Source organism: Apis florea, unplaced genomic scaffold (assembly GCF_048593485.1).
Source record: "Apis florea isolate Af1SG1 unplaced genomic scaffold, ASM4859348v1 contig_2897_pilon, whole genome shotgun sequence".
NCBI lineage: Eukaryota > Metazoa > Arthropoda > Insecta > Hymenoptera > Apidae > Apis > Apis florea.
Window position 1 is genome coordinate 3,386,498 of NW_028256665.1, and position 1,058,612 is coordinate 4,445,109.

Below are 1,058,612 nucleotides of genomic sequence, written 5' to 3' on the forward strand. Positions count from 1 at the left end.
GAAATCATTTAAATTTTTTCTTAGATGGCAATAAGTTTTAATAAAAAAAATTCGTTTTTAAGTTGGAGCTTTAAGCTTTTTTTATGTTTTTAAACAAGTTTCTTTCTTTTAAAAATAAATGCTTGGTACTTTGGTGATTAAAATTTATATTAATATGTCATGCCTACCGGTAGCAAATTTAAAAAGCAGTGTGTGATATTATGTGTTTCATGGAATCGATTTCCATATTGGAATTTTCGATTTATAAGCATCCATACTTGGACACGAATGAATATAATAGATAGTTATATGTTGTTCTGATATTTTTCTCCATTACAATGATTTAGCAGTAAACGCACCACATTTGTGCTAATTATAACAAGCTGGATGTCTTGGCACTCGTCAATGTCCTCCTATGTCTTCAATTTCACCAAAAACGAAACAAATTTTTTATACAAAATCTAGTTTTGCATTTTATATTTATTATTAAGTTAAAATTTAATGATTCATATGTTTCTTACATCAAAATTATAAATAACATGTCTTAATTAGGAAACAAAGATCATTAAATTAAGAGGATATTGGAATGTATCCAAACAATTCATCTAATTGTTTAATTAAAAGTGTACACGATAAAATCGAGTAAATTTAAATACATTAAACAAAGTTATAACGCATCCCTTCATCCGTGCCTACATCCATTTTTTTCTTTTTTACAAATAATTTTTCAAACAAAATAATAACAACAATGTAACGCATACAAAAGATTATCTTTCATACAGAAATTATAATTACACTTTATCAATCGAACATTTGATGTTGTTTAGAAACAGTAACTTGGTTCGTTGATGGTGAAACCAAATGAGGATGATATAATCGAGCATGCATCGACGTAAGAATGTGACTAAATATACGTCTATAATATCTTATGTCACAGTACAAATGAACGAACAAAATGCCAAATGGCAACGACACAAAGGCACGACGAATTTACAACTCCTCTAGCCGGCGTTAAAAAATTTTTTTTTTTTTTCTAATCAATCATTTCGAGTCTACGTTTCCCTTCTTTATTAACAAAAGTAAAATTTAAATAGTAATTTGAGAAGAAAGATTGATATTACGCAGACTCGAAAGGATTCGATGCTAACTAGATGTTTAACCCTTTCTGATTTCATACTACACATATGGTATTGTATCGTATAATTTATTACATGAAATTGTGAAAAAGTCTACTTGAAGAAGTAGCTAGATATTTAAAAAAAAATTTTATTTCTGAAAAGGTTAAACGATCTTGTACACGAAGAAATTGTTTATTATTTCTAAATATTGTAAAAATGATGAAAAAGGAAGAAATTTAGCGTGCGTTAAAATCGTTTGGCAATGTTATAAAATACACATTCGTATAATTAATAATCTATCGCTTTGATTTACTACCTACGATTAACTTTAAAACTTCTTTTTTTCTTTTTCCTTTTTATTTTTTCTTCTTCTTCTTTTTAACAGAAAAAAAAAAGAAAGAAAGAAAGAAAAAAGAAAAAAAGAAAAAAATGATCAAGATTTATTTCCTCGAAAATGGAATACACGATAAAACCTTGCTAATTAAAAAAATTATGAAAATTTCAAGGTCAATGAATAAAAAAGCACATTAAACACAATTATTTTCATTAAAAATCTAAACATAAATAAATAATAATTTTTTTAAATACTTTTTTTTTTCTCGACCATCGAGAATAAGAAAAAAAATTTAAGAAAGAGAACACATTTAACAAAATATCAATAAATTACAAGGTTTTATAATAAATATCGATTAATTTTAATCGATAAATTTCAATTAGTTCAAGTTGCCGGCTCACGGAGTTCACGCGTCGTTGATCTCAAATCGCACTATACGCGATGATTACCGTGAAAAATAACAGACTGAGACACAAAATATGTACAGTCATCTTCCAACTTATTTCACTTCTATTAGCAATATAGTAATTGTTTATTTTAGCAAAAAATGTTAATATATGTGTAATATATATACACAATGCGCATACTTAAATATATATATAGCTGTCTCGCTTTTGTATCTCCTCGACTATTTTTTTAGTCTATTATTTAATCACTAATCTCTTTTTAGTCTGTTTCTTCAGAATCAATTAATAGATAAATCTGGAAGATAACTGCATCAGGATTTTTAATAATCTGTTCGAATACTTCTAGTGTCATGTCATTACAAATCGATATGCGAAAAATCGATGTTCAAGAACAAAGTGCTCTTTTGAGGCAACATCGAAAAACACGATTATAATGACAATGAAATATATCCACAATAAACGTATGGTCGTAAATGTCTGAACTTTCTTTTCTGCATTTCTGTTGCTTGAATAAAACAACGTATCCAAAAGGATTATACCTTTTTCGTTAATTTTCAAGTAATATAACAAAATGACTTTTACACGTGGTAACTTTGGAAGCTTCGAATGCACGTTTTCCTTTCTTTTCTTTTCTTTTTTTTTTTGTCTTTTTTTTTTCTTTTTTTTTTCTTTTTATTTCATTATTTATGTCCTTTTTGAACTTGCTTCATAACTGACACTCTCCGCGAAATTTAATATCTCTAGCGAACGCTAATTTAGTTATGAACAAATAGAAACATCGAAAAGGCCAACCGATGGGATGATGAGCAATGAAATTGAAGGATAACCTGCACCATTAAATTATGCTTCTTTACGATTAGTTGTTTCTTATAACGCTTTTCGCGATTTTCAATCGGCATTCTGAGCCGTCAAACAATCATACGACACATGCGTAATATGGCAGACAATAGTGTAAAACATGCGCTTTGGGCCATAGGTATGCGCAACAACAAAAAACGCAGCACCACTAATATCATCCCGAATTCTACAACTTTTTGAATCCAATATAATCTGAAATATAATTAAATAAATTAATATTATATAATATAAAATGATCATTTTTTTAGGTGTATTTTATATAATTCTAAAATTAAAAATTCTAATTTCACTGTTCGTTATCTCTCAATATTTTTCAATATAATTATATAACTCGTTTTACGAAAAGGAAAAGTAAAAAAAAAAAAAAATTTATAAAAATTACCACCGCGTTCCATTTTTTACTTACTTTTTAATATGTGAACGAGCAGCTGGCAGTGTCTCCGGACTGTCCTTAATAATGAACTGCCGAATTCCCAATATGTATTGTTCCAAATACGATGGCCAATCAATTTGTTTGACATCGAACATAAAAATTTGTCGATCTTCTGGACTAAGTTCTCCGCTCAATTGTCGAACATTGTCATCTCTGAAGTTCCATTGTTGCATAGTAAAGTACTCTAAGCATTTAACAGCCTTATCGATTTTCTCATGTAGACCGACCATAATGGCTGGTTTGCCTCTCAGTCGAAAAATGAAGTCCAAAATATGCGCCGGTAAAATATGCTGGAAGAGCTTACATACATTGTTCACTATAGCGAATGTATGACACTTGCCATCCGGCCACCAAATTGTGTCATTCGGTGGGTGCATTCGATTATATTTTAATATCAGTTCAACGAACTGCTGCCAGGTGATTGGGTTCTGTTGGCCTGTACAACAATGATATATGGGAATTGTTTTCGTGCGATTTGTCGCAGTCCTCCATGCCGTGCAAATCATCAAGTTTATCACTATGTCGACTGGCACTAAATCTGCCACCATATTTTTCTGACACAACATAGATCTGCGATGAAAGAATATTTATTCATTAATAATTAATTCAATCATTTGGAAAGTTTAGAAAGAAAAAAATATCAATCTTTTAAATAGTTTAATTCTAAGTATTCCATGAACATTAATTTATATAATTCATATAACTTTATTATTATTATTATTTGTTTCTCTTAAATTATTAATAATCCAAGAAATTATCCTATATTACACTGATTCTTCGTTTGACTCAATCCTTAAATTATAATGTATTTTTTTCAATATCAAGATTTACAATGATTTTAACATTAGATCAAATTCTTCTCCCCTAAAAGAATATCTAACTAAACTACAAGACGAACAAATAGTTCAAAGTTACCTGAAGAAACCTTTGCCAGCAGCGGCAACAATTCCAGTTGGTCCATTTAAATTGTCCACCCATCCAGATACTGGTTCTCTAAACGAAGAAAGGACGATAGAGGGTCTTACAATTGCAATCGGCAAATGACCACATTCGGATTGCAACATTCTTTCAGTCAGAGCTTTGGTAAACGTATAGGTATTCGGCCGATTACCGATCAAAGTCGGTGTAATATTATCGATCATTTGGCTATCCATTAATTTCGTTAAAGCCATTATTTCTTCTGGTTCCGCCGATACAGGGTAAATCTCCTCAGCGACATCGTAGCGGTCACAATTACAATATGCCGTGGAAACATGGATCAGAGCCTATAAATAGGAATAAATGATAAATTTACTAAAATTTGGTGGATATTTATCTTTTTTTCTATTTTAATACGAAAAGAAAAACACATATTATGGAAAATTATACATTTCTATTACTCATATTATAATATTAATTGAATCTATGAGAAGTTTCAAACAATATTTGAGATTCAATATTGGTTTTTTGATCAAAGTGGAATTATTACATCAATATCTTCTTCAAATCCGCCTTTATTTTAAAATGATTATTTTATATACAAATCAATTATTGTACATTATTGCATATTCTGTTCTATCTGCATCATACATAAGAATTTTTATATATTATAATATATATATATATATATGTATATATTTACCTCTAAATTGTGCATGCGATGACATAAGTTTAACAATTGTTTAGTGCCGATCATATTGATGTGAACCGAACGCTTCAACGGTTCGTCGAATTTCACAGTGGCAGCAGAATGAAAAACGATCGACACGTCTCTTATTATAACATTTTGATCAGCTTCCGAGATGCCCAGCTCATGCTCTGTCACGTCTCCAGCTATGGGGATTATCTTCAAAAGTTCATCAGGAGCGTTTCGACGCAATTTATCGAACAGCTGTGAACATTTTGACGTGTTAATGGTAAAAAATTATATAAATCGCGACGATTATTAAAATCATATCATATTTTTACAGTTACCACAAAAACACAAAGATAATTTTTGACAAAATTAACAAATCGGATCAAAAATCTAACGTTTCTTTTATTATACAAAATTTAATTAATTATAATTAAACATTTCATATTTCAAAAATTCTTTTTTCCGATCCAATTAATCTATGAGAAGAAAAAGATTGATTTGATTTGATTAATATTTAAAATTTAAATTTGTATCCTCAATTTTGAATTGAAATTCCTATTAACTTCTTTTTGGAGCATTAGAAATTTTTAACCGAGTTTTATGTACCGATTACTTAACAGGCCTTTAAATTTGGAGAAATTTTACATTCGTAATGCGTGACTTTCGAATCGATGGTTTCTTAAACTTAAAACTTGTCCAAGTCTGAAAGACAGCACACGAACTTGAAACTTCTTTTCTTCGGATCTTTTTTTTAAAGGCAACAAAGTAAAATAAGAAATAATCATACCGGCACATCTAACAATTTCTGCAACCTCTGTTGAATATCCTGACTCTTCTTAGGTCTCATCAGAATATAAATGTTCTTTATTCCAGGACAAGATCTGAGTAACTTCTCAACAAGAACTTTTCCCATAAATCCGGTACCACCGGTGATGAAGATAGATCTGTCCTTGTAGAAATCTCTTACAGACGTACACTGGTTGTCACTTATTGTGCTCATTTTGACGCCTGCCTTTTCACACTATATGTCAGTTTGAATGAACAAAAATTAATTATTCCCTCTTTTTCCAGATAATCCCCAGTGGTTGGCGCTTTTTTAAAAAAATCTTTCTCTTATTTGCAAGCTTCTTAGAACTTTTTCTTTATCTTCGGTTTTATCTTTGGTCTTGCTTGAATCTTCTCTATCCTTTTTTTAGGATATAGATCTATATATGCGTATAAATATATAAATATATATATATATATATGTATACATATATATATATATATATACACATATATATTTCTTTCTTTTCGTTTCTTTTTTCCGTTCGTTCGTTCACGGCTGTACAAATTACGGAACAATGAACATCGATCCCTCAAAGATGGAGAAAGAGAATTTGAGAAAGGTACAACAAAAATGATACACGTTCACGTGGTTCCAAAGTTTTCCAAGTTTTTCAAGTCGATTACGGATAGATTTAATTTCTATTGGATTCATTTCGTGCCTTCTAGCGACCACAATGTTCGTTCACCTAAAAAACAAGAGGAAAGGATAAACATTAGAATTATTCAAAATTATCTATTCGAAAAAGAAATTTTTTTTTTTTACGAGATTTATTTTATAATATGTCTTTTTTCTATCCCCCTTTTTTTTTTTTTTTAATAGTCAATATCAGTCAATATCGCAATCATTTTGAATCTCAGAGATCACTTTTTACTTAAGAATAACTGATAAATTATTAATAATATTATGGAAATTTCTTTCTGAATAATTTATTAAAAAAAAAAAAAATTTCAAAAAAAAAAAAAAAAAAGAATTCAAGATTAAAGCGAGAGTTTAGGATCACTTTTAAACGAGTTCTGATATTCTCGAGATATTTTTGGAAACTAGATTTGAATTAATTTGAATCAATCCATGTTAATAGATGGACGAGTTTCAACAATGGAAATAATCAGAATCTCATTTCTTTCAAATATCTCCTTTATCCCAATATTTACATATATGTATATTACGAGATAAAAATATTTATAATCATATGTCGCTCATTCATTTTTAATCGATCATATTATCGTCATTTATATGTAAAATTTTGAGATATTATGCATACATTACTATTATTACGAGATGAACAACATTTAGTATAAATACGAAAATATTAAATCGATAAAAAAAAAAAAAGTAGAGAAATAAATATTTCATATGCCATAAATATTTATTTCAACTAATATTTAATTTATCGCTTATTATTTATTTATCACTTTTTAATAAAGTTTCCGATATTTCTTTTTGCTTCTCTGCTTATCTTTTGAAGCTGATGATCCATCGATATTCAGAAATTTTCAGAAAAATTAATCTGGCTGAAATGGAAAAAGGAAAATTTAAATCGGTATCGACTTCTACCGATCATTTTTCGATCATTAGATCTATACGCGCAATTTAAAATTAATAACAACAACAGCGTTCCTAATACGATTTCCAAAACTACAATCGATACCCATAGCCTATTGTGGATTTTCGAATCTTATTTAATTTACAATAACAAATTACAAAATGCTAGAAACGTATCGTTAAAGAAAAACGGTTCCGATGGAATTCTAGGTCAACGTCCCAGCTTTAAACCGGTCACGAGAATCCACCCGTTCCATGATCTCCGCCAAGACTGTAGGAAGAAAAGAGGGGAAGAACGTCGCTCGACCCCGTTACATGAGAACCCGTTATGCGACGAACAATGACCGCGACCGACTGACTGACAAATACATCCTTATTTCCTTTCCGTTTCTTTCCGTTTAATCGCGTCACTTTTTTTTCTTTCTTTCTTTTTTTTTTTCTCTCCCTCCTCTTTAAAGTTCCTCCTCTAAAAGTTTTTCATCTTTCTTCGTCTCATTTCAGCACATCATATTTTAGCGAATGTTTTATAAAAAAAAAAAAAAAAAAATTATGCGATCGAGAGAAATTATACGGTTCTTTTCTTCTTTTTTCTTTTGAGAAAAAAAAAAAAAAAAGAAGATATGAAATGAAATATTTCTTTTATATCGTAATATTTTTTCATAATATTTTTAATATGTTTTACTAAAGATGTATGGATTTTAATTGCTAATTTCGTGATAATACGATCTCATGAATATTTACTCATGTGAATATTCATGTAAATTTGATTGCCAGCTATTGCATTGTTTTTATATATATATATATTAATAAGTACTCGATACAATTATCTTCTTTTTTCAGAATTTATTTATTTTTGAAAATTTAAAAAAAAAAGAAAAATTGCTCGTCGATGACGAATCTCAAACATCTGAAAAGTCTGAAAGTGTGAAAGTGTTAAGTATGCAGTAAAAACATACAAAAAGAAAAAAGAAGATATAGTCATAAAAGTAGCTTTGTCTTGAATCCAAGAAAAAGAGTGTGCACATTTTACCTTTTTTGCAAATGTGCAGAGAATTAGTCAACGAATTGTACTTGTTTTGAAACACTATCTTTTTTTTTTTTTTTTTTTTTTTTTTTAACATAAATTTAGTTTTAAATAAATGGATCGAAATAGATTTAACGAAATAAAATTTTTGTTCCAATAAATGTATTTCCACTGTAATGAACGCTCGTTTTAATCCTTTCAATGTATGTATATGACAGCTATAAAATTGGAACTTGGTGTACGTAACAACGAAAGTTAACAACACATAATTATAGACACATCGATCATTACACGCATAACATAGCTAGAAAATTATAACTTTGGAAACAATTATTGGCTCAGGTTCGTGTATCACGCGGTACAAGGGTGGAAAGAAGCATGCAATTTTAATAGTGATGAACACAAAGCAGCTACAATAGTTGCTACATTAGGTAATCGTAAATTATTATGAAACAATATAGGAAAATATATCTGGAAAAAGTGAAAGTTTATTTAAATATCTTCTACAAACGAAAGTATAATTTAGCAATAGAAAAAAAAATTTAATATAACATTTAAACAAATAAATTGATATTAATGAAATTTAAAGGTAAATTTCAATATTTTCAATAAAATAATTATTTATTGTACATATTATATTATATATTATATATTATTATAATAGTTTATTATAATTTTCAATTATAAATTTCAATATTTTCAAATGATTTTTGAAACAAATGTCTATGATCGATACATACGGCACTACGACCATCGGTTTTCAAGTATAACGTTTGGCGGATTGCCAGAACAATTATGGAACTCTTAAACTCGTTTTCTTCCACTAGTATATTTATATATTTATAGTTTACTAACGAGAATGAAATAGGAAAATTTTCGATTTTTGCTTCTTCGAACGAATAAGGAAAATTCTGGCCATACGAATATAACAAGAAATCAAACGCATAAGTAATAAACGATACATAAAGAAAAATATAAAGAAATTTTAACAGTTCTCTAAACTTCTACTTTCGAATCATCAAAGAAATTTCTCCAAAGAAACTGATTAGTGATTTCTCGGTATTCGTGCAATTCAAGTTTTTAGATAAGATAAAGTACTAAAATATACTAAGTTAAAAATAATCGAACATTATGATTATTTAATTGCAAAACTAGTTTACAAACTAGTTAATATAATCAACAGTTCAATAATTATTCTCATTAGAATTATATTTAGCATATTGAATAGCTCTCTGGCAGAATGATAAATAATACTGAAACTGTTTTGAATGCGGTACACCTGTGATCATTTTATAAGAACAGTTACATAATGCTAAAAAGGTCTTTCCAATTACCTTGGACGATACTGTGCCTAATCCTGTTAATATAATAGTCAATATTCGAAACCTACTTATTCTGACTTTCACCCACTATTCTATTGGATTTTAAAGAATTATAAATTGTCAAGTTATGTATTTTTTTTTTTTCTTTTATGTCAAATCGTACTTTTCCTCCTTTTCTATTTTTAATCTTTAATTCCACCTATTAATTTTTTTTATTGTTACGTCTCTTCTTTCCTCTCAACATTCTTCCTTCCTTCCTTCTTACTATTTATCGATCCTTTTATTTTTTTCGCATTGTCTATGCCTGCGATGTCTCGTTTCTTTATATTACATATTCAACTAACATCTATCCTTTGCCACATTTAATTCTCAATGTTTCTCCATCGCTTTCATCTTATCACTCTCTTTTCTTCTTATTTTCCTATCATTTCCTCTTCGCTACAAATCCTCGCTTATGACATTAATCATCATCATGCACGAAAGCATAAGAGAAAAGTGAAATTTTGTCACTTTCTTCATTTCCTTCTTTATTAAATAATTCTTTTTTATAAAATGTGACAATTGGTACAACGATCTTATATAGTATAATTTTATTATTGCTTTATTATTATATATAGGTCATAAAGGAATCATCGGAAATGATTCAATGTAACAGTACAATACAACGATCATTAAAATTTCAAAACGCGTTCCTCTTAAATTACAAAGACGCGTTCTTCCTACCGATCATTTTCACATTACAAATCGTAAATCGATAACCTCGTGACACAGTTTTCAAATTCGGACTAGATATGCATTGCTTAGTGTATACATTTCAATTTTTTTATGAACATGTCTTTAAATTTACGATATCGATAAAATTCTTCTAAATAATTCTTCTTTTTTAATAGTAAATTAATAAAAAAAAAAAAAAATTATTATAATTTGTGTTCATTAAAACATAGTTTCAATAAATTTAAAATGAAATAAAAATCGATGAATTAATCAATAACCGCGGGTATACACATCAAATATCGATTAATTTAATTTAATTATAAATTTTATTTTCAAGATAATCGATTCAAGTGTCGATTCGATAATATTAAATAATTTATGCATACGAACGTGTGACAAAGGCAAAAAAGGAGAGAAATTTCATAGTTCATTTATGGGAATCAAATTGTGCTTATAAAATTGCGAAATACCTCGCCAAAATTATAAATTTCTTACATCACAATATCACTGCGCACATCAATTGTGTAATTAGATGACGATTACGTACATGTGTGAACTTTGTTCAAAGCAAATGAAGAAAAATTCAATTAATTCCGAAAAAAATTCCGCTAATACAATAAATCTATTTTTCAAACCAAGACGTAAATGATATTCATTTAATACTAATTTTATTTTAATTCTATTTAATTTCTCATTGAATTTAAAATGATCAAAAAAAAAAAAATAAAAAAAAAATTAAATTAATTTAATCGAATAGTGTAAATAATTAATTAAACTACAAAGAACAAAAAATAAAAATTATGAGCGATTAATTGCATTTTTTTTTTATGCAAAGAAAACCTGTAGAATGTAATTGCATTTTTTTTTATGTAAGAAAAAACTGTAATTATCGAAGAATCGAAAATAAAGAAATATATTCTACATATCCCTAATAATTCAATTTTTTTTGTCGATATTAAAATTTCGTTTTAACATCGAAGGAAAAAAACCAGAAAAATTTTTTCAAAAAGACGAATGGAAGAAGATTAAAATCAACGATGATTAATCCATGTATTAAAAAATTACTCGATTATTTCTGCGTAAGAATTTTTCTAAGAAATATATAACATTCAGCAAACACGTCATGTTTACATTATAGCAAAGCGTTATGTCGAGAAGAAAACAATTAGCGTTAAATTTTTCTTTTTTATGCCGTTGACTTTTTTTTTTTTTTCACACATATCTGTCCGTCCATTAATTTTCCCGAGTTCATTAACATTCTATTTCTATATACATTTTCCTTCCATGACATTCGTTTCCTATTCTTATTAATTGACACTTTGTACCAATAGATTTTACATAAATTAAACTCAATTAGAATTATATATTTAAATTTGAAAATGTTAAATTTAAAATCGAAATATTATAAATTATAATGTTCACAGGTGAATCGTAGATAGAAAACGAATATACGAATATAGAAATCATTTTTCACGATTCATTAATATATTCTATTCTATTCTACATTTTTGAATCTCATATCGTACACGCACAATAATTTCATTCATTCGTAAAGATTGTTCTCGATATCGAATAATTAATTTCTGATTAATTGATCGAGCACATAATCACATAATTGATTTGACCGTGATTCATTTTGAGTTTATTCGCAAACGTCTACAGTTTCGATTGTAACGTGATAGTATCAATGTTGTGGCCAATGACCCTCGCCAAAGTGGAAAGGAAAGAGGAAAATAAACGTGCGAGAGATAAAGAGAGAGAAGAGAGAGGCCGACGGCCAGACGACGTAGCACGTCGTACCACGTCGATGAAATTTCCTTTTTAACTACCGATTAAACGATTCAAACTTCCGGTTACGGGTTTAATTCCCAAGAGTCTTCTTATTTGGTTTAAGTATACCGTATTTCAACTTTAAAAACAGATCTTCCGTATCACGTTTCACGTAAGAAAGAGAAGCATCGAGAAAAGGATCGCATCGAACATTTAAAAATATAGAATTTCTACATGAGAATACGCTATGAAACGTGAGATTCTACTATTCTTGCGTTCGATCCCTACGATGACATAACCGTTATAAGTCCGGTCCCTGCTATTACCGACCGTTTCCGACCAAATTTAACAATTCACGGTCATTATCACGGCCAAATGATAAATGTCAATTGAACCACGAACATTTTGATATCCTAGAGTCAACTTCAAATCTAACGTCACGTAATATATAAACAATCGGTTTAAAGGAAAATGGCAATATTTTCAACATACGTCTCGTATTTGGAGGTTATATTGGAATATAATAGTTATATTGAAACTTTGAAAAGTGATTTAACGAACAATCGCTCTAACAATAAATATTTTTAAATGTTTGTGAACAAACGATATGTTCTAATTTCTTTTTTTTTTTTTTTTTTTTTAAATAATGATAAGAAATAAATAGAATTTGTTTGAATTCGCTTACCCATTTTATGCCATTGACCATTGACTATGTTAGACCTGTCCATGAAAAAGAGAAAAACAAAAAGAAAACTTAAATAAAAATCTTGCAATGTTTGAAATGTTTATCGTTTTTTATAAACAATAGAAATGATATATCAAATGATAAAAAATAATTAAAATGACTTTTTTAATGATAAAATAAAATAAAAAAAAAAAAAAGCCGAATCATGAATTATTAATCGATCGTAAATTCATAGAATAATGCAGTAATTTTAATTCTACGAAAACCTGATTTTTTTAGTCCAAAGTATGATATCAAAGTATTTAATTGCCTGGAAGTGTTTACTTAATCTCGTAATAAATTTCTCACCTAATATCTTTGAAAACTAATCAATTTCTAGATCTTGAAATGATTCAATTTGTCATGAATATTCATATTCTTGTAAATGTACAGAAAGAATGATTAAACGCGTAATCATTGCAATGGTTTCAATTAAATAACAATTAAATAACAATTTCAATTAAATATACAAATGATATTATAATAATTTTTAATTTTTTAATTTTGTATCAATCACTGTAAAATCATGTCGAACTTTTAAAAAAAATATCACTCACACAACATAAATTTTTATTGTGTGTATGCATTTTCACATGGCGTCCATTTATATCTGAATTGCTAGTTCACTATCGATAGTTCACGCCAATCAATTACCAATATCACTTTGCGCGAATCTATCGCGCGAATTTACATAAATATCCATTCAAAAAATTATTAACAAATATAGATTTAAAATATTTTACAAATATTATAAATATAAAAGAGATATATAATTATATATAATATATTTATTCGATCAAAAAATTTTTAAAAATGAACGTATTAATATTCTTGCTATATGGAAGATCCATATAGCATTATCGTGGTAAAGTTTTCTATCATTTAATTCCGTTCGTACTTTAATTCATTGACTTTTATCACTTGTATAGGCAAAATTTATCTTGACACATGAAACATTATTTACCATTGAAATTTCAATCTTTCTACTATCTGGGCGTCTAACGAAATAGAATTCAGGGAAATAATTGAAATAATGTTAAACAATATTATCTATATTTCCGATAACTTTTCAAATGACTTTATTCCTTCTTATATTAGATATATTAGATAGATCTATAGATTAAAAGTTTGTTAGAAAATTATTGATATTTAAAAATTTGATTTAATAATAAAATTGATGAGAATGATGAAATATATTTTCAATGATTATTCATTAATTATTTTCATCGATCAACATCGATATTTAACACCGATATATTCTTATTAAAAATAGAAATCTTTTCATTTACACGATGAGAATCGAATGAAGTAGAATGTCAAGTTTAATTACAACGAGTAATTGGTATTACGACTATTGATAAAATATCGATACCAATCGTAATTAAATTCGTAATTTAAATAAGATAAAATAAATATACCTACGCCCTAAAAATAATGTTTACTTAATTCAAAATTATCAAAATCACAAAATATAAAAAAAAAAAAAAAAATAGGAGGGAAATTAGAAGTTCAAAATCTTTATCACACGCCACGCGCGCGCGCGCGCACGCGCATAAACAAATATCAGTTTGTTTACGATACAAGAAAAAATATGAACGACTTACAAGAATTCGATCAGCACAATCCAATTGGTTAAATTTCGAGAGGGAAAAAAAAAAAAAAAATAATAGACGATACGTCTTGGAACACGTATCATTCACTATTGGTACGATTTAAAGTACTTCGATGCAACACTTACCGCGTATCGAGGATTACTAACAGAATATGTGGGCCAGACGCCTTAAAAACGAACTCACTAACGAAAGGTGAACTAAGCCTACTTGGGACCAATCGGGATACCTTATAGCTGACTCTGCGTGAGAGGTTGGGGTAACTTCCCCCACTACCTACTTCCTATTACCACTTGCTACTGATGCATCTTTAAGCGTATACGCACAGGATAAGCGAGTTTGTGGGGATTTTTGATGCGTTTCATCTTTCGTCAATCCTTTCACTTTTAAACGAGTGTATACTATAAATTGAAAGACCATTGATAGGTTTTTTTGTGATATTTTATTATGTGATATGCATATAAATTAAAAATGTTGACTTTGCAAGTGTAAGATATATTAAAAATTATTGTTTCTTACTTTTTCTTATTTTCAATATATCTTGTATTGATAAGATATCTTATGCTTGCAATAAACCTATCGTTGACTCGATTAAATATTAATTCAATTCTAAGTTACGTATCCTATGTTACATTTAGAATTTAAAAATTAATTATACGTTGTTTTATACGATGTTTATTATATATTAATCAATGTTAATAATTGAATTAATATGCAATTATCGATAAGATATTGTTAAAGCGAAACGATTGAGAAAAAGATACAAATTAATTGTAATTGCAACAAAAAATTAAAAATTTAAAAATTATTTAATTTTATCAGAATATCATGAAACTTAAAAATACGTTATTTCTACTTGGATCATTTTCAACTTGTTATACTTTTACTACATATGAATTATTACATTTGTTTTGTTTTTATTTCAAGATATAAACTATGAAATTCGTTTATCTTTTTAAAGTCCATGATATTTTCAAAATCTCTATATGATCTCATTGCACAAAGATAAGATTGGAAAAACGCCAAAATACATTTTAATATCTCATTTTTAATTACAGATATTTTATTAAGTCAAAAATAAAAGATTCTTGATTTTGAAGTGTACCAAGTAATTTATATTATATACGTATTGCTAAAAAGTAGGCTAACGGAACAACATGGAATTAAGCGACGTACAGTTGAAAGAATCGGTACAATGAAATCGCCTTAAAACATTGACATTAATAATACCGATTGAATAATTGAAAAGTAACAAATAGAAAAGACACGATAAAATCAGATTTTCTTCGTAACATTATAATCATCCCCTGAATGCATTTTTCAGGAATATTAAAAAAAATTATCTATAAAATTTTTTTATTCATTTTGATGATTACACGTTTCTTATATCTAAATATCATGCATTCCTATATATCCAAATAATATTTTTTGCAAGGATATAAATAGAAAAAAATATTTATTAACATCGACTCCTCTATAAAAGAAACGTGTCGAGATACGCATCGTGTTGATTCATTTCCAAGACTATCGTATTGCCAATAAGTGAAATCATAAATGTGTTATAAAAGTGTTTAGATTCGAGTAGCGGTTTTTACTCTTAAGAACAACAGCGATTCTAAGAGTGTAACTATGTTATAGTTTAGAGCCAACAATAAGTTCTCTGATGTTCTTTGTTCATGCTCACCATCGAAGCAATCACTAAAATAAGGAAAATATTGGAATAAACGGATGTCCAAGACTAGAATAAAATTATAAAAATTACTTGAATGAAAAATAATAAGAAAAATAACAATGAAAGAGAAAGATAACCAAGATTGAAAAATCATATCGATGAGCTTCATTCTGATGAAATGCACTAAATAATATTGCTCGATGAAAAAATTTTACAAATTTTATTATCATCATATCTTATATCAATAATGCCAATGATATCTATTGATGATTTTCCTTTTTTCTTTTGATATCTTAAAGATTTATCTTTGATATCGAAATTCGAAATAGAATTGTTAAATATATGAGATACGATAATCATATTGTCACTATTTATATATATATATATATATATATATATATATATATATATATACATAGTTATATAAAATACGAAAAAAGAAAAAATCAAAAGAAATTACTTTATATTCAAGGCAAGCCTATGTTCTTACAAAGTTATGCGATGGATATTTATAGAGTACATTGCATGTTCAAATTGTTTTGAAATGTTTGCCGTTATGTTCGATACCTTGATCCCTTTTACCCTAACCATAACACGCAGAAAGTTGGTCGTGAGTGAAAATATCATTGATTGAAGCAGTTCCTATGTTTATTATTAACCCTTTGCGAACGAGCACTCCCACTGATTTTTCTGATTCTGATTCTTCCCGGATATTTTCTATCGTCGTAAAAATTAGAAGCTGTAATCTAAATATCGGAATAAATAATTCCTGATTCTACATTTGCAAGAAGAAAATTATTGAATTTAATCGAAGCAAACTGAAAAAAAAAAAAAAGGTATAAGTAAGTGGAAAAGATGAGAAATAATATTTTAAATGACGTGTGTATTTACGTCAAAAATTGTGAATATATTAAATTTGACTAAGATTACGAATATTTCTTATTCAGAATAAAATACAAATTTTCTTAAATCTTTATATTAAATTTTATATATAAATTATCTTATTTATTTAAAAATATCTTTTTAAATGAAAATATTTCTCTTCTGTTTCGGATTTTTAAATAATCAATCAATTTGATTTAATACGCAATAATTATATATTGACTCATTTAATTAACTCATGTTAGAACTTTTTTCCTTACACATGTATAATTAATGTTATTGTAAGACATCTATAATTTGACTTTAATTATTATAATCGATATGAATATAATTATTTTTTTATATTTGCGATTAAAAATTATTTTTATCTTTTTCCGATATATTTGCAAAAGTTTGTATAAATAATAAATTTCGCGGAACAAAGTCTACAACAAATGAACAGAAATATTTTAAAATAAAATAGTATATTATTCCGTTTTGCAGGAAAATTTTTATGCAATCACGCAGATTGACATGTGCTTTTGTTTGCAATGATCAAGGGCGAAGTGCAACAGCATTCCATCTACATAATCGCTTCAATGTATGAAAAAGTTGAAATGATCACGTCCATTAATATACTCGTAACTAAGACTGTATTATCATCCTCGTGTCAAAGATGTACAATTCGATAATTTATGGAAATTTATATCGTACTGTAACTTTTATATTTAAACTTAAACTTTAGAATCATCTCTGAAATAATAGAACAAGAAAACAATTGATATATAGTAAAAATAAATCGGAAAAAAAAAAAAAAAAAAAAAGAAAAAGAATAACAGTTCTTTCTTTTTCATATTTAAGATATTTTTTTCCAAGTACATCAAATTTTCAAAAAAAAAAAAAAAAAAAAAAAGTTTTCAAATATCAGTCGTTTGTACCATATGATTTCCAAGACACCCTGTATACTTCGTCTAATGGATCAAGAATTTTATTTTTTTTATCTTTTATCTTTGTTGTTTAATATTAATTAAGCCCTTTTCTTTTTCTTCGACAAAGTTCGTTAATTTAAATAGGCTAATACGTTGAATATTGAATTACTGGGAACACGGTATAGCTGAGAAATGAGAAGGAAAAATGTCCGACATTGTACAACCGACGGTCGTATTCGAAATGTATGTCGATAGGCAATACAATATGTTAAATGTGCGTATATATATTGTGTGTATATATTACCTACGAACTTGTGCCAAAATATATACACAACATGTATATCGAAAAATATTATTCAATTAAAGATTGAAATTAGATGTTACGAGAAAAAGCTGCTAATAAACCTTTTATGTACAAACATATATATGATATTTTGTTTCGATATAAACATTTCAAATGAGATATATATACCTGTAATTTCTGACGAAATTTGATAAAATAAACATGATAAAAACTATGATTCATTGTTCAATCTTACAAAATTTTCTTGAAAAAAATTTCTAAAAAAAGATTGCATAACTTATATATTCTGAGATATTTTAAAATAGATAACTTGAGGAAAAATTGGAAAATTAAATTTTTTAAAAATACAAAAAGATCATTAAGATCATTAAATGGAAAATATGTTCCGATTTAAGAAAAAAACTGGAAAATAATAGCTGACTGTTGAATTAGTCAATAAAAAAAAAAAAATGTGTTATTCGGATTATTTAAGCAATATATTAATTTACAATAATTTAATTTACAATAATTTAATTTACAATAAATTAATTAATCAATAAATTAAAAAAACTCAATTTAGATCCTATTAATTTCAAGTAGAAATTTTCAATGTAATAAATATTATATAATTACTATTATATATAACAATATTATACAATAACTATTATTATATAATAACAATATTATATAATAACAATGTTTACCTCATTAAATTTCTAACAATTTTACACATTTATGTAAAGGATTGATAAAAAAAATTTTTCTTTTTCTTTCTCTTTCCTTCTTTATTTTTTTTTTTTTTTTGTATTTAACAATAAAAAATTTCTATTATCGCGATTATATGAATATGCACGACTGATTGATAGAATCGATACTGAAGAAGGCATGAAAATGTTATCGGTTATCTGAGCAATGAATGTGTGAATGTGTGAATAGTAGAATTAATACTACAACTATTATACCTATATGGGTTGTTTGATTTACGCTATTACTTGCAAACACACGAAGATAACGTAGCGATTACGAATTTCTTGCTCTAGAAATTCGAAATTTCCAACTTTCAATCGAAATAAAAAACACGTTTATTTCTTAATTGTTATCAAAAATCTTTTGGATATAAATAACGATAAATTTTAATTGCATGAAATTTCTAATTTTTAATCAATTTATTAATATATCTGTATCCTTTATTTTCTTAATATTATTGTACAATATATCAAAGTGTAAATATCAATGTATACATAGAATGTATCCTGTGGTAAAATCGAGCAAAAATTGATTTTATTGAAAAAAAAAAAAAATAATAATAAATCGGAAGCAAAGAATAAAATTTTGTCAAGTTTGCAAGTTTCAAAAATGTTTAAATACAATTAGAACTTAACTATTTTTCAATTAGATACAAATGGACAGGTGATTATACGATTACATAGTAAAAATAAATAATAAACACAGAATAAAGTTTTATCGCTTAAAAGTTCTTGTTTTTTTAGGAAATTAAAAGATTAAATATATATATATATAATTAACGAGTAATGAATTTTCAAATTTTTCGAAAATTTTTAAATGAAAAAAAAAAAAAAAAACAGAAAAAATGTAATCCACGTATCTTTTGGTTATTTAAACACATTTAAAGTAATCAACTATCGATAGTTCATTCGTATCTAATCGAAGAAATAGCCACTTAATTGTACTTGATAATTTTTCAAACTTGTTTTACTAGTTGTACTTGACATTTCTCGAACTTGTTTATTCAAAAAATTTACTGACAAAATTTTATTTCATATTTTTATTTCATTTTTAAATAAAAATTCTTATTCAATTGTATCAACATCCCATATATATATATATATATATATATATCAATGATTGTCTTAAGTTTTTTAATCTTCAAATAAATGTAATATCTAAGTATTAGCATATCAAAATATTTTGAACAAGATTAAATTAATTTAAAAGAATTTTAATTTTTTCTGTGGTCATTTATAAATAATAAAAAACAATTTATGAATGATATAATAAAAAAATTTTGCGATAATAAAAAGTAAGCATGAACTTTGAAGATTATGAGGATTCCTGGGATTGTTCTGACGTCAAATGAATTCTTTGACATTTCCATAATTTTATTTTGGTTTGAAATAATATATTATTTATTATTATTATATAATATATATAATTAATAAAATATTATTAATATATATATTTATTATACATAATATAATAATTTATCATAAGAAAAAAGAAACAAAAGAAATCTAAAAAAAATAGAAGTTAAAACAAAATATTTCGAGAAAAATTCTAGCTAGAATAAGTACAATCTAAATTCTATTCTAACTAAAATATATCTATATCTAAAATAGAGAATTATTTCAATAAATTTATTTAATATTAGAGAGATATAATTTATTCCTCGTTAAAATATGTATAAGTTTATTGGTTATTGAGATTTTAGGAATAATAAAAAAGAAAACACGAGGAACAAAAGTCATAAAATTTATTATATATTCAATATTATAATTATTTCTATAATAAAGTTTGAGATACATTTAACATTATAATTATATATTAACATAATGTTGTTCATTTATTATTCTTCACATCTTTTTTTCAATCTTTGTATTTCTTTAATTTTATTTTGTTCTCATCTTATGTTTCTTCTTCATTGTAATCAACGAAATAATAAAATCATTGTGTTAATTGTGAATTTAGATCGTCAATAACTTTGAAGAAAATGCGCACAAGCAAATATTATGACAAGTCAGTTTTTGCATCATGACCCATATTTGTCTATGTGGACATCGATCATACTTCTACCAGAGTGGCACTTTTCCTTACTAATAAGCGGTGCCGCGTATTTGAGAATGAGCTTGCTCAATTTCGAAACAAGGTTATTGAAAGTGTCCCAGGTAGCTCCTATTAACTTGTTTTATGATCATCTTGGTTTGTACAAGGACGATCGATTACGATCTAGAAGGATAATAAAGAAGCCTTGTCTTACCACTTGTTTGTGAGCACATATTTATTTATTTTTTGTTTTTACATAATTATTAAACTAATTAATATGAATACCTTAGCGCCCCAAAATTTCAAAAATTTAATCAGAATCAGATCTCCTATGATATATTCTGAAATTTAGCATTCCACATATATTTAAAAAATATTCAAAATCACGACAAGATTAATATATAAAACGGAAAAATAAATGGGGGGGAAAAAAATCTCATTACGATATATGTATGTATGTAAATATAGAAGAATGAAATTATCGTTTTTAGAGGTCTTAAGAATTAAGAAGAATGAAAATAAAGAATTCTTGGAAACAATTTTTGGTTGTTTTCTCAAATAATAAATATCAAATATTCTTAAAGAATAATAATTATCGAATATTCTTATTTTAAAAAAATAATATGATTTTTATTCCGATATATTGTGATTTTAATATTTTATTTTCTCTGATGATAGATCAGATTCGAAGATTTTTTCCCGCTTAGTGAGAAAAATAATAATTCTTTCTCGGTATATATAATCGATTTCAGTGTTTTCTCTAATAATAATAAAAATCGAAAATTTTTTATTTCGCGCGAAATACAGATTTGCATATATGTTCGTTAATGTCAATTTACTTAAGTTGAAACGCTAATTATGCACCAACAGCAAATAATCTTGAACGCTGCATACGTTTATGAATGTTTGAAGCGATGATGGAAAAAAAAGAAAAAAAGAAAAAAAATAAAAAAAATAGAAATGAAAAGAGAAAAGAAGAAAAGAAAAGAAAAAGAAATTCAATTCAATGTTTTTTTGTGTCCGATAAAATTTATTTAAATATTTGATTAATAAATAAATAAATTGGCGACTTAAATAATTTGATTAATTACTTTATTTACTTTTTTTTACTTCTTTTTTTTCAATTTTATTGATCACTTTTTTCATCTAATTGACCGAACAACTAGCAATAATATTTCATTGAAATCTGTATTAACGAAATATGATATTAACATGATGACATAATATTAAAAACAAAAATAAGTATTCTGTTGTTTCAATTTTATGTTCTTTTAATTTATGGTGTATATTTTAGAAAAATATTTTATTCAAATCATAAGCGTATAAAATAGTCGATAAAATGAAGTTAATAAAAATTTTTATTTCATTATGAAGATATGATGACTGATAAGAAAGATTTATGTTATCGGATAACAATATGTATAAAACAGAAATTAAGATTGCATAAAAAGTTACGAATTCATAAGTTGAAGATATTTATATAAAATTATTTTTTTCATAAATAAAAGAAATAAAATTTTAATTAAAATTCATCATCATACTAATGATGAATTTATTGAATTTTATTATATTATATCATATCACGAATTTTATTTCAAATATTTTACATATTTACGATTCAAATCTTTTATTTTTTTCTCAGAAATGTATAAAAATTTGCAATATCAATCATATAGATATAAAAATATTTCTCAAATATTTATGTAAAATTTCGAGAGTTTGAAAATATGACAAACATAGATATAAACATATTTTTAAAAAATGTTTTTACTTTCATAAAAAAAATTTAACATCACTTATAAAAAACTTTCGTATTAAATACGTATATAAATGCTTTTGATAAGTTATACATATATATATATGTACGTTTTTATATTTTTTTTTTTTGGAGAAAGAAAAAAAAATTTATTAAAAATATATAATCAATTTATATTATATTATATATGCTTTATTATTTATTTATAAACTTCATTAATATATTATTATATCTGATTTTATTTTTAGTTACCATTTAACTTTATTTTTAAATTTATAATGAAAAAAAAAATTCGATAAAAAAAATTGATTTTGTACAAAATATGTGCTATAAATCATCGTTATATTCATTAGCAAAAAAAAATTAATGAAAATTGAATATTAAGAGTATAACAAAAATGTAAAATGGGTTGTAAGTAAGGTGTATGCCATTTTTCTAGAACCCGCCCTTGTGTTCAATCACGCTCTAATAAACCAATACATACACGAACTGCTTCGAAGCACTTTTCAGTGATCAATGAACCGATTATGAAAACGTCCCTCGGTCTATATAATACATATCGAAATATATAAAGCAATATGTTAATAAAATTTATCCAAAAATGTAAATAACTATAAAAAAATATATTAATAGACAAGATTGAAATGATATCTGATTTAATTTGTTTGTTTGTTTATATATGATAATATATCATAGATTTCAAAATTATTAAATACTTAAAAAATCTTATCTACACATAAAATCAAGTATATTGCAAATATATTTGAATTTTATATTTTGAATATAAAAAAATATTTCGAATATTTTATGAATAAAAAATAAATTTTTCAAGCATCCATTTCTAACAAATATTTATAAGTATTTGTGAAAATGTGATTTTTATGAGAATATGAAAAAACAAATAGTTTGTAAATATATATATTTATTGTAATTCTTTATTTTTGTTCAATACTTTTTATTATTCCTCTAACATTTAATATTTATTTCTAGATTATGCATTATTCATTGTAGCACGATCGTTAAACGAAATAGAGAATCCAAAGGTTTCTCGTTGGCTGAACATATACAAACTGAAAGAGTAGCCATCGCGAATAACAACCCTTTTACGCGGAACGGACAAACGCGGAAGTAACATGCCATGTATTGATCATGTTCCGCGGATTTACCGACATCGGATAATGCTTCCAAACAAAAAATCAAAATCATTGTCGTATTGACTTCTCGTTCTTTTCTCATTTATACAAAATAATAATAGTCTAAATGAGTTGTTTATACAATTTGTGTTACATATATGTATACTGGAGAAATTAATTTAAAAAAAAAAATTAAAATTAATTTTTACAGTTTAAATTTATAAATAGCAAATGTATGATTTGTATTAAATGCATAATTTGTTTTTAAGTTTATAGTTAGATTTTTTTATATTATTAATTTATATGTAAATTATAATTAAATTATAAAAAATTTTAATTGTCGTATAAGAAAAAATAGTACAAAAATATATTTAATTTACTAACAATAATTACATACATCATAGAAAAAATTGCAATTATATAATGATTAAATAATATGTTATGTATTGGATATTTTTTAAAAAACATTAATAACCAATATAATTTATATATCTATAATTTTTTAATCAATTATCAAGATTGTACTCATGAGGTATATACATATATATATATTACAAGATATATATAATTATAATTAATGTTTTATTTATAGTATCCTTTCTATATATTATAATTATAATATATATTATAATTATGGTATTTATTAAAAAAATAAAAACCATCAAAAAATATTAAATTGTTAAGCCAATAAATTATTGCAAAATCCGTAATAGAGAGATTTTATCAATCATTAGTTATCGAATACAATTTCCACTCGCATACGATTGTAATTATTAAATTTGTTCACAGATACCAAATGGATTATGACCTATACATCAATTAAATTATTTGATATTGTTTTAAATAGTAAGAAAATAATAATTAAAAAATATAGATCAATTAATATTTTACTTCAATAATAAATAATTTACTATATTACTTATAGTATCTAAGTACACATATATAACAATAAAGAATAGAAAAAATTAAGAATATGAATCGTAAGTATTTTACACGATGAACCGGCATGCGGGTTCGTGTTGCGCACGCCAAGAAACGCGCGCACACAACTATATTCAGTTACGCATCATATATATACACATGATTATATCGAGACAATACGTCGAAGAAAAAGCAGAAATCGGCTGATATTAAAACTAGAGAAATACGTATATTCCTAACAACATGTATAGCAAAAGTCAAAATAAGTCTCTTTTTTCAGTCTTTGAGAGTTTGAATAGGTAGAGAATGGATCCGTCGACGGTATGATGAAATCATGTTACAAGCCGTAAAATTCTCGTCATATCTTTCACAGACACGGCGGGAAAATCGCTTAACTAATATCTAGTAATATCGTAAAATTACACTAGCTACTGATCAACTATAGTTTCTGTTATCAAACGGAAAACTAACAGAAATTTATGGTAAAGAATCAGAACGAAGTAAGTATCCGGCTGTGCCACTCGACTGTTCGATTTTCGCATACCAACTTCAATATCCCTACTATGAATTTTCCAGATACTATAACGGATCTTATTATGGATCATATTTTTAATGATTTTATTGTCGACATGGAAACACAATTATATATTTGTAAAACTATTAGAAAACAGATTACATGCACACCCACGATATTAAGATGTATGATAGCGGGCGCGGCTTTTCATTCCGTACCGAAAAAAAACGATTTCGTGTCACTGATTTTTCATGTACTTACGTTATCCGAGAGCGTTTTCTTCGTTAACGGTCTGTAAGTTGTCCACAAATGAAACTCGCACTACCGATTTAACACAGAATCACGAACTTCTTATATTCTCGGCACTTTTCAGCTCGTGCTTGTCGCACGCCAACCGAGTCCGCCATCTTGGGGCAACCGCCAAATCTCCCCAGGCAAGACAATTGTTTCTCATAAAAATCACTAGGACTATGTCTTTTCTTTCTCTTTCTTGCTTTTTCTCACCCTTCTAACAATTAGTCGACTATATTTTAATTCTTTCTACTTCTTTTAAATTTATGAACTGAAACTATACCTGATTATTCTGATTATATTTTCATCTCTAATATATAATTAAATGTAAATATTTGTGAATATAATTCTTTTTTAAATTTTAATTTAAATTTAATCATATTACATCAATCAATATATTTTAATACATTCATCTTTAATGCCATAAAGTACATTAGTCAACTTTCGAATATTAATTTTATTAATAGTGAAATGGTTTAATTAATTTTTTATTTTATTTTTTTGTAAAATATAATAAACAATTTTTGCATTAATATAGTAATAATTTCATTTCCTATTCAATTATATTATGATAAATTTTTAAAGAATAATATATAATATTTTATGTGTATTAATTATAAAATTTGTTATTTAATAATCACAATTAGAAAACGATATTTCATGATAAAGAATTTATTTAAATAAAATATATTTAAATTTAAGTATATTTTATTAAAATTAAAGATTAAAATTTTTAGAAAATATTAATATGTATTAATTACAGATAATTTCAATTAAAAATTATAATTAACAAAACTTTGCATGTTTCATTACTTTATATGTAAATAAAATGATTTATTAAGAAATATATAATATTCTTATATTCTAAGAATTAATTAATTAATATTCCTAAGAATTAATTAATTTTTACAATATACTTTTACGATGCTGTATTTGCATTTATATCTATGATCACTAAGTAGAATCATTCCACTATATAAAATTCCACTATATAAAATTTAACTAATAAATTATGTATAATAATGTGTAATAAATAATATTAAAGTAAGATTTAATCTTAAAATGGTTTTTAAAAAAATATTTAGACTTATATTTATAATATATATATTTGTATAATATTTGTTTATACATGTCATTGTGTAATAAAAAACATTGAATATCTTATAAATAATCGTAAATGTACAACTACAACTAAAATATATAAATATTATTTTAATAAATATTAAAATTATAAAAATATAATTTTAAAAATATCACTTTAAAAATTAAAATCATACATGCACAAGCATTTTTAAAGAAAGATCAACTTCTAAGCAATGCAGAATATCAATCATAAGGAGTCTTACAAAAAATTAAATTAATATTATATAATATTATAATTACTATTTCAGTTTTTTATAACAATTATCATGGTAAAATTTTAGAAAATTAGTAATAAATTAGTAATGTAATATTATATTTCATTTCTTTGTAATTTTAGCTAAAATATGCTTCATCTGACATCTATTGATCAAAACTTGAATGACAATGCTTATAGATGTTCGGTACAAGTTTGAAAAAAAAAATGTAAATTTTAATTTTTTTTAAATGTAAAATAATGACTCATAATAATATTATAATTAGCATATTGAAATAATTTATATCGAATAATAATGTGAAATTATAACATAATTTTAAGTTTTGTTAATGTCTTATATCAAAATCAGTACTCAATGATGTTTTGATCCTTTGTCATTTTCTGTTATCTTTCTTGCATATATTTAATCAATTATCAATATTAATTTCTTTAAATACAAGTTTCATATCATACCTTTCAATATTTAGTGGATATTTCTCTCTTCTTTTTTCCTCGGTTGTAACGTTTACTGCGTAATTCATTGCAATTAGTGACTAAGAGGAACAAGAACCTCAAATTACGTTTTCGTTTCCGAATTGACTATAGAATATCTAGGATATGTCATTATCGATTGAACATTGTACCATTATACCATATAATTTTCCATATGTATATACATAAAAAGGTAAATAATTGCACTTATTGAATATTAATGAATTATATAATAAATATATATATATATTAATTTATATGTATTATATAATTATAAGAATTAAGTTATAACAATTAAACTCTCATCTGATCTCAAATAATTATATCAATAAATTAAAAATTATTTATTTCCAAGGATATAAATTAGAAAATTTGCTTATAAACTATATATGATATAATATCTAATCATGCATATATTAAATGTTAATATAATACGAATGTTGTGCATTATTCAAACAATTTGATTTTCGAAATCATGTCGATTTGAATTGGAACTATTTATTAAATTTTTTAAATATAAAAAAATAATAAATATTTATAAAATGAACAAATAAACATAAAAATATATAATAAAATATAATATATTTTAAATTATACTATTAATTATACTATAAAAATTAAAGAAAATAAATGTTAATAATGATAAGTTATTAATGACATTAAACTAATAATGTCAAAATAAAATTGTTTTATGTTACAAATGAAAAAAATATTTAATATTTTTCGGGATATTTCTTTCATTGAAAGATTGTTTAATTATATTATATTTTTTATTGCATATTTAATTATAATTGAAATAACAATTGAAAATCATAATTGAAATAATTAATACATATCAAACACTATAATATATTAGTATCAAAAGAATAAGATTCATTAGTTATCATTGTTCTTTTATTATTATTAATGAAAAAGTTTTTCTAATAAGAAAAAAAATATATTTTGAGTTATCTGTTTGAATATATTTAATTACTTTCTTTTATAATTTCAATATTATCCAACAAAAACGCGAATTCGTTGTCACTAAATGAGTTACACAGACATAATACACATACGACATAAATCCGACATCACTATTGGTCGAATAATTTACATTTACATGAAACAAGTGATGGTGAATTCGTGTCACATTATAAGTATTTACTATACGTGTAGTGGCTCATTCAACGTTCATTTCTTACAGTTAGAACATAAGTTTCTGTACTTGTGAAATTTTTAAAATAAAAATATTGCAAAAGCAAATTATAATGGTATCAAACGTGATTGATTTTTACAGTGATAAAACTATTTTTATTACTGGTGGAACAGGTTTTCTCGGAATTTGTTTAATCGAAAAATTATTGAGATCCATTCCTGATATAAAAAATATTTATTTGTTATTACGACCAAAAAAAGGAAAACAAATAGATGAAAGATTGGAAGAGTTTAAAAAAAATTCGGTAAGAAATATATATTCTAAATATATATTATATATTATATTGTTAAATAATTTTTTCTTTGAATCATAATTTTTATCTATCTCATCTTATCTTATCTAAAAAATATCAAAATATTTATATTTTATTATTATTTTCAATAATTAATTAATATTAATTGATATTTTAATAAACATGAAAATATTTTTCAGTCATTATTATTTTAAAGTATAATTGTATATTAAAATTATATATGCAATACATATATAAATTAGACATTTTTTTATATGACTTTAACTTTGAAAGTTATATAGTTATTCCATAAATATTGAAATATTTAATAAATGATTAATTAATTTTAAATTATAATTATATTATAATTATATTATTATTTACATATATTGTTATTTTAGGTATTTGATAGATTAAAAGAAGAAAATAAAATAGAAGTTTTGAAAAAATTAATTCCTGTAGCTGGTGATATAGGAGAAGAAAATCTAGGATTATCATCTTCAGATAGGTTAACTCTTGTTGAAGAGGTTCAAATTGTTTTTCATTCTGCAGCAACATTAGATTTTGAAGCAGATTTAAAAACTAATATAAATATTAATTTATTGGGTACAAGAAGAGTTGTACAGCTTTGTCAAGAAATAAGAGATCTCAAAGTAAAATATTTAATTAAATGATTATAATTTATTTTTTATTAATATGAAGCATAATTTCTTTTTACTTTTCATTGTTCCAGGCTCTGGTACATATTTCTAGTGCATATGTGAACTCAACATTATGTGAAGTACAAGAATATCTATATCCTGCGCCATTTGATGTAAATGAATTATTTGAACTTGAAGAAAAATTAGATAATATAACTTTAGAAACTAAAAAACAACATATAATAAAAGACCATCCAAACTCTTATACATTTACAAAACATTTAGCTGAACATGAAGTTAAAAATGGTGCTATTTCTGCTGCTATTGTACGTCCATCAATGAGTATGTATATTAAATATGAAAATGCTCTTAAATATTTTTTTAGTAATTTATTTTTATTTTTTTAGTAATTTTATTAAAAATAAAATTTAAAGAAAGAGAATTATTATAATTATATATAATTTTAAATGTTATATATTTTAAATGTTTTATATTTATAGTTATAGGATCATGGAAAGAACCAGTACCTGGATGGACAATATCAAAAAATGGACCTCAAGGATTTTTAATGGGTGCTAGCAAAGGTGTTGTAAGAAGATTACCAGTTGCAAAGGAATTAATTTATGATTATATTCCAGTAGATATTGTTGTAAACAATATTATAATTGCTGCTTATGCTGTTAATCAAGATAGGTGTGTTCAAATTTTTAATGAAAAATAAATTTAAAATAATATATTTTTATATATTATTCTGAAATTATTTCAGAAATTTTTATTATTATTATTTCAATAATATTTCTTTGTTATAGAAAGAAAGAATTGAAAGTATATCATTGTACATCTAGTACATGTAATCCATTTAAATGGAATTTTATAGAATCAAAAATCAATAATTATTTACATACATATCCATTGCAAAGTGCAGTTTGGTATCCACATCTTAAGTTTTTGTCTTCAATCTTTTTATTTAAAATCTCTGCAATATTTGTGCATTTAATTCCAGCATATATTTTGGATACAATTACGAAGTTAGCTGGTGGACGACCAATGTAAGTTATAAATTATAACAATTTCATGTAAAATTATATATAAATAAAATTAATAAGAATATTTATGTTTTTATAGTTTGGTACGATTACATACAAATATTAACAACTCATTGAATCGGCTAGAAAAATTTATCTTTACTGAATGGAAGTTTTATAACACTCGTACAATTGAATTACATAATTCTTTATCTGATCTTGATAAAAATCTCTTCAATTTAGATATTAAACCATTAATATGGGAAGACTATTTTGTTAATTTGACACAAGGAGTTAGGACATATTTAAATAAAGAATCACCAAAAACATTGGCAAGAGCCCGTTTTAAAAATAAAATGTGAGTCTCTATCTTGTTTTATTTAAAAAAAAAAAAAAATAACATATTAATATAAAATTCTTTTTTTTTTTTTTAGATTATTAGTTGCTCATGTGGGTTTACAATTTGCATTGCTAGGACTTATTTGGTGGCTGATCAAAACTATCTTTGCTAGTACATGGACTAAAACTGGTTTCATCATTCCATTTACTTATTTTCTTTTTGATCAATTTTAAATTATACCTAAAATTTAAATCAAACTATACTTCTATATAAAGTATATTTGATGATTTATGATATCTTAACATAATTCAAATATATGATATGATATTAATATATATTACGTTGCTTAACGTTGCTTTCTTTAGTACGAAATAAGAAGCAAAAAGTTATTATTATTATTAGTATTGAGAACATATTTAGAATTTTTATATACTTTTCTTTAAAAATGGTGTTGGAAAGTAATGTTATTTAATATATATAATATATTTTTGAAATAATTTAATTTTGTATTAAAAGAATTATAATATATAATTTATAATAAAAATTATATTATAAATTTTTTCAAAATTAAAAATTAATAAAGAAATACCTTTTTCATTTTTCTGAATTTTTTGTTTGAAAAATATATAATAAAACAATAAAATTCGAACTATTGATATGATATAATTTGTAAATAATTAAAAATGAAGCTTATAAATGTTAAAGATGTTATAGATGTTAATTCAAACCTCATTTATTTTGTCAAGGCTGCGCTAACTAAACCAGTAAATCAACTCGCGCGCGCAGTCTAATCTTCGCGCTATTTCATTTGAATTAATTCGAATGAGATTTATCAATCGATTTCTACAATATCTAATTCATCTTATTTCAATCAATATCCAATCACAAATACCAATGACAAATAAAATAATATGTATCGAATAAAATAAAATGAAAAAACGATCAATCGATACTTTTATTAAGTCGAAGAATTACCAATCTCTTGATACCTGCTATCCTATAAATTCCCACCACACAGATATTTATAGCGAACGTACTAGCCATTTTGCCAGAACCTCTCGTTACTTTCTTATGATCGAGGATCTTTTTCTTCGTTTCTGCTATTCATCGATCGTTGCTTGAATTGAGAAAACGGTTAATTTTATTTTCTTCCTTCTTTTTGTTTTATCTATTATTAATAATTTGATGCAATTTTTTAGAATTGTGAAAAGTGATAAAATTGTGCATATTGAGAATTTTTCGTGATTAATTTTTATTTATTCATTTATTTATCAGCTTTTGTAAGGTACGTATTGCAGTATGATTTTATGAAGTTAAGATCAAATGTTATAGAGTTTATTATGGAAAATAATATACATTATTAATGGATTAATTGGGAGACTATAGAATATCATTTGCATTTAATTTATAATAATGAGTTAATAGATAATGAAAATTTCATTTTTTTAGCTTTGTTAATTTCCTGATTGGATAATACGATTGATGATTGATCGTTTTTAAAAAAATTTTTATAATTGAATTGTTTAACTTCAAAATATGCAGTATAATTAATTTGTATTATATTTTAATTTAAAATAAATTTAATTCGATAATCTATATTATATATGATTAATCGAGTATAAATTTAAAAAATATATAAGTTAAAAAAAAATACAGTGCAATTTCATCGAAATTTCATTAAAACTAAATAAAAATATTAATATAGAAAAATAAAAAAAAAATTTGGATCTTTCAAATATACCTTTATATATTTAAAAATAATCAATACTATAACAAAGCGATTTTTAACATAATTGGCAATCAATGTTATCGTACAAGAAATTCCTTCCTGTTTTTTTGTCACAAAATGATAAAAAAAAAGAACAATAAGAAACGATTATATATAATCAAAATGAAAAAAAAAATTTCAACATTTTATTTTGATTATATAAAATTATATAAAAATTAATTATATAATATATAAAAAATTAGTATTTCAGAAAAAGAAATATATTATATAGAAAAAATCTTGCAGAAGAAAGAAATATATGTTCGTAAGAAGCACAAGAAGAGATATTTTACTCGCTTGTTTTTCAATATTTTATTATTATAATATGATATCATTAAAAAATATTTATTTAAAATATAATTAAAAATAAATTTAATTGTGAAATGATATTTTGTTATTATGTTTATTTGTATTAATAATATTTATTTCTATAAATGTATTGGATTTGTGAAAATCAATTAATCAAATTCGCATTTTTTGTAGATTAAATTACTTTTCTTATATACAATTTTGATAAAATATATTAAAAAATCATGTATAAGAAATTAATCAAAATATCATCGATTTATTATAAATAATTTTTAAGATTTGAAAAATAAATATTATGTATATTATGCAATATATTCTATAAAATTATTTAAAACAATATTCATGCAATTTTTTATCTTTAATGATATTTCAAGCACGATAGCAAAATTTCTAAAGATCAAAAGAAACATCCGTAACAAATTACAAAATACTTTGAATTATTAATAATATAAACAGATGCTTATTTTAATATTAATATTAATAGGATATTTTATATTTTCTCTGATTAAATTATATTTTGTCTCTCTTCTATTAATTATCATGACATAAAATGATTCATTGTATTCCTATATAAATATATTGAAAATTTTCATTATGAAAAATTTTTTATTTTTCATGTTTATTATATTTCTTATGTTTAGTATAAAATATAATAAACATAATATATTATAAAATTATATATTATTTTTTTTTATACTTAGATTTTTTTTGTTTCACTTTGCTCTATAAATTTTCAATTATAAATGTATCTTTCCATGTTATTCGATATCCAAAAGGAAAAAAAAACTACAATATTATATAATATTCAGAAATGTATATATTATATTACATAATTATATTTTCGTATCTTCAATATGAGAATGAAAAAATAATTATTGTAAAATAATTTATAATTATTAAAATAAAAGAAAGAAAAGAATAAGGAAAATTTACATTTATAAATTTATATAATATCTAATTAAAAATATGTGTTTAAATACGCAGTTATCTTTTATAAACAGGTTTAACCACTTTTCGAGATTTTTTTCAAGGTCATTCTCTTTCTCTTACAGCTTTTCTAAAAATGGCATCAGACGTACCATCTATTTCCGAATGGCTTCAAGGTCGAAACGTTTTCATCACTGGCGGTTCTGGTTTTATGGGAAAGGTTTTAATCTATAAACTGTTGGTCAGCTGCGATTATCTTGAAAATATTTTTGTATTAATTAGAAAAAAGAGAGATGTCGATCCGCAATCCAGAATGCAATATATGATAAAAGTATGAGTATATATATTTTATAATATATTGAAATTAAATTAAAAAATTATTACAACTCATAGTGCTTTAAAATAAATTTTAGGAACAGATTATATCAAAAGAAAACAACATTCCTTTTAAAAGCTTTCTAGTGTTTCCAGAAATTTGTGAAAATTTCACAAAGGCAACAAACATTAAATGATTTTGAATGGTACGTCATATATATGAAGGTAGTGAAATTTCAGAGATTTCAAGTTTAATTCTATCCTTCTTTTTTTTTTTTTTTTTAGAAACAAGCTAAAATATCTTATTTACTATTATTTGTTATTTTCTTTGTAAAATGACATTATTAAAAAAAGATTAACTTTTCGTTCAACTTGTCAATGTTTTAAATATTTAACTTTTTACTTATCATTTTCTTATTATTTAATATTGCACGAATTAAAAATTGATCTAACTAAAATTTAACCTTGTTATTAAATTTTGTACAAAAACGAGTTTTTGATTAAGAAATAACTCACTTAACAAATTAAGATTGTTTGGATCCTTAACTTTAATTTTGTAAAATATTATCCAGATTCATGCGTTTATGTATTTTTATTTTTTTTTTAAATTAATATAAATGTTAATTTTTAGAATGTGGAAATACTTATCTATCTATACATATATATATATATATATATATATAGATGTACAGTTTTATAAATAAAAGATAAAATTGGAAGTTTTCAGTTAAAGTTTTTATTTTGAAAAGAATTGAATTTTTCAATTCCAATGAAAAATTTTTTAAAATTGATTTATTTCTAGTCCTTCTTAATTACTTTAACTATTACTTAATAATATAATTGGTATGTGTCACAATATATATAAGGTATATACCATATACAAATTTGTGTCATGAGTAAGGCTCAAAAAAAAATTAAAAGAGAAAGCATCAATGCCAGTGCTGAGTACATTTCATGTAAAAAGTATTGAAAATTATTGAGGTAGCTTTGTTGAATTGAAGTAATATCTAAAGACTTCACATATTTCACTTATTTTATGACAATAAATATATCAAGGGAAAATATTTATTTAAAATATATTAAATAAATTTATTAATTAAAATTTATTAGTAAAGTATTTAAAAGTATTTTTATTAATATAGCAGTAAATTGTTATAGCAAATTAATTATCAATTGAAATAGTTTCAGATAAATATTTTTATTTCTTATTTCAAATATTATTATCCGGAACTGAATAATGCAAAACATACAACTATTATGATTTGATCATTTATCGATTATGAATTATATTTTAAAATATACTTATAAATAATGCAAAAAATGCCAATCAATTTATATTCAAGAAAATTATTTAGCGATTCTATCTTACGATATTTTTTATGAAAAATTATTAATTATTATAAACTATTATTATAAATTTTGCGTTAAATATGTCGTTTATATTATTTGCTATTACTTGAATTGATATTATGCTATAATTGATACCTAAATAGCTTAAAAATATTTATTAATATTAATAATTTAATAAGATATATTTGTAATAATACATGAACGAAAGTGAAAGGGCCATACTTAAACTTATGGTATGCAGTAATTTCACTATATATGATTTTAAGATGTCCTAGAAAATCACGAAGAATATATATTCTATTCAATGTAACAGAAATATATGCACACAAATAATTAAAATGCATTTTTATATAAAGAAATCGCTTCCGTTCTCAATCCAAATATTTTTTTCCTGTTACTGCTTTGAATGAGAATTACGCATTGGAATGATTATATAAAAATTTTAATTTCATAATAATATATAAAAAATTTTTATTATATAAATATATGATAAATTGATTAATTTTTCAGGAAAATCCACTTAAAATAATTAAAGAAAAATATCCTGAAAAAATAGAAAAAATTAAATTAATACAAGGTGATACTACTGACGAACATCTTGCTTTATCGACTGCCGATAAACAGAGATTATTAAAAGAAGTTTCCGTTGTTTTTCATATGGCGGCAAATGTTAAATTCGATTTGACATTAAAACAGGCAATAACAATAAATACTCTGGGTACCAAGAATGTTATAAATCTTGCAAAAAAGGTACATATTTATTAATTTTATGAAATTAAGAATATAAAATTAAGAATAATTTATTTTAATCATTTCTGATTTTATAAGTAATATAATTTTCATTTTTTATTAAAACATTTTTTTCTATGTTTTGATCTTTAACATAGATGGAGCATTTAAAATCCTTCATTCATGTTTCTACTTCATACTGTCACTGTAATGAATCTGTACTTGAAGAAAGAAATTATCCTGCTCCTGTAGAACTTGAAAAAATTATAAAAATGGTAAATGATACGACAGATGATTTCCAGAAAATTATGACACCAAAAATATTACAAGGATTACCAAACACTTATGCCTTAAGTAAAGCACTTGCTGAAGATTTGGTGCAGAAAAGTGGTCTACCTGCAGGTGTTGCAAGACCTTCTATAGGTAAATTTTAGATTTTTTTTTATTACATACTTTTCTAAATAAACTTTCTATTATATATTAAATTTTCTTTCTATATTAATATTCATATATATCGCATAACATATATATCTTTATTTTAAAAGATTCAAAATTATTAACTTTTTAAAAGATGATTTGTACTATTTTTAATTTTTTTGAACTATACATTTTTTTTGTAATAAAAGTGCAATATAATTTTAAAATTTATGAATATTTAATATAATTTTAGTGGTCGCATCATGGAAAGAACCAATGCCTGGTTGGATTGACAATATGAATGGACCAACAGGTTTAATGGTAGGTGCTGGAAAAGGAGTAATACGAACTGTTCTCTGTAATTACAATTACTTATTGAATTTAATTCCCTGTGATATGGCGATTAATGCGATGATTGGATTGGCATGGAAAGTAGGAAGAGAAAAACCTGAAAAACCAATATTTATGAACGTTACTTCTGGACTTGAAAACCCTATTTCTTGGGGTTATGCTGTAGAAATTGGAAGGAAATATACTATAATGTATCCATTCACAGGTTGATAAAAGAATTATAATATATATTTCTATAATACAATTAATGAAACGAATTAATTTAAATTTTCTATATCAATGATATCAATGAAATAAATAAAATAATAATATTTATAAAGCAATTTATAATAATAATAAACTCTACATACATAAAAAGAAACAATTAATGTTTTAATCTACGTATTTAACTAAAATTAATCTATAAATTTTATTTTAAGGTCTATTATGGTATCCAGGTGGAAGTATTACCAGATTAAAAATTTATCATTGGATACGTGTGATTTTATTCCATTATATACCTGCAATTTTCATAGATATTATTATTTTTCTAACTGGAAACAAACCATTTTTAATAAGAGTGCACCAAAAAGTTAACAATGGTATAGGATTGATACAGTATTATACTACTAAAGAATGGGAATTTCGGTAATTATGAAAAAATATCTTTTTAAAATTTTCAATAAGTTACCTAAATTATAAATCTTCGGATCTTTCAATGTTTATGATGAATTAAGAATTCTTAATTTCTTTCTAATCATATGATAAGCTATGATATATTATATTAAAATTAAAATTTTATTCTAATTTAATTTCGATTTTCAGAAATGACCGCATGAGAAAATTGCAACTTGAACTAAATTCATCTGATAGAGAAAAATTCTTTATGGATACAAAAGCCATATCTTGGGATAGTTTCATGTTGAAATATATATTAGGCGTTAGACAATATTGTTTAAAAGATGATCTTTCTACCATACCTCGTGCACGAAAAGTTATTAGATATTTGTATTTTGCTGATTGGTTTGCTAAGATCGGATTTACAATCTTTCTTGTATGGTTTCTATTCTTGGATAAATTCATTTAAACAGATTGTGTTTGAACTTAACAAATTGTATAATAATATTGTATAATAATTGATTTTATCTGAAAATGGCAATATATTTCTTTATTTTTATTTTATTTTATTCTCAAATGCTATAAAAACTATATATTTTACATCACATTCACAATTATTTTCAGGCTAACTATTTTATTTTATTATATACTATAAAATAATGATTCTTTAATAAGATATAATTCAATATAATATTGTTTATTGCTATCATAGAATATGTATTTGCAATTATAATATTTTTAAGATATTTATTATATTATATATAACAATAAATATATTTATTTTTTAATGTGTAAAAAGATTGTTTTAATAATTAAGTTTTAATAATATATAACAGAATATTTATAAGAATTTGACTTAGGTGCTTAAATGAAATAATTAAAGATTTTATTTAATTTGTAAAGAATGTGCCAGTAAATAAAATATAATAAAGAAATGATATCAACCATTATATTATATTTGATATCATTATCAATAACATAATGCAAAATTACTTTCAAATATTAATAAATTTCTTCCTTTTAATTTTAATTATAATCTCATAGTATTTCCTATTAGAGAAAAATTTTGAATTAATACAATTTAAATAAGTATAAAAAAGTTTCTAATAGTGTGATTATTTAGATTTCCAAATTCTTGACCGCAATTACAGATCAAGTCATGACATTTTGAAATTTCGAAATTCTTGCTCTCACGCGACATATTTGTTCGCACAATCTCTCAGGTTAATACGAGAAATTCTTTTCTCGTCACTTCTTAGTCATGCAAATATTTGAAGTAATATTTGAAATAGAAAAGTTTTCGCTATTCGTCATGAGATATCTACTATACATGACTAATAATAGTTCATAGTATATTACAATATTATGTTAATCTCAAAAATAATCGTTTTTATAAATATTGAGTAAAATTATATTTGGATTTTATTTTCACACTATTCTTACATCGTGAAAGTTTCTACTCTGAAAGATAAGAAAGTTTCTTCAAAAATTTATTTTTCAAAGAACGATATTTTTTTTAAATAAAATGTTTCATGAGTTAGATTATAAAAATGATTTTAAGTTATACAAATATTTGGAAATATTAATATTAAATCAAAGTTATTGTTTCATCAATTTATAGTTTAGATCAACATTATTAACATTCTAAATATTAATAAATAAAATAAATTAATCTGTCTGTTTTTTCATATATTTTTTATATTATTTTTTTGCGCGTTATATAAAGAACGTAAAGAATAAAATTACCCAACGAGTATACAGGATTGTATAAGAATGATTTATACAGTATATAAATTACAAAAGAATTGTCAACACATGTTTTTAATCAAATGCCGAAGAAAAAATATAAAAAAAAATATTGATTAATTGAACACTTTTACCATATATTTTCAATCAATGAACGATTTATATGAAGAAAATAAGAAGATATAACGAAAAATCATGAAAGCACACGAATCCGGTAATACCCAAAGAATGTCGAAATCTTATACTCGTCTTGCTCATCTGTTTTCGTTCTCACTCGTGCACATATTCTCTTTTTTTCCCCAGCACTCACATTTTCACTCTCACTTTTTCATTTCAACTCTCACTCTTTAACTACGGTTTCAGGTATATACATTACATATATACATATATATATTTTTTTCGAACAAGAATATCTTTAGTTTTGTTTCATATTTTTTTGTTTTATATTAATTTATTTTTTGACATTTAATGTTTTTTAATTAAAGAAAAATGACTAGTAAAAAAAAAAAAAAAAAAGTTATGCGAATTGCATATCAAAGTATTATCTATTTCAAGATCAATATTTTATTGATTAATTAATTAATTGTATTATCGATTAATCAAGATTATAATATTTTTATGTTATTTTAAATCCTTAAATTTTCAAATTCGTAAAATTATCTTTAATTATGTTTTGTTAAAGTAATGTTCTAAGTTAAAGTAAAGTAAATATATGTACATTCATTAACTTTTGAATAGCATTAAATATTAATAGATTGCATTAAATTTGAATTACATTAATCGCATTTTAAATTATCTAGTTTTATGTCTTTATCAACAGAAAAAAAAAATCAAAATTGAAATTAAAATTAATTATTCTAATGCGAATATTGATACATATTTATAAAAATTTATCTATACTTATTTTAATATATTGAAAATTTAAAATATGAATCATATCCGTTTATAAATATGTCTCTATAATTCACATATTCTTCAAAAAATTTTCATAATAATGAAATATAATTTTAATAAAATTATAAAAATTAAAACCTCGATTATGAAATATGACCGAATATATATATAGTTTAAATATTAAGTTATTCTCTTGAATAAGGGTGGGAGAGCAGTAACCAAACGGACCATACGAAAGTAAATAGGGAGTACATTGAGATCATCTAAGAAAATATTGGGCCAACATTATGCTTTCTCAGTCTGTATCGTGCTCACCGTCCAAGTAACACCGATTGACTAAAGCCGGTCACTTATAAAGTAACAGTCGTGTTTCATTTCGTTCACCAATTATTCACTTGTGAACTTTGAGGAATAAGCTTGAGAAATTTTTTTTTATTTTTAAAAGTAAGTGTTTGACATTGAAAGTATGTAATTCCTTTCTTTTTTCATCTTATTTTTAAAAGATATACAATTTAATTAAATTTTGATATTCTTCTTTAGATAATAAAGTAAAATTTAATTTTATTTCTATATTTGTTTATTGTTTTAGATTTATTTTTTTTTAAATCTTTTACATGAATTAAAAATGTATAAATATATATGCTAAATATATAATAATTAATTTATCAGTCTGTAACATTAAATTTTCTTAAATCATATGATTAAAAATAATTATTGAAAGAAAAAAAACATTCTAAGTGAAGCAACATTCAAAAATAATAGTGATAGAAATTTTCCAATGAATAAGAGAATGATTCAACTTATTTCAAAGTTATTTAAATTTATTTTAAATTTATTATTTAAAGTTATGTATGCTTTATTTTAAAAAGTTTGTAATTTATTAAATTCAAAACTATGTCATTATATATTCATAATAGAGTATAAATTATCAGATATCAAATACTCAATATTATCAATCATATTATTGAGTATTTAACTATTTGAATATTATGCATTTAACTATTCAATGTTCTAAATTAAACAATTTAAAAATATTTAATATGCCAAATTTATATAATATTTTAATATGCGATTCTTTATTCTTTATTCTTTATTCTTTATTTCAAAGAAATTAAATTTCAACATGTGATTCAATAACAAAAAATTAAAATAATAGCAATTTCCTATTAAGTTTTTATAAAATCACAAAAACTATATGATCTTGGCTGCATCACTTATATAATAAATATATTTATAAAATTATTAATTCAGACTTTTATTATGTAACATTTTTATTCAAAAATCAATGAAATAGAAATAAAAAAAAATTTTTTTCAATAAAAAAGCGACAAATTTATGAAATCTTTTAGTATAAAGATTTTTTCCAAAGTATCCAAGTTTCTTTGTCAATACGATGATGTTTTTACATCACTGTAAAAGCCATTACGCCATCCGAGATGTTTGCATAATCATAATGTTCGTTCTTTTATGCAAATTTTATTTCATAAAACAATTTGTATATTCGTTTTTTGATACTTAATTTTAATACTTTATAATTTCATAATTTTCGTACTCTATTTTCTTTCTTCATCTTATTTTTGAAAGATCAATATCTTAATCAATATCTTAATCAATATCTTTAGCTTTTAAATTTTAATTTATATTTTTTTAAATTTTTAAAAATATTCAAAATACTTTTACGCCATATGTCAAAGTAATTTGAAATATTCAAGATTTTATAGAATTCAGAAAAAGTATAAGTAACTTATACTTGAAAAAGAAAAATTCATTGACTCAGGTCTATGGGTACGCTACCATTCAAAGGACTCAACGAGTTCAAGACAAAATGAAACAAATTTCGAAACTCGTCGGTCCCCCTTACGGGTTATAATTCTAACATATCAGTGATGTTATTTCCACTACCATAATTCATATAAACGCATAATTTCCACTACCATAATTTACAATCATTATCTTAATAATTGCAACCATTAATGATATTTAAATTGTTCAATTTTTGCTACATTTGCTTCATTCATCTGACGGACAATTAGTCATTATTGCGAAATTATAGGCAAATTAGATATAATTATTAACATGGTTTGTTTAAAATGATCGGCCAAAGTAATAAAATAATAGATTACTATTATTGAAAAAAATATTTCTCAAGATGTATGTTTATTTTACGTATTGGTTTATAAATGTTTGATTGAAAAAAATTCATTTGCATATGTAATACTGCTTGCAAAACTGAAACTTTTATTCATATATGCATATGAATAAAAATTGAATACGAAATAAAGGAAATATTAAATATTATACTGTTTTGACATATATCAAATTATATATATCATTATCTTAATCATATCATTAACATTATTTAACATGTCACAATTCTTGAAATTTACACTGCAATTTTCATTAAATTAGTGTAACGCCAACAATATCTTTTTTCCGATATACATTGGAATTACAGTTAATTCTTAGAATTTAACATAAATATAATATGAAAAATTTTTTCATCATATAATAAAATAAATATATAATATTTACTTTTTTTAAATATATTTATCTACATAAAAATTATTTTTTGATTAGATATAATGGCAGAATCAAAAATGGAGGAGGTATCTGATAGAATAGCAGAATCTTTAAAAAATCAGAACATTTTAATCACTGGTGGCACTGGATTTCTAGGAAAAGTTATTGTTGAAAAATTTCTCAGATGCTTACCGGACATAGAACAAATTTATATGTTGATCAGAACGAAAAAAGAAAAAAATCCAAAACATCGTTTAGAGGAAATCTTCAATTCACCGGTAAATATATAATCTCATTGGAATTTTATGTGATTATTCAATTTTTGAGTAAAATAAATATTAGCATAAAAATATAGATATACTGATGTAGATTTTAAACTATTGTCATAAAAATATTCCATTAATCTAATATGTATTGATGATATTATATAAGAAAGCAATTCAACCATTTATGAACACGCAAATAAGTTTCTTGTATAAGTTTTTGTATAAGTTTTCTTCTAACCTAATTTCTGAGAAAAATACTTGAGATAAAATTTGCATTGTTTAAACGAATGAATTGAAAAAATAAATAAATATATATATTGTTAAAAAATATTTTATGAAAATTAATTTCTATTAAATTTATATTAGAAACTATTATAATAATGTTATAATAGGAGTAGATTTTTTTAATGCGTAAGGTATTGCAACACGTATCTTGTAAATCACATGGAGAAAGTTTAATTATGTAAAGATAAAATTGTGCAAGAAAAGCACCTTGATACGAATTCATTTTTATTGAAAAATTTATTTTCACTGTCAAAAAAAAGGAAATTTTTCAAAACTAATTATATTGTAAAAATAACTTTGGTGGAATAACGACATTTCATGTTTTTTTGAATCTAATGTTAAAAATGTTAAAAAAAGTATTATTTAAACTTTTTAATAGTTATTATAAATTTTATCTAACAAAAAGAAAACATATTACATTTAATTAAAATCAAATACAATTGAAAAAAATAAAGAACCAAATTTGATCTAAGTAAAAAATAAAAGTAACTTAGCATAATGCAAATATCGTAAATTTTAATCAACTTAAGTTTGACGTTTCTATTAAAATATTTTATGATAAAAATATATATATATATATGGCAAATTATAATTCATTATAATTGATTTAACTATAATTCTCAAATTATTATTAACTTATATATTTTATTTAAACCTAAAAAAAATGTCTTTCATTTATCAAAATTAACAAGAATCAATTAAATAGAATATTACATCACATTTCTATATAATTAAGAAAAAGACATATATTATAGGTAGTAGTTTAATATAATGAGGAATATTCTAACATATAACATATAATGTCGTGAATCAAATAAAAAAGAGTTATTTAATAGTCAAAGTGTCATCTTCATCTTTGATAGAATGCAATACATTTTGAAATACTTCTGGTGATTAACGCAATTCTTGCTTATTTCTTCGAATTCAGTAAAATTTACGATTTACACGATAAAAAATATGTATTGCAACAAAAAGAAACGAAGTCAAGGCCGTATCATAGAAAAGGATGACAAAGGTTATTATCTCTATTATTTTAAAATTTCATACTCAGTGAAAGTTCTTATTTTTCATAAACTGTCTGTTATGTCACATCTTCTGTGCTGCTGACCTCTGGACCTCATTCTCTCACGTAATATATATACGTATATAAATCACATCTCATATAGTATATAATGAATGAAGGTTGAAGAATTTGGTCATATTATAATAATTATAAGTAAAAATGTTCTTATATTAGTATCAGTTGATTACTTTTCTGTAAAAGAAAATAATTATATATGTAATTATATACATATTATTTAATGAAGAAATTATTAATCACATCATTTGTAATAGCAATTCTAAGAATCATTTCATATAAACGCATAATAGTATTTCAGATTTTATATTTAATTATTTGCGATAATTATCTATCTAAACTTAAAAAATTTTTAATGATTTTACAATATCAATTAGTTAAATAAATAAACAACAATAAAAATAAAAATAAAACAAATAAAATCATGTTTAAAAAAGAATTTCTTTTAAAACGAACGATTTTTAATTCGAGTTCAATACATCAATTTATATTTAAGTATATTAAGTATATTAAGTATATAAAATTAATGAATAATTATTAAAAAATAATTGAGAAATTATTTCAGCTATTTGAAAAAGTTAAAAAACAAAGAGGTGCAGAAACACTTAAAAAATCTGTAACTGTTATAAACGGAGATGTATCGCTACCTGGACTTGGTCTTTCTTCAGAAGATAGAAAAATGCTTTGTGAAAAGATTAATATTGTATATCATGCAGCTGCTACAGTACGGTAATATAAAATGAATGTATTAGAAACATATATTTATAATATCAATATAAATAATATTGAATTTGATCATCAAATTATTATAGGTTTGATGAAATGTTGAAAAAAGCAGTACTATTAAACACGCGTGGTACAAAGCAAATGTTGGAATTAGCCAAAGAGATGAAACATTTAAAATTATTTGCTCATATCAGTACAGCATATTGTCATCTTGAAGAAAAAGTATTATATCTCTAATCATATTTAAAATTAAATACGAATACTTACATTTTTTTCATAAAATGATTTTCTCAGGTTTTAGGAGAAAAACCTTATCCACCACCTGGAAATCCTCATAAAATAATTAAATGTGTAGAATGGATGGATGATGAAGTAGTTGAAGCTATGACAGGTAAAATTTTAGCACACTTTCCTAATACATATGCCTTTACCAAAGCATTGTCAGAAAGTCTTGTTGAAGAAGCAATGCCGCATATTCCAGCAATTATATTAAGGTATAAATAAAAATAAATACTTATAGAAATAATAAATATTTTTAACCGGAAATTATTTTAAATCTTAGACCAAGCATAGTTATACCAATATGGAAAGAACCTCTTCCAGGATGGACAGATAATATTAATGGTCCAACAGGACTCTTGATTGGTGCTGGAAAAGGTGTTATTCGAACGATGTATTGTAATGATAGTGGTTATGCTGATTATCTTCCTGTTGATATTGCAGTAAATGCAATTCTTGTTGCTTCTTGGAATTTTATCTATTGTAAAGATCATGAAAAGAGAGTTTACAATCTTACAAGCAGTAGTGAATTTAAGGTAAATAATTTTTAATATAATTAGTAATAGTAATTTATATATACATTCAATGTGTCCTAACATGAAAATTTTAGGTATCATGGGCAGAAATCATTGCCAGGGGTCGAAAAATAACAGAAAAAGTTCCTTTGAATGGAGTTGTTTGGTATCCAGGTGGAAGTATGAAAAGATCAAGGCTCATGCATAATATATGTGTTTTATTCTTTCATATGATACCTGCTTATTTCATAGATGCACTTTTTTTCCTTGCAGGTTATAAGCCAATGTAAGTACATTTGAAAATTATAATTTTTCATTTAATTAGATTATAGATCATCAATTATTTCCAAATCAAAATATTTTGACGACATTAAAGGATAAAAAACTCTTACTATGAATAGTATGTGCCGTATACAACGTCGGATTCAAAAAGGTTTCGAAGTTTTTGAATATTATGCCAACAATCAATGGGACTTCGAAAATTCAAATCTTTTGGAAATACGAGATAAACTTAATCCTGTGGAATATGGAAAATATCAATTACATGGGGAAGATATGGATATAGATGCATATTTTGAAACATGTATAAGAGCAGCAAGAATTTATATACTGAACGAACCGCCAGAAACTTTACCAGCTGCTCGAAGACATTTAAGAATGTAAGATCTATTTAAATATAAAATTAAATTTTGGAAGTTATAAAATGTTATTAATTATTAACATATATAATTTTTATTGCAGTATGTATTGGATTGATATAATAACAAAAATATTTTTTTTGATATTATTGATTTATGTATTTGCATCCTGGAATGAGAGTTTCAAAGCACTATTAATAGGAAGTTGGTTGTTCGTCACTCGAACTTTACTACATTAACTATTCATATTACAAAGTTTTTAATATTTTAATTTTAAATCTTAATAACGACGAAATAAACTATGGATCTTTTTTTATTGATTTATAGTTTTTTTTAATTAATAGAATAATTAATATAATAAATTTACTTTTTCAATAATAAATATTTACAAATAAAATCAAATTTTTTTGAATTTTACCTTATATTCCTTTTTTGGGAAGCAATAAATAGGTAAGTAAAAAAAATAAAATAGAGAATGATATTCACACTGGAACGTGGTTTTTATTTATATCAAATTTTGAAAGAAAATTCTCTTAAACGGATTCCTGTACAGGTGGCTCATAGCCTTCTGGTCTATCGACTTTTGAACCACTTTCGCCTACTTCTTCACTCTTACTACCCGCACCATCACCATGGAGCTCCAATAATTTGCTCAATTCGAAACGTGGCTTTTTTAATACTTTAACCTATGATATAATGTATTTCTATTTATCGAATATTTTTTAAAAGATATTAAAATTATAGAAATAATTATTTTTTCTTATATACCTTGCGAATATAAACATCATGCAATGGATAAATTCCTTGTGAAGCTTTTTCAATATCTTTTGCAGTAGCATCTGGTAAAAGTTTACTGACTACACCCTTTAAATCACTTTTTGTAACATCATTTGTAATTGTATCTACCATTTTCTGTCTGATTTTTTTGACCTAAATATAACAATTTTATATAAATAACCTTATGAATAATAAATTAAAAGTGTTAGTATATTTATTGGATATTGAATGAAGAATCAATTCTACCAAACCAAAATAAACACAAAACTTAATATATAAAAATATTTACTTAAGTTATAAACAATTGAAATTTGTATGAAGTGGCAACGAGGATCATTCTATTTTTGTTATTTCATTATCACATTGTTTTGTTACTTTATTTAACACAATTCTAAATTGCTTATAATTTAAAATAAATTACAAATATGTTTTAACTGATATTTTTTTAGAATTAATCTTCAAAATATATCCCATAAATATATTTTAATAAAAAAATGTTGCAACATCAAATATCACTATTTTCTAGTCCAAAAATAGTGTGGTAAGCGAGTGCTTATTAATCTATGCAACTTCATAAAACACAAAAATGTTATTTAACCTTTATGCATTTTAAGTTGCAAATGTTAAAAATAAAAAATAATATATTTATAAATTTGTATAAATTATTTATATAAATATCAACCTGTGCATGTTGAGCATAACATGTTTTTCTTGTGCTTAATTGATCTTTATTAGTAAAACCAATGCAAAAAACTCTGAGTAAATATCCATCAGTAGTTTTTACATCAACATTAGCTTCTATCAGAGTTTGCCATTTCTTAACCATGGATCTTAATTTATCTGTAGTTAAATCCATACCATGGAAATTTGTCAATACATTACGATGTTGTACATCTTCAGCAATCAACCTAAATTTACGAAAAGATCTTTCTGCATCTCCATCATTTTGCAAATCTGCTAAGGATACTTCAAATACTCTGTATTTTAATCCCTCAGAAGCAATTTCTGCAATATAATGAATGCATAAAATTAATATGAAAAATAATTTAAAATATTATAATGAAACTATAAGTAATTATTATTAAATATGTATTAAACTATATTTTTTACATAAATTTGTAGCAGTAATTAGTTTTAATATTATCACAAAAAATAATATTATGGTAACTGTCTGCTATTCTCTATGCAACATAAAACGCCATAAAGTAACAATAAAACTTTGATGGAGCTGGAGTTGCAAATATTTTTTAACATAAAGTTAAAAAATAATTATCTTACTTGTTCCTTGAGTTCTATTTACTAATGTTTTGCCAACATGACGGTTGGTAAACATAGATGGTGCCTTAACATCATACCAATCCTTACGAGTAAAGGGATCAACACTGTATCAAATGAAAAATTAGGTTAGAATTTCAATGATTAAGAAATATTCATATTTTAACAAGCATACATAATTTTATCATAATTAATAATTTCAACTCAAAATTTAACTATTGTAAGCATCAAATTCAATATATTTCAATTTATATTAATATTATTTAAAAGAAATCAATAAAGAATAAATAAGTCTGTAATTAAAAATAAAAATTTTTGAATTAATTTTTTTTATATCTAAAAAAACATGATTCTAAAATTATATGAATTAATAGATATTGATAAAAACAATATATTAAACATGAAATTTGAATGTCAGATGTACAGAATCTATTATAATATGAAGCATCTTTAATGATTTCAAAGAGAAAATTAAATATTTTTTACAAGAAATATTTAAAGTACATTAAGAAAATATTATGATTTACTTACATCTTCTTTTTAACACCTTTTTTACCTCCTTTCGAAAGTCCCTTATTTTTACCCACCGCCATAATTGAAGCCACGCACGAAAAGAAACACGTTTACTCTGAAACGGAAACTGGTAGAGCAATCTATAGGTTAGTTATTAACAAATATGTAAGCGCGGATTGGTTGAAATATTTGATTATTTCTATTTTGTTTTTCATTTTTAAATAATCTTTTTAAAAATTAATATTTTATTTACAATTAGCACATTATTTGAAAATTAAATTCTTAAATATATATTATGTGAATCTCTATTATTAATAAATTAATTATTTATTATTAGGAATTAAAATTGTTATGTTGTACAATTTAAAAAGTTATATTATAAATAAAAAATTGAAGTAAATAACATTATTTAAAAAAATATATATTCATAATTATAATGACTGTGTATTTAATTATAAGTTTATTTTAAATATGTTAAATAGTATTAATAATATTAAAAATATTAATATATTAAAAAAGAATTATTATTTTCAATTCAAAATTTAAAATAATTTTAAATGTATTAAAAAAATTTTATTATATATATATATAAATGAATATCTTAAATATTTACAATTTATAAATTGCATATAATTTGCATAAGTACGAAGTTTTCTACTAACATTTAAGTTATTTGATATATCGAATGTCGACAGCTGTTGGTCTTTGACTAATTTCAGTACAATTCGGATTTTTGCATGTAAGACGGTGGGATTTATTTTTTTCATCAAATGCAAATGCAGAACTCACCGTTTATATTCTTCCGCGATAAATTTTGCGATAAATGAAACAATTTTTAGTAGAATATATGTTTACGCGGTGGTCATCACAAAGATATACATCAAGTAGTTGGCCTATAAAATTGTTCTGATAATCATGAATCTTCAAACACTATTCCAAGATTTCAATCCAAGGTAAAAATTTTCGCACATGAATTTAAAAATTTTTTTTTATTGATTTTCATAACAAAATTTTATGTTGTAATGAAATTTTATTATTAGTAAAATATATTAATATCGATATTGTATAAATTTTATTATAAGATGTCCTTGTGTTTAATTTTTAATATAATCTTTCTTAAAATTAATATTTAATTTATATTTGATAATTGAATCAAATATTTATTAATATTTTTAATTTTAATTTGATATTGATTCACAAGAAAAAGAATCAGAAAATTATAAATAATCATTATTTATCATGTTTTATTATTACGAGATTGTTGTTACTTTTATCGTAAATTTTCAAAAATAATCAGTTTATAAATTTTTCCATATATAATTGTTTTGTAATCATTTAAAGGATGAATAATAATAAATTCAATTGATAATAATTTATTATGAAATTTGTAATATATTTTTAATAATCTATTTAAAAAATTTAATCAATTAAGTATATGTGTAAGTATAACTGTGAATCTTGTTAAAATAAATTATAAATATAATTTATATAATTATATATAATAATAATAAAATATATGTCTATATAATATAATATAATATAATTTTTATATAGACATATATAATTTATATCTATATAAAAATAAATTTAAATAATAAATAATAAAAAATATATGCAATCAAAACAATAAATACTAATTATTCTTAATTTATATTTTAGTAAATTTTTAGTACACACCTGTTTGATGATATTTACAACATTATTTGCACTTCGTTTGGATGGTTTCATAGAATGGAGTTATTGGACTGTATTTACCCCAATATGGTTTTGGAAAAGCATGGTAATTTTAGGTGCTACTATTGGAAGTTATATTTGGTGGAGACATCCACATGCAAGATTGGAAGGAGATGCTTATGTACATTATAAAGCAATGTTGATTACATTGGCATTACATTTAATTCTGTTAATGTTTGAATTGTTAGTATGTGATAAATTAGAATCTGAAAGACATCTTTGGATGCTTGTATTTATACCTCTTATTTTCATTTCTGCAGTATCAATAGTTGTAAGTAATTTTTAATTATATAACAGAGATATAAATTAATTATATAATTATATTAAATACAGAAAATATAAATATTTTTATTTCTATAGGTGTGTATATGGGCTGCCAAACATGATCGATCATTTGAACTTGAATTATTTTGTGCAGTAAATATTTTACAATTTATTTTCTTGGCATTAAGACTAGATGGTTTTATAACATGGAGTTGGGAAGTAGTGTTTGCTCCTCTTTGGGCACTTTTATCTTTATCTTTAGTTGCAGTTCTATATGCTATAGTATTTGCTGCTGTTTTATTAAGAACACCACAAATTAATGCCAGGCAGAGGCGGACATCTTTGAATTCAGCATTAGCATATACATTTCTTGTAGTTCCAATTTTAGTGTTTCAAGTAAGAATTGCAATAATTTTAAAATTAATCTTTTCTCATGAATTTTTTTTAATAAAGATTTTATTCATTAGGTACTTTTAGCAAATAAATTGGATGGAGATATTTCATTGAATTATACAACAGTAGCAATGCCACTTTTAATATCTCATATAACACTTATTTTTATGTCATTTGATGCAAAGGGAGGAAATAGATGTAAAAAAATTATATTTAAGTATTAAATATAATTAGACATTTTGTAATAACAAAATTATTAAAAATATAAAATTTTTATTAATTTTAGGGTGGTTTGGTATTAGAAAAGATTTTTGTCATTTTTTATTGAGTTTATGCCCATTGCTTCAAGAATATGGTAATATTTCTTATCAACCAAGAAGTGAACAGGACCAACCACCATTAGAACCAATGGTATCAGAAAAAAATGAAAAACATGTTAAAAAAATTGATCTAACAAAACCTGTTGTACCTATAATATCTATTGATATGCCGGATTGATTGTGTAATTTTGGTATTATACAAATATATATAATATATATAAATAATTATAAATAAAATTCATATCAATTTAAAAAATACTTTATGTTGCAGGCCCTACTCGGGTATATAAAATATTTTTATCGATATGATTGGTTAATACCAGATACCATATCTTAACGAGTAATGGACAGGTGCGTAAATAATAGCGAAATCTATTATAAAGAAGAAAATAAAATTATTATTTTCAATACGATTTACCGTAATGAAAATCTTGTTATTGTTAAATATATTATGCGCCAAGGCAATCATAATAATTATATTACCCATTTTGTTCATGGGGCTTAAGCTTTTCACAAGGATTGTGAAAATTTTAGTAGAAAAAGCGGTAAAAATTTTTTTTAAATAAATAATTACAAAAAAGTTAAATATTGAATATCTATATAAAAATATAAAAAAGTCCCACGAGCAAATTTAGCAGTTGCAGTGCTCAAAAATATTATATTATCATTTAAAGCTGCATTAATTTTTTCTGTATCCAAACACTTAAATTATGTGTAGAATAAGCAACCAACCCGTCCACTTATTTGATTGCTCCTTTGTAATGATATAGAATAATTGCCGACCTATTTTATTAAGCCTGTTATTCGATTACACTTGTTACGTAACAATAGCATTATTATTACTTTGCCAAAAGTAGTGAATAGTAAAATGATAAACATGCCTAAGTTGGTGCTAAAAAAATTAATATCTTAGACATGTTTTGTATGCAGCTATAAACTATGTTGTTTAAAATTTAAACTAAACTTCGGTATCATGATCTGTACAAAGTTAAGTTTAATTTGTAATGTATACTTATTTTTTAAATGGATTTTCCTGCAGAATGTAATAAATGTAAATTTGAAACTTGTTGTAAAGGAAAATCTGTAATGTAAATAGACTCCAAGTTTTAGAATTTGCTAGTACTGTACAGGTCATGCCCGAAAAATTTATGTATATAGTTAGATTCCAGTGTGATTGTCTGATTTTTAGTTAATACGAAATTTATCAACATTGAATCATTTGTAAAAAAAATATTTATATGAATATAATACATATTATATATTATATATATATAGATAAAAAACAAAAAGTATAAGTAAAGCTGTGAACAGTTAAAGTAATTGCCATTTGACATTATATTTTACATTTTTTTTTTTTAAATTTTCGTTTACATTATTGAACAATCTAAATTTTTCTACTTTAATAACACTTGATTTTATCCTTAAATTAGTAAATTTGAAAAGATTAATTAATGAACAAAAACCTAGCAAAATCTGAATAATAAAATTTCTTATTTATTATATTTTATTTTTCTAAAAATGTGCTATGTATACATAAATCTTTTTTAATTATATATTATAAATTTAATTTCTTTTTAATAATAAATTTTAAAGATATATTTATAATAAGTATAATAATATATAATAAAAAACAAAAGTTACACTAGAGTAATAAACAAAAGTATTTACACTAGAATAATTTTTGTTCTAAATGTTCCTAGGAATATTTTGCAATATTTTGTCATTAAAAATTCTTATATGTATATTAACGAAGATATAAGCATTTTAATAAACGTGTTCAAAGGGCTTCGTTACTTTAAGTGTTTAAGTTAGTTTTATATACATTTAACTACTCATTAGTTGCTTAATGAATGCTACATAAATAATACATTTTGTAAATGATAATGTAAAAAACATATAGTATGCTTTTATAAAATATTGAATGATTTAAATTTTATTATATTTTTTAAAACATTAATATTCCTTTCAATGGAAAATAAATATATTATGATGTTCATAAAAGTATAAAGATATTTGTTTGGCATGATCTATATGTTATATATAATAACATTAAACATTTTTATGATAAAAAATGATATAGATTTTTGTTTACAATTAACATATATAGTTTATTGTAAACGTAGCTAATATTCGAGTATAGGTTTTCTATCGGCCTTAATAAAATAAGAGATTGGATATATCGGCTGGGATATAAGACTGAGCGCCTCGCATCCTTAGAATAGCATCATTAAGATGTACAAGAAAAAAAATAATTGCGTGAATTAAAAAACAAATAAATATTAAGGACACCGTAATTGTTAACGTTATTAGATAATTATAATTATTAAGTATACCCAATCATTTATTGTGTTATGTAGAAATAATGTACATACTCTGTTGTATTACAATTATAGACTATATCAATTATTGTATATTATACATATCTATCATGAGCGAAGGTAAATACATAGTGGTATTATTTTATTTTATATATATCACAAGATATATCATTATAATCTAATAAAGTTTATATTTTTGGTATTAATAGACACGAGCAATTTTTACAAGGCTTTTTGCGTTCTTTTTTTTCATACATATAGTTCGTATCCGATTCATCAAGTAACGTTGAATCGATACAACAAAATAAACTATAATTATAATTTTCTTGCGCTCTTGTTATAATCATTATATTGTTTCAATAATACGATCTATCAAAAAATATAGACATTTCTTATCTAAATTATATATGCAATTTCTAATTGAAAAAAATTTTTTTTTGAAAGATCTATCTTAAAATTATTAAAAATCTACAATTAAATAATATTAATCAATACTATAAGTTATAGTTTCTTACATTCTTCTGTATGTAAAAATTGGCAGAAGATAAATACGTATATTCATAAAGTTTAATTTATCAAATATTTATGCAAATATTTTTAATACGCGCAAATTACCATCAATTATTATTTTAATTGCTTACATCATTTTTAAAGTTTCAACATAGTGGAATGTATTCAGGTACCCAAGTACGACCAAGAAGTAATGATACATTCTTCGATAGTGTTGTGATGTCTAGTTCAGAATCTTCTATTAATGACGTTTCCCAAATATATAGTATTTGCAAACGTTTTGCACAGAGTGTAACAAATTCCAATAATCCTGAGCAACTGAGTGTATTAAAAAAAAACAAAGTAAATTATTATCATTTTAATTTAAAAAAGAAAAAGTACAAAGAAAAAAAAATTAAAATTTGAATTTTTATTAGCAAAAGTTAATTTAAATTTAAATCATATTACATACGTGATTTCGCAATCACCCAAAGCCACAGCACTTAAATGTGGACAATGTTCAGCGACAAAGAGTAATGCACGATCAAGTAAACCGGAACCATAAGCTGCAATCACTAGTTCAACCAAACGGGGGCATTGATATCCGATATGTAATATCGTTGTTTCCGATGGAGTTTCTCCAAAATATAAGTGCGTTATAGGAATATACGGTGCGAATAACGGACTTTGATCGTCTTCATTCGTCATATAAGATAATCTATTTTTATTATAAGATGAAATGTTATATTACATGCATGAATTAATATTGTATAATACATTTAAAAAAGATATCAAAGAATTATACTTTTTAATACATTTTAAATAATATAATATATTGAAATATATCGATCAAATTAATTAAATGTATTTCTTGTATATGGATATTTGGACAACAATAAGAATTCTAATTGATGATATAGTTTATATTTTAGTTTGTTCAAATAGTTATAATCTTTTTAGAAAATAAGAATAGTGAAGTAGTAATGAATTTACAATTAATATAATTAAGTTAATATAATGTGCACTCACAGCACAAGATTTATATTCGGTAAATGATTGGAAAATGAAAACCAAGCTTTATCGCTCACTCGTGGAAGTGGTTTTGTTTCTGGATGTACTTCCAATCGTAGAGTTTCCAATTGCACTTGTTTTTCGGAACTCAAAGCTAATAGCAATTCGTCACTAAGCAATGAATAAGACAATGATAATTCTTGCAGATAACAGCAGTAATTAACCAATGCTTCAATTCCTGGAAAAATAATTTATAAATATAATATTATTCGTAATTATTATTAATGTTAAATTAATTAAATTTATTTAAGAAGAAATGAAACATTGAATTATCTCTTAAAAAATCAAACCTTCAGGTAATAATCGGGGAAATCCTTTAATACGTAAAAGTTGCAAAGTTTTCGAAGAATCCTCATCACTTCCAGGACGATTCTTCTTTTGTTCGATCAAGTCATTGTTTGATATTTTCATAATTTTAAATTTATCATTGGCGATATCCAAAAAGTCAAGTTTTACAGTATTCATTAGTGCCAACATCTATCAATAAATATTATTTATACTAATTATTTATAGTAATTTTATAAGAGTTTCTATCTTTTAAATTACAATGAAAAACTAGTTTTATTCAATTTTATTTTCAAGTTTTTTATTTTGAAAAAGCATAACTTCATTTGATTTTTATTGACATACTGATTTATAAACAAATAAATAATAAATTATTCAAAATATAATGATAAAATGTCTTTATATACTTTAATGATTTTAATCAAAATAATATATAATCTAATCAATAATTTCTGGTATCCCTTTGCATCAAGTGAATTCCTTAATGATTCCATGCCGGTTTAATGTGTTAAATTTTTATATTCACATACAATTTAAAAATTTTCACAGAAAAATTCACTACTTAAATACCTTATCTATTCCAACAATTTACATAATTGAGTCTAAAAACAGCCGTAGAAATTACAAACTATAAACGATTTCTCAAAATATAATCAGCGTTAGCGTGCAGAGTAGTCTCGACAATAAATAACTTTTAATAACTTCTCAAAACTTGCGGATCGAAAGGAGTGTAACGTCGAGGAACGCAACACTAAGACTCGAACTCAAAGCAAGATCGTGGTTATCGCGTTCCTCTAAGGAAGCAGTGAGAAAAAGCGAAAGGACGATTGGAAAGGCTGTTGTAAAATTATTGTGCAAGAGACAACATTGATCGAATTGGGCCGAGACGGAGAGTCTAGTGACTAGGACATACACGTGCTAGGCATGCATCGATAGTTGCACCGATCTGCTGCATACTTTAAAAGTATATGTGCAGTACGCTTTCATCGTATATCCAGTAAAAGGATCGTTACCCACAGAAAGCGGTCATGGACTTCAGTAAAATGTTCCTTAGCTAACTAACTATTCACGTGTTTGCATTTGTAGATCACGTGTAATTTCTTAAAGTGATCATAGCTTAAATTTTCACTCTTTGCATAGAAATCTATTTCTCCCGAATTTGGTTATTCTTATTCTTTCTCAATATGTTCCAATTTATGTCAAATGTCAATTTTATATTATTTTTATAGTTTAATTAATAACTCATTAGAGAAAAGAAAAATCATTTTGAAATTTTCAAATAAGAGAATTATTATAATCACTTTAATTCTCTGCATTAGAAAGATCTAAAATTTGAAAAATAATATTATAAGTTCAGCTTCTAATATAAGTCTATCTTATAATCTAAATTATAAATTTAAATGATTTGATATAAAACATATAAAAAAAAATATAAATGTATTAAAAAAATCTGATAAAATCTGTATTAACGAAATATGAATAATTTAATATTTTAATATTATATTTAACAAAATATGATATGAATAAAAGGAGATCATGAAGCTTATTGCCAATTTCATTCACGTATTTCCTCTGCCATTCATGCATCGTAGAGAAATGAAATTAATATAAATCATTATTAAATATATTATTCGATATAAATATATTAAATAAAATATATTAAATATTTAATTTTTCGTATATTTATAAAAAAAACAAAGCTGAAAAAAATTTAATTATATTTTACAAATCTATTTGACTTAAAAATATAATAGCCGAAATCGTAAGTAAAAAGAATAATCATAAAAATTAAAACTTCATATAAATATGTATGACATTTTATCATATACAATATTTATATGTTTATACACATATATAGAGTATTCCAAAAAATGAGAATTTTTGGAAAAATTTTTACAAATGTTTGAAATTATCTCAAAAATCTCCAACTGGTGTTTCTATATTTTTGAGACTACACTCTATATATACGATACGGTAAATCATAAAGATATTAATGACGCTAATAACTTATCTATTAATAAGTACTTATTAACTTTTTAGAATCTATTAACATTAATCTAATTTTATGTAACATAACTATAATGTTGTTTTATTTATTTTAATTTAATCAATATATTTAAGTAATGTTATAAAATTTTCATTTAAGAAATTCATAAAAGAGAAACTTATATAATACAATCCTATTAACAAAGTTCTATTTAACACAGAAACTTCGAATGGCATATGTTGAAACATGAGAAAATTCATATGTAAAAAAATATTACCTATTATCCTGGTTGCGATTAAATTTTATGTTCCTCAAAAACGGTAAAACCTTTTTGAGGATAAGATAATTTGTATTCTTTAAAAATGAAACCCATTTATTTTCACAATAGTCCGCTGTCAGCATTCAATTCGATTGTCCGTCATTATCTAAAATAATGATACATTGTTATCAAACAATAAAATTATTGTTTTAATGAATTATTTGATATAACCATTAATATCGCTTCATTTCCAAAAAATTAACTTTTTTTTTTAGTTTTCTTGTTAGAAAATATTTTATGCAACACAAATTTTACGATTTATCAAACTTTAATATCATATTACGTATTTCTTTCTGAATCACTGCTCAATGATTAATCACAACTATTAAACGCAGATTCATTTTATTGCAGATCGAAACGAAACAACACTTTATATTTTTTTAATTTACTGTCCTTATTGTTTCATATGTCACTTTCGAAATCAAACACGGAAGGAATTTTCTGTTTTAATGAATATTTTTCGTTACAAGTTCATGCAAACTTGATTCAGTCTCAATACTGTACTTGCTATAATGTTTCTGACGCACACAACACTCCTGTTTGTATAGTACACTGAACACGTGTTGAGAAGCTCACGTGTACTATGCCTATTGACACCTGTATGAGCTTTACAAGCATTTGTTCATAAATATTATATGTATAATGTATTGTTATATGTATACGTGTGTGTGTGTGTGTGTATATATATAATTAATGTGAATAATTATGTATATATGTATATGTATATATTTATATATACATGATTGTTCAAATAATATGCGTCATCATAGCTGCGTTTTAATTGCATTTCTGTTAGAAAAATATTGAATATTTAATGAATACTTTTAAAAATTAAAAATTAATAATTAACGAATTAAAAAAAAAATTAAAAACAAATTTTGTTTTAATAAAAAAAAAATATACTTATCTTTTAAGGGTTTATTATTATAATATTATATATTTCTTTGAAATGATGAAATAATTTGATCATTTTAAATTTTATCTTTTATATTTGAATATATTCAATAAAAAAAAAAGTCAAAAAAAAAAAGAATAAATTACATGTAAAAAGATAGAATAATTTTTTAAATATTTCAAGTTTAGTATTTAATAATACAATTTTACAATTTAATAGTATCTTTTTATGATTAAAAATTATTATCTTTAATTAGTTAATATATTTTTTTAATTGTAAAAAAAATTGTTTATTTATAAACAAATATATAAACATTTTTATTGTTCATTGAAAATTATTAAATTTCTCACTATTAAAAGTTTTTTGAATTTTATAAAGACATGAAGATTATTATTTTTCAGTAGAATGCTATAAAATTTTTTTCTACTTTTTTTGTTATCATATTAGGGCTTTCGTTTTTTTTAATTTCCACTTATTCTTTGTGTAATATACCAGAATATATTTTATAATATATATATTTACAATAAAGATTAAAACACTGTAATCTTGCAAGACAAATAATAAAAATGCATATTTATAATTTATAATTCATGATCACACGTCACCAGTAACAATAAATAAAGAAAATAAATAATGAAAGAAAGATAGAAATAGACTAAAAATTAGAGAAATCAGCGCCATCTTCAGAGTGCCGCAAATGAAACATATAAAAGGAAAAAAATAAAAGATAAAATGAATATAAAATAAGAATTGACTTTTAATGCCATCTTTTGATTAATAAAAACAATTCATCAAATATTTTAAAATATTTAAGAGATGACGTTAAAAGCTAATTCTTACTTTATTTCACTTTTAAAAAAATATCTTTGTTACATAAGAGATGGCGATAAAGGTTAATTCTTATTCTATCTATCCTTTTCTTATTATTTTCTGTCCTTTCTTTATGTGTTTCATTTGCGGCACTCTGAAGATGGCGCTAATTTCCTAATTTTTAGTGTATCTCTATCTTTCTCTTATTATTTACTTTCCTTGTCTTTTTGTTTTGCAAAATTTATAGATAGAACTTAGATATTTAACTTTATTATCCTTTTTAGGAATTTAATCTTTTTTTGTTTGTATTACATAAATATTAATATTTATATTTTTTATAAAAAATCTCACAAATTGATATTTTTTTTACATAATACAAAATATGAATATAATTTTTACTTTATGAACTTATTGAACAGAATTCAATTCATATATGAATCTGTTTATTATCAGTAGCAATAAAAAAATCTAAAAAGATACAAAAAAATCTATAAATATAATTCAATATATGTAATATAATAAATAATATATTAATTATAATAATATATAATATTAATAAATAATTTATAAAAGAATATATTAAAGAAATTATTTTTAAAATCTATTGATTTTATTAACTTTTGTGATTGAACTCTATATAATTGTTATATTCATTATATACATTAAACATAGAGAATATTTTTGAATGTAAAATATAGTCTATTCTATATCTGCAATCTTTTTGCTGAATCGATAATATTGAAAATGACATAAAATGATAAAGGTATTCTGAAATCTTCCAAGCATGAAACAAAAATACATTGGATGTTAGATCTATTCTATCTCTTGTTTGAGGTTTAACCTTTACAAAGAGAATCCACGGTACTTATCGAAATAAAACAAACTCTTGACAGGTGTCTCACGAAAGAAAAAATGGCAAAATATTTAAATTATGGATTCTTTTTAATATTTTTTATCCTAAATTTAGGTAAGACAAAAAGAGCGTGAAATTTTGTTTTAAAAATATAATAAATAAAATTATCATATTAAAGAATTAAGTAATTTTTAATGAGCAAGTAATTTAATAAAATTATAAAATTTACAAAGTTATAAAATTATAAAATTTTTATTTATTTTAAAATAAATTTAGGAAAAATTTATTTTATTTGAAAAATTTTTATTAGTTAGAAAAACCAATAATTTTGTTCATTATATATATAAAACAAAATTATTAAATTTGTGTAATAAAATTAAAAAATGTAATATTCTTATTTATAGCGGCCGCAGAACGAATAAAAGATATGATTTACATGAATTTTGAAGGAGTTGCTGCCTGTTTTCGTAGACATAATGGAACACATCAATTTGGATGTTCTTGTAAGTTTATAATGTTATATTACATTATTCTTTTTTTCATTATTTAGTTTTATAGAAAAAATTTAATTTTCAATTTCTTCTATATAATAATTTTGACTTAAATATATTTATTATTTATAATAAAGTTAATAAAATATTATACTATTTGTTATAGCAAATAGGTCAGGAAGTGTTGGCATTATTCATTTAGTTGAAGGTGAAAGTGATATTAGGTGGCTTGAATATAATGCAACTGCTGGAGAATATACTGTAGTTCTTACATTTTCTATGTTTACCAGAAATACATTACTTAGATTAAGAAATACACATAAGATAAATGGAGTTTTATTAGCTAGAAATATTAGTCAACCACGTCCTGATTTTTATTCTCCTGAAGATACTTGTCCTAATAGATATTCAGGATATAAAAAGTGCAATGATGCTTCTCCATGGAATCCTAGTGGATCTTCATTACTTATGGAAGATTGGCCTTTCCCAATGTTTTATACAGAGGTTGGCTTTAAATCTCTTATATCATTTATTCTTAAAATTTATATATTTTTCTCTTTTATTTTTACTTATTATAGTATCTCTAAATTATCTATTTTAATTTTAATTCTAGAATCAAACATTGATAGAAGCTATAAGATCTTGTTTCTTGACACATAATGCATATGATCTAAAAAATCAAAAATATAGACCACTATGTGCATTAGAAATGAAATCATTCATGTTTGCTGCAATTAATTCTGAATCTTGCATTAAACGTAGTGATTTTAAGTTAAATTTCAATCCAACACAATTTTGTGATCCATTGGGAGATAGAAATATATATTGGCCTTTAGCTCCCATAAATAAAGATAACAATTCCATAATATTAGTAATAGCCAGATTAGATGCTTCTTCTTTATTTGATGGAATATCACCTGGAGCAGAAAATGTAGTTACAGGATTAGTAACTCTACTTGCAACTGCTTATTATTTGAATATCTTAGCTAAAGATATTGTACTAAATAGTAAGTATGAAATTGTATAATGTACAATATAAACTATGCATATATAAATAATTTTTAATTGTCTTTTTTTTTTTTTCAGACACTAATGTTGTCTTTGCTTTATTAAATGGTGAAGCTTTTGACTATATAGGATCTAGTAGACTAATTTATGATTTGAAAGAAGGTAATTTTAATGCATTAGGTGGAGTAAATTTAAAATTTGATGATATTAAGAGTGTAATTGAATTTGGTCAGCTGACTAAAGGAAAATTATATGTACATTCTAATAATGCACAAAACGACGAAATAATAAATAAAATCAGTACAGTCTTACATGCAGATGTTATGGAAAATAGTGTTCCACCTACATCTATACAAAGTTTCTTAGAAGAAAAACCAAATTTAACTGCCATTGTTATAAGCAATCACGGTAAACAATTTGAAAATAAATATTATAATGGAATTTTGGATAATGCAGAAAGTCTTAATTTTAATAGGTATTAATATTAAGATTTTTTAATATTAAATTTTATATATATTTTTATCTTAATTTCTTATTATATAAAATATTTTTTATTAGGAGCGGCATAAATGAGCTTGCAACTGTTTTAGCAAAAATAGCAGTTGATGTCGCTAAAATTCTTTATAAAAAAGTATCTGGTAATGAGCCTCCATCCATAGATAATTCTTCTGTTGAATATCAAATTTCGGAAATGTTGATTTGTTACCTAGAAAGTGCTAACTGTCCTTTATTTCATGCTGTTTCACCTCCAAATGCTAAATTAATTAATCAAGTTTTATCATTATATGTTGGTGTACATAGAGTACCGAATACTGCCACTACATTAACTGGTCAACTTCTTGCATATTTGACTAGAGAAGAAGTTCCACATATGACAGAAGCGACATGTTACGAAAATCATCTTATTTGGATGGATGATTATAATTCTACAGGTTTATGTATAAATTCTACTGTAAATTATAGTACAGCTATGAGTCCTGCATTTATCATTGATGGTAAGTTTATTAAGTTATTATAAATTTGTTTTTTTTTTAACAAAGCATTAAATTTTTATATTTTGAATAGGATACGATATGAAATCAGGAGTTTATTCAACATGGACAGAATCCATATGGCAAACTTTAAGTGTAAGAATGTTTCTGAAACCTTCAGTAGCTACAGAACAACTTACTATGATTTTAGGAACTTCAGTAGCTAGTATATCATTCGTCCTTGTATGGTTTATTAATTCCCGGGCTGATATATTGTTTAATTCAAGGTAATTTAATAATTTTAATATGAAAAATAAATAATACTGAGTTAATTGATTACTATGTTAAATATTAAAGAAATTTGTTTTAGAAGAACTCTAAACTGTTAGGGATACGCTGCGGACCACATATCAATGGCCAGATTGGATCATCGAGAAAACGAAGATGTTCCAGTAACTAGTCTTTGAATGTATGGTACGCTCTCGGACAATTTTTATACCTCAATATATTTCGATGCCACCGACTTCTAATTACTATGTTATCATTATATTATGATAACAATTTAATCAAATTTTTGCACCTGTTAGTATAATGGAAGTATTCACGCGTTCGCTTAATTTATCATGTCCCTTTATATTTTCATGTATATGCATAAATGTATAATATGTGTACTCAATGAATTCATGAAATTTTTTTAAATTCCATAAAAAATTAATACGAGAGTATTACATCTGCATCTCAAGATAATGAGCGTATATTAACATTAAAAAAATCTATTAAATTCATAGTTCATTAGAATTCTTTTGTACACAATTAAATTATACATTTATAGATAGTACGATATAGTATTTTCGAGGATTATTTAATTCCACATTGATTTTTTCTTATTCATGAACATTTATTATTATAAATGTCATGCATGTATTTGATTCGTATTATAGTAAATTGTTGACAATTTGTGGTATATCTATCGAAATGTAATAGTGGTAATAATTTTAATTAATTTTATATTTCTCTGTTTATTTATTATAGTTATCTTGTTTGGAAACGAAATGATGTTATGCAGGATATTTAATTTGTTTAAAACAAAGTTTTTGCTCATGATAGCTAAAAAAATAGATAATTAATTATATGAATACTTAAATGCAATAGTAATGTAATATATATATAATATACTTTTCTAATCACTATCATAAAAATATAAAAAATTTAAATTTAAATTGCAATAAGAATTTTTTCGATTAAAAAGCAATTTGAAATTATATTCTTTCAGCTTTTCATATTTAGCATATTTACAATATTTATTAATTATTAATTTTTTTAATATAAAAAATAGATAAAAAAACAAGATTATTTGATCTAGAAATTCATACTAAAATTATGTGAAAAAAATTAAAATTTTTTTGTCAAAAATTAAAATAAATTGTAAAAAAAACTTTAGAAAAATATTTGTAAATATGTAATCTAATTTGAGCGCATTTTATAAAAACAATGTAAATATGTTATAAAAAGAATTAATTACTAAATTTTTTTCTTTCTTCATTATATAGAATCATTTATAAATACTTATATACTTATATAACTTCTTGCAATTTCATACTTTTTTAAAAATATATAAGTACGATAAATAATGTAATTGACTGGTATTTTGTTAAATATGAGTACATAGTCTTATTAATAATAATAAAATATTTTATATGATAAATGTAAACCAATTTAAATTTTACTCAAATTTTCCTAATTTTTCTAAATTATAATTTATTTTATTTCATGAAGGTATATTTCTTCTATTAAATATTTTTATTAGTATCTTATAATTAAATCTAGGATATAATTATTTGTTGGAAACTATTAATATCTGAAGGTTAAAAATCTTTAAAAATTAGAAACACATTTTGCAAGCGTGATGGCGTTTATTATTAATAAACAATTTATTTAACAGGACCTTGATGTACACGAGAAAGAAGTATTCACGTTGTTTATTTATGCTTTTTTTTTTAAATATGTATGTAAATATGTAATATGTTTAATTTATGATTTAAAATTTCAAGTTAGGAATGAACCTTTCTATGTTCTATAATTTTTTGTTATATATTTGCATATAGATTTTGTAATATTATACAAGTATTTATTAATTTATTTCTTTTAGATTTTTCAAATATTTGTAAAATATTCTATAAATAAACTATAACATATTTCTTATAAACATTTCATTGATATCAATTAAATAACAAAATATAGTGAAAAAGAGAAATATTGATAAACAAAAAAAAATTGATAGTTTATAATACAGATAAAGTTAACGAAAAGAAAATCTAAAATTTGTTTGAAAAATTTGTAAAATAAGAAGAAAGAATATAATTATTTTATTCTTTGCACATATATAGTAAAATAAAATTTTTTTAATATTTTGCGCATTGCATCTTAATACATATACAATATATGTATATAATAAATTTTAAAAATTTCCTTTTAAAATAGAAATTCTTTTAAGCTATAATATTGCAAAATAAAAATGAAATATTAATGGTATAACGAATCATAAAACAATATGCGAAATATAATGTATAAAATATACATTATATATATTTTTAGTATATTAATTATAAAAATTTATAGAAGATAAGCAAATAATTTAAGATAATCAGATACTAAAGTTAATTTTATATCAAAAGATTTTTATTATTGTTATTTTTGGTCCATTCCTACTTTTTTAATTATTTTAGAGCTTGCATTTCAATCAATTGATGCAATAATAAATTTGGAGATTTGTTCTTATACATTGGAAAAGTGAAAATATTAAGATGTTTTGAATTTCTATATTTTTATTTATATTATAAGTATATAATTCGTCCAATATTTCTGAAATTGTTAATTATAGTAAATTTACATCTTTTACTACTCTCTGACTATTTAAAGAAATATATGGAATATTAATTTTTCTTTTTTTCAAAATATTAAAGTTTCTAAAATATAAAAATCATATGTATATTCAATAAGAAGTATAGATATAGAAACGCAAAAACCCATAAAAGATAAAAAAAAATAATATTTTAAACAAGTTTACAGATCGAGCATTAAGTTTTTTCAATGCAAGCTCTAATTTTTTCATTATTTTTAATTATTTCTGGCAAATGTATTTATCTATCTGTATTTGTTTACGAGTTTTTTTGTATTGTGTGTTCGTGTTTATTTTGAATTAATTCATAATTTTCGGTATACAAGTATGAAGTAGGAGGCTGGGCACCGCCCACCGAATTATCACAGTCGTCTGGTGCCGCAGCACATACGTATACGTGGTTCAGCCTTATAACCTACCTCTTAATCTATCATTATTTTATAATTATACTTAGTTGAGAGTGTACAGTATAGTCCCGTACTAGGTGATTGACGCGATACGAACTGATCCTTAGTTCTATTCTTTTACGTAGAGTGCGAATTTATTGCTGGTATTTGTAAATACAAACGACCTAATATTGGTACGAGCGATTGTAGATTTTTTTTTTATTAATTACTGCTCCTATTAAAGATGAAAGCAAAGTAGCATTAAATAATATTCTTTCAAATTTTTTCGTTAATTTGTTTTTTTTTTTTTTTTTTTTTTTTTTCATAATTTTATCCACAATCGTTCGACCCCCCTTTTTTTTTACTTACATCACTACACCGTATATGGAGCTATACTGTATAATGAAAGCTGTCTTCAATTGATGATATCGTTTTACTAAGCCTCGATCAACTTGTTTCTTTCTTCTAAAACTTTTTTAACAGTTTCAAGCAGTTTCAACTATTAGAGTAGAAATCGGTTATCGTACAATGCTCAGAAAAAGCTCGTAAGCTACTAATGGAAGCACTTTGTGCCTGTTCGGCTATGTACATCAATTACATTTCGGAATAAATATAAAATTCCAATTAATAGCAAAATAAATCTGATTTAAATGACAAAACTTATAACTTTTTTTTCTTCTTAACAAAAATCACTTAAAATTTTTATATAGTTGTAATTAAATATATATTTGCTATTTTTTCATCATTGCATCTGTAAAATTTAATTTTATTATTTTGTTATATTCTTTTAATAACAAATCAATGATCAAAAATCGACTATGTATGTAGAAAATTCTCTAATTGTTTCAATCAATGGATTAGCGTTCATTTATTAGCCATATGACTATAGATTATAAATTTCTTTATAGATACATGTAATGGCCACGTTAGAAATCAAGAGAGTGCTGTATACTAACACTTGACATCGATATAGTTTATTAAAAAATTCTGAATTCATTGCAAATGAATAATATTTCCCTTTTTTTTTTTTTTTTAAATTCTTGAATTTAAATAACACTTATTGATCTCATCTTAACATATTTTATAAATCTATAGAATATAATTAAATACACAAAAATAGTTTCTATTACAGCTATAAAAAAAAAAAAATAAAAGTACAATAGCGATCATTTTTAAATAGATTAAAAGAATAGTAAAAGAAATGTGAAAATTATTGCTAATCGTTTTCTTAGGCAATTACATTTCTATATGTTTAAATGATTATTTAAAAAATGCTTGCTTTTTTTAGAATAGCACTTCGAAGGCAGTCAAAGATCTGAGAAGCATATTTGAACAATGTTGAGAATGTGATGGACGGAACGCTTGGAAATAATTAAAGAACAATCGAAGACAAGTTATAGGAAGAGCATATATATATATACATGATTAATTATCATGAAATTTAAAACAATTTCCATTGATTTTTTAATTAAAAATTACATCTTGCTAAGTATTCAGCACTCGCGATCTGGAGGACACTGTCAGTAAAACGCAACCAATCATATGCAGACAGCGAATGTATGAACACTTACATCCCTAAGATGGCATGTGTCGAGGAGCTTTAGACTTTTTTTTCTCTGTTGTTACGAGAGTGTTATTATTAATCATATTCTTCTTCATTTTTTCCTCTTGTTTTCTTCTTGGACAATCGCACTAATGTTATTTTCCTTTATTTCTAATAGTCCTTGTATATTGTATATGTACAGCAGTACCACATTTGTTCAACTGCGATACACGCATTTTTTTAAAGACGACACTTAGAGTTTAAAAATATAATCATCATATATTTAAAGTAGCATTATATTATCATTGTTGTTGTTATCGTTATTAGTCGTAATAGTATTATTATTATTAATAATATTATTGTTATTATTATTATTATTATTATTATTATTATTATTATTATTATTATTATTATTATCTTGGAGGGATAGCACTTCGCTATGTCACGACACTGCAGAGCTGAACAAAGACTAAACGCGGAAGTTACCACGCTCTTTAATGGCACGAAGAGTACAAGACTGAGATTGTTACCATCTTATTGACCGATCATCATAATCATCTATTAATTTATCATGATTTTTTGAGAGTTAGATTTTTCTTTCCTTTTTTGATAGTTGGCGATCGATCACAAAAACATATCTCGTCTATTTTAATGTAGTAGCACAATATCATCATAGTTTATTTTAATTAGGAAGGGTTGAGAACGACCGTTCATTGTCGTTATTAAGATTTCTATATTATACATAGTCTCATATGGACGATTTCGATAACGCTATAGAAAGTACTAAGTATATACAGAAATATTTTTATTTCTGTCAGAACTATTCAAAAGTTAAGTTAACTGTATGAGGCTCGTTGAACCAATAAATAGATGATCTTTATTTTTTACTTAAAATACTATTAGTCTTCCGTTCATAAATCCGTCCAGAATTTATAAAATAAATGTAATTAATAAAAATTGTTATTTTCTTTTTTTTTTTGTAGAAATTATGGTTTGTAATCATGTACTGCTCTTGTTCAGTTTTTTTTTTATTATTGTTAAACATTGAAAGACGTTTGCTGTAAAGTCAAGAAAACGCATTTCGAAAGAAATAAAGTCTTGATATAAAAATATATAAACATTAACGTTGAGTTTTTTGTTGTCACCTTAGATTTAACTTTTTTTTTTTTTTTTTTTTATCATTAAATGAGTGAAACATTTGTTCATACTCTACACCATAGAAAAGAATGTACATATTACAGGCAAATATATTTGTTACGACCTCTAACGATCTCTCATAGCGTAAATATTTATGTTCTTTTCGAAAAATAATTTGTTGTTCCTACAAATTATTGATATAAGAACCACGCTTTAATTAATTAAACGATGTTCAACAAATATTGTAGATCTATAGTTTAATAAATGATACAAATGATAACTTATACTACACATGTAGTATTTTCATTCGTTATCCTAAACTATATTATGCAAATTAACAATCGTTAAGAAGAAACAATCGCGAGAAACAAAAAACTATTTTAGGGGAAAAACTGCTACAATGTAGCTTATTTATCAACGACTCAATAAAACTGATTAAATAACAATCCTAAGTTTCGTTATATTCAAAATTTGCCTTCTAAATCGATTAATGAATCTCTTTCATATCATGATCATATTGTTCTTACGGACAATATATGTGGGAGAAAAAGAAAAGGAAAAAAGAAGAGAACATATTTCATAATCGAATTATACAATATTTCTTTTCAATCTTTCTCGGACCGTAGTTAATAATATGAATAATGACGCTTAAAAACGCTAAGATGCTCCATGGATAGAAAAGGAGATCAAAACTATCGGATCCGATAAGAGAGCGTGATAACCTCGACCAATAATACCCTTGATTTTCGCGAGAATAATTACGTATTTGACAGTTAAAGCGAAATCTATTCTCGAATACCTTAATACTGTAATGAGCAACTGGATTTGAAGGTACCGTAAAGAGGTTGATGTTTCGATGATCGACAGAGGTCAGTGAAGATCATCTTCATCGCTATCATTACCATCTTTCGATCTATCGGCACCTCCCTCACCGTCGCTGGAGCCTGAATCGCTCCCAGAGTCTTCAGATTGCCAGCCGCCTCCTTGCTGTTGTTGTACGTGTTGATGTTGTACCACGTGCTTTGACACTTTGTGACGTTTTCCAGCACGTTGCACCGAATCTGCCCCGGCACCATCGAGCATTGGCTGAAGAATTCGTCGACGAGCATTGATGAACCAGTTGTTAACTTGTAATAACGTTAAGTTCGTTTGACTTGCAATTTGACGTTTCTCATCCTCCGTGGGATATGGGTGCTATATGGAATAATGAATGTAAATATTTTTTTTTTTTATTTTATTCTACAATGTAACAGAAGTAACTAGTATAGCACAATTTGGTTATTATTAGTTGGGGGAGATATAATACAATCATAAATTGAATTAATGATTAAATAAAAATTATACTTACAACTAAATGTTCAAAAAGCCAAGTTCGCATAATGCTCGTAGCTTGTTTAGGTAAGACACCTCGTTTTTGTCTTCCTTTTTTAACGCTACTATGATTACCTCCATGACTACTACTGTGATTGGAAGTAGCAGTACCAGTGCCACATACTTCGTCTTCGTCTTCGCTTGGTGCAGGTGAAGGAGAACCCGCCACAGTGATATCTAAGCATAATAAACACGATATATTTATTATGGTAAAAGAACGTATTTCACACAAAAATGATATTTCTCTCATTAATTTCATATTATTAGTTTAATTCACATTTTTAATTAGTAATTAATATTCAAGTGAAAACATTAGTCATTGGTAAGGAAGAACCAAGTTCATCTAACCAAAATACTTTTCATCATTCGCATCTCCGACATCGACGTATTCATTTTCACGCTCTTGTAAAGCAAGAAGGCCCCAATAGCCAGCCTCTTCTAAATATATTCTGTCGCCAATATTCACATAGTCCATATCATCTATAATCGTAAGTTGATAATTCTTACGTTTAAATCAACATCTTTAATTTTCTTTTTTAAACTCAACAATTTTTGGCGTTACAATCAAAAATATTATTCAAAAATGTTACAATTAATTATCAAATAATCTGTACTGAAACCTTTTTCTGAAGCGTTCCTAATTGTAAAATCTTATTTCAACAAATTATGCAAAATAATTAAAGGAATTTCCAATCATCCAACATCTAATGTAAGATCAAGAATAATTCCAAACACTGAAGAAAGAATAAAGAAAAAATTAATAAAAAGAAGCAACAGTTTAAAAAAAAATTACTCATTAATTGTAAAAAATCAAAAGTATTAACAAACCTACCTTGACCAAGATACATATCGTTGACTGGCGCACAGGAATGAGCACCGATCTGCGAAAGGGGTGTACTTCCATGCACCGTGGAAGGTGATAGAGGATCGTCATGGTCTTGACTGGAGGATCTGTTCGAGCGTTGAGCAGTGGAAGATGATCGCACCGACGACGGCCTGTCGTTACCGGTTTCCTCTTGCGCAGCCAACTGACTCGCACCACCGTTCTCCGACAGGATATCACCTCTGCTCACTCTGAATCCGTTAGCTCCCGACTCAACATCATTGCCTGTAGAAGACAGCACCTGGGAAATATATGTCGCAACTAGCCGTCAGAGAGCAGGGGTGGGGTTCTATAATATTTTGAGCGATGCGCAAGTATCACTCACATTTTTTCTTCTTTTAAAATAATTATTTTAAAAGTAAATATTTTAAAATTAATTGTTTGATCCAAGTACATGTTAGAATTGTTTTGATTAATGATTTATATATATAAATATAAATCACTTAGAAACATACAATTCAACTGTTCTTATCTAAAGAATTAACATGCTGTTAATTTTGAAATAATTTAATGAAATTTTAAAGAGAGACAGAAAAGAGTTGGGAAACATTTAATCTTTTACATAGATATTGAACAATTTCAGAATTTCATTCATAAAGGATCTATTATATATGGCGTATAACAGTTATGTATTTACACAAATACTAATATATATAAACTAAATATTTTTTTTTATTATTTGTTATCATTAAAGTCATTAAAATTTCCCCCTCAATCAATACTTTATTAACTACCATTAAACACAAAACTTAGATCAGAGTAAATTACAAGAGTTAATCATTCAAGCAATATTTTTATTTTTATTTTATAACTTGATACTCCATCTTGTTATTTTAAAAATATAACTTCTATACAAGGTAGTAATGTTAATAAAAAGAAAACTTAGATTTAGTTACAGTTTCAACTTAAAGAATTAAAACAAGAGGCAAAGATAGCGTTCCGAGATTATATTCGCGATTCTTGCGCATTACTAAAAAAAAGGATAACTACTTAGGTAAAGGGGGAAACAGGCTAGGCCGTTTTACATGTTCAAAATAATATCTAACCTGCAAAGGACTGCTCCCGTTGCTGCCACTCGATGGACCCATGTCGTGTCCATGGTGACTGTAATCGCTGCGTAGCAGATTCTCGCTTTGCATCTTGCCCTTCAGGCATGTGATGTATCTGTTGCAAAAGTCCTTGCACAGTTCCTGCACCTTTTCCAGTTCGAGTAGATGAATTCGTAGCACCTGTATCGCCTTGATCATCTACGTTGGCAGGGGCACAAAACAATATAGACGAGTGAACGATTTTCTTTTCATATCGAACTGCGTAGCATCGCTTATTATCTTTTCTTTGTTTTGCAAAAAAAATTCGATTCTTTTTTTTAAATTTAAACAATTTTCTTAACGTCTAGAGATTTAACTTTAAAAAATTTTAAATTTTTGCACATAATTCTGAATTCTGGATGTATATATAATAAATTTTTTTTTCCAGAAATATAAATACAAATAAATAAATATATATATATACATATATATAAACATATGTAATAAATTGAGTTTTTTAACGATAAACAATTTGTTATTAATATTTTAATATCTAATGATCCTTTTACTCTATTTTCTATCTTTCTTTTAAAAAACTTTACTATCATTATTGCTTTATATTCAATTTTCAAAAAAATTTCATTGAATTATACAAGTTACAATACAAATACAAATTATAATTAAATATTTTAAAATTAAATTATTTAAGAGACTCACTAAACCGTCAATTTCGGGGTCATTGATCAGAAATGGCTTTCGGTCTCTTTCTTGGTGTTGGACGAAGGCCTGTATGTCCATGTTGAAACTTTCGGACGTTGAATTGTCCGAGCTCTGAGTAGCTTGTTCGCATCTTTCGAAAAGTAACGCGAGCAATGGAAAGAGGGGATGTTTGTACACTGCCCTCTTGTCTGCTTCAAATTGAGCTTGATCTTGATGAGTTGTGTAATCGGCAACCCCACTTGCAGGGTCCTGATCGTAGCCAGGAGTCACCATTGCTAGCGCCACGGCGGTGCTACCCTCTTGCATTCTGCATTAATATGATCAAATTATTATCTTTTTCTTTCCGTTGTCAAAATTAAATTTTTCTACATAGAAAACTTCATAGAACTTGTATACCTATCATTCCTGTCTAGCAGCTTCCATCGTTGCTCAGCTCCTCCGAAATCTCTTATATTTGAATTCTTGAGCTCTTCGATTTATTTTCGATCTTCCGGTAATTTACAAAATTATACTAAAACAAGAAAGAAATGAAAAATATTAAATCCATTATCGTGTGTATATAAGATTAAATTTGGAAATAAAATATATTATAAAAATAATAGGATAAAAATATCGTATATTTTATAAAATATTCTTGCGTATTTCGAGTAGAGATGAGCCAGAGAGCAAAGGGAAAAAAAGAAAGACGGGGAAGGAGGGAATCGCCGTGGCACGAAGAACCAAACGATGCGCGGCACTGCATTTAAATGTCATCGTTAGACGGTCTCAACACCATCAGCACTGTTGCTGGCACTAGTTCTGCTTCCCATTCCGAACGTTCCTTTTGAATTTCCCCCAATCCCCATACACGTTCCCTCGGTATGAATAAATAAAATACTGCAACATACCACAGGCTGACAAGACGATAGTCGAAAAATCGTAGTTACGAGCAATGCGAGAGAAAAAAGAAATGCTAATAATTGAATTAGGGCAATATAATTGTCCGGATCAATTTTTACTGTAAAAAGTCATGGTAATGTTATATCGTTTTTATATATATATTGTCTTATTCAAAGAAATTTTCGAAAGATAATCTTTTTTTTTTTTCCTTTCTAAGAAAAATATTTTGAGAAAGTCATATCTATGGATTTTATAGCAGAAACAGTAATTATTTTAAGATAAGATTAATTATATGTTATATAAAATGATACTGAAATTATACTTTATATAATAAAACTAATATATATTATATTTGTAATAATTTTTGTTTGTAGTTTAAGAAGTATGTAAAAAAAAATTGTTTTAATTTTTTTTAACAAAGGAAAAATAAATTTTCTATTTATAGACAACAATTATAGACAATAATAGAAAATATATAATAAAAACAAAAAATTAAGTATTTTTTTATATGCACTTTAGTGTTACACAAAGATATATAACATTTATTTTATAAAAATTTACTCAATATACAATTTTTAAATCAAAAACTAATAAAAAAAAATACGCAAAGAATATACACAACAGAAGAATTGCATTCTTCTTCAAATAAGAAAAAAAATCGTACTCGTGACATTTTATCAAAACTTCTTGTGATGGAATAGTGTAGCAGAAGATGAGTGAGCGAAAGTATCGATATACAAGAAGAGTTAGATATATTAAAGGGAATACCACGAGGTGGCGTCTGAAGCGATAGAAAAAGGAGCTGGACAGAGGTACCATTACTTGCAAGTGGTGCTTTGAACACACTCGCGTCTTTCCGTTAAACCCGATATTTATTGTGCCAGTCGCCTCTCTCATCGCTTTCATTTAAAAATATTATCGCTGACGGTGAATGGTCAGTATGGTTCATTTCCACGACAGTATCTACACATCGAAACAGCCTTAACGCATTTAAACTTGTTTTTTCCTTTCCTTCTTTATATGTTTTTTCTATTTCATTCATATAACGAATTTGAACTTTTATTTAAATGTTTATAATAATTATAATTTTTTTATAGATATATATTTATACTATTATTGCTATTACTAGAAAATAAAATATTATTATTCTTTTAAATATTTTCCATGGTAATAATATTGTGTTCTGCCAACCGTATTTATCGTTCATCAAGAATTTTAACTATCGTTTTGTTACTTCTTTAATTAATTTTTTAATTATTTTAATTTTATACTTGAATATTAAAGGAATATATACATTAATAATTAGTAAAATTATTTCTTATATTGCAAGAAATAAACAGCTATCAACATTTTATTAAAAAATTGAATTAATCAAATGTCATTAAAAAAAAAATTTTAACAAACAAAACTAAACATCAGCTAAAAAAAATATTTCAAGTAATCTTCTATCAAATATCTGAAATATTGTGAATAAAAGTGATTCGATTGTTGATTGTTATATTATTTTTTCATATTACATATATATGTATATTTTATATTCTATACATTATAACTGAATAATAAGATTTAATGTTTTTATTTATGCTACCAAATCTTAGTTATCTTTTATATTAATACAAAATTTGTAGAAATTAAAAATATATATTATAAATTTATTTAATATAATTTTCAATATAAGAAGAATTTACTTTAAATATAAATAAATATTTTTTTTATACTTTTTGCAAAAATTTAAAAAATTCAGAAAATTTCTAAAAATAATTTATTATTTATAATTATTAATTAATATCGATAAAATTAAAAGCTAATAAATATTAAATATGAAATACAATATGATGTATATAAATAATATATATAAAAAAATATTAATGAATAACGCAAAATAAAAAGAAAAAAGTACAATAAGAAATGAAAGTATATTTTTTGATTGAAATATCAATAAAAAAAAATCGAGTAAGAATTTAAAACCATTTTGAAGTCACGTGTTATGAATCAAAATGAGACCGTTATTAATTCAAATGAAATGGATTGGCGGAAACTACGTAATGGCGTACATGTATTTTGCTCACGCGATTTGCTGTATAACTCGTTCAACGTGTTGATTTTTTGTACCGACCTAATAATTACTGTGACACTAAAGCTATAAGTAACATATAATTAGAAGTAATCAAAGAATGAAAGATTATAATTTAACCTGGTAAAGAAGCATGAAATTGACGTGTTAATTTGTTAAAAGAATTTACTCTTATTTAAATATAATGACAAAAAAATAATAATAATTATTTAAAAATTGTTCTTCTTTCTTTTATTTATTTATTTTTTAATATTTTTGAAAAGTTAAATGTAAAATTTTAAGTAATGAAATAATATTGTTAAAATTATAAATGAATAAAAAAATAATTAAATAAAAAAATTTGGAAATTATGTATCTTAAAGTAACATTTCATCCCTATAGAACAAAGTAATGATATAGCAGCAATGAAACGTGCCTTTACGAGCGTAAATAAGAGGAGAAACAAATCTTTAACCCTTAAGTGCCAGAGCTATAGTAGTTGGTTAGAACATAGTGATCATTTTCGAACATAAGAGAATACTTAAATTCTATTAAGTATATACATCCGTGGCCAAATATTTGTATAAACTTATTTTACTGTTTCTCACTTTTGACATCTTAATTTGTAATATTATTATAATTTTTTATTACCATCATTAACCTATGAATTAAAATTAAAAAAAAAAATAAATAAATAAAAAATATATTTTCCACGAAAAAATTACTTTGAATCAAACAAAACCATGTTTATTCGTAAATATTTATACAACGCTAAATATTTATACTAATAGAGTACAAAACATTATTTTTAATTGGATTAAAAAAATATTTTTAATTAGAAAATTTATTTTAAAACTCATTTATATATACGTATATTAAGAACTTGTTTTTAAATACTAAATTTATATAATCTTATTTTTCTCCTTGTTTATTATATGTAGACATCAGAAAACATCGGCAAAAAACATTTCGTTATAAGAAACGTTTAACGTGCACACATACCGGTCTGGCACCGAAAGAGTTAATTATGACAAAGATGGTATCCCGTGGGCAAGCGGACTTGTTTACTACCTGTCAGTCATCGGCGTATTAAAACCGGCGTCGTGACGGGCAACAACACCGTGGTAGAAAGAGATGTGAGTTAAAGAACGGCACGGAATCGGTAGTGGGCGTTAATACGGAGCCAGAAGTCGTTTTTCTTTCTCCCTTTCATCGCGAGCCTAACACGAGATAGTCGAACTGTCAGTCAAACGTTCGATAACCAATGGTCGACGATCCCTACTACAGCACGCCGAGGAAGAATCATTTTCATGCGAAGAGGGCGTAGCAAAAACTACAAGAGGCCACCGCTGCCGACGGCGCCGATGCCTCACTGCTGCGCAACGCTCTACCTATAGGGTGCTCGATAAAATTTCTGCGGGAAATTCGAGTTCGTTTTACTATTTCTTTCGTGGCATGTATTTTACAGAATTCTATAATTTATTATGGGAATATTGTTTAAACAAAATTCCTTATTGATGTATTTAATTTAATACGACATATAAAATGAAGTTGAAAATATTTTTATCATTTATTTTTTGTTATATGAAAATTCATTTTGACATTTGACATTTTGATATTTGAAAATGTAAAAAAATTTTACATCTATAAGAATATGTATATAAAATAAATAATATCGACAATATAATATAAAAGAAAAATTAATCAAATATTACATTTGTAATAAACTTTAATACATAAAATATTAAAATATAATTTGTTTATTTTAAAAAATGTATAAACGAACTAAAGATAATACAATTAGATAATGATATAAAATATTTTTTGATATTCAATAAATTCTTTAAAATACCAGTTTAACTTATTTTCTTATGTAAATATTAGTTTACATAAGAAAAATCTGCACAATAATTTTTAAGTAATTTTCTTTCTTTTTTTACAATTATATATTTAAGATAAAAATTTGAAACAAGTAAGTCTTGCACACAACACAAGTTGTTCTTGTGATGAAAGAGAAATTTACATTTATTTATTTTATTTTTAAAGTTTATAATAACTTTTATAAAGTAATCATAAATCAATCAACTTTATTCCTATAATCTTCACAATTGCTATGCAAAAAAAATTATTCCTTCGGAATTTTTATTTCTTTTATATTAAATGATAATTAAATTTTTTTTAATGTAAAAAAATTCACTACACATTTTTTTTCTTTTTTTTAAAAATATATTATTATATATATTTAAAATTTATAATTATTATTTCATTCATTTGATTAAAAATTTATCAAATTAATATTGTTAATTCTTTAAAAGATATAATTAATCTATTGTATGTTTTTCGCTTAAGTAAAAATTGAATCACAATATTATAGTATAATTTGATTCAACGAATATATAGCACACGCTATAAGATAATGATGATACCTCATTGCAGCATCTTTGTCACTCTTTTTTTTCATAACAAATTCTTTGAACGATTTCAACCGGTTTTCTTAATACGATGTAAACACCGATTTTCTCGTTTCACCAGGAATACGCTTACGTTGCAAAGCTCGGAGTTTATCGTTTGACGTAATTCGCTTAGGACGAATTATTCCGTTCTAAATGGAAACGCAAACAGCTTGACTATGCAACATATCGCTATTACCAATATAAAGGTTAAATAGTTCAATAATAGTAACTGAATCAAATATCATTTATATTTATTTTTCTAAATATATTTTGATCTTCATTCTAGTTCTGTTATGATAATTATTATATATTTAAATAACGAAAATGTATGATAGTTAAGTTGATTTTCTTAAACAAATGTTTAATTTGTTGATGACTAATAATTGATTCGATTAAAAATATTTATAAGAAATATCATATAATAATAATAAAAATAATAATACATCTTCATGTTAAAATTCCCGCCTCTTATTTTACAATTGACAATATCAATAAACGATTTTAAACGATAATTGGCTAAATTTTTTTTAAAACGTGATGTTACGTATTAATTATATGAGTTATATAAATATATTCGTTGAATTCATTGTTAAATAATGAATTCTTTCAAAATAAATTCAATTACAATTTATTTAAATTATTGGTTATATAAATATGTTTTTGAAAACATAAATTTATGCAGCAATTGTTCATTGTATATTTCAAAACAATAAGAGAAAAGAAAGAAAGTATTTATAATATGCACTATTGCAACAGATAACGAATATCAACTGAGAACCAGTTGATAGTAGGCTTCAGTCGCATGGTGCGCATGATGTCATTTGAAAAAGTCGCTCTTTGAAAGACTCTTAACAATATCGATCGTATCAATCCGCAATTCTGTCAAGGCAGACCGCGAGGAATGGGCGTTCACTGGAGGGCATTGCGCACAAAACAAGTTTTTCGCTTGTATCGGCGCACCAGGAACGAATAAACGAACCTAACCTCACAATTCACAGGTGCACGGTCCAGCGGGAATTAGGTTGATCGAACGATGTATCGAAACAGCTGTTTGCATGACAGTATTCAAGAAAAGATTTATTTCTTAGCCACTTACCACGTACAAAAAAATCTCGTTCAGATAAAACTTACAGGAACAAAACAACACCGTCCACCACTTTTATTTTTCGAAGATATTTCGGTCGGCGTGTCTGACTAGTCGAAAACTAATTTCCTTTTCGTCCACGTGATACTTCCTGGCTCGATGATAATCGTATATCGATGCCGATCTAACGATCACACGCGCGTCAACACAAATCCTTCTGTTTACTACTATTCACGCCGTACAATAAATTAAAGTAATCGGACATTTTTCAACATGCTCCTCTACAATCCTGTCTACTCCTTCCACTGACACGTCTTTTATGACGTCATCGATTCAATACTTTTCGCGAAGGTTTCTCCTCTTCATTGATACACTAACTCCGCAGCAGATGGCGACACTAATGCGATTATCGGTTCATTCAAGTATCGCTCAAATTAAAGCGCGATATTTAAATTTATCGTGAAAAAAATTATATACACTAATTTATCGAATATACATACATCTCATATATTAATTTATAATTTCATTAATGACATTATTAAAATAAGAAAAGACAAAGAAATAATTATTAATAGTAATTATTCGTAATTACATTTACGAATATCGTTACAATTATTTTATGATAAAATGAAATAGTTCGTCTTTTACTTCAATTTTTCTTTTTACATATTGACAAAATAAAAATATTTTCTTTAACATTCAAAGAAAAAGTAATCAAAATACTCGATTATCTTTGTTAAATTAAAATTATAACGTGTATATAATAAAAATGAATTAGAAAAGCGAATTGAAAAAGGATTGAAGTGAAGATGAGTAACGATCAACGCTATCTTATCATTGGTTTTCTTATCAGAATACTTGGTTCGATATAGGAAAGGCTTCATATTCACAGTGTAAGATTCTACCGGTACGAATCTTGTGAGAAATCATGGATTACCGATTTTTAATTATTTTCATTTTTATCTTTGCGACAAATGTTAAGTGCCAAAAATCAACCAACGTTGAAGATATCAAAACCGCTGCTAATAATAACACAAAAGGAGAAATTGAAAATGTACAAGTAGAGGAGAAAGTACCTACGGTTAAACTTCCAAATTTGTGCACCATATGCAAATGTACAGGTAATTTATAACCAAATAATGCTCCAAATCGTATTGTTGATTATTAATCATCATATTTACATTAAAAAAAAAAGAAAATAAATAAATTCGTTCGAAAAGGAAAAAAAAAAAAAGAAAGAACGATCCTACGAATGTAAGCAATAATAATGTGCAGAAAAAAAAAATCAATGTTTTCCTACCAGATGACATCATAGATTGCGATAAAAGAAATTTAACGTACCACTTCGAAGATTCTCAATGGCCAAACAAAACTCTAAAAGTGGTATCGTTCGAGGAGAATTCGTTGGTACACGTGAAACCGTTCCCGGCACTGGAGATCAGGAAATTAATATTGAAGAAGAACAAAATCACCAGGATCGATAATTGCGCCTTTAAGAAGATAATTAATCTGACCGAATTGGATCTAAGCCATAATCAACTTACCGCAGAAAATTTGCAACCTCAAGCATTTGAGGTAATACGTTCGCTTTTTTTTTTTTCTACAGTAATCAATAAATAATCTATGTTTGATCGTCTAATCGAAATTTTGATGACGATTATGGTACAATCTTTCATTACTCATTCGACCATTCGTCGACCAACGTTAATTCTTGAAAAATACAGCAACAAGATAAGTCAATTATCAATATTGATGTTGATCTGATATGTAATCTAATATTTTTTTATACGTATATCATAGTATTAACTTTAATTTGTCCAATTAAATTAAAAATATTTTAAAAATGATCTTGAATCACGTTTCACCGATTATAGCGAAAACTATATTGATACTTGGCTCAAAGAGGGGGGAGGGATAATTTTTCTTAAAAATCATTACGTTATTTTTATTATTATCATTATCGAAACTTCAATATACAATTTATTTCAATAACGTGATACTTTTTAGGGTAAATTTTCATCGGATATTTACGAACCGTTGAAGAAGCTGGTAATTTTAAATTTGGCTCATAACATGCTTCATTCGTTGCATCACGATCTCTTCGAGCACATGACGAACCTGAAAGTATTGGATATTTCTGGAAATTTATTCTCAAATCTCGACAGCCGCACCATCATAGCGATCAGCTCTCTTCCGTTTTTGGAAGAGTTAAACTTGAGTTATTGCAGGCTAAAAACACTTCCGGACACATCGTTCTACACATGCAGGTGAAATATTATATTTCATATAATATACATTTACAATTTCACGACGGAACAACACGATACGTCAATAGAAATTGATTTTTGATTTCGAGTGATAAAGAGTTTTACGCGTGATAAGAAATACGCGTGATAAACTTTTACAAACAGTCTCTCTTGATATTTATTTTTATCTCGTGAAATAAAATACCTACTCACATATCACCGGTTATTCATCGAATCTAATTAAATTAACCGTCGATCAGGAATCTTAAAAAGCTGAACTTGAGCGGGAATCAGCTCGCAACTGCACCGAACGCTCTCAAAGAGGCGACGTCCCTCGAGAACCTCTACATGGACGAGAATCCGATTCAAATTATCGACAAGGAGCACTCGTTCCCAAATATGACTAAATTGAAAGAGTTAAGCCTGTGCTGCATGCCACATTTGACAATGGTTGGATCGGGTGCCTTCTCAGACTTGACATCGCTCGAGCATCTTCGAATACAAAATTGTCCAAAGTTGGAATCGATCCACGATTACGCCCTTGCATCATGGGTAATAATGTGTCAAACGATTGTCCATACCTTAACATAATATTATCCTTTTTTTCGTGGCCCAAGTAAAAAAGCTAGATGGATCGATAATGACTAAAAAAAAGATTGACCACTAATGATTTCATTCGAAATCTTTCTAACGTAGTAATAATTCAACCGTTTCTTGTTAACTTTATTATATGTTAGAAAATACTGTTCTTCAGAATTAAGAATTTCATTTGGATTATTATTAGAGAAAAAAAGAGAAAGATAGATAGATAGATAAGAATATATCTTAGAATTCATACAACATTATCGATTTTTTTTTTTTTTAGAGTTAAGATGAAGAAGAATTAAATAATAATAAAAAGAAAATGTTACAATATATTTACTATACGAAATTATCGTAGAATAATAACTCGGAAGGACCTGTGTGGCCGCCACTAAAGAGACTCGATTTATCGAATAACGCCCTGCGATATTTGCCCCAGCTATTGATATCAAGGTGGGATTGGCTCGAAAAATTGGATCTGACGAACAACAAATGGAGCTGCGATTGCAATAATGAATATCTGGTAAGTTCTGGCAAATCTACAATACGTATCGCCCCTACTATCACTGTTCAACCAGCGACACCAATTTCCGGATCGATCCAGTCGATTCTTTTTACACTCGATCCACCAGTCTCTTTCGAGTTTTAATTATAATATTTTAATTAAAAATACGAGATTGGAATTTCATTTTCAATCCTTGACAAACCAAACAATTCTTTATTGAATCGAAAATTATTTTTGTAATATCCTATTTCAAATCGAATTGAAAACAAAAGAATATTTTTTTCCTTTTTTTTAATATCGTCACGAAAGCTGCGATAGCTCGCTTCGCACATTTGATCTTTTTTTGTTTCGAAAACAAAAAAAACCTGAGAAAACTTTCAGCACATTCAGACTGAAAGTATTCAAAAATTACATTGACAATTTGATAATTCATTCCTAAATAGACATCACTCCTCCAACCGTCATATCTATTCGTCGAATCCAATCTTCCAAACGTATTTGTATCAAGGCCTCTTCCAACCAAAATTGTTCCCCCTCGTGAAATTGCATGAAATTACCGAACCAATTTATTACTCGGACTCATTTCCGACGTAATCCAAATTTCAAAAAACGACCAACTTAACTCGACTATCTTAACTCGAGTTGGAAAAATTGCGCGAATTAAAAAGAAGTATTAAGATTAAAAGTAATCTTGCAATCTCTGTTCCAGATCAACGTGTTACTGCCAACGTACGGGAAAAAGTTGATGGATGAAAAGGAAATGACGTCTCTGGTGTGCGCGGCACCGCCCGAACACGAGGGCAAAAATCTGACCTCGTTGAGCAATCGAAGCCTACGTTGTCTGGATCTGTATAACGCGAGGCCGGAAAAAGACGCGATGATCCTCGTAGGGATATTGATCGGTATATTGCTCGCAATCCCTGTCTGCCTCACAATCTTCATCTTCTGGCGTCGTGGCTTCTTCTTCTGGGGCGGTTCGGGCCCGGCCAGTTTCTCGCGGGCCTTTTACAAAAGGACCAAGAACGACGAAGAGTTTTGAAGTTTTCCTCTTCCCCCCCCCCCCTTCCTTCCCTCCCCCCCTCTCTCTCACTTCGACGAATCGAGGACGATGAATTTCGAACGATGTACGTATACATCGTAAGGGGTATTTAATTGAAAAGGGAAAAGGCGAGAGTATGGTGAATATGATCGTTTAGATCGGCGAAGAAAATTGTATCAACGGGAAAATTTAGAACGGATATGAATCGATCGAGACTTGGATAGAACCCCGGAAGAAAAGTTTGTATATTGTGGATTTTAATTTATATTTATATTATGTTACATTGATCGTGAGTTATAAGATAAGTTAGCGTATCGAATCGCGTGTATGAGTTTAATAGCATATATTTTTATAATAATATAATACCAATAAATCGGATCTAGAAACCGTGTTAAAAATCACTGTGCGCGTGTACGCACAATTCGATCGATCTTCGAACTCCGTTCTCTTCCAATTAATCAACAAACCTGTCCATCCTCTCTCTCTCTCTCTCTCTCTCGAGAAGAAGAAGAAGAAGAAGAAGAAGAAGAAGAAAAAACGAATCTAATCTACACGATAAATTGAGCCACAACTTGTCAATTAACACACTTTCTTTCTCGATCGCGTGTATAAAGAATTCTTCATACTTAACTATACAAAAATATCGTTTCCGTATTTTTTAAAAGAGATGTATCCACCTCTACTCCCCCTCCCTCCCTCCCCCAAAAAAATCTCTCAACAAACGACGATCGAACGACGAGGAAACGATGGCCAGATCCGATCATCGGCCGAACGATCCCCCGAGCCACGCTCATTTTTCGCTCTAACAAGTCCCCGGAGGAGTCGCGGTTTAGAGAACGCGGCTACTCGTGCAGTTTCCTATGGTGCACGCCTGATCGAGGTTTCGACAACGTTAAGCTTGGATTTCGGGCTTTAACGTCGACATCCGAGGGAGAGGGAGAGGGAGGGGGGGTTGTCGAGGTACGGCGTGTTGCGAGGGGGACGGTTGAATGGACACTCGCCGGTAACACAATTACCGGGGATGTTAATTTACCCAATAATCGCGGAAGCAACCCCCGTCTAAATGCCGGCACGCGCCACTTCCCCCTCTGCCGCCGCCTAAAATAGAGAGGATATATCCGGGGAGGGGGGAGGGAAGGCGCGGGGTTTTACGGGCGGCCGATTGTCGCGTCGTTACGCGAACGTTTTGCCAAACAGGTCGCGGGGAAGGAAAGGAAGCGTTTGGAAAATGTTCGAGGATGGATAAGATGTTAATAAAATGTTGGAATGATAGAACCGATTGGATAATTCATTGTCCAGAGCGAAGGGAAACGGGAGTTTGTTTTGAAATTATAGCTGATGTTGTAACGTTTCGACGAATTGGGAAAGTATGGTCGAAAGGATGGTTTAGATTTATTTGGAAAGAAAGAAGAGGAGGAGGTATAAGGAATTCGTTGAACTATTTTTCAGGATTGGACAGTCGATCGAATCGAGCGAGCGAAGGAAAATGGTTATATAGTTTGTTTCGAAATTATAACTAATACGTTATAAGCAGTAATCTTTCGATAATCGGGAGGGGAGAAAGTATCGAAAGGATCGTTTCGATTTATTTTAAAAAGGAGGAGGAGAAGGAGGAGGAAATATTAGAAATTCGTTAAACTATCTTTGAGTTCAGCGGCAATTAGCGGTTACGTCTGGATGGAAAAATCGCATTAGCGACTACGACGTAATGCTATAATAACTCGATCGATCGAGAGGTAGTGCTAGACTGCGAGATACGAAGGATGATACACAGGAGATATACGGAGATCGCCCATTTATTTTGGACGCGGATTTCAAGTATATACACGGTGGTTCGCGTACACATCGTCCAACGAGTAAATCTAATTTGATACTCCCTCCTCCCGATACGCATCCTTTCAAGACTCAATACGGACGTACTGACTCGTGAAAAAAGCCTTTATATACGTCGATGCAGATGGGGGATCAATACTTATGATATAGTGAAAAGAAAAAAAAAAAAAAAAAAAAAAAGAAGAAGGGAAAGGAGGAAAGAAAGAGAAGAGAGATGAAACGCGGCAAACAGATGAACAAATGAAAAATTCCTTCTCTCTCTCTCTCTCTCTCCCCGCCCCTTTACATTTGGAGAAATTTTTTAATAGAAAAAATTATTAACTTTTCGCAAAAAAGAAAACTCATCCTACGGAGAAAAATAAACATTAAACACGGTTCACGAATTTGAGAGAAAGAGAGAGAGAGAGAGAGAGAGAGAGAGAGAGAGAGAAAAAACGTTGGAAATCGTTCGATATCGCATCTCTTCGTTCGCCCGATTCATAAAATACCAAATCAACCATATATCGTATATTTCCATTTCCCCGTATTTCATTCGAAATGCAATTATTAAATTTCCCAAAATGGAAATTCTCTCGAATAAAGAGAAGTGTTGTTGATATCTTGCATCAATTTCAATCTTCTCGGAACCCCCCTCCCCCACCTCCCTCCCTCCCTCACCCGTAAATCGAGACGATCAAACATTAAAAAGAAAAAGGAAGTGGCCGAGGAACAAGGAAAACGAAGAAAGAAGAAGAAGAAGAAGAAAAGAGAAAAAGTCAAAGATAAAGGCGAAAGAAATACAATTTAAGCGGTAGGCAAAGCTACCTCAAAGGTGCACGCGTGAACATCGTCATCGCGCAGTCGATGTGAATGCACAACGACATGGGGGGAACCACGAATACAGAGAGAGAGAGAGAGAGCGCGCCTCACCTTCCTCCTCCTCCTCCTCCTCCACCTCCTCTTTCTCCTCGACCCTCCACCCTTTCCCTTTCAGATCCGGGGTTGCTCCGGGGTTGCAAGGGTGAGAGATAGAGCGGCGCTCGCCTAGGAGAGGAAGCGACGTGTCCATGGAAACGGCGCGGTTGGCACCGCCCCGCCGTGGACGCGGGGCCAACCGCGGCGACGGCCGGCGCCGCGACGCCGACCAATGCCTGGATCTCGCCTTCCCCCCCTCCCCCCCTCGCGATATCCGCTTCCGAGCTTTACTTATCTTGGCCAGTTAGAGCGGCTGAGGGTGGAGATGATCGCGGAGGGAAGGGTGGGTGGGGGTGAGGGAAGTTGAATCGCCTTGAATCGCGCACCGATACTCCCTAAACGTCCACGTCGTGACGAGGCGACGCTCCGTGCCTCCTATCCTGCCTACCCATCGTATCTATCCTCCGCGAGCCACTTTTCTTTTCCCGCAGATTGCCGGATACCCCTTTTCTCGATTCGATTACAATTTCCTCTCTCCTTCTCTTCTTCTTCCTCCTTCCCTTCCTTTTTTCCACCCCCCTCGCCAACCACCTCCTCGGCCCAGGAGGAGCCGCCAAAATACGGAGTAAGGGGGACGAGGCGGAGGGAGACCTTTCTTCCTCGTGCGACGACCGGTGTTCTTCGAATATTTGTGATTTTCGAAATTTCGGTGAAGGTGAAAAGAGGTGGGGAGAAAGGGGGTCGAAAGATCGATCTCCGAGATCTCCGCGCGGGCTCGTCGGAAGGAAGTGAGGCGAGGTGAAGAAGAGTTGTTGTGTCGCGCGGATGTTGTGGACGAGGAGCAGGCTTCTTTTTTGTCAAGGTGTGTGTGTGTGTGTTTGTGCGCGCTTTTTTTTTCTTCCCCCCCGCCTCACTTTCCATCGCGGTGTTGCAATTCGTGAAGATATTTCGTGAAGATTGGATGGCGAGAGCGCTCTCTCTCTCATCTTTCTCGCGGATCGGATGGAACTGGATGGAGAGAGAGAGAGAGAGAAGAGAATTGATCGGTGGTTGTTTCGACGTGGTGATTCATATAGAAGATATATTGTGTAGAGTGTGATCGAAGGAAACTCGTGGAATTTTTCGAGAACGCGCGTTTACCAAATGCTTCTCGACTCGACGAAGATGAGCTAAGCTATAATTGGAAGAGGTAATTTGATTGACGGTGTTGCCGTGTGAGAGATTTTGAAGAAAGAGAGTCGAGAATCGAACGAAGGAGAGAGAGAGAGAGAGAGAGAGAGAGAGTCGAGGGTTCGAAAGAAAATCGGTCGTGTCTACGTGAGCTATGTAAGGGAGCAATCAGAAAGGATCGAAGATAATATATTTTTGATAAGAGAAAAAGATGCAGTCGACTTGCCAGCAACAACAGGCCCAGCCAGGTCAGAACGGGACATCGGCGAGCAGAACCTCGTTTCTGATCGAGGACATTTTGAGCCGTGGCACGGCACCCCCGCATTCCCATCACCAGCTTCACCACCAACACCTCACGTCCGCCCACGGGGTGCAGCATCAACAGTACCAGCAATTCGCCAGTTTGCTGCCCGGTTACCCTTCCGCACCACCCACGGCCACTTTCTTCCTGGGGCCGCTTTTCGGTAACACCGCGATGGGGGTTGGAGTGGTGCCGGGAGTTACCGAACTCGCGGCCTTGAAGCACTGCCGCCGACGAAAGGCAAGAACAGTGAGTGAAATTTTTTGAAAGTCATTGTAAAATGTTACGGGATTAACTGTAATTTTAATCGTACGTATATTTTGTTAATTTTGTCGCGTAAAAGAATTTTCCATTTTATCGTTTCTGACTAATTTTTTGTTGATAAAAAATTTGTAAACTGTTGTTCGTTCGAATGTTAATCGGCGATAAGGAAGGGATGGATATTATTGTTTGCATCGTATTTAGGTGTTCAGCGACCAACAATTAGCGGGTTTGGAAGCTAGATTCGAGGTGCAGAGGTACCTGAGCACGCCGGAAAGGGTCGAGCTTGCGGCGGCTCTTCACCTCTCCGAGACCCAAGTGAAAACGTGGTTTCAGAACAGGCGGATGAAGCATAAGAAACAATTGAGGAAATTGAACACCGGCGCGGGAAGCAATGGAAATCAGAATTCCAATCAGCAATGCACCGGCCAATCGGTTTCTGTTACATCACCCGCCGGTAAGCCATTGTATATTTACATATATACATATATATATATACACGCACATGTACACTCCTTTAAAAAGTAGAAAGATTATTCTTTCGATTTCTAATAAAATCGAAAGAATAGAGAAAAATTAAGAAAAATTATTCTTCATTTTTTTTTTTTTTCCCTAAAACTCGAAGGACGAATAGACACCCTTTCCCTTTTTCAATGGAAACCAAGGATAAATGATAAACGTGAGAGAAATATGTATTTCCATCTAATTCTGAAGGAAGATTTCGAAATATTCGCGATTTTTGGAGGTGGACGAATGGGCATGGCGGCGTTGGGGAAAGTTATATCCGATAAAATGGAAAGTTAGCTACTTATTATAAACTGGATGAACGCTTAAAATTTTCATCGCATCACGTAGCTAATGCAAGGGTTTAATTGCAATTGGAGGAGAACCTATGCAATTTCGTATCCGCCTAACAATGCGTAATTACCGCTAAACACATGCATCGACTTTTCGATAAACACGCGCCGCCTGCTGCTCGCGTTTGCTTCGCATCAATTAGCTCGGATTAACAACACGATGTGTCCTACATAATCAGTTGCTCATTAATCATATTTAACGTAATTCTGCAACGAAAAAAAAAAGAAAAAAAAAATCCTCTTGAGAAAAAGATCTAAAGTTATCGAATATATATATATATATATATATATATATATATATATATATATATTACGAAATTAAAAATTTCGAATCTTCGAAAAATTGTACGAAACGAAATATAATTTTTCAAAATTTCGTTCCATCCTTTAAACATTCTCAAGATGGTTGAAAATAAATTTCGACCATCGATAATAAAATTTTCGCACAAAGAAGAAGAAGAAATTATTTCTCTCTCGCGATGGAATTATGATGAAGTGAGATAGATGAAATAGAGTAAATCCTTGTTACTAATACAAAATTAGATAAATATCGATATGGTTTAAATATTTTTTTAATATTCGCAAAATATTGTTGCCGCATTGAATTCCGTCGACGCATTCGTGATAACATTCGTTATTCGTGAGATTTGTTCCACGCGAGTTTAAAAAAAAAACGATTTCGTGTAATCGGCCCCGATCGGCTCGCAACCGGGGCAGCAAGGAAAAATAATAATCGCGGCTGTAGAAAGTAGATCGTGGCTTGTGTATCGCAATTAAATCGTTATTAGTATAAACTTCGTAATTGTGATTATCAATTTGCATTCGAGCGCGGGCCAGCGCGTCGGAATTTCCGTGTACGTCAAATAGTTCCCTGTTATCCATGCTAATGGACCATATAATGCAACCAAAATTCGGCTGGCAATAAATTACGCAACTTTAGTTAACTAACCATACCGTGACCGAGGTCGCAGTAACTATAATGATTAACTAACGTCGGATGGATAATGATCGCTTTTTACTGCACGATCCTCCGCGGTAATTCGTATCCTATTCCCCCCCCTCGTTTAAACATTTCCCTTCGTTACAACTTTCTTTCGCGATTATATCATTTTCGCGTGGAAAAAGGAAGATATAAAGAAGAAATATATCGTCGTCGATTCGACTCTAATTTTAAAAAATACTCGAAACGAGAGAGAGAGAGAGAAAGAAAAAAAAAGAAAAAAAGATTAAAACTTTATCGAGTCGAATCGAATCACAACTTATTATTAGAGAGAGAAAAATCTATCCGCAAAATTCGAGACGCGAAGATTGAAGAAAGACGAGAGAAAAAACCGGATATATATTTATCCGGAATATTGATTTCGAATTTATTAAAAGAAATGAAAAAAAAAAAAAAAAGAATTAATTTGCATGCAAAAAGGAAGGAAAAAAAAAAAAACTGTTTGCATTCGTACAACTATGCATAATTTATTCCCTCGCGGAGAATTACGATGCAGTAAACAACGCGCAAGACGGAACAACAAGCATCGTTCAAATAGTAGATCGAGTAATAATTCCCGATAACTGTACCGCTTTGTGCACACACAATGGCGCACGATCGGCGCTGTTATAATGTAGTAAATGCCGCGATCTGGGAATAATTAAATCGGTACGCTCGCACGAATCGATTTAAACCTGTAACGTTCACATCCCTGGACGAAAATACGTATATATACTCTCCTCTCTAATACCATCCCTCTCTCTCTCTCTCTCTCTCCAAAAAATACTTTATAATACTGTATATAAAAATAGACGATCGATTGAAACTATGATCTAGCACAAATATACCATACCGCTCGACAAATGATAATAACAAAAAGTTGGAATAAAACGATGAACAGTTTAAACGAGCTTTCGTATTATTTCGTATTAATTCGATGCAAATAATTATAATAATAATATTTTCCAGAAACGAGAGACACTCGAACGATCTACGATATACGAAATATTAGAATTAAGAAAGAGATATATATTTTCGTCAACGATCCCTTCTTTTTTTTTTTTTTTTTTTCTTCTTCTTCTTCCACCAAATAATGATCGGAATCAAACTCTCTCTCCCCCCTCCTCCTATACGCAAGTTGGACCGCATCTGCTCATAACCTTCGCCAAGTTGCTGGTCTCAGTAGCCAAGATGGCTTCGTTCGATAGGAAGGGCTAACGAAGTTAGTAGACGTCTCCTTGGCAGCAAGGAGGAAGAGGGGGAGGTCGCGAGGGGGTGGAAAGCACGTAGAAGATGAGACCGCCTCGCCATCGTCGTCTAGAGACACGAAGGTCTAAGGAAGCTGGGGCAGAGTTACGACATCCCTCTTCGCGTCTCTCCTCTCTCTCTCCTCCACCCCTTTATTCGTGCGCCATGTGTTTCTCCGTCTACCGTCTCAACCGTCTCCTCACGACCCCCGTTTCTTACCTCTTGTCTTCTCGATTCCCGGTCTTCGAGAAAATTAGTCAATTATCGGCTAAGTGCTTGGCCAGACCTACATTCGCGGAGGACTTTACTTGTGTACACCCACATATCTGACCCAATTTGACGGACTTGTGACCACGAGGAAGAAGTGAGAAGTAGAGAAGAAAATTTTTCTTTCTTCCCTCGTCGACTCCATAAGCGGTCGAGTTGTTGCTTTTTCGATTAGAAATCGAACGAGATTGCTTCCGACGTTAGAATTAGAAACGAGTCACGAAGTATTTTAACCGATGACTCTGTTGCGTGGAATTCCTAGCAATTCGTCATTTTATAGACGAATTTTATGCTGTAATTTTACTATGGGAAATTTAATTTAAAGTTTAGAACTAGCGAAAGGGGGAAGGGAGAATTTACAATTTCGACCAAGTAGAAACATTCTGGTGTGATAAAATTTTCCAACTGTGTTTCACACAACACGCGTTGCTTAAAATCCTAATTTTAATCCCGCTTCGTTTGCACAATTGCTAAACAATTCGATATAAATTCAAAAACGCGACCATGGTTCTCCGCGAAGAGAAGAAGAAAGTACGCGTCCCTCCTCTCGTCGTAAGAAAAGGAAAGCAAAGTGTGAATGGAAAGCGAGAATGATTATCGAATGATCTCCAACGAATAAAATTATTGTTGCAGAACGGCCGGTGGACTTTTCTCTGAGCGGCGGCGGCCGGGAATCACGGGCGAGCAGTGACGCGGCAGTGGATTCGGACGACGACGAAATCGATGTCCTTGGTGACGAGACGCCATCGCCCACGCGAACAGCCAACATCCACGTTTCGAGACGCACCACCGGTTCACCGACCGGCTTTCATCAGATCACTTATCGCCACTCGGTCGCTTTGTCTCATCAACCCCAACAACCCGTTCAACGTGCTCAACATCGCTGAAACGAAATGGCGGAAAGATGATGTTGATGATGATGGCGATGTCTGTCGCGCAAGGAAGATGGAAGATCCGTCGCGTTCGAGAAGAGACGATTGCTCGAGAAAAATCACGATACGAGTGTGTCGATTATCGCGAATCTTAACCTGTGTGGGTTCGATTCATTGTTCTTCTTGTTGTGCAATCGCTGTTTTTCCAAAGTTGAGTTTTCAAACGAATCCGTTTATTACGAGAAATAGTGGAATTTCGAAGAAACAGGTTCGATTCTTTTTGCAAATTTTGCTTTCGTAAGATTTTATTATTTTGTTTCTTTCTTTCGAGAAATTGTAATCGAATCGAATTAAAGGACGTAATAAAACTGTGGAGAATTATCTCGTTCCGTAAAACTAAATGACACTCGATCGAGTGGCGAGTTGTATGTTTAATAAGATAGAATTATAACAGGAGAAACGTTTCTTCTTTCGAGAATCTTCGATCGACGAGGGATGAGCAAGAACGATGGTGCGAGGCAAACGGCAACGTTTTGTGATGTCGGGGACGCAAATGTAATGTACATGATGTGAAGTTGTGTAAGATAAAAAGATGGTAGAGAGACGATGTAGAAAGTGTAAACGACTCTTGTAAATGACTCTCTAGCGATTTAGAGTCTAGTCGATCTCCTGCGACACTTTTTATAGCGAGATGCCGTAATAAAACTAGTCCGTTTTCGAGTTACTTTTTATAGCGAAGTAGAAAGTTAGCTTCAAGTTGGGATTAAAATGTCATAATGCACGTGATTGTACGACTTCTTCCCTTTCCTCAACTTCTAAACGAGTATTGTTTATGCTTAAAATAGCCGAGTAAAATTTCACGGGAATTTAACGCGTGAATTACACAGCGTGTTGTTACATTTCGTTAATGGACGCGGTGTTGAGAGTATTAAAATTTCTAATAAATAATCTTATACAGACGCCCGTATCTTCTATAAAAAGATAACTTTTTTCTAGAACGACACTCAACGCATTTCACTCTCAAATATATATATCTCTAATTTTCAGTCGATGATCATTATAACATGTAACACATTTTCGGATCGAATCGAAATATCGAGTTACATCTGTCGTTAAGAGTTATCTCGACGATTAAACGTTTTACGATTAGAACGCGATCGTTTCACGAGAGAGTATCGCGGGTGACATTTACAAGTTGTCGCGGGTCAAGAACGACGAGGCCGCCTTTCCTGCAACATTATCAATTCCGCTAATTGACAGCCTGACATTTCCCGCCCGTCGTTTCGAACATTTTCGAGGCTTAACGCGCCAAAGAACCAATTAATCCCCGCTTAATTCCACGTGTTCAAACCGTGAATCATCCCCTTCCTCAACCAACTTCCTTCCAAAATTTCCACGCACATTTTCCACATACTGCGTAAACCCATAAATGTTTCGTCGCAATCCTTTCTTTTCAAATTATCCCAAAATCAATCAATCCGTCCGTTCTTCTCGAGAATCCCTCGAGAAAGATTGAAACCGAAAAAGAAAAACGAGATCAGGGGGAGAGGGGGGAACCAAAAGGAGACCATCGTCCACAGAACGATTACTAACCAAGAGAGAGAGAAAAAGAAGAAAATTTGCAAAACACACGCAGAGGATCGATCTTTTGCCTAACGTCTTTGGCTACCTGTTGCCGAAACGTTAGATCCGCGTCTGGAAGAAAGGAAGGAGGGGAGGAGATGTCGCGAGCTGACAGAGGCCCGAGAGCGTTTCCGGCCGAGCATAGGCGGAGTCTGTGGAACACGTCGTGCTCCCAGTTGGGGTGAATCCTAATACCCGGATAATGGGAAGTAATTGCGAGGGATCAGAGCCCGGCGTAGCTGCTCCATGCTTCCTCTCTCTCTCTCTCTCTCTCTCTCTCTCTCTCTCTCTCTCTCTTGGTTCGCGTATAGAGAGAGGGTGGAGGTGTCGGCGTTCTCATCCCCCTTGTGGCGCCGTGGAGATTCGTGGGGGTGGATGAAAAGGACGGTCCAACGGACGCGCGCACGCACACACATCCGAGGGGTGAGAAGGGAAAGGAGAGAGAGGGAGAAGCGCGGAGGAGGCAGAGAGAGAGAGAGAGAGGAGCCTATAATCGCGTTACCGTGGCAAAATCACGGTGCACATTCTCAAATACGGATCACCGCCCGTGTTTTCGCTCTCAAGGAGATCGTTCTATCGCGGCGATATTCCTTCGATATCGGAGTGAGAAAGATCGACTTCTTCAAATTCATCTACCGTTACCATCTATCTCCAAAATTCTGCAAAACTTTTTCCATCATCGTCTCGACAACGAAAGCGAAATAAGCAAGCAAATCGGTGAGAATACTTTCTTTCCAATCCCAAAAAAGTATAGGTAAAAACAACGAGGATCACACCATTCACGACGTTTAAATTCCGTCGTAAGACGTACGCGTTGTCGTTTACGTGGGGCCGTAAATAAATGGAGGGGGATGGGGATCCCCACCCCTCCTCCCCTCCTCGTGCAAAGAGGGAGAGACTGGAATGCGGCAAAAATAATGAAATAAAGGACAATGAAATGGCAGGTACAATAGACAATGGAGAGGAGAGCTAGGATGGATGAGAATGAACAAGGCGGCAAGTACAGAGGGGAACCCCGTTGGGGCCGTGGACGCGATGAGGGGTTAAAGAGGAGGGGGAGGGTTGGTAGCCGCGCTGCTACTAAATGCAGTGGGCGGGTTCCCCATTACTTTCATTATTTTCCTTCATAGGGGTTCGGCACCGATATGCGCGGCACAGGATGCTGCACAGTCCGCGAGGGTGGAATAGCCTGCTGCTACCTGTATCCCCATTGTTCAGCCGCTCTCTTATCATTCCTCTGTCTTTTCGCCCCGACCGTGTGATGTTGGTATACGCGGATTGAAATATCGCCTCGTCTTCTACGTGTTGTTACCCCGTCGATATTAATTTCTAATTGTGTTAAGGTTGGTTAAGGTTGATCGCAGGTGCAAGATCGAGTGTATAATGGAAGCGTGATTTGACACGACTCGACGAAAGGTTGAGGGTTGTTCATCGAGTTTGAACGAATGGTATGAATAATTTCTAATTTCGTTTTTTTTTTTTTTTAAGATATAAGATTAGGTAAAATAAAATAAAATATTAGGCGGTACCTAGTGACTCGGCTACGGTGTTTCTTCGTTGATGGAATGATTTCTAAACTTTAAATTTATATTTCAACGTTACAAACTGATATATCGTAACGCGAACGATGTAACGAAGTTCGTTTAACGTTAATCCGATTCCACGCGGTCGAGATGCTGATGAGAAAATCGCGCAATTTTGCCGAACTGAATTTCAAAAGCGCGTTACTCGCACGCCGTTCAAAGGTCAACTGAACCGCTACACTCGATAACTGGATTTATAACAGAGCTCTGTAATTTTGCCCGACATCTTAGGAAGCGAGGTATCTCACTTTCATCTACGGTTATTCTATTATTGTATAAACTATTATTATTGCGTAACGAAAAATATTTTTAGGAATTTATTATATATATAATTAGATTCTGTCTGCATAAGGTGCAGACAGAATGCTGCTTAGTGGAGGGTTAAGATCAAAGGCCGCTTAAGCGTGTCCTTCTAGAGGTAAAATGAAATTGATAAATACTTGTTTGTTATCATCCATCGAAAAGAGATATAGAAAAAGAATTGTTATTTCGATAAAAGTGGATGTACTTGTTCGATTTCCTATAGTAATTTCGTATTGATCGATATTGCGAATCAATTAGCAAAATATTATTACAGAAACAGAAATTATTACAGAAGTATTTAATAATTTTTTAGAGAGAATATTTGTGCGAAAATCGCACGAGAAAATTTATATTAATATTACGCGTGAGTAACAAACTTAGATCGTACACTGTAAATTGAGTGCATTACGGATTACAAAGTGTTTAATCTGGAACAGCACGTCATAGGTAGATCAAAGAGGAGAAGATTATCGTACGTGCAACGTACGGGGCCCCCGTACGCACACCATAATTCGAGGAAATCAAATTACTTTGGCACAAGCGGATAAGATCTATGAAAGATTCCACGCAGGATTAATAAAAGGATTTATAACCGATCGTATCGTAGAAGAATCAACAAAGGATGTTAAAAATTCGATCGTATATAATTCGATTATAATTATTTTCAAAGATAAATCTCTCTCTTTCTCTCTCTCAGTTTTTAAATATTTTCAATATAAAAATTAAAATAATTCGTTTTAATAATTTTATATTATAAACAATATATCTCTGGAATTTAAGGAATTATTGATCCGAAATACAAGAGCAAATACAAGAGAAGCGCAATCAGAGAAGTTAAAGCATTCACAGGACTAAAAGTTTGCAAGCAGTGGTTTAGAGGTGGTTCTGGTCCAGAGGGTGCGGGGATAGAGAAAGGGGATGGAAACAGACTCCCAGTAGATTTATTCCAAGGGTTCGTACAGGCTATTGGATTGACACGCGGCGACGTCTTGACAGCTTGTTAGGCTAACGGTTGCGTGCTGTTCATCGAACACGATGCGCTTGAGCCTCTTTACTGCTCTTTACCTTGACATTTCGTCTCTGATCTAAAGCGTTATACCATTGTCTGCTCCTTGTTTCCCTTGCATCACGATTCTCGAGAAAGAGAGAGAGAGAGAAAAAGAGAGAGATCGATATTTTTGTCGAGATATTGTTGTATCTTGATATTCGCTTTCAATAATTATAATACATTGTCCTCTTATGTTGGAAGCGTGAATATTTTTTTCGATGATTTTATTTTTAAATTCGAACTATAAAACCAGTTGTTTTATTAACGAAATTAATAAGCTTTTTCACAAACATCACGAAATATAATTAATGAATTTTCAATCTTCGAATGAATTTCTGATAGGTTATGTAAGATATTGAGGTTATGAATTTTAAAATCTTTTAACTTTGAATTAATTTATGTTTAGATTTTACGATCTTTGAATCATGATGGTTTTTGATTTGGATAATCACTTAATAATAACTTTTATTCGCGAATTCACGAATCTCACGATTCCTTAAGTCGCGGTAATGCCAATTCGTGTAACGAATATCACAATATTATAAGGTTATTTTTTTATTCAACAAAAAATTTTTAATTCCCATTTCAATAAAAAAAATTGTTTGATATAGGTATTTATAAAAATGTTTATTCTTAATAACGAAGCTTCACGGAGAAAGGAAAAGAATTAAATATACTCAATGCTATATACCCGTTGAAATCTCGAGAACGGGAGAAAGGATCTACGAGAGAAGGATATTCGTGGTGGAGGGAACAGCATTACTGTCCACGTGCCGTTTAACTTGATCACCCTGGGCAATCTGGCCTCATTTCAACCTCCAGTTACTACGGCACTTCCGCTAACAAATAATATTGTTGACGACCCTGCGGGGGCGTTCTGATTCGATTTGCTATACTATAAAAGCGTACTGCTGGGGAGCCGGCAACAGGATAGGGAAAGCTTGATGATCGGAAGATCGACAGAGAAGGATGAATGAAGAAAAGATTTGAAGCGAGTAAAAGAAACAGGCACCGATGGGAACAATTGTATATTATTGATATTCCACTGAATTTCACGTTTTCTGAATTATAAAATATTAATTCTGCTGAAGTATCGAAATAAAAATATAATTTATATTTTAATGAAACACGAATATGCATGAGATTTTTTTTCAAATTTTTTCAATTAATCTTTAGATAGATTTTTAAGCAAAAAAAAAAAAAAAGTTTTGTATTTATCAAAATTATAAAACGTAGAGAAAAATGATTTAATTTTCAATATTTATCGATAAGTCAAAAAAGTATATATTAAGTAACTTAACCTTAAATTCAATAGTTTAGAGGTTAAACGTCTTTTGAAGATATCTCTTTGGAAAATAAAATTACTATTTCATTTATCATAATTAAATATAGCAAATTTTAACGATACACGGGCGGAGAACGCGAGTCGAATGAGTGACAACGAGTTCTTGTCCGAAAGAAAAAATAATTATCAACGTGATACAACACAACGTGCTGGAAAACACGGCTACGGTCTAATTAGTCCGGTTATTTAGTTAGGCTATGCGAGATGCGAGAAGTTTACTCGGCCGTTCGGTGCTAGAACCACTAAAGATTCGTATCTCCAGGACGTGTTTAAAAATAATTACCGTGGAAGATTCAGCGATAGTCACGGAGTCGCCCTCACCTTTGTGCTTCCTGCCCTCTGGAGTGGGCCCTCGTTGTTACGGCATAAAGGCAGCCCAGCCAACCCCTTCTGTACGTCCTCGCGTCTCTTCCGGCACCGTTCAAGTGGTCCTCACCTTTCAACCACTCTATCACCGCGTTTAAAGAAGTAAAGACCAAAGGTCCTTTACCGTTTTAAGAGGTTAGACCGGCTTGAAAGAAGTTTATTCGAGATGACAATGTGACGCGGTGCTCCGGATGCCTTATTAAATTGACGATACACTAGCCCAGCTCGTATCACGAGACGAATATCGAGTAGTCACTGAATAGACCGGCAAGGATACGATAAAGAACTAAAGACCAAAGGTCTCTTTCGGGTTTAAAGTGATTCACACCGGATTGATGTAATATGACGCGATCACGAGTCCGTCAAATTGGCGGGATTTTCGTTACGACTATATGCGCGTAGATACGACGAAAGAACAATCGGTGCGCAACGAGTGACAGACGCTCGCTCCGCCCCCTAGCAAAATTCTCGATAATTAATTCAATTTGCAATCGAAATACATGCGATCAAAGATGGAATAATGAATATTTCGATATATTGTTTTAGAGAAACAACAATATCGAAACAATTATCGTCGTATCGAATATTATAAATCGAATATTTCAATGATAAAATACTTCGTATTTTTTTTTTACTACTAGAATTAAAAGATGAAACGATTTCATTTAAAGACAGTTAAAATTTGATATCGAGCAGCGTTTAAAATAGGTTAAAAGGAAATATAAGAATGATATATGATTTCTCCAATATTTATAGTATTTATATTTGTTTACATATAATTTTCCATATATTATAATTATAATCGTAGTAGGCAAAAAACAGTAGTATCGTTTAATAACAGAACGGTCATACGACGAGAAATACAACTAAGAAATAAGAAAGAAGAAGAAATCGAAAGAGTGAGAAACAGAATAATAGTGTCCAAGTTGACAAACGGTGGGTATTTGACGCTCAAAAACAAGATTACTATTAGCCTTTTTTTCTGCGACTATGAATTATCTTTGCGTCATTTCATTTATAAGAAATATTAATTTCTAATAGGCGTACCTTTTCTCTCTTTCATTCTCCTACGACTATAATATCTATTATATATCCGGTATAACCGCAAGAATCTCAAATTATTAAAAATATACATCCTACGGATGTATCGTTATTGCGCATTACATTGTGCAGAAGTATACTCGTAAATAGATGTATCCTCGAGTTTTCTTCCTTTTTTTTTTTTTTTTTTTTTTATTTTTTTTTCTTTATTGTTTTAGGCATTATTTTAAATATCGCTAACTAGGCCTTTCCTATTACACTTGGTACCCAGGGAAGCAGCTATTAAAATCCACTTTAAATACTTCTTTTTTTTAATTTCTAAATAAATTTCTCCTTATTTTCTCATTGGGACAAGCTACTTGTGCATGCATATTTTTTATGAAATTTACGCGCTCACGACTTTTTCCTTTTCTTCTTGTTTTCGATAAAAATTAATCAAACATAATAACAATGATTATAATGAAAATAAAAAATCGAGCACCGAATATTCGATAATTCTTTGATAATTATATCGATTTTATTCTTAGTTTTAATTCATTTCTTCACCTGATATTTAACTTCACACAAACAAATCAATCAAACACGAACAGTAACGTTAAATTTTCAATAATTAAATATTAAAAAGAAATTCAATATTAGAAACAACAGAATATTTCAATCGAAATATTCAAGAAATAATTTTTAACAATTTCGAATGATCAATGCTCGTTTAAAAATTTATCACGATTCAAAAATGGAAACAAAATGGAAAAAATATAACGATACTACTGGAACAATTTGCAATGTTTAAATGCAAATTGTTACAGTCTTTCTCAACACACGCTATAGAAATGTTTATACTTCGTATAGGTTTTTTAATAGTTCGTGAACGCTTTAACAAGTTTATCACGCGAGTCACGTGTACATCAAACAGGAAAAATTGTAGCAAAAAAGATTGGATTTGACGAGGAATAATCAACTGTTCCAATTATTATCACCGCTACTCGATCGCTAACTTTTATTAATTCGAAAATCCCGTCGCGTTACCTAAACGCGTCCTATTGACGCAATATTTTCTCGTTACGTGCTCTTGCTCTCACTCGTCATAGCCATAATTATCGTAATATCTAAAAAAACAAAAAAATAATATCTAATAAAAAATAACAATTAAAAAAAAAAAAAATAAACAAGAAAAAAATATCCTTTGTCCTTTCACAAGTACTCTTTAAATTTTCCCCTTATAAAGTATTAATCTTTCTTTTTTCTTCTTTTTTTTTTCTCTTTTTCTTTTTTCATAAACATTCAAATACAAATCGTTAACTAATGGATTTAAGTGTGTAGTACTCGATTATTTCGAGTATGTGTGCTTGGTCGTCGCTTGGTTTACAAAAAAATCGTGTTACATCATTTTATACTACTTTACATGTAGCATAAAAAAATACGCAAAATATTCGGATCGCATGGGGTCGATTTATCTTGGAACACAACGCGTATTATTACGCGTGCAACGTTTAATTATATTAAAAAAGGTTCTGTTGATATCCATATTTGAACGTTCTTTTGCTAATGAATATTCTCTTTTCTCTTTTTTTGAGCATTTTCAGGATCACAAATTGATGAGATTCCCCGAGACTGTTTTGATTCGGGCAGAGATCGAAATATTAAAAAGATGACTTGTGACTTCTATAGATCTGTTACTAAGTTCATTGATGACTCATGGATGAATTATTATAAATTATTATCATAATGTCTAAGAGAGACAATTTATTCCGGCGTTTGGATTATCGTTATTTGTTGGAAAAAGAGGGAACCATGATCGTGTGACTTCAGAAAAAAGATTTAACCATCTTCCAACGTTTCTACATCCGGTCTACGATATGACTGGATACTTTCCAGCTTGTAAATGGATCTTAATAAGTGGTAAATTCTTAAATAGTAAAGTATAGTAACGATACAAGTTGTTCGAGAGAAGAAAAATATGATAAAACTATCAATAATCAAATAAATGCCAACACTGAGAGTAAAAAGTAATAATCCATAATAGAACATCGTTTGCAAGAACGGCAATTCCTAAAAAAATGGTAAAAATTATGATGAAAAAATGAAAGAAAAAAAAGAAGTAAATGCAAAAGGAAATAGAAACTAAAGGATATTGTACGTGATGCAATTTATAAAAATCTCTATCAGTTTAATAAATTATACTTTCCTATGGTGATTAAAGAGATAAAATTTTTCAATGTTATCCTTAAAAAAAATATTCGGTCCTCTAGTAATCTTGATTTCAAGTTAGGCTCTTCTTTACATCGAATGCACAAACTAAAAAGTATAAATTAATATATTACATGTATTGATTAAATAATAGTAATTAAGAATATACAAAAGAGATGTTACAAAACCATGGACCAGTCCATGGTAAAAAGAAAAAAAAAAAAAAAAAAAAAGAAAATATATCAACGTGTGCATGGAATACTTAATTTAATATGGTAATTTCAATTATTTTTTTTTTTCTGTATATTTATATATAGAAAGAAAAAGTTTTTTTTGTTAACTTTCGATAAAGTATAAACAAAAATCCATCAAATGTACCAGAGCTCTTAAAACATAAAAATTGAACACGAATATCAACGAATATTCTAATTTCATATTCTCGATATAACACTAATAGGGTATAACATATTTTATAAAATCTGTAACTACGTGCTACTTCTTTTACACGTGATAAGCGATTGGCGTGAAAACGAACACGTAAAACGTAAAAATGAAAAAATGATAATATAAAATAAAAAAATTAACAATATTAATTTTAAAAGGGGGAAAAAATTCGGAACAAGGAAAAAAAAAGGAAAAAAAGAAAAAAAGGAAGTGATAAAATGCTAGAACACTTAACACACACTTCCGATTATCATAACGAACAAACTTTCCTTTCGTTAAAATGCAATTACGCTTCATACCGTATAAAAAGATCAATGAGCAACAACGAAATTCATAAAAAAAAAAAAAGGGAAGCGTTTCGATTATATCTTATAATTCGATTACATTAATCGATACGAAGACACATACGCTTTCACTTAAAAAATATTAATCCCTTTGCACCCGTACTTCAAATCTAAACAGAACGAATATTTCAAATATATTTCATATATATATATATATATTAATAGAATTCATTAATTTGGTCATTTTTCTTGTTTTTTCTTTCTCTTTTCTTTTTTTTTTTTTTTGATCCTTTTTTTATTTTTTTCTTTTTTGTCATCTTTTTTCGTTATTCTCGAACAAACAGGACGACAATAAAATATGAGAAAACATGTATTTATAAAGCACTACGCGTCACGGACATATAATTATTATTCGAAGATTTCTAATTCAACCATCACAAGAGGAGTATTTATATATAAATTCGTACGTGAAAACACTTAACTTTGCGTAAAATTTATCAAACAAGCTTACATACTTACTTCAACTCACGTTAAAAAATGCAGTTTCGTGTGCAAAGGGTCGACAACAAATCAGTCCACGAACCCAATACACTCTGGTACATATCGATTAAATTAATGGTCGATTAACAGAACAGCGCGAAAGGCATTAATAAAATGGGACATCTTTGGGAACGATAACAATAATGACAAAAATTGATTTCTTACACGACTCGTAACAATAACAGAAATAATCTAATAATATTTATGTATAATATCGTTTATATAATAAATTAAAAGATACAGTTTATATCATCGAACTGTTCTGTTAACAACAGCGATAAAAAACCGAACGTTCTCCATCGATTTTCTTTCTAAAAGCATCAATCATCAGACCATCTTTTTCTTTTTTCGTTATACCACTCATCTTTAATTTAACTTTATTGAATTTCACGCTTTAATCCTTTGTACTCGATTAATCTAATACGCAGAAAAAGATAAATATTAAACGAAATTTTAATTAAATACTTAAAAAAAAAAAGGAAATCATAGCAAAAGGTTTTTAATCACTAAAAAAAATCAATCGTACGTTTTTTGAAATTGGACGTTAGAATCAATATGTCTTCCATTTAAAATTACGATAGTCGATACAAATAGTCGATTTAATCGATACAAGTCGATTAACTATCATCTTCGATAAATATCGAAAAATACTGACATCCATTTTTTTCTAATATCATATGAAATTATTCGAACGAAAAAAAAATACACATTTTTATATTTTAATATTCGAATGTAATGGAAAAATAATAATAATAAAAAAAACAAAAACAAAAAGAAATAAACGTACCTCAACAAAATTCGAACGTCGTTGAGAACAAAGGCTTAAATGCGATGATCGGTACAACGAACAAATCACTGGAATAGTATATATCATAGTTCATCATGCGACGCGATTGCAGAGCCATTTATTCAACGCAGGACAGAAAACTTGACAGAACATTTCCATAAATATTACTTTAATATCAATGAAGGGAGGGTCTAGAAGCTCTCTGCTTTAACCTAGCCAAAAGCGCTTGTTCCCCATCATCTTCCGTCTTCGATAACATTCCTCGAAAGCTTTCCGATCTGTATTTATCCCTTAAGAATGTCCTCCTTTCTTCTTTGTACTTTTCTATCCTTTCTCTACACTGAGGATCGCCAAGATCTAACCCAAGATTCTTTAAATGCGTTTTATCAGAACCAGTCGATGCAACGTTCGAACCTGTTCCAACGTTAGGCGTAGAACTGTGCTGCGCGTCCTCTGTAACCTGTTTTACGGGTAAAGATGCTTCCTCCGTCATTTTATTGAATTTTGCTTCGTCCAAAGATCGACTGAGCGATGCTCGTGTCGCCCTCGCGTGACGAGCTCTCAAACATGGTGGCAAGTGTTGAGTATTATTTACCGGTGGTTCTTCCGACTTTCCACGAGCAGAATCCAATTCTTGCTTCATTTTTCGTTCACGTACAATTTCCCTACCGATTTCAGAATCAAAGCTTCTTCGATCCTTGTTACTTTCCGCTTCGTATCTTTTCCTTGGTGGGACGGATAAATCTCCCACGATACCTCCGGATAATCTTTGCAATGCTAATTCTTGAAGTATAGCAGCTGTGTCTCGAAGAACGATGGAATCATCCACTGGAGAAGATGCGTTTGAAAAAGTACACGATGAGTTTAAGGATGTTGTCTCGGATGCACCTTCTGGAGGATGAGCTATCTCACTAGGCTCTGCCGCATTCTCTGATGGTATTACTACTTCAATGTGCTCTTGTAATTGGCTGTTCTTCACGTTATTGCATTTCAACGATTCTTCAGCACGCGAGGAAAATTGTTTGTGCTGTTGACTGTTCTGAGTTGATTCCTTTGGCGAAACATATTCAAAACTTTGGCACTTTTCTGATTTTTGATTTTGACAACGTTGCTTATTGTTGTCGGTATTGGTTAAAGATAGATCAAGATTTTGACTCTTCTTTGATTGATTGGGATACGAACAGCGATCACTTGCCTGAAATTGCGGTTTCTGATGTAACTGCAAGGAACGTCGAATTTCTTGTTGTTGAAAATCAAGATTTTTTGAGGGCCGTTGAGAATTTCCGAAAGTTTCTTCTTCTACGAGAATTTGTTCCTTCAGTGGATTCTCATTTCTGTTGAACGCTTTAGTGTTATCTAGCTGCGTGTAGCAAGCATTGTTTTCATGTTCCATTTCATTAGGTTTTTGATTTAAATGAATATCTGCCATACTAACGGTACGTATCTTCTGATTTCCATTATCTTGATCTTGTACAGACGAATGTACAATATTTGAAAAATTATTCCCAGAATCAACCGTTCCAAAGTTTGTTTGATCATCGAAAACTCCGGAAGTTCTTTGTACCGTGTTAACATCGTGCTCCTCGAGTTCTCTATTATCAGCAACATCGAATGTCATTTCAGCCGATTCCTGAGGAAGAACGGGACTTTCGGTCAAGTCACTTACACCAATGCAAGACGTATCAGTATCTACGGTTGAACCCATAGTGAGATCCAAAGAAGTTCTGGAAACATTTTCCGATATTGATCTTAGCTGCGGTGCATCCGTTGCAATCGCATTATTCACAGTGCCTTCCAAAGGATCCTTGGAGCTACTTGATTCGCTCGTCGGTGTCGTAATCGAACCGGTTGTCTCTACTATCACCCACTCACCAGAATCGTTAGTATTGGATATCATCTGTGATGTTTCTGTGTTTGTAAATATCTTGTCGGAGTTATCACAAATCACAAAACCGGAATCAGGCAAATCCTCGATCGTTTGTTCGCATGACATCGGAGAATCAAGATCTGTTGCGCTGGATAATGGCAGTCCTGGTAATTCGTTCCTATGTGCGTTTGAATTTCCAGCCATGGCGTCGTCGTTTTGCGAAACGATCGATTTGTTCATCGGTACATCGTGTTTTCGCACGTCCAACGTATCTCTGGTGTCTCCGGTACGAGATTTATTATCTTCAACGGGACACGAGCTCGATCTATTTTCTATATCTTTACAAATAGACGTTGTTACTTTACTAGAGTCTATCTCGCTAGGATGAGACATTAGCCTCTCGCAAGGCATCATTTCTTGGTCGACTACATCCGATACAACTAAGTTTGTTTCCTTCGAAGTCTTTTGCGTCTTGGAAGGCTCTTTATCATCGTACAAATCTATGCGCTTGTCGTACGTCATTATTCTCTCACAGGATTTAGCATTACTCTGCCCTTCTAAGTTTACAGATAACCTATGACTAGGGTCGGATGATTTATCGGAAGACACGCTAGTTCTGTTCAATTTGTTCGCGTTACTTTGCTCGTCATCGATTTCTAAAGGTAAAGTGAAACTTCGGAAACTTATCCTAGGACTGTTAGCTGGTACAGGTGATGTAGAATGCGGTGTTCCATGTAATGTGGCGGGTGTGAGTGGGGTTGAAGCTTCGGATAATAATGGTAGGTACCCTGGTGTTGGCAAAGGAGATGGAGTATCCATGCTGTGAATATCTGCAGATACCATCACCTATGAGAAAAAAAATATATATATATTAAATTTGTTAATAACGATTTCAACTTATTTTTTAAAGTTAAACGACAAAATCCAAGAAAATTATAGCATAAAACATACGATGTTACGTACCTGATCAGGACTTTGGCTATCAATGAAGCGCAACTCAACGTCGCATTGCAGTCTTTCCTCTAATCGCGACCTCTTCCTCTTTGACCCACCGGTAGCGGCTGTATTCTGCGTTCCTTCTGTTCTCTGTCGTCTAGGAGAGGCCTCCACCGATGCAACTCCCCCACTCTCCTCCTCTGAGAACATTCGCATTTCTCGTTCCTCCAAGTCGAAGTTAAGCTGTATTTCCGATAAATCCAACGGCGACGCGGTATTCGGTGCGTCTGCTAAATGATCGAAATAGGAATCATGCGAAACTGATCGACTATGTCCGCAAGGTCTAGCTGGTGGCGGTCCCAGCAGAGGACCTAAACTGTCCTCACCATCCAAACTGTCTGCGCTTTTCACTGGTCTTAATCGTCGTAAGGAGTTTAAGGAACTTGGCACCGTTTCTGTTTGAGGTGGCGTGCCAACTTGTCTTGTTTTTCCTCTGGCACCCAAACCACCTCGACCGAACAAAGCTCTCCAGTTCAACGAGGGTGAACGTTTCGAGCCATTTCTCTTTCGCGGTAATTCTATGACCGTATGGTAATGCAATGGTAACCCGGCTGGACCAGCGCCCACTTCCACGTAATCAGGCTCACCTCTCAGGCTACGATTTCGAGCCTCTTCCAAACTAAGCAATCTCGCCGGTGTTGTAATGGCCAATGATTTCGGCCTTCCAACTGGACCATCTCCGAAAATTAATTCGGCGTAACAGACCAAAAATTCTGTGACCACAGCCTGCACGCCGACGCCTTGCAACGCGGCTACGCCCCCAACCTCCAATTCCTTGCATCTTAAGAGATTCGGAGCCCAAACAATCGCAACGTTACGCGGCGTCATACCAGTCTCCGCTCCTCGAGCTGCGACTCTCACTAAATGTCGCATAAGATATTCTAACGTTCTGAAAATATATATATATATATTTATTTATTTTCATATTATCTTCGTTACGTAAAGATTCTATAGAAAAAGAATAAATAAACAAATTTTCCTTTCTCCCAAATTACCTGTAATGCGGTGGTGGTAATTTTCTAACGGTATCCCTCATCCGCCTTAATCTTTCCGCATCGGTACTAGCTTGAACAGCGCTAACGAAAGTGGAATAAAGCTGGTACGTACAGAGCGGATTCGGTAGCTCTCTGAAGTACATTTTCAACAACGAAGCCACAGAATGAATATCTTGTAGAATACTTTCATCGGAATGCAATGCAGGAACACGATCCTCGTCGAACGCGTTTCGTAATCTCTGAATGTTCGATGTCACGCCGCTTAGACGGTATATGCCATCCACCAGGCCATGATTCTCGATAAATTCAGCGCAGCACGTTAAAACGGTAGGCACTGTAAGCATCGTTAGATTGTTAGAAAATCAATACGAATCGATACATATCGATTAAAATATCAATAATATTAATATATAAATATTTATATATATATACCATCTTGACCAGAATTTAAAAGATGTTCCCCTAAATCACAACCAAATACACGTTCCTTCAGAATTCCTGACTGCTTCAATCGTCTTCTAGACGGTCTATTCAATATAAACGACCTGAAAAAGGCGATTAACTTCCCGTGCTTTCTGAGCACCGGTTTCACGGGTAACTTTGATCTGACTGTCGTCGACACGGTTAGATGCCGTGGCACTTTATCCCCGATCACAGCCACACATTCGGCTGGGAAAAAACCGACTGCGAATCCGTGCTTCCCACGCCACCACGTACTCTCCCCTGGAGGGGGCATATCTATTACCGAAATCATATCTCCAACCTGAAATAGATTAATTTTTCTTTCGTAAAATCCATCCATCCAATTAACTTCCCCCTCTCCCTCCCTCCCTGCTTTTTCTTAATCCCTTTGATCAGATTTTTTAAAGATGCAAGAAAAGCATACCTGAAACGAGATTTCATCCGGTGCCTGAGCTACGTAGGGTCTAACTGCATAAGCCGCGGCTACTGCAGGAGTGTTAATGGGGCATGAATCTGACTCTGGGACAAGGATTCTTCTTCCCCTGTTGTCCAGCTGCAACCAATTCAACACGGGGCCGCAATTTAGGCCTTCGTGATTTAACTGGGAGAACCTGTTCAAGTAGTCTCTCAGTATATCACAGGTGTTTTTCGGCCGTGTATCCGGAAGCTTGGTCAAGGAAGAGAACTTCCTGTCGAATATGCACCGATGCAACTGCTTGTCGAACATAACAAAATTATCGTACGATCGTTGCAACGTCCAGCACGCGTCCCCGGATGTTACTCTGACCGCGTAGCTCTCTGAATCATTGGTACCCTCGCTAAGCGAAACCTGGAAAACACGGCACGATTTTTACGATTCTTATTTTTTTTTTTTTTTTAATAGAATTATTTTCTCTTTCGTATTACGATGCCAGGTTAACCCTTAAGATCTCGAGCGTAATTCGATTTCATTCACGAATGAATTGAGAAATATTTTTAGAGAAGGTGGTTCCTAATGAACATTAGGAAAATTTTTGGATCCTTGCGATCGTAAGGGTTAAACGGAAGATTGTAGAATAAGAAGAAGAAGAAAGCGAGATAATTTAAGATATTGGAGAAAAGAGAAAGGAATATTAGAATTAAGAAAAGTGTCTTAGATTTATCCTTTTTTTTTAAATTGTTAATAATAATTATTAAGGCGAGGTTAAAAATAATAGGTTTAAAATCGTTTGAATGTAACTGACCTCCAAAGAACTGAGTTCAACATGTTCGTAATGAAAGTGGGCACACTCGTCCAATTTTGGAAACCTTGCTATACTGCTCATGTTGCTGCCAGAGCTGATTGGTGTACTGAAATCGTCCGTTCGATTACATCCTAATCCCTGCGTTCAATAAAAATTTTTACGATTTTTCCATCAATTTTATCAAACCGTGCGTCTTTGACAACACGTCGAAGATTAACAATTACGATCAAGCGGAATTTGTGTAATATTAATAATACAAAAAAAAATTTTTTTCTCACTCGAAAAAAAATAACATTATCGCATCATCAACTCTATTCAATGTACAGATCCCATCTATTTACGAAAGTAGCGTAAATCCATTTTTAAAATATGAATGAATATTTCCAAGCAATATTTTAAATTATAAATTATTTTATATAAATTTTTTAAATACAAAAATGTATTTACACCGCTTTCATAATGATATAGTGTAAGAAATATTTCTCGTATTTTTCATCGACGATGATATAAATAATTATATTTTTAACGCGAGAAAGAGAGAGAGAGAGAGAGAGAGAGAACAATTCTAAATTTAAAAGAAGGCGAGATTCGTTGCCAAAGCGGTGGTGGCAAAATATTATCTTAGGATAATGTCAAAAATAATATGCTGTTGCTAGAGAGAAAACGAGAACCGATGTGAAACAGTGTTACGTTCGAATAAACTTATTATGTAAGTATGTACGAACGGTTTAAACGAGTTTCGCTGCATTGCGTTTTAACTTAAGAATATGGAGGCGGTCTGTGAAGGCAATTGAAGGAAGACGGTTGAAGATGAATCATCGTAACGTCGAGAATTTAACTAACGAGGGGGATAGGGTCGGGTGATCTCGTTCAAATTTTTCGTCCAAGGAATGGGACGCTCTCGATGATAAATCGAGGTTTAAATCATCGTTTTGATGAAATCATCATAGTTCTTCAGGGTGTGTCCTAAGTGGACGCCAAATTTGGCCCAAATCGATAAACCGAGTATGGCACACTGCCCTTCTAAGTGACAAACACTTGCGCGTATATATGACATCTGCCCGACGAATTTATTCCCTATGTTCGAGTTTCTTGGTAAGAATTTTGAATTTTTTTTTTTTTTCTTTAATTTTAAAATTGTCCAAATCCTTTACGATTCTTTCGAAAGATTTTCCGATTTTATCGTCGAAATTTATTTTCGTTTTAAAATTTTCAAACTCGTCGACGATACGATGATTTCTTTTCTTTCTTTCTTTTTTTTTTTTTTAACCGCAATTAACGCGATCATTGTATAGAATTTGAACCTCGAAATACAGGTCAGAAGGTCGGTTTCCACGTTCTTAAACGTTTAATTACAAAGAAAGTTTCGAGTTTAATTTCAACGTCGAAAAGATATCGTTCCTCCCAAGAATTATTTAACTTCCGCCGTATCGTATTAGATTTCCACAAATTCCAACTTCTTAAGCAATATCGCTTCGACGAGATCAATCTTAAAATAGTACATATAAAATTGATCAAATTTTAACAAGTTTGAAGCGCGTCATTTATACTTGATCAAGTCGGATCAGTACGAGTTTCGAAAGATAGAGAGAAAAGAAGGAGAAAAAAAAATCGGAAGTCAGTCCAGCCTTTCAGCTCGATACAAGGGACTTCCTCTTTAACCGTTGAGAGAAGCAATAGAGCAGGCTTTCAATTATAAGAGCACCGATCAATTATTTCGTTTGTCCAACGAGCTTACATCTCGTTGCTCACTAACATCCTGACCTACGAATACGTGCTACATTAAACTGTTTATCGCTTCAACCATATTTTTCTGTCTCGTTACTCGACGAAGAAAAAAAAAATTATTCGATCGAAACGTTTCTAAAAATAATATCGTCGAAAGATTTCTCAAAAAAAAAGAAAAAAATCGGACAAAAAAATTACTACTCTTTACACAAGAATATCCATCATTCTTTTGCAAATCGATCGAAAATGCTCCACACATTTTTTTTTTTATCTCCCCTCCCCCCCTTACGACGTCGAAATAAAGAGATGAAAGAGGTTGAAAATCCTTGGCAATAAGAGATAAAAAACTGTACACTTTTATCCACCAACCAATCCTTTCCTTTCCTCCTCCTCCTCCCCCCCCCTCCACTCGTCCCTCTTCCCACAAATGGAATACAAGTATCCGTGTCGTGAAGCACGCGGCCCGTGCACTTGAACAGTTTCAGAAGGAGGGAAAGAGATCGCGGAGAGTATATATCGACGAGTGCAACTTGTCTTATTTGGGTCATTGTATTTTTTGGCAAACGTCGAGGCAAACATCAAACCTCCTCTCTATATACGTGTACAAGCGAGCACTGTTCTCTCTTCCTCTGCCCCTTCCTTCCTTCCCTGGGATAGCTGGCAATCGCTCGGAAACGATCGTTCCGCGCTCTGCCTCCTACTTTACGCTTCTTTAAACCCGATCTCGTTGCCAATCCGACTTCGTGCCTCGCTCCTAAATCTATGAAAATTGGGGACGGTTACGCTCATCATCATCGATACGTCTCGCATTTCCTCTCGCTCATTCCTTCGAAATAATTTTATTTATTAATTGAATACCGTCGAAATAACTTCTCGGATTTATAATAAGGAGAAGGAAAAGAAAAGGAGGAATATTTAATATGGAATTTTCGATAATTGGGTGGGAAGGAATTTATTAAAATATCGTCACAGCTGCAGCTTCTCTTCTCCTGTTAGTAGGTCGACGAACTTTTTGGCAACACGAAGCAAACCATTACGAATGCTGAGTATATTTCTCCTAGCCCTTTCCACTGGCCGATCTTCTTCCGATAAATCGCGAGAGAAATTAATTAACGAAATTCCTTTTAGAACTTGTTAAAACATTTTATTTCAGCGGTGAAAGGATATTTTCGTCGATATGTATATTTTTTTTTTTTTTTGACACGAAATTAATGTACAAGATCACGTTTCATTCGAGCATTCAAGTAACCGGATATAAGATCAGGTTTATCTAACGATATATATTTATGTGTTCAAACGTTTTTCGCATAAATAAATAAATAAACGATTTATCTCTTCCGCTCGACGGTGCGAAACAATCGCGATCCTTTGTCAAATAATAATTTGATAAACGGTTCAAGGAAACGACGATTAAATTATTCGTCATACCGTGTCGATATATTCTTTGCAATCGATACTTAAGAAAAATTAAGGCGAGCGTTATCGTAAAAACGTTGTAAAAACGATTTATTTATCGAGTTAATAATAAGGAGAAGATGAAGATGGAGCAAGTTTAAAATGCTATATAATTTAATAAAAATAAGCGTTTCAATATTTTTTACTCAATATTTTATTTTTAACGCGCGAATTCTTAATTTAAAATCGATTCAAGGATGTTTCCACTAATGTGGACTCAACATCTTTCGCAAGTAGAGTATAACGTAGAGCGATGATTTTAAAATCTTACAAATATATATATATATATATACAAACATTCACGCAGAGAAATTTCCAAAGAATTCTCCGATATATTCTTCCATTTTCCAATTCTAATTCCGAATTTTCTACTTTCTACTCTCGGATGACGAGCGATAACCGAGAGACAGCGGTGAAGAATCGGTGAATGCGAAATTTGAAAACGGTTTGGCGGGGGTGGAGCGAGGAAAGGAGGCGGTGGGGATGGGATCGATGCGCGGTTAAATCGTCGACGAGGTCACCGATTCCAGCCGAGCGCAGGATCGCGGGAAAATTTATTTGGGAAAACTTTGTATCGTGGAAACAATCGCTCGTGGAAGCGATGCGAATCGAAGCATAAATTTTATCTTTTTATCGATCACTTAGAATTAGACAGTTTTTCTTTTTTTTTTTTTTTTTTCTTCAAAAGGGTTGGTGGATGGACGCTTCTTTTTTTTTTTAAAAAGATCGTGTATCAAAAGGAGAGATAATTGTACAGAAGTATCATATGTACAGGCAGATTTGAAACTTTATTAAAAAGTTACAAAGTTGGATCGTCTAAACATCTAAACATACGAAATATGTGAATGGAACGTGTTTAAAGGAACGTACAAAGGGTATTCCAGGTATGAAATATTAAAAAAATGCATATGTTATAAAGTGTCTTTACAAGCATCAAATTTGACCAATGTAAAACTTAGAATACCCGTGTAAAAGATGCACAATCTACTTTTTGGATCAAGTAACGCAGTAATTAAGATGATCGAATTCGTTCTTAGAAAACAAGGGATAACATTCTCAACAGGCTGCAACGTAATTGAATAAAAATACTTGGATCAAATATACGTGGGGTCGACATTGGATTGCTATATAAAAAAAAAAAAAAAATAAAAAAAAAAATAAAAAACAACGAGGTGGGTTCGACGTTGTTCGACGAAAGCGAAACGCTATCAAGAGAAAATTATTAGGCCATGCGGGGAAGAAAGTTGAAGCGAGCGCCGTGATTCGATTATCTACGAATCAGGACAATCCAAATGGGGCAGAAACGTGACAAGGACGGTCGCGCAGGACGAGTCCATTTAAACGCGTCCGCACAAGTAAGCCAAACCAATACCGAGAATCGTATATCGACGGGATAATCCAATCGAAAAGAACGAACGAAATTGATAAAAGAGAAAAAAAAATTCGTCCTTGGAACCACCAACTTTGTCGAAAGAGGGAGGGGGAGAGGAGGAGGAGGAGACAGGGTCGTGCTGGAGAAAAGGTCTACTTGATCAAGATACAAAGAGTCTGAAAAACCGTAGTAACGACCAATAAAACGAAAAATAAAGAATAAAATAAAAACGTAAGAGTAAGAAACGAGAAAGGAGAAAACGACAAAGAAAGCGAATAAGAGAAACGAAGAATTGTGAAAAACACTACCTGAACGCTGCCCAAGAAAATTTCGATAAACCGATACGAGATCCTCAAACACATCGGAAATCCTGCAGGGATCTACCGGTCCATATTATCCATAGAGATCGGGCCACGATGCGTCTCGAACGATCCCTTTCCTCCACTATCGGCCGCTCTCCTCCATCCGGAAATTCAATTCGAGCGAATGAACCTCGTAAAAGTGTGCGTGCGTGTATGTGTATATAAATATATATATACAAATATATATATATATATATACATATACTTGTATAACTTGTTACTTTGGGAGAAAACAGGCTTGACAGACGTAAGGAAAGACGTGGACGAGCGTGGAGAAGCGATTCGGTCGGCGAGACGAGACAACTACCTCGAGTCGGGTGGAACAGCTGGCACAGCTGGCGAGAAGGACGCGACGCATAGCGTCGCGAGGCAGGGCAAGCGGACGACCACGTCGAGACGCGGCTGATACCACCACCGTCGCTCGACTCGAGTCGACGCGGCGGTGATTCCGGCGGCTGCCACGGCGGCAATGCCGCTCTCCTCGGGGATACTGGCGGAGATACTGAGGGGGTGGCGGCGAAAATAACCGATACTGGAGGCAAAAATGACGACAGTGGCGACATTGGCGGTGAAGGATACGAAGGATATCGATAATACCGATCGAGGTGGAAGTCGAATAATATCGAGGAATATCGGGTTAATACGAGGACAAACGATGTGCATAACCGCGTATGCGAGAATCGAAAGCGGTGGACGGAGCTGGAGAGGACGGGGGAAACTGGGTCACGGAGTTGCCAGCCTCCGCATCGGGATGCCAAGGATCCGAGGCGATCGCGCACCACCTTCTTCTCCTTCTCTTTATTCGATTTACGAATAGATTTTTCACTCTGTTTTTCGACCGATCTGGCCCGCGCAATGCGGTAAAGCGAAGAATCCTCGGGTATATAATTTTTGGAGCTTATTGGAAAAGATTGGATCGATGATGATGAAGCGAGCTAATTCGAGAGCCGAGGTTTTAAAGCCCCTGTTCGAGATTCTTCTGGGTGTTAAATATTTGTAAAACAGAGAGAAGAACGTATTTTTTCGTTACTTTCGTAAGGAACGATGGGTTATATACGCGGATGATTGTGTTTCGTCCGATCGTAAAGAGTTTGGGAATTAGGCGATAATATAACAAATTATTCGTCGAATAGTGCACGATTCCACTAAATCATCTTCCAAGAAAACTTTCTATTTTCTTCACGCAACGTTAAGCCCGCAGAATAGCCGATTACTTCCATCATTGTGTGACTATTGCCATAAGTGTTCATTTGCAACTAAGTAAGGATAATTTCTATGAACGACGTTTTTATTTTTCTATCCGGACGATACGCGATACGCAACTTTGTCCGAAATAAAAACTTGATCGAACATAAATTGGCTCTGAAGTAGGTTGCTCAACTTGGTAATTCCAACTTAATGGAACTCGATTATTCATCGGTACAGCGCTTCCTAATATCTCTGGAATATCTCACTTTTACAACCATATCTAATATTTAACCTAACCTCACTCGGTATCTAAATAATCCACTTTTTGGTTGGAGTAGATTTATATAACTTCGATCTTTCGATAATTCGTTTTATAAATCGATCAAAACACTTATAAAATCGATTGAAGCTTTCGATATCGTCGAAAAATCGAAAAGTTACGAACAAAATTGCTATTCGGATCATTCGTGCTCCTTTATATGGTCACGTGACTATACGAAGCAATATGATTGGCACTCGAAGACTCGATCATCAAGAAAGAAGACCGTTAGAAGTTTTGAGGTTAGAACTTGAGAAGAGAATCGAATATACTTATAACTTTCGAAATTAACACGGAAGATTAAATTAACTCAAACTCTTCGATATCGATCGTCTTGTTGTACGCGAACAAACGATAATCTCTAATCGACCCCAATTTCGAAACCATTTCGAGAACAGATATCGCGTATCGTACGTCAATCGTACCGCGCCGTAAAAAGTACTCGCCGATGCTAAAAGGAAAGAGGTGTACATTGTGTGTATCATCGTTGATGTTAAAAGGCAACTGCCTTCCGCCTTTTTCACGAGGGCTTCTCACAATAACGCCCGATGGAAATAATAGTTTCGAGGGAAAAAGTGGGTCGTTCGAGTAACACATCCAATCAAACAATAATAATGCCAACCTTGGGGAATTAAACTAGGGCGGTGCCAGCGGCGCGAACGAATTCGGGATACGAAAATTAGGACTCGGATACGATATCTGAGAGGTGAAAAAAAAGGACACGATCCAATCTTTTTCTCCATTCCCTCGTCGCATATTTTTACACTTTGTTATCCATTCGATTTGCTCCTACTTATCTCGAGTAAACGCATTAATATCGATAATCGGTGGAACGGTTCTCCGTGGATCAGGCACGAGTGGAGGAGAAAATTCTCAGTGATCGAAATGAACGAGCAAACAAAATTTTTAAAGTTTTAATCTCAATAATGGGATCAACGAGAATTTTCTTTCGCTTTTTCTTTTTTTCCTCTTTTGAATACACGATTCTTTTTCATTAAATATCTTTCCCATTCAAAAGAGAGATGGAAACAAGAATGGAAGCAGAGTGTTCGTTCCACGTGTAATTTCGTCGCGTCAGAAGGATGCTTTCGGGATTCCGCGAGAAACCCTATCCAAGCCGACGACCAAGTGATGAGTCACATGGCCTAAGTGCTAGGATTCAATCTGCGAAAGCTGCGTCGAAATGCGCCTCGAACCGCGCCCATCTTCGTTAGAACGACGTCTCGGAGAAAAACTATATGATCACGCCTCCTCCCCCTCTTCTCTCTCTTCCTTTCTTTTTTCTTTTTTTTTTTTCTTCCTTTCTCCCTCGTCCCTGCGCTTTCGAATCAATAATCCTGAACAAGGACTAGCCTTTCTTTGATCGTAGGAATTCAAAGGCCACCCTTTTGTCTGCATTCCATGCCCCGGCAAAGAGTCGTATCCACGGTACTTCTTCCAACCTCTTCCGTTTTATTTAACGCGATGACACGAATAAATGCATGAAACAAATAACATTCACGCATCGAAATTTTATGTTTAAATAGATACCATTAACTGACGAGACTGGCTGATCTCTTACTCCTCACAAACTGTTATTTTCAAGATGAAATACATTCGAAAATTTTGATTGATTTTTTTTTTCAAAATTCATCCCCTTTGAGGTTTTATTGCACATCACGCTGTGATAAGGGTGAAAGTCACCCCGAAGCTCTTTCCTATAATTGTGCAGAGTGTATTCTTTCTCTCCTCGTTTCTCGAAAAAAAAAAAAATCGGGAAAAGGATGGATCAAGGACTCGTCTCAATCGTCGTTCTTGAAACGATCCAGGAGATGAACCGACGTAAGTTTCCGTGCGTTCAACAACTGGCCTCGCCTCGAATTTCGCACCCTTTTCGCACAAAGTTTCTGTTTGCTTATACTTCGAATAATACGCCCTCCCTCCCCCTTGCTCTTGGTAAACTTCATCTCGCTTCAACTCCGCTTCGGGGAACCTTGAAGTTCTTCTCCCTCCCACGTTTTTAATCTCCACGCGGAGGGAAGCCGTGATTTACGATCTATGATCCACGAAAAATCTAAAAATACGTAGAAGAAAAATACTGAATCCTACAATCTGTCTGGACAATCGGATCGATCGATTTTTCAGCGAATTCAATATTAAAAAAGTGACGATGAAACCAGTCGATTTCGTTTTTATTATTATTATTAAAAAGCAGATATTTTCGAAATGATCGAATTGATTTTCGAATAGATTAATGTTTAATTACTGAGTGTAATTATATAAATAAAAAAGAGCACATAGTGTTAGTTCATCACTCGGGAAACAATTTTCGATTCTAAATTTGCATTGGACGAGGGGAGAAAATAGAGCAACTATCTCTGGTCTAACTCATTTCTAATACAAACTTAATATCCTTGTAACTCAATAAATAAATCTCAACTGGCGTCTACTAACGCTTGTTTAACCTTGTACAACATCAAACCGTGCGCGTTTAGATTATATTTTTCCAAAAGGAATATTTTATGTTCATCCTCGATAAATTTATTCAAAAGAAAAAAAAGGGGAGGGGGGGATCGCGATAAAATTTCGATTCCGTTATTTTTTTCACCTTCATCCCGGTAAAATCCCCATGCAAAATCGATTTTATTCCGATCTTCCCCTTCTTCTTCTTCCTCTCCTCTAAACAATATCCTTTTTTTATCTTGTTCCAGCTTTTAGACCAACCAGAATGCTGGTTCACCAGATCCGTTCGCAAGAAATGTTCTATTTCTGGTTCGAACATAAAATTTCGCACGCCATTATTTACGTCCACTCTTTTTCTCATCCGATCACCACGAACGATTGGAATACCCTGTCAAGCGTGAAAACCCATCCCAGCCAATATATTTCAGTAACTCGTTGTTACTAACAACGACAACCAAAACACGAACGTACGTGTACGCGTGCCACTCTGACAATGGAGGATCCCCGTTTGTAAAATAATTCTATTGCAGTGGATCCATTTCGAACGAAAAGGATCGTCAATCGTTGCATTAATCGATCGGGTTAGATTAGTTGGAGAAAATCGGCCGACGATTCCTCTTGATAATTTCGCACGATCGATCGAATCGCGATTAATTGATAACGCGTATCACAAATTTGGAAGGATTGAAACGGATTGGAAAATAAAATTAATCCGTCGAACCTTCTCCTCTGTGAATTTTCATTAATTCGTTTGATCCGATATATTTGGAAAAATTCGTAAGGAAGTTGCGATAAATTTTTAATCTTTCCTTATTAATTTCGAAAAGTTTCGAATGATTTAAGTTTCGAAGAAAAGTTTTCAACTTTTATTTTCCTCCACTCGATCACGTGGCCTTTTCTTTCACGCAATGAATAATAAATTGAAGATAATTGCATTCACGGATCGACTCTTTTTTTTCGATTTGTAAATCGGGTGAAGTTGCAGTTGAAATTAGAGTTTCTGCGCTTCTTTTGCATATTCAATTCCCCCCCTCCTCCTCCTCTCGTTATTTCCTTTTCATCATTTCTTGCCAACGAGAAGAAACGACACGCGGCGACAGAAGACAGGTGGCGAACAAAAAAGGAAACGTTTAGAAGAGTAGAGAGACTTTGCCCCTACTACGTCATTGACGAAGATACGTAACACGATTAACTGTAAGGAAAAACTAGTCCAACGAATACCGTATTCCTTATTGGACAACGTCCCTGCAACTTTTCCTTTCTTCAACTTCGTTGTTGGCATATGAGTCGAGTGATCGACACGTTATCTTGTTGATTGATTAAAAAATTTCAAGTGTCTTTCCATGGTTATTCCAATTTTATTATTGGAAAACCATTGGAATTAGAAATTGTTGAACGATTGCGAAAAAAATTTCGAATAAAGAAACACGCGTATATATAAAAATACGCGTAAAATTTTTCCTCGAAAACGAAAAGATATAAAATAAATAACATCCTCGTTTTATTTAAGTTTCAATCGAAAATGAAAAATCTCATATTCCTATCTACTCGAAATCTAATCGAAAATTTACACTCGTTTTCCATTTATTTATCTATTTTTATAATTTTAATTAAATTAGATTAAATTAGATTAGATTATCGATCCATAAACGTAACGAGACAAGATTTTTAACGGGTACAATAATGGGCAGAGGCTTAATTAATACAACCGCGTGTCGCGCACATTCGATGCAAACGCGTGAACTTGGTTGAAACGTAGCCAGCCTCTGGCTCCCGTTAAAATAACAAGTATGCAGAGGAGTTTGCATCGAGGCAGCAAGAAACCAGCCGACATATGTATGTATTCGTCGGGATAGAGAAGCGGTTCGTTGATGAAGAGGAAAAAGAGAAAAAAAAGAAAAAAGAGAGAGAGAGAGAGAGAGAGAGAGAGAGAGAGAGAGAAAAAGAACATCTGCAAAAGAAAACACCGAGTGTACAGAGCAGATGAACGCGTTCCACAGCTTAACTCTCTGGTAAATTAATTTTATCAAGGCGTACCATGTGGAACGGTCGTTGGTTGGTAAATAATTGGCGGTCAATTAAATAAAATAAATTTGCGCTAAATTCTACTAATATTTAGTTTAAACAGTGTGGTATATAAGAATATAGATATCGTCAATTAAATTCATTCGCTTATATTCTATAATATAATTTTAATTTTTGTATATAATTTGAAGATAAATGGTGAAATATGGCATTATTATTGTTCCTTTTTCTTTTTTTACGCACGTTCAATATGCACGTTCGAGCGATAAAAAAAAAAAAAAAATTTAACGAGCGAAAAAGTGCGATTTAACGTCAAGTCGAATTAAATTCCAATTTAACAGTCGTTTTAATCATTAAACTTTTCTACGCATTTACGTTCTTTCGCCACGGTTGACAACTGGCAAATTACTACTACACGTAGACGAGTTTTGATTAATGCCCGATCGCTTTCACCGTGACTCATCATCTTTCTCCGATCTTTCTCCGATCTTCACTTTATCTTTCATTCAGGGACGAATTCAATGAATCACGCATGCGTCTCCAATAATTCCTCCGCGAAGAAATTTTTGATAATAATAAAATCCGATCTTATCGAATAGAATACGATACGATGAAAAAACTTTTCCATTTTCACGTTTTCTCGAATTTCACCTGAATTTTTATTCGATTATCGTATCTAAATACTCGAAAGTACATATTATACGTTAAATTCATATCAATGATTTGATTTAACGTTCACGAATCGAAGATTAAAATTCTACTCGATGTAAAGTGGACACATCGTATCTTTCAATCTTCGAATGATAAAACACATAAAAAAAAAAATATATATATATATATATACATTTGCATGATTAAATCCAATCGTACGATAAATCTATCATCGATACCTTCCAATTATTTCCACGACAAGACTGTTGGAAAGTCACAGGGGAACCTAGGTGTAAATAACAGTTGACAAGTCTGTGAAGGGATCTTCGATGGATTTCTCTTCTTTTTTCCCTCTTTTTTCTCTCTCCCTCGCGAGGCAACTTAATTTGCGTCGCCGGTCGAAGGGTTAACGCTTCGGCCCAGGGAAATAGAAGGCTTCCGCCGATAGGTGTTCCAGAAGAGGATGTTGGTTACGCACGTCCCCGCGTTATAACGTGTACACTTACGTGTACACGCCGGCAAAGCTTATCGATTTGCTCTCACGCCACCGAGATGGACGAGCGAGAGAGACCGAAAGCGAAATAGAAGCAACTTCCGCATTCTCCTCCCGCGGAACCGACTTTACACACGGTGTTGATATATTCACCGGCCATTTTTCACGTCTTTTTTGACTCTATATAACTATAATCGCTCTGCACAAGATGCCACTGAGACATTACGGGCGACTAGTCTGAGATACTATGGCCGATTATACTCGCTTTGCACAAGATGCCACTGAAGTATCTCAAGCGACTATAGTCGCTCTGCACGAGATGCCATTGAGATATTACGAGCGACTATAGTCGCTCTGCACAAGATGCCACTGAAGTACCTCAGGCGACTATAGTCGTTCTGCACAAGATGCTATTGAAGTACTTTAGGCGACTGTAGTCGCTCTGTACAAGATGCCATTGAAATACTACGGACGACTATAGTCGCTTTGCACAAGATGCCACTGAAGTACCTCAAGCGACTATAGTCGCTCTGCACAAGATGCCATTGAAGTACCACAGGCGACTATAGTCGCTCTGCACAAGATGCTATTGAAGTACTTTAGGCGACTGTAGTCGCTCTGCACAAGATGCCATTGAAATACTACGGGTGACTATAGTCGCTCTGCACAAGATGCCATTAAAATATTACGGGCGACTATAGTCGCTTTGCATAAGATATTATGAGCGACTATAGTCGCTCTGCACAAGATGCTACTGAAGTACCTTAGCCGACTGTAGTCGCTCTGTACAAGATGCCATTGAAATACTACGGGTGACTATAGTCGCCCTGCACAAGATGCCATTGAAATATTACGGACGACTATAGTCGCTTTGCATAAGATATTATGGGCGATTATAGTCACTTTGCACAAGATGCCACTGAAGTACCTCAGGCGACTATAATCGCTCTGCACAAGATGCCATTGAAGTATCTCAGGCGACTATAGTCGCTCTGCACAAGATGCCATTGAAATATTACTGACGACTATAGTCGCTTTGCATAAGATATTATGGGCGGTTATAATCGCTTTGCACAAGATGCCACTGAAGTACCTCAGGCGACTGTATAAGATGCCATTGAAATACTACGGGCGACTATAGTCGCTCTGCATACAATATGACGAGCGATCGCATATCTTTTCAATTTTTTTTCAATAAACACCGTCAAAGCAATTAACTCGGGTTGCAGCGAGGCATAAACACGACGAGCACATTTTTGGCGCAGCGAAGAAGTCGCCCGTAGCGAAAGGGTTAAGATATCGAAAGGAAAGTAGGAGAAGTAAAAATTAAGGAGCGAGCTCGGATGGAAATTGGACGAAGTGAGATAAGTTAGTAAGAACGTCGTCATTCCCTTGGGAATATGTAAACTTTAATTGCTTGCAACTTATAATAAATAAGCTTTAAGCGACTGATATTTTTATGTGGCAATTTTTATCTTCTTGTTGTCCAATGAATATGCACAAGAATCGGCATCTCTGTGCACGAGGGCCGAAAAGTTTGAGGGAGACCATCTTTATCGAGAAGGAAAAAGAGATGGAAGAGGAGAGGGAGGGTAAAAAAAAAAAAAAAGGTAAAAAATGGTAGAGAAAGCTGAAAATCCGTTGTCTACGTTGAATAACCCCTTTTATTTGCTTGGTTGGCACATTGGTAGCTATCGAGGAGCTTTATGAAACATTTCTACTATTTCCTGCCTGGCCGTCGAGTATGGTAAAGCATCGTGGTATCATCGTACGAATGAAGAACGAGCGGAAATAACGAGGAACGTAATAGACAGGATTGAACCTCGAACCACCTCGCGTGGGGTGAAAAGTGACCTGTATTAGAAGTAGATCGAAATACGCGTGTGTGTAATTTAATAACAGATAAATGAATAGAACAGAGAATGACGAATCGAGGGTATTTATTGTTATTTCGTTTCGCGAATGGCGAGTACTCGAAAGGGGGAAAAAAATGTTTGAAAAGAGTATGTTGAAACGAGTCACTGTGCGTATCGTGACTGGAAGAAATTGTATCCTCCGTAAAAAGAGAAAGTAAATGGAATCGGGGAGAAAGCTGAATGAAGAAATAATTTAGAGAGAGAGAGAGAGAGAGAGAAAAGAAGAAAAAAGAAAGAAAGAGGGAGAAGATTTAATATTAAAGTCGTAAGAGTCGGAAGACGCGTCGATATGCGGTTTCCGACCTATACCAAGCGAGGGTCGCGTGTGTAATTAACAGAAAGCCGAGTCTGATATCATCGAGATGTAAAACGAGAATGAAAGGAAGATCAAGGTAAATGTTTCTCACCTTTCTGCGTGAGCGGTAATAAGTATACGATTGTAGAGAAAAAAACTGAAAATGTCTTACGTTCAGATTGTTATCGGCGCTATAACCACGCTAATAAACAAGTGTTGAGTCTTACGATCATACGTGCAAACATAATCGTAAACTGTGAGTAAATATAGATGTGACTAGGTAAATTTTTTATCGCGTAAGAATAACAAGGAATTAATAAGAAAAATCAATTTCGAAATCGAGAAGGGAAAATCATCGTGGTTTGCCAATTTGGAAGAATTGTTCGATTGATCCAGTTATAATAATCGCAAACAAAATTATATACTTCTTTTTAATCAATATTTAACAATATACATCGTTCTATCTATCGCGATTCGTCGAAACAATAATTATTATCTAACCCTGACTCATTTTTCCAGGAAATCATTTCGTTATACTTTTACGAAGTTTCACTACCTAGTGCATGCTCCCATAATTTTACTTTTACGACATAATATCCTTTATTATACTTCGCTTAACTCAAGTGTCTCTCTCTCTCTCTCTCTCTCTCTCTCTCTCGCTCGCTCGCTCGCTCTTTTTCTTTCGTTCAACGGCGCAAACAAAATAATCGAAACACACAAGAAACAAGGAAAGAAATGAATTTACTCACTTTTGCAGTTTGAGGCTCGATATCGGTGAGTCGTTGCGCACGAGGCCTCTCTTGTGCCGGTCCTGGCATCCTTTGCAACCTCTCCGTGGACGAGGACGAGGAGGATGAGGATCCAGGCCTTTGGCCTGGTTTGCCACGCGCCAGGATGACGGCAGGATTTTACTTTCCTCTCGATTGAACCATTATTCCTCTTTCACGTTCTTCTGCGCAAACAATTTCCGTTGGATACTCAGACGTCTTTATAGCCATGCGTTTATTATAGCGGACGAAATATAAACTCGCGTATATATACGTGTATATATGGATATATCATAGCGGCTAACAACCATGGATACTCGTAAATTTCACTCGAATCAACTTATACTCGGCTCGTATCGACGCCTTCTTCGAACATTAACTCGTGTTTCTCCTCGCGCGAGACATCCGAAATAAAAATTAAATTATTATCGGTGGACAAAGAAAAAAATGATCCGCGAGATATTTCTTTCAACAATAAAAAGACAATGAAAATGAAAAATTTAGATTCGTTCGCCATTTTGTAATTACACGAGCCTCCCAAATTTTATCGAATTTTAGATATTTTGTGGAATTTGTGCAATGATTTTGTCCCATCGATACATATCTCAAGGAGATCGAAGCCTCCATTAATTATCTTTACTTTTTTTTTTTTTTTTTTATATATATTTAAATTTGGCTCAATTTTCAATGTATCGATTGTGGTTATGATACGTGGCGATAAGTGATAATTTGAAATGGTCTATGAAAATTACGAGCTTCTACTCGTAGAATTATTATAAATATTTTAATAAAGAACGATTATAAATTTGCAATTAAATCTTAATAATTCAAAGTTCTCTCGTTAGAAGAAGTAACGAATTAAATAATTCATTTATATATGAAATCGTGAAATATTGAGCGTCGTGTCGAGCAGCATTCGAGACTATTTGAATAAACGAGCAATTAAACTGTTTCTATATTTATAGTTCATAAAATATAATATAGTTTAATAACATATTTTTACGTCACACTCGTAATCTTTTTCGTAATCCAAAGAAAAGAAATCGAATCGCATAAAGAACGATAAAATAAATAAATAAATAAATAAATAAAGAGTTGAATACGAAGATCGGGAGATTCGAAGGAACGAACGAACAAAGAAAAGTGAAAATAGAGTCGGTAATTAATTTTTACGGTTGGATCCCGTGGCGATCTTATCCACGAATCGAGAACACGAGACGGATGAAAGTTTCGAACACGAGTAAAACGCGATGTTTACCGTGTCCGAAAGCGGTCAGGTGAATTTGCTGTTTTAAATCTAGCGGCCTTGCCGCGGCCTACGATCTATAGATATAACGTAGATATATCTAACAATCGCCTTTAACTTTAATCAAGCGAAAGTATTAAGTGATCGACGGCCAATCTAATCGATTGTTCCTTGGGTCGGGCAAAAATTCTTCTTTTTTCGTTTTTTTATGCTTTTGTGAGATTTTGTGTATATAATAAAAATTTGGTAATCTACTGATACTAAATTATATTATATTTGTTTCTTTTTTTTATTATTAAGACTTTATTCTTTTTCAAGAAGATTAAAAAGTATGGTTACGGATAGGTTAACTACTAAGAAGCTGTAATTGTAAAATGAGTAAAGTTTAACTTGAGTTTGAAATTAGAATATTTTATAATTTTGACAATTAATCGTCGTCTTTTTACACAAAAATTTGTAAAATATATAATTATGACTATGAAAGTATTTAAAATATTGTAGTAAATATTGCGAAATTTGAATGTAATTGAATTATAAATTATGATATACTGAATGGATTAGAAAAAATAATAATAATTATGACTATGATATATTAATATGTTAGATTAATATGTTATTAATAGGAAGAAAATATTTAATGATTCGGAAGAATCTCTATTTGATGATAAAAATAACAGGAATACGATACGTTATATGCGGCAATATGTAATTAAGCTATCTACAGGAAGTGTTATGCCGAATAACATTAATTTCCATAGTTACTAACTTTCGAAACTAATTAAAAAAACGACTCGAAAGTAAAATGAAAAATCGTGAAAAATTCGATTTACATTTTGTTCGATTCATTCTGAATTTTTCATGTCTGTTGAATTTTTAATTAAGATAACTTTTAAAACTTTGTGCAAATTAAAAAATAAATAATTTATAAAATAAATATAAATCGTAATTATAATCAGTGTATATATTTAATATTCATCCATTTATCTTGTTCAATAGCTAATTAACAGATACTCTTTCATGGAATAATGTTTTTCGTGCTAAAGAGAACATCCGGTTGTGTATTCGCAAAACTGATACTTTTTTTCCTTTTTTATTTTTACTTTTTTCTTTTTTTTCCCCTCGTTTCTTTGGCGAAGAATGTATAACAGAAACGACAAAGATAAAAGTGTAACAAAGCCACAAATAAAAAGTCTATGCCACATCCGTTACCATATATCGAGATCTTAAATATTCACGGGCATAGAATTTATAGTTAAATTTCGTTAAACGCTCTAAAAAAAAATTCTCCGCAAAGACGATCTCGATCGTAATATTTCTCGTTCGATCAATTTTCAAAATACAATTTTTGTATAGTATAAGCCATAAGAAAGTTTTCGCGTTTCTTTAATAGTAAATTCGATCGATAAATTCGAATCCGTAGAAGTTAATTCGATCCACATGTGTTTGGGCTTCGGTGTCGTGCAAGTCAAAACTGGTAAGTGTCCCCTATTATCTTTATTAAAAAAATAATAATAATAATAAAAACATATCAAATATAGCGCAATAATATTTTTAATAATTCAATAATTAAAAAGAAATTATATATTTTTATTTTCATATTAAATATATTGTAGTCATATCAAGTTAGAAAACTTATGGTATAAAGAGATATTCATCTCTAAAATAACGTTGCAATTTTAACATGTACGTTTACATGACTGCGATGGTTAAGACGATATTGCTGGTAATATGGATAATCAGACTGCGCTCGAGAACTATACGATCGAACTAAATTTTACGAAGTCGTTGACATGTCGCTTGATAAAGCTTAACGAGCTTGATAGAGACAAGTCAAGGTGGAGTTTTTCAATAGGGAGAAGATTACGCCATTCCGATAACTTTACTATGCCAAGGTTACTATCTTCAATGCGAGCATTGCAACTGGAATGTGAATGTAATGTATTCGAATCTTTTTCTTTCACGAATTCTCCCGCCTTCTTCGTATTGTTATTCTCATTGTGATGTTCCAACACGCGCAACCACATCCATTGCTTAATTACAAGCCGCACGGATTGTTTTTCTCTTATTCCGGTTGTGCAACATACATACAATGAGAACTTAATTAAGCATCGTACACACGAGAAGCCCTTATCGCGTTACACGCACTTCAATTCCTATATAGTAACTAAATTCTCATTTTTACGTTCGTGCGCGCCGACTCGCTATCATTTACACTTTGTCAACACGTTTCTTTCCTTACATGTACCGGCTCTTGGAATTTACAAAGAATTATCATGATTTGTATACACTTATACAATTTGGAAGATATTTTCATTGATATTTCACGATTGGGCATAAATGATTACAAAAATATAAAATTGTGATTATATAATCTTAAAATGTAATTCTTGATAAATGTACATGTATGATAAATGTATGGATAAAGATAGAGATAAATGTTATTTTAATGGTATAGTACTTAAACTCTTTTTGAATTTAATAATAGCATAATGAAGCTTTCTTACATCCTGAATTTTTCTTGTTGATATTTGGAATAAATATCTACAAGAATGATTATTAAATTTTGAGGTTATAAAATATGCCGAATGATTCGAAAAGTTTTTCGGAAATTCATGCGATACTATGCAATACAGGGTTAAGTGCAATGAACCTCGCATACGAAATTGCATCGTAATGGATCACATAAATAAAATATAAAATATATTTACATCATATAATTCGATGATATAGAACAAGGAATATTAAATATGTAGCACATAAAAAGTTTAGAGATAGCTGGATTATCGACTCTCACCTGAAACTACGAACGAGGGGAAGTAACGGCGGTTATGTCAGGGAAACGACAATACCGATAATTCTCTGCTGGCACATCGTAGACTAGGAAAGCCCTTTTACATCCTCCGCCATTTACTGCACCGTTACACGCACACACACACATTCACGATGAATAAGAGTAAGAGAAATACACAAGGACACATAATATTTTACTGCGAATGATTGAAAATTAAAATGTACTTACATGGGTTAGGCATATATTCCAAAAAAAATCATGCGAAAAGGAGAACGGTCATTTTGATTCGTTTCGCGCGCCGATTGTACACGAGTGCAAATAAGGCCACGTAAGGGGCATCGAAACGGCACTTGCATACTAACAAGAGGGAAGCTCCTCTTCCCTTACCGTGTGTATATTAATATACGTTAAGCCGTATGATACGCATATTACAATGGATGTATGCATTACGTACTTGCGTGAATATTACCACTCCCGAAGTTGAGAATCCCTGCCTGGCGAAACAGAGGCAGGGACAAGGAACGAGAGAGAAAGAGGTAGGTTCACCACGAAGAAAAACACACGTCTGCCGGAACGCGAGCCATGTTTGTCCCTGGTTAATTCACCGCGAGACTTGTAAACCAATACGGAGATCTTGTTGACAGTTTTGCTGTGGCATTGCCTTCGATCTTATCCACAGACTTCACTAAGTTCGCGACAAAGTTAACCTTCATTTACAAGCTCCAACAAAATGCTGTTTCCGCTCTCTACTGTCAATCCGACCTGCCTAACCTGATCCTCGCGTCTTGACTGGAAGAAGAATGAATACTACGCTTGTTATGCGCAACTGCACTTGCGCAGGATTCTATCGGTTATACTAATCTTTGGCGGGAATAATTAAATCTGAGTAAAATAAATTTTATTTTTATTATTAATATATACAATGTAATATTAAGATTTACTTAATATTTTGCGAAATACATGTTATGGAATTATAATTTTTTCATTATATGATGAATAAATTTATTGCACTAATAATTGTTATTATTTTTTAGAAAGAATATTGTAAAATAAACTAAAAAAATAATTTTTTTTTAATTTAATATTATACAATTATTAAGTATTTAATTATCTTTGGAAAATATATAATTTTCATGAATTAATTTAATCATAAGTGCATTTTCCATCTCGTGTGAATTTTCCACATTTAACATAGAAAAACAATTTTCTTTGAATTTAACATTTAAACTGTGTTTAATTATATTTGTTAAAGCGATAACAAGTACTTGACACGATTTGTGATCGTTATCAAATGCAATGTAATTATTATATAACATATTTTGATTAATATAAACCATAATTTTATATGAGAACCTGATTATTGTAACAAAATTATTTCATTTAATATAATATTGGTAAATTTATCTTGGTTAGAAAAAATGAGTTTATTCTGTAAAATATAAAGATAAAAATTCATATATATATCCAACAAAATTAATAATGTTAGCGAAAATAAATATTTTATATATTGTTACGTACTTTTTATAAATCTACAATTTTTTGATAGTCGTTCTGAATAAATACCGTAGCAATTAATAAATTTTTAAAAAGAATGTTTATAAAAACGAGATCCTAAAATATTTTATGTGAAAACAATAAAAATATTGTTTGTAAATTGTCTATTAATTGTGATCTATATCATATAATACTTTATATCATATTTTAATAATGTAGCGTCTAATTATACTTCACTTTTCTTCACTTTTCTAATGAAATTTGAAGAAACATCGTAATGAAACACACAAAAAAAAAGAAAAAATCAATAAAAATTTTGTTCAATAATGAAGAAAAATTCTATAATTTTCAAATAATTCGAATAAAAAATTTAATTAAGAAATAAATAATAATATAATAACCATTCACTTTATAAATATTATTTTTATATTTATTATAATATAAATCGTACTTTTTTAATCATATGTATAAAGAAATTCGTATCACAAACAATTACTTTCCTAGTCACAGAGTAAATCAATTTGAAACTATTGTACTGTGAGATCCTGACCTCTAGATATAAAATATAATACTAAAAGGTTTTTCTCTATCGGTAAATAGATCACCGTGGAAATCAACAGTGGAACCACCAAAAGTGTCGGTATATGAATTCTTTATGTTGCTTCACGGTGTACGTGCCTTAGCGGAAGTAAAAAAATCCATGTTTAGAAGGTGACAATAATTTCCTATACTGTGATCGACATTGTTCGGTCGTTTACAACTTATAACCAGGCATAAACAGTGCCGTGTAACATTCTTTCGTGACAAATTGTGAACAAAATCATATCGAATGACAGAGAACGGAGATGAACTTAACCTCAATGAGGAACGTGCTACTCCGCCGCGAAAGATTCGTCACCGGTAAGTTTATTCTCATTTTCATATCAGCTTTGATTTTTCTCATTGAAGATTACCCAAAGATTATGCAAATGAAATTTCCATGTACAGTAGCATTAAAGTTCTATTTAGTATACATCATAACGCGTGTTACTTGGTTACGCTTTATAGCCAATCAAAATACAGCATACGTCGCCTGACTCAATCAACCAATCGGAATAGTCTGTCAATTTTTTGATTGCCTTGTGTAAAAATCTATAGAATTTGTTACCGTTGAATATATGTAATTTTTTAATAAATTATAATAACATTAATTTATTAAATAAGAAAACATATATTACTTCCATACCTATATAATGCTTTACAAAATTAAAATACACTAATAGCTATAACACGAATTCACTGATGACAAATTTATAAAGTAATATTTTTAGAATTATATTTAATTACTGTTTAAAATTTTTTTACTATTTATAGATATGTTATCAAATATCATTGATATTATTCTGAAACAGAATTTATCTGTTTTTTACAATTTGTAAAAAGTTATATCTATTAATATTGTTTCCCGCGATAAAGGAACAATTCTTAAAAATTGTTTTTTAGCTTGACAATATCTTTTCTTTGCATTTTTTCATTTATATCTATTACTCTATAGTTTTGATTACATATTATCAATAGAAAAATTCAATTTATATATAATTATATATATTTAATTAGACAAATTTTAAAAATAAACATTAAAATAGATTTGTATTTTGTCATTGCGAGATATTTCACTCATATGATGTTTTATGCTTTACACAAAATATGAAATATCGAATATAACGAAACATTAAAGATTATTTGATAAAGCTTCGTATATGTATAAATATATGTATATTACGTATATGTACATACGTATATTATACGTACATATGTATACGTATAATCTTGTAACAGTTGTATAATCTTCTTAATTTTTAAAAGTAGGCTAATCAGAACAAATTGCAAAATATGAGATATTTTTAGAATTTATATGTAACTATGTGGAACAAATCATTAAAATATTCTGCTTAATTCAAATAGATTAAATTGCTTTAATATATATTATATTACAGAAAAGTAAGTATATATATTTGCTACATACATAATATGCAAACGTGCTGTCAGAAACACGATAAAACGATGTCGTCAATTATGCAATAAGTGATATTGTACTTATCAATGAACGATATTATACAAATCGTACCATTTTTATGAAATTTCATATTCACGTGATCGATGACCCTGATAATCATTCTTTTTATTACATCATTAAATTCGATATCAAATTTTTACTAATTATATTTCTAAATTCTTTAATAATATACAGGTTAAACAATAAATTATACATAAATTTAAATTTTGCTTTTAAAAACTTGAAAATTATTAATATCAGAGAACAATATATATTTTAAATCAAAAATATTTAAATGAAATTAATTATTTTAAAGAAAATAGATTGATTTATAAATTCAAAATATACATACACATATTAAATATCTCAATGTACATAAATATTTGCGGACGTTTCTGAAGAAAGATTATATCGAATAAGTACATTATTATTAATCATCATGTTAATAATCTTATCGAAGTTAGAAAACAATTAAATGGATTGTATATTTTTATAAGTTTCGAAATGGTAAAAAATTTTCTTTCCTTCTATTCATACGAAATAAAAGAAAAATTATTAAAAAGTTATTAAAAGAATTCCCTTATTTATATTATTGATAAAAAGTTTCTCTAAACAGTATTCTCAATATAAATATATACATACATATATTATTTATTATATATACATATATAATGATATTATATATTTAATATATATTGAAAATACTATTTATTTATCGTTAATAACCAACATCTTATTACTAACTCATCTTACAATTTCGAACGTATAAATAATATTATTGATTAAACTTAATTATTTTTCGTATTTGACGATTGTGTTTTATTATTTTTTTTTTTTTTTTTGCATGATTTTGTGTTATTTAAAAGAGAATGAAATTAATAATATTTTTAATTTTAAATGTTCTTAATATTTTGTTCGATATTTTAATTCACTATTTTTGATATTGATATAACTGAATATTACAAGAGACAATATGACAATGAATAAAAAAAATTCAACAAAAATATAAAGATAAAAAAAATCAAAATAAAAAATAAACTAACAGAGGAAAAAATACTCGTTTAAAAATTATTGTAATTAATAACAATAATAAAAACTACAAAAGGAAGATCTATTTAACTATTATCACAATAGATTTCGTTAAATATATTTGTATATTACTGATAACCAGTAACCTATGTTCTCAGTTAGTTTAGTTTCGTGGTTCAATGTCATACGGTTCTTCGTAAAAGTCACGAATCAAACACGCGGCAAAATCTTCATCATTAAATCGAAATCTTCTCAAATACGATAAATCGTGAAAACATTTCTCATTTCAACTCATAAATAATCTCTTTCTTTTCGATTGTTAGCAAATCGCATTATATTTATCTTCAAATAGTATGAACTTAGTATGAACTAGATTTATCTTCAATAGTATGAATAATTTCAAACAAAGCATTTATTTTAATGTACAAAATAAATAATATAAATAATAAATTAGAAATAAAGTTGACCTTTAAACTCAAAAGATATTAAAGTATTGAAAACAGAACGGAGATTTCATTATTTTCAATTAAAAATTCGGATATTTTCCGAATTTGTTGGAAAATCAGAAAATGATTGAATATATAAGACATAAAAGATATAAAAATCTAATATGACAAATTCATAAAATAAAAAATCGCTAGTAAATAAAGAATATTCTTTTCCTTGTGTAAAAAGTGAAAAAATTAATTTTATGTATCATTTCAAAAAAATATGTTACTATAAATATTTTTAATGATATCTGAAGATTAATCTTTTAAATAATCATTATTTAAATTTGATATTGTATAATAATTAATTAACAACAATTTCTTGTAGATATAGTGATTATAAATATTTTTTTTTCTTATATTGTGTAATGTAAAATAATACTATATTTGATATACAATTACATAACATTATTCATGCAGAATATCCATAGGCCGACAAGTATATATATATACACACATGTGTAATGCGTACATCGCGTGTTTACACTTATATGTATGCATACACTCATAGACGTCACCAGAATGTGTGAATAAAGATACACTTACCTCTATCCTTCTTTTAATAATGTCCACTTCGGTTCTTGTACACTGTATTACGAAGCTATCAACATGTTTATGATGATTGGAATTCATTAAGGTGATATAGAGAATATGATTCGAAGACAACAGCATTTAGAAGATATTATCATTGAATTGAATTGAAAAGCATTTAATTTATTGTAAAAAATATTTAAGATTTTTATAATAGTTGATGTAGTAATCAAACAAAATTGAGATAGAAATTGATAATGTTGAAAGAGATGTAAAAATAAAATTATTCGAAAAAGACATAAGAAGTGAATAAGACATAAAATTATTCATTTCTTTATTTTTCAAGAATAATAAATTTAATATTATATTATATAATGTTTTATAGTTATTATTTATTTATTTTATAGTTATTATATATTTATGTATATACGAAAGAAACATTTGTATAAAATAATACCAAATCGAAAAGAAAAGAGAGAAACGTGTTAAAATTCTCTATAATATAATAAATAATAATAAAACAAAATAAAAGAATAAAAACATAATAATATATATAATAATAATAATAATATAAAATAATAATAATAATAATAATAATAATAATAATAATAATAATAATAATAATGATACCTTACATAACAAAGATTCTCAAAACTTATTGATAGATGGAAATCCGACACCAGTCGATCAAGCATACCCGAAGAATACGAAAATAGGACCGATTAAAAAAAATACGAACGATTTCCGATAAAGAAATAAAATTATGATTAAATGACGAATGTATTTAACAAAAGACTGTTTAATTTAATTAAAGATATCTTAACAAACATGGAAAAATGTCACAAAATAAATTTAACACGTATTGTGGCTCTGTGTCACAAAACAAAAGTTCCACCGTTCGCATCATAATGCGATATCGGCCATGAATTGGTAGCGCTACGCTATGAAAAGTGGAACAGACACAATGTCATCGGTGCCCTCTGAACTCTATCGTCCGGTTTTTTTTTTTTTTTTTTCCTTTTTTCGTTTACTTTTTTTTCTATCGTTCGGTCATTCGTTCACGCGCGTCTCCTCCAATTCGTTTCATTTTGACGCCAACCGATTTCTTTTTCTCCGTGTAAAGTCGCGCGTGTTCACAAAAGAGCGCGGTATCGGCAAGAACAGCGTGCATGTCAGTGCGTTGTCGTATCTTCTTTCGTGCTCGTCGTCGTGAAACGTGAAGTGTAGTAATAGAAGAGCGATAATGACGAGGATTTGTCGTACGGATGTTTGATCGCGCATTGAAGATAAAAAAGATAAAAGGACAAAGATATAATAAATTCGTATATGTTCGTATTAAAAGGGAATTTCATATTACAAACAAAAGGCAAAACTGATAGTTGATTATTATTTTCGCAACGATTACTGTTTTTCCCTCCATATTCAGTTTTTTCTTTTTTTTGTTTTTTCTGTTTTATTTCTTTAAATTATATATTTCTCCGTTTAGTTTTTTTTCTTTTTTTTTATGTGTGAGTGTGTGTGAAAATACCAAAAATAAGGAAGAGAAACATAATATTTGAATAGAAAGAAAAACAGTGAAGAGAACGATTGTCAACAGAAGAACGCAGATATCCAGGCATCAATTTGTATCTTCTGGTATGCTTCGAGGTCTTCTGGATACTTTTTTCGGTACATTGATGAATTTTCTAAGTCGTTGGACGTGTTAATTCGTGGCAAATTCTATTGCGTTCTCCCTGAAGTGTTCTAACAAGTTTTTTCATTTTTTGGAAAATTCCCTCACCATTCATCTCGAGTGTTACTCAACCTTGATAACTTGTTTTTTCTAAAATTCTATATCTAACCTACTTCGATATTATCATTCAAAATTATCAACAAACATCCTAATTTGAAATTTATAAATTTTGATTTATCGATATAAAAAAAAAAAAATCTTTGTTCTTACAAATAGAATTTTATATTTACGTAAGACTCTTAAAATTCCAATTTGAAATTTTCTTCATGCGCACTTATATGAATTAGAATTTCTTTTCTTCTTGTTGTTGTTGCCTAATATTAATTAGATGTTTTTGAAAACAAAATTAATAAACAAATAAATGAAGCAAAACAATTTGTTCAATTTTTTTATTATTTGTCCAATGTTAAATTATTCTATTGTAATTAACTATTCAGGAATATTAAAAGTCATCGAGGTTCGAGTAATATTTTATTTTCTATTCTTTTTGCGTTTGCAACAAAACATTACAAGCAGTTTTGTTATCATTGTGTAACAATATAATACAGAGGGCATGTTTTATTCGTGTTTCATGTCGAAACAGTGTAGTAAGAAAAAGGCGAATTCGGGAAAAGGATCCTGCTTGATCATTCGGAATTCTTTCAAGGTCTCATTCAACATCTACTAAGTGAATCACGAAGTGTTTCTTCCGTCGTTCTTCTTTTTACCCCTGTTCTCGCTGGGTTCACATTCGCTGCAATAGCACACCGATACTTTCACGTTGGATACATTTTCACGGATCGGCTGCAACAAGAGTGGTGGGTGGTTCACGTTTATCGAGCAATTCATTCGCTATTCGGTAGAGGAATCGAGGGTGAGTAGTAACCAGGCTTTTCGAATTTCGATTTTTCTCATGCTCGCTTATTTTCTTCTACAATTCATCATCATCGTCATCATCATCATCATCATCATTGGTGGAATTTGTGATTGATTTATCCCTTTTCAATGTGCTAATAGATATGAGAATAAAATTCTCTATCCCATTGCTCTTGATAATATTTTTCGCAAAATGGATACTGCATTGATTATCCAACAATGACTTTCATTTTCAATGGAGTTTTCATTGGTGACGAACAATTGTCGAAAGTAATTTCTCAAATAGATATACATTCTCAAAAATATATATTACGTTTTCATTCTACTTTCATAATTGTTCGTCTTTTATTCATCGTTTCGTAGTAGAACATTTACGAAACACAGATTTTTCTGGAAAGATTTTACGTCACTAATTTCCATTCGAGAACTAACAAGTTGTTATATTTACCTGAGGAGGATTTAAAACTTTAATCAAATACACGAAAAAAGAAATCAACAATAGATCCTTTACAGAGTTGACAAGCGTGGCTATTTTTTGAAAAATGATGTGTTTTCTGGTGTTGGTTCTGGTTACTAACTTGCGTGGATCATTTTTTATTATGTAATTACATGATGTTAAAAAAAAATAAAAAAGTTACTTTCATCAAGATACACGATTGAGTTTGTCATATGAAATTTTTCCTTTCAAGAGAACAAAACTTCGTTGGTTAATAAAATAAGTTATAAACATTTCTTTCAACATTTAAAATTGAATGATTCGGTGAAAAAATGGTGTAAACTGCATTCTTTTCAAATAAGTATAGGAAACGATGAATCTCTTTTGAAACATAAGATATTTAAAAGTTTATCTATTATTATTCCGAACGTCCAATTTGACTGAATTATTAATTAAGCTGATTGAAGTAATGTTTCAGATCGTTTTACAATCTGAAATATTTTTTACAGTTATTAAAAAAAAATCATATTGATGACGTCTTTTTGACGTTATTAATTGATGATAATTTTAAATAATTATTTCCTAAAATTCATTATTAGATACTAATAATTCTTTTTAAATATTTGTAAATTTTTTTAAAATATACGATATACATGTAAATGCAGAAAATTATTTAAATTATTTAAATTATTTATTTTGTTATTATTATCTTATCTTATAGATTACATATATATATATATATATGCATTATTTAACATAAATAAAACTATTTATAAAATGATAACTTTGTGAATAATTTTATATGTGTTAAAATTATATAATAACTTGTAATATTTATAAATTAATCATATCCATGATTGCTTCTCACGAAATAATCATATCCTCACATTATTGTTCGTTTGCATGTATTGCATTTCATTTTTTGGGCTTATTCAATTTCGATCTTGATCGATATTTTTATACGTGTATAAATAACAACAATATTATATCGGAGGACTCATAACACGAAGGATTGTTTGGTAACGAAATATTTTTTTTTTTTTTTTTTTTTCTGGAAGAAACTGCATGCAGCTTATTTGGCATGAAAATCATCATTTCGACTACGTCACTTGGAATTTTTGCCTACGAAATTTACACAACGCTAGAATTGAGGGCCACTCTAAGAGAATTTTGCTCAAAAAGTTTCGACAGTTTGAAAGATTCTCACGAAACTTCTCGAGGATCAAATGTCACTTACCGCAACAGTCTCCTCAGCATCCACTGAAGAAAGGCATAAGAACCCTTCGATGTGTTATAAATTAATATATTAATACGAGTTAAAACTAACTTAAAAATAATTAACGAGTGGCCCTTGGTGCTAAACCAGGAACGAGACCCGCGAGAACTGCTTTGGGGAGAACGCGATAATGAAATTAAAATATCATACATAGAGAACTCTAACCTGCTGGAATTAACACAGGAGAAGGATGTTGGATTACATTAAAAAAAAAAAAAAAAAAAAGAAAAAAAAAAAAAGAAAAAAAAAAGAAATATGGCCAATCTTCACACGATCGAATTTTGAAGGTAACGATAACAGAAGAGAGGAAGGCGAGGAGAGGAGGTCGACAGAGAACGAGAACAAATCCCTCAACATCGGTGACACTATGGCGGAAAATCCGGTGAGCTTCGTCGTTGGTGGGCCAGACAACGATCCCGCCGAAGAGTCGGAAGTGGAGGATACCTTTCCATCCGAAACAAACGATTTCGAGGCGCAGAATGCCATGGCAGGCTTGATCGAGCGCCGCAAGCGGCTCAGGTGATTTATTTTCTTCCTTTTTTTTTTTTTTTTTTTTTTTTCTTTCTTCTATTTATTTTTGTTTCCCTTTTAAAATTGGAAAAAAAAAATGCAAGGAAGTAAGAATAAAGGGATTAAAAAGGCATTGTAACAGAGAAACAGGATGATCGAGAATTGGATTGTTCTTGTCGACTTGTTCTTGAAAAAGATCCACGGAGGATTTCTTTTGGTATATATCTAATGTACTTACATACGTGTGTGTGATAAATGTGTTGATCTTCGATCGGTAAATTTTTACGATTCGTCCGAAAGTTCGGGGGGAGGGGGGAGGGGGGGAGGGAGGGAGGGAGAAAAAGTGGGAAGAAAAGTGAATGGAAAGAAAAAATTGTTACGAGGATTTTTAACTAGGGAAGATAATATCGTGGGAGAGGATAAGTTAAATTTCTTTTTTAGAGGTTATGTCATAATTTTAAACGGAGGTGCTAAGAATTGTGACGATGTGTTGAATAATGAGAAGAATAATAACTATTAAATTGCTATTGATTATAGCATTACGTTTACTCATTTTTAAAATATAGTTATTTACCGTGATCTTTGAAATCATATTTCATGATAACATGCTTCTCATTCATTATGAATGAATGAAGTAACTTTTTGATACCATTGATAATTATGATTAATCCATCTTTAAACACATCTTTGATAGAAATACGAGTTAAAATATAGAGATATAGTAAATTTGCAATAAATTAATAAATTTTCATTTATTCGAATGATAAACTGCAATCGCCATATATTAAATATTTATAATTATTTAACACGAAGCTTTTTTTTTCAGTATTTCATTATATTTCGTTATTTCGTCTTTTTTTTTTTGTTTTAATTATATTTTACATAAAAATTCTGCTTCGTTTTTATAATTATAAAAATGCACAAATGTAAAAATTTTTCAAGCAATTATGGTTATCTGAGTTTTAATAATATTCAAAATTGCAAAAGTATAAAAAAAAAATATTCAAATTGAAAAAAAAGATTATATTTACAGATTATATAAAGATTATATATACAGACTTTTTTTTTGTATTATTATTTTCATGCTTGTTAATTTGAAATTCTATAGAATTGAAAGAAATTTCGAATAATTGTTAATCTAATCATTCTCTTCTCGAAACAAATCACAAAAATTGTAATCTTTATGTTTTATAAATTATTTATTTTATAATTACGTTGGATTCACAATTACAAAATGTTTTAATGATTTAACATCTTAAAAATAATCATATCTTCTATTTGTTTTTTACTTCGATATACATTTTGATGATCAGCTTTTTTTCTATTTATAAATTATATATTTTTATGACGTAATAATTTAAACGTCATCTTCTTTATATAACATATAGTTTTAACATAATTAAATGTGTGAATATAAATATTTTTGCGAAAATATATTTGTTCAATTATTATATAAAATAAAAAAAAATGCTTCGAGAATGATAGATCTATTTCAACATATTCTAAGAAATCGAAATGAATTACAATTACAATTATTGCATAAAACGATATTTACAATTATCACATCCTGATAGTTTAAATTTTAAATAAGAAAATCTTTCATCGATTTCAACGTTAATCTAAACTTTTATAAAAAAATTACATAACATGTAACGATCTTTCAGAAAAAAGTAGAATAATAATTTATTCGTTTTTGTTTTTATTGTTGATTGAAAATATCGACATTTGATATAAATAGAATGCAAATTAAATTTGATATTAGAAAACAATCGTTTTCTAAGTTAATGAATAAAGAAGTATTCTCTTTTTTTTCTCTTTTTTTTTTTTGCAATCGATTATAAAAATAATTGATGCTCTTACATCAATGGAATAAAAAAAATTCATTCGTTGCTTTTTTTGCGTTACTCGACAAGTCATAATAGTTCTTTTATAAAAAAAACATCGATCACCTGACTTAAATATATTCATATTTGCACAGACAATGTTTTTAAATAAGATTGATACTACTTTGTCGATGAATAAATTCTTCTTCAAAATTTCGATTAAAATTTTAATTCTTATCGATTCTCTAATAGAAAAAAAAAAAAATAATTGGAATTTAATCGCGAAGTCGCATTTTTATATGATGATATATATATATATAAATTTATTTTTCGAGTCAATAAAAGAAAAGAAAAAAGATTTATTACTTTGTATTAAAATTAATCTCGATTATATATGAATTATTGAGCGTATTTGAATTATCATTTTATTTTTTATTTATGAATACTTTTTCTATAGATAGACTTTTCTCATTTACATATTTACCCGCGTGAAGGAAACCGCATGAAACAAATAATCCACGTAACCTGAGTCCATAATGAGCTGGAGTTACGTATAATACACACGAAAGAAATATTTCAAAATATACTGATTTACAAATTACCAGTTTTCTATTGAGATATGATTAAAAACAATATCATTTTATCGCTATAGAATTTCGATTCAATGTTATTTACAAGGAAATGTATTTCCTTCTTTCCGTGCTAATCGATAAATTTAACTTTGTCTTTCTTTAAAAACCGTCTTACGGTTCACAAATGACAAATATTTTCGTGCGTGCATATCTCGTCAAAAATTGAACGAAACGGGGGAGGGCGGAGGAAAAAAAAAAAAAAAAGAAAAGAAAAAACAACTTTAAAAATGAATCGTTTCCAATTGGTCAGTAACTCCGTTTCGAGTTACTTCCTCGAGTATACCTAACGTAGGTAGGGGAAACACTGGATTGGATGAGAAAGGTATATACCGTACGATGATGGTTGTCAGTGACCATGAGACTTCTTAGAATGTTGGACAAGTATTCAAGTTGCTTCAAAATTATCATACCATTCTTCTATTTCGTTGATGATGGCTCGTTAAATCTGTGTCAAATTCTATATTTAATTATATTTAATTTTCGACATTAAAAAATATATTTAAAAGGCAAACAGAGGAAAAGTGGTACAAGTGACGAGACTTTTCATTTCAGGATCCGGTACGTTAATAAGTTGAATAGAAAACTTATGTATTTGCTTTAAATTTTCAAACGCCTTAACTTTTGGAATATTTTTGGATCATGGAACATGTGGTGATCGAAGCATAGAGATGAACAGGACTGGATTGTAAACTTATCTTTTGTTTAATCGAGTAATGGTATACATATCGAAGAAAATGCAATTCAATCACTTTTTCCATGGATGCTTTCATCATATTGAAGATAATAATAATCTGTGTAATTTACGAAAGATCGATGATTGATCAGAAGAATAAATAAATAATAGTCGATATAATTCGAATTAATTTTAATTCGATCGTACCGAATATTCGAAAGTACCCGAGCTAAGTGAGAATTATGATAATTGACGATCAACGACGTGGATAAATATTATAATTGAGAATTGAAAGTTAATGGATGTATGTGCGTCATAAATATATATTTACGAAAAGAAAAGGAAGAAAGAAAGAAAGAAAGAAAGAAAAAAAAACAAACAAACTTTTCTGTAAAGTGATATTGTGATTAAGTTGTGAGTAATTGAATGATCAATGATCAATTAATGTGATCGAAAAACTGAAATCGTCGATCGTGCGTCAAAAGATTGTGTCTAGCGTGAGAGCACGTGTATCTCGTGTATCAGTGATTTTTCCTATCGTGAAAACAAAAGTTTACAATTTCTGATATGAAATCGCACTAATCTCTTGGAAAATAATCGCCTATTTTTCTTCGACCGTATCAGTCGAAGAAATTCCATAGGATGTGTTTGTATTGGATGAAAAGAGATCAATAATCAATGTATTTAAAAGAAGAAATCAACTTTTACTGTCCTTTTGAACCGGTATTCAGACCGGAAACAAAGTTTTCTGCAACTTTCCTCGTGGAATAATTAAATCACGGCGTGAAATACTTTTGGAGAAGAGAAAACTAGCTTGTTCGTAAGTTAAAAACAGAGGGAAACGAATAGAAAAATTAAGGAATAACAAGAGAATGAAACTTCGAGGATAATATAGGATAAAAAAATTTGGAATTCCAATCTTAATTGAAGGTAATGAAGAATGTATAATGGGTGTTTTGTATAAATCGTTCAGATACCATCAATATGTCGTAATAAGTAAAATATGTTAATGTTCTTGGCGGGAAAAAGATCGATTAGTAGAGTTACGAAATGAGACGATTAAAAAGATTCATTTTGGCTGAAAATACAGAGAAAGACCCGATATGGAAAAGTTCGGACAACTTAATGGCTGGTACATTGAAAATGCATGAGGAAGTATCGAAGGAATCGGCCGCTATATCAGAAACGTCGAAGGAACCAGCCTCTATACCGGAAATGGCCACTACAATCAAGAAAAAGCAACTACAATCGTCGTGTAATTTGACGTAATAGACTTTCTTTGTATTTAATCCATTAATATTAATAATAATTATTAAGGTAAAATCTTTCAAAAGTAATACGATCTTGAATTTAGATTTTAAATATGATTCTTAACATCGTAATAGTTTATATAGATAGATTTAATAGTTGTATCAAAAATCTATGATATACGATTTACGAATACTTTAAGGAATTTATTCAGTTTCATTATCAACGTAAAAAAATCTTTATTAACTCCAATTATTTTAAATTTTATCATATAAATATATATATTTTATTTAGTAAAAAGTTAATCAGAAAAATGCAATGTACATATTAATAATGCTCGTATTGGAATTATCTATTTTTTACAATCTACTTTTCATCGACGTAATATATAATATTATCTATCTATAATATATAATATTTAAATACGAATAATTATAAATAAATTACTAATAATTAAAAAATTAACTTTATAAGAATATGATTAAAAATTGACGAAATTGCAAAACTCAATAGATAGAATTTTCAACGTAACAAATAATATGATCAAATTTTTCATAGAATTTTTACTTTTAAAGCAGATTTTCAAGGATGTAAATTAATAAGCGAATCAAAATTCACAGAGAAAAAATATCATATGTCAGCAAGATTCTGATGGAATGTTTCCAATTTTTAAAATGAAATTCGAATGTTGTTGAACGAAGTATTGCGTTTCGCAATGATTCAGTGTTTAAAATTAATGAATATAATAAAAAAAAATTTCTTATTTCATTCATATTTTTTATTAATTTCAATTTATTTATATTATCTAAAGATACAAATATATAAAAACTATTTTATATATATAAAATATCTTTAAATTTATGCACGTTTATTTATACATTCATGATAAAACGAATATAAAACAAATATATTTTTATCAATATAAAAATATTCAGACATAAATTATTATAGAATTGAAAAATAATCATGTGAATTCATATAAGTCTTTCGAGTTTTGAATTCTTTTCACTCGTAGCCGATGAGTTTACTTTTAAGTACACGCGTTGCAGATGAAGAGAAATGAACAAGAAGAGAAATACTGCGTTCACACTGGTGTTCGCGATCGATTCGTTTATCTTTTACCAGCAAGTTTGTCAACGAACATCAATGATAGATTTTCAATGAAAAAAGTATATATCGTTTTTCCTCAGAAAATTTATCAAACAAATTTAGAATTTGTTCAAACACATTCTAACATTTTCTTATTTTACGATTATTTTATAATCGATAAATTATTCGCAAATTGTTCACGAATCGTTTCAATATAGATACCGAAAAAACGATATCGTTTTTCGTTCATAATCTGTATATAAACGAATTGTCAGATCACAAAGAATTTTGGTCAATGTGGACGTGGCATAAATATAAGAAAAACGTATCTAGGCGAGATACATAGAAGGTTCCGAAAGCGTTACGAAGGAATGGCATTGCGTGAGCCGCTTAAATTAACGGTTCGGTACTTTCTCCGATGTCATTCACATATTGCCCCGCTAATAGATGATAAAATTACTTTGAAAATTCCAAGGAAAAATTTGACTCGATTTTTCGTAATCAGTATTTAATCGTCAAATCGTTTAACCGATAATTAATTATAAAACAACTATTATAAAAGAAACCACATGCCTAATGATTATTTTAATGGAAGATAGGCAAATAATAGTAAAACGATAATGGTTAAACGATATTGTGAATTATTATTAGAAGATAATTTTGTTAATTGAATAATTTGATTAATTGAATTATTTGGAGAAGAGAAATTTAACTTGTTAATACTAGGAATGTATTTAGTGAAATAATGTGTGTGTAATTTTGTTTGATTTTATAGGCCCAGCATGTCGCAGGGTACGGTGATGATCCAAACGCAAAGCCGATTACATGAAAAGGACTTTACTATTGCCACTCCTGAGGAATTTGTGCATCGTTTTGGCGGTACAAGAGTTATTAACAAAGTAATATCGATTTCTAATAATATTCTTTTTTTTTTTTTTTTTATTTTATTTTATATTTGTTACTGAATTTTAAAATAATTGTCTGATCTTTTTTTTCGCGTATTATTTATGTATTATTTTATTACTTGCAAATAATTTTTATATTATCATTAAATAATATAATACTCACTGTATTTATGTATTGCATTATATTTAGAAATTTAAAAACATTTGCGAAGAAGAAAACAAAGAAAACAGAAAAAGAGGTCGTCCAGTGTGTAGTTTGTATTGTTCCGCATGAGTATATTACTCTTGACGCACTGTTACAACAATCGCTAAACGACCTTCGTAGTTGACCTCGAACGACCTTGAATGATCTTGAGTTACACAGGTTACTATGCCTATTCCGCGAAACTCTGGAATGGAATACCATTATTCCATCTTTGATATGTCCTTGAGAATTCTTTCTTTCAAATAAGACAGTCTTATCGTAATATTCGTCTCAGTTAAATAATTTTAATTTAAAATATTTCTCGTCATCGTAAATTAGATTCGTTATAATTTATTTTATTATTCTATTTATTTGCTTTAATTAAATTTTCTGTTAATTATTATTTTATTTTTTTATCAAAAATTTTTATAGATAGAACAATTATTATTTCTATCTGCATATAATAAAATTGAGGATTATATACATATATTTGAATATAATAAAAAAAATATATATTTTCTATAAATTCAATATAAATTTTAAATCATAAATTGATTATATTTTGTATATAATATAACAATTTCTAATTATTTTTTCACGCATATTCAAATTCCTCGCCTCCGAGGTAAACCGATAAATCGAAATTATATTCCATTGTTCAATTTGAATTAAACAAAGAAAGAAAAATAGATAATTATTAAAAAAAAAAAAAAAAGAAGACTCATCAACTACTAACTACTTGTTCAATAATATCTTATATTTTAGATTCCAATATATTCAATATTAAATTATATACAAAGAATAATATCAATATAGAAATTAAATTTAGTAATTAATATAATGATTACATATCATTTATAGGTTCTGATTGCCAACAATGGAATAGCAGCAGTGAAATGTATGCGTTCGATTCGTCGATGGTCCTATGAAATGTTCAAGAACGAACGTGCTGTGCGCTTTGTTGTGATGGTAACTCCGGAAGATTTGAAAGCGAACGCAGAATACATCAAAATGGCAGACCAATATGTACCTGTACCAGGTGGAACCAACAACAACAATTATGCAAACGTCGAGCTGATCGTAGACATCGCTATACGTACACAAGTCCAGGCTGTATGGGCAGGATGGGGTCATGCATCAGAAAATCCAAAGTTGCCAGAATTACTTCACAAAAATAACATGTGTTTCATTGGTAAGTTATAGTTGAGAAAATATTTTTGATCAATAAATTTTAAATAAAAAAGAGTACAAGAGAAAAAGATGAATAATTATATTTTTAGGACCATCTGAAAGAGCAATGTGGGCTCTTGGAGATAAAATTGCATCTAGCATTGTAGCACAAACTGCAGATGTACCAACACTTCCGTGGTCAGGTTCAGAATTGACGGCGCAATATAGTGGAAAGAAGATAAAAATATCTTCAGAACTTTTCAAAAAAGGATGCGTTTCAACGGTAGAGGAATGCTTGGCAGCAGCCAATAAAATAGGCTTTCCTATAATGGTAAAAGCTAGCGAAGGAGGTGGTGGCAAAGGTATCAGAAAGGTTGAAAACGCTGAAGAATTACCTACGTTATTTAGGTAAGAATGAAATTGTTAAATTTAGAAAAATGTTTTATAAAATGAATGTTTTATAAAATGTTTTATAAAAATAAATCATGTAACAAAATATTGGACATTATATTGGACATTATATTAATAACCTTTTAACGATTTTCTCAGGCAGGTACAAACTGAGATACCTGGATCTCCGATATTCATTATGAAGTTAGCAAAATGTGCACGTCACTTAGAGGTTCAATTACTAGCTGATAATTATGGAAATGCGATATCGTTGTTCGGTCGTGACTGTTCTATTCAGAGAAGACATCAAAAAATTATCGAAGAAGCGCCAGCCGTAATTGCTAAACCTGAAATTTTTGAAGAAATGGAAAAAGTAATTATAAGTTATATTTGTGAATTATAAAAATATTTTTTGATTTTTCAAATATAAATTAATCAATAAATGATAAAAAATTTTCTGAAAAATTTTCTTTTCTATATGTTGTCTTATAATAGGCTGCTGTAAGATTAGCCAAAATGGTTGGATATGTCAGCGCAGGTACTGTCGAATATCTTTACGACACTTCTGGACGATATTACTTTTTGGAATTGAATCCACGTCTTCAAGTAGAACATCCATGTACTGAAATGGTATCTGATGTTAATTTACCTGCGGCTCAACTTCAGATTGCTATGGGATTGCCCTTACATCATATTAAAGATATTCGTCTTCTTTATGGTGAAAGTCCATGGGGAGATAGCGTCATTGATTTCGATCAACCACGACATAAACCTCAACCATGGGGTCATGTGATAGCAGCAAGAATCACTAGTGAAAATCCTGATGAAGGTAATAAATTGAATTAAAAAATTATTTTATTTTTAATCAAGTTAAGGGATTCTATTATAATAATTATATATTTAGGTTTTAAACCAAGTTCGGGTACTGTTCAAGAATTGAATTTCCGGTCTTCGAAAAATGTTTGGGGTTATTTCTCAGTAGGAGCTTCTGGAGGTCTTCACGAATTCGCAGATTCTCAGTTTGGTCATTGTTTTTCTTGGGGAGAGGATCGTAACCAGGCTCGAGAAAATTTAGTCATAGCTTTAAAAGAATTGAGTATTAGGGGTGATTTCAGAACCACCGTTGAATATTTGATCACATTATTAGAAACTGAATCTTTTCAACAAAACAATATAGACACTGCTTGGCTTGATTTATTGATTGCCGAACGCGTTAGAAGTGATAAACCGAATGTATTATTAGCCGTAACATGTGGCGCGCTTCATATCGCTGATAGGACAATCACTGCCGCTTTCACTGGATTCCAAACAGCATTGGAAAAAGGACAAATACAAGCTAGTAATGATTTAGATAATATTATCGATGTAAGTTTTTATAGTTAATATTGTTAGTTTAATAATTTAATTTAATTTAATTTTTTCATAAATATTATGAAATCTAACAAAATATTTCAGGTTGAACTTATTAACGATGGGTATAAATATAAAGTACAGACTGCTAAGTCAGGTCCTAATAGTTATTTTCTCGTTATGAACGGTTCCTACAAAGAAGTAGAAGTACATCGACTATCAGATGGAGGATTGCTGCTTTCTTTAGATGGTGCAAGTTTTACTACTTATATGAGGGAAGAAGTTGATCGTTATAGAATTATCATTGGAAATCAAACTTGCATCTTTGAAAAGGATAACGATCCTTCTTTATTAAGATCACCATCAGCCGGAAAGTTGATCAGTTATTTGGTGGAAGATGGTGGGCATGTGAACGCTGGACAAGCCTATGCAGAAATTGAAGTTATGAAAATGGTAATGACAATAACAGCGAGCGAAGCTGGTCGTGTCTTCTACGTTAAAAGACCGGGTGCTATTCTTGAGGCTGGTACTTTGATTGCTCAATTAGAATTGGACGATCCGTCTTTGGTAACAAAAGCCCAAGATTATACTGGTCAATTCCCAGAAACTGCAGCCCCAGCAATACCGGAAAAATTAAATCATTTACATGCTAAATATAGAATCGCTTTAGAAAACACTTTAGCAGGATATTGTTTGCCAGACCCATATCACTTACCTCGAGTACGAGAACTTCTTGAGAAATTTATGAATTCACTTCGTGATCCTAGTTTACCTTTGCTTGAACTACAAGAAGTAATCGCAACAATATCAGGAAGAATTCCGATTTCTGTCGAGAAGAAAATCAGAAAATTAATGTCGTTGTATGAAAGAAATATAACTTCTGTTTTAGCTCAATTTCCTAGTCAACAGATTGCTGCTGTAATTGATGGACATGCAGCAACTCTTTCAAAGCGATCTGAACGTGATGTATTCTTTTTAACTACTCAAGCTATAGTACAATTAGTACAAAGATATAGAAATGGAATACGTGGAAGAATGAAAACTGCTGTTCACGAACTTCTTCGACAATATTATACAGTTGAAAGCCAGTTCCAACAAGGGCATTATGATAAATGTGTTTCAGCTTTAATAGAACAGTACAAAGATGATGTAGCAACAGTAACAGCTATGATTTTTAGTCACAATCAAGTCACAAAAAAGAATGTTTTAGTAACTATGCTCATTGATCATCTTTGGGCAAATGAACCTGGTCTCACAGACGAATTGTCGAGTACATTGACAGAACTAACTAGTTTAAATCGTACAGAACATAGTCGTGTGGCATTACGTGCAAGGCAAATTCTAATTGCTGCTCATCAACCTGCATATGAGTTAAGACATAACCAAATGGAATCTATATTTTTGTCTGCAGTAGATATGTACGGCCATGATTTCCATCCAGAAAATTTACAAAAATTGATTCTTTCTGAAACATCTATTTTCGATATTTTACACGATTTCTTTTACCATTCCAATCGTGCAGTTTGTAACGCTGCTTTAGAAGTTTATGTCCGCAGAGCTTATATCAGTTATGAGTTAACGTGTTTACAACACTTAGAACTATCAGGTGAAGTACCACTTGTACATTTCCAATTCTTATTACCTAACAATCATCCCAATATACAGAATCAATCTTCGGTTAATCATAGAATTGGAGCTATGGCAGCTTTCCAAGATATGGATCAGTTCGTTCGATATTCTGATGAAGTTTTCGATCTTTTAGAAGACTTATCTTCGGTTACCACAGTTTCAGCCAAAGTTTTAGAAGCAGTAGATGCAGCTGGAAGCGAATCGAGACATAGCACATCTATAAATGTATCTCTAAGTACTGCAGAAACTGCTGGTCCAGTGGAAGTTGGTGAACGACCAACAGAACCGGTACATATTTTAAGTATTGCCGTCCAAGAAAAGGAAAATCACGATGATGCTATAATGGCAAAAATCTTTGGAGATTGGTGTGCTGCAAATAAAGAAGAATTAATCTTACGAGGTATAAAGAGAATCACGTTCGCTGCTTTAAAGAAAAGACAGTTTCCTAAATTCTTTACATTTCGTCAAAGAGATGGTTTTGTTGAAGATAAAATTTATCGACATCTTGAACCTGGTTGTGCTTTTCAATTAGAATTAAATAGAATGAGAACTTATGATCTTGAAGCTTTACCAACTTCAAATCAAAAAATGCATCTTTATCTTGGTCAAGCGAAAGTTGCTAAAGGACAACAAGTCACAGATTATCGTTTCTTTATTCGTTCTATTATAAGACACTCTGATCTTATCACAAAAGAAGCTAGTTTTGATTATCTTCATAATGAAGGTGAACGTGTCTTATTAGAAGCTATGGATGAATTGGAAGTTGCGTTTTCACATCCTCTTGCAAAACGTACGGAATGCAATCATATTTTCCTGAATTTTGTACCTACAGTTATTATGGATCCAGCAAGAATAGAAGAAAGTGTGACCAGTATGGTATTAAGATATGGTCCAAGATTATGGAAATTACGAGTCCGTCATGCTGAGATCAAAATGACGATTCGCCCAGCACCAGGAAAACCAACATCTATAATACGTTTGTGTATTGCTAATGATAGTGGATATAGCATAGATTTACATCTTTATACAGAAATAACTGATCCAAAGACTGGTATCATTCGTTTTGAATCTTATCCTTCTGCAAAGGCAAATGGTACTTGGAGACCCGGACCTATGCATGGTTTACCGATTTCTACGCCATATCTAACCAAAGATTATCTTCAAGCAAAACGATTTCAAGCACAAAGTGCTGGTACAACATATGTATATGATTTACCAGATATGTTTAGACAACAAACCGAGAAACTATGGCATAAATACATAGAAGAAAGGGGACAATCTGATATAACGATTCCGAATACTGTAATGGATTGCGTGGAATTAGTATTAGAGGGTGAAAATTTAGTGGAACAGAAACGTCTTCCTGGTGAAAATAATATCGGTATGGTCGCTTGGAGATTAAGACTTTATACACCAGAATATCCTATAACTGGCAGAGACATTATATTAATTGCGAATGATTTAACACATTTAATTGGTTCTTTTGGCCCCAAGGAAGATTTAGTATTTTTCAAAGCATCTGAAAGAGCTAGACAACTTGGAATTCCTCGAATATATTTTTCCGCAAATTCTGGAGCTCGTATTGGTTTAGCAGAAGAAGTGAAAGGATTATTCAGGATCGCTTGGGAGGATGATGATGAACCAGAAAAAGGATTCAAATATATATATCTAACTCCAGATGATTACGCACGCTTAGCACCATTTAATTCAGTAAAAACTTCGTTGATTGAAGATAAGGGAGAATCTCGTTACAAAATTACTGATATTATCGGTAAAGAGGACGGTCTTGGTGTAGAAAATTTGAAATATGCTGGTATGATTGCTGGAGAAACGTCAAAAGCTTATGATGAAATAGTTACAATTTCCATTGTTTCTTGTCGTGCTATTGGTATCGGTTCTTATTTATTACGTCTTGGACAAAGAGTGATTCAAATAGAAAATTCTCATATCATTTTAACTGGATATAAAGCATTGAATGTTGTGTTAGGTCGTGAAGTATATGCTAGTAACAATCAATTAGGTGGTATACAAATTATGCATAATAATGGAATATCACATGCAACTGATGTAAGAGATATAGAGGGTATTGCCACTGCTTTAAGATGGCTAAGTTATTGTCCGAAATATAAAGGAGCGCCTCTTCCTATATTGTCATCACCTCTTCCTGATCCAATTGATAGAGAGATCACTTATGTTCCTACAAAAACAGCTTATGATCCAAGATTAATGCTTGAAGGTAGAATACAAAATGGTACAAATTATTGGGAGAGTGGATTCTTTGATCGTGGCTCTTGGCAGGTATATTTTATCTTATATTAATTATTTGATAAAATAGTCATAATATTTTCTATTAATAAAGTGTTAATAATATTTATAGGAAATAATGAGACCTTGGGCTCAAACTGTAGTAACTGGACGAGCTAGATTAGGAGGAATTCCTTGTGGTGTTATTGCAGTAGAAACAAGAACTGTTGAATTACATTTACCCGCTGATCCTGCTAATCTCGATTCAGAAGCTAAAACAATCTCTCAAGCAGGACAAGTATGGTTTCCTGATAGTGCATATAAAACTGCTCAAGCTATTCAAGATTTTGGAAAAGAAGAACTTCCACTTTTTATCTTCGCTAATTGGAGAGGATTTTCTGGTGGAATGAAAGGTTTTCATTAATTCTTAATAATTATTTTTATTATTTTTTAATGAAATTACTAAGGACATATTTTTTATAGATATGTATGAACAAATTATCAAATTTGGTGCTTATATTGTGGATGGATTAAGAAAATATACTAAACCAATATTTATATATATTCCACCAAATGGTGAATTAAGAGGTGGTGCTTGGGCAGTTGTTGATCCAACAATAAATCCTCGTTACATGGAAATGTTTGCTGACAATACAAGTCGAGCTGGAGTTTTAGAACCTAGTGGAATAGTAGAAATAAAATTTAGAAATAAAGATTTAATTAAAACTATGCATAGAATTGATACAGTAATACAGAAACTTAAAGTAACTATAAATATGATTATAAATATCTATAAATATTATAGAAGTTATTTTTACTTATTATTTATAAATGATACATATGATATACAATACTAAAATCATATTTTATTAATCATATTTATTATAAAATTATTATTTTATTTATTATTTCATTTTAGGAAAACTTATCCAATGTAAATTCATCTGAAGAACGAAAAGAAATTGAAAGTCAAATACGTAAGAGAGAACAAACTTTAGAACCTATGTATCATCAAGTTGCAATTCATTTCGCGGATCTTCACGACACACCAGAAAGAATGTATGAGAAAAATGTCATTCACGATATTATTCCATGGCAGAAAGCGCGAAAATTACTTTACTGGCGACTTAGAAGAAGACTTTTAGAAGATGAAATAAAAAAGGAAGTTCTTTCAACGCAACGAAATTTAGATGTTGATTTTAGACAAGTAGGTGCGATGTTGCGTAGATGGTTCATAGAAGATAAAGGTGCCACAGAATCATATTTATGGGATCAAGATGAAGTAGCGACTAATTGGTTGGAAAGTCAACGACAAGATGAAAATAGTGTTGTTTCGCGTAATATCACTTGTGTAAAACAAGATGCAATTGTTTCTCGAATCAAAGAAGCGCTAGAAGCTTGTCCAGAAGTGAGATTAAATGCAATTTTAGAAATTGCGCACAGACTACATCCAGCAGAACGCACGGAATTGCAAAGAACTTTGTCACAAATAGAAATGACTGCACAGGAGCATCATAATGATTCAAGTGGTTCATCCTAATGTTTCTTTAAATTAAAAAGAAACCTCTTGTCTATTTGCGTACCTGCTGTATGTAGTATGTATTAGAATTAATTGTACAGACACTCGTTATTCTTGTTAATAGCAAATTGTACGGGAGTAGTATAATTTTTGGAAAGTTAATAATTGTTTCTATCGATAGCGTTACATGATGATAGAAAGTAAAAGAACTCGTGTCTTATTAAAGTTCAATAGTGATGCTATCGTGTGTCGGACAGTATCACTGCCATCTCCTAAACCATGGCAAAATGTGCCCTTTGTTTATAATAAGTATATTCATGAATGTAGAAATTATACTTCATATATACATATATATATTTTATGCATATATATATGTATATATATATATTTTTATATGTTATATAAAAATATATATAATTATTATACATATGTATATGTATATATAAATATATATGTATATATTTATATATACATATATATATATATATTTCTTTTTAGGAAAAAGTTTGTTCATTACGTTTATTTTTATCGAACGACTAATGTGTACATCGATATTTTTCATGTTTGTCGATAAAAAAAGAAACAACTCGATAAGTAATTTTAAAGTATTAAGTACTATTTTTTCAATCGTGATAAAAAATATCAAAAATTCTTTACTCTCTAGGAATAATTTAATATAAATAAAGGGATAGATAATAAAAAATTTTATGAACTTGAATATTTAACGAAAATAAGGCATTTAATATAAAATAGTTGCTAAATGACCTTTATACACATATATTTTATACTATTTTTAATTCATTGATATCAAGTTCAAATGTATATTACATGCAGTCATATCGTTAGAGACATAAAAAAAATTCTCAATACTCTCTTCGTTTATGTCATTGTCTTTAAAAGACTGGTATCTGACTTCGATGTACATCAATTAAATCATCATCTAGAGTAAGCAGTACCATAAATGAAAAAAACATTGCTAAAGAAGATAGAAAATGCCAAATATCATGACTATCAAAAAAGTGTAAGAACTCGCAGGGTTTATTATAATGACGTGATTGAGCTGGAGTAAGTTCCCATGAAATGGTTTTGTTTATAAAAAAATATAAAGCAGCGGCCCAAAATATAATTGATAAAACAATATAAATACATGGTTGAAGTAGAATTCGTTCTTTATGACAAATCTGAAATGTTAAAAATATATTAATTTATAATATAAGAATAATAAATATAGATATAATTATTCGTGTGTATATATATATATATATACACACACACACACACACACATACCTTCATAATAATATAAAAAGTAGTATATAAAATTAAATTAGACATTAATATGGCTAATAGAAACGTGGCAAAATTTTTTTCTTGATGTATATTTCCAATTACTGCGAGAGCAATGTTCCATAAATTTGCTATAACAAGCATAAAAAAGCGTCCTATATACAAAGGTCGAAATAAATATCCAATTCCAGAACGGGCGTCATGTTTACAGTTCTAGAAAATTATAAAATTAGTGATAAATTGTGCCTAACAAATAATCAGATCAAAACGAAAAATATTAGATTCATTAAATATATGAAATTACCTGTAGTAGTCTTGTTAACAAAGCTCTAAATTTCCATCGTCCCATATAATAAATTTGAATGGTCATAAAAAGACAAGTTAATAGATGTGTGATTGTAAATAAAATCCAAAAATATATCGAGCCATTCAAAACTCCCATCAAGTTTATGAAAATAATGAATGCCAACATTGCAAATGTAACTGATGCCCGAGCATTTATATCAGGGTGTCGAGTTTGATAAATTTTAATCATGCATAATACTGTTATGATGTACATAAAACTTGAATCTAAATGATTAATCTGTCATTAATAATACAAAAAAAGTTGCAATATTTTAATATAAAATAATTATTGTCTTACCAAATTGAAAATTACTTCGATTTGGACATACATGATAACTTCCTGAGAGTATTCCTTCCATAATAAGTGCAGTACCCATTGCATAAAATAATCCATAATGTTGTGGTATGCCATAACATTTATTTTTTTCTTTATCAAATTCATTATGTTCTCGGAAAGATGTTAAAAATATAAATAGAAAACCTAACATAATATATCCAATATTTGAAAATACATGATTAAAATCTGATAATGCTTGAAATGGATGAGCACATAAAAAATTATAATAACACATATCTTGATTGCCAGTAACATGAAGTACATGCTGATATGTAATTAACAGCTGTACTGCAGGTAAAGTATAAAAAATAGCGACCGTTATCAAATAATATAGATATAATCTAGATTTATGCCTAAGAATTTTTGGATCTTTACGAGCCAAATCACAAACAGAAAGTACAAGTTTTGTTCGTATTATTTCCTTATCAGAAAGAGCATCTTCCATCATATCAATATCATCTTCATCCAATGAAGAATCATCATCTATAGATACTGGTCCTGACTGTAATATAATTAATACAATTGATTAAAAAATAGTATTTAAAAAAAAAAATAAATTTTTGTTTTACCTCTTCTATTGTTGAAGGACTTGGTATAGGTTCATTAATATGTTCTGATTCTTGATTTAATATCTCTTCTTTCATTTGTCTATCTCTTTTAATTTTTAATATCACAGTACTCACAACATAAGTAATACAAAAACTAAAAATAACACATACAACTATTCCTGAAGCAATAATATAATCTCTTTTGGTAATACTAGCATTTATTGTTAATATCACTTGTTTATTTCGTGAAGGAATCATAGTAGGAGTTCCATAACAATCAGTGTCATCACTTTTTACTACAAGTACCACAAAGAAGCCTAATGGAAATTCTTCTTTCTAAAAGATAATAATTAAACTTCACTTAAATTTAATTAAAACAATTAGCTTTATATATTATATAAAATATATTAAAAGATACATTTTAACATAAAAAATATTTACTGGTACAGTTATACCACCCTGTCGAATTACAGTTTGCCAATATCCAGAAAATTCAATATTCCTCTCTAAATCAAACACAGGACACTAAAAAAAGATCATATGACATTATATATAATATACAATATATATATATATAACATGTATGAATATGACAATTAGATATAAAGTTTAAACTTACTGATATATTTTGTATTGAAACAGTCATACAAATGTCACTATCAGACTTGACATGAACAATTACAGAAGAATTTTCTACTTGTCCTGAGAAAGTATAACCATAATAAATAGGTTGAGATGGTGAAATTTCTACAGTTTTGTTTTCTCCAGTACTGAAAAAAATGAAAATAATTATTATTAATTTCCTTTATTTTATTATAATTAAATATTAAGATATAACGATAAATTTCTATTGTTATCTATATTTATTAAAATATGTACCTTAAATAAAAATTATGTTCTTTTGTCACATTAAGTATAAATGAAATATTTTGGTGATTAGTAGTGGACACACTAATAATCATAAATTCTTTTTCCTGCTTTTCATTGAGATTATAATTGGTTGAACATAGAGTTCTACTTGTTTTATTATATTCTGAATTATTAAAATACATACTCTTTACTATAAGAGGGATTTGCCACGATAAGAATTCTTTTTTTTGGCGAACAACTACTATAAGAGGTAGATTACTAGTAGCATTGCTTTCAACTTCTATTCTTACAGTTTCCATTGAAGTTACCTAAAAGTAAAACATATAATAATATTATTTAAGGTTATATAAAAACTATAATATTAATTTATATAAAAATGTTTATACTTACATTATTAATAGGATATAAAAATACATATTCAACATTAATATTTATGGCAAATTGATATGCTGTATAATTTGCCATAATAACAATAGAAGAAAATGATTGAGATTGCAAAAGAATAACTTTGTGAAAATTAAATAATAATAAAGTAATCACCATTAAAATTTTCTGCATAATTAACATATTAAATAATGATATATAATTATATTAACCAAAATTTTTATAAAATACATAAATGTATACATAAATATATTCAATTCTAATTAATATTTGTACTAAAAAAGTATCAATTTAGAAAATTAATTTTCTCATTTACGAAAATCAAATATAAAATTTGATATTTTAGTATGCAAGGACATATTTTTTAGATATAATAAAAATAATATTGATATTGACAGTCACAAAATGATTACTTGCTTAAACGGTATAACTGCTAGAGCTTAAAAGAAAACATTCGAAAAGAATGCAAACTTGATTGGTTATTTCTGATAGATTTATAATTATAAAAATAAAAATGTCTATATATCAAAAAAATTATGACGTGAACACTTTCAATAATCTTTTAAAGAAAATTAGTTATGCAAATATAATTACATAAATATATATTGCATATTTATATTCAACTATGTATATAGTTACTTAATTATGTTAACATTATGTTATTTTTCATATTAATTCATGTTTTACTATGAATAAAATCTTCAAATTCTACATCGAATATTACTTAACGATTAAAAAATCAAAATCTATATATATCATATTATCATATTATATCATAAAATAAATATATATTATATTATGATTTAATAAATAAAATAAAATTATTATTAATATCTATATTTTTCATATTGTATTTTATTAATTTTTCAATCTTTCTTTTATTTTCAATATTTTATTTGATTATGATTATGATTAAAAGATTATGAATTTAAAAGTTTTATTATATTATTATATTATTTTTGGAATATAACTTAATTTTATTATTTTAAAATAATATTAAATCAACAAATAAATCATTTATTCGTAAATTATTATTATACCATCAAAAATTATATTTAATTATTTAATAAGAATTTAAAAATATAATTAAAATAGAAATTGTATATATTTTCCCTGTAAAACTACTTACATAATTTAAATTTTTAATAAATATTTCGTTTTCAACATTTTGTATATTTTTTAAAAGTAATAAATTTATTATTATCTATATTCATTCAGAATTCTTCAATTCTCTATATATTATAATTAGTTAAAAATATCTTTTTTTTAAATATATATTTTTAAACATCATAAAAATAAATTTAATATAATTAATATTTAATATTTATAATAATAATCATAATAATAATAAAATATTTATTTTTTCTAGAGTAAACCTTGAAAAATTATATTACAAGCTGATTCAACTTTAATCATTGTTATTAAAGATGGCGGTATCCGTGGCACCGAAGGATGTTAATACATATTTAAGTCAAAATCAAAATGTTGCAGACAAGGAATTGGCTGCAGAATGGGCGCAACTTGAAGAATTATATAATAAAAGGTATTTTTTAAAAATATTTTATATTATATATATATTTCAATAGAAAAAATTTTCAAAATTCAAGTTTCATTGTCCGGTGACTTGCAGGCTTTGGCATCAATTGACACTCAAATTGGAAACATTCGTAAAAAATCCAGTACTTCAAAAAGGTGATAAATTAGTAGAGTTATATCTAAACTTTTTATCAACTTTTGAAAACAAGTAAGCATATATCTATTTCTTTGAAATGTTAATTTATAACCTCACTTATTTGATTCATATAGTGATTAAGAGTATTATTTTACTATTATGATTATTCAAAATACATATTTTTTATATTTAGGATAAATCCTTTATCATTGGTAGAAATATTAGCATATGTAATACAACAATTTCAAGATAAACAAGAAGCAATTAAATTCTTGGAAAAAACAGAATCTAAAGTTAAAAGCAATAATGAAGCTGTTGCTTTATGTAAAGTCCTTACTGGACAGATTTTGCTTGAAAAGTTAAATAATCAAGAACAAGCAAAACAAATTATAGAAGAAGTAGAAGCTATGTTAGATAATGCTGATGGTGTTACAACAGTTCATGGTAGATTTTATTTATTAGCCAGTCGTCTTTATCGTCTTCAAGGAAAACATGCTGAATATTATCGTACTGCTTTAAGGTAATATTATACTTACAAGTTTTATAATAATGAAAAATTTCAATTAGATTTTGTATTTTAGATATTTGGGTTGCATTGATTTAAACAGTTTAAATAGACAAGAACAAGAACAGCATGCATTTTTCCTTGGATTAGCTGCACTTTTAGGTGAAGGAGTCTATAATCTTGGAGAATTATTAGCTCATCCAGTTTTACAATCCTTGAAAGGTACCCCAAACTCTTGGTTAGTTGATTTATTACAAGCTTTCAATGCTGGTGATATTGTTGCTCTTGAAAAATTAAAGCCACAATGGAGCAAAGTTGCTGATTTAGCTGCACAAGAATTAAAATTAAGGCAAAAAATATCTCTCCTATGTCTCATGGAAATGACTTTCAAACGACAAGCTAATAATAGGTTTTTATATTGTTTTATTATAAAAATATTAAAATATTATATAAAGTAAACTAATTTATATTAAATAGATTATTTTTTATTATAGACAATTGACATTTGCGGAAATTTCTCAAGAAACTCGTTTACCATTGGGTGAAGTAGAATTATTAGTAATGAAAGCTTTAGCTCAAGGTTTAGTTCGTGGTGCTATTGATCAAGTAGCAGGGACAGTAAATATGACATGGGTACAACCTCGCGTATTAGATCGTACGCAAATAGCTGGAATGGTTCAACGACTCGATGGATGGTGTAAGGATGTTAGTTCAATGGAACGTTTATTAGAGTCTAGAGCATCTGAGATTCTTACACTTTAATATTAGGTTTGGAAATTTTGCATTGATCCGTTATAAGTTTTATTCTTATAGCTTTATTAACTCATTGGCTTACCATTTTTAAACAGAGAAAATATAATTTACTATATTGAATATAAATAAGTAATTATAAACAAAAAAAATAATTAATTTCATCATGATAAATCAATGAGTTAATATAAAAAAAGATATAAAATACATTTTTTTTAAATTAAACAAAATTATAATATTATGTACAAGTGAATGAAAAAAAAATATAAATTTATTTTTAATTTAATATTCTAAAACAATTTAACAATTTAATCTAAGACAATTATGTTCAAAAACTTTGTACTATTAAAATATTAATAATAACAATATATATTATCATTTATTGTGTTTTTTTTTTATTTTATATATATTTTAGATATATACTATTATTAATCTATCAACTTTGATTGAAGATAAATGTATCGGAATTTTTGATTGCATAAATTTTGTAAAATATAAAAAGATGGATAACGAAAAAAAGAATAGGAAAAAGATAAAATACAAATTTTAAAATCATATTCAGAATAATATAAATGAAACATATATAAATAATGAAAGCAAATAAAGATAAAATAAGAATTGATTTTCAACGATATTTCGTGAATATTAAAATCTTCAAACATCTTTTTAGAAGCATTCAAAAGATAATACTGATAACAATTTTTACTATTTTTAAAAAGATCTCAAAAGATGGCGTTAATAGTTAATTCTATTTCTATCTATTTTTTTATTTAAAGCATATAATAAATATAAAATTATTTCAAAATATTATATATATTTATAAAATATTCTATAATATTCAATAATTCATTATATATTAATATTATATTTATAATTTTATTTTAATTTTAATTAAATTAACATTATTAATATTGGAATCTTATTTTGAGTCGAATCGATTCAAAAATATTGAATATTAAATATTAAATGTATTTATTTTGTACTTTATTTTTATTAAAAAAACTAAATACATAATATTAAATCGATAATATTGGAAATGATGAATATCATAAGAAAATTGTAATTATTGTCATATTATATCATATAAAAATGCATCGAATATTAAATCTATTTATATTTAGTTTATGATAAATTTGTATAAAAGTAAAGTATAAAGAAATTTGTAAATTTTGCAAAAATTTCAAATTTTATGTTTATTAAGTGTTTACCTTCAATATTACATTTATGTTCAACATTACATTTTTAATGTTATATTTCATACTATATATATATATATATACATAAGATCATATAATAAAAAATAATTAATTTATTATGATTAACGATTACAAATCTATCATTCAATGGCATCCAGAAATGATATTAATTTCTGAAAAACCAGTAACATGGAAAGGATTTTTAAAAGTTTCTTGTAATTCAGGACGAAATATGCGAATTAAATTAAAATTAATTGTACATAATTATCCATCATTATGTGATGCTGAAATTAATTTTGGTAAAGAAATTGCATTTATACGCAATAAAGAATTTAGTGAAAAAGTGAAGAATTTAATGCATAATGTGAATAAAATATCAATTTTTTTAAAACAATTACAATTACTAATTGTGAGTAATAAATTTTTATATACTTGTCTTTTTTTTTATTCAATAATAATGTATTAATTGATAATATTTGATAATATATATATATATATATAATAACAACATTATTTTTTTGTAGAGTAATTTCATTAACAACAGATATATTATTGAAGATAATAGATATGAAGCCATAGATAATCAAGCAATGGAAATATTAAAAGAAATAAAAGATGTACTTGATACATCATCTGTATGTGAAAAATATATATAATTTTAATTCTTAATATAAAAAGCAAAAAAAGATTCATATTATTTAATTCATTCATTGTTTAAAAAAAAAAATTATTAATTATTAATACTTTAGTACTATTAGACCATTTTTGAATTGTGATAATTATAAATGTTATTATTATAGGGAATTCAGATATTATCTAATAATAATTTGAATATAATTAAATTATCTTTAAATAATATTGCTATAAAATTGCAAAGAATAAATCATAGGACATATTCATGGACAGTTGTTGATTCAGATTTACCTGAAATACCTGCTTTAGGACCTTTTAAAAAAAATATATCAACATTAATTATAGCAAGAAACATACTTAAACTTCAAGTAGAAATACTTGAAAAAACATGGTCAAATTTAAAACAAATTGATGAGTAAATATATAGATAATTATGAATATTTATTTTTTATTTTTTTCCAATACTTAATATATATGTTACTTTTAAATGAATAGGAATTGTTGGATAGTAGATCCATTACAACCAAAACCATATCATCTTTATCGACGAATTTATTTAACACCATCTTTATCAATGTACATTAAAATAAATCCTTTGAACCCTATGGATTTACCAGAAATTACATTTATGGGTAGTGATACAGAAGTTAAATCAAAAAAAGAATTGATTTCTAAGAAGTTACATGTGTGGAATATATAATTATTATTATTTTTATTTATATTTTAAAATACATTAATATATACATTAATATATACATTAATATATAATAAAAACAATATTAAGCACTATAATATTTTTTCAGAATTGGAATCCAAATCATGATATTCTAAATAATTTAAAAATGTTATTAGATATAGACACATTTCTCAAAAAGGAAATAAATAAAGAATCTACAGAAGATAATAATGCAATTGTTGCCGATGAAGAATGTTGTATTTGTTTTTCTCTACAATTAGATAATGAAACTTTACCTGATAAAATTTGTAGTAATGAAAAATGTAAAAGACATTTCCATACATCTTGTCTATTAAGAGTATGAATATTACATAACTTTTAAATTAAAATATAAATCTTTATTTAATATTTATTAAACTATTTATATTTACAATATTATATTTATATTTATTTTGTTTTTAGTGGTTACAAACAATTGTTGGAAATCATGTTATATTTGATCATATTCATGGTTCATGTCCTAATTGTAAAGAAAGCATATCATGCTATATTAAATGGTATAATATAATTATAAATTATATAAATATTATTATTTATTATTTAAACACATGTACATGTGTATAATTCATGTGTTTTATCCACTGCTCAACATAATTATTAAATTGATTAGTGCCACATATTAAAATTAATGTAGTATTAACTATTTTATTTTTAAGTACTTCATAGATTGATTTTTTATCCAATCTTCCAGATTTTATATTTATACCATGGATATTACAAACATCTAAAATATAAAATGCAAAAAGGTATTTTGAAAAAAAAATTTTTTAAAAACTTATTAAAAATATATAGAAATATCTGAGTTACTTTGTATTTGTGATATGTGCAAAGTACATTTGAAATTCCAATAATCTGATAAGATTTGTAATTCTCTTTTTAGAGGAATCTGCAATATATTTTTAAATCCTCCAATAAGATGAATCTTTGTTTCTTCTAATTCATTTTCTACAATTGATTTTGCTATATGATAAACTGCAGTTATTCCAGATCCCATAGAAAACATAATAATTGTTTGAAAACTGAAAAGTATTTAATATCTTTAAAATAATTTTATATTCTTTACTATTAAATTTATATTTTATTAAATTATAAATAATAAATTTATAATTTCTTCTTCTGAATATATATTATATTATTATTAATTTATATACCTATTACTTTCATATTTAAAATTTCCATATGGTCCTCTAATATGAATTATATCACCTATTTTTATGTTCTTTAAATATTGACTAAATTTTCCATTTGGATAAAGTCTAATTAGAAATTCAATACAGTCATCTGTGAAAAGAATTGGTGTGAATGGTTTGGTAATGTCATGTAAATGTAACATAACGTATTGTCCAAGATCAATTAATATTCTTTTATTTTTGTAGTTATTTTCTAAAAAAATTAATAATAACTATTAACAATATTACAAATTAAAATTAAAATTAATATATAATTTTCATAAAATTCATTTAAATATTCATTTGTTTTATATACCATAATATTTCAAAACAATTAAAATATAACATTCAGATCTCTCTTCTATATTGAAAACTACAAAATTTTTATATTTATACAAATGAAGTATGTTTTCTTTATTTTGTATTTTTATATTTTGTTTTTTTTTTCTTTCATATTCTTCGAGTAATTTTTTATGTACATCAAAAATGCAAGGATCACATGCACTATGGCAACAATCTTCCTCTGATGGTGTTATTGGTCTACTATTTTCATTATTATCAGCACACATATTATGTAAAAAAATATTTCGAAATTTTATGTAATATGTAATAAATTTTTTTTATAAATATTTTTTAAAAATTTCACAAAAAAGTAATAAAAATTTTTCTTATAATATTATAACATTAAAATAATAATTTTTTATTTTCAAAAATATAATAAATAATATTTTTTACTAATTCGTTGTTTCTTTATATATTTTATAAAATTTTTATTATTTATAGATAATTATCGTTTTGTGTTAATATATATTTGCTTTTACCATTTGTTTATATATCTATATTAGAATAATTAGATATGTATATTCAACATCATCTAATAACAATCTACTAACTGTTGATGATCAGCTGATCAACTGTCAAAAATATTAGATTTATATAAACTATAGTCTGTCTGAAAATGTAATGTCGTCATAAATTATTATGTGAATACTGTATATATAATACGATGAGATTATATTGATATTATTTATATTTTAATCAAAATGTTTATGGTTTTTTGTAAAATAATTTTTACAATCTTCTCTATATCGTAAACAGAAAATACATATAAATATCTATCATTAATCTATTATATATATATATCATACTTATTTTTTGACTATGAAAATATATATAAAATATTTAAAATATAATATTTATTGAAATAAATATAGATATATCGAAATAATAATGAAACAAATTTATTTATTAATTACAATGGATGACGTAGCGTATCAAAATGATTCGCACAGAGTTAAAGAATAATGTTGAGATATCGTTAATCGTGATCTAGTGAATTTTATTATATTTTAATAATTTAATATTATACTATCAAATATAATTAATATTTTTACGTAATTTAAACTTATATGATTTATACGTAATTAAATTTTTATATTATATTATAGATAAAATATTTTATATAGTTCAATTTACAACTAAAACGTACATATATAAAATGGAAAGAACAATTACAGAATGGAAACGTTATGCATTGGTACAACCGCCTATGATGATGCTAATAATTGCTCAAGCAATATCAAGTAATTATATATTTGTATAAATATCATAATATATTTAATATATATATAATTTAATTTAATGTATATAATTGTTATATAATACTTATTACAATTTGAATTTTAGACTATAAAATAATAATAAGATAATAATAAAACAAAATAACAACAATATTAGATTATACTATGATATATGAAAGATATTTGAACAATATGTAACAAATTCTCTTTTTTTTAGTAAAAAGTATCAAATCATTATTCTCATATATATCAATATATGTAATTTTTTATTTTATTGATAAAATAAATTTTTTATGATATAATTTATTGATTTATTAACATATTTAAATGAGTCAAATTATTATAAAGTGAGTATTATATGTTTTTAATTTTAGGTAATATTTTAACAGATTTAATAATATATCGTACTTGTAGTATAATATTAAATATAAATAAAACAGAATGTTTGCTGTTACATGAAAATAGTACTTCTGCAGAAGCATTAAAAATAGATGCACATGTTCAACCTAAAGCAAGCTTAATTTTAATGACAAAGTCAATTGTTGAAAGTATTATTCCTGCTTTATTATCTTTGTTTTTGGGACCATGGAGTGATATATATGGAAGAAAATCTATTATATTGTCTGGCTATATTGGTTGGTATTGTATGTTTTAAAAAATTAAATTAAATTTATTTAATCTGTGATTTTTTTGTCACAGGTATATCTTTAACATATTTTGTTCTTTCTTTTATGACTATTTGGGATATCAATCCATGGTTTTTGTTAATTGCATATATTCCATATGCTTGTTGTGGAGGATTTTGTATAATTTTATTAGGTACTGTTTGTTATCTTTCTGATATATCAAATGAACATGAAAGAGGATGGCAATTAGCTTGGATGGAAGCTTTAATATCTATTGGTATTTTAATTGGTATATTAGCTGGACCCATTATTTTTAAAATATATGGATATACACTTGTATTTGTTATTGCTACTATATGTTGCATTTTAGCAGGATTACATATTTGCTTCTTAGTTCCTGAAACAACACACATCACAAATTCAGTATGTATTTTGCAATAAATATACTATTATTGTAATATAATATTTTTAATATTTGTAGATAACTATAAAGAGTTTGTTTAATATTCATTTGGTTAGAAAACTTATAAGCACATGTACTAAAAAACGAGATGGTTTCAATCGCTATATAGTTTGGTGTTGTATAATTTCTATTATTTTAATAGTCATTGCTATGCAAGGAGAAATGACTATTGGTTTCTTATTTGTAAGTGCTAGATTTGGTTGGGATGTAAATAAATATTCCATTTATTTGGCTACAAATATAATACTTATGATTCTTGGAATAACATTTGGAGTAAAAATGTTAATAACATATGGAGGTAGTTAAATTTTATATTATATTCTATTAAGAGCTTTTAAAAATTTGATAAAAAAAGAATTTAATCAGAAAAATAATATTTTTATAGGATTTTCTGAAGAAACTATAGCTATATTTTCATTATTGTCTTCTTTGAGTAGTAGTCTAGTACAAAGCTTTACATTGAAACCTTGGCATATGTATATATCTGCAGTAGTAGGAATGTTTAGTGGTATTGCTAATCCTATGATTCGTACTATATTATCTAAATCAGTACCATCAGAAGATACTGGTAAATATTGTTAGATAGAGAAAATAAAACATTTTTTTTAATGAAATTAAACAATATTTTTAAAAATATTTAGGTAAAATATTTTCTATGACAATATCTATTGAAACATTAACTCCATTTGTGGCAGCTTCTTTATACAATATGATTTATTTACATTTTATGCCACCTATGTATCCATTACCAGTTTGGTTAGTGTCTGGGGGAATTTATATTATTGTAATACTTATTTTAATAAATATACGAATTCAAAATGCAAAAATTAATTCTGCAAGATATACAGCATTGATACAAAATGATGAATCATCATAAACTTTGTTAAATATTTATTCTAAAAGAAAATTAAAATGAATATATATGTATTATATTGTATTATATTATTATATATTATATATTGTATTATAATGAAAGAATTTGATGTAAATATTTAAGAATATTATACTTTATATTGTTTTGTTTTTATAATATAACAATAATAATCAACAAAATATAATCAATTTTAATTAATTCTACTTAAATTTTATTAGTAATTCATTTCTTTATGATTATGAAATTCATGAAAGACAATGAAATGTAAATAATTTCTATTAATAAATCTATATAATTTATAATTCATCATAATAATCAACATGATCACCAGATTTATATTTTTGTTCTTCAAGAATCATTAAAAGACGATTAACTGTTTTTTCACAAGTTACAATCATTTTTTTTGTTATTAAATCATTATATTGTCTTTTAACATTTTCATCAGCTACTTTGGTGCAAAGTTCATAGTACATATCAGTTTCAACTGGTCCTGGTGAATAATTTAATACATTCACTTGTGGATTTTCTAGTGCAAATACCTGTATAATATAAATAATAAATGATAAATATAATAAAAATTGAAATATTTAAATTATTTACATTAATATAAAATTATTACTTTAAAAAACATTTCTCGAGCTGCTTTTCCACTACAATAATAAGCCATTGATTTTTCTGGTTTTATACCAAGCAATGATGTAATATTTATAACCAGCTTTTTAGTATTTGTATTTTCATTAAATATTTTCATAATAACTCCATTTAATATAGCAGGAACAAACACATTTAAATTATAGTAATCATGCCAAACATTTAATTCTGTTAAATCATTTGTATATTGATTAATATTTCCTATTGAACCAACATTGTGTATTACAATTACACGATCAAACTGATCTAAAATCTCATTTTTCAAAGATTGTGTAATAATATCTAAAATCATACATTTGTATATATATATATAATTATTTATACTTATGTATAAAATATATGTATAAAATATATCTACCATGCAATTTATCTTTTGTTGCTTTAGCTAAATCAATACTAACAGTATCAACAAATATATTTGATGGAATATTTTTTGCTGTTTCTTTTAAAGCATTCAGATTTGTTGCTAATAGAAGAATATGTGAACCTTTTTCTAAAGCTGAACCAAATGAAATTGCAAGTTGTTTTCCAATTCCACGACTTGCACCAGTTATTACTAAAAATATTTTTCCAGATAATATTTTGATCGACATATTTTTTTTTTAAATTTTAATTACTACTTTATTCTTTAAATAGATAATTTACAATTTATTTATTTATTAGTCAATTTCTTTTTGTTGCTCAGATTCATTAATAATTTGAAGACTATCTGCTTTCAAAAGATGAACTAATTCACTAGCAGTTAATGCCTAAAAAATAAAATATATATATTTTAAATATATGTAAATATAACAATATAATAATTATAAATTAATTTATTTAATAATAAATATGAATTATTTATATTTGCATAATTACCTGTAAATGAGGTGCTATATGTCTTATTAAAGGATTTGAAACAAGTTCAGTATCTTCTTCTGTTTCAAGCTTACATCCAGAAGTTATTAAACGTGCAATAGAATCTTCTTTTGTCACATATAAAGATGTTATAAGATCTTTTTTTGATGTACCTTTTTGAAGAATTCTAAGTCTGGAATCTAATATAATTTAATAATTTCTAAAAATTTGCATAGAAATATTTTACTCTATATCTATTTCTACTCTATATCTCTATATCTATTTTATTATTTTCCTATAAAATAATATATTTAAAATAAAATAAAATAAATATAAAAATAAAAAAAAACATTTTTGTGAAATTGTTAATTACAATATGTTACATACTGCATATAATGTAAAAAGAGAAATAATGAAATGTAGTAAAATTTTTATTAAAACTTACAAAGTTTTTCCAAATATTCTTCTGAATCTGCCAATCTGATTTGTTGTGATTGATTAACTACAAAAGAATCTTCGAAAAAGTTTTCACACTTATTATTACCGATTTGTGGAACATCCGTTCCGCTCCATGGATCAGTAATATCTGACTTCATGTTTTACGTAATTGCAAAATTTCATAAATTTTACAAAACTTGTTTTGAATAAAGATCTAGTAACTTGTTTTATTCTTTACATGTATTGTATATTTAGGTTATCAAAGTAAGATTGATTATCAAGGCAAGTGTCATTTATTTTTACTGATTAGTTATTAATCAATGAAGTGACTTTTTGTATTGTTTACGTAATTTTTTCTTGTATAATTTTATTAATTTTTAAAATTTTATCTTTATAAATATTTTTGATAGTAATATTAAAATTTTAAAGTTTCATTTATGAGTTTAAAAAACAATTAAAAGAAAAATGGATGTTTCGAATAAAATACATTTTATTTAATGTAATTAATATATATAATTAAGTTTATGAATTATAATAAAATTATATTTATGTATAATTAAATATATAAAATATGAATATAATAAAATCTATTTGATAAAAAATTTTCAAGTTTAAAATTAATTTTAAAAAATATAAAATAATAATATATAACTTATTATAGAACTAATATCTAAAATCAGATCTTGATACTATTTTCTTGTCAAGATTAAGATATGTATATATATTTTTTCTTATGTATATCTAGATAAAATTTATTAATATAAAAAGATATTATTTATCAATTTTAAAAAAAGCAAAAAAAGTATATAAATATATAAAAATATATAAATATTTATATTTTCAAAGTTAAATAATTTTAAAATCGTTTTATTGTAAACTTCGAAATATCTAAATATCATAATATAATAAACACATGATTTTCATGAATAATTTATTATTGGTATACAAATATACAATAAACATACATTTGATAAGTAAAAAGCATAAATTCATATAGAAAAATGTTTACAAAAATATTGATTTTTTTATATAGAACAAGCAAGTATTAATACTATTTATTACAACATTGAGACTTCAGTCTAAAATAGTTTATCTATTTGTTTTTTTTTTCTTATATACACTTATCTATGTATATAATATTTTTTTTAAATACCATGTTTTTGTAATAGAATAAAATGATACCATTTTATATACATTTAGTAATATTAGAATAATTTTAAGTACTTTTCTATTTTTTCATTTATAATAAATGAAAAAATATAGTACAAAAAATGTTTGTTAAGTTATATGGTAACCAATTAAAAAAATATATTGTGAATATAATACATTTTAATATAGATATAGAAACAAAATGAATAATAAAAATATTAATTTTAAAAATTATAATGACATATATTTGTCAATATACTTTAAAATTAATACTTGATTATATAATTTTTATACTTTGCTCATAATATAGCAAAATGGATATTGTATATACTTTTTAATAGTAAAAAGTTATATAAAGATAATATACATATTATATTTAGATGTAGATATTAATTATAAGCATACATTATCTTTTTTTCATTTAAAGCATATATATTAAATTTATAATATTAATATCAAAATCCAGGAACATTAGTTCTACTAGAAGTAGCATAAAAATTGAATTACTGCATATAATTCCATATATCTTAAACATATTTTATACGGAATTTGCCAAACTATAATTATATATGTTTCATGAACATACAATATAATTTCATACAATTTTTAATATAAACATAAATTATTTTCATTAAAAAACAAAAAAATCAGTTCTTATTTATCTAGATTAAAATTTAAAATTTGAGCAAAGATATATTCAATTTTTTAACATATTACAAATATTAAAATTAAAAAAAAGTTCAAATTGCAGTAAAGAAAAATATATAATATATTATTACAATATTTGATTAAATTTTATAATTATATTATAATATAAAAAAATAATGTTATTTCTCTAACAATAATTAATTTAAGAAAATTATGTTTTAATATTTTCTAATTTTCTGTAAAGTAATAAAATATATAAAATTAAATCAAATATGTTAAAATGTAAAACTTCAAGAAAGTCTTTTTAATAATTTAATTTAAATATAAATATTATGCTTTTACCTTCAAATTATTAGTCTTTATTTTTTCTCTTTTTATTGTTATTGTTATTATATTTCATAATTTTTTAAAAAATATTAAAAATACTATTTTATTTTTAAACTTTGCAAAATAGATAATATTGTGTTTGCTAAATATAAATTAAAATTTGACTCAATTAATTTATGATGTAATTTAGAATAATTTAGAAGCAGATTTAAGACATTTGAACAGTCTTATATCTTTTTATATTTTATATACAAAAATTATATAATTTGATAAAATTTAAATTTTATAATCACAGCGCTTACACATTTAACATTTTTAATATATTTCTTAATAATTTATGAAAAAGTTTCAAATAATAATTATATTGAGTCATATAAAAAAAAATATGCTTGTAAAAGATAAATTGCTTATGTAAGTATACATAAAGATGTATTATTAAATAATTAATTTCTAATAATTCATTTATATGCATATAATAACAATGCAATATTATATACTTCAATGTGATGTATGTATTTTTATGCATTAATGATGTTGATGAAATTTTTAACTCTTTATGTCCTATCTTTTTTTAATGAAATATACTAATTTTTTAATATTATATGATAATTTTCTAAATTTTCTGTGTTATATTTTTCAAATGATAAATAATATTTTGATTGTAATACTTTATGTATTAGAAATAAGGACATAAAGAATTAGCATTTGAAAAAAAGTATATTATAATTCATACTTTACGAAATATTGCAGTATGAAAAACTGCACAATTATAAATATAGTTTACATTATATAATAATATTAGTGATAATAACGCGATAATATGTAATATATTTTTAAATTCTAAAATTAATAATTCTATTAATAAAGAAAAAATCACAATAGGCAAGTAGCCAATTACATACTAGTAATAAAAATATGATTATATTATAATAAATTATACCAGACCTGGCTTCAGGAATTTTACAAATAGTGTACGACTTAGTTATCAGAATTTATATTTATGTAAGAAAATTAAAAAAAATTATTTTTCAAAATATAAAAGATTTAATTATTGAATAATAATAATAATATAAAATATATAAAATTATTATTCAATTTAAAAAACTATTCAACTATACTTAATTATAGTAATTTAAAAATATTATGAAAAGTACATAAATATTTTTTTAATGAATAATAATGAAATAAAATATTTGAATTATTAAAATTCAGAAATTCTGATAACAAAATAGTCATACTTGATCACAGAGAGTATTCTAGAGAGTCTAATTATTATTTATGTACTACTAGAAGGTCTTTCACAACAACATAACCATCTGCGCCATAATGGTAAAGGTTTTCTACGTCTACATAACAAACTAGCACCACCTCTCCTTGTGTTAAGAGCACTAACTATTGCTTGATCAAATGCTTCTTTAAGATCATGTTGAGTTAATGCAGATGTTTCCACATAACTTACAGCTTCAACTTTTTGAGCCAATTGATGCCCTTGAGTACTTGTAATTGGTGTTTGACCATATCTTGCTAATTGTAACATAAGATGTACATCTGATCTTAAATCACTCTTTGTGCCTACCTAAAGTTATCATTATTCTTGTTTAAAATAAGGTTGAAATATAATTTTGTTGATTTATAATTATAAAACAAAATATATCTTTACCAAAATAATTGGTGCATTAGGACAATATTTTCGTACTTCATTTATCCATCGAGAAGTTACATTATGATAAGAAGAAGGACATACAACACTAAAACAAACTAGAAACACATCTGTTTCTGGATAACATAATGATCTTAAAGGATCAAAATCATCTTGACCTGCTGTATCACATAGCTGAACATTTACTGGTTGACCATCAACATTGACAACCACTAGAAGAAATTAAAATATTTAAAAAGATTATTATATATATTTCTTAATTTCAAAAAGTACTTGATTTCTATAAATTTAAATTTATTCATTTATAGTTTAATTTTCATAAATTTAATTTATTTTATATAAACTTGTTATTATTATATAGATTAATGATAATATTTGTTTGTATATTAATTATATTAATCCATTTAGAAAAATTTTAATTTTGATATATTACAGGTCAAAATGAAATAATTATTAGATATTAAAATTATTGAAAAATTGATTTTATAACATCATTAATTTGATAAATATAATTTTAATAAAAAGATATGCAAAAATAATAATAAAATGAATTTCAATTATTTATTATGTGTAATATATATTTTACATATTTAATTATATAAAATATTTATACTAAATTTTTTTTCATTTATAAAATATGTATTAGAAAAACTCACCATTTTTATTTCTACCTATTTCAATTAAACTTGTCACTATTTGAAATATCACTTACCACTATTACTAGATTTTCAACTAACCATTATAATTATCAAAAGCAGTAGGTATATATTCTCCCGGAAAACCATTTGTAGAATAAGAAACAACTAGACTGGTTTTTCCAACGGCTCCATCACCTACCAGAACGACTTTGATTCTTCTGTCAAGAGGAATACCACTGTGTTCTGTGCCACTACCATTTGAATTCTGATTTTGTGTTGAACAAGTTGTTCGTTTCGATTGTAGTTGCATCGTTTGACCATTCTTAATAAGAGGTTTAGTCCAATTCGTATGTGACGACGGTGGCATTATTTCGCTCTTTATTTTACTACAACCACGAGCTTTCATGCGTATATTTCTGAAAATATTTTACATATAACCTCTACTTGGACAAATTAAAGCAATACAATTGTTGTATCTATCACAATAGATTTCTTTTTCGAATCGTCATTTCTTTTTCTTTCCGTTAACACTCGTGTTTGCAAGATTACAGATTAAATTTCCGATAAGGAATTTTCTATACACTTCAGGTACTGTGTATATCACTCGAAAACAATGGGAGAACGTATACCATCCAGAAAAGACAAAAAAAAAGGAACTGATCCACCTGCCACGATGCGGAGCCACCTGTTATTACACTTTTCTTGCGGTGATTACAACCGGTGGCATTGGTACACTACACAACTATAGAAAATTGTTTTTATTTTGATCTACCATTGTCTTAAATAAACAGTTAAATTTGTTCGAGTATTTTAATTAAATAGAATAACTTAAATAATCATATTCACATATGTAAAGTTATCTCATAAAAAATATATTTTTGCAGACAATTTTTTTGTAAAGAAGCATATTTACATATTTTTATAATTATTTCAAAACAATAATAATTTAATAATAATTTCAAAACAAATTATATAATAAAAAAATTTATTGCTTATTTTTTAAAAAAAATATTTTAATGATATTTTAGATTTTAAAACTCATAAAAATATCATATATATAAAAATTAAAATAAAATAAAATAATATAAAATGTTAAATATGCATATTTAAATTCTGTAAAATATATCTATTAAAAGAATGATTAAATATATTATAAAATATACATTAAAAATATATTTAGTTTATTCAAAAATAAAAATAGTGGAAAATAGATATTAAAAGAATATAATTCATAACTTATATTATTAAATTACATTATACAAGTTGTTAATAAAATAACTAAATAAAAATTACTGTTAAAAAGATATAAAAGAAAAGATATAATTATTTGTGAAAGATAAAATATAAAATTTAATAAAAAAATGCAATATTTATAAATAAATAGAGATTTATATATATATAATATTTATATAAATAATTTTTTATCATTGTTTTATTATTAAATAATTTTAAATAATTTTAAATAAAATGATTTTTATGTAGAAAAAATATGTTTAATATTAAAATTTTAAATGATGTTTCAAAATTGTGAAAACTGATTAATTGCAGATTCCTAATTTCAAGCAATATTTTTTTTTTTATAAAAATATTTGTTACGGCTTTATTGATCAAAAATATTAATCAATCACGGAACGCGTAGATTAGTCAAAATGCAACGGTATATGCTGTCGGCTGAGTAATATCTATTAAAAAAGAATCTGTTGAATATAAATATGACAAAAGAAGGGGACGCAAAGTAACAAAATAGGAGGGAGAATAAACGATAAAAACGAAAGGAAGATGCCAAAAGAAGATAATAATAAAAAATAGAAAAAAAATGACAAAGAAGATGAAGCATAAGAAGAATAATAGAGGAGAAAAAAGATGACAAAAAAAACAGGAAGATGACAAAGAAGAATGAAAGTGACAAAGAAAATACTTAGAAAAAGAATAAGGGAAGGAAGGAATCCTATGTGAATATTCTATACGAATAATAATTAATTAGTTTATCATGTTCTTGAAGATATGTAAGATGTAATTTTTTTCGATAAAAAAATATTTCTTATGTTCAACAAATTTTCTTCATACATTGTTTATATTTGTTTTTATGCTTGACTGATGGCACATACTCAACGCTAATATTGCAACTTTACTAATCTATGCATTTCGTGATTGGCTAGAATTTTTTTGTTAATAACTTATTAATAAAGCTATAATGAATGTTTTTATAAAGAAAAATATTGTTTGAAATTGTCTTTAGGAATCCAGTTTCTATATTTTTGAAACACTCTCTCTCTCTCTCTCTCTCTCTCTCTCTATATATATATATATATATATATATTGTAGAAATATTATTGAATGAACAAGTTTGTGGTTAAAGAGTTTATAGTTATTTTATTGTAATTTCTTTTTCTTCGAATTTTTAAAATAATTAGTAACAGGTTAAAAATTATATATAACAATTTCTAGTTGTATAATTTAATGTACGTATAAAAAAATAATAAAAATTAAAATTAATATAATATTTTGTATGTTATTAAATTTATAAATATATTGAATTATTTACATGTATAAAATTATTATTATTATGTATAAAATTAATTAAAATAAAAATATATTAGAAAATTTAAACGTATATGTTTGTATTTTGTTATTTATAAGTATATGTTATTTTTATAGAAAAATATATATAAAATTCAATATAACCTAAAAATAAGGAGATTATAAAAACGTTTCTAACAACGTTTATCTAATAAAATTTATTTTCTAGATGAGTCTCTTCAGAATTTGTCGTTTAATTCAAGATGTGAGGTTTGTACTTTAATATTAATTTAATTAAATAATTTAATATTTAAAATTATTAATATGTTTTAGAAAAAACTATTGTAAATATTATATAAATGTGTATACAAAAAGAAATTTTAGAAATATAATAAACGAGAAATTTTCAAGAGTATATAGTTCAAATATATATACAAATCAATATAAATATTACTCATTTATGAAGCAACGAAAATGGACTGTTTCTATTGCATTTGGAATATCATTATTAGCAGCATTACAATATAGACATTTGAAAAACTATATAACTCAAGACAGCAATGTATATGAGCCATTCAATTTCTTTGCGGTATAGTTTTTTATTATAATATTAGCAATTTAAATTAAAATTTTCAAATAGTATAACTAAGATGATTTCATAAAAAATTAAATTTAAATATTTATAAAAAATTTTACAGATAAAATGTTATAATTTTTTGCCACTTCGAATAATAAGTAGAATATGGGGTTGGATAGCCAGTTTGGAATTACCAGTTAGTTTAAGACCAACTTTATATGAATTTTATGCAAAAACTTTTGATGTTAATTTAAATGAAATTGACATAAATTTATCAGATTTTCCAAGTCTTGTTGATTTTTTTGTTAGACCACTCAAATATGATGCAAGACCCATTGATCAAAATACAAGTATAGTATGTATATAATTTTTATTATAATGATTATATAAATTATTAATTTAAATAATATATTAATGATGAACATTTAAATTTGTTATAGGTTTCACCTGCTGATGGAAAAGTATTATATTGCGGACCAGTCACTTCATGTTCTGTACAACAAGTGAAGGGTGTAACTTACAATCTCAGGCATTTTTTAGGCGATATAAGTATGCTTGATTCTGAACATTATAAATTTACAAAAGAAGATGATGATGCTTATATAAAATCCCTTTTAACAAATCCAATGAATCAACTTTATCAATTAACAGTTTATCTTGCTCCAGGAGATTATCATAGATTTCACAGTGCAACTCATTGGGAAATAAAATTTCGTAGACACTTTCAAGGTTTATTATTTTTATTAATTTTAAAAATTAAGTTTAATTGATATAATGACTTCAATTAAAATTAATAAAATATTTTAGGAAAGCTTTTGAGTGTTAATCCTAAAGTAGCAAAATATTTACCAGATTTATTTTCATTAAACGAACGTGTAATATATATTGGTAAATGGGCTGATGGTTTTATGGCTTATAGTGCAGTTGGTGCAACAAATGTAGGTTCTATAAAAGTTTACTGCGATAAAGATTTATATACAAATGCTATTAAATGGCCTGAAATCGAACACTGGAAAGATGCTAATTTAAATTGTATATATTTAAAAAAAGGAGAATTGTTTGGTGAATTTAGAATGGGATCTACTATTATATTATTATTTGAAGCTTCAAGAGATTTTAAATTTTGTGTAAATGTTGGACAAACAATAAAAATGGGTCAAGCTTTAAGTGAATACATTCCTGAAATTGAAATAAAACAATATGAACATTCATTATGACAATTAATAATGCGCGTAGCGCTTGACTGGAAATATGTTTGGAGAATAGATACCTAAAATTTATTCATTGATATATATATGATATCCATTATTGTTGTACAAATCTTTATTTTTTACGATATTGTTATTTTAAATAAATTGCAGAGCAAATATAGATGGAATAATAATGGATATTTTAAATATTATAAATTTTATTAAAAATTAAAATTTTACAAAATTCAATAAATTTATAAATAAAATGCGTCTATATATAAATTCATGAATTAGATGCAAGTATAATAGAAATTATTAATAATTCATATTATTTAATATTTGAAAAAATTGAATTATTTTTATTATCAAATACTTAATAAAATTTAATATTTACATATTAATAAAATATCTTGTATTTTTAAAATATTAATATATTTATCTTGTCACATCAAATTGATTGTATTTACTCATAGTAGACTCATAGTAGACTCATATTAGTTATTTACATATTTGTGTTCAATTTTGTAATTTTTGCAAGTATTTTCGTTTTGAGTAAAAATATGTTATAAACGTAATAAAATATCATTACATCATATTATTATATTATAAAAATATTAGCCATCCTAAATGTTTTTTTTAAATATCTTTATAAAAAATATATTTTATAAAAAATAATTTCAAATTTGTAAATTTAAAGAATAAATGTGATTAAAAATATTCATCGTATAATTCTTTAATAATTATATTCGCATGTCAATAAAATATCTTAGATTTATAAAAGTTATTTATTTATATTTATAATTATCTTGTTTATGAAAAAAAATTTATGTATTATAGCATTCGATTTAAATTTCTTATTAAATTGAACTTTATGTTATGAAATTTTTTCATTGTGAAATCAAAAATTGAAGGTTTTCATTCTTGAATTATTGAAATCGAAATAATTTATGATATCAAAATATTTTTAAGAATTATTTTAAAATATAATGGAATGAATATTTTTGATTTTGAGAATGTTAAAATAAAAATAAGAATAAAAAAATAAGAATTCGTAAATTTAAAATAATATTTAAAGTGATTATAATTTGAAACTTATCTTAACAAGATGGATCTTATTATATATCTTATGATCATTCTTCAGTTAGTTTGACTGTGCTTTTGATATATGATCCGTTTTATATCTTATTTTTTTATTATCTTATTATTTTATTAGTATTATCTTATTATTTTATAATTTATGTTATCATTCATTTGTTTGAGATAAGTATTTATTTATGGTTATTTTCAATAATTAATTGACAGTTGAGCATATAATTATTTGCATATAATTATCTTCTTCATTATTAAAAGGAAAAGTTGATTGGGAATGAAAAGCAAAACAGAAAAAGCTGCCGTCGCGTGTCCGGAATCACGTTACCTCTACGACGCTGCGGTTCAGTAAGCGTCGCGACGCCTACCGCGCACGTTGCAACGTTCGTTTGCTTGTCGCGGTGTTCCCTCAGATTGTGCTAATTTTGAGTTGTTCTTTAAATTAAAAAAAAAAAATTCTAAATTTCTTTTTGTTATATCACGTACACAAACATAATATATGATTTAAACAAATTTACATCGAGAAAATTGCAAAAGAGACATTGTGCTATTTTCTTTTTTATATTTCCTTTAAAATTAAATTATGGAGCTAGATGGGTGCTGATGGACATTTTCGTGTGACCTTGTCCCTGAGAAGGGAACCAACTGCTGGTCCAGTTTATTGCAAAATGGAAACTTCAGCGAGATTTCGACAGTTAAAGACCGTCAAATTAAGCTGTGAGGCCACATATCGGTTAGACATCAGCTTCAAACCGCCGCAAATATTAGAGTGGGTACAACAAATATCACGATTAAATGATACATTAATTTTTCTTTTTTTAAGAACAATTATTTCTTTACCCATTATTTTCATTCGTCTTTATGTCACTGTTTCTTCTTTATCTGATTTTGTAACTTGTTTTATAGTATGAACTTTTTATTCAATGATAATTTTTTTCATTGTAATAATTGTAATTGTAATATCGAGAGACACGAATATCCATGAGAAAATTCATTCTTTCTTTAAAGATAATTGGTTGTTACATTTTGTATTTGATAATTTTGAATTGTCCATTTGAATTTCATTTTTATTTGATCTAGATATTTATTTTGCAATCTATATAAATTTGCAATCAGATAAATTATATAAATGAGATCTAGTGCTAGATATATGACCATTATTCTTATTTATTTCTTTCATTTTTCAACAAATATTTATGCTTTTCATTTATGCTTAATATTTTTCAACATAATTTGTTAGATTGTTAATTAATTATATTTAATTGTTAAAATTTTTATTTTCTTAGAAATATCAATGTTAAATTTTCATATTTTCATAGAATTTAATATTTTTATACATTTCGATTATTTTATATATTTCTATTTTAATAATAAATCATTAATTTTTAAGTATAAATTATTGAATTATTAATTTATACTTAAATATAAATTGCAAATTTCATAACTCATTTAATGTATTATTCAAGAAATGATTATTTTGTTGTATCATTACTCATAAAAAAAGAAGTGCAACGTTAAACATTTATCCAATAAAAAATCTAGAGAAATAATTTGTTCTTTTTTTAAAAAAAGAGATTATATTTGTTCTCCAAATATAAATATCTATAAATATATATACATCGAAGTAATTATTATACAAAAAACAAATATCTTTAAAAAAAAATTAATGAAAATAATTCTATTTCTTCTTTTTTAATAAATAAAACAATTATATACTTTTGACTTTTCTTTCTATAGTAAATTTTTTTTAATTCTATTATAAGATTTGAATTGTTGCAATGGTAATTGCCTTACGATAGAATCATGAAATATAATACTTTCTTCATAAAAGGATTTATATGAAGAATAGATTTATATGAAGAATACATTGTACAATATTAATATAGAAAAAAGATTAATATAGGAAAATTGCAAAATTTAAGCTTTAAAAGGAATATAAAAAAAATCAATAATCAAACATAAATAAAATAAATTTTTTAAATTATCATATATTTTCCATTCAAGTTTTCGAGATCGATCGTTCGTCTTCGATGATACCTTAACACCCAAGACATTTTGGAGAAAAATAAGAATTGTAAAATACGATCCTTCCGATCTTATAAAACTTTATGTGTTTTATGATCTCGACGAGCGATTTTAAAAGAGAAAAACGACATTAGGAAAAATCGATCTTCATCTAGTGCTTCTTGAAATACTTTATCGAAGAAAGGATAAAAAAAAAGAAAAGAAAGAATCATCTCCTTGGACACCATTTTGAATAATTATAATGAAGAGTTTCTAAACGGCGATCTTCGCGGCTTAACTGGATAAAGGAAATCGATAAGCCTTAATTCATAGATGATATTCTTCGAGGAGCAAGGATTACGAAAGTAATCAATGTATAATATACCACATATATTGTATTATATATTGAATAATCTTTCATTGTTCGTAATACAAAACATAATTGACAAATGTGATAGAATTTATTAATGTTTCGTTTTCTTCTGCTCATTTAATCGCTTCCTGTAATCATCAAAAATTCAACATTTCAATTTTCGATCATAATAATCGAATCATGTATGAAGTATGATTCTAAAATATTTATTCTTAAAACTATATATTTTTGATTAAATTAGAGAGAGATATTTTATGCGATTAACGATCATCGATAACATTTTTCAATAAAATATATTATAGGATATAGAATACATGATAAAATAAAATATATTAGATTCAAATCTATTGATAAAGGTATAGATCAGTCCGAGGGTTACGAAGGATGATTATAAAAAATTCATGTACCCAAAGGGGTTGGAAACATGTCTAGAAACTATTAAGTTTTTCCATTAGAATAATAATTGACTTGGTGCGTTTATTCGTAACTGAAGAACGTTTAAAAAAATAAATATCAATTTATCGATAATTTTGAACATTTTTGTTTATAAAGAGTCGTAGAATAAAGTTATCGAGTCATAGAATAAAGGCATCGAATTACAATCTAAGATCAAATTGAGGTTACTGTGCCGGAAGAAAAAGGATACAAAATGTTACATATATATATCTATGCGACACACAAGTCGAAGAAGAAGTGAGAGCAGACCAGGTGTTACATATCTATATAAAACCAGCTTAAATTGTAAAAATTGCAAATCGATTATGATCATCATTCAGTTCAGTGCTCGGAACAATACTTGATTTTTGACTTTTGATTATCATTGACGAAAGCTGTAAAACATATAAAAACTTTGAAAATGAACAATGAAAAATGAAAATGATATACATTTTAAAATATATTGGAAAAATCGTTTATTTATGGCATAAATAAATGATTGCGTTTTTGAAGTTCGAAAGAAACAAATACACAATTTCAAAATTTTTTTTAAAACTAGCATTTGTCACAGTTTCATAATTGAATCTAGAATATTCTATAGTCAAGGATAGTATCGAATAAAAATTTCATCGAAGAAATAAAGTTTGAAAGAAGCCTGACGATAAATAATTGCAATCGAACTTCGTCATGTTTCCGTACCGAAAATATGTCTTTATGCGATGAAATAGATACGTAAAAAGACGGAGGTAATCATACACGAGGATTGAAATATCGACTAGTGTTATACTGCAGCGCTGTTTTTCAATGCGTGGTGAGTAACAAAATCGTGTTCGTAACACGAATAGCGGCTAAAATTACTTGGCAATTACGATATGCAGAGTGTTGCTGGCGCATAGGTCAGTGATTTTGCGTAGATAATATTTAAACAACGAATGAAAATAAATATATGCAATGAAATCGACTTTTCAAAGAGATTCAACAGCCTTTTTTTTACACGAAGTTATTTCATTTGTTATTTAATGTTAAATTATTATTAATCTTTTAAAATTTCGAAAATTTATCTTCAAGTTTTCTAGAGATTTTTTTTTAAATTTCGAAGCCTTAAAGATTAAAAAGACATATTTCATTACCAAGAATTATAAATTAAAGAAATAAAATTGTTATCAAATAGATAATATATAAAAGAATAGTAATTTTAGTAATAAAAAGATTTGAAACGTTCACAAACAAAATTCTATTTATTGTGATAAACAGAAACGTGATTTTTTAGTAGTAATAATCAAATATTTATGCATTTTTATCGATATCGATTTTTATTTTATCGATAATTTAATAAATAGCAGTGAATTTTTGATGTTTCTTTTTATTACTGATGATATTGCTTTGAAAGTATACGTAATATCGTTCTCGAATGTAACATTCACGGGGAAAATATTAATATTGAAATATATTGTTGAATATAAAGTTTTAAATGGATACATTCGATCTCACAAATTATTCTGCAAATTGCTTGACGATCAATGTGAAATTGGTTTCCTTCTCTTGTGTCTCATTGCACGCTAGTATTTGTAAAAATATCCTGTCCTTTGTTTCGAAATATATTGCCCGTTTTGTCATTCACTAGAAAGCATTTCAGATTAAGATGTATATGTAGTCATGACCATATTTTTTTTATCGATTTAATTTTTCGGATGTAACAGGAAAATGTTCCTAAAAATTAAAAATTATTCCATGTTATTCGTGAATTAATTATAATTTGAAGAATAAGAATATTATATATAAATAAATAAATCTCGTTAAAAATTTTATTTAAATTTCAATTTTACCAACGCTAAAAATCGTGTAGAATTTTCAGAATTTTAAGGTCGTATATAATTAACTTAAATCACGCGACACTTGAACTTATATTTCTCAAAGAAATATATTAATTAATGCGTTTTTTAATTATTATAACATGCTTACATGTTTTACTATTTTCGAAATATAAAAAGATATTAAAAAAAAATATTTAAATACTTAAAAATTTTTTCTTTACAATTTACATTTATTTTATTATAATTTATTATCGATTTAACATCGAGAATTAATGTTAAAGTGTCTACGAACTCTTTATTAAATCGTTAATAATAGAAATTATAAGTTACAATTATATATATTTTAAACATGTAATATATTTTTTCTCTATAATATTACAATATTTAAAATTAATTATCTGCGTTTTTCGCGAACAACAAATTTTTTTTAATTTTTATATTTTCAAATTAGTCGTCAAATTTTTCTTCATTTCTGGCAAAAATCGATTAAATCTTTGATAGCGTTGAATGCTCGTGACTTGCGTCAATAAATATCGAACAGTAGCTATTGTGAAAGCACTAGTTGCGCGAGTGATACAAAAAGAATATATATGCTGAAAAAGCTTATTTACAAAATCTTCTACTAGAAAGAGTGTCTGTTCAAACATCTATTCGAATTATTTTTCACAATCTGTGTAATGTAAAGTTACTTTGAAATTATGGGTAAATTTAAATTTACCGTTCGAAAGTGCTGCTTTGAAAATAATTTTACGTTATTTTATTGTCCTAATTAATTTTCACTTGAAAACATATTTCATTTCATTTCTTCTTCTTTTTTTAATTCGATATTATCACATTTGATTTATTTATTGCATTTATTAAATAATATTTCTTATCGTGAATCCTTTGATTGATGCATGTATTATTTATAAAATATTGAATCGTAATAAAAATTACTTATTTATTATTTTGATTTTCATAAAAAAATTGATACATTAAAAATTATTATTAATAATAGCAATTATAAGAAAAACATAAATATTATATAAATATAAAATTATATATTATTATATATTAAATTATATCTTATATTGTTTAAATTATTCGAAAATTAAATGAAGATTAAAACAGATAATAATTAATTATTGGATTTGTACAAATTAAACTATTACGACATCGATAAATTAATATTCTAATCAGTTATTTAGTATTGTATTATAAATGCAAATGTTTCTCTAATTATTTTTAATAGCATATAGGTAAGAATCTGTGTATTGTAAGGTTAATAATTCATTTCACGAATGACTAGCTAATGTATTTTAACGATCGAAAGTTTCGAGTTAACTCTGAGAAAGTCGAATGAGTCACGTACACGCATTGTTCCGTAAAAATAAAACGACATATGTCGTGATATTCTCGTATTTCTTTCTAGAGCAATTAAACTATGAAGAAAAATCAGTAATAACAAGACTGATAAATCAAACGACCACAAAGGCTATTTCAGCCAATACGAGACAAAAATTCACTTTTTTACAATTTTAATTATTAACCCTATAATTGGATTGTTTCTCAACAAACTTTTTATTGATATTAAATCAATTCGAATGCAAATCGGAAAAATCTATCGAAATGGCATATCTTATAATAATAATATAAATGTATAAAAAAAAATCTTCCAGCACAGTGGTGTAAAGACACATTGGCCCGACAGCGTCATATAACAGGCAAGAAACCGGGTCACAGAATAAAAAATATTCCACTTTCAAAAGTATTATAGACTGGTAGAACTAGAACAACTAGCATATTTCCATGTGGCTTAATATCGGATAAAAAAAATATAATTAATAAAAAAAAAAAGAATATCAAAAAAAAAAAAAATAAAAATCTTATCCGTATTTCATTCGAATTTTATCTGAATTTAATTCTTTAAAAGGATTATTGAATATTCAATTATTGCAATATTTATCGCAGAATTACGAATTTTTATGCATAAAAATAGATTATGAATAATAAAATTTTTAAAATCTTGATTAAACGACACATCTTGATTAATACCACGATAAATTGCATGCAAATATACATTTATAGCTAAAGTAATCTTCAAGTTACATGAAAATTAATTATTCGAGATATTAATAAAATTATTCGAATTTCACTTTATTCGATAAAGTTAAAATATTTTATTTAAAATACTAAATAAGATATACATGAAATAACCTTGTACGTTTCCAGAATGTTTGCAAAATCTCCGATTTATTCAACATGGTAAAGTATAGAATGCAAGTGTTTGCGCAGAGAAGATCTATTTATCGCGACACGAGTCAGCAATTTTCACGTCTTTGTTAGAAAACCTTCGTAAAACGCGGTTGTCGACATCTCTTAAAATAATATCTCTTAATCTTTTTTTTCTTTTCAAGATTTAGCAATAGAAAAATTAGAGTTGTCTTTCTATTTCGCCTAAATATTTTACACACATTTGAACGAACGAATTTTTCAAAAATTTCTATTTGATCTTAATGGTTCAATGTTAAATGCTTTTTCCTTTTTTATTTCTGAGAATAGCAAATGCAAGGAAAAAAGAAGAAGGAAACGAAAACAGAGAAAAAAAGGAAAAAGGAGGAAAAAAAAAAAAGAAAAATTAAAAAGAGTAAAAATACAAGATAGTGAATAGCTTTTTGTTTCAAGAGAGATTGCCTTTTAAAAGGGGATGCTTCATGTTACATTGCCCTCTTCATCTTCTCTTTATTTCCCGCGTGGCCGTTAAATTTGCTAATTGGAAATCTCTTTTGTCGGAGATTCGTTTGTATCGTTTGGTTGATTTAAATAAATACATGCAGCCAATTATTCCGCGAATTATTTGAAATGAATATAATTTGTTAGATTCAAAAGAAATGTGTACACTCTTTGCTATATTTATTTTGTTGGAAAGAATAAAAAAGAATGAAGCAAAATTAACATTGAATATTTTACAATAAATCTTTCGAAAAATAATACTACAAAATGATTGAATTCTCTCTAAAAAATTTGTACATGTAAAACAGAATTTCGATGCAATTTTAATCGTTTGAAAAATAATTTTGTAAAAAATAACTTTTCGAATCAGATTTTCTGTAAACATACAATAACATGTATATATACAATATACAATATAATATACAATATAATATACAATATCGTGCCTGTCTATAAAAACGAATCGAGAAAATGTATCTTTGCAAACGATAATAAGATAGAGAAAGATGTTATAGATTTGGAAAATTTCTCTAATTTTTTTTCTAACTCTTTGAATCGCATAAATTCAAAGAAAAAAATATAATATGCATTGGAATTAATTTTATCTCAGAAAGTTGCTTAATTTTCAACATGTACTATCGAAATAAATTGATATAATAAAGATACTTAATCCTTGTATTGATATCCGAGTATCGAGATATATTCAAATTTAAAATTTTATTACAAAAAAAAAAAAATCAAATTCATTTAATTAAATAATGTCAAAAATATTGAACATTAGGATAATGATTAAAATTATCTTATTATTTTATTATCTCTATTTAATTGTTTCCTACAATAAATAAGAAATAATTAGTAGAACTGTAATAACTAGAGTAATAGATAATGGAACTGCATGATAAAATAGCATAAACCAGAGTCAATTGTTCGAGATCCAATATCGTTGAATAATAGCTTGCCAACGATTTAGGTCGCAACTAAATCTCATAACTGCGAAACAGTTCGACGAATTAATTAAAGTCTCATCTTAAAACTGTGTTCAAAATGTTTAGAATGTGTATTCGAAAGATACATATATATGCACAAGCAAGATATTTTTCGCCTACCAACACGAAAATATATTTCCTTCCAAGATTGCGCGTGATCTATCAAAGTCATCGCTTCTGGACTCGTTTTCTCTTCCTCTCTCTCTCTCTCTTCTATTCCCCTTTCCTTTCTCCAAAAAGTGTGCCTGCACTTTATTCGATTGAAGTCAATTCCTGTCCTTCTCTTTCAAGACTATGGATGAGATATCTCGACATTACGATATCGTTTATGCAATACTATTAGACAAGACATTTTGTCATCATGATTTTGCTTACGCAACACTAAACGTAAATGAAATATTTCACGTTACAACATTGATTGCTATAGTTTGAAATAAGATTTTTAAGTCATTATAATATGCTACTAAGAGTTACACATCATATCAACTATACTAATAGATGATGAGGTATTCACTGACACAATGAGAATCAATTATATTGATTCTCTTTATCATTGACTTTATCAGCCTACGAGGAAATCGATTATGTAAAGCTCTAGTTTGCATAAAAATTTTTTTCCTATATCTATCAAGTGTGATCATCTTACCTGTTTGGAAGAAGAAGTCTTGATACTTCAGATACGTATGTGCTAATAGCCAAAGGTAGAAAGATGAAAGACAATATAAGATCACTCGATTTTCCCTGGAAGAAATATATAATATTGCTTATGTGATGCTATAAATAAGATATTTCGCTATTATCACTTATGCAATATCATGATAAAGAAAAGAAGAATTGTTGAGAAAAGAATACTAAGCACAAGGATGATAAAGTTTTCTACTTTAAATCGGAGATTTATAAAAATGATGAATCTTATCTAATACTAAGTGTATATTCTATAATCTTCTAAATCTGCTAGTTACAAAAATACAATATAAACTCAAATAAATGAATACTTTGTTTTATGAACTATAGAAAATTGATCCATATTAGAAAAAAAAAAGATAAACATAGACTAGAGTTTCGTGAAAAATAGAAGGATTATGCTGTTGAGTTATTAAAAGAATTATTTATTAAAAGAATACGACTTTTCTTTTCATCATTTTTCTTCAATTGAAAGAAAAGAAAAGAAACATGTCCGTTAAAACATCAGCGAATAAAGTATCATTGAGTATCTAAAATGACCACACATGCTGAAAAATATTATGTATGTTATCAATTCCTAGATTTTATGATGTAATGTATCAAATGCAACTTACTACAAACTTGAAACTTGAAGAAATAGTTCTATAAGATCTGGAATGATGGTTATTAATCATTAATTTCATCAAAGAATTTTTTGCTTGACTCGTAAAACTTTGAATTACATACTCAGCCTGTAATAAGAGTTGATTTCAAATTGTCGAATTGATTACGAACAAATTTCTATATTGAAAATTAATCAGAAATGTTTTGCACTTTTAGTTTGTAATGCATTATGATTCTCCACATTTATATTCCGAACGAAATCAAGAATTTTTTTATATTCCATTGCTTGTTATCAATCGGACATATCTCCATCACATCGATCTTTGCATCGCACTCCTTTTCCTACTTTTACCGCAATTTCTTAATCGTTCACTTTAAATCTTATCAGCTTCTTATCGTTTGTATCCTGTGGAATTTTTTTTGATATCAAAATACGATACTATGGATTTTTATGATTAATAAAAATTTTTACCATAAAGATCTGATTCCTTTTGATATTAAGAAACATTTGACTGTTTTCATAGCAAAAAAGTCTCAAAAGGAATCTTCTTTGAATATCCTCATTGAAAAAAACAATAAAAAAAACAAGAATTAAGCTTACGATTCATTCCAATTTGTTATATTTTTTACAAATAGCAACAAAATTGTATTAATCGATTGTGTATGCTTTTAAGTAGATTATTCGTAATTCACTATCGAGAAGCTTTTTTTCAATATTTTCATTTATAAGAAATGATGTGAGAATACTTGATTTGGTATAAAATGATATAATTTTAATATTCTTATTATTAGGATGTTGTAATCATTTTTGTAAAATAGAAAATAGAAAATAACTTGCATTATAACATTCTTAGCTTTTCTTACAAAAATTATTTATGTAATTATAAAATAATGTAATTATAAAAAAATTAAAATAATGAATAATTATATATTTGCTATCTCTAATTTAGTTTTCACTTAAATCTTCACTTACAGTCATAAAAAATTTGCTGAATATGAATTCTTCGATTTATAGCATTATTAATGACACTAAAAATAACAAAAAATACAATAAAAATCATGTGATAAAATAATTTTAATTTAGTTATACATACCTAATTGTTGATAATTTTATCATACATATTGAATATAATATAATTTCCTTAAAATTCAAAAGAGATTATAATTATTAAAGGTTTTTATAATTTTCAATTTTTACAAATATCCTAAGATTTATGAGTAAATGTACATCGGAAATTTGAATTGATATATTCGTCGACTTTCAATAAAACGATTCTACGATTGCGATCGATCGATATTAGAATATTGATCCAAATGTATTTAAAAATTCTCGTTTTCTGCTTATCTTTTATTCCTTTTTTACTTTTACTATAATTGGCCGTATACTTTCATTTTTAGAAGTTACATAGTATGAATTGAGAAATGATGTGCCGTGAATGCGAATTTCAACTTCATAATTTTATTTCGAATTTACATATTATTATATATTATCATTTAAATGTTCAACAACGTCTTTGAGTATCTCATCGATAAGTATATCGATTTAAGCAATCGTTGAATTCTTCACATCAATACAAATAGCAGGTTTATTAGAACTTCAAAGATATAAACTTTATTGTGAATATTATACGATTGCGATTGAAGATAGAACATAGAGAGAATATCTAAAAATTTCTAAAAATTTAGTTTTTTCCTTAAATTTTATGATAAATTTTTAAATGATAATTCTTTTTTACAAATTGATAGTTGTATATTTTATTTTCGATTTGAAATTTTTTTTAAAATATGCATATTATATAATTACAATGAGAGTTGAAATACAATATTAATAAAATTGATTTCTCATTCTATTGATTGCTCGAAACTTTATATATGTTTTTAATTTTTAATTTAAAATGTGCATAAACTTTATTATATGAATATTATATAATCAAATTAAAAATATAGAAAATGATGATAAGTCTTGTATATAGTCTTGTAAATAGATATAATTAGAAAATTATTTATCAAATAAGCAAAAATATGAAACAGAAACAGTCTTAAAAATATTTAAATAGAAAAGACTTTTAATCATTTTTATTATTTATGATATTTATTTATGATATGATGATAGAAGATAAACCAATATATTTTAATTAAATAGAAAAGTACCTTTATGATAATTTCATTGCTTAATTATTTTCTTTCTTATTACAATACATGCATTTCATAAAATCAATTTATTTATGTACATACATATAAGTATTTATATATTTAAAATACTAACCTATAATTTTTTGTTTCGCTATAACATATTTTCTATACAATATGAAAATAAAAATAAAGAAAGATACGAAATTAAAATTTATAACATGTTAAAATTCGCGACTATTTTGTGAATGACTACAGTATATACGTGCTAGATGATGCATAATAGAAACGAGATTCAGAATCTCAAATACCTGGTCGAGGATGCAAATGTATTTGAAGCACGATTCTGTCGACGCGGACGTGACTATCGATTTGCGATCAATAAATCGCTTCGATGCTTGCTTACAACTTGAAATTAAAAAGCATTCGATTCGATTAACCTTTTGGTTTGCTTTTAAATTATTAAAACGAATTCGTTATTTTTCTTTTTTCTCGTATTATTTTTAGAAAAATAAAAACAATAATTAAACAATACGAAATTAAAATTTAAAACATAGATTTAAAATAAATAAATTAATATTAGAAACTTAATAAAGTTCTTAAATTAAAAAAATTTTAATAAAGTCTTTAAAATTGATAATATTGATACTTAAATATCTTTTATATTATTTTTATTCTATTATAGTAATATAATACTATGAAACTTACCTAAATAATAATCTTTGAACTTATAGATCCCTCAGCATAGGAGGTAAACAAGTGGAAACGATTGAGCGTGCACGGGATGGAACAGCCTGCGCTTACAGTGCTTATCATAGCACGAAAGGTATACCGGCAAGTGCTCGTGGACATCGTGAAGAATTGCCAATAGCTATGCGTGTCTTGGGTTCCGGTTACCTTACTACTTGTCTGCAAATCAAATATTACCGTCAAGATGATCAGAGTCATTGTGAATGGGGTGCCAGATTACACTGTATCGAATTGGATTGTTCAAGCGTAGAAGGTAGATTGGTTACAGTAGATCGGGAAACTTATAGAAAACTTGGTATAGAATCCTAGCAATCGATGGGTGTTAACGTTATGAAAGCCATCACATAATGAAAATGGCTAATATTTGTTTTTTCATGAAAATACATGATTTTTGTCAATTGTAATTGGAATCAAAATTGTTCGTTAATTAATGAAAAGATCAGAACACAAATAGCAATTTCATTTGGAATTTGAGTAATATATCATATGATAAAAAATATAATATGATGATACTTTAAATACGTTCAATTTTTAGACATGAAAATATAAAAAAATACATGAATATTTTTGAAAACTATCGTAAAATTGAAAATAATAGTTTTTTTATCAATCGACTTTTCTAATAAAGAAATAATATAACAAAATATTTACTATCAAAAAAAAGAAATAACTAAATATCTATTAATCAAATAATATTAACAAAATCATTTCATTAACATATTTAAAATATAATTTCATTTTCCTATTTTTCTATAATAAAAAATATATTTGTATATACATATATTAGAGTATACATGTATATAAAATATAATTATTATAAATTGATATAGAAAATAGAATTAATATCATAATAAAATTATAAGAATATCTTGTTTAATCAAAATGCAAAATACTATTCTAGAATTATGTGTAATATGTTTTTAATTTATATAATACATTTTTTAATGATTCATAATCATTAAGAAATCAATAAAAAAATATTTATTTAATATTTAAAAGATATAAATATATCGATCTACTAATAATTTAAAAATATTATCAAAACGAAATTTACTTGTAATATATTTCCAAAATATACAATATTTCGGCAATTAAACATTTATGCATCGACCAAATATATATATATTTTTTTTGGCTTAATAAATAAAAAGTTGTAAATTAAAATAAATAAATATGGAGATTCCTACTATTCACATATTTTACATATAGTACAGATATTATAATACAAATTATACTAATACCTAAAAAAGAAATTATTATTTATATATCGTAATAATAAATTATTTAAACATAAATTCATTATATTATTTGAAACGTATAAAAAATGCATAGACTAAGAAATGTCTGTTGTATTATTATATGATTGTTAAATGAAAATTGAACGTAATTTACGAATTATATCATAGATTAATATAAAATAGTTTTAAAGAAACTGCATTTAGTTTTTAAATTAAATTTTTCATTAATTAACTATATTTTATTGTAAAAATTATTATATAATTTAATATGAAACTTAATAATATAAAAAAGCACATAGTTATTATTGTGCCATTCAAGACATGTTAAACTATTAATATTATTGCATAAATACTGTCACAATATTCTTACACCTATAGTGTTCTACAATTTTTTATTTTATTTAATAAAGTTAATATAAATTTCTTTCAAAAAAAAATTATTTAAATTATTTAATGGAATTAAATTATTATATTATTTAATGGAATTTTTTATACATGAAAACATTTTATTCAAGTAATTTATATATATGATTTCTTATTATATGTATAGTTTTTTTATTGTCGTGTAATTATTGAATGTTTAATAATATAAATTTTTATATTTTTATTTATATTTATATGATTAAAATAATTTTATTATTATTTATTGATAATTATAAGTGTTTATAATTTTGCACAATATTAAATGCAAATATTCATTTTATGATATATGTGAATACTATACATATATTATAAATTCAAATATTTATAATAAAGAAATAAACAAATGAAATTTTTAAATAAAATAAAATTCATAACTTATAAAAATTTATTATTGATAAATAATAATATACAAATAATATACATGTATATATACATTTTCTTATATAATTATATATGTATGAGCAAATGCATACACAAATGTATATCACATATTATAAATTCTTAACAAATCAATTTTTATTACAATGCTTTCTTAATTTATTAAAAATCTCAGCAATCAGCGAAATGACCAAGCAGTGCCTCTATGCTTTACAAATACAGATTGTTCCTATTCTCCATTGACATAATTATTTATCTAATAATACTGTATCTATATATTTTACAATCTGAAATAAATTATTTAATCCTTCAATAATATATGAAATATTTTAATCTTAAAATATATTGAACATATAAAAAAATTTATTGGTATAATTTATTAGTTTAATTATAAATAAATAAACTCTAGTAAAGTTTACAATTACAGATAAATTTTAAAATATAGGTAATTGATAATTTAATAAGAGAACAGCTAGAACTTTATTAGATATCTTTTCTAACTGAGTTCTCATTCGTACTGCTAATTTATTTGATTTTTTTAAATACATAGCAGAATGATGTAATGCAATTGTATATGGAATAGGACACCAATTTTGATTCACAATTCCCCTAACAAGTGCTGTTATGTAACTTTCTATTAAAGATGTATCTTCCTCAAAAGGATATAAATATTCTTTTAATGGAATACTTAATTGTTCTAATGGTAATCTAATGTATCGAAGTAAACCTACGTGTTCCGACCATAACAATTTTCTATAATGAACATCATGTCTTTGTGTAATTGGTATCAATAATGTCATTGAAAAACCATAATCACCATAGGAAGTTGAACAAAAATGTTCACACATAGCAGTGAACAAATCAGTAAAAGAATTAAGTCCTGGCAGATCTATTGTAAAATTAAATTTTTTGTAGTTATCTTTTACTAAAGTTGTAACGACTTTAGTAAGTAAAATAGAAACATCATTATTCAAATACAATGTATCGCACAAATATATCAATATTAATCTACTAAATCTCAAAGTTTGCGATAATTTTTCAATTAAATCCGGTAGTATTAATTCTAAACTCAATACGGTTAAGACAACAGTTTTGTCATTATCATTACATATATTATTATTTCTACATTTTGTATAGATATGTACAATAGGTAAATAAAACCAATCTTTAGGCATTGCTGCTTGATCCCATTTACCATTTAATGTTATATACTGTTCGTATAAACTAGAAACATCGTGATTTAAATTTAATTTGATATCTTCTATATTTGAATTTAAATTTAAATTTTTTAATTCATTCATTATTATTTTTATATTTAATTTTTCTTTTGCTAATAAAATCCTAAGCATACTTTGTACATCAGATGAATAATCAGCAGGTAAAGATGATACAAGTTTAATAGCAATTTTCCAAATAATATGCATCATCTTATCATTCACTTTATCTTTAATAAAGAGAGTTGCATTTACTATAGCAACTAAAAAAGAAAATTCTGATCTTGTATACCATGATCTTTCTAAACACCAGTCTGTTGTTTCCAATTTTTTTAAATACTTATAAAGTTGTGGAAGATTAAGTATTGCTTGAATTTCTTCCACGAAAGAATGATCAATAAATATATTTAAAACTGTAGCAAGAAAGGGCATACAAGATTGTTGAGATACAATAGGTTGTAATTGGCCATCATATGTTAACACATTTAAATGAGGTAAAGCAGAAGGATTTCGTTCAATAGCTAAAGAACAATTACTTAACAAATTTGAAGTAGAACTAAAAAATAAAAATATAAAAATTAGAATATTCAATATTATTGTAGTAAAAAATTTTAATACAATAATCTTAAGTTCTTAATTTCTACTTACCTGAGATTAGAAAATACTTTTGATCTAGATATGTTTAATTTTTTAATTGCAGTACTATCTTTTGTTGCCAATAATGTTTCTGCGATCAATTTTGTATTACCCCACTATAATATAATAATATTTTATAATGCTTATATACTCATATTTTATATCATACTTTAATTAAACGTACCGTGATATTATCTAAAGATAAAAGTTGTGTACTCCATTTAAATAATAAAACTGATATATTTGCTTTTAGAGATACTAAACAATTTGCAACAGCAATTAAAGCTGCTGCATATTCACAAGATAATTCAGAAATATTTTGAATATCATGATTACTTAATAAAAGTTGTAATTGGGATATAAGAATTAACTGTGCCCCACTTAAACTGTCTGTTGCCTCTTCATACAATAATAAAGTCCTCCACAATCGTAAACTTTCAATGCTGAGATTAAAACTTATTTTTCTATTAAAAAATTTATTTTATATAATATATATATTATATATAAAAATATATGTAGAAAAACTTTCTATTGATATTAAATTAAAATAAATAATATATAATATTACCCTGCATCACAAGTGATGTATGAAATAATACGTTGTACAATTTTAAGATTATTTAATTTTTGTGCAACAGATTTCTCTCCATAACAAAGTAAAACACGACAAAATCTGACTGCAGCAACTACTGGTACTCCATAAATGTTATTTATAGTATCTGTTATTGCTATAAATATGAAAATATATAAATTTTGATTAGTATTATCTCTAAATACGAAATATTTATATGAGATATAAAACATATATAAAAACCTAATGCATCTGTAGATAATGGCATAAAATGTTCAATTATAATCTCCAATAAATGTGAAGTATTTGCAATTTTTATAGTAGTAATAGGCGAATGTCGTACAAATCTAATCAAAATTTCCAATGCACAAGTTACAGCAACTGGTGGTGGCCGCACTTCATTCAAAATATAGCTACAAATAATTTCAATTAGTTTTTTAAATAAATTTTTCATAGCATTTATTCAAAAATAAAATAATTGAAAATACCGAATTCTTAAAAGTATATCAGTTCTTAATAAAGCAGCAATTGCATCCAATTGCACTAGTTCATGATCTTTTAAATTATTTATATCATCAACATCAGTCTTTGGTGTTGTTAAAATAGGTTCTTTATAATTTTTAAAACCATATAATCTATCTAAACAAATTTCATCCTCTTCGCTATATAAAAAAGCTCTAAGTGCTTGTAAAGTTGCTGTAATCACAGCTACTGATGTATCATCCAAAGAAAATCTTAATAATAGTAAAAGATTTCTTTGACTTAATGCAATCAAGGGTGGAGGTTGTAATGCTTTATCATACCAACCCTTACGACTTTTTTCTATAATATTTGCTAATGTTATAAGAGCTGTACACCGTTGTTGTTGTGTTGACGATCGAGTAAGTTGCAATAATTCTTGTAAAGAATAACCAGGACGTTCAGGTTCTTCTCCATGATGATGTAGACCTTTGTGCATAGATATATTGTCATCTTTATAAGCTAATAATACACCTATTAAAAAATATTACAAAAATATTTTAAAAATATTGAAATCCATGCATTTTTTATTTTTTTTTTTAAATAGATTGATATTTGAAAATTTACCATTAAAATCAAAACGAGCATTGTATGGTTCATCTGAAGCAAGTTCATTTGTTTTTTCTGCAGATATATCTTCCATCCATTTTAATTTTTCATGTTCAAGAGAATCCATATGTATCCAACCTTTTTTTTTAGCTTGTTCCATTAATTTTTTAGGAGATTTTGGTATATTCTGTTCAAGATCATCTATTTGCATTGGTATAGTATTATCATTATCTTTTATTAAATCGTCATGTTTATTAGAAATTTTTTCTGCAAATGTTTTTTTTACAAATGTAGATTTCATATTTTGGTCTTGAGTTTCATTATTTAATATTTCATCATTTTCTCGAATTTTATTTACTTTTTTAATTCTTCTATCTCTTAAAAATTGTACTAATTCTGGCTTCAGAGTTATTTCAAGTTTACTTTTTTCTTTTAATATGTCTTCTTGATTCATCTGGTTTAATCGTTCTAAATTTTCTTTATGTATTTCATTTGCCCATGGTCCTTCTATAATAACACTTTTATCATTAATGCATAAAAATTCAGAACTTTGAAATTCTTTTATTCTATTTAAAGCATTACTTTTAGGAGAAATTTGTTGCCAAAATAAGCTTTGACTTTTACCATTCTTCTAAAAAAAATAAATAAATAAATAGATAAATTGAAATCAATATATTGATATAATTTCATTATATTTATTTTTATTAAAAATTTTTTTTATTAAATTATTATTAAAAAGTAAAATAAATAATTATATATACCATATCTGTAGAAAGAAAAACTTCAGGAAAACCTGTGTTATAACAAAAGAATTTTTTTTTATCAAATTCATCAAATGTATCATATTTTTTTTCCACAATATTTCCTATTACTATTTTTGAAGATGTTATATTTTGAACAGAATCCTGTAATTTTCTTTTTTCAGTCTCTTTAATCATAGGATTTATAATATCACCATTTCCTTGCGAAGTACATATTTTATCTTCTGTTTTTAATCTTTTTAATTCAGAAAATTTTGATTTGATTTTATTAAAACTTTTGTGATTGTAAGGAATTGCAGTAAAAGTATTTAAAGATTTTGTGGATTTCTTTAAATTAATTACTTTAACTGATGGTTGTTGTTTATTTTTTAAAAATTCTTCTTGCATACGAAATAATTCTTCTTCACTATCAGTTGGTTTAGGTCGTTTTAGAACTGAATTTCCATCCATTATATTTATATTATAAAGCTTATTTTTAAATTCCAATTTTCAACTTATTTTTAAATTCCAAAATTTTAATTCTTATTGAATCTTATTAATTTAATAAGAGTTTAAAAAGAATAATTTAATAATCTTATTAAATCTTATTAAATTCTCATTATTTTTATTTTTATTTCTTATCTTATGATATACTTAAACAACATTGATATTTTTATTAATTTCAATATTTATTATTTTCTATAACTTTATATATTGTCAATTTATTTTATTTTTTCAAATATTATATTATAATAGAATATATAATATTATATTATATTAGATATTATAATATCTAAAATTAATATATTTTAAGTAAAAATTCTTACTTGTTATTTGAGTAACTTATGATTATGAATATATTTCAATATACAATGAAATTGCATTGTTATTGCATCGTTACTATGTCTGGTTTCGTGTTAAAAGCAATCATAGACAAAAAGAACAAATAATGGAAGAAAGATAGATTGTGCACACACATTAACAGATTAACTTTATTTTTGAAATGTTTTTAACACTCAAGAGATGGCATTAATGGTTTTATCTATCCATTTTCCAATATTTTGTATCTTTTCTTTTGTTCATTAATTTATGATATTTTAATAGTATTGATTCTCTAATATTTAACTTATTTTTGTTTTTTTCTATCATTTATTCTTTTGTCAATATTTATTTTATATTTTGATTAACTTTTAACTTATTATCTTCTTTTTGAATCATGGATATCTTATCTATATTGTATGATATGCAATTTTTTTATATTTATTACGATATTTATAGTTACATTTATTAATAATGTGTAAATAAATATAATTTATGTATATAATAAATTAATATATTTTTATATTAATTAATTTATTATTAATATTTTAATAAATATATATATATATAAATCAGTTTTTATAAAAAATCATACAAACTGATATTATTTTTATCGTATAATAAAAAATATAAGCATAAGTTTTAATTCATAAATAATTCAATTTATATGTCTATCTACTATTCATAATAATAGAGAAATCTATGAATGACATATAATGCATAGTAATATTTATGAAACGATGTATTAAAGAAATTATATTTAAAATTTATTTAAAATTATAATTGCAAAATAACAATACAATTTATAAAATAATAAAATAATAAAAAGTTGTAAAAATTACGTATTAGAATTTGAATAACCTTGAACATTCTGCTATATATACAGTAAAGATATAAATGCGTGTATGCGTGTGTGTATGTGTACGTTATATATTTTAAGTTTACCATATGTACACGTTACGTAGTTATCTTTTGTCGTTATTGATAGTAAACATTCCATTTAGTTTAAAATAAAGCTATGTTTTTCGTAGTGTTGTTTAAAATCAGTAAGAATGTAATAATAGTGAATTATAATATACACAAATTATAATTTTTTTCAAACGTTTATATAATGTTATTGCATCTGGTATATTTTCTTTGTTAAAGGTTATGAGTCATAGCCAGTTTCTTTATAGAATTTATCATTAACTTGTGCTTTCTATGAAATAATTATTTTGTCATTGAAAGAAATTTTGAATATGATAAAAATATTAATGAAAAGAGAAAAAACAAGAAAAAATATAACATTAAAAATATTGAAAAGAAAAATAAAATATAAATATTGATGTATATATAGTGAATTATATTAATAATTATTATAATATAATACAAAAAAAATCATAAATTTGAAGAATTTATGAGAGAAGTTATGGAGATTATGTTACTATTTATTGAAATAAATATACATCATTCTTATTATAAAAATATATAATACATAAAATAAAATTTTGTAAGTGATTAATATTAAAAACTCTGCAGAGAAGAAAACGTGCACAGTATTATCTTTCATTATAGCAAGTATTAATATACAGCTAAATGTGCATAGTATTGTCTTTTTAGTAGTATTAACATCTAGTTTACAGATATCTTTTGTAAGATTTTAAACAATATAAATAAAAACTAAACTAAAAAATTTGATGATTTTATAAGATTTTTTAAAAATTAAAGTTAAAAATTACAAAGTACAAAATAATTATATAATAAATCTCAAGATATTTTTAATATCTATAATAACTTAATTAATAATTAAAGAAAGTATACTTTAAAAAATATGACAGTAAGGGATCAACCATGGGGCTTACAACTTATAGAATATATGATTTCCAAATGTTGTTCTCATCATCGAATAAATCGAATGACATGGCATCAAGGTGGTATTTTGATACTCACATATTTAGCATACACATGCTACCATATGACACGAAAACCTATGTCTGTTGTAAAAAATGTGTTGAGTTTTAATTGCAGTACTTTATCACCTCCTCCAAACTTTTTAATCAATAGTAGTAATCGAGATACATGGTGTGATTGGGCTCCATTTGGTAAGAATAATATTATTTTAATAATTTTAATAATTTTTCAAAATTTAAATGAGATTTCTTATATTTTATTAATTTTAATTAGATACTGCTGATGCTCCGGCATTGCTTGGCATATTAGATTCAGCATTTTTGTTTGCATATGCTGCAGCCATGTTCCTCAGGTGACATATTGAAGTGAGCTTATTTATGAAATCAGAGATTATAAAAATTATATTGATAATAATTTTGTATTTATATGTACAGTGGTTTTATAGCAGAAAGAGTAAATCTACGATATTTTCTTACATTTGGCATGCTTGCATCTGGTATTTCTTGTTATCTCTTTGGTATTGCTAGGCCATATAATATTCATAATTTATGGTATTTTGTTCTTATTCAAGTAAGTATATATATATATATATATATATATATATATATATATATATATATATATGTAAACTTTTTGCTCATTACTTTTTTCTGAATGAAATAAACATATATTATTATATAATTAGGCAATAGGTGGTGTTTTTCAAACATCAGGTTGGCCAGGTGTAGTTACAGTTGTAGGAAATTGGTTTGGAAAAGGAAAAAGAGGATTAATTTTTGGAATATGGAATTCTCATACATCATTAGGAAATATTTTAGGCAGTTTAATAGCTGCTGAATTTGTGGAATCTGATTGGGGTCTAAGTTTTATGGTACCTGGAATAACAATGGGTTTTGCAGGATTTATAATATTTTTATTTCTTGCACCAAATCCTATAGATATAGGATGTATACCACCTGTCCCAACTAAATATAGAAAATTTGAAATTGTTCACAGTTCGGATGAAGATAGTGGTGCAGAAGATCAATGTGATCAATCATATAGTGTAAGTTAAAAATATATTCTTAGTGATGTTTTTATTTAATTTTCAGCATGTTGTGCACTATTAGTTGTTTTTATTATTATTTATAGCACTAGAATGTAGACATAACATCTTTATCAAATATTTCATATTAATATAATATATTATGATATTATATTAATATGATATGCAAAGAAAAATTTAGCAATGTATATTTCTTTATTTATATTAATTTTATTTTATCTTAATAATTTTGGATGTTTAATACTAATTTCTTTCTATTTTTAAATAATAATTCTTTAATTTTGTAATATTAAATGATATTCTAATTAGTTGCAAAAATATTTTTATTAAATTTTTATATTTATTTTTCTTTTTTGCGCATATTGTACGCTCACTAAAGCTATTTACTTTATACTTAGCGTCTCACTTATCGCTGTGCCTACCGCGAACAGGTTGATATTGATGTAAGTGCATGCTTTGTTCTTTTTATGTAATTAATTACTTTATATATTATTATATTAACATAAAATTATATTCTGTTTCAATGTTTACTAACATTTTAATATTCAAATTATTTTTTTTTTTTTTGGTATTTTTTATTAATTATTGCATTTGTATATGTATATCTATATTTCTTCAATACTTTTATAAATATTTATGAAAAGTTTATTTTGTAAGGATGTGGAAAGTGCACGATCTGAAACTAGTCCAATATTACAAAGGCATAGACATATACAAGAAATTCATAAAGGAAATGCAATTGGATTTGCAAAAGCAATGATGATACCTGGAGTAATAGAATATTCTCTTTCTTTATTTTTCGCAAAGCTTGTTAGCTATACATTCCTGTATTGGTTACCATTGTATATTGCAGCCTCAAGTAAGTATTCTTTAAATTTTAATTATAAATTGTATATTGAAATTTTTCATTTTTCATACAATTATTTTTATTCATTTTTAGCTACATATGGCACAACATTAAGTGCAGATCTATCTACTTTTTTTGATGTTGGTGGTATTGTGGGTGCAATAGCAGCTGGTATTTTATCTGATTATAGTGGTACAAGTGCTCTAACATGTGCAGTCATGTTTGGATTTGCAGTTCCTATTGTATGTTTAATTTATATTAAAAATTTATATATAATAGTAATTTAAATAATTTAAAATATTTATAATTTTTAGTAACTTAAGCTTTAAATATCATTAAATTAATATTTATTTATTTCTATAAAATTTTTTTATAACTTGTATAGTTATTCATATATGACTACATTGGAAGCACTGGTTGGACATTCAACATTATATTATTACTAATAGCAGGTCTATTAGTAAATGGACCATATGCCTTAATAACAACTGCAGTATCTGCTGAATTAGGAACTCATCCTAGTTTAGGAAACAATTCTAAAGCTTTAGCTACAGTTACTGCAATTATTGATGGCACAGGAAGTATTGGAGCTGCTGTAGGTCCATTATTAGCAGGAGTAGTAGCACGTTGGACTGGTTGGCATAATGTGTTTTATATGCTTATGATTGCAGACATGTTGGCATTATTGGTAAGTTTATTTAAAAAATACTTAAGAAATAATTAATATTTTCAATTTTAATATTTTACTTAATTTTTAGCTTCTGTCAAGATTAGTTTATCGAGATGTACAAGTATATAGACGACGGCGAAGAGCTATTTAATTTTATTCTTATATATTAAATAAAAAACAATATATATGTACAAATAAATAAGTTCTTAAATATTTATTTGTAATTTAAATCGTTTTATAAATGATGTAAATTGTATAAAATGTTACATTTTGCATTCAATTATATTTAATTAAAATTTGAATGTTTTATCAAATTTTAATCTTATTTAATATCAATATATCTAAATAAATAATATATTTTTTACATCTTAAAGATAATTATTATTTAATTGAATACAAAGACAAAAGAACAGTCTTATTTCATTTTAATTCATACAATAAAAATTTATAATAATCACTTATTAATATACAAAGATAGATATATTTTAACATCAAGGAATGCCAGTTGGAATTATGTAACTAATAGAGTCTGCAAATTCACCCCATGCTGCTCTTTGTGTTTGAAATGTAATAATCCATGCTAAAAGAGCAGCTGACCATATAGCTGCTCCAATTGCAGAAAATATTACATCTGAAAGTTATGAAAGTTAATAAAAATATCAATATGTCAATATATATATAAAATATATATATATATATATTTACTTATATAAAAATTTTTAATATAATAAAAGAAACTTAAATATAAACTTAAATATAATAAAGAAAATTAAAATATAGGATTTGATAAAAATAGAATCAATAACATTAATTAATCAATATAATTATTTTATAACTTTTAACATAATAAGAAGTTTTCATTACATAAAAAGAATTGTAAAATTCTAATATATTAAAATAACCTATATTAAGTTATTTATAACTTACATCTTTTAATTTGTTTTTGTTCTTCATAATGTGGTTCAACGAAAGCTTCTTTTGCAAACCAAATAGCATTTACAGCCCAAAGAAATGGTAGAAAAACAAATCCAGCTTCAAAAATAAAGAAACATTTACATATATTTTTAAATGAAAAATAAAGCAATTAAATATGCATAATTTACCTCTAAAATACCATTTGCAGAGATATAATTTTTTATCATTTGGAATTTTTGATAAATCCATTATATTAATAATCTCAAAATTATAACCTATATCTTTGTTACATCAGATATATATGTACACTTGATATTACTTTAAATATCATAAGATTATATATTTACAGAGTTTTAAAAAACTATTAAAGATATTAATAAAAACAAGAAGATATATGAAAGAATAATGCAAAAACCATACTTATTACATGTCTAACCAAAATTTAAGATTTTCTTTTAAATAAAAGTATTATTTCATTTTCTCAATAGATGGAGCAATCATATAATAAAAAAAAAGAGAAAAAGCATATTTAGTTGTTCTCATAAGAAATTTATCAAATATAAGAAATCGTTTCAAAAATATACATTATATTATGAAACATTATAATGAATATAGTGTGCACTTAATTGTACATGAACTTTATATTTTATAAGAAATTAAAATAATAATTTTAAATAAAGATCTGATTTAAACAAGTGGATGAAATTTTTGAATGAGCACCATATTACTAATCATGATGGTGGGAGCACATCACGTGATCAGTTAACTTGCTGCTCCGCTTGTCGCGCGAGTAACCGTGGCCAGCCATTTTGATTAGTAACATGGCGTCAGCGGAGATTAATATGGCGTCCTCGGACATAATAACCGAAGTGGAGATTCAACCAGATATCCAAGAGGTTGAAATAGAAACAATACCAGTAGAAATACCCTGTGAGACTGTGGAAACTACAATCGAAGGAGAAGATGGGCAGCCGATGATAGCTCTTCAAACTCTTCCAGAGCCAGGACGCGAAGAAATCATACTACAGACGCAAGAGGAAATCGTCGGTAGTGATCCACTAAGCGTATATGATCAAATCCCAGTTCCAGAGAACGATATTTATGTCGAGTCAAGCCCTGGTCCATCGAGGAAGGGTCCTAAGAAGGCCAGAAAAGGTGGTTCGTCGAAATTTAAATCGTCTGATCATACGATTTTTGGGGAAATGGGCTCAGAAACGAAGGCTAGAAAGTGGGAGCAGAAGCAAGTGCAAATCAAGACGCTCGAAGGTGAATTTTCGGTGACGATGTGGGCATCGGGTACTGACGACGGTAAGTTTTACATTTATTTCTAACCTTTTGATAGTTTAAATAAAACACAATGAAGTAATTAGGTAGAAAACTTTTTGTAATGAGTTCTTCATGCACACTGTTCATACGTACTTCCGGTGATGTCGAATCAATACTGTAGTTTCCAAACGCGTTTCTCAAAGAAATTAATAAAGTCTTCTAATTTTTTATTATTGATGAATTCGTTGACAGTTTGCGTTGTTTGTTTTGATCGAGGGAACGCCATTATGCTACCAGGGGGCAGCCATATTTTGAAAATGGCTTCTTTTACGTGGATCTGTCTTGTTGAATGATAATGGCGGAGATATACTTACAACAGAATAGACAAAGATCTATGCTTGTATTATCTTTATTTTTTTAAGTACGCATTATTATTTGATATTTAATTTTTTTCATTATATTAGTTTCTGTATATTTAGATAAAAAATATAATTTATTGTTTTTTGTATTAAAATTATTTAAAAAAAGATAGATTCTTTCAAATATGAAACACTTTAACTTCTTACATCATTCGATGTAATAGCTGTTTCTCTTTAAATATTTGCAATTAAATTAATTTAGAATTAAAATTTTAATTTTCATTTTAAAAATTTTTATTAACAAATTATAAAATAAAAAAAATAAAAAAATATTAAAAAATAAAATAAATTGACAAATAATACGTAATCATACATTTGTATTATTTAAATCAATAATCAAATTAATTCACTAAAAATATTTTAAAATGAATGTGATATAAAAAGAAATAAGTTTGAGATTTCTTTTTAAATACAAGTTTATAAGTTTATATCTGTTTTTATTATCTGATTATAATACAAATTATATTCATGTTATATCTATATATTTTATATCTATATATAAGAAAAAAATATATATATCTATTATATTTATATTTTATATATTATTGAAATAAAATATTAATGGAATACATATTTTTCATATTAATTTTTTTTGTTATCAAACTCGTATAGATTTTTTTATATATTAAATATATTTTATTTTTTTATTTATAATTAATTATTCTATGTAAATTCTTTACAAGTTATTTGAATATATAATAATTTTTTAAAAAATGTATATATATATATGAATTTTTAAAGAAAAACATTTTTTTTATATAAAAGTATAATTAAAAAAAAGTTTTTGTCATTCAATTTATGTATATAAATATTTATTTTTTTTAGTTAAATAGTTGTAAAAAGTTTATTCATTGTACAATTTTATTCTGATATTATATGTAGATAAAAATACGTGATTTTAATAATAAAAAATAAATACAGTAGCTTTTGTTTGGGACTGCTTGTTTGTTGTTGTTAAAGGGAGTGTCCTATTAGCTCCTCACCTGGTGGATGTTCCAGATGAAGGCTCAAATCCAGAGCCTGATCCAGACTACACAGAATACATGACTGGTAAATCCAATGCCAAATTCAATCATTCTGGAAGCTCCATTTCTGATGGAATGCCAGGTCTTGACCTTTCGGATCCGAAACAACTGGCAGAATTTGCTAGGCCGGGCCATAAATTGAAAGTACGCAAACCACCTGTTCTAGATGGTGTTGAACGTACTATAGCCTGTCCACATAAAGGATGCACAAAAATGTTCAGAGATAATAGTGCAATGCGTAAACATTTACATACTCATGGGCCAAGAGTGCATGTATGCGCAGAATGTGGGAAAGCTTTTGTTGAAAGTTCTAAATTGAAAAGGCATCAATTAGTTCATACAGGAGAAAAACCTTTCCAGTGTACATTTGAAGGATGTGGTAAAAGGTTTAGTCTGGATTTTAATCTTCGTACACATGTTAGAATTCATACAGGAGACAGACCTTATGTTTGCCCATTTGATGGATGTAGCAAAAAATTTGCACAATCAACAAATTTAAAATCACATATATTAACACATGCAAAGGCTAAGTAAGTATTTAACTTCTGTTCTTTTTTTTTTGTGATGTATTTTTTAAATGTAAAATAATTAACAAATAATTATTATTTAGTAATATGAATTATTTGATTTTTATAGGTCACGTAATGCTATTGGAAGACAAGTACAACAAATTCAACTTCAACAACCTCAATTTGTACAAGTTGAAGTTGCAGATGTGGATAATCAACAGTTCATTGTTTATGCTGATTAGCCCCCCTAAACAATGATCTCATATCCTATAAACTTATTATGAAATATCGTAATCATTAATTAGTACCCTAAACAGTGTAAATATTTTCATGATATAAGTGATGCGGACAGGACATTATTAAGCTGTTAGTTATCTTAAGAGAAGAAATTAATTAATCAATTTATACCTCTGTGCTTAGACGCAAAGTAAATGGATATCACAAGCACTATACTACTATAAAAAATAAAATAAAATTACACTAAAGAAGGTAGTGTATCTTCTGAGACATATAAAGTAGAATATGGCGCACTGCTCAATCTCATGTTTGAGACACACTAAATGATACTTAGTGCGCACTCGTAATACAACTGTATATATTTATACGTAAAGTAAAATATTGTATACAGTATATTTTGGAGAAATTCTGATGAGAATAAACTACAAAATACGTCTTTTCCGTCGGACTCAATTGTACTACTTTAATATACTTTTTACATCATATAATGATAACTGTTAATAGCCATTGGAAAAAGGAAACATAAATGCGTCTACTGTGTATTATACCTTGATGTCCACAAAATATGATACATTTATTCCTGTAAAATTATTGAGATGTTTTTAAGTATTGTCTATTTCAATAGACACTGAAATGTTGTAAGATCAAATGGATGCGTGTTTAATTGCGGCATTTAGAAAAAACACCAGTCATTTTGAAAGACGTACGTTGACATAATATATTTTATCCGTGATATTCACGAATACATTGTGATGTATACATGTACATCGATGCAATGACGTTAACAAAGTTGTTAAGAAGTTCGTGTCATTTCGAAGTAGGAAGCAATAGTTTATAGATAGATTTATAATATTTACTGTATTAAATGGCGATTGCGAGCATCCCATTACATCGTTATTCATTAATATTCGCATATCACAATTTTATACATGCAGCTACAACGTTAAAATAATTCAATCTATATATTATTTCTAGAATTATTTATAAAAAAAAATTTGGATAATTTATTTAAGTCGTATAAAGTATATTCTTTCATCAAATTTTGTTTGCAGCTATTCACCTTATTTTTCATAGTTATATCCACTTTTAAAAGAAAGAAAATTTCTCTATAAGTATTTCTTAAAAATTAATTTTCTTATATATTTTAACAAATAATCAACTATAATAATCTTAGCTTTTATTTCATCTGTATATTTCAGTGTATATATACTTATACTCTTTTCATAAAATATAAAAAAATTATTATAAATTTTAATAATAGGGTATAAAATATGTATTTTGGCCTATTATATTTTCATATGAATGTATATGAAAAGAAATTTAAGAAATATTTGTAGAATTTTTTATATGTTGGACAAAAATAGAAAATTTTTTTAAATTTAATCCATTATATTTTATCAATAAGTATTTTTTATTCATTTTTATATTATGAACATTCAACATAATTTTTTGCATACTGTAATAATTATTGCTTCCTGCTGGAAGTAATGCTAAATATAGTTTGAGGTACATAAAAGCAAGCTTTTTGTATTTGAGTATTACCAAACTAGTATTACAAATTAACTTTTTTAAGTTAAAATTTATACCAGTGTATTTAAAAATAAGGATATATAGTTTTCTAATTTTTATTTTTATTATTACACATGCAAAATTTTTTATACTGCGATAATTTTATAAAGTTACAATGTTTACATATATATAAAGAGAGGAAAAAAGAGAAGATTCAATGATTTCTTAGAAATTTTATATATATATGTGTATATATATATATATATATATATATATATATATATACTTTAAATTCAGATATATCTATTTTACAAATTCAAATTATTAAAAAGAATATTTTAAATATTATATCTAATATTTTAAAAACAGTTCTCATTATAGTACATCTCATAATCATTTTGAGTATTTTTATTTCTAATTTTTTAATCATATTTTAAAAGTACTTATGTGAAGTCAAACTTTGTTTTAATAGAAATATATTTTTCATTTTTTTTAATTATTATTTAAAGAAATTCAACATATTTAAAAATGAAATATAATTGTTAAAAATGTTCAAAAATGAAAATTTAAAAATATTTTGGCAGATTATTTTTGACCAAACAGTCACAGAAGTAATAAGTAAATTTAAATCATTTTATTATGAAGAATTATTACAATTGGAAATTAATATAATTAATACCTTCCAGATCGTCCATCTCTACCTTTATCATCTCTACCTTTTCGACGATCTTTGGATCTGGATCTCCTGTCACGAGATCGTGATCTTCGTTTACGATCGCGACCACGGGATCGCGAACGTGATCTAGATCGACCTTTACCACCTTTTTTTCGACTATATAAATAACGTCGTAATTCCCGTGAAATAGGTTTCAAATGCATGAAATTACAAAATCCTGAACGTGTACATTCTCTGCAAAAATATTTTAAAGATGTTAATTTATATTTTATAAAAATTATTTTTTATTATAAATTATTTTGAATGTTATTTTATTATGTATACATATTATACACATATTATAGTAGATAATATATACCCCATTTCATATTGACGACAACATGCTTCTCTAAAATCAGTAACTGGAGAAAGTTCAGCATAAACTGGTCTTCCGCCAAACCATCTATTATTCAAATCATTAACAGCTCTTTCTGCATCTTCTTCTCTTCGAAATTTAATATAAACATTTCCAACTAAATGATCCCCAAGATTATCACACACATTCATTTCTTCTATTTCACCATATTTATCTTCACATTCAACAAAGACATCCTCGAAAAAGTTGTCATAATGTTCTTGCATTTCTTCATCAGATACATTTGCAACCACTATAGAAATATATTTAATAATTATATGATTTCATAATCTAATAATAAAATATTATTAAATATTAATAAAAATATAATTTATAATATATTTACAATGAGATCCATCTGCACTTTTTGCTGAATTCTGAGGGTTTACATAAAGATTCTGCAATAAGCATGTCTGAAAGAGTTTAATTCTTAACTAATATTGATATGAAAAATATATTGTATAAGAAAGTTTAAAATGACATAGATATAAATACATTTATATAATTTAATTTTATTTATGTAACTTTTACTTCTCTTATATAATTTATTTATTATAAAAAAATTAAAATTAACAATAAAAATTTTTATGTATAAAAGTTTGTAAAATAACAAAATATTATTTAGTAATGTAAGAATTTAAAAAATTTTGAAGGTTAAGAAAAACATTTTTACCTGACTGAAAGTTGGCTTGTTATGAATTCGTGAACACCGATCTCCATGTCGACAAGCACCGATTTTAAAATAAAACGAACAATTTACTCTGAAAATAAAAAAAAAAATAATATTATTGATGTTAATTTGGAGAATATTTTTAAATAGAATATTAATTTAAAAATTCAACTTACTTATCTTTTTCTGTGCCAAAAATTGATGCTAAATACTCTGCCATCTCTTTGTCGTGTTTTAATAACTCAAAATTATATAGACACAATATTTTTAGAACATGCACAATCGCTTTGCCACAACATACACAACTTTTAGCGTGTAATTCTGATCCAAAATGGCGAACGTAATATTAAAAAAAATTTACTTAATAAGTTTGCTTGATTTTAAATTTTATCTCTAGAGGGCATTACTAATTTTACCACAGATAAAGTACAAAATAGATTTTCCATTTTATGGAATTTTATAACATATGTTCTGAATTACTGATTGCATATTTGGTGTGCTTTCTATGATTTAGGGAATTTAGTATAAAAATTATATTCAATCTAAAATTGATAAAGAAAGAGAAATATTTATTACTCATGTATTATTCATATTAGTTATATATTCATATTTATTTTGAGAAATTTCAAAAATTAGTGATTTCTTATTATGAACAGATTATATTAATTATGACATCCTCAATCTGTAGAGATAAAATTGAATATATTTATCAATTGCCATTTTTTACGCGATCGGAACTTTGTAAAATACTCAATCAAAATGACAAGTGGGAAGAACTTGGTGGTAAGTTATAAAAAGAATCTAATATTTTGTTTGAATCTAATGTTTATATTATTTAATAATACTTTTCATTATTACAATACGAAAAGTAATAACATTAATAGCATTCATTTGTCATGAATACATTTTGAAAACGAAATAATGTTTTTTTATGAGAAAATCAAAATCTTATCATTTGCCAAAAAGAGATTACTTTTTATAATGCACATTGATATAAAGATTAATATTAAGTAAAAAATTTATTTAGGAATATATATGAAATATGATGTATTGACGATACAAACTTTAAGAAAAGAAAAAAATCCAACAGATGAATTATTAACATTATGGGGACATCACAATCATACTATATTGGAATTATTTGTTTTACTATCAAGAATGCAGCATTATCAATCTATGTTACCATTAATACCTTTTGTTGAAGAAAAGTTTCACAAATTACTTTACAATGGTGAAGGAAATTTTCATAGATTACTTGGAAAACAGTTAAATAAAAATACAAAAGATTTAAAAATAGGAAAGCAAAATTTTAATCACATTGCATCACCAGAACCAAATGTACCAAAAATTACTGTAGAAAAAAATACTAAGGAAGAATCTTATAAAATTTTAAATAAACCAATGCAAGCTATACATATTGGAATTAGTCCAAGTAATTCTAACAATTTACTTGTTGCTTCTTTAGCAGCAGCAAATCCTTTACCAGTTTCTTTATCACGTATTCCAACAAATAGAAAAAAAGATGATAATATTTTGAAACCAGAAGCAACTATACCTTGTGTTATTTATAATGAATTGAATATAGCTACCAATGAATGGAATAAAAATAATATATTAGGAAGAGGTGGTTTTGGAACTGTATATAGAGGTGATTAGAAAGATTAGAAAGTTTTTAAATTAATTAAAAACTTCTTAATTGTATTTGAATTTGAAATTATTTTTTATATTATATATTATTATATATTTATTATATAGGTATTTGGAAAAATACAAATGTAGCTATCAAAAAAATAGAAAAAAGAGGAGCAGATTCTGATGAAAGTTTTGTACTTCAACTTCAACAATCTCTTAGAGAAATTAAAATTTTAAATTTTTGTCGGCATGAAAATATTTTACCATTATATGCATATAGTATAGACAAAGTACCTTGTCTTATTTATCAACTTATGAAAAATGGATCTTTAGAAGACAGATTACGAATGAGACAGAAAAGTCAACCATTATCCTGGATTCAGCGTCATGAAATAGCTAAAGGTACTGCTTGTGGATTACAGTATTTACATACAATTGGAGAAAAACCTTTGATACATGGTGATATCAAGAGTGCTAATATTTTACTTGACAAAAATTTTGAACCTAGAATTGGTGACTTTGGTTTAGCAAGAGAAGGTCCTGAAAATGATTCTATGAAAGTAAGTAATTCAAAAAATCATATTTGGAAAAATTAATGAAATATTAATTTATTTTATAATATATTTTTTTTATTATTATTTCAGGTAAGCAAAATTCATGGTACTAGACCATATCTTCCAGAAGAATTTTTACATGAACGAAAATTGTCTACAAAAGTAGATACATATAGTTATGGTATAGTTTTATTTGAACTAGCTACTGGTTTACCAGCTTATGATGAATCTAGATTAGAAAATAAATTCTTAAAAGATTTAATTGATACATTGGAAGATGAAGATGAACTTATTTTATTAACAGATAAAAAAGCAGGTGAGAAAGATAAGCAGGTTTTTAAAAATTTTATAGTCTTAGGAAAGTGGTGTAGTAATCATATGGCTCAAAATAGGCCTGAAATGTATGATGTATTTAAGAAATTAAATGATTTATAATTTAATAAAATTTATTTTTTATATAAATGTTCAATTTTATATTTTGTAAATTGTTTTATATATGTTATGCAGATCTTAATAGCAAATGCATTGTAATGTAAACTATATATAGTTTATATTGTATAGTCTAAAAATATGTTAAAAATGTAATACAATGTTAAAAATATTAAATTAAGAATATATAATTTTCTTATAGGATTATAATTTTTATATAATTATATAATTGTATTATCGACGTATCGACGTACGATGTTAACATGTATATGCATAAAAAATTGTTACTAATTCCTAAGGAATCTTTGTAATTTTATTGTATTATATGATATGTATGCTAATATTTTAGAAAATATTTTAGAAATAATTATATTAATATTTTTATTCCAAAAGAATATTTATATTTTCATATAGAATTTATATGCAATAAAAATATTTTTAGAAGTAAATTGTTTATTATTTTAATTATTTGTATAACAGAATAGATGATATATCATATAGATATTATCTTAAGTATTTTTATAATAAAAAATTGATTATAAAAGTATTAAAATTTATTATAATAGATAAAACAATTTTTGTATATAAGACATAAGTAAATATAAATATATAATAAGTAATGATTGTTGTTTCTGTTTTATATATTGAATAATTCTAAATGAGATTTAAGTGTGATTTTATAAAATTTATATAATATAATTTAATTTCTACAAAAATATTCAAACAAAATCAGGTATAATCATAAATATTTATAGTAACTGATAAATTTTCATTAATTTGTTATATTAATTAGAAACTGTAATTAATTTAATTACATTCATAATTATATTATAATATTTTTTTATTAAAAGAAACTCTATACTGAAACGTATATAAGATTTGTTTCGAGTAGTAAAGATATTTCCGGTGATGCGAATCGGAATAGAATGAAGTGTTATAGTGATTATTGTTTCAATGAAAATATTGAATATAGATATACATAAAAATACAAAAATTTAATATTAAAAAACACGTAAGTCATTTATTATTTTTGAATTTTCGCATTTACTTTCAAGTATTAATAATAATTAATATAATTAAAATCTTTCTATAAATTAATTTCATCAATTGTATTCTGTACATAAAAATATAAAAGAATTTATATATTTGTTTTCATTATTTGAAAATATTCACTTTTTTTAATTTTCAATTTGTTCATATTATTGGTTATGTTACGTATTAATAATATATATATATATATATATATATATAAGATATAATTATATTAAAATATATGTATAATATATATATATAAATTATTATAATAAATAATATCATAATAACATTTATATACATATAAAAATTAATATAAAATATTATTAATATAAGATGATATTATTATCTGATATATATATGATATATCATTATAATATTATTTATCATTATATAATATACATTCAATTATATGTATATGAAATTTCAAATTATTTTATAATATATTAAAAAAGAACAAAAAAAAAATTAAATAATAATATTCCGATAGAATAATATCGATCCATATATTTTTAGCACAAAACCCTGAATGTGTATCGTAACATAGAATACCTTTTTGTGTATTCTGAGTCAATTAAAATAGTAGATAGCACGTTGATACATTTTTTTTCACAAAGAAAAAAATTGATTACTATTCTATAATAGATAAAAATATTTTTTTCTTTTTTCCCTTTATTATTAATTACGTATACGAACTTCTAAAATTTTTCTATAGCAACTGGTTAACTAAATAAATTTGACTTGGATCTTATCTTTTTAATATTCGGCAAAATACGTATTGTTGTATATTGACTATAATTCAATGGTATTCGTAAATCGCAACTTTCTCTTCTTTCGGATGGAAGTGGTTCCTGTTGCTGATTGATAGTCCACAATATAGCTAATAACGATAATACGAACATCGTCATTCCTGCGATAGCTAGTAACCAAATTATCACTGTTTGTACCATTGGGCATATTTGAAGTATTAATTTTAAAATGAATGTTAGATCATTTGGTAACGAATCCATTACCTGAAAATAAATTTATGAAAATATGGATTTGATTTGATTATAGTTTTTAGTATACATATATTTTTAGAAAGGGGATAGAGCTAATGACTTATTATTTCTTAAAATTTAATATCTTAAGATAATGAAAATTACATAAATTTAGATCTATTAGAATAAATAAATTTTAATCTACAAATTGTATTATATTTCGAAAATTGGAGATATGGTACAACGATTAAAGATATATTAAAGATATATTAAGAAGAAATTTAAATTATAAAAGAAATTTTATACATTGAGTGATTTTAGTAGTATGTTTATACCTCTAATAATTGAATAGAATTATATTTCATTTTATATATTATATTTATATATTGAAAAACAAGAAAATATTTACCAAGTCAGTCCAAAATAATGGTATCGTCATATCATTAAAAGCCCTGATTTTGGAATTATAAATTGTACGTTGCATAACGAGATTAATCTGTATTTTCGAGTTAATTTTCATTGGGATACCGATCGTCTGTGGAAAAAAAAAGAGAAAAATATGATTTTCTTCATTATTGATCTTTGATAATCAAATTCAATTATTTTCAACTTTGACATTAAAAATTTAAGTTAACTATCTCGTTAATTTTTAATAGGTATTAGATAATCATTGGATAACTTTCGAATATATTATTGTTTTACATATCATGTTTTTATTTATGAAATACCAAGTAACTCTTCGTTATAGAAAATATGCTCCAGATAAAAATTATTTAAGAGTAACTAGTTTTGTTTTATATATATAAATCACTAAGTAAATAATAAGATTAAAAAAAGAAATTGTGAAAAAAACGATAATGAATGTTGAATAGATAATTACATAAATAATTTCTCAATAATAAGATAAAATAAAATCTTATTCATTTAAATTCATCAAAATAATATAAGTAGATAATAAAATTTTATCAATTTTTTTCCTATTGTATATAATTTCTCGTTTAAATAATGTAGTCTATCAGATAAATAGATTCAATCGATGGAAATTCATTTAATTGATTAAAATTTTGTTAAAATAATTGGAATTCTAATATAGCTTTATTTATTATTAATATCCTATTTACCGGCTGTATTATAATTTGCGAAGTATGTTTTTTAGAATCCGGATTAAGACCTTCCACATTATCGTATATACTGGAATCAGCGTGAAGAAAATGCGGCAATGACATCGCTGCAGGTATAGCTAAAATAATATTTACATATTTTATATTATTTGAAAGTAATATATTTAATACATTTTTTCTTTTTCTCTCTCTATTATTGAAATAAAACTATATCATTCTTTAATTGGAACTGATAAAAATTATCTAATCTAAGAAAAAAGAAAAATAATAAGAAGAAAATGTTGATTATCAATTTCAATTAAAAAAATGATATAGTTTTAATTACATTCAAGAGATAATTAATTTAAAATCATTTTATGAAATGTCAGATTAAATACAACAGCTAACATTTTACATTATATTCTTCATGTAAAGTTCAAACTTTGATATTTAATATTACAATGATGTTATTCTTGCAGAATAAAAATTTTGCCATCATAATATTCATAACTCAACTCGTGTAGGAGTTCACATCATCGAATAAATCAAGATAAAGTAAGTCAATATTTTTTTTAAATTTTTAGTAATAAAGCTACATTTCAAGCTAAATTTCAATAGAAAATAGATTAGACACTATATCTTTCAATTAACAGAAGATTCTTACTATAATAACATGGTGTTATATCAGAAAGTCCTTTCTTCAAACATTGTTTTTTTTTCCGACAATAACAGGCATTATTCGGATTTTGTTCAGCAGTATCCAAAAAATCATCCGACATGCTGTAAAGATAACCATCCAAACCGTTATCCATTATCACTTCCTTTTTGAAAACAATTGGTATAGCTTTACAGAATGCTTTTCGAAATATTCTGAATACAGCATGTTTGTCTAGATAAGATGGAAATAATTCTCCTTCAGTAGTTCCTTTAATGCGATTGCAAATAGTGTTCCTGTAACATGAATAATTTGTAACTATTTGTATTTTATTTAATTTTTATTACATTTCTATTTTATTTAGATCTCATACTCCGGATATGTTTCATTTCCATCTTCTTCTCGATAACCCCATTGTGACATTCCTGGACTACCATTATATAATTGTATACTTAAATAACGTCCTTCCTCCTCAGTCATATTTTTATTTTTTGCAATATTCATCAATACTATATTTTCCCCTTCGTCGTACATCTAAAGATTATCAATAAATTTTTTTTTCATTACGCTATTCATAACATTATTAAACACTTTTTCATAAAAAATAATATTTATTGAGTCTTGATAACAAGTACTATAAAGCGATAATAAATATTCAAATATAATAAAATTAACGTTAAATAAGCGGAAATGCATTTATCATTTCAAATAAATTATATTCGATTATAATTTATTTATAGCTTTCTGATATTTGTTATATGTTTTATAACAATAAGAAAAATAAAATCATAATTTATTGAATATTTTCACAAAAAACATTCCGAAGTTAATAAAAGATATTTTAAATTAATTGCATATTAATGATTGCAAGTGCATTGAACTTGTTGTAATATGTCATTATGCTTTTAATGAGATATCGCTCTAATGTATAAATTATTTTTCCGCTTCTCAAATACATATATAGAAGTCTTTAGGAATAAATCTTGCATAATACAATACAAACTCAAAATATTAATTACTTATTGATTAGATACACATATTATGACGACATTTTTATAATCAAAAATCTAAAAAACAAAACTTTTGCTATATAAATTAAATAATCGTAAAAGTTGATGAAATTTCCGGTAAAGAATAATTAGTTCAAATTAATTCATAACTGCAACTCTTTATTCAAGTCTAGGAACAACTATTACCGTCTTTTTTTTACGATAAAAAGTTGTTGACTTTAACCTCATGAACTCTGAAATGCATGTATGCGTGAATAGTGAAAGGATCAATAAGTAGAACCAATTGCGAAAATGATTACTAATTTGAAATAGTAAAAATATTTAAACATAATATCGCGTTTTGCTCGTATATTAATGCATATGTAATATTATGTTTTTCTTATAATATATGTTATATATATGAATGCATTATTCGAAAGCGTTTACACGTGGTATAAATATGCTAGTTTAGTATTATAAAAACTTGAAATAATTCATTTTATTTATGCGCAAACAAAGTCGATTGTTTTAATTTAACCAATATAATTTATATTTGAAGTTTATAACCAATAATTACACTTATGCGCAATATAGTTACTATGCAATTAGTGTATTTACGTCAATTTAATGATACAAGTTTCTTGAAAATAAGAATTAATCGTTAAATATGTCGAAACATGATTAACACATTAGCTGCTATGCGACATATATCAATTTTTTGTATATAACAAATATATTATTAATTCACTTACTTAATGCCAATTCATTATTAAAATACTTTACATTTTTTTTGACTTCTTTATGATACGTTAGAAAAGTTAAAAGTGTATAAAAAGTACCATAAGTTTTTGAAATTTTAGATAATAACATGATATAGTGGTATTTGGAAAAAAGCATGTTAAATTAAGCACGAGAATTATGTTAATTATCGATATTTTTTTTTTTTTTGAATATTAAATCATGAATATTAATTTTGTACTATTAATTCAGATTTATTATAATAGTAGAAATTTTAATGTAATAAATTAAAAACTTTGATTTCTTAATTCTGAAGATTTGAAACAATGATTTCTTTTATATTAAATTATTTTTTCAAATTTTGTAAAATATTTGTTCAATATTTATATCAATCAAATGTAATTTCAAATATTTTGGATACACTTAAGATAAATAAATTCTATTAAAACAATAAATTAATTATTTATTAAACTGATTTACTATTATTTACTATTAATTAATTAAATTACTCACTCTGTCGAGTAATCCAAATTTAATGAAGTCTATAAAATTTGGCACAATTCCACTAGCAAAACGAATCAGTTTGTCTTCGTAGCCCCAAAGATAATCATGAACGCTCAGTTTTAATATCGGTTTGCTATCCAATATATTTATCAAGCTCGTCCAAGGATAGTTAACAAAAAATCCAGCGTCGTGCAACGATGAAGAAAGTCCCTGAGTGTTATTAAATATAAGGGCATAATTACGAAAGACAAAAAAATGTATAAACATATATTTTTTTTTATTAATAATTAATTTGTTATGCTCTTTGAGGAATGATCTTCTACAGATTTGATCAGTATATTAAACAATATTTAAAATCACGATTAATAGTAATCAAAAAAAAAAATATAAAAAAAAACAATTATTTTCATGTATGTATTAATGAATTTCGAAAATTCCATACATATATCATTGATATTATATATTTTTTAAATAGTCTTGTAACAAATAGAGTCGATATCGTAGTCAAAATAATGTATTATATCAGAATATATTACGTATTCATTGTACCATTGTTTTTATAAACATGAATGAAGATTGGGAATAAGTTATTATACATAGAAAATTTTAAAAACAATATGAAATTATTAATTATCAATATACATATATTTTGTTACATGTTATTATGTCAACAGATCATATTGTAAAAAATTGTTAAATAAAATATTTTCTAGAAAAAAAAATAATGATTATTATGATTTATATTAAATTTATTTCTATATTATAATTAAACTATTTTTATTGAATATTAATTAACTTTTAACTGTTTAATTGTGTTTAATTAACTTTTAACTGTTTAATTATATTTGTAATTAATTTTGCATTTAATAAGATATGTAATATATATTTTTATAATTTTTTTTAGTGATATGTATGAGATAAGATATGTAATATATATTTTTATAATTTTTTTTAGAGATTGTTAATAAATCAATTGAATAAAATGATTGAAATTTTTGCTTATAATGGATACATTAATTCTATTAATTAGTAAATAACAGATCATTATTAATTGATGTATAAATTAGATATTCACTTACCAACATAGGTATATTTGGAACATGAACTATATCTTTTTTTGGATCATTAATTGACATTTCTGGAACGTATATTATTGTTCTTTTTGGAATGTATGAAATCATATTTTCATACCAAGTAATATTATGGTTTTCCACTATTTCTCTAAGAAAAAAATACAATTAATATCATAAATAAAATTTATTTAATTATGAAATTATTAATTATATATTGATTACTGATAAACATAAGGTCCAATTTCTTCAACTTTTAATTTTACTCCGCCTTTGAGGAATTCTTCCATGTTCGTTATATTAAATATGTATACTTTTATGTAAATCTGAATTGGAGGTTTCTTCCATAATTCAAAAGCCATTGAATTTGGTCTCATTTCCAGATTCTAAAAGTATATTTTCGCAATTAATGTTAAAGTTTAATAATCATGTATTAAAATATGTATACTTTTATACTTTTATATTTGCATTTAACATTTTTATAATGTAATTATAAAACACTCACATATTCCAATATTAATTTTGATGGATTTATTATATATATTAAATAAGATAAAATGCTGCAACTTATACCCAATGAAAATAATATTATGCATTCTGTAATAGAAAAGAAAAAGTAATTAATAATATTTTTTAATTTTTTTATATTTTATTACTATTTTTTTTGTATTGATCATCGTATTGATCATTCGTTTGTTTTTTTTTTTTAATATTTTATTTCGAAAATATATTTTGATAAAGATTAAATGAGAAACATTGAATTAATAAAGAACATAAGACTATTGATTTATTTAAAATATGATTCAGATGTGCATAAAGATAAATAAAGGTCTATAAATATTAAATGTATAAATTATTTGTAGTAGATAAATGATGGAAAATTTTAAATAAATATTATTGATATTTATTTGATTATTTAACTATTTACTTTATATTAATAAACCGAAAATTTTTTAAAATATATGAATATTTCGACTGCAATTTATATGTTGAATAATTGAAATCCGCTTGTCGATAAAAAATAATTTATGTATGTTGATTGACTCATCATATCATTTCGATTTAAATAAATTAGATTTTGAAAGAAAAAAATATATTATATATGTTTACTAAAAGATGAACCGATAAATAATCATAATATAGATAAAAATAACTAAAATATCTGCGATGTCTAGACTCATTAAAGACTATAAAAAGAGAATTAAAAAATGTTTTTTTTTTATTTTTGCAAATCTGAGCGACACGAATTTGCATAAATAATATATGATTACAAGTTAAAAGAAATTAAGATAAAGTGACAAACAGATTTAAAATTATGCATATGGAACCGAATATTTACTTGAAAAATTACTAGTAAAGATATTCTTTTATGCATACAGCTTATTTTCTTATGCATATCGTAAAAATTATATTTTACTCTAACTTGCATAAAATAATTCTGTTATTCAGAGAAATTCAAAAAAGTTATATGATCATTATTTTCATATTACATTTTATCATTTTCAATTTTTTATATTATATATATTGCATTATATTATATGCACTTATTTTGATTTTTGAGATTTAAAAAATTCTTAATTTATTATTTCGTGACATTATAATCTTATCTAATAAAAACAAGTTCTTAACTACGCAATATTTGTTTCATAACAATATAAAAAATATATCTTATATAAAATTTTAATCAATATATGTGCATATTTTGCAATGATTATAAATTTTCTCTAAAATAGACGATTTTCTAAATGAAATCATATAATTTTAGTAAAAAATTAATATAAGAAAATATTATCTTATAAATTTTTCTACGATATTTTATTCTACATATATAAATAAAAGTTATATTGATTAGTGATTGATGCATTAAAAATTTTATAATTTTATTTAAATATTATTTTGAGATAAAGATTATTTATTTATTTCAAAGTATTTCAATAATAAAGATTATTTCATTTTTGAAATCTCTTACCGGAAAAATATTTACTTAAAGAAAAATTAATGATCATCATACGATATCTACCTTGAAAATAACTTCTTTTTTTCGTGAAATATACATAAGTTATTAGTTAATTGCGGTCAAAGATTCAAATAGGATACTTTGTATATTCAATTTGATCATAAGTGCATGATTTTCAAGAAACTCTTCATTATAGAAGGACATTTGTGGAATATGTATTTGGGCCAAAGACATTACGAATCATTCTTGGAACATATATATATATATATATATATATATATTTGAAACATCAATACAAAAATGTTATTAATGAACGTCAATCATGCCCTATGCTACACCATATATGATTCATACTATCTTGCTTACCTTGACTTAAATTTAATTTAAATAGTAGTAAGAAAGAGAATTTATGTAAGAACGAAATGTTCGATATAAAAGAAAAATTTTCATGATTTCTTTTACAATTGTTCATTATAATTTGAATTCTCGAATTTTTCGAAATATTAAAAAGAAAATATATTATTCAATCGAACAAATATTCAATTATGAACATGTGTTTAATTTCATGTGTTTAATAAATGATTATATAATAAATTAATAACATTATATATATATATAAAATATTGTTTCAAAATGATAATTTTAAATGACAATTTTCCGAATATTATATGTGTTAATTATGAAAAGATATTTTATCATTTGATTATACAAGTTTATTGGATATTCAATAAATGTAATTTCTCTAATATTTTTTTTTATTATTTATAATATTTGTCTATTATAATAACGTGAAGAAATATGGATATCGAATATTTGAACAAATTATTCTTATTCATATATTTTATTGCTTTTTCGATTAATATGAAATACATATATATACCCAGTTTATTGTATAAATATATATAGGATTAAAGTTATAAATGTTATAATTAATGATTATTTAAAAACATGTTATAAAGTTACATTTGAAAATAAATGAATTAATATAATAATGCAATTGATATTATAATGTCTTTTTTATTTATTATTATAGATAAATATAATAGATATTAGATATTAGATAATAAATATAAATAGATATTCATTTATCTTTTTAAACATGTTAAATTAATCATTATAAAATTCAATTGAAAGAATTAAATAGAAATAAATGAAGAATTATCATTATCAAATTATGAATTATTACATGTATCGCCTATCACTTTCATATATTATGAAAATAACAGAAAATATATTAACTAATAAATTAATTCGATATATTTTAAATCTGCTAATTTTTTCAATTTAACTTTTTATATTATTACTTTTTATATATTATTATTATTATTATTATTTTACATATTATTACATTTTAACTTTTTTTTATCATTATTTAGAATATATTTGGATATTCATAGTATAATAATTATTTAATATCGTTTTGTTTGGGAAAGTCCCCAGAATCATTTCGCGTTGAAAGCAATTAAATGACTGCTATATAAACACAAAACACTTCTAAAAACTTTGAAAAATTATAATTTTTTTTAAAAGTTGATTCTTGCAAAAACAGTGGAAAAACCGGTTTGTAGATTTACATTCATTAAAACGCGTATAAGAAATATATAAGAAACGCGTATCGAATATTATAAAATCAAATATATGTCGACCAAATATAAGATATTTTTAAAAAATTTTTTCACTTTTTTACTGAATGAAAAAGTCGAACAATTTCAAATTCTAATTTGATTAATTTTAACTTAACTCTATATGATACAATATTTTGTATAATGAGTTATATACTTCCATTCAGAAATTTTAAGACAATTATTATATTTACTTTAAAATTAGAAAAAAATTAAATAATTAAGTTATATTTTACATAATAAAGAAAAATATAAGAGAAATTAATTATTTCATTTAAGAAAAGTATACAATTTAATATATCGAAGTTTTATTAAAAGTATAGCTGTTTTAAATTTTTTTAACATGTAATATACGGTGTTATTTAAAAAATTAAAATATTTATATTTATTTTTTTTTAATCGTTCGTTCAAAAAAATTTTTTTTTTTATCTATTTTATTATTTTAATTAATTGACATATCCTTTAAAAGAATCATGATATGTTTTCATACATATCAAAAATCTGATTTAAAATGATTAATGATTTATTCCACCTTGATACTTCATATGTATATTACTCATTATAATAAGTGTCTTATTGATATATTTCTTCAAACATAAATATAAATTAAATATTTTCGATTATCGTTACATTACAGATAATTTATTATTGATTTATACTTATTATTGAATTTGTTTCGCAGTAATATAACAGTTCTTATGTTCTGTAAGAAATTAGCATATCATCTTAATATATTACTGGTAGCTTTTCAGTATAACGAAACATACAACGTAAATATGTGTAAATAAGGCAATATAAAAGGCTTATTGATGTTTTATTGCCAAAACAAGAATAATATATTCAAATTGTTATTATCATTGTTAGTGGATTAATAATCACATTAGTATACACATATCATTTATTATTATTTTTTTTTAGCTCAGCAACAGAATGAAAAATAATTGAAACAATAAATTAAATTCGTGACAACGCGCGTTTCGTAAATTAAAATTTTTTTTTTTTTTAATAATTCATTATCAGTCTTTATTATAATAATAATCATAATAATTATCATTTTAATCACACATAATTTCCAATAAAAAAAGATGTAATAATAACTTCTCACTTAATAAAATTATTTTGTATTTATTTTATATTTATTCAATAAAATATTCATCCAAACATCAAAGATAAAATAGTCGTAAATTTTGCATAAATTATTTATCGAATCACGAATAGATTTACTGTTCGATTTCAAAGTTTTTTAAACGATTGCCGCATCGGTTAATTTATGTCAAAAATATGTTAATGCGACATTCTACCGAGATGCGTGTCATTTTACACGAGTCTCGCAATATATCTAACAGGGAATTCCTTGGACCTATTTATTTGATAGAAACACTTTGATTTTACTAGTGTATACTTAAGATTAAACATAATTACGGGTAAAAGAAAGTTATAACGGGACAATCATTTTCTTTCGACCTTGTTCGTATTAATTTTCATCGTCTCGTTAATCGGATTTCTTTCAAGATTTTGATTACACGTTTGATATTCACGTAATAGAGTTTCTTTATAATGACTTTCGTAAAAGTCAATCTTCCATCTCTTACATCATTGTATTTAAGTATAAGTGTATGTATAAGCTTATTATATTTCTGATAATTGTATTTAAATTATTGTATTTAAATTGTATTAAATTATATTTAAATTATCATAATTAATCTTAAAAAAAAATATTAAATCATTTTTTTTTTTTAAATAATTAATGTAAATAATGTTACGAGAATAATCGTTTATGATAAATTAATACGTCATTAATAAAAAAAAATGAGGAAAATATCACATAAGAAATGTAATTATAGCTAATTAAAATTACGTTGATTTATTATACGAGTATATTATACTTTTCTTTTAAATGCGTACTTATATTCAATGTATTGAGTTATTGTATTCAATATTTACTTACTTTTGAATCGTTGCAATGGATTTGCGAATTTCATGATTGTAACCCAGTTTTCATGCACTTATTTCTTTACTTTTCTTTTTTTCCTCACCTTGATTGTACCTTTATTCTGAAACAGTATATATTCTGAAATGTTTTTATATAATTTGAAGAACAAACTCTTCATAGGGTAACGTTTTTTTTTCTATACCAAGAAGATAATTACTTTCGTCATCTTAATACTGATACAATATGAAAAATATATAAAATTTTAATATAAAATTTATATTTATTGAAGAAAGTTAAATTAAAAATAGTTTTTATCTTTTCTTATTTGAAGTATTTACATTACATTACTTTTTGAGAACATGCTTATTTTTTTTTGAACTAGTATTATATTAGAAAAGATTTTCAAGATAGATCTAAAATAGATTGAAGAACATTCACGGTAAAAATTTATATATACATTTCAAATAAGTTTGCATTTCCAAAAATACAGGATGTTTGAAAAAAGATGTTCAAATATATAAATAATTTATTAGCTATTAGATTAACATAATACTCGAAAGACGACAGTTTTCATTTCATTTTTAAGAAAAATATACATACTTTAAATTTGAAACGGTACTTCATAAAGTTTACTTAAATTATTTGCATTCTTATTGTGTGTCTATATAGCTATGACTAAATATATAACTTTTCAGTTAAAATTTTTGACATCTTTCTGAAATTGTATTATTAATAATTTTATTATATACTTAACAACATCTTTTATTAATATTGTTATGATTCAAAGATTACATTTGCATAGCGCTAATGTATCTTTGTCATCGATGTGTATCGAGAATTTGCAATGTTAATTGAATGGTATTGCAGCAATAATGCTAATTGAAAAAAATAACGAGTGTTTTCCAATGAACCTGCGTGACATATCATAAAATTATTATCAATAATTAGAAATTAATTGGTATTTAATATAGTTTTTTCTATTATATCTGAATAAAATGTTTGATTTAAATATCTTTGATTAGAAAAAACCGGTTTATTCATCATTATTTATTTTTTTATGGTTTTTTTTTTCTTTTAAAAATCTGATAAATTTTATATCATTATATCATAACAAAGTTTCGTATCTTTCCTTTAAATACGATAGAATTAATTAAAAGGTCACTGAATATAATTTAAATTTTAATCTTTTTTTTTTCTTTCATCATTTTTTTTTCATTTTATTCAGATAATTATTAATTTTATATTTTTAATCCTATATATACATGTGTTTGTGTGTATACGTTTTTAATATACAATAAATATTAAGATTAGATTCTGAATCATAAATTTCTTTTCTTAGCAAATTTTTTTTAAACAATAATATTTCAATGATTTAACATATATGTGTTTGTTAATAAATAAATTATTAAAAAAAGATATAAATTATTTAAAGTTATTTAAAATTAATTATATAAAACGAAGATATATTATATAATCTATTTTAAAAACTTATTTTTTTTTTAATATATATTTCATTTTTTTGTTATTCGTAATAAAAATTTGTTTGATTTTTCAAGATCAAAATAAAATAAATTCTTTAAAAAAAGATATATATATATATATATATATATATATATATATATAGTCAATTATGTATTAAAATATACTATTTTAAATATTTATTTAATAATATTATTATTCAATGCTTGCTAACTTATTAATTATTTATATAATTAAATTAATTGGATTTATATTTTGCTTTTAAAATTCTTGATCCAATTCATTTAGTGACTTTAACGCTTGGTTAAGCGACAGTTATGTTAGAAATCAACTTAGAACGATACAATTTAAAATTTTTTATACGATTTTTATAGTAGTATAGTATTTTATATTTTTATAATTCAATTATATAATTTTCATTGAGATTATACATTATGATAATATGAAATTTTAAGAATCTTATACAACATTTTTATTTAACTTTCTCGGAAAAAAATTTCTAATTAACCTAATCTATATATAATATATATATATATTTATATATTTGAAAATATTATTTTAATCTTCTTTAGATAGAATGAAATTTAAAAGATTATTTTGAATCTATATAAATAAAGTAACTCAATAAATAACTAAGCTGAATAACTAAATATATTTGTTTTTCTTTTATTTAATTATATAGATTAGATAGATATTAGATATTAGATAGATATTAATAATTATAATATGTAATACATTATTAATGAAAAATTTGTTGTAATCTTAAGTGTTATAAATATAATTGTATAGATTTGTACATTTCTTAAAATTTTTACAATAATAAATAATTAGAATACACTAGTTTTATTCCTTTTTTTAATAATAAAATTTCAAATAAAAAAGAAATAACAAGTTTTGAAAGTAATAAATTAAATAATCTGAATAAAACAAGTTTATCTTTCGAAATAAGTCTTGCATCAATAATCGATGCACACAAAAAGAAACAAAGAGCATAGTAGTAAAGCATAGTATGCAAAATCGTACGTGACTCGTATATCCATCTCTTAATAAAATTAGTTATTAATTAGCCGATAAAATATATATAGTGAACTGAGAAATCATAATAAATTTAATTAATAGAAGATGATTGGAATGATGCTATTTTAAATTATTATGATTTTTAATTATTTAATAATGTTAATAATAGATTTTAATTTTAATAAATTCTATTAAAATAATATTTAACAAAATAATTATATCAAATTTAAATGCAATTTTAATCCTTATTTACAAAATATATGTTGGATCTCTATAAAATTAAAAAAAAAAAAAAAGAATTATTTATTAGATATACTTAATTAGTATTTAATTTAATATATATAATAGTATTATATAATAATTAGTATTTAATATTAATATTATCTGTTTATTATTTTTATTATTTCGAATATTTATTTAAGCATTTAGATATCACGATAATGTATTTAAAATAACATGAAATATATTTAATTATATATTAATGTCACTATTATGAGATTTATATTATTTTGCGAACACAAAGAAAAAATAAGTTTAAAACTACATTATTAAAAAAAAAAAATCTTACCTGAAAAAATTCTTGAGATATTTACAAGAGTAAAAAAATTCCAACGAGTAAAATTATTTCAAAAATTTATAATTAAATGTATATCACAATACTATGTGATACTTTTTACACTTTGATATAATTAAAATTTCGATAAATAGATAATATATGTTTAATTCACGTTTTAAAAATTCACAATTTTTACTCCGTGAAGACACTTTGTATTACTTGTCACTATATATGTTCTCTCTATGTTGTTATTAGTGAACACGAATCTTGTGGTTCACTCTGTTTTATACTGTCTCCTGATCACTAACCCCCATTCGACTCCAAAGACGTCCATGATTTCTTTCATGTACAGTAGATATCAAAATACTATTATTAATAATATTTGATTCGTTTTATAAGAATATAAAAAATATCTTTTTTTTCCTTAAGTGATTAAGTAAAAAATACTTATTTGTAAATGACATGAATTAAATTGTTTTTATTGAAATATTCATTTTTAAAAATTAGAAAATTAGTATATATATTATATATAGTATATTTTAAATATTTTAAAATTTTTGGTATTTTAAATATTTGGTACTTTTTTGTATATTTTTTTCGATTAGAAATATATAAATATGTAATATATAATATATAATCAAAAATCCTTAATATTTCAATTTTATAAGAAATGATTTATAGATTTCTAAAAAAATTTGTTTAAAATGCATAGCAATGTTATTTATAATAGTGAATAATATTTCGAATATGGAATGTAGACATTTCCATATTTCATATTTCTAAGAAATATATTTTAAATAAAGAAACATTTAAAAACATTTCTAAGAAAAATATTTTTTATAAATATTAATTAAATAATTTAATATTATAATATAATATTAAGGATATTTTAGAGTTATAATATAGTAAAGTATTAAAATATTTAAATAAAATTGCATACAAAATTTTTTATTTATTAAAAAGATTGTACAAATTTAAATAATATATTCATGTAAATATTTACAATAGTGTTAGTGAAAGTTTCGGAATTATGATTTTTGTAAAAAATTTATTGATATGGAGATATTTGTATATATAAATCATATATTGATACATAAATATATTGATTAAGATTTACAATATCTATTATATGATAATATGTTATGCATAATTTTAATTTTTTCTATTTCTAACTACAATTCCTTAACTTATATATACTATATATGATACATATATAATTAATGATAGTAGTATATATTTTCACTTATGATTATAATAATAAAAGATTTTAGAAAATTTTTTGCTTTCAAAAAATTATATAAAAGTCAATTTTCAAAAATTACTGAAATCTATCTATTGAAATTTATTTATGCCTATTTTTATGATAATAATAATAATAATTAATATTAATCATAAAATTGATTTTACTTTTGATTCTATAAACTTTTAGAAAAATATATTTCATCGATAAGTTAGATAACGATAAAAAATTTCAATCAGCGCCATCTCGTGTTTAGAAATCTGAAGCTCTGACTTGTTATTAGCATAGCAGAATATGCAAAGAGGTATTCGAAGTCATAGACAAGGAAAGCAATATTGTGCGAGAAGAACAAAGAATATCTCCCACTACTTCAAAGATACTATATGGAAAATTCTCTAATAATTTAATTTTTATTCAAAATTTCGGCATTTTTAAGCTCACATTTTGAAGCTAGAACTTTAAACAAGTTTCTCATATCAATTTTAATGCAATATTCTTCTTCATTAATTATGTATTAACGATAACGCATCGTGTTATATAATACATCGAGGATGTCATATTGAAAATTCATTAATTACTCGTTTTTTAATCAAAATTTATAAACTTTTAAGCTTGTATTTTGAAGCTGGAACTTCAAAGAAATTTCTTATATCAATTTTAATGCGATATTCTTCTCCATTAATTATTTATTAACAATAACACATCGAATTACGTAACAGATTGAGAATAAATCGCCATATTGAAAATTCATTAATTATTCGTTTTCTAATCAAAATTTGTAAACTTTTAGGCTTGTATTTTGAAGATAAAACTTCAGATAAATTTCTTGTATCAATTTTGGTGCGATATTCTTTTCCATTAATTATTTATTAACAATAACACATCGTATTACGTAATAGATCGAGAATAGATCGCCATATTGAAAATTAATTAATTACTCCTTTCCTGTTAAAAATTTATAAACTTTTAAGCTTGTATCTTGAAGATAGAACTTCAAAGAAGTTTCTTGTATCAATTTTAACATGAAATTATTTTAATTAATTATTTTGTTAATGATTGCAATGTTATATCAGATTGACTTCATTGACGAGCAATAAATTTTTCATGAGAATTTAAATATTATCATAATAATTTATTTCTAAATATGATTATTTGATACATTTGAAACTATCTTCACTATTTTCATGTATAAATTTTATTTATAATATTGTTGTTGTTTAAATAATTAAACTAATTGCTTATTATTTATTATAGAGTAATACCTCTTTATACATTCTACTATGCTAATAACAAGTCAGAACTTTGAGTATTCAAATACGAGATGGCGTTGATCTTAGAAATTTTTCTGATCACTGTTTAATTTATCAACAAAACTTATTTTATGGTTTTATGGAAAATTAAGTTTTATATATATTTTTATATTTTTATATCTTATATATGTGTATATTTTATATAAATTTCTGTTTTTTAATTTCTTATTTTCAGAAATTTCGATTTTGTATTAAGAAAATATAAGCCAAGATGATGTGGCATACGAAATTTTTTTATTTCAAAAAATAAAATTTTTTTACAAGACATTTATATATAATTTATTATTTTATAAATTTAAAAATTATATATATTATTATTATTATTTAGGAGTTTAGATTTATATAATAGACATTTTAAGATATCAGTATTATGAAATAATTCAATATTTTTTATTGTAGCAAAAAAAACAAAAAAATTTTAATTAGTATTAATTCACATTAAATTAATTTATTTAAGTAATTAAATTATACAATCCCAATTCGAATATAAATAATTGTATAAATACAGTGTCATTAAAATGAGTAGGTAATCTTAATAATTCATTGTCAATGTTTCTGAACCAGATGATTACCGATCTACCTTAACCTAAATCAAGTTAAGATTTGTCAATTACGTGGATAAATTGTTCCGTATTGTGGTAGTTTATAGTATTAATACATATTAAATATCAAAATACATGTCACTTATAAAATGATTTCCTGTTTTATCTTATTTTTTAATCTAAAATATAAATAAATACCAATATTAATTCAAGACGTTACTAATTCAAGTGATTAGAACATATATAAAATAAATAAAAAATTATGATACTTTTTGTTTATTAATAAAATATAGACTTTCTGGTATATATTTATGTTTTCATTAAATTTTATTATTTTTTTTATAATTTAATAAATAATTCTTTCTTTATTAAATACATAATAAAAAAATATTTTATAAAATTAATTTCTTATGATTTTTTAATATATATATATATAATTTTATAATTACGAATAGCATTAAATTATTAATAAATTATTAATAATATATAATTAAATATTTATAGAAAAAAGTAAGAAATATTAAAATTTATTCTATTGAAATGATGATGGAGTTGAGTCATAGTTTGACTCTCAATGAAGATGCCCTTAATCAAATCCCAGAGGCCAAAAGACCAATTTTTATATTTGAATGGTTACGTTTCTTGGATAAAGTTTTAATAGCTGCACAGAAGGTACAATTATTTGAATAATTGTTATAATATATTTGTTCTATGTTATAATCTAAAATAAATACATAATATATTTTCATTATAAAATTTTTTTTCTGTAATGATATATTCTTTTTAGAGTGATATTAAAGGATGTCAACAAAAATTAGTGGAACAATTAACTAAACATATGCAAGGATCTCCTGGACCTCCTACACGAAGACTTATTGCAAGATGTCTTGCAACTTTATTTAGTGTTGGTGATACATTTTTGCTTTTTGATACTGTTAATAAATGTAATGATATTCTCAGAAATAAAGATGATTCACCAAGTTTTCTTCCAACAAAGTTGTAAGTAAATTTTAATTTTAAAATGCATTTATTATTTTAAAATCTTTAGATATTATATAACTTTTTAAATTTATCATTATTAGAGCTGCTATATGTTGTGTGGGATGTATGTATGAAAAATTAGGAAGAATGATGGGTAGATCATATGAAGAAACTGTACAGATTTTAATAAAATCTTTACGTTCTGCAGAATCACAAACACGAATAGAAATTATGTATACTTTAGAGAAGGTAATATATAATGTTATATAGATGTCAAAATTATTTGGAATTTTATATTACATTAAAAAAAAACTTGAATTATTAGGTTTGTGCTGGCATGGGATCTGCAATTACAAATGTACATAAAGAAATATATAAAGTTTCTAAACATTATCTTACAGATAGAGTAATGGCTGTAAGATGTGCTGCTGCAAAGGTAATTTAATATTATTTATTTTCTATTATTTGTAAATATTGTAAATATTGTTTAAAATATATTTGATATAATATTTGCAGTGTTTATTAGAAATGTTGAATCATGCATCATTTTTATATACAACTGAAATAGAAAGTGTTGCTACACTTTGTTTTCGAGCATTTGAAGGTTCAAATTATGAAGTAAGATGTGCTATTGCAAAATTACTTGGCACATTAGTAGCAATGACACAATTACCAACTCCAAAAGGAAAGAATCCTTCAGGTATTTTGAATAAGGATATTTAATTGTTTATACATTGTCAAGAATTATATTAATTGTTATCAATGTTTAGTTACCCAAAATAAGAATAGTAAACAAATCTCACTTGATGAAGTGCTGAATATTTTAATGTCTGGATTTTTAAGAGGTGGAGTAGGCTTTTTAAAAGGAACTGGAGAGATAATAAAAGGAAACTCTAGTGTAAATAGAGAAGTTCGAGTTGGAGTCACACATGTAAGAAAAAATATAAAAAATAACATTATGTTTTTTTATAAAATAATTTAATTCATTTTGTTATTTTACTAGGCATATGTTGTATTTGTTCAAATGTTAGGAGGATCATGGCTTGAACGTAATGTTGGTACATTAATTGCACATGTACTTGATCTTGTAACAAATCCAAAAGCAGCAAGTTCACATGTTGATGCTGTTTATTCTAGAAAATGTGTTAACTTTATATTACATGGTACTGTAGGAAAATTATTGGGTGAAGGAGCTCAAGCTGCTGCATGTAAAGAAATAGCACATATTATTTTGAAACAAATGAATTCTATTGGTAAATTTCATTGTTTAAAATTCTTAAATAATTTTTTGAGTAATTATTTAATAAAATACATATATTTATTTTTTATTTTTTTATATTTGAATTCTTAGATTTTAGTCCAGAAAATGCAAAAGATTGTAATCAAGAGACATTATTTAGTCAACATTTATTAGTATGTGCATTACAAGAAATGGGAAACTTGATCTTGGGTTTAGGTACAACAGCTTGTAATTTATTGTCTGATCAATCTTTGAGTATGTACTTTATTTACATATATTTTATCTATATTTATCTAATTTTAATTTCAATAGTTTTCAATAATTGATTGCATTAATTTGAATGTTTTCTTAGATTTAATTGATACAATTATGGCCGTTTTGGTTCATCCATGTCAAGCAGCTAGACTTGCAGCTTCTTGGTGTTTACGTTGCATTTGTGTAGCAGTTCCAAGTCAAATAACACCTCTAATTGATCGTTGTGTTGATGGAATTGAAAATATGCGTAGTTCACCAGAAGCAATAGCTGGATATAGCAGTGCATTAGCTGCTGTTCTCGGTAGCGTTCGTTTATCACCACTTGGCGTTCCGCATACAAAAGGAAAAGTAATTATTTTTAAATGATATCTATATTTCTTTATGTAATTATATAAAATAAGCGAAAAATTTTATCAAATAAAAATTATCTATTTTATTTTAGATTATTTTTAATACTGCAGAAGAACTTTTGAGAAGTGCAAGTCAAAACAGTCGTTTATCGTTGAATAGAACACATGCTGGATGGCTTTTAATTGGAGCTATAATGACTCTTGGTATGATAAATTTAAATCAATTTATTTGAAATATATTTGAAATATATTTAATATTTAAAATTTTATATTTAATATAAAATTATATATGTTTTTTATATGTTTTGTATATTTAGGAACAGCAGTAGTAAAAGGATTATTACCTAGAATGTTATTGTTATGGAGAAATTCTTTTCCTCGTTCAAATAAGGAACTGGAAAGTGAAAAAGCTAGAGGTGATGCTTTCACATGGCAAGTAACTTTAGAAGGTCGAGCTGGTGCATTATCTGCAATGCATAGTTTCTTATTACATTGCCCAGAACTTTTAAATGATGATATTACAAGACGACTTTTAACACCAATTGAATCTGCATTGGCAATGTTAACAAAGTATGTTATTTTTTTATATTTTTAAAGTATTTTAATGTAATGTTAAATCACTCTTATATACTCTAAAATAATATTTTAGTTTATCACCTGTACTAAAAAATTATGGTCAACAATTAAAAGCTCCAGCTGCCATGGTTCGCTTACGTTTATATGAAACACTGTTATTATTACCACCTCAAACCTTTGAAAGTAATTCGAAAATATTAATTTTTTAAAAAATTATTATTTGGAAATGATATTTACAAAAATGTATATTATATATATTGCAAATTAAACAGGTTCTTATACACATCTTTTAAGAATGTTAGTATCAGAGTTTACATTAACTGAAAATCCCGGAAATACTACTACTTCATTATTGCGTGCTGTTTGTCATGCTAATGATTCTGTGATTCTTGGTACATGGTTACAAGAAACTGATCATCGTACAATAGAAGATCAGGTATATATTTTAAAATATTATTTTATGATAATGTTCTCTGTGTATTTTTATGTAATTCGATATGTTACAAATGTAATATAATATATGTTTATATATGTTTATAAATATTTATAAATATTTAAGATATTTCTCATTTATCATTATTAACATTTATTAATATAAAAACATATTAACAAAAGCAGAAAAATTGTAAAGATATTAAATACATATTTGTTAATTCAAATTAACATTTAAATTTCCACTCATGTCCAGATGGAACCAAACAGAAGGGCAGATTTGGAACATGTGAGTAATGTCCTATGAAGCCTTTCGTTATTTGTTGTTCATCTGCACAATTTTCTTTTTCTATTTTTTATTTTTAATCATGATCATTGATTCATGTTTTAGTTTTATTTATTTTTTTAAGCATTAAAAAGTTAATCAAAATATTAATTTTAATTTGTTATAAAATATAATAATTATTTTCACATAATTTTTCAATATAAATATGTTACATTTGTTTATTTTGTATTTTATATTATAATCATATTGTTTATAGTAAAAAAATAAAAATGGAATTTAATCAATCTGTATTTATTTATATATATACTTATGTTCTAGTTACAACCAAATAGTGCTGCAGGATCTGGAGCTTTGGAACATAATCCATGTTGTCTTTATAGACCTGTACCACAAGTAAACATTTTATTTTTTTATTAAAAATATATAATGAAAATAGATCTTAATGATTATAAATTATTTCTTTCTTTTTAGGATGATATAATACCTGGACCTTTGCCTTTGGGAGTTGCAGTCATTGATCTATCTGTATCCTTATTTGGTCAAATCTTTCCACGTGTAGCAAATAAACATAGATTACAAATGTTAGATCATTTCAGTGAATGTATAAAACATACAAAATCTGGTAGACAAGAAGCTATACAAATGAATGTTTTTACGGCTGTATTAAGTGGATTAAAAGGTCTTAATGAAGCAAAAACTGGTTTTGGTCAAGAAGATGTTAAGAAATCTGCTACTAATCTCATTATTGTAATATAATAATTATTATTATTAATATCGTAATTTTATTTTCTTAAATTTATTATAAAATATAATTAAAATATAATATTTAATTTTACTATATTATAGAGTGCTTTGGTAAGCAGCAATTCTATATTGAGATGGGCAGCGGGAGAAGCTGTTGGAAGAATGGCTCAAGTTATTTCTGATCCTAAATTTACAGCAGAATTAGCACAAACAAGTTTTGATCGTTTAAAATCAGCTCGTGATGTTGCTAGTAGAACTGGTCATTCTCTAGCATTAGGATGTCTTCATAAATATGTAGGTGGAATGGGATCTAGTCAACATCTGAATACAAGTGTCAGTATTTTACTTGCACTTGCTCAAGATAATTCATCTCCTGTAGTACAAGTAAGTATTGAAATATATATATCTATATGTAGTTCTTTAATGTCATGCATTAATTAATATGATTTATATTCATTCAGGTATGGGCATTACATGCTCTTGCACTTATAGCTGATTCTGGTGGACCAATGTTTCGAGGCTATGTTGAACCTACATTATCTTTAGCTTTAACTCTTCTTCTTAATGTTCCTCATTCTTATATTGATGTACATCAATGTATAGGAAAAGTATTGTCAGCTCTTATCACAACAATAGGTCCAGAATTACAAGGTTTTTATTTTATTGTTAATTTGATCATATTTGCGAAAATTTCGCAATCTATGCATATATTTATTTATTATATATATATATATATATTTTTAGGAAATACAACAACAATTTGTATGGCACGTTCATCATTTCTATGTGCTTGTGCAATTATGCAAGATCATCAAGATCCTCTTGTACAAGCAGAAGCTACAGGATGTCTTCAACAATTACATTTATTTGCACCAAGACATGTTAATTTATCTTCTCTCGTTCCTACGTTATGTGTAAGATTTATATTATGTTTCTCTTTCATTTATATTATATAAATAATGCAAATACTTTCTTATTTTCTATTACAAATTGTTTTATTTGTTTTACAGCGAACTTTATCAAGTAATCATCTTCTTTTACGTAAAGCTGCAATATCTTGTCTTCGACAATTAGCTCAGCGAGAAGCAAAAGAAGTATGTGAACATGCGATGACATTAGCTAATGAAAGTCGAGATACCAATATAGTAGAAGGTCTTGTTATAACAGAAACTGGTCTTCCGGGCGTTTTATTTAGTATGTTAGATACGGAAACTGATAGCAAATTAATTAAAGATATCCATGACACACTAACTAGTATGCTGCAAATTCTAGCAGCAGATCATTTATCTCAATGGTTATCTTTATGTAAGGATGTTCTTACAGTAGCAACAGGTATCATGTAATATATATAATAATAATAATAATAATAATACTTATATTAATAAAGTTTATCGTTGCAAAATTAAATAATATTAATAAAATATATTAATAGATACGTGTAATAACGAAGAAGGAAATACTATTGACGTCGAAGATAGTATTACAGATATTGATAATGCTGATGTAGAAGGAGACGATGATCAAGCTGAATTCCATGCTGATGAATCTACAAAACAACGGCTGACTATTACGCCACGATGGCCAACTAGAGTTTTTGCAGCACAATGTGTCAGGAAAATTGTTGCTGCTTGTGTAAATAATAAACACGCACACTTTGATCTTGCCTTAGCTAAAGAAATGCAAATATCTAAAGGCAGAAGTATGATTCTTTAAGTTATTTTTAATATTTTCAAATATTATATACTAAAATTTTGCTAATTACAGGTGATTTTCTAGTATTACATCTTTCTGATTTAGTAAGAATGGCATTTATGGCAGCAACAAGTGATTGTGATCCTCTTCGGCTTGAAGGATTAAAAACATTACAAGAAATCATAGACAAATTTGCTAAAGTTCCTGAACCAGAATTTCCTGGACATTTATTACTTGAACAGTTCCAAGCACAAGTAATTAACATAGAAATATTAAATGTATTTTATAAATATATATTATTATTTACTAATTAATTATTATAGGTTGGAGCTGCATTGAGACCGGCATTTTCAGCAGAAACAGCATCACATGTTACAGCTGCAGCATGTGAAGCATGTAGCGCTTGGATTGGAAGCGGTGTTGCTAGAGATCTCAATGATCTTCGTAGAGTACATCAATTACTTGTATCTTCTTTAGAAAAATTAAGAGAGGGACATACGCGACCACAACTTTATAATGAAAGTTTATTAACACTTGAAAGATTAGCAATTTTAAAAGCATGGGCAGAGGTAAAAGATAAAATTTTTCTTTTAATAATTTTTATTTATTTCTTTCTTTTTTTTCTTTATTAGGTATATGTAGTTGCTATGATAAAAGATGGTTCTGCATTGAATAGTAAAAATACATTTAATCAAAATCTAAATCAAATTGATGATGATAATTCTGAAGATTTTGGAAAATTTGAATTTCAGACTGAGAGTTTATTAAGTTTAGTGCAACCAGAATTATTAAGTTTAAGCCAATATTGGCTAGCTGCTCTAAAAGATCATGCATTACTTTCATTACCTTCAGGTATAATCAGTTTTTATATTATACATAATATTTTAAATTATATGTTTTTATGTAATAATAATAAATCAATTTATTATTTATAATAATAAATCAATATTTTATTAGAATTTTCTAGTCAATTACCACATGATGGTGGAGCTTTTTATACAACAGATACAATGGAATCTGCTCGACCTCATTATGCTGAATCATGGGCCCCAATCTTACATGCTGCAACACTTTGGCTCAATGCAAAAGGATTTGAATTGGAAGAAACTAAAAATGAAGTGAAAATATCAAATGCAACTAATAACAATAACAATAACAATAACAATAACAATAATAATAATGATGTTTCTACTAATACTCATACAAATGTTGAACGTTTTCATTTATTATTTGGTAATTATTTTTTAAGAATCTTTATTTTTTCACATTATTATTTTTTATTATATTAAATAATAATAATACATTATAAAAATATATAATATATAATAGAAATATATAAAATAATATTATATATTATTTTTATTTATTCCATATTTATTAATATTTATTAAAAATTTTAGGTATATGTATGGAAGCTTTGTGCAGTCCTCGTATTTCAGAGTCTACTCAAAATATAGAAACATGTTTAAATGCATTATATACTCTATTAGATTCTACATGGGCTCGTAAAGTTTTAATTACAGATCGTTCATTACCGATTGAATTATGTAATGTTCTTCACAGGTATCTTTTTTAAATTATATAAATATAAATATATAAATGTATATATTATAATTAATAACTTATAGTATTTTATTGTAGAATGCTTCTAACAAGAGAAAGTTTTATGATTCAAATGATAGTAATGGAAGTTTTAAAACAAATAATGAAAGCCGCACACGAAGATTTAATAGAAAAAAAGAAATCTAAATTGAAAGGTAAAAATAAATAATATTCTTTTTTATTTAAATTGGCATATTATGAATTATTATTAAATATATATATATATTACTTTGTAATAGAAATTGCACCAGTACATGAAGAAAGCAATGAAACTGAAGATGTAGATTTATTAGGGGAAGGAGAAGAAAATGGTGAACTTATTCCTGGAAAATCATTAGTATTTGCTATTTTAGAAGTGTGTTTATGTCTTTTGGTTCGACAAATACCAGCATTAAATCCTAATCCTGGTGGAACTACAGCAATTTTATCTCAAAAGGGATATATGCCATCTGAAGAAAGTGGGAAACTTATAGCTGCTGCACTTAATATAATGGAATCTCTTCCTACTCTTTGTTCTCCCCAAGGTAAATATTTAATTTTAAATAAAATATTTAATTTTAAATATTTATTTTTAATATATATTTTTAAACATTAGGAGCAATAGCAATTTTACCAACATTATTATATTTATCAACTGGAGTAATTAGAGAAACTGCAGTGCGTACTGATAATGAATGCAATAAAACAACATCAGATGCACCAGTTCATGCAGCTTTGCATTGCATAAAAAATCTTATTACAAATAAATATGCAAAAGATCATAAAAGTAAAGAACAATGGACAAGTCTTTTACAAAGCGCTCTTGCTAAAATTATCGACCTCGCTAAAACTGGTATTTGAAATTAAAATTACATAAGATTTATTTTTATAATAAGACGCTTTTTTTAATTAATAATTTTTAAAAATACATTCATAGGAAATGATGAAACAAAAATGGATGAAGTGGCAATGATGTTAGGAATTGCAGTATTTGTTCTTCATGCATCGCCTGAAGTTGTGAGTGCACCGAACTTACAGTTTCCGTGTATAAATCATTTTAGACACGCTTTTCAATCAGAAAATATAATGGTTATTATTTTAAAAATATTTTATGTATCATTAATAATTTAATATACAATTTCTTACTTCTTGAAATATTATAGGTTAAATTAAAATGCGTTCAAACATTGAGAACAATATTTTTACATCCAGAACGTATAATAAGTACTCCTTATATCCATGCATTAGCTCCAAGATTAGTAGAATATTTATATAGTGATAAGAGTAAACAAGTTACAACTGATGTGGGATTGTCTTTCACTTTAGAATGTGTTAATACAGTTGAAGCTCTTATAGGACTTGCTGATCTTTCACATCGTATGTATATTTATTTATATTATTTTCTTCATTTATTATAGATTCAATATACAATAGTATATTAATATCAAATTAGTATAATATTAAAAAGCTGATAAAAAATATGTTACATGCTATTCAGGAGATCTTTTGCAAGGTGTGTAGAAAAACATTATAATTATGCAATGTAACATATTTCCATTATATTTTATATCATAAAATATATTTTATTTGTCTAAATGTATTAGATATAAATATATTATTATTTTTTGTAAACTTGTTATTTCTAATATTTTATTTTTATAAATATCTAGGCATACAGATGTTGACTTTACTTGTGCCAATCCTAATTAATTATTTATTGGAAGGAGATCAATTACAACATGCTTCCAAATATCAATTAAGTCTTCATCAACAAAGTTTTCAATGGCTTAATAAAATAGGACCAAAATATCCTCAGGTATCTAAATTATATTATAATATATATTATAATATATCTTAAAATGTTAAAAAAAAAAAAGAAAATATAGATATAAATTATAACTATTTAAATAAAATTTTTTATTTCAGGAATTTAAAATGTTAATGTCACAATCTACAGAATTAAAAACTAAATTAGAAAATGCAGTTAGATCTACTCATCAACAAGCACAAAAACATCCTAGACCAGTAGATCTTGTAAAACCACAAATAAAAATCTCTACACCATCTATTAAGCTCAAAACAGATTTTTCAAATTTTAATTAATCTTTCTTAGTATCATTAAACATGTTGTATATTTATTTAAAATATATAATTTTAATATAAGTTATAATTTAAGTTATAATATAATTTTATTATAAATTAAATTCTCATAACAATATTCTAAAATATAAATATACAACATGTTAAAAAATAGTCTTTGTAAATCTATTATTAATAATATTATTAATAAGAAATTAATAATAGCATTATATTAATTCATCAAGTAAATTACATAATTAGTAAATAATTCAATATTATGTAAAACATAAAATTCCTATATCTCATTTTCCAGTATTTATTTATATATATATATTATCTAGTATATGCAAGTATTGGTAATTTTTCAAAAAAATTGGATTATTCTGTTCATTCTAATTTTACAGATACTCGTTCGAGTTTGTCTGATTTTTTTAAATCCAAACTCGAACCCAAATATGGGATGATTTCAGGTACTTGCATATTTCTAATGTTTCTTTGTCTTTTAGATAAATAAGACATTGAATTTAAATATAAAAGTATTTAAAAAGATCATATTAGCAAAATTATGCAAAATATTAAAAAACTTTTTTATTTAGTTATATTTTTTAAGTTAAATTATTATTTTTGCTTTTTTATATAAAAGTTTTAAACATATAAAAAATATTAATGATGTACATTTAGAACATGTGTATTATAAGTGTATAATTATATTTTAAATATTTATTTTAAATTGTAAATCTTATACATATAGTATTTTGTAGAAAACATTAATAAGTTTATTTATATCTATATTATACTAAAATAAATATAAAAATTATGAGATTTATTATATCAAAACATAATAAAAAATTATGCAAATTAATGAAAGAATAAGTAGTATTTTATGTTATATAATTAAATATATTTTTTTAAATTATAAATATATATATTTTGCATAGTTAATATTACAATATAAAAATATATAATATTCTGTTATTAATAAATTAATTTATAATTATACTAATTATAGTGTAATTTAAGAATCTTTTTTTATATAATTAATCATTTTAAGTACAATTTTTAAATATTTTAAAACAAACAAAATAAACATTATTTATGTAGTGTTGTATTTCACGTAAATTTTAACTTAATAGATTTATAATAATTTATTTATAATAAATATAATAAATAGATTAGATTTTTGTTAATGAATAAAAAATTCTTATTCTCTAAAAATATAATTTATTAGTTAATTTAAAATAATATATTATATTATATTAATAATATAATATATTATAATATAAAATAAGTAGATTATAAGAAGTAGATATTATAAAAATATATTGTAAAATAAAATAAACGTAATGTAATATTATATATTATGAAATTAATGAAATTTTTTTTTGCAATATATATATAAATAAAGTAAGACATAATTATTAAATCTAATATAAAGTATTTCTTTTTAATATAACATTAGTTAAAATATAGATATATTATATTGTAATATAATGATAATAATTATGTATAATAATAATTATTATATTAATTTTGTTATAAAATAATCAAGTTAAAATATAATAGAAAAAGAAAAAAATAGATTTTTCCATTCAAAATATTAAAAAAAAATCATATATATTATTATACGCATTATAATCTATTATAAATGTTTTTAATAAATCATAATAATTTAATAAAAAATTTTAAATATATTTATTTAATAAAAAATATATGTTAAAATTAAAATAATACTTATATTCATTTAAATATAATAATATCACATATAAATTTAAAATTAATATTAAATATAGTAAAATTATAAAAGTATAAATGTTATAAATATTATATTTACTTTTATTCTAAAATAACTTATATATATTATTAAATATGTTATTAAATATTAAGTACATATTAAACATTATATGATATATATGTATTATCTATGTAAAGCAATATATTATGTATTAAATAAAATATTAATTATATAATTATATATTCTCGTATTATTTTTTACTAATCTCACAATTAGCACATATATATATATATATATATATAAAGTATTATATATAAATATTATATATAACTATATAATTTTATTATAATGTTTATATTATGTAATACATTATGTAATGTACCTTGTATATTTGTTATAATTTGTATTATTGAGAAAGATATGATATTGTAATTGTATATTTTTTAAATTTTATATTTCTACAATATAAAATTTAAAAAAAAATTAAAATTGAAAAATTTAATATTTCATTGATATGATTCGAATTAGAATCGTCACTTCCTCATAATTTCCAGTAGCAATTATCATCTATTAGAGTAGGATAACAACTGATATATTTGCATATATAAAATATTTTACTGACTATGCATTTATCTTTTCATAGTAATGAATGATCATATTTATCTTCAAGTTTATCATATTATTTTCAAGATATTCTTTTAAATCGTATTGTGGATTGCATGAAATTGTAAAAAATAAATTTACGAAATAATTGTATTTTCTATTATTTATTACAAATATTAAAATAAAATGATAAAAGCAAGGAAATTTATCGTGTTAAAACATTTTAACGGAAAACCGCAGAAATCAGATTTACAATTAATTGAAGAAGAATTACCTAGTCTTCAGAATGGAGGTAAAAATTTATTATATAATATATATCATTGTTTCATATTATATATTTATAATATATTTAACATATATATTTATGGAGATATTTATGAGATAAATTTAAATGTCTCGTAAAATAACGTATTTTTAGAAAAAATGTTAAATGTAAAATTTTTAAAGTCATTTGAAGATCAATTGTTAATATTATGTTAATTCTTATTTATTATACTTCGATTAGTCCTATATACTAAAAGTGCATATTTCACGCATTATTTTATGTGTATCTAAATAAACATGTAACAAATTTTTAATTTTTAATATATAGATATTTATACATTTTTATTACAAGTATTTTTTACAAGTATATGTATATTTACATATAATACATATACATATATACAATAATATAATATATATAATATGTTTATATTTTATTTCTATTATTATTTATTATTTATTAATTTTTAATTTTAGAAAGTAATAAAGTTAACTATTTGAAAATATTTTTTGAATGCATAAATTTTTGAGCAAATATTAACAGAGAGAGCAAATAATGAAAGAAGGACAGAAATAGGTTAAAAATTATGAAATCAGCGCCATCTCCAGAGTGCCGCAAATGAAACATATAAAAAAAGGATAGAAAACTGTGAGAAAAGGATAGAGATAAAACAAGAATTGACCATCATCGCCATCTCTCGAGTATTAAGAATATTTTTTTAAATTTTATTTCTCTGTATACTCAAAAGATGGCGATGATTCTCAATTCTTATTCTACCTTACCCTATCTTTAAAGAAATATTCTTGATACTCGAGAGATGACGCTAATGGTCAATTCTTACTATATCTCTATCCTTTTCGCACAATTTTCTGTCCTTTCTTTATAAGTTTCATTTGCGGCACTCTGAAGATGGCGTTGATATCAATATTTTTACTCTATCTCTATCTTTCTCCTACTATTTGCTCTCTTTGTTTATATTGTTATTGTTTATATATGTTAATTCTTGGCGCGTAATGATTACAGTCGAAATATAAAATGTCAATTAAACCCACTTTTATCATTTCTCTTTTAAAATTATAATGTATTTTAATCTTTAATGTAAAAAAATATAGATATTATTGGTTCTCTTCCAAGATATGAGAAAAAAAATATATTTTTAATTTTAAATTTATTCCGTACTTTATCTGTGCTTTATCTGTTTCCATTTTTTTTAGAAAATAATATATCATTTTTACTTATACATTAAAAAATATATAATTTTATTTAAATAAGTTAATTTTTATACTTTCTGTGTTATTTGAGGAGAAAAATAATTACACAATGTTATTTCCTTTTTAAAACTATTTGTGTTTTATTTCAAATATTTTTTAATATTTGCAAAATCAAACGAAATATTCCAAATAATAAAAATAGAATACAAATGCTCAATTTCTTGAATTCTTTAAAAATTAAAAAAACGATTAAAAACGCATTAAAAATAGCAATTTTCATGATAGAAGATAAGTATGCAAGACGTAAATATCTAGATTTATGTATATTGTGAGAAGAATGTTTTAAAATTCTAAAAAAAATGACAACATTAAGAAAAATGATAAAAAATTAAATATGAGAATGGTAAATATATGATAAATATATAAAAATCCTTTTTATATTACATTACATTTTTCTGATATAAAGAGAAATTGGATAAAAATTTCGTTCATTCAATCTATAATTCATGGAAAATTCCAAGAATTTGACGTCATTTCGAAGAATTTTAAAGTTTCCGAGAATGCGACGTCATTTCCAAGAATTATCGAAAATTCTTGGAAAAATTTCTCGAACAACCTCCTATCATATCATGTTTTCCTAATACAAATTCTTATATCTGCTAAATTTCATATTTGAACATATTTCAAAAAATTTGAATAAATTAAAAAAAAAATGAAAAATTTTAGTGACTTCGCTTAAATTTTTACGCGTAAATTTTCAGGATTTTCAGTACATAATAAAATTTACATGACGATTATTAAAAAAAAAAAAAAAAAAAAATGAAATAAAATAAAATAAAAATAAAAAATTGAAATTATTATAATTATTCTTTAATAAACATTTCTTTATTTAATTATATTCTTATATTATATTATATATAATATTCTTTATTTAATTGACAATATAATATGTATTAAAAACTATATAACATGTATAATTTCGTTTACTTTTAGAATTCCTCATTCAAGCAGAATATCTTTCCGTGGATCCTTATATGCGAGTTTATATGCTAAGGTATCCAGTGGGTTCAATAATGCTTGGCTCGCAAATAGGCAAAATCATTGAGTCAAAGAATTCAAACTTTCCAGTGGGGAAAAAGGTTATCGCTGATGTCGGCTGGAGATCACACACAATTGTAAATCCGTTTCGTTGTAATGCAGAATATGAATTCAGAAAACCAAGGCTACTTCGTGATATAGAAGACTTGCCAATGTCCTTATATTTAGGAATGTTAGGAATGCCAGGGTATAAATTATTTGAATATTGGGTTTTTTTTTTTTTTTTTTTTTTTTAATATCTTTTCATAAATTGGATTGATATAAATAACATAATATAATATATTTGTTATTCCAGAAATACAGCCTATTTTGGTCTTTTGGAAATTTGTAAGCCAAAGAAAGGTGAAACTCTTGTTATAAGTGGAGCTGGAGGAGCTGTTGGTTCTCATGTTGGTCAAATAGGGAAAATTCTTGGACTTACTGTCGTTGGTATTGCTGGTTCAGATGAAAAATGTAAATGGCTTGTGAAAGAGCTTGGTTTTGATCATGCTATTAATTATAAAGAAGGAAATCTTGATGTTGCTTTAAGAAAAGCTATACCAAAGGGAATCGATTGCTATTTTGACAATGTAGGTACAATTTGTCTCTTTAATATAATGAAATAACATTTAAATTTTATTATTATTACGTATGTTGTATAACAATAGGTGGGAGGAGATATTTCTAGCATTGTTATGTATCAAATGAAACTCAATGGTCGCGTAGCTGTTTGTGGATCTATTTCTTCCTATCACGCTGATGCTTTATCGTTACCAAAAGCGACGATTCTTCAACCGACGATGGTATTTAATGAATTAAAGGTAGAAGGTTTTTTGGTCTCTCGTTGGGACAATCGTTGGAACGAAGGTATAGAGAAAAATCTTCAGTGGATACGTGAAAAAAAAATTCGTTATCACGAAACCATTGTAAAAGGTTTCGATAATATGTTTGATGCATTTGTTGAAATGTTAGAAGGAAAGAATATTGGTAAAGCTATTGTTCAAGTTTGAAGAAAAAAAAAAATATCGTAATTTGTTTAAAAATTATTTTTATATCTACAAAATAAATATATTTTTCTTTCATGATAATGTATTAAATTTTTAAATTATATAATTATATAAATAATATTTTCGATTAATTTGTACATTCTTATTATTATATGTAAATATAAAATTTTCGTATAATTACGTATGAATTTTATTCATGAACCACAAAAGATATGAAGTAATTAGCATAGACAGTTTTATTGCAATATATTACATAGATCATAATGCATCACAATGAATAATTACATTTGGTTTTTCGATGCCCGAGAGCATGATGCTTAAACTTTAGGTACATATCTTAATAATAATCGTAACGTTACGTCTAGTACAACCTTATACGATACCTTACAGAAAATTTACGCAAACTTACACCCATTTCTACTTACAATATAATACATTTCTCAGTTTAATGGAAATTCCGTGGTTTCGAAAAAACATTAGAAAGAAAAATTTCACTAAACACAAATATATTTCAATTCAATTTCTACGTTGTTGTTGGCAAATATTTTTTGTTGTATAAATTAATTTCAAACTAATTATTAACACCATTGAAACACTATCAATGTTATGCCCATCGAAAAAAGAAGATAAAATTCCTTTTTCATATAGAAAGATCAATTTCACCGTTTAAAAAAAAAAGACCGTATCACGGTCTTGAAATATTGAAAATCATTCGATCACGGAAAAATATTTGGAGAAAAATACATCAATTTTAAAATTGTACGAATATACGAATCGTTTTATCAACAATGTAAAACAATCGGACATCGTAAATTTTATGATCTCGATTATAAATCATTTGGAATTTTCCGTGTATCCCAAATCTGTAATGAGAATCGTTATTATTTTTCATCAAAAAGACATATTTCGATTACGATTTAGCCGGATATGAAACTCGAGTTCGAATTTCACCGGATCTTCCCTTATTTATTTTTCCGCTCCCGTTCAACGCGTTCAATTCAAATTGTCCTCCTTATACAACAATCCTGAATTGCTCGGATCATGTCTCATCAAACGAACACATTCGCATCAGGATATTCGTTGGAATTTCATCACGTGACATTGATCTCCTCGTCCTCCTCATTCTCTGTTTGTTCTTCCGGCCGCTGTGGACTCGTCAAAGGACTCACGTCGCTTAAATCCAATCGAGGCCTATCTCCATCGGCGTCGCTCAAGTCGGGATTAGGATTGTTCTTGTTCGGTAATGTCTGCTCTCGTGAACCCCCGGTTGCCAGCAACTCCCTCTCTTTGCTGTTCCTCCACTTCATTCGCCGATTTTGGAACCAGATCTTTACCTGGACACACATGATTCGAAACCTGTTTATTTCACGTGATAACACATATTAAATAATTTACACTATGATTCCTTTCATCGATATTACAAATTTTTTTTAGCAACATTTTTGACGATATTTAAAGAAATAATTAGTAGGACAAACAACTCCAATGAATTAAAATGAAATGACTCTATTTAAATTTAATTGGCGTTTTTTTAATGATTTGTTTAGTAAGTGTAAGTTTTACTTTTCTTTTCTTTTCTTTTTTCTTTTTTCCTTTCTTTTTTTTTGTAATTCCACAAACGATCACGCGCTAATTCCTGAAATTAGGAAATTGAGAAAGGACGCGGCATTCTCACAGTTCTCTCACAGTCATTTTCATCCACCATTAAAGACCATAATACATATTACCGAACGGTCGAACGAGCCAACGTCAAACGCACATGAACTTTGAAAATTTTACCGTACCCCTACCCTTTGTATCCCTTTTCCAGCCAGTTTCGCCTCTCCTTCGTGCCACCCTTCACTTCCCCGATACCTGTGTTTCCCGTTCGCCACTTTATTACAGCCTTCAGCCATAACGTTGACTCCGCGTTGCCCGCCAATTGATTTACCTAAACTACTTTTCCAATTTCATTCCTCTCCACTTTGTTCCATGGATATGATCTGTTCGTTAATAATCTGTTCGTCGCGCCGATGCATTTCACACCCCGAACATTTCACTTCGATATTTTAAGAAGTAGGAAAAATGATTAAGACGTAACGAAATGTACAAAATTTTGTTTTCCTCTAAGAAAGATGAAAGAATAACGATTCCGATTTTTCCGTAATTTAGAGGATTAAAAATTGGAATTTTCGATCCAAGAGTTTTAAAGAATGTAATAATTTAATTTTATGGTGGAGATTAAATTAAAAATCGTTTAAAATCGATGTAGAGAGAGAGAGAGAGAGAGAGAGAGAGAGAGAGAGAGAGAGAGAGATGTTGTTAGAGAGTCAGAGAGAGAGAGAGAGAGTGAAAATGATTTAAAGTCGGGACAGTGCTCGTTCAGGGGAACAAAAGGAAACTCATTGCCATTAATATTCATACGATTCATATTCGTTATTCGACGCGATATTGTGTTTTAAAAAGGATTTTAAACAGAACTATTAACAACTTTTGAAATCTTTTCAACAACATTATCTGCGCTTGACATCAGCTGCCTCGTTATTAATACTGCTTGACCCTGTTGGTAGGAAGGGCGAGAAATTGATAAAAAAGGTTTATTATTCTTTAATATCTCGTCGAACATTTTATGGAACTTGGCGAACGTGTTGCGTGCAACTGACATGTTGAAATGTGAACGAACTTGATGCGTCAATGCATCTTTCTTCTTGTTACATACTTTTTATTGTTTTCATTTATTTCCTTCAATTTTTTATTCTTTTTTTTTTTTTTTTTACTTTTATTCATCAATTTTTTCCTTTCTTTCTTTCTTTTTTTTTTTTTTAAACTAAAAACTTTGACTAAATTTATAACATATATCAGATTTAACAGAATTTACACGAAAAATCTTACCCATGTTTTCAATTTACAATTTTTTAGATTGAATCTCATCAAATTTATTGAAACATATTGAAATTCAATATATATATATATATATATAGAGAGAGAGAGAGAGAGAAAGAGAATAGTAATCAAGTAGAACACTTTTTCTAATCATTTCTGAATTCGAAAACAAATTTTAAATATGTAGGTGAGAAAATTGTATGGATCTGCCAAGGGTTAATTTTACCCAAATTGTTTTCGTATTTTCATTTGGCGGGGTGTGTGCACTTGACACGATGCACGAACCCTAACGATTCGACGTGTTAATACGCGTTTTAGCAGGGGTGGGGTAAATTCCGCGTTGTATCCTATATAGAATAGATACCGGTCCAAAATTTCGAATCAATTTTTCTCTCTCATTTCGCCATCCCATCCAATTTTTTTCATCAAATTGAAATCAGACGTTACAGATATTATTAACGATACTTTCATTCTATTCTTCGATATAGATTTTTTAAACGATTATCAAATTATCATCTTTGACACGAAAATGTTATTGCATTGTGATCATTATGTGACTCGACACAGTGTGAAATAAAAAAGGAAATAAAAACTATGTATATATATATGTATGTATGATTTGGAGCGAACGAATCTTTATCATCAAACGATTCCACGATGAACGATTTCGTGGAAATAAATATAAATAATTTGTATATAGTTCAAACTAATCGAAAGATTGATTTTTTTTTTTCATTTATTCGATATTTAAATAATTACGTGGGTAAATTTGGAATTTTTTTAATATTTAAAATAGAGGGGTCTTATATATTTTTATATCTCAATAATTGATATAAATTATTCTTTATTGATTCGGTCATTTATTGGTCGATGATCAATTGAAAGGAGTACAATCTACAATTTTTGCGCGAAATTTCACAAACGTCGATCTGGCTTGACGTTTTGCATAAAAATTCTGTTTAAAAATTCCACTTTTAACGCCCGATTAATTAAAATGATTTATAATTGAGAACATTTGATGTTTGAATCACCTTGGGATGATAGATTTCCGAAAAATATATCGACGAAATTTTCTTTCCTTTTTTTTCCCCTTCTTTTTTGAAAATGTCGAACTATCGGATGGAATAAAAACGATGGTGGCCGTTTAAAAGGCAAAAATCCCTTGCTTGAAATCCGATGCTTTCGACGAACGAAAAAAAATTATAAGAGGGTGGATTAATATCGAGCTCAAGACGTTGCTCGCTTAGGGTTGAACACTCCATCCAGGAGAATGCTTGAAAATGAAAACCCCCAGGAGGGGGATCGCACGCGAGTACATATTAAAAAAGAAAAAGAAAAATGGGATAATACTGCATCGATATTTATATCACCGCTATTTAACGTTTCTTTTTTTCTTTTTAGGAAAAAAAAAACATCCTCGACAGAAATTTCACAAGGACGATGTCAAAAGCAAGAGAAATTCATCGATAATTCTACGATTATCGTACGATAAGTTTTCAACGAGCGGAAATTTTGTCCAATGTATTCCAACGGAATCAAAAGATTCGTACTTGCGTACTTCCGAATCGGTTCCGGCCGATTCTTCTTCTTCTTCTTCTTTCCGTTTTACGTTTTGCAAGTGGCGACGGTGATTGATTGTCCCGTCAACGGCAGACAAGTTCGGGAACTGTGTAACAAAAGTAACAAAGCTGTTCTCCGTTCCTGGGTGTGAAAGACGCGCCAGGCTTTTCGTAGAACTCGAATCATTCCATTGTTCACGCTTTTCATTGCTTCTGTCCCGTGTTATATATATATATACACATACACATCTGTACTTTCCGCAACTTTCGATCATTTTTATAAATCCAAGTTCCAATCTCTTTCTCTCTTCAGTTTTCTCTTCCAAATAATAATATCTCCCACTTCCCTCTCGTTAGCGGGATAGAAAAAAAAAAAAAAATTATATCCAAAATTTTAACCCAAGAATCTCGTCAATCTCGCCTTGTATCGTACCGTGATACAATTGAAATTACCCGTAATTGCTATTTCAATAACAAAGCTACGGATAATTCGAATATCATAATCAATGATCACTCGAACAGCCACGCTCGATGCAATAATTACTCGAATCGCTTCACCGCCCCTCGATTCAATTTCTCTCCCTCTCCATCACCTCCTCCCCCGAATCACGTTTAATCGTTAACTTATTGGCTGGAGAGGCCACGCGTTCGCGCGCCCCCTCTCCCCCTCCCCCTCTCCCCCAGTTCAAAATCCTTAAACACCCTCTCGATTAAACACGAACCGATATCCCACCTTGGAAGAGCTTAAGAAAGAAAAACTTCCTCGATCGTCGTAAAATTTCTCTCTCTTCGCCCCCTTTCGAAAGAAAGAAAAACTTCCCACCTCCGCTTCTAAATCATCCCGACGATCCGATATAATATAAGGCGAATGTAACTTCGATTCCTTCACGATTCCCATTAAAATAAAAAAGGAAAAGATAGTGAGAGAGAGAGAGAGAGAGAAGGGAAAGAAAAGGAGAAGCGGAAACGTTTCACGCGATACGCGATAAGGATCGGTCCGGATACGAAAGGATCAGGAATAACGAACGACATCCGAAACGCGTTCTATAGAGTGGGTAATCGTTAAACGATTGGCTGCAGTCAGCCTCTCCGATCTCTCCTTTCCTCGGCCCTCTCTAACCCGCTCCTTCCCACCTCCGAGTCTTCTCCTCCATTCCCTTCCTCGCGGCCACACGCGACCGCCCTTACTTCCGCCCCACCTCCGCGAGAACCACGAGGGCCACCCTCTTTATCTCCCTACGACTCACCCTCCTTCGTCCTCTCTCCCGTGCATACACACACACACACACAAAGTACGATAGGTAGTTCGGTGCGCGGCGGTGACGCCATCTGGCGCAGTTTAATAAAAGACGATCGATTATGACGTCGGCCTCAGAACTACCCCTCAGTCACGCTCGCTCTACGATCCTCCGGCTCGCCATCCCTCCATTCCACTCCTTTCCTCCCCTATTCCCCTCCTTCCTCCCGTATAATCTCCTCTCCTTTGTCTCTCCACCCCTCTCGATAACCTCTCTCACCCCCTGTACACCTCGTTCTTTCCTCCTCCTCCTCCTCCTCCTCCTCCTTCTTCGCCCGACTTTTCTCTTTCTCTCGTTTCACCCCCCAAGTGCTTCTCACCCCACGTGTGGTGCACCGGAGAGAGAGAGAGAGAGAGAGAGGAAGGGTGCACCACCACCACCATTACCACCACCACTACCATCACCCATCAGCACCACCGCCACCGCCTCCAACCTGGCCGTGGCATCGTTCGGTGGCGGTGGGGCGAGGAGATCGAAGGGCACGGAGGCGGAGAAAAGGGGCGAGAAGCGGGCACGACTAGGGTGCCAGAGAGGGATTATATATATTTTTTTTTCGAGGGAGAGAGGGGTGCGGTCAACGGAGGGATGGGCGAGTGGGCGAGGGGTGGAGAAAAAAGGAGGAAAAGGAGGAGGAGGAGGAGGAGGAGGAGGAAGAGAGGTACGGCGCAAAGCTGCGATTCTGCGGCCGAAGGGTTGGCTGATGTATGGAAAGGAAGTCGACTCTTAATGGTGGGGAGGGATTTATCGGAGGAGCCCACGTTCCATCGGTGATGCTTTAATTGAGCCCGCCGCTTATGAACGATAGTGTTAATCCGTTTATCCTTGGATCTATCAGCTTTCGATTAATCCCTTCCTCGCGAAAGTGACGACATTGGCACAATTTTTCTCGAAACGATCTCACCTTCTTATTGATATATTTATAATAATCCATTTTATTAAAATGTGCTTTTTTGTGATATTTTGTAATAAGTCTGTACGTGGCAGGAAATATCCATCTTGAAATAATTATATACTATCCGTATATAAATATACAGAAATTATATAACGAGTATTGTGTTAATATTTCCATTCCACCACCAATTATTTTTTAATTCGATCAAATTATTTCTTGATTTTGCTTTCTCATTTTCTTAAACAATTTGTGTAATAAAGAGTCAAAGGAAATTTAATTTCCTTTTCGCGTGAGAATTTCATCGATCGGGAATTGCACGATTTTTTATTAGACACGATTCGGCAATTTTTACGAAAGGAGGGTGCGAAAAGGAACGAACCGTCGATCTCGCGGCGACTTTTACTTGGAAGCACGACCCGCGAATCCGAAATTCGCCCGCGTGCCAATGCTACGAGCATACAGCTACAACTGTGAGTGGCTACGACTTGGCACGAATGGGAACCGATATTTCCGGGCGAAATGTCGTGGCAGCGATCCTAAACGCATTCGATCGCGACACGTGAAGATGTTTGAACGTCGATTTAAAGGATATGTGACAGGGGGAGTCAAACGATCTTCCTGCTAACTTTTTTAACATAATTTTAACAAAATGGAAGGAAGGATCGTGAAAATTCGTATAAAAATTGCTGGTGAACTCGAATCGGCAAATATAAAAAGTGTTATTGTATATAATAATCGATTATAAACTTTTCAAAGAGAACGAGATTTTTTTTTTCATTAACAATTCTTATCGACAATTCTTCATTCTGATAAGAGCAGTGGAGATTATTATACAAATATTTTTCTCTCGATTTCCTGCCGAACACGAAAGAGACGAAATTTCGAATAATCGAGTGGTGTAAATCACGAGTCCACGAAGATTCCATTCGATCTTCTTTCTCATCGTTCTCGAGGCATCGTTAGTTTCGTGGAAAGTGATTAAAGTTGATTCACAAAAGGATGAATCTATATGCATACCGCGATATTGTATATTCATGGTTTCTTAGTTCGTCTGACGTCTCTGGCGGGAGGGAGGGGGAGGTTGGTGGAGGTTTCTCAAAGTAAAATCCATAATGCATGAAGGTCCACGGGCTAAGCCGAACAGCTTAAAGCTGTAAGATATTGCGCGACGTTATATTCATGTTATTCCCTGTAAGAGGCGGCCTTTGTTTTTAATATCCATCCCAGACTGTACCGGTGCAAGTTTAGGGTAGCGACGTTATGACCAACTTCACCGATGACTCGTTCCAACTTTGAGAGTTCTCTTGTCTTGTGTTGTGAGAAAAGGAAACGTGATCAAAAACGATCTTCTTAGAGACTCGTTGATCATTTGATCTTATTATAGATAAAAATTATACAAATTATCCTATTTTCATATCTATTTAGATTAGATTTTGATTTCGTGATCATTAAGGAATTCAGAAGAAAATCTACATTTTTTTCTTTTTTTTATTTATAATTTATCTGTGATAAAATAGAAGAAAGAAAGATTCGAGTGGACAAGTGGGTGAAACGAACAAGATCGATGTTTGTGTTTTCGAATCGGGATAGAAGATCGGCTATCGAGTAAATAGTAAAATGATGAAATCCTTCGTCACCAGGGAAGAGTGGCCGATTGTTCTAGGGAAAGGTTGGTCAAAGTAAACCCGATCCAAAAGAAGCTCGCTCCTTAATGGCTACAAATTGATTTGACCGACGGAATTCAGGAAACTCGATATTCGGGTGAAATGCAACCCTAATGGCCGATCTATCTAACAGTGTCAGTGTCGGTTTCATGGGAAAGAGCAAGCTGTTCCTCTTTTGCCCGCGGATCCATCCGAGTATTAAGATGTAAATATAACGTGCGTAATCTTATATTTTTATAAAATAAAAATCCAATTCAAAGCGGTCGGTGCGTCCCTTTTAATCAGATTTAAAATTAAAGCCTCCTCCTTTTCGCTGGAAGACTAAATAGGGCTGTCAGTAACACCGAATGCGAGCCATTCTTCGCGCGACCTTTATAATTCGCTAAATCTTCAAGACATTTCGATCATCGAAGGCCCCTTATTTTCGAGATAAAGAAATGAAAAAGATCGAAGGATGCGGAGGGTGCGTTTTAATTTAGCATTCTCCACTCGATCTCACGAAGAGGCATCACCGTTCTGATATCTTTATAATTAACACGATATCGTCCCCTATTCTCCTTGTCCCTTATCACAATTATTTGATATCTATGAAAAAAGAAAGCAACAACGCGAAAAAAAAGTTCAAATACATTTTATAGTTAGATAATTTATATTCAATTAAACGATATAAACTTTGAATAAAAAGATCTACGTGATTCCGAAAATGGATGGTCAAAGATCACGATTTCGAATAATTTGTTATAAAAAAAAAAAAAGGAACAAAAATATATTTATAGAAAATATAAAATATAGATGTAAAACGAGGCGAGTGTTTTTTTTTTTAATTATATTACGAGTTGGAATTAAAAATCAGGCAGGTGACTGTGGCAGGTTTGAAGGTTTGCGAAGAGGAAGAAGAGCGTCGTGGTGCCGTCGGTTTTGATTATTAAAAAGATAACAAGCCCTGCGGTCCCTCTCTTTACCTTTTCCTCCGCTTCCGCCTGGCCGACGGAAACGTCTTAAGCACAAAAGTGGCTCGATCCTCTTAATTCCGGTTAATTTAAGGTCGACGCGTTGATGATGAATCCTGCCCAAGGGCGATACGAACGGTTTTGACACGGGCTACGCCTCCGATCTTCCTCTTCGTGATAGAATTTGAAACTTTTTTTTATTCACCGTGCTACCATGAATCCGACAAACTTTTCCCGATTTTATATTTCCCGAACGATGAAAAGTACACGGTGATATTTACCTTCAACGTTAAACATTTTTCGTTTCGAAAAATCGAAGAATCTCGGAATTTTCAAAGAATACAAATTTCGAAATGTTCCAAGGAATCGAGGAAGAGAAGGATGATATATCGATAAGAATCTTTATTTAAGGGTTAACTTTTTTTTTTCGTCTCTTTGCGAAAAATATATATATATATATATATTCACCACGAAAAAGGATAAAATTAAATTAAGATTGACGGGATATATATGAAAACGTGAGAAGGGGGATGGGTAACTTCTTAAGTATTTAATTTTTCTTTTTATTATTATTATTTATATATATATATATAAAAAGATTCGCGATGGACGTTTTCTTCTCGTTAAAGAAATCAAGAGGAACAAAGACGGAGGAGGGTGTACGAAGAAGGGTGAGCTCGCTCACCATCACTAATTACTTTAGTCATCCCCCTTTAACCCTCGACGTCCCTCTTAGACCCACCCTCGTCATAAACTGTAGTGAAGACTCGAACCTGAGTGAAACGACGGCACCTTGCCTTCTCTTCTCTCCTGTCCCGAACCCTTCTTCACCCCCTCGCCTTTTCTCAAAGTACGGGCCACCCCTTGGAAAAGCTTTATTATTATCATCCACCCGTACACCGCAAGTCTTTAATTAAATCTCACGAAAGATTCATAAAACCGGTATGATTACAAATACGATAAAAGACGAAACTTAATAGGAAAAGATTCCTCCGGTTGAACGGGATTTTTATATGATTTCTTTTTTTAAAAAGAATCATTTTCTTATTTTTTTCGGTTATATTTATTTAAGCAGAAATTTGATAGACACTTTGATATCTTTGAAATTTTCTTTTATTTATTTATTTCCTTTTTTTCGTCATTCTACTATTGCGTTTAATTTAACTTTGTTATTACATCGCAACACGATTTATTAGTAATAATTGTCACTTCTTCTAATTATTAGAAGAAAAATATTTATAGAAAGTTAGTAGATTTAATTAATAAATTAGATCGAAAAATCAGCTCGGAAGTTATTGGAGGAGATAGGGAAAATTCGGCATCTGGTGCTCGCAGCTGAACATTATTAAGAGAAACAGAAAAGAGGAACTCCGGAGGGAAGAGAAAGCCATCATCGGACAATAATCGCTTTTATGGGTGTTCGTGTGGTGAACCGTGATATTAGATAGCAGCCAAGTGCGCAGGCCATGCTCCTCAAATCGCACAACACTCAACATACCCTCCAACAACTTCGAAATTGTTCTTTCCTTTCCTTTTTGTCCCGTTTCCTACGTGACGATACAAACATTAACGGTTCATCACAATTTTATTTCAAAAAATAAAATTGTTACGTTCAATATCGCGAGAGAGAGAGAGAGAGAGAGAGAGATCTAACTCTCGACAATTTTTAACCCATAACTCCCTTTTTAATTTAATCGAAGAATCAAGATTTGATCGAAAGTAAAAATGATTGAATTGAAAGAAAAGAAATGAAAATCAATTCAAGATATCTTTTAAAATCGTATTACAATTTCACGCTAAAAAAAAAAAGACCGTGACATTTTAAGATTAGAGATTGATTAAAAATAATATATATAATTTGGAATAAAACAATATTAAGCAATTTCTTCATCGTACAATATTATTATCAAATATTCTGCTGATCAATGAACTTCCAACCCCTATCACCATTCTATTATGACAGCTCGTGAAATCTCGTTCGAAAACGCGGCAGCCTTTAATCGTAAAAGAAGAAGAAGAAGAAGAGTTTCTTATATATACCTCAACGTTGATATTATCAATTGTTCCACCACCGATTCGACCAGAGGGAGAAGAAGAAGAGAAAGAAGAAGAAGATGAAGGGAAGGGAGACAAACTCTTTGCATTATTCGGATTCGCAAGAACCGCCAATTTACTTCAACTCCAAAGTGCCGGTTGGTTCTTACACATATATGTATAAGTATTTCTCTATATATATATATATATATATATATATCCATGTACATGTATGCGTGATCCTTAGATTTTCTCGTAAAACCACAGCCAGAGTGGGCTTCAACCAATGGCGGTGAAGGCATGGCGCTCGAGGTGTGAATTATACATGAGAATATATCCTTCCGTGCCCTTTCCTCTCCTTCTGTATATCCTCTTTCTCCTCTATTCCTAACCTCATCTCCCTCTACTCGACCCTTCCCTAACCAATGGTTATCTCTTACCCTTATTTGCGCCTCATCTACATACGATCCTGTGCTCGTACTTATGCAAAATGTATCGTTCCAGTTACGAACGCGATGAGAACAGATCTCTTTTTTTTCGAATGAGAAAAAAAGAACCGATCATCGCAAACCTTCGATGGATCATAATTTTTTTTTTTTATTCAACCGATCGAGCGAAACCAGTTCGAATAGAGGAGTTTAATTAGAAGCGATCGATCAGAGAATTCTCTTCTGATTCGTCTTCTCCTATCCTCTTAAACGCTCTCATCACCGCGATTACGATTAAATTCGTACGTTCGATAAAAGACAGTTTCTCGAATCCAACACGAATCATTTTATCCGTTTAAATTTATATATGTATATATATATATATATATATATCATTGGACGATATTTTCGCAGGGAATTTTAATCTTGACTTTAAAACAATTATAATCAAAAATAAATGAAACTTTCGAATATTGAGATGAATATTATCGTATAATAATGCGTTCTTATCGCACTGTCTACGACAACAACTTTCGAGAATTTTACTTTTATTTTTACATGTTTTAGTGAACATCGTTCGAACGATGAAACAACAAATAATTTCACGGGGGAGAGGGAATGGCTATGGCGGAACGTTGGCCAGGAAACGAAACTAAACGAGACCGACACGCATCCCGGTGTATCAGAGCGGAAACTACGCTCATGAAATCAAATGAAACTAACTTACAGTGCCGTTTTCTGGGCATCGTTTAGTTTCATTAACGTCGCCGCAGCAGAGCCGGCCTGCTAGAGACGGCGAGACGACGAGAGTCGATGTGCGCGCCACACGAGTGCACCACCCACGAGTGTACGTGTGCAGCTAATGAACTGGCATCGCCCGATTAACCCCAAACCGGGGCTATTATATGCTTCTAACACCATGTGCACCTACGCCACGGCTCTTTCTCTCCTCTATATACACGGGTGATGATATCTCGCGTGATCACCTCCATGATCGCGATTTCAAACTTTGCCATTTTTTAAAAATATCTAAAATACGTTTAGAAAATGATCGATTTGGTTATACTTTCTTTTCGATTGCGTGCATTTGAGTTTGAACTTGATGATACTTTGGCTGATAATCGTTTGAGAAGATTAAAAATTTTCCACTTGAATCTTGTCGATTATTTTTATATACAACCATGATCGATTCGAAGATTTTAACTTTGCAATTTTGATTATTTGAATGAGAATGTTATTTGGAAAGTTAGCAGATTAGTTGAAAAATGCTATGAACGTTTGTTGGAATTCTTCTTTCTTATTTAAAAAAAAATCATATTGCACAGAACTAATTTCTTTTAAAAAGAATTCCTTCGACTCACTATTATTAAATCTCTATTTTCGTTGATTTGATATCCTGCCTCCGTTTCTAAAGGTATCAGAATTTATGGAAGCCTATTTGGCCAAGTTTTCATGAATTGATGTATTCAGCGTATGAGAGTTTGTTCGGCGAAATCTGAGCATTAGTCTCTATCAATTCGGTGAATGGAGTTGTTGAAGGGAGAGAGCAATTCCGTCGGTGAATTAAATTCTCCGTTGGAAACAGAGGGTTTCGTACTTCGTTAAAGCGACGATTAGTGCTCTAATAAGGTCATTAAGCGCCATATATTCCGGGCTAACCTTCCTTCCTCGTGCCGATTAATTTCTTAATTATGCGTTTCTCTATTAATCGGGAATCGTCGTCACGTTTACCATAAATAACCATTGTCGAATCTCCCAATAAAGCGTGATAAATTCGTCTCGTTCGAAAATATCGGGATTTAAATCGGTTATAATCGATCAATCACGAATTATCTTAAAAAATTCGTCCAATTCAAAAAATATAATATTGAACGAGAGTTTCCATTTCCATTAATTTCTATATAATCTATACGAATAAATTAACCTTCTAATAACGTGTAATTGTTCATCGTGGAAACGATCGATAAATAAGTGTTCGCCTCGATAGTTGGATCGGTAAATTAGTACGCTATTAAGATCATTAAACGCGGTATTAAGCATCACGTTGCCCATTCATGCGGCTGCGAAGGCAACCGCTTGATCATGACAAGCCTGTGCACATTATAATACACGCAAGTTTACCTGAATATATGATAATGGCTGATATTTCATGCCATTATCTCGTAATCGTTATCATTTATCATTACAAAATAATCTCTCCGACGAATCCGCTTTTTCTCTTCCTTTTCTTTTTTTTCTTTTTCTTTTTTTTTTTTTCTTTTCTTTTTTCTCTCTAATTACTCGATCACCAATCGCTAAATATTAATGTTATTTTACATTATTCTCCTTACCTGGGAATCCTTAAGACCGAGTTTCTCAGCCAACTTCTTACGATCCGGCTTGCTGATGTATTTCTGTATTTGAAACCTCTTCTCAAGGCCGCGCCTTTGAAGATCCGAGAAAACCGCCCTTCTCATCATTCCTCGACGTGGTTTTCCACGGGCGTTCGTCGCCCATGGAAATACCAGGCCAGTGCTGGCAAAGTCGCCCAGACCACCTTGAATCGCACCTGGGAACGCTGTCCCACCACCTGGGGCACCCGGATGATGACCTCCAGTTCCGGAACCGGCAACTACCGAATTACACACAATTCATAATTCGAGAGATGACACTTTAAAGCGGTGTTAAATTTATATCTAATGTTGGAAAATTGACGATATAACTTGAAGCACTCTTATATCGTAATACGATATTTTTATTATATGTTTGGGAAAAAGTATTCGATCGATGAAATAAAAGTAACTTTTTTGAAAGAATTGAGTGTGTTTGGAAAAATTAAGAAATACTTTCTTCTTCTTCTTCTTCTCCTTCCTCTGGTTAAACGTTGGAAAATCGTTGTTCGTTAAGGAATTCGGAAAAATATCGAAAATAGGAAAAATTTGATCGGTGGTACATCAAAGGTTGTGGCCTCGATAATAATTGAATCAAAGTCATCTAATAACGAACGGGCAATTGAATCTCCAGATCGTATCTGTACAATATTGCCAAGCTGAGCATGACAGTATTATCTGCGCCGATGATATTTGCACGCACTTGTTGCATGCGTGCATTTTGCTTGTGGCGGTGCATGTACATAATATGGTAGTGCTTTCACTGCACTTCATATGCACTCCATGTCCCATACGAGCCTACCTATAACAAGATATTCGATAAACCCGTGCCCGTGCACGTGCCCGCGTTTATACGCTTTGGCGCCATGTGCGGAAGTTTCGGTTTTAAATGTTCATCGAGATTGTGTTTCCGCTTCGCGTCCAGCTTGTTTATTAACTTTTCCTCCAGAATCAACCAGGATATATGTGTGTGTGTATATATATATATATATGTGTATATATATAATAATAAATTTTCTATTTTTATTATTTTTACGAACAAATTTACAACAAACGTTCTCCCTCGTTTATTTCATCTTTTGTTTTCTTTTTTTTTTTTTCGCAGCGGATTAATTATGGATGCAATTACGGAGAATAATAAATTATTCGCACTTTTTTCTTTAGCTTTGGGACATTTAATGTTAACTCGAAAATCGGAGGAAATTATTAGATGTTAATTTGATACATAGTATTGAAAAATAATGGTTTTTAAATAAAGATAGGAGAGAAAAGAAGAAGATAAGAGGAATCACTTTATAAGAGTAAATTTATGAGAGAAATATTTACCCGTCAAGTATGGCCCTCTGTAGAACAATTGTTGCAACGTGTGATGAGCATTGGGCGGTAGATGACGTTGAGGAGGTTGATGACTCGGCCTGTGATAAGGATGATAAGCCGCGGGTCTGGCGATCGGTTTCGCGATATTGTAACTCGCGGAATTTTGCAAATTCTGCAGGAACGCTGGTATCGCTTCCGGTGAGAGTCCTTGAAAATTCTCTGCACAGACAAACGAAAACGTGTTTTCACAAACAAAATTGTCAATTTGCAACTAATAAAAATTAGATGATCAGTGTTGAAATTGTTTAATTGGAAGCAAAATTACACGTAGAAGCAAATGCGTATTTTTCACGGCCGAATACCCCGTGAAACGTCCAAGGTTCAGCAGGATCTTCGCACGACGGAATGCTCAAGTCGTTGTATTCCTTGCGATGCATAATTCGAGCTGACACCCCCGACTAAAACCCTCCTCAACAGCTCCAGGCGGAGCCCAACCTCTTGTTGACGCACGCTTCAACACCTTCGCTATAAATACTCGAATATCTGGTACGCGAGAATACATCCCTTGGATGTATTTAATCCTCCCCCGACAGATCCTTACGACACAACGAATTTTTTCAGAAAAATATTAAGAAAAATTCATTTCAAATCATCTATCTGATGGAAATCAAAGAAGAAAAAGAAGAAGAAGAAGAAGAATGGTTCATTATAAATAAACAAGTAGTGTTTTAAACCACAAAGTATCAAAAAAAAAAAAGGAGAAGATATACATCAATCATTCAATTCTGGTTATTCTAAGAGGGTTCTTGAAAGTTCGACGTATTTGTAACATATTTTTTCTTTTTCAGTCGCCACGCCCAATTTAACCAAGAGAAGAAAGAAAACAAGAGAGGAGAGAAGAGGAGAAGGCGATGTGTTTGAAAATAATAAAATGATGGAGGTGCACACGGTACGTTTTTCACGAGGACCAAGAAGCCAGGAATCGAACGGAGAAAGAGAGGTTTGCCTTGCGTTCCGGCCAGACAATGGTTTAACAATGGCCCATACACCACGTCCTATTGTGCCGGTGTACCCCATAAAATACTCATCGCCTTTTATCGTTGTTTTCCTATCCGGCCAATAAGAGGAGCCCGCCTGCCAGGATCGCAAGCCCTGGCCAACTAATAACGGCTTAACCTCCAACGGAAACATTGAATGGGAATCGTTTTTTAAGCTGCTCCACCTCCTTCGAATTACACCCTTCGCGAATCCTATCTCTCTCTCTCTGTCCCTTTCGATTCACCCTCTCCTTCTTCGCTTCACGAGACCGTTCAAATCGAGAAGATTAAACCTCGAAACCCTGTGGTCGAGGATAGATCCGAGAACAGTTCGCGTTCTGTTGTTACAGTTGTGCTATTTTTTTTTTCCTCCCCCCTTCTTTTCCTCTCCTCTCTCTCTCTCTCTCTCTTCCATTTAATGCCCGGGCTTAAAGATCCTCCCTTGGTTTCTACCACCCCAAACTCGATCCATCCCGAGCTACAACATATCGGTGGTTATTCTTTGGGATTAGGGCGTTTGATGCATTATTAAGTAGACACCGATGCAGGTTTCCCGAATGGGAGGGAAACGAACGATTTACGAGGAGGAGAAAACGATGTTTTCGTTGGCGCATGGTTAGCGGCCTCTGACGTTCCATGCCGGCTTATTACGTCTGATGTGCTAACTCGATCCAAGAGTTTTCGAACGTGACAGGTCGTCTCTTTCTCTCTCTCTCTCTCTCTCTCTCTCGTCGCGTTCCTCGGGGCCAATTTAAAACGAAGTTCCCTTCTACGTGGACACGTAAAATTCACGCAAAATTCGTGTCTCTCTGTCACAGTGAGAAAAGTATGAAAGAAAATCGATACGATTTAAAAATTTACTCAACCTGTTTTTAAATTTGTCCACGATATTATATCGTATCCACGCGGCGCAGCATCATTTCGAAAGTGGGATCGAAAAAGAGGAAATGGATAAGAACGGAAAATAATAAAAACGTAGGTACACGCATTTCGCCATCCATCTACACGAGTCTCCGGTCATGTCACGCTCGATATCGAAAAATATCAATAATAGCGACAAACAACAACGAGAGCCAGGCGGCAACTGAGGAGTGAGGAGGAGGAGGAGGAGGAGGAGGAGGAGGAATGAAAGCGTGGCACCCCATGGAAGAGAGACGGAGATCCGTCGGGCGAACGAGCACCGGGACAGAGAAAGACAGGGAGCGTGGAGCGTGAAAGAGTGCGAGGACCTGGTAAATCGCACAACGATTGGCGAAAATGCTATTCGAAATTTAACGTCGCTCTCCCGTCAAACGCCCATCCACTCCAGACCGTGCGAGAGTCCCTCCCTCCCCTCGCCCTCACCCCTTTCCAACCCTATAAACTGCACGTTGCCACGGCATTCGTTCGCGTCCCGTCGATGAATTTCGAGTTTGTTGCCAATCACTTTTTCGCGCAATTATTTCACAACATTTCGACATGACGTACAAACCGAGCGGACCGAACGATAGTACCCTACCACCGCTCGTGGAAGGAGGAAGGGGAGGGGGAGGAGGTGGAGGAGGAGGAGGAGGAGGAGGAGGAAGAGGTGGAGATGAGTGGTTGAGAGTGGGTGGTTGTTTGGGATGAGTTGCATCAAGGGGAGGGCGGGGAGGGGGAGAGGGACAGCTCATGGACGCTGGAGGGTCTATCGGAGGCGATGGATCCACGCGGGAGGGAGGGGAAGGGATGTAACACATGCACGTGGCACGGTCAATGCATCCGCTATCCGACAAATGCACGAAACTCTCTCCCCCCCCCTCCCCCTCCCCTCCGCTATTTCGAGCGCACCAAATTTCCCCGACTATTCTTCTCTATCTCGCCAACGTTACCTCCTCCTCCACCTCCTCTTCCTCCTCTCCAGGCGCATGCATGCAATCCGCCAATGTTAAATGCAACATTTGCCTCTCCATCTATCTACATTCGTCCAACCTCCCCACCCCACCCCTCCCCCTCCTCTCCTGATGAACCATCGCCCGGCTCCTCTCTTTCCGTCTCGTTCCCACTTCTTGCCTTCCTACCTGGTTCGTATCCCGCTCCGCGCCCCCTCCCCCTCCCCCTCCCCCCTCGTTTATGTATTTATCGTATGTGCATGAACTTTATCGACTCGTGTCAATCACTCGTTAGTGGTAGGAAAGGATGCAGGAAGGGAGGGAGGGAAAAAAGAACGACGGGGGGAGAGAGATCGTACGGTTGATGTACACCGAAGTGGTTCGAAATACCGGCGTGTCGTGTTTTCTCGTTTTTTTCGTTCCGTTTCTTTCTTTCTTTCGTTCTTCCCTTTCTTTTTTTTTTCCTTTCTTTCTTTTTTTCGTGAAAAGAAACGAATTTCGAATTGTTTCCATCCGATGATCGAAAGAGAGAATATATCATGAAAAAAAAGTATACCCTCGAACGTAATTTTTCAGAGTTTCGCTCCGAAGAAAGAAACGTATCGACGCACGTATAGTGACGTTTTCACGGTACGATTCGGTGTCACCGTTCGGTAATAAATCGGCCAATTTCGAGACGACGTCGCCCGAATTACTGTGAATAAGGAAACGCGATAAGAGGCACGGTAATACATCATTTGATCCTGCCGCTTGTCTAATATTATAGGCACCAATCGTAAGGGCTTAATATTGGGGTGAAGGTAAGTGGCGGACCAGCTGACGTCCTGCTCCACCCTGCACGCACGCTGCGTCTCGTCTTGAGGGTGTGCGGATGAGATTTAGGGACCGACGACAGAAATCTGCCGGCGACACTGATTTGTGGTGAGCTTTGTTTCAACACTCTAAACGCTTAGGGATGACGCTAAGATTTCTTTCGACATTTTCTCGTCATCAATCCGAAATCTATCCTCCTAACATAATCTCTCTTAACTAAAAGGATAAAATTTAATCGAAGATCCTCGATGAACGCGAACAAAATTAGGCTTCGAACGAACTTTCCAATAAGAATCGTCGACGATATTCCAAAAAACGAATCGCATCAAAAATCTCAAGTATTCCTTCCAAACATTTACCCACGAAAAATTTATCCCCTCTTACTTTCGAATGGAATGGAAATTATAATCGCGATGATCAGAAGACGATTGAAAACTATCCTTAAACCCAGAACCAAGAGTTCTACCATTCTAGCCTCGAGTTAGAACAATTACCCGAATGCGGTCGCCTGTCATGATTGCCGCCGAGTATAGCGTTGACGCTGAACTTGAGCTGCGGCTTCTCCTTCTCCTGGATGGTCCTGCATGCGGGTCCTAAGCACTGCTCGTCCCCGCAGGAACAGGCGGTGGTCGTTCTCTCGCCTATCCTGTCCACCACACGCTCCACCGCCACCTCTCTCTCCCCTTGAATCGTCATCTCGTCGGACGTGTGCATGACGTTTCTGCATCCAAGGTCGTACCGCCTGTCCGCCTGCAACACCGTCACGCGTTCGCCACCTAGGATCCCACCATCGTCCTTTTCCCTCTCGGCTTGGAGCCCGTCCATCTCGATACCGATCTGATCCTCGTCCACGTTCGAGTTGCACGAGTCAACGGCGGAGCTCGATCGGTTCTCGATCCTCTCGTTGCAGAGCCTCTCCATCGCGCAGAGCCGATCCACGATTACGTGGCCGTCGATCCTCTCGTTGTCCACGTCCACGTACGCGATCTGACCCCTCTCCATCCCCTCCTTCTCCCGGAGGATGTGCATCCGATCGTTTTGCCGATCGACCATCCTCCCCGACGATCCTCTCTGCTGATGCTGCTCCCTCGCTCCGCACTCCATCATCGCGTTCCCTCTGTCCGTGCCACGTGCGCCCGAGCTGGATCGTTGATCCAGCTGATCCTGGCTCGCGCCCGAGGGAGACAATTTCTCCCTGGAGAGCCTCGAGTTCGCCTCGCATTCGCGCTCCCGTTGCCTCGCTACCAGGCTGGCCGCCCAGTTCAAGGTCAAGCTGGTCAGATCGGCGCCGGGCGCCGCCTTGCTCTGGAGCAAGTTCTCCATTAAAAAGGGCGAGGTCATTGCACTTTGTTGCAGATTCTTCAGCATCGCCGCTGACGAAGGAAACATATCACGGCCTCCCTTGGCTTTTCCACCCTCCCTCTCCTCCCTCCCTCCCTCCCCCCTCCCCGAATCCGTTCACCCTCGAGTTTGTGCGCGCCTTCCTCCTTCTTCCTCGTTTCTTTCCTCTTCCTCACTCAGAACTCACTCGGAATTATTCTTATTATATACAATCCTTTTAACAATCCTGTTTTCGAAACTGTCTCTCGAATATGTGGTATCGATCCTGGTATCGTATGTATCGTACATGAAAAACGATCGTGTATATTTCTACCTTCTTCACGAGATATTTATCGTACAATTTCATCGCACAGAGTGTCTACGAACAAAATGTCCCCCCCCCCCCTTCACCGATATTCTTCTTCGAAAACGATATCTTCGATTACAAACCAATCACGATAGTTGAGTCACGCGAATTTTTAGAATCGGCATTGCACATTTCACGCGAACAACGAGAAGAACGGAGGAGGAAAAGTACGGAAACGGACGAACTTCACCCCCGATCCATCCACGGCACGATCTTTCCACGATCCTCGCCTCCAGGGATCGATCCCCGCCTCGATCGATGCACGAGAATCACCTCATCTGGATCTTCTCACTTCGGAAAAATCACAAAGCGAACTCGAAACGGAGCGTGACACCACCACCGGCCATCTCGGCCGTATCGCGTACAAGGAGGCGTACAACGTATAAGCGCGCGGAGCGACTGTCACGGAGGTGATTATATCCCGTGGTGGTGGCGGAACGTGCGATTTCGGCAGCGGAATGTCAACTGGCGTGCATGCGAGCGCAGGGACCCGACACCCCGAAAGAGGGATAGAGAGAGAGAGAGAGAAGGGTGGTAGAGTACTCGGGGAGAGAGTGTGGCAGCGCAACGTGAGAGCGTGCAACCCTCGAATGAAAGCCGACAAAGGCATATAGCTACCTCTCTTTCTCCCCCCCCCTCCCCTCCTTCCCGCCTCCCTCCCCGTGCGCCGCCGTGATTCTCGAAACAGCCCCCTTTAACGTATACGCGGCTTATGTGTACACACAGAGGGAGAAGAGGGTGGTGGGAGGAAGGAGTGTGTTACTCTGTACCCTTGGTCGCCCATTCCCTCCCCCCTCCCCGACACCGCGTTCCACCCCTTGGAAGGAAAAGCCGGCGTGCACACACGCGCGCGCGCGCGCGCTCACACACACGCCCCTCCTCGTTCCCTCTTAGGTGAGATAATACAGACTATAAGCCGAGCAATTCGGGGTTTGGCTCGCTCGGTAATGCCGTAATAAAATCATACTCCCATCAAACGGCGCTGCGCGCACCCCCCCGCCCTCTCCCCCCTCCCTCGTTTAAAGGTAACAGGAAGGAAGGGGGAGGGGGAGGGAGGAGAAAGGACGGAGGCCGAGACGAAGGAATGGAGCGTGGAGCGCAAGGAAGGAAGGAAGGAAGGAAGGAAGGAAGGAAGGAAGGAAGGAAGGAAGGGTAGCGCCGAGTAGAGCCACGTAGGTAGAGTAGGTAGGAGCAAGGGGGTGGCTCGCCAAGTGGCAAGGGTGGAAAAAAGCAAGGGAGACTCGCATTCCTTTGCTCCTAACGATTGGATTTTATTTGACGAAGCAGACCAACGGTCCGTCCAATCGGGTGCTTCGAGGGTAGTCCATAGCCACGCCTATTCACCCCTCTGACTACGCGTCTTCTATTCCTCTCTCTCCCTCTGCCTGCCTTTCTCCCTCCCTCTTTCTTTCGCCCTCCGTTCTTACTCCCTCTCGCTCGCTCTCACCCTCTCTCCGCCCGTCCTTCTTCTTCTCGCCTCTCCCCCTCTCCTCCTCCCGCGATACACACGCACACGTACACACACTTTTGCTACGTCCTTTTCGCTCTTATATAATCGTTCGGTTTAGTCGGTGGGGAGCGGTTCTCTCTACACCCTTATCAACATTATTATCTCTCACCACTATCAACGCTCTCGGCTGTATCTCGGTGTGTGCGTGTCGTTTCATCGGTGTGGTTAGGTAGCTTGCCGCCCGTCTATTGCCGGGTAACACACTGCCGCACACGTGCACACCCGTATGCGCGCCCCGTATTCGTACGTGTCGGACGAGATCGTTTCGCGCAATGTGATTTTCTTGTAAGTATATAATTATATAGCGGCGATCGTTCGTGACCGGCGGCCACCATTCTCCTCCCCTCCATCTCGGGTTTTAAACCATTATCCGACGATTATCATCGGCCGTGCGATAATAACGATTATAATAATCGCGATAATAATAACAATAATAATAACAATAATGGTATTAATAATAATCAGAGTCCCGAGTTGGCAATCGTCCACGATCGATCCGCCGCTCTGACCGACCGCTTAACACGTTCGCCTCCTTGCGAATCGAATAATTAAAAGGAATCAAAAGGAGGAAAAATACACGTTCATATATATATATATATATATACGAAATTCTTTCTATCTTTTTGGCATTTCTAATCAAACGTTTCCAATAATTACTTCTCGATCCGCGCGTATCTGAACGAGCGACACGCGTTAGAAACTAACTACCATCTCCTTCGTCCGGCGGATATGTCGGCGGATATGGTCAATCAAATTAACGAGCATAACCGACATTGTCCGTGTGTTCGTTGTCCGGTTGTTCGACCGAACGAAAGAGAGAGAGAGAGAGAGAGAATGGATCTAAATCTTGAACGATCGTGTCGAAGACGGAGCATCACCTTGCACGTACACCTCTCCCTTCCCTTCCCCTTAACGGGTCATCGAAACACACCCGAAAATAACAATAATCGGGATGGAAAAGAAGCGGAAAAGAAGAGAGAAGCAAGCGAGGAGGAGAAAGAGCCGAGGGTGGGCGATTTGGAATACGCGTACGCGTCGAGGAGGGGAGGTTTAAGTAGAATCGTCTAGCGGAGAAGAGGCCTGAAAACAGGAGGGGTGGTTCCATCGACGATGGGGTTTCTCTCCGCCGTTTTTCTTACACCGATTTTCCAACCTCTATACCGGCGTCCACCAGCGACGTTGCTCGCGCCACGTGGTGGTGGAGGGTGGTGCAGCCAACGGGAGCGTACCGCGAGCCACCCTTTCCTCTCCATTCGACCCCTCGCACCCCCTTGCAGAGGGTGGGATGCCACGGCCACGCCTACCCTTCGGAATCACCTCTACCTCGTCGACGTCACGACTTATCACCCTCTCAGCTCGTTCGATGGTGGTGGCTTCCCTCGTGTGCGAAACGGGGGTGGTGGACAGGGTGGTGGTTTGGTAGTGACGAGAGAACCGAGAGACGTGGGGTGTACGACGGGCTCGCGAAGGAAGAGGAACCGAAAGGGATGGGGGGAGGAGGAGAAAAAAAAAAAAGGATGGAAAAAAAAAATAATGAAATGAACATCGCGCGCCCGGGTTTCCAAGCGTGGAAAGGGAAGAAGGGAGGAGGGGGAGGAATCGTGGAATTATTATAAGAGTTCCGGAGGGGGGTTGAGGTTGCCACGGCTTATATAAATTGGAGGTGGATTCCGCGGAGATGGTTCGTTCCCCCCCGCAAAGTGTCTCCCGGGGTTGCAGCGAGAGGCTGGGAAAAAGATTCGTTTTGTACGAGAAGCGGCAGATAATTATTCATTCATCCAACCACCTCGGAATGGGATATCAAAGTTTCAAAATGGGCGAATAATACGGTTTTTGGGTGCGAAGTGCTCGCTTCTCCATCTCTCTCTCTCTCTCTCTTTCATCTCCTTCTTTTTTTCCTTTTTTTTTTCCTTTCTAGGATCCTAAGAGATAATAATTTCTTTCTCTCCCCTTCTTTTTACATCTTGATCGTTCAACTGTTAGATCTGTAACGAAATTCTATAATAAGTTTCTTGATCGGTTTCTTTCGTTAATCTTGATTAATTAATGAAATTTATCGAGCAGCGTGAAAAGATCGTTGATTGTTTATTATAATTATACGGTTAACGACTTAATGAATTTTGCGATAAATTGTATCGAGCGAGGACAAAGAGAAGGGAGGGAGGGAAGGCGGGTGACAACGAGACTAGGGAAACTACGAATTCCCTACACTTGCCGGCACCCGCGATATTACCCCGATTTGCATCCTTGAACTTTCCTGGTGTCGAAACTTCTTTGCTCTCCTCTAGCTAATGCTAATCAGGCAACTGCCTCTTACAAATTGATATTTAAGCGGTAAGTTCTACAACCGATGAATTGTACAACCGGGAATCAAAATTCTTCCAAGTCAACATGTAAAGTGCCGAGGATTTTCGGGCGATGCGAAAACTTTTCTTCTTCTTCTTCTTCTTCTTCTTCCTCGGCCGAAACGAATTTATACAAAATCTCGTTCGTAATTTTCCAAAATTTTCAAATGAACGAAAGCTTCGAAACATTCTCACGAAAAATATCGCGATATAAAACTTTAATGTTTTCCCCTTTGATGTGAAATTTCGAAGAGAAAAAAAAAGGGAGGGGAGCGAAAAACGGCCGAACAATTTTCCAAAACGTCGAGCATTCTTTCGTCGGCCTCGGCATTGAATTTGAATTTCGATAAAAAAGAAAAGGGGATGCGAAGACGAAGGAAAGGTTCGAATATAGTAGATTCACGCGAACGTAACAATTTTCCGGAATATCGCTGAAGGAAAGTGGAGAGGAGTAAACGATCTCGCGTCACGAGGATAATCGTGGGGTGGGCCCGAGTAATAATATTATTCCGATAGGGGGCAGTTATAAGCATATGACGCCACCGACTTATGTCTCTTATCCCGTAACAACCCCGTGCGTGTACGTGCGTATTTACGCCACTTTCCATCGTGGCGCGCCGCCTCTCTCGATACAATTCGAGACGAACAATCGTATATGTGCCGCTCGGTTATTGTTACGCGGATCGGATACGAAGAATCGCGCGTGAAATCGGCTTTATTGGATACGTTCACTCCCTCCTCAATAACGTGGCATTAAGTGCATACACGAACGTATCGACTTCCATACGTCGTTTCTAATCACTTGTTATTACGGCATAATTTCATATACGATCGAACGAATCTTTCAAAGGGGGGAAATTCGACTTCTTTCACTGGGTTTCAATGGGATAAATAAAATGTAAATGGAAAGATTTATGTATCCTTGAATTATAACGTTAACCATTGATTTCATCGATGTCGATAATGTATCATTACGAAGGAATCGATATGTAAAAATGAATAATAACCGTCAAACATTTATACGTTTACGTCGAAATAAACGCAATAATTTTTCGACTCGTAACTATCTCGACTACCTAATTTTGATCATTTTCGAATAAAAATAAGGAAAAGATAAATTTTATTACTTCGTTTGAAAAAAAAATATTATTTCCAACACGTGATCGTGTAACGCAATCGTCTCCAACGCGGTATCTTCGTATCGACAAATTAATCTATTCGAAGCATCGATCGGTGTTTATCATAGTCGATAAAAATCGATACTTCTCGACAAGAAATTAATCCATTTATTACGGTATCGTTTCGAGATATATACATATTTTTTTTTTCTTGATAAGAGACGGAAAAGCGCGGAACTGTGAAAGCGTTTCGCGCGCGAGAAAGACGTATCGAGTGAGTGAGTTGTTATATAGGTGGGCGGGTATATAAATTGTCACCTAGCAGTCGCACGTAGGGGCTGCCGCTACGGGTTCGAGATTGCTTTGTTTGGGATAAAGAACGGTAGGAGAGAGGAAGTCGGTATAGAAGGATAATAAAGAAGAAAGCGGTGGAGGGAAAGTAGGGTGGCCGGGGAAAAATCCGATATCTCGGTGAAATGAGAACTCTCGCTATATATCGATGTACATCGTATCGTACACATCCTTGCGAAAGAAAATCCGCGAGTTTTTCTCGTTTTGCAATTTTGCAAAAGAAAAAAAAAAGAGAGGGAGAGAAAGAAAGAAAGAAGAACAAACTGAATTTACGTATTATTAAAGCGCACTCCTTGTACTCCTTTCAATTTTTCAATCGCTCGTACGGTTATGTATGGAATATTTTTTTGCCAAACAAAAGTCAAAAAGTTTTGGTAAACTTAGGATTGATTCCAAGCGTACGTTCGAAGAAGATTTATTCTTATTAAAATCTTTTCGAAAAAAAAAAAGACTCGAAAATGTGTACTTTTATCATTGAATAAAGAGAGAGAGAGAAAAAAAGGGAGCATAATCGTAGAATTTAACAACGTTATAAAACTATCGTTGAACCATTATTCGTTCGCAAAGCGCGAAAAATAAATCCTAATTATATATGCCATCAACTCGTAATACCCTAAAACTCGCACCACCGACACGGAAATTTAATTTTCAAACTTATATTCCGCTGTATGCCGCGTTATTACATAAAATTCGGCGAAAAGAAGAAAGGAGAGAGGGAGAAAGAGAGAGAGAAAAAAAATAATCAACGGTAAACGGTGGTACGATTTATTTGCGAGAATTTGTTTCCAACAAATGCAACGCGTCCACACACGAATATATAAGCGTAACCCCGCGTTAAGCTGGAGGGACTAATTTGTCAAAATTTTAATTAAATTCAAAAGCCTGGCCGCGTTACTTCACCGAAGCAACAGCTCGAAAATTAATTCGTTCTCGTTAACAGAAACCGAAAAAATAAAAAAAGAAAGAAGGAAAACAGAGAGAGAGAGAGAGAGAGAGAAAATAGGAGACAGAAAATGGGAAGGAAGAATAGAACTTTACAGATCTCCGATTCTCGTACCTATGTTAAAGAAGCGTCGTGTACACGGCGGTCACGTATGTCGTTCGAAGGAAAATGTGATGGAAAGAAAGAGGGAGGAGAGGGGAGAGAGAGAGAGAAACGTTTTTACCCTCCCCCTCCCTCCCCCCGGGGCCGTACTGAAAAGATCGACGAGGAAAGGGTGAGAAAACAATTTTCCAGTCCGGTCGTGCTCAGCCTTCGAAACGGCGATCTCTATAGCGCGTCATAGACACGTTCGCGCCGTTTTTGCTTGGCGTCCACCGGCTCTCGAGCCGGCCGACCTTTTTAAAAAAGCTTCGCGCGTCCGCGGCCATGATTCACGTTACGGAATCGGTATTGCGGAATCTCCCTCCCCACGCTATTCACGCTAACTCGTGAAACCGTGAATCTTAAGCCGTGAAACGAGATAAGGAAAATAATTGGGGAATTATTTTCTTGAATTTTATATCACGGACAAATTAAAAACTCGGAACGTAGTAAAGAGAAGAATCGAAGCGACCCAAATAAATTCTCCGTCTGCCACGAATAACCGAGAACGATTATCCGTATTCAGAGACCGATTATCCCGAATCCGGGATGTTTCCCCAATCCCTTCTAATTAATCTACCCTCTAGAAATCACGGGTGCTCCAAAACGAACGAAATGAAATTACGCACAGGTTGTCCACCACGTCCAAGGGCAAGGTGTAAAGTCGCGTTGCAAATTGTTTCGGGTGCCAGAGGAACCTTTGCGGGATACGTGCGACTTGCATGACACTTGAACTAACTCTCTCTCTCTTTCTCTCTCTCTTGCCTTCCTCTTCGTCGCCTCGAAGGGTGAGCGTAGCAGGAACGGAAAGGGAGAAAAGTGACAGAGGTCATGAAACAGAGAGAGAGAGAGAGAGAGGACAGAGAGAGGACTCGAAGGGTTCGTGTTAATTAATATCACGTCACACGCGTTGCCCGGTTAAAATCTGTCTCCGCCTCTGCTTTGTCGGAATACTTCTCTCTCCTGCGCGCCTCCCCTCCCTCTCGTATCGCGCTCCTTCCCAGCTCCTCCAGGGCCCGCCGACAGTTTGCACGCGAACACATACACAAGGATACATACGGATACAAGGGGAATGTATAAGCGATAATCGCGGGTTCGCTTCCTCCACCGCGGGTATTGTTCTTGCCGTTTCGGCATCGTTTGACACACGCGGGAAGGATTATACGCGTACCCCACTTTGCGCGTTTTCATTATGCAACTTTCCGCACGTGAAATTAATTACGCTGTCACCGGTCCGCGCCCCGTTACTCCACTACTTACGACGTTACAAAGGGGAAACACGCTGTAAACGTTCGGGGAGTTTAATCGATGATGTGGCCCTCCTCCTCCTTCTCCCTCCCTTTTTGCGGCGCGCCTTACGCGTTCCTAATAATTAATACCGGATTTATAAAAGTTATCGGCGCGGGGGGAGGAAGCGCGAAGCGTGAGAAATCGAAGGTATAATACGCAAGTATTTGCTCATGAAGGTGAGACTATCTTATATAACTTTCCCCTCTCCAGCTGCTTCTAATTTTTATATCAAGGACGGATTAATAAATTCACGCGGTCCTTTCCCCAAGGGATTGATAAATTAATAATAAAACTATAACCGAAGAACGATATCGTATCGTATTATGCCGCGGTTTAATTAACCCCGATACCTCATTCGTTTCGTTCAAACATTTTATGTTTGAAAATCCGGGTTGGAGGGGCGGAGGGGAGGGGGCGGGAGGAGAATTAATTAAACACGGCGAGAGAACGAGCAACACGCACGAGGCCGGGCGGTACCCGCCTCGGTAACGGGCCACGGCACCTCTCTCTCCAATGGGAGAGAATTTAAAATGTGGTTTTTATGCCAATTACACGCGAATCGAATCGGAGAAGCGACCGCTGGATGGATAAACTGGGAGGGGGGGGTGGGGGACCAAGTGCTAGGATGGACGCGGTGTCCAGGCCTTTAAATCGGGGCGGGATATTCTGTGGTCCATTCACAGCATCCGCGTTGACGCTTTGATCATTTGTTTCGTGGCGGGCGATGAAGGGCGTCGGATGAAGGCGATGACAGCTAATGCGCCGTGAGGGCCCACCACCGCCGCTGTTTTCGCGGCGGTCAAATACGAATCCTCCCTCATCGCTCCTCTCCTCTTCTCCCCTTCCTCTCTCGCTCCTTCTTCCTTCCTTCCTTCCTTCTCCCCTATTTTGGCTCCTCTACAATTTGTCCCGTTCCGCGAGGGGGGACGCTTTCAGAAAAATTTTAAACGAAAACCCCGTGCGATCCCGGTCGAGGGAAGAACGATGTTCGAAATTTCTTAAAAGTCTGCGCGATGTTGAATTTTGTCTAAAAAATTCGGTTCTTTCGACAATTTTATCAAGGGAAAGCGAAGAATACAATAAGAGGGAGAAGCAATACCACGGATCCATTCGCGAATCGAATAAATTGATCGCGGATCGGAGAGGGGAGGAGAGAAGAGAAATCGGTTGCAGATTCGTGGCAAATCGGGGAAGCGTGGCGGGCCACGAGAAAATCGTAGAATCAAATATCCGGCGTGCTTTCACGGTACGCTTCCCTAATTTGTATTGCGTATGGCAGCGGTGCCGAGATATTAGGGGCAGTTATCGCAACGTATTGCTCCTAATCGTTCCTCCACCCTGGCGGTGGTTGGATATACGAGAGGGGAGGGGTGGCGTGTGTACACAGAGCGAAAGAGAAAGAGGGAGAGAGTGGGCCGTGGTGAAGAAGGAAGGAAGAGGGCCGTGTGCGCGTCGGGGGGGAGGAGGGTGTTTGGCGTGGAGGCCAGGGAAAAGAGGAAAAGAGCGAAAGGGAGCGCGCAAGGGGGTGGGCCAAGAGGGAGAGAGGGAGAAAGAAAGGAAGAGGCGAAAGAGGCGTAGGTGGAACGAAGAAAGGGAGAAACGATCGGGGAACACAGCGTGCACTGGTGCTTTTGACAGGCCGATGAATTGAATAATCGCAAGTCGAGTCGAGGGGGTCCGCCAAATCTCAGTGCCCAATACGTCGACAGATTATAGATATAGGGTACCCACATACGTACGTGGCCCCTTGTATCTGTATGGCCAGGGGAAACCGGGCTCTCTCTCTCTCTCTCTCTCTCTCTCTCTCGTGCGCCTCGCCTCTGTGTGCGGTTGAATAGGCGTAGAGGTTGGAGAGGTATACGTCGAACCTGATCACGGATTATCAGGTTTGCGGAAACAAGTCTAACCGGGGAGTCGAGGGTTAACGATATTATCGCGTACCGACGTTGCGTGCGCGGACACTTTGACGTTTCTCGTCGATCGGTTTCAACTTGTCGATGCCTGCTATTTTCTCTCGGTATAAGCAGCTTTCAGGGTGCCACGATATCGCAATAATAAGAACGATAGAGAGGGAAGAGGAGGGGGGAGAGGAGGAGGAGGAGGAGGAAGAGGGGGAAAAAAAAAAATAAAAAAGATGGGTCGAACGGAACGATACGGGCAGCTTTGAAACGCGATTTTTGGCCTAAAAGGCCGAGTGACGTTTCGACGACGTTCCATCGGATACCACATTGTCTCGATCGGTCGGTGATACACGTCGGTATTAATAAAAATTCGAGAAACGATGACCGATTACGTACGATTAATGATGAAAACTATTTTGAAACGGTTCCGCGGAATCGGGTTCAAACGAAAAGAAACGTTAATGAATATCGTTGGAAAAACTTTAAAATCGATAAAATTTTAAGCAATTAACGCAAAATTATTATTTCGAGTTAACACAAATTAGCAGAAAATCCGTTATATTTATGTGTGTGCAATTGGGAAAATGATTGCAAATATTGACCAGTAGTGTACAATGATTGGATAATTTATGCATTGGAGCGGATAGTAAATTGGATCCGCGTTAATTCGCTCGACACGAGGATTCACGAATTACGCGGTTCGACAGTTTGGAAGCCACGGCCGGCGTCTGACTAGCACGTGGCCTCTTCACTTTTACCGCTTCTGTTTCGAACGTGTACTCAACACGGGGGAGGGATATCTCGATCCCATAATACGTGGGGTTCGATTTCTTATTGCGCGTGGGGGACCGCGGAAACGAATCCATTCGCTTTGAACTCCATCCACTCCATGTATATGCAAACTACAATTGGAAGACGAGAAAAGAGAATAAGCTTCGAGGCAATATCTTTTACGCCTGCCCCCCCCCCTCCCCTAAATCGTCCCTAACACGTGTTTATTTAACGAATCTGTTTCTACCAATCCCAATTGTCGAAAAATTCATTAAACGAATCATACAGGATTATAAATATCTCGCGAACTTTGAAAAGAAATATCATCAGAAATTTCAATGCTATGCATCTTCGTCGCAAAGATACAAATTATCGGGGCGGAGACGAGAAAGAAAGCTGGCAAACATTTTCACCGCTTTTCCACGAGTTAAATCGAAAACTGCACGCGTACGCGATGAAAGGCGATACGTTACAGGGTTTAGGTTTAGGGTATACTGACTCCTGGCTCGGCCTGGATACGTACGGAGAATGAGAATGGGTGGAAACCAGTCAGAGAGCGAGGCGAGGCGAGTCGAGTCGAGTCGAGTCGAGTCGAGTCGAGTCGAGTCGAGCGTCTGGTGCGTTTGACGTTGATACCACGATAAGATGAAAGAGCCTCGAAGCTTATATCCGACCTATATGACTGTATTGTTGCGCACGTCTAAGCATAACGTAATGCGGTGCCGATACACGGCCCGATATATATTTCAGACGTGGATATTTGCTCTTTATCGAGAGGGAGATATACGAATCCCTCCGAGGGATAGCCCCCCCTCCCCTCGAATATCTTTGGAAACCGATCTCTGATCGAGTCCCATTTCGGGGACTGAATCCACCAATTAAGATATTCCCCTATTGAAACATCCGAAAACGTCGTCGAGACATCGTCCTCGATATCAAATAACGATATTTGTACGAATGTTTAAAAGCGGTTCCAGGACAATGAAATAATCCCTACGATACTAAACTAAGTTCCACCAACTTGTAGAAATTATTACCCACTTCGTCGCTGAATTGTAATTCATCCTCCCTCGAGAAAGTACTTTCTTAAGGTTAAAGTTATACCAGCTTAACGTCACCGCTTCGTCTACTTCGACGAAATAATTTTGGAAATGGAATGATCTTCTTGGAAAATTATTACCACTGTCCAACATTCTTCCCCTTGAATAATAATTTTCCAAACCTTTAAGCAAAAAAACTGTTAGCCAAGGGAGAGGGGGGAAAAGAGCATCGCGAAAAAGGGGGAAGATCGGTTCGTAGGAATCTTGCGCGCGTGTATGTAAATGGCGATACGGAAAAGAAAAGAAGAAAAAAAAAAAGTGAAAAGAAAAATGGCAGAGGATACGAACATGCGCGTCATATACCTGGGGAACGGTTGTTGGCAGAATTACGCGTATACCTAACATCCGGCGATTCACCTGTTTTTCACCGATTGGCTGCCGTGTCGTTTCGTTCCTTCGTTTTTTCATTCGATCGGTCCAAGTGGAAGCGAGAAAGAGCGTGGGCGGTCCGTTTATTTAAACTGCAGGTGCCGGTGGAAAAATGCGGCCTCCGCGCGGACACACATCCACGCACACGCATATAAAATCGAGTCGTGTACCTGTACGGAAACCTGTAGAAAAGAGAGGCGTACACATCGATGCAGCCTGCGGCTGACGAGCGACCGAACAACAAACGCCAACCAGGAAAACGTGGAACCGCGGCTGATTGCGGCTTGAAAATCAAGCCAAACCCATTGTCGGGACGTCCTATTAGTTTTCCATTTACCCGTAACTCTCCCCTACTCTTTCTCTTTCCCACCTTTCATCCACTCCTTTCCGTCTTTTTCCGGGCCCGTCTTAACTCGTGTAACGAAATCCCAGATCCAAATATGAAAATAAAATTGTTTAAAAGTTGAGAAATTCGTGAATTGTGGCTCGTTAAAAAACGTATTCAATTAAGATAACAGAGAACATGTCATAACGCGTGTTAAAACGTATGCTTGAAAAAAAAAAAACAAAATGTATAAATGAAACCTCTTCATTTATAAAAAAACGCGAGAAAAAGTTTTGAAATCCAGTGAGAATGTAGAGGAAACCATACCGTTGAAGTCGCTTTTTGTTTTATCCCGATATCTCGATTGGTTGCCGAGATATAGACACTCGAAGTGTCCATGCTTCTTAAGACGGCGCAGAGATTATGAATGGGCGTGCCACAATGACCTATATTTTTTCCTGGAAATGAGTACTATGTTTTTCTAAGAATCGCGTTTATCGCTTGTTTGAAGCGTGGAATGGGTGAGTAAGAGATAGAACGACAATGAACGACTAATAATTATCCTTTCCTTTACACGACGATATCTCGGGAACCGAAACTCGTATCGGGATAAATCAAAATGCATCGCGAAGGGCATGGTTCAACGCTTCTAACTACCTCTCATTCGTTGACCGGAAGTCGTTATCTTGGAAGTTACAGCGGTTCAAAGTTTTCTTAATTTTAATCGAGCTTTAAGATTAATTGCACGATGAACGATGTTTGTTCCTGAAAGAATAATCGTTTTCAACTTATCTTCTTAGCGATACGTGGAGGCAATGAATTGATTTAAAAGTGTCTGATGATTGAAATACACGACTTCACCGAATAATAATTCGCAAGATGTTACACCCGAGTAACACCCGACAATAATCGATCTGTAAGTGGTCCTTGGAGTGTTATACCTCCTTAAAAGGGCCTACACACGAGATGTTCCATGGGAAGGTCAAACGTACGGTATTATAGTTGCTATCTGTCTTCGCGTATGTATGTCGCTCGCCAGTCAGGAACACTCGTCCAGAAATGTCACCCGCACGCCGCCTCTATAAAGGATTTCTATGGATCGGTCGCGTGCCACCAAGTATATGGTACGACGAACTGTACATGCAAGTAGAAATCGTTGTCTGCATTTAATCTGTCGACGATTACATCCTCACCCGTTGTAAGTAGTCCTCCCCCCCCCCCTTTACGATCTCTTCCGCAAGATCGTTTCGATACCGATCGACCCGGGGATAGTGGATAAACATATGGTCGAAACGTGTCAACACGAGTGGCTCTAATTTATCGAACGAGAGATCGATCAAATATGAAAAGACATGTCTTGTAGATACACATATATCCTCGTTCTCTATCTTTTTCCTATACTCGACAAGAATATACTGAAATAGTTGAAGGAAAGAGAAGTACGGGAGCTGTCACTTATCCAGGCATACGTTAATATTACGAATATTATTACTATAAATCTAAACGTAATAGATCTCAGTCATCAAGATCCTACGCTATATTAATTTTATACTGGATTCAATCGTTTTTTACAAGGCTAATTAAAATTATGAAAAATCCGCAGAAACTTATTGGTGAACGACTTATTATTAAAAAAAGTTGGAGCAAGCTAAATTATAACAATCGTATAGATACGTTGACGTTAGTGGGTACGAAATACGGCAATTCGTATTTTTTCCAACTGGATACCAGAATTATCCAGCCTTTTTTCGACCCGGCAATAAAAAGTTTCCGCGACATTAGCTTACCTTGTCTCTATTTCGTTCAACTACCTGGCGGAGCAGGTTATGCAAATTTGCCCGAAAATACGACCGCTCCAGATTCGTCCTCTGCTTCCTGGTTTTAATTACCGAATTATGCCGAAAGGGAGAGAAACGAACAGGCACGGACTGTTTATTGCGCCTACCCTGAAGAATGCCGGGACCTTAATCGTTCAATCGAGCGGATCATCGTGGACAAAGAGGTATCATTCTTCGCGACGAATCACTACCCTTTTATTAAGGATAATTAATGTAACCTGGGAACAGTGTAATTGCTTGTTAATAGGAGTTTGCGCATCTGCGTTATATATAATATTTTAATCTCGTGTTGTTAATAACGTTAACGTTGTCTGCGTGTTGTTAATACACGGATGAAATATATTTCGGGTACTCATAGAAGTTTTTCAAAGTTGGAGATACGAGCGAGTGTCTAAATCTTTTTAAATCAAATTCTAAACGATTTTTTTCTAACAAATTTTAAAAATATGTGATTAAAGCAATCTAATTTACTCGTTTAAAAGAGATTGTTAATTTGGAAAAGCATGTATACATATGTATACATATTTCAATAATATTAATTGTGAGAATACAAAATTCGTGCATAAATTTCGTTCGTTGGCGCAAAGATGACCGACTTGAGAGTTTGTTCAATTGCATCGTCTGTTGCACCCTCTCTGTATATATCGTGCACGTATACACGAATGGTGACGGTACAAGCGAGAAAGGTACGGACATAGAAGCAGCCTTAGACCTTATACAGCAAAGCTATGCCCTGCAACGCGAGTTGGTTGGTTCCATTTGAGTCAGGGTATCGAGGTGTCAATAGCAGCTGCTATGCTACACACAAGACCCCTGACTACGGCACCCCCTTGTTGTATTCACTTCACTTCTTCACCCTTATCTACAGTTTGGACCTGGATACTAGAGGCATATTCATGTCCAGACGGTAAACGAGCTTCGACAATGTCCACAATTTTTCTGACCGACTCCTTCTTTCTTCTTTCTCCCTCCCTTGCCACTTTCCTCTTTACATTTTCAATCATCCACCTATATATATATATATTTACGATGAATCAATCGTCGAAAAATATTACAACTTCGTTTCGCCTCTTAATCATTCTTTAGAAAACTTTTAATGCATATTATGTATAAAAAAAAAAAAAAAAACTTGAAAATTTATTTACTATAAAAAATGCAGAGACGAGATTCAGATACAATTATTGGAATCGATGTAATCGAGGTATATTTACTTTAGAATTGCATTAAAAAAAAATGAAACAAGCTAAAATAAAAGCTCGAATAAGATCCAATTAGGCGATATCCCTGGATCCTCATACGACAGTTGATTAGCTACACCGATAAAGAGACAAAAGGGAAGCGGCAGAGGGATGGATACGCAAGTGGTAAGTCAGTCCGTTCGGTCGCGATAAAATGCGCTTCCTCGTGGATGCAGTCTCGCACGCTTGCAAGGTAGGTGGAGCGCCCCCGCTGTTTTTAAGCGTCGGTGACTAATTGGTGATGTCGCGGCCAGGCGTTGAGACACACCCCTCTCTCACTCTCGTCCTCTTTTGGTACTCACCCTCTCTCGACCGTGCACCGACGACCCTCTTCTCGTCGCCTCTTCTCCGAACAGACGCCACCACCTTCCCCTCCTCCTACCTTTCCGGTGCTCCTCTCACAACACAGTGGTGTATTAATGGCCGCGTTCCATCGGGCACACCTACGACACAAAATTCCAAGGTTTGTTTGCTCTTCGAACAGGGAGTAGATTTGAACGGTGTAAGGATATATAGGAGAAATATTTCAGGAATAGTAGTACGAAGGATTGATTCGAAGGGTATGGTGTTAAAAGTAAGAGATTAAGAAAAGGAGGATATTGTATAAGAGATTTTAAAGCTGTAATAGGAATGTTATCCGAGAGGATGTCTGTAAGAAAAGTCTGATTTTCTTGAAAATGTGGATGTATATACGTTTTATGATTTCTTTTTTTTTTTTTTTTGATCATACGATTTAAAATTACGATATCTTTTTAATTTTAATTATGTGTAATTCAATAATTGATTGCATTCAATAAGAAAATTATTAAGTCTGGAGTTTAAGAACACCTTTATAATATACGCTACTGCTGCCTCTTCCTCGCTTCCTCCGACTGATCCTCCTCAATAGGGGAGGTACAAAAGAGGGAGCTTCAGTTGGCTCGTTATTATTACTATACACGCCCACATGAAATAATTATACCTCCACATTAGTACACATACGTGGACTACAAAGAATGGATAATTTCTCGATTATCAGAGTGAAAAAAAAAAAAAGAAAAAAAGGAAGGAAAGATACGAATAAAAGCATCGTCTAAATAAAGCATCGATGTTGAAACGAAATTAATTATTAGCCAATTGTGTTTTATTCGCGTGTCATTTAACTTTCATAATTTCCATACGTTTCGTATACTTGCCGAGCTGTTCATACACAATAAAATTCACAAAAATCGATCTATATCCGAAGAAATCTAAAATAAATAAATCTATTGAGATTGCGCAATAATATAATACACTCTAGACGTTATTTCATCGACTTACTTTCAATGATCGCATTTGTAACAGAAGTCAGTTAATCCGCTACATTTGCGGGATGCTGGACGTTCATGTATAGGCTGGCTAATAATGGCGATGAGGTCAGGTCGACAATGAAGTCGATTGGGTGTGAGCAACGTTTACCCTATTTTTTTCCTGAAAACGAGGAGAGAAAAAAGAAGTATAAAAAATTCGGCGAAAAAATCCCTATCGCTTGTAACCCCTGCGTTCTTTCTTTTCTTTTTTCTTTTCTTTTTTTTTTTTTCACATTTTCGGAAAACGATTCGAATTATGCCGCCTACTTCTGTTTTTTTCCCCTCTTTCCTTTCACACCGGTCCTTTTTTCATTTTCTCCTCCCTCTGTCTCTGTCATCCTTTCGATGATGAACCGCGCGTAAAGATCGACACACGGTTTTCCAACGTCCATTACGTACGAAAGCTCGCTGTCATCAGTCATTTTCTTCGGGGTGACCGACAATAATATGGCATATAATAGAATCGGCATAATGCCAGTCGCCTTACGCCCTGACACGAAGTCGAGAATTTTATTATGACACATCGCTCGTAGTTACGTCTGTCGCGCGTTTTCCATCGTTTTCATGATGTATAAATTGACGTTTGCGCCTAATCTCCTCCGAATTTTCTCTTTTTCAGCCAGAGAAAAAAAAAGGGGGGGAGGGGGAAATACATTATACATAGACTTTTTCTATAGATGCATCGCAAATGTTACGATTATTTTTCCTCTATGGGAATAATGGTTACTGGTACGGCATACAGATAAAAATCGACGACATTAGAATTTTATCTTGAGAAAGTTACGCATGGTAAGGTGTGAAAGTTACAATTTGAATGCAAAAGTTAACAAGGACGAGTAATAAGGTGAATTGGTCGAGAAATTGTTGTTGTGGAAGTTTTTGCGAAAAAATTGATGAAGAAAAGAAAAATTCTTGGGTCACAATAGGTTCCATCGAATGCACATTTAATATAATCCCCATAACGCAGTGCCCTTCTTTTTGCCAGAGGCGTCGGGGTTACTAAAAGGCACACTCCAATGTTTGACCAAGCTGTGCAAATATAAACGAACATCGGTGTAGATCGGTGTAAGAGGAGAAACGATTCGAATGTTCTCCCAAGCCTCCCTGTTGGCAAACATTTTAACAGGATTAGAACACACTTAGCGGGGCTAATCTGGCCAAATAGTCCTATGGGAAACCGCAAACTTTAAGTAGCTGTCATAGAGTTGTCGGCTCCGCGTGATTTAACGTTCTTCAACGATATATTTCGAATAAGGAAAATTAATTTCCCTTTATTAAAAATTATCCTTAGAGAGAAATATTTGAATTATCGTGATCGTTTATGTATGTTAGAAAATTAAATTAAATAATCTCAGACTTCGAATGAAATTTCTTTTTTCTATTATATAGAGAAAAATTGTTATTTACAGAAATTTCTCTATTTTCTTTTTTTTTTTTTTTTTACGCCAAAATATTTAAAATAAAAATCGAAAAAAAAAAAATAACGCGATTCCAGAATAAAGATTATAACTGTCAGAAAATAAATGTCTTCAATAAATCTACACTGCGTTAGAATGATTGTAAAGCGTACTGCGAATTACCTATTATTATCTCTAATTTATTTCATAATATCTTTCGCTCCCTGCTGATTTTATGCTTCATTTTCACCAATTAATTGCTATTCTACCACGAAGATACGGACGAGAGCACGCGTAAACAACAATTTTACAACATCGCTTACAACCATCTACACAAACTTTATCCGTGGACAGATCTGTTCACTATCGAAACTTATTCCTAAGCAAAACAAATTAAATTGTTTACTTGTTATCGATAATCCGACTCTACATTATTTTTTTTTCTTTTTTTTTTTTCTAATTTTTAAACGAAATTCCAAATTCCTTTATCTTACAATAATACAATTTACCTAAACGATTTTACATTCGTTCCGCGTAAAACAAAGCTTTCCTTTCATTGCTAAAGTTAATTTATTCCTCATCAGAAAGAAAAATTTTAGCGAAGAGAAAAATCAGAAACAGAGGAATATACTATTACTCTATATTCGTGGCGCACGGATGGATCTTGGCGCAAATATCGTTCTTGCTCGATTTTTTGCCGTACCGGCTCGCGATGCGCCGTTCATTATACATTCAAAATATTATCCTTACATGCGTGTCTGCTGTGTAAATTCACGAGAGCTGAACGAAAGAAATAAGAAAGAAAAATAAAGAAAAAAGAGAAAAGAAAGGGGGGAAAAAAGGGAAAAGACAGTTTGCGTGTTTGCTTAGAATGGCAATAGTGTCAGAGCTCGTGACGCGCTCTTTTGTGATCGTGGCATCCAGAATGGGCGGCTGGTTAGTTTGCTCATCTCCTGCATATGCATGCAGACGCGTATTTGCCTTTCCACCGATTCCCACTTGTCTCCTGAACTTATACAACAAATTGCAAAAAAGAAGGCAGGACGAATGTGTGTAGCTTGTTATCGAAACGTTTTTTTTCACGCACCCATATGGCTGCGTGATTTTTATAAAATTCGTAAAACGTTCGATGAAAAGAAATTTAAAATAATACTATTCTTTTATTAATTAAAATTTCCTATTCTAACATTTCAAAACGGAACAAGAGACAGACAATTCGCGTCATTTTCATTGTTAGAAAATATAAACATCTTTCCATTATCTCCATTCTAAAAGTAAAAAGAGTTAAAAATATTTCAATGTACATTTTGAATATATATAAAAAAAAAAAAATGATATATAGAATACTCTTCAATTAAGAAGAATAGAAATATAGTGAAAATAGAAGAACGAGGCAAAGAAACGAATCAGAAAAATATTAAAAAAAAAAAAAAAGGTGTTTATAGGTTTGCGCAAGAAGCTCACGCATGAATATAATAGGACCTAATGGAATATTATCATCACTGGCAACTAACTCTATCGCCCCTTTCTCCATCTCGGTTCACCCTTCTCTTCTCTTCGTCTCTTCTTCATCGTCCGGCTATTGGAACACGCCTGCTGCACTCGTAGATGTCCATTAATCACGGACATAAGCAGGCGACTAATTGTTGGGTTTCAGGGAGAGAGGTATAGACAGAGTGGAATGGATAGAGAGGCATAAAATAACGTCCCTTTATCGAAGGCACGCACCCCTTACACACGATGGGTCCTTCGATTCATCCGGAGATCGGGAGGATCACGCTGTGAAAGTGATCGTGGATCGTGCGACGGGACGTGACTTGTCGATTTTCACAATCGTTTATTATTTCTTCCCGATCGTTCATCCCTGTCTCGTCGCGATGCTCTTATATATATCTCAGAAAGTAGATATTCCGCGGGGAAACTGGAAATAACGTACTCTTGTTAATTAAAGAGATTAGAAAAATTGAACGTACAAAATGAAATTATAAATTAATAGAAGATGTTGAGTTTCGCGTAAAATTTAATAAATAAAAAGAAACGTCGGAAGAGTAGAAAATTTGAATTTAGTGAATTTAGTGAACAAAAAAAAAAAGAAAAGAAAATAAAAGAACGAAGATGCGAGATGAAAAGCACAGTTACACCCGTCGATCAGTGGCGCAAATGGAGGAAAAAAACTTGCCATAAAATTGGGCGATGATTTGCGAAGCATTTAAAGGCAGAGGCATGGAAAAACCGACCACCCCATTCGAGAACAATTGCAGGAATGTCAGTGGAGAGAACGGACGCAAAGGTGCGATGTGTCTATAGGTAGGAATCAACGGCGTAGGTCGCTTCTCCATAATCCATCATCGCATGCCTATTCGCGGAACGACGAGAGACGATCTGTCATCCACTTTCGTTTCGTTGCGTCAGTCCATTCTATTCGAAACATTTCGATCCTTGCCTTCGCCATTTAGTCGAATTTTGTCGTAGTTTTTATTTTTTCTTTTTTCTTCTTATATATCTCTGAATTTGTTAATCCACGTATCTTTTCTATCGTTGTTCTTCGCGTTTCTTCTTAACAAACTTTTAAGTCGGTAAACTTTTCCTTCTTCAATTCCATTCAATTGTAATTTTATTATCTATAAAATATACGATTCGTGAGAATATAATAAAAAGAATTTTGAATTGCAAATTTAATTTCTAGATATAGGTGTAAGATTCATTTTACCTTCGATGGTTATACTATTTTAATATATATATATATACCTTTCCACGTATGCAAAACAAGTCTGCAGAAGGTAGGATCTATTAGATGCGGGATAAATGTGCAACTGGCCTGATGCGCATCCATCACGATAGAAATCGGCCGCCGCTAATGATGCCGATTCGTTCTACTTCACCGCTGTAAGCAATTCTTTGACTTGCTCCGCACCGTTCGATCAACAGTTTCGCAAACGACTCGGCACCCCGTACCTTGGCACCTGGTTCACCGAAATTCCGCCGCAATCTTCTACCATCGATCTTCGAATCAATTCAATTCTCAAAATACTTTTTCCTCCTGACAAATAAATAAACATTCATATCATAATCATTGAAATGTATGCGCGATAATTTCGACAAGAAATTAAGAAAAATCGATAAAAATAATCTTCCGATATATTCTAAGAATCATAGGAAGAAACACATTTTCGTAAAACACGTTAAACACGCTTTGAGACGCTTTTAATTGAAACGCTAAACACAGGAATGAACATGGAGCGTGGCCAATATTAACTTCCACCTCTCGATAAAAGAGGATCGCGGATAAAGCGAGGGAGGAGAGGAGGGAGAATGAGAAATTAAAAGGGCCGAAAGGCGGATGAACGTGGGAGTGGAGCAACGAGGTGAAGATACTGGATCCTTTCTGGGCCAGAATATTAAAACAAAAACGAAAGAACAGAAGTTCCGGTATATCTGGCGATGAGAATCGAAGCGGCAGGTTGGGTGACGGGTGAAAAAGGGAGAGGGATACGATACGGCAGATGGAGGCAGAGGCGAAGCGCGGATCGAGCCCCTCCCCACCCCGTGACAGAATGATAATAATCCCTTGAGCGTTTTCTTTCATTTCCCTTTATTATCATATTATTAAAAAAATCTCCGTGAAATGTTATTAAAATCGTTTAAACGTCGCGTGCCACGGCCCACCGCCATTGTCCTTCAATTTAATAATATTAAGCGCGAACTTTCTGCGAGGGGTTGGAAAACGTGGGACGGGGCGGACACCCTCCGCCCGTGATTCCAGTCCGCACGGTGATCGTCGTAACGAACCGAGACCCGCCAACCCTCTTATTCCTTTTATTTTTTTGTTATCGACCATTACGCCATTTATCTTTCACCAGTCAGATCATCGCGCGATTTAAGGAACAACAAATGTTGTTCGATGAATTTCAATCGTTCCTCGGAGAATTTAAGTCGTTGACTTTTCTTATCCCATCGTTGTACAGACTTTATATTTATTAAGACTGCAACCGTTCCCTCTGAACGTGAGCGTTCTCCGAGAGCGGCATAATATCTTTTTCTTTTTCTCTTCGAATTAATGGTGGAGGCCCACCTTTCATGGTCTCGTACTTTGTATGGGATAAAGGAGTGATTCACGGAGAACGCGGCAAGCATTACGGGTTAAAGAATGGGGATATTTTACGCTCGGTAAAACACAGTTCATTGGGCAAATCCACCCCTGTCCGTGCACAATAGACAGGGTGGTTACGTGCCCCCGAGTGTCAACCCGACGACCTCGTTTTCGTACGTGTGGTCTCCTTTCGATTCCTCTTCGCTAGTTTTGTCGAGTAGACCTCGAGTAGAACTCGGAAAAAAAGGGTTACCACCTTTCGTGAGTAACGCGTTTAATGCGTTTTTCTACTAACGTAACGTGTCGCGCATTATTTCAGTCAATTTATCACTACTTCTCTGTATCGAAGCAAACTTGGATTATTGATTTATTATATCCTTTACATACGATATTTATTAACGATAAAAATTTGCGATTTCCAATTGTCCATTTCAATTTAACCTCCGTTTAATATTAAAATATTAAAATTCAACGTTTTGCTCGAAGAATTAGGGAGGTTTGCAATTATCGCCTGGTTCGATCCAAGAAGTTGGCACGTATTGCCACGACGGTCAAATTGTTTTCACCTAGGTCGGAAATTTCGGGCAATGGAGGCGGGAAAAATGGTTGGATGGATGATCATTATCATTAACGCGGTCGACACGGGCGCGTAGAACTCGGCCCAGCGGAGCATAGATAAAGCTACAAAATATTAATCTCTTGTCGGGGCGAATGTATTTTTCAAAATTTCAACGTGGCCAGGTTCTATAATGCTCCAATAGTTAATGCGGGACCATTAGTCAAACGTCGGGTCTCGTGCACACGAAAAGAGAAATTTCGATTTTAAATCGCTACATTTATCATGCAAGCAGGCGCATATGACACCGTTCTGATTTTATTTTGTTTCTCTTTCTTCCCTCTTCCCCTCCGTTCCATCTCTACGCTCCAACCCCTTTTTTTTTCCTTTCTCCTCCCTGTCTCTCTTTCCCTCTCCTTCTCTCTTCTCCCTCCTCTCGTCGGGAACCGATACAACGTATGGGCTACTGGTTGCGAGTTGTTCCCTGTTTTTCGAAAAAACCGATCCGATCTAATAACTTGTAACCATATTTTTTCCTTGGCCCGCGCGCGAGCTCGAAAAATGGATAGGCGAAAAAGAATTGTAACGGACGATTAATCGATGTGTCGAGTTTTAAACGCGGCAATGAATATTTTTAATAATTGGAACTAATTATATAATTCGATCATTCCCTTTTTTTCATCTTGCTAAAAGTAATTTTCCACTTTTTTCCCTGACAGATGTCGGAAACTTGACAGACGTTTCAATTTAATTATGTACATATCCCATATTGCTGAAAGAGTTACAGATATGAAAGAAGATGAAATTAATATAAATTAAGAATTTAAAAACCAAATTAATAATGTTAATTAGTAAAAAAAAAAAAAAAAAAAAAAAAGAAAGAAAAGAAAAGAAAAAAAGAACTTTTATAAAGTAACAAATGAAAAGGAGATTGTTTTAATTTTTCCATGTGCTAAAATCGTGTTTTCACAGTTTATAATTCCACAAGGAAGGAAACATGATCGATCCCCGCAAAATAATAAAGGATTAATATATACGAATGATCTTTGGGCCCATAAACAGTGATATATATAAATTTTGTAAAGCATCATTATACCTAATCTAAAACTCATACATGTCTCATAAAGTACGCTTCCATTCATCCTTCCTCGTAAACATGCTATCAGAAAATAATAAAAACGCCAAGGGAAATCGGTCTGATTCCACACCGGGAGCCATAACAGACCGGGGTCCGCTCGTAAATTTTGGACGGCGTTTTACTCTCCTATTTATTTCTCCTTTCCGAGAAATCGATCAGAATATAACACAGGTATCAAAATCGAATCGGTCTTCGAGGCGGACCAAGTTGTGTAAAACCAAAGATTTTTATACCATCGAGAAACGAAATGATACATTAGAAAATGATAGAAACCGTTAAAAGGATTCATTTTCATCGAATCTCTTCATCTTAACTGAAATAAAATTATTGCCAATTAAACAAAACGAGAAAGAATTATTCGTGAATTATAAAAATTTGCTATCAATTTAATCACATTGAATATCAATATATTATTTATTCATTATCGAATATCCAGTAATCATGATAATACGATAAATTGATTATTTTATACCTGAACAATATTAATTATCGAAGATAATTTGTTAAGTATACGTCTCCTTGGAAATTAAGCTTTGAATACATCGTCGATTAAATTTTCCTTAAATGAAGATTAAACGTTCCTATGTATGAGCAACTCACAATGTGCACGCCTTTGATCGCTTCTCAGCCACAATTACCTGTCAGCATAGGCAAACGCACGATATTCTGGTTGATCAATTAATTATGTACCTCTAGAATTTTAATAAAATTTCCAATTATCAAAGTTATCCTTCTCATTGTTTTGAATCTATCGAGAGGGACGTTTTTCATATAACGTATTGATGACTGTAAAATGAATGTATTTTGTTACTATTTGCATATATCACGGTGTACCGATGCATAGAGCGACAAACAAATGTATAATGGTATGAATATTCATGATCGGTGAGAGATGGACAATCATGAAACATAAGAGCAATCTCGTTTAGAGAATAATTTCATTAATATATTTTTAAAAATTGTAAAGAATTTTGAGTATTGTTTCTAACTAAATTTTCTAAAATTTACCTTAATCTATTTCCATCACTGATAATGATTTACCAATAAATAATTTATTACACAATATTTCATGATCGATATTTGGAATATTATATTTATGAGACGTAACGTTATAACGAATTCTCTATATTATTTGTCCAAAAAAGGTCTCTATAAAAAATAACAATCAGGTCATTAAATTATAAGTTTCAATTATAAATAAAATACAATTCTTGCTCGATAGAATCAACTGTTTCTGAAATAAATCCACGTGAGCATCCTTTCCAAAAAATCTTCACAGGTACAACACCGATCGTGTCGAAAAAAGAAAAAGTTGGGTTGATTTCACCCCAGGAAGATGGTAAACTGGGCGTAACCCCCAAAATCATCTTACAAGTGTGCGCAGAAATCGGGGGTTGAAAGAGAGAATAAGAGGAAACGAGAAAGAGAGAATGAGAACGGATAAAACGTGGCTGATTTATTTATCGAATCATAAATTACCGGGGTTACAATACGTGGCAGCATGCAAAAGCGCGCGCGTCTCTACGGCGTTCCTTTTCTCTCTGTTCCTCCCAAATGGTGGATCGAAAACGCAATGAGGGACCGAGGGTGTAAACGTAACGCGTGTTTGCATTGCGTGCTCGACCGGAAACACGATTTATACGATGCAAATTAAATGTGTACGGTACACACACGCGCCTGGCTAGCTAACGTTCGTCCATACCAAAAACCCCTTACCAGAATCTATTGTTGTTATTCTTAATGTTTTCATTACCTGATCCTTACGACTCGCTTCTTAAATCGTATCCTTTCTGATTTGATTCCAATTTGCACACGAAATGAGAATTTTATTTACGCTAGTGATATCGGTCGAAGATGAAATTCCTCGCTATCTCAATCTCGTTATTTTCTCATCGAATTGAACATAATACAAAAATTGATTAAAAATTATGGTGCTCGTTTGAATTAAGAAGGATCGTGATTCGATGTTTTTGCATTGATCTAGTATTTATGAACGATTATCGTTAAGAACTGAAACACTTTACGTGGTCGGGTGTATAATTTCGAACCCTTTCTAAATCAGAATACTGAATAAACTGCGATCCATTTGAAACGCATGGATTCTTCACGGTCGCGTCCACATGTCCAGCAATTCGATACGCTGGATAAAATCACTATTATCCTCCATAGTCTGCAAACAATTATTCATTTTTCGCGTCAACAAAACGCTTTATTCTATAATCTTTATTCGTTGTGATTCGTTATAAAGAACGAATTGTTTTATTAAAGTATTATTATATAAAATTATTGTAAAATTTGAAGTTTAAAATATTATTATTTATGAAATCGGTAATTAATGTTTGTTGCCGGTTAAGAAGAAAAGAAAGAAAAGATTATTTTTATCTGATTTGTTTTCGTGTTAAATAATCAATTTATAACATGTTGCAAGAATAATATCTTATAATGTGACTTCTATGGATACCCTTCCCGGTTACCTAGCTATGTTGTGACAATGTTTAGGGAACATTTTGGGGTCTAACATTTGTGTATGCTCCCCTTTTTAGCCAGTTTTCATTGTACAACGAAAACGTATCGGCCATTGACAAATGGGAGATATTAATTTTAACGTACCAGAATTTCACATGACATCCACGTCATGGGATACTACCCTCGATTGTCGCGTTCATTCTCCCATGTTCCACTCAAAATTTGCTAGATATATCCAAATATCAATAAGTAACTAAATGTTAAATAAGTTCAGAAAAATATCACCATTCAATCATTCTGCAATTAACAAGTTAAATATCTTAATTAAATAATCTCATCTTAAATAATTATCTATTTATAAAAATTCAATATAATAAATAAAATAAATAATCATTAAAACATCAAATATTCAATTTTTTTCCATACCTGAGAGTTAATTTATTTAATCATTATAGGCGATGTATTAAGAAATAATTTAAAAAATCGAATTTTTTAATACATTTATGCGAATTTCAAGTGACAATCCCATTGTAATTGTTTTACTTGATCGCACGGTATTTCTTCCTAGAATATAAAACATACTTAAAACCAAGCAACGAGATAAGGCCGCAAAATGGCGAGGACGTATCAGACGGAAATACGTTCGAAAAGGTAGGGCGACATTGGGAATTGAAAAATAGTGCCTTGGGCCGCTGTCGTTCACAGTGATGGTTTCGTGACAGCCAATGTAACGCACGAATTAACGAAATAATTGATTTTCATACCGTTCGGAGTAAGCGGCGCGCGCAAAAGACTGAGCGAGCCGATCGTCGAACCGAGGAGATATTTTCTCGATTTCCTGACCGCAGGTGCATCCACGTTACTGTGTTGTGTATCAAAAAATTCCAGCCTTAGGCGAATTTTCTTTTACATCGAGAAAATACTTGACTCGTTATTCGTATGATTCTATACACTTTTGCACTGTTATGTAAAAATTCTATTATACAATTATAAACAATTCTTCTAAAAAATCAGAGAAATATTTGATTTGTATTTAAATATTTATTCTAATTTAATAAGCAATTTCTTTCTTATTATTCTTTAAATCGTTTTGACATTTTCAATTTGTACAATTATTATTTTTCACTTTTTACTTTCAATTTATCATCATCAGTATGAATGAAATTACTTATTTATTAAAATAGTATTAAATTAATTAAATTAAATGTCCAAATAAATGTATATCTGATTATTGGGAAAAGACGAAGAATGTTCTACTATTTGGCTAATAATTCGTCGAAGTCGAGTAAATCGGCGTGTCTTATAACGTTGATAGGTAGAGCGAAAGAGATTCGTAGGGAGCTGGATAATATAAGCGGGCAGGCACGCTGCTATATGGATGAGGAATCGGTCGAAGAAAGAAAACGAAGGCGGAAAGAGAAAGAGAAGGAAAACGAGGAGAGAACAGATTTATATTTGAAATTAGATTAAGCTCCTGCGCTTGAAAGCTATATAAACGCCCCTCTAGCCAGCAGTGCCGCGTACATTCCGCGTTTCACAATCCACTAAGAGGAGAGACTCAATAAACCAACCACTCACTCTTTCTTCCTTCATCTTTTTCTCTTTCCTATTCTCTTCTTTCTTTTTTCTTTCTTTTTCTCTCATATCTTTGCTTTCGTTTCATACCCTGTACTTTCACAGAATCCAACTCCGTTCTTCCATTCTTTCTATCTTTATTTTTACCAATAAAACTACTCGACAAATACTCTTATTTCTTTTTCTTCCCCGTTTTGCAAAGTGTACGATCTTTCTCGTGTGTTCTTATTTTCCACGGAAAAATAACCATTTTGTTGTTCTGCTTTATCCGTTCACGAATTTGTAGATATACCTGTATTATTTTTGATATGGATGGAATCTTGAAACAGTGGACGGTGATTTTGTTTTCTAATATTCTTATGATTTCTTTTTCTTTTTTCCCTTTTCATTTACTATTTTTATGCTTTCTATTTTACATTAAATTTAAATCCTTTTATCGTTTTTATAAAATGATTGATGGTAAGATAAGATTTTTGATGTATTAAAAGTTCTCATATTATAATTATAAAATAATTAATAGTAATTTTTTCTTATAAAAATTATATCAAGAAGAAATATTTTGTAAATTATGTTTTAATGAATGAATTATAAAAAAGAAGTACAAACTATGAAGTAAAAATTGTCATGTATAAGTTATTTATAACTAATTTTGAGGTAATAAAGTTAATTAATTTTGTACAATAACTTCACATAGGAGTTTGTAATGTACCTGGTCCCACGCCGTATCCATATCCTTGAGGTCCGAAATTTCGAACATAACATTCTAAATAGCGAAGATGAAGTTAAAATATAAAATCTACAGTAAGTTCTATTGACTATAAGAAAGAACGAGTAAATTTGCAAAATTCGAAATTTACACTAACGTTTGCAATAAATTTCCCCACAATTTTCTTGATATGTTAACGGTTCCAACGGTTTTCTACAGCAATAGCAGCTGAAGCATGTATTATGAAACGGCATACCGGATACAATCTTGAATGGTATTCAACGTTCACGTGTTTCAACGTGAATTAAGAAAAAAATTATTAATTTTTAAAATTAAAATCAAAATTACCTGCATTTCAGCTTGATATACTTTTCGCCCACAGCGTTGACAATCAACTCCTCCACCCAAACATTCGCAACCAGATTTCGGTCGGCAACATCCTGAGTCAATGACTATTGGTTCAGCCCTTTCGGTACTACAACATCTTCTGCTTCGATTTCGACATACTGGACTTTTTGATCTGTACATATATAGAAAAAAAAATTAACAATTAAAGTATCGATATAAAGAGTCAATATTAAAAATTCTTACCGACAGCAACACGCACGATTCCCACTTCCACAACAATTTCCACATTTTTGACCGCAATAGCAAATTATTTGTGGAGTGCATGGCTTTGGTGAACAAGGTGAACATGGTCGGCAAGATGTCGTGCAAAGTCTTGATGGATTCGGTAAACACGTTTGTCCAGGTTTTCCACAACCACCACGACATCCACCTCCGCAACATCCACCTCCTCCACAAATTGAAGATTCTCCGATGCACGATTGACGACATTTAATAATTGATTTTTTGCAAACTGGCCGATCACTTGACGATGAGCAACAACTACGTCTATCGACGCATGGTGTTGTTGCACAAGTCGCACAAGATGTCACAACGCGACATGGTTCTGGCTCTCCTGAAATATAAAAATTAAAATTTCACTTAATATTTCTTCTTTATAGATGAATAATTTTAAACAGATATTTTCCAGAAATTTTTACTTTTACAAAGACAAGCAGTTTCAACTTTCACCGTTCCACATGGAAGTCTAACACGAGGTCCGCACGGTCCACCGCATCCTCCCCGCATTCGTTCATTATCATCAAGTTCATTCGATGAATTCGGGCCACTTTGATGACCGTACGTCATAGCGTCTTCTTTCGACGATGCATCATCTTTCTCGTTCATTATTCTGTACGCGCGCGATTCTGAATTACCTTCGATGCAATGATCTTGTCCACGACTCTTCTCGATGTCATTGCATTTACTTAACGTGTCTTCTTCACCACAGTCCGACGCGCTTTTTTCAAAATGCATTCTGCCACTATCTTTGGTATAATTTACATTAATATTTTCGTATCCGCCGTCGTTTTTACCAACCGATTCGTCCGCTTGCCAAATGTCGAAAGAATTATTGTATTCCTTTTTATTATCATTATTACAACAGGGCCTATGATGATCATCTTGCATTTTCGAGATACAATTCTGGTCGTTTCCGCGCATATCCCCGAAGACGACGTCGTAGAACGAGACTCGTCGTCGGGAAGGCAACGGATTGCGAGGCGGTGGTACCGGCGGATACGCAAATTTTCGTCTTGACGGAATAGTGACGCTATTGGCACTAAATTCGTATACGGGATCGTATTTGTTAATTTTATTATTCCAGTTGATAGATGTCACTTGAGTTTTATCTGTGCTGGAAATATCTACGCTTAGAAAGCCTTATTTTGTCGAATTGCCATTGCACTGGAGTTTTAAAATAAAAATATAAAATATATATAGAAATAAATATAAATTTAAAATTAATGACACAACATGAAAATTAAACTATTAACTATAACGGTAAAAAGATTTTAAACTACCGATATCTTACCGACGGATTCTGTTTCCGATGAAAAGTGGTAAATACAACGTAAATGCTAGTCTAATATATCCAATTATTTTTGCGCTTACGGCTAAACATTTCTTCAGAAATAGTTTACAAAAATCTGGAAGAATAGGGATACAGAAAATTCAGAAAATTTTATATACCTTAACTGAGCCTCTGTAATGTTGACTTCATTATTACTAAACGAAGTCTTTGGCTCAAATTGATCTGTATCTTGTTTCTGCACTTCAAATCGACAAGCTTTCGCGTTAGTGTTATTCTTCTGCCACTCCGGAGACAATGTACTATTAATAAGATACAATTAACAACACGTTTTAAAATGAATGTTTTAATGTTTTGACATTTATATATAGACGGTGTAACAAAAGAAAAAAAAACGAAAATATATGTCGGGAATAATTTTAAACCTGCGAAACCTAGAATGTTGCCGATTGTACCACGTAGTTATTGCGGTAGGACTGGGTGGCGGATCACAAATTGTTGTCATCGAATTGACAATACCTAGATTTGCACACTCGTTTTCTATGAAATGTTTTTTTTCTTCGTCAAGACAAATATTTGTTTCCTCAACTTCACTTCCTCCACCACGAAGTCTATACTTGTCGGATTGATAATGTTGATTTCTGTTTAATGACGCGTTACCGATTGAGTTTTCTGCGTCGCAACAGTAACAATTTAATAATTCCTTGGAAAGTGCTAAAGTTGCAGACGAGTTTGGTATTGCTTTAATTGCATGATTCGCAGTGGATAAAAACAGACGAATATAACAATTCTTGCAAAATAATTCACTAAGATGTGTCACGACGTTACAGCTATTGAGTAATTTTCTACAGCTACCTATAAATTATAAATTCAAACAACTTTCATTTATAATTAAATAATGAAAAAAACATTACAGGGAAAAAAATAATTATCTTAGATTAATCTTATAATAATAATTTACAATACTAACGACAAGAGAAACAAAACGTATGCCAAACTTTTCCAAGAGCTAATTTTTCCTCTGCGAAGTAAACCTCGCGATTACAACGTGGACAAACTCCAGGCATTTATTAAGAAAATTTGTATCTTGTTACATAAATAAATAGTATATCATAAAAATTTTTATATGAATTAGTTAAAAATTTATATATTAATTAATATTTTTTTTTTACCGAAATTTTTCTGGTTACCTGTATGATATGTTTTAACATTTGTGAACGCTCGCAAAATAATCATGTAAAACAGTACATATTTCACACATACTTAGAACCAAAATTTGTAATAATAAATTTTTAATATAAAAACAATTTGTACAAATTCTCCAAAAAGTGTTTAAAAATGTCGAACATCAATGACTAATCAATGAAAAACAAAACATAATCACTTAAACATATAATATATATAATATATAATTATTAATGAATTATAATCTTTTTTATTATTATATTATTATATATATATTTATATATATATAATATTAATATATATTAATATATTAAAAATATTTGATTTATTATATAATAAAGAATAAAGAAATATATAATTATTATTATTAATAGTATTTAAAATATATACCTTTTTGTTAATATATTTGTTAAATAGAGAAATTGTAATTCATATTATTTACATTGATAGATATATGAAAGTAGAAGTCAATGTGGCTGATCTATATGTAACGAACGTCAAGTCATAGTACAAGTGGCTCTCTGATTCAAAGAGGTTAAGAGAGCTGCTTAATAGAAATGGCAGCAATAAAGGGCCTGGGTAGAAATATTCCCTATCTGAGGCAACAATTTGCTGCCCTTTTGGGAAACACTAGCACCAGTGTGAAATTTATATGCGTAGTAGTTTTGTTTTCTTATTGCCTTTCTTTTTCTACGGAGACGGTACGTCTGTTAAGTGTGACACCAGGTTATCTACTACCTCCAGTTTTCTGGATCTGGACAGCATTTACTTTCTGTTTTCTTGAGATACATTTTTGGGAAGTATGTGTGGATATCGTTACAGTAGGGCTTTGTGGTAAATTGATCGAACCTTTATGGGGTGCAATGGAAATGATGACTTTTTTTGCTATCGTTAATTTTGGCGTCGCTGTCTTGTCAGCTTTATTTTATTTATTTCTTTATATGTGCACTAATGATCCAGATCTATTATTTGATATACACATCCATGGATTAACTGGATATATTGCAGGTACATTCTTTGTATAAAATAAATTTTTATTATCAATTATTTATCATCATTATATGCGTATCACATAATAATATATTTTATTATATATTTTTATATTATTATATATTTTATTGTAAATATAATAAAATAAAATATTATAATATCATTAATCATATAAAAAATATATAAATTAATTAGAGAAAAATTATAGGTGTTACAGTAGCTGTAAAACAAATAATGCCAGATCATATTTTAGTTAAAACACCAATTGGTAAAATTACAAATAGAAATATACCATTAATGGTTTGGATTATGGGAGTGATATTATGGCTTTTTGGGCTATTAGAAGGCACTCATCCAACTATGTTTCTTAGTGGTTTATTAATATCATGGACTTATCTTAGATTTTATCAAAAACATAATAATGGTACACGTGGTGATATGGCTGACAATTTTACATTTGCAAGGTAAATTATATTATAAATATATATATATATATATACATATATATATATATATATATATATATATATATATACATACAATATATATGTACGTGTTGAGATATAATATACAAAATATTTTTAATATTATAATGATTATGAACTTGATTATAGTTTTTTTCCAAATGTCTTACAACCACCAATAGCAGTTGTAAGTAATACAATACATGGTTTTTTTGTACGAGTTGGAATTTGTAGAAAAGTAGTTAGAAGATTTGATATGTCCAATGCTCCACCTGGTCTCATTATAAATCTTCCTGGTATTGATCCACATGATAGCGAAAGAAGAAGGTTCGATTTTTTTTTCTAATTATTTACTTAAAAAATACAATATAAAAAACAAATTTTAATTACAATTTAAAGATTATTTTTTAAATAGTAATATTTTAAATTATATTTAATAATAATTTGCAGGCAAATAGCATTAAAAGCCTTAAGTGAAAGATTGAGTAAGGATCATGCAAAACCATGGCAACAAGAAAGAACTAAAAAACATTCTCCAGTACCTCCTGCAGTTTCAATCCCAATTCCTGATACCACTACACCTAAGCCACTTGCATCTCCTCTTATTCCTCAAGTTAGTGTTAACATACATAATCATGCTTCTACTAATACGTGATCATATCAGATAGACTGATTTCAAATTCATGTATAAATATATTAAAAAACTTTTAAAAAAATGTTAACAATTTGCAACAACATTGATAATGTGGCAATATTTAATAAAATAATAGTTTTTTTAATATATAAGCCAAATATTATTATGAAACTATTTTAAAATTTAATAGAAAAGAAAATATAAAAAAATATTTCTAAATTTTTATTATCAAATCAAATTTTTAATTATTAAATCACAAAAAAACATTTATTTATTAATACTTTTTGATAAATTCAAAAAATAAAAAGTAATATACAAAATGTGCCTTGGCATTTATAACTTTTAATTAACTTTCAATTTCAAATATATTTTTTAAATTTATAAATGAAATTAATCTTTTTTTTTTTGTACTATTAAATTAGCATATAATATAATAAATTAATTTATCTATATTAATTATAATGCCATATTATCGATTGTGCATGTAATCTTTAAAAGATTCTTAAACAAAAAAAATATAGGATTTTACTAGTTTGTGATGATATTTTCCAAGAAAATCGTGTTCTTTGTTACTAAGAATTATAAACTCTATTTATATAATTCAATACTGTCAGTGAATGATAAATAATTTAAATTTTTTTAACAAACATGTTAAAAATCCTGAAATATTGTATAACTGCAGCATTGTTCCGTCTTTAATATTCAGCGATAACTAAATGATAAAAATTATTAATAACAATGAATAAAAGTAGATACTGGCTTATATACTGGCTTCCAGTATAATATTGTAAAATAATTTTATTAGAAACAGATTTAAATTTGGAAAAGATTATTATTTCATTAACATGTTTTAAAAAATATTTTATACAATCCAAGAATTACAATTAAATATTATGTATAGTGTAAAATGTTAATGTATAATACACATACATGTTGAAATCAGATAACACTTGTGAAAACAAACATTTTCAGCTTATTTTAAAATCATATTTTAGCAAGAATCTTAATATGAAGTATATTTTACTTTTTGTATCAAAAAAGATTTCTTTTTAAAAAAATATGTACCATTGCATTATATCTATAGTTTTTAGAACAATTATTTCACATGAAATAATTTCTTTTCATATATTCTTTTCATATTATTTTAAAAAATAATGATATATTTATATCTGTACCTAAATATATAATATAAATTTATTAAAGATTTGATCTATTATTTAAATTATAAAATTTTTAATATTCATACATGTATAATTACTTTTACATATAAATTTATATCATTTGTTATGTTATTTCATCATGTTATATTAATTTATTTTATTAATATTATCAAATATAATTAAAAATAATTAATATAGTTTCAACATTTTAGGTACAGATATTCATTTAATTAAAGTACATGATCTTCATTATATATTTAATTTATATTTTGTTCATAAATAGCATTTTTTTTTATATTAAAACAATCAATTGCTGTGCCACAAATATATATTGCGATTTTCATTTATTAATATTTTTAAACAATTGTTAAATATTGATTATTGTAATTTAAACATAATTATTTAAAAATATATACATGAAAACATAAATGGAAAGTAGTTCGTATAAATATATATGAATATATATATATATATATTATATATATATATATATATATTTATATATATTTATATATATATAGCAATGTGGATAATATTTGATATAATAATAGGTTGTAAATATAAAAATTGATGTAAAACGTGAAGGGAACAAGACACCATAATGATGCGGTAATTATATATAGATAAATACATTAATATATGCGTGATGGACTAAGATTAAAAACTATTTTCATGTATGATTCAAAACTGTCTTTTTAGAATGTATGTTATTCATATTTTGGCCTTCCACTTAAAAAATTCTTATAACAAATTTTTAAGTACTCTTAATATATGAATTTTAATCTGTTTCAATTAATATTTATTATTACAAATATGACTAGATTTAAAAAGCGAAAGGCCAGAATTGAATGTATGAATAAATGAATCTTTGTTAATTTCATTAAATACATTATAAAAATATAATGTATTAATTACACATTATATATGTACATGTTATATATAATCAGTTTTGTACATATGTTAAAATCGTTATAGTCTGTACAATATTAAATTTTACTAAAAAAATATATATTTCGTATTTTCCTATTCCGTATATAGGATAAAATTATAAAAATTAATATTGAATATGCAATATGTAATAGAAATACTTATTTAAAATTTTAATATTCTATAATTTAATTTATATTAATTTGTTATATGTATATAAATAATAAGTATATATCATTTTCATATTATTAAGATTGTTTCATTCTTTGTTACAAATTCTCCCAAAATTTAAAATTAATTTTATTTCTTTTTTTTTTTCAGCTTATTGTAAAATTAAAAAATGGGAAATAAATAAATTTATCCACATGATTGAAATAATTTTATTTCTATAATGATTATGTAATTTTCGCTATTGAATGTTACGATTATATATCTTTGAAAAGTATAAAATATTTTGAATATTTCCTAATAGTACAATACATTTAAAAAATTGATATTTACAATCATATTTAATTATCATCGCTTTTATAATAATTTTATCACAATTTATATTATACAATCCTCCACGATACATTTTTTCTTTATCTATAAAATTGTTGTTGATGCTGTGACCATTGAGTTTGTGGTGGTGGAGCTTGTTGTTGTGGAGGTGGAGGACCATATGATGGATCTTGTATATATCCTGTTGGAGATGGCCTTATCGAAGTTGGTGTTGAAGATACATATTGCTGTTGCTGTGGTGGTGGTGGTGGCACATAAGATACTTGGGCAGGATGTTGAGGTTGTGGATAATATTGTTGTGTTTGAGAAACAGGAGGTGGTACATTATATCCTCCATAATTAACTTGTGGAGGTGGAGGAGGATAATAATGATGACTTTGTTGTGTATGTATATCGTGTGTTGTTATAGCTGTATCTTGAATGGGTACAGTTATAAGATTCGTTCTTAACGGAGCATTATTTGGCGGTGGAGGTGCAGAATTTTGATTATAATTTTGCATTGATATTAATGCTTGTGGTCTATGTTGTTGTCTATGTTCCACTGGTGCTTGATTGACCATTGAATTCACTCTAGGATCATTTCCCATTATTGGTTGAACCATATGAGATTGTACTGATTTTATGCGAGTATTTTGCATAGCAACTGATGAAACTTTTGTTAATTGAGATTCTATTTCTGATTTAGAATGCACATATTGTGGAGGATCCACTTGCATTCCTTGAACTTGTGGTGGAGCTGATATATGTCTATGATTTATGTGAGCCTATAAACAATATATTTCAATATTTTTCAATTATCAAAATACTTAAAAATAAAAAGAAATTACCTGTAAATCCCTTTGACTAAGATATGTTCTTCTACAACCTGCATTTCCATATCTTGTTCCACCATGTGTGCACATAAAGACAGTACCTAAACCTGTTTGTTCTACCCTAGAAACTTTTTCCATACAACGAGGACAAACTTTATCTTCTCTTTTAGCACAAGATAAACAAAAGACATGTTTGCAAGGTATCTAAAACATATAAAAATATTTATAAATATTAAATTAAAAAATAATAATCATAGCAACAAATCTTATTTATTTTATAATATTTTATTCTATTTTAAAGGTATATTAATTATATGTTATAACTCTCATATTTTTTACATTTTAAACAATAAAAATTTACTAAATTGGATTTTATGACAAATATATAATTTATGATGAATACATAATTTGTTTTAATATCATATACACAAAAAAAAACTCTTACCATGCGTCCATAAATAAGAATTGGTTTTAAACACTTATCACAACAATGTATCATAGGATTTAACACTTTCTCTCCAATAAGATTTACTCTATGATCCCATCTTAAACGTAGCATTGGTTCTGGAGGACCTCTATTAATGGTTGTAAAAGTTGGAGCTTCTAATTGTGATATATCAGCTTCCAAATCAAACTGTTGTTCCAAAGGAATCTGTTGAGCTGATGGAGCTTCATGTTCTTCTAGTTCTGTACCAGTTGTTTCTACTGGAGGTTCTTCTACTTGTTGAGGATTATCTTCTTCATCGCTTTCAATGACCTGTATAAATATATATATATATACATTTGAAATATGTAAGTTATATATAAGTTATAATCAAATATAAATATTAAGAAAATAAATTATATAATAAAAAATTTCAAATTTTAAAATTATTTAAATTTACCTTTACTTGTTTTTTAGATCTACCTCTAGTTCGTCCTCGTGTTCTGCCACGAGCTCTACCACGAGTTCTACCTCTCATTCTCTTACCACCATCTTCTTCCATCATTAAAATTATATTTTATTATCTGTAAAATGAAAGTTTAATAGTTTTCATTTGCATTAAATTGAGAATAAAAGTACCGTTAGAATATAAAATATAAAAAAAAATTAAAATATACATAATATTTAAACAAAAGTTATTTATTAATTTAAAAATTAAACAAATAAGCTATTTTAGTTTTAAATTTTAGTTTTTATATTTCATATTGAGCATTTATCTAATGATATAGGTTATATTTCTAAATAATATAATTTATAATATATAATCATATTTATAACAAAAATGTTTGTTAAAATAAACAACTAGAAAATAAAATATTCACATTCAATAATTAAAATATTAAATTTTTTTATTAAATGATTTAATGTCTTACGCTAAACTAATCATTTCACACTTAAAATGAAGAAATAAGTTATTATAATCTTCATTATAGTAAATCTATGTGATATTAGATAAAATAGATATTGTTGTTACCTTGGAGACGAATTTACTTTATGCAAAATGCAAGATCGTATATCGAAACTAAATCTCGTGTATTTTTAATTTTCTCTATATCTATCTTTTTTTATAATATTAATCAATATTGACTATTTAATCCTAATTTTTCATTTTCTTTAAATTATTATAAATAATATAAAAATATATAAAAAATATATTAGTAAAAAGAAATTATTATACTATGTATAACGTATTAATAATTGAAGATAACTTCAAGGTGATTCAATGAAGGGAGTAGTTCTGAAACCGAACACTATATCTAACTCAAGTGTTTTTAACATTGTATTTCGTAATATTTAAAATTTTGAAAAATGTCTTGCTGTTCAGATGATGATGATGATCAACGACATAATCCAACACATGTACGAGGATGTACAGATATTTTTTGGCTTTGTTGTTTTATTATATTTTGGTTTCTTATGGTAATTAAATTTCTTACTAAAAAAAAATGTATTTTAAAATTATATATATATAATATAAAAAACAGTATTAAATGTTTATTAAGGAGTTATATATTATATAATAAAATATAAATTTCATTAATATAGATATTATTATTTATAGATCTTAATAGCAGCTTTTGCTCTTGTTTATGGTAATCCTTTACGACTTATAAATGGATATGACAGTTTTGGAAATACTTGTGGTATGAAAAATAATCCAAAATTTGGTAGCATGGAATTATCTGGACAAGATACTAGTGATAAACCGTAAGTATTAACATTAAAATTATCATTTCATATAAATAATATATTTCTATAAACATATTATAAATTTTCATCAACATAATTTTAGATATCTATTTTTTCTGGATGTACACAATGTCACACAATCTTTAAAAATTTGTGTCAAAAAATGTCCAGATCGAACTATGACAACAATGAATGATATATGCAAATTTTATAAAGAAACAGGATCTCAACTTTGTCATGATAAGCCAGGGAATAATTTAAGTGCTTGTAATGGAAATATAAAAAATATAACAGGTTCTTGCCCTGAATTAGTTTACAATAGTATACCGGTTCTTAATCGTTGTATTCCTAAAGCTATTAAAGATGTAGGGGAAACTGTAATTGTTAATTTATATGGATTTATCAATTCATGGGATATTATTGAACAAATCTTAGGGGATTTATATAAAACATGGAAAGAAATATTATCATTGTCCTTTTTAGCTTTTGGTATGATTTATCATATTATATATATTATATTATTGTTAGTTTAATATTTTTTAATTTTATTTAAGCATTTAAATGAAATATTTAATTTCAGTTTTATCCCTTTTTATGATTGCTATATTTCATTTATTAGCACATATTGTAACATGGATTGTGATGATTCTTGTCACTGTAACAACTATAGGTAAATTATTATAAATTATAATATATATATTATAATATAAATTAAAATATAAAATAGTAAAAACATAATTCAATAAAATGATTCATATATAATTTTACAGGTGGAAGTATATTATTATGGTGGACATATATAGAAATTAAGAAAACTTTAGATAAAACTGATCCAAACCAACTTTTAGAGGAATCTGTTAGAAATGAAAGAGCATTTCTAGCTTTTTCTATTATTGCAACAATAATAACTGTAAATTATTATAATTAACTATTATTTTTATAAATCTTTTTCTTTAAAAATTTTGTTTCAGAACTTTTTATGTATTTCAGATTATTTTATTATTGCTTCTAAGTATAATACGTAAACGTATTGAATTTATGACAGCATTATTTAAAGAAAGTGCTAAATGTTTAGCAGAATTACCAGGTTTATTGTTTCAACCTCTATTAACATTTATTGCTTTGATATTATTTTTTACATTTTGGATAACTGTAGTTCTTTGTCTTGCAACAGCTAGTACGTATTCTAATTTTTTATGCAATTTTAAATTATTTAACAATTAATATTTACAGAGATAACTAAAAAATTGTAGATTATCCTGGCACAAGATCTGTACAAATGTATAAAAATCATATATTTGATCCTTTAAATTTGAGTTTAATTGGAGAAAAAAATACAATTATTGAAGAGAAGAGACTTGATTTTTCCCTTGATTCATTTAAAAGTAAGTTTACATTAATATATATAATACATTCTTTTTTTAATTTAGTATTTTTTACTACTTTGAAGTGTTTTAGCTTTTACACTTGTGGAATATGTGGATTCAACTTGGATAAAATATATGTGGTGGGTATATATTATAGGTTTAATATGGACGTCTGAATTCATTATTTCTTGCCAAGATATGGTGATATCAGGAGCTGTCGCTCATTGGTATTTTAGGTAATATTATAAGAATAACTATTTTATACATATCTGTAATATTATAAGAATAACTATTTTATACATATCATATAACACATAGAGTTTTATTAGAATTATATTTATTATTTCAGAGGAAAAGATGCTAGTGCATCTCCTGTATGTGCTGCTATGGGAAATTTAGTTAGTTATCACTTAGGTTCTGTAGCTTGTGGCTCATTTTTGATAACACTTTTTAAATTACCTCGTTTAATTTTGACATATCTTCATGCTAAGTATGTTTAATTAATTTTAATATTATAAATATATATTATTTATAAAATTATATTTTTTCTAATATAATTCGTATAAATATTTTACAGATTTGAGAAAAATAAAGAGACATCTCCTTGTGCACAGTGTGGTTTAAAATGTTGCATATGTTGTTTTTATTGTTTAGAAAAATTTATTCGATATATGAATCATAATGCATATACTGTTGTTGCTATTGAAGGAACACATTTTTGTAATGCAGCTAGAATTGTATGTTATAATTTCAATCTTATTTTATCTATTATATATTTATAAAATAATGATATATTTGAAAATAATAAATTATATTTTTAAATTTTTAGGCATTTACAGCTCTTATTAATAATGCTTTACAAATAGCAGTAATTAATGGAGTAGGTGATTTTATTCTATTTCTTGGCAAATGTTTTGTTATGGCTGCAACTGGTAGTATTGGATTACTATTTATGAAACAAGATCCTAGATTACATTTTTATGCAGCTCCAATATTTATTGTCTGTGTGTTTGCATTTTTTATTGCTCATTGTATCATTTCTCTTTATGAGGTATATTATATTTTATATAATATAATATAAAATAATATAAAATATAATATATAATATATATATATATTATATATATTTATAATATTCTATGTAAATAGATTATATATAAATTGTTTTTTTATTTTATGCCTAATTATTTTTATGGTTTATTCTAGACTGTGATAGATACGCTGTTTCTTTGTATTTGTGAAGATAAGAATTTAAATGGTGAAAATGGAAAATGGCGTCAATCAGCTTTAGCACAAATTGGATCTAATACTACTGCAAATGGTCAACAAGCACATGAATTAGTACCAATGAATACATAAGTAATATTACAAAAATTAAAACACAATATTTGTTTATACACATTTTTATTATAATGGTATTTATTATGCATACCATATAATTTGAAAACTAAATTTTTCTTTTTTAAGTAATTTTTATATAACTTTAAATCATTTATAAAATTATGATTTTCATATACATGTGTATATGATTATGAATGAATTACTAAATAATTATTTTTAGATTGGGTAATCAAATTAAATAACAAGTTTTTTTATATATCTAGCAACTACTGCCATTTGTACAAAATATTCTTTTTTTTTGTAATATAGGCTTTTTAATAATTTTTTATCAATTTAATATAATTTTAAAAAATGTATAAACATAATTTTATTTTTAATATTTCTATAACATATTACTTATAAATTATGAAGAATATTTTATAATATAAAATATTTTTATTAATGGATACTTAATAGTACTTAATAATGTAAGAAAGACAAATTTTAATCATGCATTTTTTTAGATCTTTAGAATAGCATATATTTTTATAAAAAAATATACTATTATATTATATTAACATATATCAATAACGACGAATATTTACATTCATCTTTTTCAAAAAAGATATATAGATTTTTATTTTCAGAATTAATATTATATTATTATATTATTATTATATATAAATATAAAATATACAATTTTCTATATAATGAAATCAATGAATAATAAAACTAAAGATCTAAAAATTGATAGAAAATTTATAAATATTATTGTTTGATAAAGTCAATTAAAAAAATTAAAACATTATAAGATTGTGATATTAATTAAACTTGCAAAATATAAATTAAATTATTTGAATGTTATATTTGAATATAAAATAAACATTGTTCATGTAATTCTTAATTGAAATATAAATCTGAGTTTGAAATTTAATATTATGTAATAAATACTAAATTTTTTAAAATATTTTATGAAATATGTTTTAATATAACTAAATCAAGTACAAATATCGGCATAATTTATAATATTGTAAAGACTTATAATTTTAAATATATTTTTTATATTATAGTTTTGAAATGATGAAAGTGTTTTCAATTGATATCCAATATCTCTTTTATAATCATTTATTAAGAAAAAGGAAAGTAAATAATGAGGCGGAAATAGATTAAAAATTAAGAATTTAATGTCATTTTCAGCAAATAAAGAAAGGAAAAATATGGAAAAAAAATAGAGATAAGATAAATAAATTTAATAATTATATTTAAATCTAATATTTTGATTTATACATTATAATTAAATTAAAAAAAAAATTTTACAAATTGATATTATTTTCATTATATTGTAAAAATATAAGTAAATTTTTTAATAATTCATAAATAATTCAGTTATATGAATCTAAATTGTTTTTATTATTAAAAAATAAATGATTGCATTTCTTTATTTATAATCTTTTTTAATATGATATATATAAAGTAGTCATATAATTATCAAAATATTCAATTTTATAAAAATATTATAAAAAATATATGTGAAAAATATAAAAATTATATAAAAAGTTGAACAAAAAAAATATTACATAAATTTCACAAATACAATTCACATAATTTTAATATTTTTGACTATAGAAATTAAATTTTTAAATTTTATTTTTATAAAATATGTTTATATTATGTGAAATAAAAATATAAATATTTTGTAAAAAATTTATTAATATTTCAATATAATATAAATTTTTGAATATTACATTGATTTTTTTTTATTCTTTTTTTGTGTAGTTCTTTTTATCTTCCTTCCTAAATACTTTTTATTTCTATTCTCTACTTTTTTCTGCTTACTGTCATTATTCTGTATATCTATTGTTTCTTTTTGTTGCAATTCTATTGCTTTTTCTAATGGATCACCTTTAAATATCTCATCCATAGGATTCAATGAATAAGATTCTTTTGGTTTATTAACTTTTTGTATTATTTTCTGATCCATCTTATTCATATATTTACTAGTATTATTTTTGTTTAAAGAGTGTCGAAACTATAATTTAAAAAGTTATTGAATTTAGAATTTTCATTTTTATAATATTAAAATTACTATGATATATTTATACCTTAGCAGGAGAAACATAAGTTGGATTATCCCAAAGTACTTCTCCACCAAAACTATCAGTAAATATTTTTATTGGATTTAATACAAAGCGAGGACCTATTTCAGCTAAACCACCATCTTCTGTTAAAATTTGGAAATTTCTAAACCATATTCTGTTATCTAATATAGTAAATGTATATATATGATCAAAAAATGGTTGTGTTTTAGGATGATGATTAGGAACATCGAAAATTTGAATAAGCAATTCTTTTAAAAGACTATAATGTAATTTTGTGTTAAAATTTTCATCAAATGATAATAATGGTCTAGAACCTTTTAAACAATTTCCAGTCATTTTTAATTCTGCCATAGTATAAACTGTAACATAATTTTTTTTGTAAACTATAATAAAGTCATTATTTTTTTTTACATTATTAAAATTACTTCTAATAAAACTTTAATTTATAAAGCTTAATCTATAAATTAAATAAAATGATTAATTTACTTACTATTTTCAACAAGAAATTTTACACTTGGTCCTACAGAAATGTTAGAAAACCATAAATACAAGTCTCTTTTTTTTCTACCTTCAAATAATATTGTTTTATTGCAATTTTTCATTTCACACATTTCATTAACAACTTGTAAGTTTTTAGTACGTTCCATTTTAGATTCAGAACGATGATGAGGCATAAGAGTTTTTAAGTCACTCATAAGATGACGATGTCTATAACTAATACCTCTAGTAGCAAATACTAAAACTCGTTGCTTATTAATCCATTTCACCTTCATTATAAAATGAAAATTTATAATTGTAATTGATAATAAAAAAAATTATCAATTGTAATATGTCTATATTTTTATCTATAAATTTTTACAATAAATTTAAAAGACTAATTCTCATCTCTTAGTTTTTTTTTTCATTTAAAAATTTACTTTATATATTATTTTTAAATTTATTATCTAAATTTATTACATTATAAAAATTTCAAACCTTTTTTGATAATGGTTCATCTGACATTCTTTTTAATGGTAAAATTTCCATATCTGGTACATTCTCTTTATTAATATCTTCGATTCTTTTACGTTTTAACTGTTTTTTTTTCATTATTAATTTTAAAGAAATCGTATAAAAAGATATATAAAGTTCTTTAAGATAAGGTTAATAAAAAGAAAATGTAACACATGTGTTTTTCACTATGGAAAGAATAATCCTATATATTATATAAATAAAACCATAGATAAATCTAGGGGAAAGAGAATAGCATTTAAAATTATTATAATAAAAAAAAAAGATTAAATCAATTCAAATAGGTTTTGAAATAAAAATTCGTATTAAACTATGTAATATAAATTATATTCTATCTTTATGAAAATAAATAGTTAATATATCATATATCAATTATTATTGCAATAATTCTTACATATTATATATATTTTTTATTATATGATATTATATATTGTATAATATTATATCAATAAATTTCGAAGTAATTCTGATGAATAAAACTTTTTTTTTTTTTGAAATACAAAAAATTGTTAATTTTTATATTTTCTAACTTTTTAATGGCTATAATTTAAAAATATTAATTTTAAGAATTCGCTAATTTAAAAATTATTCGTAAAGTTAGTGTTTTTTAAACATATTTGATAAATGATTACGATGTTATATTGGTTTATATAGATGTAATTCAATGAATGAAGTTACTATTTGCATATATGTGATAATCATTAAAAATTATTATTATTAAATAGAATAATTATTCTATTAATATCTTCAAACTAATTATCTTAGAGTTGATTTTTTTTTCAGAAAGATATAGCTACATTTATGTACTACGTGCTACAATATTCTTTACAGCAAATATGTATAATATAATTGTTATAATATATATAATATAACTTGTATAAAGTGAAATTATGGATTGGTATATAATTTTGTTATGTATAATGATTTTTAAGAAAGGAATTTGTTTTAAAAATTGTAAACCAAATATAGGTAAGCAAAGATTTATTAATTAAAATTAGATTCTTTTGAATGTATATTAATAATATAAAATAAAATTTTATATTTAACCATAAAAAAAATTATCATAAAATAAATATATTACCAACAATAAAGATATTATTTTTAATATGTTTAATATATGTTATAAATATATATATATGTTTAATACATGTTTAATATTTTTAATAAATGGAAAATCTAATAAAGCGTCTATTAGTGATATATGTTGAATTTGTCCTTTTTTTAATTTATAAATTTTTTTTAATTTAAAAATGTGATTTTAGCAATTATTGGAGGTGGCATTGGTGGTGCAGCAAGTTCTCATTTTCTTGCAGAATTATTTGAAAATAATCTTAATATCGATTTATATGAAGCAAAAACTATCGGTGGGCGTTTGGCTACAATAAAAATTAATAATAATGAATTTGAAGCTGGAGGTTCACTTATACATTCTCAAAATAAATACATGCAAGAATTTGTTAAATTACTTGGTATTTTATTTTATGTCTTTTTATTCTATATGATTGAAAAAAATTATTTAAAATGTGATTTTTATTTTTAAAATTTATAATCTATTCTATATATTTATATCTAATATATTTATAATCTGATCTATATTTATTATCTAATGGTTTAGGCTTAGAACATAGATCATTTAATGATCAAAGAACAAGTATTTGGAATGGTAATGAAATTGTATTTGAAGAAAATAAATGGGAATTATTGTCACTAATTAACTTAATTTATAGATATGGTATTCAACCATTTAGTCTGAATAGGTATTTCATATATTTTTAAAAAATTTTATCAGATACTTATATCAAAAATCTATTCATTGTATCTAATATTATAATAATAATTTATTATTTTAAACAGATATACAACTTCTATAATAAATAATTTTGAAAAAATATATCATCTGCAAGACAGTGGAAAAACTTTTACAAATATTAGTAGTTTTTTGTTATCTATAAATACTGAATTTCCAAAATTAGTACAAAAATCTATTAAAAATGAACTTTTAGATCTTGGTTATTCAGAAAAAATTATTAATGAAATTGTTAAAACAACATTAGTAGTAAACTATGGACAAGATATAAATATTCATAGCTTTGTTGGTTTTGTATCTTTAGCTGGAGCAGGTTTTAATTTGTGGTCTGTTAAAGGGGGAAATAAAAAGGTTACTCTCTTATTAACTAATGTTAATTTTCTAGTTATTAATTTATAATTAATAATATATTGATATTTAAGGTACCTGAGCACTTAATATATAGAAATAAGCATTTAAATGTTGTGCCTTCACATGTAATTAAAATTGTTAACATACCACAGAATGATAATCAAAATTTATATGAAGTACATTATTGCAATCAAGGTATAATATATTAATATTATTCATATATTGTATACAGTTATGTAAGTAAAAGTAATTATTTTAGGTAGTACAATAATAATGAAAGCAATATATGATATTGTCATTTTGGCAATTCCACTTACACATGATCAGGAATTTCCTATCACTTTTGAAGGATTTCCAAAAAATGATTTTTATAGTTTTGAAAAATATCATGAAACTGTAGCTACATTTGTTAAAGCAGATTTAAAACCACATTATTTTGGTTTACAAGAAGAATTAGATAATATTTTAAGTTGTGATCCTAACAAAACTATAATTAATTCTGTAGGAAGATTAAATTCTGTAGATGGTATAATAAAAAATAGTAAAATTTGGAAGATATTTAGCAACAAACCATTAAAATCAAAAATTATAAATGAAATGTTTTCAAATGTAAGATAAGATAATTCTTATATAAATTATGATATATGACATAATAAATAAAATTAGTTTAATTAATACATATTTTTCAGGTTCAGGAAACAAAACAGATTTTTTGGAAAGCATATCCTGAATATTCAACCAGAATTCATGAAGCAAAATTTAAATTACATGATGCTCTTTATTATGTTAATGCTATTGAATGGATTGCTAGTGCAATGGAAATGAGTGCAATAGGTGGAAGAAATGTTGCATTATTAGCATATCAAGATTTTTTTACAAAATATTGTTTTGAAAAAATTATAAAAACAAGTTCATCTGAAAAAACATCATACATTGAGTTATGATATAAAATATTGTTATTATTGTAAAATAGTTGGTTTTTATAAAAAAAATTATAAAACAATTTATAATTTTCATAAAAAATTATATGGAAAAATGTAAAAAATTGTACATTATTTTACACGAAATATAATAATAATAATTATTATTATTAAATATATATTAGTTTGTATTGTTTATGTAATTATATATGAAATACGTACATTAGAGAAATAAATTTACCAACAAATTCTGTTTTATTCATTTATTTTGTTTTGCATAATGTTATAGGTTATGTTGAAATAATCATATATAGTAAACATATGAATTTAAGTACAATTAAAACTATATTATTTTATAATAGTTCATAAATTATGAAATAACTTTAATTAATATTTAAATACAAAATTTTATACTAATTTTAGTATAATATAAAGTCTGAAAAGCTTTTTATATTACATCACATAATTAAAATTAAAATTTTAATTATAAATTTAAAAATATCTGACAACATAACCTATCATAATTCTTGAAGGAAACATACAAATGTAAACATCATATAAATGTGACGTGTAAAAATGTGATCATTGACAAAAAATGTAATTGTATGTAATATTGTAAACATTTTAAGAAAAACTGTATATAATGGAAAATCATTCAATTCGTATAAATTATACATTAACACCTCGTGACACAGAACAACCATTAATACATGATAATGAAACTAAAATATATGAAGAAAATATTAAAAAACACGAAGATACAACTTTAACAAATGAAGTAATGGATAGTTCTTTTTATCCCAAAATTATGTTATTTCTATTATTATGGTACCTCATCAGTGGATGTACTTTATTCTTAAATAAATATATATTATCTTATATGGAGGGTAATCCTACAATTTTAGGTAAATTAATATTTATATAAAATTTTTTATTTCATCAAAGAAATATTTTATTATCAAAGATTTCTTTAATAATAAATATCTTTTAATAATTTAAAATTGTATTCTTAAAATATTATAACTAATATCTTTGTATTTTATAATAAAAATTGTAAGTTTAAAATATTTTCCAAATATTTATTTTATATATATAATATATATATATATATTTATTTATTTTTTGATAGGTGCTTGTCAAATGTTAATAACCACAGTTTGTGGATTTATACAAATGTATTTTCCATGTGGAATGTATAAAGCACGTCCTAAATTAATGAGACCAGCAGGTTTTTATAAGCATATGATATTGGTTGGATGTACAAGATTTACAACTGTAGTATTAGGATTAATATCACTTAATTATGTAGCAGTAAGTTTCACAGAAACCATAAAAAGTAGTGCACCACTTTTTACCGTCCTTATTAGCAGATATTTATTAGGTAAGAATTGTAATGATAATATAATTTATAACTATATTTTATTTTATATTATTACTACAATTTTTATTTTTAAAATCTTATTTTTCATAATTAAAATTGATTTATAAGATAATTAATATATAGAAATTATACTTGATAGTTATATTTAACAATTTTGATATATCATTTATAGGAGAACATACAGGATTATATGTAAATTTATCTTTAATTCCTTTAATGGGTGGTTTAGCTCTATGTTCAATAAATGAAATAAGTTTTGATCTCAGAGGATTTATTGCTGCTATGGCTACAAATGTAACAGAATGCTTACAAAATGTTTATTCCAAAATGTTAATCAGTGGTGATAATTTTAGATATACGTAAGTATATATATGTATGTATAAAATATTTTGTATAAAGTAGTTATTTATTCATCAATTTATATTATATTCAACAATATTTTTTATTCCAATTACCAATATTATAAAATTACAGGCCTGCAGAACTGCAATTCTATACTAGTTTAGCATCAATTGTGGTACAAATACCAGTTTTGATATTATTTGTAGATTTACCAACACTTGAACATTCTTTAAGTTCTAAATTATTCATAGCATTTCTACTTAATGGAGTATTCTTTCATTTTCAAAGTATTACTGCATATGTACTTATGAATTATATTAGTCCTGTGACACATAGGTGTGTTTTTTATACTATTTTATATTATTGTAATATTTTATATAGATATACATATACATTTATTAACAAAATATTTTGAAAATTTGATTATAATAATATTTTTTTTGTTACAGTGTTGTTAATACTGCAAAGAGAGCTTCTTTAATTTGGCTTTCTGTTTTATTATTTAATAATCCAGTAACTAGTTTATCAGCTATGGGAACATCTTTAGTAATAATAGGAGTATTGTTATATAATCGGGCACAAGAATATGATAAATTAAACAAAGCAAAATTGCGATATAATTCTAAAGTTAATTTACAATAATATTATTTATTAAAATCATTAAGATTTGAAATTTAATAAAAAATATCTGCATAATGCAAAAATTAAATAACTTTAATTAAAATGAAAATAAACTAAATTAAATTTAGTATCAATTTTATAATATAATATTTTATTTATTACAATAATTAAATATTTGAAATATTAAATAAAAAATGACAAAAATATATTTTGCATTTTAAATATTTTATAATTAATATTTATAAATAATCAGTTTTAATTGGATATAATAAAAATATATATGATTACAAAAATCAATCATAATATAAGAAAAGAACAATTAATTTTTTTTAATAGAGTAATATATGTATAAAATTTTTTTAATTCAATACAATCTATTTATTAAATATATTTCAGAATATTTTTTTATATTATTTATTAATATAAAATCATAAGTAAATAAAAATATTTTATTTTATTTTATTTAGTAAATTATATTTGATTCAAATATTTATTTTTTTTTAATTATTAATTTTTAATTAATTATTAACTATTATTTTTATGCAATTATATATTATAGTTATATTATTTATGATATAAGAATGTGATATTTAAAATTTCTTTTAGTGATCATTGTACAGCATTTTACACCTTTTTCGTATAAAAAATATAAAAATATGTAAAATGTGACATTAGGAATAAGTTATGTATTTTTAATACTACAGTATTTTTAATATTCAAACATTAATAATATAGCAAGGAATGTAAAAACACGATTGGTAATATTCTTTTTCTTAAAAAAAAAATTATATAATTTATATATAATATTATCTGTTTAATGATAATATAATTAATAGATAATATATTATAATATATCATGTTAACATATATATTATATATAGTAGCAATTCAACACTATGAATATGCATATAAAATTATTTGTAGATTATAAAATTTATTTGTAGATATAAATATTTATTGACTAGCTTTAAGAGCTTGATCAAGATCAGCCAAAATATCCCTTTCAGTTTCAAGACCAACAGACAACCGAATTAATTTATCATTAATACCTAATATTTTTTTAGTTTCTTCAGGAATTGAAGCATGAGTCATAACAGATCTATGAAAAAAGTTAAAATAATAATAATTATAAAAATAAATAATAGTTATATGTGTCTGAATATTTCATAATAAAGAATTATTTTAGTTTTAGTTTACTTACGGCAATTCAGCAAGAGATTCATAACCACCAAGTGATTCTGCTAATGTAAATATCTTTAATGCCTTTAGAAATTTACTAGAATCACCCTTTAGATAAAATGAAACCATTCCACTATGACCAGATGTTTGTCTAATAGCAAGTTCATGCTGTGGATGTGATGGTAAATCTATGATTAAATAAATTATTTTTATAAAATAAGTTATTTTATATAAAATTTATACTTCATAAATACATACATGGATGAAATACTTTTTCTACACATGGATGTGATTGTAAAAATTTTGCAACTGCAAGCCCATGTTTCATATGTTGTTGCATTCTAAGTTCTAGAGTTTTTAAACTGCGATTAACTAAAAAACAATCTAGAGGTGATGAAACAACGCCCATAGCTAAAAATAATTAAAAAGTTACTTACAAATAAAACAAATATTAAAGAAAAATAAATTATTATATTACCATTTTGTAAAAATCGAAGTCTATTTGCAATATCTTCTCTATTTGTAATTGCTGCACCCATAATAACATCTGAATGCCCATTCATGTACTTTGTTAAGGAATATATTACAATATCTGCACCCAATTTTAATGGTTTCTAAAAGAAAATATATGTGTAATTATATAAATTATTTAATTAAATCATAACAATAAATGAAAAATATTTACTTGATAATAACATGTTAGGAAAGTATTGTCTACTATTACAAGAATTTCAGGATTTACTTGCTTCACTGCTTGAGTAACTGCTTCAATATCAATTACTTTAAGTAAAGGATTAGTTGGTGTCTCTAACCAAATCATCTAAATAAAAATGTAAATATAAACATTATATTTTTTTTAAATACCTATATCTATTGATATAGTATGAGATTAAATTTCAAAATTTCTACCTTTGTATTTGGTTGTATATTGGTTATAATATTATTTATGTCTATCATATCCACAAATGTTACTAAAATATTTTTTAAACAATTTTTGAAAAAACGATTAGTTCCACCATAAATATCATCTCCAGATATAATATGATCTCCTGCATTTAATAGTGAAGTTAAAACAGTTGTAGCACCTAAACCCGATGAAAAAACAAATCCATGTTTTCCATCTTCTAGAGCAGCTAAACATGTTTGTAAAACATTTCTTGTAGGATTACCACTTCTTCCATAAATAAAAGTCTAAAATAAAATAATTAATTAAATATTAAATATATAAAATATTATTTAATTTTTTGCAATGATAAATATATATATATATATATATATATATAATTAAAAAAATATTTAATTTCTTTTTATTTTTATTTTATTAATTTTTTAATAATTTCTGAAATATGTTAAAATTATTCAATTTTTAAAATAAACTTACTCTAGGTTGTCCAGGTCCATCTTGTTGAAAAGTAGTAGATAATGTAATAGGAGGTATTACCGAACAGTCATTCCATTGTAATGGATCTTGTCCAGCATGAATAGCTTTTGTAGAAAAGCCTTGCTCCATTATTATTCTATTAAGTACATTTCTTTAAATATCTAATACACATTAATTAACAATAATTTTTGATTTTTTTGAAATAAAAATAACAAATCAAATATCACTAATATTATTAATATATAATTTGATATAAATTATATTATAATTTATATATTTTTTTTAATTAATATATATAAAACAAAGTATTTTTTTTTAATTAATATATAAAACAAAATATTTTTTACAAATTATAAAAAAAATAAAATTTTATTATTATTATTGAACAAAACAATTATTAATAATTATATTTAAACTAAAATAAAATAATTCTTTTTATAAGCTTCAATTATAAATTTTCAAGAATAATAAAAAAATAATAAATCGATAATAAAAATATAATCAAAAATTTAAAACTTTTAAACTTATTAAAACGGATAAATTTCAGCAGCATGCGCTTTATAAATATAGTCTTTTTAATATAGTCTCAAACAACGTAAATTACTTACTTTTTTTAATTTTACTTTCTTTTAATTATTTTATTAATAGTATAAAATATTCAAATATATATTTATTTGTTCTTAAATATTGCACGTGGCACAGGAGATGGTATAAGAATAAAGGATATTTCACATACTCATCACATGTTATCTGTAAGTATATATACAACACTTAATATACAAATATATTTTATTGAAATCAACTAATTATATAATTATAATAGATTCACATTCTTTTCCATTCCAATTGATTTCTTTCAATCACACAAAATATATATTTATACTATAGAGTTGGAAGAACTTTCTTGGAAAGAATACCGATCTGATAGCTTATTTCTGCTAGAGTCAATATAATTATACAAATAAGAATATTAGTTGAAAATGAATATTAAAAAATTTATAAATCTTTTAGTATTGTATGAATATAAATATAGAAAAAAATCTCTTTATTCTATATCATGATTAGATTTTTAAACACATATACACACGCACGCGGCATACACATACACACATATAGCACAACCTCTTGTTGTATACATATAGTATACATATCGGTAACCGGTAAATTGTCGGTAATCAATAAACTTATTTATTTTTTAAAATTTTTATATACAAATTTTACATATTTCATTATTTTATGATATTAGATTATTAAGATATTGCATATCATTAAAATAATAATCAAATTTAAATATTAAATAATATATATATATAATTTTGAATTTTTTATCGAAGATTTTTTATATTAATGTTTTTTATTAATTTTTTTACTTGGATAATTAATTTGTTTTTATTTATCTTAATTAACGATATTGACAATACTTTCACAAAGATTATAATTGTTTTAATTTTCTATTTATAGATCATTATCATCATTTTATTAAAATTTTTTTTTAAATTTAAACATTAAAAGATATAATGTTTATAAATAATTTTTATTTATAAGAATTATATTTTTTTTTCATAAAAGAATGTGTAATAATTTTCGTTTTTTTCTATTAAAAATTATTAAAATTAAAATAGTATTTATTTTTAATAATTATTTGTAATTTAATTAAAATGTTAAAGTAAATGACATATATTATAATATATATTTATAATTTTAAAAACTAACATTGCTAAATTTTTATAAAGAGTGAACATATCGACCAATGCGATGCATTCTCACTATAATTAAATCGATATTTACTCGATTATTCGACGAGCTATCATCTTCTTTGTGAGTGAAGTCTTTTCGTCTAACAAATTATTTTGATTCATACACTAAATACTATCATTGGAAAAAGTAATTTTTCTGAAATGAGAAGAGAGAAAGAAATTATTTCATTATTGTTGTTATTTCTTATAAATCTTGTACGTAGTGATATGTTTTGTAATCTCGTAAATCGAGAAGATCCTTGTATTAATTTGTGCGAAAAAACACCGTTATCTTTTACAAATGTATGTATTATCTTAGCATGTTTTTAATTTGTACATTACAAACATTTATATTAATAATAACGATGATATTTATTAATTGCAGAGTAAATATGTTAAATCATGTTGTCAACGAGGTTGTAGATTCTTTAATTTAGTGGATTTACATTATGGATTAGAACCAAACAATTTAAATGGTACAAGAGATGCTTGTGAAGCTTGTATGTAATGATTATAATAGCATTTAAGTAAAAATTAAATTTAAAATGTTCTAATTATTGAACAAATTTATATTATTAAGTTGATCATATAATAATTTATTTAATTTTTTATCATTAATAAAATTATTTCATATTTTAGATATAACATATAATTTAAAAATACTTTTTATAATATAAATAGTTTTTTAAAGAATTTAGAATTGTTAATAAATTTTTAAACAAAATATTTCTTTATTTTGTTATAGCATGTACAGAAGCATATACTGCTCCACAAGATCGATATGCATGTAGTACTGGTTGTGATTTTATGGCTAAGCAACGTGTTTCAAATTTATTGTCACTTTTTTCTGTTGCTGTCTATATAGAAGAAGGTGTAGATTCTAACTTAGTTATAATGTCACCTGATATACCTGAAAATGATATTTTAAGTGATCCAGGTTTGCGAAAGGAACTTCTTCCAGGATGGTGGGATTTTAATGGATTTAAATTACCACAAACATACATTAAAACTGTTCCATTAGATGCTGGGGTAAGTTTTTGATTATATATGATGGAATATAAATTTAAAATTGCCAAAGTTTGATTATTGATTTTATTATTGATTAAAAAATAATTTTAGATATATAAAAATTTTTATTTAATTTTTTTAAATTTTTAAATGAATTTTATTTTAATTGTGAGGTATTAATAAAATTTCATGTAAAATAATAATATATTTATTATTTAAATTATATTATATAATTATATTATATAACTCTGATTGATTGTAATATTATGGAAATATAGACAGTGGATTATGGAGTACCATCAGACTACTCTGGAGAAAGTGACCAATCAGCTTCAATACCTGGATCTGATTGGCTTCAATGTGCTTCAAAACATATTGGATTACCACATTGGCTTTTAGCCTCTGCTATTGCAGCAGCAGCATTGTCTGCATTTTGGTTATGTTTGTATCCAGAAAAACTTACTGATCCTTATAAAGAAATATTAATTGAAAAGTCTGATATTTCTCCAACAGTTGCATTATATGTACCAGAAGCATCATTCCATAAACAGCCTCCTCCAAAATATTTTGATAGTGTTAATTCAGCAGAAAGTAATATGAAAGTCTAGCTAAATATTTATTAACTCTATCTAATTTTTTTAACAATTTTGAGAAATATTTAAATTTCTGTATATTAAAACAGTTTTTAATAAATTCTTTATATTATGTATAATAAGTCTTTATGAATATTGAATAATGATTAAGTAGCAACTGCACATTCAATTTTCAACAAAATTATTCATAAATGAAAGATAAACTTCTAAGAATATATATTTAAAAATAAAATTTTAAAAATTAATTGAAATTTTAAAACAAAAACAAAAATCAAAATAAATGACAAAATAAATAACAAAATATTTTCTGGAAAAAGTTTATGGTGATATTATGAAGAAATTATTTTGTACAGAATAACATTGTTTTTTATAATAGAAAATAACAGCCTTTATTTTTTTTTCAATAGATAGAATAATTGAAATCAATACTAAAATAAAATTTGCAAAATAAAAAAATGATGCACATGTATAAGACTGCAAATTATATGTACTTTATTAGTAATTTAGTAAAGATTAAAAGCTTTTGCATTTATTATATATTAATATATTTTTGTACATCATGTATGTACAAATGTAAAACAAAATTTATTTAGAATTATAATTTAATTATATTTAGTTTTGTTTTATTATTCTTACATTGGTTAAACATTATAAGTTTTATTTTTAATTCAAAAAATATATTTTTGTTTAAAAATATTTATATATTTAATATATATATATATATAATTTTCTACATAATTTATGTTTAATATTAAAATGAAATTTTTTAATATAAAGATAATAAAAATTGAAGAAAAAAAAATATATTTGTAAAAATTATAGTTAGAAATTTATTTTGACATTTCTTAATCTTTATTTTATATAAAGAAAACAAAATATTGCAATTATAGAAATAAATATAATATATATATAGTTGAAAAATTTTTGAAATATTGATATATATTGTTTTAATATTATATCATATTCTAAATATATAATTAATATTTATATAATTTCAAATTTTTTAAGACATAATATATTTTAATTGCATTATATAGAAATAAATTTTGCATTTTCTTACAATAAACAAATTACTTTATGATTATGATTATATAACCAATGTAAGACAAATTATAAATGATTTAAAATGAAATATAATAGAATATTATAAAATATTAAACATACCTCACAATTTAATTTTAACATAAAAAGCAAATGAAATGGTTATATTAATATTTATGTTGTATAAAATGATATTAATTTCATATTGTTATAATGTTAAAATTATAAAATATATCATATAGTTTAATCAAAATAGATATCAACATATTAATGTAAATATCATATTCATAATGTACCTATGTTATTGTTATAAATTTTTGATAATAACAAATTTCATCTATTCTGTGTATCATAAGAAGAATTCATTTGCATTAAATTTTTGTTTCACAAATTTTCAGCTATATTTCTTTAATATTTAATTGTAGATTTTCATTATTTTATACATATTAAAGGAATTGTTGTTACAAATATTATAACAGAAAATAAAGATAAATGTTTCTTTTAACTATATAAAATATAGTATGCTGTAAATATTAATATTAATGTATAAGAAAGTATATTTCAAACCAAAGTATTCTGTATGTTCCTTATATAGGATAGTACTAATTTATTGTATTATTAATATTTGTTATCTCACTATATATTGTAAAAATAAAAAAAATAATATGAAGATAAATAGTATTTATTATTGTATTCTATATTCAAATTATTTTATTTAATAAAAACGATTTTTAGAATTTTTATTATGAATTTATCTTCAACATGTAACAAGTGAAAAGATTAGCACCTTTTAAAAATATTATATAAATATTTATATAACTTTAATCAATATCATATTAAGAAGGAAAGGTTTATATTAATGGTAAATTATTTAAACTATTTAATTCAAAAATATTTGTACAAAAAACAAATAACAGTTCTCAGCTTTTTATTATTTTTTGCGTTATTTTTTAAATTTTCTTTACAATAAAGAATTATTTTTTTAATTCAAGATAACTACAATATATACAGTATGAAAAACTATCTCGAATCAAAAAAATACTCAATTTTTAAATATAAAAAAATTAATCTGTACAGTATAATTAATAATTCTAATCTTAAATCTCTAAAGCATTTACAGCCAATAAAGTTTTGGATCATCTCGTCGCACTTGTAATTTTAATACATGCCTGTATATTTTTAATGCTGGACCTAGAAGTAAATCAAGTCCACTTAATACATCAGACCTTTTCATTAATAATAAAGAATGACCATCAATGTCCTGAAATATATATGTAGAATATTTAATAGATATCAGAAAATAGGATTTTCAGAAATAAAAAAAAATACCTGCTGTCTGAACACTTCTGCTTCTTTTGGAAAAAGTCTTGCAAAATATTGATATACTTGCTCAGATGTCCAATCCGAAGCATCAGGTATATTTGGATCAATTCCATCTCTTGGACCATCATCTTCCATTTGATCAGAAGATCCTCTAGTAGGAGAAACTTGAGGACTTAATACTGGAGGTAAAACAGGAGGATTTGATGGTGTATCAGGTCTGTTAGTGACCAAATGAATATTCTGATTTATATTCGTTTTATATTGCTTTTGAATACAATCATTACATTGCCATTTTGAATTTGATTTAGGAATTATTATACGTGGTGTATGGCAATAATAATGATAAGCTTCATCACAAGTAAAACATGTTGCAAGTGGTCCCTGTAAAATTAATTTAAATTACAATATGAAAAAGAAACTAATATATTTTTGATATATTTTTCACTTACAGCATCTGAAGTTTCACAACATATTGTACAACTTTTACAACGTTCACATTGCCAATTACTACCTGCTTTTTGAATCATTTCTTCTGGACTATAAATACAACTTGGATGTGCTGTAAATAAATGATTATATAATATTAATATGTTAAAATAAAAAAATAAAATAAAATAAAATTTATAATTATATAATATTAATATATTGAAATTAAAATTTTACTATATTTTTAAATATAAAAGTACCTCGTACAGTACAATCACGACAAGCAACTAAGTTTTCTTGTTTTTCTTTGGCACAAAGACTACATTGCCTGCAAGGTCCATCTTTAATAGTTGTTTTAGAAGAATCTTGTGATTCTTGAGATATAGTAGATTTATTTTGTGAACCTGGTTGTCTTCCACGTTTTCTTTTCACAAGATTATTATCAGAAGGATCAAATACTTTTTTTGCTCTCTGAAATGTAGTTCTTTTTTATTTTTTTAGATATGTACAAATTAAATTAAAAATTATAAGTAAACCACAAAAGCACACACCTTCCTACGAGCACTACGAAAACCACCAACATTAGTATTGGATGGTGTAGGTGAAGGATTAGTAGAACTTCTTCCCGCATCCTCGTCTTCTCGTTCTTCACTAAGATGTCCAGTCTCTTCTCTTTTTTCTTTTTGCGAATTTATTTCTTCTTTATTATCTTTTCGATAATCTTCAAATTTGATCTCTATGTCCATAGGATCGTCTGTTCGAACAAGTAGGCGCTGTTTACGCTCAGCTTTTGACGACCTTTTAAGGTTATGAGTCTGATTATCTGTATTTTTGAATTCTTCTTTCACATCTTCGATAGAAGTTTGTGATGGTTCCTGTGATTCTTGTTCTTTTATAGAATCGTGTTCTACCGATGATTCGGTATTTTCGTTTCTTCCTACGATTATCTCGTAACATTCTTCTTTTCTGATCTGAGGATCAGATTTGGGGCTTGCTTGATGTGAAGATCTGGGTGTATTTGACCTAGAGTCCGTAATTGTCAAGTTTTCTGTTTCGTCAAAATCATAAAGACCACCCGTGGTTGAGGAAACAGTTTGTAATTCTTTACGTCGCGCGTTTCCATTCTCGAGGGTAAAAGATTCTCGATGTGTTGGTTCAGCGGTGGTTGTCATGTCAGACGTCGCCACCAGCGAGTAATTGCCATTAGACAAACGCGTTAAATTACCACTGGCTACTTCTTTTCCGAGAAAATCTTCTACCATACGTCTAGAAGTAGGATTTGAAACACCATCGAGTAGCTGTTCAATTAGCCTATAAGCTGGTACACCTTGATCAAGATAATCTGGTTCTTCAACAACAAGTTCAGCTACTGCACCTGCTACCATCCCAGAATTTAATTTCTCCTTCACAAAACCCTCCGGTCGATTTTTATAAAGTTGTAATCGTGACCATTTTGAAGCATTTCGGTAACTAGTGTTACCCTTATAGTCAACTTGTATGACTTTTTCCGCTTCAATCAACCGATGAAGATCAGCAATGGTATCTCGTGCATCCACGGAAAATTTCCGTAGTAAATAATTGCAGATACGATCAGCATCAGGTCGAGCTTTACGTCGACGTAACTGATCTATTGCCTCCAGGATTTGCTCCTCGTGGAGAATTTGTGTTTCCACCCGGTGTTGCTGCATTATTATGCGACAATAAAACCTTCTATGACACAATAAAATATCTGACAACTTACTTTTATATGATAATTAGAAACAAACTGATATAAATTATTTTCACAATGTTTCCTGCACGTTTTTACGGTGCTGAATACATTCACGCTTGATGTCATAACGGCCGGCAAAAATTTTATATGTTGCGCGTGTACATTCGCTTCTATTTTATCACTTAGTTGATTTTCATGTAATTTTTTTTTCTTTTTTCCTTTCTTATTTTCGTAACGTAAACGTAAAAATCTTATGATATTTATTTCAACTTATCATTGCATAAATATTAAAAGTTCTTGATTACTATTAAAAAAAAATAAGTAGATAAAATGTCGATAATTCTTATAGTAGAAACAGCCCATACCGCTTCGTATCAAGCGCAGAACTGTTCTTACGCATATAAACAAGTTCGAATATGTTATAATAAAAGCACATATCTCAATGTTTCAATGTTATATGTTTGTCTAGCTTTTTAATTCTACGAACTTAGCTTGGATGAAAAAAATAACACAACTGAAGAAACTCATTAACGTGATGCAATATTATCGATTGCACGGATCGACAAAGTCAATAATGTACAAAATCTATGGCGCATTCGGAACGCGCGAAATGTCTACTAAATGTTTAGCATTAATCACTGAATAAAGCGATTAAACGCAGCTCAGAAAGCACGCGAATGATCACTTTTTATCGTTTTATCCGCTACCGGAAAAGAATTTCGAATTGTATACTGTAGCTGCGCTGATCCATTGTTGGATTAAAGCCGAGAGATGTACACGTCGAGAAGCAATCTAACAAAGTCAGGTCGTCCGTCGCTACTGGATCGAACATCGAACTGCAGCGCGACGCATTTCACACCCTTTGTACGCACTTTTTACGATGTCAAGATATTCTGGTATCCACGTAGGTAACTTCCTTCCGGTAATCGTCGTGAATCACGATTTAAAATTCGAACAAATCGTTAGCGAGGTATCGCAATACCGAACAAAGAGAACGGTTTTCGTATTGGTTGGAAACTGCTTGTTCTTCCTCTTTTGTTTCGCTCGTGAAAATGCACCGATCCATGTACCCATAAATAATATTTTTCTTCACAAAGACAAAATGGGATAACTGGGAAATAATTACACTATATACGTGCCAAGTGACCATCGAATGTCTTCACCACGCGCCAATCGTCGAACAACGAATACCTCTCCTCTTTCTGATCTCTCTCTCTCTCTCTCTCTCGTTAAGTTTTCCACAGTGTTGGATCTCTCTGTAAACGCGCTTCGCGACAGGCCACTTCGATACACGCGACCAACGACAACGATTTCACGAGTCCATAGTCCTTATAAATGTGCATACCACACATACGTATCGTACTTAGATGTATGTTACGTGCGTATACGTACCACGCGGGATATATCGCTGCCGGTTACGATTCCCGTATACCTTCATATGCGTTGACACTGTGCACAGACTGTTCGCAGAATATTTCGTAGTTCTATCATCTTTATTATATATGATGACACGTATGATAATTTTAAGAATGGCGATAAGCCTGGATAATTGTGTCACACAATAGCTATCGCAACACACCACGAACCTGTAAGACGCGGTCTTTTCCCGAGGTAGACTCGGTGCGCGCCAGCCTCTTTTCTTACTCCCGGTTCGACCGGCCTAAAATCTTCACAAATTTACACTTTCAAAAGCAGTAATGCACAATTATAAATCGCTTTTAGTTAATATCTGCACTTTTATCATTTCCAACGTTTTTCTGATATTTTCGCGAACATCGCATACTCCAATGTAGCGCAACGCGTGAGACGCGCTCTTTTTCTAGAGGCGGCCTCTCGTGCGCGCCGCGCTGGCTCTGCTTGTACAGAACGCCCAAAAAGATCGAACTCACAGAAACTGTGACGCACTTCACCTCATTGATACTGTCACTTCTGACAATTCTTAAAGAATTGTTTGCATCGCCGATTAATTTTCTTCGCAACTGCTTCTAAAAGTTATTTCTACAAAACCGAAGAGCGTCAAGCCGGGTGCGGCTACACGCGAGTGTGGACGAACCGCCGCTGGAGTACGGAACACGCGGAGCGCACTTTTTGCGGGGACGGGTCCGTGCAGGTGCGGCAATATCTTTGTTAGTACCCTATGGAAACCGGCTTCTGCGCATCGCTTTTGCCGACATCGTTTCTTGTTATATCTTTTTTTCTTTTTCAATTAGTTATCACCGTTCATCTGCATTATTTTAACAACTTTTTATTTAAATAAATTAGTAGAATATATTATTTTGTAAATTATAAATAATTTTTGCACAAAAAATTAAAAAATTTTATTTTTAATTGTTAATTTTTTTAACACATTTTATTATGTATTTATTATAGCAAGATACGTTTATCAAATTTAACAATAATTTTATATAAATATGCATTTAAAATAAGATATAATTTTTATAAATTGAAATTAAAATAGAAGTTATTTTCTAACAATATTTTTTTCATGATTTATATATGATACGTTACTGCATCTTTGATTTTAGAAACGACCGTGACGTATCGGCCATTCCCGAGCGCTGCTGTCCTCGTTCCCGGCCGAGTAGCTCTCTTTTGAGCCTGTTTTCAGATCGACGGATCTGACGCAACAGATCATGAGCAAATCTTAAGATGCATTGCACGTGGCACATTTAAATATTCTTATTTCTATAATATGATATTAGTAATTCACAGCTTTGAGATATGTAAAATTATGGTTTAAAAGTATTAAGCAAAGGAATTGAGAAACAAAAAATTCTACAATTTTTGATCATAAAAATATGAATGTTTAATAATGATTAAAATATTTTATTCTCAATATTTTTAAGAAAATATTGATTATAATTTTTTAAATTAAAATAAGAACTATCTTGTAAAATAAAGAAAAAAGAAAATGATTTGAACTACATATTATTTATTTTCCAAATATTTTATTGCAAAACATAAATGTAAAAAGTTCACACATTGCAATGTTACGAACGTTTAATAACACGAGTAGTATTAATTATAACAGAACTTTTTATAAATTAAACGTAACTGTTTTCTTTGTCCATTATATTTGAATTACTATAGCGTCGAAGTTTCGAAATCTGTTAAAAAATAAATTATGATTAAATTATTATTTTCAAATAATTTATTATTAAAATATAATTTTATATATACCAAATTTATCGGTTTTACTTTCTGAACAATTTTATTATTATCTCTTAATGGACTTCGTTGTATATTATTTCCGTTATTTTTAAAAGAAATTGGCGAATTTTTTTGTGAATTTGATTGTTTATATGTTGAACGTTTCGGAGATTCATATAAACGTTCATATTGATTAACTTCAAACGAAGAATTTAAACTTTTGTTTATAGGTGGAGTCTGTATTTTTGGAATACCAGATTCTGTTGCTCGGCGTTTAGGTGTTGTTTTCTTTGGAGATGGTAATTTAGTATTTCTAGAAAATAAATTATTTTTTATTGTTATATATTATTATTATATTGTTATAATATTTTTAGATATTATAAAATTAAATTTACCTTTGTAAATTATTACTCATTCCATTGTAATTACTAATATTTATGCGTGTAGTTACAGGTGAAATATCACAAGAAAAATTACGTTTTTTAGGACTGTTAATTATTTGTGATTGTGTTTTTTGTATTTTAGAATTTTGAGCATCTGGAGTTGACGAAGCAACTGGTTTCGCAGATCGTGATTTTTTGGTTAAAAGTTCATTGTTTGTGGAATTAGGAGTACTACTAATTATTTTATGAGATTGAGGTGGTGTTGTAGTTCCAATAGATGAAGTTAATTTTTTATTAATAGTTTCTGAAAAAAAAAATACATATTAAAGAGAAAATATAAATGTTATATTTCTTTTTTAATTTATTTAACTATACCTCTTTTTTGCATATTTCCTATAGGAAGAATAGCTTTCATTGGACCCTTTTTGTTTATGATATTAGTATTAACTTTTTTCTTAAATTTATTTCTAACTGTACTTATTGTAGAAGATTTTTCTCTCTGTAAATCTAATTAATAATTATGATTACCATCATATTAATTATTTATACATAATTAGTATATCATTATTAATAGTTTTAACATTATTTTAACATAAAAACAAATAATTACCTTTTTGTAGTATGTTTTTATCATTATTTATAATAATCTCTTTATTTGATTCTGGTTTAGTAAAACTAGGATCACTAGAAAATCGTTTTGTTATTTCTTTCAATTGAGATGTACTTTTGCTATTAAACATTGATAAATTAGATTCATTTTTAAATGGCGGTGTTTGAGATACAGATACACTTCTCCTAATAAAATTTTTATTATTTGATATCTTCTGTAACAAATATTATTAATTATTTTATAAGAGATTTTTTTTTTAGAATTTTACAAATTTTTTTAAAATTTTCAATTTTATATGTACCTTTGATTCTAAACTTAAACTTAATCTGTTAGTAGAATTTGATAAATATAACGATCGAGATTCATTTTCAAATTTTAACTTTGATTTCTTTGGAGTTTGTTGAATTTCTATATAAGCATTGTCACTTTTTGTATTCTTATCAATATTACAATTATTAGAAGTAAAATTTAATACTTTTCCTAAATTTTTAAGTACATTCAAAGTTGGATGTTTATCAGTCTGTTCACATAATAATTTTCCTATATTTGCAAGAAGTTCAATTACCATCTTTTCATTTATTAAATTATTTTTTTGTTTGTAACAATCATTATTATGAGAAATAATTTCATTTTCATCTTTTTCTTTCTTTATTTTTTCAATATATATTTCTGTTTCTGGAGTTTCACATTTTGATTTACAATTTACATTATTTAAGTATTTTTGATTATCAATACATTTATTTGCATTAAAGCTTTTTTCAAAAAACTCTGATTCTTTAATATTTTCCATCGAATTACCAGTCAAATTATTTTCTTGACTGTGTTCTATACTATGTTCTGCTACATTTTTTATCATATCCAAATTGTTACTTGATTTTTCTGGACTTTTTGCTAAATTATTAGTTGCATTAAGATAAGTAGTCAATAATTCAGTATTGTTCTCACAATTAATACCTAAAGCTTTCTCCAAATTTTTTACTAATTTACTTGCTTCTACATTATTTTCTGTTTCGATTAATTTTTTAAGTTCTAATAAAAGCGTTACTGCAGTAAAACGTTTTTCTACTAATATTGGTTCAACAAGTTCCATTTCTAAATCTTTTATTTTCACATTATCAATAAATTCATTTTTTTTACTTTTATTTGAATCATTACATTTATTCTCTGCGATTTCTACATTTTTTGATTTTGTATCTGTTCCCTCAGGAGACGTCGGCAAATCAATCAAATTTTCAACTGAAGTTTCATCATCAAAGGCTGGTAATAACTCTAATGTCCATAAAGAATTGTTTGTAATGAAATCATCCATACTTGCTAGATAGTAAAATATAAATTATCATTTAAAATTATTATTTCAAATATGTTTGAATTGTGTATAAATTAAATATTAATGTTACTTATTAAAAAATTTTAATATATTTAATTATTGTTTTTCTATTTTATATTTTATATCATTTAATCTCACACTAATTATTAATAATTATTACACTAATTTCTTTATATTCTAGTTTTTTAATTTTTATAATTAAACTTTTATATTTAAATCAATAATTTATTACATTATAAATTAATAAGATTTAGATTTTTGATAAAACAATCTTAATATTGTATTTATTATATTAATTGAAATAAAATGTAAACTTACAGCCTGAACTGGTTTTTAAAGCTAATTCTTCAAAAGTTCTTGCAAGAAGTTTTGCTTCTTGACGTATTGATTTGTTAATTTTATTTTCTTCCTGTAAAGTAAAAATTGGTAAGGAAATATTATATAATATAATTATTAATACATAGAATAAAAAACTTACAAGAAAAACAGAATCTGAAGATGTATCTGAAATGGAATTTTTACAATATTCTTTATTATTGTCTGGTGTAAATACATCAATATCTATTAATTTATTATTTATATCATATTTTTCATTTTTTTCTATGACACATTCTTTCATTACATTGGAAGAATTATGTGTAAATTCATCTTTATTATTCATACAACTTTCAATATGAGTTTCTGATACTTTTGCTTTCAATTTATTAAATCGATCTGTTAAATCAGATATTGAAGTTTTTATTGATATATTTGCTACTGATGTCATTAAATCCTTTTCTGTTGGAAACATAGATTTTACTTCTTTATTCAAATCCATGTTTTCATTTAATTTTGTATTTTGTGATTTTTCTGATGAACAGCTTTCTAAAAATGTACGATTCATAGTTCCATTTGATAACATTATTGATGAATTGATTGTTGAAGAAACAGAATTTAATTTAGGGATAGAAGAAATATTTGATAAATTTGAAATAGAACTTTCATTAGAATAACTTTTCAAAAATCCTTCATTCAATAAATCAAGTGAATTTGAAGAATATATATTAATATTATTATCTGAATCAATTCCTAAAGATTCAAATAATGATACTTGATGTAAATATTGTGATTCTTTTGGAGATATTGCTTCTCCTTGTGAATAAGAACGCCTAAATTTTGGAACTTTTAAAGTTAAATTAGAAAATGGAATTTGTTCAATATTTATTTTATCTTTCTGCATATGTAATGACATTTTATTTTGTAAAATAGATTTTATTTGATTTTTATTTGAGTTATTATCTGTTTCAAATAATATATCATTCATTTCAGATTGATTTAAAATGGATAAATCATTATCTTGAATTTCAATAATAGGTACATCTGATTTTGAATTATTACTAATATTAGCATTACTTACATTAACAATTATATTTTCATTAGATACTTTATTAGTAATTACATTGTTCGTATTTGATTTGATTGATAGTTCATCTGCTGTTTGATTCATTTTTAATTTTTGTGTATGTACTTTTTGTTTAACAGTTGAATTATCTGGTAAATCTAAAGAAAATGATCTTAATGAAGTCTTCTGTTTGCATTTTAATTTCATTGCTTTCTCTAAAGTCATTTCAAAAGGGTCATCTTTTTTTTGAATATATTCTGTAGTTTTATGTAATACCATATCAAAAGGATTATTTTCTAAACTATCACGTTTTCCTATTATTGGAGAATTTGGTTCATTTTTTCGAGTATTAAAATTCTTGCATATATCTGTAGGAACTGGTATTAGAGGTGATGCAAGTCTTGAACTTAATGAACCCTTTATGTCAGGGCTATTTAAATCTATAAGATCACACATTTTCATGTATTTTTATTTATAATATTTAGGATTTTCGTTTTTAATAATGTTATCTTTACGGTAATTAAATATTATTAAAAACATAGCAATACTTCATATTATTTTTATCATTTATAAACACCGTTATCATAACTTGTCAATGTATAATTTGTTTCTTAATAGATACATAATCTTTAAGATTTAAGATTTATTATTATTTTTAAGATTTATAAAATCTTATTAATATTTAAAAATCATTTGTATTATACGAATGCCACTTTGAAAATATAATTGTAAAAGAGTTTATTCTTTTATAACATTCACGAAATATTATCAGATACTAATTTCTATCTACAGTTATTACAGACATTTTAAAAATTTTTACTTTACTGCCCTCTAGTAAATATTTGAAAACTAAATGTTAAACGGAATTTATTTTATTTACAACGTATCTCAAAATAGTTTTAAAAAATAATAATAAATAAGTGCACAATTATTTTTAATTATTTTAGAAAATTGTTATTATTAAAATTTAATTTTTAACTTACAGAAATCATACAAAAAATAAATATTTTTTGTTTGTTTAAATATTATATTGGTTTAATTATATTCTTATGTCATTGTTATTCCAAATATTTTAGTCGTCATTTACTTCATAATAGATATCTACTATCCGAAGATAAAGAATTTTAATCGTTCAATATATTATATTGAATGATATATTTTTTATATATGAAAAAAAGAAATTATTACCACTACATTAAAGTAAGTAAAAATATTTTAACAAATATTACATCTCTTTTTTTTTAATTGAATTCTAATTTTAAACTGATATTTAGATAATAATAAATAAATAACTATTTTTAAAACTATTTTAATTATATTATTTCTATAATTAATTATATTATTTCTATAAAAACAATTTAAAAATTATTAAATAACAAAAAACTTATTATGATTTTTAATCGAAGATATAAGAATCTCGAAAGACTTTTAGATTCTTAATTTTTTAAGTATAAAAAAAGAAATTGATTTATATTTAATAATACTTTTATTTTCAAAATATTCGATCTCATTGTTATGTCAAATGTAAATACATTTCATAAGTTATATAAAAATTTATACTTAGAAAGAGATATAACATAATTGAAAAAAATTAATTTAATTAAAATAATTTTATTTAAAATTCATAAATAAAATTAAAGTTTTTTTTTTGTTTATATAGATTTTCTAGTAAAAATTGTTTTCAAGTTTATCGCATTTCACTAGTAGATAAATCTTTTCTTATTGGTGCGCACTTAGAAGGAAATGATATATGATTGGCTTACAAATATTGTATATACTTGGACATAACCAATCACATTACTTCATTGCGTTTACTAACGCAATATAAAGATGCACATAAGAAGATTGCTTCGTTAATGTTGGCGTCATCATTAAACAGTTCTTCCGTTGACTAAGGCAAGAGCATTTGGACTTCGGTAGTTTTTTTATTCGTTAAAAGCATCTTTTACAAGCACGGTGTTACTGTGCACTAAATTGATGATTCGATAGTGCAAGATTAAGTGATAGTGCAATAAGAGAACCAATTATTGTGAAAAATGTCAACGAAAGCAAGTAAGAAGACCACGGCGACGTCGAGTAGCAACGTGCAGTCGCCACAATTTACGTCAACACCAATTGGACAACGACCAGGAAGTCCTTTGAGTCCAACTCGTTATTCACGTCTCCAAGAAAAACAAGATTTACAGAATCTTAATGACCGATTGGCTTGCTATATTGACAAAGTACGGCATTTGGAATCCGAGAATTCTAGACTTACGCGGGAGGTACAGACAACCCAGGAGACTATCACCCGCGAAGTATCCAACATCAAGTCTATGTACGAACATGAATTATCCGACGCAAGAAAATTATTGGATGACACTGCAAAAGAACGAGCAAAACTTGAGATAGATACTAAACGATTATGGGATAACAATGAAGAACTTAAATCCAAGTGAGTCTTTTTTAATTTTTTTTTTAAATATGATAAAATAATAAGTAGCTTTGTGCAGCAATTTTTAAAATTCAGAATTTTGGATTGATAAAACTTGAGTGATATTTCAAAAGTATATTTTCAAATTTATTTGCAATATTTGTAACAAATGCTCATAGAATCGATAATATTAAATTCATAAAGACTCGTTTTCGTCATACCACCCACTAACAGCAAATATTTACAAAATATATATTGTTTATCTTCAAATGCATAGACAGAAAAAGAAACATAAACACTAATAAATAAAGGACATGAAAGTGTTATAATAACGTTTATATTACAAAATTTACTTTACTTTTTATTGCTTTTTATATATTAATTTGAAGTAGATAAAAAATATATTTATTATTTATTATTTGAAAAATATATTTATCTTTATTCTATAGTTTTTATTATCAAACATTCATTAAATATTATTTTCTTGTGAAAACTTCATCAATATTATTATAATTTAAAAAGAAAAAATAATTATATTATTTTCAATTTATATCTTGTACTTCATATGTATAAAATAAATATATAAGTAAAATAAAGTTTAACTACAATACACATTTTACTTGACGAATCTTGCAAACTTACATCATTGATAATAATGCGTCTTCCGTGCAATTCTGATTTCGAAGAAACGACATTAAAATTATTGCGAAATTTAAAAGTTAATAATAAAAAATTAATAAATTATAATCAATATATTTGATATATTTTTTTTAATTAATTAATATTATTAACATGTTTATAATATTTTTTTATAATTATTATTTTCGGAATTTATAAAAATTATTTTCAGATAATTGTTTATACATAATTTGTCGTGCATTTCTTTTTATGTATGTACTAGTATTTTTTTACTTCTTTAATTATGATTCATTGCATTTACATTTTAAAATTGCTGTTGTGCATATATTGAATGGATACAAACTATATAATGAAATGCAAATATTTTATATATGTATAATCAATTGCAAAAATTCATTGATACAAATTGTTTAATTAATCTTTCTTCATATGATGAAATATATTTAAGTACACTTATAAAACAAATTAATTATAATACATTTCTTAAAGAAATACAATATTATAAATATATGTAATTTTTGCATAATATCAATATCAATTTTCTTAAAAAAATATGAATATATAATGATAAACATTATATTTTTTATAATTTAAATATTTGAGTATTAAATATGAAAGAAATTTTTATATTAGTATACATTTAAAAATATATTAATTTAATGTAGAAATGGACTAGTAATTTATTCATAATTAGAAATATTTTATAGTTATAGTAATAATTTAATATTAATTAGGCAAATATAACAATAAATTTGAATAGCTATATCCTAAGAAAGCCGGTACTTCTGATTTGAAAATACAATGATTCAAATAAATCTATTCAAATATAATTTTAAGAACAAAAAATGAATTTTATAAAAGGCGGTCTCGTACAAAATATCAATCAGCAAGCACGATACCACCTTCACAAAAACGTAAATAAATAAACACAACAAAATTGATAGAACATATGAAAAACAAAGTTCAATAAGAACTTAATTATATATATAAAACTCAATTATAATGACAAATAATTCAATTGATATATCATAATATATAAATATTATATATATATATATATAGATAATAAAATTTCATCTATGATTCTTGTTTATTATTAAATTATGAATTTTATTCTATACTTATATATATAGTTATATTTGTTTAAATTCAATGGAGTTCTATAAAAAAGTTCAAATATTAAATCTACAAAATACAATGAAATTTATTTAAAAATAACATTAATTCTTTAAATGCATTACTTTTGTATCATTATCTTTAAATATTTTTTCAAAAATATATTATTACTATATAATACAAAACAAATTTATAAGAGTATTTATTTCATTGATAAGATTCATTACAAAGTTTTCGAATATTTGGGTGTGCCTAACTCGAAACGTGACGTTACTACGAGTGATTGTGTCACGTTTACTATGCGGCGGTGATGTCATTTTCAACCGCATGTATAACCTCGACTGAAAACATTGACCTCCTTTCGAGCAAGCATTGAGCAATCGATAAAAATACAGATAAAATCAGAAAAAAGCGGGAAATGTTATTTCGTTTAATAAATAAAATAAGAAATGAAAGATAATATTAATATATATATATATATATATATATATATATATATATATATATATATATATATTTCGTTTTCGTGTTTTTTTATATTTACATGTATGTGTGTTAAGGAAGATGGGTATATTCGTGTATCATATCCATGTTGTTTGCCGTTGATTATATATAATTTTGGTCTCCAGGTTTATTTAATTTTTTATTTTATGATTTGATATTTCATCAAATGTTGTAGTCAGTTTAAAATATAAAATTTGAAATAAAATATATTCTAAACTTTTATTTTTTCTTTTTTGCTTTATCACACTTTTCTCATAATAATTTAAAAGTGAAAAAGATTTTGTAAAATCTATTGTAATTATCAGTTTAATAAGATTTATATAAAATATAATTATATATGTTGCTAATATTGATTATTAAATAATTATAGAGAAAATATGCATTTGTAAAAAAAAATAAAATCGTAGAACGCGCATGCTTATATGAAAATATAAATTCAATATTTCTTTCGAAATAATTTTATTTATATATATTATAAATCCATTTTATTTTATTCACTTTTAATATTTATTGTAGTTATATTTAGTTATTTGTATTTGTTACAGTTATTTATAATATGTATCAATTAAAAAAAGATAAATAAAAATTAATTCAAATATTCATTTAAAAATTAATAAACATTGAAAGTGATCGTATAGAAGGATAAAATATATAAGTTGCATGTTGATATATTATATATTTTAAGGTAACGAAATATTAAGATGTTTCAAGACACCGCGGTAGAAAATAAAATTCTCGATGTGGGTCGTTGCCTGAAATAGAAACATGAAACTTCACCTCTTGCTCTCAACTGCCGGAATGTTTCAAACGATTAAAATTTTTTAATGGAAATATGTTGAGGATATGCATATGAAATATGATCATATTTTTTTTAATATGAAAATATATCAAATTCGATAAATAAATAAAGAATAACGTATGAGGAAATAACATATATACAGTGTTAATTTATTAATAAAGTTTTAAATTTTAAATTTCTAGATATAATTAAAATTAATTAACACATTATATAAATTATATTATATTAATACATTATAAAATTATAATGTATTTTATATATTTTTTAGCTAATATATTTTGTAAATATTTTTGTCTTTTTTCAGGTTAGATAAAAAATTAGTGGATTTACAAGTAGCTGAGAGAAACTTGTTATTATATGAAACACGTTACAATGATTTACAATCACAATTTAATCAATCTCAAGCAGAGCGTAAGAAACTAGCTGAAAGAGAACGAGAATTAGAACAAGAAGTAGAAAAATTAAAAGCATTATTAGAAGATGCTCGTAAACATCTAGGAGAAGAAACATTACAACGTATTGTTCTTGAAAATAATATTCAAAGTTTAAAGGAAGATATTAGTTTTAAAGATCAAATATACCAACAAGAATTAACAGAATCACGAACAAAAAGACAGGTTTGTATTTGATATTATATTTTAATATTTAATATCAATTTTAAAAAATAAAATTGTATATAGTTATAATCAATATATTAGTATATTGGTATAAAATATACATTAAAATTATTTTTATTATGTTCTTTAATAAATAATCATTAATAATAATAAATATTTTTTAATAAATCTAAGAATATTATATTATGATTGTTTTAAAATTATTTTTTACGATTTATTTATTCATGTTTTATTCTAGATTGAAATTTCTGAGATAGATGGTCGTCTTGCTGAAAAATATGAAGCTAAATTGCAACAATCTTTGCAAGAATTGCGAGATCAATATGAAGCACAAATGCGAGCTAACAGAGAAGAAATTGAATTATTATATGAAAATAAAATTAAAAATTTGACAGCTCATGCTCAACGTAATAGTGGAGCAGCAAGTTTAGCTGTTGAAGAATTAAGACAAACAAGAACAAGAATTGACACACTTAATCAAAAAATTAATGAATTGGAAGCAGCAAATAATGCTCTCACTGCACGAATAAGGTAATATAAATTAGTTGGATTTATATTTTGATTGGATATATTTAAAAAGAATTGCATTAAAATCACAAATTTTAATTTAGGGATTTAGAAAATTTACGTGAAAATGAGAAAGCTCGTCACGCAGAAAGTGTAGCATCTCTAGAAGAAGAATTAGCACGTATTCGTGATGAAATGGCTCAACAATTAAAAGAATATCAAGATCTTATGGATATTAAAATTGGTCTTGATTTGGAAATTGCAGCATATCGAAAACTTTTAGAATCTGAAGAATCCAGGTAATACAATTAATATTATTTATTATTACTTTATATTATTTTAATATCTACAAAAATTTATTTAATTACAGATTAAATATTAATCCAGTGCAATCAAGTTCAACAGCATCTAGTGGTAGAACTACACCTTCAAGACATACTCCATTAAGAGGTGGAAAACGAAAACGTACTTTATTAGAGGAAAGTGAAGAACGTACTAGTACTGATTATAGTGTATCTGGAACATCTAGAGGAGATATAGAAATTACAGAAGCTGATCCTCAAGGACGATTTGTAAAACTAACAAACAAAGGCAACAAGGTAAAATATTGAATAAATAATAAAATATTCAGTATTGTAAAAAATGTATAAATATGCATAATAATTTATTTATATTACATGTAACACTTTCAATTATGTTTTTATATTATTTTTACTTTTTATAGGAAATGGGACTTAGTGGTTGGCAAATTATTCGTAAGGCTGGTTCTCTTGAAACAGTATTTAAATTTCATCGAACTGCAAAGTTAGAAGCAGGAGCCACTGTAATGGTATGGTCAGCTGATATTGGTGCTTCACATGAACCACCATCAAATATTGTCATGAAAGGTCAAAAATGGTTTACAGCAGATATTATGACGACTATACTTCTTAATAACGAAGGCGAAGTAAGTATTTGTTAAATTTTGTCGATATTAATTTATATATTAAATATGAGCAATATTTTTAATGTTTTAATATTAAAATAGGAAATGGCTAGTTCAGAATGTAAAAGGCAACAATTGTCTACTTCTCTATCTCGACATAGGGAAAATTTGGGGTTTCGACCTTCTGAAGAACTACATCACCAACAGGTATGTTATAATATTTATACTTAAATATAATATAAAACTAGAAATCAAGATTGATACGTATTAATAAAATTTAAATATTATAATACTTGATTTTAATTACAAGTTTATTTTTTTTATCCACAGCTAAAACAAATATCAAAAAAATTATTTTTGTTTTTGGGAATAAGTATTAGTATTACTTATTTTTTAAAATATTTGTGTTTTATCAGTAACAGTTGTAATAAAAACAATGGACATATAAGTGAAAATTATCATAAAAATGATTTATAAAAAATTATTTATTAATTCTTGCTTTATAAATGTCCATACTTGGCATGAAAACATAGAAGTTAATTCTAAAATGATTGATAATTTTTTTATTTCGACAAGTTATTTGTTTTTTTTTAGTAGATTGATTAATGAAGACAATGTGGCTATAAAATATTTTGATTTGTTTTACATTTATTGCTTTACATGTACATTTTTTTTTAAATATTCGATTTAGATATAATATTAGATATAATATTGTAAATATAAAACAAAATCGGGATATATATCATCAACGTATCTTCTTATTCCATAGAGAAGATATCTCTACCCATATTAAGTGGGCGAGCGAACGCTTCTGGGTCGATTTATGTAAGTTGCTTTCAACTTATGGAACGTTAAAATAGTCGTCAATGATTAATGTCATTCGCGCTTTAAATTAAAGGAATTATTTGCTTTGTTTTTTCTTCTTCACAGCACATTATTTTCATGCTCACGCTTAACTAAAATTTCATAAGTGTTAAAAATAATATAATATACTTTGTTAAAATATAAACATCTCATTAGTTAACCACATTGTCTTTAAGATACATATTTAAATGATATATCTTTTTATTACTTATATAAATTTACATTATTATTATTTGATATTCTTTATTATTGGTATTGTTATTAACACAATATTATTGATATTTTTATTTAGTTATATTTATATCGATTAAAACGTTTAAATATTAAAACTTATTAACATATAATTCTTATTATTTTGTTGCTATTATATTAATTTACTAAATTGATTAAGATACATGAATGTCAATATTGTTTTATACAAAAAAATAAAAAAAAAAAACTTTTTAAGGAACTTATTTATAAAATATTTTTGGTACATGCATATTATATATTATTAAAATTTAATTAGAAAAATTTTAAAATCAATTAAATCAAATCAATTGATAAAAATATATCTAATAAATTTTATTATATATTATTTATATAATTTTTGTACAATACATATGTACTTTTATCAAATGATTTTATCATGAAATGTCAATAGAATATACATCACTCATTATATTCTATTTTTAAAACGAAAAATTAATTTATTTTTAGAACAAAAATATATCTATCATGTAGTATCTATTATCAATACGTGAATAAATATCATATACGTGCGGGTACATTTTCAAAACATGCATGTGTGTATATTTTTACACGTATGCAGAAATGAACGCACAACATTCATTGCTTTCATAAATCTTTTAATAAAAGATTAACATTCATTAATACTAGCTTAAGATTCTAATAAGAATAATTGTCGAATAATATTTGTAATGTCGTGTAATCATATCATATGCTAGTTGGGTTCATGTGAAGTGTCATCTTGATTTTTTCTCTATATAAGTAAAATTCTTTTCTTTGTTTCAGGGTGATCCTCAAGGAGAGGAATTTTGTCGCCTTATGTGAAAATAAGTTTATAAAATAATCTTAAGAATTCTAACAGCACGTTTTAAAAAAAAAATACTTGAAAAGATACAGAAAAATACTTGATCTTATTTAGAAGACAAGTCTCTAAGATTTCATTAATATAAAGAATTCATATAATGTCTTGAATGATATATTTTGCTTAAAAAAATAATAAAGAAGAAATTAAAAACAGAATACACAACACCATATTAGTACTTTATATTTATAGAAATATGTACAACATATGAGAAAATATTCTGTAATATAATGTTTAAATCAAATTTAACGAAACGTTTCATGACTATTGAAACAATTATTGCATTTATATATTTGCACTTCATATAAAACTTATTTGTCCATTATATCAGAGTTACTAGTTCATTGAATAAGAAGCACGAATAATTTTGTCAACGAGATCGAACTATTTTTGGCATACCATTTATTTTTACCTAGTCGTTATCGTGCCTTTTTAAATATAAAAGAAAGAGATCTTTTTTCTTAGTAGATAATATTTATTTTTAAGTACAAACCGGATGCAATAAGAGCGTGGTGCCCACAATATGTAACGTTCAAAAACATTTATTTGACAGGAAAATATTTTCTGATATGTACTATATATATATATATATTATAAGTTTTTTTTTTTATTAATGAATGAGATATCGGAATAAATGAAATTCTATGTTTAATACAAAAAGTATCACCTCTGTCATCCGGAACGTAATTTTGTTAATTGTATTCGACTTTATATCATTTATACTAATAATAAAAGTCTATAATTAACCATATTTATTATCTTTTTATGTTTTCTTGAGATTTTTACATATTTTTAATATAAGTGTATAGGTATTTTTTTTTGCATATTTTGTTGCTGTGTGTATGCATCTTCAAACAATATTTTATAAACATATATCATAATTTAATAAAAATATTTTTAAATATATAAATAATGTATAAGTAATATAAAGTAAAAAACGTACATATTGATAGTTAAATACAAACCATTATCTTTCAATAGACAATAACTGCTACATCAAGATAGGAAATTGTATCCCTAAAATACAGATTTTTTTTATGTTCTTACAAATATTTTAGTTATTAGTTGAATAATTTAATCATCATTATTTTATTACTTATGTGCTATGTTTTCTTCATATTTTATTGATTTTCTTATTTTCATTTTGTACTTTAAGTTGATTATTATTTTGCTACTGATCAATTAAAATTAAAAATTTATAAAATGTATTTTGTATAATTATATTATTGACAGAATCATTTACAAAAATCTTAAATGAATGTAATTATGTATATAGAAGAATATGTTAATAAATTCATGTATTAAAATTTTATAAAATTTTATATAAAATTAAATAAAATTAAATTTTATATAAAATAAAATGTTTAAAATTAAATATTTTTTATTTTGTTTAAATTAATATTTAATTTAATAAATATCTAATGAATTTTTTTAGATTTTATCAGATTTTTTTTTTATTTAGATTTGCGTATAAGACGCGTATTAGTTTATTATATTTTATCTCGATAAAATATCGTTGTAATTAATACGATATCTCGTATTGATAATAATTAATAAAGATAATTAATTTTATATTATTATAATATAATATTGATATTAAATAATATAAATAATAAATATATACATATACGTGAACATATATGAAAACATTATATATACACATATAACATATAAAAAATATTTATTTTTAACACATAACTAGTAGTACCATCTCTTTGAAATATTTTCAAACTTACCGTACATTTTTATCGATAGCAAAGTATATTCATAGTCTATTATATTCTAATAAATTTATCATTTATTTTTAATTAGAGATAAAACATTGCAAAACTTCTTCCATATAATTATTATTATACGAATAAGATGAATTTTATTTTAAATTTATATTTTTTAGATTTCTATATAGATATATATTTATTTCTATTGAATATATAGTTTATATAAAATATTTTGTTCTTCGTATTTAGATTAATAGATTAATATAATTTAAAAACAAAATTCATCAATTTTATTTTATTGATAAATATTCTACCTAACCTTTTTAAAATAATATTTTTGGCATTCAAAAGATGGCGCTGAAGATTAATTTTTATTCTATCTTTTCTTTACGTTTTATTTGCAACACTCAGGAGATGGCGCTAATTTCAATATTTTTAATCTATTTTTGTCCTTTTTCCATTATTTATTCTCTCTTTGAAAATAATTGTCGCATGATTTCAGACGAGATATGGGATGTCGACGAAATTAATACAAAATTTAAATTCATTAGAAAAACCTGAAATATAATCAGAAAAATATCTGAAAAGAACAATTAATATAAAAATTATTTACAATAAATTATACAATATTTACAATTGATCTTTACAATTATCGCAATTCAACTTAATATGGTAAAATATAATAAAAAATTACAATCTAAAAGGTCTCATCGCTGTCCATCGACGAAATCTTAAATTAACTTAAACTAAATCTTAATAACTAAATTTAAAATCTTATAAATTTGCAATATTCGTATCAAATATACCCTCGTTTAACTTAAGCAAAAGAACAAAATTTTAAAATGCTGATCATTTACATTTACAATTTAATTTAAAAAATAATCGTAATGTTCAAAAAAAAAAAAAAGGAAGTTGAAAAAATGAATGCTCAAAAGAAAAAGAAAACTGAACCAACAAAAAAATGAATAAAAGATGATTAAATACACATGGTCGATAAAAAAGAAGAAGAAACTTAAAAAATCAACTCCTCTGTCGCTCTCATATCACGACTTACATCAGTGGACTTACGAAAGTCGATGAACAGATGCTACTTGTCAGTCGTGACCAATCGAAGGTTACGACAGCGGCCTAATAGTTGAACATCTTATGTCCCAACGACACAGGAAGGAGCAAGGTATAAATGCTTGACCACCGAAGCCGAATTACGAAGACGACGTTCCACTACAAGATCTAACTTTGATCGAGTATCGAAGACACCAATCGATCAGAGCGTGGACTCTCAAACACCGGAAGTAGAGCACCGATCCAACGATTCCTATCACCTATTGCATGACACGAGATTGACTTGAAATAAGCGACGAAGAAAATATAAAAAAACCAAAAGGATAAATTGAGGAAGAAAGTAAAAAATTATATTCGAATAACCATAAGAATAGAAATTCGAGATGGAAAATAACGAAAACGAGAAAAGAGAATATAAAAGGGGAGTAAAAAAAAAAAAAATGAAAATTTTAAATTAGGGAGTATATCTTGATACGGATCTAATTTATATAATTTATTAATTTATTTTACTAATATCTGCAGTCCAGTTTAATTAATTAAAAATTAAAATCAAAATAATTAAATTATGCAAAGTTTAAACTGGACTGCAGATGTGCGTAGTTCTTGGCTTGCCATCGCTTTCCAAACACTATCATTGATAAAATATATTTGATATTTTTAAATTTAAAACTATTTCGAAAACTTTTTAATGAAATTTATTAAAATATTTTAATATAGAATTTTGAAAAAAAAGAATTTTGGAAAGCGATGCCAATTACCAGGTCTCACCAACGAGGAGGTGACTACGCATCGAGACCCACCTGAAACAAATAAGAAAAAACATTAAAAGTAATAATTAATTTGAATAAGTTAAATATAAAACATAACAAATAAAATGTAAAAGATTAATTGATGACAAGAGATAAATAAATAAAACGAAAAAATATATAAAAAGAAATATAAAACAAAATATAAAACAAAAAAACAAGATCGCTGAACAAATGATACTCATGACCAACTAAGGCTTATAAATCCCTGACCATCGAAGCAGAATTATGAAGACGACGTTCCACTACAAGATCTAACTCAGATCGAGTATTTAAAAAATAGCAATTGATCAGAGCGCGCACTTCGTGACTTCGATTAGCCACCGGAAGTGAAGCAACCGATTCAACAATTTTTGCCATCGTTGCATGATATGCGATTGACAGCGATGTGAAGAAGGCGAAATACCAATAACGAACTATGAAGAATATGAAAATAAAAAAAGAAATTAGAAAATGATTCAAATACCCATAAAAATGAGAAATTCGAGATGAAAGTACTAAGATAATGAGAGATTAAAAAAATTTATTTTCCGCTTTAAATGCACCTTAAAAACGGAATGCAGTTACAATAAACCTTTTTAATATAATTTATTGTACTAATACCTGCAGTCCAGTCTATCTAATTGATCAAAATAATTGAAGAGAATTATGCAAAAGTTTTTACACTGGACATGCATAATTCTTGATTTGTCATTGCTTTTCGAAGATTGGTATTGAAAAAATCTGATTTTTTTTGAATTTAGAATATTTCGAAAACTTTTTAATGAAACAAAATTTGTAACATAGAATTTTGAAAAAAGAATTTTGGAATGCCAATTATTAAGTCTCACCCAGAAGAAAGGATTACGTCTCGAGATCCACCTAAATCTGAAAAATAAATAACAAAACAAAACGAAATATAAAAAATTAATGATTAAATCAAACAAAATAATTGGATAAAATAAAAAACATGCAAACGAAATATCATATAAAAATTAAAAAATCTGAAACATAAAATAAAAATTAAAAAATCTGAAATATAAAATAAAAATTAAAAAATCTGAAACATAGAATAAAAATTAATTACATAACTTAATTGACACGCAATAAATTTTTACAAAAATCTTTCACATTTTTCGGCATGTAATATATCTATATCGCATATAAAATTCGCATTAATTATAAAAAATAAAATTGAAGACTAAGTCCCACGTCGTCCATCGTTGTCCATCGTCGTCCATCGTTGTCCATCGTTGTCCATCGTTGTCCAACGTCGTCCCACGTCGTCCAACGATGATACTTAATACTAACTTAAATCTATAGCTTAATACTAACTTAAATCTATATCTTAATACTAAATTTACAATCTACGTAACATTTCTATTAGTAACATCAAGAATATTCTCCTATAATTTAAAGCGAAAAAAGGAAAAATTAAAAATGCTAATTATTCATGTTAAACAAAACTACAATAAAAAAAAAAGGAGAGAACTTAAAATCTGAATGTACAAAAAGCAATCAAATGTAAGAATCAAAGAAATAATAAGCATTAGAAGAAGAACCTGGGACACATGATCAATGAAAAAAAAGAAGAAATTAAAAAAATCAACCCTCTCTGTCATCCTCATATCATGACTTACATCAGTGGACTTACAAGAGTCGTTGGACAATGATGACTACTTGCCAGTCGTGGTCAGCCAAGGGTTACGACAGCGATCTGGCAGAAGGATCGACTTACGTTCTGACGACACAGGAAGGAGCAAGGGATAAATCCCCGACCACCGGAGTCGATTTACGAGAACGACGGTTCAACCACGAGATCTAACTCTGATCGAGTACTCGAAAGTACCAATCGATCAGAGCGCGGACCCTCAACTGGCCACCGGAAGTAGAGCATCAGCCCAACGACTCCTACCACCGTTGCACGACACGAGAATCACTTGAAATAAGCGATGAAGAAAATATAAAAAAAATATATAAAAAGAAGAAGAAAATATAAAAAAACCAAAAGGATAAATCGAGGAAGAAAGTAAAAAAGTATATTCGAATAAGAATAGAAACTGAAGATGAAAAATAACAAGAATGAAAGGAGAGAATATAAAAAGGGGGGAAAAAAATGAGAATTTTTATTTTTCGCTTTAAATTAGGGAGTATATCTTGATACGGATCGCGGTTATTAACTTAATCTAAACTTAATCTAATTTATATTATAATACATTAACCTATTTTACTAATATCTGCAGTCCAGTTTAATTAATTAATTAAAAATTAAAATCAAAATAATTAAACTATGCAAAGTTTAAACTGGACTGCAGATGCGTAGTTCTTGGCTTGCCATCGCTTTCCATACACTATTATTGATAAAATATGTTTGATATTTTTAAATTTAAAACTATTTCGAAAACTTTTTAATAAAATAAATTTTAATATAGGATTTTGAAAAAAAAAAGAATTTTGGAAAGCGATGCCAATTACCGGGTCTCACCTACGAGGAGGTGACTACGCATCGAGACCCACCTAAAGCTAGCAAACAAACAAACAAAAAAACATTAAAATTAATGATTAATTCAAATAAATTACATATGAAACATAACAAATAAAATATAAAAGATTAGTTAACGACAAAAGATAAATAAAGAAATATAAAATAAATACAATTACAAATTATAAATACATTATGAAATAACATAATTATATAAATTAATGTACAATGGATCTTAACAATGATTTTTACAAGAGTCTTTTACATTCGTCGCTTATAATTAATCCCACGTTGTCCAACGATGATAGCTTAATACTAACTTAATCTATATCTTAATACTAAATTATTAATACTAATTATATGTTATTACAATTTATAATACATAACATTTTTATTAATAACATCCGTATCAAGAATACACTCGTCTAACTTAAAGCGAAAAAAAGAAAAATTGAAATGGTAATTATTTATATTAAACAAAATTATAAAATATAAAAAGGAAAGAAATGTTCAAAAAGCAATCAAATGCAAGTCAGAAAATAATTAGAAGAAAAATCGATGTAAAAGAAGAAGAAATTAAAAAAATCAACCCTCTCTATCGCCCTCATATCACGACTTATGTCAGTGGACTTACGAAAGTCAATGGACAGATGATATTTGCCAGTCGTGACCAATTGAGGGTTACGACGACGGCCTAATAGTTGAACGCCTTATGTCCCAACGACACAGGAAGGAGCAAGGTATAAATCCCTGACCACCGGAGCCGAATTACAAAGACGACGTTCTACTACAAGACCTAACTCTGATCGAGTACCCGAAGACACCAATCGATCAGAGCGCGGACCCTTAACTGATCACCGGAAATAGAGCACCGGCCCAATGACTTCTACCACTGTTGCATGATACGAGATTGAAATAAGCGATAAAGAAAATATAAAAAAATCAAAAGGATAAATTAAGGAAGAAAGTAAAAAAGTATATTCGAATAAGAATAGAAATTGAGGATGAAAAATAACGAAAACGAAAAGAGAGAATATAAAAGGAGACTAAAAAGAATTGAAAATTTTTATCTTTAAATTAGGGAGTATATCTTGATCGCGGTTATTACAATAAACTTAATCTAATTTATATTAAATTACATTAACTTATTTTACTAATATCTGCAGTCCAGTTTAATTAATTAATTAAAAATTAAAATTAAAATTAAAATTAAAATTATGTAAAGTTTAAACTGGACTGCAGATGCGCGTAGTTCTTGGCTTGCCATCGCTTTCCATACACTATTATTGATAAAATATATTTGATATTTTTAAATTTAAAACTATTTCGAAAACTTTTTAATAAAATAAATTTTAATATAGGATTTTGAAAAAAAAAAAATTTTGGAAAGCGATGCCAATTACCGGGTCTCACCGACGAGGAGGTGACTACGCATCGAGACCCACCTAAACCTAACAAATAAAAAAAAAAAATATTAAAATTAATGATTAATTCAAATAAATTAAATGGATTTTTACAATGATTTTTACAATAGTTTTTTACATTCGTCGCTCGTAATTAACAATGATAGCTTAATACTAACTTAATCTATATCTTAATACTAAATTTAAATACTAATTATATATTATTACAATTTATAATACATAACATTTTTATTAATGGCATTCGTATCAAAAATATTCTCCGTTTAACTTAAAGCGAAAAAAGGAAAAATTTAAAATAGTAATTATTTATATTAAACAATACAAAAAACAATGAATGAATGTTCAGAAAAACAACCAAATGCGAGCCAAAAAAATGATGAGTATTTTGAGAAGAAGAACCTGAGATACGCGATCGATGAGAAAGAAGAAGAACTTGAAAAATCAACCTCCTCCATCGCCCTCATATCACGACTTACATCAATGGACTTACAAAAATCGATTACAAAAACAGATGATACTCGCCAATCATGACCAATCGAGAGTTACGACAACGACCTAATAGTTGAACGCCTTATGTCCCAAACGACACAGGAAGGAGCAAGGTATAAATGCTTGACCACCGAAGCCGAATTACGAAGACGACGTTTCACTACAAGATCTAACTCTGATCGAGTATCGAAGACACCAATCGATCAGAGCGTGGACAACTGGCCATCGGATTTAGAAAAAGCGATGAAAAACCAACACCTTAAAACAACGAATAAAAAGGAATAAATTCAAGAAGAAAGAAACGAATACTTCGAAGAGAAATGGAAATTTACGATGGAATTAATGAAAACAAAAAAAAGAAATCATCCATTGGAGGAATAAAATAATTTAGTTTTTTGTTTTCGCTTTAAGTTAGGGAGAATATTTTGATACGAAATACGTACAGTAAATACAGATTACTCTAATTATTATTTATTTAATTGTATCGAGGATATTCTCGTTGAAAAAGGAAGAAAAGAAATAAAGTTACTAAAATTTTAGTTGCTTCAAAAAATTTATATGTTCTTAGTTTAAAGAATTGAAAAATAAAATAAGAAATTAAAAAGTATCAACGAGAATATCCTGATACAGATTTTATTGATATTTGCAATCCATTCTATCAATAATTGATCAAGATAATTAAATGAAATATTTAGATTGGACTGCGAATATTACATATATTAAAAATATATGAAATGTAAAAAACAATTTAATGTAAGTTAAATCTGAAAAAAAAAATTGAAATGAATTAAATATAAAAACAATTAATTATAAAGTAAAAATAAATTAAAAATCTAAAATACAAAAAACAAATAAATGTAAAAATATATAAATTTGATTTTGATATTTTGCAAAATAAATTCGAATATTTATAGAATTATTCTATGATTAAAAAATCAAGAATACTGATTTTTTAAAAAATTTTAATTGTAATTTTGATAACAAACAATTTCTATCATTCATTCTCAAAAAAATGAATTGAATATTTATCAATACATTATAGTAAGAATCTTAAATAAATTAATATTCTTACTATAATAATAATGACTTTAACTAATGTTACGAAAATTAAAAAGTATTTACAAAAGTAAATTTTTTAGCAGTATTTTCATTAATAAATACTCCAATATTTAGGGGCGCTGAAAAAAAAAAAGATAACCAGTAAAGGCTATAAGGACCACCTTTGTGCAGCTTTTAACTGCATTTGGTGATCCAAAAACAGGACCACATTTTTACAGCTTTTATAGCTGCATTAGGTGATCCAAACAGGACCACAATTTCCACAATATTAGTGGAAGATTCATGGGCATTTTATAAACGCAACACTACTTTTAAAAAAACGCGATTATTTTTTAACGCAACACTTCTTTTAAAACAACGCGATCAGTTTTTGACGCAACACTACTTTTAAAAAAACGCGATCAGATTTTAACGCAACGCTAATTCTTAAAATGAATTGAATAAAAATACAAATAAATCGAAAACTAATATCTCTAAATAATTATTAATTATCAAAAATTATTAAAAAAATCGCGATGATAAAAACGTAACACTAAAACAAACGCGATTATTATTTGTTCGCAACACTAATTATTGTAATAAAAAACCGCGATTGCCCGTTTGCCCATGATAATTGTAACGTTGGGCCGGAATGTACATCGGCCAATATCTACTACTACTACTACTACTACTACTACTACTACTACTACTACTACAATTACACACTCTAAAACGAGCATAGTGACAAAGTAGTAACAATGACTTCCCATTCTTTGCATCTATAAAAGATCCAAAAAATGAGAAGCCATTCGTTGCAGCCCCTCTTCGTGACAGTTTGTCGGGGCCTCTTCGGTCTTCCTCCTTCGGGCGCGATGCCCGCTGAAACTTATAACTAGGCTCGAGATTTCCTATTCGCATATATAAAAAAAAAAAAAAATAAAAAAAAAAGACTAAATCACGCGAAAGCTGAGTGCACATGTACGGCCAATGGATCGCAGTGACCATTGTCCGTGCATGCGCGGAATCTCGAGCTCAACGTTCGTTTCGAGGCCAATCGCGACCGCGACCGCGAATTCGAAAAATCGAAAGCAAGGCCAGGAAACGAGTGACCACATTTGACCACTCGTCTCAGCCTCGCTCTCCATCTTTCAAATTTGATTTCCTGAAACAGGTTGCCACGCGAGAACGCGCCTACCCGACCAGAGACTGTGACAACCTGCCCGGCCCTACCTACTTATAATTAACAGTCACACCAGAAAGTATACTACCTATCCTCCCTAGCTATATTTAAAAAATGGCAAAACAGGCACACCAACACATTCACTCCACGGTTCTCATTCATTACGCCCGGGTGCAAAAAGCCTACACTAGGGAGAGCGTCCCGGGACGCCTCCGTCACCCGAGCTTGACACCACTTTCATACTTTAACTTTACGTACCTTTTGCCTGAAATCGACTGACGATGGTTAGTGATCATTGCGTGAATCGCGATAAAAATATATTTTAAACGTAACTGTATATTTATGATTGCAAAAAATATTGTATGCAATTTTTAACGAAATGATATTTAATGAAATTTATAATTAGCAATATTTCATAGAAGATGTAATATTGCGGTGATAAATTGTGATAGAATTGATAATAGTCGAATAAATAATCGTAAACGACGCAATTCCACAGCCTAATACACACACACACACGCACAATGTGGAAAATACGTCGTGCACGATCACTAACTCATCGTCAGTCGCTGTTAACTTATAAACTATGGTCATCGTGCCCATTGCCTCTCTCTCACCCAAGTAGCACCTGGGCACGTGAGCGAGATCGAGGCAATGGACACGGAAGGGGTTAAACCTGAAAATCCTGAGCTAAAAAGATATTAAGATTATTATAATTTTATTTCAAACTCTATTTACGACTATTTAATGACTCTACTTTAATTAAATATTGAAATATTTATTAAATAAAAAAAAAAACTAAAAAAAAAAAAAGATTAAATGCAAAATAAAATAATTGACTCTAAGTTAAAAATTGATAGAAATAACCTCAGGCGATTCCTTCATCAAAGCATATTTTCGAAAATAAGGAAACAATGTTCAAATTTTGCTTTGATTCCGAAATCTACCTGTCGCGAATTGTCTTCTTGCACATATAATTTAATTACATTTTCGGAGAAAAGCTAAAGACTTTAAAAATCATTTCTTTAAAAAAACATTACATGAAACAAAAAATAAAAGAAGATTTTTATTATTAATATTTATTTAAATTAAAAAACGCGATGTGCAAGAAGACCTAGCCTGAGCTAATAAATAAAATACAGAAAATGTTACTACTCACGGGTATACCCGTAAGTATACCCGTGGTCACTATGCTCGTTGCAAAAATCTACGTATACAACCAATCACCCGTGTCGATTCGGACCTTTCGTCCTACGACATGATTGAGTGATCGGAGGAATTAAAATGCATGCGACTCACCATTAGATGCGAAGATTCTCACCATTGATGCCGCACCATTGGTCCATAAAGGAAGGTCATCGCGAAGGCCATCATCAAGCGTAGGAGGAAGGATGTGGAAATGTCCTTGTCCTCTCCGGAGTAGCACTGACTCTAATTTCGCGTTATCTATTGAAATACTTTAAAAAAACTTTCACGAAGCAAACACTGACTCTAATTTCGCGTTATCCATTGAAGGATTTAAAAAAACTTTTACGAAACAAAGCACTGACTCTACTGACCGCATTGCGCGCGGTCACAAAAATTTGCTGAAAATAAAATTGTATTAGTAGGAAGGGATGGGATAGAAAAAGAAATAAAATATTCAAAATATATTCGAATATTTTCTATCTTTTTCTTTTTCAAGTATTTATTTATGAAAATACTGCTATCAATAAAATATTTCTTAAAAAATAATTATGAATTTTAAAAATTTAAATTATTATTATATTATTTTAGAAAAATTATAAATATAATTGTTTGTTATCAAAATCTGGATTATAATTTATATATATTTTTAATAAGATATGTCGCGAATTACAAATATTCGAAATTTCTTGCAAAATAATCAAAATTTTAGAAAAATAAGAAAAATAACAAATAATATACATAAATTAGAAAAATCTGAAACATACAAAAAAAAAATTAGTGTAGTTCTTAGCTTGGCATCAGTTTTCAAAAACTAATTTTTCTAATATAATAATTTTGATAAAATCTTTTTAATAATAATAAAATCTTTTAATTTTTAATCAATTAACAATTACAATTACAATGTGAAAACTGATGCCAATTACCAGGTCTCACCAACGAGGAGGTGACTACTTCGAGACCCATATAACAAAGGATAAATAAATAAATATATGAATAAATCAAATTAAAAATTAATTAAAAATTAATAAAAAAAAATAAATAAAACAAATAAAATTAAAAGTTAAAAGTTAAAACAAATTAAAAATTATAAATAAAATGTAAGTTATAAAGTGAAAATATAGAAATAAAATTAAATTAAAAAAAAAAAGTTAAAGCAAATTAAAAATTAAAAGTTAAAGTAAAACTTTTAACTAAAATAAAATTAAATTAAAAAATTTAAAAAATTAAATTGTAAACTGTAAGTTGTTAAATAAAAAAATAAAAAGTTAAAGTAAATTAAAAATTAAAAGTTAAAGTAAAATTTTAAAGCAAAATTAAATTAAAAAATTTAAAAAATTAAATTATAAACTGTAAGTTGTTAAATAAAAAAATAAAAAGTTAAAGTAAATTAAAAATTAAAAGTTAAAGTAAAATTTTAAAGTAAAATTAAATTAAAAAATTTAAAAAATTAAATTGTAAAATGTAAGTTGTTAAATAAAAAAATAAAAATTAAATTAAATTAAAAATAAAAAGTTAAAGTATATTAAAAATTAAAAGTTAAAGTAAAATTTTAAAGTAAAAGCAAATTAAAAAAATTAAAAAAATAAATAAAATATAAATTTATAAATAATTCAATAAATAAATGTATAAATAAGCAAATATTAATTAAAAAGTAAAATAAATAATTAATATATAATGTATTAATAATATTATAATTTAATAAAAATAAAAAATTAAAAAATTTTTCGCGATCTTATGTAAATTTAGTACGAGCGTAATAGCTCCGATCTATCTCTTAGGAAGGTTCGTTGAGTAATGACCTCCTTAGCGCGACTTATTTCCGTAGTGGTGGAAGGGCGCGTCGATTGTTACGAAGCCCGTCGAAAATATACGAATTTTATCGATCGTATCAAAATCACTTTTTTGATTATAATGGTCAATAATTTATTAATTTTTAGTTTTTTATTGTTAATTTATGGACTTTACAATTAATTACGATAATGTACATAATAATTAACATATTTTTAAAATGTACATAACATATTTTTTCGAATTAAAACTTATCTTATTGTTTTATAATATTATTTTTTGATTTATATCTGTATGAAAATATTTTAAATGATATTTTTATGTGAAAATTTTTAGATTTTTATTTTAATTTTATGCATGTAACAATTTTTCTTTACAATAATAAAAATTTAACATAGGATTAAATCTAAAATACATACACAATTTTCGCGAATGGCATGAAAAATGATTTTTATATTATATTTATATTACATTTTGAAATTTTATTTAAATAAAATAATAATTTTAATAATTTTTATTAGATATAATTAATATTATATGTAATGAATAAAATCTCTTTTATATATTTTTATAAGTTAAATCAAATTTTATAATTTCGATTTATTTAATATATACATTTAAAAACTAATCAAAAAAATTTTATTTTAAAAATATATAACTTACTGTTCGTAGATAACAAACTAGAACTATAATAACTTTCCATCTGTCCATAATCATATCGATTCTTTAAGTAAAACGCGCAAAAAACAATTATGCAAAATAAATATATTTTAAACATTTATGAATAAAACATGTATATTTTAAATATGAAATTTAATTTAATTTAATCGAAGCAGAATACGGTCTTTTTTCACCTGATAACCGTAACTCGGCAAGCAAGATCGAGTGTCGATAAAAATGTCTGTAAAATACAAATAAATATAATTAATTTTAAATATAATTTATAATATTTAAAATCATTTTAAATATTTCTTATTATATTGTAGTATATACTTTTTTATTAATTTATTAATTTTATATAAAATTTTTACTAACATCTTATTATTTATTAAATTTATTACTAAAAGTTAATAAATTTATTAATTTATTAAATTTAATTTATTAAAATGTATTATATAGGAATATCTTGCGATCACATTAAAAATTAATTTTTGGAATATAATAATCAATAATTTAGCAATTTTTAGATTTTTATATTTAATTTTTGCACCTTTTATAATTTATTACTATAATACATATAATAAAATTTTATGTATTTTTGCAAATTCACTAAATCCTATGATATTAGTGTCATGATATTTATAACAATAGTTATACTTGTATTCAATTCTAAATGCCATTTTACGAGAAAAATAGTAATAAACATAAGTTAAATTAATTGATGATAGTAATCAGTCGAATGTTATATGACATTAAATTATAATAATTTAAAAATATTTAAAAAAATTCTTAAATGAAAAGAATTATGTTAGTAAAAATCTTGCTAACAAGAGGTTCCGTGGTGTAGCGGTTATCACGTCTGCTTTACACGCAGAAGGTCGCCGGTTCGATCCCGGCCGGAACCACGATCCCCTCTTTTTTTATATTTTTATTCTATAGTTAAAAAAACACTCTATTTAAAATAATTAAATATGAAAAAAGTAAACGGAAAAAAAAGAAGATTGATTAATAATAGCGTATTATTAATTAAAAAATATAGCCACGTAAAAGTATACTTTACATTAACTTAATTTTAATAATTCTAAAATGTAAAAACATTTTATATATGCATAAATTTCCTATAAAAGTAAATCTCAATTCCATTATGACTATTATTTTAAATCGTTTTTTTTCTGTATAATTGTGTGAAATTTTACAACGTGTTGAACAAAATGAGAATAAATGCCCAGAATCGCGCGACAGGAACTCGAAATTGGTATTCGGTTCGCGCGGTCGCGTTTGTCTTGTCGCGTATTCGTGATGAACGGTGTTCCTTTCGTTTCTTTTCGTTCCTTCATTCACTGTTTCCGTTCTGGCCATCTGGCAACCCACCTGCACCGTGCTGCAACCAACTGCTTCGTTTCTTTGGCTTCGTGTAACGAGAACAAGTCCGGTTTTTAGTCAGGTATCGGCCATTCAGCGCTCCTTTTTTAGCCGGTATTTTATATCGTGACGACAAGATGGAGAGCATGGGGAATATCGATGTGTCTTTGAATGACCGCGTTCGTTCTTCCCTTTTTCATCATTTTCTTTTTTCATGTTTTCTCTTTGTCGTGGATACAATCGAACCTATTTTTTATCGGACAATTTTTAATATGAAATTGCGAAATTGCATTAAAGATTCAATTATGAGTCAGATTCTCATAAGACATGAATTAAACATATTTTTAATTCCATAACTTAAACTTAATATCATACTTTACCAAAATTTAATTATAATATAATTTAATATATTCTTAATTAATATTAAGAATTTTTCTGAATTATAATATAATTTAATACATTCTTAATTAATATTAAGAATTTTTCTGAAAGATAAAATATATAAAGTATAGATGGCAGATATACGTATTTCTTAGATAGATAAACTTACCTAAAATATGGCTTTCCGAATGCATATATTTTCGAGTCCATAGAAATTGAGACGTGGAATTCACCGTTTGTCTCTAAAACGGACGAATGCACGCTTTATAACTCGCTTAGTAATTACACGGCGGAGAAATTGGGTCGAGTATCACGAGAACACTTTGAGCTACCTTTAAACTCCGCTGTCCTTGAACAACCCTTATCTTTCTACATACATTGATTCATGTGACTTTCCCCTTCTGCGCTTCTTATCTTTTCATACGAAAATCCATGCACGATGAAACGTCGCATTGTCCATTATCTGCTCGAAGAAAGAAGGATTCTGGACTAATCTATCTAAAAGAGATTATATTTTCGAATGAAAATTTTATTTCTTAGTTTGATCAAATCTGTTGCATTTTTTACTCCCATTTTTACCTTCGTCATCCACAAAACGAATCCGTGATCGAGAAGGTCAGATACGATCGATGTGGTTCGATCGGTGCCTAATAAAAAGGATTAGGTAACAACCTGGTCAAACGGTTCGAGTTTATCATGCATCCCTTCTTTCCGTAACTGCAGGTGGCCCATTCAGAATGCGGGATGATTGGCCAGAAGTAGTCGGTCATGAATAAGACGCAAGGATCCGTACCTCCCGCGTGGAATGATCAGTTTCAATGACAGGTCCGTTTGAAGCGATACATTAGGTTTCCATTTGGTTTTTTTCCATGTTCGTCCCGAGGGCATTACCTGTCAGGAACCAGCGTGAAATCTCGAGAAACCAGTCGCACGGTTGTTTAAAATTACTCTGACCCATCTCCACCTGCACCTTCTTTTCATTCTTACCGCTGAACTTCACCCTTGACCTTAATCTATCTTTTACACTTAAGTGAACAAAGTTAGATTATGTTTAAATAATAGATTTAAATGATAATTTTAACAATGATCAAGTGAAAATTACATACGTTATTTCCTTTTCTTTCTAATAATTTTCTTCTTTGATGAGATTTTTCGATTGTTCATTGATACAATAGCGTTTATTCATGTTTTAGTCACATCATAAATTTATAAATTTAAAAGTTTGTGTCCATCATTAGTATAGGGTGATGAAACGGTGCAGAAGTTTCTCGTAAATAAGAGAAAAAGTAAATGAGCTTAAAAAGTTCTTCATAAAGGGGCAATAAATCCTCGTGGAAATTGATCAACACTAATGATTATACAGCTTTCTTAGTCTCTGGAAAAAAAGAAACTTTCTCGTTGGTAATTAAAAGCAATATTTTTAATGAAGCCGCAAAGCAAACCGACCTTACAACTTTTCAATCAATAAAAAACATTTCAGATTCGCGTAGAACTACATTAATACCTAATTTTACAACGATTACAAGAAAATCCAATCAATCCATTCTCTTCTTATTTTTTATCCTATACATTCCCTACGTTTCATCCATCACGCTTTATTTTAAATCTCTTTAAGAAACGAAAAAAAAATGAAAAGGGAATAAGGCGAATATAAAGAGGAAAGGCTTGGAAAGGAAAGTTGGCAAGTGTCAACGCGGTCACGGTGCAAAGGCAATGCACCGTGGCTGCAGCAGCAGCAGCAGCGAATGAAGGAAAAATCGATGCATCGTCTACGATTGTGGCCGAGCAATGCCGAAGTCGGCTCAGCTGTGCCGAATCGGAGGAACCAGCGCGAAACTGCGCGATTGCTGCACCGGATCCCGTCACGGGAGAAGGTTTCCGGCGGGCTGAGATGTCGGAAGTAGCGTTCGACGATTCGGTTGCGCCTCGAGCCGACTTCTCGACGAATGAAAAGTTCGAAACGCCGGGCCGAATATGCGCGTTGGATCGCCTCCTAACTTTCTTCGTGATATCTGGGACATGATTCGAATTTCTTATTCACGAGGATGGAGATGCTCGTGAAATGAATTTTTTTTCTTTTCGATTGTAAACTGCAATTCTCGATATCTTGGAACATTTCTATGATAATACGAGAAATTGCTTTATTCATTGTTTTCTTGATTTTTTTCTTTGTCTTGAGAGAATGATGGTTTTATTTGTCTGCAATTTAAAGCAGTACTATTTTTTAAAACGTACGAAGATTTAATTAATCTTTAGTATTGTGTTGCACTTCGAGAATGCTTAGGACTTTGTATCTCGTTTCGTTAAAGAAAGGAAAGAAAGAGGAGAAATAAGTGGCGTTCTCTGTTATCTGCATTGAAACGCAAAGCTGGAAGAAGATTTGAAAGAATGAAATAACTCTTTTGCCTTTTGGTTATTGTATCATGTACTTGAATAGATAACGTTTAATTGTGACGTAAAGATTTTCGTTTAAATAAGCTTGCTAAGCATTAAATGGAAATATTTGGAATGAATTTATCTTATAATCTTATAAAATTCTCATAAAATAATAGCATATTCTTTTATCTACATATTGTATATTGTCGATAATTTATATAATTTTTTAACTAATAACTATTTCTGTTTAATAAGCTTACCTCATAGTTCTTTTTGTTAATAATTATGATTGAATTATCTCTGTAGCTTCATGGTACATTGGTCTAGAAATAGAAAGGAATCAGGGTAACCAGGTTTAGCTGCGAGCAGTGCAAGAGAAATAAAATATTCTCGGGGGATGATTAAATGTTAAGGGTTGTCTCATAACATTTCTGTTCGAGTTTATATTAAAGGATTCGTTTAGTACTATTAATAATGTAAAGTAATGTGTATAAATATATTTTTTACTTATCTTTTTATATTAATACTTTGACAGCGATTTTCAGTTTTTAATAAAATTTACTTCCCATTTGAAATGAAATAAAAGAAATTAATGCATAGAAAATTATTTTTCAAAGATGAATTTTAGAATTGTTACGAATTAACTGTATCTTGTAATAAAATTAATGAATATGAAGATTACGTAATGTTAGTTGAATTCATCCTCTCTCTTGTTTCAAACTTTTTGTGTTCGTGTTACAGGATGCAATCCTATAGCTTTGCAAGAGAGTAGTAGATGTAAATTTATAATGAACACGTGTTTTACCGTCTTTTTCTATTTGCCTTTAAATCACCAAGATATATGCACATATCGAACAAGCTTTATGTCAACTATATCTAGAATCAAAAAATTTTAACGTTACGATACTGTAAAATATCTTATTATTGCATTTTTTTTGTGAAAAAATCTTTATCTTTGCAATACATGCTTAAATAAGATTGTATTATTGAATTGAAATATGCATTTCATTTTACATAATTTAAATTGAAATCTAGATTGGCAGATCGTTTGAAAATTCTCTCTAAAGGAAATTTTTACGTGGTCAAGCTATGAAAAATTTATCACGTCAAATATTTGGCTAAACTTCACCTATAATGAACTTTCTTTCATATTTTCGAATAAATTTTTACTTTATATTTTAAAAGTTTATAAATCTTTTGCTTATCGAATCATTTTGTTCTAAAATAATCAACTTACATATTATTATTTCATTTTATTTAAATTTTCTAATATTATTAATTTTTAATATATTCACCACTTAATATACGTATAACCTCAAAATACAATACCAAATATCAAATTTTCAATTTTAAGAAAAAGAAAGTTTTTCGATAAATCGCTATATATAATAAAAAATAGTTTTAATAGAATTAAAATACCTTTTATTGTGACATCATTTCAAGACTGGAAAAAAAAGGCAATCGTAAATTAAACTAATTCGATTGATTATTAGCATCGTAACCCGTGGCGCTTCGTATCGGCTGTACCTTGAGCCGTGACTGAGAGGAAGGGGACGTGTGGAGAGTTGGTGGGGGAAGCGAGGTGCCCGGCGAGCTGCCGGGAAGGAGTACCACCGCGTGTCTGCCATCTCTGTCTTTAGTTCAGTTCGAGTTCGGCGTGCAGCCGGTTCGTGTCTGTGTTCTGCGTGCAACTTCCGCCTGATCGACGTTCGTTATATATTCGCGGTTTACGTCGATACGTCGTCGACCTCTCATAGTCAGTGTTTTTGCGTCTTCCTGCATCCAGAACGCGGTTACGGGGTCAGATTTTGAAAACGTTAGTAATCAGCATCAATTCGTAGCGTCACATATCTTTCTTGCAAGTTTCTGAGTGTCAGTGTAGTCGAAAACGATTATTCGATTAGAATGAAATTTCATGGCATAGATAGATCGATTATACCGTATTACGTAGTTATATATAATCGATATTAGATTGCGATTTCCTTAAAGTGAGGATGATTCATTGTGACGCATAGGAATAAAATAAAAAGTTTGTTTTGCTAGCAACGTTTCCACGCGAACGATTCGTTTTACATTAACCGATGCTTTTTCATATTTATTAAGGTGAATATGAATATCGTTCTATACGTAATTTTCATATCGATATTATCGAAATTTCGATAATCACATCGATTGATAGAATCGCAAAGCAATAATCGATTTGTGTGTTCAAGCTACGCCATTCGGACCAGTTTTTTTGTAGCTTGTCAAGCTGTTAGATTTCTGCGTCGCGTTGATAGTTTTGAGGATAAATAAACTCGTGTTTACTTTCGTAATATAGCTATGTACAATTTTAAATGAGTCATTGTGTTTGTTTATTAATAGTGTGTGGAAATTAATACGCAAATGAGTGGAACGGTCGAATTTTACGCTTTATACGGGGATAGTGTTGTACGTGCATGGATTTCACGACATTTTTATAACATTACATAAATTATACTCAAAACTGTCATGATATTGATAAAGTTTTCGATTGATTACGTAATTATGGAAAAAGTGTTGAAGACAAGATTCCAAGAGCGGGTACAGGTTTTTTCGAAAAATTGGAGCTAATTGCTGTCTTCATTATCACAATCTGCAATTTATTATTTAGGACGAACGATTAATCAGGGTACCTAGGTAACGCTGACATCATTGGCAGCTAATTAATCAGTGGCATACGTTTATCTCGTGTAAGTACAAGTTACATTGGATGTTTGTGGAGATGTCTACCGTCATAGGAATTCTCGTTATTTGACAGGGTCGTTAATAAGATTTCTTTGCGAAACGATAGAAATTATTCGATAATAATAATCAATCAATTTTATATATAAAAATATTTATATATTCATCCGCGTTAATCGCTAAAGATTACACATGATATAAATAACTGCTTTATTGGCAAAATAGCTTGAATTTATATTTTCCGGTTTATTAAAAATTTTTTTATACAAATAAATAAAAAATATACTCGAATGCGATGAATCGATAATCGCTTTAATCGATAAGATAGATAATGAATGTCGCTGATGATTTATTTTATTCGTATATTTTATTACATTTTCATTAAAAATTAATACGTTATTAATCCGTTTACTCAGTTCAATATATGATCACAGGCCATTCACCCGTATTGACGTGCGAAACCTATACATATTATGCACTAATACTCAGAAACTATAAAGGTTCTTTAGTGGTTGAAAAGTTTCCTTATCATTATGTACTCGAGGAAAAAGTTTCATGTATATCGATACGGAAATTTAAAAAAATATTATTTGAGTTTTTTTATTCGAATAAATGATAATTTACAATATATTCTATCATTTCAATGACTTGAAATTATTGGTTAGATAGTTAGTTAAAAATTTTGGTGGTGGCGCTACGATTGGTGCTTTCGTTCGACTATCGATTTTCCCACGAATAACAACGCTTCCCGCGCGAACCAATTGACCAATTAAACGGTTCGATTGATTGTTCCACAGAATCCGGGAATATCGATTGATCGAGTGACGAGTCGGTCGCGATATACCGATATCGAAATAAGAAAATACATAGTGGACGATCATGGTGTGACTCGAGTGACTAAATTGATCTTTCGGAAAGATCTTTGAGGTTGACCGGTGGTTGTGTGGTGATTGGTTTTGGTGGTGGTGCTTGATACGCTCCTGGGAGTCGGAAGCCCGTTGGCACCTGGGCCTCGTTTACATCGGTTTACTCATGCTGGGAGTTTTGAAGCGGCGCTGGAAGCCATCAAAAAGGTGAGTAGTACTTCCATATTTTCGTTCTTTTTCCTTTATTCACATTTTAAATTTATTCGCAATATTAAAATTACAAGTAATTTTCCCGAGGAGAAAAGATTAATGTATAATTCGATAGTTGTAAAATATTTGTTCGGTGCGTTCAATATTCCATGTAAGGTTAGGATGACGCGGTAATTATGAAATGCAACAGCGTTATTGTATGATAATTGCGTTTTAAAATTCTTCCGAAAACGTTAATCCGTTACCGTTATTCTTAAGACTTGCTACGTTATTGGCATTATTTTATATAGTTATCGATACGTTAATTCTTACACCTTATTTCATCCAAACTACATAAATATCATATTAACGGTAATACAAATATTAATAACAATACCAAACGCGGTATACATATACGTGTGCCACAAAACCGCGATAAATTCATGATACCGTCGATATTTCCCGCACAAAGAAATTTGTTAGGTTGTTATTTATAACTGTACTATAACTAGCCACAATAGAACAATGGAACAATAGAATAATGCGGTCGGTAACGAGGAGCAACGTTGTAAGAGGTAAAGTCGCTCGTTCAATTTTACCTCCATTCGGTTTACCGAAAAGGCAGAAAAATAATCGAAACACGAATCAAGATCAAAAAGTAATTCCAATGTTTCGTTATTTGTCGTATGCTCTTTTCTCTTCTCCGAGGATTTTCCTGTGTTCGTGGAACGTCTTAAGACTAACCAGAGACTGTCTTTGTGACTCGAGAGGATCGGTCGTAGGATATATATATATATATATCTGTTTTTTGATTTCATATTTGTCGGAAGATCGTGTAAATGTATATCGTGTATAGGTGTTAGTCTTATAAAAATGTGCGAAAAGCTTTGAAAAAGACGATCGTTTATTCGAGCAACGACTTCTACATACGTCGACAGATATTATTTCTGAGTGAAAAATTCGTTTGAATGGAATCGAAATGATGAAGGGATTTTATCCTTCCCCTCCTCGTATTTTTTCATTATAACGAAGATATCCTTTTTTTACTCGTTTCGCCAGGAAAATAACGAGACTTGCACAGCCAGTTTCTATGATTCCTCTGTTCTATTTGCTTCTCGTTTCTTCGTTGCTATTAATTTACTTCGTTTAACATCACTACGTAATAACATGACTCGTAACACTCGAATATAATCCTAGTCGAAAATGAATTGTATAATAAGTTAGGATAATTTCGCTCTTTGTTTTAAAATTGAAGAATTCTTCTCTTGTTCTATTTATTTAGAATAACTCAACTTTTGAGTTTCTATGTTTCGAATATAGGTTAATTAGTAGATTAATTTTAAAAGAGAAATTTCTTTTAAGGCAAAAATAATTAAACGAATAATCACACACGCGAACGTTAGACTAATTGGCGAAAGGAATTAATAAAGTTTTCAATAAAATAATCGGTATTCGCCGGGATTTATTGTTCGTTGCAATTAAACTTCTCAAGCTTCGATCAAAGTTCGTAAATTGAAGATGTAGCGCGTTCAGTCTATAAATTTTCACCATGTAATAAAGTAGGCACGATATGTATCTATACATAAATTGGAAACGTTATGTAGGCCGATTCTCCTTTGTTTCCAGAATAGAGCCAATTTATCGTTATCCAGGAAAGCAATAATTTACTCACCGACAAATACAGAAAACATTCAAATCTAATTTCAAATCTTAGAATTTAATTCGACGCGTTTAAATCGTTTCGATTCGTCAAATTATTTTCCTTCAAACAAACCTTGACTCTATTTCATCAAAAGACGATCGAACGAATTTCTAAACCTACGATCCCCAACGAAATATCAAATCACACATCCTTATTTGTACGTCTTTTTTAGAAAGAATGTGAATCGGTACACGATTTCGCCGATGCAAATTCGTATCCACGCGATTTCATCGCGTCTTCTCTCGATTTTCGTCGATTATTAAAACACACCTCGTTAGAAACAGCATTGGATTCGCTGCGATTTCGTAAGCGCGGCACAAACGGCGCGACGATGCCTATTATTATCGAGTACCGAACTGTAATCCAGATAAACACCGGTGTGCGTTGTTGCGCGGCTAAATTAGAATAATACAGGCAACAACTCGAGCGGGCGGGACGTGTAACATAATTGCATCCGCGTAAATAATGGCCACGACTCATGGCCGGTGTACGTCGATGCTCGCGTACCAAGGTGATCCCATTTAACTCGGCTGCATAACTTTGCATACGGATATTTACCCGGGCTAATTTAAACGAATTATCATAACACCTGCCCGCGTCTTGCTCTCTCGATTAATTTTCATTAGACCGACCGACTGGAATGGTGGAACAGGTGATAGGCGCTTAATGATCTTTTACGCATTTTTTATTTATTTTATTATTGGGGAGGGGGGAGGGGGGAATCGAGGAAGTCTGAAAAACGAACTTAAATAACTCTTTTCGCTTTGTAATTAACCTTGTTTTTTTTTTTTTTTTTTTTTTTTTTTTTAATTTTTAACAAGCGGAACTTTTTTCTTTTTTGAACTTGTGACTTCTTCTCGATATAATATTGTAACAATTATCCCTAGTTGTTCCCTGTTTTAGTTCAGTGATAGTTAAATTATAACAAGCGCGTAAAGTTTATTATCGAGATTTTTAGCGTCAATAAATTATTCTTTCTAATCCCATGGTTTCTTATAATATAATCAGTTTCTCGGGATAACGAAGCAATTTAGAATTATTTTCTCCTAATTACACGAATCTTGTAATAGTTTTGCATATTTTATAATTATTAACACGACGATCTTCTCCGCGTATATCCTGATGAAACGAAACTGATTACATTCAAATAGCCTGTTTACCCTCTCGACATTCGTATTTATTTGCTTTCGTATATGTTGCTGGAAAACTCTATTAAAAATAGATCTCAAGAGTTTTAAGCGCGATTCGCGATAAAACGTTGCAGTTTCTTCTTCTTGGCCGTGCTCGAATTAATGCGATTCTCTCGAGAATAATAAAAAATTCACAATATTTAAATTTTCACGTTCGATATTTCGTTCGAAAGAGTTGAAAAAGGCTCGATCCTTCTGGATCACGATTTGATCGTTCTGTCCCGATAAAATTCCAGATCGAAGAATCTTTGCTCGAGCGAAGCGTTATAATTTCGAAATAATCCCTTCCAATCTGAGAATGATCGAAAAGGACGAGGAGGTATCTCGCCCGTTCTATCGATTCGATATAAATTTAACGGGCGGGTAATTTGCTAACGGTATCCCTGATCAAGCTTCTGTTCGGTCAAAATGCCAACTGGTGCGCGGAATTCCACGCGTTTCGAGCGAGAAAACTGAGCGGCGCGATGCAGCTGAAACGCTGCTCGCTCGAAACTAGTTTATTAAAGAATTCACCCGGAGGAAGTGCGTATCACGCGATACAGTTACGCGTTTTCAGAAGGGGAGAAAATTGGAGAGAGAGAAAAAAAGAAAAAACGGTTTAAAATAAGAGAGAAATCGTCGTGGTTATTCCATTCGCGTGTGAAGAATCTTTTTCTTAATTCCATCTATTGAATTTTCTCTACGTGTTGTGTCAATCGTATCGCGCGTATTTTCGAGTATGTAGCAATTGTTTTTTTCTAGATTGATTTAGAAAATTTGAGATTTTTTTTTTTTTTTTCCAAGAGCTCGAAGATCTTTGGATTCGGGGTAATGGTTAAAATTTTATTCGAAAGGATGGAATTTCATATGCGCGTTATTTCGTGCAGAACGAGATTATAATATTTTATTCGAACAAATATTTTCGAATAAATTTTCTCCATATTTTCCACTCGATATTCCATTCTTTGTTCGATTGATTTTTCCTTACGATGTTTCATAATTTATGGATTTTTTTCCTTTTTCTTTCTTTCTTTCTTTTTTTTTTTTTTTTTTTTTTTTGCGTTTCGTAACGAGATTCAATAGATGTTAATCCGATCCGTGGAAGTTGGAATTAATCCGAGATTTTTCAGTTCCCTTAATTAACTTTGAATTTTAGCTTTCGATAATATCGTGTTGTACGCGTTTAATCTGCTGCATCTATTTTGCACAGAGATCATCTTGCATGCACAGTCGTTATTTTCCTTGTTAAACACGCGTTACTGGATACTGTTATTTCGTCGGGCGAAAATAAATTTCCACCATTATTTTTCCCTTTTATCAATTCGCCATCTTTTCTATTCCTTTTATAATTTATGAGGAAATACAATATTATTTTCTAGAAACCCAAGTTTTATTTTTCCTTTTCCATATATACTCGTCGAAAAATAACAACAAATAGAAGCGAATCCAATCCTAATTTAATCCACGTCTATCAAAATCTATCAAATTTCCCAAATTTCAATCGTAATACGTCCACTTAGAAAAAGTAAATTCGCAACTCTCCACAGACTTTTCACTCAAATGCATTCACCATTCTTACATTTGAAAGCAAGAAGTAAAAAGGATCGCTCGCTCATCGTCGAATAGGGTGTAGTTACACAATCTTTTGCTTTACAATTATAATGGACGAACGCGTCGTTATCCGATAAAATTCAACTCCTCTCTCTCTCTCTCTCGCTCTTCTATCATACCGGTATGTATTTCCATTTCTGGCAAAAGTGCACGAAACGAGGATGCACAACGTTGAGAGCGTTGAATAGGATTCGCACGAGGGTGTAATCTCATTCGCAATTATATCTGTCGCGCGAGAGGAGAGGCAACCCGATCAAGCGAAATCCTCTCTCGTTTCCGGATACGAGGGAAATGAAGGAAAGGGAGGATGAAAGGAGAGGATAGGGTCTCGGGAAGAGGTCTGTAAAGAGATTTGAAAAAAAAAAAAAAAAGGAAAAAGAAAATACGATAGGTGAAAGTGAGAAAGTGAAATCGGATAATTTTCAAATTCACCAGATTTTCTCGAACGGGGGATAAGATAAGCCGAAAAATGGATGGATTATTCGGAGAAGAAATTTCTCTTTTCGTCGAACGGAACGAATCTTTCTTTCTCGACGAAGATTTTAATCTAATTTAGACCTGTCCAATTTCAGGATAAGATTCGTAAATTAGCTTGTAACGAGTTTTCTTAACCTATTTTGAATATTGAAAGGTATTCAACCAAATTGTTCGTTTTATTAATTTCAACTACAGTTTATCCGAATAATCTGAAATAATATTAAATCCTTAAGAGAAGAGAGGAAATATATTAATTCCAGCTTTGGAATAGTAATATTACACCTACTACAATATTAATCTGTCATAACATTACACGCGCCACTGGATAGATACTCGTTCTCGCGATATAACGTTTTTTAACCGTCGATCGATCGATCGAGACGGAACGAAATCGGTCAGAGAGTAAATAAAACCAAAAAAAAAAAAAAAGAAAAGAAAAGAAAAAAAATCTGTTTATCGTGAAAGAATGGTTTCGGCCGGAATTTCATTGTGCGTGTCGCGTAAACACGATGGCCAGAAATGAAATTCCGCGAGTAAATCCGAGTTGCTTTTACGGCGCCAATTAGGATTCGTCGAAACGGGCAAGAAATCTTAGGCGGCACGGACTCGGCTAAATTCCGCCCGAGTTTCTCTCTCCCCCTCCCCCTTCCCCGTGTTTTTTGCTCGTGGAAATACGACGCGATTGCCGCACGATTACTCGAATATTTCACGTATTATCAAGGAGCGAGGGGGGGGGAGAGGGCAGCTCGAAAACTTTTTCGAAAGCGGAGAAGACCGAATCTTGTGGTTCCTCTCGATAATTTTCTCGTGAACAACGCCTCGTTGTATTTGTGGGTGTATTTGGGTCGACGAAAATTCCTTTTTCCCCTCTCTCTTACAACGTGGAGATATTGGTTTTCGAATATATTTGAAATTTTAATCATTCGTACGAGCCTTCGATCTCTCTAGTCTTGGAAGAATTTTTTAGATCATTAGTTATTTTTATTTTTGTTTTTTTTTTTTTGTTAGAGGTCGAGTTAGAAAGAACGAATTGTAACACTTTTGTTAACTCGCCAAAGGCAAGGAATTATATCGTCTGTTTTCGCGATGAAAATTTTTATTCGAGCAACGATCGCTTTTTATTATAAAAAGGCGGGAAGAAAGGTTGGGCAAATGATATATCTCGGGCAAAAGAGAGGGAAATAAGGCTTTTAAATATATGTCTTTTAAAATATGCGCGAGGAACGCGAAATATTCGCTCGTGGTCGAGCGAGAGTGGAAGCTTGTTGTCTATTCAGCGGTATTTCTTCGGTTAGCAACACCGAAACTGTACACGCGTCGAAGAGAAATTATGCAGAGCCGATCTAACTTTAGATCGATCCTTCTTTTCCAAAGAAACTTCTTAACTCGCGTGATAAACTTTCCCTCCCGTTTTGCCGTGAGATTAAAATTAACACGAGGAACGATAATTTTATATACGTTTCAATAACTTTGCGATACGATCGCAAACAATATCGTCGAAAATTGATTTTTCGTATATTTTCGATGTTGGTAGTAGAAACCGATCGTAAACACGACGGGAACGAGGAACGATTCCAACGTGTTTTACATTCGTATCCCCCTTGAAAAGTTTAGATCTTCTCCACTTCTCTGACTTCTTCCTCCGACGATTTAAGTCGATCGTTCGATGGTCGGCCACATTTACAGTGGATATTCCATCGAGCTCGTGTTTTCCGGCTATATTTATATTTACGAGCATTATAGCTAGTACGAGAAACGCATCCCTTTGCGGATAATTGGCAATTTATTCAGTTCGTGTATTAAAAAAAAAAAGAAAAATAAGAAAAACGAGGACAAGATAAAAATTATTTTTCGACGCGAGAGAACCTCGACTCTGATTATATTTTCAATTCCACAAAGATGCAAGACCTTTGTGATTCTCTCCTATTCCGTCCCTTCTCGAACAGCCTGTATAAAAACGGTAATCCTTTTTCCACTTTTTCTTATTTCTCAAAGGTTTTCGAGGCTCGCGAACCTGTGTCGCGGGAACGGGAGGCGGTTGTGCACCGACTAAAAGGAGTAAAAATAGCAAAAGCTGAGCGGCAGTTGCAGGCGATTTCGTGTTCCGCCGAGAGGAACACGAAATTCCGACGCAGCTATGTAGGTGCTCGTCGCGCAATAAACTCGGAACATTCGCCACGAGAATACTTTTTTGACGTTCGAGAAAAGAAGGAGCGTGATATTATTTCACTCGCGAATCTTTTTTCTCGCCCAAAGAATCTTTCCAATTTTTCCCAAAATCCCGCTTGACAGGCGCGGAATAGAATTCTGAAATATTTTCCAACGCGATCTTCACTCCCGATTTTTCTTCATTTTTGCAATTGCGCTGTTATACGACTTAAATTTTATCCCCTAGATAAAAAAAGAAGCGCGGAAAAATAAAAGAATGGAGAAACCTCCTCCAACTTTCAACCCGTTTTCTCCGGCAAAAACGATTCGACAAAAACGAAGGAGAGCGTTTTATCCTTCGAGCATTCACACCTCGCGTATACACATACGTACATACATAATATATATATATATACACGAGTGGAGAGAAAAAGGGAGGGTGATGTAGTTTTCGTGCGAGATCGCGGTTCCATTATCGTTCTGGCATCCACGATGACGCAGGCATAACAAACAAAATTCCTTGCGGTGGAAATGGTTTTCCGTCTGGCAAGGAATCGGCCTCTCCCTCTCTCTCTCTCTCTCTCTCCCCTCGCTGGATAAATTTAATTGCCAGAGGCTGCGGCCGCCCGTTCGAAGAATGACCCTACGACCGGCTCACCTTGACGGTAATCACGCCTTGAATTATTCAAGTTCTTCCGCTGATAAGCGGCCGTGGATAATATATTGCTTCTAATTAACGTTTGTCCGCAAAGAAAAAGAAAACTTTCCCGGGTGGGAAAGAGAGATACACTCCGCGGCAAAAATTACAGGGAGAGAGCCTATATATATATTTTCAGTTATTCTCCAAAACGCGTGTTTCTCGACGACATCAAGTTTAAACGCGATTCACCGTTTATTTCTTTTTTATTTCGAGAGAAAATAAATCGGATGCAAGTCTATCCTTCCCTAGGATCGATCCATGATTTATTGTCGTAGGACTTTCTTTTTTTTCTCTCCTTTCCAAGAGGAAAAGTTCTTTCGAAAACATCGAAAATCAGGGGCCTCGCGTTAACAGTAGTTTTGACGGGGAGTGTAGATAGAGAGAAGAGATTCGTATCGTTAGATTAATTGCCTCCTGGTGGAGAGATCGTTAGACGCTGGGGACACGTCGATTTTTCCTCTTTTTTTTTTTCTCTCCTTCTTCTTCTTTCTTCTCCTGTATTTAATGTGCACGTCATACGCGTGTAATTAACGGGCCTCGATCCTTTCGAGAGGAGACTGCGATCGTTTCGATCGATATCGTTCCAAAGTGGAACGATATCGCGACCAGTTTGCTTTCGATGCGGTTTATTCCACTCCCGACGCTTGGAATAATAGCACGATGGCTGTTCAATTTTCTTAATAACATTGCGATACAAAATTGGGGGGATAGAAAAATGGCGGCACGCAATAGTCGAAATTTCGCCCGTAAAGAGTTCGCCTCTCGCAGTTTTGTAAGGCGATTTTTCCAGCCACTTGCTCGGAACAGGTAATTTTCTTTCGTTCGAGGGGGAATTTAATCTAGCGAGAGAGTGAACGGTAAATGGCCCGTCGAAAGAGACTACCCTTTCGGTTAATTAATCGTCGATCGAATTAATCGATCGCTCAAGAAGCCGTCTGTTTTCTAAAAATTTTCAACTTCGATGCAAATCGACCCGAACTCGTCGTCGTTTCATTAATTTATCCTTCAATGCCGTTTACTTTGAAATTAAACTTCCGTTGAAATCGCGCCGACTCGTGCATTTTAACGAAGATTCGAGAAGACGTGTAACAAGCGCGTTTCAGGGTTGGCGCGAGCACCCTCGCGCGGAATCTCTCACGCGACCCTGTTCGTGATGGCGAGGGGGGGGGGGGGGCGGTATCGACTAAACACGGAACCACACTGACCTTGGAGATTCGACCCGCGATGGAGGGAGGATGGCTGGGTTTCGAAAGGAGAAAAGGTGAAAAGAGCCAAGGGGATAAGTTCATCCGCGAACAGTAGAGCGTTTCTCAATTTTCCACGGTTGATACTTCGAAAGGTTAAGAAATCTATTATCCGTTCCATCTTCTCTTCCTCGTTCTTTCATTATTTCCCTCCTTCGAATTTTTATGAATGAAACTCGCGACAGAGATCGCGGCATTCGAGCGTAAGAATGAGTTGGCAACTTATCCCTTTCCCGTTTCGTTTCTCGACCGAGAGAAAGAGAGAGAGAGAGAGAGAGACGTGGTTCCTTTTGTCGAACGCGACACGTGAAATATGACGTGAAAACGGCCAATTTCCGTTTAATCGTCCACCGTTGCTCGACACGCGGTGCCTTTCTTCCCGCAGATTGATCGTCGTGCAACAACGGCCATTGTTGGTGGGTGGTTTGGAGGACGATTCGGACGATGTAACTCGTGAATAGGCGTTTAGAAAATACGTAACGGTACCTGTCCTCCGTACATCCCGTTTTCTAGAATCGGAATTTCCATGTGCGTGACCCGTTACAATCGAGGCTACGAAGAATATCTTCGTAATTAAGGAGAGGAGATTAGATTCTTTTTTTTTTTTTATTATAATACATAATAATTCTGAATATAATTTTTACTTAATGTAACCTAGTTAGAAGATTCGATTCGACAACTGGGTGAATAATTTTTGTTATCGGTAGAATGGATTTTAATAATCGAACTTTTCTTACACGCGGATTCTATCCCTTCGATATCTTTGTTAATATAGGTTTTAGGAATTGCATCTTTCGCAATAATCCCACGTTGCAACGTTTCCATTTCCGTTTAGATCCGTTTCATACGTTTCGTACAGTCTTTAGCCAGTTCCATATTCATGGAATTGATATTTCTCTGGCGCAGTTTCACCCTCGCGAACTTGGAAGTTGCAGAATGTTCTCGGCTACCCTTGTTATTCGAAGCTTTGCGATTAGGATACACGCTCCGTCGCGTGTACACCGACAACTTCTCCTAATTCTGGAGTAGATATCCGCGACTGATCTTATTCCAGCCTGAATTAATCGATAATCTTGGAACCAGTTTTTCCAAAGTTTCTACCGTTCGTTTGGTTTATATATCCGGATAAAGTGTTTTATCGCGCGAATTTCAAATCGTAAGAGTAAATTTCGAATACTCTCTTCTGTACTTTATTTACAAAGGGTCTCGCTGGAAACGTTTTGGCAACGTTTCGCCCCCCATTCGTTTTTCCATTCCCCTCCCCGCAGGCATTCCTCCGCGACTTTTCTCCATTTCCAACCGGAGAAACTTTGCTCGAAACGTTCCAACTTCCTCCACCACCCTCTCGGCTCGTTGCACGAGCGCACCGGGAAATTGAATTGTTGCCGCGATGTATCCCGCTCGAATCTCGACGATCTTCCATCGATTTGACGGCTGCTCTCTTAAATTATCGAAGAATCGACACGAAAACAAATGTTATTCCCCCGAAAATATTCCGAAAACCTATTCCAAGATTTATTCTCCGAATTATTCATCCATTTCGATTCGAAAGAAGAAACAAAATTGAAATCTTCACGAATCTTCAAATTCGACGGTAGCGAGATCCGATCGACGTGGACGACAAACAACGAAACGGAAGTACTTTCCCCCGCGATTTATCATTTATGCATTTCCCCACCACTTTCGTGTCCGTTCTCGAGTCGCGGTGCTCGATACGTTGAATTATTGCCCCGGCACATGTGCACCTGTAACCGTTCTCCGCATATGGCTCTCGGACTTTGCATATAGTAAAGTGGCCGGCTGCGTTGCCGCACGAGCTTCGATTTCGGTCGAGGAGGAAAACTATTGCAATTATTATCCCTCCTTGGAAACGAATTCCTTGCTTCTTATCTACCGGATCGTTTTCTAATCTCACAGATACGCTCGAATTAGAGATTATTTGGGCGTTAGATTATCCGATTATCCTGGTTTAATTTATCGAATTCGTCGAAATCGGTTTCGTAATCGCAGGAAATATCGCAGGACATAGATTTCGAATATTTACGCTCCGTTTGAAACTTGGGAATTTTCGGTCGATCCCCTTTGAACGAAACGAAACGTATATTAACTTTCCCTTTCGTGTTTCTCTCTGTTTCCGCCAAGTAATTATGACGAGTGAAAACACAAAAGGGTTACCGGTCGAAAGAGAAAAAAGAAGAAGAAGAAGAAAAGAGAAAATATTGGTCTGTTTCGTTGGAGAAAGTCCTCCCTTCGATCGAACGGTTTTCGCCCCTGCCACGATACGTAACCCCTCCCTCTAATGGATGCTCTTGTCACACAGTGGGTAGCGCGAAGGTACCGACTGCATTTAGAAAGGTCGTTAAGGACTTATTATAGGAAACGTGGCGTGCGTATCTCGAGGGTGAGAAGTAGCAGGCTTCTCTCCTCTTCACCCTCGAAACGCCTTTGAAAACGCGCGGTTAAGGTTGGTTCACGGGAAGGGGGAAAAAGAGGCAGGCATCTTTGACATCGCTCGAGATCGATACTCACTCGCCACGTTTCAGTTTCAGAACAGAATTCCCTTGTTTTCAAGATCTTTGAAACATGGAAATTTAGATTTTATCATCGAAGCAACACAAATTTCTAAATATTGTAGCTCTTCGACGTTGTTTCCACGTGTTGAGATCGAAGATTACTCGTTGGATCGTGTAACAAAGCAGGGTTTTCGAGAGTGTGGGGAAAGCTTTAAACACGCGTGCGGACAATATGCATCCCGCGCGTTTCGCTTGTGGTGCCGCGTATTTATAGGCGTCACGCTGTTTGCTCCTGTATTAGCCCAATTTGCCGCGCAACCCCCCCCCCCCCAACGGCGTCGTGGCCACCCTCCAATTAGTGGATTAGTCGGAGCAGAACGCCTCCACCTTGTTTGCGCGATTCGCGAATTCCAGCCTCGGCGATGCTCGATTTAACGCGCCAATTCGAGGACGTGTTTTTTCTTCGCGGAAAAAAATTGGGATCCTTCCCTCCACGCTAATTGCTCGCTATCCTAACGATGCCAACCTCGATACTTGTCTCTCCTTTTCCTTCATTTTTCATCCGATCCTTGGATATTTTCTTGCCTTGAAAAAAGGATTGATATCTATACATAATCGAGAATTGTACAGTCAAGTGTTAATCATTAGTTCATTCAAACATGATTCGTGCTCGTGGAAAAGTTTTTGTTTCGATATCTTTCTTAAAGGAAACAAAGCAAAATCTTTTCTTCGAATTCGTTCGCGAAACTTCCGATTAATTACGATTAATTTCTTCGCGATTCTTTCCTGAAACCGGTTGCCAGGATTCTTCTTTTTCTCTTCTATTCGCGGAGGGAAAGAACGCGCTTGCGAAAACGCGTTAAAAGCGCGCGCGGGGATACGCGTCGAGACGAATGCTTTCAGGGAAACGGGGTGTTTTGATTTTTCTCGCGACGTTAATGTGTCATGCGGCCGTTCCGCGAAATCCTGGGGAATGGAAAGAAAAAAAAAGAAAAAAAAAAAAAAAGAAAGGGGGCGGCGAGGGTTGGAAAGTTGGGTGACAGCGCGGCGAGAAAATTTTCTACGCGGAAATTTATTTCGGATAACGACGCACGGTTGACAAATTCGAAATGCGGCGCGCTCTCGCGAGAAACACGGTGACAAACGCTTACCCGGAAACGAAGTAATAATATGCACCCTCCCGCATTGTCGGGATTATCGCGACGAAATGCTAAATTCCAAACCGTTTCACGCTCCAAAGTGTGCCGGTGTCGAGTTTTACGTGTCGACCAAACTTTCGACGGTGTACATTTTTTAAATTTTAACCCCTTGCACTCGTATTTATAATTTTAAGATTGCCAATCGAGTAATCAAGAGTTCCAAGTACTAATGTAAATATAATGTATAATAATAAAATGTAGAATGACTATACATTTTAACGAAGCCCAAGAAGACGAAACTTTCGACGGTGTACATTTTTTAAATTTTAACCCCTTGCACTCGTATTTATAATTTTAAGATTGCCAATCGAGTAATCAAGAGTTCCAAGTACTAATGTAAATATAATGTATAATAATAAAGTGTAGAATGACTATACATTTTAACGAAGCCCAAGAAGACGAAACTTTCGACGGTGTACATTTTTTAAATTTTAACCCCTTGCACTCGTATTTATATTTAAGAAGGTTGCCAATCAAGCAACAAGAGTTCCAAGTACTAATAAAAGGTAATAATATAAGATGACGATTATATGGCGACATAGAAGTGCAAATTTAAAAATTTTTTAACGAACGAAGATATCGGTCCGAATAAAAGTTTGACAAATGACAGATAATTGGAAAATTTACGAAAATTATTAATAAAATCGTGCGGTTTGAGAATTAATGGAAATATCTTCAACGGTGTTTTTACGTTTCTCCATACACTTGCCCCGAACACTTACATAAATAATATTACGTGACGAAAGTTGGAGGTTGGAGGCAATTGCGGGCGTAATTTCTTGTGTTCGAGCGAATCCAACGAAGGGACTAGTTTTCAAGGGAGAAGGCGCGGGAGAGGGTGACAAAGACACGCTCCGCTGCTTTCACGCGCTGCTTTCGCCTTCCTTCCCTGTCTCCTTCGTGTTTCTCCGCTTCCCAGCCGGAACTAATAACTCTTAAATGACCCGTTACTCTTTCTCCACGAGTTACACGTATGACGTGCCGTCTCGTCCCACGAAAACCGTGGAGGCCATTGGATACGTTCCGCTATGTGTTCTCGTTAACGATAAAGGAACGATTTTCCACGGTCGAAGATCAAACAGGGCGACTTCTCCCGTAACTTATTCAACGAGGGTTGGAAAACTTCCCAAATTTTTAATTTACTCCTCTACAAGATCCATTCGATAATTTTCTATAATTTTATACGGTCGGTCTTTCAAGATGAAATTTCTTCTAAGATCTTCTTTCAGATATATACACACACATATATATATTAATTTCAATAAGAAGGAATTGTGTCTCGTTAATAACGCGTAATGATCCATAAAGCGATGGAGGGAGTTCGATTCCTGGCCTATTTTTAATTACTCTCCACCCTGGAGAGGCCTTCTTCCCGATCCACAAACAGAAGCCGCGCGAGCCAGACCCCGTTGCACCAGCTGCTGGCTCTCGAGCAGCTCGCAGGAAACGTATTTCTACGGTTTTGAACGATTCTATTTTTAAAGGGCGGACAATAATGCCGTCTGCGCGTCGAAAGACACTCGGTCGCGTCTCTCGCCTTCGCTTTTGTCCAACGGACCTCACCGCGCTTAATGAAACCTCGTAAAAATTGCGCGCGCCACCGAAAATTTATAGTATCCGAGAGGAGAGCGCGCATCGTGGCCAGGCCTTCTTGGATTCACCTCGTAAAATTCGAATTTCCTTCTTTTTTATCCCCTCCTTCGAAAGAACTCGAGAAAGTTCTTTTTTGCCACACCACGGTGAAAGAATATCGGCAAACCCCCTCGATGCTCGAGCAATCGCATCTATCTCGGAGAGTGGTCGCTATCTTTTATCGATTATTTGCATTTTCGATAACTGCACTCCTCCACCTTTGGTGATTCACCTTTTCAAATATAGGCGCGCGTTTAAGAAATTAAGGTAGAAGGATTCTAATTTTTTTCAAATGGAAATTCTCAATTTTCAAAATAGATTTTTCTTTAAATAATATTGGAATGTGTGCGAGGATGTAGGATTAAAGGGAAAAATTTTAATTATCCATCGATCGTTGTAAAAAACTTTACTTGGCACCAGTTTTGCTAAACTTTACTCCTGTTTTTATCGTACATTTGCGTTCTCGTACACAACGCAATGTGGTATTGTAAATCCACGTGTGGGTGGAATCTGGCGACCAGCCTTCGCGAGCGAAACTCTCTGTTTAACAAACCGAGACACCCTTTTTCGCTCCAAAGTTCCCAACGAGTCCGGATCTTGTCCCAGAATTTGTAAGACGACAGTCTCGACGCGAGTTTCTCGACCGTGAAACATCGATCGAGATAAGATCGATTCGATGGGTCAACGATATCGCCACGCGTAAATTTTAGTCCCCCCACGTTCCTCTAAAATTGCGATTTTAAACTTTGTATGCAGATAATAGCAGATCGATCTTTCAACGATCGTGAAATCAATCCTCGAAGTTTCAGCATTTTTATTTATTTGAAAAAGAAAAGAAAAATTTACACAAAATTGCATCAATGCCCCGCACGCAGCTAAGAAAGATCTTTTAATTGAAAGATCGTTCGTTTAACTCGAAAATTTATATGCAGATTTATATGAAGATCGATCTTTCAAGAGATCGTGAAATCAATCCTCGAAGTTTCAGCATTTTTATTTATTTGAAAAAGAAAAGAAAAGATTACACGAAATTGTACCGTGCCCCGCACGCAACTAAGAAAGATCTTTCGTTAAAGGATAAAAAAAGTTATGGATGGGAAAAATTGCAACGTCGTCTGCTATCATGATCACGCGAGATTATTACAGATACAAGAGAAGGTGGAAGGTTCGGACAGGTGAGGGAGAGACGAGATATCATCTTTTCCGATCGGCTCGGTGGAAAGTTTAAAAAGTTCGCCACGGCGGAAGCGGTTAGACACCACTTCCGGGCAGAGGAGAGACAATCGGCTTTCAGGATGGTTCCCTTGTATTTTAAGAGCAGTCTACCGATGAAAAACGAACCGGGAACCTAAGCGGAAAGGAAGTTGCACACAGTTGCCGCACTCTGATATTGATTTCTTTCCATTCAACGCGCACAATGGCCTATCTTTGTCTGGATTAAAAAAGTTTCAGCCTGATCACTCTCCTCGTTTCTTACTTTTCTTTCTTTTCTTTCGAAAAAGAAGTATACAATTATTCGAGGAAATTAAGTAATTCAAAAATATTGAATAATTTCGGAAAGAGATTTGATTATATTTAAGAATTTCAAAAAAAAAAAAAAAAGAAAGAGAGAAAGAAAAATATCGAAAAAGTAATTGTTTTTCTCTCTCTCTTTTCAATTTTTTTTTTTTTTTTTGAACATTTCTTATTTTCTCGTTTCTTCTCTCTTTTTTTTTATCATAGTCGCGAAAAGAGAACGGCAAGAAAATATTCTTTCGGATGAGAATTCGCGACAGATCGACACGTTTAACCTTGAAATGTCGCCTCTTAAAATCCGCAGTGGACTTTTAAGACCCACTTGAGCGCGCGAATCTCTTTAAAATTTGAATTCGACCGACGACTCTTTACGATCTCGAGGCGCCGTCGACCCGCGTTTATTTTTTTCTTTTTTCCCTTCTCTCCTTTCCTTCTCCTCCTTCTCCTCCTCCTCCTTCTCCTCTTCTTTTTTTTTTCAATATTCACACGAGCAAAAAAAAAAAAAGAAACACCCAGGCACAAGATGCTTTCAAGATATTAAAGAGACGCTTCCAATCTCGTCGAGCTTCCGTCACCACACTTCCACTGTCTGTCGTATTTAATTTAACACGCCGCCGATATATCTCTGCCCTCTGTGACTGCTTATCATAACCATTTAACGTGTTTTCATGGCGAATAAATTAAAGCTTAAAAGCTTTCGTGGCTTTCTACGAAATTCCACGGGATTAAACCACCGTTGCCTTCGTCCAAGAACAAATTGAAAATCTTCCAAGAAAATTGGACGAGGATGGCTCTCGTTACCGTATCTCTTATTCTTTCCCTGTTCTCGATTAATCCAACCATCATCGCAATGAAATTTCAATTTCAATCGAATGGAAAAAGATCGAGATCGAGTCGAACTTGAACTCGATTATTTTTGATTATTTTAACTTACCATCACACCAATTCCCTTCACGCTTCGTTTCTCCTAAACACTTTCTCCTTTCGAACCACTTTCCTCCATCTTTAACCCCCGTCGCGTTATCTCTATCTTTTTTTTTTTTTTTTTTTTTTTTGGGATTATTAACGCGATACTTTACGATACGCGCAGCCGATACTTATTAATTTTCACGCGGCATTCGAGAGTGGATCGTTATTCAAGCCCCTCAACATCCTAGAGAGAAAGATTATATAGGCGAGCAGTTTATGAATAGCTCGATAAATCTTGCCCCCTTGATACCGTTGCGACCGGTTTATACGCGTTGCTTTTAAATACTCGGCTCAACTCTCGTTACGATTTATCACGAGATTATCGTGCGTGTGAGAATTCCGTGCGTGTTACACGAGATGGAAAAAGAGCGTGCGACTTCCACCAATTGTTGTCCTTTTACCGTTTTCGAACAGTTTTCTTCTTGTACTCGCGAAGAGAGAGGATCGTGGGATTATCCTCGTTCGGGTGGAAAATTTTATTTTCGTATCTTTTTGCCTCGAGGGACAAACTTCCAAATATTGTTTTTCTCGAATCGGTGAAAAGAATCGTATTAGTTTTCGAAAGATATCTCTCGAGAGATTTTCAAGCTGTTGGATCGATCAAGATATTCGAGGTAAGAAAGAAAGTATATTTCGTTCGAACATTTCATCGATTTCACGTTAGAAAACGTGTACGTTGTCTAATAGGTTGTCGAGTCGAAACGATTTCACGAGCTGGATTAATTGAGACGTTGGATCGGAAAGAACAATCGGATCGACCTTTCGCTTTGCCGCCGCTTTGGATTCGCTTGCGGCGCTCACGAATCGCGGGTGTTAAATGTTTTTCGTATCCACGCTCCGTGAGTGAAAAACGCGATGTATTTGCGCGCAATCGTGATGGGAGAACACGTGTTAAAGGAAGACGTGGGTGCGGCGATCCAACGATTGATTATCTCCTCGAATACGAGTAAATTCGCTATTTTCAGCCAAGCAAGGCTTACAGGTTCAACTGGATCTGGAAAAGAAAAAAAAAAAAAAAAAGGCCAGCGAATAGCCTTTCTTTGGATTGGAGTTTAACATTACCAAGACGAGTGGTTTCAGATTCTTTCCTCCACGATTATTAAAATAAATATTAATATTAACCCAAAAAGTTCTCTCTCGCCTCTTCAACAACAATCATCTTAAATATCTTAAATATAATTAATCGTAACGATGAAACAACTAGGGTTAAAGAATTTTTTTATCCTTTCATTAGCAAAAAAAAAAGGGTCGTAAGTCTTGAAACCATTACGCGCGCCACTCATTACACGCCTCTGGCTTGCATTGTACATCCCGTGGTTGCAATTCGCCGCCAATTCCCTCGAGGAAGAGAGGGAACGAGAGAGGTTTTGGAGGTCAGTTCTATTCTTACCTGCCTCTACACTCCCTCTTCCGAAATACGATCTTCTTAGCCGGCCTCATAACGGAGAGACATAATTCGCACGGTTGTCTCGTTCTCGTAGAGATAGAGATTTTCCAAGCGGGGAAAATTATAATCGTTGAAGCGTTGAAGCCGTTGGTTTATCAGATAATTTGCAACGATATATGGGGGAGGATTTAAACGGCGTCTTAAGTGGTTTTCCAAGAGTAGAGTAATGGAGAAGATTGGAGTTTTGGATACGTTTTTTTGGTTTTCTGCGATGGACGATGTTGAGATTATTCTCGTTTCCATATTCGTAGGATGGTTCACGTTTGTTCTGGTTTCCGCCGAGGATCAAAGATGGAAGGCGAAATCGCTTGAGATTTTATTGGATACGAGTATAATAACGAGATTTTTGACGATTTTGACGAATTTCTTGACTTGTTATATCAATGAATATACAACAGTTGAAGAATATTCAAGGATACTCTTGAAGTTTGAAACTTTAAGCTTGGAAAATTGTTAAAATTCATGGAATAATAAAGATTGTGGGGGGAAAATTGTGGATATTTCGATCGTTGAATTCGCCTGTTACCGTGACACAGTCGAGCTCCTGACCGAATCCGAATGTCGCTGGGTGGAGGAGGTTTATTGATTGGGGAAGCTCGGCGTGCCCCACCCTGTCGTCCGCGAATATAGTTCACCGGCTCGCCCTCGGCATTACTGACCTACTACCACACCGGCAATATTCGCGAGGCGAGGGCTGCTCTTCGAGCAGGATTTCAAAAGTAGTTCTTCCACCACAAAATTAACGAAATGTAATATTTAATATCTTCGAAATGTTTGAACGTTAATTTTTTTTTTTAAACTAATTTTTACTTCTCTGAATGAAATATTTCATCATCAATAGTTTTTTTCCCCTTTCTATCTTTCTTATTCGAAATATCGAAATATATATATCTTCGACATCTCGGTTAAGTAGAATTTCACATTGGAATTTCCACGAAAATCCTATTCTTTGATAAACATCCCCGATGAATATGCACGTCATGCGTCGGAGGAATTAAAGGAATTTTAATTGCGCCCGGGAGAAGCTCTTGTAACTACAAAGGAGTTGCGGAGGTCAAGAAGAGTTAGAAACGAGATTTTTCTTCTTTCTCTTTCTTTCTTTTTTTTTTTCTTTAATCGTTTCACGCACAAAGCAAATCCAAAAGCGGTTGATCCCTTTTGAGGGATTTTAATGCCATGCCCGTACGTACGGCTATGAAACGGCTGGAAAACATTCTGGAAAATTATACTTGGAAAAATCGATTCAAAGCCATTGTTGTTAATTGCTTGGCCAACGTCAAAGTGGAAATCGCGATGTGTGATCAAGATGGAAAATAATAATTATCGTTAACAAAGGTTACGAAGGAAACATTTAATTTGTTACGCGAATATTATTTTCGCGTTGGACGAAACTAATTGAAATTGAACGTTCCTCCAAGTTAAATAATCGATCAATGACCAGGGAGACAGAGATAAAAATAACGAAGGAATGAAAACGAAGAAGGATAAATTGCAAATAAATTGTGTGAGGAAAATAAAAAGTGATTTATCCATCGAGTGTAAACATTGAAAATTGATTAAAAAAATATTACAAAGTTGATAATTAAAATTAATGAAAAACGCACAGGTATCTCTCTTTTATCTATCGCTTTTGATTCTTATTGTAATTATTACGATAGAATCGATATGTTCAAACTTTAGAAAGATATCTTATCGTACGAATATCTCGTTACACAATAATATTATAACACAAACATTTCGCAATAATTCTATTTACCGTTTACTCGTTTCGTCGAAGTTTTCATCGCGATCAAATCCTTTGGAATCGTGTTAAAATATTATTGAACAGGGAGAAACACAATCGTTTGCCAGTGAATGCTAATTGTGCAATGAACACGAATTGCGTAAGCAATGGGTGGGGTAACAGCCGTGATCTACGATCTTCCGCTTGCCTCGCGTATTTCTTCTTTTTCTTTATCTCCCTTCTCCCTCCTCCCCCCTTTTTATCACCCTTCTCTTCACCTTTCTTCCTTTATCATCCTCTTCTTTCTTCTCTTCTCTTTCCATCTCCCTCTTTCTCTATTAACCTCGTTATCAATTTTTCTTTACCGAGTCAAGAATAAATTTGTCACAAATCGCACGATATATTATTCCAATTATTATTAATTGATCCTTTATAAATAATAACTTCACTTTAAGTATATAACTCGACGATTTCCCACGATTTCTCTATTCGAAATTGTCTACCTTCACTCGTAAGAGTGCTTTCGTCTCAAGCGTTTCGTTTTAAAGCGAAGGATTCAAGCTTTGGAATTTTCGCGCATTTAAAACGATTCTCTCGTTGATCCGATTAATCTCTCCCTGGTTCGATTTTTCACCGACACGCGTAACGCGTCGAGACAACCGGCTTTACGCCACATGCCTTGTTAATTGGATGTAATCATTTTTCCCCCAACGTTATCCTGAAACTTGCTTTAAACTGCTTGCACGCGCGAACTTCCACCACGATCTTATCTACCGTATTAGTTGATCGAGCAAAACTTCTTTGCTTCTCTTGTGAAAACCCTTCTAAACGAACCATTAGAAATATAAACTCGGTTCTCTCTAACTGTGCAACGTCGAATTATTCACAGACGAAAATTTTCTCCAAACGTTTTACTTTGTAAAATTCGATTGATCCTTTTCGAGCTTTCCTTCGTCTCTGCTTCACGATCCGAGTTTCTAGACATAAATGTTCCAATTTTGACCGCCAATTGTCCAGATTTCTGTTTATGAATTCGATTCTCTAACTAAATCGAATTATTCAGAGACGAAACTTTTCTCCAACGTTTTCTACTTCGAATTTTGATAAAATTTGATAATCGACCGCTCGTTCGAGCTTTCCTCTGTTTCACGATCCGAGTTTCTAGAGACAAGTGTTCGAACTTGGACCGCAATCAGATTTCTGTCTTTAACTTGAACTTGGCCGAATGATAGAAAAACGAAGGATCTATTTTAAAATTTTCAAAAACTCTTCGATCAGGATGTTCTCGATTCGCAGCAGGAATCGGTATTCTGACGTGCGCGCTTCGTACACGCCTTTGTGTAGATATTTTTAGTCGACACCTGTTCACCTTCGAGCGTGTCTCTCGTTTCTTTCTCTTCTCGCTGAAATTTTTAGCGGTTTCGAAAAACGATAAGTGAGTAACGATCCGGCTTATCGCCTCGTTCCACGTTTTTCGCTTTGGATTCTCAAAAGGAGGGAAGAAAAAAGGGAAAAAGAAACGAAACTGGAGTCGCAGCGTGGACCACGAGAAGCTCGATACGCTCGAAACGCATAAGGATATCGAGGGTTGTTCTCTCGATTTTTATTTACTTTTGTTTTATAGCTATATCTCTCTCTTTCTCTCTCTCTCTCTCTCTCTTTTAAAATTCAATATTCTCTGGATAAAATTAGCGTTTCGATATCGTTCCGTGAAAATTTTGGCAACGAAATTGGAATTCCGTAATTTGAAAATTATTTATTTCAATTTTATCTCTTCGTTATTCAATTTCCTCGTTCGATCGATACAATTTCAAAATAATGAAAATAAAAGACCAATATCTCGCGTGTATATTTAACAATCGCGATATATAAAATCACTTTTTTTCTTTTAATAATTGAACGTAGGCAGCAAAGAATTAACCGTTATTGTTGTATATCTTCGATATACACAGGTCTACGATTAAGTAATCGTCACATCAGAGCCACGAATCGTTATTCAACGGGGGAAAATTGTTGGAGTATTTTTCTCTGTGATAATCCGCGAGAGAGGTTTCTTCACGGCCCGATCCAATATTATATTAAATGCAAATATTAAATGCCGATCGAAGTGTAGGTTAACCGTCGATTTTACTCTGGCAAGGTGTGTGGGAACGATTGCGTAATAAGCGTAATCTCGTCAGTGGTGAAAATGCGACGTCGTCGACACCTCGAGATTAAAACGAGTCGGTATTTTTGTGGTCCAGCTCGTTCGCTGATCGAAACGAAAAAGAGAGAAAAGAAGAGAAATGGAAAACTAACGAAGTGCACGATAAAACAGCGGTTTATATTATATTATTCTGTAAGGATATTTCCATAGGTTCTTTTCCCCCTCCTCGATTCGCAAAAACTTGTGGTTAGACGATATTCGATGTTGGATAAAAACATTTCTCGAATACGCGCCTGTGCTCGAACAATTTTTACAATTCCTTCTTTAATGAGAGAAGGATTATGTTGGAATGTTTATCGAGTTTGTTTGGAAAAAGTATTCAACTTTCTTTATTTCTTACGCTCTCTATCCATCGTTACATGGAGATTTAAAACTAATAATTCAGAAATCAGGATAAAAAGAAAAAACACGTATTTTTCCCCATCGTGCTACAAATCAACCCTTTGCGCTATGATTTTTTCCCCCTTCAGACTTGCAAGGAAGAATATAGCGCAAAGGGTTGATTAAACAAGAGTGTAACAATTCGTGCAACGAAAAATTTGAACGTTTGACCTATTTATCTGGGAAAGGGTCGAACCCTGGGTTATTTTTCCTGGGTATCTACGTTTTCCTGGCAGATCAATGAGGTTGGAATTTGTTTAAGCGAGGCTGGGCGCATGCACCGTTGAAATTTAATTAAACACGCGTAGCGGCTCGGTGCCTTTATTTGCGCGACACGCCACGTATTTTCTTTACCACGTTGCCCGGCTAATTACGTTATCATGCGAAATGCACGCCGAATTTCCAATCGAATTACGCATCGATACACCTCGTGTATCGTCTATCTTTTTAGCATTTTCGCGAAAACGACGATTTCTCTTCAAAGTTTGTAAATAATTTTTACAAATACAAGATACAAGATCTCTCTCTCTCTCTCTCTCTCTCTCTCTGTGTGGAACAGAAGGAAATATTTTCCTTCGAGTATGGTCGTCACGTTTTGGGAAAAGATTCTCCCGGAGAGAATATTCATTTTTCCCCGATCGAATCGTCGAGATACGGGATTTCTGTGCCCTTTCAATATCCTCTGACCAATCGGGATACGGGTGTTTTTCAACGATAATATCACGGTAGGTAAACGAGAACCCTTATGAGAAGGGAAGGGAATGGCTGGAGGCGATTTTAAAAATTTCACCGTGTTCGAGCAGCGAAGAATCTCTCGAGGGGAGAGATTGAAGGGGTGAAGTGTAAAAGGAAAAACGAGGGAGAGAAGGGGGGGTATCAGGTATTGGGTATACCATAGCTTTTGTTGATGCACGGCATTTTTTAGCAGCGTCTGTATTTGACGAATAACCCGGAGCAAGGATCTCTCTCGAGGTCTGTGTATGTGGGTGGCGTGGCGGTGGGCGGTGTATCACGCTGCGATATCGAGCCAGAGAATTTTTAAATCGATCGTATTTCACGTCGTGACGAAGTTTGAATTAATTGCCACCGTGAAACAACTCGGCTGTTATGTATACTACACACACACACACACACACACATATTGAATTATCAGCGAATGGAATTCACTATCGTATTTCGAGAAAAATTTACTCGAAACGAAATTTCGTTTGTTTCCATATCTTTGCCTCGTTAAAATGATCTATCTCGGATCTTGCTCGACGAGGCTGAGGATGCACATTTGCGAATCATAAATTTAGACAACGAGTGGCGTGGTATCGACGAGGCGATGTTAGTACCTACCTCTCTCCCTCAGCCCATCAGGGGGTGAATAATGCCGCAATTAACGATAAAGTTACGTTGGCTCGTCGAATATCTGCGCCCCGTTGTCGCAATAACGCGTCAATATAGCGGAGGGAAATTTAGTGGGAAATTTAGAGGCGGGGGAAAAAAAAAAAGAAAGAAACGAGTCTCTCTGTAAAAATTTCCATCCTCCTCCTCTTCTGTACACGAAATATTCTCCGCTTCGTCCGCCGCTCTCGTCGTAAATCGGCTTTACAGCTGAAAAACCGGCTGGAAACTTTCCTATTATGGTTTATTGCCTTAAATGAACGACGATAAAATTGGTGTACTTTTTCTATATTGCTGTTACATTCGATCTATTCAATATCTCGCAATGATCTCCAATCTTAAATTGTCGTCAACGAGCCTCCTCGATAAAGTTTAACACCGAATAGTTTCCAATTGTTTAATCATAATTCAGAGATAGTTCAACTGGATAGATCACGTCTCATTCCGTGGAATATCGGGCCCCCTGTCGATGATGGAACGGATAGGATATCGTTCAATTTTTCACGTACATATACATATATTCCCGTTTCACACGGGAAGCGAGTATTATTTCTCGAGAGGATCGTTCGTCTTTCGATTTTCGTGGGGAGATAATAGAATACCGTTCGAATAAAGAGATTTGTTTGAAGAAAGGAAGATTTTTCAACTTCGTCCAATGATTAATATTCTTTCTTCTACCTTCGTATATGGTTCGGTATATCTTCTTTTTTCCCCCCCTTTTTCTTCGCGTGAGATCGAAAGGAGATACGAGAATCCTATTTATCTCGTTAGATTCGTTCGAAGCGCGTTATAAATAAAACGATATCATAGATCTCTGCCCCGCGATTTCGATTTACGAAGAAGCTCGAACTGTGGCGGAGGGGGGAGTGGGGTGTAACGAGGTCGACGAGCAAATTAGCGGTGTGCGAAAATCAAATTTGGTATCCTGCCAATCTCGCATTTAGAATTCAAGTGCACCACGTGCTCGATCGCTAGCTTCGATCGAATAACTATCGTAACAGTTCGAGTGTTGCGCAATCGGCGCCACAATGCCGATGCAGGGGTGCATTATTATTTATACAACCCTGGCAAGGCGTGTTCGATTCCAAGAATAAACGTCGCTGCGATGAATTGAAAAAAGGAGAAAAATAAGAAAGGAATAAAAAAAAAGAAAGAATGGAAGGTGGAACGAAATTCGTGGAAGACGTCGTGGACGAGAATCGGGATCATATATATATATATATCGAGATGAAACGTGTCGTTCGATCGATGGGAAAACAAGTTGATTGGGTATTTTTTCTTTCTTTTATTCGAGCCTTGAAATTGGACTCGTATCAAAAGGATTTTTTCTCCCCTCTCCATTTTTATTTTTATTTTTATTTTAATTCGGTCTCTCTGTCGCATCGATAGGGACCGAAATTTTTTCTTTCTTTCTCTCTTTCTTTCTTTCGTTCCTTCTTTTTCACGGCCGACGATTCTTCCACGCGAAAAATATGGAAGGCAATCGATTCGAGATATGGAAGATACTGGCCTCGTCGAGGGTTGGTGGCTTTCGCAACGTGATGCAATTGCGAGGAGTGAAATCTCTTACTCTAGCGAAACGATCGAGAGTTAGCGCAAGAATAATTGACCCTTCGCCCGTCGAGGCTTTCGCAACGTTCACAGCGTTTCAACGATTCGTGCTGAACACACAAGATGAGAAAAAGATGGATCAGCAATGGATTGCTTTTGGATAAAAAAAAAAAAAACATTAACATCTTTCTCTCATATTTTGAAATAAATATCCTCGATATAAATATCAATTTTTTATCCTCTATTTTTCCACGCGTTCTTCTTTTGAAACGAGCAACATGCCAGAGGAAAACGTGGCCGACCATTAAGCAAAAATAAATCTCGATCGTGCTCCATCCCAACTGGGAGCAACTGCACCGCGGTCGAACGTAACGAGATCGAGGAGCAAATTGGCGGGATACGTCGATCAGAATCTGCAATTTCGTCGATTGCTCTCGCCGAGAATCGAAGAGCGTCGCCCTTCGAGGCATCCACTTTCGAAAACAAAATCGAACTACTACCGCGGATGGATTTATCGGTGGATCGAGGCGATGGATGGAGCGCGCTTCGTTCGTGTATCTTTGCATAATGTATGACCGAACGTGTGACCGAAAGAAGCCATCAAAGGATCCTGCCTTAGGAAGGATCATTTCTTAGGAAGACCGAGTTGTTCAGAGGGCGTCTCCCTCAATTATGGTGATGAGAGACGAACACCTCTTCGTGTTGGATGGAACGCGCGTTTCGATGCTGTGTGATGAAACGGCTGATGGAGAATTTTAACGGAATAGTCGCCACGTTTCGAATGCTTTGACGCGAAGAATTCTATTCTATTCTATGAAACGAGGAAACCCGAGAGAGAATACAGCGAAAAGTACTGTTTTCGAGTAACTCGACACGGTGTAACATCTAATTGGCAAGGAATTCTATTCGATAGAACGAATAGAAATTGGGGAGGACGAATATAGAACGTGTTGTGACGCTTCGATCCATCCTCAACGATTTTTCCGAACGTTTTTATCCTCGCTCGTCGAAATTCTTGAATGATAGTCAAGCGGCTCGGAATAATTACAAGCCGTGTAATCAATTATATGGAAACGAAAATTTCGTACACTTTTTCGGTTTCTTCGTCGCGTGGCAACTCGTCGATTCATTCAAAATAGACCCGAAACTTTCCGCAACTTGGCCCGGATATAATAGAAAATTGCGCGAGCCAATACTGTAATACTTGGCCGGGATCGAGATATCTCGGGTTTCGCAACAGCCGGGGGAATCTTGGAACACGATATTGCGGACGAAGAAAAAAGTTTTCCATCGTTTTCCCGATCCTCGAGAACGAAAGCCCTCCCGACTTTCCAACATTGACGCGATTAACCAACTGGACGATCTCTCCAGTCCTTTCTGCGCGAGGAACGAAGAATAGATTTGATTGCATTTTCCCGACCGAGCTTCTCGTCTCGTGCAACCTCGTGTATTTTCGTCACACAATTTTGGAAATAAACGAAGGAACGAGATCCGCGATTCTCTCTTCTTCTCTATCGAAGATAGATTAGAGCCATGGCTTTTCACATGGATTTCTACAATTTCTTTTCTAAGAAACAAATTGAATCTGTGAACGACGAATTGATCGAACGACGACGATGTTTGCGGGAGGGGGGAGAAAGGGGGAAGGTTTTCACGGGGGAAAAAATGAGTTTTTCGCAGCAACGGTGAAAAATGAATATCCGCCGACAGAGAGGAGGAAGCGATGGATCAACGACACCACCGGGCACCGGTGGTCGGTCCTCTTTCCAACCGTGGTGGGACAGCTTGCCAATTTATGGCCGATTGATTAAGGCTTCGATAAACTGGTAATCCGAAGGTAGCGAACAACCGACTTCTTGCTCTTGCTCGTCGCTGAGGGTCCGTCATTTCATTCTTCTTCTTCTTTTTTTCTTTTTTACCGATCGTTCGCCATTCATCGTTTCATTCGGTTGGCAACCGCGGTTGGATCCTGATTCAGTTTTAGATACGTACGATTCATTGATCCGTTCCCTTCTCTCTCTCTCTCTCTCTCTCTCTCTCTCTCTCTCTCAGAGTCGCGAAAAACAGTTCGACGATGGTTGATTTATGACGAATACTTATCGGCCGATCTTCCTTTCGTCCAACCGAATTCTTGATCAAGCCACGAGTAAGGACGAGATTGGCGGTATAACGATCGTTTGAATAATCTTGTTGTTCGCTTCGTTGCATATTGGATTATGGTTCATGTGAAATTCATGCGATTGCCGGTTTTAATCGAAATTTCGATACAATTTGGTCGAATTTTATTCGATTCGATTTTTCTTTTTTTTCGTAAATAGGGACAACATCACGCGTTGATGAAGAGAAATTCGCTCGGTATTCGAGGTTCATTCTCTCGAGGTCGTGGAAATTGTAACGAAAAGACACGTCGAGATGGTTGAATCGAAGGATCGGGAGACCGTGACACCTGGCAGAGACCCAGAGAGAACTTTGAGCATCGCGACCCGGAGGTCGTGGGACCGGTTTTAACCGGGATCTTTTCCCCTGAAAATTTAGAAACTTGAATTTATCGATGCCGTGGAATCTCGTCGGACCCCGTCGGATCGATTATCTACCATCTCGAGATCTCTCCACCTATTCCTCGACTTTGTCGCGCGACCCTTGACTCGTGAACCTTTGAGAAAAAAAAAAAAAAAAAAGAAAGAAAAAAGACTTTAGAGAAGTTTCCTTCTTCGAATTCATGAATGTTTCTTAACTCCCCTGACGAGATTCGGGTCGAATTTTTGAGGTCATGGATGAAGTCGAGAACCCTTAACTAGGTTCCTTAATTTGGGACGCGTCTCACTTTAGACCACAAATGTCACGAATGCCCTCCACTTTGGGAGGGCAAACAGAGTTCTAGAATTCGTAATCCTTTAATTTTGGAATGACAGTTCCAAGATGTAACCGATCCATCGCGGTTCACGAAATCCTCGTAGATCTTGATCCGTTTTCCAACTTGGACGCACTCCCTGGCTCAAGTTGCTTAACGTCCTCCTCGAATATTTTATTATATTATTATTTTATATCGCGTATTTTATATCATTATGCTACGCCTCGCAAGATCGATTTTATTAATAGATCATTCGAATATACCCTCGGAGATAAGAAGTAGGATCCAATAATTAAGCATAAGAGGAAAAATTTAACATCACACGAGGATATAATTGTCATTCGTAATTTATTCACGACGACATTTTCCCTTATAATCAAAATTAACCTAATCCTTATCTTTAATTTAACAAATATCGGATATATATTTCGTTAAGTAACAACGTTTCGTCGATAATTTATTGGACGGTTCCTCGAGTCATGGTGGTCGCGTATGGGCGTTCCATTGTCGTTCAATACCGGAATGTCGGTTATCCCGATTGACAGCCGCGAATAACCGAACAATGGGACCAACAAGCGGCAAGGTCCTTCCTGATACGCGCGTCTTCGTCGAATTCGTGTTTTCTACTCTCCGCGAATCGATAGACTTTCCACGCGCTGCTTTCCTCCTCCTCGTTGCGCGCAGCCAGATGTTGATTACCGACCAACCAAGTCAAAGGTGTCTCCTCGAAGGAAGCGAGATCAGCGAGGTTCGTCAAGGCATCAAAGAAACGAACCTCGAAGGAAACTCAAAAACGAAGGAATCGTGTAGCTGATTCTTGAAATATTCGTGTTTAAAAAAGAAGAAAAGAGAAGGGAAAAGAGAGAGACTTGTAGCAGAGGAGATTAGTAAGGAGAGGGTGCGATATCGAGGAAAAGTGGAGGAAAGAAGGAAGCGAGGAGAGAGTCGACGAGTTTGGCTGTGCGCAGACTGGTCGGCGTCCTCGTCCCCTTCGCGAGCTGCATTTCAATCGAAGCTTATATTAACTATCCCAGTTGCATTCTTTGACCTTCGCCAGTGCGGTGGTCGGGAGGAGGTGCATGCGCAGTGGCGTAGGGGCCAAAGGGGCCGAAAGGGGGGACGGCCGGCGCTCCTCTTCTCCGCCCGGTTACGTAACACTCGTACATCACGATATCTCGTAATCCTGATCGATATCTTCTCGGCTCCACTGCTGTTTTTAACTCTTTCGATACTACAGTTCTGCACAAGATGCCACTGAGATACTTTACAAGCGACTATAATCGCTCTGCACCGAGATGCCACTGAAAAAATATTACAGTTGATTATAGTTGTCCTGTACAAGATGCCACTGAGATATCACGGGCAATTATAGTCACTCTGCAAGCACAAGATGCTATTGAGGTACTCTACAGGCGACTATAAGCGCTCTGTACAAGATGCCACTGAGATATTACTGAGGTAATTATAGTTATTCTGCACAGTGAGATACTTTACAAGCGATTATAGTCGCTCTGCACAAGATGCCACTGAGATATTACAGGTAATTATAGTTACTCTGCACAGTGAGGTACTTTACAAGCGACTACAGTCGCTCTGCACAAGATGTTATTGAGGTACTTTATGGGCGACTATAATTGCTCTGCATAAGATGCCACTGAGAAGATATTACTGTTGACTATAGTCGCTCTGCACAAGATGACCACTGAGATATTACGGGCAATTATAGTCACTCTGCAAGCACAAGATGCTATTGAGGTACTCTACAGGTGACTATAATCGCTCTGTACAAGATGCCACTGAGATATTACAGGTAATTATATTTACTCTGTGAGATACTTTACAAGCGACTATAATCGCTCTGCACAAGATGTTATTGAGGGTTACTTTATGGGCGACTATAATTACTCTGCACAAGATGCCACTGAGGTACTTTTTTACAATTCTTCAATTCTTTTTTTCAATATACACCGTCGAAGCAACTTACGCCTCGGGTTGCAGCGAGGCGTAAACGCGGCCGCTGACGATTCTCGAGCACATTTTTGGTAACCGCGGCGAAGAAACTTTGAAAATCTTATCTTCGAATATATTTTTCGCGATACTGGCGACTCGCGAAAACAGCGAACGTTTTCTCCACGCGACTAGGAAATATGGAGGCAGGGGAGGCTTTGAAATAAAAAAGAAAAAAAAAATCTTCTGAAAGGGTGCGCGACCCTTTGTTCCGAGAAGGGGTTCCTGCATCTTCGAACCTATTGCCTGGTAAACAAAGGCCACCTCCCACCTTCCAAGCGAGCGCGCGAATGTGTAGGCGCGGAGAGAAAGAGGGAGAGGAGAGGAAGTGGCGTAAACGTTGAATCGAAGCGACTCCCATTGAAAAGAGAAGCCGGCACACGTCCGTGGAAGAAAACGTGGCGTGTTGTTTTATATACGTCATAGCTCGAGCCGATGCGCTGGTTTTTCGCCTCGCGCGACCACGAACCCGACACTCGCCGAGGAGAGGAGGACGAGTTTCGAATTTCTGATCGATCCCGCCTGACCGGATACGACGCGGCGTGGAAAGTCGGTGATGGTGGATGCACCGATCGTGGCTCGCAGTCACGTGCCGTGCACAGCTTCCTTCTTGTCGCCAAACTGGTTACGAATTATTCAGGGCCCCGTTTATCGCTCGTTTATTTGCCCGCTTTTAATTATCGGTCGATCGTCTCTGCAAGTTTCACTTGGATCGGTCGATCACTTTTTATATTTATTTATTTTCTTTCGAAGAAGTGACGAGAGCTTCTCATCTTAGGGATAGGGATAGCTAGATCATGGAACTTTATCGCTGAATTATTCGATGCTGCGCAAAATTATCGATTAAAGTAATTCGCTCGATTATACACGACGATACACGGTTATTGTTAACGATAACATTTAATTATTGGTGGAGTTTAAAATAGAGAATTCGTATTGAAATTAGAATCGACCAAGTTTTTTAATTAATCGTCTCGCGCATGGAATATTGACTCACTCGACACGAGTTTACCTTCTTTACCTTTTTATTTCGAAAAATCTTTCGAAATATCATCGATGAATCGTAAAAATCCGCTTTGATCGTTTCGGTCATGGCCGCGGCCATGGAACGATGAAAAAAGGAAAAAAAAAAAAAAGAAACAATTCGACTCGATTTCTTCGTGACTGGCTTGCGTTCCCTTTAATCGTATGCGCCATTGTGAAAATTAATTAGGAAAAACTCTCGAACGGTCGATTTATTCAGGACTGCGCGTTAATCGATATGCTGGGGATCGTCACCTGTTTTGCATAATGCGCTCTCTCGACGAACGTGGTAGAAGAGAAAAAAAAAGGAAAAGAAAAAGTAGGCGATCGAATTGGTAATTCGCATGACAAAATATCGTGCAATTATCGTAACGCTCCTCTTTTATTACAGACCTGTCTGTCTCTGTGAAACAACGCGATCGACGGCCAAGAATATATAATCTCCATTACGACGAAATATATATATATATATATGTATACGTGACTTATGGAAATTAACGCGGTCAACTTTGAGATTTAAATTAGGATCATTTTGGAGAATCGATGGAAAATTTTTCAAACCAGCATCTATTTCTAATATATGCACACGAGGCTGAAACTTTTGAAAATTGAGGCTGTTCCAATCCTTGGCGAAAAAAAATTTTTTTAAAACGTTGCTTGAATAATAATCGAATTTTCGCGAATGGCCGCACCGTTTCGAAGTAACGCGATCGATGATCCATTCCTAAAATACAACGACTTGGAATAGAACATTGGAAACGAATACACGGGGCAATGCCGTGAAAAAAATGTTATAATAACTCTGCGCGAAAGGAGGTTTTTCGATTCGTATCGGCAAACAGATCCCCCGCTATCGACGCGTGTACATCTCGGCTGGACACGTTTCATTTCACGGTGAATTACGCGGATCGAATTCGATCAATATTCCCTCTGTTCCGCGCGAATTCATCCACCGTAAGTGATTTCTGATCGCTGACAGACAGTTTCGAGGCCGAAAAGTTTCGACGAAATAACGACGGTTCGAGATGGACGATAAGACTTTCGCGAGATAAGAATATCGAGGAAGCGGTCGAAGGTATCGATGAAACCAGGCCCCTCCCCCTCTCTCCTGCGGCATTCTCAACGTGGAAGAAGATTAATTGGGTCAGCCGAGCAGATTCTACACCGAGATAATTAACGGATGTTACGTTAGAAAGAAAATGATGGCACGATTTATGGGGGATGAAGAGGGCGTGTGCAAGCGGGATATGCTAAAATATAACAAAGGAATATCGTAACGTATGGCCGTGAGAAAAGGATAGGATTCGAGTACAACGAAAAATTGAAGAATAGAAATTTAGCAATATTTAAAACGACCGAAACAACAATCCTGTTTCTCTTTCATAGAAACGATACAAATTCATCGAGGTACACGGAGGCAAAGAATTGCAAAGAATATTCGAAATTCTCCGATCCGATTAATACTCGCGGATTAACCGAGTTATTATCTCGCCTCCACGAAATCGAACAAGTAACGTCGCCGTATCATCGCGTCCCTTTTGTCCCGACGCGTTTCTTTGTGAAATATCGGCCGATAAATCTATCCGATCGAGAACTCGTTCTCACTCACTGGAATATGTATATTTTGTAACGGAGTTCGGATACGAATATTTATTACGCGGCAGGGTATATAACGGTCCCCTCCTGTTACGCCTTTATCCACGGGTAAAAGCGAACGGTTCTTAACAGTCGCGGAATACGCAAATATCCGTGTAAATATTTGCCATGATTATCAGGATTGGAATGTTTAAACGATCGGCCGATATTATCTTTCGGAATTTTTAAACCAAGTTCTTCCAACGATCATTTATTTTGTTAAATAAACGATTTATTTTGTTAAATAAACAGGGACTAGTTAGCGCCATTCTTTTTTTTTATCAAAATAATAGCGTAAGTTTAGCAAACAGAAATTACGTAAACAACAATCTTTATTGAATAATTGTAACGAGCAAGGTTGTTGTTCGAAGAAGGATCGAATTTTCGTCGTCCAATCAAATTGATCCTGAGTTTGTTAAAACACCCAAAGTAATGGAGAAACGATGAAAGAAGAAACGGTCCCTCGATCGTTTCGAGAGGTGGAATCGACTGGACTGGAATTTCGAAAAAGCAATTACGATTCGAAACGAAATCAATTTCAATCCCATAATCAAACTCACACGTAGCATCCTATCCTCGTCACTTCTCTCTGCGAACGGTAAAAGGATGAATCAAGGATCGGTTACAAGGAAGAAAACCGTTAATCGATTCACATCGACAATAGCCGCGAGATTCGCTTCGTTCGAGCCTTATTAAATTCCACGGCACGCAGCCAGAGAGAGAGAGAGAGAGAGATTGAACAACGTCGCGCGTCTGAATTCTCGCACGTGCCACGAGACCCTCCTCCGTTCCCTCTTCTCCCTGAATCACTGGACACTACCGTAAGGAATATCGCGCGCCACCGTGTCTCGGAAGCTGGAGAACAGAAGTTGAACGGCCGAGGGATCAAGCAATGGATCCACATTTACATAAGACACGCGTGCTCCCTCTTCTTGATGCTGCACGTTCTCGAGAGCCACGTGGGCGAGAGGAGAACAACAAAAGAGATCCGGATCTCTTCTAGAGGACACTTATTCTCACCCCTGATCCCCAGCCAAGGTTAATTTCCTTTGAAAACCGTCGAAATCGATATATTTTTCCCTCTCACGATCGTCCTTTCATTTTTCAATCTCGCCTAAGCGGAGAATAGAGAATGATTCCTCTCTCGAGAGAGAGAGAGAAAAAAAGGGATATAGGAATCCGAGCGAAACCCGTCGAAATCGGGTAATATCATCGTTTCTCAGGTGCGGGTTGGTTGGTCAGGTGGAGGCAAAGGGTGAAGCCGTGGTTGCAGCCCGTTCGACGCGTGTCCCCCCCCGGTTCCGCTCCGGATAACTATCGTGTTCCCATCAAGATGTTGCTCGAGGGCATGTGTTGATGCAAATGGGCAAGCTGCGCCAGCTGCCGCGGAACTCGCCTTCCCTCGCGCGCACGAGGACCTCTCTTTTCCTTTTCGAGCCACGCGTGAAAACTCTCTCTTCCATTCTCGAACGTATTCGCTGCTTCTCGAGGATTCAAGGCAATTTCGACGACATGTTTATCGAAGAAAAAAATTGATAAGAACGAAATATCGACCAGAGAAGGATGCTCATAACTCTTATGCAGAGCGAGAGAAAGAAGGAGCGTTATCTCGGAAGGATCCCCTTCAGAGAGAGGATTCTGGTCAGCAGAATCTCATTCTAGCTCTGGAGGGCCTACGTTGGCGTTTCGATCGCTCGCGTTGCCAACAAGGATGTGGCAATCCTCCAACCTCCGCGGTGCTACACAACTGTCATCCTCTTCGCTTAGAGGTTGCTCAATAATTCGGAGCGCAGAGTTAAAAGCAAGGAGAGGAGGAGGAGGAGGAGGCTGTTTCGAGGTAGATACATCTTGGCTGGGTGAAATGGTTTAACCGGGATGATGCATCGCGGCTAATTCGTTGTGAATCCCCTTCCTCCCCCTTTTCGTAATAATTATATTGCACGAAGGGAGGATAAGTGTAACGTTAGAAAGTGTTTTATAAACAGAAAGGGCACCCGGTATAATGCGTGACGCCACGTTATAACCCATTGTTCTCGCGCGGTTACAAAGGGATCCTTTTTACGATCTATTCGAATAGGTTTTGAACGATTTTTGAAAGAAGATATTCTTTCTTATGTATGTATTCTCGAGTTGCGAAAATCTTGGATACCATCGAAAGAAGAAGAAGAAGAAGAAGAAAAAGGTACGCAGCAGAAATATTAATATCCCGACAAGAAGTGTTTTCCAAAGCTATTTATAAACGTAATTACACGTTAATTAAGGTTCACGGTTGTAACGTGACCTCGGTTGGTCGATGATGAATCAGCCGGAGATGGGACGCGGTCTGGTAAAAGGCCAGTAACGAGATTATCGAGGGGGTCTAATTAGTCTAATCCGCGTTAATTGAATGACCGTTTCGAGCGCATCCTCTTTTTCAAACATCCTCCCCGACCTTCACCTTTCCACCGTACTTCTTCTTCTTCTTCTTCGAGGGGGACAGCAAGGTCCCGATGCGTCGTTTTATCGCCTCCAAGATTCCTCTTCGTACATTTCTCTCGGCTAACGGGATATTCGTTTCGTCGATTTTTTCCCCCCTCTATAATAACTAGTTGCGCACAATACGCGACACATTTATCGTTGCGAAGCGAAGAAGAAAAACTGTCGGCTCTTCTTTTTTTTCGTTCGTAACACGAATATCACTTTTTGTACTCGCCCCTAATGAAATTTACGTAATTTCTTTTGTTTCGAGTAAAAGAACACTTTCATTTTCATTTTTATTATATTCGAAAATACGTAGATGTATGAGTATATTTCCAATTTGATCGTTAAATTTATTATCGAAGAGTTAATCAGAGGCGAAAAATTGTTGAAAAGGAATTGCAGGGAATTTATACGTCTGATCGAATCGAAATTTGGCGAGCAAAGGGAGAGAGAGAGAGAGAGAGAGACTCGATTCTTAGCGCGTCAGAATTTTGGAATTCTTAACCGATGGCGAGTGGAAACAGAGAATGAGAAGTTAGTGAAAAAGAAAGAAAGGAAGAAAGAGAAGGTTGTGCTCAAGTATTTATATCAAGTGTTTGCATCATACTCGGCCGCTTTTCCTAGTAAACCCGGAATAGATAGCGGCCGAGAGAGGGTTGGAAAGTCTAGCATTGTTAAATCACGATTTGTTTAACTCGCGAGAAGCGTGCGTGCATCTGTCTTCCATTGCTTCTTGGAAGGACGATGGGGAGATGAATTTGGAGCGATGGAAATTGGGGTTGTAAACGGTCCTCCGTTCGTTGGTGAACCAACAGATTTCGGTTTTCGAATCGAGAAATACTTGGAATCGAATTCGAAATTTTATTTTATTCTCGATCGTTCGATCACTTTAGCCTAAAAGCAGAGTAGCAGCTGTCTCTCCACTCTATCCGAGGGAACAACTTTCCTTTGCTGGTCGAACGAAACTTCCGCCCCCTTACAATGTTCGCTCGACTATTAATCGTAATTTGTTTTCGTTGTAAGGATCGAGCGTGCGAGCACCTGTGCGTTTCGAATTCTCGGAATGAAAGTGATGGGCGGCGAAGTGTCGACAACCGAACCGCGGCAATAATCCTCGACCACGGAGTCTTTCTCGAGTTTTCTTTTCTCCTTCTTTTATTTTACGAACGAAGCGGTGGCTTCACAGGGCAGGATACATCCATGTTTGTTTTCTCGAATCTTCAACATCTTTTGTTGCTCACAATTTTCATCCACGTTTCACGCTTCTATTTTCAAACGTTCTTTCCTTCGCGCTATAAATAGCGCCGTGCCCTCGAAATTACGACTTTTCGTCGCGGGGAATCTTATTGTTATTTGTGATTAATTCTCTTTGAACCGTCCGCTATGCTAATTAATCAAGAGTCGATTCTCTGTCCAGAAACGATTTACTCGTTTGTTAAATTGGAATATTCGCTGTTATCTTTCTTTCTTTTTTTTTTTTTTTGTTTATTACCTTAGCTGTGACAGTAAACGCGTTTTATCGGACGAGCGATATTTCGAAATAAGATGGATGGTGGGCGAATATTGAAAAATCAAAGTGTAGAGGATGAAGAAAAAAGAAAAGAGTTGTTGCGATAATAACGAATGATTTATCACTGTTTGCGCCGCGTAACTCACTCACTTGATTTTCGTAGGGGCGGCAATAATTCTTCCGTTATTCGGGAAAGCAACCGAGTTTATCACGTCTCGTTTATCTTTTTTTTTTTCGTTTATTTTTCAACCACCCGGTATACTGGAACAAAAGAAAAAACTCTTGAGAAGCGTCTTTTTCCGCACAAGAGTTTTTTAATCTCTCATCTTGTCGGAGAAAGATTCGATCGGTGAAACGAGGATCGTCGATTAAAATTCTTTCAACGATTACATTATGGAGTGGAACTTGCGAAAGCTTGAACTTTTACAAGTCTGTTTTGGAACGATAGAAAATCTTTCCCTTTCAAATTATAAATATCTCGAATCCACGTCGCATACACGCGCTTTTCTTCTTTCAAAAAATCCATTTCCACGAAGCTTCGTATACCATTATCTTATCTCAAAATCACAAAGATGACTGACTAATCTTCCACGTTAAATCAAAAATTCACTTTCATTTTACTTTCAACAAAAATCTACATCTTCTTAAAAAGAAGAAGAAGAAGAAGAAGAAGAAAGAATAAACTTGTTCAACGCTTGATCCTCCTAACTTAACCGGAACGAAACGCGTGAATATAATAACGTGGAGACGATTCTTCGGTTTCGTTAAAGTATCGAGGTCCTAAAGCAGCAGCTGTCGCTACCAGAGGTGAATAAACCGAGGCACAACGTTAAAAGGTATTCGCACGTTGCACCAGGCGTGCATGCACGCCTCCTATGCAAATATGCGGACGTCCAAAGAGCGATATAATTCGAAACGATTCGATGGTTGAATCATCTCTCTGGCCACCCATTCCCTCCCCTATAATCGTTAATAATTACGGAATAATTTGCGCGTGGCTGGGCGAAACGAGCTTCTTGCTCGAGCGTCCTGTGTTTGTGACGTGTGGATTACGAATTTCTCTGTGTGGAACGCAACTTTTTGTTATCCTCCGATTATAATTCGAATTATTGTCGGGGATATGATCGCGTTCGTTGAGAAATCGAATCGATTAATCGAACGGGATCTATCTTGGAAAAGTTGAGAATTAATTTTGGCGGAAAGAGAGTCGATTGAAAATTCTTCCTCGATATTTAATGTTATTACCTTCATCATGGAAATGGAAGATGATTCACGCGTTATTTATCCCAGTAGCTACACCCTACTCCTTTTTCGTGTTACTCCAACAGTGGTTTCCCGGTTAAAAATCACGGCTCGTTTACGAGGCCTTCCATTGGGTCAGGCTGGATATCCGGCTTGTTAAACTGTTTAAAGGCGAAGCCATTAAATCGTCCCTTCGTTCGTTGTTGGAGCGAAACATCTTGGCGGAGACGTGTCTTGGAAACCGAGAGGACGGGTTGCAGGTGCAAGGCAATTAACAACCCCCCTGTTGTTGCGTAATGGCGGACTGTGTCGTGTTGGAAAACGGCCGTAAATTATATTATTCCGTTGCAGACGATTGAATCGGTTTGTCCCGGATTCGAAACGTTTCATCTCGTCTGCGATTAACTTTTTTCTTTTTTTCCCGAATATCTTCCGCAAGATAATATCAAAATTACATTGTTTTACGATTCAACGAGAAACAACTTATTTAATTTGCGTTAAATGAACGTCATCTCGATACGAATTGAAAATATTCCTCGCGGCGAATTGCAACGAAGATAATTGATCGAGTGTCGGTTACGTCGAAGAAAGAGCAGAAACAGAATCGAATCCAAGGAAAAAAATCGTTCTGTTCTGTTGCGTAATCGCGTTATTAATTGTTGTGTGTATCATTGGCGAGATCTCACTCGATAATTTTCAATAAACAACTCGAGCTTATCTACATAATTATACTAATGATTCACGGTTAAACCCGCTCAACGTTTCTTCTTCTCGTGCATTTTAAATGGATGCAAACCAGCCGACCGATATTCTTCTCTTCCTCTCTTTTCCCCGTCCGTGGCAAGAATTTTCCTCTCCAGGATCCATTAAATGGCGGATTCGAAAAACTGAAGCGAGGATCTGTTCCACGTCGGGCAAATTTCTTCCGCGTTGCGCTCAGACAGGGAAAAATTTATTTCGAGAGGGGGAAGCATGTTTTCGGGAAGAAAGGCTCCTCCTCCTCGAGAAACCTTCTTTCGACCTCGATTCTCCTCCTTTTTTTTCCCACCATTATTCGTAATCTAATGTAAACAGACCGGGAAGAAGCTCTATTAGACGAGAACCTGTTTTTCCCTTCCTCGAGACGAGACGGTGGTATTACGTGGAATTCGAGGGGATTTGGAATTGTGCGTTTTTCACTCGTGCTAGCTTTCCTTTTTTTCTTTTTAGGTGTAATCGTTCTTAACCGTTTTGTCGAGGTACTTGGAAGCGTGACGAAAGAATAATCCAGGGATAATTGTCGTTCGAATCAAGTAATTAACGAGATTTCTTTTGCTCTCCTCGATACGGGTAAAACAATTATCGAAGTTATAACTAATCGTGTATCTCTTCATGGCGATCACGAGTCGAACAATTAAGAAAATGGTTGAATTAACGCAACGATTTCGATGTAATTCAATCGTCCGGTTAAGTTCGATACATTTAACGGGATTTCCAGGTTAATTTAATAGTTTGCGTTTCGAAATTTATGGAACATATTTCCCGCCTTGGTTTTATCGGAATTAACAGTTCGGTTTCGAGTTGATTATGTAAGCGGACTTTAGTACCTGCTGCTGTTGCTCTCGTTATCGTATCAGTAGCGAGATATATTGTCAATACACCGGTGTCGAAACCCCCCTCCTTGTTTGAACAACGTGTTCAAGTTTGCTTATTACGAAACTTATTAGGCCTCCCCTCCTCCCTTCGAGCAGGGTTACGAGACACGCGACACAGTTTTCCTCGCTCTGTAACTTTGTGTTGGTGCGCGCCAGGTATCGAAGGGATAAAAGCGGACCACGAGTTTAGAAACCAATTACCATATCCAACTCGATTTGCCTGCTCGCAAGAAGAATTCCAACTTGGTTTACTCGATGTTTTCTCACTAATGTTTTCTTGCTTCCAACAATATCCAACTGAGTGGATAAAGAGTGGGTAAATAATTATTATTCGATGGAACGTTGAAAAGAAAGAATATCGTTCAATCTTGGATGACAAATTTTTTTACACGTTCAATACGAGGTTCAAAGAGTCAAAATTTCTTATTAAGAATTTGTTGAACGGTAATAAAGTTAATCCAGTTGCGAGACGATTCTGGGCGTGATTAATTTTTTTTAAAATAAATATCCACGGAGAAAAATAATTATCGAAGGTTATTTAAGCAAAATAATTAAAATTTATCGAATCAATAATTTTTCAGATTCGAGATTCGATCAGGAGATAAAGATAACGAACGTTGTTGTTCAGATAAAAATCAACTGTTGGAATAGATTCGATAAGAAAGATAATTTGCTCGATTCGTTTATTCTTATTTCTTCACGAATGAAGCTTGAACGAGATATTTCAAATGGAAGAATATCCTTCCACGAAAGAATCCCTCTATCTCGAGAACCAACATTTTCACAGCCAGAGAGAAAAGTTAAATTGTCACTTCATTCATACTGAAACTCCATCAACACTATTTGGCTCCGTATAATAAAATTAAACATTACGTATCAACATTTATTACGTTATCATTTTGATAATTATTATTCTCAATTAATATGTCAAAAATTGTTGGCAAAATCCCCCCCAAAAAACACTTTATTTCACAAGTGGGAACAAATTCTCTTCCATCCAGAACGAATGGAAATGAACAACCGAATGCCATTTGCGATTCGTCCATCGTCCTATTTCGCTTTCCGCGAAATTACCGGCTATTTGTATAGGTGGAGGAGGCTATAATAGTAGCGTGAAGGGTGGCGGCAGCTGTTGCCCGTTCAATTCGCCCATCTCGGCCGGCCAATTCCATATGTTCTCGAAACCTCTGCTCTCCTTTATGCGCTATATAGACCGTTGAAAATTCTCGTACGTTAGCACGCGACAACAACCGACCAAGCAATAAGATAATACGCCAGCCCCCCTTCCCGTGTTGGACAACGAGGAAAACAGGAGCGAGGCTCGAACCGTTGTTCAACATCTCGATGACGACAGTTATACGTTGAGTTTCTATGTATGTGTACGTCTTTGCTCGCGAGAATTGGTTGGGTGTCGTGTTAATTCGAGCTCGAGCACGCAAGTTTGGATCTGATGAATGCATGGAAATAACGATGAGGATCGGTGGATCTGAATGAATTGGATGTCGATCTTCGTTGTCGTTGATTGAGAATCCGTGTAATTTAGGATGAAAGTATAGTAGACACTCTCGAGACACACAGTGAAATATCTCACTCGAGGTGTGTTGTATGAATTCGTTTTAAACGATGGTTAAAATTCCACGAATCCGCACGTCGATTCGATCGAATTTCGAATTATCCAATTTATAGACAGGGGATAACACGTATTCGGTCGAAAGCGTGGTTAAATTTCGACTGTACGCATTACAAGCACGGTTTGCGGTTTGACAATTTCACGGGTGACACGTTTAACGCATACGCCTGGATTTCTCTGGTTTAGAATACGATTTCACGTTCGATTGTTCGACTATCGTCATTCGTTGTTATATATTCGTTCGTTCGATTATTTTTGTCGCAGAATAACATTTCCTTCTCAAACAGGTAAAGATATCATCTGATCTATGAATCGATATTAAAAGTAGAAATTAAAAATTTAATTTCGTTCCCTTCCTTCGAGAGCGAAAAACTTTACTTTTTCGATATATAAATTCCTTCGATGAATATGTACTAGGAGGGATGGATTAATCGAATGAGACGAGGTTCTAATAACACCGAAGTTATTAAAATTCCCTTTGAGAGAGAGGATTATTATATACCGTTGTAGAGATCAATTTGTTAAAAGTTTCGTCGCTAACACAGTTTTCCACTCGGGGAGGGGAGGAGGGGATAACCTGTTATTCCCTGTTATTCATGGTGCGTCGTTTGCGAGAGCGGGCCTACGGGAGGGGGGGATAATCTGATTAGGCGGCTGAGATACTCTTCTGTGTAAATCGAATCATCGAAATAACCAACGCCGGGATTATCTTTCGTCGTTTTCGTCGCGCCACGGAACGCCTTTTGTCCGTTGAAAATTCAATTTCGTTTACAGAAATGACTGAAAACGTAGCTTCGATGCTTGTCACGGGGAAATTCCCTGTTGGCCAAAGTGGTTGTTAATTCTGTTTACGCTCACCGGATAATTTGTATCTTTTGTGAACGAGGGTGAAATGTTGTCTGGTGATCAATGAATGATTGGATTGGATAACGCGTGCGCGATTATTAGGAATCGAAAATTTGTACACCTATATATATATAATAATGCAGAATAATTTGGATCACCACGAATGAAATCTTTCAATCTTTCTCTTTCTATAAAAAAAAAAAAAAAAACGAGAGGAAATTTTGCAATCAAAACCCACTCAGAATGCAGAGGAAATCATTCCATTGAGATCGCTTTTTGATTCATCTCGATATCTCGATCGGTTGCCGAGATACGAGGATTCAAAGTTTTCGCAGTGCATTATGAATGAACTTTATTCTTTTCCGGGAATTCGGTACTACGTTTTTCCAGGAATCGCGTCTGTCACTCGTCTCGAGTTTGGGATAGGTCGGTTTAACGAGGTGCGAGCGAGAGGCCCGAGTAAGCGACAAGGACGAAGATGGTAAACGATTAAAAATTATCCTTGCCTTCGCGCGACGATATCTCGGGAACCGGAAGTCGTATCGGGATGAATCAAAATGGGTTTCGAAGAGGAAGATTCCACGCTTCTAACGGCCTTTCTTTCGTCGACCGGAAGTTACTATCTTCGAAGTTGTAGCGGTTTGAATTTTTTCTAATTTTAATAAAGTTTGTAGTTTGTTGGCTTTAAGATAAAGGATTAAAAATTATCCTTGTCTTCGCGCGACGATATCTCGGGAACCGGAAGTCGTATCGGGATGAATCAAAATGGGTTTCGAAGAGGAAGATTCCACGATTCTAACGGCCTTTCGTTCGTCGACCGGAAGTTACTATCCTCGGAGTTATAGCGGTTCAAATTTTTCCTAATTTTAATAAACTTTATAGTTTGTCGGCTTCGAGATAAACGATTAAAAATTACCCTTGTCTTTACGCGACGATATCTCGGGAACCGGAAGCCGTATCGGGATAAATCAAAATGGGTTTCGAAGAGGAAGGTTCCACGATTCTAACGCCTTTCGTTCGTCGACCGGAAGTTGGTATCTTCGAAATTACAGCGGTTCAAAGTTTTCCAAATTTTAATAGCGTTTTCGGGCAAAGTACGTGAAAAATATATAACTTGTATAATTTATTCGTGCAAAATGTAGGAAATACGCGTAGTGTGAAAAGTGCATATTCGCATTTTCCAATTTGTACACGTGTGTATATAAGCAGACTGTGCGTAAGATGTTTTCTAATTAACCGGGAAAACACGTAAACTCGTCCACAAATTACCAATCTCCTCGTGTTCGGTTTCAAAGCGTTTATAGCTAGAGATGGAGCGTGTGTCCCTCGCACAGTTTCTCTCGAAGTTCTAATGGAATGTAAACGGGTAGGAAAACCGAGTAAGCGAAAAGAAGGAGCGATTCGTTTCCCAACTGTGATTAGTTAATTACAAAGCGGCCGATGTGTTTCTATTTTGCAACGGTACGTTCTCTAATTATGCGGCACGACTTTGGAACAAAGAAAACTCCTTTGAGCCGAGGAAACACGTTAGCGTATCCCATTAGCGTGATTTGGCGTTCGTTTACTCTTCGACCATATTATGCGAATTGGGAGAACACGGAACGACGTTACGCGATTAAGACGCTCGTTCCTTCGACGAACAATTCTTTCTCTACGAGCTCTCCACAGCTTTTTAATACGCGTTTTAAAACGAAAATGATGGAAATTTCACGGAGGCGCGTGAAATCGTTACGCGTAAATCGACGAACGGAACGAAGCAAATTCGAAAGCCATTAAGTCGTCAAGTCGGTGGATTTCGACGTGGTGCGGATGACAGCCTCGAAAAATCGTTCTATCGTGGCTAGGCGCGGCTTATAATATCGCAACGACGTTGCCTCCATCGATTCCATTCAGGAAAGACCTGTTGTCGTCTGGTCTAGACTTGCCGGCTGGTCGAGCAGCCTTTTTCAACCGACCATGAAGCGCCGCAAATTCAACCGACCGATCACCGCGTCGTTGTCTGGCCTTCCTTCGCCAACCGGGATTCGTCCAACCTGATAGATATAATACGTGTATTACATCAAAGGATAAGGAGTTTAACTACAATACCGAGACGACGAACAATGAAACGTGACGTGAAATTCTATTTTAAGATAACCATGAAAGCTTTCTTTATTCTACTTTTCTCTCTCTTCCTTCGAAATATATCTACACGAAACATCTTCAACTTCCAACATCGATTGCCACGAAATACTTGCTCAATGAAATTATTCCTCAGAAAATTAGAAAGCGAAGCTACCTGGCTCGCCTCCTCCAGCCGTTCGAGAGTGAAGCACCGGTATGTCTCCCGACCAGACATACCGGTTGATCGAGCAACCTTTTTGAACCATGAAGCGCAACAAGTTCAACGAAGCGGACGGTGCGTGTCGAGCGGGGCCGGTGCTTGGAAAAGCGGACGTCGCACGAAATTATCGTCGTGACGCGGTCTTTAAAAAACGGAGAGGAGAAAAGACGAGGGGAGGGACGTCGGCTCTGAGACAATTCTTTCTAATGGACGGTGTCAGAGTCACGGTTTGTCGACGCTTTACACGAGGTGACGTTGCCGGAATCGTTTAGCCCGATCCGCGAAAATAATTCGTTCGAGCAGCGTGAAATGTAATAAGCCCGGCGCGAATGTACAAAAAGGGGGGATGGAGGGGAGGGAAATTGTAATATAAAATTCGTCGGAGGTCGATTTATTCGATGTTGTACGATTCCGTTCAAATATTTAATCATTCGTGGAGGGGGAGAGAAGAATGTCGAAGAATATCGAGGAATCAACGAGAGAGGAGGAGGATTGATTGCTCGAAAAAATTTCTTTTTTTTCGCAACCGAAAAAGAGAGATATTCCTCCAAGCGTGAGAAATGAAAGACCGATTATCCGAGGAGAGAGAGAGAGAGAGAAAAAAAATTACAAAGATACGAAGGATCGATTGTTCTGGTGGCGTTCGTTTGAATCCAGCGTGTAACGTAACAAATTCGAGAGAATTAACCGAGAGAGGCAAGATGTTGGACCAGTTTAGTAAGGGCCTCTCTTGTCAGTTGGCACGAAGTAATTTTAAACGTCACTCAAAATATCGTCGGCAGACTCGAGTGTAACGAGTGCGGTGATCGGTGCATCACGATTCCTCCTCGTCTGGAGATAGACGTTGCTCGTTGCCCTCACGAAATATTCGTATCGCGAAACTTTGTTTTATTCTCTTCTTAATCCCGCTCGATGATATCCAAGTCTTCCAAACAACGCATCCTCGCGACGACTTTTATACACCACGCTGTTGAAAATTCGAGAACTGTTGGTTGGTTATGCAGTGATGAACAATAAATAAGAAGTATACTGATTTAACCGAATGGATATATCTTGATTATACGTGGGTCGCGTATCGAAGACAAAGAAAAGGATGCCAACTACAGAATAGTGACACTGCTGGCAACGTTTAATAATAAAATTATAGATAAAGTTTCAGTGAACTTTTATACCCTTTAACAAGAACGAATCGTAATCCTCGAAAAGAAGGAAGAAACGGCGAATAATCATCGAAGGAAGAAATGGGATGGATCGTCGAGGTGAAAAACACGCTTCCAAGTCGCTTTACTCAGCCATCCCTCCTTCTTCTTGCTCGAAACGCAACGAGCGTGCCTAGACGAGAGCAACAACATCGTAGAAGCTGGAAAAGCGATATCGTTGGATCGAGCGAGGTCGATGATGCCAATGGAACAGAACGATTGAAGAAAGGGGAGAGAGAGAGAGAGAGAGAGAGGAGAGCTGAGGATGAGTCACTCCGAGCAGAGCTCTCGCTGCCGATAGTGGCGCGGTGATAGGTCACCGCACCTTGCCTTTCGATCTTCTCCTTGCGCGTAGACGAGTATGCGATTTCGTTTTATGACGACTCGATTGTTATTGGATTCGACGCGTGTTTAACCCTTTCAGGCATGGTAGAGTGGGATATTTTAAATTAATTAAACTAGTTTCGCTAAAAGAAAAGGATGTGCGAGCATAGTGGGGCTGTTTAAGTCTTAGAAACTTTAATGGCTATTAACGACTATTTTTATGTTTCATTTGTTATTTCTTCATTAGTTAGAATAAACCAATTTTGTTAGAAATTTAATAAACGAAAAGAAATTTCTAAAATTCCGTGCCTCAAAGAGTTAAAGAGAATTCGAATTCGTGCGTAATAATCCCTTTGTTATTAATAGGAATGTATCTTGTCATTTTCCACTTTCTTTCGATACTCGTCAACGAAACCTTTCCACATCGTATTTTCTAGTCACCAAGTATATTCGGCATAAGAAAGAGGATTTCTTTATTTATATAGTAGCAACTCTCTCTCTCTCTCTCTCTATTTCTCTGTATTTATAGTCTTGTAACGATAAATCTTGGAATTATCATTTTCACGGGATATCGCTGAAATTCATAGGATCGGGTCCAGAGGCATCGTTCACCTCGATTTTTACGATTTACACAGGTGTCGCGTCGTAAAATATTCTCTTACGAACCGCCTCGTTCCATCCAAAACGATCATCAAATCCTTAATCTGATTATTAACGATCGACACACGATCCAACGTTTCCCATAGAAATCCAAATCTAACCTCCATCGAAATAGCGAGTGAGCGGCAGAAAAGTAGCGAGGAGATTCAGGTGGAGAGCGGCGTATTTTGCTCGTCGAGAGTGAAACGCAGTCGTAAATAATCAGACACGAGAGCGGTCGGTTTTCATTACGATTCGACGCTTCTCGACCCGTGAAATTGTAAAAAAAAAAAAAAAAAAAGAAAAAATTGGAACCACCAGCTTCCATTGTCGGCCTCCCTTTTCTCCGAATCGTAATAGACACTATCGATATTTTATTGGCCACGCGCCTACTTGTTCGACCCTTCTTGTGCGTTTCACGCTCGGCTCGTCGTGTCGATGACCCTCTCCTCCTCCCCACGAAACACTATTGCTATTTTCATCTTGACATTGGTGCTCGCTCTCCAAGCGCGAAGTGTCGAGGTCAACGTCTCGGAGGGGAGGGCTCGCCTCTTCTTCTCGAACATGATCGAACATGATGGGAATCCCTTCTCGCGTTCCCTTCGTCTTTGGTGGAAGTTTCGAGCTTCGGACCTCTTCCCGATGAGAAGCAAGAGTATCTTCCGATGTATCATAATAAACGAAAGGAAGCCGAGGCTGGTAAATGTTTTCGTACGCAGTTTTGGCAAACTCGAGGCTGGAAAATTGTTATTCGCGCTTTCGACGCGGGCGACGTCGAACATGCGTCAACTTGGCGAGCAAGTGTATATACCTAAACTTCGTCGATGACGGAGTCGAGATGGATGTTGTTGCTCTTGTTGCGATAAACATACTTCGCACTTTATAAAATCGTTAAAGTCGAGAGAGTTTATGGATCCATCGTCATCTTCCTCGAGAAGGGGAAACAATTTTATAAGAAATGCTCGTTCGTCCCTCTCTGTTCTCGATCGTCCTCGATTCGAATTTCCAAATACCTTCGCTCCGATTCGCGTTCCAATTCTTTTATCTTTCATCGAGAGCAAATTTTTCCACGCAATTTCACCGAATTTATCTCGTTCAAGTTTCCATTTTCGTTTTAATCTCTTCCATTAACGCGCGTGTCACTCGCGATAATAATAATAATAATAATATTCAACGCGTTCTCCGAGATGCAAATGTCAGAGCACCCAGTTTCTCTCTCTCTCTCTCTCTCTCTCTCTCTCCCTCCTTCCAGCTTGACCCAGTCCAGAATGCGCTCGCTATATTTGTCCCCGTTGGCATTTTCAATCGCGCCGAATTCCCCCTCGAGGGAACACAGGTAGCCAACTCTCTAAACTTTCGTGATAGGTGAGAAGTTCACGCATCTGAATCGGCGGATTCATTCGAGGCCGCCGACTCCATATATATGTCAGAGGTCGAAACACATCCTCCGAATTTTCCTTCCGATCGATCGACGATCAACGATGAAGGGAGAATCGCGTGATAAGGAAGAGTGTTTAATCGCGAAATTTTAATTCGTTACGCGTGTTTTTTTTTTTTTTTTTTTTTTTTGAAGATTTTATATCATCGATCGCGTGCGGTTAAAGCGTTCAACGTGTTTCTGCGCGATGCTTTTTGTCGAATCGAATGTGTTGCGACAACACATCATCGTGTTGTAATAAATAGAATCGATTCGGGTTGGGAAATTTTTATTTCAATTTTGTTAGATGGATATTTTCCATTAAGAAATTAACCACTCTTAGTTGACAAGAGAGTCGAACAATAAAAAAGATGGAAAAAAAAAATAAGCGCGCGAAGCCTAAAATAATAAATTCGTCCGAGTATTTTTGACTGTACACGCCACAGAACGGCTACGTCAAGACGTTATCAAAACGTGTAAAATATCAATGGAAAGTTAGCAGATTTCGAGGATGTAAAACGGCGCGAACGAAAGAGAGAGATGGTGGGATGAACGAGCACAAGTACACGTGGTAATAGGCACGCGTCTCTTAATCCGGTTCGTAAATTATTGCCAGCTAGATGGTAGATATCACGATATCATCCCGTCCATTCGCGATGATTTGTCCGACAAGCGCGAGCAAAAACGTGCACCATTCGTTATACCGAGTTGTTGGTCGAACGAACCGCCGTTTAACGAGCCGGCTTGTATCGGTTCATTAGCAGATTAGAAAGAATATTATACCCTCCCCAATTATATCCGATAATCCGATTTGTTCTCCCAGACAAAAAACTGGTGTCGCTGATCGCGCGATACAATTTGTGCAATAATTTATCTTGCGTATCCTCCTTTTCTTGTATCGCTCGCGTTCAAAAATTACTTTTTATCGTGTCGTGTTGAACGTACATCATGATCTTATGATAAAAACGAAGGATAAACTCGTAAAAATTAAATTAATCGGTAAGAAAATTTTCTATCTACATTCGAGAATATTTTATTGTAGAGGGAGTATCGCATTAATTTAATCGCTAAACTTTCCAACAACGTTATTATTCCGCTCTCTTTGAGCACAATCGACATATACAATTCGAATGTACATTTTTATCCTTTGCTCGTAAAAATTAATTTCGCCTCGATCGAATTTTCGAAAACAAGTCGAAGGGCCGGTTGAAAGATGCCGTTTTCCTCGAGGAGGCGAAGAAACTTGGCCGATCCACCTCGCTCGTTACCCGCTCGTCCACGCTTTATATTATCGCGTTTATCGCCTCTCCACCCCGCGAAATCTCTTACCCCTCCGTTTTACGACGTGGCACGTCGGGGGACGCTTCCGTGTACATAATGCGGCGAACAGCGGAGCCAATGTAAATTAACCCGTGCATGCATATTAAACGCTCACGTGTTTGTTTCGCGGTGTAACGGATGCGCCGCGGATACGATCTCGAGCGTTGAATTATTCTCGAAACGGTGGTGGCCACCCTCGTGAAACGAGTGCAGGGAGGAAAATACTATTTCAGGGTTGGAAACGCGCGAGTGATTCGAATCGTTTATTTTGGAATTATTGCAATTTTTCTGAAATATTTCCTCGAGAATTAGTGTTTTCAATCGGTCTTGTCGGCAATTGGATTATTTTGCAATCGAGATGTGAATACAACGGTTGGGGAGATTGGTTGGATTCGCTCGGAGGAAGGAAAGCGCGATAGCGATCCCCCGTTTTAATTGGGATTAAAAAGGCAGAATTTAAGGAACGAAAGCGGCTTCCGCTCGATGAAACCGTACCCCGTGGCGAGGTGTGGAAAACATTTCCTGGCAAACGGTAAATGAATCATCAACGCGGAATTAAATTATGTATCAACGGTCCGCCGTTTCTCGCGTTTCTCCATCGCCAAGTTTCTCCGAGTCCTTCGTTTCCTCTTGTGCACAATTCTAGCATAGGCCTTCGAGTGTCTCACGATTATGAAATCACACTGTCACGTTACAGTTAGAATTTTCTTATCTACGAGAAATGTTACGTTAAAATTTCGCGAATCAAACCAAAAAAAACTTTATCACGCGTGCTGCAAAGTTGAATCGAAGAAAGGGCTCCTGTCTGGAACAATTGGCATCCACGGATGAACCGAAATTTAAATTGGCAGCGACCTGCCACTTGGCCAACTGCCTCGCCCTCTAATTTGGAGCCAAGATAATTCTGCCCACCGTTTTTCACGATTATACTTAGAGAGAGAGAGAGAGAGAGAGAGAGAGAGAGAGAGAGAGAGAGAGAAGAAAAAGAAAAAAACTAATTTTTCACGTGGAGAATGCAATTAGCTGCGCAGCGCACCTTCTCGAAGTGGGACGCCTTTTCTTCTCGAATCTTCTCGGGTCGCTAACCGCATTGTCTCGTCGTATACATTACACGGTAGCCCCGCTTTCTGCAAAGAAACGAAGCGACCATGTTTAACGCGCGCCTTCGCTTATGTGTACCCCGCGATTTGAAGAAGAAAAAAAGAATTGTGTATATTTATATTTTATTCGTGTTAAAATAAGAACATTGTTGTTGAACGATTCTGATTTGAAGCTTCGAATGATTTCGATGATCAATTTTCCGAAAGAAATTGTGTTTTCTCAAAATGATAAACCGTGAGAAGTAGAGTTTTGGAAAGGGGTCCAATGCGTATCTCCTCTCGTTCAGAAGAATTTATTACAAAAATTCATCGGACGATCCATCATACGTTAATTTTTCCAGTAATCGAATCGAACGTTTGCTTTGCCTGTGAACGAGGGGAACGGTAGTTGGGAGGGGGGGGGGGATCGAAGAGGTTCGCTGTTTGTTTTCTGTTGGAGGCACTAGAGGGGAGGGCGATAGAGACGATTGAGCGATTAGGCGGAATCGAACGGTTCACAGATTCGTATCGTGTCTACGACCCGTGACGAGACAAGTTTCGAACGCTCGATATCGAAGCAATTCTAAATTTCACCAGCCGTGAAATTTAACCATAACTTCGATCCAAGCGAAAAGGATTTCCCTTCTTGTCGATTCCCTTCCCTCCTATTTTTCTTTCTTCTTTTCTTCGACGAAATCGAGAAGAAAGCTAGATTTTACTATCCGTGCACGATATAATGGAAAATACTTAGGTTGGAGAACGAGAGGCGAGTTTAAACACGCTTGTTTATTCACCCTCACGACTCGCAACGTGATTAAGAAAAGAAAAACCACCCCTTCTTTGCGCGTAGATGAATTATTCCATGCTCGTCCGTTTCTCGAAATCCACGAATCGCTGTTCCACGATCGTTCCTCTCCTCCCCTCTTCCCGCAGGAACCCAAGGGTCAGGATTTGTCGGGTATTGTCACGTCGTTACACCGAAAATCCAATAATTTCTTAGGCGAAATCGCCGCGACCGTGTACCAACACGTCGGGCATTTATCAAACAGGCCGTGCGTATCGCATCTCTGATATTCCTCGAACGATAAAACACGTGGTTGTATTAACCAACCACCGTGCGGATGGTTTATGCCCTCTCTATGACAATGAGACACGTCTTAACGACCCGAGTGCGGTCGGAATAAGAACGAGTGGGATAAGACAAAGGGACGAGAGAGATGGAACGTGAATGGGAGGGGAAAAAAATATCGCCCACGTTTTCGGTTCTACCACGGGAAGAGTGAAGAGAAAAAGAGAGAAAAGACATGAATGAAAATTAAGTTGGAATATTTTTCCACGATCTCTTTTCACTTTTATCATTCATAAAGTATATAGAAAATAAAGTATAGAAAAATCATTTAATTGGTATTATTCGAGGAATAAATTCATTGGTAAGGAGAGTAATTTATTAATTACTAATAATTGATTTGAAAGGCCAAATTTCCTTGAAATTTCAGGCGAATTTTTTAAAAATTAATTTTAGAAAAATTAAATTTAATCGTTTTCTAATTAACCTGGAACTGCATCGACTTTAATCCCTAATGATAGAACTGATATTATTCATGAACGAATAATTAAACGCAGAGGAACTTTTGTTGGAACAACTGTTCGTTTATCAGTTTCCAATAATCCATAAAATTGATCCAAACTTGTATCATTGGTGGCGTAATTGATTTGATAGAATATTTTTCTAGAATATTCTCGCGAGAAATCGATTCTTCTCTCCGTTTTTATCATTTTCTTTTTTTTTTCTAGAATATTTTCCCGATACGAAAAATATCAGAGAAGCGATGTATTTATTCACGAGAGAAAGGGAATCGATTTTTCGACTCGTACCACTTCATTTCGTGATAAAACGAGATGAAAAATTCGAGAAGAGAAATAAAGAAAGAAACGATCGAGGCACGGTTATTCGCGGGAAAGGATGAGAAAGGAGGAGGATCGGATGGCGGCGCGCGTGTGGTCCATCTCTGACCCCCGTGTTTTTTCGGGGTCGGGGCCGAAAAAAAGGCCCCGCGTATTGTGATGTACGATCGGCTGGTATCGTTACTCTCCCGCGCTTGCCCTTTGTGTTGCCATTTGCCTCGCGCTCCAATCTCCTTCTTCATCGTGGGCCCCCCGATTCCTCTAAATATTTACAGGAGAGAATGCCAATTTATACCAACCGGTTAAATTTATAAAGACAGATCTTTTCTTTTCTTCTTTTCGTTATTTATTCACATAGCCGTGGAATGTGAAATATGCTCTCTCTCTTTCTCTCTGAGATATAAGGAGAAGATGTAAGATGCGATTTAAGAGGGTTGGATTAATCCGTCACTGATAAAACTTGAGAAATTTTCTTCGTATCGATCGAGAGGTTTTCATGGAATATGCAATTTAAATGAGAGCGAGAGGAGGAACGAAAAGTGTTGAACACGCGACAACGAGATCACGATTTGAAACGGGGTCGAACGGTTTACGTTGCTACGAGTTACGCGCAGAGATCGCCTCTACAGACGGTTAACACCTCTTGCAAACTCATTCGCGCCGCGTGTACCACACCGCACGATCGGTCACGCAACATCCATACCACGAATAACGATCGAGCAACGATCGATCGATCCATTTGAAAGTTGAACCACCGCTAATGTAAATCGAGCATCTTTATTCCAACTTATTCTCTGGAATTATTTTCAAAGTTGCTTAGAATCGTCATTCCACGTATTGCGTTATAACTGATATCTCATCCACCGTGAGAACTGCTTTCGATTTCAGGGCTGCGAGTCGTAGATCGATATCGAGGATCGTGAAAACTCTTGAATATCCTTCCGTTGTGAAAATTTCACGTGAAAGGGCTTGGACACGTTTCTTTATCAGACGTGTTTTCGTCGTAAACGCGTGACCTATTTCGCTCGAACCTTCCGACTGTCTTCTACGAAGCGAAAACGTTTCCAGAATAAAGGCTTTTCGAGCTGTGATAATAATGCTATCCGCGTGCACGGTCGAAGCTTCGAGTTTTGTTTCGTTTGGAAGATGCGTGGAATTTCTTTCTTTCTTTTTTTTCGAATCGATGAAAGCGAAATGATAATGGAGGAGGAATTTTGGAAGAATCGATGAAATTTCGTTAACCAATTACTGATCGATTCTTTTTCTTCTTCTTTCTGTTGCAGGTAAGGAGGTATCAAGGTATTCTTAACGTCCAATTAGATTATCGAGAGAGAAGAGATTTGAAATCGTCGAGAGGGTAATTTTTAATGCGTTATTTTTTCTTCTTCTTTACAAATTAAAATAATTAAATATTCGAATCGCGAAAGTTTAAACGAGAGAAAGAGAGAGAGAGAGAGAGAGAGATAATATTCGAAATTGATTGAAAGTTTCGAAGAGTCACGGTTTACAAACAAAGTGGATGGAAACATGAAATTTGTATTTAATCGAGAATCGAGACGGTGGAACGATGAATATTTAAAGGACAAGTCGGTATAAATAATTCAGTCTGGATCGATCGTTGAAACGGATCGGTCGAATAGTTTATATCGGCGTAACTTGAAGTAACTCTCCTCCTCCTCCTCCAGCCCGTATTGATTTTTCTATCAGAAATCTCGGTTATATATGCGTAAGGTAAACATCGATCGCCGTGTAAACTTTCAACTTCCGTCCAATTAACTTCCGCGAGATTGAATTCGAAGAAACGTTGTTTGCTTGGAAGAAAATTTTAGAAATTGCCGCTTATCCCTCTTGAGCGATCTATCTTTTTTTTTTTTCTTTTACATCAATAATCGATCGAATGATCGAGTTTGCTTTAAAGAAGACAGAGGGAAAAATAATTTTTCTACGTATTTGAAGTTTCTTCGAGATTAATTAAAAAAGATTCTCCAAGATTTAAATATCCTCTTCGAAATTCGATCAAAAGTTTTCCAATTTAACCGATCGAACCGAGATAAATCGGTTATTTCGAACAACTCTAAAATTATTATACACAACCCTTGCATTCACGAACCATTCGCTGGACGAACACGAGTGGCAAACGCTTGGAGATACGTGGATATCAGCGTAAATTCAATTTCTGTTTCTCCGCTATCGACAGTCTGTTCATCGATTTCTCGTTTTTGCCTTCCGCGTTCCCCTTCGAGAAACTTTTTTCTCTGCAAAATTATAAATAACTCCCTCGAATATGTTATATATATATATATATGTAGTCGGTCGAGAAAGTTTCTCGACTATGAGTAACTGTAGAGGCTGGTGGTGGTGGTGGAAGCAGCGAAACAACAACGTTGCAACAACGGGGTGCTCGAATTTCCAATTAGCGCCAAGTTTCCTCCATTCGAATGCGAATTAAAGTCGATGTTCAGTAGAAGAGAGAGAGAGAGAGATGTAAATTTCGCGTGGTTTAAAGTTGAAGCCTATCTAATAAATTAAATTTTTCTCGTCACTCCTTTTTTGCGACAGCATCTCGTTGAACGTGTGCAATACGTGTTGAATTACGTTGGAAATGGAAGGATCGAGGATGGAATAACACAGGATGGATAGATGGAAATGATAATATCGATAATGATTCCAGGAAAGAAAAGTACAAAGCATCTTCGATCTTTTCTTCTCGGACAACTTCTCCAACTTTACATCTCCGTGCTTTGCGATTTTTTTAAATTCGACGCGAAGAGGGGAACGGGAAGGAATCAAACGTTATGAAACATAATAATCCTCGTATTGTTTTTAATAGAGTTTATAGAGTTTCACACGATGCAACGAGATTCTTGCATCGAATATAAGATAAAACGATATTTACGAGGGAGAACAATTTTTATCAAAGTGTACATTGAATCGACAACTTACACTCGTACGAAAACGACTCATTCCTTACCCTTCGAAAGGAATAATCATCCAGGTACCGATTCCCTCTACTTTTTCGTAAAAAAAAAAAAAAGTAATCGATCTTCCATCGAACGAAGCTCCAATTCCATTTCTCCGACTCTTCTTTCCACAAACATCCCCCAAATCGATCACGAACGCTCGTGTCTTCCTTAAAGCATCGCCAAACAAACCAGCGTCCCTTCGTAATCGTCGGATTCAGAGGCATTTGGAGGATCGTGGTGGTATGGAGATAAGCGATGACGCGTCTGTCAGAGCGCACGAAAGGGAGAGGAAGCTTTCATCGAGCCACGAATTTATCGCGAAAGAAGGGCCGTTCGTGGCCGACATTGGACGAGATAAACCGCGCACGGTTCGACCATCAGTTTGTTGGAGAAGGATCTCGTTTCGAAGAGAGGATTCGGAGCGAGAATTAGTCTGTGAAAGGAGAGAGAGAGAGATTGGTTTGGGGCGGCGTTGAAAGGGTTGATGCGTGGTGGTTTGTTACAATGGGATATAGAGAGATAGGGAATTTGTTGTAGCGGAAATACGTTTTGCTTCTCGTCCAGGAACAGGCGGTTTGGTCGCGAGATTGGCCTCGCTTCTTTGTTGTTGGGAATTGGATTGTTTTCGACTTCGTTTGAAGTGGTTCGTTTGCAAACTATCGTTGTTACAGATGTTTTAATCGTTGAAGAGATTCCGTGACGATGTACATACCGTTTCGATAATTCTTTTCAACAGGTTCGATACAATTTTAACGGTAAAGAAGAGAGGAGATATGGAAAAAAAAAAAAAAAAGAAGGAAAAGAAAAAAAGCAACTTGGACAATTTATCGACCTCTCGTCTCAGATTTCGCAATTTAGCGAGTAAAGTTTTCTCGGTTCATAAAATCGATATAGATCGGTAAATCCATTAGGATTCTCGAAGCGCGTAGATAATTCGGACGGTTTTATCTTCACACTCGGTGGCAGGATTGCCTTTTACCGATTCCATCCTCGCCGAGTTTATCCTCTGAACGAGTTTGCTCTCGGTGTCTAAGACGATAAGGCTTAGGTGACACTCGGAGATACTGGAATTACGACTACCGGTTTTCCTCCGTAGCGGACTATCGTCCAGGGTTCAAGGCACTCGTACGAGAACCTCTTCCAAGAAGCTCGTTATGAAATGTTCGCAGAAAATCGCTGCCCTTTACCGGCCAACAACTGTTACCGCCTCTTCTCAGCCTCAGAAAACGGTCGAATGAAAATAACCAGATGTATCGTCCTTCTTCGCGAGCTATTATTTTTTTTCCCCAATTTTTTCCTCTCGCTCTATAATTTTCCCTATAATATAATTCGAGCGAAATTTAAACTCGTTTGTTTACGAAAATCGGAAGCGACGAATTAGTTTGAAGAAAGAGGTGATGATGATTTTTAAGATGGAAACGTTTCTCTTCGAGTCAAAAGGGATTCGAGAATTCGTGAAACCAGGGGACCCGCTCTCCCCCCTTTTATTCGCCTTGTTTCCTTGTGATTTAGCCACAAGGACGAGCCGCTGTATGTCCACCACGTTTCGAGCCGTCCCTTCTTTCGGTAAACTGGTTTTCAGACTTTGTTTCCTAATGGGATTAGCGGGATTAGCAATTCGATCTCACCTCGTGAAGCCAGGCCACGAAACACGTGGGCCCGTTTCTCCTTACTTCGATACGTGTATATCCACGCATGGCAATCAATCTACGCGCGATTCGAATTCGAAGAAAGTAAACTTTTAAATGCAATTATTATTATTATTATTGCTTCGATATTTATTCTCATTCTCGTATCGACGAGTTGCGTTGTAGATGTTGGATCGGTATATCATTGGCAGAATTTTATAATAGAAATTCTTTCCTCTAATTGCGTGTAATAATTCTTAATTAAAAAATTCGAATTGGTGCAAACGATTCAATCTCCCCATTTCTGTTTGTTCTATTTCCATCGCGGGAAGGATTTCCTTTTGGTTGAAAATTTTAACGAGCCCGAGTTAAATGCGAAGAAGAAAACGAAGGTCGTAATGCGAGGAAAGCATCGCGAGGAATCCGAAACGGATTTAATTTAAATTTGCGATTCGAATGGGCGCAAGTACGAGGGAAGCACGAATCAGCAGAACCAGTAGTAGTTTTCTTTCAAATTAACGGGTAAAAGCCAGGCGAAATTTCCAATTCGCGACGCATTTTCCTAATCGAACCACCCATCCGAAGAATCACGTTAATTTTTCGATCGACTAATCATCCGAACGATGTTCCAACTTGAACAGATCAAAATTAAAATTTCAAACGGAGCTTTTCAGGGGAGAAGATTTTCGTCGCGCGACTTTTCAAACTTTTACGTGGAATAGGAAGCGAAAAGAAGAAGAAGAAGAAAGAGGACGAATGGAGAGATCGTATCTGACAAATTTTATTCAGATTTCCATCGAACGATCTCGTTTCGTCTCACGTTTCATTCATCGATCGAACGAAAAAGCTCCAGCTTCTTCTTTTTCCCCTACTCGATCCTCTGACACACACAGTTTATTGTGACTGCTTGCTATCCCCTCTCAACTATCCTCAGCTATACATTTTTTCGTAGAATCGAGAACAAATTTTTTCCATATAAGAATTGTAATAAATCGTTCAATTTTTATTTCCTTTCGCTCGAGATCGAAATTTAACGCGCATCGACGCGACTATTTTTTCAGTGCTGTTGGAGCAAGATCAAGATGCACAGGGTTGATGTACGAAGATACGAATCTAAGGAATTCTCCTCCTTAGGAGGTTGAAGCGGATTCCATGTATCGAGCGTGATCTCGATTTCGGAGAGCGAACGAGATCGGGAATAAAGAGATCGACCAGCCGCGAGATGGAATCTCTCGACTGATTTTCTTCCAGATCTGATTTCATCGTCCTCCTTTGCTCTCTCTCTCTTCCGTTAATAAGAGGCCGCAACCTGACCACTTCTTCTTCTTCTTCTTCTTCTTCTTCTTCCACTCGCTGTCTATTTATCTTCGTGTCGTCTGTCCTCCAAGCCTCCTTCTTCTTGCTTCTTTGTTAATTCTTTTTCTTTCCCTCCGAACAGTTACTTTGTTCGATCGCGCTTTAAATTTCTGATATTTTTTGAGAATAGAAATCATTTACTTATTTTTCGTAGGTAAAAACTCTCTTCTTCTTAACAAATTTTGGTCTCCAACCACTCGTTTCGTTATAATTTTCAAAGCTGAGGCTGCGAGAGGATCGAAGATCGATGCGAATACGATTTATGGAAGATGAGGTACAGACGTAGTCTTTTTCTTTTTAATAAAGTTCCCTTCTTATCGTATCCTGTTCCAGAGGAAGCCCTTCGTTTTCTCATTTCGATTTCTGCGCTCTCCTGTGACGGAAATATTGGGAATAGAAGGATATTGGGAAGGTGAACGATCGAAATGGATATCCTTTCTTTCTTTACGCGTGCAGGGGAGGAGGAAAGGGTTATAGATCCCAACATATATAATGCGGATTCAGGTTTATTGGAAGTGAAAATCCTGTTGGAAATGTCGGACAATACGCAATTTTCGTAATTAAACGGATAAGTCTAGGCTTTGTGTAATTGTTATAATTTAAAGCCACGTCCCGTGAGAAACGTGCGAGTGTTGGGATATTTTTAATTAACGCATCTACTCCATTATCGCAATTACACTCGTTGTGTAACCACATTTTTCGCAAATTCGATGGAAATATTTATACAATATCGTGCAGATGACGTAAGAAAAGAAAAATTAGAACGTTTCAATGTGGGCCGAAAGTGTTTGATCTTTTTCTTCCAGTTCTTCGATAATCCACCTCCCTTCTTCTCAACGTATCTCTAAAACAGACTACAATAGACAAAAAGAGAGAATCGCCCCCAAAATACGAAAAAAAAAAAAAAAAAAAAATACGAAAATATTGCAAGAAAAATGAAACAAACTCCATTTTGCGAGGATTCGTCGAAGAGGGAAAGAAATTTGCCGAGCAGTTTCTCAATCTCTCTCAATCCGTGTGGTGATTGGAAGGGAAATTTTCACGCGTGATAGATAATATCACCAGAATCGCGAAAGGGAAGAAGAGAAATGTTGGAGAAGGGAGAGGGGGAATTTTGGAGGGGAAAATAAGAGCGAAGAATAAGAGGAGGAGGCGTAATAACCGAGTGGTGGAGGCGAATTGGCTCGGATGCGATACTCGACGTCGAACCGGAGGAGGATCCGGTATCACGTCACGTTCGTGTACGTCGTGGTTGCGCCAGACCTCAGAGGATCGCGTGTTTCCTCCTCGAGATCCTTGATGGATCGGAGTCTGGAAAAATCTACCGCGTCTCTTCCACCGCCTCGCTCGCTCTTTTCAACCCTGTGATCGCTTTTCTTTCTTTACCTCCCCGATTCAAGCTTCTCAATTTTATTAACAACAACCCGTGCATCGAGTAAATTAATGAGCTTTTATCGATCGTTAATATCAAATTTCTTTTTTTTCTTCTTCAAATTTTCCAGAATTATCAATGTCGAGTGCGACGAAAATTTTACCAACTCTGCGATCATTCGTCTCTTCTCCAAAAAGAGAGAGAGAGAGAGAGAAAGTAAGCAACTCTTCGTGATGTACATCCGAAGAGCTTGCTGACCAACTCGATTTCTATATCGATCGAACGATCGAAAATGGGAGAGGCGTAGAGCAATTGACGTCGTTCGTTTTCAATTTTCGTTTCGTCGAACGCGCCCAAAATTTTACCGACTTTGCGATCATTCGTCTCTTTTCCAAAAGAAAAAAAAAAAAAAAAAAGAAAGAAAAACTTGCTACTTTTATAACTCTTCGTTGATGTACATCTCAAAAGTTGTAAACCAACTCGATTTCTATATCGGTCGAAAATTAGGGGAGGCTTAGAGCAATTGACGCCGAGGCAATGCGCACGGTGTGTCTCCCCTCCATCCGAAAATAAGCTGCGACGAAGGAAGGTTTCTTCCGAGAGTCAGGTGCGTATCACGCGATCGGTATGCAGATTCGCGGAAGAGAGATTCGCGCCCACTTAGGGCCAATTAAAATTGCTCTTAATTACGCGACGTGGGCCCCCCTCCTCTCTCCTTTAATCTCGAAATTTATGAACCCTCTTTGGGGGACAGGCGGAACGACGACGGTGTCCGTTGAAAGGAGGATTTGATTAATCGTCGTTTCGTTTCGTTTCGTGGATACGAGACGAGATCGCTTCCTTCTCGAGGGATGGAAGAAAGAAAGAAAGAAAGAAAGGAAGGGATTATATAAAACGTTTCGGTTTACCTGGTCGGATGATGTACGATCGTCGAGACGAGAGTTTCGAGTGGGAGGAGGGAGGGAGAGAGAGAGAGAGAGAGAGAGAGGAGGATGGAATCGTGGTTTTTTACGGTTGGAATTTTTATCCCTTTGGAGGTAAATAGGTCGATGCGTTAGGTTTTATGGAGATCGATGGATTTAATTCCTTTTTTTTTTTTTTTCGGACGGATTATCGATAAGTTCATCGGATCGTGAGAAAATTCCTCCGAGGTAAGTTGCACTTCGAGAATCCGTTTGGCATCGTATCGCGTTTTTCCTTTTCTTCGAAGGGGAACGTGCTTATTACGTGGGATTTTACGTGCCCTGGGGTTGACCCGACTCCGATTAAACGCATCCACCTAATTAAATTTTCTCGTAATTGCGCCCGCCTCCTTTGAGATTGCAAACCGAGCAAGAGTGACAAAATGTCGGGCGTCGTTGAAACGTTGAAGAGGTATTTCAGCCCGTTCGTTATCGTTAATCGCGTTGAGGAAAGAATTATTACGAGGGGATGAAACGATATCAAAGGGATGATAATCTTTCCTAGAAAAAAAAAAAAAAAAAAAGAAAATACCAAAGATTATTCCTTCTTCCAAAGGAAGGGAAGAAATTTTTTTTCATCAATCTATATCTTTTTAGCGTTTAAAAAATGCGCAAAGTTCCACGGTCTGTCAATTTGTTTGTCGTTCGAAACGAGCGATATTCCAAACGAGAAAAAATGCGAGTCGAAGCGGATCTCTTCCGATTTCTATCCAGTCACGGTTGAAAACGGTTGATAACGATTGACGGGATCAATGGCAAGATCGATGATCGTTGGCGGGCGTTGAATGAAAATGTAAAGGAACGTTTCGCCTCGCCACGTGTTCGATTCGAATCGATATCTTCTCTCTCTCTCTCTCTCTCTCTCTCTCTCTCTCTCTCTCTCTCTCTTTCGATCGAGATATCGAGCGGATCAACGACGAGGAGACGATGTGTCTCCACGGAACGGATCGATGATTAATGATCTGATATTTCTCGTATATATCGCGACGACAGATGTAATAAACGATAATACCTTCGAGTTATTATTCGTTATTTGATATTCTATCTATTTTAATTAATGACGATGGTCGAAGAGAAATTTAATCACCGATTAAAACATTTTGGATCGAATCGATGTCGATAATAATCGCAATGTTGCGAATAATAAAAATGGATCGATCGTGATCCAACAGGTTGGATAAAAATTTAATCCTTGGAGTATGATACTTGATCGCACATGCGATGTAGAATATTGATCGTTTATGGGTTTCTAGCGTTGGATAATTCGTAACGATTTCTCCGTAACGATTGATTTCTGTTCGTTCTGTTAAAATGTTCTGTTATAATTCTAGGGATGAAAAGAAAAAGTTTCTAGATTATAATTTCTCGGGACGCCTCGATTTGCAAGGGTGGCACGATTTCGATCACACGGTGACAGAGTCGATACATAAGAGACGAGAAAGAGGGAGATGGTTTAATTGAATTTATTGTTAGAGGCGATCGGTTCCTCGAAGCGATTCGATGGATGTCGACGCGGATGACGAGTTTTCTAACGGTTCGTCGCAAAAATAACGGTGAACGACGAAAGCTCCATGATCGACCGGATGCGCAATTACACGTTTCATTGAAATGTGAGCCGCGATGAAACGCGCGTTACACGGAATCGTATTGTAAATTCGAAAGGAATTTTTATGCAACCGTTGGAATGCACGGCGTTCACGCTCCAACGTTCAATTATCCTTTGACCGATAAATCGACGGAACAGATTTATCGATGATACATGTACAAATTACTCTGTCGACAGGCCCAATCCTTTTCCAAACTCTTGAAACATCCCAACAAGCGTCTAAACTCCCTTCATCGGTTATCATCACACGATGACAATTAATTTTGTCCTAGAGTATAAACATCACTGAAATTTTATCTATAATTTTATTATTGAACTAGCAGTGTTACTACTCTGTAGTTGATATCCTTTTCTGTATCTTCGATCTTCAGTTGTTGTTCCGACACGTGCGCTCAACCAAAATATATCCATTCACCGAAATCCGTATATTTCTTAGCTTTATTGTTCACTGCATAACCAACCAACAAATTTTTTTCGCCTTTTGGATCGATCGTTGTCCACGAACAATATAAGGATTGAAAAGGCAGACGGGTGAAGATTCACCTTGTTGAAAATCGGATGGAATTTGAACAGGATTGTCCGATCCCTTGGTTGGTATGATAGCGTGTGACGAGAAAGGATCCAAGGATGATCTCAAGGGGGATAGATGGGAACAATGGGGGCGAGGGTTCGCCGTTATTACGACGTATCGTCTCGAAGACTGGTTTACGTACGGTTGGTGACTCAGCCGCGGAATGCCGCACACGCGCCCTGCCTTGATTGCCTATCAGACTCCGTGGCTCGGTTCTCCATAAATAATACCATATACACGCTCGTACGTGCGTACGTACGAGGCTGTACAGGCTGATTCATAAACGCGTAACGCGCTTCGAATGGATGAATTTGCACACGCAAATTCGAAAATAGGGAAGAATAATGTTCGTGGATATAAGTTTATCGGAGATGCTCGTTAGAAAATTCGCCAAGTTTCCCAATCTGTTCGATTCGATTGAAAATAGAGATAGCTCGATCAAAAGGTATAAATTTTGTTATCGATGATTTATCGTTGAATACGGGAGCTCGAAAGGCGTATATTTCTCGTGACGCGAAGAGAAAGAGAGAGAAGGGAGAAAATACAGGATTGGTGTTAATTAATAGATAGATAGGTAGATGGATAGCGTCGATGAAAAAAGGGGAAACGGCGTCTCTCGGCGGTTTGTTAAACGATCGGATTATTGGACGGATGTCCGCCTGTACAATTTCAAGAAGAAGAGTTTATCCTCGCGTCACGAACCGGGATATTGCGTGCATGTACGTGGTAGCCAACGTGACTCGTGGGCGGTAGCTATTTTCTGAACGATAGGTAGCGCGGTTGATTAGCGCGTTCCCTTTGCTCGTTCAATTTGCGCCGACGTAGCGAGAAATTCGTCGAGGGGAATTTTTCCGATCGCGTACAACAATATCGACCCGTTATTGGAAGAGAACCTGTTTCGAAACGAAGGAAGAATCGTGAAACTTTTCAAAGTTTCTTTCGAGGAAATTTTATTTAACGGTAAGAATTACGTATTTTTAAACGAGGATTGAAATCGTGTCGGTAATATTAGTTTAATCTTAGAACGGAGAAGCGTTCGAAACGAATTGATTCGATTTTGAAAAACGAAAGAAGAATCATGAAAGAATTTAATAAGAGTTATGTTTTTTCAATCGAAGATTAAAATTGTGTAGGTAATATTAGTTTAATCTTAGAAAAGAGAAGTGTTCGAAACGAGTTGATTCGATTTTGAAAAACGAAAGAAGAAAATCGTGAAAGAATTTAATAAGAGTTATGTTTTTTCAATCGAATCGAATTGAAATTGCGTCGATAATATTAATCTACTCTTAGAAAAGGATCTTGGAAAGAATGAAATTTTTACACGCTCGTAAAAGGATCCCTCGAAAAGGATTTCGAGGCACGCATTCCTTCGAACCCGGAAACGGCTCGATATTACGACAAACTCTGTTTTCGAGTATTTCCTCCCGTGTTGTTAGCAACCCTTACCCCATCCTTGTATAAAAGATTCAAATCCCTGGAGGGACGAGCCGATACGCGTTACATCATCGGGAAATCGAGGTCCATTAACCTTTGCCATCCCGACGTCTCTCCTCGAATGGAACAGAGAGACGGAGAGAGAGAGAGTGGAAGAAAGATATTTGCGTCGAGATGAAAATAAAGAAAAAGGCGGAAAAGATAGGGTTCGATACGGCGTGAATGCAATTAGAAACATTCACACCTTTTCCATCTCTCACGCGCGTCCAGATAAGACGCGCAACAGACGTTTAATGGTTCTCAGTGGAACGCGTGTGGGTTGTCGAGGAGTATTTTAATGACGCGGCCATTGCGCGCACGTAATTTACGCCTCATTGTGCCAGTTCGACCTGTGTAAATTTATCCGCTAATGGCACCATACTTTATTTCCACGGGAAACAACCAACGATCCGATGAGAAATCTTTCCTTTCTTCCCCCTCTCCTCTTTTCGAAAATCATCAAGATTCAACTTTCTCGTCGCACAAGATATTGCGATATTTACGGATGGATTTTAAATTTTCGAAAGATAACACGACGATACGAACGATAGATAACCATTGCACGAATCGTTGGAGGACGCCCCCTCCTTCTTCGACACGATTAATCTCGGGACACGAATCTCTGGTCGCGTTCGAACGATTATTTTACCCTTTCGCGGAGATACTTTACACGGACAGCAATCGGTATCCAGCAATAATCTCGCAACGACAATAAAGTGGTCGGCACGCGGCCGGGCCGGGAATGAACGGCCCGTGTAACTCGGTATTTCTTCGTCCCGATAAACGCCTCGTCCGCGATTTCAATGCGCACCCACATTTCCCCTGCGGGGGGAGAGAGAGATACGCGTTTAAGGTGGTCGTGTGCAATAAGACGCAACAAGGTGTAGCCGTAATAAAGCGATACGAATGCGAATCTCGACCGTATCTGTCGCGAGAACGGTGAACGATGAGATTGAGTTGCTTCGAGGGAAGGATAATCCGTTGCATCGTTAAAAAAAACAGAGAGTGGATTTCTTTCCGTCCGAGGATTTCAGCGAATTCGAAGAATTTTGCGATGCGAAATTAATTTAAAATGATTTTTATTGTTTTTTTTTTCTGTTGCAGGTAAGAGAAGCGGATCGATAGTTTTGTCTCTTTTTCGAAGGTGTTATGAGAGCGGGATGTGAGTATCGGATACACGGATTAACGTTCCTTTTCCAATGTTTTTCGCGATGATATTCGTGAAATCGGGATGAACTGGATATGCGTTAAACTCCACCGGTGTAATTAAACGCCCGTCGGGGAATCGAGCGAGTAAATCAGCAAAATTAATTTACAATCACGGGTACGATATAGATATTGAACATTTCGACTCGAACGCGTCGTTATTATCTTCGTAATACAATAAATTATTGTTGCCAGAGTGGATTGATACGACACGCGTTGGAAAATAATGCTTATGCGACAAGGATCGATCTTTGCCACGTTAACCGTTTTAACCTGAACTCGACTGAAATCGACTGTTCGGTCGTGGATGGCGGATATCCGCTCGATCTTGAGAAAAACGTGGATCACTACGTGCACTACTACGGGATACTACTATCGTTCGATCTGAAATTCCCCACTTTGTTTCTTCCCTTTTCCCTCGCTTTGCACGGCTAACCCACGAGGAATCCCTTTCCTTTTAGACCCGAACGTCTCCACTTTTAGTTCTCGCGAGAGAATTCAGCGAGATTGGAAGCTCGATTCCCCCCCTCGCTCTCCCCCCCCCCCCTTCAGCTTTTAGTGCCCTCGTCCGATGGCCGTCCGGACGATCGTTATTCCAGGTCCGGCACGCGAGGTTCCCTTCGCTTCGTGAACGCGAATTCGATCGGGGATTCGAGGAGGGGATCTCTTTTTTTGAGGGGAACGAGCGGAGAAGAGGCTTTATCCTTCGAGGGAAAGGAAATATGCTTTGGAAAGGAGAACTTTATCGCGTTCTGGTTAAAATTAAAATTAGGAAAACTTTGAACCGCTATAACTCCGAGGATAGTAACTTTCGGTCGACGAACGAAAGGCCGTTAGAAGCGTGGAACCTTCCTCTTCGAAACCCATTTTGATTTATCCCGATACGACTTCCGGTTCCCGAGGTATCGTCGCGTAAAGACAAAGGTAATTTTTAATCGTTTACCTCGAATCCGACTAAACTTTATTAAAATTAGGAAAAATTTGAATCGCTATAACTCCGAGGATAGTAACTTCCGGTCGACGAACGAAAGGCCGTTAGAAGCGTGGAACCTTCCTCTTCGAAACCCATTTTGATTTATCCCGATACGACTTCCGGTTCCCGAGATATCGTCGCGTAAAGACAAAGGTAATTTTTAATCGTTTACCTCGAATCCGACTAAACTTTATTAAAATTAGGAAAAATTTGAATCGCTATAACTCCGAGGATAGTAACTTCCGGTCGACGAACGAAAGGCCGTTAGAAACGTGGAACCTTCCTCTTCGAAACCCATTTTGATTTATCCCGATACGACTTCCGGTTCCCGAGATATCGTCGCGTAAAGACAAAGGTAATTTTTAATCGTTTACCTCGAATCCGACTAAACTTTATTAAAATTAGGAAAAATTTGAACCGCTATAACTCCGAGGATAGTAACTTCCGGTCGACGAACGAAAGGCCGTTAGAATCGTGCAACCTTCCTCTTCGAAACCCATTTTGATTTATCCCGATACGACTTCCGGTTCCCGAGATATCGTCGCGTAAAGACAAAGGTAATTTTTAATCGTCATCTTCGTCCATCCTTGTCTCTTACTCGGGCCTCTCGCTCGTACCTCGTAAAACTGACCTATCCCAAACTCGAGACGCGATTCCTAGAAGAACGCGTCGCAAAAAAACTCCGAACTACGAAAACTTTGAGTGCTTGTATCTCGACGACCGATCGAGATATCGAGATGGGGCAAAAACTGACTCAAATGGCACGATTTCCTCTACGCTTCGAAATAGTTTCGATCACAAAATTGTTACCCTTTTCTCTCTTCTTTCTTCTCGCGAAATGTATTAAAGTTTAATTCATCGTATAATTATTCCAATTATTGCGAGGTATTTCGAATTCGTGGAATATTGCGAAACACGAGAGAGTATCTGTTGGTTGGATTGGATGGGTGCGTGAATGCAAGGTGGCGGAAATAGGTAGGATAAATCCCCGCGACACGTTTCGAATTCGATCTTAACGAGGAGGAACGAGGAGTTGGCGCAGGTTCTCCCCGTAAATCATTCGCGGTTCACGCTTATCTCCCTTGTTATATCTCAAATCCCCCGTGATCCGGGTGACCTTTTACTCGTGTGCCGGGGATTGTCACGCTGGACGCGCGATAGAATTTCAACTCAACGTGGATGAGGAACGAGCCGGTGAAACGTTTCTGTTTCTGTTCCCCGATCGGGTTAAACACGTTTAAACACGCTCCAACGCGTGGAGGAATACGCTTTGATCTCGCCTGACTCATCCCTGCGCTGAAGCTTCTCGAGATTACTTTCCATTAGAGGAATTGTTTGAAGCGTTTTCTTCAAGATCAAGTTGGAGCAAGAGTCGGCTCGAGATTCGAGTTATCGAGATTCGATGAGATTCGTATCGCCAGGGAATCGTTGTTGTTGCATTGGATTTTTTTAAATACTCGCGTTTCACTTGGCGGGTCGAATCGAGGGAAATTTTAAAATACGATTTATTTAAATAGGATCTTATGATATGGGAATTTATGTCCCATATATTAGAAGTACAAACAAGTTTAGCTCGTAAACGATAAGAAAAAAAAAAGGAAAGAGGGAAAAATACGTTCTCGGCGCATAAATCATCATTCTTTCAATGCAAAATGCCACACAACGATAATCAGACAGACGTATAACCATTCGCAGCAACACTCTCCAATGACTCACGACCGACGATAAACCATTCATCCAACTTGACAATATCCTTTCACAAAATTCCAACTATATCACGAGCGAATACAAATATAACCAGATACCTTCTCCATGCTCTCTCCGCGCGCAACTGGAATATTATTTCTCCGTAAAATTTACGCAATCGCCGGGATATCGGCTCGCTTCGAACCTCGATTTCAGATCCACGGCTTCGTCGAAATGGCCACGATACCTTTGCAACCGATCTCGTCCTCCGTCCTTCGATTCTCGATCGATCCCTATCCTGCTTATTTCCCTTCAAATACGCATGAAAATACCCTTTATCCTTTTCTCCTCGCATATCAAATATCACCGCTGTTGTTCTGTCTTGTGTCCGCAGATGTACAAGAAGTTTCGTGATGGAAATCAAAGTTAAAGTTATAAATTTCGAAGCTCTTTGAACAAAGAATGGAATTATCTTTGAAAGAAATACGCGAGACGGGTGTTTCGTAAGAGATCGATGTTGTCGATAGATTGAACGAGGTGGTTAATTAATAATTGGAAATCCGTCACGCGATGGTTGGCGTCGAAGACGGTGGGACCACGGGAGGCACAAGCGTGTTGAAAAGGGAACAAGCGCGTCCCACGTGGTCGTGAAACGCTAATTAACGAACATCGACTATTTCTCGTTAAACATAGGGGAACAGGCTATTCGAAACCGCCATTTTATTTCACGACAATGCCCGACCGCACGCTGTTAATTGGACAACCGAAACACGATTCCTTACGCCTCGTGATTTTCACCTTTCGATCGTTTACCCACGTTGCCGGAAACCACGACTTAATAAAAATCCCAATCGTGTCAACTCGTTAATTAACGTTAATACGTTATCAGCATAACGAGTTTCACCTATCGTTTCGATAGCAATAAAAATTATTAACCCAATCTTCTTTCGTTTTCACAGGAATACTTACAACAATTGCGAAAAGTGTTCTTTCAAGAACTATTACGCTAATTTATAATTCACGATCGCGAATACACGGTTTAACAACGACTTTTTCTAGAAACCTGGGAGTGCAATCGTTTAGAAGATGGATATTTTAGAAATTCATACGTACACTCGAGAGACCGAGTGACCTTTCTATGCAACGTTCCGCAACGTGGGGGATGATGCTTCGCAAAGAGACTCTCTCGAAAAAAAAAAAAAAACTCGCCAAGAAGGAATAAATCTTGATTATTAATAGAAAAATTTTTCTCGAATCGTTGTAAGAAATTTGCGCAAGGATCGAAACCGATCTCTCGACGAAAGGAAAAAAAATGGCGAATAAATAAAGATCGATTGTTCTCGGGATTCCCCGAAGCCGAAAGAGATCCGAAAGAGAAACCGGGGAACACGGTTATTCGCTCCCCGCACCCGGTTGGCCTTTTCAGCTCGTTCAATAAATAGCGATAAGTACGGGAGTAAATCTTGCGTTTCTTTGGGCCGCCCCGAGGGCTTGTAGAATCGCGTAGAACGTGCTTACGTACACACGTTTGATGCATATCGGGCGAAGATGCACCGACAGATAGGTCGGATGCGTGAATGCGCTTCGCACCGCATCGAGATCGCCATCTCGAGGACGACGCCCACGCCTTCCGTTTTTCGCCCCCATTTCGCACGAGCGAGATGGAGCTTATTCGATGCACGACGAGAAGAAATTTTCCTCAAGTTTCTCTTTAAGAAAGAAACTTGAAAGGCTAAGGAATTTTGGCCAATTTTATCGTACCCCTCGTTTGGATATAGAAATAATCCAAAATTATCCGGATCTCGAAATTGGTGGAATAAAAATATATAACTTTTCTATACGCGTTGCGTCGATAGGAGGTTTCAAGAGGTTTGTTGCGTACATCGCACTTGCCGAGTGGAAGGAATTATTTTTAAACAACGTTAAAATACGGTGGAAAGAGAAGTGTATCATCATCGAGTTGGAAATGTGTGATCCGAGTTTCCAAAGAATCCTTTCCCCTTATCCTAGCGCAAGATGAACCCTTCGTTACCCCGCGCACAAGGGAAATTGGCGAATCGATGTCCGCCAGTGGCCAGCTTTCTATTTTAGAGGCCAATCACGAAGCCTTTTGCCGCCAATCCGCGTAACGAAATAACTGGGCCCCCCTTCGATTACCCTTCCACGATTGACCCTCGCGCGAATTCTCCTCAAAGGGTTCTCCTCGTCTCGATTCCTCCAGGCGATTCTCTCGATTCGCTGATTCGATGACTCGCGCGATTCCATTCTCATCCGCCTGTTGCGATTCGAAAAATTGAATAAGGAGATTAACGCAGGGGGGTCGAATCGAAGATAAGATTCGGACAGGATTTTTTTTTAAATTCGCGTTTTATCGATTAATTTCATTTATTGATCATTCGTACGTGTCGATATCTTTGTTACAACAACTGTATATATTTATATATATATATATATATATACTCGTTATATACTCGCGTAAATTAGAATATTCTCTTTCTCTTTTGGGCAAAGCGAACTCATCCCCGCATAAGTAACGATTTTCCATCGATCTTTAGTTACAAAGACCCCCCTCAAATATTGACTCGTCCCAGTTGTTGTCCAACGCGCTTTTATTTCTCCCCCTCCCCCCGCCATTCATCAACGACCATACCAAGCGTATTTGCCGAAGGCAATCGAAACCCTGTTTCATAAACTTTTCTTCCACCCCCGTGATATCGATTCTTCCTGTTCTCTTTTCTAATCGATCGACAGGAAATGATACGTCGAAACGGAATAACAAATTCAAGGAACGAAATGGAGGGATTTGGGTTTTGAGCAAGAATAAATAAAATGTCTCACCTTCGACCGGGAACGAATCGAATTTCCATCATGATTCGTCGTGGACCGGTTTCGTTGGATTCGTTCCTCCTTCTTTCTTTTTCCTTTTTTTTTTTTTTTTCTTTTCCAACGATGGAACCGTTACTTTTTCTGCCTTCCGGCTGTAAAAGAATTTATCGACTTCCACGCTCGTTCCACTTCCTCTCTCCGCTCCTCTCTTTCTCTCTTCCTTTTCGCTCGATAAAATGGAAAGAAGCGGCGATCGTCTTACGCCACGGGACGTTTTCGAGAACCCTGTCTCTCTCTCTCTCTCTCTCTCTCTCTCTCTCTCTCTCTCTCTCTCTCCTCGTGTTGTATATCCTTATCGTTGGATATTATCGAGGCTGTCGAGGTGTGGGCTCCGATGTGTGAGTTCTACGCGCACACTTTTGGGGGGCTATAGGATGTTCCATAAAATCCAAGTATCGAGAAGATTAAGAATTCGCGAGGAGGAGAAAGATGCGAATTTATTCGAATTTTGGTTGTTTGGAGATTTCTTCTAAAATGCAAGATAAATTTGGAATTGATAATGGGTGGGAGAGGAACGAAACTTTTCGAGGATAACGCGTGCAGGATGGTTGGGTGAAGATAATCTGGTCACGAAGGTCGCAGATGGAAAGATGGACTTGGTATAGAAAGATGAAATGCTTCGTTTAAAATATCGTATCAGGGTAGTATTCGATTACTTTCCATCTTTAAAGAATAACAAGCATTATTCCAAAATATCATCGAATTTCTCCCCGAGATTAATAATCGATTAATCTCCCCTTCCCTTCTCTCGCCCTTCCGCGTGAAACGACATCTTGGAACGGCATTCTCCTCCTTCCCATTAGCATATAAATTAATCCTCTCCCGATTTTTAACGCTTGCCGGATAAAAGGGTTGGTTCGTTCGAGGCGCTTTTTGCTTCCGTTGGCTGGATCGTAAAATGGGCCGCGATCGGGCGAAATAACGGATAAGCCGAGGAGTAAATTATCCCGCCTCTCTCGGCCAATTATTCCGGACGAAGCCACCTTTAAACCGAGAACGAGTTTCGGCCTCCTTTTGCTTTTCGGCCCGGATAAAAACGACGACGTCGCCCTTTTTCCACCCCTCTCCCCTCCTTTCCTACTTAAGGAGGGGAATGCACGTTGATGCAGGTGTCTTCGATCGCGACATCTCTTGATATTTCGGATGGTGGACAGATAAAAAGTTGAGAGATTGTTGGATTAACGAGGAAGAGTGTAGATATTATACGGGAGAAATGGAAAAGCGATAGATGTATTTTATACGATTAATTGAACGATGGTCGACAATGATCTTGGAGGACGTTTCATTTGTGGAAATCAAAATTATCCAGAATTTTTATGTAACACTTTGTTGATACACCGTGTTCATCGTTTGTCATCGGTGCCGCGAAGAAAAAAGATACGAGGGGAAAAATGAAATTGCCAATATCGAACCGGAAACAGCCACTGGACTGTGAAGCTTTATTACTCCTCGCAGAATTTAATTGCGCGCTCGCAATCCTTTTTCGCGAAATTCAAAGGATCCTCCCTCTCTGTTCTCCTCGCCAATTTGAAAAAAAAGCCGAGCGATTTTTCCCATTTTTCCATCCGTATATACTTGGAATCACGTATTTCCAGGTGTATATCGGAAAGGCCACTTGCTTGTTACGTAATGGCTTTATCGCGGCAGACTGCACGCACGTTTCCAGGTCATCGAACGTCAATTAATTATCGTTCGTTCCACGAGCGGCTGAAAATTACGCGTGTTTACCAGATACAGGCCACATCTAGCGGAAAAATGGAAATCGCGAATCATGGAAAACGGATTGGATCTGCAGACAGGTCAGCGGAAATCAGTCTTCGAAAATGATCGATCGAGTCGATTTTTCCTTTTTTTTCTTTTTCCCTTTCGCGAATCCACTCGTTGGATTTTCTAATCTGTTTTAACTCGAATCGAGTATATACACCTTGCTCGAACGCGACTCAACAATTCGAAACTTTTATTTTAAAGAAGGAGATATATCGGTATGGTTCAAATAATTTTGAAATAAATCGTGGCTTTTGGACGATTGAGCGAGCGAGCGAGCTCGTCGAAACAAATCGAAACAATTTCACTGTCGTTCGATTTTATCACCATCTCTTTTCATCTTCTTATTTAAGAATTATCGGGACGAAACGCGCTGCAAAAAAAAAAAGAGATTAAGTATTTCTCCCTTAAATCCTTTTAAACCCGTTCTCGAAGAAAATTGAAAAAGAAAGACGCGACGTGTTCGTTATTCATACGGACAAATTGGCATTCGCGTGAAGTTAACGACCGGCCACACGAACATACCACCATCAGTTTATTATTTCAAAGAGGGGGGGGAGGGATGAAATGCACTCCCTTCGTTGTAGTGGTCGAGGTCTTGGCGTGTCGATCGATACCTCGATGCCTGCTCATCGATGCCTCTTCCACTCCAAATACGATAATGAAAGTCGATGAAATGATGGCCATCGAGCTGGATACCACGCATAATGCGCACGAGAATTACTCTCCCGTCCACGAGAACCACCCTGTCAAAATTGACGACTCTTCCATCCTGATTGGCCTGTTTATTGCACGGTTCGAGGATCGACAATTTACCAACAGCGTTTTTTTTTTTTTTTGAAAAAGAAGTTGTCCGCTTCCTCGGTGTTGAAAGAGATGTAAGATCGTGAATTTTGAAATTTCGTCGATCAAGAAATCCAAAGTTTTGCGCCACTCTTCCAAGTAGTAGTAAATAAATTAGACTGCAATTTGGAAGATCGTTTTTCTGCTCTTCTGTAATATTTCTTCCATTTATGTGATACTTTTCGATATTCACTTTTAGAATTTAAATTTTTGAATCTTCTTCGATATATTCTCGGTACCCTATCATCGAAATTAATCAATCTTATCCCTGTTTTCGACCGATACGATCACTCTTTCTCTCACCCGTCGAGATGTTATCTTATCGAACGAAGGGAACAGCAACGCTGTTTCGCAACGATTTCAAAGAATCCAACGAAACTTCATCAAACACCTCCCCAATTTTCAAACTCAAATTGTCAAATCGTTCCACCAATCGGGACGACAAAATCGCAATTATCATCCGCGTTGCAAACGAAAATCCATCGAAGTTTGACCCCCTCCATCCTTGGATTCCGGAAGCCTTAGATCGCGATATCGACGACAAGCCGATCAAAATCCATCGAATCTAGGCCTCCTCTCCACCCTTAGATTCCGAACGAGGCATTGTTCTTTCGCGCCGCGTTCTTTCGCCTTGGCTGTGTCAACGCCAAGGACTCGACAACAATGTTGCCCCCTCCCCCCACCCGCCACTTTCCATCGATCTTATCGTATCTGTAGCCGCGAACATGCAGGCCAGTTATCGTTAACGCGGCCAACGACTAATACGAGGGGATTGGACAATGAGCCGTGCCCTTGCCGCGCACTTTCCTCACGGATCTGTGCGTTAAAATCGGCGGCCGGTTAACCTTAAGAAACGTGGAAATTGCGAGGTGAGCGGAACACGCGTGACACGAAGTCGAAACGAATTATCGTGGCGACGAAACGACGGGGGTTTTCGCAGGTTTAAATATCGCCGGTGACATATCGGTATGGAGTCAAAGTTTAATTTTAGATTAAATACGAGGATGATGAGGAGGGATGATTGAAACACATCTCGGCAAATCTCGAAGAGCAGATTCGCTCGTTGTTGGTATAGAAAAGGTTTAAAAGTCTATTGGAGGAAGTTGTGAAGCTGTTTGGATGATCGATGATACAGGGCGATTGGTTTGTGGGAAGGATTACGGAGATTGTCGAGAATTGAGAAACGAAATTCCTTTCTAACTCGGTTGAATTTCACTTCGACGAATATTTACATTCGGAAAATCAAACATCGGTGGAAAAAATGAAAAGCTCGACACGTATGCTCCGTGTACACTTTCTGTTGCGACAGTTCGCTCGATTGACCGATCTCGATCTCGAAACTTGCGAGGCACTGCGAGAAGGGGATGAAAAAGGTGGCCGATGAAAGCATCGATTTAAACAGGGGTGGGAAAAAATCCGCGCCGATATCGGTGAGTGCTTTCCATCGAAAGGTCATCCGGGTGGAATCTTAAAAAAGATCCCTCGTTTCGTGTTTTTTCCCTTCTTTCCGCTTTTTCCTTCTTCTTTCCTTCTTGTGATTTCCAGCTTTTCAAAGCAGCTCCCGCAATTACGGCAGTGGCACGTAAACTTGGTCGGTTAACTGCCGATTTTTAGCCAGTGTCCGCGACGTCCTCGAGTGCAGCGTGAAAAGAAATCCTTGAACGGTTGAGGGTGTATCGCTCGTATCGACCGCCAAATAAATCGTGTCCCGTTGTTTAATATCGCGGTATATAGAGTCGAAGCTTAGATCGATTCGTGGATAGAACAGTGGAAGAAGAGGGAGAAACAAGAATTCATTTTTACTTTTCGTACGAATTGGTTCAAATTGTAATTCCAAGCGCCAACAACGGACAATTATCGATTATTAAAAACGAGAAAAGGGTAATCGAGGGTTGATTAAACGTAATTCAAACGTAATTCCAATTGGCCATTCCAACGAATTTTCGAGACTCTTCAATATCCGTCGGCAATACCCCTCTCGAAATTTCAATTCGCGAAATGAGCGCATTGTGTTCACCCATGTGCACGATTTTTATTCGAGATTATTTGTATTTCTATGGAAAATACTTCGTACTTCGAATCACCACCTCCATGAGAATTAAACGATTTATCCCAGAGAATTTATATATTATTTTCCCTCGATTTCTCGAAATTTTGAAATCTCGAACGAAAAATTTGGAACAACGTTCGGCCAAAAATTCCGTAAGAATTCACGGTGAATTGATCTGCCTTTGCCGTGCCATCGATCACCGGGGTTTCACGGTCGAAGAGCGAAAAATGCTTTCCACGCGATCGCGCGTATTTTATTCGCGATCTTCATTCGCGCTATTTCCTCGAGATAATGAAAATGGGCGCGTTATATATATTCTCTATACGGATGCAGAGAAGGGTGGAGGGAGAAAAACGAGAAGTCTTTGCTTTTAACCAACCTCTTCTGATATTAAAATCTCTTTGAAACGTCTCGGCATTCGACTTTTCCCTTCCTTCCCTGCTCCACCGTATTTTTAATATCGTTTTCGCAATAGAATTCTCGCGGAATTCGAGAATTCCCTCTCGACGTGTCATCTTCCGAGATACGATTTTCTTCTTTTTCCTGCGACGTCTTATTTAAGATTTATTCAAGTTTCGAGATCAATTATACGCTTTCAAACGAAATTGATAATCCAACGATCCATTATCTCCTTCGAAGAGAATTTAAATTTTCAAAGAATCGAAAAATCGTCCAACTCTTTAATCAATATGATCCAATAATGAAGAAATAGAATAGAATAGAATTTCCATAGAAACAAATTTAAATCTTAATCAAATTCTCGTCGTGCGTTAAATCATCCTTCGAAATGAATATTCTCGATTAATTTTCGAAACTGAACGAGACGAAGTCTCTTCAAGGAATTGATTCTCGAACGAAAGAAGTTGGCGAACGATCGCGGTCTTCGATTCTGTGGTCGCTCGTAAAAACGGTTCAAACGCGATTTTGTGGTCGACGTTTCGATTTGCCACGCGTAGCAAGTTAATGGCCGTCGTTGAATCGTAACGTAATACGGATCCTCGATTAATGTAGCGCACGCTTACATCGTGTAATTTATACGGGACTTGGACACCGCTTCGATTCGGTGCACTTCTCTCGAAGTTATTCACCACCGCTCTTCGTACATCACGCGTTTCGTCCAGGCGGAGAAGTTGAGAATTAATTTGCATTATCCGTGTTTGGCTCGGCTCCTTGGAGGCACATCGAGACACATCGTGAATGTTTGTACTTTGTCGATTCCTCGAAGAGAAGTTAATTGATTAATTTCCACGATTTGAACAATCGAATCAAATTGTCAAGTTTTCTGAAAAGATTAATACGATATTTTGGTGAAATTGAAAAATTTGAAGTCTTTTCTTTCTTTCTTTTTTTTTTTTTTTTTTTATATTACTGTTTCAATGGCGCACTCGACGCAAAAGCCTTTGACACAGTTTTTTCGAAAACCAGATATTCGTCATTTCGAAACAAAAAACCCTTTGTCGATACTCTCAAAAACCAGAGATTCGATTCCCTTTCCGTTTTATCGATAACCACAGCAGAGGGGCAAATGTTTGTAAAAATGATGATAAAAATTTCGAGTTTTCACGCGTAAGAAATATTTTTCCATCCCTCGATTCGAAGATGAAAGAAAACTCGTCTTTAATTAAGACGAATGTTCTCGTTCGATCGATCTCACTTAACACACATGGCATTACGTTTACATTAATTTATAATCCCTCCAGTTGTCTTCATCCAGATAGAATCTCGTGGCTGTTTCCATTCGTGAAAAAAGATATTTTCTGCGAAAGGTCGTGGCGTGCTTTCTCACGCCGCGGGATAAAATATCGTCGAAGATTTACGTTAAACCACGCTTATTCATTTTGTATGTTTGCTTTGAGAGATCTACTCAGGTTAATAAAATTATTCGGTTTTAATCTTGTTCTTGTCATTGTCACTGCATCGAGATACCGATTTCCAAACGAATCGATCTCCGCGTTTCCATTCTCTGGCGTTTCGATTCGCTCGTAAACAATTACAAATAATTCTTCTTCGATGTATCGACTTCCAACCGCATAGTTTCTTCGTGGACTCACGTCGTTTTAATAATAAAAGCGTTTAAATCAAAATCCTTTCGAATCGGAATGATAAAGCGAAACCCACACTCGAAATCCGTGAGTTATAAAAGTGGATGGATATATGCGAATCGCGTGGGAGGAGAGCCCGTACGTTTTCAACCTATGATTATCAACCGGATCCGCGTAACAAACGCACCGATTCCACCTTCGAACGGTTCCAACGCGACGAAATTTATCGGGCGGAATGTGTTGGCCGCGTAAAACACGTGGCGTGCGATCGGTTATTACGGATGCGTGAGAGAGGCGTGGGTGAGCACCCACGCGTCCCACGTTCGAATATTTATCCATCTATGGAGCCACGTTTCGTATCGACTCCGTGGAAATTCTCGAAATTTCGAGAAATATCATTTTTTGGGGGAAAGTTGGCATCTTCGATTTCTTCTATGTTGTTCGGATCGAGTAATTTTTGGAATATCGAGAGGAGAAATCACGTATTTGAATTAGAAGAAGGAAATTATATTCGTTCGTTGTTTTATCGAGTCTCTGAATAAATACGCACAGTCTGATAATACGTAGCGATCGAAAATTCGAGGATAAGAAGATGGAAATATCGAGTGACGAATAAATCTTGTCACTCCTGTGACAGATAATCGTGAAAGCGAACGTCTCGGTTGGAGATGGAGGCGCTTTCACGAGAAAATCTTCATTTACCCGAGCGTGACAACTCGTGCGAAATGTTGTCCACCACCGCCCAAAGTTATACTTTCGACCAACCTGAAAGATCCTGTCCACGATCCGGATCTTTATTTCTTAATTTTAATTTTCCATCGTTCGAACGTCGTAAATAAAGTGTCGATGTTTATTAGCCGTGTCTCGATTTTTTTCTCGAGCGAAAAGAAAAAAAGAAAAAAAAAAAAAGAGAAACTGGCTCGACGAAAAATTGCGGATTATCGAATCGAGAGAGGGTTTTCGACCAATCAAGGATACGTCTCGTGCAAATGATGCAATTGTAAGTACGGGGATCTAGATTTTCGATTCGATGATCGTTTTAAATTAAAGGCGCACGAGTTTCGGGAATAAAAGAAGGAATATAAATGTATAGTTTGTGAATGAGAATCCCTCTTCGATATTTCGATAACTCGAACGTGTAAAAATATCGTAATCTTAGTAGCCGCTTTCTCGAGGCGCGGGATACGAGAAATACTCGTAAAGAAACGCGGTAATTAACCGTATCCTTGTGTAAATCGTGGGCAAGAAGCAAAATGTCCACAGATTTCTCTTTCGTTGCTTGGTAACCCGAGGTTTAATTTTAAATCTTCGCTTCCGCCAAGCGATAAAGGAGCGAAGGAAGATGGAAGAAAACGCGCAGGTAAAAAGTTTTAATCCACTCTTTCAAGTAAAAATTGGAAGAAATCGTATCGAATCGAATGTATACTTTTTTTTTTTTACAGATGTAGCAAAAATTTAACATACGAAATTTAATTAATTAACTGCTTGAACCTTGAGATTTCCTAGAATTTGATAGAATTAATTCTTTCATTGATCTACCTATCTCGATCAATTTAGAAAAAATTCTCCTCTTCGACGTGAATACGAATTTCCATCTTCAAATTCCATGGAGCACGTACATCGAGGCGTTATTTCACAGGGATATTATTTCCGAAAATTATAATTTTAATAAGAGAATTTTGCAACGATCGCAACGGATTAAGAGATTCGATCGATTAATCGATAATTTTTGTATCGATCTCGCAACGAAACTCTTCTCTCTTTCCTTTCGTTCTCGAGAGCGGGAAACGATTTGCAACGATTCGATCGTAACTCGAACGTTCCTGACCGATAACAAAGCATCGAGGGAGCAACTCTCGCGTGCTCTCCACGGAGAATAGCAGGTTGCCGGTCTCTCTGTAATTTTGTAACGTCGTCCATTCGACCGTGTAACTCCGTAATGACGCGTAATGATGCCGCCGCGAGACAGGCCGGACGCACATGCGCCACAGGCCCTGTTTCTCCTATCTCGACCATCTTCGTTGCCGATTCCAACCTCTTCGCCGCGTCTTTCCTTCGCATCGTAACATTTGGGAAAAATGAAGAAATTTTATAGTGAAATTTTCGTTTGGATTTTTACGGATAGATTCTCGTGTGCCGAATCCTCTCGAGAGAATCTCGAGTCGAGGGTTGGAATCAACACCGTCGACACCGTTTATAGAGCGATTTTCTCACACCCGAAATCGAGAGAAAGCGACGTTGGAAAGCGAGTTATTAACGAAGCGTGGTGATCAGCAGGATTAAAGCTCGGGGAGAAGGGCATGAATAATCCTTCGGGGTCGGGGACGGAATTCAAGCGGCCTCGATACGAAACGCCTTCTACCTGTTTAACGGCTCCCATAAACGCGATTATAGCGTGCCACGGTGAAAATAAATCGATCCGTGATACGAGTTTCCCCCTGGAAACTCGCTTCTTTCGCTTCGCTCGGCTCGAGCGGGCCGATAAAAATTCGTCTCGTAACGAAGTTTAAAGTTTCGTATCGTCGAATGCTCTCGTCGATATCGATTTTAGTTTGGATAATATTTGGGGATAAAGTTTTGCTCGAGTTTAATATCGAGTTATTTCGATTCTGTGGCGTTTAAAAGTGTTCCAAAGTTTGGATTCCCGTAGTTATCGAACTGTGTAGTACTTTTTGATTCTTCTCTCCACAGAAAATCGAAGATAATTTTCTAAAAAAAGTATGACAACAACGTTCGCTCGGGTTTAATGAAGATATCGAGTTAATACTCTTTTTCGATTCTATGAGTTAGTTTCTAAAAGTGAAAGTATTCCAAACTTTGAACTCCCCTAATTATCGAACGTGTACTTTTTGATTCTTCTCTCGAGAGAAGAAAGATTGAAAAAGTATCGCGACAACGTTTGCTTTGAGTTTAATAAAAATAATATTCGAGTTAATATTCTTTCGGCTCGATTCCGTGGCGTTTAAAAGTATTCCAAACTTTGATCTCCCCTAATTATCGAACGTGTACTTTTTGATTCTTCTCTCGAGAGAAGATTGAAAATTTTCTGAAAAAGTATCGCGACAACTTGTTCCTTTAAGATGAAGTTACTCGCATACCCGCACAAGCGAAATTCCACGGCCGGTAAGAGAGAGGAAGAGCAGCATTTTCACGGGGTGACGCGAAATGGGGCGGCCTATAATTAGCGAGCGGTGGTGAAAAGTCGAGCCGTGGATTCTTCCGTGTTCCCGAAAATCTATTTCGAACACGGTGGCCACCACCGTGGAATGTAATTACCGGCTGAATCACGTGGCCCTCGAGCGTGTAATCTCGAACGAATCCCGGGAGGAGAGGAGGGGATGTTGGAGAGGCGATGTGACTTCACTGACGTGACTCATTGCATCGTTGACAGGGGCTGTGGTGTGCCAGTATCTCGGCAAAACGGCCTCCAAGAGAAACTGGTCTAATCTTCCATTTTCCTTTATTAATAGACCCCCTCGGCCTAGCTTTATTAATATCATCGTCCACCTTGATTGATCTCGAACGGTTACTTTTACTCCACGGCCGTTGTAGCGTGCGCGAGGACGATAAAGGAGAGGAGAGAGATGATAATGAAACGGTTTCATTCTTTCCGTCTACCTACGTTCGAGAGTGATTCCGAATTTTCGATTTTGAAAAGTTGGAACGATCGGTCGCCGAATCGAGAAAAGAATGGAACTTTCGTGATATTCAGGCGAAATAATGTACGGGGAGGGAAATTACACTTGGTTAGGATTAATTATCGTCGTTTGAATAAATAGAATAGTTTGATCAGTTTGATCACCGTGGCGATGCGTTCTCTATTCAATTTACCATTTTATTTATTTATAGAGAGTTTACGCGCGAATTCCTGTAATAAATTTGATCGGGTCGAAAACCGTACGATTCACCGTAAAATAGAAATCTGTGCGCGGTTTCGTTTTCACGGTGGTTGCCGTGATTAAATATCATCGCGATGAAACGAAATGGCAGTCGCGTTGATTAATCGTTGCCGCGGCGAATTCCTTGTAGACAAGGAACAAGTGTTTCCAGCAACGTTGCTTCCCCTTTGATCTCGCGGGACAGATCTATGGGACAGATACCCGATTTCGAACGAGACATCACGATGTCACGGGATAGGGGAGCGTGATTTAATAAAGTTGACCGAAGGTGGAAACTTTATTTCACGTGGATTAACTCGAGAGATGGCTATCATTTTTTTTGTTTCGTATCGCGGATTCGGGTAGAATGACGAACGAATGGCTAGTTTTGTTTAACCCTTTGCGCTCTCACAATTCGAACAATATTTATTTATGTTTGCTAAGCTCTTTACGTGTGATCTTATAAAGCGGGGAATAACATATTATTGAATGGTTAAACTTTTTTAACGTTGAAATTAGTGTTAATTCGAGTTCGATTATTCGTGGCGATAGAAATATTATTTTCAAAGTTTTTGAGTTCAAGAGTGAAGATCATTCGTAATCGTAAGGTTGTCGATAAAATAAGAAAGATGAAAGACATCGAACGATATTTTATCGCGATATTTATTTGCTCTGACGAAAAAAACACGTAGACTTTGATATTCGACAAATCTTCTTTCTTCTGTATGTGTAAACGTATATTAAAATATAAAACGTTTTATGTACGTTAATTTATGCGTGAAATCATTTTAAGTTGAGAAATTAGCCGAAATCGTTTGCAGTTGTTGATTGTTCGGTGGAAAAAAGGCGTGGAATGCGAAGGGTTGAATATATCTCTAATGAAATCTATTTTTTATGAAATACATATTAATCATTCCGTTAATATATCCGGTGTATATTTATTTCGCGATCTTGTTACCCGAAGCCAAGAGAAAGATTAAATAATGAAAAATAAAAGGGTGAAACTCTTGATTGCGCATGATGTATTAAGAAGAGGAGGGAAGGAAGGAAATGGCTCCGAGGAAGAAACTTTCGAGAATTAATGGCTGGAAAGTTTACACGTTACGAAGTTTCGCGTTATCCCCCCTCCTCCTTTTCGTTCGTTTAATTTCCACATGAATAAAAAGTGGTTCGAAGGATGGAAGCTGAGGTTGGTATCGTTCGGACACGGAACGTTGATGAAGAGGATGGAATAGTTGATTCTAGTGAGAAGGGGGATTTTTCTCTCTGGTGGATAGAATTTAATGAAACTAACGAACGAATAGAACGATCCGCCTTTGATTAATTTTAATTTCTTCTGGATTGGAGAATTTTAATTCGGTGTAATTCGATGAAGAAACGTATATTTTTTAGAAAACGACGCGAAGAAAAAAAAAAGGTTACGGATTATTAAAATGAAGGAATACGTGTGCGATGGTTATCCCTTTAATTCCATTTTCCGTGGACGATTATTTACATAATATCGAGCGAGATGCGTTCACCTCTCTCTCGACTATTGTAATTTTAAGTTACCAAGGTTGCGGGATGTCTGGTATGATAATTATCCTCTGATGTATGCGAGAGTTTCCAGCGATGCTCCGCAAATTGGACTCTGCTCCAGGCTATGTGAACATCGAATTTTTGTATATTTCTTTTCCTTTTTCTTCTTCTTCTTCTTTTTTTTTTTTGTAAATAGCTCGAATAATTTCGTGTAATCGTGGTAAATATGGTATATACGATCCGTCCCTGCGGTGGATATTATTTTAACATTTTTTTCAAATAAATTTTTAGCCTTTCGAAAAGAATGTAAAAAGAATCGAATCACCACCGATCAAACGCTCGCGAAATATTTGCCTGAAAATGAATTTTACTTAGCTTTCGAAACCAATTCCATAGAAATCCGAATCGCGAGAAAAATCAATTTCCAAATTCGAAATTCACGGATCGAAACTCTCAATATTCTCTCTCTACATTTCGAATTTCAATTTCACGCGTCAAAAACAAAACAAAAAAGAAAAAAAAACAACGTGAAATTTTCGAGAAAACGGGAGAATCGTGTCGATCCCATCCGACGGGCGGCGGATGGATTTTACGAAACGGTCGGTCGGCGACGTTAACAACTCGTAGATCATTCACAGCGACGTCGTTTGCGCAATCCGTGACACAGAAAGCTGGATGGATCGCTCGCGCGGAACCAGTTTCCTGCCCATTTTTCCGCGTGTCGATCTTTACGCGCCGGTTGCGCCACTGTGTCGTTGCACCGACGGATCCAACTTGCCACAGGTTTTCGTGCGGGCCCCGCGCGCGTCCAATCGCGTAGATGGCATAATGATCGGCGGACCCCCTCCGCTGCCCCTTTCTGCCAACTTTCGTAATTCGTAACCAGCACGCGAGACGATTAAAACCGGCTTGTTTCGCCCATTGTTGGTTGATGGTGGAATGGAAGGCAGGATATCCCGGTGGATGCTTCCTGGATGAGTCATTGCTCGAGCGTTTTGGAAATGGAAAGGATCGTTCCTCTTTCCAAGGGGAAAAGGGAGAGGGATAGATTCGTGAATTTACGATTGAACTCGCGAGGATCTTAATAATTATATTACTCGAGTTGGGGAGTATGAAAGGAATTTTTCGTCACGATGAATGGAGGATGGAATTAGGGTAGGGATTTAGATTTTCTCTCTTCTTGAGAGAAACGTTATTGGAAAATCTTGTCATGCCATATTTGACACAAAAGCGAGAAAAGCTACTGTAATTGATTTTAGCGGGGAAAAGTGCGGATTAGAAAGTTGTAATGTCGCGCGAATATACGCGCGTTCAAAAGGAATTAGTCTCGTGCGAGAGAACAAGCGTTTAATGCCAAATGGAAAATAATCGTAAAATCATCGATACGTCCGGTAAATAAATTTGCCTTACCATTTATAGCCTAAACACTTTCCCATCTTTTCACAAAGTTTCGCTAAAGCTTGCTTCCTGCAATAACGATCCGTCATCCTCGTCTCCGATCCAACGATTTTCAATCTTCCTCTTTTTCGTCCCGGTACAAATTAATTTTCACCGAGTCATTTCCATTCCAAAATAGAAATGAAATATCGCCCATTATTTCTTACTTAAAAATATCGCCGATTGAAAATCATCCTTCCTACTTCCTCACCTCTCCTCCATCAATTTTAATTCTCGTCGCCTCTCACGAGCCGTGGTTCGAAACCAACCTCTGACCGAGTCGATTCGGGGCAGAAGAGGGCAGAGTTCAGGTTGGTCGCGAGAAATGATTGGATCCGATGAATTTCCTTTCAACGATCCATTCCTCGATCCTAAAAGTAGGGGGAGAAGAGGGGAAAGGAAGGAGGGCGAGACACAATCCTCCCCGTTTCCCACGGCATCGCCACCGAGCCAGCTATTTCTGCTCCGCCATTCGTGGACGTTTCACGCGCCGTTGAAAACGGCGTTATATTTACCGCTTCCTCGTACTCGAGACGTTCCACTCCCGCGGCTACTCCCCGTTCTGGGTCAAAAGTCTTCGCGGTCGACGGGGAAGAAAGGGCGAAACAAGTGGCTCGTACTCGCGTTTCCTCGCCTCTTTCGTTTCTCGCCGCATTCTATGTACGACGACCCGCTTTCAAACTCGAGGAACCTTGACTCGATGCGTATCCCCTTCGCGCGGCGACCAAGGTTTCGTTTCGGTTTTGCGCGATTAGTCGGAGATTCAATTTTAACTCTTCGTCGAAACCTCGATGGTTTGTCGTCGAAGCTTGAGAGAAACGAAAGAGAGGATCTCGAGATGAATGGATTTTGAATTTGGGTTTTTAATTTTTGAAAGAGGTGAAAAATTTTTGTACGAGGTGGAATGTATCGTTTGTGCGATATTCGTATTCTTTCTATGGAATGGCGCGATATTTATGAACGCACGTAAAATTCTGGAAACCTGTAATTCTCCGGACGTTGTTTCTTCGACGTTGGGGAGAGGAAAGAAGTGTGGAAACGTAAAAGTTGATGGCTCGTGCGAAAGAAATTCTTCCCGCTGCATTATTTTCCGTCTCGGGCAATTCTTCCAAGTACGAGGGGGGAGGGAGGGGGGAATTTTTTTTCCTCTTACGTTGCCTTTGAAATTTATATTTATATTTTCAAGTTATTATTTACGTATAACGTAATAGAGATATTGCATCGTTGTATTTTTCATACAAATTTGCGTAATATAAATACAGAATGTTGGGAAAAAATTACAAGCAACCCGTAAAACTCGTTTAATTAATCAATATCATCGTTAAACCTGAATTAATCGAATCGATTAAATTAAGATCCAATTTACTTCAACGTAAATGGTTTCTTAAATCAATTAAGAGACTTCGATAAATCATTGTGTGTAAAGATCGTTCGTGAGCAATATACTTTTAGAAATATTTATCGGCAAATTTATCTCACTCAACTCGATTAAGATTAGAAGAAATTTGAACCGCTATAACTCCAAGGATAATAACTTCCGGTCGACGAACGAGAGACCGTTAAAAACGCGGAACCTTGCTCTTTAAAACGCGTTTTCATTTATCCCGACAGGACTTCCGGTTCGACCGAGATATCGATCGCGCGAAGAAAAAGTAATTTTCCAATTTTCGTTTACCGTTTAAATTTTATTAAAATTAGGAAAAATTTTGAATCGCTGTAACTCCGAAGATAACAACTTCCGGTCAACCAACGAAAGGCCGTTAGAAGCGTGGAACCTTCCTCTTCGAAACCCATTTTCATTTATCCCGATACGACTTCCGGTTCCCGAGATATCGTCGCGCGAAGACAAGGATAATTTTTAATCCTTTATCTTAAAGCCAACAAACTACAAACTTTATTAAAATTAGAAAAAATTCAAACCGCTACAACTTCGAAGATAGCAACTTCCGGTCAACGAAAGAAAGGCCGTTAGAAGCGTGGAACCTTCCTCTTCGAAACCCATTTTCATTTATCCCGATACGACTTCCGGTTCCCGAGATATCGTCGCGCGAAGACAAGGATAATTTTTAATCCTTTATCTTAAAGCCAACAAACTACAAAGTTTATTAAAATTAGAAAAAATTCAAACCGCTACAACTTCGAAGATAGCAACTTCCGGTCAACGAAAGAAAGGCCGTTAGAAGCGTGGAACCTTCCTCTTCGAAATCCATTTTCATTTATCCCGGTACGACTTCCGGTTCCCGAGATATCGTCGCGCGAACACAAGAGTAATTTTTCCTATCGTTTACCATCTTCGTCCTTGTCGCTTACTAGGACCTCTCGCTCGCACCTCGTTAAACCGACCTACCCCAAACTCGAGACGAGCGTCAGACGCGATTCCTAGAAAAACGCGTGGCACGCGTTTCCAGGAAAAAAACGCTGATCAATGAGTGGCGGCCTCGTTCATAATCCCTGCTTCAAACTACGAAAACTTTGAACTCTTGTATCTCGGCGACCGATCGAGATATCGAGATGAGTCAAAAACTGACTCAAACGGCATGGATTTCCTTCTAATTCTGAAAGAGTTTCGATTACAAAATTTTCGATTTCTTCTCACGTTTCTTTTTCTTTTTTCTTCCTTTTCCACGTAAGAACTTTTTTTCGACGTTTGCACGAATGGTGATATTTTATTATACATTTCGTGTGCGTTTTTGTAAAGATAAAATGCGATAAGGATTAATAATGGAGCAGTGGCAATTCAAAGGAATTGTGGACGAAACCCGGAAAGGGAAGAGGGTAGAGAACGAAAAAGCAGCGAGACGAGAAAGAAGCGGTATAATATCTGAAAGAGGAGCGAAACGGTCGGAAAAACACTCGCCGCGAACGATAACTACTTCCGCCGGATACGCCACTCACGGATCCTCCTTTCTCAGCCACGGCTCTCTTCCTCTTTCGTGACTTTCCATTTTATCCCCTTTGCCGATCGCCTCCCGATTCGATTCCGCGAACTATTCCGAAATGAAATTTCCAAAATGACGAACGACACGGCTGGAAACTTCCCAAGAGCCTCGTCTTCTTATTATTTATACGATAGAGACCTTTACGACCACGCGTCCTATCGAGGAAGGATCGAAAGATCCTTTTGTCTCTACCTCCTCGTGAAAAATTGATCGTTTCGTTTTACGAATAAATTCATTCTCGTGGATATCGAGATATTTTTCCAAAACGAACGAGTTCTATTTAAACTGTTTCTATTTCTCGAAAAGCGAAACGGGACGAAGAAAAATAAAAGATATTCTCGAAAAACACCTATGACAATTATGATCGGATGAATGGTCGTGAAATTGAACGAATTCCTTCGAATCCCCTTGCGTTTACCTCGTAATTTCGAGGAAAAATCAACAACAACTCGAAGGAGCGCGCATCACAAGACAAAGCGTTGTTGCAAGCACAGTCGTCGGCCTGTTTACGCGCGATGGCGACTGCCTTCCCCTTCCTCCGGCTCGTGGCCGCTCACTTCCGCTCGCAAATCCTCGCGACGGACGCATTTGGACCTCTTGGCAGCTGCTCAGACGTCCGCGATGAAATATCTAGCACGGCTGACTTTGATCTTCCGCCCGCGTGACCGAAACGACCTGGAAGCGCTCGATGCACGCGCGCGCCAAAGCGCGAATACTCGCGACACCACTTCCGGAACCAGGAAGTCTGCCTCGATCGTCCGCTTACTTTTCGCTCGCGTTTCGAGTGTTTCGTTTGTGGTCTTGCGAGAGAAGAAACGATCGATTATGGCGGTGTCGTTTTTCTGGAAATTTATTTTTTTTCTTTGCTCGATATTGTTGCGTAATTGACGAAAGACAGCGCGTGGAGGGAGTAGAAGAGAGTAAGAAGTTTAAATTATCATGGCTTATTATCGAGGCTTGAAGAGATTTATGAAGGGAAAGCGCGTGGAGATTGCAAAGGAAAAGAAAAAAGATTAATTAATTTAGGAGAATAGAACTATACGGTTTGTAATTCATTATATATATATATATATGGCGTTAGAAAGAAGAATTGTATTTGAACGAAAAAACTTTTCTAGAAACTGTCTACGATTTACGTTGGTTAATTATCCTTTCACATCCCCTTTTTCAATCTTGTTATAAAATCTTCACGTTGTTATTCGATTAAATTACGATTTGGATTAAATCTTGTGAATGTTATCTCACACGAGTGCGTTTTTATCTTCAAATTAATCGAGAGTTATCTGGAAATTTGACCAAATTAATCGCGAATATTCGTCAGATAAGATGATGCACGTAATCTATCCCGTGGTTGGCATCGAATGAATGAATCGATGGCATGGTATTTGTTTCGAATGTCGCGCGTTTCGAGCTTGCATTCCAAACAAATACCGTGTCATGCATTGGTGTTGTTCCTTCAACCAACGAATTTCAAACAACGTTCGTTTTAAATTAAACCTCGATTCACCCCTTTTTTCTTCTTCCTCACACGTTCATTCAAGATAAATTCGACTTATTCCCTTCGATAGAATCGGAAGAACTCCAAATTCTTTACCTTCTTCTTTTCCTTCTTCCTTCCTATATATAATCTAACCTTCGGAGAATTTTTCTCAACAACACGTCGCGTCCACCCACACTATTCCAAGAAACTTTCATCAAACCCATGAATTTCAGATAAGGAGCGTAGTACCTATCCTCAGAAGTAGCTCCATCTCGAGTAACCTTAACGAGAACCATCTCTCCGTCGCGGAAAACGGTCTTATTAAAAGTAGAAAACCCGCTGGTCGTCCCGTAAAATGCCTCTCCGTCGTAAATCAGAAACGGTCCTCTCTCTTCGTGCAAAAAAAAAAAAAAAAAAGAAAAGAAAAACTGTCAAACAACGATTTCGACTCGCATCGCTAACGACGCCAAATCGCTCTCGTGTGCTTCCCTCGAGTTCAGTGGCCACTAGCGGGCCTCCTCTACGCTACGGATTCCACGCCGTATGATTCTAAGCGGTTCGTAATAGACTTTCGGGAAACCGTTGCGTATTTAGAATTTCACGGGAGCAGCTGCGTGATTCATCCCTCGCGTACGCGGCGTGAATGCGACGAGGGAGAAGAGGCAGGCGTCGTTCAACAGAGATGGTCGTCGATAAACATCGATAAGATTGTTACGATAATATTTTTTAACGGGTGAATGATAACATATGCGACAGCGATAAAAGTTGGCCGGGATTATTGGCTTATTTTTCAAACGCGATAACAATAATTGTGAATAAATATTGTTATACGCGTTGTGAAAACTTATGAATAAAGCGATAATGGAGATAACGAATAAATATCGTGGACGCTGTTGAAAAGTATGAATAATAATGAATATCGGTAATTGACGGATGTCTCGATTACGAATAATAAATGATTATCGTGTTAATAAAAAGCTTTTCAAGCTGGGAACGAAGAAGAAAAGGATGATGACGAAAGATGGACAGGGTTTGTAAACGCTTGGTTGTCGACAATTTCGGCAATTGGTTTGGTGACGCGTGACGCCTGGAACGGGCTTGGACGCCGAAAATCAGCGTATTAAAACGCGTGGATGGGTTAATTTGCGGAACGGGACTGTTATTGTAATTTTAGGCGGCGGAATGGACCGTTTCGGGATGATATAAACTAGTTCAAATGGGAGACGGTGTTTACAAACGGTTCCGTTTAATTTGCGACCGTTTTCGAGTATCCTCGCCTCGAGTGGTTGGAACGGGAATTTGAACGATTCGATGTGATGATTCATCGTTTCGTTTTAGCTCTAGCAATTAATAGTGTCTCGAGGAGAAGAATGTAGAGTTAAACAGTGGTAATGTTTGCCAATTCGATGATTCCTTTTCATTTCAATTAAAACATCTCCGAAGGGATGAAAATTCCCCAAAGTCGAAGCGAAACATTTAATGGAATCGAACGTTGGTGAATAATTTTAACGACGATCGCGTTTGAAGTAACGCGAGGAAGAAAATTTATTTCGACGATGACGAAAGCGGGACTCGAGGATTAATCATCGAATACGATAAATCCACACGAAGAATCTCACGGAAATAAATGAATAAAATTATTAAGATTAAACGAAAGATTCGTCCTGCATAATGCATAAACGACAATATACAATCTCGTTTCACGGCCGAATTAACGGGCGTTCGCCTCCCTTAAAAGGCAGACGAGGTCGTAAAGCAACAGCTACCGGATAGCAATAAACGTGTGATACACGTTTTCTTCTACTCGGAATCGGTAGTATTATCATCAAGACTGGCTTTGACGATTTGTTTCGGTAACAGGGGAATAGTTATTGATCCGACAGGCGGCGTTTTATGCGAATCAAACGGGCCTGTTTTAACTGCGGCCATCGTGTTAACAGTGTTCTTGGTTGATCGACCGTAAAGCACTCTATTCGGTGTAAACCGATGTGATGGTAGCGAGAGATTGCGAGAATATATATATATATATGTGTGTGTGTATGGATGCAGATTTTGAAACGATTTGGAGATGGGCTCAATTAATTAATCCGTCAATTAACGATAAAACGGACTTGGAGAATGGACGAAAATTTTCTTCGAGCGAAGGAAAACCGCTTACTCAGATTCATACGGTGGAGAATAGTAATCCTCGTTCCTTCGGATCTCGAAAGAAGGAGGCGAGATTGTTTAATAAAGAAAGGGAGAAACGAGAGGAGAGTCGCGTGATACGTGACTCGAAAGAAGGAAGGAAGGAAGTACAAAAATTTCATTTTGGCCCTCCGTTGGAACTTAATTTGCGGGGTGTTGGTCTCGTGGTAAAAAATGCAACGTTCTGGTTGGCCGAAAAATCGTGGAGAGACGGAAATGGAGAGCGAGGAAGGCGAGTTATTTCCCGGCCAACGTGATTCCTTGGCTGTAACTTAAACCGGTAGTGGAGTCTCTTTGATGAGGAATCGTGGAAAAATAAAAGGAACGAAGCGGGAAGGAAAAATGTGTGCCAGATGACGGCCGCACGGTGCCGGAGAAAAAAAGTTGCCGCGTCGTGTAGTAAAAGTTACAGGTTTAAAATAATCGTTGATAAAATTAATTGGTTTCGAAAATATGTGTGAACGATAAATTTACGCAACGAATGAACACGAATTTAGTTTCGCTCGAGAAACTATCGATCGATTATTCAATCTTGTACATTCAATTCTGAATTTTCAAATATATATATATATATGTTTCTTGTAACGATAAATATGATTCTTGCCTAATGGAACGTGCACGATTCATCGATTCATTAATATTTATCTTATCAATTTAAACGAACAAATGATTCCCCTCTCTTTTTTCCCCAAAAATTACGCAACGAGTAGAATTAATCGTAAAAAAATTGTCGAGTCGTGTTCAAACGGAAAATTCCAAGGAAAATTGTTCGAAGACAATTTACTCGGTCGTCGAATATCTCTCCGTTGATCAACGACGATTTTTAATCAAGAATGAGGGAATAAGGGGATAGAGGAGCGTCCTTTCATTCATTTTGCGTTGCATAATCGGAGAGGCGGTAACGGTACACCCTCGGCGCATATTTCTCGAACGAAGTCGGTGTCAGATGGTGGTGCATTAGCAGCTTCGGAGAGCTCTCGTCTCGTGGTAACACAATATCTCGAGCTAAAACAACCACAACTTCACAAGTTGCGTCGCTGTCGAGCTTCTGCCAGCGGGCGGAGAGAAACGGTGTGGAATTATCATTGTTGACAGTCGGCCGACAAAAGTTTAACTCGGTGAAATCGTCGCGTCATAAATAATAAAGGTGGACGGAAATCTGGGTTACTCGATTACGTGTTCCTGAATATAGCTCGAGGATTTATTTTTTTTTGTTCGAATTTTTGTTGGCGAAGAAAAAAAAAAAAAAAAACTTATCGAGCTACGAATCGATGAAAAATTGATCTTTCGATGAAAATTGTGGAAATTATTCTCGATAAGAGTGGAACGTTAGTTCGAGTGTTTTTTGGAAATGTTGAAAATGAAGGTAATGCAAATTTCGAGATGGTAGATGGTGTAATTCGGGAAATAGGAAGGGAAGTCCCTGCGAGGGAATTTCACAGTAATGAAATTCGAATTTTAGTAGCGTGTAGTAACCATGGGAACAGCTGTGGGTTACGACGAGTCGTAAAATCTTGACCTCCGTGGACACCAGGTCGATAGAGAGCATAGTTGAGACAGACTATTCGAAACTTACTTGCTGACTCTAAGAAACTGTGTGCTACGACTTCGAATGATTTAAGATGCAAACGTGAAACGACGACGATGGCCATTATTATTCCTGGAATTACAAACTTGTGAAATTTATTTTTCTCTTATTGTTCTTGAAAAAAAAAAAAGAAAGCCTTTTTTGAAGCCTTTTTAAAACTTTGACCCGATCGAAAATGGAAGAAATCCATCGGGTCTTGTAAAGATTCGAAGTTCAATTTTCAATCGCAGTTAGTTATTCGCAGCAGAGATCGAAAACAGACTAGAATCGTATATTGTCTTGCGTAATTACGTGGCTCGATCGTTTGCGTCGAATTACGGGGGGGAGGAAATCACGGAAACGATGTAATTTATCCAGTACTTGGCTCGCTTTCCGTTTACTTCTCTTGTCAACTCGCGTGCAAGCTTGTTGCCTCAGATGTTGCAATTCTCTTCTATTAACGTCTTCCCTTAACAAAGCCTGTTTTCGTAACGAACGCTCGACTCGGTAACCGTGTGCAAACCGACAGGAAACTTGTGTCGCCAAATAACAATATCGATCGATTTCTTCGAATAAATCATCATATCGTTCCAAAGAAGTTCTCCAATCCACGTGGATCGTGATTCCTCGAAATTTTACGAGAAAATAAATAACTCGAATCGATGTTTGTACGTTATCTTCTTTCGACGCGTTTAAACGCTTTTGCCAACTTCTTCAACCATCCTCGAGTCTGCCAAGTGACTCGATGTAAATTCTTCGAACATCTCTCGAGATTCGTAAGATTCGGGCTTCGTTCGAACGCGTCGAGTCGACAAACTTTGAAGGATACTCTCGACAGCCGGCTTATTAAATCGACCACATTTTCGCGAACGTTGGATTCTCTCTGCTGTTAATGCACGATGTTTTGTGCGAATTCAACGTCTCGGGGCTTCGTCTCGATGGAAAATTCTCGGGATAAAAACGTTGCCATATCGAAAACTCTCGACAAATTCGTACACAAAGGGATCTCTCCTTCCTCTTCTTTTCAAGTTTGCTTGGTCGCAAAAAATATTTCGTATCGTAGTATATTCTTAAGTAAAAAAAAAAAAAAAAAAAAAGAAAAGAGCATGCTTCTTATTATTGTCAAATTGTAATTTCTAAAACAAGATTCTTACCAAGCGTAAGGATAATAATAATTTTAATTTTAATTTCGACGAAATAAAATCAGAGAAGAAGGTGAGATGAAGTTAAGATAAAGGAGCAACAAAGTTCGATTGCCTTCCTCGTTTTTTCTTTCTTTTTCTGGATGGGTAAAGGTACGATTGTATCTTAGAATCACGATTGTGAAAGTTTCGCGGATTGCGAGAAATTGATTCACGGATGAAGTTGGGGAGGAAAAAAAGAAGAAGAAACTGTGAAAAAAAGGGCGAGAACTCGTTCATTCTTTTACTGACGGACCGCCTCAAGCATTTTCATCAGGCTTACCTTTCCATGTCCTCTTTCAACGTACCATCGCGATCAGATGTGAATCACGGTGAAATCGTTTTTAATTAAAATCGACAGGAAACTTGGAAACGTTATCGCCACATTGTTCCATATTTGCCGTTAAGAGAAGATCGATCGTCAAACGTCGAATCAGAGAGATTGAAATCGATCTGATAATTTGATTCTTAAAAAAGAAAAAGAGGAAAAAGGGATCAAAACAGACTTGGATTATTATTTATTCAAGATTAAATTTACATTGTCTACAGAATATTGCATTCACATTTGCACACCGTACATGCTGCCGATTTTTCAAGGATCGTGAAAATGATAATGGAGGAATTGGAAAAAATAGATGCGTACGTAATACGCGATCAAAGTTATTGACTGGTTGGATTCGCTGTTATATTTATTTTGCGAGCGGATGCCAGAGAGTATCTCGTGCGAAGCTAACATCTGCCCTCGCGCAATGCAAATACCTCGAGGCGATATATTCGCGACGCACGAATGCGATCGATCGATGACTAAGAGGCGTATATTTAAAAAACGTTCGAACGATATATCTATCGAATCGATTCGTCGTAGATCGTATTTCAGCTTGTTACAGATCGCTCTTCGACGATTAACATTGAACGAGCAGCCTTGTACTTCTCATCTCTCTCGTCCATTCCTATTTCTTCGCGCTTATAAATAACGATACCGTTTCGTCAGATCTGATTATTCTGATAATTATTTACAAAATGTATGCAATATTTCCAGCCCTGTACTTTTTTCGTTCGAAAGCGGTCGAAAAATCACGAAGGCGGGAATAAAGATAGTAATCCTTTCTGTTTGCACGGCGATAAAAACAGCTGTACTTTACTCTGTCCGAGATAAAACTCTTGAAATTCACTCGTATTTCCAGCAACAATTACACCATGTTTCACCACGTGTTTGCCCCGTCATATCGTAGCGACGGAACCCGTGTATTCCACGATGAAAACTCGGCTCGAGATAAATTGTTAAATTAATTAGAAGTCTGTTGACGTTGAAACGGGTATTTCGCGAAAATTCACGTCCAATCTACGGAGGCAACTGTGAATCGAGCTCGTTCTTTCTTTCCCTCTCCCCCTTTCTTTTCAACTGTACATCTCCCGAATGAAAATAAAAATCCTCGACGGAGGAATCTCTCGATGTTGCACGAGTGGCGACCGAGAACGATTCGATGAAACTTTCGAAACGCGATTTTTTAACCAATTACGAACGAACGAAAGTTCGTTCCGATCTTCTTCTTTCGCGGAGATATATTATATTTCGCGTAAGAAGATTGCTTTTCTTTTCTTTTCTTTTTTTTTTCTACGTTCTTCTCGATATTCTCGCTTATTGCTATTATTGTTTCCCCTTCAATTTCAAGTGTTTTGTCATTATCGATCGATCCAATATTCGAATCAAAAGCACGACTTCGTTACTTTTTTTATCGTCGTACGAAAAATGAATTCTCAAATTTTTGAAATTGAAGAGAGTTATAGATGAAATATTCTCGGATGATACACAGGATATTTTCAATTTTAAACAATTTTTCAACCCATCGCGTTAAAATTCGCAATGATTAATTAATCTTTGTCGTTCTATTTTTTGTTTCTCGTGCGAAATGATACGCGCAGGGGGGAGTGGAAAGAGAGAAGACGAGAGTTATCGCGGGAGTAATAATTACGAGACAAACGATACGATCGTTCAAAGGGAAAAGTTCCCTTTTGTATCACCCGCGAAAAATCAATGGAACGAAAACTGGAGGATCTAATTACGGGCATCCTGGTGTGCAACCCTCGTTTCTTAATTGATTAATGATGGATGTAACTGTGTACAAGCAATCGTAGACGTTTTTAGAACGAGCCGGTATTTTAATTGAGATAAATACGTGTTAACCGTGCGCCTGGATCGCCACTTCCAAACGCAGATACGTAATTACAAACGACTGGTTCGGTTGAGAAGCCGGCGATAATATACAGGCTTTATCACCGAGAGAGATCCACGGATGATTATTATTAATTAGCCGGTGGCTCGTAATTGCACGTCTCTACCGGCTAGAAATCCACTCGGAATAGTCCTCTTTCTCTTTTATTATGCTCAAATATATTTACTCTCGTCGGATGCATTAATCATGGAAACAAGTATCCAAGCGGCTCGAAAACGGAGAAATGAATTCGTTCTTGCGATAGGATTCATCCGATGGGTCTTGTTAAGGCGAATTACAAAGAGGGAAGTCGCAATCGTCGGATATGCCAAGTGTAATCCATTTGAAATTGGAATTAATAAGATGATATCTTAACGATATCGCCGATCAGCTGTTTGTTCCTTGTCAATTCGAAAATTGCTCGACGATTCGTGTCTTTTTCGATTTGTGCACAGAGGTGGAATGGATGCATCGTGATGCAAAGTGTCGATCGAAAATAGGAAAGGGCTTGGCGCGGTTTTTAGATTGGTCTTCGTGACAATGCAATTTTGATAAAAGGTCCCAAAATCGGGAGAGGAGAAATATTCTATTTCCAAGCGAGTGGATACAATGCGGTGCATTCGATCTCGTAGATAGGATGGAAATACCGGGCATGATTTTCAAGCGTTAGATTGCAGAGAAAAGTGAGAGTTTGGCCAATGTTGAAACGGTGATTAATCACTGCTTTTAGAGTTTAAAGGTAATTTGGTCTCTCGCAACGGAGGGAAGTAATTATCGATATCTATGGTTTCAGGGGAATTTAAGGATGAGATAGCGAAATTATGGCTGTGACTATTAGTCAATCGGGTTAAACTTCTCGGTTTAAAACCGAACATTAATCATAGCGTTAGAAAGTTCTTGTGCGGAGCCAAGCGTGATGGCCCGAATGGGCATCTTTTCTTTCTTTCTTTTTTTTTTTTCCATTCGAGGAATGGACGTCGATTACGACATCGAACGATGCGACACGCGACGCGAACTTACTTACGAATGGAAACGTCTTAGACTTGTTCATGCGTGTGAACAAATCAGTTCCATGGTTGGACAACGGTTGGTGGAATAAGCGATATCGTTGCGCAACATCCTAACGTTAAGTTTAAAACACATCGTGAAATTTCTACAATATATTTATCGATACGATCACGCGATTACTTTTGCGCATCCGGGGTGTAGTCGGCTTGAAACGAAAGACATTCATTCTACGATTGCGCGTAAAATACCCGAGGTTGTCGCGTTTATTCGTCGAACTTATTAATTTATGTCACGCAGCCGGGCGCCAGAAGTTGAGTTACGATATGTTCTCACGAAAAGGCTCGTGATATCGGGCCCTCATCATATTGGAGAACGAAAATATAAATACCGTAATACGAAGGAGAAACGTGTATTGAATCGCTTATTGCATAATCGCCATTCAATTCGAACTTTGTTTTTTTTTTTTTTTTTCCTCTCTCTTTATATCTCCGACGAAGAGACAAGAGCAACGAAAATAGATCTGTCAGGGTGCGGTCCGCGAAAAAATGAATTTTACATTTTAACTTCGATACGCGAGTAGTTTGATTATTTAAAAAGATATACAATTCGTAAAAGCGTGGAAGATGCTTTTCGAATGTTGTTGCACAACTGCGCGAAGAAATTATGTGCGCGTGTTGTAAGAAGAAAAAATTCACGAATGATTCTCAGGAAATGCTTCGTTGCATTTGAATAACCGCTATACTGTATGCGAGTACGTGTACGTTGATACGTAACACGGCACAGAAGGGTGAATATCCTGCGAAGCTTATTCTGAGAATAATCGTTTGACCCGTCTACCGGAGATACCCATTTTCCAATAATTTAAACCGTATACCGTGTAATTTACGATCGATCCAGGAGAATTTATTTTCATAGCGTAATTATAGCAGTACGGGCAACGATTTAATAAGTTGCGAGCTTATGAAAATTTTAAATATCATAAAATTACACAAATGTTACGTTTCAAATTATATATAGTTTGTTCCATGCTATTTATAATTATGAGAATCAAAATTTCTTTTACAATCATCTGTAATGAATAAAAATTTTGTTCAATTATTAATGCTGAATATTTTTTACGACATCGATTAAATAAATCTTTCGAAATACGCGCGTAAATACGCGCATAGAATTTTTATGCGCTTGCGCGAATGTAGAATTTTGGCGCCTAATTTCGGAGTTATACGCATGCGTCAATCTAATGCGTATAAAGTAGTTTCAATATGGCGGAAATAATAGCCAAATTAGAGTAGGTCGTAGGTATTGTGCTTCTTTCATATACATAATTATATGTATTATATATATATATATATATATATATATATATATATATATATATATATCATTAATATACATAGATATATTAATAATATTGTATATAATTTTATTAGATCCCGTGAAATTAGGTAACGGTATAGTTATTGCATAATATATAGAAGTAACGTGAAAATTTCGTACAAGATATAGATATATTGTAGGATAATACTATATTTTTCATATTCCCAAATCGATTTATATTTTGTGATATTCAATTGTGTGAAAATGACGATAAAATTATCATAACATTATTCTTAACTCCTGTCTGCATTCTTAGACATTGTAGGTTAGAATAATGTTTTCTAATCTTACATTGATTAATACTTTGCAAAATTGTATACATAATTGTTTGATCGTTTAATATTCGATAATGAAAAACAATTACAATTATTTTGAAATTTCGTATAGTATTTTTTACATATTGCAGTTTTAAATTTCAGATATATTGTATCTTTATATATAGATAAATTAATGCTTTCTTACGTATATTATACAGAATTTTTCTATAATATTCATAACTATAAAAATCAAAATCTTTTTCTATAGATGTTGATTCTTATAATTATGAATATTATTAATATTTTCTAACAAATAATTTTTTCAATTATAAATTCTCAGTATACATTAATCTAATGTGTATAAAATAGTTTCAAAGTGATGGAAGTGACAGTGAAATGACAATCGTAGAAAAATTGTACTTCGGGTACGTAAGTTAATCAATATATTGATACATTAATAATATATCGTGTATGGATAATTTGATGTCGTAGAATTCGATAATGATACAGTTATTGCGTAATACGTGAAAATAACAAAATTTCGTATGTACCGCGAATAGACATTGTAGATTAGTATTGCATTTTCCATATTCATAAATCGATTTATACTTTGTGAAGCATCGATGTATTAATTATTCGTTTCTATTAAAATCGGTAATGAAAAATTTGTCGTAAGATTAACGGAAATTTCGATGTTCATACATATTGTATATTAGATAGATGTTCTTCTTTCGTAACTTGATTAATATTTCTTTGCAACATATATCATATCGTATAAATCGTTATTTTGTTGTGTAATTACTTGTAACGTTAAAAATTATGTTAATTTTAAAATTATATTATTTCGCATTTTGGCATTTCTTTGGAATGTAGATTCGAATGACATTTTTCGTATTTATCGTATAAATCGATTAATCGTTTTTTATATAGGATTATTCTTTGGTATTGATTTCAGGAATCGAAATTACTTTTTATAATATTTTTTAAGAAATAATTTTTCAATTATAAGTAGTCATTAATTACGATATCGATTTATAAATCTTCCGAAATACACGTTTGCGTAGGTGAACATAGCATTTTAGCACGCTTGCGCAAATGTAAAAATTATAGTGCGCTTGCGTAATGCGTAAATTTGGCGCCCAATTTCGCGGTTATACGCATGCGTCCATCTATTTCGTATAAAGTAGTTTCAATATGGCGGAAGTGAGAGTGAAGTGGTTGTCGTGAAAAAACTATAGATCTTTTGTGTACGTAGAATAATTAATATATTAATTAGACATCGTGTATGGATCCCGTGAAATCCGATAACGGTATAATTATTGCGTAATACGTGAAAATAATAAAATTTCGCACGTCGTGGGAATAGACATTGAAGGTTAGTGTTGCATTTTCCATATTCATAAATCGACTTATATTTTGTTAGGCGTTGCATATTAATTATTCGGTCGTTAGAAAATCGGTAATGAGAAAATTATCGTAAAATTCACAAAGATCTCCTATAGCGTTCGAAGACATTGTACATTAGGCAGGCATTTCATTCGTAAGTTGATTGATATTTCATTGCACGATATATTATTATGTATCAATCGTTATTTTATCGTGTAATTATCATTAACGTTAAAAATTGTATTAATTATATAATTTCGTCTAGTATTTTTTCGGAATGTAGATTCGAATGACACTTCGTATTCGTATAAATCGATTGTATTAATCGATTTTTTTTTATGCAGGATTATTCTATGGTATTGATTTCAGGAATCGAAATTTCTTTTTATAATATTTTTTAAGAAATAATTTTTCAATTATAAATAGTCATTAATTACGATATCGATCTATAAATCTTTCGAAATATACGTATGGTAGGTGACCATAGAATTTTAGCACGCTTGCGCAAATGTAAAAATTATAATGCGCTTGCGTAATGCGTAATTTTGGCGCCTAATTTCGCGGTTATACGCATGCGTTCATCTAATTCGTATAAAGTAGTTTCAATATGGCGGAAGTGAGAGTGAAGTGTTTGTCGTGAAGAAATTATTGTTCTTTCGTGTACGTAGATTAATTAATATATTAATTAGACATCGTGTATGGATCCCGTGAAATCCGATAACGGTATAATTATTGCGTAATACGTGAAAATAATAAAATTTCGCACGTCGTGGGAATAGACATTGAAGGTTAGTGTTGCATTTTCCATATTCATAAATCGACTTATATTTTGTTAGGCGTTGCATATTAATTATTCCGTCGTTAGAAAATCGGTAATGAGAAAATTATCGTAAAATTGACAAAGATCTCCTATAGCGTTCGAAGACATTGTACATTAGGCAGGCATTTCATTCGTAAGTTGATTGATATTTCTTTGCACGATATATTATGAAGTATCAATCGTTATTTTATCATGTAATTATCATTAACGTTAAAAATTGTATTAATTATATAATTTCGTCTAGTATTTTTTCGGAATGTAGATTCGAATGACACTTCGTATTCGTATAAATCGATTGTATTAATCGATTTTTTTTTATGTAGGATTATTCTATAGTATTGATTTTAGGAATCGAAATTTCTTTTTATAATATTTTTTAAGAAATAATTTTTCAATTATAAATAGTCATTAATTACGATATCGATCTATAAATCTTTCGAAATATACGTATGGTAGGTGAACATAGAATTCTAGCACGCTTGCGCAAATGTAAAAATTATAGTGCGCTTGCGTAGTGCGTAAATTTGGCGCCCAATTTCGCGGTTATACGCATGCGTTCATCTAATTCGTATAAAGTAGTTTCAATATGGCGGAAGTGAGAGTGAAGTGTTTGTCGTGAAGAAATTATTGTTCTTTCGTGTACGTAGATTAATTAATATATTAATTAGACATCGTGTATGGATCCCGTGAAATCCGATAACGGTATAATTATTGCGTAATACGTGAAAATAATAAAATTTCGCACGTCGTGGGAATAGACATTGAAGGTTAGTGTTGCATTTTCCATATTCATAAATCGACTTATATTTTGTTAGGCGTTGCATATTAATTATTCCGTCGTTAGAAAATCGGTAATGAGAAAATTATCGTAAAATTGACAAAGATCTCCTATAGCGTTCGAAGACATTGTACATTAGGCAGGCATTTCATTCGTAAGTTGATTGATATTTCTTTGCACGATATATTATTATGTATCAATCGTTATTTTATCGTGTAATTATCATTAACGTTAAAAATTGTATTAATTGTATAATTTCGTCTAGTATTTTTTCGGAATGTAGATTCGAATGATACTTCGTATTCGTATAAATCGATTGTATTAATCGATTTTTTTTTATGCAGGATTATTCTATGGTATTGATTTTAGGAATCGAAATTTCTTTTTATAATATTTTTTAAGAAATAATTTTTCAATTATAAATAGTCATTAATTACGATATCGATCTATAAATCTTTCGAAATATACGTATGGTAGGTGACCATAGAATTTTAGCACGCTTGCGCAAATGTAAAAATTATAATGCGCTTGCGTAATGCGTAATTTTGGCGCCCAATTTCACGGTTATACGCATGCGTTCATCTAATTCGTATAAAGTAGTTTCAATATGGCGGAAGTGAGAGTGAAGTGTTTGTCGTGAAGAAATTATTGTTCTTTCGTGTACGTAGATTAATTAATATATTAATTAGACATCGTGTATGGATCCCGTGAAATCCGATAACGGTATAATTATTGCGTAATACGTGAAAATAATAAAATTTCGCACGTCGTGGGAATAGACATTGAAGGTTAGTGTTGCATTTTCCATATTCATAAATCGACTTATATTTTGTTAGGCGTTGCATATTAATTATTCCGTCGTTAGAAAATCGGTAATGAGAAAATTATCGTAAAATTCACAAAGATCTCCTATAGCGTTCGAAGACATTGTACATTAGGCAGGCATTTCATTCGTAAGTTGATTGATATTTCTTTGCACGATATATTATTATGTATCAATCGTTATTTTATCGTGTAATTATCATTAACGTTAAAAATTGTATTAATTGTATAATTTCGTCTAGTATTTTTTCGGAATGTAGATTCGAATGATACTTCGTATTCGTATAAATCGATTGTATTAATCGATTTTTTTTTATGCAGGATTATTCTATGGTATTGATTTTAGGAATCGAAATTTCTTTTTATAATATTTTTTAACATATAATTTTTCAATTATAAGTAATCATTAATTACGATATCGATCTATAAATCTTTCGAAATATACGTATGGTAGGTGAACATAGAATTCTAGCACGCTTGCGCAAATGTAAAAATTATAGTGCGCTTGCGTAGTGCGTAAATTTGGCGCCCAATTTCGCGGTTATACGCATGCGTCCATCTATTTCGTATAAAGTAGTTTCAATATGGCGGAAGTGAGAGTGAAGTGTTTGTCGTGAAGAAATTATTGTTCTTTCGTGTACGTAGATTAATTAATATATTAATTAGACATCGTGTATGGATCCCGTGAAATCCGATAACGGTATAATTATTGCGTAATACGTGAAAATAATAAAATTTCGCACGTCGTGGGAATAGACATTGAAGGTTAGTGTTGCATTTTCCATATTCATAAATCGACTTATATTTTGTTAGGCGTTGCATATTAATTATTCGGTCGTTAGAAAATCGGTAATGAGAAAATTATCGTAAAATTGACAAAGATCTCCTATAGCGTTCGAAGACATTGTACATTAGGCAGGCATTTCATTCGTAAGTTGATTGATATTTCTTTGCACGATATATTATTATGTATCAATCGTTATTTTATCATGTATCACTAACGTTAAAAATTGTATTAATTATATAATTTCATCTAGTATTTTTTCGGAATGTAGATTCGAATGACACTTCGTATTCGTATAAATCGATTGTATTAATCGATTTTTTTTTATACAGGATTATTCTATGGTATTGATTTTAAGAATCGAAATTTCTTTTTATAATATTTTTTAACATATAATTTTTCAATTATAAGTAATCATTAATTACGATATCGATCTATAAATCTTTCGAAATATACGTATGGTAAGTGTACAGTTTTAGGGCGCTTGCGCACATGCAAAAATTTTAGTGCGCTTGCGTAATGCGTAATTTTGGCGCCCATTTTCGTGGTTGTAGGCATGCGTCGATCTAATGCGTATAAAATAGTTTCAATATGGTGGAAGTTACAGTAATATGTCAGTTGTGAAAAATTTTTGCTTTTTTTGCGTAAATAAGTTACTTAGTGTATTAGGAATGCATTGTGTAATAAATTTTTGACTTCGTCGTATTCGTAATGAAGTAATTGTTGCGAAATACATAAAAACAATATGACGATATGATATATAGTATATGCAGTTAAATGAAGGTTAGAATTCACATTTTTCACATTTATAATTCTATTAATAGTTTATTAGGCATGTTATATATTGATCATCTGATTAAATAAATAATAAGAAAATTGTCATAAGATTATTCAGAAAATTTGTGTATTGTTCAAAGGTATAGTAACATTAGTAACATAGTAGGTTAGAATTATGTCTTTTACAATAAGGAACGCTATTTTTTATAAATCAGTACATTGTAAATATGTAATTGTCTGATTGTGTAGATTTTTCTTATTTATCAAGTTATTTTAAAATTTATTTTAAAATTTTTTGTATATGCTTTATACATGTATGTTAATACAGATATAGTAGTTGGTTTTGAATATCCTGTGGAACGTAGCATACATAATATTCATTGATTATTGAGGATTATAAATACAAACTTGAAATATATCGCTTTTTATATATTATTCCAAATGACAATCCAACTAACAATAATTATTTTTGTCCAGGGCTTCCAGCGTCCGCGGTCCTGATTCGCCTTTGAGCTCGGATCTGGCACTTGATAAGCCTCGCCCCATACCATCACCCAGGTAAGCTACTTTGTGGTTATAACCTTTTCTCGCCCTTTGGGAGCGAATGAAAAACCTCGACTCCGATTTCTCGAGTAATAAACACGAGTTAATTGGAAAACTCGGTCGGGTATAGTCGAAAGAGACTTTGTTTCTCACGGTCGAGACTGTTCATCTTCTTGAAAGGCTTCGTCCTATATTATAAGGATGCTGTAATGCGTATAAATCGAGATGATATTCCAGGATACGCAAGATGGATCATAAGTAATATGATCAATTAAATTATTCTCTTTTAAATGAATCGATTAAAATATTTTTTATCATAAATTTTACTATTTATAAAGCATTTTTAGCGTTAAGATATTTGATTTTCTTTTTTTCTTTCTATTACAATTTTTAATATTATTATTAAATAATGTTATGTGGTCTGTCTTACATGTATTATGTAATTAAATATTTTATGCCTAATTGTGCATGATAATTTTCAAAGAGCATGATTTAGATTGCGATATTAATCATAGAATTTTTCACATTAATTCATTATGTATTCAACTTATGTATCATCATATGTTAATATTATACATCATAATTCCACCGAATGTATAAAATTCAATCGAATACTTTCATTATATCGAACATAGAAATTTTATAATCGTATTAATTTAATTAATCAAAAACCGGGTTCTTTTTGGTTATATAATTTTATCGTATCCATATATTCGAATTGTTAGTAAAGCGTAGTTTCTGGGATATGCTCGGGAAATTCTATTTTTAATGTGCACCGCTCGTTTCATCCCCGTATCCATCGGGAGATTCACCCCTTGACAAAGGCTTGACGTGTTCAATAAGCCTGGCAACACAATAAACCATTCGTTGTACACATTGAAACTATGCTATTTTATTTTCTCATCGACACGTGATATTTCAAGCCCTTGGCTCTACGACAGAATCGAACCCCCAGAGTGAACACTTGTTCGCCACCTGATGAAAGTGAGAGAGAGAAAGAAAGAGATTCAACCCCATCTAAACCACTTACCATCGAGTATCCGTATAGCTTTCCTTTGTTTTCTCGCCCTTTTCGTTTTTTTCTTTTTTTTTTTTTCTCACTGGTGTGTGTTTCACTTTGTCAATGAGCATGAGAGGGGGAGGCGGGGGAAAAAGGAGAGTAAAAAAAGAAAGAAAAGGAAAATTCCACGATGAAAAATGTGAAAAAGACAAGATTGTAAAGAGGATACTCTTATAATTAGTGAGCAACTCGTTCCATCGTCCAATTAAAATATTTTTCTGATTTTTTCAATATCTTATTTCTAAAAAAAAAAAAAGGAAAGAATAAATAAGAATTTGTTTTGAGGATATAATTAGGATTATTAACAAATTTAGGAATTTATTTGAGAAATTGAATTATTTAGAAAAATTCATAAATTTTTTTTTTTAGATGAACACTTTCTTTTATAAAAAATTAAATATTAGATGATAGATATTTAGAAATATGATAGATATTTTGCATTATATTTTGATCGATAATACAACCATATTTTATATACGAATTTATACGGAAATTATACGTGCACAAGTAGAACTTTCGAAATTCTCTTCGAAATTTTTATGAGATCGTTTCACGTGGTTACATTGTTCGCATATCTTATCGTGCTATTTGCGTTCGTTAATTCTTATGGAAGTAGGTCAATTGTAAAATAATTTCGTCAAATGTCATATAGTTTAGTTGAAGAGTTTAGACAATTTTCGCTATCTTTTGGATTATTTCATTCATTTATTTTTTTTTTTTTATCGAAATAATTTGGACTTGCATAGTGAATTGATTTTCTCTCTCTAAAATATGAATCACAATTGTCGAAGAATAAGTCGAATTTCGTGCTCTTTCCTCCACAAAATTACAATTTAATCGTATTACGTTGAACCACAGTCTGATCTGTTTTTTTTTTTTAGAATTGCATAATTATTAATCTCACAATTCCATTAAAAAATTATTTAAAAAACGTGAAATTCGATCAATTGAATTTATTCTTCTTGAAAAATATAACGGGTAAATATCGATCGGCGTTATATTTTAACTAATATCAAAGCTATGACGTTAGGATAGCAACTTGTCAATTATTATTATTATCGAGATTGATAGAACGCCTCGATCAGACATAAATTTCTATACAAAAGCAATCGATAAGCACGTGAAAATCGATGCTCCATTAATGGAGGAACACTTTGTAATTCCATCAAAGCTGAACTCTCGCGAGATTACTGTCGTTGATACGTAAATGCACTCTTCGCATAATCGGTCGTATCTAGCTTGAACGAATAATCAACGAAATGGCTTTGTCAGCGTTTAAGTTGTTCGGTTAAGTTGGCCACTTTTCCGATTGCCTAACAACCTCTTTTTACATTGAAATCCGCTCCGTATAAAAGGCTCTTAATGCGTTAAGTGATATCAGAATATTTCGTAGTTGAATAGTTGAATTCTAATTCTCAAGAAGGTTATTCGATATTTTAGGAAAAGTACGAATTTATTATAATTATTTTTATATACGTTGTAAAGTAATCTGGATAATTAGTATTCACATAATAGATAGTTGTTTATATTGAAGAAAAAAAGAGAAAAGTGTGCAGAATGGACTCGACTCTGAACAAGAAAACAATAAAAATACACACTTTATTTGATGACTCGTTAAATATTCACAACTTCAAACTTTTGTCCAACCGTGTCAATACCGTGAAGTATCAGTTACGTAACTCTTAGGGCAGGGCCTCGCTTGACCTCGATACGAGAAGTGCACGAAGTGGCACACTTAACCTGATTAAAAATATGACTTAACTTCGATAATCCTAATTAACCCGTTACGAAACAATACAATCTGATAAATTTAATTTTCGTAGTTTCCCAGTCTTTTTGATCAAACTTTTTTAAATATGTTCCACTCATCGTAAATAAGAAAAATCTTTTATACCATTTGAAATTAAATAATACCGCCACTCTCTCAATTTTATTATTTCCATTAAATTCATTCTGATTTTTATATCAATCATTATTCTTCTCGACAAAGATCGTACGTAATCTCCGTAGAAAAATTTTTCAAATCGAACGAGTATCATTTCTCCAACCAATCATCTCTATGATTCGCAATAATGTTAACACTCTTACGCCATTCCACGAGACAAACGACGGGAATAAACGAGTTCATTGACACGCGAGCACAAAAACCGGTTAAAAAATATTACGAAACGCGTTGTTAATGGAACACATTGGCTCGCAAGAAAAAGGTATTACGCGTTAATTCAGCAGCGTATATCGTGCGAGGTGACGTCGCGAAACATTTTTGCACGCGTTGGTCTCGCGTTACAAAAGGGTTGGAAAAAGTTGGAATCGCGTACGCATCGCCCCCCTTTTTTTCTTTTTTTTTTTTGTCTTGATGATGGCGTGCCGGGAGCGTCTGCCGTGAAAATTCAACTAGCGGTATAACGTAATTTTCCTCCCTTTCGTTTTTACCTCATCGGCCAGCCAACACGGTGGTTTTAATCCGTCGCGACCGCATCAAGAAACCCTTCCAGCGATGTGCAATGGAAGTTCTATGGCCACCATATTTTTTAACGTCGTTTTTATTAATTAATTTAAACACGTGTCTGTACGCAAAGTTTCGGATATCGTTGGATTTTTCTTCTTTTTTTTTTTTTTTTTTGTAATAGGTAAATGTAATAGGGTAGTTGAAATAGGAGATACGTAGGATATAACGATTTAGATAGACTGGTTTAAATTAGATTCAATAATTTTATTCATGCATAATTTGTAAAGTACTTATTTAATTTAATTAATATTTAATGTCAATATTTAATACTATTTTTATTATTTTCTATATTCTTCACGTTTTAACTTGGCGAACAAAACGTGTATTGAATCGTTTGGATAAATATTCTCCAATTTCTATTAGAGATTCCAAAACGAACGATTCGTTTCATTTTCATTTCGCGAATGAATTTCAATAAGTTTCAAACTTGGGCATAAATTTATTTTATTAAATTTTCTGACTTAAATATCAAATGTTCAAATATTCTTTTCACGACTCGTTTGTAGTCTTCCACGAGAATAGGCCAGGGGAGATATTAAATGGTGAAAATTTGATCGGGAAATATAATGGAAAAGAATTCATCGTTGACGAACCGATTAAACCCGAGTCACTTTTTAATTTCATTGCTTCGCGTTTCATCGATAAACGTCCCGATTGAACCGTTGCTTTTCACCTCGTTGAAGCGGCGCGTAATGAATTCGAGATCGCCACGAAATTATTACACATCCCCCCCCCCTCCTCCTCCCTGCAAAATTTACAATATCTCGTTCGAATTGCTTGCTCGGTCACTCGACGATTCATCGCGTTAAAACGATTCATCAATCCTTTCAATTTTTTAAAAGCCTTCTGCTCGAAATTATTAGAAAGTATCATCGATAAATATGAATCCTTTACATTTTCAATTGTGTATATAAAACTAAATAAAAAACTTCTGTAAACCCTTCAGAAGAAAAAAAATTCCCCTCGATTCGAGACACGAGACTCCATCTGTAATTCCAACCCTCGTGACGATAATGCATCCTTACCGACTGTTGCAGACAAATCCACCCCCTTTACGGGGAGAAAGCCGGGCTCCTGGGCTACTGCGACCCGCTCGGTAACGCAGAGAATTTTCCACCCGCCCCTAACATCGTGGTCGAGGGTGGCAGAATCGAGTTCGTCCGCCCCTCGCAGGATGGCACCACGACACCCCGTAGGAACACCATGTCCCGTGGCTCGCAGACGTTCAACGACGAGCCCGAGAAGTCTGACCCAGCGAAGGTAAGTCGATTCGATTCCTCTCTTCGTTTCTTTTTTTTCCCCCTCCCCGTCGGTCGTTCAACTTGCACGCTCACCTGTTTGCTTAGAACCGAGTATTTACACGACTCGGCTTGTGCTCGAGTGAATTACAGGGAGAGCGGGCTCGTAGTTGGTAAAGCCACCACTGTATTTAACCCTTTTTTTCTCTCTCTCTCTTTTTTTTTTTTTTGGGCAAACGAAAGAAAGACGGGAGAACCTCGGTTGGATAAATAGAAACCGGTCGAGCTACGGTTCGGGTTCGGTTCCGCGCGTGTAACGTGTTAAATCCCCAGCTCGAAATAAATGGAGGATTGTTTGAGGGACTTTTGTCGCTTCGCTTATTCGAGGACGAATATTTCAAGAGTTTTGAGAAACGTGAAGAACGTTTCTTCGGAGATACTTTTTTTTTATCGTTCTTCGATTTTTCACTACGTTTTTTTTCTTTTTTTTTTTTTTTTTTTTTGGTATAATTGGGGAGTTGGGGAAATAGAAATAGAATTTTATTCGTGATTCAAACGTGATTAATTAGATTGTTAAGCTCGTTTTTTTTTTTCGTGTAGTCACAGAAATTTTAAGATCGATAGTTTTTGGATAAAATTTCAGTATATTTAGAATATTATTAGATACAAGAAGAATTATTTATTGAATCTGAATTATGCAAATCTAGGAGAGGAGGTTATATATTTAGATATCGTGAAAGTAATTAGGTTAGGTTAAAATATGCAGATACGCGATAACAATATTACCTTTGTTGTAATTCCAATAATTCGTTTTAAACTTTTAAAGTCTATTACGCGCGATGAAAGGGTTGAACCGTGTAGTTGCAATCTTTAATTGACGCGTCGTGTCGACGTTTCTTTAATGGGGACGCCGTTTGACAAATCGTATTTCTTCGACCCACTCGACCGTGAATTCGGTTAACCGCGTTTTCCACAGGGTTGAAATGTACGCTGATTTTTGTCCCGACTCAAACCCTTAAACCCTTCATGTTGTATTCATTAGACGTAACTATAATGAAATAACTCGTAGCTCGTTAACCGTTCAATTGAAATATTTCCCGTCCTTATTTATTTTCCCGAGTGACAACGCGCGATAATTATAAATATTACGTTGCGTTATGCACGTTGGCATGTTCATTAAATTTCCAATTTTTCTTTTCTACCCTTTGATTCCTACACTTTTGATGAAAAATTTTCACGTAGAAATATAAACTGTCTTTTCATATATATTTTTTTCTCTCTCTCGTTTACGATTTTCATTCGCGTCAAAAGTCGAAAAGAGTTTCGCGTGTTGGATATTGACTTTTGACTACAAAAAAAAAAAAAAAAAACAATCGTGGAAACGTAACGTAATCCAAAACGGTTGCGCATGCTAATGGCAACATTCGTATCGAGCGCAAAAATATCGAGAAGCTTTTTCGCGTTTTTATTTTTGGAAGAATATCCATAGACAATACTCGCGTCACAAGCGTTCACAAGTAACTTTAGGATTCAATCGATGGTTTCTTGAAGAAGTAAGGGAATTCGTAGAGGAATTTTCAATTCGAAATGGAGGGTTTTCCGCGCGATTTAAAGGCTAAAAATCGCATCGAAATTCCATTTAATCAGCCATTACTTGAAGTGTCCAAGTTCCAAAAGTGTGCTCATTGGCAAAGTAGTCACGTTTAATCGAATGATGTCGGAATCGCGGATTCGAAATTTCCACCCCTTATTTTCTCGAGCGTCTCTCGGAAAAGTTGGCGCAGATTCCTGTCGAACCCTTTAACCCTTCATGTTGTATTCATTAGACGTAATTGATTTTCTCGATAGAGGGTGTAGAGGGATTTCCATATTAAATTGGAGCGAGCGACAGGCCGGTGCTCGCGTCGATACGCGACGATTATTCCCAAATTAACGACGTTTCGCGGCGTGTCGCGTTTTCGTCGTCGGTAATTCTAACCACTCAACCCTTTGTCCGCGCCCGCTCGTTCGTTTCACGCCGTTTAGGGCCAATTCTGGCCCGAAAATAAAACCGTATTCGCGAATTCGTTCCGTCCTACCACCAGTCTTCTCTCGCGTTTCAATCGGCCGAGCTGATCGGTTCAACACCGTTGCATTAACATTCGAACCGGTGTAAGGATTGCAATTTATGGCGAAGGGATGAAACGTGTAAAATTTCGCGAAGGATTGGAATTTGATTGTTTGAAATAGCCCTCTTCATTCTAAGAAGTTTGATTTTTAAAGGAACGAAACAGGGGGAAAGAAAATTTTATAATTCTACGATAGACGATTGAAACTGGTAGTCTAATGCAATAATTTAGAATCCAAACAGTATTCGCCTTCCTCGTAATATAACGCTTGATAGATGCTGCGATCCAGCCGCCTAGAAACGATTCACAACAAGTGTAGTCGTCACTTCTTTACGCCATTGATATTCGCGTTAGGTAATGCGGAAAAACAGCTTTAGATACGGTTGAAAGTGTGATTAAATACCCTTTCGATGCTCGTTTTTTCGACCTTTGAGGTAGTCTGCGTTACACGTATTGAACTTGTTCCTCTGTGACCGTGGCTCATTTGCATACGATTAATCAACCATCCCGCGTAAACTTAAAGGAGGAGAGGCGAAGGAGAATCGCGTTAACTTGGAAATTTTATTATTTCATTTATTGGCGCAAGGATGAAGAAATTAGGAGGGGGAACGCATTAGGCCGAGATATCATCCTCCCTTTCTCTCACTGACAAAGAACGCGCAATTTCGTTTGATGCCAATAACGAGGGTGGCTCTTAATTAAGAGGGTGGTGGGACGAAAAATTTAATTTCGGCATGTTTAGAGGCGTCCAACAGCGTTTATATCAAGTTCCACCTATGGATCCTGTTTTAAAAGGACCCTCATTTTTTCGCGATGATTATTCGCGATTATTACTTCACGTCCACGATTGCTATTTAATTTGAGTTAAATTTACGCACGAATGCGAAATTAATTTGGTTCTTCTTGGGATAATTTTTTTGTGGTAAAATGATTCATAAATACATGCCCACACTTGGAAAAAACGAATATCATCGTCGTATTATTATTTTTTGAAATTCACGGTTTGTCACGTATATCATTATATCGATCAAAATAATCAGTCATCCATACTCGACGAGATGAAATCACTCGTAGAGATTCAGAAACTCTTAAAATATAGATTCGCCTGTTCAAGTCTATAGACACAAATTTATGAATCATCCTGTTCGATTCGTTAGAAAAAAAAATCGCTATCGCGATAATAATCGAATAACAGAAAAAGAAAATTCCATGCAATATTCCGTTCGTTTACGATGGAAAAACGAGTACATCGCGAGGATGAGATTAAGAGATTTTATTTTTTTTTTTTTTTTTTCTTTTACGCGGTTCCCCCCGACATCCGGAATTATATTCGAAGGTTTTTTTCCACGGGCCGGGCGAATTAATTTTAATTACGGGCGGCCCAGTGTCGGGATAAAAGAGTAATAAAATATAGGAATAAAATAGCGAAGCGAAATTCGTGTACCCGGAATACTTTCGGTTTACTTTCATATTATGTTTCGCAATTACCGCCCTTAATCCGAGTTCCGACGAACTCTCGCCAAGATGAGCGAGATTATACCGAGTAATCCCCGTTGCATCGCAGCGCCTCTATCTCGAGCCAATTTGTTTTAAACATTTATTTTTCTCTCGCGATTAATCGCGTGTAAGATAAATTCGTTTCGATCGTTTTCGGAAATTGTGGCATCCAGTTACAATTTTTCGTAAAACGAAATTCGTGGCAAATGAAACGAGCAGTAAATAAATAATTACACGCAAATTCGTTGTAAAAGGAAAAGGAAAGGAAACGTGAAAAAGTTTAAAGTTGGAAATAAGGTTTAAAACAAGGTCGCACGAGGAATGAATAATTGGTTGGAGCGTTATATACCTTGAAATGCTTATCGAGCAGTGTTCGTGGTCGACTAGATTTGCGCGCGTCTGTTACGAATAATAATTAATCGCGGCAGGAGAGTTGATTAAGGCCCTATTCATCGAGTGGGAACGTTATAAATCACGGGGACAGTGGTTAGATTGTTCGTACGCCACGACACGTTCCTTAGTTGCGCAAGTGAAATTTCGCCGCGTTTATAGCCCATTGTCGAACGAACAGCTGTTACCATTTTTCTGTGCGAATTCGAGAAAGCGAAGATGGCCCTCTATCGATAATTCACACATAAAAAATTATTTAGAATTGTTATAATGCACACTTATCGTATCTGGAAAATATTGCATCATATCAATTAAGAATTTGTTATCGTTATTTTAACAAATTTTCAAACGTATTGCATTAGAATTTTATTAAGCGAAAATTACCAAGAAATTAAAAAGACTTTGTCGTCTGAATTAGTGCTACAAAGTCGCACGACTAAATTTTAAAAATCTCTCGTTAAAAAATCTATTCACTCGTCTTCTCATTCGTCTGATTCGTATAAATATGAGACGAAAATTTAACAGGATTCATTTAAAAGGAACAATATTTCATATGCACAAACATAAAACAATTCTCCCTTGCACGATAAATATTCGATGTATATATATCCGATCGAGAGATACGCAGAGAACGGAAGAGAAGGGAAGAGAGAAATTATTACATTAATAGAAGAGTTTAATTTCCTAAATGCAGCTTTCCATCTCCGCGGAGCAGAGATTATCATTTTTCGCGAAAACATTTTCTCGAAATTAAATAAACTGAAACGGGTCGTAAAGTAAATATTGGAAGGAAAAAACAGGAGAGAGGTTCAATAACAATAAAATCTTTTCTCCCGTGGAGACGATAAAAAATTTGACGATTCGCGTTTCACATTCTAAATTCCGAATCGGTCGATCGAGCTTTTTTTAAGGATGATGAGAAAGATTTAACAGCCCTTCTTCTAATTTATGCTAATTTCCGTCTCGAAACTTTTTGCGCCGCGTACGATTCAATTAGTCCCGCTCTTTGATCGCGTTTAATTAACATATTCTTTCAAAGTGGATGCGTAAAAGTGAAATTTTCTCGATCCTTTCGTTTATCCGTTATCTAAATTTTCTCCATTGGAGGAACGTAATTTTCGATTATCATATTCAACGAATACGGTTTTATACATCACCAATTTCTTTTTTTTTTTTTTTTTTTTATTGAACAATTTAATTAGTTTGTTAATCGAAGAAGGATCTAGCTCGATGTGTGGATCGCGTGTGAAAATTTTTGAGCTCGCTTTACCATCGATTTAAATCTTATCGTAAAACTCGAGTGGGATTAAGAGCGTCATAAAGTCGTTTTATTTTTCGGGGGGAAAAATAAGAATAGTATCTCGAGATTGGAAACACTCTCGTCGATGTGAACCAATGGTTCAAAAATACGGATACTCACGTAATTTCGACGTTTAATCCTTCACGTATTCTCGCATTTAAAACAACGAATCGGAACCAGTGATTTTTCTTTCTCGAACGAGGGAGGAGGAGCTCGTTCCATCCAGTTTGCCGTTACTCGAAAAGTTGGACAAAGTTGCAAACATGGACGTGAAACGAAATTAACGGGATATCCGGGATAATTAGATGGGATCGATTCGAGAGAGAATCCGGGATAAAATTGGCGCGATCGAGGTACAAAAGTTTTTTCCCAACCACTCGAGATGTTTCTTTCTCTCTTTTTCCTTTCTCTTTCCCTCTCGATGGAACGAAAAGAGAGGAAACGACGCGACTGATTGCCGTTGCAACTTTTCTCGCCCCTTTGTTTCCTCGATGGCCTTAACGAGAAAAATGCGCCAAGGTAAAATACACCTAACGCCGTTCTCTGAAACCGTGTGATGAAGGTGTGACGTGACTTTTATCCGGTTCCTCGAGTAAAAGGTGTCGAAGAAACGAGAAAGGTAGCGAGGAATCAAAGAGAATCTTTAGCAGAGTCGAACTCGTTGGAAAGAGGAACGCCTCGTCTCTTTTCTTTCGAAGAATTATTTTCGTTCGTTTGTGACGATCCATTGCGCGAAATAATTGTCTCGTTTCTAGGGAAAAATTCATATTTCGAAGTATCCTCGATAAGAGAGATTGCTTTAAGATATATCGGTTGTTCGAGTTCTACGGAAAATCATAGTTTTTCTTTACTTTGACTGGATCTTTCTTTTTATCATTCAATAAATTTCAGGAAAAAAAAAAAAAAGGAAAGAATATTAAATGTCGGCGATGCAAAATGTTTCGAGTAACACTTTTTAGGGACAAATTTTCACCCTCATAGAGATATTCGAATGACCAGGATCCTCGATAAGACGATAACTGGCGTGACGTTGACCTTAACGGTGGGTTATCTCCGGGATCATTAATCGAAGGGATTTTCTACCGACTCATCCGTCGTTATCGCGAAAGATATAAGATTTTAAAAGGCCCGGAGGAGGCACGAAAAGAGAGAGCACAAGGACTTAAGTGCCTACATAAAGATGTAGCACGAATCGTTATTTGTTTCGTATATTTCCGATTTCTTTTGGCTTGTTTCTTTTCTTCTTTTTCTCACTCGCTTCTTCTTTCCACTTTCACACGAAATTGAAATTATTCCAATTATTCGTAATCTTGGCAAGACTTTCCAATTCCGAATAATATTCTCGCCAAAAGAAATATAAAAGAGTATTATTTCTTTTATTGATTTCGATGCACTTCCTTGCTGTATTCAATAGAGGGATTAACAATACGGTGGAAATTGGACTCGTGGAAAGGAAGGGCGCGCGGCGTAACCCTCGGAAATTTTGACGAATTTTCTTCGCATGATGGACACGCTCTATTGTATCTTTTATTGGAGAAAGCGTAGCTTGAACGACGGGAACGATAATCGCTGTCGATGCGATTGCATCCCCGTGTCAAAGGTGGTCCCTTGACTAACTGTAATTGTCTACTTCGACGTCAAAGCTACTCGACACACACACACAACAGGAGGATATCGTATCGTTGGAAGAATAATCGTTTTCGTTATAAATCGAATAAAATAACTCGATCGACGAGTATTAAACTTTTCATGAGTAATCCTTTTTTCCCGCTCTTAGAATACAGATTTTTTCCGAACAATTGACAGAGAACAAAGAGAAGGGGAATAAAATTCGAAGCATATTCGATCGTCAAGGAACATTTCGATACATCTTCGATCGTTTAGACTTTTTAGGCTCTTATTTTAAACTTAAGGAATATACGATCAAGTTGAGCGATTCGAAATTCGAGTCACGACACTCGTTCATCGAAGAGATCGGTCGAACGTGTTTGGGAGTCTCCATATGAATGGCAAGCGAATTTATGAATGGGGCAGGTACGCGTGTACTCGGTAATTAGAAGCCCCTCGAGGTTCAGAACACGGTCAGCCGGGAGGAGAGAAAGTTCTTCAAAGTCTAGAGTCCCATTGTTATTGCAATTAGCCGGTTTCTCGTCGGCCGGTTTCCTTTAATATCGTCTAACGATGTTTTTCGCGACGATATTGTGCCGCGAGGACCGTCGCCTTTGTCCCGTTAAGCACCGCAAGGTTAATTAACAGACCAGGGACGAAAAAACAATCGCGAATTGTTTCTTCGTGGGCAGTTTGAAGGATTCACCGGTTGAAGAATAATTTCTTAAATGCCTTGGAATAAAATCTCATTGTGTAATACGGTACGGTAGTAGTAGTAGTTTGTTACAGAAACTCGTTTGTCGAGGAAATGTAAAAGGAAATTAAGGTAGAATGGAACGCCGATTATTTGAATTTGTGGAGAGAGAATATGAATTTGAAAGGATTTTTGTTTCGATCTTGCGACTCTAATAATAGCTTCGATCCGTTTATCAATTTCTCAATTCGTCGTATTTTACTACTTTCAACAAACTTCTTGAACAAAATTCAACGTTTGGAAGATTTTGAAGGCCAAAATATCGTACGATCGAAGCAGCGACTATAGTTTCGGAAGATAATCGTTCCACTGTGTATATATCTTCTCGAACTCTGCGTGGAGACATCGTAGAGGGTGAAAAATTGGCGAAACGTGGCGGTATTCGTGGAATTCCCAGTGGGAGGAAAAGAAGAAGAAAAAAAAAAAAAAAAATCGTGGAAATCTCACGGCTCAGGGGTTCGCAACGAAAGCACACCCTTCTAAGGCACACTTTCGAATAACCTCTTTGATGTTCCCTTGCTCTTTGATCTTCTCGAGAAAAATAGTTTGGCGGATTAAACTGCGAATTATCGACCGACTCCATAATGGACTCTTAATTAAGGATTTGTGATAACTCGTGATTAAACCCTCGTGATTATACGCGCATACGTTAGGCGTTAATTAATGAATATAATACGATTGCTTCGTGGGAAAAACTTGGCAAATGCGTTCCCTTGGACCGGTGGATTTTAATTGATCGAAGGACCCAACCGTGTTATTTGGATATATCGTCGTTAATTGGATATAATTACATCCTCGGGGATGAAAGTGTATTTAGTTTTTTTTCGAATCGATAAAAATTGTTAAATTATCGTTGGATCGTTTCGAGAAATAGCAGTGTAAAATGAACGAGGATCAATATTCATCGTAATGTAAATTATATTATCGTATTCAGAGTTGCAATAGTGAAAATTAAAACTTAAGAATTAAAATGTTTTTTTAACAATTTTCCTTCTGTTTGATATTCATTTAGGCCAGAGTTAGTAGTGCTGAATTTTAAACAGGCGATTAAAAAAAGCGCTTTTTTAAAAAACAAGGGAAAATCTCGTTTCCTCGACGCTATCTCATTTCCGTTCTCCTTGAACCTATACAGGAAGTCGGACCGCAATTTCCACGCAATACACGTAACATCCGTTTGCATATATCACTTCCAGACTATGCTCTATTTAACGATATAAAAATATCGTTAATAAATCATTCTTTCGAAACCGCCAGTGAGATTATACATATATATATGCTCAAAGTTAGCGATATCGATTAAATTCCACGGGCAAACTTATCTTATTTAAATTAATTCTTTCTTCTTCAAACTTTCTCGATTAACTTTCCAGAAGGAATTTTTTTTTTTTACGAGAAATACAACATAGCAACGGCGCATTTCATCGACGCAGTTAACACGAAACTCGCGAGCGCTACTTGAAACCCGTGAAACGTTATCTCGTGACTGCGACACTCGGTATTCTCGGTTATCTCTCGTCCCATTATCTCGTCCTAAGAGTGGCTATTTTGCAAACGAAAAGGCGCACCTGATAGAATCGGCCAACGTGTTCCAACGAACCGCGTTGCTGCATTTTTTTTTTTCGAAGCCGAAGAAATTAAACCACTTTTGCATTTTTTATCGCTTCAGATCGTATCGCTGGCTGGTATTTAATTAGGTTTTAATGCTGCCAACTCGTGGGCATTTCTTTATTTCTCTATCGATTGTGTCGTATACGTGGGGAAGGAGAGGAGGTATGTAAAGGTATAATTATGCGGAGAATTATTTGCGTGGTGGGTGTTGTAGAATCGGAGCACGTTTCGTGAATTCTAAATAGAAGCTTAAATATATCGTGTATTGAATTTTACGAGGTTGGTGGAATTATCTCCTTGGTTATGGTACTGGGAACCTCTTGGAACGAAGTCTCGAAATTTTCTCCGATTTTCGAGAAGCGTATTTTATATTATTCACGCCTTCTGAATGAACTTTTCTCAGAAATATCTATTCGAGTTTCAATTTCATCTTCTTGTTAATCCGTCATTGAATATTTTCCAATATTTCCCGATTTATAAACGAAATTTTTCCCCCAAAAGCAGAGAAGCAGAGAGTCGATCCATTCCGAAAAGATGTATTCCAGAGCACAAAGTTTCGCCTCTCGCGTTTCGAATGCACGTCACGATGGTTAACACCGTGATTTAGCCATTTATTAGCGAAATTACGTTTGCCGCGTATTCCACCCTCGTGCCTATCGTTTTCGACAAACAACCGATTTGCTCGGATGCCGAGTCCTTTGAAGTCCGCCACTCACGGCCATCTCCGCCATATTTCACGTGGAAAACGATACGAGCCTCGATTTCCCCGCGTGCCCTGCATACGTACGCCATCGCTCCAATTATTGGACTCGATATAATTAAATTTAGGAGGAGGCCCTGCTCCTCTGCGTGCTAATTATTCCTTGCATTCCAGTTTTTCCGATCGTTTGGCGTGGAGAATATTTTCCTCCCGCCAAAGGGAGGACTTTTTCCCCTTTTTCCCTTGACCACTAGTTGCCTTTTTTGTTTTATTTCTTCTCATCTTCTACTTCTCGCTTCTTCGAAAGATTAAAGAGTATCGAGATTGAAAACGAGACGAATCAAGATCAGAGAATTATCATATTTGGAAGGAGGATGTTTCCGAGATTCGTATATTTAATCATCGTGAAAATTACACGGGTTTCGTTAAAATGTAATTGAAAAAAATCGATCGTCTTAAACGAGCTGTTTAAACGAGTTCAAGTGTTCGTTTCATGCGATTCGATGCAAATTCGAAACGTGAAACTCGGCAGGAGGGTGAGCCAATGTATTCTCGTTCCCCGCGGCGTTGCTAGCGACAGGAATAGTGATAGAACGACGAGTAATTAGGCTAATCAATCGAATCGCATGGGCAGGGTACACGTGTACGATACGTCCCTATCATGACTGGGATTCATGACCATCCCCACTTCAAAGGATCCGACTTTCTATTTACACGTATATATATATATATATATATATATATATGTACAAGAAAATAGCCTCGAAATCGATCGTCTTAAATTTTATTCTCGCATTTTATTTTGCTTATTTTACTTCGCTAAATTAATGTACATACATTTCAAAATTTACTTTCTGTCATGATCCTTCTTCATCGGAAGGATTTACGATTATTCCGCCAATCCTATTCTTTTTATACTGTCTACCTGATGAGATAGGTCGATAATTTTTTTGAAAATTGGATCGACAATTCTACGAATTAATTCTCACCGTGGCAAATCTCTTTGCAGATTCGATCCGATCCGACCTGGTTGTTCGAAGCTTTTTAATCGCGGCATCAGAGACCGGATTCGTTCTCGAATTAATCGAGAAAATTTATGGACACCGGTCCACGGAACAGGTTGCATTAACTCGGAACGAGACTGCACGCGGATAAATTTTCCTTTCGAGAGACATTCACGACTGTTCCGTCGCGGTAACTTCATTACGAATCTCTCTCTCTCTCTTTCTCGTGTCATCGAGCTCGAACCGATATAAATAAACCGGCGCGAATCGATAAAGTATCGTTTCGATCTTTATAAACTTTGCTCCATCGACTTCTGTTGTCTGCCAAGAATTATATAATAATTCTTGGATTAACGACGATCTAAAAAAAAGAAATTCTCACGAATCAATTTAATCCCTTTTACTGTTCCAAAGCATATAAAACAAAGCAAAGATATTCCTAGGAAAATTGTCGAAATGTACGATTCTTTCATTTTCAAGAATTTCAATCTCTTACATCGATCATAATCTCAAAGAAAGAAGTATAATTTCAAAGAATCTGGTCTAGAATCTTCGTTCCAAGAGGTTATATTCACGTTGGAAAGAGGATTTTTTTTTTAATATATACAGCGACAGATAATTAGCTTGGCGAATACTTCCTGCTGCGACTTGATACAGGCTCTCGAGGGTCTGGTTGGTGCATATGCAAGCCGATTGTACGAGAGCAATTGCCTCGGGTCGCACAGGTGGTTGGCTAATAATAGCTCGTGTGTACACGCGTGCGGGCACAATCTAGTGGTGCGCATACATATATATATATTTTTAATCGTTTAAACTGATGTATATTCAAATTAAATCGTCTTTTAATACCGCTTCGTGTGAAACGATTATCGTCGATACATATATTTATACGTTTAAAATAAATTTTAATCGTTTTGTTTCAATCAACGATCAAATTTATTACGAGATTAAATAATTTTTATTCGTTCGAAAGTACAAGATTCTTATCTTTGTCGATTGATCACGAGTTGGGACACTCGTTTAGTTCGGGATGGAATCACGCGCGAGGATAAATATAATTAAAAATAATTAAAGCTTGCTTTTCATTCGGAGAATAGCGGTATTTAGAAAACTTAGAATGGGACGATTTCCATTCGTGTTCTCGAGATGGGCGATTAAGATTATACAGGCGTGAAACGACGAGCAATTTCCTTGGGTTATACTTTTACCTGGAAGCGAGTAATTCGCGTTGAAAACGGCGACGTATAAATTATTCTCGTTTACGGTCTCGCGGATCGTATTTTCCTGTTATTTCCGTCGTTTCGATAACTAGGAGAAAGATGAGAAAAATATAGAAATAAAATGTACGAAATTGATCGACCAAATTTTTCCCAATTTTGAAATTTGTCGAAGTAAAATTTTGAAACTTTGAAAAGGAAGAAATTAATCGAGCTTTGTTTCGAAATTTCGTTTCGTATAGATCGTTGGAAAAAACAATAATAATAAAAGATCACGACAAGTTGCAACAACACAGTCGGTTTCATAAGTCGAGTGCGGATGTTAAGTCGCATATTGAGTCACGATCGAAAAGTTCTAGTTTCGAAGACCGATCTATTTCTAAACACGAGTCCTGATTTCTCTCAATTCAAGGCGTTCGCAGAAGACTATGTTTAGGCTCACCGGAATAGAGAGCATTATTTTATCAATGGCACAATCAACAACGTTACGCAATTTTCATCCGTGTTGAAAGAATTAAAATTAATTCCTCAAAAGGAAGGAACACGCGTTCGAAATATATTTAATACCCGGATAACAATAATAGAAACTCGTCATTGAAATTCGTAATAATCGAATCGTGAAATTTAGATTAACGCGAATGGAGAACTTGACTGTAATAACTTCGAATCGAATATTTACACGGAACCACGTCACATCACAGGGAAACGAGGAATTCCGAATTCGCCGAGTGAATTCCAGCCGAGTTGCATTTCGAATGTATCGATAACAGTTTCTCTTAGAAGCAGGCAAGTTTCTCGAAACGCACGGGCGTTTGTTCCCCGAACTTTGTGCAAAGAAGAGGCGGGCACGATTCTCGCGCGCTGTACTCACCCGATGCTCGAAACTGGGGGGGGGGTCTGAAACCTCAAAGGGTCGACTAATTATAGGGCCGAGATTCTGGATATTAGTTGCAGCAAATTTCGAAATGCTCCCCCGAAAATATTCCTTTCCCGAATGATGACGACTGGTAATTACTAATGGCCACGGTTCGCCAATTTCGTAAACAGTCGGGAAACACCGTATTTCGACATAATACGGTGGTCGAGAGTAGTAGAGGGAGGGAAGTGTTACACACACGAATTTCGAATTTGAACAATTTAGAACAATTTCTCCTCCTGTTTTCTCCTCACGGAAATTGAAATTTTATATTTATTGGAGGAGAAATTTTATCTCGGGAAGAATTCCGCATTGATTGAAACTCTCCGTCTCTCGCTTCGTTTCCAAAACCATTGTATGTGAAGAATGGAGATATCTATCAAAATTCATAAAAGCTACACGTGTAACGCTACCTACTTACATTACTCTCGAGCCCTGATAAGATAAAAGTCGGATTATAACGGATATTACAAAGTACGACCGTGTTCAACAACGATGGCAAGATCGATATGCGTATGAGTAAAAAAAATGCAAAAATACACGTGGAAAAGGTTGGAAAGGGTTAACAATATCGATCGATACGCGTTGTTATTACGTCTTGGAGAAATTATACGTCAATATCGGCGAAATCAGTCTCGATTATACCGAGATATGGTTATTTTCCCCGAGAACGAAGATGAAGACCGTTTTCCAACTCTCGATAACGCGGCAGAAACCTGTTACATGCGGTATTTAACACCTATTTTCCCCGTCTCGTTCTCGGTTTACCCGGCTGATCGTAATCGAGCGGCTCGTTTCGCGAAACACGACTCCTTTCCTCGACGAGAGAGCGCTCTCGTTTTATTCATTTTCGTGGAAGAAGGTTATTGTGCGAGATTAGTCACCGAGTTTTCTGCATAGTATGGACGATTGCACGTGCCGTGCAACGCGTTCCTAATTGATTTCGTAACACCACTTTCGCCGATTTCAGATTATCCCGGTGTTTATATCGTTACTCGGATATCGAAGTTTTGCTAGTAACGCTAATGGTTATTCGATCGGTATCTCCCTCGTATCGATTTCTATCTAGACTCGTTGCATAAGGTATATGTGTATATATATACACGTTTGTATTGCGGAATACAGCTTCTCGGTCGATTTAACGCGTTTCGTGTCCCGAGGAAAGTAAAAGGGATTCGATCTTCTCTGGAGGATGGAAGTGAATTCGGAATGTTGAATTTTTGTAGTTTTTTTTACACGATGATTCGCAGAAAAATTCCAATTAATTACGAATTAAATTGTTCATGACACGAAGAAGTCTGCTGATGTCTGTCTAACGAAGATTGGCATCTTTGATTCAAGTTTGAATCGCATTTTCAATCGAAAAGCGAAACACGAGGGCGTGAAAAAAGGAGGGGAATGATAAATGAAATTGGCACGGTCCGTATTTCGGTGTTATTTTTCATTGTTACACACGTTTGTCGCGGTGAGGCTAGCATCGGGCACATAGCCGGGCCAATATCATCTAGAGACCGTGCTGGTATCCGGCAACGTTAAACAGGAGGGGTGAACCGTAATCATTGTTAATTAACATTTATGGAGACACGTACAAGCTCTCCAGACAATTTCGGCAGACGCGAGTCATCGTGATGTATCGCGAAAGAGAACGAAAGGGGAAGAATCGTTATATTCTAATTGATGTGTTCTGGCCGACGAAATTTGTGGAATAATGAGAAAATTGTCTGTCGTCCTTCGTGAAATTCTATTCGCATCCGATTATCCAATTAATCTTTTTTCTAATTATACGATATTTCAGATGATCTCAAGAACTTCTTTATTGAACTTTGTTTTCTTTTCATCGAATTAACGAGAAGATTATTAAGGAGAAAGAATTCTCCAGAAAAAAAAAATTTGGACGAAATCGAGTCGATCGCATCTTTTGAAAAACTTAGATTAATACTCGGTTCATTCGGAAACGGAATTGATTTCTTCTCCAAAGTTCGTTATTTTACGCACGAAATGATATGTTCACTTTTCGAACGAGTATTCGAGGAAAGTTGCACAATCTTGGAACATGCATAGCTGGACATCGGTTATCCTCGAACAGTTTCCATCCCAACAAATTCAATTACTTAGATTAAACTCGGGTATCGAATAAGCGGGAGCGACACGTAGCGAGCCCCGTTGAAGATCGTCTTTGATGGTTCGCATATTAACGCGACGGGTAATGGGATCCACTCGGCCTAACAAATTCTTGAAAACAACGCGATACCTTTGATCTCGGGGCGTTTAGAATGCAGATAATCTCTCGATGAGAGTGTATCAATAAGCTACCCCTGTAGAACAATAGCAAAGGCGAGGGCGGTTCGCGCCTCGTCCCGCGCTTCGAAATCGGAGATCAAAGATCTGCTCTCGGATCGGCCCTCGTTTCGTCCGTGTTTTTCCCAACCCCCGCCCCTCCTTTGCTCGAAACAAGCCGCGGTGTGTGCTTTCAGCCGGCCCACCGAATTTCCATAAATCAACCTCCTCCTCCTGCCCCCTCCTCAACCACGCTCTCCCTCCATCCTTCTTCTTCTTCTCGTCCACCGGATCACCCTCTTCGTCGTGTCGACGACAATTCCCTCGTTTTCTCATTCTCGTTGGCTCGCCTTTCTCGTTTCGAATTCAATGTTCTCGATCCAGAATTCAGAAGGGTAATTATACAGTTATCGATTAATCGTATTCGGATTTCAAAGAGTTTCTTATTTCTTCGATCGAGAAGAATATAACATCGTGGACGTTGGAAAGATCGATGGGCCAAGCCGAAAAAAATATTCTTTCCTTTTTAGCATCGTTTCACGGCGATTCTTCCCTTTCCCTTACGAGAGAGCGCAGGTGCACAGCCCTTGGAACACGGTCGACCTTAAAACGCAAGTGCGAAAATTTCCAGTTCATTGCTTTGACAAACGCGTAGCCAGTCAATGACTCGTTGCTTAAAGGTTCTCGAGCAGACAGGAAGCATCGATCCTGTCTGCCTGGTGTACCGTACACCAGGAATCCCTGTACCATTACCCTCTCTCTCGCTCACTTTTCTTCTCCTCCTCGCCTCTCACCTTCTCTTTCTCCATTCGATACGCGTTTACGTTGGAAACCGGCTTTACGTCCCGACACCCTCTGCCAGAATTCATTAGCCTGTGCCCCTCCTTCGTGCCGGCGAGCCGCTCTAAAAAAGACTCCAAAGAGATTTTAATTGGCTACTTGGACGTCCAGGAACGTGCAGGCGTCGCGGCGTCCGGGCGGCGTTCGCGCAAAACCAATTCTTTCGACCCCAATTAACGCTTCGAATGCGCCAAACTTAGAATCGTGGCACGATAATTTTCGATCGATTTAAGTTGAAACTCGTACAAATTAGGCTCGTGACAGAACATTTCCAAGTTTTCAAATTTAATTTAAGTGTTTAAATTTCCAATCCGAACGAAGTATCCAAATTTTTTATCTTCCAGACTCGTAAACTTTCAAATCCTTCTCAATTTTCGATCTTCGATTTTCCCAATTTTCAAATTCTCGATCTTCTCGTCAACGTTGCCATTCGTTGCAATTCGAGCCTTTTCTCGTGCATACGTGTGAAACGACGAAAATCGGAATTGGCATTGAGAAAACAGGAAGCGAGGGATCGGCTCGAAGGTGGAAATTGCACTCGATGCATCGGCGCGAGGGTGTTTTATACGGCGTGCGACCGGCGCCGGTTGTCGGCGAGACGAGAACGGTTATCGGACGACGTTTCCACCACCTTTTCTGTGTCCTTTCTCCCTTTCGCGTTCTCTCGCTTTCCTCTCGCGCCTTCTTCTTATCTCCTCTGATCCGACGTTGTATCTCGAGCTTCCTTTTCTTTTCTTTTTTTTTTATTTTCTCGTTTCCTTCTTTTCGTTCCGGTTCGTCGATTTTCATGTTCGTTTGGAAAGGTAGGTTTGCAGTTTTTGAAGACGAGGCTTTTCGAGAATTATAAAATATTAAGTTGATTGGTTTATTTTTAGCGAAATCTTATATTTATCAAAAGGAATTTAATCTTGTATCGTAGAAAAGACGATTTTCTTTCTCGTTCTAACTTTTCCAAGACGAATTTTTCCTTTGAATGCGCACGACATCACATTAGCGAAATGAAGAATCTTCTAATAGAATTATTCTCTCCCGATGAGTCTCTTCTTCTCTCAAAAATTCAGACTTGATCAATCTTTCATTAGCCCCGAAAACTTAAAAAAAAAAAAAAAAAATAGTTGCAATATCATCTCGAATCTCAGGGGTTTCTTTCTTTCTTCCCTGACCTTCGTCTCTTCCTCCTCTCGCTATCTCCATTCGATCTCGCGCGCGAGGATTCCTCCTCCTCATCCCCCACCCCTCGTTATCTGCCACGTTTTCGGCGTGAACGCTCTGTGTCAGGGGTTCACGAGCAAGCTGCGAAAGCAACCCCCATGCCTTCTGTCGGGGACCAGTCACGCGTCCACCGAGATAAGGCCTCGCCATCATCGCCGACAAGGTCGAACAATACCATCGACGACACCACCCTAACAGGGGCACCCAGCGAAGAACCGAGATCTTTAGGAAGATAAGACAAGCCTCGTGATGCGTCGCCCTAATAGTTCTTCGCCACCTCTGTCTTCTTTAGGCTATTAGAAGGAATCCTATATTTTTTCCCTCTCCCTTTTCTTCTTCTTCTTCTTCCTCTTCCTCTCGGAGGAATTCCTTCGATTCTGCTGAAAAATCTCTTCTGGAGATTTCGCGCGTTGGTTTGGTAAATGGTTCTTCCAAGCTTTTGGGATCTTTTTTTCTCTTCTCTTCTCTTCGATTCTTTTTTAGAGAAAATCTTCGATTCTTTTTTGGAGAAAAATTGTTGAAGTATGTTATTCGTTTATCGATGAAAAGTCGAATTAGATTTGTAGGAAGAAAATTTGTCGTATTGCTCATTACAATATACGACAATATATAGATTTATAAGACAATCGATAAAATTGGAATTTCGAATTGTATTCAACATTGTTTAATCGCTTAAACGGTTTTACAATATGCAACTTAATAGAGAGGAAATAATAAACAACTTTGACAAGTTAAATTTACTCAAGACGATATTCGTTCCAAAATTCCAAAAGTTAAAACCGCTTCCAACTTGCAATTCAAGACATTCGTCTCGAATCCTTTCAACAAACTTCGTCATTGTTGTTAAACGCAGCAAATATAATCCCCTTATCGTTCGAATAAACTAAAAAGAAAAGAAAAGAAAAACCAACCGACAAAAAAGTGTAAAAAGAAGAAGAAAGGCATAGATCCTTGCCAAATTGAGATTATACTCGATAAAAAAGTAACGCAGCAGGGCGCGTAAGAGAAATCGTTCCACTCCGGTGTAATCCGTCGGATTCCATTAAGGGCGCCGCTCATATTCCAACGCCATCCTCCTCCTCCTCCTCCTCCTCCTTTTTCCTTCCACGGGTATCGAAAAATACTGTAATTTATCAAGCTGTGGTTACGCCACTGGCCTAGAGTTGTCGAGGACTTTAACCCTGTCTGCTGCCCTCTCTTCCCTCGTCCTTTCAGAATCCCTCCCGTGGTAGTTGTTAATGCATACGTCCACCGTAGACGGCCTCGAAAGTCGACGCCCACCGTTAAGGCTCTTAACAATTCCGAGAAGAGCTGGGGTACGCGATGAAAAGGCGACTCGCGATTCTCGTGAAAAATGGGAACAATGAACGGGCTAGAATTTATTTCGATGACTGGACGGAAGTATTCCCCTGCGCGCCGCCCGTTTGTAATTGTTTAACAAGATTCTATGAGAGAGAAAAGTTTGAAAAGTTTGTCAAGGTTGAGCGAAAATATTTTATTCAAAAATAGCGGGGAGGGGGAGGGTTTAATATATTTAAAAGATACGTCAAAGCTTGTATTTAAATAGAGTTTCGTGAGAAAGGTTTCGATAAATATAACACTCCAGGTATTTCGCTATCGCGGATTATTCTTCGATCAGAGATCCTGTCTCGATTAGCCGAATTTTTTCTAATTGCTCATTTGCATAGTAAATGCACCGCTCGCGTGTTTCGTGAGAATTATTTGTAAAAATCACAAGGGTAAAGGTCGACCGTACGGGGGGGGTGTATGGGTGACAACGAGATCGAGAATCGTGAAGATGGATATAATTGATATCGTGGAAGAGTTATTAAAATAGGAATTGAATTAAATTAGGAAGTTAGATATTGATTTTCGATCTATGTGGTTTATAGGAAGTGTATCTTTGTTGTAATTCGAATAATTTTAGTTATTATTAAAAATTTGGTACGATTCAATATTCTTGCTAGAAAAATAAATAAAGAATCATTCAATTTGATCGGAATTGTGAAACAACAAGGATTGGAAGCCTGATTACACGTAACGCGAAATGAGTACGTGAAATTATAAAGTATAAAAAGAGGTGCGATTGGTTTTTTGCCCATTCGATCTGGATAAAAATTGTTATACACGAAACAGCCATTAGACAGAAAACAGTTTTTAGATGAAGTATTGGCCAATGCCGAGGGTTAATTTACTTTTCATGCTGCGAACTTACGAATGCTTCCAGACCATTAATTCTTTAATGGTAACGCCGGTGGTAATAATCGCGTATGGAAATTTGTCGTGTCAGCGTTTCCACCGACGCGAATATCGTATTACGCTAATTTTCATTTTATTAAAAGCCCTCCCTTAATTTCTTCTCAATTAATATAAAATACGTGGCTCGTTTGAATATTTTAATCTGTGCGCGACCACAATTATTCGTAACTTAAAAATTAATAAAAATTCGTAGTAAAATTTATTAAATGTTTAAAACATTGTTTGATTGTGATATTCATGTAATTGAAAGATAGAGATTTTTGAATCGAGATATTTCAATAAATATTTATCGAAAAATTAATTTTATCTCGTACATGTAAGGGTTTTGGAATCTCTTCAAGATACAACAAGAATAATACATGAAATAATATCGTATTGTTGTAAAATTTTCAAAATTATAAAGTAAATTTTTAAAAAAATACAGGAATACGAAAAAAATACATTGATTAATCCGATTTGGAGACTGGAATTCGACTTAATGAGTACACGAGGATGCGGGTGTAATAAAAAATTGCAAAAATTAATAAATTTTAAGGTATAACAAGGAAAATATCGAATTTTACGCGAGAAATTGTGGTGGGGGATTTGTATAATGTAAAGGACGCGGCGACGGCGCGAGTCATTTGTCGTTCGAAACTCGTACTGGAAACATCGAAACTCGTATCGAGTGAAATTTTTACATCAACAAAGATTATTTTATCCATATTTTACAACCGTTACGCATATAAAGTAAAATAAAATTTTTTACAACTGTTTATCAAATTTTTACAATATCTTTTGGAATAAATTTTTTTTTTTTTTTTTTCAAATTTTTTGGTCAAATTTTAAACACGAAATTATCCTTAGTAAATATTAAATATTCTTCAACTTCCAAAATATATATTTTAACGATTAATTTCAACAATTATACATATTTTATTACTATCCATAAAATCGAATTTTATAGTTATTCCATTTTAATACAAAATTTATTTATTTATTTATTTATTTTTTTTTACACAATTTTTATTTTAATCCACGACTTGAAAAAATAATTAAGGATACAAATTTTTTCCAATGTTGAAAAAACAGATATAAAACTTATCACAATTCCAAAAGAATAATTAACAAAAAAATTGATTCTCTCTCTCTCTTCCCCCCCTTTATGTTCTTCAATTTCACTTAGTCGTGTCTATTTATATTTCAGATATATTAAAAAATTTTGACACGCGCATCACGCATTGATAAAAATTGTCCGTGCTAAGCTTTCAAATACCATCGTGAAACGTGGACGTGAAAGAGTTACTTCGAAACGATACATCGCCAATGGCGACGCGGACATATCTGATCGTTGGCAAGCGAATTCATTAACGGAAAACAGCGTCGAAAGAAGAAAGTGGGCAAGAAGCAGAGTCGAAATTGATTACCTGCATAAAACCCATCGTAATATCGCTAAATCATTTTCGACTATTTATAACCATCGGATGGTATGCGTTTAGAGAAAGGTGAGGCGAGGGAGGGGTGAAGAAAAGGGGTAGCGTTTCGCGTACGTGGACATTTTCGAGCGTCAGCCTGAAACACACCGCTCGTTATTTATTATCGTAATTAAACGATCCAATTACACGCGTAAAATATGAATTTTATCGCTCGCCGCAGTTATACAATCGATACTACGCCGTATACACGCGTTTAGTACACATTTTAATCACGTCGCGTGGAAGGATTAATAAATAAATTCAGTGGCTGGCGTTCTCCAAATAATTTGTTAATAGAATTGTCGGGAATCGAGTTTGATACGGATCGTTTCTTCTGCCGTTGGAAATTATTTCTATCGATTGTTATATGGAAAGTCGTTTAAATATATTAACAATCAAATCTATTTTTCTGTAATTGCACAGATCGATTCGCAAATTGTATCGTTAGATATTCCTTTTTCCTCTTTCCATTCAAAATTTAGCTTCGATCATTTTCATTTTTTCCAACTGTTTCAAATATTCCGAAACTCTCACTTTTTCACTCATAGAATTTTTCTATCGAAACAAGTTAAAATATTAACAATTCTCTTCCCTTTCTTACTCTATATCTTTTTTTTTTTTTTTGCTTCATTTATATATAATACTCCTCGCAATTCTATAGATCGATTCACAAACTTTTCCTTCCCTTTCCACGCCAACTTCCATCAATCACCAACTCTCCAATCGCCGTCTCCTCATCACATACAGAATATCTCGCCTTCGACATGTTCGATTAGCATAATTCTCGCGCACGAATCGGAGCGAATCAAAGCACACCCATGCAACGATTTTTCCGCGCAACTTGACTCCGTGTCTACGAGCGTACGAGCGAAAGAGAGGGAGAGAATTCATTAACAAGACACCAGGGAGGCTATTGATGCGTGGACGGTGACGTTGGTTGCACCGAAACACGCGGGGGTGGCAACAAAACCGAGAGCAACTCTGCCTCGAAGAGGGTGGCGGACAATCGAAACCGAAATCGATAACTCATCGTGTGTGCGCGTCTGCCGATCGTTCTGCCGTCGCTCGCGCCCCCTCTCGCCCCTCTTCCTTTTCCGCTCCACGTGTGCTCGACCCCCGCGCGTGTGTCAATCACGAAACGCTCGTGTTCCACGATACCGAACGAATGGAACGTCGTCGAATCGCGTTTAATGACGCGCGTTTTATGCTTCCGTTTAGAGAAAACCGTTCCTGTTACGGACTCGTGGCGAGAGAAGGGTTGAGCGAGCCCTCGGCTTCGTTAGGGTTTGTTTATCGCTTCTTCTTTTCGCATTGTTTCGATTCGATATTTTTCGAATCGAGTTTTGATCCTTCTGAATTTGTTAACGAACGATTTTCTCTTTCTTTAGTGGAATATTGGTGATATCCTAGTTTATTGGAGGATGTTGTAATTTTTCGAAATTGTAAAGTGAAAAATGGTATCGATAAGAATTAAATGGATAATTTTCTTTCGAAATCCTTGGAGGTTAAAAACTTTTAAAAACTCGTTTAGGGGATGGAAAGAAAGAATCGAGTCACTTGGGAGTCTCTCGCGTTTCTTAAAATTGTATTTCGATTGAAAAATTTAGCCTTTTTAAATGGAAGGTTCTTCTTGGAAGGTTACAATTTCACACGATACCTTGCCCAAACACCAATTTATCCTTTTGATTAACGGGCATTCTTACGCATTCAACAATTCCGATTCAATTTTTTTCGCATGGCATACGAGGCCAACGTGTTACACGTTTAAGGTAAAAATTCAGGAAGCCTAAGGTGTCTAAATCCCTCGACAATCAAAGTAAACAGGGCGGTAATGGAATAATTCGATTTGGTGGCCGCGCACGCTCACCCTCGCGCGCGAAATCCACGAAGAGTAAAGCGTCAGTCAGCTCTTCGCCCCGTTTACACAACTCCACGGTTCCACCCTTGAGTGGGTCGGCTCACGCGACCGAAACAAGACGTCACACCCAGCGAGTTTCTGTCTGTCAAGAAGATAGAACGAGCCGAAAGCCCCCAACGTGCCGTAAACGAGCGGATCCCGTGATCCTGCGATCGTCTCGTAAACACCGCGCTTTCTTCCCTCCCCGTAAAATTGCTATTTTTCGTGGGAAATGTCGTCGATATTTTATGGCAAGGAATCGAAGTGAAAAATATTGGTTTGTTTGTATTACGTTTAGAACGATAGTTGGGATAATACCACTCTTTTCTTTGGGGGAAGGGGTGATAGTTTAATAGATTTAATTGTTATTTCTGTGAAATAATATTTTTGTTTTACACGAGAATTGAAAATTTGGGTTTAAAAGATATCCTTGGATTCTTCCTTGGAGGGGATGATAGCTTAGTGGATTCAGCTGGTTTCTGCTTTGTCAAATAGAATTTTTGATTCGTACGTAATTCACCGTGTTATTATACGTTTCGTATTCTTCTTTTTTTTTTTTTTTTTTTTTTTTAATGTATTCTTCTTCACACATGGAACCAAAGTGATTAAATCGCGAAGAAATGGCATTAAATAAAACATGACATTCCACCTATATTTATCTCGTCTCTGTTTCTCTGTCTCTCGATGCCTGCCGCGATCTTTCACCGGAGATCTTTAACGTCGATTCTCTGCAAGACAATCGTTAAAGAATTTTACGAGGTCGTAAAATGTCCCCGATATTCGTCGACTGACCTTTCTCCGAATGGGATACGTTCGTCCGTTCGATAAGATGCGCTAGACGCTCAATCCGGCTCGTTTATAACGTTCATCTAGTCGATTTTAGAAATAACGATTCGAAAGCTCGGCTGACTCGACGATTTTCCAGACTCAATGTTCCCGAGAAATGTAACGTGAGAATAATTTAAAGGAGTAATAAAAATTCTGCCTTCTAAATGCCGGTTTTATAATACGCATCAACTTGTACAATGAAATTTTTGCTTACGATATTTAAGTCGTTAAATTTTTTTTCAATTAAAATTGTTAGTTTCTCTTCAATTCGAAGATCAAGTGGGTGGAAAAAAGTATCTATCCCCACCTAATAACGATTTGACTTTTATCATGTACCACTCCGTACAAATAATTCCTCTTCGAAATCCATCACGTCCCTGTTATTATTTTTCATTCAGAAATTCCTCTCTCGCTCACCGCGATATTATCGATTCGAATCTCGACCAAAAAAAAAAAAAAAAAAGGGAAAAAACCTCGAGGACATAAAAATTTATTTCACACCGAATATCTCGATTCCGCATCTCGCTCGAACAAACAAAACCTGGTTGCCTGGAATCCAGTTATTAAATTATCCCACGCGACGCGTGGATCAGAGGAATTATCCATTAAATCTGACAAAAAGCAACCAAGTTTTTCCACAGCGAAATCGATCGATCTCTCCCTTCCACGCATCTCCACACACATACGCACACCTCCTCCTCCCCTCTCCCTCCGTGAGTAGAGATCGGTAGAGATTTCTCTATTAATTCGGCCGTGTTCCAAACTCGAAATTTTTTCACGTGCCAGCACATCGGGCGCGTCGTCACCGACGCCCTCTTTTATTTTTACCGTCTGACGTTAATGAGAATTGGCAGGGTGATAGGAGAAACGAACGTTAGGTAACTAACGAGACTACTGGTCACAATGCACAAAGGGTATTATTTCCCCGATAGGTTTGAACGGATCCGCCGAACACTCTCTATTCATCCCTCTACCTGCGCTTTTCCCCTTCGTCGCGTGCCCATTCCTCCCCCCCTTTTTCTCGTCCACACACAGTTTCCACCTATCTCTCTATTCGCTTCTCGCTCAAACTATTGTTTCCTCTTTGTTTCCGCCCTCCGTTTATCCGTTTAGCTATCCGTTTCCAGAGATATTAGGTTTTTCTCTTTTTCTTCTCTCTTCGTCGTCGATTGTTTTGAATTTGCCGTTTCGAATTATCTCGCGTTGGAATGTTTTTTTTTCTTTTAATCGAAGTTAAACGTACATAATCGTCCAACGCGTTTCGTTCGATCGATTATCAAATTGGCGTTAAAAAAAAAAAAAAAAAAAAAAAAATATCGTCGAAATTCCCTCAATCGACGATATATCTACTTTTCAAATGCTCGTTTCCACAACGCTAAACAACACCCTTTCCCCCCCCCCCCCTTTTTTTTTCGACCACTCCATCCGATTCACCAACAACACCCCCTACACAATACTTTAATTATCAGAAGCACTTCTACGCGTCCCGATTCGATCGAAGAGAGAGAGGAGGAGGTTTGCACAAAAGGAGTAAACAAAAAACTACAAAGGAAAAAAGGAGAAGGGAAAAGAGTGGAATTCGTCCACTCAGACTCGTCTAGCCCCTACACCCTTTTTTCCATTTTCTCTACTTTTTCTCTCCCTCTTTGCACATGGACCCTCTCTTCCCATCGGTTTGTCCATCCCAAACCACCCTCGGTTTCCTCGATAGACAAATAAATAGGCAGGTAGACGTTGCCTCCGATCGACACCTTTCTCTCCTTTCTTTCTCTCTCTCTCTCTGTCTCCCTTTTTTCCATTCTCGTTTCCATCGTCATTTGCCGGAAGGGGATACGCTGCAACACCGTGTTGTAAAGCTGTATTTCATACGAGCAATTCGAACGGGTTGCGCTCGCCGGACACCTGGTGTCGCGATTTCGCCGCGCCAAAAGCCAGCTGCGTCGCACGGATTATTGGCCGCCGCGTTTTTCGCGTCGAAATTCTTAATGATATCCGCGGGATGGGGGGGAGGGGTGATGATACAGTGGCGATCGTTAAACGCAGGCCGCGCCTATCGCCGGACGAAACGCGATCTTTTATTTGGCGCGTCGGCCATCATCGCGTAAACCGGATTTCTGTGGAAATTGAAACGGCCAATCTGGAGGAGAGCGGAGCTTTTGGGGATCGAATCGAGCCCGATTAATCGTGAATCACTTTTGATTTCTCGGCATATTTTTGCCCGTTTCCGGCTAACAAATGGGGAAGAGGGGAGGATATATATCGAGGGAAAAGAGAGAGAGATTGTAATTTTATAATTTCGTATATTGGATCGAGTAATGATTGGATCTTGACCGTGTATTGTAATCTGGTTAAGTAAAATTTGCGCGATATTATCGAAATGAAGGACGGGGACGGGAGGAGAATAAAATGGAAAATACGCGTTTCCGCGTTGTAATTATTTTGAAGCGAAATTGGAAGCAAAATCGTTTATAAAAAAAAAAAAAGAAGGGAAATATTATCGCGCGAATTAGTTTTGATTAGTTGTGCGAACAAGTAAAAGAGACGCCGAATAAGAAGAGATTTCTTCTTCGTTCGTCAAGTTGGCACTCGTTTTTATTTTCTCGAGCGAAAAGGGGGCTTAAAATAACCGATGGTAGCGTGAAGCGGAAGTAACGAAAATAAGGAAAAGGGAGAGAGAGGGGGGAGGAGGGGGTGAGTGAAAGAAAAGGGCGACAGGATGCGAAGGATGTTTCTCTTCGAGCCAGCCCAACGAATCATCCCTCTGTATACCGAGTGCTCTTTCAACCTGGTGGTGGTCGGATTTTAACGAAGCCTTCGCTCTTTGCCGCGATACAGGGAGAAAACGAGAGAGAGAGAGAGAGAGAGAGAGAGAGAGAGAAACATTAACTTTTCTTACGATGGTGGTCTTGTTATCCGCGCGGTTTACGTAATTACGGGTCTGTTGCACGGTCGCTTTGTTTGATCCCCGCGGGAAGGATGACTGTTTATCTATTCCGAAAAGAGAAGAAGCTTTACGAGGATCCTGGAACGGTTTGACGAAGTTGGTGGCCGCAAAGGTGTGTGAAAAATTTCCCTCCCTTTCGGATGAGTTAGTCGGAAAGGACGCGTTGCGTTGGCGTTTCTTCGCTTCGAAGGATGAAATTTTATTTCGGATGAATTATTCCGAAAGTTGAGAAAATGATGGTGGACGAATGTGGGGGGAAGAATGGAAATACAATATTGAGCATATATTGGTTATTGGCGAAAGTTAAGAGTAAAAGTGGAACAATTTCGAATTCGAAATTTTTATACTTCGAATAATAAATAAATTATAGACAGGGGACGAAATGAGATGTGTAATTTTTATTTCGATGCAATTATTCGAAAATAAAATTTGGATAGGCTTGAAGATTTCGAGTGATTTATATATATATATATATATATCAATTTTACCGATATATATCAATTTATATATATATATAAATCAATTTTACCGAGTATTTTGGAACGATATTTTAGGTTCACAGTTTTTCGAGATCGAAAGTTAGTTCGTTCTAAGAAATCGTTCTCACAGTTAGAAAGGAACGGTTGAAGACAGATCGATCGGTGCATCGTCGAAGTTGCATCACGTTGTTATTGCACGTATAATTGCACGTAGAACCGGGAATCGATTGAGTAGGTTAGTCCAGGGACGTTCGAATTAATAACGTTTTATTAGAGCGAAATTGCTATTGATGAAAGAGCCATTAAGCGCAATTTATCTTGCTCGATCTGTTTTTAGTTCATCGCGTAGATCGTGATATACGTGCCTCCAAGTGCTTCCTTCTTGAAACCTACGATTAATTCAACTCTCCATCATTTTATTCGACTAAAAATGTAAAATTCGAAACCGAATTCGAAGAAACAACTCGAAAGAAAATCCATCTCGCTTCGAAAGAACAAAAACGAAAGATTCTCGAGTCGATAAAAATAAAATCCTTGGACACGCTTGGAAAAAAAAAACACAAACTCGTCGAATTTGAAGCAGGACGAGAAGCGGCGGGGTAATCCCTGTGGCGCGAAATGGGTCTGAAAAGAGATTTCCTTAGGATCGGCGGAGAGGATGGAACGCGGGGGTCCGACCCTCGTTCTGTTGGTAGCAGGATGCGTAAATAATGACGGTCATACGGGCCTTCTAGCATTCTTGCATCGGATCGTGATTTATCGGCGGGAAGGGAAGATTTCGCGAGATTCGGTCGAAATAAGAGGAAAAATATCGCGGATGCATTAATAAATCGTTACAAGAGATTCTAAAGGGGTTCTAACGATATATTATTTCTCGTGCGGTTAGCAATATATCTTCTAATGGAGAAAACGGGTATTTTTTTCCGGACAAGTGAGCCGGAAGATTTGTGATTTTTAATATCGCATCGATGCAGGAGGATAATTTAGTAGGATCTTTTCCTTCCTATTAACAAGATTTAATTTCGAGAAAAAGTATCTATTATTGAATTATATGATCGTTGACAATTTTACGCCATATTAAAATTCGTGCAATCCAATATCTCGCCAATATCTCGAAACTTAATTTCCCCCCCTTTATTACCCGATCTGGATGAACGATCTTTCGGCTGTAACACGTCCCCACTCGATTCCACCCGTTAAAAATAATCTTTGACGAAGTGGCGATGATGCTTTTCTCGGAAGAATGTCCGCAATTAATGCTGTTTTACTGGGAAAAACTGGGGACAGGAGATTGGGATAGGAATAGGGGAGGATCGGGTCGAGAAGATGGCCACGCGCGGATGAGAGGATTTCGTTAAGCACTTCCCACGAGATGGGACGTTTATCCTTTTTACTTTACGGATTTCTGGTAGGAAGCATGCGAACTCTGTTCTTTCGCCGGACCACGCCCCTAGTCACGAAACGTTGCGCCGTTCCTATTCTTCTTTCTCGTCGCCGCCTTTCAGGCCGCCGAGAATGGTTAATCTGTTTTTTCGACGACGGTGGTAAAGCAGATCAGATTTGGATTGTGCACACAAGCCGATAGACGAACCACGTTGTTGAGACTCGCGCGTCTCTTTCATCTCGGATGATGTGATTTTATTGGATTCGCCGTTCCGATCTTCGATTCGATTCTCTCTTTTCTTTTTTTCTCTTTAAAGCAGTGCTTTATTATTAAACTTGACATTACTGTTTCTGTTTCAAAATAGTATAAAATATTTCTAGTATGAATCTTTTTGAAAAACTCGTATTGAATCGTAGGATGTCGACTCGAAGAATATGAGGAAATATTCGTAATTTTCAATTTCGATGTATATCTTTGGTTTGTTATTGCAATTATAAAGAACAAGTGGGATCGTTGTAAAAAATGATCGAACGAAATGATCTCGGGGAAATGGAAAATTCGTAAATTGGACGAAGTGGTGGATGGTTGTTAATTTAGAGCGAGGATGAAAATGTTATTTGTCCAGAGATTAGGATACAGCAACCTCGGCCCATTCCTCCGACCTAATGACGTAATAATTCTCATCAGGCTGTCACCGCAGGCCAATTCCACTCCCGCGAAATAAGGCAATTAATTGCTCACCACGATGCGCATCCCGCCAATTAATTAGCCATTTAATTTAGATCCTATCGGCGGAAGAGGTCATCGCATTGCTCGTCCAAACCCCTTCCCTCCTTCTTTATCCTTCCTTCAACCAGAAAGGAATTCCTCCAAAGAGAGAGAGAGAGAGAGAGAGAGAAAGGCAGAGATTAAAGAAGCATTTCCCTTTTTACTACTCCATCTCCCCTTTTGTATTCTCCGAATTTTTTCTTTTTATTATATTACAATTAACTAAAAATTTATTTCGAGCGAACCTCGTTCACTCGAAATATTTCAAATTCCCAAGAACGAAGAACAATCGATAAATCGATTATCATCCTCGACGATGATCCTCCTTTTCCATTCCTCGAATACCTCGATTTCTCGCGCACGAACATCGATCGAATAAATCAAACGTGTTCCTACTCGGCTCGAAAATCGACAAGAATCCCATGCCTTTTCAAATTTCAAGCGCACATCCCTCTTTCGACGCCACTAAATTACGCCTCTCGAACTCTCCTCCGGATTCTCGCCTCGCGTCTTTCTTTCCCCCGCCTGGAAGCCTTCCACGGGCCCGGTTCCACGAGCCACTCGAGGATAAAACAAACGAGATGAGGAGGAGGAGAAGGAATTTCCTCTCTCGTTCCTCGTTCCTCCCGCCGAGGCGGGACGTTAATTACCACCCCGCCTTCTCCCCACCTCTGTTGCACTCCACGAAACTCTGTTTACGGCGCCTTCTTCGCGGCTACTCATTTTTAAGCGGCAAGTTTAATTATGCCTGCAGGCCAACACCGTTTATTCCATTCCGGCTTGTTCCGCGTGGAAACGTCGTCGCCGCGTGTTTCTTTTCACGAGCCACTCTTCCCCCTCCTCCTCCTCCTCCTCCTCCTCCTCCTCGCCGTCGAGGATCGTCACGCGATATCGCTGGCTCACGCGTGTCGAAACGATCCTTTATGATGCTGCTTTTCCTCCGTCGCGATGCTTATTACACGTTGCTCGTTGATCGTTAGCTGGAACACCGAGCGTAAGGGTGTCTTTTTCCGACGCTTTTTCCTCTCTCTCTCTCTCTCTCTCTCTCTCTCTCTCTCTTTCTCTTTCTCTTTCTCTGTCTATCTCTGTCTCTTTCTTTTTTATATCGGAGGACACTCGGTTCGCTCGATTATCGGGAGTGCAAGGATGAGGGCAGACGTTTTATGGCGGTTGTTGGTCTCGAGGTTGTTGGTCTTCTGATTGGTGATGGAGGAGGAGGAGGAGGAGGACGAGGTGGTGGTTGATGGACGTGTAATTGCGGGGTAGGCGAGGATGACATTTTAGTTGCAAGGTGTTTAGGGATTCGCGTGGAATGGAATTTTTTTCCATGGAGATTGTTCTTTTTTTTCTCGCGCGCGCGCGCGCGCATCTTACGATTCGCCAAATTGCGAATCATTATCATTACACGATCTTCGTTCGTATCTTCGGTGAGATATTGCGATTTGATATTTTAAAATAGATGTAATTCCTCGTGGATGTTCGCGCATTTATTATGGGGAATTTTGAATGCGTAAAATTCGTATATATTGTTTGATGTTACGCGCGTACGAAAATAATATAATATAATAGGATGAGAGTGAAAAAATATAATTTCGTTATGCGCGTTGAAAAGCATTTATTTTCCATTTATAAAAGAAAAAGGAATTTTTAATAAATTATTTTTATCAATAATGCGTACGTTATTCCTCTCAGGAGACCTCAGTTCAGTCTCGCCGCGCGATATTTGTCATCTGTCCCGGGTGCTCCATCAGTGAAATCGTTCATAAAAGCAACGAGAACGGCTTCCTCTCTCGAGAACTGTCCGCCTTTAGACGATCATTAAGCCATGACGGATTTCAGTCTTTCTTTCGCGCATGGCCAACTTTGACCCCGGTTATCTATCGATTTGCCCGCATACTTCGAAATCCCAAGCGATCTCTCGTCGAAACCTAAACGACAGGATTAAACTCGACCTATTAAGATCCGCCTAATGATACATTCTGACCCCTTAGCCCACCACCCCTCGTTGTTACTTGGCTTCGTGCGATTTCGATAGGGGGACGAAAGTTAAAGATGGAAAGTTAAAGATGTATGGAGAATTTGTGAGAAGAATTTCGATTTTCGAATTTTCATCGTGGTGCAAGAATAAAAGTTCCCAAAGAATTTAACGATAGACGAAGTAGAAGAGAACAAAGGGGGAGTTCGATCAGAAAAACAGGCTGGCAAAGTACAAAATTACCTCGAAGTCTCGTGAGATATTTCTTTCATGCTGGACACTTTCACGGCTCGTTGGGTGCAGCATGGATTGCGAGCGTATCGATACAAGGCGCGACTAATTTCGAGAAAGAAAGGGGAAAAAATCCGAAATCCATTAATGTTGTAGCCAATGATGCGGTTTGATCGATGTCGCGCGCGCGACGAAACGATCGGATCGCGGCGTTATAATCGCCCCTTTCTTATCCGATATAATTAACTCGACGAGAATTATTTTCAGAAACTATACGTTACACCGTAATTCACGGCAATCATTGGCGGCGTAAAGATGATTAGACAAATATGTTGGAACATTTTTATTCGAATAAACCGTACATAATTCATAATGGATCCTTTTAACTCGATCGTTTTTACGATCCATTCATTCGATGCTTCTGCAAACAATTTACAATTTACAAAGATTATCGTATAAAAATTAATCGTCGTCCTGTTGTCGCCGTTGCAAACTCGACTCTTCGATCCCCTCACGATTCACGAGAGCAACACCTCTCGTCGATAAAAGAAAGATGAACGGCGTCGCCTGTGTTTATTATAGAAAATCGACGATCGAAAAAGCGTCCTCGGATCGATGAACGGAATCAAAAATCGGGTAACACAGACGATCGACCAAGCGGAGGCTCACTCGATTTTCCGGGCTGCTGGGCCAGGATGGGAGTCTGAGAGCCCCGTAAGAAGTCTCGTTCGATGGCCGTAAATCGAGAGGGCATCGCCTGGGGCCACTGGCCGAGTCTAGCTACCAGAACGGGTTAATATCTGGGAGTAAGCGAGTCGTTACTCGAGAACAAGCGGATTCCGCGGCTCGAGAGGCCGGCTGTTAGTTAAATGAGAGGCAATTATCGTAAATAAGACGTGTTTGCCTATCGGGCACGTGGGTGGTGGTGTTCCGTTCGGGTTCTTGTGGATCTTTGCGGACTAGTTCCTTTCGAGAAGCGAGATAATGGGTCGATGAATGAAATGTTACGTCACCAATTAAATGCCATCTCGTTTCGAGTTTTTTATATTTCGTCGTTGTGATATTGGCCGGAAGGATCTATTCGAAGCTGTTTTATTACTTTCGTGTCGATGAATACGTATTTTTCATTGGTAAAATTATATTATAGATTTTTCTAATCGAAGGACCCTCAAAAATTGTGCATTTAATTTTCTAAATTTTCTTGTCTATTCAATGTATTTTATTATCTCTTCTCTTTTTGTTGGAAATTCAATTGGAATTATTTCTCGTTTAATTATTGCGGCGGAAGAATAAATTAGCGAGGGTTGATTAAAAAATTGGAACGTTAAAGAGGTTCGTGCGGTGTTTTAACAAGACACCGTTATCGCAAACGAGGCGTGCATTCGGCGTTTGTTCTCGTGATTCATTGTGTTCCTTCGTCCCTTGGAGCGAGAGGGAAAAAGGAACAGAAAGGGGGAGGATGCACCGGAAGGCAACCCCATTTCGTTTATCTTGCCGCGGTAACAAATCTGCATCGATCAGCTACTTTTAAACCAAATCTCCTATCCCTTTATTTAATACCGCTCCTTTATTTAAAAATCCTCCAATGATATCGAATAATTCTTAAAAATTCTCATCCAGAGTAAAATAAACAATGGACAATTGTTCTCTACATATTCTCTCCCCATAAATATCCGAAATATCATTATTTATCGGATTTTTAAATTTATCCATCTTCAATACGCGAAAACAATTTCATATTCTCGAACGAATCGAAACCTCGATCAAATTGGAATCGTCGTGAAAAATTATAATAGTGGACGAAAACGTTGAGCTTTTCTCTCCGCGTGAACAGAGTGAACGGGCACGCAAACGTCGTGGTTGATGGTCGCGGAGGAAAGGGATGCGTGACAAGGAAGCCAGGGGTCAATCTTTTGTTAAGTCGCGACCTTTTGTCTCGCTGTCTCGCAATTACTCACGTATCCACCGCAAATTGGAAGGCTTTTCTGCACGGAGAGCTTACTCTTTTTCTTCTTCTCGCGTTTCCATTCCCCACCCTAGGATGCTGATGAACACCAATGTAATTGACGAACAGAAGGTGTCCTGCATCCTTTTTCTTTTTTTTTTTTTTCGTGATTGCGTCGAGCCAAGGATAATGATTCAGGAGGTAAAAGCTTCGTTTCCTCGAAGGTTAGTTTGTTTTGCGGCACGTAATTAATTAATGGCGCGAGAAGAAACGAAATGAATTCTCGTTATCGCAGCTTTAAACTTCGTTTCTTCTCGAGTGATGTGATTAATTTACGAGATGTTCCACTTTCATACGACAAATCGACTGTTTCAATTATTCAATCAACGATTTCACGAAACGTACACCCTACACTTTTCCGATCAATTTTAAGAATTTTACGTCCCAGTGAACGTAGGAAATGAAACACAAAATCCTAACAGATTGGATTTCACAAATTTAAAGATTGACGATATTTCATCACACGTATCTCGTCGCTCTCGTAGTCAAGTCGGACACTCTTAATAGAGAAGAATCCTCTCTGGGAACCCACGTACCCGGAGACACGATCAATAACTCGCGCAAACATAATTTGAATTCCCATCAACCCGACCACCTGTCTCTTTCGAACCACGCAACGTTCTTCCCCGTCGCAACCGTCCATCCAGTAAGAATAAAACTCCTCCTTCCAAAAGTTCTCTCGGTCCATTTATCCCATATTTAAAAGCTGGATCTTCGCGATGAAAGATTAACCACGATACCCGACCGAGGGCTCGTGAAAATTTCAAGAAAGAAAATTCTTTTGGAGAAAAAGCCAAGATTGCGCGAAAAGTCTCCTCCACCGTTGATGGGCTCGCGACGCGTCCACTCTTCGAACGGGTCTCCAAGTGGCCGTTGCCAGGGGATGCAAGTGGAACTCCAACCATTTTCGTCGATCCCTGTCGCAAGTGGAACGAACACCATCGCGGCCTGGTCGTTTTCGAAAACGGTAGGACGAGGAAGAATGGAGGTTGATCGCCTCTCTTCGGAAAAAAGGAAAAGGGAGAGGATGCCGACGAAGGGATCGGTAAGAGCGTAATTTGTCGATCAGCGACTCGGACCATTTTTCTCCTGCCCCCTCCTCCTCTTCTCTTTTTCTTGTTTTTGTCGGCTTCGATTGTCCGCGCGATTTCATCGATCGCGACATTTTCCTCTTCTATTTCACGCAGTATTGAAATACATGCTTCTTGGCATATTCAATTATATGGATTAAGTTGGAAATTCTGGAGAAAGAGAAGTAATTGTATCGAGGAAAACGGAGATCTGACTATATCCAAGTGATAGTCCCAAAATTTTGGGATCTCGTTCGCATTCCAGATCGGCCGATTAACCGATTTACTTTCGTCGATGCAAGTGATTAAACAAAAGGAAAGAAAAAGGGAAAAAGGAATGGCTTCAATTTGCCTTCGCTAATTACGCGAGACGAGAAAAACGGAGAGAGCTTAGGGAAGGAAAAGTTTGCAGCGTGGCGGGAACTTTCTATTTACCAGCTCGATGTCCGGTAATTGAGGAACAGAATTAAGGAAGAGAGAGAGAGAGAGAATAGAAGGCGCAACGAGCAGTTCATTTAGCCACTCGTCGAGAGTGGCAAATTCGTAAGGGGGGAGAGGAGAAAAAAGAAGCAAATAGAGAGGGGGGGTGACTGATTTTCATTCCCTTGCACTCGAAGGTTTGTGAAGAGTTTCGAAACATGCTTTCGAAGAGGCCATCGAGAATCCTTAAGAAAGGAGAGGAGGTTTCCTGGCTTGGTAATTAATTAAAATTTTTTCCCCTCCCTCGATTCTTCCCATCCTCGCCGAATCCGATTGAGAATTCCTTCGAAACGAGACACGGAGACGCGATAATCGTGTCGCGAGAAATCAGAAAGCGAAAAAAAAAAAAAAATGGAGGAAAGAGAATTACCTCGGTGCGTGTCCACGCTCGAATAATTTTAACCTCGAGGGTCGGCCCTGGTGACAGTGATTATCTCAATCAACGAGACTAATTCCTCGTTGCCATTCGTCGTTGACCTCGCGTTTACCAAGCTGCTTTGTTCGACCTCTTTGTGCGCGTTATTAAATCTCGTTCGAGATTGCTGCTTTGAATGGGTGTTGTGTCGAGTTGTTGCGATTTGCCTCTTGATTAGTTTCGAAAAGCAGCACAACTACGTTTCTTCTTTTTATTTGATAAAGAAGGAACGAAATCGGTAAACGATTTGTTCGGAATTTTTAAATTTCGTAAATTCTTTTCGTTTTTCTTTTCAATTTTCATTCGAACTTACAAAAAAGAAAGACGAGGGGATCTTCAATTTCGATGGAAAAATGCACTCGCGATCAAAAATTAATTGGCTTCTTTTTTCAAAAGTATAGTAAGCATATTTACCTCATTTTACTTTTTACTCCCCCCCTCCCCTAAAAGAAGTTGGTTCCATTAAGTCAAAGGGAGGAGGAGGAGGAGGAGGAGGCAGAGGAGGCAAAACGTTTAATTAATTACGATCCAGGCGAGCGAATCCTTAAAACTTGTTTCTCTCGGGAGAAACGCATTATCCGTGGCATAGTTGGCCGATTACAAATGCGGCGACACAGGCCACAACGAGTAATGCACCGTGAACAAGATTCGCGTACACGGATACAAGGTGCGTTAACAAGTTCGATGTCTCGCGAGCCTCCGAGTGACCCGATACAAGTATATAAAACCCCTTGAGTGAGCTATTCTGAAACCGGAATCCTCCATAATCTTCCATTTGATCAAGATCGTTAAACCGGACGAATCAATTTCAATTAAATTTACTTTAATACACACACAAAAAAAAAAGAACGCAAAACAATTTATTTTGAAATCAAAATTTTCAACGAATCGGTATTCGAGTAATAATCGAAAGAGGAAAGATCGGAGGAAGGAAGATAACTTTCTTTTTTCATTTCTCTATATTATGTATAAATAAATATATATTCTCTTCTAAATGAGTTGTAATCGACGCAAACAGCCTTGTTCGTCCAATTCTTTCTATTCGTTTCGTTTATATACGCGCGAATTTCTATTAGGAGATATCCGTAGATTCGAATGAAAGTGGAGAATTCTAAATTAACAATTTGACGTGAGATATCATCGAGGCTCGCGCGATTGAATCATCAGCGTGTTCGTTCACGCAAGATGCGGCGGATAGACGTTGCCGTTCTAAATTGGCTGATTACACTTTGGAAGTTTATTCGAGAACAAGCTCTCGATGATTTCCTCGTCGTCGAATTATGTAAACGAGCGGTTCCGGAGCTGGCCAACCCGGATCCTCGGTAATTGAGAGTGGAGATGCGTGCTTTGCGGAAAAACGGAAAAAATTGTAAGTGGCCGCGTTATACAGGCCGAGATCGTTTTTAATCGAAAGAATGTACCGGGAATATTTCATTATCGTCATTATTTATACGATCTTTGATACGCGAGCGAGAATTATCTTTCTCGAAATTAATTCGGGAGGAAATTAATTTCGCATCGTTTGCATCGTTTAAGGGAACGAAGAATAGCCTTGGTAAGCTTTCGCGTTAAATCCACTCTTTGAAATTTCTTTTTTAAACGCGTTAAGACGTAATTTGATAAGATAAGACGAGTTGTGTAAGTTGGAAATTAATCGTCGAATACAAGAACACGGAAAAGTGATGCGATTTAAATGTAACGAATTATCGTTGGAACAACTTTGGTAGAATTTTCAATTTGATATAATATTTCCGTCACTCGGTCCATGGTGTACGCGAATGGATATGAATCACGTGACCGAGATTGTTAAATTAAATAATAAAGCGTGACCAACGATAGCAAAGATAGCAAAGCATTTGTGGAGAATGTATGGCCCTTAACGATAATTACGACGGGTTCGGGTGCATCATCGTGGCAAATATCGTGGAAAAGAAAAATAATAACGCTCGTTGTACGTGCAAGTTGGTACCGTTATCCCCGAAAGAAAGCCCGAAGATTACCACGGCCAAGATAACGAGCGGTGCACCTCCGTGATTTTTCGATGATAAAACGCGGAGGATCTCATTTTGGGAAAAGGTATTAAAAGCTCGTTACGCGTAGTAATTTATGGACTCGAGAAGGATACAGAAATAAAGAAGTTTCGTTTCAATTTTTTTTTTTTTTTTTTTTTTTTTTTAGGGGAATGAACTTATCGAGGTCAGAAACGAATAATGATTATAAAATAATTGTAGTTTCGTTATTGCTTCGCCGTGTCTTAGATTTGACTCGGTTTAATTTACAATTTTTCTCTCTCTGTAAACATTTCAAAAAGTATTAGATAATTTTTTGTAAACACAACGAAAGTATTCGATCGAAAAGATATGGCCAATCATATTTCTTTCTCAAAAAATGTATTTATATTTACAGCTTTGTAAGAAGTAGGTAATTTTTTTCATGGATATCCGCCTTTCTCGTGTCACTCGCCTATTACCACGGCACACAATCTCTTCTCAGCCACGATTTTTCCATTAATAACCCACTTTTTCGGTTACTTACTTCGATCGTTTCTCCATGCCGGCACAACTGGCAGAACAAATAAAACCGTTAACGAACCGAATCCGAAGCCATGGTTCGGATATTATTTTAACAACTCGCTCGTAAATTAACGCTAATTCCCGTGAAAGTAGCGTCCACTTATAATTTTCATCCGTGTTCTGCCTCCTCTTTCTTATCGCGGGACAAGTTGGAACAGTGAGCGCGAGAGAGGAACGTTGGAGGATTTTTTTTTTTCTTTTTTTCTTTTTCCAACCTGGGGAATGCACACGTGGGCGTGTGTAAATTTCTCAATTCGCTTATTCTCGAGGGCCTCGAGTGAGGCCAGGGAGTCATTAATCTGGTTATGGATATGCACCGGCAAAGCCAAGGTCTCTGCCACCAGACGGCTCGAGATTCAATCTCTCCTCTCCGCTTCTTTTCCCTCTCCATCGCCTCCTCTCGTGCTCGAGCACGACTCGGCTCTCCCCCTTCTTTTCCTCCACTCTGGTCAATGGTAACAAGAATTAAAGCCAAGACGTGACACCTTTCGCGCTCCTATTACACTCCCCTTTCTCTTTGTTTCTATTTCTTTCTTTCTTTCTTTCTTTCCTTTCTTGAGAGTCGTATTTCTTCGAGTAATTTCTCGAAGAAATTTTCAGCAAACTACGCGCGGAGAGTAAACGTGGCTAAAACGTGGTTTTATTTTACACGTATTTTAGGATTCTTCAAATTTCCAAAAATTTTTTTCCTTTCGTTATAAATCTAACAAAACGCTCGTTTCAAATATTTACTGATAAATTTCCAACGTTTCTCTATTTTCCCGTAAAAACAAATATCGAATCTCACGTTGCTCTACAATTGTTACAACTGCATCTTCTTTCAAATCTCCAAAGTTTCGCGATTACTTTTTACTTACTTTTAACATCATTTCTTCCTCTATATTTCCATATCTTCGTGATTCGAACATTTCTGATTATCTGACCACAACATTCATCAAAAACACGTTATTGTCACTTTGCACACATTCGACTCGAATTTTACAACCTCACCACCGTCACATTGTGGCTCTTACTGCCCACAGCTCGAACACTAAAAATTTATCGCGAGAATTCCCAAAGGTTTCTCGAGGTTTGCCGAATCACCGGTGCAACTATTAACCGTTCTTTTTTTTTCCCTTTTTTTTTTTTTTTTTTTTTTTCACGTGGCAAAACCTCCGACGACGAGGTTTTCGGCTTGTTCCCTACGCTTCTACGCGAGTAGCGAACGACCGTTCGTATATTTCTTTTCGCGGAATGGCCGGTAAATTGCTTATATTTAAACGGTTAAGCACCCTCGACGGCGAGCGAACGCGACCATAAATACCGGATTATTGCGGACGAGCGCCACGTAGGGGCAATGCCGAGGTAATTGCGTGATTACCGTTAACATTTGCATGTATGTTAGTAGCTCATTGTCGATTAAACGTGGCCCACTGGTCACTTGGTAACCGGTTATATCGAGATTTTTCTTCCCGGCTAATCCGTCTGATTGTTCTTTTATTTGTTCTTTTTTTCTTTTCTCTCGAAGCATAGTTTATTTATATAAATCGTGCGGTGATGCGATTCGTGGAAAAAGGAAGAATAATTTGGAATAATTGTAAATGAGCTCTTAAGAAAATTGGATGGTATTCTTATAGGGATTGATGATAGTATCTAAGAATGTATATCATTGTATCTGTGATCAATGAAACGAACGTAATTGGAGAAAAGAACGGTCCTTAATTAATATAAATTTATATTTTGATAAAAATTGTCCATGATATTTTTGAATCACATACGAATTACACAGAATTAGTTGGAATTTCGAGAATTAATTTTGAGATATCATATGTGATGCAAGAGATAGATAGAAGTGAAACGATTGAAAGTAATTTTGGTATCGAGTAGCAGTGCCGGTGATGAATCCCTTGCACGACCTATTAAATATTTGATGCAAAGGATGGATGGGGTAATACCGTATGGGTATTCATGCGCGTTTAATTACTTAGTCATGCCATCAGATCCCCCGGTAGGCGATTCGAAACTGGTCGTTGTCTGTAGCGAACAACGTCTTGCTAAATTCGCGGATGGCTTCAATCTGCGAATTTACATATATTCATGGTCGCGTTTATGCCGCGGCGATGCCGTTGAGATTCAATTCTCAAGGTGAATTGGAATATCATATGGAGAGATGAAACGTGTGTTATTTGATTATATAATATAGATGGATCCTTTTTGGAACAGAAATTTTTTCAAAATCATATCAATTGCAATTTGTTGAGCAAAACACGCGTCTCTTTTAAATTTTCGTCGACCTCGTTAAAGATCTTTTTAGGAAAATCGTGATGCATGGACTGGTTGGTCATGCGCGTCACGAGGATTCGATTTCGGATCGAGGCAAATTTCGAGGAGTCGTGTAACGCGACTCTGTTAACGGGAAACAGGTTCGTCCAGATGTTGTCGAACGTGGATTCGTTGGATACGTGTGAGTTAGGTGAATCAGCTCGAATATTCCTCTGCCCACGAGTTTTAGCTTTCTCTTTGCCTTTCCCTAGTTAACGTTCTGTAATCTCATTTGCATATTCGTGCACACGCGTATCATCCCTGGATCATACTGTCCCATTAAGGATCCCTCCATGATCGATGGCCCAAACCAAGTGGAAAAATTATTCGTTCACGTCTTATCGTTTAACAAATTTTCGAATATTTTAAATACCTCTCGATTATCCCATTCGAAATTTCTATCACGAATTTCAACATGTGAATTCTCTAAGACCACCACTCTTCTTTTAATCTTCCTCTGCATTCTCAGCATTGATCGAGATCAATCGGAGTCGCTCGATCCAATCCCGTATTAGCTACAGATTCCCATACCTCAAGGAAGATATATATATATATTACACTTGTAAGCATAATCACAAGAAATCTCCATCTCCTCTCCTCCAATTTATCCACTCCAACGATCCCTTTCTTCTCTCTCTCGATGCAAGAAATCCCTCGAAGTATACGAAATCACGCGTTCCTCGATCGAGAGGAGGAGGCCGTCCTCTTTACCTCGCCGATTTTCATCTCTCCGCTGACCTCCAAACCGGGTCTCCTCTTCCTCGTCTCTCCTCTCTGACCGGCCAAACGCACAAAGACGGGCGGAGGAAAGAGATGGAGGGCCGCGATAAGGTTACGAGCGAGAAAGACGAAAGATGATGATGATGGTGGTGGGTTAGAAGCGCGGAGACTGAAGGAATGCCTAATGAGGCAGACATCTCGCGTGGGAGCGATCATTTCCATGGGGATATACTCTCTACCCATGGCCGTGGTCGTGGAGGAGATGGCCGTCGTGGATGGAGCCGCGCGAAATCGTAATTCAACGGGGCGGAACTCGGGTAGAGGCGAAATTTGAATTTAAAGCGGGGCGATCGGTGGGGACCAAGCGTCGCCGAATTAACCTACGTGTCCCGGGCTAAATCCTGCCTACGTGATTATATTTGCCGGTGCACCGCTGGACCCGCCACGATAAAGTCCGCGGGAACGGAAGGGATTTGCTTTTTAAGCTCGAGCGGCCCGGATTAAACCGTTCGTTCGCTCATTTATTCGGCTTCGTTTTCGGGGGCTTGGACGACCGTCGTTATTTCTCTCGCCCGTTATCTTCTCGCGGTGCGGTCGTACAAGCGTTCGATGCTGTTATCATTCCGCTCGGATGATGGCCATCAGGTGTGGAGATTGTGCCGCCTCTCCTCGTCGTTTCGACGTTTTCGTCGAAATCGGTTTGCTTTTTGGGAGGAGGAGGATCGATAGATTGCGGCTTTGCGAGTTAAAAGTTTAAATTTTTCTTTTTCTTTTTTTTTTTGTGTGTGGAAAAATATTCGCTCGAAAATCGCCTCGAATTTTGAACGGTTTCGACTTTTTTTTTTTTTTATCGTAATATTGCGATGTACTAATGGAAATTAATGGAATTTAAAGAAATTAAATCGTGCTTCGATTAATGTATACGTGTCGCGATTTTAGTTTCGTTTCCAAACATTCGTCTTTCCAAGGATCTCGCGACGTAACAGCGGTAAATTGAAACTGTCCATTCCAACCGTTCCACCGAACGAATCTCGCCAGCGAATTCTACGGAATCCACTTAACCAGCCAGCAACAAGAAATCGTGAGCCAAAACAATCCCGATTCGACGATCCACTTCTCTTCTCTCGCCTTAACGATGCCCTCAAAAATCTCCACCGTCGAGGAAAGATCGTTTCGCGACGAGGCACAGTCACAGCGCAAAGCTTTTTCCCTCCTTTCCAAGAGGAGGAGGAGGAGGAGGAGGCAGCAATCACGAGCAGTTGCTGCGGCCCGATAACAGAGGCAGAAGACGAGCGAATCCTCTCTCGATCGATCCTCTCTCTCAACGCTACACAACGTTGTTACAGAGGATGGTGGAGGATGCGTTGGAAGAGAAGAAAGGTTGGTACGGGCGATTATCTTAATGTCTGCATCATGGTGGCAGATCCGAAGCTTGTAACGAGAGCCGAGGGACGAAAAAGTTTACTGGCGGCAATAAAATTTGTTCCCGTTCGGCTTTCGACCGAGAAAACCTTTCCTTTTTCTTTCTTTCTTTCTTTTTTTTTATTATTTTTCTTTTCTTTCTCCGGAGAGAGGAGCAGGTTTCTTCTTCTTCTTCTTCTTCTTCTTCTTTGCCTCGTGGGCGGGGTGAAATTTGAAGACGTTTATTGGATTGGATTACCGAGAGGGAGGAGGAGGAGAAGGAGAAGGTCGATGGTATCCCTGGCAGCAAGAGGTATAATTTGTTTGGAGCACGATGTTTTAAATAATCGAGGGGTTATTTAGTTGGGAAGAGGAAGCGGAAAGGAGAAGAAACGTAGTTACTGTGCAGAGGATGATCTGATTTTGGAGATGGTTTCTTCCTTTCCATTTGGTGTCTCTGGTTGAATGGTGATCGCGATGGATGGGGAGGATAGGCAGGTAGGATAATCGATAGGGATTCAATTTATTCCGAGATATTGATACCCATGATAGGGGAAGATGAGGGAAAAATTGAAATCGAACGTGGCCGAGGAATAGTCGGGATTATCCCGACTCGCGTGTGCGGACGAGAAGGAGAAAAATTAAAATAAAAGTCGTCTGATCCGAGGAAAATGGGTTTGTGGCATAATTCTTCTTCAAGGAAATATCACTCTTTCAAAAATTTATTCACCGATAATCTCTTCCACCCAAATTAATTAACTCCCTGTCCTCCTTAATTGTCGAAAATTCTCCAACAAAATATTCGCGTCCCAAAGTATAAAAATACGTAGCGAAACATGATACGCGTTCGGTTGGGTAAATTCGGTCGAAGGCAAGAGTATCACGACTACGAATCGCTACCACCCTCTGGCCACCGAAATTTCTCTTCGAGATCCGTAATGGACGTGGAAACAACGGACCACTGTTGTTGCCGCCCCTTTGGATCCTCTCCTCGCCTCGATTGGCCGTAATTTACGCGTTGCGTGGAACGAATAGTCGTTGGAAGGATGCAAGGACCCGATGCAGACACGTCCACGGTAACGCTCATGACCGAACATTATCGCCCCCCGCTATCTTCTTAAATCTTTGCATTCTCTTTGCTTCTTGCATTCCTTTCCTTTTTCATCTTTTCTTTAATCCAAGCACTTTTATTTCATATTTTTTCTTACACAGCAATTGAGACTCATCTCGTGCGTTTTCGCGTCGTTCTTTTTGTTCAACTTAAAATGGTACGAGGCTCGATCTACTTCTTCTCATTTCATTCTTGAGCTTCTCTTAAATTAGATTGAAATAAAATGCAAACAAGGTTTTTTTTTTTAAAATACTAAGGCCGAGGGAAGATGATTTTTCGCAACGATTTGTAAGATAATTCGTTCGACAAATAAACGAAGATTTACGGAGTATATTTAACTTCCTGTTGTTTTCGCGTGATGTTCTCGCATCTTCCCTCGCCAACTTCGTCACGTTTTATTATAGTCGAGGTACGGGAAAAAGGCGCGGGACTCGAGAAGATATTGTCCAGATCCACACCACCACCCTCGTCCTCCTTCTCTCCTCGATATATTTGTCCGAGCTAAGTTTGAAACAAAGACGTCGGCGCTTGAATTTAATTAATATCCGTTTCGAGGAAGCGGGAGAAAGTAGACATATATTTTCAATTTTCGTAAAAATTCGACTCGACAGGGCTTTCTCCCTCCCCTCCTTCGTCCAGTTTCTTTCCATCCTTCCGCGTTTTTCGTTGTTGCTACGTGGCACCAGTTTCAAGAACGTGCCGTAATTTTCTGTTCGATCGATCCCCAAGGACAAAAAGCGAGCAATCTAGCCGTTCCCCACGGATTACGTGGTGGAAGACACGGCCAGATAGTTCTCCCCGGTGAATGAGAGGACGACTCGTTTTATCTTGAGAATACTCGGAGAAGAAGAGTTTCGAAAAGGTTCGAGGTTTTAATCTCGTATCGTATTTGGATATTTGAGGAAAGGAAATACACGTTTCATTTATTTATTTAATTATTTTTGTTCGAGAAATTTTCACTAATTCTTGATTGTTGACTTTTGTTGCAGGTGAGTGAACCGAGTCGTTGCCACGCCGTTGTGTCGATCAGCAACGAGGTATTTATGAATCATGGCGAATAAACGTTCTCTTCAATTGTTTGAAAATAAGAGAATTATTCGAGGAAACGTATTTATTCCGAATATATTTTCACGTAATTCGAAGTTTTAGCGTTAGTTGGAGGATCTAAAATTGAGGATTTAACTCCTCTCCTCATTCGTTCGCCTTCTTAATTCGGATGCGTTTCAACCATTCAACGGAATCAAATCCGAGACACGATTACGCGTATTCTGGTTGTAGGTAGTCGCTGTCACCGAATAATCCTATCTCCTCGATGATTCATCGCTTCGGATGGCAGCAAGGTGCAGCAGAGCGTTGATTCGTGAGATTCCCTGATTCAGAACCTTGCCAGCCGGCCGATACCGTTCTATCGATCTATCTCGTGAACGGTAGACTTGTAACCTTGTCAGACTTGTAACCGTTTCACGAATTTCCGCCAACGTTTCGTCGATCTTTCGTCTCGATTCGATTGAAAATTCGTCGTCGTCGATCGTTATCTTATTCCAAACGGAGTAAAATTCAAGGCGAGCGAAATTATTTATAAACCAAATTATTTCTTCGTCGAGTGACTTTTGTTTCGTGAATTGCTAACTTTCGATTATCCAAGCTATCTTTTTTTTTTTTTGAAGGGGGTGCGATTAAGGGACTAATCGAACGTTCGAAACACTGCCTTTGTTCATACCTTTGCTTCGACTTACGATCACGATGTAAGGGGTAATCCTTGAGAAGCTTAACTTTCATTTGCCGTGTCTCCTTCCATTACGGTTCCATCGTTGATTCGGGGTGGTTGGAGAAAAATCGATTGGCGCACGAATTTCGTCGCGTGATTTTTTTTTTTTTATTTTCCTACGTAATTGGTTCGCGGTTTGTTATTATGTGGAGCAGATTTGTGTAGGGTAATTGCCTGATAAATGTTGCGTAGAATAACGGTGAAAGAAACGAGGCGACTATCGATGATAAAACTATTAATGCCTTTTTGATGTCCAACATTGTTTTCTGCAAAGTTTATGGTTCGTAAAATTAGACAAATATATTATCATTATTATGAATAAAATAGACTGTGTTCAATGAAGTAATAAAAAGTGGCAAGGTTATATTGCTATTGTCTGTTCCATCTGGGAACGTAAAAATCTCTTTTTACTGCAGAGAAAATTCGCGATGAATCGAATTTATCGTTATTTCATTTCTCCAAGAATTCTATTAGTTTTACAACGTAAAATCGTAAAATCGATCGGAAACTTTTTACCTTTCGATGTTTCGTCGTTTAACTACGAAAAGATAAAAATTCTCTATATACTTGGACAACAATTTATTATAATCTCTTTCAAACAAACAAACAAACAAACAAGCAAGCAAACAAACAAACAAACAAACAAGGAGAAAGAAGGAAGGAACCCCTCCATAAAATTTTCCAAACAGAAATTTCTATCGATTTCCATGCATATCCCGTGGAAAATGAACCGACAACATCGTTAAATAACAAATCGTTTGCAAATTAATTTCCAATAATAATACACAGGGATATTATTCAATAATGGATCTCGCGTGTGCCGTGTTTACTCTCTCACGAATCGGCAACCTTCCATTGTTTTCGACCCGATCCCCGTCCAATAATGAACAAAAATTCGCTTGCACACGGGGGGAGGGGGGAGGAGGAGGAGGGATTCGATTAATTCGAACGAGGCAAACTGCCTCGTTCTCGATTGCAACCGGCAAATTTAATTCCGCTCTTCCTCCATATTTGGTCCACTGTTGATCGAGAGACACATTATTGCACGCCGTCAGAGAGTGCAATTATATGTAATTGCCAACCGACTAATCTGATTAGCCGGATCGCGTTACCCTTCTCCCCGCGACGGGGTGATAGATCTGCCCGATGAACGCCATTACTAGGCGGCGTTACACACAGGATCGAACTCTCGAGGGTTATTGATAGGTAACTAACTTTCGCCGTGTATGTAAAGCTTACAGTTATGCCTTTAAGCGTTAAGGCTTAAAATAAAACATGTTATTCCGCTTCGAAGCGTTTCGTCGCTATAAATAGACACGACGCGCGCCCGAGCATCTTTCAAAGATACGGGAAATTCGAGTTGGAGCGAAGTTGGGTCGCGAATCGAACTGTGGCCGCCGCTTGATTTTTCGAATGTCGTCGGAGAGGCGAATAATTTAATAATCGCATCATCAGAACAATATATCTTGGAAAAAAAAAAAAAAAGAGTAGACTCCGCAACATCAACACGAAATATTATCAATCTCGCCAATTTCTCTTCAACGTTCGAGCCTAATTCAAAAGTCGAGCCTCGAAAGCTAAATTATATATCTTTGTGTCCCGTGAAATATGTCAGGAACAGAAATTTATCCTCGAAGATATCTCTTTTCGTCGACAACTTGTCCTCGACAAATAGAACCAAGTTGAAACTTTAAATTTATTATCGTCGGTTCGTAATAAAATATCGCCGTAGGAAGCAAAAATAAGAATAAATAAATTTCGAAAGAGCTATCCTCCTGATGGACTATTTCCACTTGGTGGTGCAAAGGGGCGGGGGTCCCCCCCTCCCTCCCCGGTTCCATATATCGAGCGGGGCTCAACTCCACGGAAAGTCGTGTTACCTGTCAATGCAATTACCAGCCGATTGTTGGGGATCGAGTCGAGCGGGCAAGGATTTATCGAGCGTGATAAATATCGAAGCGGTGCGGGATCGGTTGTTGTCCTGGAGGCCTCCTACGAGGACACGCGTATTGTACTCGCGGTTATCCGCCGCGCACTCTCAATTAATCGACCGGCTGATTGCAACCGCGATACCATCTGCTTGTTGCCGTCGCATTGTGGAACGTGGAAAGAGCGGTGAATACCGCGTGATTAACGGGACACCGCCTACGTCGCGACGCTTCGAAGGGTCGCCCCTTGGACTAATCGAAAACTGCGTTTCCTCTCCGTCCAAATCGCGCCAATTCTTCGTGCTCGATGCTCTTCCGCTCGATTCGAAATTCGTTGGGATTTTTATTATTAATTGGAAAGAAAGAATTTGGAGGAATTTTGGTAGGGGAAGTGGAAGGAAAGTAAGTATAGTCTTCGATGGATTCTAAAATCTAAGGAGAATAAGAGAAGTTACTTGGATGGATTTTCTTTCTTTTCGGATTCATAATAAGAAGATGGATATAAGAATGGATGAATCCTATGTTTCGTTCAATTTCGAAAGCAGGAAGATCGGACGTGTCCTCCTTAATCGCGTTATCTTCTTATCCGCGTCTCGACGTTAACCCATTTTGCATTAGAAGTCGACGCGCAGGACTAGTCCTATTATCGAGTCACGCGTGTTTAATAGAACGTCGGTGGTAAAGTGATTTAACGTCCCGGTGAATACGCATCAATCTATTTTCGTCTATTAAACGCGCGCGTGTGGGTACAAGTTGCGTTATCCTTAATATTCATCGACGAGAAATTGAAGTTGGGAATATCTTTTCTCGAAACGAACGCTTTTTATTCTTCACGCTTAAAGAGTTGCAACATCGAAGAACGCTCCTCGAGGAATCGAGGAAACTATGAGAAGTCTTTTTATTCTACGGTTTCCTTTTTACGGGGTTGCATAAAACGCGAAACGACGGCTATTGTGCTCCTTCGATGAAAAAAAATTTATGCGCAAATTTACGTTTCGGTGTTGTCCAGTATCAATGAGCGGAATCCTCGTGAAGAGCCAACGCTTTGTGCAACTCGTAAAAAAAAATGAATATACATTTAATGCGTAGACAGAAATACAATTTTCACTATTTATTCGTGTTCGTAGCACGTGTACATCTCGAAATAATTGTCAGAGGTTTTACCAATTAAATTTCTTCTTTGTGGCAGGCATTCACTTTCGCTGTGTTACTACTCTCGTCAGTTGTATATATACATACATATATATATTTTTTTAATTTAATTCAATATGCAACCACGCTTTTTATTTATTCCCCATAAAGACATTATCGTGGGGATAATTGCGTACATAATGCAACTTATTGCAGAATTGGAAAAAAGTTTTTTTTTTTTTTACATTTATTGGCCGAACACCTCGACTGCCAATTTCTTCTCTCTCCATCGAGTTTCCCGATGGTTGCGTAAAGAGAGAAACGTTCACGGTAAATACAATTTTGTTTCCCGCAAGCTCCCGGTATCTTTATAGCGAGCACTGTAATTGCGGTCGTAAAAGAATTTTGCGAAACACCTCGGAAACAGTCGTCATTCGCTTTCTAATTCTTTTCGCCTCTGTTAACTCGTTCCCCAGCATCGTAAATAATAAGAGGAATATATCTTTTTTGCAATTTCATCGTCGCGCTTTATTGTCTCGAGATTCTTTCGACTTCCTTCTACCGTTCCCGCGAATTACGAATTAGTATCGGTATTTCTTTCTTTTCCACCAGGAATTATCGAGGTGATTTTTCTTTATCCCTTTCTTTAAATTCTTTCAATCGAGATAGAAGACGCGTCACGATTAATCTTCGATCGGTTCTGTGAAATGAATGAAATTTTCTATAATTCGTTTCGTAATTCCAATCTTTCGAGCGAAATCGAGCCTCGTGGAAAGATCGATGGAAACTGGTTTTCGAGGCGCGTGTTCTTCGAGATTAACTCGTGCGCGAAAAAAAAAAAAGAAAGGAGAGACGGAAATTATCTTGCGGGATGGAAATTCGTATTTACGAGGCCAAGCACGATCCTCGCCAATGGTGAAACATGGTTGCTCGGTTTGCCGTTTGTCGCCAGGGTTACGGAAACAAAATAATTAAGGGGATAGAAGAGGGTGGAATTAGAGAGAGTGAGAGAGAGAGAAGTGTACCCTGTAGCTGACAGGATGCGAAACGGCGAAAAGGAAAAGGGGAACCGACGATTCTCTGGGAGTTTGTTGCGTAATCGGGTAAACTCTCGTTCAACCGGCATAACTTGGTTTAAACGTTACGTACGTTTATCGCCAATTAAATTTCCAGTGGTCGATTTATAAACCGGCCGCTTCTTCTCTCAGCTTCGATTATAAAAATTGGTATAATGAACTCGAGCTTTCGTTGATGACGATTTTAAATTTTTTTTTTTTTTTTTTTGTCATTGATGAGAAAATAATTTACTGTATTGTGTTTTGTCGGTTTAAAGAGAGACAAGTTGTCGAAAAGTTACATGTGAAACTAAATTTCTACGAAAAACATTACTATTAAAAACATGAAATTTAATATACTCGAGCAAAAAAGAATTCTTAATAATTCTTAATAACGTTTCGATACACGCATAGAGACGGAATTTATTTGTACTTCGAGTGGAGAAATTGTATTTTTGCTTTTGAAACGATTTCTCAACAGATGATCGGGCTCTTCGATTTCTCGATACGCGGCCCAACTTTTCACGCGTATTGTTGTATCCCGTGTTGTGTCCGCGCGCTTCGATCGTTCTTTCCTCGCTCCGTTTCACGCATCGTTCCCGCCTGATAAATCGTCTGTCTCGATCAGGGTTACCTTAAAAGGTCGATATCGATCGCTTGTTCTCGATAGAGTCGTTCGAAAGGAAAAGAGAGAACGAACGCGGCCGGATGATGGATGAGATTTCCCGCTTATTTCTCCCGCTTTTTGTCTTGCGGTGAATTATTATACCACCTCCCTTTCGACGATCATTAATATCCGTGGATAATAAAAATTCACTTCTCGCAAAATTCCTTTCCATTCGACGCTCTGTTGCAATTAGCAACAGAGAGATATTTCGATGATGATTTTTAAAAGGATTATTAATCCGTGATTCGTGAAATTAATTATATATATCAAAGAGGGAGAAGAGGGGAAAGATATTAATTTCACAATAGAACGAAATGAACTGTGTGCAAAATTTTGTTAGAAAGAAGATTATTCTTTGTGCCGCATGTTTTACAAAATGCATGATAAAAAATTTCTTGGGAAGGGACGCAAAGAGGAAACAGAGATAAGATAACAAAATATTTGAAGAAATGACTCGTGTACTTTCACTCGATAAAACCACGCAATAATACCAAATGCGATAGAGCCCCGATCTTAGGATAAAAAGAATCGATCGATGTATCGATATAAAAGGGAGGGGAGCAAGAGCGTGGTTCCGTGTCGATACGACGGAAGAATAGGTGTAGGTAGGGAAGGGGGAAACAAGAGGAATGACAGGCGAAGGCGAAGAATAAATCGGCGGGAGGATTTTTCTCGCGACAGGAAATATTTGTTCGGCGGTCATGCGAGAGCAGCACCGGGGGCACTTTATAATTGCAACTTGTTGCAACGGTTGCACGCTAGCAACGTGTTCTATACCAGTTCACGGTGCATGTAATTTATGGTGGTCGGATAGGTGGGCCGAGGGGTGGTGGTGGTGGGGAGAAATGGCAATTTTAACGACCGTGCACGACGGTATAAATATCGAAGGACGTGGAACAAATAATTGATCAAGAACGTGGTCACGTTCCCTGCGAAACGATGTATCCACGAATGAAACGCGTAGTCGCTCGCCTTGCGTTTGCGGTGCGCTCTGAAAATGTTGATTTTTTTCCTTTCCTTCTTTTTTTTTTTTTTCTTTTCTTTTCTTTTATTTACGTTCGACATTCATTTTAATTATATTACGAAAGTAATTATACATTTTTTTTTTAATCGTGTTTGGAATAATTCAAGAAAAATTCAATGGGCAAATTGAAATTGATTTCATTAGTTTGTAAATTTAACAATATTCTTCCATACATCTGATGGAGTTATTTGGAATGATTTTTTGAAAACTGATGTTCGAAACTGATCGATTCTTGTGTTAAAACAATCTTTTAATCAAATCCAAGCAAACGTAAATTTTCTAGAATCGTTTCGTATTTCTTTTTTTTTTTTTTTTAATTTTGCACGTATAAATTCTTCAATTTTGAGATTATATCTTACTTCGATCGTGTTCCGGAAACCGTGTTCGAATAAAAGCTAGAAATAATTTTGGAAATGAAAACCTTGAATGGAGTCGTAACAATTCGAAGGCTGAATTTTTTTTCTAATTTTCCACGGAATTTCGTGAAAAAGAAAAACACGCCACGGTGGAAACATTTCTCTGGACGAAAGGGAGAAGCAAGAAGACGAAGAGGGTGAATCGAAGGAAGGATGCTGATGAAGAGAGCAAAAGTTCGGAGGACGGATGAAGAGCGGTAGTGGGTCGAGGGGTTCGAATGAATGAAACCACTGAGGAGGAAGCTCTCTCGTCTTGTGCCACGGGACAAAGAACCTCGACGACGATACCGACGTGGAGGATACCCGAAGGGAAGTTTACTTTGATTAAAACTGTTCCAGTAATGTCGGGGGCCTTTTCATGCGTGGCTCGAGCACGGAATTCGTTTGGCTTGCATTAAAGACTCGTAGCGCGCACACATTTATCGATTCGTGTGCCTCGATGCGTGTTACGAAGCCGATTTCCATGGATGAAACGCATTCTTTACGCTTGTATTCAAAACGATCGGTGTATTAAAATTAACTTCAGAATTTTTCCAATTTTAGAAATATTCTAAATTCCTACTTCTCTCTTTTCAAACGAAGTCCTAATTTTCCAAATAAAAGAATCGTGATGTATCCAATTTTTTAAGGATTCGCCTCTTTGTTGAACGTTTTTTCGCAAAAATCGCGAACGCATCCCATTATATTTTATTATTGAAAATCCTTTTGTCATGCAAAGAAGACTTCGATCCCTAGTAACCCATCCAAAACTGGAACGATGATGGACCAATCATCGTTTCCTTCAAATTTCACGTAGAGGAATGGCACGATGAAGGGCGAGAAGGCGGGGTGCCCTATGAGAGAGAGAATTAAGCGCATCGTGGAAACAGTATTAATAGAAAGAGAACCCTCGAGACAATTTCGCCAAGACGTGAAAGACGAGAGGCTCCGACTCCTTCACGACGGTTCATTCACGACAACCCTCGACCCAGTAGCAGTCTTGGTCCGTTCTCAAAGCCTCGTCCTCTTCATCGACTCTTTCTCTCTCTCTCTCTTCGTATCTCCTTCCATTTCTCACTCCTTGCTCCTCGCTGTCCTTTCTTCACGACCTTCGATCCAACCCCTTAATTTCACTCCCTACAGAGTCGGTACTTGTAGTCGATGCTGTGCTCTCTGCCTACCGTTGCTAGCCTTTTCGCCAAGGTTTTAACCGCTCATTGAATTACCTTTGATAATTGCTTAAGATGCTCGAATGCTCTTTGTTAACGGGATTCGAGTAGATCGTACTTTTTAATATTTTTATTAGACGACGAGAGGGGATTTTTTTTTAACAATACTTGGTTTTATTGATTCTTGGACAGAATGGGTGTTGTAAGTGTTTAGATTTTTATTTTATGGATAAAAATATGAAAGGGAGAATTCACCTTGATCCATTTGAGCAATTTTTGTTGGGATGTGGAAGTGTATCGATTGAAAATTTGCTGTATTTTATTAGTATTATAGATAACTAATAGATTTCATCGGCTATGCATGTAAACAGCCAGATACCAGGCTGGGGAAAGAAACTTGAAACCAGGGAAATAGATATCCGATAAATTGAATAAAATAGTATTCGAATTACCATTCGGATAAGATCTTGAATATTGAAAATTAGAAGCCTCGGGACCCTCGATAAGTTGTAATTTATTTAAATTATCGATCCTTTGAATCAGCGAAACTACTCGTGTCCTGGCGTGGTAAAACACGGGTTCGAGTAACGGTACGAGCCGAGTTCTCTTAAAAGGATCGTTTCACGCATTAATCCGAGAGATAGAGAAGTTGTCATTATTTTCTTCCTCTATCTCTTCAGCTTAATCGCTTCTTTTTTTTTTTTTTTTTTTTTTTAATACTTTAGAGAGAATAAAATTCAAAAATCTTTTCCGCTTCCCCCTTTCCTTCCGTTCTTTTCTTTTTTTTATTTTTATTTTTCTCGTCAACCGTCGTCAAATTTCGTTGTGCGATAAATACTAATAACGTAACAAGATTTTCCAGTTACTTTCGATCAATCTGTTGTTAATCAAAAACAGTTACGGATATCGACGAGGACGTGTAAATATATAATGGTGAAATTTTATTAAAATTCGGATAATTGGAATTTAAACGAAATAACGCGTAAAGTGAAATTCGGTCGCGGTTGGCGAGCGTTAAGCCGTGGCTGGCCGGTTTACCGATAGCCAAGCCGCGCCAGTAATCTCAGCGATAGGACAATGCGTCGTGGACAATCGAGGGTTCTCGAACCTGTGCGAATTGAATTCTCAAATTGCGTGTCGCGTAAATTGGCGGCGTATCTTTAATCCCCTTCGTTGCCATCTCCGCGCACGGTCCAATAATCGTAAAGGGTAATTCGTGGACGGCACACGTCGAGGGCAGGCATTCCATCTGGAAATCTGTTACGCCACATTTACCGCCGTAGCTAATGCCGCGTCCACGTAATCTCTCTCTACCCGCGCGTTCGAATGCAAAAAGTGGACAAGAGAGCCCATCACCAGCATTATTTCCCCGCATTTCTTTACGAACGTGTTCGAATAATTTCCAAACATTCGAAAAACATGCAAATTTATCCATACCTCTCCCAACTTCGAACAAAGATACGTATATAAATTCTGAAACTCAAACACCATTGGTTTGCACCTTGTACTCCTCCTATGGAATAGAAAGACGAAGGGGAAAATGTGAGCGAGGAGGCCGCGTAGTAGAGAGCAGCTCGATCGTGTGCGGTTTGGTTTTTGAATGAAAAGTGACGGGTAATCGGAGCGCGTATCTCTGGTAATCGATCTCGAAGCGCGTCGAACCGTCGGGATTCTCACACGTAGTTACATTAGCAGTGGAGAAGGCACGGTCTCTCGTTCTCGCCACGGATCGTATTCCAGATAGGCCAATGGCATTGATCGGAATATCGCGTATCCGCTTTGGATATTGGCTCTCCCGCGTGGGACGAACAAGCAAAGCGTGACGCTCGGCCACGCTCGTGTATACCACCCCGCCTTCGCTCGCTCTTTCCTCGCCGCATTTTCTTCCTGCCTCGGCCCGTATGGAGGGAGAGAATATTGCGGAGGCCTTTAAATAGAGGAGAAACGTGAATCAGAGGAGGTTGGTCTACGCTTTCGAAATGTCTACGTGCAATTATCTTGGCCGCAATTAAGGATCGTAACGCGATCGAGCGTGTGGGCGTTGCAGAGTTTCTCTCTCTCTCTCTCTCTCTCTCTTGTTTCGATAACGAGTAATCTGGCGTGATAGGTTTTATCCGCGCGTACACGTGACATCGCCAATACTTGACGAGCCTTGGAGAGAGGAAAAACCGGATTATCTATCTGAGGATTTTTAGGGTGAAACGTTACTTATTTGGCATGTTTGGAGCTCGTTTGGAACCTTTGGATTCGGGATAGGAATATTATATTTTTCTTCCAAGTCGAGTTAATGGTTTCGTTTCATCCCGTAGGTAATAATACATACTGTTCTCGAATAGCTCTTCGAATCTTGTTGAAACGGGACACGGCAATCCCACGTGGCTATTTCTAGAGATATGTATATATACGTAGAGTCCATTCCTCCAAAACGACAAGAATTTAACGCTTAATCCTCGTAGCGAGAACACGCTAGTAGGCCGACTTATCTCGCCGCGCACCCGTCGCGTGTATTCGCATTAAAGAGGATCGAGAATCCTCCTCCTCCTCCCACCCAGAGGTACACGAGCTTTTCGAAACGTGTGTAAACTATAACCCAGCCAGGAGTCACGAATCGAGCGTGCGACCTCTCGACGATATTGCTGGAAATTTCTCCAGCAATTTATCGTTCTCTTCTTCGAACGAAGGGACTCGCGATAATTATAAATCGTTGTAACGAGCTGCTCGATATCGCGAGCTTTGAACTTGGAACTTAACCAACAGCTTATGTCGTTTCTCGCGATAAACCAGCGTCCGAATAGCCGAACGAACGAACGAACGGGTAGGTTGGTTTTTAAACGAGGAGCAGGTATACGCCAGAGCGTGATGCTGTATCGTTGCTATTCGAGATAATTAAAGGGCCGCTCGAGAGCGATGGTGCGATTTAGATAGAGGGAAAAATGGGATGGTATATATTTGGTGTTAAAGTTAATATTGTTTCGGGTATTAAGGTTAATCGCGATTTTTAAAGATCGAGATTGATATTTCAAGATCGGTGCGCTCTCCGGGTTTAAGGTTAATTGCGATTAAAGCGTGCATCTCGAGGCGTATATAATGGAGTTTTGGTTTGATATTTTCTCCAGGATGGAAAATTGCATCGATTAGCGGTGAGAAAAATCTGGCTTTCATTAAGAGAAAGCGCAGTTTATGTAACTGCGGAATAATGACGAGCGGCTGAATTTGTTCATCCCCGGTTTATGATCTTCGCTCGACTTAATGACATTGCTTTTCTTTTCGAGAAAAGAAATAGAACTCATTTCATAGTTCGCATTAATCACTTTCACGATTAAAACGATCTATTGATTATTTCTTACTGTTTGACGTACGCATTTTTCGTTACGGATTCTTCAATTTTCTCCAATTTAGATGTGAAGTCTTCTAAATCAAAATCTTATTAAAATTAGGAAAACTTTGAGCCGCTATAGTTCCGAAGACCCGAACTTTTAACGAATGGATGAAGAGTCGTTAAAAGCAGAGAGTCTCGCTCTTTAAAAAACGCTTTTTCATTTATTTCGATACGACTTCCCGTTCCCGAGATATCACCGTATAAAGAAAATATAATTTTTTGGTCAATCGTTTACCTGTTAAAATCCTATTAAACCGTATTAAAATTAGGAAAACTTTGAACCGCTATATCTTCGAAGATAGTAACTTCCGGTCGACGAGCGAAAGGCCGTTAGAAGCGCGAAACCTTCCTCTTCGAAACCCATTTTGATTCATCCCGATACGACTTCCGGTTCCCGAGATATCGTCGCGCAAAGGCAAGGATAATTTTTAATCCTTTATCTTAAAGCCAACAAACTACAAACTTTATTAAAATTAGAAAAAATTCAAACCGCTACAACTCCGAAGATAGTAACTTCCGGTCGATGAACGAAAGGCCGTTAGAAGCGCGAAACCTTCCTCTTCGAAACCCATTTTGATTCATCCCGATACGACTTCCGGTTCCCGAGATATCGTCGTATAAAGAGAAGGGTAATTTTTAATCGTTTACCATCTTCGTCCTTGTCGCTTACTCGGGCCTCTCGCTCGCACCTCGTTAAACCGACCTATCCCAAAAACTCGAGACGAGTGCCAGACGCGAAGTCTTAGAAAAACGCGTAGTACGCGTTTCCAGGAAAAAATGCAGGTCAATGACTCATTCATAATCTCTATTAGCCGCTACGAAAAATTCGACTCTTCCTATCTCGGCAACGGATCGAGATATCGAAATGAATGAAAAAGTGACTTCGATGGCGATGTTTCCTCTATGTTCTCAATGATTTTACTAGTAAAATTTTTAGTTTCTTCTAATGTTTTTTTTACATGAAAGAACCCAAATTTCTTTTTTTTTTATTTTGAATGAATTAATATATGATATATATATATATAGTTGAAATTATATAAAAATTCATAGTCTAACGATACTATTAGATCCAACTACCAATTCCAATGAAACAGATTATACGCCCGAATGATCGATGAAATCCTAGCAGAATAAGAAATAATCCAACGAATCCGTAACAAATAATATCGTGTGTTTAATACATCGACCGTTCGGATGATGGATAAGTCTTGCCTATTAAAGTCAAAGGAAGAAGGAGGAAAGCTTAGCTCGGATCTCTGGAGTGGATTAATCCGCGTATGGGTCAGGCTTGCGGAGATATTGGAGCTAAACGTCACACACGCGCCCCTCGTGCACGATGCACGGCGGCTCACCCTCTGCGATCTGCCTCGATCTCCGGATTGTTTTGATTGACAGGAACAAATAAGAGTGACGTGGAATCGTGGGGACACTGTGTTATCGCGTCTGATCCTTCGGTATCGCCTCCCATGGGTGGATTAAGTGAAACCTTTTACACGAATACTTTGTGACGTGTATCTTTTACGGCGTTCGATCGGGAAATTCATAGTCTCGAAATGTGACCATTGTATTAAATTTTTGTGCATTTTTCTTTTAAACATTATACATTTTATTGTAAATTTATAAGTATTCGTAGATTGTGTATTGAATTAATATTCTTGCAATTTCTTCGCTTGAAAATGAATTGTTTTTACGCAGGATAAAGTTTTGGTTAAAATATCGTAGTAAACAAGTCCGTTAAAATCGCAGTGTCAGGTGTTGCATCTCGATATGTTCCCATCAGGTAAAGATAATCCGCAGGAAACCAGAAACCACAGTTTCTGTTTACATTTTACTTGGAATAATCTGTTTTCGCGGTCAGGAAGCGGAAACGCCGTAGACCACTTTTTTTGCTTCACTTTTCACCGTTTCTCCGGAGGAAGCGATATTAAAAGCGTCATTCGAGCTTCGATTCGATCAAATTTCAAATTTTATTCGTTCGTTCATTCGTTCAAGGAACACGCGTAATTATTTTTCCTTCGAATCAAAATGTTTTTATAAATTTTCAAAAGCTCTGTTTGTTCTTACCACGACATTTCGACAATCATTTTTATCGAGCAGATCGATAGGATCGAACCAGAGCCATCGATCCCCTCCTCCTCTCTTTGTTCGTCGATGCACAGCCTCTTCATAACGCGTACTCCATCGTTATTACGATTATTTTCAAATTCGTGCCCGTGGGAGGACGAACAAAAGGGAAACGAGGAGCGCGTAATTCCCTCTGGAATTGCTGAACGATGCTGGCTTGTCCAGCCATCTGTTGCCTTTCAAGGATAAAATCGAAAGCGGAGCTAGAAAATCCGACATCCTCTTCTTCCCTTCTTCTTATTCGAAAATTAATCTCCCTCGAATTTTTGCGGAATATGATTCATTTAATAAGTTCGGTTGATCAAAAAATTCTAACAATTAAAATATGATTCGTGCGTTACGTTTCTCCATTTTATATTATCCTTACACATTGAACGAACCAGGCAAAGATTTGATTCCTCGCAAGATCGATACATAAATTATTCATCCATTCGTGCAATGGATCCTGTCACCAAAACTGCCGCCATAAAACACTCGGGTCCACTCCGCAAAATCACCCTTTATTATCGTACCATTACCATTACGATACACCCTTGTACACGCATTCGACTCGAGATCTCGAGAATTCTTCCATTTTAATCAATACCCAATCCCATCACCCGGCGAATAAATTCACCTTCACGATGTTCAACCCTTAACGATCTCTCAACGAATACGATCCCTTGGCCAGAGAACAGTCGAAGGTCTCGTCGAATTCGTCGCGTCGAGTGTGCGCGTGGACCATAGAAAATTCCGGTTTGGAAACAACGGCGAAGGGATGAAATATCTTTCTGCTCGGGATCTGTGTTTTATTGAGCGCTAAAATTTAACGGCGGACACCGGCCCCGTAACTTCCGGCGTTTCCTAGCTCTCCCCTCCGCCACGATGAAAGCCACCCCGTGGACAACAATGGTTGAGCAGCCACCGTGGAGAAATACCTTGATCCCCCACAAAAGGTAGCCAAACACGACGACGAGCCCTGCTCAATTATTACGTCGCGAGCGAATCCGATTGAACATTTCTATGGAAGGTCTCGAACGTTCGTTTCCTTTCGTCTGTATCTTGATGATCGATGAATTTTTTAATTTTCTAAAGCTTTTGTCGTGGTGGCGCTTGCAAGTCGTTTCGAGTGGTGGAATGACGAGTGATCCTGGCGCGTATCTTGGAATTGTCAGATTCGATAAGTTCTCGCGGAAAGAATATTAGTCCGTATCGGAGAGGAAGACAGGTTGGACAGTTTTCATTTCCATTAGAGCAACATCTGCCTTCTTTCTTATCTCTCTCATTGACGAGAACTAGCTAGCTAGCTGGGTCAAACGGCAGCCTCGCAGCTACGCTCACCCCGGTCGCAATTATCTTTCCTCCCTATGCGTTTTTTCCCTTTGTTGTTCATCTGCCAGCTCGGTTGACGGGCGCACAAAGGCTTGCCTTGGCATTCGCCGACGAATTCTGACGTTTCCTCGCCCGCTTTGTGCCTCCTCCTCGTCACAATTTTCTAAAGTGCTGGTCACGATAACAAAAGAAAAGAAGAAAAACTTATTCGATGAATAAATATCTTCGAATCTGCCTCCAAACAAATTTTTCTGAATTACATTCTCTTCCATCACGAAATTCCTCTCTCGAATAATTACTTCGCACGAATCGACCAGCAAAGTCGAGAAAACTAAAATTCCATATTATTTTAATCGAATATTTCTCGAATCCCTGTCGCGATTCGCAATAATAATCCATCGTTCCATACGGAGAGGAGGAACGGGAGAAGGAATCGGGGAAGACGCGTGTCTGAAAGGGTGGAAGGAAAAAGGAAAACAGGAAGGAGGAGGAGGAGGAGGAGGAGAGTATCGATATTCATGGAGCGGAAGGCGAGTGGAGGCGACGAAGCGCGACGATGCGCGCTAGATTGGCCGCCGCTTTCACAGATATGAAATTATTGTCCGGGCCAGCAGCCCCTGTCAAAGGATCGACTGACAAGTGATCTCGAACGAGGCACGACAGCTTGACTAATGCGGTTACACCGGGGCCCCCTCGTCGTCTAACCAAATGAAATACACCCACGTGAAATACACCCTCGCGTGGAACAAGCTGATGTCACGAAATCAATGTTCCCTTCCTTCCTTCCTTCCTTCCTTCATTTCTTTCCCAACGAAGAAATCATCTTTCCCATCAGCGAAGGAATTCTTCTTCCTCTCCCCTCCCTCGATGTATGCAAAAACGGGGGTGGCGACATTGATGATTTATTCGTGACTCGAGCAGCGTGTCGAGATTACATATGTTGGATTGGAAAAATTTAATACGCGAGAAAACAGGTAAAGCTTTCGATAGAAAATAAATGCGCTGTTTGGAGGTTCATCTACAATCTCGATCCTCCTGATAAAAAAAATATTATTCTCCCAATTCAATCGTCGTGGATTATTATTCGATTATTGGCCGAGAAAAGGAAGCAGCCACCACACGGTTCACGATATTCTCGAGCCGAGAAGCTGTACACCTGACAGTCGAATATTTTATTACCTTACGGAAGTTGCAACTCGCCTTCTCTCCATCCTGGACCATGACCCTCAAGGTGCGGTCAAACTCGCTCGACAGCCGCGCGATACGTAACATGAACTTCTGATGTGTTTCTCCCCGCGAGGAATTTCAAGAGGTACGGTTGCACGTGTTCGTTCCACTCGTGCTACGAATTCCGAGTCGTTCTACCGACGTGCGTTTCGCGATACAATTCGGTCGGAGAGAATGGAAGGGAAACGAAGAAAAGGAGTGGTCGTTTCGAACTAATACAAATCTTGGAGATATTTCTGGAAAGAAAAATTATTGTCCAGACTTTGAATTACGTACAATGAGGATGGATGTTTACTTGTATAAATGTGAAAACACTCGAAGAATTCTTTCTTTGTCCGCTGGAGGGGGAGGGTGGTAGAATAGCGCTTGGTATATATATATATATATACACACGCGTCATTCGTTTGCCAAGGGTAGAATCGAAGTATTCTCGTTGGTAAAAAAAACCTTCCACGAGGAGGAATATATATTTTCTCGTTGATTTGCAAAAGATTGCGTTTCTATTTACATAAAGTAAGAAGCGAAAGGGGGTTGAATACATTTTTCGGCCTTCTTCTTTGTACGGGAATAATGGACCTCTCGGTATTCTTCGATTCCCTTGCGAGCGATTGTAAAGTGTCGTCCCGTTTTCTTCGGAAATAAGATTCGAGATCGCGAAATTTAAAAAGTGAGATGAAAATTTGAAAATCGGAGAATATCAACAGATTGCTCCAATTTCACTTTTCTCCTAATAATAATAATCTCCAATTCTATATAAACTTATCTTAATGACCTTTTGCAAATTCTTCCAAGCGAAAATCTCCCACGCATCCCCCAAAAAACACACGATTCGATGAATCCACCACCGACGGACAGAATACAACCGTTCCCTTCGTTCGCAACCCTACGATTCGATACTCATTCGATACGCACAAAGAGCACGGAGTCATTGCTGGAGTGAAACGAAGCGTGGAACGAGCACGCTTTCTTCATCAGGAACGTTCAATTTGAATACACACACATACACTTACGCCCTGATACTACAAAACTACCTGAAGGAAGGAGCGGCGTTGCGCGCGAGTAACCTCCTGAATCTTCTTCTCTTCGGTCAAGTAACAAGACACCGCGAAGTAGTAGAGTACATATTGATCTTCCATTTCCTTTGGATATATTCGGCGTACCGTGTCCTCCCACGTTGCTTGGCGAACGATGACGACGGCCCTCCTCGTTCTTCCCGTGGAACCTCGACGATTCTTCGAGGACCGGTCCCACGGGGCAACGATTACACGAATCGGTGATTCATAATCTTGGTGTTCGTGCGATTCGTTCTTGAATCACGTAAGAAAGGGAAGAAGAGAAAAGTAAGTCGAAGAGTTACTCTATTATTTCTTAAGAAGAGATTAATTTTTATTTGGATTTCGATCGATTTCGACAGATTGGTTTCTCATCTATGGATGAAAATTGGAAGAAAGGATTAATTTTTATGCAAATTTTTCATCGATTTATTATCGATGCTTTGATAAAAGTATTATGTGGAAAGAATTGGATTCAGGTTTTCGACAAATTTGCTGTTCCATTTCAATCGGTGATGTGTGCATAGAAAATGTATGTGTTTTTCACAGCTTTATATTTCATTCTCCTTTCTTCATTTGCTTTTAATATTCACATGTTTGGGAAAGATAGGCTGTATATTTCGCTTCGGAATATAGCCAGAATTAACATCTGGGACGTGCAAACAATAACGCGACCTCGGGCCATTCGGACAATAAGAAGGGGGGCCACCACCCTGCATTTAAATATCAATAACCAATGTTCGCTGTGCGGTAGAGCGAAATCAATAATCGATCATTATTCCCCGCTTAATCAACGCAATTTGTATTCTAATTGATTCTTAAAAATTTTCCACGATCGAAAAATCGACGAATACGTTATGATAGATGAGATTTTTCAATCCTAGCCGAGATGAACCAAGATAAAGAACATTGCCTTTTACGTAAAGTCTCGTCTCTGCGAGCGAGTTTTCAAGGCTTTCTCATTCGACACGGTACGTATATGGAATGTGGTGCTGCGCGACTTAACGAAACTTTAAAGCGTCCCCCAGCGTTATAAACTACCCACGATGATAAAACTCCTCTCGGGCCAGTTGGAGGATTTATGGGTGGAGCCTGTATAATTGATCCCCGTTCCGTGTTTTGCGAGATGCACCCGTGATTTCTCGCTTTTGCGAACGTGGTTTGTGTAATGGATCGTTCGCGCGCCTCTTTTTGCTCCAACGTCGCTTCAAGAAATCGTGCTTCTCATCGTGAGAAAACTCGAGGAACAACTCTTCTTCGAAGTTTTATCGTTTCTTACAAAAACATTAGCGGATAGTGCGAAATATTTTTTCGTTTGATCGAATTTTTCCTCGAACTTCTTGAAACTTTATATGTTATAACGTTATATCGTTATACGAAGAACAAAAGCGTGTGATTATTTTGATTCACATGATAAGAAAAGAAGAAGAAAAAAAGAATAGATTCTACTAAAACAAATCACCATGTTGGAATAGATGGATGGGCGCGTGATCCTTCTGTCCAAACTTGGCGCCCTCCTAGGGTTGGAAGGAACGACCGATAGATCGGCAACGAAACCCTCGTTAAACCGGCGATTCATCATTCGTGGAGGAGTCTTTAAGGACGATTAGGCAGAGACGTCGACGAGTAAAAGGGTCAAAACGTGGCTCCGTCCTCCGTCAAAACCGACGAGGGAACCTGTTTTCCTCCCCTCGTAGCCAAACTTGGTTAACCCTTTTTGGTAACTGGAGCAGGGCCTGCTTTTCTGTTTTTTTTTTTTTTCCCTTTTCTCCTTCGAAGGGAGGGGGAGCGACCACGTGCCTTCCAGCTTCGTTTCTCCACGAGAGGAGAGTTATTATGCTCGTTAAATGCGCAACTACCCGAGTTGTCGATGCAACAATGGGGGTGAAGATTCTGTTAGACATCGCTGGGGGCTATCTTGGATCCATATTGAGTCATACTTCCGTCACACGTGTCCTCCTTTGATTAAGGGACAATATAGCGGTCGTGGATGAGGGCGGATCTGATGATGTTGTTCGATTCGAGCAGGTGACTTCGAGTTGAACGAATGAGAGAGAAAACAGGGAAGAAATTATCGAAAACAACTCTGTGCTTTTTCTTCTACAATTTCGCGAAAATTTAGAATTTTCGAGGGCTCGTTCTATGATCCAAATAATCTAATGAATAATCTAATAATGATGATGATCCAAATATTATCCTTTATCTTACAAAGATTGGTTCTGTTTTCAGGTACGTAGATGGCACAACGGCACCGCTAGTTCCTTCCTCCCCAGTGTCTAGAATCTGCATTAACGTGAGTAGATCAAAGCGCGAAAGATATTCGTGCAAAATTGCTTCAAAAGACAAAGTTTTCTCCTCTCTTTCTTTTTTTTTTTTTTTTTCGATAACGAAACGAAAGAAGGGAACGCGCGATTGTCTCGTGCGTAATCTCGAGGGAAGCGTAACCTCGCGAAATTTCAATTTTCGGCGCGAAATCTGCATAACTGGAGGACGAGAACCAGAGTGACGAGAGAGGGAAGAAAGCGAAGGAAGCGGTAAATCTTTTAAGTCTCGGCCATTTTTGCGCGAGAACCGCGAATAAAAAGGGATCGAGGGACAAGACTGTTTCTCCGCGAAACTTTTCTCGCGAGATTCTCGAGAGACGACGAATTTCACGAGGAGGAAGAATTTCAAGGACGAGGAAGTTTGGAAAAAGTTCTTTGGATTCGAGAGAATCGGGGATGAAAAACGACGAAGAGTTTCGAATAATTTTGGAAGAAGAATGGTCCATTCGTATTTTTCGTCGTTTCTTTCTCACTTTGAAAAAAAAATTCATAGTGTAACGATTTCCTCCTTTTTTATTTGAAGTAAACAAATTTTTGGGTGAGAGCAAACAAATACCGAGAAGTCTTGAAAGGAACGTTGCTTTCCGTTTTGGGGTGTACTACTACCCTCTTTTTCCTCCCCAATTCTCTCTAAACTCGAGAATGTTACTCCGAATACGTTCCTTCGAAAATATTTCCATCGTTTATCCATCGATTTGATCGCTTTAGCTCTTGTTTTTTGTAAAATTTCGAATCGATAACAAAGTTAACTGTTAACCCTTGTATAATCAGAGGGTTATTGAATTAAACTTTTATCAGACGTGTTTCATCTTTAATCCTATGACGTAAATATCAAAGTGTGGGGAAGAAAAATAGTATCGATGTTGTTGAAGTATGTAGAGAACGATGCTACCTGTTTACGGTTTTATGCCTTGACGACAGGCGGCCTCTTCATTTCTATTAGCTTCCCTTCCAGCCGTTTCACCCTTCTACATCTCGCCTTCAACCAAGAAGCCCGAGAGAACCCATGACACAAGCTCGAAATCCTCCCTTCGCCCTAAACCGCTCTCTCTCTCCCTCTCTTTCTCTCTCTCTCTCTATCCCCTCGTGCTACGTTCATCCTTCAACCAACCCTCATTGTTCTTCATCCTCCGCCAGACTTCGATCTTAAAGATGCACGAATCCTTTCCAATGTTTAATTCTTGCCATGTCATCGAAGCCAATTATTCAGAATAATTATTGATATAATTATTATTACTGTTATTAATATCGAGAAAGATTTCCAAATTCAATTCAAATTTTCACATTTTTAATTTTTAAATAATTCCAGTTTTTTTAAAGAACAAATATGTGCATCAATTATAAAATTATATTTGCATTATTGTATTCAGTACAATTTCAAGCCAACGCGATATCAAAATCGAGAAAAATAGAACAAAAATTTAGAAAGAACAAAAATTTATCTTCTGAAATATCGCTTTATAAATGTATAATAAGTAGTGTAACTCGCGTACAACTCTCTAGAAATAAACACGTACACGCGAATAAAATGCACAGACTCTTCTCGGTAAGGCGATAACGTATCACCATCTGTATAAACATCGAGGTACCGAGAAAGAGGGGAAAGAAAAAAAAGAAAAGAGAAATGAAAATCAAAGCAAAAAGATAAATTATCTACAGTTATACGTACGGTTAAACGAGCGTGCACACTATATTTCACCGTTGTCAGTTTATCCGCGACACCTGGTACACCGAATCCCTCTTATTTCGACGGGTATCAGCGGCGCAGAACAATCGTGGAGGGAATCTCCGGGATCGGCGAGATCGATAGCGCCAATAAAACGCCACTTTCGCCGCTATAAATCGAACGGCAGATCTTTTTATTGCTTCGGATATCGATTTGCGTGGTAATCACTGATGGATACACGAGCGCGTCGGATGGATGGCTGGTAGATCGTGATCGACCTGTTCACGATTTATCGCGAAAAAAAAAGGAAACGAAATTTTTTTGAATAAAAATTGTCGAAGGTGGAGAATTTTTGAAAGAGAAGGATTTTTTAGAAGGATATAAATATATTTAAAGGAATTTTTTAAGAGGGAGAGAAAGGATTTGAGAAAATTGTAAGAAGAAAATTTGAAAAAAGTGTCGGAACCGCGAAATGTTGGAGTGAAATTTCAAGGTAGAAAAAAAAGGGGAAAGAGAAAGTGAGATTTTTAAAATGATCTTAGAAGGGGTGTTAAACTCGCGTTGTCGTGAATAAGAAAGGACACGAAGCACTTAAGAAACGCGTAACTCGTTTAGCTGAATTGATTAAAGCGTTCGTTAAGATTGCGTCGAGGCAAGAAGCTTTTAAACGATTAATCGTTAATGGACCTGTCGTGGGTCCTGTTATCTCGTGATAAGATTGTTAGTCGTTCGAGATTGTTTCTGAAATATTCTTAAATATATAAAATTGTTAAAATTAGTTTTTTTCTTAATCTTCTTTTCGAGATAGGGGACAAAGCACTTTGACAGTTTCAGTCGAATAAATCGTATCAGTTCCCTGTATAGGAAAACGTGCTCGACGATCGTTAAGAACATGGTCTCCATTTTCCGATATAAAAATAAGACGAGTAAAATAAGAGTAAATGTTGATTTAGTTAATGGCCCGTCCGTTTCGTCCGACTTTCGACTCCATCGTCTTGTGTACAGGGTGTATATTTTTGGAACAATTTCGAGGAAGGGTAATGAAATAACATATCGATATAGATATGTACCTTATTTCTTTACAAAACAGAAAAATTCTTTTTTAATTCACATATATCATTACAATTAAAACACGGCGCGACTGCTTAAAAAAAAACGTCGAAGAGCTTCGTCGAAAACAAAGCAATTCGATCAACTTTTCAAGCGAAGAAAAAAAAAAACACGATCCAATTTTCCAACGACTAAACGATGATTCTCCCTTCCTAAAGTACTAAACAATTAGCCAGGAATGGAACAAAAGACGGTCTCGATCAAGCGTCGTCTCGATAATAATTTAAAACTTGGAATTCTCTCGATCAATTGTTCCTTCGTCTTAAAATATGACAACTCGGATCCGAAGAAAATTACCTCGTGGAAAATGGAATTCGATATCGCGTGGAAACGGGGGACGCGAGTTAAAACATTGAGGAGGAAGGGTAACGAGGAGGATTTTTGCTTTGCCACGCTTACTACCATCGTTCTTCTAATCTCCACTTCCGCGCCTCCTTCCGTTTCAGACGTTTCTCGTCCTTTCTCGAGGATCGATTCCCTCTGGAATTGGTATGGAACACCGCGGAACTCCTTTAAGAGAAGAAAGTGTCTGTTGAGAAGGGACTCTCTCGATGCCAGCTCGCGTTCAATCCACAGGGTTTTGTGGGAAGAACGACGATGAAGAGCCTATTATACGCGTATTTTCCCTTGAGATATTACAAACTTGACGACTCCTTTTTGTGGATTTTTCTTTTTTTTTTTCTTTTTCTCGAACAGAGAATAATAATCGATAAGAAAGAAAACGATAGTTTGGAAAATATTTAAGTAAAACTTGGCGCTTTCTTTTTTTTTGAGGGACGATAGCGAAGAAAGAAAATTGATAATTTGAAAAATATTTGGAGAGAGAGTTATATTGTTAACCTTCGAGTGGATTATTGGAGACGTTGCTCCCTTATTAAGTTTGAATGATGAAATTCGAGGGAGGGAGAAACGAAGCGGTGAAGGAAGAAAAATAAAAAAGAAAGAGGAGTGGAGAGACAAAGAGACGAAACAGGAAAATAAAGATCGGCGAAAGTGGCTCTCTTGAATTTGGCATCTGCGTTTTATTGTACTCCGTTCAACCCTTACAAAAGTCTCGAATACACGCCGGAGAAGGACAAAAACGTCGACATTTTATTCATCTTTGCGAGCAAATCAACTTTCACGATAATAATAAGTCCGATATCGTATTCCTGCAAAAACTCTATTTTATAATGACAGTACGATTTCTGGAGGACTGTGTTTTGTTTCCACGAATAAAAGCAGTTCTTTTTTCGTTCGTAGAATTCGCTTTGAAGGAAGCGGAAATAATACCCTGCGTCTTTTAAAAAAATAACGCATTCTCTTACGTTGAAGAAAAATTCTTCGCAATTAATATTCTTTTTAATCGAGTCTAGTAAAAATAAAAAAAAAAAAAAGAAAGAAAAATTATTTCTTCGTAATTGTATATAATTATTATTATAATTAAACGTCACTTTCTCGATATCTCAAATTTCAACTGAACGTAAAAACTTCTCAAACACGTATCAAACTTGGAACTACAAAAACTACAATTCTCCGACTAAATTATTCCCCTTGCGATTCTTTCGCTCCTACGAAATCCCATAAATCATATTCCTCGAGGAATAAATTTTTCAACCTCTTCTTCCCGCAATAATTCTTCATTTCCGTTCTGTACTCCGCATTCCGCCCGCTAAGCGTGCTTTACGTCATCGTCCGCTACCGTATGCCGCGCTTCTTCTCCATTTTCTCTCCCCTCTTTCGTCTCTTTCCAATCACCCTCTCTCCTCCACCTCCCTTTTCTTTCTTTCTCGCGCCTCTTTCTTCTTCTTCTTCTTCTTCTTCTTCTCCCCTTCCCTTCTTTCACTCCTCAATTTCGGCACCCTCGAGCCAAGGATCGGATCTCTCGTGGGACGGTTCCAAGGTTTCCCGCGACTTTCTTATAAAGCGAAAACACGGTTGGAAAGGGTTGATATACATTCCACGCGAGCAAGGCCAACGTTTACGACGCAGACATGGATTTCCATGGTTTCGCCAAACAAATACGACGACGAGGTTTCGCGATGTTGTTGACCGCGTCGAATTGCTTTCTCCCTCGAACACGGGGGAAAATTGTTGCCGGGATTCGAGATTATGGCCTCGCTTTATGAAATCGGGCGAAATGCTTACGTTTTATCGCGTTTGGGTGGGTGGCGCCGTTAAAACGTTAACGATTCTTGAGGTATTAACAGGTTTTCTTTCTGTGCAGGCTTGCAATAAAGTTAATCGGGAATTTAATCAAGTTTCTTTTTTTGATTCTTTTATTCCGAATTATTCCAGATTCTTAAATTCGTTGAAACGAAAGGAAGTAAACACTAACCGATTTGTCATGACACGTGATTTAAATCTACCAAGAAGAAACCTTAAGAAAAATAAATTGCGAAGAGCATAATAAATTTATAACCAATCGTTCCAAGTTGCTTGTATCGAGAATTAAATAGAATGGAAATCCGAATAAAAGAAAAGGAGATAAAAGGTATGTATGTTGGCGTACGTTCGCGTGATAATAATAATCGAGCGGGTATAGTATGTTGTAACGGAATAACGGGGAGAGAAGTCGAGTTTCATAAATAACCGAAATGAAATCCGGCCAGGATATAGTAGTAAGTGAAGATAACAACGTGTCGATATAGGTTAGAGGATGGAAAGGAACGTTATAAGGACCGTGCCTATAAATTTCGCACTATTACTTCTGCCAAGTATACGGTGGGGTAATAAAATGCAATATAACACAGGTTGAACGTGTCTATGTAAGAATCCGTACGCGCCGCGAACATGGGTGAAGACCACCTATGGAGCGAGTCCGGAATTCGAGCAAAAAGGAGATAGTTTTCTTTCACGGGGTATGGCGACGTTGAAATTGCGCGCGCCTCACAAAACTTTGTGAACAAAAAAAAGAAAAAATTAGACGAGAGAATGTATCGAGAGAAATTGTTATAATCGTTGAAAAGATATATCTCTTTAATGACGACAAAGATCTTCGAAACAGAACAGCCTTTATTTTTAAAATAAAAAATTGCTTTGACACTCGAAAATTGTTCAAACAGAACACTTATGTCGGAAATCATAATTTATAAAATTCCAAATTTCCTTCATCTTTTTCAATCTTCCATATTATAAATTACTTTGGGAAAAAACGTGCATTCGACGCGAGATATTTATTGATCTGATCGCAAAAGACGATGACGAACAGTGACGCGTATTTCTCGATCGACGTGCCTTTTCCTATTCCGCGGTTGATTTACATGGCAATAAACTAACGCCTTGGCGTAGCACGAGAAAAAGAAAAATAAAATAAAAAAAAAAAAGAAGAACCGCTTTTGATTTATCCACGTACTTTCGCCAAGTACTGGACTTCTGCCAGGCCGGAAGGTCCATCTCGCCGGAAATCACGGTCATAATTCAGCCAGCGGCCGAGAACGGAACGAGAACCCGTAGAACCGTGAAAACACCCTCCACCCGTGGAGAGGTGTCTCGTGTCGCTGGAATTTGCATAAAACGGGCCGCGGTTTTGCAAAATCAATTTGAACTTTTGCGGTTCCGACTTAGTCCACGATTTCTGCTTTGCCTCGTCCGTTCTGAACGGGGTACCCTCTTAACTTTATTACGCCCCCAGAAGGAACGTCTGTTTGCAGAGTACGGTAATAAAGTCCTCCCGTTGGTGAAAGGAAGACGACGTTGAATCACGTGAAGCGGATTTTGTACTCCCAATCTTTTTTCCCTCTCTTTTTTTTTTTTTTTTTTTTAGTACTATTTTTGTCGCTTTTTTCTTTATTTACGGTAGGATTCTGCGTAATTAATTTCTCACACGGTACAATTTTTGCATTTCGTCGTACAACTCTGGCGTGTATTTTTTTTACGCCTCGTTTAATTTGTATTCCAATCTTTTTTTCTTACTTCTACTTTTTTTCGCGTTAAAAATTCGATCGTTAAAAGAGATAATGTTTATCACCGTTCTGTATTTTTTCTTTTCGGAGATCGTCTATTCCCTGCTAGCTCGTGAATTGAAATAAATACGCGAAATAATATAAAATCAACGAGGATAACGAAAGTATAAGTTATAATTTAAGATCTCGAGGATAAAATTCTTGTCAAGATTTAGCGTCTCGTTTCACGGAGAAAGAAATGCATTTAACGCCCGATAAAGGAACAATGGGCAAAAGAAAAAAAGAAATGAGAAGAATTATTGGTGGAATCTATGACGGCCAATGATCCACCGATTCCCCGACAAATCCGCCGCGACTTCCGCCCGCTCTTTGTGCTGCGTACCCCGATGCTTTTAAGCAGATGGAGATTTATGCGGTCGGTAGACGAATTCCGAGCCGTTCACCGGATAATGGAGAGCACTCGTGGAAAAATCATGCATGGACGATTCGTTCGTTGACCCCCTTTGCATTCTGCTGACTCTCCTAGCCCGTATAACGGCCCTCCAAGACGATTTCGCCCCCGTACCTTTAACAGAAAATCGAACGAGCTTGTCGCGAATGCCACTCCAGCCTTCCCCTCTCAGCCCCTCTCCTCCTCGCGGAGCGACAGCCTCGAACGCGACACGGTTGTGCTTTTATTAATTTTTATTCCGATCGAACAGAATATAATTTCGAAATTATATTTTGTATCGCTAAGAGAAAGATTTAATTGGTTCTCAAAGCTTCGATTTTAATCGTATGCATTGATTTTCTTCCTCAAATATTTCTTCGCATAATAGGAATGAAAAAGAAAAAAGAAAAAAACAAAGGAATTATTTATCCACGTTTGCATTCAAGAAGCGTAACGCAATCTTCCAAAGAAACGCGTTGGCGCGTTTGCATTAACGCATCAACAGTTTCGAAGTCTGCAGACGACGACCATGCCGTCTACGACAACAGGGATGATTCCGGGCGCAGCGACAGACTCAGTATTTGCAAGAAAAGCGGGTTTTCTGGCTCGACGGTCAATATGCAAGGGCGTGTTGTACATATTTCTCGCATAATTTTCCTTCAACCCACCCCCGCCCTCAGTATGCGAAACTCGCGGAAGCCCTCGAGACATTCCGTGGAACTTAATACGATGCCCGAGCTCAAACTCGTCGCCACTTTTCACTTCTGACATCCTCGTGAATCTCGACTTTGTATATATATATATATATATATATATATATATATATATCGAAATTAATCGAGTTATTAAGAGATCATTTTGAGAATATTCCATTCGTTGAAATATTATTTTAAAGATGAAAAAGTTTCTACTCGGACGAGGATTTTTATATTAATTTGTAACGTTTAATTTTTAATTTTAATTTTAGATGGAATATTTCCTTATCCTAAAAAATTCATACGAATATTCTAAACGTAATTCTATTAATTTCGTCGCGAAAGGTTTAACGAAAACAAGAAATTTTTACGAATTGCGAGGAACAAGAAAGAGAAAAAAAGTCTATTATCCATGATTTGTACATGGTTAACAATCCTCGAATTTCCATGGATATTACTTTTATTATCCATGCATAACAACCAAAGAAATCGATCGAACGGGAGTGTAAGGAGCAGCTGTATTTGAAGTACATTGTTTTCCACCTGATTTGTCTCGTCTTCCTTTTTTTTTTTTTTTTTTTCGCCACCTAATTATCGGTCCCTAAAAGCTCGGCTGAAACATACGAGGCACGGTTTCTTCTCGTGGAAAACGATGTAGCAACGATGGAACCCCGGTCGAAGATTCACGATAACCCTGAAAGCACTCTCGTTACGAAAAGAGGGGACAAGCTAATCAGGATCAAAGTTACGAGGCCGCGTGGAAAACGGCAAAGAGGATTTGGATGGTCGACTCGAAACGATCGACCTGTCCAACGAATACGCACGCCCTCTCCTCGCCCGTGATCTTCGTTAAATTGGCTAATCAGCTAATCCCTGCCTTTGATTCTACCGGTATCGTTTCGATTCGTAATGGCGGAGGGTGAATCGAGAGAGCTATTTTTTTTTTTTTTTTTTTTTTTTTAAGAAATAAAGGCATCGAGTATTTGCATTCAAAAGTATTCGTACTTTTTGAAGAATTGTATCTTGTGAACGTATCGAGGACAAACATCTTACAATGCAACATTTTTTTTCTTTATTAATTCAAACATAAATTAATCATAAATTCATCTATTTTTATTAGATTTAAATGACGATATGAATTTAGAGAGACGATTAACTGTAACAAGATGGTATTCACATTTGGCAAATTCCATCTAAGTAACGCGCGCACAGTTTAAGCGGCAATTTAGCTACTTTGTGAAGCGATTCGAATGTTCTTGGGACGGGACGACAAAACGACGAGCACATGTTGCATTTCGGTTGACGTGCACGCCGGCCGTTACTCGCTCTTGCAAATAGTTTACATGCAAACGAGGTAGGCGGTGTTCGTGCATGTGGAGCACGTGTACATTTTAGGAACGCGTCGACTAACTTGGCTGCATTTCGAGTAAATTTGGAACATACGCGCGTTCCTCCTCCACCGAACGAGAACGTTTCTCTCGTTTCGATAATTCTTGGACAAATATATCCCCTCTTCTTTGAATCTTTTTGCCCACCGCCAAACGATGATTTTCAACGACTTGAGGATAAAGATAAAATGAAAAAGTTTTCGTTGATAATGGAACAAAGGAATAAAAAAAAAAAAAAAAAAGAAACAAATTCCTTCTCTCGTTCTTTTAATAGAGTCATTTCACATGGAGAACAAGAAAGATAATAACGAAGATGCGCGCGAGGTGGTGATTAATATTAATGCGACGACTCTTCCGGTTTGCTTCAAATAATAATACCCGTGATATCGCATTGTTCCGTAGAGAGCGATCGCTGGCACCACTGCGCTGTCGATATGGTTATGAGGCAATTGGCAGCGATCAGCATTCCATTTGCGCGATGCAACGATAACGTGATCGTAATAATCGTGTTCGATCCGCGTTACAGATAATTAACGTTAACGTATCCGTTTAGGATGATCGTTATTGGATCGTTATTGGATGTATGTATATATATATATATACACACATGTATATCCTAACCCTTTGACCATCAGCCTCGCATCAAAGCGCTAAATTAGAGGCTCTCGAGGTTCGCAATTTTCTCTTTTCTTTTTTTTTTTTTTTTTTTTTGTTTACATCGTGTAGCAGATGAGTAAATTAAATCGATTTACGTTTCAAAATTAGAATTCTACTCTCAGGAGAAAGTTACTCGAACCAATGATTTAAACTCGTTGCGAGTGATGAAAACTCGTCTCCTATAAAAAATTTGACCCGATAGATTCTTTTCTCTCCGCAAATTGCGAAGCAGCGAACTATTCCAATGAGTAAAAGGAGGGAGGGGGGGGGGGGGAGAGGCGAGAAACGAACGATAATTGCCACGATTACGGTATCAAAGGAATCCGGAAAATATACCGATAGCGCTCGATTCGAGATTCTACAGTTAACTTTTAATGCTCGTCGCTTGGCGTTTTAACGTGTACACGGCGATTTATTATCGCCAGGTTGGCACGTTGCTATAATTTACCGGCATAGTCGCGGAATATTTCTTGGATCTCGGATACCGGGAGGAAAGAAAATGGCGTTTGCCCGGTTCCAGGACCAAGGTTTATCCTACGCGATATTTATAACGACGATTCGTTACCGTTTCCCTCGCGGTTTTATTCGCTTGCTTACGAACAACTTGTAACTGAATTACGATTAATGAAAGAGGCTTTCTTCTTCTTTGCGGAGGAAGGTAATTCTCGTTGGACGAGGCTTGGAAACTTTTCTTTCCCAGTTGTGCGGATGAAGGGAAAAAACGAATTCGTGGTTATAATTGATGGTTTAAAAAAGGTTAGGGTTAAAATGGACGCATTGCATTTTAAAGGTAAATTTATTAACAATAATATTTTGGAGAGAATGATTGAAATGGTCCAAAAAATTATTTGTCGTTGGATTAATAATGAATTAAACGAATCGTTATTTTCTTTCGTAGAAAATGATTCGTTCGATGTAATGTCCACGATAAAAAATATAAAAAAGTAATAAAAATACCTCGACAAAAAGAGCAAGCTGTATTTTCAATTTCGCCCAAAGAAATAGCACTTGGAAACTTGCTTTCGTAAGTTTTCAAATCGCGATGTTTCGATTAGCCGTGTATTGAAAACTTTTGATCGACGCGAACTTGAAAATGCATCGAAAAGGGGCGGAGGGAAATATACTTTATCCGGCATTGACGTGCGTTAAACGCGTTTCACGGTAATTTTTTTCGATTTCTGACGCTTTGCGCGCGAGTCAAAGGGGGGCCCTCCGTCTTTTTTTCTTCCCCCGCTCTCGATCGTTCGATTTTCATTAGCAGGCACGAATGGAACGAGCTTTCCATACTTTCCCGTAGTGGGTAGTAGATAGGTAGGGGTGGGTGGCCTTTCCTCGCCGCCGCTTTGGTGGGCTCCGCCTTTGGAGCGTTTCCACGCGGAAATTAAAAACACGTGTCGCCGACGTGCACGACGTCGCTTTGATTTCACGGCATCGCATCTGCCGGCATTCGGCTTGTAATTCATTCGGGAGGAGTGAAAGGTTAGGATCGATGGCGCAAACGATGGGACGATTTGTAAATCGAATGTTGGATGTAACGGTGTTGATGCTCATTTTAATTAGGTGGGTTTGTGGATTGGATGGTCGTGTGGATTTTTTGGAGCACGATTCCTACACTTACTTTCATTTTCCAATCGTTCTTTTTTACCGATCGATGGTTTCTCAAATCCGATTTAATATTTCACGATGAGCAATTGGCAAATTTATTTATTTATTGGGGAAAAAACGTGCGTGAAAATCGTGATGGATCTCGCGATAAATCAGCAAGCAGCTGGAGAAATCCTTCCAATTAAACAAACTCGATATTTCCCACGCCACAAATCTGCCGCGTCTCGTATCTCCACGTTTCATTTCGCGAGTTAATCTTCCCAACGTTTCCAGCAACGTGTATAAATGATCCGTAAATCCTCTCAAGTTCATTCAGATTTATGGGTAACCCGTTTTGAAGGAAGAGGCGCGAGTCGAGCATCGCCTCCGCATCGGGACGCGGAGGTGAGGAGGGGGTTGAAGCGTTAACCTGAGCCGTCCGCGTTTAGAGAACACGAATGTTTCACCAAAGTATTCCGACACCAAAGAGGAGCTCTCCGTTGTCGTCTTTCGGGTAATTCTCTTTGGAAATAAGTGGCTCCCGTTTCTCCAAAGGATCTCCATCCTTGTTCCGTGCGCTATCATATTTCGCGCGTTGAAAGTCTATTAAATCTCTCTCTCTCTCTCTCTCTCTCTCTCTCTCTCTCTCTCTCTCTCTCTCTCTCTCTCTCTCTCTCTCTTTGCGATGAACACATGATTCGCGATTTATCAGAAAGAAGAATTTTAATGGAATTTAATGGAATATCGAGGGGCGAAAGTCCCCTTTTTTGGACTTGCGATTCATATATATTGTTTTATTATACAGCATTGGAAGTAATTTGTTGCTTGTTATTTTCTTTTGATATTCATCTCGTTATTGAAATTAATCATCCGAGTAACGTGATGTGGAACGAGTGCTTTCTCGAAAATGAACGGAGAAGAAAAAGAAGTAAAGCGAGATAATTCAAAATATTCTTTCCGTCCCGTCCTAATAAACGTTCGCCTTTAACCAGTAATCGTGAGGGTGCCTCACGATTTTCAGGGCTTGTTGTAACATAAGGCGAATTTGATACGCGTGGAAGAGTCGTCTATTTCTAGAACGAGGACGAACTATTGAAACGGTCGTGTTTAGGCAAGATCTTGATTTAAGGGTGTTTCGTGTCTCGTTGAGGCGTCGGGGCGAGCAGCTGTTAGTCGAAATTACGATCGTTTCGCGAGAGGAAAGGAGGGGGGCAGGGGATGTGCGCGCGTGTGTGCGTGCAGGCAGCAGTAGCCTCGTCCAAAGCGACGGGCGTCGAGGAAATTTGCGTCGACGTCGCGACGCTCCTTTGTCTGATGTTGACGCGACCGTTCAATTTCGACCAAAGGTGTGAAACTCGTCTTCGAACGCGCCCATTCCCTTCCTTCTTCCTCAACCCTCTCGCTTTATTCCATTTTCTACGATTCTTTTCTCTATTTTCATTCCTGAATGAGATCAATAATTACTTTCGTCGAGAATTTATTTCCTTTCATCGAGAGGAATTAAATACAATTTCTACAATTTTATTTTCGAGATTGATGAACAGAGATGAGCAGACAAGAGTTCTATCATCGATCTATTTCGACAACATGATGGTTTATATTAATCCTCTTCGAATTTTTCTCGAACGAATCGAATAAATTGATTCGAATTGATTAATTCGTCCCTGGAAAAGGATGTTGGATCTCTCCAGGGTATAAGAAAATCGGGACAAGCTGTCGTCTCTCGTAAACGATTCCCAGGATCGAGTTAACCGTGCGATTACTCGAGAGGATCTTACCCTTGCTTCCCTTTCGTCACTCTCCCTCCCTTCCCCCTTGGAAAATGGCCGTTTGCAATTTAACGGAATCTCTGCATATAGAGTGGCCTCATCGCCGCGGTTCTGTAGTTTAAATGACGCCCCGGAAGTCCCTGTACTAATTCTATGGGTCTTCCAATGTGGTGTGTGACGCCCTTTCGTCCATCGTGAAGGGTGAAGGGACAAGGGCCAGTCGGGGCTTGTTATAATTGCAACATCTTTGCAACGTCGTGAATGGGGAAAGATGATCTTTCTTTCCTCTAAAAAAGATATATCGTTGGCGGTATAAGGGGGTGATAAGGGTGGCTGCTCGAAGTCGAGAGGATTTTTACATCGACGAAACGAATGTTGCTTTTGTAAATTCTCTTGCGTAATTTATATATTTCTTCGTATATAGTGGAAGGATGATCAATTTTTAAGTAATTCATTGTTCGTGAAATCTTACGTAAAAATTGGATTTTAGATGATTAACATCGTGATTTAATTTAATAAAGAAATACCGTTATCGACTTAGATACAGTTAGAAATAGTGTATTATAAAACTAGGTGTGAAATAGGCAATTAACGTTGGGCTATTTTATTTAATGCATTAATAGGGGGCAGAGTAAAGTATCGAGCATTACGAAGGGGAAATTGGGGAACGAATTGGGGGGGAAATACACAAGCAGAACGAAACCAGACAAAAATTACAGCGAGGGTTGGCCGAGCCTTAAATCTTTTCTTGTTTGTTCTGCCCTTTCCGACTCATAATTATTCACGGCATAGTACGCGCCATAAATCCAATGGAAACCAATACTTTCCCGATAATGTCAACCGTGGTCATTCTGGAAAAACCCTTTAATACAGATTTACAAGTATACGCCGAATCCGTGTGAAGAAAATCCACCCCTTGCCCGTTTATATAGGGTGTATTACGAAGTAATCCCGAGCGAAATTTTTTTTTTTCAATTTAATCCCACTTTTATCCAATCTTTAATAACAATTTTCTCTACTCATTTATCGATAAACGCAATTAGTATTGTTGCTATCGCTCCACTTCTACATTCTTACGTTTTCGTTTAAGAATATTAATTCTTCTGTGGAAACAAAACACAAAATTCCAAGAAAAGTACGATAAAATTTATCTCCGATATTCTTGACGAATAATACAAAGAAGTAAAAACGGAGAGAATAACGGAAGAGAAGTTTCAACGTTCAACCATCGCCACCCCTATTTTTATATTCTTCGTATAAAAATGTTTTCAAATCTCGTCGCAAACGCAATATACCAATAATAACGAAGCACAACAAGTGCTCGCCTCTCCTTCTTTTCCCGCATTCTCCCTCGCGTTCGAGAAAAAAAAAAAAAGGAAGAAAGAAATACCGAAACTCTTTTACGCACGGGCAGAAAGACGTTGGCACACCCGGTATAATTTGGTTGGCTCGCGACAAACAATAGCAGGACGGGGGGTGAGGAAGGGGGAAGCTGGTGAAACGTGGACGTGGAAGAAGGGGCTGGAAAGGGTGAATTGCAGCTACGTGCACCCGCATACGAATCATCCCTCGCGCCGCGTGGGCGCGAGAAACGTCGTCGTTGGCCGGGCTCTCGAGGAACCCCCTGAAACGGCGGCGTCGCCTCCAATCTAATGGATCGCACCGATACTTATGGTCAAATCGCGACCAACACCACTCGGAGCCCGCTCATTAGCATTCCGCGCTGGCTCAACGAGAGCGCTTTTGATAATCGGAAATACCCGGTCGGGCTGCTAAATTAAGCAGGGAGGGAGTGTTATTATCGCGCTTTAAGTCGAGGGGTTACCGGGACGAAAAGTGAAAAGGGGGAAGGTTGGAGAGGTTGCTCGTTCGAGGTTGGTGCGTTCCTTTAACGAATCGAATTTCTTTCTCGTGTTTATTCCAACTTATTTGATCGAAATGGATGTGAAATCTTACCGGTTTAATAAATCGCGAATTGATCAGAATTTATTGTGGGTAAAAATTGTGTAAACGCGATCGGATCGAATTGAAACAATTAAATTGGGGGAATCGAATAAATTCGAATATTGGATGGTAGTCGAAATTAATTTTGGGGGAAAGCCGTGGGGGCGATTTTAGCCAGCGATTGGATCGGGAATCGCACATAGATCGCGGGAGAAGCTTACGGTCGACCGTTTCTCAATTAACTTTCGCGGCCGCAAACGCAACGGAAGTGGAAACTTTCAACGGGATATCCTTCCTCCTCCTCCTCTCCTCGTAATTCCTGTTGCTCGAGTTTTAAGCTGCCTTAACAGGGGCTTTAAACTTGCTCGAGAGATCGTGCACTCTACGTGTACTTGGAGATTACGAGCACGCGGACAGCCAATTCGACATCCTGAATTGAAGGTGTATACATAGTATTCGATTCAGGAATTTTTTTTTTTTTTTTTTTTTTGCAAGAAATGTTGCCAATTTTATCAAGATCGACGTGACGGATGTTGATAGTAATTTTGAGGCGTAGTAAAAGATTATGAATGTATATTTGTAGTAGAATACACGAGTGTATCTGGGAATGTAAAATTAATTATTGTAAGTACATTTACAATGTTACAGATATTAGAGCAGTTACTTACCAGAGGGATCGTTTTGTGTTTCAGGAGAGTCTGGAAGAGCGGGTTCAGGAATTGGAACAGGCATTGCAAGCAGAACGTATTGCTGCGCAACGAGATCGGGCGACGATCACGAAGCTCCAACGACAGATCAACAAGGTGAGTGGAATAATAAAACGTGACTTGTATTTCAATTGGTCGGGTTATTATTGTCGAACATCATCGCATAGTATCAAACGTGACCAATATTCAACTTGGAATATATTATAATCGAATATATTAACTTCGATTTCACAATCGACTTAAAATTAAGATAAAGTGCAATTGTTCGAGATAACGCTAAAATTATTCGAGGAATTATAATTATAGATAACAAAGAAAAATAAGTGAATAATGTTAAACCGGTTGAAAGAAATTTCCAATAAACGAGTCGTATAAAAATCGAAGAAAAGGAGATCGACTTTTTCAAGCGTACACTGCACTTGACGCCGTCTCGCCAGTTTATATCAGATAACGAGAAGTTTCTCGTAATCTCAGCATTGCAATATGCGTTGTATCATTCCGATGTCGCCTTCCAACGCCTGTAATCACTTCCGTCTGGGAATTATCCACTGAATTATCTCGCGCCATTCCGCGGATTATCCGAGAGACCAGTTATTTCGCGATACGCGAGGATCTAGCTGCGATACTGCGAATGTGCCCGATAATTTACGATGTATACACACAATACGCCTAGATTCCTACGTCTGAATTTTTCTAACTATCATCCAAGTCGGATGATAATTCATTAATGGAATTAAATCTTGATTTCTCTGGTTAAAATTCGAACGTAATATCAACGAACTGGACTCAAAGTCATAATCGTGTTCATCCTCTCTCTCGAAACTTTCGAAAGAAACTCTGTTAAACTTGAAAAGGAGAAGGCACACGAAGAAGAAAATTGCGAACGAGCGAGCACAACTCGCCAAGATCCTGGCGAAATCCTTTACGATTTCCGGGGCGAACGGTATGGGAGAAGCACCGTCTTACGAAGACGCATAAATTCTCCACCAGATCCCAGATAATCCCTTACACTCCCTTTTAATCCGTTCGCGGTCCTCCGAGTTGCTCACATTCGAAATTGCGGTCGAAATTGCGCCGTCTGAAGCGGAATGATACACGACGGGATCTTGTTCGCCCTGTTTCTGACGTCCTTCCCCTCCCTTTCGTCGGCCCTATAAACCATCGTGACAAAAACAAACGGGGGTAACGAGTGGAAAAATTCGAGCCGAGCGAGGGCAATCTCGCGTGATTTACGCGCTTCTCATACAGACTGATCCGGACGCGTTAAAATTATTCATTTCCCATCGATGCTTTTCGCCCAGTCGAGATTATTCGATCGAAGAAAGTTCAAGTTTTCCCAAGTTTGAATATTTTCTATCTCTCGATCGAAGAAACGAGAGCGAATATTTCGCAGAGAACAAAAAAAAAACGGCCGTCGCCGTTCGAGTGTATAAATTCGATGAAGTTTGAAGGAAGGATTGTTTTTCGAGATGGAGCAAGAGAGAGATCTCGTAGATGTAACGGGGAATAAAAATCTTATTCGAAGAGAGAAAAAGTTGGAGCGAAGTCATTTCCGAGTTTCCAGTCAAGAATTTTGTTTTATTTTATTTTTTTTTCTTTTCTTTCCGATTATCCTATTCGTCTCCGAGCTTTTATCCTGTTCCTGTAAATATAAGGGAGAAAAAGGAAGAAGTTTAAGAAAGGTGTTCTATGGTGTAACTGTTGGCGAGAGAGTTGGCCGCAACTTGCGGGGGAATTTCATCGGAGTTATTTGAATTTTTGTTCCAGCCTTCCTCGTCGCGTTGAAAAATTTCTCCGGGACAATTTTCACCCAATGTCCAAATCCTTTCAAACTTTCTTCGCGTCGCCTTTCGAGACAATTTTACATTTCAAACTTTCTCAACTTCTCTTTTTCTCTGTTCCTTATTAATTTTCCATTGTCCAACGGACAAAGGGTTGAATACCGCTCCCCTTCTACTTTTCTCCATTCTTTCCACTCTCGTCAAATTTCAGATTCGGTGTTGTCCTACAATTTTCAAATGTTATTTCGCGCCACATGGCGCGTTCGACAAATTCGGAGGAAAGGGTTGCCGTAACGATTGCAACTCGTTTCAACGCCACTCGAGCAACACGCGTAGTACCACGTTCCAAGTGGTTGTCGAGGAAATAGCCTATTATTTGTAACGAATACAGGAGATAAAATTGTTCAGGGGTGGAGATTGCGATGTCGTTCGATCGTAATTCTACGTTAAACTTACACCACCACCCCCTTTGCGTGCAAAATATTGCAAAATTTATTATATACATCGAAAGAATAATGATAGTGAATGGAAATAGCAATTATGATCGATGATTAGTTCGTTGTTGCATATCGTTGCATACTTAATCGGTAATTGTTAATTGAATTCGATTTGATATGAATGGAATAATTGGTGAATGTAAATTTCACGATTAAATGTTAGCTGTTTAATTTTATATACAATGAACGGTAAGGTAAATTATTAATTAGAAAAATTTTTCTAATGTCATTCTAACATTTCGTGGTTACGTATTATAATTAATAATGAAGAAATAATTATCGAATTTCAAATAACTTGTTCATTGTTACAAAATGATACAAAAAGTTGTTTCACGTATGTTGGGTTTTATAAAAAGGAAAACGTAAGAGAGACCAGAGCGAACGTTTTTCGCGAACCAAATTACCCGTGAAAGTGAATTGAAAGGGAGAACAGGTGAGAGCTTCTTAGGGCTCTTGAGAGAACAATCCCGGTTGACATTGCCCCGCTCTGAATTTTTAGCGAAATGCTAATGCAACGATATTGCCAATTATGTGCACAATTTCCCGTGGAAAATTTCGTTTTTCTTGTTAACTTTCTCTTTTGTTAGAATTGCATTCCGGAAATGGGGCGGAAATCGCGCGAGATTTAATTAATTCTCGGCCGTTACTTTTCCGAGTATTTTAATTTTCGATAAAGTTAAAATTAATATATCAATTTGTACTTTATTGCGAAATCGTATAATCGATCGTGGAAAAGTATTTCACGACGAATGTAATTGCGTTTTCTATAAATTTTTCTGTAAGAAAAAAAAAAAAAAACATATCTCGTTTCGAAAAATGAGAAATTCACACGAAATGCATTTTGTTGTGCGCGCTGGAAACGCGTTCCTCGTTCATGGCGCGCGAAACAACGGAATAAACAAGCAATAACGAGAAGGGTTTCATTCCAAGGCGACAGAAAGGCTTCGTCTCTGCTTTTCGCCTAGAGAGAGAGAGAGAGAGAGAGAGCTTCCTCTGGCTCGATATTTTATTCGAAGATAAATACCGCGTTGCACCTCCTCCTTTGAATTCTCTTCCGTTTCCTGTTGGAAGAACTCTCGGAATGTCACTTCTAAACTCGAATATTTCTCCTCTCTAAGGGACGAGGGAAATATTTTCCCTTTGAGAAGGAAAACGCGGAACGATTAATTGAAAACGAAACGGATATCGAAGATTGGCTTAGTTTTCGTCGAATTGTTTCGAGCGAAAGGTGAAACGAAAGTGTAAAAATCGGAATATATTTTAAAACGAACTAGACAATTTTACTTGTCACAGTAGAAAACGAATCCATTACAATATTTATTTCTCAATTATATCTTCAAATTTCTATCTCAACACGCGATAAATATTATTCACCCACACGTTGATATAATATAATATAATAATAATAATAAAAAGAAATAAGGAATTAAGAGACCCTAAATAGACATCAAATACGAGCAAATACCTGAAAGATCCAATTCCAAACGACACGAGGAAGAAGAAGGGTAACCGAATTCCAGATTTCGTTTCCCTCTCGATTTCTCCAATTTCCACCTACACATCTCTTGGCAACAGGTTGAATCTTCGACAACTCTCCCTCCACCTCCACTATCCCTTTCTTTCACCAAGAACAACCAACTTTCACCTCGAACATTCCGTTAAACCATTTCCATATTATTTCCACACTGATCGGGACGAAATATCGGTATTCGTCACGAAACAATCACGAATAATCGAATAAACGATTGAAATGATCCCTTTCGAGTGGAACATCTTTTCTCTCTGCGCGTACCTGCGCGATCGTCATCCCCTCGAATTGGACGAATCGTCGTCACCGGTGCGATTTGCCTTCGGTCCATTTGCAATCGGAAACGGCCTTAACTTTCCCGTCGTTTGTGGCAATGCGTTCCATTAACCTAACGGCGAGGGTCGGTCGAACGAAAGAAGGGAAGGGAAAGCGAGGGTGGTAAGGGAGGAGGAGGAGGGTGAGTTTTCAAGAAGAGGACGGAATCGCGTTCACGGTAGACTGGTCGCAAGGCCCCAAGAAGACTTTGGTCGAAGAACGATTCTTCAGTTTTCTTTCCTCCGCTCGAGTTGTGAAACCAATCATATTCTTTTTCTTTCTTTTCTTGTTGATTTGTGTAGAAGTTAGATGAAAGATTTTTGAACTTTCGAGAACGTAGGAGGAATTGATATTTCTTTTGGTTGGGAGGAAAGTTGGAAAAGTTGTTGAAGCTAAACTTTTTTAATTGGGGATTGATTGGGGTGAAGTTTTGGTTGAAATTGGTTTGTTTTTTTTTTTTTTTTTTAAATATTATAAAGTTATGGAACGAGTTGTAATATAGAATGTTGTGCATACATTAATTATAAAATTATATAAATATTTCGCAGTGAAATAATAATAATATTTCGAAAGAAATAAAACGAATAACATTACTAAATATATTTTCCTAAAGCGACTCAAATGCGTTAAAAAAATGTAACCAATAAACCTCGAAAGGAGTTGGGCGAATCGAGATAAAAGTTACATTTGCACGATTGCCTATTCTCGATCGTTATCGTTGAATGAAAAGGAAAAGAAAGAAATAAAATAAAATAAAATGAAGAAAGGAAGAAAATTTCCTTTGAGATGGTAGATATCCGTGAAAACTGGGTCACACCGGGTTGAGAAACAAATTTCCCTTATCCGAAAAGGCTGGCTTTCTTGTTTTCGTGCTTTAAACCGAGTTTATGGACAAGCTCGAAATTCGAGTGGATCCGAATGGCCGTTTCACGCACGAGTTCTGGCCGATATCACGGAAAAATGAACTTACGAACGGTGAAATGGACCGGCGAAATGGAAAGGAAGGAACTGGAAGGTATAGGGGATAGATAAGATACGCAACCATTTGCACCGAAACACGCTACCAGGATTGTAAATGCGAGAGGGAAAGTGATCGAATGTGGTTTTTTAAGAAAAGATTCCTCGGTTTTTTTTTTTTTTTTATTTCATTTCACCAATTCGTCTCGTTAGACGAAATATATGTTAAAGATAATTATAATGCATAAAATGTTTTAATAATTCGAGAGGAAATTTAAGAAAGCAAATCTATGATTAAGTATAGTAAAATATTTATTACTTTGAAGAAGAACTGTAAGAGGATTAAATGATAATTTTAAAAAATATTGAAAGATATATATATAATATATTTCGTAATGATTATAATGTAAATAAAATGGCATACAGGTTACGAATTCCAATTACATAAACTCCTGTTGTAAAATTGTAAATGTAACTTCAATTAATGTCTCGAGAACTCGTTTCATTAGCAAAAATTTGTCATTCTTCGGGATATATTTGCCGTTCAGAATCCGAATTTAAAAGTTACAATATTTAGAAGAAGTTAAACGACATATTTATTTCAAACTTATTCAAAAAATTACAAATACGTAGAATAGAAACAAATTAATACCATTGTATGAACCATCTATTTAGACATGATTTCTTTCTAGACGACTTAAAAAAAAAAAACGTATACAATAATAGGAAACTCGTTAATTAACATTTCTACGTATTGGTGCCACTCTCCATCCCAAGATTCTTTAAAAGCGTCCCTCGTCCACCACGATCTATTGTAAACCAGCCGAGATTAGATTTTTCCGTGCAGCTGCGTACACGTCCTCGACGGTGCGGAGAACGTAGTACGTTTGAAGGGGTGTCTACGTGGGCAGGTTGCAAGATTCGAGGCAGGGGCCTGATATATGTGGACGCGGCGGCGGTTTCGAAAAGGGGCAGAGATAAACTTAATTGAATGGCTAGGAGCCGGCGTGAACTGCCGTTTTGTCGTCCGGTTTTCCTCGTTTCTGGTCGGAATCGCAGCGACACGGTTCCCTATCGGGGTGATTTACGCCGTCCCCCGGCCTTGGATCCGCGTGTAACTCTAACCGCTTACGATCTTTATGAGGCGGGTGGTAAGAGTGCACGTGTCGACTCGGCTCTTCTTCGAACAGAAATCCTCTGCTAATGGAATACGTCGAAGATCGTCGAACAGATCGCGTACCTTCTTCCCGTTTAACTGATTGCCATAGATCTACATCTACGGGAGAGGGATGGATGTTGAACGAGAAGAATGAAAGATCGAGAATAGTAGGGAGTAGTAGGACTTTTTTATATTCTCTCTTGTAATATTTACCGTTCTTGTTTCAGATACTCGAATAATCGAATACTGTTTAAATATTCACACAACTTGGCACACGATCAGGAGACAAATTTACTACCCCCTATCGTTTCATTCCCTTTGGTATCTGAAACGAAATTTCGTCGTGAAAGGAGGCCGGCTCCCTGCGCTGCTAATCTTTATTGAACGTAATATCAGTCGGGTAGAGGTTGTGGCGCTCGTTCTACACGTGATCGATAACTTTCGTTCGAGCTCGCAATTTGCCTCCAATAAAGGTTCCTCTGCTTAAAGGTTAAAGAACTTGTCGCTCCATTGTCCTCGTTGCTCGGTACGTGCCACAGCTTCTGGGCTTTTCCAAGTGGAAAACCGTCCGTCGCGACGGCGCCACACACACACACACACACACGCATACGCGCGCGCACGATTACACGAGCAGGTCTCTTCGTGCAATTGGGAACCTGACGGCGCAGCCCTTGCCACTGAGCTATCGTTTATCGTCCACCGTCCAAATTGTCTCCCTAAATGAGAGTTGGGCTAGGTCAATTACCGTTCCAGATTGTTCATTGCTACGTTTATGGAGTACACGATCATAGGTGCAGACTTTCGAGACTTGGACGTCGTGCTGTTTTTCCTTCGTCCCTGTTTGCTTTCGAAGAATCGGTGAATTTGTTTACTCGACAGCTCTGAGTTTCCTGTTCCGGCGTATTAAAAGCAAATAGGAGAGGGAGAGAGAGAGAGAGAGACGGGAATGATTGGTAAAACTTTCAAGAGGTTAGTATTTTTTTGAGGAGGGGGAATTTTAACGAAGCCTTGGCCATATATACCCGTAGATAAATAGTCGAAGTTTTCCTTCGAGCGAAAAATTGTTAGGATAATGGAGTAATGGAGAATCGAGGGATCGGAATTTATATTGGATACTGGTAAAAATGCAATTATTCTTAAATAAACGTGAAATATTTATCTTTTTAAATTTAAACTCTTGCCGCGGATGGGATTAAATTCGAAATTTTTATTACCTTCGAAAATAGATTTCCAGAAGAAGAAGAAGATATTCGAATTATCCAAAATATCACAAGATTCCGATTCCATTATTCGTAGGAAACGACTTCGAATCGTAAATTCGACGCAAATAATCAAACTTCCAACTCTTAATTTCGCATACATTCCACGATGATTTCACATTTAAAGGGGACGCATGTTGTTAATAATATCATTATTATCGAAACGAAACGACCATAAGTAGCAATAAAAATCTCATGCGCATACATCGAGCGATAAAATTCAGCCAGGGAGAGGAGAATTGGTGGCGAAGTCGGCGGCGTCCGGAACCGTTGGAGCACGCACCGAGGAGCACAACATCCGGTTTACGCCCCCGCAGCCGCGCTGTAATAATGATTATCCTGTCGTCCTGCGCATTAAAGTTACGACTTCCCTTCTCCGCCAGTCGCGCGCGTATCCTCCTTAACTCCGCCGGGACCTGGTCCCTCGTTAAACGAAGATGAATTCATTTCTTCGATGATGTATGGCGACGTCCCTTCGCCTATTTCGATCCCGTGAATTTAACGTCTCGTGTTTGACCGATGAGCCCAGCCGCCCCCGTTTCGAATCAACTCCACTTTTCACACCCTTGTTAATTTCTCCTCTCGTGATTCGATTCTTCTTCTTTCGGATTTGGATGCTCCTCCAACCAATATTCTCTTCCCTCTCGAATCTTGGAATAACATCTCGACGATACCTTTTCATTCCCTGTTTCGTCGCAACGTCAGCAGCGTCATTTTCATCCCTTCTAATCGGGTGGTCCAATCCCAATTCTAAAAGAGGAGGAGGAGGACACCAGAGAGCCTCTTTCAACTTTTCCCCGCCACGCTCGACTTCCGCCACTCTCTCGTCGTTAGTCGACAATGGAAACGTGGCGGCAACCGTCGTTTCCTCCGCGCGTGTCGAACGAGTCGGCCTTCGTTGACGTATCGCTCCGTGACGTATTTGCATGCGGTCGCAATTTATCTCTCGCCTCCCTCCCTCCCTCCCGCGCAAAGTGAATCTTGGAATTGTAAGAGGCGCGGAGGGAGGCGCTCATCAGTCATTCATCCCCACGGGGGAAACCCGCAAACGCGTGCCCTCTCCTCTCGGATCCTTCTTCAACGATTATCGATTAACGATGACCAAAAATCGGTGGGGGAGAGAGAGGAGGTGGTTCGAAAGTTTCCACGGTGACGAGGATCTCCCGGTGATCTTCGTCCCCCGAACCTCGCTCCCCTTGGGGGTTAATCGGTGACAGTGATTTCGATGGAGATACACTGGGGAGGGACGTGGAAAGTTCGTGGGGATTATTCGTTATTCGAACGATGCGTTTTTTTTTTTTTTCTCAAAAGATGAAATTTATTTCGTTGAGGCGAGATTTAATTTTCTTCGCGCGAATTTAGAAGAAAATCTTCATCAGTTCGGTTACTTATGGTAAATTACGAGAGGGATTACGATTCGGTGTTGTTGAAGTTGCGTACTAATTAAATAACAGTTTGTATACACTTCACAGAGAAAATGGATATATCTGATTTATGATATAAGGAGAAACGAATGAGGTTGGTGGATGTTCGCGACGATTGTAATAAATCGGGACAGACTCGTTTCAAGACGTCTCTCGCTGACGTTTCGCAATATTTTAACATAAAACGTTTATTTCTCTTAAATGGAAAATAGTTTCTTCGCCTTGTTATTGGCCTTCGTTCAAAGGGACACCAAAATCTATTTATAATTCCAACTCACTCTCTCTCTCTCTCTCTCTCCCCCTTCGAAAACACAAAGCATCCTCGAGTCTCTCCGTTATTTATCTTGGAGAGTCCAAGTCCAAGAGGAATCGAAGAAGAAATCGTCAAAGGATGATTTAAAAGCTCGTGACGAGACACGTCGCAATTTTCTACGTGAGAGAGAAGTCGGTTACGTCAGGTGTGCGGGATTCATCGTAGGAAACTGGCCTCGTAGCAGACGCAATTTATCATTGTTGAGGCGAGGAGGGGAGGGAGGGGAGAGGGAGGAGCAACGTGTACCCTTTTCCCGTCCGCCAATTAAGACGATTCCGGAGTCAATTTTCGCGCGTAAAATATTAGGGCTGATTGATGGGGGAGGGCCGACGACAAGGAATGCGTTATTAAATATTATTCCGCGAGAGAAGAGGGGGAGGGGGGAAGGAGAGGAAGAAGAAGAAGAAGAAGAAGACGAGGTTTCGTTAACGTCGTTAATCATCGTTCATCAAGAGGGATCGATCAATTTACCGTAAGTGGCAGTAAATCGTCGAAGAAAACGTTGCAGCCGTTTAATCGATTAATCACTATCCTCCAATGGGTTAAGTCCAGCCTCGTCTTCCTTTCCTGTTATGCACGTGATTCGATCGAAAGTCCTCTTCCGGTCGAGAGCAAGGGAGGAGGAGAGATTAATAAATCGTCCTTGATTAATCGATTCTGCAACAAATGGCGAGAATTCGTAGTAAAAAGAAGAAGAAGAAGAAGAAGAGGTATTTGGACGTTGTTTCGTTAATCTCGATTTGAATCGTTGGCCATTGTGTTCTCTTTTCTCATTTGATGGATGATGAATTTTTTTTTTTTTTTTAGAAACCTTTGAGGATGTGACGAAATAATTTTTGTTGATATTTCATTCGATGCAATAAAAATGAGTATGAACGTTACGATTAAGTGGAAATGAACTTACGATTTGTCATGGAAGATTGATTAAAGAAAAAAGGGAAAAAAAAGTATCTATTAAATCTCATTGAGAAATGCATCTCTATGATTAAGAAAATTATGGCTCGCATATTATTTGTCTACCATAAGGAGAAAAGGGAGGACTAAATCGAAAGATTCTCTTCTCGAAGAATCTCCTCGAGGCTGAGAAAAAAAAAAAAAACGAAATAACGATGTCGAGAAAACCACGGTGCTCTCGATAATCGCGCTAATATTCTTTGTTTGCCGTTTTGCAACTTGGCTGGCTGCGAAGCGAGGGTCGATGGCTTAAGTTCACCAGAGGCCGGATTAAAATTTTACCGTCGCTTTGCTTTCGAAAAAAAAAAAAAAAGAAACTTTCACCCTCGTCGCCTCGCTTTGTACTTTCCCCTGTTACAATTAGAAAGAAGAAAGCGAGTGTGAATCCCTCGTGGAAAATCCACCGCGAAACAAACGCGAACATTTGTATAATCGTCGTAAAATCTATCTACCCCGTTGACGAAATAATGGATAGATAATAAATCATAAAAAAAAAAGGAAAAAAAAAATACGATTCAGTATCGTATCCTCGATTTCGAGGATAAGGGATAAAGAGAATCTCGATTTCAATGGCGGGCAGCAGTAATTCAAACGGAAAACGCGAACGTGGTTTCAATGCGTGACTATAAATCACCGATATCGAGAATACGTGGTCACTGAATAGTAGACTATCTCTCCAACGCGAGAACAAACCTTGTATACGCTATAAAAAAAAAAAAAAAAAAAAGAACGACGAGATTCATCCACGTTCCTGGAAAAAACGTTTCCTCGATGATATGCGGGACCACGTGGACTCCGCATTAACTAGCTGCTGCTCGAGAGTATCTCGTGTTGGCTTGGTATTAATTAACCAATTTTTTAAGCGTAATAACGTCGGTCGTTGTACCTACTTTTTCCGGTTTTTTTTTTATTGTTACTTTTTTTTTATCTTTGGACGTGATCGTTAGGCGAACGTGATTCTCGACGAGGTTTCACTTTGGAGTTTATTTTTCTCCCTCTCTCTTTTGTTGTTGATTTTTATTAGAAATGTGAAAAAGAAAAAAGAAGGTGCGATTTAAGTATTCGAATCGGTGGAGTATCGTTTTATGACTCGGGTCGGTTTTTAACGAACAACAACGATTTCAGAAAATTGAGAGTGGGCGTGATGCGGATTGAAGGGAGGGGTTTTATTTGAATACCGGCGGTGGGGAGGCGTATGAAGTTCTGTGGGAAAATAAACAAATGTCTGGCTTAATTAGAACGAAGCTTCGGCTTAAAACTCGGGAATGTTTTATGAGGTGATGCGGTAAACTCTCGTTGCTGAGCTGGTGTTAGCTCGTGAAACCTTCGATTTGTCGTTTGTCTTCTCTGGGATTAAAACTTTGGTATTAATCTGGAAAATAATTATTATTTTGATATCCCTTTAAACGTTCGAATTAATCTTAGCTATATAGAGAGAAATTACATTTGACGAATCATCATTTAATAAATCCTAATTTACATGATATCGTAATAAATTCTAAAGATCCAAACTTTTTCCAAACTTTATAATTGAAAAGAAGAAGCGTAGCGAAAGAATTTCGATCAATCTTCATTTCTTCATTACTTTAAACAAAGAGAAACGGGGGGGAAATCTCGGAGAAATCTCGAAGAAAGAGGGCCAGTTAGCGAGAACATTCGTTCAAACCCTTTCGAATATGAGGTTTAAAATAAAAAATAAACGGAGCTCATCCCGAAACGAGATCCGAGCCGGTGGCTGCTGAGCGCTGTTAAAATCTTGGCGAACTTATAATGAAGAGATTTTTCGCCGAGTGCACCGGCCCGGCTTAATTCCCAGGCGGCGGTTAATTAACATTTTGTTTGCAGCGGGGAAAGTTATTGAGATGGTCTTCGACGTTCCGGAAAATTATTAATATCGCCGATTAATTAACTCCCTTTGCCGGCTAACCGCCTGTGGCGCGCGATGGTAAAAGGAATTTTCATTGTGTTACACCTGTACGAAACCAGCTTGTTCAAACTTATTGAAAGAAAAATTAGGTTTCCTCGACGAATTATTTAAAGTTTCCCGAGAAACTCGACAAATCTTTTCAACGTATACGAGATGGATATCGTATCGATTCTTAAAATTTTAAAAAAAAGAAACGATCGTCGACTATTGTAAATTTAAAAAATATATTCTCTTATCTATCCGAAGGATTGCACGAACGTAGAGACAATTTCCTCTCGATCGAATTTATTTCACGTTAAATCGAACAAACTCGTGGAAAGGTAAACGGAAACGAGGGAAAATAAGAGAGAGAGCCTTGGGGAAACGGAAGTCGATGTCCGACTACTTTGACCGATAGAGAGACGGGGAGAGGATTTTGTGGAGAAGAAGAATTGGAATTTACGAAGAGGAGGAGGAGGAGAGGAACTCTGGACAGGAAATAAGTCAAAGAAGAAGAGCACGGTAGAAATGTAAGCGAGAAGACTTGTTAAAGAAGAACGGTGACAACTTTTGGATTCTGGAATTTTTTTATTTTTAGTTCCGTTAGATCTTTCAAAACACGTCTCGAAACATAATAATCATGGTCTATTGTGCAACTTGTGAAAGTATTGATAATTCTAAATATTTGTCTCTTCTCTTCATCGTTAAATTAAATTTTAAGGCAAGAAGGTAATTCATTGACAAGAATGTTCGCGTGTATGTATTATTAAATAAAATTTTACGTCATACGACTATATAAAAATAGCAATTATAAATGAAAGAAGCGGTGACAATAACAATAATCGAAGTAATAGCGACAATAATGGAATAATAACGACAGAAATTATAGAAGCAGTAAAAAGTGGTAACAATAATCGCAATTGCGGTTGCAATAAGAAAAAATAATTGCGGTAGCATTATTAAATTAATAATGAACGATAAAAACGAGTATTATTGTGCCGGCTTGCGATTATACCGATTAACGATCAAAAAAATTAATCTCCACCGTATCCTACAATTTCGAAACAAGAAAAAAGCACCTACTTTCTAACAATGATTACAACGTACTTACTACACACGCGTAAGGAAAGGGAAGGGAAAAATAAGGAAAAGGAAAAGGAGGCACTCTCGTAGGCAACAAAGTTGAGGTGAGAGGGTTGCTGCGAGTGATGATGACTAATGTACGTGCGAGCAATTTACATCCCACTTTGCAAGAAGATATCCTCCTGGCCTCCTCCTCCTCCTCCTCCTCCTCGCAGACCCTACCTTTCTGTCTCTTCCCGTCTATCCACCCCTTTTCCACCCTTCTTAAGTTCTTGCCGAGTTTCCCGTCTGTCGAGGCCGCCTCTCGAGCCTCCCGCGCGTCGTTACCCTCGTGTCTGCAACGCGAACACCCATCAACCCGACGTTTTGGCAAATTGCCTCTGTTTTTATCGCGCTCGAATATTTCTGCGGCCTCGAAGAGGCGCGCGTCACCACGCCTTCCCGGTCAAACGTCTTCCTCTCGATTTTCTTTCGACTCGCCGAACAGGGACTCGCGAAGGATCCTCTTCAGAGATCCTCGAGGTCTAGATCTTCTTCGGATATTTTTTTTTTTTTTTTTTTTTTGGAAAAGTGGAAGAGAAGGGAGTTTTCCAAGGTCGAGGATGAAGGGAAGATCGAAGGTTGGACACGCGATGGAAAAGTGAAAGTTGAAAAAGAGGGCAGAAAGATTCTTTTGGGGGTGCTTACGGGTTAATTAGAATGGCTCGACGGTTTGGAGGCGACACGTGATTACTTCTCTGGCGGTGGGATTAACATTTTGCTCGATTCTACGAGAGTCTCTCTTGCGCCCTTGGGATATGGTAGATATGATGACGCTTGTAAGGACAATTATTTGGAAAATAATTTGATTTGTCCCTTGATCGTTGTTGGAACGAAACGTTTGGATGTGAAAGAGAGGCGAGAGTGATACGAGTTAATATGATGTGATTTGAATGTTTCTTTAAATTAGAATTTTTTATTTCCATGTTAATTCATTCTCGACTCGCTTACTTCCATAGATACTTAGAACGAAGATAATTTTTTGATAGAAAGTATCTCTCGCTCCCTTTCGGAAACATCAATTCCGCCGAACGAAAGGAGAACGAAAAAGATTTCCACGAGCGGGCAAGGACTATTCTGCAGGATTTTGAATTTTAAACTGGTCTTGAACAGGTCGATATATGTTAATCCCTCAGATATTTATGTGAGACATAGGAGAGCCTTATTGATTACCTTACCATTACACGCATATAGAGCCAGCCTCTGGCTCGGTCCGTGAAAAATGAGAGAACAACGAAAAAATAAAGCGAGACTCGGAGATATATATATAGATTTTCGCGAGTTCACGGATTTTCTAGGAGGAAGATTAATACACTCGACGACATCTGACGTGGTTCTGACGCGATATTCTGACAAATCGTGTCTGTAACCGTTCGAATTATGCGAGTTGGACGAAAGCAAATGGATAATAAATCGAATCGATGGAAAGTAAATCTGTTTTACATAGGGAAAAGTGGAAGTTGTGAATGATGGATCAAAAAAGTTCACAGAAGAATGGAAATCTTACTGGAGCTCTTCTTATCCGAGATGGAAACGTTTGTTTGAAATCTATAATAGAAAAATTCCGTGAAATTTTGAAGATCTCTTCAGAAGAACTCGATGAAAATTACATAAATTTAATCTTTGCTCGTAATATTCTTGATTCGAATCAATCTCTCTCTATATTACGAACAACGATGCAAGATTTTTAGTCGAAATTCGTTTCATTCTTGACTGTTAAAAATATATCATAAAATTTACGAAATATTCGAGCATACTTTTCAAAAACGGCATTGACAATTAGCAAACAGCATTCACAACAGCTTTCCCCCCAAAAAATAAAACCAAACATTTTTCAGAGAGCTCGTGTAATTCTCCCAGGCGAAATAATTCATCCCTGTAAATATTTCAAAATCCAACGCAACGTGAATCATCATTCGTGTCGTAAACTTTACAGAGCCACGCGCTCTGTTTGCATTCATTTTCCTTTTTTTTTTCTTTTTTTTTTTTTTTCGGTTATTATTCGCCCCTCGATTCCGTATTCACGCGCGGCCAAAGATCGACGGGGGGTTGGCGGCAGAAGGAAGAAAGGGTGAACGAGACTAGGAGGGATGGAAGGTAACAAATTACCTTGACGGTTGATAAAGCCACGATAGAAAGCGAGACGAAGGAAAATGACGGCTAGAAGAGACAGAGAGAGAGAGAATACAAAAGGGAGAATGGAGGGTAAATAACATAAGACGTGTTAAGGAATAGAATTTTCATTTTTGGTATCCAAGATTATTCCGGCTTAATTGCGTAATGAATTGTGTACATTTGCAATACAATAAGTATATACGGAACGGATTCAAAGGGATGGACGCCGAATTGTTAAAATATGCATGGAATAATTATCCAAAATGTAAGGAGAATGTCTCGTGGTATAATTACTTCTATCTCCAGACAGATAAATAATAATTAGCGGAATTTCGAGGACGACTTGCGGATTTCTGAGTTGAATACGTTTTCATCTCGAAAGATTTAATTTGGAATTCTTTGGAAAAACACTGTATTTGAACAATTTGAGAAGCGAGCGATCTAAATCTAAAATTCGAAAAGAAAATTTTAATTTTCCGTTGAATCAAAAATCCAAAATACCATTGAAACATCATCCGAAAACGAATTCAATTCCTTTCCTTTATTAAAACATTGACGGACGACATCGTATCATATTTCTAGAAAAAAATAGATCAAAACTTCTTGACGACTTGTCTAGCACAAATAGAGTAGCAGGGCAAACGGTGTTGAAATTCAAATTTCGGGTACGCCGAGCCACGTATAATTTCCATCAGCAACACGCGGATCTGTTTTGAAAGGATTACAGGGTGTACGCCGCAAAGGGTGTAGTCCGGTTCTTTGTTATCTCAGCGTCCAGGATCGTACGGGGTGGGATCTTCGATGAATCGATGTTAACGGGGCGCATGATGCAAATCTGCATAAATAATCATCGATAGATGTTTGCTGCAGAATATCTCTTTCTTTTTTAATTTCTTCCTCTTTCGCTCCTCCTTCCATTTCATTTTACTCCTTTCGTTTCGTAATGCAACTGGATTAGCATGCGCCACGAAAAAGGGGGAAGAGGAGGAGGAGAAGAGTAGAGGACATGTGTGCAGTTTCGAGAGGCAGCACGAGGTAATTTCCTTTGCAAATTTTTTTTTCCTCTCTCCGTGGCATGCGTGTACACGTATGTCCGGAATTATGAATTACCGTGTCTGGCTCCTCGATACTTTCTCGTTTCCGTGTTTTACTCTATTAATATATACCCGGCTCCAGTGGTACTTTTTCGAGAGCTCGTTGAATTTCTTATCCGTTTCGTATCGATTTTCTTTTACCTTATTTGTTTTTTTCAGATTTATTTCCGATATATTTATTTATTCAATTCATACAATTTCTAAAACTGTATCTATTTCATCCCCGATATAGACAGAATAGATTAGAGAGAGGAAGAGGGGAAGGAATAAGAAAAGGGATTAAATAAAAATGATCGTTATTGGAAGAGTTATTTATTCACGAAGTAAATTATCCATGTATCGTACAAATGATAAAAAATTTATCGAAGTAGAAATAACGATTCGACCAACGATCCACCTACTTAGCAACGTCGATCGAAAGAACGATATATCAATAGAGAGGAGGCAGTCCTTGGGGCGACAGAAGTAAATTCAAAGGCGTCGAGGATGAAGGATGGCGAGGTGCGTGGAAGAAAGGGTCTGGAAGAAAGAGAGAGAGAGAGAAAGGGAGGAATCGAAAGGAGAAAACAGAGAAGGGACACGCTACCCTCCGGATTTCATGGCGCCTCGACGTCGCAGTCTAAAGGTACGATATCGTCGGGACGACGACGTCGAATCGTGTCTCGTTCCTATATCGATCATTAATACGATGAAAAACAATCGGGAGAGAGAAGGAGAAAGAGAGAAAGCTTCGAGGAACGTCTGGTCCTATCTGGTTAAAAAAGATTGTATTTCTTCCTTAGCAATTTTTTCTTATCAATCATTCACTCGAGCATTGTAGCTTTAAGGGATTGAAACGAAGATGATGTGTTTATTTGTGAAATTTTGCGCGTTACAATTTAAATTTTATTATATATACAGGGATAAAATTGATATTTATCTGCTATATCGTGTTTCTTTTTTCGTAATTTTTTTTTTTTTTTTTTTTTTTCTTATCCATTATTGCCCAGCTGCGAAGTATCGATTAGCGTCGTGGCTTAGAAGGGAGTTACTTAAGGGGTTGAAATGGGGATGGTGTATGTCTATTTATGAAATTTTGCGCTTGTTGGAAAAGATAAAATGATCCACATTATTAATGTGATATTTTATGTAATAATAAAAATATCGAAGTACATATTTTTGTTCAAAATATAAATTTAATCATATGATGGGATTTATTATTAAATAGATTTTCGATTTTCGATATTAACTGCAACAATACTCGACACTTACAGTACTTCATTTTTCCGATATTTATTACAAATAACTCTTGATGAAAACTTTTTCTTTACATCCAATACTTACATGTTATAAAATATTTCCACATCATTTGTACATAAATAAATATCGTTCCGCTTAATCAAAGCGACATTTCTACCGAATGTAAAATCAAGTTTTTTTCATTTCTTAAGGATAGGATCCTTTGATATCTGTTTGCCGTGTCTCATCCCCGTACGATGCTCTTAAACGCAGCAACGTCATAAACGTTAAGGTTTTTAATCGTTCGCAGGAAATACTTGGCGGAGGATGAGGATCCTCTTGGCCGTGGTTGATAATTTTAAAATGTACTCTTGCCGTGTTCACCCCGCAGGTATCATCTCACCCTCCAACGGTGACGAGGGTTCCCGAGGACAGTAAAAACGTCGTAAAAACCGCTTCCAAGGATTGCCACGGGAGAAGGGAGAAAGAAAGAAGGAAAGAGAATCGTGGAAATTCACGCGTATTTAAGTAGAGGACGATCGTTATCGTTGCACAAACCTTACTTTCGTTTGTCGCGCCTCGTCACTTTACACCGAGACGGTGTAAAAATTCCACGGCGAGCTTTTTCGTATGGAGAGATTGCTTTTTCCTTTGGAAAGAGAAAGTGAAAATGAAGTATTTTTTTTTTTTTTTTTTTTTTAGCTCTGCGAGCACGATGATAAAGATTTACACAGCTGTTCGCCTCGACAGCTTCGAAAATTTTTTAATTTTTCGGTTAGTACGCGCGATGAAACGAATGGAAATATTCAAATTCACTCGTCACCCCTCTCCATCTCGTAATCTTTAATTTCCAGTCGAGGAGATGAAACATTGCCCCGCTTCCTGTTCTTGAAATTTGTTATTCTCGAAAAAGGGAAAACACGCCGATTCCGGCAAGGGTTGAAAAGCGGAAACGGTGGGTTTCCGCGGAAGGGTCATCGAAGGGGGTTGAGCCCGAGGAAGGGCGCGAAACCCTTTAATGGATTTCGAGTACACCGAGTTCGAATGGAATGTGTTATGCGTCGTTCTCTTCGATAATCGAGTGAAACTCATGCTCGCGCTGTTGCACAATCCGCCGCGACAATTGTCGTCATCGGTCATTAATTGCTGCCCTATCTCCCGTTGTTTGAGCATCGAGAGCCATCCGTTGATGAACCACCCTTATTGGAAGGGTGATGCTTTCCTTTCGTGCATCGTCGCAGTGCTTCTCAACCTTATACCTTTCGTATTAAAAACACAATCCTTTCCCTTTCAAAAATAACAACTCGATCACACTTTTCATAATCGTCAAAATGCACTCGAGCACTTTTCGATCTTTATAAAATTCCATTGCAATTGCAACAAAATACTACAAAGAATTTTAATCGTTCTTTTTTTTTTTTTTTTTTTATAATTCAAAATAAAATAATCGAATATTTTTAACTATCACACTATTCGATCGGTTTCATTGTTCATCAATGATTATCCATCAAATATGGATTTATACAAGTATAAATTGGTTAATCTCGATTAACAACGCAATCTTGCGCATCGAGTCACCGCGTGATTGCGTCTCAATTAATCGTGACTGGCGTAACCGCGTGCACCAATCGAAAATTGTCACCATAGGGAAACGGCGCGATACACGATGACCATTATCAGCGTGGGTTGATCAAAGGACCGACGAGGTTGTGTTCAAGATCGACGCGCGTTTCGATCGTTTCTCGAACGAGCGATTTAGATGATCGTCCCTCCCTCCCTCGCGAAAATTCAGTAAATCATAGGAGCCAATTAATTCGATGGTCAAAGGGGTCTGTGCCGAGAATTCGATCGATCCCTCTACGGCCAATATCGCGAGCTGATTTACGAGTAGAGGAGCGTCGATTATACCTGACGCTACAGGGTACAATTTTGACCGCTTTGTTCCTTAAAATATGGGGTGTCGTTACTCTCGAAAGGGAGAGTTAGAGTTCTCTTTCTCTCCCGGCTATTTTTTCTACTTTCATCACGAATTCTTATTCGTTATTTCGAATTCTTATATAGAATTGGAGTTGTGATTTATTCTATGAAATAAGTTTGAAATTTTATCAAGAAAGAATCCAATACTAAAACTACTAAAATCATAAGCAATAAAGGTCTGAGAAGGATTACTTTTCCGAAAGAAAGAGAGAAAATCCAAGCCTTCGAATCGAAACCGAGTATCGTGTGCCAATTTTTCCACGACAACGAGCATTCCATAACAACGCGTGTTCGAAGACGCCACACCCTTTGGTAGTAGCCGGAGGCAAGAGGCCGAAAATTCCCGCGGGACGGTAAATCGTATCCCACTAACCCATTCTAATCACTCGAACACCACGGGGCCTAAGTAATGACTAATGACCGGGCCACATTAGGGGATGGAAACGGTGCGCATTGTGGTTTACGATGGCGCAGCTGATCGCTACATAACTTTGCACTTTGACCCCCTTTGTCTCGCTCCTCTGTGTTGCATCGTGTGCGCTTGGAACGATGAGCGCACCTTGTATAACTTAAACGGCGATTTATGCTTGGACGAGTTGGATATATCTTGGGGAGAAGGATATTTTGAACTATGTGGAAATTTTGGAATGGATTTTGTATCGTGGAATTGGTGAATTTTGTAAATGAGGATTGCCTGAATTCTTCTGTAGAATTTTTGTAAATGTTTGGAGGTTTGTTTTATCCATGTTAAATTTTCTGAAAAACTCGGACGAAGTAGATTTATAAATTAATTTGTCGAACAATTTGGTGAAACGGAGGTTTAAAATCGTTCATTTGGTTATCTTGGTAGAATTACGAACACTGTTTCCCCCATTAAGAATCGCATTTAATGCGCGTTCGAATCGTGGGCAACAACAATATCGTTCGATCTAGTTAATGTGAAAGTCGATGTTACGTTCTATCTACGCGTTATTGCTGTTTTTCCACTCTAAATTAACCAGATAACGGGAATACCAGCTATTACTATTGATTACGCGTTTGATACCAATATTACGATGTCACTCGATTATTTGTGTCGAGGATACGTGCCATTATGCAAATAAATTAAACGGTATTACTCGCTCGAATAGGCCGATAATTGACTATTGAAAATTTTCCGTATCGAAAATTAACGAAGCTATTGAAATAATACATTTATTATACGGTAACTAAGAATGATCTACCATCAAAATTACCTTCTTTTGTATGAAAAAACATATTTTTAAAACGATATAATTTATATTCAGGTATAAAAAAGAAAACTACATCAAACGTGTAAATCTCAAAAATTCTCAACTTACCAAATTTCCTTTTTATCCAACATCGGCCTTCAAAAATCCCATCCCTCTTCCAAGATCAATTTTCTAATAAGTACAACAGGTGAATCGAAACGTCGCCACAAACATATCATTTATACAAAAAGCTCGACGATCTGTTTGCCGAGAGATAGACTCGGTTTGCAATTCGTAAATTGATAAGGGCGACATGTCAACAATACGGGAACGTCAACGGATGTTATTTATGAACGAGGACGGAACCGAGAATAGTCGGATGAACCAACTATCGCGGCAAGTGGTGTATATCGGTACACGATAACACGGATCACCCTTTTTACACGTCGGCGTTTTTTAATGGAGTCAGCGGGGATGGGATTGAAAGTTGGGAAAAATGGAAATTCCGCGAGGTAGAAATTCGATCCGTGTCTCTGGGGGCGAGGGTGAGGGAGGAAAAAATCCAGTCGAAGTGTTTTCTAGTATTTCAATTCGCGCGGATATTCTTCGACACACACGGCACGCTGAAAACAAGCCAGACGACGATAAATCGCCTCCACCCGGCCAGACAACGAACGTAAATTGTTCGCTGGTTCGTCGATACGAAAATCTGCCCCTTCCACCTCCCCCCTCAGATCGGACAGAACTTCTCGATAAATCGCACAGCCTCTGCTTTTCCTCCTTTTTTCTCACTCCCTTTTCGCGAGGAAATTACGCTCTCCCAGAGAGTTGACAAGAATCGAGAGTATTAAGAAGTGAATGTACACGAGCGAATGTGTTCACATTCTTGTTCGAATAAATGCAAATTTTCGATCGTTCTTTCGCAATTCGACACGAACCGCTTCTCGAGAGGAAGGGGAACGAAATCTTCGTTAATCGATAAATGTGTGGAATCGATACGATTTCCGTTCATTACGATAAATGACACGGGTTAATGATAACACGAGTTAGGTAGGTGGAAATTCAAACTAAAACCCGGAGATGGCCGTTGTTGGACCGTATACGACCCCACGCTATTTCGGCTATCTCGAGGCCGCACCCCCGCATCGTCGGCCCCACGCCTCTATATACGCCCGGAGCTTTTTATCGTGAAGGGTGCAGAACTAGCGGGGCCCCTTTAATTAATGGCGAGGCGAGGCACACGCGGTCACGAACCACGCGAGGAGGAGGGAGGGACTCTCGCGTACGGACAGACATCGTTTCTCGCTGACGAATTATTTGGAGAAGCGTCTCTCGCCGTTTCCTAGGGGGGGGGAGGGTTGACACACCGGGGATAAAAGGGGTGTCGTTACTGACCTACCGAGGGGATGTTGTACCCTCGTGCCGGAAATTTGGCGGTGTTTCCGGGAAATGCGACAGGTGTCTTGATCCTTGTGTCAATCTTCCACTCGACTTCTCGTCCGATCGATGTGATACAATTTTTTAAATTGGCTCGACTCGATTTGAAAATGCTTAGACGAAGAATGAAATAAGACGAACGACAGATTAATTACAAAAGTGAGTGAAAATGTTTTTGAGATAATAAAGAGAAAAAGGTAATAGGAAGAAGGAGAAATTTCGTGTTTGTTTTTTTGCTCGTTGGAAGAAGAATACATGGTTTGGATTAAACGAACGAAAAGAGATTTACCTTATTCGAGGGGGCTGGATCTTTACGATTCCCCCGCAATATCGCGTCGCACGCATGGCCGGAAACGAGTAACCGCGCAGAAAACCTAAATGATTGTCATTACTGCCCTACCAATTATTCGAGAAGCATCATCCAACCCCTGTTTAGGGTTGGAAACAAAGAGCGGGAGCATCAACGTCGGTGTACCAACCAACGACGACACACCCCTATTTACGAAATACACGACTGTTCGTCGAAAAGTGTTTTCGTACCAGCTGCTTTCGCCAAGTGATTCGCGTTTATCGTGATCAGATGTTTTCAAAAAAAAAGAAAAGAAAAAGCGGAAGTTGTAACAATTGATATTTTTACACTTTAACGTATAATAACCGTACGTCACTTTCTCTTCGTTTAAATCCAAACAATTCCCTATACAAAACATAGAGAAACACGCATATTTTTTCGTGAAACTAGCATTAAAAACAATGGAAACAACTGTTGTACCGTACAATTATCATCCACCGTACCGGTGCCATATTTCAACTTCGAAACGCGTGCAATATCAAACTGAAACGAAAGAACAACACGGGAAACAAATTACACAACCGGCCGTGATCCGAATACTAAATACCCGACTACCAGAGATGCGCTTGCAAATTGAATAGCACACAGGACGCGGCGCGTGTATCATCCGCATATCCGCGTGTTCGACGATAACCAGAACTACGAACTCTCTCTCTCTCTCTCTCTCTCTCTCCGGACGGACAACCCGCGAAAGTTGCTCGGCAAGCAACAATGTAAACTCGCGGGAATGGCGAAAAGTTATTTTATTGCGCCCTGTTAATCGCTGTTCCGCGAGTCGTCCATACTTCCACGACCGGTAAATACGATACGACGGTACACCGGAAACCTCTTCACCGTTATCATCTCTGTGCCCCGTTCCTTGTTCATATTCAACTCGTGGACCGTGTTCTTACCCCCTCTCCTTCCCCTCTGCTACGTAAAATCCTCGTAGCGAGGATATATCAAATCTCGAATTTTCGTAAAAGTCACGTCTCCGTTCAGGACGTGTAATTCTTGCGTTAAGAAGCGTTATGCAAAGATTCGGGGAAGGTTGATGTACGGGCTCTTTTGATCCTTACGTTCCACGGTGTTTGCCGTGGTTTCTTATCTCGTTGTCGGCAATCTATTTTGGAATAGGTGGTGTGTAGAGGTAGAAGAGGAGGAGGAAAATGAAATCGTTTGGTGACGAGACAAAGCGTTGAAAAATTAAATCGTGAACACGATCGATCAAATTTCGTTCTCGAACTCGCATTCACCATTTCTACTTGGCGCGGTGGTTCGATCGGTCGTAAGGGAACGTGATCCTTTAACGAGAACGTTTCCTCTTCTGTTTCAGGTATGTGTCGTACAACTACTCTCCGCTTCCTATACAAGACCGTGAGTAGAATAATGAATTAGAAATTAGAATTTAACTTAACAAATGTCGGTAATTTAAATTTTTAACCTCTTGAAACATTCCTCTTCTTCTTTGACCCAAACGCAAAGACACTGTGTTTTCCATTTCGATTTTTCATTTTATCCCAAATCCCTTTTTTAAATTACCGTTGTTCCGTTCCACGAGGCGACGAGACACGCCCGACGAATCCACCTCCTCGAATAACACAGTTAATCAATTTCCAACGGAGGGGCCAATATATCTATCATTGGCCACGAATTCCATTTACCCAAAATCTTGGCATCTAATCCTCCTCCGGCTAGATCGATTATTAAACGCGGATGGTCGATCGATTTTCAACAGGAAACAAATAAAGCCAGGCTTGTGCTTTCTCCCCCTTGTAGGAGTAAAAAGGGAAATTATTCAAAGGGGTCCGCCGCCGCTCTTTGTTCCTGCGGGCGGGCGTAATACGCGGGGCTACTTGCTGCGGGGGTGGAGGAGGTTCGTGGCATAAGCGCAGCAACGCATATGGGTATCGGAAACGTGCGTAGATCACGCGGGATTATTCGGATACCCCCCTCGCAGGGCTAAGCTCCGCTCGATGCATGCTAATTGCCATGAAGACGTACACAGGCCGCCGGCATTATGACGCGCATACGTCATTGTTCCCGCGGCTTTCTCCCTTGCCTGCATTGTTATGCGTGGAAACGAACGAGCCGCCGTGTCGCGTTACGGGTCGCGCTTCCTTTTTTTTTTCTCTCTTTTTCGCGGCTTGTATCTCGCGTGTCGTCAAACACTTTCCGTCTTGTTAGATAGCGTTTGCTTTTGAATTTTTCAGCAGGGGAATGTGATAGGTCGAAAGGAATTAAGGTGTCCGGTTTGGAAAGTTTGGAAAGCTTTTTTGGGAAAGGAAAGGAAAGTTTTAAGCGTCAAAGGATTTGAATCGAAGCTATTTTCATACATCATTCCATATAATTTTGACATATCTCAACATCAAACGTAAGGAAAAGTTGAAACGAGATTGATTGGGAATTTCGCCGTGAGTATTCCTTCTTTTATACCTCGCTCGGATGTGCTGAAAGAAAAAAGAAAGAACAAGGGAGGCGCAAAATCCACCCCTTCGAGCGGCTCTTCGAGGGTGGCATGCTCGGTGCAGTCAATCAAAAAAGAAAAAAAGACGCGACACTATAGAGGAATGAACGTGCCACGGATCGAAGATCGCGGATTAAGAAATTCAAAGCTAGATTTTCACCCTCCCCATTTGCGAGACCTAAAAATTCCATAGCTTCCTTTTTTTCGTGTATCAATATTCATCCTCTCAAAAAAAAAAAAAAAAAGGAAAAATCATTCGTTTCAAATTTTTAAATACGCGATACTCTTATCAATTCCTCCAGAGACTCTTCGATTAAACTTCAACTTCGAAATCTTCCTTTTTATTCTTTTCAACTCTTCCGTAATCATATCGAACGTATACAATCGTCATATTTCATCTTCAAAAAAAGAAAAGAAGAAGAAGAAGAAATTGGAAACAAACTCTCTTCCCTTCGTCTTAAAACTCTTAAATACACAATCATTCTCCCTTTATATCCCCAATTCCTCCGGACTATCCTCTTCGATTCAACCGTTCGAAACTTGTCCACCGTGACTCGAAATCTCCCCTTTTATCCCCTTTTTATCCCCCGACTCTCCCATAACTTGCAAGGATCGCAGCAGAGCAAACAGACCTGGATCCCAACTCGACGCCGGATAAAATTCCTCCCGATGTCTTATCTCGTCTAATTGTTTCGCTCGAGGAGATCCCTCAAAACGGGAAATGCCAGGCAAATTCCGCTTTTCCGCCCGAATCCTGGCGTGCCGTGAACAGTCGTCAGATAAGAGGCAAAGGCTTCTCTCTGTATCGATGATACGGGGAGGGAGAGAGAGGGAAGAGAAGCGCCCTTTCATCCCTGGACGGGGATCGCGCGACGGCACAGCTTTCCAATAAACGTGGAGATCTCGGCTTTGTGACTGGTGGAAGACAGATAAGGTATGTCGAGGAAGGGTCCTTAGCGAGGACTTTCGAGAGTCGGCGCATATTAAATTGTTTGCCTCGCAACGTCGCCCTCCCCGGCTCGCCATCGCGATATTGGCAACCTGTTAATACACTTTGCGGAATTCTAAGGAGGAGGAGGGGAAGAGATCGATCGTGGCCAAGATTTCGTTTTCCACGAGAAATTGGCGTGTATTTGTAACGGACCCCGGGTATCGTGAACGATCGAACGTTGATGCATAAAAATTGCGATAATTTTTAACTGTAACCTCGAAGAGGTGGTGCTTCGTTCGCTTCAAGTAAAAAATTTGATAATTCGAAGATCGATATGAATGAAAGTCGAAGGATTATCGGCGAGATAATTATTTAAAGTTAGGGGATTTAATAATAACACGTGGTAAAGACACTTTTGACGTGTAAGAAGATGTACGTTAATCGGGATGAACATTGACAGTGATCCAAAGGATCATCCTCCCGTGAAACGTCGATAATTACGTAAACGTGGGGGGAGGGGGAGCGAAAGGCGACATCCACGCGGAATCACTCGGATTAATGCCTCCTAATCTCGTTTTCCTCCCTTCTAATAAATTCATAACATCGATCGATCCTCGATATCCTTCCTGATCAAATCCGGTTTGTGACATTTTAAAACTGATTAGGAATCGCTTTAACTGTCTGACCTGGAAACCTCCATTGGTCTCTCCGATATCGAACAATCGACCGAGCACGTATCACTTTCGAACGATCGATCTTATCGGTGATTTATTATCGCGCGATGGATCCAGAATTTTATTTCACGGATGGTATTATTCCGTGGTGAGTTGGTAGAATATTTCGTCGGAGGGTTGGTTTCAAAGTTTGATATTTATAACGGGAATTTTTCGCCGTCCAACGCGTTTAATATAAGCCGGTGGGGTCAGAGATATTGAGGTTTGACGACGTTTACAAATCGCTGACGGTGAACGACGCGGTGGTCGCTGTTCCGACCGAGGGATTCCCTGTTTCGCGGGATTACTAGCGGGTTAACGGAGCACGCCACCACTTCGAGAATTAAATTAGATTCAGCCGGTGGTATTTGTCGCGTTTCAGATGCTCGACGTTGAAGAACAGCGTGTGATAGTTGGTGAAATAGATGTCAAGGATTTTGCGCGATGAAAGGCTTAAAAGTTTTTCATCGAAACGTGTTATAATTAATCGTCATTAAGGATTGTGTATACACGTATAATTTTGTTGAAATTTGTTCGTGAAAAAAGGAATAATCACGCGATACCTTTTATATTCGCTTGAGAAAGAATTAATTTACAAATATTTTTCTAATAAAGAAAATAATTAAATACTTCGCTCGAAAAAATATGATACTAAATAAAATTAAAGAAACAATTAGAAACGAAATTTCAATTCTTGCGCACGCAGGAGCGTACAAAAGATTGAATTAAAAAAAAAGAAAAAAAAAGCAACTGTATAAAATTCCGAAACGGAAACTTCTACGTCCGTCAGAGAACGCGAGAACTGGCATCCGCGAGAGATGAAAAAGTTCGAAGGAAAATACAAAAGAGAGAAAAGGAGGAAATCGAAAGAGAAGAACGCGACGTTTTTTTCGAGCGGAGGAGGATCGTGTCGGCGCCGTGCGTATGCACGCACGGCCCACGCAAGCGCGCAGTCGAAAATCCTTCTCGAGGGTTGGAGTGAGTCAGACGCAACGAAGGGAGGCCGTTAATCGGCGATAGGCAGTCAGTCGGTCGGCAACCAGCGTGCCACACGGTCGTGTGTGCTCGTGTTTTCCTTCCTTCGTTTCCTCGCCGTCGCGTGCCTCGTATAAACATTTCCACCGAAGAAAATATTTACCTCGATTCTTTTCTCTCTGATACGATTTCGAGAGGAATTTCGTTAATAACTTTTGGTAATTTTTGATACGTGAAATCATTGTGAAAGAAATATTCGAAAAGTTCGAATTTCGATCAAACTTTTGAACATTAGAAATTTTTAAAGACATCGAAGGAAATATTATTCTAAATAACTGTGATCCTTCGCGTTTTCGAAGAAATTTTATCGTATGGACTTTCGTTAAGAAAATATTCCAAGTTTCTGACTTTTGTATGGACAACCCCGAAGAGAATATTCCAAGTTCAGATTTTTCGTCGTGCTTGGAAATAGTAGAATAAATTTTTTATCCCCATGGACTTTCGACAGTCCTTTTCGAAAGAAAATATTTCGAATTTCGTCGCGAAATAACAAAAATTTCACTTCATGGACCTTTGACGGACTCCGGAGTGAACGTCTACATTCGAGGGATCGAACGAAATCCTCCCTTCGTTTCGGCGTTCTCTAACGTTTCTCGACGTGGACGCGTCTCGTCGAACTTGGAGTATTCGCAGCTCGAAGTAAGAAGACATCGGTGAATCGAAGGAGGGATCGATTCGAGTTTGGAGGAAAGGGGCGGCTCTCGTAGTCGACCGCGGCGACGAGGGAGTATCGATGTCCGAGTTCGAATGACGAGCACCGTCCACCGGGACATGACAGCGGACGAAGCATGTAACAAAAGTTGACAGGCGAACAGCCTGCGAAGACATGACCGAGAACAACTTCAGCTGATGACACACACACACACGCGCGCGCACACACACACCAATTCTAATTTGGAAAGATCGTTGCCTTAGTCCCTGCCAGGACGCGTAGTAAAACCTGCAAGTTTCCTCTCTACCTCTCGAGATCGTGATATATTTTTTTGTATGTATTTTTTAAGCGCAAACAAACCCACGAGATCCTCCAACCGCCTCTCGAAGCAACTCTCGTCTTCCATTAACTCGATCCACCACCACCACCACTATCACCCTCCTCCCGCCCTAACAACAACCAGAAACGAATCCGTTGAAGGTGACGCGTGGAGAAAATCTCTGGTCTTTCGAGAAACGATCGAGAGCTGGCGCGGTGGAGAGAAAAATAACGCGAGCGATAGTTGTTGGCCGAGGAGCGACACGAGGTTGGTCGATCGACCGGTTGCGTTGCAGCTGCAACGATTTCGAGACAGCTGCGAGGCGGCACCCCTAAGGGTGGCGGCGGGGATCGTGGATCGGTTGGGCGACGATCGTCCGCGAAGGTGACACGAGAAAGGGTTGCGGAAGTGGCGGAGGAGGCGAAGGAGGAGGCTGTTGGGAGGGTGGAAACGGCGGAGGTGGAGGGTGGATTTTGTTGCGAGGAGAGTGAAAGTGGTGGTGTTGTCATCCGTGGCGGCGTAAGGGCTGTTAGAAAGGACGATCGGCAAGGTAATAACGAGGACAGAAGGACCGGTGTTACGAATTGCGTGAGTGGTGGTGGTGGTAGTGGAGGTGGTGGTGGAGGTGGTGGTAGTGGTGGTGGTGGTGGTGGGGTATCGTGCAAGGGTGGCACGTTACGACTTCTAAGGGGACTGGTGGAGGGCCCGATAGGCAGGGTGGCCGCACGAGTGCACCGTTGGGGAACAGCAGGAGGGGTCAATCCCTCTGCACCCTCTGGACGGGAATGTCCCGGCGGAGAGGGCACCCCCCGTCGGAACGTCCTCGACGCCACGAAGAATCGCCGGCTGATGGGCGCCAACCTCACTAAGCAGAGCAGGGTGAGTTGTCGGGAGGGGATGCCGCGTTGCTGGCCTTCTGCCTTTCCGTCATCTGCCTTCTTCTGGATCCGGTTTTCTTGTATTCTTTTCTTCTCTTTTTCTTTCGTTTTGGGATGGAATAATGTAGGGAGGAGTAGAGTGAATTGAATTATGGATGGAATGAAGGAGAAGGAGAAAGAATACTATTCGATTGTTCCTGTCCAAAATTTAATTGTCGTGCCATTCCCTCGTAACAATCCAAGTTCCTCCAAGTAATAATATATATATTCATCCCTTGCTCCAAGAAGATTGAATACACCTGTACCATTTTATATTATACATAGAGATTTAAATCGTACAAATTTTCCTCTCCGTTGAATAAAATTCACTCCCGAATTATTTCCGAAGAAAAAAAAAAAAAAAAGATGCGCGTTTCCGCCAGATTATCTTACGACTTCCTCCGCGATGACGTGAATTGCGTTTCGAGGGACGAGAATCGAGGGGTTTGAAAAAAGTTGCGGAAGTAAGAAAGTTGGGTAGGTTGAGAGGAGGATGGATTTGCAACGGGAGAAACGGTTATACCCTGAACCCGGCTGTATGGAACTTTCCACCCGATTGTCGTTTATAGCGCGAGACAAATATCCAAACAAGAGTTTCACCAGAAACTCTTGCCGGTGCACAGAACGAATGGTCCAGCTAGTTTTCGTGCTATGGAATGGAACGTTTCATTTCCTCGGGAAACTTTGAATGATAATTCGTTTGCCTCGTAAAAAGGATAATAAATAGAACGAGTTATTCCTATTCAGTTTTCGGTTTGTCTTGGAACGTCGTTGTTTACTCGAATGCGAAACTTTGATGGAATAAATTTTAAGTTAACGGGGCTTGATTAATTTCTGCACCTTGTAGTTTGTGTGTACGAAAAGACGGTATAGGGAGGTTGAAAAATTCTGTTCCTCTTTTTCGTGCGAGTTTTTATCACTCGTGAATATGCCCTGTAATTATAAACGCGGAGTTGAAAATTTTATATAAGGAAAATATTTTAATTTCTCGTGAAAGGGGAGAAGAGCTTTGAAACAGCAAACGTCACGATTACAAGCTAGAAATTTTTATATATTTTTCTTCAAGAATAAAAGTTCTCTTCTCTGCCCTTCATGTACAGAACAACTTTGAATTAACTCTCTTACACTCGCGAGATTAAAAGGTTGTTCAAGTTAAACTTTCAGCGAGAAAAAGTAAATTATTTCTCCGCGAAAGAAAAACTCTTTCTCGTCGAATTTCTTTAATCTTCTCTCCTCCCTTTTTCGAAGACTCGCGAAGACTATCAACGTTCGATCTATGGGTGTGTAAAGAATCGAGAGATGTTGTTCCAACTGTCGTCGAACCTCTTGAATCCTTGGAAAGAGATACAACGATAATACTCGATAAAAAAAAAATTTATCTCGCCAGTTTTTAAAGAAAACTATTATTCTACAATTTCATCGTTGTCGAGTCGTGGCTCGGATGATAAAAATACGTTGTGGAGAGAAAAGGAGGAGAGGAAGAAGAAAAAGGTAACGAGGAAATTCATGGGCCATTTAAGCTGTGCCGCAGGTATCGCGCGCAGATATCTGCGCCCATGAGAGACACCCATTCACCAACCGTTTTCCGTGCCGATGAATGAAGCATTCATACCGCTCGTGCACGTTCGTAAAAGTCGGAGTTTACTTTGACGATTCGTATCGAGCCGCCTCCGCGTACACGCATGGATCGTTCCTCCTTTTATGCGTTCCTCTTGTTTCTCGATCGAGATCGAGAAAGAGGTTGATGATTCATTCATTCAATAATTCTTTTCGATCAAGTTAAATTTTGTGCGAAATCGTCGTGCAATTATCAAGATTGTGGATAAGTTCAAAAAATTATATATTGCATAGAAAAGATTGAAAAATTAAATATCGTTCCGTTAAATCGCCAAACTTGTTGTAAACGATATAAACACTTTGGCAACAAAATTTAAAATTTTGCATAATTGATCGATTCGATTGTCAAATGGTTCAATTATTATCAAAATTCAAAGAAATATTATTTTCTTCGCAAATTTCTCCACAATCGCAAGGATATAATATCAACAGTACAATATCTCTGCATTGTTTCATCGACGAAATATAAAATCTTTAAAATTTCTCTTCATCAAAATAAATGGATGATTCATTCGATGCGTATCGAAATGAATTACACATTCCATCACCGCCGACCGATTCCAGGATTTTACACGAAGCCCGCAGCGTTATCACGGTTAACAACGCGGGTTCCGATGCAACGACGCGTATCAACTCGGCGATAAATCTTGGCGAAAGTGGCCCTAAATAATACGATACGCGCAGGCACACGAAACTCGACGAATTCGTGGAAAAATGTCGCTCATTTCGTAAATGAAAGGGAACTCGTAGAGCTGCTTCGTTCCCACGATAAGTCGCGATTTCTTTATCGCGGTTCGGTTAATTATCGGTTGATCGTGGAAAAATGGAGAATCCAGCGAAAAAAATTTAATTATCGATAGAGACGAGGAACAAATTTTGCATTTGGTCGTGGTGAATTGTAGTGGAAACACGGTCCACCATTACCACAGTTCCTTTGATAACCAGAGGAAATTATTATACTGGTGGATGGTTATTGTACGGTGGAAGCTTTTGTGCGATTTCGCGTTGGATTTTGAAGCTTGAAATTGCATATTAAGGTAAAGAGATGACGAGGAATTCGAGGAATCGTTAGTTTCAGAAATTTTCTTCCATCCTATAATACCGATGAAAACTGGATTCGTTAATTCCGTGCAGCAGTTATTGCGCGATGATGGAACAGAGCAAAATATAGAATATGCGTTCGAGATTCGTATGCAAATTTCTCGTTATCCTTGTAATGATAATACGTATCGTTATTATTCTTTGATTCATTTAATTTTGTAGCTCCCTTTTTATTTAATTTTATTCTACGTTATTCATCGTTGGCAACAGAAGTATTATTTTCTTTCAAGAATATTTCATTTTTACTCGATAAAAAGTAAGAATCATTCGCGAAAAAGACCAGTCTCTGAAACGTTCGATAACCGTTTCGATACGAAATCGAGAAAAAATGCGTCGTCACGCACGATTTCCACTTGAAAACGTGGTGGAAAGATCCAGTGACGTGGATACGAATTACAAAAGATCGGTGCGAAATCAGCCGAGCATGTATCAAAGCCGTGGCAAACAGTCTCGCCACGGGGGTAACTGTGCAAACAGGATAATTAACACCTTTCGACCTCTGCATTACGGGTGCAACGAGCGATTCTTGTGTACTTTTGCGCGGATTTCGCGCCGTTGTTTGCGCAAACTTGCGATCGATCGATGCACTCTCGCGCGAAAATTCGCATTCAAGGTAACGATCAACGTTCGTCGTGATTTTTCACTGCCACACGCACGATTAAACCGCGATTATCGTTGCACGAGTTTCGTATTTGTAATTGTTAAAAACCATCTTTATTATTTTTTTTATTTTATTTTGTTTTTAACTCAGTTGTCTTAAAGTGTTGTTTTAATTAAGGTGGAAGATAATTAATATTTAGGATCAACGACGATAACTTTTTGAAGTTATAGAACGCGTCACACATCGAATTCTATTTATTCGTATTGTTATGTTCCGTATTTTTAATAATATCACGCGTGTTCCCTCTTTTTATTACGCTTTCAGTATGTCAATTCTATGGGAAAGGGAAGAAGAGTCCTCCATCTGTTGTGAACTAGATACCAGATGGACGAATATCAAACTCGTGTGAAAACAACACTCGATCACCGAACAACAAAACCTGGTTCGCTCTTTACTTGTTATAGATAATATTATACTGTCACCGTACTCTTCATATTTATTTCAAATCGCACGCAACGCTGTGAATAAAAAATACAAAAAAATTCGTAACCACTGGCACGAATGGCTTAAATCCCCACGGGCCATCATTTCGTCTCCATCGGAAGGCGCGAAGAAGGCTGCAAGATTTATCTCCTCTTCCAATGACGAGAGGATCACTGGCACGTGACCCAGCTATCAATCCCTCTCCTTCTTCACCTGCCTTTCCAACTTCCACTTTTCCTCTCGAAACGGAGAGAAAAGTAGAGTGGTCCCCTCTAGTAGAGGGGAAGAGAGATCAGGCCGGAAAATCCGATCGTGGCCGAGAATCCGCTCATGCCCTGAATTATTCAGCCGAGAGCGAGCCGCGTACGCGCGATCATTGACGGCCTCATTAATAATTTGTCGCTCGATCAACGAGCCCTCTCGAAACGGGACCCCTTTCTAAACTCAGGTTTCGGAGGTCCACTCGCAGCCTCTCTCCTCGCACGTGCCTCGAATGAAACGCACGCGTGCACGCGCTGAGTCATCGGGGACTTTGAACCGCCGAAAAACTGAGAATACTAATAAGGACGAGGTGAATGGATGCGCCGCTGTACACGGGATTCGATCGTGAGCGGAGTGTGTCCTTTCGGATTAACGCTTTTTCCAACGCTGTTCGGGTTATTCTTTTGTATTCAGACGCTACCAGAGAGAGCGTGTGTGTGTGTGTGGTTTTTAAACATTTCGGCGAGTTACAGAATTATGGAATTGGATGAGTGAAGGATTACGTATGCGTGGCTATTGAAATAAAGGAACTCGATTTGGAATACGTCCAATGTTGTAGAATTTCCAAAGTTTAATAGAGATAAAACGATAACTATTTATCGAATCGTCTACAGCGACGATGCCTTCGTATCGAAAGGCAGAATTGCACGCCACTCTTATCTCAGATCGCGCGAAAACCTTCGATTTCACTTCTGGAGGAGGATTCAATCTCGTATAAGAAGGAATTCGACTCTCTCTTTCGATCGAGTACAGAATTAAACGGTTCTTCGGTTAAAGTCATCGCGATGGGCGAATGGGCGGTTGGTCCATTAAGCGGAGTCAGGTGAAAGGCGGTTTAGTCGGAGGGTCGAAACGAGAGATATCGCGGAATACAATCTGGTAAAAGCCGAGTGACCACCGCGTGTGCGAGGCTTAAGGGATGCTCCTCAACCGGATTTATGGAGCCTTAAATCCCGGTTCTTTTCCCTCCCCCGCCATTCTTCTTTTTCGGGGGTTGCTAGACTCGCGATGACGCGATCTTCTCCTTTTTCGTCACTAACTCAACCGCGCCGCCACGCGGCCGACAAAGTTCATCGGAGGCAACTTTTTCTCCACGTTGCACGCGCCTCGAAGAAGTTGCCGAATATTTCTGTAGATGCTTCTTCGTGTTTCTGTTCGCGTGCAGTAAACCGTGTTATCCGTTTCCATTCGAAGCGAAGATGAAAGAAGAAATACACGACGACTCGTTGATTTCGTTATCGTCGATATTAACGCAATCTTAATAATAAATGTACACGAAAGAGGTGTATTAATGAATAATGAGAATCTGTTGTAGATAGAAAATGTGTATAGCTTTGAAAATTAACATGTAGTTGCGAAAGATTCTATAAAGTTCTTCGACGTTGGCTTTGTGTCGACGTGGCTTAAAATTTATCACAAGATTACTTTGTAATTATTTTTCTCGAACGAGGATGTAAAAGTTCCAAAAGATTTCGTATATCGGTTTTACCTCGCTCGGCTGGACCATTGTCGACTTTTCCATTCTTCTTTCGATGCTTTGTTATTCCATTGAATAACGCGCGGTTATTATTTGTTACGATAAAAAGGATGTTTGAACGAATAACGAAGATTTTTCTCGATATGGCGGGAGTTGTTACGAAGTCACGTTGACGTAAGGACGAGGTAGAAATTAAGGAATACGGTAGCTGAATCCGTGAGGGGAGGAAAGAATACTTCAACGTATTCTAAAAGGAATTGCTTACACAACGGATAAGGTGGGCACGTCGATCGATAACCGCACGTGAGTTTCATTCGGGACACGTGTGTCGCGTGAAAAATTTACGTTCCTAACGAGATTCACCGGTGACGCATCTCAATGCCGTATTCGAAAGGATTCGCCGAACGATTGATAAATTTTTCGACCGCTTTGACGATATTTATACGTCTATTATATATATATATATTTTTTTTTTATAACTTTCTCGCAATCATATCACCATTCACAATTTGGAGGATAAATATAAATACATCGTTTGCCCGAGGATGGTTCACATCGATCTAATTCTTCTTTCAGACCTGTGTGTATGTGCAATCGATCATTTATCACGAAAAGTTCATTTATATCTTCCCTTCGCGTTCCTTAAACGCGATTACTGTATCATCAATCATAAAAGAATTATTCCTCGCGTTCATCCATTCTTCTGTACCATCCTTAATATATACGATATTGTTACAAGCTTATTAGAACATTGAACTCATTCTCTCGATATCTTCTCTGTTTCTCAATTTAACAACATTTACCATAAACCAATTTCTCTTCAACCCTACGACAAAACACGATCTTAAACAGTCTACGTGTGGATAGCAAGAAAAAAACGAATCCTCTGAAGAAATCTATCAAGAAGAAGCTAGCAAACGAAGTAACGAGAAGAAGTTCAGAAGAAATTGAAACGTCGAGAAGGAATCGGTGCTCGGAAAACTCGTCTCGGTCAACTCGGAGCCAATACGAGAATTCACTTTCCAACTGAGATTTATCATGGACGTCGTTAAACGGGGCCCCGACATATATCGAGTTAAATCGCGCGAAATACCGCTTTCGGCGCATTGGCCGTGGCGCAATTATTGATAGAGCAGCAACGGCCGTGGCGTAGGCTGCTTTTAGCCGCTTTCAGAATCGAAAGGGTGCAATCAATGTGCCGTGCAACGATTTAAATTCATGAATAATTCCAGCCATCGGACCGAAGATCGACGAGGTTTCCTCCTCTTCCGCTTATTTTTCTCCTTTATTCGCCCCTCCTCTTCCATCGTTCGAGTTCTCCTCGATCAGCTCGCGTCCCTTTCTCGGTTTAATCGAGAAAATCCCTGCCTCCTTTCGATCTTGGATCCGAAGCTCGCCTGATGAAATTTGAAGAAATTCGCGTGAGTTTCAATTTTCGAGTTTCGCGATACGATCGGGGAGAACGAGATTGATCTGTCTGTGAAAAAGAAAGGAATCAAGGGAATTGTTACGATAAAGTGATCGTCGGTTTATGAGGATTTTTTTTTTTTTTTTAATGAGATTACCATCGAATGCTTTATTTTCTTAGATTCATCGAGATTTGCGTACACGTTTTATTTTATACTTTATACCGGTTCGAGCAAAAATCCGTATTAAAAATACTATTTGAAAAGGTACAATTAATCCGAAAGACCAATTTACTTTCACTCTTCCATATGATTCGACCGAAATTAATTCTAGCACGAAATCCTCTGTAACGAACGAATCCTTCGCCGAATGAATCGCGGGTCCGCGTAAACGATTCTTGTTCGATTTGCATTTCCCCTCTGCTTCTGTCGCTTTCCCACACTCGAAATAGCGGAAAACTTGGCAAGAAATCGATGACGAGCCCCCGAACAAACGCGCAAAACGTGTTAAAATCCTTTTTTTTTTTTTTTTTTTTTTTTTACAGATCGAAGGTCCTCCTGGCAGGAAGATGGTCGTAAATAGGAAAGTAGACGAGCTTTTCCACGTTTTATTCTCTCGTTTATTCCCTGTTTTTCTTTTATTCGACTCGTTTCGAGCCGGAAATCCGGACGATAAATCCGCTCGATTATGCTCGTTCGAAAAGCGCATTAAAAAAAATAAAATTCTCTCTCTCTTTCTATCTCTGCGAGTTCAAGGGGTGGAAGAAGAAGCGGCATTGAAAATTATCACGGGCGAGGGGAGCGTTCGTTTTGACGAACATCTGTAGAGAAGATATTATGCGCGTTTCGGTGGGAAGATCAATCGGACGTTGAGGAGAAATAAATTTGCACATGAATAAGACGCTCTCTCGATGGCCGCTATGGAGGGCAGTGGAACGGCTTCTGAATGATGCAGAAGAAGAATTGATTAAATGTTAAATGGCGGGGATGATGATGAGAGGAAACGTTGTGTATTTTTGTGCAACAAAAAGCAGATGTATAGATAATAGATTTTTTTACGCGTTGAAATTAAAAAGATATATTGTGATCAGGACAAGAACGAAGATTGTGTTGGATTTTTTTACGAATTTGAAGATACGTTTCTAAATTTGTTTCTAAGGAAATGTTAATGTTGCTTGTTACAGAGAGAGGCTACGCAACGAGATGTGGAACGCGAACGACGACAACGAATGGAGGCCGAAGCTCGGGTGCGCGAGGCTACGGCTGAAGCTGAAAGAGCACGCTCAAGGGTTCATCATCTTCAGAGAGAATTGGCCAGGTAAGAAGCGACATATTCGATCTATATTCCATTTATTATTCCATTTATTACATAGATTCAGGATTATAATTTAAATATTTGACATATTAGATTTAAATTTAAAAGCAAACATATATATATATATATATATATATATATTTCCTCTTTGGAAATCTAGTTGGAATAAAAAAATTCGCTGGAGTATCGACTTCTTTTTTCGTTGTTGTTGTTGTTGTTTTTCTCATGCGCATCGCGTTTCCATTTAATTAAAATACATCGAAACAGTGGAACAAAAAAAAAAACGCTGTTCGACCATTGGAATGGAAAAAAATATGTATGTACATGAAATATATATCGGGCTAGCTGAGCTCGAAAGGAATACGCGTTTTTAATTATTTTTTTTATCGATTTCAAGCGAATCGATTTTCGAAATTAATTACCTCGAAAATTCCGTCTAAACAAGTTTAACAAAAATTTTCATCGTCGTAAAATATTCCTTTTTACACTTGAGATACACTTCGCGTCTCCTAACATTTCGTGTGTATCTTTTATTTGCAGATTTTGTATCGCACACATAATTTCACATATAACAACCTCCTTCATCGATCGGTTTCCTCCATCGACCCTCCAATCCTCCAATATAAGCATATAACCCACCACCGTTTGCATCCTGGTAAATCAAGGTTTGCCGTGGTGACCCAAGAAAACTTGCACACCACTTTGCACACAAGAGGTCCACCATTTCCATCGATAGACAGGAAAAGAGAAACCAGGCCTGTAAATCGATGCGGTTGGCAAACATCCGGTAATAATTCGAGGCGGCGCTCTTGTCCGACATCGATTTCTCCTTCCTTTACCTTCCTCCATATCTCCCTTCGCGTCCAACACCCTTTCTCTCTCTCTCTCTCTCTCTCACACACACACACACACCGACCGTGAAAATCGCCTATTTCATCGCAGACACACCGCGCTTTATTTTTCCCGTCCACCCCGGCAAAAGTATCACAAGCTCTCGATATAACGTTATAAATAATGAAACCGCGTTTCCCACGCAATAACTAGCGGATTTCATGGTAAATCATCGGCATTGGCGTATCTCCAATAACCTATCTCGACCATCCACCCGCCTCGATGTATTATCGCGGGGTTGTATCGAGATTACGAGTTTTCAGCCTGAATCGGTATAGTACAGTAGTGTGGAATCGATGTACGGTGAACATTTTACATACCCCCTTGGTTTAACGTTTGAACACCGGATGCAACCGATAGGTGTTCACCGTGTTGCGTGGGATTAGCGGGAGGCGGCTGCGTTTGATGGCAGGTTTGCTGCGGAGATTCGAGTGTTTGCGCGATTCATCATCCGTGGATCGTGGAACGTTTTACGTTTTTGGGACGCGTTTTGAACGATTTCGAGCGAGGAACGAAATATTATTTGTTCGTTTTAATTAATCGGTGGCGAATTGTTGGAAAAACGGGACGATCTCCCGAATATTTTAGATGGTATATAACTCGTTGTATATCCAAAGATAAGGGGATCTCCTCTCGTATTGGACATTTATCTATATCGGAATATATATCTTTGGGGGGATGATATGGACAGGAAGTATCGTATCTCGCGTCGAAGTATCGGAAATTGAAACTTCAACGTTAAATCATAAGAAGAGGAGACTTTTCGTTTCCTCGAAGGATCGTATTACACGTATAAATCTTTGATCCTACAAGAGGAAGTGGTGCAAGAGGAGAAAAGGATTCCATTATCGAACGATTTTATACGATTCTTCGCTATTAATCGAATGGCTGAATAGTATAACGGTTCATATCTTCTTGTCCTTCCTTTTATCCATATATAAACTCGCCGCTAAGGAACGGATTAAAACGGTCCATTAACAAATCTTATCGACTCCTTATTTCATCCTGGCAGAGCGCACGAGTCGATGTAACGACCAACCAGTAATTTATAGCTTCCCTCTCTCTCCCGATACACGGCGTACAAGATCCGGAAATCGATTTCTTCTTCGCCTCCCTTTCTTCGAGTGGAAGAGTTAATTACTCGCGTTTTTTTTTTAAACTAAAAGCGAGAAAAATAGGAAAATTGGAAAGAGCCTCGAAGTCGTGTTAATCGGAATTCGTAATCCATTGATGACGGCGCAGTCGACTGCACTGATTCGCGCGAGAATCGTATAAATTGCTTAATTATACGCGACTCATTAGTCATGTCCAATTACACAGAGCAAGCGTTAAATAGGGTATTAAGTGCGGTGTGTAAAATGCAACGTCGAGGCAGCAACGTTAAAGCCCGCCTCTTTCGTATTCGATAATGGATAAAATTTCATTCCTGCGCCCCGATCGTATCGGGGCAATCGGGCTGTGTTGCGGAAAGGGGGGGGGGGTATTGAATTCGAAAATTTTCATCGATACGGTTGTCTGCGTGCCATGGAAACCGGAGATATTTCGTTAATCAGAAAACGATACGCGCATAGATTTCTTTTCGTCATTTATCTATCCTACCCTCTACGCGTTAATTTTTTTTTTTTAATTATATTCTTTTCCAAAAGAATAGAAAGATATTTCGTTCTTCGATTTTATTCGATTTATATTTCGTTCGGCATCGATGATAAATCGATTAATAATTTTTTCGCGACTCAAAAAAAAAAAAAAAAATAGCAAATATTTTTTTCCAGAAGAGATAGATCGAAGAAGCATCTCGTCATATAATTTTATTACGTTCCCCTTTTTTCGTCGAAAGAGAAAAAAAAAAAAAAACAGGAAGTATCACCGAGCAAATTCTCACCCCCTTATTTGCCAGCCACGTCGCATTTACGGCAACAATACCTACTAAAAGTAGCAAACAGCGATTCTTGGCTGGCTTCTACGCGTTATGCGAGACGATAAAAACTGTGTGTGGAGGCTGTGCGTATATCGAAGCCAGCCAAGCGGATGCGCGAGAGAGAGAGAGCACGTTAAAGCGGAGCCACCCCTAGCGTGGAACGCATCTCCGGAGCAGCAGGGTCGAGGAAGGAGGGGTTGCTCGTGGCATTTTGCCACGAGAAAACGAGAACGAGCGAGCCATTGTACGTGCTCGAAAGCGGCGATGCGCTTCTCGCGCGATGCAGAATGCAACCGTGTAGCGTTCAGGATATACCTTTGCAGCGAGTGTCGTGGATTACGATGGATCGTTGGATGGTAATAATGCGGGGTGCATGGGGGTTGTCGAGGAAAATGGCAGGTGATGAAAGAGATTGGTTCGATTCATCTCTCTTTACGCAGGATTAAAAGTTAATTCGAGATGATTTTTATTTGTCATTTTAGAACATCACGATAGTATTCTTTGACGAATTTCTTGTAAATATTTGTATGTGACAGCATTTTGAAATATTCAGAATCGTGGAAAAAGGTTCGATCGTTTCAATGGACGAGACATGCATACATGTGTCGCGTGTATCGTTTCATTTGTGTAACGTCTTTGATACACTTGGCGTTTGATCCTGACAATGAAAACGAAACATGAATCTACCAGGCATCTACTAATTCTTTGTTATTCCGTGGAAAATTAAAGAGATTTTAGACGGGACTAGATTTAAAAAAAAAAAAAAAAAAAACAAACGCCGTTGATTCCTCTGCTGAGGAATAATTCTCGTAATATAACGCAAAAAAAGGATCTTGGATACAGAATGAATTTGAAGACGTTCTAGATGAAATTTCGTTGATAAGAAATGTATCCCGCGTTTCCTCTGGAATATAAGCTTGTCTCCTTTACGATTTCTGTGAGATGCCATCCCCCAAAACCGGTGAAACGAATTTTTATCGCGAATCCCATTTGGCACCGGTATCTCGTATTCCCCCGCAGCCAATAGCCCCGAAAAATCTGGATGTCTACGCATTAGGCGTATTGCAAGTTTGAATTTTATCAAGAAACTTCTTGGCTCTTTGCCGGACGGTGGTTGAATCGTATCGATTGGATCATTTGCAAACTCTTGCCATTGTTACTTACTTTCTCCAAAAGCATTGTTTCGATTATATTCTTTTTATCGAGTAATTCATTATTCGATAAAATAAAAATAAAATAATCAACTCTAAACACGGAATCGGTAATAGAAAGAAAAGAAGAAGAAGCTCGTCTACTCGGGAATATTCATGAAATCCATTTCCATCTGACGGCATGCCGAATGAATCTGATCCAAGTCCGAGGAGTACGCCTCGGGGGTGACAGGCGTGCAACTACTGCTAGCTGAAACTTTGCCTGAGAACGATATTCGGTGGGGGCCGTGGAATTAGCGAAACACTTAACAAACATGAAAGCATTTAGCAACGAGCCTCGAAAGCAACGATACCTACCAGCAAGGAGATGCCTAATAGAGGCGCGTCTCGTTAAAATGCAGTTCTCAACTTGGAGAACAGTCTGGCCGAACTTGAAATTACTTGGGAATCGCGCAGACCGAATCCTCGCTCCCCGAGGATATTGCTCTCTCTCGTATGGAATCATACTTGTATTTACCATTAAAATTTTTCTTACCTTTTACAAAATTTAAATATATCGATCGTACAATTTGGATGAAAAAGTTTTTCCGAAACTCTCGTGGATCTCGAACTGTGTTGAAAGATATTTTAGCAAATTTTGTTCAATAGAGTTCCATAGAGATCCTTGAAATATTATAAGCATGCCTTGGATCCTTCTGCACTACCTCTTGGATTTCTAAGCTTGCCATTTACGTCGAGATGCCAAAATTATCTCGTATAAGAAATTTGTTGTTTCGAATGGAAAATTTTGTCATTCTGTTGTTCGATGTTATATGGTTAATGTGATAACCGTAGCAACGAAAAATAAATTCTTCAAAGTAAATTCACTTAGGGAGATATCGCGGTGGGGAATCGCAGAGTGGAGGGATCTATCATGATCAATCGCGTCTGGTATCCGCTGGAAAGTCGATAACAGCCGTGCACACCACGGTTATATCTGCCGCGCTAGCGACGGAAATGACAGTCTACAGACAGCAATAACGACGCCACCCTTTCGAGTCCTCCTCCCCCCATCCCTTTCGCGTCTCAATTCATTCCGATAGGACGTCGTGTCCGATAAATCCGTGCTGTTTTATTGCGTCTTTAAACCAAATTACACCCCCTGCCGTGTACATTCCGTTTTGCGGCTCCGAAACGCTCCATCTACGTCTGCCTGCACGGTAATTTCACACGCGTCCCTCATCAACATCATCCCTTAAGAGAGAGATTCCATCTTAAATTATCCTTCAAACGTTAAGTAACATTTCTTTGGTTAAATACGCAATCGAGCGAATAAAATGAAATTTATAAAAACGAATAAAATAAAAATTTTTCCTTTAAATGTAATTTTAAAAGGCGAAAATTTACTGCTAAATTTAATTTTTTAGTATTTTAGAAAAAGGGGGTTGAGAAAAATTTGTGGAAATTGATAAAAGATGTTCGAAATGAAAAAGTAGTAATTCTTCGCGCTGCACGTTCCAGGAAGAAAGGGAACAACGAGCGTCGGCTCACGCGTCGCGTAACACGCGAACAGAATGCGTGTACATACAGCGGGTGGACATTTTTTGTTTTCGAGAATGTAAAAGCAACATGATGCATTACAACCGGCCGGATATACCGACTGACGGTTTTCTGTCCTGAATGAATAATCACGTTTTGTTAACGCGACACGTTCGCCCATTTCCCTGTACGCGTTTCCTTCGTGTTCGAATCGCGACATTTCGTCGACCGAAAGATACACTTTCCTCTCCTCTTCTTCTTTCTCTAGTTAATTATATATAGATTTTTATTAATAACGAACGAAGCAAAGCGGGTTTCGTGATTTTTAGACCGAGATGATCGGTAGATATCAAATGTTATACAGAAAAATTATCGAGTTTCTTTCTGGAACATCGTGTACACGCGTAAATGGAAATTTCGTTCTTCGTTATTTTAATTTCTGCTCTCGAACAGGGGTTTGGTTGTCGTATTGTTTCCACGATTTCTGATCACCGCTCTGCTCTCGGTAATTATTCTCTTAATTAATCACGAATTAAATAATTAGATTAACCAGACCTGTGTTCGCGAAATTAACTAACCATCGCGGCAAACGAACGCGCTGACAAGCGAATTTAATTAATACGTTTCGAATCGTGTTAATTATTAATATCGCTCGAATAAGTTTAAGATAATTCGATACGTTCGAAAATTTCGATCGATACGTACGATTGGAGATGAACAAACGACGAATAGACATATCCGATTTCGTGTGGAATTTTTGGAAAACGTGAGATTATTGATTAATTGGATGAACAAATGTCCACGCGATAGTTGTTTCACTTCTGATCTCGGAATATCATCTCGGTCTATGTGTGATAATTTCTCTCAAGTTTCGCGTACAAATTATTTCAAACCCTGGAATTAATCTCGAAAGGTTATTTCGTATAAACGTGACTCTCAAGACGTGCTCTTTGGTTCCTCTTATTAAAAAACGCGAATTGGACGTAATAAATGGCGTGCAAAGTGTTACCACAAAGGGAGGGAGGAGAGAATAACCGCGAGCCGTGAATCAACGTGATAATTAATTCCAGCAATTTCTCTCGTAAGTACGCAAACCGTGTGCACGGTAGCAATTTATGAACGGCATGCACGAAATGTCATCGCGCGCTGTGCCACACAAGAGGGATGAAAGAGTCGTGTGTGTGTGTGTGTTCGTGCGTGTGTTCACCTTTCGATGTTCATTTCATAACGCATTAACGCGTTACATCCATTCTGTGCGACGATCGATCGAACGAAAAGAATTAATTGATTCGATGAACGATGAGAGAATTTTCCTTGCGGTCGAGTCAGGATGGGAAAGAAAGCGAGAAGATTTATTTACGTATCGCATTTATGTCATCATGGTGGAACAATTATGATGGAAAAAAGGAATATTAATTGCGCGAAGTTAAAGGAGTTAAGTTAAAAGTTAGGTTCTATAACTGTAAACATTTATCAAGAAACCAACAAAAATGTATAACGTAATTTTAATTTATTTTTTCACACATATATTCTTATCTTACAAATGTTTAACAAAATTTAGGAGATAAACTTCGCTCCTTCGATTAATTCTTGTTCGCTCGAGCCAAATCCGCGAGATAACTCAGCCCTGCAACAGCTGTGGGTCTTCGGTTTTAAATGCACCCACCACGAACGATTTTTCTTCTCGCTCGTTCTTCTTCGAGTCTCGCCTCTCTCTCTCTCTCTCTCTCTCTCTCTCGCTTTCATCCCCGACAGGATGCTTCCGCTCCTTTTTCCCTCATGCTCGTTTTTCATCTCGTCTCTACGCGCCTCTTTAGTCGCCTCTCTTTGCCTCCACGCTCTGTCTGTCCTCTGAATCGTTCGTCGCTTTAACCGTTCTTCCTCCACCTTTGTTTTTCTCCCTTCTCTTCTCGCCTCTTCTCGCTTTCTTTTCCATGCTTTTTAACTTCCCCCTTTCGCCCCTGTTTGCGCTCCGTCTTTTTTTCTTTCACGCTGTATTACTCCTTTCGAGCACTTCATTACAGAGGTGTTGCCTCTTTCTCCTCCCGTTAATTCGTTTCCCGTCTTTGAATAATTCTTTCTTATCTCTCTCTTTTTCTCGAAATCCAATGTATACGTTTGTTTTTCTGTTCCGAGAGATTCGATCGAGGCTAATTTTTAATTCTTAATTCGGGAGAGAAGAAAACTTTTCTTTCGCCTTTCATCTTCTTCCTCCTCGTCGATTCTCGTTCTACTTCTTTCTCCCTCCTCTTTTCCACGTATCACTCTTCACATTCTTCCAGCACACTCCACCATTCTTCGTCCCTTTCCTCCTCGAGAGCCAGCACCCTCTCAGCGCGCCTATTTAACAGCTATTGTTCCTCTGCGCTGTTAATGGATCCTCTCGGACGCGGAGAACGCGGCCGTGGTGAACGGGCGTCCACCACCGTCAGAGGGTGAATGGAAAATTGAATTTCGTCTGGTCGCGGAAAAATAACGCGCGATTCTCTCGTAAAAAGAGAAAAAAAGAGGAGAAAAACAGGTGGGAGAGAAGCGAATTTTTTATTTCTTCTCGTGAATCGAAACTCGGGGACACAGATTGAACCGACGATGAGAAACGTGGTGTAACATTCGATAATCCAGAGGCAAAGGCAAACTCCTCTCAATAGACTGTTAGGTAATTTCCGCTGGCCTGGCAGGGTGCAATGTTTGCCTGTGATTTTAAAGCGACGTCGTTTCGAGAGAGTTCATTCACTTCTCGCCTCCGTTGAACAGGCTTATAGAGGACAATGAACAAGCTTCGTCACGATCGTTTTCATCTTCGATTCTTTTTTATGTTTTTCAAGATTCTTTCTCTCTTTCCGTGATGAGTCTCCTACAAAAGATTGAAAGTACAATTATAGAGAGTAGTTTGCTTCGCTACTTTTTTTTTCTTTTCGTAAAAAAAAAAAAAAAAAAAAAAATGCATTATCCTATGGATCCAATTATCCCGAAGAATTAGAAAGTTTTAATAGTTTTAATGCTTGTTTAAAAATATATTCTTAAGGTAAAAAGAGAATAAAAGTTTTAATTTTATTGTACTTCCTATTTCATCACAACGCTCGTATAATACGCTCTTTCTCTTACGAGCAATACGAATTGCGTAAAATCCAATCTTTTTTCTTTTTCCAACCTTCAACGCGAATTCCTTCCCCAAAGCTTTTGTGTCGAATCTAAAGAGACTCGACCGATACGGTCTCCAACCAACAATCCAACTCGTTAACTATTTCGATACTACTAGTAGTCACTCTGCACAAGATGTCTCTGAGATACTACAGGTGACTGCTCAAGATGCCACTGAGATATTCTACGGGCGACTATAATCGCTCTGCACAAGATGTCATTGAGACAACACTACAGGCGACTGTAATTGCTCTGTTCAAGATGTTACTGAAATACTACGGGCGACCATAGTCGATTTGTTCAAGATGCCGCGTATCGTATGATACGACGAGCGGAGTTTGGAGTTATCGAGTACGTTTCTTTGGAAATCTATATTTTCATCAATTTTTTTTTTTTTTTTTCAATAAACACCGTCGAAGCAACCGTCGGACTGCAACGAGGCGTAAACGTTGCCGCTGACGATCTTTCTCGAGCACATTTTTGGTAACCGCGGCGAAGAAGTCGGCGAAAGAGTTGATCGAATCTTATTATACAGTTTCCTACGATGCTCTCGCGCGCCGAAACGAAACTCTTAAGCTTGCGTCCCCGAGCAACTCGGGCAATTCCGCCGTCTCATTTGCCATGCAAACGATCAGCGATGGAGAGAAGGTTAGGTGTCGTAAAAGCTTGGTCTATCGGTCGGCCGTAAAGCGAAACGGAACGATCCCCGGCGAAAATCGAAAGTTGGTCGAATTACAAACCGGAATTTCCATCGAAGAAGGCGAGTAGGGGGGCGATTTCCTGGGCCACATCGCTCGGCAAGGCGGTGGCAGCGTTGAAATTCTGCGCGGCAATCTGCGGAAATGATCGGTGAGAAAATTATTCAATTTCGAAGTCCGCGTGGAAATGGGAATCTCGAACGAGGTAACGATCGAAAATTGCCGCCGAAATTATGGCCCGGCTGTGTGCCGGTGGCCGGCCATTAACCTCGAATTAGCCGCCATTTCCTCCCCGGCATTTTTCATTTTTCCGGCTAATTGCCAGGCCCTCCTTGTAATTATACCGTAAAGTATTACGAGGCCCCGTCGAGCGAAATTTTCGAATGTCTGCGAAACTTTATTGGTAAAATTGTCCTCGTAAACACTCGTCACAATTATCAACACGATTATCTTTCCTTATTACCCCGGTTCATCGTATAAACGAGGAAGAAAAAAAGAGCGAAAGGGGTAAAAACATCGAAAATCTGCTTGATGAAAATCCGACATTTCTTCAAAATCTTCCTTTTTATAGATAATCACGGATCGAGAGAAGGATTCTTGGCCCTTTCGCTACGACAGCGATCAGAGTTATCGAGTATCTTTCTCTGAAAATGTAGCATCGATATTTTCTCTTCAATCATCAATGAACACTGTCAAAGCAACTCAGCGTTGCGACGAGGGGTAAATGCTCACCGCTGACTATCTTTCTCGAGTGTCGTGCACATTTTTGGCGCTGCAGAGAAGTCGTCCATAGCAAAAGGACGATATTAATATTTCGGATAAAAATCCATGCTCGTCGAAACTCTGCCAAATTAAAGATCGTACTTTCCTCGCTGTTACACGTTCCATGTTCCACGATCGAATCGAGCGGAACAATTTTCACAGCGCTGATCAACACCATGGATGAATCGAAGGATCGATACGATGATTCGAAGATTTTAATCGCGGTATTGTCCCACGGTGTTGTTCCACGTTATTTGCGCGGATCGGGACGTTTGACGGTGGCGTTCAATTTATTTCGGCGAATACAGTTTTACGAGTGCCTGTTAAGCACACGGTTACCGTCCCATTGTATTAGCCAACAGATACACACGGGCCACCGTTTATTACCCGCGTTTTATTACCCGCCATCGCACCGCCGCCACTACTTTCGCCGTTCGAAACGCATCCAAGTTGATGCGCGGTTCTCGTTGTTAATTAAGCCAGCTCTCGCGAGGACTAGCGGGGAAGGAATATTGCGCGTGGTGATGTATATTATTTCAGCCTCTGCGGGAGGTTTCGAGGGGGGCTTTTGATCGATTCGTTCGGGGAGAGGGGGGTGAATTGGATTTGTTTCGATGGAGATGATTTTGATGAGATCGGTGGAATTATTATTATAGTAAAATTTATATATGCGAGTAGCGTGTTAAAAAGTTAGTATTACGATGTATAGGGTGTTAGAAGGGTGGATTTCCATGGAAATTTTTTTTTTGGGGGGGGGACATAGTTTTATCGATTCGAAACGAAAGAATGGATTCGTCGGAGGCATTGTTGAGGGTAATTGTGATGGAACACGGCCAATTTTCGTGGCTATCGGTTCTATTTGATCAAAGCTGTCATAAATCGGGGGGATAATAATCGAAACGGTGTTCGATAGATTGAAAATTGGGGTAGATTTCGTTCCTCGTAATAGGATTCCCAGGAATGGTGGCACGCGAACCGATTCGTTTCGATATCGAAAGGAGAGGGGAGGATAGTGGCGCTTCGCTCGATTATTATCACCCTTCGACGAACAGCTGTCCATCCGATAATAGCGAGACAAACGATCGATTCTCGCTTGCGTATCTCGATGCATGTTTTAACTCGATTTCCGGTCTTCAAGATAATTTTAAATCGTTTGCTATCCTCCTTGTCGCTCACTCGCACGTATCTCATCGACCCGTTTCAAAAATTCCAGACAAGTGACAAGATGAAATTCTTGGAGGAACGTGGTACATATTTTCTGGATCAAAAATCGAGATCATCGAGTTTATAACAGACTCGTTCATGATCTCTCTCTCTCCTAGATTTATTTAAATGCGTCTTGATGCAAATTCGTATCGCTCTTACATTCGTGTAATGAGCAATAACGATAATAATTTCATTTTAATTTTCTTCTAGAGAGAGTTTACAAATAGATTTGCCTGCCCTCCCCCCTTTCACATTCTCGATTCCTCGCAACGAACGAGCATATGGATTCTCTCTCTCTCTCTCCCCCTCGAAAAATCGTCGCTTGCTTGCTTGCTTGCTCACTTACTTCGAAACCTGGTGCATGTCGGGCGAAATCTCGTGTAATAAAGCGGCCGTTATCGTGTCACCGTTCGCCATCCAATTTTCTTTATTATCAAACTTTACCGTCGCCCTCGGGGAAAAAGCAATCACCCTCGGCCCAGAAACCGCGTTTGTCTTCCCTCGTCAACGGCCTTGTCGCCTTTATGCAATCCGTATGAATGCACAACGAGGAGACTAGCTCTATCCTATATTTCAATTTATTTCTGCGAGTCATAAATAAATTATGCACTTCTACGGCTATGAACAAACGAATGGCTTCCTCTCGTCAAGAGTAAGTCTCTCTCTCTCTCTCTCCGTAAAAACTCGAATCGATTGTTGTCTTTCAACTGTAAAATCATCGTATTGCGGTGATTTTAAAGAGAAAGAAAGAAAGAAAGAAACACATCCCTGTAACGTGCCTTAAATGTAGCAAGAGGGTTATTTATAGTGGTAACGATAGCCAACACGGGGGACACGAAGAAAATGCCGATTGGTTGCATGAACATTATGAGAATGATGCAAAAGGGCCATTTGGCAAGAAACAGACTCTCCAGTTAATCCGACAAATGGGAATCTTGTTCCAGATCTCTGATATACCACGTCAATTACGTCAAGCTTTTTTATGATCTGGAATAACATTTGCTTCTCTGTTTTGTAAACACTATTTCTTTCTTAACGTGTGTGGGTAGAGGAAAATTCAGAAACAAAATTAAAATCGTCTGTTCACGGGCATTATTTTCTTCGCTAAATTTCCAATTCGTGAAATTCATAATTTCCAGAAAAAGTTCTTTAGTTTCATGGAAATCAACCCTTTTCACAATCCACCCCCTTTTTCCATCATTTTCATTTTCTTCGTTCCAAGTCGAATTTGCAGAAAAGATCGAATCGCAATTTCAATTTTTCAAAAAAAAAAAAAAAAACCAAAATCTTTCGAATCATTGTCAACCCCTTTTTTTACTTGATACTCTCCAACAGTGTTATTTCTTCGTATTCCGAATTGGCGAAATCGCGCGACAAATTCGTCTTCGTGTTTCTTCTTCTGTCGTCAATCAGACTACGTTTCTTTTATTTTTGAAGAAAAAACGAAATCCTGGTGGTCGAGCTGTGGATAATTATTGTTTACACGTTAGATCACACGTGAGCGATAGCCGGAGGGGCATGCACGTTCACGCACACGTGAGCTGTGCAAACGTAGACGGCGGCTAAGATAAACAGGTATCCACGGATGTATTATTGAATTGCGTGGGGCGGGTGTCAGAACCACTTTTGTGTACCCGCGCCATTATCATCCGTGTGAAAGCGATATTATAACGATTGGAATGATACTGTTTGCCATCTGGCTTCGTTACTTCGTTACAAATAAAGATTAGAAAAAAGTAAATGATAAATTTATGACTATTATTATTGATTAACTGTTACTGTTATTTTTTTTTTTTTATAGATAAAGATTGAAAAGATGGTTGCATACTCTACATAAAAAGTACTAAAGCAATTGTGAAGAGATGAATTATTGGTTTAAGAGATATTTAAATATCTTGTGAGTTAATTATTTATCGACTTGCGTGGTTTTGTACATTTTTGGACAAAGAGAAATGATTAAGAGAATGCATTAAAATTAATGTGTTGAAAAACGTAGGATTCACATTTAAATTTGGAAATGTTTTCCTTCAAGTTTTGTCTGAAACATTTTTTAATATTATCAAGAATAAAGAAAATAAAAATGAGCATTCGTAGAAAAATGTTCAATGCTATAGAAAATAGCTGAGATATAAGTATAAAAATAAGAATGTCTACAATTAAAAAAATTATTTAAAAAAAGAAAAAACATTAAAGGACACAAAAAAATGTAATAGAATTAAGTAAACTGTATAAAAATTGCAAAAAAAAGAAATTGAAAAAGGTAAGTATAATGGTAAGTATCTTTAGAATTAAGTAAACTGTATAAAAATTGAAAAAAAAAGAAATTCAAAAAGGTAAGTATAATGGTAAGTATCTTTAGAATTAAGTAAACTGTATAAAAAATTGCAAAAAAAGAAATTGAAAAAGGTAAGTATAATGGTAAGTATCTTTAGAATTAAGTAAACTGTATAAAAAATTGCAAAAAAAGAAGTTGAGTAAGGTAAGTAGGTAGAATGGTAAGTATTTCTAAAAATTAAGGAAATTGCTAAAAAAAAAAAAATTTGAATTTCGGAAATACCAAGAATTTGAATAGTCATTTCCAAGAAATTCGAAAATTCCGAGAATTTGACGTCATTTCCAAGAATTTTAGAGATTCCGAGAATTTGACGTCATTTCCAAGAATTGCCCAAAATTCCTGGAAAAGTTTCTCGAACGACCTCCTATCATATTATGTTCTCCTGATACAAAATCGAATTTTCGGCCAAAAATTTCAGTCAATCGAGGATTTCGAAATTTCCAAGAATTTTAAAAATTCCAAGAATTTGACGTCATTTCCAAGAATTTTAGAGATTCCGAGAATTTGACGTCATTTCCAAGAAATTCGTAAATTCCGAGAATTTGACGTCATTTCCAAGAATTTTAGAGATTCCGAGAATTTGACGTCATTTCCAAGAATTGCCCAAAATTCCTGGAAAAGTTTCTCGAACGACCTCCTATCATATTATGTTCTCCTGATACAAAATCGAATTTTCGGCCAAAAATTTCAGTCAATCGAGGATTTCGAAATTTCCAAGAATTTGACGTCATTTCCAAGAATTTTAGAGATTCCGAGAATTTGACGTCATTTCCAAGAAATTCGAAAATTCCGAGAATTTGACGTCATTTCCAAGAATTGCCCAAAATTCCTGGAAAAGTTTCTCGAACGACCTCCTATCATATTATGTTCTCCTGATACAAAATCGAATTTTCGACCAAAAATTTCAGTCAATCGAGAATTTCGAAATTTCCAAGAATTTTAAAAATTCCAAGAATTTGACGTCATTTCCAAGAATTTTAGAGATTCCGAGAATTTGACGTCATTTCCAAAAAATTCGAAAATTCCAAGAATTTGACGTCATTTCTAAGAATTTTAGAGATTCCAAGAATTTGACGTCATTTCCAAGAATTTTAGAGATTCCGAGAATTTGACGTCATTTCCAAGAATTGCCCAAAATTCCTGGAAAAGTTTCTCGAACGACCTCCTATCGTATTATGTTCTCCTGATACAAAATCGAATTTTTGACCAAAAATTTCATTCATTCATGAATTTCAATATTAATCTTTCTTTTTAAATATCTCGCTTGTTTTTCATAATATTAAAAAATGTTTCAGATAAAAGTTGTATAGTTTCGAAAGGGCTATATTTTGTTGCTTTCAATTTTTTTCTAAGTGATCTCATAAAAAAGTTGTGAAACTCAACTTTATTTTTTTAAATGGAATCATATAATTTTTAATGCATTAATCGATGTATCTTAGCATTCTCTATAAAAAATATTTGATCATATATGTCGAAAAAATTATTATTAGTTCGAGATAATTAAATATAATTGAATATCTTTTATATTAATAAATTTTGCCTATACAAAGTTTAATAGTTTTTTACAGAGAATAATATGCTGTCTTTAATTATGCGTTAAAAAATATATGATTCTATTTAAAAACAATAAATTAATTTTCATATAATCTTTGTGTGTTATTTAAAGAGAAAAGTAATTACATAACATTATATCCTTTTTAAAACTGCTTAACTTTTATTTGAAACATTTTTTAATATTTCCAAAAATAAACATGATATATTAGATAATAAGATTGAGAACACCCTATATGTTACATTATAAAATAGTTTAATCTCATTAGCTTTTTATAATATTAAAAAATGTTTTAAACAAAAGTTCTATGATTTCAAGAAAGAAATATTCTGATATTATTAATTTTTTTATAAGTGAATGTATTGAAAACTTGTGAAAGTTAATTTTATATTTTTAAATAGTTTTATATGTTTTTTAGTACACTAATTAAAAACTTAATACTAATTATGATATTCAATATACTTATTTATTTTATTTTATATTTTTTAAAAATTCAGTTCTTTAAAATGATTATTTTCAGAAAGTAAAAAAAAAAAATCAAAATATATATATGATATATAAAAGAAGCTAATTTATATGTAAAACATATATAAAAATATATAACAAACAAACATTAATTAGAAATATTAATTTGTAACATGTAAAAAACATATATGAAGTTAAATATTGACTCTTTTATTTATTTTGTTCATGCGATATCATCAATTTTATATGTAACTCATTTCTAAATAATAATTATTATAATATATCCTCCCTTTGATTCTACAAACTTTTAAAGGAGTAAATTTTGCCGATAAGTTAGGTTGCGATCGAAAAGTTTGATCAGCGCCATCTCGCGTTTGGATCACCGAAGCTCCGACTTGTTACTAGCATAGCAGAATATGCAAGGAGGTATGCGAATTCATGTGACGTCACAGACAAGGAACGCAACATTGTGCGAGAAGGATAGAGAGCATTTCACATTACATTATATCGAAAATTCATTAATTATTCATTTTCTACGCAAAAATTCGGCACTTTTAGGATTGTATCTTGAAGTTGGAACTTCAGACAAGTTTCTTATATCAATTTTAATATGAAATTCTTTTTCATTAATTATTTATTAACAATAATATATCATTGTTACGGAATACATCGGGAACGCCATATTGAAAATTTATTAATAACTCATTTTCTAATAAAAAATTATAAACTTTTAGACTTGGATCTTGAAGCTGGAACTTCAGGCAAGTTTCTCATATCAATTTTAATGCGATATTCCTTTCCATTAATTATTTATTAACAATTATTATAAAGAGTGATTCAATCTCAAAGTTCCTAGTTCGTAATCCAGTAATAAACAATTATTTTTTTTATTTCTATTACAGTAAGATTATCAATAAAATTTATATGAGAAAATAGAAGAGAAAATAACGATTCAAACGCATATAATAACGTTTAGAAATAAATCTTACAGTAATGAAAAATTAATGAAAACCTATTCAATATTAGTGACGTATCGTTCAGTATCGTTTCGATATTATTAATTAATAATTAATAAATAATTAATGGAAAGGAATATCGCATTAAAATTGATATGAGAAGCTTGCCTGAAGTTCCATCTTCAAGATACAAGCCTAAAAGTTTATAAATTTTTATTAGGAAACGAGTTATTAGTGAATTTTCAATATGGCGTTCTCGATTTATTACGTAACACAATGCGTTATTGTTAATAAATAATTAATGGAAAGGAATATCGCATTAAAATTGATATGAGAAGCTTACCTGAAGTTCCAGCTTCAAGATACATGCCTAAAAGTTTATAAATTTTTATTAGGAAACGAGTTATTAGTAAATTTTCAATATGGCGTTCTCGATTTATTACATAACACAATGCGTTATTGTTAATAAATAATTAATGGAAAGAAATATCACATTAAAATTGATATGAGAAGCTTGCCTACAGTTCCAGCTTCAAGATGCAAGCTTAAAAGTTTATAAATTTTTATTAGGAAACGAGTTATTAGTGAATTTTCAATATGGCGTTCTCGATTTATTACATAACACAATGCGTTATTGTTAATAAATAATTAACGGAAAGAAATATCGCATTAAAATTGATATGAGAAGCTTGCCTACAGTTCCAGCTTCAAGATGCAAGCCTAAAAGTTTATAATTTTTTATTAGAAAATGAGTTATTAATAAATTTTCAATATGGCGTTCTCGATGTATTCCGTAACAATGATATATTATTGTTAATAAATAATTAATGAAAAAAAATTTCATATTAAAATTGATATAAGAAACTTGTCTGAAGTTCCAACTTCAAGATACAATCCTAAAAGTGCCGAATTTTTGCGTAGAAAATGAATAATTAATGAATTTTCGATATAATGTAATGTAAAATGCTTTCTATCCTTCTCGCACAATGTTGCGTTCCTTGTCTGTGACGTCACATGAATTCGCATACCTCCTTGCATATTCTGCTATGCTAGTAACAAGTCGGAGCTTCGGTGATCCAAACGCGAGATGGCGCTGATCAAACTTTTCAATCGCAACCTAACTTATCGGCAATGTATATTGCGTTAACAATTTAAAATAGTTAAAAATTGAAATAAGAAATGCAGTAGATTAATTATAATTCTATCTAATTCAGTATCGTTGTATATATGCATATAGTAATAATTTCTAAAATTTCATAGCATGAATATAAATGCAATTAATCAAATTAACGATGTTATAATTTTTTTTTTATAAACGTTCAGTGGTCTGTATATAGTACAATGCTGAAATACAGATATTCGGCGAGAATTACCTATAACAACTGATGGTAATTCAGTATAATATTGGTTGATTTGTAAGATATTCTGAGAAGAATATGCAAACGTAATTATTTTAATGCGTTAAGAATTATTTCATTTTATTTCGAGTATTTATGTAATGTTTATGTATGAGTATGCAAATTGTGATACATAACTCTTTGATATTTTATGTAATTTATTTAATATAATACTCTTATAATTATATTTTTTCTGTCTATTATATTCAAAAAAATTTTATAAACTTCACATCTGCAAATAATCCGCAACACCTACACAATTTCTAATGAATATAAAGAAAGGATTTAACAAATCAATCATGTTAAATGAAAAACTACTTTTCATCATAAACTACGTTCATCGATAAAAAATTACTTCTACCCCCGTGTATATAGGTACGAAGCCACAATAAATCTGATTTTGCAACAAAGATATATCCTTCCACGCAAGTTTCTCTCTTTCCAAACAAAAGTACGGGCAAAAGTAATCGTACGTACCATCCTCCAATTTATCGGCGAAGGATAGGCAATGGTTTGGCAATCGTGTTCCTCGTAACAATACGTCTTCCACGAATGCTTGTTCCGGTTTGAAAAATATCCACGAGCCGGAGCCAATTCACGAAACGAGATTAATGGTTTCGCGAGAATGTATCCTGTCTCCTCGAGAAAGAATCTCGGCCGATCGGCGAGCCGGGCCGAGCCGAACACCATAGAATGGAATGGAATGGAGGGAAGGGTACACGGCGAGGTCCTCTTGATCAATTCCTCGACAAAGCACGGATCGCTGGCAATTACCAGACCCCGTGCACACAGTTACAATAATGCCACGAGGCGGATTACATTCTCCTGGACAACCCTTTTTCCGGCTTGCTGCATTTTACGCGCTTTTTTGCGTGCAAAGTGCAGCAATAGGATCGTTCCGCGTCGCTCTTTTTTCCGCGGCGATAGATTTTAATGAAATAGAAGGAGAGTTTATGGAGCGCTCGTTGAAAGCGCTGATGAAGGATTAAATTGGAATCGAAGGATAGAAACGTAAGGATAGAAGATAAAGAGGAAGTTCGATGAATAGGATTGATTGAAAATATAGTTTCGGTATTTGATTTGGAATTTAATTGAAACACGAGTTTACGGTTTAACGCTTCTCTCGTTGAGAGCATCGAGGGCATTGAAATTATCAAATGGGAGGGAAAGTTTTGTTAAACTTTTGTTGAATCGGAGAATAACGGAAAGTGACGATCGATGAGATTATTAAAAATGGAAGGAAAGTTCGATAGAATGAAATTGATTTAAAATCGTTTCGGTATTTGGCTTGTGATGTTGTATGATGAACTTGGGAGACAGTTAAGCGTATCGTTTAAACTTCCTGACTCCGAACTCTTCTCTATTTGTCATCCTTGAAACTTTCAACCTCCCCACCCCCACATTCATCGCCCTTAGAAACTTTCTCACCCCATACGTACTTCCACACACTGTCACGATTTTCAATGTATTATTCACATTCCCATTGATCCGTTCGATACATGTAACATTTTTCTACTAAAAATTCATTCGAAACTTCTTTCGCCAATATATTTATTTCTAACTTGTAATTTGTTAAATTTCAGATGCAAGGAAATAGATACACACTCCTGTTTTTCCCGCGAAATCGTTAGAGATATATTGATTCGACGCAATTTCAAATTTTCTTCCCTAATTACACGTCACAACGTTTCTATCGACGAGAGCGGAACACGTGGCAGCGGCCAGCCGTTTCATCCTCGTGATTTACAACTATTGGCCGGCTAACTCGATTATAATGATGCAGGAACACCACAAGCCCGAATTGTTGTACCTGGACTTTCATTAAACGATAATCATCTTCCGCTCGCTGGTCGGAAACCGGTGGAGGAGACAATGCGCTCTCACTTCTCCTCCCTGCATTGTCTCCGCCGCCGCCTTTTTATCGCGATCCAAACACTTAAATTTTCCGACCGAAGAAAACGCGATCGCGAAAAAGTGTTGGCGATTCGACGTTGGAGGAGAGCGTAAAATTTGCTCTGGGATTTTAATTAAAAGAATAGAACAAACGTTTCTCGCTGGCGTATTTTAATTAACAGAACGGAACGAAGCTGTTATAAGTTTGGTTTGCAGTTGCGTTCGCTCGAGAATTGTGTTCGTCTGGTTTTTAAACGATATTGAATCGAAAATAGAAGAATTTGTCCCGACTTAATTCGTAATATCGTTCAATCGAGAGTGATTGAATTTTTCAATGGAGATAAAATATATTTTGGATCGATCTTGGAGCTTAGAGTCGAGATGTCGATTTCGAAACAAAGCCAATTAATCCTTCGATAGTCGGGGTCTCTATTTGAAGTTCCTCGTGATCAAACAATCGGGAACGAACAAATCCGCGGAATCTTGGAGGAAGAGTATAAAGGGACGTTGTGCAAAGTAAAGGTAGGGGTTCTCCAATCTTGATTATTCATCGTATGACTGCCCCTCTGACAATCGCTCTTCTGTTTGCACTTATAATTACTGTTTGCGAACCATTGTTCTTAAGCCTGGCGCCTGAAATGGCACCCCAGTTGATAAGTTATACGGAATTACCGCGGAAAGTCTCCCCCGTAATTCCGTTAGTCCTAAATCGATCTTCGAGCAAAACTCTAATGAAGAAGGTTATAGGCTTATTTTCACCTCTCGTGAATTATTAATAAAACTCCCACACTCGTTAATAGTTAATTCATTTCCGAGTTTTCTCAAAATTCACTTCCTACGTTTATGGAAGATTTAAATCTCTATTAGAATGCATTGGATTGCGGCGCGAAAACGGGTAAAACAACTTTTTATTTCAGTTTCATTTCTGTAAAAATTTGCGACAAACGTTTTCATGATGATTCAATTACTTTTAGATATCTATCCGAAAGATTGGAAATATTATAAAATTGGAAGCTACGAAGAAATAACTTATTCGATTACTCTGTCAAACAGAACTATACTCGAGCAAACTTGCGATCGTTTGAATTTTAATTCGGCCAAAACTTTTCCCAATATAACTTAGTGCCCTGTATCTTGACCCATTGTAACCCATCTTCTATCGCGGAAAAGTCTACAAAGTATCGGAGACAGAGAGAGAAAGATAGAGAGTATAAACGAAATGGAAACGAGGCGGTTGAAGAAAGTGGGAGAGGGACGAACTGGATAAAATGGCAAGACGTTGTCATCGTTCCGGGATGGCGTTAATATAGATGGACGGTTTATCTTGCGTTTCAAGGCTGATCGGATACTTCAATCTCGGCTCCATTTTCATAATCGTTTCGGAAGCACATTAAGTCTTAAGGTAAACTTGGAACTTTAACGAGCGGACTTTTAAGCCGATTAACATCCTCGAACTTCTCGAATATACACAATCCAGGAGTCTGAACAAGCAACTCCCCCGCCAGGACAATCAGCTTATTCGCGGAGTTTCTTTCCACGATCCGATATGTACACAGACCAGTCGCTCCGCGAGACAATCTCCGATGGAAAGTGTTTTTCAAAGCGAAGAGAGAAACGACTGAAATCGATCTACTACTTTCATCGATCTTTCTTTTCAATCCTCGCTTCGTGAACCCACCATTACGGTAAACGATATTAAAACATCAACCTCTGAAGCGAAATTGCCGACACTTGAGATGACGCGTACTTTTCTACCCTCTTCTCCTCTCCATACTCTTTCACAAACGAGTCTCAAAAACTCGTTTAACGAAGCAGCAAAGTTGCCCGAAACTCGTATTCATTACGAAAAAGTAATTTTTCCAGAGGTAGAGATAAAAATAGTAGAGAAGGGGAGCAACGAACCGTGGCCAACCGACCAATTATCAATTAATCTTCGTTACAGCCTTCCGCATTCTTGCAGATGGCTCCTCCTCGCGATGGAAAACAACCGGGCCCCCAAGAAGCGCGCAGTCAGTTTCGAAAGTTAGTTTCGAAAGAGGTGTAGAGAGAAGTAAGAAGAATGAGGTTTAGGGGTGGTTGGGAGGGAGGGGGGAAGCGTAAAGGGTGTTGCCAAGCGTGTTGGAGGCGAGCCCTCCCGGTTCGTCTCCCTTGAAAAGCTTAAATCGGCTTCATATCTCAGCCCCTGGAACCCTCTTGGTATCTCTAATCAGATCATTAAGCTCGCGGAGCGTGCGCATGAAGAAATTTGTCGTGAAACGGCAAACCCTCCTCGTCCTCCGTTCCGCGAAGGAAATGGATAATCGAATCAACATCGAAGCGAGAGGAGGAGGGGAGGGGGGTCGCGACTTTTTCCGCTTTGACCTTCCGTAAACGTGCACGCTTGCGGATAAACCTCTCCGGCTACACTCCGGCGAATTATTAGGTTATAGAAGCGGGGATGCTTCTCTAAAGTGGATGGCCAAATTTGGCGAGATTCCGTCTCCCTTGCGTATATTTTAACTTGATCTTTTATTTCGTAGTTTTATAATTTTCTACATTACTTTTTCTTACATCTTCTCTTTTCTTCTCTTTTTTTTTTTTTTTTTTTTTTTTTTTTTTTTTAGGTATTTGGAAGATATGAATAATTGGAACGTTGAATTTTAAAAGTATCGAATTCACTTTCCATTTGTGATTGAAATTTTTTTCGGTTTATAAACAAGATTGTTTCCACGACAGATGGTTTCGAAATTGAGCCTCGCTGAACGGGGGTGGAAAGTACGGTGGCGGAATACAATGGCAACTGTCTTCCAAATGAGGGGCCATTTTTTACTCGCGACGCAGCTGTGACAACATGTTCCACAACCGTATCCATTACCTTCCCCCTTTGTAACAATTTCTCACCTCTGCAATCATAACGATAACATCGATACTCCAGCGATCATTTAAATTTACAAACCATTTAACCGTAATGGAACCGCGTGCAACAAAGGATACATTTTTCACACGTTGCTTGCTTGCTCTTCTTTTTATCTATTTTATTCTTTTTTTTTTTTTCTTTCGAATTTTATTTATCGACGAATGCTTCGATCATCCTCGATTATATTGGATTTTGAAGTATTAATACTTCACGGTGGAATTAGCAAGCTGGAAGCAATCGAAACCATTGGGCAACAATGGCAAAAAAAAAGAGATTGGGAACAACACGGGGCTCGGTTCAATTAGAATCTTTTTGACGAGAATTAAAACTCGCTTCTTCAAGTGTGTTCGATTTGTTCCAGGATGGAGGAGACGTCACGAGGGTTGCTGCAACATAAGCACAGGGCCGAACAGCTGAAGCAGGAGAAAACTGCTCTTACGCTTTCTTATGAGGTAAATAAAAATAAATTTAATAATTGAAAAAGAAAATATAAATAGAAACTAATTTATATAACATATAAAAAACGTTTTATAACGAAGTACAAAATTGATAGAATTAGAAATCACATCGGAGATATAATGTTACAACAAAATTTTTCTTTCAGTAGATAAATTGGTATACGGTCACCGTTAAAACTTCCACTCCTAGAAGAACAGAATTGCTCGATAATTGGTCGTATTTCGTGTTACATCGAAACACACGGGTCCTTTCAATTCCACGAAGAGAGCGTCGATCTTCCTTAAATTTATATTCATTCGAGTGGTTCATCTGATTTTAACGTGCCTTTCCGGAGCCAGGACGAAATGAAAAGCGAAACGGTTTCCCCTTTTTCGATTCAACCATTGGCCCCTGTTGTCGATAAGCACGAACAGATAACGAAGAGACTGCTAAACTCTCTCGAATCGATCTACTATCCACCGTTTATTGTTTCAGTTATTCCTTTCTTTTTCTTTTTTTATATTTCGCGATTTTTTTTTCTTTTCTATAAAGAGACACGGTTGATACTCGGGTAAAAAGCTTTTCCCCCCAATCCAATAATAACACTCTCGTACCGTGAACCAACAGCCTGTTGTTGTACGTCAGCCGAAATTGTCATGTACGATTGTTTCTGTCTACGACACGGAACAAGTGCCAAGTTCACCGTTAAATTTTCCCGTGTAACGCAATTTATTTTGCCCTTCTGTACCTTTAATATCGATTAGAAAGCTTCTAGTGTATATTATCGTTTCAAATGTACTTCTTCGAATGTAAAAAAATTGAATTAGAGAGGAAGAAGTAGGAGAATCGACACATTTTATCGCGCGTGTTCCGTTACCCTTAGAAAAATTATACGAATTAATTCAGAAAAATATTCAAAAGAGAGAAAAGACAAGTTTTTTGCAAACATAGAATCAAATTTTCTAATTTCCTGATCGATCCAAAGCAAAGGCCAATAACGACGATACTTTCGCCACATATTTGCCAATATTTCCGACTTAACGAAGTAAAGCATCGCGACCGGGTCCAATGAAAAGGGAGGAAACGGTAAACGGTCGCGTTTGCTGCGAACCCTTAGAATGGTACGCACTATCTCGTTCACGGCCGGTTTGCTTCTAAAAGAGTCGTAGATTCAGAGGCGAGGGGTGTGCATCACTGCCCCACGAAATACCGTTTATTATCGATCGTCACTCGATCCCCCTGGCTCGATGTCGGCCCACCCCCACTGATGCCCAAACCCCTTAAAAATCTCTCTCCCAGCTACGGAGGAACTGTATAATGTCTGCAAGTGTTCTCTCTCTAGCCGTTCGATTTTACTTTCGAACCGTGCACCCTTCTTACTTCCCGATCGTGAAAAGTTGCTTGGAATTTCTTCCTCGACTTATTATTTTCCTCGATAAAGAAAATACGAAAGGATTTTCCATATCGTTTCCAAATTTTCCTTTTCTTTCGCTCGAAGATGAACGATTGATGATGGAAAACTGCTAATTTCATAGTTCGAATTCTGAACAATAGAACTTAGAAAGAATAATATGAAATAAAATAGATTTTTGGCTGATATTCAGACTCGTATAAAAGCTGGATTAAATTATTCGCTGAAAAGTAAGGAAAACAAATAAACCATCGATATTCTAAAATTTGATATTATAGAAGAAAGTAAAATTACAAACTTTACCTCGAATCGTCACCTGGGTTCTTGGAGCAATGCTGAAAATAATCACTTCCCGTGTTACGAGTATTCCTCAAGCTGTCGCGACAGTGGCAGCCAGCGTAATTAGATTACATGTTTTCCCATCGTCGATTCGGTATAATTTATGAACGAGGAACGAAGAAGCTGGACGATAAATTATGACGACGCGAATGACGAAACCACCGTGGAAATATAGGATAACGTTGCGGGAAGAATTCCAAGAAGCGGACAGTATGTATTTTTATTTTCCACCCCCGCGTGGGATGACAGAAAATCGTTGGGCCTCCCTTCAGTTTTGGAAGAAGAAGGGGGTGTAGACATTAGCAAGGGCCGGCTGGCTGGCACGACTGTTATAAATCAGACACACGCACCCTCTATTAGCACCCCTGTCTCCGACAGGTCTCCGCAACCCTAATTTAACGTTAAACGCTTTTCTGCTAATAACGGCCGCTCGTGTTATTAACTCTGGCCACGAGATGCATCGAACTTCTTGAGAAAACTGCACCCTGCCAAGGAGGAGACGGCGAAGTCCATGAGATTGTTACCATATGGCATCGAAAGAATCGAAGAGTGTTCTTTTGATGGTCAATGATGTTATATATTTTTTGATATGTATAAAAAAACGAGACAAGCTGTACATACCAATGGCATACCAATACTTGTATCGAAAATTATTTTGCATCTTTTATATTTTTCGAAAAGTATTTGAAAGTGATATAAATCTAAACCTAAAATTAAGATAAATATCAAACTGCAGGATCGTGCCTTACAGATCTCTCCGTTGAAGAGCAATGACTCGTTCGATCGTTTTTTACTAATAATTTTTCTTCTTTTGTTCCGAATAGGCGCGCGTACATCAGTATCAGGCACAAATCTCGAAGCTGCAACTGGAGAACGAGTCGATGAGGGGTCAGCTGCGCGGTTTGGAGGCTGCGTGTGCTGGTGAGGTGCATGCCGCGTTGGTGGCACGTCTGGCGACCTTGGAAACGGAACACGCCGCCTTGGCGAGGGACGCGGACGCTCAGCGTCGCCAGTACGAGCGGTGTCTGGACGACGTCGCCAACCAGGTGGTCCGCGCCCTTCTATCCCAAAAGGTTCATTGCTATGCTCTCGTTACCACGTCCTTCTTATCTTTCTTCTCTTCGTCTTACTTTTGTCGCTTTTCGTTCGTTTTTTTTTTCTCTTTTTTTAATTTTTCACGAATCACGAATGAGATGAATTATTATATGATCGTGCGTTACTTGGTCTTTATGTTTAATATATTTGATGATATATGGGCGATATATTCGAAATAAATTACGTTTTATTTTTCTCTATCTTCATGAATCGATTTCAATAATTCGATCGATAATTTTGAAAAACAATTTTAAATTTTACATTTGATTTCTTTCTTTCTTTTTTTTTTTTTTTTTTCTTTTCAATTAAAAGTATCCATTAACCAAATTTCACCTCAATATAATAATCCTATCTATCCATCTGCTGAGCTGCAAGATTACAAAGCTGCAAGCGTGTGTGTACCCGCGCATACTAGGAATATACTTATCAATAGTTTTTATCAGAGTAATAAACATAAATTATATATGCTCAAAATTCTGAATGTAGAAAAATAAATGACTAATTAGGAGATTGTTTTATTTAACGCTATTATTGTATGAAAAATGCTTGTCTGTTATGATCCGATTTTCAATTTTATTGTCTAGTCTGGAATCCTCGTCATCCGCTAACGCGCTTTCTATCTCGTCATCTCTAAAAATCGCGTTCGACGAATAGAAAGTACTCATTGCTTTTTACCATGTGTAGGGTCTCAGGGAAGAAATCGGTGCATTGCAGAGGCGTATTCGAGAGCTCGAAGCTCAAAATCGGGCGCTTTCAGGATTATTGGCCCAAGCCGCAAATCCTGGAAGTCCGACAGAATTGATTCAAGGGATTCTCGAAGCTGGGCCAGCGGCAGTAGTGGCCGCCCTTGGTCTGGATCCAGCTTGGGTTCCCTTGTCAAGGCCACGCTCGCTCAATTTACAAATACCAGTCATGGCTGCCACGAAATGTCGAAGAAACAGACCGCTAGGTAATAAAAATTATTAATTATTAAAGATATTGGAATTGTTAATTTGTAAAATATATTGTGATAATTACCAACATCGATAACGCGATTATATTACGGTATGTACGGTGAAATAATAATAGTACGAAAATGATAAATTTTCGTCCCAATTTCAGCCCAGAAACCATCAGAAGAGGAAGGTAGCGAGAGTCCAGAGAGCGGGAACAGAGACGAAGGTTATTCAACGATGTCCAGCGATGTACAAGGTGAGGGTGCTCGACAGGAGCCATCCCGAGGATTGGAGGATCTGAAAGAGGCGACAGATGAGACTGAGGCAGACGTTTCACCGGATGCACGATTGGTCGCCCTCGACGCCGGCGATCCTGACGTCCTGTTTTTGCCATTGAATCTCACTGTAGGAATAAATCCACGCCACAGCTATCCCCCGACCAAAGATTTGTTGCCGTATCAGCACGTGATGCGTAGCTTCTCCGACAGTCATCTATGTCTGAAGCTGACCACTACCACCAATTTCACACCGTATAAGTTATCGAGCCCCATGGGATCCTCCTCTCTACTTCTAGTCGAGGAAGAAGGCTGGGATACCGAGTATGTGCAACAATGGCTCAGGTTCGTTTATTATTTTGAAAAAAAAGATCCTTTGAATGAATTTATTTTTATTGGAAATTATTTTATGTATTGAATCAATATAATTCGAATTAATTCGAATTCATTTTATTTTGTTATATGATGAAATAAAAGATTAATCAAATAAACTTCAGGTTGGACGATAGTAGAAGTGCTCAACAACATCGAGATCTTCTCGAGTTGGAATACGACAGAGCAGAATTGGAAGATTGGAGTTTCTCGTTATCTACCGAGGACCTTGTTCAAAATGAATCCACGGTATGGAAAGAACCCACCACCACCACTACGACCCCAGCGCTTCCTGCAATCAAGGAGCATAATCCTTTGGAATTGGAAGAGGATGCAAACGAATGCTTGTGGAATGGTGCCAGTTATCTTGCAGATAGAACAGGAGGCGAATTGGTAAGAATGCAATATGATATAAATCTCTTTTCTCCTTTTCCTTATTTCCTTTTTTAAATTATATTTCAAGTTATTCGCAAAATCAATTTTTATTGTCAATTCTCATTATTTAGGTTGCGCTACTTATGGATGCCAGAGCGACTGGATCGTGGCCATATGCTACAAGTCCTGGTACTTCATGGAGCAGCGAAGAAGGTGCGTTTGAAAATTCCAGTAAACGATCCTCGGCGGCACTGTCCGGTTGCAGCGACGATCCGGATTCACCTTCGATCGGCACCGACTTCACCAGAGATTTCTACAGGCTGGTAAAATTCGAGAGCACAAAAAGTTTGGCAAGCACATCATCGAGAAGCGGAAGACCTCCACCGGATAGGGAACAAGCTTTACAGAGTGTCTTGTCTTTTATTGCTGAACAACAAATGTATTTAACTGAATTACCAAACAATCTATTAGAACATAACGGTACAACGGAAGGTATGTATACATTCTTTTTTTAATATTCGTTTTTTTAATATTTATTTAGGGATACCTAATTAAATTACCTTGTTAAATTTTATATAAAAAGTTTTAGAGGAAATGGAAAGCAAGAATGAGTCTGGAACCGAGGCAATGTGCGCCGAAATTGAACCTGTTGATCAAGATAATAGTAACATGGAAAATATCGTTGAAACGAGCACTAATGATGATTTGCTGGATCAAATACCCGTACCCTCTTTGGCGCCGGAAGAGAGAATAATCAGTGCGGTAGCTTGCAACGGTGGTGTATCTTATACTACAGTTGCGCCATCCGAATTGGGTGCTGTTCCTGAAGAAGACGAAGAAGCTGCTACTTCTTCTACACCAAGCACGGTTGTAAGTTTGAAAATATAGAAATTTCATTGTTACTTCGTAGAATAAAATTTTTGAAAAATATTTTGACATTTTACTTTTATTAGGTAAGTCCAGCAAGAGCATCGCTACTAGTCGAAGGTAGGGACCGGTCGCTGAGCTTTCACGAGCGTGCCACATCGAAGGACGTGATAGACGAACTGAATCGAATGATCAGAAAAGGTGAGGAAAACACTGTGACCCAAGAAACCCAGGTACCGCTCGAGAAATTAGATCTTGCTTGCTGCTGTCCAACTGGATGGGTTCACGTTGAACGAGATATTGACTTTACTGACCCAAAAGTGAGTACTTGTTTAATATTTTAAATATATGAAATTAATAAATGAATGATTTATATCCGAGTGAAATGTATATGTAATTTCGTAGGCAAGAGCCAATCTTTTAGACGTGATGTTAGAGAGCAGTGAAAGTTCTTCGGCGACATCGAGCAGCGGATCAGCCGGAAGTGACTCGGGGGATGAACCACCTGATTACCGTCACTTGCATAGACTACATCGATACCGACGACAAAAAAAAGGTATTTTTTAATGATGTCTCAGTAGAATATCTTCTTGTCCAATCTTGCACATCACTCTGAGATACTTTCTCCTATTTATAAAATATACTTTTCTCTGGACACGATATAATTGAACAGACACGTATTAAAATGAAATGTTATTAAAATGAAAAATTTGAAAGTTTGAATCTCGATCAAACTTTTAACTTTTACGTATCTTCTGCCTCTCTTTAAATGCAAACACGTTTTCTCTTTTAAGAATGCATTATGAAAAAGAAAAAATTGCTTCCGCTTATCATACTCGAATTAACATTACTAACAATATTGTCAAAAATCACGCTACTATATTCAATATGCCGACAAAATTTATTTGATAAAAAAAAATAAATCAAATATGAATTAACATATACTTAAAGTAATGAAAATGAAAAAAAATGAAATGATTAAGATTGAAATATACACGTATATTAGCGTGAATTCGAACACGAACACGCGTTAACATCACGCTGTTAAGTGGCTTTAGTCGATTAACACCCCGTCACTGTACAGTTACAAAAGAAAACGGAACAAGAACACAAACGCTGGTAGCCCTAGCTGTACATAGCCTTTTCCACGTTTTCTGTTCAGATGGTAGCTCCTACGCGGTGTGCTTTGATTGTCACAAGAAAAGCTACGTAGTTCGGCTTAGTGACGATCAGTTTCTGTAATCGACATGCCAGTTGGGAGGAATCGTTTCACCGGGACCTATTTTGAATGGATGCCTGATCCAACGTGAACTGTACGGCTACAACGGATTTTCTATTGGCTTACTAACAGATTATTAACCAGAAGACGTTAGAACAAATTCGTTACCAATCTCCTTTACGCAATTCCATTTTTTATCAGTAGACGAATGAAAATCTAACATATATTCGATAAACTTGAATTTTAACACATTACGAACGATACTTTGAAATATTTTTATATCTCTTATATTTTTTTTTTTTATTATTTTGAAAAATTCGGTACTAAAAAAATTATATTTTTCCTTGAATACTTGTCCGTAATGTGTTAATATATTGTATATATTTATATATTTTTTTTTTTTTTTTTTTATGAAATAATTTTCTTTTTGGATCCATTTTCATTAGGACTAGGGTATGAGTGAAATTTGTACGCAAATGTATGATAAGTTTGATCACTTGATTAATTTTTATATTTAAAAATTATAGTATTATGCAAATATATTTTTATATATCATTATATTATTTATTATACATTGTCATCGTATCTAATCAATAGTGCGTTTGGAATTGCGTCAAGGGTTACACAGAAAACAGTTACTTTCTCTCTCATTCTAAAAAATATTGCTATTGATTAATTTTAATTTCCGTTATTGGCAAGGGTTCGACTTATCCTTATTTTTCGATCATATTTCTACTATTCATTATCTTATGAAAAAAAAAAAAGAGACGTAATACAAATTTTACATAATTCATTAACTTTTAACATAATAATCTTGATTTCAATCGTCATTGATCATGTCACGTCATTTGTCATATCATTCGTGACAAGCCAAACAGTATTGTACAAATAAATTTATCTGTATTAATAAAAAAAAATATCAATTTCTTTTCAAACATATCTATATACGATAGCAATATTTTTCTAGTTATTCAATGTCTATAAATTTTTTAAGAAAATATATCTAAATACTATTTGGCTATCACGAAATTATATTCGGAAAATCGAATGCTTGCCAATACGCAAAACTCTCCGTACGAAAGCAACGATTCATGAGAGAGATTAATTGACGATCATATATAAGGCAGAAAAAAGAAAAAAAGATTAATGAATAAACGAGTAAAATAAAGAAGAGTGAGGGAGAGAAAGAGAGAGGAACGTGATACGTGTAAGAGTGCTAAGCCGAGCTACTCTGTGTCTGCTAGAGCCGGTATAGGAAGAAAGAGAAAAGAGATCAAGTGAGGTCTGAGGCATGTTGACCCGCTGCGCTTGATTTCTCAGCATCGGCGGCCCAGGCACATCGTGTATTACGATTGCCGTCAACCTGGGGTTCATCGAGGCCATCGATCATCGGACGAGGTGAGGATTTCTTCGTACGATATGGAGACAAGGAACGTGAAGCCGTGGCCTCTTTTGACTTTCTCGACGAGATCGTGGCACCCTCTTCGACAGGCTCGAATGCTAGTCTCATCGATTTGGATGACACACCGTCTACCGAGCTTCGTAGCGACATCATGAAGCTTTCTCCGCTTTAGGACGAGTTGCGATGCTGAAATTTATCCTTAAAGCTATACATTGAATGGAAACCCCTTGTAGAGTATGCAAGGGTAGGTAAATTGTTCTGTTCTAATTGTGTAGGTCATTGCTCTTGCTTTATAAAATGGCGGAATTTAAATTGCGCCGATATTATGTTTTGATGTCTATATCAAAGATTTAGAGCATGCAAAGATGAATTATATTATAACATCTTAAAAGATATATCGATTTTTTTTTTTTTTATTCTTATTATACGCTTCTTTATATATGCAGCAAGTAATTTGCATATAATTTGGATAGAAAGATAAAAGTTGATATGAATATATCCTACAGATGTTTTGCTGAGGGTCAGTATAGTTTAATTGTGACGATATCTATTTATTTTTGTTAAAGCATTTTGAAAAGCTTTGAAATAAATTTTTGACTATATACTAGTTTTTTATAACATGAAATATAAAAAAATATTCAAAAATATTAAAAAAAATTTTTTTGTATTATTATTTTCAATTATGTCTCTTTTTTTTTAATATAAAAATAAATATTGCATAAATCAATTAAATAAATGACTCTGTGTAGATATTATCGTTTGCCTATTTATAATGGAAGTTCTCAAGGTGTACAAGTTGTACTTTTTGTGGTATCCAATTATATTTGCTATTTGTTATTAAATTCAAATATTCAAATAATCTGTAAATAAAATATTGATTTTCTTATAAATAAGAATAATCGTTCATTATCTATTTGCATCTTGTATAACATGTATTAAAATAAAAAATATTATTTAGTTTTTATGAAAAAATTTCATAACATTTTTAAAAGTTATTTTCTTTTCAAAATATTGATGCTTGGCTTTGTATAAAATCTTGATTGAATTTCAATAATGTTTTTTTTTTTTTTTATTTATTAAATTTATATATGGTATAAATTAAAAAACTCATAAATCTTTGTAAACTCATAAATCGATTTATTATACTCTTGCTCACAAGATGGAAGTAGACTTCTTAATTATTATACTATACACGTAACATTAAATGAATAACATTATGCAAGAAGTGATCTAAGAACACTATTAGCATAATATGTATAGTATATATAAATTAACATGATAAAAGGAATATCATAGACTGGAACTATGATTACTGTACTTTATTGTATACTTGAATATTTCAAATAGTACTTCCATTACGATCTTGTTTAACAAGATCATAAGATATCAGGTGATGAAATCTATTTCTATTACGCACATTTAATTTACTCTTTTAAAACATACACATTTCATAACAAAATTTAAAGAATTTAAGAGACTTATTTAGATAGATGTTTCTACATTTTTCAAATGGAAATGTATAATTTAAATGTAACGCGATATCGCGAATCATCTTCCGAAATTGAGCTTAGAAAAAATTTAGATTAAGAGTATTTCGACGATTTTGTATGAATACAAATTTGTACTCTTTCTCGTCGACGAATAAATGTTGAGACATACCATAATATTCTATTGTTTATATGAAACACATAGATATTACATGCACGTTATAAACGCGTACAACCTTCTGTTCCGTCTTCAACGAAAATATATTGAATTAAATGTATTACTTATCAATTGTAAAATAGAAGAAGTTCAAATTCAAACGGATATATTTAACATGCATTCAGTGCATGAGTTATAGATGATAGAAATAATTATAAGTGAAAACTCAATAAAAAAAATAGTAATACTATGATCAAAACGCCGTATCAAATAAGTAGACATTTCGTCACAATTTGTACAAGATTCACACTATTTCAAAAATATAATTTGAGATAAACTAAAAACTAATTTGCGTTTGATCAATACAAGAAATAAAAATAAAATAGTCCATTTAAGGTATCAAGTCGATAAAAATTGAAATACATATTTTACACGTAGATATATATATTTAATATATATATATATATATAGATTATACATATATATATATTAAAATACGATGAATATTTTCAATATTTGAAATGGAGACTGTATGAATATAAAGTTGTTTTTCTTCCATTTATCCATTTTTACACATTTCTTACTATATACATATACATAGACAAGAATAGTTCTTTGTATGTTAAAAGTAAATAAGAAAAAATATAAGCATATAAACTAAAATTCAATATTATGTTATTATTGTTTATATTTAATAAATTATAGAATATATGATAAATTATAGAAATTTATCATATTGCAATTTTAATATATAATAATTACAACGAAGAAGTTCCAAACAAAAACAACTTTTGTCTTACAGTCTCAAAATAATCATTTAATAATAGATATAAGATACGTGTAAGTTGCATTATATCGAAAATGCGATCATTGAAGACACTGATTTATCCCAATTGAGAATAAATTCATTAATAAATATAAACTCGTGATTAAGACATTGTAAATAATATGTATTATAGCACAACAGATGTAAGTTATCCTCTCTTGAACTTAATAAATAATGACAATATAACAAATGTAAAAGCGCATGTTCGATGTTTAATTTAGAAAACCGTTCCTATAAAGATATTATTGAAATATAAAATTATCAATTCATTCGATCATCTATTAAGATATTAAAATAGATGAACATTTTATTGAATAATAAAGATAATTTCACTATATCGATGTTTCATTTGCAAATAAAACTATTATGGTAATAAAATTACTATAAATAAAAATATGATTAAATTTAAAAAAAAATCAAAATTTTTTTCAAAAACTTTAGGGAAATAGAAAATTATACATTAATAATCTTAAATATTTAGATAAAATAAATTTTATTACAAGAAAAATATATAATTTGACATTATCTTTTGAAAATCGTGAATACAGTATAATGAATATGTGCTGTACAAATAAAAATATAAATTGTATTTTATAAAAGCAGATGTAAGCAAGATGTGTAATACTTATTAAAAATTGTTATAAAAATACTTTTCTATGATATTCGCAAGGCTATATATAATCAATTGTAATTAAATTTACTAGAATACTTTATAATTTTTAATTTGACAAATTATAAGTTATATTTTAAAAAATTTAATATTTCAATTATTAATTATTTTTACTAATCATGTGCACAAAAATAATTAAATAATACGTAATGAGTACAAAAATTATTTAACAAAAAACTTATTAAGTCTTTAAAAACTTTTTGCACCGACTATTATTAACGTAAATTATTAAATTATTATTATTATTACAATAACTTTATTTCTTATATATAAAAAAATATAATCAATTTAATGAAAATGTACCAAAATTAAAAATATATTAAATAATGTATTTATACATTTGATATCACATACCAACATATAAATTTAAACGAAACTATGCTCAAAATAAAATAAAAGATATTTTCTTTTTCTTTTTCATTTATAAAACTATTTAAATTTATTTCAATACAAAATAATAGTATTTTTTATCACTGTTTTTAGATAAAATTATTAATGGTAGTGTTATCAATTATTATGTTTTTTCAATATATACTTCTTTTAATATTTGTTAAACTTTCACACTCTATAACCTCTGCGTTCAGCGTTTTTTATAGAATTTGCCAGGCAAAGTGCGAAAATAATGCCAATTAACTGAAACAATAAAATTATTCATTTTATATGTTTGCTTTATAATAATATATATACAAAAAAATGATAGCTATAAATAACAGCGTAAATATATACATGATATGATATGATACATTGATAATTGTTTAAAACTTGTTGGATTTAAGTCGTTTGTAAAATTTATAAAATAATATATAAAATAAACTCACCTCAACACCGGCAACAGCAATAGCGACACTGCCAAAAACGGTTCCGGCTAATGTGAGTGTATCTTTTAATGCTTCTACACAACCACGTGTAAATGTATCACTTATAGAGCAAGTTTGATTTTTAATAACATTACAACAACTTGCAGGAATGGAATGGTCTTTATAATCATTTGAAGAGTGGACACCACAGCAATTCAACTGCCAAAAATTATTTCTCATTTAAGTATTTTTTTCATTTAACGATAAATTTATAAAAATTTCTCCATCTCTTTTTCGTTTTAATATAAATGATGTTATGAAATAATAATGATACTCACATTTTTCTGAACAAGATCAATAAACTCTTTGTTATCTTTGTTGTAAAAATAACCATTAAATATCTCCTGATATTTCTCTGATATATTGCGGAAATTATCATCATTTTGAACAACTATAAAGGCATAAACGGCAACTGCTATTTGCACGAGCAAAATAAACAGGAGAAACGACGCAAACTGAAAATAAGTAAAAAATTAAACTTCGTAATTAAATAATAAGTGAAATTTAAATTATTATGTATAATAATATATACTTACGGTAATTGTCATGCAATGACTTTCTCGGATAGCACCGCAGCATCCGAAAAATGATATTACAAAGATTATACTGCCAAGAACGATCAATGTTATCGCTGGAAACGCAAGACCAGTTTCGATTTGCTTATTTACTCCTAATACTTGTAGATGTACCAAAACACCGAGAGTTAGAATACCTAACCCGCATACCTACAATATATAACAATTTCAAAGATAAATAATAATTCAATGTGAATTAATTTAATAAATATAATATAAATTTTATAAAAATATTTCATAAAAGATTATTTATTAATATTTAATAATATTTTTCATTTAATGATGATTTTTAATCGGAATGTTTATTAAGTTTCTATATATAAATATCTGATTGAAAGCTATGACAGCAACTTATTACATCACATTGCACAATATCAACCGGTTGACATTGAGGGTACTATAGATGGTACACCGCTTTTACAATCGTCCGTAGATGAATTTAGGTCATGTTCCATGTATAAGCTAAGTGTTAGTTCAATGGACTTTTAATAAAGAATGCTAAAACCTCATTTGAAGAAAAAAAAAATATATAAATTTGAATTATCTATATTCCGTATTTTATACAAATTTATTATAATGATAATTCAAATTAAATAGAGAAAAAAAACATAAATTGTAAAAATATTTTTTTTTTATAATTTTTAACAGTTAAAGATGTTATCTATGACATAAAATTTTCTCGTTAAATGACTCATTGATAAAACGAAATCAATAATGATACTATCTCTTCTAATAAGACTTTAATACTTTTAATCTAACAAATAATATATCTGTTACATAATTTCATGTGTCAATTCTTAAAAATATATCGAAATTTGAAATTTTTATATTTTATACATATATGATATAGATGCATTTTTTAAATTACAAAACAATTAGAACAATTGACATCTTTATTAACATTTTTCATGTAATTTCATCAAAATCATGCTTATAAAAAAACATTAACTTTAACTTTAAAATGATTGATTAATAAAATGTAGCTAATCTATAATTCCAGCAATACGATCGATTTACCGATTGTATTAATTTTCTAGAAAATTTTACTACCAATCATAAAAACATAACTATAATAGCAGAATCACTACGATCGATTATAAGAAGCAAATAATTGTAAATTTTAAATAATCGGTGATAAGATACTATTCAGAAAAACAAATAAATCAACATTTAATTAAAGGTAGAAAAAAATTAAGCGATAAAACGATACGAAAAAAAGAAACCGATTTAAATTTCATTTAAATTGGATGCAATTATTATCGAGAATCGCATTACTCTATATCAGATAAGCAATTTTTTAAAATATCAAAATTAAAAAAATATTTACATATATTTTTAAGATGTTTAATTATAAAATTGAAATTATTTAAGATATCCTATATAACTTCAATTTTATAGATCATGGAATTAAAAAATACGCATGTATATATAAAATATAAAATTTGTTTTGCAAAGATATTAAATATAAAAACGATATAATGATTTATAAGAGCAAATAGATCAATGGAAAATATTCGCTTAAGTAAAGCCAATTGCAGACCAATACTGTATCCTTGACACTTTATAAGAGAACATTTTCTTCGTGCATTGCATACATTTAAAACTATTGTGATCGATGATGAGAGCCAACCATGTGCAAATGTCTGTCACACGAATTTTAATGCATGATGTGAATTTATCATTTAAAATCTTTTTCAATTCTTTGACTATAGTTTTTTCGCGAATTAGAGAGCTTTAAATTGATATTATATAGACTAGTTTTCAAGTTATACTTTCTTGTAATAAGATTTTAAATATAGATATTTTAAAAGATTCCGATTGAAATCCGAAGTGGAAAACTTTGTACTTATATAAGTATATGATTAATACAGAAAATAGAAAAACTCATGAAAACTTATACTTGTCTGATTTTAAATATCATTTCTTATAGACAATTCCAAAGCGTAACGAAATAAAATCATATACATTATTCAAAAATTAATACGTTATCGTTCTTCTCTATTACTTTTGATAAAACTATATTTAAAAATTATTCACGATTATCGGCAATCCATATAAGTATTTTATGACTTTCAAATTTACAATTATGATAATTCTTAATCAAATCTTTAAGATAATGCGAAATTTGTTATTATTTATTTTTAGACTAAATTTTCAAAAAAAAAATAGAATTTATATTGATATTAGGGATGAATAAAAACACAAATTAATTTAAGAATTCCAAGTAAATGTATAAATTTATTTAATAAATAAATTTATGCTTTCTTTAATCTATCATCAGTTTAAAATATATATGAACGTGAAACATTTTTAGAATTGTAATCTAGAATTGTATCTAGTGATTTAATCGTATCCAACAATTCTTCAGTGATAATAATATGCTCGTATACCAAGAATACACATGCACATGCTTGATAATCTAAACTGGATGACATCATTCCTATTCAACATTGTACATACATATCTCGTTTGAAATAACATAAGTACGTTTGGCGATAAAAATAAATTCAAATTTCAAACCCATTGACTTCGTCTGAATTGAACGTTCTTTTAAATGTGAATTAATTTCATGAATCAATGAATGAGTAATTCTATATTTTATTATAAATATTCAATTTCTTTTGTAAATAATATACATATTTAAGAATTTTCTAAATAGAAATGGTAAATATATAATATTTACCATTATATATCTATTTCTAACTAAATATAATGTATATTTTGAAATTTTCAAATACATTAAGAAAAATATGATAACAAAATCGATTCCAAGAAAGATATTTATCTAAGTATTTCCTTATCTCTCGAGATATTATTTGTAATTTAATAATGAACGTGAAACAGAAATATGAGTATTATTTTAAGATATTTTATATGTTAAAGATAGCGACAGATGTCAAAACGGAAAAATTAAATGTTTATGTGGATACATTATTTTTTTCGATATCCCTATAGATTTCTAGATAAAAAATTCTTCTAACGTCAGTAATAGTTAATTTATAAATACATAAATCAATTCAACGATTAAACATATTTGCAGTCAAAACTACATGTATTAATAGTTTCGATGATCGTTTATTGGTATATAATTGCCGTTAATTAACGTTATGAGCATAATCTTGTTAAATCAATTAATCATTTCTTGACTTTTAATGAATTTGATAACAAACATAGGAATAATGAATATAAGTTGTAGTAAGAAAAAAAAGAAGAAAGATAAGATTAATTTTGATTTTTATTATTCCCAAATGAGCTCTTTCTCAATGAGAACAAAATTTCGTTTCGTTTAAATTTTTGACAGAGTACAAATGGGAACCCGTTTCGAGGAAGCTAACAAAACCTGTTAACAAGTTTGAAAAACATCAAAGCCTTGAAAGATATTTCATTGCATCACAAAAGAATGTCACTGGTAAAAAAGCTTTTTTTTGTCTTCTCTTCTTTTCTTTTCTTGAGAACTCTTGCGCATGCAGCTACGGTTGTTGAATCTGCGTGTAAAATAACCGAAACGCGGATGACTCAACCGTTCAAGTTTCCATAGAAACTTGAATTCTGACATATTATGAAAACTCGAGATAAAACAAAAAATAAAAATACAATATAATCATTTAATGACATGTGTAAAGAAGATATCGAAAGGTAAACATTTATACATGTCCATTATTGAATTAATATTTTTTTATCTCTCTTCTTAAAAAAAAAATCAAGTTTTTTCTTTCAACGATATACGACAAATTATAAATTGATTTATATATATAAAATTATGTGCTTATCACAGTCTTATCATGATTATTTCTTAAATAATTTTATATATATATATATATATAATTTGATATTTTTTAAGATAAAAATTTTGCGTAAGATTAATCCTGTGCTAATAATAATGAATTATTATAAATAGAACATAATTTAAAACATAACAGACCAAGCTCGAATTATTTCATATTTCGTATGGCTAATTCTTTTCATTTGTCTATAAATAATTATTTAAAAATTAATGTAAATTTAATGTGAAACGAAAGAAGGCAACCAATTTTCTTCTTTGAAATTTAAAATTCAAATTAAAAAATTTCTATTTAAATATTCAAATTTGAAGATTAAAACAATTCGATATTTAATTAATGCTTTTGGCTTACTTTTAATAATAAATATTTCAATATCAAAAAAAAAACTAGTATTTAAAATTTAATAAAATATAATTCTTGATCGAAAAATGAATTTAAAAATATTACACTCTATCTTTCATTTAAATTTCTCACATGTAATCTTGATCACTTCAATATATACTATTCTACGTTCTAATTGTAACTTCCCACATCAAAATCTTTTTTACAATATTAAATTTAATTTTATATTATTCAATGCTGTACCATATACAACGTAGATTATTCTTCTGTAATGGTTTAAAGTAGAAAAGGAAACGTACAATTATGTGATTATATACGTGATGTAACGTGGTGTTCGTATGAAAATTATTCAATTACATAAAAAATCTAACAATAAAATATTATTGTATACAATAATTAGAAGTTGAAATAAACAAAATTTAATTGTAAATGAATAAATTCAATTATATGTTAAAAATATGCTTCTTATTAAATAATCTATCTTGTATATGATAGACACCAAAAGATTTAAACAATTTTTAATTCCTAAACAAAAATATGAATTTTATGAATTGCAAGATTATTCAACTTCACGTACAAACATCACATGACATTAATTCAGTAGTAATAGAATTTAATTTACATAGTAGTATACTCTAAAATTCAAGAGAACATATGAATTCTTAATGACATGACTTATGCAAACTCAATACAATTTTCTTGGTTAGATATATTAATGGATATAACAAAATGTTGTATATAAAAAATTTCATTTTATAAGAATTATTATAAAATTATAGATTACGTTTTATTTAAGGTTTATTTATGACTTATGATTATTTTTCATTATTTTTAATTAACAATTTAGCTTTTAATTTATAGTCATTGAATGTTTCGTAACATTATAAAATATCAATATTAATTTTGTGTAAAAAAATATATATTGGCTTTACAATAAGAATATTTACATGTAACTATTTAAATGGTTACGAGCATAAAATTTCAAGGATATCTTAACTCAACTAAACCTTGAGTAAAACAAGCAATTTAGAGCAAAATTACATTCAGTTCCCTCTGACCCTGGAGAAATGACGCAGTTTCGTTGTAAAGCATATAAACTATACCGGACCAATACGCTAGTTAGGTAAGTTGGAATTGTATTTTTTCATTTTTATAATATGACAGTCTATTTCTTATTTCACTTTCGGTCAATTTTATAAATAAAATGTCAGTCACTAGTTAATTTATTATTGTCGATAGATTCTTTGAAAAATTTCTTAAGTATTTTTTTCATTTATTTATTTTTTCTATGAATTATTATTTTTTTTTTTTTTAATATTAAGCTTAAAAAAGAAAATTATCTATGGTCTAAAAAACCTGATAAAAGATCCTAAAGATTCTAATTAAATCCTAATTATATAAATAACTTATTATTTTCAAATAAAAAATCAATCAATCACTTACCACAAAGATAAAATTAAAAATAAAAAGCAAATATTTGATACACTCTGAAATACAATTCATTTTGATCTATTCAATGCTCAATGTTAATTCAATTATACAGAATAAAACACAATACAATTAAAAAAGAGGAGAAATGCTCGTTGCATGATCGGAGCGGCACATAAAAATCTAAGATCTAATCAAGATGAACGTGCAGCAATTACTAAAAACATGATGGTAGTGTGCCTATCGAAATACACGAAAAACATCTCATTCTATCTCTATTCTTTCTTTATTCATTTCATCATTTCTTGGCAATGGTTCATGCTTACGTCATTTATGACAGAATGCAATTTCTTAATATAAGTATTATTAATATAAAAGACAAAAAGAAAAAAGAAATATATTTTCAAGAAATCAATCATATATGATAAAATTGTGAAATCATGAGGAAACTAAGGATTCAATATAATTTTCAAGAATATATAGAATGTCTTCATTGATAATTTATTTTTTTCAAAAAAATTATTTTTTAAATTATTAAAAATATCATTATATAAAGTACATGGTTGTGTAATTTTTCTTTTTGAAATTTCATATTATTATTATTATTATGATTTAAAAATTATTATAATCTTAAATAATAAAAAAAAATTAATAAAATCATTTAGATGTCGTATATGAAAATCTAAATTTAAATGTACTTTATAGATAATTACGTTACAGCCCTAATACAAATAAAATCACTATATCAATTATTTAATAATTGAAAAAAATTTATAATTGCTCCATTTTTTATGTTATGATTTTTTACGTTATGATTTTCTATTCAAATCATATAAGATAGCAAATATTTTTTAGAATTTTTGCAAATTTTAGATTAGTATTATTTAAGTTTATAATAATTTTGCATTTTTACATTTAAATTATGAAATTATTATTAAAATTATTTCTAGTTATAAAACAATAAAAATTAAATATTTATATAAATATATTTTTTAAAACTAATCTAAAAAGTAGAATTCAGAAGTGTTAACGTTTTTCAACCGTAATGAGTTATTCTTATCGCATGACTCACAATTTACCGCTTATATTGGCGTATGTTTAAACTAATCTATGCGAAACTATTGATTCAGTGTTTGGGATTCACTTCTCATTTTTATCTTTTTATTTCAAATATATTTCATTATAATTAATATTAAAATATATTAAATTTCATAGATGATTGGCGAGTCGTTATTGACAACAAAGGCATTACAGGAATTTATTGTAATATATATATTTCGATAATGAATATATTTATACGAACAATCATATCTAATTGGTAAGATTATGAATTCAAAGTGAAAATTATTGTCTTAAAAGATGTTAAATTTTTCTAATAAAAATATAATATTAAAATCGAAATGATTACATAAAAGTACATAAAATTCATATAAAATTTATGAAAAATTTGACACTGACCATCATTCTTTTCTTTTAATTATTAACAATTAAAAATATATAAATAAAATTTATTTATTTTAAATCTTAAAATAATTTATTTTGTGATGCACATCAAATATAACATAAAAATTATTCATGCTATATAATGAAAAACAAACTAAGTTTGTCTTTAGTAAATTGTTAATTTCATGATGAATTTTAGAATAATAACAGAAAAACTTATTATTTAACATTAAATGATTATATATAAAATTACAAAATGTAAATTAAATATCACATCTTAAAGAAATACATAAATAAAAATATAGTAAATAATTATTAGTACTAACCGCGAAGATGAAATTAAATATGAAGAGTAGATATTTTATCATTCCCATTCCGCAACCCATCTTCGTAGTTATTCCTTTCCAGTAACTTCTATTTCGAAAAATAAATCCGCACAAATATCAGAAGTTCAAAGGAAAATATTCAACAGGTTAGGTTAGAGGTGACACGAATAACACTGCAACACCGACGTCTCACGTTCAACTGATACTACAGTTGAAACGAGTTCCAGTCATGAAGCGCAATAACGCCGCACCCGTCTTTATCTAGAAAGATTAAATATATATGTAAAAGTTTTATGTAAACTTCACAGCTTGAAAATAATATTATAATTATAATAAAATAAAATATAAAATATTAAATATTAAATTTTTCATCGAGGAATTCAACAAAATTTTGCAATTAACGTTACACTTCGATATCACTTCAATTGATCAACATCCGGTATAAGAAATTTTCCATGGCAATATTTTCCGTACTTACTATGATCGACTTGTTATATGTTATACATTGTAGGTATAAGATTCCTGCACAAATTGAATTTAATTATAATTATCATATAAATATTTATTTTAATTGTAGGAAAATCTTACAAATTTGTATATAATAATAGTTATATTACTTATGTTAATATATATAATAAATATTAAGTCAGACAAACGTCATTTATATTTTTATAACATAATTTATAATAAAAGATTTGTTTTCCCACATTAAAAATTAATTATATTTAATAACACGATTCTTTATTATTTATATTCAATTTTGAAATGTTTTTCATCTAAGAAAATTATATTTTATATAATTTTTAAAATGGCACAATATTTTTGGCATTGATTATATTTTATTATTATTATATATATTATTAATATTTATGTAACATTGAAAATTTAATGCATATTCGATATAATCGAAACTTTGAAATAAATAAATATCATTATAACAAATATCACTACGATTAAATTAAAGATGTATAATGTAATATAGATATGAACGATAAAAAAAACGCATTTTTTTTAAATATAATGAAAATAGATTATTAAGTAATCAATATTTTGGAATATTTTGATTGTTGATTTAAAATATTGTCATTTGTTCCCAAATCTTTGGATGATTGCGCAAATGATTGGGCAAGAGTTATCAATTTCTTTCTTCTTTTCATCCTTTCTCGACATGTTCTTTCGTAACATAACATACACGTCATAAAACATATCTAAAAATATATTTTATCATACGTCATTTTAAATTTTTAATTTTATTTACAGTGATAATTAATTAGTAAATATTATTACCTGTAATAATACTGTAAATAATGCAAGCAAGAAAATATGAAGAAGAATTGATCTAATACGATTTATTATAACATATTGACAACCGCGTGCATACATTGTAATACATATTCCTTTACTATTGGTATTATTTGTAAGAGACGATGTAACACAGCAAGACCAGGGAACTGCATCTTTGCTGAGATAATCAGTTGGACCATTTATTCCACAACAATGCAACTAAAGAAAAGCAAGTGTTTAGAAATGATTTTATATAATAAATTAATTTAATATACCTTTGAATGGATTTGATCCCAAAGAGCCGAATCTATATGACCCAAATCTGTACGATTTTCTGATATAGTGAGTTCGAACACATGTTTATGATGTGCAATTTCTAATAAATCTACTTGCTCATGTCTGACAAGAGCCCAAATTCCAGCACTCATATTGATAATTATAACAATCATTAGAGCCATAGAAAACTAAATGGAAAACTACATGTTTCTTTACCAAAAATGGATAAGGAAGAAATTGTATCAAAAAATATAAATCGATACAATGATCAGGAATACATAATATGTATATCCTAAAGATTACTTATATACTATTAAAAAAAAATAATTAATGCCATTGATTATTTAATAATTTAAATAAATAATTTCTTACAATTATAACTTGACCTCTATTCGTAAAATCTACGAATTTCCAAATGCACCAAGCTATTAGACATGTTACCAAACCCATCACGAGAAGCATTATCGCTGGACCACATATATTATTAGGGGTGAGGAGTGAATATTCAAATAATTGCGATATAAGATAACTAGCATAAGCGCTTTCTATGATACTACATACCTACAGAGAATAAAAAGGAAAGTTTATATTATTTATGCTATATAATATAATGTATTCTCACTATATAATATATATGTATTTTACACGTGTTACATATATGATGATTGATTATATCTTGATATTACTCATAATAAAATTAAAGATTTTGAAATAATAATAAAAAAAGAATAATAAAAAATTTCAAATTTTATGTAATAACATTTCACATAATTATAAATTTTTATATTATTAGTTATTATTATCATTTATCTTTTTATTCGCGAATATTTTCAATAAATTATATTTCGATTATTTAATAACAGCTAACTGTTCAATTATAAAATTATTTTATATCATAATATTATTTAAGAAAAAATGATAATCTTAATTAAATTTAATTAAAATAGAATTTTTTTAATAAATCAACTATAATAATCTTGTAATATATTTAGTACTTAAAACATTCGATACGTGTTCGAGTAAGATTCATATTAAAAAACTTATATATTATGTTAATAACATAATTCTTTTTTTTTATACATATGCAATGATATCAAAAGCAAATAATAAAAAGTTAAATAAAAAAGATATATAAGATATTAAAAATTATATAATTTCACATAAAAACTTTTAATACATAAATTCTAATATTTATAATATAAACATTCATTTTCATTATTTATTTTATATTAATAACAAAATAAATATTATATTAATTAATCTATAAATAAAATTTATAGAATTTGACAGAAAAAAATAATACTGTAATTCAAAGGTCATACTATTAAAATATACAAAAAAACAGACGATGCGCTTTTACTCAATTGGCAAATATCCAATTCTGCGACAAATCAGAACTATCCGACTAAATTCTTAATAATAGAATGCTAAAGGAAAAGATAAAAGATTTTATTTATATTTAAGAATTTAAATAAAACAATTTTTTTTATATTTATTATATTTTTTGATATTCATCGCTTATAAATAGTAATATTACTTTAATTCAAGATATAAATATGCACTTACACCAATGACAATGGCACCACCACTAAGAAAGTAATATAAACAAGCAAGTGTCTGTGCCATCACAAATTTATAGAAAATACTTCAACAATGTTAACAATATAAACTAAGAAAAAGAAGAAAATATCACCAAACATTGAACAACTGTCGCCACGGCGACCAGACGCACCTCAAACTTGAATCGTCATTCTTTACAGCACTAAACCAGAAACATAATTAATTTTGTGTTGTTGTTTTTATCGACATATTTTATATATTATTGTTTTACCTATATATCCATTTAATTATTTATTTCTTTTTTTCTCCTTTTTCTGTCTCTATTCATGTTTTCCATTAATTAAAATCAAAAATGCGGTTGTCATGAACAAAATATAGTGTAGATGTAACGTCATATAATTTTAATGTTAATTTTTTACATTCATTACAATTTAAAGTAAAATTTCAAAAATTATACATGAGCTAATCAAAAAATATAATAAAATTAACACATGAAATATTATAAAATATTATAAAAATAACAAATAAAGAATATAATAAAATTTTGAATTTGTTGTATATACATATTTAGAAATGATATGAAATTCTACAGAATAGATTTCATATCTATTCTATATTTTGTTTATGCATATGATTCATACAAGAAACAAGGTTACCCATTATTGTTTAGTTTAGAATGTAAATAATATTGATTAAAAATCTTTTTTAATATAAGACTTTTATTTTAAGTAATTAAATCATTCATTATGGATTCAAAGAAAAATGAATCTTGTGATTTATCTGAAGTTGTTTTAAATGAAAACACTGATAGTGACACACAAGTACGTAATATTAATTATAAATGCAATTCAATAAAATTTTTATTTTTATTAAAATATAAATTAATTTTAGTTTCATAAAACACTAAAACGACCAAAGCGTGTATTACATTTTTCGGATGGTGATTTAGAAGAATATTCTGAAGATGAAACAGATACAAAAAGTGTAAATAAAACATTGAACCATATAAATCCAGTTAGGTTTTATTTATAATTATCATTAAATTAATTCTTTGTATTCCATAATTAAATAAATTCAATAAAATTTTTACTAAAATATATTTTTTTTTAGAAAACTCTAAATTGGTTACCTTGGGCATGGTATCAAACTACTTCATTTGGTAATAAATTATTAGATGGATGTGATTACATGGGTGAATGGTTAGCTAATTTTTTTGGTATCACAGCACCTAAATATCAGTTTGAAATCAATGAATTCTATAGACTTCAAGCTCTTGAAAATGAAATGTTGCATAAACAAGATTTAGAAATGGGTGGATGGAATGAAAACAATAGAAATAATTTTGTGAATAATATACAATAAATTTATAATTTATGTTTTATAATATTTTTTTCATTAAATTATTAAGTTTATATTAAAGTATATTTATAATATATATTGCATATGTTAAAAATATTTAAATTATAGGATTATTATAATAATTATATTTATTTATTCTAATTATTACATATAAAAAATGTCATTTTTAAAAATACCTATAGTATTTTTATTTTTTTACATATATATTTAATATAGTATAAAAAATTTTTAATACCAGAATGTATTATATTGGATTAACACAAATTAATATTACAAACATTTAAATATAAAAATGTTATTTTTTTTAGAAAACTTACAATAATATAAATAACAATATTATAGCTTTTCATTTTATTTGAAATTGCATATGAATTAATTTTTTCATTTAATAATAATATTGTTATAAGTTGTGTATATAAAAGATTTATATACAACAATTTTTTGTTTTAGAAATATTTAGTATTAAAATACTTTTATATATAAGTTTGTAATACCAATTCTAGTTCAGAAATCTTATATAATTATTATATAATGCTCTTATACAAACTATATATAATGATTTTAAATCATACATAACTTATTAAATATAATTATTTAATAAAATTATAATTTTAACTATCACTTCATATTTATGAATTGAATAATACTTTATATAAATCTCTTATTCAATCTTGAGAATGTTTCTTTATTATATAAAATTTTATATTTAATTAAATTTATTAATTTTATGTAATTTTTATATTCAAAAATTAAAAGTTGTTATAATGTGAACTATTAAATTAAAAAAAATTCAAATTGTAAAAATAAATGGAATGATACCATTTCATACTATTAGAAATGTTCTTATAAAAAAACATTTGTAATTTCTTTTTTTTTACATAACATAACATATACATAGTTACTTATCTGCAGTCTTGTATAGCAGAAAACTAATATTTAATTTTATATGCTTATATGAATAGTCTTTTATTTTATGCTTTCAAAGCTCAAAAAATTATGTTTCTGGCACAAACCTATGTAAAGCACTAGTTAAGACTAGTAAAGAGCTTTGAAGGCCCTGAGGTAAATGCCTTTGCAACCACGAACCTTTATATTGTTCTATATGGGCCAACATTTTATTTGCTACATCTGTTCTAAATGTAGGTGGTAGATTACATATTCCTAAATTAATCACTGCAAGACCCATATTACTATTAGGATTAACACCAACACCAATCAATGTTCTGCCAATTTTGCATGCTGTCAACATTAAATCGGCGGTTAATTGAAGTTCTTGTATTTCCATCGACGCAAATTTTGACGATAGATTTCCCTCGTATAATGAATGTGAAATACGTTTAACTTGTTTTGTTACTTTCTGTTAAATAAAAGTATTTGTTTATCAGTTTTATATTATTAATTAATATAGTATTTATAATCTTTGTATGATTATATATACTTATATATACTTACTGCAAATAAATCAGCTGAAAGATATTCTAAATTTACATTATCCGGATCTGTTAATAATCTATATAATGTTGATCCTCGATTATCAGGAATTTGTTGCAAATCTTTTGTTCCTTGATTTTTACTTAAAGTAAGTACTAAAGTATCTAAACGTCCTAATTCTAATATTGCATTACCAATTTTATATTCAGAATCTTGAAAAACATGAACATCTAATAATTTTGTGATACACTTTTGTCTGTAAAATGAAATTATATTTATTAAAATTTTTTATTTATAATATAACCATTAATTAATTAATTAATTTATTATTAATTATAATCTATTATATTATATATAATTTACATTATAAATTATTGTTAATTTATTTCTTACCTCGATCCAAATATTTCAGATATTTCATAATTATCATCGATTCCTATATCTATTTCACTAACTGGATTCCATGCTAATCCTGCTGCTATTAAATATCCAATCCATGCAAAAGGATGAGGTGTAAGATGATGACTTCCAGACCAATGAGCTACAACTATACCCACTGAATCTTGTTCAAGAGAAGTTTTTATTGCATTCTTTGTATTTGCATATGTTGATGCTGGACATCCTGCTAAGCTATTATAACTTGCTGTTCCAGAACTGGGTAATACATTACCACCTACTATTCTAAATGCTTCTGTCCATTCAGAAAAATCATAATCAGCCTATAATATAAAATCTTATTATAATGACTTTGATTTCATTATTTTGTAATTTATTAAATTGTATAATTTTATTTACCTGAAATCCATATTCAACAAGAATAATATTGCTAGGTATATTATGAAATTCTGCTTTAGAGTGTAATCCATTAGAACAAAGCAATAAAGTTGTATTTGGATTTAAATTTAAAATATGCCAAAGTTCTTGAAGACAAGAATATGACTTAAATACTTCTGACATATCTGTTTCTATAGTTTCATTGATTGACAAATTCAAATCGAAATTTTCGGCTTGAACAAGTAAATTAGCCAATCTAGGTCCAACATGAACATAAGTTAAACTCGGAAATACTGCTAATAATTCTTGAAATATAGGCCACATTTGTGATAAATGATGTTGTCCTACATTAGAATCAACGTCCAAAGTTGGAACTAAATCTAAATGTCGATCTCTAAAATAATAATTATTTATTATTTTTTTTAGAAAATATTAAATATATATGAAAAAAATAATTTTATAGAATTATATACAAACCTGCAATAACGATCAAGAGTAACCATTTCTGATTTTGAATAACATAATTGCCAATCGCAATTTGGTGTAAGTCTTGAATATAAATGCAAATAAGATATTTTAAAGGACGACCATAAATCGATCATATGAAGCAAATATTCTAATGTAGGAATACGTCCTCTAGGTGAGATATCTAATAATATACCACGATGCATAAATCTTGGTTCATCTTTTATAAAAACAGGTTCAATTTCACATGCTTCTGATTTACTATGATTTTTACTTAATCGCAAAATTTGTACAAAAGTACAAACTGCATAATGTAATCCAGCTAAACTTCCAGCACCAACTTTAATAGTATTTTGCGAAATATGTAATTGATATCCTTCAGATGTATTAAACAATTTTTTATTTACTATACATTCAATTCGATTATCATTAAGTAATTTACCAGAACTAGGATGTACTTCACCAATTTTAACATCATAGCCTAATTCTAGTAAGTGAGTTCTGCTAATTTCCCAAACATCCAATATTCTATGTATGGATTCACTACCCTGTATAATATAATATTAGATATAATATTAGATATAAAAATGAAATAATAACATATGTTATAGTTATAATTATATATCATTATTATATATAAAATACCTGTATTATAGATATAAAAAGCTCTTTTCCAGCAATAAAAGGTGCAGAAAAATTTTTTAATTCAACAATGGTTTTTGGTTGTGGCCAAAGTAAACTATAAAGTCTACCTTTTTCTGTAGTTTTAATTGGACTTTCTTTGCCTGATTCACGTAATGGTACATCATAAACTGGATCTAGCGATTTATTAGATTCTATTGAAAGTTGACTCATATTACTTGAAATACTTTTTTGACAAAAGTTTCCTTCTGTAAATGTTGTAGTTGGACTATGCATTGTTTCACTCTCGTTCGATATAAAGTTTGATAGAAATCTTTGAAGAAAACAGTGTAAAGATTGTTTTCCTCTAGAAAGATCATATGGAGTTTTTCCTGCAAAGGTTCTACAACAGTTTCTGAGAATATATCAAATGTACATTATTAACTAATTTATATATTATCTATATATAATTTATATACCCTTTAGTTGCTCGTATAAGAGGATTTGCACCAGCTTGTAATAATTCTTGACAAATAGTAACATCACCACGATTTACAGCATCATGTAATGGTGTAGCACCACAGCCATTAACAGCATTTACATCTGCACCTCTATCTACATACAAGAAATTAAATTAATAATAACAATTAAATTTTTCAAAAGAAATAATTTTAAAATAGTACCAATTAAACATGTGACAATATCTTTATTTCCATAACAAGCTGCCCAATGCAAAGGTGTATTTTTACTACCATGGGAATCCCATGAATTTACATTTAATCCAGCATCTAATAATTGCAATACTCTGTCTAACCTTTAAATAATTATGTAAAATATTCATTATTAAAATTAAAATTATTTAAATATAAATTTTATTTTAATATTATATATTAATATATTAATTATTAATATTACATACTCAGATGCAGCAGTTGCTCTTAATAACTCTTCAATGTAAGTACGACGTATTATATCACTTGATGCAACATCTACAGCATTATGTCCATTAGTATTCTGAATAGCTGGATTAGCACCACAACTTAACAATGTTCTTACTATATCTGGTTGATTTGCCTACATTTTTTTGTATAAATAAATTAGAAAAATTTTTATGTTTCTTCAATTTTTATTTTATTTTTTACAATATGCATGTTTATAATATGTCTCATTACCTTTGAAGCATATAAGAGGAAAGTACCTTCTTCTAAAAGTGGTTGATTTAGAATTTTTTCTTTTGTTATACCTTCAGTTGTATTACCATTTTCACCTATATAAAAGAAATTTTTAATATTATACAAGATTGTACTTTAAAGATTTATATGAATTATAACTTATTTTATAGGACATATTTTAATTTATTTTCTTATTCTATTTTATATATAAATATTTTTTGCATAACATTATGTGATAATGATATAAAATTTAAATATAATGAAAAATTTGTAACACGTACAAGCATCCAAAAGAGATCTAATTATATCTGTACGTCCATGTTCAATAGCTGTACGAATATTTTCGCAAATGTCTTGCATTTCTGCTTGTTCTTATGTCATATCAAAATTGTATATTGCACAACATTATATATAAATTATTTCAATGTCAGCTATGTAAATCTATTACAAACATTTCACTGAAGTTTCTCGTCATTTTGCTGATATAGCGTTAGATTGAATATCGCAGATATCGATACACCGATTAAATGAATATCGAGTCATCGAAATTATTTATCGATTTAATAAACTTTAAAAATGTTATTTCCATGACCTATATTTTTAATAATTAAAATTTCAAATAAGAAACAATTGTAGCCTAAGACATATTTAAAACTTAATAAATAATTATCTATAATTAATAATTGATTTTTTAACTTATAATAATTTGAAACTACAAAATATTTTATTTTATCTTATATTCTATTCTAAAGTTCATAATAATAAAATATTAGAACTAATATTACAAAAGTAATTTTAAATTTAATTACTTAAAAATTTTCATAAAATGATTAAGTGATAAATATTAAAATATTAGTAATAAAACGATATAAGAAACACGATAAACGCTTCATGATGATTTTGTAAAATCGAAGAGTGTATCGATTTAAAAGTGTATCGTGTTGTGTTTTCAAGTAATATTTCGTGACAATAATGAGTTCAGAATTAATTTTAGGTGTACGTTTAGATCTTCAAACATTAACTACAATTAAATTAAGTGATATTAATTTTAAGACAAAAGTAGCAGAACTGAAATATGAAACAGCTGGAAGGGTTAACCTATCAAAAGAATTATTTGGTAAGATGTATTTCTTTGTTCTCTTTTTTTTATATTTTTTTGTTCTTTTTTTTCTTAAATCAATTTTCTTAGTCAATGTTTTAATTTTCTTTAATAAAAAAATAATATATAATGTTTTACTTTACTTAACTTTAACTTTATATAAATATATGTAATTATTTTTATTAAGATAATTATTAAGTTATAACTATAAATATGTATAATAAAAGTATCTCAATATGTTTCATTTTGCATTTTTTTTAGAATTGATTTATTGTGGATGTGTGCTTGAGGATGATATGACTTTAGAATCTTATGGTTTAAAAAATGGTGCAATGATACATGTTTTAAGAAAAAGGGAACCAGAACTACCATCATTTCCTAAATATATATCAGAGGATGGTATTTTACAGCTTGTATCTGCATTTAAATCCTTCAAAGAAAACCCTGGACTTCGAAGTGCTTTAAGTGTATATTGATTTTACTTATATATTTATATAATTTATAATATCTAAAATTTATTACAGAAAATATTTATTAATTTTAGCGTATAGGGAAAAAACCAGAAGTTATGGATAATATTATTTCATCTTCTCCTGGATTACATGAAGATACTGTAGCAATTGCTATTTTGCAAGACCCTGATTTAATGTCATACTTTACAGATGTAGATACTGTTCGAAGGTAAACTTTTATATATTTTTTAATTTTCTAATTATTTAGAATTATAATATACATTAATTTTTTAATTAGATTTGCAGAGGCACATCCTGTTTTAGTAGAAGCTGCCCAAAATATAGCTGCAGCTGTTCATGCTGAAGCACATAACAACATAACTTTTGGCATCAATTCTTCATTATCTAATTCAGAATCTGCTGCTTTTTCTTATAGTTTAGATAATTTAAGTGGTGATGAAGAAATGGCAGGGGATTCTTCTCAGTCTTCAGATTCTACACAACCATCAAATTTATCTTCTAATCCAACAAATTCTGCTGTTACTGTTGCACAACTTGCAGCAGCAGTTTCTAGAGCAAGAGCTGGAAGTTTTCCCCTTTCTGATTCTTCTTCTTCTACTTCAGCTAGTAGCGCAAATTCTCGAATAATAACAGCAGAAATGTTTACACAAGCTATGCAACAAGTTCATTCACCACTAGTTTTACCGAGACCATCAAATTTACGACGAATGTTAGCGCAAATGCATGAATTAGGATTGCAAAATGATAGAGTAAATCGTCGAGCATTACGTCTCACAAATCATGATTTAAGAGCAGCAATTGAACTTGTGCTCAGTGGTTTAATCAATAATTAAGTTTATATCAATAATTAATTAATATTAAATTAGAATCTACAGTACACTTATTTGAATATTATATACAAAAATTGTATATTTTTTATTTTTATGCATTAAATTAAAAGTACTTTATAAAATTTAAAAGATGAACAATTTTTTAACCGAAAAATTTTAATTACTGTTTTGATTTTAAAAATATTTTTGAATGCATAAAATTAATAATATAATATCAGAATAGACATATAGGATAAAATTTTTGTGTTAAAATAAAGAAAAAACAATATAATTTCTTTGTTTATATACTTTTGATAATATTAATAATTATATTTTATATAATTTTATTAATGTATATATAAAACTGATAAATATAAACAAATAATAAAATTAAGTAATTAAAAATTTATATTATATACTTCTTTAAAAAAAACCTTTATTATTTAATTTACACATTAAATTAATTAAATTTAATCAGATTTTTTTACAATAAAAATTGAATTATAATTTAAAATTGTACATATTTATATAATATTTTGGTATATTATAAAACAATTTATTTTTATTTGTTTTTTATTTTTTTAATGAATCATTTTGAATTTTTTACATAAATACGAATATGCAATTGCAATATTACATTTTTTAATATTCAATGTATACATCATATTTTTTAAAGTATATAGATAACATAAAGACTTCGCAACGCATTAAAAATATTATTCAAAATTAATTTATTGTTTGATTTTTATCCTTATTATTATCTAATATAAAAAGAAATAATTTATGTGATACTTATGATAAATTTTAATATATACTTTAAATAATAAATCAAATTTTTAGTATAAAATATAAATAAATATATATGAATGAATTATTTAATTTTTTTATTTAATCTTAAAAAATTAGTCTAATAAAAATATGGATTATAAGTTTCACATATATATAAGTTCATAGTTTCATAAATTAAAAATTATAACTCTAATATTACTTTTCCGTATCGAAATAAGCGAAAAAGAAAAAAGAAAGAATATTTTACTTACAAAGGATGTTCCGAATTAAGTGATGTTTCGCAGTGTACTATAAGAAAGTGAATGTACGACCTAATGCTTGTGTATTGCTAATTCTGTTATATGTGTACAAGAGTGCACTGTATACGAACACGATTACGCGTATGTATATACGTGAGCGCGCGAATGGACTAAAGAGAAGGGGAATTGTGCGATGTTCCGTCAGTAGGAATCGGGATTTTGTGACGGTTAGACGTGTCGTGGAGTGGCGAGTCTGAGAAATCACACGAGCACGTATGACAGAAGTAGCACGTGCTTACGCGAATGCATAAATGTGCATATCGGACTAATTCTCGTATGGTGTATTTTCAGTGACAGAAGAGACGGTTGCATCGTGTGTAATCGTGGACCTTAGTTGAGAAGTTGCCGGCATTGGTCTATGTTACATGAGATGCGGTTGGTTGTATTTTTGAAAAACATTGAATGTTAAAATTGTCGTTTTTTATTCAATGGACAGATGTGAGAATAGCTCGACAGCGTGAATATTCATAGTGTGAGGTTATGGGGGGATCGGATACCTGACAGATATTCTGTTCTTTACTCGAGGTATCTTTTACTCAAGGCTGAGAAAGAAGGTGAAGGATGAAATACCCTCTTTTATTCGCTCGTGATTGATTCTTTTTTTAAATGAAAGACATGTATTTGTACCGGTCTATCCCCTCCATTATATATGAGAATAATGCAACGAAACGTTAGACTACATTTGTAACAAAGGTCCGATACCTAGGGTGAGCCAGCTACGTTGCTAAAATTTCATATTTTTTTTAAAATTAATATTTTTATTTTGATTTATTCAGATTTTCATTATTTCTTTTTCTAATATAAAATTTCATTCATTTTCTATGTAGCCAAAAATGAATTCAAATATTTTCATTTATTTTATAATATAAATTAAAAAAATGATATAATATAATAAAGAAAAATAAAAATTTTTCTGATATAGAATAATATAATATAGAATGATAGATAAACAATTTACTTTTAAAATAAAATGAAAAAAATATATTTCTCATAAATTAATGATCGAAATGTCTTCGAAAAATGGATAATCATCAGTAGATTCATTAAAATATTTGTCACGTTTGTTGAATTTCATGACAAGTTGAGTTTCATAAATATTACGTGAACGAATTAAATACGATAAAACTTTCTAATTTTTCTCTTTGAATTTCAAAGGTTATTTTTATTAATATAAAATTTTTATTAAATAAAAATTAAATTGAAATTGTATTTTTAAAACTTTAACTTAGTAAAATAAATAAATTAAATTATTTACCAATGATCTTTTTATTAATACTTAATGAAAACATATAACATATAAACATAAAATATATAACATATAACAAAACATATAAAACATATAACAAAAATATGGAGAACTAATTAAAATAAATTTTTTTTACAATTAAATTATTTATACAATTTTCTCACAAATGTATACAAAAATTTATTCTAAGTTCGTTTGAATAATATTTTTATTATAATAATTTTCAAAAATAATTTAAAGTATTTAGTAATTTAGATGGAATAATTTGAAGTTATGATTAATAATAATAAATATAAAATTATTTGTTTAAAATATTTTATATTAATTTTAAATCTAACAGTATACGATCATTTAACAGTTTCAGGTTACATGATGTTTCCAAGTTGCAACTGATCATTCAAAAATGCATTTGTGAATGATCATTAGAAATGCAAATAGTTTTGAACTTGTGTAAATTAGAATGATCTACTTTGACATTAATCAAGATCAATTCTTTCATTAATTAGTTGATTTAGCTTGCTTTAAAATTCTTTCTAAGAATAATAAGAAAGATATCATATTAAATTTAGTAATAGTATAAGTATTTTTCTATAAATCGGATTTAATTATGAAAAACGTAATATTTATTTATAACGATTGCAGTCTTTTATTTCATCAAATTACCAGAATAAATGATAAATTTGATATTTTAATTGAAGCTTGAATGTATTATATAGTTTGTATTTTTTTTATTAATTTATATTTGGAAAAAGAATATTTAAAAAAATTATTTTATAAGATCCATGCATCGAAAATAAAACATAATTTCTACATTAGCCAGGAAATTACATTTTTACAATGTTGCAAGAAACGATTAATTCGATAACTAGATCATCCATGCATTAACCCGTCGAGAGCTAGTAATTATGTGTGGAGTGTTGTAAACAAGGGTAATTTCATAATTGACAAGCCTACACGGCAGTTGTTAACTAATTGTAATAGAAGAACCAAGGGCACCGGGCACCGATTATTTTTAAGACATATCGATTCTAAGGGATACTATGAATACAAATTTTCTTTTCTTATCTTATATTAACTTAATATTCTACATTAAACTTTAAATATTCAGGTTTATCTACAATAGACAATATATAAATATATTTTATAAAATTTTATCTTTTTCTTAACATAAAGAAAGATTTTTCAGAAGATGAAAAACATTTTTAAATATTCACAATCTTAAAGGAGAACTTGACAACTCTCATTTTATCGGAATATTCTTCTAATCTTATACAAGAATTGATTCGAGTTTTTTCGTTTTTATGGAAAATATTTGAAACACATATATTTTAAAATATTCTTTATTAAGCAACGTAGATTAAAATGAAATTATATTTCAATTAGTGATATGATTTTTTTTGTATATTATTAATGATAATGGTGATTTTTATTTATCTCAAAATAGATATAATATAAGTAGTTATATTACAAATTTATAGAAATACTAATATCAACATTAAATAAAAACTAAAAATGATATAAATTTTTTTTTAAGACAAATATAAAAAAATAATATGTATTTTTTTCTTCACAGAATCGATTGGATATCGAATTATGAATCACATTGACATAAAATACTCAGTCAAAATTGGAGGAAACATTCATAGCCATACATAGTCACCCTTAAACGTGCGGCGCCATTTTGAAGTCACATCATCGTTTTGAAGATCAACGTTTTTGCTTATAAAACGATTGTAAATAGAAAATTACGATTTAAAAATGAATCAATCGACAAATTCGCGGCAAACGGGGAGGAATTAATTGTTTTTTCTGATCGTCTGCAATACATTTTAGTTGGTCTACAAACAAACATTCAACTCACCAGCTTCTAGATCCTAATCGAATCCGCTGCCATAATCACGGACGAAAAATTATTAAGAAAATAAGAGACAAGTAACGAAGAATAGATTAAAAATAAAAATGGCACATGAAAACGGTATAAGCGGTGATACCGATTCCGAAACGGTAGAATTGAATCCATTGAGAAGAACCAGATTCCATGTAAATCGAGTGGACAGTCTTGAAGGTCGAGCGAGCCTTCTTGGAGAACAAGAAACGAGAAAGTCCCTCCGACACATGACTAGGGAGGCACTGCCTAGACTGGATAATTATAGAAACATTATGAGTATCCAGGCTGCTCATAGACCGTCTTTGGACGAGCTTCACAATCCCACTGTGCTTAACAAGGTAAGAATGATGATACTTGACCATTAATAGCACCGCTATTTCTTTGTTTTATAATGCTTTTGTAGTTGAGCGTTCATTATGGTTACTGGCTATGTGTTATGTTATGCGCTCGGTATATTCTCCTCTGCTCCTTCCCAACTCAAGTCTTTTGAGTCATTTAATGGGTTTGTACAAGATAATTTTTTTTTTATTCCAATGTCGTTTTGATAAGCAAGAAAATTTTCAAGTCTCGTTAATCGATTCTTTTGTTTTTTATTCAAATGATGAATAAACAATAGATCGTATAAAAATTATTTACAAAAGATTTTCATAATGAAGTCTCTACTATTATGGTGCGATTAATTTAATACTGGTTGAAAAGGTAGGTAGAATTTTTTACGACTTTTCTGACTAATGTTGTTTTTATAACATTGCTTGAATTAAACTATATAATCGCTTATTGCGAAACTCTAATTGTAACGATAAATTAATTTACAGCTTATCGCTAACTCAATGCATTCTCGTTTTATTCGAACTACAGCAACGAGATAACTAGTAGAGTATAACTATAATTAATCAGGCGTAATACAAAAAAGAAGAATGTGGGTTATTTGAAAGTATCCCCCTCTTTAAAATCAAATCAACGTTCATCCAAAGAACTTTCTAAGTATCTTATATATAGTCATCGTTATACTTCACATCCATTGTGTATTGCTTTTGGTCTTCCTGATTTAAAATAGTGATATAGTTGATGTCGATGACCAATAATGGTGTGCACGAGCACATATACACGATGATTGATGTCATGCCATGTACATTGACATTCACCCATTCTTTCTTAACTCAGTTTGTCTTATCTACGATTCTCTCTCAACGAAAAATCTAAAATTAAATAAGAGTTAGTAAACGTGATTATGCACAATTGTTCGTAAACTTGATTAGTATTACATTCTTATTGATGATATATATATTTGATCATTTTTATTTTATTGAATATATATAGAACATAATTGAAATAATTTTTTAACAATGCTATGAAAAAAAAAGAAAGAAATTAAAATTGTAATACATAGTTATCTTCATTCGTGTTCTGATATAGATTTAATCAATCAAAAGTTAATATTGTATATTTAAATTTTTATTGCTAGTTAAATCGGTATATTCTTTGAGTCATACATCTGTGTTTCCATTATCTTGCCATATAATTTTGTTTTCATTATAGAAAATATTAAAAATTGAATTATAAATTATTTTAAAACAAAGTTTTAACATTTTTTATCTTTAACAATCTATATATCGATAATTTTTATATCTTTATATTGTACTAATTGGATATTTGAGATTTGATATTTAGATATTTGAAATCACAAAATTATTGTTGAAACTTTTGAATACAAGTCTTTTCTTTTTAGGACAAAATTGTCGATGTTTCATAAGCAATATATGGAATTAAAAAATTACCTTTAACCAACAGATTATAAAAATTGATTGAATATTTTCACGAATTTTAAAGTTAAAAATTAAATGTTTCATAAAATATACCATGTAATGTTTCAAGAAATTAATTAGAAGCAGTTTTTGTTTGTTCAGCTGATAATATTTCGTTCTATTAATGACAATTAAAAAAATATTGAAAGAATATTTTTATATTAAACATAAGTTCAAGGAAAGATCTCATATTTATATATTCTTATGTATATTTAAGATATAATTTATTTGCTTGAATTATAATGCTTGAACTAATTGAACTAGATGAATCTAAACGAATCTCATTCAATATTGCATATATTTAATGGAACTGTTTCTTAATTAACCCTTTTGAAATTGTACGACACGGTCGGAACAAATATCAACATTTGTTCCAATCAACTTTTCTCCTCAAGTTGACGAACCATAAATCTGGACCATAAATCGTAATAGAACAGCTTCGAGCCGAAATTACTTTTGCAAAGTCTCATGATGTGTTTAGCTAAATATAAGCCTCGCTAAACTGATTGCTACGACGAAATATGATATGTCCGGCATAACCATAGTACTGTAACGACTTAAATTCATCATGTAGATTGCCCCTGACACGGGGTTAACTATAATTCAATCGAAATATATATTCGAATGCGATCGCGAGTTCGCTTGATCGTTTCGTTGCATGTACTTAATTTAATGATATATTATACTAATCAATTAAGCGTGTCGTATCATGAAATAATTCGTTTTCGATCAAGAATATGTTTTGTATCGACTTTGATTTAAATTCAAAAAGAAAAGAGAAAACGAAGCATATTTATTTTTTGATAGATACGTGACGGAACGAAAAGTTTCGAACGTGATCACGAAGAAAAATTTTAAAGAACGACACGTGAAAGCATTTGTTTCAAGCGTATATAGACTAGATAGGCATCTTGTTCAATATCAACCAATAAAAATACCTGATTATCAATATAATTTATTGATCCAGCTTAACGTATAGATAAATTATTTTATTACTTATAATTATTCGCTAGAGTTTCGCTAAATCTCTGTTCGTACTACTTAATTCTAGTTTAATTCTAGTGAGTGCATTAAAAAATATCTTATTATATTGTTTTTCAAGCTCTTCAGAAATGAAATTATAAAAAAAGTTTTATTCTAAGCATTCTTAAATTAAATAAAAATTAAATAGATATTCGCGTGATTCCTTATGAGATAAAATTGGAGAATAATTTACATAATCAAGATTTTTTTTGGAATAAATCGGATATTCGTAATAGCAAACTGCTAAAATTTATTAGCAATGAATTTTTTACGAGATTTTTAATGAAAAGATCGAGAATGATCAGTAAATATTGGAAAACGCATGTATATGTAATATTTAAATTTATTTTTTAGAAGCGTATCGATTCAGCAGAGTTAATTAGCAACGCGTTTCTTGTGAAGATGAAAATCAGCATTTTTTTACTGTCCCTGATTTCTTTGGAAAAAGAATGGCGAGTAAATCTTATTTTCGCACCGTCTCTCTTGAATCGTCAAAATTAATTAGCAACACATCTTCCACGAGGATCAATCATAGTCCTCTCCATTAAAAAATCTTGGAAATCGCGTGCGCGAACATGGATAACCTTCATGGTTCATGGCATGTTAAAATAGAAACCCACGTTCTGTTGAACAATTAAAGCATCACTTGAAGTGATCGCAAATGCCACAAGACTGTCTCATCAACTGCGCAATGCTCGACAAATAATGCCATTTATTCGAGAAATAAGTATACAGGATATATCGAAAATCACAATAAAAAAAGTTTCGGAAAAAGATTGTTTCTTGTATAAAAATAGGATGAAATTTTTAGAAAAAATTCTATTTTATATTTTGTAGTAGTATAATATTTTGGATTTATTTGATGAAGTGTGATCTATCATAATTATTTCATTATCATAGATTATCAGATATTTATTTCGCTGTTCCCTTTTTATTCACTTTACTATTAAGATACGAAAAAGATATGAAAAAAATGAACATATCTAACGAATGACTATATATATTAACACACATATATATTCTTATTATTTCATCATATCAATCGACGTGTAAAAGGTCAACGACGAATAACGAATCAATTCTATTTGAATCGATTATGAATAACTTACGGATTGGACGATCAATGGATAAAATAAACAATAGAAAATAAACAATAGAGACAATAAAATTGAAATATCAAATCCAAATTGTGTGTCGTGTGTGTAAGACTTAATGATACCGTCGATAGGACCAGTAAAACGCGTGCTCCGAATACATTACGAGTCGAGGGATAAGCGTTCGTTATTATTTGACTATTATACCACATATCGTACCGACGTGTCACTATCAAAGAGTTTATATATGGCCAGTATGCGAGAAACATCTTCCTTTCCTTGTCGTTCATTTCTTTCGATGCAACGTGCTCATAATTCACTTATACGCGTCGCGAGTACTTATATGTACGATCTGTGACAATGAACAGATGAGTTCTCTTTCGACAGATCTTTTTTTCTTTCTCATTGTACATCTTCATATGTTTATTAGAAAAAATGAATCTATATTTTTCGTTGTATGATTTTAACATTTATATATATAGAGTAGAAAAAAAAAGAGAAATATTCTTTTGTAAATTGGAAAGCAATGCTTTTGCATACAAATAATATTGTAATGCTTTCTCAATAATGATAAAAATTATTGAAAATTTTTTGAGTTTTCGCATCAAAATGATGGATTTCGATTAAAATGAAAATATCGAAATGAAAATTTTGAAAGTTTTGTTTTATAAACTTCTTGTTTTTGAAATATATTAATTTATTTGAATAATTTGATGAATTTTCTCATTGCATTTATTAGGGATTAAGCCACGAGATTAACTCCAGGCAGATATGTAAGAATAATTTTACAATTATACTGAACTCCAAGGCACGATATTCGAGGATATAATGGGAAATAATGGAATGAAATAATCGTCTCTCTAAGAGTTATAAGCTAGTTGAGCAGTAAAAAGATATCTTTGAACCGCGGATGTTCATATTACTATTTTCCAAATAAATTTTTGGATTATTAAAGATAAGAAAGAATTATTGAATTCATTAAAGGAAATCGATATAATTGAACTAAAAAATAATTAAATGATTGATTTATATAATGTTGAAATTATTTATTTTTCAATATCGAAAATTCCAAGTTCTTAATTTGATGATTATAAGATGATGTCAGTGGAAGTATAATTGAATTACTCAGTATTTATTTAGTGATTCATTTATAAGGTTTCCACAAACATTTGTCTGCTTTGATATTTAGAAAAACTGAAACTAATTCTATACTTTTCATGCAATATTTGACTTTAAAAAATTAATATTTATAAATCAATTTTTTAAAAGATCTTCCATTAATTTAAGTTTTTATTTTTCTAATTTCTTTGATATTTATCATAATCTTTAATCCTTTTTAATTTTTTACACTAAAGATAATGTAATAGTTATAGAAATAATAATTCATAATTTTATTATTATTATTATTATTATTATATTAAATAGAGGTTTGCCTTAAGTTGGATAAGAGCACTTCTTAAGATCTCCAAACTGAATTTCTAAAAAAATATCTCAACATTGGGCGATATATAATGTATGACATGTGAGGCATTGTTACGTAAATCGTTAATCTTCATTGGTCGACTGGCGACCCTTCCTCTAGACGAATCACCTTCAATGCCGATAACCACCTCTAAATCTCAATTTACGCGTAACACTCACGCAGAGAGATCTACGGATCTTTCAGCAAATTTTATAGTTTAATTCTCTTTAATTCTCTAAATACTTGTATATACGAATGGAATTAGAAACTGATGTAGACTGTTCATCATTCTAGAAATCTTTTGTTTTAAAATCGACGGTTTTAAAGTTATGCGGAATGATGATTTAACTTGAACTTGAATGAAATAAAATAGATAATTGATTGTGGGATTTTTATCGGGATAAGATAATCAAATTGTTTAAAATTATATTTATTGATTTTGATATTCTAGGGTTCAGGATCGCATAATTTGCCACCAGTGCAAGTGAAGCCACCGACTTCTGGAATAAAATTCGGATGGATTCAAGGAGTCTTATTGAGATGCCTTCTCAATATTTGGGGAGTAATGCTTTTTTTACGACTCTCCTGGGTCGTAGCACAAGCAGGAATAGGTAATTATAAAAAAATACTTTACAGATTTGATATTATTATTATTATTATTTTATATATCTTTTAGGGGAAGCTATTTTATTGATTTTAACAACGACAACTGTGACTACGATAACATCGTTATCTATGTCGGCGATTAGCACAAATGGTCTCATTAAAGGAGGTAAATATTATCAGTAAATTTATAATCGATTAATATCGATTTAATCGATATCAATTTAATCGATTTAAGTAATAAATAATTAAAAATAATAATTTTCAAGAATTTTATTTGAATTTATATTGATCAATACGGTTTGCTATAAATTTCAATTGCTTTTGGTGTCAGTCGATAAGATTAATTAAATACTTCCTGCAGGTGGCACGTATTACATGATTTCCAGATCACTGGGGCCAGAATTCGGAGGATCTATAGGACTTATATTTTCTTTAGCGAATGCGGTCGCTTGTTCGATGTATGTTGTTGGATTTTGTGAGAGTATGGTCGATTGCTTAAAATCAAATGGAGTTTGTATTGTTGATTGCGACAATACGGATATTAGAATTATAGGTCAGTATAAAAAATTATATAATATGATTTTTTTTTTAAATTTACAATAGAATTTCTTTTTCCATAGGCTGTATTACGATAGTTCTGTTACTTTTAATCGTTATGATTGGATTGGAGTGGGAAGCCAAAGCTCAAATTGGTTTGCTGATTATATTGCTTTTAGCTATTGCTGATTTTATGATCGGCACTTTTATTGGACCTAAAGATGATCAAGAACGGGCTAAAGGATTCATGGGATACAACGGTAATATGATAATAATTGATAAAGATATTGCTTGTTTAGAAACTAATAATTAAATTGTAATAAAGAAATAAATTGTAATTAAATGAAATCAATATCGATAATACATATCATACAGATAGAATGTTGTAGAGAATTTCAAAAATTTCATTTTATATTCACAGCTGATCTATTTAAGGAGAACTTTTATCCGGACTACAGATATAGTGAGGGAGTGAAGCATAATTTTTTTTCAGTCTTGGCTATTTTTTTCCCTGCGGCTACAGGTATCCTGGCAGGTGCGAATATATCCGGGGATTTGAAGGTGATTTAGATCTTTCATCTATAGGAAATATATACATTATAATATTTTAAAATTTTACCAAAGTTTTTAATCGTATCATATCAAGCATTTAAATTTATATTTCGTTGTATTTTGATTGTAAATATTATTTGCCAAAATCAACTTTTTAAATATAATATAAATTTATTATAATCTATAGATAAAATTTTTTTAGGATCCGCAAACGGCCATTCCTAAAGGAACATTGTTAGCTATTCTTTTAACAACTATATCTTACCTCTTTATGGCGCTTATGGTGGGCGGCTCAGTTATGCGAGATGCATCTGGTGATGTTAATGATCTGTGGAACATTTTCAATAATTCATATACTGCCTTATCAAGTTCGAACACGACTAATGAAACAACCGAATCTTCAATTATTGTAAATTCCAATCAAATAGTATGGAGTATATATAGTACAAAATTTAATTGTACAGGAAATTGTCAATATGGTAGCCATAATAGTTTTCAGGTATTTTTTTTTAAATTATGTAAAAATAAAAAGCATAAATAAATATTTAAATTTTATATTAAAATATAAATTTTATGTAATTTCATAAAAAACTATTTCAGGTGATCGAATTGGTTTCTGCATTTGGACCATTTATTTATGCTGGATGTTTTGCAGCTACTCTATCAAGCGCTTTAGCATCACTGGTTTCCGCACCTAAAGTATTTCAGGCACTTTGTCTCGATAAATTATATCCTGGAATAGCATGGTTTAGCGGCGACAAAGACAAAGAACCAATTCGTGGTTATCTTCTCACTTTTATAATCGCAGTTGGTTTTATTTTAATCGGTAAGCGTTATGCTTTTATATTTTTGATAAATAAGCAAATTATTTGTTAATATTTATTATTTTAAATAAAAATTTTTATTCATTTCAGGAGAATTGAATGCTATAGCTCCTTTGATCTCAAATTTTTTCTTGGCTGCCTACACTCTTATTAATTTTAGCACTTTTCATGCTTCGTTGGCAAAACCAATTGGTTGGAGACCAACGTTTAAAGTAAAATTTGCATTAAATTTAATAAAAAAATTATTTATTTTAATGATAAAATGATTTTTTTTATATGTTATATGTATATGTATTTTATATGTTATTATTTTAGTATTATAATATGTGGCTAAGTCTTGCTGGTGCTATTCTCTGTGTTTCTGTGATGTTCTTGATCTCATGGTGGACAGCGTTAATCACATTATTTGTAGTATTAACACTTTATTTAATAGTTTCTTATAGAAAACCAGGTAATATTTTATAAGTATCTTAATTACCATAAGAAGACAAACATAAAAATAACATAAATTAATTATAATTATTTTATAGATGTTAATTGGGGTTCTACAACACAAGCCCAAACATACAATAATGCCTTAAATGCTGTTCAACAATTAGATAGAGTTGAAGAACATGTTAAAAATTATAGACCTCAATTGTTAGTATTAAGTGGCACTCCAAGTGCAAGATCAGCGCTTATTGATTTTGCACATCATATTACTAAAAATAATAGTTTATTTATTTGTGGTCATATTATTGAGGTAAGTATTTTTTTAATTAAAATTATTATGCATTCTTTATATAATAATATATTTAAACTTCTGTATTTTAGACACCAATATCATATAAGACGCGAAATTCCATGATTGCGAATTGTACTTCCTGGTTTAGAGCAAATAAAATTAAGGCATTTTATTCTCTGGTAGATGGTGCAAATTTTCAAGACGGCACTACTTCTCTTTTACAAGCTGCTGGTTTAGGAAAAATGAAGCCTAATATTTTATTAATGGGCTATAAGCAAGACTGGGCAACTTGTCCTCGAGAAAATTTAAATATGTACTTTAATATAATGCAGTGAGTACATATATATACATATTAATATAAATTTATAAACAAATTAAGAAAAAATAAAAATTTTATAATAATTTTTTTTTATATAGCAAAGCTTTAGATATGCATATAGCAGTAGCCCTTCTTCGAATAAGTGAAGGTTTAGATTGTAGTATAGGAGATGTTGAAGAACAAAAGAAAAGTGTCCAAACAATTCCAGGGAATCAAAGCTTTTCTCAACTTAGCCAAGGTTTATACAATATTTAATACTTAAAATTTTTTTCATAAATATTGAATTTTTTTTTACGTTTTCTTTAATTAATTTTTTAATCATTTTCTTTAATCATATTTTTTTAATTAATATTTATTTTTATAGCCAGTAGTACATCAGATATTTCTATTCCTGGAAGTCCAGCTCCAAGAAGATCTAAAATGATCAATGAATATCCTAATCCAACGGCAGAAGATCAACGTGAAAATCGACAAAATTTTCTACCCATAGCGAAAGATATACTTAATGCTGTAACAAAATTTCAACGTAAACAAAAAAAGGGTACTATAGATGTATGGTGGCTGTATGATGATGGTGGCTTAACTCTTTTATTACCCTACATTATTAGTACAAGACGTAATTGGTCTAATAATAAATTAAGAGTTTTTGCCTTAGCAAATAAAAATTCTGAACTCGAATATGAACAAAGAAAGTAAGTAATAGATATATTCTTGTAAATGAAAATAGATAAAACAAATTTATTAATTATATTATTGCTTTATTATTAGTATGGCAAGTCTTTTATCGAAATTCAGGATAGATTATTCTGCATTGAAAGTTATACCAGATATTTCAAAATCAGCACAGAATACTACCAAAAGTTTTTTTGATTCATTAATAGCAAATTTTCAAGAAACAGAAAATACAAAAATAACGAATGATGGTATTATTATTTTGATAAAATTTTTATAAATATTTATAAATTTTATATATATTATATTTTGAATTATGAATGGGAAAAGATTAAAAATTAATTTATTTTCAGATATTATCAAAGATTCTGAATTAATTGCTATGAAAGAAAAAACAAATAGACATCTACGTTTAAGAGAATTATTACTTGAAAATTCAATGGACGCTAATTTAGTAGTTATGTAAGTAAAATTATAAAAACAAACTAATATTTTTAATGATACTTTTTAATTATTTTAAATCATTATTTTATTTTATTTCTTCTTTAGGACATTGCCAATGCCTCGAAAGGGTGCTGTTTCAGCACCTCTCTATATGGCTTGGCTCGAAACTTTAACGCGTGATATGCCACCATTTTTACTTGTTCGAGGAAATCACACATCTGTTTTAACTTTTTACTCTTAATAATATAAAATAAATAAGACTTGTGCATTATATGATATTGAAATTAATTAAAATATTTTACCAATGACTTAAAATATTATCACGAATACGGAGACAAAGAAATAAAATAGATGAACTGCCGGAATATAATAAAAACAGAAAGAGGCCTTTATATGTTTATATCAAAAAGGCAGATGTTTGAATGAATTAGTAGTAATATTGAAATGTGTTTAGTAAGTATCAATCTTTGAATATAATAAATGCAGCAAGACTGTATTATTTTTTTAACAACATGTTTGTTACAATAATTGTTCCTAAATTTCGAAATGTTTTCCATCCACCAATTGTAAAAAAATTACATCCTTATAAATACTTAAAATAAATAATAATATAATATATTATAAATTGTATAATTATTAATAATACAATTTACAATACATGGTTTACTTACATGTTTAATTATTTAAAATTTCAATAATAGATTATATTAAATTTATTTAAATAATATTTTAAATTTATATTTATTTTTTTTATAAGCAAATATTAATTTTTAGAACACAAATCTGAAAAAGAAAATACTTCTCTTACATTTAGTGTTAAAAACGATTGGTATCTATTTATACATATGTAGATAAAGAAAATAAAATTATATATGAATTTTTGACACACACGCGCGCGCGCGCACACACACAAGCGTGCATATATATATATTTTAATTTATTCGTACAAAACATTTCACATAAACTTTTTTTTAAATAAAACTATTATTTTATTAATTGAATTAATAATAAATATATTTATATACATTTTTGAAAAGGAAATTAATTAGAACTATAGACTATAACATATATAGTATATATTTTTTATTTTGTTTACAATTTTATAGCCTATATATTTTGGAAAATTTTTTAAAGAAATATATTAAATAATATCAAATCTAATTTACAATTGTTACAATTTATAAAACATTCATTACAAAACTGTTTTTATCACAAAATTCAAACAAATGCAATACTTTTATAATAGAAAAAAAGAATAATATAATAAAATACAAACATATGGATTAATATGAAAATTCACATTAAAATATATAAAAATACAATAAACTTATTATAATATTGTCATGAGAGAGAGAGTTTAAAGAATATTAAAAAATTATATTATAGTACTGCAAATTCTATTATTAATTTTCTACTGTTATTAACTCTGCCAAAACAATTTAAGCTTGTTGCAATATATATTGTATATATATGAAATTTATTTTTATACACAAGTTTTATTATTTTTTTTTTTTTTTTGCTCAGTAGACTCTTAATCATATAACTTTGCTATAATGTGAATCAGCATTAACTTTTAACTATCAGTGCTTTTATATATCATTAATTTTGCAGTATATAATTGAATTATAAAAGAGTTCTATTTGAATAATTAAGTGAACACTTTTTATAGACTAGTAGCAAATGCATTCAAGATTAGAATACTGATAATTGATTTTTAATAGCTGTCTAACAATTGATTTCTATTTATATAACACAAGATATCAAAAGTAGAAGATATAGATGTAGTTTATTATTATTATATTTTAATTTTATGATTTTGTTCTTTTTGTGCTACATTAAAATTTTTTGATTTATTTATTTAATTTATAAATTAATTTTTTAAAATATTTTTTGTCTTTTTAAAAAAAATTTTGTGCAATATGAATTTCTATAGTTTGATATTAAATTTATTATGAGTAAACATTCATATATTATTCAAGTAAATTATAAGGTAATAACTAATTGATCATAAAATATATTTGAAATCATTAAAATATAAAAATATATATATATATCTAATGTTGCCATAATAAAATCTTAAAAAAAAATAAATCTCACATTAAATGGCAAGATAGGTGTAATGATTTTATATCTTATAAATCTATTATTAAATTAATAAAATTTTAATATATTATTTCTACTGTAAATACCTTAAAATCAAATATATTAATCTTCTTAATTATATAAAATCTTTTTTATATTAAGATAATTTTTTTTATAAAATAATTAAAAAATAATCTTTTCTGTTCACATTAAAATAGTTATTAAAGTTTTAGAGCGACGTATACGTGCTACGTCATTACGTTAATGTTTTTTGCACAGCATTTTGATCATTTTCTATTAGAAATATTTAAACTCTTGATTTTATAATTCACATCAATATATAATTCTAGCATTGATGCTAGGTATACTTTCAATTCTTGATTTAAATACTGCGAATATGTCTGGGTCTACGTACTAATAAACAACAAGAAGTCAAACCAGAACTAACCTTTGCTAATTCAGACATACGTAATGATCTAGTTGGAAATTCAATTTTTTCTGCAAAAACTTTACTTGATTGTGGAATTTCATCTTCTGATCTGTGAATCAGTGTTCCATTCACATAAAGTACATTGGCTGCAGCATCTTCAGGCACAGTTAATGTTTGGTAACTATAAGTTGCTTCTCTTTCAATTCTCTATATTACAAACAATATATATATATAAATATATATAAACAAATAAAAAATCATTGTTAGATTACAATTAAATACCTTTAAAACTTCTTGAGATTCTTTTCCAGCACCTACACAAATGATATCTGGACCAGCCATTGTAACTAAACCTTTAAGACGTTTGGATTCAGCAACCTATAAATAATAATTGAATAAAAAATACACATACTCTCAATTTTAAATAATATATATGATGTAATCATAAATGCAATAAAATAGAAAATTATTAACTCCTTTAGATATATATGATATTTTAACTATATTAGAAATAATCAATGTTTTTATTTTAATAAAACAAACTTTTAGATAAATTAAGCATTATTTTCATCAATTTCTAATTGTTTTTTGTAATTAACACAAAGCATAAAAAAAAAGTATTATTTCTTAAATATATTATAAAAATATATTACTTTTTATAGCATTGCAAAGAAAAAAAAAAATAAAGAAAATTAATCTAAAAGAAAATTAATTGATATACTAATTTGGATTATGACTTTATATTATGCATATTATGAGCAATAAATAATGTAACTTTAATCAATCATTAAAATTTCATATTTCAAGAAAATGAAATATTCTTGTTTTAAAAATATAATTTTTTTATATTTTACATTTTTTTTATATATAATTGATTAAAGTTACATTATAAAATTTCATAACATGACAAATTTATGCAAAATATTATAAATATTAATTACATGCGAAATTGAAATATAGTTTTGTGTATCAGTGTATGTATGTGTCTCATGTGCAAAATTGCACTAAGCCATAACTCACATACTAGATAAAACTCCATTTGAAAGCATTCTGTAAAACATCTGCAATGGGTAATTGTAAAAAATATATTCACAAATAAATTTGTTGGAATCGTGCAAAATTGTGTTTCTAAATTGTGAAATTTTTTTTCAATATAATATGCAAAAGAGAGTCAGTCTAATACACCCAAACCTGAATTGGGGCTGAGGTAAGACTCTCCACTATCACCTCTTCGCCACCATCACCCACCTTAAATGAACATCAGAAAAATAAAACTTTGATTTTTTTATTTTAATTAATGATATTTTTAACCAATATATTTATAAATATGTGTAAATATATATATGTGTTAAATATTTTATGAAAATATGTTTTAAATATGTTTTTTATCATAGTAATATTTTTTATTTCAAATATTATTTATTCAAATAACTATAATAGAATTAAATATATAATTATTAAATTAATATATGTATATAAAATGTAAGATACAATTACCCATATATTTATTTTATTATAATTATATCAATATTATTACATATCACAAATTTTTAACATATAGAAATAAACATATATCATGAAAATATTAAGAACAAAAAAAATATATATTTCTAAAACAATCACAATATACATTTTGATGTCTTTATAACACATAATACTTTTGATGACACAAGTTATGCTACAAATAAAAATATTGAATAAAGTTATAAAGCAAACAACATTAATTCTTTTTATTTTAAGAAATATTTAATTAAACAATTTTCATGCAATATATTTTACATTTTCAGAATAAAGAAATATTAAAAATTTATATAGAAGATAGAAGATTCAAAGATTAATATATCTTAAGAAGCAAATAACTATACAAATTATACTAAATAGTTATCAATTTAATTATTTAATAATTATTAATCAATAATTTACCAACCTTAATAGGTACACAAGGATATTCTGGAAATGCTGCTGCAACTGCTCTTGCACCTGCTTCATTTGTATAATGAGATAATCCAACAAAAAATTCACGACCTATAAACATTTCTTAAATAATAATTTCTTTTTTTTAGTATTAATTTAATATTAAACAAAATTTACCAGTAAATAAAACATCTCCTCCATCTAAACGAGCATTTTTATCAGCTATTTCTATAAGAGGAATTTCCAATTCCTTCTTCAAAACAGCTCTAATTGTCTCAATCTAGAATTACATCATCAGTCATTCATATATTAAAAACATTACTAATATAATAATGTTACATATGAAAATATAATAAATTTATTTTTTTTTATGCAAATACATAGAAATAATTTAAATTATTTTTTTTAAATGATATGTATATATGTATATTATTATACATATATATTAAAATATGATTTTCTTACAAAGATATAATGAATTAAAATCTTTTTTTTTGTAAAATAATAATAATATTAATATTAATAATTAAAAATATTTATTAATTTCTATAAAATTTTATATAAATATACCTCTTTTAGACGCGACGGTTCATTGGGTCGAGCTACAAGTGCAATACCATTGCATACAACTGCAATATCTTCAACAAAAACACAAAGCGGTGAATTTTCATCTGGTGGCATTTCAACAACATCGATATCGAGTTCTCGCAAAAGTTGAGCAAGTGCCAAATGTTGAGTTCTAGCTTCATCTAATGTGACCTCGCCTCTTGTACGAAGTGAAAGAGGAATTCTGCATAAAACTGCATGAGTATAACGATGGAGAGGCATAGTGCACTAATAGAAAGATTTCTTTCTTAAAATGTACTTAAACTTCACTATTTTTTATCTATTTAAATTATAATGTAACAATCAAAGAATAAGTACTATCTTCCTATTAATTTTATTAGAACACCGAATGCTACAAATGTAGATCTTGACGTTTATGTAAAAACAACAGTAAAGCAGTATTCTAAACATTATATTTATAATGTCACCAGATTATAGCGCCAAATGATTTTAAATTTTCTAAATTTCAAAATAAAGATTTTGTTTTTAATATATGAAGTATTAAGATTTTATAATAATATAAAGAACATTTATTAAATAATAATATTATATAAAAATAATATTTTAGTGTTATTCTTATATTATATGTGGAAAATGATAGATTGGTAGTGCTGAGGAGAATTAAATTGAAATATATAGAGATATGATTTATCAAACATTTAAATGTAATTTAGAAGTATTATAATACATAAAAAAATGAAGTAAAGAAAATTTAATTTACAATGGTATCGCATAACACGCGATAATTATGCGCTTTAAGTTTGTAAGAACGTTATTAGTGCTTGCACTATTAGGTAATATCATTATATGGTATAGAATATGGAGGTTATTTGCTACACAAAACACTTTACGGTTGTTGACACCAAATATCGTTACTCCTGATCCTCCACAAAAATTTCATCGTCGATTAGCTCGATTAGTAACTGTGGTTATACGAGAGTTTGAAACTTTTGAAAATGATGTGACTTCCACTGTAGAGTCTATATTAAGCTTTTTTCCTACTATACCAATTTTAATAATAAGCAATGAATTGCCATATCCTCCATTGGAATTAAACTTTGCAAATGAAAGTATGCAAAATGTTAAATTGATAAATTTGCAACCGGAATTTAATAAATCTTATGATGAAAGAAATCCTCTTTTTTATGTGCGTACAAAGTTTGTTTTATTTTTACCTGATGGTAGTCGACTTTCTACTAAGCAAATCATACAAGTAAGAAATATTATATATTTTTATTATTCTCTTTTAAAGCATTTTTTAAATTTTATTCTTAATAATTATTATAATAAATAAATACAATGGTATATATAATATTGTTTGAAATTATTATAGGAAACTGTATCACAAGCTACAAAATTAGGAATAGTTAGTGTACCAGTAGGAAGTGTAACTTTAAATTGCATTCATATAGATTTAAAAGTTAAGGAATGGAGTATCAAATTTTCATATATAACTGGTAATGAATGTGATGGAGTAAATGGAAAACATGCTACAATGCTTGAAACTAAATTATTAAAAAAATTAACTGATCCTTTCTTATTACCTTTTACGGATGCATTATACATTCAAACAACTGCATTAGGAGCAAAGGTTTGTATTTTCTTAATTTTAATTTAATTTTAACTTAAATTTAATTTGAACTTTCTTAATTTTATTTTTAATTAATTTTATATTAAAAAAAGAAAAAAATTTTAAATAAATTATTATATATTTAGTTTAGGGATTAGTTAGTTAGTTTAAGGGATGTTTTCTTTATGATTTTGAATATAAAAATTTTGTTTTTTATTTTTATAAATGTTATAATAATTTAAATTTATAATAAAAATAATTCAATTAGTAATATTTAATACATAAGCACATATTAGTAAAATTGATTCTAGTAGATAATTTATTACATGTTACCAGATTCATATATTATCAAATTATAATTTTAATGAAGGAAAATCATTATATAAAAATCAGCAAACTCAATGGAAGGTACAACAATTATATCAAAATCGTGAACGATCTATGTTTGAAAAATTGGGAATTAAAAAAGTTATAAGAACTTCCAATTCTATAGAATGGTATGGATGTTCTAGAGAAAGTATTAGATGTTTTGGATCAGTCATAAATGGTGTTCCTTCTTATCTTTATCAAAATCGATATACTCCACCTTGTTGCCTCTCAGGATTAAGGAAAGTTGCTCATCATGTATTTGATAAATTAGAAGAAGTTGGTATCAGATTTTGGTTAGAAAGTGGATCTTTACTTGGTGCTATGAGAAATGGTGATATTTTACCATGGGATCATGAAGTACAAATAGGAGTAAATCGTGATGATCTTGAAAGATCACCATGGTTAATTAAAGCTATGAATAAACCTATTATTGATAATCATGGTTTTGTTTGGGAAAAAGCAACAGAAGGGGAATTTTTTAAAGTACAGTATTCAAAAATAAATCATTTAACTGTAAATATACTTCCATTTTATGTCAAAAATGGTTCTATGGTTAAAGATGCATGGTTTTTAAATAATAAAGATTTTCCAGAGCAATTTCTTCATCCAATGTCAAGTATTGAGTTTGCTGGCAGACAAGTACCATGCCCAAACAATATTAGGGATTTTTTAGAATTGAAATATTTTAGAGGTGTGATTGAAAATCCAGAAATTCCTGGTAAAATTTCTTTTTAAGATTTTGTTCATTAAAAATTAATCTTGTAATATATCATATACAAAATTAGGAAAATAATTTTTTCTAAATATATAATTTACATTATCTACTTAATAATTCTCTTTTACTAAATATTAATATTGAGACTTTATAATCTTTTTTTATGATTTTAATCTTATCTAAATTAGTATAAAAAATTAAATTAGAAATGTATTATAGTATTTTCAAATGAAAAATATTATTTTCTGATATTTTATAAGATTATATATTAATCATCATAAATTAGAAATTATTATTAATTTGATTAGAAATTTATATGGGAATAAAAAAGGATTCTATAAAATATCCTTGAAAATGTAGATGTTATATATTTTTTAATATTTATAATAAATATAGATACCAACAAATTTTTATTGTATTTAAATAATTATTAAATATTATTGATAAGAAATTTTACTTTTTTTAATTTCATTAATGATGAATTATTAGATGTTTCAAGTTCCTAAAAAAGTTATAGATTGTTTTAAATATGATATTAAAACTTATTAGTTATAATAAGTTATATACACAAAAATTTTTCTTCTAAAAAAAATATATAAATTTCTAAAGAAAATATATAAATATTTAGAAAGTAATATTTTATAATTTTAATTCTTTCATATGCAATCTCAGTATTAATAATAATAAGAATACAAATTTTATTTTTATTTTGTTTTACATAAAAAAATTAATGTGCCAATGATACAAAAATTATTTATTTTTATGAATAATATATTTTTTTATATTTTTATATGTTATTTAATATTTATTTACCTCATATATTTAATAACTTTAATAATTTATTTGATATAAGAAAAAATTATATAATATAAATATTTATTTAAAAATAAATGTAACAGACACTGTGATAGCCAGTGCTTACTATATTTGAAATATCTGCAAATAAAATTTTTTATAATGATAATATTTTGTATTAAGTTTATAAAGAATTTACATATGTATTATTGAATTAAAACTTTCAAAAATATTAATTGAATTTTTAATTATAAAAATATTATGCAATATTTATAAATACTCTTTTAATTAATATCTTTTTAAATATATATTAAATTTATTAAATATATATTAAATAATAAATTTATTAAATTTTATATATATGTGTATATATGTATATATATATATATATATATATATATATATGCAATTAAATGTATTTCTAAAATCACAAACTTATTCTTTAGAAGTATTTAAAAGTAGATTTATATGAAAGTATGTGGCATTGTTATATGTATGGAATTGCAAAAATTTTCATAATTCTATTTATAAAGAAATAATATTATAGTAGTTTCATAATCGTTAATAATTGCTTCTAGTTTAGAAGACATGTTATAGCAATAGATAAGTTTAATTTTATAAATTATTCTAAATTTAGTGCCAATTTGTTTATAAAGATATTGATGATAGGTATTGATATGTATTTTTTGTTATAGAAAATATTAATAAAGTGTTGATGTTTAACATAAAAAGTTTTTTCATAATATAATATAATAATAATGATAAAAAATGATATCTATAATATATTTAAATATATTTTATTTAAAAAAATACATACATAAAATATATTTATGATTAAAAATATAATTTAATTATATACCACTCTTGTATCTTTTGGTTGTGGCAAAACAAGTGGTTCACGTACAAAACTTAATAATCTTTCTAATTTTAAAATTTCTAATTCTCTATGAGTTAAATGAAGTTGTCTCTTGGTTGGTTTTACTTTCAATCTGAGATTTGGTGACAGTTTTAATGTATTTATTGTACCTCTGTTTATATAAATATATATGTTATTTTTATTAAATAAATGATTATATTATTAAATATAATTATAAAACAAATTCTTACCTATCATCACCTACTATAATGAATGGTAATTTATTATTAAATGCAAGTTTAGTTAATTTATATTTCTTTCTATTAACAACTGGTTGACTGCATATTGGTCTGTATTTATTTACATTCAAATCAAAAACTGTAACTTTTCCATCATTTGAAACACAAGCTAATACTGTTGAACTATATGGTGCCCATTGAACATCTCCAATTGGAACATTAAGATCAAACATAAAAAGAGGTTCCCTATAAAAAATTTATAACATTAATGAACATAAGAAGAAAATAAGAATTTAAATAATTATAAATGATAATTGATATTTACATTCTGTCATCTTCCCATATTTTTATTCTCCAATCACCAGAACAACTTGCAAATATACTAGAATTGAATTTATTGTAAACTATTTGATAGATTGGCATATTATGTGCTTCATTATAAGTATTCATATAAACACTACTATATGCTGTATTACATTTATAAATTGTTCCTTCTTCTGTTCCAACCAAGAATATATTATAATTTGTAGGATGAAATGCAAAACATGTTCCACAACCTAGTAAATTATATTAAAATTTATTAAAGTAAAAAAAATAATTATATAAAATTTTATTATCTTTTAAAAAATTTATTTACCTTTTAGTGTAATCATAGTTCCATCTGGTCCAGGTATTGGTGGTCTATCCAGAAAAAGAGTCATTACAGTTGTCAAACCAAGATCATTTTGATTTAATATCCAATAGTTTATTTTCCCATCAATGCTAACACTGTAGAATGCTAATTTACCTTCTTCTGTATCTGGTGCCCAATGTACCTTGGATATTATATTAATATTCAATATATTAAATTTTTTAAATTTTGAAGTTACAACAAAAATGTGATATTAAATTTCTTTATTAATAATAAACAAACCTCCCACACAATACCTTCATGTTTTTGAATAACATCATCGCTTCTATATTGAGGAGCTGAAGGTGGCAACATTATATTGTAAACAGCAACAGAACCATCCATAGTACCTTTAATTGAAAGTATAAGTATCATTATAAATAAAAAAAATTTTTTATTTTTTATATTTTATATATTTTATTACCAATAACTAAAAGATGTGGATGTTGTTCATTAAATTCCAAACACATAACTGGTGAGTCAGTTGAACAAATCCATTCTGGATATGATGGATTTTTTAAAGTAAATAAACATACTTTTCCATCTGTTATCAAACTACTAAATGACACTGAAATACATATATATATGTATATTATAATTACATATATATAATTCTTTGTATAATTAAATTTGAATATTTTTTACTTGCTCCATATGAAACTGCAAATAAATCATAATATCTACTATTGAAGCATAAATGTGTGACATCATGTTTGTTACTTTTTTCATAACAAAATTTCCATAAGGGTAATAATGAACCTTCAGTTTTAAATTCATCACTTGGATCATCCCAATATCTATAGTCTAATGATATTTATATGAAATAAATATTATTAAATAAAATATAAATAATAATTATTTTGAAAATAATTGAATTAAAATATCAACCTTGAGCTATTTCATCAAAAATATTTTGATTCACCATTCGTTCTAACGTTTTTGCAGCTTGTATCATTCTATATGATATTGCATCAGATTCTGTTTGAGCTTTTTTTTTTATATCCTCTTTTCTCAATGGAAGTGGAACTCTTCTTTCTTTTTCTTTTTCACGTTGTTGTTGAGCAAAATCTTCCTAAGATATATATTAGCCATATTTTTAATTCATATAAATAATTTGAAAATAGTTTAAAAAAAAATATATACCTGATATTCATCAAATATTGTCCATTGAAAAACATGAGTATTAAATAATTCAGTTGGAGGTGGTATTGTTTGAGTACTTGTTTCCTATAAATAATATAAATGCATTATTCTTATAAATAAATTAAATAAATATAAATGTAATTAAACAAATTATATTTTAGAATATTTAATATTACTTACTCGCATAGGATTAGTATAAGTTAAAGCAGCTCTTTCACAGAAATTAAATTGATTTGGTATTTTTTTCGGTTTTACTCTTTCAATTTCTTCTTCCTCTTCATGTTCATGTTCATGTTCATGTTCATGTTCAGGTTCAGGTTCAGGTTCTTTTGGTTCTTCAGTTTTTTGTTAATAATTATTAGTAAAATGAATTTTGAATTAATTTTTATTTTAAATATTTAAAGAAGTATATGTAAAAAAGTTTTTAGTTTTTTTATTATTTTATCTTATTTTACACTTAATTATTTTACCTTCTGGCTTTTCTATTTCTTCTATTATTTCTTCTTCTTCTTCTTCTTCAACTTCCTCTTCTTCCTCTTCGAACAAAATAGGTTCTTCTAAAGGTGTTTCTACTACAATAAGACAATCAATATTTTAATTAAATTAATTATAAATTTTTTTAATAGTTTATTTTTATTGTAAAAATTTTTACCAATAAACCCTCCTGCTAACTGTATTTTGGCTTCCTCAGAATCTTTATGCAATATCAATCCAGGTATACTTAAAAATGTTACTAAATGTGGTGGAGGAGGTAACATTATGAATGTTTTCAATTTCCATGACCATTCAACTAAAGAATCTGGAATTCTTGTATTATGTATAGTTAAAACTCTAACAAATTCTTCTTGTAATTCCTAAAATTTTATCAAATTTTTTTGAAAACATATAATACATATGAAGTTGTAATAAAGATACATACTACATCAGTTAATTGTAATTGATCTTCTGGCTTTAAAAAAATTCTTCCTCGTAACCAATCCATATCACCAGCACCTATGTCCATACGGCTTCTCAAAAAGCTTATGTGCTAAATATAAATAACAAATGATTATTATTAAATCTTTATGTATAATTTTATAATAATAGATTTTTAAATATCAGAAATTATATTATTATAATCAAATGAAAAATATATATGAAATACTAACTCTTGTTATCTCTTTTGTTGGCATTGTATCTACCATTCTAGATGTTGTTTTCTTTAATGATGTATGCATAATTTTTAAGTTGAAAATTATCTAATATTCAACTACACAGAAATAACATAGAAATAAATTATAAATTGACATTAATGTAAAATGTTTATTATATATTATATTACCTAATATATATTTTATTATTAATATAATAGTTTATTTTTATAGTTTTTAATTTTTTTATTATTAATATTGTGAATTTAGTTTTTTTGTTATATTTATACAAATTCTTTTAATTTAAAGAATATAAAAATTTTTGATTCTAAAAAGATCTAGAATTTCATTTATATGTTTTGTATTAATTGAATATGCTTTTGTATTAGATAACTAAGAAACTGTGAGAAAACTAAATGAAAACTAAACTGAAGTTCTTTATATCTTTGTCTTTTCAATAAATATACAAGGAAATAAATTCTGGTTTCCTAGGAAACGTACTATACTGCCATAACATTTAAATATTATTTGCTTTAAGAAAATAATTATTTCATATGATATAATCGTTATATTTAAATTGTATTATAATATTATAAAAAAAACTAGTTCTTTCCTAAAAATTCCTTATTTAATTTTGTGTTATATATACATATATTATAAATTCAAAATTATATTTGAATAGATAAAGAATAAAGTATAATATATTTAGTTATAAATTTATACATATAATTTAAAGGTAAAATATTTAATATGTTTTATTTTATATTTATTAATTTTATAATGTTTTAAAAAAGAAATATTTTTAATATATCTTATGTTACATGTGGTTATATAGAGGAAAGAAAATCAATAATGGAGCATACCATGATAATGTAAGCATGTTTTCTACTTGTAGATAAGTCAGGATAGCTTACAAGCTATTTGTGAGTAAAACTTTTAAATTATCTTTTATTAAATAAAATTTTACATAATAGAATTTTATATAATGGTGTATTATATATAAATTGTATTATATTTCAGAATAAATTATTATTTTGTAAGTACTTGTTCAAAGTACTTGTGTATAAAAAAATGAAATTTAAATTAAAGATGGATTTTGTGCATTATTAAATATTTAAGTATTCAGAGGTATTATTTTGACAGTTATTTAAAAAATACTATGTTTATATGTATATTATATAAGAGTTTTTGATTATTAATTTAAAAATCTCTTATTTCAGATGAATTGGGGATATTAATTTTTAATTTGGTATATATTTTTATTTTGTGATGGAAGATAGTGGAATTGACAGTGACCCAAAAACTACTAATCATGTAGAAGATGAAAGAATTTTTTTGGTAAATATATAATTTCGAATGCATTTTATTATAATAAAAATGAAATAAAAGAGAAAATAAAAAAAATATATATTTTATATTTTAGGGAAGTGATAGCAGTTGTAGTAGCAATCAGACACAGACATCTCAGCATAATTCTACTACTAAACAGTTACAAAAGAAACTTGGTATTATTGTTAATTATGATTTTGAAATATGATAATGTTTACAATTTTTTTTATGATATTTATTTTAAATAGAGGCACGGATTGAACAAGCTAAACGTATTCAACGTAATTCAGATTATGTAAAATTACCAAAATATGATAAAAATTGTGGGGCTGCTACTAGTGCTGCTGGTTTGATTTCTATTCAAAGACTTCCTGTACCAAATAAAAATAAAGAACATCTTCCTCTTGTTGAATATTGGCATAGTGATAGTGAAAGGTTGTTAAAAATTTATTTACATATTTATACACATATTCATTTCAATATTTTTCATTATCATGCATATATATATGTTTTTAGTGAAGGAGAAATGACTCTTTTTCGAACAACTAAATCAAAAGATTCTTCAAAACATAAACAAGATCTTACTGATACATTTAGTATCGAAGAAATGAGTGAAGAAAGTGAAGATTCTTTGAACTTAGGACCTGCACAACCATCTCCGGAACTCAAATTTATGAAATCTTATAAGTGCACTGGTGATTGCTTTCGTTGTCAATGTCATATATTATAATTTGTTATGTATATATGCTTTAAGTATGTTATAAATTATTTATTTTTTTACGTATTATTAAATATTAATTTAATCTTTCAAAGTTTCATGTAATTATATAATGCAAAATTTTATATATTGAATCATGAAAATTAAATATACCAGATATTTACAATATATAAATTACAACTTATTATTTGCTTAATTTTTATATTAAAAAAATTATTTATTTATGTTAAAAACTAATTAAAAAGTAACCAAGAATTAATTGCTCCAGTGATTGAGATAGTAACTCGTCTTATTCGTGATTAAATTTCTCAATTGTGTATCGGCAAATCTCGTAACATCTATTTTGTATGAAACTACAATAGATATATCCATTGCTGTCACTTCAGGATATTACTTAAGCTTTAAGATATTGCTAATAGTGCCGTGAGAAAATTACAAATTGATAAAATAATGATAATTTATTATGCTATAAATTTTAATATTAAAAAATATATAAACATATTTTTGATGTAATTTACATATATCATATTAATATTAATATTAATATAATATGTAGATTGGTATCAAATACATAATGTTCATCAAGTTTTTAATTACTTTTAAAACATTTTTTAAAATATTTTACTTAATTTTATATTTTTTTTTGCATTATAAAAATTTTTATAGTTTTTTTTATTTCTAAGGCAAATTAATATTTTTATTATATATTTTTTTAATAGAAAAAAATACTGGCATTAATAAAATGAAAAAAAATACTCGCATTATTAAAATAAATATCTATGCGTAAATATTTGTTATTTTCTGAGGAAATGCAGTCTCCTTCGTAATACGCAATTTATTCTGTAATCTAGATCATCTTCAAGATAATGTAGTTCATTTCTTATCTTTTACGAGCAACAGTTTGACTATATTTTATACCGTTATAGAAACTTCCTTTCTGCATTCCCATTTTTTGTATCTTACCTTGCTGATCTGTTGCACATTGTGCGCATACCTAGAAGAATTCTTTTAAAAATTCTTCGTGTTATATGTGTGTACAGAACTTTATTACATATTGTTTGCAAGTATATCTTTTAAATAAATGTATCTATACACTTACGTGTATATAAACATGTTTTTTTTAAAAAAATGTTAATAATTTATTTTGATAAGTTATTATCATTTTTTATTAATTTGTATATTTAATAATTAATCTATTATTTAATAATTAAAAATAATTATTCGTTCATTTGATTGTGCATGTTTGAGTTTCGTATATTGCTTTTATTTTGCATTTCTTATTCTTCACGTTTAATGTGCCTTTATTCCTTACTTTATTCACTCGGATAGGTGCAGTTAGAATGCATACAATGCATACAAAGATATATAGAAAGAACAAAATTAACATAAAAAAGAAAAATTCTTAAATTTCAATATATATGTATAAATACCAGCAATTATATATATTCTATGTAATAGTTACATATCCTTTCTCTAAGGAAATGTATATTTTAATCAGAATTTTCAAATAAATATTATGGTAAATATTAGAATATGAAGATTTTTTTTTAATGTAATTCAAATATATAATAATGTATAATGTAAATAAGATATAATATAAATTTGTATTAAGAAGAAATAGATCATATTTACATTCTATAATGTATTTAATCATATTTGAATCAATACAATTAAGTGGCAATCGTATAATTTTAGACAAAATTTTTTGTAAAGATCAATTTCATTATATTAATTCAGATTCAATAGATGTATATATTAATAAACATTATGGTTATTCGTAAAAATATCTTGGCACGATGCAAATATACCTATTTCCATGAGTTCATTGTTCGCGATACCTAACAGCTATAAATGTATTTGTATAGAGTTCTTATTGCGATCTCTTGTCAATGAAAAGAATTCTTTTTTCGAAATATTTTCAATTAACTAAAAATAACATATCAAATAAAGAGGAGTGTAAAAGAGAAGAAAAAAATTATGGAAATTTCTACATAATGTAAGCAATTTAAATTATATATACTTTAGTATTATAATTATATATATAAGTATTATAGTATTATATTATATATATAAGTATTATATATACTTTATTACACAAGTATTTTTTTTTCGAGGCAGATACTGCGTATGTAAAGTTCATTTCGTGGAATAAGAATATCGGCAATTGGACTGTTAATTAATGGCTCATACGTTTTAAATTTATTCTTCTCTCTGATATTCTGACCAGTTCAATTTTTAATGAAGCCCACCGCCGTGGATCTTACAGGGAGAAATTAACAACCTCTTTTACATGGACATGGTGTTTGGCTATGTATGATATTGTATACACGGTGAAACATTTATCTTTTTACATGAACATTATAATTAAAATTGAAATAATTTTTACGAACAGTTTGAAAATATATAAAATAAATTCGTGAGTATATGATATTGATTTTCAAACATTATGAAATATATATTTATTTATCAATTTTCATGAAACTTTTAACAAATTATATATTTTCAATAATTTTTAAATCGTAATACATTAAAGCGATATTTTTAAATCTATGAACGAGATTAATCAAGGTTATTCTTAATTTTTTATGCTTTACAGTATAAATGTCAGGAACATCGATAAATAGAAAGTAACCATGGATTTTTTAAAACGACACTCTGTATACGTAGACTTAGTACTCGCAAACTGATATACGAGATACATTGCGTATGAATATTTAAATCCACCTGGTTTCTCTCGTATGTATAACATTATATGAGAAAGATGTATTCATAGGATGCATCGTCAACACTGTTGGTACGGTCATAAATTATACGAGAATTATTGCATATTTTGTAACCAATTTGAAGTAATAAATTTCATCCCCTTGGTGAACGTGACAATCTGTAATACGAATGCCGCTAATATCTTTTCATTTATTCATACGTAACGAGCGAAAGAGAGGTAACTTTGCTTCATAAACGAGATTCACAGCCAACGATATTGTCGTATCAAGTTATTAGAGATTAACTTAACAAATTAATTGAGATTTATTTAATTGTTGTCCATTTTAACATATATCGATTAATTTTTCTACGACCATATTTAATGATTTATATGCATTTTAAAATATTGATATAAATTTTAATATCAATGCACGACGAGGCAAAATTATCATCTTTTTTTTTTTTTTCATTTTTAGTTTGCGAAGATTTTACAAACCTGAGGTATATGTGTTAAGTTAATTAGATTCTACCTGACAAATTTCTCAGTACACAGTCTTTCGTTTTCCTTTCCTTTTAACAAACTGATCTTTTTTTTTCACGTGAAAGTTAGTGCGAATGTAAATGATTTAGCATCGTAAAAAAATAATTCAAATCATTCATTTAATATCAATTTTCATCATTTATAGGATATATATCAAGAAAGAAATGATTAGAGAATTATAAATATTTTCGGGGATGGTCTTGATTTTGACACATAACTTCATTCCTAATAAATAAACCAATCTAACGATACATTAACGATATAGTAATCAGCAGAGGTGCCGATTTCTCGGGCCACCGCAGCTAAACTTCAGCTTCGTATCTAACCCCAAACCAGTAGAACCGGATTTCGTGAGAATATGTCCCCCAAGGCTTGAAAAAAGAAGCGTCTAAAATAAAGACGCATAGAAGAATTTCATTGGTACGTAGCGCCATGTTTAGACATTATTAAATTATCACGTTACCCGCGATTTTTTTCTTAGATATGTTCTGAAAGTTATTCCAAATCTCATCTTCAACATCGAATAACATTAGAATAAAATCCAAATATAAATAACAAATAAAATACAATAATAGTTTGCCACTTGAAATCATTCATAACCACGCCGGAAATGTCTTAAACTTGTAGCGACTATTAGAAAGATACAAGTCTGTCGTCTTCGTAGACCGAACAATAAAGTATTGTGAATTCTTCATTCGTGAGAAAAATGGTTGGTGGAACAGTGGCTCATTAGAGGAAGATACATTTTACGATCTTCTATACTATTCTATGACTTTAGAAAAAAAAAAAAATTGACTACCTGTGAGACCAACACGATATTTATTTCCTCATTTTATTCTGTTACATACTTATTTCACAGATAATACATCAAATCGCTTTCCCATTATCCTACAATAATACTAAAACATGGCAATTCTTCCATCAGTCATAATGGAAACCGTGTTTTTCTTCTCGCAGTATGAAAATTACAGCGCGATCGCCTCTGCGGTCAGAGATTACGTATCGCGATTGGAAGTGCATCGATCGTTCATTTCCTTGTCAGGGTGAAAAACGAACACGGATCGTTTGCCTTTCGTGGTGGACAGATAAAGCGAGATAAAGCGGAATAGGGGAACGCAAAGGACGAAGACAAAGCCGCTTTGACCATTACTCTCAAGTTTCGTGTCGATAATTTTTAAGATCGATGCGGTTCGCGATCCCTCGGAATACCAAGTTACACCGGCGTCGGGATCGGTCACTGTGCGCGAAGATCGGCCGCAAAAACAACGATATCCGATCGATCGAGACTACGCCAATGTATTTGGTCCCGTAACGGGGCTCGAACTACGGTCCGCTGCTCCGCGTACTCGAAACCCATCGCTTCCTGTACCAACGACTTTTTTTCTCCCTTTCTGTCTCTCTCGAACGACCGGGCTTAATTAAAAATACCGGTAGACCGAGGCATCCGTGTCTTCTTCGCGAAGAGGCTACGCTTACGTGATTTCGACGCGCGATTTTACTTTGCTAAGGATAGGGATGGAGGACGGAGAGACGGTGAGAAATCGCTGCCGATAGGGAAATGTAGGTAACGAACGAATCCGCGACTGCTTTCGTGCAAGAAACTGCTTAGAAGCGGTCGGCGGACGGTTTACAGATGTTGGGCAACCATTTGCACGCTATGTTTCGAGATGTTGGTAATCATAAAAAAGGGAGATAGCGTGAGAGGGTGATTGAAAATTTGATAGGGTTAAAAATGTGATTTTAAAATTGAATTGGAAAATTGTGTGTGGAGAAACGAACAGTGGAAGATAGAATACAACAGTATTGATTTTTTGATTATGTATGTTTTTAAAATTCCAATTTTCCAAGAATCGATTTTGGTTGGTTGCAGGGATTCGGAGAAATATTTATTACACATCGTGCATTTTTATTGTTGAGCATGTTAGGCATTGAAATTGATATATAGAATGAGGAGAAATTCTGACAACGTCTGATTATGCTGTAAGAAAGTAGTATGTGTTATTAATTATTTAAATTTTCTATTCTGTGTATGCAAAAATCGACCTGTATACATTGGAGAAAAAAAGAAAAGATGCACATAAGAATGATGCATACTTATACAGCCGGGCAATGCTTACGCATACATGCGCTCATATAAAAGGACCTGTCTCCATGAATGAAGTCAAGTGGGGCCACGTGACACCAAGAACGACGTAAGGAACGTGCGCGTGAAAAGCGCGCCGGTGGTTTACGCGCGACATCGAATGTTCAGTGATAGGCCAACGGATGGCGCGGATGTCGCGTGGCGGCTGCTTGAAACACCTGACTGCCGCCTCGCAGTGTAGCATGGACTCGTGTGGCGCACACTTCTTTTAAAAGTGGTAGCACGCGCGGTTTCGAATATTTGCTTTTATTTTCGGCGTAATCAATTACGTATACGCGAGTGACAGTTGACGAGTGTGTAACGTCTGCCGTTTGACAATCTTTCATGTAATATGAATCGAGAGAACGAAGAGAATTCGCGAAATTTCACCGACCTAGAGTTTCTCATCCGTGAACGGTGCACTCGTTTCGTACGCGGGGTTCTGTCCTATGCGCAGTAATTATGACAATTCGTTCGATCTGCGCACGTATCGAATTTATGGCGTCAAAGGGACAACTTCGCGTTGTATCGGCAAATAAAATTTAAACGCGGAAAAATAATGCGTGAATCGCAATCGAAATAGTTTGTGCGAATTTTATAACCGTGTTTTGTCCTATTATCATCGCATTTATCGCGTTTTTAATAATATGCGAGGATTAGCATTCGGTACGCGATTGCGATATTCGAACTTCCCGCTTCGAGCGTTCGATATTTTCGAGCTTTCCTCATCGAAATTCCGATTCTCGCGGTTTGCGAAAATGTGATCGAATGGCGTGTCCCGCGTCGTGCGACGGATTTTTCGTGGCCGGAAAACGCATATTTTCGTGATCAAAATGACGGTGAACCGATCGGTGGTAACAATGGTGTTAATATTAGTGACTTCCGTGATTGTGTTAGTGCATATGAAGGATGTGACGACACTGGAGTACGACGATCTTCTTTTGGCAAACGAGACCAACGCCCGGCATCGCGTCCATACAGGTCAGTCAATGATTTTCTTTTCCATATCTTTTATTTAACTTTTCTGTTTGATTCTTAATCGTACGAAACTTTGTTCGTTATTAAGATTTTACATTAATTAATTTAAAAATCGATTATGAAGCATAGTCATATTTCCGAGAATTTTCGAAGCCAAATATTGTGTTCATCTCTTTCGTAAAAAATGTAAATTGAAGAATAAAGCAAAGCAAAGACAGATCAAAATTTCTAAGAAATTGATTTCATAATAGCGAGCGTATTTATAAACAAAATCGAAGTAGCTTAGAATACGTTAATCTTCGAGCAATACATTTCTTTCGTGGATTCAATTGTATGTGTGTAGTTCACATATATTTTTATATTGAGAAATTTCGAAGACGCCATCTATGAACTATAAATTATATTTCACACGTATACATACATACAATGTTTTTCAATTGGACTTTTATTTTTTCTTTCTTTCATATTTTTCTGTATCACTTTAATTTTCTAATTAATTTTTTTCATTCATTTTATTATATTCATGATATATACACACGATTTTTAATTTTAATATTCATAATTGTTGTTTGAGAACGTTGTTTGTAATTCTAATATTTCATCCTAACTCTTTGAATAACAAAAAGAAATATTTGTTTCTCGAAAAGGAATCAAAGTTTCATGACAGCGCCCTCTCATCGATAATTTTATACACGTTATAATTTGCATCGAATGTTACCGCTCATTTAAATTATCGAAAGTGTCGCGCTTATGGTTATTGCACAATGCATGTTACGATGCTTTTTTTAAAACATTACGATTTTATAGGAAGAAAGATATTGGTAATATTAATTGCATTTATTATTTTTTGTATATTCATTGTTTTTTTTCTTTTTTCAATTATGTATTACGTATGCAACGTTTCATAATTATCCTAAAGAAAGTCGAAGTATTTTCTTATTCATCATTTTTTTTTCACGTTGAATGGGATTCTTTTCGAAATTCTTCATCGTAAAACAATGATATACGTAACATTTATGAACGTTTTTCGTTTGCGGCAATTGCACTCTCTCGAAATCAACAGTATGACGGTGAATGCTTGAACTTTGTTACTCGTCTTTTACCGGGGAAGAATGACCTTTGCTCTAACGCTTCTGTGAAAGTATTATACGTTCGCCGAGTAAGGCCTTGTGCCTTTCCGAAGTAATCTTCTAACGCACGCCTACTTTTCACGGGGAAAATTTCATTTTCCCTTTAGTTTCTATGTTCTGAAATCTTCGTATTTTATTTTCACATATCTCCCCGTATTTTTTGATCCATGAAATTATATTTAAAAATAGAAGTATCGCGAATATGTTACGCGCGTTCAAAATCATTATTGTATATTATAATTTATTATCGTGAATATAATTTCTGATGCTGATTCTTGATATACAACTGTGATTCAGATGTTCTAACGAATAAATTTTCATTAGAATATTTATTATTTCTATTTATTACATTTTTAGAAGTTTTTTATTATTTTATTTTTTACATCTCGATATCAAAATAAGCAAAATTTATAATTTTACATAGAACTCGGTCTATACGAATTATTTAATCGTTTGTAATTTAACGTGAAAGAGTTTGCAGGATAAATTGACTCTCTTGAGTAGAATTGAGCAAGTACAATTGAAATGCATCGTCCTCGATAATTCACGTCAAAGTAACATCTGAAGTAACATCCGTAGTAAAAAGATTACATAATTCTTAGGAAAAATCGTTTCGCTGTTTAGTTTTAATTGTGTCCATTATACTAGAGAAAGTTTTAACTTGTATAGTTAATTTACAACATGATCGGCTTAATTTCAACGATCTTTCTCGAACTCGTCGAATTCGAAATGAAATTTCGAAAAATGCAAAATAAAATACCGTTTAAATTTTCCCTCCGCAGTTTTTAATTTGATGAAAATGAAAATTTACCATTACGAATTACAGATTTTATTACTCGTAATTCTTTTCTTCTGAACTCACGTCTCTCTCTGTATTCACGTCTCATTTTCGAATTTTTTTCCAAGCAAAAAAAGGAAAATACAGTACGTATGCATGATCCTCCTCACTCCTCCATTTAATTACACCTACGTAACAACCTGATCCTTTTACCAAAGAGTTAAACGGCGATTAACGCGTACACCACCACGCCTAGAAAAATTTCTCACGCCAGAAAAGAATTCGCCGACCGTGGTTGGATCGTGCCCATCAACTTAATCGCACCCGTTTAATTTGCATTCGCTTAGAAAGGCGGAAATGCGTTTCTGTTCGTGTCCACAGAGGTGTCGCATGCCAACTCGATGAACTCTGAAAACAGACTAACCGTGCGTGCAAATTACTCGCGTGATCGCGCTTTCTATCGACGTACAAAATGTTAAATAGAATTTGACGCGGTGCCACATTGGAACGTATATACGCGATCATTAATCAGCCGAACGATAATTAAGTCGAAATTCTCCGTTTAAAGATCTTCCGTGCATAGACGGTGCGTTGCCGGTGTGAAACAACACAGGATGTATGGTGTAACCTGGACGTGTTGAAACCCGTGCTACAACGAAATTGATTCAGAGACATTCTAACCGAGTGATCGCGAACAATCGAGGATTTTTCTCTCTCTCTCTCTCTCTCTTTTTTCTTTTTTTAAATTTAATAAGGCAAAGAGTTACGCGTGTATCCGTCTCCTATCGTTGCTAATTGAAAGATTCGTAACGAAATCGATCCTTGTCGATCCTTTTCTATTTTTTTAAGAAGGGAAGAAAGATATATATATAGTTTTTGTCCGATAATTTAATTTAATTTAACTCTTAGTATTTTCACAATTTTTAATCAAAATTATATGGATTTCGATTGGACAATGGTCCAATTTTTCTTTAATTTCTAATAGTTCCATCTTTATAAGAATTTTAAGAATTATAAGAATTTTCTTGATCGATATTGATTATTTTAGTTTTTCTTTCTTTCTTTTTTTTTTTTTTTTTTACAATTCTTAGAACATTTTACAATAGAAAACGGTAATTGCAAATATATCAACGGCAATTTCATGGTATCGATTTATATTTAAGGATGGCGCTTTATCTAATTAACCCTTTATTATTGAAACGTAGCCGCGATTTTCGCAGGATGAGAGAGAATCAAACAAGTTGGCAAGTTATTTTAGTACGTGCGACAGTGTCTGGCACATCTGATGCATATGCATGCACTAAACGTAAACGTGCTGCCAGCGTAGAGTTCTTTTTCAACCTTGGTTACGAATGGTATACCGCGTACGTGTCGAGCCTGTTGTTAAGAGGATGGAATCGTACGAATCCTGCCAACGATTAACTGTACGAGCCTGATGCGCCCCAAGCGTTTGTTTAACGATGAAACATTTACGATTCGTTAGCGTTATTTATGATTTGGAACGGGTTCGTTAATAAATCATCCGACACGTTAAGTATATGCGAGCATAACGCGCGATTGCTTCCCTCTTCGTTCGCGACAGTTGCTTGCTGTGTTATTAATTAATTCTTTTTTTTTTTTTTTTTTTTTTGCGCGTTACTTGTTGTTTTTCGAAAAACGTTGATGCAAAACGATGAATAGGAGCTCGAACATCTTTTCAATATTTATTGTTCCAAGATTATGATCGATATTATAGGGGAAAGTTTAAGTATAATCCCAAGGAAAAGTTTGAATAAAATACAGAAATAGATAAGATTTCTCTCTTTCTGAAGAAAACGGTGTATCCGATTTTTAATAATTTCGCACTCGGCACAAAATCTTCCCTCGATATTATCTCAATTTATCTCGTTTCTATTGTGATTCGGTATTTCAAAATCTTATCTAGAAGATAGGAGGGTTTGTAGAAGCGGAGGAAATAAAATAAAAGACGGAGACGAAGGAAGCGCCATGCAATACAATGTGTAGGAACGTTTTGTGCGTTTTGATAAGAGAGGATCTACGTACTTATCGTGAGCGGACTTGTTATCTATTTTCAACGTGTGTGTAGCTAGTTACAAGCGAAAAGGCAAATAGGATAAAAGAGCGGGTTTCGTGTCGAGAACTCCAGGAAGCCTCGAAAGATTAATGTACACGCGATGTTAGGTGATCGAGGAAGAGATTTAATTAAGATTAACCCCACCGCATTAGATGATTCCTCTCCAATTTACAAGTGCGCGGTATTACGCTGTTATGGAATAATGTGATTTATCGTTCTCTTGTCCTATAGAATTATACCCACCACAGGCTCCGTAACTGATAATTGAGAAGCTTTTCGAGAAAAGAATCCTCGGTCAAATTAGCTTTCGTAATCTGTGAGCACTTTTCTTTTTTAATTATTTTATATTTGTTTTTCGTTCTAAAAATTTAATAATTATCCATTAGTTGGAACAAACTAAGTCTTAAGAATGATACGTGTGTCGGGATCTCGATACGTTTTTTATTGGGTATTGCATACGCATGTTACGTGTATGGTCGTGTAATGAAATGCAAAGATTTCAAGGTTTCACCTATATGGCTATGGACAGTTTTTCCCCTATTTGTATGTATCGGATACACCAATGAACGAGATTTAACCACCCAAGTCGCGATAAATCATGCATATCTGCCGTTGAAAGTTGGACAGTAAACCAGTTCTCCCGCATTATTGACATTTTTCCAATAATTTTATTATATTCGCTTTGATTATATCTATCTATATATATAAGTGAGATTAAAATTTCGCCAATTACCCGTTCGCAATCATCGATTTGATTTCGTGAAATTTTACTTTGAGAAAAAATCTAGGAATGTAGGATACTTTAGGAATCCATTTGAGTGTAAGATTCTCAAGAATCGATCATTAATCAATCAGATTTGAGAGTGAAAGTTACTTTTAATCCATTTGTAAAAAAATTACTTTCAACATCAACTTTGAGGAACTTCTCCTTAAATGGATTCGCTTAAAACGACCGTGACGATAATTAGAATTACGGTGGAATTATCGGTCAATGTCGTCGAAATCAGGAATACATCTCGAATCCAGCGTGTAATTCGTTAATCATTCACGACGAAATCATCGATTATTCACCAGCGAATAATCCATGTAATATAATTCAATTTACATTCAATAAGGTTGGCCACATTTTCACTTACCTCGTTTGCATATCGCCTTATACAAAATGAAGTGCGAACTCGAGCTCGTTTGAAAAAAAACATGGCATATCTTTGTGCGGCGTGTTTCAATAACGAGACGAGTTTTCTCGCGTGTTACCATTTTCTCCCCCCTCCCCCTACCTTTTTTTCTTCTTTTCTCTTTTCGGGTTCGAGTTTTACGAGCCGAGCAAAACACGATCCTTGGCTCGTTCGCGATTCGAAGGGTGCAATTTTACCACCGATCGCGATTAGGGACATTAACTTCTTTTCAGGGCTAAATATGGCTTTGGATTCTCCTCGATGGGATACATAAGTCCACCAGTTACGCTCGTTTCGCTCCCGTTATTATACAGAACAATGAATAGTTAAGATCTCTTTATTGCCAAGCCACCGGGGCTGTGGTCGTTTCGATGCTTTCTTCTTTCGCCTTTATCTCTTTTCGAGAGCCATTGAAATCTCTCTCTCTCTCTCTCTCTCTCTCTCCGGTTTAAGATTCTTTTTTGTTCAAATAATAGGAATTAAGTGAAATAAAATCACGGATGAACTCCACGGTACGACGAATCTTTTGAATATTATTGGATTACTTTGTGCTAGATTTTGATTAATCGTGAAGATAAAGAATTCTAGTAGCAATAATCGGATTTTAAAAATTCTACGACAACAAAGTGAGATCCAAGCCCTGTTGAAATTCTACATTACGTGAATCAACGTAAAGCGTAAAAATAACGTCTCTGTTACGTGAACGAGTTACAATGAAAAAATATATCATCAGGTGCACAATTGGTGAATAAAGAGACGGTGGGAAACATAGGATCGGTGAAAACATTGGCGAGGAAAAGGCGTCGGTTCCGTGCCTCTTGGCCGAGCAATAAATCGCTGCCGTGAGACAGTAATTATCGTCCGTGGCGATATTTTTCGCTTTATTGTATGTCGTGCTCGAAGGAATGCGGTTTTTCTCGCCTCGTTTTGACGTCCCGATACCACCTTCTTATTCTGGTCCTCTCTGTTCGTGATTTTGTGTTGACAGTACAATGGCTACGGCGCGAACATTGTCAACACGTTTCGCCAACATAATCTCTCGATAGACACGCACGTCGCTATAAAGGGATGACAGGCGCGTGAATTTGTTAAATCGATGGAGGAAAAGATTTTCTTTCCTATCTCTTCTTCGTGATATCGCTAAGATCGAATAGAAAATCAATTTTAATTTAGATAGAAATTCTTGTGAAACGGTTTCAGATAAAAAAAAAAGGATAATTTGAGATAGGTAGAACGATGTGTTTCGCTATATTTGAGAAGCGGAATGATTAGTTCGTGTATAGATGAACGTGAGTGCGAGTGCATATTTGTGAAGAAAAGGGTGTGGAGCGTAGATATACTCTGTATAATGAGATATCATATTGATGCTTATATCTGATATAATTGAGACTAAATATAAAAGTTTATTTCGATCATTTAGAAATTATTATATTTTCTTCTTCGTACGTAAAAATTTTTTATCGATACGCATCAAATTATTTGTTATTTCGGATCAGTTTATTAATTTTTTGTATTCAAAGATTTTTTTAAATCGCGAACGGCCTCGAAGTTGCATCGAATAAAACAGTATATGATTCGTGCTTGTTCACGTTGCTCCCCGGTTCGAGTTTATGATTACGGTCGTTGCAATAAATGGGTAACAGTAGGACTAAAGAGACGAGATTTGCAGAAATGGCAATGGCGGCAATTAAAAAGGTAGTCAGGTAAAATGACGATTATCGAGAGTCGAGAGTATATACACAGGTGAATGTAAATGCTGGTTAGACCGAGTATAGTCGGATACTCAGGATGAAATGGGTGTGTGGAATAGACGTTCTGCAATACCTGGCTCGCAATACCGCGCTCCGACCGTAAGATAGGAATGAAATAAACATATTTCACGCGATAATCTTTTTCTCACTCTTTTCAAATATAAATTTTGACACAGGGATTTAAGATAATATTCGAAATTAGTTCACGTTCCATGAGGGGAGAATCTATAAGAGCCTGTCAAAACACGAGAGCGAACGTACACCATTCTTAAACTATCCATCGTGTATTTATTAGAAGAATAAAATATCAAATTCGCTGTAACGTTACGCGATACGCACAGCTCAGATGGAAAAGATAACATTCCAAACTTCAAACTCGAGAACTAGATTTTCCACATTTGTCAACGCGGTTCGTAATCGCTGTTCTACACCTAGTTTCTGCGGTCGGCAGCGCGACAGATACGAAAATAGGCGAGTAGAAAGGATCGAATATAATGTTGATAAAATACAATCGATCGATCGTAGGTGGGAGAAAGAATTTTTTAGTAACGTTATACCCATTGTCCGCAGTTGTGTACCAATGTTCGGTCGGGAGAATGGCATGGCGATTAGATTACCTTTGGTATGGTAATATAAACGGAGAACTTCTTCATCGGTGGACTCGCGTCTTCGTAATTAAGTAAAAATAATAAACTCCGCGATAATAACCGGTCGGTTAACGTTAAAGCACGCAATGCCGACATCAAGGTCTCTCTATTTATTAAACCGACGAGGGAGCGCATCAGGTACTAAAACGCTACAATTACCCGCGATTCGTGTTCTGTGACGTGGTACGGGCATAGAAGCCACGGGCAAATCACCGGCACGCTTGCTTGCCAGAAACGATCACGCGTCGCGTTGATTAAGAATAAAACAAAGACCGCCGATACCGCGTACACGTTGACTTGGCCGTGCTCGGACGATTAAAGGAGCGTGTTCTAACATTTTCCCCTTCGAGTCCTCCCGTGTTATCGAATCGATTTTTTAAACGGAATAATTAATGAGACAATCATTATTTTCTTTTCATCTTTTTTACATTTGTAAAGTTGTTCGATTTGGCTCGTCTCTATAATTCGTTCCGAGGTGAAGTCGAATAGAATGATCTATTCAAACGTGAATTTACAATACAGTAGTTCACCTGAAATAATTCATCGAGATTTTGATAAAAGTAGTTTGAAGAAGTTTGGAATTTTTGGAGCGAATCGAAAACAGGTTCCTGTGTGATGAGGCTTAATCTGCATTGGATGTTTGGAATAGATTTGGGTACGAGGATATGAATATGAATTCAATATCCGGTGTGTAACACAGCGCGCGTAGTCGACGTACACGACGCGTATATAAGCTGCACAGGTGAAGCGGGATCTCGGGTGGTAAACGGATGCCACGCTTCTTCTCTCTTTTCCCTTCTGTCTCGTTCGCCATTTTATACGATACGAGTTGTGAGTCGTTGTGGTCCTCTTGCTGAATACGCGCACGGTTTATACCGGTCACTCGCATCCTGTGTCATTATCCATCATTACGAAGCTGGACAACGGTGAGGAATCGCCTCTGTCGGGATCCGGCCTGCCGTGTAAAACCCCATCCTCCTCCTCCTCCTCCTTCTCCTCTTCTTTTTTTCTCTCCTCCTCCGTCACTTTTGTTGATCGCTGCCCCGGGCCAGCCTCGTGAATTCGCACGGCGAATTGTTTGCGGTGTGATTCTGATAATAGGTATTGGCCTCTGCGAAGAATCGCAACGTTTATTTTGGGGGATCGGTGAAAATTGGCCGAATTTATACGTATATTTTGCAAGAACTTCGAAGAATTACGATCGATGTCGCTTGTGCGCTCGTTCAAATCTCTCGAGTGTAGATTACTTTTGCTTTTTTTCTATTAATTCGATTAATAGATGTTGGACGATAAAATAAAATTGCAGAATTTATTTTGAGAGACGTTGGAAATCGGTGGAATTCGTTGTAGGAAGATATTTTGGAAGAATTCATATTTGGTTAATTTCTAACTCGAAGAATCGCTAATTCACTCCTGTTTCTCTGCAATTTGCAATTATTACATTTGAATTATCGTTCTCAATAAACAGGAATAAATCAGAATTCCTGTTTCGATATATCATTCTTTCAGTCCCTCGTCATTTTTCTTCGAGTCCAATTACACTCCTATATCATTTGCTCTTTATCTCAGGCTCCCTTTTAATCGGCGACAGCCCCTCAAATTCGTGCGATAACGCCCCAGTCCGTAAATATTCCGCCGCAAACACGCGTACCCGGCCTCTCTTTCTCGTGATACGAAGCATTAAAGTCTCTTACATGGTATTCCCAGTTGGTTGGCTCACCTCTTGTTATGTCCTGCTGTTGAAGGTGGTTGCTGGTATACGGGGGGTTCCGATGATTACACCAACCAGCTCGGTCAGCCGAGATAGCCAGGCCAAGCATCTACTCCCCTCGTGGATCCTTTATTTTCCCAATAAGTGCTCGGTCAGATGATAGATTTTTCTCTCCTTTTTTCCCCTTCCATCCAAGATCAAGCAAAGAATATTTCGATTTTAACAGCGATTTTATCCACCACGCGAGACGGTTTAATGCAAGAGGAAACTTGCAATTTTTAGAAATTTATGGGTACGTACGATTCCAATTTTACAGCTATTACATTTATGGTTTCGATATCGTGTTCGATATCAAAATTATGATCGGAGTTTTATGCAACGATGGCGGTAGAATAGAAACAGTATCATTCAGAATTAATTTTTCGCCTAACTTTTGAACATCGGTGCATTCTTTGTTGCACGATGAGGAAATATCGATGATATTCGATGATTAAATGTTCTCGAAGCGATCTTCTTATCGGGTAAAAGTAAAAAACGTCGTATATTTTACAGTATCGAGGAATTTACGATCGACGATATACGATGATCAAATCCAGATTAGTGTAATCCGTATATCTGCATCTGGGGGAGCATCGAAAGTGAAGTAGGGGAAACGGTACAACGCGGGGTCGCGAGGTTCAACTGGAAATTTTTCTGGTAGCCTTAATTGTGATATATCGCTGTATAAAGTATATCTATAATAGAACACCTGCAGCGATGGCTTTTCAGGCATTCGATGATTTATTTAAACGTTCGCGGGGTCGTCCCCCCTCTCCTCCTCTTCGTCTCCTCGGAAAATTTATTGAACAAGATTTTAAAGAGCAATGGGAATCTAGAAGTTTTACTTCGTAAACATATTTCATTCCGCGCGCACACACCACGCCAGCTTTGCCGTTTGCGCATGGGGGAATATTTTTTTTTTTTTCAACCGCACAATTTATTTCCAACCTCAAATATATTAAATAGGGAAAAACGGCCGAGGAAATTTCAGCTTACAAACTTGGCATAAACTCGCGTCGTAACGGATGTTTTTCTTTTTTTTTTTTTTTTTACAGATGTGACGTAATAATTTCGTGCGAAAAACGTTGCGCTATTTTAAAACTCGTTACGTTGATCTTAATATTATACCGTCGTAAAAGAGAAATATTGGGAAACAAGGTTGAAAGATGAGCGCAAGAATGAGATACACCTCCGAGATAGCGATTCTTTGTCTTGGGGCACAATACGATTATTTAAACAATTTTTCCTTCTTCAATGCGCGGTTTCGTTTTATTCTTTTTTTTAAATATTTTCATAAATCGAAAAAGACATTATTCCTTTTACTCGTTTCGAAAGGAACAAAAATGTGCGTGTCTTAATAGTTGAGTAAGTAGTTTTTTTAGAAAAGCAATTAACAATCAATTCTCCAAGAGATTTTCACGAGATTCTAAAGCAATTGGTATTTAAATTTTTTAAAGTTGATTGCAATTTGCATATCGTTTCTTCGAGCTTCTTAAATCGTGTTCTGCTTGCGTGTTCTGCTCCGTTTTAATCAGAAATATCGGCAATTTCCCAGAGCGGATGACTGTGCGACACCACCGCAGCTAGCTATAATCGTCGCGACTCTAAACAGGTTTTCAAGGGAGGCCGGATGAAAAATCGCCGCGACACCGGTGTATTTCTCAGAATCTACCACCGATCGGACTTGGAAATCGAGATTGGATAGGCGCGATTTTTCTATCCTCTTTTGCGCCGAATGGCCGTCGGATTTTCTTTTTCCCGATCGATCCATCGTTGCTCGCGATCACGAACAAGCCAAGGAGGAATCTCGTTAAAATTTAACTTCAAATAAAAATTTGTTGACGAGAAATCCCAAACCCTCGTTAGAACCGATCCTCCAAAGGTGTTCGAGCAATGTTTTGCATGTTAATGACACGAAAAAGTTACATCATTTACTATTGATTGCGAAATCGAAAATGTACGACATTGTTGGTTGGGTTGGCGAGAATAGAACCGCTCTGTTATAGAACAGCTCACGGGGGACGATTCATCAACCGGATCGAGGGAGACGAGCAAAAAGCTCTGAAACTTGTCTAAACCGATTGCAGCTCTCACGGTTCACCGCGACCGTCCGTTTCAGATAAGCGACGAGTGGCGTTCGTCTCGGGCCATTTTTATCGCGTCAACCCCCATACGCGATCTCCGCGCACAGGACGCGTGTTCACCAATGTAAGAGTAGATAGGATCGCGCGTGTGCGTGAGCTTATGCCGCTCCACGATATCCGGTGTGGACCTGTTCATCCTCGGGCTTTATAGACGATAATGTCTTCTTGGAATGTAGCCTCCCTTTGCGCGCCTCCGCGGTATTTCGATCGATGCCTTTGAGCTTGATGCGAAAATAAGAGACCGCGTAAATGCAGTGGAATTCTCGAAACGTAAAGGGGTGGGATTTCAAGCTGAGAGAGATGTTTCCGATCGATGCATTTTGCATGATTAAGGAAATAAGGAAAATAAGGGGTGGATGGAGATGGTTAATTTTTGAATGGACTTCAAGCGAGGCTTAACGAGCGTTTACGTTTGTGCATCTTGTTGAAAAGAGATGAAGGAGTGGACAAGGGTGATTTTGTCCGAATTTTTCGTATCATATCGTGGCAGTGAGCCAGTTATTTCCGATGCAATTATAGAGCGAGTTTCGAGAAAGTGTTTGCGCATAGCGTTCGCATTAACGCATGATGAAAATATCGATAAACGAGTTTTCTTTCTCTCACGACAAAATAATTCACTATCCTATCAGCAATGATATTCGCTATTCACAAATGGTTAGAAAAATTTATCCTCCTTGTGAGAAAAATTGTTTTGCATCAAATATTTTTTTTACATAACAGCAACAACAACATTCGTTTATTTCTCACGTTATATACGTTTTATCGTTATTAAAATCAGAAATTTAAATCGATATTCAACGGGGATTAATAATATTAATTACAATAGCAGGGAACTGAGGAGGATCTCTCCTGATAAAATTTCACCTGTTTTCGCGCTCAACTACCTCGGTACCCTCGAGACGGTTAATTTCATCATTTCATCGTTGCGTGAAACGCTCGTTCGTTCTTGCACGCGTAGGCAACCGAAACTTTTCCTCCTTGAGCCAGCATTGCGGTCGTTGCACGTACTATTTAAGAAGATCGTGGAAGCGAGCTAAAATGCCTCTCAATGGCCATTTACGCAAGCCAAAAACGCTCTGTCTCCTACCGTCTCATTATCCGTTTCACGAGGTTAAAAAAGGCGTTGCCGATGCTTCTCGTACATCCTCCCCTGCCCCGTGTTTCGTGTGGAAACACATTTTCCCGCAATTTTTTCCCCCTCCAATTTTTCGCGTACTTCAGAGAAATCGGGAACGCTTTCCATCGATGATATTTTTTTTTTTTTTTTTTGCATTACTGTTCATTGGCATGGTCGACCATCGCGACGATGTTGCGGCTAATTGTACGTGTAATTGTGTCATCACCGTCGGCCAGCACCGTCATTAAATATTTCGTTTCGACATCCGTGCATGCCTCCTCGTCACGGTTTAGGAAAATGAGGTTATGGCAATTCTGTCTTGGAGGCAGTTTATTCGTTATTTATGGTTCTTGTTTCCGCTAATGTTTAATTATAAGGTATTTGGAATTTTGTGTTTCGTAAATTTTGGTGTTTTTTCGAATTTGCATTCGTGGATTATACGTGGAAAGTATGTTGTGCGGAGTGTTTAAAAATAGATGCGACGGATTTTTTTTCTTTTCGACTTCGATGATGCATTCGAGTATAAATCGAAGGCAAATGTGTCGCCTGCGTTGTAAATTAATTAGGCGAACACCTTGTCACACTTTATTAATCATCGTGTGTTCATCGACTCCTTGACGTCTTCCACAAATTCCACTCGGCATCGTTTTGATCAGAAGATATCTGCTTCATCGAACAGTTTTAAAAAACCTTGCTTATAAAAAACGGGAATGGAAAATCGTTTTATTCTCGAGAAGAATTTTTTGCATACTGTCTGCAACCGATATAATGAAGATAAATCATGCGAAGTGGTTCATAAGCGTCCATCACACGGTTCTTTTTCAGATCTGTTGACGTCTTGTTACGCGGCGATGATGCAGCAATATCCGACGATCGAGTAGAACTGGAACAAATTATACTAGTCTTTTTTTCACCATTTTCTTATCGCGTATACGTTGATTTACAGTTTAGACTTTTTCACACACGATTCTATTTTTATACGCGAGTCACATTTGTCCAATCGAGGTTAATTCTTTCTGAAGAATTAAAAATTAACGTCGTACGTACGTTGATCGTTCAGAATCGAAATTAAAATATCCTCGAAAAAAAAAAAAAAGAAAGAAAGATAAAGATTAAGTAATTCTTAAGGTTCGATTAAATTTGTCGAAATGAAATTATCCGAGTGAGTAAGAAATTTCGAGAAGGAAAAAAATAGTAACGTTACATCTTCTAATTGTTTAACAGTTCGTGCATTAACAGTTATTCCGATTTAAGTCTCGGCTAGAAACACAGGTTTCGTTCCTCGAACGTTAACCACAAGGTGAGCCTCGTCTTTACGAACCACTTAATAATTTCTGCTTTACGAGACCGACGTATTACAACCTCTACACTTCCAACGTGCTTCGCTACTCGAGGAAACTAGCTTTTTATCGTCGACCGCGGCCTCCTCTCTGTCCGAGCTGCACACGCGTCATCATAGGATCTGTTATAATGGTAAAAGTAATTGCACGAACGTGTAAGCCGAACCAGTCTCTCTCTCTCTCTCTCTCTCTCTCTCTCTCTCTTTCTCTCGTTTTAAACAGCCGTAGACAACTCGGCCTATCACGAATTCATGAAAGTTTTATACCTTTAGACCTGCGCCACGGATGATAGTTATTGACCATGAGACGCTTTATAAATGTTGACGATAGCTATTCGCATTCGCCATGTTGTATTCATGTTGGCTTTTAACTACGATCGAGGCAAGGCCGTTCGATATTGAAATTCTTATCCACGATAATGCCGATGTTTCTGCGATTCTTCCTTTCCCCAGTCGTACCATTTTTTATCGTTATCGTTATTGAGACAATTTGAACATTATCGATATATAAGCCTTATAAATAGCCCACTTCTAACTTCTTACTCGGCTTTCCCGACTTTGCTTGAAATAGAGTGATTAACTTATCACTGAGCTAAGAATTTACCAATGTTTGAAATATTTTTAACGAATGCGCGAATCAAATCTTTCGATCAATTTATCCATACCATTAATCATCTTTCTCGTGAATTAAAAACGTCAATCCTTCCTCCCAGATCGAAGTTCTCAACGGCAAGAAATCGAAGAGAATTCACTGCAACATGTGAATTACTACTAAAAATTGATCAAACATCGAGAAATTATATCTCGCGATATCGTATTATGCGCAACGTTTGTTACTTTAATTATCCACGTGCAATAGAGGCTTGAATTTATAACTCGGTAATTCGAGCGTTTAAACTTCTCTCTCTCGATACGCTAATATTTCTCGAACCAGGTCTAATAACGATACGATACGAGTTTATTCTTGACTTACGATCGCGAAACGCACGCGATATCCGCGCCAACTCGGCTCGTATATATATATATATATATACATAACTTGTTCCATCGAGGCGATAGCCCTCGCGGAGACAAGTCGGCGTAATTTAATTTAACGAACCGCGTAAATCCTCGCGATCGGTCATCGGGAGACACCGCGCACGTCGCATTTCACGAAGATCCAGATAAGAAGGCGGAGGACAGAGGCACGCAGGAGACGGCACGCTTAACCACGGTGCCGTTTATACACACGCGCATGCGCACACGCGCAAGTACGTTGGTGTCGCGATGGTCGTCGCCGGTCGTCGGGACGCATCGATCGTCTTAATTAATTCGCGGCCGCGGAAACGAAACGGTCCTTCATCCGCTTTATCGATGGACGCGCGCCGGATCTCTTCGCCGGGTTCTACGAAAGCACCACGTTTCTTTCTTCCGTGCATTGCTCGCGTGCATCCTCTGCCTCGAATCGGTGAATAAATTCTTTGTACTTTGCGTATATTCCGTACACCCGATGGCTGGTTAAATTGTTGAGCGCACTTTCAAGTTTCGTCGAATCGTGAAATGATTCGATCTTCATTGATCAATCCAATACTTGGTTTAATTTAAATTTATCGTGAAAATTTGAAAATCGGCCGACGAGTACAATGTGAACGGGCAGACGTGTGTAAGAGGCGAGTGTGTAAAACGAGCGAAGGAAAATTTAGAAAAATGGAGGGGGGCAGGGATAGAATGGAAGGCGGTGAGAATGCGTGGAAGAGGAGAGAAGCGAAAAGAGAAAGAGAAGCGTTCTCAGCGCGTGGGTGGCACGGCGCATAATTACGTAAGGGTCTATTAAACGCAATCATTAATGGAAATCTAATGGCCGTGGCTGCTTCGTGCACCGTGGCCGTGCCCACGTGGTCGCGTGATCATTTGTACCCTTGTGTCGAGAGGAATCGAGGCCGATCTTTGATTTATTTCTTGCCAGCCGTTTTGTTACTCGCCGGGTAAATGCAATCGATTGGTAATGGGTTCGATTATCGCGTACTTTAACGCGTTCGAGATCCGCAGAGGGCGATCGATCCATGCGTCTCGATTCGTTTCGGATGCATAACACGTGGACCGATTCGCGTTCTCCACGCGTATACTCGATATATACATATAATATATTTGCAAAGATTGGCGGAGGATTTTGTACGAATTCAAGGTCGATTCAAGGAATCAAGGTTTTTAGGAGTCAGTTTCCTCTACACGTGATTCGAATGGATGGAAGCGAGATATTAGATGTTAATTGTATTCCGAGGATCGGAAGATGGATATTCTTTTTTTAAAATAAATTCGAGGAAATGTTTTTTTGAAAAAAAAAAAAAGAAAAGAACTAGGTTTCCTTCGTCCAACGGTTAAATTTTCGACGAATCACGGGACGTTAATTGGCCGGAGAGTCCACGTTTCTTAAAATTGTAAATAGAATTCTGCGCAGTTCTCATTCTCCGTCCAATTCGCATAAAATTTACGAGGCCTTTCCGCGAACGCTTATGCACTTTCGCAAACACGTTTCCAGACAATATGCAATTTCTATCTCCGCTCACAAGGTGGATATTTCCACAAAACTGGGGAACACGATGTTGCGAAATACACTCGCGATCGCGCGGATTACAAATCTCTCGCCGTATTATCGTCAAAATCTGTAAAATTTATTAAATCGGAACACGCCTATCTCTCTTATTCCATTCTCACTGTCGGTCGATTTGTCGCCCCGTGCAACTACGTTGCACACGCATTGTTCTCCGTTCTCCGTCGTTTGTCGTTTATTGTCGGTCCATCAACGATCGCCGATCTCTTAGTTACCAGACAGTTAATGGAAATTCCGTAAGCGGATTATGCGGATAGCAACGTGGGATTTGCCTTCTTGTTGTTGTCCCTCTTGTTATGAAACTGAATGGCACGGGAACTACCAGTCGAGATGCTAGATACAGCTAATCCTGAAATGCATCTTGCGCCTAAGAAATACTTGGCGTACGTTCTATTCCTTAAGAATTTTATTCATTTCTCTCTCTCTCTCTCTCTCTCTCTTATTAGTTATTATTTAGGATACACTGGGGGAGACAACAACAACGCGAGAGAGATTAAGTTAAAGGAATAATTTTTTTTTCTTTCTCTTTTTTAATATAACAGAAAGCAATTTTAAAGTAAATTTTAAAATAATAGTAGTAAACATAGTTTTTTTTTTTGTGCTTCAGAATTCGTCCATTCTGTTTCCTTAAGAATTTCATTTCTACGTATTTATTATCCATTATTATCTTTCTTAATCGGGTTACGAGAGTTCGATGGGACGAATTTTAATCCGCTTATAGAAGTATCATACTTGCCTCTTCTGTTCAAACTCTTTTAAACTCTCTATCAGTCACCGAGTTGCGATCGGTTTTTAATTTCGAGTTAACACGATACATGCACGGAACTCGTATCTCTTCAGATTCACAGCAATTGAATATATTTCATTTATCGTCGATTGAAATACGAGGCTCGACTCGAGGGTCGTATCGTTGGACGAGATGTATAATAATTCCACCACGCTTTTCTTGGGATGACCGGTTCATTTTTAAGGGTACATTCAATTAACTGGAGTGATTTTTCTCTCGAGAAAAAGGAGGGGGAGGACGGTTTCTAATAGTTGACTTCTAGCGACAATCCGCGTCATAAAATGGAACGACGTCGTCGTAAAGTTTAGGGGTCTGGGGCGCAGTCTGTGCACCGGTTTGATCACGATGCCGACTCCTCGGCAAGCTGGTGGGCGTTCAATCGTTATTCACCACCTCGCCGGGGGTCTGGTTGCCTCGAACAACCGCGAGCAGTGGCTTTTCGAGCTTTATGTCGTGCCGTGCGCCGCCAATCAACAGCGTGATTTTGTTCACGCTATCGATCACGAGCGGAGAATTAATGGGTGTTTACGATTTTAATCCGTATCGAGGCGATTTTTCATCCGTCTGTATTCAAATATTCTTCTCTTTCGACCGTTCAGGTTTATTTACGGCTTGGCATGTCTCATCTTCTTGCTTCGAGGCCTCGATTAATCTCGATTTTCCTTTTTATCATTTAATCGTGGCTAGATATATATATATATTTATTCGTATCTCTTCGTTTTGTACAGGCAAAAGTAAGTACCGTATGTAATAAAAATGTCTATCTGTTTTTCTCGCGTAGTGCCTCTAATTTGAATTCCCTTCACTCTGATCATCTTCGATACGATCAAAAGTAATTGCGTTTATTTTCATCCAAAAATATCGAGAGAAATATCGCTCGAATATCGATTTGAAGAATATCAGTATCCTGATCTCCATCGAATCAATTCCGTCCAATTATAAATGTCCTAAAGTGGCCTAAGATCTCTCAAGATGATTTATCGAAACGATCCACGATATAACAAGCATAATCCAAGTGTCATTTCTCGAACGAACGAAAAAAAACGAGAAAGAAGAAAAGAGGATACGCAATATATAACGAGAATACAAAGCAAAAATGATAAGGATTTTGCTTTGCAAATAAAAGGATCGATTTATCTAACACGAACTTGATAAAAATAATTAACGAATCGAGGAATTTTTGATGCTTCGAATCGAATTCTGGGAAAGGCGCGTTGTACAACAACTGTTGCGTTCAACAAAGAATGGAGAGAGAGAGAGGGCGAAGCGTTTTCGTGGGCGTTCCGTTTGATTACATTCATTAAACGTACGACCGGTGGTACGTTTCGTTTTACTCGGGCTATATCAGTTTCTTCTTCGCCGCGCTTCGTACTCGTTTGCTGCCGATATCGAGCTGCCGTGATCTGGAACGTGTAGTTGCTCTCGGCCGAAAGGATCGGGAGATCGAACGACCGCGAACAGAGATATAAAGCGAGGGAGCGGAGGAAACGCTTCGAGGTATATATACCTACTACACTCGTGTGGACGTAGAAACAAGAAGCGGAGGGAAGGAACAGGAAGACGAGGAGGAGGAAAAAAAAAAAAAGAAAAAATTATATACGGCCGGTTAGGTGGAAAAGGGAGAGAGAGAGAGAGAGAGAGAGAGAGAGACGATCGAGATCACGAGAGGAGGAGGACAGTAGAAAATAGCTAGGAAAGGAGGATAACATCTCGTTAGACTAGTCTAGCAAGCTGTGGAGGCCTGGTTCTACCGCTTCTTGCCCTCTCGTGCTCGAGATTGATCATCTACGCATACGCCGCGCTTATCCAACCTCGTCCTCCCGAGCTTGTTTTAAAGCTCGATGAATAGCTTCGAGCTTCGCCTGTATCGCCCATCTGTGTCGTGGAAAATTCTTCGTTTTTTCGTTATTATGTTATTTTAACGGTATTGAGAGTTCGATGTTTCGTTTTCTGCCTCTCGTCAAAGATTTTCACCTTTCTATTTTCGGTTTATTAATAGGATTAGACAGTTGCAGTTGTAGTTTGGCGTGCTTCGGATAATACGTACGTGAATATTTACGTGATTATTTCCCTGAAAAGTTTTTAGAGAAAAAGGATTAAAATTACATCGATTTATCCTATCCTTTAGGAATTATCTTTTAGGAATAGTTTTGCGAGAATATTTTCGGACGATTAAAATTTATATTGAATTTAATCCATATAATCGATTTGGAGGCGTGGAAAAAAAAAAAAGAAAAAAGAACGTATCATTGTACTTACGTAGTGCCCCGGAACTGCGGTCTTGGGTTGATTTATAGGCCGGGAACCGAGAGAACACGAAATGGCGATGTTAAGCGCAGATGCGATGTGGGGAGTCCCAAATTGCTGTTCCTTCTTGCGAGTGCAATCCCTCACCACCCTTGTAACCCACGCAATCCTTTGTCCTGTTGGTATACACTGGCAGAAAAATGCCTCGTTAGGTCCCCCCCGTGCAAATGAACGTCATTTGTGCATTAACATTTTATCCTCGTGTACGAAGATGATGGCCATTAGTCATCAAATATATTTTTTTTCAAACACGTTCACCGACATCTTCAAAATGGTGTATTTTATTTCGACACGCGAAATTCAATTTCATTCAATTTCTCTTCATTCATTTAAAAACGTGGATTCTAAGATAGTTAGTTTTGTACAATTTAACTTTTACGTCCGTTCATTCGGGTTCATCATCATTTTCGATTTCTCTCCGTTATTTTATTAGCAAAAATTATAGAAATCAGGCGGATGGATCGCGTATACAGTGAAAGGAATCAATTTACAACGAAACATTTAAACAGAAGAGAAACCCAATTCCACGGATAATTAACGAACAATCGTTAGTTTTGTTACACGATCGATGAGTATTTACCTTTACTCCAAAGCAAGATTAAAAGAAAAAAACGCTTCGTCCTCGATATCGGATTAAATCGACCGAGTAAAATTTCGTTCAATTTGAAAGATTAAAAGAAAAAAATATGAAAGCAAAAAACGAGGTGAAAGGAATTTCCATCTACGTTGTTTCGTTCCGATCGATTTTACGATGTCACGGCCCGTTAAAATCATTTCACATCGATCCCTTGACGACTTTATTTACCGATCGTGCACGGTGTTCCTCGTGGAAATAACGATCTGGAAGACGATTATTAAACGCAGCCGAGGATAATGCTTGATTTGCATCGGGCGACGCGTACAACGTGTTGTCCTTACAAAGCAGGTACACACAGCTCTTCATAATCGCCAACCATTGGAATTCACTTTACGACAGTGGCGTCAGCACCGGTTGCTTGAGTTTCTTTATTCACGCGTGAAACAACTTCCGCGTCCATTTAAAAGGAATGTTGCCCGTGCGTGATATACCTGCTTTTTAGCCGCATGAATGAAATCGTCGATCTCGTTCTCTTCGCTCATATAGATTCTGCGTATATCGCGTAATTCAATCCCATCTTTTTCGCGCGAATTTGTTGTTCACGAGATATTGGTTATTTGTTTTTTTTTTTGCACATAATTTAAATTTCGAAGGGATTGAATTTTTGTTCGTTTCATTTCTCAAAAAAAAAAAAAAAAAAAAAGGATAATGATATTATTCTCTTTGCGAGAATAATCGAGGAAACGATATCATTGCATTGCCTCACCGCTCGAAATAATGCAGTAGCTGAGTGAGATAATAGGTGCACGTAATGTTACAGGCGTTTGATGTCGATACGGTCCATTCGCGAGCCTACCTGCATAACAATAGCGTGGAGACCAATCTTACGCGTTTTTATCTTTATCTCGTGTTTATTATCATTTTCGACCTGATATTGATAAACACGTCATTGTTATCTTTATCGAGATACATATCGCATCGCTGTTTCGTTTTGTTGAAAGTGTAAGGTAACAAGTTTAGAAGAGTAGTTGTGAATTTCTTGATTTCAACGGCTGATGCACCGTATCGCGTAGGTGGACAGTGGCTGGATTGCAATTGCGACAAACGTATGTGACGTTATCCACTCAACTGTTATTCTAAGCGAGCATAATAAATTTTGCGATGGGGATGTAGGAAGGATTGAAATTAAAGGACCAAAGTAACTTGATAATAAAATGAAAATATAAATGGAACTATGTCCTGGGATATTCCAAATTTAGATAAGATCTTATGAAACGTATGGAAGTTTATTTGGAAATTAAAGGAACCTTAAAGGAAAAAAATTTTTGTAACTTTTGCAATAATTAACGAATATTACGATCCAAGATTGGGATCTAAATTGAGTTCGAATTCGTTTCGAAAGAATACGAGAGAAAATACACGCGGGAATCCTGAAAAAAAGATTCAAAGGATAAAACAAACTTCCAAAAAAGGATTTTAGTAATAAAAAAAGAAAAAGAATTTTCAAGGTATCCTCAAACAAAATTCCTAAGGTATCTTAGGATTGTAAACGTATATCAGAAATTTGAGTGTGATAATTTAGGTAAAAATATGGCACGATATGTGCCAATTACGACCAATGATGCAATACAACGAAACTAAAGATTTTAGATAAGGAAAGGAATCGATTCATGATCGATCGTCGGATTTATAATCCTCCTTTTTATCAAAATTATATACAATTCGCTATATTTCATGCCTCGTGGTGTTCAATTCGCATTTTGCATCATCGTACCGCACAACGGAATTTTTCACAAAGAATATTTTACAAAACCCCGAATTATTATCTTTTCAATTTTTTTAACCTTTTTTATCAAATTATCGTGTAACAAACTAATTTCTACAAGATACTTATCGTATCGGATATCTGACATTTCTCGATAATTCGCAAGGCACCGCACTTTTCTACCATCATCACCACTTACGAATCTCGTGTTCGATCTTCGAGAAAGAACGAAACTGCCCGTCCACCGATCGAGAACAAGCGTCAAACAACCGCCCACGAGATCATTTTAACTCGAAGCAAATGCGATGCGGACGAGGGCAAGTGTACGACTGGAAAGACCTCTATCATCGAATCCAATTTATCCGAACACAACTGGCCGATTACATCGGGACGAGAACACCTCTCGAACCTCGAATCCTCTCATTAGGGTGTCGGGTCACGGGTCTGATGTCTTGCACGTTGTTGCTCTGTTGTTGTTGGCTGTGCTCTTATGAGGTATTATTCGGTTTGTGTAAGGTAATAACGACGTCGGCCGTTAGGGTTGGCGAGATAAAGCCAGGTAACCAAATAAACGAGGCGGAGGAGCTCGTATTCGAAGTCTCGCGATAATCAATTAATCTTTCATCGTTCACCCTATCGACTCCCTTGAGAACAGCTCTCGACGGATCCTAATAGGTTGCATCGATAGGATTCAGAAGCATTTCTGGCTTCTGAGAAATGGCGATGATTCAATGGTCTCTTTGATTAATGGGAATATAATTATTGCAGTTAGAAATCTGAAAGATCCAAATCCATGGAGTTTTTTAAAACATTTAACAATTTGAAAATATTGAAAATTTTACAAGAAAAGAGAATTGAATAGGAGATGTTCAATTATGTGAGAGATTCAGGTGAAACATTTTTGGTTTAGCCTCGAAGATGAACGTGATACGTTAAATTTCAAGAAACTTTACATCGATAAGAACACGTGAGCAACTTTTGATTATTATTTAACCTTTTATTATATTTAACCTCTGAACGTTATTGCGAGTAAACCAGTAAGAGTGACACAAGAGGGAAATCAGGTTCTTCGCTGTGGTCGTAACCGCGGAATAATTCTTAGGTACGAAAGGAGAGCCACTAGAGAGCGAGAAGAGACAAAGGGCGAGACGTTGAAGCTCGTGACGATGCGTATATTCGGCGTGTCTCGGTTGGCTTGAAATAAAACGAAGAGGAGACACGATGTGGCCCACTTAACGACATGACATAACCGGTAACGTTGTCTCAAGGCGACTGAATGCATCCAGAATTTCAATGAGGCCCTCGGAATTCCTTTGGTCTCCGGAAACACAATGGCACGGTCTTCTCCTGTTACTTATTCGTTCGAAATATAGAAAAACGATTGGAAAGTTGAATAATAATTTAGCGAAGAGAAATTATCAAATTTCTCGGTGAATTTACACGTAGAATTATGCGCATAAAATTTGAATCGAACAATCTACTCATTAAAAAATATATTCAATCTTATTCGATCTTGGAGGATTATCCGCGTGACGTTGCATTTGACACACGCAATTGTCAAAGAGGGATTTAAAATTATTTGGATCTATCTATCGCCGAGTTTGAGCCCTGATCAGAGATGGGTTAGATAAAAACTTGGACGATGCGAACATTCTTCTTTCTGATTTTTCATTACATGATATTTATTTAAAAATATAATAAGTTCAAGAATAATGCGCTCTTGCGTATTTGCTCTCGCTAGACTCTAGAAGGGTTTCGTAGAAACCTTCGTTCGAAGAAAACCGCCTCCCTTAGTAACAGCACCGAACAAGGAATACCACGCAAATGCAAGAAAAAGTTGGCGTTCGAGTAGCAATCATACCGAAGGTTATGTCCTTTTCCTCTGAACAGGAACGAGAATACAAAAAACATGGAGAACATGGCGAGAGATGCTAGTCGAGGTAAACGGATAAAAAGCGCGGTGTTCAAATATAGAAGGGATTCCTTTAAGGAATCTCTGCTCATTAAATCTTTGACGATTCCTCCGATAAATAACGATGAATTTTCCACCGTAATTTTATCCGAAACCACGTATTTTCTCGTATTAGATTAGATTAGATTAAAAACACGGAATTTCCTGTTTTTCCATCATTGTAAAGAATAGAGAAAAATCCAATAACGATACCTCAACGACATAGGAAGATCAAGATTCAAGATCGAGTAAAAACAGACGTTCTCTTATTTTCAATCGTTCTCCAATCTACTTGACACCGTACAACGAATTATAAATGCAAATCGTTCTAATAATTGTATTAAAAAATGAATAAAAATCGAATAATGGTGCTTGAACGTCAAGATTCAAGATTCCGATTCAAGAAGATAAGAGAAGATCGGTCCAAGGTTAATAAGGACTAAAAACAGGAATTTCCTTTTTCCTCTATTCGCGATTCCTACCGGAGCATGTATTATCGAGTCTCATCACAGAAGTCGAGTGAGCCTCTCGAGTAGATGCGCGATCGGTGCTCGAGGAACAGGTTGCCATCCAGGTTTTTGCAGGTGGCTTATAGCGCAACCACTGTCTTCCTTCTCTCTCTCTCTCTCTCTCTCTCTCTCTCTCCACCATCCACTTCTCTATCTCTTCTACCCGTTTCTTTCCCCTGGTATTTCTAGGTACCCTCGTATCTAACGATCTCGTCTGGGGCCCTCGCTGCTCTTGAAACTCGGTACAAAATGTTCCACTCGAGATATCGCGAGTCTACGTTGGTTTTATCACGCTATCTTCCCCGGCCATTTCGATTACGTTTCATTAGTATACCTACGAGATGAGCTCTGATACGTGGGTGTAAAGATCAAGGTATGGAACACCTGTTCCGCCTGATTAAACGTCTTCCCACACGAACGAATGAAATTTCCAAATCTGATCCAGAATGAGATCTTTTTTTCGTCCTATTTTATCGAGGATTGCGCGCACCATAATCGGATTACGCTTCCTTCTTGCTCGTTTAATACGGTAAATGATTGACGCTTGAACTTTCACATCGAACATTTCCATCGATAGCCAAGGTTTCTGTCAGAAGTCTGCGTGCACGTAACGAACGATCCTCGAGTATTATTACGCGATTAGTGACGTAAACGTTAATCGTTTCATCGTTATCAGTCGAATTATTTTAATTTTCTTCGTACTTGTATTGGTTGATTTGTTTCATGATATGCGTTATAGAGACGAAATTATTAAAAAAAATTATCGTCATTCGTCAACGATAATAGAAAGATTTATCGAGATAATTTATTGCGATGGTTATATTGCCGGTAACAATTGAAATAAGGAAATAAATTTTTCTTCTTTACGGAGGAAAATTAATCCTTCGATTAACCGGTATTAAATTCAGAGAATTTCGATCGATCGTACAATACGTCGTTGTTGGATGACGTTATCTTCGATCGATTATTCGTTATTTCATAATGAAATTCCATATTTGGCTGGGATCCTTGAATTTTAATCTAGCCCAGATTTATATTCGCCGATACGAAATCGAGATTGGACGAGAGTGGCTCGTTTTCGACGTGGACATCTTCGTCCACCTTCGTCCGTAACTGTGTCATCTGATTCAACTGTGCCCGCGCAGTAAACTTTATTCCAGTCACGTCCACTTATGCGCATATGCCACGCCACCGATCCTTTATTTTCCCTGCGTCACTTACGCACGTTCCTCGCGTTGTTCGGATGCGGTTCCATTATACAACTAAATGACGCTGTAAATTCTACGATAACAATGCTGGACGCGCTTCAAACGCTCGATTAATATTTCTGCTCTGCCATTGGGTGGCCTCGTGCTTACTTTTGCGCGATTAGAAGATAACAGAGGGAGGGAAGAGAAATTCCAACGGAAGAATGGAAAGAGTACGATTGGCGGTGATGGTATGCGAGAATCGTGTAAAAGTGCTCGCCTTTGCTTTCCACGAAGCTAGCTTATTATATTATTTTTAAGCATATATATATATATCTATTTTTATTTTTCCAAAGAACACGAGGGGGAAAAAAGTTCGTTTCTCTCGATTGTGATATGATACCATCGTGTTACATTTCGGAAATCGGAGAGGAACGGAGAGAGGAGAGGATGAAATAAGAAATCGATAGAATTGCAAATAAAGGAATGAAAAGGCTGGCTACCGGTGGTTCTATGGGGTTAAGCTTACGGCCGGTGAGCCGTAACACTGTACTTATCTGCATTCATGAACTTCTATTTTCAATAGCCTGCTCGAATGCCAGTTGTGCGTACGCATCTTTTAAATTCTAATACCCATAAAGCCACTTACGGAAAATTACAGTGCACCGTGAATAACTTTAATCTCCGTTGCCGGCATTATTCAACGGAAACAATGACCTATCCGGTTCTGGGTTAAACATGTAAATGATACCTTTATCGTTGTTTTCCTCGCAAAATGTTTCAAGACAAAATGCTTCGAATTCATCTATTTTTTTTTCACGATAAGTTTTCAATACTCTTCGAAAGACACGAGATTATTAAGAAAGTATAAAAATAAGATAAAAATAGTTATACGGACTTCGACCAACTCAACTTCGTAGCGCAGAGTTTATTCGAAGGAAAGAGTGTGAGCCACGCGCGTCTAGGATCCGCCTCGAACGAGTTCACCCCGAGGTAGGGCGCTCGTTACGAATAAAATGGAGCAGGATTCCTTGGCGGGCCAATTTCGTTCCGCTTTCAACCTTCCATTATCTAATCCGATTCCTGTGTTTCGCTCCCAGCACGGCGTATACCTCCTCTGTGGTCCGGGAACGATTCTTTTCCTGTTGGCCCGATAATCGCAGGGTGTCTGCACGCGTGACGGTTTTTACAAGTCTCCTCGGGTGCCTCGAAACGCGAGGGTGAAATTGAATTTCGACGATCTCCACTGTGCATCTTCCTTTTTATGGATAAACCGGCGAGAGGATCCCGGCGAGAGCCGTGTTGTACGGCCGGGATAACAAGCTTGTAACTTTGCTCTCGATAGCAATTTCACCTTTAAGGTGTAGGTGCTACGTGACTTTGTTCCCTTGATTTTTCTTCTCGCTTTTAACCTTCTAGCTTTCCCTTTCGAAATACTCTCGAGCCAAGCTCTCCACGCGTTGCTGAAATTATTGCTCTTTCGATTCTTGCGTATAAAGGAAAGAAAAAAGTCGTTAGACTCCATCTTTTTTTTCAATAATTCTCTGATATAATTATTTCCAATTTATTTCGAATCGTGACGATTTAACCAGAGTTTTAACGAGTGGATTCGATCTCATTTTTCGAATAATCATTTTCTCTAACTTGTACGTAGTTTGATATTCAACGTATTTGATATTCAAAGAAAATATCTTCTTTTAGAGCATCCTATCATTTGCGGTATACTTTTTAAAATTTTTCTTACCATACACTTTATATCGTACGAGCATAAGTAAATTATTAGAATTTCGTCCACCGTTGCAAGTTACTTTCTTGCCTCGCACTATGTCCTCGACTACAAATTATTGGAGGTGGTTTATTGGAGAAAAAAAGCCGTCGTCTTAGAAGCCTTTACTCGATCGGAAGAAGAGTTCGCGTGCGTACTTTTTCTCGCAGCATCCGTGTTCCTCCGCCACCACGGCGGGGAAACAGAATTCACGCGAGTTCCTTCACGAGACGGTATCGTTGCTCGCTTCTGTTTACGGCAGCGCGGCTATCCCGTCACGGGATCTAGTTGCTGCCGGCCCCTCGCTTCGTGCAGGAATCTAGCTTTAATGAGTAAAATTGAGTCCCGAGGGGTCGAGAGCCGCCGCCGTTCCCTCCAACCCGTCCCTTTTCTTTTACAATAAAGCCTTGTCTCGAGGCTTAAAAAGCGTAAACCCGAGGGGGAAAAAGACGAGCAGAAACGTGTTGTTGCCCCGTCCAACTCGATCCAGTATCCCTTGTTAGCATTGGCTGTCGTGCTATGACACGTGACATCCTATTACGTTCGTTGTCATATTTCCCATACATTCTGTAATTTTGTTCCGCGTCGAAACTTTAATCTAACAAATCTAAACTTTTGCATTATTTCCCTTTGAAAAATATCACGCTATGTTTTCATTCTATTTCGACAATAAAGAATCGAAAAGAAAGTTTAATCTGCAAATATAAACTTTTGCATCATTTTCCTTTGAAAAATATCCTATTTCGACAATAAAGAATCGAAAGGAATATTAAACCTAAAAGAACGTGACGATTTAAAAAAAATTATCCACAATTTTTCAAGCGGATGCGTTTTCCTGCGAAAAACTTTTATTTGGCATTTGGCCGGGAAAGGATCGAAAAGAAATTGGCAAACCTTACTTACAGCGTATAACCGGGACGGTGGAAAAAGGTGCATGCACCATTGGTGGTAGCCTTTATGTACGCGTTAGGTTGTTGCGGTTCGCGGAATTACGTGGACGTGTTGGTGAAGAGAAACAGGAATCTGCGCTTAGGCACGGTCAGCTTGAAGCTTGCGCTCGATGCTCGTTGATTATCGAGCAGCCCTGTTCCACGTCTTGCTCGCTCGCTATTCGCCTACTACCAGCTTGTCCGATGTTGGAACGTGTCTTTGATAGGCGTGGCTTCGAAACTATCGGCTTTAGATGGTTGTACAGTTGAATAATGTTAGTTAAGCTTGATTACGTGTTGACGTCCATCGATGATCGCGGCTTCGTATGCCGTGCGAATGATGCCTTCTCCATCATTGTGTAGAGCGAATCTTCTGTTTACTGCAATAGTGGTATGACGATCGTTTCGAGTAACTTGGAAACCATTCTTCTTTAGGTGAACAAACGGTCGTACTTTGAAAATTGTAACTTGTTTTTTTTTTTTTTTTTTATAAAATAATTCAATTTTAGAAAGAAGAGTTTTTTCGTTTCCCTCTTCATCTTGCATTTTATTCTTCGTGAAAAATCAGTGTGTCCGTCAAAGATCTCGTTTGATCTTTGATTAAACGAGAGATAAGATCATGCACAAGATCTGGCAATTTTCAGTAGTCGGTTTTCCGGGTCGTCAATGTCACTCGGCTTTCTCGCGGATCGCGCAATCATTATTGTATTTTTTTTTTTTTATCCGCGGTTATTGTGCTCCAGAGATTTCCCCGTTCAATTTTATTGTTCCTCTCCTGCACCCGTTGCACGGGAAAGTCGGATAATAATTGTAAAACGCTTTCGAGGATATTAATGCCCTCGAGGATGAGCGTAGGCAGAGAAATCCTCACTTCCTGTCGGGAGGTGAATGAAAATATCGATGAATTTCCTTCTTAGCATTAGATTATTCTACTATACTTATTACAAGTTGCCGCGAGAAAATAAACGGGTCGAGCAACTCTCTCACGCGACTCCTACCAAGCTCTGACATATTCCGCACAATGTGCGCGTGAAACGATCGTCGCCGATCGTGAATTAGCTAAAAGTTCGACGGGGGTTTTCTAATTTATTCGTAGATTTTCAGATTTGCTTGATGATTGTTCGCGAATACAATAAAATAAAGAGATACAAACTAGGGGAAAAAGTGTAATTTCTTCGTTGAATATCAAGCAAAATTAGAAAGATTTCGTTGTTCCCACTTGTTAATGTAATTCCATCAAGATTAACTCGCTAAAGAGATATCGATTTTATTTGAAATTTCGCAGGTGCATTATAAATACACCTCATCTCGCTTAATTTATTCGTTACAACTTAAACAGTTTCTCCGAAAGAAACTTTCCTCCTCCTTTTCTTTCAACAACCGATATCGTTACCAGCCATTCACGATCGATCGTTCCATCGATTCCGCGAGCATTAAATTAAGGAAATATCCCTCCAACAAGTTTTCCTTCAAAACCAGCATCGATAATTCCACGTTTTCCTCGCCTCGAGAAAATGGAGCTACTCACCATCGTTGGACCGATAACGATTCCATCGAGGGAAACATTCAGGTCATTGGAGCGGCGCAACAACCGCCCACGCGGTTCCACTCCCGATTGGAATCGCGCGTGTTTCGATCCTGGCCAAGTCTCGATCGAATCCATTCGAGATGGAACGCGTGTCTCGAATCACTTTTACATCGGCGCTCGTTTCGACGTTCGTTTCTCCCACGCGACACCCGCACGAACGGCGAAAGTAGGATGCACTTGGCGAGTCGGTTCTCGCCGTGTGTACGTTAGAGAGAAAATGCGCACAGTCCTTAACAATATACAACGTATACAATAACGTGCACATCGAATACACGGCGGAGGTCGTCGCCTCTACGAGGAGAAGGGATACGGTTATGGAACGCGATTATTACGCGCGAAACGATCATCGAGGTTCCCTCGCGATTGAGAGCGATTGTCTCGGCTGGAGTGGAATGTTTCGTGATTTTGTGAAGATAAATACGATGATATATATGATAAATATGCGGAAAATTAAGAAGTAATATATAGATGGAGAAATCGTTCGTGATATTGGAGGAAGCAACGTTTTTTGTTATAACGTTCATGAGATGAGTCTTCTGTTTAGTGAAATGAAATTTGTGTTATCGTGAAGTGAGTAGTATAAGACGAAAATTTTTATTCACGTTGATGAACGAATAAAATATCGTAAGTTAAATTTCAAATTTTAATTAAGATTGTGTAAAATTGGAGATACTTGTTCAAATTGTAGAGAGTAGTTATCATAATATTCATTGTCTCGAACGTGATGATTTTATCTTCAATTTCGCTATTTAACATATCAATTTTTTGAATTAATTCTAACAAATAGATTTCTCAACAATTATCGCGATCGATCGAAAATCGGCATCTTAACTTTCACCGAAAGAGAAAGAATGAAACTATTTTTCATCGATTTCCCGTGATTGACCTTAGCTTTCGTCGAAAGAGAGGATTAAATTTTTCATCGACCGTGAAGCTGGCTCAATTCACGGTACACGGAGGCGCGTGTATGAACGTTTTAAAGCGTGAGACCGGCCGTGCTAGTGAAAGTTCTCCTCGCTTTATTAATGTTGTTGCCTTCGGAAAACTCTTCTAGAGAGTCATTAATTAGACAGTGACGATACTCGTCACGATTTTCAACGCGAGATATTTACATTCCTGTCGATGATAATCGTTGTTAGAAAGTCTGGCAAGCGAAGACAATTGACTGGCCCAAGGAATCGTATCGTATTAACCGGATAAAAGGAATGGAAAAAGGAATTTCATAGATACATGTATATAGAAGATAATTCGTTGTAAAACGTTTCGAGAAAATGTTTCTCCGCATATTTCCTTCTCATATTTCTTATATCGGAATATACTTCAAGTCTAACGAGTTGAAGGTAAACTTTCAGCGAAACCTGTTCAAGCCTATCACTCTATCACTCTCTAATGTAAGCGTTGCAAGCGATGGAAAAATTCTTTTGTTAAAGCAATTCCAGTGAAATCCCGCGCGAAACCCTTCGTATTCCGACGATACTTTCTACTACGATACCGGCGTAACAATTAAACGTTCCTAGAACTCTGATGCTTCTCCGCTCCTCTGACGTATCGTTAATGCGATACCACGTTCACCAACAACAAGAAATTTCCATCAAGCGTGCAATCGACGTCGCGAGATCCTTCTTCCCTCCTCCTGTTCATCGCCAAGATTCGCAAGTTCATCGAATAATTTCCAAGTTACATTTACCATGGTCGTAACGGGACAACGTATGAAATAATTCAGGGATCCGTCTCGAATCGAAAGTCTGGACGAGAAGCGATCGAGAGGAAAGGAAAAAAATAAGAAAAAAAAAAAGGAGCAACGACTCTGGTGCCCTCGAATTAACCCAGATTCTACCTATCCGCGAAAGTCACGGACGTTGTTCCAGATTCGTCACGCAATCTCACGTATCCCGTGCAGAGCAAGGGTTCCGACCTCGCCGAGTTTCCATTAACCGAGAGCCGAGAGTTTTCGTTTCCGAGCGGCGGCCCAATATCGCGAAGGAGGCTATTAATATTGTTTCAAAACACTGTGGTGGTCCGACACGTGACTGCGAACTGGTTTCGTTGTCGCCTCGGGGCCGAGCGAGGCCCTGACACTGACATTCCTCGAGGCTCTCTGGTTGTGGGATCGTCCGCGTTGCCCGGAGGCTCCATCGGACCATGACATTGACTTCGAGATGGAAGCCTCGTGAATATGGTAATACCGGCTCTCTCTCTCTCTCTCCCCTACGAACCATTCGTTTCCAGAACGAGTGGATGCCATACGGTGGAGGGAAATAAAATTCGCTCTCGATCCTTCCTCCGAGGACGAGGATCCTACTCTTCCGAGATGCGATCCTCGCAGCGGCCATCTTCAAATTGTATAAAAAATCTTTCTGCTTTCTCTTCATTTTTTAATTCGTAACTTATTATTTGAGCGAAGGAAAAAGATGGATCATATATTTCTGCGCATAATAAGTACACGTTTGCGGACGATGCAAAATATCGTTTCTCTTCTTGCTATCCCTTCGTGCCTCCGCCACCGGATGTTGTTCTCTTTTCTAACCTGGTGCACGTGACTTAGGCGGCATAAAGTATGTTTTTAAAGGACGGGCGAGCTGTGAACAAGCGGATGGAACAGGGATCGTGGCTGGCTGGCTGGTTGGCTGGCTGGTTGACTGCCTGCCGGCTTGAATTCAGAGGAGAGTCTTGTATACGTGGATACAACGTCGGTGTTGTAAATATCGTTTCGTGTAACGAAATTTTTCCTTTTTCTCATGTTTTTTCATTGTATTTATGGGTAGCTGGGTATACGAGATAATTCGTGGAGCGGAGAGATAGAATAATTGTGATTGTAACGTGTAAGAAGGATATATTTTAATCAGATGGATCTGTATCTGGAAACCTTTTTGCTTTTTTGCAGGTATGATGAATTTTGAATAATATATAGAAGGCTGGATCCGAGGCGGTGTGAAAATCTTGGACGGATACGTAAGTCTTTCGTAAATTAATTTTCTTACATTTTTTTCTCAAGTTTTCAATAAGATTTGTAAAGAGAACTTTAAACGTTTTTCGTAAGAAAATTTCTTTACGAATCGTTTCGTAAATTTTACGTAATTTTAAATGCTTCAATCGAAAACATATGCTTGTCAAAGAATTAATATAATTATTGCATTCGTTTCAATAATCACAGCGTTTCGTTCGACACGTTTTCTTTGGACACATTTCAATGATCGGTATTTCCGCGAAAGTAGCGAGAAAAGACGTCTGCGTGCCACTTTCTTTTCGCCAGTTAGAATGCCAGTTAGAAGGAAAACACTCGCCGTTAGAAAAATGACATAAAATGATTTAAAATTCACTTTCATAGGAAAGCGATCGATACTTTTACATATATCACGCGATGCAACGTGATTCGTCATTCTTTCCGCTCCGACAATGTCTCGCGCGAAAAATCAACGATCATCGCATTTTATCTTACTGCATTAAACATGAAGGATGCATTATTATTGGACGACAACGATCAAACTCTTGTTTCGCGTCGAAACCGTCCCTCCCTGCTCGGTAATCCCGAATAATTTGTAACGCCATAACTATCGCGAAGCATTATGCAAATCATCGTGCTCGTTGCGCACAACGATGAGCCTCGAGGTGTTGCATCACTCGAGGAAAGTGGTTAAGGATCTTCGGGCACGAAACTTCGTTGTTCCGCTGGCACGGATCTAAAAATTTAAGGCGATCCCTATTTTCTTTCTTTCTTTTTTTTTTTCACTGAAACATCCACGCAATTTCCTTCGAATTTGTTAAACCCCCGTCCTCACGCTCGAATCGTTCTCGCCACACATCCACATTTAACAACTTGCCATTTCTAGACTCTTGCCAATATCTCCACGTCCCGTCCATAATCCCCCATTCTAGCCAGCCCATTCTACCCACCGCCACAGGACCAGAAAGCCGACCATTAACTTTCAATTCCCTTGAAATTTACACCGAACCGCGCGACGTCTCAATCTTCTCCCATAAATCGAACGAAAAGCGTAAACGTCAAGCAACGCGTGCAAGCAAAGTTTTTCGCTTTCCCTTTTTCATCCTCTCTCTCTCTCTCTCCACCTCCACCTCCGTGCATCTTCCGTCATTTCGTAGGTTGTGCACGCGACGAGATCGGCGCGTACTACAGCGTGCATTACAAGCTCGGCCGACCTTTTGACCGGGGAACGATGTCGGCCGATGTCGTACGCGCGGCGGATATAGCGTTACGCTCGCTATAATTCGAGCACGAGCGGGGCCACGAGCGGAGGAGACGCGCAAACGGACGAGCGAGGGAACGGCGGACGTGGTACATGGGAGCTCGTTACCGCAGAAGAAAGGGCCGCGTTTCTCTTCGTTCGAGAGCCGTCCAGGGGCGAGCGGTCCAAGCACAACTGCCACGCTCCTTGCCTACCTGATCCCACGAGCAGATTTATTGGCGCGCCGAGAACTAATGGTAACGATATTCCTCCGGGATGGCAGTGTGAAACTTCCTCTCGCTCGCGATGAAAGTACGTGCAGCCAGCTACGTAGGGAACAAGGTGAATTTTTGTGAGGAGAAAGGGAGGAGAAGATTTAGAATTTTCGAGCAAGGAGATTATTGTATCGGCGAGAGAGTTGCTTAGAGAAAAAAAGGAGAAGATTTAGAGTTCTCGAACAGGGAAGATTCTACATGTGTTTCATTCCCTTCTAGCTTTAGATAGTGAGATCATTGGTATCGATGAGAAGGTGTTTAGAATTTTTAGAAAGCAAGGGCAAGATTTAGAATTTTCGAGCAGGAAAATTATGAGGATGTTTAGAATTTCTAGAAGGGAGATTTAGAGTTTTCGAAGAGTCGTTTTTCTTTTAATTTTACATCTTATTAACATTATTTACATCTTATTTACATCTTATGCAAGTTCGTAATAAGTCTGTGAGTATGTAGAGCATAATAGAGTTTATACGTGGAGCGATTGTTTTTTTTATCGATGGAATAACAAAGTTTGGAGGAGATTCTCGTCTTGCCATCTTCTCGTATATTACACAGCAATTGTGATTAGAGAGTCTGTCGACGTGGCCGTGGATATTGAAGTCAGAGAAAGCTGGGATCGACCAGTTCGACGGATGAGGAAGAAGTCGCGATAGTCTGAGAGACTGTGTTAATCGAAGGTGGGGTGTGATTCGAAGGAGGAGGAGGAGTTGGTAAAACTGGTTGAAGAAGGTTTTTCAAAGGTTTGTTGACAGGATTGAGCGGTCGGTGAAAGATGTGTTTAGTGGAGATAATGGAGGGGATACGGTGGTATTGACGTTGATTAGATGGGAGGGAATTAGAGATTGCTTTGTCTTTGCTTTTCTCTCGCTGCAAAGGTTAGAAGGTTTTAGAAGGATGGCTGAGATTCGATTAAACGAAGGTAGTAGTTTCGCGAAAAGTAGAAAATTATTCGATATCTTTGCGATGATTAGCTTCGTTTCTGAGAAGAAATAGGAAAATACACGAGTAGGATTGGCCGGCAAAAATTTGAATAACAAATGTTTCGATGGCGAAGAGGATCGTTATGAAGCCGATCGATGATTCGAGAAAAAGTTTTCGTTAACGTTTAAAAGGAATGAAATAAGGAACGAATAAGATAGCAAAAATAAGGCTACATCATTCACCTTGCCCTTAACATCGAGAACACGACGACCAAGAATTTTATTTCATTACTCCATTCAAAGGTTACGTGGACTCGAGAAAAACCTGTTCCTGCCCGAACTTTTACTAGAACTGGTTGTAGATAATTAAGAACAACGATCTTACGCAAGTCTGAAACAGTTACAAAATTCGTTCTACTAAATGTTTCACTCGACTTCGATCCTTCACGTTTCTTATAACTTTTTTCGCGAATCATATTCTTCATCCGCACATTTCTCATCGAGAATTGTAAAGAGAATACCAATATACCCGTAAATTCTATCGAAACGAATAACGAGAATCGTAAATAAAACTGGAAACCGATTGTGTTCAATAAAGTTAATTCCTGTGCAGCCTGTTCGTTGAAAATTTATCGACGCTTGGAAGGCATCGTCGAAGGGTCACTAGCATCCTCGATATTTCTCTCGCACGCTAAAAGGTTCTGGAAAAGCCCTTCTGAGTTTCGACCTTTCTCTCTCTCTCTCTCTCTCTCTTTCTCTCTAGAAAGGTGGAAAAGAGAGGAGAGAGTTTCGTTGCACGATCGCTAGCTGTGGATAATTAAGGATAATGGAGGTGCCCGAGGGAAGACGGGAATGGATGAGGTATTTTCGAGTGATGGAATATTATGAATAGTGTTGCTTGATACCGCGGAGATATCGCTCGAAAGGGAACAGGTTTTAATTTTTGCCGTGGAAATTTCTTTTCATGTGTGTGCGCGCGCGTGCGTGCGGTTGAATAATACATTATTATTACGCGTTAAACTAACGCGTCCGACCGTTGGGAAACTTCTCGTCACCATTTTCCTCGCGAGATAATTCATTCGAGATCACTTATGCCTCCTGAGCTCCATTTTAAATACGCGGCAACCGTGGAATCAACCGCGTCCGATCGAACGATTATCGTGGAATAAAGGAAAGGGAATCGTAATGCTGCACAGGTGTCGACACTTGTTCTCGTTCTCACGATTTTTCCCTTTTCATTGCGATCGTCGTAGAGAAATTCGTACGAAAATTGAATAGACAGCGGGGTCTCGAAGCGAAGGGGAAAATGTTCGGTTAAATTTTTGTTATCGAGAGTTTCGTGAAATCAACATCGATCGCATCCATCTTGCGACAGAATGTAATAATCTCTCGCGCAGAATGTTGGCAATTCGCGAGATAAATCTGCCGGATTCGATCGTATTCGTCGCACAGGTATTGATTGTCGGTCTGCCTCGTTGCTGAAACTCGCGACAGTTGTTTCCCTTAGTGAATTCGTTCCAACGACGCGAAATCCGACTGTCATCGATGAATCAAAGCGTGCAACTACGAGATGTATCGACCACATGAGATGTTCGTACTTTTTTTTTTTCATTCAACGATTGGAATCGAAGAAAAGAATTCATTGGAACGCAGGTCGTGGTGATATCTTCAGCGTAGAAGTCACTTCGTTAAAGGATGGAAGATCAGATTCGTAGCATCCGTTAATTACGACGTTTCCTAATTAAGAAATCGAAACGTTCCACGTTTCGCAGAGTCGAAATGGTCGCGCGTTTTTATTTAGCGATTCATCGCGGTGCTCGTTAAAATGGTACAACTTGCGATGACCTCCCCGGGTTGAAATCGGTCCCGGATGGGAACAGGAAGTGGCACCCATATCCGGCGAGAGCTGCTTTCATCGTCCTCCATAATGCAGCCGAAAGCGCGGTTTGTAATCCATTGTGTTCGCGTCCTCGTTTCGAGAAACCCGTGTGTGTGTGTGCGCGCGCGCTTTCCTGCGACTCGATGTTACGAGTTTGCCTCGCTCGATCGCGATAAACGCGAAGAAGGGGAAAAATTTCGCTCGTCAAACAGAGGTTGGTTACTTTATTTCGAAGGGAACGAAATCCGGTAATCCCTGTACCGTGACGCGTGCGAATAATTATTCTTTTTCGCCCGCTTCCAGCCAAGGTCAACGTCGATTCACGCCTGCCCGCCTTTCTTTTTATTCTATCTTTTCGCACGATTTACACGTGCACGCTTCTTTAGCTTCAGCTTTTCCTTCCCGTTCCCTGTGTACGCGTGTTAATTTTACAAACTCGACGATCGAACGAATCGATGATTTCAATCAATCAATGTTTTTAATCATTTTTTTTTTTTTTAGTAAGAATCGATGCGATTTCAATTATTTGAGATGATGAACGAGTAGGGAAGAATAACACGAGTGAAAATGCAGTGGTGTCTTAGGAATAGACGGAAGTTTTAGAATTCCTTAAGATTTCCTTGAGAAGAAAACAATTTATTTCTGGAATTCAATCAAAATCTCTTTCCATCTATTTCTTTTTTTTTCTCTTTTTTTTTTTTTTTTCTTTTTGCCGTTGTTGCCATCTACAAGATGCAGGTATACACGGTTTCACGTTACAGGGAACAATTTGCTTACCCAAATAGCCAGTCCTCCTCCTCTTCCCTGACGAAACGTATTATCTCGTGCAGCGATCCGTTTGGAAAAAGCGAAAGCAGTGTAACGTGCAGTGTAAGGTCCACCTCGAGTGTGCGCAACCTATCGATCCACTGATCTAAATTAACTCTCTAGTGGCCATGAATAATCATCCACGTAGCCCGGATGATTTTCTTCAAGCCGCGGTATCTTTTTCTTTTTTTTTAGTCTCAACGAAACGTGCAATTTCACAAAATTTACGACAATTATTACGTTTCGATAAAAAATACAAATAAAAGACTTGACCGCTTCGTGGTTGAATCGTAAAGATTTTTTCGCGACGATTTTTATACATATTCTACAAATAATTTTCACGATTCGATAGAAAAGATTAGGAAAAGTTATATCACGGCTCGTTACTCGTTGAGAAATTTCATTTGAGGATCGCCCACTCTCGAATTCTGTTGAGAGCCGCTCGCAATCTTTCCCACAGTTAGTAAATGATTTATTTTCGAGGAGCGCACAGGTTACGCACGCGAGATCGCTCGCTCCCCGTTCGTCGGGTATGCGAGTTTCAGATCGATCGAAAACAGGATCGGGGAATTCGTTCCGTGAATACTCGACGTGGTTCATGCACCGGGAATCGATATGGCGGTTAATAAAATACGGTAGCTCGGAGAATTTCATTCAACAACGCGCGTCGAATTCTGATGAATGGGAAAGATTCGATGTTTTTCTGCCAGCCTCGTGAAAAATATACGTTTTAACGAAGGAAGGCCTACGATCGATTCTTATTACCTTACGATTCTCAATTCTATCGTGTCGTCTTCACGCCCTCCTCCATTATTTTTCTTATCAACGGACGAATTTTTTTTTCCTTTATTTATAATCCTTGTGTTTTGTTCTTTACGTATTTTTCTCTCAAACTTAAGAGATATTGTTCGATAATAATGAAATAATGGAGCTCGACCAAAGAGAAAAAGAAATCGTCACTTCTTCTTCGATTTTCCTTTCTACGAGTTTCTTAGACTCGTTGTTCAGAGACATCTCGGTCGTGAGCTACGTTCGCAAGCCCCTCTTTCCTATTCCTCTTGTTTCCTCCAACAAACAAGCGACAATACGGTACAAACTCTGTCGCGTCGGCTTCGTTGCTGTCCCTCGGTCGGAGTGGAACTCGGTCGGCCTGTCGATAAATCATTCGTGGTCGTTATACTTTGTCCCGACATCCCTACCCTTCTCCTCGCGTTTTCTAGAATAGAAGAATGCAACCGGAGAATCGAGAAATATGCATATATCGTGACCACGCGGAAGAGAAACAAGACGATATGCTGATTTGATTTATGACTTATTCGATGAATAAGCTCCAACCTTTTAACTCCGACCTTATTCATCCAAATTGTGCGAATTATCTTGTTTGAAAGAAAGAAATTTGTAGATTATCAATCAGATGATAATTTTGAAAGATTAAATTTCAGAGATTTGATATTTGATTGAAGATTATCATATGAAATTCCTCCGTAGATTAATTTCTCGAATCTATGGAATATCGAGGATATTATCATTCATCTTCAACAAATGAATGCCTGTTAATATCTTGGAAATATTGAAAAAAACAATATATTCATCCACGATCGAGGATAATTTTGAAAGATTAAATTTTAGAGATTTGACCGAGGATTATCGTACGCTCGGAGAGGAAGATGAAATTCTTCGGCAAGTTAATTTCTCGAGTCAAAATTCATCAGGGCGTAATCTATCGTCAATCACGATCTCTGGAATATCGAGGATATTATCACATCGTTCATCTTCAACAAATATGCGCCGAATGAATGTCTATTAATATCTTGGAAATATTGGAAAAAAAAAAAAAAGTATATATTCATCGTATATTCACCGATTCTCGCACGAATGAAACGTTCATCATTATCAGAAGCGATGACGTTACCTTGGGCTGTTTAACGATCATCGAACGGATCGAAAAGGATCCTCGTGGAGGGGATCGTTTCATAATAATCGGCGTGATCGATGATCGAGCGCGAGGATCGTGTGTTGGACGCGGATCCGCAGGAGGCTCGAATCCTTGGATGACCGCCACGTGAACGATCCATCAGCATTGCAAATCGATCAGGATTAACGCGATTTCCCTGGAAAAACGCGACAGGCTTGCCAATTGATCTCGTCGTGATTCGATGATTATCCGAGAGATGATTATCAACTTTGGCGGAATTAATAAAAATTAATGGTAAAAATTATTCTTGGCCGAAGAGGATTATATTCTCCTATTATATCGTAATATACTCGATCGTGGTGAAGTTAATAGAAATTGTTGATAGAAAAATTTGTAAGAGGAAGGGGGGAAAAAAAATCGGTCGATTTACTTGGATTATTTGAACTTTGAAAAGTTATATAATAGATCGAGATTTATTCGCGAATATTCTTCCATCGATTCCTTGCCAATATAACAATAACTCATCTGGCGATGGAACAATAATAAAATAAAAAATTATATTATCTCGAAAGTCTTCGTGAACACGAGTTAATAGCTGTAAAATTCTAAACAACACGCGTAATCGTACTGTTAATTATCATCACCTCGTGGTTGCGGAGAAATCACCTTCGATTATATCATTGGCTTCCAAGGATCTACACCGTTCCCGCAAACCCGATCTTTCGTCCACCGTATTCCGGCAACAAGATCGCCGAGTGTCAGAGATTCGATCGTGCGTGCTTGTTCGAGTCGTGAATCAACGAAGGTTGGCACGCTTGACAAAAGCCAATTAACGAGAACGTTTCAATCGCGACTGGAGTTAACCGATCTGCTCCTCAGCATCTCAGCATATTCAAGGATGCGCTCAAAGAGACGAAGGTATTCGTAACAACGAATAACCTCATAAACTGGATTTCTACGAAGTAAATTTGTTTGTAAAAATTTAATATAAAATGTTCGCTTGTTTCGAGTATTGAAACAAACATTACTTCGAGTTTCGTGTCGGGGGAAGAGCGAAGAGCGAAGTTAGTTAGTTTTTTTGAAAAAGTCGAAAGAAGTAGAGGTATATTATATCGAACACCGTGGTGGATCGTGTTTCAATGCCATAAACGTAATTCATAGTTGGAGCAGAAACAAGATTTACTTTTAAATCGAGTTGCGTTTCCACCGTATGTACGCCTGCGTAGGTTTATTATAATATATCGGCCCGTTGTGGCGTGACAACTCTAAGCACCGACGAGAGATGAATACGTGTTTTCTCTCGCTGTTTAGTAGACACAGGGATCACTGATGACCGATGCAATTTATACTCGTCGTCGAGGTAACAGCTCTGCACATTGGACCAACGTGAAATTCGAATTTATCTCTTCCCCTCGATACGCGAAATCCATTTATCATTTATTTCTTGTACTTTGCCGAATCGAGTATTTTTTTTTTCCCACACAAGAGAATTGAAAACGATTACAAAAATACGCGTGTACATGTTTTACAAAAAATATTTATGTCGAGTCATTTTTTTAATTTCTTGAACGTTTTAATAATCGTTTCGTATGTATAAGAGATTTCGATGATGGAAGGCATGTGCAAACTACCTGCATACTTTTTCGCTGCGCGTTCCTTTCTTTCGTGGCAACGAGTTCATCGGCTCGAACAATAGTAGGCTCGAGCCCCGTTTTCGCAGGGCATTGATTAATGATCGACGATGCGTCTCCGCGTGGCTGCCATTGTTCTTCGTGTTCGTGGAAAAAGGTCGCGTTATCGATTCGCCGAAAGTCCGTCTCTTCTTTGTGACGCCTAACTCGATCCACGAGGTATTTATACAAAGAATTGTACGCGTGGATTTTTGTTTTGTTTGTCAAAGGGAAAGAAGGGGTTGGAAGTGAACTAGGATTGGAATTGTTACAATTTACATGGAAAGATTTCAGTTTGGAAATTTTTACACGTGCCTTCGAGGAAGAATCGGTTTATGACGATTCGAAACACGCGATGTCAGATCTGTGTGTTCTGCAAATCGTCAAATTGGAATGGATCGTTCCTCCTCAAGGCTACAGCGTATCCATCCGGTAAACGAGCTGTTGAACGTTCCGCGAAACAGATTATTATGGAGATGTGAATCGGAGGAACCATGATTGTGGCTGCCATTATGGGTACACGCACACGTGAATCTGTAAGCTACCTCGATGAAACAAGTTGGAGCAACGTGTTGAAATAAAAAAAAAAATAACGTTCCTTTATCTCTCGATCGTCTTTACACGATGTGTAATAAAAAAATTTATTGACCACTCGAGCCAATAAATTGTTTCTCGAAATGTAAATTACGGTAAAATTATCCGCCGTAACACGAGCAGATAAGATTTATTAAACGTAAATTAAACGTAAATTCTAGCTGTGAATCATCTTCGTTACTCTTCCCGACGAACCACAAATCGTACGTTTCTAAAAGTCTTCTAAAAGTCTCGTTATACATATTTTTCATCCCGAAAGGATATTCTTTAACTTCGTCTATTCTTTACACCTTCGTTACACTTTTTTTGTGAATTTTTTGCCAAAAAAAAATTACTATTGTTTCCTTTTTAAAAAAAAATCTACGCCTTCCGTACATTGTGCGGACATTTTTGAGACTATATTTTTCTTTTCTCTCTCTTTCGAGAGAGAACGTTCGATTCTTCGGTTAAGGCGGCGTTATCTCGGCCGAGGAGGCGGCCCTTTCGAGATCCTTCCTTCGTTGTTTCGACTCCCTATTATCCGCTTTCCGTTTTCCTCGTTATCTCGTTTTATTTTCTCATGGCACCGTGCTCGTGGCGAGGATCTCCGGTCCTAATGAACACGGCGGACGGTGTAGAAATCGTGGGACCGTGCCGCAAGATCCGCGGGTAGATTATTTTCATCCAAAAGCGGGATACAAAGCCGGGCTACTTTTGGACGAAATAGAAAGAACGTAATTAGATACTTTTGAGATTCGTCGTCGGATAAGAGAGTCGGATAAAATAATCGATCGATGAATTTAGGGCTCTCCTAATCGCGGGCGAAGTTGAAAGTTTCAAATCGTGCGTCTTGGAGCATCGCGTTTTCCTCTCCTCGTTTCTTCTTTCGACGAGAGATAGAAAAATTAATAAATGGTAGATTTAATAATAATATCTCATCGGATTTAATCGAAGAATTAACGGTGATCTCGAGAAGTATCGAGTGATTTGTATCTCGTTTGGCTTCTGGTCGAATAAGCCAAGATCGAATGATATTTTATTTAAACACGCGTTACAATTTCTATCCATCTCTTTTTCAATATTTCAAAAAACTGACGCGTTCGAGGTGAGCTCATACATATTCTATGATGCGTTGCATCATTTCTCGATAAATTAGCGAGTAGTCAGGAAAAATCATAAATGAATAATTCGAAGAAAAAATATTTACAAAATTCCATTTTAAAATGTCAAAAAATGTATATTTATAAGTTCCATTTGTAATATCGGTAATTACAATTTGAAATTCTTGCAACGGTATTACCAGCGAGGAAAGATAGTTTTTTCCTCGCACCTGCAAATAGAGTCTCTCTCTCTCTCTTTCTCTATTAACCAGATCCTCGGTATTACTTGTTTATCAATGTGTCAAACGTCGTAAACGCGTTATTTAACGCGTACACACGTTATTCATACGCACGAATATCCCATCACCCGTGTCCCTGGGGGGGGGGGGGGAAATTAAAATTACACACAGAGTGGAAAAAAAGAAAGAAAAACTGCGAGGAGAGAAGGATGGCTCTTAGATGGGATTGCATTCATCCGAGCAGAGGCTTATCTGCCTCGTCAAACAGTTTTAAAAGTCACGAATGAAGGATCGTGTCTCTTGTTAAGACACGAGTCGTTGAACGAAGAGATTATCCCTCAAGGCCCGCTAATTACGTTGACTCGGAACAATGGATCTGGAAGAGAAAAAGAAGAGGACAGAGACAAAGGCTTTATCGAAGGTTAGGCCCAACAATGAACCCGATCGTCTTAGGTTAGGTATGCCTGTACTAGGATATTCCTTCTCTCCTCGCTCGCCACTCTCGTAATACCTCGCCCCCATATTCCCTCTCCTGTGAACTGAACTTGCAACGATTATTCCTCCCACCGCTATCCGTGCCTCGCTCGAAATCGTCAATTGGATTCGAAGCCACTTTCACAAGTTTTGTTTCAACTCTTTAGGGTGTCGCGGATGAAAATTTTAGAATTTTACCTCGTCTGTGATTTATTTGAACGATAGATTTTTGACCGAGCCGAAAAGAATCGTCAAATTAACGAATCGAGGGAACGAGTAGTTAATTCTTAGAACCAATTGTGGATCCAAATTTTTTTCTCCTAAAAAAAAAAAAAAGAAAGAAAATAGGATAATCAGCCGAAAGTATTCACTCACGCGTTTAAGACGTCTAATAAGAGGCCATCATCGATGAGCCGAAGCGAAACGAATTCGCGTCGACGTTAAACTCCGATCACAACATCATCCACGAGAGAAGAGAAATCTTAAGGAGAATCCTGAGCAGTAGATCGGTAGCGAAATATTTCTAGAGATTTTAATATCGGTCGAGTCGAGAAAATAAAATCCTCGTGTCTTTTTGCTCGCCAAAAATCTTTTCGCTGAACGATCTTTGAAATCGGGTGTCGGGAGAAGAATATGTAAACAGCGGGATTTTATGCTCGTTTCGGCAGATTTATCTTAAGAGCGTATCTAAAGTTTCCTCTTTTGCCTGTTTTAGCTCGTGTCTCGCCGGAGATTAAATTCATTCTGGCGCGATTAATGTTTTGCTCGGAACTTGATTCTAATTTGCAAGATAAGAGAAGCTCGAGGGATGAAACGAGAATCCTTTCGATATATAAATCAAGTATCAAGAAAGAAACCGAGTTGTTACTTACTTTATCGAGTCGTCTAAAATCGGAACACTCTTCAACCTTCGACAATATTTCGAATTATAAATTTCAAGGATTTTCACGATAATTTCAAAATCTCTCAAACTTTCTGGCATTTCGCCAGAAATCGAAACAAAAAAAAAAAAAAAAAAAGAAGAAATCCCTGCCTCGGAGCAAGATCGCAAGAATAAAGGCGGGCTTATCACGGACGACCTAGGAGGATTACGAGGATAATAAGGAAACCAGGATGAATAATCGAGGCCCTTCGTATCCCTCCTTGACACGTTTAAACGTAAACGGGTAACGAAACTCCCCTTATCCTCTTACTGGCGAGAAGTTGAGAGGAGTGAAACACACCGGCTCTCCTCGAGGACTAAGTACCACCAGCCCATAGCGAACTCGAGAGGGTTGCGAGGACGAAACGTTAAAAGTCGGGGAAAGGATTAATGCTCCCATCCCGCGGGTCGCATTGTGACGTTTAAGAGGACCGTGAATCGCGGTGTGCCATGCATCACTCGTCGCTGCTACAAAATGCGTATGTACACAAACCGCGGTTGCATCCTGAGCCAAGGCAAAGTTATATTAATGGCACCGCCATTAGTTCCACCGTAGGACACTTGCATGCTTCGCCTTGGTTAAGAACACCTCTGCTTTTCTACCTACCGTCTCCCTTTTATACCCCGCTCCTTCCTGTTCTCTCCTCTCTTTCCACATCCTGCTCCTTCTCTCTCCGTCGCGTGGATGGGATCTGCCGGCTTCTGTTTCTGAAGCTTTCGAAAGGATGGAAAGGAAGAAAGGGGTTGTTGTCCACGGGACAATTATGAATTTGTTAATAAGCCAAGATTGAGTATTAGAAATTTTTATATTCCAGTCTCTCTTTCTTCGTTCGGTTTTTTTCTTTCGGAGGATGAGAGAGCAGAGTGGATTGTAGATGTAACTATGGACTCGTTAATAATTTTCGAAGGATATTAAGAATTCTATAATATTTTTTTTATCCTTTTTATCCTCCTTCGTATAGATTTCTGAAGATATTTCTTCGCCTTCGTAGTTTACAAATTTTACGATGATTCTCCTTATCTTGGACGTGGAAGTATGAAAAGGGTTAGAAGGAAGGATTTAAGAGGAGGAAGAGTGGCTGTGGAATTCTTCGAAATTCCTTTCTTGGCGAGCAAGAAAAGCATTTCTGCGAAACTTTGGAATGTTTGCACGAGATAAAAATAGATATTTCTTCTAGATGAAAAGATTGTACAATTTTAATTCGTGGACTTCGCAACTTCGTGATCCGGATAACGTTAGAGAAACACTAATATAATAAATAAAACATTGGAAATACGAAGTACAAGAATTTTAAAAAGAAACTGGTACACTTTCGTTACGATGGAAAGGAGTAATTAGATTGTTGATTTCGAACGATTAACGAGCTACAACGATCGAAGAGTTCGATGAACGAAACGAGAAGAAGATTATTTTCCTCGAGAGAAGTTTCATTCGAGTTTTTTCTGTTCTATTTCCGTTTGAATAAGCGTAGTAAAATAGCTTTCTGCTTTTAAATGGAAAAAAATTGGATCGTCGGCAATCTCGTAATCTCTTTTTCCACGCTCAACAGCGTTTTTTGAAAATATTTTTCACCTTTCGTCAAAATACGTTCGATTTCTTTTCGACGAGAGAAATTATCATCATGTATTCCAAAATTTCTTTCACCGTTGTTTCGTCTTCCTCTTCTCCTGCTCATCCTGTAGCGAATAGCTGCGCTATTTTCTTCGCCTGCTGCTCACCTCTTACGCGGTGTACATCGGTGCATTCACCTTTCCCCAGTCGGTCGAACAGTCACGTATTAAGGTTCAATCTACAAGATGACAATCAGAATCTCGCTTAAATCTCGAATTTTTCTTGCTTCAAAGGATATTCCCCGCGTAATTACAGTCGTTTTGGAAGTAATGAAAGAGAAATTTCTGCCGACTGTGCCGGGAGAAAGGAAAAGGATGGTCATCTTGAGGAGAGATTTCAACTAGACAATCTTGATTCCGTAGACGTTTTTCTACTTTCCTCCGGATTTCATTTCTCTTTACGGCAATTAAATCTCAACCTTATCAAGGAAGTGTCTTTTTAATTATCTCTAGTCTTAGACTTAGTTGAGTATTTTTAAGGACAACGATAATTAATTTGATCACCAATTAAATCCTGGCAAGATTATCTTATACGTAACAATTATCATTATCCTGAAAACCGTAAAAAAGAAAGATTTTAACTACGTCAAAATTAGAAAGATTCCATAAACTTAACGGGGTTCCAAATGGAAAAAATAATTAACCAAGTCGAGCATGAAAAAAAAAAAAAAAATAATCGCGCTTACCAACCTCTCTCACTCACCGCTCACCGTGTAACACAATTTCTGCAATTGTAAACGTTCGACTTTATAATTCAACATTCCTGTGTAAAAATTCAGACGTGCACGATTTAAAATGTCATAAAAATATGTTGAAACGTAACACAAAATACATATATATATATACGTACTCCCTATATCTCAATAAAGTTCAATATTGTACGTAGCAAGCGCGGAATATTTATTTTCGACGAACAAGCGAACGCGTTACGTACCCCATGTTTAAAATTCCTGCACGCGTTACGTCGCGGATGGAGAAAGAAAGAAAGGAAGGAAGGAAGGAAGAAAGAAAATCCACCATTTTCCGCGAACGTTCCGAAAGGCTGGCCAGTCCCGCGGCCACTTTTATGGGACTTTATGGAGTGCACCTTTACGTAGTAACATTACACCGCGGTTAAGCGAGAGGAGCGAGGAACGGAGAGGTAACATTTCACTCCGGTTCAACGAGTCCGACAGAAAAATCGGTTGTGGTCTATGCACCGGCGGACCATAATATTCTTACGATTCTTCTAGATGTGCAATCGTCACGGAAATCGGATCCTCCCCAACATTCGAATTCGACCTCATCTTTCTTCTTTCCCTCGGAATTTTCCCCAAACGGTAAGGAATAAGGACAACGCTTTTCGATACTTGGCGCTTCGAATGAAAAAAATTGTTAAGCGTTGTTCGTATAACAAGAAGATTCATCGTGTTGCAGAAGGAGAGAGATGTTACCTCTCCTGCGTTTTTATTGTACACGTTTGTGTATAATTAATTATCGCGAACGAGGAAATTTTGCAATCACTGTCTAATGTAATAATACAAAGGCAGGTTTGCGGCCTCGGTCGGCATTGAAATTCAAGGCGACGACGAAGGTGTCGTCGAATGGATATGGGGGAAATATCGTCGCGACAAATTGCGATGTAATTGCACGCGATACGCGTTCATTCGGTAAACAAGAATAGACACACCGCGGGTATATAAGATATCTCTCTCTCTCTCTCTCTCTCCGCCCCCTCTTCCTCTCTCGACATTGTATTCCCTTTAAGGCCGCGAAGTCTATCCGGTTGCGTGACGATTGAATCTTACCCTTGCAGCGCGCTGTTAATTGAAAACCCGACACGGCCCCGTTAATTGTGGAAAACAGGTTAATCGTTGCTCGCAGGGAAACGAAAGCGAGGCGTAACGTAACTCTTCGAGTTTAACAAGCGAATCGCTGAGTTTAAACAATACGAATTTCTTTTCCCCCCTCTCTTCTCTCAATGTAATCGATCTCGTGACGAATATCGATTCTTAGGTATTCATGAATCAGACAGACAGGAACTTTTCATCGGTATCGAAGAAAATTTTTCAAGATCGATTCCTATCTGATGAAAGTTTGATCAACTCGCGTGGAAAGGATGGGCTGGCGAGATGGATATAAATGTATCGATTCGAGAAAACGGTATCCCCGAGGTTGAAGGATGGGTGTGTTGCGCAGGGAGCATGGAACACCGGTATTCACGGCAGGTTATAAGAGAAACGCTGCGGGCAATCTAATCCAGCGCATTCCAGCTGTCAGTTGGACGCGAGAGGCGGGCGGCAGCCACCTAGGCGCGCACACCCCTGCTCGTAATATGCAGATGAGAGTATAAATATGAAACATGAGATCACTGAGCCACCTACGGATCCGCTGTTACATCGCCGCCGATGCGTTGTAGATCCTCCGACACGCATGTATGCACCGATGCACCGCGAATATGCGCGCCGATGTGCATGCGCGCGTGCACCAACGCTCGAGGCTGCCTCATCTTGACGGTTTGTTGTTGTGAGAAAAACACGCTTGGAAATACGTGGATGGAAATCGAGGATTCATGGGAAATGAGCTTTATACGGGGGATCGAGGAAATTGGAAATTCTTTGGGAAAAGGGAAATTACTCGAGGAGTGAAAGAAAGTGAATTTCAAAATGGTGGAATTTTATTTTTTTTTTTTTTGAAACAACGAATGAAAGAAACGAAGAGAAATCGAACGATTAGAAATAATGGGCGAATTCCGTAGAATTTTCCTTGTTGCTTTTGATTTCTTTTCTTTTCTTTTCTTTTCTTCCTCCTTGAGAAGCGTTGAATACGGACGTTGAATAGTAGGAAAGAGTCTTATATTTTATATTTTGATGAACGAACATTTTCAGCAAGGTGGAAGCACGTCTACGCATAATATGACGTAAAGGATAATAACGTAAGTTGCGTAACAATTATAAATAAATGCCAGGAACTTTATATATCCGAGGAAAAGTTGCGCAACGCGCGTTTTCTTCGAAGTCGAAACGTTGCGAATTATAATTCAGTTCATTTTTTCGATTATATAAGTAATTTTGCGAGAAATGGCTTTTTACGTACCTAGGTGTACGTCTTCATCCCAACTGTCACGCCGTATCAACCAGAAAATGGAAATTATTTTTTTTCCCCTGGAAACAATGGGAGAATCGTTTTCTCCGTACAAAGTACAGTTAAGTTCTTCGGCCGCCTCTTTCCCCTGCTATCCCCTACACGTTAGTGGCAAAAATCAGCGAGCGTAAAGACGATGCTAACGAAAGTACTTTTCCTAGCGGTTTGTAATTTCAGGATCATAAACCTGGCCGGAGAGACTTTTAGAGGTCCAGTTTTCTCTTACTTGTCTACGATAATTATATCATTAACTAGCAGGGATAAACTCGTGCGATTAAACTCTGTCCCATTATCATCGTGAATAGAGAAAACGATATAATTCTCTTGTCCCCTGCCTCGTTTTTCAACGGGCTTTTAGCTTTCGCCGCGTTAAACTCATCGCCTGTGAAACTGTTAAAAACGATTGTTAACACCGAATAAAATACGGATACGAGTTTTATAATCATATATTCGAGGCGATTATAAAATAGTGATTTAAGAATAAAAAGGTTAAGAGAGAAATCTGTGTTGTCGTTAAATATAATTTCGATTCGTATTGCGAATGATTAAAAGTAAAAATTGTGACATGCGTTCAATGACATCGATTCATAATGATACGTCTGAGAACAGTGATAGAAAGGGAATTGTTGAAACAACGATTCTCATATAACAGGATTGAATCGTGCCGTTCATATTTCTCAATATTCGTATTGAGAAAACATTGAAACTTATATATGTATATAAGTTAAAAAGATCGTAACGTAAGCGAATAAACATTAAGCGAGTGTGTTGAATCTAAAATTCTGAGAAATTTTTAAAAAAACAAATGTAAATGTAAATACGATAAAATAAAACAATAAACGTCAACGTCAATGATGCGCACAAATTTCGCAAAAATTAAATTACTCTCCCGAGAAATTAATCCCTCTATCGCGCTTGTGCGAGCGTTCAAGTCACCAACTGTATAAGACAGTTATGAAACCGTGTGCGATCGAACGCAGCATTAAACTGTTATCGTACACGTGGCGGTAATAAGAACTGTGTCTACCTGTTTGTAGAAACGGCTAATTGACTTTGAACAGTTCCATTATCGTACGACCATAATACGTCCACGTAATTCGAAGCGATATCTCACCAAGAGGAATGTTGCTAATGTCGCTTAAAATTAACGCGTCGTATCAATTGATCTGAAATTGAATATGTTGCATATGCAAACGAGCGTCGTATACACGAATCACTTGCTCTCTAACAGTAATAAAGAATAATAGTTAATAATATATACTGATAATTATATCTATGAGGATGATTTGAAGCAACGTTGACAGTTGTAATCGGAATGATGTAATATCTGTAAATACTGTTGTTAAAAGAAATAAATATAATTACAGTACGAAGGAAAGAGAAAATTGGGGGGGGGGGGAAGGATTTTATTCGATTAAACGCAAGCGTGGTGTTTATAATTTTCACTTTATTCGATCGAAAATACGGTACAGAAATTTTGTCAAAATTGTTGGTATTCCGTTCCAGATCTGTTAAAAAATTACGAAGAGGCACGGGTTTAGAAAGCCGGTCAGGATCAGCTTTTCAGGTCTCTTGGAGAGAGGAGCTGGCCGGACCAAGCTGGGGGTCGAAGGTCAGGGGTCCTTGCATGCCACGACTGCACAATTGCCTCGGGTCCTAGATGGCTGGTGCGGTCTCTCGATCTAAGGGATACCTCTTTGTCGAGTCTCTCTTTGTCAGAGTGGGTCCTGGTCGTGGGTTCTTTAGCCTTAGGGTTCTATCTAGGGCCTGGTGCTCGATATTGCCCCTTAACTGGATCGACAATTCAAAGCAGGACTCGGCTAGGTCATTCGATTCAACCGTGATAACATTTATACGTTGTACTGTCTGCAACTTGAATGTGATTCGTCTGGCATTCTATGCTCCAAGGATTGTTCGACTTGTACTTATTGCCAAGGATAATCTGTTGCATGTCTAATGGTCATTGTTACTATATTTTTTGAGGTTGCCGATGCGATAAACCGTATCCATTCTCTTTTATTATTTTCTTAACTTTTTTCTGATATATATATATATATATACTTTTATACACGTGTATTTAGATAGATATTCGATAACGATGTTATCTTTTTTTGTTATTATATATATATATATATAAAAAGAAGATTCATCGAAGATTATTTCTTATTTATTTTACTTGGTAATTGTGTTCAGAGAGGATTATTCAAAAGTTAATTATTATCACCGAATGAAAAAGTATATACATATTTTCCTTTCTGTATATATGGCACGAGGACGTTCTTTTATTATTGTATCGCTTCGTGTTACGATCAGTGCCATGCGAACCGTCGAATACGCCACGTGTCCCTTTCATTAGAGCTCGTGAATTCGTGACTCATTTCATTTAACCGTGGATCATCTCGATTGGTGCCAGTTGCCTCTTCGTTCAATGGATAATTATTCTCTCGCGTGTCTCGTAATTACGTTCACTTTTTTTTTTTTTTACGGACGTCGTTTAAAAATACGATGTTTTTTCGATTTCCTTTTTTTATCGTGGCGTGTTATTCGATGACGTGAGCGCAACTGTATTGTGATGTCGATTAGGTATTGTAAGAACAATTTCCGTAACGAGACGTTCGATAATTTCTGCAATGGTTAAAAATACACATTCTTTTTTTTTAAGGATTCCTCGTCGGAAGTAATACCGTGGAGAATGAATTCTATTTTTCTCGCAATATCCAAAGTAACTCTTTTCTCTCTCTCTCTCTCAAAATGACAAATATAGAAAATTATATTTCGTATTATTAGACATTACTCGTGGAACGAATTTCCAAAATTGCAGAAACCTTCGTCAAATCCGCAATATCTCGTTCGATTGAATTTATCAAAAAAATCGGGTGTATCATCTCGACTCGTGGAACTAAATTCATGGGAGGCAAAAAGCGGAGAAAGGTTTTTCATAAGCGCGTGTATCCCAACGTGTATCGCTCCTTTGCTCATTCGTTTTTTCCGCATTCGGATCACGAAGCCTGTACGCTAATTGATCGAGTCCAAGCACGGTTCTACCGTTGTATACACGGATGCCCTTAGGCCCTGGACGAGGATAATGAAGATGCGCGAGCACGACGGTTCCTAGAACCTCTACCCTTCCTTTTCCACACTCACCCTCTCCGTTCATCCTCCGAGTTCCCCTCTCTCTCTCTCTCGCAGTCGAAGCCAGCCGAGTTTCTATACCACGCTGCGGGAGAAATTGCATTCCTCGATTCCTCGAAACCCTCTATAAATTCGGCTAATAGACTCGATCATCTTCTCGCCCACGGCCGAATTAGAGGGGCGCGTTTGAAACGGGAGCGACAGACGGGGAACAGACGTCCCCTCCATTTTAAGCAGAAAAATATCTTCTTCTCCCTTGACTTGCCCGATATATCGTTCGGTTTTCCTTTTTTTCTTTTTATTTTTCGAGTAGACGCGGATTAGGTTGTCCACGGTTTTCTTTTTATTCTTGTGAATTATTGGCGGATGGGGATCCTCGATCGAGATGATATAATTCGTGTAATATGGTCGGGAGATTGTTTGGGAGAATTTTATCGAAGCGGATGCTTGGATGGGATATCAGGTATAATTTTGATCGATCGTTCTTCGAATATATTCTCAAATTTCGACGAGCAATCGATGAGCATTCTATAAAAGCAGTTGAGTGAGTTATATGTTTGTTTTGTATTCGAATATTTTTGGCCTATTTCGATTTCGTTTTCTTCTAAAAAATCGAGTCGACTGTGAAAATTTACACAGAAAGAAATCTCATATTTTTTAATCAAGAATTCTGATCTCATTTCTGATTGCATTTTTATCTCCTGTCGTTTAATATCTTCGCTACTATTTCGCGAGGATAGAATGCAACGCCTCTACTTGTATTTGTAAACGATAAAGATAAAGAATCCGCAAGAGGAAAAGTTAAAATTAGGAAGGAAATCGATGAAGACGTGTTATCGTTGTAGAAACACCCTTTTTTTCACTACCGTGTATATTTTATTCAGATTGGCTCGCGCAGGAACCCGGCTGTCAAATAATTTCTGCTTCCCCTCCTCGTCTTCGAGCCTTCTTCTCCTGTTAACAATTTCTTTTTATCGGCTATACCCTTTCTTCTTCGATTCTTCTTCGCATCGTCTTTCTTTTCTTCTTTTAAAATAATTCTCCGCTAGTTATCGCCTTTGATATATCGTACATTATAATTCGTTTTAAAAAATTACCCAATTTCAAATTATCCACGAGTGAAAGATAAACGAACGATCGATTCTCTTGCTTAGATGGATTACTTTGTTGTTGAATCGAACGATCTATTCAGTCGGTTTATCTAACCGATCGATCTCTACAGATATTCCATCAAATCCTCTTGCAATCCTCTCCTAACAGTTTGAAACCGTTAGCAGGTATTGCGTAAGAGGCGGTGTTTGTAAGCGAGTCAATAATTACTATGAAATATTTAATAAGCAAACGTGAACTTTCTCCTCAATGAGAATCCTCCTTATATATTACATTCGAAATTTCCACACTGTGGCACAGATTTCGTATTGCAAATATACTCAGGATTTGCATTAAACAAATATATTGTCGATAAAAAGTGAATGTCATTTATCTTAACCCACGGAGAAAGAGGGCGATCATTTAGCGGAATGGCGAATTCTTTTTCGTTAAAATAAGTCATCATAACGTTTATACGATGGTTTAGGAAGAAAGCTCATTTATCAACGCGATTTTATTCGAGTACGTGTCGAAAAATTTACGGAGGGAAATTCGATCGTTTTAAAATCATCCTATTCGAAGGGTTCAATTAAAAATCACCGTTCTCTGTCTTCAGAGAATTTCGTACAGATATTCGAAATAATGATCGTGAAAAACGTTGTCACGAGACAATTTGCAATGCATTGGAAAGTTCACGTTCTCCGTTCGTAGGAATCCAGATCTCACCGTGTCCCCGCAAATTGGACCAGAGAAAGTGGGATCGGATGTTTCCGTGTGACACGGATCGAAAACTCCATCGTTATCGTTTCCTTTTCACCGTTCCAGTATCTGTGTCGATGTACCCGAGAATCGATATATCCGAGGATCCGTGTTATCGTGTTACATCTCGTTGGATTTTTCGGTCGGTCAGGTAGCCGATCGTCCTCGAAAAGTCGAGATGAAATTGTACCTCGATGACTTTCAGGCGTGTCAAATTATCCTTTAATGCGTTAAAAGCTTACTTTTCGATTCGATGAAAATCAATTTATTACAGACTCGTGGTATATCGGGCTCGAATGTGAATGTTGAAAATTTGTAAATAGAGTTTTCCAAGTGATTAATAGAAAATGATTTTTACATGTAAGTATATATACGTCTTTTTAATAAAAACAATTGTTTTTTAATTACAAACGACACGATTTCAAAGAATCTTTAATACGGCAACATTTGATATTTGTCTTTCGTTAGATTTGCTAAATCCACTTTCAATTATTCGATCCACGACCACGTGACTCTTTTTGTCTATCAATTCACGATTATCAAGTGTAAAACAACAGCAATTATTTTATACAAAAATTATCTGTATACGGATGAATATGATAATCGTGTCATCGAATAATTTATAAGCAATGTGAATAGTCGAGATACAATTCATCCTGCGTTGGAAAAAATCGAGTTGTGTGCCAGTGGTATGTAAAAAATGTTACTTAACCACCATTATCAACCGGTGGAGATACCAGAATCGCGAGTTAATTAAAAAAAAAAAAAAAAAAAGAAGAACCACCACATGCTTCGAATATCGCGAGCAGCCTGTTATCATTTAATTGGAACCATTATCGACGATAATAGTTTAATATAATTTAATAGTTTGGCCATTAGTACAAGTGCGGTACAAGTCCTTCTTATCTCTTTATCGTATCGCTCCACAGGATTTTTCGTAGGATACAATGAAATTCCATCGTGTTGTATCCGTTTCTTTTTTTTGTAGTAATTTCGAGCTCGAAAAATGATATCACTAAGAATATCGTTAGTTGGAAATCTGGAGAAAATATCGGTTGGCAATTCGTTATTCGAAATCTGCAGAGTTGGATCGATATCAACGAGTATTAACCAAACAGTTTTGAAAGAACGATAATTGTTGGTGATTTATCGATGTTTGGAACGAACGTTGTTACAGAAAGGATGACGTTGGTTAAAAAAAATGTGGCCGAGCGAGATTCTGTTATTTCCTGGAGGATTCGGCGAAACTGGACTCGAGAGGTTCTTAAAAGGGAGAAACAAGTTTCGAAACTGGGTCACCCGCATAAAATAAGCAATGCTCCGCTTTTTATTTCCACTATGGACCCCTCGTACCCCATTTTTCCTTTCCCATTTAAATTATTTCTAGAACAATGATCCAAAGTACACGATCAATATCGTCAGGATTAATCATTCTCCATCCAAATCTTACAAATTCAACAAAATCGTACATTTAAAATTCCAATTCTCGTCTCATGCTTCGATCGCAACACTTTGCATTTCCAATTCTTAATTCAAAATTCGAGATCCATCTAAAATCAGAACATCGTTTCGCCAGAAATCCTCGAGAATTTCACCTCGAAGATGAATATCCCAAACATTGAATTCCTAAAATCCCGCGTATCCTTAAAAAAAAAAAAAAAAAAAGAAAGAAATCACCATAGCGATTTCACTCTCCTCCCAGAAGCCGGGGAGGATCTCCAACCGATGTATCCCCCCCATAAATTAACCATAACATCCTCGTTCCTTGACAAAATTATCTCACGTGGTATCAAAGACACGCGGGTATCCTCGTAACCGAGCGTATCGATTACAATTCCTGTTCCACCGCGGCCAAAGAAGCATCCCTCTGCTGCTACCCGCCACTTACTTCGAACGAAGGAAAGAAGGAAGGAAGGAAGGAAGGAAAGAATTTCGACTCGTCTTCCTGAACCGTGGCTTGGGAACACGGACAAGCCGGTTGGTTCCATGGTGGGCCCACGAGGAAGGGCGGAACGAGTTTCTGGGACCGGGTTACCCAGATAGGATTCGAGTTGCAGCTGGTTGCCCGCTTTATTCCGCTCGCATACGGTGGCCGCCTACGAGCACGCAAATGAAGATATTCGCCTCGTGTTTACAGACGCTGGCCGCGGGGTCAACGTCTCGTAAGTGTGTCGCCGGCTGCTGGACGCCGAGCCAGCTGAAAAACGGACAGCTTATCCTATCCCGACCTTGGGACCGTGCTGCAAGGTTCGACAACCGTGTGTCCAAACCGTGTGTCGATGTCGGTCGGTGAAACTTACTCTTCTTGCGTGTATATGTTTTTCTTTCCACAGAATTATTATTTTAAAGTGAAATTAGAGTAAATTAGAGATTTGTTATTCGTTTTTTCATCTCGTGTTTCCACGCGTAGATTTTAGTAATTTCTTTTTTCTGAGCGAAAGAGAGAGAGAGAGAGAGAGAGATAGGTTATTCTTTTTCTTTTTTCTGGTCGTTGAAATTGGATGTTGAATTAATCTAAGAAACAAAAGGTAAAGTGCTCTATAACGTTTTTAAAAATGACGTCAAAGCGGTTGTTAATTCCTTTTCAAGTTCTTTTAGATAAGCGTAAATTGAATAATTTAGCTTTTAAAAACTAATTTAACGCTTGGATGAACACGTTTGAAATAAATTCTCATTCTCATAATATGTCTATGACAATTCCGACCAGCTCTATTCTACTTTTCGTTTTAATCGAAATTCTTTCTCCTGTTAACAGAGAGAACTGGAAATCTTTTTAATCCTATAATTAGAATCCCGAGAAAAGAAACGTTTTCCATACAATTTCTCTCCAATCTTTCTTCCCCCCTTACCGTTCTTATTACTCGATCGACGCCAATTAAACGGCAACAAAAAACGGCAATTTCGATCAAAGAATACCAGATCGAGTAAACGGCACGAATAATCTACTTTCTTCGTCGTACATTTTCCGCCGATATCGTTTCTTCTCCCTTATATCCCGTGACTTTCTTCTTCTTCACCGTACAAGTTTCAAAAGTTGCCATGTTCGATTTAATTCATCCTCCTGATCGATCGATATTTTCGATACAGGTCGGGAGGAGGAGGAAGGATGCTCGAGCGCTATCGAAGATAAGGGATCGGGCGAAATTTATTCCCCCTTTGTGCGGTGGGGGCGTGGTTAGAACAATGAACAAAGAGCGCGGTGATCGTCATAAAAGTGGCCGGACTTGTGACAAGCGAACTCGATCGTAAAACATTTACGTGCACGTTACGTTGTAGGTAGGAAATGGTCTATTGAATCGTTCACGCACCTCTTTTCTATGCAGATGCTCCTTCGTTTCGAAATCTTTCTCTCTCTTCCTGAACAGAGTTCAGGAAATGAAACGGAAGGTGTTTGTTTTATCGTGAATATTCGACACAGTCGTTGTATAACGATAATTTTTTATTCGTTTGGATTCGTCGAGTCGTTTTTTGACGCGAAGATTGGATCGTTGGAAATGTTAAGAGGTATTAAGAATGTTATTGGTCTATTGGAATGGGTTTCGTTTGGAGAGTTTACTTTACGAAGAAAGTAGGAAAATTTGAAGACTCGATAAAATTTGAGAGAAAAGGAGTTGTCGCGAAAATTGTTTCCTTCCTTCTCTGGTCGCATCGGTTACAGGGAGAGGCAGTTTTCCTTATGCAAAGATATAGCGCCTCGAGTGCAGAATGGAACATTTGTTGGGAAAATATCGCCTTTCGATATTCTAACTCTCGTAGAGCAAGCGGCGTAGCGGGATTCGGTGGCCTTTGAGAAGCCGCTGGGAAGCGTAGCGGTTGTACAAGTTGTCTAGGAGACGATGTTGAGAGAGAGAGAGAGAGAGAGAGAGAGGGACTCGCGGGCATAAATCGCCTAGAAAAGATAAAACGTCGTAGATGGAACGCACGTGTGTACGTGAACGTGACCCTCGCTGGCCGAGTGATTTGTGAAACAAACTGCTACCAGCCGTGCCTCTCTCTTTACGTTTCGGCCACCGCTTGCATCACTCGGAAGGAAACGCGTTCGTCCAGAAGAGCATCGAACAATTTGAGATATTGAGAAATCTGGAGGATTAAAAAACTTTAAAAACTTGAGGGATTAAATCGAATTCTATTCGTAAGACGAGAGACGAATAAATTCATTTCTTTACTTTTCGAAAAAATAGTTTTAGTTCCAAATCCATTGCACGATATTTTACTGTCTCTCGTGCAAATCGTCCATCGATCGTCAATAAGATTTCGCAATAGGAAATCGCGTTTACTCCAATTAATCTTCGTAAGTGACAATAGTTGGCATTCGTAGCGACGAAAGGATTTCTAGCGACGAGTTGAAACCAATCGTTTCCTCGAGGATTAAAACCTTGGACTCGTGAGGATGACTTTGTTGCATGCGTTTCAATAACGCGTTTTGTCCTTCGTCACTTCTTTCACGACGCTTTTATCACGAAAAAAACGTTGTTTCTCCGTAAAATAATTATCTCGATCGGTGTATTTGATCGGTGGGGGATAATCGATCATTAAATTATTGCGATTTAATGGCACGCTTGAGGACGTTTAATATCGCGTTATCCTTGCTATAAATTGCTAGTATTCAGCTTGCTGCAAGTGACGGGTGCAATTTGCTTAATCGCGTGCTCTCACTTTGTTCGAGCAACACTCGAACCGAGTAATGGAAATTGCGGTTATTAATTAACATCGCCGCTTATGCCATTACTAATTCGATTAAACATATTCGCGTCTCTGTATCATTACACCGTGTACGAAACTAAAAATTTGCGTAATTTATTCGCCGTTTACCGTGCGATATTACGATTATTATCCAACGACGATTAAAATATCTTGTCTTTTTTCTCCCCCCTTTTTTATCCGAAGATGTAATAACAGGCAAATCGACCGAGGTCTTTAAATTAAACGTATTTCATTCATCGTGATCGTACGAATGAAGTTAAAATTATTCGAACACACGCAATAATACGAAGATATAAAAATTCAAGGATCTCTTTAATCGATCGAACAACATCCGGGCCAACCAATAAATCGTATTGCAAAATTTGTGAATCGCGAATTTTCTCAAGGTTACGAAGGAAAATTAAAAAAAAAAAAAAAAAAAAATGAACAGTTCGTAAAAATTACAATATCCATATAATGATAATCTAATTCACCATAGAGATCTAGGGTGAAAAAATTGTTCGATCGGGCAATAATGGAACACCGTGAAACACGTGCGAACATTCGTTCCTATCGAATCGGGAATTTTATCGCGATATTTCCATGAAAAGTTTCATTTCTCGCGGAACAAAACGAATCGTAAATCGTAGATGCGTTTTACGCAACTATTATACTGCGTTATGACCCCGGTTATCCTTTTTTCACGAGGTATTAAGAGCTTATTCAATTCGAATGTATTTTTCATACGAGAAGGATATTGGTTAAGTAACGAAACTTGTATCTGCCATTCAATATTGTCCGGTATATACGCGATCCGAAGGGGCACTAAAAGTCATGAGAAAGGAACAATCGAATGCATAGGCTCGTGTACACGTGCAGATATGATTGAATTGTTTATGAGCTGGAGAAGAATGAGCTTGGCGTAGCCAGGCATGCAAGAATTTAACGTGGAAGTAGTAGTTAAATATTCGAGTCGGTGATCGAAGCAATGTTAGAAATGGATGGGTATACGATCTTACGAAGTAATAATTTTTGCCAACTTTATACACTTTTTATGGAACGATCAACCTGTCTTGCAGCAACAGGTGTTTTCCTTTAACTTTTTTCCCTCTGTTCTCTTCTTTATATATATATATTTTTTTTCTTTTTCTACTTTGATCGAATTATATTTTTCCATACGTAAGCTTTCTCAACAACTGTTCAATATGAAAAATGAAATTCTGAGATTTTCTGTAATTTTCTATCCCTTCCTCCTCCAAGCTTCGAAATAATGCAGGACCGTTTCGTATTTCAATGGCGCATAAATACATTATTCGAGCGCATGAATGCCCCATCAACAACACCTTTACCTTGCATCCCCCTATCCCCTATAGCGTGCCTATATCGCACACCGTCAATATAATAAGTATAAATACTTTTATAACCATAATATCTCAGCCTCTGCCTGAGAGATTTCGTTCTGTAAGATATGGCGATTGTGCGCCGGTTATACACGCGTAAACCTATAAGCCACGAGGAAGGGGCGTATTACAATACACATCCCTGCAGGCAGGTTTGACGTCTCCGCGAAATATACTATGAGACCAGCCCTTTCTTATGATGTTATCGTTAACGTGCATTGCATTATCGTTACACAGAGACCTTACTACTTCTTTATTTTCTCTGAAAGAATTACTTATGTAGTTCAAGAATCCAACATTTAAAAAAGAAAAAAAAAAAAATTATTTTAACATAATCATACCATGCGTAGTCATATCTTTAAATTTATACTATATAATTCATTCTCAACATTCACTTTCTCCATTTTGATATCAAAAATTTTCTTCGATTCTTCTATACGAGAAATATCCGTTCGTCAAAATCTCTGTTAAAAGAAACATAACATCTCAAAACACAACTGTTGTTGATTATCGTTCTCCAATAAATAACCGGGCCGTGTTAAAGTCTGTAATTTCCATATATTATGATCGACGACGAACGAATTTGTCCGAAGGCGCACGACTCGGTTCGATGTTTACCTTTCGACCGAACCGACGAAACACACGCTCGTACTCGAGCTCGGTCGTTCCTCAAATTGCGTCGTCACCGTCGAATTAACATACGAAATCCGCTCCATCCCAGAATCGTATATCTCGTTTTAATGGCGGCCAGTCGCATTACTACGCGAGCAGAAACGTTCCCGTGTACATCGCACACTGGTTGTCTCTCTCCCTCTCTCTCTCCTCCTCTTCGTAGCTTGGGCATTGTACACAACGAAACTCGATACCCTCGACTCGTTTCGAGACCGATCAAACAACTCGGATCGGCCGCGAACAGAGAAGTGGAAAAATCGGATTACAACGATCTCGAACATTGGCCAAGTATCGAGGAAACGACCCCCTGAGAAGTGCACATCTACGTTTTACACAAAGTGTCACGGTGATCGACTGCGTCTCGCATAAGCAACAGAGACGGTTTTTCCCTTCTTCTCCTATGCGTTGTGATAAACGGAATGGAGAGAAAGAGAGAATGCGTAAGAACAGGACCTCACTTGTGCGTTCGTTTTCTGATTTTGTGCGTGTTTTAGATTTTGCGTGTGCATTGATTACTCGTGATTTTTCAAGTGTATTGGAATTATCGTTTCGATATTAAAATATTTCGTATTAAAATAGAGGGGACAATTAAATTTTGCTCACTGCGTTCGCGACTACTTTCTCGAGACTTTATTTTTATTTCATAAATAAAGAACAATGATCTCTTACGCAACGAGCAGGTGAACAACACACATGAAAGTAGAAAAATCGGTGTAACAAGACTTTCCAACTTGCTAACTAACAACAGGGAAAATATTTTCTGTTCCAGGTAAGAGCGACCATGGTATTTCCTCATTGCATGGATTTCCCTCTGATGCGACAGTAATCGAGTGCGCATTATCAGGCTCGAGGAGCGTACGCCGACATTCCAGGTGAAAACATTTCCAATCGTTTACCAATCCTCCCGTTTCTTCGGTTAACCTGCAAAGAAAAAGAAGAAAAATTCCAAAACCATTCGCATAAATTCTCCAAGATTCGAGTCGAATAGAGGGCGACACGGATCGTTTCCACGACGATGCACAGGCGTAGCATCGATTATTCGTAGCGTGCATCCGTTAATTGCGCTCTGATCCTGTCGATCCGACACGGATCCACCGCACTCGGTTTATTATCGCTCGCATAGATCCGAAGGCGGACTGCAATCTCGGTGGGCCAAGAATGCAGTTACGTCGATTTTGCAACACTCGACTCGACCTTGTTCGTTGTAACGACACGCTGATTGCGTGATTTCGACACGTGGACAATTGTCGCCATGAAACTTATGGGGCTACCGTTGCGACACTGCGAGAAGGAAGCCCTTGATTATGACGAGGAGACGTTTATGGACGTACCTCGAACCTTGTAAGTACGTGCAATGGGGATTGGACGTGCGTTGATTGCGACAAGTATTTTTCCGGTGTAAATTGGGAATGTTGTAAAATTGAACGCGGATAAGTTTCGAAGTGAATCCGTAAAATTTGGCCTATTATTGTATATACGTATTGGATTAAATAGGGGGAATTAGGAATGTAAAATTCGATGTAGACATGTTTTTTGGGTAGGTGTAGAATTGAAATTCTTGTAAAGTTTGACGCGTGGACACGTTCGTGGACCGACGTGGGTACAGGTGTTAATTGGTAGTTATTGCAAAATTCTGCTCGATGTAGATAGTTTTTAATCGATATAAGACATGGTTTAGGACAGTTTAGAGATCGTTGGAAGAGATTGTGCGGAGGCACGACACGGGTGATTTGTAGAATCTGATATCGAAGATCGTTAACTCTATCCACGGATTTCTAGAGAATCCGTAAATAATTCGAGATTCGTGGGATTCGAGAGATATCCAATCGGATTCGTCAAACACCCGCCTTAAACGTGTAAAAAATACGTAGCTCGCTACAACAAATTTCTAACAATCTTTCGAAACTTGGCGAAAGAAATATAATTTCGTGCCCTTCTTCGTTAAACGTTCCGCGAAAAGAATCCGCGGAAAGACGCGTTGTCTAAAAAAGAAAGTGTATATATCGATATCGAAACGGTGAATATAATCGTGTTAATGTTGAACCGATTTCGGTAATATCGGTGGCGATAATTGTGTCGTTTCCAAACTGGTCGCATGCCTACACGTATGGAATACGTTCCTCTCGAACGAGGCCAGGATTTACTCTCTTACGATCGTAAGAATTCTCCAAGACCGTATAAAGTCCGGGTACGGGACTGTGGGGTAGCATCGAGCAATGACGACATTCTCGTCATTTTTTCCTTCGTCCGAAAATGGATCTCGTACACACCCATCGCACGGCTCCTCGCGCATGGCGCGAATCGTTAGCGATAATCCTCGAAGGCCGTGCTTCGATTGAGTTTTGAAACGACTTAGAAATCGCCAATCCTGATTATAAATTGGAATCGTTTTCCTTGGATCTATTTCTTTTTCTTTTTTTCTCCTTCTCCCTTCTACGTAACTTGGAACCGATTTTCCATCGGATTTTCCTTCGGATCGGAGGGTTCAGTTAGGATGGACGCGAAATCGATAGATCGATCGATCGAAATTTTCGGTATTTTATATTCTTGACGACGATCGTAGTCGAGGCCTCGATTTATCGCTTTTTGGCAGAATTGATTTTCGTTTCCATCAATGTCTCTTCGTTCGAAGACATTGGCGTGCGGTTTCGATGGTGCAAATGGTCGGTTGGTATACCGAGTCGTAATAGCGTATAGTATACGACGCTGCGACGTGATAAGCAGAACCTTTATACATTTTAATGACGAAGTCATAAATTGCACCTTCGAGAGGCGTGCGTTGGGCTTTTTTCGAGCCTTATAGAGCCATCCGCAAGGTCGACTTTCTTTGTTGCGACCGGTGCGTCCGTTATTGGCGTTCGTATTAGCACATGAATAAGTCGATGCCCGCTCGGTACGTGTTAAAAACAATGGTAAAAGTTATCGTATTATATTTATTATTAACTTTAAAAATACAAGAATTTTAATTTTTATTTCCTCGGATCGTACGAACAATTTGAACATTTTTCTTCCTTTTCTTCATTTCCTCGTGGTCGTTAAACGAGATAATACGAACGGATTTTAATATAATAATAAGCTTTTTTTTTTTTTTTTTTTTTAATACGTAACGGATAACTTTCACTTCGTCCACTCGTACCGTTTCCATTATCGTTTCCATTGCGACATTTTCTGGAAAAATCGCGATACCCTCCACACGTTTGTGAAAGACAATAGACATATTCGTATTCCTCGTAAGAAGAATCGTCACACGAGTTACACACGAACGGCCGTGTAATAAACAACGACATATTTGATCGAGAAATCTTCCAAGTTTTCTTTCCTTTCTTTTTTTTTTCTTTTTAAATATTTTCAATATCTTCTTACATTGAACTTCGATCTTTCTCAATATATCCGTCTCGATTCCCAATTTTCACAAATTCCAAGACAAATTTCGAACCGTGTAATAATTCGTCGATTCGAGAAAGAGAAGAATCTCGCGTTTTCCGAGCTAAATCGCGTGGAATCACCCCAGATGCTTCTTCTTCCCGTTAAATCGTTCCCCCAACGAATTTAGACGATACATTCTAATATAGCGACGAGTTTTGTAATCGCAGAACGTGACGCGGATTCCGTAAATCACCGAGACTCTCGAGAGGATTCTAGGGCATCGATGCTCCTTCACTCGCGTGTAACGTTACATCACTAATTTTTGTGCTCTTGTCTGCAGAAGGAGAGAGAGAAAGGCACGCGTGGGTGTAGAAAGGGGGGGGGCCAGCCGTTGGTCGAAACGTTAATGGAAAAGTTGATGTACGCGCGAGAAGCAACTTGTTTATTAAAGTTTCACGCCTACCTTCCGTGTCCTCGATGGACGAAGATGAAATGTGGTTAACGGCGAGGATCGTGTTGTTGGGTCAGAAGATCGTTTTTCACAGAGGAGATCGATTACGAGCGCGCACAGGGTGACGATTAATCGTGGATACTTCCTTCTCGCGAAAGCAGTTGAATATTAGGCGAAATTGTTTACGATTTCTGCGAATCAATGAGGGATAAAAATTTGGTTTTTCTCAGTTTCTCGAATGCCAGTTGGTGAATGATTGCGAAAGGAATGGAATATTGTTCGAATTCGTGAAGTAAACCTTGTGAAGTATTACTGTGAATATTTATGGGAATATTTATGGGTGGGAAAGATGACGAGAAACGAGAGGAGCTTGTTATTTAACGACTGACCATCGAACAACGTTATATTTTATTTCTAATTTTTAGAAAAAGTTTTATTTCGTCAATGTGCTCTGTAAAGTACGCTATAAAGAGAGATTGATATCAAATAATAATATTATCGATCGAGAAGATATGCAGATACCGATCGACCACAGAGTCACAATGCACGAAGATACGTACATAAATAAAATATTCCGTTGTCATAAAATCGATATTTACGTAACCAATAACTATAAAACGTTAAAATCATAAAACGAGCAAGAAACGACCATCGTCCAATAACGATACGATTCACCTCGAGCATAAAATATCCTCGCAACGTCTCTACTTACACCTCTACTCTGCCGTAATCGCAACGGTATATTTCCTCCGCATCTCGTTCATTCTTCGAACTGACACCATCAATTTAATGGGCCACCAAAACTCAATTATCGAGCCGATCCATCACTCTTTCCACGGAAATTGGAAATCTCACACGATCCTCGCTGCACGCAACGAGCCGTGGAATTCGCAATCGACTCGACGACGACACACCCTGTACACGCATTTATCCTCGATTGCGTTATGCAAGGGGATCCACACGCTGCTTTACGAGAAACGTTACTCACTCTTATTAACTATTCTCCAACGATAACACGAGCTACGATATACGATCTCTCTCCTTCTCGCCAAGAGGCAGATCTTGACGCAATCGTATTGCGGATCATTGATTACGCTCTCTCGTGAAAAGCGTGTATATCTATATGTATATACCTTCACGCGGTGTAAGATATAACGTGTGCCGTGTAACGTTCGATAATGACCTGTCGAAGAGAATTCTAAAATCGTGCGGTGAGGAGCAGCGTTCGTTTCTTCTTAAAACGGTCACGAAGGACCATAAATTTCGATTGGAGTAGGTATTCGACTTTTTTTTTTTTTTTTTTTTTTTTTTTTAGTCGATGTGGATCGGCCACGATTAAGTTTTTTACTGGATATAAACTGGTCGGATCGAAGAGATGAAAATTGGGAAGAGATCTTTCTATTCTAATTTTACTTTTTGTAATTGATGGAAATTTATCCACAGGCTCGATAAGGATATCGATGTCGGTTTGTAGCAACGGATGTGTAATATCCACCGTTTGGCATCGCGTTATGCACGGAAACGTGTTAATCGTTGCTCGAATACGATCGTGTTCCGTAAAAGGTGATCGATCCAAGAAATTGCACCGCCGGGATGTTTTACTGCTACGGAACAGCGGTAAATCTCGGCTAACAACACAGGCGAGAAGTATAACGAGAGGGGCATAGGTCGCCTCATTGACGATCTCGTTTTCGAAATGGAAAATACGAACGTTCAACTTTTCTCGATCGTTACTCCCTTTAATTCGATCGAATTTCGAAACGATTTCTCAAATCATTCCGAACACTTGTCCACGCGTCCCTCCGCGTTTGTTTCGTTGGAATTTTTGATTCCTTCGAATCCTTATTTTGCTCGAGTTTGAATCATATCATAATCACGTGTATCCACGTGCCGTCCGCCACGTGCAATTTAAACATCGACGATTAAAGGTAACGAAGAACGAGTTTTACGAAAGAATCGTTAAGCGAGTGAAATTGTCGCGTATGTAGTTAGGAAAGGGCGAATTTTAATGATCGAGCCGAGCGTATATCGGGAGTATAAAACGAGGCGAGTCGACGGCACGCAGCCACTTTGCAGGCCGTGACACGAAAGTTGATTCGCCGTTCGTACGTGTCTTTATACGCGATTAAACTTTTTACGAGGCGATCGTGTCGGTTATACGCGGATCGTAATTCACGTCGATTCGCCAGCCTCGAAATGTACTCGTCATCCTTAACTCGCTCGGTCGAGCCGAGTTCTCTTTATGACCCGCGTCGAAGTCATCGCGACTCGATTAATTGATTAAAGAAAGAGAATATCCTTCTATCTTCGTTCTACCGCGAAAGAAAATTCGACGAAGCGGAATCGAAATATATTTCTCCTCGTCGCGAAATATATATTTGCATAGAGGGAAACTCTACTTCTGCTTCGTACTTTTTAGGATAACAGAGAAACAAAAGTTCAGAAATAGAGATATTTCGCGGGGGATGGAAGGAGGATGAGAAAGGAAAAAAAAAAAATTCCTTCTCCTCTCCCTTCGTTTAATTATCGCGAGCCTGTAAATAACGCGAAGGATCGTCTTGCATCGTTACATTCTCGTGATGGTTGTTAACGAGGAAGGGGGAGGGAGAAAAAAATTTCTCTTGTTATCTCGATGGGAGGGCCGATATAAATGAATGGGTGCGTTAGTTCGGGCCTCGGCACAATAAGCTGACAAGCGGCTTCTCAAAGACGACCCGGTCATTTAATCCATACTTTAATAATAAAGGATCTTCTGTGTGTCTCCCTTCCCTTCCCTCCCCCTCGGATCTTGCCGGATATTCTTCCATTCCTCGTCACGATCGGCCGACCCTTCGACAATTAGAGGTCTCCACGATCGATCGTGAACCCCTTCGTGTCCGAGATAAGTTCAAGGCCTCGTTCCTTTATCTCTGTTCAAAGGAAATTCCGTGGTGTAAATCACTGGATGGTGAATTTTATGAATCGTTCCGGATTGTAAAATTAATCTGTTAAATTACACGATATATAGTTACGCGACACGTTTCTGCGTCATTCTTGGTTTTGATCGAAAGGATCGCTCCCACGGAAAAAGCAGTTTACATTGGGGATTATACAAAGTAAACTCGTCGGTGAGTCAAAGTCAAAGCGAGGAAAGAAGCGGGGCAAGCGACACGGTTAATGGTGTCGCGGAGGAGAGGCTGTCTTTTCCACCGCGCAATCAGTTGGCGCGAGGCCAGCCACGTTACGACTCATTTCGCGCGCATAACGCGGAGAATTTAACCGGGATAACCGGTAGATTCGTATCTACTCGCTGTCGTCAGCCGAGGAATGTCTACTCCCTCGCGAGCGTTTATCAAACTGATTTATCTCTCCCGAGTGTTCATAACTTTAAATTAATTCATTTCTCGGCGATCGTTCGTTGAAAGGACACTTTGAAAATTCTGTCTCTTGTCAAAATTCGTCTGTGATTATCTAAGTATCGACGAGGTTTCTTAATACTTCTTTTACGAGTGATTTCTTCCGCATAAGATGTCTCTTTCTCTGGAAACGATATTTTGTTTTTATCGTCAATTTTTTTCTTCAATAAACAGCGTCGAAGCAACTCGGGTTGCTTTGAATTCTCGAGCACACGCCGAAAGGGTTAAAAGATAAAAGTTCACTTTACAAAATTCACTTTCTCGAATCTGGATTAAAGTTTCGAAATTAATTTTCAAAACTCATTCTGATTCCCTGGTTTTATTTTATTCTTCACAAACTAGCTCTCGAAATCGTCGTTAATCCCGATCGAATCACACGATTTCGAAGCCAAGATGGATCAATTGTGATTCATCCTCTGATTCGCGACACGACGCTTTCATGTTCAAGCGCGAGTTTTCATTCGATCGAACGAACTCGGCCGCCAATTTACTCTCAGCAACCCGTTCCTCCGGTAGCAATGGAATCTCTCTGCTTTACGCAGACAGGTGGTGGTGGTGGTAGAGCAGCGCGATGAAACGTTCGAGGAGGGGTGGTTGTCCGTGCTCGCCGGCATAGATAAATTTCGAGCGTGGAAACCGATTATAAAAGCGACGTTGATTAATGCCAGCGTAATGAACGGCCGTTTTATTACGAGTTACTTACGCCGATCACTCTTATCTCTTATTGGTATAGGAGATGGTGGATAAGACGATGGGATAACGGTCTCTTAACCGATTGATTAGGTCGGAGCAGGCTGATCGAAGGCTACTTTTTTTTTTTTTTTTTTCAATCGATGAATATTTACTTTTCTTATTTAGATCGTTAACAATTGTAAATGGTCGTATAAATATAAAATATTCGTGTAATTTTCCTATTCTGTTGTAAACCTAGCGGATTGAAATCGAAACAGCGATTAGATTCTCTCAGAAAGGAAAAGGAGCATTTCTTTTGAATAGATACAAACGCGATTTCATCCCCTCTTAAATTCCATTCGAAACTCGATTCGTTAATCGCGAGTAACTTAACGTAATCACGAAGAGGGACGACTTCTGGGAGAGCACCTTTTACCTCCTCCGAACGTCTTCTTCCTTTCCCTCGAGCGATTGGCAAATGATCGGGGGCTTCAATCGAGTTGGATTTAAACCGGTTTGCGTGTACACGATCGAGTCAAGTTCAAGGCAAAAAGAGAAAAAAACCAACGAAACAACGAAGAAAAAAAAAGAAGAAAGAGAAGAGAAAAGAAAAAAAAAGAAAAGAAAAGATTCCAATAACCACTTGTTTCGAGCGACTTGGAAACACTCGATCCGCGGACCGATCGCATCGAGCGCAAACTTGTCGCGTAAATCGCGGTGGCGCAGCTGAAAACACGCGCCGTCGTATAAACCTTGATTTCGTTCCATCTCCGTTCCCTCCACCGCCGATCCCCTTCTCGCTCTATCGCGGTGAATGGAGGCCTGCCTCTCTCGGTCGGTTGGCAAGTAGAGCACGCCGCGTAAAATAAACAGCGAGGCTTGCCCGCTCCTTGCTTGCTATTGAACTTTAGAAGTCGCCGTAAACCTTTCGCCGCTCCTTTCTCCGCTCCCCTTATCGAATCGCGATCAAATCGCGATCCTTCGTCCTTTCCCGATCGCCACGCGCGAGTTAACGAACTTGCTTAGGAGGGAGGGAAGGGTGAACGGCCTTCGCGTGTTTTCTTATTAGGGGGATAATTAGGGGGATGATTGGAGCGAACTCTAATTTTTTTCCAACCCTTTGCGCTTCGATTCTCGGGCATCGGATATTTATCTACGTTTGATTTTTTTAAATATATCGCTTCGTAATTCCTAAGCTCTTTAGTGAGTGTGATCTTACGAAGGAATAACACAATATCGAATGTTTCACTTGAAATTAGAAATAGAAACGTTATTTTCAAAGTTTTGTAAGCACGGTAATGAAATTAGTTCAAAAGTGAGGGTGAGTGTTTGAAATTATTTCTACTCGTTAAGAAATTGACGACAGAGAGAAGGGAAATAGTGATGTACTATAAGAAGATGAAAAATAATAGAGAGTGAGAGCACGTTATTGGGACTGTAAGGTTTGTAACGATATTTTATTTGCCCTGACAAATCGAGGATGCATCTTGGTAATTACTTTATTACTATATTAAAATATCACACAACGATATAAATTTTTCATTTTATTCAACAATTGAATATAAAAGTTGTATACGTTAATTTGCGCGTGAAGCTAGCTAAGAAATTCAAGGTATGGAGCTCGCAAAGGGTTAAAATTATACGCGAAAGAGATGGTGGCGGCGAGAAAAGTTTAAAAAGACGGATGGAGACTTCCCCTTTTTCTTCTTCTTCTCGATACGAAGAAACGAAAGGGAGATGGCTTTGTCAATTTCGATCGAGGCGAAATATTTCTATTTTACGACTGATGTAACGGGATGATTGCTGCGTTCTCTGCGAAAGAGAAGTTGAATCTGTTGAAGGCTTATTCGATACCGTGGCGCGTAGATAGGCGAGGAAATGGGATAGGGGCGAATGAATAATGGAACGAATGAAAATAAATAACAACCGTCCGATACTTAATTAAAACGCTTTTATCGCGCCGGGGAACCGGATTTATCTTTAAAAAAAAGTTACAACGTTTTAATCCGACCAGAGATCAGCCGTGAGATTGCGCCGCGTAACCGGATGATTCAATAATAATTGTTCTTCTTCGTATTGCGTTCCTGCGTGCCGACTTCTTTTTAATCTCCATCCGAAATTTTATTGGACAATCGAAAATCGAAGTTGGACGGATCACGTTCACGGTTAAAAAAGAATCGTAATTCGTGGCGCTGGAAAGACTCCATTTATCCCTCGAGCAAACAACCGTGACTGCAAAGATTAATGAATCGAGGAACGATATCGAGCGATATTCATCAACGAACGTTTCTTTTGCTTTAAGGATGAAAATTGTCGTAGCTCTCGAGATAAGAAGTTGTTTACGAATCGAAGATTTCAAATAAAACGACTGTGATCTCGTGGATATATATCTTTGAAGATACGCGCGTTGTTGGAAATGGGCATGCCAAGATATTATAGAAGAAAGAAAAGAAATAATCATGTATCGGTAATATTCTGATATAGAACTGTTCGCCAATGAAATCTTAGCTTCGCATCAAAATTCCTTACAAATTGGCAGTCTATCGTTTATCCGATCGGCCAATTATCATACCTTTCAGGTCACTCGGATCTATATCGTTAAACAAGCAGTTCTTAAACCGATACTTCAAAAATATCCAGGGATAAGCGTTTACTTTAATTATCGAAAACGATACACGAAACAAACGTTCCAACATACTTGATCAAAATCAAATCGTAAAAATCACAGTGAAAGTTTTGCATCGAATTCAAAGAGACAGAGTTAAGAAATCGAAAAAGATCGAATATGTATCTGGCGATGGATGTACGATTGGAACAACACTGGAATATTCGCTCGACATTGCTGCTCGAAGAAGGAGGCTGTAAATACAATAAGTGTAAAAAACGTGGATAGAGGGCGGTATATTAATGCATGAATCATATCGATTCTTTTCTGCCTTCGAGCGAGAGACTTCGCCTCGAAAAATACGAATCGACACGTGTTTCGTCCTCGTTATTTATCAAGTGTAAAAAATGCATCTCGTTGCACTTTTCCCCGCGAAAATCAGATTAATAATTGGCGGATGGTTTAGGGATGGTCCTCTCCAGATGATAGGGATTGGGAATTTGCCTGGTGGGTAATATGCATTGATAAGCCTGAAATACGAAGCGAGTATGGCACGAGAGAGCTGATATGAAATATGGCGGACAATGATATATATATATGGGATATATTTTCAAAGGACAATGGAAGCTCGAGGCGCGAAAAGGTGTGCTCGTGAAAAAATGTGCATGGTGCCGGTAGATGGCAGTTTGTAATTAAAGGAGAAGGCGGTGTGAGATGACGTCGATAGGCATTGTGATGTATCGAGCTCACGCACGAAACGTTCGAGGCCTCGTACGCTTCGAGACTTATTGCCAGCTAAAAAAAAAAAATGAATTTATGCGTGCCCTTTCGAACAAGAGAGGGAAAAGAATTCAACAAGAATTTCCATCTCGATCAAGATCGATCGTTTCGATCATCCCAATTACAAAACTCCGTGTATCCACACCGCTTTTCTACGATTTCTCCTCTCTCGTCCATTATCTCGCTCAAATTAAATTCTTCCTCAAACGAATCGAGGGCTCGCTCGAGGTCGAGCAAAAGTGAAAATTTGCGAGCGATTGAAGGAGAAGGAGGAGGAGGAGGTTTGATCGGCGTGTTGCCCTTGAACCGGCCACCTGTTCTCGCGAAACGTTACGCTCGCATTATCTGATCGTAATAACAGGAGTGGAACGGCCAATTGGCCGCGAGGTTTAATTGCTACGAACTGCAGCATCACGTGTACACGTTAGAACGCATCGTTGCTCGAATTCAACCGTTGCTCGCCGAGGGATCCCTCGCCGTATCGATGCACGCTCGGCCGGATTGTGTTTCAACGGAGGAAACCTGTTACGGAGAGTGATACGCGTCCTATCAAGACGCGTAATTGCGGCCAAATGGCGATCGTATCGCGCCCCGTAATTATCGTCAAATTGTTGCAATATTTCGCCCTCGTCCGCTCCGTCCGCCGATTTATTGCTCTGCGATTTGTAAGAGTGGAGATAACGAATTTTTTATTTTTTATTTTTTTTTTCGTCATCGACGAAGAAGAAAGGAAAAATCACATTTCTTTGTTTTGCTCGTTTCTGGAATACGCAAGATATTAGATAAGGAGAATCGGATCAAGAAAGGAGCAGTTATTCATCTACGTATGGAAGTACGTATGAAAGAGAATTTATCATCGAATTGATTATACGAGAAGATAAGTAAAGATAAGTAGAACATTTTCTTTTTTCCTCATACACGTTTTTCTCGTTCGAAGAGATAATATCGATCAGAAGGGGTCGTTGAGCAAATTCCATCCATCGTTAAGTGGACGATTCGGTTGGAAGAAGTATTAGCTGCGAACGATCGATCCCTCTCGTTCATTATACGCATCATTATACGCATGCCACCCAATTTTTATCCAAATTATCCCCCACGAAATGGGGATAAAACTTCGAAGAAATTCGATTACGATACGAATCATTCCACACCACTTTCTCCTCTTTGCGTGTATTTCCAATTCGATCATGGAAATCGTAAATCTCACGGTGTATGCCAACTTTATGCGAGCTTTAATTGCACTTTCGAAATCGTTTAATCTCAGATAAGTCGAAAATTCTATCATTAATGAATGAACGAAAAATTTGCCGAAAATAGATAATCACTTTGAATCACTTTGAATTATATTTGAAATAAACAGGATTGAAAATTTTATCAAGGAATAGAAATACCCTCTGATCTCTTTTTCTCTACAGAAAAAAAGAAAAAAAGAAACGAGGTTTGTACAACGTGTTGCAAGATCAAAAAAAATAAAATACTTTTGGCAAAAAATATCGCGTACAAGGGCCAGAAAAAAGTATCGTGGCCACGATCAGGGGATCGGTACACGTTTTTCACCGATGGTGGCAGGCCTGGAATTTAGGGCGTGTTGCTATCCCAACGGTAATTACTGGCCAGGAACGGATAATTAACACGGCATCAAGAGTTATCTCGGCGAATCTATCGGCGAAACCAGCCTCGAAACGCCTCTTTTCCCTTGTACAAAACTTGATATTCGCCTAGTTTCTAAATTACGACCTCGCCTTCATAATCCCCCCCCTCGTACGTACTTCTTACCGAAAAAAAGTTGTAACGAAGTAACGCAAGGTTAACAAGACGGGCGAGGAGATAATTTTACGATCAAAATTTCATTATACAAGATTTCTTGGACGGGATTGAGGTGAAGATACGAACAACTTTAAAGTATATGGATTTTTTTACGCGGTTTTTTATATTAAATACGATATTTTCGCACGATATGCATTTTTTGAAATTAAAATCCAATTAAAAGAAGAAGATTAAAAATAATCAATTTTTTAATTGATAAAAATTTTTCAATAAAAAAATCGAATCGCGCAAATTTTTAACGCCACGCAATTTTTCCCCGTTTTATCGTTTAAATAATTGGAACGATATTATTCGAGCGATATACGCGCGCCGAAACCAAAACAAAGTCGAACGTCGCGCTTCGTACACATAGAAATGTCGTAACGCTTGTAAGTCGTTCGTTCGTTCTCGCGTCATTGCGCCATAAATTGTCGATTCGTGGCCCCGGTAAGACGTTCGTCGACCCGTTTCCCGCTCGTCGCCTCGATTTTTCATTCGCGGTTTCTGACTGCCTCTCCCCTCGTCCACGGATGCATTACGATGCACCGCGTGCACCGTACGATGATTCGACCACTCTTTTTTTCCCGTGAAACTGTGGGGAACGACGAACCTTGGAATAATCCTACACGCTTTCTTCGATATCACGAAGAGTTCGAAGTTAACTTTTTAAATTTGACTCGAGTTAACGAGTAATTTATTTATTTAATTGTTCGCGATTCGATTCGATCGATGAATCGAGTATTATCGTCAATCAATTTTACGACGAAATTGAAACTCGATCAGTATCAGAGCGTCGATGATTGATTAATATTTTAAGAAATATTTTGTCACTTGAAATTAATCGATGATGAAAGCGTATACTTTTGGCGTATATTTAAAAAAACAAACACCAATAGAAAATTTAACGTGTTCGAAAAATCGATTGTTTCAATCGTTAACACAGTTCTTGGGAAGATTTATAGTATGGAACGTAGAATGCAATGAACGATGTACGCGACCTGAACAGGAGGAATCTCTTCCTGGATCGATACGGCATACGATCGATCGTTTTTAAAATCAATATCGTAAATCGTGGATAGACAACGCGTCTCCATTTTTGGCCAACTCCTTGCCAGCAGCTCGTTCCTCCTCGCTTCACCTTTATGGGCATCGTTACGAATTACCGTGAAATCCTTCTGAAACGAGCCCAGAGACGCGCGATCCGACGTGCTATGCGTCGTTTCCTCTTCCAACTTTCTCCATTCCGGTCACCGGATGTCTGTAAAACGCCGTGAAAACGTCCGCTTGTTCGCGGGTCAAGCGTGGAAAAATGCTTAGCGCGCGGGAAAGTATTAATGAAGAGCAACGCGTTGGAATCGAGCTTGTTAATGCATTCCTCTTCGTTTTTCACGCTCTAATAGAGAGAAAAATGAGAAGAATACGTGTCATCGAGCAAAATTAAAATACTAAACGTTAGTTTAGATTTGGTAATTCAATTTTTCGAAATGAATCGCACGATTAATTTGAGATTAGGATTAATAAGTTTCGAAATGAGTCTTGATTTTTAATTCTATAGTTTAATATCTAGGTAAAAGAAGAAGAGTAACACCTTCGAATCGAGCTTGTCACCTTGATTAATTCGTTCAGGATTTTCGAAATTCGAGCCTTTATTTTTAATTATATAGTTTAATATTCAGGCAAAAGAGAAAAAAGGAATTAATTATCGCGATAGGTTTTCATAGCTGATTGAATTTTACAGGGTACAATCGATTATTTTCATTGGAAAATATTTGAGAGTAAAATTTACATTCGATTGATTCGAATTGAATTATCACAGTTATAATTATTGTTTTCGAGGAGGATCACTCTTATCCTTTCCCTTTCGACTCTTTCCTTAATGTTCCGCGAACCTTTCCCAACCACGATGATTTATTTCGCCAGGCGTATCGATCAGGCGGAGTTGAAAGCAACTTAAGAGCAATCAAGTAGCAGAGATGCGTACTACAAATCCGTGGATCTCTTCTCACGGTGGTTCGATCTTCGTTCAAATTACCGACGATTTCTCTCTACGATCCCACTCTAATCCCACTCGCTAAACGAACGACTTTGATTATAGGATTAGAAACCATTCGTTCCTCCCGCGTCTCGTGCAACAACCTTAGGATATCCTCGTTTTTCCTTTATCGCTTTTTTTTCAAATTTCAAAATTTTTAGCTCGTTTATCATACGCAAGATGTATAACTTTCACTGTAATATCTTGATCGTAGCTAAACATCTCGACCAAATAAATCGTTCAAACTTTTTTTCAAAAACCATACGCACCGAAATCATGAAGCTCAACATCTCGAAAGAAAATTCTTACAAAATTTTCAAAGATCAAACTTATCATCACAAAATTAATTTAGCCTAAATCAAATCTCCATTCGTCGAAAAATTTTTAAAAATCGAACTTATCCAACGATCATGACAAAAATCTTTGGAACGGCTTGAAACAAATCTCCATTCGTTCGAAAAATATTTCCAAAGATCGAACTTATCCAACGATCATCACAAAAATCTTTGGAACGGTTTGAAACAAATCTCCATTCGTCCAACAAAAATGTCCAAAGATCGCACTTAAATTTCCAACGATCATCACAAAAAAATCTTTAAAACGAAACGCGTCCTCGATCCGATTCATCTTTCGAGCGAGGGAACGTTCGACAAGGGGGACGAATCACGAGAGGTCGAAGGTGGCCGATAGATGTTGCCAGATAAGAGGAGGTTTTGCTATCTCGATTTCACCGATGGGGGCATCTTCTCGTTTCACCAGGAAGCCCGGGGAATCCTGGCCGATCGGGCGCGAGGAATGTGGATAATGCGGCGATCGAGCTCTCTCGTAACTCTCTATTGCGAATCATTACGATCGATGGACACACGTACGGGGTCGCATCGTTTCGTGTCGAGATCCGTGCAAATGCAAATTGACTTTGCTTTTTCTTCCTCCATTGTGCGACCGAAGAATCGAATATTAAGCGCGTTGTCAATTGTACCTCAAGCTCCGCGCGTCGAATTATTTTTTCGTTAGTGGAGGAATGGTACGAACGCAATGTTTCAGATCGTGCAATATTTCACGATTTATTGTCATTTATTATGGGATGAAACATCGAATATCTTGATACTATAAATTTTGTGTATAAACGGAGATTTTCGAAGGATCTTGGGAGGATGTTATCGATACCGATTTAAAAAAAAAAAAAAAGAAAGGAAAATTTATCATTTCCAATAAGAATACGGGATCGTTTAAACTATCGTTCATCCCGTCGTAATATGGATAATATTAAGGAAGTCACGGTTGAAGTACATAGACAGTGCATATACGTAGCCCGAGCTACGTAAGGAGCAAGTGTCGGAAGCTGTTTCTCCGATAATATTATCCTGTTACACAATATGTGTGCAACATAAAGGCGCTACTATTGGCGTGGCTTACGTTACATCGGAACCAGTCGAGAAACATAGCGCACGTTATTACGAGCATGGAACGATAATGTATGCAGAGAGCTTCTGCTTCCACGTTTCCCCTCCTTGCACAGTTCCAATCCAGATATTTGCGCGCCCACCGCTTCCATTTTTATTTTCGAAGTCGAAAATATCCAGTATCTCTTTCTTATACTCGTAAATATCTAAATTTGCATCCATTCGTTCGTCACACTTTCGTTTCTCCATTTCTCAATTATTACATCGCTCGTTACTCACGGAATAATTCAATTCCGTTCATTGACAAAACGGTATTCTACTCCTTACGAAACTTTCGGTATTCATAGCAGCGAAAAAGAAAAAGAGAAAAGGAATTAATTACGTTGCACAACTTGCATACCACCAATGTTCACGATCGTAAACTTGATCGTAGAACGAGCTCGCCCGTTTTGGCCTACGATAAATAACCGATCCTGCTATCTTTGCAAAACTCCAGAGTCGTGCATGCTCCCAGTTCCCATGAGTTTCACTCGGTGTAACAACGTTTTGCAAAGAAGAGAGGGGTCTATAGGTCAGAGCGACGGATTAACGCTTCGATTTAGGCTGCACAGGTGCACACGCCCCCGGCCATCGACCGTGTTTCTTCCTCCTCGTCGAGCGATCGCCTCGTGCTTTCACACAGGAAGAGGGAGAAATAATTGCGGGCCTCGTAAGGAAAGAAAAAAAAAAAAAAAAAGGCTGGAAAACGTATCCTCCTCGATTATCGGTCAATTGCTCGAGAAGAGACGAGTGTAGGATAGTTGGAGAAGGTTTAACAGAGGTCTCGGGGATGTGTTTCAAGAGGTTGCTTAACGACCACGCGTTCGAGAGGTTAATTGCGACGATTGCGTAAAATATTCTCAACTTCCTTCTCTCCGTTTCCGCGTACGGTGGAGTTTGCCTTCGTTTCGAATCGGAGAATAATTGGAAAATATTTAAACGAAATAAAAATAAAATTTCGAAAATTAGACGAGTGATGTAATGGGCGAGATGCAAAGGAGAGAGAGAGAGAGAGAGAGGGAAGGAAAGAAGCTTGTCGAGACTTGGACGACAAGCTTTTCCTCTTTTCAACCACGCGATGGTTGTTCGAAACCGTTATCGTTTTGCAAGGTATTTGCATTTCGCCATCCCGATGTGCAAATTGGCGTTCTGTGTCGCGCAGTTTACGCAATTAGCGAGTGATGACCGCACCGATCGCTTATTCGTGACCTCGTTCAGATTCCTCGCCATGTCGGCTAATCGCTCGTTACCGATGACTAAAGTCGATTCGAGGCTGTAACGAGACCGATTCCTCCTCTCCTCGCCGTCCTCGAATCGAATGGAATTATTCGCTCTCCCCGTCACTCGCTTACGATTCCATCGTAATTTTCTGAAATTATAATTAAAATATATTATCGATAACGAAATGATAACGATTCAATTTCGATTATCAATATATATATATATAGATCTTAATCGTAGAAACAAAATACGAGTTCAATAATGTTCTGAACAACAATTCGTATTCGTGTTTAATATTTTAAAATTCTATGAACTACGACTGGTTCGATTCGAAACGATCGCTTCCATCGAGATCCCCTAGCCTCGCATTGGACATCGACGAGCCACGATGCGTACAAAGAGGGAGAGAGAGAGAGAAAAAAAAGAAAATAGAACGAATAGACAAGCAAGGGAATAACGTAACGCGAGGCAATGTATCGTTTGAATCGAATTACAGGCGACAGGAGAGGCGAAGACAAGGCGACTCACTTGATAGGATAAGAAGAATTTGTGTATCTAGGATCTAGTGTGCGGTAAGGCTCGTTTGACGATTCGAATCCTCGTTTCACGTGTTCGATAATCATCTTTAACGCGCGGAACATCGCGCTCGCCTCTGCTCGGCCAAGCATCGGTTCACGCACGAGCGTGCAAGGTTGTCGAACCTGGTCGCGCAACATCCAGCAATTTCCACGGCGGAAGTGCGAATCTTCCATCTCTCTCTCTCTCTCTCTCTCTCTCTCTTGGATCGACCGCGGTATAGCACGCGTATAGCCGAGGATGGGTCGAGGGAATCCTCGGGAAATTCCATTAATAGAATAACGCACTCGAATTTTTCTCTTTTTTCCTCTTCCGTTCCACAGTTCTTTTCTTTTCCTTTTCTTTTCTCGTTTCGTTTAAACTGCTTGCGTTTGAAAGAGAGGATATACCGTTATTGCGGAATGTCTGTTGTACGGGAAAGAAGGGAAATTAAGGAAGAACGGTAAATCGAATTTATGGCGGAGATGAGGCTACTTAAAAATGGCTAGAGAGAGATAGAAAAACGATAATCGTTTCTCGATTTTACTGGGCGATAGATTTGAACTGGTTTCGTTCAAAGTATATTTACGACGAACGTTTTATTGGGCAGAAATTAGTCCAGTCCAGTCTCCGCGCAATTGACCAATTCCGATCGTTGCATTCAAGTTTCATGATTGATCCGCGTTGCTCAACTTCGAAGGATAACGAGATAAGTTTACTAATTTCGATGGAAAAGCGTCGAAACGGATTCGCCGTGCGATTCCCACGGTGGAGGCGCGGGCAGGAAATAACGGGAACATCCTCGCGATGATTACGATAATGTTAAAACATGGCCAGCTCTCACAGAAATTAATGACCGGCTGCGCTTGTACAATCTATCCATTCGTGTCGGTGAAGGTTATCGAACTTCTGGGACCCATCCACCGGTTCGTCCGCCGCTAATGGTTTGTCGTTTGTCGCCATTCAGTTCGAGGAACGAAGAACTTGCTCCTTTGTGTATGGGAACGTGTGTGTACGATTTAATAAAAAATAAAAAAAGAGAAAAGGATAGAACGGAGGAGAAAGAAACATCGTGACGAGAGGATGGAAAATGTGAAAAATTTGAATTTTCACACAAGTTCGAAAATTGTCGAGGATCGAGAGTAATAAGTCTTGGATATTTTGGAATCTTTTCCAAAGTTTGTCGAAGATTTCAGATTCGACGATATGCGATCCTCCGTGTCTCTCGACTCGTTTCGCCTTTACAAACATCATGGATAATTTCAGTTTGGAAACAGAATTTCCTCGATCGATTTATAGTTTATTGCCTCATAGTTTAATATCGCGGGTGATTCTTCTCGAAGACGATCGAATAATCTTTGAAAAAAAAAAAAAAGAAGGATTGGATTCAATTTTTACGCGAAGATATATTTAGAATGTAAAATGTTTGTAACGTTTCGTAAGACAGAAAGGAGAATCGTTGAAGAACATTTCCAGAGGATTCCTGGGATACCGTTTTTCTCGGTTGTGTCGCGAGCAATGCAATGGATCGTTTCGCGAGATATCAGGGGCTCAACGAAATATCCGTCGCATTTTACCCGTGTTTCACGGGTTCGGTCGTTTCACGACTGGGTGGGAAAGTTGCCGGGTTTGTCGTTCGAAGTCTCACGAGGGACGGATAAATCGGACGATAATTTGAACCGTGTATCGAAGATAACCCCGCGACACTCATAAATCGAGACAATTCCGTATAACTGCTTTCTATAAACAACTTCCAACATCGATAAGCAACAGAAACACGGCACACTTTTAATCTTGATCGTGTTCCACCTTATCTTAATCAACTGAAAAATTTAAAAAGAAAACGTACCAAGACATTAAGTTACGTAAGATATAGACGATTCGAGTTCAAATTTAATCCTCTTGGAGTAAACGTAAACTCACGATAACTAAAGTCTTAGAAAAATATCACTGATCGATCCATTCTCTTGGCAATTTTTAAAAGATATTTATCAAAAAAAATAATCTCATCGTTGTCTGTCGCCTCCTATAAGGACGCATCCTTCTCATCTAAAAAATTAAAAAAAAAAAAAACAAAACGTACCGAGGCATTAAGTTACATAAAAATAAATAATACATCGTTAAGCTGGATAACGTTATCAACGATATAAACGATTCAAATTTAATCCTCTCGGATTAAACTCACGATAATAAAAAGGAAACCGTCTCCAAGAATATCATCGAACGAAGCTGAAAAAAATATCACTGATCGATCCTCAAAATCTCGTCGTCGTCTGTCGCCATAAATCGAAACGATCAAACGATCGTTCATCGCCTGTGGCACCGTTCCAACGTTCTACAAGGATGTACACCATCCCTCTCACCTCCCATTTAACACCTCGCCGAAAAAATCGGTCGTCGGCTAACGACCGGGGTAAATTATCACGGGAAACCGTAAATGGATAAACATTGGCCGGATATCCGATCCGCCGCCGCGGAATAAGAGGATTTTTCAGCCGGGTAGCAGGCGATTTATGATCGTACGGGAGAGGGCCAGGCGTTATAGGTGCAATGGCGTTGGCGATGCATTCACGCACGTTTATTCGCGGAGAGATCACGCTCGCCTCTAAAATATACACGCGAGAGCCCCGTGACACCGCCGACTATGCCGATAATTTAACGCGCGCCCCTCTTTTTTCCCCCCTTTTTTCCCCTTTTTCTCTCTTCCCCCCTCTTCTCCCTTGTTGCACTCGATGTTGCACGCTCTCTACCGGTTTTCCAGAAGATACAGTCGCGTTAATAAAGCAGGTGTACGCAACTGGTGGAGGAGTTATGCGGCGTCACTCGGCGCGTTAATGCGTCTTATGAGCGATCGCGGGTACGGGGAGGTCGAGACGCTTCGTCCTCGAGCGCGAAGCGTTAATACCGCGGTAATTCGTCTCGCCAACGCGGATTCTAACGCCTTGGAAACATGTTTTCTGGGGTCCCGGGTTTCGTTTCAGGGTTCGTCGCGATTCGAGGGAAGAAGAGGAGGGGCGATTGACTGAAGTTTCACTTCGAAATTTATACGATTTATGATTATGATTTCGGATCATGTGTATTCATGTGTTCATAATGCTCGTTGAATTTACCAAGCTGAGTTGCCAAGATTGGTTTTGTTCGTTATCGTATAAATTTCAAATTGTTATACAAGGGAATATCGTTCGAATTTGTGCCGGCCAAGGGTCGATTGTCTAGCTATCGATAATACATTTGTCGCACACATATTCCAGAAATTATTTATCCTGCGAATCTACGAACGAATAATAATAAAGGAATATTTTCGGATACGGGGAGGGAAAGGAATCTGAGATTGGTCGAACGAGAGCTATGACCGCTATAAATTACCGTGGTCGGTCTCTATCGAAGGTGTGCGCAACCACTTACCGGTGAGTTGCGAGACAATCTCTTGGAAACCGGCGAAAGAGTTTCTTCGATTTACCTCGAGAGCCTCCGAGTGCTCCGTGATTCCCTTTCACCTAACGGTTCCCATGCGCATGCCTGTTAATGGCGAATGAAGGGGAAGAAAGAAAGAAAGAAAGGTCTCTCCGAAGGAAAGCAAAATTGGACGACTCGCTCTCTGTTTCTTTCTTTACTCTCGATTCTTCGTCGATATGCAGGGATGTGTGACGGTTTAGGCAGAGAGAGCACTCGATCGATTTTTTGATTGATTTCTCGAGTAGTTTTTTTTTTTGTCATCGAAGATCGGAATTGGAATCTGTGAGGTAGAGGCTTTTGTACATCGATCGAATAATTTTTATGTAGCGTGGAGTTTGCATTTATTTCTTGATATTTATCAAGAAGACACAGATTCCGCGATGCCGTTTACGTAAATATTTATTATTCATGCGTTGCGTTAAAATAATGGAATAATTGCGCGATGTTATGGTGATTTTACCTATAAATTGTGATATATACGACGTTGTAAAATTGTGCCGCATATTTTGCGCTATCCTTGAATTTTCTCTTTTGATGCGCGCCTGTTTTCTATTACAGGGATTATACTGCTCTTTTTCTTTTTTTTTCTTTTTTTTCTTTTCATTAGAATTTTTCAAACTCTCTTCGGTGTACCTCTTCTCTGTCGAAAACATTTCGATATTCGCCACTCTATAAATTATTTATCTGTAATCTCCAAGATTCACAATAATTAGAGATAGGTTTTAGAGAAAGCGATTACAAATATTTGGCCAAGATGTAAAGATAAACGAAAAATACCGAAACTCATCAACATCTGCATCTCATCCTCTCAACGATGTTTCTTCACTCTTTATCGTTATGCTCAATTTCCAATTTTCCATACAACTTTCATCCAACGATCATGTTGTCGCAGTCAACTATCGAATTGTAGGAAAGATAATCGTGAACAAAATTTATCCCTCGATTTGTACTCGCATTCCCTGTGTTTTCCAATGATTACGAGATACGTACGATCGCCGCTTCCTTTGATACCCTTTCATTCTAATCCATGCTATCCGTGAAATTGCATATCATTCATCCAACGATAGTGGAAAACTCGTGAAAACGTTTCGTTTCGATCACTTGTCGAATAGATAAAGAAATCAGGAATATCGATCAACGGATGTGAAAATTGAATTTCCCTCTTCATCTTCCCTCACGAATCTTTTCATATATATATACATATATATATACATATATTTATTCTAGAAAAAGAATTTCCTTCTCTGACGTCAGAATTCAACAGAGGGTGATTTCGCCATCGAATGCAGTTGGTTCGTGAAGCGTTGACACGAGATTTTTCACGTTCACGATCGGTTCTGCGAGAGTGGATGGACCACCAATGAATGCTATCCGCTCGAGACGTTCTTCAAAGAACGCAAATGACACGAGGCGTATAAACGAGCGGCACAGGTGTCGAGGCTCCTCGAGGCGGTCTTTAATCGGTCGCCGTGGAATTACGCGGCGTAACAATGCACGGGGTGTCTGTCAATTTCGAAAGACCAACTCCTCGAGAAGAGGATTCGTTAAAATTCTTTCGAACAACTTGTTTCTTCCAATCCCTTCGATGGAAAAATTTCGTTCTACATTTTCCACGATTAATCATTTATCATTTACTTCGAAACGATCGATTCTCACTCGAACGAGAACAAAGTCGTATGACTTTAAGCGATATTGGTAGTTGTGGAACACCGTGTATGTTCATCATTGGAGCGTAAAACCTCAACTCGGGAGGTTTTTAACGATCCATCCGTGCAAAAACGTTGGTAAATACAGGAATCGCGTGCGTTCGATCGATTAACAGTGCAACGCGTAAGCGAAGTGTCCGGGTGTATATTTTCGAGTGATGAGCAATGCCCACGGTGTTTAAACGCTTCTTAGTACGCGCCACGGGGCAGAAAGTGGCCATTCGCGACCATTTTATTCGCGGCTTCTTGCATCGAGAAGACGGTTCGGTTTTTTTAAAAACAACCTCGGCTGAAAATCATAATAATTTAACATCTGTGGCCATTTCTTTCCTTTTTTCTTTTCTTTTTCATTCTCCCTTCCTCTCCAACTTCCGTTAATTCGAACGTTTATCACCTGGCGGCCGATGATATACGCTGATGTACACGCAGTTTCATGCTTGTCACTTGTCGTGTTTCTCGCTTTTTCATTCCTCAAAGAGACTGTTTGCCAACGTTCGAGGAACACGAACTGTCGAGGGGACTCGACAGGAGGTTGTCTTAAACCGCATCGAATTATCGATCCGTGCAGTTACTAGTCGTGCTGATACTAAATCATACGCAATGCTTCGATTGGTTCGAGGCGAAAAAAAGAAGTGGCGAATAGTTAGTTTGTGTAATTAGTAGAAGGAGCATCTTTTTCTTTTTTTTTTTTTTGATAAATTTAAAAATAAGCATTTGTTACAATAACAAACAGTTGGATGTTACGTTTAAATTCTCTTAAAATTCTAAAATGATTATTATCGCGAAATAAAATTCGATCTGGAAAATTTGTGAGTGGTGATCGAGTGGAACAAATTATTGTTTTATCGCGGCCGCATACAGCGAGGATACTCTTCTTACTTTCCTTCATTCTTATTATCGAGACACACGCGTGGGTATACATGCAACTCGACCACGTATGACGCGTGGTGGCTTCGTTCGATATTCTCTCTTCCAGAAGCCGGCCGCGACGGCAAATATACAACCGCGTTATTTAAGCGACATAGTTTAGGATCATTCGTGAAATACACTTTCCGTTGGCGGTCTTATAACGGATTTCAATAACAATCGAACCAACGTTTATCGAGGTTCGCCTCGAGATTCGAGGTACTTCGAGGAGGTACTCGATACGCGAGAGTTAGTTTTTATTCGAGTCGCGAGAATAGAATAAAATACGAATGAAATTGGAGATGAGATGAGATCGTAGTGGAGGAGCTCGAGGTTATTTCACGTGTTTCCAGTTTAATATCGAGTCTCTCTGGCTTAATAACTCGAAGAAGAGGAGAAAATCCGGAGAACGTAAATATCTCCACTTGGAAGATTAATGAATACAGAGGAAGAAGAAGAAAAAGAAACGAAACTCGCTAAGATTGACTCGCGTCAAATTTATTATCATTGTTCAAGGATTTTGTCCAATGTTTCCATACGTTTAAAAAAAAAAGAAAAAGAAAAGAAAAATTCGAAGGCAAAATCCTTCTCGCCGTAATAACATCAACCTGTCCATCGAAGCTGGCTGCTAAAGCTCCGTTCCAGATCCAAATGAGTAACGATCCCATAAAGATCGGCCGCCTATATCTCTCCGACAATGATTACGCCATAAAGCCTCGTTTGCGGTGTTCGCTCGCGACAGCTGTAGGCGTTACAATTATTTCAATAATCGATGCATAAAGCTAGCCGTATAAAGACAGGAGCAAAAAGAAGAATTGAAGGAAGAAGAAGAAGAAGAAGAAGAAGAAGAAAGGAAATCGGCCGACAGACTAAAAGAGCGAACGCGCCGAACGGTCTGGTAGCCCATGGTGAAATACGTTTTGCCAGAGAGCAATGTATATATACGTGTTGCACACGGGATACCGAGGTACCTACGAGCCTACCTGCAATCCATTTGCATGCAAGAAGTTCGCATGCTGCGCGCCGCCGCGTCATTTTTACTATTATTATAAAGTGCATGTTCCTACCCTTGCGTGCAGGCCGCATGCCGCTCCACTGTCCCGAGGAGGATGGTTTATAAGGACTATAAGTTTTATTGAAAAGCCCTCCCTTCCTTCCCAGTTTTTTCCCTTATTCCTCCTCCCCTTTCTCCCTTATTTTACCTTGAAAACTCGATACGATATTGGCGAACGAGGTCTTCCTCCAGCGAGGAGGAAGAATAAGCGGCACGAGGCCATAAAGTTACTCGTTTCTCGAGCAAGCGTGTATTTTCCACCGATAGCGACAGTACCACCTTCATCCCTCCCCACCTTCGGTTTTCTGCCCGGGAGTAATCGGGTTTGTTCACGGGATGGTATATAACGAAGATTTATTTGACGTAGGTGGTCGTCGGTGGAAGTCGGTGGTCGAAATGCTGTTTCGCGGGGGTGAGAAATAAGGTATATTAAAATAAATAATATCGTAAAGGGGCCGGTGTTTTAAATCTGCTTCACTCGTAAAACCTTGCGGTTTTCGCTTTCGAAGGGTGAAGTTTGAGGTTAGGTTAGAGCACAATGCGTTATATGTCTCTCTTATATATATGTACATAATAATATCCTTTATTATAATACTTTCATTCCCATTTCCCACTCGAACGGTATGTATTCTCTATTGAGAATAATCTCTTTATTTCTTGAATAAGGTATGTAAGAGGAGAGATTTATTTGACTTGGGATTGAAAATCGACGGTCGAGGAAGCGCCATCTTGCGGTTGTACGATAATCGTTGAATTGAAAAGATGAAATACTGCGAAGAAGAGATTTGGCCAGCGTTCTTCTAGTTCGTTTCACCGCCGTAAAAACGCCGTCTCGCAAAACGACGGCGCTGCGGTATTTCGATAAGGTGGAGGAATTTGAGGTTAGGTTAACCCCGTCAGTGGCGAATGGCGGACGGAATTAGAAAAAATATATATATATATATAAAAAAAAGGCACGAGTCATCGAAGGACGTACTATTGTAATTAAACGTTGGAAAGGATTACAAAGGGGTAAGAATTATACATGGCGGTAAAACAAAACTAATTTACGACTCGACAAATTTATTGGCAATAAACGATCCTCGACGAACGTGGAATTCAACAGACGTGGCCTTAAACACAGCCGTGCACGGTTAATTTCGTTCTAAACCGCGTAATGAACAATACGCGCTTGAACGTTTCCAGTGAACGCGAACAGAACGAGATATTGTTCCCGACGTATTTATTATTCCGCCGCCCGATTCGTGGCGGATCATTAGCGAAAGCCTGTTACCATTATTACCTATTACTACTCAGATGGCCTCCGTTCAGATCGAACGAACCACATCGTCCAATTGATTCGTACGTACGCCCGCGCGATTCGTTAAAATTTAATGCCAATTTGTTCGAATTAAAAGTTCCGCGAGTCTCTCTCTCTCTCTCTCTCTCTCTCTCTCTCGTTACTTGGAGGGATATGGACCCGCGAAGGATGACGAAGGCTTGATGATTTTCGAACCTCTCCCTAACCCGAAATTGAATATTTCTGCCGAGTCAGAGCTGCGAGGAGCATCAGTATGTATGCCAATTACCGGACGCAACGCGGCGTATTGTTGAGTGAAAGCAACGAAACGCCCACGCGGCCGGCATGCATCTTGTCACGGTGATGGCGCGCTCTCGTGTGCACGGCGCAGGAAGTCATGGCGCGCCTGTGTGCATGCATCCCTGTCAAGATCGTTTCTGAAACGAAAGCAACAGGTTTGGTTAACGAGTTTCCCATGTAAAATGGGAATCGATCGTTAAATTGGTATTTTCCTTTGTCCGTTGCGTACGTTATATCTCTGAAAGTTGGAGATACGCGGTGGAAAATTAGGGGATGAGAAATGGTGCATGGGAAAGGTGAAAGTGACGATCGATACGGGGAAGTCGAACAAGTCGATACCAAATGTTGTATTATTTAACTTCGAAATACGGTTAGAAAGTCGACGTGTACTTTCTAGAACTATGGATTTTGATTGGAAACGAAGCGAAGAAGGGATTCGAGCGCATTCTTTTCGACGATCGATATCGGTCAATGATGATAATTCGCGATACTCTTGCGCACATATTTTGTTTGCGAACGTCGTCGGGTATACGCAGTAGGGTAGGCCAAGTAACTGTAAATCGAGTTCGCGGTGCGTGCGGAGCTTAGACGAGGCGAGCTCATCTTTGAAATCTGGTTTTATCGGTCTTAACCTGGGCTTACGGTACTCCGAACAACGCCTCGCCTCTTGCCTGTTTAAGTAGGTTGTCACGTTTCTGTCGATCGTTGCCTCATAAAAGACGGTTCGCGGTGTATCCATCTTCCGACTTCGTCTCTCCAATTTGTTATGCAATTTATCCGTTTCATTCTTTTCAATCTTATAAATATTACCATTCAGATATGAATTTCTTCTTTCGGGAAGAAAACCAATAAATTTTGTCGTCAAAATCTGTCCGAGAAATAGAGGAAAAGCCATGCCATTGAGATTATTTTTTTCGTTCATTCCAATATCTCAATTCGTTGCCGAGATACAAGGATTCGAAATTCTCCGCTCGATGTCGAGAAATCGTGAATGGGTCCGCGACCTATATTTTTTTCCTGGAAACGCGTACTACGTTTTTCCAAGAATCGCGTCTCGACACTCGTCTCGGGTTTGGGATAGGTCGGAGCGAGCGAGAGATCCGAGTAAGGGAGAGAGACGGAAATAGTAAACGATTAAAAATTACCCTTGTCTTTGCGCGACGATATCTCGGCAACCGGAAGTCGTATCGGGATGAATGAAAATGCGTTTTGAAGAGGAAAGTTCCGCGCGTCCAATGATCGTTCACTCGTTCACCGGAAGTGATTAACCTCGATGTTATAACCGTTCAAAGTTTTACGAATTTTTAATAGAGTTTCGATCGAGTTTTAAGATCTTAAAAAATTCACCTTCCCTTTGCGCGATGATATTTTCGGAATCGGAACTCGTATCGAGATAAATGAAAAAGCGTTTTAAAGGGGAAGGTTCAACGCTTCTGATGGTCGTTCACTCGTTCACCGGAAGTTATCATCTTCCGAGTTAAAACGGTTCAAAGTTTTTCTAATTTTAATCGAGGTTTCGCTCGAGTTTTAAGTAGCATATTGTTAAACGTGGAGGATAAACATGCTTATTTTTTGGAAGAATGAATTCTTTACAATGATCTTATCGACGATAAATTGAAGAGATTCGCAAAAATTTAAACATCGGATCGACGGATACTGTTAACGAGACAATCGATTTATCTGTGGGTAAAAAAAAAAAAAAAAAAAAATAAGAAGATTTCTCGAAGATGGTCGTGTTTTACGCGGAGACTCGCTCGATTCTTGCTCAATGATCGCTCGCAGAAGAAGTGGGACAATGCGTTGCAGGATCGTCATTCCTAAGACGGTCTCGTGGCGTTGCTAAACATTGATATATGCGCGGTAAAAAAAAACCTGTGAATATGTGAGGTAAGATGTTTATCTCGTGATTGTGACGACCATTGTGGGCCATTGTTACCTCACGCTTTAACGCAACTGACACTGTTGATACTGCCAACGAAACAATCAACGTAGCAATTCATCCGGTATCACGTTTGTTAATCGGATCTTTCACCTTTCGATATCCTTTTCCAATAAAAAAAAAAGACACGAAATACTTTTTCCAAATAAGATTTCTTTCCAACTTCCAAATAGAATATCCGACTGGAAGGTGCGTATATGGTAGTAAATTATGTTTCGTTTTCTGCTGCCAACCGAGGCGGGAAGCCGCAAATCATATCGACACACGCTCGACATACGCTCAGGTTTCCTCATCCGCCTCCCACGCCCTCAATCGATCCTCCCCCTTGTACGTGTTTCCGTCGCGGTAAAAATATGCTCATAGACGTCTTCATAAATATTCCCATCCTCTTCCTCCTAATATCCTCTACAGGGACAATTAATTTAATTAACGATCGCTCGGCGAAATAAATCAGCAGCTTCGACAGCTTCGTTAACTCATCGAGACGAGGTTAAAACTTTCTTCCTTTCGTATGTATATACGTATTCTAACCATTGAATTCTTGAATTGTTGAATCTCCTCAAAAATATCTATCACCCTGCTGTTTCTTCTTCTTCCTCTCCTTCGATACGAGAGTCGAGCGTATCGTTTCGCGTGGTTTCGAATCAGGACACGCGCTTCCAGATCCAGCGCAACGAAAAACAAGCAACACGTTCCACATTTTTTCCTGGCATACACGCTTCTCATCGCCCGATTCTTCGATCCCATCTTCGTCCTGGGAAAAAGAAGGAAACTTATAGCACGAATACGAGCCGTGGCAATTAAAATGCCGGCATCGTTTATATTTTACTCGTTCGAGGGAGGAGGAGGAGGAGGAGGGGCGCCGAGGTATCTCGATGAAGATTCGTTGCGCCTCTCGACGTGGCGTTATGTATACGAAAAGCGATTCTCGAGAGCTCGCCGCTCGATAATTGTTTTCAGGGGAGCGAAGAAAAAGAGATTGCGCATCCCCGATAGGCTCACCTTGAGACCTCCGCTCGCGCCCGATCGCGATTTAATGAAACGGCCGTCATTTCTCTCTCTCTCTCTCTCTCTCTCTCTCTCGAGTTTGCTACCCGATGGAAACTTCCTTCTTCGGATTGAATGAATATCGAATATCGCATTTTTATCTCTCTATTCGTATTTTCAAATTCGTCGAGAGGATGGAATTATTTTAAGAAAAATTACAAGTTCTTTGCTCGTTCTAACGTTCCATATATTTTTCTGCTTTCAGGTACGTACTGGCGACGATACGTACTGGTTCAGTTTGGAGAGTGTGTTAACGTGAGTAGAAGAGAAATTTTTAATCGAAGTTGTATTTTAAGAGTATATCTAACACGTTGTTCGTTTTAATCGATTAATCTTATCGATGGAAGAATGAATGGGAAATGAAGGAATATCGGATCTGTTACGATTCTTGTCACGGTAAATTTCGTTCGATGGAGAGAACACATCTGATCATACATTCGCAAATTCTCGATTGAAATTGTTTTGTTATGACAAAAATTCGTTCGACAGAAATTAATGGAAATTCATTCGATAAAAAATGTCGAAACTCGCGAATAAAATCATCTTACGTAACCTTGCTCGCCGACAGACTCTGCAACGAAACTCTCCTTTCTTCTCTGTTGCAGAAATAAAGGAGCGATCGATATTAATTTATTCGATGCGGAGAAATTTTATTTCGCGATCAAACTGAATCACATTGGCGAAGGGGACGGCGGTGGTCGTGGAAAATGAGAGAGGAGCCGCGAGGAGGTCGAGAGTTGCTGGAATTTATTAGCGATCGTACACACAGATACACCGGCGCGTCGCAATAACACTTCTTCCAACAGGTTTCCTTGGCTTCGATAAAATCGTCGTCGTAAGCGTTTTGCAACGCCCTGTACACACCTGTCCCCTCCCTCCAATTCCTCTTAATAACGCCATTAACAGCGACACTGTATCCGGTTGTATCCCGCTTTCCTTCCGGAAAATCCATCACGATCGTATCTCGAGATCGATTTCATCGAATTGCCGAATTTTCGCCATAACGTTAATTATAATCAATACACGAAATTACACGAATATATCGGGAGGAGGAGTTAAAAGGGAGAAGGAAAAATATTTAAGAATTTGGAGAGGCAATAATCCGGTTGGATATTCTCATTGGCAATTCGATCGAAGTCGAGGCGGCTCGATGTTTCAATCGATTCATCGATAATTGACGCGATCATTTCTCAGTAATTCTTCGCGTTAATTAACATTCGAAACGCGTATACACGTGAACGAACTCGATTCCGTGGAATAGACGCGTAATTTCGCAATACGCATTGAACAAATGCTAATAGCTGTTGGAAAGCGAGATCGAGATTGGAGTTTCGAAGTTCGAAAGGCGAGGAAGAAAATCTCGTTAACTATTTCGAGACGATCTTTAATTAACGAGAAACGAGATAATGAAATCGACAAGTTTTTTCAATTTTGCAAATGTTATAAAAATATATTATAGATATAGGTGGTTTTGGACAGGGATCATCTTCGACAATATTTTTTATTTTCCAATTGTTCGTACAGCGACAAGAAATAATCATGGCGGTGATCGGGTAAAATGAAGACGCTATAAAAGTTTGCGATATTCGTTTTCTATAAATTTTATATTTCTCGATTCCTTCACCGCCATAAATATCATTTACGAAAATAACAATAATACAATAATGCAATAGTTGGAGAGAATCGTTTGCGTAACAAGGAAATTCTGGTAATCGGCAGAGGTAACAACGATGCAAATATTTTATACGCGAAAGCGGAGAAAAATGTTGGAAATGACGAAACGAAATGAAGAATATAACGGCTGTGATGTATCGTCATAATGGATAACAATGATTGTTAAATAATTACCATATCGGAATCCCGCCATATCCGTGTACACCTATTTGGACGAAGAAAGATAGATTTCGTCGTATCCACGCGTTTTCTCTAAAGGTATCTTTCGCCACAAGAATATACCACCTGCGCAACGAGAGAATGGAGTATTCACGCGACACGGAATAACGATAATTAATTAAGGAAGAAGATTTCTCCAATTCTTAATACCTCGAACAATGGGCATTAGAAACGATGGATCCTATTTATTCTTTAATTTGTATTTGAAAAAATTCTTTAGACAAACGAGTCACTTTGTCATTATGATTAATTACTAATAATAATTAATCCTTCATAACTCTGTTTCAACAGAGAGAAAATTAGAATGGTCAGAGATCAATCTCAAAGTGCATGCATCGTATCTTCGTATCTTATTTCTCGAATTTCAGATCGGGGAAACATTCGCACACGATAAATAATAGGAAAGTAATACTCTCTATTCGCGGTGGAAGACGAGTGACAACGAAGAGGACGAAACGAAAAGACAAAAAAAAAAAAAAAAGAAGAAGAGAAAAGAAAAAGAAAACTCCATCCATCCCTGTATTACACCTTGATTCCAAAATAGAGATTCTACGGTGCGGTAAATTCCCACCCCTCCCATGCAATCATTCTAACCTATCCTTTGCTTAGCCTTCGGCTCTCACCGGCGGACCTTTGACTCTCGGACGGACCCTTGACTCCGCAACCAACCCTTTCTTCGTGGTTCCGCTCGGGTAATTTGCGATCGGGGCATCCGATTCTTTTTCGCCATGCGATCGACTCTGTCCTTCGATCTCGAACGTGAGACGAGACGCGTGCGTATAAGCTTCGATTCCAGTTTTGTATTCCCGACGATAATCTTGGATGGATTTTTCGATCATTTTTTCGTACGACACTTTTTCGAACGATGTTTTATGTTTATGGAAATTATTTTATTTCAATTCAATCGTAATTTTTTTTATTCGACTTTTGTGTAATATAATAGAATCGAATAACAGTATCGTTTCTCTCGTTCGATTGCATTTCATAATTTTCCGACAATCTTCCCGATAGAGCGCATTCGTCGGCAATAATTTTTCTTTCCACGATGATGGTTCATCGACTTGCAATTAGTCGATAAAAATATCATCGACACCTGGGAATTTTATTCAATCACTCTCGACTATAACCGCGTAACTACATACGTTTCCTTCGATTATCGTAAAAATAGCGGGAATAATCGCAATTTCCCTTATTTTTCACGAAAAATCGAATACGTGTACTGGGAATTACCATTTTCCGTGCTGCTTGCTTCACTTTTACACGTCGAGCAAAGTTATAGAAATTCAAATAAATTCGTGTAAAAAGGGATAATTAGTCTCGAGCCTCGAATCGATGTATCTTCACTTCGTCAATTATTACATAAAATCTTGCACACGCACAAAGAAAAAAGAAAGAATTCTTCTGTAAAAAAAAAAAAAAAAAAGAACTCTCGACCCATTTCCACTCGCGGCGAACGAAGAAAAAAGTATCTACCCGTTGTCATCGATCGATGACGATACCATTATCGACGAGGATCGCGTTTAACGCTCGAGGTTAGGAATACTCGGTAATTAAAGGAACGTTCCGGCTTGGAAACGGCTCTTTATTGTCTCGCGCGTATGCATATTGTTTGTATCGCGAGGTCGATAATTATTATCGAATCAAAGGGGACGGCGCCGCGTGTGCAACGTGCAGAGGTCATCACAGAGGCCTTGGAGGCCTATGGAGACGTAGCGCAGCCGAAGCGGAGAGATCGGCCAGATACATCGATCTCCGCAGCCATCCTTGGAAATAATCGGTCGGCCTTCCGCCCGTGTCAACCGCCTTTCCTCCATTCGTCCACGCGTTTTCAATTCGGGAACCCTTCCTTCCCGGTGATTAGCATACGCCGGGGATCGATTCGATTTTGAAATACGGGTTCGAAGAAATCGAACGAAGGTTTTTCGAAGGTGTGAATGGATAAATAGTAAAATAAGGAGGAAGTGGAGGAAACATCATGTGTGAATAAAGGAACTTTTCTACGTTTTATTCGACGATGGAGATCGTTCGGAGGACGTTTCATCTCAACGAATTTTCTAGCATTTTCGGTTTATCGTCGCCTCCGTTTGCACAAACGTGAAAATTTTTTTTTTTTTTTGACTGTATATTTATAGTTCCCTAGAAGCCATTAGATATAATCGCGTAAAATTACAGATGCACACACTTGCACGAGAATCGTGCACGCTCATCTTGTTGCTCATAAGCTTGATAAATTGGCAATCGTTCATTGAAATTTAATTTATTTGTTTTTACCGACATTCTTTCGAACGAAAGGAGAAGAAACTGTCAAACGCAGCGTGGAGCGATAAAAATCCCCGTTCAATTCAATCCCTCTTGCTTGCTTAAATCCAGTAGTTTCGTCCAGCCAGGATCTGTTGTTTCCCTCGTTGCGTCGTCCTTGGCGAGAAATTCGCTCTGCAAGAGGCGTTGGAAAGGCTTGCTCGAGCGCGCCGGAAGAGATGCTCTTCCTCTCGGCAAACAAACACGGCCTTCGACACGGCCGCCCGTGGGAAAAACTGGAAAAGAAAAGAAAAGAAAAAGAAAGAAAACGGCCAGGTTTTTGCTCGTCCCTCGCACAAAAATCTTGTAATGCGCGCATCCGCCGTAAAATCTCACAACAGGAGAACAGAGAACATCGAGCGTGTCTTGCCGTGGAGAGGCGCTCGTTATATTCGTTCCTCGAATGAAATATTATTTCCGGCCGGGGATAGCGTTGTGTTTTCCGAACAAAGACCTTCTTCCGCGATCTCCTCGTTCCTTCCTCTTCCCCTCCCCGCGCGATAAATTTCACCTGTGGTCAAGCGAAGTCGATCGACGAGGGACGCGAGAATATCGAGTGTCTCGATATTCTCTTTTAAAAAGTGATATATTTTCGATCGTGTATTATTATCGTTGTGAAAGTGCGAATCGATGCGATATTTTAAGAAGCGAATTCTTCGTAATTTTATTACACGGTTAAAGAGGTGACACTTACTTAAAATGCTGGATTAAACGATTAACCAGAAGAGCTCGTCCAACGGAACCGAGTCTAAAATTTCTCAACGAGATTCGAGAAAATTGGTGGAAAAGAACGGAGAAGAAGAAGGAAGAAAATTTCAATGGAGAAGAACGTTACATTTGCGTCATCGAATAAATATTTATTATTCCGTTCTTTATACGAGCCAATGAAAGAAAGAAGAGTTTCTCAAGCAACATCTTTCGTTCCCAATGGAGATGGTTATTCCACCCGATTTAATTCGAGGAAGAAAATCGGATTAGAATCCCCATTAAACGAAACGAGGATCGAGACTTTTTGACCCCGAACGAGTAATCCATTTGGAATAAGAAATCCCTTCCATCCTTCCCTCGAATCCGTTCTCCTCTCTCTCTCTCTCTCTCTCTCTCTCTCTCTGCTTATTCACCGTTTGAATTGCCAAACAGGCTGCACCAGTGTTACTCTCTTCAGTCCTCGCCTATCAGATCCAGAAGGTTAAACCGATTCGACGATTAGGGAAATATCGCAGCAACACTTTCGATTTTCGAATCGACGCGCCTTCTTCTTCGACGCAAGAGAAAGGTCTTGCGTGAGCAAAGCGCGTGGAAATGGAGAAAGGGAAATAAAGTTTGTTTCGTTGTATTCTCGAATTATAGTTTGTTTCTTCGATTAAGTAATAACTTATGCTGCACAGGGAAATCCTTCGATCTCTTTTGCATTAATTCTTACTGGGTTACTCATCTACCTGACTCATCAGAGATTTGCATTATTTGTCACGAGACTGTAAAGAGACTTCCACGGATCTTACTCACCAAATCTGATTGTGCGGATTCAAGTTGCCTCGATTCGAAGCTTGTTATTACGCGATTACTTAATAACGAGGCAAAATTATATACAATTGATGCAATGGATTTCATTTACCAAACTTTATTAACTCTCGGTTTCTGAATTTTCGAAACGAGGTTAACGTTACGCTGTCTCCCGACCTGGTGCAGCAAAGTAAGACAATTTTCTCGAGCGTTTTTCGAAACTGTCAGACTACCGGTCGTAGATCTTCTGGAAACGTGGCCTCCATTAAACGAGCGTGAAACAACAAGCAAGAAGGAGGAAGGAGGGGAGAGGATGCCGCCGCTTCTGAAAAGTGGCGGAACGGTTGTAAAGCTGTAGAACAATTTGAGGTGGGATGGGGTTGGTGCGTAGGCGCAGTTTCGATTTTTTCTTTCTTTCTTTCCTTTTCGAACGAGGATGAAGGAGGAGGGAAGAGGATGATTCACGATTATTACGGCCGCTCCTCGTTCAGACCACGGTTCAGTGCTTAGTCTTACGGACGGTAAGGTGGCCAAGAGTACGAAATTCTTACGAAATTAACCGGTGTTTTACCGGTGTCATCGTATTTTTTTGATTCACTCGCGTTCCTGGCCGACGAACGGCCGGTTTATGCAAATTAATTTCTAACCAGATCGATGGACGATCACGGAAGGTGGAAATTAAAGGTTTTATCGGGAGGAAGTAAAAATTTTACAATTCATTGCGAGAAGATGTGATTAGGAATATTAATCGAAAGCACAGGATACAATGAAATACAATTATTCGTTCAAGAAAAATCGAATTTAATTTCTAATATTTTTATCGTAAAGAATGTAAAGAGAGAAATTCAGAAACGTCGTTGATTTCATTCGACACGAATGATAAAAAAAAACCACACAAATATTTTCCAATCCAACTTGCATCGAGACATCGCCCCGAGACAGATTAATCATGATTAGAACAAATGGAACACATCTCTCTTATCGATTACGTTTTCACCCTGATAGAGCTCCCTAATAGAATCGCGTGGAATCGGCTCGAGCACGCGTACAGAGATCGGCGAGACTGATCACGCGATTCCCCTTCCCCTCCTCGAGTATCGAGAGACTTTAGAGTCGAGCAATTAGAAGCATCTATGGAGAGTGGTTGGACGGTAATGAGGCTGCCTCGAGACGGATCGGAGTTACTGATTTTAGGTACGGTTCGAATACCTGCAATTCGTGGAGATTATCAAGTCGGATGGTATGCGCCTCGAAGAATGTGGAATCCATTTTTTCCCCTTCCGATCCGTGATTCTCTCCTCTCTAATTATACCGCGGCCTCGCTACTCGAAAGATTATCTTACGAGGAGAAGAAAAAAAAAAAAAAAAGAAAGAAAAAGAAGGAGAAGGAAAAGCAGTCTCGCTGGTCGGAGTTCTCGTAACGAGTCGTTAATCGACTTAGCCAACCGTTCGAGATACGTCCGATTTTTTGATCCGAGGCCTCGATCGTCCTCGGCGCAACAGGTAGATGGATGCTTCTCGATCATGCTTTTACCCGGTCCAATTTACCCAGATAGGGGAGGGATGGGCTCTTTGTCTCTCGTGAGATCGGTTGAATCGATTAAAACCGGTGGAATTGAGCAGCGATTTAAGCCTTCTTAAGGAACCGATTCCATTTTATCTCCATTGTGCAAGGGGACGTCGCGTCCGAGATGTAATATCTATTGTTTCCTTCGATATCCGATCGAAACGATCGATAATCGGTGTAACAGGATTTCTTAACGAGAAGAGGATCGATCCATCTCGAAGAAATCCAGCGCAAAGAAAATCGCTCATTGTCAACCCCTCCCTCTCGTCTGATCGTCGAAGCAAGAGGGGGGAGAGAGAAAGAAGAGGAACAAAATCTCGTTCCTCCCAACGATTCAACGACCCTTTCGCCCATTTATATCGATTTAGCCGGAATTACTTTATTACTCGTGATACGAAACCCGATCGATACTCGTTGCGTACTCGTTGTTCCGTCTAACGACAGGGAAGAGGCGGTCAACGGCTACCAGGAGCGGCTCTTTCCGCGGACAATCTGTTGATTTATGGTAACACGCAGCCTCGATTCGTTTATATATATATATACACGTAGCCTCGGTCGAGAAACGTAGCGAGTCCGGCATTTATTTCCCCGTGGGTGATTTATGCCAGGCCGATCCACCACTTGTGCCACGTTCGCGTCGTCGCAACGAGGGCGTCACATTGCCGCCGAGGGATTCCGATCTATAACGCGTACAAGCCTCGAGCTTCGATCCTCGCTTCGAAAAATCTCTCCCCTCTTCTCCGCTCCACTCCTCGAAGGAACACGAGGCCAACTTCCAGGGAATCTTCTCGCGACTTGTGGAAGCTTCTTGGGGAGCGGAGCTCTCTAACTGGAAGGGGTTAATCGATCTTGGTTAAACGATTTATGACGCGGTGTACAAGTATTCGATTCGAAATGCGCGACGCTAACTGGATTCCTTCTTCTTCTCCTCCTCGGCGAGCTAATATCGAACCGGAGTGGATGACTCCGTGGGTAGCGAGATTTTTTATGATAATTTCGTATTGGACGTGGTTTTATCGTGGAAAAAGTGAGCGGCAGGTTGCGAGGAATCTGCAATTTTCTTCGCTTCATCGTCAAATTTGAGAAGCTAGCTATCCAATTTTAACGCTTTAAACTTCGCAATTTGAAATTACCGTGACCAATGATGATGACGATGATGATGATGATGGTACTTGTCGAAACGAGGGTAGATATCGTTTAATAACGCGATGACAACAGCCTCAGTCGATCGCGATCAACAAGATCGTGAAACTGGATATTATATAGATCAGGGATCGAAGCAAATCGGAGCAAATGAGGCGGTCGAAAAGAGGAGGGGGATGGTGGGCCACTGTATCCGCTGTTCATCTCCTTAATCACACGGTCGAGTTCGAGGGCCGTGACGCACGAACGGCGAAATAAATAAACCCGGCCACGATCACGCGCTCCTTCCACGTGCACAATGCGCCGCCATTTGTCTTGCTTCCTTCGTTTATTTGGCTCTTATTAATTTCAACAACCTTTCCGTGATGAAGTGTCTCTCTCTCTCTCTCTCTCTCTGGCCAGGATTTAGATCATATTGTGATCATATTGTGATCATTGTGAACAAATGAATTCGATAGCTGATAAACACTTATGCCGACTATTCCTTTTTAGAATTTTTGGAAGACGACGAACGATTCGTCTTCTGATTAAAGGATTGGTTAAATATTTCTTCTTCTTCTTCTTCTTCTTCTTCTTCTTCTTATTTCGATAATGGAATTATCGAACGGGGAGCGTGATAATGCATGGGCCCTGGGCATTCTTCGGGCGTCAAGGGATTAACCAGAGAACGATTTATCGGAGGTACGATTTTTATGGAGGTAGCTATCCTCCCAAAAGCTTGTTCAATGCGTGCGAGATTTATTTCGGAACAGTTGTTTGGATTCTAATTGATTTTTGGGAAGGCAGATTTTTAAAATTTAAAACAAATATCTCAATCGCATTAAAGCGTTTCTACACGCTTGAACATTATTGGATGTGTTCTCCATCTATAAATCATCACTTTTCTTTTGTTCGTCGAAAAATTGAAATATTAAAAAAAAAAAAGAGAGAAAAAGAAGAGGAGAAAAAAAAAATTCTATTCTACGATTCCATGCAATCGTAGATTGAATGGAGCGCGATAAACCACGGTCAGAATTATTTATTCGTCTCGGAAGTGGAGTGTCGGAGAGGCCATTATTCGGGGCAAATTCTTTCGAGATCGGATCGAGAGTCGCGCGTGAACGATAATGGCAAGCATCCGTATTCCGTGACAGTTTGACAACTCTCGCGCGTTCGTACGCGTATTTGACTTATTTGCAAGTATTTGCTCGCGTCGTTTGTTACTGCACGGCCCTTCAGAACGTGGTTGGACACTCTTGTGTTCTTTTTCTGTCGCGTAATAACTCCGACCACTCGGCAAATAAACACAGCATCTGTTTATTTGCTGATTTCTAACGCGACGAGGGAACAATCAACGTTAGATTATTAGATTATAATTAATGGTTCGATGATTGTTGCACATGCGTTACCACTACTGGCTTTTAAAGTTTCGCTGAGGTTTTTTCTTTTTTCTTCTTCTTTTTTTTTTTTTTATGATGCTTGGCTTAACTTAGTTCCCTCGATATTCACTAGGTTGTTTAATTGCGAATGAATATTAAATAGGAAGTTTTTATATTTCGAGTTAAAATTAGACGAGTTGGAATATCCCTCGTTTACTTTTCTTATGTAATTTTTAGTGAGTTTTGGTTTCGTGTATTACGAAGGAAGAGATATTTAAATATTTATGCGGCGAAATATACGTGTATACGTATATATTTAAGTGCCATTTCTCTAATTCCAATTCAATAACCAGAACCTATAAAATTTGAGATAAACGTAGAGTGATCAATGATATCCTCGAGGATAAAACGAAATAGCAATAAAAAAGTAAATTATAGTGCTAATAACGGGCGTTAATGTTGGAAAATAAGCAGGAACCACGATGCAGAGTATGGTAATCGTGTGGAGATCAATGGAGCAGAATTTTGCAACAAAATTTCTAAAAATCTATTGAAACAGAAAAGTATGGGAAACGAGTTGACGAAAGAAGGAATTGAGCAACTCTCTCTCTTTTTTTTTTTTTTTTTTTTTTTTAACTTTCCTTGTTGCATCGTAACAAGCATTTAACCATAGATAATATCAAGGTGTAACATCGTACGTGACTTTGCATCTCGACTGCGTATGCTAATCCCACGTTCCACGCAGCGCAGATCCATATCGTCATTTCTACGTGACGATCTATCCATGATTATCCACATTATAAAAATTAATCGTCATCTATGATATAAATTCAAATCGAATTAAATTCAAAATTAAATTTCTCGATCCAACACGGGTGCATCGATAAAATCGTTCCAGTAGTTCAGTTTTCGTCACAATCGTTCGAGTAGAATTTTCATACTTTTATCGTAGATCAATGAGAATAGAATCGTCCCAATTCACTTTTCACGATCGAGTAATAGAATTTTCATATCAATGAGAATAGAATCGTCCCAGTTCGCTTATCAAAATCGTTCGAATAGAATTTTCGAAATATCGATCATAGATCAATGAGAATAGAATCGTTCCAGTTCACGTTTTCACGATCGTTCGAATAGGATTTTCATAATTTTCGAAATATCGATCAATGAGAATAAAATCGTCCCATTTTCAGGCACCACGATCATTCGAGTGATAGAATCGTCACTTATCCCGATTGTTCGAATAAAATTTTCATAATTTTCGAATTCATAATTTTCAATGAGAATAGATTGTTGGAAGGATGGGAAACGAGAAGATATCATGGTTGGAAAGGTGGACAAATATTTGGTCGACCGATGTAACGGTATCATCGGTTGCCGCGAATTCTCGACCAGGAGGGAGAATTATCGTCAAACTTTGAAGCACGATAGAGCGGAGCCTCAGCCACCTGTCTCCGGTGCGTTGACTTTTCTCGTCCACCTTCTGCTGCCAGGTTCTCAACCTTCTTTTAACCGGTAGGTTTCATCGCTGTGCTAACCGTAACCCGATACTCGAACACCACAGATATAAAAATAATATTTACGATATTAATATCAAAAATTCTTCAAAGCTTGTTTACAATTGTACCTGTAATCAAGAGCCTATTTCATCGATCCAACTGAATCGATACAATTGCATCAACGATTAATCTCTCCTTTCCATCGTTCGTAGAGAAATATTTCGAGAGAAAGAAAAAAAAAAACTTCCTCTTCTTTCAATCATCGTTCCCTCTCTCTCTCTCTCTCTCTCTATATATATATATATATACGTTTACACTTTTTAATCCTACAGCTAACATACGCTTCCGCAAACTCCTTGGAAAAAAGCATGGAACCGGTAAACAAACCGGTCGCGGAATTCAGGGTATCGAAAATCGATGGCATCCGTGACACCAGGAAGCGTTCGTGCGGCCGCTTCGTATGCGAAAGAAAGAGATACAAGCGCTCGTGTATTCGTGTGTGTGGACCGTGTGCACGAATTTCAGTAGTTGGTGTTCGACGAGGCGCAATTTACAGCGAGATGACCGCTGGTGTAACGGTTTCTCGCAGCATCCTCGCGTCGTTTTTTCGACCCTCCTTTAGCGGAACCAGGCCCGTTTAAGCCGATTATTGGCGGCGGAACGCGAGTCGAACGGTCCCCGGCAAAAACTGCCCGCGATTATCGCGACGAATCGGCTCGTACACGCCTCGTGCTGGGCGTTAATTGAAAGAAAAGGGACTCGTTCGACGTGCGAAATAATCCGACCGAGATAATCCGCGATCGGTAAATCGATCGGTCTTCTGATGATAATTTTAATCGTCGATGTGGTAATTTATAAGCGTTGAGTTTAAAAAGTTTTGAGGATTGAATCGAAGAGTCGAAAGACGAGGCGAATTCTTGTCGAATCGAAACGAGGATTCTCTGTTCTTTCTTGTAACGGGAAGGAAATAATTTCTTGCAATTGCGCACGATCGTCTGTCGCGTCTTCCGCCTTTCTTTCTTTCTTTCACCGAGGAAATGCATACGATTTCATACGTGTTGTTTTACGAGAACATAATTAGAAGCGCGATTTCGATCGTTTTTTGGAAACATCCTTTCTCTTCTTTCCCATGAGGTTTAACGATCGAACGATCAGTTTCGAAAGAAATAACCGTGATCATTCGCTTAAAAGGAGCGTGGTAGCTCGGAAGGGGGCGCAATTATTATACCGGCCAGTTTCGATATTTTTATAAAGCCTCGAATAAAGCCGAAGTAATTGGTAAGTTTGAACGGAGGAAACAAGGGGCTCGTTAGAACGGGAAACGTCTCAATAGATGCATTCGCTGTTTCTCAGCGCGCGCATAGAATCGAAACAAATCGCGCAATTGATTAGAATCGGCTCGTTATTTACCAGCGCGAGGAATTTTAAGGAACGCCTCGCGCCCCGTTAAAGGAGAAACCGAGACAGATCCCAGATTTCGCTATCTTTATTTCGACTTGTCAACATTCTACTCTCTTTTAAGGTTATTTCGCGTTTGTTAGATTTTAGAATTTAGATTTTAGATTTAGAACCTGGAATATAAGGAAATGAGGGATAATCTAGGGGTAACTAGAGAAAAATCTTTAAACAGTTTCGTTTCTTCATGTTCGATATTCGTATTCCTAATCTTTATTGGACGAATTATTGACTAGCTCTTTTTTCAAAGAAATTCTTTTTTCAAAGAATATAAGGAAATGAAGGATAATCTAGAGATAACCAAAGAAAAATCTTCAAGTTGAACGACGAATTATTGACTCTACGTTCTTTCTTCAAAGAATTTTTAAAAATCTATACGAAAAATTATATAAGTAGAGAAAAATTTTCATTATCTTTACGTTTAACTCGCTACGCAACTCTATAAAAAAAAAAAAACTTCAATTTGGTAACACTGCGATCATTGTACCATCTTTTACAGTTATTTCGCGTTATTTAGTTTTTAAAATATAAAGAAATGAGGGATAATCTAGGGGTAACCAGAGAAAAATTTTCAAGTTGGACGAATTATTGACTAGTTCTACATTCTTTTTTCAAAGAATTTTTAAAAGTCTATACGCAAAAAATAATAAGAGTAAACGAAAATTTCCATTATCGTTACGTTTAACTCGTTACGCAACTCGACAAGAAAGAAAAAAAGAAGTTCAATTTATTTTCCACTTGAGGAAACGAAGAAAGGAAGAAAAAGAAGGGGATGTTTGTAGATAACACGAAGAGAAATCTCTCGTGTCGCGCTGTTTCCTTGACGCAATTTTCACGTCCCATCTCCCGATCGATAATCTCCGTCCCGGGACGACGACGACGACCCCTTTTTCCTTCTCATCGGCGCGTGACTCTGTGAATCGTGCAACGGTTAACCTCGTGCCACTTTCGTGACTGTCACCGATTACCATGATAATTAGTCCATGGAAAAATGCAACGTGAACCTCTTCCTCGAGGAGAAGGAAAGAAGGAAACGAGAAGTTGGACGACGACGACGACGATGACGACGACGACTTCGTGATCGAGCCCCATCGATTTCGTTTATTATACCGGCCATTACGGAATCTCCACCGTGGGAGAGTAATTTGCCTAGTTTTCGTCAATTCCAACGATAATTAGATAGTAATTATCGCAATCTAGGAGATGGTACTAATTACGACCGATTATGGGGAATAATTCTGGAGAACGGGTTTATGGTATGCGCACGAATCGGATGAGTCATCGGTTTTGGAATTTAGGAGATGGCAGAATGGTTGATGCTGTTGTATAATGTTGGATGATCGTGTATTTTCAATTTTATTAGAAAGATGAATGGGATACGAAAGATTTATCCTCCTCGTCCAGTCTCTCTTTGTCGAGTAATTTCAAAGAACAATCGGACAGATAATAACGCGTGTTAGTCACGCGTTTAATATCTTTTAAATGGAAAAAAAAAAAAAAAAGAATAAGAAGAAAAAAACGGAATAAAAAAGACGTATAATCAACTAACATTCTATATTTAACGGATAAATAATTCCAAGCGTGTTTAATAAACACGTCTCAATTTGCATCCTTTCCATTCACCTTGAATAACAAGCATAGTACACAGATTTCCATCTTTTCCTTTTTTTTCCATTCATCGATCGAGAAGATCGCTCTCTCGAAAATTTTATTTTCTCGTTTTTATTTTTACTCGCTCTAATTAATAAATTCGAACGAGATCCGAATAAGAAGAAAGAGATGGGAAGAGCTCGTTTGCTCGAAAATTATTTGGCAGGACTTACGAACTCCTCGACCCTAAATCTCGGGGCGTAATTGAGGGTCTACGAAGAGATATCATCGCACGAATTTTTGCTCTGGGATGCGTATCGATTCCCGCCCATATCTCCCCTTTATTGCTGGGCGTACCGCCAATGCATAAAACATGCAAATCTCTCGGATATTACCGATTCACGTGTGACGACCCCTTCTTCTTCTTCTTCTTTTTCTTCTTCTTCTTCTTCTTAGCGAAACACCGCCATCACTCGAGATGGAACGATACTGGAAACGATGTGCAATCTTCTCCACTTTGCTTTCGTTTTTTCCCCCGATTCGTGGTTACGTCGTTGCTCTGAGAACAGTAAAATAAGATCGGATTCGTAATTAGAATTGATTTTCGAGCGTTAATTTTCCATCTACGTTGAATTTTTGATTCTCGTTCCGAAGATAGAACGGAAAAATTGAACGAGGATAATTTGTTTTAAGAGAGAAGAAAATTGAAGCGTGTTGATTCGTCACGATTCTTCTGTCCGTCTATACGCGAGCGAAGGATAAATATTGTCTTTGCTGGGCTCGAGAGGAGGAAAGGTTTCTTCTGTTATTCCGCTTGCAATTAGACGGCTTGATGCATATATACGATGCAGTGTACACATTATATATAAACTGGATCCAACAGACGCGCAATTAGTTTAAATTAACTGGTCCTGCCCCGAGCCTTTTCTTATTCTTGCTCAATAATTGCCGCTTGTATTAAAGCAACATTTTCCCTTCGTTTAAAGTGCAAGTTTATTATTGCAGGAAGAAGAAAGGAAAAACACGATCCGTAATATCAAGACGATTATTAAAATCCCTATCAATCTTGTCATAACAACAAATTTCGCACCATATATCGCTCAACAGTGATATAATATAATCCTCGTAATAAAAATGCAACATTGGGACGAAATACTCAGTGAAAAATATCGAGAGATATCACGCGCAAAATAACCCACGAAACAAACGTTTCATCGAAGCGTGGAATCATCGTCCACGTGTACGATATAAAATGCGCAATAATAAAAAATCGAATTTCACCTTCGAAGACGTCAAAAGAAAGAAAGAAAGGAAGGAAGAAAGAAATCAAATCGGTGAAAGGGGTTACAGCTGGATACTGGATACGCCAACGATTGTACAATGGGAGGAGCGCGGGAGTTTTGTTTTCGAGAGTGGAATTCCACTGGTTGCGAAAAAACCGAGCGAGGAAAGGACGCGTTTCTGGATCAGTTCGCGCAATCGTTATCTCACGGCGTCGAATTTTTTTTCTTCTTCTTTCCCCGAAACGACGTCGGAAGAGGACGGGTTTCACGCGCGGGCCGCTAATGCCGCGTGAGAAGCGTGAAATGGATTTGAGAACGGGTCGGAGGGGCGACTCTTTTGCCGTGTCTCTATGCTTCGTGGCCAATTAACGTGGCTGCCCACGCTTCGCCACGTCGAAAAAGGTGAGAAGGTTTTGTTTGGTTATGAAATTCCCTTCTCGCTCCAGTGGAACGGTTCGAAAGCATGGAAAAAGAGAGAGAGAGAGAGAGAGAGACTCGTTGGTAACTCGTTGGCGGTGACAAGCTGGTCGTTGTTAAATGTCGTGATCATTAGCACCAACTGTGCGTTACGGTTTCTACAATTTTAGAACTCTCCTTGACATTTTTCACGATAGAAACGATCGTATTAGGCACACTGTGTTTATTACAGATAATGCTTCGATTAAGTAATTGATGTCCAAATAACGCTCTCGTTTAAACGTTTCCTTCTCGTTCATCTTCACGTAAGAGGTAATGAAAATTTATATCCCAAAATATAAATGCTTTATTAATAATATAGGAAGAGAAAATATCTTGGAAGAATGGAAATAAATTTGAAAGCGAGGAGAAAGAAATTTCTCACAATCGCTTCGTACCTGCATTGCCGGTTAAGTGAAAATGCAAGCGGCGTATCTCTAGGACGAAATAGATATTTTTCCTTGCCTCGTACGTTGGAAGGTAAGAAGGGAAGGGTGATAGCGGCGATTTTTCAGCCGCGTTTATCGGCCGATTAGTTGGAGGTACACGTGGATTCACTTTCGCGCCTTGTCGCCGTGCATGTCCTTTCGCTTACGGCGCGTCCACCCAGAAAACGATCCCGTACTCGGTCGGCCATTGTCATTAGCGCGAAAGCCGGCCTTTCCATCTCGCGCGTTAATGTATGCGCAATCTCTCGAGCGAGCTCACCTCTCACTACCTGTCGAAAATTGAAAATTGAGAAAGGAGAAGAAGGAAGACAAGATCGATACATTTCTCGTGGCTGGTCACGAAATATGAATCGTGCTCGATTGGACGATCGTATTCGACTTAAAAATCGATCGATCCATATTTTTCGAGGAAGAAGCAGCAGGGAAGATAAGCAAAAAAGAAAATTTTCCAGAAGCCATAACACAACGTAGCCACGCCACGTTTAAATAGACGCGCAATAAGCGAAAATAGTCGCATTAGGTGGTCTTGCGAACCACGCAACACCACGATCCATCACACGCTTCATACCACGCTCTCTCCCCTCCAAACGTGCAACTCGTCCATCGTCGTCCATCGTCGTCGTCGTCGTCGTCGTCGTCGTCGTCGTCGTCGTTGCACGCTAATCATGCAAATTTCCTCGCCCAAAGGGCGATCCCCTCGTCGCCGCCGATCTCGAACAAATTACTCGTCTCGTATTCCACCGGTTGTCGTCCGGTGAATATTCACCGTGGTGGTTATCGGTGGCACGTAAATCCACGCGGCCGCAACAGGTTCATCGGCACGCCCTTACAACGTTGGACAAGATGCGTGTGCAGGCCGCGGAATTTTCTTTTCCCCCTCCTCCTTCTGCCCTTCTCCTTCGTTCGTTTCGAGATCCCGAGAACTAGTTGTCACGCCGGTGTATAAAGCCTATCGAGAGCTTTGCGCGAGCGAAGGTTGTGGATTGGAACAAGCGCGCTAAGAAGCTTGCCGGGTCGGATAAAAAGAATTATCGGTATTGGTATTCGTATGTGGCGACCGGTTGTGGAAGGCAATTTATGCAGATCCAGATACGTTTGCTTTTGTCGTTCGTCTTCGATCCTCGCTCGATATTGAAATTGCGAATGATGAACGAAGGTATAAGAGGAGGAGGAAGGAGGGGAGGTTGAGAAAAGTTGTTTGGAAAAAGTTCAGACGTGTTCTCGAGGAAAAATTTAAAGATATTTTATGATTGAAATTTAATAAGTGGTCGAGTTTCTCGAACTTTTGGCAATATATATAAAATCCTTATGATAATGATTAAGGGATTAAGAAGATTTTCAGCACGATTGGAATATTCTTTCTTTCTCGATGATAGTATTTACTTTACACTCCTAATGAGTGTGTTATAATTGTAATTGCCATTAATGATGTTAAAAATGTTTTATTCCACGACTTTTTCCACAAACCCCTTCTCGAAAATCATATTTATGCACTTTGTTTCGTAATTAGCTTCGATCTAATTCAATCTTCTCTTCTTTTTCAGGTACGTTAACCGGATGCTATTATCGGCGTGAGAACATCCGATCTTAATGCTGCGTTTACCGGCAATCGTTCGAAAATGCCTCGCTTGCGTGCCGTGGATCGAAGAGGTTCTGAAGAAAAAAGTCTCATCGAGACTAATCGGTTATAAAGTTGCAAGTTGTCTTCCTCTGGTACCCTCTCGGTAAATAACTTTGCTTGGAAGCGACGCGAGAGATTGAAAAATGGTAACAAATTGATTATTGCGACGCCAGTGCAGTTTTTCTTGGTAAAATTGGTTCCACCGTGATGGAAATTCTCACGAAATCGTAATGCGTTGTGAAACGAGTTCCAAGTTAAGTATATTTAATTTTTCGTAATATGTCGTCTGTTCGAACTTGCACGATCTTTCGTTTCCAACAGAAAGGAGAGGGAAGAACCAATATTTAGAAATTGTAGCAACGTGTTGTGGATTTTTGGAAACGAGAAGACAGGCTTCCTTCGATATCTTTTCCAAAGAATTTTTTATTTTTAAAGGATTTCGAGGAGTTTTTTTCCAACCTTTCGATCTTCGAGCTGGTTCATCTTCTCGAGCAAATATAATTGTATATTTGTTTAACTAGGCTTGATGATAAGAAAAGAGACGATGGGATCTGCGGCAATTGCGGCGGTGATAGATCTTGCGATTGTTATAAATTGCCATTGTTAGAACTGCGCGTGCCACCGTTTCTCCTTCTCGACGCTGGTTCAGCGAATCGCAGGTGAAAACACACAGGTTGGCCTTGTGTCTGATTACCGTAACGAAGCGCTCAGCGACCGCCTGTTACCGAATTATCTCGTTAGTTCATTAAACAAACCCGCATCCTTGCTCGATAATTAAGATTTCCGTTCATGAGCGGATGTCGCAAATGGGATTTGCAGCTCTCTCTCTCTCTCTCTCTGATAATTTTCTCAACTTAACTCGAACGCATTTATACGAAATCACTTTTCACCTCGGTTGAAAAACTCGGTTTGCGAAAATATCGGGAAAAAATATTATTTTTCACAGATCGAAAAATTCTTCCACTTGGAATTCTTGCATCATCCCTTAAATCAGATTAATTCGAATTTTTTATACGTTATAGGTTGGATCCAAGAGACGTTCTCCTCAGAGAACGATTATCTTATTTAATAGCGTTTATGAAAATATTTCCTCATTGTTTCCAACCGTACGATCCGAACGAAAGAATTCCCTGTTCAAAAGGAAATCGTTTATGGACTTCGATTTACAATACGTCGCCTTTCATGAACCATTTGCAGAAGCACGTAAACCGAGCAACGTAAACCGAGAATTTCACGAGAAATCTTGAAACGGTTGGTGGGGAAAAGGAAAAGAAGAAGAAGAAGAAAAAAAGGAATTAACTTTCGATATTCACCTCGATAGCGTGTTTTATCGTGCGCGAAGTCAAAGAAATGGCGATTTGATTCGAGAATCGGTAGCTAAGTGGCTGTTTAAAGCACAAAGTGACGCTCAATTTCTTTTTCCCTCATTAATACCCTCCACGTGGCTTTCATTGTCCATTGAAGACGGATTACTGCATGCATGCACCGATGACGATACGTCCAGCTCGTGTTTGAACACCTGATTCGCGCTCCAACACGACGAATTCATCGGATATTTTTATTCGCGCGATAACGTCTTCTCTCTCACCTCTTTTGCCAAACATTTTACGAACTTTTAAAGAATACCGTGTTTTTCCATGTAATTGGAAAATTCCATATGAAATGCAACTGCGTGAGAACGCGATAAGGAAAAAAAAAAAAAAAAAAAAATCGTTTGGATAGTCGCAGACTTTGACCCTCACAGCTGAAGAAGTCAGGTGTTCAACAACTGTGCTCAACCCGGAAGTACTTACCTCTTTTAATTGCAAGAAGAGCCTAATGCCATTGAACCTCTCTCTGTGACTCATCATCGAACCTTTCTCGATGGAGTTTAAGCGTGGAGAAAAAAAAAAGAGAGAAAAATGAATAATGACACGCGTGAGTAAAAAACACATAAATAACAAACAACACATAGAAATTATATTTACAATTAATCCTGTGTAATAATAATAATTAAATAACGAGGAAGTGGATATGGATTCGTAGGAGCGAAGTGAAAGGAACGAATTCTAGTTCGAGAAGGGATCGAATCTGTGGTAAATTCGAATTGCTCGAATGGACGAGCACGATGGATCGAATACAAAGTAAACGGTGAAGCACCGGTGGCGCGGTATCGCGGATACGTTGCACGTCCGGTTGCGTTTTGTCGCGTGTGCAACCGGTGCGTCGGTTTAACGAACCGATCGAAGGTCACGCATCGATTTTCACACGATCCACCGTCACATCCGCCACCATCCTCGTAGCTCCCCGCTTTATCTTCACGCGCCTTATCCTCTTCCACTCATATCTTAATATCGTCTATCGGGAGACGGTGTAAATCGGGTTGCTTCGAGTTACGCGCCATTTCTTCGAGATAAATTTTTACATTTCGCCCAAGGAAGCCGGTCTTGATTGAAATTAACGCGGCGTTACGAGGCAAGGAAGGCCACGCGTCGACACACGAGGTCGATAATCGAAGCGGAGGCCGTCTCTGCGGGTCTATCGATTGACTTTTTTCCGCTGAAAAACCTGGTCTTCTGGTTAATGAATCGGAAATTATTTAAGAGGTAATCGAAGAGGTAAGATCGATGTTATATATTGCTCTTCGATATTGAACGAAAGAAAAGAGTTTTAAGAATCTCCTATTTTCGTGTATAAATCATCGTGATAATGTCACGCAACCACGTATATCTCTCCGTGTGGAGGAGATGAGTAAGAAAGTTTGATGAATGAATCGAAGGAAAAAAGGGAGGAAATACGGCAAAATTCTACCATTTTTATTACGCACTATTAGGATTAGAATGTGCATCACGTTTGGTTTCATCAGGATACCCCACGATAACCTGAATACCGCGTGAATCGTGAGTCGTGCATGGACAAATCGAGCCCGACTTTCGCACGACCCGCATTTACGGCCGTTACGGTTTCCCTTTGCCGGGCTCATCGTGACTTACCATACCCTCATGCACCGGCAAGAGAGAGAGAGGTTTGCGCACGATCACCTAGACACGGGCCAGGGACAGAATCCCTTCAGAAAGGTTGGTGGGGAGAATAACAAGCAAATGCAATATACCCTCATCCACGGTGGAATGGATTAGCAAATGGTCGCCTTAGAAAATCTGGATACACTGCTCGAAGCTTAGAGCGATTGCTTTGAGAATTTGCCCACGAGTTTGGGAATTTTAAATGGAGAATTGTTGAGGATGAATTTCAATTTTATTGAAAGGAAGTTGTTTCCAGACGATAATCTTTAAAAGGATTATTTTTCCTTGTAACTTGGAGTCGTGATTGTTTAATTTAGACGCCAAGATTGCGCGAATAGTTTTAAAAACAAAATTCCTTATCAATTTATTTTATGTGCTCGTCGACGTGAGCGGGAATCGATCGTTCATTTCGTCAAATCTTTTGTTTTTACGATCGTTAATGACACGTTCGAACGCGGAAGAGCGCGCGACGAAAGGTTCTTTGAGAAGGCAGAAAGGGGCGGTTGAGAGTGCAGAATGGGGAAGAATCAATTAGGAGAGGAATCTCGTGCGAAGAGAACGAAGCTGGCGCGAACTCTGCGTTACGTAACGGTGGCCATCGATGTTTGAGAAGCCGTCATCATCGGTTCTGCGCGAAGAGAAATCATAGCGCGTGAACGAGGCCAAGAACTCGTGCTCGTGTATACGATTCGCTTGTATAACTAATTACTCGGCCGAGTTTGCCGATCGATCACATCCAACGAACGTTCAACGACCACGACAGATTCTTTTAACCAGTTTACGTTCGAATATTTAATCGATTGCCGGCTATCTTGGATGAACGAGTTAATAGGAGTCGGTGATGTTTCCTTTTTCTTTTCTTTCCTCTCATTTTTCAATCGTATCCAGAAAATTTATAGTTTGCCGTGTCATTAATCACGGGATGGGATTATAACTAGCCATTACACACGGCTGAGGAAATGATATTTTATGGAGACAGTTCCTTGACTAATGATCACTCGAAGGCGCTACGTTATCGAACGATTCAACGTCTGTTGAAAAGTGGAAGTAAAAAAAAAGAAAAAAAAAAGAAATAGTTCGATGAGCATGATATTCCTAAAAATATAACGCTAACTTTTTTTTAAAAAGTTAATCTCAAATTTCAACTTCGTTCTATCCTTAACAATAAGAAATCATCTCTGCCTCGTCGTTTCTCTCTCCTTCTTTTTTTTCTTCTCTCCGAAAAGGACAAAGTAGGGGAAGGGAATGAAAAGAGAAGAGCGAAGAAGGATTCGAAGAAACATGGACTCGACATGCACACTGTTATCCGTGGCTGCATAAAGATAGCCGAGTTCCTAGCTACCCGTCATGTATAAGGCATGAGCATTCTCTCTCTCTCTCCCTCCCTCTCCTGATCCCGGGACGCAATGAATAAATGTAAATTCAGTAATAATTGCTTTACCGGGGATACGCACCACTGTAATCACTTTAATAACCGCTTCTGTCATGGCGGATGGAGAGGAGAGCCCTCTGGAAGCGGTGTGATGCGGCATCGCATTAATGGCGCCTTTTACGAGACCCTTGGTCCGCGTTTTGTTTTACCGTACAGGAATACGTGTATAGCGTTCTGGTAAAAACGAATGGTAAAAAGAAAATGGAAAAGATAATATATATATATATAATTAAATTTATGGAAGATGGAGACAGACATTGATGGTAAATAATTGGTTTTACTCGGTCACGTGGTTTCTCCTTCGATTGCGTATCGTTCGGTTTATTTTCTCTTCGTGGCCTGGTTTATGCATCGGATCGCACGATGACAGATCGTCGGACACGTTCGAGAATTATTCATGGGAGTGGAGTGTTAGACTTGTCGTTAGATTTGTTATCGTCCATTCAACAGGGACTGCTAATTTGGAAATTATTGTTTTGGAAACTGCTTCTTAGTAGAAATTAGTATCGTCGTTTTCGATACGATGGTATAAGAATTCGTCCGAGATAAATTATCGTTCGCTTTAAAAAAGAAATCGCACGCGACGCCAATTAAAAGTAAACGAGTCGACTCTCTCATTTCTCGAGATTACGAATAAATCTCGCAAACGTTACGATGAAAGTTGCAGTTTCTTTTCGAAGAATAACATTTCGAAAGCGAATAATTGTCGAAGAAAAGGGAAATGCACAACGTTCAAAAAGGATGAAATTTATATAGTTGTAACTCATATTTTTCGATCTTCGCCGTGGGCGAAACTCACGATGCGACCAACATCGCAATTATTTAGCAAAAATATGGAAGGTCGAATCTTGATCAGTTCTCCCAGAGGTTGATTCGATGACGAAGGGAAGCCATTCGTTTCGGGCGTCACACTTACAATGAATCCTTAAATTATCCTCCGGCGTGGCAGCGGCAGAAGAAACATCCGTGTCCTTGCGACATGGTAGCCGCCACGCGGATAGAGGTACGTTGCCTCCAATTAAAATAAATGCGTTCGCCGCTTTTCTTGTCACTGTTCCAACTTGCGCGGCATCTCGTCAGATCCCTCTTTCCTTCCACCTGCCTTCGTCTTCCTTCCTCCTTCCTTCCTCGCCTCCTCGTCTCGTCTCCTCACTTCTCTCTCTCTCTCTCTTTCTCTCCTCTTCCACCTGCCTTTATTTTCTTTCCACGTGCATCTTTGCGCCAACGATGATCGCGTAGATCGAAGCTAAGGTTGGAAACTCTGCATTCAATGCGGAGACGACTTTTATTTGTAAAAAAGTAAAAGGTGTAGAGAGGTTGGATGCGCGCGTGTGTTTAAAGTAATTTTACATTAAATTGGTTAATCGAATTTCTTGCGCGTATCGTATAAGAAAACGTATTTGCTCGCGCGAGCAAAAATTATATATGCACGATTATACTTATCCTCGGAATTTTAAAGTTCCCTCCTTGAACCAAACTTGTTGTTCCATGGTTATTGAAAATATTTTCGCGAGAGTGAGATGACAGGGTACGTGTATACGCGAAGGAGTTATCGACACGGATGAGCAAGCGTGAAAAAGACGGTCCATTAAAGCGTGGAGCATGACCACGTGATTCTGCACTGTCAGAATATAAATGATGGCGTGCTTGTTTGAAGTACGGTTTAAGTAAGTCGATACTTTTTTGAAACACCACTTTAGACCGGATCAAAGAATCGTTCCCGTTCGAGAATATTTTCACTCGCAATACGACCTCGAGTCGAGTTAATAACGCGGAGACGAAACAATAATAATAATGAAATAACAATAATAACTATGAATAAATCGTAATTCGTCTCCGAGAATAAAAATTCCAGCTCGAGAACGAAACATCGCGCAACGACGAGGAGGGGGAAAATTTCGCGAGGATTGTCACGGATTCTTGACTCGAGCGTCATGAGCGAGCGGATTCCGCCCGTGTCTTCGTTCCCCTATCGTTCGATGCATCCTGCGGGGTGCACGGCGACGACGACGACGACGAGGAGGTGAACGACACCGTTGGCATTGACCACTTCTGTCGCACGGACGCCGCAAACGACACACGCGGGTAGATCTTTCAAGCTTTTTGCCACGCCGCCCGACCCGTGGAAATTGCGCGGAGGCAGGGACGAGCGATCTAAAATCCTCTCGCCGGCGAAAAGAAACCGAGGGTGTCGCGCCACCAACTGTGGGAACCATTCCAGATTTCGACTCGAGACTTTCGTTTAGACGGTCGTTTAGAATATTTCGAAAAGCAAAAGGAGGGAAAAAGCAAATTAATCCAAAGAAGGTCACAAGAGTCCACCTAGAATGTAATTGTATTATATATATATTTACTAATGCAGGACAATCGTTTAGAATATATCTCGAAAAGCAAAAGGAGGGAAAAAGCAAATTAACTAATCATCGAGCGAAGAAGTTCACTTCGAGAAGAGCTTTCCAATTTTGATTTTTGATAATTGACCCTTTCGTATTTATATTTAAGAAGATTATCTATCCAATCAAGGTAACAAGAGTCCCTAGAATGTAATTATATTATACATATATTTATTAATGCAAGACTCGTTTAGATTCGTTTAGAATATCTCTAAAAAGCAAATTAACCATCGAGAAAAGCTTTCCAATTCGTATTTACATTTAAAAAGGTTACCAATCAAGAATCCTTGGAATGTAATTGTATTATACATATATTTACTGTACAAGACGACATACGAATGCAAAGGATTAAAAGATGGACTAAAACTTGGCTTTGAAAATCTCTTGAGAAACGAAGGATAGAAATTCTTATCCCGCGACGTGAAAGTACTTTTTATCGGAGAGGATACGTTTTTTTCCCCCCCTCGAGCGAGTTAATCGGACGTTTGTCGGATTGGACAAAGCGGTTCGAAGCTTTATTTAAATGTCGCCGGTGTGTGACGGCAGTCCTCCTCAAAGTCCCGCGAACCGCATCGCTAAAAGGACACCACGGAGACATAAAGGGGACGTAAAGGGACGCGTGCGGACGTAACGAGACGCGCAGAAGTAGAGTGATATGAATACAGATGCTGAGCGTGAAATTCATATGGAACGGGTAAAACCCTCGCGCCATCACTCGCTTTCCTACGAAAGCATTTTTTTTTACAAATCTTTGTGCACGCAAATTATTTATACGCGTGTTCTATTAGAAAAGAAACCTGTTGTTCTTTGTACGATTCAAAAACGATGTAAATTTCTTCAAGTCTAAAAATTGTTCCAAAAGAAGGATTCCCCCGATACTTTTTACAAATAATTACAATTAGACGTGTACACGCATGATGATCTATCCAACATTCTCTCTGTTCGCGTATCCTATACAAATTTCAATTTCCGCGCGATTCATAACGCAGATAAGAGAGAGAGAAACGTATTTACAAACAGTTTCGACTCGCCATACACGTATCGAATAATCCCATCTCGATTCGACACGATATCGAAACAAAGCCCCCGTCATTCGCGATCGGTGGTCGACGGTTGGTGCACGGTTTCGGTAAAAGCGTCACGCTTCCATCCCGAGAAGAAAGAGAGAGAGAGAGAGAGAAAGAGAGAGGAATCTTATTCCCTTCGTGGAAGGTTCACGTGGAGGAGGACTTCTGGATTTCGTGCGCGTGTAAAACGTACCGTCGATCGACGACGTGGAAAGCTGCGAGGAATATTGAGCAGCGGAATAATGGGGCCCCCGCGGATTCTGGGCCCCCCTTTGACGAGCGCCGCGTCCCTATCTCCAATTTGCCATTTCGAGAAAAAAGGAGGAAAGTGAAATTTGGATTTGGTTTTCGAGGATTGCCGGCACGTAACTGAACCGAATCGTCGGGTTTGTGTATCCAGGTGTCGTTTAAATATGCATGAAGCTGAGCGACGAGACGAATCGTTGTTACGATACGTTGTTTGCGATTGCGGATTTTCTCAATTCCTCCTTCTCCTTTCGTATTCTCTTCGCGGAGTTTGGGGATATTTTGATTTTTTGGAAAAGAATGAAACGAACTTGGAAAAAGTGTGTGTATGTAATGTATCGTTCAATATGCAGTTTATAAACGTATGAAAATGTATGAAATCGAAGTATTGTTGTGAAACATGATTACCAAGTGATTATCATATGTTCTAAAGATAGAAACTCGAAGAATTACGGGAATGAAAGATCCATTGAATTAATTTTGCGATTCTCTTAAGCGTGTCGTTACGTAAAATTTTAAAAATTAATAATTTAAGAGCAACGATATTCCTTTCGTTTTTTGCATCGTGTGTAAAGGATCATTGACGATATAAACGAGAGAAACGCTATTTTAATCTCAAGCAATCTTGATCGATTGTTTTAGAAATGTAATCCAGAATGAAGATGAACAGAAAGATGGCGAGGGGGCGATAAATTCAATCATAGTGATCAATCAGATGTGACGCCTCCAATTATTATGGAAAATGTATTACAAGGTGAATTTCTTGACACCTGTCCGTGGCACGGGTTCGAGGGACGTGCGTTGCGCACGTGTTGGAAAGAATTTTTCAAAGGATTATTATTATTATTATTATTATTACTTCTAGAAAGGGAGATGAATCGAAGACAATAAGCCATGGCTATTGCGTTTTTTCCACTTTGCTTACGACTTCAAGGTACCAAGACGTTATCGTGTCGTGATTCATTCGGCCCAACTCGTTCAATGGAAAAACGAACGTACCTTCGTGAAACGTAAGGAAAGGATAGACACGTTGGATGGTTAATCGGCACAGTTAAATAATAATATGACTAATTGACTAAGGAATCGCCGTGTTGTTGATAAACTGGCGATTATCGTCGTTAATCATTGCACATTATCTCGGAAAATTATTTGCCTTTTACGTGGAGTTTTCGTTTACGGTGTAACCTTGGGGGTGTAACGAGATTTTAAATCGAGGCATCGATCGGTTTTCAATGACGAGTGAAATGAAGGTTGGAAATGCAATTTATTTTTTGTAATTAAGAAGATTGTCCGTTGATTCGACGATAACGAGCATCGTACTATTTTACGACACGTTATTGCTCGTGGATCTTGATCGAACATTTCCAAGGAGAGAAAACGTATTTTTCGAATATGAGAAAATAATTGTAAATGATTAGGAGACTTTTTTACGTTGAGAAATTGTACGATATCCGTGATTAGATATCGTAAAAAAAGAAGATCTTTTTATTCTTCCAGAAAGAGTACAAACTTTTTTTCGAGATTATACTTGTTTCTTTTAACTTTCCAATTTTTTTCCTCGCGTCTTCTTGGAAGACTATCGAAAACCTCTTCTTAACTATCACCATCAATCATTTCCACGCATTCACCTTAATATACCGCTATTTCGCCTATCATTAACCCAAAATACAACTATTTCCATCGCCCATTCGCTCCGCCTTCTTCGTCCGTTATAATTTTCCCTTTCATCCTCCGTTCAATGATCCGTGTCGAGCGAATTGGAATGGCTCGAATTTTTACAAACCTCATCGATCGCACGGAACTCATCGATTCGAACGAGTCGATCGCATTGTTCGGTTCAACGTCTGTGACAATTAAGGGTCGATTTTTCGAAATGGGTACATACAGAGCTGGTCATTCGTCACCTGCTGGGTGAACCGCGGGAAACGTGGACACCTCGACGAGTTCCAAGCGTGCATAGAATCGATCTTGGAATTTCACGCCACTGAGAAAATTGCCCCTTGGAGAGATGGAAATGACTTTTAAATTATTGAAAAGGATTCTTTCGAATTTTTCGTTTTGTTTACCAAGAGTAATATTCGTCGAGTTTTAATATATTCAGGTTTGTCGTACGATTTATTTATACATTTTTATGCCACGCTTTCCATCCATTTCTCTTATCAAATTTATTGTTCCAGTTTCGGGCGAAGACTTGTGTTGATTCGATTAACAGCACGACACGAGTTTTAGTTACACGCATCAAGGTTAATCGAGATTTTCTATTTCTTGGAACACGCTTTCACGTGTGTACATTCTCTCTCTTTACTCGCTTCCTGATTATTGTAATTGTTAACTGCATTTCCGCGGATCGTACTTGCAATCGCTTTCGTACACATTCAAGAAAAGATTTTTAAGAAGAGCGTTGAAGGCGATGAAAAATTTTAATATCGTAATTTGAATATCGCGTGGACAAATAATTAATTATCTCTCCGGACTTTGTCCATACATTGCTTGTAATTCATCGTTCAATGTCGACGTTAAAACCCACCAAGTACCCGGCGTAGCTGGCCTACACTCTTTGACAGCCACTCGCCACTTTGCATAATCATCGCATGTGGGAAGATGGACGCGATACAAGCAACTTTTCCTTTTTTTCTCGAACCGCTTCTGAACAATCGTTCCTCTCCAAAGATTTCCTCCTCTCGATTTTATTATTCGAACGCTTCACCATATTGATATTATACCGATGAAGCGTGAAAACAGGTGAAACAGGTGGCCGTCGAGAGGCAGGATCAAGTACAAAGTCATCGAACTTTTCGGTGCCTGGAACAAGACTTGTAAAAATAAACATATAACTCTTCTTGAATGAGGATAACTCGACGTGGAAAAAAATTTGTGTCTTTTTTTAAATTATCTCTTCTTCCAGCATTCTTCAAACATCGCGAGAAGATTATCACTCTTTTGAAACTCTCGATCAAAATTGTAACGTGGCAACTTGGATCATTTCTAAATGTCATCGTTCGCTCGTCTCTTTTCCCTCCCAATTTCTTCCAATTTCTGAGCTGAATTTGACGGACGGGCGAGAATGCTCGCTTGAACGCTCGCCTCGAGGCACGTGCGCGCGCATCGCGGTTAACGAGACCATTCAGTTTTATTATTTTGCCAGCAGTTTACAGCAGGAAGTCATTACGGAATGCAGATTCGCGACGAGGGCCAATGGGGCAATTCTCAATGGGGATAGAAAAAGGGTTTTATCTCGCGCCTCTTCTTCCACATTCTCAAGTCAAAACACGTTTCGAGTTAAATCGAAGACGGACGGCTAGATTTCCTTTCCTTTTTTTTCAGATCGAACGTTGCCCGCTCGAAGTACATCGTTCTCGGTGTTATAATTGCGCTTGTGAACAGCGAGGAAAATATTACGCTCCAAAACTTTAATTCCGCGTTAAAATTATCAATTTCCAAGAAAATTTCGAGCATCGAAAATTTATCCAAACTCTACGTAATTTTGTTCGATAAATGTTATGATATTTTGGACGAACGAAATATCGTTCAAGTCAAAATGAAGAGAAAATCTGCACGATTCGAGAACGATTCGAGGCAAGGTGGCGAGTTTACATCCTTCGCACGCGGTGTAAAGTATGCGGTGACACGAGTTTCGTCGAATAGATGCAACGAAGGGTAAAATACCAGATCTTCCAATTACAGAATTTCTCTCGATTTTTCATCCGAGTGGTCGACATTGTTGCACCTCCATTCTCGGTCCACCTTAGAATGCCAGGAGAGAAACACGTGGCCCGTCCCCCCTCCCGCAAACCCTTCTAGGTCCTTATAGCAAATAGCGAGGGGGAAGAAGGAGAGGAGGGAAGAAGCGAGAAAGGAGGAGGAGAAGCAGAGAAATAAATAAGTAAATAAATAAAAAAAAGGGATAAAAAGGAATAGCTGACAATGGTTTGCGCGGAATGAACGGATGGTCTTTAGGCAATTTACGATTCGTTCGGATCGTACCTCGTCTCCTTGCCCTTTTCCAAACCGGGGACCGGCCTGTCTTGTTCACGAATTCTTCCAAGTTTCCCTCCTCCCTTCGAGAGGTCCTGTTTCGAGAGTTTACACGAAACTCGAACCATGTAAATTTCTTCCAACATGGCGCCCTCCTTTGTTCTATTATTTTGGAGGTATTGTTTCCACCTCGGCCCCAACTTGAGGTTAAGCCACGTTTCAGATTCTTATTGGAATCATTATCATACGACTCCTTCTTCTTTTCTTCTTTTTCTTTATTGTCGCCGTCTATTGGAATTTCGAAATTCATTCCTCTGTAAAAAGAATTTAATTTAAAAATTCGTTTCATGGAATTTTTTCAAGCAGCAGATAAGATACGACGATCTAATCTTCGATTCGTTTCTCCCCGATTTTCTACTGCAACCTCGTCTTAATTCGCAGGATCGAATCAATTTAAAGATCCATGCATTCCTAATGGATCCAAGTTCGTCAACGCGGCAAGGTTGCTGGTAATTATTCGAGGGGATGATGGGAGAGAACAAAGGGTCCCGCGGCAAACGGTCGTTGCATCTTAGACGGTCCTTATACGATCGAAGCAGCATTGTCTAGGCGTTTTTCCAGCTGGCCAGGAGGCCTTTCGCGCGCGAGTTATATAACAAAATGGCTGCAACTCCTCTTCCACCGCCTCTACCTGTCGGTGATATCCTCCCTGTGTATGCGTCGGCACGTAAGGAAGGAAGGGTTCTATGGGATTGTGCGTTAGGCTAGGTTAAGTAAGCCTCTCTCCCGGGTCTTTAACCGAGGGAATGCCTGCGCGGAACGTCGACAGCGTCCAGTTATCATCCTCCTCTCCTATACACTATCGAGGCGAAACGAAGAGTGAATGAGCTCGATCAGCCTTCCTTCCGTTCTGGATGATTGGACTTTTACGCGCGGCCATCTTTCCTCCACCGATCCCTGGAACGCGGTGCCGAGTATATTTATTCCGAAGAAATACATTTCGACGATTCCACCAGACTTTTCCACATAGTTTGTCGATCGAATTCTTCTTGCACAATAATTTTTCCAACGTTTCATTCTATTACGCGTTACAATTTCGCAGTAATCGTAATTGCAATGTCGATTCGTTTTAATTCGTTTCCACGCAAATCTTTCCTCCATCGATCCCTGGAACGCTGCCGGATATATTTATTCCTAGAAATACATTCGCAGAGAACGTTTGAGATTTCGATTCCAGCAAATTTTTCGACATAGTTTTCGCGTTTGTCGATCGAATTCTTCTTGCATAATAATTTTTCCAAGCTTTTATTCTAATATGCGTTACAATTTCCGATCCTTGCAATAATCGTTGCAATGTCGATTCGTTTTAATTCCTTTTTAACGCAAATTTCTCGAGGCCATCTTTCCTCCATCGATCTCTGGAACGAATATATTTATTCCCAAAAATACATTCGCAGAGAACGTTTGAGATTTCGATTCCAGCAAATTTTTCGACATAGTTTTCGCGTTTGTCGATCGAATTCTTCTTGCATAACAATTTTATCCACCTTTGCAAAGTTGTTTTATATTTCTCGTTACTAATTTTTTTCCAACGGTTCATTCTATTATGCAATTTCTCGCAATAATCGTTGCAACGACGATTCGTTTTAATTCCAATGCAAATTTCTCGAGGATAGGGCAAAATGGTCGCAAGGATCGATTGAGAAACACGGGGAAATTGGACGTACGCGTCTTACGTGTTGAGATTACGTTTGAAAGGAGAGAGGAGAGAGAGGAGGGAGGGGAGGGGCCAGTGTTTCGTCTCACTCCCACGGTAGTGCAGTTTGTTCCGAGCAACGATTTATGCGCTCGCTCGCTCGCTCGCGCGCTGATTGAATTATGTAATTACGGCGTGGCGCGGCTTTAAGCGGATTACAAACTCGATTATGACTGCGGAACGGGTTGTTGTTGCGGGCCGTGGCCGACAATCGTTCGTCTTCGTTTCGAGAACGACAGCTCGAAATCGAGGAGGCGTCCCTTACGAGGGAAGAAAAGTTGTCCGAATAATGGCTCTCGACCGAGAGGGATGACCCACGAGAGGGATTTTTGCCCTGATGGATGAATTTTAAATTGGCCGGCAAACGTATTCAATTACCCGCCTATTAATTTTAATACGTTGCCCCCTTTTTTCTCTCTCTCTCTCTCTCTCTCTCTCTTTTCCTTTCAATTTTTATAATCTCGTATTTCGTCGTTCTTCGAAAATGATTATTCGTGATCGTTTCGTGATTAAAGTAATTTTCCTATATATATATTTTTTTGTCAGATGGTCGATCTCGTTGAATAATTTTATCGTTCGTCCCTTTATACTCTAAGCGCAATATTTCCCGCTTGACTACCACGCGATATCGTGCATTTTATTCGCGAAACGCATTGAAACCAGACTCTGTTCAGACCCCTCTCCTCGCTAGACTAGACAGTCGGAGACTCGCAGGCAAATAAAGAGATAAAACTCGGCGACCATACGCGTTCCCATCGCACACACGTTAAATCACCTATTGTTCGCTCGAGAGAAAAATCGAATTGGTCCCTTCTTTCCTCGTTTTCCCAACGGGCTATCTCTCGATCTTTCAAAAATTACGAATATATCCACCGCAGAAAAATTTTACACACCGATACCTCCATATACGAAAATTAAATCGAGGGATAATTCACATTCGCCGTATTCCATTTTCGTTTCGTTTCGAGATTTATTTAATTCTCCAATCTTTGCACAAGGCATAGAAACGCATGGAATTGATCCACCTAGAAAGGAATAGAAGAAAGAGGTTGAGCCACTCGACGCTATCATCGAAGAATCGCATCAAACGAAGAAATTATCGAGCTGTCTCGGTCTGGCTCTGTTCCAACTGGCTCTCTGCATAAAGAAAAAAAGGATTTTTCTTTCCTTCGCGAAGGGGGCCACGCGCATTTCAATTTTCGAAGGCGAGAAGAAACTACATCCGAAGAGAGGGAGGCTAGTTCTGTGATATTGTCGTTGGCCAGTCCGTCTACGATTCCTCGTAGCCAACATTCTTCCAAGCCAACGCTCAGAGGCAGCGTTATAACCGTAGCGAGAGAGTCTCGAGCCTAGAAGGCTGCTGCACGTAAGTTGACCGCTCCACCATTCTCCTCGAGACGAGAGGCGTATTTCTTCTTAGCCGGCCAAGTCCCTTTTTCTTCACCCTCGTTTTCCCTCCCCTCCCCAGTTTGTATCCGATTCCAAGTGGTGGAACCGCCTCAACTACAACTCAACCTCGACTCCATGTTTCACTGTGTATACATATATATCGATGTACTTCTTTGCTTTCGAGGTGTTTTTTTCTTCTTCCATAAAGTTTGAAGAATATTTCCTACGGAATACATTGTTTCGATTCGCCTGTTTCACCCACACCGTGGTTCAAACGATCGAGCGTTGATGGAATGGTGGCGACGAAGGGGAGTTATTGTTATTCAAAGATTGGAAAATAATACGCGGCGCGCGAAGGCGTGTATAACGTTGCCACAACAAAATTCGTCACGGACGGAACAAGTGAAAGCCGACGTGGATAAAAGGTGAACGGAAGGAAGGTAAAGAAAACCCTTTAGAGGTGCAACGCTCGCCTCTCGCTGCCTACGCCTCGAGACGATGTTGCATTGTGCACGTACAATATTAAACGCGATATGGGTGGACGACAAAAAGGAGGACGAGAGCGCGACGACGACGACGGGGACGAATGAATGATTCAGTGCCGTGGCTCTGTCACGGCGTGCCCCCTGCCACTTGTGCGCCAAATGCGCGGCAATCGTGTCATATTCCATTCGAATAATGGCGGGGAAAAAGTTGTGCCTACGAGTTTCCACCATTCGAATTCCACGAGGTTGGTTTTGAGGGCGGACAAGTCTGTCGAGGTTCACCCAGTGAAAAAGTGTTTCCTCATTGTCGGAGAAATTGATAAAGGTGGGAGTCGAGTCGTTGGAAATGTATTTTTTGAATGAAATTCGCCGCAACGTGAGGAAACTTCACGAGAAACTTTGGACGAAGAGAGAGAAGGATTTTCTTGAAACTCGATGATATTCGATAAAGGATTCTTAAGGAATTTTTGTTTCTTCGCGTTTACTCGTTTACGCGACAAGTTTATTTGAAAAGCAAGCAATTTTATTGGCGTTTCGTGTGCGAATAATTATTGCATGTCGAGAAGTAAGTGTAATTAACGATCGTTTTATATAACTCTTTCGAAAATAAATACGCATTTCAATCTTACGTTGGGTCCATTGAAAATTGAAAAAATGTTAACTACTAATATAAATACAAATGAACAATGAAACGCGTAGATATTTCTAATTATTATCTGTTTGTTATTAGTTTCAAATCGGATGTTTGTTATTAGTTTCGAATAACGACGCGTTGAATCAACATTTTCGTTTACGATTCTATCCTTTAATATAATCCCGATGAAAGGAAAAACTCGAAAGAGTTTTATCAACAATTTTTCCTTCCTCAAGAACTCGTCTTAAGAAATCTTCGTTCCACGAAGAACGCCATTCCCATCGTTATTACTTCCTCAAGTATTCTCCTCACAATTTCCACCAACTTTCCTCTCCCCCAACCCTCTCGAAACTCTCTCGAATTCGAGACGCGCGAGTTTCGCAAAGTTGGCAAGCCCGGCGAGGAGAGGCTAAAATTACGCTTCTCTCGCGGAATTCCTAGGCGCTTTCGGCCTTCCCTTCGCATACCAACGACACCTCGGGATCGATCCAATGCATCGTCGAACGTTACGCAATCGAGAACACCCTGAAAACGCACGAACCAGCTTTGGATCGGTCGGATTTTTCGGATTCCTCGCGATCCACGATTCGTGACGAGATATCGCCGACCGTTCCCGACCGATAACCCGAAGAGAGTAATAATTCAGATGCTGATTATCTCTCCAGAAGTGGTCCACATTCCGACCACGGTGACCGATTTTTTTCTCCCCGATTTATATTATATTCGATCTCGAATACTCGATACGAAACAGGATTGTGAACGATCGATTAAAAATTATGCGTTCTTTCGTTGAAGGAATTTTCCAACTTCTTCTCGAGGAAGATGTAGGGTCAGACTCGTTCGAAGAGGAGACAATCGTTTCCAAGACGCATCTTCCGCTGCCTACGCGGTCTCACACTCGACTCGTACTCCCTTCTCTCATTACTTAATACTACTCAAAACGTTTTCGTTTCGCCGCTTAATAAAAGGAATAACCTAAGAAGAGGGAACTCTCTAAGAAGAGGATTCGTTTGGACTTGGTGAACGAAGTTATCGCGATGAAGAAATGCTCGGATTTAGCAGCATCATCGGACAGATGACAGACGACGAACGATTCATAAGTAAATTTTCAGCTGACCCGAGAAATGTTCTAATCGAATATATCTCATTTCGCAATTTTCGTTGTCGATACTGGGGAATCCTGGATGGGTCGATTCTGGGGCAAGAAACGTCGCAGAAACGCGGAGCATTCAATTCATCTGGCCTCTCGAGATCCGAAATAAGAGAAAAAGCAAGAAGACGGATCGCGAAGAGGATCGGGGAAACTTTTACAAAATCGTTATTCGAAACGGTGAGATACGATCCTCGGGGATACGGTCGTGTTCCTTCATCTTTTATTCAGTCGCTATCACCCCCGATTCTAAATCCCGGCAGTCATGCGCGCGACAGCTCAGGGACCCGAGGACGTTTCCTTAGATCACTTGGAAGAGGGCCCTTGTTGGGAGGGAGAGGTGGAGAATGTAAACGTGGGCGGTAGTTTACATAGAAGTTTGAACCGTTTGGTGAGGCAATGTCGGCTGGCAATGGCTCGTCCCTTGGCTGTAAGGGCAGTAATTCAAATCGACAGTAGCATCCATTTGGTTAAGGAGGCCTTACCGAGAGATACGAATCAGTGATTTATAACTGGCTGCCGGAATGCGTGCGGACGTGCCGATGTCTCCTCCGACGTCATCGATATCCGTTATCGAGCTTCTTCTTTCGCCTTGGCAGCCAACCAACTTCGATCGATCCTCTTCCAACCAAGTTCAGAAACCGCGCTCGAACGTGGACGATCTTTGTGGACCCATTGTTCCATTTTCCTCCGATATAGTTCGTCTTGAATACAGTCGTTGATCGCGTTTAGCACAAACGTGACAAACGAAACGGATCATTATGCATGCATCGTCGATTAGACTCGAATCCATTGGAATCCTGTGTCAACACATTGGTCACGCATCATCGTTGTTTTCTCAATGGAGAAAACATACAGTGCAATTGTTGGTCAGCACAACTCAAATTGTGCCTCTCGCTTGTAATATCCGTGCGTCCTTTGTTGTAAAAAAAATTTCGACGAATCTTTCAATGAATTATACGCGGATGTTTTATCAACTAGATTAATAAAGATGCTGGAAGATGTTCTCGATCACTACGAATTAGATCGCACGGGAGTTGAATGTTGCTGGAAATCGAGACATTCTAACATGGCTAAGCGTCTCCACGATGATTGTATTCGATGGAGTTCGAGATATCGCAAGGCGACAAATTTCCTTTACGCATTTCCAGCGATGTTATACAATTATCATGGATGCATTTGGATCGAAATTCGACGTGTACTCGTATCTCGTAGCGTAGATGCACCGGCGTTGATACCTCTTAACCTTTGCGATTTTCTGCGTGACCCTAAAGGGCAACTGTAGGGCCGCGCATTGTAACAATGCATCATCTTGTCGCGCTGGGAGGTTCACCGCTTCAAGGCTAGCCGAACCTGCGACTCCGGCTACGGAATACAATGGACGGTTCAGGCACCGTGGTCGGTTCAATGCTTACATTATGACTATCCCTGTGGCTTGGCACATGTAACGATACTTATCCACGTATCCTTACAGGCTTTGTCTCACATCGGTGGGAGGACACGTTCCGTGGGCTGCGCGTTGCGCAAAAATTAATCTCCATTAACTCGAAAATAATTCTATTTTCTTCGTTTCTCCAACGAATTCGAAAGTGTATCCTTTCTCTTTCCTCTTTTTTCCGAGCATCGTTATCTATATATGCGATATAACGATTTTAAAGTCACGATATTTCATAATTTTCATAGTTTCTTCTTATTCGTTAATTTCTTGCTTCGATGATAAGGAGATAATAGGAAATTGTTTCGTCTTTGACGAATAATTCTCATCACCGGTCGTGGCGGTATCGCGTGCCGGAAGAGGAATCACGTGTAAACGATGGGCGGAATTATTCGCCTATCTATTATTCGATCGCCGAGTTAAATATAACGAGTTGTATCCGTGTACATCCTGTGTATTTTCTATGATCGTACACGCCTCGGTATCCCGTGATTATTCAAATTTTTTTTTTTTTTTTACATTACGTCTATCTAATAGAAGCTAATAGAATCGTATCGTTATACCACATCTATTCTGAAATTCCCGTTTTTTTTTTTTCAAACCGAAGAATTTGCAATTTAATCTCTCGATGCAATTCTATAGAATTTTTCTTCTTCTTCAACACGAAAATCAACGTGAAAATTTTTCTTAACAATGCGAAATCCATTATTAATGGATCTCGAGAACGTTGAACGATTTTTTGGTTACATAATTTTTTTCACCAAGCTAACAGCTTGTCGGGTTAATTCGTTAATTAAAACCGCAACAAGGCTCGACTAATTACGGTACAACGATTGCTTCGTGTACGATTCAGAGAGAGAAGAAAAAGGAGGAAAAAAAACCTGATTCGTGGAACACGATCCTTTTCGCCCCGAAAACGAAATAACGAAATAGAATCAGGTTCGTTAAGCGGGCAACGCATTTATCTCTGGTTTATCGCAAAATGTGACAACGATATATTTATAAAACGAAATAAATCTTTTCTATGACACGAACGAAGATACGCTTTTCACGAGTCAATTCTTATTACTCACCAATCTTTCTGTCAATTCTTATTACTCACCGTCATCGAACTTTGTTTCAGATGCACCTGAACGTCCTCCAAAATTTCCTACACTTTTTTGCACGTTCTCTTTCGCAAACAAATTTCAGCAGCTTCAACACCCGATTTCCTAAGTTGGAACGCTTAAAAAGTAACGCGAATGATGCTTCTCATAGAACTGGAAACTCTTGAAGCATTCGTCTTCTTAAAAACGAAAGAACGCTCTTTCGGATGGCATCGAAAAGAAGTAATCGATACAAAGTCAATCGATATCCATTTTTCACCATCGCATCAGAGGGACATAATTATTAGACGAAAGAGGAGAGGAAGAATCTTCCTTAGAGAAATTTTCTTTTCTTTCCCCCTTTCGAGTGGAGATGTTAACGCGCACAGGTGATATACGCACAGATAATCGGCACATTACCATTCCCCGTTCGTGTATTCCACATTGCTCGCTGCGACATCGGCGTCGAGAGGAACGGTCGATGACAGATGGCGATTGTCCAACATCGGCCGTGATCTTGGCCTTGAACGGCCGGCCTCAACGTCCACCGGTGGCGGAAAGTCGATTCGTTCCTTTCGGACGAGCCGGCCACCGCCGTCGTCCCATTCAATTTATTCCCCTTATCGGTTCGTAAGTTTTCCAACCAATACCGGTGGCCGTATTCCCTCCGCGATAAAGTGGAGAGCCGAGGGAGCTGTTTAGATCTGCCCGATCTCTACTCGTCCAACGCTTGGAAAGCCTCTCTCTCTCTCGAGCGCTTCTGTCTGAGTGAATCGAGAGAAACGATTCATCCTGCTGGTTATGAAGATATTTTGGAACGATGTGTGGAATGGGCGAGGTAAAAGAGTGGTAAGCTTTTGATCGAAATCGAAGGGGATGGATTGAAAGAAGAAATTTCGACGATTTATGTACGTGTATCGCTTGGACATGGAGTCCAAAGAAGTTAGGGGCAATATTTTAATATCGACAGGAAAGGATGAAGGATAATCTTTGGGAGAGGGGGAGGGGGGGGGGCTAGCAAAGTCCGAAATGTATGAGGAAAGAATGGGAGGCGGAGAGGGAGGGAAGAATTCTGTGTGAGCCAGTTCGTGACGTCGGGGCGATGCACGACTTTGATAATTCCTTCCTTTCTCCGTGTCCACGTGATATCCGGGCGAAAGATCGCACCGGCAGCACGGAGGCTTTCAGGGGATCGCTTTACATTCGTGAGAAGTCAATGATCTTGATCGTGATCGTTGCTACGCCCGTTCGCCTCCGGGTGGAAGAAGGATACAATCTTCGAAACCACGCTCCTTCGGTATTTCCATCGCTCGTCGATTGATTCCAACATGCCACGAATACCGTGGGGGAAATGATTGGAAAACTTTTCATACTCGAGCAACGAAATTTATAAATATTTCCCCATTGGAGATGCAAGATCGATTTCGAAGAGATTCTGCTAAAATTTGGAATTTCAACGAATTTCAACCTTCTTCCCTCGAATTGGAGAGAGAAGTTGGTTTCGAATTTTTCCAAATTCGTCGAGTTCAGCAAATTTGGAAGGAAGAAACGATTCTTCGCGGGGAAGAATTGTTCGACGATCCTCGATCGGTCGATAAGATAACGAAACGCGTCGAGTATGATCGATCGTTGGTTCACCAGGAAACAATTTCTTTAGCAGGAAACAAGCGGGGAACTCGCCGGTTCTTTGGAAGGAAGATGAATTTCTGTTGCTGTCTCAGGAGGCTGGACACGGAAACGAGGCGTCAATTACGCGCCACGATACGCAACATCTTAAATCATCGACCCGTAAATTAATTCCGCGCTGTGTCGTACAATTTATTATGATTTATATTCAATAAGCCACACCTGTTGCCCTCCCTCTATCCAACGGGATTCCATTCGCACGAGTATAATTTTAACGAGTATGGACGTATATAATATTTTGCGAATCCAAATAGATTTCTCGCTTCTTCCTTTTTTCTTTTCTTTTTTTTTTTTTCATCTACTTTTTGGGAAAAATGTAATTTAAAATTTCCTCCAATCAATTCAATTCAAAAGTCTCTAAGATTTAAAAAGAGAAACGTAACAATTCTGTCGAATAAATTTTTGACTCTCTTCAGAGAAAATTAGAAGGATTGGACAAATTTTTGAATTTATTTTATAATTTATTTTTATACGAAAGTATACATATATATATATATACACATATATTCTTAGGTTCCTCTTCATAGATGGCGAGGATCGGTTGCCACATCCAGGAAGCGTTCCAGCGCTCGACCACTGACTTTTCGCGAACGTCGATCCGATCGTTCGCGTTCCATTGTTCTCCCGGTATTTGCATACGATTTAATGGAACATCGGGGTCCCTATTGTGCGTCCCTGGAAATCTTATGTAACGGCGCTCAAGGTGATACCATCTTCGACACGTAATCGCACGCGTAACTTTATCGATCGCTGAATCGAAGGTCCTTAAACATTGGACGGAACAGCGTGGTTTCTTCCGTTTAAGATGTTGTCGCGATAATGCGTCGACAAGGGTTCTATGATTTGCTACAAATTCGAAATACCGTGTTGAGATTTAAATTTTACAAAATTTGTAATTCGTTCCCAATTGTTCTAATGATTTTCTTTTCTTAATAACGTTTGACGTTACTTTTACAAAATGGCGAAAATTGTTGAATCTTTTTTATAAAATTGTAAACAGTTTCAACGTTTCCATGACATTTCGTTGCTCGAATAAGGATGAAATATTCTGTTCGATCAGAATGTTTCCATAATATGTGTAAAGTGCCACGATCGTTCCTTCGTTTCCAAAGTAATTTAACAACAATAAGACACGCGCGATTAATTCCGCGAATCGGTCGAACCGCGATCACACGTCCGAGATTGCATCGGCCCCAATTGCGTAACAGCTCTGGGATCTTCCATTAAATCTTCCATACACGACTCTCGAAGAGAAAAATCACGTTTTCGTTCGAAACGTTTTGAGAAAAAAACTTTTTCATTAACCTCCTCGTCGATCGATAATTTCGTTCATTCGGTGGATCTACTCGTTTAATACGTTTGATCATTTTAAACAATTTCTTCGAAACTTTATCCCAATGAAAAGAATGTTCAAATCGAAATCGATATCGAAAATTTTCTTGGCTATTGCGAAATATAACGAAATAATGTTGACGCGGGGGATAATGAAAAATTAATCAAAAAAAAAGGAAGAAAGAAAGGGGAAAAAAGGAGCTCGTTGTTTGCTTTTACACGGCAGAAAGGCGTTGTTCGTCTGACGCACACCGGCGCGCCTACTGCGCTGTACTGGTCTGTACGTGAACTCGTTCCACTTGTGGTCGTCTCTCGTGAAGCGTGTATCCGCTTCCGGTGGGACGAGTCGCAGAGGACAATCCGGTCGCTGAACACGTATAATTCATTGATAATTATGTAATGAAGTCACCGTTTCGCCACTATTCGTTATTTTGGTATTCAACAGGCAGCGGATCTGTTCGATTGATTTGTGTTTCTTTTCCATTCGGCGCGAAAAATATTTCCTATCCGTTTATTAACTTCATTAATTTTTCTTAAATCGAAGAGAAAGCAATTTACCTAGAAGAAATTAACTCAATTTTCGGGATAAGGCAATTTTTAATTCTTCCTTCAAAAAATTTGTATACAAATCGCGTCACATTTGACTCTATACACTTCTTCAAGATGTAGAAGATGTATCCATTTCATACGAATCTAAATAAAATTAAGAAACAAAGGGTGAAATCGTATAGAAAATTTCTTTCTTTTCGATTTCGTGCATTCGTATAGTTTTTAGCGTATTTTTCTGTTCCACCCGATGCAGGATACAGGTGACAAAGATTCGATACGATATAACTTAAACGTGTTCGAATAGCGTGTATCGTCCGAAAACTTCTGTTGCTCGCAACAAAGGGAGTGTGTCGGGACAGGTGGTTAGACTTGTTCAACACGCGTGCATCATATGCGCGTTGAATGCGTTCCCGCATCGCCTAGGCAACACACGCGATCGTTCGCCTCTTTAAACACGTTTCCAATTGCGATCCTCGCTTCTTATTCGCACATTAGACGCGGGTGTTTTTTTTTTTTTTCTGTTTCTCTTTTTGGAAAGGTAATAGTAAAATTGTGTTTATAAGGGTATTATTTTCGCTTTATCGTGTTTCGCGATGTGGCTGGCTTCAATGCGGTGTCTTAATCTTGTTGATGAATGTTGGAGATCGATCCGACAGATTTAAAAGCGTAGTTATTATATTTAATGATGAATATTCCATCTTGCATCTTTGTGGTTTAATTTTCTTTTTCCTTTTTTTCCACGAATAATATTATAATTACTTGCGCCGAATGATGTGCGTGATTCTCATTAACGCTATATGGAATATTTCCATCGCCTTGAAACAGAAATATAAATAAGTACAAGCGCCTTCTGAAACAATTCAAAGATCCAGGAATAATTACTTCCAAGAAGCGTGTGTTACGAGAATCAGATCTGTTTAATCTTTTAGGGGCGTTACGTAAAACGATTAGAAGAATCCTTTCCATCGAATTGAATGGAATTTCCACGATGAAGCGAGATTATTCAATGGCGATCATTTGTTAATTTAACTAGGAACAAATTCTTATTTTCCTTTCCAGAAGGATTTTTTTTAAAAAAAATGTTTTAAAATTTCGTTCAAATCGAAAACGTAAAATTCTCCTCTACGAAATATCACACGTACAAGATCGATCAATTGCTATCAGAATCGGTCAGTCATAGACGATGCTCGTAGATATCGTGGAAACCTTGGATCGATCCCGGCTCGAAACAAAGGCGGCGCGAGTCGTGACAAGCCGTTTAAATTCCACCAACGAAGAATTCAACGCGACACAATCGCGGCACTTACTTTCGCGGCTGGTAACACAACGGAATCAAGCCAATTATTCTCGAGCCTACGCAAAATTTAAAACCCCCGTCGTTCGGATTAACGTCCACGCGCCTTTATCCACGGATGGAAACGCTCGCGTGTAAAATTGCACGGCAATTACTCGTTGCCGGGACATCAAAACCGCGAGCATTTACGATAATCACGTATAGACGGCGGGCCTTTATTAACCGTGCGAATTAAGTTAAACGGCGCCAAGAGAAAGGCGTTAAAATTTCTGCAATAACTTCGTGGAGATGGTGTTGCCGCGCGTGTACACCGAATAAGGACGAAAAATACGATAGCGCGCGGCGGGATGCATCGAACTCGAGAAGCACGTTCGGACGATTACAATAACTCGCGGTAATCGGAGGAATCGAGGACGAAGGAAGGAAACACTGGAAACGGAGTGACGAGACTTGACTCGAGATTATTATTGTTATTGTTGTTGTTGTACAATTTGTCGAGGATTTGATATGATAAAATTTTTCTCGAAAGGATAATGGAAGGAAAGTTATTATAATTGAATGGAGCAGGTAGAGTCGAGAAGGTTACGAATTGCAACTGGTTTAGGAAAGAAGGAAAATGCGTGGACAAATCGAATTCTGCCAAGACTTGTTGTCCCATGTTTCGTGGCAAGTTTCAGTTGGAAAAAGAGAAACACGGGGCGAGCGTGGCGTTTGCATGGCGTTTAGTCGGCCTTTTCGAGGCCTGGATTTACGAGGAGGACAAAGTTATCGCCGCACGAGTAATGAACACTTGTTCGTTTTAAGTAGCCGTCCGACAATTTGTACGTCAGTCGAAGCGGCGCGACAAGACCGACTTCTATCTGCCGCGAATCTCGCTCTCCTCCTTTTGTGGCGCGCGCACGAGCCGAGTCGCGTTCCGCTCGAAATTCCACGCGAGAACCACTCTCAGCCTTCCACTTAATCCTCTCATTTTTCAAATCTTCGAGCAGCGATAAAATAATATATTATACGAGGCGGAAAATCGCTTTTGTAATTTTTCAAATTCATTTCAAACTTTTCGTCCCCTTTCGAATCCTCGAAAGATCAGATCTTTCTTCAGATGTATCCAAATATATCTCTTTGGAGGTATACAGGAGATCGAAGGAAAGGATTCCCCGCGGGTGGAGGTGATCGATGAAGAAACAATAATCGCTACATCGTCCCGCGACATGGCCGTTTCCACGCGCTGAACAATGGCTGTCCCTTGGAGGAGTCGTGGCGAAATCGAGGAAACAAGGACAGAAGGAGAGGAACAGCACTGACCTTCCTTATACACGTGTTCACATAAAACATTACGATCTTTTATGCGGTCACGTTTCCTACGGCGATAACCTACGAACCTCCTCGTCCCTTCTTCTACGCGACGCCAGATGCCTCCACCTTCTCCACCGCCATTATTATTGTTGTTGTTGTTATTATTATTATTATTATTATTATTATTATTATTGTCCGCGGCCTCTTTCCTCTTCACGGGTTTCGCGGGACCGCGAGGACACCGCCACCACCACCCTCCCCCGCTAAGAAGAATCCCGCGCAACGTGGATTCTTGCGCGGTAAGGTCAGATGATGACTCACGAGATATTTCCGGAAGGGATAATAGGTGGTCTGCATTATTCAGGACCCGCGCAGGACCTGGGAACGAACCGAGTTGCCCCTCGCGTTTCATCGCGACCATTGCAAAAATTGCGGTTTGTCGATGATGTGAAAACGATTCGAGGGATCCAAAGAGGCCGAGCCCTCGATCACCGAGCCAACCGCTGAATACGATTCGGCGTTGTCGGTTTTACGCGAAGCATGAGTGGATCGAGGAGCAGGAGGATGACGGCTTTTTGGGAATTTATTTATTTTGGCCGAGTCTTTAATTTCTTTAATCTTGTCGATGCGTAGGCTATATTGCATAATAATCTTTTGAGATTGTTATTATAAAATTCTAATCTAAACTTTTAGACTCGTTAAATTCTTGTTGGTACATGGAAGAGTGAGGGTTTCGAGGATGATGGAATTTTCGAAAATCGGGTAATAAAATCGTTCGAGGAGAAAATATTTTGAGGTTGTCACGAGATTCTAACCTAACTTTTAGACTCGTTAAATTCTTGTTGGTACATGGAAGAGTGAGGGCTTCGAGGATGATGGAATTTTCGATGGAGAACAAGTTGCATCGCTCATGAAATTTTTTCCGCTTTGTCCGGTTCTGAAAATTACGACCGGTTTGCACGATTCCGCGCAACAAAATGCGTATTCCCGTGGCAATCGTGTCCTGTTTCGTGAACGAGGATAGCCAAGTTTTTGCCGGATCGGTGATTATGCGAGCCTCAGCTTCGTTGATTGCGCCGATAATCAAACTCGGGAGCCCAGTTTTTGTCAATTGGACGAGAGTTACTCGTGCGCTTGTGAAAAATTGAACCGATGGCAAGTAAAATTAATAACTGTGATAAAATAAGAAGCTAAGAATAGCGGCTACGACGTCCGAGTTTTTCGACTTCGGTTCACTTATTTAATCTAAACGTAAAATTGTCGCGTTTTTCGCGTTATTTTCTAACATTTCGAGTCTCTCGTTTTCTTTCCATCCCGAACGAAAATGAAACGCGTTGGAAACGAAAATGACGGAATCGCGTGGCCGATCCGTGCACACCCATTCCTCCGAGTGGTCATTTTTCGAGGTGAAACAAAACGAGAATCGTCCATTAACCGCACGATAGGGTGGAAGATGTCGATGTACCATCGCGTGTGAGAAACGCGGTAAACGAAGATCCTCTCTCGTAACACGTATGCGGTGTTTCTCCTCACTTTTCTTATCAATCAAAGAGAAGAACGATCCCTTTGCGAGTATCGTATTAATTTCGAATCAAGTTTTATATGTATAGAGATTTCACGTGTTTCGTAACTCCATAAACTGTTCGTTGAACAGTGTTTGAACCGTGTTTGAATGGAACGATTTATTAATTATTAATACAAAATATGGATACATGGAGGAAAATTTAATACGATATAAAACGTTGGAAAAATCGATTTCATATTATAAATTTATATACCATTTGAAATTATTAAAATTATTACCATTAAAATGATAATTAAAAATTTATACTTACGGCAAATTCTCGCGAGTTGTAAATTGATGAAGTTGTTAAAATAGTCACAATTTTATATGTTCGATTTGCAGCTCGTGTCGTGAAACGTTCGAACGTCTGGAAGAATCGTTCGTAGCTGCACTTTCCAGACGGATGAGCCGTCAATCAGACTTGGCCTCGATAAAACGTTTTTTAATAACCTTTCCTTACAGCCAATTGACAAGTTGAAAGGCGGCTCAAGAAAACGTTGTAAATATCTTCCGATGAAAGTACTGTCGATATGAGATTAAGACAGAGTTTGAGATGTCGGTCACAGAGAGAGAGAGAGATATCGTTCTCGTTTCACAATTTTAACCACATCGAATCTTATTGAAAAATCTGAATTTTCGATATCACTCTTTCGCAATTAGCGGAAAGGAAGAATAATTAATTTTATATAATAAAGTACAAGACGATCGTGTAACGATCTTTATTTCTCATTAATATAAATTCCACAATTAATATTACAGAATAATTAGCAATAAAATTGTCATTCGCATCATTTACAAAACTCATCCGACTCATTTCCAGATCAAACGCCATATCAAACTCTTTCACTTCTTCATACACACGTACACGTGCTTCACTCTGAATAATCTGAATAGCAAAATAACAATGACAACAATAATAATAATAATAATAATAATAATAACATTTAATACGCGAAAAGGGAAATCGGGTGTATGAAGGAGGTGGAAATTTATTTCACAATTTACATTTCACCGGTGGAAACGGTTAGACAACTGTGTTAACCCGCGCACAGGGGCATCCCTTTTCCCGTCACTGATGATTTACCACGGAAGCGCGGTACCCCGCGTTTAAAGCTGCTTTCCACGTGTCGTAGGCCTGTAAGTTATGCTCGCGCTGTATGGAGACGTAAGTGGCTGACGCGGTCATTCTCGCGCCTCGTGGATAAAATTCTTCCTCGCTCGCCTCCAACGCTCGTCGAGGTAGGCGTCGAGGGGGGGAAAAAATCTGGTAAATTATCGTCCAACCCTTTTGCAACGTTGCCGGAAGAGATAGGCTGATTTACCGACACCCGATTTAATTGCGGACGCATTAACTGATTCGTTGGGAATAAACTCGACGACCAACAACTCTGAATTATCCGTCGTTTTATCGCGTCACGTCATTTGAACGATGATTATCGTTGATTGATTGTTCGTGTTTCTTATATTTGTCGCTTGTTTGTTGCTTGCGGGTAGAATTCGATCAATTTGATTTATTCAATTATCCTTGAGGATTCTCTAAAAATATCTTCTTATCTTGGAAAGTAGATATGGACACACCTACTTCGATATTTACTCGCTTACGAAGGCAGAAATGCATCGAATAATGCGACGATGTATAACTATTTACCTTTCAATTAGTCTTTAGTCCGCTATAAATAAAACTCTCGAGGTATTGGCGATAAAATGCCGATCGAGGAATTATTCGGTTAAAATGCGCGAGGATAATTCGTTTCGTCTCTTCGTTTGGAATATCGATTGGAAATCTGTTGAACCCGGAGTCGTGTGGATTCAATAGAAAAAGATTTGATAAAAAGAAGAGAGAGAGAGAGAGAGAGAGAGAAATGGACACAGGAGGGAATTGGAATTGGCCGCGTGCCGAGTATCTCTTCCTCGATATCTTTTATTTCTCCACGCTTATAAGGAAACCGGTACCACGTAATTACCTTGAGATACCGCTACAATGTTATCACACCCTTCCTTCTCCACTCTTTGTCGTATCTCGTGAGCCGAGATAAAGATCTTGGCTTCGTCCGTCTTTATAAAGCGGTTTGACCCGGGACCTTGACACTTGATTTCAAACCGCGTCCTTTCTTCGTTGCACTCCGTTGTTACTCCGGATAAGACGACTCCTACTTTCTCCTCCTTTCGTGTCAAAAGGTTTACTCAAAAGAAGTCGAGATATACGTATTTTTCAAGCATCACGATAAGCGTGTAATATGGGATAGATACATTAGATTGGAAGATGTTAATTTCAATTACATTCATTTATTTTTATACCTGTTGAAATATCTTTTATCGTAAACGATAAAGCTTTTAGCTATCGTTGGATTTTAAATAATACACGTTGCAAATATATCGGTGAAACGTTCCAACTTTCTCCTAAAACTCCTCTCCAATATCTGATCGGAAGTTCAAGAACGATAAACGAGCACTGACTGTTCTTGGACGCTAACGGTACTCATCCGATCCTTTCTCCTTCTCCTGCCGCTGTGTTCACACGATGAAAGTATCTCTGCTCGTTCACGTGCACGAAGCACGAGCTCGACCTAAAACCTACCCGATCGACAAATTCTTCTTCTCTCGTAAATTCTCTCCATCAAGCTATCTTATTCGATAAATTCCATCCAAAGTTTCAACGTTCGACGAAAATTTAAAAACTTGGGATAAATTTTTCTCCTAGGAAGGAAGAACGTACGATTAAAATCCTAAACAAACTCGATCGATCTGATTCGCGCGAATTTTCGATACGCGGAAATTTTAATCGTCGTGAATTCGTGAAATGTGACGTGAAAAGGAAAAAACCGTGGCGTGAAGGAACCGTGAGGTAACGGTACAGGGTCGATGGAACGGATATAAAAAGAGACGAGGAGAAAAGTAAAAAGGACAACAAGTCGGCGATCCGCCGATCTCGAGGAACCGTTCATCTCGTAACTGTTCCTCTTTGGGCCATGGTTTCTCGCCCAATCCGAATCCCGATGAATTATAACATCGATTTTTAACGATCGATGCAAACCGTCTACTTTTTCCTCGGATTTTGTGAGCTAGAATGAGTTTCTGGAAATAATAGCGCGGTAATCGCCACGTTTAATCGTTTCATACTCGTTGATCTGTCGCGTGTATCTACGGGGAGAGGAAAAAACGAGAAGGAGTTTGCATTCGTGTAACAATTATCCGTGTTTCTCGAATCAAGGATCCGTTTACAGTCGGTCTACTGAACTTTCCCTACACGAATAGTGCCGGAACGAGGCGGAATTGCACTCTGGTTGGCGCTCTCTACCGTTCAATTCACGGCGAATACAATCTCTAAAAACGAGCATAACAATTATCAATGGACAAACTAATATCCATCGCATAATGTATCGGTACATAATTGAAATGTATCGTCCATCTCTTCTCGAAGAATCTCGAATTTTTAAACTGACGAACGAACGCTGCGTTTGCTTGCAGAGTCCTCGATCGGCGATCATCGTCGGATGTCCCCGCAGGCCGAGCCACCGTCGTCCAAGGCGAAGAGGGAGCAAGCGCTGCGCAACATCCTCGCGGCGAGGAGGCGGCAGATCTTGAGCCAGCGGCCGATCGAGTCTCGATCGAATCTGAACCGTACGCCGAGACCGTTGGACGGATCGGCGAAAGACGCCGACGTTCTCGAGGCCCAGGAGACGAGGCACGGGATGTACGTGACCGCGGCTGCGGGCAAACCAGGGATGGACGAAGAAACGGGCAGAATCGAGGCAACGTCGAACAGAGACGTGGACATCGAGTTCGTGTCGAAGGACGAAGAGGAAGAAGAGGAGGAAGACTCGTTGTCCTATCCACCTTCGTCCACCACGTTCTCGTCCCTCGGCCAAAAATCGTCGGACACGGAGGCACGTGTCAGAAAGAACACGGTCTCTATGCCCGAGTCGCTCTACAACTACTTCAGGCCTGTGGAGAGCAACATACCGGTCGAGGACATGTCGCAATTCCTCTATTTCGGCCAGAAGATTCAACCGGAGAATGCCACGGTTCATAACAGTAACAATTCGGTGGAGTCGACGCCCACGGCGGCAACCGCCTCCAGAAGAAGGTATTCGATGAAGAGGAATTTCGGCACGACGACACCGATCGCCAAGCTCGAGGAGATGGTCAACGAGGAGATGAACATCGCGGTGGAACGACAGACGGTGGAGAAGAACAAGGTGTCGAGGATGAAGAACGCGTTCAGAAGCCCGGAGAACGGGGTCTACTACAGGAAGGCGACGAACGTCGCCTCGAACGTTATTGGAAACGGTACCGGTAGATCGGACCCTGTCGCGGACAAGTTTCGCGACGATAACCAGCCGCGGCGCGAGAGGGGAGGAAGCGCTGCCCACGTGCTTGAAACGAGGAATGCGACCGACTCGACCCAGATACCGACCGGCCAGATACCCGTTTCCGCGTACGAGGAAGAAAGTGAAATCGAGCCGAAAGATCGTCCCACGGACGCCTCGAGCAAACCCGCGTCCCCGAACGGCGTGGAGAGCGCGAAACCGTCCAAAGCTTATCCTCGAAAGAGGAAGAACAACGACGTCCCAACGTCCATCCCGACGTCTACCTATCGTCTCGAGGAGGACGCGGGATCCTCGAATCCACCTCGAGAGTCCACCTCGTTGGACGGGGAGAAGGAAAAGCCTCGAGGGACGATCGACGACGAAACGAGCCATCGACGATCGACCCTAGCTTCCCGCGAGAGCAACAACATCGAGACGTCGACGTCGAGGGAAAAGCTCGGCCGAGCCTCGACCGAGCCGTGGACGTCGCCGGAAACGTCCACCCTCCGCATCGTGGTGACGGAAGGAAGGCTGGACGAGTATACCGTTAAACCGGCCGATTCCACGGAGGAGCGGGGAAGCCTCGACGTTCCCAATCCTCCCGCCGAATCGAGGGGAGGGATCGAGGCGCGTTGGAAGGGGCGAGACGAAGGTGCGTGGACGCGGGATCGAGAGGAACAGCAGCAGCACCAGCAGCAGCAACAGCACGTGTACGCTTACACGATAACGAACGTGACGCGGCTATTGCGCAACTACACCGGACCTGGGTTAAGCAGAAGGGAGGAAGAAGGAGAGGCGAGCACAGGTACGAGCGAGATAAGGAGCGGGCCGCGGCGGCTACAGCCGCAGGAGCAGCGAGAGCCAGAGCCGCGGCCGCCACCGCCGCCTCTTCTGCCTCCTCGTGGCGGCGGCGCGGCGGGTATAGTAGAGGCAGGGCGAGCACCGGCGGAACTCAGTGCCGGCACGACCGTCGAAGCAGCCGCAGCCGGTGGCGAAGCTTTGGCTCAGTTGGTGGGGGAACGGCAGAGGAAAGCGGTGGTCGCAGTCGGTGCGCACCACCAGTCGCAGCAGCGCGCGGCCAACAGAGGAGCGCAGTCGCAGCCGACCGGCGTAAACAAGAGCGGGCCGAGGTCGGGCAAGACCGCGGAAGCGTATCAATCGAGGGGCGCCGTGCGTTGGAATCCGAAGCCGAGGAGCGCGGAGATCGAGGGCCCGAACGACAGAGGGCGTTTTCTCAGGAAGTCGGCCAGCGCCGTGTTGAATCAGAGGGCTGGCCCCGAGGGGGAGGAGGACGGGGCAGCGGCGGGGAAGAGGAGGAGGTTGACAAATGGCCAGAGCCAGAGGAGGATCAAAGGGACGACGACGACGACGAGGAACGTAGGAGGCGAGGATTCGGCGAAGAAGAGCGGTTCCACGGCCGGGGAGGGGAGGAATTCGAGGCTGGAGGAGGATGCGACGAGGAGGATCGTGAACGGGACACGTGGAGAGGGCACGATTTTGGAAAACGCGACGGTGGACACGAGCGGTGGTGACGCGATGCAGCGAGGGAAAGTATCGTTCGCTCCCTCCCTCCTGGAGGAGGAGGAAACGGTCGATCTCGAGTCGATCGGCGGTGGTGGTGGTGGTGGTGGTCTTCCTCCGACAACGGTGAACGCGACCGCGGACGGAAGCGGCGGTGGCAAGGTGACGGAAGCGGTGACCGCGAGCGCGTTCGACACCAAAGACGAGAGCGGGCGGGCGAGCGAAAAGGAAAGCGGTATCGGCGCGGACAATGGTGCAGGGAACGGTTGGCCGACCGTGACAATGACCGCGGCGGCCGACGACGAAACGATCGCGCCCAAACAGACTACCACGCCGTTGCCGGCCCCCGTTTTCCCCGTTACGCCTAGAATAATCGCGAAAGCGGGCCGAGACCCGATCGAGACTTTCACCTCGAACCCGACCGAGGCCCCGACCCGAGTCACGGATACCAAAACGGTCGATTCTCCCGTCGTCGATACGGGAAAAGCGGCGCACGAGTCCAAGGATCGCGGGATCACGACCGTGGCCACGACCGGTGCAACCTCGTCCACCACGGAAGCGTCGATCACCACCACCACCATCACCACCACCACCACGTCCTCGCCCACCGTGCAAATAGAGATCTCCACGATTCCCCAGGATCGTGAAAGCGCGACGACCACCGTCGATTCGAGGAGACCTTTCGAGGCTCCTTCTCCTTCGATCTTGGCTGATTCGGATTTGGAGTCCGGTGGCGGGCGAGGGTCCGCCGAGAGGTCACCGGAAGTGAGGGGGAGGAATCTGTCCGACAAGTCGCAGGACGCGTCCACCGACAAGGACGACGTGCTACCCATAATGCATCTGTACAACACGTCGGACATCTTCAACAACACAGGCCCGGTGAACTCGTTCTCCCGGGGGACGGAGCGGCGAGTGGAGCAGCCGTCGAAGCAGTCCTCCTCCGAACCTTCGAGAACGAGCGAGAGAAGCGACGCGACCACCCCGAGGAGCGCGGAGAATTGGACGCGCGGCCCGGAAACGAGGAGGCACGAGGAGGTTCCGGCGACTGGACCGGGCAGAGGAGGATCGTCTATGGGCAATCGTACGAGGCACAGGAGCACCGTGTATCATCATCCGATTTTGCCCGAGTACAACACGTCGGTGTTGTATCCGACGAGCGAGTTGAACAGGACGTTGTTCGAGACCGGGCTGATTTCGGTCAGTCCAAGGGAGTCGGTGAATATCAGTGAAGTGATATCGAAGAGACACGACGGGGACGCGATCGCGTCCCAGGAGACGGTCGCCGTGGTCAGCTACATCCTCGCGACGTTGGTCGTGTTTCCGATCGCCGTCGGCGTTGGCCTAATTCTCAGAAGACTGATACTTAGGAATCGTAAGGTGAGCGATCGAAGAATGATTTGAACGGTGGTGGGTGTTTAGGGATTAGAAGTAGTGTACGTATATATATATATATATATATGGGTATGTAATGTATATATGCCATTCGAAAGTGGCGTATGTTCGATGTCAGACTCTTCGTTTCGGTTGGTTATTCGTGTCGATGAATTCCTTTCTTTTTTAAATTTCATCATCAGCTTCCACCGAACTTCTATTCTACTTTCGTATAATCGATGTAGAATCTTCTACGATTCCACGTGCCCGCAAGATTCGGACACTGAATCAGAGTCGCAAAAGTGGACAAAAACGTTTCTTTCTCCCCTTCGAACGAAATTCGACCGACTATCCGTTTGATGGACGCGAGGATCTGAAAGCGATGCTCCCAGCTGCGCGAAGGGAGGCCATTCGAAATGGTATCCTTGAGCCGCTAAACGTTTCATTTTTATTCGGCCGTGATTCCAGTCCAGAGGCGGGTGTAATTTCCTCTCGGCCCTTCTACTCCTCCTCCTCCTCCTCCTCCGCCTGCTGCATTATCCGGGCAAAAACTTTGATTTACGATTGTGTACCGTAAAGCGTATCTGGCCGATGATCGCTAAATCGAAACGCGAATTGTATAGCACCGCCACTTATGTACCGTTACGCGGTATCCCTTTGGATTATCGTCGACCGTCCCGGGCATTTATCATCCGGCCATTAAACCTTACTGTGTGTACTTTCGTTATCTTGCTTGGTGTAAGTATGCGAGTAAGAAAGGTAAGATTTCCTCTCGATCGAGTTATCGAGATAAGTTTGAGATAATTAAGAAGTTGGAGATTGATTCGTGATAAGGTTGAAGCAGAGAGATAAATTTGTGGAAGTGAAGGTGTGTGTACATATATATATATATATGTATGTAATGTGAGGGATATCGTTTGAGTTGTCTCTCGAATTTGTCCGTGAATAACTCGTCACGAATATGGATACATTGGAGGAATGGAGGCCGGTCCTCGATCACGAATTTTTACGGATGATTCTCGATGACTCGTTCGGTTCTTTCGGTTTAATGATATTAACGTTTCGTGCGGTTAATGCGGGAAAAAAAATTTGAATTTTAAATTAATAAAAAAAAAAGGAAAAGAATCGAGGAAGAAGTATGTCGAAAAATAATTTTTCAAAAAGAGGAATCATCGGAGAAGGAAATTTGTTCGAAAAATAAAAAAAGTGGTAATCGTTTCAATTTGTCGTGTCCTCGATTTGTAACAAAAATAAAAATGTATAATTCATAACGAATCTTCGATGATCTTTCGAACGCAAATAGACGTTCAAAGATTAATTATAAACCGTTCGATAATTCATTCGCTTCGAGTTATTTATTTATTCACGTTGATCGATTCTTTAAAAAAAGACGTGAGAAGAGAAAATGATTTCTTGCACGGAGAGAAAGAATAGTCGCGTATCGGCCGTCCGTCAAACCGCCCGTCCCTCTTGGTCGAAGTCGAGCGATGCCCGCTCTCCATCCCAAAGTTTCAAATTTTATTTTCATCGTGATCGAGTACATGAGAATTATCTGCAATATTCACGTCCCTTTCGTTAGTATAAACGATATCCCATTTAGATTAAGAAACCGGCATTTTGCATTAATCGAATATTCATAATTTAAATAAACAATCGTTGTCGTTGGAACGTGACTATCTTGTATTCCTCGACGTGTTGAGTCACGAAGAACCGCTCGAGGAACAACAACTGTGAAAATATTCGAAGGAAAAATCAAAGTTTCGCGGGAATTGCACGTTCTTGTCGAGTTAAGGTACGTGACGATGATGACGTTAATATTTTGCATAGGTGCTGGAGGAATCGGATACGTCGTCGGAAATAAGTTGCAGGAAGGATGCTTTGAATCTCGAGAATGGCGACTTCAAAACGTCCATCGAGAAAGCGATCACGAAACTTCCCAGGATACAACACTTGGTGAGTGATACAATAAATTTCTCTCTCTTTCTCTCTCTTTCTTACGAAAATATAAAATCATTTTTTCATAAAATATTAATTTAATCCAATCGATTAAATCGAAAAAAAAATGTTTATTATCGTTATAATTGGATTGAAACGATTAAAATTACTTTCGATTCGTATTATAATTCATAATTTTAATTTTCTACAACAATTCGAAAACGCTTCGTTAAAAAGCAGATAGTGTAGAAAATAATACGTAATCTTTAACGACTCGTATCTTGCTTCTTATATCTCACGGTCTCTCAATTAACACAAAAGAATCGAAAAAAGAATGCACAGAAGATTAATCGATCAATTCGACCTTGCTTTATTCTTCTCCAACTTCTCATTAAGAAGCAATCAAGTGTAAAGTGATATTTTATATTATACAATACTTGTACAAGAGATGCTTTTATAAGCATCTTATTATGTAACTCGATTGAAACAAAAGGATCGAGAAAAGAAGAGAAAAAAAAAAGAAAAAAGAAAAAAGAAAAATCGTCGAGTCATAGAGAAATTACTGGTTCGGCCCGCTCATTAAAAAATAATCGGCTCGAAGGAACGATAATTCAGAAGAGAGCGGAACGGAGAGAGCAATTCTGCTTCTCGCCCGGAGTCGCGGTACATCAAAGGGAGGATGTGCCGCAGATTTATTCGTCAGGCATTTTTAAATAATTATCGTTGGCGATACGATACGATGTACCTTCCAACCACCTTCTTTCTTTCTCCCGTTCCAGTGTCACGAAGCGGAGAAACCACCGCCCCCTTCGTCTCAAGAATCCAGATGGGAGTTTCCTAGAGATAAGCTTAGGTTACAGACGGTCCTCGGCCAAGGAAACTTCGGCCAGGTAAGGCGTTAAGGTCTTCCATTTCGCGCAGGACAGGAACATTTTCGAGGTGTGATAATAAATCGCGTTGGCGCGCGAAAATTCGGCTTGCGAATGGCAAGCCTTCTTCCTCTCTTGATTAAATAACGATGTTTCCGTTGTCTTGAATCAAATCGATCGAATCTCTTGAAGAGATATTGATTCTCGTCGATATCGATTATTGATATTATCGATCGTACTAAAAAAATTCCTTTAAGAATGTAAATTTCAGCATATAATTCGAGGAATTGGCAGCAACGTAATGGATTTCGTTTTTTTTTTTTTTTTTTTTTTCTTTTTTCTAAGTAAACGTTCGAGTTACTTTTAATCCTCATTAATTCTAAGATTCCTTGCTGGCTTCGTCGATTATTTGCAATGGATTTTATTATCGCGTAACCGTTCACTTTTTTCAGTGATTTATAAAAATTATCTTCTAATTGGGAAGGATTTAATTCGTTTTGTAATAGGTCTTAATACGATTTCAATGGGCGAGAGAGTTAAATTAAAAGTTGTTGTTGTTGGAAAAAATTCTGTTCTGTAATTAATAATTGCATAATAATTTCACTTATCTGATATGTTACACTTAAATCAATCGTTGAACCTAGTTTCACGCAACCGACGAATCTTATAATTAAAATCCTATTAGAAAGTCGAAATGACTTTTAAAATCCTCTCTCTCAGGTGTGGAAGGCTGAGGCGGATGATTTGACAGGTCATCAAGGGACGACCCGGTTGGTGGCCGTGAAAACGGTCAAAGAGGGTGCTTCCGAACGTGAGAAGGAGGATCTGGTTCGAGAGCTGGAAATCATGCAACAGCTTGGCAGCCATCCGAACGTCGTCACTCTTCTGGGTTGCTGTACGGAGCAAGGTAATTTCGCCGATTTCAATTTAATTCCGATAATTAGCTCCGAAACTCGTATCGTCGATCGATACGATCAGTTTTCTTTTTCCGAAACGATAAAAAGTTGAAACGAGAAAAAAAGAAAAATGCAAATTGACATAGCGCTTAACACTTATTACTAGTCGTTAAACAAGCCAAGTTAAGTGTCGTTTTTTGCATATGTATGTCCACATTATTAATTCACGTGTCATTTATTTTTGACCTTGTCTCGTTTGCTCTTGACTTTAGTTGTGCACGAGCAACGCCACGTTCGTTTGCAGAGATTGTGCAAAATGCACGATGATTAAGTAATCAAGCATCCAAGATGGATCCTCGCTCGATCGAAAACTGACATTTCACGATACCAATCCATCTACGTCTTCGCGACAAACGGAACATTCCTCTCCGAAGACGTGATATTGAACGTGACATGCACGTGGTAAAATCGTGGTGCAAAATTCTCCCTAAATTCCCATTGTCGTTAGAATCTTTTCTTTTCTTTTCTTTTTTTTTTTTTTTCAATTTCTCCTTCTTCTTTATCTTCTTACTCTTCGACGCAGGCCTAAAAGAAATTTGCGGATTATTCAACATCGTTGTTTCGAGCATCTGATTTAACGATCACACGGTGTGAAAAACATTAGAAAATTATAATCTCCTTTTCCACGATTATTATTTTTCGTGAGTCGAGGAATCGATCGTGTGAATAATAATAATAATAATAATAATAATTCACACATTCGATTCGCGCAGAATCGCGAAAACTACGATCACGATAATAACTGGTTTCGATAGCCTCTCAATTTTATCTCCTCTGGCTGGCGCATCTTCGATTATTTACGATTTCGTGTATTCACCATCCACCGATCGTATCGCCGTGAAACACGGCGTAATGCATATTGAAGACGTCGTTAGGGGATTAAAGAAGAGAGAGACAGAGAGATGCATTCCACGTCATTGAGTCACTCGATAGACATTTTTCTTTTTTTTTTCTTCTTCCTAGTCTCCGTTTTAAATGGTCATCGTGATCATTTATATATATATACACTATTGTTTCGTGGATAAAAAAGGAAGATCGATGGAAGATGGTAATGGTGTGGAAGAATCGACTGTTTACGTGCCATCATCTACGCTTGCAATTGAGTAATAGTCATTGCGCACTGCCTCCGCGAAATCGGAGGGATCGATGAATTTCTATGCGTTTGAATGATGGAGGCAGTGGTCGATTGAATTAGATTTTTTTAATTCGTTAGAGAATAGGTGGAAATAGGTGTTCAAATAGGTTTATAGACTTTGCCAATGAATGAAACAATTAATACAACGTTTCCTTTCTATTCTATTTATTTTAAATTCGTTTGACGAAAATTGAAAGAGAGTTATGCATTTTTTGACGAATGAGAAAAAAATTACACGGAATTCGAATTTTGCATCCGCAAATTGCACGAAATATACATTTCTGTTCAACATAAATCAATTACGACACGTATTATTTACGTATTATTTATTACGAGTTATATAGAGTTTTAATTTCACAATTGTTACTCTGAAAATTCTCGGTGTTAATAGCTTTTTGTTTGTTTATAGGCAATCAGTGTCTGATTAATTGAGGTAATAAACTATTACATCGATACAAGATAGCTAAATAATCATTGTTTCCGACAATGATCGCAATCGTAAAATAAATTGCAATTGTGTTTCCGTTTTTCCAGTTGTCGATTAATGCGCAGTTGCACACTCACGAAACCGCGTCAAAATGTATATAAAATATATGAAAAAACAAATGAAAAGAAAGAAAAAAGGAAAAGAATGATCACCTGTTTCAACACGATAAACCAAGTTATTCTGGAAAGTTTTTGTTGCATCGATGGATTACAAAGAAAGTCTCGAGCGTATGGAATAATTATTGGAAAAAACATAAATAAAGAATTAAAAAAGAAAAAGATAAATAAATAAATAAAAATAGAAATTAAAATGACTTTTCTAATTAAGATGTCAGGAACGAAAAATCAAATCTTGAAAAATTAGAAGAAAAATAAATAAAGTCAGATATAGAAGTTGAGGTGATTTTTTTTTTTTCTTCTTCTTTTTAATTAAGATGTCAAATAAAGAATCTCAAGAACACGTAGAACAGTTGGAAGGAAAAATAAATAAAATTAAAATGGAAGTTGATGTAACAAGTCTCCAATTAAGATGTTAGACGATGAAAATTTAGAAGGAAAATATGTAATTAGAGATAATAGATGCTTAGGATAATACTTATATAACATGATTTTTTTTATACAATGCAATTCCCATCTTCGTGTAATTCATTCGAATCGCATCACGATCTTTCACGAATGTATCAAACATTCCTTAATAAAACGTTTTAAAAATTGAAATTTTCAGAATCGAAACGAAGAACCATCCTCCTTCTTTTCGTCTACGCGACGAGATAATAGTTTGTATCTTTCACTTAAAAAAAAAAAATTACATTTTAATTTAAATTTTTTTGCGAAACACATCCCTCGCGTTACAATAAACGAGTAGTCAGTCTGAAAACGGGACGCAACGGGTATAAAATTGCATATGCACCTGATCGCACGCAGCATACTTCGTCTTATAACGATAAAATCCAATGGTTGAGACATCAAAACAGAAACGAGACAATCTGGAAGTTTTAGCCGTGGCTCGGGGGAGGGAGGCCCATTATACGTCTTTCGTTGCAAGACTCTCGTCGGTATCGTCGCTCTCATCGTATAAATTTCCATACGTGTCCCCACGGCGAAGATCCTCGTGGCACAATACGTCTATTAAGTCGAAATGATCGCTCGTAGCGAGTTTCAGAGGATACACGTACGTATCGATACGATCAGGCCCTCTGCATGGACGTCGATCTGGATTTGACGTCGTTACGGCGTTCCATCGTTATTTATGCGCCGAGTCTAGTCTTTTTCCCTCGATTGTATGGTAATATCAAGTGGCGATCTGGTCTAGTAATAGCATAAAATTTAACCCCCCCAGTGGGAAATAGCTCGATACGTTTGGAAAAATTGCGCGATCGAGTAATAGGCGCGCGAAATTTATGGAATTGCCAATCTTCAAAAATTGCCTTTTCAAGATTATAAATTTACTATTATGATTTCGAACAAGGCAGATAATTAAATTTTTAGAGAGAGAGAGAGAGAGGGAAGAGAATTTTGCGTAGCCATCAATCTCTCTATGGAAAATGGAATTTTTAAAAAAATAAATAAAATATCCTCCCTTTAAAAATTTTTTATTTGTTATTTCAACAATTACATATTATTGCAACGATTATGCAACACAAAAGAAAGAAGTTCGAGCTGAAAGTTTTTAATAATTGTGAACGATCCTCAAGGTCCGTAGAGGACACGAAGTGTTCGTTTTGGGGGACAGGCCCCACCCCTAACGTTCTTTGAAGCGCGTAGAAGAAAGAACGCCTGCGTGAACCAAGATTTACGGCATCTAAATTTCTCGGCCCCCGTATTTATCGTTTCGGTCATGGTGGGCAGTGGTGTTCGAATTCCTGCTGAACGACGTTTTCGTCCTTTGACGGCCGCCTCTTGTCAAAAAGGGATCCCTTTCAACAAACTAAAACGAAAAGAAGAAGGAGGCGTGTAAACAGCCTTCATCGTTTTCGAAATGGAGGGAAAAAATATTTATGATGAACTTCTCGATGTTCCAAGAATTTCGTTATTACTTTTTTCATGGGCGAAAAGAAATAGTGTATAATGTCAAGATACAAGTTGATAATTCTTGTACAAATTGATAAATAAATAACGGGAAATGCATTAGGAAAACGATAGATAAAACGAGGCAGAATGTCACGTGTCGCGATAATTATTACCGGTGACAAATCTTACCCATTTGACTGAGGCGGTGTGCCGCGCCATTTATCTGGAACCCTATTAGTCCAGGTGCAAAACACGTTGGGATTCACGAATGATTCATTCGTAAATTAACTTTGATTCACGTATTTTCTAAAATACGTGAATATTTATAAGGATCGCATTTCGAAAATGGAAAATTAATCAAAATTCCTCGCGCATAATTGCTTCTGGCAATCTGATCTGAAAATTACAATTCAAGACAATTTTACAATTATCCATATTCTTGAAGACTCTCTAAACAGAATTAGAAGCCACTATCATCTTCCTCCTCGTTCTACTTATTCATCTATTCCATTATTTCCATCTCCGCCTCTTTATCCTGTATAAATTTTCAGAGAAATTTTTTGAGAAAGATCGTCGCCACTCCATACGTCGAATCTTCGCCTTCGAGAGCTCACGCAAATATTGTGACTCGATGCACACACGATCGATTCGTGCGGAACGAAGCGTTTCAGAAAAAGAAACGCTCCTCCTTAACAAACGAAAGTTGTTAGAGGGCGGTAATGCTGGCCTAATATGAAAGTTACGAGCTCGTGGGGGCCATAAGTTACAATCAAGCCGGATACTGATGGGGCCCGAAAGTGCTCCGGTTAAATTACTCGAAGGGCCTCCTACTCCTCAACCCTTCGCCACGGGGCCCCTCTAATCCCTGCCTTCCCCCGCTCGCCGATTTAACGCCGATCAAATTGCGTTGCAATCATGTCTCGAAACTTTCCAGATCCAGTCCCAATTAATTTTGCGATCCGCGTGTAATTTGATAATCGCGGTTTGTTGTTCGCAGAGCCTCATTATCTCATACTCGAGTACGTGATGTACGGGAAATTGCTGGCCTATCTTCGGGATCATCGTACAAGGCAGGATTTCTACAATTTCAGCGAGGACTCGGCGGCCCTCACCTCCAGGGATCTCACTGTATTTGGGTATTGTGTGGCGAGAGGGATGGAGTATCTTGCGTCGAAAAAGGTGAGATTGCGACTTCGATAACTCTTTTCTTTTTTTTTTTTTTTCGTAATATGCGGACCAAATCTCGAGGCTGTTGTTGTTTTAAGAGTTAATTTAGATCGTTTCGTTTTTTGGAAAATATTACACTCCTTTTATTTCGGTATCGGAGTTGGAAAATTGGGAAACTTTATGAAAATCTCGATTCTCGTTTTTAATATACGATGATATACGTACGTTAGCTTGGTTAATTTATTCGTTTTTAATGGTATTAATAAACGCGAGGCGTTCGTATTTTCAGTATCGTTGAGATATTAAAAGTACGTGGCCCCGTTTAAATTATTACCTCCCCCTATTTGTATTTCCATTACGCTTCCCCCCTTTCTGGGGGCCGAAAATTTATTATGACCTTGTATGCTCGCGTGTTCGAAGGGTCTTAGCGCCGGAACCAAAACGATACAGCGGCAGTCTACTTACTGTGTAACATTATATCGAAGTATATTGCTCCCGATGTTGTTACTTCATGCCGTGTTGATCTTGTTTTTCATTTTTCTTTTTTTTTTTTTCGATATTTCATCAGAGAGATAGAGCTCGGGGTAAAAAATTTCAACAATTAAACTAAACGTTGTTCAACGTTTATTATCAGAAGATTTTTATAAAAATTTGCTATACGAATCCAAGTTCGTACATAAGAAAATAAATTTAACAGGAAGACCCTTAATAATATTACGAACGCATCTTGTAAAAATAGAAAGGAGAAAGGCATAAATCAAAGCCTATACAATATCGAAATCAACTCACGAAACTCGGCTTTTGAAGATCGAATGAGAGTTTCGTAAATGACACCTAAGTGTGAAAAGATAAAAAAATCCCTCGTCCTTCGAGATTGTCTGTACGTCACAGTTGAAGGTCGAGAGTGAAAAAGCGATGGAATGGCAAACATTCGTGTTTGCGCTTCAAATATTACGTTAACGCGGTGAAGTTCGGGACCGACTTTTCGTTTCGTCAGATGAATCTGTGTCAATGGGTAAGGGATCCATAATGTTATAAGATAACAAGAATTACGCGTGTGTTAAAAATTTTATTATCCTAAACGACGACAAAATTGTTATCGCGTTTTTCCTCGAGTAAAGAAAAAAAAAAAAAAGAAAATTTTTGAAGTTTTCTTCGCAAATATAATTACACGAAGTTTCTTTTATAAGATATCTATAAAAATTTGTGAAAGTGTCGAAGAATTTTTACAAACATCGAAATTTTCTAGAAATGGTCTGGTAACTGCGAGATTACGTATGCAAATTAGCTTAAAAATATATCTACGAACACGAGTTTGAAGCATGCTGAGAAGGGAATGAAGCGGTTTGTATAGCCGTCGAATTTTTTATTGCCGATTTTCGTTATTTCGAAGCGAAAAATTCGAGGATGATAATCTGACACGAATTGAAGTGACACGAATTTAAATATTATAGTTGTAACCTTTCAGTTGGCGCGTGATTCGCTTCAGAAACGTAAAATAAATATTTTTATGCATCCGACGACTGGGCTTCCTTTCCTTCAAATAATATTTCGAAGCTGTAAAATTTTTTTCGTCTATCGCATATATCGTATTCTTATTCTAAACTCGCGTTCGAACATAATTTCCGATTATATCATAAAAAAAGAAAAAAGGATATCAACACTTAATGGCGTAAAAAAAAAAAAAAAAAAAAAAAAATGAACGTAGAATTTAAATTATATACATTTGAAAGATGTCAAAGTTAAGAAAAGTGTTTTGCGAAGTGTTTAAACACGTTTCGTTAAAAAGAAGATCTTGGCGTTCTTCGTATCGGAATACAGCCTTTCGTTTTCCTTCCGATGAATAATAATTATTGGTCGTCTGCTAACTTCGGAAGATTAGCTTTCGCGTGGCGTTCCTCGAAAAAAAAACGATTACGCTGACGCCGGTAATTCGATATTCGTGAAAAATAAACCGCAAACGATGCATTCGTCCTTGGAAGAGAATAAAATTCTTCCGATTATTCGTCAATATTTTTTCAATTGTTTCCTGCAATGGAAATAAGCGTTATTTCTTTTTCTTTTTGCATATAAATAAATTAGCGAGTATTTGGAAAATTAAAAAAAAAGAAGAAAAAAGGAAGATTATAAAATATCTCTCTCTACGATACGAAGGTGCAGCAGCGGATTGAAAATAAGAATGTGACGGAGATTATAAAAGGGGGGATTTTTGCATAGTATGAAAATTCTTGAGAAACTGGTTTATTTAACGTTTGATATGTATATATGCTAATTTATATAAGCTAGCTAAGTACCTGATCCGTATCTACTTCATTTCCATAATTCGCTCGACTGGTTCGTGCTTCTGTCGTGTCATCTATCCCTTATAACCCACTCCAAGATTTTCTTTGCCGAAGAAAATTAGAATAACAAATCGTAACACGGCCTATAGTTAGAACATTCGTGAATCACGAAATGCAAATTATTTTTTTTTTTTTATCGACATACGATTCTCTGCGATTGAATCTATTTGATAAAAAAATAAATCATCTTCTTCGACTATCCGCCATTTCGAACGTATGCATCATTCGTTTAATAATTGTTCGGTCAAATTTACTTTTGCAACGTTTTACTTTTTTTGGAACACGAAAATTAATTCGTTGCTAGATTTTTTTTTTCTTTTTTTTTTTCGATGTTTCATACAAGTTTCCAAAATCCTATTACTCTGAAGAAAAAAGAGAACGAGTGCCAAACAAGATATTAATTATTGAACATCGATTACAATTAGAATCAGCGAGACGAAAGAGGCAGGAAATATTTAAACATCATCATCATCGACCGGTTACGATCCACAAATCGATACGGAATGCTCGAGGCGTTTCGAAGGAAGTTTCGATTGAAATCGGTATCCGGTGTTGGTCGTTGGAAGAACGACTTAAGAGCAACCATACAGTCAGGATTTCGATTTCAATCAAAGATTGTATACACGAGTTCGTAGAAATTCCTGCGAAGGCCGATATACATAGCAAAATTCTTAATTGAATGTGGAAGCTATATAGCTGATGCACGAACGAGATGAAATGATTTAAAGCCGTGAAACAAGTGGAAGCTTTATTGATTTAAGATGCTTAAATTATGCATTAAATTATACGAGTGTCGTTTAAATTGTTGAAATTAAAATACGGATTTTATCCTCGATGAAATATTTATCTTGATTATTATTTATGGATATTTATGCGCGCGAAATACAATTCGCAATTGCGCAATTTTTTCGATTTGGAACGAAATATTTGAGGAAGTCATAATTTTTATATAAACCCGTCCTTCGACCTATCATATTTCGTGCGAGCATATTGGACGAGGAGGAAAAAGAAAAATACGAGAACAGTTGTTGGTTCTTTGAAACAAAGCATTGTAACTGGAAAAACAATGTTTCTTTCTACAAGCACAATAAAGATAAGAGTGCATGGGCAATAAAGATGTACAAGCAGATTATTTATCACAGTGCGACACGTATATAAAAATATTGCGACTCAAAGCGAACAGAATGTCAACGTCTTTTCTTTTTCTTTTCGTATTTTGCAATAATAAATGTAACATTTAATAATCTTCTTAATATATATATACACATCGATATTCTGACGAATATTTCATTTCTCAAGGATACTCGCACACATACGTCTACCATAAAATTTTTCGAGAAATTAGATTTCTAAAAAATTGTTAAAATAGACTCATCATCATCGTTCGATTCGTCATCGATGTTTGAGAAGAAACGAGTTCATCAGAAGATCCATTGAAGAACGAAAATAGATATTTATTATCATCTCAGCTACAATTCTCGATCCCTCGACCAAGATATTGTCGATATAAATAATAATATTTCCATAGTTCACGTTCGAGTAGCAAAGCGACACGCTCGTCACGTTTATAAATACCAACGACAGCATGGTAGCAGCAGCAGGATACGCGATAAATACTTTTACGCGACATGGTCTTTGAAAATATATTTTTCATCCAACGTGAAATGTTGCAAAAAACGCACGACGACAAATGGAGTCGCGTCCGAGTTTTTCGTGCTTCGCGCTATAAATCTAGAAGATGAAGTCATTAAAGGAACGCAAGAGCAGAGACGCGTGTACATCCAGTCCGCCTTGACACTGAGCACCCGCAAGTTCATTAGCATTGGCCACGGTTGAACGGGCCCATTCGTTGGATCTCTCGGCTGGCCAATTGATTATTCCTCTTATTGTCGCCTTAATAAATAATCTTCTCGAGAATTATAAACCGTCGAAGAATTTTTTCAATCACGAGAATTTCAATACGAAACGATTGGTGTTGTATCATCAACTAGCTAATAAGATGTTCCCACTTCTGTGCAAACGTTCTTCTCCACGTTTCGCAAAGAATTTCGTACGAATCTGTTATTACTTTAACACGATCGAAACATCGCCTCGATTCTTATAATCGAAACGACACGATTAAATTTCACGGGGCGAGCAATTTCCAATCGAAGCGTACGATGGCCATGGCCACGTTCGAACGTAAAATAAATCAAAACCAGCTTCCGCGGCGACGGTAACAGTAAGGCGAACACGCGATAAATCAGCCGCAGCGATAAATAATATGCAATAACGTGTCCGCCGCTGCTGTATTACGAAGCAACAACGCGAAATCCGAGTGTCGTAAAGTCGAATCGCTCAAATATCTGTCTGCCCACGATTATCGATAGTAGATAATGCTGGGCCATATGGATTCTCTCTTTCCAGATCGATCAGATTAACCCTTTGCGGACGAGTGTGGGCAAATAACCGGCCAATTCTCGCCGTACGTCTGTCATCCTTAACGATAAGTTACGTGTACTAAGAAGTCAAGTTTTTATAACGCAAAACGTGAATATTTTCTTTACCGCGCGCTCCAATATTCGTCGTCCACGCTCGCAGAATGGAAGCGTTCGTAAAAATGAAAATTTGGAATACGTCCAATAGCTAATAAGATTGTAAAGATTGTTGCAATATTAGAAAAAATTGGCAATAATTTTTCCAAGCAATGCACGAGTTTTATCCGCATCATAGTCGACCATCTCGTCAAATCTGTCCGTCCTTCGGTTACGATTATTTAAATCGGTGTACATAAATCGGTCTTAAAGGGTCAAGAATTTTTCTCGGGATCGGTCTCGGGAGGATTCGATTTCGCGCGTCCTGTTAACTCGACACTGTGCGCGTGATGCGGTACGGTTGGATGGTTGCGTAACAGAACATCCACCTGCGGTCACTAGCTTGTACGGAGGAGAAGAATGTTGATCGAGCCTGCGTGTTTTTATTCGATTTTGCAGATCATCCACCGCGATCTCGCCGCGAGGAACGTGCTCGTGGACCACAACAAGCTGTGCAAGATCGCCGACTTCGGCATGTCCAGATTCGCGGACGGGGATGGAGAGGTGATCGAGACGAGACATGGCAGGAACGCGTTGCCGATAAGGTGGATGGCGCCCGAGTCGTTGATCTACTCGCTCTTCACCACCAAAACGGACGTGTGGAGCTTTGGAATCTTGATGTGGGAGATTGTCACCCTGGGTATGCATACATCCATTACTTTTTAATCTCGATATTTATCCCATCCACTTTATTAAGAAGAATTCTTTCTTGTAATAACTTTCAACTTCTGCAAAGTTTTACATTTCTAAATTTCTATTCTAAATTTACGAGGAAGACAACTTTTCACACGCTAGATGAAAAGATCTTTAAATTAGGTTTAGTCGACTCTGGTGACTTTTCATCTTCTTTACGATAAAAAAAAGGAAAAGAATCGTGTCAAGAATGCCTTCGATGTAATCAGTTTGGAAAGATATAGAACGAAATCTGAGATTCTGAGTTTAAAAAAAGATCGATTTCGTTATCGGCTCGACACAGGAACAAATTCTTGGTTTACAGGTTCGACGCCGTACCCGGACATGACGGCACGGGAAGTGATGCGGAACGTGCAGAACGGTTATCGACTGGAGAGGCCTTCGCACTGTCGAAGCGAGCTGTTCAGGGTGATATCCCGGTGTTGGCACGCCGATCCAGACAGGAGGCCGGAATTCCAGACGCTGAGAAGGGATCTGGCCCAGCTTCTCGAGGACAACATGAACGGACATTACGTGGACCTCGAGAGTTTTGCATCCGAATGCACCGATTGAGCATAACTTCCGATCCAAAATCCTACTTTAAATGACCCGTGGAAATTATTTTCCATTTTTCACCATCATTGACACCGTCGCGCCTGGATCTATACATCGACGTGCGCGACGAAGGAGATCGGTGGTTATTTGTTCGCTGAAAGAACAGTGAATAGTTTTGATATCGATTCGGTGTATTGACACTTGATCGATAATTGTACGAGTGGCGTGATGTTTCTGTTTGTGTAGCCCGAGCGGGGAGGATTGTATCGGTAAACTGGTTTCTTTTAACACGCGACATTTTACACGGAAAATGGATATGCAGTCGATAATTAAAATAGAATTTTTACACGAATGTTTGTATCATATCGGGAGATATTTAAATATTTGTAAAGAATTGTTGTATAATTGGAACCTTCCAAAATCCGTCCATGTTGTTCTAATTTCTTTTTTTTTTTTTTTTTTTCCTATAAGGATTTTATACTTGGAACGAGGAAATTTTTGACAGGGAGTGAGAGAGAGAGAGAGAGAGAGAGAGAGAGAGAGAGAGAGAGAGAGAGAGAGAGAGAGAGAGTATATGCAGATTTTATACGTTGTAAGAGTTTTGAAGAATTGTGACAGTGTGTTCTGTTCTTCAAAATAATAAATATTTTGGGTGCATAGAAAGAAAAAGTGCTAATATGTTGAGTATGAAACTCATGAAAGGCGAGGAATAGTTTGCACGAGATGCAAGATCAAGAAAGGAGACAGAGTGGATGTGTGAATGGTTTTGCCGGTAGAAAACCAAGAATGATCTAACAATGCAAATATGAAAATAGAATAACGTATGATATGTACAGTTAAAGATAAGAGGCGTTCTTTCTTCCAACGAGGAGAAAACATCTAAGATTCTTTCAAGATTCTTTCGTTTAAGTATTATTGCAACGTATCTGTTCTCCTTCTTCAATCAATGCGCCAGTCGTCGAAGATTCGTTCCTATCGGTGTTTTTCGTTAATGGTAACGATTTATCGATACAAAATAATGCTGTAAATTAAAGAAGCATATTGTAAAAAATGTAGAAACAAAAAAAAAAGAGAGAGAATCGTTTGCTCATAGATATATTTATAACGAATAATAATAATAAGAAAAAAAATTGCTCGAAGAAAAGCTCCGATAAACGATCAATCGCACAATTCATCAAACGTGAATCGAGTGACAAACGTAAATCGATCGATTATTCATTTTTGCTCAAAAAAAAAAAAAAAATCGCAAGATTTTATTTCTAATAAAATTGTTGTAAATAATAAAATCGTTTCGTACAATTAACATTTACTTCGTTTGAACGTTAGAAAGAAATATAATGACTTTTCTAAAACTTTGAGCAAGGGTGTACATCGTTTTGTCGTTGCGTGTTATATATTTTTCACTTCTTTTCCATTGTACATAAACTCACATTTCAAAATCGCATCGTATCAATCAAAAAAAAAAATCTTGAAAAAAATAAAAGCGATCCTTTTCTATCGTATCATCATAGTTATATCGATTATTGTAACAATAATTATTATTATTATTATTATTATTATTATTATTATTATTATTATTGTATCATCATTAAGCACGAACGTTTACAAGATTTCAATCGTCGAGTTAATCATTCTTAATCATTCTAGTCTCTCTCGATGCGTATGGGGTGGCGATCGGTCCTCAAGCACGTGTCAATAAATTTATTGTTGTCTGGATCTTGTGATATCTTTCGTATTTCGTTCTTTTTTTTTTTTTTCTCGTTTTTTTTTATACGCGTAAAAAAAAGAAACCGATTAAAGCCCCACCATTCGCGGTTGATTATTTTTATTAAGTTTTCTTACGCCGACGTCGATTATTCAAAGTTCTCTTCGAGAATTTCAACCTCGCTTCCGTAATATCGAAGAGAAGGAATTATTAATTTAGACTTTATCGAAACGTCGCTCTGCGATTCGATTGTATATACACGTACACTATTTTCCTATCTTTTTTTTTTTTTCTTTTTTTTTGGCCTATTTTGTTCTTTGTTACATCCCCGTCCCCCAAAAAAATGCAAGAATATTGTATGTATAAACTCAATTATTATAAGAAGTTTTTTTTTTTTTTCGTCAGTAAACGTTGTCGTAAATCTCATGTGAATTTTATTTTTCCTTCCACACTTTTAAGAATAGAATTTTAAGAAATAAGAAATTTCTTCCTTCTTCCCTGTTGTATATTTCTTGTATAGAAAGAATTTATTTTTCTTTTCAATACTTTTTCTTGAGAAGAATTTTTTTCTCTTCGAAACGAAGATTTCTCTCTTAATAAACTAGAGAAATATTTAAATAATAAATAACTCGAGACGCGGCAAAAATCAAGATTGTTAATTAAAATATAAATAAGTTTAATTTAAAACGAACGAAAGGTGATGCACGCAAATGAACAATTAAAGGTAGATTTCGTATAATTTAATATTCTCGGGGGAAAGGGAAGGAAAGCGTTTTAATAGAACGTTTTCGCATTTTTCACGCGAGAAATGCGTGAATAATTGGCCGAGAATGCAGATCTCAATTAAACTCCCCGCTCTCCCGTCGATTTAATTGCGAAAACTTACGAACGAATTGTCACGATGATATCGTCCTCCTCGTTTTCTTGCTTCTCCATTATTGCCGTGTTAATTAGCTTGATTCCATCACGAAGCAAAAATGCATTCCAAACGCGCTACTACACATCGATACATCTTTGAATTTGATTGAAAAAATATTCTTATCGAAAATAGTAAAAAGTAAATTAGTAACTTTGAGCAAAGAATTTTAATCAATTTATCAATCGTTGGTTAATTGATGATAAATTTATCATTAAATATTAAAATTTTTTTTTATTCAAAATGAAAATGATTATTTTTATCTATTTCGTAAAATAAACGGTATAAGAACAGCAGTCAGAGTTGTGGAAAATTTAATCGTGTGTAAATTGCATTTCTACGTTTGGGATTATTTTTTCTTTCTCTTTTTTGCTACTTTCCGATAATTTATTTCTTTAAATAAGGAGAGATCTATTACAGTTTTCGATGCTTACAAAACTTTCACCTGTCTCTTTTTTTCGTCTCTCTGTATTATTTCATAAATTCGAACAGTAATTACTCTCGACTAACCGACTTTCTAAAGGATCCAAAATCTTCTTTCGTAAGTATTTCTCGAATGATGAAACGAAGAAAAGAAGGTTTGTAATGATTGGAAATAATAAGTTCAGCATTCAGTCAGTTTTTAGTTAAGGATCAAAGGGTTCGATTAAATAACAAAATTTTTTTTATTAACATTAAAATTTATTCAAGAAATATAAAATGGTACATACATGGTACATGATTAAATGCAAACTTCTTTTGGTCAATGAAAACGTTATCGTCTAGAAAACAGGATTTCGTGAAATTCGATCCCATTACGGGATCCTCTCGTAAAATTTGCATAACTTAACTTTAACAGCGAACTTTATATGTTTTATATTCTTCCTCTGAAAAGTCCCGTAACAAAATCAAAAGTATATATATATACGTATACATCGTTAATTAAATTCGAAGCTTACAAAGAGTACAAGAATTGGTTAAGGAAAAGGAGAACTTTGCGCATTTAAAAATTATTGAAAATAATAATAAACCGTCGTACCATGGAATCCAATAAATGCAAAACATTTAAAGTTCAAGCAATTTAATTAGATTTAGCAGGGACGAATAGAAATATATTCGAGGCGTGCACAACAGAAGTCATTGGAATCAGAATGATCGTAAAGGAAGCATGTAAACCGCAGGAGGAATCGTGAAACGTCTCCAATCATCCCCAAGAACTGTCAGCGAGAATTGCGTGGACGGCATATGAACGTTCTGCAAGGTTATCCTCGATTCTCAGGACTATCCTACGTCGCAGCCAACACGGTATCGGGGTAAGGATCGTTATCGTAAATTGGATCGCATTCCGGAAATCTTGAAACAGCCGTAAAACGTCGAGACTTGTTTACGGTGAAGGATAGTCCGATGATTGATCGAGAATAAGATTTAACTTTGAAGAGGAAAATTCGTGGATTTAAGATTTGGTGGATTTAAAAATTTTAAAAAAATAAATACGATATATGTTGGATTTAAAGAAATTTTGATTTATGGACAGCATATCATTTATATTATCTCTATCATTTATGATCGTGATACGAACAAAGAGTATTTTCTATTAGAAAATTCGAGCCATTTTATTTAAATTAAAAGTAAAATCGCAACGATACATTCGACTTTCGTTTGCGTCCAATGGAAAATTCTATCTTATATTAATTAATGTTATTTTTTCTTTTACAGAAACACTAACAAACCAGTAACCTACATTTTGTACAAAAGCACGTTTCATTTCACCGAAATAATATCAAGGATGCACATGTTTCAAAAAAATCAACACCTCCTTGGCTGTGGCTGTCGGAAAATAATCCCTGGTTCTTTTGGATAATTTAGTGATAGTATACAACGAAAAAAGGGAAAGTGAAGAAATGAAAGACTGACGATGGATGGAAAATAAGAATGCAAGAAACAAAATATTCAAATTGTAACAATAAAATGTATACGTATTGAATGTATATATATTTGAAATAAAAAAAAATTATAAAAGTATTTTACAAGAGTATTTATTAACCTTTTTCTATATTCCTATAATCCTATACCCTATACCAAAATTCCACGTGCCATCTCTACTATAATTATCTCCTAATCTCCTAATCACAAATAAAATACAAGTTAGTGAAAAATAAAATTCGCTAACTAACTATTGAGAGAAAAACTTCGAAAGCCACTTCTTGATATATCATACTCTCCTGTTTGAAAATTCAAAATTTCAGCCAGAAACTATGCAAAAATGACTTCAGCAAAAAATTTTAAGTGCCACCAACTGCCACAACATATTCTCCTGTTAAGAATCGAAAATTTCAGCCAGAAGATTTGTGAAAATGACTTCAGCGAAAAATTCTTAATGCCACCTCTTGCCACATCATATTCTCCTGTTCAAAAGGCGAAATTTCAGCCAGAAAAATTGTAAAAATGAATACTACGAAAAATTTCTGATGCCACTTCTTTGCATATCATATTCTCCTAATGAAAAGTCGAAAATTTGGGCCAGAAACTTTGTAAAATTGGTCTCCGTTAAAAATTTCGAGTGCCACCTCCTTGCATATCATATTCTCCTAATGAAAAGTCGAAAATTTGGGCAGGAAACTTTGTAAAATTGGTCTCTGTTAAAAATTTCGAGTGCCACCTCCTTGCATATCATATTCTCCTAATGAAAAGTCGAAAATTTGGGCTAGAAACTTTGCAAAATTGGTCTCTGTTAATATTCTCGAGTGCCACCTCCTTGCATATCATATTCTCCTAATGAAAAGTCGAAAATTTGGGCCAGAACATTGTAAAATTGGTCTCTCTTAAAATTTTCGTGTGCCACCTCCTTGCATATCATATTCTCCTAATGAAAAGTCGAAAATATGGGCCAGAAACTTTGTAAAATTGGTCTCTGTTAAAATTTTCGAGTGCCACCTCCTTGCATATCATATTCTCCTAATGAAAAGTCGAAAATTTGGGCCTGAAACTTTGTAAAATTGGTCTCTGTTAAAATTTTCGAGTGCCACCTCCTTGCTTATCATATTCTCCTAATGAAAAGTCGAAAATTTGGGCCAGAAACTTTGTAAAATTGATCTCTGTTAAAATTTTCGAGTGCCACCTCCTTGCTTATCATATTCTCCTAATGAAAAGTCGAAAATTTGGGCCAGAAACTTTGCAAAATTGGTCTCTGTAAAAATTTTCGAGTGCCACCTCCTTGCGTATCATATTCTCCTAATGAAAAGTCGAAAATTTGGGCCAGAAACTTTGTAAATTTGGTCTCTGTTAAAATTTTCGAGTGCCACCTCCTTGCATATCATATTCTCCTAATGAAAAGTCGAAAATTTGGGCCAGAAACTTTGTAAAATTGGTCTCTGTTAAAATTTTCGAGTGCCACCTCCTTGCCTATCATATTCTCCTAATGAAAAGTCGAAAATTTGGGCCAAAAACTTTGTAAAATTGGTCTCTGTTAAAATTTTCGAGTGCCACCTCCTTGCATATCATATTCTCGTAATGAAAAGTCGAAAATTTGGGCCAGAAACTTTGTAAAATTGGTCTCTGTTAAAATTTTCGAGTGCCACCTCCTTGCATATCATATTCTCCTAATGAAAAGTCGAAAATTTGGGCCAGAAACTTTGTAAATTTGGTCTTTGTTAAAATTTTCGAGTGCCACCTCCTTGCGTATCATATTCTCCTAATGAAAAATCGAAAATTTGGGCCAGAAACTTTGTAAAATTGGTCTCTGTAAAAATTTTCGAGTGCCACCTCCTTGCCTATCATATTCTCCTAATGAAAAGTCGAAAATTTGGGCCAGATACTTTGTAAAATTGGTCTCTGTTAAAATTTTCGAGTGCCACCTCCTTGCATATCATATTCTCCTAATGAAAAGTCGAAAATTTGGGCCAGAAACTTTGTAAAATTGGTCTCTGTTAAAATTTTCGAGTGCCACCTCCTTGCTTATCATATTCTCCTAATGAAAAGTCGAAAATTTGGGCCAGAAACTTTGTAAAATTGAACTCTGTTAAAATTTTCGAGTGCCACCTCCTTGCATATCATATTCTCCTAATGAAAAGTCGAAAATTTGGGCTAGAAACTTTGCAAAATTGGTCTCTGTTAAAATTTTCGAGTGCCACCTCCTTGCGTATCATATTCTCCTAATGAAAAGTCGAAAATTTGGGCCAGAAACTTTGTAAATTTGGACTTTGTTAAAATTTTCGAGTGCCACCTCCTTGCGTATCATATTCTCCTAATGAAAAATCGAAAATTTGGGCCAGAAACTTTGTAAAATTGGTCTCTGTAAAAATTTTCGAGTGCCACCTCCTTGCCTATCATATTATCCTTATGAAAAGTCGAAAATTTGGGCCAGATACTTTGTAAAATTGGCCTCTGTTAAAATTTTCGAGTGCCACCTCCTTGCATATCATATTCTCCTAATGAAAAGTCGAAAATTTGGGCCTGAAACTTTGTAAAATTGGTCTCTGTTAAAATTTTCGAGTGCCACCTCCTTGCTTATCATATTCTCCTAATGAAAAGTCGAAAATTTGGGCCAGAAACTTTGTAAAATTGATCTCTGTTAAAATTTTCGAGTGCCACCTCCTTGCTTATCATATTCTCCTAATGAAAAGTCGAAAATTTGGGCTAGAAACTTTGCAAAATTGGTCTCTGTTAAAATTTTCGAGTGCCACCTCCTTGCGTATCATATTCTCCTAATGAAAAGTCGAAAATTTGGGCCAGAAACTTTGTAAAATTGGTCTCTGTTAAAATTTTCGAATGCCACCTCCTTGCATATCATATTCTCCTAATGAAAAGTCGAAAATTTGGGCCAGAAACTTTGTAAATTTGGTCTCTGTTAAAATTTTCGAGTGCCACCTCCTTGCATATCATATTCTCCTAATGAAAAGTCGAAAATTTGGGCCAGAAACTTTGTAAAATTGGTCTCTGTTAAAATTTTCGAGTGCCACCTCCTTGCATATCATATTCTCCTAATGAAAAGTCGAAAATTTGGGCCAGAAACTTTGTAAATTTGGTCTCTGTTAAAATTTTCGAGTGCCACCTCCTTGCCTATCATATTCTCCTTATGAAAAGTCGAAAATTTGGGCCAGATACTTTGTAAAATTGGCCTCTGTTAAAATTTTCGAGTGCCACCTCCTTGCATATCATATTCTCCTAATGAAAAGTCGAAAATTTGGGCCAGAAACTTTGTAAAATTGGTCTCTGTAAAAATTTTCGAGTGCCACCTCCTTGCTTATCATATTCTCCTAATGAAAAGTCGAAAATTTGGGCCAGAAACTTTGTAAAATTGATCTCTGTTAAAATTTTCGAGTGCCACCTCCTTGCTTATCATATTCTCCTAATGAAAAGTCGAAAATTTGGGCTAGAAACTTTGCAAAATTGGTCTCTGTTAAAATTTTCGAGTGCCACCTCCTTGCGTATCATATTCTCCTAATGAAAAGTCGAAAATTTGGGCCAGAAACTTTGTAAAATTGGTCTCCGTTAAAATTTTCGAATGCCACCTCCTTGCATATCATATTCTCCTAATGAAAAGTCGAAAATTTGGGCCAGAAACTTTGTAAATTTGGTCTCTGTTAAAATTTTCGAGTGCCACCTCCTTGCATATCATATTCTCCTAATGAAAAGTCGAAAATTTGGGCCAGAAACTTTGTAAAATTGGTCTCTGTTAAAATTTTCGAGTGCCACCTCCTTGCCTATCATATTCTCCTAATGAAAAGTCGAAAATTTGGGCCAGAAACTTTGTAAAATTGGTCTCTGTTAAAATTTTCGAGTGCCACCTCCTTGCATATCATATTCTCCTAATGAAAAGTCGAAAATTTGGGCCAGAAACTTTGTAAATTTGGTCTCTGTTAAAATTTTCGAGTGCCACCTCCTTGCGTATCATATTCTCCTAATGAAAAATCGAAAATTTGGGCCAGAAACTTTGTAAAATTGGTCTCTGTTAAAATTTTCGAGTGCCACCTCCTTGCCTATCATATTCTCCTAATGAAAAGTCGAAAATTTGGGCCAGAACATTGTAAAATTGGTCTCTCTTAAAATTTTCGTGTGCCACCTCCTTGCATATCATATTCTCCTAATGAAAAGTCGAAAATATGGGCCAGAAACTTTGTAAATTTGGTCTCTGTTAAAATTTTCGAGTGCCACCTCCTTGCATATCATATTCTCCTAATGAAAAGACGAAAATTTTGGCCAGAAACTTTGTAAATTTGGTCTCTGTTAAAATTTTCGAGTGCCACCTCCTTGCGTATCATATTCTCCTAATGAAAAATCGAAAATTTGGGCCAGAAACTTTGTAAAATTGGTCTCTGTTAAAATTTTCGAGTGCCACCTCCTTGCATATCATATTCTCCTAATGAAAAGTCGAAAATTTGGGCCAGAAACTTTGTAAAATTGGTCTCTGTTAAAATTTTCGAGTGCCACCTCCTTGCATATCATATTCTCCTAATGAAAATTCGAAAATTTGGGCCTGAAACTTTGTAAAATTGGTCTCTGTTAAAATTTTCGAGTGCCACCTCCTTGCTTATCATATTCTCCTAATGAAAAGTCGAAAATTTGGGCCAGAAACTTTGTAAAATTGATCTCTGTTAAAATTTTCGAGTGCCACCTCCTTGCTTATCATATTCTCCTAATGAAATGTCGAAAATTTGGGCTAGAAACTTTGCAAAATTGGTCTCTGTTAAAATTTTCGAGTGCCATCTCCTTGCATATCATATTCTCCTAATGAAAAGTCGAAAATTTGTGCCTGAAACTTTGTAAAATTGGTCTCTGTTAAAATTTTCGAGTGCCACCTCCTTGCTTATCATATTCTGCTAATGAAAAGTCGAAAATTTGGGCCAGAAACTTTGTAAAATTGATCTCTGTTAAAATTTTCGAGTGCCACCTCCTTGCTTATCATATTCTCCTAATGAAAAGTCGAAAATTTGGGCTAGAAACTTTGCAAAATTGGTCTCTGTTAAAATTTTCGAGTGCCACCTCCTTGCGTATCATATTCTCCTAATGAAAAGTCGAAAATTTGGGCCAGAAACTTTGTAAATTTGGTCTCTGTTAAAATTTTCGAATGCCACCTCCTTGCATATCATATTCTCCTAATGAAAAGTCGAAAATTTGGGCCTGAAACTTTGTAAAATTGGTCTCTGTTAAAATTTTCGAGTGCCACCTCCTTGCTTATCATATTCTCCTAATGAAAAGTCGAAAATTTGGGCCAGAAACTTTGTAAAATTGATCTCTGTTAAAATTTTCGAGTGCCACCTCCTTGCTTATTATATTCTCCTAATGAAAAATCGAAAATTTGGGCCAGAAACTTTGTAAAATTGGTCTCTGTTAAAATTTTCGAGTGCCACCTCCTTGCATATCATATTCTCCTAATGAAAAGTCGAAAATTTGGGCCAGAAACTTTGTAAAATTGATCTCTGTTAAAATTTTCGAGTGCCACCTCCTTGCTTAACATATTCTCCTAATGAAAAGTCGAAAATTTGGGCTAGAAACTTTGCAAAATTGGTCTCTGTTAAAAATTTCTAATGCCACCTCTTTGCTTGTCATATTTTCCTGTTAAAGTATCAAAAATTATAACTCTATCTTTAAGAAATTGATTTGTATTGTATATTTTATTAAATATTGTATTAAATATTGTTTTAAATATTGTATTTAATTTTGTATTAAATATTGTATTAAATGTTGTTTTATTTATTGTATTATGTGTTGTATTAAGTATTGTATTAAATATTGTATTAAGAATTGTTTTAAATATTTCATTTGCAATATTTTGTTGTGTTCTTATACTCTAATGAAAATTTAAGATATTAGTTAGAAATTTAAAAATTTTTTTTTTTTTTTTTTTTTTACGTGGGGGAAATCCTCATAGGACACCTCGGCCCCTTTGGGGGAAGTGGCCGAGGTAGTGCCGGACTTTTACCGGCTAAAACCCCCACGGTGGCCTGCTCCAGCGCTTTTGGGGAGCACCGAAATCTTTCATCGAACATTTCCTGTGCTCCCCGCGCCTTTTTTTTTTTTTGCACTTTCCTGGGGATGAAGTATCCCCGGGAAAGGAGTTTTTGGCGACGCCAGGGCCACACCGGCGTCGTTGTTTATTCGGACCGCCATTTGACCGACACGAGCCCCCACTCGTGTCGGCGGCGGTTCTTCGGCCCTCGCTGAGAAATCTGTGGAGTACCACGAAACTCTCAGCGAGGGTCGAGAAATTATCAAACTAACAATTTTACAAAAAATTTCGCGCTACCTTCTTTAGAATTCTGTTCTCCTAATTAAATTTGAATATGTTTCATAGAAGAATTTTTGATCAATTTATCGATTCTGTAATAGGAGATTATTTTTCAATAGTAATTACCACATTTAAAATTTTCTTTGTGTAATGAATTTAATGTACTTACTTGTTATATACTTACATTTGCATACTTATCTTATTGTGGTTTCATCTTCTCAGGAACAATTTTTATTTACCATTTTATTTAAATCTAATACTTATCCGTTTTCTTACCTTTACACATCTTTCTGTTTGAGTAATAATATTTTTAAAAATTTCCTGGTCCAAATTTTATATCCATAAATTTTTAAATATGTTTCCCGTATCAATTTTATTATTGAATGTATTTTCATTGTATTTATGAGTTGTGAATTTCTATTAAATTTTTTAAATCATTGTGAGTGTACATTATGTACTTATGTACAATCTCTTTGCTTTTCGATATATCCTACAACATATCCTTGAAACATAATAGTTTAACTGATAATGAAACATAAGAGTTTTATAAATGGTACGATAAAAGTATGAAGAAAGTTCAAATTCTACTTACGTCAATAGATATCTAAAATCATTCGTCTTATCGCAAATTAATCACAATTTTATCCACAATTCTGTTGCTTCGAATATTGCATTAAATTTACCATCTGATTTACCATCCATTTACATGCAGAATATTACCAGATACGACAGATTACAACGAATCTTGAATGCCTTAGAAACTTCCTCCGTAAACCTCATACGACGAACGTTGATTGCGGGTTTAACTCGAAACCATTCGATTCGGAATCTCGATTGCTCGCTTTCACCCTCCGATTCTATCCAGCACATTAGAAACGTATATACAAAACGAATCCCCCGAATTGCTGCAAGAGAAGAAAGTTTATTTGCACGAGAATACGAAGCACTATATTTTACAATATAATAATTGTCGTTTATCCATTAACACCTGTACACTGTGAATATTTATCAATTCCCTATATCTATATATACCAATCCATCGACATCGATTAACGCATTACAACTTTCTAAAATACTCTAACTTTCTCGTCGAAATCAGAGCGATCTTGTACAACGTCAAAAACAAAATAAACTCGTTAAAAATATTAAAAAAATACCGTTCGCAAGGATCATCGTTTGAGAGATTAAGAAAGAAAGAGAAAGAGGGAACGAAGATCGTAGTGAACACGTCACGTGTCATCGCGTCGAGGGTGACGCAGGGGACCACCACTCTGTCCTTACTTCCCTCGACTAAAGCTGTATCCGGTCGAGGAGGAGGAGGAGGTCGCGAGTGGCCGACTTCTTCCTCCTCTCCGAATACACGACACGCTTATCCGGCCGTCCGGTTTTCTCGGTCACGGCTCGACGAAGGGGGAACACGCAGGACCCGAGGCACGCTCGTTCCTACATTATCCCCACGTGAGAGCCGGCAGGCATCGGGCCCCGCGATTCTTCTTCTTCTCCGCCGCGTCTCCTTCCATCTGATGAAGACGAGGAGCGCACACGGCCGGATCCAGAGGTCGGCGCGCCTCCACGAGCGCACAATTTTTCGTCCTCTCGAGAGGCGTCGAAACGTCGTTGTTCCGCGATCGCGCTCTCGCTTTCGAGAAGAGTTTCTTACGTCGATTAATTGGTCGAAGACTTTGTTGGAAGAGGGATCGGTTGGTTATCAGTTTTGGGAGCAAGTTGAGGGGAATGATCGAAGAGGGATGTCGATGTGATTCTGGGTGATTTGAATCGAGAAATTAGAGATTGGAGATATTTTTTGCGTATCGAGTAGTTAGTCGGATTGATCGAGATAGTGGTGATAGTGAATGTGGTTTCGTGGATCGGAAGGAAGAGGGAAGGTTTTGATGAGAGATCGCGCGAGGGAAGAATGATGGCGCGAGGATTGCTTTTTCTCACGGTGGTAAGAAATTTACGAATTTTTACTAATAATCGTAGATAACACGGATACTAAGCGCTGAATATGTATTGTGCTATTCTCGATTTACGAATTCTACTTTCACCAATTTGTCAGGAATTAATTAAATAAAATGCATCTCATATTTTTATAATCACGAGAAACTTTCATGGACTCGACGCATAAACGTCGAATTACAAGCATTGTAAAAATGATTGATACAAGAAAGTTTTTTATATATCACATTAATGATTCATAGAAATAATACTTTCGTGAAAAATTTCTAATTATTCGAACAATCGTTAATAATCAATTTGGCTGTTACACGTTTCGTTATTTATCAAACTTGTTATCCATAAACGAAAATCTTACAAATTCTTCGTCAAAACTTCAAAAGAAATCTCAATCTCTTCGTGAGGAAAGAAGCATCTGTCGTAGTTCTCTTTATGTAAAGTGGAACAACCTTTGCGTGGCCTTGATCTAGTAACCCAGTGGAACCAGGAAAAGTAACTATCCATAACTTCCCTTAATTGCCTCGAATTCCCTCTCACGTGTTAGTGAAAGATTTATCGAAGATTAAAAACACCAAATCATTGGCCGAACATGCTAATGATTTCCTACGTTATCATCAATTCACTCTTCTCTTCGTTTTCTATCCTGCTAGAGAATTAGATTTTTCAAACACATATTTTTTTCTATTCGTCATTCGCTCGTGTTTGATTGAGATTGATAAAATTACGTATAATAAGATGTGCAATTTATGTGTATATGTTGTTTTGTTACTTGTATGATTCCTGGATGATTATTTAAAAAAAAAAAAAAATGTGTGAGATAAATGATTCTGAAAATAATATTATTGATATGATTTTACAATGACACTTTTTATTTACTTTAATTTTATTCTCTAAAAAATGTGATCAAATTTTATTAAAAGCAAAATATAGTTATTCATAAAATAATAATAATAATAATACGAGTTGTAAGATATACAATATAATTTAATCTTTATAACTTTTTCCATACTTAAAACTACATATAATTCTTTTTTTGAATTAATCACATTATTACTTAGTATATCAAGTTTCATTGAAAATTCGATCCAATATGGAATAAATCAATAAATGATTTATAATTCATGAATGGATATCATCTTAGATCGATAAGCATGGTGAAAGTTGTCGATGATAATCTAAAGTTCTAAGAAAGTTTTGTAACCGGAGAATATCAACACTGTTGATATTCGTAATAATGAAAGAAAGAAAGAAAAAAAAAAGAAAAGAAGATCTTGCACGGAGGAAATCTTATAGAAGAAGATCTTTATACGTTGATAAAAAATCTTTCTTATTATTGTATTATTATTTTTTATTTTTTTTTTTCATTCACCTGCAGACATTTAAATAACGAAGCTCCTCCTTCTAAATTTGTAACTCATTACATTATAATGCGATATTCGAAAGTTGTTGGTTTCTTAGCTAATTACAGAGTTTGCAAGTTTGATAATAGTATAATTAATTAATTTCAAGGAATTAAAAATGAGGATAATGTATTGCGTGTACCAGCCTTAGATAATAATAATTCTTTATCTTCGTCAAATCTTGATGCATATGACGACTAATTTAACATCGAATCGTTTGAGAAAACCCTTCTTTATCGATTTCCTATACAATCTATAGATCATAGAGATCTATTGATTGCCTGCTTAACTCCTTAATTCGTGAAGATGCGAAAGGAGAAACGACAAGGAATATTATGATCGAGCAACAGAAGGAAACGCGTTGCACGCGTTTCAGAAAAATAATCGTGAAAATGGCAACCATGTTACAAAATATCCTGCGAAAATATCGTGCGTTATTTGCCAAGAATTGATGAACATTCTAGATATGAAAAAATGAATAAGAAGAAGAAGAAGAAGAAGAAGAAAAAAAAAAAGATCACTCACAGTGAAATCGTACCTTCTCCTCCTCCTCCTCTTGTTGAGCATCATGGTTACTAGGTCACCGCCGATTGCAAACGAAGAAGAGGATATGTTGGAATTTCCACGTTTATGGTTATTTCATGTAACACGATCGCCACAGTCTTTTCACGTCTCGTTACATCTTCCACTTTCTGCATTGGAAACGTTTCTCGCACCCACATTTCTTCGTCTCGTCTCAATCCTCGAGAAAATTCGGATCTCTGTAGGAATAATAGAGTGGTAGTACAGTGTGGAGATAGATTCTTATCGGGAGGACAAGTAACACGATAATGGAATTGTTAGTGATAAGAAATTGATACAAAATACATTTGATCTTTCAGACAATTGATACAGATGCAAGATAGTATGTGATAGATGTAGACCTGACGTTGGATAGATCTTGGACCACTTTTGTAAGACCACCCATGATCGATGCGATACGATCTGTGATATCAATATGAGAGAAATCGTGAATAAATATCGTCAATAATCGTCGAAGATATTCGTAACATTATAGAAAAATAATTGTTATGAGATATAACTTAAAAATGTAATATTTATTTTGTATTTCATTTAAGATTTTATGGGTTTTTTCTTTTCTTTTTATTTTTTAATTTAGGATAACATCGCTTGACACTCGATATCGTGAACAGATGTGTGATACTATTAAGAAATTCATATTTTAGAAAGTACTATTCTATCCAAGATCCTGCATCAACGTGAAAGTTATACAACCATTCATACAAATTCAGAGGAAGTGGGTAAACTCGATAAATGAAAATTATTATGGCAAAATTATTATATTGTCATCCGATTTGTATTTTTACTCGATCGATCAATAAACGAAATTTATTAACGAAATTTTCATTTTAAAAATTCGATTATTAAAATTAACTCTTTCTCTCAAATATCCGGGATGGCAGAAATTCCATTTCATCTAGAAAACGTTATAAAACGTTTAATTATCCTTTTTCAATAAATCACTGAACGAAAAAAAATTCCACGTATGAATAATTCATTTCGAAACAAAATTATTAATCTCATATCCAATTCTTGTTAAATGCACGCACAGCCAATTCCATTTCTTCCTTCTTTTTCTTCTTCTTCTTCCTCTTCTTCTTTTCTCTCTGGAAACTATCCATTCCAATTCGAAACGCGCGACTTTCACCTGTACTAGCGAATCGTATCCGCTATTTTATCATTTCTCAGTTAGGCGAAAAATCGGCGTAATTTCACTCGAAGAGATCGACACGTGCCCCGCTCATCGAATCGGTGTTTTCACGACGATTTCACGAGTAGTGTTACGCGCCGTCACGTTACAACGTCCACTTCCGGTTGAGGGGAATTAACGTTTCCATCGAGATCGAGATCTCTTCCGCGAGATCGAGAAGCTCGATTCTTTCTCGATCTGAGAATAACGGGAGAGAATAATCGCGCTATTGTGCGTGGAAAATTTTATTCGATTACAGATTGCGAATGATGAGAGCGGAAAGGATCATCTGAACGAGATAAGGAACAAGAAAACGGAAGAGGAGTCTCTGAATGAGTAGCGTTCTCTTCCCTCGTTTATATAAGTTTCGTTCAATAAATTGTGCGCTAGAGGGGAAGGATTAATTATAGATTCTGAAGAAAATGACACGTGAGAGACGAAGGAAAGGGAAAAATATGTTCATTCAAACGGACGAACTGTGTGTGTGTTTAGTATGGAATAAAAAAGAGAAATTAATTATAGGATTCTGTTCGTCTGAGAGTAACAACACGTGATATATTGTTATAAGAAAAAAGAAAAGAAAAAAAAAAAAATTACGAATATTCTCTTCCTTTATTTAAATAAATATTATTTAATAAGTCGTGTTTTATGAACGAGTGAATGAAAGGAGGAAGAATAAATTATATTTACGAATCTATATAAACGTTTAACGTTCGGTTTAACGTTTGCAATTAATATTCATATGTACGGTTTATCCAGCTTAAATCAATCGTAGATGGGAAATATAAAAATTTACGATCACTCGTGTAAAATTTCATAGTCCGTTAAAATTTTGTATTGAATTAACAAACATTTACGACGAGAGTCAATAGATATTAATCGACATTCTATTCTATTCTTCAAAATGTCCAAACTAAAGGGGAAAAAAGAAAAGTAAAAAAAAAAAAAAAAAAAAAAAAAAATCGTAGGATAGGATTAATTGTAATCGAAATCGAAATCTAAATATAGAGATATAGAACATTATATCGTGAAAAGTATATTAATTCGTAAAAATAATTGATCACGCGAGAAGATAGATTTAACATTTGAACTCCGTTCCGATCCAGAGAAAATTTACGGCACGACAACAATCAGCTTCGACGAGATTCGTCTTACTTTTTTTAGGCGTTCGTGCTACTATCCTCGATCGACGTCAGGGCCGAGAAGAAGAATCCAAAGGACAACGCGAAGCTCGTGTCTAATGATCGTAAAGAGAGTAACGAGACGGATGCCACGTTGATGAGCGAGGATCTCAAGAACAGGACGGATCAAGCACGAGAGAGCGTGAGTGAAAATAAATTTCCAAGTACTTTTTTAAGTAACGCTTAAACGTCGAGTTGGCCGGGTTAATTGCAATTAATTTAACGTGTTAAACGTATCGTTAACACGTTGACGAAAGGATACTTGTATAGATGCACCTATACCATTTACCGTTTATTGGAGAAATTGACGATCGTGGTGCTCTTCCAATTTATTATCCTTTCATAGCGTCAATAAAAAAGTATTTGAAACCGCGTAATTTGATGAAGAATAATTGTTTCGAGATTGTTGAGATTGAAAAAGAAACTATGTTGCATTTCTCTGTCAAAATGTTACTCGACAGAGGTTGGAAAAGGTTCGTGCCCTTCTGAGCAATGGAAGCCGACAAAATGGCAGCAGGGAGGTCGTGCTGTCGAGAAGTATGGACATTGCCAAGATCGTATCTGATGATGCCACTGGTGACGAGGAATCGGTGGAAGAATTACCCGAGGTAAGTAATATCGCGAATTATAGTTATTCGATACAATTTTTTTTTTTTTCAATGAAATAGATTATTGTCAAAGTAAAACAAAGTAAACGAAGACTTACGAAGCAGAGCTGCGAAAGAAAAATACTTGTTGTTGTTCTCCATCCTCTTTTCGTTCCCCCACAATTGACCATTTTCTGAGAATGATGACACGATGATTATAAATCTTCCACCGTCCTCTATCTCGCAAGATGAATCTCTTATTTATTCGTCTCGACGACGAAGTTTCAACACCTTGTAAGGGAAAGTGACTCGTTTTGTACAAACCGTAAATATCGAGTAGCAGGCGGTGATTTAACTTCGATTTTACCATTACAACTGTACGAGGTTCAACGCACCTTGCTTGAGGGAAAAGGAAATTTCTGAAATTTTCTTTTTTTTTAAATACGTTTTCTTCCAGATATCGATATCATTGTACGAGGAGATCGACGACTGTTCGCCTCGTTACTGGGAAAGATTCTTAGAAAGTCACGTTTCCAGCCCCTTTCTATCGTAAATCACATCGAGGCGTACAATTTTGTCACATATGAGCGCCATTCCATATAATTATTTTCGGCCTCCTAACTTTCTGCTCTCAACTGCTCGCAAAAATCCGTCCTAGGAATAACGAAACAAGTTCACCGTTATGATTACAGATTTCTAAAATTATTACATACTTCTTCCTCGAAGAAGTCACGTTTATAAGAATATGTATAAAGTAAACACGTATAAAGTAAAAGACTCGTTAACTGATGGAATAAAAATAATTTAATGTCTTGAAGGAGCAAAGTTACGTTACGATCTCTTCTGATCTGAGAAATTTTCCACAGGAAAACTTATATTCCAAGGTATATGATAGGATTTATTTTCTTTTCTCCGCGAACACTTTCACGATGTATTTATCGTCACAGCTGGTCGTAATTCTCGTAAGAATCACGGGCAAACGGCATGTAAATTTCTCATAGGATGTTGAGACTTTCCTCTCAGGAAAGTTAATCAGAAATCAGGTGAAAATGTATGTACGAGCGTTGTTAAGTTGTTGATCGAGATTTCTCGACCGATAAACTGAAATTGAAATTTATCGTACAGTCCGTCCAATAAGAGAAGCAAAGAATCTACTCTAAACGATATGATCTACACATTTTCACTAGACATGGAAAGAATTTTAATTGAAGATATTCGTGTATTTATTACACAGCCACAAGAATTGAAAATCGTGAGGCCCAATTTAAGGAAACGACCCGGTTATCGGCCACCTCCGAGAAGACCAGCCCCTTTAAATCGAAGAAACGTTTTCACAGGTATAATTGAAATAAAAATTCAACCAACAATTTCCAATTATACTACAACATTCGATAAAAAAAAAAATCAAATTCACAGATCTGTCCAGATCATCTCTGACGAGACCACCTAGACGACCCACGGAAATAAAGAAACGAGATCCAACCGAGAAGGAATGTAATTTCTTCACAAAGACAGTCTGTCTGGAAGCTGTTGATTATCCTCAGTGAGTTTTGCTTCACTTTCCTTCTCCATTTACTATTACGCAATTAATCCCGTTCAAAAGTTGGACTTTCTCTAATGAACGACAATAATCCGTAAGTTAATTAATCGTCTCACAACGAAACGTAACTCGTTAAATAAAGCGGAAGAAAACGCTCTCTCTCTCTTTCTCTCTCTCTCTCTCTCTCTCTCTCCTTCCTGTAATTCGAATTGTTCGAATTGCACAATCGACTTTCCTCTTCCCATAAATCATTTCACCATTTAATTAAGAAATTACGGGTTTGAAGATGAGGGAGGAGGTTATAAAAGCTACTTTCCTTTTTGTAACGAACGTTTTGATCCACGTTCGAATCGTGAGACAGACTATTGTTGTTCGAATGTCGGCTCTGAATCGATCAATCAGAGAAATATTTATTTCTTTCGAATTTGTCTTGATCGAAATCATTTTTTTCAGCGAGGCCATCATGAGAAGTTTGAGGAGCAACAAGGAGATGGTCGCCGCCTTGTTGACTGACTACAAGTCGCAGGATTTCGACGAGTCTGCCGAGACTCTTCCGGTTCCATTGCCTCTGGAAAATAAATATGATAATCGGTACGAGAATAACGAAATTAGAAGGTAAGACTGTACGTAATTACACGTTAGTAAAATATATATATATATTAGTATGCCCCTTGTTGAATGGCAACTGCGTCGACAGCGGTGTAAGACTCGATAATACGTTGAATTATGAATGTTTATGAAAAGAATGCGAATACGTTAAATACATAGAACGTAAGCTGAATTATTTTGCCTTGTCATATGTCTTAAATTATTTTTTATATATACATAAAATTGTATTTCTCTTGTTCCAATTCAATCATATCCAATTCATCTTCCTTTCAGGAGATCAGATTTGAATCCATCGTTCGAAAATGTGGAAGAGGGTTTCACGTGTCCATCGGTCATCAAATACGCGCGTCCTCAATTGGCAAGAGCCGCTTCCGGTGTATGGAAATACATAATAAACACTGGCGAGCATACTCAAACATTGCGACTAGAGAAATGCTCGTAAGTTGGATTAATTTGGACGAGATGTTACGTAAAAATCAATCCATAATCCAGCATAACATTTCATCGGCTTGCAAGTTAAACTCTTTAGTCACGGTTACAAGCAAAAACTTCCTATTTGAATCAGTTGAAGAAGCGAGCGTTTACCTCGACTATTCGTTCCGATGATTTATTTTGAATCGAGCCCGACTTTCTCGCAAAACTTATCGATTTCTGCATCTAACTTTAGAAATTCAACATCCACTCAAGTTAAACAAAATACCTTCTCTGTCGAGTTCAAGCAAGTAGAATTGATCGTGAACCGTCACTACGTCATTTACGTCACGTATCAGAAATATTCGTATTTATTTAATATTAAGAAAAAAAAAGAAAGAAATTTCATCCATTTTCCATTTTCAGGAATCCACAAGCGAGCTGCGCTTTCATATCCGAGAATTATCGCTCTTCCTGCGCCCAAGTGTACAATTACCACAGGCTTCTGACGTGGGACAACAAGTTGGGCCTGCACATGGACATTTTCAAGGTGCCGACTTGCTGCAATTGTCACGTGCACGGTTACGCGGAAATTTTCCCTCCTCATCAAAAGGATCCACCCTCGAGGATCAAGGAATCCTTCCCCGGCTCCGATTTCATCACCAGCGAGCAGAAAGACGATTTCGAGGAATCGTCCTCGTCCAAGTTGAATTATTTCAACAAGTTTCCCACCAATTTCGATTCGGGTACGATTGAACGAAAAAAATTGATTCTCTTCCTCTTCAAAAACGTGCATCTACAATTTTGTTTTAGTTTCGAATAGCAAGAAGCCCGCGATAGAGACCGCGCCCGGTCGACCGACGTCGTTCACGCTTCCCGTAAGAGCAAGGCAGAACAAGAAGCCTTCGACTTCTACGAGTTCAAGGCCGTTCGATAAATTGCCCCAACAGCACGCGCCGAACACCAGAGCACCGGGATACACCGGGCCTTTATTGAAATCGAGGCCAAACCAAAGGGGCGCCCCCAATAGGCCACCTTACAGAAGAGAGTCTCACGTCGAAGATCATACAGCGAATAGCACAATTTTGAGCAGGTAATTTTGTAATAAATTGTCAGGCAAGTTGTTAGAAAGGAAAGGTTGTTTAAAAAAAAAAAAAAGAAAATAAGAAATCGTGAACATGCGTAGATACAGTCAACCGTACGATTTGGAAATGGACGCCACGTCGAGGCTACAAAATGGCGGTTTCGACGACGAGTACCAGGAGCCGCAGAGGCGCGTCAATTACAATTACCATCCGATTATCGATTTTTTCAGACCGGAGGCGATGCAGTTGCAGTCGTCTGAGACCACGTCGATGTCGGAACAAAACGATTCGAATTCGTGGAAACCGATGATTGCATCCTGAACGCCGTTCCCCATTTTTCCGAGTACCTGATCTTTTCATTCTTCTCGACCAAGCAGAAGCGAAAGGATATTATATACTTCGTAGCTTCGTAGTTTCGTAGTTGATGTTACATTTATTCCTTACTAAACGACTCGTTTCACAAATGTAACAGTGTCTTTTCATCTTGAGTACGACTGGAAAATGCCGGATCGTTTTTATTAAATCATTCCCTCGGTAAATAGAAATAAAGGAAAAATTGTAAATTCGATTGTAATTAAATTAACAACTGGTCCGGCACACTGTTAATCATTTTGACGCCTAGTATTATATTATATGCGCGTGATGGAGATTTGAGATTTATAAAAATATAAAAATATCTTATGCTCTCATATGTTGAAATTACGTTTCATTGTATTATAATTATAACGGTAGTGGATGTTTAAGTATAAGTATATTACGTAGAATGTTGGGCAGGTGCAATTGAGAACGCATTGCTGTTAAATAACGTCGCTCGAATTTTTATCGTATTTATTACTCTCCACTTCTTATTATTTATAATTATATAAACGATCGTTTGTTATAAAATGTTAATCGTTAATCCCGTGAACGATCAAATAAATAATTCAATTTTCTTTTTCTTTTTTCGTTGTTAAAATTATTGCATTATCCTCCACCAAGGAAACAAGATTTATCCCTGTTACTTAAACACCACCACCTACTTTTTGCCCCACAATCTCCACAATCGCCTTACACAACAGTTTAAACTCGTTTAAATAACCATTCCTTCCCGTCCAAATTAAATTCTATTTGCGATGCTTTAAAACGTGCGCGCAATATTCCAAATTATTTCCAATTTCTTGAGATTTTCGTGGCACGTAAAATATTACAGAAATGTAAAACTTGATTCGAACGAATCACGATGATGTTAACGCACCTTCTCGGGGGAATCTAGCCACAATTCAAGAGCACGTTTCGCTTAGCTCGCTCGTCTGTAAATCGTTTGTTTCGCTTGCCAAGCTTCTGCGGAGGCAATTGCACCAGGCCTTTCCGCGTCGATCCGCGAACCGTGTCTCCCGCGAGCCACACTTTTCTCCGCTTCGCTGCCTCCGGATGGAACGTTATCGAGAGCCGTTGGATTCTAAAAAAAAAAAAAAAAAAAAAAAAAAAACGAAGCTAACAACAATGGAGCTCCAAACTTTGATCCATTGTTTCTAAGATTCCATGTTCCTTTTTTTTCTTCTTTCGAATATATTTTTAAATATTCAACAATTCACAGAGGAAATTGTGCGATATTAAAGAAACTTCGTTCTTTTCCACTGGTTTCGAGGCCACGCGTCCTTAATAAATATTCAATAATAATCTCGGAAGAGATTAGCGTTTGCATCGAGTTAGAGAATCGGATATAATGATCATTGAGAATAATCCATTCAAGAATTCTATTTCTCTAATTATTTGATCTTTTCATCGAATATATATATTCAAATGATCAGGAAAATGAATAACTTCTAACTCTTTATCAATCACTTATCAAACTGTGGCAAAGAATTGTTAATTAAAACAGAAGACAAGATTGTTTCCAATTAATATTCTCTATCGTACTTGTCACATTCGTCGTCGAAAGTGCACAGAAAAGCGTGAAATAAAGCGTGTCGTGCGATCCAATTCCAGACGAAAATCCGCAGAAAGTGGCTCAGTGGAAAAAAAAAAAAAAATGTCCATACGATATCCCTCGCGATCCATCAGAATTTCTTTATTTTTTCCCTTTCCCAGTGAAACGATCCATCTCAAGGGGCTCAATCGAGAGTGACAGAATCGTTCTATGCTCGCCACTGCACGGTCCCGTGAACAACGTGACGCTTCAAACCCTACTTCTGCCTTTCCGTTCCGCTGGAAAATATAAATTAGACCAGGTGGACCGTGCCGAGTGCAGTTCGACGCAAGATACCTCGATCGAAAATTATTGGAAATTTATCGGTGAACCGATTCTAAACACCTTTCGCGCATTCTTTCAAATTCGATAACAATTCATCTCTATGCAATTTTTCCGTCTAAGAAATATGCATCGATCCTTCGTTAATCATCTTTAATTCCTTTCAAAAATATTTCTCGCGAATCGACGGTGGTGAAATATTCGAAGAAAAGAAAGATTCGTTCGTTCGTTCTCTGGTGATGTGACAGAAGCGCGAAGCGATGCTTTTCGAATATTCGAGACAATTGATACGTGCAATGGGAAGCTCGCAATAACTTGAGATGAATCAAACGCTGTTAATATTGTTGCTGGTGTCGGTTTTCGTCTCTCAAGGGAAATCGGTTCAGTTGGATGCTTACAATTCCGATCGGGGTTCGAGAAACGAGGGGAAACCGCAACAAACCGGCGTCCCCAAAGATGAATCGGTCATCGTACAATCGACTACCACTGTTCCTCACAAAGATCCGCTTCAATCGTCCGAGACCGTCGTGCATAACAGGCTTGAAAATCCGGATGACGAATCACAAGATTCCTCTTCTTCTTCTTCTTCATCCGAGGAAGAAGAAGAAGAGCCTGAAGCTCCGCCCGACCACGTCGTCCCCCATTCGGAGCACCAAGAATCTAGAAACGTCCCCACGAAACCTGGATACGTTGCTCCAGGTGATTGGGCCAAGCTCGATAAAAAGGTCGATCTGGAATTTGTACCTAGAAAAGTGTACGCCCAGGTGAGGAAGATCGACACGTACAGAAAGCTGCCGCGAAAGAAGGCGATAGAGAATGCGGAATCCGAAGAGGAGAAGGCAAACGCCGCAAGATTGAGGGAAGTGGTGAGAAACACGAAAGTGAATACGGTTTACACGGAGGAAGGGTACGAGGATTCCGCTTACGATCACGCTGGACACGTCAGGGATGCCGATTTTGAAGAAGGGTACGCCAGAAAGCTGCACGATCAGTTGGATGTTAAGAGGAAGTCTGAGAACGATGATAATGACGACGACGACGATGATGTCAGCGAGTCGGAGAGCAAAAGAAACACGAAGAAAAGTGAAAAACACGGGAAGATTTCTGAAAAAGGAATCGAGAAAGAGGATAACAATGATCGTTACGAGGCGGGCACGAAGATAGGTGATCCAAAGTTTGTCGTTGAGGAGGGAAGGGAAAAATTGCAGGAGGATATAGAAAGAGAAGCTGAAGAGTTGGAGAAAGGAATCGAGATAAGTAAATTGGGGAAGGCAGGAGCGAGAGAAGACTTGGCTGAATCTAGGAAACGTGATGATTATAAAAAAGGTAGGAGGAGGAGGCCTGAACAGTCTTTGGAATCATATAGATACGAGGTTGATGGAAATTCCTCGTCTGATTCTGTTGATTCGATCAATTTGGAAGGTATCCAGGAGAATCCAACGACTATCAGCTACAGTCAACTCTTCTGGAATTATTTCAAAGCGATGGAGAATCGAGTAACCACGACGGAACTTCCATTGATTCTGGAATCAACCACATTGAGCCCAAATATTTTACGTGCACACGTGGAAAATCTTTTACCTCATTTCGTTTATCAAGGAATCACCACGTCTGTTCCAACGATCGAATCTGAAATTTTGAGTGCACCACCAATTGTCCAAGATCAAACATCTTCGATCGATTCGGAATATTCCAATATTAATGGACGTGATGATCAATTGTTGCCTTCAGATAGTGCAAGTGTGAACAAACTTTGGCAATCGATCAATTCCAACCAAGATCAATTCACGACACAAGCCTCTCTTATTTTAGATCAGGAAGGAATTTTATTCTCCAATACTCAAACGAATCCGGACAACACCGAGGAGCTTAACAAGAACGATTTCGACGATTCTCTCTTCAACCCAGCATTGAATTCTTTCAATCTCAATCGCAAGCCACGTTACAAGATCACGATCAGGCACAAGCCGAACGAATCTAAAACATCTAATTCCGAATCTTCGAACGAGAAATCATCAAACAATGTAGGCAAACGAGTGATCGATACCACGATGCCAAAAATCGCCTCAATGAACGAGAATTACATGAAGGTTTTGACGCACGTGAGAAACGAGAATAAAATGAAGAACCAGCAACGAAACAAACAACCTCTTTCTCCATCGAGCGGCAAGATAAAAGAGTTAAGAATTAATCCTCTTCCCCCAAAAATACCCAAAAATCGCTACCACGATTTCTTCGACTCGCGAAATCAACGCGGGATCAACGCCAAACACATCGACTGGAGGAGCCCTACCAGTTTCAAAAATCTGAAAATCCAAAACGACGATTCGCCTCAACGATTCCCGTCCAATCGAAAAAATCGAGACTCGTTGACAGGGTTCGATTTGGCACGAATCGTTGCCTCGTTACGAAACGATCCGATCTGGAATCGCAAAGAATCGGCGGATTACGCGAGAAGGCGCGCGAAAAACACGAAAGCGAGACACTTTCGTGAGGTGTCGGGCGAGAATGGAATCCGGGAAGCAAAAAGGCGGGAAAGAAGATCCGCAGAAGAAGCGGGTGACGAAAGTGGTGTCTTTGCGAAAGGCGGATCGATGGCGAGCGACGGCGTGTCGAATCGGAGTGAAGTAGAACGAGGAGGGAAAAATAGTTGGAACGAGAGAAATTGGAGAGTGATTGGGTTGGAAGTGGGGCCTGCTCTGGATAAGTCGCGAGTAAAACGGTCCGCGGAGAAGAAATCGAGACATGGCGGTGGGGAAGGGTCGCGTGCCGTGGAAAGAGAAAGCGGTGCGGGGGGGGAGGGCGTGGAAAGGGTTGAAGGTGATTCGATGGCGTTGTACGACGATGAAAGGAAGAAAGGAAACGTGACCGATTTGATGAGAGGAAAGAAGAATTTTCAGATCGAGGAATCGTTGAAGGGAAATCTTCGATTCAACCTCGATGGAGGAGAATCTAACGAGACGAAAGTCAAACAACCATTGGAGAGTGTAGAGTCGTTAGACGGAATGTCCAAGGATGAAGAATCGTTGAACGAAACGTCTAGTAAAGTAAAACACGAATTAAAGAAGCATGCAGAGTTACTGGACGAAGCTCCAAAAGTGGTGCAAGATGTCGTGGACGAAGAAATAAACGCTCGTTTCAAACAAGACGAGAAAACGAGGGGCAAAGAGGTTAAGAAAGAGAAGGATGGGGTCGAAGTCGAGGTTCCAGAATTCGATTACGTGGAAGAATTGACGGAGGATGGCGATAACTATGACGCTACGACCACGGAGGCTGTATTGGACCAAGAGAAATATCCTTTCTACAAGAACGAACAAATACCAATTGCGTCCGCGTTGAAATACGCGACAGATCCTGAGAGAGTACCCACGAAAACGTACGGGGCAATGGAATTTTACAATTCGAGGGACAATTACAAACACTGCGACGAGATAGAGGCCAATCTGAACGTTCCACCGAAGAAGGAGGAGCCGGTGGCGGACAGAGGAACCGTGGAGGATCTTCCTCGTCTGAGAGGCTTAGGGGACAAGCTCGACTGTTTCAAGTCGAAATACTTCGACGAGAATCCGTTCGACAATCCGTTGTTCTTGGAGAAAGAGGTGGAGGATCCAGCCCCCGTCCCAGAGATAGATCCCAAGCAATTCGCGTCGAGGATCATGATGTTCCCCAAGCAGAACGACGAGTTCGTGGTGCAGAAACCTTCGAGGCGGCCGGAGAATTATCGCCAACAACCTCGAAAACAAGGTCAAGCCAGAAATCCCAGGAAGGGAGCGCGAACACGTTACAATGGTTATCCGAGAGGCGGGACGAGGAAGAGACCTCAGGTTTACTCGGCCCAGTCGTCCAGAATCAAATACACGAAGGGTTACAACGTGCGACCTCGAAATTGGAGGGGGAAGAAAAGCGAGAAGAACCACGGTTCCGCCACTTCTGCAAGCAAGATATCATCGTTTTACACACCTTATCAGAATCAAGTTTACGAGGATGTGATGGGTACGATTAAAAATTTGGCTAATTCGTATCAAGTGTACGAGGTGACCACGATCCCGCCATCCCAGGATGAGGTTGCTGCGCTCGATGACGATGCGAAGACGAATTCTTCCGCGAAAAGTTCGGCAAATCGCGAGAGGAAAGAGAAAAGTGGCGCGAACGGTGTCGATCATCGTTCGAATAATTTCAACGATGCGAAAAATAATAAAGAATCGATGATTCCTAAATATCGACACAGGCAGAGGGGCGTCTACAAGAGGATTAACGTTCCGCGGAAGGGTAGGCCGAGGGTTCAACAGATGTATAAACCTGTAATCAGAACTGTGAAACGAAAAGTTCGTATTTATAAAAGAGATTTGACGGAAGAGAAATCGAGAGAAGATGAAACGGAAACGTTAAGTTGGAAGGAGAATTATTATTCGAGACCCAATTTAACCACTCGAGGTGATCAAGATTTTCGGGAAGATTCGAATAATAAAAATTTAGGTAGTATAGTTTCGAAGACGACCGATTCGAGAAAACCCGCGAGAAGCAACGATAGAGAAAAACCACAGAAAGTCGTGTACACGATCAACGATAGGATCAGGTATTCGAAACCGAAAGGTGAAATAAGGAGAGTTGGAAAATTCGAAAATAAAACGAAGACGGTGGACGGTAGACGAAGAGAGCCAAGATACAATTATATTAGAAAAAAAATTCCTTCGAATCAAGTTTCGATCACTACGGAAACCTCTTCCTCGAAGAATAAAATTAATTCGGAAAAAACGACAACGACCACAGAAAAGATCGTCGAGTTTGACAATCGAGAAATCGGAAAAAAGAGTCGACAGGCAACGTACTTGATCGACGAAGCTAAGAATAATCGTACGAATGTCTCTGAAACTCTCGATCATTCTAAACGAGATTCGATCGACAGTTCAAACGAGCAAACCGCGAACGAAACGAGGAACGGTTACGCAGTCTACGAGAACGTGAACGAGGATGATGAAGCAACGACCACGTTCAGTCCTCAAACGTCAACGTCCTCGGACGGTTTCTTCGAGTTTAAAAGTTTCTTAGACGCCGATCCACCGAAATATACGGGCTTGTCTTCCGAAGATTTCAAAATGCCCTATTCGTTCAATAATTCCAACGACGTTGGCTCGAACGTTAACGAGAAGAGGAAAGAGGAGGATACCTCGAACGCTCTCCCTCCTTCGTTTTTCTCCAACGAAGAATCGTCAGAGAAGGAAGAAACGATTCAAGCGAAACTCGAATCGAGCACCGAATCCTCGGAGGAAAACAGCGCCCCGTCCAAGGAAACTGCGTTTTCGGAAGAGGATCGAACGTTCTTCAGCTACGCGTCCAGGCCATCCTCCCCGGCAGAGAATTTCGAGGATGAGAGATACGCGGATCTTGGGCCACGCGTGAACAAGCCAGCCTTCTTCCACCCTCGATTCCCCGATCACAAGAGATCGAGTCCAAGGAGAAGTTCCGAGGAGGGGAGCGGGGAACAGAAAGAGGAATACGTGTTCCCCTGGTACAGAGACAAAGAGGATGAACGAAGAAAGAAACGGAATCGTCGTCGTGGTAAATCGAACGGGGAGTACGAGTATCCGTGGGAGAGAAGAGAGCGTTTGGCCAGGGAGGAGAAGAGAAGGAAAGAGGGAAGGAAAGGGTTTATGAGGAGGTTCGACGACGACGACGATGACGGCGACGACGAAGAGGCAAGTTCTGCAACGACACGCGAAAGAAACATTCATCCTCGGGGTAGATATCGATTTTGGGATCGATTCAAAGATTCGATTGGAATGCATTCCGACAATGCGGGAAGCAGTAGCGAGAATCAACCGATAGTGAAATATAGTAGCAGATACAGTGGCAAGAGTGTGAGATTGCCTTTGGACAAGGCGAGCAATCGATCGACGAACGCGGAAGAAATTAGTAGATCGATCAAGAAGATCCTTGAAGGTGATTCTGAGGAAAGGAAGAAATTGGAAAACGATTCTTCGACGGAAAAGATAGTTGCAACCGAACCTCCAGGGATTTCTGAAGGAGGAATCGTCCCTGAAAATGTGACCTTGGCCCCAACGAGGAAAACTAAGGACAAGGAAAAATCGAAAGGCAAGAATTCTGCGGATTCATCGTTCGAAAGTAGAAACTCGAACGATCCTGGAATAACTGTGGTCGAGAGCAGGCGTCGGGGAAATGAGAATTCTACGAAACAGGGGAGCAAGAAAAGGCGGAGGCCGTCGAAGATTGTTATCCCTACCGTGGAAACCACGGTGAAGTCTGTCACTGAAACCGATCGAGCTCGTCGAAGACAAAAATCAAGAAAATCTGTTTCTTCGACGAGGTCGGCGCCTGGAATAGCTCGCGGGAGAAATGAGAAATCGGATAAAGATGTTAAGAAGGGGAACGTCCTGAATGATGCGGACACCTCGACGAAGAGCAAAACTGGAGCAGTGGGGCATCGTTCCGAAGGAAGAAAGAGGGGTCGAGCGAATGAAATAGCGAACGAGAACAAGGAGGATCGGGAGGTGTCCTCTGTAAAGAGCGTGAAAAAACAAGAACATTCTGAGAAGGTTGACGATGATACGAAGAATGATCCGAAGAGGGAAGATGTGAAGAATGATACCGTGGGATCGGTGGATGACGAGACGAAGGAGAATAAGGGAGGGGTCGAGTCGAAGACGACGTTTCCATTCGTCAAAAGTGAGGACAGGTTTGAATTCAGGGACGACAGGATAGATTTATTGAGCGATTTTGATAAGTCTGACAACGAGGATGAATTTGAAAGTGCATCAGATTCGAATTTCACACCTCAGAATGGAGCTGTTCAAATGACCGAGCAAGGTTCAAGTGAAATTGTCTCTTCGGCTTCTTGGATATCGGAGAATTATGATTTTTAATTAGAACTTTATATTTTTTTATTTAGTTTATGATATTTTTTTTTTTTTTTTTTTAGAAAGAAGAGAAAGAAAAATTGAAAGTGGAACTGTCGTTGTTTTGATGAGGCAATATTTATGAAAATTAGAAGAAATTGATTGGAAAGAGATTGATGAAACATTGTTGAGAGGATGTCAGGTTCATTAGGGATTTTTATTAAAACTTTCTTTCATTAAATTGATGTTTCGAGAGAGTTTTGTATGATATGGTGTCATAAAAAGGTGAAACGAATTTTATTTTAGAACGAATATGATGTTTCTTACGATAATGATTCATTTCAGACTTCGTTTGAATGATTTACTATGAAATGTTATTATAAAAAAAATTATTTTAAATTATTAATTATAAAAAAATTTATTTTTAAAATATACGATTTAAAATGTACGATTGAGGACAAAATTATAACGCGGAATGGATGGAAATCGAACGATTGATAAGTTTATGAAACAAAGAAAGAAGTAATATAAGAAATCAGAGCAAATAATTTATCGATCTAGATGTTGGATGATATTTCTTAATAATTTTTTGCAATAATTTTAACTCATTTCTGAAATGAATCCATTAAATTTTATCAATTTTTATATATCGATTTTAATAACGAAGATAGATAGATATTTTTAACGTTAACGAATAAAGTTTTATATATATGTTCAATCGTGTCATGTATATTAATAAAATCAATCGAATGAAAATAAATATATTGCACAAGAAACGAAATATTCTTCTGAAAAAATTCCTTATAAGTTTTAATTTCCAATTAATTATTTTATTTTTGTACGATAATTGATCATAATCAAAAAATATCAATAATTTATTACCCTCGTTATATAATTCGAATCCTTGTTTCCAACCTGGATATCCTTGATCTAATTTTCTAGAATAAATTGTCACGTGACAATTCCTCCATAAAATTTAGCGAGTGTATTTATCAATCATTCTTTCGTTCATTGTACTCCATCAAACCTAGTGAAAATGATTCATCGATAATTTTACGATGAATAATAGTGCACTTGCACTTAATGATATATTGTGTCGGCTCGATACAATGATTCATACCATTTTATTAACCGCACAATGCTTCTGAAATAATGATTTTATTTAAGTAGACACACTTATGAACTTCACGGTCTAAATACTCTTACTGCTAAAGAAAATTATGTGGGCGATGCAATTAATTAACCAATGTGTTATAACTACATATTTTTTTTTAAACGCTTCGTTAACCAACATCTGCATCTTCAATTACTAATATTTTCAACTATTGGTTAATTTTTTTTCATATTTGCTATCGTATTCAGCAATTTTTAAAAATATATCTCTCGATCAAATCGACTTTCGAACGATAAGATTTCCCTCAAAGAGCGTTTACCTTATTCCTTATTGGCGAAACCAATGTGAACGGTATGTGGATATATTCAACCAAGGTTAAGGTGGACGATATCCTCCATTTAAGAACGAGTTGCATTCTAATAAAATCCCATCGATGAATAACTCGATACTGAAAGGAAATACAAGAGTTTGATTGGCCAACTGCGAGGCCGAGCCCCGTATATAATTCGATCTTTACTTTAGTGCTTTAGTTTCCTTCTTGTCTTGCCACGCGATTGCCAAAAGGTTATTATGCCTTTTTTAAAGGTACGTCGACTCTTTGTACGTTTTGTATAAAAATAGAAAAAAGAAAAAGAAAAGAAAGAAGAAGCATTCGTTGTATTATTTCTTGAACAAGTGGTGCTAATTAAAGATAACTTCGTACCTCATGAAAAATGTAAATGTTTTTTCAGTGATGTGCCAATGAAGTGTATTTCTGAAAAAAAAAAAAAAATAAGAATGAAAGATACGAATGAAAAAACAATGGAACGAAAAGATCGTATTAAGAAGGATTCTAAATCAAATCGTATAAAATGTCTAAGATCTTTGATCGATATATTAAATTAATTCTAAATTAATAGAAGAAGAAGAAATGTATAATTTTGACAAATGTACGGTTGAACGATATTAACAGAAAGATCGATGTTCCTCGCGTGACAAATAGAAATAGACTTTATTAACATATTTAACTAGAACGAAAAAGAGAAAATAGTCGAAGCATGAGCGAGTAATACGAGTCGCGTGACTAACATCGTGAGAGGTGATTGTGTCCCTCCAAGGTCCATATGTTTCTTCAACGCCGTAAGCATATTCAATAAACTCTATCGAACTTTTCAAATCGAATTAAAATTATTATTCGAATCAAACTTTTCAAAGTATCTAATTTCCATTCTTCACTTTTCACTTGCCAGTTAAATTTCGATTCGATCGAAAAACTAAACTAAAAAGAAAAAGAAAAAAAAATAAAAAAAGGAAATTTTCAATGACGAAAATCGTGGAAATGAAATATTGAGTTTGGATTGGCCAACAGAAACCTTACGCCGTGCCTATAATTCAATCTTCGAGTTTGTACTCGAGTTTCGTTCTTGTTTTACGATTCGGCAAACAGAAAACACGGATACGTGTGCTGAAATAAAAGTGATCCGTACTTAAAACGGTGCATTCAAATGAGAGGTTGCATAGAGGTTGCTGTTGTCGATCTTTTTTTTTTCTTTCCTTCTTCTTCTTTTTTTTTTTTTTTTTTTCTTCAAATAAAAATAAAATGTCAAGAGAAAGTGAGAACGATTAACATCTAGCGGTTAATGTCTCGAACATGTTTATTTTAACGTTTCGCTAGATTTCTAAGTTCCAATGTCTATGAAATGTTCTGTTTATGGTAAAATGAAACGAGGCAAAAAATTGACATGCAAATAATGGCATACTTTCTATCGTCGATTGTCATTTGTTGCCATTAACTTTGTCCGCCGTTGTGAAATTTTGATTTCGAAGATAATAACCTGGCTGTTAATCTTTAATTAATTTTTTAATTAAGGATCTGATTAAATTCTCTTACATCACACGAATTGAATATTGTTTCAATAATATGGGAAGATGGATATCTTCGTACGTGATATCTGATTGAAAATAAATATAAAAGAAAAAAATAAAATATTTTCCGCTTCAAAAATATATCATATCGACCAGGAGAAACGTTTGAAATATCATATTTTATTTTATGATGATAATTAATTGTTTACAGACCATTTTGCTGTTGAGTGTCGTTGGTTTGCTGAACTTATCGACAGTCGCGCCAGACAGCGCAGGAATCGTGGAAATGGTGAATGGATTGGCGTATGGTAAGTCAGTTTGTTCGTTTTCCTTTCACTTTACGAAATCTGTAAAAAAAAAAAAAAAAAAAAATAACAATTTTTGTTATTATTAATAGATACACAAATAGCAATTCCATTACCCTTTTTTTTTTTTTTGTATTTTTAAATACATAGATTAGTTTTCACGAAAATTAGTTTTCATGAAAACAATCATTATTTTTTTACATTCGATAAAATCACAACAGAGGACGACACTGGAGTTCGTGACCATTTCACATAAATTCCTTTCAAACATTAAATAGAGAAACGAAATAACAAAAATCTTACCTTCTATTGAATTAACGATAATAAAATAATATTAAATTATGAAAATAAACTTTACTATATTTTTTTAAACGCGTGATCGATAATCCATGAAGATTTCAATGCACCGAAGACTGGAGATTTCAACGCCTGAATAAACGATATCGACTGTTCCTTACTGTTATTACTGGAAAAATAATAAAAATAAATAAATATAAAAATAACATACCTACCTGTAATCAACATCGATAAAATTTTTATTACTATTCTTCAATTTTTTCCTATTCTATTTTTATTATTCTCAGGTGGCATTCCCTATGGAAGTATAACTGGCATGGTAGCAAAGTATCCAGGATTCATGGGGCAACAATTGAATTCTCTTCAGCCGCGGCAATTAAACGGATTGAAAAGTGCACAACCAGTGGTGATCGCTCCGAATTTTAGGGCAGCGAGATTAGCTGATGTGCATCCACGACCCGTGCAAATTTACAACGTTCCAAGTGTCGTTGCACCTGGCGTTGTGGGCACGATCAGCCACATAGGGTACTAAAGATAATTAGTTACAAAATAAGTTAGCGATGAAAAATATAAAAATTCCATTCTTGTTTGTTCAATACTTTCACACAACGCATTCCAAGAATTCCATTATATTTATTGTCACTTATAATTATATGTAATTAAAAGTCATGAAAATTGATTTAAAAGCAATCTTCAAATAATATTTGTCATTAAACAGAGATATTTTTAAATATTTTTCGCTTTTACTTCACAATTTATTTCGTACATGTATATAGGGTAGAAACTCTTCATTCAATTATGTTTGCTCAATCACTCAAATACATTGCAAACGAGAATAATAGGCATACCGTGACAAGTTATTATTCGAACGTTCGATCAACAGTTTTCTACGAAGTGAATCAGGTACTGGCATTTCCGCAGCGTATACTATAATTGTATTCAGAAATATTATTTCAAATTTCTCCTTTCTCGTATTACTCAACAATAAAATAACGAATTAAAAATTCTATAAATTATATATCGTTATAAATCGATCCCTTATTCTTCCGTATCAATTGTAAAGATAAAATATACCCTTGTATCGTCGAGCTTATGAGAAAATAATCCATCTCTCGACCGATCATATTAATTATTATTGCATAAAGAAATGGCATAGCAATATCGTATACGCATGAAATATGCAAAATTGATCGGTCTTGTATCAATTGAATTAGGGCAAAAAGCGTTTATGGAGAGAAAGTATAAATGACATCGGGCACGGTGTATGCCTGTTAGTCGTCACGAGCTGCACGCACGATGCATTACCCTCTACACGTGAGTATACGCTAATACGATCCTTGCTGGCGAGAGAAAGAGAGAGAAAAAAAAAAGGAAAAGAAAAAGAACGTTTCGCAATCTCACGAAGATGATATTCGTCCTACATCGATGACCAGTGTGTGGTAACAGGGCTACTTTTTCAAACGTGAATCGAGAAAATTAATTTTCGTTCCGCTCGCCTCTAACGACGCCCTTAGGCCAATTTTATATAATCCATATTGTCTTTTTTTCCAATGTTACGTTTGTTTAAATTGTCAGTCCGTATTATATACGATGTATATTTGAATATCGCGGCTCTTAAAGATACTTTGTGTGAAACCAGATGAATATCATCCATCATTAATAATCGTTAAGAATTGAGACACGGTGCATCGCGTACAGTGCAGAGAATCTTAAGGTGTAATAAATCTAGAGAAGATGCCGGCGAAACTTCTCTACCTTGTTGTTGTACAGTTGAAATAATTATTACTCAATTTTCTTATCACAGTTAGTCCAGAGAAAGATTTGATCGAGATCGTTAACAATAATATCGTACAATTTCCATATCTCGAATTTAGAATTTGTCAGCTGTGAAAAATTAGAAATGTACACTTGTGCGTGCTTTTTTTTTTAAATTTTGATTCTATTCCAAAATTTCTATTTTTGTCATTTATAACATAACATATATTTATATTTCTATCGATTGAAATTTTTGTACAATCACCTCAGCATTTAGATTAATTATAAAATACAGATATCTGGCAATTGCAACCATTGTATTTACGTAATCTCGATAATTTATTACGATTCGTAAACAGCAGGACAACCAGTTGTCGCCACATGTACGCATGTCGAATAAATTTTAATGAATCCATCTTCCACGACCGATTCTCGCCTGCATATTCGCAAGTGCATGTCCTTGCGCAAAGAAAGGATTAAACGTTGCATAATCGTGCTAATTACGATCCGAGGGGAACAATATGATACAGTGTTCGTATATATGAGAACGTGTTCTACTTGAATTCAATGCAATTAATTGTAAATCTATTCCATCAACTCTTCGTTGTCGATAAAAGATGAAAATGAGAAGAGGTTAATTGTGCGCAAGATCGTGTTTATTATTTTCTCAGACATTTAATTGAAGAAAAAAAAAACAAACGCGTGTATATATAATTAAGATTAAGATATTCCCGAACGGATGTTTTATCGGTTTTATTGAACGATCCATCGTTGGAAGGAAATCGATGTTTATATTGGAAAATTTCGCGTAGGTAAAAAAAACGTGGATTCTTGGATTTTATAGTTTAAATCGCGATAGTGACCATTCATAAGGTGAGGGTATAAATCGTGAGTGATCACGTACGTTTTATTACGACCGTAGAAATTAACCTCATCAATGAATAAACCATGAATGAAACGGGATGTAATTTTAGTTACTGCCAATTGGTACGTGTCGAATAGATTTATATGATATTGCTCGTTTGCGTAATCTACTTTAACTACTTCCAACTATTTTTCCTGTATAAATTTCTATTTCAATAGTCAATTAACTAATCATTCTGTTTGGAAGAATGATGAAAGAAGTATGAAAGTGTGAATCGCAATAGGAAGGAAAAATTTTTTTTTGTTTAAACATAGATGATTAAACAATGAATAAAAATGTTTCATGATGTAGCGCGGAAGAAGATGATGGGAAAAGGAATTTTCAAATTATGAATAAATCAAAGAATAAGTTAAAGAAAAGAAAGAATTGAAATGAAAAAAATTTCCAATACTCCAGTTTTATATATCGTAATTATTCTTCCAAACCGATGATTGAAAATTATTCCATCTGCTTACACGCGAATATTTTCAGAAAAGAAATGATTAAAAAAAAAGAAAAAGAAATACTTTCTAGTTCCTGAAAATTATTTCAATTTAATCGCAATAAAAGAAAAAACAATGAGTAACAATCGAACAAAGTATTATTTTCTTATATACGAACCGCGACGAGTGATGTACAATAATTGCAATCCATTTTCTTGCTTTCTTTCATGCGTGTCGCATATTTCGAAATCAATGTTATATAATCGATTATTTTCTCGATTACTCGGCTTTTGTTCTCCTGAATACCAGAGATTTCAGGAAGTAATACAAGTTTACCGCGATTGATTGATTCGTCAAGCATTTCATGCCTCGATAACGAACACCGTGAGAAGTAATGAAGAAATACATCGATGAATTTCTGTTACAATGTGTAAATGAAACGTGAAAGAATGTGACTACTCGTCATCGCTTACGATCGTGTATCATAAATACAAACAATGTAAACAACACGGGTGGGAAAAATGAGAGAAAGATACGTATACTTCCAAACTCGATCATTCAAACTCAAATTCTTAATTAATACAACTCGAACTCTTAATTAACAGAACTCGAATCTAATCCCGTAACTCAAGTCTCGAGACTAAGTAAATCGAAATTAACCTAGAAAGAGGAAATTCCAATTTTTCAATGTGCATCCAAATCTTGTTAACTCGAAAATTAAATCAAAATTAAAAGAAATCTTTTCAACTTCTCGATTTCGAAAAGTTTCTAGAATCAAAAAGAATCCAAGGATAATTTCTTTTACGAGCACCTCTTAAATCTAGATCAATCCTTGCGAAAGGACAATTCTAATTTTTCAATCGAAACGTTTCGAAAGATTCTTCCGATTCTCAACGATTGTTCAAAATTTACACAATCGGCAATAGTGGTACATAAACTGTGTCACGTAGGAAACAGTGCGTAGATCTTCGGGTTTGTGCGTGTACGTTTCATCCATTGCACAATCACAAATAAAACGTCGTATTGCGGTAAATTACCGGGCTCGCCATCACGAGCCCATCATTATCCCTGTTACGCTAGTTCGAGCTAGGATTTTCCTGGATCTGGAAGGAAAGTTATCTATCGTCACTTTTCGCTTCACTTCGATTTTCCCTTTCTGGTTACAGATTGTCGTGGTGTTGACGAGCCCATGGATCCTTCAGGACGACGTGCACGCAGCGAAAAATGGTCTCAGTAAGTCGATTGTTATTCGTTCTGGGAAACGCTTTTAACGATCATCGTGCACACCCTTGAACCACTTCTAGAACAATGGGGATTATTTTTAGAAGGGAAAATTCTGCGAAACGAATACGATCGATTATTTTCTTCTTCGTCGCAGAGAGATTGCAAAAGTTTAAATCGAAATTAACAAGAAAAAAGTTCAATTTACGAATCTGTTTTAATTTTCATTCGATCTTTTGCTTCTACCTTTCGAGGCTTACCTTTTAAACATTTCCTGATAATCTACTCGGCATGTTATGGTTACGTTGGACAACAAATTTTGCCAACTTTGCAAACTTTTTCCCCTTTGTTTTTTTTTAAAAAATCTGCAAAAATAGCAACTATTCTTTCAAAATATAAATCTAATAAATATAAAAATATAATTGGAAAAAAACTTACAGTTTATTTTAAATTAATTTTTAATTATGAAAATATATTCAAATTGGGTCTAATTTTTGAAACTATCTTTGAAAAGAATTTAAAGTAAATTTTAAGTATGTTAAAAAGTTTCACTATTCGAATTCTAGAAGAACGATATTAAAGCAATAACGCTTAAAAACCACTTTATTGCGAAATAGGTGCCGAAGTGCTGACGTCTTTCGCCAGAAACATCGCCTCGGTCCTATCAACGACCTTGCTCAGCGATTACCAAGACTCACCTGTGAACCACTCATCGACCAGTAACCTTCTGAAAAGAATTCAGGATGCGCAGCCACCGTTGGAGATCGCCACCAATCGTTCAGAAGGATCAGAGAATGCCTCTTTCGCTCGCTATCCTCGATCCACTCGCGAATCTTCTTCAAACGAGGGAGAAACAGCATTCCACAATCCTTTCATCCTAACAAATCCTCCGCGCTATTCAAAATATTACGAACCAGCGTCCTATAAACCGTATCAATTCACCGTGAATGCAAGAATTCCCTATAACGAGGTGAACACGCCTGAAAATCTTAATATCAACACCAAAGACAATTCCGTCAACGAGGATGTTAATGCAACACCTCTCCATTACCCTTCTCCTGGATTCGGATACAAACCCGTCAATCCGTTACCTAATCATTATGTCCAATTAGGTGTTCGCCATCATCGTCTCCCGACTCAGAGACCCGTCGATCCTCGGCAACATTCAACACCCGAACGAGAGATTGACACAGAAGATGAAAACGGGAATAATAACCAGGTTGCCAGGATAACTCGAAGACCGTATAATCTCAATTATCGTGGCTCCTTTCATAATTCTTATTACGCATTACCGTTTCAAGGACAGTTCTATCCCAGCGAGAGACCCGTGGTGGAAGGTGAGGATCGATACGTGACTAATGGACGAGATGAAAGCGATCGATTGGAAGATCAGAATCAAGGTCAAACTGCATTAGGGGGCTACGATTACGGACCTCGTTTCCATTATGGATTACCTCCTTATCACGCTTTCCATCATGGCTTTCCCGGATTCTATCCCCGCCCCTACAACGACACTTTTCATCCAGGATACAACCAGGAGCAGGGCGATGGGAATGGAACTGGTCCACAACCGTACGGTCCGCCATTTTATCACGATCCCAAGTTCGCTCCTCACCATCAACCATTTCACCCAAATTTCTATGGAAGACCCGTTCAGAATCCAGGCGAAAATCAAGGAAATCCCGAGCAAATCGTTGCACCAGAAAATGGACAGGGTAATAACGCCACGTATCATGGCCCGCCATTTGGATATCCACCACCTTACGGACCTTTTAATTTGCACGCTTACCCTTTGGTGCCATTCGGTGGATATCGTTTCGGATTCCACGATCATCACCTGTTCCCAGGGATCAAATCCGTTCCTTATTTTTACCATCACTTTCCACTTTCGTTTCATTGGAATCCGTACGGTGACCATTATTACAACCATCGACCCGTGACGACGACCGAGAAGCCCGCGGAAAAGACTGTCAACTCTGAGAACTCTGAGGCATCAGCTTCTAACAGCGAGGCTGAAACGTTGTCCGAGATCAAGTCTTCGGAGAGGACTCGATCTTCCGCTTCGAGAGGATATAAAAAACGCTTCTCCTCTGGATTCGTTGTTAAAGAGGGTAGCAAAGTAGCCGGGGATCGAACGTTGAATCAATTATCTTGACCCAGTGGACTGTAATTAATTTAAGTGTTTAATATAAGGAAAAAAAAAATATATATATATTATTTGTGTTACCATTTATACGTGTATTATATCTTCTTTCTTTCCTGATAATTTCCTTTAAAAAAAGAAGAAGAAAGAATCTACGTCTAAATAATCATAGAAATAAATCATCTATTCAAAAGGAGAGATTATTATTCATTTTTTAAATTACCATACTCAAGAATAATCAAAGTTATTTTTCTTAAAGCAATGCATTCTAATGCATTTTTCTTCTTTTTTTAATCTTAAAACGTTAGTCAACGAAGGAAGATCGTAAAAATACCAAATTCCACGAGGATTGTGATAGCGATCGATTCACGTCATCGACGGAAACAGTTTCAATTAAAAAAGGGGGAAAAGTTTCGACGACTTATCCGACAGCTTATCGGACTTATCTCATCGAAACGACACGCGCCAACGTAACGTAATCGCGCCGGCCAAAGAATAAACGTTCCCATGGCCGATGATATACAAAAAAGTTCCCATAGCTCTAGTTGGCCTTATCCTGCAATTACACGGGAGCGGCGTTCCTATCACGCATCCCAACTATCACGGTCTGATAACTTTCCTGGCCTTCCCCAAGAAAATTTCGCACACGCCATTTCGATCGATCCGACAACCAATCGCAAAATTCAACTAAAAAGACAAAACGAATGAATGAAAACTTGCCTTGTTTTGGAGAGAAATCTCCATCTGAATTATCGGATCGCTCCTTGGAGAACGGTAACAACGCAATAAAAAATCGATCGATCTATCGTTCAAGGCGAGGACATCGTGAGATAATACGTAACACGCGGAAAGTCCTTCGACATTGTCGATCGCATATTCTGGGGAAATAGCAGCCGATGAAAATGTGGGAGGGGCGGGAAGAGAGAGAGAGAGAGGAGAGAGGGAGGGGGAAAAAAAAAGGATCACGTAACGTAGCGGAATTAGATTTTATATGTTTTTAAAAGCGATGATCGAGGCGAGGCGAGGTTTATCGTTGGAAATCGCTATGAAACGGAACAAATTTTACATACTATTACATTATTAGTTGTTTCTGAACAGGTTTCTGATCCTGGGAAGATAGGCTTTATTAATACGCGTATTATCAGCAATATGCATAAAAACCTTGATTGCAATTAGCGATGGGATCAAGTTTGATATCGAGAGTGAAATTCAATGTGGAAGGTGGTTTACTCGATGGGATTTAATTATTATTCGCGTGAGATGATTTTTTTTTTTCATACTTTCAAACTAAAGTGAGGATTATGCAAGATTGGTTTCAAACTAAAAAAAAAAAAAAAAAATGACGATTTCACTCGATTTCGATATTATAAAAAGAAAGTTATCGCGAATATATTCGCAAATGTTTCGAATCAATTTGAAAATGTAAAATGAAGTTAAAGTTGAAATTATTATTTCTTTTTGTTGAACTAGTGATAAAAAAAATTGAGTTCACTTCGTGCCATCACTAATTACAATTTATATGCAACGTTACAATTACCATACAATTATATGATAGAATAAATTACAAATTACTGCGAACGAATATTAAAACGCATAGTATTGGAATACTAAGTGTTACAAAGTATATTTAATTACATATGATAAAAAAAAAAAAATAAGAAGATAATTAGAGTCGTGCAATTCTTATCAAGAAGATAAAATAATTATTCATCGTGTGATTCAATTGCGTCATTATTTTATTAAAGATGGTTCTGCGTATTTATTCGAATCGTCGATGAATAATTTATGCACCGCATCATAATTCTACTCGACCTATTCGAAATTGAAATTCTAATTTACGATTTTTGATATACGAATTTTGATATAAATAATTACATTTATCGCAATTATTTGTACGAGATATTCCATGATAAAAAACAATTTTCATCATGCTTGTTTACTTCAAATGCACAACAAATGGCATTAAAACAAAAAGAATACCGAGCATTGATCGTACGACATCTGATTTTTAATATCTGATTTTTTTTAATTCCCTCGCCTCGCCTCAGTTTTAAAAATAAGATATTACACATACACGCTTTATTAATCTACCAAGATATATATTTTTTAAATTAATTGGTGTTGAATATTGATTGACTATTATAAAAAGTTAAATTCTGGTTATTTAACATATAACATATCGTCTCAGAAAAGGATCGGGGAACGTAGCTTTTTTTTCGATCGAAATGATTCATCGACAAAAAGGAGAAGGAAAAAACTTGAAAAATGGATATCCCTGCGAATATTTTCGTCTCAACGACGATCTCGTTGGGTAACGTAACACTCGACGAGCACTTTACAAGCATCGCACATTAACTGCAATTAATGACAAACGCATCCTTTCCATGATCCCAATAATGTTGCAATCATCTTTTTCTCTTTTTCTTTTTCTTTTTTTTTTTTTTTTTCACGATTTCGTCCCACAACCTGCACCGTGTAATTTCACCATTTTGTAACGGTCCCCTCTTCCATGCTCCTGTTACGCAACCACACGATTTTTCTTCCTTCTGATCACGATTGCATCTCCTTTCATTGAATCGCGCATTCGTGCACGCATTGTCCTCGCTCGGACGATGATTAAATTGTTCGACTTTGTAACATTCGTTGAAAGTTCTCTTCGATCCTATTTTTTTCTTCTTTTTTTTTATCTTCGTGACGAAGAGTGGAAAATTTTGTGAACGATATTATCGTTGAATTTTTATATTTTGAGTATGAAAATGTATCATACACGCGATACATTCTCTATATTATACGTGAACAAATGAAATATTTTATACTGTACCGATCAATCGAATTGGGGAAAATAATTTTTCTACCTGGAAATTCTAACGTGGAATGATACTTGATGCAAATTGAAAATGTAAATATTATTCTGAATAAGTAAAGTAAAATTGTATACTTTTGATAATCGTTTGATAGCTGTCTATTAATCATCGATCCATTGAAACGATTCTGTCCATGTTACTTTCTTAAAGTCACTCCAAGAACTACATATCTACTTAACAATCCAATGATATATCGATGGTATCACGAAATAGTAGACCGTTTGAAATTCTTCAATTGAGAAAAGAAAAGAGGGATTCTCACTCTTTCGAAGTTGAAATTAAAACGAAAATGGTAATTTCAAGTACATTCACTATTCATCACTCTTCGTGAATCCGTGAAATTCTCCAAACAAAGAAGAAATTCTCTACCAGAATGTGTTTGAAATGGTAACAGGTCCTTGTCACGGAAACCGGAATCGGGCGATGCAAATGGAAATGACAAAGTTTTTCATCGCACATTGTCTTTCTCTTTTCCAGGCATAATACAAGTGGAGTTGGGAAACTCGGAGGTTTCTCAGAGAGACGAAAAATCGTGGATTGTTGGACGACGAATTTGGATGTCAAGGCGGTCGCCGGTTCACAGCACGTGAACACAAACGATGACCAATCCGAAATGGATGTTGCATCGGTGTTCCTTTCATAATGACGTATTGCATTCGCATAATCCCAGAGTAACAATGCCAGTCTTTGCTATTAGTGTTAACAGAGGAAAGCCAATACGAAGGCTGGGAAAAATTAGTGTGGGGGCTGTGGCGGAACACGCCGCCTTTGTTATAAAAGAAACGGAGACCAACGTTGGACAGACAGTGGTACTCTGTTGACAGATAGGGGAAAAATTAGTGCAATTCATCGAGGAGTTAACTGGCTAAACGTCAGCTGACCACGGATAATGGCTTGCTTGAAACTTGTAAGTAACGATGGAAAAGTAACCGACGAAGAAGAAAATGTTTGAGCTTCATCCCATCCGAGTTCGATTCGAGCTTTTCAAGCAAGTATTCGAGGAAATAAAATTCATTGCTCGAACGCGTTATTTTTAATGCTTCAACTAACGATTTCGAGTTTCACTTTTATTTAAATATTTCATTTTCGATGATTTATTTCGATGATCAATCTTTTCCAACGATATTGGTGAAGGAAGAATCTTTATTCAAATTCTATCAAAAATATTCTATAAACGCTTGAAAACTTTACACGTTCTCGACTGGAATTTTTCAGAATTCAAAATTTAAGAAATCGATCGATCGTGTAGTAAATTTCAAATATATTTGATAGCGAAACAGTGTCATCAATCAAAATATGTATGAGGCAATTTGTTATTTATTCGTGCATATTTTGAGAATTGGGTATATGTCTTTTTTTTTTTTTTTTTTTTTTTTTTAGTACACGATCCTGTTGCTGGCTGTCATCATTGGCATCGTTTCTGCGAAACCAGGATACCTCGGTGGATACGGTGGATACGGTGGATACGGTGGCTACTATCCTTACATTTACAGATATCCGTTCTATGGATACGGTTACGGGCATTATGGATACGGTAAGGGGATACAATGCATGAGATTTAATTTAGAACGCGTGAAACGTGCTTTCAACGTCAATGAATTTTTTGCAAAATTTTTTTCACTCCTCTCTTCCAATCAGATGTGATAAATTGTACGAAATTTTGCGTTATTGTTAAATGCTGATAAAATATTCATCGACGTTGCACACGAGAAATGAGATAGATAGATAGATAGATAGATAGATCAGATTAGACAAAACATTCATCGACGTTATTTATTATCTTAATCTACTTTTCCATTTAGGCCTCCCTGGGTATGGTTATGGTCACGGATTCTATCATTATTAATCGAAAAGGCGATCGTTTGGATACTGCGAATATACCCAAAGAAGATATATTTACATCTATTTTAGATTTATCGATTCTACTCTATCGAAATCTTTTTTAAGAGAAGTGTAAACTCCATATACTTTCATGATATTCTCAAAATTATCTCGTCGTATTATTATGTAATATCAAATCGATGATGTTTTTTTATCGAGAAAACTAAAAATTTAATTTTTATATCTTCGTTGAACACATCAATAAAATTTAGATTTTAATGGAAGTGTCAAGTTTAAGATAACTTCTCTTATATCTTATAAACCTTTTCTGTTATATATTTTTTGGGGAATAGCAATGATGAAATTTCTTTTTGAAAGCTCGCTTTCTAAAAGAATTTTTAAATATTTTCTTCTTCTCGATTTTTCTTTCCGAATGTCTCTGAAAATTTTATTCGTTTAAAATAATACATAAGCGAAATAAAAGAAAAACCCAAGCTCTAATGAAAATCTTCAAGAAACAATCAATAATTTCTCGAAATGTAGCAATGAACATTTGTTATAAAAAATTTTTTACAAAATTTTTTCATATGAAAATATATTCAACGATATTGAAATTAAACGAATACATAACGTAACATTGCGTGACCGAGAACATTAAATTCAAAGACAATATTTCCATGCAGTTTCATAATATTGAATCATGAATCGATGATAAATCATGAAAATGCATTAATGAACGTTGTGACATACGAGAAGAAAATAAAAATGCTGTTATTTCTTTATTGATTCTAAATCAGAAATTAAATTAGTGGAATCATATGTTAAAACCATTATAAATAAAATATACAGATTTTTTATTGAATATCTTTGTTTCAAAAATTAGAAATTAATGAGATATTCATATGTATAAATTCCATTTTTGATTAATTTATTTCAGACATATCGAATGAGCAACTTTCATCTCTCTTTCTCTCGAAGGAGAGATATTTAATGAAGAAGGATTATCAAACTTTAATATTCTTTTTGTTATTCAAATATAATTTTTGTTCGATTAATTTACATAAAATATTGAAACCGCTTAATAGGATGGTAATTAAATTTTATATATAAACGTGTTCAATACTGAAATTATCTGATCATTCCGTATGAGAATTAATTAATGAAAATATTTTCACTTGCTTCACACTATATAATATTCTATATTATATATAATATAATTTCTAACATCAAATGAATAGATCTAATAAATTTTTAAAAATACATCTCGATCGAGGACTCCTCCAAGAAATTTATTTCTGATTCAAGAAATGTTTAAAGGTAATCAAATCAACGATTATCTGATGAATAAATTAAAATAATAGTAAAATAGTATTTACGTATCCCATTTCAAGGTTTCAATAATTAATTTTAACATTTTATTACATATGATAAATATTAAAATTATTATACATAAAAATCTAACGTATCTTGAAAATGTCAAGATCTGCTATATAAAAAACTATGAAAAAATGCTAATGTCTTTTGAAAAAAGAATCTTTCGTTCCATCTTTCTTTATTCCAAAAAGATGATTCATATAAGAATAATCGAGTAAAAATTAAAATTTAAATTAAAATCACCTCGAATTTTAGAGCTCTCCGTGTCCAACCTTTAGCAATTGTCGATTTCAACTGAATACGAAATACGATTATCGTACGATATAAATAGAAACGTAACAACAACACGAAACTTTGCCTCGAGGCATACGAGGCGTACGAAACGAACGGTAATATTATTGTAATGGATTAAACTTGACTCAATGGAAATAATATCGAGTTTCAAACATTGAAAGTAAAATTTGGTCGATGAATAATGTGAACGATAAATGATTGTGATTTGAGAAAATTTGAAACGGAACCAAAAATTAATAAAAAATTATTAAATGCACTATTATATAATAAAGTATGCAAATATTACCAATATGAATCATAACTATGAAAAAATTCAGATTGATTTCTATTGATATTATTATATAGAGATTTTTCGAATATATATCATAAATAGAATTCCAACTTTTATTAATTTTTAATTTTGTAATCTCATAAATGATATTTTACATTTATATCTTATCAAAATTTAACTATAATTTTACATCTTTGTTTTTAATGCTAAACTTGTTAGATCTGCTCGCGGCTTAGAAATCTTCAACGTGTTCAATTGCACAACGAAGCGAATTCATCATCGTTATATCTCACCTCTAAATGTTGTCGAAATATCATCGTCCCCATTCAATCGTCAAAAATCAGAGAAAAATTTTTTTCAAATTTCCTCTTTAAAAATCACTGCACCATCGATAATACACCACAACGATATATTATTAAATCCTTTTCAAACGCATTAAACTCGATTCAATCTTATCGAGGAATCTTTAAACGATGCATTCGATAAATAAAATTTTCACGAACAGATTTAATCTTAATATTGAAAGATATTAAAATAATAGAGATTGATGAAATCCTGTTTCTTTACGTATATTCCTGTTTAATTGGGCAACATTGCGATTAAGAGAGAATGCATCTGCGGTGATCCGTATGTGCAGATGTAGAGGTCATCCATGACTTTTCAGGTCATCCATACTTTTACTTTGCCGCATAGTAAACCGCAATAGGTTTTAAGTGTGACTTTAACAACCTGCAAAATTTCTTCAGGCTGACAATTTTACTTCCTTATAAAACAGATATTTATCTTTTCATCTTTATATTACTTCGTTTAAAATGAATTAATTATATTTTCGACCTCTCTTATAATATCAACGCTCCTTTTTTTTTTTTTTTTTTTTTTTTTTGTTTTATCATCCATATTAAGATGATCCGGGTATTCTAAGATGGGAAAAGAAAAAAAAAAGAAAAAATTGGTCGGTCGTTGTTAGCAAAAACTAGAGAAATTTATGTTCTCTATCTTCGTAAAATTTTAATGGGACGAAATTGTCGAGGTCATCGTTTGGAATGGATGAAACTTTAAAATAACGAACGAGATTCAAGCTGAGAGGCTCGAAAAATTTCTTTAATGTATCCTAAATGCCAAAGTTAATTGTAAATGTCAAATTGTAAATTTTTATTCGTTTAAATTAAAGTATCCGGATCGTACGGATGAAAGAATAAGCAAAAATCTAACAGGGAATGGCGAATTTACGATTATTTAATTCGAAAAAGAGAAGTGGAATTAAAAGGAAGAGGAATTAAAAGTGAAAAAAAAAAAAAAAAAAACATTGCATAATCTTTTTACTATCTTATATATCTTATGAAATCGTTTTGTGATCACTTACGACACTTCACGTTTGCCTTAATACCTTGAGGATTCAATGACATGATAAAAATTTGAAGATTGTCGTTTAAATGTGGATATTAAAATTTTATTCCACATTGAAGTAATAATTATTTCGAAATTACAAAGTGTTTTTCCCGTATCTAAATATTCGATGATAAATCTTCCATATATATTTTTACAGTGAATCAAAATTTTTAAAAAACCTAAATTCCTTAAATAAAAATTGTACGTATTGTCGTATTCATATTCTTCTTTTTTTTTTTCTTTGAGCTATTTTTTTCTTCATTAAAAATTCAAAGATATGGAGGTTAATTCCATGCTAATGTTATATATTACTCACACTTTCGCGTCTTGCGTAAAAAAATAAAATTCTCGAAAGAATTATCCTCTCTTCGTGTATATCTTTATCATAATTTTCTTTATTCATAACTCAAATTATAGACATGCCATAAATCACTTTACACACACGTAACACCAAAGAAAAGAATTATGATTATAAATTACATACAATGCCGGACAATGCTTGAGAAATAAAAATTTTGTTTCAAGAGAGTGGATCGGATTGTAATTTTCAATTTTCATTGTAAAAAAAAAAAAAAAAAAAAAATAACAATATTCGATATTGCGCGCGTTTATACTTGCGTCGAACGATTAATTCGTTCTATATTGGATTATAATTTTATCCAGATATTGCAGGTGATGTTATCTATATAAGAAAAAGATCGAAGAAACAGCTGTGATTACGACCTTTCCTCGTGGTGAGGACTTAGTCTCTTCATTCAATTGAAAAATAATACTATATAATACTAAGAGAAAGGTTAGAATGGAAAACGGAGCTTCATTCATACGTGGAAATCATGACGCTTTGTCAACGCTTTGTCAACTATCTGAAAGGATAATTATTATATTTAATTATAATCTCTTCCTAATCTTTGTTGCTTCCATGTATGAAGAGAGAATATATTTGCCGATTGTGCAGGGAATTCTTTTGTACAAAGTGTATAATAATACGAGAATTTTTATGACTCTTTATGGGGAGGCAATGAAAATGGGAAATAAAAATGATGAATAATTAGTCCAAATAAATGAAAATAAAAATATTTTTAATACATTTTCAAATAAATTATTTCGAATGTATATACCAGATATACACTGTTTAAGAGATGAAAAATGGTAGTGGAATAAATTTTGGATTTATCGAGAACACGAGAGCTTAAATTCGATTTGTTCTACTCGGAAACGTCTTAATAATCCCCCGATCTGATGCTTCACTGTCATAATCGTGGGAATTCAGCTGCCATTCGTGCAACGAGTTAGCGCAACAATGAAGAAATATGGATGATAATAGTGGAAACATTTATCGATGATTACCGTGTACTTGTTAGTAATTTAATGTAAAGTTCAGTTTAATATTCCGGACCGAACGGAGAAACGAAGTCACGAAGCCTAAATCGTAGAGGAATGTTCGAAGAAAATTTCAATAAGGAATAAAAATCTGAGAAAATGCTCGATCCTGTATCATCCTTATTATTCATTCCAATTGAACGAAACTAGATTTTAATTGATTAATTTATTTCACGATTATTAAGAAACGAAATCTTTTAATACAGAATCTTGGAAATTTATTGACATTTTCTACGCTTTTTCCTTTTTCTTCCTATATCGAGTGTTATTCCTTATGCAGTACGACGATATACGACGAAATATTCTTGCACCATTTTTTCCACCCCGAATTGAAATCTCGCAACTGCGTACGAGAAATTAATTAAATTACTTTAATTAAAGCGTTTGATCGGTGGATAGATATGCAGATAGATACGCAGGCTTGTATTTTCAGATTTTTCCCAAGGATCTCATCGGAGAAAATCTTTCACGCACAACATTTTATGATCGACGAGCAACGAAATGTCGAACGAGCATCGCTTGCTTAATAGAAACCGAACGAATGGATTTTAAGTGGCAATAATCAATTTTATTAATAATTTCACATTTTTGATTCGTACGATGTAAACGAATTATCTTCAAATTATTTTTAAATTCGTCTTAACCTGTTTACTTTACTCTCGAGAATAAAAGAAACGAATCAATATCAAAAGATTATTATTTATGCAAGATCGATCGTAAATGTTAATCTTACGTGAAATTAATATTCCAATGGAATTCGATCAAGATATATATGAAATTTCGAGAAGACACATCGATTGATTCTCCCTTAAATGGGACTCTATCTTAGGATAAAATTGTATTTCATTCCTCGGTTAGAATAAATTAGAGCCAAATCAGATGTACTTAAATCCAATTAGTCCGAGATGCCTGTTCCATTATTCGAACGTCTTTGTTACGGTAACACGGAATGGCGACATCGGTGAACGATGCAGGTGTAAATAGCACGCGAGCACACAAGAGACGGTGAACTCGCGTAAACGTTCGCGGTGATTATGGCCGATCGTCGAGCATCATTGTGTCCGAGGTTCTTAACCTGTATGGAAATCTGCACGGATCTCGATGACAATGATACATCGTTGCGTAATGCAACGATTCCCCTATAAACCGTCTATATTAGAAATTGTTTTCGCGGAATTCTGATCGATATTTCACCACGCGCGCACACACAAGATATTATAAATTATTGGAACAAATGTAGCAGTGGGATAGAACTGGTATCGCCTTCATCGAAACCTTCCAAAATATCATAATGTCGAGAGATAAATAGATTCCTCCCGATTCGAGACAGATTTTTCGATGATGGATTTCAAATGAAATCTTCATTAATGCCAATGATCGAACAACTAGGATGATTCATTTCAATGATAATATCTTCCGCGATATGATTAACGTTAATTATCCTTTTCCCCCTTAACCGGGATTAGGATCAATTATTCATAATCTTGGTTATAATTCCAGTGAAGAAAGAACGTTGCGCGGATAATTTATTACCGTGTAATTATGGCGGCATTTATGCTCGCACCCTCTACGCGAGAACAAGAGAAGCCTTCTTCCATTCCTTCCACCGGATAATTACGTTAAATTATTCAGATAATACACGGTGGACTGCGTTTTATGGTTATGAAAATCGGCGATAAATAATTAGGCAAGAAGAGAATTTTAGAGGAATAAATGACAAGAACGCGGGGTAAAGCGTCTTCGGCATATATCGATGCGCTGTCCGCTCGCAACTTAATTACGTGTTACGCAGTTTCACTAGGTGTATTATGTGATTACGGAATATTACATGTCTACTTTCTACGAGCGTTTTAATGAGCCTCTTTTTTTTTCCCTCCTCCTCTTCTTTTTCTTCTTCTTCTTCTTCTTTTTTTTTTTTTCTTCTTTTTATCCTTGCGAATTTTAAGACCGATCGCGAGGAGGACGAACTTCAAACTACGGCTTATGAATAGGACGCTTGTTATTAAATGTCACGTTTCGTTCATAATGAATGAAAACAGTGAGTGCAACATGTTGCGAGTGACACGTTGACCAATGTTATCCAATTAACCAGTTAATTCAATCGATAATTCAATCGAACGCAGGATAAAGAAGCCACTGACAGGAATATTATAGATCCAACTCACTATCGATCGAGATATCTTGACCGAGTATCCATCTAATAGAAGCGTTCATACCGACCGGCCATAAATTTCACCTTAAACGAGTCGACACCGTTAATTCCAAGAGCCTGCAAGAATTCCTCTGCAAGATCATTACCAATCCTACCTCATCCTATGATCGGAACAAAGGAAAGTTATCACAATTCTTCTCTGATCCATCTTCCTTTAATCACGACGAAGCGATGAGCACAGAAAGGATATCACGATTTTCAATTTATCCCTTATAAATGAAACCGAATCGAAATCAAAGTTTGCCTTCGTCGTGGCAACAACCGTTCCGTTGGAACGAGGATTCAGGACGAACGTCCTTCGCTTCCAGCCGCGCACGTCCACGGGGATCTTCGGGGAACGCGACTTCGGACCTTTTCAGACAATGTTGTACATCGTCTCGTCCTTCTCGCTAGCCAACCACTCTCACTTTCTCCTTCTCTGTCTCTCTTTCTCTCCCTTCCACCCTTCGACCATCTCTCTCGCCCCCATACGCCTAGCCATACGGATCTTTCCTTCTCCTTTGCACCGTCGTTCCACCTCGTCTCACGAACAAGACGAAGAGTTACAGCATCCTCCCGGTGGACGTCGGCTCGCAATAATCGCATGGACCGAACGTTTTACCCCCACCAGCCAATCGGGTGAATCCTATAAATGCTCTCCACGTTCCTCGAGACGAAGAAGTCACCTCTCTCGGGACCACGAAGCGCACCCGCGGAGACGATGTGCCCGTGTTGAGTGTGTCACGCCCTTGTTTACCTTGGTGACCAAGTTTTTTTTTTTTTCGACGAAAAGGGGCCGAAAAAAATTAGATCGCGATCACGGAAGATGGTAAGTAAGCAAAGTGCCAAGCAAGGGAGAAGTGAAAAAAAAAAAGAAAGAAAAAAGAAAAGAGGAAAAAGAACGTGTGGGCCTCGGATGGACGAGTAGGGAAGAAAAAAAGGGGGAGGTCGGTTGGAAAGAGGGTGAAAGAGATCTGAAACTGCTGCTGAAGGTGGACGGACGGTATAGATCGGGATGATATAGTGCGGGAAATTTTATCAGGGCATATGAATATAATATCGAGTGATCGATGAAAAGGAAAAAAAGAAAAGGAAAATTGATATATCATAAGATATCATAGAATGAGATAAAATGTATAGTGGTGAAAGTGTTTCTCTGACGAGGTTTATACGGGATTGTTGTGCAATGTTTCTTCAAAAAGGGTGCAAAAGAAAATCGTCGTTGTGCCGTTTTCCTCGCCGAAATTATGTGCTCTTCTGAGATCGGAGGAATCCGATCTTCTTTCGACACTCGCACTACTGAGAAAGAAGTAAAGTATTTCTAAAACGAATATTCGTCGTTTTTTGTTCCATAAAGAGTTCGTTTCTCGAGAATTTCTCTCCTCGGTCCAACCCATTTATGGACCGTGCCCCGAAAAAACGAATCGTGACCTCGATCATGCATCACCTTTTTCTCCGATCTGTAAAAAGAACGAGCCATATTTTGAGCCAAATTTCGAGGCTGCTCGTGAAATTTTTCGATCGTGAAATTTTCGAAAGCCGCCACTCTTTCGTCTGTTCGGCAAAACACCGATTTTACACCGGCGAGCTTGGTATTTACACGCATGACCGCGTGCACAGGCTTGCAAGAGAGAATTAATAGCGAGATGGAAGCGTCAGCCAGCTGTTGCCGCGCGAAATATCAAAGGTTATCATTGTTTATTTGAAATCCGCCTCCTTGTGGAGCCTCCGTTTCCCAATCGTCCATCCCAATCATCATATCATCGTCATCGATAAGCCGAAAATTCGTGGAAAAAGAGGGGGGCTGTTAGTTAGACTCTGTTGTGCAAAATGTGCAATTTGAGGTTGCAATAAGTTCGAGGAGGAAACTTCTGTAAAAAATTTTATATTTGAGATTGGAGACATCATATTGCATAATTTTGTATGTCGCGATTAATTATAAAGTTTAAATACCTCTAAACTTTTTCATTATACGCTTGAAATAAGTTCGAGCATTTCTGCAAAATGTTAAATTCCAATTGAGTTAAAAATTACTTTCCTATAATTGCGTGATTTTATAATGATGTAACGTGCTCAAAGAAAATATGGAAAAATTCGTTGTATATGTAAATATTTTATCCAACCTGTTCGAAGAAGATTCTCTTTCATCGAGCTACGATTACTTAAATTGATTTTAATAGTGATCGTGTAATGGTTCCCTCTTGCGCACGACATGTTTGGATAAAGGTGATACCCTCGTGATCATGTAACGAATAGAAATTTTTGTTTACGAAAGGTCAACATCGTAATTCTGTCGTAAAAAAAAAAAAAAAAAAAAAAAAGAAAAAAAAATAACGTGCCATCGAAATATTCGATCCGTTGGAAACTTCGAATCGATGATGTAACTCCTTTACATGGAGTTTCTTCTTTGATTCGAATTACACCACGTGACTTGACAAATGAGAGAACTTTGTTGAGAGATGAGAAATTAATTTTTTTTAAATATGAAAAATTTTCAAAATATCAATTTCTCTTTAATTCAACATTCGTGTTTATTTCATATTTGGAGAAAAAAGAAAATACGCACTACTTTTACCGGCAAATGATCAACATTCGAGCAACGAAAATCAAATAATCATCATTGACTTACTTCAATTAATTATTATTCACGGTAAAACACGGTTGAACGAAACTCGATTGAAATTCCATCGACCATCTACACAACATTTCCGCTCAATGGTGTCACAACACTCTGAGACATCCACTTGAAACCTGAGGATCTCTTCTTCTTCTTCTTCTTCTTTAATCAGGATGAAAGATCAATACGAAGCATTAGTCCATCGCGATTATGCAACTTACGGATTTTTCCAAATAACACCATCCTTGCGAAAATAAGATTTCACCCGCCATTTTTCTCCTCTTCAAAACGAAATCATAGAAATTTAACTTCAACCAACCAAACTATATCCAATATACATGGTCGTTCGTTCATCGAATCCTTTCCATTTCGGTGTGAAAAATTTCAGGATATAGCTCGATCGCATCATTTCGCAAATCCACGATCACAATCAACGGTTTCACAATTTTTCCAACCACTTCTGAAAAGTACCACGTCTACGCTAAACCGTACGCTCTTCTCCATAACTTCTCGAAGTGGCTTACGACCGACAATAAAAATATATTAGCTTGCGAAAATCCTTTCAAACCGTTGAACTGCAACGCGAGACCGATCGTAACCATTCGCGTAACATTACTCGCGGAAACGTTAATAGGCTAATAAACTAAGTAACTGCATGGCGTACACTGAATCGCGATTCTGATCTTCAGATTCGCGCGTCAACCGCGATAACAATTCCGATTAACATTCATTTACCATCCGTGATCGATCAACATTTCGAAACGGGCTACTGAAATTATTTAATAACCCTTTCAAGACCTCGCCAATCATTTTGTCAAATCAAACGATGAATCGATTGACGATTCGTAGACGTGTCCTTTTTTCTCTCTCTCTTTCCTTTTTTTCTTTTCAGTCATCGAGATTTTACCCGTGGATCTAATCAGGGACGAGCAACACGTCGATGCTGACATTTATTATAAGCGATGACGAACAATAGTTGGTAATAAGTAATCGGGTGATCTTTTATAGAACTGACATTTCCTCCCAGGGAATAGTTTTTCTGCCCTCATTGTCCGTTTGTTCGTTCCTTATCTAATGGGTATTGCATAGCGAATCTACTGGTTGCATTTTCCGTTCCCACGCCTAGAGACGTTTCCACCTGCGCTCCCGGTTTCCGCGGGATTCTTGCCTGAATTTCCTCTCGAAATATCGCAAGTTTAATGCAATTCCATGCTTATGATCTATGGCAACGAATCCCTATGTCTCGTGCCGTTCACAATTTTGCAACATCGCAACATTGTGCCATTTTTTTGGAATAAAAACGCGAAAAAGACGAAATCTTGCGGGATGGATTCGTACTCTAACATTTTCTCCCTGAAAAATGTATATCTGAGAGTATGATTCTTCTCGAAAGGAATTTTTTCCACCGTGAAGATATCGAAGGGTTGTGAGTAATTACAACCCTCAATCATTTCCAAATGCATCTAAGAATAATTATGGAGAAAAATTGTTGCGATTCAAAAATTTTATTCTCCTCCTGGCTCGAAGGCTAAATTTCGAAATTCTGTAAAAATTAGTATCGATCAATTCGATACTTACTATAGTGTAACAAGTGTAATACTTAAAATAATAATGACACGAGTAATTTTTTACATAGTCGATAATTGAGAGAGACAGGGAATAAGTTCTTTCGACTCGATCAATATTCTTCCATCATCGATTGATTTCTTCACGCTTCAACGATAATCTAATGTTTGAGATTTAATGCCTTCGCGGATAACCACGTTGTCCATGTTCTTTAATGGTACAACCTTGATGACAAGGATACTTGCGTCTGGAAACTTGAATTCCGCGCATTCCATTCCTCGAGCATCATCCGACAGATTTCAGTTAAGAGGGTGGGTGTTGGATTTTGCTCGATTATGAAGTAATCGGTATCGAGAATTGCCAAGATGTGTGTGGCCATTAACTGGGAAAAGAATAGGATCGTACGATTATTGTTATGTTCTACACGCGTTGTAAATCGAAACGATGAGCAAAGTCTCGAGATCCTTTAAATCTTTCTTTATTTAATTATCAATCATTCGAGTTTTACTTTTAAAAGAAATTATTGGAATCATTATTGGAAACGGGGAATTAATATATAATAATAAATGCTGAAAATAAAACTTCGATTCGCGATTGGCAGACGGGGGTCGTATTAAAAATTAATGTTTGATTCATCGTCGATAAAGTTACCATTGCATACTCTTCGAGAATCACCATCGTCGAAATGTCGTGTGACAACTTGAGGATGATTTTGCAACGTGAATACGAAACGATCAACATAACGCATAAATCGAGGTATCGTCTATCTTTTCCATTCCTTTTCCAATTAATTTACCATCGATTTGATGATATTAAATTCTTCCACCATTAACGATCGACAGTTACATCGATAATAAAATTTCTTAATAACAATACGAACACGATATAAACGCTCGGCAGAGATCGATCGAAAATATCAATTAGACGAGGAACGGCCGACAGCGTCTTCGAAAGAAATTTTTTACGTAACACGTTTCGTTTCGATGACACGAATACGATGATGGGTTTCCTCACGGATTCGATGAATAATTATTTTCACGTCGATAGATCGGGCACGGCACCTCGATTGCTCAACACTGATCTGGCTGGACCAATAAATTTCTCGAGATGATCCATGCTCTTTCGTGAGCAAAAAAAAAAAAAAGAAAAGAAAAGAAACGATAAATAATCGGTCGCCTCTTCTTTTCGCATACTTTTTCCCTTTTTTCTCCCTCGCCTCGTTTCTCCACGATCACTCCTCGTCTCTTATTTACGGTCCAAGACTTCGCAGGCCGATAAGTTATAAGTTCGTTTACGTAATGGTTATAATACGCTCTTTCCTCGTGACCTTCAACCTTTTCCCGAAAAGGATTCAGCTGGTAGCTCGATGCGGTTCGGTAACTCGTGATCTGCCAGGATTGGATTCGTGCCGGTTATAAACGTATTCCGATTCCTCTTGTTGCGTCACTGAACTTTACCCAGGACGAGGATGTCGTCCGTGATGAACACTCTCGTTAAACACGGATGCGTGTCCAATATCTTCGCATGAATTCGTGAACAATGTGTGTAATAATCCGTGATCTAATTCTAATGATTCGTGATTAGATATCAACAATAATTTATTCCAAATTCTACACGATCTATAACAGGAATGATCAAACGTATTCTTGAAATCTTCTTCGAAGATACGAACTTCTTTTCGCAATCACGATGTAGGAGAAAAAAAAAAAAAAGCAGAATTCAACAAAGTGAATCTGTTTACGGAAGAAATGATGCAAGTGAAACATCGGGGAGGGAAAATTGCGTTTCATAAACGTTTGTAAAGAAAGTATTTCAAAAGGTAGATAAATTCGAGTTTCTACGAGGAAAAAGATGCATTGTCCCGCGGTGCGCGAAGAAAATATTTTTATCCATAAATATTTTCCTCGGCTGGATCGTATGGCAAAACATTCAGCCTTATTTGCATCCTCGTTTAAACGCTATCGCGACGAGTCTCCACGATTTCCTGCCCGCTTCTTAATCGAACAGAGCCGATTTTTCTTACGTAAATCTTCTCCATCGATTTTTTCCCTCCCGAATTGAACGTTTCGATACTCGAGTTATTGCGCGGGTGAAGAATATGTTGGGGAATTCGTAGCATAAGAAGAACTTTCTCCAGTAATCTTCTCGCGCATCGTGTGACGCTGGTCTGTTCAATTCATCGGCGCCAGCCGTGAGAGATTCGTTGCACGAATATCTGAGAAAAACCACAGTTTATTATTCTCTCATTGTTTTTTTTTTTTTTTTTTTTTTGAGAAGAGCGAAGAATGTGTAAATGGTCGAAGAATATTTATTACATTGTGAATTGAAGTTTGATATTATTTTAGATGTGATTTATTCGTAGAAATGTATAGAGAAGAATAGGAATTTGATGACTCGTTCATGAAAGGAAAAGGGAAGGCAATAAATTTACAAAAAAAAAAAAGAAGAAGAAGAAGAAAAAATTGGTATCTTATTCATAAAAGTAAAAAAGGAAACTGATAAATTCAGAATCTTTGAAATATTTTGCGCGAGATTTCATCGCTTCTTCTCTCTATTTTTTTTTTTTTTTTTTTTTTAAGACTATTCTGCAGTCCTTCTGGGAATTCCTTTATCTGAAAGTCAAATTTAATATCACATATCTTTTCCAGGAATGCTAGGAAAAAAATAGTCGAAAGTATTCACTGGGAATGCTTTGCATAAGATATTTTTAAATTTATTATTTCTTTTCTCTTCTTTTTTTTTCTTTAGAAAAATAAATTATCAAATATCAAAAGGATTATTAAAATTTTAATTTAATAATATAATAAAATAACATTAAATCTTAGATTTAATCTTCAAATATGAAGAAAATTTCAAAGAACAAAGAACACGTGTATAAAAACGTGTCAAAGAAAGAGATAGAAATGTTCTATATATCCTATATAATGGTGAATTTGAGAAAAGATTGAGGGAATATAATTATCGGTTTCTATAATATTTATCATTCACTTTATTCTCGTTTGTTTGTTCAACGAGGCACTTAGATAATGAGCATTGGCATCGTATAATTGTACGATTACAACCAATAATAAGAGAACTTGATTGCTATTACGTTTCTTTCGTGTGAAATGGCACGCACACACGAATACAACTTGAAACAATATTTTCTCAAAACTTTTTACTTTTATACACGCTTGTTAATTTTATTTTTCATGAAAAGATCAGGGGTTGCAATATCAAGAATCAAGAAAGCTCTTTGAAAGATCTTACAGCATGATAAATTCTTCTCTGCTGGATCACACAGTTTAACAGTCACTTTCTATTAAAAGACTCTATTGTAATGATTTGATACAATTGCAAACGTGAATATTTAAAAAAAGAAAATTAAGGTGTAATATAATTATTCATTCTAAATTCATCCAATGGCAGTGAATAATTAAACGCATCACGCAAGATCGGAATGGGATTTGCCCACTTGACACTTATTGCGTGTCGATTAGAATTAATTTATGCCTGTTTCGCTCGAGAATCGGTTAAGTATCTCTTTTTTATTCCAGCGAAAATAATTTTCTTCTTACCCATTGCTATTTTCGTTGTTACGACAATGAAACTGATGGATGCGCGCCTTCGGTGTTTCTTTCTTCGTTTAATAAGCATTCGCATTAGCAGCGCACGAGGCAGAATAATTAGAAAGCCATATTGCTGAACACATTGGACTTTATTAGTACCAAAGATGCAACCTTCTCCATTATGCAAGACGTCATTTTTGCACCTATCACGCGTGATGCGGCTGTTCATCCATTGAACGAGGCTCGTGAGAGCGATTCAAACGGGTTAATAGATGGATCTCAATCCAAGGAAACGAATATTGATCGCGGAAAATTGAAACTGCGATTCTCGAATGAAACATCGTATCGACTCTTATTATATATGCATACAAAAACATTTAAATATTTGGAATAATTGGCTCGAGTGTGAATTCTAGAATTTTTTGAAAATTATTCAATTAAATTCTATGTTAGAGCATCGATTAAATATTTCAAAGATTCGGAGAAAAAATAATTCTTCTTTGCGCCACGAATCTTTTCTGGGGTTCAGATAATACAGTAAATATTTTTAAAGACAGGGCTGACTTGGAAATTAGGCTGAATCACAACGTTAATATAAGATGGCGAGCCAAACAGCAATTGTAACTAGTTTTTAGCAGTTGCGACATAATTTTGCACCTCGAAACGTGCGAACAGCCGACCCATAGAAAACTCTTGTCATATTGGTTTCTCATTAGACCCGAAGACCTCTCTTTTGAACATATAATTTGCAACTTTCTCTAGGTGCAAATAAAAATGGTGAGACCGCTAAGATGTGCCTAATTGTTTGCACTACTCGCATAAATACATCATGAAACTTGATGGTATTAATCATAGGATATATCTTGTCAACAAAAAATAATTGCTCTCCGTGTAATGGATATTGCGTAATGTGAATTAATGCAACATAATAAATCAGAACGGTAATTGGTAGGACACCAAGCGTTAATAAATAAAACGAAATTATCTTCTCGTCTAGTTTGTTAACGACTTGATATGCATTATCAGACTTCCTATATTTTTACATATTCTTCTTTTTACATAACACCCATTATACACGGAATTTCCTCGAATTTCACGAATACCTTCGAAGAAGATATTTATATTCGTCGAGAAGCCATAATTTCGCAATTGGCAATGATCTTAATTTAAAAAAATATAACTCGTTTTCAATGATATAATGGCCGGCGAATCTATGCAAATCCATTCCATAAACATAAAAAAAAATCGATCCCCCTTAATTCAAATATTAATTAAATATCCACGGTAAAATTATTCGTTCGCATAAATTAAAATTCAAATTTCAAGGACGATGAATGAAATCTCTTCTCTTTCCAAGAAACTCCATAATTGGTTAATTAAAGCAATATAAGTTAAATATCCTAAACAAAAGTGTGAAATTTAAGAATTTTTTCGAAGATCGCAGTAACCTTGAGATCTGTATCGTTTGTTCCGCAATTCGAACGAACGTGACATCGGTTATATATACGTGAGGATCCTTTCACATGTTGGCGAAAGACACCAAGAGAAGATTCTCTTCTTTGCGATCCTTCTATATAAATTATACGTCTAAAGGTCACTGGACGTTTCTTCGAGCCAGAACTATCATTCGCGTTTACGATGTCGCAAACGGATAAGACGGTTTTAATTTCTGGCCAATGTGACTTCCAATCGGTTGATTTACGACACTCGTTCGACCGATAATTATCCTATTGGACACGATTTCGACATTTCGATATGATAGACAAATAATAATATAAAATCTTGAAATAGATAGACACTTTTTGTATTAATGTATCGAAACGACAAAGATATTTCCATTGGCGTAAAAAGGAAAATGTTAACTTTTAACTTTTTTCATCGAAGTTTGATGAAGTTTCATACCTAATGATCAATGAAAGTATCATATGATGCACTTCGCACGGATAAACCTTTCACGATCACTGATATCTCATAGATAATGTATCGTAATCGAGACAGGTTATGTAAGTTCTTAGGTGAAGCGTGAGATAATCCCACGAAGTCGCTTTTCGATATGTTATAATCAATTACGCGATGATCCCTGACCTGATATATTTCAAGTCCATTCAATAATCTAGGTTATTATCGTATAATAGAGTATTTAAAAATTAGAATATCGTGTATAGATAAAAGATGTTTTGTTCGAACGAAATGTAACGATAATTTGTATTTTATCCAGCGAATCTTGTTGATTGCCACAATAGTGGCAGTGCTCTCCACACACCATGCGCAAGCATCGAGTGAGAAGAGCAAAAGAGCGATAGCGAGCAATGGAGGTTATATTTATGAGACACCACATGAGAAATTCACTTTACCACCGCGGTAAGAATTGATCAAGAAATTATATCTAAAACATTATACAATCATTTATGTTATCATCCAGACAAGTAAATATATACATGTTGACTACAATTGTCAAACATAAATATATATATATGTATTGTACACATTCTCCATCAGACCAACTACAAATCCAAAATCACCAGTAAAGACATTCGCATATACTTATCCAATACTCAACGGAGATTTTATGTTTCCATCACATAGAACATCTTATACAATCACTCTTAACAATCACTCAACGCTCTACATGACCGACATCTATATATATGTATTCAACACGAACCAGATTAACAATGCCGCGAACATCATCTTATTCTTATACATCACAGTACGAGTTAAACAAAAATTGCATATAAAATGTTGTATAAAATATTTTTATTATTATTTTTCATATAAACTTTAAATTATAATATATTTCTATGATTACTAATAAATATGTTTCTTGTACAGAACAACGATACCACCGGTAACTATACCGTCAAGAACTACTTATCAAACGCATGATGGGAGATCCACATATCCACCAGGACCTGACCAACATACAACATCATTTACTTATTCTACTCCCGCAACAATACGTACACCAGGTTATACATATACAACTCAAACAAGGCCGACTTTATCGCCACCGTAAGAGTTTAATCAGAATTAAATATTCTATAAAAATAATGACATAATTTACATCATTATATTAAAACAACTGAAAGATATCAATATTATAATTATCATTACTTTTAGATATAATATCTTTTTTCAGAACAATCCAAACAAAGCCACCAATAGAGGTTTCAACAGGATATACTTATCCAAGACCTGATAGTCAATTTAAGCTGCCATCTCAAACTCAACCGTCTGATGAAAGACCAAGCGGGTCATTTACAACACCAAGAACACCAGCGCCATCATCATTTTTCCCATCAGAAAAGCCAAGACCTTCTACTTTTTCGCAAAGACCAACAGTCCCATCGTACAAACCAAATGATTACGACATTTATCCACAAACATTCCCGCCAGGACCAAAAGTAACACCGCCATCCAAAACGCCAACTTATGATTACCCACAACCACCTCCAACATCATTCCCACCGTCGCAATCCAAAATACCAGGCTATGATTATCCACGACCACCTCCAGGATCACCATCACCTTTTCCACAACCACAGCCACCGAAAACTCAAACTCCTGCCCCACCTTTCCCACCAAGACCTGCCTCATCACCCAAAACGCCAGGTTACGATTATCCAGAACCATCATCACCTTTTCCACAACCACAGCCACCGAAAACTCCAGCTCCTGCCCCACCTTTCCCACCAAGACCTCCCTCACCACCCAAAACACCAGGTTATGATTATCCAGGACCACCATCACCTTTTCCACAACCACAGCCACCGAAAACTCCAGCTCCTGTCCCACCTTTCCCACCAAGACCTCCCTCACCACCCAAAACGCCAGGTTATGATTATCCAAAATCACCATCACCTTTTCCACAACCACAGCCACCGCAAACTCCAGCTCCTGTCCCACCTTTCCCATCAAGACCTCCCTCACCACCCAAAACGCCAGGTTATGATTATCCACGACCAGCTCCAAGACCACCATCACCTTTTCCACCACCACAACCACCAGAAACTCCAACTCCCGCACCACCTTTCCCGCCGAGACCACCTTCACCACCCAAAACCCCAGGTTATGATTATCCAGGACCATCATCACCTTTTCAACCATCACAACCACCGAAAACTCCAATTCCTGCACCACCTTTCCCACCAAGGCCACCTTCACCACCCAAAACACCAGGTTATGATTATCCAGGACCACCATCACCTTTTCAACCATCACAACCACCGAAAACGCCAATTCCTGCACCATCTTTCCCACCAAGACCTCCTTCACCACCTAAAACGCCAGGTTATGATTATCCAGGACCACCATCACCCGCACCACCTTTCCCACCAAGGCCACCCTCACCACCCAAAACACCAGGTTATGATTATCCACGACCACCTCCAGGACCACCATCACCTTTTCCACCACCACAACCACCAGAAACTCCAACTCCTGCACCACCTTTCCCAACAAGGCTACCCTCACCACCCAGAACACCAGGTTATGATTATCCAGGACCACCATCACCTTTTCCACCAACACCAAGACCATTACCGTCACAGACACCTGGTTATAATTATCCATCCCCTCCGCGAACTCCAGCTCCACCTCCCCCTTATCCACCACAAACACCGCAGCCACGACCATCTACACCATACATACCTCCTCCTCCTTCTCGACCAAATTTGCCACCTGATGCGACACCGGGAATACCACCATTCCAGCATATACCCTCACTACCTTCTACATCACCAAAAACTCCATCTCCATATCCATCAAAACCTCCACCTCTTCCACCTAGACCACCACAACCACCTTCACCACCTGGATATTTACCTCCAGTACCACCTGGACCACCAATAACACGACCACCCACGCCTTATGTACCTCCTTCACCACCAACAAGTCGTCCACCACAACCTCCCACACCTTATATACCTCCTTCACCACCAACAAGTCGTCCACCACGACCACCCACGCCTTATGTACCTCCTTCACCACCAACAAGTCGCCCACCACGACCACCCACGCCTTATATACCTCCTTCACCACCAACAAGTCGTCCACCACAACCACCCACACCTTATATACCTCCTTCACCACCCACAAGTCGTCCACCTACACCTTATCTACCTCCTTCACCACCACCAACTCGTCCACCACCCACACCTTATCTACCTCCTTCACCACCACCAACTCGTCCACCACCCACACCTTATCTACCTCCTTCACCACCACCAACTCGTCCACCACCACCACCTACACCTTATATACCTCCTTCACCACCAACAAGTCGTCCACCACAACCACCTACACCTTATATACCTCCTTCACCACCAACAAGTCGTCCACCACAACCACCTACACCTTATATACCTCCTTCACCACCAACAAGTCGTCCACCACAACCACCTACACCTTATCTACCTCCTTCGCCACCATCAACTCGTCCACCACCACCACCTACACCTTATATACCTCCTTCACCACCCACAAGTCGTCCACCACCACCACCTACACCTTATCTACCTCCTTCGCCACCACCAACTCGTCCACCACCACCATCTACACCTTATATACCTCCTTCACCACCAACAAGTCGTCCACCACCACCATCTTATTTACCTCCTTCGCCACCACCAACTCGTCCACCGCAACCTCCAATAACACGATCACCCCCAACTGGACCAACATATTTACCTCCTTCACCACCTATAACACGTCCACCGCAACCTCCAATAACACAATCACCCCCAACTGGACCAACATATTTACCTCCTTCACCACCTATAACACGTCCACCTTCACCTCCTTCACCACCTGTAACACGTCCACCTTCACCTCCTTCACCACCTGTAACACGTCCACCTTCACCTCCTTCACCACCTGTAACACGTCCACCTTCACCTCCATCACCACCTGTTACACGTCCACCTTCACCTCCATCTCCACCTGTTACACGTCCACCTTCACCTCCTTCTCCACCTGTTACACGTCCACCTTCAACATCATATCTACCTCCCAACAAAAAACCATCAACCCAAAGCAATACGTATTTGCCACCTGATACTACTCAAAGAACTACTACTCCGAGAATTCCACCTACACCTACAGATGAAAATACTCCTTTCTATCCAAGTACGCGACCTCCGCCATACCTTCCACCTTCTACTCCATCCACACCTCGCGTCACGGTGACACCACCGCCTCCGCCCACCCCAATTTACACCCTTGTGCCAACATCGACGATCTACACTCCACCGCCAACTGGCAAACCCGCTCCGCCACCTACTGTACCACCAACCACGAAGAGGCCCATTGGCTATTTCTATCCGGTACCGGAGAATCCGTTCGAGTTGCCGCCGTTCGATGACGAGAGGCGATTTAGTTGAACTGACAATTACATACTACTGTACTTTTTTTTTTTTTTTAATTTTTATATGTATAGTATACAAAGCTATTTATGGATCCGCATAGGAGACGACACTGAATCTGTAATCGACAATGGAAGAAAAACGAAAACGATAGAAAAACTGGACTGGATTCTCAGTTGCTCGTATCGTATATGCGTGTAATCGTGGATAATAACAATTCGATCCAACTTGCGAGAATAGTTTTCCATTGATCGACTATTGAGAAACTATTGATGATGACCCTCCCGTCACGTTTGTAAATTTTGTACATCTAACACACGCATACAATAGAAAAAAATAAAAATTTGTATAAATGGTAGAATGTCGTAACGTGTTTCATTTTATACGAAACCTTTCATATACCTTTGATATTTTCAACGTGAAGTATCAAACACCTGATTCGCCAGAGGTGATCTGGGCAATCATTTTTTCGCCTACGACATCCTTTGTGCACATGAATATTACAAAACTTAATAATCTCGGATAAAAAGTGTTATCCAAATATAACTACGAATCGCATTTCTCTGTTGCAATCGATTCTCTCTTACTGTGCCGTTTAATTAACAATGACTTTCCTTCTGCGTAAGAATGACGATGATGGTTCACTTGCTTGTCCAATCATCGTGACATTGACATTCTATTATATTATCGTGCAATGATATATTTGATTCGAATCTCGTTACGTGGTAAGTAGCCCATAACCTATCTCCTACTACCATGTACCCCCACGTACGAAGAAATTTTCTACGTTCGTGATAGAATCCAACTAGTGAAAACTCCGTTGCGAGAAATGAATGCTAGTTAGTTGTATATGGAGTTTGGAAAGAACAGTCTCGTTGCCTTGCAACGTTTTGAATTTGTAAAATCGATATAGATTATCGTCAAGTCACGATTCAAATTTTATTATCGATCGTAATAGAATATACGTAATTTTTTTTCTTTTAATTTTTATACAATTATACCGTATATCGACGAATAAAAATCACAATCTTGTGACGAAGAATTAACTTAAGTGTCATCAAAATTGATTTCGAAAAATGTCATGTGTATAATCGAAAAGGATAAGAATCGGCAGATTTAAAGGAGGACATGCTTGAAACAGGGCGTAGAACCGTAATCAATACGTCTCAGCTTGGACTTTATTCCGATAACGGTGATCGATATCACAGAAATCGATACAATTCTATTACCAGGAAATTCGTGATTGGAGTTATGGTAGTGGTGGTAGTGGTTTTAGTAAGTAATTCAACTGCTATATTATATTCTTACGATACTAATCAGAAATTAAAACTAATATCTCATCCTTCATCTTTTTGACTTGTCAAGATGGATTATTCGTTCGCAGTTGCGAAATACGTCATCAATTAATGAACGTAACGTTTAACAAGAGAATGTTCAACTTCGCATCTTCTAGCAGAAAAGGTTGCAAAGATCAATTTATTAAAATGTGAAACGGAAAAATCGTAGTCGTAGAGTCGTAACTCTACACACATTTGCCGAGTCAGCATTTGCATGCACACTAAATATCTCGCTCTTTCGTTTCAAAGAGGACCATCTTTCGTATTTTCCTGCTATTTTCTCGCGAAAAATCCATGCATATTGCCGCGCTATCCATCAAGTTCAATGACTCGGCCCCCATGATCGAGGAGCATTACGTATCGATCGTTAACAAGCGCATTATGTTCCACCGTGTTAAAAAACATTATATTGCGCGTACGATAAATTTTTAACGAGCATTATACAAACAAGACACTTCCGTAACTAACGTTTTTAAAATATTCGCATAATGGAAGAATCGTGGCGAATAGAATACAATTTTCTAATTGGTAGAAAGTTAATTTTTAATTTTAACTTGAGTTATTTAATTTGAGATTTGTCGAATCGATTCTAACAACAGTTATTAATTAAAAAGAAAGGAGAAAAGAGGTATTAAACGTTCGCGTTTTACAGTGACAAACGTTCCTTTCAAAAGTAAAGTTTTTTTCCTTTTTTTTTATCGCTCGGCGCCTTAATGAGGCGCCATTGTGGAGAACAATGGACGTAATTACAATCTCGCGGATTTTCTCCCATGATTAATGCAACAGTCATGGTAGCGCCACGGTTAAAAATCAACAATTTCACCAAGAAAGATCTCGTTTGTGGATTCGCATGCATGACGGGCCAAGCGTCGCAAACCAGATTTCTGCGTGTTTCACATATAGGGCGTTAACTGTGTTTTGACACGAATTAGTTTGAATGGAATCTGGTTTAATGAATGAACGAGAACGATGGAGAAAATGTGGTGGTCGTTTGGAGATCGATAACAATTCGCGATACTGTTGTTCGGTTCAGAAAGAAAACGATACTTTCTGTAAAATTGTTCACGAATGAGTGAATAATTTGATTAATTTATTCGAAACGGCCTACTTTTTAAAATCATCTACTTTTTCGAATTATACATACGATCACGTAATTTCTTCTAATGTGTAATGCGAAATTCCAATTTCAAAATAATAAAACATTATTTCTTACGATTATTCCGATTTTGATCTTGGGAGATAGTTTAATTCGTATTAATGAATGGAAAGTTAGAAAATGTTTTTCCTTACTTTATCTATAATTTTTTTAAAATTAGGAATTTTCGATCGGTCGTAAATTAAATATCAATTAAATAATTCGAGAAATCATACCATTTTCTGTTATAGATCGGAATATTTTTGTACGATTTCGCGTCCGCGTCATCGGTGAACAATAAATTGAATCAGGAATCGAAGCACATGTACATCTTGCAAAATGCGCTTAAGAAACCGTCGAACTTAACAAAAAAATTATACAACTCCACTGTTTCGCCAGAAGTGAATAGAACCAGCTCCAGCATTTACATTCAAGATCGCTCAGACAATGAAAGCTATGAGAATCTGTTTCCTTACGACGAGGCGGCCGATCAGAATGTGGCCGATCCCGAGTTTAAGTCGCAGAACCTGAACAACTTCAAACTGAGGAAAAGAGTGCTGAAATCGGTGGACGAGGCGGCAGAGGGGAAACAGTTGTTCGACAATCACGCGATTGTTTATCGTGCGAAGCAAAGGTAGAATGTTGCCCTCTTTGTTTCAGATTGAAATCACAAACTTGGACATTTTTTTATAACGAGGGCAAAGATGGAAAAACGTACGACAAAAAAAACGGGAGAAAATTTATTGTTACGAATCATTTTTTTTTTTTTTAATTATTTTTGAGAAATAATATCTCCTCTGAATTCGGATAATTCGCTCGTTTTAACAATCGTTTCGCGAGATATTCTCAGATATTCTCCAAATAATCGCCAAACGATTTGTGCGACGATTGTAATGCGGCAAAATAAAAAATTCGATATGGTTTCTCGAGTCGTGAAAAAATGTCATAAAGATTATGATTTATACAGCGGCTTATTTCAATCTTTGACAACGAGAAGATTTTTATGTACGAGATAAGCACGGTAAAAGGATATTATGTATTTAACACGAGTGTTGCATAACGACTGTTACACAATCCATTACTGCTTTTCAGCATTAAATTAATTATATTCGTCACATTTTTTTCTCCACGATATAAAAATTAATAAATTCCCCCTGGTAAACCCGCACACATTTCTGACTCGTGTAAATTTACACTAACTGATTATCTTCAGCTTCATTGTACCAGATGTGTACGTGTTTGCAGCCTATAATAAATCACCGTTTCGATCGTTAATCGTCGAGAAACACTTTCTACTCTTCGACAACATCTCTTTCGCCTCGAATATCGCTCTATTATCGTCGATTATATTCGACGATTTCGATCCAACCAGAAGAAATTTTAAATTTTAAATCCTCTTACACGTCTCTTAATTTAGAATTGGAAATTTTAATTTTCAAAATTGAAATAAATTTCATTTCGTTGAATAACGAGCTCCTCGTCCAACGCTTATTTTTAACCCAAATTAATAACCCGCACTGGGACGAACACGCGTTTATAAAAATATATTATAAACAGGCACAAATATCCAGCCTCGAGCGAAGACGAAAGTTCAGAGGAGAGTCGACCGACTCCTTTTCACTGGGAGTTGAAGACACCGCAGCCGACCGCCTTCAAACGTCAAAGGTATCCCCAGTTGTCCCAATACAGATACCCGTACGCGTCCAGGAACATTCAAGACATCATAAAGTATCTGACGAACGACGCCGACCTGCCGAATCGGGGCATCAAGTTCACAGGCGTGTACGTGAATCCGAAGAAATACGATTTGTTCCCCCCTGGGGTGGGGGAGATGATGTCCAACAGCGATAGGTCGGAAGAGGATGAAAGTTTTTATCCTTCGAACGAGGATCCGTTTTATCAGTATAAACCGAGACATCCCACGGACGTGAATCTGTTGGCCACGTCTAACGTCAGGTTTGTAGATGAGCAAAGTGTTTGATTAATTCGATTATTCATTAAAGATGAGCGTCAAATTGATCGTGCAATACCATCAAGTAATTGGTGATATTTGTTAATTAAAATCCTCGAAAAAGTGAAAAAAGAAAATCGAGTCTTTCGAAGTCTTTTGATTCAATTGACCTGTTTTTTTTTTTTGGAATCTAAATTAGTTATTTTCAAATAGAATATACAATTGAACAATTATCGTCGTTTATCGACATCGATTTAATAAATTTTTCTCTTACGATTGATCGAAGGATATAAGAGTAGAAGTGTGATTAGCCGAATCGAAATTTTCCAGATTTTCGCCAACCGGTGTTCATAAGTACAATTACGAGTATGGACGGCCTATGAATTATTACAAACCGACATCTATCGACACTATATACGAGAGTCCAATTTCTTATTCCAATAATTATTCCAAGAAACGTAAACCGCAACCGTTCAGCGTGATGTTGGATATTTACCCGATCACCGACATCGCGGAGAATCAAAATAAGAAAGGGAACAGGCCGAGACAGGTGCCAGTAGAGGATTACGAGATGAGAAGGCCGATTCAATACAACAGGGGGCCGAAATTTTATTCTCCGCCCCCGCAGACCTTGAGCGACGAGGATGAAAGGCAACAAATGGTATTCCACTTAAATCTGTATCCAAGAAAGAAGAACAAGATGACCAGGTGAGCCTCCATTACACTTATCCTCACACAAATATCCAATTATAAAACATATACTTCGATGAAATTGCAAGGTATTTTATCCTCCATCCGTAAAATTGAAGAATCGCTGACAAATAAATAATCCAACGTGCAAAAATAATAATTGCAAAACAGGCATTGGGAATAAAACACTCGAAGATTAGACACAATGAGTAAAATTTCCATGTATATTATTTCTCTCCAACCAATATGCCTCCTCTTGTAAATTTCTTCTTTTTTCCACCCACGTTCCTCCTCTGCACCTGAGCGCATCGTCTTCTTTCCAATTACGTAAGGATTTCGCTTTCGCGAGTGACTTGATAGATTTATTCGCGATCGATGAAACGTGGTTTCCCTTATATCAACCGATGGATCGTGGAATCGTTACGATGCGCGTTCCACGCCATTAATTATACCTGGAGTACGTGCATGAAGAAGATCGGTAAACTCGCGCGCGATACTTTCACCGAACGTGTCGGATAAGGTGAAAAAAAGGCGAGCGAAAAGCGTGGCTCGATGGCTGGTTAAGGAAGGCCACGTGAAATGTCACCGGTTAAATTTTAGGGTGAATGAACGGGGAAGGGGGGAGGATCGGGACGAAGATCGCTCGATCGATTCGGTTTCGAGGCATCACCTTGGATAATGAAGCGCTTTATTGACCGCGAGCAAGGAAGTAAGGAAGAGTAATTTGTTTACCAGAATTCGATATGTTCGAGTAAAAATTTGTCGTGCTACTTTATTTTGGAGAAATATTGTTGGAGGGAGAAATTAATTATCCTTTATTTTATGTCCTAAAATTTCTAAACTATATTTCTTTCTCTGCATTTCTGGTAATGTTTAATTTAAATTTTTGAAAATTAAATTTTCATTCCAGATACGATATTATTCATAGATCGGAATCCATGGCGCCGGAAGAACGGCAACAATTCGTGGATAAAGTGTGGTCGCCATTGGAAACGATAGCTAAGCACTTGGCAGTGGAACAATCGAAATTCGTGGACGATAAGGATACAAATTTTCCCTCTACCCGATACCAAGAAACGGTTCTTGACGACAAGGATGAGGTTAAGAAATTAAGAAGAATCAACGATTCCGCCGAATCGAGTGACAATCCGGGAGAAATTAGCACGATTAAATCTAAGGTTCCCTCTAATCACAAATCGAATGTCGAGGAGGATTACGCGAGCACCGAGAAGTACGAGATTGATGCTAAAAAAATTGTAGCAACTACGGCTGAGAACGAATGTGACGATTGTAGCAGCACCACTGTGATTTCCAAAGAGACGAGTATCAACGAGACTGAAAGTATCGACCAGTTAAAAGACATCGATACTATCGAGGGATTTACAAAATTCAGTGATAACGTTTCTTAAATTTCGGTTTTTTTTTTTTTTTTAAATTTTATACCAACGTTCGATAAAAATCGTATCATTAAAGGGGAAAAATTTTAATCTTATCGATCGAATCGTGTAAAAAGTGTTAGAAGAGGAAAATATTCATCTTCGAAAAAAAAAAGAATAAAGGATGATCAATCTACGAGACTATCTTAATAAAAAATTGTTACAACCGTTGAAAATCACGCGAAGAATTCATTAATGCCTTCCCTCAAAATATATTATAATTTCTTCTCGCGTAGATTATTGATGTTGACTGGATTGGACAGTCATCAATCTCCTCGCAGGTTTCTTCGTATTTTCCATCAGATCAAATTATCTACATAGCTCCACCTCGCCTTGACATTTTCGTCGAGGGCGTTCGAGAGAGCTCTCAAGATCTTGGTTGGTGCAATCGTACGTAAGATATTCGTTGAGCGCGATTGCGTCATAGGCCACGGGACGGTGGACAGTCTACAAAATTGGTATTCGTCGGTATACAAACCTTCTAATGGAGGAAAGGAACACAAAACAATATCTTCGTTCCAACATTTCGTCGCGATTGTCGAAATTGAAGAGCAAGAAGAAATTTCTTTCGAATATTTCAATTTGAAAAAATTGAAGATCTTTAGGAAGGAAAATTACTTTTGTACAAATTTTTTCGGAAACTTTTGAAGAGAGTAATTCGCTTTAAAGGTCCAACGTGAGTCAGAACGTGAATGTTCAGTCACGATTTCCATAAATGTCAATGTATTCGAATCACGTATATAAAAAATAAGACCAGACGTTTTTCGTTTTTTCTTCTTCTTCGTTTATGAACATAATTCAAATGTACAATGTTTTTTTTTTTTTATTTCATCCTTAAATACTGAATATATATTACAACAGCGTAAGTTCTATACGGATAATGTCGCTTGTGAGTTTCAGATTCGTGTACAGTCTAAGAAATATACAATTCACGCAGCTAGTTAGTTAATATCGCACTTCATACGTGTCCTATTTATTTTGGCACGAACTTTTCGATCTTACGTTATAGCACCATTCGTCGACCGTGTGAAACAACTATAATACAATTCCTTGACTCTTTTTTTCGAAAATATTCCCTCGTAATCAACGAGAAGAAAATTGCACCGTTGCTGAAACATCTTTCATTGCGTTCATTTGATAGAAAGAAAATTCATCGATGGCAATTTATAAATATTAAAAAAAAAGATTGCAATTTTTTCATTTTCATCATTTCAAGCATAATAATTCGAAGCCAGTGATTAATTAGCTACGATTAATCAAATTGTACTTCAATATTATTTTCGATTGAGAAAATTCCCTACCACAGCATCCATCTTAATTTTCGTCTCGATATCACACATCACCTACTTTTCTTTCGATAATATTTTTACAACGAATATGGCATATTCTCTCTCTTTCTCTCTTTAAGTAATATCGCAGGTTAAAATCTCTGAAGAAACCTTTCACGAAGCCTTTCCCCCTCTTTCTTATACGATAGAAACCTTCTTCGGTTCAGTCAGTGATCTACATTTTTTCTCCTCTAATAATATCAGAGTTCAATTTACGTCCTGGAACCGAGTGTGCTCGGATGATAGAGCGTGGTGTCCGCACCCCACTCGTAAGGACCTTCGTGCGGCCCAAGAGAAACCATGGTGCTGGGTCCGAGCGTGGTGTGCGACGCTGCACTGACCATTCCAGGACCGGAAGAGACGTAGCTCAGTGGTGGCCGAGGCTGATCACGCAAACGGGCGTGCTTCACCTGTCGTTTGTACCTTGAACCAACATTCGTCTTTTTTACAAAACTCGAATACCTTTAAGATTAAGAGGAAACGCAGTAATACTCAGATCTAGAAAGAGAAGATGTTTTTTTTTTTCGTCAGAAAAGAATGGAGAAGATCGTGAAATATACTCACTTGGCGTGCATGCAACAGAGTGTACAACTGGAGATAATCGCGGCAACGCCGACGAGGACAGCGATGGCCAGCACCCACATCTGCGTCATCGAGGCGTCGGCCCTGGCCACCAGAGGGGCACAGTGTTGCACCTTTTCCACGTGATACGTTCTATAAACTCTCTTCAACTCCTCGTTCTTAGGATCGGTGAGAAGGGCCTTCATCTCGTCCAAATCGTACGCCTCGTTGCCAACCATTTGGAAACAGGAGCTGGTCGAGGAGAAGTCCAACGAGTTGTCCTCCTTCGAGTAGAACTGGGTGTCGTACACGTTGACACTGATCGGCAAAGAAAGAGCCTGTTGCACCGATTTCTCGAACTCCTCCAACGTCTTCCTGACCTCGACTGGTGGCTTCGAGAACACGAACTTCAACATGTCCCTGTCGCGCAACAAAAATATCCTCAGAGTGATGTTCGTCTCTCTGGCTGGTGTCACCGAATTGTTGGCGGACACGATGATCTCCATGTAACCGTCCGCATAACTCGACATGGATCCCGTTGTCCTCAGCTCGCCGGTTTGAGAGTTCAAGGACAGGTGGGAAGGGATCTTTCGTTTCGACATGGAGGGATCGACGAGAGAGGTGAAAGAAGCTTTACCCATGCTGTAGCTAATTGGAAGAGCATCGGAGTCGACGTCCAAAGCTTCCAGGGTGATCAGACTCGTGTCTATAGGTACGTTGAGACGAACGCCCAACGTGACGTTCTCCTTTTTAAATTTCGGCCTGTTGTCGTCGATGTCCAGAACTTTGACGAGCACCTGCCTCTCAGAGGGATCTTGTCGGTTGTAAGGCTTCGGGACGATGTCGCCCTTCTTCGTCGAGTAAGGGAAACACTTGATGGTGAGCAAATGGTGATCGGCCGTCTCCCGATCGAGGCGACCGTTCGATCTTATCACCGCCGAATTGTTCTCCAGCCTCTCCACGACGAACAGGCTCGCCTCGTTCCCGTAAACGATCGCGTAATCGATCATTCCGTTTTCCCCGATGTCCTCGTCGATGGCCTCGATCACACCGACCTTCGACCCAATCGGCGTCTCCTCGAGCACGGTGAGCTCGACGGGCGGACTGTCCAGATTTCGTTTGAAATGAGGCTTGTGGTCGTCGATATCGTTCACGATCACTTGCAACACCCTGGTCGCCTGCTGGGGTGGACTTCCTAGATCCTGAGCGACCAATATCAACGTGTAACTGTCCTTCGTCTCTCTGTCCAACAATTTCCTCGTCGTGATCAAACCAGTCTCGCTGTTTATCCTGAACGCGCTCGCGTCTTTACCGAAATTTCCGTCCTCCAAAAATTTAAACGTGATCTTCCCATTCGGCAAGTTGGGGTCGTCCGGGTCCGAGGCGACCACTTGAAACACAGGGCTGCCCACGGTCGAATTCTCCGATATGTAAGCCACCTCCTCGAGCGTTGGCCTGATGAACAACGGCACGCCGTCGTTGCTGACCACGTCTCCGATGTAAAGAGTCAGAATCACGTCCGAGTATAGTTCCGGCTCTCCTCCGTCCTCGCCTCTGATTCGCATCACGTACGGCTCCGTTCTACCCTTCCCTGTCAACGCTCGAGCCGAGTAAATCTCCCCCGTCGTACGATTTATTTCGAACAATCCTAGAATTGTTATCACGTTGATCACGTGGCAAGACAAAGGCGAAGAGAAAAGTAAATTGCTTTTACCGCTCGCTTCACCCTCGTCGATGATCTCGTAGGTGATCGCCCCGCCTTTATCTTCGTCCGGATCGGTGGCGGTGATATTGACAACACTGACGCCCGACGGGGCATTCTCGGGGATCACGGCTGTGTAAGCCTCCTGCTCGAACGTAGGCGCGTTGTCGTTCACGTCTAGAACGTCGACTGTCACCAAAGCTCTGGTGCTTCTTTGCTCCGCACCGCCTTGGGGCATGTCGGAGGCGACCACGTAGAAACGGAGAACCGATTGCTTCTCTCTGTCGAGGGTCGTGTTGGTGGCGATCTGAATGTTCACGAGTGAATAATTCATTTGATTTCGTTTATATATATATATATATATTTTTAGAGTGAGATTAAATTATCTTATTCACCTGGATGTTGCCGGTTATTGGCTCCACCTCGAACATGTTAGCATTTTCTCCGATCAAGGAGTATCTCACTTCGCCGTATCCTCTTCTAACTTCCTGCTCCGTGTTCGAACTATCCATGTCCGTGGCTTTGACGTTTAACACGATCTTGGAAGGTTTCTCCGATTCCAGCACCGAAATTTTGTAATCCTTTTGGCCGAACACGGGATTGTTGTCGTTCGTGTCCTGCACTTCCACGATAACGTTCGCTTCGGACATTTTTCGCGTAATCTCGTAGTCTCTCGCCAGTGCTCGTACTTTAAACTGAATGAACTGAAAAGAAAACATTGAACTTTTCCTCTCGATTTAAAAAAAAGTAGATTCACACCAAATTTGATACCTTTTGATTGAGAGCTTCGTAGTCCAATCTTTTGCTCAAAACGACGTTTCCACTCTGGACACCGACGTTCACGTATCCTTCATCGTCGTCTTCCCTCACCAACTCGAATCTTTGCACGGGATATCCGGTGGTGGGTTCCTTCGCCGACAGCATCAGCAGAGTGGTTCCAAGGGGTTGCTCTTCGGGCACGGAAATCCTGATTGTCGGGTTGTTAGGCGACCATCCGGGATTGGTGAAGGTTGGATTGTCATCGCTGTAAGCTTGAATGTATATCGTCACCTCGACCCTCGTGATCTGCCTCTCTTTGTCGACCACGGCGTTCAGATCTTGCACTTGAACGGTCAGAATGACCACCGCGGCGACTTGATAATCCAACACGCGATTCACAGTTATTAAACCCGTAGTGGAGTTTATTCGAAAAGCAGTCTTGTAATCGTAAGGAGCTGTATTCTTGAGAGCCACGCCAGTCTTGTCCACGGCTCTTATGGGCTCCACTATGGAATACTCCAGATAAGCATCCGAGTCCGAATCTGTTGCCGCTACCTTTAATACAGGCTCGCCTGTGAAGAATTAGAGTTGGAACGAGTTTTTATATATTTTTTAAATCGTAGAAAATTGTTAAATTTACCTATCGCCGCTCTTTCAGACACGTAGACGAGATACGTCGACTCGTTGAACATCGGCGGTTTGTTGTTCACGTCTATCATGTTGACCGTGACGGTGGTGGTTGCAGTTTCTCGAACGGGTGTGCCCGAATCTATGGCGTAAACTATCACTTCGTATTTTTCTCCACCGCTTTCCAGATCCAAACGGGCGTCAGGCGAGACCGTAATAACGCCAGAACTGCGATCGACAAACAATTTTTTTTAATTTTTCCTTTTGTTCATTTTTTTTTTTTTGCAAAAGTAAAAATTACTGCAAATTACCTAGAATCTATAACAAAATTATCCTTAGCGCCGGAAGCGATGTGGTACTGTAACAAGCTGTCTCTCCCGTCAGGGTCGTTCGCCACGACTCTAATGACTTCCGTTCCAGGCGAGGCGTTCTCCAGCAACCTTGCTCGATAAGTGCTGGGTCCTGGTAAATTAGACTTGTAATTTCCACGGAAGATGGGTTTCTGGTTTCCAGGTACCCCCACTCTCACCGACAGTCTCGTTTCGGAGAACAATGGCGGCGTTCCAGCATCCGTAGCTCGAATCGCCAACTCGTAGATCCCTCTCTCCGTGTCGTCTGAACGCACAGCTTTCGCCATTGTCACTTCTCCGCTGTCTCGATTTACCTGTAAAAATTCATCGTTAATCTTTCCCCAAAGGGAACAATATTTATCGATCTCTCTAAGAGAAAATTTTCTTCAAGACGATTCTCCCACCTTGAAAACATCGTTCGTCATACTGTTATGCGAACTTATGGAGTACGTCACTCTTCCATTTCCTTGTGTCGGCCCGTCAGCATCCGTCGCTCTGACGAACATCTGAGGATCGAAACTCGTCGCCCCTTCTCGAACCGTTCTCGTGTATTCCTTCTGCTCGAACGTAGGCTTATTGTCGTTGACATCCTCCAATTCTATCAAAATATTCACCGCTGACACTCTTCCGCCCCCGTCTCTCGCCTCCATCGTCAACGAATACGATTTCTGAGCCTCGTAGTCCAACGCCTTGGACACCGAGATCCCTCCACTTTTTGGATCGGTCGCGAATTTATCGGCGCCGAAACCCCGCAACGTGTACGTCAACTCGCCGAAGGAACCGCTGTCGTAATCTCTCGCAAACACGTCCCCGAATAGGGTCCCTATTTTTGCGTCCTCCGGCAGAGATAATTTGTACACCGACTGGGAGAACTCTGGGCTGTGGTCGTTCGCGTCTTTCAATTGCACGTGAACCCTGCTCGAAGCCACCTATAATTCATATTTCGAAGATGCCTCATAGATTAAAAGTTACGAATGTTCGTCTCTCCATAATATAATAAATCTAGTCTCAACTACTGTAAATCCATACCTTGCTTTACGATCTAAATACACATTGAATCAATTATTTTGATACCAAATCCATACAAGTTCAATTGGATTTGGTCCAATTTCTTACAAAATAATAAAGCATTTCTTTTGGCCGTATAACGAAACATTATGGGCCGTGAATCGAAAATAATTATGGCATAATTAAAGCGAGGTGTATTTAAAATAAAATAAGACGTAATAATTAATAATTCGTACCACTTGGTCCGCGACCAGTGCAACAACTTCGAACTCCAGCTGCCTCCTGGCAGGATCATCCACGTCGTAATCCAGCACGCTGACATTTTTCGCTTTGACGACAACCGGTACTCGACCCTGTGCCTCCTCGGGACCGACAACGAAAGCTCCGCTTATTCCAGGATAATCCGAAACGTCTCTGAGAGCCAACGTGTATTTCGCGTTCTCCCCGACGTCCCCGTCGCTCGCTATCATGTTCAAGCCCGGCAAAGGCGTGTCCCTGCCAATGTCCTCCGAAATTGTAATATTGAAGAACTTCTCGTTGAAAACGGGCATCAAATCGTCCACGTCGGTGACCACGATCGTCACGATCGACGTGGCGGTGTCGGCCGGGATCTCGTTGTTGATCAGTTCCGTCGCCTTCACTTGGAACGTGTAGATACCCCCGTTTTGCAATATTCTAGGATCCTCCCGATCGAGGGAGACGTTCGTGGTAACAAGTTTGCCAATGGTCGCGTCACCCTCTTTCGACACGTCGAGATCGAAGTGGCCCGAGTCCTCGTCCTCCAACGTCAACAGCAGGCCTCTTGGCTCGCCCGTGTCACCGTCCCGTGCCCTCACCGTCAGGATCGTGTGACCGGCCGGCGTGTTCTCCGGAAGTGCCGCGCTGTACGGCGCGTTCAGGAACACGGGTGGCTGGTCCTGAAAATAATTATTCTCTCGTTATTCGTTCGCTTAACCCTTTCGCTACTACAAGATGCCACTGAGATATTCTATAGGAGACTATAATCAGTCTGCATAAGATCCTATTGAGGTACTCTATAGACGACTATAGTTATTCTGCACAAGATGCTACTGAGATATTCTACAGGGGATTATAGTCACTCTGCACAAGATGCCACTGAGAAGATATTACAAGTGATTATAATCGCTCTGCACAAAATGCCACTGAAGTACTCTATAGACGACTATAGTCGCTCTGTACAAGATATTAATGAGATACTCTATAAACGACTATAGTCGCTCAATACAAGATATCACTGAGATACTCTATAGGCGACTATATCGCCTTATAGATATCACTGAGATACTCTACAGGCGACTATAGTCGCTCTGTACAAGATATTAATGAGGTACTCTATAGGCGACTATAGTCGCTCAATACAAGATACTACAGGTCACTATAGTCACTTTGCACAAGATACCATTGAGATATTCTACAGGAGACTATAATCAGTCTGCACAAGATATCACTGAGATACTCTATAGGCGACTATAATCGCTCTATACAAGATATCACTGAGATACTCTATAGGCGACTATAGTCGCTCTGTACAAGATACGACTGAGATACTATGAGCGACTATAGTCGCTCAGTACAAGATAGCACTGGGATACTACGGGCGATTATAGTCGTTCTGTACAAGATACCACTGAGGTATTCTATAGACGACTATAATCGCTTTGCACAAGATACGACTGAGGTACTATAGTCGCTCTGCACAAAATGCTTCTGAGGTACTACAAGTGACTATAGTACAGGCGACTCTGCATAAGATGCCGCGTATTGTATGATATGACGAGCGATCGGAGTTATTGAGCATCGAGTATCTTTCTCTGGAAATAGCATCGATATTTTGTTTTTACCATCAATTCTTTTTTTCAATAAAACTGTCAAAGCAACTCGAATTGTGAGGCGTAAATGATCTTTCTCATTTTTGGTGCGGCGATTCAAGGAGAATTTCCTTAAGTCGATGAAATTCGCTTTGAGCGCGAATTAGGAATGATTTTCTCTTTCGAGAGAGATCTTTCCTTTAAAATCTATCCTCGGATTACCGGTTCTTATTATCGAAAAATATATATATATATATTTCTTAAAATATGTATTCAAAAAATATAATACATATAATTCAAAAAAGAATCTTTGAATTCGTGCATTTCTAACGAAAATTTCTCGATTATTAGTCTAGATTTATTATTATCTAGAATACGAAAACTATCGTTAAAAATACACCTACTGTCGAGTGAACGACTTTTTTTTTTAATCGCAATTTTCGTGAATTAATTAAGTCGATCCTATCTATACGTTTAAACAACGATCAAAGTAAGACGCGTAAGAACGAAGGGAAAGATTTACCGGTTCCGGTGAAAGTTATTTTGTGAAACAACGCGTACAAGGATAATCAGATGTTCCAGAGTCACTGGGTAACGGCCCGCCCGGTTACATTATCGCGAAATAATCTTGCAAACGAATACGGAATGATCGCAAGCCGGGTGTACAGTTATGCACATCCTTGGCTAGAGGCGAGGCCTACTTACCTGAACATCGAGAACGTCCACGGCTACTGTCGCTCTGGCTTGTAACCTCCTCGAGACGTCGCTGGCACCGTCTACGGCCAGAAGATTGATCAAGTAGGAATTTCTCCTTTCGTAATCGAGAGACTTGGCTAGGCTGATTTGCACGTCGTATTTTCCCTCTGCCAACTGATAAATTGATGATTTACAATTAACAAATATCAAGTTTAATTTCTATATGAATAATATTTAAAATATCTAAAGTATCTAACAATATTAACAATTAACAAAAATGGTCTTTGAGATTTTTCCTCGAGGAACGATAGAAAAATTCAAGGAACGTGGAAAGTTTCGAATAATTGAGAATAATATGATTCGAGTTCGAGAGAGTGTGACGAAGGAATACTCGGAGAACGAGGATAATTATGTTCGTATGAATTTCCAAGTTTGACGCAATATCGCTCTTGTAAACCCTACCTTTTCCGCAGAAACGTTGAAGACATCGCAAACGTCGTCGTCCCGGGACGCGGACACGCATTCCACGTGAACATCAGCGTTTACGCCACCATCGCGATCCGTGATCGTGATCGTGCCAGGAGGAACTAGGAGACCACCCACGTGTGCGCTTTCTGGCACCCTCGCCGCATAAGGTCTGCCGTGATATACCGGTGGATTATCGTTCTCGTCCAGCACTGCTATCTCCCTTCGAAGGGACACCGTGTTGGGCTCTGATCCCGCGATCCCTTCGTCTAATAAAACACATCGAGTTCTCGAAATATCATTCTTATCTCGTGATTTGGAATACGTATGAAAAAATAGTGGAAAATTTTCGAAATAATATGTACAGAAAGAAAGAGAAAATTTCGTTAAATAAATTTCAAACCCTCGTGCACAAAATGTATATGATAATTTAGAATAATGTAAAGCAGACTTTTCTGCTAACGTTAATTATTAAATATAAATACGATTGATCGGTTGATCGAAAAATCTCGAAATTCAAATACTCATCGAGAATAACCAGGTCGTTAGCATTCGTGTCGTACTCGTCTAATGCTCTAGATGTCGTCAATTATCCATTGATATTCCACCGTAACGTCGTAACGGGACACCGATAAAAGATGTATATATATAGTTACCCGTTATGCTGATGATGACTTCGATCAAGTCCTGGCTCTCCCTGTCTAACGCCTTTCTCAGAACAACGACACCGCTGTCCCGATTCACGGTGAAGTATTCTCCGCTGATCGAGTAGTGGAGCTTCGAGCCTTCCGGATCTTCTCCTTTCAGAGTGTAAACAGGGGCACCGGGTGGAGTGCCCTCCGACACAGCCAACCTGGCCATGTCTCCACCTTGCACGAAGTGCGGCGCCCTGTTGATCACCTGACCCCATGACGAAGACCACGTGGAGAGTGCGAGCAGTAGAATTGTCCACATCGTCACCTACATCAATAATTGTTTCTTTTTTTTTTTTTATTATGATAAATAAAAATGTTTACAATTTTTAGTCTATTCTTCAGAAGGAGTAAAATTGAAATGGAATTTCTATTTCTCGGTTTTGACGGAGGAGACTTATGGAGACTTCGAGGTTTTTAATGATCGCGATGAGATGTTTGTTCGCGAATACATTGTCTTACATTTCGCTACCATACGATTTAATTAGCGATTAATTAGCAATTATAATAACTGTTCATTGATATACATAGGGTATCATTAACATTAATGGTTTGATGTTACATACGTCCTCGTAATTGATTGATAATTATGTACAAGAATTAATTAATCGTTGAGAAGAGAATTAGAAAGTGTGTTCGTATATGAAAATGTTTAACGAGAACTAAATTCTAAATAGGAGGAGGAACTTTCATTAAGACGAATTGGAACAAGAAGTTTTACGTATAAAAGTTTTCCGCTCTCTCTTGCGTGACTCTCGAGCGAACGCTTCCTACATCGTGGTTCCGTCACGACTCCGTTCACTTCCGGTCATCGGATAACCGATGTATCGTGAACAATAATTATTATCATTAAACGTGTTCGAGATGACACTAATCGAAATTAATAAAACTTTTCCAATTCGAATTGAATTAAATTAAACAAATTTCTTCGCATACGACCCCTTCATAGAAATATATTTTCAATATAATAAACATAATACATTTCCATTCGCGAAACTGGTTGGAAAAAAATTTGTACAAAAATCCAGGAAAAGAAATACGCGAAAAGTAATTATCTTCGAAGCAAACATCTATATATATTTCCACGTATCGCGAAGCCATTCACTTTCCATCTCTCCGTCGATTAATTACCCACCGTGCATCGCCACCAGTTCTATCTAAAAAAGAAAAAAAGAAAAAAAAGAACAAGCTGAACCATAATCTACCTCAACAGAGACGTCTGAAATAATAATCGTCCACGCGATTCTCGGGATCAACGATCGCTGCTCGTTGGAAAAATGCGCAAGAAGAAAGGACGAGTGGGCAGAAGAGAGAGAGGAAACGGCCAAACACCGGGGAGAGGACGGAGGAGGAGGCTCTATCGAAGCCACCGGTTTCCACCCATGCGGATTATTATCTCTCGCTGTTTGTGAGAAAAATACGGTTGAGGCGAACCACTATGGCGGCGCAACCACCGACCACTTTACGCTGACTGAATGATTCGAAACGGGTGAGCTCGGTAAGGTCGGTGGAAAGCCGTTAGAAATCAGATTCCATTTCAGGAGTTCGCGGAACTGTTGCACCACCATCCGTAAATTGAATCGTCCTCCTCTCGAACATTTGTCTAAAACGCTCCGTTGCTCGAGAAATACGGTTTGGTGGATAAGCACGCGATAATTTTATGGGATAATTGATCGAGAATCTTCGGATTTCGAAGAGGATTACTTTTAGAATAGAATCGTTGGAAATTCCAACGAACGAATAATAAATTATTTCCTCTTTATTAATATTTTAAAAATATAGAAAATTCGGGAAGAAATGTGTTTAAGAATTAAAAGCATCGGAGAATCTGCAACGAGATTTCGAAGAAAGCGAATGACCTCGATCTATCAAAGCGCGAGATGAGATAATCGATCGGATCTTTTTCTAAACGGGAAATAATATTTCAAGATCGCGAAATTTCACGGGCCAACGAGTAGCGAGTATTAGCGCGGCCTGTTACGATCTCAACTGCTGTTATAACTTTCTAGTAGAGCCTCCAGATTCCGAACAAAAGTCTTGCACAACGGCATATGGGATAAACGCAGTACGCGTTTCCAAGTTATTCCACCTCCGTCATAACTCTCACTTGGTGGACGATAGCTCGTGCAGAATCGAAACCGTTCGATCAACTACAATTTCCTTGCGATTGAATCGAAGCGATGTAAACGTGTATTTGCACCGCTTGTATTGTCGATAAATTTAATTGTTAATTACGTGGATTAGAAGTCTAAATCTAATGGATATTAATTTTCTGATAAGATTAAAAAAATTTCTAACGTAATAAAGAACGTTAAATAAATCATATTACTTTCAGTAATTTTCTTTAATTTAATGATAATAAAATACTTTGAATAAATTTGATGTAATAGCACATTAATTTCCTCCGAGGAACGCGATAAATCTACTAGAAACTTGATCCACCATCGAACACTACATCCACTAAGAAAAAATCGGACAAAACGAGTATAATACCAAAGTTTCCAAGGATTCACGCATGGGCAACGAAACATTCAAGAAAGTCTACGTAATCCGTTTAAATAGAATCCGCAATAACAAGCCGTCATACGTTTCAGCATACGATTTCTATTGCAAGGTGTGCAGCGAGGAAAAGCACGAAGCGTTAAAATCCAGGATGTATGTACTCGCTATACTTCCACAATGTGTTTCGACGCTCGACCAAAGAAACTGTAATAACAATTTAATAGCAGACGCCAATACTTAAATTGTATAGAACGATACGGTTGGATCGAATTAAATGGATTCGATTTTAACCAGGAAAAAATTCGCGGAACGATCTTTCATGGTGATTAACAATGATGAGGCGCAACATATATATTTTCCGAGTGTACGATAGTGCGTTTTCTTTGTTGGAAAAAAACGAGATATCTAAGAATTGTGGAATGAAGAGAGTGAGTGAAAATTTTTTTTCGTTCATAAATCTTGCGACAATTTTTGTCAAAAATCTTCCACGAATTGATTGTAATCGAAGAAACACATGATTATTGATCTATAATCTATTTTCTTGGAACGGGTTTTATTTTATTAAGATCTCTTCACGTTGTCGTTTTCTATCGTAAAAAAAGATAGACGAGAGATAGAATCTCGTCGACGACAAGAGAATAATGATGACATAAAATTATTCAAATAGAATATATCGCCATGCTCTATTTAATAATGGTGATCCTATTACCCGTCACGTTAAACCAAGTCGAGTTCGTTGTCTTGTATTTATTATGGATTACTCGATGGTAACTGCCGCGATGCATGCAATTTGCTGTTTAAAGTTTAACTGGTCGTATATTTCGGTATATGGGTCATGGGTGATTCAAAACACGTTTATAATAACAAGATGAAAGCATTCTGCGCGGCCCAATTTCGAAATAAACATGGTCGTTACGTTTCATCAATTCGAAACGACGAAATTGATCCATCACTTCTTCGATGATGGAACGAAAAATATTGGGTTTTTTCGCAAACAGTGTACTAATTCGAAATAAAATATTCTTTATTCGATTAATTTATTATTTCATGATTTATCAAATATCACCACCATATGTGTTACGATATTAATTATTTATGGTGGTTACAGTTATGCTATTATTTTTCAATGCTCTTTCATTTAAATAGAAATGAAACTGGATTCAACATTTCGAGAAATTGCAATAGCTTTTCAATGATAAATGTTAAAAATCGCGTAGATTACAGTTCGTTACTCTTCGATGATTATAAAATATCGATCTGTAAATCCATTTTCAACAATATATGTAAGATTATTTTCTTAAGGAACTATCTTATTCTTTGCATCTTCCACTTTATCCGCTTATATTTATAGCATTGAAAAAAAAAAAAGGAACGATTACTCTGTCGGTCGATAAGCTCCTTCGTTACTTGGTGATTTTTCATAAGCTATTAGCTCATCGATGCCTAAACATAGTAATGTAATCAATAAAACGCTGAATAACAACATTAAATCGAGTTCAATTTCACGGGCTACGTTGTGTGTGATAAATAAGCAAACCGGTTTCATCATCGGCGAAATATATTTCACAATTTATTTCGCGTTACGATGCCTCTCGCAGGAATTAATTTCTGTGCTATCTGATGGAGAGCTTTCCTTCTCGCGTTTACTCGCTTCCGCGAATAATAAACGTCGAGAGAAAATTTGTAATCTCGTTTGTCGATCTCCTCCAGGAAATTCTTAGAAATACATACGGTAAAATGTGTCACGTCGTGTTATTAATATTTTAATTGTTTACTTTGATTAACTTGATAAAAGATTTTCCATTTAAGACGATTGCAAAACTGATAACGATGAAAAATATCTAAGCTAATAAATAAACAAGTCAAACTGGATTAGAAAAATGTTAGTTGGGAAGAAAATAATTTTTCTACAAACAAACTTAACCCATATTCTTCTTCTACCAAATATTTGAAACATCTTGCTCTGACACACTTGGTATACCTGGTGTAACGAGCGACTCGAGACGAGGTGTGAAAATTACCAATGTCCACAATCCGATTCACACGTTAAGAAAACCCATTCACGCGCGCGCCTTTTACATCAAAATTTCCCAGAGAGAAAGAGAGAGAGGATTCCAGAGGAATGAATAAATTACCTAGATTCGTTCGTTGACCCAGATGCGGTCGGAAACCGCGTGCCAAGCACGAGCGATTCGTAATCGCTTCTCGATTACCCCGGCAAACGTGACGATTTCGAAATCGCCTTCACCTTATGAAATTTCGCGATATCGGTCAACGACATTGGCGCAGGACAAAATTCGATAGAACTTGCATTCAAAACTCACTTTTTAATTTTTTAGAAAATAGATACCTTAAATTTTTTTCCTTAGAGATAATTAACGCCATCCTTCCTCTCCATTTATTTTCGACACTGTCACTCTTCCCTTGGGATAAAATAATACAACTCAATACTTGGAAAGATACTACTTGATACTTATCGCTACTCCACTGTCCGATACACCGTGGCTATATCCACGATTTTCTCTTCGATAGAGCGAAAAGCGAACGAGTACGAGCGGCTAACTGTTCCGCGGTGCTCGTACAAGAGCCCGGCGTCCTAGACTCGTTAATCGTTCGAGAAAGGAGCGGTGAGGAGCAGGGCGGAAAAGCGAGAGGAAGAGAGGAGAGGCAGCCGGTGAGAGGAAGAAAAAAAAACCGTTATGGAAGGCCCCTTCCACCGTTCCCCGCCATTACGTTACGCGGCTGGAATCCTGACACTGTGTGACCAGGTGATGCCAGGATGAATGACTAAGAAAACTACCCATCCTGCCACGCGCTTCATTCTCGTCCTCGTCCTCGTCGCATTTTTCGTCGGCGGTGAAGCATCGAACGGATGGAGTCAACGCGTCGACGCGTGTTTTTTCTTTTTCTTTCTTTTTTTTCCTTCGAAGAAACGATTATAAGAATTCTTCTTGGAGAAACCGTACCGCGGAGAATTCTGTTAACCTCTCCACTTTTTGCACGGTGTTTACGTTAAACTCAACCGTTTCGATCTTGGATAAATAGCAGACGTAGGTTTTTCTTCGCTCGAACGGGAAACGTACTCGCGATATTCGATATTTAGATAGGGCAGTTACAGTTTTGTAGGTTAGAAAGTAAGATTGATAGGTGAATTAAAAAGGTGAAGTACAATTTGTGGTGATAATGCGTGATTGAATGATATCACGGAGGGATAAGGGATTGATAATCGGGAGATCGAGAAGAGTAAGAGTGTGAAGAGTGAGGAAGAGGGATTTTGGATAGCAAAGAAAATATTCGACGTTTTCTTATTATGGACAGATCCCGTGGAGAATTCGAGAGAAAATCTAGCGATTTAATTTTTATCGTTTAGATAAAAATAGCTCCAAGCTTTTCCTGCTCCACGAACTTGACACCGGTTCCTTGAAACAACGAGCTTCGACTAGCGCACTCGCCGGTCAGACTGGTTTCCCTGGAAGTGGCGAAAACGATGACGAGAGAGTTCGGCATAGTTTGTCAGTGCGTTATTACCCGTCTGAGTCACGTAAAATCGCTTTAAAACCCGATTGTCCCCGACAAATATTCGGTTTCTTGGATTCTAACTTATCTGGCGAATTTCCACGATTCACGAACAAAAACTCACATATATAAAGGTCAAGCAAGATCGAGTGGTGTAATTACCTTGCACTAGTCGGCCTTTACCTCACCAGAGATTTATATTCCCATTTAACTCAACACAGTCTGAAATGGACGAGAACAGTTTCCAATCGAGTTTCAACAACAGTTTCTACTATTAAATAATAGTAGCACGTGAAAACAAGAAAACAAAATGTATCCATGCACCAACGATGGCCTCTTTCGAGTCTCTTGTCCACCCGCTCTATTCACACGATTAACAACATCGACCATAACAAACGTAGAGAACGAAATACAGAGATGCGTTTAAATATTGTTTCAAACACGTTTTCGTTCAATCACAAACGGTCACAAACAAATAAGAGATTGAGGACCTTACCTCATAAAGTCGGTCCAAGATCCGTCTTCCTCGCAGCACCGTATCAACTCATCGTCACACCACGTGTTATTTCCTTTACCATAATCATCGAAACGCGCGAGAAATAAAAATAAAAGGTTCAAGGGGCGACGCGTACACCGTGCCTCATGACGCATCGACAGCCTGTCTCCAACACGAGCTCGTAATCCCTTTATCCACCCGGTTTCATGAGTCGTGGCCGTTTCGAAAAAGAGCCGATGTCTGCCAGCCAATGGACAGGTCTACACTGCATCCTAAGGAGGTATGCGGCCTCTGCTATGGGAGTGGAAGGAATGGAGAGAGAGAGAGAGAGAGAGAGAGAGAAAGAGAAACGGCTCGGCCTAAGGAGAGACTACAGTCCGTGCCCGGTAACTGGGAAGCGAAAGGGGGGCGAAACCTTTTTGATTCTTTTGTGCCTCGACGTGCCAGGTGAGTCTCTTTCGTGGTTCCATCATGGCCGGGATTTGTGCGTCAAGAATCTGGAAGGGACATTCTTCGTGACATTTTTTTTTTTCCTTTTAATTACTTATCGTTACAAGTAATATCTTTGTGAATAGAAATTAACAACTATTTTTAATTACGGTATATTCAATTTTCTTGAGATATCGTGAGAAAGGAAGGTGATGATACTTGTCGTTGTAAAAAAATCTGTTTCTCTAAAATTTTTAAATTTCCTTTTAAAGGGAATGAATGCTTCGCGTCCAATTAGAAAATTCTTCGTTCTCTAAGTACCATTTCCTTCGAGGACAAGCTTCGAAATGAGCTCTTTTCGCAACAACCATTTCCAAGGGATCTGCTAAAAACTTAAGTCGCATTTAATTCCCTTAATACGCCTGTTTCCCTCCCCCCATCATACGGATTATTAGAAAGTTCAAATGATGGAATGGAGAAACATCTGTATAAAACATGGTAATCATTCTGCAATTCTCCGTGTCCCGCAATGATGCTCGTTCTTAAAGCTATCGTTGCCTCGTTCTCGTCACCCTACCCACTTTTCCAGACGCACGCAACCGATCTCTACGTGATTCTCATAAAGAAAAAGCCACGTAAGGACTCACACACGCCACAACTCAATGACTACGTGTCACCGCGAATCATCTTTACAGTGTATCAATCTTAGACTCTCCACGCAATTACCAGCATTTCCTTGGTCCAACGCGCGTTATAACCAATATTCGAATATTCATTACGTAGAAAATTACATTGAGGAATAAAAATTTCAATCTCGAGTTTCGAAAGTGAGTTTATGCGCATTGTAACACGCATCGTGACCACTCCATCGAGATTGGACATTAATCTCGCCGAGAAATTATGGCCTGGAATCACAGAAAGAAAAATATTAATACGAAACATCGTACCATAAACATTAAACAGAGCCAAAAAACGAACCAACTGAGATATCTCGGAACAATCTTTTACAAGAATCGTCGAAATTATTACCTTATCTTTCTCGAAATGAAAGAAAAAAGGTTAGACATTCCTTTAAGCCATTCCACCAACTTCGAAAATACACACACACACACACACTTTCGCGCAATCTGGAAACAGCGAAGGGGCATCCTAAGGGCCGGAAGGCGACACAGTTACGAAAGTCAAGGGAATCTCGGAATAATCTTTTACAAGAATCGTCGAAATTATCACCATCTTTCTTAAAGAAACGTCAGAATTATTATATTCATTGCCAAAAGAAAAAAGACATTTCTTTACCATTCCACCAATTTCGAAAACACACACACACACTTTCGCACGTGCTCACATTCGCGCAATCTGGAAGCAGCGAAGGGGCATCCTGCCGGAAGTGGAAGCGACACAGTTACGGAAGCCAGGGGAATCGCATGCTTCCACGTATAGAGGCCTCTATGCATCCCACGGGGGGAAAAAGGACGAGCGATAATAACCGCGTAACCGGCAATTGCACGCGAGCAATTTATCGTCGTTTCGCGGCCAACGTCTCTGGATACATGCACTCCCCTCCGATCGATAAGGGCAAGACCGGTGAAACGAGGAAGACACGCGTTCCTGGAAGATTTCAGCCTCCGCGTGAGATAATGAGACTCCGCTCCTCCGCTCCAGTGATAAAGGAAATGGAAGCGGAGTGTAATTGCGCCAAGATAAGTGGTTGTGATTCCTTTCTTCTTTTTTTTTCACCAGAAGGTGTATAAATTTCCTATACGGGGAAAGTGTTGTCGGAAGTGTTGGGTTGAACGCTCGACCGAGAACTAGAGGAATCGAGGAAAAAGGTTTATTTATTTATAATTACTGTAACTTTATAGATTCTGAGAAATTTCATTCGCTAAATGTATTTTTCTCTAAATTTTTCTTAAACTTCTTGCTACCTCTCTATATATCGATACATTTCTTTATTTCACGTTGCATACACGCATTGCTTGCACGTGTGTTACGGCTGGTAATCAGGCGACACCGCTCGACAGACACTGTTTACAGACACTGTGTCTCCCCGTGTGTATACACCGTTCAGAAAAGAGGAAACAGGTCTCGTCGTTGCATGCATCTTGCACGTATCTACACTGTGAACCGGCGTGTAGAACGCTCGAAACAGCACACGTGCGCGCGCGACAAGCGTGACCGCGCGCGGCGCCGAGCGCGTTCGCCTCGTTCCGTCTCGCGGCTTTCCCATCGAGCCGGTTCAAAAGGTCCTGTCCAGGATACAGAGGCGAGCACGCAAGAAGCGTAGGCACACAAGGGAGCTCGCCAGGCCACCCTGTAGCCTCCAGCTTTTCGTTTTTTTATTTTCTCACTCTCTCTCTCTCTCTCTCTCTCTCTCTCTCTCTCTCTCTCTCTCTCTCTCTCTTTCTGTTTCCTTGCGACCGATGGTGGGGCAGACAAGAGCAGAGGGTGTCAAGATGGAGAAAGCAGAGAGTTTGTTGATTGTAAAGAAATTTGATTTGAACAAATCTTTGAAAAACGATTAATTTAAATACACGTAACCGACGTTGGTTTTTAGGTAACGTCATGAGTTTTTTTTAGAATTTTTTAGAAAAAAAGATCTGAAAGAATGTGGAAAGAATTTTTAATGAATTATTAAATTATCAATAGAATTGATTGAAGAAAATTTAATATCGAGTCGCAAAGCTCTCGATACAAATCGCTCCAGTTTAACAGCTTCACACGTTTTCAACCGTGCACAGAGCAGAAAATAGAAGGACTCGTGCAAAGGTCGTGCAAACAGGATAGCGAGAAGAAGGCCACGGAAGGAGGAGAGAGAGAGAGTGAGGGGGGAGGGGAGGAGATCGAGGTGGCTCGAGAAGAAGGACGTTGGTGGAAAGACGAGAAGGGGACGTGTACAGTTACCAAAGGCCGCGTCGAGCAGCACCACCTCTTACGATGAAGTATCGACTTTGAAAAGTCGGACAGAGATCGTTTCCCTCTTTTAGTAGGAATCGGTCGATCGCTTCCGGCTATGTTTCGGACCAACCTTTCGTGGGAATGAGCGGATGATTCTTGGAAAAAAAAAAACACGGATTCTTTACCAGCGATTTTTATCTCTCAAGCGTACGAAACGATCGTCCGTAGGCGAAGACGCTATAGTTGAAGGTCGAGACATTCTCATACTTTTACTAGTATTGCGCCTTGTATTGGAAACTTGCCAAGATATGCATATCGTTGTATTTGTATTTCTCGTGATAAAACGTGTGACAATGATGAATCTAAAAGTTTTGAATAATAGTCAAAGAAAATTTAAATAGTCAAGAAAGTGTTTTTTAAAAAATATAAATTGCGAATGAAGAAGAATTGGAGAAAAACGAAGGGATATTTTGAACTCACGTTGAATTAACCTTTAATTGCATCATCTTTTATTGTTGTAATGCATCACGTGTAACACAACAAGAATCACGCAATCGTTCAATGGACAACTGTATTCTTACTCGTCGTAAGAAAGCCGTGGGATAAAACGGTTTGCTTGCACAAACATCTTCTCTCTTTCTTTTCAGCCAGAGTTGGTTACAGGTCTGGGAAAACTCCCGTGAACTATATGAAACATGGGTGTTGCCAGTTAGTTAACCTACTTCTCACGACGCATGCCTGTTGCAGGCAAAAACCTTTTAAGGCGATCGACTCTAATATCGCCAGACCTGTTGTCGAGTGCTTCGCAGCTTTCAACTTTACAAGACTTTACCGTGTTACGAATTTATTTATCTATCAATATATAATTTTCTAACGTAAATCTTATATTCGCATTATACACATTATTATAACGATAATCACAATGGTTATTGTCAAAAGATAAAAAAAAAATATTCAAAAGATTGTATATATTAATCGTTTATCGAAACATATGTTGCAATACGCAACGAGAAGTCTGCCAATCGTGAAAATTGATAAAACGAAACGCGAAAGATGAATAGTCCGTAATGCAACGTTTGCACGATCGAAAGAGGAACGTTATTTATTGACGTGGCCAATAAATTATCCAATTAGAGCGGATCGTTTCGGCAGCCTTCCTCAAACCCTTTCTCCGTGTTCGACACTTTCGTGCAATTCATACACCGCACGCCCCTTGCCCTTCTCTCTCTCTCTCTCTCTCTCTCTCTCTCTCTCTCTTTCTTTCTTTTTTTTTTTATTTGATTTTCGATTTTGCACGCACCGTGCGCCAAATCTTTCGTGTAATTCCCGATATTTCCGTGGCCCGATCGAACATGTGTCTGACACGGTGTCGATTTCACGGCGTTCTTTTATCGGCGAGACGGCACGAATTTTTCAAAGTGTGAAAAGGGTTGGTCGAAGCCCTTTCGCGATGGAGGGTAGGCGCTTTGAGGGTCGACGATCGTTTAAAAAAAAAAAAACAAGATTTCGTTCTTAATTTTTTGATGAAAATAATAATAATAATTCCGTTCCAAGAATTTTTGAAAACGTTTTATTTTATCTTTTTATTATGAAGATTTTCCATACTATTTATTTTTTCCTTGCCTTCGATTGTTGACCTAGAATTTTTTATGAAATTGACGAAGAGTGTTTTATTGTAAATTTTTACAAATACAATTACTTTTTTTGCAAATATCGACGAGATTTTACGAACCTGCTACTAAAACGGTAATTTCACGGTTTATCAATTTCTGCTATTAAAAGAACCATGAATGTTTCATCAAAAGTCGAGTTTCGCGTGTCTGGAAACCGCTTTCTAGGCAATAAAGATTTTACTCGAATCGTTAAACAAGATATTTTCTGATTTTTCCAAAATCGCAAGTAATAAAATTTCATGATTCCGTGACGAATTTAATTAGTTGTCAACTATCAATGTTTTCACAATTAATCATAATATGTAAATAACAGATGCATGCACACAAACTTTCTATAAATGCAAATCTATCTGGTAAAATAAAAACTCTCCGTTGCATAATCCATTGACGAGCCTCGTTTCTTAAATGGAAATGAGGTATGTCGAAAACGTCTATTTTATATATATATATAGCCAGACTTTCGTTTAGTGTCAATAGACTCGATCAAATCGTATCAAAGCGTATCATGCAAATGAGATACCATCAATCGCGTCGCGATGCTTCACACTCGAAACCGATCGATCGACCAGACTACATATTTTATTTCCAAATGACTCGAGTGATTCACCACAAAATTACCATAAAAACTTATACGAATCGTGATTTTATCATCTCATCGATAAAATAATCATTCGTAATCGAAACTGTAAACGTTTATACAATTTTGACTTTTTTGAAAAGTCAATGAATTTCATTGGTTCGAAAGATTATCGATCAGAATTAATGTAATTATGTGAATCTTAAGAAACAATAATTTCGTCCTTTTTGCCCATTAAACGCGTCGTTATACACTTCTTCCGTTCACGGTACGAGAGAAATTGAAGGGAGAAATAAAAAAGGCAATTGCTTTACTCGCTTTACTTGTTTCGAACTACTGTCGTGCATTAAACATCCGATAAGGAGAAACTGGTCGAAGAAAAAAGCGCTTCGAAGTTGGTCTACTATTGGTTTAAATTTCTTTTACAACTGTTCCTCGAGAGAAACTTTTAAATCCTTATTTTCTATAAAAAATTACGAAATTCGTAATAAAATTCGTAATTGTTAATTATAGAGGATAAAAATCGTAGGTAGAACGTTCGTTTCTGTTAAAATTATTATAAATAATTGCGCAAAATGAAAATTTAACAGAACTATTGCTCGAATTGAACAAATTACCGACGAGCACATTGAAGAATATAGGCGAAATACTTTGATATTACGGTTTGATAAGAAATCGTTATGCAAACACGTACTGATATCCTGCGCGATCCTGATATTGTTCGTTCTCTTGAAAACTTACCATCTTTTTCGTATTACTCGCGCAACAACTCTTCAGAGGCTGGAAAATGGATACGATGTTCCCAATCCAATAGAGATTAACACGAAAAAATATTGACACGATTACACAACATTTCAAATAATACGTTGGAGATTGACAGGCGTTAATACTTGAAAAGTATTATAATGCATTATCGCATTATTGCTATCGTGCTACCGTTGTGATCCCTGTGCACACTGATATTTCGTGGGACCTGAGAAACTGTGTGTACTCTCGTTACAATTGATTGATACGATCCATAGGAGGTACGTGATTGAAACAAAATTGGACGATAAATGAAAAATGAGAGAATCGAAGAGAATCGAAGAAGATCGTATTATTTAATATTATTTTTAACAATGGTAAATTTTAATCAAAAGTACGATAAATAAAAGATGTTCGTTAAAAATAATACGTTTCAATTAATTGTAGACGTTGGTCAATTAAAACCTTTTCCTATCGAGTCGCGATCCATCTATTCGTTTCTATAGTGATGTTCGAGCATTATCAGCTGATTAGCAAATGCGACATATGGCCGTAGTTGGTTTTATTAGATTATCGTACACTTACTTTTTCAACTATAGACCCTTGTTCAACGATATTTTAAGACCGAACATTTTCAGTGAAAGTGGTGAACGGGAAGGACGATAATAATTGGATTTCACTTTCCTCTTTTTTTTTTTTTTTTTTTTCGTAACAAACTTAGAGGTAAGAAAAAGCTTGATTTGTTTCGCGCACAAGTATTTCCATTCGCCAAGACCGCGCCTTCAACCCGATGTCACTCTCTACAACGTAGTTGATCGTGAAATAGTGTGACAGGCGTTACGTTAATTTTTCTTTTTCAAAACAAAAAACTGAATATTCGCATCGAACTTCTATAGATTTCTTTAAGATGACAATTAAAAATCGTGCATCGATTATAATTTTTCCCGGATAAAAAAAAGATATAAAACCCTTATCACCGGAGATACAAAAATCAATAAAGTTGAAAATCTAATTCTCGACTTACCGAGTCGCTGTGGTCTATAATTTCTATTCTTTCGACCAAAATCCTCACCAATTTTAATAACACGGCCGCAGAAACTTCGTAATCGTCCTCTTTCCACGAAGGAGAGAGCGTAATCGCCCTAAAAACCTCTAATCTCCTAAACTAGACGACTACATAGCCGTGGCACGCGTCTAATGCATACAAAGGAGAGTGGTGGGGGGTTTAGGTGCCCCTCCGTCGTGATTATGGGGTGAACTGTTGGTACGGTGCCCCATAGATGACGGGCCGCCCTCGTGGAGGGGGCAAAATACCCCTCGGGACGGTATATATGCCCTAACAGCCCCATGCCACTTTCGCAGTACCAAATTGTACCCCGCCTGGCACGGTCCCGCCGCGTTTCTTATTTCCTTTTTTTTTTTTTTCTCCCCTCTCCGCTAACGAAACGCTCGGCTATGTCGTGACACGTGAAATTTTACTCATACTCAGTGCAATTGCAGTATTATAACAAGTTTATGTTGAAGTGATCGACGTGCGACGAATTCTGCGAGGATCGTTTATCGGGTAAGACGATTATCGGAATGATGAGTTGCATCTAAATAAATTTGTCCGCGAATCGACACTGGAATTCAATTATATTTTTATTATTCGAAGAATCGACGCTATTCCACTTTCGATCGATCAATTTAAACCGTCCACCAGAGAATAATAAATTTGTGAAACACTTACTTATTCAGGTAAGATAGACGGCTGAAGCATGTCCTCGGAGTACTCGTTCTGCAGCGAGGGAGGTTTCGACGAGCTCTCGAGTTCCTCCGATTCCGGTTTCGACGTGAGCTTCGAATCCCCGAAGCACGAGGCGCAGTCGGACGCCCTGTTCCCGCCTGCCAAGGAGGAGAAACGGAAGAAAACTCGGAACACGCGGTGCAAGAGTCCAACACAGGTAAGTGTCGACCCCCCTTATCTAAGAGATCACCCAAAGAGCCGCGAAGGAGAGAAGGAAGTCGAGAGACGCGGAAGATAAAAGGGAGGAGGATTGAACCATTGATTCGGGCGCAGGTGCTCAGGCTGAAAAGGAATCGTCGAATAAAGGCGAACGATCGCGAGAGGCACAGGATGCACACCCTGAACGACGCGTTGGAACGACTGAGGATGGCGTTGCCAACGTTCCCGGAGGACACGAAGCTCACGAAAATCGAGACCCTCCGTTTCGCCCACAACTACATCTGGGCCCTGTCCCAGACGTTGGACAACACGGAAACCGGGGAGATCACCGTGAACGTGGGCAACGTGACGGTCAGCATCAGCGAGAATGGAAACATGATCACATCCTCGACAGGAAGTTGCGCGGTTGCCGCGCAGAAGCGGCTCGGCCCGTCGCACGCTGTCTTCCCTTATCCCCAGGAGAGATTCGTGCCCGAATGGCAGGAGTACGATTGCTACAGCGACCAGAGCAGTGTCAGTCCGCCGATGCAGTATCAACCGTGTTACGATCAGAGGATGTACGCACAGCATCAGCTCCCGGCTCCGCATCACATGGGACATAACAACATGTATCAGTGTCTTTAGACAATTTTTCCTTTCCTCTTGCTGGAAGTTGGGATTGTTTGGGATAGTTAGATTGGTCGTTTCGAGGGGGGGGAGGATGAGGACCAAGTTTTCAAGATGGTTTGAGTAGATGGATCATGCGAGTAGATTGGTAATTATGCGGTGGAGGAGATGGATGAAGATAGAAAGAATTAATGCGTGTCTGAGCGGGGAGTAAGGATGAATTTTCAGGATTGTTAAGTTTCGAAGCTTCGAAGTGAATTTAGTACTTGCCGAGCAATCGAATTAATTTTGCACCGGTTGTGGAAATATCTGATAAAGAGATTGTCTGTCAAGGTAAAAGGAAAATTTTTTAACGTGTTGATCGGATTAGTAATCGCATGAGTCATCGGCGCCATTGTACCGTTGGAACGATGCTTCGTTTGTACTCGATACAAGTTGGATTATATGAAATTCTGTCAAGTACTAAAATCTCGATCGAAGCCGAGAACTTGAAAATCAATACTTGAAGACCAAAGAATACTTACACATACATTTAATACAACTAAAACTGTCCATAGTCTAGTGAATTTTCGCGTAGTAAATTTTCCAAAGTTCCAGTGACGTAATAGTATATTGCAATTTACAAAGAACACAAATTGTGTTTTTCATCTGCATATCATCGAACGAAAGTTATTCGAGAATTAATTTCGCGTCGAATTAACGAATTAGCGAGTGTAAAGAAAAAGAAAGAAAGAAAAAAAAAAAAGGAATAGGCCAATGCGCAACGTGTTATTTACTTTGTAAGAGAGCATTCTATTCGCAACGAATTACTAGGATTAAGGATTAACGTTAAGTGTGACCGTAACCAAGATTTTCACCTCGATAATCTCGAAAACATATTGGCTACCATTCATTTCTTTATAACCTGTGGAAAAATCGAGACATACACTCGTGCATGATTAGAGACACGTACGTAAATGTCGCGTTCCTTTTCTTTTCTAGTCATCGATGCTCTTACGTTGATCTCGAACGTTTGATCTCACTACGTTTGTTTCTAGAATTATTCTATTTATAGTATACGTCTCCGCCAGTGCTCTTATCGGATCGTGAAACTACCGATTCAGGGAATATATATTGTACAGAATTTATATCTTATCAATAAATCATATTTTACCTAGACACATATATATACCTTTCTTTGCTTTCGCATTAACAACCCGTTTTTACCTCCCACTTTTTTATATCTAAAAAAATCAAGATAATCAAACTTATACGAAAAATTCAAATATCTCGCATTTTTAAAGAACTTTTCTCCAATTTTGAAATATACAAATACACATCTCTTTTGTTAAATAATACAGATAATAAATAATTAATAAAAATCAGATTACCATAAATCGTATTCTTAAGATCTTCGTAATCTTCTGTGCATTGTTCGGTCAACGTCGATCAAATATTTACACACTAGAGAAGAACGAAGAGACGCAAGATCACAGAGAGATAAGACACGCTCCCGATCGCGGACAACGACACGATGAAAAGTGAGATCCGTAAACAAGACAGTTACGGATTATCGTCTTACTAACGAGCATGCTCGAGCCACTTTGCAGGAATGGAGTCCTGTTCAAGAATGAACGGCCACGTGGCAGGACACGTGTCCTTTTGTAGGAATCACTGCGGGGCAGATGTATCACAAAGTTACGCCTAATCCGACGGATCGCAACGAACGTGACTTGGAAACTTACGAGATCGAAAAATCTAGTAATAACAGTTGTAACCTGTTGTCTCACCTTTTATTCCTGATCTCTCCTTAAATTCGAGTGCACACGTTGCGTCCCCTTTCTATTGGACATTGCAATTTCGCAATTTTCACGCGCGAGCAAATGTTATCGAGAGCGATGGATAAACCGGTAAAGTGTGGAAAAATGTTATCTTTCCATTCTGGATTCAATAGCTCGATGGTTATTTTCACAGTCTACGCCTCCCTTTCGTTCAGCCTGATCGAACGATCGAATTCGCTATTTATTTTTCTAACATCGTGTCCTGAAAATGAAACACCTACTTCCTCTTCTTCTTCGGTTGATCGATCGATCCTGTAACATGATAATAGAAAAATTTATCGATCCATCCTCAACTAAATAAAAATAATCGTGTCGCGCACGATATTTTTAAGACGGATATTTTTGTCGGTGGATGCGGTTTTACGACACCCTTTGATCAATAATTTCGTATACAAGGCCTATTTGCAAACAAGCTGCAAGCTGCGACGAATCCGTTAGCACGCTCGATCGTTTCCCCAAATCTCGCCAATAATGGTAATGCTTCAATGGAACCATTATGCCGACGACAACGTGTAACTGTGTGCACAACGCGACAGACGGCTACGTTTCGTGAAAGGTGTTGGATTTTGGGGAGATTCAATCAGTTTTTCCACCCCGACGATGCCATAGGGGTTACGACGACGACGACGAAAAATAAGAAATTGGTGAGAATCATCGTTGATTTTCGTAAAACGTAACGACTCAAATGATCCCTAAAAGCTGATTTCAAAATTTAAAGATCGATTGAATTCAAATAATAAGAATCGATTGAAAAATAAGAAGACGAAAAATTGAAGCAAATATACTCGCTATATTTCTACGACGATCGAAACGAACAATGGCACAGCCTCTCTCTCACAGTTTAAACAAAGATTGGACGAGGAATTTTTTACAGGCCATAAACGTCGCTGCCTGCATTTCGAAGCGCAGTGATTTCGCTTTGATCGACCTTTCGTTGGCTCGTTTCCGTCGAGTGCACATATCGATCGCGTGCAAGGCCCTCATTGTGCCGGGGCGCTGGTCTGTACGGTGACATACTGGTGGCTGACAGAGGTGCACCCCTGTGGAGAGAAGGGGCCAGAAGGGGGGGTATAGTGGCACGGGTAGGAAAAAGGGGGAGTACGGGTTTTCCTAATTCATGAAAATTCGTGAAATTACCTTGACCGATCGGTGAACACTTAATCGAAGATAAATGGCCGTGATTCTTCCACCAAGCGGAACATCCCTTCCGATGGAATGATTGTTCGACTCCGTTGAAAGGTGTCCGACAAAATGGAAAAAGTCGAAAGTTTATATTTAAGAGAACGTGGAGAAACGTCGTTGTACGACTGCTTTCGAGAGCTCTGACTCTATGCTTGATTGATGATGATCGATATTCTCGATCGCTTGATTTTCGTGATTGATGAGATATTTGAAGTGGAAAATGAATACAATTTGAAGAATTCTCATTCGATTTGAATAATTTATTATGCGAATAATAAGTTGCAATTTATTAAAAATTAATTCTCAGCTGCACACGACACGATTCGAATTAATGACGAACACAAAGACGATCTCGACCGAGAAACGAAACCACCCCCGATCCCATTTACCCCGAAACACTGTGGACAGACAACGCGGGGTGTAAAAAGAAGATTCAGACAAGCATCTTTCGGCATCGTATTTCGGCATCTGTTTAGATCGCAGGGGTAGCCGGGCTTTTCACTGCAAGTTGGCATTTGCAGGCCTTTGTGGTAAACCAACGAACAATGCCTGTTAGACCGCTACGTCATGGAGCACACCCCGCGAACACACCATCAACGTCTATTCCACTTTCTTTCCTCTAGCACGCTAAAATATGGAAAGCCTTATTTGAGCTAGAGATCGACGCCCTTGCCCGGAATAAATTGAATTAATGAGAACGAGAGTTGATTGTTAAGCTCTTTCGAGAGATAGTATTGGAATCGTGTCCTTGATCCAATCGTGTGAAATGGAAAAAAACAAGTTGTGAAGGATGAAATTGTTACAAGTTTGTTTTCCTTGAAACAATTACATCTATCCATATTTATTAATAGATTAAATAACATTTATGAATAAGATTAATAAATCGATGAGTCACTAATTGTAATATGAACATTTTTTCCCCCATGTTTTTGCAATTTAATAATTTGTCAATTTACATTCCAAATTTATAAAAGAATTTTTCAATAGAAATAATTCGATCTGCGATTTGACAGAATATTCCGCGTCGATCGTACACTTTTACGGATGGGAAAGAGACTTTCCTTAAAAAAAATAAAAAGATATATAAGAAAGATTAGAATAAGAAGAAATTTTTGAGGGAAAGACCCGATTTCGATTCTTTAATAAGAACTTGACAACAACTGCCGCGAATCTACACGCCATGGTTTGACTCTCGCGATAGAAATATAGGGGACAGATGTCTACGGGGGGCAGGTGTAGCCCAATGTACGCGTGCCAACCAACCCCCCACTGCGCTGCCATTCAAGACTATAATTTACTTGAAGAATGCCCGAGCCAGCCAGGCATTCATCCCGGAATGACGTGGATTACTGGTCCAACGAGTCCTCCAAAGTCGATCGGGAATCATCGACAGAACGATCGGCGATAACGTTAACGACCCCTTTGCTTCACTGTTGCAACAAACAATTTTTTTTTCACGTGACACGTGGCGACAAAAGATTTTTTTAACCGTTCGTTCCTTTATATTTTCCAAATATAATAATAATAATAATAATATTCTGTAACATAAAATTTTGATTTCTATCTTTAGACTTCCATTTTTTTTTTTTTGAATTTTTTCGTTTATACATTATTTCTATATCGAATTTCAGAGATTATACTTCTTATTATTCGAAATATTCTTTGAAATTAATGAATGGACGATATGGTAATTTTTTTTTTTTGTATAAGTAAATTCGTTTAAAATATAATGCGAAGATTTGTTTACGGGGATTTTCTCTCTGTTTAATATACTCTGCATCGTTCATTAACGACATCAATCGGTCTAACGCTCAGCCTTTAATCACATGTAAAACCGGGATTAAAACCAGAAGGATCGCTGGACAAATCATTGATTTAACGTCATTGTGAAGCATTCGTAAGAGAGCGCGTTTTATTGGGCTTGTAGGGTGAGCTTAGGCAGGATTACAATCTCCCTGAAAATACATTTGATCTGAGGATTTATTCCGCGTTTCAATTGTATCTAACTCGAAAAAATTGCACGCATCGAACGCATTTACACACACGCATATACGTATATATATATATATAATAACAAATTGAAAATTACAATTTAATTCATTTATTTTTAAATCCCTTATCTCTTGATGAGAAAATTTTACACAATGAAATGTGAAACATTTTTTCTTTTTTTTTTTGTAATTCTATACACTCGGGACGAGAATCATTAGTAACAATCATTCGAGCAACAGTAAAAGTAACGGTGATGGATATAGAATTTCATCGTGCACGCTCGAGTCGTTTGGTTTCATGATTTCGCCGGGCAAACGGTTTTCCCTAATTCTCTAAATCGCCCGCAAATAGTAATTCAATCTCGCAATCGATGCGCCCTTTACATTTCAAAATTACCGGCAAATAGTAACTCAATATGGTGAATAGAGACTCCTCCAAAGTGATTCAATAGGCAAGGAGCAGCCTAATTTCACGGCAACGTTAGTTTCGTGAATGCTCAGGTGGGTCGATGCGGTCTTAGGTCAATGGTCAGTTGAACTGACATTGAAAATTTTTGTATGGACTCTTCAGATTCTTCTTTTACATACATTGATCCATATTTGATCTCAAGCTTTTAGAAATCTACGCATACATCTTCGTTAAATTGAAGATTTTTCTGAAACGACGCAAGAATTCGAAAAAAATGAAATTTTAATGGAATGTTCAACGATTTTCGCTCTTTTCATATAATTGATATTATCTTTGCGCTTGATGAAAGACAAAGATCACGTTTAAGGAATTACCTTTTCAATTTCACGAAGGAAGAAACGTAAAACACCAGCCAGAGACCATCTAAACATATGCAATGTTATTCCAACACTTTACACGGTACCGGTCCTATAAACAGTCAAGTGGTGCCGTACCTCGTGCCCCATAGATTTCACCATCCTCCTCGCACCCCAAAAATCCCTCAACCCTCTACCCTACCCCTACTCTCTCCGTACCCTCGGCTCAGTCACTGGCTGGCAGCTCATTAAACACCCACAGCACCCCTTGGCCACCCCTCATCCTGATTTAACTATTGTTTAGCTTGCGTGTGTGCGTCATCACCCACAAGGGGAACGATCTAGACTCGTGTGTACGTCGTTCGACGAATATACGGGGTGGAAGATGGAAGTTCCACCATTTTGCCAATGCCGGTCTGTCATCATTGCTGGCTTGATCGAATTTGCAAACCTTGAACCAAATTTATAATTAATTTCATGAATTTTCGTCCATATTTACTTGGATTTAAAATTTTAACGTTTATTATTAGATTTTTCTTTTCAATTTAAATATATGGATATAGAAATATTGGAATTTGTAATTAGACTTTGATATTGGAATATCAATAATTATAACGATTGTCTTTTTAATTTGGAACAATGATAAAATTCGTGATTCTCCTTTTCATCATAGGTGGCACAACTACTTATGAATCTAGGTACATCGACACTACTAGGTTCACCATCACCAAAGGAGATCTAACCGGCCATCTGTCCGTATTTTGATGCTCTACGAATCGCAGTGGTTCTTATTTTTATGCACACCGACCGACAGTTCATATCTACGCGTATCTTGCAAGTAGTGACGGGATTTGCACCCTTCCCTTGCTCGAATCAAAATCCAAATACAGGAGAATGATTCTCCAAAAGTATTTATTATTTCAATATAATTATTATTTCAATAAAAGTTCAATTTATTAATTTCAATAAATTGTTTATCAAATTTCTATTCTAATATAGTGTAAAAAGAATAAAGGATACTATAAATAGATCTAATCAAGATTAACAAGGTTGACTGATGTCGAGGGAATTTTCTGCATTGATTACGACTTCCTATCTAAAAAAATTACTCGTTTCAACCTCGTTAAAATTAATCTTCCTGAAGAGAATATTCACACCGTATAATTTATTCCATTCTTCTTTGTAATCTTACAATTCTGTAATACAATTCTACTAAGATTCACACACTTGTTTATTAAATAACGATACATTCTCTAATTTTTAAACAAACTCGAAATCTCTTTCTTAAAAATTTGAATTTCAAGTCAAAATATTAAAAGAGAAATCAAGACAAGAGGAGATATCCAATTTCCCCCTTTTCGATTCATTATCATCTGCTCAAGCAGCGGACATTGAGCACCACCGGAAATGCTGAAGTGACGTGGCGAGTACACCGGCGTTTCGATTTCGATCGCGTGCCCCCACCGCGATTTCACCCTTTTTTCCATGAACAACGCCCTGCTCTGACTACGGCCCTGCGCCACATTATTATTTCATAACAATCGCGGCGTGCATAGACCGATAAATGCTATGTCCCGCAGGTTATGGTTCGTTGGACAAGCCACGGCTCAAGGTAAATCGCGATTTGACTTTGGCATTAAAAACTTATATCGTTGCATATAAGTTTGCTATGCATCATTCTTCCCGCATAATGTAAAACATAGTAAAAGGTGTTATACATTTAAAATTAATTTAAAATAATTTTGTGATATAAAGTAGATAATTGGATAGTTGATTAACTATTTTTAATTACGGTAAAAACTCGAGATAATAACCGACCATCAACCGCATTATCCGAGTATAATTACCACGCTTAATCATTTACTAACGAGCTGAGATTTTTCAGTTCCATCATTTACCGAGCTCACAAAAAGATACTCGTGATCATAATACCACAATCTGTCATTAGAGAGACTTGACAATTATTTAAAATTTCTTTATTCTCTTTCTTCTATCCTGTCCTTTCTACCTTTTATTTAAAATTTTAGATCTTCAGCTATTAAAATCTACTTTGTTTCACATATAATTGTAATCTATCGAAGTGTATGGGACAAGCATCTTTTATAGAGAGAGAAAGAAAAAAGAAGGGTGGAAAGATGTTCGATTTTATCCAACCCTTTTTCCCAGAACGTTGTAACGGGAGCTCTATAAATCTTAACCACGATTTCCTGTTTCCCTTAGGTTCCCATTGAACGAAATTCCGTTATCCGGATGCGAGCCTTTCTTCGAAATGCGTTGAAAAAAAAAAAAAAAGAAAAAAATTTAATTCTATGAATTAGGAAGTTCACCCTTGAGAATCTCACGCTCAAGATAAATCTATCCACTATGGATCGGAGAATCGATGTTCTGTGAACGTTTCCCTTTACGAAAAAAAATGGATGGAAAAATTAGTGAAAATCGGGTAAAGTAATATTCTTGAAGGGTCAAAAGCGCGAAAATCCTAAGTTTGCCGTCTCTCTGTGATGTTTGCCGCGAAGTAGTGGATTTCAAAGACGGGCCGGCTGCCCGCTTTTCGTGGCGTACCGCAAGAAACGAGCGTGAAATGGGCGCACGCTTCGCCAGGATTTCGGGGTGGCCAACGATATCGAGGGGTGGTCCGGAAAGATTTCGTGAAAGCGTGTTAAACGATCGATGTACGAGAAAGCCTCGTGTGAACGAGAGAATCTTTGACGATTAGTTTATTGAAAATTATTTATTAAAAAAGTCTTATTCTGTACAAAGATGAAACGAATAGAAACGATTGTACAATTTTTCCAAAAGAAGAAGCGCGAGGATTAAAATTTAAAAAAAAAAAATATACGAAAATATAAGTGCAATCGTAACAGATTTACAAATGAAAAAGTAATAATACCGTGATAAATCTAGTATCGTAAAAATCTAAATCATCGACGCGGAAGCGTAAAAAAAAAGAAAAAAAAGAAATCTTGCACCTGGCACTTGCACCTCTTTTTTACTCCACCCGGAAACGATGGCGGGATATTTTTAAAAGAAGCTTGCTTCCGCAGGTTGGGTAAAAAAATCAGGCGTAAAATGATTTTCTGGTTGATACGTTACTATTCTGGCAATCGGCCGTGTATGTTTTCCGGCGGCATTGAGAAGAAAGGGAGGGATGAAAGGAAGGGAAGTCGCGACTAGCATGGCGAATCGATTTCAATGCATCGGAGAACGTGACCTCGGGGGTGAGTGCTACCTTTATGGACCACCGGTTGTGTAATTTCAAGGTATTTAGCGCTCCTAACGAGGACAACGCCCCCGATTCTTCCCTCCGTGAAACGTCACAAGATTTTTGGATTATGGGAAATCTATTCTCGTCCCCTGAATTGAGATAGCTTCGTTCGTTCAAGTCTTTCTCACTCGACACGAATCTCAAACAAATTAGTAAAAATTTTCGTCTCTGCACAAAGGAAAATTTGCTTGGACGTTCGTATCGGGATCGATAATTGGATCAGATGACAATTTTTCCTAAGTTAAACCGCAAAGCGTGGAATATCGTATCACGCCCAACCCTAGTTGACGATCCTTTTCAGCCAATCAACCTTATCCGCACTTTAACGTTCCGAGTTATCGCCACGTGTCGGCCACGCGACTTCAACGCATCCCCCATGCACTTGGCCACGCGCCCGTTTTGCGTGGTAACGTCGTTGTCAATTCGAGTACGGATTACTCACAGATAACACCTCGGTAAAAGAAAAATAATAATAACTAGAAACCGGTAATCCCTTCATTTGCGATTGAGAACGTCGCGTGTCGTCTCGAGTACTAAAAGATATGCTCGAAAAAGAGTGCATATGCTCTACTTTCGCTTATTTTTTTGCGAAGTCTTCACGTGTAATTCGATTCGTTAAAAAAATAAAAAAAGAAAAGTTTTCATCTGTACAGATCTTACATTTGAAATGTTGAATGAATTTTGAATGAATCTTGATGATCAAGATTATGGATTATCTATTTTTTTAAATTGAAATTTAATCTTTTTCTTGATGATTAATCTCGATAATACGAAAATGGAAGATTGCTTCGTGGAAACGATCGACTAATTTTAGCCTGACTCGGAGGAATATCGGGAATTAAAATGATGTGTAACAATGGTCACGTGCCTGTTCCGATCGACACGTGATCAGGAAGACCGAGCTACGACTAAATGCCAGCGCCACGTGCATTTATCACTGGGTAGTCGGCTTTGAGAAATTGATAGCGGGAAATTTCACACCAGGATGCACGTGTTCACCTACCATCGTGTAAAAGTTAGCCGTAATTGAGATATCATAGCCGGTTTCCCACTGACAAGGGAATAAGGCTAATTTGAATTAGGATTGACGATCAATTATGCGTAGTAAGTATCTCTTCAAACAGTGTTACTCTTAAATTGTTTGTTATTACAATAGATGGCGTTAGTAGACACTTTTGCGATGTCTTTCTTCTTTTTAATCAAAATTTATTATAATTTAAAAACTCTAAATTATCCCTTGAAAAATTGCTTCATGATGATTCAAAGGGGTGTAATCATCCCTTTGTTTGCTGGTATTAGAGATTAATAAATTTCGATAATTTTAGTAGATTTTTATAAAATAAATTTCTCAATTTCTTTCTAATTAAATTTTTTTTTAATAAGAATTCGAAATTACCTATCGTAAGATATTATAGATTTCGAAAGATGTAATCGCAGACTATTTGTTGTAATGTATCATGTTAATGTATGTGGTGGTTATATTTTTAGATCGTGGCACGTGGCAGCGGAACAATGTGGAAAAATAAGCGTAATTGAGATATAAAAGGCGATTCTTATCCGGTGAGAAATTCTTCGAGCTAATTCGAATGCTTGCACCCTGCTTCGACACGTGGCTCGAGCGTGTGCGAATCTTTCCGCAGCACGTGCTATGCGGTAACGCTAAATTCGAGATCGATGCATCGAATTTATTATGCACCGTGTGATCTGAACTTTCGAGCATCTTATTAGAATAGCATTAACTAACGTTCTAACACATGTGATATATTTTCAAAGCAATAAAAAATCGTATATCAAAATTAAAAGTAATAATATAAATATTTCTATTACGTTATTATAACTTACAATTTACTAATTATATTTTTTCTTTGGAATATTCGATGATCTTATTTCCCTTCCCTGTTTACACGTAATAATAATCTACAATGATAGTGTCAAGAGCAAAAAAAAAAAAAAAAATAGTGCTCACAAGAGTCGAACAGCGCCTGAGGATATTTAACCCGGCTTGCACATCGGTAAATGTTTGATCCACGTGAAGTGCCCGTGGCAGTTTGTACAGCGTTTCAATTAAAACGCGCGTAACGATGAAATAAAATTATTGAACCATGAATTCAACCAATGAAACGAACAAACACGATATCAATGGACTCTCCGCGATAAAAAAGGATCATTCGTTTGTACGTCTAAAATTTTATGCACACGAAATAATCTGGTAACAGAAAGTACAATTGATCTTGTACTTGACTCTTTTTCTTCTTAAAAAACAAAAGAATTGGATCAAACAATAATTATTTGAACGGATAAACGGAAATGGCGATAGAATGAAAAAGTTTGGATTTATTGGACCCCTGGACTCGGGATGATGGTGCGCACCCGCACTTAAATCCGCTCGAGATAACGAATCACTCGCATGTTCCTACAAACGAATTCATGCCCTTCGACCGACAATAAACTGTATTATCTTGGATCCAGGCCACTCGATGCACCCTACAGCTACATCAAAGGGAAGAATTCGATCGAGGGAGACGATCGATAACGCAATAACCTCGAATGCTTCGCTTCGTGTGTAATTCTACGCTCATCTACGAACACTTTATTCTCCTTACCTCTTCTTCCTTTGATGCGGTATCGTATACTTGGTATGTAGACTCGATTTTTTTTCCCCCCTTTCTGCGTATCTCGATTGGGTCGATGCGTGACAAGTTTTATTTATGGAAACTTTGTCACGTGAAATGCCTAAAAATTTCTTTAGAAGTTTTCCTCTTCTATTTTAAAGGATTAAAAGTAAAAATTAATTCGTCCTTCCTTTGTAAAATCATTCTGAAAATAAAATAATTTTTAAATTATTAAATTAATTTCTAATTTGTACAATGGAACATCTTTGCAAACTCTATCTTAATTAATTCTAATATTCTATTCATCATCGTTTATAATATACATAAATAAAATTATGAATTAAAATGAATCAAATATTTTCTCTACTATAAAATCATCCTGACAATGGCAAAATTTTGTAACTGCCCTGTTACGGTTTCGAAAGGGTGCGTCGAGGTGTATCTGAAAAGAGAAACAAAAAAGGGCCGCATTAAAAATTGTTCTGAATCTCATCTAGGCCGAATAATCAGATACCTTTCTGTTGCATACCAGGTGAGCTTGTTGAAGCGAATAACGCCTTTTGACGTTAACGCCAGACCTCTTGTGTGCGCGGCCACCATAAACGCAGTCGACGTACTACAACAGATCTTAATCTCCCGTTCGAGTTCCTGGTTACCAGAGCCATTACCTATTATGTTTGCACTCCAACTATCACTCTATTGTCTCTGTTATCTAATGGAACATCAACAGGATTGCTTTTGTGGCAACGATTCGTTAACTATGACCACTGTTTCGATTCTTCGACTTCTTTTCGTCCATATTGGACGAGACGAACAGTTATCGAGGCGATCAATTTTTAAAATTAATATATAAAGAAGGTTTGGAGTGCAAATTGTTAAATACGAACGAAGAATATAAAAAGAATATACAAAAAAAAAGTACGATTGTGTTAGAAATAGTTCGTATATACGAAGATTATCGCAGATGTTTATTGAACAGCACTAGGCACTTAAAAACGAAGTGAACCAAGTTGGCCCGGTGGCTGAGCAAAAGTAGTACAGTTGCCATTCGTGGTAAAATAATATCGAGGATGAAAAAAAGACTGTACGCGCCATTGACCTTCTATGAACGTTAACATCGAAACGGTTGAAAGTAGAGGGTGGCAAGTTGGACTAGCGTACACAAATAAACAGACAGAGAGAAATTATTTTTAGAGGGGTCCGTTAAAAGTACTGTCACATCGTACGAAATTCAAGTGTTTCAATTATTAATCGAATTATTGACATGGTAAATGTAACTCGTTTGTTATAATTTTTTTAAAAATCATGAATTTTTTATCTTAGTTTGTTACCTCGTGATTAATAATTGAAAAAATTTATTAGATAATGAATATTCTATCATATTTCTTCCATAATCCTTCTAAAGATTTTGTTTGATTCCTTTTTTATTAATAAAAGAGATAAGATTTAGATTGCCCAGCTCACATCATGGCTATCCTATCGTTCTATTTCTAAAGAGATAATGATCGTTCCTAGGAGGGAAACCTAGAATATGATGCGCGAAGATTCCCTTGGGATAAAAGAGGATAAGGCCTTGCCAACGATTCGAACAAAGGAATCTCTCAGCGGGATATTCCCTAGAAACGAGAACGTGATTTGTAGATCTGTTCGATCACCATGAATTTCTATTGTAATAAATCGATAAAAATAATTCCTACAACGAATTTATATCGAATATTTTTGTTGAATTTTGATTGACTGTTAAATTGTGATAAAATATTTAAAATTTCTGATGTTTGATTAAACAAAATAATTTATTTCTATATTTTCTAATCTTGTTTTTATTAATTCTTTAAATTAATTTTTTTATTTCAAATAAATCATTCTAAATTAATTAAAAATTGTGTTAAATTGATTTAGACTTCTTTTTTAATTTGTTTAATTTTTATATTACATTAATATTTCATTAATGTAACATTATTTTATAGCTTATTCTTACTTTGTATATATTTAATTAAAGAATTATTATATTTAGGAGTTCAATTTTAATATTTTATAAAATAATATAATTATTTTTATTTTAAACGTGATTTTAACTGAATTATTTTTTTAAAATTTTATTATTATAGGAATTCATATTTACAATATGTTATATAACAGTTTAATTTCCGCGCGGATTTAATAATAAGAACCATACAGCTTCAGCCAATCACGAAGCCGCTTACAAAATCGGTTCGCATGGCTTCAGTCTACTGTTGAAAATTGTGAGTGTAGGATGTGTCATACCGGCACAGGTGTATAATTGTGTAAAATTTTTATTAATTGTGTATTTTATTACTATTTATAGATTATTAGTAATCTTATTTGATTAATAAGTGTTTGTTTAATCATCTATTAAATATTGTTATATAAAAATTGAATAATTTTCTAACCTTTCTCGTCGTGTTGCGTTGTTGTTCGTCTTTGGCAGTTAAAATTACTGGTAATTTCTCTTATGCACCCTTAAAACAAGATTTGATTCAAATTATTATTTTATTTTAATATAGTTTTGCTTATATTACATTCATTTTATAGTTTTGATTTTTATTTGCATAGATTATCGTTCGATTACCGGCGTAACTTTGCGACGTAATAGTTTTGCACACACATTTACACATGCACACACATCTCACACATGCGCATACGACGAAAGATGATTCAACGACACAAAATATGGTAAGATTTGATTTATTTTAATAAAAGACGTAATTATTATATGTTTTTTTATCTTTTTATTCATACGAAAACGAAATAATTAGACCGTTATAACAATTCTATTTCACATACCTTCTCTCTCTCGTGTATACATGCTTTCTACGCGTCTAATCGTGCGTTCAACTTGTATTATACTTCTATCTGTTTTGATTTTGGAGCTCGTATTATCTCTTCTATTTGTTTTGATTTTGGAGCTCAAGGCCCCACGACCGAAAATATTTCTTAGAATACAGCTATTCCAAGAAAAATCCGGTTCGCGTTCGTGCCACACTCGATATATTTTGATTCCGACATGTTTTGGTCATGTCACCGGGCTTATCCCCTCTCTTATTTATAATTCGATAATCGAAGTCGTAGCGCGAGGTGTTATTCGTTGTCGAACATGGCGATTAGACGGTTCGTTCAGGTATGTCTCTCTATTACGTCTTTATATTTGCGCAGTTTTTCTTTTACTTTTTATATAATATTATTCGATTAACATTTTTATTATTCAATAATTTATTAAATATTGTTATAATTAATAATTTGTGAAAATAATTTGTTCTTATTTCTGTATTTGTGTATTTATGTCGATTAGAATTATTTCGTATCGTAAACTTGCAAAATTGAATTTGATTTTAATTATTTATACTAATAATACATTAATATAAATAATTAATAATACACAGTCGATTTTATATTTTATATATTTTAAGGATTTGATTATTTCTTATGCAGGTTAGCAAAGGATTGCTGGGATGTCTTCTTAAATGGGAAAAAGAGATTCCTATTTAAAAAATGGACGCCATAATGAACATTCGATACGATTATTAATCTAACGGTGGTTTTTCATAATGTGGTAACATTTTATTTGTATTTATTATATTAAATACGTTTTACTATTTATATTTGTTAAGTAATTCATACATCAAATACATTATTAAAATAAAGGTAGAAGAGATTAAATAAATTATATTCTTAATAAATATTAAATTATTAAGAATCCATTTCTTATCTCAAATAGATTCTTAATGAGATATTTTTTTTTTAAATTTTGTAAAAATTTAACACTATTTCTTTTAAACAAACGCTTGATAGAAAAAAAGGAAAATATCAAACAATATTTTCCTTTTTCCTCCTCCTATCCCAACTTTATTTTCAGAAAATTTGTATGATCGCGTGCAATGCGGTCGATAGAGTCAGTGTTTGTTTCGTAATAGTAATTTCAATGTTCTTTAGAGCACAACTGCTCTAACTTAATTTAATTGCAATATAATTGTAATATATTCGTGAAAGTAGAGTCAGTGTTTGTGCGCCGATTGCAATTCGAACGAACGCGTTAATAGTCTTTTATTTTATTTTTTTTCTTTTTTAAAATATTCGTTTCGCGTGTATATTAAAATCAGTGTATCAAGAGCATAAGGCGTTCGTCCATCACGCGAAGAGGTAATTATATTTGTATTTTTTTTTTCAATTTATTAATTTATTTTTGATATAATTGGAGTTTATTAGAATTTCAATCTTTTTATTTTTATTAAAATTTGAAATTGAATTTTACAATTTATTATTTTAAAACTTTTAAATAATCAATGCTGTATTTTTAAGAAAAAATTATATATGATATTTTCTTTTTTGTTCAAGATCCTGATAGTCTTATTGACTTTTCCTGGACTTCAATCTCCAAAATATCTTTGTGACTGCGCGCAATGCGGTCAATAGAGTCAGTGTTTGTTCCGTAATAGTATTTTTAATATTTTTTTAGAGCACAAAAGCTCTAATTAAATTTAATTATTATATTTACTCGTGAAAGTAGAGTCAGTGTTTGTTCGCCGATTAAAAATTAAACGGACGTGTTAATAATCTTTTATTTTATTTTATTTTTTTTAAATATTCGTTTCGCGTATATATTAGAATCAGTGCATCAAGAGAATAAGGCGTTCATCCATCACGCGAAGAGGTAATTATATTTGTATTTTTTCTTTCAATTTATTAATTTATTTTTGATATAATTGGAATTTTTTATTAGAATTTCAATCTTTATTTTTATTAAAATTTAAAATTGAATTTTACAATTTATTATTTTAAAACTTTTAAATAATCAATGCTGTATTTTTAAGAAAAAATTATATATGATATTTTCTTTTTTGTTCAAGATCCTGATAATCTTATTGACTTTTCCTGGACTTCAATCTCCAAAATATCTTTGTGACTGCGCGCAATGCGGTCAATAGAGTCAGTGTTTGTTCCGTAATAGTATTTTTAATATTTTTTTAGAGCACAAAAGCTCTAATTAAATTTAATTATTATATTTACTCGCGAAAGTAGAATCAGTGTTTGTCCGCCGATTGAAAATTAAACGGACGTGTTAATAATCTTTTATTTTATTTTATTTTTTTTTAAATATTCGTTTCGCGTATATATTAGAATCAGTGCATCAAGAGAATAAGGCGATCATCCATCACGCGAAGAGGTAATTATCTTTTGTAAACTTTTCATCAATTTAGATTTTTCATTTAATTTTTTCTATTTTTATTTATTTATTAATTTTTTAAAATATCCATTATGTATATATATCATGTTTTAAATTATGATGTTTTCATCTTTTTATTACAGTTTCTTGATGAGATGACTTCCTATGGCAATGCAGATTCTTCGCATCTACCGTGAGTCGCATGCATTTTGATTCCTCCGGTCACTCAATCATGTCGTAGGATGAAAGATCCGAATCGACACGGGTGATTGGTTGTATACGTAGAATTTTGCACGAGCACAGTGACCGCGGGTATATTTATTATACCCGTGAGTAATAACATTTTATTTGTTTTTATTTATTAGCTTAGGCTAGGTCTTCTTGTACAACGCGTTTCTAAATATTAATGATTTTCCATATTAATTATATAAAGTTCAATTCAATATGAGTATTTGCAAAAGTCAAATATCTAAATACATGTATGAATATCCGTGTATAAATTAATCACGAATATTCGAATAAATAATCTTTTCTATTATATTAAATAATCGACTCGTTTAATCTTTAAGATAGTAAAGATAATAAAATTTTATTCCTTTCGAAAATATGTTAAATCTTACGTACAAGAAGACATTTCGCGACAGGTAGACTTTAAAATCGAAGCTATAAATTTTGAATATTTTTTCGAGTTTTGAAAATAGGCTTTGATGGAGGAGTCGCCTGAGGGTATCTTTATTTAATATTTAAATTTAAATTAATTGATTTATTGCATTTTCTCATTTCTTTCATAATAGATATATTCTTTAATTTGCAATTTCTTTTACAAAGTATATTAAAAATTTATTACAATTTGTTGCATTGATAAAAAGTAAAGTGTAGAGTCATTAAAATTTAAGATCAAATAAAAATATAAAAAATCAAAGTTCATTAGCCCGTTAGATATAGAATATTAATACATATCTTTTTAGCTCAGGATTTTCAGATTTAACCCCTTCCGTGTTCATTGCCAGGATCTCACTCACGTGCCCAGGTGCTACTTGGGTGAGGGAGAGGCAATGGGCATGATGACCATAGTTCATAAGTTTACATAAATTTTTTTAGCGACTGACAATGCGTTAGTGTATCGTGCACGACGTATTTTCCACATTGTGTGCGTGTGTGATTAGGCTGTGGACTTGCGTCGTTTCAAATCTATTAATAATTTAATTTAATAATAATTTAATTACAATTTAAAAATAACAATATCACATCCGCTGTTAAATATTGCGGATTATTATAAATAATAATGTAAGATTAATATCTTACATTAATCGAATAATTATAATAACGATACTTTATTTCACTAGAATATTATTCTAATAATATTCTATCTTTAAAAAAATACAATATATTTTATGGTAATACGAGAATTCATATTTAATTAAAATTGAGAAATTTTTTTTACGCAATGTTCACTAGCCATTGTCAGTCGATTTCAGGAAAATGGTACGTAAAGTTAGAGTGTGAAAGTAGTATGCCAAGCTCGGGTGTCGGAGGCGTCCCGGGACGTTTTCCCTAGTGTAGGCATTTTGCGCCCGAGCATTATGTGTGAGAATCGTGGGATGAATGTGTTGGAGTGCCTGTTTTGCCATTTTTTAAATATAGGGCTAGGTAGGATAGGTAGTATACTTCTGGTATGTGTGTATTAATTATAAGTAGGTAGGGCCGGGCAGGTTGTCACAGTCTCCGATCGGGTAGGCGCGTTCTCGCGTGGCAACCTGTTTCAGGAAATCAAATTTGAAAAATCGAGAGCAAAGCTGAGACGAATGGAGAATAACCATTTCGTCTCTGGTTTTTCCCGTCGATTTTTCGAATTCCGCGGTCGCGGTCGCGTATTGTCGAAACGAACGTTGCGCTCGAGATTCTGCGCGTGTACGGACAATTATCACTGCGATCGTTGGTCGTCCACGTGCAATTAGCTTCCGCGATTTAGCCTTTTTTTTTTCTTTTTTTTTTTCTATTTACGATTAGCGAATCTCGAAGCCTAGATTTAAGTTTCAGCGGGCATTGCGCCCGAAGGAGGAAGACCGAAGAGGCCCGACAAACTGTCACGAAGAGGGCTGCAACGAATGGCTTCTCATCTTTTGGATCTTGTTTAGGTTTAAAGAATGGGAAGCCATTGTTATTACTTTGTCACTGTGCTCGTTTTAGTATCACGTAGTAAATGTTGTGCATTGTCTGGCCGAATTGCATGCCGGCCCATCATCCAGATCCAGTCATCGTGGGCATCGCGATTTTTTTATTAGTGTTGCGATACATTAATTACGGGTTGAATTAGAGTTGCGAAATAATTTCGCGATTTTTTTATTAGTGTTGCGAAAAACTATTTACGGGTTGAATTAGTGTTGCGATTGGTCAATTACGGTTTGAATTAGTGTTGCGTTAAAATGATGATCGCGTTGCTATAGTGTTGCGAATTATAAAATATCGCGATTGTTTTTTGTATTTAAATTGCAGAGTTATTAGTTTTCAATTTATTTTCTAGCTTTGCATTTTATATTTATTGCTTTTCATTCATACAGTAATAGTAAATTTTTATTAAATTTATTTTAGAATTAGTGTTGCGTTGACAAATGAACGCGTTTTTTAAGTAGTGTTGCGTTGATAAATGAACGCGTTTTTTAAGTAGTGTTGCGTTTTACAATATGCCCAAAGTTCTTCCACTGACATGGTGGAAATTGTTCCTGAATCACCAAAGCAGCAAAGAGCTGCGCAATGGTGATTTGACGACGGCAGCCTCTGATATGGCTGCATTGGCTGCAACTTCCGCTATTAGTGTTGCGTATAATAAAATGAGAGTGCATAAAATAGCTTATTAGAGTTTCGTAAATAATTAGAGCACCTCTTCGAGGGTGTACGTTTTCGCGAGTCTTCTATTTTTTTCTTTTTTTTTTATTTGTTGAAATTGCATTGCAAATACAAATAAAGCACTCTTCGCGTTTTTTTTTTTTGAAAATTTAGTATATTAGTGTTGCGAAAAAAACGTTCCACTCACGGTTTGTTCGGCTTCAGTATTGAGTGGATTTTGCCCTTCTGGCTATTTTTTTTCTTTTTTTCAGCACTTTCTTTTTTCAGCATTCCCTTATTAAGAGCGTTTGTTATTAAAAATATTGTTAAAAAATATATTTGTTCCTTACCAATGTTTCTCATTTAAAATTATGAATTACTTAACAAATTATATTTTGTTTTCTTATAATTTGATTTCTTTTGATAATAATGTTTCTTTTTTTGCAGATAAATTATTTTTTAATTTTACTAATCCAATAAATGAGTTTGTTACAGGTATGAATTGAATATAAATAGAAGAAAGAAGATACAAGTCACAAAATAGTATTTGATGTTCAGTTGCTAAAAATTATTTGTTATTGAATTTTACTAATTTTATTGTTTTATTAGTTTGTTTCAGGAATCTTCTTCAGCTCATTCAACAAAATGAAGGAGGAACATCTCATTCTTTTTTCATCATTCAATTTTTATATTAGATAGGATCAAGGAAATATTTCTGATGATAGGATTCACAAGTGATGAGTTTCTATTGTTCCTCTTATTAAAAGACATTTTCGTCTTTCCTATTTTTCTCGCCTTCTTCCTCTTCCTTCTGGGTTTAAAGTTTTCGAAAATAATCTTCCTATTCTTCAAGGCAATGTGAATCGATTGCCATCCCTAAATCTTCTCTTCAGTTTAATACTCGATAGTTATATAACTTCGTTTATTAACTATCATTGGTATCATCCATATATCCTTGTTTGCATTTTCCTCTTCCATGTCGTGTCATGAAAATTTGTTGATGTTGATTGATTGTTGTGTGGATTGAGTGAAAAATTCTTTTGAATTTTCGATATAGGCAGGATATAAGAACAAAAATTCTTATGTTCTTATGTGAAATTTTATAAAAGATGGATGTTTGAAATGTTTTAATGTTGTATTTAATGTTGTATTTAAGTTTGTTTCAGGATCGTGTTTCAGGATCCTTTTCTTCAGGAAAAGAAGATTATATTAAGAAAAAAATTGATCAAATAAAATATACTTAGACTTAAGTGCATGCATAAGGGTGATAATTAAGTAGATAATGTGTGAATTGTGTGATGGTAGTGCTTTTTGGTTTGCTTGGATTTTGCTTGCTTATTTTCTTTTCTCTTTTTTTTCCTACGCTTTTAACTATTAATTATTTTTCATTTCCATGACGATGGAAATGTAAAATATTGATAGAAAGTTTTCTTAATTTAAATTTTATTTTCAGCTTTAGTCTTCCGCGTCGGTTTTCTATACAACTCCTTTCGTTGCTTTTGTTGCACAACGATCAAAGGTTTGAACGTTTTGCAAACGTATACCAAAGGAGAATTTTATTTAGAAAGAGAATAATAAATTTTTTTACGTAAAGGAGGGTGGATGGGACGTGGTTAGGGTGGGTCTCCAATTTGCAGCAACCTCCTCGAGGTGAGACCTGGGCAATCATTATTATTGTTATACAATATATAATTGTATCATCGTGTTTTGCGATAATAAAATAATATATTGTATAACAAATGATATGAGCTAATTGGCTGCAATCGCGATTTTATTTTTACCAAAGTAGACTAATAGTAGATAGAAAAGATTTATCAACAATAAGGTGACGGTAACTACATCGGTTTTTGGTTTCTAAAATGATAAATACAACTGAAAACGTTTATTTTATCTCCATCAATGATAGTTTTGCGATAATATCTTGAAATATATATTTATTGTAAAATTCAATCTAAAATTTTCTAAGACTTGAAAAATGAATCATTCGAGTGACAACATGATGGACGTCCAGTCGTACACTCGGTTGAACACGCACCGGTACCTGTATCCCCTGCGTTTTGTCACCCCAAAGAAACATCTTTCCGGACGAACGCTCAGCCAAAATGAAAATCGTTCGTATGCGATAAAGCGAGCGTCATTCTGCCCCTCTGTCGAGATCATGAACTATCGAAACGAGAAATGCTAATGAGCTTCTAATAGTTTTAATTCCATTCGTCACCCTACACGGATTTCACGGCAAACTTGAAAAAAAGGAAACCCAGTGCAGGTTTTTTCATATAAATACGAATAACAAAAAAGAGATTTTCGTGGGGAGAGTGTGTTAAGAAGATAAGAAAAAAAAATTAGGTGTGAAAATCCCCGTAGTAAATTCTGCTGAAACATGAAACACTTGCACCAGGATTGGCTAGTTTTTAAAAAAACTAAGAGAAAAAAAAAGGATGCACTTTCACAATCGTTCTTCGAACAGCTGCGGGAAAAAGTGTTACACAAAAGATGTGAATTACAATTTCTGGAAGACTGAATAATTATATCGTGTCATTTCAATAAACAAATAATAATCTTAATTGTTTTAGTTCAATTATATTTAAATTTTTCATTTCTTCAATTATTTCTATAAAAAATAGTCGATGTCGAATCTCGTCTTCAATCAGAAGAGAAATTCAAGCGATAACTTTCAAGAACCTTTCATTAATCAATCGAGAAACATCTTGCAACCCTAACAGATTTCACGAACATTGAAAACGCTTAAGGAGCGAGCTTACCGCCATGGAAAACAAACTGGCCACCCATCGACGATCGGTGCTCCATTATCTTCGGCCTGTCACGGCTTTAGAGGATTACACGTCGATTACGAGGCTCAATTTTAAACTGTCCGTCTACCCTCTCGCCTCGAATCGGCAACCCTTTGCGGGTTACTCCATGGTTTTACAATCAGTCACCCGTGCTGTGACACGAGCGACGGCTCGTCGAAGGGGTTGTTTCTTTTCCAAAAGCGGATTACGTTTCTCATTTTGTCCTCCTTCTTCTTTTCTCCTTTTTCATGCTCCACACGTCGAATCGATTCTCCTGTGATCGTTATTGATCGATGGTTTTTTATTGATCTGAAAAAGATCATTTATAAAAGAAAAAGTTTCGTTTGAAATTTTTACCTTGAAAAAATTGCAAAAGTATCGTGTCACGTGAAATCGAAAGAATTTTCAACATTTCGTACGATCGAATCGAAATATCTTTAATAAAGTGTTATTTTAAATACTTGAACATTGTAAATTTCGTGATTTTGTTAAAAAATTCAATTTTGTTTGTTGAAGTTCAAATAAAAATTTTGTAAGAATTGTTTGTTTTAGAATCTTTTATATTTTCGAAGGGCGACGAAAGTTTTTTAGGGGTAAAAAAAATATAATCCATAAACAGCAGAAAGGTTTCACGCTTTTCTCCGATTCTTCATTTTTTTTCCTCTCTATCTCTCTTTCTGTGACATTTTTCGCACGTCACTGTTTACTATCCGGTACAACCCCTTTTTGGTATTTCTAGGCGTGGTAGTATTTTATGGTAAAGGGTGCCGGCAAAAAGTTTTTGGAAATCAAATGATCGTAAAAACTTCATGCTTTTGTTTGTGGAGACTTTTGTTGGTTTCACTTCTCCCCTTTTTTTCTTTCTTTTTTTATTTTACATCTTTTGAATTACAATTTGTTGTTCAATCGAAAAATATAAATTTTATACATATATATTTCTAGGATTTAAAAGAATATTTCCTAGAAATATTCCAGAAAGAATATTTTATTTATTCCCATCTTAACATAATTCTTTTTTATATATTTCTTTTCCAAATGCATTCTTCTTGCGGTGGTATTTATAAATTAATATACGTATTATTATAAAATTAGATCATAAGTAGGAGGATAAGTACGAAACTTGTCACTATTAAAGGTGCAACTCAAGTTTCCCGAACAAGGAGAACGAAAAATCCATCGCAGCATTGGAAAGTACTTGATGCGTACTCGGTACTTTGAAATTTCGAAGGCCCCTCCAGTGTACGCCGCCATAGGTGCCCCCAGGTTTTTTTTCAGTATGAATGATGATGTATGGATGTTGGCTGGGCGCTAGGGGCTGGGTAAAGGGTTCCATTGTTGGACACCCCCCTCGAGAACCGAACCCTCTCTCTCTCTGTTCGCAGGAGAGACCATCGTGAAATATTGTCGGCGAGTAACAAACTACATTCTGCAAGCTGTATACTGTTAATTTTATGCCGGATTTTTTTTTTCTTTTTGCCCACTTCATTCGTCCCCTCCACTCCCCCTGTGCTGTTCAGACTTGCCGCGAGAAAAGATCGTTACTGATGGAATTTTTTCACGGGGAAACGATTCATTTCATTTTACGATTTTCTCGAATTTCAATTCGAACTTTTAACTCTATCTCTAAATATATTTTGTTTCCTTAATTATTTTACATAGAGAAACATTTACGATATGAGTCGAGTATGGATTACATCAGACACGTGCTACGTCCATCCCATTGTTCTTTCTTATGCATAAAGAGCTGTCTACAACATCCTTTGATTCATCTTTTTTTCACACGAACATTCATCCGTATGATACAGCTGGAGTTACACGTTTGATCAAATTTCTTTGAATAACATATACTATAACGAAACATATGAAGCCTACAATTTTTCCAACTCTGCAATTACACCCTTTTACACTTCGATAAAAATCTACATTCAAGAAAAAAAAAAACTATTTTTTTTCTTCTCAAATCTTACACGATCTCGAATCTCTCAACGCGTTAAGAATCAAAATCTCATCTCTCAACAATTGTATCCGTTATATATAACATTTATATCAAATGATATAAATATAATTCGATTCTTCGAAGATCAAGATCAAGAGGAGATAGATTAAAATGAAATAGAATATACGTGATTTCCAAATGGCTAGAGAGGGTTGGATAAAATGCTCGACAATATAGATGACATATAAAATGTACTTCACGAAGGAAGAAAAAAGCATCATTCGAAAAAATACAATCATCTCGATCGGGAAACGAAACGCGGTGGGACACGTGAGCGAGGAAATTAACGCCGTTATTTGCTCACGGGCACGCATAAGAACCCCATCAACCCCCGCGCGGATATTTGCCTAACGTGTTTGCTCGGGAATATGAATCAGTCCACCTGGAAATGAGAAAAAGGAGAGAGGGAAATTGGAACGAGGGACGACGAAAGGAGATCCGCGATTGTCGTGCGTATTTGCCCGGCTATTTATCACGGTTTATTATTTCCTATTGTCGATGGAGTCACGCATTGTTGGCGGACGAGGAGGGCCGCGGCGAATTTCTAAAACCGTGTCCGATCGAATTTGCATATATCGGGCTGGGACGCGTGTCAGGCGTCCGATTACAGGCCCTATTAATCGCGGTTCCGCATTGTTCTCCGTTGATATCAAATTTTCCCCCTCCTTCGATTCTCCTCAGGTTGCCCATCTTTCCAAAGATTTTGATACAGTGAAATCGATTTAACGGACGGATCGATTCTTTGAAATGAAATTTATCATTACGGAGGAAGGAATCGTAGTTAATTTTTTTTTAAAATAATATCGAAATTATCGAATTCCTGTATTTATTCGAGATTTTTATACGACAAGTATAATAATATAATAACTGTGTAAAAATGTAACCAGGTCTGATTTCAAAAAAAAGTATCGCGGTTATTCAAGAAACGAGGTCCATTACGAGATGGCAGTTTTAGAGAGGCTTGAACCTTGAAGAGGCAGCACTAATCAAAAGTGGTCCACGGAGACAGATTGAGGGGCGTGCTGAAATAAATCAGCCCTTTGTTTTACGGCTTTAAAACGGCCGTTGGGGATTTCGAACGCCAAGTTATATACGTCCATTCATTAGAAACACCCCAGCTGCGAGATCGAAAAGACTTGGTCGGCCATTCAAAAACTGCGTAATCGTTGTTCTCTAATACGAATTATACCGTTATATCATTCCTCCTCTTAGCAGTCTTAACTACGTCTACTGTATTTTATTCGAAACTATTTTCGAAAAATCAATCATTCAATTTCCAAGGATAATATCTCGAATACAGAGTACTACAACGTTTTGATTATCCAAATTTGGGAAAAAACGAACGGTTCATCGGATAACGAAAAAAGGAAGAAGCAAAGATTTGTTAATATCTCGCGAAACAATTGTGAGAATTAAATAATTTTCAAACGAGGACGTCTATTAGTAAGAGGGAAAATTGATGAAATGGAAGTTGCGTTCGTCGATTTGATGAAAGGAAAGGGTTAAACGATGCATCGTAGCGGAAGTGATGAGAATTAATGATTTTGGAGATTTATCCTGCATCCCACAGGACCTTTTTGATGAAAAGCAAGGATCCTTCGTGTAATGACCCGTCTGCGAAGAATTTAATTTCCTCGCACCCTTTTTGTATCGATGACTAAGGATAGATTATTATTCACGAGTTACGATAATTTTAAAAGGTTGTATCGTGCAAAGAATATGAGGTTAATCAAGGTATTGCATACTTTATATTTATCGCAATGATAATAAAAAATGAATTAAGTTAAAAGTAGAAAGTATAATATTGCGCGGTTGTTTCTATAATCGGTCATAAATCAAAAATATTTATAAATTTCCCAGACATTGTTATATAATTATACAGGCAATGGCGGAGATAAGCAGACGTCGATAATTTATTTTTAAACAGAATCGCGCAACCGGTTAACGCTTCAATTATAATAAAATGTTTGTTGTAAAAAAAAATTTTCCACGAGTTTAAGTCATCGATTTTATATCCAAATCGAAAATGTAAAATTCCTTAATATCCTTAAACGTTTAAAAAATAGATAAATAATAAGAAATATTTTTATTTCTTCCGGCAATGCATAGCTTTTCAAATATATTTTAACACCAGCCAATATCATTTTAAAATTATTATTAACAATCTATTCTTCAGTGAGTTAAGAAATAGAAAAAGGAAACAGAAATCTCATATCCAAATAATAATAATATTTGCTCGTGCAAAATTTATCTTAATTTTCTATTTCCAAAATTTTCCTCGCCTCCAATTGTGCACGATGATATATTTTTTTGAATATCGACCGATAAACGTGCATCGATGAGCGTACAAGAATACACGATAATATATTATTATTGCGCGGGCGCGGGTCAATAATCGAGCACGTTGCCTGGCGACGGTGCTCCTGCTCTCTCTCAGCCTCCGGAATTTCTTCTTCTGCGGACTAGTCCTGCAACCGCGACTCGCAGAAGTCCAGCAACCTTCGATACATCGGCATCGGACCGGTTTCATACTCTCGCTCGAACACACGACGTTAAACTCGTGGTAAGTCGAATCCGGACAATTTAGATCGGACATCGCCCGTTTCGTTTTCTTCTTCGATTTACGATCCACCACTTCGAACGAGCTTTTCCACTCTCTCGTTCTCTCCACTCTTTTCTCGGACCGGCCTTTCTTTCGCCTCGAATTCAAAAGTTCAATGTAAAATTTCGAACGTCTCTCGATAACACTCGTTGCGTTTCGATCGATGTTGGGAAGAGTTCCAAAGAATTTATCGATCGCTTTTTTATTCTTGTATTCTTTTTCAGCCGATCACGACCGAGTTGAGCGGTGACAAGAGAAATGATACACTCTCGATGCTTCAAGTTATCTATCTCTTGTTCAAGTAGGATAATCTGTGTTGTTTTTCTTTTTTTTTTTTTTAGATTCTAATTGGATGGTTCGCCAGTTATGTGGAGGAAAAGTAGACAGCTGGCAAATTCCCGAGCTTGTCCATCAGAAAGCGAGGAATGCGATAAAGGAGATGGACGAAGATCCCCGATATTAATCGAGAATAGATTCGAAAAGCTGTGCGGATTTAAATTGAACGAGCTCTCGTCTTTCGAAAGCTTCGTTGCGCTTTTGTATCGACCGACTGATCCAGCTAGCTTAGGAGTCGTTCGAGCATTCTTTGGTAATTGAATTTTCCATCGAAGAACAAACGAAATTTATTTATTGGCAAAGAGATAAAACGATCGTGCATCCGCTCGTCACAGGGCTGTGCATGGTGTTGGACGTAGTGGAGGAACGAGGATTAGGAGACATCGATATAAAATGGGGAGATCCTATGGAGTGTCATTTCCCCTTGATCCACGGAATGAAACCGTTATCGCTTCCGTGGATGATATTAATTTATACGATCATGTGGATAGGCGCTTTTGGAATCATGCTCGGCTCCAGGTTCAAACTAGCCTGCGCCTGTTTCCTGATTCCTTATTGGTACATCTTCCTGCTGGACAAGAGCTATTGGAACAACCATACGTACCTCTATGGCATCGTTGTGATCCTATTCTGGGGCACAGGGGCTGACAAATACTTGTGAGTGTGAAATTAATAATCAAAGTAATATTATAAAATGTAAATAAATATTATACGTGTATACATCGAATATTTTGTAATTTTGCAGCGCATGGGATGCCACGAAAAGAAGCGACAATACTGTACCGTTATGGAACTACTTCATTTTGAAGTTCCAATTTTTCGCGCTGTATTTTTTAGCCGGATTGAAGAAGTCCGGTGTAGAATGGTTATCAGGATATGCCATGACAAATTTGTCGAGGCATTGGGTCTTCAGCCCGTTTAAGTAAGTTCAATTAAAGAATCTTTAACCTTAAGAAAAATAGAGAGATCGAATTGAATTTGTGAAGTGTCTACACGTGTGCCAAAATTGGAACGTTTTATAAAAATGATTTTTTAATTCGCCAATTATAGAGTATTAACGATACAAGAATATTTTAATAGTGTACGATACATTTTTGTCATTTACGGTTCTTTTTTTTTTTTTTTTTTTTTTCCTTATATTTAGTCTCCAATTGTACCTTATCAGAAATATTGAACTTTTATAGTCGATAAATTATTGCACCATTTCAGATTATTCTTGACCACCGAGCAAACTGATTTTTTCATAGTTCACTGGTTTGGATTTATCTTTGACCTTACCGTTGGATTTTGGATGCTGTTCGATAAAACTCGTATCCCTGCAATGGTATTTTGCACTGCTTTCCACTTAATGAATTCTAGGTTATTTAGCATCGGTAAGCATACCCACACGATTGTCACGTACTCTCTCGTATGACGTACAATCATTTTGTTGTTGATTGAAAAAGCAAAAATCCTACGAATATTACGAATATTATTAATTTCAGTGTTTATCCCCCAGGAATGTTTCCGTACGTGTGCCTTGCGACGATGCCTCTGTTTTGCAAACCAAACTGGCCCCGAAGGCTTGGAACTTTCCTCAAACGTAAATCTTACTTTTCATTTTCTGCGAAAATTGAGGATACAAAGACCTGTAATAAAGCCACGATAGATCTGCCGAAAGAGTCGCAGGATAATCTAAGTGGAAATGGGTCATCGAACGATAACGGAAATCGAGAAGGTACAAATTGGATAAACTCTACAATCACTTGTGAACACACGAAGAGAATGAATGGAAAATCGGCTGAAGTGACGAGAAAGCAAAAGTTCGTAGTTTCTCTGTTACTATTCCATGTATTCTTGCAGTTTTTCTTACCATACTCTCATTTTATCACGAAGGTACACTAACAATAAGTTCGTTTATCTTATCCTTTCGTTCTTTTATTTTTTAATCCGTTCGTTCCTCTTTCTTTTTTCTCGCTATTATATCTATAGGGTTACAACAATTGGGTACCAGGAATGTACGGATACTCTTGGGATATGATGGTCCACGTTTGGGACACTGTACTCGTCGTGGTTAAAGTTCACGACAACACGAGTAACGAGGATCGTTATTTGGATCCTACTGCTTGGGTACAGAGTAATAGGTGGGAGAAACACGGGGACATGCTCGTACAATACGCCTCTTGTTTGAAAGTAAGTGTTATCTTTATCAATAAACACGTGCCATTGAATTAAGTAATGGTTAAGAAATCAGAGATTCTTTTTTATTTTTATCCAATGGAATTTTTAGATTTTTGAAAATAACTTGCAAGTAATTTAAAAATTCGAAAGTAAATAATCGTTATCGTTGTTAAAATTCGTATCGTAGAATTAAGCAATATTTTGAAGAAACAGATTTTTCTTTTTACAAATGAAATCTTTAGAATTTAAAAAGACCGTACTAAGAAGTTTCGTATTATCTGTGTGTAACGGAGAATAATTTAATATTTGCAGGAGAATTTGATCAAGCAAGAGAACCAGTTTTTCGAGAATAATTTCCAACGCGATAAAAGGCCAAAATGGTCGAGATTGTCATCGAATTTGAGTATCTATATCGACGTGTGGTGCTCGTTAAATGGAAGATTCCAACAGAGAATGTTTAATCCAAATGTTGACATGTTAACGGTAGATTGGCATCCTTTTAAGCCCATCTCGTTTTTAATGCCACTTCTTTCCCAGTATAATTCCTACAGGTACGAATGAACGTAATTTATTTATCGCTTCACGATTATTTCATCGAGTATTGCATATAAAATGGCAGTTAATAGACTGTAATAAATCTCCATCGTCATTTTTCGCGATATATAACTCTTCTCTTCGTTCTCTTTAAAATGATGAGAAAATTTTATTAAAATTAAAATTATAATATAAAAAATATTCTCTTGAGAAATTAATTATTCGATCCATGTATTTAATTTTCAATTATATTAATGTAAAATTTTATTCTTCCATTCTATTCAGATACAAGCTGGAAGAAATGCAGCAACAAATTTACACTTTGTCCAACGACACCGACGTCCTCTTCGTTGCCGATTTTCCAGGCATGCATTTGGATAACTACATCACCAAAAACTTCACCAACGTCACACTAACGGTACTCGAAGGTGAAGTAACGTACAGCGACGAAAAACAGGAACGGGAAATCACGGTGGCGAAAGGATCATCGATTCCGATAGAAACGGGACAATTTCACAAAGTGAAAACTGTTAGCGCTTATCCAGCTTGCTATATGTACACCTGTACCAATCGGAACAAACAGCAATCAGAAACTAATGGGTACTTCGCAATTTTACAAATTTTTCTAAATACATAGACAATTTGTTAATCGTTAAAATATCTTCATTATAAATTCTTCAAATATATATACTTGCTTTGGGAAAATTAAAATATATTTCAATCTAATTACTAAATAGAAATAATATAGATTGCAATATAGATTTAAAAAATACATAATTCTTAATTTTTTTCTTTTTTCTTTTTTTTTTTTTTACAGAACAATAGAGTTTGAAGAATCGAAAGAAGCTCTGCCAATCGTGAAGGAAATAAATTATAAAATCGAGGCTTGGATAAGAGCGTTCCATCACATTGCGAATGCATTTTTCTATTTAGTGTACGATGTGCCCATGGTTAGAAGGGTGCAAATAAGCAATTAATTTAATTTCTTTTATTAGAAAGTAAAGCGATTTCCGTTTCCTCCGAATGAACAATTATAGAATTAGAAATAGGATATAGAAGCGTGAAAAAACTTATTTTTTTACCTGTCGAGGGTAAAATTGTGATAACGATTCTCAGCGAATAGCATTATGATTAGCCACATACGGTTAATTGTTACAAATTAAATACGTTCGAAGATAATTTATTATAATTTTATCGGTTATCTCGCGTTAAAGTATGAGAGAAACGTTTGAGAAGATAACGATTGTAATATTGTACCTCTATTATTAATTCTTATAATAAAAAGATAATGTCGATTGTAATCGTAAGTACGTCGATTCATCTAAGCCTATTTAGAATCGCATCTCATAATACGTTCGAGTCTTTTCTCTCTTAACATAATTGAAGAACGGTGACGCGAAATTAATCTCAAGGACTTGCGATTATGTAGATATATACGATCGATTATATTGTTTATAGATAAATAATGAAATAATCCGCATCTTTCTTCGATTAGTAATCATTGATTAACAGATTATCGTGGAAATTTATTGATACAATAAATATTCAATGTGTGGCGTATAATAATTTATATAGTGATAGATGGAAAATTTAATTTCGGGATAAATAATTTCTACAATTGAAGCAGCCGAGAAGTATGTTTTGTTCTTCTGTGTAGACTTCGTTTAAAGAAATAACTCTTTTGAAATTGATTGAGCAAGGTACTCGAATTTTATAATTCTCGATGCAAGTCGCTTAACCAACCGTGGCTGTGAAATGTATACAATTAAACATTCCCTCTTTTCTTCTCTGGCGTAGTAACGCTTGTTGCAAATCGCGTACGCCTACGTTAATCGCATAAATTTGATAGCTCGTATCATTGTAATAAGCTTTCTCGTCTGATAAGTTGTAAGTAAATGCATCCGGTGAATCTGTTCATCGTCTCAGTAACGTACCTACTGTTTCATATTATCTCGTTTTCGACAAAGCTTGTTCGAATAACGTTGTTATCGTAAACGCGATGGAAAATGTGCTGCCAGCTGTTTTCTTCACGACATTGTTTTTTTTTTTTTTTTAGAAATAATTACAGAAATAATTTCTTAATGGCTTATACAACTACTTTCAAAAGTATGTTTTATTATATCTCCAAGATAAAAAATTGTTTACGATAACAACAATTTTTTGTAAAAGTTTATACTATTTCTTCATCATGATTGTTTTTCTTTTTTACATATTTTATACATATTTCGTTCAAATAAGTAATTATACAGATAGGAATGTAAAATCACAAATATATATTAATTTATTCCCTTTTTAATGAGTTATAAACATGAGTTTACAATTTAATAAGCGCAAATGTGGAAACCTGTCGAGAAAAAATCAAGATTAACAAGTGTACGATAAATATTTATATAAAATTTCCATGATTAATCTTTGATATAAAATCGTGAGAATATTGAAATCGATGGAATTGTGACAATGTCTCGTTTAAGAATCGAGGACACTGACCACGAGTCTGAATCAATCGACCGATTATCGTTATCGTATAATTATTGCAATTGGTATGCGTAATTTCTACTACGACTTTACCTGACCAGTATGCTTATCTAGATACGTGGTGGAGGAAACGACTGTCGATCGTCAGTCGCTCGTACACGTTCAGAGGCCTTCGACACAAGAAACGTTGAACGATGTAGTGGAATCGTGTTGATTGGAATACGATTAATCAATTGTGAAATAGATGAACGTTAAGGAAAAGTGGCATGATCTCTATTGACTATTGATTATTTTCAAATTTATTCATTAAATGAAAATAATTGAACGATGATTGTAGCAATAAGTGAGAAAATATTGGTGATAAAAAAAGAATTTGTGGAAAATTTGTAAATTATATATGAGGGAATAGATACAATGAAACACGAATGATTCTTGATTCATTAAAGATCTCTCTTGAGACTAAAAAAATGAAAGATTGAATAGTTGGATGATCGAAGTGAAATCAATTTTGAAGAGAATATTAAATAATCGGTTAGCATTATTTTCCTTAGTTTTAGATATACTTAATAATATACTTTACTATTTCTTTTGGATAAATATTCAATACCGATTCAAAATCAAATTTATTACTATTCGTTCCAAATAATTTGAAAATGGTTTATCTCTATTTGATTCTCAGAGAAAGGAACATGATAACTGACCAAGATAACGATATAGAAAGAACGAAATCCACGGATCCTCTTTTGGAGGCGCTCGATAAATTGGGTTGTGGATCCAACTTTCTATGGATAATATTTATTTTTACCCTCACGCCGACTATATTCAATGGAATGCACTCTATGTCCTACATCTTTATTGCAGAAGTAAGATTAACTCGTTTATCGATGAATGGTACATTTGAAGTGATATTTTCATAGATCTGGACTTATTTAAAATTGAAATAAGAGATATTTCAGTTCCAATTCGATCGATACCTAATGTCTAATTATATTAGAAATAGATAAAAATATTATTTCTCTTTACAGGTTCCCACACATTGGTGCGCGATACCAAGTTTGACGGCTGCAAATTGGACGGATGAAGAAATAAGAAATATCTCTTCGTCCGGTTCGTGCACGATGTACAATTACGACTACGAGTATTTCGCGCATATCGGATACGAGGAAGCCTTGGAATACAAAATTTCTCACACCCTACCCGAGTCGATTCCTTGTCAATCGAGGAGCTTCGCAAACGATATCGATGGAACTTCTCTCGTTCAAGATGTGAGTATTAATAAATTTGAGTATTAATAAAATCATGTAACGATGACACCGCTATTTTCCTATTTTCCTCGAGCTGCTCTCCTCATAAAGTTTTCTTTATCCTGTTCGATTCTCAATATTGCAACGACATCTACAGCATTTCCACCATTCACAATTAATTTGAGATATAAAACTCTCATAAAAGATGTAAGATTTTCTTTATCGTATATATTTTTGCGTCCCCTTGAAATTGAATTCTTCTAAAAAAAAATTAATTCAATTATATCAGAATCACGATTGATTCTCACATTTTATTGATAAATAATTTTAGTGGGATTTGGTGTGCGAGAGAACAGCTGATCGTTCGAGCACTCACATGGCTTTGTCCCTTGGAAAATTATTGGGCAGTGCTTTTTTCGGGATCGTGGCGGATAAATATGGTCGCAAGATATGTTACGCCGTTGGTATAATAATGTTGATCACGTCGGGTCCGGCTGGTGCTGTTGTACCGTGGTACTGGGCTTTTATAATCTCGAGGCTAATTAACGGTGCCAGTCACGCTGCTATACAGTACTCGTCTTTCACGACACGTAAGTTGCACACATGTGTTAACGAAGCTGTGATATACGTAGCGATTTAGCATTAATAAAAAAAAAACACGAAAACTTAATCTATTCCGTTTCACGAAACGTTTTAACCAAAATTTCTTCAACCACGTATATGCAATTATTCGAGACTATATTTCACTATGATCAATACGTGTATAATTTTCAATTGTTTGTACAGTTACAGAGGTAGCAAGTGAAAAGCATAGAAGGTGGATGGGAATCGCTTACAATACTGGATACGCTACAGGTATAGTCATTGTACCGGGTATAGCTTATTTGTTACACGAATGGAGACACATTCAATTAGCGATATCTTTGCCGGCTCTGCTTTTGTTAATACATCTGTGGTAAGTACACAATTATGTAATGTGCTAAAATCGTCAAAATAATCTTGCCGTTTCTCGAAATAATTTTTCTCTTTGAATTGAATTGTTACCTAAATCCAAGAATTTAATCAGTTATTAAGTTAACTCGAGAAATTTATTATAACGAATATAAAGATAATTTTTTACAGGTTCATGCCGGAATCTCCAAGATGGTTGATAGCGCACAATCGTCGAAAAGAGGCGAAGATCTTGATCGATAAGGCGTCTAAAATGAATCGAATTGATGATACAATGAGCACGGTATCGTTAACCATAGAAAAGCAAGAGTTGAGAGATACGAATGATATAACGGTTAGTCCGAAATTGACATCAAAGAGCATGGAGAATAAATTGCAGAAAAATATCATAAAAGGATTTCAAGTGTTGATTAGCAACGGTGAATTACGAAAGAGAATTCTTATCACAAATTTTACTTGGATGACTGCGTCTCTGACTTATTATGCGTTAGGTAAACACGAGATCGGGCTTTCTATCTTTCAAATCATAAAAATTATCTTTAAAATTCTGATTGCATTTTTTTTATTAAGTAATTGTTGTATTCGTTCTATTTTTTTCCTTATTGGGAAGTTGTTTTTAAAACGTGTTACATTTCAGCGTTAAACGTGAACAATTTCTCAACAAATCGTTACATTTACGTCCTCGTAATGGGTTTAACCGAGATACCAGCTTACCTGATACCGACCCCTATTCTAATGATGATAGGACGACGTCTCGGAAGTGAGATTTTATACATCATTGCTGCGTTATGTTTATTGTGCATTCTAGTTATACCGACCAGCGAAACGGATGTGATTATGCTTATATCTTTGATCGGAAGGTTTAGCGCATCAGCCGCTTATGGCATAGTTATTTTGTACAGCTCAGAACTTTTTCCCACGGTAAATGCACCTCCATTCTTTCATATTATAGAACTTTTATCCATTTCATATTTCCTATCTCTTTTAACTTCTTACCTTGTATCTTCTTCAAACAGTACTTGAACTCATCTTTTCGCATAATTTATTTATTTATTTTTATTTAATCCGTGATCACACAATTTCTTCAATAACTTTGTGTATCGTAGAATTTTATTTATTTTATATTCATTTCCATGGTACTTAATCAAAACCTTACAATTTCTTCGACAAACTTTCAGATAGTAGTACAGAGAATTCTAATTAATCTTTTACCATGTTTGAATTATTTTCGAGAACAGGTATGCAGGAATTCTGCGGTGGGCATCAATTCCGCAATGTCCCATATTGGAAGCGTGGCTGCGCCTTACGTTGCTGATTTATTAGGGGCCCTGATATGGTGGGGGCCCACTACACTTTGTGGTGGTTTAGCGCTAATAGCTGGTTTGTTATGCTCGATATTGCCGGAAACGCGTGGCAGGCCTTTAGCCAACACAGTAGACGAGGAAGTGACCGAGGGAAGAGAAAACGTGTCTTTCCACAATTGCTGCAAGTGTCGATGAAACTGATAATCTGGATAATCTGGATATACACTGTCGATCAAAAGTTTGAAATCATCAATCGTGCACAGAATTCAATAATTTTATTCATTACGAACTGATGATAAAGTTGATCGAAAATTTGATAGTTTCTTTTGATCGATACGTGTATCTACGTTTCATATTGTTTATATACAAGCTAATATCTTATACAAGCTATACAATTGTAGTTTCACTCATTTACAAAGGTGTTCGATTTTGAATCTGCCAAATATTTTTACCCAAGTGTTGCGTTGCTTTAATCTTGAAATGGAAATAAATAAATTTGTACTGATTTATAATAATACAGCGATGCGAAGATTCTTTCATTTCCTTTTTCGAAATGATATTTCATTTCGCGTGCATCATATTTGTACAATGTTACTCATACACATACTGATCGTTCACAGTGAATAATTCTCTCGTTTGTTAAGTGTTATATAATAAGTTAACTATTGTAATTATCGTACGTATCGTATATATATATATTATACATAATTTTCTCTCTTGATATCAATCTTTTGGTTTTATTGTTCAATTCCATACGAAACAAACAATATAACGAATAATATCTCGCGTGTAACATATTGCAAGATAGTCTCGCGTTGAAAGGAAGCGTAATACAAATTCGGAGCATGAAGAACTCATCGTTCGTTTATATCTGGTTTATTCTATGTCTTGTAAGAATAGATTATAAATTATTTAATTTATAAATTATACATTTGCGTAATAGCATAACATTGTACTATTCAGGGGCTTCGAAATTTACGTGCAAGAAGCATCGATATTTCTCAAGATATTGGAGAGTGCATGGATCGATCAAACATGACATTTCGTAAGTATAAATATCTCGTAACGAAATTATAAGTTGAGATTATTATAATAAAACGAGCTTCTTCATAAATTTTAAAATTTATAAAATTCATAACTTGCGATTTCGTTATATTTACAATATTCGCAAAAATTATTTTATAGCTTTCTTTAGAAAAAAAAAAAATGAATAAATCCTCATAAATTGCAGATGAATTAATGAAACTTCGTGACTCGTCGGAGGCAAGAATAAAATTGATAAACGAAGAGGAAAATTTCAAGAGCTATGGCTGTTTCTTAGCTTGCATTTGGCAACAATCTGGCGTGGTAAGACAAATATCCACGATGCGAATCCACGTGCACCCAATAAATTAACACGTTCTTTCTTCTTTATTTTTACTTCAGATGAGTGGCTCTGATTTGAGCACGTATAACATAGCAGGAATTATTGAAAAGAAATATCACGATGACGAAAATCTTAAAACATTTTTCCATAGAATCGCGTTAACGTGCGAGGACGAGATTTACATAAAATGTAAGTAAATTGCATTCATTATCGATCGATATTAAAATTACAGAAATGTAATTATCGATGTTTCAGTTTTAGGCGTGAACGACAAGGCGTGTGACGTCGCTCTTAGCTTCAAACTGTGCATGTTGAAAGCCATGCGTAATTATCCCTGAATCAATCTATATTTTATCTATTTCCACTTGTCCATTACCGCAATCGCAAAAATTGTAGACGATTAAAAAAAAAAAATATTTCATTATTCCCACCTTTTATCGCCACCTTTCTCCCTAATAGCGTTCAAATAGGTACGGCTAATGCGATAAAATTAATCAATCGGAAATATACGGATAGATACAGATTGACACACACGTTCTAGAACAATTGGATTGCATTAGTCGGATAGTTGCAATTGTTGTTCCCTCGTGCAGTATCGACAACGCGCGTAAATGTTCTGTAAAAAATTAAGAAACTCGTGGATCGAGGTTTCGAAATCTCGGGAATTAGTAAGGTATCGAACGAAAAAATTCATTTTTATCTGTTGCGCAAATTTTAATTTTTAATTGGAGGCTGAATACGAAATATATATTAAAATTAAAATTTAAAAATGTGATTTTCGATTATTTAACTCGACTCGAAGAAAAGAATATTTTTGCATTCAGTCTTCAATTTGATCGGATACAAAAATAATCATTTCGCACGTTAATGAGCGTGCAGTTTTGTTTGGCGAAGACTTCTAGTTCTTGGTTCGACGTTTGGAATCGCTGTACTTTTATTCTGGTCGTGCTACACATTTTTCAATATGTTAAACTACAAGATTACGGATACCAATGCCTTTCCCAAAAGAATAGAAAATTATACCTATGTTGGAAAATCGACGGAATTTCAATTTCAATCTTTGGACGGAAAGATGTTTGGGGAAAGAAAGGTTACGAAGTTGTATTGCCAGATTAAATCATGCGACACGATAATTTGCACGTCCATCTCGAAAGAGGACAATATCGAAACAGTGGTGTCAACGTATATCGAGAATGACTTTAAGGTATTAAGAGAGATCAATAATGAAAATTTCTGTTTCTATTTTCCCGACCATTTACGCGCGTGACGAGTTGGATAAAGGATTTTGTTGTTGTGATTTTGTAGCTGTAACGCACAATTACGCAGCGTTCGACGAAAAGGAAATGCAAGGAATGGCGTGTATTGCATCATTAAAAAAATAAACTCGTCGAATACCGCTATAAAATCGCAACTTGTTTCAATCAGGTTTCTCTCGGATCGCAGTGTGATAAAAAAATATTTACCATTATTAATAACGAATTATGATATGCACAATATTTATAACTTCAATTCTGTTCACGAATTGACAATTGCCAATCAATTTACTTACAATCGACGATTCGTGATTAACGATTTCTTTCTTTTCATAATTGAAAATTAATTTCCCAAGCATTGCATTGTAACGTTATTAAAATTTCGCTTAGGCAAACTGCAAGAATGCGAAATCGGTGAAGTTGTCGATCGAAGATTGCGAATTCCCGGACAACACGCTTCGAAAGAATTGGCTGACCATCAACTTGTCGATCGAAGAGTTAACGTTGAACCGATGCTCCCTCAAAGAAATAGAGGACGACGCGTTCGCCTCGTCGATTTACGAAAAAACGAGCAAGATAATCATCGTCAACAACAAGATCGTGTCGTTGCGCAAGGCGATGTTTCGTCACCTCGACGCGTTGCAACAACTGAGCATACAAGAGAACATAATCAAGTCGGCCGAAATTAATCTGCTCGAGGAGGTGGCGGGTTCTTTGACCAACCTGGAACTGTGCCAAGCCATCGACGATCGAGAAGTGCTTAAGAACATAACGGGCGCGGACAAGTTGTTCAACTTAAAATTGCTATCTTTATACAAAAACATTATATCCAGGATCGACGAGGAATTGTTCTCAGGGGTGCCAAGAATCGAATCGCTCTACTTGCACGACTCCAACATCGAGACAGTGTCCCGGAACGTCTTGAAACCTATGTCTTCGTCCATATTGCTTTTGACGTTGAACAGAAACAAGATAACGTCATTGCCAGAGGGACTGATCGATTCGACGATCAGCTCCACCAAAAGTTTCCACATGTACGTGCAAAATAATCCTTGGCATTGTGATTGCAACTTAAAATGGATGCAAGATTTCATGAAGGATCATTCGAGCATGATAGACAATCCAACTTGCAACACGCCGTCGACGAACGCTGGAAAATCGTTCGCGGTAGCGAGTTTCTCTTGCAACGAGTCGCCCATTACTTCCACGATACTAAACACCTTACCAGGATCTAACACTTCGACCCTACTTCAAATATCCACCACCACCACCACCAACAAATTCATCCGTGTGAATTGTAACGTTACCGACACGTACGTCCTACAAACTTACAACTCGCGCAAGTTGCGCTCGACAGACGCTCAATTCTACCCTCGATTTCCCAATTTCTACGTCTCCGAGATCCTAGACCGCAGCGTAATGGTGAACCTACCCAATCTGGCCGAGGGTGTCACTCTGCTCTGGTTCGACAATAACAACGTGTACAGCTCCGTGAGATGCGCGAAAAATACGAGACGGTCTTATCTCGTGCAGGATATCGATCCGCAGACGGCGTACACGATCTGTTTGCTCGACGATAACGGGAAATTTATATCCCCGTTGAATTGTTTGGCCGTGACTACGAGTGCCGCTTACGAGTCGAGGAGCTGGTTGACGAACGCCGACAAAACGCTCGTCCTCCCATTATCGATCGCTTCGTTGCTTCTGCTCTTCCTCGTGGGCGGTTTCCTCTCGTTTCTGTTGATAAGGCGACACCCCACGTTGCTTCGAGGAAGTAAACGCGTGATGCTGGTGAAACGCAGGAACGTGGACGCCATTGTGCTTCCCAAAGGTGTCGACGCGAACGAGAAGCGCGAGAGGCGGTTGGAGTACGCGAGCAGGACGAACGAGGATGGATACGTTACACCATTGCCGCCCCGTGTTGGACGAACATGGAGATCTAGAACGAGCTCGCAGAGCGATAGAAACAGTTACGTGTCGCCGGTGGAGACGAACGAGTCTCAATTGGCTTTGTGGGGGCTGGCGGAGAGACGGAAGTCGATCGCCCCTCCGGTTCCGCCTCATCATCCTTCTCGCGTGATTAAATCGGCCTCCCGAACCGATTCCAAATACGAGCGTGGCTACGAAGTATTCACGATCTAATTTAATTTTCGCGATATTCGATACTTATTATTGGACCGCGACCTGTTTTACAAGGATTAAGCGATGATCTCTCGAAGTCGTTTAACTTCTACACGCGTTTCGCAACGCGGCCAGTGTCGTGGTTTCAGCGTTTCTCAACGTGCAACGTTTCAGATTTTTGTCGGAATCTTTGCTGTTATCATTCTTAGAGAAGATGCATTACAATAGCATTGTTCAGGAATTTTCTAACGAAAGTATAATACAGTTTCACGGTAATAAATCGCAAATAGGAAATAAAAAAGTGATTGGAATTTAATGATGGAGCACAAACAGAAATTCGTTTCTTTTTCTCTAAATACATATAATTTTCCATATAAAGACGTAAATAATCGCAACGATATATCCGACGATGCACATTCGTTGACGCGATCGAGAAAAACGACCGATCATCAGTTGAGAGACGCTAAACGAGAGGCGAGTTCTCTCCGTTCTCGCCTCGTCGGATCGACTTTCGTTAAATCTGGCGGACGGCCCAAAGATACGCGTGTCAATGTCAATATTTCAACGATCCCCTGTATAATCACGAATGAAAGAGGTTATACTCTCGATCGACGAAAATAAAAAAAATTGGAATCGATCGGCTGTCGTTGGATTACGTCCCCGATTGTTCCGTTTTATATACGCAAAATTGCAAAATTCCCCAACGGAACAATGGCCGATTATTATGATTGGCCGCGGTGCCTGTCGTTTTATTTTTGACGATTAGGTCAGTAGTTCGTAACTCAGTCGGTTCGTCGAAGGCTCCCGATCTGATTGGCCGAACGAGGTCGGTCAAGATGATTCGGTCTCCTCTTGTGGTGCCAGGCGAGCTTTTTTACACGCTCGCGCGGCTGGCAATCCACTGCAATCCTCTAAAAGGACGCAATGCCAATATCAAACCGCTGTATTGGATCAACTCGGTCGCAATCGGTATAACCGTTTGCGTGTTCGCCCACCGTGTGCCGTGGCAAATGACCGCTGCCTATACGCAACACCGCGTCATCATCGGCTTTCTACGCCCGCTGCCAATCGCAGTTCCGGATTCGCGTGAGCTTGACATTGCCAAATGATGTAACGATGCGCCCCCATTTTCCCCGCAAAGTTGGGATGAATCACGGTGAAATTTATCTTCCGATTGTCTTGATGCGTTTAGTCTCAATTCCCTTCAGCTTTGTTAAATTTTGTTAAAAGGAAAAAGGATGATGGATCGTTGTTCGTGAAACATTTGGATCGAATAGAGGGGTTGAGTATAATATTCTTTTCGATTTATATCAGCGATAAAGAAAATATTTTTCGCCACGTTCAATTCGATTCGTTGAATTCGCAGTTTTCAAAAAATTCGTAGAAACAATTGCGAAACAATGTTCTCTCTATCTAGTCTCAGGTATTTAGAAACTTAGAAGAAAGTTTCTTTTTTTTAAATTTTATTAAGGAGATTTCGATATGGGAGAATGTGTTAAATTATTATTCAAGAATTAAGGTAAGTAAAATATTCATCGAATTAATTTCTCGAAGGAAATTTCGTTTTATTGTATTATTCTTGATGTAAATTATACGCGAGGGAAGAATCGATTTAAACATCGACGTAGTTCGTCATCGATTTCGTTCAGCCAAAACACTATACGTTTCGCAAAGCGTGAACCATATCAAAGGGTCCCAATTAAGAATCTTTTTATAGTATCTTTAGCTCGACAGATGATTGGTGACTGTTTATCGACGCTAATAAGAATGCGTGATTGCGTCTGTGCAGCTCTACTAATTAATTTACTAAGGCTCAGTGTGACAATTCCATCGGTACAGTAAGAAGCGATTGTTCAGACGGGAACTGTTAAAATCAATTTACTTCTGTGATAACTTTTGTGATTCTGTGATTAATTTCTTAATACAATATCGTCAAAATGGTAATTATAAAAGAAAATACTATTGGATTTTGACATTAAATTTAAAGAATATCCGATTATAATAATCGTCGATTGCTAATCGTTACAATTAACAAATCTTGTTAATAAATACGTATACGATTTTACATTTTTAGGATGAAATTCAACTCAGCAAAGATCAAATCGCACGTGAGTATCGATTTTTCGAAAAAAAAAAAGAAAAAAGAAAAAGAAATTGTTGAATAAATTTTAAATCTTTCAAAAGATTTCGTTAAAAGTTTACGACAAAATTCCTTCTTCTTCTTTTTTTTTTTTTTTTTTTTTTCAAATTCTCAACTTTGCAGAGTTGAAAATGGGTTTCGATGCGTTCGATCCTGACAAGAAGGGAACAATCACCACCGACACAGTTGGCACCATTTTGAGCATGATGGGGATGAAAATTCCAACCGTGCAACTCAACTCGGTCATCGGTGAATACGATCCATTCGGTATGTACGCATAAAACAATCTTGTTTCTGTAACAATTTTACAGGAAAAAACGATCAACTTTCGACGATATTTCCTTTCATTTCGCCCCTCAGGATCCGGAGAAATGAATTTCGAAGAATTTTGTGGCTTAGCCTCCCGATTCATGGAAGAGGACACCGACACAGAGGCAATGCAGCAAGAATTGCGCGAGGCGTTCCGCCTGTACGACAAAGAGGGGAACGGTTACATCACCACCGATGTGTTTAGAGACATTCTTCACGAATTAGATGATGCGCTGTCCCCCGAGGAGTTGGACATGATCATCGATGAGGTGGACGCCGATGGTTCAGGCACCGTCGACTTTGAGGGTACGCGTGATCCTTTAAGATTTATGCAGACGAATGATGTGATCTGGCAGAAGGAAAAATGAGAGAAACTTGAGAATGTGCGTTTTTATATTTTTTTTTAATCATCTCTACTATTAAGTGAACGACTACATATATATATATATTTGTACATGTTCGTTATATTAATGAAACTCACAGAGATGAGTTGATTCGAAGAAAGTGAAAATAAGAAAATGTCGAATCGTACAACGTTACAATTATTGCTACATCACATTATTCGTCCGGTAGATCAATCCATCATCAAGAGGGATCGTGTTATCTCGAAATTACGAATGTAATTTTCGAAGAATCAACCAAAGATCGTTTCACGATTTCAGAATTCATGGAGGTCATGACAGGCTAAATTATCACGTTGGCACGAGGCGGTCGTCCCTCGTGGTCGGTCGCCACGAGAGGCGCATATATAAATGCAAGATACCGTCTGCCTTTACTACACACGTGGAAAACGCGCGATTTATCGAGATAATGTTGGCAAAGTATGAAGTTAAAGGTTCGTAGGTGACGTTTCTTGGGATGGTGCGCTTTTATTAATGCAATCAGAGAAAATATTTATGCGCGGTCGATTTTTGGACTCACAATCGGCTGAAATGTATTTCTATCTATGTGCCGGAATTAAACGGGAGCCCCAAACATCCATCCTCAACGAGGAAGGCTTTCATGGTTCGTGTAGAAACAAGTTTGTATTAAACCGTAAATCGACCGTTTTCCTTTTTTTTTTTTTTTTTTTTTCTTTTTTTTCCCCATCGAACGAAACGATTCTCATTTTCGTGAAGAGGATCGTGATGCGAATCGTGAAGATGTGATTAAATTTCGTGAAAGATTGGAAACTTCATATTTTGTTCTTCTTTTGAAACGACCGTCTATCATAATGAACGTTATTATAACGATAAAATTGTATAAGTTTAAATATAAAGTAACTTGAAAAAAAAAAAAATTATAAAAAGAATGAAAGTACAAAAAAATAGCAAATAGCAAATTCGTGTAATTTATTTTCCCTTCTTCATATTATATTCCCATGTTATTTCATTCATGACATGCAATGACGATTATCCAATTATTATTATTATTTTTTTTTACCAATAAAGAGAGAACGTAATAAAAAAAAAATAAATTATCCTTCGATCATCCCTTTTAATTAAATCATCCGTTGCCACGAATATTACGAAAATTATACAAAATATGCAATATTTTATTTTGCAACGTCAAGTACAATTAAAATTATACACAAGATATCACTTGACCAGCTCGTGTAGTAACACGTGCGTCCTCGAGAGTCTATAGCAAATATAACTTCGAGATTTCGTTCGTAGTGGCTCGTGTAATGATTGTTCGACGGATCAAAGAATTTTCACCAAGGAGTTAACACAATAAGAAAGATAGGAGACGAGCAAAATGCCAGGAATCGATACCATTTGATATCCCCTAAATATCTTAGCCTTATGGCCTAGGTATTATGTACTTATAATTAGCCATCTAAAAATACGATAGATATGTTTATTACGTCGAATTGTCTCGGAAGATCGCACGATATCCGGCCACGAGCCAATTTCGTCTATTGTAGAGCCATATTGATCGTGAATCGCCACTATGACGGAAATTCCCTGAAGTATTCTTGCGAAACGAAGTTTTTGCACAATATCAAGTATTCTCCACTTGTTGGGATGAATTATTGTTAAATCGTGGATGGATAAATTATCGTTAGACGAACTTATATTTGAAACATAGTAACAAAGGAATGGAAATTATCCAGTTTTATAATATCGCTCGATAATATCGTAATGAGTAATTTAATTTTGGAATATTTTCTACACGTATTATTCCTGTATATACATTTTTATTATCGTTAAACGTACGTACATATTCACAGTCCAGTTATTACGTTATATACACGTTCGAAATATGCGATGTAATTTTTTTTTTCTTATTGACTTGCAAATGATTGAATGATTATATGCTGCATAGAATTAAAGTAAATAAAATTCGATAATGAAGAGCGATAATTCGGTAATCAGTGCTTTTTAATTATATATAGAAGAAGGTTTTCTTTGAAATTTATTCAATTTTATTAGAATTTTTATAATCACTGTTGTTAATAATCCTTCGTTACGAAATTGGCGTAATGAATAATTATAAATATTCTTAGTAGTAAAATGTGATGAAAAAAAATCTAGTCGAGTATAATACTTATTATTGATACATACATTCTGGGAACAATGAAAAAATCCATTTCGAATCTTTGCATACTTGAAATGTTTCAATTGGGAAAATTAAAAAAAATTACTCGCACAGATATCGTGCTAAGTATCCTTCCGTTCGCAATAATGTCAGGTATGCATCAGTATCGGTATAACAATGAAAAATTGGAGTACGTTGCCTCGAATTTTGCACAATTGAAATCCCTGTTTCGCGGAAACTGAGAGTGGGGAGTGTCCTCGATGAATTTGAAAACCACTAGAGTTCCTACGTAGATATTACCCGGTCAATCACGTGCCAGATCATCCTAATGTCCACATAAAACAGAAGTCCACAGCCAGAATCTGGTGCATACCCGGATAAACCGTCGACGGTGTCGTGTGTTAACAGGCTCTAAAACCGTACACCTATTGCTTCATCATGGTGCGTTTTTACAAATACCGAGCCAATGTAAACATTAACCATTTTCTAAAATCGTCCATCGTAACAATTTCCTCCGGCAAAATTTTAATTTTAAAACTTCCATAAACATTGAAAATTTTCTTTTAATATTTTTTCGTTTGATAAAATGGTTTCAGGATGATCTGACCAAGGATCAAATTGCTCGTGAGTAATAACGTTGCTCTTTCGTTTTTTGTAACGATTAATTTATATTCATAAATAACATTTATATTATTTTGTTATAGTTTTGAAGAAAGCGTTCGACGCCTTCGATCATGACAAAAAGGGTAGCATCGGTACTGACATGGTGGGTACGATATTGACCATGTTGGGCTACGAGCTCAGCGAGAAGACGCTGAAAGAGATCATCACTGAAGTTGACGAAGATGGTGAGAAAGTGAACTTGAACGTACAAAATCATGCAAAAATTTTATTTACCTGTTAAAAGGCAATAGAGGAATTAATAATTAATTTTTAAGATTAAAAAAGTTCAAGAAAAAAGTTTTCCTGTCCAACTAGGATCCGGCCAATTAGAATTCGAAGAGTTCTGCACCCTAGCCGCCCGATTCTTGGTGGAGGAAGATTCGGAGGCTATGCAGCAGGAATTACGCGAGGCATTCCGATTGTACGACAAAGAAGGGAACGGCTACATAACCACCGCAGTATTCCGTGACATTCTTCACGAGTTGGACGATAAATTGACGCCACAAGAGTTGGACATGATGATAGAGGAAATCGATGCCGACGGTTCTGGAACGCTCGACTTCGACGGTAGGCGTTATCCCTAGAAATTTTCATACTCGCGTCGATCAATCTAATTAATCAATTCGCACGAAAGACAAATGTGAAAAATGGAGCTCGCGTTGCACATTTGAAAATTGCAGAGAGAACGTTGGTTTCGAGGTTTCGTGGTTTGCCAAGAATTCTATCCGATCGAAATTAATTAATCGGTTGTCGCGTGGGCAACAATTTTCAAACGATTTCCAATTCGGGCCACTCGAATGTGAATTCTTTTTTTTCGTAATCGACGTTACGAGTTCGAACTCTCTGACACGTTTCTGGTGTTTCATGAATTCTAATTTCTGGTTTTAGAGTTTATGGAAGTTATGACCGGCGGTGACGATTAAATTGCATAGTGGATTGATCAGGATGGACAGGGCTGCGATTAAACGCTACGACACGATTGACACGAGTGCTGTTTCGTATACCAAGCGCAAAATCTTCGATTGATCAGTGGTTGCGCATGATTGAAACTTTGGAACATCTAATTGAAGATGGAGATGTGATTCGATAAAAATTAAGGACGATTGTTAACGATTATTAATGAAAACAAAGTGAAATTCACATTATTCGATGATTAAACGGAATATTTTAACGCAACTCGATTAATATCGCCGAGAGCGAAAGTTATCGTATCGGCTCGACGCCTGAACAACTGCAATCGAGCGTGCGCTTGAGGTACGCGGTAGCAAAGGGGCAGTGAAACCGCCAAGGAACCACCAGAGATAATTAAAAAGAGTCTATGCATCATCGAATTTTTTATTCGCTTATTATTAGCGTGTACTTCATTCGATGAAGATAATTTATTGTCCACGATTGAATAATATGTGAAAAAAAATCAAAAGAAATAAAATTACCTTTTTATACGAACAATTCCTTTCCTTCTCGCAAAGGAGATCACGCAAAAAAGACAACAATTCAACAACAAATTCTATACCTGTAATATCCTTTTCCGTTTCTTCTACTATAAGTCGAATTTTCCATGATTCGAAATCAAAGTTATACCATATAGTCTGCAACTCGAAAATTTTAACTCTTCCCTGAAATTGTCGAGATTCGTCGATACGTTTAATACAATCCGTTAATGCAATACTCGTTCAACTCGTATTAGATCGCACGTGCGATTTACGTACGTTCGAAAACAGTGATTATAAATTCAGAGTTAAGGACGGCACAGAATTAAGGAAACACATCCGGAAGATAAACGAACGCCGACATTCTTGGCATCCGTTCATCTTGTCTACAAGCGCAAATCTAATTTTCCGTTCACTCTTACGAAAAGTGCACGTGAGTCGCCCGTTTTGATAAATGCCCGCTCGTCATCCTATATTTTTCCTATCCTAAGTTCGGTTTATTTGCCTAACACCGTCTGGTTGCCATAACGTCGATCGTCGCATCCTCTTCCTCGTTCAACCGCGTTCCCCAACCATTTCTTTATTTAGCGATTTTCGTGCCGGTTATCGTGTTACAAGACAATTTCAAAATCTTCCACGAGCAGTCGAGAAGAAGTGCAAACGTCAGAGGAACGCGCACGGTGGCGCGTGTGAACGACGAAACGAGGAGCGATTATGTCATCGTTTAGATTACGTGGAGGAAGAATTTCGGACGTTTCGTAAATTATATTATTCGGTGAATGCTCGCCTCGAACGATTTATCGTCGAAGAACGATTTATTCTGTGAAGTTAACGGCGCTCTTCTATCCGAAGCCAAATTTTCTAAATGTCAAGTGGCCGTTAAGGCGTGATTGGATACACACGTAAGTGATCGGTCGCGACTGTTTTACCGTCACGATAAATAACTATCGAATTTATGAGGAAATAACATCCTTTTCACACCTTGGTCCTGAATTTTCTCGCCTCGGGTGTAATTTATTTGCTCGGGCTGTTTATCGCCATCCTCTTATTAACCTTAGCTTCAATTTTGATTTATATCCTCCTCTGAGGAGGAGGGAAAAGATTGCATCTTGCTTCGAATATTTTTGGTATTTCTTTTTCTGCAAACGTGAGTATATAATTATCCGTAATTTACGTAAAATTTATCGAAACAACTTTATTTATATTTTTAGGTAAGAAGGAAGGAAGAAACGGGAGAGGGAGTACCAGCGAGATTCGAACGTGAGATTCTTCATCAATTAGCCGCTTCATCTTCGTGCGAATTTTATATATTGTACAATTGATACCAATCTCCAACGAATTTTGATTGACTGACAAAAAGAGATGCAATCGTTAAAATTGAATGATTTTTTTTTTTTTTACATTTATCCCAAAGATAAGTCTACAATTATCTAGAACTTGTATCAAATTCATTTTTAAAGCTCTAATTATACATCTATATTTTTAGGAGCTGAAGAAACAGAAGAAGAGAACAGTAAAAAAGAAAAAAAGATTTTTATACATCCGTGTATCTATATTATTAAAAATTTTAATAATTATTGACTCGTGCTTGTATATGTTTGCATAGATGGATAATTACTGATAGATCTGCCAGAGTTTTGCTTTCGATGTTTCATGGAATTTCTCATCGAAGATTGAAAGGGGTAGAGTAGCAGCGAGCAATTGTCGGTGAACGGGAATCGGATCGATCAAGAAGTCGTACCAAATGGGGCATCTGAAATGTCCAAAGATGTCATCTCGCCAACTCCCACGTATCGATATACGTAATCGATTTCTGGAATGGACACGGTTAGTCTATTCCCAATAATCCTATTCATTTTAGCCATAAGTCGAATCTAAAATCAATTCAAAACCTTTCTATTTTATCCTATTTTTCCTATTTTAAAAAAATTTTTTTTTTTTCGAAGGATTTCCAAGCTTTTGTGAGATCTCAAAATTTTTGAAATTTCAAACTTTTCTCCTCCTCTTCTTTCTTCTTACTTTTCTCCTTTCTCTTTCAATCCTTTCGAAGAATTTCGAAGCATTCGTGCACTCCATCCCTAGAAAATTATCATGGACCGAAGTAAGCAGATTTCGAAACTACGGGTATCCGAAGTGGCAGTCGGTTGTAAATCAAGTTTGTATCGCGAACCATATCCGGTTTTCCAATATAATCCTCGTTTCTGAAACGGCGAAACGCTCTTTCGTGCGTGGAATAAATATCAATCTGGAACGGTTATATAGGATTCGAATTAAACATTGCATCTTATTGGATTTATTTAAATAACACATAAATTCCATTATTCCATATATATATATATTTTATCGAGTTCTAAGCGGAGAGAACGGCGAATAAAAAAATAATTAATCTGCAGTAATGTTAATTAAACGAGAGAGACGATTAAGAGAGATGATAAGATTCAAAAATTATGGCCGTGAATTATATGAAACAGATCCAGAGGATTAAATTGAAAATTTCCACTGGAAAATTGCCATTCCGCGAAAATGAAAATGACATTAAACTTTTTACTCCCGAGATACGTATCTTTCGGTGAACCCGTTTCGATTATTTCGATTCGTGATAACATATTTTTAACGAAATAAATGCACCTTTCACTTGGCCGAGGATTGGACTTCCACTCGCATGCCTCCACTCGTTAAAATCGACATTGTGCATACATAGTTAGCGGAGAATGAACGACAGTAATTACATAGAACGTCGAATTCATTAATATCAAATTGCATACACGATCGAGATAAGTTTGATTAGCCAATATTGGAAATTACGTTGTGGAATGCAAGGAAGAGTTAAACGTTCGTTAACAATGTTCGTTTTTAAAACTCGTTCGACTACTTTGTGTTACTGGATAATTATAAATATCCTTGGCACAATGTGATGTTAACGAACGAGTTAATATTAAAATTCAATCGCTTTTTAATTACACGTATCGTATCTCGGAAAGATAGAGAAAAATTAAAGAGATGATAAATTTTCGTTATTATTTGAAACTAAAGAATCGTTTAAAATCGTAGATAAGGTAATCCTATTAGCGAAAACTATCGATATTTAAGAAAAAAGTTTTTATCAACAAGGATCTCTGATGGGTATGTGTAACAATAAAATAACGACATGTTAAGTGAGACAAATTGATCAAGGTATCACATATATCACGGAGAAAACTTGTTTAGCGACTTTTACAAATCTTCTATTAGTAAGCTTTTTTGTTGCTACATCGTTTTATATCAAATTGAAATGTCTTAACCGTCATCAAAAGTCATCTGTTATGATGTAAGATAACAAATCAACTATCGAGAAAGTAGCAAGAATTCCTCTTCATCGATTTTCAAATTTAAATTTTTATCCAATGCTTGTAACATATGCAAACTTTGAAATTGCATACTCGATATTAATACTAAAAATAATGAGATGAAATTGCAACGAATACGAGATACGCGTAAAGTCAAAATTTTATTATTAACTGATGAACGATACGAGATATCTTGAATTTGTGAAAGTTGGCGCGATCATTGCCCACGATACCTTGCGTTACGAATTTTGCTACTGTGAGACGAAACGATTAACCGGATTAATCCCTTCGATCTATCAGCGAATACAATAAACCGGAATGGATCGCAATAGAGAAGAATAACAATCTTGCGTTTATGGGAAGAAGCTGGTGTTTCAAGGAATGAATAATTCTGGTAAAAATTTTAATTAGCATCGCAAGAAACGGGGGACTCGACTTTTATCGAGATTCCGATCGATCCATACGATTCACAACCGGTTCCAGCTCGTCTGATACAGATAAACGCTCTTTCACCAGAGATCTCGGTTTAGATAATTCATCTATCGATCCGCCTATCCATCGTGCGATAATTACATATTTGAAATATTCAAAATTATTGGCTAATATTGAAATTTATGACTTCCGTTTCTTTCGATGCTCGCGCGCGCGCCATCGCAAGAAGATTTCCATCTTAATCAGAATGGATCTTCCAATTATGTAATTTGTATTATATGAATCGATACGATATATATCCAATTTGTAAATTTCATTTTTCGATATGCGAGTCAAATTAATAACGTAGAGTTGAATAAATAATGGAATTACGAAGTAAACGCGCATCTTTATAAGAGATGGCGAAGAAGGTTCATTCCTTTGAAGTCTGAGAAGTTATGAGATATTGGGTGCTGCCATCTCGATACCATTGGTTGGATGGATACCATGATCGTGGAATCTTTAGCATAACAATAACTTTAAGAATTGCAGAAGTTTTAGTATAATAAGTTGGAGGGTCGTAAAACACAGAAGCTAAAAGGTTTATGATTTTGGGGATGTCACGAAACATCTGAGATATTACGATCCTCTGGTGTAATAACACGTTACGACTATGGAATTACGGATAGGATCTTATAAACTCAAAGATAATTATACGACCTGATAAATTGTCTCAAAGCAGTATGTAAATTGATTCAACGAATTTAATTCACCCTCTTTATTCTTTATTTGAAAAATTCTTCGCTTTCGTTTACGTTTTTAATTTGACAATAGATATTTTATTACGATAATTCGAATATTTATTGCGCGATTCGTGAAGTTATAATTTTATATAAAATAGCACGTGGAATTAATTTGCATCCATAATACTTTCGATTCGGATTGTAATTTTCCTCCTAACCCATCCTAGAGCAGATAAAACGTTGAATTCATTGACTTCGAATAATTGCATTGCTACTTCTCGACGTTCTTATTGAATTTTAATTGGGCTGCAGTAACGTTAACGAGATACGAACGTTCCTCGATAATCGTACTAATCTTTCTCAAAATTCTATCATTACTTTCCACCCGTATTTTTATTCCGGCGTATGAAGTTGTTGCGCGCGAAATTATTCGCCTCTGCGCTTCTTTTCCTCTAATTATCTGGGCGTTTCTAAAACGCTTTTAATTTCGGTATATTTATGCTTGATTGTTAACCTAAGCACGGTCTCTGTGAAAGAGAAAGTAGGTGAAGGCTAGAACGAACGATTTGCTACAATTACTCGCAATCTTCGAAGTGTTACACTTTTGCTAACGAACCAAATCCTCCGATGAGAAAGTGGTGTCGGTTAACACGCGGTAGGTGTAAGCACGGTTTCGTTCCGAGTACCAATTGAAAATACCGATTTGGCAACGACAAATACGTCCCGATCACCTTTCTTAGCAGAGAGATAAATGATGGCAAGATAACGCGAATTTGTCGAACAAATTTTTATCGAAAACAATTTACACACACACACATCTTGATACTTTCGTAACGAGAAATTATATCTTTTTCCATGTATTATATTCCATATAAGAAATTATATCTCCGCAAGAATTGGATGAATTTAATCGATTTTCATATATTACAAAATAATCCAATCAAATGCTCAACTTGAAGATATAATAACATCGTTTCAATTCCGTGTGAAACGTTCGATCGAAATACGTACATCTAATCAGACTCATAGCAAGGTTAATCTAGAAATTATAAACTTTCGTATGAGTCAGAAACGGAAACGGAATCATTACCACGCTGAAATTGATTCGCAATGTTTTCAACCTCTATCTTCGTTGTTTACTCGATTTTGTGCTGGAAGAATTTTTTTACAAACGAGGATTATGAAAATCCTATCGTTCGCACGCGTGTCACGAAAAAAAAAAAAAAAAATATTATACCTCGATGCAATGAAAACGAAGGTATCGGATCGAAGAAAAACGGTTAATCAACAACAGGTCTCGTGACGTCATGACGCATTTGCATAACGCGTTGCATCCATTAGAGCGGCAGGTAGTTATCGAATTACACAATATATATATATACATATACACATATCGGCAATAGACGTATCCCTGCTATAAACTTGGCTGCATTCCAGCATCGTGATGGCCTTGATCGCATTTCGTTCCCCGAGTTCAATTCGTTTTCAACGTGGAAGGATCTCTCGTTTGCGGGTAAACACAGTGTGGTGATCTTGGATCGAGGATAACGCTAATTACGTTACGTCTCGCGTTATCTTCGATTTTTTCTTGCGTGTAACAGCGTCTCTCAACCATTATCTGATTTACATCGAATCGATGGATGGTAAATGGCTATCATTAGGGGGTTTAGCACGCGATATACTTTGTTGTTAGACTTGTGAAGCGATCCCTTCTCGAGTAAAATTTAAATCTTTAGATAAGATTTCTACACGAGTTAATTGGACGACTAGGAATTTTTCGAATATGTGATATAAAGTGAATTTTATCCTGTAATTTGTTGAGTCGAGAAACTTTTACATTACGTATTGAAAAAAAGGGAAAGGCGTATCAAGTGTGTCGATCTGTTGAACCGAAGGAAAAATAGGATATCGGATGTTTATAATACCTGTAATTTTAGGATTATTAAAACACATTGGAACGTTGATGCATGATCGTACAAGAAACGTATCGTGATTGCTATTAAATAATCGCTCGTGCTATTTTAATAAAACGAATCGACAAAGTGAATTATTCGTTAACCTTTCCTTCGCTTTTATATACTTTGTAACATAATTTCATAATCAGATTTCCCACTTTATCGAGGTCCATATTCTAAAGATTATCCATTATCAATGATTTATTGATAATTTCTTCATTGGAACGAGATATTAATTCTCGATCATACTAGAGTGATTTCGATATATCTTTCCACTCCTGAGAGGAGTAATTCTAATTTTCAATTTCAATGACAAAATGGAAGAATTGAAATGAATTAGAAAGGATACGATCAGGCTTGTCTAATGATACAATTAAAGACCACTAACGGTGATTGGTACAATTGGCAGTGTTGGCTACTACTATTGATTAGAAAAAACACGAGATGAAACTTTATTCCTTTTTAATTTGATAATTTTAATCTTTTGTGTTTCTGTCTTTTGAATAACTTTGTATTCAGGTGTGATCGAAATTTTGTTAAAATTCTTGAAAATTCTAGAAAATAAATGAATAAGACGTAAAAATAAGGTGTGCTAAAATATGAAGATTCTATATTCCGTATAAATTATAGAAGAAGGGCAATTTTAAAACTGTAATAAATTTTTCCTGTATCGTTCATGTATATTTCTATATCTACGTTATATTCTTTCAGTAAGAACGGCGTGTTCTCAATTTCAAGGTTTCTATCCGTAAAAAATAACGAACGTTCGCAATCGGCAAATACAAATTACAAGAAACCGTGTCAAGAAAAGATTGACAGATTTCAAGGGAAAGAAAGAGAGGAGAGAGAGAGAGAAAAAAGAATCAATTCACTCGTGTATTTCGCGAACTTGACCATCGATCCCTTTTTTTTCCCCTCCCCTCCCTGTTGAAAATAAACGACAAGCATCACATCGGAAGGTATAATTTTACGATAGATTAACCAGTCAAATTATCTCGCGTGTTTCTCTCGATTCGCCACCCACGCGCACGATCATTTTTGCGCAATTACAAAACGGATCGAATTCTTCTCTCCACCCCTCCTCTCGAACAAGAGCATTACAAGATCTGGGTAAATGGCTCGTGATTACCGTGTGTCTCTCTGTTATTTCTTCCCCTCCCCCCCCCCCCTTTCTCTCCCTCCCCCCTCCTCTCTTAAGATCGTTGCATGACGCGAGAATTAGCGTGCAAACGACAAACGTTGGCCGCTCGCGAAAGTAAAAGTAATCGCCGATAGCCGATCGCATTATACATAAACAACTGAGCCATAAATAATTCCTCCGTGCTCTGCAATACCTCTAATCGATCTGGAATCGTGGTTCAAGAGAGACGGTTAAATCGATAACGCGACGACAAGTTCTAAATCCGTGGAACAACCGGGTTGAAAATCGCGCAACAAGTACACGTACGTATGTACGTGCAACTGATCTATCCGGCTATTTTTCCTTTGGCGAAGTTTTTTAACCGTCGTACAATATTCGAGAATAGAAATATCGTCTCGAACATTATCTATCGTTCCGATTACCAGATTCGAGGGAGATTTTTTTTTTTTTTTTTATTAAGAGGAAAATTGTTAGGTTCTCATTGTTGTATTTACGTATATCGATGGTAATCTTCGTTCTTTAAGGGAATTGGAATTTTCCACCGGTATTGGAAATCAATATTGGAAAATGGAATTTTTAGTTTCCCTCGATACGCAGGTATATCGATTGGTATCTTTCTTTCAATAGCGCGTGTTCTTAAATATTTCCATAATGCATTCATTTCTTGCGTGTGGATAATTTGGAAATTGTAATGATATGTAACAGATATGTACGTACACTGCATTAAATATTAAATGGAATACGTAAATAATAGTCGTTCATTGCTCATGGTGATTGAATATTATTATTGCATACCAAAAGCATGGAATTGTGTGTCTTTTATGATTGCAATATAGTAGTGAATAGATTTGTTCGGAAATGAAACGCAAGTAGACCTCGTACAATGAAGCTTGAGAAAAAAAATGTATCGTTTATCAATATTGGCCCTGTGTTCCGAGAACAATTTCATCTATCATATCGAGAGGGAAATCTTTTCTCTAAAAATTCTAAAAATTTCCCCCAATCAATATTACAAAATTAATATCCACATATAAGGATAATTACAAAACTTATCCATCCTTCCAAACGAAAATAAACCGTGCAGAAATGCGATTTCCATCCACTCGACTCGCCTTTCTACCTAATAATACCGAACACACACATTTTCTCCCCCGTTACAGAACTTTTCTCCACTCTCCGTATAATCCTTAACTGTCTCTATCCTAATTGACGAACCGGCTCGACGAAATCCCGTAATTTCTCTCTCTCTCTCTCTCTCTCTTTCTCTCCCAATGAATTATACACAGAGTACAACTCTAATTAGCCATATACGTATATCCAAGTTCGCTCGTGCACATCCACGGAAACGTTTTCCACGAAGAGAACGTCGGCCACGAGAAACTCGATTATCGAGCTCGTTCGATTCAATTTCGTTTCATCCGGTGGTTAACTGCCGGGCTTCTCTTGAGATCGATCGTGAATCAGAATCGTTGGACCGGTTCCACGCATCGATCCACGCGGAGATCCGTAGCATGGCCCGTTGCTCGCTCGGTGAAAGGAACACACCGATTTCTTTCGGCCTTTTAACGCCCTCGTGTATTTCTCTGGTATGCGCGGATAACATTTCGAATCGGCTCGTTTGTCGCCCGATTTCCGACCCCACGCTTCGATCTTTGTTCCTCGAATCGCTCGGCAATTTCGATCGGGCCTCCAGTTTCATTCGAGGAATTTCTTTTCGCTCGAGGACGAGCGGTCGAACAATAGAATTGAATTTTTGAAGATATTGTAAATTGTTGAACAAAATGGTATTAATAAAATCGAACGCTACGAAAGTGAGCATAAGTCTGTAGCGATTGAAATTATTCCATAATACTTGGTATTACTTACGTTTGTTTAATACATAATCGATATAAATTAAAAATATTCCAAATATATATTACGATGCTAAAACGTCTGAAAGTTAAATTTCAAATCAATCGTTCGAAAGGTATGAAAGGATGGAGGGGTTGAATATCCAGTAGTGTAATTAATTGATTGTTCGAGTCGATCGAAGGCCAGGCCGTCGTCGAGATCGAAGACATGAAAGGGTTGAGCTAGCGCACAGTCGGCGATAGTGAGTGCCGTTTCTCGTGAAGGACATTCCGATATATCCACTCGCACATACGTTTGAGCATGGCCCGTTATTCGACGATAAACGTCACGTTGACGGGCGATCCATCGGGTGGAAAGTTGCTCGAGTTGTTGATCATTCGTGTAATTCCTTGACAAGAGTGGTGCGAACAAAGCTGTTGCTCCACCTTGCTCCGCCAACACTTTCACGATCGCTCGGCGTAATTACACGCCATAGAACACACGAATTTCCTTTCTAATTCGACACCTCGAGAAAGTGCGTGAGCGCACACCTACGAGAAGAAAAGGGAAGAAAAAGTCGGCAAATGGTTTCACCGAAGAATAGAATGCCGCAGAACAGATCGCAGATAACTCGGGTGATCGTGCTTGAGAATAATTTCTAATTCTAAATAGAGGAGGTGCATCGTTGTTATACCTTTTATTGCTAAAACGATAAAAAAAAGAAAAAAGATAGAGATGATTTTTATCAGGTATGCCCATTCACGGTCTTCTAAACGAGATTGGACTCGATCCGTTCATTACGGACAAAATTGTAATCTGTGAAGCGTATCGATCGAATCGAATTAATTAACGACGTCGAATAATTAATTAATCTTTTCTTTCTTACTTTCTTTCTTTTTCTTTCTAATTTCCATTGAACAACAGTTTAATCGTTCGCAACTTTCACGAGTCGGTTTGTGGATTGTTTTAAGGTTGAGCAATTAGACGCAATTTTGTCTTAGAGTAATCGAAAGGATATTATGAAACAGCTGATCTTGCCACCTGTCGCGGCAGGAAATTGAAAATCAACCGGAACGCAGTTTTTCTTCCAAGCATTGGCGTTCTTTCAGTACACATCCAGTTTTTCGACGAATGTTATTTCCATCTCAAAAATTGAGATCTTGATAAATTTCTTATCAAATCATAGAATTATACAATACAGAATACTTTTTCGGAGTTTTCAATTGTCGAAATGATTAAAATCTCTCGGATCGATAAACTTGTAACTTCCTATTTACACAATTAAAACCAGATTCCTTAAAACGTGTCGCTATTCAAACCTGTCTTTGAACGATTTTGTCCCGATTAGTTTGCGGAATAAAGATTTCTCGACACCGTTTAGGACGATTACGATTCGCTTAACGAATCGATCCGATTCGAAAGCTTAATTTTCCGATCAATCGTAAATAAGTTGATCGAAGGAGAATCGAAGCATTTTCCATCCACTTTTCATCTCTGTTGGACAGGTACGATTTCTTAGGAAATCGTTATAGACACGGTCGTTGCATCAGATATCCCCAGATTCTGCGATTTTGAAACTTCCCCAAAGGCCATTCTCGTTTCCTACTGCTCTCGATTTCTCGCCTCGTTAGACACCGATAAAACCACCCGATCGGCTCGAATATTCGAACTCGAGGAGATATTCGTATCACGATTTTCTGTAATACGAACGTCTTTAAGTTCATATTATGTGGAACGCCAATGTTTCCTCTTCTATTGGATTTCCACGATCCTTTGTCCACGTTCATTCGAAACGTGAAATTTGAATTTCGAGATCTCACGTGTGCGTTTCTTCTTTTTGTTTAATGGCCGATTGCGATACTGTATAATTTCCCCTGCGAAGTGTCAATTCCACACCCTCGAGGGTATATATAAAATTCATACATGAAAGGTATATTGTGATCAAGGTAAATCGCGAGTAGACGTGATCGAATAACTTGTGAATTAATCGTACGAAGAAATGCAAACGTGATACATGATGCGAAAAAATTTGTAATATTAAACGTATCGATTTGTGATTCGATCATCCCAATTTTGAATCTCATTTCAGACAGAATTTAAATACGCTTTCTCTCGCTCGTTTCTCGCCTACAATAGAATTTCTTCGATGATAACCTATCGAAATTTCGACACGCTTTCTGCCGTTATTTAGCAAACGCATAAAATTTGATTTATAAAATCTGAAAAATTCGTCGTATATCGTGTATACAGATAAGGCAGATGGATAAGAGAGAATTAATAACACGGATAGACGCACGGATGCCTACAAATTCGTATCTAATTATCATTTTTTCCACTGTAATCGATCAAATCTGCTGCTCGCACAGGAAGTAACACCCGCTATCGCCGTCATCATTTCTTCTTTTTCATTGTTCTATGAATTATGAGTGAAACGGGATCCCGATTTCCATTTTCTCCTTTATTTTATCCATTTTGCGTGCCCATCAGTCATACTCCAATAACTGTATATCATACATTTTCCTTCCATCAATACGAATATCAATACGAATTTTTAACGATGATGATTCGAAAACGATAACAAGCTTTCTTCGACTCTCCTCTATTATTTTTCCGATCTTTCTCCTAGATTTCTTCACAAATTTTGTAAATTCTATTTTAAGATTTTTATTTTAAGATTGGTAGTAAAGTTTTCAATCAAGATTATACAAGGAGAGATACAGGATTATTAACGTGCCTTTAATCATTTTCATCGTCTAATATGAGTCATGTGATTATAGTGTTGCGATCAGGATATTATTGTTTTATCGTTTGCATCGTTGACTCATTGTCAAGAAACGTTGTCATCATGTCGATCGAGTAAGGGTATTAATATACTTTACGTCAATTGATAACGATAATAAAATGTAACGTTCGTTCGTTTATGCATAAAATTAAACACGGCGCTTTTAACGCTTCCATTTTCCATGTTATTAAGAAGTTATTAACGAATCTGATTATCTGAATCGTTCGAGCGTCGGATTATTACAAGCGATAGAGAATCCATTCACCATTTTCTAACATTATTTCTTCCTAGTCATCTTCTCGTGATATATGGCCGATCTTATCCGATCGAAAATCTCATATACCAATCATCAATTCACCAATCGAACTATCCTCGTCGACGCCAGGATATCGAGAGAATTTCGTACGTTTCCATGATAGATTTATCGCGATGGATAATCAACCAGACACGTGTTAGAACTCCAAAATATTTCCACAACTTTCCAAATGTCCCGTTTTTAAACGATTCCGCTTACTTTCTTCGCACGGGGAAAGGAAAAAATGTGAAACGATTTTAGACATCGAGAAATTCGTTTAAAATAGGAAACGTATCTCTGGCTGGCGCGCGACAAATTTCGTTATTCTTTCCTGTGCTGAACGATCGCACCAGCATCGTTACATCTCAATGGAGATCTTGACAGTTTGTCGACAAAGTTTCTCGACATTTTCTTAAGATACGTACATTGTCTCGTAGTTGTTGCACAATCGGTTGCCTTTGCTTTGACAATGAATTACGCGAGAACACATTTTCGATAAAACGAATATCTATAATATTTCATTTTATTTTCACCTTGCAAAATATACAAATATTAATCAAGTGAATAAATATAAATCTCTTATAATCTCCGTCTAATGGTAACTACATTTATGAAAAATTTAAATGTATAAATAATTAGAAGTAACGATAATTCTGTAAGGGTTGAGAAACACTGTCTTCGAAGAAGACATATCAGATGATCTTTCTATTGCTCTACGACGAGTAATATATTCTGATGACAAGAGTCGATATATTCATCATCGAATCGATGATAAATACCGGATTGTAAAAATAATGGATTACTAAATTTCGACCGGGTTATTATTCAAGATGGCGAATAGGTTTTCACTTTTAGACATGTGAAAGATGGATGATAAAATAGAAATAAAGTTGGAAATTAAAACGTGACGATACTAATGACTTTTTCGTATCGAGAGAGAGATTGGATTGGAGCGAGGCTTCCGGCTCGGTTTAGATTCGACAAAAAGAGAAAAGATATCTAACACACACTTGTGTTCTTGGCCGTTAAAGTTTCTCGTTTAAAGATTCTAATTAACTATCTTCTCGTTTATTTCATATGGATTAAAGGGTGCTATAGTTAAATGAATTTTATTAAACGACACCCAAATCCTTAATCCTTATTTCGTTATGGTGTTACTACGCCTGTGTAGCATCGTTAAGGATATCTCGCGATCTGTCCATCCACGAAAACTTGCAGCTTTGCAATTTCTCTCGTTCTCATAATTTCTTCAATTAGAAAAACGAAGGAAAGAGTTATTTTTTTTTTCAATCTATAGAGATTTCCCGAACGTTTTATACACGTGACTGAAATTTGTACTATTTTCTTCGAATTTTTCTTCCTTCTTGGGGAAAGAAGGTTGAACCTGATTCTAGATCCCTAAAAAGTACATAGATTTTTCTAACTCTCTAAACTTAAAAGTCAAAGAATGTTTGAGATCTAAAATATTTCACCTGCACGAGATAAGGAAACGTGAAAAGTGAGAAAAAAGTGTCGGATAGGGAGTTTTATCAAAGGAGCACAGGATAGGAGGGTATCCAATCTCATTTCCATAATATATACTTTTAATCAAATACACTCGTTCGAGTAAAATAAATAATTAATTCGTAACAAAATATTCTCTTTTTATTTAGGTGACTACTAATTACGAAATCAGATTACTTGAACGCGTAATGAATACTTTTAAATATAGCCTTCGAGAGGAAATAACTTTATAAGCGAAGATTACGCGTCATCCAATAAATGAAAACTTTATCCAAAATTAAAAGAAAAAAGAGAGGAACATCTGTAATTCTATCTCCGTATCCTGTAATCAAAACGATAATAAAATACCGACAAATAGGATACCTAAAACGTATTTAGGTATCAACTTATTAATCAATCGATAGTAATTAACCGGTTGGAATCGTCGTGGACCGGGTACAAGCAAAAGTGAAAGCGTTGGCAATTTCCTTTTTTTGCTGATTACACGCTCGAAATATAACGAAAGCGAAATTCGAAATGTAAAGGGAAACTCGAAGTCGTGTGTACGTTTGTGTTTGGCCGGCTCGAGATTCCACGTTGCGATCTTGCTGTCCAGGAAGGGAACGATAGGCAATGCGCGGCTACGTATAACGAGTATAACAAGTGAGTAACAGCTGCTAGTTAATTGATATACGGGCTAAAGCGTCTGTAACTGATATGCACGCGACCAGGCTTGCACATATACGAGGCTGCTACCCGTTAGAATAAGGCTAGACTTCTCTCTCTCTCTCTCTCTCTCTCTTTCTCTCCCTGTAAGAAATTAACTCTAATTAATTGTGTAATTACCATCGATGTTAGTTCAAAAAAACGAAAGAAAGAAAGAAATGACTCGCATTGCATTGCAGAGATTGAGATATATTTCTTTCCTATTTCCAAGATTCGTCGAAAAATTTGATTGATTTCAATATTTTTCCCGATTACTTTCTTCAATTTCGCTTCGACAATATAACTGGATGGAGCTTGTCCATCCATCCATCGTTTCAAACATCAGAGTACATCATTTCCAATCGTATTTCATCGTGGGATGATGTACAGTGTCCAAAATTAAATCATTTTGATTCTATGTTGGATCTGGTAACGGGCCAAGTGTCAAGCTTCCGCTATTTTAGCAGCCGCTCGTGCTAAATCGATGCGACGACGCCTTTGCGGACAACGATTTCTATCTAGAAATATAAATTAGGGAACGTCGGGCGGCGAATTTCACCCGTATTCAGATCGCACCGATTTTATCGCTACGATCGGGCCAGTGCTAAAAACGAACCGCTCTCTCTTTCTCTCTCTCTCTCTCTCGTGTGATTTCGGTCACCGAAATTCCCTCGTTTCTCTTCTCCTATTTTTTTACGAGTGGCACGTGCGGAAGTTCGTTGAACGAGAATAAAGATCTTGGACGAGGCATTTATCCGTTTGCTCGATCGATTACGAGAATAGATGTCGAGGAAAAGCGAGGAAAATGTGATACAACGAAGTATGAATACTTAGTATGGAATGCTGGTAGACGGCGTGAAAGGAGAATGTCCGATCGCGTGAAGATCATCGTCGAATATTTCCAATGTTGGAATGTCGGGCTTAAACGAGTGAATCTATTTCCAGGAATATGAAATGAACGAGGAAGCTTAGACGAATATATTAAAGAATGGAGGGTCGTGAAGGATAATGCAGCTCGATTTTCGAGATGATTCGATACAGATTTGGAAGAACGTCCAATCTCTATGCAATATCGTATAAAACAACGATTCGACGCGGCTTTGTAGGAAGGAAAGAAATAAATTCTTTGATACAAGACTCGTTTAATTTCGTAACTAATAAATATAGTGTGTCGAGGAGGAAATTCATGCACGAATCGTAGCGTGTCCAGTATTTTAATTGCGTCACAGGGGACGAGACTGTGGAGGGGGGGAAAAAAAATCGGCCAAGAAAATCGGTCCAGTTTCGAAAGATGGAATTACAGGAATTTCGCGGGACACGCGAGCGAACAAACGAACGAGCCGACGACGCCGCCAAGTGGTCGACAATACGCGTTTCTCAACGTCTGTCAAACGGCAGAAATATTAAAAGCTGCGAGCGTAACGTTTTCCAGAAATGGTGCTCCTTCTTACTCTTTTCAGCCATCGTGGGTAAAATTGATCGAGGCAAGATCGTTAGATCTTTTGTCGCGATTCCTTTCGATCGATCGAACGATCGAACTTTAACGATATGAATCGAAACGTAAGAAGATCATCAAATCACAAGCCTTCCGTTGCAGCTTTAAATAATCTTTTAAATCTCACTGATTTAACTAAATCGATATAAAGGATGGATAGTTGTTGAACGATCGTCAAGTTCCATTTAATCGTTGCTTGAAACACTAAAATAATGGATATACGTAACCAGATCCCGACGTAAAGTAAAAATCAAACGTTCTAACGCACTTTTATTAACCGTCGAGAAATATCTGTTGGAACCAGGTTCTAATGACTGCGCGTTACAGTTGGAGCGTTTATAGAGCGGTCGATTTATTACGCGAAATGAGCGACAGTGTGACGTAATAAGATAGAGCAGCACCCATTCCAGCACCCTTGGTTGCGAGCTCGAGTGGTAAGCACCGTGTTGCGTGCGTACAACGTGTAACGTCGGTCGTACGGTCGTATTACCATACGGCTCGATACGAAGTCGAGGAAATAAACGTTCGGAACGACCCTGTTTCAAACGGTTGCATAAGCGAGCGGGTAAATCAGATAGCGCGTAACGGGAAAGCGAACCTATTTATTACTACGTTGCGCTAAGGGGAGGGCGCATAATTGCTAGGATTTTGTTCCTTCTTGTGGGAATCGGTGGCTCGCGAGGATAAATCTCTTCTCGATTCTCAATAATGAAATTCCAGATGCTTAAGTTTCGTATCAATTTCTTGTTTTCTAAGTTGCGGAACGGAAATTTATATCGCTGCTTCTAGTAATTATTTTTCTTGGATTAAATATAAAGTATTTCCACGTTTTCTTATCATATTCTATACTTTTATTCTCGTTTGGCGTTATTGTAATTAATTAATTAAATGGCGTTAATTAAACGTAAATGCGAGTATTTTTTTTTTTTTAATCATTTTACACACTTTCTAATATAAATTTTCGTGTACTCGAATGCTTACTTTCAATTCAACATTTAAGGTTAAAGAAATGTCTCTGAATCTCGAAATAATAAAATCGTTTCTTAATATTGAAATTTTTCTTAAAACGATCGATCAACTTTTTGCAGAAATTTTCCAGAGATTCTTTCTCTGTTTGCTTCCGGAAGACGATCAAACCCGTTCCAGCCCGATCTTTTGTGTCGATCTTTCTTGTTTCCAAACGAGGAACCGTTTACATCTTCATCTTTTATCGGCACGGTAATCACTTAGAACAATGACATCATTGTTCATTGTATCATGACACAGTAAGTAAGAAGGGCGTATGACACAAGTAACGAGGAACCTGCGATATCTCCCCTCCCTTCCTTCTATTTCCAACCACATGTACGCGCCACATTCGAATCTCGCATTCCAATTATCGTGGAATGCACCTATTGTTACAACATTCGATTTTAAACGAGTTAATGATGCTCATAAATTACCTTCTACCGCCGACAGTTAAAGGCGGAAAATGGATATTTTCGATCGAACGTGACAAATCAACGCTTATTCTAACGTGTGTGGTTTTTTAATCAAACAATTATTAAAATCTTTCCAAATCTTCTTCTGTATCTGAAAAAATTTGGAAAAATTTGAAGCGGTACTTAATAAGAATAAAATTTGGAAATTCACCTGCTTTAAATAGTCGTTTTATTGAAATTTCCAGAGAGGCTCGTTTCCAGAGAGTTCTCTTATCTTGTGAATAAAAGGAAATCCTTTCACATTTTCACAATTATAATCGAGATAAAAACCATTTAAATCGCCGAGAAATAATTGGACATTGTTCTCCTGTAAAAAATCCAAACTTTTCTATTTTTCAACTTTAAAATATATCCCTTTTCAACCGAATCTGCATGGCTTTATTTACACACATAATCAGGTTCCCGAGTGATGCAAGATTAGTCGAGACAAATGATTTACATATTGACGGATTCATTCGCAACACGTGCCGGATAATCGTGCAGTATGCAAGGGAAGATGAATGAAGCACGTAACGGCATGCGCTCAGTCGTAGTGATCCTTGCACGAAACGTTCCGCGAAGACATATTACGTGTTTGGACAAGGCGAAGCCCACGATGGCTGGCGCGCACGCGATTAAAAACCAGTCCGCAAACGTTTCCTTTTTTTTTTTTTTTTTTTTTCCGTTCAATGAATTGCTCGTGGAACGAAAACTATCGGGACACGTCATTATTCTTCCCTTCGTTGTTCGTTTCTTCTCGAGTCATTCTTCATCCTTTTGTCAACTTTCAACCACCAGAGGGGAATGGAATAAAATATTTCACCAGCTTTCTTCTAACAATTAAAATTCCGTGTGCAACGAGTAATCGCAGTGTTACGTCGAGTATTGTAAATGGTAACAAGCCGTTATCTGGACGAGTTAAGTGCAGTAGAAATCTGTTTACATGAATTTGTTGGAAGATAAGATTCAATCAGATCGTATGTCGATGATAAAAGTTTGCTTGATTTTCTCCGTTGTATTTTTTTTTTTTTTGACCGGAAAAAATTACGTCTTAGAATTTTCAATGTGTCGTTGGAAATGTAATAAAAAACGTATCCAGCGTGTGCAATTCGTTATAAAACTTGATTAGAATGTCAATGACTTTTAATCAATGATAGTATCTTACTTTTTAAAATGGTCTTTGATTTATCTCGATACGATTTCCGGTTTTCGAATAATTTTCGTCGTGCGAAGAAAAGGTAATTTTTAATCGACTTAAATCCTATTAAAGTTAGTAGAAGTTTAAACCGTTGCAACTTCGAAGATAATCACTTCCTGTCAATGAATAAAAGACCGTTGGAAACGCGGAACCTTCCTCTTCGAAATCTATTCTGATTTATCCCGATACGACTTCCGGTTCCCGAGATACCCTCGCGCGAAGACAAGGATAATTTTTAATCGCTTACCATCTTCGTCTTGGACTTCTTGCTCGCACCTTGTCTCGCTGACCTATCCGAAACCCCAGACAGGCGACAGACGCGATTCCTGGAAAAACGTAGTACGCGTTTCCAGGAAAAAATGTGGGCCCATTCATAACTCGTGTTAAGCGCCGTGAACAATTTTGATCCTCGTATCTTGGCAACCGTTTGTGATATCGGGATGAATCAAAAACTGAATGGCATAAGCTTCCTCTCTATTTCCTGAATTGGATTTCAAGATTTTTAATTTCCTCTCGCATTTTTTGAAATGTTCAATTCGCGACTTGGTTATATAGAAATTTAAATGCAATTTCACGCTTTTACATTTATACGTATAATCGTTATGCTTCCCAACGTCCTATATTAGAATATAGGAATATTTGCTCGCATCCAGGGATATTTCCATTAATTTTTCACTACAATTATATACTATAATTGTTCCCGCAGGGGAGACTAACGAGTTTCGGGACGTTTCCAGTCCCATGCTCGCGAGTCTTTTGGGTGGTGGCGTACCCACGGACCTGAGCCAAACACACCGAATATCTATTAAATAGGGATTATTTATAATCGCCCAATTATAAATTCCTTATTCGTATAAATTTCGTCCAATCAAGTATTCATATTAAAATATTTATACGAATCTCCAAGTTTTACGTATTTTCCAAGTTTTCGTAACAAATAACGCGTATTATTCTCATTCGATGGTTTAGGTTTTCGTTTAATTATTTCTACTAGAATATCCGCGCGTGATCCAACCTTTCCATAGAATCCCCTTTCGTCGAATAATTAATTTCACGTCCCCCCCCATATGACGAAACACGAGATCGGCAACAAGTGGAATAGCATCATCGTTTCGCGTGCACCGGCCAATTACACGTCGAGAACGTCTCGACGTTTAATTTACAAGGCTCGACTCGAGACAAGACAAAAGCGAGCTATCTTATAAACGCACGCGAGCCTCCTTTTGCATTCGATTTCGCCTACGTGAAAGCGAACAACGGTTATCATATCGGCCCGGTTAAAGATTTCACTAATTTGTGAAAATGTGCAACGAAAGGGGGATTTCTTTTAGATTGTATTCCGACGCTCGTTCTTTTATCGAACGCGGAAATTATACGGGAGCAATATCGTCTATCCTTTCTTTTTTTTATATCGTTAAACTTGAATCATTTAAACATTGATTGTTGAACATTCAAAGAGGTTTCTTTCGCTTGCGATTGTGCACCTCCTCTGGGCTACGAGTGATCGATAATTTCTGGGTCATGAGAGATGGATCGACGAGGAGGAGAATCGTTGAAATTGTTAGAGATCTATTTTGGAACGATGTAGGAGGCTCTCTGGTAGGATTGAACGGCTATCGATAAGGGTTTATTCTTGGATACCGTTGCGCAAATGATACACAGAAGTCAAACTTCAGTTATTCTTGAGCCTCGTGCCATTCACCGATACTTGCTCAATCGATTGATGTGAAGTATAAAATGACAGTTTTTATACGGTAGTAGATTTTTTCTTCTTCTTAACGTTGCGTCAATCAAGAGATATTTGCTCTCATAAAGATCACATGCTTTAGGATATAATGTTTCATTTATAGTATAGGAATGCGTTATTACAATTTGGAATATCAAGTGATTATAATTTATGAATTAATATTCGAGATAAATACAAACTTTACAGGGACTAGATTGATTAATTTAATCTTTCAGAGATTCGTTCATTCGTTCTTCAGATTTTAACTATGCCTTGCATGAATGAATAATTTTTAGGCTATTGATTTTTTTCTTTTTCACGAACAGAAAAGATATATATACTGAGATTCAGTGAAATTAGAATCTCCTCTGCAATACTAATCTCTCTTTAAGCGATTATCAGCTGTGAACACCGTCTCCTCTGTGGTTAACATTAATAGTCACTTAGCCCAAAATCGTTCTTGGTGACTGTCTGGTCATTGTGGTCGCTTCTGGGAGATCCTTCCAATTCCAACTACTTCCGTGGCAATATCCAATCCAGAACAGTAGTAGGAAATAATCTATCACCCTTGCTTTGGAGCAATACCATCTTGAAATACCGACCGTGATGAAATTTGAAATGTTTCCACCCACGGGGAAGCAATTCTATTATGGAGTTAGTTCTAAACCAGAGAAGTGCCGAGAAACTTCATCGATAATAACGCAATAAGAATAGTATTTATAGATAATAGAAGAAGAAAAAATAGAAACGAAAAAGATTTGCAACGAAATAGAATGCGAAAGAAAGAAAAATACAATTCCGATTAATTGGGGAAGATAATGTAAACAGTGTGGATAAAAGGGGAACAAAGGAAATAGGAGAAATACGAAATTGTACGAAATGAAACGGCGAAAAGAAAACAAAAATACCAATTTCAGTAATTGGAAAGATAACGGAAGCAAGGAATAATATATAGAAATGCTAAAAATAAAATTTCGTTTGATAAAAAGAAAAAAGATATGAATGGAATACAGAGGAAAAGAAAATAGCATAAGATATAAAATAAATGGAATAATAATATTTACGATAAAAAGCAAAATGTGAATTTCTTCCACGTGTGAAAATATAAATGAAGTTCGTTCGAAAATATTCTCGACCAAAAGTGACCTTCGAATCTCTAAAATATCTCACAGCTTCGAAGTGCATATATCAGAAATCCGAGAACGGACAGATTTTCGTAAAACGCAATGTTTGAAGTTACAACAAACGTGTTGAACGTGAAAAACGATATATACGAATTGTATACACTATCGATATGTATGTACGAATCGTGTTTATATTGTTGCCAGAACACGATCGTGGAACGAATTCGATTTCTGTGTATGGAATCACAGAAATAATACATTTTACGCAGGGTGATCGATTTGCGTGGTGGGAAGCGGCTCGTTTGAAATTTACACGAGTGATAAAAAGAGTGGTTTTGAATCAACAATTTTAACGCGTTCGATTTATTTTTGCGGCCGCATTAAGGTAATTCAAGCACCACGCTTCGACGATCACCACTTTCTCTAGTGGTATCGCGCGCGCGTACGTGTGATTTCTCGGTATATTAAGAATTCTATGCCATTTCACGATCATTAAGATATCGAAGAGATCTCGTGCAATTGTAACGATTACACGTTAACGAGATAACGTAACGTCGTTGCTCGAGGAAATTAAATTACGAGAAGGAAGTTGCCCGTTTCTCGAACAATCCTTTTCAACGTTGATCGAGTTTTAGCGAATTTTCCAATACGTTTTGCAATTTAAGGTGGATAGAAGAATAGATAACTTAATTTAACACGATATTTTATGTGATTTTTTTTTAACTTAAAGATAGTCGAAATACGAGATATATACGAGTAGAGAGAAATGAAAATAAAGAGGAATATAAATGTATGTTTCAATGGAATAGGAAGTTCAAGACAGAGCGGCCAATCAAACAGAGTCACTCTCGATCGAACAACACGTTACGTCACTTCGTCTTCCTTTCCTTAAGATTTAATAATAATATTACAAGTTAATCGAGATAAGTTTTTCGCAATTTACGAGGTGACGATAATATATGAACATAATTCCAGTTTAGAAAAGTATCATCGTATGCTAGTCAATTCTCCGACGTATCGAAACCTTCGATGACCTCGTGTTCCGAATTTAGACAGAAGCGAAGTCGAGATGTTTTAATATTCGACGAGTCACATGCGCGTCGAAATGTAATTTCGAATTCGATCTCTGTACAATAAGCTCGTTTTAATATTTTGTAAAATTTTTTTTAAGATTAAAAAAGAAAAAAGAAAAGGAAGGAAGAAAGAAAGAAGCGGATAACAATGTGAGCGACGATCAGACAATTGCAAAACGGTCGAACATGAAAGAGAATGAACATTTCACGACACTTTGACTGGCGGCGTTTATGGTTGAATTGAAAAGGTAGTAAAACCAAGAAATTTGCGTTTGCGCTTGCTTGTTAGGTAATAATAGTAGAAGCAATAATGGATTCATGGAACGACATTTATTTAACTTTTGTGTTTCTCTTTCAAATAATTATGAATAATTACTTTCCGTGCTCTTCAATGTTATTCATATTCGGTAAAACGTTATTCACCTCTTATTTGATTACGTTTCATTAAACTGATGTCAAAATGTCAGATATCAAATTTTTTTGTTCTTTGTTTTTTTAATATTTCGAAAGTATACAGGTATTTTTTTTTTTTCTTTTGGAATCAGTTAGGGTTTTCTATTCTATTACAAGCGATATATAAGCGATTTTTTTTATCATTTTTTTAATCGCAATCATTTGTCACGAACACGAAGTCTCAATCTTGACAAATTTCCGATATGAGACTTTTAAAAAACACTTTTAATCGTTCAACTTAAATATCTTCTCTCGTATTTCATCATCATTGGAATGTTTAAAAACACATCATTCTTGATTAAGATAATCATGCTGATTTATGATCAAACACAACGCGTTATCGCATTTGCATATTAGGATATTAAATTTACATTAGGTAGACGCGATGGTTGCTTGAATCCGTGTGTGGCCAATCTAGATTCATCGAAGAATACAGCATTGTGACCGAGATCATAATCATCTTTTTCCATAATATAATATCCATTGATAAAAATAACTCTTGAGAATTGTGAGATAATTTCAAATGGATCATGAACCAATTAAATGTTATCGACTTTCATGAAAAAATTCTCGTGGGACCACGATTGGACGATTCGTTCGAGAAATTTGCAAAAATATATTCGTTTCGAAATTTCGAAGGTGCACCGGATGTTATTGGAAAAAGAAACCGGATGCTCTTTTGCCATATTTCTGTTTGCGACACGACGATGTTCGCAATTCGTCCCACGCGTGGATACATAATTAAAACCCAGCTATGGAATTCTTTCAATTCTGCTTTGATCGCGCGCACATTACACCGACTCCACGTAATTGGAATCGCATTAACCGTGGTGAGAATTCATTTCATAACGCGATTCATCGCTCGTATCTTGCGATATGACACTCGTTCGTTTGATCTCGTTTAAACGCGTCGTAAATGAAATAAATACGTATAATAAATTATCGAGGCAACGAATTGCAATTTTATTCAAATGGAAAAAGCCGAGAGTATTACGCGAGTATTACTTAATGCGTATCTAAGTTTAACTTTTACGCAGGATTTAGTATTATTGGAGTACTATTTTTATTTTTATTTTTATTTTTTTTTTCATTGTTTATTCTGATATTTCATTCTACGTTATATCACGCTAATTTCGAATAAGTAATAAATATTTTTTACTTTCGAATTCGATATTGGGAATTTTAATAATTAGCGAAAATTTTATACACCGGCCATTAATAAAAGTTTTAAAGGACACGCTTTTCTTAAAATATATAATTGTATATTCAGAAACTAATAGGAAAGTTGTAAAAACACAGAAACACATTATTTTACGTAGGCACATGTTACCAAACAGAAATAAAAGAGGACCAAAAATTATTACCAGTCACACTTGCGGAAGTTGAGGAACCGGTTACCGATTATTGCCGCATAATAATTTTCATAATTCTTCGAACAATCTATATATACATATATATATCTATATACATTTTCGAATGCATTTTAATAATACATCTGTCGTCAGAAAAAAATAACATTCGATGTATATTAATTCTTGAATTATTACAATTCCGCACAACTCATTGTATAAATAACCATTGCAAATTTATCCACATCGCTAAAATTACTGTCACTACCTTTCTTCGTCTTTATGCATCCACAAAAAATCATTGCTAATTACATCACTTGCCCGTCGACTCTGTCCATCGATCCTATCTTAAATCTATGTTCTCGTTATCAGGCGTCACTCACCGCGCAATTATCACGACCACCATCACCACACCTGTACAGTACAACACCAATCGTCACGGATCGGAATCTTTATGAATCGGGCATGCCTCGATTAATCCGTGTCACCTGCGGCGGTTCAACGATCAAGGTGTTGGGATGGGGTGTCGCAAGAATATCTCGTTAAAGGCGAGCATTCGCAACTTCGAGCGGCCAATATCCACGGCTTGAATCGGTTGGCCATTGATCGTTAAGGAAATTTCATAATCCTCTTTCTTCTCCGCCTTTTCTTAACGGAAAACCTATTATTTTCTTCCCCCGTTCTAATTAGAAACGTTGTAGCCTTGTTTCTTTTGGCCCTCGTTTATTACGGGGAAACGATAATGTCCACGGCTGCCCATTTCGTTTTTTCAATCACAATCGTGTAACTATGCAGCCACGAGATGTTGAACGCTCGCTGAAAGTCTGTCGGGGATTGGTGTTCTTGTCCCGACACCTGGTGTTGCTATTCTAGCAAAGGTGAAACGAATTTGAAAGCGTTGAAACCTGTTCGAGGTGGCATTAAACGGTGGCTGCTATATCATTTCTCGACGCAGGGGAAGGGATTTCGATCGAACCGTCGATTTTCAACCTGCGTGACTCGTAACCTTTAATAAAAGGATTGCAAAGAGGATTTTTCTTCCTTTGCTGCTTAAGCTTTTTATAAATTTATTTTCTTAGAAGATAAGAAGATTAATTCTCGAAGAAGCTAAAGATCGTACGAAGAATTCGAAAATTTTCGAAAGAAGGAGGGGAATTATCCGATTACTGGCACTTTGTCACACAACTATTAACTCATTGTGTTCGGGTAATTTTTGTATGAATCGCCGGGAACGAAAGTTAATTCGCTTAATCGCGAGACCAATTAAAGTAAATCTATTTGTGGAAAAGTAATAAATAATCGAGTGAAATGCTATTAAAATTGATTGTCCGGGTTTCAATCTTACTCCGAACGCTAACTACCTCATAGGTAATGGAAAAAGAAGGTATAACACATTTTTTACTCAACTTCAATTAACATTTAATCCAACATCGGAATTATCCAATCGTGAAACAGAAACTTTTTCAACCTTCTTTCCTTATTTGTCCCGCGATAACTTCGATAAATTCTCTCCCACGATACCATTTCCGCATATTCATTTATACCTTTGCATAACGAACAATGTAATCGTAATCGAACAATTAGTTTCCAATGATTCCATAATATAAAAATATTCGACGATTTAATTTTTCAAGGGGAAAATACAGGTTTTCGAATTGAAGTTAATTTTCTTTTTTTCTTTTTTTTTTTTTGTTTCAAAAATGTCAGCAAGTTTTTGGAAAAACAAATTTTTCCAATCAAAAAATTTCACTCTGAACAATTCTCTCGATCCTCCTTCGATTTTCCAATTTCCAACTATGAATTCGAACAAAGCTCTTTCGTCATCGAAATAAAGATCAATTTCTCTCGCTTCATCATCGCAGAAAAATCTCGTTTCGCGTGAATATGAAAAAATACGAGATTCTACAATTCTCAATTTTCCAAATAAAAATTACGTCCAAATTCGCCAAAACCATCGTAATTAATTGTCAATTTCCTTCCTCTTTGAGATCTCGTCCCTTCTTCTACGAGACGAGTGAACCGGAAAATGGAATCGAAGATGCGAGCAAGAAAAAGGAAGGATTTCTCTCGAGGACGAGATCAGTGATCTTGCCCGATCGAGGACGAGCAACGATCTTCGATGATGCAACCAAGTCTGAACGAGTCTCGGCCTCGCGATGATGCAAGTTTCATTAACCCAGGCCAGTCAGAGAGAGAGAGAGAGAGAAGCCGTGAACTTGAGACTCTCAAGGGAATCTTCTTTGCTGGCTGTCATCGTTTCACTCGAAGACCAAGGCGCTTCAATCAATGAAACTATTCCGTAGATGGATTCGTTTCACGGTCTCGGGAAACTATTCCAAGTTCGTCGTTTTTTTACGATCTGTTTCAACGCGTGCCATTCTTGCCGCCGGTTAACGAGAAGATGTTCTTGGAACAGACGTCCAAGAACTCAACTTTGAAGCGGGATGAAACATGGAATGGAAGTTGAAATGGCGCGTTTGAAAGGTTAGGTTTTAGCGAGAGCTGATGACAATTCAAACCAATTTTGTTTTCAGCCTCTGAGCTTCTGTGACACGCTTATTCAAATGGATATGGTGGTTTTGAAAGGAAGGAAAGTCGTTTGATTTTTGATAATAACTGAGATTTCTTTTTTTTTTTTTTTTTTTTCACAGGTATTTGAATGTGTTTTTACGGCTTTAGAAATTGTAAATTGGCGTCGTTACTTCGAAATATTGTGAATGGAATTGGAACGGAGGAATCTCTAATGGGCTCGTTAATTTTAGAATTGATTTAAAATTCCAGGTATTTCAAGCATTGACCATACGTATGCGTATGTATGTATTTTCGACGTGTTGTTTGTTCACGTATATGCGCGTGTGGGTATTTATGGACATAGAGTCCATAGGCAATCCATGGGGTATATTTGATGATATCGTTCATAAATCGATTATCGATTTATGGGATATATATATAAAGTTAAATATATCATTCCATCATTCCACCATAAACTCTAATGTAGCTGTAAATTATTGTAAATTTTTAATATTGCTACTCGTGTACCATCGATAGCCATAATGACTACTCGGAAATCATTTAGAATCTTTAAAAATATTTGCAACACGTAAATAAGAATTTTTTAACACTAAACCTATCGACATTTCGTGTATACCTATTCGTACCACGAGCGATCAAATGACCGTTGCAAAAAAAACATTTGTATCTTAATATAGAAAGAGATTTTTAGCTAATTGGATTCGTAAAGTAAACAATACAGAAAATTGCGAATATTGAAAAATATTGGGTTGTATCTACATTATAGAAAAAGTCATATGGCGATACAGTAACTTTGTATACAAGAAATTCTGAATGAAATTTCAAAAACGATCATTTGCCGTGGTAGGTTAAAGTGTTAAAGAAGCAATCTTCTCAAGTTTAATTGAAGAAAAATTCACAGAAAAATTCATCATTCAATATGAAAAAGAAGCTTGCTATTTCCTCGAACGCAAATTGCATCTCGCGCGCAAACGTGTCACAAGATGTGTCCTTTCGACGATGTACCTGTTTCCTTCAGCGACGTAATAGAATTGGAGGGATGAGGGAAGGAAAAGGCGGATATTATCCAACGTTTAATAATCGTGGAACGGTGTGGCGAGTTCGAAACGGAACCACTTTTACGCCGCATTCTTGGCATTGAAGTGTCTCCCACGTACCACGCCTGAGCACGATGGGTGGGTGTGGCACCACTCGAGCTCGTGACGTAGCAACGGCTCCACTTGCGATACACGTGCAAAATCGAACAATGCGTGGACGAGTGCATGCATGCAGGGAGGCTGAATCGATTCCGGGAGATGGGAGAATATCGAAAGTCGCTTGGCTTATGTAATTGTTCTCAAGGTGTTGGGAGAATGGGAAGTTCTCTTGAACAGTTTTCTTTGGTGTGAAATTTTTTAATTGTCTAAACGATAACAAGTAACAAGCTCTGGAGATGTTGGTTTCGAGTGTGAGAAGCGTGTGAATGGAAGAGAATTTTTGGAAAAAGTTTTTTTTCCAATGATATTCTTAAGGTTTCGAAAGTATGCGATTTTTCTTTTTTTTTTTTTCCACCTCCTTTCGATTCTCTCATTAGAATAATGAGCCTTCTCAGAGAGATTTTGCAACAGTTGCGGTTACGTTTCTTTATAACACGCGGATGTTGGAAAGAGGATGTAACCGTTTCGAATCGTAATAGTTTCAACATTTTTTTCGGTCTTAACTTAATACCAAGACTTCTCAATTTCCGACATACCACGTATTTACGATAATTTTCATAGAAATAAATATAAATATAACGATTAGATTAACCGGAAGCTTCGGTAAAATATATATGTTTCTCGCTTCCTCTTGGTTAGATAACTCGAGTTTTCGACTCCACGGTTAACTTTCCGTCGTATATATGCAAATCGAAGTAAACGTTCGAATTTAATGTTAGAAAATGAGCGTGGCCCTCGCCTTTCCCTTATTCCTCTTATATATCTCTAATAAACATTCGCGAGAACCGGTGCCTGATTTACATTCATTTGGCAAGGAATGCGGTCTAAATAATATTTCTACGATTATAAAACATTGGTCTTATGTATATCTCTATGGAGTTGGCCGGCCTGCCACCTGACTCCATATAAAGCGGGCGACCGACTATCGAAGATAGACTCACGCTCACTTTTGCAACCCCATCTGTCGTGCGAAACGTTTCCACATACAAACACGTACGTTGCTTCCCTTCTTCCGAAGGCGCGCGATAATTCATTCGAAATGTCGCGTGCAACGCGATAAAGGATTTGCAAATGACACGATTTATCGGTATCCGGTGTGAGGAATAATTGTACGAGGCGTGACGAACATCTATCGTTAGCCCATTCACGCCTCTCCCGGATTGTTAGCGAATCGATCAATGAACCGTTTAATCGATAATCACTTCTGCTGTTTCAAACAGCGATTGATTTCAAATTTTTGTATTACGTTGTTTTCTTTATTTTAAGAGAAAATAGGATATTAAACCCTATTTGGAAATTTAAGTTGCAAAGAAATGAATATATTTGCGGTGGTTGAAAGAAATATTATTTCGAAAGAAGAAAGTTGGCGTAGTTCAAACAAAGAAGGATCATGCACTACACTTGGATAACACACGCAACGCGTTAATCGAACTATTTCATGGGCATTGCTTCGATGGAATGTTATATTTGCACGCTGCGCCGCGGAGACGTGATCCACGATACGGAAGAATTAAAGGCTCGTTATTTGACAGGTATATAGACAGGTGGTGAGCAAACTAAACAATTATAAACCTATTCACGATCAATTCTCACCTCTCGTTTCTGTGCCAAGCGGAATATATTTTATATATATATATTTCAAACAATTTCCATCACCTGCGATCCGGGATACACACAATGTGCATCGACGTATATATATAGCCTTTGCTCGAAAAGGCTATTATTCGCTCGTTACCAAACGCGTGCCGTAAATTACAACGATGAGAGCGTTAATGTTGAGCATTAATCGATGCACAATCATTGCACACCACGTTTCTTTCTATCCATTTATTATGCGATCGAAGCCGAAGAAGTTGAAGTTGGAGAACATAAATCGAGCTTTTAACTCGATTTCTTGTCATTTTTAAACGGCCGTAAACCGGTAAGATACACGGTACGAGAGATGTCCGTTGTTATCGGCTAATAAATTTTCTTATGCGATAGCGCGACGAAGAAGGAGAAAAGATACTCGATCACGTTCCGCGTGGACGGTAACGCGCGTTTGGTTAAAGTGGATAGCGAAACGTTCACTCGCGTTCCGTGTCGTTTTCGTGTGCGTTAATTCTCGTTTAATTGAACGAGCGCAAAAAGTTGTGATCAACGAGTCACGAACCGGATTTTTTCCCTCTCCTCTCCTTGTTCTTTTTTTTTTTCTTTGATAGATTTTGATCGATATCTAAGCTCCGAGATTTCAATATCTCTTTTTACTAAAAAAAGCTAGACTTGGAATAATTAAGAAAGATCAGGTGGCATTTTATGATATCTCGATACTCGGATCGATTGTGTAACGCTTTGATTTATGGTAAAGGATTTCTAATTTTTATCGATCGATATTATCGTTATTATCGCAGAACGTTAAATCATCGAGACTTGTGAGAAACACGAGTTGCTCGATAATTCGCTGTAATTTTTGGATCTGGAAGTAAGGAAAATTCAAATTCGTGCAACGTGAACTAAGAGTATTATATAGATAATTCCGTAAAACCGTAATCTTAATCGAACCTGATCTAAAAATTTCCATCTCTCTCGAATTCTCGCGAAGTCTGAAAGACTTTCGATTTCTCCCGGATAAAAGGTTCTCATGATAAATAAAACGAATAAAACGAATTCCCCGCGATCGTAATCGGACAAATTTATCCCAAAATCTTCGATCGAGATTGCGAAAATGAGATCGACGAAAGAGAGATCTTCTTTGCTCTGCTCGAAGATCCCTTATTATTATTATTATTATTATTATTATTAATATTATCATCAGAAAATCGGTACACTCTCACGAAAACCTAGGCTCTCACGATACAGATTGGGTTTGCGCATAAATGGAGGTCGATTAAAATTCACCGTGCATTGTCCGCGCAACAACTCCTCCGGTTTTTCTCGTGAAAACCGTATCCTGGCTCGAAACGCTCTTCGATCGGGAGCCCCTCGGCTCTCGATCGCGATCCCACGTCGTCGTTTCGTACGTTCATCGCGCAATTCATCCGGAGACAATGAGTCGAAGGAGATTCGGATCGCTTGGCCACTTCCCTCAGTCGAACCTGATCATATTTCACCGGTGAAATTTATCGGGGGAACATTGTTACTTATATCTCCATCAGTCGCGATTTAATTGAAAATTTCACGCAATCGCGCATGGAAAAACTTCCCGTTACCATGATTTCAGTCGCGATTAAGTCGTCATCGCCGCGTGTCCGCCATCGCTTGTTTCCGATCGTTTTGGAATCATTGGTGGGCACCTCTTTGTCTGCTCGCTTCGAAGACAATAAAAAAGAGCGTAATTTAGTTATAATAACATAAAGAAACGGTCATAAAGTCGATCGAGTTCACTTCTTTCGTTCATCATCTCCGAGAAGGGAAGAGGATGGAATTGACAGAGAGAGAGAGAGAGAGAGAGAGAGAGAGGAAATTGATAAAAAAGGACAAGGATAGAAAAAGAAGAATCGAAGATCGTGCTCGAACAGTCTCCTTGTCTTCTCAGAATTTTAAAAATAATATTTTCGAGCACGTTTGATGATCAATGTTCGTTTGTTTCGAAAATATGGGAACAGATGAATTTCTGGCCGCGTCGCGGAGAGGATTTTTTAATTCGAAAGCGATACATTTGCGGCATAATGCGCGAGGAGCCCTGCTTGCGTAATTTTTTCGTGTGTGGGAGCACGGAATTTATTTGAAGACGCGGATCGATCGTGAAAGCGAGATAAAGGAAAAAAGAGAAAGAGATTAAAGAAAATGGCGTGCGCAAAGAGTTGGGAAAGATCTTTTTCTTTTTTCTCTTTCTTTTTATGTTGTCCCGATTGTTCCGTAGATATCCCACCGTTATCGATTTATCGATATTACGTCGCATAAATCGTTCGAGCGACGCAATTCTTTCGCGAAACTTTTTCAAGCTTTATCTTAAGAATCTGAAGAAATTCTTTCCTCGGTATATTATTTTAGACACAGCAGTGAAGTAACACACACACACGTTCGATTATCATAAATTCATTTTATGATAATCCCCCTCCCATAATATTTCACAATAGCCTCGATACACATCTGTGCAATTTAAATTTTTTTGATCAATCTTAAAATGGAAAAATTCGTTGGTCCTAGGACCAACGATATAAAGATAACGATTCTATTTTGATTATCCAATCTGCTTCTACTGAATTGCTCGCCATTAATGCCACTTATATATATATATCCGCTCGTTCCTTTCTCGCTCGAGCGCTTGTTAATCTTTTTTAATTAACGCTTAGACGTCTGGTTAACTCGGTTTTTCATCGCGTATATATAAGCGGACAAGTTGTAATGCAGGCCGATTTATAGAACGTTGGTTACGGTTCGCAAGTGAACAGTGTCTGTTTAACACGATTGTTCGCACGATGTCATCCGCGGGCTGAGAAACGTGCAATTTGCAACTGCGAGCGAATAAAGCCTCCCGCGAGGAGAATGATGTTTGACAGAAAAGTGCGAAACCCTGTTTCATCGAAAGATTTTAATTGAATGTAAGCGATGAGATACAGCTGGTCGCAAAAGTGTTGAATGAAATTTATTCTTTTTTTTTTCGCCAACGACGAGTTCAATATCAATGTAATAATTATATGGAAATAATATAGACGAATTAGCGAATAATATTATTCGCGTATTTTGGACACGAATATTTAATTATCGATCGTTTTACTTAATTATTATTATTGAAATTTCAGATTTCAGTAATATTCGTAAAATAATAATATTCGTTGGAAATGACCAAGTCATTACCATTCGATGACAATTGATGGTAATCAATTAATAACGACGACTGTTCACATTTCAATTGAAAAATTTATTTAAAAATATCGAAACGAGATTTTTAGCTGCTTTCTTTGTGGAATACGTGTTTTGAGCGTCGAAAAATTGAGGTTGAGATTGAGATTCGTTAAGTTCTAAACAGTTTTAAATACGCCATACGTGTATTGTATACGTTCGAATAAAATGTAAAAATAAAACCAAAAATAACGTAGCCAGATACTTTTACGATCAACTGTATTTGTTGTTTACCGGTTGGGCGGGAAACGATCCCGAGCAGTAAAGTGATGCTGTTACTTGCCATTTTCGTTTTGAACCGATGTTGAAACAGATTGAAATTAATTGAATTGGTGAAACGGTGTTTAATCTATCTGTTTCGCGATGGAGAAATATTTGAGATAGATATTATCTCAATGTCTGCCACTATGTCCGCCACGATTCTCGTTCCTTCGTATCTTAATCCAATATTTCGTTCATTTCCTTTTACCGTTCCGCGCTCGACTTTCCACGAGAAAGACTTTCTCATCGAATTATCGTGCCAATTTCTGCTACCCGTTCGCTTCATATATATATATATATTTCGATCGGATCGAATCTCAAATCGTAAAATATAATACATATAGTTATAATATGTAAATTCGAGTTGTGCATTCGCTTCGTCACATCTCGGTGAATAATGGAATTGCAGATATGCATGGGAACAATGCACACGCCTCTTTTCTCATAAATATCTATCAATATCGAACGTGGAATAATAGAACTGACCGTAGCCAATAATAATAACAGTGTATCCATAGTTTTATGATAAGAATGCAACGTTGGATAAAAAAAAAAAAAAATGTAATTTGAGTTTGATATTAACCGACACGACGGATGATGGAAAGTTTCGATTAAACTGTCGATTCTATTAGATCGATGCGCGTGAAATATCATCTCTTTGGAATTTATTATTCGATGAGATTGAGAATACCACTTGTTCTATCGTTGTACGTGTCAAATGTAACAAAATTTATTATATAAAAAGAGATCAGAATATTTGTTTTAGAGATTTTCTGTTTTAAAAAAATTTGAGAAAAATTCAAGAAAAATTGATAAATAATATAGAATCTTTTCGCGACTCTTATATTATATTCATAAGAATGTTGAATAACACAAAATATTCGAATTGAATTTCCTTCTGCAACAAGTTCAATCTCTTTAAGATGCGAGTATCTCCCTTCGAGCAAGAAATGTGAATTTGCATACTCGCCAATCTCCAGATAAAATTAATCTAATAACGGACTGGAAGAAAATATCCACGCAGAGATAAAATTCCAGAAAATTTCATACGCAGAAGGAAACGAATCGAGATACGAGATATCCTCGTTCTGTTCGATGTAGCAACCACCATCCCTCCACCATTGCTCCTGGCCTTGACTAGTATCTCCTAGCCAAAGCCTAGCAAGACCGCACTAATTCGGCCCAATTTAGCCCGAGAGATCGCTCAAGAGCAATCAGACACGCGAATTTGCACGAAGAACCGCGAGCTGCTGGGCGTTGTCCAGGTTGCCAAGGTCTCGGTGTATGGAGCGTGAATGTCGGTGAGAGGAAAAGTGGTAATGACATCATTAATGGTCATTTCGCCCATTGGATCGCATTCGCGTCGCTTGATTATTCCCCTCGATCTCTGCAAATTTTCAAAAGAAACTCCTAATTTAACGCTTTTTTTTCCCCCTCCCCCAATTTAATTAGAAATCACGATTACCGAGCGAATCTTACGAGGATACTTTCTTCGAAACTGGTTCAAACAATTATTTCTCCCCAACTATAAAAGCTATGAAAAGGAAAAGTAAAGCAAGAAACGATTATAATGACGCGTTACATCATCATCGACTTCGAGGTAATGCAAATTTGCACGTTGCAAAACTCGTGTAATAATTTATCACTCTGCGGAGGAGAGAGAATTTTTAGAGGAAATTTTTATCATCACGATTCCTTGCTCGAACGTAGCAAGAGCAACGTTTCGAAGCAACGGGACATTATGGTTTGAAAGCAAGAAATTCGCTCGCTAATTCGATATTGCGCCGGAACGGTGCTAATGACAAATCCCGGTAAGGCAGCAGCTCACCTGTTAAATCCCCAGGAGTCGTGGAAACGTCTGGCGAGATACAGTACCCTACCCACCCTGTCGCTTTGATTTTATCAAAGTGACTGCCATTATGCGCAACGCAATTACTCTGATCGTTATAATCACCGAAGCTATTTGAATAGCGGTGAACGGAATCGGTCGCTGCAACGTGGAAACGATGGAAAATAATGGCTTGAGACACGAGAGAAAAGATTGGAACGGTGGAACGCGCGATATGGGGAAATCCGTACGTTTCGAATTTCGTCCTGTCTCATTTGTTCAAGGTAATCAACTATACGACCAGTGATTTCAAAATAGGCCGAATTTCTATCGAATTTTAGTTTTTAATTTGGAATAACTTTCCGAAGAGCAATCTTTATTAAATGATGATTATTCGAATGTACAGGATGATCAGTCTATGGTTCTTAATATTGAGAATTATCCTCCCTCTCTTAACTCGTGTAATTTGACATCTTGTGGATTGTCAAATTCACAAGAGAGAATATATTTTTTTAAAGTTACTCTTAGTTAATAATTTAGTTTTCCTTACCTTATACGGGTGAAGAAGAAGAGATGTATCCAGCGAGTTCAGTTATTATATATTTATATAATAATATTATATAAATATTATTATATTTATGTAATAGATGCATGACATTTTATTATCTGTCTTTTAACATTTTATCGCCTATAAATTTCTTGTGTAATTTAAAAAAATTGATCGTCGGATATTTTTTATATATAGTAATTTATGAATGCACAATTGTCTTAATCAGTTGGAACAGGTTTCTAACACGATCGAGGATTATGTTGGATACGGTTTTTCGATACATTTTCTCAACATTACGTTATTTTTCAATTGGAACGGGTTATAACAGTTGAATCTATTTCTCATAGGAATAGCGATCGTAATGATAACGACAAGAAGTAAAATATCCACATCCGGCGAAACAGTCATTTTAGAAGACATAAAACGAACGAATTCCTTCGTCAGATCATTTCTATCTCGCTAACGTGGCTAAGAAAAAAGAAGAAATTGCAAATATTTTTATTTGCAAAACCTGTGGAACATTAAATTACAGAGAAAATATATTTGAATATTTTGCAATCTATTAATAATAAGTTTTAAATCATTATTAGAAATCAAGAATATCGAGAGATATTTATAGACAGAAGACCGATTATATTTTATTTTAGCTGATAATTATGATGTAATTATATTTCAATTCGATGTATAACCATTTAATATCAATCACCACGGTCGAGCGAGTTGTTAAAAGTTCCAGTTTTTTCCATCTGGTTTTCGAACAAACTATATAGTCGAAAAAGTGGCACTAGATTATATCGGAAAAGGTTACTAGATCGTGTCGAAAAATGTCACGAATTAGATTTTATATACATGATGTGAAGCGAAAGGTCCTCTCGACGTGCAAAACATTGTACGTGTCGTGTAGCGTGTTTCGACTTTTCGATTTTTCACGCCTTCGTTGCACGATTTTAATTTTTCGGGACCAAATTATTCGCGATACGTTATCATTATCGATAAGGTGACGACACGAATATTACGATAAACGATTTCTAGTAATAATAAATTTTTAATGTATCTTTCTGAATAGATGTGATAAATTCACAGTTCTTTTCGTCGTGTCGATTTGAATTCCTTAATTTCAAGATCGCCATTTCTTAACAATGAAAATATCTATAACATAAATATTGAGAAGAGTTTTTTTTTTTTTTTTGACAAAACAAACATGGTCAATAATTATAATTAATATATAACGTAGATAGATATATATCGTAGAATATATCGAACGATGATCGATAATCAAATGTGTAATTTATCCGCTATTAATTATGCAGATACTTGGACGATGAAACTTTTTCAATTACGTCTAACTATCCACTCGGTTGTAATTGGATCTTCCCACTCTCGAGGGAATATCGTATCGAAATTATCGAAAAGATTAAAATTTTAATTACATAGTTACGTAAAATTTTGCCTTCTTTCGTAAATTTAATCCTTTATAATAATAAAATATATAATTTCAATCATAGAGTTAACAATTCTACTGTGATAATTATTCTGATTTTCATAATCACAAAAAATATTTTTTATCCTGTAAATCTCGTTTAACTTCGTGTTTTATTTGACAAGATACTTAATATACTTTCATACTTAATTAACTTCAATTTAAATAGAGATACAATAATTGCAAACCATTACCATCGACGTGATGTTCGTTCCAAATCAATTAAGTTAGGATTCGTGATACGCATTCGTGCAGAGAAACTACGTTTTACCGCAAAACTCGATCTTACTCGAAATGGTCATTTCAAGATTTATACCAATCTCTCAACCTTTATAAAATGTATTTGACGTTATAATATTATAGAGAAAGAAGAAAAGTAAGCATCATAAGAATGTGAAACACAAAATTTAGATAATTTAACAATATAGAATAAAACGATAATAAAACAACAATCGATGTATAAGATTCATTCACAAAACCTCTGGAAATGATTATTTTAACCAGGAAACGTACATTATTCTTACGTTATAGAAAATACGAAAGAAAACATACATTATTCTTATGTTATAGGAATACTTGGAAAGATATCTTAATCGGTCGAAATCGATCATCATGTTGACGTTGTTTACGGAAATTGTAATTAATGTATCTATTTACATCGAGTTTACAACACGAAAATTCCTTAACCAGCCACATTACGACTAGTTACGACAATTTCCAGAATTGGTTAGAAGTCTTGTTTCCATGTGTCGAACATTCGAACGGAAAGATTAAAGAATAAAAATTCCAAGATTAAAGAATAAATCGTACGTGTATAATATTATGAATTTTTAATTTCGAATAGTTTGAATAGTTTCAAAGTAATTTTAATGATCAATAATTTATTTACGAAAGGATCTCGAAATTCTTTCAAGTTTAAAGAGTTTCGAAATTTCTTTCGAATCCCGAAACTTTTTATAAATTTTTGCGATTCGAAATTCTCAAGTTTCTCCTATAATTTACAACTTCAACCCGTTCTTAGATTTATGAGCAATTTGTAATGTAACCGAACAGCAAATATTTTAAAAAATCGTTTCTCGATATTACTTCCCGATTGTGATTTAAGAGAGAAGAATTTATGAATTCCTTTCCAACATCCTTTCATTCAGTCAAGAGCCAACTCCGCCCAACAGTTTATCATACTGACTTTTGACATTCACGATGACTTGTCATTACATCAAATTGTTGACTAGACTTTAACGACATAATAATCGATGTTCGGCGATGTTGTTGCGAGACACGCTGCACAAATTTATTCTATTTGTTGTATGAGTTGACACGCACACTTGACTTGTACCATAATAATCGAATTAGGCACGTAATTATCATTTCTTTTGCCCAATTAGCATCGTCGTGTTAAATTGAACCGATGATAGATAACATTCATTCAAGGAAAGAATGTCTTGTAAAATGCATGCCCGGATATCACGCGCCATTCTTTGAATTTGAAGAGACAGATAACTTGGATTGCGTTATTCTTTAATACATCCTAAAGCAGAACTGTCCTGAATTTATATCATTCCAACAGAAACTTTGTATTAAGTGAATATTTTCACACGTCATATCCTTTGTTCTTATCCTTTCGGTTTAAGAAGAATTTTATTTTGGTGAAAAATATTTATCAAGAGAATATATAGTTCGTTCAATTTATCGTTACCTTTTCGTTCCATTTCTTTTCCCAACAATTTCATAATTCATGCAACAAATACTACGTCTATTAAAAATTAATATTAAATATATTCGTTGTATGATAATAGTTGGCATGATTTATAGGTTTCGTAAAGTTGAATTTTCTCTTTCATTATACACCATTTATTATACCTGTTAATTACTTTTAAGTTTTTTGTATACTTGTATATACATTTGTATACTTGTGTATATTATACCTTGCATTTAGTTGCATAAATTTTTATTCGATTCCTAATGAATTCCAGGACGGATACAAAATTGAGATACGATAATCGCACAATATGGAGCATCTTGTTCTTCATCCGATTTATGATCATTGAGGTCACACAGGATAAAACGGAATTCCATAACTGCAGGCCATTTCGCTCTGCTCTTTAATCGGATTTATCTGTTGACGGCAATCGATTCGATACAAAGGGATCTCTCGGATTTTAATTCGCCTCTTTAATTCTGCCCTCGTTTTCGGACATATCTATAGCAGGTGGACCAATGGATATCCGGGAGCATGTTTCAAAAATGACATACGTGTGGAATATAATATTGGAAAGTATCGCATCATAGAATATTCACAGCATAGAATTTTATCCTTGCCGAGTTAGCGATGGGACGGAGTATATTGTAAGTTGTATAATTGTTCTAATCTAAGATATAAATATAAAATTGAAGGAATAAATGATTGATTAAATTTTTAATCAAATAGTTTAAAAAAATCTTTTTCCATTACAAATACAATTGATCAAAAGTGGATTAAAATTTTCTTGAGCCAACCGAGAAGCTATCTACTTATCAATTAAGAAATAAATTATTCCATACGAAACAGCCAATTTGACAAATCGTAATTCAAAAGTATTATTATTTTATGACAATTATCTTATCATTATAAAGAATAAATTATGCTGAATAAATTAATTGAATCGTGTAATGAATGTATTGTGATACGTTGAATCATATCGTATGCACTTATATCCATCGCTATCACCGACAGACTTGAATCGATCGATGCGCAAATGTCGAAAGTAATACGTAGAGATAATTTAAGAACGATTTACCGGATAATACCATTGCCATTGTTGAACGGATTGATGAACGCTGTAGGTCAGCCTCGACTTTTACCTTTGATAATGAGATTTGCGGCTCGAGTCAACTTCCTCTCGGATTACGATCGCTATTGCACGGCCGCCATACTTTCTACCTTCTCTCCTTCCCTTTGAATTAAAAAGTTTTTTCTTCCCGAATTGCCGAGGATCTCGACAGCGACGATCTGAATGAAAACGTCGCCTTAACGAGAACATTTCGAAGACAGTTCTCTCTCTTCCTTACTTCCTTCCTTGAACCATTCATCAACCTGGGGACAAAGCATCGATGTCATTGTTAGCATTGTTATTGTAACGAGACGATCCGTGATGGATACCGTTCTAATGAATTCGTTCACGGACGATAATTAGGGGAACCTGTCTCTCGCGGGACGAGCCAAAAAGTCGAGTTTCAATTAGAAACGACGTGCGTCACGTGAGGGAAAGTCACGAAGATTTCGAGGAATCGAGAGGAAGAAGAAGAGGTGGAGAACAAATGCCGTTTCCTGTGTGCTGCTCGAATAAGTTGATCCTTCGTTTTACCGAGAAAGCGATCGAGTTATTTTGTATATATACATATGGATCACTTCTTTTTTTCGTTCATCTTTTGAATTGTTGACGTTGATCCAAATTTCGTTCCGGGATGAACGGGTGAAAGGATGTGTTATAAACTAATTCGGGTAAAAAAAAAATTGTGAAAGGATAGTCGGCGACGATGAATAATTAATTAGAGATTTTTCGATTCTTTAGAAGTATTACACGTTAATCGTAGAATTGGTTGTGCAGAGATGCAAGGGATTCTTCTAAAATTTCTAAAGAATTCTTCGAGTGGAAGAGGATCTTTATTTCTTAAGAGGGGGTTGTAACAGTTTACCAAAGGGATGATTTTTCACTCACAGGAAAATTTCATTTTTAGGGGCACAAGAGGAAATTGCGAAAAATCTCCATCTTTTAATATCTACTCCAATACCTTTTATACTTGTATGCTCAAACTTGATATTCTCGGATTCTAGACTGGTCTGTACTACATTCTTGAACTTGTTGTTGAACAGATCAGAGTACAACTTCATTCATCTTCTCCAAGATTCTTTGATCTCTGGCAAGTTATTCGATATCAAACGATTATTAAATTGTTAAAAGTTAAATAATTTCGATCTTTTCCAATTTTTAAGCGTCCATCCACACTTTCAAGAAAATAATTTTAACTTTCAATAAATGGATGCGTGTTTCTGTTTCGAATCACCTGCTACAGTTTCTTGTCTCTAAATTTCTACCTTCGTAATGCGTTGTTTGGCAATCGTTATCTTCCACGTTGATGGCGATTCCTTTTACAATACTAGTGCCATTATGAAAAGGGTGCGGTCACATTAAAACGAAATAGGAAAACGTATCTGTAGTGTAGCGTAGTAGTTCGATTCTACGTAGTAGATCAGTACAGTAGGAATAGTATATTAGTGAAAGTCGTTGAATGGTAGGAAAAATGTGCTGATCTATTTACATTTTATCGGTTTTAGTGCACAAATACGTGTGATGTTACGTAACGAGGAACACGATATGTTAATGCTGTTATCTACATACGTATATATATATATATTTATGTATGTTTGAAAATAATGAATTCGTGTGTAAATATTGTAAATGCTGAAACTGTATCGTAAATGTCCAGGTTAATGATACCGAGGAAGGAATTATAAAATGACGGAATATAAAGCAGAGTGGAACGTTCAATTAGACGCGATTTTAAACGTAATTTAAAGGACTCTGTTGATCCTTATACCTGCATTTCTCGATATTATTCAACTTCTTATTACTCGTAAGTCGACATCAAATATGTAACAATGATTCATTTGAAAATTTTTGCCGAGAAAATAATTTTAATATAAACACTTGGAAATAGAAAAAACGAAACTTTTCATTCGTGCACCAAATTCGTGTATAACAATATATTGGCATCTGGAAAAATTAGGTATTAAAATAACGATATATTAACGACATAAGTAAGAATGTTTAAGCTAATTCACTTTCCTTTCTTTCGTATTTTAATGTCAATAAATAGTCAAACTAGTTTCTACACATCCATGTGACACTGATAGCCTTATTTCGTAATATTATACATATATATTCACGCTTGCATCTATGTCACGTCGTAAAAATAATCTTACTTTCCTTTTTTATTGATTGCCTTTTATAAATCGATCGATTATCGATTATCGATTAGCATTCTATATTCAATAAATAAACGGTCGTTTCGAGAATGAAATTTGAAATCGTTCGTAAACCACATCCGCGGTATAAATGTCACGCGTGTCTTAAGTTAAATCAGACGAGTGACGCGAGGATTTCCCTTTGCGACATAAATCACGGGAAGGAAACTGTTGCGTTCTAGAACTCGAATAAGGCGGACAAGATGAAAGTTTTAGTCTTGGTTAGCGATAAAAAATAATAAGAAGCAACTCGCGTAGCTTAATTAATCTTTCAGGGGGGCAACAAGTTTTCTAAAAAGATGCCGAGAAAAAAAAAATTTTCCAATGAGAATATTTCAGAAATATTTCCTTCGATTTTACGGCTTCTTTCTTCTGATCAAACGTCAACCATCGTACGAGAGAAATAACATTGTACAAGGATTATCAATTTTCGTTCCTTTTTTTTTTTTTTCGATGAAGATTCCTTCCAAATTTCATTATATTTTCATAATCGGTCAAGTGGTCAATTTGAGAGAAAATTTTTTTTAAAAGAATACTTGTCTCGATCCGATAATTTTCTTCTATTCGATTAGAAATAGAAGTAAAATATTTACCACGTTTGTTTTTCTACCTTTCGTATCACTGACCGATTTCTATAAAAGTATATTCGTTTTACATAAACGAGTATTTATTCTTAGCGCCATTCCACTGTCTCAACCAGTTTCGTCGACTTTTCATGTTGCCGATAAGCGGCCTTTGCCTGTAACAGTTTCGCCTACGTATCTCGACGAGTAGTCGTGCGACTTCCGTATGTATGACGACCACGTCTTTGTGGTCTATTGTCCCAAGTCTTTCCATTTTTCCTACTGGAATCGAAGTCGCCGGTAAAGAAAATATCTGAGGAATGTGCAAATGTAAAGGTAATACTTTTATGTTGCAGAGTAGAGGAACCCTCTTGTCGTTATTCCTTCTAACGTTACAAATGTTGCACAGGATATAATAGGATTAAATAGGATGATATTGCTCGATTAAGATTAAGCACGGTGAAAGTTATATATTTTTCTTTTTTGCAAAGTAAAATTTGAATCGAATGTAACGAGATCCGTTTTATGTGGAAGATAGAGAAAATTTATTTTGAAAAATATTGAAATCTAATTAACAATTAAATTTGCATGCAATCAATCGTTGAAAGTATTATTTATAGAAAAAGAAATTTAATAAGGGATATATATGATAAAAGTTTAATTGCTAGTTTAATTGACTTTTAATAACTACGAACGTATAGTCAATTATGAAAGAAATCAAATCGTCTATAAAATCATAAATCATAAACGACAGAGTATTATTGATGTTTACATAAAGAAAGGATTTTAATTATTAAATCGACTCGTAGGAGAAAGGAGAAAAAGGATATGCAGAGAAAATGTAATAAATATGAAAAAAATAGAATTTCATTAGATTTTCAAATCGAAACATAAAATAAAATAAAATATGCATCCACGATTATTTTTCTTTCTTTGACTCCAATAACAAAGATGTTTTGTTTCGAATAATTGTAAGGTGAAAAAAAAAAAAAACCTAATTAACTTTTCATTTCACGTGATTGGCAAAGGAATCTTGATTAGTTACATATGCAAAACACATTGGAGAACGTACGTATTATTGCAATCGAAATTGCATATATCGCGAGCCACTCGACGTTTCACAATTTTCGTCAAATTATAAACCTCCCTTATTTCCACGAAATATTAGCCAATAATTGAAATTGTTAATTATCCAACGGGATGACAAACCGTCGAAATTAGCAAAATTATCCGCATTCTTTACATGATACGGATAAAATTCATTGTTCACGTGTAATTTCAAGTAATTGCATCCCAATTAATTCATCGTTAAAAATATTCCATCATTTTAGAAATGAAAAGAAATCGTACGAATATATCGATAAATTCTGCCCGTACTTTTTAGTTTCTATCCATTGGGTGTGAGATCAAAGAAAACCGAGATCGTGCTGCATCGATCCGAGCAGAGTTGGCTTCGTGACTCTTTTTATTGCACAGCTTTCCCTTTCTTTCCCCTGAGAAATTTAGCAATAATTATGTCGCTTAACTCGGTCTCCGTTACGCTAGTCGGAATACTAAATTATCGAAGAAATTGCCACGTATCTGTTTCAGTCGTGATTATTTCTAAAAATGATCATTTCTCGGAACGATAATATATATATGTATATAAATATGAATTCATTCTAACGTGTGATGGATACGAAACGAAAGGATTGAAAGGAGGATTGAATCCGATTATATGAAAAATCATTAATTCTATCGTCGAGTGGTAAGTAGAATTAAACTTCGCTTATTAATATTTAACGGCCGATGTATCGATCATTTATCTCGTTGAACTTGTTCCCTTTATTGCTTCGAGTGGACTTTCTCGATCTATATATCGACTCTCTCGAAAAGGGGGAGAAAAAAACGGAAAAGGAAAGGAAAAGGAGAGAAAAATTCAAGTATGAATTATGACAAACGGTGTATTGATAGAGGAGTGAACGTTGGATCTCGAAGCTTTCCTTTCGAGTTAACGCCGGTTTCTCGCGAGCGAACGATGCTCGAAGGTCTCTGACAAGGAGAGTGCACGACCTCTTCGGCTCTTGTATTGGATTTGATTGAAATTCGAACAAGTTCGTTTTCGATATTTCCTTCGAAATTCTTCAAAATTATATTCCGGTCTTTTCAATTTTTCTCTCTCTCTCTCTCTCTCGAAAAGAAAAAAAAAAAGAAAAGAATTCTGAAAAACTCATCGATATCTACTTTCCAACGTCTGTCCACGATTGCACCGTTCAAAGTTATACAACTTTTGCATATTTTTATTTGCAAAAATGAATAGGAGAATGCATCGTGAGAAGCGCGACTTGCCGCCAATAAATCTAAGAGTGACACGTACAATCGAATCGAGCGCCAGACAAAACAAACGTGTCCATTCCAGGCTGGGCGTCGATAGAATAACGATGGAATAACCATTGCCGTTTCTACTTGCCTATTCCGGCAACGTGTCACCGGAAGACACGCATAAAAATGTTAGATCGGACGTGGTCCGGGACGAACACGACTTCGAAAAACAAAACCGACTTTCATATGATAATAAGAATTCTCTAATAAATAACAGATATACGCATACGCTTCCAATTGCGTTTAACTTTCTCGCTGGAACCTCGTTCTCTTTTCTTTTTTCTTTCTTCCTCTTTTTGAAAGAAGAAGTTCAAGAGAGAGAGATGTTGATTTGAATGGATATTTTGCTGGATGAAGGGGGCGGAATTATTTCGAGTCGTCGAAATGATAGAGGGAACGTTCGTTGAAAGGAACATTGCATACGCATTTTCCACGTGGAACGGGTTTCGACTTGGAAAGTTTTAAGCGATTTTAGACAGAAATTGCTTCTCTTTCCGTCTAAACAAGGTCGCAAATAATTCTTGGTTTTTATCGCGAGCATCATTCGTCCGCTTCTTAATTCGAAATCGGTTTGCAGGAGAAGAAAAAGTTTGGAGAAATGAAGTTTAGAGAGAACTTCATTTTTTTTTTTTTTTAGAGAGGAATATGAAAGCATATGAAGTAAAATTTTATGATAGATGGTTGCGACATTTGTAATTCATAGGTTATACGATCGTTTTATCTTATTTTGATTTTTTTCTTTTTTTATATTTAGAATGAAATTTTAATAATCGACTCAATGCTCAACTTTCTGTTCTTTATTGCGTTAATCACGTTCGAAAATTGATGGTTAGATAGACACTGATAGGGAATTAATGATCGTTGACTTTTTCACCAATCAAATGATCCCGCGAGAAAGATTTGTAAAAAATGTTGATATACCGATGAAATGATTCGAAACGAGGTATCGTTCGAACGGAACATTACACTTGCGTAATATTTGCATAATATCCGTTTTTTCAAATGTTTCTAAAATTTAAAAAAACGCAAACGTAGTAGCGACTGTTTTTATATTATTAAGCAACCGCGTAAGTCGTGGATTTTCTAATAATTCGTGAAATGAAAAATAAGATCGAATTCTTGGAGTTTCAAAGAGCTTGGTAGAGACACAAGTTCACTACACTCATTTAGAGAATTTTTTTTTTCTAAAATTTTGCATTTTATCAAATCATCAAAAATATTTAAAAGATCACGCCACAACATCGATCTATAATTTATTAAATATTCTTTTAGGATCGAAAGGGTTTGATGTCGAATTTGTTGAGTCTCAAGTGGAACAGGTCAACGTTATTCGCGTGCATCCATTCTCGTTACGTCATTGGATACGAGAGACACCATCAGAAAATAAGGATATTTGCGCTTGCGTTTCAATTCGTGGGGAGGGTGGAATTTACAACTCATCAGGGAAATAAAAAGCGAGCGATACTTGATTTCATCGCTGACCGTGTTTCCGCTGTTAATCATAATAACGGGTTGGCGCATCGGCGTTAAATTGCGAGAAACCAGCGAAGCTTAATACGCTTCCTTTCTATGCGAATTACGAGGATGCTTTGAAAAACATCCTCGTAATTCGAGTTCTCCTGACGACTAACATTGTTGAAACTTTGCTTGTGAATGCCTCGGGTGGGACATCTGCGAGAAAGTCTTTGGAATCCGAATGTTCGAATGGAAAAAATTGATGAAGTTTTTACTTTCTTTTCTTGGGGAAAAAAAAAAAAAGAAATCGATTGTTCAAAATTCGAAATTTTTATTGCATCGATTGTTACTTGTATCTCGTCTGTTATAATAAGTCATTCTTTTTAATCGCCTTGGAATTTTTTAACTTTTTATCATCGAGATGTTGAGAATCTCTATCGAGAATCTTATTCTTTATAAAATATATATACGATAATTTGCAATTTGAATTTTAAAGCGAATGAAGATTGTTAAATGAGCGTGATATGTACGAAAGTTGGGCAGACAATTATTCAACAAGAATTTTTTTTTTTTTTTCCCATCCATATAAACGTTACTACTATCCTATTTACCAGACCGTGAAAGTCTAGTTTCTACAATTATATTAATCATTTTTTTGAAATTTTTACGATTATCAAATTAATCAAAAATGTTCTGTAACGATATTTAATTCAACAATAAAATTTTAATTTTGAAAATTCTTCTCAAGATATATTTACGAATGGAAGGATCGAAATTTGATATGAGTAAAGAATCTAGCGACGAAATCGCTTTTTCAAAGATTTAAACAAATCGATATTTTAAACCGGAACACGAAAGAAGAAAGATTCCAACGGATCGTTTAACCGATTCAATATTATTACGAGAGATATCGCGCGCGTGTTACTTTTTTTTTTATTCAGCAAAATGGAATTTATGTTTCGAGTTAATATTGGTCTTAAGTATCATGTAATAACGTGTCGAAATTAAATGCATCGATAAAGGAAAATATATAATAAAAGTTTTCACACGCTGCAAATCTCATGCCATATTTAATAGCGATATCAATCTTTCGACGAGAATTCCCACTGTGTTACGATACATTTGTTATTACAGAAATTTTGAACGATTGATTCAAACGAGAAAATTTTTTTCCACTCGTTATTCCGACTTTTAACGGTTCGTTTAATCATCCTGACTTAGAAAAACACGCATAATAATAGCGAATTACGTTTGACATCGTGTTTCGTGCAAATCTACGAAATACCGTGTTAGAATATTCTCATTTTTCATTCAATGTACCAGAAATCGTACATTGTAGTCTTTCATGTGGTCTAAGTATGGTCGTTTTGAATATTTGCAGCTTGTGTAGTGCAACGAAAGCCATTATCATAATTTTTTTTTTTTTTTAGGAAATTGTTATTAGTTATTCGTCTGATCTGAATTATCGAAGTGTGTGTGTGTGTTGTGTGTGTGTAGGTTATTATCGCTTGTATTTATCTACAAGTAAGAAATTACTTGTTTCGGTTGGAAATGAATTAGGACATAGATCAAAACTAAGACACGAAACAAATATTCTTCGGTTCGCGAGAGAAGAGAAATTTGATACACGATATAAATTTTCTGTCGAGAGATAAAATTGGATTATTGGAAGATAAAATTGGATATCTTGTTAGAAGATTTCAGAAATTTCTTCCGTTCGCGGTAAAAGAAGAATCGAGGCACGAGAGCCTTGGTTTAAAATTAAAATTAACAATTTAGAAAACGTTTCACAAACTCGTTACAACGTACAATTCATTTTCAATGTGTGTAGATATGCAAAATTAAGCATCGCCTCGGGCATGACTTGCGAATGTAAAATTAAGATGAACAGAGGTAACAATAAATGTGGTTGTAATGAGAAAATTCATTTTGCCTCAATTTGTCGCCTCGAGTTGAATGAAAGATGTCTATGGTGTTACTAAGCCCATTACCCCTGATAAAAATCAGCGTCTTTGTTGTTTTTCTTTTTACATAAGAAGTTTTACGTGTGAAATTAAAAAGTGTAACTGTCCTAAATATGTAAGAGTTAGTTACGTTATTATTGCGAGTGTTATTTCCTATTGGATAGAATTCATATTTTTCACACCTTCTTGAGTTTAAACAAAAAAAAAAAAAAAAAAAAAGAAATACCAAGAAAGATTGCATCTTTTCTCCGTGATAATTACGTGTTAAATTATGTTTAATATATCGAAACGAGTATACATACATAAGAGAATAATATTTCAATAATATGAGGAAGATTTGAGAAACAAACAATATTTAAAAAGTTTGGGACAATTTTTTGAAAATAAATATCTAATATCTCGAGAATAAGGAACAAACATTTTAACAAAGATCGTTTCAGAAATAAGAATAGATATTTTAAGAATGAAAAAAAAAAAAAAACTTCTTTTAGAAATGAGAAATACTTTAGATTCGATCTCGAATCAATTTCGTGAATATGGCAAATGGTTAATTGAATTCCATCCTTGGAATTGTCCCGACTCCCGAATTGCGGGTTCACGTGACATAAATCACAGATCTGGCCGAGAAAAAGAATACACCTCGATGCAATTTTGCCAATTAAAGATCGCTTTCTTTTTCAACGAATCCCAGATTAACATCGGGAGGACGATTGTTCGGTTGTAATCTCTCGGGAACACACGTCCCTTTTCTTTTCCTTTTTTTTTTTTTTTCTTTCCTGCGTATTTTCCGAAACAGCTTTCACCGAAAAATATTCTCATACACTTGAGGAGCTTGAATTGGCAGAAGAATTTTTTAATCAATTAACGGAGAAGGACAAAATCGCGTTTGAAATATCCGAGGGATTAAGAAGAAAAAGTACACCTTTCATATGAGACATTTTCTTTCTTTCGTGTACAAGTGAAAGAAAGAATGCGTTTGATTTAACGTTTAATTACGAGGAAAAATGTTCGTTGGCGCGTATTATTCATGTATTTTACGTTGTAAAAATGTTTAACGAGTGAAAACACGATTTTGCCATTTATTACATTATTTATTTAACGTCTAATATATTGCATCTAATTTCTATTTTGCATATAAGGAAATATTTTAATTAAGAAGAAAATAAAATACCCCTCATTCACTTTCTTTGTTTTCAATTTGATATCGCAGATATCGCAGTACCGCATAATTACATTCCACGCTGTCTATCACAAAGAAATATATTACACCTGTTATTACAATACTTTCTTTCATTTTCAAATCGAAGAATAAATTTCACCAAGTACCGTATAATTATATTCTTTTATCGCGTACAAGAATGCATTTATAATATCGTAAAACGAATCGTGTAAAAGTGAGACTGGTTGATTACATCGGATACGATCCTTATCTTATAAATTTATACGAGAAACGCACAAAAGAGAGAGAGAGAGAGAGAGAGAGAAAAAAACGGAATCGACGAATATCTATATCCCAACTCTTCCACCAACTAATTCCACGCAAGGAGCGAGCACCTCGCGTATCTACGTGTTACCTATAGAATAGTCATGAACCCCGTAATTGCATCAATTACCAAGCCTTGCTTACCCGTTCTTACCGGTTCTTAACCGTGGCAAGAAATCGATCGATCGATTTATGTATTCTATATATGAACCGAGTCGAGTTTTTAATCATTGCGCTCGATTCGCGAAATGTTGTTTATTTAATTCGTGTAATAATTTGTTCCCTATCCACCCAGTGCCCGCCCACCGAATAGAATAGAATTTCGATCGATCGTGAAGAAATCTTTATTATTGGAACGAAAATCGAATTTACGATCGAAATCTTGGCCGGATTTTGCTTCGAGCTACGAAGGTTTTGGTCGAGATACGAGGCGCTCTCCCCTTTTCGCGCAAAAGGGGCATCGATCATCGAGTCAAATTGTACTCGTTGATCATTGTGCATTGTTGCTCCGCGTGAATTTTCTTTTACCGGGCGTTGTGCACGCGCCGGTTTGATGTTTGCAAAGAGAGCGGTAATATTTCATCGCGTCAGAGGGAAATATATTCAATGGAGGGATGTGGTAATCGTTGGAGTGGGAATAGGTCGATGTTTCGGCCGGATATTATAGAAATACGCGTCTCGAAGGTGTCTAACAATTTTCCTAAAATGTCGGAGGGAAGAAATTTAATAAGAGGGAACGGTCTCTCACTTTTGTTCGAAGACAGGTTCAACGAGATTTGCACGATTGCCTTGTGGCTATATAATTTCAGATCGTTGATTGTGTCATAAAAGGAAAATAAATCGATGCAATTTGCGGAGACGACGCTTTACCGATACATGAAACAAAAGATAAGAGTCAAATTACAATTATAATTATTTTTACAAACAAAGTAAACGATAAGGTAAGACGGTAAAAAGTATCTTTTTACACGTGTATATCGAGAGAGAAAAAACTTGATTCTTTCATTTCTGTTTACGAATTATCGTATAAAATAGATAATAGAAAAAAGATAATATCCATCTACTCGTTTTTCTTTTACGTTGCAACTATTTAAAATACCAAAATCGATTCCTCCGTTTCTGCTATGTATAAAAAAAAAAAAAGAAAAAAGAAAAAAAAACTAGAGTATCCAAGAAAGTTTTATCTTAATCAACTCGATCTAAACCTGCCTCTAAGAAACAAAAATGCATACCACTCCACTCTTCCCAATTAAACTTCTTTTCCTTCTCTCGAAGGTTTAAACGCGGTGATCGGTATCCATCGCAGCGATGCAAAACGGCTATCAGGTTATCTCGATCGTTGCTTCTGTTTCATAGAACGGTCCGATGGCCAGGTATCTCGAGCGTGCAAACTCCGTGAGAACAAAGGACACATCCGTATTGGTGGAATTCTTCTCCTCGGTGGGACGCATTCTCGAACGAAGGTAAGATTTTTCGGTGAAAGTCCAACAACAAAATGATATATGATATATATACACGCATTACGATCTACTTCTCTAGATACTTACGCAGCCGTGTATACACGGTCAATGGCAACGCCTTTTCCTTTCTTCCCGACCCGCCACCGTTTCATCCGTCTTCCGGTTTGGAAAATTGCTCGACCAGTTTTTGGACCACGATACTTTTACCGATTTCTTGCACGATCCGTTACAATTTAGAAAACTTTTCAAACAACGTCTTCGTGTCACTTCCGCTTCGAATCTCATAATTTGTCTCACTTTGATCTTTCTTCTTCTTTTTTTTTTTTTTTTGGTTCGAGATCGAAGAAGTAAAACTAGTAGAAATCGTTGGATGGATCTCCTCTAAGCGAGGAAATTCCTTGGCAGACTTTCACGTTGCATACTTCCGGCGAGCAGATAAGAATTTTTCGTTCCGGTGCAATTTGAATATCTATCGCGTCGGGAATCCTTGCTTCCATCGCCAAACTTTTTCGTTTGCTCCGATCTCTAGAATCGTGAGTCGTTGATATATAATTTTTCACGGAAGGAATATTCAATTTTTAAATAGTTTTACTTTTGAAACCAACTGTGCGATGTAATAAAAGCATGAATAATCATTCATTATTCTATTATTCTGTTCTCTAACATTGCATAATGTCGTAGTGGTAATAGCGACAAAGGGGCTCGTTCTCTCCAAGCTATCCTCCATGTACGACTACAAACGTGGCATCGAGTAAGGGACACTGTCACTCGGACTGGCCAACAAGCGTTTCGTCACAGTCCCCGTGTGCAAGGTGTGCGATAAATCGTTCCCGTTACGACAAGGACACACAATGGGCAACGTGTTACACGCGGGCCGCGTGCCACCAGCGAGTATAAATTAAAGATCGAGGCAAAAAAGAGAGGAGGCAATGCAACCGAGGCTGCCTTCCGATCGAAAGGGACACACTTCGCCGTGAGACGATCCGACTCGGCTCGCTTTTACTGCGTTTATCCAACCTTCTTTCTTTCCCCGATTTCTTTCGATCGTTTAATTAATAAAAACTGGTCGAGGGGAAAAGAGATCGGTCCCCTTTTCGCTCCAAATCGAAAGTTATATCTAAGAGTCTGACCGGATTCCCTAACGAATCCCACACGATTTACGGTGCATTCGTGAATTTTGACGGGATGTGTAAATCTTGAGGAAGTTTCGAAGATTCGTTACGGCGAGGAGATTGATGCTTGAGGATCCACGTTGCGAAACACGATATCACGCGGGTGGTTAATTGTATCATCGTGGATCTTTAGTTTCTTTTGTTTTCTTTTCTTTTGATAATTGTCTTTTTTTGAAGAACGTGTCGCGCCATGGCGTGATTGCACTTTCATTTTTGGTTGGAATTGTGTAATTTGGGGTGACAAATTATATTTTTTTCTTGCCGATGAAGCAAGAGTGATTTTACGATTCGCTTGGTCGTCGTATTTTTTTTCTTTTTTTTTTTTTCGTATTACTAATTATTTAATTAAATTTATTTTTTGTACTTTATTATTTCTGATTTTCCTTCTATCTTATCTTCTTTTCTTTTCTTTTCTTTTCTTTTTTTAACGAGGAAAATAATTTCGCCAATGTGAAATTTTAAATTAATTGTGTGTCGTAATTGTCGAATCGACTACCGTGACAATGTACACCAAAGAAATATTTAATATTTTATATCTTGTATAAATCCGTGTGTTTGGCTTTTAAATGGATTGAAAAATTGAGCTTGAGATTATTCCTAGATAGAGGATAAGTTTTTTTTTTTTTAAACAAAAACATTTTTGTTTATTTTACACGTTGTAGAAGTATTTTGTGAAAGTTGATAATAATAATTCCTCATAAATTCATAAAATTACACATATAGTTTCTAATCAATTCAACCAATCTAAGAATACATCGGTATCCTTTTATTCTTGTTACACAAATTTGCAACATTATAATTTTCCACGCATAAAATATCAACTTTCTCAAAAAAACAACCTCAATTTTCTTCTCTCGTTTATTACTTATTCTACCCATTATTCTCCATTCTCTCCATTCTATCCTTGTTACCAACCGAAGATAGAAATCAACGTGTAATTCTGAAAATCATCGCAATCTTCCCAAAGCGATACGCCACTTTTTACCAAATCTGGTAAAAAAAAAAAAAAAAAAAATATCTAACGATCCATCTGATTATCACACAATAAGAAACGAGCGTAACGATCGAACCAAATAATACCCTGTTTAGCGAACAAATCGAATTAACCTATAATAGATTAACGGATCTTTCACAATTCACGAGAAACGCATATATTGCCTCTGATCAAAGTGAACACCCACCAACTCTCTACCTTGAAAACAGTAATCGCAATCTAATCCAATCCAAATTTTCATCCAAATTACGGAAATACAGTCGTGCTGTAAAATCAATTTAATTTCTTTCGCCTTTCTTAAATATTCTTTCTCGAAATCGTGAATCCCAGTAAAAGTTTCGTTTTATTCGATCCTCGTGGTTGATACGAGGGGGAAAAGGGGGGTTGGGCGAGGACCGAGGCGCACGCACGACTCGCGTTTCTTTTTCCAACGAGTGCTCGAAAATCGTGCGACCGCTCGTGCGAGACGAATAGAGAGGAGAACGGGTGTGTGCTCGCAGCCAAAGAAAAAGAGAGAGAGAGAGAGAGAGAGGAGAGAGAATGTGCGAGCGGTGCACATTTTGTATCGGCCGTTGCATTTTCGCAGGTCATCTGCGATAATGACTCGAGTCCCGCTAGGAAAAGGGAGCGTGCCACCTTTCGTTCTCATTGTCTTGGATCTTGGTTGGTTAGATTCGACCTCGGCCACACCGTACCGGATATACCGGATCGATAGGCGACCGACCAGTCGGTTATTCAATCGGCGCGAGCTTAAAGCCGCGTTCTCGGAAATGGACGGGCAATTTCTTGGAATGGGATCGTGTTGGAAAGACGTTGGAATGGCGTTATTCCTGACACGTTATGTTTTATTTTTAACTTTTATCAAGTTGCGAAACCACTTTAGGCCAAAAGTAACGGCACGAAAGAATATATTTGACGAAGGAAACTGTGTTACACAGATGTGGATCGTGCCGATGCCTTTGTTTCACTGAGCTCGCTATACGGAAACAGAATATATTTGAATAAAGGAAATAGGGGTGAACTGTGTTGTATATGTGTGGATCGTGCCGATGCCTTTGCTCCACTGTCACTTTGTGTCGTGGAAACAGACAAAACAGAATCGATCGCGTCCAATGACACTCGATTCGCGTCGTATTTAAATTCGAATCGTATTTTTACGTATATAATATTTCAATAACTTTCGTTGCGGATGTACAAAGAGAGTTTTCTTTATATTGCGATTTCGTTGATAAAAGCGAAGAAAATTTTTTTTTTTAATTTTGTTCCGCAAGGGGGATTTCGAAAGGGGTTGTTGGGATTTGTTTCAACGTATCTTGGAAGCAATATCTCGAAAGTAGTATACTGTCCCGAGTCCTTCCGTTTCGAATCCTTTGGGTGGTGGCGTACCCACGGACCTGAGCCTAATTTATTCCACAGATGGGTGGATTCTACTTCTACAGGAAATTGCGCGAAGCTTGTTTCTTCTTCTTTTTTTTTTTTTTTTGAAAAGAAAAATTCACGCGTATAATGTTGCAACATTATAATCTGTCTATCCATGCGTAGAAATGATTCAAAAGTGGTTGGTCCAGTGTCGAGCGGCTGGCTTATGCAATTTTCGAAGCTGATCGATAGGAAATTGTGCTCGATCTGCGTATCTACGTTGACATATTGCGGTTGCAGCGTAAGGGACACGTAGTGAACGTTATCACTTCTCTCTTTCGTGGAAACTTCAACTTTTCACCAATTCAACGAATTTGCTCCTTGCTTTGGAGATCATGTGATTGTAATCATCGTGAAAGTTAACGATATTTCATAAGTTGATAAGAATTTTGATCACTGAGACGAGTGCCAACTTGAATTATTATTCGAAGACCAGACGAATGAAACGACCTGTATGGAATGGGTATGCAGATTTTTTCCCTCCACTCATGTGTGGAGTGGAGCTGGCAAGCTCGAGAGGATAAAAAAAGGTTGGGGGCGCGTTGAGGAAGGATGAAAGTGAAAGTTCTCTTCTCGCGGATTAGGTTCGCTCGCGGATCGATCGATAGTTTTAAAAATCGATCGACAAGTTTTAGTCGAGGAGTTACGTCATTTCATGGATCACGATCAAGGTGTAACGATTTTCGATCGATGAAAATACATTATCAAACGTGTTCCTGTGTAATGTTTCTGATAAATAGCTTTCGCGAATTTTATTCTCGTCGTGGCTATTCGTGGTTCTGTTTTTCGAAATCAACGTTTTAAACGAAACGAGAGGTTGCGAATCAAAGATGCAAATTGATGGATGGATATTCGGAAAAATAAGGAACACGTTGCGTGCAATACACGCAAGTGTTACGTAAAACGTGATTAGTTGATCCAGATTGTGCGGAGAAAATGATGAATTAGGGATTATTCGTATTAACGATGAAGTTTGACGAAGATTTAGATTCGATTTGAATGAAATTATACTTGCAAAATGGAAAGAGGACAGGGAATATTTAAAATTGATTAATATTAACATTCGAAACTGTTAATGTGATAAAAGAAAGACGGGATAGATGGGGAGGAAAATGTTTTATTTCACTTTTGTATCTTTTTTATCTTGCGTTATACTCGTTGATTCGTTTCTAAACAAATGAGTATGTCGAGCGATAAAAATCAGAAGAAACGCAACGTTACATTTGATACACATTGTCCATGGAGAGATAGAGTTATAAATATAATAACTTTCTTGTAAATGAACATTGATGAAAAAAACAAAAAAAAAAAAAAAAAGATGAGAGAAGATGATATAGGATAGCTGAAATCTTGCACATATTCGTGAGAATCCTCTCGTGGGGTGTTGAATCAAACGTGTGTAATCCTTGATTAAATGGGACGAGATATATTTAACAAGAGATCCTAACTGATTAAACGAAGAATCACGCGCGCACAGTTGCTCCACGATATTTTCTTTCGTGCGCCAACGTGGATGTGATACGTCGTGTAATAATAATAATAAAATAATTAATATCGCAACGTATGTATATATAAATCCACACACTATTTCAAAGAACCAACTTATTATTAAAACCTCATATTGTTTCTTATAATAATCAAATATGTGGAAAATATATATCATCGGTGAAAAAAGATAGAGAAACTTTCTCGCAAAATACGTTTCCTTCGAGATAAACAAGAAATAAAAGAAATAAAAGAAAAAATATTCGTACTCGGAGATACTTTATAAACCGAATACATTAACTTGTACTGAAAACATGCTTGCATCGCAAAATGCAATAAAGATTCCACGAATCCCAAGGACAGAACAGCCAAAAATAGAAAGGAAAGAAAGAAAGAAGAAAAAAGAGAGGAAGAAAAATATACGAGTAGGTATCTTCGAAAAAAATTCCTAATCCGAATATATATTATCTCGGAATATATCGAAGGGATAAGCGGTTTGGAATGCAGCGGAAGGAGAAATTCCATAAATGTCTCGTAAACACGCAGTAGATTTTTTTTAATTACTCGTAGATAAACGTGATTCAGTTCTTGCGAATCTGATTTCTTCTTTTTTTACGGAAAAGGAGCCTAGGAACATTTTTCGCCGATTTCTCAGACAGATGAGATCCACAGAATCCTGGGAAATCAAAGCGTTCGGGTAAATGGCTTGCGTTGCGCGCCATCTAGATTAACTTGGAGAAGGATTTCGAGATGGTCGTTTTAAAATCGTTTCGAGGGAGATTAATTAAAAAGACTCGAGCGGTATATATTAGCCGGTAACAATGTAGAAATCGACCTGGATCGTGTTGATTATGTTATTTTTTAATGGATACTAGGAGAAAATTAGTTGAATTAGCGTGGAGCGAACTCGTTTTCTCCATCATTCGGATTTCACGTGGCCGATACATTTATATGATAAATCGCGTAATCGCGTTTTAACCGCATATTTTGATAAAGATAAAATAATAATATTGCGTTTCTCGATTGTCGTGTAACGATGATAATTGATGATACGCTTGTAGTAAATAATGATATTCGATATCGATCGCTCTTCTCGACGAACAAGAGCGATCGAGGAAAGGGAAGAAAGAATCGAAATAAGTGGAATTTGGGACAATGGATTTATGAATATCCATACATACTTGGGGAAAAATATTGCAGAATAAATGATTGTATAATATTGAAATCGACACTTTCTAACTAGTTTAATTAGCAATTTCATAACTGTCCCTATATTATTACTCTACTAATTTCTACTATTTCAATTTTATCTCGATTAAAAAAAAAAAAAAAAAGAAAAAGAAAGAAAAGAAAAGGGAAAGAAATTCAGAAATATCTTAAATAAATCGTTATCTATATATATTTATGTGGCTCGAAATTCTCCAACTTGATTCGTTCGATTTTTCGAATCGAGCAATTCACGTGGAACGAATCACGTGAACCACTCCGTCGAAAAAATATATAAATTGACATCCCAGAAAATTATCGATCCACGGAATAATTATCCACGGAACAGCATCGAGGAACCAAACGTTTAATTGCTCAATTAAGGGTACCAGTACCAGTAGATTCTACGGTTAAGTTTCCATGCGTGTTGGAAATGTGGCCGGTTTTCTCGACTTGCCTTTGAGAGCTCGATCGTGTGCTAATCAACATTAGAGGTATGGAATTCGAGAAAATCAGTGATTTATTTCGCGGACGCGAAAGGAAACGAAGGAAACGAAGTGACCCGCGTAAAAGTTTATTACTCGTACGAGGGGCATACGAGGATGGCCGCCGGCCTTTCCTTGATTGATATCCAACTATATAACTACGAAACTACGAAACCACGATTGACTGGGAATGATGAAAATTGAGATCGCGATAAAACGCTGTTTAAATCGCATAAATCGTAATTAATGAACGATTTATCGAATTCTTGCGAATTTTTTTTCTTTTTTTCCTTTTTTATTCCTCGCTTATCAACTTGTGTTGACAATTGAAACTCGAGTCGAGTTTATTGGGCTTGATTGAGAAGAGAGTTTCTGATTTTTTTCCTCTTCTATAGATGATAAGCTGATTATAAGAATAGAAAAAAATATTTATTATTACCGATTTAAAAGTCAAACTCGTCTCGAAATTTTTTCGATAAAAAAAGAAAAAGAGAAAAAGAAAGGAAAAGAAACTAGCGGATATTAAAAAGAATAATTGAAAGTTGATAAAATTTTTACGAACACAGTTCGGTTTCTTTTTGATCGCGATTAATGTGCAATTTTATTGACTTCGATCTACCCGGAAACTTTCAAAAAATTTATTATTACAAATATTTCGAGTCGTAGTATTACTACAAAGTAATATCTTGGCTCATACGGTGAAGAGAAATGGTGAGGTAATGAAGGAAACTTAATATTTAAAAGTCATAGGAATAAAATAGCAATTGACATAAATATTCATAATGTCGTTTGAACGATCATAATTGCATTAAGTGCAGTGAAAGCACGTTTCTCTTCCGAAACGACGTGTATTGCAAATTACGCAAGGTCAATCCAATAACAAAAGAACATACCTGTCAACTAATGCGAATCTTTCTCTCTCTCTCTCTCTCTCTCCTCCTTGCCACGTGCTCCCTCGTCATGGTTTAAACACCTCCGCTCGTGGTTATATAAATATTCATGAAATTTATAGCACGTCATAAATTTAATGCTGGCCTTATGATGCATCGTTACACCGACTTTCTACGTGTCGGAATGTTCAATGACAAATATTGATTCCTTCGTTTTTGCCTCAGGCCTTAGTAGAATTGGAGGAGAAACTTTGTAAAAACATTGATTCTAGGCAGAGAAAAGAAGAAAGGGAGAAAGAAAGAAGGAAAGGTTCAACGTTCGTTTATTATTATTGCACTTGATGCAAGAAATGTAAAATGATGATCGTGTTAAATAATCGTATGCTATTGGAAATAGTATAGAAATATTACCAATGAAAATTCTTACGAAGAAAGTGTGTATTACGAGGTGAAGTATTGGTGGCCGCGCGTGATATCGCGCGTAAAAAATTGTCTCGGAATGATTTTATAATTTTCGACGGAAGGAGACATATTGACGAATCTCAACGTCGATGTCGACGATGTATTCTTAATGATTAATTAATGACATTTTAACGGTTACGAATGCGGTTGTATCTTGAGATTAGAAATTTATATAATTCGGAAAAAATATATATATATATTAACCTTTGACACTCGTCCATCTCTTCCGTTCCAATATCAGTCTTACGACAAGTGTGAAAAAAGTAAATGGATTTATTATTATTTAGAGTACACGTAAAATGGATGAAATAATAAAACTGTAAAACGATAAAAAAAAAAAACGATTGAAAAATTGTCAAATAAAATAAAAACACGAATACCTTCACGAATTGAAGAAATATATAATGAATAAATAAATAAATAAAAAATTGATTTCTACCACTTTACGTCGTTCAATTTAATAATAATTACGTTGATTATTTCGTATCAATTTGACAAGAGATATTTCATAAACACGCACACAGGACGAATGCTCGTTGCCTTGTAAGGACACGAAGGATTGCCTTGTGTGCTTGCATCGACACAGCGCGTCGATTGGAACCGTGTCGGAGAAATCCGACTGTACCGAGATGTAATACTGATTTTCTGATGTGCATACGTAAGCGTGCACCGTGGATGACGTTTCTAACGAGAATTTTCACACGATACGATCGATAAGATGCAGGATACGATAGAAAAAGATTACGATCTACGTTCGATCGCGATCCTACTGTGAAGAGAAAAGCGAAGAGAGATATGGAGCAGCGTGTCGTACACACGAAATGGGAAACGAAATGGGGGAACAAGATTACGAAATAACCGAATGAAGAGAAGAGTAATCTCGTTGGAGGTGAATTTATTAATAAAGTTAAAAGAAATTATTAATAGATAATGAAAAGAATTTTTCCTAGCATATAATAAGAGCATGGATGTTATGTTATTATCGTTGTGGCACACCCTTTTGCATGGTCGACCTTGCTTTATAAATCAAGCGTCTTAAGAATGAGAGAAAGTATTCAACCATTGTTGTTTTTTGTTTAGTCAGATTGTTGAAGATTTATTACGGATAGATAGTTGTTTTGAATAAGAATCTGAGAAGAAAATGAGGGGACGTTGATTCAATCGATTCTTGTATCTACGCAGAACGGAAAGTGTGTTGGAATTAATTTTTTTACTTCTCTAGCCATGTATTGAATAATTTTGATATAGCTTTGACCAAGGAAATTAAGTTCTACAAATATCAACAAATCAGTAATGACGGTAAGTTAACTTTAATTTTTTATTCGTACAAAAAATTTTCCCGCCCTAACGATAATTCAATTTTCGATTTTTCCAAAATTAGGGTGCAGAGACGAAAGAAGATCGAATATCATATCTATATCTCGTATCGCATCACGTTTAAACCGAGAACTCTTTTCACTCGCAATATTGACCTAATATTCACGCGATAATAATTACACGTCACGTTTCGGTTAACTGCTCGATAAGATAAGTTAATTAAATTCCAGATTAGGAATTTCAATTCATCTGGCAACAAACGATTTCACGAATTTCTTCTCATCGTTACCCCTCCGTATATACCATCTGGTTAATTCCAATTAAATTAACGACGTGTAGACACGAATACGTACAATGTATATTTATACGAATGTATTTGCAGATCGAAGGAAGCATTAAACGTAATCGTTTCATCGCCGTGGAACACGCCCAAGATAACATTTCGATTATTATTGTTTCGCGATTGAATGCCAATTAAAAAAAAGATCGGAACGATCGCATGCAAACGAACACTTTCATCTTAACCGAAATTTCGTGGTGATTAACGCGACAGTGAAACGCATCGTACGCATAATTCTTCTCACTTTGGAATTTCGTTTCAGGTTGGTACACGTGTTAAGTTGAAAATTATGCTGTTAGCGAATCGCGTACAGTCGGGTGAAAAAATCTTTATCGTATCTTACGTGAGTCAATGATAAATGAGTATAAAAAGTATATCATTATATTTGTTATGATTAATTAATTTGATTGATTGTTTATTTTTATATGGCTATAAAAATATAAAAATAAAAAAATACATGTAATTAAACGTTGGAAAAATATTTTTTTATTTAAGAATAAAAGTATATGAAAATAATTTTAATTTTTTTAAGATTATTCTGAAAACAGTGAAATTAATTGTTACAGTTTCAAGTATCTTTTTGTTCTATTTTTATATTTTCAGATAGTCGCCAAATTTTAAATATTTAACATGTTTTAATCCCCCCCGTTTGTGAAAAATATTCTCAAGAGAAATTGTATTTAAAGAATGAAAAAAAAAGAAAGAAAAAAAAAAAACAAGAAAGAAAGAAATTGAAAATTTGAAGAGAAATTTTTCATTCAAATTCATCGTTTCCGCGTTGGAATTTCCTCGTAAGATAATGTACGAAGACTTTTGCGATTGACTGTAAGATAACGAAACCATTTTAATCCTACGAACGAATAATACGAGCCATCGACAAGGAATTAAGGAAATCGTTATTATTATTATAATCGTTTCACATCTATGGATGAAATTTATTTTATCGGTTTATAAATTGTCCAAAGGGGGAATTTCGATATGTTAATTTTGAAATAAAAAGTGAAAAGTTGAACAAATATTGTATCAAAGCTGAGCGCGTCGAATGAAAGCGATCCTTGTCAAATGATGGTTCAAAAGTTAAAATAATATTCGAGAAAGTGAAGAAGTTTCTAAATAGCTTAGGGCATAATTCTATTTCGAGAAAAGAAGAAAAAAAAATAAAATAAAGATAAAATTTTCGGTGATATTCTAAATATTAGCATCTACGATCTAAAACGATTTTGAGATTTATAAATTTTGATAAAATTACAAAGAATTATCCCGCTGTTGAACGATAGCCACTGAACGAATAATCATGGTTAATGCGCCTTTTAATGCAGAATATGAATTAACAAGCAACAATATAATAGAGTAGAAGTAGACCAGAACTCGTATGAACCGTAAGAATTTCAATTTCTTTTTATTTCTTTTTCCTTTTTTTTTTTTTTCTCTCCTTTCTTAATTCGATCTCTATTATTTTATTTGCGTGTGTGATTCTGAATTACAATTACATATTTTTTTTATACAGAATAATATTTAATGAAACTAACACAAATTTATTCTAGGAGCTAGAAATTATTTCAAAAGCGTTCATCTACTTATCGATTTAAATTATTTCGAATAATAATAATAACGATAACAAAGTTGCTTCTTCGCAGAATCGCAGAATCTTGAGAGAATATCGCGTGGTGAACCGACTTTATTACGCCAATTGAGCACAGTCGGTACGGAACGACAAGTTTTCCAGCTTGACAGCGCGTCGTTTCGCAATACATTTCCTATTGACGATACGTGTTATTTAATGCCGACTTGTTATTCATCGAAAGAATTTCTGCCCAAGCAATTTATCCACGATGGTGGACGGTGTAACTCGAAGGAGGGTGCAATTAAAATATCTTAACGTCATGTTCTCGATATACCTCACCGTTATCATTAAACTATTTCCTCGGTTTCTTTCCGGGAATTCGAGACGAGGATGATCGATAATTCGCACGTAGAGAACGTAGAGTTACGAGATTCAATGATAGTTCGTCTTATTTTCTAATTCACCGTGGTTTCTTCTCTTTTTTTTTTTTTATCGTTGATCAAATTTTTCAATCCTAAACCTAAATTTTCTTTCCAAGAATTATAATAGAATACGGGAATAATCGATTACGTGATTCAATTTATCTCATTTCTTTATCCATTCTTAAGGTTTAAATTTAAATTCTCGCGTTTGTTAAATTATTTTATTCATCGAAGAGAAAAATTACTGGATGAAAGAGAGATAAAAAGAGAGAGAAACCAACAGGATTAGTATTCGGAATAAAATCGAAGAGAGTTATCTAATGATGTATAAAGAGACACGAAGTAAGCGAGGAGGAAAAGTCATTTATTCTTTAGTCGAAGCATTAAACACTCGAACACCTCGGCTTACAATTGCAAAAAAAAAGAGCAAAGATCGTAGCAAAAGCGAGCTATCAGAAATGATGGCACGCTTGGTTCGAGGAAAATTTCTTCAATCGGGCAAACACTTTCCCTACCACGTTTCGAGGGATTTAGTTCGATAGGAAAATGGAAATAGGGTAGGAAGAGAAGGGGCGCGATTCTCTCACCTTGCCTCTTCTTTTTACGGCCCCAATTAGAGGCGGTTCGTTGCCTGACTCGCCTCTCGAAAGTTTTTGTCGGAAAGTGAACATCTTGTAAATCATCACGTGTATCAAGTTATTAAAGGGAGAAACAAGATGTAAACTTTTATTTGCGTGAAAGGGGAAGTACGTGGATGGAAGAAGAAAGCGGAGGAGATAAAGTTTTTCATCTTTCTACTTGTATTTCTGTGTGCAGGATCGCTCACGTTTTGTTTTTGCGTGTGCGAGAAACTTTTATTTTCAGTCAGAAGAAATAAAATGTGTGGAGAGGAAGGAGAGGAAAAAATGGAAGAAATTATATATTTCCGCGCGAACACGTTTCCACGCGGAGAAAAACGAAAGAGAAGAGAACGAAGGAGTTTATATTTTTATCAGTTTTAGCATGTCAAAACTAGCCGCACGTTAAAACTTTACAACATCAGATATCAGAATCTTTTTCTCCACCGAGAAACTCGTGGAATTGTATTTTTTTCGTTTCATTTTATCGTACAATCAATTAGATCCAAGTAAAGCTTTACATATTTCATAAGACGTTAATAAAAATCTACATCCGATATTGTTCGCCAATTTAACTCGTGCACACGTATTCCATTCGTTCGAAAGAAAAATGGCAATTAAACGGTCATGCACATTCCTCTTATGCTTAACTTCTTATGGTCCCTGTAAAAATAGGGGGAAAAACGTAACAACGGATGTTTTACGGCATGCGTGTTGCGGATACGCGATAAGAGAATAATGAATACACTCGCAGTTGTTTGGAAAAAGAAGTTGATTCGGCGTATTATCCATCGATTATTGTCAGTTACGAAAGATCGCCTGAAATGTCAACTGATAAAAGTTGGTCACAAACGGCGTTATCCGATAACGAAAGTAAAAAAGGAACAACTTTCGGTGCACGCGCCCATGCGTGTTAAACCTTTAATTAAACCGGGCCGATCACCGTTAAAGATAAACAAGTTTGCCTTTACCCATTTGCCGTTTCGTATATGCAAATCTCCTGAAAAACGAAAGTATTAAGCATAATGTATTTTCACGCTTAATTCTCATAATTTTACTTACTCTTGTTACTTTATCACAATTTTGTAATTTACGTGGATATAAAAGGAAACGCTTTCCTCCTCGACGCTGCGGAGGAAAGAAAACTGGGAAATTGGAGCCATGCATTATTCAACGACGATTTTCATTTCGTATTTTGCGTATTTTAACGCAGGTAAAAGAGTTAGTTTTTTTGAGCGCCAAAAAAAAAAAAAAGGAAGAAAAAAAGATGTATAGGAGATATTTATATCCGTGTGGTTTCGCTTTTGGCTCACGATACTCGATCTTTACAAGCGAGAATATCGACATGCATTGTTTCGAACCAATGTACTGCACGAGCAGAGATTTAATAGCGGTATTATTTTAATGAAGGTATTATACCGGCAAAGCCATACCCGGTATTTTTCTGGCTTTCGTTTTTTCGCTTAATTGTGATTTTTTTCTTTCTCCAAAGTCTTATATTTAATTGAGTATAATTGGAGATACGAATCTTTTATATCTACTTCGATATTTTCATTTTTACTCGATATGTTTCATGGTGCATAATTAATATTGAGATCGAAAAATGGTTCGTTAAAGATTCCACAAATTTATAGATTCTCTAGAAAGTTGCGAGGTAGAAGAAGCGCGGTAAGAAAAAAGTTTGCGAGCAAAAAAAAAAATATATATATATATATATTCTCGATTGAAAACGAATCATCGAATGCGTTTGCCGAGATTTCTCACGAATTTGAGAAGAAACGAGAGAAAGAAAAAAAGTTGGCGATGAAATGTATGCTGGGATTGGCGCATTCCACGACTTATGACTTCTTTTGCGGATTTCACTTGCTCGATTCAAACAAATTCCTGGTAAATGATCCCGGGGTTGTGAAATATTCCGATTTATTATCCGATTTATTAGCCTGCCTCCCCAACTGTCAACCCACAAGAATCAAAAACGAGAGATCTTGGCCTGGACGGTTTTACACAACGGGCTGTCAATCTGATCTTTCCGCATACGTGAGACGTGTCCGTAAATATCCTTGCCCGATCGATATCGGGCTTGACACGTTTGTCTATCATCGATTGATTTCCCATGGGATCGAAAAGAGAGTCGGCCAGTTGAAAGAAAAGTGAAACGGCGAAATTTTTAATTCGCGCGTTTCCGATTGTATCGCTCCTCCAATTAGCAAAAACTGTTGTTGCGATCCGCTCGTCGACAAATTTATCCTTCGTCCCAAGATATTTTAATCTTGTTTCTTGATCTATGTATCATCGTTTGTACTTGTCGTTTAAACGAGTCGTCGATTTCATGAAAAGAGATTTCTCGAACGATTTTTATATTATTGGTGTATTATTTTTGATATTACTTAAAAGTTTTATAATTGAGATGTTTTTTTTTTTTCCTTTTATGAAAAATGACATCTGCTTCGTTAAAATATACGCATCCTATCATCATCAGATTCCTTCTATATTTAATTAATCTAAATCAAATCCGCTCGTCGACAAATTTATCCCAGGATATTTTAATCCTATTTCTTGATCTATGTTCATCGTTCTCGATCTATATTTATCGTTTAATCAGTCATCGATTTCACGAAAAGAGATTGAGCAGATTTCCGAGAGAAGAGGAAGATACATTTCTCGATCGATTTTTATATTATCCAATTTTATTACAATTACAATTTTGATATTACTTAAAAGTTTTATAATTGAAATGTTTTTTACGGATCCTATCACACAATCATCATCATCATCATCAGATTCCTTGTATATTTAATTAATCTAAATCAAATGGTATAATATTTCATTTAAATCAAATCGAATAATTAACTCTATCTTTCCTTCCTTGATATTCTCAGAAACCAATTGTTCCTCTACAATTCCATATTATTCTCTGCCTATCCTCGTTTAATTGGCGTTATTAATTACAATCGATGATTGGATTGGAAGGAACGAAACGATTGGACCCCGGTGGAAAGTCGGGTCTCACGTAAGATTTGCTCGCACGAGATCTTTCGTCGTTTCAGTTTTTATCAAAATACCGGTGGATAGATACCGTGTAGATACCGTGTGATCGGTTCGATAACAGGGTGATTAATGAGACACAATCCCTTCCATATTCAATTACAAAAATTTCGATGCCGATCTTGTAACGAGGCGGAAGTTCTCGAGTAATTTTCTTGCGACCTTAATGATGCGACATCTCGCCGAATCGATTAGATTCCCATTTTCGATTCCCGTCCCAATTAGGCGACGTACTACTACGTGTTGTGTTACGCAACACGCGAAATAAGCCTGGTCACGAAACACGAGAGTATTACTTATTCGAACGTGCAATTTAATTTTATTAACGCGATAATAAGATCGATCGACAATTCGGAATGGGCAAGATCGATTCGTTAATTGGGATTGGAAATATTGTGTTGTGTAAGCCTTGTGAATAGATATCGTTTCGATGATTTACAATGGAATACGGGAGCTCGTTACTCGTTTATAATTATTTTCAATAAAATAATTAACGAGGATAAAAAATTGGTA

The 1,058,612-nt window shown here is 34.6% G+C and overlaps 73 protein-coding genes, 9 long non-coding RNA genes and 1 other non-coding gene across 178 annotated transcripts; 49 read left to right on the plus strand and 34 right to left on the minus strand.

Annotated features, from left to right (window-relative positions):
* Window positions 1-441: 441 nt before the first annotated feature.
* On the minus strand, window positions 442-25,570 carry FAR1 (fatty acyl-CoA reductase 1). 5 transcript variants are annotated; one of them, XM_086907677.1, is made up of 7 exons: window positions 25,391-25,558; window positions 12,631-12,665; window positions 5,532-6,258; window positions 4,751-4,999; window positions 4,045-4,394; window positions 3,103-3,699; window positions 442-2,888 (listed from the first exon to the last, which is right to left on the minus strand). In XM_086907677.1, the coding sequence occupies exons 3-7, from the start codon at window positions 5,742-5,744 to the stop codon at window positions 2,747-2,749; spliced, it is 1,551 nt and encodes a 516-aa protein (XP_086763803.1). In that variant the 5' UTR covers window positions 5,745-6,258; window positions 12,631-12,665; window positions 25,391-25,558; the 3' UTR covers window positions 442-2,746. The 5 variants fall into 5 exon arrangements, with proteins under 5 accessions (XP_086763803.1, XP_086763802.1, XP_086763804.1 ...); XM_086907676.1 differs by lacking the exon at window positions 25,391-25,558 and adding an exon at window positions 14,408-14,487; XM_086907678.1 differs by lacking the exon at window positions 25,391-25,558 and adding an exon at window positions 14,274-14,428.
* Window positions 25,571-28,314: 2,744 nt separating this feature from the next.
* LOC100871941 (putative fatty acyl-CoA reductase CG8306) lies at window positions 28,315-31,627 on the plus strand. Its single transcript, XM_003695172.3, has 7 exons — window positions 28,315-28,687; window positions 29,077-29,328; window positions 29,409-29,658; window positions 29,817-30,009; window positions 30,126-30,365; window positions 30,442-30,699; window positions 30,776-31,627. Exons 1-7 carry the CDS (start codon window positions 28,496-28,498, stop codon window positions 30,912-30,914), a joined length of 1,524 nt encoding a protein of 507 aa, XP_003695220.1. The 5' UTR covers window positions 28,315-28,495; the 3' UTR covers window positions 30,915-31,627.
* A 77-nt stretch (window positions 31,628-31,704) lies between these two features.
* On the plus strand, window positions 31,705-38,242 carry LOC100871579 (putative fatty acyl-CoA reductase CG5065). Of its 2 annotated transcripts, XM_086907682.1 has the most exons (8): window positions 31,705-31,815; window positions 31,881-31,966; window positions 33,811-34,016; window positions 35,861-36,100; window positions 36,238-36,502; window positions 36,750-37,052; window positions 37,267-37,474; window positions 37,652-38,242. In XM_086907682.1, exons 3-8 carry the CDS (start codon window positions 33,822-33,824, stop codon window positions 37,911-37,913), a joined length of 1,473 nt encoding a protein of 490 aa, XP_086763808.1. In that variant the 5' UTR covers window positions 31,705-31,815; window positions 31,881-31,966; window positions 33,811-33,821; the 3' UTR covers window positions 37,914-38,242. The 2 variants fall into 2 exon arrangements, with proteins under 2 accessions (XP_086763808.1, XP_031773362.1); XM_031917502.2 differs by lacking the exons at window positions 31,705-31,815; window positions 31,881-31,966 and adding an exon at window positions 34,099-34,206 and having other exon boundaries at window positions 33,984-34,016.
* Window positions 38,243-40,304: 2,062 nt separating this feature from the next.
* On the plus strand, window positions 40,305-46,788 carry LOC100871821 (putative fatty acyl-CoA reductase CG5065). 3 transcript variants are annotated; one of them, XM_012488646.3, is made up of 9 exons: window positions 40,305-40,528; window positions 42,662-42,882; window positions 44,799-44,962; window positions 45,046-45,181; window positions 45,254-45,453; window positions 45,522-45,774; window positions 45,849-46,039; window positions 46,155-46,412; window positions 46,495-46,788. In XM_012488646.3, exons 2-9 carry the CDS (start codon window positions 42,667-42,669, stop codon window positions 46,628-46,630), a joined length of 1,554 nt encoding a protein of 517 aa, XP_012344100.1. In that variant the 5' UTR covers window positions 40,305-40,528; window positions 42,662-42,666; the 3' UTR covers window positions 46,631-46,788. The 3 variants fall into 3 exon arrangements, with proteins under 3 accessions (XP_012344100.1, XP_086763807.1, XP_031773354.1); XM_086907681.1 differs by lacking the exon at window positions 40,305-40,528 and adding an exon at window positions 42,379-42,538; XM_031917494.2 differs by lacking the exons at window positions 40,305-40,528; window positions 42,662-42,882 and adding an exon at window positions 44,030-44,170.
* On the minus strand, window positions 43,781-45,716 carry LOC147657732 (uncharacterized). Its single transcript, XR_015291946.1, has 2 exons — window positions 45,227-45,716; window positions 43,781-44,410 (listed from the first exon to the last, which is right to left on the minus strand). It is a non-coding gene; the product is annotated as an uncharacterized LOC147657732 (long non-coding RNA).
* An 84-nt stretch (window positions 46,789-46,872) lies between the features above and the next one.
* Window positions 46,873-49,058, minus strand: RpS3A (ribosomal protein S3A). The gene is made up of 5 exons (XM_003695175.3): window positions 48,975-49,058; window positions 48,447-48,550; window positions 47,851-48,173; window positions 47,160-47,321; window positions 46,873-47,077 (listed from the first exon to the last, which is right to left on the minus strand). Exons 1-5 carry the CDS (start codon window positions 49,034-49,036, stop codon window positions 46,925-46,927), a joined length of 804 nt encoding a protein of 267 aa, XP_003695223.1. The 5' UTR covers window positions 49,037-49,058; the 3' UTR covers window positions 46,873-46,924.
* A 554-nt stretch (window positions 49,059-49,612) lies between these two features.
* Window positions 49,613-53,598, plus strand: LOC100872183 (transmembrane protein 185B). 2 transcript variants are annotated; one of them, XM_003695174.4, is made up of 6 exons: window positions 49,613-49,909; window positions 50,616-50,961; window positions 51,051-51,350; window positions 51,422-51,545; window positions 51,634-51,858; window positions 51,939-53,598. In XM_003695174.4, exons 1-5 carry the CDS (start codon window positions 49,872-49,874, stop codon window positions 51,843-51,845), a joined length of 1,020 nt encoding a protein of 339 aa, XP_003695222.1. In that variant the 5' UTR covers window positions 49,613-49,871; the 3' UTR covers window positions 51,846-51,858; window positions 51,939-53,598. The 2 variants fall into 2 exon arrangements, with proteins under 2 accessions (XP_003695222.1, XP_012344104.1); XM_012488650.3 differs by having other exon boundaries at window positions 49,636-49,909; window positions 51,634-51,849; window positions 51,939-52,157.
* Window positions 53,599-53,987: 389 nt separating this feature from the next.
* On the minus strand, window positions 53,988-59,713 carry LOC100866741 (F-box/LRR-repeat protein 3). Of its 6 annotated transcripts, none has more exons than XM_086907684.1 (6): window positions 59,554-59,713; window positions 58,095-58,242; window positions 55,836-56,022; window positions 55,504-55,723; window positions 54,947-55,192; window positions 53,988-54,813 (listed from the first exon to the last, which is right to left on the minus strand). In XM_086907684.1, exons 3-6 carry the CDS (start codon window positions 56,020-56,022, stop codon window positions 54,642-54,644), a joined length of 825 nt encoding a protein of 274 aa, XP_086763810.1. In that variant the 5' UTR covers window positions 58,095-58,242; window positions 59,554-59,713; the 3' UTR covers window positions 53,988-54,641. The 6 variants fall into 6 exon arrangements, with proteins under 6 accessions (XP_086763810.1, XP_086763811.1, XP_012344151.2 ...); XM_086907685.1 differs by having other exon boundaries at window positions 59,524-59,646; XM_012488697.3 differs by lacking the exon at window positions 59,554-59,713 and adding an exon at window positions 58,308-58,742.
* A 911-nt stretch (window positions 59,714-60,624) lies between these two features.
* Nct (Nicastrin) lies at window positions 60,625-64,875 on the plus strand. 3 transcript variants are annotated; one of them, XM_003695167.4, is made up of 8 exons: window positions 60,625-60,808; window positions 61,099-61,197; window positions 61,352-61,689; window positions 61,799-62,192; window positions 62,272-62,668; window positions 62,752-63,188; window positions 63,259-63,451; window positions 63,522-64,875. In XM_003695167.4, the coding sequence occupies exons 1-8, from the start codon at window positions 60,754-60,756 to the stop codon at window positions 63,532-63,534; spliced, it is 1,926 nt and encodes a 641-aa protein (XP_003695215.1). In that variant the 5' UTR covers window positions 60,625-60,753; the 3' UTR covers window positions 63,535-64,875. The 3 variants fall into 3 exon arrangements, with proteins under 3 accessions (XP_003695215.1, XP_086763812.1, XP_012344146.1); XM_086907686.1 differs by having other exon boundaries at window positions 63,535-64,875; XM_012488692.3 differs by having other exon boundaries at window positions 63,538-64,875.
* Window positions 64,876-69,004: 4,129 nt separating this feature from the next.
* Window positions 69,005-79,924, minus strand: LOC100872698 (homeobox protein PKNOX2). 6 transcript variants are annotated; one of them, XM_086907687.1, is made up of 8 exons: window positions 79,613-79,924; window positions 73,528-73,642; window positions 73,129-73,438; window positions 72,430-72,630; window positions 71,333-71,624; window positions 70,849-70,980; window positions 70,478-70,677; window positions 69,005-70,323 (listed from the first exon to the last, which is right to left on the minus strand). In XM_086907687.1, the coding sequence occupies exons 3-8, from the start codon at window positions 73,435-73,437 to the stop codon at window positions 70,000-70,002; spliced, it is 1,458 nt and encodes a 485-aa protein (XP_086763813.1). In that variant the 5' UTR covers window position 73,438; window positions 73,528-73,642; window positions 79,613-79,924; the 3' UTR covers window positions 69,005-69,999. The 6 variants fall into 6 exon arrangements, with proteins under 6 accessions (XP_086763813.1, XP_086763815.1, XP_086763814.1 ...); XM_086907689.1 differs by having other exon boundaries at window positions 79,648-79,795; XM_086907688.1 differs by lacking the exon at window positions 79,613-79,924 and adding an exon at window positions 77,135-77,299.
* On the plus strand, window positions 74,831-77,878 carry LOC116414659 (uncharacterized). The gene is made up of 2 exons (XR_004225192.2): window positions 74,831-74,944; window positions 77,005-77,878. It is a non-coding gene; the product is annotated as an uncharacterized LOC116414659 (long non-coding RNA).
* Window positions 79,925-80,451: 527 nt separating the features above from the next.
* On the plus strand, window positions 80,452-84,613 carry LOC100866855 (tsukushi). The gene is made up of 6 exons (XM_012488722.3): window positions 80,452-80,721; window positions 80,904-81,175; window positions 81,608-81,867; window positions 82,107-82,398; window positions 82,787-82,951; window positions 83,643-84,613. Exons 1-6 carry the CDS (start codon window positions 80,529-80,531, stop codon window positions 83,970-83,972), a joined length of 1,512 nt encoding a protein of 503 aa, XP_012344176.2. The 5' UTR covers window positions 80,452-80,528; the 3' UTR covers window positions 83,973-84,613.
* A 2,857-nt stretch (window positions 84,614-87,470) lies between these two features.
* Window positions 87,471-93,435, plus strand: bsh (brain-specific homeobox). The gene is made up of 3 exons (XM_086907692.1): window positions 87,471-88,419; window positions 88,636-88,888; window positions 92,416-93,435. Exons 1-3 carry the CDS (start codon window positions 88,081-88,083, stop codon window positions 92,667-92,669), a joined length of 846 nt encoding a protein of 281 aa, XP_086763818.1. The 5' UTR covers window positions 87,471-88,080; the 3' UTR covers window positions 92,670-93,435.
* A 6,220-nt stretch (window positions 93,436-99,655) lies between these two features.
* CdGAPr (GTPase-activating protein CdGAPr) lies at window positions 99,656-130,809 on the minus strand. Of its 9 annotated transcripts, none has more exons than XR_015291949.1 (9): window positions 128,802-130,809; window positions 124,744-124,946; window positions 109,749-109,886; window positions 108,950-109,354; window positions 108,496-108,826; window positions 108,064-108,397; window positions 107,036-107,957; window positions 104,206-106,918; window positions 99,656-102,258 (listed from the first exon to the last, which is right to left on the minus strand). XR_015291949.1 is itself a non-coding variant. In XM_086907704.1 (9 exons), the coding sequence occupies exons 2-9, from the start codon at window positions 124,810-124,812 to the stop codon at window positions 104,381-104,383; spliced, it is 4,641 nt and encodes a 1,546-aa protein (XP_086763830.1). In that variant the 5' UTR covers window positions 124,813-124,946; window positions 128,802-130,809; the 3' UTR covers window positions 99,656-104,380. The 9 variants fall into 9 exon arrangements, 6 of the variants coding, with proteins under 6 accessions (XP_086763830.1, XP_012348487.2, XP_012348489.2 ...); XR_015291947.1 differs by having other exon boundaries at window positions 99,656-103,835; XR_015291948.1 differs by having other exon boundaries at window positions 103,398-106,918.
* Window positions 130,810-131,021: 212 nt separating this feature from the next.
* ACC (acetyl-CoA carboxylase) lies at window positions 131,022-155,280 on the plus strand. Of its 9 annotated transcripts, none has more exons than XM_012493031.3 (13): window positions 131,064-131,192; window positions 136,754-136,960; window positions 138,962-139,193; window positions 145,425-145,548; window positions 146,600-146,930; window positions 147,019-147,316; window positions 147,458-147,671; window positions 147,794-148,127; window positions 148,203-148,663; window positions 148,754-152,575; window positions 152,655-152,934; window positions 153,005-153,285; window positions 153,441-155,280. In XM_012493031.3, exons 1-13 carry the CDS (start codon window positions 131,138-131,140, stop codon window positions 154,059-154,061), a joined length of 7,260 nt encoding a protein of 2,419 aa, XP_012348485.3. In that variant the 5' UTR covers window positions 131,064-131,137; the 3' UTR covers window positions 154,062-155,280. The 9 variants fall into 9 exon arrangements, with proteins under 9 accessions (XP_086763827.1, XP_086763820.1, XP_012348485.3 ...); XM_086907698.1 differs by lacking the exon at window positions 131,064-131,192 and adding an exon at window positions 135,165-136,043 and having other exon boundaries at window positions 136,691-136,904; XM_086907693.1 differs by lacking the exon at window positions 131,064-131,192 and adding an exon at window positions 135,165-136,043.
* On the minus strand, window positions 154,759-158,122 carry LOC100864148 (SID1 transmembrane family member 1). The gene is made up of 9 exons (XM_012493005.3): window positions 157,817-158,122; window positions 157,436-157,734; window positions 157,176-157,326; window positions 156,998-157,081; window positions 156,578-156,892; window positions 155,970-156,510; window positions 155,631-155,896; window positions 155,330-155,539; window positions 154,759-155,221 (listed from the first exon to the last, which is right to left on the minus strand). The coding sequence occupies exons 1-9, from the start codon at window positions 157,991-157,993 to the stop codon at window positions 154,934-154,936; spliced, it is 2,331 nt and encodes a 776-aa protein (XP_012348459.3). The 5' UTR covers window positions 157,994-158,122; the 3' UTR covers window positions 154,759-154,933.
* A 781-nt stretch (window positions 158,123-158,903) lies between these two features.
* On the plus strand, window positions 158,904-161,115 carry Rpn9 (regulatory particle non-ATPase 9). Its single transcript, XM_003698199.4, has 6 exons — window positions 158,904-158,995; window positions 159,180-159,353; window positions 159,441-159,554; window positions 159,676-160,002; window positions 160,064-160,396; window positions 160,482-161,115. The coding sequence occupies exons 2-6, from the start codon at window positions 159,238-159,240 to the stop codon at window positions 160,747-160,749; spliced, it is 1,158 nt and encodes a 385-aa protein (XP_003698247.1). The 5' UTR covers window positions 158,904-158,995; window positions 159,180-159,237; the 3' UTR covers window positions 160,750-161,115.
* Window positions 161,116-161,626: 511 nt separating this feature from the next.
* Fancl (E3 ubiquitin-protein ligase Fancl) lies at window positions 161,627-164,423 on the plus strand. 2 transcript variants are annotated; one of them, XR_015291950.1, is made up of 8 exons: window positions 161,627-162,342; window positions 162,458-162,568; window positions 162,734-162,981; window positions 163,062-163,251; window positions 163,370-163,600; window positions 163,705-163,799; window positions 163,994-164,048; window positions 164,183-164,423. XR_015291950.1 is itself a non-coding variant. In XM_012493009.3 (6 exons), the coding sequence occupies exons 1-6, from the start codon at window positions 162,052-162,054 to the stop codon at window positions 163,864-163,866; spliced, it is 1,233 nt and encodes a 410-aa protein (XP_012348463.1). In that variant the 5' UTR covers window positions 161,627-162,051; the 3' UTR covers window positions 163,867-163,927. The 2 variants fall into 2 exon arrangements, 1 of the variants encoding a protein (XP_012348463.1); XM_012493009.3 differs by lacking the exons at window positions 163,994-164,048; window positions 164,183-164,423 and having other exon boundaries at window positions 163,705-163,927.
* Window positions 163,818-165,399, minus strand: LOC100870005 (NADH-cytochrome b5 reductase-like). The gene is made up of 4 exons (XM_031919648.2): window positions 164,788-165,399; window positions 164,454-164,685; window positions 164,110-164,321; window positions 163,818-164,026 (listed from the first exon to the last, which is right to left on the minus strand). Exons 1-4 carry the CDS (start codon window positions 165,038-165,040, stop codon window positions 163,839-163,841), a joined length of 885 nt encoding a protein of 294 aa, XP_031775508.2. The 5' UTR covers window positions 165,041-165,399; the 3' UTR covers window positions 163,818-163,838.
* Window positions 165,400-165,747: 348 nt separating this feature from the next.
* Window positions 165,748-168,212, plus strand: LOC100865685 (putative peptidoglycan muropeptide transporter SLC46). Of its 14 annotated transcripts, none has more exons than XM_086907717.1 (8): window positions 165,922-166,054; window positions 166,158-166,398; window positions 166,517-166,686; window positions 166,751-166,966; window positions 167,051-167,100; window positions 167,159-167,438; window positions 167,526-167,708; window positions 167,782-168,212. In XM_086907717.1, exons 2-8 carry the CDS (start codon window positions 166,379-166,381, stop codon window positions 168,015-168,017), a joined length of 1,155 nt encoding a protein of 384 aa, XP_086763843.1. In that variant the 5' UTR covers window positions 165,922-166,054; window positions 166,158-166,378; the 3' UTR covers window positions 168,018-168,212. The 14 variants fall into 14 exon arrangements, with proteins under 14 accessions (XP_086763837.1, XP_031775509.1, XP_086763843.1 ...); XM_086907712.1 differs by having other exon boundaries at window positions 165,932-166,054; window positions 166,269-166,398; window positions 166,466-166,686; window positions 167,048-167,100; XM_086907711.1 differs by having other exon boundaries at window positions 165,748-166,054; window positions 166,269-166,398; window positions 166,751-167,100.
* Sptr (Sepiapterin reductase) lies at window positions 168,017-169,258 on the minus strand. The gene is made up of 3 exons (XM_003698169.4): window positions 169,024-169,258; window positions 168,634-168,947; window positions 168,017-168,553 (listed from the first exon to the last, which is right to left on the minus strand). Exons 1-3 carry the CDS (start codon window positions 169,256-169,258, stop codon window positions 168,311-168,313), a joined length of 792 nt encoding a protein of 263 aa, XP_003698217.2. The 3' UTR covers window positions 168,017-168,310.
* A 1-nt stretch (window position 169,259) lies between these two features.
* On the minus strand, window positions 169,260-170,653 carry LOC147657733 (uncharacterized). The gene is made up of 3 exons (XM_086907718.1): window positions 169,948-170,653; window positions 169,524-169,702; window positions 169,260-169,414 (listed from the first exon to the last, which is right to left on the minus strand). Exons 1-3 carry the CDS (start codon window positions 170,096-170,098, stop codon window positions 169,325-169,327), a joined length of 420 nt encoding a protein of 139 aa, XP_086763844.1. The 5' UTR covers window positions 170,099-170,653; the 3' UTR covers window positions 169,260-169,324.
* Window positions 170,654-172,073: 1,420 nt separating this feature from the next.
* Window positions 172,074-175,672, minus strand: LOC100868852 (ras-related C3 botulinum toxin substrate 1). Its single transcript, XM_003698149.4, has 3 exons — window positions 174,462-175,672; window positions 173,725-173,936; window positions 172,074-173,640 (listed from the first exon to the last, which is right to left on the minus strand). Exons 1-3 carry the CDS (start codon window positions 174,766-174,768, stop codon window positions 173,341-173,343), a joined length of 819 nt encoding a protein of 272 aa, XP_003698197.1. The 5' UTR covers window positions 174,769-175,672; the 3' UTR covers window positions 172,074-173,340.
* A 994-nt stretch (window positions 175,673-176,666) lies between these two features.
* Pisd (phosphatidylserine decarboxylase) lies at window positions 176,667-179,366 on the plus strand. The gene is made up of 6 exons (XM_003698159.4): window positions 176,667-176,824; window positions 177,112-177,152; window positions 177,216-177,471; window positions 177,581-177,814; window positions 177,900-178,188; window positions 178,267-179,366. The coding sequence occupies exons 2-6, from the start codon at window positions 177,112-177,114 to the stop codon at window positions 178,674-178,676; spliced, it is 1,230 nt and encodes a 409-aa protein (XP_003698207.3). The 5' UTR covers window positions 176,667-176,824; the 3' UTR covers window positions 178,677-179,366.
* Window positions 179,367-180,059: 693 nt separating this feature from the next.
* Window positions 180,060-193,916, plus strand: LOC100872622 (CB1 cannabinoid receptor-interacting protein 1). The gene is made up of 2 exons (XM_003698179.4): window positions 180,060-180,507; window positions 192,214-193,916. Exons 1-2 carry the CDS (start codon window positions 180,332-180,334, stop codon window positions 192,536-192,538), a joined length of 501 nt encoding a protein of 166 aa, XP_003698227.1. The 5' UTR covers window positions 180,060-180,331; the 3' UTR covers window positions 192,539-193,916.
* Window positions 183,770-192,305, minus strand: LOC147657734 (uncharacterized). Its single transcript, XM_086907727.1, has 8 exons — window positions 192,188-192,305; window positions 191,791-191,887; window positions 190,444-190,490; window positions 190,323-190,378; window positions 189,560-189,755; window positions 189,361-189,477; window positions 188,709-188,803; window positions 183,770-184,260 (listed from the first exon to the last, which is right to left on the minus strand). The coding sequence occupies exons 5-8, from the start codon at window positions 189,590-189,592 to the stop codon at window positions 184,230-184,232; spliced, it is 276 nt and encodes a 91-aa protein (XP_086763853.1). The 5' UTR covers window positions 189,593-189,755; window positions 190,323-190,378; window positions 190,444-190,490; window positions 191,791-191,887; window positions 192,188-192,305; the 3' UTR covers window positions 183,770-184,229.
* A 345-nt stretch (window positions 193,917-194,261) lies between the features above and the next one.
* On the minus strand, window positions 194,262-199,497 carry LOC100870362 (RNA polymerase II-associated protein 1). 5 transcript variants are annotated; one of them, XM_086907720.1, is made up of 9 exons: window positions 199,325-199,341; window positions 198,519-198,550; window positions 197,776-198,388; window positions 197,178-197,682; window positions 196,933-197,102; window positions 196,687-196,846; window positions 196,303-196,582; window positions 196,131-196,234; window positions 194,262-196,038 (listed from the first exon to the last, which is right to left on the minus strand). In XM_086907720.1, the coding sequence occupies exons 2-9, from the start codon at window positions 198,519-198,521 to the stop codon at window positions 194,703-194,705; spliced, it is 3,171 nt and encodes a 1,056-aa protein (XP_086763846.1). In that variant the 5' UTR covers window positions 198,522-198,550; window positions 199,325-199,341; the 3' UTR covers window positions 194,262-194,702. The 5 variants fall into 5 exon arrangements, with proteins under 5 accessions (XP_086763846.1, XP_086763845.1, XP_086763849.1 ...); XM_086907719.1 differs by lacking the exon at window positions 199,325-199,341 and having other exon boundaries at window positions 197,776-198,264; window positions 198,340-198,388; window positions 198,519-199,096; XM_086907723.1 differs by lacking the exon at window positions 198,519-198,550 and having other exon boundaries at window positions 197,776-198,264; window positions 199,325-199,497.
* Window positions 199,498-200,226: 729 nt separating this feature from the next.
* On the plus strand, window positions 200,227-204,141 carry MFS16 (major facilitator superfamily transporter 16). 3 transcript variants are annotated; one of them, XM_086907724.1, is made up of 9 exons: window positions 200,227-201,397; window positions 201,480-201,558; window positions 201,641-201,776; window positions 201,892-202,251; window positions 202,650-202,694; window positions 202,909-203,110; window positions 203,192-203,340; window positions 203,484-203,786; window positions 203,857-204,141. In XM_086907724.1, the coding sequence occupies exons 1-9, from the start codon at window positions 201,127-201,129 to the stop codon at window positions 203,917-203,919; spliced, it is 1,608 nt and encodes a 535-aa protein (XP_086763850.1). In that variant the 5' UTR covers window positions 200,227-201,126; the 3' UTR covers window positions 203,920-204,141. The 3 variants fall into 3 exon arrangements, with proteins under 3 accessions (XP_086763850.1, XP_086763851.1, XP_086763852.1); XM_086907726.1 differs by having other exon boundaries at window positions 200,254-201,397; window positions 201,480-201,571; XM_086907725.1 differs by lacking the exon at window positions 202,650-202,694.
* pen-2 (presenilin enhancer, gamma-secretase subunit) lies at window positions 204,126-205,218 on the minus strand. Its single transcript, XM_003698190.4, has 3 exons — window positions 204,872-205,218; window positions 204,696-204,800; window positions 204,126-204,399 (listed from the first exon to the last, which is right to left on the minus strand). Exons 1-3 carry the CDS (start codon window positions 204,930-204,932, stop codon window positions 204,260-204,262), a joined length of 306 nt encoding a protein of 101 aa, XP_003698238.1. The 5' UTR covers window positions 204,933-205,218; the 3' UTR covers window positions 204,126-204,259.
* Window positions 205,219-205,469: 251 nt separating this feature from the next.
* Window positions 205,470-209,179, plus strand: LOC100863503 (uncharacterized). Of its 2 annotated transcripts, none has more exons than XM_003698188.4 (3): window positions 205,470-205,991; window positions 207,329-207,923; window positions 208,030-209,179. In XM_003698188.4, the coding sequence occupies exons 1-3, from the start codon at window positions 205,505-205,507 to the stop codon at window positions 208,142-208,144; spliced, it is 1,197 nt and encodes a 398-aa protein (XP_003698236.2). In that variant the 5' UTR covers window positions 205,470-205,504; the 3' UTR covers window positions 208,145-209,179. The 2 variants fall into 2 exon arrangements, with proteins under 2 accessions (XP_003698236.2, XP_003698235.2); XM_003698187.4 differs by having other exon boundaries at window positions 205,478-205,991; window positions 207,368-207,923.
* Window positions 209,180-210,267: 1,088 nt separating this feature from the next.
* On the minus strand, window positions 210,268-211,751 carry U2af38 (U2 small nuclear riboprotein auxiliary factor 38). Its single transcript, XM_003698189.3, has 5 exons — window positions 211,565-211,751; window positions 211,392-211,479; window positions 211,065-211,131; window positions 210,683-210,971; window positions 210,268-210,558 (listed from the first exon to the last, which is right to left on the minus strand). Exons 1-5 carry the CDS (start codon window positions 211,606-211,608, stop codon window positions 210,321-210,323), a joined length of 726 nt encoding a protein of 241 aa, XP_003698237.1. The 5' UTR covers window positions 211,609-211,751; the 3' UTR covers window positions 210,268-210,320.
* On the plus strand, window positions 211,681-214,452 carry pll (serine/threonine-protein kinase pelle). Its single transcript, XM_003698186.4, has 4 exons — window positions 211,681-212,171; window positions 212,416-213,036; window positions 213,144-213,580; window positions 213,665-214,452. The coding sequence occupies exons 1-4, from the start codon at window positions 212,057-212,059 to the stop codon at window positions 214,007-214,009; spliced, it is 1,518 nt and encodes a 505-aa protein (XP_003698234.1). The 5' UTR covers window positions 211,681-212,056; the 3' UTR covers window positions 214,010-214,452.
* Window positions 214,453-214,539: 87 nt separating this feature from the next.
* LOC100870595 (scavenger receptor class B member 1) lies at window positions 214,540-229,963 on the minus strand. 2 transcript variants are annotated; one of them, XM_031919667.2, is made up of 11 exons: window positions 229,648-229,963; window positions 226,599-226,704; window positions 221,577-221,668; window positions 221,297-221,457; window positions 221,081-221,222; window positions 220,011-220,211; window positions 218,144-218,304; window positions 217,780-218,066; window positions 217,137-217,255; window positions 216,425-216,550; window positions 214,540-216,048 (listed from the first exon to the last, which is right to left on the minus strand). In XM_031919667.2, exons 2-11 carry the CDS (start codon window positions 226,630-226,632, stop codon window positions 215,758-215,760), a joined length of 1,614 nt encoding a protein of 537 aa, XP_031775527.1. In that variant the 5' UTR covers window positions 226,633-226,704; window positions 229,648-229,963; the 3' UTR covers window positions 214,540-215,757. The 2 variants fall into 2 exon arrangements, with proteins under 2 accessions (XP_031775527.1, XP_031775528.1); XM_031919668.2 differs by lacking the exon at window positions 220,011-220,211.
* Window positions 229,964-232,744: 2,781 nt separating this feature from the next.
* Window positions 232,745-244,915, plus strand: LOC100863193 (HEAT repeat-containing protein 5B). Of its 4 annotated transcripts, none has more exons than XM_086907773.1 (35): window positions 232,745-233,028; window positions 233,232-233,399; window positions 233,515-233,726; window positions 233,810-233,957; window positions 234,034-234,144; window positions 234,225-234,408; window positions 234,479-234,639; window positions 234,712-234,961; window positions 235,060-235,203; window positions 235,301-235,551; window positions 235,646-235,757; window positions 235,871-236,123; window positions 236,203-236,312; window positions 236,402-236,565; window positions 236,818-236,850; window positions 237,166-237,240; window positions 237,319-237,594; window positions 237,694-237,975; window positions 238,053-238,242; window positions 238,336-238,505; window positions 238,602-238,923; window positions 239,024-239,290; window positions 239,356-239,537; window positions 239,607-239,852; window positions 239,916-240,135; window positions 240,241-240,516; window positions 240,684-240,846; window positions 240,925-241,040; window positions 241,125-241,409; window positions 241,481-241,717; window positions 241,802-241,953; window positions 242,028-242,241; window positions 242,363-242,377; window positions 242,535-242,680; window positions 242,791-244,915. In XM_086907773.1, the coding sequence occupies exons 2-35, from the start codon at window positions 233,268-233,270 to the stop codon at window positions 242,965-242,967; spliced, it is 6,276 nt and encodes a 2,091-aa protein (XP_086763899.1). In that variant the 5' UTR covers window positions 232,745-233,028; window positions 233,232-233,267; the 3' UTR covers window positions 242,968-244,915. The 4 variants fall into 4 exon arrangements, with proteins under 4 accessions (XP_086763899.1, XP_086763900.1, XP_086763901.1 ...); XM_086907774.1 differs by having other exon boundaries at window positions 232,759-232,823; XM_086907775.1 differs by lacking the exon at window positions 242,363-242,377 and having other exon boundaries at window positions 232,764-233,028.
* A 292-nt stretch (window positions 244,916-245,207) lies between these two features.
* LOC100864263 (prostaglandin reductase 1) lies at window positions 245,208-249,018 on the plus strand. Its single transcript, XM_003698193.4, has 4 exons — window positions 245,208-245,570; window positions 247,748-248,039; window positions 248,148-248,421; window positions 248,500-249,018. The coding sequence occupies exons 1-4, from the start codon at window positions 245,465-245,467 to the stop codon at window positions 248,839-248,841; spliced, it is 1,014 nt and encodes a 337-aa protein (XP_003698241.2). The 5' UTR covers window positions 245,208-245,464; the 3' UTR covers window positions 248,842-249,018.
* Window positions 249,019-249,793: 775 nt separating this feature from the next.
* On the minus strand, window positions 249,794-269,300 carry Dbx (homeobox protein Dbx). The gene is made up of 4 exons (XM_031919663.2): window positions 268,406-269,300; window positions 264,221-264,430; window positions 262,856-263,136; window positions 249,794-250,172 (listed from the first exon to the last, which is right to left on the minus strand). Exons 1-4 carry the CDS (start codon window positions 269,298-269,300, stop codon window positions 249,930-249,932), a joined length of 1,629 nt encoding a protein of 542 aa, XP_031775523.2. The 3' UTR covers window positions 249,794-249,929.
* A 28,643-nt stretch (window positions 269,301-297,943) lies between these two features.
* LOC100870843 (uncharacterized) lies at window positions 297,944-301,391 on the minus strand. 5 transcript variants are annotated; one of them, XR_015291951.1, is made up of 9 exons: window positions 301,200-301,391; window positions 300,980-301,095; window positions 300,435-300,864; window positions 300,171-300,311; window positions 299,141-299,835; window positions 298,686-299,055; window positions 298,443-298,614; window positions 298,252-298,322; window positions 297,944-298,151 (listed from the first exon to the last, which is right to left on the minus strand). XR_015291951.1 is itself a non-coding variant. In XM_086907730.1 (9 exons), the coding sequence occupies exons 2-9, from the start codon at window positions 301,074-301,076 to the stop codon at window positions 298,075-298,077; spliced, it is 1,695 nt and encodes a 564-aa protein (XP_086763856.1). In that variant the 5' UTR covers window positions 301,077-301,095; window positions 301,200-301,391; the 3' UTR covers window positions 297,944-298,074. The 5 variants fall into 5 exon arrangements, 4 of the variants coding, with proteins under 4 accessions (XP_086763856.1, XP_086763854.1, XP_086763857.1 ...); XM_086907730.1 differs by having other exon boundaries at window positions 298,252-298,360; window positions 299,141-299,439; XM_086907728.1 differs by having other exon boundaries at window positions 298,252-298,360.
* Window positions 300,709-301,128, plus strand: LOC116415211 (uncharacterized). Its single transcript, XR_004225795.2, has 2 exons — window positions 300,709-300,846; window positions 300,926-301,128. It is a non-coding gene; the product is annotated as an uncharacterized LOC116415211 (long non-coding RNA).
* A 285-nt stretch (window positions 301,392-301,676) lies between the features above and the next one.
* Window positions 301,677-304,867, plus strand: LOC100864619 (transmembrane protein 115). Its single transcript, XM_003698196.4, has 4 exons — window positions 301,677-302,202; window positions 302,393-302,648; window positions 302,799-302,975; window positions 303,099-304,867. Exons 1-4 carry the CDS (start codon window positions 301,752-301,754, stop codon window positions 303,301-303,303), a joined length of 1,089 nt encoding a protein of 362 aa, XP_003698244.1. The 5' UTR covers window positions 301,677-301,751; the 3' UTR covers window positions 303,304-304,867.
* Window positions 304,868-305,735: 868 nt separating this feature from the next.
* Hakai (E3 ubiquitin-protein ligase Hakai) lies at window positions 305,736-308,387 on the minus strand. Of its 2 annotated transcripts, none has more exons than XM_003698195.4 (5): window positions 308,140-308,387; window positions 307,567-307,690; window positions 307,128-307,439; window positions 306,698-306,886; window positions 305,736-306,634 (listed from the first exon to the last, which is right to left on the minus strand). In XM_003698195.4, the coding sequence occupies exons 2-5, from the start codon at window positions 307,669-307,671 to the stop codon at window positions 305,951-305,953; spliced, it is 1,290 nt and encodes a 429-aa protein (XP_003698243.1). In that variant the 5' UTR covers window positions 307,672-307,690; window positions 308,140-308,387; the 3' UTR covers window positions 305,736-305,950. The 2 variants fall into 2 exon arrangements, with proteins under 2 accessions (XP_003698243.1, XP_031775515.1); XM_031919655.2 differs by having other exon boundaries at window positions 308,039-308,148.
* A 56-nt stretch (window positions 308,388-308,443) lies between these two features.
* Ctl1 (choline transporter-like protein 1) lies at window positions 308,444-312,620 on the plus strand. Its single transcript, XM_003698165.4, has 12 exons — window positions 308,444-308,585; window positions 308,728-308,873; window positions 308,959-309,344; window positions 309,436-309,525; window positions 309,626-309,765; window positions 309,846-310,032; window positions 310,109-310,240; window positions 310,314-310,458; window positions 310,572-310,712; window positions 310,800-310,959; window positions 311,052-311,273; window positions 311,429-312,620. The coding sequence occupies exons 1-12, from the start codon at window positions 308,475-308,477 to the stop codon at window positions 311,579-311,581; spliced, it is 2,013 nt and encodes a 670-aa protein (XP_003698213.2). The 5' UTR covers window positions 308,444-308,474; the 3' UTR covers window positions 311,582-312,620.
* A 612-nt stretch (window positions 312,621-313,232) lies between these two features.
* On the minus strand, window positions 313,233-315,148 carry LOC100864735 (ribosome biogenesis protein BRX1 homolog). Its single transcript, XM_003698197.4, has 4 exons — window positions 314,617-315,148; window positions 314,132-314,408; window positions 313,645-314,000; window positions 313,233-313,571 (listed from the first exon to the last, which is right to left on the minus strand). Exons 1-4 carry the CDS (start codon window positions 314,728-314,730, stop codon window positions 313,284-313,286), a joined length of 1,035 nt encoding a protein of 344 aa, XP_003698245.1. The 5' UTR covers window positions 314,731-315,148; the 3' UTR covers window positions 313,233-313,283.
* LOC100871080 (prenylcysteine oxidase 1) lies at window positions 315,077-317,978 on the plus strand. Of its 3 annotated transcripts, none has more exons than XM_086907739.1 (8): window positions 315,077-315,248; window positions 315,436-315,621; window positions 315,915-316,121; window positions 316,268-316,409; window positions 316,507-316,810; window positions 316,882-317,005; window positions 317,070-317,419; window positions 317,500-317,978. In XM_086907739.1, the coding sequence occupies exons 2-8, from the start codon at window positions 315,543-315,545 to the stop codon at window positions 317,752-317,754; spliced, it is 1,461 nt and encodes a 486-aa protein (XP_086763865.1). In that variant the 5' UTR covers window positions 315,077-315,248; window positions 315,436-315,542; the 3' UTR covers window positions 317,755-317,978. The 3 variants fall into 3 exon arrangements, with proteins under 3 accessions (XP_086763865.1, XP_086763866.1, XP_012348516.2); XM_086907740.1 differs by having other exon boundaries at window positions 315,235-315,308; XM_012493062.3 differs by lacking the exon at window positions 315,077-315,248 and having other exon boundaries at window positions 315,413-315,621.
* LOC100864857 (solute carrier family 35 member E2A) lies at window positions 317,979-320,280 on the plus strand. The gene is made up of 5 exons (XM_003698198.3): window positions 317,979-318,635; window positions 318,860-319,111; window positions 319,284-319,470; window positions 319,586-319,789; window positions 319,903-320,280. Exons 1-5 carry the CDS (start codon window positions 318,374-318,376, stop codon window positions 320,093-320,095), a joined length of 1,098 nt encoding a protein of 365 aa, XP_003698246.2. The 5' UTR covers window positions 317,979-318,373; the 3' UTR covers window positions 320,096-320,280.
* A 587-nt stretch (window positions 320,281-320,867) lies between these two features.
* Cth (Cystathionine gamma-lyase) lies at window positions 320,868-323,760 on the minus strand. The gene is made up of 9 exons (XM_086907741.1): window positions 323,464-323,760; window positions 323,243-323,384; window positions 322,635-322,770; window positions 322,163-322,444; window positions 321,939-322,073; window positions 321,732-321,867; window positions 321,512-321,664; window positions 321,276-321,441; window positions 320,868-321,173 (listed from the first exon to the last, which is right to left on the minus strand). The coding sequence occupies exons 3-9, from the start codon at window positions 322,761-322,763 to the stop codon at window positions 321,029-321,031; spliced, it is 1,146 nt and encodes a 381-aa protein (XP_086763867.1). The 5' UTR covers window positions 322,764-322,770; window positions 323,243-323,384; window positions 323,464-323,760; the 3' UTR covers window positions 320,868-321,028.
* On the plus strand, window positions 323,212-327,688 carry LOC100871610 (transmembrane protein 59-like). The gene is made up of 5 exons (XM_003693145.4): window positions 323,212-323,386; window positions 324,368-324,673; window positions 324,756-324,870; window positions 325,116-325,399; window positions 325,657-327,688. The coding sequence occupies exons 2-5, from the start codon at window positions 324,533-324,535 to the stop codon at window positions 325,984-325,986; spliced, it is 870 nt and encodes a 289-aa protein (XP_003693193.2). The 5' UTR covers window positions 323,212-323,386; window positions 324,368-324,532; the 3' UTR covers window positions 325,987-327,688.
* A 235-nt stretch (window positions 327,689-327,923) lies between these two features.
* Window positions 327,924-331,651, minus strand: Lint-O (L(3)mbt interactor in ovarian somatic cells). Its single transcript, XM_003698201.4, has 5 exons — window positions 329,313-331,651; window positions 329,022-329,232; window positions 328,785-328,894; window positions 328,342-328,716; window positions 327,924-328,273 (listed from the first exon to the last, which is right to left on the minus strand). The coding sequence occupies exons 1-5, from the start codon at window positions 330,447-330,449 to the stop codon at window positions 328,127-328,129; spliced, it is 1,980 nt and encodes a 659-aa protein (XP_003698249.1). The 5' UTR covers window positions 330,450-331,651; the 3' UTR covers window positions 327,924-328,126.
* Window positions 331,652-331,714: 63 nt separating this feature from the next.
* Window positions 331,715-333,393, plus strand: LOC147657735 (uncharacterized). The gene is made up of 2 exons (XR_015291952.1): window positions 331,715-332,582; window positions 332,998-333,393. It is a non-coding gene; the product is annotated as an uncharacterized LOC147657735 (long non-coding RNA).
* Window positions 333,394-333,400: 7 nt separating this feature from the next.
* Window positions 333,401-338,146, minus strand: LOC100871319 (uncharacterized). 2 transcript variants are annotated; one of them, XM_086907734.1, is made up of 8 exons: window positions 336,421-338,146; window positions 336,261-336,351; window positions 334,917-335,929; window positions 334,616-334,826; window positions 334,381-334,512; window positions 334,018-334,309; window positions 333,653-333,935; window positions 333,401-333,579 (listed from the first exon to the last, which is right to left on the minus strand). In XM_086907734.1, exons 1-8 carry the CDS (start codon window positions 337,783-337,785, stop codon window positions 333,517-333,519), a joined length of 3,450 nt encoding a protein of 1,149 aa, XP_086763860.1. In that variant the 5' UTR covers window positions 337,786-338,146; the 3' UTR covers window positions 333,401-333,516. The 2 variants fall into 2 exon arrangements, with proteins under 2 accessions (XP_086763860.1, XP_086763859.1); XM_086907733.1 differs by having other exon boundaries at window positions 334,616-334,829.
* A 201-nt stretch (window positions 338,147-338,347) lies between these two features.
* Window positions 338,348-347,548, plus strand: LOC100865091 (lamin). Of its 3 annotated transcripts, XM_086907737.1 has the most exons (10): window positions 338,348-338,523; window positions 338,984-339,757; window positions 343,099-343,411; window positions 343,650-343,942; window positions 344,023-344,217; window positions 344,289-344,517; window positions 344,643-344,864; window positions 344,946-345,050; window positions 345,613-345,668; window positions 346,722-347,548. In XM_086907737.1, the coding sequence occupies exons 2-9, from the start codon at window positions 339,360-339,362 to the stop codon at window positions 345,634-345,636; spliced, it is 1,779 nt and encodes a 592-aa protein (XP_086763863.1). In that variant the 5' UTR covers window positions 338,348-338,523; window positions 338,984-339,359; the 3' UTR covers window positions 345,637-345,668; window positions 346,722-347,548. The 3 variants fall into 3 exon arrangements, with proteins under 3 accessions (XP_086763863.1, XP_086763862.1, XP_086763861.1); XM_086907736.1 differs by lacking the exon at window positions 345,613-345,668; XM_086907735.1 differs by lacking the exons at window positions 345,613-345,668; window positions 346,722-347,548 and adding an exon at window positions 345,174-345,460.
* A 13,895-nt stretch (window positions 347,549-361,443) lies between these two features.
* TRNAV-UAC (transfer RNA valine (anticodon UAC)) lies at window positions 361,444-361,516 on the plus strand. Its single transcript has one exon. It is a non-coding gene; the product is annotated as a tRNA-Val (tRNA).
* A 100-nt stretch (window positions 361,517-361,616) lies between these two features.
* On the minus strand, window positions 361,617-363,729 carry LOC100871553 (uncharacterized). Its single transcript, XR_015291878.1, has 5 exons — window positions 363,461-363,729; window positions 362,934-363,379; window positions 362,687-362,852; window positions 362,524-362,596; window positions 361,617-362,219 (listed from the first exon to the last, which is right to left on the minus strand). It is a non-coding gene; the product is annotated as an uncharacterized LOC100871553 (long non-coding RNA).
* Window positions 363,730-365,268: 1,539 nt separating this feature from the next.
* LOC147657736 (uncharacterized) lies at window positions 365,269-366,252 on the minus strand. Its single transcript, XR_015291879.1, has 2 exons — window positions 366,150-366,252; window positions 365,269-365,606 (listed from the first exon to the last, which is right to left on the minus strand). It is a non-coding gene; the product is annotated as an uncharacterized LOC147657736 (long non-coding RNA).
* A 116-nt stretch (window positions 366,253-366,368) lies between these two features.
* LOC100871671 (uncharacterized) lies at window positions 366,369-630,426 on the plus strand. Of its 8 annotated transcripts, XR_015291880.1 has the most exons (17): window positions 366,369-366,546; window positions 368,231-368,506; window positions 473,376-473,456; window positions 478,048-478,270; window positions 558,348-558,458; window positions 596,122-596,255; window positions 619,393-619,483; window positions 622,044-622,292; window positions 622,999-623,263; window positions 623,416-623,869; window positions 624,022-624,289; window positions 624,403-624,763; window positions 624,855-625,141; window positions 625,225-625,458; window positions 625,544-625,694; window positions 626,301-626,451; window positions 627,602-627,744. XR_015291880.1 is itself a non-coding variant. In XM_086907490.1 (16 exons), exons 2-16 carry the CDS (start codon window positions 368,466-368,468, stop codon window positions 627,929-627,931), a joined length of 3,204 nt encoding a protein of 1,067 aa, XP_086763616.1. In that variant the 5' UTR covers window positions 366,369-366,546; window positions 368,231-368,465; the 3' UTR covers window positions 627,932-630,426. The 8 variants fall into 8 exon arrangements, 7 of the variants coding, with proteins under 7 accessions (XP_086763616.1, XP_086763619.1, XP_086763617.1 ...); XM_086907490.1 differs by lacking the exon at window positions 626,301-626,451 and having other exon boundaries at window positions 627,678-630,426; XM_086907493.1 differs by lacking the exon at window positions 626,301-626,451 and having other exon boundaries at window positions 627,602-627,743.
* A 279-nt stretch (window positions 630,427-630,705) lies between these two features.
* Tspan6 (tetraspanin 6) lies at window positions 630,706-640,042 on the minus strand. Of its 2 annotated transcripts, none has more exons than XM_003698203.4 (5): window positions 639,653-640,042; window positions 632,293-632,481; window positions 632,035-632,211; window positions 631,718-631,915; window positions 630,706-631,532 (listed from the first exon to the last, which is right to left on the minus strand). In XM_003698203.4, the coding sequence occupies exons 1-5, from the start codon at window positions 639,710-639,712 to the stop codon at window positions 631,458-631,460; spliced, it is 699 nt and encodes a 232-aa protein (XP_003698251.1). In that variant the 5' UTR covers window positions 639,713-640,042; the 3' UTR covers window positions 630,706-631,457. The 2 variants fall into 2 exon arrangements, with proteins under 2 accessions (XP_003698251.1, XP_012348486.1); XM_012493032.2 differs by lacking the exon at window positions 639,653-640,042 and adding an exon at window positions 637,899-638,097.
* Window positions 640,043-640,193: 151 nt separating this feature from the next.
* On the minus strand, window positions 640,194-643,157 carry LOC100871791 (uncharacterized). 2 transcript variants are annotated; one of them, XM_086907506.1, is made up of 6 exons: window positions 643,044-643,157; window positions 642,945-642,974; window positions 641,585-641,773; window positions 641,212-641,400; window positions 640,940-641,155; window positions 640,194-640,860 (listed from the first exon to the last, which is right to left on the minus strand). In XM_086907506.1, exons 3-6 carry the CDS (start codon window positions 641,672-641,674, stop codon window positions 640,687-640,689), a joined length of 669 nt encoding a protein of 222 aa, XP_086763632.1. In that variant the 5' UTR covers window positions 641,675-641,773; window positions 642,945-642,974; window positions 643,044-643,157; the 3' UTR covers window positions 640,194-640,686. The 2 variants fall into 2 exon arrangements, with proteins under 2 accessions (XP_086763632.1, XP_003698220.1); XM_003698172.4 differs by lacking the exon at window positions 643,044-643,157 and having other exon boundaries at window positions 642,779-642,974.
* On the plus strand, window positions 643,121-644,306 carry LOC100865567 (protein FAM177A1). Of its 2 annotated transcripts, none has more exons than XM_003698204.4 (3): window positions 643,121-643,593; window positions 643,664-643,786; window positions 643,883-644,306. In XM_003698204.4, exons 1-3 carry the CDS (start codon window positions 643,519-643,521, stop codon window positions 644,132-644,134), a joined length of 450 nt encoding a protein of 149 aa, XP_003698252.1. In that variant the 5' UTR covers window positions 643,121-643,518; the 3' UTR covers window positions 644,135-644,306. The 2 variants fall into 2 exon arrangements, with proteins under 2 accessions (XP_003698252.1, XP_086763633.1); XM_086907507.1 differs by having other exon boundaries at window positions 643,389-643,593; window positions 643,664-643,756.
* LOC100865808 (uncharacterized) lies at window positions 644,110-649,015 on the minus strand. Of its 3 annotated transcripts, none has more exons than XM_003698206.4 (11): window positions 648,876-649,015; window positions 648,595-648,689; window positions 648,342-648,496; window positions 648,106-648,236; window positions 647,902-648,037; window positions 647,447-647,825; window positions 646,814-647,349; window positions 646,358-646,730; window positions 645,956-646,281; window positions 645,584-645,818; window positions 644,110-645,488 (listed from the first exon to the last, which is right to left on the minus strand). In XM_003698206.4, the coding sequence occupies exons 1-11, from the start codon at window positions 648,952-648,954 to the stop codon at window positions 645,126-645,128; spliced, it is 2,808 nt and encodes a 935-aa protein (XP_003698254.1). In that variant the 5' UTR covers window positions 648,955-649,015; the 3' UTR covers window positions 644,110-645,125. The 3 variants fall into 3 exon arrangements, with proteins under 3 accessions (XP_003698254.1, XP_086763629.1, XP_086763630.1); XM_086907503.1 differs by having other exon boundaries at window positions 647,447-647,837; XM_086907504.1 differs by lacking the exons at window positions 648,342-648,496; window positions 648,595-648,689; window positions 648,876-649,015 and having other exon boundaries at window positions 647,447-647,814.
* A 3-nt stretch (window positions 649,016-649,018) lies between these two features.
* Window positions 649,019-651,384, plus strand: LOC100865931 (ubiquitin-like protein 7). The gene is made up of 4 exons (XM_003698207.4): window positions 649,019-649,711; window positions 649,955-650,160; window positions 650,238-650,374; window positions 650,444-651,384. Exons 1-4 carry the CDS (start codon window positions 649,567-649,569, stop codon window positions 650,997-650,999), a joined length of 1,044 nt encoding a protein of 347 aa, XP_003698255.1. The 5' UTR covers window positions 649,019-649,566; the 3' UTR covers window positions 651,000-651,384.
* Window positions 651,385-652,203: 819 nt separating this feature from the next.
* On the plus strand, window positions 652,204-665,884 carry Ncc69 (sodium chloride cotransporter 69). 5 transcript variants are annotated; one of them, XM_086907499.1, is made up of 19 exons: window positions 652,204-652,438; window positions 654,883-655,042; window positions 655,143-655,535; window positions 661,033-661,192; window positions 661,258-661,353; window positions 661,549-661,740; window positions 661,808-661,984; window positions 662,146-662,285; window positions 662,479-662,775; window positions 662,877-663,102; window positions 663,191-663,312; window positions 663,416-663,551; window positions 663,631-663,842; window positions 663,914-664,155; window positions 664,242-664,381; window positions 664,508-664,835; window positions 664,912-665,066; window positions 665,169-665,277; window positions 665,365-665,884. In XM_086907499.1, exons 3-19 carry the CDS (start codon window positions 655,269-655,271, stop codon window positions 665,498-665,500), a joined length of 3,135 nt encoding a protein of 1,044 aa, XP_086763625.1. In that variant the 5' UTR covers window positions 652,204-652,438; window positions 654,883-655,042; window positions 655,143-655,268; the 3' UTR covers window positions 665,501-665,884. The 5 variants fall into 5 exon arrangements, with proteins under 5 accessions (XP_086763625.1, XP_086763623.1, XP_086763624.1 ...); XM_086907500.1 differs by having other exon boundaries at window positions 652,211-652,276; window positions 652,355-652,438; window positions 654,883-655,535; XM_086907501.1 differs by lacking the exon at window positions 652,204-652,438 and adding an exon at window positions 652,498-652,770.
* LOC147657737 (uncharacterized) lies at window positions 662,039-662,674 on the minus strand. Its single transcript, XR_015291881.1, has 2 exons — window positions 662,542-662,674; window positions 662,039-662,303 (listed from the first exon to the last, which is right to left on the minus strand). It is a non-coding gene; the product is annotated as an uncharacterized LOC147657737 (long non-coding RNA).
* A 434-nt stretch (window positions 665,885-666,318) lies between the features above and the next one.
* Window positions 666,319-670,688, minus strand: LOC100866242 (N(G),N(G)-dimethylarginine dimethylaminohydrolase 1). 2 transcript variants are annotated; one of them, XM_003698211.4, is made up of 6 exons: window positions 670,256-670,688; window positions 669,863-669,965; window positions 669,699-669,796; window positions 668,963-669,019; window positions 668,054-668,149; window positions 666,319-667,978 (listed from the first exon to the last, which is right to left on the minus strand). In XM_003698211.4, the coding sequence occupies exons 1-6, from the start codon at window positions 670,511-670,513 to the stop codon at window positions 667,724-667,726; spliced, it is 867 nt and encodes a 288-aa protein (XP_003698259.2). In that variant the 5' UTR covers window positions 670,514-670,688; the 3' UTR covers window positions 666,319-667,723. The 2 variants fall into 2 exon arrangements, with proteins under 2 accessions (XP_003698259.2, XP_003698258.2); XM_003698210.4 differs by lacking the exon at window positions 668,963-669,019.
* Window positions 670,689-670,919: 231 nt separating this feature from the next.
* LOC100866430 (ribitol 5-phosphate transferase FKRP) lies at window positions 670,920-673,972 on the plus strand. Its single transcript, XM_003698212.4, has 3 exons — window positions 670,920-671,504; window positions 671,625-671,882; window positions 672,198-673,972. Exons 1-3 carry the CDS (start codon window positions 671,040-671,042, stop codon window positions 672,963-672,965), a joined length of 1,491 nt encoding a protein of 496 aa, XP_003698260.1. The 5' UTR covers window positions 670,920-671,039; the 3' UTR covers window positions 672,966-673,972.
* A 549-nt stretch (window positions 673,973-674,521) lies between these two features.
* LOC100871910 (dynein intermediate chain 2, ciliary) lies at window positions 674,522-678,445 on the minus strand. Its single transcript, XM_086907505.1, has 15 exons — window positions 677,970-678,445; window positions 677,797-677,897; window positions 677,568-677,675; window positions 677,301-677,502; window positions 677,119-677,220; window positions 676,829-676,983; window positions 676,649-676,732; window positions 676,394-676,577; window positions 676,151-676,309; window positions 675,930-676,073; window positions 675,749-675,855; window positions 675,473-675,650; window positions 675,161-675,392; window positions 674,848-675,081; window positions 674,522-674,768 (listed from the first exon to the last, which is right to left on the minus strand). Exons 2-15 carry the CDS (start codon window positions 677,863-677,865, stop codon window positions 674,588-674,590), a joined length of 2,139 nt encoding a protein of 712 aa, XP_086763631.1. The 5' UTR covers window positions 677,866-677,897; window positions 677,970-678,445; the 3' UTR covers window positions 674,522-674,587.
* Window positions 678,415-679,999, plus strand: LOC100872029 (uncharacterized). The gene is made up of 7 exons (XM_003698174.4): window positions 678,415-678,514; window positions 678,614-678,701; window positions 678,799-678,906; window positions 678,999-679,116; window positions 679,202-679,283; window positions 679,356-679,542; window positions 679,624-679,999. The coding sequence occupies exons 4-7, from the start codon at window positions 679,048-679,050 to the stop codon at window positions 679,835-679,837; spliced, it is 552 nt and encodes a 183-aa protein (XP_003698222.1). The 5' UTR covers window positions 678,415-678,514; window positions 678,614-678,701; window positions 678,799-678,906; window positions 678,999-679,047; the 3' UTR covers window positions 679,838-679,999.
* Window positions 680,000-685,386: 5,387 nt separating this feature from the next.
* On the plus strand, window positions 685,387-847,380 carry LOC100872150 (uncharacterized). The gene is made up of 8 exons (XM_086907509.1): window positions 685,387-686,172; window positions 826,816-830,555; window positions 832,377-832,502; window positions 833,264-833,374; window positions 834,074-834,260; window positions 838,938-839,119; window positions 844,422-844,662; window positions 845,020-847,380. The coding sequence occupies exons 1-8, from the start codon at window positions 686,025-686,027 to the stop codon at window positions 845,265-845,267; spliced, it is 4,983 nt and encodes a 1,660-aa protein (XP_086763635.1). The 5' UTR covers window positions 685,387-686,024; the 3' UTR covers window positions 845,268-847,380.
* On the minus strand, window positions 748,061-752,263 carry LOC147657738 (uncharacterized). Its single transcript, XR_015291882.1, has 2 exons — window positions 751,983-752,263; window positions 748,061-748,374 (listed from the first exon to the last, which is right to left on the minus strand). It is a non-coding gene; the product is annotated as an uncharacterized LOC147657738 (long non-coding RNA).
* Window positions 847,381-857,459: 10,079 nt separating the features above from the next.
* NT1 (Neurotrophin 1) lies at window positions 857,460-867,533 on the plus strand. 2 transcript variants are annotated; one of them, XM_086907479.1, is made up of 10 exons: window positions 857,460-858,024; window positions 862,347-862,505; window positions 862,825-862,971; window positions 864,185-864,287; window positions 864,367-864,493; window positions 864,944-865,105; window positions 865,373-865,537; window positions 865,937-866,256; window positions 866,324-866,603; window positions 866,826-867,533. In XM_086907479.1, the coding sequence occupies exons 1-10, from the start codon at window positions 857,992-857,994 to the stop codon at window positions 866,914-866,916; spliced, it is 1,587 nt and encodes a 528-aa protein (XP_086763605.1). In that variant the 5' UTR covers window positions 857,460-857,991; the 3' UTR covers window positions 866,917-867,533. The 2 variants fall into 2 exon arrangements, with proteins under 2 accessions (XP_086763605.1, XP_086763604.1); XM_086907478.1 differs by having other exon boundaries at window positions 857,462-858,024; window positions 866,697-867,533.
* A 1,559-nt stretch (window positions 867,534-869,092) lies between these two features.
* LOC147657739 (uncharacterized) lies at window positions 869,093-876,455 on the plus strand. The gene has a single exon (XM_086907779.1). The coding sequence runs from the start codon at window positions 869,146-869,148 to the stop codon at window positions 875,704-875,706; it is 6,561 nt and encodes a 2,186-aa protein (XP_086763905.1). The 5' UTR covers window positions 869,093-869,145; the 3' UTR covers window positions 875,707-876,455.
* Window positions 876,456-877,222: 767 nt separating this feature from the next.
* Window positions 877,223-880,253, plus strand: LOC100868627 (uncharacterized). Of its 2 annotated transcripts, XM_003698147.4 has the most exons (3): window positions 877,223-877,378; window positions 878,850-878,946; window positions 879,528-880,253. In XM_003698147.4, the coding sequence occupies exons 1-3, from the start codon at window positions 877,364-877,366 to the stop codon at window positions 879,770-879,772; spliced, it is 357 nt and encodes a 118-aa protein (XP_003698195.1). In that variant the 5' UTR covers window positions 877,223-877,363; the 3' UTR covers window positions 879,773-880,253. The 2 variants fall into 2 exon arrangements, with proteins under 2 accessions (XP_003698195.1, XP_012348518.1); XM_012493064.3 differs by lacking the exon at window positions 877,223-877,378 and having other exon boundaries at window positions 878,826-878,946.
* Window positions 880,254-880,515: 262 nt separating this feature from the next.
* LOC105736769 (uncharacterized) lies at window positions 880,516-885,796 on the plus strand. Its single transcript, XM_012493063.3, has 3 exons — window positions 880,516-880,554; window positions 883,509-883,575; window positions 884,181-885,796. Exons 1-3 carry the CDS (start codon window positions 880,537-880,539, stop codon window positions 885,716-885,718), a joined length of 1,623 nt encoding a protein of 540 aa, XP_012348517.2. The 5' UTR covers window positions 880,516-880,536; the 3' UTR covers window positions 885,719-885,796.
* LOC147657740 (uncharacterized) lies at window positions 882,427-884,371 on the minus strand. The gene is made up of 3 exons (XR_015291877.1): window positions 884,262-884,371; window positions 883,824-883,928; window positions 882,427-883,642 (listed from the first exon to the last, which is right to left on the minus strand). It is a non-coding gene; the product is annotated as an uncharacterized LOC147657740 (long non-coding RNA).
* Window positions 885,797-889,052: 3,256 nt separating the features above from the next.
* On the plus strand, window positions 889,053-890,675 carry LOC100868739 (uncharacterized). Its single transcript, XM_086907481.1, has 3 exons — window positions 889,053-889,477; window positions 889,951-890,104; window positions 890,373-890,675. The coding sequence occupies exons 1-3, from the start codon at window positions 889,460-889,462 to the stop codon at window positions 890,414-890,416; spliced, it is 216 nt and encodes a 71-aa protein (XP_086763607.1). The 5' UTR covers window positions 889,053-889,459; the 3' UTR covers window positions 890,417-890,675.
* Window positions 890,676-897,968: 7,293 nt separating this feature from the next.
* On the plus strand, window positions 897,969-911,741 carry LOC105736767 (uncharacterized). The gene is made up of 4 exons (XM_086907482.1): window positions 897,969-898,119; window positions 907,240-907,382; window positions 907,854-908,033; window positions 908,161-911,741. Exons 1-4 carry the CDS (start codon window positions 898,117-898,119, stop codon window positions 911,399-911,401), a joined length of 3,567 nt encoding a protein of 1,188 aa, XP_086763608.1. The 5' UTR covers window positions 897,969-898,116; the 3' UTR covers window positions 911,402-911,741.
* A 449-nt stretch (window positions 911,742-912,190) lies between these two features.
* Window positions 912,191-918,108, plus strand: LOC100872268 (uncharacterized). The gene is made up of 5 exons (XM_012493047.3): window positions 912,191-912,658; window positions 914,107-914,489; window positions 915,413-915,811; window positions 916,137-916,514; window positions 917,407-918,108. Exons 1-5 carry the CDS (start codon window positions 912,512-912,514, stop codon window positions 917,903-917,905), a joined length of 1,806 nt encoding a protein of 601 aa, XP_012348501.2. The 5' UTR covers window positions 912,191-912,511; the 3' UTR covers window positions 917,906-918,108.
* A 584-nt stretch (window positions 918,109-918,692) lies between these two features.
* Window positions 918,693-934,730, minus strand: Cad74A (cadherin 74A). Of its 4 annotated transcripts, none has more exons than XM_086907483.1 (13): window positions 934,464-934,730; window positions 927,914-928,217; window positions 927,255-927,526; window positions 926,802-926,966; window positions 924,504-925,184; window positions 923,664-924,188; window positions 923,221-923,573; window positions 922,923-923,137; window positions 922,295-922,854; window positions 921,919-922,227; window positions 921,536-921,830; window positions 919,825-921,469; window positions 918,693-919,683 (listed from the first exon to the last, which is right to left on the minus strand). In XM_086907483.1, the coding sequence occupies exons 2-13, from the start codon at window positions 928,209-928,211 to the stop codon at window positions 919,473-919,475; spliced, it is 5,529 nt and encodes a 1,842-aa protein (XP_086763609.1). In that variant the 5' UTR covers window positions 928,212-928,217; window positions 934,464-934,730; the 3' UTR covers window positions 918,693-919,472. The 4 variants fall into 4 exon arrangements, with proteins under 4 accessions (XP_086763609.1, XP_086763613.1, XP_086763610.1 ...); XM_086907487.1 differs by having other exon boundaries at window positions 927,914-928,235; window positions 934,464-934,583; XM_086907484.1 differs by lacking the exon at window positions 934,464-934,730 and adding an exon at window positions 932,802-933,055.
* A 7,808-nt stretch (window positions 934,731-942,538) lies between these two features.
* tap (basic helix-loop-helix neural transcription factor TAP) lies at window positions 942,539-943,350 on the plus strand. The gene is made up of 2 exons (XM_031919676.2): window positions 942,539-942,724; window positions 942,841-943,350. Exons 1-2 carry the CDS (start codon window positions 942,539-942,541, stop codon window positions 943,348-943,350), a joined length of 696 nt encoding a protein of 231 aa, XP_031775536.2.
* Window positions 943,351-970,235: 26,885 nt separating this feature from the next.
* GC (gamma-glutamyl carboxylase) lies at window positions 970,236-974,702 on the plus strand. 2 transcript variants are annotated; one of them, XM_031919675.2, is made up of 10 exons: window positions 970,236-970,326; window positions 970,707-970,954; window positions 971,037-971,358; window positions 971,447-971,623; window positions 971,911-972,074; window positions 972,200-972,576; window positions 972,673-972,873; window positions 973,174-973,412; window positions 973,681-973,995; window positions 974,213-974,702. In XM_031919675.2, exons 2-10 carry the CDS (start codon window positions 970,732-970,734, stop codon window positions 974,370-974,372), a joined length of 2,178 nt encoding a protein of 725 aa, XP_031775535.2. In that variant the 5' UTR covers window positions 970,236-970,326; window positions 970,707-970,731; the 3' UTR covers window positions 974,373-974,702. The 2 variants fall into 2 exon arrangements, with proteins under 2 accessions (XP_031775535.2, XP_086763614.1); XM_086907488.1 differs by lacking the exon at window positions 970,236-970,326 and having other exon boundaries at window positions 970,595-970,954.
* Window positions 974,703-975,969: 1,267 nt separating this feature from the next.
* LOC100872506 (organic cation transporter protein) lies at window positions 975,970-980,096 on the plus strand. The gene is made up of 8 exons (XM_012493042.3): window positions 975,970-976,401; window positions 976,550-976,733; window positions 976,896-977,135; window positions 977,446-977,704; window positions 977,901-978,069; window positions 978,237-978,556; window positions 978,703-978,986; window positions 979,304-980,096. Exons 1-8 carry the CDS (start codon window positions 976,358-976,360, stop codon window positions 979,562-979,564), a joined length of 1,761 nt encoding a protein of 586 aa, XP_012348496.2. The 5' UTR covers window positions 975,970-976,357; the 3' UTR covers window positions 979,565-980,096.
* A 27-nt stretch (window positions 980,097-980,123) lies between these two features.
* Obp12 (odorant binding protein 12) lies at window positions 980,124-981,159 on the plus strand. The gene is made up of 5 exons (XM_012493044.3): window positions 980,124-980,259; window positions 980,333-980,414; window positions 980,601-980,716; window positions 980,795-980,924; window positions 980,991-981,159. Exons 1-5 carry the CDS (start codon window positions 980,215-980,217, stop codon window positions 981,071-981,073), a joined length of 456 nt encoding a protein of 151 aa, XP_012348498.2. The 5' UTR covers window positions 980,124-980,214; the 3' UTR covers window positions 981,074-981,159.
* Window positions 981,160-981,217: 58 nt separating this feature from the next.
* On the plus strand, window positions 981,218-984,419 carry LOC105736765 (uncharacterized). Its single transcript, XM_012493041.3, has 3 exons — window positions 981,218-981,408; window positions 981,615-981,939; window positions 982,379-984,419. Exons 1-3 carry the CDS (start codon window positions 981,347-981,349, stop codon window positions 984,128-984,130), a joined length of 2,139 nt encoding a protein of 712 aa, XP_012348495.3. The 5' UTR covers window positions 981,218-981,346; the 3' UTR covers window positions 984,131-984,419.
* Window positions 984,420-985,898: 1,479 nt separating this feature from the next.
* Window positions 985,899-987,879, plus strand: TpnCIIIb (troponin C type IIIb). Of its 2 annotated transcripts, XM_003698153.4 has the most exons (5): window positions 985,899-986,049; window positions 986,184-986,217; window positions 986,373-986,516; window positions 986,610-986,864; window positions 987,221-987,879. In XM_003698153.4, exons 1-5 carry the CDS (start codon window positions 986,047-986,049, stop codon window positions 987,244-987,246), a joined length of 462 nt encoding a protein of 153 aa, XP_003698201.1. In that variant the 5' UTR covers window positions 985,899-986,046; the 3' UTR covers window positions 987,247-987,879. The 2 variants fall into 2 exon arrangements, with proteins under 2 accessions (XP_003698201.1, XP_086763615.1); XM_086907489.1 differs by lacking the exon at window positions 987,221-987,879 and having other exon boundaries at window positions 986,610-986,941.
* A 1,506-nt stretch (window positions 987,880-989,385) lies between these two features.
* TpnCIIIa (troponin C type IIIa) lies at window positions 989,386-991,187 on the plus strand. Its single transcript, XM_003698152.4, has 5 exons — window positions 989,386-989,519; window positions 989,675-989,702; window positions 989,783-989,926; window positions 990,057-990,308; window positions 990,630-991,187. Exons 1-5 carry the CDS (start codon window positions 989,517-989,519, stop codon window positions 990,662-990,664), a joined length of 462 nt encoding a protein of 153 aa, XP_003698200.1. The 5' UTR covers window positions 989,386-989,516; the 3' UTR covers window positions 990,665-991,187.
* The last annotated feature ends 67,425 nt before the right edge of the window (window positions 991,188-1,058,612 follow it).

Excerpts from the sequence above, each read along its gene's own strand:
- FAR1 (XM_003695171.4), bottom strand. The coding sequence starts at position 5,744 with ATGAGCACAATAAGTGACAACCAGTGTACGTCTGTAAGAGATTTCTAC. Across the intron at positions 3,700-4,044 it reads GCTGGCAAAGGTTTCTTCAG|ATCTATGTTGTGTCAGAAAA; the intron begins GTAACTTTGAAC and ends CTTTCATCGCAG. Across the intron at positions 2,889-3,102 it reads GCTCGTTCACATATTAAAAA|ATTATATTGGATTCAAAAAG; the intron begins GTAAGTAAAAAA and ends ATTATATTTCAG.
- LOC100871941 (XM_003695172.3), top strand. The coding sequence starts at position 28,496 with ATGGTATCAAACGTGATTGATTTTTACAGTGATAAAACTATTTTTATT. Across the intron at positions 28,688-29,076 it reads AAGAGTTTAAAAAAAATTCG|GTATTTGATAGATTAAAAGA; the intron begins GTAAGAAATATA and ends TTGTTATTTTAG. Across the intron at positions 30,366-30,441 it reads TTAGCTGGTGGACGACCAAT|TTTGGTACGATTACATACAA; the intron begins GTAAGTTATAAA and ends ATGTTTTTATAG.
- LOC100871579 (XM_086907682.1), top strand. The coding sequence starts at position 33,822 with ATGGCATCAGACGTACCATCTATTTCCGAATGGCTTCAAGGTCGAAAC. Across the intron at positions 34,017-35,860 it reads GAATGCAATATATGATAAAA|GAAAATCCACTTAAAATAAT; the intron begins GTATGAGTATAT and ends TTAATTTTTCAG. Across the intron at positions 37,053-37,266 it reads TATAATGTATCCATTCACAG|GTCTATTATGGTATCCAGGT; the intron begins GTTGATAAAAGA and ends TTTTATTTTAAG.
- LOC100871821 (XM_012488646.3), top strand. The coding sequence starts at position 42,667 with ATGGCAGAATCAAAAATGGAGGAGGTATCTGATAGAATAGCAGAATCT. Across the intron at positions 42,883-44,798 it reads AGGAAATCTTCAATTCACCG|CTATTTGAAAAAGTTAAAAA; the intron begins GTAAATATATAA and ends AAATTATTTCAG. Across the intron at positions 46,413-46,494 it reads GCTCGAAGACATTTAAGAAT|TATGTATTGGATTGATATAA; the intron begins GTAAGATCTATT and ends TTTTTATTGCAG.
- RpS3A (XM_003695175.3), bottom strand. The coding sequence starts at position 49,036 with ATGGCGGTGGGTAAAAATAAGGGACTTTCGAAAGGAGGTAAAAAAGGT. Across the intron at positions 48,551-48,974 it reads AAAGGTGTTAAAAAGAAGAT|TGTTGATCCCTTTACTCGTA; the intron begins GTAAGTAAATCA and ends CATTTGATACAG. Across the intron at positions 47,322-47,850 it reads GTTATGCTCAACATGCACAG|GTCAAAAAAATCAGACAGAA; the intron begins GTTGATATTTAT and ends TGTTATATTTAG.
- LOC100872183 (XM_003695174.4), top strand. The coding sequence starts at position 49,872 with ATGAATCTTCAAACACTATTCCAAGATTTCAATCCAAG. Across the intron at positions 49,910-50,615 it reads TTCCAAGATTTCAATCCAAG|TAAATTTTTAGTACACACCT; the intron begins GTAAAAATTTTC and ends TTTATATTTTAG. Across the intron at positions 50,962-51,050 it reads TTTCTGCAGTATCAATAGTT|GTGTGTATATGGGCTGCCAA; the intron begins GTAAGTAATTTT and ends TTATTTCTATAG.
- LOC100866741 (XM_086907684.1), bottom strand. The coding sequence starts at position 56,022 with ATGTTGGCACTAATGAATACTGTAAAACTTGACTTTTTGGATATCGCC. Across the intron at positions 55,724-55,835 it reads TCCCCGATTATTACCTGAAG|GAATTGAAGCATTGGTTAAT; the intron begins GTTTGATTTTTT and ends TTATTTTTCCAG. Across the intron at positions 55,193-55,503 it reads CCGAATATAAATCTTGTGCT|ATTATCTTATATGACGAATG; the intron begins GTGAGTGCACAT and ends TAATAAAAATAG.
- Nct (XM_086907686.1), top strand. The coding sequence starts at position 60,754 with ATGGCAAAATATTTAAATTATGGATTCTTTTTAATATTTTTTATCCTA. Across the intron at positions 61,198-61,351 it reads ACATCAATTTGGATGTTCTT|CAAATAGGTCAGGAAGTGTT; the intron begins GTAAGTTTATAA and ends TATTTGTTATAG. Across the intron at positions 62,193-62,271 it reads TAAAGATATTGTACTAAATA|ACACTAATGTTGTCTTTGCT; the intron begins GTAAGTATGAAA and ends TTTTTTTTTCAG.
- LOC100872698 (XM_086907687.1), bottom strand. The coding sequence starts at position 73,437 with ATGCAAGAGGGTAGCACCGCCGTGGCGCTAGCAATGGTGACTCCTGGC. Across the intron at positions 71,625-72,429 it reads ACGGGAGCAGTCCTTTGCAG|GTGCTGTCTTCTACAGGCAA; the intron begins GTTAGATATTAT and ends TATATTTCCCAG. Across the intron at positions 70,324-70,477 it reads GGCTTTTTGAACATTTAGTT|CACCCATATCCCACGGAGGA; the intron begins GTAAGTATAATT and ends TATTCCATATAG.
- LOC100866855 (XM_012488722.3), top strand. The coding sequence starts at position 80,529 with ATGGATTACCGATTTTTAATTATTTTCATTTTTATCTTTGCGACAAAT. Across the intron at positions 81,176-81,607 it reads TGCAACCTCAAGCATTTGAG|GGTAAATTTTCATCGGATAT; the intron begins GTAATACGTTCG and ends GATACTTTTTAG. Across the intron at positions 81,868-82,106 it reads ACATCGTTCTACACATGCAG|GAATCTTAAAAAGCTGAACT; the intron begins GTGAAATATTAT and ends ACCGTCGATCAG.
- bsh (XM_086907692.1), top strand. The coding sequence starts at position 88,081 with ATGCAGTCGACTTGCCAGCAACAACAGGCCCAGCCAGGTCAGAACGGG. Across the intron at positions 88,420-88,635 it reads GCCGACGAAAGGCAAGAACA|GTGTTCAGCGACCAACAATT; the intron begins GTGAGTGAAATT and ends CATCGTATTTAG. Across the intron at positions 88,889-92,415 it reads TTCTGTTACATCACCCGCCG|AACGGCCGGTGGACTTTTCT; the intron begins GTAAGCCATTGT and ends TTATTGTTGCAG.
- CdGAPr (XM_012493033.3), bottom strand. The coding sequence starts at position 124,812 with ATGCCAGGACCGGCACAAGAGAGGCCTCGTGCGCAACGACTCACCGAT. Across the intron at positions 108,827-108,949 it reads CGGATGAAATCTCGTTTCAG|GTTGGAGATATGATTTCGGT; the intron begins GTATGCTTTTCT and ends AATCTATTTCAG. Across the intron at positions 106,919-107,035 it reads ATAGCCAAAGTCCTGATCAG|GTGATGGTATCTGCAGATAT; the intron begins GTACGTAACATC and ends TTTTTCTCATAG.
- ACC (XM_012493031.3), top strand. The coding sequence starts at position 131,138 with ATGAACTTAACCTCAATGAGGAACGTGCTACTCCGCCGCGAAAGATTC. Across the intron at positions 139,194-145,424 it reads GAGCGCCGCAAGCGGCTCAG|GCCCAGCATGTCGCAGGGTA; the intron begins GTGATTTATTTT and ends TTGATTTTATAG. Across the intron at positions 146,931-147,018 it reads AAATAACATGTGTTTCATTG|GACCATCTGAAAGAGCAATG; the intron begins GTAAGTTATAGT and ends TTATATTTTTAG.
- LOC100864148 (XM_012493005.3), bottom strand. The coding sequence starts at position 157,993 with ATGTTAATTATGCAGAAAATTTTAATGGTGATTACTTTATTATTATTT. Across the intron at positions 156,893-156,997 it reads AGGGTGGTATAACTGTACCA|AAAGAAGAATTTCCATTAGG; the intron begins GTAAATATTTTT and ends ATTATCTTTTAG. Across the intron at positions 155,897-155,969 it reads TCGAAGTAATTTTCAATTTG|ATTCAAGTTTTATGTACATC; the intron begins GTAAGACAATAA and ends TTAATCATTTAG.
- Rpn9 (XM_003698199.4), top strand. The coding sequence starts at position 159,238 with ATGGCGGTATCCGTGGCACCGAAGGATGTTAATACATATTTAAGTCAA. Across the intron at positions 159,354-159,440 it reads GAAGAATTATATAATAAAAG|GCTTTGGCATCAATTGACAC; the intron begins GTATTTTTTAAA and ends GGTGACTTGCAG. Across the intron at positions 160,397-160,481 it reads AAACGACAAGCTAATAATAG|ACAATTGACATTTGCGGAAA; the intron begins GTTTTTATATTG and ends TTTTTATTATAG.
- Fancl (XM_012493009.3), top strand. The coding sequence starts at position 162,052 with ATGATTAACGATTACAAATCTATCATTCAATGGCATCCAGAAATGATA. Across the intron at positions 162,569-162,733 it reads ATGTACTTGATACATCATCT|GGAATTCAGATATTATCTAA; the intron begins GTATGTGAAAAA and ends TTATTATTATAG. Across the intron at positions 163,601-163,704 it reads ATACATCTTGTCTATTAAGA|TGGTTACAAACAATTGTTGG; the intron begins GTATGAATATTA and ends TTTTGTTTTTAG.
- LOC100870005 (XM_031919648.2), bottom strand. The coding sequence starts at position 165,040 with ATGTGTGCTGATAATAATGAAAATAGTAGACCAATAACACCATCAGAG. Across the intron at positions 164,686-164,787 it reads AATTGTTTTGAAATATTATG|AAAATAACTACAAAAATAAA; the intron begins GTATATAAAACA and ends TAATTTTTTTAG. Across the intron at positions 164,322-164,453 it reads TTTAAATATGAAAGTAATAG|TTTTCAAACAATTATTATGT; the intron begins GTATATAAATTA and ends AATACTTTTCAG.
- LOC100865685 (XM_003698205.4), top strand. The coding sequence starts at position 165,970 with ATGGAAAGAACAATTACAGAATGGAAACGTTATGCATTGGTACAACCG. Across the intron at positions 166,055-166,425 it reads AATTGCTCAAGCAATATCAA|GTAATATTTTAACAGATTTA; the intron begins GTAATTATATAT and ends TTTTAATTTTAG. Across the intron at positions 167,439-167,525 it reads AATGTTAATAACATATGGAG|GATTTTCTGAAGAAACTATA; the intron begins GTAGTTAAATTT and ends ATATTTTTATAG.
- Sptr (XM_003698169.4), bottom strand. The coding sequence starts at position 169,258 with ATGTCGATCAAAATATTATCTGGAAAAATATTTTTAGTAATAACTGGT. Across the intron at positions 168,948-169,023 it reads AACAAAAGATAAATTGCATG|ATATTATTACACAATCTTTG; the intron begins GTAGATATATTT and ends GTATGATTTTAG. Across the intron at positions 168,554-168,633 it reads CTCGAGAAATGTTTTTTAAA|GTATTTGCACTAGAAAATCC; the intron begins GTAATAATTTTA and ends TATATTATACAG.
- LOC147657733 (XM_086907718.1), bottom strand. The coding sequence starts at position 170,098 with ATGAAGTCAGATATTACTGATCCATGGAGCGGAACGGATGTTCCACAA. Across the intron at positions 169,703-169,947 it reads AGAATATTTGGAAAAACTTT|ATTCCAGACTTAGAATTCTT; the intron begins GTAAGTTTTAAT and ends AAATTATATTAG. Across the intron at positions 169,415-169,523 it reads ATATAGCACCTCATTTACAG|GCATTAACTGCTAGTGAATT; the intron begins GTAATTATGCAA and ends TTTATTTTTTAG.
- LOC100868852 (XM_003698149.4), bottom strand. The coding sequence starts at position 174,768 with ATGAAAGCTCGTGGTTGTAGTAAAATAAAGAGCGAAATAATGCCACCG. Across the intron at positions 173,937-174,461 it reads TGCTTTTGATAATTATAATG|TGGTTGTCAATGTTGATGGT; the intron begins GTTAGTTGAAAA and ends AATTTCTTCTAG. Across the intron at positions 173,641-173,724 it reads CTAATGCACCAATTATTTTG|GTAGGCACAAAGAGTGATTT; the intron begins GTAAAGATATAT and ends TGATAACTTTAG.
- Pisd (XM_003698159.4), top strand. The coding sequence starts at position 177,112 with ATGAGTCTCTTCAGAATTTGTCGTTTAATTCAAGATGTGAG. Across the intron at positions 177,815-177,899 it reads TTGATCAAAATACAAGTATA|GTTTCACCTGCTGATGGAAA; the intron begins GTATGTATATAA and ends AATTTGTTATAG. Across the intron at positions 178,189-178,266 it reads ATTTCGTAGACACTTTCAAG|GAAAGCTTTTGAGTGTTAAT; the intron begins GTTTATTATTTT and ends AAAATATTTTAG.
- LOC100872622 (XM_003698179.4), top strand. The coding sequence starts at position 180,332 with ATGGGTGCTGATGGACATTTTCGTGTGACCTTGTCCCTGAGAAGGGAA. Across the intron at positions 180,508-192,213 it reads AAACCGCCGCAAATATTAGA|ATCCCTCAGCATAGGAGGTA; the intron begins GTGGGTACAACA and ends TTGAACTTATAG.
- LOC147657734 (XM_086907727.1), bottom strand. The coding sequence starts at position 189,592 with ATGTGGAGAATCATAATGCATTACAAACTAAAA. Across the intron at positions 189,478-189,559 it reads TAATGCATTACAAACTAAAA|GCTGAGTATGTAATTCAAAG; the intron begins GTGCAAAACATT and ends CTCTTATTACAG. Across the intron at positions 188,804-189,360 it reads CTTCAAGTTTCAAGTTTGTA|GGAAAATCGAGTGATCTTAT; the intron begins GTAAGTTGCATT and ends TATTTCTTCCAG.
- LOC100870362 (XM_003698161.4), bottom strand. The coding sequence starts at position 198,968 with ATGGATGGAAATTCAGTTCTAAAACGACCTAAACCAACTGATAGTGAA. Across the intron at positions 197,683-197,775 it reads TGCTCGTTTTGATTTTAATG|GTGTATTATTAGCTTATAAA; the intron begins GTAAATTTTCAA and ends ATTTTTTAATAG. Across the intron at positions 196,583-196,686 it reads TACATCACTTGTGATGCAGG|AAAAATAAGTTTTAATCTCA; the intron begins GTAATATTATAT and ends ATTTTTTAATAG.
- MFS16 (XM_086907724.1), top strand. The coding sequence starts at position 201,127 with ATGACAGTAAGGGATCAACCATGGGGCTTACAACTTATAGAATATATG. Across the intron at positions 201,398-201,479 it reads GTGTGATTGGGCTCCATTTG|ATACTGCTGATGCTCCGGCA; the intron begins GTAAGAATAATA and ends AATTTTAATTAG. Across the intron at positions 203,787-203,856 it reads CAGACATGTTGGCATTATTG|CTTCTGTCAAGATTAGTTTA; the intron begins GTAAGTTTATTT and ends CTTAATTTTTAG.
- pen-2 (XM_003698190.4), bottom strand. The coding sequence starts at position 204,932 with ATGGATTTATCAAAAATTCCAAATGATAAAAAATTATATCTCTGCAAA. Across the intron at positions 204,801-204,871 it reads CTGCAAATGGTATTTTAGAG|CTGGATTTGTTTTTCTACCA; the intron begins GTAAATTATGCA and ends TTATTTTTGAAG. Across the intron at positions 204,400-204,695 it reads ACAAAAACAAATTAAAAGAT|ATGTAATATTTTCTGCAATT; the intron begins GTAAGTTATAAA and ends CATAACTTTCAG.
- LOC100863503 (XM_003698188.4), top strand. The coding sequence starts at position 205,505 with ATGGCGTCAGCGGAGATTAATATGGCGTCCTCGGACATAATAACCGAA. Across the intron at positions 205,992-207,328 it reads GGCATCGGGTACTGACGACG|GGAGTGTCCTATTAGCTCCT; the intron begins GTAAGTTTTACA and ends TTGTTGTTAAAG. Across the intron at positions 207,924-208,029 it reads TTAACACATGCAAAGGCTAA|GTCACGTAATGCTATTGGAA; the intron begins GTAAGTATTTAA and ends TGATTTTTATAG.
- U2af38 (XM_003698189.3), bottom strand. The coding sequence starts at position 211,608 with ATGGCAGAGTATTTAGCATCAATTTTTGGCACAGAAAAAGATAA. Across the intron at positions 211,132-211,391 it reads ACAAGCCAACTTTCAGTCAG|ACATGCTTATTGCAGAATCT; the intron begins GTAAAAATGTTT and ends AAACTCTTTCAG. Across the intron at positions 210,559-210,682 it reads TGTCGTCAATATGAAATGGG|AGAATGTACACGTTCAGGAT; the intron begins GTATATATTATC and ends ATATTTTTGCAG.
- pll (XM_003698186.4), top strand. The coding sequence starts at position 212,057 with ATGACATCCTCAATCTGTAGAGATAAAATTGAATATATTTATCAATTG. Across the intron at positions 212,172-212,415 it reads CAAGTGGGAAGAACTTGGTG|GAATATATATGAAATATGAT; the intron begins GTAAGTTATAAA and ends AAATTTATTTAG. Across the intron at positions 213,581-213,664 it reads CTGAAAATGATTCTATGAAA|GTAAGCAAAATTCATGGTAC; the intron begins GTAAGTAATTCA and ends TTATTATTTCAG.
- LOC100870595 (XM_031919667.2), bottom strand. The coding sequence starts at position 226,632 with ATGAAATTCGCAAATCCATTGCAACGATTCAAAA. Across the intron at positions 218,067-218,143 it reads GGAAATGAAACATATCCGGA|GAACACTATTTGCAATCGCA; the intron begins GTATGAGATCTA and ends TTCATGTTACAG. Across the intron at positions 216,551-217,136 it reads CGCAAATTATAATACAGCCG|ACGATCGGTATCCCAATGAA; the intron begins GTAAATAGGATA and ends TTTTTTCCACAG.
- LOC100863193 (XM_086907773.1), top strand. The coding sequence starts at position 233,268 with ATGATGATGGAGTTGAGTCATAGTTTGACTCTCAATGAAGATGCCCTT. Across the intron at positions 240,136-240,240 it reads ATTACTTTCATTACCTTCAG|AATTTTCTAGTCAATTACCA; the intron begins GTATAATCAGTT and ends ATATTTTATTAG. Across the intron at positions 241,954-242,027 it reads TTCAATCAGAAAATATAATG|GTTAAATTAAAATGCGTTCA; the intron begins GTTATTATTTTA and ends GAAATATTATAG.
- LOC100864263 (XM_003698193.4), top strand. The coding sequence starts at position 245,465 with ATGATAAAAGCAAGGAAATTTATCGTGTTAAAACATTTTAACGGAAAA. Across the intron at positions 245,571-247,747 it reads ACCTAGTCTTCAGAATGGAG|AATTCCTCATTCAAGCAGAA; the intron begins GTAAAAATTTAT and ends GTTTACTTTTAG. Across the intron at positions 248,040-248,147 it reads GGAATGTTAGGAATGCCAGG|AAATACAGCCTATTTTGGTC; the intron begins GTATAAATTATT and ends TTGTTATTCCAG.
- Dbx (XM_031919663.2), bottom strand. The coding sequence starts at position 269,300 with ATGTTTCCTTCGTCAGCGGCGATGCTGAAGAATCTGCAACAAAGTGCA. Across the intron at positions 264,431-268,405 it reads TGACAGGCGACCGCATTCGG|AGAATTTTCAAGGACTCTCA; the intron begins GTAATTGTTCTA and ends TTGTCTGTGCAG. Across the intron at positions 263,137-264,220 it reads CAGAGGGCCATACTTGACGG|TTGCCGGTTCCGGAACTGGA; the intron begins GTAAATATTTCT and ends GTAATTCGGTAG.
- LOC100870843 (XM_086907728.1), bottom strand. The coding sequence starts at position 301,076 with ATGCCTGGAGTTTGTCCACGTTGTAATCGCGAGGTTTACTTCGCAGAG. Across the intron at positions 299,056-299,140 it reads AACTGCTTGTCTTTGTAAAA|GAGAGCCAGAACCATGTCGC; the intron begins GTAAAAATTTCT and ends TTTATATTTCAG. Across the intron at positions 298,361-298,442 it reads TATATCAAGCTGAAATGCAG|ATTGTATCCGGTATGCCGTT; the intron begins GTAATTTTGATT and ends ATACCATTCAAG.
- LOC100864619 (XM_003698196.4), top strand. The coding sequence starts at position 301,752 with ATGGCAGCAATAAAGGGCCTGGGTAGAAATATTCCCTATCTGAGGCAA. Across the intron at positions 302,203-302,392 it reads ATTAACTGGATATATTGCAG|GTGTTACAGTAGCTGTAAAA; the intron begins GTACATTCTTTG and ends GAAAAATTATAG. Across the intron at positions 302,649-302,798 it reads GACAATTTTACATTTGCAAG|TTTTTTTCCAAATGTCTTAC; the intron begins GTAAATTATATT and ends ACTTGATTATAG.
- Hakai (XM_003698195.4), bottom strand. The coding sequence starts at position 307,671 with ATGATGGAAGAAGATGGTGGTAAGAGAATGAGAGGTAGAACTCGTGGT. Across the intron at positions 306,887-307,127 it reads TTCTTATTTATGGACGCATG|ATACCTTGCAAACATGTCTT; the intron begins GTAAGAGTTTTT and ends TATATGTTTTAG. Across the intron at positions 306,635-306,697 it reads TTAGTCAAAGGGATTTACAG|GCTCACATAAATCATAGACA; the intron begins GTAATTTCTTTT and ends TATTGTTTATAG.
- Ctl1 (XM_003698165.4), top strand. The coding sequence starts at position 308,475 with ATGTCTTGCTGTTCAGATGATGATGATGATCAACGACATAATCCAACA. Across the intron at positions 308,586-308,727 it reads TTATATTTTGGTTTCTTATG|ATCTTAATAGCAGCTTTTGC; the intron begins GTAATTAAATTT and ends TATTATTTATAG. Across the intron at positions 310,459-310,571 it reads GTCGCTCATTGGTATTTTAG|AGGAAAAGATGCTAGTGCAT; the intron begins GTAATATTATAA and ends TTATTATTTCAG.
- LOC100864735 (XM_003698197.4), bottom strand. The coding sequence starts at position 314,730 with ATGAAAAAAAAACAGTTAAAACGTAAAAGAATCGAAGATATTAATAAA. Across the intron at positions 314,409-314,616 it reads ATGAACCATTATCAAAAAAG|GTGAAATGGATTAATAAGCA; the intron begins GTTTGAAATTTT and ends TTTATAATGAAG. Across the intron at positions 313,572-313,644 it reads CTTATGTTTCTCCTGCTAAG|TTTCGACACTCTTTAAACAA; the intron begins GTATAAATATAT and ends TTTAAATTATAG.
- LOC100871080 (XM_086907739.1), top strand. The coding sequence starts at position 315,543 with ATGGATTGGTATATAATTTTGTTATGTATAATGATTTTTAAGAAAGGA. Across the intron at positions 315,622-315,914 it reads AAATTGTAAACCAAATATAG|CAATTATTGGAGGTGGCATT; the intron begins GTAAGCAAAGAT and ends ATGTGATTTTAG. Across the intron at positions 316,811-316,881 it reads TTAAAGGGGGAAATAAAAAG|GTACCTGAGCACTTAATATA; the intron begins GTTACTCTCTTA and ends TTGATATTTAAG.
- LOC100864857 (XM_003698198.3), top strand. The coding sequence starts at position 318,374 with ATGGAAAATCATTCAATTCGTATAAATTATACATTAACACCTCGTGAC. Across the intron at positions 319,112-319,283 it reads TATTAGCAGATATTTATTAG|GAGAACATACAGGATTATAT; the intron begins GTAAGAATTGTA and ends TATCATTTATAG. Across the intron at positions 319,790-319,902 it reads ATTAGTCCTGTGACACATAG|TGTTGTTAATACTGCAAAGA; the intron begins GTGTGTTTTTTA and ends TTTTTGTTACAG.
- Cth (XM_086907741.1), bottom strand. The coding sequence starts at position 322,763 with ATGGAGCAAGGCTTTTCTACAAAAGCTATTCATGCTGGACAAGATCCA. Across the intron at positions 322,445-322,634 it reads ATGGACCTGGACAACCTAGA|ACTTTTATTTATGGAAGAAG; the intron begins GTAAGTTTATTT and ends ATTTTATTTTAG. Across the intron at positions 321,665-321,731 it reads ACTTCGATTTTTACAAAATG|CTATGGGCGTTGTTTCATCA; the intron begins GTAATATAATAA and ends AATTATTTTTAG.
- LOC100871610 (XM_003693145.4), top strand. The coding sequence starts at position 324,533 with ATGAGAAGAGAGAAAGAAATTATTTCATTATTGTTGTTATTTCTTATA. Across the intron at positions 324,674-324,755 it reads CACCGTTATCTTTTACAAAT|AGTAAATATGTTAAATCATG; the intron begins GTATGTATTATC and ends TATTAATTGCAG. Across the intron at positions 324,871-325,115 it reads AAGAGATGCTTGTGAAGCTT|CATGTACAGAAGCATATACT; the intron begins GTATGTAATGAT and ends ATTTTGTTATAG.
- Lint-O (XM_003698201.4), bottom strand. The coding sequence starts at position 330,449 with ATGCAGCAACACCGGGTGGAAACACAAATTCTCCACGAGGAGCAAATC. Across the intron at positions 328,717-328,784 it reads GTTGTGAAACTTCAGATGCT|GGACCACTTGCAACATGTTT; the intron begins GTAAGTGAAAAA and ends TTAATTTTACAG. Across the intron at positions 328,274-328,341 it reads CAGAAGTGTTCAGACAGCAG|GACATTGATGGTCATTCTTT; the intron begins GTATTTTTTTTT and ends TATATATTTCAG.
- LOC100871319 (XM_086907733.1), bottom strand. The coding sequence starts at position 337,785 with ATGAAAATGTGTGATCTTATAGATTTAAATAGCCCTGACATAAAGGGT. Across the intron at positions 336,352-336,420 it reads CTTCAGATTCTGTTTTTCTT|GAAGAAAATAAAATTAACAA; the intron begins GTAAGTTTTTTA and ends TTTACTTTACAG. Across the intron at positions 334,310-334,380 it reads AGGAAATATGCAAAAAAGAG|AAACTATTAATAAAAAATTA; the intron begins GTATAGTTAAAT and ends TTTTTTTTTCAG.
- LOC100865091 (XM_086907735.1), top strand. The coding sequence starts at position 339,360 with ATGTCAACGAAAGCAAGTAAGAAGACCACGGCGACGTCGAGTAGCAAC. Across the intron at positions 344,518-344,642 it reads TAACAAACAAAGGCAACAAG|GAAATGGGACTTAGTGGTTG; the intron begins GTAAAATATTGA and ends TACTTTTTATAG. Across the intron at positions 345,051-345,173 it reads AAGAACTACATCACCAACAG|CTAAAACAAATATCAAAAAA; the intron begins GTATGTTATAAT and ends TTTTATCCACAG.
- LOC100871671 (XM_086907490.1), top strand. The coding sequence starts at position 368,466 with ATGCTGGGAGTTTTGAAGCGGCGCTGGAAGCCATCAAAAAG. Across the intron at positions 473,457-478,047 it reads CGCCCCATACCATCACCCAG|ACAAATCCACCCCCTTTACG; the intron begins GTAAGCTACTTT and ends CGACTGTTGCAG. Across the intron at positions 622,293-622,998 it reads GCGCCCTTCTATCCCAAAAG|GGTCTCAGGGAAGAAATCGG; the intron begins GTTCATTGCTAT and ends TACCATGTGTAG.
- Tspan6 (XM_003698203.4), bottom strand. The coding sequence starts at position 639,712 with ATGGGTTGCGGAATGGGAATGATAAAATATCTACTCTTCATATTTAAT. Across the intron at positions 632,482-639,652 it reads TATTTAATTTCATCTTCGCG|GTATGCGGGTTAGGTATTCT; the intron begins GTTAGTACTAAT and ends TATATATTGTAG. Across the intron at positions 631,916-632,034 it reads TTGATCTTGTTCAGAAAAAT|TTGAATTGCTGTGGTGTCCA; the intron begins GTGAGTATCATT and ends AATTTTTGGCAG.
- LOC100871791 (XM_003698172.4), bottom strand. The coding sequence starts at position 642,838 with ATGGCACAGACACTTGCTTGTTTATATTACTTTCTTAGTGGTGGTGCC. Across the intron at positions 641,401-641,584 it reads ATAGAGGTCAAGTTATAATT|TTTTCTATGGCTCTAATGAT; the intron begins GTAAGAAATTAT and ends TTTTCCATTTAG. Across the intron at positions 640,861-640,939 it reads TATTTACAGTATTATTACAG|ATATGTTTTATGACGTGTAT; the intron begins GTAATAATATTT and ends ATATATTTTTAG.
- LOC100865567 (XM_003698204.4), top strand. The coding sequence starts at position 643,519 with ATGGATTCAAAGAAAAATGAATCTTGTGATTTATCTGAAGTTGTTTTA. Across the intron at positions 643,594-643,663 it reads ACACTGATAGTGACACACAA|TTTCATAAAACACTAAAACG; the intron begins GTACGTAATATT and ends AATTAATTTTAG. Across the intron at positions 643,787-643,882 it reads CATTGAACCATATAAATCCA|AAAACTCTAAATTGGTTACC; the intron begins GTTAGGTTTTAT and ends ATTTTTTTTTAG.
- LOC100865808 (XM_086907503.1), bottom strand. The coding sequence starts at position 648,954 with ATGCAAGACATTTGCGAAAATATTCGTACAGCTATTGAACATGGACGT. Across the intron at positions 647,838-647,901 it reads CTTATACGAGCAACTAAAGG|AAACTGTTGTAGAACCTTTG; the intron begins GTATATAAATTA and ends ATATATTCTCAG. Across the intron at positions 646,731-646,813 it reads ACTCTTGATCGTTATTGCAG|AGATCGACATTTAGATTTAG; the intron begins GTTTGTATATAA and ends TTATTATTTTAG.
- LOC100865931 (XM_003698207.4), top strand. The coding sequence starts at position 649,567 with ATGAGTTCAGAATTAATTTTAGGTGTACGTTTAGATCTTCAAACATTA. Across the intron at positions 650,161-650,237 it reads GACTTCGAAGTGCTTTAAGT|CGTATAGGGAAAAAACCAGA; the intron begins GTATATTGATTT and ends TATTAATTTTAG. Across the intron at positions 650,375-650,443 it reads GATGTAGATACTGTTCGAAG|ATTTGCAGAGGCACATCCTG; the intron begins GTAAACTTTTAT and ends TTTTTTAATTAG.
- Ncc69 (XM_086907499.1), top strand. The coding sequence starts at position 655,269 with ATGGCACATGAAAACGGTATAAGCGGTGATACCGATTCCGAAACGGTA. Across the intron at positions 663,313-663,415 it reads GTTGGAGACCAACGTTTAAA|TATTATAATATGTGGCTAAG; the intron begins GTAAAATTTGCA and ends TTATTATTTTAG. Across the intron at positions 664,156-664,241 it reads ATGTACTTTAATATAATGCA|CAAAGCTTTAGATATGCATA; the intron begins GTGAGTACATAT and ends TTTTTTATATAG.
- LOC100866242 (XM_003698211.4), bottom strand. The coding sequence starts at position 670,513 with ATGCCTCTCCATCGTTATACTCATGCAGTTTTATGCAGAATTCCTCTT. Across the intron at positions 669,966-670,255 it reads AACCGTCGCGTCTAAAAGAG|ATTGAGACAATTAGAGCTGT; the intron begins GTATATTTATAT and ends ATGTAATTCTAG. Across the intron at positions 668,150-668,962 it reads TTACCTCAGCCCCAATTCAG|GTTGCTGAATCCAAACGTCT; the intron begins GTTTGGGTGTAT and ends TATTATTTATAG.
- LOC100866430 (XM_003698212.4), top strand. The coding sequence starts at position 671,040 with ATGCGCTTTAAGTTTGTAAGAACGTTATTAGTGCTTGCACTATTAGGT. Across the intron at positions 671,505-671,624 it reads CTACTAAGCAAATCATACAA|GAAACTGTATCACAAGCTAC; the intron begins GTAAGAAATATT and ends AAATTATTATAG. Across the intron at positions 671,883-672,197 it reads CAACTGCATTAGGAGCAAAG|ATTCATATATTATCAAATTA; the intron begins GTTTGTATTTTC and ends ACATGTTACCAG.
- LOC100871910 (XM_086907505.1), bottom strand. The coding sequence starts at position 677,865 with ATGCATACATCATTAAAGAAAACAACATCTAGAATGGTAGATACAATG. Across the intron at positions 677,503-677,567 it reads AATTACAATTAACTGATGTA|GAATTACAAGAAGAATTTGT; the intron begins GTATGTATCTTT and ends ATAAAATTTTAG. Across the intron at positions 675,856-675,929 it reads TCCACATCTTTTAGTTATTG|GTACTATGGATGGTTCTGTT; the intron begins GTAATAAAATAT and ends TTTCAATTAAAG.
- LOC100872029 (XM_003698174.4), top strand. The coding sequence starts at position 679,048 with ATGGAAGATAGTGGAATTGACAGTGACCCAAAAACTACTAATCATGTA. Across the intron at positions 679,117-679,201 it reads AAGATGAAAGAATTTTTTTG|GGAAGTGATAGCAGTTGTAG; the intron begins GTAAATATATAA and ends TTTATATTTTAG. Across the intron at positions 679,543-679,623 it reads TGGCATAGTGATAGTGAAAG|TGAAGGAGAAATGACTCTTT; the intron begins GTTGTTAAAAAT and ends ATATGTTTTTAG.
- LOC100872150 (XM_086907509.1), top strand. The coding sequence starts at position 686,025 with ATGACGGTGAACCGATCGGTGGTAACAATGGTGTTAATATTAGTGACT. Across the intron at positions 830,556-832,376 it reads TGATACTTAGGAATCGTAAG|GTGCTGGAGGAATCGGATAC; the intron begins GTGAGCGATCGA and ends TATTTTGCATAG. Across the intron at positions 833,375-834,073 it reads GCCAAGGAAACTTCGGCCAG|GTGTGGAAGGCTGAGGCGGA; the intron begins GTAAGGCGTTAA and ends CCTCTCTCTCAG.
- NT1 (XM_086907478.1), top strand. The coding sequence starts at position 857,992 with ATGATGGCGCGAGGATTGCTTTTTCTCACGGTG. Across the intron at positions 864,288-864,366 it reads TCGAAGAAACGTTTTCACAG|ATCTGTCCAGATCATCTCTG; the intron begins GTATAATTGAAA and ends TCAAATTCACAG. Across the intron at positions 864,494-864,943 it reads GAAGCTGTTGATTATCCTCA|CGAGGCCATCATGAGAAGTT; the intron begins GTGAGTTTTGCT and ends CATTTTTTTCAG.
- LOC147657739 (XM_086907779.1), top strand. The coding sequence starts at position 869,146 with ATGAATCAAACGCTGTTAATATTGTTGCTGGTGTCGGTTTTCGTCTCT.
- LOC100868627 (XM_012493064.3), top strand. The coding sequence starts at position 878,826 with ATGATGATAATTAATTGTTTACAGACCATTTTGCTGTTGAGTGTCGTT. Across the intron at positions 878,947-879,527 it reads GGTGAATGGATTGGCGTATG|GTGGCATTCCCTATGGAAGT; the intron begins GTAAGTCAGTTT and ends TATTATTCTCAG.
- LOC105736769 (XM_012493063.3), top strand. Across the intron at positions 883,576-884,180 it reads CGCAGCGAAAAATGGTCTCA|GTGCCGAAGTGCTGACGTCT; the intron begins GTAAGTCGATTG and ends ATTGCGAAATAG.
- LOC100868739 (XM_086907481.1), top strand. Across the intron at positions 890,105-890,372 it reads TTACGGGCATTATGGATACG|GCCTCCCTGGGTATGGTTAT; the intron begins GTAAGGGGATAC and ends TTTTCCATTTAG.
- LOC105736767 (XM_086907482.1), top strand. Across the intron at positions 907,383-907,853 it reads AAATTCACTTTACCACCGCG|AACAACGATACCACCGGTAA; the intron begins GTAAGAATTGAT and ends TTTCTTGTACAG. Across the intron at positions 908,034-908,160 it reads AGGCCGACTTTATCGCCACC|AACAATCCAAACAAAGCCAC; the intron begins GTAAGAGTTTAA and ends ATCTTTTTTCAG.
- LOC100872268 (XM_012493047.3), top strand. The coding sequence starts at position 912,512 with ATGCTTGAAACAGGGCGTAGAACCGTAATCAATACGTCTCAGCTTGGA. Across the intron at positions 912,659-914,106 it reads TAGTGGTGGTAGTGGTTTTA|ATCGGAATATTTTTGTACGA; the intron begins GTAAGTAATTCA and ends TTTCTGTTATAG. Across the intron at positions 914,490-915,412 it reads GTTTATCGTGCGAAGCAAAG|GCACAAATATCCAGCCTCGA; the intron begins GTAGAATGTTGC and ends TATTATAAACAG.
- Cad74A (XM_086907483.1), bottom strand. The coding sequence starts at position 928,211 with ATGTGGACAATTCTACTGCTCGCACTCTCCACGTGGTCTTCGTCATGG. Across the intron at positions 923,138-923,220 it reads AATTTTGTTATAGATTCTAG|TTCTGGCGTTATTACGGTCT; the intron begins GTAATTTGCAGT and ends TGTCGATCGCAG. Across the intron at positions 921,470-921,535 it reads CGACGAGGGTGAAGCGAGCG|GATTGTTCGAAATAAATCGT; the intron begins GTAAAAGCAATT and ends TAACAATTCTAG.
- tap (XM_031919676.2), top strand. The coding sequence starts at position 942,539 with ATGTCCTCGGAGTACTCGTTCTGCAGCGAGGGAGGTTTCGACGAGCTC. Across the intron at positions 942,725-942,840 it reads GGTGCAAGAGTCCAACACAG|GTGCTCAGGCTGAAAAGGAA; the intron begins GTAAGTGTCGAC and ends ATTCGGGCGCAG.
- GC (XM_031919675.2), top strand. The coding sequence starts at position 970,732 with ATGTGGAGGAAAAGTAGACAGCTGGCAAATTCCCGAGCTTGTCCATCA. Across the intron at positions 972,874-973,173 it reads AATACGCCTCTTGTTTGAAA|GAGAATTTGATCAAGCAAGA; the intron begins GTAAGTGTTATC and ends TAATATTTGCAG. Across the intron at positions 973,996-974,212 it reads CAGCAATCAGAAACTAATGG|AACAATAGAGTTTGAAGAAT; the intron begins GTACTTCGCAAT and ends TTTTTTTTACAG.
- LOC100872506 (XM_012493042.3), top strand. The coding sequence starts at position 976,358 with ATGATCGAAGTGAAATCAATTTTGAAGAGAATATTAAATAATCG. Across the intron at positions 976,734-976,895 it reads CCTACATCTTTATTGCAGAA|GTTCCCACACATTGGTGCGC; the intron begins GTAAGATTAACT and ends TTCTCTTTACAG. Across the intron at positions 978,987-979,303 it reads GCTCAGAACTTTTTCCCACG|GTATGCAGGAATTCTGCGGT; the intron begins GTAAATGCACCT and ends TTTCGAGAACAG.
- Obp12 (XM_012493044.3), top strand. The coding sequence starts at position 980,215 with ATGAAGAACTCATCGTTCGTTTATATCTGGTTTATTCTATGTCTT. Across the intron at positions 980,260-980,332 it reads TCTGGTTTATTCTATGTCTT|GGGCTTCGAAATTTACGTGC; the intron begins GTAAGAATAGAT and ends TGTACTATTCAG. Across the intron at positions 980,925-980,990 it reads GGACGAGATTTACATAAAAT|TTTTAGGCGTGAACGACAAG; the intron begins GTAAGTAAATTG and ends TCGATGTTTCAG.
- LOC105736765 (XM_012493041.3), top strand. The coding sequence starts at position 981,347 with ATGTTCTGTAAAAAATTAAGAAACTCGTGGATCGAGGTTTCGAAATCT. Across the intron at positions 981,409-981,614 it reads AAATCTCGGGAATTAGTAAG|TTTTGTTTGGCGAAGACTTC; the intron begins GTATCGAACGAA and ends ATGAGCGTGCAG. Across the intron at positions 981,940-982,378 it reads ATATCGAGAATGACTTTAAG|GCAAACTGCAAGAATGCGAA; the intron begins GTATTAAGAGAG and ends AATTTCGCTTAG.
- TpnCIIIb (XM_086907489.1), top strand. Across the intron at positions 986,218-986,372 it reads CAGCAAAGATCAAATCGCAC|AGTTGAAAATGGGTTTCGAT; the intron begins GTGAGTATCGAT and ends TCAACTTTGCAG. Across the intron at positions 986,517-986,609 it reads CGGTGAATACGATCCATTCG|GATCCGGAGAAATGAATTTC; the intron begins GTATGTACGCAT and ends TTCGCCCCTCAG.
- TpnCIIIa (XM_003698152.4), top strand. Across the intron at positions 989,703-989,782 it reads GACCAAGGATCAAATTGCTC|TTTTGAAGAAAGCGTTCGAC; the intron begins GTGAGTAATAAC and ends ATTTTGTTATAG. Across the intron at positions 990,309-990,629 it reads TGGAACGCTCGACTTCGACG|AGTTTATGGAAGTTATGACC; the intron begins GTAGGCGTTATC and ends TTCTGGTTTTAG.